The sequence below is a fragment of the Lissotriton helveticus genome, chromosome 3_1 (genome assembly GCF_964261635.1).
Source record: "Lissotriton helveticus chromosome 3_1, aLisHel1.1, whole genome shotgun sequence".
Taxonomy (NCBI): domain Eukaryota; kingdom Metazoa; phylum Chordata; class Amphibia; order Caudata; family Salamandridae; genus Lissotriton; species Lissotriton helveticus.
The window spans coordinates 1,549,144,566-1,550,198,233 of NC_136061.1; the positions used below are offsets into that span (position 1 = coordinate 1,549,144,566).

Sequence of the window (1,053,668 nt, forward strand, 5' to 3'; positions counted from 1 at the left end):
GACCAATTATTATTTACTATTCCTACTCAAGTGAAAGTAATATCTGGAAAGGTGCTGAAGACTGACCATGTATAAATTAGAATAGCTACTTTAGTATAATGTTATAGTGTAAAATTTGTCAAATATTTATATATATTTTATAAATATTATTAACATATATTAGTAGTATATTTTTTGCTGAGTAGTTCAAATAATTATTATTAGCATAAAAATGAGCAACTTTATTTCACAAAATTTTTTCAATTATTTGTAATATTTATAAAAAAAATTCTCACACTTTATATACACAAAACAGACCCTGAACCCTAAAAATACCCCTTTACCCTAAAACTGAAAAGTGTCCATGAACTCAAAAATATACTCCTTTACCCAAGAACTGGAAACTGACACTGAACCCTAAAAATACCCCTTTACCCAAAAACTGAAAACTGACCCTGAACCCAAAAAATTCTCCTTTACCCAAAAACTGAAAACTGACCCTGAACCCTAAAAAATACCCCTTTATCCAAAAACCCAAAACTGACCCTGAACCCTAAAAATTCCCCTTTACCCAAAAACTAAAAACTGACCCTGAACCCAAAAAATACCCCTTTACCCAAGAACTGAAAACTGACCCTAAACCAAAAATATACCCCTTTACCCAAAAACTGAAAACTGACCCTGACCCATTAAATATACCCCTTTACCCAAAAACTTAAAACTGACCTGAACCTAAAAATATACCCCTTTACCCACAAACTTAAAACTGACCCTGAAGCTTAAATAAACCCCTTTACCCAAAAACTGAAAACTGACCCTGAACCTTAAATATACCCCTTTACCCACAAACTGAAAACTGACCCTGAACCCTAAAAATACCCCTTTACCCAAAAACTGAAAACTGACCCTGAACATTAATTATACCCCTTTCCCCAAAAACTGAAAAGTGACCCTGAACCTTAAATATACCCCTTTACCCACAAACTAAAAACTGACCCTGAACCCTAAATATACCCCTTTACCCAAAAACTGAAAACTGACCCTGAACCTTAAATATACCCCTTTACCCACAAACTGAAAACTGACCCTGATTTCTAAAAATACCCCTTTACCCTAAAACAGAAAACTGACCTTGAAACATAAAAATACCCCTTTACCTAAAGAGAGAAAACTGACCCTGAACACTAAAATTCCTCCTGTACCCAAATTTAATTCATATCATTTAATTAACTATTAATGAATAATTAACTATAATTAATAAGTTAATATATTAGCAAAATAGCTGTAATTAATTAAATATAATTATTTATAATATTTATTCCCAAACAAACATTTAATAATAACAAAATATGAAAAAACATATTATTTATTAATAATTAAATCAACTAATTAATATTAATTAATTACTATTTATTTACTAATGATAAATATGTACCAAATTATATGAATTAATTAACAAATTAATATTTATTCTTTACCAATTAATTGATAATTTAAATTTCTCACAAACATATCATAATTAATTGTTTCTTTTTAATTACTCCCCACCCTTATCCCCTATTAACCCAACATCCCGCTCCTAAACATTAACTACAATTTATACCAATAACAAATATGAAATTTTTTATAGCACATTAGCTGTAATTATTTTCATGTAATTATTAATACATTTCCCCCCAATTATTTAATGAACTATAACAAAATATTATATATATAACAATTACTCTAAATAATGTAATTAACTAATTAATATTAATTATGTACCAATTAATTACTAATACAACATTTATACCAAATTATATTAATTAATTAACTAATTTATATTATTTATTTTCCAATTAACTAATTAATAATAATTAATTACCAATTAATTACTACATAAAATTTTATTACCAATTATATTAATTAATTAAATAAATATTATTATTTAATTTCCAATTAACTAATTAATAATAATTAATTACAAATTAATTACTACATAAACTTTTATTACCAATTATATTAATTAATTAACTAATTAATATGATTTATTTTCCAATTAACTAATTAATATTATTTAATTACCAATTAATTACTAATACAAATTTTATAGAAATTTATATATATTAATTAACTAATTAATATTAATTATTTCCCAATTAATTAAATTATAAAAATATTTACAAACATATATTAATTAATTAATTATTTTAAATTACTCCCCACCCTTATCCCCTATTAACCCAACATCCCGCTCCTAAACATTAACTACAATTTATATGACTATTACAATTTATTTATATTTTTTACCTTTTTTCAACATAATATCGATATTTTTTACTTTGACTATTAATCGATATTTTGTCATGTCGATATTTTTGAGTCGATATTTTTGGACTCGATATTTTATTATCATTATTGTAATCGATATTTTTTACAACGATATTTTTGTTCTCGATATTTTATTATATTCGATATTTTTTCCTCGATATTTTGTCCATTCGATATTGTGGAGTCGATATTATGTCTGTGCACCGGTCAGAACCATAGCACCCCAGTTCCAAAAGTATGGTGTAATTCAGGTTTGTAAAGAACCAATGAATGGTGTTTCCAAAAGGGGGAGGTTTGTTTTTTCACTTCTTCTGGCATTCAGCTTCCAACTTGTTGCTCACAAATAAACCCACCAGTTGCCATCCTCCTTGCAGCCTGGCTGTCAGGGCCCAGGGCCTGTCCACCCTCCCCGTCACTGTTCTGTTCTCTGTAGCACATGGAAGAGCCTTGAACATGTGGTGTCAGGGTAGTTTCACTGCTAGCGCCCAGACCTACACACACAAGTCTGGGTGTAGTTGGGGGGGGGGGTGGAGCGATATATGTCTCGCCATGTAGTTCATACTCCTCTGTTGGATATTGCTCTCCACCCACCACCGCTCCCCCCCCCGCCTTAGAGTCTGCATGGTTCTTGCCACAGGCCCTTCCATCTTGTACACACTTCCCCCACCCCGTCCTGCTGTTCGTGGGAAACTCCTGAAGAAGAGGCTGATGTGTAGGGACAAAGCCGGTCGCATCACAACAGTGTTTGCGTGTGTGTGTGGTGGTTGGTATATTCATGGGAATGGGCACGTGAAAAAGAGCTTGTCCGAACCTCACATTGTGCTCGGTGGGCGGTGGTCAAGTAGCCAGGTGAATTCGCCCCACTGCCGTGTTGCACACAGCACACTAATATGGTGATGGTCGGACTGAGCTTCTCCACAGTGGAGGCCGTGACCTCTAGTAGCCTGTCTGTACCTATGACTGTGTGGGCGTTAATGTATGTATACAGTAAAACGTGCGCCTTGAGGATCCCTTGACCTCTGAAGTGCAGGCTGACAGGTACTTCCATGCTTTGAGCAGGGATCACCACAAAGCAGTTTGAATGTGATGGGAAAGTGACGTCACTCACCATCTTCTGACTCTTGAAGAGGGACTGACCGGTACCTCTGTGTCTCAACAACTAGGCCCCAGTGGTCCACACTGCAGTTCCCGGTTTGGTGTTGTTTCGAAATCTAGAATGGCTCTTCGTCTTCTAGAGTTAACTCTACCTCCTACATCACCCCCTCCCCCACAGGGTGGACTGACAGACCCAATAGATCAGCCCTGTATTGTTTTTCTTCACGTTTTTAAGTTTAAGGTTTTAAAGAGTTTGTCTATGATATATTTTTACGTTAGTTCTGTTTCTTCTCTTTCTTAACTTCCCCACCACCACTGAAAAGGGGACTAACCGGCATGGCCCACAGCTCGGCCTTATGTTGTTTGAGTGTTTTTTAAGGAAGCGCCGTATCTCCCCTTCGTTAAATCTCCCTCCATGGCCGCCACCCCTCACCCCCCTCGAGGGGACTGGCAGGTACCCCCCACAGCTCGCCCATGCCCTCCGCAGGGCCGGGATCTGGTTTCTTGCCCGGGTGCCAGCCTGGCCCCGTCCAGTGCCTGCTCCGAGGGGGAGCAGCCAGGGAAGACATCTGAGGAGCAGAGCCACACCCAGGCTACATGCCACATATTTATTTCAAGTTTTGCAGACCGAGGGCCGCATTCAAGTCTGACTGACCACCGACCGCATTTTGTGTGTGGGATTAAACTCGTCGCTTGCCCTGGGAGGGGCTGTGGTGGCCCTCTTGGTGGCATTAGTAGCCCCCGTGGCAGACTACGAAAGAGTCAGTGCTTGGATAACGGGGCAGGGAGGGCTGGAGCATGAGCTTCGGCAGCTGTCCAGAGCTTTGAAGGGTTCGGAACGAACCTGAGCAAATGGAATTTCCTGTTTACTTTCTGTTAATTTCTCCTTTGTGGTCAGTCCTTCACGCCTGGGTCGGGTGTCATGTTCAAATTCCGTAAAAGGCGTCTTCAAAATATGGCTCCCAGCTAAGTAAACAAGAGTGGGTGCCTTGCTCTTAAAGGAGGCGAGGGGAGAAAGGAGGGGGCCTGCGGCTGTTTCCCTTGCGGGAGCCAGCTTTAAAACCATCTGTTAATTGCAAATAGATGGTTTTAAAACTCGCTCCTGTAAGGGAATCGCCAAATGTGCACGAGTTGGCAATGCAACTCGTGCACGTTTTTGGCTGTGAAGCTGAAGCGATGGCTTAAGGTCCTTTCCTATGCAGCGCATGCACGCTGCTAGGCAAGACCTAAAAACAGCAAGGTGGTGAATGGAATGCCTGAATTAATATCATCCACTGGTGATCGCTCAGGGTTCCATTCTGGCCCATTAATCACCTGGGCATGAAGCAGATGACAGCACCACTGAAGCCTGCCATACTCTTCCTGGGCCTATAAGACTGTATATGGCATATGATGGTGGCAGTTCTGCACATGAAAACTGTTAGACCTGTCTGGCTTTTTGCATAGTCCCTCCAATTTATTATTTATTTTGTCCCCTTTTTGCCCTCATACCTTTAATAATTTTTGTCCACTAGCTTTTTCTAGGTGTTGGTCAAGGGGATAGGTGTTCTTTCCCCCCCTCATAGTTTTTCACCTCGGGCCTAGAGGCCTGTTCTGACAGGAATAGTTGGAGTCACAAAATGGTGGCTACCAACTGCCCTAACTGATACACCTGGAACCTGTCCCATAGAGAAGTATAGGGCGTTCCAGACCCTTCTGGTCCCTTCTGGACTCCTGAGGGTCAGCCTATAAAAGGCGGAATGCTGGACAGCCATTTTGTCTGTCAGTGAGGAGCAGCTAGAGTGAAGGCTGAGGTCTGGTAGGGGTAGGATCCTGAAGGGTGGATTGCTCTACAAGGGTAGCCCTCTGTCAAGGCTTTTCCACCTCCCATTTCCTGTTGTCCTAGCCAAGCTAGTTCATCCTGCTGACCCTGGACAGTTAGGTGAAGGGGTTAATTCCGGTAGTCTTTGGAGCTGAGAAGGACCCTGCCCTGGGAGCTGAAGTAAGAGTTCCCCTGTGCCCCTAAGTCTGTCCAGTAAGGAGGGATAGGGGATTAGTGCTGAAGAAGAGCTCTGTGGCTCTACTCTGAAGGAGCCCCTTTTACCCCCCCTCCTCTCTATAGTGTGGAAAGGAAGCCCTTCCTCGGTATAACAACAGGATTTCCTTACTACTGGCTGGTCCTGTGGTGTGTGGCAAGCCTTTCAGCCTGCTAGGTGGAAAGTGAGGGGCTAGGAACTCGTTCCCTTCATTGAATTGGGAGCGGGACCCCTGGGGCACCGATCGCGCTCTGTGGCAGCGCCTCCCCAGGAGTGAGAGGAGTCGGTGTATTGACTGGCTTTCGAGCGCTACCGCGCATGATCCCAGCTGAGCCGTGGCTGGCACAGGAGGGGCCTAGGATCGAGCAGGCCTGGGAGTGAAGCATCCTTCCTGTGAGCGGGCGCAGTGGGAGGCGGCACCAACGCGAGCGCTACCGCGCATGACAGCTAGTGTAGTGGCCCCGCCGATCGACGCTGAGGAGGAGCGCCGGGTGCCACAGCAGCCAGAGCGAGTGTCCCGCCTTTTCCCTCTGCTCGCGCGCCACATGGAGGAGCTGGCCCGAGCAGGGAGGGAGAGCTGAAGGGGCCGGTAGCGGCCTGGGGGCATTGTTTTAACGGCCTTCTCCTTCCGCTCGAGCGCCCCGCAAAGGAGCTGGGCCGAGTGGGGAGGGAGAGCTGAGGAGCCTTCAGAGGCGAGAGAGCCTTTCCCACACTCGGTTTCTTGGCCGTATCGGCTGTGAATTCCCCCTTGCTTCTGGTGCAGGAAGATTTCAGCATCGTTGTAATCACAAGTAAGGAGATAAACACGAGGGGGAAGTGACTCCTACAAGAGTAAAACTGGTGCCAGAGATTGAGACCTAACAAATGAATTAACAGTGAATCTGTCCCCAGGAGTACAGTGTCCTTGAGGAATCCCTGACAGGGCTTCAATGTATGCTGGTTTAATCTGTTATAGCCAGAACTTCTGTGGTCAGTAGTGAATGGGAAAGAAAAGTGTAACCTTCCCTAGAGGAGTATAGGCTTTTCTGCAGGGAAACTCTTGTCCTTTGATGGGGAGGTAACAAGCTAAGCAGGGGCAGTGTAAGGTTAACAATGAAATGGTTATTGCTTGCCTGACTAAATATAAAGTGCTGACACTGCCTCTTCTAAAGTGATGTTGTGATGAAAGTTATAGAAAGTCAAAATAGTAGAGTTTAAATGTAATGTACTGTAAATGCTGGTTGATAATATGTTTTAGCAGCTTAAAAGTATAGTTATTGCTTCCAAGACCAACTGAAATACCTAAGTTGTAAATTTTGAAACAAAAGAGCAGAGATACTATTTTTATAAACCAGCACATATTTTTCTAACAATTTGGTGTGGTGTCCTTTTTAAGTGTTATTGCGTGGAATTACTGTTGGGTGGTTTGCAACCTTCACACTTGTGCCTCTAGAATTGCATGTCTTACCCTAGGCCAGGCTACCCTAGGTGACCTGACATCCCAGGTTCCAACAGATTGGTGTCTAGCGGTGGGATCCTGACTGTGGTTGCAGCTACTCAGTAGTAATTAAACGTAATACACTAGCCTACACCAGGAGTTTTCTCCTAGCGGCCCTCCTAATTTGTCCTTTTGTTTTTCCAAATTTGTTCCTGGTGGTGAGGTGGAGGTGGCTTTAGGTTGCCCTTGCAACTCTAATTTCCTGGTGTGTATAACTTGGTATTTCCTGTTGTAAAATGGAGTTTGCACTAGAAAACTTAGATACCTATTCTGTGGCTCAGCTGAAAGATTTCTGCCAGAAAATGGGGGTATTTTTTAAGCATGGTGCCAAGAAGGGGGAACTCCAGACCAGTCTCAGGGCTTGGGTGGAGGCACACAAAGAAGGGAAGGAGGAGGATGAAGGGGCAGACCGGGACACAGTTGTGGAGATAGAGGGATTATTCCACTCTGAGGGGGAAAACCTACTCCCAGGACCAGTGTCCTACTCCAGCAAGGGCAGTAGCGCCTCTGGGGGAAGCTTAACTGAAGCCGAGCTTACTGACAGGAGGGAAAAAAGGCAATTGAGATGGGAGTTGGCTAAGCTGGAGCAGGAGAAAGAGGAGCGGAGGATGGCTCACGAGTTCAGGTTGAAAGAGTTGGAACTCCAGGCCCTGCAACGGGGGCCCTCTCCTGTAATAAATGGTGGCAGCGAATCCAAAGAGACAGCCAGGGAGTCCAGACCCTATTTGCCAAAAGACCTTATTGCTAGCTTTAGTCAGGGAGATGACATAGCCAAATGGTTGGCTGCCTATGAGGTCTCCTTAAGAGCCCATGGGGTGCAGGAGAAGCACTGGGGGGGTGGTTTGTATAAGTACATGCCTCCTACTGGTCGGGACACCTTGCTGGCCCTGGAACCAGAGGAGCAAACCAACTACCCCATCATGAAACTAGCACTGGTAAAGAAGTTTGGGCTTACCCCAGAAAGGTATCGTCAGAAGTTCAGGGGGAGCCACAAGTTAAGCACTCAGAACTGGGTGGACTTCCTTGATTATGCAAGAAAGGCATTAGAGGGCTGGGTCAAGGGCAGTGAGGTGAAGGACTATGAGGGGTTGTATGATCTATTTTTGAAAGAGCACCTCCTCGAGAAGTGTTTTCCCGAGCTGCGCCAACACCTGGTGGACAGCAAGCTGACCAATCCCCGGAAGCTTGCAGAGGAGGCCGACATCTGGGCAAGTACCCGGGTGTCCTCAAAGGGGACTGGAGGGGATTCCCAAAAGGCCGGACAGGGCGCCCCCCAGAAGAAGGAGGGGGGAGATAAAAAGAGGGAGTTCACTAAAGGTCCCCAAAACAATTTCCAAGGGAAGGGAACAGGTTTCACCCCTAGGGCAAACCCGCCCAGAAACCCTAATCCTGGCCAAAGCCAGCAGCCAAGGGTTCTCCACTGCTTTGAGTGTGGTGGTGTTGGACATTATAAGGGAGATGTCAGATGCCCAAAGAGACCACCCCCTCCCACCGGAGGAAAACCACCGGGAGTAGCTAGTGTAGCGCTCGGGAGGAGTTGCCCTTAGATAAGGGGGGTGAGTGGGCGGGTGTCACCTTAGTGTCCCTGGGAGAGCGGGAGATGGTTCCAAAGATCCAGGTGCCCCCAAATACTACAAAGTATGGGCAATGGGTCACCATCAATGGCCAGAGAGGGGAGGCTCTGAGAGATACAGGAGCCAGTATGACTATGGTGAGAAGTCAACTGGTGTCTCCAGAGCAGGTGGTTCCCAATGTACTCCACCCCGCCGCGATGGCTGACGGCAGAATGGGCCACTATCCAGTGGCTGAGGTTCCCTTTGAGTGGGAAGGGGTTGCAGGTTCACTTCGAGTTGCCGTAAGCCCTGCCGTGCCAGTTGATTGTCTGCTGGGGAATGACATGGAGCACAACACTTGGAGAGAGGTGGAATACCGGACGCACTCTGCGATGCTGGGTACACCTGACTGGGCCTGTGTGAGCACACGGTCTGCGGCTGCCCGGAGAGGGAGTTCGCCTGGGTTGGAGCCTGGAACAATGGCCCAACCCGCTGCCAAAAAGGGACAGATCCGAAGACAGGAAGAACCTGCTTCGGCTTCCGCACCCCATGTGACGGATCGGCCACCTGCAGTGGTGGACCAGGAGTCTGTGGAGGGGGAAGTAGACTCTCTGGAGGATTTACCCATCCCTGCTGAGTGGCATGTGGAGGGAGGACCTACCAGAGAGGAATTCTGTAAGGGGCAGAGGGAGTGCCCTACCCTTGAGGGACTGAGGCGTCAGGCTGAAGCCCAGGCAGCAGGTGATGTTACGGGATACTACCATATTTACTGGGAGGGTGGACTCCTCTACAGTGAACCCAAGGTACCCTTACCTGGCTCATCAAGGGCCTTGGTAGTCCCGCAACAATACCGAGCCTTTCTGCTGGAATTGGCTCATGCTATACCCTTGGCAGGACACTTAGGTCAGGACAAGACCTTTGCTCGGCTTGTCCTCCACTTTTATTGGCCTCAAATGAAAGTGGCGTCCAACACTTACTGTCGGACATGTGTATCCTGCCAGGCCAGTGGGAAAACAGGGGTGAAGCTGAAAGCTCCCCTGGAACCACTTCCAGTCGTTAGCACCCCCTTTGAAAGGGTGGGCATCGACATTGTAGGGCCATTGGATCCACCAACAACAGCTGGTCACAGGTTTATCCTGGTTCTGGTGGATCATGCCACACGGTATCCAGAGGCCATTCCTCTGAGGACTGTCACTGCACCTGTAGTGGCTAGGGCCCTGATGGGGATCTTTACCCGAGTGGGATTCCCCAAGGAAGTTGTGTCCGACAGGGGGACCAACTTTATGTCAGCTTACATGCGGGCGATGTGGAAGGAGTGTGGAGTGACTTACCGGTTCACCACTCCTTATCACCCCCGGTCCAATGGACTGGTAGAGAGGTTCAATAAGACCCTGAAGGGCATGATAAGAAGTCTGCCTGAGAGCCTACGGAGGAAATGGGACGTCCTCCTGCCCTGTTTGCTGTTCTCCTACCGAGAAGTGCCGCAGAAGGGAGTGGGCTTCAGCCCTTTTGAACTGTTGTACGGGCACCCTGTGCATGGACCTCTTAGCCTGGTGAAGGATGGATGGGAAAAGTCTCCCAGAAAGCCTCCTCAGGATGTGGTGAGCTACATGCTGGCCTTCCGGAGCCAAATGGCAAAGTTGTGGAAGCAAGTTTCTGACAACTTGGAGGCCAGCCAGGCAGTAATGAAGGAATGGTACGACCACAATGCTCACCCGGTAGAGTTGGAGCCTGGCCAGAAAGTGTGGGTGATGGAACCTGGAGAGCTAAGTGCCCTTCAAGATCGTTGGACAGGCCCATTTGAGGTGTTGGAAAAGAAGGGTAAGGCCACTTACTTGGTGGATCTTAAGACCCCTCGACAGCCCCTACGGGTGCTGCATGCCAATCGCCTCAAACCCCACCATGAGAGGCCAGAGGTCATCCTGATGATGGTGACTGATGGTGCCGAGGAAGCAGAAAGCGAGCCTCTCCCTGATCTCTTCTCGTGTCAAGAGAAGGATGGGTCGGTGGAGGGAGTGATTCTCTCCCCATCCCTAACTCCTGAGCAGCGAGAGGATTGCCGCCAGGTATTGGAGCAGTACTCTTCGTTGTTCTCCCTTGTCCCGGGAAGAACCCACCTGTGTACCCATGATGTGGACACAGGAGACAGCCCACCAGTGAAGTCAAAGATCTACCGGCTGTCAGACAAGGTGAAGGCTAGCATCCATGGAGAGGTTGCCAAGATGCTAGAGCTAGGAGTGATAGAACCTTCCAACAGCCCTTGGTCCAGTCCGGTGGTGCTAGTGCCAAAAGCCTCTCCACCGGGCACCACGCCAGAACTGAGGTTCTGTGTGGATTACCGGGGACTGAACTCAGTTACAAAGACTGATGCTCATCCGATCCCTAGGGCGGATGAATTAATTGACCGGCTAGGAGCTGCCCAATATCTAAGTACCTTTGACCTCACTTCGGGGTACTGGCAGATCTCCTTGACAGATGGAGCAAAGGAAAGGTCAGCCTTCTCCACGCCTGAGGGACACTTCCAGTTTTGTGTAATGCCCTTTGGGCTCAAGAATGCCCCTGCCACATTTCAGCGGCTGGTGAACCAGGTCCTCTCTGGAATGGAGAGTTTCTCTGCTGCTTACCTGGATGACATTGCTGTCTTCAGTAGCAGTTGGGAGGACCATTTGCAACATTTGCAAGCAGTTCTCCAGGCCCTGAAACAAGCTGGATTGACAATCAAGGCCAGCAAATGCCAGATTGGGCAGGGGTCGGTTGTGTACCTTGGACACTTGGTGGGTAGGGGGACTGTGCAGCCCCTGCAGGCGAAGATTGAGGCAATCATGGCCTGGGAACCCCCCAAGACACAGACTGAGGTCCGAGCTTTCCTGGGCCTCACAGGCTACTACCGTCGCTTTGTGAAGGGATATGGCACTATTGTAGCGCCCCTCACAGAGCTCACCTCAAAGAAACAACCTCGACGGGTAGTTTGGACGAAAGCTTGTCAGCAAGCTTTTGAGAAACTGAAGCAGGCAATGTGTGCAGCACCGGTCCTGAGGGCCCCAGACTTCTCCAAGGAGTTCATTGTCCAGACAGATGCATCAGAACATGGCATTGGGGCAGTGTTATCGCAACTAAATGAAGAGGGCCTGGATCAGCCTGTGGTCTTCTTATCCAGGAGACTGCTTCCCCGGGAACAGAAGTGGAGTGCAATTGAGAGGGAAGCTTTTGCGGTGGTGTGGGCTCTGAAGAAGCTGCGGCCATACCTGTTTGGCTCGCACTTCCTGGTTCAGACTGACCACCGACCCCTTCGTTGGTTGATGCAAATGAAGGGGGAAAATCCCAAGCTGTTGAGGTGGTCCATTTCCCTACAGGGAATGGACTTCCGGGTGGAACATCGGCCTGGAGTGGACCACGCCAATGCAGACGGTCTCTCCAGGTATTTCCGCCTTAGTGATGAGGACTCCCAAGGGGTTGGGTAGTTCTCCCCACTTTCAGCTGGGGGGGACGCGTGTTAGACCTGTCTGGCTTTTTGCGTAGTCCCTCCAATTTATTATTTATTTTGTCCCCTTTTTGCCCTCATACCTTTAATAATTTTTGTCCACTAGCTTTTTCTAGGTGTTGGTCAAGGGGATAGGTGTTCTTTCCCCCCATCATAGTTTTTCACCTCGGGCCTAGAGGCCTGTTCTGACAGGAATAGTTGGAGTCACAAAATGGTGGCTACCAACTGCCCTAACTGATACACCTGGAACCTGTCCCATAGAGAAGTATAGGGTGTTCCAGAACCTTCTGGTCCCTTCTGGACTCCTGAGGGTCAGCCTATAAAAGGCGGAATGCTGGACAGCCATTTTGTCTGTCAGTGAGGAGCAGCTAGAGTGAAGGCTGAGGTCTGGTAGGGGTAGGATCCTGAAGGGTGGATTGCTCTACAAGGGTAGCCCTCTGTCAAGGCTTTTCCACCTCCCATTTCCTGTTGTCCTAGCCAAGGTAGTTCATCCTGCTGACCCTGGACAGTTAGGTGAAGGGGTTAATTCCGGTAGTCTTTGGAGCTGAGAAGGACCCTGCCCTGGGAGCTGAAGTAAGAGTTCCCCTGTGCCCCTAAGTCTGTCCAGTAAGGAGGGATAGGGGATTAGTGCAGAAGAAGAGCTCTGTGGCTTTACTCTGAAGGAGCCCCTTTTACCCCCCCTCCTCTCTATAGTGTGGAAAGGAAGCCCTTCCTCGGTATAACAACAGGATTTCCTTACTACTGGCTGGTCCTGTGGTGTGTGGCAAGCCTTTCAGCCTGCTAGGTGGAAAGTGAGGGGCTAGGAACTCGTTCCCTTCATTGAATTGGGAGCGGGACCCCTGGGGCACCGATCGCGCTCTGTGGCAGCGCCTCCCCAGGAGTGAGAGGAGTCGGTGTATTGACTGGCTTTCGAGCGCTACCGCGCATGATCCCAGCTGAGCCGTGGCTGGCACAGGAGGGGCCTAGGATCGAGCAGGCCTGGGAGTGAAGCATCCTTCCTGTGAGCGGGCGCAGTGGGAGGCGGCACCAACGCGAGCGCTACCGCGCATGACAGCTAGTGTAGTGGCCCCGCCGATCGACGCTGAGGAGGAGCGCCGGGTGCCACAGCAGCCAGAGCGAGTGTCCCGCCTTTTCCCTCTGCTCGCGCGCCACACGGAGGAGCTGGCCCGAGCAGGGAGGGAGAGCTGAAGGGGCCGGTAGCGGCCTGGGGGCATTGTTTTAACGGCCTTCTCCTTCCGCTCGAGCGCCCCGCAAAGGAGCTGGGCCGAGTGGGGAGGGAGAGCTGAGGAGCCTTCAGAGGCGAGAGAGCCTTTCCCACACTCGGTTTCTTGGCCGCATCGGCTGTGAATTCCCCCTTGCTTCTGGTGCAGGAAGATTTCAGCATCGTTGTAATCACAAGTAAGGAGATAAACACGAGGGGGAAGTGACTCCTACAAGAGTAAAACTGGTGCCAGAGATTGAGACCTAACAAATGAATTAACAGTGAATCTGTCCCCAGGAGTACAGTGTCCTTGAGGAATCCCTGACAGGGCTTCAATGTATGCTGGTTTAATCTGTTATAGCCAGAACTTCTGTGGTCAGTAGTGAATGGGAAAGAAAAGTGTAACCTTCCCTAGAGGAGTATAGGCTTTTCTGCAGGGAAACTCTTGTCCTTTGATGGGGAGGTAACAAGCTAAGCAGGGGCAGTGTAAGGTTAACAATGAAATGGTTATTGCTTGCCTGACTAAATATAAAGTGCTGACACTGCCTCTTCTAAAGTGATGTTGTGATGAAAGTTATAGAAAGTCAAAATAGTAGAGTTTAAATGTAATGTACTGTAAATGCTGGTTGATAATATGTTTTAGCAGCTTAAAAGTATAGTTATTGCTTCCAAGACCAACTGAAATACCTAAGTTGTAAATTTTGAAACAAAAGAGCAGAGATACTATTTTTATAAACCAGCACATATTTTTCTAACAATTTGGTGTAGTGTCCTTTTTAAGTGTTATTGCGTGGAATTACTGTTGGGTGGTTTGCAACCTTCACACTTGTGCCTCTAGAATTGCATGTCTTACCCTAGGCCAGGCTACCCTAGGTGACCTGACATCCCAGGTTCCAACAAAAACATATTAGCTTATGCAAATGTATGTTTCCGAAATGGACTCATGTCAATTTACTGCATTCTATCAAAATAATGCAGGCATGATCAATGCACAATTGTCTCCTTCCCCTTTTTAATGTCCTATCCCATCTTTTTTCTACTAACCACTGCTATGCCATATCAAAATTACAAATGATGGGGCACGATGGGGTGAGATGCATCTAAAGGGACATTGTTGTCATTCCACATTTATTGTTTCCTATTTTTGCTGCAGTAAGGCCAACACTTTGTGCTATCATTTCAGTTTTTAAGTACCCCTTTTGCAATGATTTGTATGCTAAACATACACTACATAGATCAATGTAACAAGACCTAACCTGCATTGTCTTTTTTTTCACCTTCCTTCATATCTTTTTAAAATTGCACCTGTAGTTGGAATTATGCCAAAAATCTTCTTTCAAACTAATGGCTTGATGTACAAAGCTATGTAGTGGATGCAAACCTTGCAATTTGCTAAATCTCATGATGGGAAACCACTAAGGGCCCGATTACGAACTGTGACAGTGTGGGAGCAGGACTCCCACGCCGCTGCCCTGCTCCCACACCGCCAACACCACATGAACACCGCCCACCAGATTACAAGTTTTCCTGTGGCTGGCGGGCGTTTCTTTGGTGGTCCCATGGCAGTGCCTTTAAAAATGAGCACTGCACTGGGAGCACCAAAGGCCATTCAAAAGTGCAGAGTCTAAGCTTGCAGGAACTGGTCCGCATGCACATGAGGGGGTACAACCGCTGATGGGGAGGAAAGTCCTAATATGCTTGGTGGTGTAGGACACCAACAAGCTATTGTGGCCCTCAGATGGCACGCCACTACCACGGATCTCTGATCCCTGGCAGTTGCAGCAGTGCCATGGAAGTCCAACCGCTAAGTTGTGAACAGGAAAGGACCCTACATCTGCACTTCACATACCGCACTGCAAAAAAAGATTTCCGACAAAGAGCCCACTTATGGAGGTCCGCATTGCAGCCCCAGCACGATGAGGAGCACAGCCCTGTGATGAGGCATGACACCCATATGAGTGTATGAGGGCTACTTTTCCTAAGGGAGCAGACCCTGCCAACATTTGAAAATACTTTCAAATCATGACATATTGGTTTAAGCTGCAACTTGTTTAACTGCAGCTAATCCTTAAAATGGCAAAAACTATGTCTTGGAGTCACCAAATCCAAATTGATGCATTTGTTCATGCCTGTGTCAGAGAACAGAGACACTCACAATAGAGTTAAACCGGAGATGTAATGTCCTGAACAGCAGGTAGATGAAAATCAGTAGTTTCTTACTATGTTTTATCTCCACACATTTGAGTCCAGTTTGGGTGACAATTCTGCAGTGTGCATCTTGCTGTATAGTGACAATTGGGTAGTATTTTTGTGATTGTGAATCAAATAATTCTTCCATTCTAAACCTTGTATAAGCTGTTAAGCTGTGTACTTTCGTTTTTTAGAATATCTTGGAAGGCAACTGACTTGAGTTTGCAACTGGTGCAACAACTTGTCTCATGATAGTGCTTGGAGAGCATCCTGAGCGGTAAGAAATCTGCCACCCATGTTGCTGCTGGTGAATAAAATGAGGCAGCATGGGGTCCCTTTCACAGGTCAGTTCCTGGTTGGCCACATCAAAGCAGTGACTTGCCTCTGAACACATCTCTGCACCTTCCCCTAACACACATGAATCTCCCACAGCTTAGCTCCTTCAGGCTAGTGGCAAGTTGTTTGGTGGGGTGGAGGAGGGAGTGCTGGTGTGTAGTGGCCAGGGGTGAAAGGTAGATTTATAGGGCTCGGACTCACTTTTAGGAAGGGACGCCCTCGATACGCCATTCCTAAGAGCTAGCCACAAATCCTAATTAGCGAGTTGCAAATAAATTGTGACTCGCTAATTAGTGTTTTTACATGGCCCTTAAGTATTTTTGCATGCACAAACGGATCACAAACCTGTATGCGCATGCAAAAATACTTCGTACATCTGCCCCTAAGGCTCCTAATATGGTGGTTAATAATAAAAAATATTGTCCTAGAATGCCACTGATTCCACAAGTTGAGACAAAATAGATCCAACTATTCGTTGAGCGCTTGCTGTCCTCTGAAATTACATCAAATGGAGGGATGAATCTCCATTTCTTGAAGGAGTACCCAAGAAGTCAGATTCTGTGACCTTAGCCACCTAACCATCTTCTTTAATCTGCCCGTGAATCTTGCAAATTGATTTTACTCTAGGCCCAAGTGAAATTTTTGTTTTACTGGCGTGACATTCCTGAAATGATGCTATAACACAATGTTGTGTACTTACAACACCGTTCACAACACAATCCCATTGCGGGAGCATCAGAACAGCTCAAATAAAACAGCTCAAACTACCTGATCTCATGAAGCTGTTGTTCAAGGCACTTTTATTTATTTGCTCTAATTCTTAGCATAAAATGTGTGCAAAAAGAATGTGAGGAAGCATTTTGCACTCAAATATATAGTGCTAAGTGCTGTATTTGCATTCTGTGTAATTACATATAATTTCTCCTAATTTTTTAGGAACTTTGTATATTTAAACAAAAACAAATTACACAAATGTCACACACACTTGTTTTAATTGGCACATCTATGAGAGCTCAATGGGTTACAAGGAGAAGCTTGCTAGTAGTTACCCCAGGATCTGCAAAACGTATTCAATGAGGATGTATATGCAGACTGATGTAAAGGGAATACCCAAACCACTACTTTTCTTAAAATGTGTTTGTTTAAGAGAAGTACTGGGAAGCCTGAGAGATAGGAATTGAGCAGGTTCAGTAGCACCGGAGCTCAGATATTTGAGGAGATCTCTGCAGCATACACCAGGCACAGAAATTCAGACAGCTAGAATTAGTGCAGCAGGTGTAGTCACACGGATGTATGACGGTACAACACGTGATTTTACAGCGCGTACCGTTACCACGCAGGTTTTACAACGCAAGTCATTACAACGACTTGCGTTGGGGGGCGCTGGATAGTGGAATAGTTTAATTTACTATTCCAACTCCAGTCCCCGTGGATAGTAGGGAAGGTGTTGATAGTAAATTAAACTATTCCCTATCCTACAGCGCCCTCCAGCGCAAGTCGTTGTAACGACTTGCGTTGTAAAACCTGCGTGGTAATGATACCGCGTTGTAAAAGTTTCGTCGTAAAGGATGTTTCCCAGTCACACAGGGGCATTTGGGTGAGTAGATCTTAGAGCAGCCTACTCTTAGGACAGAGCACTGGGATTTATCTATCATTAGTTTCGCAAGTACAGGGGCACCGGAGGTGAAGGAGGTAACAAGTCCAATGTAGTCCACTCAAAGTCGATTTCCAAACATTTTTACCATAGGATGAAAATCACTACAATCTTAATGCCGCTGTTTGGCCAGCAGTGAGTGCCTTTTTTCTTTGTTTACGGGGTGTGCTCCCCCCTGTGCCACTGCTGCTGACCCCACTGTGCCCACAGGCATTTTGCCATCTACAACTGCAGTGCTGGTCAATTAAGCTCCGCCGTGCAGGTAGTGAAATGTCTGTTGGCAAAATTAGCATATGCTAAAATCTACATACCCTCCAAAACCAATCATGGACCCCAAAGGTACAGTTAATATTAGTGCAGTAGGTGCAGTGGTCCTGGGCACAGCAGTCTGTTCCCGGCATTAAGGATTGGGATGCTGCTATCATTGTATCAGTTCTGCATACCTTTATGTGGGGTGCTAAAGCACAATTTTGGAGGATAGCATGCTGCACCATGAAAAAGTGTCTTTGGCAGAACGTTGCATTTATTGTAATCATAGACATGCTCCTACCTTGTCTTGGGGTGCAGTGCCTATGGATGGATAGGAGCTGTTAGAGAAAGGTAAATTATAGTTCTTACAGAAACGTATGCAGCAACAAAGCCTTAGCCTAGTCAGAGGGACAGCAGGCTGCCGAATGCATGTCCCTCAAAAAAGTGCTGTAACCAGAGGTCTAGTAATGCAGTGGGCAACATGCACAAAGCACAGAATCTGTGAAATATGTAAAATCATGCCAAATTAGCAAGAATGGGATTGGTGATATGAGAAATAGCCATGCGCCTTTTTAAATGCCTGGACTCAACCTACTACTGCACAATTATGTAATTTGCTTTGTAGCAGAACACTATGAGAAGTGGAAAGACTAGTCCACTGAAAGATTTTGGACTAAATAAATGCTGCTCATGTGTGTTGTTTCCACAATCCCTGGCTTGTTTATCTTGTTCACGTTAACGGCTTACCTGGGCACTGTGCTTTCAAGAACTTTAACCATTCCTGCAGCAGATTTGGCGAGACCGTACCGCTGGTGGTGACACGTATGGTCGCAAGTACAACTCCCGGCATTCCTGGCGCTCCAGAGGGCCACAGGTGCTCTTATCATCTTTAAGTGGTACAAAAGGGGGTGGTGATGGACGGAGCACCTGAACCAATCAAACACTCACACCCAGTCAACAGATCTGGGTTTAATCCATCACCGTTCATTAGCCCACTCTGCCACCCCAGTTCAGACATGGCCATATGCAAATCAGTCTGACCCTGTGCCTCATGGGAACAGTCCAGCCTGAACTGCCAAGCCATGCCTTCCTTGGACCGGAAACAAGCTTCCGAGGACCGGTTTCTGGCATTTCAGCTGTCTTCTGCCCGGCTTGCTTGAATCCAGTGGCAAAGTGAGCAAGGGACTCACGTCTGAGCATACCCTGCCAACTTATGGCGAACAAAGTGGTACAAAAGGGGGTGGTGATGGACGGATGGACGGAGCATCTGAACCCATCACCACCCCCTTTTGTACCACTTATCATCTTTAAGTGCCAGGAGGTGCTTAAAAGCACGCCGAGCCTCCCGTGGCGTGGGACGCACGCGGGCGTTCCCGGGCGCTGCCCGGGCCAAGGGCGGGCCCATCCGTGCCCGTCATAGCCAGGAGGAGGCAGGGCTGGGCCAACCCCTTTCCATCAAGCTAATTGGAGCTCTTAAAGACTTGGTTAGTGACTGCGATTTTTATTAGAACTCCGCTCATTGTTTTCATTTTTCTTGAAAGTTGTATCTTATGACTTAAGCTAATAATGAGTAAGAATAACCATAAGGGATCAGGGGGTTCCGGGGTTGTTGGAACACTCAACGCCTTTTTCATTAGAGCGGAATCTGTTCTAATACACGCGTTCCAGCTTACCCAAAGGAGATTGTCTCCAGACCCTCGCAGAGCTTCTATTGGAGCTCTTCTAGTATGTCCCCAGTTAAACTTGGATCCATCTGTTGAACTGATGTCTCAATCAGCTTCTGGTCCTTCTGTAATACCAATAGTTGCTCCTTCCACCTCAGTGAGTGATTTAACCGATATTACTCTGTCCCCAGATAAAATACTTACTCGCCATCAGCGACAAACCCAGGCAAAGAAGGGGGAGGGTAAGGCCACTACTCTATCTAAGAAAAGGAAGGCGGGGGGTGTCCCGCTTACTATGCATCAGGCTAGTAAAGTGGAAAAATGGACCAATACGAAAAGGGGCCCCCTGAAAACGATATAGGGCAGACAGCAGGGGAACATTTCACTATAACACTAGAACGAGTCCACCCTATCAATATAGGAAGATGGCCCACAAGGAGTCCACGGATTTAGATACACAACATTAACAAAAATATCTTAAATATAATAAATATAAACACCCCACTACAACCTCTCATCATACAACCTCATATCCTCATCCTATCACACACAGGCATCCACTTCACCATCAAACACTTTATACACAATCCTCAACGTAATCCCCAGAGTGACAAATGAGTAGGATCCTGCGGAGACTTCTCAGCAGAATGCCGGAGTTTTACCCACTCCCTCGGCGTGAGAGCCCTGATGAAGGTGCGGCCGTAGATCGGGCCGAACACCGAAACGCGCGTTGGCGTTATTCCTGGGAGACCTGCCATATCGATCTGGACTCTCCGGCATTCTGCTGAGAAGTCTCCGCAGGATCCTACTTATTTGTCACTCTGGGGATTACGTTGAGGATTGTGTATAAAGTGTTTGATGGTGAAGTGGATGCCTGTGTGTGATAGGATGAGGATATGAGGTTGTATGATGAGAGGTTGTAGTGGGGTGTTTATATTTATTATAATTAAGATATTTTTCGATGTGTGTATTTTTCAAATGAACTGATGTATCTATGGATCACTTTATCAATTACTTTTATCAATGATATGTGTGTGAAGAAACTACAAAAAAGAAAATAAAGATTTTGTACATTTATAATTGGAGTTGTATCTATCCTGTGGCCTGCTCTTCGTTAGTTGGTGAGCTCAATGTTCTGTATCTAAATCCGTGGACTCCTTGTGGGCCATCTTCCTATATTGATAGGGTGGACTCGTTCTAGTGTTATAGTAAAGTGGCAAAAACCAGAGGGGCTGCTTGTGCGAAGAAAGGTTGTGTACAAGAGGCTATTACTCCAAACGTTTCCAACCCAATAGTTAGTAGTTCTCAGGCCAGTTCTAGGGAGATGCCAAGCAATATGGAGGACAGGCTTTTAAACAAATTTGAAGATAAACTATTGGCTATATTGGAACCCCTAGCATTAAAATTCGAAGATATTGCACAAAGATTGAGCAATATTGAGCATCAACTGTCACTGCCAACATGTAATCTATCTGATGGTATACCTAGTAGCTCTATTGCTCCCACTGGAGTGCTAGCTTCTGTACCAAATCCGTCCCCCAGTGATATCTGTGTGGCTGTCAAAACTGTCACACAGGCCCCCCCACAAAGTATGGGTAACACACTTGTTTCTGATGTTTCAGCCCCATGTGGGAGGGAACCAACCAGGAACCCTAGTAGAAGATTGCCAAAGGGTGGCTTGGGTGGTCGCATTTGTAATGACAATCTTAACCTACCCCCCGAGGCTACACCCTATACCATTGTACTCACGAACGTACCGCCCCTGCAACCCGGTTTTGAGGAAAACTGGGTCTCTCTTAGGAATAAGGCCCTTCATTTAGTAAACGCTAAAACAGGACTTGGTGGTCATCTATTTACAGGTTTTAAAATGGTACATAGAGTTGCTTGGATAGGCAAATCAAGGAAATCAAGCAGAGGTGATTGTGTAGTGGTGAATTTTGGGTCTCCCCATATGGTAAAAACAATCTTAGATAGAGCGGGATCAAGGCATTTGAGTGGGGAAGGTATCAACATCCTACCCCTAGGGTTTTTTTTATCAAAACTTTCCACCTTTGATAATGGGCGGGGTTGATTGCAATATACTCACACATGCTCAGGGAATGTACGAGTATTCCGTACCAACCCGCAATAGATTTGAATCTTTCACGAACATGGAGGACATAGACTGACTGGGTCCGGCAACTCGATTTGAAAAGATTACATATGATCAAGGTGGGGGCCATCAAGCATTGTGCTTTTGTAGAAGTAATGAGGTAGTTTCTAATGTATCCCAGAGGTGGTCATCGTCTATCAACCTGGGTCCATCTGTAACAGACAGGGAACGTGATATTGGTATGGCACACTCGTCTAATTCAATTGTTAAAGTTCCAGTATCACACAGGTTAGACCATGGGCAAGGAGCCCTAACAAACAGCGGTGTCTCTACTGAGCCTAGCACCGTTTTAAAAATAGCTTCGTGGAATATTGCGGGCCTTGTAAGCAAAGTAGCTTCCATTGAATGGACCTCATTTATTGAGGACCTAGATATAATATTCTTTCAAGAAACCTGGGCAGTGGACCAGGTTTATTGCCAGGAATATATACATTTTTCAAAACCGGCTGAACAGAGTGAAGGGGGCAGACCGAAGAGGGGTTTGACATTGTGGGTCAGGCAGAACCAGGAATTCAAGTTAGAGGAGATTGCTATTGACACACAGGATATTCTTATTGTCAAGTTATCACAGGGCAACTCCCAGGATGTCTTACTCATTAATGTTTATTCCAGGGGTCTGCAAGGCGGGAAGGCCTCAACTCAAATATTGTAGCCCAACTTGATGTTTTTTTCGCGAATCATAGAGGTCACAGTAACATTTTAATAGCCGGGGACTTTAATTGCACCTACGAACCTCTTGACTGTGAGGATATGAATCTTAGTGTAGAGGAGGATGACCAGTGGTCGATTCCACTTTTGGAACTTCCTCCCATAGAAAAGTGGACCAGTGCAGTACTCCAATTGAAAGTATTTTGTCTGGAGCATGGGTTGAGAGCGGAAAATGGTTGCACGAAATCAGATAAACTAGGGATACCAACATATATTAGTGGCAACGCTCTAGTCGTATTGACTATTTTATTACAAATAAGGAGTTTTGGTCAAAATTGTAAGACATGGTGGTAGTAGCCCGGCTAGTAAGTGATCATAATCCTCTTTTAGTCATTTTGCGGGCTCTGAAATTCAAGCATGCTGATGGGTCGCCCCCTTGTGTAGATTTTGTAGAAGGTCATCTGTCTAATAACACAAGACTAAGAAGTGTGTAGAGGATGCACAGCTGGTAGTTCAATTGAGGATAATTCTAGGAAGGGTGCACTCCTTGGTGGCGTTTCCGTCTCAAAACGCCCAATGAATAATTAAATGAGTCGTGTACGCATGAAACATGCAGGTACATCCCAGGGGGGCACTCCAGGGTGGCTCAAACACAATGATTCCACTTGTTGATGTTCACGTATTTATTTGTACATTTTAGTGATATTCAAATTCATATCATCTTTAGAATGTTGTAATGCATATCATTCCACGCATTTGGCTCCGATGCATTTCGGGCTCAAAAACGCCCTTTCTCAAGGAGCGCTGAAAGAAGAAGAATTAAGGTGTCGGTTAGGGGTGTAAACGCATAGACTAGGAGATAGGATACTTAAAGTGAACTGGACGTGGTGATGTAAATATATGGCCGGTGTGGGTACTGGTGAAATTACCGTGCTTATTGGATAAACTATTTAGATGATGAGGGGGTCATGGTGAGGATAACATGCGGGGTCAAAAATAACTCTATCGTGCGTTTTCCTAAACAGATGCGGTGAGGTTTAGGGGTGTGAGTCTATGTCGGCTGGTAGATGCCGACGGCTTACAGCATATAATAAATTCAAAAACCGGAGCATCGATATGCTTCCGTGTGCCGAAACACAAGCGTCTCGTTATGCATGCTAGCCGATCGGCTGATTTACTCACTGTGATACAGCGGGGAACATGCTTCTCATTCTCCGTGGGCTGGGTGCATTTGGTTAGGCGTGTGAAAGCGGGTTAAGTGAAGCGGGGAGGTGCCGACGACATAAAGGAGGGGTAAAAGCAAACGAGGGTGAAACTCGGGTGGTGGCGGCCATCTTAGAATGGGGTGTGTGAAGTGTAGAAGTGAGATATAAACGCGATGTATGGTAACAATGCTTGAAAGGGCAAATCACAATAAGACAAGAATATATACAATATGACAGGAAGTTATTTACAAGTAACAACTATATTCTACCCGGTCATTGAGACCGTTCGGTTTCAGGCTTTGCAATCGATAAATCCATTCTAATTCTCTCTGTAAGAAATCAACGAGCGCAAAATCAAACGCACCCAGCCCACGGAGAATGAGAAGCATGTTCCCCGCTGTATCACAGTGAGTAAATCAGCCGATCGACTAGCATGCATAACGAGACGCTTGTGTTTCGGCACACGGAAGCATATCGATGCTCCGGTTTTTGAATTTATTATATGCTGTAAGCCGTCGGCATCTACCAGCCGACATAGACTCACACCCCTAAACCTCACCGCATCTGTTTAGGAATACGCACGATAGAGTTATTTTTGACCCCGCATGTTATCCTCACCATGACCCCCTCATCATCTAAATAGTTTATCCAATAAGCACGGTAATTTCACCAGTACCCACACCGGCCATATATTTACATCACCACGTCCAGTTCACTTTAAGTATCCTATCTCCTAGTCTATGCGTTTACACCCCTAACCGACACCTTAATTCTTCTTCTTTCAGCGCTCCTTGAGAAAGGGCGTTTTTGAGCCCGAAATGCATCGGAGCCAAATGCGTGGAATGATATGCATTACAACATTCTAAAGATGATATGAATTTGAATATCACTAAAATGTACAAATAAATACGTGAACATCAACAAGTGGAATCATTGTGTTTGAGCCACCCTGGAGTGCCCCCCTGGGATGTACCTGCATGTTTCATGCGTACACGACTCATTTAATAACACAAGACGCCTTAACTGGGCCAAGGTTGCACTCAACCCTGAGAAAGTGCTAGAAATGAGTAATCTAGTAGTTAACACCATAGTCGTTCTCCAGAAAGATGCTGTACTTGGGTACATTTGGACAGAGTTGGCCAGGTGCATGAGCATCTTTTTAATCAACTTAGAAGTTTTTTTATAATGAAAAATAAAAAAGGCCCCGTATCATCCAACTATAAGGCTGCAGTTTGGTATAATTCTAATTGTCGCATGGCCTATAAAACTTTGGTACTTGCAATCAGGAGTAAAGACCGGGTCGCTATAAAAGAGAAAAGGCAGGCATATAAGACAGCACAATCCCAGGCTAAAAGGGACTGGGATGAAGCTCATTGGGCAGAACTACTTAGTGCTTTTTCCGGAAGGGACATGACGAGATTTTGGCATCTGGTGAAGTGGGGGAGTGGGGAACCTAGAAATGTTCCAACGAATCATGTGGAACCGGCCCAGTGGGTCTGCCACTTCAAAGCCCAGTTCACCAGTGACTTAGGTGTCCAAGTTGCCTTTGTAATGCCGTCTTCTCCTCCTCCTCTTAGCATTACCACAAAGGAGGTAGAAAATGCTCTTCTCCAGGTCCCCAAAGGTAGGGCTCCTGGTCTTGACTGTATTCCTGCAGACCTTTTTCTTCAGGATCTGGACTCCTGGGCAACGTATATTCAATTATTAATGAATGCTATCGACAAGGGAGCGGCGATTCCCAGCTCCTGGGAAGGTGCAGTAATCCTTCCCATTTTTAAAAAGGGGGACCGCTCCCTACCAGGAAACTACAGGCCTATAAGCCTGATCGATTGCATTCAAAAGGTATCGGCCAGGGTGGTTCTAGGCAGAATGCAGGCTTGGCTGGAGGATTGCCACATCCTTTCTGATTTACAAGCAGGGTTTCGACAGGGTATTAGTACAGTGGACCAGGTTTTAAGGTTTGTTCCTTTTTACTGGTGCACTGTTACCCTGGGGAAAGGTTCAATCTATGCCGCCTTTGTGGACCTTAGGTCAGCTTTTGACTTAGTTCCACATACCAAGCTGTGGCATAGTTTCTTAAAGTTGGGTATGCCACTGGATATCTTGGCTTTTGTTATTAAATTGTATACGGATAACTATGCCCAAGACAGATGGGATATGGCAGGTAGCACATCTGAAAACTTCCCGGTAGAGAAGGGTGTGAGGCAGGGGTGCGTATTGGCTCCCACTTTATTTTCAATATATATAAATGGGGTCTTGGAATACTTTCAAAATCGCCCCACGGATGCCCCGAGCCTAGCAGGGACAAAGATCCCACTCCTAATGTACACTGATGACACCCTCATTCTTTCTAAAACAAGACAGGGACTGCAACGTGCCCTCTTAAGATTTGAGGAGTTCTGTGCGGATCACGACCTCGTTGTCAATGTTGACAAAACGAAGTTTATGGTCCTCCAGCATTCTAATAAAGTTATCGGTGAAGTTAGATTGCAGGAGGGTATTCTAGAGCAAGCAGAGACTTTTTCATATCTAGGGGTAAAAATAGACAAAAAACTTAGTTGGAAGCCGCAAATAGACAGCCTAACGGTGAGACATGCTCAACTCTCGGGTGTGTTGCTTAAGGAGCAAAGATGCTCTTATACTAAAACCCTTAGCTTCTGTTCTGCAGATCTATATTTCTAAAATTGGTGTGTCAATCCTTTATGGCATAGAGTTGTGGGGTCATGTAAACCTGGAATCATTAGTGGTGGATCAAAATAAATTTTTAAGATCGTTGATTGGCCTCCCGCAATCGACCCCACTGGTCCCTTTAACCCCTTGCCTGCGCTGAACGTTTCGTGCTGGTACGGAACGTTCTATTGCGCGGGCGGGGCCGTGACGTTCAACGGACGTGCGCGACGTCCGTTGAACGTGGGCAGCACTCAAGGGGTTAAATTTAGATGTGGGATGTCACTCCATCAAAGATGTTGCACATTATAGGTTAGTGGTATATTGGAGGAGACTCTGGGTGACTCCCGAGTTAGCCAATTATGCCTTGGCTTTGTTAGAAGTCAGGGAGTTGGATGCAAATAAGAAAATTGCATGGTTTAGCTGTGTTAGAAATAATCTCTGTGAGCTGGGGTTGAGTAGTTTGTGGACCTCCCCAGCTGGAAGTATATTCCCAAGTAAAGCAGAGTTAAAGGCAGCTTATTGGCACATGATAAATCTTAGACGGTTTACAGTTTCTTCCAGTCTTACCATGTCTAGCACCTTCCTTCAAATCAAACATGAACCAAAATTTGAGCAGTACTGGGATTTAATCACTTCAACTCGTGATAGAAAATTATTTCACCAGTTCAGAGTGGGAACCATACCCACTAAGGCTTTCATTTTGAAGTGGTCCAACTCTGATGTAAGTAATAGTAATTGTCCCTTCTGTCCGAATAGAGTAGAATCATTGTCTCACATCTTTTTTGCTTGTCCGGCTTTCTGTAACCCGAGGTGACGCTGGTTGAAACCTATCTGTTTAGCCCTGGGTACCAGGGCATATAGTGAGGCATTTAGAATATTTAAAACATCAGTAGATGGCCCCACCATGATTGTTACAGCTAAGTTCTTGGGATGGGTGTGGGTGATTCGTTGGACAGAACGGAGGCATTGGTAAACGTCCGTTCTCTGCCTATTTACTGTTATTTTATTATCATTGTAGTATTTATTTTATTGTACAATTTGATGCTCTTTTTAAAGGGAAACTTTTACTACATTATTTACTGGCCGCTAATATGGGACTGTTTTAGAGCTTTTTTATAAACTATTTATTGTATTTATTGTCTTAAAGATGACTACTATACATCTTCGTCACTAAACAAGTGGTTGATATGGTGATATTATCTTATGTGTAACCTGGCTTTTATGTTTGTTTCGTGATAACTTTTGTGATATTTTTTAAACCGAAAAAAAGTTTATAAACTGAAACTGAATATAAAATATTTAAAGAAAGACCATTAGCTCAATTAACCTTAATTAGACTGTAAAGGACATGCGTAAAAAAAAAATCACACAAACGTGCATATTTAACTCAGAGCTATTGGCTTAGCTTCTGTTCTAAAAAGTAATCACGTCAAATAGCAATATCATAAATGCCAATGGACCCGATTCAGGCGGGAGACTACCGATTTTACAAGCCAAAAATGGCTTTATTTCAGCTGTCTCCTGCCTGAAATTGCATTTGTTTTGTAAGGCATTTGCATCTGTGGAGCCCAGCCTTTCAACTTCAGTCAAACACTAAATTGTTGCAGCTTTGAAAGTTTTTCTTTTTCTCTGCTGAGTATACTTAAAGCATGTGTGCTGTTCTGATGTGAGTGACTCTTTTGAGATGTCACTGCAGCTCGTAGAAATCTACAGACCCTGGGCCAGCGGCTGAAAGAGACTCGGCTGCCTCAGTGGGAGCTGGGAGGGTAAACATCACTTACAACGAAACTTTTACAACGCACTACCATTACAACGCGGTCATTACAACGCAAACTATTACAACGCATTGCGCTGGGGGGCGCTCTAGGATAGGGAATAGGTTAATTTACTATCCAATAACCTTCCCTAGTGTCCACAGGGACTGGAGTTGGAATAGTAAATTAAACTATTCACTATCCAACACCCAAAAGCGCTATGCGTTGTAATGGTATGCGATGTAAAAACCGCGTTGTAAAGGCAGGCGTTGTAATAGCCTGTGTTGTAACTTCATACATCCAGCTGGGAGTGTCAAGGTCTAGGCCATTTGTCATTCAGAGGTGCCTAGGACCGCGCACATTCGCACCTCTTCCTCCTCGGCCACAGAATTACAAAGGACGCCTTCACCTTGCACATTAGCAGGAGGGGAAGGGTCTGTCACAGAGGACGAGGTTGGGATCACCTCAGCCCTTTAGGAGTGTATTGGTCTTGGCTTTGCAGGACGTGGAAGGAGAGCGAAAGCGCATTTCAGCATTTCGATAGGTTGACCTGGAAATTGCTTTAAAAACTCGTCTGCATTTTGTAGCAGAATAATTAAGAGTGCATCCCAAGTGAAACAAAAGATGCCTTATTTCAAATATGTAAATATATGTTTTTTTTTTTTAAAGCTCTGCTCCTGCATTATTGTGAGAACTTTTTGCCTGAATACACACACTTTGAACTGCTCTGGATATGGTTGGGCTTTTCCTCTGATCTGAATGTTATCTGTAAAATGTTTGGCCTTGCTTTAAAGATATTTCATTAAGTACTGCATGTAGAATAGGTTGTAGCAAGGGGTGTTCGCAAAAAGAAAAAAAAAATTTTGGGGCCATAATGAAAAATTATAGCAAACTTACATGAAATTAGGTGTGATTGTGCTAAATGCAAATCTGTTACTTTGTGTTCCATTTTAGTGCAAAATGCATCCTCACATCAAATACTTTTGCAATAGGATGCATCTAAACAAAAGCACTGCAAACAGCAGGCACTCACATTCTGCTGTTCCTGTTCATTCACTGAAAAGTTTTACTGCAAACTGCGTGCTTGCAGTAAATATTTACTACAAATAGCATGTAATTACATGAAGAGGCATAATGGCATAATTTTAGGACTTTTGCATACCAAGCATAATACAAACTTACACAAACGAAATGTAAATTTCACCCAGACTGGTTACCCTTCTTTAAAAGATAGTTTAGTGCATAAGTAGTCTATGAAATCCTAGTTTTATTCTTTAAGGAACTAGTAGTTTAGAATTTCTAATTGCAAATGCAAGACTACAAGCCTTAGAAAGCAAAAAAAGGCAGCATGAATGCCTGGAAGTGGATAACTTTGGGCCAGATGTACAACCTCTTTTAGCAGTCACAAGCAAAAATCAGACCGCTCGCAACCACTAAAAAGGGTTGCGGTATGTACAAACCGTATTTTGGAAGTGAGTAACCTACTACTGACTTGCAAAATAGGGGTCGCGAGTCGCCATTAGAAAGCGGCATGTTAAGGCTGTCCCTTCCTAATACCGAGCCTTAGTAGTATGTACTGTTGTTTTGCAAATGGAAATGTAGTTGCAAAACATTTGCTACTTCAAGTAGGTGGTAAGCCGCTCACAAACAGGAAGGGGGTATCAGGGGGCCCCTTCCCCTTTCTGTTGGGAATCAAAAAAAATTTTAAGAGCAAACAGTGGTCCCACAGACACCATCCTACTCATTAAAAATTAAACAGAAAGGTTTCATTTTTTTTATATGCATCCCATTTTCCTTTCAGGAGAATGAGCTGCATTAAAAAAAACTGCTTTAGTTAAAACGCAGTCACAGAAATGGTAGTCTAATGACCCCAGCAGGCCACCCTCCCTGTCAGTGCTAGCAGTCCCAATTTGCATAACGGTTGGGTTCAAACTAGAATGGCATGGGGAGCAAAAACAAAGATAGATTTAGGCCCAGATCTCTGTACTGGCGTGAATGTATGACATTGTTCTGCATTCTGTCCATCAATTGTTCTTTTTGCATTTGCCATTCCCAATGGGTGGGAAATTGCGACCTGCCTCATAAATATTAACGAGGCGGTCATTTGTGACCCATTTGAGAATTGCAAACAGTGTCTCAGACACTCTTGTACACTCCATTTTGCGAGTAGCAAATTGTGAGTCGCAAAACATTGCAGTGGGCGACTCTCAAAATGGAATGGCCATACATCTGGCCATTTATCTTTAGTAATGAACACGTCTCTTGCCTTAGTTTTCCAGTAAGAATAGCACATTTAAGGCTTCATTTGGGTAAGCATGACCATTGTAACTGGGACTGAACCAGGTTTGACCAAACCCAGAATAAAGCTCACAATTAAGGTCTCTGTTTACTATATGCAAATTAGACAGTTCAGTCTTGCTTTCTTTTTCTTTTTTTGCAACCTTTAGGGGTTCTAACTGATCAGGGCACAGACCTACAGTCTGATTTACTCATGGGCCAGCAATTTGATCTGGTCAAGGGCCTGAAGATTTGGCTGGGCACTGGGTACCTGGCTGTGCTTGGGATAGGCCTGCATTCTAGGCTGGCCATAGGGCTCCTATTTAATCTGGGCATAGGTCAACAGTCAGAGTGGCATGGCTCAGAAAAGGCTTAAAATCTGACTTGGGCGTAGGGTGGCAGTCTGAGTTGGGCACAAGCCTGCATTCTCAATTGAGCACAGGGTCTCAGTCAGAGCTGGGCACAGACCTGTACTTGCAGCTGGGCACAGGCTTGTAGTCTGATTTGGGTACAGGTCTGCAGTCTGGGCTGCACACACTACTGCAGTAAGAGGTGGGCACAATAATCCAGTGAGACCTGGGTGCAGGCCTGCAGTCTGAGCTGGGCACAAGGATGCCGGTCTGAATTGGACACAAGTCTGAAGTCTCTTCTGGACACAGACCTATAGGCGTAGCTGAGTGCAAAAATGAAGTCTGATCTGGCTCCTGGGCTACAGTCTGATCTAGTCACAAGACTGCAGTCCGAGCTGGATGTAGGACTGAAATATGATGGGGGTACAGGCCTGCAGCATGAGCTGGGCACAGGCTTACGCCTTGAGCTAGGAACTGGATATAGACTGCAGACTCAGTTAGGCATAGGAATGCAAGCTGAGCTCACCACGGTCCTGCAATATGATGCAAGCACATGCTTGCAGTTTCAGTTTTCAAACAGGTCTGCAGTATGTGATGGACAGAGGTCTGCTGCCTGAAGTATCTACAAGCCTGCAGTCAAAGTTCGTCTTTGGGCCAGAGTCTGGGCTAGACACAGTACTAAAATTTAAGCTGTGCTCAAGGCTGAAATCTGATCTGGGCACAGACCTACACTCTGACCTAGTGAAGGGTCTGAAGTCTGAGCTGGTCAAAAGCCTAAAATGTCAACTCGGCACTGTTTCGTCTAGGCACAAGACTGTAATCATAGCACAGACCTGTAGTCAGAGCTTAACATCGGTTTGAGCTCTGGCCTGGGCACAGGGCTATACTCGGAGATGGGCAGAGGTCGGTAGTTACAGGTGCATATAGGCGTGAAGTCTGAGCTAGGCACATGTTTGCAGGCTTGCAGTATTAGCTGGGGCATACACCTGAAGTTTGAGCTGAGCAGACATCTGCAGTTTCAGTTGGGAATGAGTCTGCAGTTGGGCACAAGGCTGTCAATTTGAGGTGGGCACAAGACTGCAGTCTCAGTTGGGCTCAAACCAGTTATAGCTTGACACAGGCAAGAAGTCTGAGCTGGCTGCAGGCTACAATCTGAACTGAAAACAGGACTGTAGAATCAGTCAGGCACAGGCTTGCAGTCTGATCTGTGCACAGGATTGCACTTTGATCTGTGCAATGGCATCAGTCTCAGTTGAGCAGAGGCCTGCAGTTTCAGTTTGGGAAAAGGTCTGCAGACTGCGATGGGCACAGGTCTGTAGTCTGAAGTAGATAGAAGCCTGCAGTCTCAGATGGTGCACAGGGTAGCAGTCATGGGTGACACAGACCTGAAATCAGAGCTGGGCACAGGTATGAAGTGCCACTGCACTATATGCCACTGCAGGGAACATCACTCAACTTCAGTCTGTGCCATTACACTCTATGGCACTTCACTTTACTCTGAAACAGTCTAGTCTACATCATTTTACTCTATGACACGGCACTCTATGTCACTCTACTCTACTTTGTGCCAGTGCACTCTATGCCCCTCTGCTCAAAAAAACTGCACTCTAAACCACTGCACTCTACTCTGCCCCATTGTACCCTTTGCCACTCTACTCTATGCCACTCTACACCACTACACTCTGACAATCTACCCTGCACTACTCCACTCTACTCAATTTCACTTCACTCTACTCTGAAACAATCTACACTATGCCTCTGCACTCTATGCCACTACACTCTATGCCACTTCACTTTACTCTGAAACAATCTACTCTATGCCACTGCACTGTATGCCATTGCAATCTGTCATTTTATTCCACTCCGCGCCTATCTGCTCTATGCCACTGCACTCTATGCCACTCCAGTCTAAACCACCATTTGAACCTGTGACCATGTGGTCAAAAACAAGCCCCTTCAGTAGACGCATCAGTCCACTAAGTCACCAGACCCGGCCACGCCACTCCATTCTACTCCACTCTATGCCACTGCACTCTGCAGCACTTCACTCTACGCTACTGCACTCTATGCCACTGCATACTATAGCCCTATATTCTATTGTGCGCCACTCTATTCTGCACTACTCTATGCCACTGCACTCTGCAACTCTACTCTAATCTGCACCACTGCATTCTACACCACTGCACTCTACTGTTCAACACTCTAATCTATGCCACTTCACTATACGACACTGCGTTGTATGCTGCTGAATTCCATGCCTCTGTACTGTACACCACAGCACTCAATGACGCTATACTCTGCAACACTCTATGCCAATGCATTCCACACCAGCTCACTCTACGCTGCAACATTCCAGTGAACGCCACTCTGTGTGACTCCATTCCGCAGCTCCAATGCATGACACTATGCCACAACACTCTTCTCCACTCCTCACCATTCCACTCTAGGACACTTCACTCCACTCTCATCTACACCACTAACTTTTAGCCATGCTGAACAGCAGCCACACTGGTGTACAATATGGTTAAACACACTGGCAAAACCAATAACTCTTGCATCGGCGAGACCTATTGGCTCTGCCATGCTTGGTTTATGTTGTCTTTGTTTTCCCACACATGTCTTTTCATTTCAATCTTCCCTCACCTCCTTGTCATGACTCCTCATGTTCGTTTTTCCAGAGTTTGAATGCAACAAATCAGCAAAATGAGTTCTGTTGCCTTTTTTAAATTTGTAATTGCATATTGCACAATCTGTACCCAAAGGTATTTAAGTGCTTTTTTTGAGCATCAATTACATTACACAAGGTCACGTTCACTTTTCAGGCACGGGAAGATTAGCTTATTTGCCCAGACTCAAAAGATGTTGAGCCGATACCGAGCTCTCTAATTTGGTTTCCCAGTTCCAGAGTCGGTAGATTTGGTCGTTATAACTCCACCACCAATCTCCGCATACTTTCCTCTCCCCTTATCCTGTTGCCATGTAATCTTTTGTATTTGCTGAAGCTCGGACATATGATTCCAGGAATAGTGTTAAGGTGTACAAAGAATGATTTTATTGTAATAGTTTATTTTAATACAAGATGCTGTTTGCAGAAATATGTCTGAATTATCAGTAACGTTTTATTATAGAAACCATGATGTAATAGGGACTTGGAGAGTAGCAGAACAGTTAAGAAGCGAGTAAAAGAGACTGTGCAACACTGAAAAATCTTTTTGTCTCGTGCATAATTCACCAATAGAACCCATGTTTCCAGAAGCAACAAAAATAGCAATCGAATCAGGGTGTTTGAAAGTGGAACAGAGCCGGAGGCCGCCAAATCCCTGCCTGGGGCCGCCACACAAATATGTATCCATCCTCAGAGGATTATTATATTAAGGATATATGTTGGCGCGGCGGACCCTGGGGTTTGGCGGCCCTGTGCAGGTGCACAGCTTGCACATGCCTCAGGCCGCCCCTGCTTGCTGCTGTGCACGCCCTGGCTCAGGGTGTGAAATGGCCAGGTCAGAATGAAGCTGAGAGCGTCCAGCTCTCAGCCCTTTGGTATGCTGAACCTGGGAGAGCACCCAGTCACACCTGATCCACGGCCATAGTCATGACAACAGGGACAGACAGAGGAGGCTCTGGCCTCTGCATCAACCTGACTATGGGGGAGGGCTTACTCAAAGGATGGGGCACTTCTAAAGAAGGAAGAGTTTAGTAACAGAGTACATCACATGCACATGCCTCTCGTCCTAAATCATGGCCCATACATTTCTGCGTGTTCTCTTATTAGCAGAAATGGCAGGGAAAGGGGCACAGGAACTTTCGTTCCCAGGTTCTTGAAAAGTGTCATTTGAGCATTGATATTTTGACTTGGCAATCCATTGTGAAAATCCACTAGTAACTCTAAGGTACTTTTCAGAATACTATAAATTCAAATCGCTAAATTATATTCACATTCCTAGTAGATACAATAAGTTTAATTTTGATTCTCATTTAGAATAATACTTTGTCTATCGGTATTAGTGAGATGGAATTTTTGAACGTGAACTAGTGTGTGCTTTTTCCCACCATTATCATTTCTTTAGGTCCAATGTTTGTGAATATTTTATATTATTTGGGGCTGGCATTGTTTCTCAGCACTGATTTAATGGTTTTATAATTTGTGCATCAGATACTTGTAGTTTTATTTTTACCCTGACACATATAGTACTACCAGCACAACAACGAGAAAAGCAGATGAGTTAAGGGCTGAATGTAAAATAACTTGATAACTGTATGTATGCATTTGTTTGTATGTATGTATGTATATATATATATATATATATATATATATATATATATATATAGACGCTCCAAATCTCACCCATAAGCTGCTGAACCTTCATCTCAGAGGTGTGGGTAAGTCACGTTAAAATATTCAGGCTTCAAGAAAGATGCAAAGCACTCACGGGACACGTTAAAGATGGATTTATTCAGCAAATGCATTTCGGCATCAAGCCTTCCTCAGTGCTGATCGACTCGGCGTTTGGCATTACATAGATTTTAAATGCACACTTCAAAGTTCTTATTGGAGGAACACAAAGTCATGGGCAGCGACGAAGGACACATTGGGTTGAGGTCCTAATACCTCTCTCCCTGGCGGCCATGACAGCATGTCTTTTATACTTTATCCCCAGATGGTAGGCATTTCATTCCTTTTGTGTAGAAGTTTTCAGTCTCTCACACACAATTGACAAGTGCGATGTTAAATGTTTCTCACATGCCTCATGACACATCCAGTCCCCCAAGGCTGAATTAGCTCTTGTGCCTCTCAATTGCCAGTGCCACTGTCATTAGTTCCGGTCCCACGCCTGCCTAAATTCAAATGTGGCACACCCCAAAGGCTTCAGTATGTATTACTGGTAACCTCCAATTCAATAATTGGCAGCAATAGCTGACAGAGTAGCTCTTTTTGATCCTCTGCGGTTCATGCAGCATTTAAATAGACGCTCCAAATCTCACCCATAAGCTGCTGAACTCTCGGCCGGTGCCCTTCATCTCAGACGTGTGGGTAAGTCACGTTAAAATATTCAGGCTCCAAGAAAGATGGAAAGCACTCACGGGACACGTTAACGATGGATTTATTCAGCAAATGCATTTCGGCATCAAGCCTTCCCCAGTGCTGATCGACTCGGCGTTTGGCATTAGATAGATTTTAAATGCACACTTCAAAGTTCTTATTGGAGGAACACAAAGTCATGGGCAGCGACGAAGGACACATTGGGTTGAGGTCCTAATACCTCTCTCCCTGGCGGCCATGACAGCATGTCTTTTAAACTTTATCCCCAGATGGTAGGCATTTCATTCCTTTTGTGTAGAAGTTCTCAGTCTCTCACACACAATTGACAAGTGCGATGTTAAATGTTTCTCACATGCCTCATGACACATCCAGTCCCACGAGGCTGAATTAGCTCTTGTGCCTCCCGATCATACATGCCAACATTTCAGAAGAGCAAAGAGGGAGATTTTTTTTAAAAAATCGGGAGAATGGGGCTTCAAATCGGGTTACTGGCGTGTATGGGCTTTGGAAGTGTGCTGCTGCAGGATTGGACATTTGAAACACAAATGTACGTTTTTTTTCTTACCTTTTACAAGCATGGAGCGCAATGGCAGGCTGAGAGGGTGATGCAAGTGTTGTCCCCCCCCCCCCCCCCGCCCCTGTGTGACACCCCAGCCGAAAACAGCTTCCTGTGCACACACACGCCCCCCCCCCCCTACTTCACAGGTCTTCAAAAGACTATTGCCTTGTTAATGACCCTTTGTTGTTTTTTCACCCCATCGAGAGCCCCTGCATGGCCACTTTGACTATTGCTGGAAAAATTAGCACTTCACACAAACGCCCTGTCAACAAACCCCGAGGAATCGGGTTTTTGCTTGCAGGAATCGGGAGGCGGGAGACTAGCCTTCAAATCGGTAGTCTCACGCCTGAATCGGGAGGGTTGGCATGTATGCTCCCGATTGCCAGTGCCACTGTCATTAGTTCCGGTCCCACGCCTGCCTAAATTCAAATGTGGCACACTCCACAGGCTTCAGTATGTATTACTGGTAACCTCCAATTCAATAATTGGCAGCAGTAGCTGACAGAGTAGATCTTTTTGATCCTTGGCGGTTCATGCAGCATTTAAATAGACGCTCCAAATCTTACCTGTAAGCTGCTGAACTCTCGGCGGGTGCCCTTCATCTCAGACGTGTGGGTAAGTCACGTTAAAATATTCAGGCTCCAAGAAAGATGCAAAGCACTCACGGGACACGTTAAAGATGGATTTATTCAGCAAATGCAATTCGGCATCAAGCCTTCCTCAGTGCTGATCGACTCGGCGTTTGGCATTACATAAATTTTAAATGCACATTTCAAAGTTCTTATTGGAGGAACACAAAGTCATTGGCAGCGATGAAGGACACATTGGGTTGAAGTCCTAATACCTCTCTCCCTGGTGGCCATGACAGCATGTCTTTTATACTGTATACCCAGATGGTAGGCATTTCATTCCTTTTGTGTAGAAGTTCTCAGTTTCTCACACACAATTGACAAGTGAGATGTTAAATGTTTCTCACATGCCTCATGACACATCCAGTCCCCCGAGGCTGAATTAGCTCTTGTGCCTCCCGATTGCCAGTGCCACTGTCATTAGTTCCGGTCCCATGCCTGCCTAAATTCAAATGTGGCACACCCCACAGGCTTCAGTATGTATTACTGGTAACCTCCAATTCAATAATTGGCAGCAGTAGCTGACAGAGTAGCTCTTTTTGATCCTCGGCGGTTCATGCAGCATTTAAATAGACGCTCCGAATCTCACCCATAAGCTGCTGAACTCTCGGCGGTTTGAGGTCCTGCATCGTGTGTGTTGGACTGACTTGGGTTGAGCCCCGCTTTGTTATTTGTGGATTGTTGTTTAGGTTTGTTGAGTAGTGGCATGTCAGACAATGAAACCTTTGCGTACAGCGAAGATCACATCAAAAACTATTAGCTGCCCCCCACTTTTTGCCTCCGCTGCTTCGAGTACTTCCGCAATAAATCAAAATGAAACAGATAAATGAATGAGACTAAAGAAAAACAAATACAAACAGACCTTCATGGCCATTTTCTGCTGCAACATCTAAGAGCAGGAACCATACCAGGAGGCCTTCAAATCAAAAACGTGCCTGTAATTTTCACTGAAGATCCTATCTATAAAAAGGGCTATGGCTACATTGAAACGAAATGTAGCCGCGATCTTATGGTAGTGACAGGCGAAACCGCACAAAGATTGTCTAAAGTACAACTCGAAGAAATCGCGAGCTTAGAAACCTCAACCTCTACGAACCAACAAATAACGGATGCTAAGTCATTATTAGAGAAGGTGCAAAAGGAGATTGGTGAATTTAAGGATTATACAATTAATCAGAAAAGCAGCCAATTTGAAAAGGATAAAAGAAATTTCAGCTTGGATAAAGTGTATCCTTATTTACAGGCAGACTTTTACTCAAGACCGGAGTCTCGTAAACATCTGTACTCCTGAGGCTCAGCCGGGAGGTTTTTAGTTTGAAAAAGCTTGTATTTTCTTAAAAATTGTGTGTTATTGTGATTTTAAAACTGCGCACTTCCCCTCACCTGCATATCGGTTGGGGCACTTACTCTTACCTCTTGACTCCCTGGCAGTCAATATCAACACCGCCACGGGATAGAAAAACGCCATTCCCGACAGCAGCGAGCGAGCCTGCAGTCAGGCCACGCCCACTTCTTGAGGCCACGCCCCCTAAGACTACTTAAAGCGCCGCTCTCCCGCCTTCACTCAATCTGTACTCCTGAGGCTCAGCCGGGAGGTTTTTAGTTTGAAAAAGCTTGTATTTTCTTAAAAATTGTGTGTTATTGTGATTTTAAAACTGCGCACTTCCCCTCACCTGCATATCGGTTGGGGCACTTACTCTTACCTCTTGACTCCCTGGCAGTCGATATCAACACCGCCACGGGATAGAAAAACGCCATTCCCGACAGCAGCGAGCGAGCCTGCAGTCAGGCCACGCCCACTTCTAGAGGCCACGCCCCCTAAGACTACTTAAAGCGCCGCTTTCCCGCCTTCACTCAATCTGTACTCCTGAGGCTCAGCCGGGAGGTTTTTAGTTTGAAAAAGCTTGTATTTTCTTAAAAATTGTGTGTTATTGTGATTTTAAAACTGCGCACTTCCCCTCACCTGCATATCGGTTGGGGCACTTACTCTTACCTCTTGACTCCCTGGCAGTCGATATCAACACCGCCACGGGATAGAAAAACGCCATTCCCGACAGCAGCGAGCGAGCCTGCAGTCAGGCCATGCCCACTTCTTGAGGCCACGCCCAATCTCTGCTTTAAATATGTGCAACACTCGTACGCGCAGCGGACGGGCGCAGCGGGCGCGCCGTCAGCGCGCCGATGGCGTGCCAAAGGCAAGCCCGTCTGGGCCTGTCCGGGCACAGCCGGACCCAGGCCCTGGAGCTCTGCCAGATTCACCGCAGGATCGTGTGACTTACACAAGTGACATGCTTCGAGCCCTTTACCAGAAAAGGAATCAGGAATGTCACTACGTTCATGCAATGGGTAAACCCTTTGTCAACTGCGCCCGCTGTAACCCAGCCGAACATTGCTTGGGAAAGCGGGAACTACAGCTGGGCCTCCTTAACTGTCGCTCTCTTCCAAAACACGCGCATGAAATCGCTTTGCTAATACAGGACCATGGCCTGGACGCCCTGCTCCTCACAGAAACCTGGCTTTCTGCTGGCACGGACTCGGATATTGTCAATGCCCTTCCCCCTGGGTATCTTATCCAAACCCTACATAGACCTAAAGGGAGAGGAGGAGGGCTGGCAATTATCCACAGAGAACACCTTACCTGCCGGATTAGCAATGCCAACATTACAGATTGCGAAAGCTGCCACTTCACCCTTCAAATCTCCCCGGCACACTCCATCTCAGGACTGCTGATCTACCGCCCGCCAGGGACACCAGGGAAGTTTCTCAACGCCCTCACGGACTTGGTGTCACAATTAGCCTCCTCTGTTTCTAATTTTCTCCTCGTGGGGGATCTCAACATTCATCTTAATGATCCCACAGATTCCGCAGCATCGGATTTCCTTAAAGACCTTGGGTCATTTAATATTCGACTGGTCAACAACGAACCAACCCATGATAAGGGTCACATCCTGGACCCTGTTCTGACCAACATCGGGGATATTACTTCAGATCCCCCTATTCCTCTCCCGTGGTCAGACCACTTACTTGTTCCCTTCTTCTGGCACCGTGCCATTGCTCTCCCCCTACCCCCCAAAATTCGAGTGACGGGTCGACGTTGGCACAAGCTCGTACCGGTCGAATGGGCCAGCTTGCTCTCGGACACCACACCTGTCCTCTCCGCTGACCCGGCTACGGCCGACGAACAGTTCAACTCCTGGGTCACATCCTCACTGGATAAACTTCTCCCCAATACTACCACTCTCATACATACAAAAAGAGTGGCTCCTGCGCCTTGGTACACCCCGGCGCTCAAATCTTTGCGTCAGGATTGCAAGAGAACTGAACGCTCTTGGAGGAAGGACAAATCTAACGCAAATAAGGAAGTTTATCATATCGCATTACAAAACTATAAAACTGCCCTCCGTAAAACCAAAAGTCTATTCTTTCAAGAAAGAATAGAACATTCCACCAGCTCCAGTAAGGAATCGTTCGCCATTTTAAAAGAACTTCTCAAAATCCCTGACCCGGGACCAAGAGACCCCCCAGACCCCAAAGCCGATGAGGAAAAATGCTACAAGTTAGCCAATTTTTTCAAGGAGAAAATTCGAAAAATCCTTGACTCTATTCCATCTATGAGTTCGAGTGAGGAAGAAGAAGCCAGCAACTCTCTTCCCCTCCCCTGTCTCACTTTCTGGGAACAAGTGACGGCAGAAGAGGTCGAAGCCACACTGCAAGTCATTAAAAGTGGATCTCCTAGGGACCCCGCCCCTTTACGTATTCTCAAAAAGGTAGCACCCACGATCACTCCCCTCCTCACCCAACTTATCAATACCTCTCTTAAACAAGGGGTCGTCCCCCCCAGTTGGAAGGCGGTAGTTGTCAAAGCTCTACTAAAAAAACCTTCCCTTGACACTGCCGACCTTGCGAACTATAGGCCTATTTCCCTCCTCCCGGGAACTAGTAAAATAGCAGAAAAACTTTTGAACAGAAAACTTTCACAATTTCTGGAGAACAACAACCGTCTAAAAAGCTCGCAGACGGGATTCCGCCCCGGGCAAGGCACCGACATCGCCCTCCTCATGGAGGTGGAGGAGGCCAGAGCACTCTTAGACGAAGGAGGATCAGTGGCAGTGATCCTCCTCGACCTCAGTGCGGCCTTCGACACCGTCAACCACCAGCTCCTCATACAACGTCTTAGGAGTGTCGGCCTGGGAGGAACGGCTCTGTCCTGGATATCGTCCTTTCTGAGCCAATGCTCCTTTCAAATCTGGGAGAATAACACCTGCTCCTCTGAAACGCCCCTCCAATGTGGTGTTCCCCAGGGCTCCTCCCTGAGCCCCACATTATTTAACATCTATATGTCCCCATTGGAGGAGGTTGTTATCCCGTTCAGAGTGAGCATTGTCAGCTATGCTGACGATACACAGTTGGTGGTGTCCCTTTCTCATCCTAAACAACAACCTGCGGACCTCTATAACTGTCTGACAGAGATACAAGGGTGGATGAATAGATCATCCCTGAAACTTAATGGGTCAAAGACTGACATTCTCCTCCTTGGGCAGAAAGGGCCCACCTCACTGCTTAACATCTGGCCTCCTTGTTTAGGCTCACTCCCAGATCCAAAACCGGAAGTAAAAAGCTTGGGCGTGTGGATCGATAAGGAATTATCATTCACAACACAGGCAAATAAAGTAGCCGGGTTGTGCTTCGGGCTGCTCAGGTCAATTCGTAAGATCCTGCCCCTACTTCCTCACAACTCCCAAAAACTGCTGATCCAAGGCCTGATCCTATCTAGGCTTGACTTTAGTAATGCCATCTACTTAGGGGCCCCAGAGGCAACCCTGAACAAATTACAAAGGGCCCAAAACTCAGCTGCCCGGATCCTCACTAATACCCCGGCCAGAGCCTCGGCCAAACCAGCTCTGAAGCGTCTCCATTGGCTTCCGGTGAGAGAACGGGTAATGTTCAAGGCTCTCTGTCTGGCACACAGACTGCTGCAAAACAATGGCCCCCCCATGTCTAAAAAAATTTATCAGACCTTTCAAAGCCCCTAGATCCCTCCGGTCCGATCAGGAACATCTCATCGTCACTCCTAGAGTCAAGAAGGCCCGAACAGGAGGGAGGCGCTTCTCGGTCCACACCGCACGCCTTTGGAATGCCCTACCTCACTACCTGAGAACTGAACCCAACTACTTAAGGTTCAGGAGGCAACTGAAAACCCACCTCTTTCCTTAAACTGCCCCTCACTGCCCCTGCTGATCCCCCAGTCGTACAGATCCTAGCGCTGGGATACCTACGGGTGACTACGCGCTTTATAAAATTAAATAATAATAATAATAATAATAATCTACAAGAATACCAAGGAAGGTCATCAAATAATTACATTATATTTTCTGACACCTCCTTTTCTGGAAGTGGCAGTGAAGGGGAGACCTTTGAGCCCCGTAGAAACAATAACAGACGAGGCTCTTACCAACAGCAACAGGTTTCTTTTTTAGGACGAGGCCAACCGAAACCCAGAGGAAGGATACGTTACAACCAACAACCATGGGAAATGTCAACCCGCCGACACAACTACAAGAACTAAAAATCTCGCCAATTTACAATCTCTCTAACAAGGTCTTAACGAAAGATGAACAAAGTATCCTTCAAAAGGGACTTACCTTTGTTCCATCAAAAAATACAGATTTTGTCAAATTAAAAACTGAGGCTATCGAACTTTGCAGAAAAATTAGATTAAAAACCTTTTTTCCACATTTCCTTTTGAGCCAGTCCTTGAACTCACAGGTTTAAGAAATAAATAATCTTTTTGCCCTCCCTCCAATAAAATTCCAAATGAGGTTGCAACTTTTGAAATGACACTACTATGAGCAATAACTGATATGGAAGGAAAGAAAAAATGGATCAAATACAATACGACAAAATCAGAATCAGAGGCATTGTCTAATTTAAAGAAAGACACCACGGTTGTAATTAAGCAAGCCGATAAGGGAGGCGCAATAGTTGTCTGGGACAAAACATTGCTCGAAGGTGTCCACCTTTGAGTAGCACGCGAACAGCAGGATGTGTGGGATATATATATATCCCACACCTAGGCACAGGCAACAGGGCAACATATGAAACGTCGAAAACAGAGTATAGGCCGAGATTATTTTTATGGATTTAGGGTGGGCTGCTGTGCATAGAGAGGGGAAGGGGACTTTCCAAGACATTCATTTGAAGTATAGTGCACGTGCTGGCAAATATTTACACCTTTTTCAGTGAAGAAGAGGATGATAGCATTGCACTTGTCTGTTGAATATGGTATTTATCTGTCTGGTAAGGGTTTGGTGAAATGGTTAATTGTCTTGAAGGGCATTCTACTTTTGTTTGCTGCATCTTTGATGGTATTGATGCGAGTGTGTGGATTTTAGTAGAGTGAGTTAATTGGTAGACAAGCTTTTCTTCCATTTTCTAGTCAATAAATGCTGATTGACGCTGAGTTACGTGGAGTACAAGGGTGCTTATAATTTGGTTATATACTTAAGTGCATTCATGTGTCCATGGAAGTCTGCATAGTTTTCTCGGAATGTAGTGAAGTTTACAAGAAGGATATTAATGTCAGAAGCTGGGGGGTTAGATTTAGATGGCCCAAGAGATATGTTCATACTGTAGATTAACAAGAGGCAGCATTACCCTGCAGGCGCTTGGTACTGTTGAGTGGAAGAAAAGGATTTGGAACTAGGGCCTACCATGATCCCCAGTAGAGGGATACCCATTGAGTGCTTTAAAGCAATGCTTTGCTCTGGCCAATTTACTGGAAGCAGGTCCAGAGATGTTTTTTGCTGGGAAAAGTGGTTCTAAGCCTGATGGAGGGCTGTGGCTTTGTAAGCAGACTTTTGCAGAGTCTGATTGGTGGGAAATAGTTTACATAATGCAGGGTTTCTAGTAGTTGTGGTCTTGAGCCAGGGTTGGACAGGAACGAAAAATTAGTCTGGGCACCAAAATAAAAGTGTCCCCTATAAGCAAAACAGACAGCTGAAAAGTGACCCCCACACTTGCAAATCAGGCCAGTGTTGAACTTGCAAAGAAAAGCTGTATGGATATTTTGCAAGATATGGGAGTCTTCATGCATTTGTTTTTGCTGCAGCCAACGCTTGCAGTAATATCAGGGAAATTAACTGTAAAAACCAGCCCACCTGGCCATAAAACAGGCTCACAGACTGACTTGTCAGGCAGGTTAATTGAGTGGCATTGGCTGATTGCCATGCATGAATGAGATGGCTGTTCCACAGGAGGGGCCTTACAACTGAGAAACATCCGTCTCCTGTGAACTGCAATTGGATTTGGGAGTAAGGAAGAGGTTGAAGTTGATGAAAGGCAAGGGTCTGGCTGGGGCATACTTTTGCATTATGAGCTGGATGTAAGAGGCAGCTGAACCATTTTTGCATTTAAAGGTAAGGAAACTTTCTTAAACATCTTGAAGAAATCTCAGGGACAGTTAAATGCATTTTAAATTTGCCCTGAATAAGTCTTATTTGGTTTGGAAGATGTGATATAAGTGGTTCTGGCAAGTTTGAGAGAAGCTTCTGGGCAATGGGTCGTGCACCGCTCCTTCGGGTTTGTATTCGTTTTAGGCCGTGCTCTGGGGTATCACCTCCCTCCTGAGGTGTATCTGATAACTCCACTGGTAGCGCGCTTGTTACCTCACAAGCGTGTCACCCTAGGCACAAGCATCATATGCTGGATACCAGCTCTGATAAATGATAACGTTCATCCAATGGGTTAAATGATCAAAATTCTTTAATTCTCAAATCCATATGTTGATTCACGTTTTCATTCTTATTTGATCAAATTAGGCATAGATATCAGTCTTTTCAATGCATTTCGGTGCAATCAGCACCTTCATCAGGGAACGCCTGGAAATTAAACAAATAATACACTTTGTAACTCATAAAGTTCATTTTATCTCACTAAGTGACTGCTGTTTGTTTGTCCATGTTGTATATCGAAAGAAGACTCCAAATCCGGTAAGGTTGCAGGTAAGCAGTTTAATACAGCAGACAGAAAAGTAACAGGACCGTAACCTCATCTGGCCAGGTAGTAACTGCCACAGAATGGAATGGCAGACAGTGACACAGAGAGAACTATGCAAGCAGTCTAGAAGGTTGGAGCCAGAGCATGCAGGGAGAGGACAGATAGGGAAAAGCTATGTACAACACATCTCCCTCCTTTGGGAACAAAATGAAAACAAGGGAAAGAAAGAGCAAAATAACAATAACAGCTGTTAATGAACATAGTCACTCAAGTAAGCTGGAGGATGACGGGAACGTGGACACCTTGAGGAGACATTGGAAGAAGAAACACCAGAGGTAGTATCAGAACACTCATGCATATCATCACACGCAGACGAAGGAGCATCGCCACCACCCACCTCCCCCCGTACAGCAGGTGAGTCACGCGACTCGGAGTCTTGTCGAGCAGACAACATATAGCCACTGCAGCCTGTCTCAGAAGGAATAAGATCGGAATCATGGGTATTGGAGACCTCCTTCTGATATAAGGCAACCCTTCTGTAGTTCCACTTAGCACCATTCTCAAGAAGAACAAAATGGGGAAAAGCTTTCTTAACCCGGAAGGGACCAGTGAACTTAGAAAGGCCCTTGGAGCAGCGACCCGGCTTAACCTTGACCAAATCGCCAGTGGAGATGGGAAGAGGGGAAATATTTGAAGGGGAAGAAAGCTTGTTATCATCCCTCAACCAGGAAGGAGTTAGCTTGGACACAGGGGAACGCCCTCGCATCAGTTCAAAAGGGGATTTTCCAGCCTGCCCATGGGGTGTTGAGCGGTAAGCCCAAACCAGCTCTTGTACACGCTCATCAGAAAAACACCCACTAGCAACTGACATCTGTATAACACCCTTGACTAGTCGGTTGACCCTTTCACACAGACCATTGCTTTCGGGATTATAAAGACAGGTGCGGTGATGAGATATACCACATTCACGCAAGAAACAAGCCATTTTGGTAGAGGTGAGCTGGGTGCCGTTATCTGTAATGAGAACTGAAGGATAACCCTCATTCACAAAAACAGACTTGAGGAAAAGAATGGTGGAGTCAGTTGTAATCTCCTTCATGAAACGTACAGTCAACCACTTAGAGAAACAGTCAACAACAACCACCGCAAAACGTTGATTTACGGGCAATTCGCACATAGGGCCAATGAAATCTAAACATATTGTGTGCCAAGGCAAGCTTTTAAAGGAAATGCTGCCAACAGATTGAGAACCAATGACCTTGAGACGCTTCTCTCCTTCCATGCACAAGGAGCATTTGACAACACACTCCACAGCATCACTGTTGATTGAGGGCCACCAGAAATTTTCTTTTACACGCCGCTGAGTAAAAGTTTGACCCAAATGGCCCTCATGAGCTAAACCAAGAATCCTGCCCCTCAAAGAGCTTGGAGGAACATAACGATCGCCCCTCATGAGAACATTTTTCCCACACACAGACAACTCATTGACAACCTTAAGAAAGGGTCTGACAGCTGGTTCCACGGCACTTTCTCTTCTCGCCCCCTTGAGAACAAGATCAACTACAGCTTTCAAAACATGATCATCATCCATGCCTTTGGACCACTCCTCAGCTGAAAAGGAACTCTCACACAAAGACACGACATCATGTAAGGAGGCAACAGCCTTGTCATCGCCCTGTTCACACAAGGAATCCCCGGGGTTGGGAAAAGAAACCGGGAGACGCGATAAACAGTCGGCTTGTACATTCCTCCAGCCGTGAACAAATTCAACTTCAAACTGGTAATCCTGAAGGCGAGAAGCTAACCTGGCCAGCCTAGGGGAGCCCTTGCCTGTACCACCAGGTGCCAAAACATTTACTAGGGGTTTGTGATCCGTGCGAAGAACAAACCGAGAACTCCATAGATATGTTCTAAAGTAGTTAACGCCCCATGCAGCCGCAAGAGCCTCTCGCTCAATAACAGAATAGTTGACCTCAGAGGTCGACAGAGGCCTCGAGGCAAAAGCGACAGTTTTCTCACCACACTTATGTTTCTGGAGGAGAACAGCTCCGAGACCAACACCACTGGCATCAACCATCAAAATAGAAGGACGTCTAATGTCAAAGGGTGTGAGAACACCTGAAGACTTAAGTTCAGTTTTGATACAGTTAAAGCAAAACTCTTGCTCACTCGTCCAAGAGAACTTGACCCCTTTCTTTAGTAAAACTCTTAAGGGAGCAGTCTTTGAGGAAAAATCTTTGATAAACTTAGAATAAAACTCAATTAGCCCCATGAAGGACCTGAGTTGTTCTTTATCTACAGGAGGAGGAGCCAGCTCTATCGCTTCTAAGAGATTTTTCTTAGGCCTTACACCCTCAGCAGAGAGACAGAAACCCAGATATTCAACCTCTTCAACCAAGAACGCACACTTCTCTCGGCGCAACGTGAGACCCGCATCCACAATTCTACCTAAGGCATTGCGTAAAACATCATTGTGCTCCTCCAAGGTATTGCCAAAGATGAGGATGTCATCTTGGAAGTAGATAATTTTATCTAGCCCCTTGAACACTTCAGAAACCATGCGCTGGAAAACACTGGCAGCAGAGATTAGACCAAACGGTAAGCGAGTAAACTGGAAAGTTCCCTCACCCGTGATAAAAGCTGTAAGATGCTTTGAGGCATCATCCAGACGAATCTGGTGATAGGCATGCTTGAGGTCTAGCTTGCTGAAAAACCTAGCTCCCTTAAGGGTGGAAACTAATTCGCCTATATTAGGTAAAGGGAATATATCGGCCACCACACATCTGTTCAAGGAGCGTAGATCCACACAGAAACGAATCTTGTTGTCAGGTTTGAGCGAGATGACAACAGGAGAAACCCATGGGGAGGCTTCAATCGGTTCGATAATACCCCCCTGTAACATCTCATCTAAAACAGCCTTGACCTCAGCCCGCAAGGCAAAAGGAACACGCCGCGCTTTGTGCTGTACGGGAATACTGCCCTCTTTTAACAGTATCCTGTGTGTGTACCCCTGTAGCTCACCCAGTTCCTCACGAAAAACCTGACTGTGACTGGCAAGTATGTCATCCACGTAACAATCATCCACAACAAGAACGGGATCATCAGCTCTGGGATTGACAATAATGTGTAGATCGTACTGGTGAGAACGACCCAGTATTGCGGGACCATCCACAGACACATAAATCTTGCCCTGGGTTGACCTGTTCTTGAAAACAATCATTGCATTGAAGTAACCAAGGAGGTTAATTTTTTCCCCTTGGTAACCGGATGGAAAGATGTCACAGACCTCCAAATGTTTGTTACCCCAAACCTCATACAACATAGACGAGGGAATGATAGTCCACTTGGACCCAGTGTCAACCATCAAGTCAACGTTTTTTCCATCAACTAAGACCTTTGCTTTAATAATACGCTCCCTCTTCTCATCACACGCGCACACTGAATCATACAAAATCAGTATTTTGTTGACATCACGCTTCAGTTCATTGTAATCACACACCACAGTAACCCTCTGATTGGCTCTATTCTTACACACTTTTGCAAAGTGGCCTATTTTACCACATTTTAAACATTCTTTGTTATTAGCGAAACAAAATTTTGCATCAGAAGAATGAGAATAACTCCCACATCTAGAGCACATTTTAGACACAAACTTGTTACTAGGTTGCGACTGTGATCTACTGAATGGCTGTTGAGACATATTTTTCTTTTGTAATACATAACCTTTCTTTCTGACAATCGCAACAGCAGCAGTTTCATCATCACTGATATCGCTATTAGTTAATTTATAAGATACTTCCGCAACCTTGGTATCCGAACTAGATTTTGATAACTCTTTAATACATTTTTCGCTCTCCTCGACCACCTTAGCAAGATCGATTGCTACCTTCAGAGTAGGGTTCTTAGCGGCCCACAAGCGCTCCTGAATTTTTCTATTGTTGACCTGTACCACCAACTGATCCCTAATATGCTCGTCAGCCATTTGACCGAAGTTGCATTTGACTGACAACTCACGAAGGCGAGCAACAAAGTCATCAATACTTTCGCCCTCAAGTTGTTTATTTTTGTAAAACCTATAACGTTGAAGAATTAGGTTTTCTTCCCTTCCAAATCTGTTCTCCAGTCTGGCAATGGCCTCTTCAAATTCATCCAAAGGTTGTGACGTGGCGGAAAGAACTTGAGGTAAATATTTAAAAAGTCTTTGCCCTTCCTTGCCTAATGTGGTCATCAGGATGGCCTTCTTACGTTTGGCAGAGAAGCCCTCACCATCCAAGGCTTCAATGTAGTCATTAAACATAATGACCCAGTCTTCCCAAGGAGTGGAAGGATTGCCAGGTTCAGTTAGAAACTGAGGAGGAAGAGCGATGTTTATAGATTGCGCCATTACAGACCAGCAGCCAAAACAATATGAATACCAAGCACAGGGAGTTCAGTGTCGCAACGAAAGTACAATTCTTTTGGACTTTGACTAGTAAAAAGATTCAGCGCTGCACTTCCTAGCGTTAGGAGTAATCACCAAATGTTAATAAATATCGTATCATTCTTATGAACTTTGACCAGTAAAAATGTTCGGCGCTGCACTTCCTAGCGTTAATGTTAATGAATAACGTGCTTACTTGTGTGGAAACGTTGCGTGCCAACGACTTTAACTTGAAATGAACCACTCGAGCGAACTGCTCGCATCGGACTGATGAACTGCACAGAGCGGACTGAGGAAGTAAACAAAGATGGCCGCCAGCGTATGTTGTCACGAAGGTCACGTTAATGACCTTGCGTAGACACCACGCAACAACCGGAGGTCCGTGCAGTAGTGCGCAGTCAATGCGCGAGACTCAGCTCGAGACTCCGCTCGTGGAAGCAGATCCAGCAAGACCGTTGCTATGGCCACGCGGGACACACACAAGTGACGTTCAACTCCGTTGCTACGCACCTCAGGCTTGTGACGCTGTGGGTAGCAACCACGGAGGCAAAGAACAAAAACGCTGTTTTAGGAAGTTGAATCCATAAAATCTCGACATCAGACGGTTGCAGAAGGAGAAGACATCGAGAACTCAAAGCGCTGACACTCGTGGATTCGTCGAGGAACGGATCGCTGTTGTAGGATAATCTTTTCTTAGGCTGTAGCAAACATTTGGCCAGATGCTCCCATCCTGAAGTCGCCAAAATGTTGTATATCGAAAGGAGACTCCAAATCCGGTAAGGTTGCAGGTAAGCAGTTTAATACAGCAGACAGAAAAGTAACAGGACCGTAACCTCATCTGGCCAGGTAGTAACTGCCACAGAATGGAATGGCAGACAGTGACACAGAGAGAACTATGCAAGCAGTCTAGAAGGTTGGAGCCAGAGCATGCAGGGAGAGGACAGATAGGGAAAAGCTATGTACAACAGTCCACATTAAATACAGTATATTACCATTTCTAAGCATACTGTTTTAGATCATCACGATATGCATTCATTGCTTTGCCCGCTACGTATTGTCCCTACTGGTTTTAACTGCCGGTTAATTTGTGATGTTGCTAACTCATTCTCTGTACATATATCTGTCCATTACGCGCTGACTGCAGCCCATACGGGCGTTCTATCGTTAAAGTATGCTGTCGTTTAACCGTTAGTAAGTAACTATACTCAGTGATCTCCTCTCACCTTTCTTCCCGCTGTTACAGTTTCAGCTACGCGGAGCTCCTCCGCTCCGTTGGACTTCAACGTCGTCAATTTAAACGCGGGTTTCGCGCATGCGCAGATTAACAGTATCCCGCCTTTTTAAAAAAAAAAGGCAGTCAAAGGCTAACTTTATCGATACTAAGAGTTCAGTGTCGGGTAACAAGCTCAGTATGCTCAGTGCTTGTATTCACTATACGTCAATCTCGCGGGTCCTGCACTATGCGAACTCTTACATATGAAAGATGATTACATTCATAACGTCATGATGTGGGCAATACTGATTATAAGAGACTAAACCATAGCTAAGAAATGCGCGATAAACAGTTATTTCTAAACATTATAAATAGCACGTAAATTCCATTCTTTCATTAAGACCGTTCGGTTTGAGGCTACACAGATGGTAAATCCAATGATTTTCCCTTTGTAGTAAAGATTTTTTGTTCAAAGGTCCTTCCTTTTTAGGAACTATTTCCAACACACAGGCCCTCAATTGGCTAATGGTGTGCTTTTTGTCCATAAAATGTACTGCCACTGTGGATTTTGTTAGCCCAGTTCTTATGTTACTTTTATGTTCGTTCAAACGAGTCTTAAGTTTGCGTTCTGTATGGCTCACATAGGCATATCCACATGGGCATTTTAGTAGATTAGTAGATACATGATGTTGGTAGTATCACATGTAGCATTAAGGTGTAAGGGAATTTTGTGACCTTTCATAGGGTGAGTTATGCTGGCACCCTTCATAATGTTATGGCAATTACCACAATTTAAACAAGGTACTGTTCCTTTAAATGTCTGTTTGTTGGTCTTGTGTTTAGGAGTTTTCAATAATTCACCTACGTTTTTCCCTCTGGTGTATGCGAACACTGGTTTCTTTTGGAATATTCCTTTAAAGTCTGGTTCCAACTTCACCATTTGCCAGTTTTTACGAATGATTCTTTTGAAGTTTGCACTTACGTTGGAATATTTACTCACACATGTGATTCTTTGTTCCTTGGTCTTAGGTGTTGTTGTAGCAACTCTGACTTTGTTTTACTTTGGGTTCTTTCTCTTGATTCTTTGATGATCTTTTCTGGGTATCCTCGGGACTCAAACCTTTTGGGCATTATTTCTAGCTGTTGATGGCACATTTCTTCATCAGAAACCAGCCTTTTTACCCTAAGGAATTGAGAGTAGGGTAAGTGTGTTTTCAACAATTGAGGATGGTGACTTGTGAATTGTAGAAGATTATTTCTGTCTGTTGGTTTTCGATGTATGTTAGTGTGAAATTCTTTCCCTGTTTTTGTGATTTCCACATCCAGAAATTGTATGACATTTTTACTAATGTTCCATGTAAACCCAATTCTGTCATTTTTGGTGTCCAAGATCTCCAATTTTTGTTTTAATGACTCTTCTGTACTTTTCCATATGAGAAAAATATCATCAATGAACCTCACGTACATGAGGAGGTTGGTGGCCCATTCATCATCATGGTAAACATGTTGCTCTTCAAACGCTGTCATAAACAAATTAGCATACGCCGGGGCGGCGCAATTTCCCATCGATGTACCATTTAATTGAATAAACCATTTCTCTTTGTAACAGAAGTAGCTGTTAAAAAGTGTAAACTGCATAAGTTCCATTAAAAGGACTTGTAGGTCTTGAGGATATGAACTCTGCAATAAGGCACTCTCTATGGCTTCCAGACCTTCCTTGTGTGGTATCGACGTGTACAACGATTTAACATCAACTGTCGCCATTACACTATTATCCATCGTTGTCACATGTTGCAGTTTTGTCAAAAAGTCTGTAGTGTCTTTTATATATGATAAACTCTTATACACTAGAGGCTGTAGATATTTATCGATAAACTTTCCAACTGGTTTGTGAATGCTCATTTTAGTGGAGACGATCGGACGACAAGGAGGTTTGAGAGAAGTGCAGGAAAACAGACAGATTCCAGTTGATGACACATGAGACATTAGGAATGTATACAGAAATTGGGATTATATGGTCACTGCTAGACACAGGTACCACAACTAGTAAATACGTTGCCAGTTGTTATAGGTCACTACCCCAACAGGAATGCAGACACAGCGCCGGCTACACAAATGGGAACAAGCAGGAGTAACAACAGTGGGGGCACTATTTGGAGATGGGATGCTGCTGAGTCACACAGCCTTTGTAAACATGCAGGGCTGCCTGATTCACTGTTTCTCACACTTGCAAATATCAGTAGATATGTCAAACTGCACTGGGTTCCTGAAGGGACAGAGCCCTCAACACATGAATTTGTACATTCACTTTATCTCATGGGCAATAGTGGACACTTGATATGATGGCTATACCAATACCTACGCACGCACTTAGCAAAATCTCTGTTGCAATTCCAGAACCAGTGTGAACTAGACATGGGCAGGGATTTACGGGACAAAGAATGGAATTCTCTTTTTAAATTCCTCCAGAAAATCTCCAGAAATTCTAGATTCAGATTTATATAATAGTCGTTTTTACATTGAGCTTACCTCACACCACATAACCTACATGCTATATTTCTCAGTGTCTCTGCGGCATGTCCTAGGTGCACAGAACAGGATGCTGACCTATTACATATGCTATGGACTGGTCTAACCCTTTCATCCTATTGTGGACATATCAGCACAACGCTGGAGGAAATAGTAGGAGGTAATAACTGGTGAATAGCTGAAAGCTGTTTTCTGGTTCTATACCCACATCCAAAAGTTTATGAGGTAAAAGCGAGATTTGCAGATCGGAATCCTCTCCGGGCAAACTGTCTAATAACAAAGAGGTAGAAGTCGGCATCCCCCACTTGCTGTCTTGTTATAGAGGGAGGATATGGAGAGATGGGGAATCGTGGAGAGTGGAGTGCTCCACAGGGTAGAGCACCGTGGGTTACTGAAGAGGAAAGCAGCCATGTACTGGGATTCTGTACAGAGTCCTTTAAAGCTCTGGACTTGTCTGTTGTTTGATTGCCACGACTTGTAACTCTCTGCAAGTTTACAACACTGTTACCACATGAGGGGTATGGCCTATTTCTGAAATTGGTAGTGTGTGTGCACTGTTTGCATGGGGACAGAAATAGGACAGCCATAAGAACTCTAATACATGACCCTGTTCCCCAAGATGTGATGGCTTGTATAACTCTGCTAGTTGTATTATAGAAGAATTGTTTCAAAACAACACATGCTCTCTTTTCTGATCTCATTCCTGACTGTAGTCAGTAGGTGAGAAGGGGGTACGTAGTTTAGAAGTTCACCAATTTATGAGGTTTTAAGACAGATAATATTATCAAATGCTACTCGTGAAATTACACATTTCTCAATGATTATGATGCCCTCTGTTAAACTACATATAGATGCAGTATAAGGAACAAGTACTGTACGATTGAACACTGTCTATTGATGAAGTAACTAAATGTACTGTATTGATTTGCCAAAACTAATAAAGTTTGTTTTAAAAAAGGTTGCCAGCTGCTATTGCCCATCTTTACTGTGAAACATCTCACCTAATACAGAGGTAATGCCATGTGTTGATAAAAGCAGCTTTTATCATACTCCCTCTCGCTAATAAACACAGAACTGCAAACCTATGTGGTATTTTGCCTTACCGGTACACTGCATAGAAACCCAACAAGCAATGCTTAACAGGACACCTTACATTAGGTCTAACCCATCGTTTCAGATTTTCAACTACAATTATCCAACACACAGCAATGATCCAACAATTGAATGTTGTATTCATAAATCTCTCAGTTCTGTCCCTGCACCTGTGATAAGTGTCTGTTCAGCAGGGATAAATTATGTGCGACACTTCAGGTGTGAGGCACATTCTATGTAAGACTTTAAACTGTGTCAATTTGAATCTGGCTTTCCATATACAGTATGAACACACTGATACATCCAATGCCACTCTCATTCTGTAAATGGTTCATTAATGCAATCTCCCTCTGTCTCTTATCAGTAATCTGTGTTTAGGCCTGTCTTTTGTAGTGTTTTGTACAACATGGATATTGCATAGCCTCCCTGAATAAAAGGCACCTGTTCTTCAAGAATTCTTGGAGTCAGAAGCTAGCTAGGAACACCGTCCATATGAGCCATGCTGTTGTAATAAGACTGGAAAACATACAAAGTTACCCGTAGGGACTCTGAATCCTTCACACACCTACTCAAATTCAGTAAATGTTCCATTTCAAACACATGGCCCGTTACTTCACATCCAGCCTATATCTTTCTGGTAACAGATGACTACACTCATAAAACATAAAACATATAAAATACAGAAGCTACCATAGTGATGCAATGGACAACCCTAACATTCTAAGTTCATAGTTATTTGGCCCATATTATCCCACCTCATTTGGGACCCAGACATATGCTACTCAGTCTTGACTCTGTTCCAGTGGGAAAAGGGCAGCCCAAACACAAGCAACCCTGAGCCCCCGTGCCAATGCATGCATTCTGGAGGGCATACTCACATCAGGGACCCTTTGTGCCGATGCCAGAGCAATTCCATTTTCCCCACCTTCTCACTTATATGGATTACTACAGTGACTAGATCTGTGTGATCGGCCTCTTTAACCCCTTGCATGCTGATGACGGCCCCCGGCCATCATTCATCACGGTGGGCGTGTGCTGATGACGGCTGGGGGCCGTCATGATCCCGCCCACTCTTCAAAACGGCCGCACAGCGCAAAAATTCGCGCCGCATGCAAGGGATTAACATGAGCCCCTGTTTGAAATGTCGTGTAGCTCCACTCCAGATATCACATCCAAGTTATATCTGGATGCTGGCGTTTCTACTTAATGTGAAGTGCCGTTTTGTAGGGCCTCCATTTCTGTCCGTATCTGTCACTGCTTTTACCTAATGATATAAACATGATTACCTAAAGCAACTCCAAGATTGCAAAGGAAACAATCTTACCTGAGTGAGCTACACTAGAGCGAAACTGGGAACATTTGGAGCTCTGACCTAGGCCCCCAATATAGGTCCAACACGATCAAAAAATCACAGTTGTTGTAGGAGAGTAGGGTCTGCTTTCCTATGGTCACCCCATTTTTTGCATTTTGCTTCACTGGTTTTCGACTTAATGTGGCTGTGGGCCTGCTGATCAGACCCACAGCCTGCTGTTCTCTCTCTAAATTCACATCCATGTACTTTAGGTACATCACCAATTGGGTATTGGGTCACCTTATGAGCCCCTGTACAGTGTACTATAGGTACCGAGGGCATAGGTGCATCCAAGGCCTACCAGGGGCTGCAGCATATCTTTTGTCACCCCTGGCTGGCCATCCAAACTGACACAGCTGGCTGATCACTCAGCTGGGGCAAGGTCGTGTAATCACCCCTTGCTTAGATATAGTATATCTATGTCTAAACCTATATCTCGACACATATACACCTATAAGTCACTCCTATGGCAGGCCTTAACAATCCTGGAGGCAGAGTGCTTGGTTTTATGTGAGCTGGTGCTCTAGCATGAGCTGAGCCTGTCTGCAGCTTTCGGAACCATGTCCTTATAGCTGTTCCAGGGTATTGCCATACCATATACTCTTAAGTGCATTATAATCCTCGCGGTTATTGCTAACTTTGGTTTGGCTTTATCAAAACATGTCGTGTAAGGTGTCATACACTTTGGAATACTACCCCCTCGCCAGTTCTGGCGACGGAGGTAGCATTCATCCCTTCTAGAGGGAGAGGACATGTTACTTTACTTAAACGTGGTTAAAACTAACCAGAGCCTCAGCATCACAAAATGGATGCTGCTGCCACAGACACGAGTCTGGCCTCCTGCTGCTGACCGAAACTCCGACAGGGGAGGCCTGGACAAAAGGTTTCCTGTCACAGGGAGGTGTTACACCACCCCAGACAGGAGATAGTGGATTGAGGCAGGCAGGGCGAGTGAAACTAGACACTGCCTGGGGCGCACAAGGCTCCCCATGCACTCCAGCCCCAGCTCTGGCACGAAACTGGACAAAGGGAAAGGGGTGTAACCACCCCCTTCCTGGGTCCCACCCATAGGAGGGACCTACCAGGTAATCCAGCCCCTTGATTTGGAATAAAGGTAGGAGCTGGGTCCTAAGACTTTAGATAATCCTGACTGAAACTTTGAAATGGAACTCTGGACCCTTTGACATCCCACTCGACGTGGAAGACTGAAGAATCTCCCTTGTGGTCAAGGAGTGACCACCCTGTGCAAGCACGCACCATCAAGCGCCCAACAGTTTGCTTTGTTGCAGCTCCCGCCGGAGCTCGAGCAACAGAGATCAACAAGAACTAGATTCCCAGATATCCAAAAGCCCTATCCACAGCCACAGCAAAGATGAGACCCGTGGAGGTGACATGAGACGTGGAACCGGCCATCTTGAAAAGACTGTGAAGTGCTTCCTGTGCAGCTCCCTAGGCACCCTCGAAGCTGTGCATTGGGGACTGAGAAGCACCAGCCCCGAGGAGCTTTTGCACTGAAGATCACCTCTCCACACTCACCGAGTGCTGCGTAGGGCCCTTTTGCATTTTCCTGCTTGACGCATCTGTCCGGTCACTTGCCCGTTGGCTAGTGGCCACTATGACGACAAACCTTTAAATTTACACCACTGGTCTGGTTGCTCCAGACTGGCCCTCGCTCCCCTGAAAAGGAGCAGCCTCTCTGACCTTGCTGGTCCGAGTAAGAAGCGATCTTCAAATCCTTCATGGGTTGCATTTGCCAAGGCCTGTTGACTCTGATTCGGAAGCCGACACCGCCGACAGCGAGAGGCTTTGTAGGACAGTCCGTGGTCCACTCCTGGTCATCATCAATGCCCCCGAGTCCACGTGGCAGCGGAGACAAGCTTCTCAACAATCACCTGATTGCGCCCGACATCGCCTGGCTCCTTCCTGGTTCCATCCTGGTCACTGGCTAGTGACCCAGACTCTGTCCCCTCTGCTTTCTTTGACACCTATGCACCCGCTTCCTGTGGGTGAGGTAACGAGAGTACTCCGGTGCTCCTGTAGTGGTTTACACCTCTAGTGTCCTAGTTTTAAGTGGCTAAGTTCTAGTCCAGTCGGAAGACTTCTAAATCTGCAACTTTGTAACTTTTACGCACCATTGACTTTACATTGGTGCATGCGTGTGCTTTAGGCATTGCACCCGAATCCCGCGGTCCTCTCCCGTCCTAACTGCTGTTAGTCCAGTGTAGCCCCAGCAATTCACAAGGCCCTATGCCTTACCATTGTTCGAGACGTGGTACTTATACCACTATTTTAGTATATGGTTTAAGTGGCCACCGGCCCTATCCATAATTGTGCAACTTTTGTTTCTTTAACTGTGCTTTTGTTTAAACGCTTGTGCCTCTGTCCTCATAAAGAATAAAGAGGATTATTCTAGTAATAAATACATATATTTTTATAATATATAACTTGTGTGGTGTCCTTTCATTTGGTATTAAAAGGATTGCATATGGTAAAACAGCTGGCTTCACATGCCCTCTTGAGTTAAGCCTAAGACTGCTTAGGTCCATGCTACCCCTAGGATAGCTTGTCTATAAGGTTGACTTTACAACCACCACCATAAGGGTTGTTTGGACTGATACAAGGTGCTCACTAGAATAGTGAACATCATACATCAGTCCAACTTCTCACAGTTGTCTTTGTGCTTTTTGAAGCTATATTGTCATTGAAATCTTTGAACTTGCATATTTACAGTCCTACCCTGGTTCTCCCACCTCCCATCGATATGACTCAGCTGCCCTCCATGCACTAAACCCCGGAAGAAACAACAACTGCCAGCTGTCAATGTTGAACACCACCCATGGCCAGTTCTCCTGATGACACTGCGGCCACACCTTCACCCACCTCCGAGCCAGACAGCTACCACCCTCCCACCCACCGGGAACCATCACACATAAACCCCTGAGCTGCATCCTCCCCAAAGTGTGCTCCCTGCACAGACAAGCAGTAGAAATCGGGGACCTCCTCGACACCCTGTCACCAGACGTCACCTTTCTCACAGAAACCTGGATCAAATGCGCTACTGGCAGAGTGAACACTTTCTGCTATCTGAGACTGATGCTGCAAAGAATGTACTCTGAGTTTATAGGCAAATTCAATGGCCATGACTGCTACAACACAACGCTAAAAAAAATGATGGGGCTGCATTGATCAAGCTACCATTTAGGCAGCCAGGTGGCTCTAGGTATCATTTGCCCCGTCGCAGCCCCATGTCACCACTTTAAAAAAAACAACATCGTATTGGAGTAATTGAGGCGATGGGCAGGAGCTTTGCTTCTCCTTGTTGTCCTGCTCAGTGTCCCTCTGGTCCACGTGGGGTAGTACGAGTCAGTCTCAGTGCTCGTGATGATGTAGTTTAGGAGGTTGGCATGCCTGACTTGCACCAGGCAGGATGTTTTTAAGGAAGTTCTGTCAAGCCTCCAGGAAGACAGCGTGTGACTCCAGACAAGGCTCTGAATCAGATCAACTGGTCACAGTGAGTGCTGTCTTTAAAGGTAAACCTCAGTCCGATAAATCATTCCACGGTCTAGCTCACTCATCATAACGTCTACTTCTGGGAACATCTGCCTGATCTGTTCCCGGTCAAAGCACTGAGATCTCCGGACTGCTCAACTGACTGGAGCACTGTACTGTCTGAGCAGCCCTGAGCAGATCTGCTGTCAGCAGTGTTTATTCCCCAGAGCTTAGTGTACAAACCCCTTTTTCCTCTTTCCTTTTCTGTCAGAGAGCTAGATGGGGGCATTTCCTGCTCAAATGAAAATGCCAATAGAAAGAGTGTGTGCATACGTGCAGAGACTTTTTAAGGCATAGGCAAAGTGGGGCCTGGCCCAGGGCCTCAGCCTTTCAGGGGGCCACTCCTTGATATAGCCACCTTTGTTCTGCAGTGTTACCATGATGATCTTGGTAAATTTTAAACAGATTTGCTTACACAGCGTTTTCCTTTAATTTAATTTTAAAATGGGTGATGTGTGTTATTACAGTCATTTTTCCGGGAAATGTTTGTTTTTTAACAATAGCTACATCCATAAAAAAAATCTTTTAGATGAAAACAGGGCTCACAAAAGAGAAATAGATGGGAGTTACAAAGATTATTTGCAATAATGTTAGTGAGCTGGCGCTGTATATTATTATATTTGTATTTGTATGGGGTATTTCTAAAGCGCTAACTGTCGCTCCGAAAGGAGCATCCTGGCGCTGAACAAGTGTACAATACAGTGGTAATCCTTAAATTGCATCCATTACAAAACCGTCTGACAAACTGTAAATCCAGGTTTTTAAATGTTTCCTGAAGACGTTCTCCTGAACAAGGAGTCTGAGGTCTTTGGGCATGGCATTCCATGCCTTGGAAGCCAGTACGGTGAAGGTCCTACCTCCCTTGGTTTTATACTTGAATCTAGGGATGTTGATTAGATTACCGCCTGACGACCTCAGACATCGCGAAGGATCATGGCGTGCAAAACGTTTCGCAAGATACCTCAGACCTGTCTTATTAAGGGCTCTAAAAGAGGTCAACAAGATCTTAAACAGGATCCTCTTATGTAGAGGTAACCAATGTAAGGTCTGAAGCGCAGCCGAAGCAGTGGATCTTCTTGGTAATTTGAGTACCAATCTGGCTGCCGCATGTTGCACACTCTGAAGTTTTTTCAACGTGGCTTTTTTCACCCCGGCCATCAGGCCGTTGCAATAATCTAAGCGCGATAGTATCAAAGCAACTACTACTGTCTTTCTAGAGTCAGTAGGCAGGAAGTCAAAAAACCTCTTTAATGATTTAATGATACTAAAGCAGCTTCCTGCTGTGTTCCTAACGTGCTGGTCAAAGGAGAGAGCAGAGTCAAATAGGACCCCTAGATTTCTTGAAAACAGGTCACCATCCTTGAGTATTAAATGTAAACACACAGAGAAGATGGACCAGTGTGCTTGTGCACTTTGAGTGACCTGGCCAAAGAGAGCAGGAAAGAGGTGAAATTCGATTATGACCCCAAAGCTGTTCCTAACACGGACCCCCAAATTACATTTTGTCCAGGGCCCCGGAAATCCTTAAGATGTACCTGTGGGCGTGCACTTGGAGTGTGATGGAAAACAGAGGACAGGAAGTAGTGAGTAAGTGCAATCACTCTCTACTCTGGGCTCTTGTTGGGCTTCAGTGTGCAGACTGCTGCCCACTCTCTAGTTCGCTGGATTAATCAATGCTTCTATTCTACTAATGACATTAAAAGGCGGACTTCAAGGCGCTGTGTGGCTTTTTGCATTTATGTTGTGCTCGCACTCTGCAGTCAAGGTAGCATTAAAGTTGGAGTTATTGTCATTGTATATGACAATGTGTTGCATACATTTTTTTTTGCAAAGTCTGTATTGGCGCATGAAGATGATTTGAAAGTTGCTAATTTGTTGTTTGTAAATAAGTATGCAAAGAATGAATATTTTTTTATTAAAGTTTAATGTTTAACATCGCATTTTTCAAAAAATTGCTCTTTTTACTTAATAAGGTGATAGTATTAAGGCATAGTAAACATTTAAGTTGCAAATTGCACATACTGTTAATTGGATCATTCTATATATATTCATATACTAGTAAGTAAAATGAAATAAGTAATATTTAAATTGCACGCAGTTTAAGTAAACTTTTTCATTTAAATTGCACACAGTTATGTTATGCGATGATTTTTAAACCTTAATTATTGTTGTCAAACACTATGTTATTTAGAACAAGAATTTTGAAAGAAAACACTCTTAATAATAATATATTTGCAAAAAATAAAACGTCTTTGTTATAAACACAGCAATAGTTAAGTAGTATTTCGAAGAAGTAGTTATATCCATGTAAACATTTGACTTATTATGATTGTATAACAATATCTTGTAGTTTGTAGAGTTATTATGAATCATACAAATAGTTAGTTTACAATTTGGAACTTCTTTTTATATACATTGACAGTGTTTGGGGCACAGGCAAAAAGATTTTTTATGCACTTGTTTTCAGTAAGTCATATTATATTTTTTGAATTATGTTTGTTATATATCCGTTACAAAATGTTACATTCAGAGGTATAGGTAGGTAATCCATTAAAGCATCAGCAAAGTTGTCGGTGTCAGCACTTATCTCTAAGAAGTCCATTAATGTGCTGTTGTTTATTTCCATTGATTGGAAATGTTCGGTGTATTGAACTTGCACAGTTACAGTGCTTATCTCTTGTTGACATTTTTCCAATCCATATATTGTGATGTTAATATTTTCTTGTGGTGGTCGTTCTACCTGTGAAGATATTGTTTTAGTTTTTTGTACTTCTTTGTTATTATTTACAGTGTCAAGTTCAGACATTAACAGTATTGTTATAACAAAAGTAGACTTACTTGCAGTTTTTATGGCGCGTTGTGTTTAAAATCTTCTCCTCATTAAATTCATGTACAGTCAAGTGTGTTAGCTGCACATATTGTCCAATCGTTATCGGGAAGTCTGCTGCTTCCCTCCATAAAGTAATTTTTACGGAGTCGGTTGTATCTTTTATTGTGATACTTTTCAATTTAGTTTCTTGTCCACCGACCAATATATTTTTTGGTTCTTCATCCTGTAACGTATAATGAAATTGTTAATGTTATATTTATAGGAAGATGTACAAGGTGCATTTAATGTTCTTTTTTAAGAGAAGTTACTTTAAGTATACATGTAAATATGGATAATAATTGTTTAAAGCTTGAAGATTACTTACCTTTTATGAAGTATATCTAGTGCATAAGGTGATGTTTATTGATACTGAGAAATATCTCTGCATTATATTAACTGTACAGCAGTTGCTAAATGTAGTGATAACATATATATATATGTCCACTTTGTCAATGTTATGGAAATATGGTATTATTATAACTTGTAGATTACTTACCTTTTATGAAGTATATTAACTATATAGGTTAATATTTATTGATACAGACAATATTTCTGTATTATATTAGCTGTACAGCAGTTGTTACATTTATTCATTAGATACATATTTATGCACAGTTTGTACATGGTATGCAAATATGTTAATATTATAACTTGTAGATTACTTACCTTTTATGAAGTATATTAACTATATAGGTTAATATTTATTGATACAGACAATAATTGGACAGCTGTGAGCCTGTGCCTGAGGTGCATCATCAGAGCTGTGTGAATAATAACAGCTGTGAGCCTGTGCCTGTGGTGCATCATTAGAGCTGTGTGAATAATAACTGCATCAGCCCCGTGCCTGAGATGCATCATCAGAGCTGAAAGAAAGAACAGATAGCTTTGCGAGGTTTGATGTCTGACCCTCTAATTACCATAAAACCGGCAGACAAGGGTGGTCCCACAGTCCTTTTGGACTCTGATGTTTATAGAGAAGAATGTTGAAGACAATTAGAGATGAGGAATGCCTACCGCCCACTCAAGGAAGATCCAACCGGAAGAATAAAAAATGACATTTCCATCTTGGTTGAAAAAGCTCTTAATGAGGGGTGGATTACTACACATGAGGCGGCCTTTTTACAAACTAAGCATCCCGTAATGCCTTACTTTTATGTCCTCCCCAAAGTCCACAAGCCCACTAGACCACCAGTGGGCCGACCAATCATTTCGGGCATTGGTTCGCTTCTTGAACCTTTATCCACATTTGTGGATTTCTTTCTTAATCCTATGGTGAAAGAAATGCCAACGTTCCTCCAGGACACCAAGGATGTTCTGAGATTGTTACCCGATATTGAGTACAACCATGATACTGATCTTCTTGTCTCATTCGACGTGGAGTCGTTATATACTTTGATCCCTCAAGATGAGACACTAGATACAATCAATGGATTACTAGAACAACGGGATTTGGAATCAATAACGCCCATCATGGCACCTCCTCATCATGGCACTAGCCCAAATTGCGATGAAAAATAATTTTTTCAAATTCGAGGAGACCATATACCTCCAAACATCTGGTACAAGTATGGGAAGTATTTGTGCCCCAACTTTGGCAAACCTCTATGTTCATGGCTTTGAACAGGAGCATTTGCTGAGTGAAAGTAATCCCTATCTAGAGTCGATACGTCTGTGGAAGCGTTACATAGACGATATCTTGGTTATTTGGCGAGGGGATATAGCCAGTGTTAATGTCTTCCTTGTTTGGCTCAACAGTCGCAACAATTTTCTTAAATTCACTATCGAAGTGGACAAACATAGACTATCTTTTTTGGATCTGCTTATTGTTGCATCACCTAGCGGCCTTGAGATAGAGCTATACACCAAACCCATAGCCAGGAACTCACTGTTGAGCTTCAAAAGTCATCATCCGGGAGCCATGAAAGAGAACTTACCGTTCGGTCAATTTCTGCGGTTAAGCAGAAATTGCTCCACAAATGATAGTTTTCATAAACATGCTGAGAAACTAACATCCCATCTATTAGAAAGGGATTATCCGGCTAAATTGATACGGCGCGCAGCTAAACGTGCTATAAACAATAATCGTGACAGCCTTCTAGAACTGAACACCAAAAAAGAGGCAACGTCTATATTGACATTTGTAAATACATTTAGCACAGATTCAAATGAGATAAAGAAAACTATCCGTCGCCACTGGAGGATACTAAATATTGGAGGAGAAACTCTGCCAGAACCTCTTTTTGCTTTTAAACGTAATAGTAACCTGCGTGATAAACTTGTACATACCAGACTTCGCAGTTTAATCTCCCAGACTCAAGATACCATGTGGGGTTTACCACCTGTACAAGGACATTTTCCATGTGGAATGTGCAAAGTTTGCCCACTGACTAAAAAATCTAAAACAGTGGACATTGGGACAGATCGTCCTTGGACACAAAGAAGCTTCACTAATTGTAATAGTGAAAAGGTGGTCTATTTGATTTCATGTCCTTGCAGCTTGAGGTATGTGGGGATGACCTCTCGCAAAGTAAAATTGCGAATTATGGAACATATGAATACCATAAGATGCAAGAAGCAAGGGACACGTTTGACCTCCCACTATTTAGAAAAGAACCATCGTCCAGATGATATGATACGGACCATACTTGAACAACCGTTCATCCCACAACAAATTACTGACGTCTCTAAGTTTCTACTACTAAGGGAGCAGAAGTGGGTTTTTAGGCTTAAGAGTGACACAGAGGGGCTGAATGACTTAATTCCTTGGTCTACTTTATGAAGACATATGTCATTTATTTGAACTTGTTTTTCTAATATGCATACTATGTGCTAATATACTTGTGTTTTTTTCTTAGTGCAAGAAGGCAGAGTTATGCCATAAATGTGTATTAGGAGTTGCAAGACTAAATGTACATCTTAAAATCCGAGCCAGTGTAATCATTTTTTAGCAAGTACCAAAATCACAACGGCTTGAGTTGATGGTCAGGTGCTTTCTGACATGATATGGGAACTGCAAATTTCATTTCCCATGACTCTTGCTTTAACTTGTAGTTCATTAAGTGATTTTGCAAGAGTCTGTTCGAACTCTCATTATATTGTAATCACGCCTCATAACACTATCGATTTGTGTAAAAAGTAATGAGGATTCATATACAGCACCAATGCCCAAAGGAGATATCTCACTGACGGCGGAGAAATGCGTTGTGAAACTACATATCCCATGATTCCTAAGATTATCTGTAGTTCAACGCATGATCTTGTGAGAGGCGGGACGAATTCTCGCCGTATCGAGATCACGCGTGATGACGCCATGGCGGTTTCTGCTGACATTGGGGAGCGTTTAAAACAGACCCGATTCCCGCAGTCAGTACCTCCCCGACGGCTTAAATGACCGCCTGAGGTACCGACGGGAAGGTGAGGGCGCTTGGCGACTTTTGCTTTGGCTTTTGCTGGCACCTGTTGGGTTCAAGTGTCTTTTAGTATGTTTGCTGCCATCACTGGGTGATCCTGATGCCCCGGTTACGCTAAGAGTGTGGGGAAATGTTTTTTCCAAGTTAGGGATCACATTTGCATGAAGTCACGATGTGGCTCTTTACTATGAGTCTGCATAACGCTTTCTTCTTGATTCTATAACATGAACGGATCTGAAAAGATAATAGCTACATGTTTTAGCTAAAGCCCTAAGTACATCTAAATATTGGCCAAAATTCTTATTCATACTTATGATTTAGTAAGAGATTTCTAAGTATGAGTGAAACACCTAAAACATCAGGTGGAGTGAGTAAATGTCTGTTTTTGAGCACAGAAAAGAGATAAGGCAACTAATATCTATAGACCTTATATATAGCATGATATACATATGATGTGCTTATACTACTTAACTACTATCCCTTGCAATATAAATGAGGGGTTTTGAATATGCTATGAGTGAGCTGGTTTGAGCGGTGAGGGCTCGAACTATTTTCGTGGGCAATTAGCTTTGTGTTTTTAATGTGTAGGAGGAATAACCCACCAACTAAATCAAAGTTTGGTGTTATGTGTTTTCTTCCTAGAGCGGTGCCTCCTTTGTCCTGAGCTTGTTGCCAGGTGGGGTGAGGCCTCTCCTCCATACTCTTGAGGTAAGGGTGGATGATTTGTTTTAACCCACTATGAGGGCATACTGGATGGCTATTTTTAGCCACATCGTTTTCTGAAGGCATAAATGCTTTTCTCTTTTTCAAGACTTTATTTGTACATACCTCTTGTTTCCTTTATAGATTTTCCAAGAGGTTTAAGGAATCCTGACTGTGAGAAGCTTGTTTCACAGTGTATCCTTAATATTGTTTAATTTTTCACTGTTTGCATTAGCATCTAACATCTACAAGGTCCTGATGAAAGCACTTGGTATCCTTCTTACCGCTTAGTGCTGAAACATGTTGACCAATATTTACTTATGGATGGCTATTTATTAAAACTGTCCTTTTGCACTGTTTTTAACTATTGTTCGTATGAGACATGAATAAATTAGGAATCTGACTACGCTTCAATTTTAGAATTCACTTTACACCTTTGCACTGCACCATCCTCCCATACACTCAACAAATAACATCTGCTCACATCTGTTTTTACAAACTTTGAAAACATTCTTGGGCTCCTCCATCATTAGGGTGGAGTGGTAGCCCTATTAAAGGAGACCCAGATGATGAAGCATGTCACCTGGAATGGTGAGTGATGGGAATCCATACAAGTCTTGGTTTGTTTTTGGCGTTTCTTTGCTCTTCATAATTAGACTTCGGGATATATATCGTGTATTGGCTAGTGTTTAAAGATAACCATCATGTCCTTACACAGATAGCATGTGAAGGTGCAATTGTTTGCATTCAAACATGCATTATAGGCATGTTCAGCCCTGCACATACAAAGGGCCTCATTACAATGTTGGTTAGAAACTACACAGCCCGACTCCTTGTTTAATTCGGTTTTGATTGACTCGTGATCGGTGTATCCTCCCGACTGATTACGATGCTTCCAAACACCATTCGGAAGGACTTCCATTGACTTCAATGTGAGCCTGTGTTCTGATCGACAACACAGGCTCTTATTGGGAAAATGGGTGTCTGCGGAAAACCTTGCTTCCTGTTGTGGGCACCCCATGGTGCCTGCCACACTGTGCATAGTTTCACAGGGGGGTCTCTTATATATCCCCACAGGCCTTAACCGGAGGACTCAGGATGAAGGGGGCCCACTAGGGGCCCCAAAGTCAGTTTCCAACAGCCTTTTTGTGTCGGACAGACCGAGTCAGAAAGGCTGTTGGAATCCGACATCCAAATCGGTCAGGCAGAAACGCTGGCAGTTGAATTTTAAGAATGAGTTCAGATCAACTCGGATTCTCCAAATGCTGGTCGGAACCAATTCGGAATTCACCTTGCGACAGCGAGCATCATAATCGGTCAGTTGAAATTGTTTCTGACTGAGTCGGGCGGATGGGTTCCAACAAGGTCTAGGGGAATCATAATGGGGATTATAGGAATGTTCAAGTCTTAAAAAGATTGTGTGGGAAGTAAATGATGTTCAGGTACCCACAGAGATAGTGTATGATTATAGGAATGTTTAAGATTTCAAAGAGATTGTGTGTGAAGGTAATCATGTTCCAGTCACCTCAACAATTGTGTGTGCAGATTATGATGTTGAAGTGCCCTCACAAATAGTGTGTGATGATAGACTGTTCAAGAGCTCACATGGACTATGTGAGAAATTAATCTTATTCAAGACCCCACAAAGATAGTTTGTGAATGTAATGTTCAAGTCTCCCCATAAATAATGTGTGGTTACTAACATGTTCAAGTCCCCACGGAGATAGTGTGTAGTTATTGGGTTGTTCAGCCACTCTTAAAGTCTTCCCTAGCTGGCTGCAAATCCACAAACACACCTGATGTGGATGATCACTGTTCAGTGGGCAGTCTAAGACTCTTCTTACTCAAGTTACATGCTAAAAGAGTCCGGGAGGCATATCATTCTGAGGGGAGCAGTGTACCTGTTTTGAATTAACCCAGAATGTCTATGTGGGATTTTAGTAACTTGATAAGTACAAGTTAGTGAATAGGCTGAAGCTAGCACAGCTCAGAAACAGGGGTGTTGCGTTGCTTCAGCGGCTACAGCGGGAACTGTAGTTCTTTGTGCTCTTATTCTGTCTGGAACTGGGCAGACACAATATCAAAATTGATGCAATAAAGGAATACTGCCTCAATAGAAAAACAAACAGGAGAAAGGAAGAACAAAAGATGGGTAAAGAGAAAAAGGAAAGAAATAAGGATTACTTAAAGGAAGGATGGGTGAAAAGAAGGAAGATGGGTGTATGAGTAGGTGGATGAATGGGTGGGTAGATGGATGAGTCGGTGAAAGATTGCATGAAATGAATGGATATTTGGATGGACAGGTGAAAGGATGGCAGAGTAAATGGCTGGATGGATGAGAGAGCATATTAATAGGTGGATCGGCATGTGAAAGGATGGCAGAGGTAAGACCAGGATGGATGGCAACGCGATGGATGGATAGATAAATGGAAGGATAGGTGAAAGAATTGCAGAGTAAAAAGCTGGATGGATGAGAGCGAATGAATAGGTGGATTAACATGTGAAAGGATGGCAGAGGTAAGACATGGATAGATGGCAGAGTAAATATGGATGGATAGGTGAATGGACAGGTGATGTATGGCAGAGTGGATGCATGAATGAATGGATGACAGAGTAGATGCATGGCTGAATGGATGGCAGAGTGGATGGATGGCAGAGTGGATGGATAGATGATGGATGGCTTGATGGATGGCTGAATGGGTAGATGAATGGCACAGTGGAAGGATGGATAGCTAGAGGGATGGATGAGTGAGTAGACAGATGGTAGAGTGGATGGGTGGGTGGCAGAGAGGATGAGTGGAAGAGTGAATGGATGGATGGTTTATTGGATAATGGATAGATGACAGAGTGGATGATGGATGGATGGCAGAATGGAGAGAGGGATGACAGAGTGGGTGGATGGATGGATGGATGAATGACAGAGTGGATGGATGGCAGAGTGGATGGATGGCAAAATGAATGGATGGATGGAAGACTGAATAGATGGATGGCTTGATGGATGTAATGGGGAAGAATGAATGACAGATGAAAGACTGAATGACTGATATCATGTAAAGGTGAAATAGTGGATATCAACAGATAGGTGGAAAGGTAAAAGGATGCTTGGATGGAAGAGACAAGGGAGCTCTTCTAGGGTGGGTTGGGTTCACTTGCTTGGTGCCATCAGAGCTTTTAGTTCAAAATCGGGGAGTATGTTCATTTTCTGGCTACTCTCTTGTTCAGAAACATGGGGCTGTGGTGCCACCCTTTGATCTAGATAAACTAAACATGGGGCAGTGCTATATAAACATTTGAAATATTCCATTGCACTTGTTGGAACTGGCCCTTCTTGCAGGGTCATCCTCAAACTTTTTGCTTCTTCCTCCCTTATTTTTCCTGACCCGTGGCTGTTGGCAATAGGACTCTGCGCACTTTACCACTGCTGATCAGTGCTAAAGTGCATATGCTCTCTGTGTAAATTGTTATTCTGATTGGATAATTATGTTTGGCATATTTGTATCACCATGAAGTCCCTAGTAAAGTGCACTGGGTGTGCCAGGGCTGGTGATGACAAATGCTACTAGTGGGCCTGCAGCACTGATTGTGCCACCCACAGGAGTAGCTCTAAAATGGTGTCTCAGGCCTGCCACTGCAGTGCCTGTGTGCAGTTTAGAAACTGCCATGTCCTCCTGGTCAGTGTCCCCACTGACCAGGCCTAACCCTTCCCTTTTTGAGCACATCAGTCACCCCTATGGAAGGCCCACGGTACCCCCCTGGGCAGGGTGCAGTGTAGGTAAAAGGTAGAGCATGTACTAGTGCAGGTGACATGCCCTGGTAGTGAACGGCAGCCATTTTCGTTTTTCACTATTGTAAGGCTATCTTGCTCCATAGATTAACATGGGGGATGCTGGCTACAGTGGCTTCCAGTATTTCTTCCCATAGGAACAAGATAGGACATAAGTATCTAGTATTACTGAACTCAGAATTTAATAACACATCTTTTAGGAAAGGTTGTTTTTAAATCCTGTGTTTGAGAACAGCACTTTTAGAAAGTTGCTGTTCTCTTGTCTGACCCTTCCGTGTGCCTGGGCCTGTTCGTGTATTGACTGCCTGGTTTGAGAATGACAGGGGCTGGGGATTCCCCAGGAGGCAGGCTGAGTCAGCCCTAGGCTGAATGACTGCATTTGCAACTGGAGTGGTGGGAGGAGTTAGCACCTGGGCCTGAATAGGGCTGTGCCTGCCTTCCTCAATGCTGGCTCCACCTCCTGATGGGCGGCTGATGACCCTGCCCCTCACTCTGAAAGGAAAGAAGAAGCCAGCAAAACAAAGTACTCAGGAAACACCCAGAACTGGTTCAGACCGGTCTCAGGGCCCACATGCACAGAGAGAACAAAGACTTTAGGGGTATAAGTACAGGACCCCTGACAACAGAAAATTAGATCATCCTGGAATCAAGAAGGAACCTCTGCCAAGGAGAAAGCTGACTCTGAAGAAGGAAGACTGTCCTGCTGTTGCTCTGCTGGACTGACCTGCTGTTGCTTTGCTGCCAAGGAGAGGGGAAGGACTTTGCTAGTGTGCTGTGTCCCCTGTCTTGAAGGAATCTCCAAGGGCCTGAGAAGAGCTGGCTCCCTGTTCTGAAGTCCCAAGAACAAAAGGACTTCACCCCAAGCTTCCCTGAACTCTGCTGAGAGAGTTCTGTCCTTCCTAGAGTGCTTGATCCAGTTGTGGGGCCTCTGGAAGTTATACCTGTGCTGGGAAGTTTGAAACTAAGCTTGAATGACTTTTGCAATTGAAAAGTGTTGCATCGCTTGCTTGCGGAGTGCATCCCCGACAGTGCGAGAACTTTCCCGCCGCTACGAAGGTCGAGATCGTCGCAGCGCCTGACGCCGCTGGCAGAGCCGTCGCATCCTTCGTTTGCGGGACGCACCAGACCGGTGCGGGAAAATCGAACATCGCTGCGAGTGTCGTCGCAAGCCTGTCGTCGCTCGGTGAGATCGCCGTACCGCTTGCTTGCGGACCGCATCACGTCGCTGCGAGCATCGTCGCAGAATCATCGCATCGAGGAGCTGCGAGAGAGAGGATCACCGCTGGACCGCACATCGTCGCCCCGGAGATCGTCGCAGCCCCTACGAGATCGTCGCATCGTGCCTTTGCGAGAACAAACCTCCTACGGAACCTACGTACCGGAATCCATTCAAGTGGCCTTCCTCCCCATACAGACCAGATTTGTCGCAACACGCCCGCTGCTGCAGCGGGGCTGTCGCATCGCATCGCTTGTTTTCCACCGCACCAGCGTCTGCTTTTGGAACTTTGTTGCAACTAAAAGGTACTGTGAGTAAACATGACGCAACTGTGAACTTTTCACACATCTGTGGATTATTCTATCGCAACCTAAAGAATTTTACCACAACCTTAAGAACTCTTTTGAAACCATATTCTTGACCTGTGTATGTTGGATTTTTGTCATTTTGGTCTTGTGTAGTTTAGATTAAATACCTTTATTTTTCTAAACTGTTGTGGTGTCAATTTGTGGTGTTTTCACTGTATTGCTGTGAGTGTTGGTACAAATACTTTACGCATTGCCTCTGGTTAGCCTAGACTGCTCGTGCCAAGTTACCTAGAGGGTGAACAGGGGTTATCTCAGAGGGTTATCTCCTTGCCCTGACTAGAAGCAAGGGTCCCTGTTTGGACAGTGGTACCTACCTCTGCCAACTAGAGACCCCCAGTTCTAACAGCACTCCCTTGAACAAATAGTTAAAATAGTACTGCATCATATTTTCAAAGAGTCGCATGCCAATGATGCTTTTTTGTGTGATTCTAAGCATTGCACGACAGTGTTAAACCAAGCTAGTATTGTCTTTTGTGTAATTTATATACGATGAAGCCCTTCAGTACAAACTTCAACACAATGTCAAGAGGCTAAGGGTAAACTGTGTCAAGTGGATATTTTTGCAGAGATTACTTGTATGTCAGCAAATATCCTAGGCTTTTCTGTATACCCATTGTTTGCTCCTGGTTTCATTTGATGGTATAACTTCATACAAAGGCAGGACACATTAGTTAAGTAGACCTGGCTTTGTGTGGATTAAAGTTGTGTTTGAACTGTTCCCACCCTGATAGTGGGTTTGTGCACCACAGAACAGAGAATTTGGTGCTGTACTCTTGTCAAAGTTTGACACAAAAGCATTTTGTGTGGCAAAGTTGATTGAATCCCCCCCAATGCCACATGAGTACACAATCAAAATGTGAGTAAATCATGGCTGTATATATACCATATTGTCTTCAGCTTAGCCACTAACTTAGACTATTTCCATGCTAGGGTATGAGCTGTAGGTAACGTAGTGCAATTACATTCCAAAACAGACACACATCTACTGTTTTCTGCCTGCAACCATATCCATGCTATAGCTGTTTCTTCTTAGATGTATATCAATAATTTTCTAGGTTTACCCAAAATGTTAAGAGTAGGGCCTCATTTTAAAAAGTACTGCCTTACTTAAATTACAGTCTAATTACAGCAACATTCATGCTTCAATTCTAATATTCGTATGGTAAATTCCTTGCTAAAGGTATGTTTCCAAAACTTATAAACACTCTTAATAGTCTGCAGTTAAGCAAATCCCACAATCTCTGCTCCCAACTGCTGGCCAATATGATCATAAACAACATATTATGCCAAAGAAATATTTGACTTCTAAACAAGACATTTTTCACCCCTAAATGTGATGTACTTGTCCATTATTTATGCACTCTATGTCTGCGGTGAAAGCCCTTCTTCTCTTGGTGGAGTATGAGGCTCTCCAGGATTGAGTCGTTTTTATACAGAATAAGTGTATAGCCATAGTAAGGGTTTGGAGTAGCTAAAATAGTTCAGCTGTGTACAGCAATTATGTGTTCCAGACATTTTTATATTGATGTATGTTATGCCGTGAGCAAATATTTTTGATTGGTGAGGCCCTCTGTTTTAGATGCTTCATTCCCTGCCTAGTTGCTTTCAAGGTCTTAGGTCAGGCACAGCCCATACTGCTTCCCTTTCCAAAAGTGTGCTCTCACCAGCAGGGCCACTATGGGAGTGGAATCAACTTGAGGAGGTTCAGGTGCACTAGCCTATTCACTTGTTAATGGGAAATTAGTTATGTGCGAGGGTCATTGCCCTGAAGCCCTGTCTGAGTTTCTTCGCAAGGCAGATGATGGTAACAATCCCAATTGAAGGAAAGAGGAAGGAATATGAACACACAGGCAGTTCATCTTCTCAGTAGGTCTAGTACTGATGTGTCACAGGCTGTGGCTACCTCATGACAGATCTCGAGACCAGAGCAGTAATCTATATCATCCTCCCCCATGGCTGTGGTTGCAATAGTAGACTTGACCCACACAAAACTTCTCAAGGTGAAGCAACAGAAGCCACTTCTCACATGCTTCTGTAAATGCCTCATTCCCACCACTGGTGTGCTTGTCTCACTCCACTTCGAAGCACTTTAAGTGAGCACCAGTTAAGTCATGTACAATTTCTTTAGGCACAGGGAGATTAATTGATTTGACCAGAATCACAGGATGTCTAGGCAACATCAAGAATTGAGTTCCAAGTTTGCAGCTCTAGCACACCGCCACATCCTCTCCACCCTTCCGGCTTGAAGACCTTCTCACTCATAAGGCAGGTGGTTGAGCACAGCCTATGCTACTGCAGTATGTTGTAGTTAAACTAGTATGATCTTGGAAAGCAAACTATATTTAAATACACAAGAAGGGCAAACTGAAGTGGACACCAACACGTGGGTGCCAATTTTACTGCAGAACTTTGCACCTTAGCTGAAGCACTAAGTCCAAACTGTAATAAGTGTGGGTGCCAATCCAGTAGTAAGGGTACTGTGAGCCCTAATGCAAGATTGGGATTTGGTCTCCTATCCACCTCCCATTTTTTGGCTTTTAAAACATACCCACTAATTAGGGTGAACCAGGACTCTGTGCCTCTACACCTACTTCACTACGGTTGATATATATCAGAGTCTGCATTTTATAATTGAATAAGACCAAGGAGGCTCTGACAACTTCTTTATATACCGTGAACAGTAGTGGCAGCGTCAGTGATTTTTCTTTTCCCCACCTCTTCCATTGACAGTGTTGACCCCTCACACGCCCCCACCCTGCTGCCAGCAATAAAAATAAGTGTCATGATATGGTCTGTTTTGGCTGCATCATAGTGCTTTAAAAAAAAGTAATTTCAATTTCATCCATGAGAGAGAGCAGGGACGCTACTGTACAACAGGACAAAAAAACTCTGTCAAAGCGAGTAGCTGTCCCGTAGGTGACACCTGTTGGCTTTGCCAATGCTTGTTATATGACTGATCTTCACCCATCTATGGGAATGAAGCTGATATAATTTGTAAAACATTAGGAACAGTTTGAAATCAAGCAATTGAATTAAATGTTATTTCATCTTATGGCAATATTTGAATATATTTTCTAGGAATATCACTAATGTTCTAAGAACATGCTTTTTCTGTTAAAATTAAACGTCCCATTGCTGTGAGCATAACATTACTGCAGTTTGGCATCTGAGAGTGCATAGCTGTTAGCATAATACAACTCTAGGCACTCACTCATCTAGCCATCATCTTAAGAAGTATTCCAAAGTGCATATTAATATGTAATCAAATTTGTAAAAAACTATCAGATCAGTTTATATTGTATCATGTTTTAATGCACCATCATTCTTTAATTGCAGATAAGGATCAAACCGCAATAGTGATAAATCTGGGTTTCAAATCGTACCCAAATTGCTTGTAGCGATGTTTGTAAAACCACTAACAATTTTCAAACTCAAAGAGTCTGAATTCAAAATTTTCATGTAAATAAAGTTTTACTTTATTAAATGGAGCAAATGTTACTTTGCATGAAAAATATTTTTTAATTCAGGTTTTTGCAGCTTTTCCTTTGAAATATCTGTGCTTTCTGCAGCTAACTTGTGTTTCTGGTGAACAAAGTGTGTTTAAATGTAAAGTGTGTTTAAGACTGCAGTACTGCCTCCTGTCTACGGGGGCAGAGCGAGCAGAAATATAAACACACTTTATGAAACACAGGTCCCGACAAGACAAATTTTTTAAAAGTTGTAAAAATTGACACAGATGTTCCTGAAGCCATTTTTTATCATTTAAAGGACATTGCGTTGTGGGGACCTGGGTTCAGGTCCCCACAGTGCAATCAAGTCCCCACACCAGTGGCGCCTGGTCCACTCAAGAGCAGTTGTTACACATCAACTGCTTAGAGTTGCTGGCAGGCTCCTTCGCGGTTCAGTGCTGGACAAAGGACAGGGTGCAGTTGTGTGTCCTTCTCAGGATGGACAACGATTCAGTGGTTCGTTACATGAATCACCTTGGTGGGACCAGGTCCAGGATGTTGGCAAACCTAGCCAGGGATTTCTGGCATTTTTGCCTCGACAACCAGATTTCGGTTACTGCAGAGTACTTACCAGGTCGGGAGAACGAGGTGGCCGATTGGCACACCCGCCATCTTCTGGATGCCAGCGTGTGGAAGCTGGACCCCCAGGTCTTTGCCCGCCTGTCGGAGTTGTGGGGTACGTTTTCAGTGGATCTGTTTGCCTCAAGGCTAGATCATCAGCTTCCGAGATTTTTCAGTTGGCGGCCAGATCCTCTAGCGGAGGCGACGGATGCGTTCCTCCAGGACTGGCAGGGGGAGCAGGGCTATGCCTTTCCCCCATTCTTGATGATCACGAGGGTGTCGGTGCTCCTGCGTCGCCAGCAAGCGCAGGTGGTGTTGGTCACCCAGCATTGGATGCCTCAAGTGTGGTTTTCGGTTCTACTGGAACTTTCCTGGGATTTTCTAATCTCACTCCCCCACTCTCCTCACATCCTTCTCAGTCCGGATCTCGTTCCTCATCGCCTAGTCCAAGACGGGATGCTGAAGCTAATGGTCTGTAGGATCTCCGGCATCGTTGGACGCTCCCAGGTCTTTTGGGAAAGGCTGAGGACTTGCATGCATATGCCTGGTTGGTTTGAGCGCAGGACACCTGCACATCATTAGGCTGAGAAGGGGCGATGGACCACCTGATGAGGAGTGGCCACAATATTTAAATCTGTGCGTTTGGCCCCCTGGAAGAAGCAGCCATTGAAACCAGCACTGATGAAGCCATTTGAAGGCTGAAACACGTCTGCCTAATCGTTTCATGGACCTCACTTGCTTGTGCAAAACAAGAGCTATTAAAGCCTTTTTAATCCCCGGAGCTGTGTCGTCCCTTTTTCCCTACCTGGGAGAATGTTTTGGTGTCTATGTTTCACCAGCAAGCAGGCGCTGGCTGACGACCGCCCTCTCGGTCTGGAGCAACGCTGAGAGCCTGTGAACTCTGGTAGCTGCATGAAACTGCAACGCGTCGCCCCCCATACTTTGGGAGAGAGGAGGCAACACTGTTTGCCTGGCAAAGGGACATAGAGAGGCAAAATCATTCCAGGTACCTGTGGTGGCCATGGGATCCTTAGCCAACCAGTTGGTACTTTACATGTTGTTAGGAGATGCTCCGTCACTGAATGGGCTTCCTCTGAGAAATCCCAGCCCCAGCATGAAGCTGCCTGGTTGGTTTGAGTGCAGGACACCAGAATATCATTGGGCTGAGGAGGCGCGAGAGACTACCTGATGGGGAGTGGCCACAATATTTAAATCTGTGCGTTTGGCCCCCCTGGAAGAAGAAACCATTGAAACCGGCACTGATGAAGCCATTTCAAAGCTGAAACATGTCTGCCTAAGCGTTTCATGGACCTCACTTGTTTGTGCAAAACAAGAGCTATTAAAGCCTTTTTAATCCCCGGAGCTGTGTTGTCCCTTTTTCCCTACCTGGGAGAAAGTTTTAGTGTCTACGTTTCGCCAGCCAGCAGGCGCTGGCTGATGACCGCCCTCTCGGTCTGGAGCAACGCTGAGAGCCTGTGAACTCTGGTAGCTGCATGAAACTGCAACGCGTCGCCCCCCATACTTTGGGAGAGAGGAGGCAACGCTGTTTGCCTGGGAAAGGGACATAGGAAGGCAAAATCATTCCAGGTACCTCTGACGGCGTTGGGATCCTTAGCCAACCAGTTGTGACTTCATATGTTAGGAGATGCCCCATCACTGAATGAACTTCCTCTGAGGACTCCCAGTCCCGGCACTGTGCAATCACTGCGAACCGCATTTTTTCTATCATACTCCGCCATTAGTGTATCTCTGCGTAGTGCGGCGGAGATTTGTTTACAGTCGCATAGTGCCGTATAGTGCAACTCCGCGAACTCCGCCCAGGGTTAGTGCAGAGGCATTAGGCAGCAAATAAAGCAAAGACATATCAAACAATGTTGGTATCAAAAATACTTCATAATAAAAGGAACATTCCCTGTAAGCACCAGAAAATAGTGGCCAAAAATTATTATATCATGCAAAAAGTGTGCAAATTGATAACTACTGGTTTTCAAATGCTTTAAAACATTGAAAACAAATAGCAATACTCCACAAGAATTGACAACAAAAATAACTGGAAATTAGAAAACCCTTCCTATGGTGTACATGGTAAATAAACAATGTCTGCATTTTCATTAAAGGGGACAGAAAAGTGATGCATGGAAAGTTTGAATTAATCTCATTTGTTGGTAATTACTCTGGCCGCATCCCAATCCATCATTATTTTCCATACCATGCCACTTCAGTTTGGACCCAACCATATGCAAATCATTCTTGACTCTGCTCCAGTGAGAACAGGCTAAGTTCTCCCTGAACCGGAACCAAGCAACCCAGGACTGGTTTTGCCCTGGTTAGGGCTCATCAAATAGGTATAGCTTTGCTCCTAAGACACAGTGTATTTCCAGACGTGGTTTCAGTGACACTGTGCCACTGGAACAGAGCTTTACCTGAATTTGAAAGCTTGTGGGCATTCCCATATTGAGGTACTTTTACCTTTTCTGCATTTTAATTAAGGATAATCCTGCTTTTGTTATTTGTTGGAATTTCCAACACACCAGGATTCTCAACTCATCTTCCACCCTCTCCACATTCTGTGTCTTTGACATTAGCAGACATTGCCAAGGAGCAGAAATAGAAACATAACAAGCTTATGGTTGCTGATAGTGGCATAAGGGCTCCATTAGTGCTGCCTAGGAAACTGAGGCTGAGAGTTCTAGATCTTTGGCTCAGTGGTCACTTTCCTTGGAGACTTGGAAAGAGGAGGTTGGAGCTGTGTTAGCTTGTGAGAACTGCAATTTCTTTAAACACTGACATTAATTAGTGAGCTTGAATACTACTACAACTGGTAAGGTCATTATGTGTTAGAATGCTCGACTGAGGGTCTTATTTAGAGGTTTGTGGGTGGGGTACTCAGTCAAAATGTGACAGATACTTCTTCCCCTATGTTACAGTGCTTTAGAGTATAATACACTTGGAATTTGATGGATGGGATATCTGTCATGTTTTGAATCTAAAACATTATTTTAACCGGTTCGGCGCTGATGACGAGCTCAGCTCGTCATCAGTTGCGCCGCTCGCACGCTGATGACGAGCTGAGCTCGTCATGTAACGCTGCTTTTTTTTAAAAACCGCGCAGCGCGAAAAAAGCCGCTGCACGCTTGCAGTTAATATTAAACTTTTTTTTGATAACCAATTTTGTTGTTTTACAAAAAGGAAAAACATGCACCAGCAATACGACATTAGGTAGTACCAGTAGTGTTGCGAGACACGTAAAGAGCAAATACATCACTTTTAACCTGCCATGCAGCAGTAGATATAAACGTCCTGTATAAAGTTCAGGCTATACCATGGCTCCTTGCCATTTGCCCCAGACCCTCCGGTATTTCTTAGGGCACCCCCGTGCCTTGTATAAGGGTTTCTCCTGCGCCACACACCAATCCACTCCCCTTTGCCTTTTCTCAGACTCTGGTGGTGTGGGAAGCTTCCAGGAGGTGGCTATGTCCTGCTTGGCCACAACCATGGCTGTGTTGTAGAATAATTTCTCATTTCTGGACCCGTCTGTAATCCCGATAAGGGAGTGACGTGGATCATGAGGGACCTCCCACCCCCGGACCTTGGTCAGCTCACCTTCGATCTCTCCCCAGAATTGAGTCAATTGTGAACACGCCCACACCATGTGGAAGAAGTCGGATGGTTCTTGACCACACCTCGCACACGAGGCGGATGGGGAGAGGCCGGCTCGGTTGTAGTCGTTTCGGAGTTAAGTAGGCGGCATGCAAATAGTATAATTGGATCAAGCGGAGTTTAGCAGAAGTGGTGATCAATCTGGGTATCATGAGGGCATCCTGCCAATCCTCCTCGTCCAGAGGACCTTTCCACTCCTCCCATTGGTCCTTGAGGTGGTCCAGTGAGGTCGGGGTGTTGTTGCCCATTGTCCGGTACATGCGGGAAATACCCCCCTTCTGCAAGTAGCCTAGCATTGTCTGTGCTTCAGGGGGACTGTATTCAGGGATCCTGGTATCAGCCAGTATGTGTACGTGGAGGGCGTGTCCGAGTTGTAGATATTTATAGAATTGGGATGGGTGCAGGGAATATCTGGACTGAAGGTCTTTAAAGGAGCGCATGTGGCCGCCTGCCCACACATCACCGAGCTGGGAGATCCCTATTAGATCCCACGCTCAAAACCCCTGTAATCCACTGACCTTCATGAGCCACGTATCATGCCATAGAGGCGTGTGCTGGGTGAGTTTGTGTGTCCACTGGGTGTGTCTTAGAGCCGCCCTCCAGGCTAAGAGCGTGGAGCGCGTGACGTCAGGCAAGGTGGATGGGAAGGGTTTCCCGTATAGTAGGGATTGGATTCTGGGCAGGCCGAGCTCACTTAGTTCAAGCCTATAGGCTGGATCAGACCAACCCCCGTTGAACCAGTCATGTATACTGTTGTATAATCTTTATTCGGTAAGATTCTCACCATAAAAGAATACATTTTACACAGTAAAACATTGGTAAAAACTATCAACGATAAAATTCCCTAATAAAAAGGTTCAAGCCAACACATATATACAGTACAATGGGTGATTATTATGGACCCCAGTCAAACATCCTCATCAATACATTACATAATGGTTAAAATGACATCAAATTCATCCAGTCATCATCATAGCAACCTGCCAATAGGGCCTGATAACAATTTGGTAAGGTGGAATGTAGTTTTATTCTCCTAGTGCGAGTCAGCCATGCACTACTCAGATATTTAGCCACCCCGCATACCATAGCAGAGGATGTTGCGTCGGTAGTGAGTACTCTTAAGGCCATTCTGTTGCACCTCAGACCCAACCCCGTGCATACTGGTTTCAACCAGACCTTCCTGGCAACTTTATAAGCGGGGCAGGCAAAAAGTAGATGCGCCACAGACTCCTTTGGAGCCGCGCACCCGGGGCAGGGGCGCGGAGGACCACCAGCGTTAGACCACCCCGCGGTGAACTCATGCACCGGAAGGGTCCCATACCTGAGTTTTAAATAGAGGGCTCTGTCCAGAGGCTTGGTTATGAGGTCGAGGAAGGGTTCCAACTTTCTAGACCATTTAAACTCTAGAAACCGTTCAGTGAGTAGACCCCCCAACCCCGCTGCGTGTTGCCTCTGCCTGAACCCAGTCCCAGTATACTTTCTTAATCACCGGTTTGGGGGGGGGGCATTTGACTCACCCACACATCTCTCAGGCCCAGTTGCACCACCAACTGCCTCACATTGCTCAACCACCCGATCTTATTACCGATATCTAGCAGTATTAGTTCGTCCAGCCCAGCAGCCCAGTCATGTATACTCAGCAGACGAGTCGCCAGGTAGCATAGGTATAAGTGTCAATGGGAAAAACTTTCCTAGGCAGCACATAGGTATAAGTGTGTCATCCCCATGCCGCCGTCGAATGATTGAATCCGGCAAGTATTTAACTCCAGCCGGGCCCTCCCTCCCCCAGAGCAATTTAGTAGCCATAGTGTCTAGCTCCCGAAACCATGTCCATGGGAAACAGAAGGGGGTGTTTTGGAGGACATAAAGAAACCTGGGAAGGATCATCATTTTAAACAAGGCAACCCTTCCCAGGGGGTTCAGGGGTAGTGTCTGCCATTTATGGAGATCCGCCTTAGCTTTCTTCACGAGCGGGGTGATATTAAGGGACAATACCAGTTCTGGGAGGAGAGCAAACCAGATCCCAAGATATTTAAAAGACTGACGCCGAAGTGGTATCGTGGACTGCCAGTCGTAGCACTCTGGAGAGGTGGAGTGGGACCAGGACCGATTTAGTAGAATTCATTCGGAGGCCGGAGGTTTGCTCGAAAGAACGCAGGATCTGGAGACAACGAGGACCAGATTGGGCGAGGTCGGTTAAAAAGAGCAAGACATCGTCCACGTAAAGAGCGATCTTGTCCACCGCAAAGTTGGGCCATTCCCATCCGCGAACGAGATTCTCAGACCGGATCAAGCTAGAGGCTCCATTGCCAAAGCAAAGAGGAGGAGCGAGAGGGGGCAACCCTGTCTCATCCCTCTCTGAATGGGGATGGCGTCGGAGAGAACCCCATTGACCAAGACGCGGTCCTGGGGCCGGGTGTACAGAATCCCGACTAGCTGACGGAAGCGGGGGCCGCAACCTATTGCAGTAAGCATGTTGTCTAGGTAGGTCCAGTTCACGGAGTCAAACTCCTTCCCAAAATCGATGAGAAGGAGTGCCAGGTAGGGGGAAAGCACCTGGCGGTGAGCCAGGGCCTGGTGCAGCCGCCGGAGGCAGTGTCTAGTGCATCGCTGGGGCATGAATCCGCACTGATCCTGGTGGACTAACATGGTAAGGTAGGGCTTCAACCGTTGGGCAAGGATTGCGGCCTACAATTTAATGTCCGTATTAATGAGGGAGATGGGACGGTAGGCAGCGCAATGGGGGGATGGCGGTGGCGACTTCGGGAGGACCACGATGGTGGCCATATCTGTCTCGGGCAGGAAGGAACCTTTCTCCAATGCCTCGGCATAGAAGTCCGCAAGGCGAGGCACAAGGGTTTCTCGGTACGCTGCATAATATTCATGTGGGAGGCCATCCGGGCTGGGAGTCTTACCCGACGAGGTGGAAGAAATAGCCTCATGAATCTCGCTGTGGGAGATTTGGCAGTCAAGATCAGCTTGGGCAGTAGAGTCCAGCTGAGGGTGGTGGGCACCCCCGGCGTCCAACAATTCGCTGAGTGACCGCACCGGAGTTCGTTTGGCATAAAGGTGATGGTAGAAGGTGGCAAAAGCGCTGGCCATAGCAACTGGGGACCGTTGTGTCAACCCCTCCTGATCCAATATTTTCTGGGATGATGCGGTTTGCTCTGGGGTACGTGATGAGCCTATGAAGGATTGTACTGTTTTTGTCACCCCAGCCATAAACCCTGGCCACGGAAGATCTCCACAGGAGCTTAGCGGCCTCCAACTAGAGTTGCTTGATTTCACCTCAAATGCTTGCGAGGTGCCGCTCCTGAGCGGCGTCGCCCTCAGCAGAGGGAGATTGTTCAAGGCACAGTGCCTGCGCCTCCAGTGAGGTAATTTGCAGCATTCGGCCTGCCACTGACGTTGGACGTGTCTTTGACATTGCCACGAATAGTGGCCTTGCCTGCCTCCCACAGGGTACCCGGGGAAGAAACCGACCCCGCATTGGTGGCGAAGTACTGCTGCAGCTCTGATCCCACCACCTTCTTGAATTCCTTGTCTTTAAGGAACCAAGCGTTGAACCGCCACACTGGGTGCGAGTAAGGGGGAGGAGCACCTGTACTAAGGAGCAGCGGGGAGTGGTCGGAGATACCTCTTGGTAATATTCGGACGTCTTGGATCGTGGTGCAATCCATTAATGGAATGAAAATGGCATCTATGCGCGCTTGCGTGTGGTGTGCGGCGGAGGTGTGCGTGAACTGCTGAACGTGTGGGTGCCAGATTCACCATGCATCACAAAGGCCAAGGGATTCAGCCCAGCTAGTTAATTGCTTAGCTTGCGCCAGTCTGGAAGGAGATGGAGGACCTGTCCTGTCAAGAAGCGGTGCAGAGCCCGTGCTAAATTTGCCCCCAATAACAGTGGGCCCCAGGGGGAGGGTAGACAGCAGAGCGGTTGATTGTTTTAGAGTCATGGTGAGCATCGAGGGGGGAGAGTACAAGGATACAAGTTTAAGAGGCGTGTCCCCTAGTGTGCCGCAGACGATCACAAACTTGCCCTGTGGGTCGTGAATAGCTTGTGTGAGTACAAAGGGTAGGGCGCGTTTCAATATTAGGGTCACACCACGGGCAGTGAGTCCCCATCAAGTGCGTCTCCTGAAGCAGAAGCGCCCCTATATTGAGGTGCTGTGCGTAACGCAGGACAGCCTTTCATTTGTGGTGGTCTAGTAGGCCATTAACATTCCAAGATATGGAGGGCATCCTTCGGAAATGGTGTGTCAGCCATGGGGGTTGAAGATGTCCCATCAGGCCCTTGAGAGCCAAGGGCAAACGCTGGGCCCGGAGCCGGTGCAAAAGCGTGCTGGTGGGAAGGACCATGGATAATGAACCCATGGGTGATGGCACAACATAACAACAATAAACAATAAGAAACCGTGCAAGCAAACATTCCCAACACCCTCCCCACACCCTATACTTTGAGAACAGAAGCATCTGTCGACCCCCCAGAACCAGTAACCAAACTAAAACGCTTGGGTTGAGAAGTGTGGAAGGACCCCTCCATATGAGCGGATATACAATGTCTCGGCAGGAAGCAAAGACTCAGAGCAAACAGTCTGCCAGAACCCCAGAGCATCCCAAAGTGGGGGCACAGTACTTCACAGGTTTGGGCTGCGAGAAAGGTCAGTGTCCGTTCCTGGGAGGCCCCCCCGGCCTGGAGACGGAGGGTCCGCCACCGGGCCATCAGAAGCCTGGAATCTGAGATGCAGAGGGGAGACTTAGGAGCCGGATGAACTCCGAGGAACATGGGCCGTTAGTCTGGAGGATCTGTGGGATGCCACCTGGAATCGGTGTCTCCTGTTGGAGTGTGTGCGCCGCCGACGCTGGCGCTCCGGCGACCGGGGCCATTGCGGGGAAGGAGCACAGCAGACCGTGGGCGGGACTTACCGCTGCCTGAGGCGCCACTCCTCAGTTAACCAAGTCCAGGCCGTCTGAGGAGAGTCGAAGAAGTGGGTGGCGTTTTGGAAGATCACCTGTAGGCGCGCCGGGAATTGCAGTTGGTATTGGAGGCCCAGAGATCTCAGCTTCTTCTTGACCTCGGCGTAGGATCGACGTTGGTCTTGCACTTCCTTGGTGTAGTCTGGGAAGATCATAATGGTGTGGATCTGAAATTTCAACGGGCCCCGGGAACGTGCTTCATGCAGGATTGCATTGCGATCCTTGAGGATGAGGATCTTCAGGATAAAGGGGGGGGGGGGCCCCGGGCGGTGGCCTTGGGGCCAGGCATTGGTGGACGCTCTCTACCACAAACCAAGCAGACAGGGAGTCCTTCAGCATCCAAGAGGTAAACCAAGCCTCCACAAAGGCGACCGCCTGATTCTTCTCAACCCCTTCCGGGAAGCCCACCAGTCGGAGGTTGTTGCGGCATGCATGATTTTCGGCGTCTTCGGCGTGACGGTGAAGTTCACAGGCACGGGAGCTCAGGCCAGCCACTTGGTCTTTAAGGTGGTGAATATCGTCCTCCGTAGTCGAGATTTGGGGCTCCCCTTCGGTGATCCGGGCCGTGGCATTGCAGAGATCTTGCCGGAGAAGAGACACGTCCACCTTGATCTCCTCTATCTTCCCCTCCACCGAGGCCTGCAACAAGCTGATGGCCTGCAGGATAGTCGCATGGTCCGTGCCCGGGGCGGGGAGAGCACCATCTGCCTGTCCAGGCGGGTCGGGCCCTTGGGTGGTGAAGTGGTCAATTTTAGTTTGCGTGGGGGCAGTCGCGGACTTGGAAGCCCTATCTCTCCCCATGTTCCACCTCCGAACAGGATCCGCACGGGCAGGAGTTGGAGGAGTTGCCATTCTGGCCATCTACCAGTCGTGAGGGCGAGAGTCAGGATAGTCGACTCCATGACAGGGTTGTCACATACAAATGTGGGGAAGCCAGTGACGTGCCAAGCTGCCCCACACCGCTGCAACCGTATGGCACTGGCTGGGAGAGGGGGAGGATGGATGCCGAAGGCGCCCCAGTTCGTCATGCTCAGGGATGGGCAAGCCACTTCCCACCACCCGTAATGGCGGCCGACAGGGTTGTATATTGGGAATGGCTGGGTCAGGTCCCGCGGTTCCAAACGGCCAGAGGCGGTCCAAGTCCAGGCACAGCCCCCTGCCCCGCTGATACCCCCCAAGGGGCGGCAAGGGCTGGAGTGGAGTAGGCTTGCTGGGTGTATGGTGCCAACAAAACTCCCCACAGCTCCCCCAGGCAACAACCGGGCATGGTGCCACAGGACGCCCCAGCACCTCGGGCGGGGGGGCACCCACAGGAAGGCCCAACTTCGACCTTCCAGACCACTGCCTGACCAGGCAGCCAGTCCCCGCTCACTCACCGGTGTAGTCTGGTGTGTAAAGGCTGGTCCACCTCCGTCGCGGAAATGGGGCCCAGGAGGAGGCCAGGGGCAGCCCAGTGTTCAGCGTCGGCCCCCAGGTGCAGGGGACGTTGTATAATGGGAATGGCTCGCTCAGGTCTCACATTTCCAACCGGCCAGGGGCATCCCAGGTCCAAGCACCGCACTCCGCCCTGATGATCCCCCCCACCGGACGACAGGGGCTGGAATGGAGCAGGCTTGTTGGATGTATGGCACCAGTAATGCTCCCCAATGCTCCCCCAGGCAACGACCAGGCACGGTGCCACAGGCCACCACAGCGCCTTGGGGGACGGGGGGCACCCATGGGAAGGCCCAAGGTCGACCTCCAAGTCCGCCGCCCGACCAGGCAGCCGGTCCCCCGCTCACTCACCGATGGAGCGCTATGTATGAAAGGCTGGTCTGACCGATGTCTCGGAGATGAGGCCCAGGAGAGGCCAGGGGCAGCCAGGCGCAGGGGACAGGCCGGACCTAGAGCGCTAGTCACCCAGCCAGTACTGCCAGTGGGCCCCTCAGTCACAGCTCCTAGGGCGTAGGCAGCTCTCAGGGCCAGGAAACAGACGGGGTGACCACAGCTCCCGGGGCCAGGATACAGACAGTCCCTAGGGCCAGGACACAGGAGTTGAGGCCTGTTCACTCCCCATACTCCGCCGCCCAACGCGGCGCCGCCACCTCCAGCGCAGCAGGGATGAAAGCGAGAGGCTCCAGGAGGGCTCACATTCACCCCCCCTCCCGCTACCCGGTGCGATGGCCGATAGAGGGAGCGCTGCACCAACGGCCCCACAGGTCTGCAGCCGCTCCCTCGCCTTCGTTCCTGCTCCGCCACCCAGTATGGTGGCCGATGCCCAAGGCTTCAGCCGAGCCGCAGCCCCTCGTCTGCCCGTCCCCATGCGGGCCCCAGAATCGGTGCCAGGCACGGGCACCAGCAGCCACTCCACCCCCAACGGGGAAGTGAGGGATCAGGGGCTCTTCCGCCCACCCAACCCCGCCAGCTCACCGGACGCCACCTCTCTATCCCACGGAGCAGTGCAGGGGGGGTCAGCCAGGCCGGTCTGCCGCAGCAAGTCCGGTGATGAAAGAGACCGTAGCCTGATCACCAGGTCCGCTACGAGAGCGTGATGTGGGCCGCCATTTTGACGCCTAAAGGGGCCCAGGGAGTCCAGGGCCGGCGGGACGCCACAGAAGGCCAACACGGGGAACAGACAGCCTCCGGGGCCGCCCTGTGCTTCAGGACACCAGGCAGGCAAGTAGGGATGGTGGATTACTGCCAGGGAGCACAGAATGCGAGGCGGATGACGGAGGGGTCCAGGAGCACTCTGAGAGTGCGACCGCCATCTTGATGCCTCGGCCACGCCCCATGTTATTATTAAACTTAAATAGAATATAGACATTGTTCTACCTCTAAAGGCCTGTGTATTTTCAGAATCCTTGCGCACTTACATAAACACACACACATCCTGGGGACAAATGATGAAACTTTACTTTTAAGTTCAGGGACTAGTGTTTATGCATTCGGGGAATAGATGTGAGGGTATGGGGGTTAACAAAATGTGGTTTTAGGTTAGAGGTTTAGGGTATAATAGTTAGGATTTTGAGGTACAGATTTAAGTGTTAAGGGTTTTGGGTATAATGTTAAGGAGTGAAAAGGTTTGGAGTTAGGGTTATGACGGTTATAGGTGCTAGGGTTTAATATTGAGGGACATTTACACTTTTGGGTGTAGGGTTAATGGATTAAGGGAATAGAGATTAACACATTGAGTATAAGGTATAGGGCCTAAGGGTATGACTTAAGTATTTCAGGAATCTTTTTCAGGTTATGGTGAAGAGGGTTGAACGTGTGGGTTTAGGATTAAAGAAATCCTGCTATTACATTTCTTTAATAATATAGAGGAACATGTTTTACATATGAGGCATGCTAATGAGTATTTTGAGAAATTATATTAATCTGTATGAAAAATATGCAAGTTTACTTTTCATAGTAACATTGCACTCAATTTATTTTGATGGAACACCCATGATTTTCCAGGCATCTATTTCACAGTAAACAATATGAATTATCTAGGTACACAAACACATACATTCAAACACACACCTCTTGAGTATGTGATTTATTGTTATCTATAATAGTTCCTACGACAGTCATAGATGTCTCTCTGATCCTCTTCTTTCTTAGCTTTAAACTAAGTACCCATAGAATTTTGTTCACTAAGCACCAGTTTAGATGATTTCTCATTTCAAAAAAGGTTATTATTTATGTATGCATGTTTCATTTTTTGTGATTGGTTGTGTTCGCTTGTGTATTTCTCAAAACATCTATAAATGTGGTAATTGAGCGTGAAGTGTTTTAATTGTTAGAGCCTGAAGTCTGTACATATTACAACATACCTAATTTGGAGAATTTTTTCATTGTCAAATATTCCCTTAGTGGTTTAGAGTTGAAGTTCTGAAGTGAAAAATACTTTTGTTGATTTGTTGTCCTCAAAATTTTACAGGCATCTCTAGTTTTTGCTTAGCTATTTCATTTTCTGGTAAGTTGTGTAAGTCTTACAGCTGCAGAAATATTACTATTTAGTGGGCTTGTAATATGAGTTCTAAATGTTGAAAGCAGCAACAGAATGAGTTGGTGTTCCACCTGGCCCTTTATGCAAGGTCACCCCAGATGTTTGCCTTCCTTCGCTGAACCGAGTTATGTTGGCTTTTAGGACTCTTTGCATGTTGCTCCTGGTAATCACTGGTAAAGTGATTGAGCTTTCCCTTTAAAACAGGGTAGAATTGGCCTACACCTGATTGGTACATTTAATTTACTTGTAAAACCCTCGTACATGGTACTAAATGTACCCACTGCTTGTAAATTACACGCTACTAGTGGGCTGTAACACTCATTGTGCCCCCTCTCCCCCACTAAGGTAGCACTGCAAAACATATCTTACATCTGCCACTAAATCTGTAGTACAGTGTGTAAGTAAACTGACATTTCAACCAGGCACAAAAAGCATTTTGCTAGGCCTAAGCATTCCTGTTTAATACTTATAAGTCACCCCTAAGGCAAGCCCTAATGGCTCATAGGGCAGGGTGCAGTGTATTTAAAAAGTAGAAAAGGTTTACTTCAGTATTACATGCCCTGACAATGAGAATATCTTAAAGGCATGATTCACTGCCTCCCCTTTGTAAGCCTAGACAGTTTCGAGCCAAATATAGGAAGGAGTGAAGTTTAGACAAAGGAGACATCCCTCACCTGCAGACTGGAACTGAAAATAAAAGTGGTACCTTCAAAACCTCTCATCAGAACACTCCTTGACCTGCAGATGATTAAGAAGAAGAACTGCCCTGCTATTTTAAGATGGAAGATTGGACCTGCTTGACTTGAGCTCAGGCTCCATGGAAATGACTCCAAGAGTCAGTTGACTGACCTCCTATTTGAGCTACAGGGACAAGGCGACCTTCCAGGGGCCTCCCTGCAACTGCAAAGATGATCAGCACCAACTGGGCCTGCCTGAGCCCTGCTGCCGGCCTCTGCTGGAGTGAACTGTGATCCCCAGTAGGTGCCCATCCAAGTCATGGACCCTTGGCTAGAATCAGAGTGTTCCCTTCTTGTCTGAAACCACAAGTTCTGAGTCCCAGGTGAAGATTCTGAAGTTTTTGGCCACTGTGCGACTGCGAATGGACTCCTCATGTCACCCGACAACATCTGCAATGCCTGCCAACGTAAATCTCCTGCGACTACCTGCTCTTTATGTCCACTCCTAGATCCAGCACCACGCAAACAAATGAAGGATATGCAAAACAGTCTTGACCCTGCTTTTCATGGGAACTGTCCAGTCAAATGGCCAAGCCAGGCCATCCTTGTACCTGAGACAAGCATCCTAGTATTGGCTTAGGGGTATCACACCTCGTCAGCCAGGCTAGCTTTAATCCAGAGGCACAGTGTGCAAGGGACCCATGCCTGGGCTTACCCATCCTACTTATGGAGAAAAGTGCTATGCAAACAAATGATGGCTGGAAGGCTGAATTAATCTAAATCCATTGTTCCTTTGCTCACCATGCCACCCCAGCTTAGACCCAGCTTTATACAAATCCGCCTTGATCCTGCTCCTCATGGAAACAGTCCAGCCCGAACGTGCAAAATTTAGTGCAATTCTGTTCAGGAATTCGGGCTGTAGCCTTGCCTAAAGTTTCCTATGGAAATGAACTTGGAGAAAATGGATTTCGGGAACCTCCTTTTTTCTTGGCACATACTTGACGATTCACCCAAACCTTTCAAGACATGAGCTGAACGGAAAACCACATTCGTTTTGAAAATTTTCGAAGATTCATCAAAGGGCGCCAAAGATATTGGAAAAAAAAAATCAAATGTTTTTCAGCCTCAGCATGCATCTGCCTGGTTAGTTTGAGCGCAGGACACCTGAACATCGTTGGGCTGAGGAGGGGGCGACAGGCCACCTGATGGGGAGTGGCCACGATATTTAAATCTGAGCGTTTGGCCCCCGTGGAGGAAGGAGCCATTGAAACCGGCACTGATGAATCCATTCGAAGGCTGAAATGCGTCTGCCTAGGCGTTTCATGGGCCTCATTTGCTTGCACAAAACAAGAGCTATTAAAGTCTTTTTAATCCCCGAAGCTGTGTTGTCCTTTTCTCCCTACCTGGAAGAAAGCTTTGGTGTCTATGTTTCGCCAGCAAGCAGTCGCTGGATGACGTCCGCCCTCTCGGTCTGGAGCAACGCTGAGAGCCTGCGAACACAGGTAGCTGCATTAAACTGCAACGCATCGCCCCCCATACTTTGGGAGAGAGGAGGCAACACTGTTTGCCTGAGAACGGGACATAGGAAGGCAAAATCATTCCAGGTACCTGTGGCGGCATTGGGATCCTCGGCCAACCAGTTGAGACTTCACAAGTTGTTAGGAGATGCCCCGTCACTGAATGGGCTTCCTCTGAGGACCCACAGCCCCAGCATGCATCTGCCTGGTTGGTTTGACCGCAGGAGACCTGAACATCATTGGGCTGAGGAGGGGCGAGAGACCACCTGATGGGGAGTGGCCACAATATTTAAAATCTGTGCGTTTGGCCCCCTGGAAGAAGGAGCCATTGAAACCGGCACAGATGAAGCCATTTGAAGGCTGAAACGCGTCTGCTTAAGCATTTCATGGACCTCACTTGCTTGTGCAAAACAAGAGCTATTAAAGCCTTTTTAATCCCCAGAGCTGTGTAGTCCCTTTTTCCCTACCTGGGAGAAAGTTTTGATGTCTATGTTTCGCCAGCAAGCAGGCGCTGGCTGACGACCAACCTCTCGGTCGGGAGCAACGCTGAGAGCCTGTGAACTCTGGTAGTTGCATGAAACTGCAACGCATCACCCCCCATACTTTGGGAGAGAGGAGGCAATACTGTTTGCCTGGGAAGGGGACATAGGAAGGCAAAATCATTCCAGGTACCTCTGGCGGCATTGGGATCCTTAGCCAACCAGTTGGGACTTCAAATGTTGTGAGGAGATGCCCCGTCACTGAATGGGCTTCTTCTGAGGACTCCCAGTCCCGGCTCTGTGCAATCACTGCGAACGGAATTTTTCTATCATACTCAGCCACTCGTGTAGCTCTGCGTGGTGCGGCAGAGATTTGTTTACAGTTCGCATAGTGAAACTCCGCGAACTCCACCCAGGGTTAGTGCAAAGGCATTAGCAAGGAAATAAAGCAAAGACATATCAAAGAATGTTGGTATCAAAAATACTTCATAATAAAAGGAACATTCCCTGTAAGCACCAGAAAATAGTGCCCAAAAATTATTACAACATGCAGAAAGTGTGCAAATTGATAGCCACTGGTTTTCAAATGGTTTAAAACATTGAAAAAAATAGCAATACTCCACACAAATTGACAACAAATATAACTGGAAATTAGAAAACCCTTCCCATGATGTTCATGGTAAATAAACAATGTCTGCTTTTTCATTAAAGGTCACAGGAAAGTGATGCATGGAATGTTTGAATTAATCTCATTCATTGGCAATTACTTGGGCCGCTTCCCAATCCATCATTATTTTCCATACCATGCCAATTCAGTTTGGACCCAATCATATGCAAATCATTATTGACTCTGCTCCAATGAGAACAGGCTAAGTTCGCCCTGAACCGGAACCAAGCAACCCAGGACTGGATTTGCCCTGGTTAGGGCTCATCAAATAGGTATAGCTTTGTTCCTGTGACACAGTGTATTTCCAGACGTGGTTTCAGCGACACTGTGCCACTGGAACAAAGCTTTACCAGACTTTGAAAGCTTGTGGGCATTCCATATTGAGGAACTTTGACCTTTTCTGCATTTTAATTAAGGATAATCCTGCTTCAGTTGTTTGTTGGAATTTTCAACACACCAGGATTCTGAACTCATCTTCCACCCTCTCCACATTCTGTGTCTGTGACATCATCAGACATTGCCAAGGAGCAGAAATAGAAACATAACAAGCAGATGGCTGCTGATAGTGTCATAAGGGCTCCATTAGTGCTGCCTAGGAAACTGAGGCTGAGAGTTCTAGATCTCTGGCGCAGTGGTCACTTTCCTTGGAGACTTGGAAGGAGGAGGTTGGAGCTGTGTTAGCATGTGAGAACTACAATTTATTTAAACACTGACATTTATTAGTGAGCCTGAATACTACTACAACTGGTAAGGTCATTTATGTGTTAGAATGCTTGACTGAGGGTCTTATTTAGAGGTTTGCGGATGGGATACTCAGTCAAAATGTGACAGATACCTCTTCCCCTATGTGACAAGTGCTTTAGATTATAATCCACTTGGAATTTGATGGATGGGATATCTCTTGTATTTTGAATCTAAAACATTATGTTAATGTTTAACTTAAATAGAATATAGACATTGTTCTAGGTCTAAAGGGCTGTGTATTTTCAGAATCCATGAGCGCTTACATAAACACACACACGTACTGGGAACATATGATGAAACTTTACAGTTCAGGGACTAGTGTTTATGCATTCGGGGAAAAGATGTGAGGGTATGAGGGTTAAAAAAAATGTAGTTTTAGGTTACAGCAGTGGTTCCCAAACTGGTGTCGGTGGACCCCCAGGGGTCCGTGACACATTCCCATAGGGTCCGCAGGCAGCAGTTTTAAAAGCACTGCAAAGTTCCTTGTATAATCAGCAGTTTTTGGGCAGCAATAAAAGTGGCAAGAAAACTGTTGATTAATGTCCCTGCTGGAGAAAGATGGGGGGTTTGTCCAGTGGAAACTCTGACTTATCTAAGGAAGTGCAGATAGTTAATATGCCTGCTGCGAAGAATGTCAGTATTCTGTATTGTGCATAGCGCAGTGGGTTCCTGCTTTTGCCACAGATTATTTTGTTATAGTGCAGTTCACAAGTTAAATATCGTAATCTAGCACAGTGAGCTATGAACTGCCACCAAAGAGCTGCATGCAAACTGCATGGTGCAAGTTAGTAAGTTATGCTTTTTCCCAGTTTTTCCATTATCCCCATGCTGTTAAATAGGTTTGTTTGGGTAGAAATGAATCCTTATTATTTAAGTCAACGCTAACCCCTATGTTATGTTCTGAATCCTGAGTTTGTGCGTCTCCAGACCAAGTACTCTTAAAAAAAATGCCTACCAGTATGGATGACACGTGAATCATACAACTTGTAGTCCCCTTTGCCTTATGTAACATTTTCTATTCACTGATCTACACATGTATGATTCATTGTCTCTGTATGTTTGTGATGTAAAGTGCTCTGACACCTTACAGTGGTATGAGAGGTGCGATAAAATAAATTAGATACATGTGACAGTGGGGCTACTGAGAGATGAGAGGCAGTGTTGGAGGGTAGTAGTGAGGGAATCATTGAAGAATAACAATCATTGAAGAGTGACAAAAGATTGTTGTATCCTGGTGCACAGTAAGGTCATTATTTACTATGCTTTAAAAGCTAATACAATTCAATAAATAATGTCAATGTGTTGTAAAATGCACCATTTTCCCCCATATTTTCAATGGGGGAGAGTCCCCTAAAGCCCCCTTTGTAGTGGTTAGGTTCACTTGCTACACTTGGTGTGCACTGTACAGGGACTGGTCTGACAACATTTGCCAGAGCAACTTTAGGTTTCCAGTCCAGCCTTGGGCAGAACAGGAGCCGCGGGCAGCAAAATAACACCAAACAATGAAAAGTTAGTCGTGAGATGCAGCACCAACCTTCTCATGAAGATTTTTCAATTTTTGCAAAGATTTTTAATATATAAATACAAAAATCATTAGTAATTCAAGTCTAGTCTTTGTTTGATGTGCACACGTGTGTTTATTTTTTTCGAATTACAGTTTTAATGTTTGACATTTAGATCATACACATTGCTTGTGGGTCCCCCGCTTCCAGTAGTGACTCAATGGGGGTCCTCAGGAGTGAAAAGTTTGGGAACCACTGGGTTAGAGGTTTAGGGTATGATGGTTAGGATTTTGAGGTACAGATTTAAGTCTTAAGGGTTTTGGGTATAATGTTAAGGAGTGAAAAGGTTAGGAGCCAGGGTTATGACGGTTATAGGTGCTAGGGTTTAATATTGTGGGATATAAGGTATTAGGATTGACACTTTTTGGGTGTAGGGTTAATGGATTAAGGGAATAGAGATTAACACATTGAGTATAAGGTATAGGGCCTAAGGGTATGACTTAAGTATTTCAGGAATCTTTTTAAGGTTATGGTGAAGAGGGTTAAAAGTGTGGGTTTAGGATTAAAGAAATCCTGCTATTACATTTCTTTAATAATATAGAGGAAAATGTTTTAGATATGAGGTATGCTAATGAGTATTTCAAGAAACTATATTAATCTGTATGAAAAATATGCAAGTTTACTTGTCATAGTAACACTGCACGCAATTTATTTCAATGGAACACACGTGATTTTCCAGGCATCTATTTCTCAGTAAACAATATGAATTATCTAGGTACACAAACACATACATTCAAATACACACCTCTTGAGTATGTAGTTTTATTGTTACCTATAATAGTTCCTACGACAGTCATATATGTCTCTCTGATCCTCTTCTTTCTTACCTTTAAACTAAGTACCCATAGAATTTTGTTCACTAAGCACCAGTTTAGATTTCTCATTTAAAAAAAAGGTTACTATTTATGTTTGCATGTTTCATTTTTTTGTGATTGGTTGCGTTTGCTTGTGTATTTTCAAAACATGTATAAATGTGGTAATTGAGCGTGAAGTGTTTTAATTGTTAGGGCCTGAAGTCTGTACATATTACGACATACCTAATTTGTATTATTCTTTCATTGTCAAACATTCCCTTAGTCGTTCAGCGTTGATGTTCTGAAGTGAAAAATAATTTTGTTGATTTATTGTCCTCACAATTTTACAGGCATCTCTAGTTTTTGCTTAGCTATTTCATTTTCTGGTAAGTTGTGTTTGTTGCTGCACTTTTGGGCTGCTATTGTTGTTATTAAACTCTGCTCTTCCTTCTGTCTGTTGATGTGAGTCTTGTGTTTGAAGGCTATCAGGCTGTACACCCGTATTATGAACCTGGGTATTGGTACGGTATAGGAGAAAATCGTACAGGCTGTGGGGAAAAGAAGGAGGATTACTTGTGTTCTGTTCAAACACTATTTACCATCTAGAGATATCTAATATATGTTGACATTAGGGCTGGGCTTGTCGACCTATCAAATAGGAAAAGGTGAGATACCTATGAGGTATAATTGCATCTAATCAATGTCAGTCGTGATGGTTTCAATATCTCTTTGTAAGTCTTACAACCTGCAGAAATATTACTATTTAGTGGGCTGGTAATATGAGATCTAAATGTTAAAAGCAGCTACAGAATGAGTTGGTGTTCGACCTGGCCCTCTATTCAAGGTCACACCTGATGTTTGCCTTCCTTCGCTGAACCCAGTTATGTTGGCTTTTTGGACTCTGTGCACGTTGTTCCTGCTAATCACTGGTAAAGTGATTCTGCTTTCCCTTTAAAACAAGGTAGAATTGGCCTACACCTGATTGGTACATTAAATTTACTTGTAAAATCCTAGAACATGGTACTAAATGTACCCACTGCCCGTAAATTACATGCTACTAGTGGGCTGTAACACTCATTGTGCCCCCCTCTCCCCCACTAAGGTAGCACTGCAAAACATATCTTACGTCTGCCACTAAATCTGTAGTACAGTTTTTAACTAAATTGCCCATTTCAACCAGGCACAAAAAGCATTTTGCTAGGCCTAAGCATTCCTGTTTAATACTTATAAGTCACCCCTAAGGCAAGCCCTAATGGTTCATAGGGCAGGGTGCAGTGTATTTAAAAAGTTGCAAAGTTTTACTTCAGTGTTACATGCCCTGACAATGAGAATATCTTAAAGGCATGATTCACTGCCTCCCCTTTCTAACCCAGACAGTTTTGAGTCCAATATAGGAAATAATGAAGTTTAGACAAAGGGGACATCCCTCAACTGCAGCCTGGCACTGAAAATAAAAGTGGTACCTTCACAACCTCTCATCAGAACACTCCTTGACCTGTGGATGATTAAGAAGAACGGCCCTGCTATTTGAAGATGGAAGATTGGACCTGCTTGACTTGAGCTCAGGCTCCATGGAACTGACTCCAAGAGTCAGTTGACTGACCTCCTGTTTGAGATACAGGGACAAGGCATCCTTCCAGGGGCCTCCCTCCAACTGCAAAGCTGACCAGCACCAACTGGGCCTGCCTGAGCCCTGCTGCCGGCCTCTGCTGGAGTGAACTGTGATCCCCAGTAGGTGCCCATCTAAGTCATGGACATTGGATAGAATCAGAGTGTTCCCTTCCTGTATGAAACCACAAGTCCTGAGTCCCAGGTGAAGATTCTGAAGTTTTTGGCCACTGTGCGATTGCGAATGGACTCCTCATAACACCCAACAACCATCTGCAATGCCAGCCAATGTGAATCTCCTGCGATGACCTGCTCTTTATGTCCACTCCTAGATCTAGCACCACGCTAACAAATGATGGATGGAATGGTGAATGAATCAAACATTGACCCCCACTCAAGAGATCTGGGTTAAATTCATAGTTATTTTGCTCCCCATGCCAACCCAGTTTAGACATAGCCATATGCAAAACAGTCTTGACCCTGCTTTTCATGGGAACAGTCCAGTCGAATGGCCAAGCCAGGCCATCCTTGTACCTGAAACAAGCATCCTAGTATTGGCTTAGGGGTATCACACCTCGTCAGCCAGGCTAGCTTTAATCCAGAGGCACAGTGTGCAAGGGACCCATGCCTGGGCATACCCATCCTACTTATGGAGAAAAGTGCTATGCAAACAAATGACGGCTGTAAGGCTGAATTAATCTAAATCCATTGTTCCTTTGCTCACCATGCCACCCCAGCTTAGACCTAGCCTTATACAAATCAGTCTTGATCCTGCTCCTCATGGAAACAGTTGAGCCCGAACTTTCTAAATTTACTGCAATTCCGTTCAGGAGTTCGAGCTGTAGCCTTGTCTAAAGTTTCCTATGGAAATGAACATTAAGAAAATGGATTTCGGGACCCTCCTTTTTTCTCGGCCCGGACTTGACAATACACCCAAACCTTTCAAGACAGGAGCTGAATGGAGAACAACATTCATTTTGAAATTTTTGCGAAGATTCATCAAACGGCGCCAAAGATATTGTAAAAAAACACCACAATTCTTTCAGACTCAGCATGCATCTGCCTGGTTGGTTTGAGCGCAGGACACCTGAACATCGTGGGCTGAGGAGGGGCGAGAGACCACCTGATGGGGAGTGGCCACAATATTTAAAATCTGTGCGTTTGGCCCCTTGGAAGGAGCCATTGAAACCGGCACGGATGAAGCCATTTGAAGGCTGAAACGCGTCTGCCCAAGCATTTCATGGACCTCACTTGCTTGTGCAAAACAAGAGCTAATAAAGCCTTTTTAATCCCCAGAGCTGTGTAGTTCCTTTTTCCCTACCTGGGAGAAAGGTTTGATGTCTATGTTTCGTCAGCAAGCAGGCGCTGGCCGACGACCAACCTCTCGGTCTGGAGCAACGCTGAGACCCTGTGAACTCTTGTAGCTGCATGAAACTGCAACGCATCACCCCCCATACTTTGGGAGAGAGGAGGCAACACTGTTTGCCTGGGAAGGGGACATAGGAAGGCAAAATCATTCCAGGTACCTGTGGCGGCATTGGGATCCTTAGCCAACCAGTTGGGACTTCAAATATTGTGAGGAGGTGCCCCGTCACTGAATGGGCTTCCTCTGAGAACTCCCAGTCCCGGCTCTGTGCAATCACTGCGAACTGAATTTTTCTATCATACTCAGCCACTCATGTAGCTCTGCGTGGTGCGGCAGAGATTTGTTTACAGTTCGCATAGTGTCGCATAGTGAAACTCCGCGAACTCCGCCCAGGGTTAGTGCAGAGGCATTAGCAAGGAAATAAAGCAAAGACATATCAAAGAATGTTGGTATCAAAAATACTTCATAATAAAAGGAACATTCCCTCAAGCAACACACAGCAGCAGAAGCGACACCCTCACTGCCTCTTCTGCAATGTGGGCCTCCATCTTTGGTGTGCTGCTGAGGTCTCCCTGCGACTCCCTGTGCCTGCTGCTAGAGGAACCTTGTGTGTGTGGAGGGGTCTCCTGTGATTCCTGCTGGCTCTCCTGATTTCTGAGGGACGGCTCTGATTTACCTGTGGTGGGTGAGTCACCGTGCTGGTCTGCAACTCTATATTTTCCACTTGCAGCAAGTCTGTTGCGTTTGCCAAGACTTGTTGGTGGTCCTGCTGGCCACTGACCCTCCTGAAATTAGTCGGCCATAATGGGACACCTCATGGATGACTCCTGTGTTCCTACATCATCCTCTGAGCTCCATAGCTGCAACTGCCAGACCTCCACCCTACCGTGAAGTACCCCTGACAAAGGTGTATATTGTGCTCCTGCACCTCCGTGGCGACTCCGGATGGAATGGACTCGGTCTCCTCTCTCCTCAGGTGCTCCTCGTCTGGAATGCACACCTGGGTTCCAATGACCTGGCCCACAGGTCATGGGAGCAGCTGGTTAGCTGAAGATCCCCACTGACTTCAACTGGAGGTTCGGACACCACTTCACACCGATGCACCCAGGCTCCCTGGTGTAGGTACCATGCTTCTCTGGGTATCCACGGGTGGGGATGCTTTTCAACCTCCCTGGTTCCGAAGGTTTTATCTAGGTCCTCTGAGAAGGGTGCTGAATCCTGAAAATCCTAACCGTGACTTCCCCATTTGATCCTCTAGACACTGACCCAGGTTATCACCTCTGCACCTGGACGCCTAGAGACTCAGCGTTACTTACCTTTGGTAGTTACGTGCTTCCCCTGGCCTACAGATCCTTGGGTGGTAGTCTTGGTTAGGTATCCATTTTACATTTCATTTACTTAGTATATGGTTTGCCCCCCCCCCCCCTCCCACCCCTCCAATAGGGGCCTGTGTGATTTTATGTGTTCACTTACCTGTTTTGCTGGTGTATTTCTTGTGTATGCATATCTCCAGGTAGGAGATATTCCAAAGTAGTTTGCGATTGGTGGTGTAATAAATTGTAAAAAAATTAATTCTAAGATTGGTGTGGGTGTTTCCGGTGTGACTCTGACTGACAGACTTGTGCGGTAAATGCACCCAATTTACACCCTCCTGGATGAGCGTTAAGCAGTGAATGGCTGCAAAAGACATTTAAGGAGTCTTCCTAGGTAGCTTCAATTTATGATATGGCAGCGTGTTATTAACAATTTTGCAAACATTTTGTGAAGATTGTAGTTCGCTGAAGCACTTGCACATACCTGCTGTTACTACAGCGCGAGTCCATGACAGTGACTCAGCGCATGAACGTATGTGCACATACTATCTGTAGCTGGAGTCCTGGAACATACCTTCAGCACAAGACGTTGATTGTGCCCCAGCCTGCTGGTGTACAAACGCCTACTAGGTTGTCTGCCGGAGCATGGGAACGTGATTATCGTTGCATCATCAGTGCTATTGAACGAGCCTTGCACGTGCACACGAGTGTAGTTGGTGAACAGTAGAAGCACTCTAGTGTACACGCAAAAGCCTTTAACAAACAGGAAGCCAGTGTGCTGGAGAAAGACGCACCTAGTAATTTTAGTACTTTTGGAAACCACGCTTCTTGCTATTGTGGGAGCATGCCTGTATTGAGGTACTGTGTTGAACCTAATTTTAAACAATATACTTGTGGTACTCTGTGAACCTGCTTCAATCCACATTGTTTGAGGTACTGTTTTGAACATTGTTCAAGCTACACATTAATGCTCACATTTCTGAGATCAGAACTGTGGGGGAAGACACCTTTATATTTTAGCACAGCCGCAGTGCAAACAATACTTGATTGAAGTTTGTTATTTCAGAGTCTTGTGTCATCTTGTTATGTTACTTCATTATTTTAGGTTGATTTATTAGTTAATTGTATTTACAAACCGTGTTTGATATTGTGCGAAGACTGAAGCATGACAGTAGGAAGCATGCTTTCACCTTTGCAATTTCTCTTTGAGGCAGGTGACCCCGTTGTTAAGGAAGAAACTCTGAGTCTTACAGGATTGCAATTGGGGCAGGGGAGGGTTTTGTGGAGGGGTAATTTTCCCCAGTAAGGAAACAGTGTGTTTTGTTGCATTATCTTGGAATTTAAATCTATAACAGTTTGGATGAGTTACCCATAGGGAATGTTGAGCGAGAGTTCAGAGCTATTCTGAGATATCCATGGCTATATTGGAAAAACACTGTGGACCGAGAATCAATGTTGTCCTAGATGGACAAGTTTTTCATGAAAGTTCAGGATAAAACTGAAAAGGAGGAAATTACATTACTAAAGAGTTTGGCATGCACTTGTGAATTCAGGGACTTAACTGACTAGTTAATAAGAAACCAGCAGATGAATTACACAAATAGTCCTAAACTACAAGAAAAATTACTTATAACAACAGGATGGGTCAATGAGATGCAAGAGGAACCTGCCAGCATGAAGGAAAGACTATCTCATATGATGGATGAAGAAACATACTTTTTTTTCACCCCCTACCTCAACAACGGCAGACTAATACGACAGTCCCACAGGATAGGGCCTTGGGTTTAATCTCATGGAATGTAGCAGGTTTGCGTGATAAGCAGGAGACTTCAGATTGGGTAAATCTAGTGAGACAATACTTAATAATTTGCTACCAGGAGACATGGCTCTTGGACCCACCACATACAGACAGATGTGTTACTTATGTTTAGGCTGTGGGGGTTTAGGTTTAAACCTATAATAACTGATAAAACCCCACTGGAAAAAAAATAGCCCTCACCGGTGAAAACACATACACCCTGAAAAAACACCTGGACAACCACAAACTAAATGCCATTCAAAGAAAGGAAAAAGAGAGTGAAAGTCATTTTTTTCTTCCTGAAGGGGTCAATACAATGTAACTTTGTTATACAAGTAGCAGTAAGAAAGACTGGCTAACATTATTCTACTTGAGTTTTGTTCTTTAGGGATGCCACTAAAATATTGTTTCTTCTTCCTTTTACTTTTTCAGTTTTGTGGCCTTTGGTCTAAAGATGCAGGGTTTAGTTTCATGTTTTAGGTCTAGTTTAATTATTTTATAAACTATAGAGAATCAGGAAATATCAAACTCATATTTGATATTTTGGCTGCATTTGATTCTTTCACCGATAGGTAAAATGGCTGGTTTCGTAAAAATCTTTCCTAATATGTGTCATCACATTTACCAACAAAGAATGGGTAAAAACCCTTAAACCATAGTTTCTAGTGGGACAGTATTGATAGTAGGTGAATTGCCAACACCTCAGGCTTCAAACATTTAATGCAAGGTATAGTGACAAGTATATATGTCACCAAGCATCTGGGATAGTGGTGAAAACATGACACCAGACTTTTGGAAAACATGGAACGCAGTGTCACTTGTAATGCTCTGCAAAAAAAGGTTATTTCCAAATTCAACAAAGATTGGAGTGATATTGTTTGTATTTGCAGTGATTCAGCTACGTATAAAAAAAGTTGTGTGATGACCTGTCAAAATTGATACCCGAGTTGAAGGGATTCCCTGTAGTAGATCCTTGCCACTTGTTAGATGGTATGCTGAAAGCATCTTTACAATCTTAAGAGTTAATGAGGGATGCTATTGACTTTTTAGTCCATTCTGGTGCACTGGTTTCTAATGCATTGGAACTAAAACGCAAATATTTATCATTTCGTGCTTACTGTGGGATCAAAGAAAGAGTCATCCCAACTGTGTCCCTTAGCTGATGTTTCTCAGCCCAATGGGCTAAGAATGCTGAGAGGGCCTTTTCACAGAAGTTTACATGGGAAGGAAAGAGCGAGCACACATGACCCAAAGACTCACTGAAGAAGTATTGTATGGTGTACTACAATAAGATTAATTTGCAAAAATCTATTTGGACCTCATATACACTATAAGTACACTGTCTATATACCATGTTCTTTCAGTGCAGAAAGCAAGCAATAATAAAAGCAAAACGTTCCATAAACACAGGAAAAACACTTTTTCTGTTGTTTTCAGTGGCGCGAAAATGTGTAACCACTGATAACAACTGTTTTTTAAGATATTGAAAACACTGAAAAACCCCCACCAGAATTTACCAAAAATAGAAACTGAAAACAGGAAAGCCTACTTATGTTACAGCTATACGAGCTGAGTGAGGCCGGGCAAAAGGGGCGTGGCTACTTTTATATAAGTTACTTTGTGCACATTAAGGTTCTCGAAATTGGTGTTACACCTTATTACCATTTACTCTTTGCCACTTTATAGAAATCCTTTGATATGGTATTGGTCAATTTTTATTAAGATATATCTGATTTCTCAGTAACTAAGATTGTGGACGGATCAGAGGATGCCCTACATAAGATCCAGAATGACCATGGAATGGTACTTTTAATCATGTGGGCGGGAGAATCGAATATTGAAATGTGCGATTGTAGAGTCTCTGCTTCATGTGGCGTCTGATATGAATTTGACCAATCCCCTTTTTAGTTTTAAGCATACCACGTATGGGGATACACTGAATAGAGCGCTTTTTGCCAATAACTTGCTCAAGATTGTTTTATTGTGAGTTGAGCACAAATACCAACATATATGGGGTCAGGCTCAAATTTCATCATTGACCATATATTAATCTGTAAGGAATTGCTACCAGTGTTTATTAGCTGTAAACTTATGACCCCTGCATATGAGATCATAACCCTTTAATATTGGAGCTTAACTTAGATCTAACAGGGAACACACATAACATCCCACAACATAGGATACAATACAGCAAGAACAAAGATAAAAGCATTAAGAAGGAGAAAATTGGTAAGGAAGCCTTCCATAGAGACCTGTTTGTATGTAATCAAACTAACATTGATAATGTTCTGCAAGAGTACTTAGATCCAGTAGATGTTATACAGGCCTATACCTCCTTAAATGATTATAAGGTGGCACAACTAACTAAAAACGCCTCAAAAACCAGTAATAGCCCAAGCTGGTTTGACAGTACCTGCTCCAAGGCCCATAAATTGTTAAAGCTTTCTTTCAGCAAACGCCCACAAGACCAGGTGGCAGTACCCATGGCAAGAAAAATGTATAAAGCCATCAAAAAAAGAAGGTGGAAATAAAGGAAAAGGCTTGGGAAGAATTAGGAACTGCAAGCTAGATGAAAGATTCCCAAGCATTTTTGCAGACCGTAAACTCCCTAAATCTTTTGGGTGAGGATATACCAAGTCAAGTGTTTTGTCCCATGCAAAGGGTGCCGCTCGTGCTGCGTGGAAAAAATTGGATTTTGTTTCTGGCCGTCCTGGGGGCAATAACTACCGCGGAGCCTCTTGACTGACATTTCCAGGGACCTGGGAGCATCTCGGCTCGGTCACCTCGGCTGGGGGAGTGACTACAACGCCATCTGCACAGGGAGCGGGACTGCGAGGTCCAGCAGTGCTTGCGCCGTCAATCGCGCGCACCTGGTTCCTCTTCCCGCCCCCTTCTCCCTCCGACCTCCCTGGCCTTTGCTGGAAGATATAAAACTCCTCGCGGCCCCCGCTGGTGCGGGTGCCGCTCGTGCTGCGTGGAAAAAATTGGATTTTGTTTCTGGCCGTCCTGGGGGCAATAACTACCGCGGAGCCTCTTGACTGACATTTCCAGGGACCTGGGAGCATCTCGGCTCGGTCACCTCGGCTGGGGGAGTGACTACAACGCCATCTGCACAGGGAGCGGGACTGCGAGGTCCAGCAGTGCTTGCGCCGTCAATCGTGCGCACCTGGTTCCTCTTCCCGCCCCCTTCTCCCTCCGACCTCCCTGGCCTTTGCTGGAAGATATAAAACTCCTCGCGGCCCCCGCTGGTGCGGGTGCCGCTCGTGCTGCGTGGAAAAAATTGGATTTTGTTTCTGGCCGTCCTGGGGGCAATAACTACCGCGGAGCCTCTTGACTGACATTTCCAGGGACCTGGGAGCATCTCGGCTCGGTCACCTCGGCTGGGGGAGTGACTACAACGCCATCTGCACAGGGAGCGGGACTGCGAGGTCCAGCAGTGCTTGCGCCGTCAATCGCGCGCACCTGGTTCCTCTTCCCGCCCCCTTCTCTCCTCCTCTATTTTAACCCCGCCTCGAACGCGCATGCGGGACGCGCGCGGACGAGGAAGCGGGCGAAGACCGGGCAAAGAGCGGGCCGTTTTAGGCCGTTAGAGGCCGGTTGAGACCGGACCGGGCCACCCCTCTGACGCTTCCTGCCCTTCAGCCCCTTTCCACCTACTCCATAATGGCGACTAGAACTTTACGGAGTAAGTCTGCCCAACAAGGTTTAAGCACTCTGGAAAAATTCTTCCCAAAGACGAGTATTCAAACTAGCAAATGCAACTCAGTCGCAGAAACGCACCTCGAGATGGGTTCCGAAAATGTGTTTTTGGACCATGGGGATACTTTTTCAACAGATGCTAGCACACCCATTCCCTTGGACGCCACCATATGTCACTACTGGACAGTATTGATCAGACCATTGAGTCGGTCCTTCAGCAGTTAAGAACTCCTTTAACGCAGAGGGATAGGAACTCTTCCCGGCCATCTGGGAACTCTGACCATTCTGCCATTCCGGACAATATGGGATTGGACTCGCATGAAGTGGGACAGGATGCCCTGCTTATAGAGCCTGCAGGCATCGGAGTGGAACAACCTCCAAAAAGGAAAAGGTCCAGGGAATCAAGGAAGGCAAAAAGGGCCAAAGTTGATATAGTTGAATCAAACCAGGATGATAGTACAGACATCTCGGCCTCCCCTGAGCTCATTCTATCAGGGTCTAGGTCGGATCACATGGGCCCTTCAGCTTCTGTGCCCCTATCATTGCCATCGGGCCCATTTATCTTTGGTGGGGCAACTTCTAATAGTACTGATACAATAATCAATTCACTCACAGTTACTATTAAGAATTTGTTAATCCCCATCTCAGCTAAATTGGATGCCATAGAGAGTAGACTCCAGGCCTTGGAAAACAGCCACATAGGGAAAAACCCTGGGTTAGCTACAAATGCTCCTGTAGCTCCCCGGGATCCATCTGGGAATAGACCATTGTCTTCTGCACCGTCCCAGGTCTCTAATAGGGTAGCGCTGAGCACAAACGGTGCGCCTGCTCTCCAGGCGCGCCCTTTGCTACCTTTAGCGTCTAGGCCCCCTGTCCCGGCCCCCAGGAGATCTAAACCTCCTCCTGCGCCACAACCGGGGGGGGGTAGCGAGTTCCACCAATGGCCCCACTGGTGGTATCACTCCCCCCCCCTGATAGGCGCAGGGTGGTCAATTTGCCCCCAGAAGCAGTTCCATACACGGCAATTATGGTGGGAGTACCTGAGTTAACTGGTGATATAAGGGAGCCCCAAGACTCTCTACGCAACAAGGTTATAAGCTGGCTTAGTATTAATAGGCCACTGCCCCCAAACCTGAAAGGCGAGGTTTTGATGGTTAGGAGGATCCCATGGATTGGCCCTACTCTAAAGAATAGGGTAGGGGATTGTATCATTGTAAGTTTTAAAAGCCCACACGTCGCCAACTACATCTGCAATTGGCTTGTAAGGCCTGACAAGTCCAACATTGAACTAGTACCCCTTTCACACTTCTATCCAATTGTCAGCAACACGGGAGTAGGGAGGGAGAAGGGGTGGACCAGAGTAGGCTTTGCTGTAGATGGCTCACGTTATAGATCAAGGCATTACTTACCACCTGACCAGGCCAATTTTATACATCATAATAGATTTTCCTGTTTGGATCAGGTCGACTGACCACAAACCGGGGAGACTTCTCTTGGTCCTGGGAAGTTGGTGGATGAGGTGCAAAGTCGGGTGGGATTGAGTACAGCCCCTGTAACTGAATACGGTCCGCAGGATACCGCTAAAGTTCGAATGGATATTACGGACGATAGTCTGGGTCAACAGGGACCCCCACTTAACACCGGGTCTGACCATATCTTGCAACCTGGGGTGGCGGAGTTGGATGGCCCATCCGCCATCGCGGTTTGCAATATTGTTTCGTCAGACATTAACCCATCCATAGTCATTGCGCAACCTCCTACAGGAGGCCAAGGTATTCTACCACCAGATCCGGGGTTGAGAATTCTCTCCTGGAATGTGGCAGGAATTGCAAATAAGGAAGGCTCACCGGAGTGGGATCACCTAGTAGGTGGCAGTGACATCCTCCTTTTTCAGGAAACATGGGCGAGGGACACCCAAACTAGAAGAGGGTTTGAAATATTTGAAATCCCTGCCAAATGGAGTGGAAGGGGGAGGCCGTCAGGTGGATTGGCAATCTGGATTGCGAGTCACACTGGGTGCCAGGCGGAACAGGTACATACGTACTCGCAGGACATTCAGTGTGTTCAGCTCACATGGCCTGGCAAACCTCCGTGGGCTATTGTTAATGTCTACTCGCGACCAGTTGCCACGCCAAATGAATCACCGACCCTAAACGATCTGTCCTCCTTTTTGGGTCAACTTCCGGGAGATCTCAAGGTGGTGCTTGGAGGAGACTTCAATTGCCACTTTGAACCCCTGGAAGGCCTACTGCATGGTGCCCTTACGGCCGAGGATGACTACTGGGGGGTCCCACCCTCGTCTTCCCCTCACCCCAAAGCCTGGTCCCCCCTAGCAATACAACTCATGTCCCTTACCTTGAACTACGCACTGAGGGCCTGTAATGGTCGTACCCCTTCCGATACCCCCTCAGTGTGTACTTTCAATAGAAGGGGCCATGAGTCGAGGCTAGACTATATCATGTTGGACATTTCACTCTGGCCAAAAGTCCTTGACTTTAGGGTAATAAATAGGTCAGATAGTGACCACAATGCCCTTTGTTTAAACATCCAGTGCCCTCTGCCTTCAGTGGCTACATCCGTAACAAATCGAGGGGAAGACACGGGGGAATTGCTCCTTACAACAAATAGGCGCCGGGTTAAGTGGGGAAAGCTTGTGAGTTCAGAAGAGGCCATCACAAGCTATATGAGTTGGCACTCCCAAGGTTTATGGAGGTGGACGTACTTCTAAATGAACCAAGAATCCCAGAATATAATGAGAAACTGGGTAATATACATCAGGACCTAGTGAGGGATTTGGCTGAGGTATTTCACCCGGTGGTGCCAATCCGAAAGAAAAAGACCCATGTTCCCACCTGGTATACCTCCTCTTGTAGGGCAGCAAAATCTGGGCTCATTGCTGCAATAAAAGAGGGGTCAAATAAGGCCAAGGTACGCGACCTTAGGAAGTATTACAAATCAGTGATGGCGATCGCTAGGACCGAGTGGGACTGGAACCACTGGCAGGACCTTCATGATGCCCTAAAAGTTAGGGACTCCCGGAAATTTTGGGCCCTTGTAAATAATGGGATAGGGGGAACTCGAAAAAGCAATTGAACCCAACATTGCCCCCGTGGTTTGGGAGGCCCACTTTGGGGCACTTTACCAAGACATTAATTCCTGCCCTGATACAGCCCTGCTAGCGCCCCCGGGCTCTCAGGTCGTTGGCATGGAACTATCCCTGGGGGAAGTGGAGGCGGCCCTGGAGCACTTACCGTTGGGGAAGGCGCCAGGTCTGGATAGGTTACCCGGGGATCTTTTCAGGCATCACCCGGACATCTGGGGTCCATACCTTCTCATTCTTTTCAATGCCATTCTAGGAGGTATGGCAATCCCCGGGACCTGGCTGGGGGCAGAGATTGTTCCAATTCATAAGAAGGGATCCACTCTGCTCCCTGCCAACTACAGGCCTATTAGCCTAATAGATGTACCCCAAAAGCTCTTTGCGCGCCTTATCCTTAACCATCTCCTAGACTGGGTGGAGGACAATGACATCATGAGCCCCCTCCAGGCTGGCTTCAGAAAGAACACGTCGACCATGGACCAAATCTTCCGCCTCCTTCTCCTATATTGGAAGACGGTAACGTTAGAGGGAGGAAGACTGTACATGGTCTTCGTGGACCTGAGGTCAGCCTTTGACCTAGTCCCCAGAGGGAAACTATGGGAGGTTTTGCAAAAGCTAGGAGTACCCCCCCACCTCCTTAGTATCATCATCAGGTTGCATGAGAACAACTATGCACAAGTAAGGTGTGGGAGGGATGGTAAGCTCTCGGGCAAATTTCCGGTCCGTCGAGGCGTTAGACAGGGCTGTGTCTTGGCCCCAACCCTGTTCTGTCTCTACATTAACAGCGTCATTCAACATCTTGACGCTGTTAAGGACAATGATGCCCCGCTATTGGCAGGCAGGAGGGTCCCGGCAATAATGTTTGCTGACGATACCCTCCTGCTTTCCAAATCCCCCATGGGGATTCAGAGGATTGTGAATGGTTTTGGCCTTTTCTGTCGCCAACATGGGTTGGAGGTGAACACGGAAAAAACTAAGTTTATGATCTTCAACCCCCCTGCCAAAACTAGACCCAATCCTAAACTGGGGGAAACTAGTCTTGAGAGGGTCTCGACCTTTATATATTTGGGGGTAACACTTCAAGGAAAATTTATCATGGGACTGCCAGGTAGCGAGATCTAGGCTGAAACTTTCCCAGCTATCGGGCGCACTCTTGAAGGTGGCTAACAAGTCCACCTTTAAGCCTGTAAGCCCGGCCCTGGAAACATACAGGTCCCAAGCGAAGGCAGCAGCCATGTATGGTAGTGAGTTGTGGGGACATAAAGCAGGGAAGGTTCTGGCAGGTGTGGAAAATAGTTTTTTGAGACGCCTACTTGCTCTCCCGCAAGGTACGCCACTCCTCCCCCTTAGACTAGACTTGGGCCTTCCCTCTATTGTTGAGGATCTTCTGTCGAAACCCGTGAAGTTTTGGCATCGGATATGGACCACCGAGGAACTGTATCATTATAGACAGGACCTTATTCATGTTATGAGGTTGAATGCCAACTGCAAAATTCCCTGGCTGGCATTTATCAAGTCGGAACTGTTTAGTCTGAACTTGCCAGACTTATGGGATGACCCAGCTCAGGGCTGTCAAAGGATTACGCGTAAAACTCTTGCCCAGCTGTATAAGAACAAAAACCTGGTTGACATGGATAATGCTCATAATAGTGGCACCCTGACGGGACGTTTTATGGAATCCAAAAATTCTTATGTGTTTGAACCTTTTATGGATTTTATTTTTCCTCTCTTGGCGAGGAAACTGTTCTTGCAATGGAGGTTTGGTACACTCCCCACTAAAGTATTCACTTACAAATGGTCCATAGGGGGTGACAAACTCTGTCCATGCTGTAAAGCCCATGATGAAGATGATCTACACATAATGTTTGGTTGCCATGCTTACCAGAGCCCGAGGAGGCGTTGGATAGCACCTTTGTGTCGGAACCTGGGCTTCAGGAAGTACCTACAGGCCTATAGGGTCATGAAAACCAACACTCTGGGCCATATTGTCTTTGCTGTTTCAAAATTTTTAATGGCAGCATGGATAATAAGGAAGAAAATGTCTTCTTGAACTTGTACTACCTTGTATCCCTTACCCCATGCAGGTCCAGTAGAATCTTTTATATGTAAATACTGTGTTTTAACTATATGTACTGTATTTTATTGCATCTTTTATGGCCTATGTGGCCGAAATAAAGAATTTTTGGAATTAGAATTGGAATTGCAAATCACTTTTCTGAAATATTTGGTCCAAAGGCGCAGAATGTAAATGCAACTCCTGACATTGCACCCCCCTGTGACTCGAATGCTGCTTTGGAGCAGAGGTCATTTAAGGTGCCTGCTGTCATCTTAGCCATTGAGAGTAGTCCCTCAGATAATGCCCCTGGACCTGATAGAAGTCCATCAGACCTTTTAAATCCCTCCCACAATTTCGGGTCCCTTTACTAACAAACATTATAAGATGTGCAATTGTAGGCCCTTTAGTTAAGACATGGCAGGAGGCTATCATTGTCCCCATTTTTAAAAAGGGTGACAAGCGTCAGCCCCCTTGTTACCGTCCAATTTCCCTCCTAGATAATACGGTCAAGATTTTAGGTAGGGGACTTTTGGCCAAACTGGATACCTGGGCCGCCAACACCCAAGGGCTCTACGACCTTCAGTTTGCTTTCCGTCCAGGCCTAGGAACGCAGAGCAGTCCCTGAACCTATCTTTAATAGTTTAAAAATATACAAAGCCCAAAAAAAATAGGCTGTGTTCATCTAGCCTCTATGAACTTAACATGAGCCTTTGATACAGTTTACTGCCACAAACTATGGTCAATAAAGTCACAGCTAGGTATTGATAGTGCAATTATTACCCTGCATTGTAAGCTTCATGCACACACTATAGCCGGAGTCTGTTATAGTAGGAGTGGGGACCTCACAGAATAATTTCCCTTGGTAGCAGGGGTTAGACAGGGATGTGTATTGGCACCATTTCTCTTTTTAATTTATATTAATGGCGTTGGAGAGCATCTGACAAGGGCAGGAAAAGATATCCCAAAGGTTAATTCACAACAAGTTCCTGTGTTACTCTATACAGGCGTTGCTGTTCCTGCAAGAACAGCTAATGGACTCCATTTCCTGCTAGATGCTTTTAACAGTTTTATGGATAGCCTAGGAAAAAGACAAATCACACCAAGTCTTTTGTAATGAAACGTGGCCCTAAATTATCTAAGAGTAAGGCATTTTTACTTGGTGGTGAAGAAATTCGGAAAAACCCTCATTGTACATATCTGGGAGTACGATTGATGTAGATTTTAACTATTAGTTTTTTAATGAATGTGAGAGTTCTGCAATTTCAAAGGGCGATTGATGCAGTTTTTAGATTTTCCAAAAGGTTGGGGCAAAAAACAACCAATGAACTGCTTTGTATTTTGAAAAATAAATTTGTGTCAGTTGCTACATTTGGTGCCGGTATCTGGGGGTCATGCCAAGTCTCCCGAATTGTGGAAAATACGTTAATAGGAAGACTGTTTGGCAGTCCCACAATCCACTGTAACGTCCCTCTGTCATGATGAGGTTGGGCTGAACCACCTACAAGATATTAAACTAAAGCCTCTGTTACTTTGGCTCAGAATCTGAACAAATCCAGAACCCAATCGTGCAGAGCAGTCCTGACTGATTGCATGAATTTGGAATACTGCTTTGATATTCCATGGTATAAATATATAAAAATAAGTTTTGCTAGGCTTGGTACCTCTATATATTTTTCTAACTTAGCTAGCTAACTTAACATCTCTCAGAGTAGAATAAAATAGCTCTTTTATCAACACCTTCAATTGGCATGAACGGAGGACAAATGCAATGGGTTGGGAGTTAAGCCATGGCCATTACCTGCACGCCCGCACTCTACTTGCAGACAATTACAAAGGAGAGGCAGACAATTACAAAGGAGAGTTCTTGTTGTCCAGGTTCCGTCTTAAATCTATAGAATTTTTGGTTGATTTCCCAACTAAAGGTATCTGGTTCCCATCTCTTCCCCGTCACTGTGAAGCTCCAGCAGAGCAAAGCACTATGCACTTTATTCTATTTTGCACATTTTATACCCCACAAAGAAGGCTGTTTCTTCGAGCAATATTAGAGTCCAGCTCACACATACCTGCCTTTGCTTATTTACATCACTTGGGAAGTAAAACTGTTATATATGCTGTACTGAATTAGAGTTTAAGAGCAGTAAGGATTCAATCTAAATACTGAATCATGTTTTGTTATTATTGCTGTTCTTACACTCATTTTAAATGATTTTAAAAGGCCTTTTATTTTATTGTGTATTGTAACGTATTTTCTTTCTGGTGGCTCGAAAGAGTTGAATAAAGAATTTTAATTTTAAATTCGCCCCTTTTTATGAGAAAACTATTCATGAAATTGTACCACCACTGGCATGGAAATGATTCATTCAATACTGTTTCAAACCTTTTCCAACTAAAGTATTCTGTAAAAAGTGGTGTAGTAATGCCTCTGCAGACCATGAGTGTCCTGCATGCAATGCTTGCTCTGAATCAATAGTCCACTTGCTGTTCTTCTGCCCTTACTATAAAAATCTGCGGGCTAAGTGGATTGTGCCATTATGACGATTGGTAGGACCGGGCCATTACCTGAAGGCTATGAGAATCCTAGCCACCGACATGCGCAGGGTGGTGGTATTTGGCTTGGCCAGATTCTGGCATGCATTATGGATCAAATGTTCCAAAGGTTTCCTAAATCTTTGTAAGGAGCTACTCTTACCAATTTTTATCTTGGTATTGTTTTCTTCTATTGCTGTATTTTGGATATTGCTTTTCTTGCTTGTACCATTCTTACATTGTATGGCACCTTTCACTTTATAGGATCCTTGTGTTCGAAAATAAAGTATTTTGATGATGATGTTTGATGATGAGGAGTGGCTCACCTCAGTAAAAACAATGAGGAAGACGATGAATCTAACACAGCAATTTATAAAGTGGGTCCTGTCAACTTCAAGGGATATTCAACAAATGCCAAAAGCAAGGGAAATACAAGGATACCAAAGACGGTGTTAAGATAAAACATTATAGATGTGGCAATCCCAACCACCTTTCCAACAGCCCCAATTGTTTGCCAGAAACTTGACTTGCAGGGGTTGTGGTAAGGCGGGACATCTATTATGGGCGAGTATAAATAGTATGGTGCAGTCCATAGATGATCGACCTGATGTGCATCTGCATGTAATTTTATATGTATCCGAAAAGGAGGAATCAGGAGTGATTCTGATGAATGGAGAGGTGGACAGTGATTGGAAGGTGATGTCGGAGTGCCAAATAACTGTGGATTGAAAGGAAGTCACTGTCTTGGCTGATACTGGTTCCCAGTTCACTTTAATTGGTGATAAAAACTGGGAGACCATTTTTGGAAAACACAAGATAAAATTGAGTGCCCCTGACATCTCTCAGCTATCACAGCTATGGTAGTATTAAAATCATCTCGATATAATGAACATCAACATCAAGGGTTGTGAGAAGGTAGGAAAAGTATAAGTAGGTAAGCAAAATAACAACCTGTTAGGCTGGCACCATCAAAGGAATTTAGAAATCACGATCAGTCTCAACGCCACGGATCAGGCTATACTCAGAGAATGTCATTGAGGATGAGGACATAGTAAAAGATTATCCAGAGGTGTTCAGGGAAGGTTTGCGGAGAGGTTTTGAGCATAAAATCATCCCCAAAAGCAATGCCAGACCGGTAGTGCATAGGTTGCGCAAAGTTCCCAATCTTATGATGGGTCCTTTGAAAGATGAACTGGACAAGCTTAAAGCGTTGGATGTTGTGGAGGAGAATGATTTGGAGTGGTTGGCCCCTGTGTTCCTCGCACCAAAGGACAATGGGTCCAAGTTGAGGATGTATGTGGGCCTCAGGAACCTAAACCAGTGTATCTGGGTTGACCGCCAGCCTCTTCCAAACATAACAGATGCTTTCTCTGTTTAATGGGGCCAATGTATTTAGTGTCATGGATATACCGGCAGCTTATCACCAGATGGGGTTGAATAAGGATTCCCTTCACCTCATATCTTTGTGACACCATTAGGCGCTTACAGATTTAAGAGGATGTCTTTTGATTTAGCTTCAGCTGCCACTTGCTTTCAAAGAGTATTGAAAAAGGTTCTTGAGGGTGTCGGCAATGTGTTATTCTCTCAAGATGATATTCTTATGTTTGGTAAGTACAGGACAAGCCATGATGTTACTTTAAATCAAGGTTTGTAGAAACTGAAAGACAACGGACTCGCATTGAAACAAGAGAAAAACACATTTAGGTTGGCCACGGTGTCCTATCTGGGTAATACCATCTCTGACAAAGGCATAAAACTTAAAGTGAGTTTGACGCAGTCTATCATCAAAGTGCCCCCTCCTATTGTCAAAGACGGTGTTCGGTCATTCTTTGGATTGGCCGATTACTATGCCAAATACAAGGATTTGCTAGCACTGTTCAGTCTTTAAGGACACTGTTGAAAAAAGGAGCTACATTTGGATAGTCAGCTGAGTGCGAGGAAGCTTTTTCTAATAAGAATATGATGAATGGTAGTATGCCAAATTTAGGACACTTTGATGTGATGAAAAAGACAAAACTGACTAAAGATGCCAGTCACAAGGTGATGCAGGTAGTTTTGGCCCAGATTGTGGATGGAGAAGAGAAAGTCAAAGCATTTGCTTCACACTCACTCAAAAGGGGCATAGAAGAGATATTCTGTCATCGAGCGGGAGACACTGGAGTGTGTCTGGGCCATAGATCATTTTAAGTTTTTCCTTTGGGGTTTGCCTTTCACGCCAAAGTCTGACCACAAACCTCTGCTCCAGGTGTTTACGTGCAAGGGTTCTGGAAAGGTAACTCCGAGGATTAGGAGATGGGGGAAGAGTGTACTGGAATATAGTTTTCAAGTTGAATATCTTCCAGAAATCGGATATGCTGCAGGAGATTGTCTTTCCAGGATCCCTTTGGAGGAACAGGTATTATCTGAAGCTGAAATTCCGATCATGTGGGTGAAGGAATCAGCTATGAATGAACTGAAGTAGGCTTAAGAATTTGACAAGGATTCGAATTGGGTGGAAGTGAAGAAATATGTAGTAGAAGGATGGCCTGAGCGAAAGCTTATGTTGGAAGAGAAGAGATTTTGGGGAGTGAAGGAGTTGAGTATCATTGATGGCAAGTTGTCCAGGGTACATCAGTTGATTCCACCTAGTGGGTTGACAAATTATGAATTTCGCCCGTAAAGGATACCTTGGCAGAAATCTCACCAACTCACTAAGGCAAGGGTACGGGAGAGCTACTGGTGGCCTGGCCTTGATAGACAAACCGAGGTACTGGTGAGAGACTGTTGGATCTGCACAAGTAGCAATAAATCTAAGGTGGTGAGGATGGCACCGTTGTCTCCAGTGGAGGTGCCAGAGGAGCCTTAGTGCAAACTGGGGTTAGATATTGTTGGATCCTTTAATTTGTTGGCCCTGAATGAAAGATACATATTTGTATTAGTGGACTATAAGTCCAAATGGGAAACTGCTTGCTGCACCAGTTCCATTACCGCTGACAATGTGTTGGAGTTTATGAAAGAAGTGTTTGCGTGCGAGAGTGTCCCAAGGGTAATTATCACTGACAATGGTGTTCAGTTTGTATCAGATGAAATGAAGAGCTTCCTTGAGGAACTGTCCATCGAACATCCCCGTACTGCATTGTATGCACCCTAGGCCAATGGTCTTGTTGAAAAGATGAATGGTCTGGTGAGAGATTGTACTCAGGCAGCTGTGAAATCAAGAGGGTAATTTAGAAAGATTTTAGGAGAGAAGCTGGGTGGCACACGGCACCACCCCCAACGATGTTACAAAATTCTTTCCAATTCATTGTCTGAAGGGACGGGTGGCTGGATCCAAACTCAATCCTTTGCGGTTGGAGTGCAGGGATGACAGGGTCAGTTTTGGTGCGGGAAATTGGGCTGTGTATCAAAAGAAATACAAGAAATACTCATAACAGAAGTCAAAAAGAATGTGGTGGTTCTAGAAAATGGTGCGGTGCAGAGTAGAGTATGTCACGCTTGGCAAGATGTCCCTCACAGGTGGATCAGAAGCTGAATAAACTAGCGGTGAAACATGTGCGCCTTGTGGATGTTAAGCATAGATCTTTAATAAGTTTGTCCCGCATTGGTGCCCACGTCAAGAGGAGCCTAATCTTTCTGAAGGATTATGTTGTGAGTTAGTTACACTCTTATAGGGTAAGAATGCTCTTTGTTGGAGCTTGTGTGAAATGTCATCATGTATTTTAGCAGTTTTCTTTTTACCCTTGTATTTTCTGTTATATAGCATAGTAGGATTAGGTAGAGTATGAAGCCTTCCATTGTCTTTAAGTTGTTACATCATTTCTGTTTACTTTTCCTATTTGTTTTCGAATAAACATTATGTACTGTTCTTGAGTTATTATTGGGGGGGGGGAAGATGTGTTATGGCCTATGCATAGTTGTACATGCTTCTTTAATGATGATGTAACCCTTGGAGTTCTGTGAGCATCATTTGGAGTGTTATGCCCTGACGATAAGGGGACAGTTGGAAAAAAGGTTAGCCAAGCTGTGGCTTTGCTTGTACATGGTGGATGCAATAAAGAGAGTTAAAGGAGCTCTACTGTGTGCTGACACTCTCAACGCATGTCTTGACATGCTTGGCAATTTTTAATACAGTGACTACCATGATCAATCGGCATACGCAAGGCACATGGTTCCTTTGCCGATTTCATTACACCACATAATGGGCAACTACAAATAGGTAAAGTATGCTGTGTGTTGTGGTCACAATGTAGCAGAAACAAAGATTTGGCATAAATAAATCAAAGATCACACCAAAGAATGCGGATTTATGTGGAGAAAGTCTAAATATCAGACTAAGAAGGAGCCAGAGTCGTAGAAACAAGGACAGAAGCCAGGAATCATCATGCATGGACACAAAAATTATCTTCCAGTCAAATACCACAGCAGTGACAGTAGTAAAATGAAGCTCGAACTCCACGATTCCTATTCCAGTACTGACAAATGCTCCCTTTATAAGCAATATTTAATACTCAATAAGCCAGAAATGTAAACACAAAAAAAAATACAATTAGCCATGTTTGGAAAAAAACAATCTTTCTTTCAAGGAGTGGAATGGAAAAGGTGACAAAATTAAAAATAATGCATACAGGGTGAAAGACAAAACATTGGGAACAAGACACTGAGCACAACATCAAGTGAAAGTCATGGTCCCCGGGATCTACTGCAGTCACACAATGCTCTCAAGCAACACTATATACACAAAGCACAACTACCTCAACAGCACACAACAGAAGCAGCATCTACTGGAGGAGCCAGTCAACCATACGAGAAGGCTGGGTCTATTTACTCTGCAAGCTACAAACTACACACTATATACAACTGAGAAGTCTTGCTATGAAGAAGTCCCTTTTTTGAACTGGCCCGTCCTTGGGACTTACAGCACAGCAGACGGAGTGCAAGATTCCAGAGACAAATAGTGTGTCACTGGTGGCATTAGCTGTTAAAGTTCGATGAACAAGGATATACTTTCTTTGATAAGGTCATGGAAGGGGAAAAGTGAGGACAGCTTGCCACGTACGATGCTGATAGCACATCTGCCAACCTATTTCTTTTGAGGACAGAATGTGTGCCAGCTACACTGTTGTCTAGAGTGGGAAACCATGCTGAGGGTTTATAGGGTATCTGCTCTTCCACTTAAAGACTCCCTTTAGAAGAGACAGTGATTAACCCCAGAGAAAGGAGAAGATGGAAAACGATTTAGCAGGGAATTTTGGATGCAACGTTATACTACACCGGAATCAAACATGCTATGAAAATATTGACAGAGGCGGTGAATTTACAAGGTAAATGACTATTTACAGAACCAGCATGGTGCTTAAGCAACGGGAGCTAGACCAGATGCACGACGATGAGAAAGGATATGCACATGAGGAATGAGAATGATTTTAACATCAAGAACTGCCCCACCCCCAGATCTCATGAGGGACGCGAGAAAGGAGCGGACAAACCTAACATTACGATAGCAGTCTCCCAATCAAATGGTTGCGAAGTGAGGTGGGTATGAGGCAGCTGCAGGATGCTGCAGCACTTCAGCTTCACATGACAACTAAAGAAAAAGTCAGTGGGAGCAAGATAGGGAGACAGGAGACATTTAGAACTCATAAGCCAATTTTCAGCACAAAGGCAGACTAGCTAAACACCTGTGCAATTGTACTGATAGTTTAAGAGTAGTGTATGGCCCTTATATCCAATATTTTAACAGCCTCACTACTGGGAGATGCTCAGGCTTCAAAACAGCACATCTTTATGGCACCAAGTTCAGTAGATGTTAAGATGTAATTCTGTCTCCAAGGGAATCAGCAAACAGTCCCTGCTTAACCAATCTGAAGGTTTCCATTACTGCATTTGGTCACCACAGAACAACATGCCTCCTAAATGTAAACCACCAGGAGCAAACAGTGCCGCTCTGTGCCTTTTTCTTTAGAACTCAGCTAAGCATGCTCATGTAATTTCTTAGCCCATCCCTTGCCCTAACGTGACCGCTTTATCCATACAGCCGGCATAAATTTGGGAAAGAAACAGTCCTTGGTAGGGTTTCTGGGAATGAAACTTATCAGTAATGAAATAAAGAATGATTCAATAGGGCCAAACCCCAGAAGAAGCATGTCAAGCCAGAGTGGCCTGTTTTTCTTCTGGTGTTTCCTCCAGCAGCTGCATGATCAGTTCATGGAGAGGTTTACAGACTTTAGTATAGCCCGTGGGCGTCAAGTGCAGGAAGTCGAACAAATCATGGCACGAGATAGTTCCGTCTGAGTGCACAAAGCCTACATCCACATCCAATAGCTGCACCCTGGGGAGTTTAGGAAGAGCCACTCTGAGTTGCTGGTTCACCTTTGCATTCTTTTGCCGCAGTGGGTTAGGCTTCTCACCTCGTGGCTGCAGACCCTAAAAAAGAAAAGAATGACAATCATAACACAATCTGTCACCTTAGATTTTATGCGCTTTTCAGAAATCTCTGGGCCCTTTGGGCTTCCAGGTCACATGTGTAATCACACAAACTGATTTCTCTGAAAACATCCTAATGAACTTTGAACTGCTATGGTCATGAAATATGGCACAATAATGAACAAGTCAAACACCACCACAATGAAGAGTGCAAGATGTGAGCATATCTAGCCAGGGTTACCTACCATTACAATAATCTTAGCTTGCGGCTGTAACCGGTTAATGAGCTTCACAATGGCTTCAATGCCACCAACCACTTCCTCCGCTGTGTTCTCAATATTGTTTGTTCCGATCCAGACAACAATAACCTGCAGGGGAAAATCAGGTGTGTTATGTTTGAGGTTGACTCAAGTCCTGATATTCTTGTGTGCGTGATTCATCAAATGACAGCCATCGATGAATCTGTGGGGTACAGGTTCAAACATTTATGCTCATCTTCATAATTCTTTACCTTGGGTTTTCAGGCTCTGCAGGCACAGTCACTCTTTGGCTTAGCACTGACACCTTTGGGTTTAGGGTGCTTTACAAATATGTTTTCATTACATTTTTTATCATCACTAAATAAATGAAAGGCATGACTTCAACTTAAGCGGTCTAGAGAGACACCCCTATGCAAGGAACCTTGACCAAAAACAATCTCTAAAACCCAGATATTGGTAACTCCTCACATCAAATTTATTTAAACACATACTTCAGGAGATGACAGAACAAAAAGCTATATGCGCTTCCACAATGCTGTTTCTCTGCCTTTCTGGAACTGCAGGACTCTAAAGACCACAGATTTGGGGCAGTGATTAAGTGTCAGGACGGGAAGCAAAATAACTGAAATGTGTACATTAGGCACCTAATTATGACACGACTGAACAGGTCCTGAATGTGTCAGTTCACACCTTCACTAAATAATCTTGGCTCAGACGAAACCTAGCTGTATCATTCCAAATAAATAAATAGCTACGTTTTTATTTAAACCTCCACTGAAGTGCATGGGCTTTTACTTTATGTGGAAGACCATATGGTGCTGATAGCGTACAGCATAGAACTATGGAGCATTCGTTTAGCTCACATGCTGCTCCTTCTGGGTGGCTTCCTTGCCCTTTGAGGGGACCTTTAAGGCCTTCATGAGACTGGGTACAATCTTACACTGACCTATAAATCCTCTCGTTTAGGTCACAAGTGAGGTGCCACGCGTAACTACAAAGACTTTGATAGTGCTGTTCCTGCACCACTGTTGGTATCTTTTAAGGAGCGCCATGCCCTGTGTCTATGACTGCACCCGTTTGTTGTCCCTGGATTCCTTCTTGCCCTTTGTCAATAGTGGACATCTATACCCCGCTGGCTAGTTCGTGCACACTTAACATGTTCCTCCAGGGTATCTTTGTCCCGGTGAATGCAACTGTAATATGGCACAGTCCCATATTACAAGCTCCCATTTTAATGGGCTATGTCTCCAGGCATATGATCAAACATCAACTTTAAATTGGTCAATGCCAACTTGGCATCCCTGCATTGAGTATTAATGGCGTTACCATGAAAAACGGTTTCCAGGCCATTCGCTGATAACAGATTGGCACAGGAGGTAAATTTGTGGCCCGAGTAAGCCTACAGAGTACAAGGATAGCCATTCCACCACCAATGTGCAACGTCTTCTTGAAATGGGACACACTGCACAAGCTTCCTAGAAGTGGCACTCAGTCCATCAATGCCAACTCACTCCCTCTTCCGAAAAACCCAGTACCTTAGGCTTGATGTTCTCAAGTTCCCCGTTTTGCAGCCTCCAAAGCAAGTGCTCTGTCCTATCTCCACCGATGCCGAAGCCCAGGGCATGAAGGGGAGAGAAGAGCTCCCTCCATAGCTGGAAACATAAAAGAGAAACATCAATGAAGCTGTCATTCTGCAAATTCACAAGAAGAAAAACACGATGGATTACAAAATGAAACGGGTTTGTTCAAAGTCGGACAGCTATACTAATGCCATCAGCTGGTGCTTACAGCATGTTTGAACTGAGGAATGAGTGAAAATCATGATTTAGACTTGCAATAGGCATATAGGATAACACATTATCTCTATAGTTTACTTCAGATCTAGATCTAAGAAGATCCCCTAGCTGGACGTGGTCGGGTCTCTCTGCAATAATGAGTAGGTTAGGCAATTAGCAAACATGGATGAGTAGTGTTGCTCGCTGACCTGCTACAGTGCAAGGGGGCCGTTTTAAGTGCTACTTAATTTGTAACTAGATAGCACCAACAGAGACGACACAGACAGAGCCACCTTCAAGTCAGCTCTCATCAAATATCACCAACTAAAAGACGCGAAAAAGGAGTCTCTTGCAAACCGCATGGAGGCTAGTGCGAACCACACCAAGGAACTCTTCAAGACAGTCCAAGAGTTCTCCTGCCCAGCAGCCATGAGAACTTGATCCCTCCCTCACAGGAACTCTGTGACGTGTTAGCAAATCACTTCACCAACAAGATATCTACTATCTCCAGGAACTTTGACCCCCAAACCACTGACCTCCTCAGCCACACCACTTTTACGGAAGCCGTCCTCGACCACCATCTCACTGCATGAGAACAGCTCAGCACATGGGATAACACAACCATAATGAACTCCATCCACTCAGAAGCACCCTCGACCCATGCCTCCACCGCCTCTTAAACCCCAGTGACAAGAACCATCACCAACTCATCACCACCCTCAAAGCATCCATCGCCACAGCCACCTTTCTCGACACATGGAAGCAATCTGAGATTAGACTTTCCCTCAAGACACCCTCCACAGACCCCAGTGATCTCCAGAACTACCACCCCATCTCGCTACTCCCGTTTCCCATCAAAGTCCTGGAGAGGGCCATCAACCGTCAGCTCACCGAACACCTGGAGCTAAACAACCTGCTAGACCCCTCTCAATCTGGTTTCAGAGCCAACCACAGCACCAAGACCGCCCTGATCACTGCCAAGGTCGACATCTGCACCCTCCTCGACAGAGGAGAATCGGCCACCCTTATCCTTTTCGACCCCTCCGCAGTCTTCTGGCTGTTTTACACCCCACACTAATCAAAAGACTGCACCAGATCGGAATCAAAGGAAGCACACACAGATGAACAACATTCCTCACGGAATGCACATAGAGAATTCGCACCACCCTTCACCTTGCAATCCAAGAGCACCATCTGAGGCATCCCCCAAGGTTCATCTCTCAGCTCCACCCTCTTCAACATCTACACGACTCCTCTAGCCAACATCATCAGAACCTACGATATCATCATCATATCTTACGCCGACACCCAGCTCATCCTCTCGCTCTCAGCAGACCCCATTACAACGAAGATCAACTTCCATAACTGCATGTAGAGCGTCACAGCCTGGATGAAGGACAACTGTCTGAAGCCTAACATTGACAAGGCCAAAGTGCAGATCTTTGGCAACCATACCTCCCTCTGGAATGACACCTGGTGACCCGTGGAACTCGGACCCCCCCCCCCCCCCAAAAAAAAGACCACGCCTGCAACCTCTGTATCGTACTGGACAGCAAGCTCACCATGAAACAACCGATCAATACTGTCTCCTCTACCTGCTTCCACACACACTGCATGCTCCGAACAATCTTCAAATGGCTCCCCACAAGCACCAGCAAAAAGTCACAAAGCAATAATCACCAGCCTTCTGGACTGTGGCAACGCACTGTACACAGGCACCACCATCAATCTCATGAGAAGGGTCCAGATGACACCGAGCTCAGCGGCCAGACTGATCCTCAAGCTGCCCAAACGGACACACATCACCATGCACCTGAGAAACCTCCACTAGCTCCCCATCCAGAAAAGATGCCAATTCAAGTTAATGACACACGCCTACAAAGCCCTCCATGACCAAGGACCAGCATACTTGAGTCACCACCGGAAATTCAAACGATCCAGAAAACGTCGCTCCCCCGCCTTGGCAGTCACTGTGCTTCCACCGTAGCCACAGCGAAGGTCGCTCCTTCTCTCACCTTGCCGTCAAATCCTGGAACGCCCCACACCCCTCCACATCTGAACATCACCTTCGCTGGCAGACTTGTACAAGAAACTCAAGACCAGGCTCTTCGACAAAGCACAGCAACGCAGCCCTGGATACCCTCAGGGGTGATACGCCGTGCTATGCAAGGACCGATTGATTAAATGATTGATTGACAGTGCAGATCTAGCCCTAAGGAGCAAAAGATGACTTTACTATACACAAAACCCCCAACATGAGCCAGGCAGAGCAGCTTTAATAGATTATATATGTCTTGATTGCCAATCAAGCAGGGCTTTTCCAACACTTCACTTTATTTAAATACAGTAATGGCCACTGTGGTAACTGCGGTTACCTTTAAATAGTCCTTGGACAGGCATTTTACCAATACCTCTTCATTCAATGCACATCAATGGCCATTTAGGGTTAAGGGATGCCAAACATATTCTGTCTCCAAGCACCAAACCTTACCTCATACTGCTGAAGCACTTGCACCATGGAATCACCCACGAATAAAACTTCAGGCTCTTTATCTTTGCAATCCAGGACAAACCGGAGGTGCTGTAAGTTAAAGAAAAAAATTACCTCGGTTCACTGACACAAACTTGAGTAACTGCCATCTTGCATCCTGGTGCCTTGCACCACAGGAGTTATTTAAATGGTGGTTCCAAAAGCAGGTCACAACCAAGAAAACAAATAATCAGTGCTCTCATTCTTCTAGCCGTTGGTTTCTGCCATCCGTAATGAAAGTCTGGAGTTACAAGATTAAGACAACTGTGGCATAGTTTGGCCCAATCTGTAGCTCTACCCCCACTATACCAAATAGGAAATTGAATACATACTTCTTAGTAGGAGATCACCTTCTTCCAAGTCATTAATGAAACTGTTTCCAGGACTTCCATTTCTGTAATCACAAAATGCATCCTGGGTGGCTTCCTATTCCATTAAATTACTTAGACTAACACTTAAAAATAATTATTTGCAGCGGAAAAGGTCAGGACCAGAGACAGTGTCCGGAATGACCTGGAATGAGGAGGTAATCGTTTGCTTAGAGTACATGACGGAAGTTGCCCCACTAAAAGGGCTCAACTAGCCACTCTCTTTCTACACTATAGCGCACTCTCTCAATTTGCAAGGCCAAACCCTCTTTCACAGACTGCTCTTCTTCCTCACTTATTCCAATCCAAATTCCTCCCTCTTCCTTTTTATCACCTTCCCTATAGTTGTGATGTGTGTATCTGTATAGCATGTAACTCACCTGGGAGAGTATCCTGACACTGAAGCAGGAGCTGTATGGGCCAAGCTAGTGTTGGAGAAGGGTGAAGAGCCAGGTCTACAGTTTCTCGTGGAATTCAAAAACTGCGGAGGAGGCTTTGATATACAGGGGAAAATCATTCCAGGCTTTAGGGTCGAGGTAGGAGAAGTCATGACTGCCAGATCTGGTTCTGCGTATTTGAGTGGGGAGGGGGTGCGAGTACGAGTCCAGATGAGCAGAAGAATCTGGTTGGTTTATAGAAGTGTATGCAGTTGGTGAGGTATGTGGGGCCTATATTGAGCAAGGCTATATATGTGTTCATGAGGACTTTGAAAAGTCATTGTTTGTGGGTTGGGAGCCATTGGAGCTCTTTGAGGTGCGCAGTGCTGTGCGTGAAGGGTGGGAAGTGAAGGGTGAGCCTAGCTCCGAGTTGTGTATGGTCTGGAGCCTTCTGGTTAGTTGAATGTTGATTTCACCACAGAGTGACTTACCATTGTCCAGCTTGCTAGTGATGAGGGCTTGGGTGACGCCTGATTCATGCAATTCATATCTCTATAAATATGTAAATAATATGTACAACCTTATGGGATGTGTAGGAAGCCAACTTTTTATATGATACCTCAAATGAGATATAATTTAAAAAGTCCCTGGGTTCCCTTATGAGCAGACAGGGGGCTTGCTATGGCAATCCCAAGGTGCTCTTTTAGGGAGCAGTGTGGTCGAGCAGCCTTAGGTTTATCAAAGAGAAGTGCAATTCAACTACAAATACACACAATAGTCAATAAACGATCCACACAACTCAATAACGAGATCAACACCAATGTATAACAAGCATTTGCAATGCAATTGCTCTCGCATCACTGAAAGTGTGAGCTATTGGCTGTAGCATAATTAATAAAAGAAAATCCATGAAAAAAAAGCAAGGGTGTAGTACTATGGGCTGTTACTAGGTGTTCCTGTGGAGTTGCAAAAGGACTTCTATTAGCCATATAAGTGACTGCACCCTTAATCTATAGCTATACTAATATAATAAAGAGAGAGCCCAAACCTTTGAGGCGGGTAATCTCAGGAACCACAGCACCAATCACAACACCCAATACAGCATTGGAAAGGGCTGTTTCAGCAGAAGGACATAGGCTCTGCAGACGCCCACCATATACATTTAAAAGGTAAAAGAACAGTGCCAGCAAAGTAGTCCCTTGTGGGCGTGTCTGTGTTGTGGGCGTGTGCTGGGGGGCGTGACAAACGCTGGGGGCGTGTGCTACGTTCCGCCCTTCATGCCATGTCTCATATCGTGTGCTAATCCCACCCTGCTCCCTTTAAATACCCCTGCACCCCATAATCATAACCCACCCTTACTCCTTAAAATACCCCAACACCCTTAAACAGTAACCCATCTTAACCCTATAAATATACCCTGTACCCCAAAACCCAAACCTATCCCTAAACCCTAAAAATACCCCTGTACCCCAAAACCCAAACCTAGCCCTGAACCCTAAAAATACCCCTGTAACCCAAACCTAGCCCTGAACCCTAAAAATACCACTGTACCCCAAAACCACCCCTGTACCCCAAAACCCAAACCTAGCCCTGAACCCTTAAATGCCCATGTACCCCCAAATCTACCACTGAACCCTAAAAATACCCCTGTACCCCGAAACCCAAACCTAGCCCTGAACCCTAAAAATAACCCTGTACCCCAAACCTACCCCTGAACCCTAAATATCCCTGTACCCCAAACCTAGCCCTGAACCCTTAAAATACCCCTGTACCCCAAAACCCAAACCTACCCCTGAACCCTAAAATACCCCTGTACCCCAAAACCCATACCTATCCCTAAAACTACCCCTGTACTTCATAACCCAAAACTATATCTGAACCCTTAAAATACCCAAACACCCCAAAACATATACCTCAGTACCCCAAAACATATACCCCTATACCCATTCTTACCTTATCCAAACATTAGAAAAAAAAATGCTTTTACCATTCATGCATTTACAACGAATTTCGTTGTAAATGTATGCGTGGTAAAAGCATATAAAATGTAATGCCATGCGTTATAATGGCATTGCGGAGTCATGGTACTTTCGTAATGAAAGTATGCGGAGTGATGGTATGCAGAAAGAAAGTTGCGGAATAATGGGTAGCTAATAATGGGTAGACCTAGCTGTTTGGCTGATGTCCGGTGGAGCTACCTGATAGCTACTGAGGAGATGGGCTGTGGTCTTCCCCCCCGGCCGTCTCCTACCCAGCCGGACATTGGACAGTCTTTCCTTCGTCTCTCCACCTTATCTCCCTCCCCGTTACCCTTTTACTTTCCCTTCGACATGGAACAACTGATGTAACTTGTAACTGATGTATTCTCTGTAACTATGTGTAACCTGTAACCTATGTAACTTTCCTAATGTAAAGCGGTCTGATACCTCCGGGTCTAGCCAGCGCTATTTAAAACTCAAGTAAAATAAAAAAATAAAAATATATAAAGATGGGTGTTTACCCTCCCCCGGTAAATACATTGGTGGCACGGCGGCTCACATCTCACATGTCTCTCTCATTGATGGCCAGCACCGACATACACGTTTAGACACACCTCCCGCCACAAGTTCTAGAATCGCGAACTTTAGAGCTGAGGAGCTACGTTCGAATCTCGGCATCAGCTCAACATCCTGTGATTCCAGGCAAATCGCTTTGTCTCTCCGTGCCTACCACAAATGAATGTGTTCTTTTGTAATGTAAATTGTGCTCCTGCCATGTTGTCGAGTTTGCGCTATATAATATTGCAAGGAAAAATAAAGTAGGGAAACTTGAGTTCATACACTACTGAACGCGCACTCTTAAGTGCATCAGCAGTGCACTGTGAATCGGAGCGTTTCACAGGCCTATCACAGATAAGAAATGCTATCAAAACGAAATCCTAAAAAACAATATACTACTGGCCGGCAGCAATTCATACCCGGACAACGTCGGGACGGGCTGCAAGTGCAATAATAAAGAGAAAGATTGCAGGTGAGCATATGTTTCCATTTTTTTTATCAAAGTGAGATTTTGTTACCTTGCGTTTAAAAAAATGCACTATTAATAAACAACAATGGTGCATTTTTTTTTCATGGCCAAGAGAGCCGACATGGCGGCCACAGCCTAAGAGAGCTCCGTCCCGCCGATAATATATCCGCCGATTCATCCTGGTTCCCCTCAGCCCCACTGTGCCCCGGAGGTGTGGAACGAGTACGGAAGCCAGCGACAGGTCCTGTGTGTAGTCCCAGCTGGCAGAGCACAAACAGGGCCGGAGAACGCGATCCGGTGCTGTGGGGCCTACGCCGCGAGGTGCAGCCGGGGACCTCGAGTTTAGTGGACCCCGGCAGCGGACCAGTGCGGGCGGCAAGGGACGAGTGGCGCTGGTCCCTGTTGGGTGCCCTTGCTCTTCGGGCCTATTGGATCGGCCCCGGGCCCCGCTGGCAGACCGGGAGTGGCGGGAACAGAGAGCTGCAGAGTCGGCCTTGGGGGAAGATGCAGTGGTGCGGCCTGGCCAGCACCGTGAAGCCGGGGCCTCAATTTTGGTGTTTCCCCCGGGGAGTGGACCCGGGTGCTGGCGTGTGTGGTGACTTCTGGCAGCAGCGGGCCCCTCAGGGCCACAAGTAAGGAGGCGTGTTTCCCTTCCTCCCCCTCTGGGGTGTATGGCGGGAAACCCGTGGAGAAGCAGAATCTAGGGGGCAGGCTGCAGCTGATCCGGCGGTCGGCTCGGACCGCGCCGGTGCCGAGGAGCGGGCGGGGAGCCCCTCTCACGGTGTGTGGGGGGCCCGGCAACCCACAATTTGGATCCTACTTGGCAGTGGCTGGAGTTGGGATCCGGCAGGCAGCAGGTGTGGAGGAGCGGGTGGCTACTACATCGGCGGTCAGATCGGGCCGCGGCGGTGACGGAGGGCGGGCAATCCAGAACTCACCAACAATCTCCCCCCCCCCCACCCTGGAAGGGTAGTGAGCCCCACGACCTGCGACCAGCTTGGGCTCTCACGGGGGCCCCCCCACCCCGATTCATCGACCCGGAGGGGGCGCTTCACATCAGACTGGGGGCCTCTCCACTGAGACAATACTCCAGGCGGGGGTCCTGTAGACTGATGCAGTCGGGGCCGACTGGTGGCGTTGAGGATGGCCGTGATCCCTGGGGAGCCGGGCACAACGAGGGGTGACCCCCGCTGCAGCGGGGCGATAGTGGGAGCCCCACTGGAGGCCTTGCAGGACTGGAACATATGATACGACGCCTTGGAGGGTGAAGAGGTACGGCCGCCCCGAGAGCTGTGTGCCGGCGAGCTGCTGCGAGGAGGTCTGCTCATACCCGGAATAGAGGCACTGGTGATTGGTGGGGTTGCGCACACAGAGGAGGCCTTGACCCGCTGCCCATGATGACGAGAGGAGGCCGTGGTAGTACCACCTCTAAACATGGGCCCATGGACAAATTCACGGGGCCGGGTGGAGGAGCCGGGGCGGCAGGGGGCCAGCCCAACCCGGGGCCAGATAACGCAGCGCTGATGGCAGCCATAACTCAGTCTAGAGACATGTTGGATGCGAAAATAGGGGCTATGGGAGCAGATGTTACCCTTCTGCGACAAGACTTGCGTAACGCGGTGGCCCGCATCATTGAGGCTGAAACCAGGATTTCAGGGGTGGAGGATGACATGGCGGCCCTGAAACGTAAGGTTGCGAGCATGGAAAGTATCCAGAAAAACCTGGCGCTCCGGGTTGAGGTTGCAGAAGGACGGGCCCGGCGGAACAATTTACGCTTTGTGGGCCTGCCGGAGGGCTGCGAGAAGGGCGGCATGGAAAAATTCTTGGCCCAGTGGTTGGAGAGCTGGCTCCCCCGGACTCCCTATCGAGATGCTTTGTGATAGAGCGGGCGCACCCCACCCCGCTCTGTTGGTCCAGAAGCCGCCAGTGGGGTCCCGTCCTGGGTCTGTGATTGCTAAGCTCCTGAACTATCACGATCCAGATGTTATACTGCAGCAGGCGCGGGCGAAGGAGGCGCTTATGTACGACAATCAACGGATTTTTATATTTCCAGACTATACGAGACTTGTGCAGCAGCAGCGACAATCATTTACAGCAGCAAAGACAAAACTCCGGGATCTCAAGCTCCCTTATGCGCTGCTCTATCCTGCTCGGCTGCGGGTGGTATTTCAGTCTCGCACCCATTTTTTTGACACTCCAGAATAGGTCTTCCAATGGACTGATGAGACGGTAAAAGTAAGAGTTTATACCCTGCCGGGCCTTGACTCAGGCTCCCCGCAGAATGAGGCACGCTCGCGCAGGACTTCGGGGCCGGGAGGGAGTAGCAACTGGCGTTCCAGATTCGGAAGACGGACAGACTCAGCGGAGGCCGCGGAGGCCACTGGAGGCGCTCCTGATCCCCAGATAGTGGATCCTTGAACACTGAGAGCACGGACAGGGGAGTATTAGATGCCACTGTGATCAGTTATGCCTGGTTTGCCTCGGGCACCACTGTGGTGTGCCCTCATTGGGGGGCTGGTGGTATATGTAATGCATGGGACACGCTGCCTCTATTGGATGTGGGGTGGGGGGAGAAGAGCGTGAGGCGGGACCTATTTCCCCATTGCTCAGGGCTAGTTGGGGGTGGGGGGGGTTTGGGTTTATGAGTAGGTTGACCGGATCCATTGGTGTGACCGATCTCCGGGCTCCCGTTTGTGGTCAGGAGCGGTCTATACCGCGACAGGTACTTCAGCGTTTTTGAGGTATGGGTTGGGGGGGGGAAGTTCAGTATGTTACTTCGAAGGTTTGAGGGGATTGCTCGCACGACAGTCAAAGAGTCTCCACGGTCCTATTGTCTTTACCTTCGTGGCCTGTTATTGGACCACTTCCCTCCATGGTTTTGAATGGCGAATGCAGAGTCTAGGGCTTTAGGCCCCAGAGCATCTCTTAGGGTCCTGAGTTGGAATGTGCGGGGCATGCTGGACAAAGTTAAAAAGGGTGCTGTTTTGCGCCAGGCAAAAAGAGAGCGTGCCGATGTCCTCCTGTTGCAGGAAATCCACCTACTAGGTAACAAAACACTATGCTTACAGCGCTTTGGCTATCTACAGGTGTACCATGCCGGTTTTGTCAGAGGGTCTCGGGGGGGGGGTGGCCATCTTAGTTCACCGAAGGCTCTCCTATATGCACTCAGCCCAATGGGTTGATCCACAGGGTAGGTACATATTTATCAGGGGTATGGTAGGAGAAGAGTCCCTAGTGCTGGGTAGTGTGTATGCCCCGCCCCCGTTGCAATGGTCGTTGGTAGAAAAGCTGTTCACAGTTTGGGCTGACATTCCCGAGTCACCAGCAGTAGTTGGGAGGGACGGGAACAATGTCATGGATATGCAGGTAGATAGGTGTCGGCCTTGTGGAGGTCAGATAGCTGGTGGGGCTACAAAACTGGGAGATTTGGTGCAGGGCCTGGACTGGGTGGACACATGGCGTTATTTGCATGCACGTGGGAGTGAGTACACCTACCTGTCAGCGGTCCATAAATCCTTTTGTAGACTGGATTATATCTTTGTACCTCGCTCAGTAATAGGTAGGGTGGAGTCGGCGAATGTGCTATCTAGGGGGCTCTCGGATCACTCCCCAGTCATAGTCGAATTTGTCTTAGACAGGGGGCGGCAGCCGTTTCGCTGGCGTCTCTCCACATGGCACCTACAGAATGAGGAATACCAGAAGCACATACGGGACGCCATAGCACACTATTGGGAGGAAAATGCTGGATCGGTCTCTGAGGCCGGGACACTGTGGGAGGCCATGAAGCCCACGTTGCGGGGGGTAGACATTGCATAGTGGCGCGCCGGAGGCCTTGGTCAGAGCCGCGGCAGAGGTAGAGGCCCTGGAGCACAGGTGTAGTGTAGGTGGGGACAGTCAGGCAGTGGGGCAGCTTCTCCTAGCGCAGCAATCCTATGCGTCGATACTGTTGGACGAGGCGCGGCAAGTGTGGTTGGCGACGCGCAGCAAAATTTATTAATGGGGAGACAAGTCTGGGACAATGCTCCACCGTCCCTGCCAAAACGCTACCCAGGTGCAGACTCTGCCGGGGCTCCTAGATGTGGCAGGGGATCCAATTACAGTTCCTAGAGTATAAGCCGAGAGTTTCGCGGCGTACTACGCGACCCAGTATACCGCGCGTGAGTGCATACCGGCAGATATGGTGGACAAGTTTATTGCGGATTTGCCGCCGCGGGCTGTGACAGATGAAGTGCGAGATCATTTGGAGCTTCCTTTAACTGCAGAGGAGCTGGCACAGGCCCTGGGGTTCCCTCGTGAATTCTATAAGAAGTATCACCTGCAGTTAGGTACACACTATAGAGCTGCACTGGAAGAGGCGAGGGAGAGGGGTAGCCTCCCCGCAGATTGGCGCCATGCTGAGATAGTGGTCTTTCAGAAACCAGGCAGGCCTCCGGAGCAAGATGCTTCATACCGCCCCATATCCCTCCTCAATGTTGAAGCTAAGATTTTGGCTAAAGCATTGGCCAATCGTCTCCTACCCCATATTGCGGGATTAGTGCATCCAGACCAGGCCGGGTTCATGCCTGATAGGGCGACTAGGCACAATATACGCAGGGCTCATGTAGCGGTGGCAGCAATACAGGGCACTGGGGTCCAGGCGGCGCTCCTTTTGGCGGATATAGACAGAGCCTTTGATTCCCTGAGCTGGGTTTATCTATTTGCGCTTTTGCCTCGACTCAACCTAGGGCCCCACTTCCTATCCTATTTGAAACTTTTATATACGGATCTGACGGCATCGTTCAGGGTTGCAGGAGCCATATCTTCCAAATTCTCCATCGGGCGTGGCACACGTCAGGGATGCCCCCTCTCGCCATATCTGTTTGCCCTGGCCATGGGACCTCTGGCGGCATGGGTGCGACTGGACGCGCAGCTTCACGGTTTTGTGTGGGAACGGGCCTGACTGATATACTTTACCAGCTACAAAATCACGCGTACCCGATCTCCACCCAGTGGTTTCGGCACGTGAACTCGGCACTGGGGCAGTTTCTGAGGGCCGGGGGAGCGGTGCGGGTGGCGCTACGCACCTGTTTTCTGTCCACTTACGATGGGGGTTTGGCAACCTCCGATATCCTTTCATACTATCAGGCCTCTCATCTCTTGGTACTGAATGAGTGGTGGTATGGAGATAGGGGAGACCCAGCATATGCCCTGGAGCGACACCTCATGGGCTCCAATACTTTGCATATGGTCCTTTACGCTGCGCAGTTGCGAAAGGGGCTGCCGCCGGCCACTCAGGTAGTTTTTCAAATTTGGAGGCAGGCCTTGCGTCGCATGGGATGGTGGGGCAGGCTGACACAAGAGACCCCGCTGTGGCACAATGGCCGCCTGCCTGCTCTGGTGCCTCTCCAGGGCTTCAGGGGCTGGGACGATATTGGTATATCGTCTTTGGGGATATAATGTCAGGTACAACGCTTAAGTCCTTCCAAGACCTGTGTGAGGAATATGATTTTCACCGGTCCCAGTTCTTTAGGTATTTGCAATTCCGCCATGCCCTCGCACCGAGTCTTGAGGGTCTCGATTCTCTGCCGGAGTTTAGCCCCCTGGAAGCCAAGGTCTTTATGGGGGATTTACAGGACAAAAAGATTTCCCGTATTTATCGCACACTAGTCATACATTGCTCCACTACACTGTCGAAACTCTGGGGATCATGGGAGAGGGATATAGGGGCACTTGAGGAAGAGGACTGGCGTGAGGCGCTGGCGGCTCCCAGGGGTGCTGCCATAGCAATGCAGTTACGACTAATCCAATTTAAATACTTGCATAGAGTCTACTTTACAAGGGAAAGGTTGTGGCGAGCAGGCCTTATCGCTTCCCCAGATTGTCTCCGGTGTGGCAGGGAGGTAGGGACACAGATACATACGGTGTGGAGCTGTGTTTCGTTAGCAAGGTTTTAGAAAGGGGTGTGGGATTGCCTGACGGAGGTCCTGGGGTGGGAGCTACCGCGCACACCACAATTAGGATTGCTACATGTACTGGACGGTCCCTCAGTCCTGGTGTGGAAAAAGGGCCTAGATTTCTGTATGGGGCTGGAACAGCCGATTTTCGTAGCTCGTGGATGCCCACGAAAACACTACAAGATATGGAAAAGATGGGCAGAGTATAGGGGCCTTTGCTGGAACCGCCCGTAGACCGGGAACTGGATCAGGAGGTGGGATAGGAAAGCCATATGGAGGGTATACATGTTATACTGGACGGTAGTTTGCATTGGAGGACCTGCGAGACGATGTCGTGCGATCGGGGTGGGCAGGATCCGGCTGGGGGGGAACCGGGGGGGGGGGGGGGGGAGGGGGGGAAGTTCTTCAGTTTGATGAATCATTTGCATCCAAAATGATGTATAGATTGCCAATGTCTTGATGCTTTATATTCAATGTGCAGTTTACTTCGGAGCGTGGAGTGCTGCAATATATGTGTAATCTGTCAATAAAATTTGTTTAAAAAAAAAAAAAAATGGTGCATTTTTAAAACTCATGCTTACAAAAAATCTCACTTCCAATAAAAACAAATGGAAACATCTGCTCAACTGCAACATGTCTCTTTATAACTGCATTGAGGATGCAGTACCTTATGTGGCTAATAGTGGTCCCTTTACAACTCCGCAGTTAAACCTAGCATAAGCCTGTGGTACTGCAATTTTTTCTTGCTGTGTACGTTTTATTTTATTACTTATGCTACTGCTGGGATATTTCTTGACAAAAAAAAACCTGCAAGAAACATCATCATTTGCAACGCAAATAGCTGACACTTTCAGTAATGTGAGACCTAATGCATTTCAAATGCTTGTTTTGTAGTACTGCAGCTCTGTTGGGTCAAAGCACTGCAAAGCTCGGAATTACTATTGAAATTGTAACTGCATTTATATCGTGCTTACAACTACTGATGAGGCTGTCAGTGCTTTTTAGCAAGTAGGACGCTGTTTTGGGACTTAAAATGGATTAGTGGTGAGTTAGTATAGGGAAATATGAAATGTATTTGAGTGGTGGACATGTGAGTGTTATTTGAGTTGAAAAGGATAGTGCAGGGATAGAAGAGGGATTGGTTTGCATTCATATAGCGCTTGGTACCCCTGATGAAACATTAAAAAAGCATTGAGTAGCAGCACGCTAATCTTGGAACCAAAACAGGATTTCTTTTTTGATAATCGAATTTCTTAGCATTTGAGAAAAACAAAAACATACAGAGACAGCATGGGTGTGCACAATGTTTCTAAGTCCATCACCAGTAGACAACAGGAGACTCGGCATGAATGCAATGCCCTTGAACAAGCCATCTTTTAGAAAAAAAACAATGTAGCAAGACGGGTGAAAGACATGCACAGCATTCAAAACAGCAAATTTAGCCACTTGCCCCAAACCTTTTCAAATTTTTCAGGACATCCCCGGGCCTCAAAGAGGGGTTCCTCTTGGGCCGTGCACAAATCCACCCCTCGTCGCCACTTACGTATGGTAGGGGTTTTGGCCTGTGACCAGGCTGCTGTATTATCGTGCTTGGCCACTGCAACCGCAGTGCCCAAGAAGTGCTTGTCGGCTCTAGAGCCGTCCAGGCCATCAAATACTCCCAGGAGAAGGCGTAATGGATCGTGGGGGACAAGCCATCCCAAAGTCTGCATGAGCTCCGATTCCACCCCCATCCAGAATGAATTTAGAACAGGGCACAGCCAGACCAAGTGATAAAAATCAGCCAGGGCGTGTCCACATAGTGCACAGTCTGGGGAGGAGTGTCCAAACAGGATTAGTGGTGAATTAGTATAGGGAAATATGAAATTAATTGGACAAGTAAGTTTGTTAGTTGGATTGAAAATGATAGTGGAGGGATAGACGAGGGAAGGGTCTAGAAAGTGTTTTTTGGGAGATCATAACAGCAGGAGCAGGTTTAGGAAGAGTAGAGAGGAGGGGGGAGAGTCAGAGGGAAGACATGCTCACGTTGCTGTGTCATAGATGGTCCTGCTAATGGAATTCAGTTTTCGGTTTGCATGACTGCCAGTTTCGCCCAGAGGAACCTGTCCCACCTTCAGATCTCTCTCGTACCACTAACTTCCATGAAAGCGAATCACCTCTTCACAAGCGGACAAGATGGTGACAAGAGCAGGCTGTCTGTTTGACATGGCAGTTCTGGCAGGTTCTTGTAGGCGGCCCAGCTGGCTACTACACCCTTCAAGTCAAAGCTGGATCATACAGCCCTTTCTGTTAAGGTCCTTCCAAGGAATGTGTGGTAATCTACATGAGGCAGCTGGTGTTGCAGTGGAAAAGGAACTGTCTCTCATACCATTTAGGGGGAAACATCTAGTTATGCTGTGCAGCGTACACCTGGTGACAGAAAGCCCCCACCAAGGTAATTTATGATCTTTCTTTCGTTACTATATTTTTTATATGCCATCTGGCGCATAGAAGGCGGACCACCACGAAGAGCAGCAAAGTTTCCCTGAGGCAGGAAGCCTGGTTATGCAATGTGAAAAATTGGCAAATGTTGCTTCTCCAAGAGAAAAGAGTGGCCATCCTGTGCACTTTAGAAGGAAGCCACCACCTTTATGTGCAGTAGCCTCTCCTAGAAAATAGTGCAGCTTGGCATGGGCAGCAGATAAAATTAAAAAGCATTTCCTCCATTGTTTACACAGTGAACCACAAAGTGCTGATGGAAGGGCCCAGATGAAGTGCCAGTCTGTGCTACTGAAAAAGTGGCAGCCAACAGGAAAATGTTAACCAGGAGAAGAGGCAGAGACAACTGCAATGCCCTTCACTTTGCAGCAGCCAGACTTGCAAACCAATGTGCAGTTAGACAGACCGTTGAGCTCGCAGCGGGTCATATTCTGCGGTACAAAAACTATGGGACTTGGTCTTGCTAAAGAGCATCAGTGGTGACTACCAGGCAAAAGGGTGCCAGGACCTTGAAGATGCACGTTTGTCAAGACAAACGGTCAGGACACTAGTATGGAAAGCATCACAGATTTTAACAGTAAAAATGAGTGTTTAAAAATGTACTGTACTCTGCCCTGTTGCATGCAATGCACACCCCCTTCCTTCACTTCACCCACACCCTTATCAAAGCATGGGATCTGTGTCTCATCATTGCTATGTACAGCACTTAGTGACAGAGACTATAAGCAACAGATATTAATTGTCCTACTTTAAGGGTGCATTCCAGTGCTCGCTAGGTCTCCATCATCTCCCAAGAGAAGTCTAAATTAAGCTTTGGAATTAATACAAATTATTTAATATTTTAGGCAAAAGTCATAGGGAATACGGATTAAGAAGGGAGCTGATGTTTAGGAGGACTAAGTGACCATATGTATATGTAAATCGCACCAGGTAACAGTTTAAATAAATAATTTTAAAAAGGCTTTTGTGATATAGGTCAGGACATTTCCCTAGCGAGGCGTGTATCAGGGGATGTCCACACTCACAAACACAGCATATCCATTCATTCCATATTTGTCTGGTTGTCGGGAAAAACATCCTTGCTGTCACTTAAAGAAGAAACTTTACCTGAAGTTTGAGACGTGCAGGAAAATTTGATGGGATTGAATTTATTGGATGCAGAAAACATGGGGGTCAGGTTGTCCTTGCCATGACTCAAATTTAAAACCTGACTGCAGATGTCAGAAACGTGTTTAAGGTGCGCCTGGAAAGGGCGTTTTTCTGGGACAGTTTTTAGGTCTCGCACTGCGAACCGATCGCGAAGCGATCGTCGCTGCAAGACTCTATTGCAATCGTTTCTGCTTTCAAGGAGTCAAGGGAGACAGGAGACAAGTGATGTGAACGTGCAACCTTGCGAACTGGGATCAGGTCGCGCGCGCTTCCTGTCTCCCATTGCTCCTTGTAAGCAGACACACACACACACACACCCCCAACCCTCCCCCCGCCGCCGCACACACTCAAGCGCACCCTTCAGCGCAATGGCATTTTCCTTGCACCACTGAGACCGCCTCCCCGGCCGCTTAGTAGCTGTAGCATGACTTTAATTACCGTGTTTGCATCCTTTCACCTCCTCGTCTGCTGACCCTTGGATCCCAGGGCCAGCCGGGGTGCTCTGAGTGCTGGCCGAGGCACGCAAGTCTCCTCTCCCCAACGTGCGCGGCAGCTGCGGCGCCTCCTCTCCCCAGCGCGCACGTGATCTCCTTAAGTTTCGGTTTCTTAAGTTTCGGTTTTGTTGTAAGCGATGCTCAGGGCCGTCCTCAACGTGGATGTGGTTATCTCTCCCTCCCATCCTCAGGACACCTTCCTTCCACATATGGAGTGCGGCACGGTGACTCTGATCGGGGCGACCACGGAAAACCCTTCCTTCCAGGTCAACACCGCGCTGCTGAGCCGGTGCCGGGTGATCGTGGAGACGATGGGGGCTATTCTGATGAGAGCTGTTCACTCCTTGGGGATCCGAGTTCTAGAACAAGACGGGCCCGGTGACGCGGAGGACGGCGGCAGCGGCAATGAGTAAGTGATACACGCTGAGCAGCAGTGGCAAGTTGACAAAGGGAGGTGAGGGGCGCTGCCTGACAGTTGTCGAAATGGCAAGTACACATACCCGGGGGCTTAGGAAAGTTTTACAGCTATCTCTTTTAGACCTGACACAATGTGACCACACATGGGTCCATCTCGCTCCGCTTCACTGACTGCCAGTACAAGCATTCCTAAGTTGGGAATTCCCTTCCTCGGACTCACCCAGATTTTTATTTTATGTCCAGGTCTGTTCCTTTCTCCAGGCACACACATTTGTGGTCTTTCTTATCCCTTATGCAGAGAATCACTCTTTGGTTACTCTCCTACTTCTAATTATTACACTGCCCTCTTACTGAATCGCCAAATATTAGTCGATGGTTTGGAACACCATGGTCGATGATTTGGAACACCGCCACCTCCATGCAAATGGCATTTAAATTTAAAAAAAAAAAAAATCTTATTTTGTTTCTGCTACTATTCCTCTGGTGTAATGGGTAACTTTTCAGAGTTGCTACTTGTGTCCTTTATAATTTGTGGTCAATATGCACATGGGTGTCCTTCCCACTGGCATGTACTTAATATTGTACTTTTTGCTACAGAAAATGGCAAATTACAGTATACTTTGGTATACATGGGTCAGAACTTACTTTTAAATAGGCAATTCATTATTTATTTAATTTCCCCACCCCAAGCCGGCCCTACGCCTCACTGCTCTTAACTGAAGCGGCCTCAGCTGCTACTTTTTATGTACAGTATGCCTAGTCTTCTCCCGGACAGTATGATGAGGATTTTTGTAATAGCAATAGTCTGAGAAGGACAGTGGCACATTTGTGTATGTTTTACTTCAAGGTGGTCGGTTCAGGAGGCACAGTAGCCTTGTAGCAGCATGACCATGAGGAATTACACTCATTCTTGTCGACATGAAGCAAAATCCATCTTTCAGAATCCTCACAGTGACCCGCTTCTGAAACAGGTCCTAATAGCTAAATAGTTTTTAATGAGAACCTTATTAGGGCTGCCGAGATAGGAATCACGTGTCCATACTTCTCGTGCATGGGAGCCATCATTAATCCAGTCCCGGATGAAACGTCAGGCGGAGCCTTCAATGTTTGTCTTCTGGGTGCCCCTGCTTTCTAGTTAGACTACTTAAGCCGAGATGAGTGAAACGCATTAACCTCATTACTTAGGCAGGTTTTCGCCATTTGTCAGTGTAATAGCAATGTAGAATGTACAATATTTGTCCACTTTTTGGCCCTCTTTTGAGCAGAATTGTGTGTAAGCAGCAATTGCTGATGTGACTGACATTTAATATCATAATAGTCTCTCTGTGGGATTGATCCAACTCTCGGGGTGCATACCTGGTCATTTCATGCCTGACCCGGAGCTGATTATTGTTATTACTACCGAGGTCAAGGGGCAAGATTTAGGCGTGTTTTTTTTTGTTGCTCTGCCTTGTTTTCGTTTGACTCCTTTAATAAACCGCTCACACGGATTCACCCGCCTTTGACTTGGTTAAAACCGAGTTCGAATTGAATCCCAGAGAAACACAATATGCCAATTAGTACATGAGCGTGACACACTTACAATATTTGAAAAATATTATTCGTCTTCAATTAAAACAAGCTATTAAAATGTGTTTAAATACAAAATACTGTAGGAAAAATATTAGTTGTAGACATGCATGCAGACCTATTAACTATTAACGTGAGGTCGCAGAAGTGGAAGACTTTAAGATTAGAGGAGACCCTCGGAAATGGGTCAGGGTGTGGGGCAGGTGGAATTCATTCAGGGGTAATAAATGCAGTCCGCCCAGTGTTGGGGGTGTTAACATTCTTGCAACGAACGGTGGGTGGGTGGGGGAGTCCTGACGAGGTAGACCGCGATACTCCGAATGTGTAAGCGATGAGATATCAGGTGGCTGTAACCCATTGCTTTACATTGAAAGTCATGTCTATGCAATCTTGATGTTGTGTTGTAAAGTTCAATAAACATTAAAAAACTTAACGTGAATGCATTCTATATGATATGCAATCTACATGTACGAGTCATGAAAAATTATAACAAACTCCTTATATGTTTTCTTGAGTTTTTCCCCACTTTTAATCAAACGTAAAGAAAAGAAAATAACCCTCCCCCATTAAAACATATAAGGCACAGCAGTGTCACTAAAGAGCAGATGACAACAGAGCGGTTCAGTGGCACCCATGAATCAGTAAGGTATTGTGTATTGAGATCGCAGTCACTCCCTCTGAATCCCACTGGAAACATTTTGTCCTTCAGAGCAGTACCAACTCCTCTCCATTGCAAGATTTTTCACTATATCTAGTTTGTTATTAGAAGCAAAGGCCAGAGTGAGGGGGGAGAAAGCCTTGGCAAAGCCGATAGGTCAAGCTTAACCTGCTCCTGCATTTAGATATGCCAAATGCCTCTATTTACATGCACATCAAAGCAGAATGATTGGCTTTGCAAATGCTCGTTTAAACACGATCTACGTCCTCTATTACTCTCCTGTGTAATAATGCCCCATACCCAACTTAGCTGTTCACAAGAACTTTCCAACTCTGTGCCATGTTGTCTGCATGCAGTAGGCATACTGGATTGCCGCTGTTAGTGTAAGTGGCATGTCCCCATCATCCAGTCAGCCTGCAATATGCCAAAATCATTAACAGAGAAAAGAAAATGAGTGTGCGGCAAAGCACGCGTGATGTTGCTAGTTTTCTACATACAAGCAGTGAATGATGCCTTGCTCATTTATAATTAATTTATGATGGTTTAAAAAATCAGGCATCTGTCTCTGTTGAGATGCTTCCGACCTTCCCCTCACTGCAGATCCCTGTAAAACACTTTACTGAATAGTGCATATTAAATTTGCATATCGATGCCACCAAACCTGCTTTGAACAGAATAACGTGCTGGTATTTTCTTAAGCTATGATGGTTAAAATAATCTTTACAATGAAAGTTGTGGTGGAACCGTTTGATGTGGCTGCGTTGTATCGACTAACCTATCCTGACGGACCCACATGTATTCACATTATGTTTTATATGTTTAGGAATGTTTTACTGGCAGTGGTTCTTAACCTAGGGTTCGCAGACATATGGCCTCTGCAAAACCCACTCAGAGGAACTGCGTCTGTTTACAGAATTAAATAGCTTTAGTAGATTAAAAAGTATATACACAGCAGAAAAAAGCAAAATTGAACGTTTTAATACGCTTTGTAAATGTGAAGGGATTTAAAAGCGGAAGCTACAAATTAAACTGGAGGAACCCATAACTTGATCCTTCGGAGGAGCAGCGAAAGAATATCAAACAGAAAGAAGAATCCACGATTGGAGTCTTCAAAAAAAAGAACTGCATGCCTTATAAGCAACAAGCATTTGCAATGCAATAGTTCTCGCAGTTACGCAATTTTAGGCTATTGGCATTGTAAATTACAATGCCTTTTATTTATGTTTTTAAAAAAATAAATTAAATAAAAGGCATTGCTCTTTGCAATGCCAATAGCTCAAACTTGGTCAATGCGAGACCTATTGCATTGTAAATGCTTGTTTTATCAGACGGTGCCCATAGAACGTTCTCCCGATGTGATATCGCAGAGAATCAGGTGCTCACCAGTAACAGTTAAAATGTTTCTAGAGTGCAAAATTAATTATTTCTTTTATTACCGTGACTACATTGTACACAAAAAAGCCTAACTTTGGTACCGTATGATAGTAGTTAAACATACATTAATGGATGTTTGATCAAAACAAGTTTTAGGAAAACTTGGGACCATGTGTAGGGTCATTTAACTTCGAGGGATAGGACTTAATTTGTAAGCAAACTTTATATGTACCAGCTTTAACCTTTCAGCACGTATTAGTAGCTGGTGCACTGCAGATTCCTAAGAGTGATTAATACACTGAAATGCAGATTATTTTTCTACATACCAAAGGGCTGCCAGTGCCTTGCAGTGATGGCATGAGGAAGCTTCGTGACCGGTTTCATTCATCCAGGGAACTGTGCAGGCGGAACGTCAGAGCGAGGGGATGGAGCACGATCACATTCACAAACTGAGCGATCATGCTGAAGAGAAGAGGCTGATTTACATTTTACAGTTTGAAATTATTATCTTCTACTCTTTTTTTCTCCTTAGTCAGACTCTTCTTGCGGTTGTCCAACTCTGCGGTTGTGTCTTTCTTGTCTATCTGTGAAGGCTGCAGCGCAGCTTGATGTGAACATGCTTTGACAGCAAATTAACTTGCTAACCGCGGCGGTGCGGCCGTTAAGCGGAGTGGGCGGGGTTGCATCGGCCAACGGAGGTAGTGCTCGCAAGCTGTTGGCCGATGAACACACGCAACGGGTTTAAGCACCACAGAGGTTTTTAGGTAGGCAGGAGCGCACTCCTTGTGACGCGCACAAAATTGTGCTGTTACTGTTCGCAGCTCTTTGCCCTAATCTACGCGCCAGAATGAGGGGCCTCCGGCACCTGTGTTCATGCAGCAATCTATGATATCTCAAGCAGCCAAACGGTTTCCCTAAAACCAAAAAAAACAGGAACACACAAAAGAATCGAAAGAGCTTGCTTTCTGTAAAAAACGTTAACAGACCAGCTCGCCGTATTGTGCTCCATGTCCTGCTTTTACTTTACCGGTGGCCACTTCCTGTTCTTTAGCAGAGCTGCGTGTAAAGAAAGGGGCGTGGAAGCCATTAAAGTGAAAGTGCGGCATGGGGTGCTTTTAAAAAAAGAAAAAAAGGTATTTGTTGGTGAACTTCACAAACAAATGATTTTTTTGTAAAAGCACCCCATAGCGCGTTTTCACATTAATGGCGGCCACGCCCCTTTCATTACATGCAGCTCAACTAAAGAAAGGGGTGCAATCGTCGTTAAAGGAAAAGCAGTACATGGAGCGCAATACAGCGAGCTGGCATATAGATAGAGCACGGCGGCAGGAAGGCGGGCTGTGGGAGCCATTGTTGACTGTTTGCCCATATTAATGTGAAAGCGGGCGCCTCGCTGAAACCTTAAGCGTGGCGACTGGGGGTAGGTAGAAAATGCGAAGAACAATACTCCTCCTAAAACTAGAAATCTGCTATGTAATATCAGATCCCTACCGAAACATTTTATAGAAGTATGGGACCTGATCAATTCGCATCAACCAGAACTATGCTTCCTCACTGAAACATGGCTCAAACCTCACTCCGTCCCTGCCATAACACTGGGAATCCCCATAGGGTACAAAATTGTCAGGATGGACCGTCCTATTAAAGTTGGCGGTGGATTAGCGATTGTCCATAAACAAGAAATCAACATAACGGTGTTGGATGAAATTTGTACCCCCAACCTAGAAGTACTAATTTTTAAAATCCACACTCCGAGTAAAAACAGTAGAAGGGGAGCATTAGTATACCGCCCCCCTGGGCCATGTGCAAATGTTTCTATCACTTTGATGGAAACACTAGCACCCCATATACATGAAAACTCTGATTTCCTTCTCTTAGGCGATTTTAACATCCACAGTGAGTTGGATCTCAACAGTGAAGCTCAGACACTGCTGTCAGACCTCGCCACTCTGGGTTTAAGGCCACTCAACAATGAACCCACCCACCAGGCAGGACATACGTTAGACCTAGTTCTAACTAACTCCCTGCAGGTCGAATGTAGATCCCCTTATCAAGTGGAATGGACTGACCATTTTATAATAGAATTCTACACTCCCACCCTTATCTCATGTGACAGCGGAAACCTCACCCTAGCAAACAAAAGAAGACCTTGGCATAAGCTGACCCAACAAGATTTTAACAAAAAATTTGTGGCACCGATTTTAAATGATAAAGAGAACATTGACAATGCCCTACAAAAATACGAGGAAACTCTCCTCAAAACTATAGACAGCACTGTTCCGCAAAAAACTTTTAAGCCCAGACCTGCACATAAACAGGAAATCTGGTTTTCAGAGAACCTTAGAGTGCTCAAACAAACCACTAGAAAACTGGAGAAGAAATGGAGGGCTTCACGCCAAGATCAAGACAAACAACTATACAAAAGCTCTCTGAAAATATACCACAAAGCTATCCGAGCAGCAAGGAAAAATCACATTGCGTCGCAATTATTAGCAGCTGGTAACAATCCCAAAACTCTTTACCAGATTTTAGAGACTTTTTTTAAACCCACAGCCTGTGAAAGTGCAGAAGTAGCGTCACAAAAACTTTGTGACAATATCTCTCAGTTTTTTAACCAGAAAATAGATGCCATCTATAATAAAATCACACTCTTGAATTATCGTAATACCACTGATAATGATCTCATCGCAAACCTAGAACCAGAAAAGCCGACTAGGCATTCCCTCTCTGCCTTTCCCCCCATATCCATGGAGGAAGTAGTAGGAAACATCTCTTTGATAAAGAGTGGATCCCCTACGGATACCATCCCTGCACGGATCATGCCCATCTTGGCCGCGGCTCTGGGACCTACTATCCAGCAAATAATCAACCTCTCTCTGAGTACGGGACAGGTTCCTAAAGGATGGAAAAAGGCTCTGGTGAAACCGCTGAGGAAAAACACGGCTACTCCTTGGGAAGAATTAGCTAACCTCAGACCCATCTCCCTGCTCCCGTTTTTAGGCAAAATTATCGAAAAACATGTAAACAACAAATTGTCTAAATATATTGAATCCACTGAAGTGCTGGACCAGTCCCAATCCGGGTTCAGACCCAGACATAGTACGGAGACCGCCCTGATGTCAGTCGCAGACGATCTACACATGTACCAGGACAGGGGTTATTCTGTTGTCCTGGTGCTGTTGGATCTGTCTGCGGCATTTGACACCGTATCCCACTCCATCCTGACCACCAGATTGGCAAACATCGGCCTAAAGCAAGAAGCCTTGGCATGGTTAAAGAGTTTCTTGAGGGACCGCACCCAGCAAGTAGCTATGGGTGCATACAGGTCAGAGGAAGTTGAGATCTCCAAGGGGGTGCCACAGGGCTCCTGTCTGAGCCCCACCTTATTCAACATATATGTGGCACCCCTGGCTAACATCATGAGAAGATATGGTTTCATCCCAATATCTTACGCGGATGACACTCAACTCCTCTTTCCTTTTAAGATCTTTACTCCTGAGGTCAGAAACTCTTTCTCCAAGGGCATGAGAGCAGTGGCACGATGGATGTCCTCCAACTATTTGCAGTGTAATGTTGGGAAGACGGAAGTCATGATGTTTGGTGAGGTAAAAATGCTCTGGACCCCAGATTGGTGGCCACAAGATCTTGGCCCAGTGCCCAAGCCTAAACAAATTGTCAAGAATCTGGGGGTCCGTTTAGATTAGGAGCTTACTCTCAAACAACATGGCAACCAGGTGGTGGGAGCATGCTTTCATATAATTGGGATGCTGCGGAAAATCTTCCCATTTCTACCTGATACAACCAGGAAGACGCTGGTCCAGGCGCTCGTCTTGAGTCGCCTGGACTACTGTAACGGCTTGCTCCTGTCTGCCAATGAAGGAGTCATGAACAGACTTCAGGTGGCTCAGAACACGGCTGCTCGCCTGGTTCTGAATGCTCCTTCCCGTACGCCTTCTAAACCTCTGCTGACTAAACTACATTGGCTATCTGTCAGACAGAGGGCCAAATTTAAGGTATGCTGCGTCATACACAAAAGCCTGAACGGTATGGGTCCTGCATACTTGGCCACCAAATTCATACCCTACACTCCTACTCGGACACTTAGATCAAGTGAACAAGGTCTTCTGTGTGTACCCAGAGCTAAGAAGGCCAGACATGGAACCAAAACACTATCAATAGCTGGACCCTCTCTCTGGAATAGCCTCCCTATATCCCTCAGGCTATGTGTAGACCATCTTCCGTTTAGGAAAATGCTGAAGACCTTTCTGTTTGAACAGTAAACCTAGACTAGAACAGCTTTAAAGACTCCTCCTCTTAAATTCATTTGTAGAAGCTAAAGGCGCGGGGATACTCCTCAGGGAGTGAAGCCAGCGCGGTACAAACCTGCAAATAAATAAATAGGGGGAGGCTGTGGGCGCCATTGATGACTGTGCGCCACTACTGTTAATTTAAAAGGGCGAATATGCAGAGGTCTGCATAAATAAATAAGTTATAGTGCGACGCCTATTAAGCGGGCGCCCGCTGAGAAGCTAAAACACGACTAAGCAGCAAAGAGTTTGCAATCTGCGCATACCCGTGTGGCAGCTATTGTTACTTTGTTCAATAAAAGTAAATAAATTGTAAAAAAGAAGAGTCATGCAGTGAGCCACAAAACATGAAATACAAATGCAATGAATGTAAGGAAGCGGCCCCCATTACTGAAGCTGGCGTCCAGTGAGTGCTTTGGAGTGTAATTAAGCAAATAGTTCTCGGAAGGGCTAATGAAACCTCCCGAGTTAGGACACATGTAACAGGGCCAGCGCTAGTGGGAGGTAACAGAAGACAAGGAGGTACTAAGGAGGGATTAAAAAGCCTATTAACAAATCAGAAGCCAACATTTACAAAGTACAATGACACAAGCCAATGAAAAATATGGGCGGAGAGTGGGCGGGGCTTCAATTCCATACCTGAATACAACATGTCTCGAAGAGACAGCGCAAGCGCTGCCTAGGCGAGACCTAATAAATAATCAGTATCTTTATACATGGTTTTGCATCGGAATCAATTAGTTCAGGTAAGTATGTTTTTTAATAGAAATATTTTAGAGTTCAAAAAGTCAACACTTAGTGGAATTTTTCGAAGCTACAATGTCATCCTATGGGAGGAAAAGTCAATGAGGCATTCAAGTACAGTACAGTGACTTACGGTACCAATCTCCAGGAGTTAAGGTGAGTGGTCGGCAAGGTCCAAGGCAGCACCAGCAGTACACAACCAGCGGCACTAGGGCGGCTTGTTGCAGAGGTGCAAAACAGCATTGGGTACAATGTTATTCTATGGAGATTAGTCTTCGTGTAATGAGGCTGCAGGATCAGACTGGGATGCCAGTCGGGCTGAATGACCACGGGGGCTCAGGCCTCATGATGCTCGGGAATGTAGGGACACTTTTGGTCTTCTTCTCCATGGTCCAAGGGCGACAGGTGCAGAGATGTTCTTAGGCATTGGGTTTTTCGCACCAGGAGCAGTCGCTGCAGAGGGGGCCTGCGTATAGACGCTGAAGGCGATGTCAGGAAGTCCATGAGGGTTGACACCACCCTGGACTCGATTTCTGGAGGGCTAGGGACCATGAAGACACTGTTGGCCCACTTCAACTTGGGTTTGGAGTAACAGCTGCAGTGGTTGCTTTAGGCGTCGGATTTCTGCTGTCACAGACTCCTTCCAGGAGACTTTGGGTGCCTGCAGGATGCAGGGAAGCAGGTCTTCTACTTCTCTGGCGGTCTTGGTCCCTGGGTGAAGAGCTGGAAGACCTCCTGGGCTTTGGGGGCTCAGAAGCTGCAGGACTAGTCGACTTTTGGTGCAATTGGCAGGCAGGCCGGCAGGGTTGGTGCCAACTCAATTGCTGGATCTTCAGTTCTCTAACGATGAGACTTCACGTCCTTCTTTGTCTTTCAAGTCATCAGGATCTATTTTTCTGGCACCAGGGACTCCAATAAATACGGAGTTTAGGGTTATTAGGAGAGTGATGGGTAGTAACCAATACCTACCACTGGGGTCCCTATGGCCCCTAAATGACCACTTCCTGTGGGAAGTGAGCATAACCCTGTCCCAAAGTTCCTAAGGGTGCAAACACAAAGATGGCCACTTCTGAAAACTTTTACCCACAATAGGTTAGATAGAGGTGGTACTAGCCTGTCGGGGGGGGGGGCACAACTACCTGACTAGCTTATTTTCCCACCTGTCCAGGTGCCAAAGGGCTTTGGAAAAAGGGGGTCTAACTTCTCTCCTGTGAGGGGAGCCAGATTTCCATTTCAAAGGCGGGAACTTCTTTGAAGTTCGCCGGCCTAGGAGCGTTAATTAGCAGGTCATCCTGTGGGTAGGGGTGTAAACATCATTTCCGGGACAGGCTTATTTATTTATTTGAAAGTTTTATATAGCGCGAACAAGATCTTTGCAGATATCAGAGCGCTTTACAAAGAGAGGGTACATGAGGAAGCATAGTCAAGCAGGTAAATCAGTAGAGCTAACAATACAAATAGATGGGGTCAAAGCTAATCATGTAAGGCAATAATACAAGTAATACAAATAAGCAAAGGGGTCGAACAAGTAGGACCTCCTAAGAGCAAAAGACCTAGTAGGTCAGAAACATGTCTCTGTGGCAGGCTGGCAGAAACTAGTCCGCTAACACACCAGAGGCTGGTACATTTTCAGGGGGCACCTTTAATGTGCACTCTGGGTGCATGTATTAATAAATCCAACACTGGAATCAGTGTGGGCTTATTCATTGGAGTTGTTTGCTATCAAACATCCCTATTTTCACTGAAGCCATCATGTAGCTGGGAAACTCGTTTACACCACTGTCCAGCACATTTTCTAAAATGACTTCCTTGTTCACTTGCACTGGCAATAATGGAACTGACCAGCACATGGGCATATCTGCTCATGCAGGCATGCCCTCAGGTGTAATATCACGCACCTTGACTTAGGTCTCTAAGGTCTGCTGTAGGGGTGACTTACAAATACTATGTGCAGTGTTAGGGGACAGGGCACACAGGGATATTTGTCATGGGTTTTCACAAACAAAACACAGCCTGCAGAGGCAGCCTTGCAGGTGTTTGGTGAGGCGTCCATTAGGGTGGCACAATTCGTGTTTCAGCCCTTAGAGACTCTTCTATAATACCTCATGCCCTAGGTACCAGGGGAACAATTTACTAGGGACTGACAGACGGTGTTAAAAGTACCTGCCAGTTGGGGAAACAACTGTACAGTTTTGGGAAAGAGATCTGGCCCGGGGGACCTAGGCAGCAGGAACCCAGTGCACTTCCAGTCGAAATTACATCCAATACCTGGAAAAAAGTGGGGGTGACCATGTCCACAAGCATTTGCAATGCAATCGGTCTCGCTTTTGGGACCTTATAAGTATTTCATTATGCTGGATATTATTGCATATTACTGCGTATTCTGTTTCATGTGTAGCGAACACTGATAAGAGGTTTTAGCCTTCTAGGGGAGTTTACATTGCAGCATCTCACTGTTGGCTGGTTGTTCCTTTGGGAAACTTCTATATGCTTCTACACTTCTGTTCTTCTGCCACAAGTGATATCTTCCCCTACCACTCCCCATTGCCTCCCTCCACACTCCTGCTCCCCCAGGCTATCTCCTCTCCCCCCTACCAACTTCAAAGCACTTTTGAGCTACTTCTATTCTATTTTTTTAAATCTACTATTCCATTTGAGTTCTGTAAACATAAAACATTTTGTAGGCATGCATGCGCAATGCAGCATACGTGAGCCAACAAAATAGCATGGCTGCATAATAGCACCTTCCATTTTTTAGCTTTCCATTATGCTGCACAGCATATTGATGCTGCTGAATAGCAAAGCTAAAAGGTTTTGGCAAAGAGGCTGTAAAAACAAGACATATTGTCTTTGCAACAAAAGTAGCAAAATAATAAGCATTGACAAAGACATTCCAGGCATTTACTACACATTCTGAGCTACTCCTCAACAAATCCTGATCTATAGAAAGGCTTCCCCTTGTATATGATGGTCTCTTCAACTGTATTTGTACCGTTGGGTATTTCACTGTCTACCTCATCTTACTCCTCTCCTCCACAAAATATGTATCAAATTTATGTCTGAATGGGTCCTCTAAAAATTGAAGAAAACGCGAAAAGTGGTGCAGTGCGTTACATAGTAAAAGGAAAGTGAACCCACTTTTGTTCACGTGGAGACTAGGGAGCAATTCGGAGTGTAAGATGGAAGGAGAGAGTTAAGTGGGACAGAGTTTCTTCATAGCTGGGCTCATAGACAGTGGAGACCGGAGGTCCTTATCGATGCCAGATGAGGTGATCACAGAAGAGAAAAGACTTTAGTTCCTTTCTGACCTTCGAGAGTGATCTGGTGAGCCTGAAATCCAGAAGGGGTTTTCTTGGAGGTCCTGATGCGTACACTGTCTCCAGTTCTCATTCTTGCATTTCTCGATCTGAAGTCTTCCAATGTCATGATATTCAAGCAGGTGAATTAGTGGACCTGTTGTTACTGATTTGTAGGTTAAAGCCTTAAAGTCTATGCAGTCTTTGATGGACAGCATTTGCAGATTCACCACTCTCGCTTTGATGTGATATATATTGAACCGCGTGACGATATGGGCAGTGGCACATTGGATGCAATGCCATGGAGCGAATGCGGAGTGATGGAAGCTGGTGAGTAGGACATTGCCACCAACCAGGTGAGAGAGGATCAGGGCTTGTGCATTGCTTTTTACTCAGAGCTGTGACTGAGTTATTTAATGTCTCTTGGGAATTGAAAAATGTATCCAACCAACCACGGTTCCCTGTAAGGTGATCTTACACTGCCGCACTCAGAGGAAAAAAATTAGAGGGAACATTGGTTGACGCACCCACATGTGCGGTCTGGTTCCTGGAGCACATAACCTTGGCTGCAGCGCACAGAGACCTTACACTGCCGCACACAGAGGAAAGAAATTAGATTTCAACCTTCTTAAAATCCCAAAGCAGCAGGCTGCAACCTTGCCTGCTTGCTCTTTAATATCTAGATTACGGTCCAGCCATACACCCAGACTCTTAATTTGTTCTTTTGGGACAGGTGGTGTCCCCAGACAGCTAGGCCAGAATGAGTCTATGCTCAGCGTAGCCGAGTTACCTAAGAGCATCAGCTCAGTCTTAGCTCCATTAAGTTTTAGGCAAGAGCTGTCCATCCAACTCGACACCTTTTCCAGGCATGAGGCTAGCCCTGAGCATGAATCATTCAGTTGATTAAGCGAAACCACCAACTGGGTACCATCAGCGTAGGTGATGATCTGAATGCTAAAAGGTGTTACTACTTCTCCCAGGGAACTCATATAGACATTAAATAGAGTGGGGTTCAGGGAAGATCCCTGAGGAACCCCACATCTAAGGGGTATCCAAGATCATAGTGTGCCCATTAGGTTCTACCCCCAGGCGACCTGGATAGAGCATAGCATATCAAACGCCCAACTTATGGAGAGTGTTTTAGATATCATTACATTTCCGTCTCACCTCCTGAACGGTCAGGGTGAAGTCTGAGAACAATGACATGTTGGCACTCTGTTGTCGAAGTGGGCCTTTCTCACGTGCCAGGCACATAGCAGTGTCTGTCCTTATAGTTGAGTATGCGAGCTATGCGGTATTGTGGCAGGACGCCCTCCGGATGACATGGGCCCAGGGAGCGATGGACTTGTTCTACAGCAAATGTGGTAGAAAAGCTGGGTCAAAGAGTTATGACAGGAGCTCTTCCACAAACACCTCTGGGCATCCCATGCTGGTGGTCTCCGCTATTGCAGAAAACCGGATATTATTCCTGTGGGACCGGGCTTCAAGGTCCTCATGTTTGATGACCATTTGTTCTTAATGAGTTCTAGCTTGTACAGACATTTATGCACTGTGGAGGTGGTGTCCTCCAAATCAGTGATCCTCTCTTCCACACCCTATATCCTGACCCCTTGTGGGTCCAGTCGCTCCCCCAGCTGGTCCATATGGCCTGGAAGGGTGCATCCATTACGCGGAAGCCCGCTTTACGTTCGGCCATGATAGCTGACATATTAGTAGGGGTGGCTTCCTTCAGACCTTGATCTGTGGGCTCTTCTGTGTCTGAGTGGGAGTTACGGCTCCCAGGAATTTGGGTGCGGTCGAATGTGAGCGGCCATTGTTTGGGGTAAGTGCGGCCCATAGTGCAAGAACAGCGTTCAGTGGCCACTAGCCCTCCACGGTTCCTCCCCACGTCTCCGCCCAACACATTTAATATAAAACTTGAGTTACAACAATTTTTCCGGAAAATCCGCCTTAAGTACTTTATGTGAAGGCAGATGAATACCACAAAAAACCAGCTGCCACAAACTTTCGCCCCACTTCTACTTTCACTCCAGCCACATACCTGATGAGTGAAAAAATTGTGGCCTTTGAAAGAATAGTGATGACAGAAGTTATGCATCTACTTGAAAATAACACTAAGTACATCAAACACAATATCACCAAAGATGAGAGACAGGCATTACACGCTCTGAGAAACAACCGGAATATTGTTATAAAGACAGCCGACAAAGGGGGTGTGGTGCTGGTTCAGAACACGGAAGATTAAAATAAAGAAATCCTCCAACAATTGAGCTGTGAGGCCAGCTACAAGAAAATTAATGGAGACCCTACCAAGGAGATCGCAAGAACAATACATGAACTTACTTCTAATGGGCTTGCAGAAGGTTTTCTCTCAGAACCGGAGTATAAGTTTCTGAACAAGGCAAAAGCCAGGATACCTACAATATACACCATCCCCAAGATACATAAGAATTCCCAAAATCCGCCTGGAAGACCGATCATTTCAGGATGCGGTTCCATCCTAGAGCCTCTGAACCAATTCATAGACCGCTTTTTACAACCCATGGTACTAGAAACACACTCCTACCTTCGCGATACTATGCATACGATCCAACTGATGGAAGACCAGCCATTCGATAAAACCTCACAATACTTAGTGACACTTGACGTGTGTTCACTTTACACAAGCATCTCACAAATTGAGGCCATTGAGGTCATAAGGAGGGTACTAGAAAAACGTCCATCACCGAGCTGGATCCTGACAGGCTTCATACCAAACCTACTCGAAATTGCCATGACAAAAAATTATTTCATCTTCAAAGGAACATTTTTCTACCAATGCAAGGGAGTTGCAATGGAAGCTGGATTCGCTCCAAGCTTGGCTAATCTATACATGGACGATTACGAAGATCGAAACATCTAGAGTGAGTCAAACCCATACTTAAACATCATGATATGGAAGCGCTATATTGAAGACATCATGATGGTCTGGACAGGAACTGAGGAAGCTTTGATTGGATTCAACACCTGGCTCAATGCCGGCTCCCCGGATATCCAGTTCACTATGTCCCATAATAAAGACTCAATACCATTCCTGGACCTAACACTAGAAATTGAAGATGGGAGGATTGTGATGAATCTGTATTAAAAAACCATCAGACCGGAACACTCTTCTACAGTATGACTCGCATCACCCACCGAATCTAAGAGATAACCTGCCTTACGGACAATTCTTAAGACTGCATTGCAACTGCTCAAGACGCCAAGATTACTTTAAGGAATCGGACATCCTGATTTTGAAATTGAAGGACAGAGGGTACCCGAAAGGTCGTTTAAACAGAGCAAGAAAGAAGGCGTGGTACAGACCCCTTGAAACTCACCTTGAGGTACAACTAAACGATGAACAGACAGGGCTCGACAAATACGAAAAATGGTACTAGTCCTGCAGGTCTAGTACCATTGAAAATCCCCTCGACCTGACTGCAACCCACTTGACCTCCGTCTCTGAAAACGGAGCAAAAGTGACAAGATAACAAGATTTAAAGGCATCTTTATTGCTCATTCCCTTTGTGAGCAATAAAAATGCCTTTAAATCGTGTTATCTTGTCACTTTTGCTCTGTTTTCAAAGACAGAGGACAAAAGTTAGTTAGACTTCCTACTCGCCAGAAAGGGCGAGTAGGAACTAAAAATAGCTCGTCCTCATCCATTCTCCCTCGCAAATGCGAGTGGGCGAGTGGATTTGTCGAGCCCTCACAGATGAACAAGCTCATCTGCGTTACGACCTTCAACATCAGGAGCCACGAGATCAAAAAGGTCATCAAAAAACACTGGAACCTTGTGGGGAGTGAGATTAAAATGGCAGCGAAACCCATGTTTTCATTCAAACGGGCCAAAATCATCAAAGACTTTGTGGTATCATCCTACTTAGAAACTCCCAAAGCGCCAGATATCAGGCAACAACTAAGCTTACCCCCAGTGACTGCTCACCAGAAATGCGGACATTGTAAGGGATGTAAACTCACCCTTGTTGGGACCACATTTACACATTTAGGCAAAACATACTGCCTAACACATTTCACCAACTGTAATAGCCAGGCCTTGATCCATGCTACTAGATGCCCCTGACAGAAAATATGCGTAGGCCAGACAACACAGAAAGTGAAGAATAGGATCCTACAACACCAAAGTAGAATCAAATGTAAGGTCCAGGGAGCGCCTTTAGTTGAACACTATCACAGTGCTTGCTGGCCATACCACTGACAACATTGAATGGTGGGTACTGGAAAAGGCTACGCTGCACCCTAGGGGAGGCAGCATGACAAACACTCAATTATAAAGAATGAAGTTGGATCCATATGTTGAACTCTGTAAATAATAATAATAATAATAATAATAATAATAATAATAATAATAACACGCCCTATGAGCATCACTACACAAAGCTTATGTACAGCTATCCACTAGTACATCAGACTTACCATCTGCCATCTAGGTGACCACCAGTGCATCAGTCCGGCCAACTGATATTAGGTACACGATGCTCTACTTAAGTATATTATATGTTATCTCTGAAATGACCATGCCTCTGTTAATTGGCCATCTAGAGTGGATGCATGCTAGAAAGTACATACTGTTAAGCCTACTCTACGTAATTAGATTATGATGACTGGCAAAATGTATGACCTATGACTTGCACAAATGTTTATAAACACATTTTTTGTTATATACTCAACATTACAGAATGCATATAACCTGTGTGTTCCCAATTTTATTATCTTTCTGATACACCATTTGGAAGCAGGATGCACTAATGTTATCTTATTACTGAATGCCCATGTCTCTGTTAATTGGTCATATACAGTAACTTTATGCAATAAAGTCGATATTATCACACTTCATGTTAACAAAGGACCCTATGTGTGATCATCTTTAAAAATTAGCCCGACAGGTAATCATGGAAGGCACGTCAACTATTCCCATCCTCAAACTGATTTCCGGGTTTTAACTCCCTCCGAAAACAAGTGCACACTAGGCAGCTGCCTTTTTCAGGACACTGCGCGTGACACATCTGCCCTAGCGCCCTCGCGCTTACATTAGGCGAGACCCCCGACGGTGGCTCCATTCCCGAAAAGAAAGTGACTGAGTAGGACAGTTCTCGCTTCATTTAAAGTAAGTCATCCGCGGCGCCTGGCCCCTCGTGTAATGGTTAATGATCCCGGGTATTTGTTGCTCCCACCTGCTTGTCGTAATCACGGCTGGGTGCGAGTTGGTATACTCCCTTTGTTCTAACTCGGCCATCTGAGCACTTTCTTATAACAAGCATTTACAATGCAACGGCTTCGCCTTTGGCACACACTAATTAGGACTCGTTCCCTGAAAACTGTGAGCAACCACAAATACATGAGGTAGTCAAGGTAATACTGACGGTAATAGTGAAGGGTGAGGAGAAGATATATATTACAGACATGCCAACCCTCCCGATTCAGGCGTGAGACTACCGATTTGAAGACTAGTCTCCCGCCTCCCGATTCCTACAAGCAAAAACCCGATTCCTCTGGGGTTTTAGCTGACAGGGCTTGGTATAGTGTAAAGTGCTAATTCTTTCAGCAAAGAGTGGCGATGCAGGGGCTCTCGAAGGGGTGAAAAACCAACAAATTGTCATTAACTAGGGAATCGTCTTTTAAAGACCTGCGAAGTACTGTGTGGTGGGGGTGCTGTTTCAGCCCAGGCTGCCGGTGGGGGGTGCACTGCCAACAACCTGCCAGGCCAGTGCCCAAAACTTGCATCACCCTCTCTTTGCCTGCCATTATGCTGCATACTTCTGAAAGGTAAGAAAAAACGTGCATTTACGTTTCAAATGTCCGATCCTACAGCAGCACACTTCCAAAGCCCATACATGCCAGGAACCTGATTCAAAGTCCCATTCTCCCGATTTTTTTTTTAAATCTCCCACTTTGCTCTCTTGAAATGTTGGCATGTATGTATATATATATGCCCTCGCCAAACAAACACGTGGCGCTAGAAGAAAATAGCACTGCATGGCCAGTGTAAGAGCAAAAGGTGAAATTGAACAGTAGTCCCTGTTTCTGAGCACGAAAAACAGCCAGCCCAAAAAAGAGTTAAGGCAAAGGAATGGTATCAAACCGGAGTATGCGGAGTTGAAACAGTGTTACATGCGATCATTTCAACTTTGAGTGTGTAAAACAATAAGGTAACACAGAAACAAACTGACAAACAGGCACGAGCTCAAAGGCACGGGCACACACACCATTACAACCTCACATCCACAAACGCATATATACAGATGCTTAGATAAACACTTCCATCCAATCACACACATACACTTTTACAGAGACATGTAAAGTCAACCACACAAAAATCGCACCCATGCACAGATAGAGTCAATCACATACCGACGTGCAGCCCCTTGGAAACAAACATTCAGGCAAACGCAGACACAGATGCATGCACAAAGATGGAGACACGCGTACAAACAAACACACACCAGATCAACATGCACATAAATGAGTTACGGCACGGCTATCGGCCAAGTTTGTGTTTGTGTGCGCATCTAAACCCTCTCCGGTCTGCGGGGTGAGCCTTTCCGGGGTGCAGGGCAACATTCATAAAGTGGAAGCAGTGCTGCAACCACAGCTAACTAAACACAGAAGCAGTGCTATGTACGGAGTGTACATGCGCGCACTATTTGTCAAGGAAGGCCTCCGTCGTATCTTTTGGGAATCTTTGTCCCGCTCTCATCCTTTGAGTGACCGTATTTGAACTGAGACCAGGGACCTAGGTGAGCATCGCTGCTCCCGCAACCAGCTTAGACTGCTTGTAAACACAGGTAATCCGGCATCTCTAGGAAGCAGCGCTCATTTCACGGCTATAAAAGTTATTCGCACTCGATTTCCCAGAAACCTTTCCATAATCGTACTCTTTTGCAGCTCCCTTTTTTATGGCACACGCCTTGTATCTATTTTCCAAGCAGCCCGTCTTTACTTTGCAAAAATCTTATCCTGTTTTGGAACAGTGCAGGATAGCAGAAATCACCGTGATAGCGCGGGGCTTTAAAATGCATTAAGTGGGAAGATAAAACATATCACCTGTCTGTTTACCCGTGCCTTGGGTTAGTGTGCAAAAATACAGGGAACAAGGCGCTTAAGAGGCAACCCGCCCCCATTTACGAAGGCAGCCTAGTGCTGTTCACAGAGGATCCGGACACGTGCTCAATCAATATTAGTTGAACTCACTCACAAATGCTCTGCCTATGCAAATAGCCTGGGCATGACACATAAATCTTCTGTGCCGAAGGAACGACTGTTGGCCTCACCCTCTCGCCTTCTGGCTAAAAGAAGCGGCCTTTCTGCCCACGCCATATTGTTCGTGTTAATATGTTGGTAACAGTGTGCATGTGGTCACCGATATGAATTAGAAAGTTGATTTAAAAACAGCCTGGATCCGTCTACGATATTTGTGTGTGTCTGTGCACATGAGGCCCAGTGGAGCTTGCGGAATCCTTGGCATCTACCTACTGTGCCAGCCTGGTCCTGTGGTCTCAGGGCTCTCAGATGCAAGCATGCGGCTCTATGGCTGCTCTGAAACAGAATGGCCAGGATGCGCCAATGTCTGGACTGGGACTTTTAGTCATAGTTAGCGAGGAATCAACATGCACAAAGACCGCAGAACACCCCGAATCTGCTTTTTAAGAGTACAGTCGGGGGTGCGAGTGGTGTCCGCGCCGCCGCGTCGCTGCTGACCCCTCTACCGCTTGGGGTTTCTCTTTCTGTGAAATGGATTTTCTGAAGGGCACCTGTGAGTCTTTTATTTGTCTCCGGGTGTAATTAGAGCACATTGATTTTGGTGCCATCGTCACAAAAAAGCACTGCACATCAAGCAGTGCAGAGTGGACACGGGTCTGCTGTACAGGAGCGGGTAGAAAGGGTTGAGGGTTAATATAACTTGTTAGGATGCGCCAAAGAAAGGACGCGGTTTTATTTTGATCGACATTTAGCGCCAACATCTGCGTGGTATTTCGCTCTACAAAGAACAGTTCCCTGTTTGTGTGTTGCGCACATATGACATGTGTCTCAGTGGTTGCTGTTCGCTTCTGCAGCACCATTCCTCTCTCATATTTCATCACCATTAAATCCATAAAAACGAACTTGCCATGTGACCCAAAAGTGCTCAGGGTGTGCCGGGCATTTCACAGAACACGAATAATCGCCTCTTTTAACACTTACCCACCCCCCCCCCCTCTTAAAACACCGTTTAATTCATACAAAACAATTTGTGGCACGGAGACTTTTCTGATGACTTTCTGAGTTGGCTTCAGAGTAAAATTCCCGGCGGGCGGGCGCCGGCCGGCCAGGGCAGTGGTGCCTCCCGGAAACGTGTTTGTGAACACAGCGAGATCTCGAGAGTGACTCAAGTTTAAAGTTCACTCTGGGCGTGCAGGTGCTGCTAACTTTTGAAATCAATAGCAAATTAAATTCAGCTGAAAATCTAGACTAGTTTTCCATGTCCTGCTGAGCAGCCTAGGACCTCGTTTCCTTTCACGCCGTAGTACGGGTTAGAAGATGCCACGGGTTCTCCACCAAATGTAAAGCGCTCCTCCGCATTGTAGTCTTAATAATACTTATTTATGGCAGACAACGGGGAGAAGGGGGCTGGATGTTGTCGCCTGTCCCAAGTCCACACAGGACACTTCAAGTAGTTCATTCAAGGTGGGTTTATTAAATAAATGTTTATATGAATCTTTTTCAAAAATGAAAAAGTCAATATTTGCGGAACACTAAAGTATCTGAATGCTGTATGCTGAATGCTGACACAGGGGGCGGGAGAGGACACGGACGGCGGGAGGGGGCGGGAGAGGGGCGGGAGAGGACACGGACAGCGGGAGGGGGCGGGAGAGGACATGGACGGCGGGAGGGGGCGGGAGGGGGCGGGAGAGGACACGGACGGCGGGAGGGGGCGGGAGAGGACACGGACGGCGGGAGGGGGCGGGAGAGGACACGGACGGCGGGAAACGTGCACAGGACAGCGAGGGGGGGGCGGAAAGGCACACGGAGGGGGCGGGAATGGACAGACTCAGTGAAAGGGGAGGGAACGGGAAAAAACGTAACTCCGCCCTGGGAAAAAATCTCGGGAACGCCCCCGAATCTGGTCCGGCCTTGACGGACAGATCCGGCACTCAATGGCTAGCCTCCATTTATGGAGCTAGCCAATGAGAGCCGGGGGACGTTCCAGAAGTCCTTATTGTCAACAAAGGATTTCACCTGCGCTGAAAAGCTGCGCAGAGCGCAGCCTTCGGCAGGCGAAACCCAAAAAGAGTTAAGTCCTCAGATCGGGATGCTGCCTGACACTGGGAGAGTTTTAAATACTTTGGTTTTGGGTCCTAGGCACAGTCTTGTTAGCTGTCGCCTTTTACTCCGCACGCTGTTCTGTGAATAATATAGAATGCACGCAAGAGCTTTTAGTTTATTGTAACCTCTTGCTCTACACACTTAGATACTGTATTCCGGGCATATTGCATTTTTAATCGTCCTCTGTTCCGCACGCTGTGTAGTGAATAATGTAGGATGCGCACACAAGTGTATCACGCACCCGGTTTCTGTGAGGGCTTTTTAATGTAACCCCTTTTCTCCACACATTTAGTTACTGTAATCCGGGCACAATGTTTTTTGACAAAGTAATCTTCCTCTGTTTCGCAAGCAAGCTGGCCATTGTTTAATCAACTATGCTCACTCAGCACGCACAATATACACTGCCACAGACCTCGGTCTGATATGCCAAGTCGAATGAAGGGTACCCTTCAGCCACCACATAACGATGTCATACCTAGCCCCTAGTGCGCACTCATTTTAGATACCACTGCACTAGGGTTATAATTACCATAATAGCATGACATGCTTGGCGACTGGACACACATTGAGCCTCTTTTTATTTTTAACCCTGAACAGATCCACGATCGCCTTGGCGGCCACCCACAAACTTCAACCAGCTGGGAAAGTTTAGAAGCTTTTAGGTACGTTTCCGCCCATGATGCAATATTTATTTAAGCACATCACTTCTGACCTGTATGTAATTCTAATACCGGTCCAACCTTTGTTGTTCCTAGAAGTCGACCTACCGGTGTGGGTCACAGGTGTCGACTGACACCTCTCCGCATTCTTGCCACAATAGGAGATCAATTCACAAGGATCCTCCTCCCCTGGTAAGCTCACTCATACCAGTAGGCCATTTTTACCAGGCTTAATTTAATTTTTACACACCACTAAGACCAATTTTTGGCTCTCACTCTACAGGCTGTCCCCCCTCCTCCCTGGTTTACCCCTTATCCTGATGAAGACCCGCCCCGGATGCACATAATCATCTGCACCATCCCTCAGGGTCAAAACGTTGACGTTACTTTTTCCACCAGTCCATACAATCCGCTAAATTGAACTGGATATCAAATTGGTTTTGGAGTGATATGCTTGTAAATTAGACCGGACCATCAAAAAAAAAAACCTTCCCATTTGGTTGTATTCACATGTCTACGTTATCACTTTATGTACAGCACTACAGTCACTAATCACTGAAAGTCACTCAAGACTCACTTGAACATTGTACAGTCTTTGTTTTTGTAGCTGGTCACCTGACAGCCATTCTATACATTGTAAAGTAAAGATACCACTCACTGCTGATTAAGAGCCGTGTGTATTATTATCTTTGCAAAAATGTTGATGTGTAGCTTACAAATGTTTGAAGTGTATTCATTACCCTGCTCAAATTAGTTGTTACAACGGACAGAACCATTTTTCCTTGCTGTACTCCATGGGGTTTTTATTAGCCCAGCCTCTGTGTCAGCCCATGAGAAACAGGTGTTGAAGTAGCACAACGGTGTCCAGAGAGTCCCTGCACCTTTGGGGGGAATGAAGAGTCACATGGTCATAATGGGTGCAGGGGTAGCAAGGCATCTCAGCCGGGAGTGGACCAGAGGCATATTTATTTATTTATTTATTTAGAAGTTTTCTATAGCGCTAACAAGACCCGAAGGTATCAGAGCGCTTCACAGTAGAGGGAATGAAAAAGAGAACAACATGAAACAAACCCAATAAAAGCAGTCAGCGAACGACAATTTGGAATGAGGAAAAGTTCGGACAGCAGGGCTTCTTGGTACAGGATTCAACGTTACCGCATGGATTCTGAGACGTTTGCAGCTCCAAGTTATCCACAACCAAGGGAGCGGATAAGGCACAAGGATTTGAGTTGGCTCTTGAATTCTGCATAGGACGGTATAGTTCTGATGTGCGGGGGATGGCGTTCCATATTTTGGGGGCATTTCCTGAGAAAGAGCAGTCCGCAGTTCTCTTCTTTCTGGTTTTTGGTAGGATGAGCAGCAGGGAGTTAGAGCTTCTCAAATTTCTGGCTTGGCCTGCTTTTTTGAGCTTGTTAGCCAGGTATTCCGGTTTGCCGGTGTGGAGGGCCTTGTGGGTTAGGCAGGCCGTTCTGAAGGTACTTCGCATTTCCGCAGGGAGCCATTCGAGTTCTTTAAGTGCTGGGGAGATGTGGTCAGATTTTTTGCAGTCTGTGATCATTCTCGCTGCCGCGTGAAGTGTTGTTATTTAGTGGTGCCAGGTGCGATTTGGGGATGCCTGTTAGGATTGAGTTCCCATAATCCAGTCTTGATAGAACTAGAGATTGTGTGGCTAGTTTGAGGTCCTTGTTAGGAATGTAAGGTTTAATTTTGTTCAAAAGTCTGAGGTTGAAAAATGCGCTTTTCGCCGAATTCTTAATGTGGTTTGTCAGGGTTAGTTTGGGGTCTAGGGTGAAGCCCAGGGATTTTACGGAGTCGGCTAGCGTGAGGTTACATTTGAGAGCATCGATCGACTTTAGCCACTCGGTGATTTGAGGGTTATCTTCTTTGTTTGAGATGAGGAGTGTTTCTGTCTTGTCGGGGTTGAGTTTCAGGTGATTCTTTGTCAGCCAGTCTTGAACTTCATTTAGGACATCGTTGAGTCTGTGGATGTCTTTAAGAGAGGAGGTTTCCAGGTAAATCTGCGTGTCATCCGCGTAGAGGTGGAAGTGGATGTTGGCGTTCCTGAGTAACTTGGCGAGCGGTTCCATGTAGATGTTAAAGAGCTGGGGAGAGAGCACTGATCCTTGAGGGACACCCTTGTTGACTTGCTGGGTATCGGAGGTGAAGTTCTTGATTTTTATTAATTGCGAACGGTTATGTAAAAAGGAGGAAAACCACTTGAGAACTACCTCGCCAAGGCCGGCTCTTTCTTGAAGAGTCATGATGAGGAGCTTGTGGTCCACCGTGTCGAAAGCTGCTGAGAGATCAAGGAGTATGAGGAGGCAGCACTTGTCAGCGTCAAGAGATCCATGGATGTCGTCTATGATGTTCAGCATTGCGGTTTCTGTGCTGCGTCCTGGTCTGATATTGGGCCCCGGAGAGTCATCCAGTGCATCAGCGGCTAGCACACTACCCGCATGGCCGTGGGACTCCCTAGCAATATGACGATGTAACTGGGTGCCCCCATGTACCAACAGGGCGGGCCATCTATCATGTGGCCCTTTAAATAGGGCAGGCTTCCCTGCATGCCGAAGGGGACTGTCCCAGGGCCAAAATCAGGATCACGCACTGGGCCTGCACTCACCGCCTCCTCTTAGGTCCGATGTCAGATCTGCAGAATCAGGCAGTCTGGGGTACGCCACCACCGCAGCCGCGCCAGGGGCCCTCCCCTGGCTGCCACGCACCCCAGCAGCACCAGACGAGACCACAAGACAGCAGAGTTAGGAAGGTAGTGGAGTACGGCCAGAGGGCACGAGGCAAGCTCCGGCCAGGCCCACCCCCAGGCTCAACAAGGAGTCACAGGCCCTGGGTAGTTTGCACCAATTTAGCCTCTGGGTTATTGATTTCTTTAGCCGCCAGGCCCGTCTCCACTTCAGAAGAGCACAACGCGGAGAGGAGAGGGTGGGGATCACTCATGGTGCCAACGGGATAGGTCGATCCCAGCCTCAGCTGCGGCCCCTGTCCCTGCAGGGCCTCCGAAGTGATGTTGGCTGTGCAGGTCTGTCACTGCTGAAACGGTGCAACGTGGCCTTCCATACCCCCAGCAGTGGGGTAGCTCTCCCGGTCCGTTAGGACCCAAGGAACCGCAGTGGGGCACTCATCTTGTTCCCCGAGTTTGATTATCGTCAGATAAGGGCCGCCGGAATCTCACAAGAGTGCTGCCATTTGTGTGGCAGTCGTAGCCACGCCCCCCTTAGAAGTTTTCAATGTGCGGATGGCTGCTACGATTTCTTCTTTAGTGAGGGGCGCATTCAGTGGATACCTGTCCTTTCTTGATTAACAGGTCATCCAAAAGTCTGCCATCACTCCCTCCACAATGGCAAAACATTCACCCCCCAGCCACAGATCTGTGACTGGGGGTGAATGTTTTGCCATTGTGCAACATTCTGTCCATCAATTGTTGATTTTGCATTAGTATCTAGTGCAGCATAGACCTGCTGCAGGTATTTTACAAAGAATCATGTAATATTCTGCTGGAAGTCCATCTTCTGACCCTGTGCATTGCGACCACAAGTGGTCTCTGGTTTTCACAAACAAAAAAAGCATTGCTAACATTCTACTAGCTCTGTTTCCCTCTGCATATATACCTTATCTATAGGTAGTATGAATGAATGTATCCAGCCTATCCAATGTCTCTAGAAATTCTGTTTTGACTCCTTCCATCCCCCAGCCTATGCTGCTCAGCAGCCAGACACGCTCCCAGTGCGTCCAGCCGTTTCTCCTGTACATATGGGTAAGCTGCATCTTAACCCAATACATCGTCTTCATGCACTTCCCTTGTAGGCCCACCTTCATGGCATCCCATTCCATGGACCTAGCATTTCAGCTCTACCAGTTTTCTTCAACGTAATTGTCCAGTACCTCAGATGCCACACGGGCAAAAACTAGGGCTGTCAAGGCCTCCACCTTCAATCGCCAGAGAGGTGCCCCAGGGGCCATCCTACTTGTCTTATAAGAATACAGCAGAGGGTAGTGATTCGGGAGGTAGCAGGCCAGGTAGGTGATATTAACAACATCACGGGCAAAGTTACCAGACATCAAACAGTAGTAAAAGCAACAATACCTTTCAGACGCAGGAGTGAAACACAAGTATACACAGCTCTGAGGGTTGTGCTCCCTCCAAAGATCCTGCAGACCAAGACCCAGCATGACTTCGCTGTGTGCTTCAGTCATTACTGGTTTCGTATCTGCTCTGGGGCGGGTGGGCAATGATCCAGCACACAATCTAAAACACAATTAAGGTCTCCTGCGACTATTACTTGGGGGGCCAACGTAATCCGTCGCAGCCCTCATTAAAGCGCCATAAAATTCAGCATCATCCAATTTAGGAGTATAAACATTTGTCAGGCAGAGCGCCCTGGCATTCACAAAACCAAGATAATAACGTACCTACCCTCTGGATCAATTTCCACCCCTTACATCAATTCTTATGGGTTCAAAGGAGGAGAGGGAGTTTAGTCCAATTTGGCATGGTGGCGAATGAGGCGTAAGAGGACTTTATAGATACTGCGTAGAATGGAGATGGCAGTCGAACTGAGAGCCTTACTCAGTTTCTGAAACAAACCACAAAGTTTGAGGGAGATCGGTCTATGAGGTAAGAGGAAAGTCAGGAAAGGGCAGCTTCAACTAGAAGAGCAGTGACTCATTTTGGGACAAGTGAAATGAAGATTTTTTATATGACAGAGTTTGCGCTTACCTGAGACATCCATCTGTCATCACCAAAAATGTCGGCACCAGGCTGCGGAACTGCTGCGGAGTTTGTGTCCCCCTGGCTCATTTTATCCTCGCTGAAAGGCAGAACAGAGAAGAGTGGTTTGTAAAAATATGCCCACACTTTGAATGTTTGTGAAAAAGGTAGAGTTTACCTTTCTCAACCCAAATCTCACCAGAGTAAAATGACTTGACTGTATTAAGTCTGGTGATCCATTTTTTCCTGGTGGACAATCACAGGTTGTAGGGCTTCAAATAAAACAATTAACGTGGGTCCGAATGGTGTGCCGGGGCCAATATACTGTTGCACACCAGCTGGCGAGGTTGAATAGTCAATTCTTTATCCAGAAGGTGATGCTGGGCTAAACTTAGAAACAGCGTGTACATGAAATAACAGGTAATAATTGTAATATCCACACAATTTGTATGGCTCAATATTCAAGGACTTTAAGTACAAATAATTAAAATATTAAACACTTAAAATCTAATCAGCAGCAATCAGAAGCACCCAAAACCTTCTTGGACATATTTAGGAACTCAAACATGTTCATGGCCCGTAACCACTGGGTTCATTTTAACACTGGGCCTAATGCCACCTCAAATACTGTAAGGACACTGTTAACAGTGAACCACCACTATGCCCTGAGCCAAACCTAAAGTTTGTAAATTCAAGCCTTTACTTGCGTTACTTTTAAGAATAATGGTTCTTGGGGTTTGAGTATGCATCTATTTAGTTTGGTGATATGTAGGAAAGCAGACAGGAGAGCATCATATGCACCTGCTACGAATCCCCAAAAAATGCCAGCTGGGCCCACTACCCAAAGAACTGATGAGCATATCCTTGCTGGTGGCCAGGTGTCAGTACATACAGACACTTAAATCCAAATCCAGTATCCACTGGGCTGCTTGGCATTGACAGACGGTGGAGAGGGTTTTACTTTAGTCTATACCTCCCTTTAGGTGAACGTGGCAGATATCGGACCAGTCTCTTCAACTCCACTGATGGCTGTAGAGTCCTTTTTCGAGGCACTCACAGTGGCATAAGTGTGTCTAGTAGCTACAGGATTACTGTCCAGTATAGGAGACTTCCAAACTAAGGTTTAATACAATATACCAAAAAAATGGTAAGGAACAAGGAGGTTATTCCTATCATTCTGAAATACAGGTTGCGTAAGGTTCCAAAATGATGGCAATTTCAATAGAAACCGTTTTCCTAAGCATGAAAGAGGAGGGACAGGTTTCATTCCGGTAGGGGATCTGTGGCTACATCAATCGAGATATCATGCGCTACCTTTTACAGAAGGACCCCACCTACAGAAGCAACTACTTTTGGTGAATGGGAGCAGAGATAAATACACAGAGGCTCCAATATCTGAGGTGAATATTGCCAGCCCAGTGACCACCATGGAGTGCAACACATGCTCGCTGATTTGAAATTAACTCCTCATTCACCAGTTCATGCACATATGTGAAACCATAAACTGTTACAAATATGGGCAGGAAACCTTCATGCATGTCCCAGGCACCATGGGGTTAAAGAACCACAGTTTTGCAAAACTGACAGACATCATGTAGTAGTAACGAAATATAAATAAGGAATAATCCAAAGGATATTTCCATAAGTAGTTTATTCTCGAGTGGAAAAGAATAGGTGCAGCTGGAGAGAAGGTACATCCAAAGAATCCCTTCCAACTGCAGTAACAGTGTACACATTAGAACAATCATTTGTAAGTAAACATTCCATAATACATAGGAGGAATTCTATTTAAAGAAACATGCAATCACAAAGAAACATGCAATCACTACACATCCCCCTTCTTTAATAAAAATTAAAAGAAATTAAAACAATAAATACAACAATTGTTAAACAATAAATTTAAATAAATTAAGAGCAAACAAAATTATCAAATTTCCTTGGAGCTATAATCTCCCTCCCTATTCTAGTGAATTTAACAGGTAAAGACCTTCCCTTCAAACTGATACCAACTTGTGGATTATATATCTCAACCTGAGGTAAATCGGTAGGTTGATCAGTAGACTGTGGTGACTCGTGTGTCCCTATGGTGTTAGAAAACGAACCCTCAGGTTGATCGGCAGTTTGATCAGTAGATTGTGGTGAATCGTGTGTCCCTATGGTGTTAGAGAACGAACCCTCAGAAAGCACACCACTTAGAGATTCCAAAGAAGAAGGAACCTGTGAACTTTCCTGGGCTTCAGAACCTTCACTCACAGTGCCATTTCCCTTTTCAAACTGAGAAAAAACATCCAACCACCAATAATCCCTTTCCAAGTTCCTACAGAGATTCCCTTTTGAACCAGACTTGCCAGCTAAAGCAATCCGACTCATATGATGAATCGTGCCATCATCTAATTGGACTGTATTTTTCATAACCCTTACAATAGTCTTGGGTTCAGAGAACTTTGAGTGTAACTTTCCAACTTTCCTTGTAGATTTAACACGTACCATTTGTCCTACACTGATATTTACTTCCCTGGTACCATGTTTCTTGTCATAATAGTTTTTATTTCTGTCTTGTGACTTTAAAATAGATTGCTGAACTTTGTCAGTATCCCAATCTACTCTTTTGCTTCTACCAATCCATCCTGGATTGATTTTACAATGAGGAAATCTCCCTCTCATTAAACACAAGCATTTCCAATGCAATAGGTCTCGCATTAGGAAAGTTTGAGCTATTGGTATTGTAAATGACACATTTTTTATTTATGTGTTGGTTTTGAAAATAGCGAAATGAATAGCTTTGTCATTTACAATGCCAATAGTTATAACTTTCGCAAATGTGACACCTATAGCATTTGTAATGCAATATGTGTTGTATTTACATGACTTAGATGTATTGTTAATACACATAACAATGGCTTTTATTTTTTTTATAATTAATACTTAAAAAAAAGTTATTGTATTTTATAATGGCACTAGCGTAAGTTTTTGTAATTAACTTTTGTGAAGATTATGTTCAGTGTATTTTATTGAGACGAAAACCCAAGAACAGAAGTGAAATATTAACATCTTTTTGTGGGCTTGAAAAAAGTACAGACGGACAGGAGGACGGTGTTGCAGCTGCTGAGATGGGGTTCAGGAGCATAGGGTGTAGTGTAACAGGACAGTGGGGGGATGGTGGGGTTTGGGGGGATGTGAGGCTTAGGTTCGGAGCTGCCGTCTTTGGAGGGGGTGGGGTTGGGTTTGGGTCTAGGTGCGGTTTATCGTCCTGGGGCTCATGTGGAAGGGTGCAAGGGGGGACGACACCATGTTTAGGCAGCCTGGGGAGGAGGCAGCGAGGAGTTTTCATTGCTGAGTTAGGGGGAGCGCTGCATTTCTGCTGTTTTGCCACTGGAGGTTCGTGGTTAGGATGGAGGAGACGGATTGGGGGTTGGGACGGAGGCGCACCTGGGTGTGCGGTGGGGGAGGGGCAATAAGTTGGACAGCTGGGGAGGAGATAGCAAGGGGTCTGGCGGCAGGACAGATGGGGAGGCGATGCTGTAGACAGAGGGGACCGTTGCGGCAGGGGGGGGAGGGGGTAGTCATCATGCCAATGCCTTTATCCTTCAGAGGCCAGTTGGGTACAGTGTCTCCGGGCACTCGAGAGACATGCAGGCGCTGTCTGGGAGGGGTGAAGGGGGTATTGCAAGGGAGGATGTGGGGAGGGCTGAGGGTGATGGGTGCAGGTATTGCCGAGCAGATTGTCACCTTCAGAGGTGGCATGGATGGAGTGACCTGGGTTAACCGGGCAGAGGGTGTGCGGTTTCACGGGGCGGAGGGGTGTGGGGCTCCAATTTGGATGAGTGAGGGAGTGTCGCAATGCTCGGGAGCAAGGGGGGGGACCTGTAAGGTGATTGTGTCCCGGACAGCGGGAGGTTGAATGGCGGTATAGGAATGCTGGCTGGGGGGGGGGGGGTTGTCGGGGAGCACGTAGGGGTGGAAGAAGCAGGTAACAGTGGGCAGGGTCTCAGTGGAGGGGACGAGCCTTCTGGGATAGGCTGGTAAATCAAAATAGCAAACACTTACACGCTGACTAGGGTTAGAAGGTGGAAAAAGCGCGCCAGGGGCAGCAATTTACGTAGCTGAGGTAGAGATAGCAAAGGGTCTGATTACAGGGTAAAGGAGGGAGGGGACTGGGTTGGGGGGATGAGGTCGTCCAGGAGAAGGACTGTCTCAGATAAAGATATCTGGGCGTGCGGTAGTTATTAAGGAGCTTTTATCGGGGGTCAATGGGTGGGGCAGAATCAAGACAAGAACCGCATGTGGGGGAAGCAAGGTGGGGTCAGGGAGCCTGAAGCAAGAGGGAGGGTACAGTGGAAGTCATGCGGAGGAGCGGCAGCCTTTGAAGTCTGATGCGAGGCACAGACAAATGGGGCAGTGGGGAAGAGCCTATCGGGGAGAGCACTCCGAAGTGAACTCGAGCGGCCATATGGAGAGGGAGGGGGTGGGATGCCTGGTGAGTTTAATGCCCGTGGCAACAGAGGGAGAGCGCGGCGCGCGCGCACAAAGTCTCTGGGAGCAAATGGAAGCTCTTAAAACAAGCTTGGAGAATATGTAGGAGCGAGAATTGATTAGCATAATATGATTATGTCACAGGGGGCGATGGCACACAAAATTTTACATTAATGGCAAGAGAAGGAGGGGCATCAATGAAATGATTAAATCAAGGCAAGTTTAAAATACCGTCAAAGATGTAATAAAAGTAAACTTACTGCTTACAAAAATAGTGGAGAAACATAACCTGAGTAGATGTTGGCCTGGGCAAGGGTGCTGCTCATCAGGGACGTAACTACCATTGGTACAGCTGGGGCAGTGGCACCAGGGTCCAGAGCCCTGAGGAGCTAACCCAAACCCAGATAATTGCTGTTTTACAACACGAACAGCAGTCAAAGGGGTGTTGTTTGCCTGTCTTGTATCAGGGGGCATGGCATCCTCGCCACACTACTGCCGCCGAGGTGCCGCCTGGACTCTGGTGCATGTCACTGCATATGATTCACTTATGGCAGTTGTTATTGAAGGTCGCCAAAGTTCATGTTTAAAAACATTTTCTCAGATGTCCATGTAGAGGCAAATTGTGTTATCTTAAAGTGAAACAAAGCATTCAGAAGTAACAGATATGATCCAGGGCATTGCTGGAGCCACGTGTTAGGCCGAGTCTCTCTCACCGGGAGCGGACTGGTTGCAGTGTGCAGGGGCCGCGGCAGAGAAGTTATACTGTCCTCCCTTCCCCGCCACCCTCGGTCGAGCTGCATCAGTTCCGACAACTCAAGCCCCTTGTCCTGAGCGACAGCTGCCCATGACGTCGAGCCTGGAAACGTCCCGAAAGAGCACGTTTACCAAAAGTCATAGCCCACTCTGATTGGTTGTAATATTAGCCTTTACACTGAGTAATGAGCCCTTCTGCCTGCCAACATGCTGTATTCAGTTTCATTGCGACTGTATTTCAAGGGTTCTTTGTGTGTTGCAATGACTTTCTCGGCGTGACAGCTGATTCTTAGCCCAGTTTACGTGATTCTCATGCACAATGCGTTAGGCTTGGTCTCTGCAAAATTATTTCTAACTGCTCGTGGTCAGTAAACATATCTACCATGTTTGTGTGTTTCAACGTATTCACGGTATGTGTAACAGAAACAATGACCCTCGAAAAAGGAGAGCGACTCAGTGGGGAGCCTTTTGGTTAGCGGTACTGGTGGGAAACGGGAGCCGAGGGCCAGCCAACCGAGCAAATCGCAAGCTTTAATCTGCGTACTAAACTAGCATACATACCGGGCTTTGAATAGTGGTGACCTATGACCCGGCAGCATTGTAGTGGACTGGCTTGGATCATTTTAAGGAAGGCTGTCTTTGTGGCAATGCTAACTTCGGTTCTCGTCGCTTGAAAGACACTTGCACGTTTTATGTTATTTACAGTACGGGTGGTACTTCAAGCCCCACTGTGTGTTTTGTGGAGTACGAAGATGTTTTCGGAGCATCACTGATGAGAGGCTAAACTGCGGAGCTAAAGGCAACGCCGCTTAATGATCTGCCACAGTCACGTGATCGCTGGGTTTTCTCTGTGATCATTAACAGCTGCTTATCAGACAAAGGCACCGCTGACGAGCTTTTGAAAACACCAACGAGGGAAACATTGAAAGAAACATCGCTGCGATCCCTACCACCGTTCACATGCATTGGAGGGATGAGATTCTTTTTCTTTTTTCATATATTTATATTCGGGAAGACTACAAAGAAATATAGCATTTGTGAAAAGTAGGCATGAAAATCGTTAGGCCGTAGATCAGGTATTTACAAACAAAAAAGGGACACTGCTCGGTGCTGTTGGTTAAAACAAACAAGCTCTCGGCATTGCGTGGCGGGAGGGGGCGGGGGGAACGTCGAGTCGGAACAAAAAACAAGTGAAAGCGGGATGTAAGTAGGGGGGAGGAGAAGTCTGGGCAGGCAGGATGACTCAGGGGAGGGGGCGGAGCGGGGCAGAGCGGCATGTGGGTGTGAAGAAGCCGGGCCTTTGAAGTGAAGCTAAGCTTCACTTCAAAGGTGTCGGAGGAATGCGGGCGGCTGTGCACGCGCTTTTAAGCTCAATGCACATGCGCATTGAGCTTAAAAGTCACGGGCACTGCAAGGAATCGCCACGATTCCTTGCAAGTTAGATAAAGAGTCGATGAGCCCCTATAGTCTCGCTTGCTCGATGCGCATGCGCATCGACAGGCGAGACCTAAAAAAGGACTTTCACCTACAGTGTCATGAATTGTGACCCTATAGGACCAGATCAATCTATACAATTCATCATCCCAATTCTTATTGCTCCTTTTCGCTAATTGTAAAACACCTTTAAGCATCCAGTTCGCTCTTTCGACTACAGAGTTACCCCTAGGATGGTACAGTGCGGTGAACTTTTGCTCAATTCCAGTCCTAGTCATAAAACTTTTCATTAAGTCTGATTTAAATTGAACACCATTGTCCATCAAAATACTTGCTGGAAAACCCTCTCTCAAAAAACACATTTCCAAAAATTTTATAACATTTTGTGTGTCTACCTTAGATACAACTTCCACTTCGAGCCATCTTGAAAATAAATCAACTAACACTAAAATGTACCTGACAGTATTATCTTGCCAAATAATGGGTCCCATGATATCTAAAGCCACGCTCTGCCAGGGTAAAGTAGGACACTCTAAAGACGACAAAAGTGGATTTAAGGTTTTCTGTGCTTTGTCAGAAATTTCACATTGAATGCAATTGCGAACAAATCTTTCTATGCTCACATCAATCCCAGGCCACCAATATAACATTTTAACATTTCTCTTCGTTCTAGTAATTCCTGGATGACCTTCATGCCCCAATTCAAGTATTCTGTCTCTCATACCCACAGGAGGTATGATTTTTTCTGATCTGCACAGAAACTCCCCATCTTGACTTAATTCGTCCCTGACTTCCCAGAAAGGTCTTAGATTTTGATCCTGTTTGTCCAATTTACCCCATCCCTGAATAAGTTTATCAGCAACAGTTTGCAACAAATCATCTTTTTTGTGTTCTTCCTCCAATATGCTCTTCGAGAGAGTAGGAGTGTTGTCAAAAACAGCTGCAACACACCAATCATTCCATGGGTCTGGTGTAATCTCTTTGAGAGGCAAAGAATGCCTACTAAGAAAATCTGCTATGACATTCTTAGCCCCGGGAACATACTGCACCTCATAAACAAAATCTTGGATTCTCATGGACATCCTCGCAATTCTGGCTGAAGCTCTAGACAGACCTTCGGTAGTCAACAACTTTGTCAAAGGTTTGTGATCTGACCTTAAAAGGAACTTCTTTCCCCAAACGAACTTCCTAAAATACTCCATGGCCCACACACAAGCCAGTGTTTCCCTCTCTATGACGGAGTACTTCATTTCTGCAGGGGACAGCGCACAGGATGCAAAAGCAATCCCCACTTCCTTGCTATCCTTATTTACCTGTGATAAAACACCACCTAAACCAGTTCCACTAGCGTCAGTAGTAATGATAGATTCTGCCTTTGGATTAAATCCTTGTAATGCAGGAGCTCGTGCAATCGATTCCTTAATGATGTCAAAAGACCTCCGACAGTCGTCAGTCCAACAAAAAGGAACCTTATTTTTAATCAAAGTACGCATGTTATACGTCTTTTGTGAAAAATTGTTCACGAATTTAGCATAAAACTCGGCTAAGCCCAAAAAAGACCTCAACTCATCTTTTGACTTGGGAGAAGGAGCCTTCAGAATGGCCTCGACTAATGAGCTTTTTGGTTTGATACCTGATCCATCAATTTCATGTCCTAAATAGGTGACATGTTTTTCTGAAAACTTACATTTGTTGCTCTCTGCAATTAAACCATTTGTCCTAAGGATAGATAGAACCTCCCTCAATAATGTGTCATGATGAGTTTTACTTTTCCCCATAAGAATATCATCTTGAAATACAACTACTACTACTTCATGTATGTGATCGAATAGGTTTGACATTAGCCTCTGAAACACGGCAGCGGCTGATGCCAACCCAAACGGCATCCGAATGAATCTGTAACAACCGAAAGGAGTACAGAAAGAAGTCAGCTGTCTGCTTTGCTTATCTAGCACTACCTGGTGGTAAGAGGAAGAGAGATCTAAAGTGGAAAACCACTTCGCATCCCTTGTTAGAGAAAGCATTTCGTCAATTCTAGGGAGGGGAAATTGGTCTACAATAATGTTTTTATTGAGATGTCTTAAGTCCACACACAAACGGGCTTGGCCATTGGATTTGCGGGCTACGACCAAAGGCGAAACCCATTCAGCAGCCTCAATAGGCTCAATGACTTTATTAGCTAACATCTTGTCCAATTCTTGTTTAACCTCCTCCCTGATGACAAATGGGATATTCCTAGCCTTATGAATCTTGGGAATTGCACCTTCTTTCAAATGAATCTTATGGGTGAAACCTTTCAATTTCCCCATGCGACTCTCAAACACCTCAGGAAAGTCTTCTAAGACCCATTTCTTGGTATCAACACTCTCACAGGAGACCAAAACTTGCTCTTTGCTATTCGGGTTGAGAATGATGTCGAATAAATTTTGATCTTTCCACCCCAGAACCGGTGGACCATCACTGGCAACATACAATTTCCCAGTAGCTTGTCTTCCTTTAAATCGGAATATGAGTGTTCTGAACCCCAAAAAAATGATATCATTACCAGTGTAACTTTCTGCAGAAACATCATTCGGTTCTAACCATTCACCTATTTTGTTTACAAAATGGCTTCTCCACATTTTCTGAGGGATGATAGTGAACGGTGAGCAAGAATCAGCAGCTAACTGAACTGTGATGCCACCCAGAGAAATGAGACACAAAGGTTTAGAAGACATATCCCCTTTGATGTTCAGAACAACTTTCTTCTTTTGAACTAAGTTTACTTGCACAACACTATCATCCGATTCAGAATCAGAAGTAACATCCTCACACTGAACATATGTGACTTTCTTTTGCGAAACCTTTTTGTTTCTCCTGTTACATACTCTTGAAAAATGACCTATTAGTCCGCATTCCAAACATTTGGCTTGTTTAGCTGGACATTTTTCAAAAGTAGCAGAATGAGAGTAACTGCCACATCTATAGCAAATTACATTGTTGAATTTCTTTTGTTCACTGCCATCAAATTTTTTCCGATCCCTGTCACGAAAATCATTTTTCCCTTTAACATATTTCTCATTTCTAACATTCTTGAATCCCAATTTTTTTTCAACCACTTTGCCCACAATTTCTTCTGGAACCTTGTTATCTTGAGATAATGTTGCCTTTGCACAACAATCAGACAATTCTGCTTTCTTGACTAGAACGATAATATCTTTAAGACATTTGTCCCCTTCAACCCACAACTTTTCCTGTAAGGTTTTGTTTTTGGTATACATAACAACCTGGTCACGGATTAAATCATCGTGCAATTGGGCAAATTCACATTTCCTAGCTAACTTCTTCAAAGCTGAAACAAATTCTTCTACAGATTCATTTTTGTTTTGTTTCCTATGAAAGAAAGCATGTCTAGTGACAGCAATGCATACTGATGGTAAAAAATGATCATCTAAATCTAATAAAGCAGTTTTAAAAACATCTACATCCCCTTCTGCTCTATGATGATTGTGCATTTCCTCAAAAATACGTAACCCTTCTGGACCCAGAGAATATAAAAGCATTCTTTTCTTCCTTTCAGGAGAAAATGCCCCATTAAGATCCTCTAAATTTGCTATATAATTTAGGAAATATGATTTCCAATCTAACCATGCAACTACAGATTCCCCAGGCACAGATAAAAACTCTTTTGGTGAATTAATTTGTAAGTTCGAAGACAAATGTACAGTGGAAGAAGTATTTACAGCCGTAGCAGTTTGTGATGTACCCAGTTCAGTAGACATATTTAAAAGAAAGAGAAAAATAAAACCTGTAAAAGAAAATGTGTTAGTGAAATATAATGAAATATAAATTCCAATTCGTGAAATAACCACTTCGTGAAAAATGACCTTCAATAATGTTTTAGACTTCCAGCTGCCTTTAAATCCGTGTATTATTAAGAAGCTATAACGCTAAGTTCCTCTTCGTGAGGTAAATTCTTCTTCGAAAACTGTCTTTTCTTTTTTTCTTGCAACGCGAGTGGTTGCCAAGGAAACCCGAAGTAATACTTTTCAAAATGGCCGTCAAACGTAGGTTGCTACGTGATGATGTTATCACGTTGGGTGGCGCAATGCGCGATGATGCTGGCTTGTGTCCTTCCGTTTCGTAATGACGTGGTGAAGTCTTCTAGTTCCGAGAAGAAGTTCGGTGGAGGGTTCCCTCGAGACGAAGTCCGGTACAGAGCTCTCTGGAGACCACGTTCTAATGCAGGACGCTGATGCCAAAGGTCCGTTACATAGAAGTTTTCGAAGGTAAACAGTGCGTAGACATCTCACTGTTTGAAGTTAAAATCCAATCGCCATGTAAACCGGGTAATCACCATTCAGTGCGAATCACGCTTCATAAGGTCAATTAAATTTTCCTTATGCCATTAAGTGTAAAACACGTTTCGTATATTCCAATATTACTGTACGTGTAGAGGATTACAGGATCACACGAAGTAAACGAAACGTAAAATATGGACCCAAAATCCTTTCAAAGTACTCACAGGCATAAAAGAAATTTCCCGTTGTTGAAGCGATGAGTAGTTGATATTTTTCCAAATACACGCCAAAAAGTCACTTTTGTAGTTTTATTTTGGGTTCAACTTCTTTCAAAGACCATCGATGTCGCCATAAAATTGTAGTAGTAACGAAATATAAATAAGGAATAATCCAAAGGATATTTCCATAAGTAGTTTATTCTCGAGTGGAGAAGAATAGGTGCAGCTGGAGAGAAGGTACATCCAAAGAATCCCTTCCAACTGCAGTAACAGTGTACACATTAGAACAATCATTTGTAAGTAAACATTCCATAATACATAGGAGGAATTCTATTTAAAGAAACATGCAATCACAAAGAAACATGCAATCACTACACATCACACAGAGGAAGCATGTAGGCCATCCCTTCACTGGGGTAATGCTTAAAACTAGGGGTGGGCAGAATGTTTCATTCTGCCTACGGAATTGGCAGAATTTGGTGACTCCACATTACTCTTGTAACTCATCGTTCTGGCCAAATTCTGCCAATCGCCACGAGGCAGAATGTTTTTTCTGTAAAATGCAAGCAGGAGCGAGATTTGGCGTCATGTATGGCCATTTTTTAACACAGGCTGTTATGGTGAGAGGGCAGCTTCTCGAGTAGATTGGCTTCCGCTAGAGTAGATTTTCTACTTCAGCAGCAAGAAAATCACCTTGATGGCAGCACCCTTCTGCGCACCGCATGGCGTCACTTGCGTCATTTTTCAGCGCTGTTCGCACTACTACAGCTAAATTGCAGCACGGTATGCATATTTCCATCCATTGGCAGAATCTGCAGAATCTCACAAAGTTTTTATGTAACTCTGCGGAATTCCGCGGAGTGAAACTCTGAAAGTTCCACCCACCCCTACTTAAAACCTGTCCAGCGACTATGGCTTAATCTGTCAACACTGTTATAGGTTGGATGGAGGGAACAGTAGTTACTTGCACAAAAAATCATGCACTATGTGTGGCCGTTTGACATCAGGGCCCAGCTCTGAAGTGTCACACATCTTAAAGGGGAGTACCTTCAGTGGGCTTGCATAAATGTCATGCTTAAGGGGCAAATAAATAAATACATAAAACATCACACATGGCTATCTAGTAAAATATACAAATGCAGGGCTTCCAAAAGGAAGGATGAAAACTTTCGCCTCAACCATTCTCTTCTAACAGTTCGTTGACAAACGTTTGTTTTTAAGCGCCCTTCCTTGTTAAAGAGCAGCAGAAAGAGCCCCCAAAATATGCATGCTTATTTTCCTTCTAAAGAGCTTAATGCAGAGCTCGCCAACAGGGTTCGCCGTAGATCGCTAGCTTTAAAAAGCTGTTTTACATAACTCTCCATTCTAAAGAGCAGCCTGGATGAACCTCTGAAACCCCGTTTACTTCAGAGCCCCCTTCTTAAGTTCTCGTTGCAGAACTTCCTCTTCTAATACACTATGGGCAGAGTTCACTTTTTAATGCATTACTGCAGGATTCACCTTCTAAATATAAACATGCAGCTCGCCCCTTTGTACAGAGACCCATTTCTAAGGAGATTCATGCAGAGGGAGGCACATTTAGAAGAGCTCCCCCGAGACTCTCCTATTGTAAAGAAATTAACAGGGCGCCGATTCTGAAGATGTAGAGGAGCTCCCCGGAAAGCTCAATTCAACATAAATCCTAAAGTGTCCTCACCCCCAAAATAAGGTAAACACCTCTACACTACTTACACGAACAGTCCGTAAATTTCAGCCTAATGTCCGTTGTCGATCTTTTATTTAATAGATGACATTTGTCAGTACTTCCGGGTCGCATGACAGCCTATTCCATGGCTGAACGTATTCTGGAGTTGGGTTGGTTCTGGTGGGGGCTCCTAACATGTAAGGCGACCTAGGATTGGAGCATCGGCAGCACATCAGCCAATCCTAGGCGCCTACGACACTTCAGCAATGCTCATTGGGTGTGTAGTTTACGTAGGCCGCTACGTTGCCTAAAAAGTGTGTTGAAGATCATCCGGAAATACTACTACTAGGGTTGGAATAGTGTGGGTTTGGTGGGTGACCGATGACAACAGTCACAACCCAGTGAACGGACCACGTGGTGACAGTTGATCTGGTCCTGCTGCTCCTTGCCCCCCACGATTCTGTAAGGGAAAGAAGACTGAGGAAGAGGAGCGATAACGTGGCGGTGTTTGGAGGAGGGCTGCCCCCTTGTGGTGTGAGTCGTCGGGCTCCAACGGCGGCCTGTCTGATCAGTGGCGTATGGGTTGACCCACGGCTGACACCAATTGTTCCACGTGTTGGAGTTTAACCCGTGTTTTTATGCTATTGCTTCCCAGAAATGAAGGGAAAGATAAGGATAGGGTCCATATTTGTTTGTGCTAGGCTTACTTTTAAGTTCCCTCTTACTCGCATTATGGTAATCGAGGATAGGGTCGTAATTATTGCTTTCTAGAGCTCAGTAAGCCAACACATGATTAGCCAGAACCGAACCAGGAAGTGTCTGTGTAATAAGAGACTAATGGTAAGGAGCACCACGCCATTTAATCCGCTACGAGTCGCGTCTCCACACAGCATGCCCAAATGGAGAGGATGTGGCGTTAGTGCCAGACCTGTCAACTTTGGCCCTGGGGAATCTGGTTCAAGCTCAACATCCTGTGATTCTTGACAAACCCCTTAATCTCCCTGTGACTAGTAACAACTGACTGCAAGTATACAGAATAGCAAACCTTTAACCAGGAGGAACCTGGGCAGTCAGCATAAACCACGCTTAACCTGTTTTTTTTAAACCAAAAACATTTCTGAATCTGCTAAGTTGTATTTAGAGCACTCATTGAATATACAAATAAGATAATGTAAGTAAACAATCTAAGACGACATCTCGCCCTGAAAATATTAGGAATTTTTAATTTATCAAATGTATGTAAAGCTCTAAAAAGATTATCAAAATGATTTTATATACAAATGACCAGTGTACACCCATTAACATGCATTTGCAATGCAATCGGTCTCACATTTGTGAAAGTTAGAGATATTGGCGTTGTAAATGATATTGGTTTTTTTACTTTTTGTTTTGGTCTGCTATATTAACAATGCTGCAGAGGACATCATGTCTCCCTTGTTCCTAAAAATTACTTTTAAAAAATCCGGTCTATTTTCCTTCGATTAAGCCTGTACCGGAGCATCTTCATGTTTTTTTTTTAGCTCTGCGTAAAAGGAAAAACATGTGTGCTAGCTTGATTGCTGCGTGTTTTCATTCCTGCATACATGGAAAGTTAAGTGCTAAAAACTGCTTTATTGATAAAGTTTTACCACATCAGTGACCTCTAGAAAAATAGTGGTAATTACACTTAGAAAAAAACTGGGGCAATTACACAGGGAAACTAGTGGATGAGAGACCACTGGGCTGCTACCGACCCATATCGTGAACTTTAAGAGTAAAAGTACTGAGAAACGAAATACCGTAAATGGTGAAATCCGGTAAGGCGCACGTCTACTTGTTTTTGAGGAGTTCCCAAATCTGAAAGGGTACAATTAGTAAGTGCTGCGTTCTCAGGCTAGGTCTCAGCTAAAGAGGTGGTAGTGCAGCATTATAATGCTCACATGGAGGATTAGCAAAACGTATTGTCTCTGGTGAAGGAGAGGGGCGAAATTGCTGTCCTGAGCTGTAAGGAGATAAAAACTGGCAAGCATGTAATGCCTGATAGACACCAGACCGGGTGGGAGGAGGTGGGTTAAGAGAGGCACTGGCAAATTTGGAGGGAGCGCATTGTCTAAGTGGCAAGTCGTACCTGAAATGAGAAGAGTATGTCAGCAACGTTAGTTGTTTGAAGGTCTGTGTGGTCCCAGAGGCAGTGGCCAAGAGTGCGGCATTAATGTGGTGTAGAAGTCAAAAATGTCAGTGTCATAAGCCTGGGCAGCAGTAGAGACCTTTCGCCTGTTCCCAGCTGGAGCAATCTTCACTGCAGTCCATTGTTTCCACTTTAGGCATAGACTAGCTAAGGATAAACTTAGCAAGCAGTACCAACATTAACAACCAGGGAAGCAGTTTGGAATAATCAGCTGTTTGAACATCAAAGCTACTCCCAGGGAGATGTGCTAGAAATCAAGTACCTCTCTGACAATAAGGGTTCCCTGAGAGACTTGGTAAACAAAACATGTGCAAGCTCACCCAAAACAACACAGCCCAATTCAATTGGGCTCTCCTTTGGGGCCTTATAAGTATTTAGCCATACATTATGGTGGCAACTTGCCTTTCTTCTATTTATTTGCTTTTGTAGCATTTGTGGCACGCCATGCTTTAACTTCATATGTTTGAAGCTAAAGCACGCCTCCACTAATGCTAGATAAGTAAATAAATAGAAAAGAAAGGCAGGCGCCCACCATGTTTAAAGGTAAAGCCAACATAAAAACTGCAAAGCCAGATGTAAAGGCAGCCGAGTGCCTTTTTTTTCCTAATTATTTACTTTTGTAGCACTCACAGAGCACTTTAAATTTAAACATGTGAAGCGAAAGGGTGGCGAGCCACAAACGCTACAAAAGGGAATAAATAGACAAGAAAGGCGGCGGCAGCCACCATTTTTTACCTATTTACTTTTGTCGCATTTGCGGCACGCGTCCCTTTAGCTTTTAACGCGTGAATCTAAAACGCGGCATTACGCAAATGCTTGAAAAGTAAAGAAAAAAGAAAAGCAGACGGTCGCAGGAAATAAATAATAAGCAGGAGGGAGGAGGAGAAGGCAGCTGCAGCCAGAACAGAGGGCATGTCAGGAAATGCGGACTGGGAAGCCGCCATGTTTAAAGGTAAAAAAGCAAACACAAGGAGATGATGGACGGAGCGCTGAAACTTTTCAGACACTCGCCCCCAGTCACAGATCTGGGTTGAATCCATCATCATTCTTTAGCTCACTTCGCCACCTCAGTTCAGACCCAGCCATATGCAAATCAGTTTTGACCCTGTGCCTCATTGGAACAGTCCAGCCTGAACTGCTAAGCTTGGTCTTCCCTGAACTGGAAACAAGCTTCCTGGGACCGGTTTCGGGGTAACAGCCTTCATCAGCCAGGCTAATTTGAATCCGGTGGCAAAGTGAGCAAAGGACCCACGTCTGGGCAAACCCTGCCAACTTATGGCAAACAAAGCAAACACAAGGAGGTGATGGACGGAGCGCTGAAACTTTTCAGACACTCGCCCCCAGTCACAGATCTGGGTTGAATCCATCATCATTCTTTAGCTCACTTCGCCACCTCAGTTTGCACCCAGCCATATGCAAATCAGTTTTGACCCTGTGCCTCATTGGAACAGTCCAGCCTGAACTGCCAAGCTAGGTCTTCCCTGAACTGGAAACAAGCTTCCTGGGACCGGTTTCGGGGTAACAGCCTTCATCAGCCAGGCTAGCTTGAATCCGGTGGCAAAGTGAGTAAAGGACCCACGTCTGGGCAAACCCTGCCAACTTAGGGCAAACAAAGCAAACACAAGGAGGTGATGGACGGAGTGCTGAAACTTTTCAGACACTCGCCCCCAGTCACAGATCTGGGTTGAATCCATCATCATTCTTTAGCTCACTTCGCCACCTCAGTTCAGACCCAGCCATATGCAAATCAGTTTTGACCCTGTGCCTCATTGGAACAGTCCAGCTTGAACTGCCAAGCTAGGTCTTCCCTGAACTGGAAACAAGCTTCCTGGGACCGGTTTCGGGGTAACAGCCTTCATCAGCGAGGCTAGCTTGAATCCGATGGCAAAGTGAGCAAAGGACCCACGTCTGGGCAAACCCTGCCAACTCAGGGCAAACAAAGCAAACACAAGGAGGTGATGGACGGAGCGCTGAAACTTTTCAGACACTCGCCCCCAGTCACAGATCTGGGTTGAATTCATCATCATTCTTTAGCTCACTTCACCACCTCCGTTCAGACCCATCCTTATGCAAATCAGTTTTTACCCTGTGCCTCATGGGAACAGGGTCAAGACTGATTTGCTTATGGCTGGGTCCAAACTGGGGTGGCGTAGTGGGCAAAAGAACGATGGATTTAACCCAGATCTTTCGACTGGGGGAGAATGTTTGCATTGTCAGCATTCCGTCCATCATTTGTTTGCTGTAACACTTTTCGCCCTAAGTGGGATGGGAATGCCCAGTCGTGGGACCCTTGCTCACTGTGCCACTGGATTCAAGCTAGCCTGGCTGAAGAAGGGTGACATACCCTGAACCCGGTCCCAGGCTGCTTGTTTCCGGTCCAGGGAGGACCTGGACTGTTCCCTAGGGGCACAGGGTTAAGACTGATTTGCATATGACTGGGTCGAAACTGGGGTGGCGTAGTGGGCAAAAGAACAATGGATTTTACCCACATCTTTTGACTGGAGGAGAATGTTTGCATTGTCAGCATTCCGTCCATCATTTGTTTGCTGTAACACATTTCGCCCTAAGTGGGATGGGAATGCCCAGTCGTGGGTCCCTTGCTCACTGTGCCACTGGATTCAAGCTAGCCTGGCTGAAGAAGGGTGACATACCCTGAAACCGGTTCCAGGATGCTTATTTCCGATCCAGGGAGGACCTGGCCTGGCAGTTTGGTCTGGACTGTTCCCATGGGGCTCAGGGTCAAGACTGATTTGCATATGGCTGGGTCCAAACGGGTGGTGTAGTGGCAAAAAGAACAATTAATTTAACCCAGATCTTTTGACTGGAGGAGAATGTTTGCATTGTCAGTATTCCGTCCATCATTTGTTTGCTGTAACATGTTTAAAGGTGAAGCGAAGTAAAAGCTGCAAATCTGGCATTGATGTAAAGGCGGCCATCCGCCTTTTGCATTTACGGTGTGCTTTAGCGCTAAACATGTGAAGCTAAAGCGTGGCATGCCGCGAATGCTACAAAAGTAAATAAATAGAAAAGAAAGGTGGGAGCCACTGGCAATAAATAATAAGCAGCAGGAGGAAGGAGGAGAAGGTAGCTGCAGCCCGGAGAGACGGCGTGCCGGGGAAGTGGGTAGCTGTTGTGCCTGCAACACCAGCTACAACAAAGGAGTCATTAAGAAAAGAGCACTCAGAAACTAAAATTAAAACGTACCGGGGAAAGATATATATAGCAGGGGCAGTGCTCATGGGAGGTTACAACACTAGAAACGAGGGACTACTAAAGACATTAACCTCTTCCATGCTCATGACGGCTCCCGGCCGTCATGAGTCACGGTGGGCGTATGCGCATGACAGCCGGGAGCCGCCATGACAACGCCCGCGATTGGAATCTCTAGCAATGCGGTGGAATTCGCGCCGCAGTGAAGAGGTTAACCAAAGAAACAAAAGCATTTCCATAAGCCATTTAAAGGAGACAAATAAAACAAGCATTGGAAATGCAATAGGTCTCGCATTATAAAAGTTGGAGCTATTTTTTTTGTAGATGTAATTATTTTTATCACTTATGTTGATGTTTTGAAAGTAGTTAATTTTTTTTTGTATTTTATAATCGCAATGGCTTATAAATGTTAAAAGTAAATAATACTTACCTAATAGTTGTTGTAATTTATAATGCGGTGGCGCTGAGTGGTGCTGTGTTGGTACTGAATGATGCTGGGGTGCCGCTAATGGTGCTTTTTGGGTGTTGCTGACTGATGCTGTGTTGTTGCTGATTGATGCTGTTGTTGCGTTGAGTGATGCTGGTGTGTCGCAGAGTGATGCTGGTGTTGCGCAGAGTGATGGCGGGGTGTTGGTGATTGCTTTGGGGCTGTTGCTGAGTGGTGCTTGCAATTAAAAGGGGTGCACTGCACGGTTCCCACAAAAAGGCGATGACGCCAGAGCAATAAAGGTAAAAGCTCGAGAAGTTGTGAAAACAGCACAAGGGCAAGAAATGGATGGCGCTCATAGGCCCTTTACGAGTACAACTACACTATTAAGCAGGCTGCACATTCCTCAAGCCGGAAGAAGTGGCATCGGAGAACCTGTCTAACAAGGTGGGAGAGGGGCCTGAATGGGGGAAGCGCATTTACAAAGCGTACGTGAGCAAGGAAATTGTTACTGGCTCACTGACATTATTGTGAACTTCCTCTTCATGGCAGCTTCAATCCCATCCCATCCTGTTCTCGTGGCCTCAAGGGCGTAGGGGAGGGAGGGGGGGACTGTACAACAGAAAATACAGTCGGAAAAGACTGTCAGCAAAGCAAGGGAGAGCAGGGTGTGGGCGGCTGAGAGCACAGAACCCGGCACTACAAGAGGCTTTAAAGGCCAAGTTAAAAGCACTGTCTCGTCTGCCAAATTAAATAATAGTTTAGCACCAGTGCATTGTTTAAGTGATACGCTTAGAAGTTCGTATGTGCCGCTTGCAATTAAAAGGGGTGCACTGCACGGTTCCCACAAAAAGGTGTTGACGCCAGAGCAACAAAGGTAAAAGCTCGAGAAGTTGTGAAAACATGCTGCACATTCCTCAAGCCGGAAGAAGTAGCATCGGAGAACCTGTCTAACAAGGTGGGAGAGGGGCCTGAATGGGGGAAGCGCATTTACAAAGCGTACATGAACAAGTCGTAAAGGAACACTGTATTTTAGATTTTTTAAATGTAGTGTGCACAATGCAAACACAAGTCCCGAACACACCGACCACAGCGGGGCACCGGGCTGGTGCTACCCTGCAGGGAATGGGGGGTGGGGGGTCAGTGAAAGGCCTGTCATGTTGTACTAAGTGAATCATTGCACAATTACGGTACGATTTAAAATGCCGATGCATCATTTAAAAACAGCTTAAATATAATGGATATAAAGTATCACTCAGTTTTCAGAATATTAATACAAGGAGAAGGAGGCTGGTTTCAAGCACATTGTGTTTGAGGCCATTGGGAAACATCCCTTTCAGAAGAAAAAAAAGCTCTTGGCATTGCTGTGGGGAGGGGGAGGAGAAATGCGACACGGCCTGGTGGCCGTGAAAAGTGGGAAATGAAAGCCTTTGATGCAGCAGGGCGCGGAGCGGATCCCTATCAAGTGAAGCTGCTGGCGGCAGATGGCTGGCTTTCATGTGCACGCGCTTTTTAGGTCATTGAGCTTGCTTTTCACGGGCACTGCATGGAATCGCCCGATCGTTAAGCTCTCGTTAAACCCCTATATTCTCGCAAGCTCAATGCGCAGGTGCATTGACAGGCGAGACCTAAAAATGGGCAGAGCTTAAAACCCATCATCTGAATACAAAATGTCTCGAAGAGACAGCGCAAACGCTGCCTAGGCGAGAACTAATAAAAGAAATGGTGAAAGGTGTTCAGTGTCCTAGTGAGGAGAACATGCATAAAGGTGAGGAAATCACGCAAATAAAATTACCATCTTTAAAATATGTGTCTCAAAAAGCACACATAACACTCCATATAGTAGCAATTCATTGCAACTCCAACTACGACGAAGAAGTCATTAAGAAATTAGCACTCAGAAACTGAAAATAAAACACATTGGGTAAAGACATGTAATGGGCAGTCTTCATGGGAGGTTACAACAGTAGAAAGGAGGGACTACTCAAGACATTAACCAAAGAAACAAAAGCTTTTCCAAAAGACAGTCAAAGGAGACAATTAGAAACATGAGTGGAACTTAAAGCTCATATTCTGAATACAACATGTCTCGAAGAGGCAGCTTAAGCACTACCTAAGGGAGACCTAATAAAAGACATAGAGAAAGGTGCTCAGTGTCTTAGTGAGGAGAAAATACATAAAAGTGAGGATATCACCCAAATAAAATTACCATCTTTCAAATATGTATCTTCAAAAGCACACATAAGAACACTCCATATAGTAGCAATTCATTGCAGCTCTTAACAATTAGTGTGCTATAGTGTCACTGTTTCAAACTCATTTCGAATGTTGAGTTCTCTTTAGAATAGTTAAATGGTTAGGACCTGGATGTCACATGGTCAGGAATAGTCAAAGGTTGCACTAATGCCAGGGTCAAATATATGCCAATTTTCTGAAGAAGAGCTTTAGAAAACCACCACAAAGTGAGGAAAATCAAGATTTACTCACTTGTGTCGCAGGACATCCAGCAGAGTCCAGATTAGTCTAAGAGTAGGCAATTGGCAGGGTGAATATATGAAGTATTTGAAAATGAGCATGTGTATCAGCCTATACAGCAATAAAAAAAGCACCACAAAGTCAGGAAAAGAAGATTTACTTACTCAGTTGGTAGGATAACCATCCAAGCCCTTTAAAGGTGTTTGTAGTGTACTCCAACTTTTCAATAAAGAAGGAAATCAGTAGTTCAGGCGGGTACTAGATAGCAATGTCAGCACCTCTAAGATGGAGCACAGTACTGATACAACTCATGGCTTCAAATTACCATTTTGGACTGGTATGCAGTGACAGGCACAGTTTCCTCTGTGCAGGTGCTGGAGGATTCTTGATAGTGCCGGTACGCCGCATCCATCACTTCGCCTGTGGCATATTCCTCCAACATCCGTTATTGAGTATTGCGGAACCAGAAGTTTGAATTACACTAGTGGGATCCCAGATTTATTGCCACTGAATATATTGTGTAGGCCACTGATCCTGGCAATATCTCCAAAAGATATCTTACTAATAGTTTCTGATTTCCTCTGATCGTAACAACATTTCATTTTGACTTGATTGAATAGCCTATATTGTTATGAGTAAACCAAGACCAAAAGGTCAACAATCCAATAAGTAGAAGTCAAGATATGGATTTCACAGGAATAAGCTGTTTTGTAGCGCTTAGAAACAAATAGAGCCAACGGGGCTATCTGGTTGCGCTTGACTTGGTCAAATTCAAAATTTGAGGCAGACTGCAAAGGAACGCGGGTCACATACAGGGACGAGCCTTTGCCCACTGAATAGTACCTGGGATGCATTGAGGTCGATGCAGGAAGCAAGGGATGCAATGCTTCGCTGTCCATCCTGCAGATGTAGGCGATGCCTCAGTTCCAAGCTATGCACCGTTGAGGATGTATCAAGAGTCAAGATGTGCAGAGCACCGGGGCAATCTGTTGTCGTCAAACCACTGGGTCAAAGGCGATGCAATCAGCATGAAGCGATGTGTTGGCCGAGCCGTGCAAAGTCGGAGATGTGTCACAAACTGGAGACGATGTGTTGCGCAGTCGGCGATGCGTGGTCCGCATTCCATGCAGAAGCGTTGATGCGTCAGCAATGAGGGAAATGCGCCGTTCCGATCGGCACAAAATCGTCAATGCGGCCTTTTTTAAAGATGCTGCACTTTAAACTCACTTCCAAGGGCCCAGGACTGGATTGGCACCACTTGGCAGAGCAGGACTCACAGCATACAGAGTCCAGGTGCTGTCTGGAAGTTGAAGAGCGAAGTCTTTGATATCCCTGAGACTCCAGAAAACAGGAGGCATGCCAACAAGCAATTGGAGATACTTACGTTCTGAGATGGAGAGAGGCAGGTCCTGTCCTTCTCACTCCCAGACAAGAGGGCAGCCGGTCAACACAGCAAAGCAGTTCAGCAACGTGGCAGTCTCTAGCAGCACAGCAGTCCTTCCTGGTAGAATGCCCTCAGTTCCAGAAGTGGTCTGAGTTGGTGTTGTCAGAGGTCCAGTACTTATACCCAGCTGTGACTTTGAAGTGGGGGAGACTTCAAAGAAATGCCTTTAAAGCTCAAAAGTCCCTTCTTTCCTGCCCTGGCTCCAGACACTACAGGGGAGGTATGCAACCCTTTGTGCGGGGACAGGACACAGCCCTTTCAGTTATGTCAGCCCCTCTCTCTAATCCTACCCAGAATAGCCCATCAGGATGTGGATAGCCCATCAGTCACACCTAAGCTCCCGTTGTGTGAAGCTGTCTAGAGGGAATGCACAAAGCCAGCTGTCAACCTCCCAGACGTGTATTTAGAGACAGGCAGAAAGCACAAAATGGTTACAGTAAGAAAATGCAACTTTGCAAAGGTGGCATTTTCCGAATTGCAATTTAAAATCCAACTTCACCATAAGTTGTGTTATTTGAATTGTGATCCCAGAGACATCAAATGTTGGGGTCCCATCTCTTCCCAACTGGAAATTACATTTATAAGCTGTAATAAGATAATTCTAATGTTAACCTATGAGAGATAGACCTTGCAGAAGTTAAAAACTAATGGAAGTGTCTTTCACTACCAGGACATGTAAAACTTAAAAGTAAATTTCCATATTTTAAATACACTGCACCCTGCCATTGGGCTGTCCAGGGCCTACCATAGGGGTGACGTATATGTTATTAAAAAAGAAGGTTTGTGCCTGGCAAGGGGGTTAACTTGCCATGGTGACATGGCAGTTAAACACTGAGCACACAGACTGTGCAGTGGCAGGCCTGTGGCTGGTTTACAAGGCTACTTAAGCGCTTGGCACAATCAGTGCTGCAGGCCCACTGTTGCATTTCATTTACAGGCCCTGGGCACACGTAGGGCTCTTTGCTAGGGAGAGGATGTAGCCTTGCGGCTAGAGCAGTCGACCTCGGACCTGGGGAACCGGGTTCGAGTCTCGGCAACGATGCTCAACATCCTGTGATTCTGGGCAAATCACTTAATCTCCCCGTGCCTAACAAAAGAATGAATGTGTTCATCTGTAACAAAACTGGTACTCATGTAAAGCGCTCTGATAACCGATGTCTCGGGTCTAGTTTGCGCTATATAAAACTAAAAAAATTAAAAAAAACTTCTAAGTAAATTAATTATGCAAATTGTGGAGAAGCCAATTTGACCATGTTTAAAGTAGAGAGCACATGCACTTTAGCACTGGTTGGCAGTGTTAACGTTTCCAGAGTCCTAGAGCCAGCAAAAACAAAGTCAGCAAAATCAATAAAAACAGAAAGTCTGAAGGCAAAAAGTATGGGGAAATCATGGCAAGGATGCAAGGTCTAACATATGTTATTCATCACATAACTTCTAACTTTACCCTGAATTGTCAATTCATCCCTTACTTTCCAGTATGGTCTAAGGTTTATATTCAACACCTTCTTCTTGGGCCAGCCATTCAAAATGAGTGCAGATACCTTTGAATACTTGGAGTCTTCAGCAATTTTAGCCATTTACTCAGTTTTACTCAAAGAATGCTCGCAAAAGGGCTTGTCCAACATGTATACAACAGCCACATCATCTTCACTTTCATGCTTTTCATTGTCAGGAAACCCCAATTCACATGGAAATGGAGATAGTCAGCAGTCACATTGGATTTACCTGGAATAATGTCAATATCCAATACATACTTGTGCAATTTATGTCAGTTTTGTAATGAGAGGGGGATACCTTGTCCTAACCACCCTTACTCAATATATTCACTAATGGTTGGTGATCCGTTCTGATGAGAAATGGTCTATCTAATAAGGAACTTTTAAAACTAGCCACAGCCCAGGTACATGCCGTGCAGCCTGGCTAAGTACAGCTTTCAGTCCCACTCTTTTTTGTTATTTAATTCTTTTATTGAGATTTTGCATGTGATCAAACATAACAGCACTGCGCATTTTCTTGATACGATAATGCAATGACATAAGGTAATAGTACATGTGCATAATCAATAAACTCGATTTATCACTAATTCAAAACAATAACATCTGCCTTTTCCTTCTGACACTTTTTAACCACACATAATCAATAGCGTGACAACACAGCTTATAATGGCAGTAACTTTGCAAAACCTGCACAATTAACATCCTCAATACTAAGGGATGTATGATGGTACAACGCGGTATAAAACACCGCAGACCATCACTACGTAGGTTTTACAATGCAAGTCGTTACAACGACTTGCGTTGGAGGGCGCTGGACTTAGGAGTAGTGTAATTTACTATTCCAACTCCAGTCTACATACAGTAGGGAAGGTGTTGGATAGAAAATTACACTATTCCTTGTCCTAGAACGCCCTCCAGCGCAAGTCGTGGTAACGACTTGCGTTGTGAAACCCGCATTGTAATGGCACTGCGGTGTCATTACTGCGTCGTAAAGGATGTTTCCCATACTAAGCATCACAGCACTATTGTTTGTTGTTCCACCTGCAACCAATGGCTATCACTACACATAGGGTATAGCTGTATCCTCTTTTTCTCTGTGTCCAGTTGTTTACCTGCCCCCACAGGCTTCCAATCCTCCCGCTTTCAACCAGGTCTCAAAGGGCTCCCAGATATCTTTTGGTCGGGACCTGCTAGGCATTAGCTCCCAATAATGTGCCAGTTGGTCTTTGCAATAAGTAGCGTCTTTCACCCATGCTGTAATAGTTGGGGGCGATTGCTTTTTCCAATGTATCACCACCTGTCTTTTTGCCAGGAGCAACAGGATTGCTATGAGTTTTCTCTTTGCCTTGGGCGAATTAAGGACGTAACCCAGAAGGGCCACCAGCGGAGAATAGAGCAAAGGATGGCTCATCATTTGTTCAATGTGGTTAAGTACTGATTGCCAATACTGTGCTATCGGTCGGCACTCCCAGGCCAGATGAACAAAGGTGGCCTGCTGAGAGCGGCATCTCCAACAATGCTTGTCTGGGTGAAGTCCCATGCAATGTAACTGTGTAGGTGCACGGTATAATCTGTACAAATAGTTAAAATGAATCAGCCGAAGTCTGTAGTTCGGCGAAAGGTGTTCCAGTTGGTTACAACAAAATGACCATTGCTTATCAGTTATAGTAATGCCTGCACCTGCCTCCCAGTCAGTTTTGGAGTGAATTATGGTAATTGGTGACTCCCGCTGTGTAATGCTATATAAACGTGTGATCAGTTTACAGAAATAATGTTCTCCAGTGCCTAGTGTGGGAGGTATTTGCAGAACATCGTCATATCTAGCCTTGCATGCCACTCTAATCTGTTAATATAACAGCATATTCATTGCTATATACGGTATCAAAGGGCACATCTGTTGTAATGTTAGAAATGTACCGTCTGGGAATAAATCACTGCCTGTTATTAGCTTGTGTGATGCCGCCCTCAGTTTGGCTGCCCTGTCTAATAAGGGTGAGATGAGTGGGTTTCCCCCTATCGGCATTGATGGCGCAAATAGTATCATTTTGGTGTGCCCTTTAAGCTAGCCCCTACCATGCCCATCTTAGTGCTTCAACCGTGTCTATCTCTTGGTGAGGGCGCTTATACTTTTGATAAATTGCCGTAGTTAACGGTAGGGGAGCTACCTTGCCCTGCTCAATTGCCACATGTGGCTGAAATGCCATGAGATTCTGCGAGTAGTGTAAGAATTGTGCTTGTGCGCAGTATGCGTATAACTTAAAATCGGGTGCACCCAGGCCTCCTTGTGCAAATGGCAGTGTTAGGATATCCCAAGAGATATGGGGTTGCTTGCCAGCTCATATCAATTCCAGGTTATTAGAGCGGAGTCTCTTAAAGAAGTGTGAGTTTAAGGGTATCGGTATGTTTACAAAGAGGTATAACAGTTTTGTGAGGACAACCATCTTCGTTATCGCTATTCGACCTGCCAGGGAAAGCGGCAAGTGTTTCCACCGTTGTATTTTTCCCTCCAGCCAATCTATCACCCTTCCATAATTGGTCCACCATATCTCCTGCATGTCTCTGCTTATCCAAATTCCCAAATACCTGATCGGTCCATTTGCCCATTGTATTGGGAATTCTTTATCAAAGGGAGGCGTGTCATCTGTCAGTGGTAGTTTCGTTGATTTGGCCCAGTTTAGCTGAATCCCCGTCAAACCTCCTTATCTCACCAGTTCTCTCATTACCGGCGTGAAGTTCGTTTCTGAGTTAACTTGATATATCGTCATATCATCAGCATACATTGATATAAGCAACCCCCTGGAGGTGAACCCAATGCAGCGCTGCGTGTGATGTTGTCGGAGTCGGGCTGCTAGGGGCTCTGCGGTGATCGCGAAGAGCAGCAGTGACAGCGGGCAGCCTTGTCTCGAGCCCTGCGTTATAGTTATGGGCTCTGAGATTTGACCATTGACCTTAATTCTCGCTGTGGGTTTGGTATATAATAGTTGAATTTGCTTTATGAAGATGGGACTCAGCCCCAGTCGGGTTAGTGGCATGGATAGAAATTTCCATTTGAGAGAATCAAACGCTTTAGTGGGGTCTAATAGGGCCGCAATGGCTTGGACATGCGGGGCCAGATAGTGCTGGAGAGCAAAGATTGTGCATAGATTGTGTGCCGTCGAACGGCCCGGGATAAAACTCGATTGGTCTGGTCATGCTATAGTGGGAGAAGAGGCTGCAGCCAGTTCGCTAGAAGCTTTGCGTACATCTTGGCATCTAAGTTTATTAAGGAAAGCAGGCGTACAAGTCGGGTTGCGTGGGGTCTTTGTCTGGTTTGAGCAGAGTTATTATTGTAGCTTCACGCACAGATTGTGGCAACAGTCCCACCTCTTGTGCATCCTGGTACACCTGTAAGAGTCGTGGTGCTAGGATATCTGCCTATTCATAGTAGGTCAGTCCGTCGGTGCCAGGGGCCTTGTCCGCTGGCATACTGTTTATTACTTTTCTGCTGTGAATGGTACGTCCACGTATTCGTGGTGCCACCGGCTGAACCACAGCAGTTCTAGTGTGTCTAGGTATGCCATGATGTCAGTCATTGGCGGATCCGTCTAGGATGTGTATAAAGTCTGGTAACAGTGGGTCATGGTTTGTAATATTCCTGGCGGCACGCGTGAAGGTGGAGCATTTTGATTGTGAAGTTCTGTTATATGCGCCGATCCTCTTGGCGGACGTAGGAGGCCAGCTAGCGTCTTCCCTGGTCTGTCCCTATCCCCATATCTGCACGCTTGTATGTATTTGTGCATATATTTAGCTTCCCTTTCAGTCTCTTCCTGAAACACCGTCAGTTTGTTTCTAATGTGTGCCAATGTGGTATGAGAGGGGGTGGTGTAATATTTGCGTTCTAAGTCTTTGATCTCGCCCTCCAATTGTGCAATGGTGTTGCGTATATCCCTAAGCACTCCCGCCTTCAAGGCTATGCATTCTCCTTGGGCTACCACTTTGAAGGCCTCCCAGAGGGCACCCGTGGAGTCCACCGTGCCCTCATTGTTCGTGAAATAGTCTATGATTTTATTGAGTAGTTCCTCCTTAAATACCTGGTCCAGTAGAGCACCTGAAGGAAATCGCCAGCTAAAAGGCTGAATGTACGGTTTGGGTATATGAAGTTTGAGTTGAACAGGTGCGTGATCCAAGAATGTTTGCGGATGATGTGTGGCCTCCGCAACCCAGGCATGCAAGTCTTTAGTGGTGAGCCAGTAGTCCAGCCTAGACCAGGCGTTGTGATGGTGTGTTATGCAGGTCCCTTCCTTGTCATTTGGGTGTAGTGACCTCCAGGAATCCATGAGCTGGCATTCTTCAATTAGATCTTTTAGCAACAACGCTGCCTGTGTGTGGTGTGCCCGAGACACCCCTACTCTATCTGCTACTGTTGACATGACCACATTAAAATCTCCGCCCCAGAGTATTGCTGCATTCCCCAATGTCTGGATTTCATGCTAAATTTGATAACAAAATTCAGGGCTGTCTGTGTTTGGGCCATATGTATTAGTAATTATTATCGGATTGTTATATAGTTCGCCTCTGATCAGTATGTTGCGCCCTTCCTTGTCTATGACTGTTTTGTATGTTTTCCATTTGAGGCCCCTGCGTATTAAGACTGCTACTCCACGGGAGTAGTTTGAGTAGCCTGAGTAAAACACCTCCCCCCATCTTTTGTTTTTCAGTGCGGCTTTTAATGTGTTGGTCAAGTGCGTCTCTTGCAATAGACAGATATCCACGTTATGTCTGGCTAGGTAGGAGTGTATCAATCTGGTTTTCCTATGGTCATTTAACCCCCGTACATTGCAGGTAAGGCATGTAAACGGTAGTCATGGCGTTGCTATAGGGTGTGTGTGAAATTCTGATTGTGTGTCAGCCATAGGTTGGGTCTTTGTAGATTTATGCCAGTGTTTGTACAGCATACCGGGGGTATTTTGTAGGCCATGTCTGCCTTTGTTCGTGTGCGTGCGTGTTTGTACGGTCTCCTCCATTGCTGGTGTAGTTCTTTTACAGGTTTCTTCGGTAACTTACAACAATTATCTTCCTTCCCCCTCCCCCTCCCACACCAACCCCCCAATCAGGTTGTGTTCTTCTTTTAGTCAACCCCCCAGTTAACAACAGAAATCCTGAACCAACGGAGTTATCAGGAATCATCCCTAGGGGATACGTTGGGGCGCTGGCATACACCCCTGCCGATTCCCGCAGGGTGGGCGAGCACTTGTTGTAGGATCTGGGTTACTGAGCCACCCGCGGCCTCCTCTATGGCTCACAAGTGGCTGTACGATGTTTACCTTTCAGTTCCCCTCAATCCAACCCGTAGTTCTCCCAGCATGGAGTCCTTTAACGTCTATGTCTATTTTAAAGTGTCAACCATATAACAGCCCACTTATCTGCATGTTCATGCACCTGTGACGTTGTTCACTCAATTCAGTTGTTATCGCTGAGGTTATTGTCTGTGTGTTCTCCTGTCACTGTTTTTTTGCTGTTTTTGGTCTTTGGCCACCTGCTTAGCATAGTTTAAGGCCACTTTTGCATCTGTGAAAAAGGTTGGTTTACCATGACCGTGGACTTTGAGCTTGGCAGGATAGATCAATACATATTTTGTGCCTGTCTGTTGGAGTATCTTTTTTGCCGGGATGAACGCTCTGTGTGCTGCCTGCACTTTTAATGAAGAGTCTGGATTCAGTGCTATCCCATTGCCTTGGTATTTGAGGGCGCCATGCTCCCTGGCCACCCGTAGTGTCACGATCACGATAATTTAGGACCCGTGCCAAGATAGGTCGTGATGGCTCTCCTGGCGGTGGTTTGGAGCCCAGTGTACGATGTGCGCGTTCTACCAAAAACATTTTAGATAGTTCCATCCCAAATAGCTCCGTTAGCATAGTCTCCACAAACTTTTCCATATTTGGTATATCTGTTGATTCGGGAATTCCTGTGATGCGTATATTGTTTCTGCGCGATCTTGCCTCTAAATCTTCGTTCTTATTTTTTATTATATTTAGAACTGCATCCATTTGTAGCATTTTGTCGCGCGCCTCTCTTTGTACGTCTTCTATCTCAGAAACCCTTGTCTCCAAGGTGTCCAGACGATTTTCATGTTTTTCAACTTTCTGCATTATTCTCTCCATACGCTTGGCCAGAGTGTCCAATTTAGAATCTAACCCTTGTAAGCTAGTTTTAAGGTCTTTAAACATGGCTCGGATGTCTTCGGCCGGTACTGGGCCAGGTGCTGCATCCTCAACACTGTCGGCCGCGGTTTGATCCCCTTTGGTTTGTTTGTTCATTTTTTTGTCACATGTGAGTCTCAGCTGTCTAGTGTCAGGTTTCCCCATTTTTACTCCGGTGGTTGATTGCCCTTCTTGGGGATGGTCTCCCAGTCTCCCTTTGCAGCGCCTGATCTTGTCTCCCGTACCACCGGTTGTTTTCAATGGTTCTTTCTGGTCGTGCCTCGACACGCTGCTGCCTGAGCCTGTGCTTACCGGTTGTGAGGATCGTCTTGTTCTCCCTCCGTCTGTGATGGACTTTGGCAGGCTAATAGTTGATTTCCTTTATTTTCTGGTTTTGCAATTAGGTTCGGTCTCACCTCTTGCGTGAACTCACACATCCTATAACCTTGTGGCCTGTTTGCTACGCAACTGCTCTTCTGGCCTTCACCTATCCACACATTCCCTGCTTATAAGTGGACGCATTCCGATTTGCCTCTCAGTTACTTGCGCCGAGTTTGTAGTCGCCCTGGTTGATAAGTTTTTTTTTAAGGTGCCATTTGTCTTGAGGGCCTCTGTGGGGTACCCGTACGGTTACCATTGTGACCGCTTAAATAATGGTTCTGTTCGTGGGGCAAGGTCTTCGTTTTGCTTGTTGTGCTTCTCTTGCATAGGCCGATCTTCCTCCTGCCTCTGTGGGCCTATCGTTGCTCCTGGCGTCTGTGTGACTGTTTCTAAAATGGCAGGCGCCTGTCCCTGCTGTGCTCTGTGTCAATGACGCTCTGTGGTTTTCATGTGCGACCGATAGTTCGCACTTTCTATATCCAGGTGGTGCCGATCGTCCCTTCAGCTTTTGAGGCTGTCACCGAAGGGTAGGTAGGTATGGCGTCCAGCCTCCCGGCGAGTTCGGCCCCAGCGGCACAGTCCGATCCTGCCTGGTGCAGCTGTTTACGTCGCAGCTATTGGCTTTGATTGTGCTATGTGGCGGTGTGCGTGGTTTTTGCATGAGGCCACTTCCATGCGGAGCAGCCCTCTCGCATTCACTATGCGGCCCCGCCTGGCTGTCCGGTAGTGTCGCCTCAGCCGCTCCCGCGCAGTCGGATCAGTGCACTCACCGTCTACTGCCGCTTACTTATACTATTGCTGCCAGTATGTTGCTGTGGGCCACGGGCGTCTGTACCGCGTCTCCGTTTCCCTATACGGTGACCGCTGGGCACGCCTTCCGCCACCTCCTTTCTTTACTGCGGGTCGGGCAGTCAATTGAGTCCCCGGTTTTTACCTCACAACCACGTGTCTAGGCCGCTGCTGGTCTCGGGACGATCTTCAGTCTGTCCGGCCGCATCGCTCAATTACCTCCGCGTTTCTTCTCCTGCTGGGTTTAGGGCTGGGTTTCAGGTGGTCGCGGCGTCTCCCCATGGCTAATTCTCGGATGACTTACGGATATATGGGCTCGGATGGCGGAGCCGACTTAGAGTGCAGCCGTCTTGCTGCTCAGCATAGCCACGCCCCCAGCTTTCAGTCCCACTTGACTGGTGTTGAAAGTCACCACGGAGAGCAGGCACTAATCAAAATATTTTATGGATGGTGCCCTTTTCAGCTCTTTTTTCAATCGTGCATACTGTTGGTGCATTATTTCTTCTATGTAAAGTAACTGATTTGATCATAAATAGGATAAAAGTTTGCCCTTGTTTGTTGGTTGTCAGATTGAACAATGGAGGAAATTAGTCTTGCCCTTGCTACATCACCGTCTGCACTGATGACATGACTCAAGTACTTCACGTTGTCTTGGAAAAATGTTCACTTCTCCCTCTTCAGAGTCAAGCCACTTGCTTGGACTTGTTTGATAACCTCTTGTAAAATTTCCAGATGGCTTTCCTGGTCATTAGAATATACAAACACATTCTCCTGGAAGGAGTAGACTCCTTTCATTCCACGTAAGAATTTGTTCATTATCTTTTGAAAGACAGCAAAGGGAAAACAGAGGCCAATGGTGATACAGTAGATTCTGAATGCCCCACTGGGTGTGATAAACGAAGTGAGGTATGAAGCAACTCATTGACATCGAAGATGAGAGTAACAGAGACGCCCCACATGTAGATAGTTTGTAAACCCGCATTGGGTGGCTGTGTGGGGTAGGGGAGTAAAAGTTGCGGGGAGCCCATGTGCCGGTATTGCTTTGGGGCTTTCGGATCCTACGGTGACGGAGTAGAAATTGCTAAAGAGCGGTCCTGGGAAGGTTCCTCGAATATAGAACTCCAAGACGCACCTGGGGGAGGGTTGAGTGGATGAAGATGTTAACTGAGTTAGGATGGGGGTAGTTTTTGTTATGTCATTATTTATTTGCGTGTGGTGTGAACTTGATTGCAAATGAATCTCCTGCAGGACTATCGACTAACTATGGCGTCCAATGCAGCAGGGACGAGCTGCATGCTGATTAACAGAGGATCCATGCTAATACATGGGCTCTTTCAAAAGTTTATACTGTATTGCTGCATATCTCGTAAATGCCTAATAAAGTTTGTTTACAAACAAAACCTGGGATCCTTGTGCAGTGCAATCTGATGGTATGTCACAGTGAAATCCAATGTTAAAGCACCTTCAAATTACCTAATGTAGCAACCATTTAATGTATGTGAGACGAGGGATGACTTTCAACCAACACTTGGTCTAAATGTCTAAATACAGTTTGATTTACCATTTCTCTTTCTAGCTACTACAACAGGAGATAGGAAATGCTAAGATTGGTTTAATTACACCTTATTTTAGCCAATTATCTAGTACGTTTTGCAACATCCTTGCGCACAGAAAGTGGAACATTGAGTAACTTCTGCTTAACTGGCACTGCATAGTCCTTTAAGTTGATGGAATGCTGGAATCTTTTAATTTGACCTAAGCGTTCGGTGAAAACATTTCTAAGTTCTTGTACAACATCACTGAGGTCAACATCAGAAAGACTGAAAACAAGATGCTTTGACCAGATTGATCAGCATGCAAACATTCAGTTGCTCGGACCATGACAAAATGTTGACTCCTGGTCCAGCCACATGTATTTTGACAGAAGCAGATACTCCTTCAAATGCTAGATTAGCTTTAAACACACCCTCAAGGTTAATTTTTTGTAAACATGCCCTTCGGGTTAATTTTGTGTACGCCAAAGGCACCCAGTGTGATACAGTCTGGCCCCAGTGTATTCTTAACTGCTAAATCAGTGTATTCTCCCTTGAATATAATGTTAATCCGCAAACCAGTATCAACTAATGTGATGTTGTAGTGATTCACTTGTATAGTGCATTTAGGTTTATCCCTTGCTCCTCATTTATTAAGTATGGCCACAAGCAGAACCACGTCTTTTAAGCATATTTCTCTGCGTCTGTTTCACCGTTGTCATCTTCTTTATTGCACAGACCCTTTTAAGATTGCTATTAGCACGGCAAACCTTAGCAAATGGTCTTTTTCGCCACATTTGTGGCACTCCTTTCCGAGTGCAAGACAATTTTTATAAGATGCCATGTGGCTGCTAGAACCACAACATTATCATTCACCACAATTCTATTCTATGACCGCTGACTTTACTGTTAGGTTTTCCACTTGTACGTTTCGATTGTGCCTTAGCTCTCAAATGATTCACTTGGGTGGTATGGTCTTATTATTCCTTAAGCCCTTTCACACCTTTTGTAGATTGTTCACTGCTTTTGATGACGCCGATAACCTTATTGAGACTTTGGTTTTTGCTGGCTAATCCTTGCCTCCATGTCCTTAATCGAATCTAAAATTCTTATCACAAATGCTAGAAAATTTTCCATTCTATGGCAGGACTGGAGGCTCTGAGTATGCTGGTTCAAAGCTGATTTACCACAACAGAAGTAGCATTTACAATAAGTTTGTAGTAAAATACTTTAAATACAGAATCAGAAGATCAGTGAACTGCATGTAAGACATCTTCTAACCTAGAACTCAGCAAAAAAGCTTTAGAGACCATAGCCCCTGAGTTGAGTGAGCCCCATAAACAGAAACGTCAATGCCGGCTTCAGCCATGACCCAAAGACCCAATGACCCAGGGTCACAGCCGAAACCGGGTAAAAGGCTTTTGAAATGTATGAAGCAGATGGCCAGGTGGATCTGCTCAACAAGACAATGTCTTTCTTTATATATTTTCAAACATTTCACAACACATAGGGCCTGATTATGAGTTCGGGAGCCCATCGGACCGCCAAACCCATAGTGGAGGTGCGGTGGCAGTTGGGGACTGCCGCACCAGTGGTCTAACCACCGTATTACAACTACGGTGGTTGGACTTCAATGGGACCGCCGCAGGTGCCAGGGAACTGCGTTCCCTGGTGGTGCTGTGGTGGTCAGAGGCACACAATATGCTGCAGATGCCGCTGTAGAACCGCCAAGCATATTAAGAGTTTTTCTCACTGCCAGGATTTCATGGCTGTGTTCACGCCATGAAATTCTGGTAGTGAGGAAACAAAGTAGACCCTATAGGGCCCCCTGTTACCTCCGGGCCGTTGGGTGCATGCAGGGTGGCACATGGCCTGCCCCCCTGTGTACATGAACCTTTACAGTCCATGCCATTGAGCAAAGAGCTTTTGCGTTCCCATTGCAGTGCCTTTTTGAAAAGGGACACCAAAGGACCCCCTGCCAGACAATGAGAGAACTCTTAACCTGGTGGGTGTTGAGTTTGGTGGCGCGGTGGCGTGCCGCCCCGCTGCCGCACTGCCAAACTCGTAATCAAGCCCATAGTTTTTTCATCATGCAGAAAAGCCAGGCAATTAACACCTTGACTGCTAAGGGGTTTTCCCGTCCTGCGCTAACATTCTTAGAATACCATTGTTCATGACAAGGCCAGCTCGTCATAAGCACAGCTCAGCCGTGCCTCATGACGAGCTGGCCTTGTCATTAGCATCGAACAGGTTAATAGACCTAAACAGTCTTTTTCTGTCTCGAAATGACAAAAGAAACTCCTTGAGGAGAGAACAATCTACCTGCTAAATCAAGTGTCCTAACATCAGACACCCTTCGACAGGAAACCAAACAAAGAAGCATGGTCAATTTGGCAGAGATTTGTTTCATTGATCAATCTGCATTAGTAGGCCAAGATTCAAAAAGGGATGGAACACAATTCACGTCCCATAACTGAGCATACCTCGGCTTCAGAGAGTTATCAACCCTAATGCACTTAAGCAATTTACTTACAAGAGGGTGCATATCTACTGGTTTACCATCAATATCGTTGTGATCTGCCAACAAAGCTGATCTGAAATTATTTACTAACCTGTAACATAACCCAGACTCAGCACACTCAGAGAGGAAATTGAGGACATCATTCAACTCGGAGCCCAAGGGATCCACCTTCAGTTGAAGGCAACAACCCACCCACTTTTTCCATGCAGAAGAATATTGCTTGTGGGTAGATGAAGCCCAAGCCTGTCATATAAAATCTCCAGCTGCCGTTGAAATGCCCTTGACTTGTCCATGTCTCACAATATTTTCCAGGCCATGAGAACCAACTGGCCATGAAGGATAAGAGGATGCGGCGATCCCACCGGATCCAGATGATTCAGGAAGATAGGAATAAGAAGACAAAGAAATATACAACTCAAGAAGGGCCGGGAACCAAGGCTGAGTCTTCCTAACTCGAGTCACCAGGACCACCATTGCAAGTTGCCGTTGGACGTGTATAGCGACCCTGGGTATCATTGCAAAGTGCGGAAACATGTAGTTCACCTATGTAGCCTGGTTATGAAGAAAGGCATCTACGGTGAGGGCTGCCGGATCCTGACTCCAGCTGTAAAAGACCTTAGCTGACAATTCAGACTGTAGGCAAAAAGATCCACCTGAAAAGGGCTGAATGAACGAAGGATCAATTGGAATACCTGAGGACGGAGCTTCCAGTTGCTGTAATCCACCAGAGACGTGGAGTTTCACTCAACCACTGTGTTTTCTTTGCCTGGAAGATATTGCTCCAGAACCGTGAACCTCTGATGAAGACAGAAGTGCCAAAACTCCTTGGTGATGTTCGCTAGAAGATGGGACCAGGTGCCCCCAGTTTGTTAATTTAACGAACTGTGGACACATTGTCCATCTGGTGGAGGATACAGCAATTGCTTTTCTTGGGAGAAAAGGATTTTATTGCAAAGGATCCCGCTAGCAGTTCCAGGCAGTTTATATGTAATCGGAGCGCTTCTGATGACCAGCGACTTCCGGTAGAAAACTCCCTGTACTTTGCTCCCCAGCCCCAACGGCTGGGGTCGGATTCGATAACATCTGCAAATGCCCCAAAGATGACCCTTCTATTCCCTGGTTCCATGTGCAGAAGCCACTAGTTGAGTTTGTCTTGTGCTTCGGGAGAAAGAGGAACTTGACAATTGTAGGTCAAGCCTTTCTAGAGGTAATACATTTTCAACTTCTGCAGGGCTCTGTAGTGTAATAGACGCAGGAATATCGCTTGAATATAAGAAGCTAACACACCCTCAATCTGAGCTAAGGATCTCAAAGATACCGACTGTGAGCACAGGGCCTTCTTCAGTTCCCATTTGATGGATTTTGCATCTGCGGGCCTCAAAAGATATTGTGCCTTGATCAAATTGATCTGGAATTCTAGTACTTCCATTTGTCGAGTCGGGATTGTCACGGACTTTTTGGAATTGATTACAAACCCCAACTGTTGGAGTAAGGTCATCGTCCAGGACAGATGTCTGAAGTTCGTCCCTTTCCTGCACCAACAGAATCATGTTATCTAAATAGACAATCATCCGGACACCCATCTCCCTCATTTTTTATTTTTTTATTTTATTTATTTGAGTTGGATATAGCGCTGGCTAGACCCGGAGGTATCAGAGCGCTTTACATAAGGTTCCACAAAATTACAAAGTTACATCAGTTGCAAGTTACATCAGTTACTAGGAAAACGTTTCAAGAGCATAGAAGACGAAATAAATGGAGTTTAGAAGGGTAACGGGGTAGGAGGTATATAGGATGGAGAGACGAAGGAGGGTCTGCCCAAAGTCCGGCTTGGTAGGTGACGGCTGAGGGGGAAGTCCACAGCCCATCTCCTCTATAGCTATCGGGTAGCTCCACCGAGCCTCAGCCAAACAGCTAGGTCTCAACGGGAAACCAATTAAAGAGTAAAGAGGAGGGATAAATGGAGCGTAAAGGGGTGGAGTAAAGGGGTAGGAGGGAGAATACAATGGAGAGACGCAGTAATTTCTGCCCAAAGTCCGGCTGGGTAGGTGACGGCCGAGGGGGTAGTCCAGCGCCCCTCTCCTCTTTAGCTATCAAGTAGCTCCACCGGGCATCGGCCAAAAAGCTAGTTCTCCACGGTCAGAGGTAGGTTCACAGATTCCGTATCCTGATGGGTAGGCCGGAAGGGGGATGTGTTTGAGGTCTGGTTGATGTCCACTGACGTGTCCGAGGTAGGGACCATTGTGGCAGCCATCTTGAGGTCAAGCAAGGGATTCTGACCTTGGAGTTAAAATCAGCCAGTTCCCATTTTAGCCTTTTGCTTTAGGGAGAGGGGGCGGGGGGTATTTGTTGTGTAATGTAGATGTGAGGAGCTCTCTGGCCCCACTGCTTGCTGGGGCATCCAGGCCAGGTATCTATGACTAATGATGCTTCCTCGCCGGGTTCTTTGCTGTGCACAATCGGGCTTCTCTTCATCTTATCTTGCACTCCTGTCCTCAAGGCATGTATTGTGACCCTTTGGAGGCCACTTCCGCTCCCCAGTGTTAATCTGTGCCACTCACCAGGGGGAGCCTTTCCGTGACCGTTTAGTTATCACGCTGGTTTTCACGCCTTGCGGTGCTCTGTCATCCTCTCCGTTTGACCACAGTTTTCAAATGTTTTGTGAACGCCATTGGGCAGAAGACGACAGAAGGGGAGGGAAGGATATTCGAACCACTGATTCTGCCAGTGAAATAGCAGAAAATGTCTTGTGAGGAGGGAAGATAGGGAACATTACGTAGGAGCCTTTGAGAGCCAGATGCACCATCCAATCCTTCTCTTGGAGTAAACCCAGTAGGAGGTGAATACCCTCCATTTTGAAATGACAGTAAATGACCAATGTATTGAATTCCCTTAGAGTGAGTACCAACTCTGACGGCCACTCTTCTTCGGCCAAATTGCATTCCTTCAAAAACCTTGGGGGTGGGCTAAAGCCGGGGGACTAGCCTGCTTCGCCAATAGTTGCTGAATTTCTGAGGCTATAAAATTTCTGTCTTGTAGGAAAAAATTGAGGGGGGAAGGGAAAATCGCACCAGCACATGTGAACGCTCTATACGGCAGCCTTGAACAGTGTCTAGAACCCACAAATCTAATGAAATTTTGTCCCAATTGTAACCAAAGAGATAAAGTCTGCCTCCCAGTGGACTGTCTGGCAAGGAAAAAGAAAAAATATTTACCTTTATGGTAGCAGCCTCGGAAACTCCTGGTTCTGGAGGGGAAGAAGACCGCCTTTGAGACGTCTTGTCAGTTTCCTCTGTGGCAAAAGCCAAAACCTTGTTAAGGACCTTGAGGGTTGAAACGGCTGACAACAGCCGGCCCGTTCAAAAAGGGGTTAAACACTTTCTTTAGTGAAGTCTGGACTTTATCCAATGAGACAAGGTATTTACAAACTTTCAAATGTCTTTGACAAACCTGTCACCTAAGAGTTTTCCTTCAGCAAGGGGGTGGGGTTCAGATGTGGCCAATTCCACCAATTGAGGGCCATTTCTCATAAGTACATACTTGTGCCATTCAGAGGCCAGAGCACAATTGTCATTTTCTAGCAAACAAATCGCACGCTGTGTCCACCCACTAAGATTTCAGGATTAATAGGGGTGTCTGTATCCTGAGCATTGAGAGCCAGCTCTAAGGTCTCTGCCAACGTCCAGAAACATTTACCAATTTGTCTTGGCACACCCTGAGGGCCCTATCTATGCCTTTTTGGGGATCTCTGGCGTAACTAAAAAAAAAGTGGCCATATTGTGATATATATTGGGGGTTTGTGTAGTCTTGTGGGGAATGTCTGGCTCGGGGCACTCCGCACTAAGTCTAGAGCACACCTTAAAACCGTTACAGAGGTGTGTCTTCATATACGCTGCCACAGCTGGGGCTGGAACCAAGTCCAAGGATTTGGGATGGATGGTATAATTGGGTTCAAAGGAAAAGGGGGTGTGGAAAAGGGAAGATGGGCAGGAAGAGAAAGAGTGCTTACTTTTTTGGGGGAGGACGGCTGGCATCGGCCAGAGGAGAAGCAGAGGAATCAGTATCGGTACCCAGGGTAGAATCCTGCATTTGGGAACACAGGCATGTCTTTTGCCATCGGAGTGTTCCCCAATAACACCCTGGGACAATTGGGAGATGGTATCAGAATGGGTTGAGAGGAGCCTGAGGCCGGGGAAGGGGTAGGAGAGGGGACAGAAAAATGACCAGCAACCTCTTCAAGGCGCACCAATAGGTAGAAGGGCTTTACCTACTGAGCATTGTACCGAAAGATCAATCCCTTCCACTAGACTATTATCATAGAAGAAGTCTTCATCTTCAGCAGGCCTGTAGTCCTTGTAGCCTTGATCAAGTGGGTCATTGTCGGACATCTTGAGGAAGAGGAGCACAACCTCAACTTCTAGAGTCCCCAGAGGAAAGGAAGATTAAGAAAAGGTGGGGATTGGGAAAAGGTGGGGATTGGGGGGGGGGGGGGTTAAGACCCAACAAACAGAACTATTACAGCCAAGGTGGACTCTGCCAAACAGGGCATCAGTAGGAGCAGAAGGATGGCAACTGGCATAAACAGTGAGAAATGGTATCCAAACATTAGTCAGCGGGCGTGGCCATGAAATATCTGACTGAAGAATCAGTAGTTCATGTAAAAATGCCTGGAATCCAAAGTTATTGCCCCTGTTATTGCAGCCCGGGGAAGGAGCCACCATCCAGCATGTGGAGTCTTAGAGTTGCCAAACATCGGAGAGGCATGTCATCAAACTCCCAAGAAGCTATGCGTGAATAGCCCGATTTGGCTATACGTGCTTCCTCGCTCCCAGTAGGGTTGCACCCAAGCAGTTGAGCTTCTGCACACTCGAGACACCAGACCAAGAGGCCGAGGGAAAAGAACCTTGAAAGGGAGTTACGTAACATGCACCACAAAGTGGGGAAAGTGAGAAGAAACATGCAGACCAAGAGGCAGCCACGGAGAAGCGGGAAGCGCAGAGTGCTAAAGAAATCCAGCAAGAATAAAGGGAGGTAAATACAGCAGTGTTACAGGGCGCATCACACAAAAGCAGAATGAAATACACAAGGCCTCAGTATCAGTACAATCACAGTAAATGTGCTAAAATGTAGAGGCACTTATCTTGACTGTGAAGCAGCAAAGAAAGAGGAAATCCAGATGGTGTCTCTCTGTTTTGTATATAGGGACTGTATACGATTGGTGGTGTGTATGAGGCGTGGTTCAGAGCCACTTGGGAAGTATAGTTTTATTTGAGTTTTTTCCTGTGTTACTATTGGTTGCTGTTTGGGGTATTAAAGATACAAGTTGGTACAGCACATACCTTGAGCTGATGTATTTCAAGGTTCCTTCATGATGACGGAAAAGGAGGCCCTGTAAAAGGAAGCAGTTTCCACGTTCAAGCTGCTTTGTATCACCCACAAAGTGATACATGGAATGGGACTGCTCTTCATCAGGAATAAAATCACCAAACACATTCATCATAGGAACCTCCGCTCTAGAGTGGCACCTCACCTCAAAATCCCATGATACAAGAAAGAAATGATGCGTGGCACATCCTTCTCTGTTCAAGCAGCCAAAATATTGAACTCTTTACCACCCAACATAAGATCCATGGACAACCACCTTATCTTAAGAAAACGGCTCAAGAATTGGCTCTTCCCCATAAGCACCATACGCAAACACAAATATACAGTATATCCCTCTGTTTATAAGCATTTGTTTGTACTATATATATGTACCTGTATGTGTATTGCTTTGTATAATTTTGTTTTTAAACTAAAAATAATTAAATACATTTTTAAGTATAACACTTGAAAACCAGAGTTTATAGAATGCATCATTAATCTACATATACTTACTTCCTTTATGTATTTATATACCTTCCATGTACTTGGATCTCTATATTTATTTATTGCCTCCCCCACAAAAATGCATATTCAATGCACTACCCTATTTCTCACCCTATACTGCTATCAATTCATTTAATCTACATATACTTCCTTTATGCATCTATAAACTTTCCATGTACTTATGGATCTATATATTGATTACTTTCTTCTAATTCAGCATATTCAATGCACTACCCTATTTCTCACCCTATACCTCGCTCAATATATCTTCTACATCAACTCTCTGACTCATCTCAAACCTCTTTCTACTACTCTTTCCAATGCACTACCCTATTTATCACCCTATACCTCTATCAATATATCTTCTAGATCTACTCTCTCATTCATCTCAAACCCCATACTACTACTATGATCCCTAAAATAGCTCTTTCTAGATTCTCCCCTACTCTACCACTCCTTGCACCATCTGACACCTCTTTTACTATACTAATCCCCGCAAAAAAGCTTTTCTAAACTCTTCCCTCTGACTCTTCCACTCCCCATCCCTTTTTACTCATCCCAAGCCTTCCACTACTGCTATGTCCTCCAAAACAAAACATGTCTAAATCTTCCACGCTTCAATCCCTCCACTAACCTTTTCAATCAAAATAACATACTAACATGTCCACTTCTCAAACTTCAAATTTCACTATACTATACTAATTCACCACTAATCCTTTATGGGTTCCAGAGTAGCGTGCTACTCGCCGAAAAAAGCGATTCAAGACCTCAGGGGTAGCAAGCACTATATAAATGCAAACCTTGGGGGGGGCGTGGCCTGAGGCATCAAGATGGTGGTCGCACTCTAAGAGTGCTCTGGACCCCTCCGTCATCTGCCTCGTATCCTCCTGCAGTGGCAGCCATCCTCTCCTCTTACCTGCCTGCAGATGTTCCCCATGCCAGGAGAGCTACTCCGGTCTGCTTGGCCGGCGGTTCTGGGCTCCTGATGCCCTGCTCTGGACTCTGCCTCTCCGATGCAGTGAAGCAGCAAAATGGCGGCCTCTGCCGCGACCCGTCCATGAACGCGGCAACTCCACCCTGTGAGGCCCACTGGTGCTGCTTCTCTTTCCGCCGAGGGGTTGCTGCAGCGACTGGCCTGGCTCCTGTGTGCTGCCCTGCCCGGCTGAGATTGCTCCGGTGCAGCGACTTCACCCTCACGCCCTCGATACACGAAGCATCGATGTCGGGGTCGTGGCTGAGGGGCTACGGATGCTTGATTGACACCCGTGAGAGGCTGACAACCGAGGTGCATCTTCCGGGGCCAAGGTAGCCAATTTGGAAGAAGCCTCTACGATCCTCCAGACGAAGGCTGATCCGGGGCCTACGAGGGTGTGACTGCCCAGTGAATGAAGTCGGCCAGGGGATCTGCTACCTTGTCGGGTAGCGGTGCGGGGGTCCAGCGTCGGTTCTCTCCCCCACCTCCCCTCGCCAACTTGCGCTGCTCTCCTCTGCACTGCCGATCCTGCATGACTCTGGTGGCCCCCTCCTGTGATTGAGGGGGAAGGCTCGAGAGGCCTGCGTCCTCACCTTTGCCCCGGGACGGCCTCTCTGGTGCGCTGAGGCCGCGGAGTGGAGGCCTCCACCGCGGCCTACCGGTGAGCGGGTCACCTCTGTCCGGTGAGGGAGCGGCTGGGCCGTGTGGAGTGGACATCCACAGAGCTTCTTTCGCGGCAAGATCAGGGAGCTCTGGCGCAGACTGCATGAGCCCCCGGTGGAGGCTGGCCCGGGGCCTAGATAAGCACGTTCCCTGGAGAGTGGGGGGTGGACCTAGGGATAGGCTGCAGTGTTGGGTAGCCCCCTGCTCCTCTCCGGCTGGTGCACGGCCCCCCTTTGCCTCTGCCTCTGCCTGGTTCCTCCGTACCTGTACCACCGCTGTGTGGGTGGGTACAGCGCTGCCACACCGGACAGCTGGGAACGCTGTGGATCGGCCGTTGATTCGCAGCAGGGGTAGGAGCCACATTCCTGAGTGCCGTCATCCACCGGGGCCTATGATCTCCAACGGCTTGGGCGCTCGTATGCCCCCCTGGTGAGAGTCGGCTATCTAAGATTCTTTCATCTACCTTTGAAGGGCATCCAAGCCCAGTGTTTGCGGCAAGATGGGCAGGGACCATGCGCCGAAAACACCGGCACCGCAAACTCAAACTAAGATGGACCAATACACTACTGCTGACCGAAGCCCGGTGAGAGGAGCGTCTGGTGTCCCCTCCCTGGCTGGGGAGACCTCTCGACCATCCTGCAGGCGATTGGCACCTCTCAGGCCTCCGTGGAGAGCAAGATCGGCGAGGTGCGTGTCGATGTGGCCCTTATCCGTCAAGACCTCCGTCATGCTACGGCGCGGTTGTCAGAGGCGGAGTCGCGCCTCTCCACTGCCGAAGACAACCTGAGCCAGTTGAAAACACAGGTGGCCTGCCTGCAGACTCAGACCTCGGAGCTACACCGCCGGTCGGAGGATGCAGAGAATCGCTCGAGGCAGAACAACCTGTGCCTCATAGGCTTTCCTGAGAATGTTGAACAGGGGCATGCAGACACCGTCATTGAGACATGGATTAGGTCATGGATATCTACAGAGGCCCTTTCGCCGTGGTTTGCCATCGAGCACGCACACCGTTCTCTGGTGGCCAAGCCTCCCACCGCCCCCCCATCCCCACGTCCTGTTATTATCCGGATCCTCAATTTCAAGACAGGGACGCTATCCTGATAGAAGTTCGAATCCATGGTCCCTTAAAATATCAAAACAGTACCATAATGATTTTCCCAGATTACACGTGAGACGTTCAGGCCCAGCATCGTACGTATGCAGGGGTTAAGCAAAATCTCTGTAATTTGGGCCTGCGTTATGGGCTCCTCTTCCCGGCCCACCTCAGAGATATTTTTCAGGACAAGGCAATCTTCTTCGACACATCACAGGCGGCCTGGACATGGCTCACGGAGGAGCTGCTTCTGAGAGTCCAACCTGCCTCCCCCCCTCCAATATCGGGCCCTTCCCGACCGCCTCCTTCCTCCCAAGCAACAATGAAGGCACAATCGCTCCCGTAGGAGGGGTGCGCGGCGTGGAGACCACTCACGGTCACCTGGGACTGGCTCACAGATGTTGATCTCCTCTGAAGTCCCTTCGAACTTGGGTGACCACAGCCGGGCCAGCTCCCTGCTGAACCCAGCCCATGACCGGGATCCCACTTCGACGCTACGCCCGGCTCTCTCTGACTCAGATCTATCTCGAAGCCCGGCGCACCGGGAGTCCGGAGACAATGCTGGGCTCTCACCGGAAGGTCCCATGGAAATAGTACTGATTTGGAACTCATGGGGCTTGTGGCAGTGATATGTAAATGTTGACAATGTATTAGCTGACTAAATGGAGCGGGTCCACCGCCGTCGCCACGACTTGCCCTGCTAACCGTTTAAGGATAGCTTCTTGTTTTAGTTCTGGGCGACAGATGCTTCGGGTTTGGAAGTATAGGGTGGGGGTTTTGGGTGGGGTTCGGGGGGGGGGCATAGCCCTCCGTTTTTTTCCTAGTTTGACTCCGTTTGAGTCAGTGTATGCAGCTTTACATATGTTGTTGCTTTTTGTTTTTCATGACAGCCCACTACACATACGACCGTCTTCACCAGTAGGAGATACACAGCCAGGCACCAGCCCCATCCTTCTCTTTTGGCCATGTTGCGTCTTCTTGCCTGAGGCCTAGATTTCCCTCGGCCTTTCTCACTTCGCACCAGCCACTCTGAAAACGCACTTACAAGGTAGGTCCCTCCAGATCCAGTCCTTGAATGTCAATGTATTGTTAGACCGCAGTAAACATACTGCCGTCCTTAGGAGCGTCCTCCTCCTCCAAGAGACACACCTCCTGGGAACCCAATGCTCCTTCCTTGTCCGATATGGGTTCGACAGGGTCTGGGACTTGGGTTTCATGCGGGGCTCCTGAGGGGTGGCTATACTAATCCGGCGTGGGCTCCCCTTTGCACCTCTCCATGTCTCGACTGACAGACAGGGGCTTTACATGTCCCTCTAGGGTAGGCTCGAAGGAAAGGTCTTTAACTTCCTCTCAGTATACATTCCCCCTACCACGCTTCCCTCTACCTTCCACTGCCTTACTGAGGTGATCTCGGCTCTGCACTACGGCCACACCATAATTGGCGGGGACTTTAACGCGGTTTTACAATCAAAGCAGGCCACACGCTGGATTTAGTATGCTCCAATCTTCCCGACATTACGGTCCATGCTCCTTTGTCAGTAATTTGGTCAGATCACTTCCTAATTCCCTTTCAATTTCAGTTGACTCACACAGATAAAGCCACCTCTATTCCTAAGGAGTTTAGGAGGAACTGGAGCAACATCACTCCAGAATCACTAGCACATCACATGAAGGATTCTAAGCCGGCCCCAGCACACAATCTTTAGTCTAGTATCTCAAATGACTCCCTGGCACCTCAGAAAACAGTTAAATCCCCCAGATCCTCCCCTACTGCACCTTGGTACTCGGAAGGAGCTTAGACAAAAAAAGTCCACCTGTAAGGTTTTCGAACGCAGCTGGAGACTCACGTATTCTGCAGAAAGCAAGGCTGACTATCGCGCAGCTCTCAAAGAATACCGCAAATTACTCATAAAGAATAAAAGAGCCTTTCTATCTGATAGAATTAATAATGCTAAGAACTCTTCCAGGGAGATTTTTAAGATTGTCAAATCCTTCACTGATCCACAGGCCCTGACTCACACTCATCCTATGTCACAAAAGCTATGTAATAAACTCTCTGAATTCTTTGAAGATAAAATTGCATTGATGTATGCTTCTTTTCCCAAGCTGCATGACGACACCCAGTCCTTTGAGGACTATGTGCTGGTACAGACCCCCATGTAGGTTTTCTCAGAATTTGCTGAAATTTCGGAGGAAATCTCTCTTCTGGAACTACAGAAATGCAAGTCAGGTTCACCTAGCGACCCATGGCCAGCTAAATAATACAAGGCCCTGGCGGGATTTCTCAACCCGCATTTAAATCCTATTTGGAACTTATCGCTGAGATCGGGTATCTACCCTGCTGTGTGGAAACACGCATTTCTGGTGCCCATCCTAAAAAAAGCCAATGCAGACCCAGAGGCCCCTTGTAACTATAGACATATCTCCCTACTACCTGCTTCGGCAATGATATTAGAGAAGCTGGTCCATCAACAATTGGCCAGCTTCATTGAGTCCAGAGGCCTCCTTCATGACTCTCAATCTGGGTTTCGCTCCGGATATAGTATGGAGTCAGCCCTAATTGAAACGGCAGATTCAATACGGTGGGCAATAGATGGAGGCTCCAAAGCGGTGCTAGTGCTGTTAGACTTGTCCTCAGCATTTGACACTGTTTCCCATCCTATCCTCCTGAACCGCCTAAAGTCCATAGGAGTCCAGGGCACAGTATTGACTTGGCTATCTTCCTTCCTCTCGGACCGCAAACAACAGGTTCGGACCCATCCCTATACTTCCACGGTGAGACCCCCTCAAATGGGGTGTCCCGCAGGGCTCAGCATTAAGCCCGCTTCTTTTTAATATATACTTAACCCCGTTGGCCGAAATGATCTCGAAATCGGGGATCAAAATAACATCATACGCCGATGACACTCAGCTTTTATTCACCTTCAATGATGTATCTGTTGCCACCTTTGACCCCCTCAAAAAATGTCTCAGGAATATTGCGGCCTGGATGGACCGCAATTTCTTGAAACTCCATGCGGATAAGACCGAGATCTTATTTTTTAACCAACCATCTCCCCTCGCCTCTAATCTATGGTGGCCGGAGGAACTGGGCGTTGCCCCTCTTCCCAAAGATTCGGTCAAGAACCTGGGCTTCAGATGGGACAATTGCTTGTCCTTTGCCGCTCAGGTTCAGACAGTCTCAGCCGCCTGCTTTGGCAAAATTAAAATGGTAAAGAAATTCTTGACTACTTGCCCAGCGATACTCGCAAAACTGTGGTCTATGCATTGGTTACTTCGCACCTAGACTATGCGAATGGATTATATCTGGGTCTGTCGGTGGGCCTGCTCCACAGACTCCAGATGGTCCAAAATGCCACAGCCTGCCTTGTCTGCGGTGTCTCGCTCAGACAACACATATCCCCCTTTTTGCGGAAACTGCACTGGCTCCCCGTAGCCAAAAGGATCGAGTTTAAAGCATTGACATTGGCCTTTCGGGCAGCCAAATGTCTAGGACCAGCCTAACTTAGGAGGAGACTCCGCCCCTACAGTCATTCTAGTGCCCTACGCTCTAATACTAAACATCTGCTTGTCACCCCCAGATTAAAAAAAACTACATCAGGAGGCAAGTCATTCGAGGTGGGTGCCACTCAATGGTGGAACAAACTCCCCCTTCACCTCTGCCTGATCCAGTCTGAACTTGAATTTCGTAAATCTCTCAAGACCTGGCTATTCAACCACAGGACTAGTCAACGCTCTTGCTCTGCGCCGATTGCTGTCTGTCTATTAGCACCGGGACACCCCGTTGGGGTAGCTGCGCGCTTAATAAATGCCTTAATATTATTATTATTATTATTACAGCAACCCTCGATGAAACGGGGAATCCCTCCTGTTCAGGCCTCACCTGTTCAAAACGACTCTCTGACAGGTCATCTGCACTCGGGCTCTGTGACGCCTGGAGGCTCTGGCACCCCGGGAGAAACAATACACTGATACTTCCGCGGCTCACTACACCCACTCCCGTATTGATCTGCTTCTTCTTCCCGCCATCAACTGGCAACTGGTCTCTGGTATTTCTGTCCTCCCACTGGGAATTTCGGATCACTCTTCTCTGGTTTGCTGGGGGCTGGTCTGATCGGGCTTACCGGGCCGAGCTTGGGTCTATGCACTTCTCTCAGCTTCAGGCCAACCTGTACGGATCCCTTATCCCACAGACTATCCCACCCATCATCAGAGCGGTCCTAACGGCCTGGCGTACGGCCCTGCACTACACACAATGAGACAAGAAACTCACCCAACACACACCTCTGTGGCACGGCACTTGGCTACTTGAGATATCGGCTCTCCGAGGGTTTCAACATTGGGACCGGATTGGGATTAGACTTCTTGGGGATAGCTGGGTTGGTGACCACATCCGGGCCTTCTCAGATCTGCAACAGCGTCACTCCCTTTACCCGACACAGTTTTACAAATATCTGCAACTCCGCCACACCCTCCTAACACATGTCCCACCCGGTCACTCCCAGAATTCAACTAGCTTGAGGCCCAGGTCATGATGGGCGACTTGGGGAAAGGGGGAGTGTCGCGGATCTATCGTTCACTGGTGAACAATGGCCCTGCCACTTTAGATACGCTGCAAGCTCGTTGGGAGGGATGGGTGGGTCCCCTAGAAGAAGCAGATTGGCGAGACACCCTAATGGTTCCCAAAACTCCAACTACCTCCTCTAAATTACGCCTTATTCAACTCTACTACCTTCACACAGCATACCTGACTCCGGTACGCCTACACAGGGCAGGCCTGCGCCTCTTACCTGACTGTACCCGTTGTGGCCATGCCTCGGCCCATTTTTATCACATGGTCTGGCAATGTCCCGGTCTTACCTCCTTCTGGACGGGTGTAGAGTCTGAACTTACACACACTTTGGGTTGGCAGGTCCCCCATGACCCCATGCTCCTCCTCCTTAGAGTATTCGATGGCTTGGACGGCTCTTGGGCTGACAAGCGTTTCTTGGGTCCGGCAGTGGCAGTTGCCAAGCGGGACAGCGCCGCTGCCTTGTCCCAAGCCAAGCCTCCTACTGTTCGTAAGTGGCGCATAGGGGTGGATTGGTGCGCGTCCCAGGAGGAGCTCATTTGTTAGGCCAGAGGGCGCTCTGAAAAATTTGAGAAGATATGGAGCAAATGGTTAAATTTATTATTTTGAATTTTGTGTCTGTTTTTCTTTTCCATGGCTGCTTTTCACCCCTGCAGGACACATAGTGTTTATGGGCGTTCTCCTTGGCTCACGCCTCTTGTTGTCTGATGGTGATGGTCTTTGCTATACTGTACACTCCTTGGCTGTCTTCTTATGTCCTAGGTTTTGAAAATGTTAATAAAATTGGTTATCAAAAAAAATAAATGCACAGCTTTTTCCCCTCTTCTATCCCTCCACTATCCTTCTTAATCCAAATAACTGACTAATATCCACCACTCAAATTACTTTCATATTTCACTATACTAGTTCACCACTTTATGGGTTCAGGAGTAGCATGCTACTCACCAAAAAAGAGCTTCAACACTCCATCAGGGGTAACAAGCGCTATATATATATATATGCAAACCTTTGTCCCTCTTCTATCCCTCTGCTATCATTCTCAATCCAAATAACTGATTAATATCCACCACTCAAATTACTTTCATATTTCACTATACTAATTCACAACTAATCCTTATATTTTCCGGAGTAGCGTGCTACTCACCAAGAAAGTGCTTCAACACCCCATTAGGGGTAGCAAGCGCTATATAAATGCAAACGTTTTTTTCCTCTTCTATTCCTCCGCTATCCTTCTCAATCCAAATAACTGACTAAGATCCATCTCTCAAATTACTTTCCCATTTCACTATACTAATTCACTACTTAGCCTTTATGGGTTCCATAGTAGTGTGCTACTCGCCAAAAAAAGGGCTTCAGCACCCCATCGGGGTAAAAAGCGCTATATAAATGCAAACCTTTTTCCCTATTCTGTCCCTCCGCTATCCTCCTGAATCCAAATAACTGACTAACCTATCCACCACTCAAATTAGTTTCATATTTCACTATACTAATTCAACACTAATCCTCTGTGGGTTCCAGAGTAGCGTGCTAATTGCCGAAAAAGTGCTTCGATGCCTCGTCAGGGGTAGTAAGCGCTATATAAATGCAAATACAATACAATACAACATATAATGCAGTGATGTAGAAACTGGGATTAACACAAGTTTTCTTGGTTTTTCTTAATTGAATTCAGCCATACCATTATCACTTTCCCTCTCTTTTGAAAATGTAAAGCTTTGTTACATTTTTGAGGTTTCATGAAAATTCGACTCATTTTGGGTCTGAGGTTCTATTTAAGGGTGGGCTGATATCGCGGAGTTACACTGCGCGGAATTCTGCTGAAAAACTCAGTGGAATTCAGAGGAGTTCCACTCTGCCCTACACAGTTTATAAAACAGCCTGTTGTTGCTTAAATAGTAAATACTAATAGCCAAAAGAGCATGTAAAATATTCCGGAAAATCCCTCTGAGCATGCACACCAGCTGTCTGTCTCCGACCACAAGTGACGAAAGGCGTTCTTTTTTTGGGTGACATTTGAAAGAGGTGGGGCGCAAAGCACCGTAGCGAGCGAGCGCAGTGAGCGAGCCCGAACCCCAAAAGGGGGTTTGGGGGGGTTACCCCCCTAAGAAATTGTTGCAAAAAAAGAAGAAAAATGGTGCATTTTCAAGCAAATTTGAGAAAGCAGGAAGGTTAATAAAGCAATTGTGAAAGTGCAGTTATTACATTAATAGATGGCCTAACATAGGTAGCTGCTTATTCAGTATAACCACAGAGCTTCATACATTCCGTCCTAATGTTTGTTGGGTGCTAGAAAAAATAACATCCTACACCCTTTAGTCTCATATGGGCACTGTGCAGGTTTGTCACATAAAAACATTTCTATCACTTTGAAGTCAGAGAAAGAAAAGTAAACACCATGCTCCCTTGGAAGACAGAGAGTGACATTTGAGCTCTGTCTTTCAATGCACAGCAAATGTGACAAGATAAGATTTAAAGGCCTGTTTACAGAGAGGCAGGACTCGGAAGGTTCCAGTAAACAAGGAATGCCCACGAGAGAGATGTACTCAAGCTGGACAGCCCAAAGCAACTAAAACCAGATAATAGAAAGCAGGCATCTGTGAGTTACAAACAAAGACAATGGTAAGCAATAGGTGAAATGTATTCCCAGAGAAGCTTTCAGAATTTCCCCACGATGTCGTGAGCAAACCAAATAGCTGCACCGTCTGGTAGGCTTCGACCTAAAAATGAGGCTCTGTGGAATAAAATGTTTGCCTCAGGTCACACAGTTTGGATAAGCAGGGAAGCCGGTATTGCACGTTATCTGATTTTATGTTTTGAGATTTGGCCACCAGATGTGTGTCTCTCTCTCTCTCTCCCTCTATCTCTCTCTATCTCTGTCTCTCTCTCCCTCTCTCGCCCTCTCCCTCACCCTCTCCCTCACCCTCACCCTCACCCTCTCCCTCGCTCTCTTTCTCCAAAAGTCACTGTTTGTCTTTTTTTCTTGGTGCAGGATGATCAAAACCAATACAGACATAGTAGATCCAACTCATGGCTAGCAGACCCAACTAACACGCCCAAAATGCATGTATTTGGAGGGTTCCCCACCCCAAACATCCTCCTGACGCTACGCCCCTGCTTGTATGGGATTATACCCACAATATATAAAATATATGAAAGCTAGACACATGCATTTATAAAATAAAATATGTGATAGATTAACCAGCTTCTTCTTGATGAGTGATATATTTTATGAAAAATGCACTCCAATATATTCTGTCTGGTACACCCAAACTTTGAAGTTCATTGTAGGTGGCATTGTTGCGCGACAGAAATAATATACAAGGAATCAGATGACGGAGGGATTGCGCTACGGTGGAGTTCCACGCCTCCACGTAGCACCTGGGCTTCCTGTTCTTCGCTCCTCCCCCTTGTTCGGCTCCTCGAGGATGATGGCGTCGGAGGTGATACAGCGTTCTCACCGGCGCCTGTGAAATCTGCCCGGACTGAAGCACAGGATTCGCGCTGGGCTTTCTAACGTGCTGGGTCCGCTGTGATTGTGCTGATACACGCTGTTGCTGCTGGAAAAGTGGAGGAAGCGAACTATTATAGAGACCGTTATGTTTCAAAAGGTACATGCTTCTTATGGAGTCGCTTGGGAAGCTTGGGAAGCGCACGCTGCACGCCTAATAGGAGAGACTTTTTTTTTTAAGCCTTTAGACGTTTCAGAAGCGCTCGCACCATATCGTCCAGAAGTAATACAATAAGCGGCGACATCCTTACGAAGAAGCGCAGAGTCTGGTTTTGAACACGCTGAACCCAGTTCCTTTGCTGGTAAAACCTGGAAGAATGCTTTTCAGTGCTGCAGCAAATTTAAGTGTTCCTTAGAGGCAGGGTTCAAAACAAAAAAAAAAAAACTTAAACTTAAAACTTATAAATCCCAGACTGGATTAATAACTATTTAAGAACCGGCTGAAAACTCTGGAATGAGGTTTGATTAAGATGGTGATTAAGATTGTGGTATGCCAGCCATACTATCTATATTAAGGAATATTGATCACTGAACACTGCTGTTGATAATGCGGTAAAAAGTTAAAACTTCAAGTCCCAGCATTCCTAGCGTTCTTAAGAGGTTATTGGACCTTTTGGGATACTTTGCCTGCTATATAGTATTGTGCTGAAATTGCTGTATGGTCATGGCATCAAATAAGCAGGAATCCTGCCAGTAATAAGAGATATCGTGACACACTCACTTACTGATTCACAAGCTTCTGACGCTCTGGTTATCCCTGGTATTTAATACAACGACTTTGTTCGGTTGAAAAGATTGAAGATTATCGACTGTGAGGTGAGAGTACTTCGCCTTGTGATCTGATTATGGGCAAACAATTGACGGCCAGGACCAGGGCGATAAGAAAACGTCAACTGCTGAAATCGGAAAAAGCTAAACTGGCAGGATCGGCTGCAGAGAAGGAGAACTCTTCTGCTGAAAATTCGGAGAGCTCTGGAGAGGGTGAAAACAATCTCCCAAGTGATAATACAATACAGGTTCAGCAACAAGACTCCGGTACCTTTATTACTAGTGAGGGAAAGGTGCCGATGGAGGTATTAGAGCTACCTGGGGCCAGGGTGGATATGCTTCTACCAAGCCTAGTAGTTAAATCACCAGGAACGGTGCAAGAGGCGAATTCTATATTACCATATGATCCACTGGTTTCCGAAGATGCCCTGGTAATTTCTACTCCTAAGGTTGCTAAACAATTCCCGTTATTTGAGCGAAAGGGCTCAGGACATGTCACGATTGCCAATATGAATGTAGTTGGGACCAGGACAATTTCACCAGAGGCCTCAACCCCAACGCTCTTAAATCCAACAGATTCAACAACGTCAGCTAGTAATGTGGTCAATTTAATCGATTCTCCCTCTTCAGATATGAAAACTGCATCTCTGAGTAAGAATAAAGTTTTAACTATGACTGTCCCCTCTGCTGCACTTTCTATCATGCCGCAATCTAAATCAGACTTGAATGATGGTACTACAACCTATGCAATGACACAGAGCCCGATTTTGGAGATGGACACCAAGACTACTGGGGACTCTCAAATTTTAGTAAAAGATATGCTAAATCTGATACTAGGAGAAATAAGAGAAATGAAGCAATTTCAAAAGGTGAAATTAGCAGTAATCAGTAACCGTCTCGACAAAATTGAAGACTCAATGGCTTCTTTTACAAATAGATTTCAAGAATCTGAAACCAGAATTTCAGGGTTGGAGGACAATATGACCACTATGCAAAAGGAGGTGTCTACTATCTCTAAATCTTCAAAAGCTTTTGAAATTAAATTGGATGAGTTAGAAAACTATAATAGAAGGTCGAACCTTCGAGTGATAGGCGTGCCAGAGAATATTGAAGGATCAGACATGATGCAATGGATTACTTCCTTCTTTTCTCGAGAGGTAATCCCTGAATTTAAGGGAGACCTAACAATTACACGCGCGCATCGAGTTCCATCTCGTCCATTTTCTAACTCTCCTTTTCCTCGGGCAATTATTGTTAACTTTGCTGATGTAAGGGTCAAAGAGACAATATTATCACAAGCCTTTAAGCAAAGACAATTTCATGCAAATCCAACTACCAAATGTCGGATTTTCTTCGATATGTCGGCAGCTGCTGCGAGACGGAGAAAAGACTTTGTAAAAATTCTGCAATTATTCAAAGAAAAGGGTGTCCAAGCGTCAATGGCACAGCAGGCAAAGTTAAAAGTATTGATAAAAGGCAAATTCTATTTGTTTACCGATGTTGATGAGGCACGAGAGATGCCTAATCAACTGCAGAGTTAATCTAAATATGAATACGAGGGGGAGGGTAGGGGAGGAACAGGGGGGGTCACAGGGTAAGAGGCGCAACAACAAGGCGTTTCCATGAAAGGGGTGAGTGTCAGGTGGTCAGCGTGGGGGGGAGGTAAAGGTGAAGTGTGGGGCCACAGGACTAGGTGCTGGAGGGGAGCACCTGGGGTGGGGTGTGGGGTGGGGGGTGGGGAGAAAAGGAAAAGATTGAAGTTCTTGTTGGGTTTTGATGGAAAAATAAGTTGGCAAGATGCATGTTTTTTTTAATTATCATTGAGTTATATATATGTTTATTGGGGGGCTTAGAGTGATTTCCTTCAACGTTAATGGGCTGAATAATAAAAAAAAAATGCGAGCAATTGAGCTCTGGGTTAAGTCAGAACGACCAGCTGTTGTAATGCTTCAAGAAACTCATATTTCTACTGCTAAAATCAACTATTTTACTATGCTTAAAACCTGGTCGGTATATAGAGGGTTTTCATGTGCTCAAGAGTCTAAAAGTGGGGTCGCTATTTTTCTAAATCAAAATCTAGACGCAGAAGTTGTGCAGTATGAAGACGGGGGGATAGGACGGTGGTGTTGGGTTACGTGCTTAATAAAAGGTAGGAAAAGACCAATTACATTTGTCAGCTTTTATGCCCCAGTGGAAGATCGTGCCCCAATCTATGACGAGTTATTTCAATCTTTTTTGTTAGTATGGGGGGACATTGTGATAAGTGGTGATTTTAATATCCTTATGGATATAAAATTAGATTCTACTAGTAGGCCAAGGAAACAATCTAAACCAAAATCAAAAAGATCCATTATGCAGAAAAATACCTTTATTTGATCTCTGTGACCCGTGGCGTGTTAAATTTCCACAGAAAAAAGAATTTACGTGTTGGTCTGGGAGACATAGATCATCATCGCGATTAGATTTCTTTTCAGCTTCAAGGCTATTAAAATTTTCCTACCAAAAATTTTTCCATAATGGTTTTTCAGACCAGGCAATGTTGTTAATTGAATTCGAAGTAGGTGAAGAGACTAAGTCATCTAAAAGATGGATATTTAATAAAATGCACTTGCAGGACAATAACTGGGTCTCTTTCTTAAAAATCGAAATCTCTGAGTTTATAGCACGTAATCTACATACAGCCCCACTTCACATTGTGCGGGACTCATTAAAAGCTTTTATTCGTGGGATTATAATCAGTAAAGATGCATAGGAATGGTGTACCATTAAACAAACTAAGACCTCACTTTATCAAAAAATCTACTCACTTACTCTGCGGCGCCAAGTTAATCCTTCGAGTGATGTACAAAAAGAATTAAATGAGGCTAAACCTGAACTTAGTACATTTCTTTTTTCACAGAGTGAACAGCAATTTTCGATAACTTCTCAGAGGGTTTACGAGGAAAGTAATTTCTCCGGGAAACTCCTCGCATGGCAGGCAAAAGAGCAAGTTGCCGCAAAGTTAATCCACTCTTTAAAGTGCCCTGTCACTCAAGTTGAAATATCACAGACGGATGCTATTGGCACTATTATGTTGTCCCACTATAAACAGATTTATAGTCAGCAGCAAATAATAGATCACTCCAAGCTCTCAAATTTTTTATCCAGACATAATATGCCCTCCCTAGCACAGATAGATAGCGATTCAATGCAGCAGTTATTTTCCAAATCAGAACTAGAGTTAGTAGTTAAAAATGTACCTATCGGTAAAGCATGTGGTCCGGATGGCTTTCCGGCTGAATTTTTTAAGAGTTTCTTTACCCCGCTTTCTGATTTATTATTACATTTATTTAATTATATGTTAATGGGTGGTCAAGTTCCGGATTCTTTTGGGGAGGGGACCGTTGTTAGTTTTCCTAAGAAAGATAAAGATTCAAAAGACCCTAACTCGTACAGGCCTATCATATTACTTAATACCGATTATAAGATTCTTACTAAATTACTCGCAATACGTTTTAATTCAATTGCAACAGATCTTATTCACTTGATCAGAATGGTTTTGCGGCAGGCCGGCAGTTAGCAACCAATACCCTTTTTCTTACGGAAGCGTTAGATTATTTTCAAGTTAAAAAAATTCCGGCTTTAATTTTATTATTAGATGCAGAGAAAGCTTTTGATTTAGTGGTTTGGTCAACTTTATTTGTTATTTTAAAACACTTTGGTATCCCATCACAAATTATTAGTTTAATTCAAAATTTATACACGGGTGCCAGAGCAAATATAATTATTAATTCTGTTATGGTAGGTTCTGTTTCTGTCTTAAGGGGCACCAGGCATGGTTGCCCCTTATCCCCTATTCTTTTTGCTTTTTTTATTGAACCGTTAGCTATAGCTATCCGTGAATCTGTAAACATCCATCCACCGATTACATCTATGGCAAAAATTAAACTCTATGCCGAGGATATCATCTTGATAACTAAGACGGATATCCAATCTCAAACTGCTATTTTGCAGCTTTTCGAAGAATTCGAGGCCTTAGGAGGTTACCGAATTAATAAAAAAAAAAATGGAAATCTTAGTGTGTGGTGGGGGGAGGTGGATTTACATGCAGACTTAGCTGGTTGTATTAATTTAAGACCAAAACAGTACTTAGGGGTTATGTTTTCCACCTTGGTATCTGATTTATTTATCTTGAATTTTGACCCACTCGTACGAAAAGTACAATCTTTATTCATTAGATGGGATTCATTACCACTCACTATTATGGGACGGGTTGCACTTATAAAGATGTCTGTACTTCCACTATTTAATTTTTTATTCTCAGCTATTCCATGCCTTTTACCCAGTAGTTTTTTTTTTAAAGTTGAATCCTTATTTTCGAACTTTATATGGGCTAAAAACGTCCTAGGATAGCAATGAAGACACTTTATGTAGACACTGAACTAGGAGGCTTATCTCTTCCCAATCTTAGGGATTATTATAGTGGATATTTTGCTCAATATTTAGAACGAATCAAATTAGGAATGCAAAATCCAAATTTATTTATTAATTTCTTCTTTGACCAAATTAGTCAAGAGGTTCAAACCCCAGTTCCTTTGCACATCCCTAAATCGCCAAAACTCACCCAATATAAAATAATGTACTGGTTCTTTAAACGTCGTGACGTTTTTCTAAAAAAATATTCTCTCCCACAGTTCAATTCTAGAACTCCTTTAATGAATGCTCTCATTTTTATGGGAATCAAAATCGGATCAGATATTGTTTGTCAATGGGAGCAGGCGTGGTTTCGCACTTTATTTAATTTTATAAGAGAAGGGACCTGGCTGTCACCAAGAGAAATGCAACAATTAATCCCAGGAAAGTTTATGTTATTCAATTCATATGTTTCGATTTTTAAAGTATTGGGTCAAGTTGAAATAGGAATGATTGATTTTCCTTGTCAGCTGTGGGATGATCTGTTTTTGATTTCTCAGAATAAGAAGCCAGGAGCCTGGAAACGTTATTTAGCTCAATACACTGATTTAGATCTTAGTACAAGAGCCATTAAAAAATGGCAAGAACAAGAAAATCATGCTCTCACTATGAATACTTGGAAATGTATAAACAAATTGAATTTTAGTGTTCTTCGTGGCTCTAATTGGAGGAGAATGTTCTTTTTTACTAAATGGCTCCTTTATCGAACTCCTGCCGTCATCTCAAAAATGTATACAAATGTTAATGCCATCTGTTTTAGATACAAGCAATACAGTCCCGCTAATTGGTCTCACACTACAGCTTACTGTATTAAAATTTTCCCTTTTTGGAATGAGATATTCGAATATTTACAAAAGTTTTGTGGGATTCAGATTGTTTATAACGTTAAATTAATACTTTACGGATATGATAGTGACCTCGGTTTGCTTGAACAGTTGGTTAAACTATTATTTATTGTGATGGCAGTAGCAAGGTCCTTGGTGCTTCAGAATTGGAAACTAACTCAAGCTCCTTCATTTAATGCCTGGCTTCAGAAAATGAGAAATGTTAGAATAAGTGAATTCCTTTATGCACAGCGAATTGGGGGGATAAGGAAATTTGATAAAATTTGGAAATCATATTTTGAGTAATATTGGAAACTGTACTCTGTAATGTGATTTTGTATTCTTTGGTGTCAACATATGTATTTTCTTTTTACTAGTTGAAACTTGATACAAGAACTTCAATAATAAAAAAAATAAAATAAAAAAAGGAATCAGATGACAATGGAAAAACATCTATAACGTAAAGTTCTACATTTATGTAAATCTCTATGTTCGGAAAAGTCAGCTAAATATACGTTAGCAAAAACTGAGATAAGCTATTTGTGGAAGAACATTCCACAGGCATGACATTTGCAAAGTTTCCTGTGTAACCTCACCAAGCTTGCTGAAGCCATATAATGGAGCTTTAGAGAGTTTTGCTGCTCTGATGCTCTCTTAAAATAATAGGTCGTCAGAATTCTACAAGCACATCGGTTTGTCTGCAGCTGCCTAAATGTCAACGGAATTTAGAACTCAATTCACAGAGAAATATGAAATATAACAGAAATAAGGTTTACACTTAAGTTTGAGCGTAGATTTTCACATATCTGGGGGCATGCGAGAGCTCATGAAAAGTTGAATCAGTCGCAGCTTTCTACTAGCTTTGCATTAGTGAAACTGCACTTTCGTTTTTTTTATGCTTTTCCTCCTTGAGGAAATATTATCCCCGTTGAGAACCCCTTTCATTAAACTTCTACCAGTTATTGGGTTGTTCGCTACCCAACCCATACTTGAAAGGAGTAAATATGCAAAAAGAAATGGGCTTGGAAAACGTGGCTGAGTGAGTGCTCACAAATTCAAAAGTATGTGAGTGCGCACAGACATTCTGATGAAAAAACTCCCGGAATACCAGAATGCCCACACCATAGCCCTAAAAGCTACATTACTCCCAGAGCTGAACTGAATAACAGCCCCGGCACTTTTTTAAACTCTGCTCTATCACGTCAAGGCAGGTCTTTTGCATAGTTACCTCTGCGTACACTGCTGCACAACATTTAGATATTGAGAAGGGCCCTCACCCACCCTTGTACGCGTTACTTAGCCTGTGACTCACTGAAAATGTGCCCCGGCCCCCCCGTATTATTATTAGAGGCTCAGGCTGCAACAGTCACAGGCAATACAAAAATCTGCAGCAGAAATGAATTAAAAACATATGATATGCAGCACGCACCCACCTACTAGCCAAGCACCCCGGTTTGCATGCCTGCACACTGTGCCTCCCCCGGGTCATGCTATATCGCCGGTTAGGCCCCACGACCTCAAATGCATTTGCTAAGGCCATACCCCCTTTTGGAGACCCTGTCCCCCGTCCCCATTAAAGCCCGTGGTTTAGTTCCATGCCGGTAACAAAAAGGCAAAGCACACGCACATTTTTCTGCCTAAACTGGAAATGCTGCGCCTGCTCCACCCTGATGCGTGCTCCATACTGTGCCAGAGCTCCGTCTGCTGCCTCTTCCCCTCCGACGGCGCTTTCAATTCTTTCTACTGTGCTTGCTCCACAGCCTTTTAAAAGTGTTCCTAGACGCGGGCAATCATGTGTCGACGGTCCCGAACTGGGAGCGACTCTATTGGACCTTCGTGAAGTCGCGCTCATGGCTTCCAATGCGCTAGCTTAGCTAGCCTCCTAACACTTACCACATGAAAATAACTGCCAGCCGTGGAACTCAAGCCAAAGCATTTAAAGAGACTGGAACCATAAACCTGTTGCTAAGACCACTAGGCCATGAACTTTTCCTTTGTACCGGCGGGCCATGCTGGGCTGACGCTCCCGGTCTGCTCCCCCTTTAAAATCGCTCCGCGCATGCAATACGTTCGCTCTCCCTTATCGCTCCTCTCAGAATTAAAAACATATGATATGCAGCACGCACCCACCTACTGTGTCTGAGTCTCTGTGGCGTGAGTGTGTGACTTGTGGTGTGGACCGTCGGACGTCTGCTGGGCTGGCTGCTGGCTCTGCACGTGGCGACAACGAAAAAGTTCTGTTAGAAGTAACTCACAGAACGTCACGGCGCGCATGTCCCACTCCCGAATGGCCAATCACTGCTTGGCTTCATGCTGAAGTCACACAGTGATTGGCCATGATATATGCAGCCAATCCTGGCGCTGCATGCAGCACCAGGATTGGCTAGGGGGGGGCACACTAAGTACTCACCCTGGCGCCTTAGTAAAACCCGGGCCCGGCTGAAGCAGCACTCCCGGCCCCTTTGGACCCTTCTCTATGCTGAACTTCACTGGGTGTTTGCAGCGCATGCTCGGGCAAGTCACAGCCCATCATGCGCAGTGTGCACACAGTGTTGCTGGCCTGCTGCAGACTGTCACTCAAGCTGCAGTAGACCAGCAGCCCCGCCCCCACCCCCTGCGCACTCCGGACCGCACCGCCACCGCATAACAATAATAGTACCATGACTCGCTCGCCTGTCCCCGTGTCCCGCGCTGCGGCGCTAATTTTTGTGAATGGTTAATAATACTTAAATAGCTTGCCACAGTGCGTCCAGGCTTAGTGGGGCTATGCCCCTACGCCCCAATGGACACACCGCGGCTGGCCCCACTCCAAGCCTATCTCCATCCGGGCCCTGACCATCGGCATCTTTCACTACTGGCACTCAAGCTGGTCAGCAGGCAAAGGTAGGAAAGGGAGGGGGAGTGAGCCTTCTGATGGCAGCCAGCTTAGAGGGAGAAGCCGCCGCCAGCTCCTTCCCCTAACCTTGGAGAAGCAGCTAGAGAGGCTGACAGGGAGGAGAGGAGAGCAACAGAGTGGTGCCACCGGTAGCACCCCATCCCCTCCAGCCAGGTTAGTGGAGGTCACCTCAGGGGCAGTGTGTCTGTCAGTGCATTAGGAGCTGTTACACCCACAGATGAGGCAGCACCGCAGGTACAGAGACAAGATGCGGTGGAGGGAGGGGCGGGGACTAGGAAGCCAGTGCTTGCTGTGAGAACCCTGCATTATTGCAGGCCATGGTGCAGCCTGCGGAGGTGTTAGATGTTGAAATTATATGGTCTCTGGGCACTGGACCAGGGCAGCTTAATTTGAGGGGGTGCCTCTACATAATATGAGAAAACACATGTGTAAAAAACAGGAATAAGGATTTGGTTCAGTTTATTACAATGAAACCATTTCAACAAGAAATGTAAAGAAACACTTTAACATTTAATAATGAGCCGTGGAATCTTAGCAAAAACCAGATGGCAGAAGACACATGCTAGAAATATGACAAAAGCATATAGGGGAATGCTTTTAGAATAATAAGAATGTAGGAACAAGAGGAACAAGAGGAGAAACATCTGTAAATATATCAAACATATGCAGCAGAGTAAAGATTGTTTTTGAAGAGCAAAGAACATGCATTTGTAATAAGACTGAAAACCATATTAAATGAAAAGAGAAATACATTTAATAATAATTGAAGCATATGCAGAGAGAAATGTAATTCAGAATACACTAGAAAATATCCAACCTTAATTAAAATTCTCTTGGAGAGCAAGAACATATAATTGCAATAATGTTTTAGAATAACTGTAATGCTGAGGAGAAAGAAAGAAACTGTTTTAAAATACAATAAGCATTATAGCCTCAGCCAAGGATCTTAGATAGATGGCTGAGGGGGACCACACATTTCATTTCAGTGAGGTAGTTTGTCAAGTGGACTGAAGAGCAGATCTTTATACTCTTTTAATGAAGAATTAGTGACCACAGAAACATGACATCAACAGGTGCTTTGACCGCAGACCATGATGCACTTTGGCCACTTCTCGGAAATATTAGGAACACAGAAGTGACACCCTACATTACATAAGTTTACCAAAAGGTCACTTGATGTTTGACTATGAATCATAATGACATTGAACATCTATTGAACAGGATTTGCGTCACTTCAGGGAAACTTTTATAAGAAAGCAGAACATTTAGAAAGGTATAGGCCATATTCTCATACCACGTTGCATGCCTTAGTTACATTAAAGCTAGCAAAAGATACAATAATATGAAAGATTGACAGATGGCAAGTGTCCCCCCTCCCCCCCCCCCATCAGGTATCGCAGGATGTTCCTTTTAGCTTGAGGAGTTCCGTTTTGTTGTGGTTAGCTATCTCTCAATAGGTGAGAGAAGTGACGAGCTCATCTTGTGCAAAGAGAGAGTAGGGTCTCAGGGACAGAGCTGAAGCTTTGTGTGTGTCTCAGAAGAAATCATTTGTATTTTAGCAGAGAGGCATTTTGGGCCTACTACATTAAAAGAACAACCAAGACACTATGGTCAACTTAACACCACTCTCTATGCTGGCTGGTGGGCCATATGGGGATCTCATGCTTCAGGTGTGGGCAGGTGTGGGTAGGAATAGGCTATTTATACGGTTAAAACTAGACCCTGCTTCAGAGGGTTACAGTCTACAGAGGCGTTTATCGCCTCCTGGATATTGGAGATGCCTCGGTGTATCCAGGTTAATAAGGAGCTGTGCACATCGGAGGGTTAGACTAATGCATGCAGCTGTTTAATTCCGTCGGTTTCATGAATTGATTTATCAACTCGTGCAGCAGGAAGGGCCGTATTTAGGTACTGGGTGAAGATTGGCGCAAGGCCTCGGTAATACAGTGTTGGGCGAAGAACTGGACAGGGACACTGGGACTGCTCATGCCAGGCCAGAAGCCTGTTACACTACCTGCAGTGAACAGTGAAAGCCCCCACTTGGCCAAGTGCCCCTCACGGGAATTGTCGAGAGTGCCTGGGATTCGCCTGATTTCCCAATAAAACAGCACGTTAAACTAGTGCAGCGTCAGAAGAAAGTGCGTTCTCAATGTGTTGGCCGCACCCTGTGAAGATTGTTTCTTCTCTTTGGTTTGCATTGCAATTTTTAGTAGCACGTAAGGAAGTTCCTCCCTGCCTACCATAGAAACACTGTTATTCTATCTGATTAGCACATTTCCCCCCACATACTCGGCTCATGATTTCTAACTTTTTGGAACAGCCTGGCATGACATCAGTCGCAATACTTCAGCCAATTAAGAGCTGGAATGAAACTTTACAAATATTGAACAATAGACCTTTGGCACATGCAGAGACCCCTGTGATGTGGATGCTAACCCCAGCCTTGCAGATTCAGCCTCATATGGCTACTAATACAATGCTGTACTGGGAGACAGCTCCCGGAGCCTTGGCTCTGTACCGGGCAACACCAGAGGCTGCAGGTCTTAATTTGCATGCTGTGAAACTGTTTAGACTCAAACCAAGATATATAGCACTCATTAAGACAGGAGTAGGAATCCAGATTATACAAGAGTACTTTGGATTGATCGCCCTTCGATCTGGGTTGGCTCTCAAAGGTATTCAAGTGCTGGGAGTTGGAATTGGGGCAGACTATCAATAGTCAAGAAGGGGACTGCTCGAGCCCTTCTAAACGTGCGAGGGGAAGGAGAAGTTGGCTCCACTGGCAAGAATCCTGTAGGCATAGTGTGCCCCTGAACAGGCAGAAGTTATCACAACAAGAAGGGACAGGAAGGGACAATGTCCTGTTAATCATGAAATGAGGGCAAGGGAAGTGGGAACATGTGCCTGCTAATGAATGTTACTTGCGAGAATGAATAATACTTGTTTATTCTCTGTTCTTTAGTTCACAGCATGGCGTGTTTGTGTTCTGCTTATGCTTGCTGGACTGTGTTTGTTCGTGTTCGATTGGGGCCGGGAGGGACCGGGAGCCCCTCACTCTGAAGTGACCAGCTGACAGCACAGACTGACATCATTGCTGAATCGATCTGACAACGTGTGGTCCCATCTTGCACAGACATCCTCAACAAGCCATACTTTTGCATGACGAACTTGAAGAGCACCATGGATATTATTTCCATGTGCCTAGTAGCTATACCTACCACCGTCAATATAATGCTGCAGTCATTGTAAAGTGGCGCTGCAGTCGGTATTTCAAGTAAAAATAGGTTTATTACATAAACCAATAAAGATCCAAGGTGCATAGCAGTAAGACGTCCTGTAACCACCAACTCCAACCGCTTCTGCCTTTCCTTCTAAACCTGACATAACAACATTCTAAAATGACCTAATACATTCTACATATACCATGGTAACAGAACAAGGAAAACTTTATTGGAACATGACTATGATAACATACACATACCACATGTCCCTTTTTTTTTTAAACAAAAAAAAACTATTCCATAAGATAATTATCACATTTCTTAGGAACTTTAACAATTCTTTTTTGTAAAGATAAATCCTTCTCAAGATGATCATTCTCTTCGTCACTTCTGACCAGATGATCTCCCATTTGCTCATCAAACTCACAATTCAAACTCATACCAGCAGAACATTCAGAATCCATACTCCTGGAAGAAGTGGCATCACATTTGCCACCATTCTCGCAAAACAAAGTACCATGACTTTCCAATTCCTCCTTTTTAAAGTAATCTTCCTGTCCATATTTAAGTACAATAATGGCACTCTTATTCCACCCTCCTTTGTTTTTTAACAACACAGCAGAATCAGTAACCCTCTCCACCAAATAAGGTAGAGAGAATTTTGAAGAACCTTTGGTTTGCTGAGAAACAGGTTTGATGACTCGCACCCAACTTCCCACTTCAACAGATTTGCACTTAGCCTTCTCATAAGCATGATAAGTTTTGTGCAACTCACGGGATACACCTAAATTATGTCTGGCCTTAGTGACACAACTCTCAAAAGATTGAATGGTACCACTCTTAATAAAATCAGGTGTGAGAAAAGTTCTGCTCTGTCTACCCCTCATCAACACATAAGGAGATACACCCGTACTCGAATGAGGAGTGTTATGATAACTCCAAATTTTTACCTTTAAAAATTCAAAAACCTTCAAATCATTGTCCAAAGCACACTGAATTCCTTCTTTGAAAACCTGTTAGCACGTTCTACTCGACCATTGGCCTTAGGCCAATACAACGGTGCTCTTTCAGAACAAACTCCAAACTTTTTAAGAAAAGTCTGCATTTTAGCAGAAACAAACTGAACACCATTATCAGACATGATAATTTTAGGTGCCCCCTCTTTTAGAAAAATCTTATCCAAAAAACTTATAACCATATCAGTATTGGGATGTTCAACAAATTTGTAATACAACCACTTGGAGAAGTTGTCAATAACAACAACCAAAAATCTTTTTTCTCTACCCAAACAATCATAAGGACCAGCAAAAGCTATGGAAATTTTCTCCCAAGGTTGTTGAGGAATCTCTTGAAAACCCATAGGCTCTGTAGACACTTTCCAATGTTTATCTGAGCAAATAAACACTTTGCAATTATCCACAAAACGTTCAACAGCAGCATCCATCCCTGGCCATCAAAAGTGCATTTTAAGTAATCTCTTAGTACTGGATACACCAGGATGTCCACTATGAGCCAAAACCACAAGCTTGTTCCTAATACCCATAGGTGGAACAAACAAATCATGTCTCATTAACATATTATTCACAATAGTAAGTTCACTTGCAATTTGAGCAAAACTTTGCACGCTAGAATCCAGACTTTTAGACAATGGCCATCCATTAACCACAAACTCTTTAACCTTAGTCAACACTTGATCTTGTTTAAGAAACTCACACCATACTTTCTCAGAAATATCCATCCCACAATCACCGATGGCATCCACCACAGCAACAACACATTCATGCAAATCAATCATTTTCTCATCAACCACACCCACAGGAGGAAGTCTAGATAAACAATCTGCTGTTACATTTTTTCCCCCTGCAATGTGCCTTATTTCAAAATTAAATTCTTGTAGCCGTGCAATAAGTCTCACTAATCTTGATGATGCATTACCAGATCTCACTCCATCCATCATAAACGCTAACGGTTTATGATCAGTAACAAGGACAAAAGGACGACCCCACAAACAATTCTTACATTTTTCTACAGCCCATACACACGCAAGGGCCTCTTTTTCAATAGTGCTGTAAAAATTTTCTGCTCCTCTTATTCCCCTTGAAATGAAAGAAATAACTCTCTCTTTGCCATTAACCAACTGAGTAAATACTGCACCTAGACCTATGGCGCTAGCATCAATCGTAACAAATGATTTACCATTGGTATCAAAGGTGTTGAGTCCAGGTGCTTGTGCTACTACTAAAGCATACCCTTTAACGAATCTAGCATAGTATTCTCCAAGTCCTAAAAAGGAACGCAGGGAATCTTTATCGTAGGGCTTACTTGCTTTATCTAAAGCATTCACTAAATCATCTTTGGGAAAAATGCCTTGACTTGAAATTTTATGACCTAAATAATCGATTTCTTTAACTAGAAATCTGCATTTGTCCTTGCTAACTTTCATGCCTTTAGTTTCAAGAATGTTTAACACAGACTCTAAAATACTGTCATGTTCTTCACAAGTCTTTGCGAAAATTAAAATATCGTCTTGAAACGATTGTACACCCTTAATACCTTGAAAAAGAGCCTCTACAAGTTTCTGAAAGACACTGGCTGCTGATGCCAGGCCAAATGGAAGTCTTAAAAATCTATAAACCCCAAAAGGTGTAACAAAAGCGGTCAAATCTTTAGAAGAATCATCAAGTAGCACCTGATGATAATAAGCTGACTTTAAGTCAATGACAGAAAAATACTTAGCATCATTGACAGCAGCTAATACTTCTTGAATTCTGGGAAGTGGATAGGTTTCAACAACAATATTTTTGTTTAAAGATCTAAGATCCACACATAATCTTAGCTCATTATTTTTTTTAAGTGCAATCACGATAGCCGAAATCCGTTCTGAGCTATCAGTAGATTCAATTATACCTTCACTCACTAAGTTGTCCAAATGCAACTTCAAATTCTCTCTTACACTCAATGGAACCATTCGTACTTTATGTTGAACCGGAATAGCTCCATCTTTGAGCTTGATTTTGTGAGCAAAACCTTTTACTTGACCCACCTTATTTTGAAAGACAGCACTATGTTTGGCAAGAATACATTCAACATTATAATTTTCTAAATTGACTAAGTTAACAGAAATGGCCCTCAATCTAATCGAAGTGTCTGTACCAGGACATAACATGACTCCCAATCTGCCTAGATCGTACCACCCAACAATATTTTTAGTAAAAATGTTACTTCCCTCAAATTCTAGACTGTCCTCAAAGTACCCCAACATCTTAATATCAAAATTACCAAAAGCTTTGGGATTGATATCAGTATGTTTGAGATCAATATCAGTCCAATTTTCCTCAAAACAAATGTCGGATAAAATAGTGATGGGTGACCCCGAATCTGCCATGACGTCCAAACTTACTTTTCCGATGTGAACTATACCTAGAGGTGCCTTAAAAGGTAAATTAACATTATAGATAGACCATTCTGAACACGGATCATACAATGTTAAAAGTAAGTTATCCAAATCTTCCTCAACATTTGAAACAGCATTTACAGAAACTTTAGTAGTAGGTTTCAAGGTTTTGCACAAACTGTGAAGATGGCCAAACTTATTACATTTTAAACATTTTCTTTTTAAAGCAGGACAAACAGGAAAATTAGCAAGATGTGTTTTCGAACCACATCTAAAACAACTTAGTTTACCACCTTTTGTAACTCCTGGTTTAAACGATCTCTGCTCAGATTGAATGGCACATACATTAGAAGAGGTGTTGAGTTCATCCTTTGAAATTGCTTTTGCTGATTGAATAGATATCTCGATCCCCTTAGCAATATCTAAAACTTCTTCCAACGTAGGATTACGACAAGCTAATATTCTTTCCTGCACTTTCTTGGACTCACAATTAAAAACAAATTGGTCCCTAATACAGTAATTAATATTAGCCCCAAAATCACAGTTTGCTGCTAAGACTGTAAAAGCACCCACATAGTCTTCAATGGACTCATCCAGATGTTGCTTCCTTTTGTTAAATGCATGACGTTCAATCATTACATTAGGTTCATCCATAAACTGTTGCCGTAATCTCGCTGTTGCTTCTTTGTAAACGTCCCATCCTTCACCATGACCAACTATGGGAGTTAAGTTTTTAAAAATATCAATGGCCGCTGTACCTAGAAAACTGAATAAAATTGCTTTTTTATTTTCAGGTGAAAATTTAATACCATCAATACCCAAAAGATAATTTTCAAATGTATCAAACCATTTTTCCCATATCAATTTGGGTTTACCAGGAGTTTGTAAAAAAATTGCAGGTGGATTACACACTTGTGAAGCAGCCATTATAAACTAACTTTGTTGTAAAGAGTGTGCACGTCACTGTAGAGCTCAATACACTTAAATAAGTTTTAAAGCGAAATGTAAAATATCTTCAAATAAAAGCAAGCGTTGAAAACAAGTTCAAAGTGTGCACATCACTGAAATGCACCAAACACCTCTATAAATCTTTAAACAGTGTGCACATCACTAAAGTGCACTCGAATGAATCATGAACTCCATAGCGTGAAGCACAAGGAGAAAATATGCTTTAAAAAGCTCCTGTAAAATTTCCTCGAGAAATCCAAGATGGCCGCCAAGACGAGCTTACGTGCGTAAAGCGTAGCTGGCTAGCTGATGGAAAGACGTGATAGCGTAAAAGCTGTAAACGTCACAGAGAAGCTTCAGCCAGAGAATGCAGCATCGCACGAGAGATCCGCTCGAGCGCAATTCAAACAATGCGCGAGCAACGCCTCTCAGTCACCACCAGTAAGTATTTTAAAGTACAGTACCTTAATTTTAAGAATCCTTTATAAATTAGAATAGAATATTGAGGTGTAGGTACAGCGTAATCTTCAAGTCGAATTCTTTAAAATGAATGAATCCAGAAGCACAGGAACGCCGAACAAAAATTAGTAGAAAAAATGTGCACAGTGGGTCTCTAAATCCAAAAACCACCCATCGCCATTGTAAAGAGGTGCTGGAGTCGGTTTTTCAAGTAAAAATAGGTTTACTACATAAACCAATAAAGACCCACTGGGGCAAAGCAGTAAGATGTCCTGTAACCACCAACTCCAACTGCTTCTGCCTTTCCTTCTAAACCTGACATAACAGCATTCTAAAATGACCTAATACAAGGAAAACTTTATTGGAACATGACTATGATAACATACACATACCACAGTCATTCAATGTCACAAATGCAGACAGAGCAGTGGAGGAAAATTATGTGAGAACTCACATGTCACCTTATGAGTTCTGCCGGTTTTGTCCAGAAACTACTGATAATACTTGTAATAATCTAACACAAGTATAAAAGTACAATTTCACTGAATGTGACATTTGTTATAATCTAACCTGCAACCATTAACATTGGTAAATGTGCTCAAATGAGACTTCAAGAAACTAAGTCAACGATAACGTGGGAACCAAAACCTCTATACAAAAATCGAAATGAGAGTGTATGTAAAAATATGCATAATAATATGTCATGTTAGGATGTAGTATCTGCTGCCAGTCATATCAAACACGTTAAATTGTTTAGGGTGGTTATTTTCTTGTGGTAATGTAACACACACATATATTCCAGCAAATATAACAGGTGGACCATTTGCTTTTACTAGATTAGGGCTCATGCTATTCCCATTAAATTGAGCATCGCATGCCCGGAATACGAGGGAAGCTGTTCAGCTCGGTGAACATTGTGATTATGAGGTTCATTTATTATCTAGGCCCGAATATATCAGCTTAGCTGTTTCAATAGTGGGGATTCCAGGCTTAACCATTTATAATTCTAAGATTGTTAGTGAATTAGCATGTTTGATAGTGAAACATATTACTCATGCATTAGTTGCCTTAGCAGGATTACCATTAGATATGCAGGGGGCAAGAAAAGGTATCTTACAGAACAGAATCGATTACCCACTTTTAAAACATGATCATGGATGCTCAGATTTCGATGGAATGTGTTGCTTCAATCTTTTAGATCACTCTAAATCAATTCAGTCACATTGAAGTTTTAAACAAATTGGCTGAAGATGTCAAGCAGAATGTCGATAAAGGATGGTGGAATTGGTTGCTTAGGTGGTTGCTGGATTTTGGTAAACTTCACTCTGTTTTAGGGGGAATAACATTAGCAATATGTATTTTGATATCCTTATGTTGTAGTATGCAGTGTGTACCTAACATGTTGTCTATGCTTCGACCTAAAGCAGTGGATTTCAGACTGATATGTTATGAGTCCATGGTCAAAGGGTGAAAAGTGATGCTATTAAGAACAATATATTGACCATTGACTCCAACTTGTGTAACTGACTCCATTTTCTATGCTCTCCTGCAGTTGAAGAGTGGGGAGGAAATGTTTTCGCTCCTCACCGTGCAGAGTAAACTGGAACATGTTGTGTGAGATGCATGCTTGGTACCTTTCAGGGCAGAGATTGATGTTGCCAGATAAACGTTTGGAATGTACAGCTCCACCTCAGAGTCAAAATACAGGAGCCTGGCCAGCTTCTGTCTTGACACTGACACAGACCAGTACGGTCAGCTTGGTTTTCGTAACTGAAGAAAGGGGGCGAGGTTTCTAGAAACTTCTCCGCAGGTTGAGTAAAAGGTATCAAAGGCTGGAAATCTTGGCTCTCAGAGAGGAGCTCGCTGTGCAACAAACGTGTTGTTGCAGGGAACTTTGACGGTCGCAATCGAGACTTCTGCCTGGCTGTCAAGGGCTCCTCATCCGGGTTGGCAAGAATGTTGAATACCTGCCAAGCTGATACGCTCAAGGCACATTGCTGCTAGGCTGAAGAAGTTGCTTACTCCCACTCATCAGTTTTCCGCAGGAGCTAATTTGATTCCACGGGACCTCTTAGAAGGTATCCGGCCTCGTGGAGCCCTCTTTGCCAGCAGCCTTGTCCCACTGGAGAATTCTGAGTTCCAAAAAGAGACTAAGTCTGAAGGTAATGATCTTGACCGGTCAAAGGTGCCAAAAGTAGCTTCGCCGCAAGAAGACTTCTCTGAGTGTAAAAGTAAAATTCTTCTACTCTGAGCTTTTCCTGTCAAAACCAATGGTTTCACTGGGACCTCGTCTAATGCCTATCCATCATCGAGGAGCGATATACCCTGCTGCGATTGCTCCGTTGAAGATTTTTCACTTACAGAAAAAAGTTAGGGCCTGAGTTAGAGTTTCATGGACATAGGATACTCCATCACAAATGTGATGGATTTACTGCCCACCATATTACAAGTGCATGGCACTTGTAATACTACAGACAGGGTATCTGTCCCTTTTTTATTGGAGTATCCTATCCACCAAACTCTAAATCAAGCTCTAAGACCTAAAGCAGAACCTCTGACTGGGTCGAACCTGGTAGGTGTATCCGACCTGCGCTCCGTTTCTTTGGTGTGATTTTGTTCATTAAATTATTCTCCATTTTTGGAAATTGAATTGGAGTAGGATTTTTATTGTGTGGTGTTTTGACCTTTTAACTGTTTTGTACTTCTTAAAGGTTTACATATTTTCCTAAGTTAAGCCTTTCGTCTCTGTGCCAAAACTATCCGGGGTTGCGCTCATATTTAAATTACTGTAACCTTTAACTAGACCTAACAATATATTCACATTATTGCTGGTGGTAGACTAACATAGACCCCAAATAATAAACCTCTGTCTCACATTGGTGTTCAGCCATACAATCCAGAACTTATGTTCAGCAGCTTTCACTCAGATATTAAGTTGGAAATTAAAAATCCCTAAATGTAACTAACATAAAAAGTTGATTTTTGATTCTCAAATGGCTTTAGGTTTTTAATTGAGTCATTTCTGATTTTTCTTTTTTTTTTAAAAATTTTTTATTGAAGTTTATGTCAGCAAACAGATACATGATAGCTCATACAGAAAAAAAAGAAACACAATCATCTTTCAACTATAAACATTACAAAACATTTACACAAATTAACACAAATTAAAAATGCCTTACGGACAATCCTCACTAATACATTACAGCATAGTTTTTTGTGACTGTATGTGGAGAGAATCATAATCATAAAATGTCTTCCAAAGTTTCTTAAAATTATGAACCTATCCATATTGCAATGGGGTGCCATAATTTAATCCCATGTTCTTTCCTTCTAATACCCTTAGTTCTATACAATGCCATCTCGAGATGATATGTGGAAAGCAATCTAGTTTGCCAATTAATAAAAGTTGGCGGTAACTCATTCAGCCATTGGGAGGTGATACATAAACGAAAGATGGCCATACAAATAAACACAAATCCCTGCTCAGGGGGAGACCAGTAGTTCACCATATTCTCTTGACAACCCAGTATCACCAATGTTGGTGAGATTTGTATTGGTATACCCAAATTGACCGTGATAAAGACCTCTATGTCTTTAATGTCTTTAATAAAGTTGGAAAGTTTAACACAAGTGAAGAACATGTGAATGGCATCGGCCGCATATAAACCATAACGACTGCAACTGGTCCCCCTTCCTGTATTCCACTTAACCAATTTCCCCGGTGTATAATATAATCCAAAAATGGACATAAAATGCTGTGATTTTAGGGGACCATTATAAAGAACATTCATTGCAAAGTCAATGCTTCTTATAAAATTAACCCCTTCCAACCCTTTAATCGTCCATTTCCCTTGATCTAAGTGCTTCCACAATCTCGATTTTGTTTACTATAATCTCCTTCATTTTTAATTTCTGTTCACAGAAGCTACGGAGCTGAAGGTATTTAAAGAAGTCTCTCTGATCTAGTTTATACATCTATTGCAGGAATTCAAATGAGACAAAATTAATCCCCTGAAATAAATCCCCTAGGTGCTGAATGCCCAAATCTTGCCATCTTGTCATTACATAATCACGAAAAATCCCGGGTAGAAAAAGAGAATTTTGAAGAGGGGTATAGATACTCAGGTCTATACCTATGCCTAATTTTTTTTGTTTTTCTCCATATTATGTATGCTGCAAAAACTGCCTTAAATTTCGTTTTTTTTTAAATAGCTTGGCTCAATTACACTATTCAAACACTGATTTGCTTCTGTCCCTAAAAGCATCTCATATATTGAAGGGGCGGCAAAATCTGGTGTCGGATCTACCGGCAGAAGTAACACCCCCATATGTTGCAATATGCAATCCAATGGTAAAGTTGGAAATCGGGTATCTCCCAACCTCCTCTCTCTCTGGGTAAAAAGCACCATTTCAAAGCTCTTCTAGCTCGATGGTAACCCCAAAGAAACCTTGAACACATTCTCTCGATTCGGGCAAAAAAACCAGCAGGAATTAAAAATGGGATGGATCGGAATACATACAAAAATTTGGGAAAAATCAACATTTTTAAAACGTTGCTATGACCATACAATGAAAGATGTAGATTATTGATCCTTTCTAAGGTTTTGTTAGATGAGCTAATGATAGGATCGAGATTTATAACAATAATATCCTCTACCTTCGGTGTGATCTTAATGCCGAGATAGGTTGCCTCTGTCTCAAAACTCATATTTTCAGGGCAGCCAGTTTGTGAATGAAGCATTTGAGTTTTGGTAACATTCAATTTATAGCCAGAAAGTTTCCCAAAAATTCTCGCCTTCTCAATTATCCGAGGTAAGGCCTCTTCGATGTTTGATGTTATCACAGCAATATCATCTTCAAAGAGTCATTTTTGATTTCTCAATATTTTTTTTTCCCAATCTTTGCACTTTACGGGGCAGATCTACAAGAAAGTGCAGCAGCATGGCACCGCAAGCCCTTTGGCTGCGCCACGCTGCGGCACTTTCAGAGCACAGGAATGCGACATATCTACAATGATATGTCGCATTCCTGTGCTCTCCCCAGCGCTGGTGCAGAAACAGCTGCCTGTGCCATGGGGAGATTGCTTTTGTGCAGGAAGGGGCCCCTTCCTGCACAAAAACAATCACTGCAGGCTTTTTCCTCTTTCAATGCGAACTGTAGAATGCAGCATGCATTGAAAGAGAAAAAAACGAGTAGAAATTAAAACATTTCTCCTCGTTTCACTTGGCTACACCACCCTTAGTGTGGCATAGCAAACTGACGCGTTTCCAGGTTTACGATTTCTCGTAAATCTGGAACTGCATCAGTGGACATGGGTGTTGCGTGGGCACACCCACAGCAACACCCATGTCCCGCCCCTAACACGCAAAGTGTTGCGTGAACAGGGGCGATATTCACAAGCACAGGTTAAGTGACGCAGGGTGACTTTACCTGCGCTTTTAAATATCCCTTAGCAGGCTACGCCACCGGTGTGTCACACAACGTGATGCACCAGTGGCACACAGGGCTTGTAAATCTGCCCCTAAATGTCTAAGGGAACATGAAGTTGGATCTGGCAACCCTCACAGTGGTTAAGATAAGGGCATTAGGTAAGGAATGGAAGCTGAAGATGAGCCTGAATGCCAGGAAGGCAGGCTACAAAATAGCCCGCAGGGCCTGGGAATAGATCTGCCAAGCACAGATCCCTTTATGTGGATAAAAAGATTGAGAAAATCCCATAGGAAGAAGGAGCAGGTGATGACCTGTCACAAAATTGATTTTCTATTGCACTATCCAGGGCTGAGAGCGACGCAGGCTCTGTCAGCAAAAACCCTCCTGAATCGGCAATTCACCAGATGGAGCACAGCGACAAGCAATCAGCAAAGGAACTGCATGCCAAACTGGCAGCCGTAGCACTGGAGGCACTTGTCCAAGGTATTATGCCTACTGTGCAGTGGAGACTGACGTTGACAATGGTTTGTAAATGAACAGTGTAGGCCAACAGAAGCGAGTGGGCCTTACTGTGGGAGTTAGTGCCTTCTTTGGGAAGGGATGTACTCCTGATTCTAGAAAAGGTGGTGGCTGACTCATACACTCACATGAAGAATGCCCTGGTCCAGATGTTTGGAATAATATCTGAGTAGTACCCGAAGAAGTTCCAGGACGCACACAGAGATTGCCAACAATCCTGCGTTGATTTTGTAGATGGCTCATTAAAAGTACTAAAAGGCTGGGTGAAAGGCAAAACAGTCACTGCTTATGATGGGCTATATTATCTGACCATGAAGCAGCACATCTTGAGTAATTTTCATTCACAGTTAAACCAGAATATAGCGAATTCCAACCTAAATGCTCCAGGCTGCTTAGGAAGGAAACTGACATGTGGGTACACATGTCCCAGGTGTGTGATCCTAACATAGGGGGTCCACTCCCTACTCAGGATAAAGAGGGGAGCAATATTACTATTAATGGATTCCACAGGATCTACGGCAAGAGGGTGTCCTGTACAGGAAAGCTATTGTACCAAAACCAGGGGCAACCAGACTGTTCATGGTCTCTGAGCATTGCGAGGCATTCCTCTTAAACGTTTCCCATAACATCTCCACGGCTGGGGATCTGAGGTATACCACAACATGGGACATGTTGGTAAACCACTTTCACTGGCAGCAGATGTCTGAAGAAGTGAAGGAGTTCTTTTGCCCCTGCACCACCTGACAAGCTAGTGGCACCCCTGATCGCCCTACCTGTGGTGGGGATAGCTTTTGGGAGGTTGTGCCTCTAGATCCTAAGGCCAGCTCAGGAAACAGGTTCACTAGGTGACTTGAGGCCATACTGCTGAGGACTGTAACTGCATCTCTGTTGCCCAGGTCCCTGCTTGGTGTCTTTACCAGAGTAGAGTTACCCTAAGAGGTAATCTCAGCTAGGGGGCAAACTTTATGTCTGCATATTGGAAAGCTTCATGGGATCAGTGTTGGGTGACATACAAGTTCGCTGCCCCTCATCAACCCCAAATCAATGGGCTTGTTGAGAGATTTACCATGACCCTAAAACGCATGATTATGGAATTGTCGGAGGAAGTCTGAAGGAAATGAGATATCTTACTTTCATACCTTTTATTTGCCTACAGGGAGGAACCACAAAAGGGTTCCAACTTCAGCCCCTTTAAGCCTTTATATGGGCATCCTGTCAGAGGTCCCTTAAGTCTAGTACGAGAAGGGTGGGAGAAACCTCTCAAGGAATCCTAACTGGACATTATATGCTATGTGCATGGCCTCCGTTCCGGCAGAGCTGAGTATATGAAAACGCCTAATAAAAAATGTGGAGGTCAGTCATGAGATGATCAAGCACTGGTATAACCAAAAGGTAACTTTGTTGGAATATTACCTAGGCTAAAAGGTGTGAATTTTGGATCACCTGGCTCCCAGGGACATCAGGACAAACAGACTGGGCCATGCATGATACTGCAGAAGATGGGTGTGATCACCTAATTGGTGGACCTTGGTACCCCCAGACAAACCTCACAATGTAATCCATGTGAACCACTTGAAACCTCAGTATTACTGGACAGACATGACCATGCTGATAGTCACTGATGAAGGAGAGTAGGAGAAAAGTAAACCTCTCTTATACGTAGGCCACAATGCCAAGGATGGTGCTGTGAGGGAGTAGTACTCTCCCCAACACTGTCAGAGCAGCATCACAGAGACCATCGCCAATTGCTTTTCCAGTTTGCTGGACTGCTCTCACTGTCACCTGGACTGACCTAGGTTGAAGTTTCCAATATGTTGCCCCTGGGGGTGGTTGAGCCATCCCTGTAATCATTGGTCCAGCTCAGTGATCCTGGTACCCAGGGCCAACCCGAAAAGCGGGTCCCCAGAACTCAGGTCCTGTGTAGATTACCAAAAAGTAAGTGGCATCACTAAGACTGGTGCACACTCCATTCCCAAAGCTGATGAGTTAATTAACCAGTGAAAGGCTACCAAGTGTCTTAACATGTTTGATTTGCCTTCTGGGTACTGACATATTACCATATTGGAGGGAGCAAAGGAGAGACCAGCATTCTCAACTCCTGAGGGCCACTGCCAATTTAAGGTAATGCCCTTCTGTTTTATGAATCCCTCTGCTTCATTTCATAGGTTTATCAACTAGTTACTGTCTGGGCTGGAGACCTTTAGTGCAGCATATCTAGATGACATTACTGTCTTTTGCTCCACCTGGCAGGAACATTTAATTCACCTCAGGGAAGAGCTTCAGGCTCTTTACCAGGATTGATTGACTGTCAAGGCCAGTAATTGTCAGATAGGGCAATAAACGTTATACTTGGTCCAATTAGTTGGCAGAGACTTGTGCAGCCTTACCACCCCAGATTCAAACTATTACGACTTGGGAGCCTCCCAAAGTCCAGACTCAGATCAAAGCTTTCCTGGGCCTCACAGGGTATTACAGGAGGTTGGTCAAGAGGTATGGCACCATTGTGACCCCCTGACAGGACTGACAGAAGTTGCTAACAGGGCAGTGTTATCAAAGCTGAACGATGAGGGCAGGAACAACCCATTGCCTTTATCAGCAGGTGACTACTCCCTAGAGATCAGTGTTGGAATGCCATAGAGAGAAAGAGAGATTTGCTGTGGTTTGGTGACTGAAAAAGCTGAGACCTATCTGTTTGGGACTCACTTTCAGGTCCAAACTGACCATATATCTCTTTGATTGCTAATGCAGATGATCGGAAAGACCGGCAAACTGTTAAGATTGTCCATTTCCCTATAGGCTATAGAATTGACAGTGGAGCTCAGACATGGAGCTGACCACTCCAAAGCAGATGACTTTTCCATGTTCTTCCAATTAGATGATGAGAGCTGCCAAGGGAATGTCTGAGTTGCACCTTACCTTTCATCTTGGGGGGGGTAGGGAGAGACATGTGTGAATATGCCTCTTTTTCTCTCATGTTTTTTGTGGCCTGGTGCTGCTTGGTTATATAGGGGCCGATTATGATGGCGGACGGACCTGAGTCTGTCCGCCATAAGGTCCAAGAATGTTTACAAACATCCATTTTCAATAGCGGCTTGTGCTGCGCAGGGCCGGTCCTAGGATTTGCGAGGCCCTGGACTAAAAGGGAACGTGCGAGGCCCCCTCTAATTTAGATAAGTGGCCCCTTGCAAGGAGACCATTCAGAGACACTGTGGGGGGCCCATTGTCCAGCATGTTTGCGCCCCCACAGTTTTAACTTTTACTCCACAAGCATTTCTCACACCTTCAGTCCGATAGGTGTGAGAATTGATTGTGGTCTAAAAGTTAAAACTGTGGGGGCGCCAAAATGCTGGACAAAGGGCCCCCCACAGTGTCTGTGAATGGTCTCCTTGCAATTGAGGGAGGGTCTCCCTCCCCTCTGCCTCCAGACAGACACCATCCATGAGAGGCCCGGGGAGGGGGCCCCCTCCAATGGACCTTAATTGCAGGCGACACCTTTTTTTAAATTGATCGCCAGGGAAACAACAGGACACATCACCAGTGCGTGGCCCCATGCTGGTGGGCTGAGTGCGAGGCCCTGTGCAGCCGCCCACGTTGCCCATGCCTAGCGCCGGGCCCTGGTGCTGCGGGCCTTTTCTGCCCGCCGCACAAGCTGTCATTTACAAATGTATGTTTCTGACAGCCCATATGGCGGTCGCATCCAAATGTTGCAGCCGGAACTGACGACCTATGGTCGGGCAGTTACAGTCCACAATGATGTCAGTCATAATGAGGCCCATAGTATTTAACCAGATCTGAGAGGAGACACATGCCAATTTCATCACCAGGGCTCAAACCGTAACCTTCAAACAGAATTTAAGACCTTGACCATTAGGCCACATGTGACTCTTTCTTTTGTCAGCTCAAAACAAACCTAAGAAGTTCGACCCCAAAAATGGAAGTCTATGTAGTTGAGTGTACACTGACAGCTACATTATTTACAGAATAGGATAGAGGAAAGAGAGAGGAGTTTCTTTTAAGGCTTTGGGGAATTATATACTTTGAGAGAGGCATTTTCAGACAATATGAATCAAAAATATATTAGGCAATAATGAGAAAGAAATCATTGTTCACTAAATTTGTTGAACATTGAATCTTTTCGTATTTTACCAGATCTTGATGGAGATATATGACAATTGAGACACCAGCATATGAACCCTTAAGCATCAGAGTACTAGTCGAAAACCTATTTTTGTTTACATTTCTTTATTAAGGTTTTATCAAATAGAAACAAAAATGCGGGCCATCGCCCGCAAACAAACCATGCATGCTGAGGGCGCATCATAATACTGGCATTAGTTCGGCAAAGTGGTGAAAACGATATTAGATCTAATTTACAAATGCAGAGACAATTTTCGTCCAGTGTACTGCCAGGTGCAACTTACATATAATACGGTGGCACAGTGGAACTCAACACAATTATACCTTATATATCCTATGCAACAAAGACAGGAAAACACAATCAACTCCCCTTTGGGATTCCATATGAGCATAACCCTCCATAAGGATGCCACATGGTTCAGACATTGATACCACATGCATAAGGTCCATGGAATCCCTGGTGTAAGTATGGAATGGTGTGGAGTCTGATTGCGGGGACAAAAGGCAGCAAGGCTACCTGTCTATCTGTGAGGGTGAGGCGTCTGAGATATAATGTATTTGTAGACTCCTTTCCTTTGTGGTAACCAGGGCCGGACTGGCCGTAGCGGGCACCGGGCGTTTCCCCAGTGGGCCAAAGGTTGGGGGCCGGTTTTGTTACTGGGACCGGGTTTGCAGCAGTTCTGCAATATTGCCCTCCTGTAACAAAAGCGGCAGCTGCGCTTCACACTTCTCAGGAGTACACAACCCGGTCGAGCAGAATTGCCAGGGCTGGTTTCTGTTCCCAGTCCAGCCCTGGTGGGAACCCTTACCATCAGTAGGGGTCACGGAGGTCGCACATCATTTTTAGCCTCCAAGCTTCTGATGTACATATCCCATGACATCCCAATTCTGGTCAGTGCCCCTCTGAGCCCTAATCGAGGCAATGACATTATTTTCAACCCTCGCCCTATTCAGAAGGGCTTCTAGCAGCTCCTCATGCCCGGCGGTACACAGGCTTTCCATGCCGTAGATATTTGTCTTTTATATAATACAAAGGCTCAACTAATAAACGTGTGTAGTTATTTGTCTCCCTTAGGTCTTATGCCTAGTAGGCAATACGGTGGTGTAGGTGGGACTATGTGTTCCAGAAGGGCTGAAATAGTCCCTGTTACTTCCTCCCAAGCCCGGCGTATCACCGGACAGTCCCACACCAACTGACGGAATCCTGCATCAGTCACCCTGCCAGTCCAATGAGGCTCCTGGGAACGTGTTTAATTCTCGCAGGTGTGAGGTATGCCTCAGGAAAATAACTGGATGGCGTGTGATAGAGCGCGGGCTCACCTGGGCCCATAAATCAACATACACATTTTGAACAGGTAAACCTACGCTTAATCAATTTTGTTTAACCATTCTGGACCTATACCATTTGACTTACCAATCCAAGTCACCGGTACTTAAAGTCCTAAGGGATCAAGGTTGTTAGCATAGTAGGCAGTAAGTAAACATTTGCACTCATATAATAATCACAAACTCGGGGAAGGTTTAAATTCTTTATCTAATATAAATTATTAAATGTCAGTGTCCATACTACATTAACTGAAACTTGATCAATCAACAAAAATATGATTAAGGTAAGATAGAATGAGAAACTTTCATTAAGCATTGAAACATAGGGAGGGTGGAAAAAGGAAAAACAGTACAATGACGAACCCACATTTACTATAATTACCTAGAATGGTGTGAAGACCAACCATGGCCACGGGCTGGGTCAAAGGACAGAACCACAAAGTGCAGGTGCCAGCAGGAAAGAATAGATGCAAACCAGAATCAGGACAGGTACGGACCAAATTGGATCAGGACAGGACCACTTCAGGCTAAGACCGGCACCCACAGCTAATGTGCTACGCCTGCGTTGCACCTTCTCTGCAGCCAACAGCCAAACCCCGATTGGGTCTTCGAATCTCCCTTCCCAGTAACCCCGATTGCGTTAGCGATTCTTCTGACAGAGTGCCCCGCCAGCACCTCTGCTCTCGATCACCTATTGAGTGCGTTGGGTCAGTGACAGGTCAGGTATTCGGACAAGTCGGACAAACTAACTAACTAAACCTACTCTAGTTATACTATTTTCCAGGGCATTGTACCACCCCCCCAATGTTGCAAGTGTAAGGATCCCCAATTTTGATTGGACAAAAGGATGTGGAGAGGTCATCACACCATACCAATTTGAAACTATTTTTCTGAATATTTAATTTAACGTTCCCGCCCATCAATTTATTTTTCCATACGTTTTTATTCCACCCAACAATTGAATGTTCTTATAGAAATACAATGTTAACAGTTTGTCTTCCGCTTGGGGTCATTAAGTCAGGTTCCCAGGTGCATCTTCTAGTGTGATGATAGCTTGGCATTGATTCAATGTCGAATGACTTAAGCTCCTTCTGGAGTTTTGACATGCGCAGTGTGGGTTTTCAAGATGGAGTAATAGCATCTCCCAGGCCAAAGATTACGATACATGGAAAATAGAAAAGAAACAGTTTTAGAATACAGAATAAATGAATGCACTGTATACCACTTATCTCTCCTCTATTCCCATTGATTTATTTTAACTATTGCATTTAGTGTTTAGGCAAAACAAACAGCGTAGCAAAAGCAGCAGTGCAAGCTTCATGCATGCTGTAACACAAAGCAGCCATCTTTATTCTAGTGCGCAGAAGCGAAAGTTTCCCTCCAAGCAAAGATAGTACGCCATGTCACGACAGTATGACAGACGCATGCGCAGTGAGAAATCGCGCGTAGCAGCAGCCATTTTAATGCAAGCGGATTATAGTTAGTAAAAGCACATTGAAAAGCTTCCCCTAGATGCTAAATATGTTGTGTAATGCAATATTAATTAGACAAAACATGTTAATTAGTACGTTATGAGTTATTTGAGAGGGTTGAGCACAAGCAAGTCGCTTTACGTGCGAATCCTTGCTCCATCAATCCCCTCTTTAATGATATTTTATATCATCACCAAATTAATTAAACAGATGCCAACTTTCACAACTCTCCCAATTCAATCTGTTCAAACTTTCTATTTGGTTTCTTTTCATTGTTTGTGTGAAAGTTTTTCACTTTCTTGTATACATTTCCATTCAACTCTTCCAACTCAAATTCATCAAAATGTCTCTTTTTCCCTTTCTTATTTACAACATATTGTTATCCCTAATATCAGTAGTCCTATTCCGACCATTGGCATCAGTATTCTACCTACAAAGCTCTTTCCTACATTAGAAAACCAACTACCTATAGAGGACAGACCATCTGTAAGTCTCTTCCATGCACTATCAACCTCCAGTGGTTTGAGTTATTTTTCCAAATGTGTAATATTCCTCACATACCCCTTAATTTCAACACTTTTGTCAGGTATGTAGGTGCAACAATGTTGCGCTTTCAACATTCTGCAGACTCCGCCCTCTTTTGCTAATAATGTATCAATAGCAAGTCGATTTTGTAAAACCATTGATCTGATCGCAACCAATTTGGTATTGATCATCAAGAATCCTCCAGCAGTGTCAGACGATAAGTGATCCACCACTGTAGACAGTTTGCAGATTCTCTGCGTATTCAGAACCACTCCCACTGTAGGTATCAATGCACTAAATATGTCACCTACTATTTCCGCAAAACTAGCTCTTTTACTACGTATTAGTCCATTAGTTTCTTCATTGCTTCCAGTGATTTTGTTTACATGGTATATCTTTGGGAATACTATTCCAAAATAACAGCTCCCATTCCAATGATCTGGTAGTTTGTAATATGCTTTGTTTCTGCATATAAAATAAATTCCAGGAAATACTGGTTCTGTTCCATCTTTGAAACCCTAACCCCCAATTACCTTATAATTGTGTTCACACTCACTGGAACCAATGAATATATTGTTATAATAACTAGTTCTTTCTCTATGGAGACAGAGTTTCCCTTTCTTTTCAAAATCCAACAACATAGCAGCATGCGTCTTGCCATTTGAGGTGAACCCTACATTTTCAGCCCATTTAGAGATTGTATGGTTCTTGTCTTTTGCTTTTCTTTGGAAATTCTCTCTCCTTTTCTCGACCATATTTAAAAATATTTTCTCATTTTCATGTAATAAGCATGTTAAATTATTCTTGTGTGCTTCAGCTATATCTACTGTACCAAAGGTTAGAAAATATTCACCCATATAACGTGTTACATCACCCTTAGTATGTACAGGATTCAAGTTACTACGTATAGGAAGTTGAGAAAATATCACGTCTGAGTTAGAATAATAATACTGTAAGGGTCCTTTCTTATAAAATAAACTAGCTAAAATACTACATGAAATGCCATATGTTAGAGGTAAATGGTGGTAAGTCACACCTTCGGCTACCGAAGTAGGTAACTTCATACAGGCATAACAATTTTCTATTTCCATAGCTTCTACATAGTGTACTAATAGGTTTGCAAATACATATAAAGTTCTATTCTTAATTCTAGTATAATGTAATCCTTCCTCATCTGATGCTTCTAAATCTTCCTTCTGTTGTCTAATGCTAAGTGTCTTTTCTTGTGTATCTATTTTTCTAGGTGTATCTATTGTTTCAGGTATGTTAGTGTTATTCTTTATGTCTCTACTCATTATATAAGGAATAGCTACTGTTAGTCCTAACCATACTATGAGTACTATCGCTATACTACATGTGCACATTCTACAGCATGTTTTCAAACAGTTTCTTTTCGGTCTTCCATTAACGGTATGATCAGCCATTGCTGGCTAGGGAGACTTAACCCTTCTTTGTAACTTTTACACAGTCTTTTAACCTATGTACTTTCTTTCAAGTTGGTCTCACTTCTTCGTCAGTCTGATCAGCAATTAATTTGTCACCACTTTCGTCATTTATTTCTAAGTGTTCGAAATCTTCAAGGATGACGTAAGTCCGATCAGGGCCTCTGAATTTATTATTCAGTCTTTTCAATCGTGGACTTCTCCTTCTTGGTTGCTCTGTGGAAGGTCCAGCTTGTCTTGATATTTCATTTACTTGCTCTGGTTCTTCATTTATTGTTTTGAGGCGAAACTTCAATCTTTTGACAAACCCAGGCCATCTATCTCCTTTTCTGAGTCTTTTAGCTGGCACTGTGCTTTGATTTCATTCAATTGTTCTTTTATTCTCATTCAGTTGTGGCACAATTTGTACATCTTCATCTTCTGTATCCCTCTCTATCTGATTTTGTCCAGGACTTTTTTCTGTTTCCTCTGCCTGAACACTAATCTGGCCTTGTTCAGGAGTGTGCCGAATTTGATTTTGACTTTGTTCGCCTTCTTCTTGCTGAACCCCTTTTTCTACACCTATCTGGTCCTGCTCAGGTAACTCGATCTCTTGTCCTTCTTCTTCCTGAGCCTTCGCCCTTGTACCTACCTGTCCCTCCTCAGACTCTGGAGCTGTGAAAGGTATCTGAAATGTCTGAGTATAATGATTTTCCCTTATCTGATCCTCCTCAGGATTACCATTGGCTTGGATTTCTGTAATCTGAGTACGTTCTTCTAAACCTATCTCGTCCTCACTATCACTCTGTCTATCTAAATAGGTTTGACTCCTTGTTCTTATGATCCTGGTAGGTATGTCGACTACTGGAATCCTCTCATCCTGACTGGTGTTTGGTCATAAATCAGCTATTTCAGGATCGATTTCTTGAGACCCTTCAGCTGTACAACCTTCAGCTTCAGTTTCATCAGGTTCAGTCATCCTTTTTGTGTGACTGGCATGGATCCAATTCAAAATTCCCTTGCACTTTACAGCTGTAGTAGTGACCAATATCACTTGTTTTGGCCTTCCCCACCTTGGAGCTAGGTACGATTCTTGTGTATGTTCCTTTATCACAACCCAGTCACCTGGAATCAGAGCATGTGCTGGAGTTGATGGTCTGGCGATAGCGTCTTCCCCAACCTGGTGAGAGATAGAACGCACTTGGTCAGCCAGTTCTTTGCAGTACTCTAGCACTAAGTCATCAGATATATTTATCAACTTATGTCCTGGCACCCATGCCTGCCTCATTGCTCTTCCCATGAGAATTTCATGAGGACTCAAGCCTGTTTTTCTGTCTGGAATACTTCTGAGTCCCATCACAACAAGAGGTAAAGCATCAGGCCATTCTAATTTTGTAGATGCATATACCTTTCCTAGTCTTGATTTTGTTGTGCCATTCAGTTGTTCAACCACTCCAGAAGCCTCTGGACGGTATGCACAGTGCAGCTTCTGCTCAATTTTGAATGCTTCACAGATTAGACTAAATATTTCATTATTAAAGTGAGAGCCTCGGTCTGATTCAATCTTTACTGGAAAACCGAAACGTGGTATCAACTCTCTGAGTAAAAGTCTAGCTACAGTGATGCTATCATTTCTCTTTGTAGGGTATGCTTCTACCCATTTTGAAAATAGGCAGACAATGACAAGAACATATTTCATTCCTCGACAGGGTGCAGGGGTGGGGAATTCCTATCTCCCGACGCCCGAGACATCTAGATTTCTTAGGAGGGCAAGAGGTTTAAATTTGCATTTTGACCAAAGGACAAGTAGACAGTTTAATGGTGCTGGGGCCTGCACTTTAATTTCCCCAGAGCAGAACAACAACAGAGATATAGCAGAGCTCAAAGTTGCAGCCAGCTCCATAAGCTTGTGTGGCGCCCAGGCCCGCCCATGTTCCTTTTATTTTCTTTGAGCATGAGACAAACATCGTGCTTCTGCAGCTCCAGAACACTCACAGCACTGGCATGTAAGAGGCTGCCTTATCTGCCTCTTGGCCCCTTGCTCCGACTTGAACTCTATGACCCCTGCGTTTTAATCTCTGCTCCATTCTTGGGCCTCATACGGCCCCAAGAGCAGTGCTTTCCCTTCTCAAGCACCACGTGCACCCCCTTCTTTGCACTTTGCCTTTCCTGTACACTTTATGTTTCACCCGGTGCCTAAACCTGCTAACACCGCCCTCTCTGACAGCCCGGACCTGCTCCCCTTGGCCTCTCATTTTCTTAGTCATTCAGGGCTTACATTAAAGCTCATAAGTTTCTCCATCAGGCTTTCATGCAGGCCTAAGATCACCCCCATTTCTATCCTTGCACTAGGCCTATCATCTCACTTTGTGCATACACCAGGGGCATTTTGAACACACTGCCATAGCAACTACAGCAGCTGTGGAGTTCTTGATGGGCCTCTTCAGTCTGCAGGTCTGCACACAAAGGCCCATAATGGATTTGAAAGGGGTGGGTGGATGAGTGTAATGGGGTGGATGAATAGATGCATGGATGAATGAGTGAAAGGGTGGATGGATAGATGCATGGAAGAATAAGTGAGAGGGTGGATGTATAGATGCATGGATGAATAAGTGAAAGAGTGGATGATAGATGAATACATTAATGAGTGAAAGTGTGGATGGATAGATGCATGTATGAATGAGTGAAAGGTTGGATGGATAGGTGCATGGATGAATGGGTGGAGTGAAAGGGTGGATGGATAGATGCATGAATGAATGAGTGAAATGATGGATGTAAGGAAGGATGCGTGAAAGAATGGATGGGCAAGGATGGATGGGGTGAAAGTGGATGGATGGGGTGAAAGTGGATGGATGAGTGAAAGGATGGATGGCTGAATGAAAGGGGGATTAATGGGTGAGAGATAGAGTAGATGAATGGATGGATGGCTGAGTAGGTGGGTGGATGAATCAGTGGGTGGGTAGGTGGCTAGCTGGGTGGAAGGGTGGATAGATGGGTGGATAGTTAAGTGTAAAGGTGGATGGAGGGATTAGTGAAAGGGTGGATGGAGGGATTAGTGAAAGGGTGGATGGATATATGAGCGAAATGGAAGATGGATGGGGTAAAAGGGTGGATGGATGAGCTAAAGCATAAATGGAGGAAGTGAAAGGGTGGAAGGATATAGGAGTGAAAAGGAGGATGGATGTATGAGCAAAAGGATGGATGGAGGGATGAGTGAAAGGGTGGATGAATATGAGCGAAAAGGAGGATGTGTGGGGTGAAAGGATGGATGAGTGAAAGGAAGGCGGGATGGATGAGTTTGATAGATAGGTTTGGAGATGGAAGGATAGGTATGAACAGGGGCTTCGTGAACACCCCACTTTAGCAACTACTGTAGAGGTGGAGCTCTTGATGGGCCTCTTCTGTCTGCAGCTCGACAGACAAAAGCTCATAATTAATGTGAAAGGGTGGGTGTGAGTGAAAGGATGGATGAATGTGTGGGTGAAAGGATGAGTGAGTGTAAGTGTTGCTGGCTAAATGCATGGATGAATGAGTGACAGGGATGGTTGAGTGACGGGGATAGTGGAGGGACAAAGGATGTTATAATGAAGGAAAAGGTGAATGGATGGATGGGTTACAGGGTGTATGGATTAGGGAGCGAAAGGATGGATGAGTATAAAGGGTAAATGGATGAGTGGAAGGATGGATTGATGGATTGATGGATTGGTAGATGGGTGGGTGGATGGATGAGTGAAAGGATGGATGGATGAGTGAAAGGATGGATGGATGAGTGAAAGGATGGATGGATGGATGGATAGATGGATGGAGGGAAAGGGTGGCTGTATGGATGAGCGACAGGATGGACAGATGGCTGAAATGGTTAGGTTTGGAGATGGATGGGTAGGTTTGGATATTGATGAGCGGATGGACTGACAAATCAACAGATGGACGAACATATTGGTGAAAGGCTAATGGATGAAAGAATGAATGGATGACCATGTAAAGATGAAATGCTAGATATCAACGGGTGAAAGGCTGAATGGATGGATGCTTAGATGGAAGAGACAGAGCAATTCTGGAGAGGACTCCAGTGACTTTTTTCGCTTGCTTGGTGGCATAAGAGCTTTGGATCAAAGTGGGGGGTATTTCAATTTTCTGGTTACTCACTTGGCCTGCACTATGCTCCTTTCTCTACCTGGGGATTATCAGGTAGGTGTGGTGCTGTTCGCCAGCACGTTCTTACTAGACAGCCAGTATTTGGTCTCATAAAGGCCTCATTGCCATAGAAATTCCTGGTACTGAACAAAACTACTTTGTAAAAGAGCAGAATGTTGTCACACACAATGAAGCCAGCCGATAGATAGGATGAGAAAGCATTTAAATAAAAACAAAAAGTCTTGGTTAACGCAGATTGAATTAGGGGCTCAAAAGTTAAAGAAAGTCACAAAAGTGCACCCAGGATGTATGTCCTTATATTAATGCAGATTTACGTTTTTCATGAAGTCACATGAATTTCCTTAAGTAGGCCAGGAAACCGTAATTCTAGAAAATATTTGTGAATTGCATTTTAGCATGAGCAAAGATGAATGTGCCCCAGTGGAAATCTGAGTGTTTACAAGTTCACTTTTCCTCGAACCACATTTTTCCCAGCCCTGGAAGAAACTTTACTTCTGCCGTTTCAGGGGTAGTAAATTTACAACCTTTCTCAGTATGGGAAAAGATTAGAGAAAAGCTAGTGAAAACCCCCAAAAGTCAAATCCTTTTATAGTATTAGCCTGACATTAACCAGAGAGGCTACTATCAGAGCTCTTCTATATTGAGATGGCTGTGATTATTTTACGGCACACTATGTGGCACCAAAGGGACAAGTGGATTTTGTTACAGGACAAGTAGATTTATGAAGCTACTTGTCCCTTGGACAAGTACATGTTTCATTAAATTCCACACCCCTGGTGTGGTAACTGTATAAAATCAATTTGTAGTCTTATGAATGGGCATTCTGCTTTCCTAATTTTCCCCGGGCAAACTACAGTTCTTATACCAGGATTCATTTGTTGACAAATCAAACATCTTTGGCAAAGAGCTTCTGCTATGTTCCTGAATTTTGCATTAAACCATGATTGTCTGAATAGTCACAACGTAGCATCCCGCCCTAGGTGGGAATCTCCATGATACATCCTAGCCATAGGAGCAAGCATACAGTCTTGTAACACAGGTCTGCCATCAAGGTAAACAAAAACACCATGTTCAGCCCTTTTCTGACAACCTATCTTTCTCCATTATTCCTTTTCTGAAATTTCTGCCTCATTCTGCAAATCTCTCACTTCTTCCCAAGTTTTCACACCTTGTAGCAACATAAGTTGGCAGCTGTTTCCACATGCATCGATTTTCTTATTTATTGCCATGTAATGTTTGGCACAATGTTAGCCTAATTGGTCAGCATATCGGTTACCTGCTGTCACTTTGTCATTTCCAGATTGGTGAGCAGCACACTTGACTACAGACACTGTTTCTGGTAATTGGATTGATTTTAGCAAATCATTCACATAATTTCCATTTTTAATAGGAGTACCTGAAGAAGTCAGAAATTCTCTTTGCATCCAGAGTTGGCCAAAATCATGCACAACCCCGTAGCCGTATTGGCTGTCTGTGTAAATGGTTACTTTAAAATTTTTCCCAATTTTGCAAGCCCTTGCCAATGCAATTAATTCAGGTACTTGTGCAGACTTTACTCCAGGTAAATAGGATGCTTCAACTGGGCCCCATAATGTACAAACGGGATATGCAGTGCTCAAAACTCCGTCCTCATGTCGCATGCATGAGCCGTCTAAAAATAACTCATGTTCTGAATCTATTATTGGTTCTTCTCTTATGTCTGGACGAGGTTTGGCACAGTATTCTGTCAAGTCGATACAATTATGTTCGACTTCCTTTTTTACTTCTGTAAAATGTGATTCAGGCAACAGTGTTGCTGGATTCAAAATGTTACACCTAGCAATAGTCACATTTTCTGCACCGAAAAGAATTAGTTCATATTTAGTCAGCCAACTAGGAGTCAGATATTGGGTTTTGGTCCTTGTCAACAAAATCACTACTGCATTTGGGACGTATACAGCCACTGCATGTCCCATAATAATGGACTCACTTTGCTCAAGACTCATGCATGTTGCAGCTACTGCTTCCAGACATCCTGGCAATGCTGATGCCACTGGATCCAGTGTGGAAGAAAAATATGCCACAGGACGTCTCATCAAACCAGGGGTCTGGGTCAGGACTGAGAGTGCGCAATTGTCTCGTGTATCACAAAACAATGCAAAGTCTTTTGAATAATCAGGCATTCCTAATGCTGGAGCTGTACACAGACAATTGCGTAATTTTAAGAAAGATGACATGCTTTCATCATCCCATTCTACTGGGTCATTTGCTCTTTTCTTTGTCATTCGTATCAATGACTTTTCCAGAACTGCAAATCCCACAATCCACTGCCTGCAGTAACCTACGACTCCAAGAAACATTCTGATTTCTTTCTGAGTTCGAGGTAGATTAATGTTTTTAATTATTTTGATCCTTTCTGTGGTAACTCTTCTGACACCCCTTTCTATCTGGTGTCCCAGATATTTCACTGATGTGGTGCAAAACTGTAATTTTTCAGGTGACTCCTTATGTCCTCCTTCACCCAAATGATTTAACAAGGCTATGGTATCCACTACACAGTTATTTCGGGTTTTAGACACCACCAATAGGTCATCTATGTACTGCACTAGGACAGATTTTCCAGGCAGCACCAAAGATTCAAGGCACTTTTTCAAAATCTGATTAAAGATTGATGGACTTTCTGTGTACCCCTGAGGGACACGGTTCCAGGCGTAGACATGGCTGTCGAATTCAAATGAAAAAAGATACCTGCTATCTGGGTGTGAAGGTATAGAGAAAAATGTGTGGCACAAATCGATTACAGTGAACCGACCTGCTGCCCACGGTATCTGATATAAAATCACAGCACGGTTTGGCACTACAGGACAACATGGGACAACAATTTTATTAATTTTGGAGGTCTTGTATGACCCTATACTTCCCACTCGGTTTCTTTATGTCAATTTTGGGAGAATTACATGGACTGCTCATTATTTCTTGCAAAATGCCTGTTTCAACCAAACATTTTATTTCTGCTGCAACTCCTACTTTTATTTCTGGACTCATTTTATACTGTCGAGTATTTGGGTAAACTACACATTCTTTCACAGTCACTTTTATTGGATCAACATTTGCCATTAATCCTACATCTTTCCCTGTAAAATCCCACACTTCAGGATTCACAGTATCTTGTAATTCTTTCGGTAAGTCTTTTATGGTCAATGTTTTATTTTCAGTTTCCTGTTTTGCCAACATTCATTTATATATTCCGTCTTCGTCTGGGGTTTCAATTTCAACACCACTTGGAGTGCAAAAGATCGTGCAATTCATTTTGCACAACAAGTCTCTGCCTAACAGGTTTACTGGACTGGAATCACACACAATAAATTTGCGTATTTCTTTAAAATTTCCTATTCTAACCTCCATTGGTTCTGTAACTGGGGTACTAATTTGTTTATTAGAAACGCCCACTACTTGGATCGCTTCTCCCAAGTGGGGTAGGTTTGGAACGTCTGCTGGTCTCACAGTAGAACGGGTAGCGCCAGTGTCCAACGAAAAAGTAACATATTTTCCCTCAACTTTCCCCTCAATATATGGACCTGACTGATCTACCAGCAAGGATGCGCCAAGTACGCACTCCTCGTCCTCCCCTCTCAGGCACCATCAGTAGGTGTCCTCTTCAAAAAATGTGTCACTCAAAAGAAATGGTGGAGTCACTGAATCTCTCCTGCCACTTCCCTCCCAATTTGTGGTAGCCACACTATAGCCTGCTTTGCTCCCAGGATCTGGCATAGGTGCAAGGGGTAATTGGTTCTGTATTACCTGCGGTGACTGTTTCTTTGACACTTCATTCTGTGTCTGTGAATTCAAAGAGTTATTTTGCACGTTGTTATTACTCAATATTACTTTACACTCATTTTTCCAATGCCCCAACTTTCCGCACCCGTGACATGGGAATTTCTTTTTAGCCTCATCTCTGTTATAATTTCCCTTTGGCTTTCCTCTATTTCCATCTTCTTGTGCTTGATTATTCTATAACTGATTCAATTGGAGTTCCTGTTGCTCTGCTAGTTTTACTTGGGCCCACATGACTTTTTCTTTCAAATTCTTACGCTTATTATCTAATTCATTTCACAATATTTTGCATATTTGAGTATTTCATCAATAGGTTTGGCCTGCCAACAGATCTTATGATCTTTTATCCATTGTGAAATTTCTGGCCTCAATCCAGACACAAACCGATAGATGAAATGTGTCATATCTTTGGTATCAATATTCTCTAGCCCACTATATTGTTTAAAGACTTTCAAGAGGCGTTCATAATATGCATGTCCAGATTCAGCTTTATTCTGTGTGGTTCTATCTATTCTAGTCCAGTCAGTCTCTTTTGGAGGTACCTTCCCTTTCAAGTACAGCATTACCTGATTGTACTTCTTCATAACCTCATCTGATGAAGCTCCTGTCTTTGGGTCTCTAGGATACTCATCACTTGGCCAATCAACTGCTACTTTGCACTCCATCCATAAATCTACAGGGACAACAATATCAAATAATCCATCTCGATCTTTTAACAGTACCTTGGAAACCTTTACAATCCTTTTGACTTGTCTGTACCATTCTACAGGTTTCTCTCGTAATTTTGGAAACTCATTTGTAAATGACAAAATATCCTGACGGGACCATGGGACATGTACATAACCTCCACCTGACACTTCTCTCATTGGACACAACCTTTCCACTTTTTCTGTTTCTTTCAACATATACTCTGATGCTGTGCTTTTCGCCTGGGCCTCCTCCTTTTTCTTTGCCCATCTGGCTTTCCATCTTTCTAGATCACCCCATTTTTGCAATATTGATAACAACTCTTTAATTTGCACTTTCCTTCCTGACACATTCATATTTTCCAAATCTTTATCAGTGAATTCAGCTCGGTAAGGTTTCTGTAATATGTTTGATTTACCAATATCGATTCCCATTTCAAGTGCCATATTCATTAATTTCTCATGAAATACCCTGGTGTTTCGTGTGATACTTCGACATATAAACAACAATTAATCTTCGATGAATGTGTTCAATCTTTATAAACCCACATTTCCTGCCATAATTTCTTCTAATTCGACCCTCAATGTGAATATATCCAATGCTTTTGGTTGCGATTTTGGCTTATCAATTTCTCAGGACCATTTCTCTAATTTTTCTGGGGCTCCTTTCAGGTTCTCTTAAAGGTAAATCCATAAGGGACATTACCGACTCACATTCACTTGCTTGATCATCCACAATAATGTCTCTTTTCTTGGCTGTACTACAGGTGTAGTTAGAACAGGAGGTTTAGGACTAGACTGCTTATCTCCATACAAAGGAACAATAGGACCAATGGTTCCTGGAATTGTTAGGGCTTCAGGACTCATATTTAATTGGGAAATTTTTTGAATTAATTCACTTCTTTGTTTATTTAATGCTTCTTGTTCCCTGTCCTGTAACACTTTTTCTAATGAAGTCTCATGTACTACTTGAGGAACCAAAGGTGGTTTCAAGAACGGTGCACTAGGAATAACTGTACTTGGCTCCTCATTATAAGGTGGCGGATTTTTCATTAACAAATTCTCCAAATAATCATCTTCTGGATTATCGCTAATCATTAGATTTCTTGTTTTCTCTGTACTTTTACTTCCCATTTGTTCTTCTAAAGTTCGGACAAGATATAATCCTTCCACTAACATTGATTGTCTCCATCATTTCATTTGCTTATCTCTTGTCTCTTTAGGAAATCTAGGATAGAATTTACTCCAATTTCTGTCACTTCTGGGTCTATCTCGTTCAAAAGCCTCAGTTTCCCATTCTTCTAATGCTTCATACTGGGTCAATCTAGGTCTAGGATCTAATTCATTCATGCATGTCCTCAAATTATATAAAACTCTACCATTAAAGGTACCATTTTCTGGAAATGCTAAAACACCATCATCCTTTGTGTATTCCATCCAGTTTTCTAACCACACACAAGTGTGATAGCCCCTTTCAACCATCATGTATGATGCAGGCGTATTTGGTGGCGGAATAATAATCCCTTCTCTAGTTTTCATTGGTTTATCTTTCTTAAAGAAATTTTTAATTTTTTTAATGATCGTCATTTTTCTTTTGTCTCCGTACATGATGTGAGGTCTTCCTCTTATACGTTGTTCTTGTGCAAAACCTAAGTACCTCCTATCGGGTCAATTTCCTATTATTGCTGGGTCTAAATGCCACATTTTATGCTGCTTTTAATTTGCAAAAGACCCTCTATTTGTTTACTAATAGACTTCCAATACTAACACGTTTCTTATTTTTCAATGACCAATTAAAACTTTGAATTCAAATAAATTCAATCAATGGTCGCGCGGGTTTTCTTGTGAGACGAGTTTCTCACGCTCCTGCACTCACCCCTCCTTTACAATATTACCTCAGCTACACACCCGCTGTCTCAACCAATACCAGCGTGGCTCTAAGTGACGTCAGCGCAGTTCCGCAACTGACTCCCTCCTTTGCAAGGTAATACGAAACTTATTTCTTTTCACTTTTCGATGTAGAATTTCATTAATTTACAAACGTAAAAACATTCACCACTGTGTCTGAGTGACTAAATTCAAAGGAAAGATCATTTTCACCCACTGCGAGTAAATCCCTTCCGTTTACTCTTCAAACACTACGAGTAGATCTCTTCCGTCTACCCTTCACACAAGCATTAGAGAACCTGTTACTCCCTCGGGCTTACCCTTTCTAGGTGATATAAGTCCAAGGTTTTACTAGGGAACCCCTTTGCTGTCAATCAAGCTCAGAAGAACCTGCTACTTCTTCAGTGTGACCCTTTCTAGGTAATATCGCACCAAAGTGTTGCCAGCAAACTCTTTACTATCAATTATTCACACATTTGTTCAGAAAATTCCGATACAGTGCTTCCGGTTGTACCTAACCATGCACTTACTTCCTCAAACAAGTGACCTCAACTACAGAGTGGTTTCTATTTACCACCTGTTATTCTGCCCCCGGGATTTCCAGACAAACATAAAACATGTACAAACAGGTTTGGTTAATACATAAAATCAATACAATCAATAATCAATGTGATTTAAAATACGCAAAAATATTTCAATAAACCAACTAACTATAACTAACTACCTATCTTAACTAAACCCGAACCTTATGTCACTTTCCCAGCCAGATAAAGGGGTAGGAATGCGGAATGTGCCCATAGACTACATATCCCAGAATGCCTGGATAGTGGTCTGTCTTCTCTTTCTTCTATCCTCCCTTTACTGCTGCTTCCTATTTATGCTCCTCCCTGTAATGAGACCGGTGCTTGTCACCTGTATCTGAGCATCGGATCGAGTTCTGAGGAGAAGCCGGCAAGCTGATTCACTGTTCCTTTATCAACACTTCCAGAGGTCTTCTGGAATCCCCGTTGGCCTGTCTAAAGAGCCGCTGTCATTTCTCTTGGAGTTTTTGAGTTTTGGAGCGGATCAGTGAACTTTGTCCCTGTATGCAGCGTCTGGAGGCAAGCAGCGCGAGCCGTGCTGATGCGTTCCAACTTCTAGAGGGATCAAGCTTGGAAGCTTTTTGACTTCCCATGCACACCGGGTCTCTGGGATAATTGCTAGTGAGGCAACTAGCAGATTTACAGAGGGTGTAACAATTTTGCGGGGTTTTTATCGCGATTATTACGAAGGAGTTTCTTTATCCTGTTTTCTTCATGGAACAATTAGAAGGCTCTCATTTTCATTTTCTGGCTAATATCATACAGGCATCAGGGTGTGATGGATTAACCCTGCATACAAAGGATTCACAAGAGCCTGGCAGATACGTAGAGGTCTACTTTATCTTACTATGTTTTTTGCATCATTTATTTAGCTGAGATACAAACATTCCTGAACTAATGATTCCAGAGAACATTTTCTTTTCTTGCTTTTTTTTTCCTTTTGTGCCTTTTTACTCTGGATGTTTGTGGCAGTTGTCAAAGTGAGTTATCATCTTAACCATACATATTGTGTTTTGCAGAAAAGGGTAGGGGGGAAAAACTCATGCCTGTTCCTTGTGTCTTTTGTTTAGGGGAACAGATGCAGACATAGGTGTATGATCGATATCCCTATCAACCCATGCTGTAGCTGGTTTCTGGCTGCCACAGTGTTATGTTTTATTTCTCCATTTTTTCCCCTTCCCCTTTTGAGGTCATATCTGTGGAGTGTTATTTTACCACTCGCAGGTAGAGCCGCTAATAGGGAAGGGGTGAACTAGCTACATCATTGCTCCTGCTGTACCCGGCTTTGCAAGGTTAGTCAGCCAGCCTCTGATTGTGACAGAGTGACAAGCCCACGGTTACCTACAGCCCGAGCGATGGATACAAACACCGTCTTAACATCAGTACTAGAAAATCTAACTGCTTTAAGAATGGAAGTAGATGCCTTCCGAGGTGAGAACCAGGAAATGAGAAACGAGAGGGGTACCTTGCGTCGTGAGGTCACAGGATTATCTCGCTCTAGTCCTAATGGTTCTAGAGGGGTTCAGTATATTAGGGACTATACTTTACCTCCACCCACACATACCAGTACCGCTTCACTACAGGGAGGACAGGGCCCTTCCACCATTCAGGTCTTTCAATCTGTACAATTGCCTTAGCTCCTCCCGAGAGATTCTTTGGGGACCCCAAAAAGTTTGGCACGTTCTTAGGGCAGTGTAAACTGCATTACATGTGCAAACCTTCTGTCTTTCCTGACGACCAGGCAAAGACAGCTTTTATGATGTCCTACCTGGGAGAAAATGCGGCGAACTGGTCTTTCCCTTTGATATAGAGAAATTATCCTGTGCTGTCTAATTTTGCTGATTTCTGTGACGAAATGCGCAAATTATTTGATCGCAAGGCACATATGCTCTCTCTAGATAAGGAGCGTATAACGCTCAAACAGGGCTCACAAGATCTTTTGTCTTACATTACAAATTTTAATCGCCTTGTTATCGAAACTGATTGGCCTGCTGAAAAGAGAATCTCCTTGCATTATCAAGGGTTGAGAGGAGAGTTGAAAGACGCCTTGGCCCAGGTTGTGCATATGCCCACCAAATGTGAAGAACTTATCGATCTTACTGTACAGTTAGATCATCGGCTACAGGAAAGGAAAGGAGATAAACAGCGTTTTAATGTTCGGTATCCAACGTCCAGACCCAGAGCTGTCACTGACGGAGCCTCTTCATCGACTGACAGTACAGAACCTATTCAGATAGGGGGTGTGCGGGGTCGCTTGAGCTCTGATGAAAGAAACCGAAGACGCAGCCAGAAACTATGCATGACCTGTGGCAAGGCAGGTCATTTCATCAAGGATTGCAAATCAAAAACCAAGAATACGTTCAAAGACGATAAAGGTGGAAGAACAGTTCCCGTGGTGGAGTACCCTTCTAGTGTGTCGGGAAACGATTATGCTCAGACAAGCTAGAGACCCCTTGTTTGCGTCAGAAAGAAGTGGAAGAGGTCTTACACGCAGTAGCTAATACTATGCAGCCTTCAGTGCCCCATATGAATTTGTGTGTCACCATAACATGGCCAGGAACAACGCCCGTGATGGTGCATGCAATGGTGGATTTAGGAGGTACTGTCAATTTTATAGATGGCAATATGCTCAGAGGCTGGGAGTTCCGTGCATCAGGAAAGAGATTCCCGAACCCGTCAAGGCAGTGGATGGTACTGATTTGACATCTGGTCCTGTGTGCTTTCATACATTTCAACTCATCATGCAAGTTGGACAAAATCATTATGAACAAATACATTTCAACCTCATAGACGCTCCCCAATTTATGCTTATCCTGGGTTTGCCTTGGCTGACACTACCCGATCCAGTAGTCCAGTGGGCGGCTCACACCATTACCCTTAGCTCTGCCTATTGTCTTGACCATTGTACTCAGGACCAAGTACACTGTCAAGTTCTGGAGAATAATCCGGCTGTCATGCTTGCCAGTGGAGGAAGAGAGTTGAGCATTTGCGCTGTCTCCTCGATTCCAGAGGCCTACATACAATATCAAGATGTCTTCAGCGAGCAAGAAGCCAATAAACTTCCCCCGCACAGGGATTATGATTGCGTTATAGAACTGGAGCCTCGTGCAAGCATCCCTTGTTATGTTATGTTATGTTATATTTATTTTTATATAGCGCACGGCTACTCAAAAAGAGTCTCCCGGCGCTTTAAGTAAGGAGAACTACAGCACAATAACATAACACAGTAACAAAAAGGAGAAGAAAAGAACACAGAAAGAGCAAACAACTGGACGGCCTACTGGGTGAACAGCCAGGTCTTGAGGCTTTTCCTAAAAACAAGTAGACTGGTGGCTCCCCGGAGTGTGAGCGGCAATGAGTTCCCCATCTGTGGTGCCAGCAATCCGAAGGAGCGGCCTCCCAGGCGGGCTCTCTTCACTCGCGGGACAGCCGCCAGGAATAGAGATTTTGACCTCAGAGAACGAGCTGGGTGGTAAAAGGCAAGTCTCTTTTGGAGGTACTTCGCTCCCACCGCATGGAGAGCCTTATAGGCCAAAGTCAATGCCTTAAAGGCAATCCGTTTGCGGATGGGAAGCCAGTGCAACGTCTGCAACAAACCCGACGCACTGGCTCGTCTGTTCAGACCAAAAATGGCCCTCGCGGCAGCGTTCTGCACGACTTGGAGCCGCTGTAGCAGATACTCTGGTAGGCCCAGGTAAAGAACGTTCGAATAATCTAGCCTAGAGCCGATCAAAGCCTGCACAGTCAGCTTCCTATGCTCCTCAGACAAAAGGGGCAAAAACCTCCGCAGCATCTTTAGGAGGCCGAAGCACGTACCCGTCACACCAAGTATCTGGGCTTTCAGCGTTAGCCCCTTGTCCATCTTGACCCCCAAGTTCTTAGCAGTTTGGGAAGAACAAGATGGAGGGAACATATTAATGGGCCACCAGGCCTGCCAGTCTGGCTCCGTATCGCACCCAAAGAAGAGTACCTCGGACTTATCGGAATTGCACTTGAGGCTGTTCAGTTGGAACCATTTAAAAACAGCCCCAAGGCAATCCCGGATACTCTCCCCATCAAAGTCCTCTCCTCTCTTACAAGAGAAGAGGAGCTGGGTGTCGTCTGCGTAGGATACGATCTGGGCCCCAAATGACTCCGCCAACGCCGCCAAAGGGGTCATAAAGATGTTGAAAAGGGTCGGGCTCAATATAGAGCCCTTTGGAACCCCGACTCCCAAAGGCGGCATCACGGCGGAATCTGGGGAGGCCCAGACCGTTTGCCGGCGGCCAGCTAGAAAGGAAGAAAACCAGCTGAGCACCGTCCCCCGTAGGCCGATCTCATAGAGTCTTGCGAGAAGGCCATCATGGGGGACGGTGTCAAAAGCCGCCGACAAGTCCAACATCACCAGCGTGGCTTTGCCCCCAGTATCCAGAACCCCTTTAATGGTTTCTGAAACCTCTAGGAGCGCGGTCTCTGTGCTGAGATTTGGACGAAAGCCAGACTGGGTGGCGTGCAGAATCTCGTGTGTCTCTAAAAAATTGGAGAGCACCGTCTGAACGTGCTTCTCCAAAATTTTCGTGAGAGCCGGCAACAGAGAAATAGGCCTATAATTGACTGGGGCCTTCGGATCAAGACCAGGCTTCTTAAGCAGAGGGATGACCATTGCCTGCTTCCAGGCCAGCGGAACCACTCCCTGGCTCAGCGAAAGATTCAGGAGAGGGTTCGCCAGCGGATTAATCACTTCCGCGATTTTTGCCAAAAATTTGGCCGGGCACGGGTCCAAAGGCGACCCAGATTTGAGATTGCCCATAAGCGCTAAGGAAGCAGGGGCTGAAATAGGTGGAAACACAGCCAACGTCGCGCCTAGCGCGGCCAGAGGGAACATATCAGCCTCAGGGTTGATCGGCCCCGCAGGTGCTCTCGGTGGAAAAGAGTCCTGTATAAGTTTGATCTTGCTAGTAAAAAAATTAGCAAGATCCGAAGCCCAGGATTCAGAGGGCGTCTCTTCAGATGTAACGGACCGTGGGGCCATGCATTCTCTCACTATGGTGAAAATCTCCTTACAGGAGTTGGAGGCGGCTTCTATCCTCCCTGCAAGGTAGGCTTTTTTTCCAAGGCGAATGTCCCGGTGATAGGCCTTAACCACCGTCTTATAGGTCAGCCTATCCACAGCATCGTATTGTGCCCGCCATGCTCTTTCGGCTACCTTACACTGCTGCCGCATAGCCGACAGTGCTGCGGTAAACCAGGGAGCCGACACCCGTTTCGATGTCAAGCGGGGGGCCAACACCAGGGCAAGATCGTTTAGCCTATCTAAAAGCCATGCTTGCAAGGACTCCAAGTCCTTCTCCAGGTCGCCTGAGAGGGGGCAGGGGTGATCCAGGGCGGCCTGGGCCAGCATCGCAGGGGTCACTCGATGGTAAGCCCTAGATACTCGGCCCTGCTGCTGTGGCACAGAAATAGACAATTTAGCTGTGCCTCTAATCGAGAATTTAGCAAGCCGATGGTCTGACCATAACACCGGGAGAATCTCTTTCACCTCAAGAGGGGATGTCGAGAAGACCTGGTCAAGAGTATGCCCCTTATCATGCGTGGGCCCCTGAAGGTAAGGGATAAGGCCCAGCGGGGCCATGGCCTCTAATAACTTAGTAGCGGCCGGGTCCGGCGGATCATCCATCCGGAAGTTGAAATCCCCGGCTACTATACAGTGTTCTGCTTTCAGGGCCAGTCCCAGCAAAACCAAATCGAGGTCTTCAAAAAACGTTCCAGATGGGCCAGGTGGTCGGTATACTAATAATCCTTTCACTGATTGGTGAGGAGCCAGAGTGATCGAAAAAGCGAGGGTCTCGGAGCCGCGGATATCATCCACTGGCAGGATAGCACATGCCGTGCCTTTCTTCACCACCAGTGCCACTCCGCCGCCCCTTCCCGTAGCTCTATCCTTCCTGAAGATATTATAATCAGGCGGAATTGCCATAGTGACATCCGGATTAGAAGATTCTCCCCACCACGTCTCAGTGAGCATGAGACAGAGTGGCTTCTCCGTATCGAGAAGCTCAAAAATGTCTTGTGCATGTCTGCACGCAGATCTGGTATTTAACAGCATGCAGGGGTACCCAGCACAAATGATGTTACTGTTGAGAGATGATAATGAAGCGCGGTTGGGGCGCCAACCACAGCAAGGGCAGCATGACTTACCTCTGTGGCGGCCGGGAAAGACAGTGCAGCAGCCTTGTAGTAGGATATATGCCCTCACAGAGGCAGAGACCACTTACTTGCAGCAATATCTAAGGAAACACTTGGAGTCTGGATTCAGGTTGAGGTTTGTAATGGTTCAGAATTAAATGGGAAAACAGAGTCAGTCTTGACAAAGCGGGTCTGATGGTGTCCTGCCGCCTTCCTTTGGTCCTGGTCCTCCGGAGTCTTGGTTCTCGTCACCGTATTCGCCCCGAAGAGAAAACAAAGGAGAGGTAGTATTTAGATGTCTGCTCTGAATACTACAAGTGATATGGGGTAAGGAGTGTGGGTAACGTTTGAGGGAACAACCACCACCAGTGTGAACAAAAAAAACACATTTGTGATAAGCATCTACTTTTCTCACCACAAGGAGTGATGTGACGGTGCTTAGAGAATTGTGGTAGAGTTATCTGCACACGGTATATCGCCCCCCCTCCAGTTACCCGGTCCCACCCTAAAACGACAAGAGAGCCCGGAGCATGCTTCGGACCTGGCTTAGCCACGCGTCTCCCTGAGCGTGGCTGGGTGAAGCATTTTGTCGGTGGCCTCCTGGCTCTCCTTCCGATAGTGGTCTTGGGTCTTCCTCACTGTCAGGGAGTCCCTCCGTGTTGTCGCCGATCCTCCAGTCCGCTTCTGCTCCCAGCAGCTCTCCTTGTTTCTTCCACGTCCGCATTTTTCTCCGATGTCTTCGACAGGGATAGGCCGACGAGCTCTGACGTCAGGGGGGCAGGCGTCAGTTCAGGGAAGTCCACATCCTCCTTAAAGGGCCCGCTCCAGTCCTGCGAAGGAGACTGAAAGTCAGTCACAGGGGATACTACGGGCGATCCCGTGACCCCGTGACAGTGTTGTATATTATAAACTGGCCCACTGGTATCCCATATATATTTCTCAACTCCTAAAAGGAACACAAATTTCCCTCAGCATACAGCCTGCTTCCCACCAAGTCTATTCCTGCTTCCTCCACGGCTTCATATCATGCTGCCGTGTGATCGTGTGGATGAGGATGGTTGGTGAGGTCCATGGGGGGAGCAGTGGGGATTATGGAGCTGGTAGTCCAACTCTATAATTTTTTTAATTGAAGCACTTATTAGTTATGTGCATGTGGTGTGTCTTATTCAACCTCGTGCCTCAGGGTGTCGATAGGTATGTAAGAATATGTTCACCATATGCATGTGTTGGACATCAAGTTTCTCTGTGCCAGATGTAGCGCCCAGCCAACGCAGCAGCAGTTGCAGTTGTGCTGCCGCAAAGTACAAATCACAATTTTCCCATCAGTGGGAATTGTATTTTGTGTAGTGCCACCCATCTTCTGCCCTTCTTCCATATCAAATGCCATAGAGTCCGTGGAGGTCTCTAAAGAGTTGGGCAGGAACTATTGCCAGTAGGGCAGCAAAGAAGTACAGCCGAGGTGGCAAAATCAGCATTTTGGCTCTCACCACCCGGCCATAAAGGATAAAGGCAGAGATGACAAGAAGCCAAGGTATCCACAGATCAAACCAAGTGCCTTATTTAGGTTACTCTCTATCAGTTCCTTCTCAGTATGGGACAGGCGTACTCCCAGATATTTATTCATGTCAAAGTGCCATACCAGTCTAGACTGCAGTGTTCAGGCACTGGTGTTAGAAGGAATATACCGGATTTAGACCTGTTAACTCTGAAGCCCGATATGTCCCCAAATCTGTCCAGAGTCTCTATAAGCTCTGGGAGGGAGTTGGCTGCATTGCATAAATAAATTAGGGTGTCGTAGGCAATGTTCCCTCTAATTTTTTTCCTCTGTGTGCGGCAATGGAGGTTCTCTGTGCGCCAGCAACCATGGCTATGTGCGCCAGGAACCAAACCGCGCGTGTCTGCGGCGCCAAATGGCACTTAAAATGTTTACTTTAAAAAGTGAAAAGATGGTGCATTTTCACACATACAGGTCCACAATAAGGGTCTTAAGGGCAGTTTGCAAATTGGATAAGCACGCCATGACATGAATTGGTTACACTGGCAAGTACACTTCAAGTTTAGAAAAGCACAAGACATAAGCAATCTGAAACCTTGGTCCAGCCTGAGGCGCATGATATTGGCATGTAATTCATGCAACAAACGTCTTGTAAAAAAATGGCAGACTCACATTTCCAAAAATGGATACCCTAGTGATTTGTACATCTTAAATTACTTTTTAAAAACGCCTTTTGAAGCAGAGGCAATTTCAAGAGGGAGACAGCCTGAATTGGGTCTATTGGCATGGACATGTATGAATACAACAGTGTATTAATTAGTGGTACGCAAGGGCTTGTGGAAAGTGAGCAATCAGACAACAGCACGAAAATCTGTGCCCCTTTTTCTTCCCTCTGTTCCCCTCGCTGTCCCCATGCTCTCTCTGCCCGGTCTTTCCTTCTGTACTCCTCGCTGCCTGTGTCTCTGCCCAGTTTTCCCTTCTGTTCCCCTCGCTGCCCCAGTGCCTCTCTGCTCCTTTTGCCTTCTGTTCCACTCGTTTTGTGCCTTTCTGTCCTGTGTTCTACTCGGTTTTCCCTTGTTTTTGGTGCCCTTCTGCCCCACTCGTTTTGTGCCTTTCTGTCCTGTGTTCCACTCATTTTTCCCTTGTTTATGGTGCCCTTCTGCCCTCTGTCCCACTCTTTTTTGGTGCCCTTCTGCCCTCTGCCCCAATCGTTTTGTGACTTTCTGTCCTGTGTTCCACTCATTTTTCCCTTGTTTTTGGTGCCCTTCTGCCCTCTGTCCCACTCGTTTTGGTGCCCTTCTGCCCTCTGTCCCACTCGTTTTGTGCCTTTCTGTCCTGTGTCTACTCGTTTTTCCCTTGTTTTTGGTGCCCTTCTGCCCTCTGTCCCACTCGTTTTGTGCCTTTCTGTCCTGTGTTCCACTAGTTTTTTCCTTGTTTTTGGTGCCCTTCTGCCCTCTGTCCCACTCGTTTTGTGCCTTTCTGTCCTATGTTCCACTCATTTTACCCTTTTTTTGGTGCCCTTCTGCCCTCTGTCCCACTCGTTTTTGGTGCCCTTCTGCCCTCTGTCCCACTCGTTTTGTGCCTTTCTGTCCTGTGTTCTACTCGTTTTTCTCTTGTTTTTGGTGCCCTTCTGCCCTCTGTCCCACTTCGTTTTCCCCGGTTTTTGTGCCCCTTTTGCCTCCTGTTCCGCTCGTTTCCCCAGCTGCTGTGGCTTTTGTTTAAGTATTGCTGTTAATCAGAGCCCCTTCACGGGCTCCGATTAACAGCAATACTTAAACAATAGGCCAGAGTCTGCCCCGCATTTACTAACAAAAGCGTAGACAGTTTCCAAACACAGCGTGTGCTAAATTACACGCAGTGTTTGGAAACTGTCTACGCTTTTGTTAGTAAACGCGGGGCAGACTCTGGCCTTTTGTTTAAGTATTGCTGTTAATCGGAGCCCGTGAAGGGGCTCTGATTAACAGCAATACTTAAACAAAAGCCAACAGTCTGCCCCACGCGCTCCACAGCCCAGCTACCCTCCCGCCTCCTTACCTGCACTCCTTACGCCCGCACCAGATTCAAAAGTGCCTGATGAGTGATTATCGCGCCGATCGCCTCTTTAAAGCGGCCAGCAGCGCGACTCTCTTGCGGGACGTCCTGTGTGCGCGCTCCACGCGGGTCGGTGCGCGGTGACGTCAGGGCAGGTGCGCGTGTGCGTGCGCGCGCGCCCTAGATGGAACGTAGGTCGTAGGTGTAAAGGGGCACTACAAGCCACGTACCAAAAGCTGGTATGTCCCATTGCTGGGCCTTGTGCATATCAGACACACCAGTGGTTCCATTGTGAGGGTCAATAGCAATGGTGCATGTGGTCACCCTTGCCTAGCGCCTTGCCTAGCACCCTTTTGTATTTCAAAGTGATCTGAAATCACGTGGCCAGCTTTAACTCTAGCGGTAGGTTGGCTATATAATGTTCTCATCCAGCCGATGAAGTTCAGAGCCATTCCAATCCCTGTGAATATTGCCAAGAGGAACTCACATTCCAGCATGTCAAATACCTTTTCCATGTCCAGCGATACTGCTATATGTTCTCCACTGTCCCCCAGCTCTCATCAATCCCAACAAGTGAAAGATGTTTAGCAAGGTGTTATGCTCTGTATGAAACCATTTTGGTCCATATGGACCAATGCACCAATGATAGGTATCAATCTGTTGCCCAGCAATTTTCCCAGTATTTTAAAATCCAGATTTGAGAAGCAACAGAGGTCTGAATGAGTTCAAACCTATTAGGTCACGCCCTGATTTGGGGAACACAACAACGAATGCCTCTCTGAGGGATTTTGGAAGCCTTCCCACCTCTTGCGTCTCCTTATAAACTTGCAGTAATTTCAGAACAAGGAGTGTAGAGTAAGCAGCATAAAATTTGATGGGAAGTCATCGGTGTCCGGAGTTTTGTTTCTCGATTTTTGAGTTATCGCCAAACATAGTTCCTCTATCTGAAGAGGCCATCCAGCTCTTGACACTGCAGTGGATCTAATCGAGGAAGGGGGATTGCAGACAGGTAGTCGTGTATTCGGTCACTAGCCGAATGAACATCCACCACATATAACGAATGGCAGTACTGCGCAAAGGCAGTATTAATGTTCGTTTGAGTGTTGTATGTGGTGCCCTCAACAGACTTAACAACTCCTATCAGGGTGTGAGCGGACCCGGCTCTCAGCAGCCACGCCAGCAATTTACCTGCACGCTCGCCCTCGCCATGTTGCTTGTCCATGTATTCTTCGTAGCCTAGTTTTCCTAGGTATGCTTCCAGGTCAGGATGGGTACGGATAATGTCCTGTAGTTGTCTGAGTCAATCAACTGTGTCTGCGACTTGATTGCGAGATAACGCATGTCACGTTCCATTACTAATAGGTCTGTGCACAGGGTCTGTCTAGTGCCCCTTAAGGGCCTCCCATTCCAATGCCCTAGAGGGTGTAGAACCTAAATTAACATCAACGCATTGAGAAATGTATGCCATTATGGCATTGCAGAGGGTGTGTTATGAAGCACAACTGTGCTTGTTATAGAAGCTGTAGCTTTAAACCACCTGAACACCACTTTGAATGGACAATGACCCGACAGAGTACATGCTAGGTACTTTGCGGGACACAGCCATGAACCCAGTGATTCACTCAGTGTGTGTGCTCTGACCCCTAAAAACATGTACAATTGACTAACTGCTGATTGGCATATTCAACTTACCCATATGTCCTTGTATAAGGTACCCTGTGTACTCAGTGCCTGTAAATTAAATGTCAATAGTGGACTGCTGCACCGATTGTGCCACCACTGAAGTGACAACTGGAAAACATGACTCCAGTCTTGCCACAGCAGCCTGATGGAGCAGTTCTAAAACTGCAATTTCTACCTGTAAATATCACCCATTTGGCAGGCCCAAACGTTCCTTTTTTAATGTTTATACATCGCCACTAAGATAGACCTTAAGTGCCCATAGGGCAAAGTGCATGATATAAAAAAACTGGACATGGGTATTTTATATTTTACCTGTCATGGTGTGAAAAATCTCCAAAGTTGTTTTTCATTGCTGAATGGCTTTCTCTCTGATTGACTAACACTGGGTACAGTATAATCCTTATAAGTACTAACTTCAGTTTGGAAGTAGATAAAAAAATACCTCAACCACTTATTTTAGTAGTTAAATCATATCCACATTATGCCAAACTCAATTTTGATATAACTATTAAGGAAAATGTGACCATAGAAAGGTCTTTAGTAGTCTTTTTGAGTTAGTCTGCAGTGGTCACTTGGCAGTCTGAATGCCCCCTGCCAAGAGGTGTAAATGTGACCCAGGAAAGGGAACAAATGGGCCTTGGGGGGGGAGGAGGTGCGACCCCCTCCTGACAAGATGGCCTGGGATATGTGTTCAGCAAAAGCAAAAGCTTTACAGGGCCACCCCTTGTCACAGACAAACGTAATTCACACCTAAGGCCTTCCCTTTCCATTGTCCACATAGCCAGGATGACACCAATCCCAATGGGGTGAAAAACAAACCTCCAGGAAAGGATGCCAAGGTTGGTAGGGTTGCCTCTGGGGTCATTTTCCCTTTTGGCAAGGGTGTCTACCCCACCCACAAGCTAGTACAAGGCATACATTTGTCACCCCTGGATGCATTTTTCCAAACACTTGCTGTTGAACCTATGGAAAGATACCCCAAGGGCTGGACTTGCTTTCACTTGTACCCAGGACAAAGAACAAAGAAGTGGATTGCAAGGGTCAGATGGATACATTTCTGTTACGCTACAATCCCACAAAAGCTGCAAGAAAATTCCTTCTACCAGAGCCAAGCTGAACAGTTCCAACTGGATGTGCCCTGGAACCTACTGATGGTGTCTGGGAGAGTGAGTCCTGACCCCAAGTGGTGGCCACAAGGTCCTGATCCCCAGATTGGTGTTAGAGTGTACTCCACTGACCCTAAAACCTGCAACACTGGACACTTACAAACTACTTCAGAACTTTCACTGCAGAGAAGGAGCGAAGACCAGGGTCGATGGCGATCCCCGCTGCCAATATTGAATTGCCGGTTTGATTCAATATGTCCATTTCCCCCTCTGAAAGAATCTCGACTTCCAGAAAAATTTCTAGGTCAAAATGTAGAGGGATTTCACTGAGGCTAACATCGCACCGCATTCAACCACCGATGAGACCTTCCTGGGAACAGATTTCCGACTTCGTCCACTCTGAGCTTTCTCCCCATCGATGACGACCCTGCCAAGTTTTCCACCGGCGAGGCTTTCATTGAGGACCTGGGCTTTGCCTGACTGCTGTTGTTGAACCTTCCTTTGGACCCAGAGTGCAACCCGACTTGCTGACGGCATATTGACGAGGAAAAACTTATAAGCCAGAAGGAAAATATTCCACCAGAAAGAACCTGGTCCTTGTAACCAACATGTGCACCACTTCGGTTGGCCTTTACTTTTGACTTGGGCCTGGTCCAGCATGACCAGATAATTGTGAGTGGCATTTAGCGCTTCTTGTCACTACTTTTATTTAAAACTTCTAAAAATCATATGTCCCTTTACACAATATTACTCATGTTGATGTCTATTTGTTAATGAAATGTTACTCTATTTGATCATTTGGAGTGGGATTTTTATTGTGCTGGCTTTACAAATTTCTCCTAAGTTAAGCCTGTCTGCTCTATTATACAAATACTGACAGTTGAGTTGAAGTTTAAATTATTGAGGCCTAACTGTGCCTGGTAAAGAATAGCGTCATTCAGTGGTGGAAAGCAGAAACATAAAATGGTAAAACTACCATTTTATGTTCCTGCTTCTCGCACTGGAATGCCTGGTTGGGGCGGGTGGATGGGTGATCCTGCTCGAGGTCGGGGGGGGGGGGGGAGTGGCTTTGCCAACTGTTGTGGGTACTGACTGTTTGGTCGGCCCCAGGGCCAGCCAACCCAGTCATGCGCACTCTCCCTTTTAAGGTCTCGCCTGAACCAGCGCATGCGCTAACCTGGCAAGACATCTAGTGAGTGGGCTGTAGAAATCCAACCACAAGCTTTTGCTTGTGGCCTAAAGCTTGTGGTTACACGTGCGGACACGTGCACAACAGCCATCTGACTTTCCTTGCGGCACCCTTACAGCGTGCGATCAGGTGCCATCTGGCTTTCCTCTCCCAAGCGCCTTGCTCTGCCCCTCCCATACAACAGAGCACGTCTCGCTTCAAAGTTAGCTCCCCACACCTTCGCCCCAATGTTTTCGGTGTGCGTTTTTGGTCCAAAAAAATGTCCTTTCATAATACAACTGTTTTTTTATTATATTAAGCGCTGTGATATCTTTAGGTTAAGTTCACGGTATATAAAATTGATACACCGCAGCGCATATAGAGCTTTAAAGCCAGCTCCAAACATCTTCAAAGTGATGTTATCCACGTGAAAAAAGTATTTTTTTTATAATACATCTGTTTTTCATATGAAGCGCTGAGAAATCTTTAGGTTAAGGTTTTGTTACATAAAATTGACACAAAGCACCGCTTATTTTTAAAATGGTTTTCAATTGAAGTGCTCATGCTATATAAAATTAACATACAGCACCGCAGCGTGTGCAGAACTTTAAAGTTGGCTCCCCACATCTTCAGCACAATGTTTTTAATGTGAAAAGAAAAAAATATGTCCTTCTGTAACACAACTGTTTTTTGTTATATAGAGCACTGTACAATTGATTTTCATATGAAGCGCTGAATTATCTTCAGGTTAAATTCACACTAACATATCCTTTTGTAATACAACTGGTTTTCATATGAATCGCTGAAATATCTTTAGGTTAAGTTCACACTATATAAAATTGACATACGGTAGGTGTAGACCTTTGAAATTAGCTCCCCACTCCTTCGGGGCAATATTTTCCACATGCAAAACAATGTCCTTTTGCAATATAACAGTTTTTTATATAAAGCGCTATACAGCCGATTATGAAGCGCTGTAAATTCTTTAGGTTAAGTTCACACTATACAAAATTGACACGCGGCACCGCGCACAGAGCTTCAAAGCCAGTTCCCTACACACAGGCCCCGCGTATAAACTGTAGCATGCTGTTGCTCCTGCTGGTTGCATTATGTATTTGTGAATTTTTGTGTATGGGGAAAAACCCTGTGTATTATCTGCATACATATGTAATATGTGTGCATTCAGTTAGTCAGTCAGAAGATACTTTATTTCGGCCTTACAAGACCTTAAACGCACATATGAAACAATTACAAATTCATTACAATTTATCAATATAAAATGTTTGTATACTCATGAGAAAATATAAAAACATCTAAAAAGTTAAAAAGATGAAATATTAAATAGCTTGGAAGGCACTAAGTATCTCGATCATAAAATACAAAGTCGAAAAAGATCACACTAATTAAAATGCGGTGTATGGGGTCTTTGGAAAGTGCAGAGGATGGGCAGTTTAAACTTGTACTTTCTTTAGAACTGCACAACGAGCACACCACATTGAGAGCAAGTAACAGAAGACAGAATAAACAATTGGCATGCCAGTGTCATATTTCAGGATTCTATAGGCCTGTAGGCAATGGAAAGTTCCAAGGTTCCGGTACAAAAGGGGGTGGTGATGGACGGAGCATCTGAATCACTCAAACACTCACACCCAGTCAAAAGATCTGGGTTTACTCCATCACCGTTCTTTAGCCCACTCTGCCACCCCAGTTCAGACATGGCTATATGCAAATCAGTCTGACCCTGTGCCTCATGGGAACAGTCCAGCCCGAACTGCCAAGCCATGTCTTCTCTGGACCGGAAACAAGCTTCCGAGGACCGGTTTCTGGCATCCAGCCGTCTTCAGCCCGGCTTGCTTGAATCCAGTGGCAAAGTGAGCAAGGGACTCACGTCTGAGCATACCCTGCCACACTTATGGCGGTCAAAAGCGGTACAAAAGGGGGTGGTGATGGACGGAGCATCTGAATCAATCAAACACTCACACCCAGTCAAAATATCTGGGTTTAATCCATCACCGTTCTTTAGCCCACTCTGCCACCCCAGTTCAGACATGGCTATAAGAAAATCAGTCTGACCCTGTGCCTCATGGGAACAGTCCAGCCCGAACTGCCAAGCCATGTCTTCCCTGGACCGGAAACAAGCTTCCGAGGACCGGTTTCTGGCATTCCAGCCGTCTTTAGCCCGGCTTGCTTGAATCCAGTGGCAAAGTGAGCAAAGGACTCATGTCTGAGCATACCCTGCCACACTTATGGCGGCCAAAAGCGGTACAAAAGGGGGTGGTGATGGACGGAGCATCTGAATCAATCAAACACTCACACCCAGTCAAAAGATCTGGGTTTAATCCATCACCGTTCTTTAGCCCACTCTGCCACCCCAGTTCAGACATGGCTATATGCAAATCAGTCTGACCCTGTGCCTCATGGGAACAGTCCAGCCCGAACTGCCAAGCCATGTCTTCCCTGGACCGGAAACAAGCTTCCGAGGACCGGTTTCTGGCATTCCAGCCGTCTTCAGCCCGGCTTGCTTGAATCCAGTGGCAAAGTGAGCAAGGGACTCACGTCTGAGCATACCCTGCCACACTTATGGCGGCCAAAAGCGGTACAAAAGGGGGTGGTGATGGACGGAGCATCTGAATCAATCAAACACTCACACCCAGTCAAAAGATCTGGGTTTAATCCATCTCATTCCAAGGTTCCTACAAAGCTGTCTTAATCAACGAGCCCTTATAGCCTTGTAGGTAGGGTAGAAAAACAACACATGCAAGTCGGTCTCCATATAGTTTATGCAAGACGGACAATCTTTCGTCTGACTACCCCCCCACTTATAGGTGACAGCAGGTAAGGGGAGTACGCTATGCCTGAACTGCATGTAGAGTTTTTTAGCCTGGGAGGGCTGTATGTCATCAATGCTAGATTCTAGGAGGTATTGAGATTTGACATCTAGAAAGGATGTAGTAAGTGTGCCTATCTTGGGGCCCTTCTGGAGTTAATTGAGATGGTGATCCTTACATTTTTATCAGGATTTTTCTTGGTGTTACCGAAGAGCTTTCTTCCAATGTGTGCATTCAATTGGTGTGTGTTTATGTGCGTGTGTGAGCGTGCGTGTGTGTGTACTCTGTATATGCTTGTATTGCATTTTTCACGCCACACAAATATTTACAAAAAAGAATTGTTACAAAAAGGTGGAGCAGGAGGATTCTGTTTTGCTCTGAGAAAGAAAGCCTTTTGGTATTTGTAAGTAGAGTTTATTGCAAGTGTTCACACTACTGCCAAGGTGTTTTATGGGTGCTGCAGAAAGGAGGTAGCCCTGATAAGATAAGGATCAGGAATCAAAGGCTATGTCTGTCTTTGTGAAACATGCGTGGCTGTATTCCTGGCTAGAACGTGTGCAGCTTTTCTGTTATGACAATATGGTACAGCTTTCCTATGGGTTTTGATCCTTTGAAGGCCTACACTAATATGGGGCTTTAATTCTTGCCCTAAAGCTAAACATTTTGTGGTTCTAACAAACTTACTTTTCTCCACATGCCTACAAAAAATATGTCCTACTGTAAAACAACCGGTTTTCATATGAAGCGCTATAATATCTTTAGGTTAAGTTCACGATATATAAAATTGACAAGTAGCACAGCGGTGTGTGCAGAGCTTCTATGCCAGCTCCTCGCACACAGGTCCTGCTGAAAACTGCAGTGCCCTGGATGCCTAGTGTTTGAGTGTGGGGAAACATTATATGCTCCTTATGTGGGTACATAGGCAATATGTGGCATTCAGGTGGCGTACATTGTGTATATGTATGTTCCTTCTAGACCTGTTCATGCCTGTGTACCTTGTGTGCGTCTACGGCGTTTATGTGCCTACAAAAAAAATATGTTCTTTTATAATGCAACTGCGGCTCACCTGAAGCACTTCGGGTAAAGTTAAAAACCTTCGGCCCAATGTTTTCCATTTGTTTGTTTTCGGCTCACAAGCGGGGGTGTTCACTTTCATCGTGTTTTTTCGCAAGCCCATCACAAGTCAACAGCAATCTAAAACCCACTGAGATCACATGGACAATATAGCCAATTGATGCAAGCTGCTTTCTGCACTTAGCTGGCTTAAGAAGACAAGCAATCAACTATGCACAATTCAAAAACACTGCCACACAATTAACTGCTATGCAATTCCACAACATACAAATGCACACTGCATAATTCCACTACATAACACATTTCAACACCCATAATTCCACGCCACACAAGTGAACGCTACACCATTCCACTACATGCCACATAATTACAATACATCAAATTCAAATTCAACTCTATAAATTTCCACTCCGGTTCTTGACACATAATTCGACTTCTCATAATACAACTGCATGCACCTCACACTCCACGCAACACAATTTAACTCCAGATAAATTTCAACCCTGCGACGTGCAGCATATTTACACTCTACATAATTCCACACCAGGCCACACAATGCCACACTACACAATTCAACGCCACACAATACCATACCACTCAACATAAATAGAATCCACGCCATACCATATAATACCACTACACATACATCTACTCCATCCCACATAGCAACACTCCACTTAAATACAATTTACACCATGCAACATGATTCTGCTCAACATAATTTTACTCAGTGCCATACAATCCCATGCAACACATTTCAACTCCACACAATTCCGTTCCACAGCACAAAATTCCACTTCACAACACATACATCCAATACACCGCACACAATTACACATAATTCAACACCACACCACATTCTTCCACTCAATACATATCACTTCATGATGCACAACAAAAGTCCACTGCACTTAATACCACATAATTACTATTCACAATTCCATTGCACACAAATGCTCTGATCCAGCATTTCTCATATTGATTCAATTCAGGTCTTTCAGCAGTTTCTTTACTATAACTTTTCAAAAAATCCAAACCTCAAAAACACCTCTCCTTCACTTCTTTCGATGTCTTCTGCATAAAAATCTTAGTCTCTTTATGCGTCTATAAACTTCTCTGCTCTTCATTCTCTCTTTCTAACACACTCTTTCTACTACTCTATCTAGATTTCACGGTTGTATGTCAGAATCACGCCTGTCTTAATAACACAGTCCAAACAACGAATGCGTCTTTACAACACATTCCTTTACCACGCAAGTTTTTACCACTATGATGGCACAAATCTCTCCTTTCCCTCCACTGCTGGATTTAGAAAAATGGATCATAAGAAGGAAAACAAGCATTGGCATAGCCAATAGGTCTCGCCTTTGGGACCTTATAAGTGTTAAGCCATGCAAAAGTTGATGTTGTTGCACCAACGGTATTGTGCTGGATAACTAAATACTTAAAAGGTCCCAAAGGCAAGACATATTGGCTATGCCAATGCTTGTTCTCTATGTAGGCTGCTGCATGCAGCCTACATAGAGAAAATGGGCCAGCTGGGACGCTCTCCGCTGTGCCTCACCAATCAAAATGCTGCCATTGCAGCGTTGTGCTTGGCTTAGGGGAGCAGGAAAAGGGAGGCTGCATAAAACGCGCAAGAACTACTGAGCACGCAGGAGCTGAGGCGGCGGCGCGTGATGCGGTCTCGGAGGAAGCAGGTAATGTAAGTTTTTTTTATAGGTAAGTCCCACTTCACCCACTCCCCCTCACCTGCAAACCCACCCGCCAGTTTTGCCGGCCGCGACTATGCAAGAGCCCATGAAACTGTTAAATTAGGCATAGCTTTCCTAGGATTTTACCAGTTTCACATTCGTTAGTCACAGAGGAGAGGAAGAGAACGAGACAGCACGGATGAAAGAGCTATAAAAAAAAGTCCATTAGCATAACAGTTTAGATCACTGTCAGTGCTAACACTGGCATATGTGATTTCTTGGCACGTAAACTTTATGTGACCATTGTGTGAACTGCCTAAAATCCCCCACAGAGACTGGAGTTGAGTTCCCAAGATTACTTGTTATTTGTTTTAGATCTTAAGCAACATTGCAGTTTTAATAATAAAAGTTTATACAGGCCTTATTCCTAATTACTTACTTTGTAGCAGTGTTTTTTCATGTTGCGCGGTTCCGTTCTACAACTGTATTTGGTTTACTTAAAAGTAGGTTATTTGCTAGGTAACACCTAACTCAAATTATTAGAATAGTGGGCGGTAAACAGAAGGGCTTAAGTTCTATATCTAATCTTTCCTTATGATTACTTTATGCTAGTTCCCTTGAGGGCCTAGTCGATTTTGTCTGAAGGTGACTGAGGCTAAACGAGACGGCACACAGAGAAAACAAAGATGGCCCCCGTGCATGGTCAAAAGAGACTCTGCAGTCTCGAGTGCATGGCCTATGTCCAGCGTGTGAGATGACAAGGCCAGCCTGGCCTGTTACCGGAGTTGTGCCAAGAGACTATTCTGAAACCCATGGGAACGGTTGGACAAGGAAACGTGAGAATGGAGAATTATTGCAACTGTTAAACAAAATCCAGCGTGAACATTTTATGAAATCATGTGAACCTCTAGGATAACCAAGGAGTTTTTCGAACTGGTTTGAGCTGGGAGGACAATGAGCTGATCATCACCACCTATCAAATGGACCAATCAGGAGTAAAAGTAGCCCCTAAAATGTTTCGAATGTGGGTGTAAAAAGTTAGTGAAAGGGTATAAGAAGGGTTGTGCTGAGGATGGGGTTGTCGTGCTATTTTCTTTTCATTAGCTTGACATCCTGTCAGAAGAGATGATTTTTTGAAGCAAGAGACTTTGACTTTTTTTTACTTTAAAATTTGGATGGGGGAAAAGAACGAGTATTCAGCGAGAACCCTATCTTGAGAGGGAATTGTCCGAAGAACTTAGAGGGACAGATAGTCAGCTTGGGAATCTATTCTGTGATCTACAGTTCATGCTCTGATGAACTATTCTCTTCATCTCCCTATGGCCGAGGGGTAATGAGTATTTTCCGTTTTCCTCTAAATTTTCTTATGCTTAATTGTATTGAAATAATGCTGAAAATGTATATGACTAATAAAGCTACGCAATATAAATTTTATTTGCAAATGAGTTAAGATAAAACTTGTGAAATTATATACTCAAGTCTGTGGTTATTAGAAGGAAAAGATATGACAGATAAATGTTAAAGGTTTAACCGTGATTGAGCTGGACTTAATCGCCATCAACTGATTACTACTAGTTTGGTCCATCGACCAAGGTAGCGGAGTACCTTGATGATTTTGAACTGATAACTATTGAAACAAATGTATATAATACGTACGTTTGATGTATAGGTTAATTAGGTACCCCGCATGTCTTGTAGCTCGTCTACTTGTCACTGATTCAAGGATTGTGTGAATGTGAAGTTGCGGTGTTATGGGCCCCACCGATGAGTAAATGACAAGACAGTTCTTGGATTGGTGACATATAGCAAGGGTTTTAAGGTAGATCCGCTGCATCAGATTACTTGGTAGCAGAGGATGATTTCTATAGGTCAGTTTGGAGATTATTGATTATTGATGCTTTATGCTGAGCCAATGAGTGTAACAGACAAAGGCTAACAGAGACACTTCTCAAGGACATCGGCAGCTTCATTATTTTTCTCACCTAGGTGCAGCTGTGTAGTGTTGTGACTTTACTAGAGGCAAGATCATTCATTATTCAATTAACGCTACTGCAGTGATTTCTCACATGGGAGGGTTTAACACTTTCGCTGCGGCGCAAATTAGGCCACGGTTTGGCGGGGCTAGGAAGTGGGCTTGGCGCTCCCTTACTCATGACGGCTCCGTGGCATCATGACTCACGGACGGCGTGTGCTCATGACGGCGTGGAGCCGTCATGGCCGCACCCACTCACTAATTCATCCTCACAGGCGGGGAATTAGTGCCACGGAGCGTGGGCGAGTGGCAGTTTGCATGACGACTCCACACCGTCATGAGCACACAGTGCCCGTGGCTCCCGTGGCTCATGACGGCGTGGAGCCGTCATGAGCATGGAAAGGGTTAAACATCACTGTTGAAAGAACCTGACTGTACCAATGATGCATATTCCTAAAACTCTCAGTTTACAAACACTAGGTTAGTGCCCTAAAGCAAGCACAAGATGATGGACAGAGCACTGAAACTTTTCAGACATTCACCCCTAGTCACAGATCTGGGTTGAATCCATCATAATTCTTTAGCTCACTTTGCCACCTCAGTTCAGACCAAGCTATATGCAAATCAGCCTTGACCCTATTCCTCATGGGAATAGTCCAGCCCGAACTGCAAAACCATGTCTTTCCTGGACCGGAAACAAGCATCCTTGGACCGGTTTCGGGGTACTATCCCTTATCTTCCAGGCTAGCTTGAATCCAGTGGCAAAGTGAGCAAGGGACGCACGTCTAGGCATACCCTGCCAACATAGGGCGAACAAAGGAAACACAAGGAGATGATGGACGGAGCACTGAAACTTTTCACTCACCCCCAGTCACAGATCTGGGTTGCATCATCATCGTTATTTAGTTCACTTCGTCACCCCAGTTCAGACCCAGCCATATTGCACTAGGTTAGGGCCCTTCACTTTCTGGTGATTTGCAGCAGTTTCAGGAGTTTCGTGTTGCTCAAATCGGTGTAACTTCTGATATTTATATATTATTCTCTCGTCGTCACTGCTTGATTTTGCTCATGAGTGTCACTCATAGTGGTTGAAGTGTCACTCATAATTACACTGAATTATGAAGATGTCACACATAGCAATCCGAACCCTTGGCAGCTATGCACTTGTTGTTTTGCAACCTTCCGAAGTTGTATAACACCTGCTGTTCCACACCCCCTTCAGTAAGTGGGTCATGGGTGAGACCAGAATTGTTTTTTGTTTTTTTTAAACTTTATTTTGAAGTTTTCATCAAGAACCAACATCAGAGAGTGCAGTAGTGTTACATATTACAGACTCATGCATAGTACATGTGATAAATGGTACATTGGTACATACTTCACAACACGGCAACGTAACATCCACAGCAGACAAGGAGATAATACAATCCTGTGTACTATTTAGCATAGCAAATCCTTATCACATCGAGATGTAGTCCCCAGGAAGTTACACCGTCACAGTAACATACGTCAGAACATAATGTGCTTCCCAAACCCCAAGGGCAAGGTGGTAACCATGATATCTGAGACCATAAGAGGACCCCACACATTGGTATCTAAATCATGGGGTGTGGGGAGGAGATAGGAAGGGGGGGATCTGGGGCCGGCGATCTCTCTCCGGGGGGGGTATCATCTCGGGCAAGGTAACCCCTCAAAGGGGCCCAGATATCACAGGGCCGTGAAGAACTCGGTAATAATTCGGAATATGTGCTTAATTGATCTTGGCAATATGTTAGGTCATGTAGCCAGTCCTTAAATTTGGGGTCCCTGCCTCTGCTCCATCGACACGCCACCCTCCTCGTTGCCACTAGAAGAGCCAGCGCAACAAACTTACGGTATGTCGCCTGTATTGGCTCCACGTATCCCAATAGTGCCAGAATTGGGGAGGGAGTTATTTCAGTGTGAGTCATTTCGGAGAGTGCAGCTATTACCTGAACCCAATAGTGTTGAATTGCGTCACACGACCAGGCAAGGTGTAAGAAGTCAGCCCCTGGAGCATGACATCTATCACAGTTGTCTGTAGTGCGAAGTTGAAGTCTACACTTGCGGGCTGGTGTATAGTATAGTCGATGTATAAACTTATAATGTATGATTCTATGCCTACTACTAGCCGCGATGCATTCCGTCTGCTGAAGACAGAATCCCCATTGTTTGTCTGTGAGGGGTCTATCGAGTTCTAGATCCCATTACAGTTTAGCAGGTAAAGATGGGTAATCTATATTTGCTTGTACTGTCTTATAAATTGTCGACACCAATCTGCTAGGGATGTCAGTTTGGAGTATCATCTGCAAGGGGCTAAGGCCTCAGGTTCATTTGGAAAGTCCGGTGTAAGTGTTTTCACACCTTGACGGAGCCTAATATAGAGGAATACCTCAAGCGGAGTTGGACGTATCCCTTCATACAGGTGCTCCATGGAGCGAAACGTACCGTCGTGGTAGAGATCTCCCCAGGTCATTACATGTATTTTGCCAAGGAGCTTGCGAAATCCTGGTTCCTGCAATAAGGGCATATCAGGATGGTAAACCAGCGGCAATAGCGGGGCATACAGCATTGCCGTTTCGAGCTTCGTCGCCAGTCGGGTCCAGGCGGTGACCGTGCTCAGCACTGTCGTGGGCGTTTTGGGGTGAGACCAGAATTGTGCCTCTCCTCCCGAAATTCTGCTTCCTTCCTCCCCCAGCGGCTCGTGCTCCTCTCACCTGCCTCCGCTCGTGGTGCCGTCAGAGCCCCCATCACAACGTACTTCTACATGCAACCTTGTCTGCTTAGCGTCTCCGGAGCACGCCTCGACTGGCACTCAATGCGCTCAATGTCTACATGAGCCCCCTCGCAAACATCGCACGCCAGCACAACCTCAACATCATCTCCTACGCCGACGACACCCAGCTGATTCTCTTCCTCACCAACGACCCCGCCACCGCCAGAGCCAACCTTCACGAAGGGATGAAAGAGGTATCCGAATGGATGAAGCACAGCTGCCTGAAACTGAACTCGGACAAGACGGAAGTCCTCATCCTGGGATCCTCACCCTCCGCCTGGGACGACTCCTGGTGGCCCCCCACCCTAGGCAGCGCACCCAAACCAACAGACCACGCACGCAACCTGGGCTTCATCCTGGACTCCTCCCTCTCCATGACCAGACAAGTCAACGCCGTCTCCTCGTCGTGCTTCAACATCCTGCGCATGCTACGTAAGATCTTCCGGTGGATCCCCACTGAGACCAGGAAGACGGTCACCCAGGCCCTCGTCACCAGCCGTCTGGACTACGGCAAATCCCTCTACGCCGGAACCACCGCCAAACTACAGAAGAGACTCCAGCGGATCCAGAACGCCTCAGCACGTCTCATCCTGGACATCCCCCGTCGCAGCCACATCTCCGGACACCTGAGAGACCTGCACTGGCTCCCGGTCAACAAGAGAATCACCTTCCGACTCCTCACCCACGCACACAAAGCCCTACACAACCAAGGCCCAGGATACCTCAACAGCCGCCTCAACTTCTACGCTCCCAAACGCCAGCTTCAATCGACCGGCCACGCCCTCGCCGCCGTCCCCCGCATCCGAAGAGCCACCACAGGGGGACGGTCCTTCTCCTACCTCGCCGCCAAGACATGGAACTCCCTCCCGACTCACCTCCACCTGACCCAGGACCACCTCGCCTTCAGGAAGCAACTCAAGACCTGGCTGTTCGAGCAGTAGCGGACCCCCCTCCCCCAGCGCCTTGAGACCCTCTGGGTGAGTAGTGCGCTATATAAATGCTTTGATTGATTGATTGATTGATGGGTTGACTTTCTCAGCATCCGTACCTTGTTATCAGACCTGCCTACTCACACTATGCCACCGGGTGTCACACGTTATGGGTCCGTACTCTGTACAATGCCTAAAGCCTGGCCCATTGACCACTTCTCCTCGGACATACTTTCGAGACCGGAGGGAAAATGGGCTCAAGGCTCCGCCCCCTCCCCAGCCCCTACTCTTTCCTTTTTGTCACATCATGGTGAGTTTTTTGTTGAGTCTTTATCTTGCCAGATAAAGGGGATTCTGCTCGTTCAGAAATAAAAGAGGTTGTTGTTGTGGTGTTGGGCCTCAGGCCCACATGGAGCAATGACGGACACGGACACCAGAGGTTAGGATACTAGATAACTGGCCACGAGCAAATGCACCCGGGCCCTTTTATTGGCGGGGCCACGTCACTTGTGACATCCGTGATGGATGGGTGTGGGGGTGCAGTGTGTCCAGCCCTCAAGGGAGTGGCTGAGGTTACAGATTCCTGCGGAACACAAGAATGTGTCCCGCAGGGCATTACATTCCTCCCCAACTTTATTGAAGAACAAACAAAAGAACAAACAAAACGTTAGTCCAACCTGTGGGGACAAAACAAACAGTTCTCTGAATACCACAGGGTCCATCGTCTTCTGAGTCAGGTGGCAGGACGACGTCAGACAAGAGCAGGTGACCTTCTTGGCAGGCACCCGTAATTTCACCTGAGGGGTTCAGGACACAACCGCTGGCTTGGAGACGTCCGCTGCATACCATCAGCTCACCGATGATGACATGTCATATGGTCTTGCATGGCTCCCACCTTGCTGACATTGGTGATGGTCTGTGGTGAGCTCTAACAGTTCTTTAGAGTGGGTTGCGTCGTGAATATGGGTGGAGTCCACGATGAGGATTCACAGAGGTGTTGCTGTACTGACTGTCCCTGTTGACCTGCTCGGCTGTGATCGGTAACCTGTCGGTGAGGCAACGTCTCTTCTCGCTCTCCCTCCTGGGGAGGTCCATCGTCAGGGTTGCTGCGGGACTGTAGGAGGGCTGCGCTGGGGGCCGCTTGCGTGCCGTCTGGGGGCAGCTGCAGGACCACTGAGGAGCCATTACTTAGTCACACGCACAACCCTCACGGGTGGATGAGTCTTGGCTAAGACTTGCACTCGCTGCTGCGGTACCAGTGTAGGCCAGGTCCACAGGGGGCTTCTGATTTCTTTTAGTTGGCTGGTGTGGCAATGGTGTTGAACTCAGTCCATCGGTACTTGGGGAGTGGTGTTTGACGCATGTGCTGATGGCTGGCGTGATGGCGGTTGCCAGCCATGTGGTGAGTCCGAATTATAGGTGGTGGTGACTTGCTGGGAGAGTTTGGATGTCTGGAGGGACTTAGCAGCCAGGTGTCTCCGCTTTGTTGAGGTTGATTTTTGGTGGCGGCTTGACATGTAGAGTGTATGGATCCTCTCTTGCCTGTTTTGGGGCCACTGCCAACTCCAGGCGGTGTGAGGGTGGGCACTCAGTGCTGATCTTCACCCGTGGCATCTGCGGACAGGAGCATGGACGCCGATTGACTTAGACTGATGACGCTCGGGATGGACAGTCGCCTGGGGAAGCGTTGGGATGAGACGCGGTCTGCGCTTGCTGCGGCTTACGTTCGGTTCATCCGTGAGGCTGTGCCCTGGGACGTTGGTCCGCCTTGGCGGCTGTCTGGTGTGTCAGGGTGTGCTCTTGGCTTGCTGTGAGTCCTCGGTCTTCTCCCTTTATTGGTTTATTCAGCCCACCTGTGTTCCTCCGATTTTCTGGGTGACAGGGCTGTCACTCTCTTCTTCCTTTGAGGGCATTGTGCTTGGACCTAGAGGCGGCGCTGTCATGGTGCTGGCTTCTGCCTTCGCTCTGGCGTGCTCCTTGCTTGCTGGGCGACGTGACGTCCGGACGCGTGTCTTTGGTTGTTGGAGCGCATGTAGCTGTGGCGGCTCGCCACGTGGGTGTGCAAATCCTCTCTTGCCTGTCTTTGGTCGTAGCCGACTCTGTCTTGAGGCAGTGTGAGGGAGGACACTGTGTGTGGTCTTCGGCCCACTGCGGGGCTTTGCCTTTGGTGGTGGAGACGTGGATTCTCTCCTACTTGCATTCAGCAGTGCTTCTTTGTGGAGATGTCTCTGTCTCCTGGTTGCTCGCCCGTTCGTTAGGTTTACTGGGGCTGCTTTCTGCGCGCTTCTAACTGAGCGCTCTCCGCCTTCTCCTTGGGCGATTTCGTAGGGCAAGTGGTATGCCTGCGGTGTTGCTTGTGATTATTCCTGTGTACTAGGAGGAGCGAGTGAGGCGATCTCTCCTCAGGCTGTGGCGTTGGGCAGCCACGTATGGTGTGTGCTCTTGCGCTGTTGCTGGGGGAAGTTCCCTTGAGACGTTGCTGTCTGGCTGGTAGTCCACTCTTGCTGGTGGGGGCTGTCTTTGGTGTTACTGTGTGTGTTTGATCAGTGCTTGCTTGGGCTGGAGAAGCTTTGGGGTTCCTGAGGACCCTTGGTGATGAGCAGCAGACTTTCTCCTTTGAACAGTCTAGGCAGCCCATGGGGGTGGCATGTAAGGCACCTCGCCTTCGTGTGCTTCTCTTGGGGCTTGCCGTCTTGCTGAGTGTTGCTGTCTTTTGCTTCTTGGCACGTTCCTGTGCTGGGTTCGTCCTGGGCCCCTGGTTGCATCTCTGGCACATGCTGGATGCAGGTGCCGGCATATCTCAGCAGACGATCTCAGCAGAGGTCTTGCTACTTCCTCATTGACATGCAGAGAGGGGCTGAGGTGTCTTGAGGCTTGATACTTCTGTGATGGGGCAGCTTTGTTGTGTCCACAGTAGTGCTACTGCTGCAGTGGGTGTCACCCTGGGGTGTCTTGGACCTCTGGTCTCTTTGCTTTGGCATGGAAGCATTCGCGCTGCCGCTGACTACTTCTCCTATGTCGCTGATGCTCAGCTGGCTGTGCAGGGGATTCCGCTGATCCTTGGTGCGTTTCCTCTTGCTGCGAGAGTTGCGCACGCTGTGTTGAGGTGCTGTGTTGCACACCACCAATAGGAACACTGTGGTTACTGTTCAGGCGCTGGGTCGGCTTGCTGCCACTGAGAAGCCATGCTGGGGTGATGATGCAGGTGTGAGGTGGTGCGCAGTGTAGGTGGGCCCCTGTCCTCACAGGATGCTTTCTATTGTCTGGCTCTTCCCTTCAGTAATTGATACTGCCTCTTGGACGCCAGTTTTCCTCTTCGCTGAGGTTGTGTCTATTTTTGTTGGCTGGCAGCCTGCGGAGCGGGGATCTTGCAGGGACCGTCTGTCTTTGGCCACAGTGTGGGAGCTGGGAACACTGCGTGGTTCACTTTGTACTGCGGTGAAGAGGGCTGTACCCTATACTTATGTGGGGGTCTTAGGCATGCCTCACAACTCAGTTTTGTTTCTGGGCCTGGGGTCCACTAGTTTCAGCAGCTCTGTGAATGCATGGGCCTGGACATTCCTGCTGTAGTTTTGCACTGCAGGCTGTTTCTTTCTCGTGTGCTTGCTTTGGGCGGCTGCAGTACCACTTGTGGGCGCTAGGTGTCAGTGCAGCGCTTTAGTGCACAGTGCCCTGCAGTTTTTCTGAAACTTGCAGGCCTCAGTACGGTGCTGTCTTTGCCTGCTAGAGGATGCAGGTGCTCCTCACGCTGCAGCTTTTCACATACAGACGGCTGTGTAGTCACACATGGGCGGGCCGGTTCTATGATTTGCGAGGCCCTGGGTCAAAAATGAATGCGCAAGGCCATTCTAATTTACTTAAGGGAATGTGCGAGGCCCCTCTAATTTACTTAACTGACCCTATTCAGAGACACTGCGGGAGGCCCATTATACAGGATTTTAGCGCCCCCACAGATTTAACTTTCAGCCCACAAGCAATTCTCACACCTCCAGCCTGATAGGTGTAAGAATTGCTTGTGGGCTATGAGTTAACACTGTGGGGGCGCTAAAATTCTGTACAATGGGCCTCCCGCAGTGTCCCTGAATGGTTCTCCTTGCAATTGGGACAAGTGGAAGCGTCTCCCTCCCCTAGACCTCCAGACACAATCCCTGAGAGGCCCAGGGAGGGAACCCCTCCCATAGACCCTAATTGCAAGGAGATAGTGAAACAACAGGGTACACGATCAGTTCAGGCCCCTTGCTGGTGGGCTGACTGCGAGGCCCCTGGCAGCTGCCCACGCTGCCCATGCCTAGCGCCGGCCCAGCCCATGGGCATTGTGGAGACATATGTCACGACATTTCCTGCAGTGTGAGCTACAAGGGGATGCCAGAGGCAGCCGAGACTCCCCTCGGTTTTTGAATGGCTGAGGGGCGGGGGCGGTAAAAGGGTGTCCCTAAGTCGAGGTAATTAGATAGGGTATTATTCATTTTAGCTGATCCTGTGGGCCGATGCAGGTATTGAAGAACTGCAAACCCCAGAGACTCTCCTGGAGCTTACTTAGTGTGGAAGGGGGGGAGACAGCAGGTGCCAGATAATCCCTGGTCGAGTCAGTGGCATTGATCAGCCGAGTCTGAGGAGGAATGGGCAGATGACAGAAGGGTCTGTTTCCCTATGTCGCTAGTTTGATACAAAACAATGAGAGCAGAGAAAAGCCCGCGAGAGTTTTTGAATGACCGAGCCTCCACATCGAAGATAGCACAGGGAATACTTGATTGGTCCAGCTTCGGGCTCTAGTGTTGGCACGTTTAGAGGCACTCATAGCTGAGCCGTGGGACAAGTCAAAGGCAGTCGGAGCTCCCAAATATTTACTCAGTATTCGAAGAGCTACTAAATCTAAATAGTACATTGTTTTTTAGACCGCAGAGCTGCATTTTATAATCCTTGTAATTGCACAATCTAATGATACTTAATTGCAGACCTCAGAAGCATGGAAGGCTAAAATTGGCCCTTGGGATTTTAATCCATGGCCTACAAAACACTGCATTTTACTGCCATACATTCAACTCACTGAGCCATCTGACCAGAAATTAGTTTATATATATATTTTTTTTAAAGAGTCTCTGACAAAGGCAAACCATTTAATTCTGGAACATAGCACATAGGTATTATGGCAGGAACATTCACACCAGCACTCTGTACTGGTGACACTGCAGACTGATCCGTGGCGGGGTACCAGGTGAGGTTTAACCTCCACTGATAGCCACAGACAGTCGGACACTGATTACTCTGGTCTGGGAACTGCCTCAAGCGTATAGCTCTCTCTTGTTTCTACCTTTGGCTGCACAGGCGTAGTGCGCATGCGACACACGTCACTCGTGCAGCAATGCACTGCCGATTCCAGGAAACTAACGATGCCCATTGGTGCTGGAATTATTTCCCAAGTAGGTGTGCTGTCATCGATGTTTCAGTACAAAAGGGGGTGGTGATGGACGGAGCATCCGAACCAATCAAACTCTCACACCCAGTCAAAAGATCTGGGTTTCTTTGATCCATCACCGTTCTTTAGCCCACTCTGCCACCCCAGTTCAGACATGGCTATATGCAAATCAGTCTGACCCTGTGCCTCATGGGAACAGTCCAGCCCGAACTGCCAAGCCATGCCTTCCCTGGACCGGAAACAAGCATCCGAGGACCGGTTTCTGGCATTCCAGCCGTCTTCAGCCCGGCTTGCTTGAATCCAGTGGCAAAGTGAGCAAGGGACTCACGTCTGAGCATACCCTGCCACACTTATGGCGGCCAAGCAGTACAAAAGGGGGTGGTGATGGACGGAGCATCCGAACCAATCAAACACTCACACCTAGTCAAAAGATCTGGGTTGGATCTATCACAGTTCTTTAGCCCGCTCTGCCACCCCAGTTCAGACATGGCTATATGCAAATCAGTCTGACCCTGTGCCTCATGGGAACAGTCCAGCCCGAACTGCCAAGCCATGCCTTCCCTGGACCGGAAACAAGCTTCCGAGGACCGATTTCTGGCATTCCAGCCGTCTTCAGCCCGGCTTGCTTGAATCCAGTGGCAAAGTGAGCAAGGGACTCACGTCTGAGCATACCCTGCCACACTTATGGCGGCCAAAGCAGTACAAAAGGGGGTGGTGATGGCCGGAGCATCCGAACCAATCAAACACTCACACCCAGATAAAAGATCTGGGTTTGATCCATCACCGTTCTTTAGCCCACTCTGCCACCCCAGTTCAGACATAGCTATATGCAAATCAGTCTGACCCTGTGCTTCATGGGAACAGTCCAGCCCGAATTGCCAAGCCATGCCTTCCATGGACCGGAAACAAGCTTACGAGGACCGGTTTCTGGCATTCCAGCCGTCTTCAGCCCGGCTTGCTTGAATCCAGTGGCAAAGTGAGCAAGGGACTCATGTCTGAGCATACCCTGCCACACTTATGGCGGCCAAAGCAGTACAAAAGGGGGTGGTGATGGACGGAGCATCCAAACCAATCAAACACTCAAACCCAGTCAAAAGATCTGGGTTTGATCCATCACTGTTCTTTAGCCCACTCTGCCACCCCAGTTCAGACATGGCTATATGCAAATTAGTCTGACCCTGTGCCTCATGGGAACAGTCCAGCCCGAACTGCCAAGCCATGCCTTCCCTGGACCGGAACAAGCTTCCGAGGACCGGTTTCTGGCATTCCAGCCATCTTCACCCCGGCTTGCTTGAATCCAGTGGCAAAGTGAGCAAGGGACTCACGTCTGAGCATACCCTGCCACACTTATGGCGGCCAAAGCAGTACAAAAGGGGGTGGTGATGGACGGAGCATCCGAACCAATCAAACACTCACACCCAGTCAAAAGATCTGGGTTTGATCCATCACCGTTCTTTAGCCCACTCTGCCACCCCAGTTCAGATATGGCTATATGCAAATCAGTCTGACCCTGTGCCTCATGGGAACAGTCCAGCCCGAACTGCCAAGCCATGCCTTCCCTGGACCGGAAACAAGCTTCCGAGGATCGGTTTCTGGCATTCCAGCCGTCTTCAGCCCGGCTTGCTTGAATCCAGTGGCAAAGTGAGCAAGGGACTCATGTCTGAGCATACCCTGCAACACTTATGGTGGCCAAAGCAGTACAAAAGGGGGTGGTGATGGACGGAGCATCCGAACCAATCAAACACTCACACCCAGTCAAAAGATCTGGGTTGGATCCATCACCGTTCTTTAGCCCACTCTGCTCAAGCGCTCCGTCCATCATCCCCTTTTGTATCGCTTTGTTCGCCCTAAGTTGGCAAGGTATGCTCAGACGTGAGTCCCTTGCTCACTCTGCCACTGGATTCAAGATAGCCTGGCTGATGAGGATTATGAATCCGAAACCGGTCCCAGGATGCTTGTTTCCGGTCCAGGGAAGACATGGCTTGGCAGTTCGGGCTGGACTGTTCCCATGAGGCACAGGGTCAGACTGATTTGCATATGGTCATGTCTGAACTGGGGTGGCGGAGTGAGCTAAAGAATGGTGATGGATTAAACCCAGATCAGTTGACTGGGGGTGAGTGTTTGATTTGCTCAAGCGCTCCGTCCATCATCCTCTTTTGTATCGCTTTGTTCGCCCTAAGTTGGCAGGGTTTGCTCAGACGTGAGTCCCTTGCTCACTCTGCCACTGGATTCAAGATAGTCTGACTGATGAGGATTATGAATCCGAAACCGGTCCCAGAATGCTTGTTTCCGGTCCAGGGAAGACATGGCTTGGCAGTTCGGGCTGGACTGTTCCCATGAGGCACAGGGTCAGACTGATTTGTATATGGCCATGTCTGAACTGGGGTGGCGGAGTGAGCTAAAGAATGGTGATGGATTAAACCCAGATCAGTTGACTGGGGGTGAGTGTTTGATTTGCTCAAGCGCTCCGTCCGTTATCCCCTTTTGTATCGCTTTGTTCGCCCTAAGTTGGCAGGGTATGCTCAGACGTGAGTCCCTTGCTCACTCTGCCACTGGATTCAAGATAGCCTGGCTGATGAGGATTATGAATCCGAAACCGGTCCCAGGATGCTTGTTTCCGGTCCAGGGAAGACATGGCTTGGCAGTTCGGGCTGGACTGTTCCCATGAGGCACAGGGTCAGACTGATTTGCATATGGTCATGTCTGAACTGGGGTGGCGGAGTGAGCTAAAGAATGGTGATGGATTAAACCCAGATCAGTTGACTGGGGGTGAGTGTTTGATTTGCTCAAGCGCTCCGTCCATCATCCTCTTTTGTATCGCTTTGTTCGCCCTAAGTTGGCAGGGTTTGCTCAGACGTGAGTCCCTTGCTCACTCTGCCACTGGATTCAAGATAGTCTGACTGATGAGGATTATGAATCCGAAACCGGTCCCAGAATGCTTGTTTCCGGTCCAGGGAAGACATGGCTTGGCAGTTCGGGCTGGACTGTTCCCATGAGGCACAGGGTCAGACTGATTTGTATATGGCCATGTCTGAACTGGGGTGGCGGAGTGAGCTAAAGAATGGTGATGGATTAAACCCAGATCAGTTGACTGGGGGTGAGTGTTTGATTTGCTCAAGCGCTCCGTCCATCATCCCCTTTTGTATAGCTTTGTTCGCCCTAAGTTGGCAGGGTATGCTCAGACGTGAGTCCCTTGCTCACTCTGCCACTGGATTCAAGATAGCCTGGCTGATGAGGATTATGAATCCGAAACCGGTCTCAGGATGCTTGTTTCCGGTCCAGGGAAGACATGGCTTGGCAGTTCGGGCTGGACTATTCCCATGAGGCACAGGGTCAGACTGATTTGCATATGGCCATGTCTGAACTGGGGTGGCGGAGTGAGATAAAGAATGGTGATGGATTAAACCCAAATCAGTTGACTGGGGGTGAGTGTTTGATTTGCTCAAGCGCTCCGTCCGTTATCCCCTTTTGTATCGCTTTGTTCGCCCTAAGTTGGCAGGGTATGCTCAGACGTGAGTCCCTTGCTCACTCTGCCACTGGATTCAAGATAGCCTGGCTGATGAGGATTATGAATCCGAAACCGGTCCCAGGATGCTTGTTTCCGGTCCAGGGAAGACATGGCTTGGCAGTTCGGGCTGGACTGTTCCCATGAGGCACAGGGTCAGACTGATTTGCATATGGTCATGTCTGAACTGGGGTGGCGGAGTGAGCTAAAGAATGGTGATGGATTAAACCCAGATCAGTTGACTGGGGGTGAGTGTTTGATTTGCTCAAGCGCTCCGTCCATCATCCCCTTTGTATGTCATCGATGTTTCAGCACTGAAGTCGTAGGGATTGTGAAAAATCAGTGTCACACAAAGAACAAGCGGAGCAAAGTTGTTCATCAGGGAGCTGTAAGGGTGTAGTGTAGTTTGTAGCGTAGGGTGACCAGAATTTTAAAGCCAAAAACTGGGACATTTCACAAAAATAGAAGAAGGACTACAACTTTACTTCAAGCGAGCGCACAGAATGACAGTGCTCCTCAACAGAGAATCAAAAATTTGATAGCATTCGCGCCAAAAATTTTCAATTCTATTAAGGACACGGAGGCGAGGATTATGCTATCTCTTTCTTTACTGTAAAACACAGCAGCCAATTAAAACATTCAATTAGTTAATAACAACTACATTGTCCATGATGCTTTGCATCAGTCATACCTTCTTTAGCCCTCCATAAGAGCCATGAGCACAGTCCCATCATCCTCTTTCTTTGCTTGAACTTCAAAAGTCCACTAAGTCAACAAAATAATTCAATAATGTCTTCCAACATGGAAGTTAACACGGAACCAAGATCCATCAAAAGACTTCAACTTGAAGAAACCTCTTATTCAGACTTTTTGTCTGCTCCTAGGAGAAAAAATATGAATAAGCCGTAATTTCTGCTTATTGTGAAAATACCAACATTCCATCATCAACGGGTGGTTAACCCCTTCGGGGCTGATGACGAGCTGGGCTCGTCATGGCGTAGCCTCCTCGCACGCTCATGACGAGCCCAGCTCGTCATGAGCCCCACCCTCGGGGGAAGCGCCAGCGCTCCCCCCGAGTCAGCCCGATTTTTTTAGTTTCTGCGGGGATGGCAGGGGAAGACCTTCCCCTGCCTCCCCCCGCCCTCCCCGCCCGCGTCATCAATGACGTCAGCGCGCGAGGCGCGCTGACGTCACCGGAGGCTCCATTTGTTTACCGACGCGCAGGGAAGCCATTTGCTTCCTGCGCGTCGGATGGTAAACAGGTTAGTTTTGCGGCTGGGGCGGGGGAGATTTCAGTATTGGTTCTAAGGAGGGAAAGGAAAGGCTTTTCCTTTCCCTCGGTGGCATTTAGAGGTTTCCTGCTGCACGATCGTGCGATCGTGCAGCAGGAATGTTAGGGATTTTTTTTTTTTTTTCATGGATGATCAATTTCGTAGTTCGGGGAGCGGCCCCTTGGGGAAGGGTCGCTCCCCTTGTTGGGGGAACATTATCTATGAAGTCTTCTCTTTGCTGCAATGTTGTTGAAAGGCCGTTTTTTCTACAAAAATGCCGATGGGGGTCATTTATAAAGTAAAATAATAGTGCTCATTGTAATGAAGGATGCAAGTGCCTCTGTCCTTCATTACTTATACTGATGTGTGTTTCTGAAGTGGCTAAAAAACACACCTGTGCTGCCTAGGCAAAGCTCACTAGTGTTTTTGGCCTGATGAATGTTTTTTTTTTGTGTGCTGCTTTTCAAACACATGCTTTGTCTCCAGTGACCATGTGTGTGTTACTATGCCATGTGCGAAGGGGTCCCTTGAGTGAGCTGTCCATCATAGTGGGAAGCTCACAAATGTTTTTGGGCTGTTGATTGTTACCTGAATTTGTGCTGCAACTCTAGCGCCATCTTTGTCTCCATTGACCATGGGTGCGTTACTATGCAACTGCACAAATGTGCGCAGGGGTCCCTTGAGTGGGCTGTCCATCATAGTGGGAAGCTCACAAATTTTTTTGTGTTGATGATTGTTTTCCTGAGTTTGTGCCGCAACTCGAGCGCCATCTTTGTCTCCAGTGTCCATGTGTGCGTTACTATGCAATTGCACAGATGTGCGCAGGGGTCCCTTGTGTGAGCTGTCCATCATAGTGTTTGGGGTATGCACGAAACATGTCGACGATAGGAGTTGATAGGTACATCTGGACACATTACGTTTAGGGCAGCCTATCTTTCCACCCCGTTTATTACCACCTAGAGGCAAGAATAAAGTTTATTGTAAACCTACTGGGCAGGTATTTCACACATCACATAGTCCACTCCTCAAATACACATGCACCACACATAGTCTAATAAAGTGCTCCTACGTAACTTTCGCAAGTCGCAGCACGCCCCAGCCCGTAGAGGACTGGGATGGCCCCAATGATGAAGCATGTCACCGTGGGGCAACCCTGGTGAGTGAGGGGACACCTAAAAGAGGAGCATTTCTCCCCTTTTTTGTACACAATACCATATTTTCACAATCGACCCCAGTGTGTGTTGGTTGTTATCTGAATAAACTAGCAACGCTCTTAGGTATCTGGAAGCAGAGACCATTTGTTCATCATAGTGGGAAGTTCACAAATGTTTTTGGGCTGATGATTGCTTTCCTGAGTTTGTGCTGCAACTCGAGCCCCATCTTTGTCTCCAGTGTCCATGTGTGCGTTACTATGCAATTGCACAGATGTGCGCAGGGGTCCCTTGTGTGAGCTGTGAATCATAGTGGGAAGGTCACAAATGTTTTTGGGCTGATGAATGTTTTTCTGAATTTGTGCTGCAACTCGAGCGCTTGCTTTGTCTCCAGTGTCCGTGTGTGTTACTATGCCATCGCACCAATGTGTGCACAGGTCCCTTGAGTGAGCTGTCCATCATAGTGGGTAAATTTAGGAAAGATGGTGCACTCCGCTAGTTGGTGGGCGTCGCCAATAGGGGATCTTCTGTGTGAGTTCACATGCCTCTTATGTGTATAAATGGTCAGAGACTGTTGAGAGCAGCAGATGGGGAGAAAGAAGCTCCTGGTCATAGGAACTGTTTTAGGATTGCGCTTGTGAAAATCAAGGATGCAAGTGCCTCTGTCCAGCATCGCAGTTAACCACAGTAATTCTGTTGTCCCCCTCCCCATGAGAATCCCTGATGATGTCAGCGCGCACAGCACGCGCCAACATCTTCAGGGATTCCCAGGCGGTCGGGAAGCCATTTGCTTCCTGCGCCTGGAGGTGTTAGGTTGGTTTTGAGATATTTGGGGGGGTTTGCAAAGAGGCTTCAGGGGAGAGGTAAGTGATTTTCCTCTCTTCTGATGTCTCTTTGCAGGGCATTTCTGGCTCACGGTCGCGCACAGCATTGCGATTGTGCGGTGGAAATGCCCTCACTAGCACCAGGGATTTTATTTTAGATTGTAGGAAGTGACCCATTGTGCAAGGGTCGCTTTCAGGTGGGTCGGATTTTAAATTTAGATGTTCTGGCCCCCCCCCCCCGGTGGGCAAATCAACCCGTACTTTTGTCCGTTTTGCCCTTTTTGATGGCCCATCTGTGTGGATGTGATTTTGGGGGTACATTTGTGTATTGTTTATTCATTTGTTATGTTGTTTGTGAAATGTAGTATTAAATTATTTTTTTTCTTCTTTGTTTTTGATCCAGGCTTTTGCTGTTTGTATTGGTGTAGGTTGTGGTTCGGTTAATGCTGGTTTTGCAGCTTGTGTAGTTGCATGTGCTTGGTAAGTAAATGTTTTTTGTACTATTTTTCCTAGATAAATGTGTTGTTATGAAAAGTGAAGTTATTGCTGTTTGTGTGGCTTTGTGTTTCTTGATTGTTAACTTTTTTTTTGTATTGCTGCTTGATGTGTACTTTGTCTAATCTATACTTGGTTTTTTTTCTTTCCAGTGGGATTTCCTTTCTTTTTGCTGTGTTTCAGCAGAGTAGGTGCTGGTGAGTCTTCTTATATTTGGTTAGATTTGAATTGTTTTTGAGTGTATTGATTTTTGTGTGAAGACTCTACCTTGTTTACTTCTTCCTTTGCACAGTGTAGGTTGTTGTTCACTTGTGTGTGTAGTCTTCTTGATTTGTAAGGATAATGGCTGCTCGCAGGATTACTGCTAAGCAGGTTGTTAGTTTGCTTTTTGAGTCTTCCTCTGACCATGGTCCAGACACTGACTCCGATTCGGAGCTTGAGTTAGGTGCAGAAGATTCAGGCAGTGAGTTTTCTCTTCGCATGGTATCATCGGATGATGATTCTTCTTCTAGTGCTGATGAAGTGCCTGTGGTAGAGAGGGACATTGATGTGCCGGTAGAGAGGGAAGAGCCATGTGAGCGGCAGCCTAGGTCCTCAAGGTTTCCCTTTTTTTCTCGTCAGGAACAGGCAAGTGTGGTAAAGGCTGCGCCCAAAAGGTTTCACATTGCTGTGGTGCGCCAAAGGTTATCTGGTGCTGCTAGTCTTCCTGTTGTTGAGCAGCATGAGGCATCTGGTGCTGCTAGTCTTTCTGTTGTTGTTGAGCAGCAAGTGGCATCTGGGGATGCGAGTTCTTCTGTTGATGTTGAGATGCAAGAGGCAGCTGGGGATGTGAGTTCGTCTGTTGGTGAAGAGATGCAAAATGTATCTGGGGATGCTAGTATTCCTGTTGGTGTAGTGAGGCAAGAGGCATCTGGGGATGCTAGTGTTCCCGTTGATGTAGTGCAGCAAGAGGCATCTGGCCTGCAGGCTAGGGTGGCTTCTTCTCCTCATGTTAGTGATGACGTCTGGGTTGCCCCTGGCATGGTGCAGCCGGAATTGCCAGACTTCACTGGTGTTCCAGGGTGTAGAGTGGATACTGACAATTTTTTGCCAATTCAATATTTTCAATTGTTTTTTGACGATGAGTTTTTGCAGGAGATTGTGGAGCAAACTAATTTGTATGCAGAGCAGTATTTGAGGGACCACAGTGCCAGCCTTAAGCCCCATTCCAGAGCTACCCATTGGTCTCCCACATATGTTGAAGAGATGAAGAAGTTTTTGGGATTAACTTTTTTGATGGGCTTGCTAAGGAAGCCATCAATGTCTTCTTATTGGTCCACTAGTCCCTTGATGGCAACATCTATATTTCCAGCACTTATGACTCGTGATCGATATATGCTTCTTCTTCGCATGATGCATTTTGTTGATAATGATTTAGCGTTGCCACGCGATCACCCTGATTGTGACCGTCTTTTTAAGATTCGGCCTGTCCTTGATCACTTTGTTGATCGTTTTCCTGAGATGTTTGCACCTGGAAGAGAAATAGCTGTGGACGAGTCTTTGGTGTTGTTCAAGGGCCGCTTGGTTTTTAGGCAATACATTCCTAGTAAGAGGGCACGCTATGGCATCAAACTGTATATGCTGTGTGACAGTGAGACTGGATATGTTTATAATTTCAGGGTGTACACCGGTAAGGATTCCAGCATTAACACTTCTGCTTGTCCGTCCACTTTTGGAGTGACTGAGAAAATTGTGTGGGAACTAGGTAGACGATTATTTAACAAAGGCCACCATTTATATGTAGATAACTTCTACACTAGTGTGCGTTTGTTCAAGGAGTTGGCCAAAGTGGGCACTGTTGCATGTGGCACGATGCGCAGTAACCGGAAAGGTTTTCCAATAGAACTTGTTTGCAAAAGGCTTGTGCGGGGACAGTCTACTGCATTGCGATGTGGGAAGCTTCTAGCTGTGAAGTTTTCAGACAGGAGAGATGTTTACATGCTGACTACTATCCATGACGAAAGCACTGAAGCTCTGCCAGTTCGGGGTGAGACTGCTGAAGTGCGTAAACCTGTGTGCATTTTAGACTATAATAGGCACATGGGTGGTGTTGACAGAGTAGATCAGAGGTTGGAACCTTATGCTGCTCTTCGAAAGGCTTACGTTTGGTACAAGAAGTTGGCTATCCATCTTTTCCACTTGGCATCCTTTAATGCTTTTGTTGTTTTCCAGAAATCTTGTCCTGAGTCAAAGATGCCTTTTGTTAAGTTTCAGGAGACTATAATAGGCAGCCTTGTACTAGTGGAACAGGCAAGTGTGCCAAGATTTGGAGTGGTGGAGGAAGTGGCTAGACTGAAAGATCGCCACTTTCCAGAATACATTCCTCCCACAACTGCAAAAGACAAACCCACTAAAAGATGTAGAGTCTGTTGGCGAAGAGAAGTGCGGAGGGAGTCTCGTATGCACTGTCCTGACTGTCCTTCAAATCCTGGATTGTGTGTGCCAGCTTGTTTTAAATCGTACCACACACAAAAGAAGTTTTGGGAGTTTCATTGAGCTTGTAAGTGTACTGTCTGGTTTGTTTTCTGTAATATTTTTTTGTTTGCTTTTAGGTTTGCATTAGTGCAAAGCATTTAGGTTTTGAATTTGTGTTAGCAGATTTGTAGGTTTCTACATTTGATTTGTGGTATTTCTTTAAAAAATTCTAATTTTGATGGTGGTGTGTGCAGGATTGTGCTTGGATTGTTGGTGTGCGTGGACAGGCGCTTGGCTGGTGGTGTGCGTGGTCTGGTGCTTGGCTGGAATAGTGCATGGATTGGAGTTGTGCTGGGGGGGTTAGTGGATTTTTGCTTGGCTGGCGGAGTGTATGGTTAGGTGCTTGGCTGGCGGTGTGAGTGGAGTGGTGCTTGGCTGGCGGTGTGTGTGGAGTGGTGCTTGGCTGGCGGCGTGTGTGGAGTGGTGCTTGGATGGTGTTGTGTTTGTGGAGTGGCGCTTGGCTGGTGGTGTGCGTGGAGTGATGCTTGGCTGGTGGTGTGTGTGGAGTGGTAGTTGGCTGTCGGTGTGCGCTGAGTGGTGTTTGGCTGGCAGTGTGCATGGTCTGGTGCTTGGATGGTGGTGTGGGTGGACTGGCGCTCGGCAGGCGGTGTGTGAGTAGTTACTTTCTGTTGGTCACTACACACACTGCTAGTTGAGTGACACTCCACACAGTCCATCATTTTGTGTAGTTGCAGTGTCAGAAATGTGGGCGTGTGAAAGTGATGGGCCCTTGAATGGCGCTGTTTGCTGGTGTGAGTGTTGAAATGTGATGGGTCCGCGGCTGGCGGTGTGAATGTTTTGTATGTGTCACGCGTACGAAAGGTGTATGAATGGCCTGTAAAGAGGTTGGTGCCTTGACGTGGCTTTACAGCTCACGAGCTGCGAGTCAGTGGTTCAGTTTATCATACTTTCAATTATACGCAGTGTATTTCATTTTTGATGAAATTACTTGCGTATCCAATTGTATGTACTGAATCATCACTCACCCTCGTGCCAAATCCAACCAGTATGTGTGTGTGCTTGCGGATTAGATGGGTGTGCAGTAATAATTGTTTTTTTTCTAATTTCTGCAGTAGGGTGTACCTTGCCCCTTATTGTGATTGTTGTTATGTGTTGCTTTTCCATTCGGATGGTGTCAATGGTCTGGTTTGTATCAGGTATGAAAGGTGCGTGAATGGCCTGTAAAACGGTTGGTGCCTTGTCGTGGCTTTACAGCTCACGAGTTGCGAGTCACTGGTTCAGTTTTTATGCATTTATTTATTGACAGAGCATTTCATTTTTTTGAAATATCTTGTTAATAAAATTTTATGTACTGAACCATCACTCGCCCTCGTGCCAAATCCAACCTGTATGTGTGTGTCTTTGAGGAATAGATAGCCGTGCTTGAATGTTTGACTTTTGAGTAACTCTGTTAAGGTGTGGTATCCTTTTACTTGGGAGAACAAGGGGAGCGCAGGGTGGTAGGACTTTTTTGCCGGCACGGCGATCCCACGCCAAAATGTTTGGAAAAGTGCTATTTTTACCTATTTTTAAGGTTTGCAAGGAGTTCTGGGTAGGAAAACATTGGTGGACCCACACATGCCATACCTCCCTGGACTCTCCCGGGTGTCTAGTTTTCAGAACTGTTTGGGTTTGCTACTTTCCAAAGAATACCACCCATCCCGGGCCAAAAACTCAGGTGCCTCCCCCCCAAAAAATCAAAGTTATATTGCTTCAGGGTATTTTATATTCACCACTGTTAGATTTGGACCTTTTCCTGTTGCAGCCACTATGGCTACCCACGCAAGTGAGGTACCGTTTTTATCGGGAGACCTGGGGGAATGCTGGGTGGGAGGTAATTTGTGTGAGCCCAGTGATGCCACGCTTTCCCAGACTACAACGTGTGAAAAAATTGATTTTTTTCTGCTAAAATTGAGGTTTGCAAGGGATTCTGGGTAAAGGAACGTTGGCGGATCCACGCAAGCCATACCTCCTTGGAAGCGCCCGGGTGTCTACTTTTCAGAAATGTGTGGGTTTCGTAGGTTTCCATAGATGGCTGTCTCGCACGGGGCCAGAAACCCAGGTAACCCCTAAGTCCACCAGCTTTTGCAAGAGGGGTTACCTGGGTTTTTGGCCCCGTGCGAGACAGCCATCTAGGGAAACCTACCAATCCCACACATTTCTGAAAAGTAGACAACCGGGGGCTTCCAAGGAGGTATGGCTTGCGTGGATCCTCCAACGTTCCTTTACCCAGAATCCCTTGCAAACCTCATTTTTTGCATGGTAAAAAATCAGTTTTTTCACACGTTTTAGTGTGGGAAAGCGTGGCATCACTGGGCACACACAAATTACCTCCCACCCAGCGTTCCCCAAGGTCTCCCGATAAAAATGGTACCTCACTTGCGTGGGTAGGCATAGCGGCTGCTTTAGGAAAAGGCCCAATTCATACTGTGGAGACAAAAACTTTACCTTTAGCCAAATAATCTTATTTTTTGAGGGGGTCACCTGAGCTTTTGGCCCGGGGCTTGGCAGGCATCTTTGGAAACTACCAAACCCAAACAGTTCTGAGAACTAGACACCCAGGGGAGTCCAGGGTGGTATGGCATGCGTGGGTCCCCCAATGTTTTCCTACCCAGAAACCCCTGCAAACCTGAAATTTTGGTCAAAAAACCCACTTTTCCATACTTTTTTGGGTGGGATCTCGCTGCCGGAAAAAATGTCCTACCACCCAGTGTTTCCCTTGTTCTCCCGAGTAAAATGATACCTCACTTGTGTGGGTGGGCCAAAGGCATGTGACTTAGGCTGGGGTGCTTAATTTGTAAAACGTAAATATGAGTAAAAACTACTTTTTTCAAAATTCATTTTTGGCGTATTCTGCTTTGGGGCACCCACACAAGTGAGGTATCCTTTTACTCGGGAGAACAAGGGGAACGCAGGGTGGTATGACTTTTTTGCCGACCCGGCGATCCCACGCCAAAAAGTTTGGAAAAGTGCAATTTTTACCTAATTTTAAGGTTTGCAGAGAGTTCTGGGTAGGAAAACATTGGGGGACCCATGCATGCCATACCTCCCTGGAGTCCCCCGGGTGTCTAGTTTTCAGAACTGTTTGGGTTTGCTACTTTGCAAAGAATACCACCGAGCCCCGGGCCACAAACTCAGATGCCCCCCCCCCAAAATCAAGGTAGTTTTGCAATAAGGTAATGTAAATTCACCACCGTACAATTTGAACCGTTTCCTGTTGCAGCCACTATGTTTACCCACGCAAGTGAGGTACCGTTTTTTTCGGGAGACCTGGGGGCACGCTGGGTGGGTGGAAATTTGTTGATCCACGCAGATTCCAGAACTTTCCACCACAGAAATGTGAGGAAAATGTGTTTTTTTGGTCAAATTTTTATGTTTGCAAGGGATTCTGGGTAACAAAACCTGGGGGTAGGCAGGCGAGTCACCCCATCCTGAATTCCCCTGGGTGTCTAGTTTTCAAAAATGTATAGGTTTGCTAGGTTTCCCTAGGTGCTGGCAGAGCTACGGCGCAAAAACAAAAGGTAGTCTTTTTGTCCGAATCGTGCTAAATTTCACTGGGAAATTGAGGTGCGACCATGCTGCGTTTTGCGCTGTTTCATGTCGCAGCCACTATGCCTACCCACGCAAGTGAGGTACCGTTTTTTTCGGGAGACCTGGGGGCACGCTGGGTGGGTGGAAATTTGTTGATCCACGCAGATTCCAGAACTTTCCACCACAGAAATGTGAGGAAAATGTGTTTTTTTGGTCAAATTTTTATGTTTGCAAGGGATTCTGGGTAACAAAACCTGGGGGTAGGCAGGCGAGTCACCCCATCCTGAATTCCCCTGGGTGTCTAGTTTTCAAAAATGTATAGGTTTGCTAGGTTTCCCTAGGTGCTGGCAGAGCTACGGCGCAAAAACAAAAGGTAGTCTTTTTGTCCGAATCGTGCTAAATTTCACTGGGAAATTGAGGTGCGACCATGCTGCGTTTTGCGCTGTTTCATGTCGCAGCCACTATGCCTACCCACGCAAGTGAGGTACCGTTTTTTTCGGGAGACCTGGGGGCACGCTGGGTGGGTGGAAATTTGTTGATCCACGCAGATTCCAGAACTTTCCACCACAGAAATGTGAGGAAAATGTGTTTTTTTGGTCAAATTTTTATGTTTGCAAGGGATTCTGGGTAACAAAACCTGGGGGTAGGCAGGCGAGTCACCCCATCCTGAATTTCCCTGGGTGTCTAGTTTTCAAAAATGTATAGGTTTGCTAGGTTTCCCTAGGTGCTGGCAGAGCTACGGCGCAAAAACAAAAGGTAGTCTTTTTGTCCGAATCGTGCTAAATTTCACTGGGAAATTGAGGTGCAACCATGCTGCGTTTTGCGCTGTTTCATGTCGCAGCCACTATGCCTACCCACGCAAGTGAGGTACCGTTTTTTTCGGGAGACCTGGGGGCACGCTGGGTGAGTGGAAATTTGTTGATCCACGCAGATTCCAGAACTTTCCACCACAGAAATGTGAGGAAAATGTGTTTTCTTGGTCAAATTTTTATGTTTGCAAGGGATTCTGGGTAACAAAACCTGGGGGTAGGCAGGCGAGTCACCCCATCCTGAATTCCCCTGGGTGTCTAGTTTTCAAAAATGTATAGGTTTGCTAGGTTTCCCTAGATGCTGGCAGAGCTACGGCGCAAAAACAAAAGGTAGTCTTTTTGTCCGAATCGTGCTAAATTTCACTGGGAAATTGAGGTGCGACCATGCTGCGTTTTGCGCTGTTTCATGTCGCAGCCACTATGCCTACCCACGCAAGTGAGGTACCGTTTTTTTCGGGAGACCTGGGGGCACGCTGGGTGGGTGGAAATTTGTTGATCCACGCAGATTCCAGAACTTTCCACCACAGAAATGTGAGGAAAATGTGTTTTTTTGGTCAAATTTTTATGTTTGCAAGGGATTCTGGGTAACAAAACCTGGGGGTAGGCAGGCGAGTCACCCCATCCTGAATTCCCCTGGGTGTCTAGTTTTCAAAAATGTATAGGTTTGCTAGGTTTCCCTAGGTGCTGGCAGAGCTACGGCGCAAAAACAAAAGGTAGTCTTTTTGTCCGAATCGTGCTAAATTTCACTGGGAAATTGAGGTGCGACCATGCTGCGTTTTGCGCTGTTTCATGTCGCAGCCACTATGCCTACCCACGCAAGTGAGGTACCGTTTTTTTCGGGAGACCTGGGGGCACGCTGGGTGGGTGGAAATTTGTTGATCCACGCAGATTCCAGAACTTACCACCACAGAAATGTGAGGAAAATGTGTTTTTTGGGTCAAATTTTTATGTTTGCAAGGGATTCTGGGTAACAAAACCTGGGGATAGGCAGGCGAGTCACCCCATCCTGAATTTCCCTGGGTGTCTAGTTTTCAAAAATGTATAGGTTTGCTAGGTTTCCCTAGGTGCTGGCAGAGCTACGGCGCAAAAACAAAAGGTAGTCTTTTTGTCCGAATCGTGCTAAATTTCACTGGGAAATTGAGGTGCGACCATGCTGCGTTTTGCGCTGTTTCATGTCGCAGCCACTATGCCTACCCACGCAAGTGAGGTACCGTTTTTTTCGGGAGACCTGGGGGCACGCTGGGTGGGTGGAAATTTGTTGATCCACGCAGATTCCAGAACTTTCCACCACAGAAATGTGAGGAAAATGTGTTTATTTTGTGAAAAACTTAGCTTTGCAAGGGATTCTGGGTAACAAAACCTGGTGGTAGGCAGTCGAGTCACCCCATCCTGAATTCCCCTGGGTGTCTACTTTTCAAAAATGTATAGGTTTGCAAGGTTTCCCTAGGTGCCGGCAGAGCTAGGGTGCAAAAACTACAGGTAGGCACTTTGCCAAAAAAGGGTCAATTTGTAACTGCTAAATTTAGGTGTGACCACGTTGCATTTTCCGCCGTTTCCTGTCGCAGGCACAAGGCCGACCCACACAAGTGAGGTACCGTTTTTATCGGGACACTTGGGGTAATTCAGATTTGTAAATCAACTGTTATTACCAATTGAGCTTTCATGCATTTCTCCCTTTGAATGAAAGACATTGAGTAAAAAAAAAATCTTTATGAAAAATGACCAATAATTCTCATGCTAGTATGAGTATTCCCAACTTTGAAAATGTGCAATTATATACTGTTTCTGAAGTCTATAATTTGTACCCAATTCAGAAATACATAGGTGTCTTTCATACAGATTATTCCATGTATACATTTTCCAAGACAAAGTGCACTATACCCAGTAAATGAAAAAATACCATTGCAAGTTGCTGCTCAGTTTTTGGATCTGGGTTCGTCGGGTTCTTGGTGAAACTACAAGTCCTATATATCCCCACAACCAGGAAGGTCTAACGGATGTAACGGTATATTGCTTTCCAAGAGCTGTCAAAATTAGAAAAAGTTATAGGTGAAAACGTTGAGACAAAAGGCTGTTTTTTTCAACAAAATTTCAAATATTCCAATATCTAACTGTTAGTTTCTATAACGAAACCTTCATGGATTTAGACAAATGACCCCTTTCTGAATTCAGAATTTTGTCTACTTTTCGAAAATGTAAAGCTTTCCAGGATCCATTATTGCTTTCAAACTCATTTCTACCATTAACTGGAAGGAGGTGGAAAGCTCTAAAAATAGCAAAAATAGGCTATGTCCCAGAAAAATGCCAAAACTGAGTGAAAAATTTCGGTTCTCTGACAAAAGTCTGTCATTCCCTGAAAGCTGAGAAAATGGAGATTTCAGCCCCACAAACCTTTTTGTGATACCATTTTCAGGGAAACACCCAGAGGCTTTCATTTGCAGCCCGTTTTTCCCATTTTTCTGAAAAAAACAAAAAAATCACTATATTTTGCTAAATTTCTGGGCCCCCTCCAAGGGAATCCACAAACCCAGGGCGCCTTTAGAATCCACATGATGTTGGAAGAAAAGGACGCAAATTTGGCGTGGATACCTTATGTGGTCAAAAAGTTACAAGGGCCTAAGCGCGCACTACTCCAAAACGCCAAAAAAAGCCTCAGCACAGGAGGGGAAAAGGCCTAGCAGCGAAGGGGTTAAGCATGAGCAATGATATTGCAACATAGCCGGGTGGGATAATCCTCGTCTCCGTGTCCTCAATAGAATTGAAAATTCTTGGCGCGAATGCTAGCAAATTTTTGATTCTATTACAGGACCGGAGGCTTTGGATTATGCTAGTTTAACACTTATCAAAAACAACAGATGTTATATCTCCCACTGGCTTATAATAAAATTGTTTGAAAGTTGATTCGGATGACCAATCAGCACAACGTATAATATCCATGGCACCACGCACTGAATGTGCACCAAACATTTGAACGTCAATACCAGCTTCTTTCATAACATAACAAAGCCATCTGGCATTTGTTGCAGCCGACACAGGCTTAAAAGGTTTTTGCAAAGCAATTAGAAGTTAAGTAGAACCCTCAGGTCTCAGAGAACGAGTACATTCCTCATATGTTTTTAAACACTGTAAAACACATAACTTGTCATTGTTAGGAAAAGCATTATACTCAATATGTCTTGAGAGAGTCTTAGTACGACCTGTGATAGTAAACAAAACTCCTTCCGGAGTAAATACTCTACCTGTAATGTCCAAGGCCCGCACGTCCAATGAACACCTACAAGCTGACAGGCATAACAGCATTGCCAATTTGGCAAACAACTGTTTCCTGGATAGAAGATTATTCGCAGGCCATCTATTAAAAAGAGAAATGACTAAGAAGACATCCCATAGGCCTGCATAATTCGGTTTCGGAGGGTTAGCCACCCTTATGGCCTTGAGAAGTTTACATATCATTGGGTGCATACCAAATGTTTTTCTGTCTACTTGGCTATGACCTGCTGAAATGGCCGATCTAAAGTTATTCACTGAACGATAAGCCAAACCTTAGGCTGCCTTATCCGAAAGAACATTTACAATATGGGGTAGGTCTGCCCCCACGGGATCCAGGTGCCGTTCCAGACACCAACCCATCCAGCCTTTCCAGGCTGAAGAATACCGTTTCCTAGTTGAATGAGCCCAAGCTTGTATGATTAAAGCTGGAGCTGTCTCCGAAAATCCCAGCATTTCCGACTGTTGCCGGAAAGCCGCCATGCCATCAGCGACAGTCTCCCCCATAGGATCAGTGGATGCTGTTCCTTGTGAGGTACCAGGAATAGAGACTCCGACCACAGAATCATCCTGGGAAGATTGCAGCTCATCTCCAGCAACACCGGTAACCAGGGCTGCGATCTCCACAGGGGCGTTACTAGAATCACCTCTGCTTATTGTTTGAAAATGTGTGATGTCACTCTGGGAATTAGAAAGAAAGGTGGAAACGCATAGTTCAATGTCCCTGACCAATCTTGAAGGAAGGCACCGGTCGCCTTCGCTGCTGGATCCGGCCTCCAATTGAAGAAGTTGGGAAGCTACTGGTTCAGCCTGATAAGAAACAGGTCCGTCTGACATGGACTCCAAAGGTCGTGCAACCATTGGAAAATGTTCGGAAGTAGTTGCTAATCGCTGTAATCTCGGAGGTGTCTGGAATTCCAGTACGCTATCAGATTGGGCAGGCCCGGGATGTATTCCTCAATTACCGTGATCTGACGGTTCAGGCAATAGTGCCAAAAATCCTAGGCAATCTCTACTAGTAGAGATGATCTCGTTCCTCTTAACTTGTTGATGCACCTCACCGCTGAAGTGTTGTCCATCCATAGAAAGATACATGAGGTCTGCTTGGGAGATAGAGTCCGAATCGCAAAAGAATCCGCTAGGAGTTCCAGACAATTTATGTGTAGTGATAATTCTTGGGGGGAACCACCTTCCGCCTGTGGAGATATCTCCGCAGCGCGCTCCCCAACCCCAACGGCTGGCGTCGGATTCGATGATAACCTCCGGTTGTGAGCCGAAAATCGATCTACCGTTCCACGCTTCCACGTGGCCCAGCCACCACTGAATTTCCTCTCTCACTTCTTGAGACAACGGGACCAGGTCCGTATAAGACAGACCCTTCTGTAAATGCTGGATCTTTAACCCCTGCAGTGCTCTGTAATGCAGCGGTCCCGAGAAAATCACCTGAATGGGTACTGACTCCAATAATCTACCCAGTCCACCCCTCCCTCTGAGCTACCAGTCCCCTCCTGATCCCGTGGAACCAACTAATGTCTTCACCCCTGCACAGATACTACTTTCTCCCCCCCCTCAACCTGCTTCCTGCACAACGATCTTGGAAATCAACCTAACTGCTAACTCCCCTATCTCTCCCCCACCTGCCCCGCCGCCAAGCCTCACCTTCCCTCACTCTACTATCCCAGTTCTCTTGGGAACGAGCAGGTACCCACACCACCCTGCATCACCCAGACCCCCTCCACAATTCACTTACATCCCCCCTTGTCCCTCCACCCAACTCCTTGACTCGTCACCCCTCTGTTGTTTGTTGATTAACTGCCAATCTGCCTCTTGCCACGCAACAGAGATCGCAGAAACAATTCTCAGTGACAACATTGACATTGCTTTCCTCACTGAAACCTGGCTCAACCCCCACTCCACATCTATCCCCGACATGCACATTCCTCCAGGATATTCCATCCTTAAGAAAGACAGAATCGATTAAATAGGTGGAGGCCTTGCCCTAATTTTTAAAGACGAACTCAAAATCACGCTGGTCCATCTCCAGGACCCATCCACCTTTGAATACCTCTGCGCTGATCTGACTGTCCCCGGTTCCCCTACTATCCGTCTGCATACTATCTACCACCCCCGGTGATTCTCTGCCCTTTACTGAGGAGATGTCTGATCTCATTATCCAAGCTTCGCTCTCTAACTCCAGGAATCTCGTCCTTGGCGACTATAACATCCATTGGAATAAAAATGAAGACCCTGCAGTCATCCTCTTTAATGACACTATGGACATTACTGAACTGACCCAACTCTGCCATTCCCCAACCCACTCAAAAGGTGCCACCCTGGACGCTATTATGTCCAGCAAGGATCTGGCCTCCCTCTCCAAGATCATACCCGTTGACTGGTCGGATCACCACCTTATCCTCTTCACCATGAACACTGAGACCATTCGCCCTACCCCTACTGGCAGTCTTCCCATGAAACATACTCGTAATCTTCACCTTATTCCCCCTGGCAATTTGGAATCCTCAATAAAAGCTTGCCTACTCCTCCCCCTCTCTCTCAAAACACCACTGACCTAACTGATCACTATAATAACTCTATCCGTGAAGCCCTTGACCTTATTGCCCCAACCAAACTAAAACTACAAAAAAACATCCCACCCAAAACCTGGTTCAATCCTGACCTTAACAATGAAAGGCGGGCCCTCAGACACTCTGAACGTGCGTGGAGGAGTCATCCCTCCCCGGCTAACTTGGCACTCCTACGAAACGCTAGGGCCAAATACAAGAAGCACATCTTCAACGAAAAAGCCTCTTTCCTCCGCACCCAACTTGACCAAGCCAGAAATCATCCTAAAGAACTATTTAACATTGTCAAAAAACAAACTTCCACTGGCCCTTCTAAAATATTAGCCACTGTCGAACGGTGTGAAGAAATCGCCAGCTTCTTTTCTGCTAAAGTGAACAAGATTGAGCTATCCTTCTCGTCCACCCCTCTCTTACTCCAATCTCCCCTCAGCCAACTCCCCCTCACGAACACTCCTATTGCACTTTTATCTTCCTCGTCACCTTGTCATAACCCATCTCAACCCCTACTTGCTATCCCCCAAGCGATCGCCTCTTTTATTGACCCCCTCCCTAAAAACAATGCCCATTGGAATGAATTCTCTTCAATATCTGAAAGCACTGTCCTTAACATCATCTCTAAACTCAAACCATCATCTCATACCAAAGATCCTTTTCCCGCCCAATTGGTCCAAAAACTCAAACACATCATTGCCCCTCATTGGATTAATATCATCAACTCCTCCTTTGCCACTGGTTGTGTTCCTGCCTCCCTGCAAATGGGTCAAATCTCACCCATCCTCAAAAAAACTTCGGCTGACCCCAATGACCTAAACAATTTATGCCCTATCTCTAACCTTCCTTTCCTCTCCAAAGCCCTTGAAAAATGTGTCCTGGCACAACTAGATAACCACATAGTCTCCTTCAATCTCCTGGACGTTTTCCAATCTGGTTTTAGAAAAGGATGCAGTACCGAAACAGCTATGCTAAATATTATGGATGACATTCATCGATCTCTGGACAAAGGTGAATCCTCCCTCCTAATCCTCCTTGACCTCTCTGCAGCCTTTGATACTGTCCACCATCCCACCGTTCTTACAACTCTCAAAGATCGCTTTGGTCTAAAGGGAAATGTACTCAAATGGTTCACCTCGTGTCTCCAAAATAGAACCCAACACATCAAGTTCAGTGAATGCCTCTCCAAACCTCAACCTGTCTCACTTGGTGTCCCACAAGGTTCAATCCTATCCCCAACCCTTTTCAACCTCTTCATGGAACCCCTCACTTTGATTCTCAAACAAGCTAAAATCAGTTATCACCTCTATGCTGATGACACTCAACTATACTACAAGATCAAATCCCACAATGACTTATTACACCTCAACGATACCCTGAATAAAATCCAAGCCTGGCTCCATCTTAACCACCTCCAACTTAATCCCCAAAAAACTGAAATCATCCTCTTCACTCCCAAAAACAACTCACTGCCTATCCAGAACTGGATCTCAGATATCAAAGCCCTTAACTGCTCGCTCTCCACCACCAACTCTGTCAAATCCCTTGGCATTAGCATTGATCTGAATCTTAATCTCATCCCGCACATTAAAAATGCGGCAAAAGGTGCTTTCTTCACTCTGCACCACCTTAAAAAAATTAAACCCTTCATTCCAGCGGACGACTTCAAAATTGTTGTACAATCTCTTGTCCTTTCAAGAATTGATTACGGCAACGCCACTCTTGCTGGCACTCCCAAAATCCACCTGGCCCCAATTAAATCTGTTCTCAACCTGGCGGCCAGGCTCATCTGGGACTGCAATCGATTTGATCGCATCTCTCCAGTCCTCAAAAACCTCATCTGGCTCCCAATAGAAGGAAGATCCACTTACAAGATTACCTGTATCACTCACAAAGCCCTTCACCAAAACACCCCCTCTTAGCTTTCTGACAAATTACAAAAAGCAGGGTGTTCCAGGACCTTGAGAAGCACTAACGCCCTTGTCCTTATCCCCCCTCGACTCAAAAATAAAAAAACTCAATCTCGGGTATTCTCAGCAAATGCCCCTTCGATTTGGAACTCTCTCCCCAAAGCTCTTCGCTGCAATCCCTCATACCCTCCCTTAAAAAAAAACCTCAAGGTGCTTCTTCTAAACAAATATTGGGGTACCTAATTTTACTGAAATTATTCTGTCCTCTCCTTCTTTGGCCTCTCCCTGACCCACCCCCTCATACTCCCATTTCCAATTTTCACTCTCCCTCTTTACCTCCCTTCTCTATCTAATTTTTTTTCACCTGTCCTCTTCTCCTATACTGACCTCTTAGCTATTTTTATCTCCTTCGTTCGTTTGATTTAATGCATTATCCTATCTGATTAAACTGCACTATTCTAATTTATTTTCTTGATGTGTTAACCTATCTTGTAAAGCGCTCTGATACTCTTGGGTCCAGTAGCGCTATATAAAACCTTTGAAATAAAATAAATAAATAAATAAATACTCTGGCAATGACTCTGAGAGAAACCACTTGTTTGTTGAGGATTGCCATAATCTCCTTCTTGAGATCTTTTAACTTTGTTTTGGGAAGACTCAATTGGGCCGTCTGGGAGTCTATCACAAAACCCAGAAACGTTCTTGTCTGCGCCGGGATTAGCGCAGATTCGGGTGGTTGATTACAAACCCCAGACTCTGCAATAGAGACATCGTCATTTGGAGATGTTGCAACACCAATTCTGGACTCTGCGCCATGTTTAGAATGGCGTCCAGATAAATAATTATGCGCACCCCTATGCTCCCGTAGGTGAGCTACCCTCGGCTTCATCACTTTGGTGAAGCACCAAGGAGCAGAGGAAAGCCCAAAAGAAAGGGCCGAATATTCGAACCACCGACCTTTCCATTAAAAGTGAAGGAAACAGCAGTGTGGAGGAAAAATGGGAATGGACAGGTAGGCATCTTTGAGATCTAGCCTGACTATCCAATCTCCCTGTTTTAGCAGATCCGTCAAAAGATGGATCCCCTCCATCTTGAAATGTTTGTAAATGAGGTACTGATTGAACTCCCTCAAATTTAAAACCAGTCTGTGGCCACCACCCTTCTTCTGGACCAAAAAGACATTGCTGCAAATGCCATGAGGCCTGTTGTTGCATGGTGTTATTGCATGCTTTCGCAGCAATTCGGCTATTTTGTTGTCTATAAAAATGCACTCTTGTCTGGAAAAATGGAGAGGTTTGGGGAACGTGTCCTGACAGGGCGTTTCATAAAATTCCAGATGGAACTCCTGAACAGTTTGAAGTATCCACGCTGTAGGAAGGTGGATATCTGACTATGGTTACCCCCAAACGTTTTGCCTGGTGTTTAGCTGGTTTTTGACTTTAGTTGGCCTGGGATCCTGCTATCCAGGGCCCCAGGCTAATTGCTCTCTCCTTAAAATGGACTCCATGTACCTTAGGTACATACACAATTGGAATTGGCACACCTTATTGGCCCCTGTAACAGTGTACCCAGGTACCCAGGGCATAGGTGCTTCCAAGGCCTACCAGGGGCTGCAGCATGTATTATGCCACCCCTGGCCTGGCCTCCATATTTGACACAACTGGCTGATCACTCAGCTGGGGTAAGTCGGTGTAACCACCCCTTACTTAGGTGTAGTATGCCTATACCTAACCTAAAATGGACACATATGTTCCTATCAGTCACTCCTATGGAAGGCCTCATCAATCCTGGAGGCACAGTGCTTGGAAATATGTGAGATGATGCTCTGGCATGAGCTGAGCCTGTCTGCAGCTTTCGGAACCATGTCCTTTAGCTGTTTCATGATATTGCCATACCATATACTCTTAAGTGCATTATGAACCTCGCGGTTAAATGCTATCTTGGGTTTGGCTTTATCAAAACATGTTGAGTAAGGTGTCATACGAATTGGAATACTACCCCCTCGCCAGTTCTGGCGACGGGGGTAGCATTCCACCCTTCTAGAGGGACACGACATGTACCTAGCCTGAACCCCGGTTAAAGTTAAACAGAGCCTTAGCATCCCAAAATGGATGCTGCCACCACAGACACAAGTCTGACCTCCTGCTGCTGGGAGTCCTTCCAGCGAGGGCAGCTTGGACAAAGGGTTTCCTGCCTGGGGAGGTGCTAGCACCACTCCAGACAGGATTTTGTGTATTGGGTAGGACAGGGCTGAATAGAATCAGACATGCCTGGGGCACACAAGGTGTCCCTGTGCATAGGCCAGTTCAAACCGGTGCTGGGGCTTTCCAGCCCCAGTCCTGGCGCGAAACTGGACAAAGGAAAGGGGGTGTAACCACCCCCCTTCCTGGTTCCACCCAGAGGAGGGACCTAGTAGGTGATCCGGCCCCCCAGATTCGAATAAGAGTGGGAGCTGTGTCCTGAGACTTCAGATCATCCTGAATCAACTTGAAATACAGAAGAAGACTGGACTTCGACATTCTGCTGCACAGAAGACGGAAGAGAATCTCCCTTGTGGCCAAGGAGTGACCACCCTGTGAATACAGGCACCAACCAGCAACTCAACGCCTGCTTTGCCGCCGCCTCCCGCCGGAGCCCGAGCCCAGAGCCTGACAAGACCCAGACTCCCAGACTTCTCACAGCCTGATCCACAGTCCCTGCAAAGAAGGGACCCGTGGAGGCACCGAGAGACGTGGGACTGGACCTCTTGGAAGACCCCCGAAACGCTGACTGCGCAGCATCAGAGGCACCCTCGATGCTGTGCTTTGGGGTTTGAGAAGCCCCAACCTCGAGCAGCCCTTGCACCGAAGATCAGCCCCCCAGCATCTCCACGATCTGCATGGGGCCCTTTTGCACTGTGCCACTTGACGCGCCATCCCGGCCACTTGCCACGTGGCTAGCGGCCATCTTGGCGAAGAAACCTTCAATTTACACTGCAGGTCTGGTTGCTCCAGTCTTGCCCTCACTCCTGTAAAAAGGAGTACCTGCTCTGACCTTGCTGGTCCGAGTAACAAGCCTTTTTCGATTCCTGCGTGGCTTGCATTAGCCAAGGCCTGTTTGCTCCAATCAAGTTGCCGACACCGCCAACAGCGAGAAGCCTGCGTGGGACAGCTCGTGACCGACTCCTGGACGTCTTCGACCCCTCGTGTCCACGTGGCTGCAGAGAGAAGCTACACCTCGACGCCTGTTTGCACCCGACATTGCCTGGTTCCAATCTGGTTCCACGGTGGTCACTGGCTAGTGACTTTGAACATTGTCCCCTCTGCTTTCAGGTCTTCACCTCTTCAGATCCACCCTTGGATCCACCGGAACTCTTCACCTCGAGTCGCCTGCAGCATCTTCAGCTCCAAGCACCATCGACCTGCGTGACGAAACCCGACACTACTTCGACCCTGTGCACCCGCTTCCTGTGGGTGAGGTAACTCAGCTCCGCCGGGGTTCCCACACTGGTACACACCTTTAGGGTCTGTGTCTAAAGTTTCATCCTTCTAGGTCACTCGGAAGGTTCCTTTCTAACTAACTTTGTAACTTTTACGCATCATTGACATTGCATTGGTAAAGCGTGCACTTTCCGCACTGCACCCGAGTCCCGCGGGCCTTTCCCGACTTCTTCACTGCTAGTCCCGAACAGCTCCAGCGATTCCCCAGGCCCTAGGCCTCTTCACTTTCCCCATAGTGGTTCTTATACCACTATTTTAGTATATGGTTTAGGTGGCCCCTAGGGCTCATCCATAATTGTGCAACTTTTGTGTATTTTAACTGTGTTTTGTTTTAACGCATTTGCTTCTGTGCTCATAAAGAGTATCAGGGATATTTGTAGTAATACATCTATATATATTTTCAATATATATCTGTGTGGTGTCCTTTCATTTGGTATTCAAGGGATTGTGTATGGTAAAACAGCTTGCTTCACATGCCTTTACAGAGTTTAGCCTAAGACTGCTTAGTCCATGCTACCCCTAGGATAGCTTGTCTATAAGGTTGACTTTACAACCTGCACCATAAGGGTTGCTTGGCATGGTACAAGGTGATCACTAGAACTAGTGAGCATCATATACCAGGCCAACTTCTCACATTGGTGAGCAGCGGATTGGGATTTGAGCTTGCTGTTGTTTTACCATTACAGTCTTTGAAAATATCATTTGAAAGATCATACAGGTACCTGATAGGTACACTAAAACAAGACTAGATATACTTAAGTTCTACTGAACTTAGTTGTTGTAGAGGATAGGGAGTAGCACACCCTGACTACAACTACTAGATAGGTTTTGTAGGAAAACACAAGTGTAGGTAGATTGCAACACATCCACCACACTAGAGCAATGTCTGGAGCAGAGGGATCCACTGGAACCACCTCTGTTGAGAGTGACCCTCCAAGGGCACCATCCAAATTTGCTATCTTTCCATTTAAGGAACTGAGGCAACTGTGTTCCATGAGAGGAATCAAAACAGGTCCTACTCCTACAGCAGGACACCGCAGAGAGCTGTTAGATCAGTCTGAAGCTCTAAAGAACTCCAAACCAGGCACCTCAGGGACTGGAGATGGAGGCTCTCCCACTGAAGATCATAACCCTGATGCCCCTGCTCCTGTCATCCAGATAGCTGAGGAAGACCAGACCCCTGGGAATTCTCAGCCTGAGGAAGAAGAAGGGGAGGAGGTTGAAGAAAGTGAGTCTGATGATGATAGAGATAGCCAGGTGTTAGTCAGCAGGCTTAACCAGGCTAACCTAAGCTTATTTGGGACTGAAGGTGGGTCCAACCCATTCAGACCCCCAAATGGACTTAACCAGGAGCATAGGAGGAGGAGGAATCACTCAGGTGAGTCCAATACTTCTCATGTTTCTAAAGGTTCTCATGGTAACTCCAGAAGGGAGTTCACTAGCCCTCAGAGGAGGGAACATGAGGCCAAAATGAGAGAGGCTGAACTTAGGATCCAGAGACAAGAATTAGAAGTTGCCCTGGCCAAAGAGAAACTTGCTAGAGCAAGGCAGCCTAGAGAGAGTGGATTAGATTCCACTGGTGGCAGCACTATCCCTAAGGATAAAGACAGGTCCTATGACAATAGAAACCTGAGTAAGATTGTGCCCCCCTACAAAGTTGGGGATGATATCCACAAATGGATGACTGCACTTGAGAGAGCTTGCAAAGTACAGCAGGTCCCTCAGGAGCAGTGGGCAGCAATCTTGTGGCTCTCCTTTGAAGGTAGAGGCAGAGACAGACTCCTCACAGTTAGTGATGGGGATTATAGAAACTACCTGGTCCTGAAGAGTGCTCTGATTGATGGGTTAGGCTTAACCACTGAACAGTACAGGTTAATGTTCAGAGACACCCAGAAGACACAGACTCAGGACTGGTCTGAATTTGTTGAATGTGCCACTAAGGCTCTGGAGGGCTGGTTGCTGGGAAGTAAGGTTACTGACTATACAGGATTGTATAATTTAATTATGAGAGAGCAAATCTTAAGTAATTGTCAAAATCAGCTTCTACATCAGCACCTGGTTGACTCTGATCTGACCTCCCCACAAGAATTGGGTAGGAGGGCAGACAAATGGGTCAGAACCAGGATCAGGCCTAAGAACCAGGGTGGTGACCAAAAGAAAGAGACTACCAAGCCTCAAGAGAAGGGTGGGGATAAAAGTAAGGAAAAGACTTCCCCAGGGCCCCAAAACTCCAAGGATGGGGGTGGGTCCCAAGACACTTCTTCAACCCAGAAAAAGCCTTATTGTCATGTCTGTAAACAGGTTGGGCATTACAAAACAGACAGCTGTTGTCCCAAGAATGGCAATAAAGAAAATATACCTCCAAAGCCAGCTCCAACACCTCCTGTTACTGTCAGCAGTAATCCCCCAGGAAGTGGGAGCACACCCAGGAATCTGGGTGGGTTTACTTTTGGAGGACAGGTGGATTCTGGCCTAACCAGGTCCCCTACCTCAGATACTCCTGTCTATGAGACTGGCATGGGGTTTGCCAATTTCACTGCTTGCCCAAACACTTTGAGCAAGTATAGACAGGAGCCCCTCATCAATGGCTTGAAAGTTGAGGCCTTTAGAGATACAGGGGCTAGCATCACCATGTTGGCTGAATGTCTAGTCCCCTCAAGGCAACTTTTACCTGATGCCACATATCAGGTGACAAACATTGATGGAATAGAAACCAATCACCCCATGGCAGTAGTAAATCTTAGCTGGAGAGGTGTCACTGGCCCAAAGAGAGTGGCAGTGTCATCAAACTTGCCTGTAGATTATCTACTGGGGAATGATTTAGAAACCTCAGCCTTGGCTGAGGTGGAACAAGAAACCCATTCTAGAATGGTAAATCTCCATGGAAAGGTTAGTGGTGCTGTGATGGCTACAGCCCCAATCCAAGATGTCCTTCCTGAAAAGGTTGGTAGGGCTGAGCAAACCTCAGCCCCATCTTTAGCTAACTTCCCTCCTGAAAAGATTAGCAGGGCTGTGATGGTAACAGCCCATACCCAAACTGAGTCTCCTCCTGAAAAGGTTGGTGGGGCTGTGATGGTCACAGCCCAAACTCAAACTGATACATGTGTTGTGAAGCCTGAAAAGATGGATCACTCCACACAAACAGAGAGCATTGAGGAGGAAGAGAAATCTCCCTCCCACCAGACTTTAGGAAAGGATCAGCCTCCTCAGGGAACTGATCTTACCCCTGATGAAGGAACTGTCCCAGAGGTTGTTAGGCCTGGCCTGACAGAGCCTCTGATGACAGTGGACCCTTCTCAGGTGGGACCCAGTCTAGAGCAGGTATCCTGCCCCTCTCTACCTTGCCTTACTCAGCCCAGGGCTGCAGAGGACAAGAAGGACAGTGAGCCCCAAAGGGCCCCCTGTCAAATAAAGCACCCCCCTCAACAGATTAGGGGCACCGAAACTAGTAGCCCTAGTGAGGTGAAAACTTTAAAAACTCCTGAGGGAGCCCCCTTAAAGGTAGATAGGGACCTCCCACAGATGGATTCTGTTGGGCACAGCCAAACCTGGGACCCCAAGGCCCCAAACCTGACCTGTCCCTCCAGTAAGCCAACAAGAGGGACCCAGCCTCCAGCTTTAGGTAGCCAGAGGTTGACCCTGAGAGCACAGTGCAACTCAGTCAAAGAAAGAAAGGCACACATGGTGGAGAGTGATTGGAGGAAGCTGAGTCCTACAGAGGAATCTCACTTCAGTACTCCATCCCAACACCAGCCTTTGACTTTGCAAAGACACACCACAGGTAGAGATTCCCTATGGTGGAGACCCTCAGATACCCTTAGGGTGAGGGATTGCTTAGTGGACCATGAGACAGGGGGTAACCAAGCCAGAGCTGGTACTTCCTTATATGGCCACTTAGGCAATATAGGCTTACCTGGTCAAGGATAGCCTTATCTCCTTTCGTTTGGGGGGGGGGGGGGGGGGGGGGGGTTGTGTAGGAAGGTGGATATCTGACTATGGTTACCCCCAAACTTTTTGCCTGGTGTTTAGCTGGGTTTTGACTTTAGTTGGCCTGGGATCCTGCTATCCAGGGCCCCAGGCTAATTGCTCTCTCCTTAAAATGGACTCCATGTACCTTAGGTACATACACAATTGGAATTGGCACACCTTATTGGCCCCTGTAACAGTGTACCCAGGTACCCAGGGCATAGGTGCTTCCAAGGCCTACCAGGGGCTGCAGCATGTATTATGCCACCCCTGGCCTGGCCTCCATATTTGACACAACTGGCTGATCACTCAGCTGGGGTAAGTCGGTGTAACCACCCCTTACTTAGGTGTAGTATGCCTACACCTAACCTAAAATGGACACATATGTTCCTATCAGTCACTCCTATGGAAGGCCTCATCAATCCTGGAGGCAGAGTGCTTGGAAATATGTGAGATGGTGCTCTGGCATGAGCTGAGCCTGTCTGCAGCTTTCGGAACCATGTCCTTTAGCTGTTTCATGATATTGCCATACCATATACTCTTAAGTGCATTATGAACCTCGCGGTTAAATGCTATCTTGGGTTTGGCTTTATCAAAACATGTCGAGTAAGGTGTCATACGAATTGGAATACTACCCCCTCGCCAGTTCTGGCGACGGGGGTAGCATTCCACCCTTCTAGAGGGACACGACATGTACCTAGCCTGAACCCCGGTTAAAGTTAAACAGAGCCTTAGCATCCCAAAATGGATGCTGCCACCACAGACACAAGTCTGACCTCCTGCTGCTGGGAGTCCTTCCAGCGAGGGCAGCTTGGACAAAGGGTTTCCTGCCTGGGGAGGTGCTAGCACCACTCCAGACAGGATTTTGTGTATTGGGTAGGACAGGGCTGAATAGAATCAGACATGCCTGGGGCACACAAGGTGTCCCTGTGCATAGGCCAGTTCAAACCGGTGCTGGGGCTTTCCAGCCCCAGTCCTGGTGTGAAACTGGACAAAGGAAAGGGGGTGTAACCACCCCCCTTCCTGGTTCCACCCAGAGGAGGGACCTAGTAGGTGATCCGGCCCCCCAGATTCGAATAAGAGTGGGAGCTGTGTCCTGAGACTTCAGATCATCCTGAATCAACTTGAAATACAGAAGAAGACTGGACTTCGACATTCTGCTGCACAGAAGACGGAAGAGAATCTCCCTTGTGGCCAAGGAGTGACCACCCTGTGAATACAGGCACCAACCAGCAACTCGACGTCTGCTTTGCCGCCGCCTCCCGCCGGAGCCCGAGCCCAGAGCCTGACAAGACCCAGACTCCCAGACTTCTCACATCCCGATCCACAGTCCCTGCAAAGAAGGGACCCGTGGAGGCACCGAGAGACGTGGGACCGGACCTCTTGGAAGACCCCCAAAACGCTGACTGCGCAGCATCAAAGGCACCCTCGACGCTGTGCTTTGGGGTTTGAGAAGCCCCAACCTGGAGCAGCCCTTGCACCGAAGATCAGCCCCCCAGCATCTCCACGATCTGCGTGGGGCCCTTTTGCACTGTGCCACTCGACGCGCCATCCCGTCCACTTGCCACGTGGCTAGCGGCCATCTTGGCGACGAAACCTTCAATTTACACTGCGGGTCTGGTTGCTCTAGACTTGCCCTCACTCCTGTAAAAAGGAGTACCTGCTCTGACCTTGCTGGTCCGAGTAACAAGCCTTTTTTGATTCCTGCGTGGCTTGCATTAGCCAAGGCCTGTTTGCTCCAATCAAGTTGCCGACATCGCCAACAGCGAGAAGCCTGCGTGGGACAGCTCGTGACCGACTCCTGGACGTCTTCGACCCCTCGTGTCCACGTGGCTGCAGAGAGAAGCTACACCTTGACGCCTGTTTGCACCCGACATTGCCTGGTTCCAATCTGGTTCCACGGTGGTCACTGGCTAGTGACTTTGAACATTGTCCCCTCTGCTTTCAGGTCTTCACCTCTTCAGATCCACCCTTGGATCCACCGGAACTTTTCACCTCGAGTCGCCTGCAGCATCTTCAGCTCCAAGCACCATCGACCTGCGTGACGAAACCCGACACTACTTCGACCCTGTGCACCCGCTTCCTGTGGGTGAGGTAACTCAGCTCCGCCGGTGTTCCCACACTGGTACACACCTCTAGGGTCTGTGTCTAAAGTTTCATCCTTCTAGGTCACTCGGAAGGTTCCTTTCTAACTAACTTTGTAACTTTTATGCACCATTGACATTGCATTGGTAAAGCGTGCACTTTCCGCACTGCACCCGAGTCCCACGGGCCTTTCCCGACTTCTTCACTGCTAGTCCCGAACAGCTCCAGCGATTCCCCAGGCCCTAGGCCTCTTCACTTTCCCCATAGTGGTTCTTATACCACTATTTTAGTATATGGTTTAGGTGGCCCCTAGGGCTCATCCATAATTGTGCAACTTTTGTGTATTTTAACTGTGTTTTGTTTTAACGCATTTGCTTCTGTGCTCATAAAGAGTATCAGGGATATTTGTAGTAATAAATCTATATATATTTTCAATATATATCTGTGTGGTGTCCTTTCATTTGGTATTCAAGGGATTGTGTATGGTAAAACAGCTTGCTTCACATGCCTTTACAGAGTTTAGCCTAAGACTGCTTAGTCCATGCTACCCCCTAGGATAGCTTGTCTATAAGGTTGACTTTACAACCTGCACCATAAGGGTTGCTTGGCATGGTACAAGGTGATCACTAGAACTAGTGAGCATCATATACCAGGCCAACTTCTCACACACGCATCCTGTGTCAGGATTTGCCAATTGTGAACAAAGAACAAAGAATTGAGTTCAACCCCCCCCAACGGTTGTGGCGATAAGTCTTATACGCTTACCTGAAAAATATTGTGCTTGGAAGCCTGCTCTGTTACCACCTTCATGGAAACGGCGTTTGTTGAAACAACAACGAGTGGAGTAGAAGGTGCCCCCTCTGGTTGAGTCCCACTCTCCTCTGCCGTGACCATAGTCGCCTCTGGGGGGACCTTGATTATGGAAACGGCCTGACGAGCGTCCCCTGCCTCGTCCGGCCCTGTTGAAAAGGCCTTGTTGGAAAACGCGTTTAATGCCTGACTGCGCCTTGTCAAGTGAAGTAAATGTCCCCATATACTTTGATACATCTTTCACAAAACGGTCTCCGAAGAGATTGCCTTCGGCGAGGGGACCTGGCTCAGCGGCCGCAAGATCTGTGAGGTTGGAGTCACTGCGCATGAGCAAGGATTTATGCCGTTCGGTGGAAATGGCGCAATTGGCATTACCCAAAAGGCATATTGCTCTTTTGTATCCATCCTGCCAGGATATCCGGATCCACAAGGATTGCCACCTCTTTGGCCATCAGGGCCATTTCAAGAATCTTTGCTAGAGGTCCCACAACGTCAAGCAGGTTATCATGACACCCGCGCCAGGCGCGGTCGATCCCCTTCTTGGGGTCCTTCACAAACTTTTTTAGAAAGGTGAGGAGACTTACATCTATATCTGGGGTCTCAGCCACCTTGTCTGGTAATTTTGTAAGGAACAATGGTCCTTGGCTTAGAGAATACAAATAGTGGAATTGCAAACATAGACTTAAATAAGTACTATGGCGTCGTTTTCCTATGCCCAGCCGGACAAGGAACTATTTATTTACAAAATTGTTGAAAAATTTCAAAATACGTGAGACAAGAATCAAACGAAACTGGGCACAAGCCTGTACCAAGTTGAAACAGACAAACAATCAAGAGAAAGAATAAGAATAGTTAAAGAACAGGCAAAAGAGTGTTGGAGCAAATGGCGGCTTGCTTTACAATTCAATCTTGTGCGAGCTCAAACCAACAGTAACTGCAATGATTATCTGAAAATGAGGCATGCAGTACTATTAAAACAGTCGACGAACGTTTCGATCCCTAGCTCCTAATTTATACTGGGATCATCCTCAGGACAATTGTAAAGAAACTATTGCCTGAAACATTAGTGGCCTGTGGGAATAAACAGGGGAAAAAAGAAGGAAAAACAATTTACACGATAGTTGTTACATTAAAATAAGCATGTCATCAATTTGTCCGCAATTACAATAACGGTGCACTCGTGGTTCTTTGAGCAATCGTGCAAATTCATGCAGGCGTACCGTCAGTGCCTGGTGCCTGGTGGATAGTCGTTCAAGTGACATTGATAGCGTTGGTGAGGCGTGGGTTGCGAGACTAAGTGAGCACGAAGTGCGTGGGGTGTCCATCTACATGCAGCCTGAGGCGTGTGACTGGTGCTCGAGAGATCACACTTGATGGTCAGGCGGGAATGGCGTCTTGGTGGTGGGGGTGACCTAACGGGTAGGGCTACTGGCCTGTGAGGCATGTCAATAATACACGGAGGGGTGGAGGCGGCGGTCCAGTGGCTGATGCGGTAGTTTACCTTCAATGGTTCGGCGGACCCTTAGGTCGCGGGTTCGTGCAGTAAAGTGTCAGAGCTTCAACCGACCCGAGCCCGAGTCGGCTTCAGAGAGCCGTGGAGCCTGAAAAGGGATCAGACCAAAAGTTAAGAGGAGTGGCCGGGAGGAGGGAGTCGCGATTCTGGGGGCATGCAAGGTGCGGCAAGGTTACCTGTAGAGAGCTAATGCGGGCCAGAAAATCGTAGGAGTTAAGGTTAGAGCGCGGCTGCGTAAATGAAGCAGTCCACGTCAAGTTGATCCTAAAAATAAACAATGGAGGGAATCAGAAGGAGCGCTGCACCGTGGAGGCGCTTAGTGTGGGAGTCGCGATTATGGGGGCATGCAAGATGCGGCAAGGTTACCTGTAGAAAGCTAATGCGGGCCAGAAAATCATAGGAGTTAAAGTTAGAGCGCGGCTGCGTAGATGGAGCAGTCCACGTCAGGTTTATCCTAAAAATAAACAATGGAGAGAATCAGAAGGAGCACTGCACCGTGGAGGCGCTTAGTGTGGGGTTGAGTTGAACCCGCTTACCTTGAATGGAGCGTGTATTGGGCTCAGTCTCGGGTGTCTTGCTCGATGGCAGAGGAATGGCACCGCGACGCTGGCGATCTTATGTGGCATGCAGAGCGCGGAAAATAGAAATAGTGAAGGGACTAGTCTCGGTGGACAGTCTTGTGTTTAGGCGCCATATTGGAGTGGTGAGGGGAGTGAAGGGTGATTGACGTGAGGGCGCGGCGGCCATATCTAAAGGGTGAAGAGGTGAACATGGTGACAGCAAAAACCAGTTGATTATAAAAATTGTCATTCATTAAGAGCAACCACTTATTAGTTATGAGATTTCCTAATAAGACAGTAACTAATATAAAGTGACATGAGCAATTTCAACAAGGAAATGTTGAATTATGTCCTTCGTTCACCAAGTCATTCGGTCAAGAGTGGCAATAAACCCAGGCTGGGTTACATCTCTCATGGTGAGAGGGGGTTAAAGCAGACTCGTCCAGTCTTCTGATCTGTTCAGTCCATCCTGAATGGAGTTGAACTGGATGATAGACTTGAGTTCCTCTTTGTTCAGTAGTGCTTCCATGTTGCCTCCCCTTGGTGGTAATTTGAGTGACTTTAGGACTGTCCATTTGAGGTCATCTTCTGTGTGTCTTGAGGCTGAAAAATGTTCAACAAGAGGGGCATTTTGGGTACCGCATCGAATGCGGCTTCTGTGCTGTCCAATCCTCGTCCGAATCTTTTGGGTGGTCTGACCTATGTATACTTTGAGGCACGGGCACTGAATCAGATATATTACATTTTGTGTGTTACAATTCGAGAACGACTGACTCTTGACAGTAACATTGTTAAAAGTGAAGATTTTACCTTCAATTGTCAAATCACAGTTGTTACAACCACCACATTTCGCGTGACCAACAATGGGGGACAGACCCCATACAACATCAAGAGTAGAGGCTGTAGGTGCACCAGGTAGTGTTGCCCTTACCAAATGGTCTTTTAGGTTCTTGCTTTTTTTGAAAGCAAAGATAGGTTTGTCAATGTTGAGAACGCCTGAATTGATGATTGGCCATTGTTTGAGTATTGCTTTCCTTAGTTTGTGTGAAATGGGCGAAAAAGTGGTAACGCATGCAATGCGTTTCAGCTCTTTTTTAGGTTTAGGGGTGAGCAGAACTTCTCTGGGGCAGTACCATGCTCGTTTTGAGGCATTCTTTACGATTTTACGCGGGTAGCCTCGTTCCTTAAGTTTGGAAGATAGGGTCGCTGCCTCTTGGAAATAGTCGCTTTTGCATGAGCAGTTACGTCTTATTCTCAAGAATTGAGAATAAGGTAAGGAATCGCGTAAGGCCCTAGGGTGATTACTGCTGTAGGCCAAGAGAGTGTTCTTTTCTGTCGGTTTGCGATACAGTTTAGTGAGCAGATGACCCTCGCAATCTTTGCTTTAAAAAAAAGCAAGAACCTAAAAGACCATTTGGTAAGGGCAACACTACCTGGTGCACCTACAGCCTCTACTCTTGATGTTGTATGGGGTCTGTCCCCCATTGTTGGTCACGCGAAATGTGGTGGTTGTAACAACTGTGATTTGACAATTGAAGGTAAAATCTTCACTTTTAACAATGTTACTGTCAAGAGTCAGTCGTTCTCGAATTGTAACACACAAAATGTAATATATCTGATTCAGTGCCCGTGCCTCAAAGTATACATAGGTCAGACCACCCAAAAGATTCGGACGAGGATTGGACAGCACAGAAGCCGCATTCGATGCGGTACCCAAAATGCCCCTCTTGTTGAACATTTTTCAGCCTCAAGACACACAGAAGATGACCTCAAATGGACAGTCCTAAAGTCACTCAAATTACCACCAAGGGGAGGCAACATGGCAGCACTACTGAACAAAGAGGAACTCAAGTCTATCATCCAGTTCAACTCCATTCAGGATGGACTGAACAGATCAGAAGACTGGACGAGTCTGCTTTAACCCCCTCTCACCATGAGAGATGTAACCCAGCCTGGGTTTATTGCCACTCTTGACCGAATGACTTGGTGAACGAAGGGCATAATTCAACATTTCCTTGTTGAAATTGCTCATGTCACTTTATATTAGTTACTGTCTTATTAGGAAATCTCATAACTAATAAGTGGTTGCTCTTAATGAATGACAATTTTTATAATCAACTGGTTTTTGCTGTCACCATGTTCACCTCTTCACCCTTTAGATATGGCCGCCGCGCCCTCACGTCAATCACCCTTCACTCCCCTCACCACTCCAATATGGCGCCTAAACACAAGACTGTCCACCGAGACTAGTCCCTTCACTATTTCTATTTTCCGCGCTCTGCATGCCACATAAGATCGCCAGCGTCGCGGTGCCATTCCTCTGCCATCGAGCAAGACACCCGAGACTGAGCCCAATACACGCTCCATTCAAGGTAAGCGGGTTCAACTCAACCCCACACTAAGCGCCTCCACGGTGCAGTGCTCCTTCTGATTCTCTCCATTGTTTATTTTTAGGATCAACCTGACGTGGACTGCTTCATCTACACAGCCACGCTCTAACTTTAACTCCTATGATTTTCTGGCCCGCATTAGCTTTCTACAGGTAACCTTGCCGCATCTTGCATGCCCCCATAATCGCGACTCCCACACTAAGCGCCTCCACGGTGCAGCGCTCCTTCTGATTCCCTCCATTGTTTATTTTTAGGATCAACTTGACGTGGACTGCTTCATTTACGCAGCCGCGCTCTAACCTTAACTCCTATGATTTTCTGGCCCGCATTAGCTCTCTACAGGTAACCTTGCCGCACCTTGCATGCCCCCAGAATCGCGACTCCCTCCTCCCGGCCACTCCTCTTAACTTTTGGTCTGATCCCTTTTCAGGCTCCACGGCTCTCTGAAGCCGACTCGGGCTCGGGTCGGTTGAAGCTCTGACACTTTACTGCACGAACCCGCGACCTAAGGGTCCGCCGAACCATTGAAGGTAAACTTCCGCATCAGCCACTGGACCGCCGCCTCCACCCCTCCGTGTATTATTGACATGCCTCACAGGCCAGTAGCCCTACCCGTTAGGTCACCCCCACCACCAAGACGCCATTCCCGCCTGACCATCAAGTGTGATCTCTCGAGCACCAGTCACACACCTCAGGCTGCATGTAGATGGACACCCCACGCACTTCGTGCTCACTTAGTCTCGCAACCCACGCCCCACCAACGCTATCAATGTCACTTGAACGACTATCCACCAGGCACCAGGCACTGACGGTACGCCTGCATGAATTTGCACGATTGCTCAAAGAACCACGAGTGCACCGTTATTGTAATTGCGGACAAATTGATGACATGCTTATTTTAATGTAACAACTATCGTGTAAATTGTTTTTCCTTCTTTTTCCCCTGTTTATTCCCACAGGCCACTAATGTTTCAGGCAATAGTTTCTTTACAATTGTCCTGAGGATGATCCCAGTATAAATTAGGAGCTAGGGATCGAACGTTCGTCGACTGTTTTAATAGTACTGCATGCCTCATTTTCAGATAATCATTGCAGTTACTGTTGGTTTGAGCTCGCACAAGATTGAATTGTAAAGCAAGCCGCCATTTGCTCCAACACTCTTTTGCCTGTTCTTTAACTATTCTTATTCTTTCTCTTGATTGTTTGTCTGTTTCAACTTCGTACAGGCTTGTGCCCAGTTTCGTTTGATTCTTGTCTCACGTATTTTGAAATTTTTCAACAATTTTGTAAATAAATAGTTCCTTGTCCGGCTGGGCATAGGAAAACGACGCCATAGTACTTATTTAAGTCTATGTTTGCAATTCCACTATTTGTATTCTCTAAGCCAAGGACCATTGTTCCTTACAAAATGACTAATCACCCGAGGTCCTTCGCTACCTAATACGGGTTCCCTTGTTCAATATACCACCTTGTCTGGTAAATCAGGTCGAGGACACTCAAACCTGAGCCAGTTACAGACCTCCTTGTCGAAACCTTTGCAAAGGTTCTCGTGAAGGTACTTGGCAACCTCTGGTGCCAAAGCCCCATCCGAAGATCTGGAATGCATGTTATCGCTAGGGTTGAAAGTAAATGGAGTATTGGTTGGCACTTCTGGAGTGGAGGAAGCCACATTTTTAGCTTTCTTCTTGGGAGGGGCTTCTTCATCTGTTGTGGTAGTGTCAGTATCGGTGTTGGTGGTATCAGTATCTGGGTATACTTTCTGCTTACTCTTTGCCTTGCCACCTGTGGAATACCCATGATCCCCCATTGGGGCTGGGGGTGATGCGTTTAATGTGCGAGCATGCGGCCATTGACTCTCTGTTGCTGCGCCTGAAGTTGGAGGAGTAAGCTTGGATTCATCTTTAGTAAAACCATGACGTTTTGCAAAGCTTTCAAACTACTTAGTAATTGGTTTAAGTGCAGCAGCCAATGCTTGTTGCACAGTGTTTGGTACTGTGCTGTCAACAGCCTTGTTCACCGAGGATTGGATGGAGGCGTCCAGAGCCTCCACAATATTATCCTCAAGGACAGTCTCCTGCTGTCCCTCATAATAAACATCCTCCTGATCGTCCTCATATCTCACCCAGTCATCCATCTTACTGTTAAGGCTGTGATGAGAGTAGGTAGATGCCAGTCTTTATGTAATCAGTAATGGAGGAGTAATGGGGGGAGGGGTAGCCCACGTTGCACACTCTTACAATTTGCCAAAATGTACCAAGCCCCCTCAGCAAAGCTGTACTCAATTTATTGCAGCCCTAAATAGGCGTAGGAGCCAAAAAACAATATATTGGAGCGTGTGCACACTCCACCAAGGCGATGCTAGTTGCTGCAGATCAGGCGTCACCTCCAAACCAACTTTCAGACAGAAATCACGGAGAAAATGCTGAATGCGGGACGAGCACGATGTGCGCAGCCCAACGCAAGTCCAAAAGCAGCCCAATGGGCTCGCTTGTGCTGCGCACGTCGGCCGTGAACCAAACGGCTCCAACGTTGTGAACGGGCGATGAGGGGAGGCCCAGAACACCAGTGCACCTAGCGCGCGGCCGGCAACCGGCCACAATAACCGCCGAAACGGTCCGGCACACTCGAGCTGATAGCGCGCTTTCCTTACAATAGCAAACAAAACGATCCAGCAGTGCTGGCACTCGGGGCAAAGCCCCGTCTCTGCGCGCGACGAGCGCGTTCCCAATGTAACTACGATAACCAGAAACATAAAAAAACACAAAATACTATCAATCCAAAAGGCTACACAATTATATACATCCAATCATGCAATTTTAGATTAATCATAGCGTAAAGCGTCTGTCAAAATAGAATAATCATGATGCTGTAAGAAGCAACATAGAGGAAGTACTTAGCTCTTGCTGTGAGCAGCAAAGAAAGAGAATGATGGGGCTGTGCTCATGGCTATAATGGAGGGTTAAGAAGGCGTGACTGATGCAAAGCATCATGGACAATGTAGTTTGTATTAACTAATTGAACTAATTGGATGTTTTAATTGGCTGCTGTGTTTTACAGTAAAGAATGAGATAGCATAATCCGAAGCCTCCGGTCCTGTAATAGAATTACAGAACAGGCACTAAGAACATACATAAAATGCAATTTCTAAACCCAGTAGTTTGCTTGCTAATTTCTTGAAACAACTGCTAACTATCTCTGCTTTGTAAAACATAAAAAACACACCCCTCCGTTTTCAGTCGACCCTCTTTAAAAACCGGGACATGAGCTAAATTTCTTGAAGCTGGTGAAAAATAGGGACCGTCCTGGCAAATCTGGGACGCCTGGTCACCCTAATGTAGCGGATAGGACTTTTTGGATTACACAGTCGCAACTATATTTCTAAAGTATCAGGTGGCAGGGCACTCAGATTTATGTACAGTACATTTAAACCGACATGGCGGCTATATTTGCGCAGGCATACAGTTTTATTAATAAAACTATATAGCGCTAACGCATAAGTGATGTGTGAAAATTAGGTGAAAAGTAAAGTGTCTTGGTTGGTTTTAATCCTATCAACATCTTCGTTTCCATTGCACTTAGTTACGCGAAAACATGCATAATTTGTGCTGTTTAACTGCATATATATTCTGAAATATGTGTACAGTTCACCTGCAGGCATTAAAAAATGTCTCGATACAGCTTTTCCTTTACACCCCATGTGCCCTGCAAGATTTTCACATAGTTCACTTTACACAATTCTCTCACTTTGCAGTCAGTGAAAGAAAAGTAAACAAAAATATCCATGCAGATTAAGCAGCAATTTGTCAAAAGACTTACAGCCAGATTCATCAACCCAAATTGCGATCGCAATAGCTGCAAAATAGCTATTGCGATCACAATTCCATTAATCGCAATTCATGAAACAAAACATGACCAAATTGCGAATTCGCAAAACAATAATTTGCGAATTCGCAAAGAAAATCGCAGAGTCAAGGTGGAACCCCCTTAGCGAATCGGAAATAGCGAGTTCCCAACGATTCTGCGATTTTCTTTGCGAATTCGCAAATTATTTGCAAACCCAATGCATGAAAAATTGCAAATTGCGAAAAACCCCAAAATCCCATTTTGCGAAGCGCAAATTAAGGAGACGCCAAACCAGGTGGTAACCATGAAGTTAAACATTTTTTTAAAAAATAAATCCTAATTAGCCACAGGTGCGGGGCTGTTCAAACACACTTAAGGAGACACAGTAGGAGCATGAGGACATTCACAATGCCAGGACTCTACATGGTGGTAAGGCGGCGAAGGCTCCAGGCTGCTGCAAGGAACAGACGCAGGATCCAGGAGCAAATTTCCCGCCATCGGATCACACTTCTGGGCCAAACCGAGGAGCAAATCTACTCAAAGTACCGGCTGAATGGGGCAATGATTACAAAGCTCATCCGGGACCTTGACCCCCTGATGCAGCACTCAACAAGGAGGACCAATGCCGTGCCCACCCATGTCCAGGTCTTGTGCAGCCTGCACCTCCTAGCCACGGGAAGCTTCCAGGGGATAGTTGCCGTTGCAGGGGGGATCTCCCAGAGCACCATGTCACGCTGCCTAAACAGTTTCCTGGAGGCCATGCTGACCCGGCTACACAATTACATCAAATTCCTGTCCACCCAACAGGACTTGAATCAAACCAAGCTTGATTTTTACAACATTGCCCAATTCCCCCATGTCATTGGACGCATTGACTGTACCCACATCCACATATGCCCACCAGCACAAACAGAATACATGTACCGGAACCGCAAGAGCTACCACTCACTGAATATCCAGATGGTCTGCAACGCCAAGACAATCATCACGGACATAGTAGCACAATACCTGGGGAGCACACATGACTCGTTCATATTCCGGCACAGCGGCATGCACACACGACTGGCCAGGGGAGACTTTGACGAAGGACACCTTCTAGGTAAGTACACATGCCAACAAACAGTACATCGCGACCATGTAGCTGCGCTTAACAGGCACTCACCCTCTGCTCCTTTCATTCAGGTGACAGCGCCTACGATCTCCGTGAGTACCTCCTCACCCCATACCTCAACCCTGCCACATCACAGCAACGGCGTTACAATGCTGCACACATCCGCATAAGAAATTGCATTGAGCGGACATTTGGGCTTTTGAAGAGCCGATTCCGCATCTTGCACAAGACTGGTGGGGCCCTCAAATACCAGCCTGAAGTCTGCTGCCGCATCGTGGCCGTGTGTGCAATACTCCACAACATTGCTACCAAGCGGAGGATACCTGTAGAGATCTCTGGCAGTGAGTCGGACGGGGACAACCGCCCACCTGCACATGTGCATCATGCATGGGGGGAGAATCCTGCTGAAGGACACAGGCGCCACAACCAAATCACATTGAACTGTTTCTAGTGCACCCACTCCCCTCACCCAACACTTCACTCATGCATGACAAATGAAATAATGACATGAGTCAGATTAACATGTGCATATTAAACCTTATTGTTTTTTTTCACAATAATGTAGTCATATTATTTTTACATTGCATGAGAGCTGTATTGACTCATACATCCCCATGCTTGTGATGAGGGCATGCTTGTATCATCAGCATGGCCCTGCAGGTACATTAGGAAGAGTCAGTGGTGCCTCCGGACAGTCGCTCCCAGTCGCCTTTCGACTTCCTCCACCTCTGCATTAGCCCGTGAGGCTGCAGTGGGCCTGGTGCTGCGGCGGGATACCATCATCAGCGGCAACAACAGGCTGCTGTGGCTGGAATTGCCCTTGCTGGCATCATCCCCCCCACTAGCTGGTCCATGGCCAGTCGCCTGCAGACCCTGCACTGCTGTGGTGACTTGCTCCAGTGCCCTAGCGACGTCCTGGCAGCACTGCACCATTTGAATTTGCATCGCTAGGGAGCGACGCGAGAGTTGGGAGGTGGCATTCCCGATGATGTGATTAGAGCGTGTGTACGCTGACAGGCGGGTCAGCAGCTGGCGGTGGCGGCGGCGGTTGACATCCTGCTGGGACATCAGGACCTGGGTGTTTTCCTGGACAGCAGCGGTCATGAGTTGCATGCTGTCAGTGAGCTGTCCCACATTACGAGCAGTCTTGTGCAGCTGCAGGTGGATGGCAGCCAAGGGACGTGCCTGCTTCTGATGGACTCGGAGCATGCGACGTTCAATGGACAGGCCAGGATCCCGGATATTTCCTCCCTGCCAGCGCGTGATGTTGTGTTGCGCTGCTCCCTCACCAGTCCACTGGACTGTGATCGCAGTGGCTGTGCGCCTTGTCTGCCTCCGGGCTGCAACTGTTGTGGCCTTTGCCACTGCCATGGGTGTTACACCGGCTGGTTGTGGCGCACATGTGGCTGCAGGGGTGGCACTGACCACAGGGGCAGGTGGTGGTACTACTGCTGCTGGTGCTGCCTGTGATGGTCCTGGTTGGTGTGAAGGACGGCCCTCTCCCTCGGTGTCCTCTGGGTTGTCGTCAATATGTAGGGCCTCACTGTCTGAGCTGGAATGTTCTGTGCCACCTGTGATGTAAATGAGACCATGTTTAATGACATGATTCTTGCACATGGGAGGTTGCTACATGCATGCAGGCTAGCATTCCCTGACTGGCTGAAGGAATGACTCTCACTTGACAGGTCTGGCTGTATGGGGCTATCTGGAAATTGTGGTCACACTACAAGTCCCACAATGCAATTGGGCAGTTCTGGTGTGCATGGCCAGCATGACTGGGGTTTTCTAATGGTTAGCTCTGGAGTGATGGCCATTGTCAGGAGACAGGGTCGCAGTCGCATGGCACTTACCTTGGGATTGTTGGGTGGGTCGGGATGAGTCCAGCCGGGTGACCCCCACGCATGCTTGGGGATTCAGGGTGTCCTCAACAATGTCCTCCAGTGGGGTGTTGGGTGGTACGGTGGGCTCTCCTCCTCCAGTTGTAGTTCGCTCCCCCAGCCTCTCAGCAATTCTTGCTTTTGCACGCCCTCTGAGGTCATACCACCTCTTTTTGAGTTCGTCTATGGAGCGCTGGGTCACTCCCACTGCATTGACCTTAGCGCGGATGCGCAGCCAAATCCGCCGTTTGTCCGCCTCAGGCACCCTCCTTGAATCCTTCCCGAAGAGCCGGTCATGGTCCTTGGTGACTCCCTCTATTAAATATTCAAGTTCCTGCTCGGAAAACTTGATCTTCCTTTTTCTTCTAGGGGCACTGCTCCCTGCTGCTTCCTGGGACATTTTCAGGGGTTGATTCAGTCCTGGTTTGCTGCTGGAGGTGCTCTGTTGTGGAGCTCTGGCAAGTGCTGCTTCCACTTTCAGGCTCAGTGAGCAAAATGAGGCAGGAAACTGCCTACTTCCTGGTTGTGATGTCATCATTGTGCTCGAAATGCGACTTTCCGTTTTTGCGATCTCGCCATTAGCGATTTGGGTAATTGCGAGATCGGAATTTCAACGCGGAAAAAGGGCGATTCTGCGATTTTTTTGCGATTTATGCGAAATCGCAAACGGCAATTGCGGCCGACTGCGATTTGCTTTTTTTAATCGCTTTTCTACATGAATCCCATTCTGCGAATTCTAAATTGCGATTCGGTAATTTTCGCAATTTGGAATTCGCAGAATGTGGCTTTCATGAATCTGAGGGTAAGGGGCATATTAGCAAGAACCTCGTTAAAATTATCGCTGTTTTAGCGGCAGAAAACTGCCGCTAAAACGGCAATAAGGGGCTTGCTAATATGCGTTATAGAATTCCAATATGGACTCTCTAAGGCCCACCCTTACTAACCTGGGCTTCTATTGGAATTCTATTACGCATATTAGCAAGCCCATTATCACCGTTTTAGCTGCAGTTTCCTGCAGCTAAAACGGCGATAATTTTAACGAGGTTCTTGCTAATATACCCCATAGCTTGCCATTTAACCTCTGTCTTTAAGCAAAGTAAATGCGTCAAAGTAAAAAAAAAAATGTACAGGCATCCTTTTTGCTCACCTTATAAAACCCAGCATGGTTATTTTGTGGGTGCAAGTAAACAGAACAAGAGTGTTCCAAGGTAGTAACGAACCACCGGTATGGAGTAAACAAACGACTTCACTTAAGGCATTAAGGAAAGCCCTCACTCACCACCTAGTGATGACATGCTTCATCATCGGGCCCCACAAAAGAGACCTAGCGTCCCTTTCGTGTGCTTCAACGCCAGATCTACTGCGGAGCAGGTTGGTGGGTAAGGACAGTGTTGTGCAAAGAAATTTAAGTGAGTGGTGAGAGGTTAAAAAGAAGTCTGTAGTGTATCAAAATTAACTTTATTAAGATGATCACTAAGGACTTAGAGATAAAATTATGTGTAGGAAATGCGTCCACAAATAATTAAGTGGTAGTTTCCTAAGTCAGTCGACATGTTTCAGCCACAAAACGGTGTAAATTTACCTGGCATTCATCAGGACTCAGTGTGAATAAACCCTGGCGGTATGGACTCTCTAAGGCCCACCCTTACCTAGGGGCGTGAAAGTGAAAATTAAATAGTGAAAAAAGTGCAAAAAATTAGAAAGAGAAATTATCTTTCTAATAACTCCTGGTTTAGGAGGCTTCCGAATTTACGGTTTCGGCACCTGTAGGAAAGAAATATAACACGGACAAACATAAAGGACAAAACATACAATGAGTTGTAATGCTGATCGCTTAATGTCAGTCCATTGTGCTCCAGTTCGTGGTATCAGAGGCATCGTGTGGTAGAGTAACAATATAGTTAACACCACCTTGGTCCCCAAATTTAAAGAGCATTATGGGTAGGTAGTGATGTGTACTATATGTGCTATATACAGGCAATGCTATTTACAAGGGGTTTGTGAGTTAAAACGCTATCAAACTAAAATGTCGGCGCGATCACGATCGTGCTAACGATTTTAAAATAATTTCTCACTTTTAGGGTGTAATGGATTCACACCATGGGTCACAGGAGGGGGGTGGGAGCGTAATTGGCACACCCTGCAATTGTCAGAAACAAAAAGGGAAGTCAGGCTACTCGGATTGGTACTTAGCTTGGTGAAGTTTTGATGGGAGGGTTCTGGCTTTCATACTCACGCCCTCGACGCTCGGCACCCGTTGTATACCTGTAGCGACCCTCCGATGGACCCCGAAGATGTGTGCTCGGGGCAGCGAGGGCGTTAAATAAACGCTTAGCGGTACTTTGCTTCCGGGTGGGCGTGGTCGTGCCACGTCGAGGCCTGAGAGTAGGCCAATCGGTGTATACTAATGAAAATGACGCGTCGTTCACTGAGCCAATGGGAGCTGGTGGTATCGAGGTTGTTGACAACCGATAACACAAGCCGAGTGGTTCTTTCTTTATCGGGTGATTGTAAAGAAAGGAGCGGTTCGAGAGTCAGGTGCCAGTGACTACTCCTGGTTTTTAATCATGATCTCGATATCAGTTCCGCGGTGATCCCACTACAAAAAAGAAGATGCGGAAATATCGCCTGACGAAAAAGCACGTGGTTCCCATGGGCCAATAATGAGTGTCTTAGACGTTGTCAGGGGCAACGCAGTTTGACGCTCGGCAGGACTAAGATGTCGGCCCGGCACTGAAGAGTACAGGAGTTGACAGTTACTGTAAAGCATCAGTTATCAGTGGCAATATTACACTAAGCGGATGACGTGCCTCTTGGGTGTCAGGTATATCCTAAAAAGTGATAGTGAGGTATTGACTGAAATTCGTATTTATTGGGGATCATATGTTTGTCAATTACAACCTAGATGGGTGTAATTCAGTATAGACAGCTACCTTTAAGTTTACTTCAAGACAGAGTTCCAAGGAATATCGTCATTCAGCCCAAGAAGGTGGGTCCCAAGTCTATAGACCCACCTTTGTTCCTTCTCGAACAGGCGGGGATTGATGTTATTACCACTTCCAATGTGTTCAATTATTGTCCAGTGCATGTCATTGTTGGTGTGGTTGAGTTCCAGAAAATGTTTGCTCATTTTGGTCGTCGATTTTTTGCATCTGATGTTGGACCGATGTTCACAGATTCTCTGTTTTACCTTTCTACTGGTCATGCCTACATAACGTAGATCGCAGGGACACGTAATGAGATAAACTACATTGTTTGTATTGCAGTTTGTGTGATCTCGTTGAGTCCATGTCCTGCCTGGTTCTAGTTCTAGCGTTTTTGTGTGTGTGGTTAAGTGGCAGACACTACAATTGGAGCAAGGATAGTGGCCCACCACCTTAGGAAGACCCCAGACGTCGGTTACCGATCTTGGTGCTTATTTTGTGGGTGCTGCAGCCCCTCCCTCTTCCTCGCACCCTTACTTCCAGCACCTATACAAGAGATAGAGGCACCTAGATGGGGACACTGGGACAAGGACTTCAAACCACACACTGGGAGGTGGACTATCAACAATCTACAGGGGCATGAACTGTAGACATGGACATATCGGCATGGAATAGTGCTAGGAAATTATAATAAAAACTGCAGTTTTCTCAGTGCATAACATGTGTTGTGTTTATTTTTAAGAGTTAATAGTTTAGTGTCCACGCATTGTTCTCCTGCTGTGTTCTTTCAAGCACAAAGCTCTAACATATCAGCCTCATTAAGTAATGAAAGGTTAAGTGGTGGGCAAGTGCCTAGCAGCTCTGTATTCCAAAGGTAACTGTGGGGCATATTACCAAGGGCCTTTTTGCCGCTTTAGCGGGACTTTTTCCCGCTAAAGCGGCGAAAATTTCATCGCCCAATTACCAAGCTGTCGCTAACACCAGTTAGCGACAGCTTGTAGGCGATAGCGAGCATTTTGGGGCCCGCTTTGCGTGTCAGCGATAATTATCGCTAATGACATGCACAGTGGGCGTGCCAAAATGTTAGCGACTGAAAACAGTCGCTAACATCGCTATCGCCTATTACCTACAAAGGCGAAGCGATGGAAATATTCGCGCTAAGCGCGAATATCTCCAAAAGCTATTGCCTGCTAATACCAGTTCTTAGCCATGTTATCCAATGGGAGGTGGATAACATGGCTAAGAGCTGTTTCACGCTAATGCGTGAATATCGCTGTATTGTCAGCGATATTCACGCATTTCGTCTGACTTTTATCGCTTTTGAGATAAACCTTGCTAATAGCAAGTCATCTCAGCGATAAAATTCGGTGAAGCGCGGCGATAATAATTTTGCCGCTAACCCTACTTAGCGATAAATATCGCTGTTTGTAGGTAATATGCCCCTATCTCCCTTGTCAGAATCAGGCTTTGAGACACGCAGGTACAGGGGATACCAAGCACCCCAGAACGAGAATGCCAGGCAGCACAGCAGTCCGTGGTGCTCCTGGTAATGGACCGCTGGAGTAAGATTGCCCTCAAGAAGCCTTCCTGTGGATAACTATGGATGTGCTATCAAGGCCTGCCTCAAGGGGGATGCCTCAGTGCCAAACAGCACATTTGTCACAGCGGTGATACATATATGAATGTCCACTCAGAGCTGAGGGTTAGCACAACTTTTTTGTAACATATATTTTTTAAATTATTATTGTTTTTTTTCAAGTTTTCCTGATAAAGACATGTACAGCAATATCATGTCAACAGTATAACATTGAATCATGTCCCCACATATGCAATACACAGTTCCTACTTTAGCAATATCTTATTATTTAAAACATAAAAACACTATAATTAGTACCTCGGAAAACTAGAAACAAAACGCAATACACAGTGAACAATACTCAATTAATAGAGTTATGTAGCGGTATATGTGTAAAAGCAGGGCCCCTGGCTATAAAACTATATATAAAGGCGTAGCTCTAATGTTTGCCAACCTCAGAACACACCCAGAATGGAAATGCCAAAATGCCAATATCAATGAAGATTGACATGGTTAACTGGTGCTCACAAGAGGAAACATTCACATAAATCATGCTCACTGTAACGAAGAGAGCACACCGTATTCCAGTCACGGTGGTTGCCTTGGTGGGAAGTCAGTATTGTTTACCGTTTTTGACCCTAGAGATTTGCAACAGCTACAACAGCACAAAAAGTGAAAGCAATGGCACACAAGTTTCAACGTACATGGGGCGTGCAAAGGAAGAGTACACGCTCTCAGAATTGTATTGGGGCCAGAAAGATAGAACCAACTACTGGTTTAGGGCTAATGGAGTCTTCTCACCTAGAGCATCTGTAACTTGCTACCTGGACATCCCATAGACTTCGGGTCAGGAGCTGCAAACAGCAAAAAGATGAGTGGCATGAGGGGCAGAGGAAGTGTAACCAGTGCTTAATTTGTAAAAAATAAGTGCCAGTGCACAAAGTTTTGCTCAGAAGCCTGTAGTCAATTGAATGTCAGGGCTGCCAAATACCAGGGCTGTGTAGTCTTGATTCCTCCTCATGCTTCTTTCATCCACCTCATGACACACTGCCCATTTATCCTACTCTTAGAGGTTCTTTTTTCTCTGTGCTTTCTTTTTTTGTCATTGTTTTTCAGTCTTTATGTTCTCCTGCTTTCCCGCTTTTGCTTATTTTCTCTCTCTTGCTCAGGATCAAAGCCTGATGATGAAAATGAGAACAGGTCCATAAAAATGAATGCTGATTGCACCATCTGCTGCCACCGGCTCAAATTAAGCTCTGAGTGTAAACCACGACGAGAGAGTACAAGACCCAAAAGTGTGCACTGTTCTAGAATTGCATACTGACATAAGGCCCACGCAGGGGTATTCAGTCAAAATATCGAGTTGGAAATGTCGAGTTACACTAATATCGAGTTTAAAATATCGTGATACAGAAATATCGACAGCAAGAATTACGTGGCGAAGAATATTGACTTTAAGATAAGAAATATCGATTTTAAAAATATAGAAGTTGGTAATATTGTTTGCAAAAATATAGTTGTTTAAAATATCGGTTTTTTAATTAATGTTATGTATTTTAGTATATATTTTAAATGTATGTGATGTATTTTTTTGTATAAGTATTGTTTATGTTTTTTAATATATGTGTTCAATTGTTATTAGTTACTAATTTTCCACACTGCCTCTGAGATAAGCCTGCCTGCTCGTGCCAAACTACCAAGGGGGTGAGCAGTGGTTGTCTAAGGGCCAGGGCCGGACTGGGAACCACAACCGGCCCTGGCAAAGTGCTCCGCCAGCCCCCCTCCCCACTCGGGGGGGGGGGAGGGGTTGGAGGTGCCACCAGGCTCTTTGCCGGGGCGGGTTTTCGGCCGATTTTTTTACAGGGCTGATTTTGCAGCTATGCTGCAAAAACGGCCCTGTAACAAAAACGGCCCCAGGGGCCCAAAACCGGCCTCCAACCATGCGGCACACTGGGGGATTGCCCAGTGCCCGCTATGGCCAGTCCGGCCCTGCTAAGGGCGTAACTCCCTTATCTTGACTAGAAGCAAGGGTCTCTACTTGGACAAGGTGCAAACCATTCCCAACTAAAGACCCCCATTTCTAACAGCAAGCAAAAAAATGCTTTCCATTATCCTTAAATATCCTCCCCCGGGATATTGTATAAGTTACTGTGCTATCTCCATGTCTTTGTCATGCATTCTCCCCTTAGATTTGTTGTCCCCTGCTGCTCAGCCAGAGTGATTATGAGGTAACAGAATGCTGATGTGTGCCAGGTTGAGTGACTGTCTGTTGGAGTGCGTAGGCTGAGCAGCATGGATGTTGCACCCGGTTGGGCTTCCTTACTACCAACTTTACCTGTAAACTGATACTCCTACCTTGAGAATAAACCTTATCCTGTTTCACCTATACTACTGGCTACCTAGCATCTTCATTTAACACAGTTAGCATGTGTGTACAAAGAAATATTGACAGCAAGAATATTGTGGTGAAGAATATTGACTTTAAGATAAGAAATATCGATTTTAAAAATATAGAAGTCGGTAATATAGTTTGCAAACATATAGGGCCACATGCATCATTGTTACATTTTGCGATTTCTTAATTGCGAAAATTAAGGAATCGCAATTAAGACATCGCAAAATGCTATGCAATAAGAAATCGCAATTTTTTTGCGATTTCTTAATTTTCCTTAATTGCGATTCACAATTTGCGAATCGCAATTAAGGAATCCCTTCCCATTGATTCCTATGGGCCTAGAGACCCATAGGAATGAATGGGAAGCCATTCTCATTTTGCGATTCACAATTAAGGAATCGCAAAATGAGAATGCTATTTCATGGGTGCAGGGGGGGATCCAAAGGACCCCCCCCTGCACCCCTGAAATTAAACTTTAAGAACATTTCTCGCACACACATGCCCCAAGGGCATGTGTGTGTGTAAAATGAAACTTTCAAAAATGTACTTTTGTGCATTTTTGAAAGTTTTCACAAATTATCATGAAGTTCAACTTCATGGTAATATACCTCTTCCTATTTGCGAATTCGCAAAAAAAAATGTTAATGCATTGCATTTAAGAAATCACAAATTGCGATTTCTTAAATTGCGAAAAAAATGAAAAAAAATAACGCATCCCAAAAAAGGAAATTGCATTCGCAAACGGCCGAATTTTGCGATTCGCACCGTTTGCGAATGCAATTTACCTTGATGCATGTGTTAATTAGTTGTTTAAAATATCGATTTTTTAATTAATGTCATGTATTTTAGTATCTATTTTAAATGTATGTGATGTATTTTTTTGTATAAGTATTGTTTATGTTTTTTAATATATGTGTTTAATTTTATTAGTTATTAATTTTATTGGAATAAAATGTTGCTTTTTTTAGTTTTGTAGCAAGTTTTGGGTTTATAGAGGAATAGGATTGGAATTAATTTAATTATAATAAATTAAGGAATATTTTTTATTTATTAATATTTATTTAATTTACATTTTATAATTTAATTGTGTTTTAACTTTTTGGGGTGAATTTTTGCTTAGGGTTGTGGAGTTTATAGGGGTTAAGGGTGGGAAGTAATTTATTTTTAATTAATAATTAGTTGTCAATTAATATTACTTAATTGATCATTAATTCTGATCATTGGTAATTAATTATGGGTGTAGGTTGTGGAGTTTATAGGGGTAAAGGTGGGAAGTACTTTATCTTGATTAATTAATTAGTTGTTAATTAATATTAATTAATTAATTGACAAATATGAAAATTGTGTAATTTATTTTAGTTGTGAGTCGTGGGGTTTTCAAGGGCAAAGGGTTGGAAGTAATTTAGTTTTAATTAATAAATAATTGGTTGATCATTAATATTAGTTAAGTGATAATTAGGGTAATTGTTTCATTAGTTTTTGTGTGTAGGTTTGGGTTTATAGGGGTAAGGGGTGAGGAGTAATTCAATTCAATTCAATCAAAAAAAGTCTTTATTTCGATTGTTCATCATAAAAGACAAAATCATCCACATTTTAAAAAGAAGAAATGCATCATCACATAACAATTATCATTAAAAAACATCCTTCGGATGAGAAATGCATCAATCACAATTCATCATAAATTACTAAATAAATATATGTTCATTTTAGAACAGGATATATTAGTATATGGATTCAACATGGCAATCAGCAATTAACATAACAGATATGCTATGAACCATGATATCTTAATTGGCGTAAAAACATTAATTCATTTAAAAATCAATTACATACAAAATAAGGTCCCTCTTTACACTATGAGCTACCCATCCCTCCATTTTTGTTTCGAATGGCCCATGCCCAGCTCAAAAAACTTTGCCAAACCAATCACTGTAAGGGCCGTGGTGTCTGACCTCAAGATCCTCATGGCTTCCTTCGCTGATCTTATATTCATGGCCATACAGACCGATTTAAGCCATTTTGTCCTGGGCAGTTGGTAAGCAGGAGAAACAAATAAAATACGGTCTATGTTCTCACAGTGGACCTGGCAAAAAGTACACTTATCGCACACTGATGAGTTCCATCTACTTGTGAAGGATCTTACTGGCAGGGAGCCTATTCTGAATTGATGATAAAGTTTCCGATCGGTAGGCCTGGAAAGAAGATCTCAATAAGCTTCCAATCTGGCCTCATCCTTTATATCAAGGAATTTCCTGGACAGTGACTGCCATATTTGGGAGGAATATCTCTTGGTTTTGTCCATTTTCCAGGAGGCTGCCCTGTATATCTTCTTAGGGGGAAATTCCTTGGTGTCAGGTTTACCCATAAATTGCTCATCCCCATTTCGGACAACATAGACCTAATGTTATACAACCAAGGGATCGCATGTAGTCGACCTAGACTCCTCACTTCTAGTAAGGCCTTGGCATACAAGGAGAGTTCTGGAGTAATCCAGAGTTGCCTCCAAAATGCCAATGGTCTATATCGCGCTACGCCCTCGATATTTTGACAGCCCAGGTCTAAATAGAGAGGTAGTAGGGGGGAGGATTGTGCGAGGCCAACTATTGATCTCACAAACTTAATTTGTGCTATTGCAAGGGGGGATAGGTTATCAAAGCCCCACAATTCGGCGACATATAATATAGCTGGGCTGATTTTGTTGGTGTATATTTGCAGTACCGGGCAACAGGCTTAGTTTGGGAGAGCCTATGCTCCTTAATCAGGGCGCCTGCTAATTGCGTGTACTTTAGTGCCAACATATCAACTTGGGGCTTCCAGCTTAGCTTTCTACTTAGTGTGATACCCAGATAGGTAAACACATCGGTCTGATCCAGAGGAACATCATTCATGAATACTCTCACTTTGATGGACTTAGATTTGTGGAGCACCATGAACTTTGTTTTCCCCACATTTACCATTAGCTCGTGTTTGCGACAAAACACCTCAAAATGAGACAGGGCAGCCTGCAATCCCTGTCTTATCTTGGATATTATCAGGGTATCGTCCGCGAACATGAGCAAGGGTATTTTCATGCCAGCCAACGTTGGTGCATCGGTGGGGTGGTTTGAAAAGTACTGGACTACTCTATTTATAAATAAAGAAAACAGAGTAGGAGCCAGCACACACCCCTGCCATACCCCTTTAGACACTAAAAACCTCTCTGTAGTCTCTCCTGGTTTACCCCATCGAACCTGCGCATAGGTTGATTCATGTAATTTTACCAAAATAGCCACCAATTCCGGAGGCATCCCCATTTTCAATAACGCATTCCACAATTTCACACGGGGAACAAGTTCAAATGCAGACTTTAGATCCACAAAAGCCACTTAGATTGTGCTCCCGCCTATAGCAACCACCTTCCAATATATTAACACAAACCTGAAGACCTGATCAAGGGTACTTGTATGCGACAGAAACCCTGCTTGTAGTGGAGTTAAAATATCTGTTTCAGTTATCCAGGCCTATATTCTACCAAGCACTAATCTGGCTACAATCTTTTGAACAGAGTCTATCAGACTGATTGGTCTGTAATTCCCCGGTTCAGAACGGTCGCCCTTCTTATAAATTGGCAAAATTTCCGCTCCAGACCAAGGGCCCTATTAGGATGACTTTGTCCGCCCGCCACCCTATCGGTAAACGGGACCGCCCGCCATAAGGGCTGGGGTCCCGTGGGGGCAATTAGGATGCACCTGCCACAGTGGCGGGCGCATCCTGCATTCCTGTCATTGTGGCGGGCGGTGCACTCAGCACCGCCCGCCACAATGCCAGGAAGGCATGTTGTGCACTTCCATGCACAACATGGCAGGCACCACGCGGTGACTGCCATGTTGTGCATGGAACTGCTGGGGGGTATGCACCCCCCAGGGACTGGGGGCCCGCAACGGGTCCCCAATGTCTAACACCGCATGCCTTTCTGTGGCAGCATTGCCACCAGGGAAAGGCATGTCCCCGCCTGCATTATAATATGGATGGCGGTGTCTGACAGACACCGCCACCATATTAAACCCTTTTCCGCCCGGTCAACTCCTGGACCGGGTGGAAAAGCGGCGGGCGGTCTTCCCGTCCGCCCGCGGCAGTAATATGGCGGGGGGAATTGGGTGTCGGGCGGGGTAGGATCACGGGCGGATCGTCACCGCCATACGGGCGGTGGCAATCCGCCCGTGATCCTAATGGGCCCCTTAGTGTCTGGGATTGGGGCACAATTAGCTATTGCATTTGCTAAAAATTTTAAGTAAGGTACCCAAAGCTCCTTATCCTTAATGAATAAGTCAGCAGGTATGCAATCAAGACCCGGGGCCCTGCCTTGCGGAATTAACTTTAACACAGACTCAACCTCAGCACTGGTAAAGCTCAAAGGTTCGTTAGTTATGTGCCACTGGAGGATCTCTTCATTACTATTTGTGGACTTGAACTGTGCCTCAAAATGCGCTACCCACTGTTCTGGGACTACATAGTTGATTGGTGCCTGAATCTGGTTGCCACTACCCCATTTGACTAGGTGCCAAAATTGGGTCATGTTCCTTCCTTTACATGCCAACTAAGTATGAGCGCAAAATCCGCTCGCGAAATTTGCGAATTTCCGGCAATTTCGCGATCCGCGAATCTCGCAAAATTGCCGAAAAATTAGCGAATTCGCGAGCGGGCGGATTTTTTTTTTTTTGGCCCCAGGAAGCACAGTTAAGGCAGATGCTCGAGTTGAAGCTAACTTTGTAACCATTTAAGAATGGCGCAGGCAAGCTGCCAGAGTGCTTGCTGGCACCATTCTGAAATGGTTGAAAAGTTAGCTTCAACTCGGGCACCTGCCTTAACTCTGTAAGTGCTTCCTTTGGGCCAAAAATTAAACCTCAACAGGAAGCACTTACAGATATAAATAAAGCAGCTGCCCGAGTTGAAGCTCAAATTCAGTAACATTTTAATCAGCCCAAAACATTAGTGAGCATGGTCGAGGCTGGGCAAGTGTGCTTTAACCCCATATCTGCAGTCGAAAATTAGCTGTAATACCCGAGGGAGGTTTTTGCATCCCTGAGTTTCTCGAGCGCAATCCCCGTTCCTGTGACCAGGAGGCTGCTTTCTCCTCACCTGCTGCCCTGCTCGCTCTCTGACCCTTTATACACAAGAGGCATGTTGACACGCATAGAAGCCTCGCACCACACACTAGCGGTATCAAACGTCTTCCCGCCCTTTCCCAACTATGATGGACAGCTCACTCAAGGGACCTCGGCGCCTTTTGGCGCTGTGGCAAAGTTACAGACACACATGGTCAGTGGAGACAAATCTTCTGGCCCTACGCAGCTGCAGTGTAGGAAAAGCACTATCATTTACCCAACGAGGTAGCACTTACTGGATTAGCCAGTAGTACTCGAATTGAGTAGAGGTATTGCACAAAACGGTGGCATCTTCGTGGATAACTATGCAGGGCAGGATTCATTCTGGCACGATGCTCCTGTCACAAAAATCAAACCTCAACAGGAAGCACTTACAGATATAAATCAAGCAGGTGCCTGAGTTGAAGCTCAAATTCAGTAACGTTTTAATCAGCCCAAAACATCAGTGAGCACGGTCGAGGCTGGGCAAGTGTGCTTTAACCCCATATCTGTCATCGAAAATTAGCTGTAATACCTGAGGGAGGTCTTTGCATCCCTGAGTTTCTCGAGGCAATCCCCGTTCCTGTGACCAGGAGGCTGCTTTCTCCTCACCTGCTGCCCTGCTCGCTCTCTGACCCTTTATACACAAGAGGCATGTTGACACGCATAGAAGCCCCGCACCACACACTAGCGGTATCAAACGTCTTCCCGCCCTTTCCCAACTATGATGGACAGCTCACTCAAGGGACCTCAGCGCCTTTTGGCGCTGTGGCAAAGTTACAGGCACACATGGTCAGTGGAGACAAATCTTCTGGCCCTACGCAGCTGCAGATTCGCAATTTGCGAGTCGCAATTAAGGAATTTTAAGAAATCACTATTTTTAAAGCGAGTTCTTGATGCATGGCATTTTGCAATTCCTTATTAGCGAATCCTTATTTTTCGCTAATAAGGAATCGCAAAATGGATGCTTGATGCATCTGGGGGAATACCTTTTATTTATGTTTTTAAAACGAAAACAAAAATAAAAGGCATTGTTATTTGCGATGTCAATAGCTCAAACGTGCATAAATGTGAGACTTATTGCATTCCAAAGGCTTGTTTTGTTAAGTGATGTTCCCGGTTTAGTAGCTAGTGCTCTGCTAGTCATTACGGAGGGACAAAATCTTTGATGAATTAAAATAAAAAAGAGACTGTAGTATTAAAACAGTTGATGTATGTAACAAGGTGCTCTCTGTGACACTGGCTTCATATTCATCCCTACATACTTCCTTTGGTTTTCCACGGTGAGGTGTGACAAGCCGTTTGGGTGCGGTAATAAACGGTCTTTGCTGTTCTGTACAAACCCTTTCAAGATATCAGACTTTGTTTCTCACTACCGCCTCTTTTTTTGACTGAGCTGTTATGCTGTCCTTACCAACAGTTTAAGCATATGACACTAATAATTCTCGGTCTGTTTATAATTGAAATAAATACACTATACTGATCTGTGTGTGTGGTTTATGCCCTGCAGTTTTTCATTTGCATGAGTTGTAGGCAAAAGTGCATAACATTGTCCATAGCACAAGGGGATATATATCTGTGCGCTGAAATAGAATTGCAGTACATAAGCTTTGTGCATATGGCACTCAAGCGTCTTGATTTGTTAACTGATTCTATAATGAAGTCTGAGAAAATAAACATTGTTTTCTTAAATCAGTAACGTTGTAATTGGATAACAATGAGGAATTTGACCTTTGCATACATGTAATGAGTCAGTGTGTGTTTACTATAGTGTTTTTTTGCCACATTTAATTACGTTGGTTTGGCGTTTTGTACTCTGCTCATCTGCAAAAATACTATATAACTGTGAATCGGAGCTAATTGGCCTGATTAGCCATTGCAGCTGGTATGATTTAATACTCCTTTTTAGAGATCTACCTGTGTTTTTAGGAGGTGACTTTGGAGGGGAAAGGCTGCACCCACCAGCCTTTCGCACCTGAAGCGGGTTTTCGCCCGGCCCATTCTACCGAGTAAGTCGTCCTGTCCATTCTAGATGAGCTAAAGAGTAAGGCAGACTCCAACTTACCTCAAGCCTTGGTGCTCCTAGATCTGTCCGCCGCGTTTGACACGGTCGACCACTCCATCCTTCTCAGCCGGGTCTGCGCGGCGGGCGTTCGGGGCACCGCCCTCTCTTGGCTCGCCTCTTTTCTCAAAGAACGGACTCAGGCTGTCCATCTCTCTGGCTATACCGCCCGAAACTGCTTGGCTCCTTGCGAGGTCCCCCAAGGTTCCTCCCTGTCCCCTCTTCTTTTCAATCTTTATATCCGTCCCCTTATTCTTTCTCTCCTTGACATGGGGGTCTCCGTATATAACTATGCGGATGACCTCCAGTTAGTTTTTGATCTCTCTTCTCCTCTGCACTCCCTTCCCAAATTCCACTCCACTTTAGTTTTCATTTCGGAGTGGATGAACCGTAACCAACTCAAGCTTAATCTGGACAAGACGGAGTTGGTCCTGACTGGCCCTACCATCTCCCCGTGGTCGGCTGCCTTTTGGCCTTCCATCTTCGCCCCCCCCCCATACCGGCTGCCTCCGCGAAGACCTTGGGTATTAAAGTCAGTCGGGACCTCTCCATGCATGCCCAGATTAGCTCAGTTGTTTCTTCCTGTTTCCTCTCTCTCCGGATTATTTGGAAAGTGTCCCGTTTCTTTTCCTCTGATGCCCTCAAACTTATTATTTTGGCAATGATTCTTTCCCGTCTTGATTACGGGAATAGCCTGTATGTGGGCATCCCGGCCTACGAACTACGTCGACTGCAGGCTATCCAGAATCAGGCCGCCCGTCTCATTTATCACCTTCCCAAGTCCTCCCACATCACTCCTATTTTGAAATCCCTCCACTGGTTTCCCATCTGCCAGAGATCCCTCTTTAAGATGGGCTGCCTGGCCTTCATGGCTCGTACCTGCACTGCCCCGGCCTACATCAACTCTCGTATTATCCCCTACACTCCTAAACGTGCCCTTCGTTCCTCCAATCAATCTCTCCTCACTGTTCCACGGTTCCGTAGATTTAAAACTGGAGGCACTAGATTCTCTGTACTAGCTCCCCGTTTCTGGAACACCCTCCCTCTGTCGATCAGATCTATACCAGTCTACTCCCAATTCCGCAAACTCTCAAGACTCATTTGTTTTCCATAGCGTACTCTAGCTGATCTCCTTTGGCAATACCTACTCTTTAGCTCTTTACCTTTAGCACCAGGAAGCCGCTTGGTCGCAGTGCGCTTTATTAAGAACTTTCTTCATCATTTCATGATGTCTGCTTCATCTGACTCGCTTCACATTGCAAGGCCTTAAAAGGTGCTGCAATTTGTTAGTGCCACTGAAAACCTGCACTAAAATGTGTCATGCTTTAATTTATTGATTAGCACATGTGCACAAAAGTCCTGCGCACTTCAATTAATACAACACACAATGTGTAAGGCAATGTTCTGTAGAAATCATCCAGCGTTGTCGTAAATTCCGGAGTATAAGTTCTCCCTTTTAATTGGTTATCTGATACAGGTTACATACAGCCAGCCAACACGTGTTTCATTGTAGACAAACAGTGTACTACAACTCCTCAGGGCTGGGAAAAGAAAAAAATGACCTAAGACCAGGGCATACAATCCCTGTTTTCAAGAACACGAATAAAACCCCACATTTGGTGGCAAAAAAGAAAGACGTCACCCATCACGTGTGGAGACCAAGAGAGAAAGATTACATCAGCATCGTCAAATTCTTACTTTGCACTCACAAAATCTTTGATGCACCATTCTATTATGCGACATAAGGAGTAGGGCTTAAGTGACAAACATGTGACGAGTTTAAAAACATATAGTGATAAGAAACGATCAGTGATGGAAAAAAGGTCAGGAAGGTTCCCAAGTATGTCCAATCATCTCTCAACACATTATTAGAGGTCTTTCTATTTTCAGTCTTAAAATAGCAAACATGTGTACAAGCCCAAGTGACTAGAGAAACATACAGTGGTTCATATTAAATTGATACCTTAATCGCTGTATCCAAAATTAGCAAGGCTAAAGAAAAAAGAGAAAAGGAGAGAAAAAAGAGAAAGAAGGAAGAAAGGAGGGGGGTTTTAGTCTATGATTCCAAATGGGATAAATCCAAGCGCAAGGTATAATAAATGGAAGGGAAACTGAGTTCTTACCCTAATTCCGGTGATAATTCCAACCCGGAAGGGTAACCGAAATTATGGTGGGCAAAAGTAGATAAAGATCATATGGAGGCTGAAAGGTAAAACGTCAAGTAACTAAAAATGAAGGAGTAAGCCACGAATAAAGCACGTACACAGTATACTAGTATTAACAGAGGAAACTGTACCCACAAGATCAACACGTATGTGCAGAGATGTCACTAATAATGAGTAAAGGGTAGCGAGATTGTATATATAAAATATTAAAAACATATTGTCTCAATAAGGTAACATCATTAAAACCCAGTCATGCAAGTAAGCCCAGGCCCAAGCCCCAAGATAAGTCCGAAAATAACGAGGAGATCTCACCCGGAATGCTTATTCAAATCAAATGGCGGGACGCCAGTAATGCAGCGAGTCCTGCGTTGAGTATTTGCAAGGGACAATGTATACGCCTGAATAAGTACGAGAAAAGTATTGCGGGGAAATGCCATATATTAGTATGGTATTACCCTTTCAACCCATTCGAAAGTCGAACTGGTATTCAGGTTATTGCTCACCTTAAATAAAGTCAAGAGAGGGCGATCATCGTGTTGTGCTGCCTCGTCTCGCAAACAAACACGGATACGTATTAGCAGTGGCTCTGTAGGAAAATATAAGCCGTGAGTATTCTCCGACCAATACACTGAATATGGGTCTTACAGAAAAGTGAGGCATGACCTATCAGGGATGGGGGAAAGAATTAGCGTGACACTCACCAAATTAAAGCCCCACTCTCTCCCTCTGGAGTCTCAAATCAAAAAGCGGAACCAAGAGTAGCGTTCCGGTAGCGTATATATTGCGAGGACGAGCATCGCAACTAGACCGCAATTAAAATTCCCCAGCGATAACGTCACATGATGCCGGAAGTAGCTCGCTGTTGATGTATACAGCGCAACTAGAACGCGAGTTGAAAGTAAGCAGTGTATCCAAAAATATGACTGAAATAAAGGAAGTCGATAGTCTTCCCGTGGGTGAAAAATTGTAAATAACACCATCATTCTCAATTAAAACATAAATGGGTCTAATTAAAGCTAGGGTCATCGAGAGGTGCACATATTAAAGAGTACACACCTGATCTATTGAAAAGGGGCCACACCAGGCCAGGTCAGTATTAGTGCAAAAAGAGTAAAAAAGGAAACATGACCAGCAACGCAGTCATAAGGAAAATTAGTGTATTTCCGAGTGTCCATAGTCAAGAGTACAAGACCGGTCTGTTACCACCGTGTCCAGGAGCCATGACCAGTAACCCAGTGCTAAGAAGATTCCACGTATTAAAGAGTATTAATGGCAAAGAGTATAAAAACAGTCTATTCCCACCGCAACCATGAACCCATGTGAGTGACATAGGCATGTCTAGTCAAAATGTCTAAAAAAACTCAGATTCCCAAAAAACGATTTTAAATATAAGGAAAAAGGGGAAAAGGGGATATCGATGCAAGAAGATTGGGCTCTCTTTTAAGGTAAACAGATCTGGCAGTGACAAAGTATGAAAAGATGACAGAGGGAATGATGAAAGCATCTAGATTACCGATCTAAGTCAGTGCAAGTTAAATTAGTCTTCCTGCCAACGTCAGAGTTTACAACAGATACTCTACGTGGCCATATTCAAGATAATAACAGTATTAAAAAGAGTCAGATGATATGTAAGTTAAACAAACAGTATGATCATAAATTGTAGTTCTATTATTCAGTACCCTGTTCAAATAAGAGGTCATCTAAAGGCCTCCTAAATGCTCATACTGCTAGACGGAAAAGCCCCTGAGTGTAACATCATAATCATTACACACCCAAAAAATATTGCATTTCAGAATCACGGTTGAGCCCCCGCTCAACCGTGTGTAACCTCATAATCCATGTTGCTTCGGTGCGTCTTAGGTGTAATTCCCTATTACCACCCCTCATGTTCATTGGAATATGTTCTATTCCATAGAAAGAAAGTTCCTTTCTTTGGCCCTGTGCAATGCATATAGCCTCATGGGTGGCAACTGGATATGTGGCATCCTGCTGCAAGAGTGCTCTTACGTGCTCACTGATCCTCTCTTTTAGAGTCCTTATGGTGCTCCCAACATATTGTTGACCACATTTGCACTCAATATTATAGATGACACATTTCGTAAGGCAATTGATGTTGGTCTTGATATCATATGTTCTCATGTCACACCCACTGAATTTTTTAGTTCTGTGTTTAGCCCATTTGCACACTCCACAAGACCCACACCTGTAGAAGCCAGTATTGGGAGTGCTGAGCCAAGTATCAGTCGTCAATGTTCTGGGTACCGTAGGGCTAAGCCTATTGCGTAAGGTCCTGCCCCTCCTAAAAGTGATCTGTGGTTGACTGCACCCAGGCACCGCGGTGGCAGGCCTTAGACATAATTTTAGGGCTACTCATGTGGTTGGCACAATCAGTGCTGCAGGCCCACTAGTAGCATTTGAATCACCAGCCTTGGCACACTCAGTGCACGTTAATAGGGACCTCTTGGTAATACAAATATGCCAATCATGATTAACAAATTACAATAACAATTTACTCAGGGAGCACTTGCACTTTGACACTGATCAGCAGTGGCAAAGTGTCCAAAGCATCTAAACCTGCAAAAACGAAATCCAGCACAGCGTCAAAAATACAGGAGGTAGAGGAAAAAAGTCAGGGGAAACCACGCCAAAGATGTCAGGTCTAACAATGTTCATCTGGCACCAAGACTCGAACCACCTACTTCCCCAGCTCCAAAGTTGGCTAGGGGCGGCTCCTTCGCAATGGCGGAGGAGTGCCACCCCAATGGCTCAGAGACACCAGATGAAAAAAACAACAACATTTTATTGTTTTATTTTTTTAGCTGCTGACTGAGCCAGTGTGTGCAGGGAGGGGCTGGGCCGGGCCATGAGAGAGAGGAGGAGGGAAGTGCTATGTGCAGTTCTAAGCTCGCATGTCTGTTTGGCCAGCCAGACATGCGCATTTAGGTTTCTACACCCATCTGTATTCTACAGCCGGGTGGGGAAATTGCACAGACTCCCTGTGCCTGAGGGGAGCATCAAACCAGCCTGCTCAGGCCAATCCTAGCGCTGATCTCATAGCATGAGAGCAGCATCTGGATTAATGGGGAGTCTGTCCCCAGGACTGCCGGGAGAAGCAGAAGAACAGAGGAGCACTGAGTGCGAGGTGGCTGCAGGATCAGGTATGTTTTTAAAATGTTTTATTTATTTAATTCAACTCTCCCCCTTCCGTCGCTGCTGCCCTGTCGCAATGCCATTGTATATTGGTAGGAGCCGCGACTGAAGTCGGCAGTCTGGCTGTTACACCACACCTTCTTCCCTATAAGGGAATTGATATCCCTCGACGGAACAACACGCTGAAAATACCTAACAGTCAAGATGAAGTAAAAGGCAAGAAATATATTCACTAATTCGCTGACTTGGCATGCATTATATTAATGTTGTATTATGATTTAAAAAAAAATGTTTACTTACCTATTAGCTGCAGCATGTCTTCGATGTTCTCAAGCCTATGGCTCTGAGCGAGGTTCAATCCCACAGCCAACTCTCTTCACCAATCCAGACACTGCTCTCATGTTGTTAATAATGTTAAGTGGCATGAGAGGTGTCAGGATGGGTTAGAGCAGGTTGGCTTGATGCTTGCTCGGGCACTGTGAGCCTGTGCCTGTTCTCCACCCAGCTGTCTAAGATAGCTCAGGTTGGAGAGGTTTGTATTGCGAATGTCGGGCTGGCCGTCGCAAGATAGTAAGCCACTCCAACATGCACAATTCAAGCTGAAGTTGCCACCACTCCTCCCTGCCAATCATCAGCAATGGTCCATTGTCCCGCCCCAACCTCACACTCTGCTCGGGTTGCAGAGTAAAAAAATAAAATGGTAATAAAAACATTCTATTACCATTTTATTTTTCACTCTTTTGCAGCAGGGGGGCGACGCTCCTCTAACTTTATGGAGGAACCACCACTGTGAGCAAGCAGGCATGACTTTCCAAATGTAACTTTATTTCCTTTTGAATTATTTACTGAATATGAACAGCTATGCCATTAAGGAATACCCGTAAAAAGTTGAAAGAAAAGTCTAGTTAAAGTATATTTCAAATCATGCTTGACAGCAGGAAACCCTCTGCAATAGTGAGAAATTAAATACATTCTTAGAGTTAAAGGCATACATTTGTAGGATATATTTCTAATTAATAATTGATATTTGTTTAATGTCTTAAATGTTCGCACTATAAATGATTACACTGCACATTATATAATTATGTTTCTTAAAGTTGGCTAGACAAGGCTAAACTAGGCCAGACTCCATTTTGATTTTCCAAAAATAACTGGGCATTCATTTCTCTGCAAGCATGCTGCAAAATGTGCATAAAAGAAATACATTTGAGATGATTTGTTGTTCCTGAAGAACTCATGGGAAGCCTTCCATCAAAATATAACTGCCTGTATTTCAGAGTGCCTATAATTTGCACGAGATTGTTATTGATGTGTGTGTAACTACATTTGTACTGTCACATCCAATGGCATTATACTTAAAAGGGAACTTATTAATATTCACTTAGGGGGCGGTGCTAGGATGGTGTTAGATGATGCTGAATTAAGCTTTGCATTGTGATTTGCTGAACCTATGCAACATTTTACTCTCCTCATGCGCCAGGACACAGCTGTTTGAGGTAGCTGTGCGCTTTATAAATGGCTATTGTATTGTATTGTTGTATTATCATGCTGACTGTAATTTTTTACTATGTATTTTCTTATAAAAAGAGCTTCATTCTATAGATGGTCAAGACTTAGACTTTTTTTGCCCAGACTTAGGGAGCTTGTATTGTGTTTGGCTAGAATTACTTGCCTGATTCTTATAGTGCAGACCTACGTCAGCCTATCTCATGCTTAGGACTTTGTCAGATTTTTAAGCTTCATTTGACTGAGCATCATGCTAATTCTCTATATCGACAAATTAATTATTTATTTGCCTTCTGTAATACTTGTTGAATCTTTTAATAAACATTAATTGTTTCTAACTCATATTATGTGTCAAATCCAAAAATGAAAACCTATCAAGCCTAGATATATATGGTATGGTTGTCTGCCAACCAATGCTGTGACAATGGTGAGCTAAGAGTCTTAGGGCTAGATATAGGTAACTGGGAAATACTGATTCCTAAATACCGAATTTTACAGATTCGGTATTTAGGAATGGGTATTTCAGATGTAGGTAAGAATTCGGTAAAAAAGTACCAAATTCTTAATATTCGTTATTACCGAATCGGTAATTGAGATTCGGTAATAACGAATACCTACCCATTCATTCCTATGGGCTTGGAGGCCCATAGGAATGAATGTGAAGACATTCTGTATTACCGATTTGGTATTACCGAATCAGTAATACCGGGTAGTATTTCAAGGGTGCCATGGTGTCCAAAGGACACCCTGTTGCACCCCTGAAATGTGCATGTGTGCACATGTGGCACACATACATGCACTAAGGGCATGGATGTGTGCCACATGGCACATTTCAAAAAGCAAAAAAAGTGGTTTTTGAAAGGAAATTGCTATTTACCACCAACTTGGAGTTGGTGGTAAATAGCGATTCATTAAGGCTGAGGTGCACTGTTTTAAGTGCTACCTACATTGCATTTAAGGAATCGGTATTACCGATTCCTTAAATGCAAGGCCATAAGGAATCAGTATTAAGGAATCGGTATTTACCGATTCCTTAATACCGAATCCTCCCTACATCTCAAATGCCTAAATACCGGTTGGAAACGGTGAAATTTAACGAATTTCACCGTTACTGACTGGTATTTAGCCACCTACATCTAGCCCTTAGTCCTTATTCTGCTCTTATGCTCAGTCCACCGTTCGGTAAGGCATCAGTATGTCACTAGCACATTACTTCTTTACATGAAGACTCTCGGTTTTATGGGAGTGAGGCACCCATATGCACCTGAAATCCCCCTTGGGATGGTGACGGCATTGCCACATGGCGGTGACTGGTCGCACTTGCAAGGCTGGGAGGAGGCAGGAATTCAAATGCTAGGAGATTTATTTGAGGATGGAACATTACTGCCCTATCAGGTACTCCGAGAAAGATTTGATATACCGAGTGGATATTTCCTGCTGCGCGCAGCAGTGACCAGGGCGATACAAGCACACTGGCAGGAAGGGCTGATGGAGCCTAAGACAACGGGGGCCTGCCAATATGCTATGCTGACAGCAGGGACCTTTAAGGCGGTCACGTGCCTGTACACCAGAATGCTCAATGAAACGTTGTTGCCTTTGGACACCTTGAAAGAGAAATGGGAGGTAGATGCGGAAAAGTCCATTCCTGAAGCGACCTGGGCGCAAATAGTGCGGAGGGCCTGGAAAAGTACGAGAAACGCCAGGCTCCAATTAGTACACTTTTATATTATTCACCGAGCATACTTGACGCCGGGGAAGATTAAGAAATTCTTTAAGGTGGAGGAAGCAGCGTGCCCAAGGTGCAAGGAAGTAGGGGTGGAGCTGCCGCATATGCTATGGTCCTGCCCAGAGGTGGGTCCATATTGGAAGGAGGTAGGGTGCACATTAAATGCGATAACAGAACGGCGGCTAGATTTCAATATGGCCGTCAATGATCTACATTGGTTCCCTCACACGCCCAAGAATAAGATTACGAGTAAGTTTGTGGATATGGGGCTTATACTGGTGAAGCGCGAAATCACGAAACACTGGAAAGCAACTGTAGGCCCCAGCACACACAGATGGAAGAATGAATATCTTAAATGGGCTAGCAGCAAAAGCACATTACGCTATCAGCAAGCGCGTAGATTGAATAATGAGAAAATGCTAGAAGCAGCAACAGCATGGGAAGCACTGCTACAGGCACTACGAGAATATTAGGCATAAGGTAACGATGCGGAATAGTTTCAATGATTGAGATTTGACCTCAAACCAGGACAGGGCATCAGATGGGAAAATACTCATTCAATCCTGCGCGTACTTCTCAAAAACAGACCGAACACCTTTTCTGGCGTTGGTGACGGGGTTCTGGGGAGGAGGGAGGGAGAGAAAGGGGATAGATTTAAGTCTGTTGGGATAAAACATTTTGAAACCTGGTTCAATTGGAGATTTTGATTGTACGAACTGATTTATTTGATAGAATATCACCACAGGGGTTGGGATATTGAGGATTTTGTAATTGTCAATATATGTTTTGTGCAGAAAAACAATAAACTACGTTTTGAAAAAAAAATGAAGACTCGGTTTTCATATGTTGAATACGTCATTTATTTTACAGTTGATAGTCCTTTGAAATGGTGTCGGTCGTTTTGAGGTTTCCGTTAAAGGTATGCTGACTTTTTCTTTTAGTTTACACTTTCGATTGCTTTTGAGTTGGGCATGGTGCAGTTTGGCAGTACTTTTATTGTTAGCATGTCATGGCATGCAGGTTTCTTTTGTTCACAACTTTGTCACAACATCTATGTTAGCCTCTTTCATTGTGCATTCATACTTTCCTGTTCAGCACTTGTGGTCACTTCAGGTCATGTTTTCATGTGCAGAGCTTGTTCATATTCAGTACATTTGGCCTGCGCGACAATGAGTTTTTCTCCTTTACTTAATTTTGAGACTGTATGATTCATTAGTAGTTATTGATTCAGATGTTAATGTTTTTAGATTCCCCTGACAAAGGGCTAGTGAAAAAGTACGAAATGCATTGGGAGAATTAATCTTGTTGATCAATTTTGCTGTTTGTAAAGCAACTTTTGAGTTTCCCCCATGGATTTGATTTAATCTGTGACTCATGGAATAAAATGCAGATTGAACAACCCTTCACGTCTAATCAATTTTTGAAAGTTTGGACATTGTGATACATTTGTGGTTCATATATTTTCAAAGAACTGTTTCACTTGCAAATTTGTTTAAACGGAGTATTAAATTCATGTCAACTTAGGTCAAGTGACGCACATGTAGTGCACGTAGGAGTCTCAGATACATATCTGGGCTTGGTAGGTTTTCAACTTTCTAAAAGTGGCATTTTCAAAATTGTAATTGAAAATCTGACTTTATCATAAGAGAGGGGTTTTCATTACACTTCCAAAGACACCAAGCACAAACTGGTTGCCTGTTCCCATTTGGAAGTTACAGCTTGTTAAATCTAACAAGGCAACTCCAATGTTATCACATAGGAGAGGTAAACCTTGCAGTAATTGAAAACAAATGTATGAGTTTTCACTACCAGAACATGTAAAACTTAAAAGTAGATGTCCAAAGTTTTAAATACACTGCACCCTGTCCTCTGAGCTGTGCAGGGCCTACCACAGGAGTGATTTATATGCATTAAAAAGGAAGGTTTGAGCCTGGCAGAGCTTTATTTTCCAAACATTGAAGAGTAGCAGATGCACACAATGTTCATCAGCTTTTCTCCTTGATTATCGATTTATTCCTGTTTGCATGCAGACTGGAGCCGTGCCAAGCCTCAAGACACGTGTGAAAGTTTCAAGAATCGTGGCAGCACAACTGTACTGCTTTATCCAATCGCATTTAATTTGGTCGGAATAAGTGATGAAGTTTTAAAGGGAAAACAGTTGCAGCCGCTCACATTTCCGTGATTGGAGGAATCACGTTAGAGGCTAAGTTTAAATTGTGGGTTTTGGGGAGGAATAAGTAGTGTTAGCAGTTACCACGAGGAGAGGAGGTTTTGAAGCGGTTGGGAACTTTAGTGGAATAAGAGCAGGTATGTCATGGATAGCGGGATGGGGGGACGCTGCAAAGCATTACAAATGGGTAATATTACTGCACTTTATATTTTGTTTACAGAGGGATGAGATACAGGCACAAGGGATCGAGTTTATGTGGTAACTGGGTAGTTGAGGATTTGTGCAGCAATGCGGCTTAAATGGTAGGCATGAGATCGTGGATTGGCGTGGGGAAGGTTACTGCGTGCTGTAATTTACTTGACTAGGGGGCAGCTCACTGAATGCATTTGTTTATTTAATTTTTATTTAGTTTTTCACCTATTTGTGCAGAGTAGGGTTATTATAGTATGCAAGTTTGACAAAATAGTGAAGTGTTGGGCAATAGAAGACTAATGGTGGTTTTATTTTTATTTAAACAGTTACCCCTGACGAAGGGCCAAGCAAATGGGCCCGAAATGCATTGGGATTCGTTACATCTTGAACTGTTTTGTGAATTGAGTGGCCCACGTGGGGCAGTAAGAGGCTTGGATGGGCACAACTGCTCCATTTGAAAAAATTGGGTTTCTGAACAGCCTTGTTGTGAACAGCAAAACATAAGACAAAGTTACAAAAAAAGTTTGATGAAATTTGAATAACATTCAATAAATATGGTTTTTGGAACACAATAATTGTTTTGAAGCATCTCTTTCAAGCTGTGTGATTAGATAAGGCAGTACAGTTGTGCTGCCATGATTCTAGAAGCTTTATTTTGCCAGGTCAAATTGGCAGTTTAAAACTGCACACACAGGCTGCATTGGAAGGCCTGAGAACATGTTTAAAGGGCTACTTAAGTGAGTGTCACAATAAAGTGCTGCAGGCGCGCTAGTAGCATTTAATTTACAGGCCATGGTTACATGTAGTACTATTATACAAGGGACTTATAAGTAAATTATGTATGCCAAATTTTAGGGCATAAGCACATGCACTTTAGCACTTTTTAGCAGTAGTAAAATTCACAGAGTCCTAAGAGATCATCAAAAATGGAGTAGTAAGGCAAAAAGTTTGGGGAACGTTCACCTTAAGGCTGACAGGTCTAACATGTAGCTTTTGCAAACAATTTTAGCAACACCTGTGCAATGTCATTGCTTCTCAACCAGGATTAGAATCAGTGGATTTATCCTCCCACCAGGTTGCTATGACCCTGTTAGGGTACACTAAAGATGTTTGAAGGGTGTGGCTTCAGTGAGGTGGTGATGGACTGAGGGGCATGCTAACCTTGACTGTGGGGCAGTGGGCACCACGGCCTCTCCTGAAAAACTGCTGGGTTATCTGTTGGGGGGGTGGGGGGATAGGCTGGAGATAGAGAATGCCTCAGCCGCAGCCATGATAGTAACGTTGAAAGTGTTGCTGGAGAAATTGGATGGAAAGGCCCAAAGAGCAATTGGTGGCCTCATCTCTTTAAGACATTAATTGGCAGAATCAGCCTTATCCTCAAACAGTCGAGTTCTATCGACTGGCATGTCCTTCAGGTAGGACTGAACATCGCCCAAGAAAGAAACCAATGGAACAGAGCCACGCATGGCGAAGAAAGGCAACACAGGTGTCTATAGCACGTCCGATGGAGTTGGTGGTGTCCAAGCCACAACAAACTGTGAATTTGGTAGCATCACGACCATCCTGGAACTGGAACTCTCTCCCACCGGCAATACGCAGAATCTCCTCCAAGGTTGCCTTCAAATTGGAAGTAAAAAGATTCCTCATGAACAAGTTCCTACCTTAAAAGGGTCTCGGATCCTCTGCTCTAATGCTTTGGACCTAAACCCTAAGTCCTGCGTTTGTTATTCTGCTTTACTAGTCACCTGCTCCCATCATAGTTCGCTATGTTCCAGTTTTTATCTTACCCTTTATTGTCCCTTTCGTTTGTAACCTTTTGTTTGATATGCATATGTGATTTGTTTAGGTTGGTACCCCTTCTGACCATTGTACTGCTACTATTACCTTCCTTTCCGTCAAATTGTAAAGTGCTCTGATATCCTTCGGGATCATGTTCGCGCTATATAAAACTTTATAAATAAATAAATCAATCCTGAATGGACTGTAACAGAACAGGGCGAAGATCTTCAGGAACACCTGGGAGGACTTGTGCCAAAGAAGCCCTGAGGGACCAGGAAATGATTTTAGTGATTGAAACTGGGAATGAGGCACCACTAGAAGACTCGCTTATCAGAATACAAAGAGACGCAAAGTGGTTCATTTTTTTGTGAACTTTAAAGCAATCTGAGCCACCGTTGACAAAACAAGCTGCGGAACAGCCTCAAACAAAATATCCGACATCATGGCAAAAATCGCCCCGTGAAAGCTCAACTAAGCTTCCATTTACCGCCAACAAGCATAACCATTGCATTGGTAGAAGAATCGCCCGATTGGCGTAAGTGGTGATACTTACATTTTAACTTGCATCTTTTCGCCTGCAACATACAAATTGCTTACTCAAATTGATCAGATACACCAGTCCACGCCCTGAAGAGAATCCCATAAGCCACCTTGGGAATCGAAATGCATCTGCATTACACTACACGGGGACTGTTGTATTTGATTACATTTTTCTGCCCAGTGGAAATGCTTTTTGAATTGTCTTACTACTGGGTTTGATTGTTTTATTCCCCGTGATAGCCACTACTTCACTCGGTTATACAATGTGGATGTTAAAGGATATCCAAGTAGCTGCTTTGTTTGTGAATTTAGACTGGTGACATAATGTTTGTATAATTTGTTGTTTTGTATCACTTGTTCATGTGTTGTTTTTTACATCACACTACTTCACCACAACCTTTGTATTTTTTTTTATATGTGGTATAAATAAGTGTAATTTGTTCTAGCCTGAAACACATATAACTTCTCTGGCCCATGATTCAAATTTGGAGTAAAGTACATAGAAATGAGCAGCAAATCAATGCCTCAAGCCAATATCAATTTAATTGTTAGTTCATAGTCTGTTAAATTAATGTAGCAGCACTTGAAAGGTTACGGCTGGGACACTTCTTGCTCTTAGTTTAATACGGCCCCATCCAGCCGCCTAGGGCCAAACCCCTTGTTGCTAATATGTAAGAAGCCCAGAGGGCATGAGTGTAGCTGCCTAGTAAGCAAGATGGATTAATGGACTGAAGGGTCAAACCGGTGGAGGACATCTCCACATGCATCAACCCTCTGTCAGGGAGAGTGGTAGGAACATTTGTGGGGTTGGTCCAGCTGGTGGAGGCCTGCACCATGAGGCTCTCAGGAAAAGTGTGCTGCAACAAAAAGGCCGGATCGCCATGAGCAGGGCAATTGCATCTCGCAATCTGCTGGTAAACCAAAGGGGCAGTACAAGGCTTAGATTAAGTCTCTATTGGAGTATCTGTCAAGGCCTCATTAAAAGTTATTAGAGTCTCAAAAGCAGCACGGCTAGCGTGCAGACTTAATCAGGATTTTGCTTTTCACCTACATAGTGGGAAGCTGGAAGTCAAGGACCATAACCATGATGTAGGACGGAGATTCTTCCATGGCTGGGCGAGGAGGGGAAAAAAGAGCTAACTTCGGGGAGGTGTCCAGCCCACTGCCATCTTGCAAGTCCTCATACCAATTGCCATCAGTATAGGGTTAATCAAACTCATCACCCTGATCAGGATCGTTGTCGGAGCCTGTACCAAAGAAAGAATGTATAGAGTGATACCTTTCTGGTGGTACAGCAAGAGCAGAAACCTTGTGGGATTAGGTTGGGAAGTCAGCCGAATCCAGAACGGTGTCTAGTCGACATCAGGAAGGACAATGTGGGCCATTCTTCGGTCAGCGAATTCAGCATCGGCGTTAACATATCTGGGCCTGTATTGGATAAGGGCACTGAGGGAGGCATCTGTACTAGAGCCGAGATCAGAAGCAGCACAGAGGGTCCAGCTTGCTCCCTGCTCAAACCTGGATGCAGTAATCCAGGTGGTAGGCCCCTCTGCTCTGTGGGGCCAGAAGGTGCACCAGAGGGTAAACCCTTCGATTTGGCATGGCGTGGCCGATGGCCCCAGGAACTGGAGTTGTGTGAGAACCAGCTAAGGAATAGGCTCTAATATCTTCCAACTTCAAGAATGGGACTGTTGGCACAACACATATGCTTCGGCTGGGGATTTGGAATGGAGAGAAGGAGCATAACTCTGCTTCGACTTCTTATTTTTCTTGTGCTTACCAAAAGATTTGGAGAGTGACAAAGATTGGCCACAAGAGAAACTCTTTTGACTACGGGAAAAAGAGCAAGACCAGGAAAGTATTTTTGACTTGGAGCTGGTCTTGGAGTGGTCCCCTTGTGTCTTCTTTTGCTTGGTGAAGTAAAGTTTTGCCTTGCGCTCTTTGCTGGCCTTTAGGTTGATCGGCATGCAGTCCAAACGTCTTGGAGTTGTGGCCCAAGCACTCCATTACAACATCCAATGAGGTATTTGTTTTATATCTTCACCAGCAGATCGAGTGACGAGCTTGTTTCAGATTAAGGCCTGACCCTAAAAGGGCGGAGTTGTGAATGGGACGAAACTTTTTTCCCGACCCTAACCATGCTCTTTATTGCGTGAGAGAGTGTGTATGCTGGTGGTCACTGCATCCTGAGCAATCTGTGCTGATCTTTTCAAGGTGGGGACGCTCAGACTATCGCACTCATTTTCGCTATTTAGTGCCTGACTTCAAAATGGCGGACACGCAAGGGAAATGTACATCGAGTACCTATACTTGGAGTGCCGTTCATTGCCCGTCAGCTGTGTGATTATTACGTGAGGTACTCTGTGTGCTTCTTAAAGGAAATGTGCCATAGCATAGCATAGTTTACCTCGAGCGAAAAGAGCATCGTCACCACAGAGCGCAAGAAGCAGTGGGGACCTGCCCTGCTGCAGCCCCTCGTGAACCTGCCGGAGCCTGAAGCCATGGAGACAGGCGTGAAGCAGCAGTGGCGGCCGCAGCACCAAAGCAGGCTAACCTCAGTAGCAGAGGCCCAGGATGCACCAGATAAGAGTGAGGTCACAAGCAGGAGACCTCTGGGACCACAGAGGAGCAGTGTGAAGACCAGATGCGAGGGTGTACCGAGCTGTGCCCAATACCTGACCCTAAGATGGCCGACTCTGGGGACATCTGACACACCAATTTTCTAATAATGGCCACCATGAGTGGAGAAGTGTGGCTCACTGGTTAGAGGAGGCAGACCCTGAAGCAGAGGTCAGACCCGGGACCAGGGTTCAATTCCCGACGCGGCAGGGTCTTGAGCCCAAATATCCACGGACTCGATAATTCTCGTTTCGGTGCCTACTCGAATCACGGGTTCACACTCTGCAGCTCTGGGCATCAGCTTGCTTAATCTCCACTACGGCCCCCCCGCGGCCGGATGCCTGGCTTTCACCATGGGGATGCCCAGTACAGGTATCTCACAGGGAAAAAAAAGCCAGGACGGGTTCCTAAGGCAAGCGCCGAGATGCCTACGGGTAATTGAGCGCTATATAAGAATGCATAATAATAATAATAATAATAATGAGTGGACCCCTTTCCACAGCACTCCTTCTCCCCCTGGTTGGGGAGGGATCCAGCATTTATGCCCTGGAATCTCAGAGATCCCTCTGAGAGAGTCGACAACGACAAGGGAGTCTCACACAGTAGAGGCCTGGGTTTTTATCCCATTACCGCTGGCTAGAACAGCACCGTTTACCATGACCGGTGCGCTCAATGGAACTTTTGGACTATGCCCCCCTAGGCGGAAACTATAACCTTTCTGTATGTACTGCGGTGCCCGAGCAACCTTCGGCCGATGACCGCTGGAGCTATCACACGCAGCTATAGAAGAGTTTGGCTCTGGTTCACCACTCGCTGTCACCTACCCAGCCGGACGTCAGACACTGTTTTTCCTCGTTAACCCGTTGTGCCTCCTACACCCTCCCCCTCCTCTTCCCTCCATTATTCTCGGCCTCGATTTCTCAAAAGAGTTGGTGCATATTTCTTGGTGATAGTGGATTGGTGGTGTCTAGTTGCTTTGGACACAAAACTGGTTCAGTACACTTGCCCCAAATCCTAAGTGTTTATCCATTTTTTTCCTGCTTTGTTACAAAATACTGATGATTTGTATAGTGCTTAATGTCACTACAAGCTAAGGAGTGTACCAAACAGATATCTTCTAGCCAGCATTAACGTTTTTAGCAGATAAATAAAACATGATGTTCATAAAGAAAAGGAAAGTAGGCACTTTATTTTTCTTTAAAAAAAAATATTCTCTACATTTAGGTTTCCATATAATAAATATTGCATTGTAACCACTTTTCAAGATATTCTGTCAAATGGCTGCAAAAACTCCATGGAAGCCACAGGGTATCTGCACTGGCACTTCTGCTCGGCCTATTTCAGAGAAGGTCTTGGCATCCAGAAGGAGAAGAAAGGTGCGATTAGTCTGAAATTTAAAAAACAAACAAAAAACCCATAAATATCTGAGTACTTATAAGCTACTTGCTGGTGGAGTTTAAGTTCATCTCTGAAACACCCATATGGAGATTAATCAATGTTAAATTGTGCCTTTGTACAAGGAAGGGCGCTCCAATATTTAAACACCCATAAGAGAAAAGGGCGGCTTGCCCCAACGAGCACTCTGAAAGCAAAGAACTCCAAATAAAGGCAATACTGTAAGTGAAGACAGCACAAAGAAGCATAGAGTTTACGGTGACTGCAAAAAATATGCCAGTGACACAGAAGGCTTTATGGATCAGGCAAATTGTATTTAAGATATCTCTATATCAGGGCCCAATAAATGCCCCTACATCCATCAACGAAGGCATGCATTGTTGGAATGCTCACAAATTATAAAGCCTTAAGAACAAGATACCATTTCCCTGCAGACTGCGAGCCTCATTTACAATGAGACTGCGCCACAGAAGCGTCACTTTGTGCGATACTCTGGTGGCGAAGGGGCCTGCTCCATATTTACCCGGGCAGGACTAAGCCACTTTGCATGGCTTAATGCAGCCTTGTAAATATCATTCCTTTTAACGCAGTTTTCTGTGTTAAAATGGCTTGCAATGGGTGTTGCTGTGGGCGTTCCCAGCAACACCCATGTCTTTTTGACACTCCCCAGATTTACGAGGAAGCGTAACTCCGAGGCAGCGAAATAACTTTATTTCTCCTCTTCTTTCCTTTTTCTATGTGTGCTGCAGAGCACACATAGAAGGAGGAAAAAGCCTCTTTTGATTGTTTTTGTACAAAAACAATCATCCCTGCAACGCAGGCATCCTTGCACCATGGCACAAAGGTGCTTGTGTTGGTGCATGGCAGCCCATTGTGCGCCAGTGCAGGGGAAAAGGACTGAAAGGGAGGAGTACTCTGCACTTATGAGCATATGTGTTTGGCCAGCCGTCTCAGGCTGGCCAAATACATTTGCTTATGTTTCTCCAACCCGGCTGTATTGTACAGCCAAGTTGGAGAAACCCATAGGTTCCCAGGCACCACCTGAGCGGCAAACAAGGCCGCCCTGACCAATCCTGGTGCTGCTCTTGTGCGAGAGAGAAGCGTCTGGATTGGGTGCGGAGCCTGTGCTCTTAGGCCCATCCACTTCCAGCTTCCGGGACATGAGGAGCAGGAGGAACAAGGCGGCCAGCAGCGGGAGCAGAACGGAGTGGCAGGTAAGTGGTTTTTATTCTATTTTTTAAATTATCCTACCTCTCCTTTTCCCCTGCCCCTGCCGCCCTAACGGTTTTAATTGGTGGCAGCCGCCATTGCCTGCCATAAAACCCTATACCTTCTGCTAGCCGGCCAGTCTTCCTTACCACTAAGCTTCACCATCAGCAAGGCTTCAAGACCTCTAAGCTAAACCTATCTTTATTATATCACCACTCTGCCAACAACACGGCAATGGTTTGCATCGTGATTCTTCTGTACACTGGCTGTACTTGCCCGAGTTCTCAGAAATCTTATCAGTTTACCTTTGCACAGACATTATCATAAAGCAATTTTTATGGACAATAGCGCCGCCTAAAGTTAATGAAAGCAGCAACTAGCTAATCCATGAAAAAAAAAGAAAAGACATAGGGCCAGATGTAGGTGGCCAATTACCGGTCGGTAACGGCCGAATTCGGCCGTTACCGACCGGTAATTGGATTTTGAGATGTAGGAGCATGCTTTACAGAATCGGTATTTTACCGATTCTGTATTTACAGATTCGGTAAAATTACCGAATCGGTAAATACAGACTAGGTAAAAATACCGAGTCTGTAAAAGCATATGTAGGTAGCACATCTTTGAGTGCCGCAGGCCTTTCAGATTCGGTATTTTACCACCCAATCCAATTGGGTGGTAAAATACCGAATCCAGGTGTGCATGCACATGTGTGCATGCACACCTGTGCCATGTGACACACAGACATGCCCTTAGGGCATGTCTGTGTGCCACATGGCGCACATGCCTATTTTTGGGGTGCCAGAGGGTGTCAAAGTGACACCCCCTGCACCCTTGCAAAAATCGGTATTTACCGATTCTGTAATTACAGAATCGGTATTGCCCATTGATTCCTATGGGCTGCAAGGCCCATAGGAATCAATGGGCAATACCGATTCGGTATTTACAGAATCGGTAAATACCGAATCTTAACGATTCGGTATTTACCGACCCTGAAATACCTACATCTCCCCCCCTCTATTTTACCACCTCTTAAATATCGATTCGGTATGAATCGGTATTTAAGAGGTGGTACATTAAAATTACCTACATCTGGCCCATAATATCGTAATTTTTGTCGATTATTTCATAGACAAAGAACAAACTCTAATTCTGACAACAACAAAAAATTCAGTCATGAGGTATTAAAACATAATTATATATGCGAAGCATATTTATAATATTTTTTTAATTTAATAAAAAAGGGATTTCCCATTTTATTGTATAATATGCAGTACTAGGTGAATGTGAAAAACATTTGCAATCACCTGGTTCGGTGTAATGATAACAGACAGAATAACTCCTTCATCCTCTTCTGTAGCATCTGGTAGTGGCACGAAAACAGGCTCTGATGGGTAGAATCCAGTCTGTCGCCAGATCTAACAACGAAAAATATTCTTCAAAGCATCACGAAAAGCACAGAAACTCTAATTATAAAGTATTCTGAAGAAGTTATTAAAATATCAAATTATCCAATGCAATGCACAACTTTTTGTGCAACTAAATTCCAATTAGGTGCATTAAAAAGTATCATGTGGAATCAGACAAGGCAGTCCCTGATTCACAAAATGAGGTTATGTGAACATTTAGCATTCCACGTTATCTGACCTGCAGAAAGTTCCGTTTCACATGTGCAATAATTGTTAATAACAACATATGTGTCAGCATACACTGTTGGAATTATGATATATTTATTTGGATAATTGAAACGTTGGAAGAAGGATAAACAACTCTAAAGGTCGTCTCATATGTTATCACGTGCCAATTCAAGGAGAGTGACCTAGAATGCTTTACTGACTAATTCTACAAAGGGACTCTTGCCCCTTAGTAAAGTGCAATACCTAGCCAAGCAGGATGGGCTTTGGACTGTGCACTTCTGCAGCGATGCAGCGAAGGCGAACAGCCATCACATTACGGCTGTTACATCGCATGCCGTTACGTCGCATGCGTTACAACCCATGCGACGTTACCACACGTACACAGTACGACGTGTCCCATTACATCGCATGCGCTTTTAAAATGTGTTTTAGGGTTTAGGGCTTAGGGCAGTGTCAGGGGGTCGTAGTGTAGGGTACTGTAGGGTAGTTTTTAAGAGCAGGCTCTCTTTAAAAATGGAACAGAAACGTTTCATTTTTCTTTTTAAAATACATTCCATTTTCCTTTAAGAAAAAACGGGTGCATAAAAAACTGCTTTATTTACAAAGCAGTCATAGACATGGTGGTCTGCTGACCCCAGCAGGTCCCCATACCTGTGAGTGCTGGCCATTCCCAATAGGGTAGCCCATTGCAACCTGCCTCATGAATATTAATGAGGCAGGTCGTTTGCAACCCCATTGAGAATCGCAAACAGTGTCCGAGACACGGTTGTACATTCCATTTTGTGCGTCGCAACTTGCAAGGCGCGAAATGACGCAAGCTGAGAGTTGCAAAATGGAAGGGCTGTACATCTGACCCTTGGAGTCTTGACACAGAAGTCATGTCCAACCTTAGGACTAAGGGTGTAACAAGGGATATCCTCTTAGCAATACCAAAACTACAGTTGTGAGTACAGATAGAGAGCTTGGGGATAAGGTGTGAATTTAATAAGAGCTAAAGGTACTTAAAAGTCAGAAATTTTGAAGTGAATATGTCATCCTACTTATAGGTGATAAAGAGAACTTCTTTAGGATGGGGCATGGTCTGGTCACCTTGGTCCCGTAATTACTCAAGAGCAGCAATTTAAGCCATCCAAAGTCTTACAAACTATTTGTTTGGTGGTCCGCCATAGAGGCCATTGTAGAAGTCCAAACACTATTAACACTGTGCCTCCAAACAGTGTGCCATGGTCTTTAGATAAGAAAGGCACAATAGGATCTGAGCTTGCGTATCAGGAAAACGCAGGTGACAACTTCTGCCTCGGACTGAAGTGACAACGTTGTCTTGGAGTTAAAATCACTTCTTCATATTTCACTATGGCTGCCTCAGCAGAATAAAGATCAAAAAAGTCCAGTAGGTTTAAAAACTTTTTATTTAGGTCTGCCTTTACTTTATAGGATCCCTAAGATGAAGACATCAGTGTTTGAGCCATGGAGCCTTGGGGAGGTACCAGCCAGCTGTGGCTAAAATTCAGCCAGGGCTGATTCTATATCTTTAAATAAGGATAAGTCCTTAAAGATACACTTGCATGGCATTCACGTAAGATTGTGTAGATATTTAGGTCACTCTTAAACACACTAAAGAGAAGAGCAAGGTAAATATTATATTAAGGTGAGGTGATTGAAACGCCCTAAGGACTCCATAGGAAGAGGCAATTATACCATGAAAAAGAGGCCCATCTCCATATAGGGTCCTTCCCTCCATAAATGAAGCGACTCATGCATTCACAAACCAAGGCCAACTAGATATTATTGTCACTTCTTGTAACAGCACATTTTTAAAGGGAGTCAGTAAGGTGAAATGTACAGATGTTTGAAGCCAGTTTGAGACTTTAATTGGATTCACAAATCTCAATTGTACGTAACAAAAAGTAGAAGAGATATATTAAGGAAAATGTCCTTGAATCCTAAATGTTCTCCTGGTGAAAAATTATGCATAGATAAATCTGAAACAAATAAACAATTGCAGATTCAACTTATTTTAATTCTCCTGGGAGCAAATATGCTTTTCCTTTGCAGAAACCCCCCTACCCTAAATCCCAATTTGTTTTTTTTTTTATTTGTTTTTATTTTGGGTTAAAAACTTTTATTGAGCAATCAGATAAAAAGTACAGAGATGGGCCTACAACCACACGGGCTGGCCGCTAATTCGCAAAGCACGTACCATGCAGTAAACATTAATCTCCGTGGCCAGGCCCAAATCACAGATTAAATATTGCACAAAGCATATGACAGGACACAACAGTTTTTGTCTTAAACATTAAAATAACAAACCAAAACAAGGCGAATGTAGCAATCACGTCAGCCCAGATGACAGAGGGGAAGTACACTAATCAGGAAGATAAAGGTAAATCAATGAGACTCGGCAAGGCCGGGGGGGGGGCAGCAGGGAGGGCAGGAAAATCTTAAAAAGAGAATGAAAGATTTCGGGAACGTCAGCCTAGGGAGACAGGGTAACATCGGATGTGTCAACCAAGGGAGGGGTACAAATGTCTCCACGATATGCATTCCACTGACCCCAAATTTTAGTCCACGCCCTGGGTCTGCCCCTAGCCACATAGACGGTCTTCTCTCGAAACATGGACCAGTCCATGTTATCCTCCCACACCGAAACGTCCGGAGGTCTGGATGCGCCCCAGAGTTGCGCAATGTCCCGCTTCGCGACCATGTACCCCAAGGTTGCCCATCTGGTCTGGGCCACAGAATAATCTGTGGGTTCCCACACGTTCAACAGGCATCGTCGGGCCTCAGGCCGCAGGGCAACACCAGTCACGACAGTCATCACATCAAGCACATCAATCCAGTAGGCCGCTACCAACGGGCATTCCCAAAGTATATGCATAAATGTAGCACTCATCCCACAGCCACGCTTACATAAGCCATCCGGGGAAAAACCCATTACAACCAGGCGCGGGCCAGTTACATACACGCGGTGGAGGATCTTAAGTTGCACCAAACGAAGACGGGCGGGAATGGCTACCTCCTTAGGAGAAGAGAGTGCTGACTGCCAATCCTCGTCATCTAATTCCAATCCGTCACCGACCCACAGCTCCCTAAGGCGGACCAACAGGTCGGCGCGACTATGAATCAACTTTTTATAAATAAGGGAGATAGTACTATCAGGCAGGTGTCCATCTAGTATACGATCTTCAAGGGGGGAAGACTCGGGCAGGGTCACACCAGGAGTTAGAACTGAGGCCAGGGCATGCCGGACCTGCAGATACCGAAAAAACTCTCTATCACTCAAGTCGTATTCTGCCTTAAGGGTCTGGAATGACTTCACGCTACCTTTCGCACAGACATCACCCACCTTACATATCCCAATCATATCCCAGCGGTCGAATCCCTTAGTAGACCAGAGACACCCCAAACGTTCAGAGGCATAAAGCGGCGTCGCCAGTGTCAGTCGATTCTCCCAGCCCAAACTCACATGCGCGGCGCGCCACACAGTGACTGCGATCCTGGACGGGCCCACAAGATGGCGCCCGGCCGATCTAGAATAAAGCACTCTATTAAAGTCCCCTCCCGGCAGCTGGAGTCTATCCATCTCAAAGGCCGGATCCCGACCCGATGAATACATCGCGTGGTTGATGGCAGACAGCTGGGCAGCCCAGTAATATCTCTTGATGTCGGGGAGCGCCATGCCCCCGTCATACCAAGGGATGGTGAGTTTCGCAAGGGCAATACGTGGACGCCCGTCCCAGATCAGTTGTCTTTGAAGACTCTCGATCTCTCGGAAATAGGTAGCGGGAACGTCGTCATAAGAATTCTGAAGTGCGTAGAGGAACCGCGGCAAGGACATCATTTTAAAAAGGGCTGCCCTGCCCAGAGGAGACAGGGGCAGCTTACGCCAACGGGCCACATCTAGTCGCAGTCTAAGAAGCGGGGGGAGGAGATTGCGCTCGAATCGGAGTGAGGAGTCCAGCGTAATAAAGATCCCCAAATACTGGAAGCCAGACTGGACCACCTGGATAGGAAATCTGTCCGGCAATGGGGGCAAAACACCCGAAAGAACATACACGCAGGACTTAGCCCAATTAATAACTAGGCCCGAGTTAGCTCCAAACGAGGTAAGAACATCAAATAAAACATTTAGAGATTTACGCGGGGAAGTAAGATACAAAAGAATGTCATCCGCGTAAAGTGAGACGCGGTCCTCAAAGTCCGGTGACCAACGGATCCCCTTGAGTGAAGGCTCCCATCGAAGCCACGCAGCTAACGGTTCCAGGGCGAGCGCAAAAAGCAACGGAGACAAGGGGCAACCCTGACGGGTCCCCCTACCAAGGCAGAAGGGGACAGAAACTCTACCGTTCACCACTACCTGCGCTAAGGGTTCAGCGTATAACAACTTCACCCAACCGATAAACTCAGGACCAAAACCAAATTTTTCAAGAGCAGCCCAAAGATAGGGCCACTCCACTGTGTCAAAAGCCATCGAGGCATCCAACGAGGCCAAAATGGCCGGTTCCGTCAGAAGCCCCGCCCTCGCAACAGCACCGTGGAGACGACGTAGGTTAAGAGCCGTGTTGCGATGTGGGATAAATCCGGATTGATCCGGATGAACCAAGTCACTAATGACCGTCAAGAGGCGGGTCGCCAGGAGCTTAGCCAGGACCTTGGGCTCAACGTTTAACAAGGAAATGGGCCTATAAGATGAACAAAGGTCCCACGGTTTACCGTCCTTGGGAATTACGACTATCGTAGCCAGACGCTGATCATACGGGAGAACACCCCGTTCCCGGGACTCCAAAAACATGTCGCGAAGATAGGGCGCCACCTTATCAGGACGTAGCTTGTACAGTTCAATTGGCAACCCGTTCGGGCCCAAGGCTTTGCCCGAACGGAGTGAGCGAATGGCAGTAGCTATCTCGTCAGTAGTAAAAGGGGACTCCAACGATTTACAGTCTAAATCGGAGACACTGGGCAAAGCTATATCGCGCAACAGAAGGCGAGAGTCAGCAACATCCCGTCCAGACACAGGGGTATAAACCACACGAAAATACTCAGCAAAACATGCAACAATTCCAATCGGGTCCGTCACTCTCACACCATTCGATGATTGAATCACGGGCACCACACGATTCGCCCTCTCCTTCTTATCCAACCACGCCAATAATTTGCCCGCCTTGTCCCCCACATCATACAGACGGCCCTGTTGCTCCCGGAACATCTGTTTGGCCGCATCCGTGACCAAAGACTTATAAGCAAATTGTTTCAGACCCAGGGCATGGAGTTTATCAGATGTGACTTCCGACTCTAAGGCAGCCTCCCTTTCAGCAATCTCCCTCTCGAGGTCCACCACCTCCCTCACCCTCACCCTCTTGGATTCAACAATAAGGGAAAGGGCCTGTCCACGAATCACTGTCTTAAAGGCCTCCCACAGGGAAATCGCAGAGGAAACGGATCCCTCGTTGTCCGAAAAATAGGCGTCCAAAGACTTAGTCAAAAGGTTGCGGGTCTCGGGGGAGGTAAGGTACCATGGGTTGATAGGAGCAACCCGGCCCGCCGCCTCCACCCCCATCTCAAAACAAAGCCAGAGCGGAGAATGATCGGAAATGCCCCGGGGGAGGTGTCTAATCTCACGCACCGCCGGCGACTGGGCCGCAGGCATCAGGAAATAATCCAGTCTAGACAAACTCCTATGGGCCCCAGAGTGGAAAGTGTATTGAAGCTGAGTAGGATGCATAAGCCTCCAGCAATCCACCAAACCAAACGTGTCCAGAAACCCACCCAGCCACTGTTGGGCCGAAGGAGTGTCCCTAGGGGGGTGGCGATCGTGTAGACCGGAGAACACAGAATTAAAGTCACCTGCAATGAAGAGAGTACTATTAGGGAGGTCCAACAAAACACGGCCCAAATCGGAAAAGGTAGAAGTCTGCAGGCCGGGGGGGACATAAACAGCAAATAAGGAGAGGGTACGACCCTCATAACGACCCACGAGGACAGCATATCGCCCCCGATCATCAAGGATCACATCATCAATAGCTAGGGGGAGGGAAGCCCGAACAAGGATACCCACCCCCCTGGAACCCGTGGTAAACCCCGAATGTGCGGCAAGGCGATAGCCCCACCTATTCATCGCACGACAAGTATTGCCCACCAAATGAGTCTCCTGCAGAAAAACAATATCTGGAGATAAACGTCGTAAACATTTCAACACCACACTCCGCTTAATACGATCCCCCAGACCATTAACATTCCACGAAACAAACCTCAACCCGCTACCCCCCATCCCACACAGCAACGCCGAAACCCCTCCTCCATGAGCATGACATAAAAACCATCAGTAGCAAGATAAAGTCGCCTTGAGAACATAACACACAAACATCGAACTTCCCAACCACCCACCCCCCAACAATCAAGAAAACACCCCCCACCCTGCACCCCTGCAAAATGCTATAAAGCCACCCCAACATGCAGTGTGCCTGTCGCCCAAGAACCCCCATTCTACAAAAAGACCCCGGAGGAGGAAAGGCTCTGGCCTACCCGCCACCCCGATCAAGACAGATGACGAGGAAAACACACAAATAGTAGAGGCACTTAGGCATAGAATCCCGGAAGAGTTTACTCTATACGAGGGCCCAGGCGTAGACGAATTGTTCAGCTCTCCACACCACCCTCAGCACCACCCGGGTGGGCGTCGGACTCAGTCGCAGGAGGTCGGCCAGGCAGAGAGTCCAGCCAGTCGTTCACAGAATCTGGCCGATCAAAGAAAAAGGTTCGGTCATTGTACTCCACTCGCAGCCTGGTCGGAAACAGCATAGCGTAGCGTAACTCCATGTCCCGAAGACGCTTCTTGACACCACGGAAGCCCATACGCTGTTTCTGGACCTGTTGAGAAAAGTCCGGATAAAAGTTCACCGTGGCGTTCTCAAAGGCCACCGGGCCCTTCACACGTGATGCTTGCAGGATAGCGTCCCGATCCCTATAATGGAAGAGTTTCGCAACAATAGGCCTCGGCGGGGCACCTGGCTTACCCTGGCCCCCCGGAACTCGATGGGCACGCTCTACTGCGAAAAATTTACTCAGTCCAGACGGAGAGAGATAGTTTTGGATCAGGTCCTCAACCAGGAGATCAACAGAGTGAGGTTCTGGATTCTCCGGAACGCCAACCACGCGCACATTACAGCGACGTGCCCTGTTCTCAAAGTCCTCCAGGCGCCGGGTCATGAAATCGTTCACCCTACGGAGATTACCAATCTCCGTCTGTATCTCCGAGACGTCCGTCGTGAGGCTGGATGACTTGAGATCCAATGATTTCACCTTCTCATTGGTTTTCGATAGGTCGGCTCGAATCAAGTTCACATCAATGGCCACGATGTCGATTTTGTGGGCCAAGGCCTCGTATTGTTGGCCTATCGTCTCCCTCATGCCAGAAATGGCGCCCATGATGTCCTGCAAGGACGGCTCCGTTGACGCGTCCACGATGTGGTCAGCAGCACTTGGACCGGGCAGGGCGGCTCCGGGGGACCCCTTCGAGTGGGTGTAACGGTCCATAACGTTAGACTGGACCGGGCCCCCGCGCAGGGGTGTCTTGGTCTTCCGTGTCTCTCGGTCCCCTCTGCCCGCCATGTTGGAAACTGCGTCACAAAGAGATTCACCAGGCTCGATGGAATGGCACAGGAAAGGAAGGCCTCGGGATCAAAGAGCCGCCAAAAGGGTACCACCAGGATAGAGCCAATCAGATAGGAGAATAAGCCAGCCAAAGGCCCGACAGCTGTCTCGTGCCCCGGACCCAGCCCAGGCCAGACTCCCCTGCCAGATGTCTCAGTCTGAGGCAGAATCGAAACCGAAACTTAAGAGGGGGACCCACAAGTCCAATCCCCCTGCCGCTGTTGTTCAACTCCAAGACGGCCACAGAGCCTCACCCAGTCCCGGGCGTACCTCAAGGGCGGATCCCAAAAGTTCGAATCACCGTAACTCCGGCACCCCGGGTCAGAATCAAATTCCGAAAGTTCCAGGACGATCAGCCCAGCGTCCTCTACACAAATCCTCGTGAAGAGTCAGGATATGTTCAGGATATCATGCCGGGAGTGGCGGGGGTCCGGAGAGCGCTGTGCTCACGCGGCCATCTCGGATGCCCGCCAAGCTCCTCCTCCCCTAAATCCCAATTTGATATGGGGGCATTCTCTCTCCATTCCCACCTAGTAAAGAAACTTTTCCCACCTTTGAATGGAATACACTTCAGAGTATTTTAGGGTGGGCAGCTACTCACTAGAGGTACACGAATAACCAGAAAGGTACTTGTATGTGGGCCTTCACCTACCTTGGGTGGTGGGCACACCCAGAAAGGCCTACAAAGCCAATCTGCAACCTTGGAAATTTCTCTGCAGTGGTAAAATTGCTGCATTGATAAAGGATTTTGGGCATGTAAGATGCCAAAAATCTTGATTCTGTGACTCAAGATTGGGAATCAAAAAGTGGTCATTATAAATATTTAAGTTCAAGTTTGGGGCACAAAATAATGGCAGGTAGTAGATAAGGCCACTATCTGGGAAATACTTCAAGTGGATGAAAGCAATGAAAGACAACAGAATTTAGACAGAATTCACTAACCAACACCACCAAAGTTATGCGGTCACTTAAGTGGCAGGGTAAAGAAGTCGCATTTGTCACAGATCTGCTACTTTGAAGATGAAAGAGAGCTTTTGTACCTTGGTCACCTTAGTCTCGACGTCCATCTTTATAAGCGAATCGCCAACAAGGTGTCCAAACCCAGAGCCGTAGAAGAAACGGTATTTCTTTGTGTTGTATCTGGCATAGTTAATGCATGGGAAGTCAAAGCCACCCAGTTCTTCGAGCGACTCGTCATGAAGATTTTCATGTGTACACCACACCTAGCAGAATGGTAACAAGTAAGATATTAGAGAACAATGACATAAGTAACTCACTTTTCACTGCAATAGTTTTTTATATTTGTTTTATTGGCGTTTATGAAATTAACTTTGATTTAACCAGTGCAGTTTCGAAACCACACTAGGAATACAATTCTTAAGTCAATGTCACACATCAATCTCAGTCACACATTATATATGTACAAATTAAACAGTAGTTATTTCAATATCATGCTTCCCTGTGATTCTCTCTACTATGGTGTCAGTCATTCTCCAGGTTACAATAATGCTTAATATTATCCTGCTGCAGCTGGGTGCCTTGTATGGAGTAATGGGGTTCGTTGTCAGCCTTGAGTTTCACGTATTTACATGCTCTGAAAAATGCTTATATGTCTGTCTTGCAATAGCTCACATAAGAACCAGAAAGAAAAAAACAACTCAATGTATCCAAAACAAAATGCAGGCACTCAACTAAAACTTATGTAACTCTACCAGGGGTCCTTTGTCAATAGATATTTCTGAAGCAGCTCGACTGGTTCTTCTATCAGGTCGGGGGCCCTAAGGGGGATGAAGTGAAGGGAATGCAATGAGAACCCACGAAATGCGGGGCGATGACCAGTACCACACAAACCAATTAAAATGAAGGGGACAACCAAATGTCATGGTCCATGGAGATTAAGATTACCCTCTTCCCGAGACCCCCGACTTTCATAATCTTTCTGTAATAATCGTCATGTATTTAGTGGGCACGTGCCTCTCCTATTCCCTCAGACTCCGATGAGCTCCTCTGTGAGTCTTGGTCTGGGGTATCCCGTGTTTCCCAAGCCCTCAGTATATCAGCCCATGGTCCTGCCAGGAGTTTGAGCCTTTTCGTGATCTTGTCCTCCCGGATCAGGGCTTTTTCCTATGCCCAGGCCCAACAGGAAACATCATTTTCCCAGTCTACGAATAAAGGGTTAATCTTTGCCTTCCTCCTGAGAGCTATTCTCCATTTAGCCAGGAGGAAAGCCAGGTCTACAAACCTATGACCCATTCTTTTGGATTTGGGTCTCGGTAAAAGGCCCAGAAGACACACCTCCACGGGGCATATCATATTACGAGCCAAAACCCCATTTACGGTATCTTCAATTTTGGTCCAGCAATTTCAGAGCCCAGGACAAGACCATAGCATATGGTCAAAGTCGGCGTGTATTTGCGAGCATCTGGCGCAGGCCTGGTCTTCTCTGCCGTATACTACGTTCAGCCTGTGTGGGGTGAGGTAAATTCTATGGATTATGTTGAATTGTATGAATTTAAAGCCAGCGTTCCTAGACACTTTTTTTGGGCTTCCCAGGACCTTCTTCCACTCCTTCTCAGTCAGCTGTCTAGTCAGTGTGCCCTCCCATCTCTCTTGTAATCGGGGCAAAGGTCAATGGGTCATCTCAGTTATAGCTAGGTATAACCATTTTACCAGGTGTCCCGCCGAGCCCAATGTCACAGCCCGTATGAGTAGGAGGTTCTTTCGTGTCAACTCCCCACAGCGCTGTCAAAGCCCCCCTACCTTACGATAATTAAAGAACTGTCCTGACGGCAAGTCATGGTACTCTAGAATCTCATTAAAAGGGAGCAGTTTGCCATCCCGATAGCAATCCCCGATCAATATGTATGTATGTATGTAGGGATATTTATATAGCGCACTGTCGCTCCAAGGAGCATCCTGGCGCTCCGACTCCATTACTGATGAGATGGTATGCTTTTACTAAATGTCGATGTTTTATACACAGAAAGGTTAGACAAGTGATTTACAAACTGATTCGGCTAGCCCGTAGATCCATGTCTTAAGGGATTTTTTAAATATCTGTTCAGAAGTAATTGTGCGAAGGTGGGAGGGCAGTTTATTCCATGCTTTGGCTCCTATGACTGCCAGAGATTTTCATCCCTTTGTGGCCAGTCTAAACTTGGCGACAGTCATCAAGTTGGCATTAGCTGACCTAAGTTCTCTTGTGGGGTGGTATCTGTTGAACTTGTTATGGAGATATTGTGGGCCACGCTTGTGGAAAGCCCTAAAGGTGATCACAAGGACTTTAAACAGAATGCGCTTCTGAATAGGGAGCCAGTGCAGCATGTCCAAAGCGGCCGATGCTGATGATCTTCTGGGCCCCCTTAGAACCAGCCGCGCCACCGAATTCTGTACCATCTGTAGTTTGTGCAGGGTAGACTTTGCCACCCCTGCATACAGACCGTTACAGTAATCTATCCTTGATGTGATCAGTGCAATTGCTACAGTACGGCGGGCTGATAGGGGCAGAAAGTCAAAAAAAATTCTGAGGCCTTTTATGATATTAAAACATAGGCCGGCAACTTCTCTACTTTGTTGTTTGAAGGAGAGCATCTCATCGAATTTTATTCCCAAGTTTCGTGTTGCACTAATGGTGTTAGGTGGGGCTTCCGCATCAGATGGCCAACAGGTATGCGGGGAGAAGAGATTGTTTTTCCCAAATGGTAAAATCTCTGTTTTAGCAGAGTTGCATTTGAGATGATTGTTATGCATCCATTTGAAAGTCGCAGTCAGACACTCTTTCAGAACCTGTTCGGCTTTTTCTGAGTTTTCATCCAGAACAAGGACTAATTGAGTGTCGTCTGTGTAAGCTATGGTGCTGATGTCATAGGAAGCAATAAGGTTGATCAGGGGAGCCATATATAGATTAAACAAGGTAGGGCTTAAACTTGAGCCCTGAGGCACCCCTGAACCAATCTTCTTCTCTTCCGAGTGGAATTGTCCAAGCGTGGTTATCTGTCTTCTGTGCAACTCCTGGTTCCTCCCAACCCTGCAAATGCTGCTGTGTCAGAACGCGACCCATCCCTGCCTGTGGTAGTTCAGTGAGTGATATATTTGGAGTGTAGAGTGGCACACCTCTAGCCCTTGCCGTAAATCTATCCCAACACTTTACCGCCACTGAAAGTGGTATCCCCATGTGTTTGATCTTTTGGCAAGTGCTGAGCATCCTAGGGTACAAAGCCCCTTGTGCAGTGTTAGTCAGGAGTGATAGAGTCTCAAGCCCCCTTCCATCTAACCATCTGGCCATCCACTGAAGCTGTACCGCCAAATAGTAGGCTTCAAAGTCGGGAGCACCCAGCTCCCCCTCCCCTTAAGTGAGCAGTCGCAGTGTTTGTAGGGATACCTTATTACACCCCCCATCCCACACCAAGTCTCTCAATAATGCATCCAGGGCTTTAACCAGCTTTTCAGGATCACCATTGGCAGGTTAACAAAGAAATACAAGAGTCTAGGTAATATCACCATCTTGGACAATGCCACTCTGGCCATTACCGGTAGCTTGAGCGAAGGCCAAAAGGACACATTTGCTCATAGCGCTCTCAGGGCACCTCCGATATTTCCTTCCATGTCTACCTGATGGTGATAGACCTGTATTCCCAGGTATCTGAAAGAGCTAAGCGTCCATTCCAGATCCAGTGGGAAGTGCAGCGGCCGATCAAGAGCAGGATTTAACAGGAACACACAGGTTTTTCTTTTGTTTACACGCAGTCCCGAGAGCTTAGCAAATTCTTCTAGAACGCGCATCACTGTCGGGATCACACGAGATCCGTTACGGAGATAGATTAGTATGTTGTCCGCATACAGCGAAACTATATGGTCAGACCCGTCGAGCCATTCTGAGGTTCTCACCCTCTTGCCTGAGCCGCTCCGCTAAGGGCTCCATTGCCAGAGCAAAGGGCAACGGTGACAGGGGACATTCATGGCAAATTCCTCTGTAAGTAAAATAAGGGGCAGATACCATGCTACCTGTGCGCACTCTGGCTCTAGGACTCTCATATAAAAGATGAACCCAGTCCGATCAACCGTCGCCCATCCCCATCCTTCCCATTACTGCCAGTAAAAAAATACCATCTCAAGGAATCAAAAGCCTTTTTCAGGTCGACAGCCATTACTACGGTTTCAGGGTACCCTCCCATGTCTCTGTGAAACAAAACATTGTATAATCTAGCAAATTATTAGATGTGGAGCGTGAGGGGATAAATCCACTCTGGTCAGTGTGGACCAATCTCAGCATCTGCATTAATAACCTAGATGCCAGCACTTTGCTCAAAACCTTAAACTCAAGGTTTAACATTCACAATGGTCGGAATTCAGTCACATCTACTACTTCCTTCTTAGTCTTTGGTAAGGGGATCAATAACACCTCTCTGACCTACCGTGGTAGTTGTTTTTCCCCCAAAGCTGCTGCATATACCTGTTCCAGCCTTGGGCCAATAAATCTTCGAAGGAGGAGTAAAATTCGGCCGGGAGGTCATCAGGCCCGGGCGTTTTCCCCCGCCATTTCTTTAATGGCAGCTCTGAGTTCCCCCGCTTTTACAGGCAGCGCCAGAGTATCCTGAGTGTCCTGTTCTAATTCTTGTAACTCAATCCTTCTAGATATTCCGTTAGCCTATCTTCCCGTATGTCTCTCGGTTTCCCATATAGTGTCTCATAATATTCCCGGAACGAGTCGTTAATGCCTCTCAGAGAGCAAAGTACATCCCCCCACAACATGGATGCTTGGAATTAGATCTCCCCTACTTCCCAGTCTGATCAACCAGGCCAATAGCCTCCCTGCTCTACTTCCATCTACATGTTGACATTCTTGGTATACTCGATAATCAAATGTCCTCAGCCTATCCCACGTGGAGTTTTAAATACTCCTCACGTCTGCTAGTCGTCTCTGCGCATCAGCCCCTCCCTCAGTCTCTCTGTCCAGTGCCAGTATCTGGGTCTACAGGGCTTCAAGCTCCCGAACGATCTCCCTTCTGGTGGCTCCCACCGCCTGTCCCAGACATTGTCCTCAGATTACCACTTTAAATGTATTTATTTATTTTTATTTTCAAAGTTTTATATAGCGCGGACAAGATCTTTGCAGATATCAGAGCGCTTTACAGTAAACACGGGGTAAGGGAAACAAGCGGGAGATTAAGCAAACTTGTGGATAACATAGAAATGGGTAGTAGGTGGGTAGCAAACTAGGATGGTAACCTGATAAACAACTTGTGAATGAATAGACAATAAGATAGACCGGCTAGTAAAAATCAGATAAACAACTCAGTACAGTAGACAACAGAATAAGCAACAATACAAAATCAGTGCACAGTCTTCGGAACAACTAAAGAAGGGTTCAAGTGCGACTAGCCATAAGGATGGCTTTTGCTTCTTTCTTAAAGAGTACAGTGGAGGAAATAAGCCTGGTTTCGGAAGGGAGGGCATTCCAAATCCTGGGTGCCATTCCTGAGAAGGAGCGCTTGTAAGTTTTTTTCCTTCCGAAATCTTCGAAGTTTCAGGAGGAGATTCTTTGTGCTTCTGTTGTTTCTCGAGCCTCCTGATATAGTCAGCTTTTGAGTCAGGCTGCTGGGAGACTTGTGTTGTATAGCCATGTGTGTCATACAGGCGATTTTCAGCTGTATGCTGGCTTCAAAAAGGAAGCCAGTTCAGGGATTTTAAGTCAGGGGAAATATGCGAGTGTTTTCTAGAACCAGTGATAAGTCTCGCTGCAGCGTTCAAGGAGGCTCTTAGGGGTGCTGTAGTTGATAGGGGGAGTCCGCTGAGAGCCACGATTCCGTATTCTATGCGTGGAATGACTAGGGCTTGAACTGCAGTTTGGAAGTCCTTAGCTGGGAGGAAGGGTTTAAGTTTCCTCAGAGTGTTGATTTGGAAGTTAGCTCCCCTAGTTGCTTTGTTGATATGTTGCTGCATGTTTAGGTTGGCGTCAAGAGTGATGCCTAATGATTTCACGGAGTCCACGATGGTGGGTTGGACATTGAATGTGCGTCTCATTGTACTAAGGGGGAGCTAGCGATGTCCTGGTTTTTCTCAAAGTAGGCCACAATAGCCTCCGAGAGACAACTTTCATCCTCTAATAAAGTAGGGTCTAGTTGCCAAAACGGGATGGGGTCCTTTCGGGGGTGGGAGCTAATTGCATTAGCAGGGGGCAGTGGTCAGAAATGGATCTCCCCAGGTATTCAGCATTGGATAACATCTGGGCCAATCTACTCGAACAGAGGAACATGTCTAGTCTGGTGTGCAGGTCATATAGGGAGGAGTGGTAGGAATATTCTCTTTTCTGTGTGTTCTGCACTCTCCAAACATCTATCAGTTCCCACCAGCAATCCAGCTCCTTAGTCCATTGGCCACAGTGGCTGCTATTGTACCCCTCAAAGGAGGAGTAGATCTGTCCAATCCTAAATCACATACACAATAAAATAAACCCCCCAAAATCAGATCTTCAGCCACCACACCCGAGAGGTTCCCAGAAAACTGCTCCAAGAAAGAAATCTGGTCACGGTTTGGTGCATAAACATTCCCCAGTGTTATATCCATGCCCTTCAACTTATCCCTAACAACAGCAAATCTCCCCTCTGCATCAATTATTTTCCGGGACACCTGGAAGGGGACCCCAGGTCTGATTCACTCAAGCACCCCCATGCAAAAGCTCAATATGTAGTCACAAATAAATGCCCCCGCCATCTAAGTCGGAGCCTGGCCACTTCCACCTCCGTGAGATGGGTCTCCTGCAGCATCACTATGTGTGCTCCCCTACGCCGTATATAGTTCAGGATACTGTAGCAATTGGAGGGAGAGCCCATTTGCCGAATGTTCCAAGTCAGGAGTTTGAACTCCTCTGCAGGCACAAGCCACCCCTCAGCATAAACACTCCTCCCAAATACTCCTCCTCCAGTGCCCCCACCCTAATGACTATTGTGGACCCCATGGTATAGAACTACAAACCCAACAGCAAAACTCCCCAACCCACAAGCGGACTGACAATGGTCAGCTGACCAAAATGTAAGAGAACTTCATTTTTTACACAAAAAATATCTTTATTGCATTTTATTTTTTCTGGTACAGTAGTTTACAAACATCAATATAGTTTGCCTTGGAGATAGCATCACTTGTTCTATAACACAATGCATGTAAATCAGGGTATTTCCTTCTCACAGTTTCAGTGTTATTCGTGTTTATGGTGTAAGGTTACTCATGCATTTGTAAGTCACCTTGGGCTCCTGCAGCCCGCACCTTCTGTCATCTCCAATTGAGGGTCAGAGTCAAGGTGTTTAGTACGCCTCTTCATAGTTGTGAACAGCAATGCGTGAAAACATCAATGTATACAGGCAAAGGCTATTCATATTTGGACTAAGCTCTTGAATTGCATCAAATAACGCTTCATTAGCAAATAGAGCAATATACATGTAAATGCTGAGTCTGTTCATTAGAAATTATCTTTTATAACAATTCAACCGCATCTAACAACAACAAATAATAAATCAAAACAAAAGAGACATCAAATGACTGAGTGTATATGTATCTAGTGTTTAGTAAGATAAAGAGAACCTCATACAGGGCTCTGTAACAGGTCTCAGAACACTATCTACATTCTATCCCACTAATGGTATGATGCTGCATGAAATGATAACCTTTGAAACATTAATTCTGACAGGTGTGGACAAGCTTAAAAACACCCAAAAATTCATACCATACAACCTCACACTACAGGAAAGATATGCTTTGAACTCACTTAAAAATGACAAAAGCAAAATACTGAAACCCGCAAATAAGGAAGGGGGATTGTCATTCAGGATCGCAAAGACTATGACAATGAGATAAAAAAATAGATCAGTGAGGTAAAACACTATAAGAAACTACAGAGAAATCCTTTACCAGAAATTAATAAAGAGATTCTAGAAACAACCATGGAAGGTTTAAGTGAGGGATACAGTGACAAAAAGGAATTTGACTTTCTTAACACTGACAACCCAAGGGCACCGGTACTATACACATTACCCAAGATCCACAAGGACTCCACCAATCCCTCAGGCAGACCCATTCTATCAGGATGTGGATCTACATTAGAACCTATTGGGCAGTATATTGATTTTTTTATAAAGGACTTTGTGCCCACACAAGAAAGTCATGTAAAGGGTACCATGCACATGATAAAACTGATAGAAGGGAAATACTTTGATAACTCTACTGATTGGTTAGCAACACTTGACATCACAGCACTTTACACGAACATCCCCCAAGAGGACAGTATTATTGCTATAGAGAGACTTCTGAACTCAAGACCCAGACCCCGACAAGTCCTCACTTCCTTTATCATTTCACTGTTAAGCATCGCTTTACAATACAACTATTTTGTATCAGGAGGGGAATATTATCAACATGCTCGGGCATGAGTATGGGAGCAATTTTTGCACCAAATTTGGCAAATATATATATGGACTACATAGAACAGACATTTGCCCTAAACAATAACAACCCCCTACATGGAAATGTTAAATACTGGCACGGGTATTTGGATTACATTTTCCTGATCTGGAGGGGCAGTGAAATTGACTTCCACAACTTTGTATTATACCTAAACACAGTGCAACCACACTTGACTTTTACATCCACTCTACCTAGGTCTAATATAGCCTTCCTGGACTTGAACATTAGACACAGGGATAATCAAATCTATACCACCCTACACAGGAAACCCACAGAGTGCAAGACACTACTATCCTATAGATGTCAACACCTCAGGGAACTCAGAGATGGATTACCCTTCGGGCAATTTCTGCGTATTCGTAGAAATTGCTCACTTAAGGAGGACTACATGCATGAAGCGGAAATTCTGAAAACTAAGCTACTGTCCAGAGGATATCCAAACAGGGTAGTCAAAAAAGCATTGAAACGGGCATTGTATGTGTGACCACTTTTGGTATACACACAAATGAAGTAAGGAAACTAATCACAAAGAATTGGGACATAATTGAGAGCTATGACGCAGAAATGACAAGCCCACTCTTTGCATATAAAAGAGGCAAAAATATAAAAGACCACCTAGTCAGATCCTCCACTGAGATGATCAGACCAAAGGCAAATACATTGGAAACAACATGGGGCCTACCGGAGGTCAAGGGCCATCACAAATGTGGGAACTGTGTCGTATGCCCTTTTACCAACAATACGAAGACTTTCGAGCATGGGTCATGGAAACACACTTTGAATTTCTTTTTAAATTGCAATACACGGAATGTGATTTACTGCATATGGTGTCCGTGTGATTTACCATATATCGGACAAACCCAACAGCCCATTAAATTCCGCATTGGACAACACCGGAGTCGCATACGACGGTCGGTGGAAAATGCCCCTCTAGTGGCCCATTACAAAGACAAAAAACATTCAGCGGAAGACATCAGGTGGCAGGTTATTGACATTGGCTTTGTACCAGAAAGAGGGCGAGATATCGCACAAATCCTGCAGAGACGTGAATGCCATTGGATAGACCAGATTAATTCAATTAATCGAGGCCTGAATACTACTGAGGAATGGCGGGGTTTTGTAACAACGCTAGTCTAATTCATTTGAAATATACCAGCTACCATTTATGTACCGGTCCTTGCTGGGACATATTACTATGTGTAATTTAATCATTCTAAATGTGACATATCTATCTGTATACATGCTCTAATGCCCTCATACTACTATGTAAATTATACAATTTATAACATCATGCGTAACTCAATCAAACCATATGTGACATAAATACCGGTATATATACACAAATGTCTTCATATTACAATGTAAACTATACAGTTTAGACCCGGATTATATAACTCTACACTGCTAACAATTGTGTGACCAGAGGAAATGCATTAGCATATATGTGACAAGTACTATATTCTTTATAACGAAGACAGTGAGAACCTAAAATATGTGGCCTTTAGATGATTTACTCCTCTTTTGTTTCTCCATCTCAGAGATTGTCCAAATAATACACTAACCCTACAAAGTCTATAATGGGGCAGAGCTGAGAACACTACTCTAAAATACCAGCCTTTCAATGAACAGGTCATCACAACAGCCCCACGAGACATACAGGCCCACAGACTTACCGCACCCACATTATGGCTAGAAACCCACAAGTCCCACATGCTCCTTTATCATGTGTAACTATGACCCCCATGCATGCAGCGATAATGAAGGCATGACACATATAGGAACACACATGTGCGCAATTACCTGACACATATACTATCAACATAATGACTACTTGAGTATACTTCTGTTTTTAAATCTTTATTCTTTACTTCCAATTCCAAAACACATTCTCTTCCCTTCATAACTCCCTTTCTACGCGGCTGGCATTCACATTGGCAATTACCAAAAGATAGAGGGTTTGGGTTCCCCCCTATCTCCTGCAACAGACAGACACGTAATACGTCAATACGTGCCACTCGGTGAACGGCGATGCGCGGCGGCCACAGTGCACCGCACGCCGTGACTGAAAGCGGATTTTTCTGGCTTAGAGGCTGAAGCTAAAATAGCTTGTGAGATCATTCTGTTGGCGTTACCAAGACCACAGAAGACGGACACGCGCAGCTCCTCCGAGAAGCCCCTTGATTATCATACCAAGGTACGTACAAACCAGGGCCCCTTAGTAACACCGGCAAAACCGGCAGAGATTAATTAAGGATATCCTACGACCTTTTGTCAAGAATAGATAGACCATTAATGTTATAGCCCTGAGGATTCCAGATAGTGTGGATTCTTGCTTTAAATTAACATGCCACACGTAAGGACGACAGAACTCATGTAATATATCTGCCAACACATGTCCCTTAATTAAGGTGATGTAAGGGACACGACATAGAATATGTTTATGACATTAACTAAGAGAATCGCGCTATACCAGCCCATAATGAAAATTCTTAAATGGGCCACAGTCATGCCTACAAGAATGGTTGAAATGAACTATCAATTCGCAAGGCTCTGAATCTCATTAACTGACAATTTATGGCTAGATACAAAAGCAGCTCCGGCACAACTGACTCTAGATCAATAGACCACTTGGAGCGCCTGCTTTTTCTATACATAGACAGGACTGGTTCTACACTCTAAATGTTACCTCATTCACTCGGGCAACTTACAACTTGACACTGGGAAGCAGAACACAACTTTTGCCTAAACTATTTAATCCTTACACACAGAACTTTACCCAGACTGCGGTGATTGCTACACAGCGCCCGCAGATACAAGGAAACTACTTTAATGGAAGCAACATCTTGAAGCAGAAAGGACAGCCATTGAGCATCACATTGGACTTGCTCAAGCACATATTCACTAGGGGTAAGTTAATGCCAACCACCCACCAACAGGGAATACCAGCCTAGAACTCTCTCTATATCTTTCTCTATGTATCCTCTCCATAACATGGACTATTTAAATGTGCTTTTTTTCCACAGAACGCGGCTGGGTTTCTTTCTTTTTTTTTTTTTTTTTAAACCATTTTTATTGATTGCAAGAGAGAATATTTACAATACTGAAATCGCATTAATTATGCATACATATATGAAAAAAGAAACTGTACATATAGTATTCATTGTATATAAGAGAAAACAGAAAAAGAGAAGAGAAAAAAAAACAAAAAAAAACAAAAAACAACACAAGCGTGCCGGTAACGCAATGCAATCATACATTTAGTTTATAAATGATCCCCATATTTTTTCCCTTCGTTCTAGTGCTTTTGGGCCTCTGAGTTTAGCCAGTGATAGCTCCATTGTATAGATTTCATGAATTAGATACCACCAATTCATAACAGTTGGGGGTTCTTTTGATATCCAGGTTCGCGCGATGGCCAATCTCGCGCAAGAAAAAATAATTGTTATTAAATCCTTGAAATTACTATTATTATCTTGTATATCAAGTAAGATTAAGTGGGCAGATATGGCCGGAAAAGTTATTTGTTTTTTATTAAGAACCTCGGTTATTCCTGCCCAAAAAGTTGAAAGTTTCGGACATTGATAAAGCATATGTTCAATAGCAGCGGCTTCTTTATTACATTTTGGACATTTGGTACGTTCATTAGAAGTATTGCCAAATGTCCAGTTTGAGATTCTCTGTGGTGTATAGTATAATTGGGTGATTGTCCTGTAGAATTGTAGCCTTAAATTTGAAGAGTGAACAACTCGATTAATTTGTTTAAATGAGCTGGTAATCTGGTTGGAATTGATATTAATTCCCAGACTATTAGTCCATTTGTCTGCTATCTTCCCACAATCACCAACATGGCCTTTATTCAACATAGTACAGCTTTTACTAATAAGAGATTTGGTGAGATTCGAATAAATACATTGAAGAATCTCTGATTGTTCGACGCTCACAATTTTGTTTTTGTTAATCAAAAAATCTTGTAGCTGTATGTATTTAAAGTACATGGTATCTTTAATCTTATATAGTATTTTTAATGTATTGAAGCTTAGAAGACCTTCTGAACCATAAAAATCTCCTAAAGATTTAATACCATGATCTAGCCATTGAGCGCTAGCGCCATCAGAGAAGATGTTTGGTAACCCCGGGTTCCCCCATATTGGTAGTTCAGCGTTAAAAAAGGGAATTTTATTTGTGTCTATAATTTGATCCCAGATTCTTTTGATGGCTCTAACAGTCTTGAATTTAACTCTTTTGTAGTAGTTTGGGTCATGGACCCGAAATAAGAATTGGTTGCTTTGTGGCCCTAACACGAATTGGTGATAGAACAGAGGAGTTTCTTTGGACAAGAGGCTGCGTGTACGTGAGATAAAAGTAGCAAAAAAGTAAATTTTTAGTTCTGGGAAGTTTAGTCCTCCTTTTTCAATAGATAGTTTCAGTGCCGTCATTGATCTGCGGGCTTTTTTGTATCCTCATATATAGTTGCTACAGATACTTTCTATCCTCTTAATGTAAGATATATTCAGTTGTAACGGGATAGATCTAAACAGGTAAAGTATTTTTGGTATTATTTTCATTTTAATTGTATTGATGCGTCCGATCAAACTAAGTGGTATTTTATGCCAATTTTTGAGAGTGGATGTAATATCCTTTAGTAGGGGCTCTTAATTTAATGAAATGATTTTATCAATATTCGAAGTAAGTTTGACCTCTAGATATGTAGCGTCAGGGCATAAGCCTATTATCGGTTGAAGTGGTTTGTAATTCGCTATTACTTGGGTTTTATTAACATTTAAGCGATAACCCGATATATCGCCGAAATCACTAGCTTCCTTAATTATATTAGGTATAGCTTGTACCAATTCGGTGGTAAAGATGGCAATGTCATCAGCAAAAGCTGTAATTTTTAAGGTATTGCCTTCATGTTCTATTGGAATAATACGGTCTTGGATCATAAGAGCATTTAGGAATGGTTCTAAGGCTAAAGCAAAGAGCAGGGGTGAAAGAGGGCACCCCTGTCTAGTACCCCTTTTTATCAAGAAACTATCTGAGTTATTACCTAGATAGCTTACTATAGCTGTTGGTGTTTCATATAGGGATTGTATCCATCTCAAGTATTGTCCCTGTATACCAAATGATCTTAATGTTGCCCATAAATACTCCCACCCCACTCGGTCGAATGCTTTCTCAGCATCTAGCATAACCATTCCGAGTGGGGTGTGAGTGACCGCCGCAACATCAAAAGCAGTTATTGCGGTGTTAATATGAGCAGTAGTGTCTCTCCCCACCACGAATCCATGTTGTTGGCAGTTAACCAGATCGGGCATTATAGGGGCTAGACGGATGGAAAGTATTTTGGCGAAAATCTTTGCGTCAGTATTAATTAATGAAATTGGTCGGTATGATCCCTGTTCTTCCGGTGGTTTATTTTTTTTCAAAAAGAAAATAATTTTTGCTATGCGTCAAGAAATGGGGGCACTACCTGTTTCAGCTATAGAATCTATCACCTGATGGAACAGAGGAAGTAATTCTAGTTCGCAGATCTTATAGATCTCCATAGGTAGATTGTCTTCGCCAGCGGCCTTGCCGAAAGGGAGTGAGTATATAGCCTTTTTTATTTCTTCCATTGTGATTTTAGTATCAAGTATTTTGTTTTTTTCCGAATCTATTCTTGCAGGTCTGTGAATTTCTAGATAGGATTCTAGTGTGGGTGTATTCTCTGGAGTATATAGATAGCAGTAGTATTTAGCGAATTGTTCTAAGATCTGTTCTGGTTTTTGATATTTTTTGGAATCCAACCCTTATATTATTTTTATGGTGGTTTTAGCCTTTTTATCGGCTACTTTATAAGCCAAAATTTTTCCAATTCTATCTCCCCCTTCATATTGTGTTAATTTATATTTATGTATTTTGGAACTATATTTTTCTCTAAGAGTTTTCTTTAGGACTGCTCTTAATGAGATTAGTGTTAGTTTTATCTCTTCAATATTAGTGTTACCTTGTGTAATAGCATCTGCAAGTTGTTGTTCGGCTGCTAAAATATTGGAAGTAGCTAATTTTTCAACTCTTCTCTTGTCTGCGTTGTCCCGGAATATATATTGTTGTGTATAGCCTCTGATACTACATTTACAGGAGTCCCATACATAGTTAACAGCAGTGGAATTAATATTTAATTATATATATTCTAGTATGTGGTTCTTCAGACCCAAGATAAATTTAGGATCCGTAAGTAAGTATCTAGGGAATGTGAATTGGCGAATAGTTTGTTTAGTATCCAAAATTTTGAATTCAAACAGTATCGGATTATGATCAGAGGTAACTTTGGGACAAATTTCTATTTCGCAATTAGTTAGAATATTATCAGTTGTCCATACCAGATCAATCCTAGAGAAAGTTTGGTGTGGGGCGGAGAAGTGGGTGAAGCCGGGAATTGTAGGATATTTAGTGCGCCAAACGTCTTTCAAATTATGTATCCTAGCTAGTTCCTCTATGGCATATCTCACTTTCCTCATCCTATTTCTAGTACATTTACTTGTAGAATCTATAGTATAGTTCATAGCGCAATTAAAATCCCCCATTAACACCAGTTCCCCATCCCAGTCAAGTAGTTCAATAGTCAAGTATTCATACAGTTTGGGTATATCAACATTTGGGCCATAGATAATACAAAATACATAGCATTTTTGATTAAATTGCAGTTGAGCTATTGCCCACCTGGGTTTCTTAGTGAGTATTTTATTCTCACCTTCACCTGCACATGGCTCTCACGCACGCCACCTATATTGAGCAACCCTGACAAGAGGTAAATTCCAGCCCACCATTCTCCAAGACCTTTGTCTTAAACTACAGTTTGGTCTTAGATTCCTAAAATCTAAAAATATACAATTCTCTATTTCCCTAGATGTCCCACACATCCTAAGTCCTGAAGAGACCCGATATCCATGTTAGGGTCGAAACGCCTTCAACATTGAGAAAAGCGAACCAATAGAACTGGCATTCTATCATTCTATAGATGTTATGTATTTGTAAAGAGGAATTGGTCGCTTTCTGTATATTACACAATTTATCTGAAACCTTGCACATATTGTTTCACAAATGTTTCCATATGCTTTGGTTCACAATTTCACTTGGGACACAATTCACGACTATAAATAATTACTTTTGAACTTTTTCTGAAATTATTTTCTATTTCTTTTTTTGTTTGATAAAATACAAATCATTGAATAACTCCACCCAGTGTAATTGAGTCTCTTTCTAATTGACATCCCACTCATTCCCTGTGCATATATGCAATTTTTGCTATTTGCACTATTAGTAAATAATAAGTATTGTTACACAGGAACCACTGTTTTTTCTTAAATACTTAAATTACCCTGGTTCCGTTGCGAGTAGGGTCCCCTTGTTCCTTTTTCGGCAAAAATATTGAAGGCCTCATTTATGAGACCCGTTCTTCCACCCGTGCGTCACTTTTTGTGACGTTCAGTTGCGCAGGAGCCTGCTCCATATTTACGAGGTAGCACTAACCCACTTGTTTTGGCTTAATGCTGCCTCATAAATATCGTTCCCTTTTACGCAGTTTTCTGTGTTAAAGGGGCGTGCACTGGGTGTTACTGGGGGCATTCCCAGCAACATCCATGGCTTTTTGACACTTCCCCAGCTTTATGAGAAATTGTAAATCTGAGGCAGAGCCAATTACTAATGCCTCCCCAGGGGAGGTGTTAAAGGCGTAAGGGAGGCACAACGAGGAGAAATATATTAATTTCTCCTCGTTTTCCTTTTTCTATGTGTACTGCATTATGCCACACACATAGAAAGGGGTAAAAGCCTTTTGTGATTGTTTTTTTGCAGGAAGGTTTCCCTTCATGCAAAAAATAACCATCACCGCAACGCAGGCACACTTGCACCATGGTGCAAAGGTGCTAGGCGATGGCGCACGGCAGCCCATTGTGTGCCGGCGCAGGGGGAAAGGAAAGGAATGCGCCGTATCTAATAGATACCGCACATTCGTGCCCTTTTCTTTTGCCGCAACACCCATTAATTTTTGATGCTGTCCCAGATTTACAAGGATCTGTAAATCTGAGGCAGCTACAGAAACTAAAGGCAAGCAAAAACAGGCATTAGATTGGCACAAGGAGGATTTTTTAATTTATTTCTCCACGTTTTTGCTTTTTCTATGTGTGCGCCATTAATGATTGCTTTTGTGCAGGATGGTATCCTTTCCTGCACAAAAAAAAGAATTAGATGATGGTGATTTGCTACTTCTATGTGTGCTGCAGATCACCATTATTTATTGTTTATGTGCAGGAAGGCACACCTTCCTGCACGTAAACAATCATTCCTGCAACGCAGGCACCATTGAACTATGGCGCAAGGGTTTCAGTGTTGGCGTTAGGCACCTATTTTTAGAGTCAGCGCAAGGAAAAACCCAGGGGTGCACCGTATTCTTGTAAATACGGTGCATCCCTGTGTTTTTTAAATGAGGCGATGCTGCAAAATTTGTCAAAGTGTTGCGCCATTTCCCAATAAATATGCCACTTGGTGACAAGCCAGTTGAAAGGGAGTAAATCCTCTTTTTACTTATTTATGGTTTTGGATTTCACACTATTATTTCAATTCACCAGTATTCAGTTCCGCACAGGGGAACCTGTGAGGGTCAGATGAGATGCTGGACCCAGGTTTCTGCACACGTTTTTGTCCCCTCCCCTCTCCCCAGTTTTGGCGACAGTTTTACACAGCACCATATTTTGACACACCCCGCTCACATGGGGGGATATTTAAATCCTGCCCGCAGCTTGTGCGCTGCAGGCGCGCCAAAGGCAAGCCTGTCTGTACCTGTTCGCGGACAGTTCGCACCGAGTGACAGGACCCCTGCACAATATGTCTCCCACCCTGTTGCTAGAATCACCTACACTGGTAAGGAAATTCAAGCACTTTACTCCTCAGTCTCCCCCACTGGCTGTTCAAGCTTCAATTGTGCCTTGCTCTCCCTATGACAAACTTTGACTGCCATAGGTGTGGCTTCCACATAACGGCCCCTGTCTCGCTCACTCCTGCTGTGCCTCTTAGTAATCAGCTACCTCTCCCTTCATCCTGTGTGAATGAGCTGACCTCCAAGCTGCGCTGTGCGCTTACACATGCGAGCACCCTCTCTAAGCATAAATTAGAACTGGCTGACTTTATAGACAGTCAGAAACTTGATTTGTTGTTTCAAACTAAAACATGGGCAGGCGCTGCATCCAGCCCTGACTTCACTGTAGTAGTACCCACAGGATTCTCAATACACAGGCTTGACCGACCTCTTAAAACAGGCCCATCCCCAGACTGCCAAGCCGTCTTCTTTAGCTTAGACCGCAATATTAAGCAATCGTTTAAAGGCATATCATTATACCGCCAACCAGGTTCTAGGAGCGGTTTTGTAAAAAATATTGGCTCACTGTTGGAAGCTGGGACATCACCATCCTAGGCGACTTTAATTTCCATATAGAGGCTTCTTCAGATAGAGACACAAGGGCCCTTCTCCAAACACCGAGCACTCTAGGACTGCCGCAAATAATTAATAAAGTCACATATTTGGCCAGGCATATGCTAGATGGCACCCTTACAAATAATTCCTTTGTTTGTATAGAGGTTGCATTGCCGCTAATCTGGTCGGACCATCACGCAATCATGTTTGGAATTAATAGTCCATAAAATTCTCTCATAAACTTGGGTCCAGGCCGATTCTCCCGCTTTTGGCATGGAACAAAATTGACTCTGACCAACTCACCCAGCAGCTGGCACAGACACAGCCTATCCTTTCACGACACTGAACAAGCGTTGCTAGACTATACTGATTGGCTAAATTCTGCTTTCATTAGACCTATTCTGTTTATAAAATCATCTACCGATAGGAATAAACCCTCTACGCCCAGGTTTACTGAGGTACTCATATTAGAGAAGGGGGCAAGCAAGCCTCCTTGTTTTAACCCATTTGCGGTAGGGATAGCTTGTGATAAACCTCTGTCCTCACTCAATAAAACTCTACACCATGTATCACTATGGAGGGCAGGAACTAGCTCTAAAATGGTACCCGACATACCCAAATTTATAAGCTTACTCCACAGCAAAGGAAGATCTACTTTATTAAATGCTGTGGGGAAGTGAATAAAAGCTGTGCATATCTTTCCTCCTCTAACTTTGACATATTTTTCATTTATTACCTAAAGGGCGGTCATATATCAATCGTTCCATGCTTCGCCCTGAATCCAGTTTGCCCCATAGGTATGATTTATTGAGCTTGCCAATTCACTAATCTGGGTCTGTAAGCATTTAGCAAAGACTTTACCCACCGCGTCAAGAAGTGTGATTTGACTATATACAGTTGTCTGGTAGGTAACGGTCTCCTTTCTTAAAGAGTGGAACTATGATTCTTCCCTTCCAAGCGAGGGGAAGCATTTTTCTTTCATAAGAACATTTAAAAACAAGCATTTACAATGCAATAGGTCTCGCAGTTGTTAGAGTTTGAGCTATTGGCATTGTAAATGTCAATGTCTTTTATTTATGTGTTGGTTTTTAAAACATAAATAAAAGGCATTGTCATTTACAATGCCAATAGGTTAAACTCTCGCAAATGCGAGACCTATTGCATTGCAAATGCTTTTTTTTAATGTAGTTGTGTTGGACAGGCCGCATGGTCGGGCTGCCCCCCCTCCCCGCAATGGGACCTGGACCCTGGCTCCCCCTGCATCCCCAGCCAGGGTCCCCGACGACCACCCGAAGTACACTGCAATTCCTCCACCACAAGACACCAGCTCCGGACCCAGCTGGCCCGGGTCACCATCCACACCACGGCCTCGGCCCAGCCGCCATCTTGGGGCACTGCAGCACGAGGCCGCGTGGCCTCAACTCGACCCTCACCCTGGGCCCGGCCGGCCCCGACATCGAGGCACCAACCTCCCCCCAGGAGGCAGAGTGACCACTTGGCGAGTCAATGGGAGAAGGAATCGTCAACGGCTCTCCTCCGCCAGGTGTCGATCACCCCCGGCCGCCTGGGCGCTGGCTCCACCCCCCTGCTGGGTGTCTGGACTCCCTCATCCCGGACCTCCCGGCCCCCAGGCGCGAGGGTCCGGACATCAAAGGGGACCAGACCTATAACTGGGGCAGGGCCAGACCAGGAAGGGAGTTGTATCCTGGAGTCGAGAGACCCGAGAAGAACTCATCGTCTTGGCCTGCTGGCGCTGCCGCGGCCCTCTGCCTCGTGAACCCATCGTCTTGGCCGACCGGGGTCGAGGGGCTGCTGGGGGGTGACGAGGGGCCGGGGTCTCTCCCCCGACTCTGGCCTCCTCCTCCTCCTCGGGGGCGATGGGGCCCTGGGTACGGTCTGGATGATTCGCTGGGTCCGTTCCGGCCAACTCGGGTGCTTTCCCACCGGTCGGCTTCGGCGGCGAGTTGTCGAGGTTCGGTTAGCTTACTGTCCAAGAGGTGTTGCCGGAGCTCCACGAAGCAGTTGTTCGACCCAAACCGAAGAAGGATCCGACCAGCTTCGGGACGTCCCTGACCTGGCACAATGGCGGCAGGAGGGAGGCCCCACTCAGGAACAATTCCGGGCCGAACAGAAAGCATGTCCCTCTCTCGAAGGACTCCGGCAGCAAGCCCTGGCCCAGAGCACCGGGGATACCTCGGGGGCCCACTGGATCTACTGGGACCAAGACCTGCTCTACAGCGAGCAGAAAATTGCAGAACTAGGAGCCAGTCGGGTGCTGGTGGTGCCCCTTCGCTTCCGAGACTTCCTCCTGAACTTAGCCCACGATGTCCCCCTTGCCGGACACCTGGGACAGGATAAAACCTACGACCGCCTGGTGACCCATTTTTTCTGGCCCCAAATGCGAAAGGATGTCACCAACCACTGCAAGGCCTGCCCCACCTGCCAGGCCAGCGGAAAAAGTGGCCGAAAAATCAAAGCACCTTTACAACCCTTTCCGGTCGTCACCACCCCGTTTGAACGAGTGGGAATAGACATTGTGGGGCCCCTCGACCCTCGAACAGCCCAAGGACACCGGTTCATCCTGGTCCTAGTAGACCACGCCACCCGCTATCCCGAGGCCATCCCTCTTCGGACTGTGACGGCCCCCGTGGTGGGCCGAGCTCTGATGGGGATCTTCTCCCGGGTGGGGTTCCCCCGGGAGGTCGTCAGTGACAGGGGCACGAACTTTATCTCCAAATATATGAAGTCTCTCTGGCAACAATGCGGGGTCACCTACAAATTCACGACCCCCTATCACCCGCAAGGAAACGGACTGGTCGAGAGGTTCAACCGCACCCTCAAAGGAATGATTATGGGCCTAGAAGAACCCCTTCGACGCCAGTGGGACGTGCTACTTCCATGCCTCCTGTTTGCCTATCGGGAGGTCCCGCAGAAATCCCTCGGCTTCAGCCCATTTGAACTCCTGTACGGGCACCCCGTCCGGGGCCCCCTCAGCCTAGTTAAGGAAGGTTGGGAGCAGCCCCCCCAGAAAACTCCCCCGGACATCTACAGGTACCTCCTGGCTCTCCGCAACCAGACCCGGCGGTTCCGAGACACCGCCAAAGCCAATCTCGAGGCCAGTCAGGAGGACATGAAGAGGTGGTACGATCAGCACGCGTCCTCCATTGAGTTCGAACCAGGACAACAGGTCTGGGTGATGTCCCCGGTTGAACCCTGTGCACTCCAAGACAGATGGTCCGGGCCCTTCAAGGTGATCGAACGCAAGGGGCCCGTCACCTATTTAATCGACATGGAGACTGCCCGGAACCCCCTACGAGTCCTCCATGCCAACAGGCTCAAACCCCATTTTGTGCGATCCGAACTCAGCCTCCTGATGGCTACCGATAATGGGACAGAAGAAGACTCCGAACCCCTTCCGGACTTACTGAGGGTCCTCGAACGGGATGGCTCAGTGGAAGGGGTCCAGCTCTCCGAGGCCCTGTCCCCGGAGCAACGCCAAGACTGCCAAACGCTCCTGAGGCGGTTCGCCTCCCTGTTCTCCCTCACCCCCGGAGTCACCCCCTGGTGCCTTCACGATGTGGACACCGGGGACAGCCCTCCTATTCGACACCGGGCGTACCGCGTACCCGACCGGGTGCGCACCTGCATCCAGACCGAGGTGTCCAAAATGCTGACCCTGGGAGTGATCGAACCCTCAGACAGCCCCTGGGCGAGCCCAGTCGTCCTGGTTCCCAAGGCGGCCGCCCCGGGCGTTGCCCCTGAGCTCCGGTTCTGCGTGGACTATCGGGGGCTGAATGCAGTTACCAGGACCGACGCTCATCCCATCCCCCGGGCAGATGAGCTAATTGACCGGATGGGGGCCGCCCGCTACCTGAGCATCTTCGACCTAACAGCGGGCTACTGGCAGATCGCCCTCACCCCTAGGGCCCAAGAACGTTCCGCCTTCTCTACCCCGGACGGGCACTACCACTTTAAAGTAATGCCCTTCGGCATGAAAAACGCCCCGGCAACGTTCCAACGGCTGGTAAACCAGGTACTGGCGGGCCTGGAAGACTTCAGCGCCGCCTACCTGGACGACATTGCTGTGTACAGCCACCAGTGGACCGACCACCTCCGCCACCTGCGGGAGGTTCTACACGCCCTCCAGCAAGCTGGGCTCACCATCAAGGCCAGCAAGTGCCAGGTTGGCCAAGGGTCCGTGACCTACCTGGGACACCAAGTGGGAAGCGGGCTGGTGGCCCCTCTCCAACTCAAGATTGCTGCCATCCAGGCCTGGCAACCCCCTACGACCCAGACGGAGGTCCGGGCCTTCCTGGGGCTCACCGGATACTACCGGCGGTTCGTGAAGGACTATGGCAGCATCATGGGGCCCCTCACAGAGCTCACCTCCAAGAAGGGCCCCAAAACCGTCAACTGGACCCCGGACTGCCAATCGGCCTTCGAGAAACTAAAGGCCGCCATGTGCACGGCCCCCGTGCTCCAGGCTCCCGACTACAGCCGGGAATTCATTGTGCAGACGGACGCCTCCGATCATGGTGTGGGGGCCGTCCTCTCCCAACTCAACGCCGAAGGGGTCGACCAACCAGTGGCCTTCATCAGCAGACGCCTGCTGCCCCGAGAACAGCGCTGGAGCACCATTGAGAGGGAGGCCTTCGCCGTAGTCTGGGCACTCAAGAAGCTCCGGCCCTACCTCTTTGGCACCCACTTCCGGGTGCAAACAGACCACCGACCCCTGCAATGGCTGATGCAAATGCGGGGGGAGAACCCGAAGCTGTTGCGCTGGTCCATCTCCCTGCAGGGGATGGACTTCACGGTAGAACATCGTCCAGGCCAGGACCACGCCAACGCCGACGGCCTGTCCCGCTTTTTCCGCCTCAGCGAGGAGAGTCCCCAGGAAGATGGCTGACTCTCCCCGCCTTCAGCTGGGGGGGACGCATGTTGGACAGGCCGCATGGTCGGGCTGCCCCCCCTCCCCGCAATGGGACCTGGACCCTGGCTCCCCCTGCATCCCCAGCCAGGGTCCCCGACGACCACCCGAAGTACACTGCAATTCCTCCACCACAAGACACCAGCTCCGGACCCAGCTGGCCCGGGTCACCATCCACACCACGGCCTCGGCCCAGCCGCCATCTTGGGGCACTGCAGCACGAGGCCGCATGGCCTCAACTCGACCCTCACCCTGGGCCCGGCCGGCCCCGACATCGAGGCACCAACCTCCCCCCAGGAGGCAGAGTGACCACTTGGCGAGTCAATGGGAGAAGGAATCGTCAACGGCTCTCCTCCGCCAGGTGTCGATCACCCCCGGCCGCCTGGGCGCTGGCTCCACCCCCCTGCTGGGTGTCTGGACTCCCTCATCCCGGACCTCCCGGCCCCCAGGCGCGAGGGTCCGGACATCAAAGGGGACCAGACCTATAACTGGGGCAGGGCCAGACCAGGAAGGGAGTTGTATCCTGGAGTCGAGAGACCCGAGAAGAACTCATCGTCTTGGCCTGCTGGCGCTGCCGCGGCCCTCTGCCTCGTGAACCCATCGTCTTGGCCTGCTGGCGCTGCCGCGGCCCTCTGCCTCGTGAACCCATCGTCTTGGCCTGCTGGCGCTGCCGCGGCCCTCTGCCTCGTGAACCCATCGTCTTGGCCTGCTGGCGCTGCCGCGGCCCTCTGCCTCGTGAACCCATCGTCTTGGCCTGCTGGCGCTGCCGCGGCCCTCTGCCTCGTGAAACCACCATCTTGGCCTGCTGGCGCTGCCGCGGCCCAACTCGTAGACTCTCCAGCTCGAGGATTGTGAGCTCGCCTCTTACCACCACCTGTACCGACCCGGTACCAAGACTGTCCCGCTACCCCCTTTCCCTACAGAGACTAGAAGTGAGAGGATCCCCCGGGTCCGAGATATCCTGTATCGCTGATATCCTTGCCTTACGAACCTTATATAAAGTATTGAACTCGACCTGGTGTGGTGCCTATTTGTGGGGAGGGAGGTAACGGGTCTGTACGATCGCCGGAGACGGTCCCCCTCGGGGATCTCTCCCTCAGTATCCGTCCGACCCTCAGGGTCCCCGTCTAACAAGTTGTCTGTAAAGTTTCACTTGCAAGTCATGGAGCACGCCCAGGTCAAGCAGAATCTGTGGTGTTTCTAGACAACTGAAACAGCCAATTGTTTTATGGCCATTTCTTGCAGGGGCTTCACAAAAACAACCACGAGGACTGACAGGGGAGACCCCTCAGCAATCCTGCATATTAATGTTTTAGGAGAAACGATAGTTGCAAAAAAATACTAGGCGTGACCGTCTGGACAAGATTGGACAAAACCAAAGAAAAACAGCAGTCTTTTCCACGTTTGGGGTGTCTTTAAAGCCCTAGCCTAGCAACATTTTAACTGCACTCTGCATCTGCACTCTAAATCTGCACTCTGCACTCTGAATCTTGAATCTGCACGCTGCACTCACACTCTGCACTCTGAATCTGCACGCTGCACTCACACTCTGCATTCTGAATCTGCACTCTGAATCTGAATCTGCACTCTGAATCTGCACTCTGAATCTGAATCTGCACTCTGAATCTGCACTCTGAATCTGCACTCTGAATCTGCACTCTGAATCTGCAGTCTGAATCTGCACTCTGAATCTGCACTCTGAATCTGCACTCACAATCTGCACTCACAATCTGCACTCACAATCTGCACTCTGAATCTGCACTCTGAATCTGCACTCACAATCTGCACTCACAATCTGCACTCACAATCTGCACTCACAATCTGCACTCACAATCTGCACTCACAATCTGCACTCTGAATCTGCACTCTGAATCTGCACTCTGAATCTGCACTCACAATCTGCACTCACAATCTGCACTCTGAATCTGCACTCTGAATCTGCACTCTGAATCTGCACTCACAATCTGCACTCACAATCTGCACTCACAATCTGCACTCTGAATCTGCACTCACAATCTGCACTCTGAATCTGCACTCTGAATCTGCACTCACAATCTGCACTCACAATCTGCACTCACAATCTGCACTCACAATCTGCACTCTGAATCTGCACTCTGAATCTGCACTCACAATCTGCACTCACAATCTGCACTCACAATCTGCACTCACAATCTGCACTCTGAATCTGCACTCTGAATCTGCACTCTGAATCTGCACTCTGAATCTGCACTCACAATCTGCACTCTGAATCTGCACTCTGAATCTGCACTCTGAATCTGCACTCACACTCTGCACTCACACTCTGCACTCTGCACTCACACTCTGCACTCACACTCTGCACTCACACTCTGCACTCACAATCTGCACTCACAATCTGAACTCTGAATCTGCACTCTGCACTCTGCAATCTGCACTCACAATCTGCACTCTGAATCTGCACTCTGAATCTGCACTCTGAATCTGCACTCTGAATCTGCACTCTGCACTCACAATCTGCACTCACAATCTGCACTCACAATCTGCACTCTGAATCTGCACTCTGAATCTGCACTCACACTCTGCACTCACACTCTGCACTCACACTCACAATCTGCACTCACAATCTGCACTCACAATCTGCACTCACACTCTGCACTCACACTCTGCACTCAAACTCTGCACTCACACTCTGCACTCACAATCTGCACTCACAATCTGCACTCTGCACTCTGCACTCTACAATCTGCACTCACAATCTGCACTCTGAATCTGCACTCTGAATCTGCACTCTGAATCTGCACTCTGCACTCACAATCTGCACTCACAATCTGCACTCACAATCTGCACTCTGAATCTGCACTCACACTCTGCACTCACACTCTGCACTCACAATCTGCACTCACAATCTGCACTCACAATCTGCACTCTGAATCTGCACTCTGCACTCACAATCTGCACTCTGAATCTGCTCTCACAATCTGCACTCTGAATCTGCACTCTGCACTCACAATCTGCACTCACAATCTGCACTCACAATCTGCTCTCTGAATCTGCACTCTGAATCTGCACTCTGAATCTGCACTCACAATCTGCACTCACAATCTGCACTCTGAATCTGCACTCTGAATCTGCACTCTGAATCTGCACTCACAATCTGCACTCTGAATCTGCACTCTGCACTCACAATCTGCACTCACAATCTGCACTCACAATCTGCACTCACAATCTGCACTCTGAATCTGCACTCACAATCTGCACTCACAATCTGCACTCTGAATCTGCACTCTGCACTCACAATCTGCACTCACAATCTGCACTCTGAATCTGCACTCACACTCTGCACTCACACTCTGCACTCACAATCTGCACTCTGAATCTGCACTCTGCACTCACAATCTGCACTCACAATCTGCACTCACAACCTGCACTCACAATCTGCACTCTGAATCTGCACTCACAATCTGCACTCACAATCTGCACTCTGTATCTGCACTCTGCACTCACAATCTGCACTCACAATCTGCACTCTGAATCTGCACTCACACTCTGCACTCACACTCTGCACTCACAATCTGCACTCACAATCTGCACTCTGAATCTGCACTCTGCACTCACAATCTGCACTCACAATCTGCACTCTGAATCTGCACTCTGCACTCACAATCTGCACTCACAATCTGCACTCTCAATCTGCACTCACAATCTGCACTCACAATCTGCACTCACAATCTGCACTCACAATCTGCACTCACAATCTGCACTCTCAATCTGCACTCTGAAACTGCACTCTGAAACTGCACTCTGTAAGTGTGCTTACCCCTCTTCTAGTGCACTTCCTCAGAGGTAAGAAGCACTGAACTTACTGGTGATGCAAGGGAGCCGCAGGTCTCACTACGCAACAAGGTAATTAGTTGGCTTAACACCAACAGGCCCCTCCCCCCGAACCTTAAAGGAGATGTGTTGATGGTCAGAAGGATTCCATGGATTGGATTTACTCCTAAGAATAGGGCGGGGGATTGTATCATTATTAGCTTTAAAAGCCCACAGATTGCCCAATACATCTGTAATTGGCTTGTAAGGCCTGATAAGTCCACCATTGAATTAGTGTCTCTCTCACACTTCTATCCAAATGTTTGTAATTCAGAGGTGGGGAGGGAACTGGGTTGGACTAGAGTGGGCTTTGCAGTGGATGGCTCACGTTACAGGCCCAAGCACAATGTATCTCCTGCTTATGGTAATTTTATCCATCAGAATAGATTTTTCCTGTCTAGACCAGGTGGATTGACCACAAAAGGGTGACATTCTACAGTCTCCTGATAAATCTGTTTATGGGGTCCCAGATAGGGGGGTAGTGAGAGCTGTTCCTGCAATTGATAATAGGGCGCAGGACCATGCTAAAGAGGGAAGGGCTACCCTTGGAAGTGTCTCGGGTCAAGTAGATTTACCACCCAATACCCGGATTGCCCACTATTCGCAACTAGCGGAGGTGGCTGCAACGCCTACTAACCTGGCTATTACAACTGGCCCGCGAGATCTTGACCCCCCCTCTGTTATTGTACCATCTCTCTCTTGTGGGTCAGGTCCACCACTGCAAGGTCCAGGGCTGAGAATTCTCTCCTGGAATGTGGCAGGGATCACAAACAAGGCAGGCACACCAGATTGGGATCTCCTGATAGAAGGTAGCAACATCTTCCTTTTTCAGGAGACATGGGCGAGGGAACCACAGACTAGAAGGGGGTTTGAAATTTTCGAAATCCCAGCAAAGTGGAACGGGAGGGGGAGGCCCTCGGGAGGCCTGGCAATTTGGGTAGCGAGCCACATTGGGTGTCAGGCGGAAAGGTTGGATACCTTTTCGCAGGACATCCAGTGTGTGCTGCTTAGATGGCCTGCCAGAACTTCATGGGCCATTGTTAATGTTTACTCGCGTCCAGTTGCCGCACCCAATGAATCCCCCACCCTAGATGAATTGTCTTCCTTCCTAGGTCAACTGTCAGGTGACCATAAGATAGTGATGGGAGGGGACTTTAACTGCCACTTTGAGCCCCTAGAAGGACTAAAAGAGGGTGCTCTCTCCGCCGAGGACGACCATTGGGGCGTTCCACCTTCGTCCTCACCTCACCCTAAAGCTTGGTCTCCGCTGGCAGTACAACTTACGTCCCTTACCTTGAACATCGCATTGAGGGCATGCAATGGGCGTACCCCTTGTGATACTCCCTCATTGTGTACCTTCAATAGAAGGGACCATGAGTCAAGGCTGGACTACATATTAATAGACATCACTATGTGGCCCAAACCTCACGACTTCAGGGTGATGCCAAGGACAGACAGTGACCATAATGCCCTTCAACTGGAGATCCAGCATCCAGCCCCCCTAGCTGGGCTGCCCCCCACCACCGCTTATGGAGACGACCATGGGGACATGCTTCTCTCCACAAATAGGCGTCGTGTTAAATGGGGAAAGCTGCTTGACACAGAAGACACTATAAATAAGTTATATGGCCTAGCACTCCCCAGGTTCAGGGAAGTGGATGCTCTCATTAACCAACCGAGACCCCTTGATTATAATGAGAGACTAGCTAGTATCCATCAGGAACTAGTGAGGGACCTTGCAGAGGTCTTCCATCCGGTGGTACAATCACGAAGGAAAAAGACTCGTACCCCTACCTGGTACACCACCTCTTGTAGGAAAATTAAGTCCGAACTAATTGCTACCATCAAGGAGGGCACTGATAAGGTTAAGGTTGCAGATCAGATCTCAGGAGGGAGTATAAAGCAGCAATGGCCAATGCTAGGGCAGAGTGGGATTGGAACCACTGGCATGATCTGTCTGAAGCCCTAAAAGCTAAAGACTCTAGGAAATTTTGGGCCCTGGTAAACAACGGGACGGGGGAACTCAAATCCGCAGTAGAACCTAACATCGCCCCCTCTGTCTGGGAGGCCCATTTTGGGGCACTTTACCAAGATACTATTCTATGGCCTGATGGAGTGGCCGCTGAGCCCCCCTGTACCCCGGATATGGCCCTGGAATTTTCCCTAGGTGAGGTGGTGACTGCATTGGAGCGCCTAGCGCTGGGAAAGGCGCCGGGGTTGGATAAGCTACCGGGGGATCTCTTTAGACATCACCCTGACATTTGGGGTCCGTACCTCCTTATTCTTTTTAACGCTATCTTAGGAGGTATGGCGGTCCCCTGTTCTTGGTTGGGGGCAGAGATTGTCCCGATATACAAGAAAGGGTCTCCCCTGCTTCCGGCCAATTACAGGCCGATTAGCCTTATAGATGTTCCCCAAAAGCTTTTTGCGCGCCTTATCCTGAACCATCTGCTTGACTGGGTGGAGGACAATGATATCATGAGCCCCCTGCAGGCTGGCTTTAGAAAAAACACGTCGACCATGGACCAGATTTTCCGCCTCGTCCTCCTTTATTGGAAGACGGTGAGGTTAGAGGGGGGAAGGCTGTACATGGTCTTCGTGGATCTGAGGTCAGCCTTTGACCTAGTTCCGCGTAGGAAACTCTGGGAGGTCATGGAAAAGTTAGGAGTACCCCCCCAGCTACTCAATATTATAACCAGGCTGCACGAGAACAACTATGCGCAGGTCAGGTGCGGGAGGGATGGCAACCTCTCGTCCAGGTTCCCTGTCCGTCGAGGGGTGAGGCAGGGATGTGTCCTGGCACCGACCCTGTTCTGTCTTTTCATTAATAACGTTAAATCACATCTAGAAAACGTTAAGGACAATGACGCCCCACATTTGGCAGGCAGGAGGGTTCCGGCAATCATGTTTGCCGATGATACCCTCCTGCTTTCCAAATCCCCTATGGGGATCCAGAGGATCCTGGATGGATTTGGTCTCTTCTGTCGGCAGCATGGTCTGGAGCTGAACATAGAGAAGTCCAAGTTCATGATCTTCAATCCTCCAAGCAAAGCCAGGCCAAATCCCATGCTGGGTACGGTTAGCCTTGAGAGGGTTTCTACCTTCATATATCTGGGGGTAACATTCCAGGAAAATCTGTCATGGGACCGTCAGATAGCAAGATCAAGGGTTAAATTGTCCCAGCTCTCGGGTGCAATTCTGAAGGTGGCCAACACCTCCACCTTCAAGCCCATAAGTCCGGCTCTTGAAACCTACAGGACGCAAGCCAAGGCAGCGGCCATGTATGGCAGCGAGCTATGGGGGCACAAAGCAGGTAAGGATTTGGCAAGAGTGGAAAACAGCTTCTTAAGGCGCCTACTAGTTCTCCCACGCGGCACGCCACTCTTGCCATTGAGACTAGACATGGGTCTTCCCCCTATTGCGGAGGAGCTCGTGTCAAGGCCAGTGAAGTTCTGGCACAGGCTTTGGTCCACAAACGAACTGCACCATTATAGACAGGACCTTATCAATGTCATGAGCCTGAACCGCAATAGCAAAATCCCCTGGCTTGCTTTTGTAAAAAATGAATTGCTCACTATGAACCTATCGGAGCTATGGGAGGATCCCGTGCGAGGTTGCCAGAGGATCTCACGTAAAGCCTTGACCAAAATCTATAAAGACAGGAGCCTCTCACTTCTGATGAATGCTCAAAATAGCGGCACCCTTACTGCGCGATTCCTGGAATCCAAAAATTCTTATGCATTTGAATCTTATATGGATTTTATTTTCCCTATCCTGGCGAGGAAATTGTTTGTACAATGGAGGCTAGGCACACTCCCCACTAAAACATTTACCCACAAATGGACCAAGGGGGGTGACAAAATGTGTCCATGTTGTAACATCTATGAGGAAGATGACCTCCACATCATGTTTGTATGCCCCGCCTATCAAAGACCTAGAAAATATTGGATAGCGCCGCTCTGTAGAAACCTGGGGTTTAGAAAGTACACTCAGGCATTCAGAGTAATGAAAACCAGCACTTTGGGTTACATTGTGTTCGCTATATCCAAATTTTTAATGGCAGTATGGCTAACCAGAAAGAAAAAAGCCCTTTGAACCGTGGTACTGTTATGACACTCCTTACTCCTCGCTGGATGAGAAGAGAATTTTATATAATGTATTTTCTTAATAATGTATTTTAAATCTGTTTTTGTGTTTTATATTGTATCTTTTATGGTCTATATGGCAGAAATAAAGAATTTTTGGATTGGATTGGATTGGTAAGAAGCACTATATACATTCAGCTACAATACAATACACGCCTTTCGCAAAATTATTTTCTTCCTTTGGTTGTCTGCCCTGGACTATATATATATAGATATATATATATATACTACGTGTAGAAAACAAAAAAAAGCTTAACACAAAAAAGAGACAGGACGCTTTATTACAGTTTTATAAACATCAACTTTATCGACTGTTAACACCTCTCTTGGATCCGAAAAACCCAAACAGGAAATCACGATGATCATCACAAAATATGTAATTGCGCAGACAAAGCTTGAGAATACTTTCATCGTTAATAGCCCATAGCCAACAGCAAGATCTCAAATACTCTGTACCCAACAATACCTAGGGTACACTGCTAGATTGATTTAGTATGGCACTGGAAGGGGAGGTGTGTGTACGAGGCCTATCATACTGTCTTCATACATGTAAAAAGCCTACCTGTTGTGCTGTTCGGTAACTTTGCCCTACGGCTCCGAGAATATTTGCTGAAAGAACAAGCGGGAGGCGGCTCGGGCGCAGCACGTCTTCCGGAGACGTGCGCGTCCACAGAGCTGAGTCGGCTCGTGCACAGGCCAGTAGCGGCTCGTGCACAGCTCTAGACTCCCTTGCCTGTGAACACGGCGACTATAGAACTCGCTGGTGGGAGCGCTTCGCGCTCCAACGCCAGCTCGACCTAAAAAGTGGAGAATTTTATTTGAAAGCGAGCCATATTGTTTTAAACAGTAATTGATATTTCATCGGGGCCCATCGCCGCTGAAGTATGCATTCCCCTAATTATAAGTTATATTTCTTTTTCAGGGGGTGGTCCATACAGAGCAGAATCTTCCTTTATTACAAAATACTTGGTAGCACCCTCATTTACTTCTTAGAAGTCCATTTGAGTTCTTCAATAGTGACAGGGATGGATTTAACTCTAGCTCCAAAATCCTCTGCAACAAGAACCTAACAAAATCATTGTCTGGCCTTTAAGTACTGCTTCCCTAAATTTTATCCAGAATCTATCTGCCTGATCCTTTCTAAACCTGACCTTCAGTCAGGTCCTAATCATTTTTAATAACAACACTCTGGTATATCTTTCAGGGGTCCCCTTCCTGGTGGCCAGGGGAATAAGATCCTCTTTCCGTTCCTGAACCAAGACCAAGAACCTAGTAGTTCAAATCAATAACAAGCTGATCTTTGGAACCCGCATTAATGCTATTGTCTTCTCCTCCTTTTTCACACTTAGCATATTCGAAAAAATTCTCCCTTTTATTCCAGCTAATGCCAAAAAGACAGTCATCAAATGCTTAGTTCTATTAAAAATTGGCTACTGCAATGAACTATATGTTAATATGTAGGAACAACATCTAAATACACAGCATACTATGCTGCTATTAAGGATTCTCAAATTCCAATCTGTCTCTCAAGAAATCTATAAACTACACTGGCTTCCAGTTAAAAGCCATATCAAATTCAAAGGCCCTATGTACCGCCCACAAGGCCTTGCCCAACACTGGGTCAGAGTTTCTCTTGCATGTATTCAATTGGTGCGAACCCAGCAGACTCCTGCGCTCCTTTGGGGCCAGGAAAATGGGGATCCCCAAATTCAGAAAGACAAACTGGGAGAGGTAGTAGTTTCAATACAGGGACTACCAAGCTTTGGAATAGCCTCCCCCCTCATATATGAGCCTTGCTCTCTCTGACTTCCTTTAGGAAGGAGCTCAAAACGTGGCTATTTAATAATTAAGGGTCTCTTTCCAGTTGTGTTCGAGTGAGTTTAATACCAAGACACCTCAGGGTATACGATACCTCTATAAATCTTTTTAAGATAACATATTTTATGGTATAATTAATAGTATGTTAGGCTCTGTATTATATTGTTTACATTTGATCATGTAATGATTTTAAGTAACCGATCATGAATAAAATTTGATTTGATTTGAGCACACAAATTCACCAATGTGTAATCTAATCTCTACATACCACTTTAAGAGAGAACCTGCTGGAGTATGAATGCGATATTATGGATTTCAGGACCTATATATTAAGAAAACATGTTTTCATATCTGTATGTACAAACTGTACGCTGTCCGGTTTATAAAGAGATTTGCAATTTGTGACCCAATTTATGTACTCCCGGTGGATTAATTCAATCTTTCATTCTTCTGAGGTTGATGAGTTGAATATCATCAATTCTGAAAATAGTAATGTCTGTTATGTGCTATGCTACAAAAAAACAGTATGGAAGCAATAAGGCCTACGCAAGTAATTACTTGCGTATTGATTTAATAATTCTGATAAATTGTATGTTTAAAGTATTACAAGATAATCCTAACCATAGAAGTGGAAACTGTAGCTCATTTCACACTGGCTTATAGTTTTTCAGGGCCTTCTCCAAAGCGGTGGAGAATGATTTCACCACAACCAGGTACAAGCTGTATTAAAGTCTTTCTTCAGTACGGTGGGGAATGTAGAACATTGAAGGCAGGTGTTTCTTGAGTAAGAGAAGGACGGCTGAGGGAGTAGGTGGGGATTTAGATCAGGGCGCTTAAGGACTCAAGCAACTAATGTCCATACCTAAATCTATTTATCAACGTATTTAATTATATAGAGGGTCATCGGGGTTCTGGATCTGGGCGCTCTGAGCGGCTCACCCAGTCGACCCCAACCGACGGCTATGGGAGCTCCGGGCGAGCAGTCCAGTCGACCCCAGACAAGCACTGCTGTCTCTGTTCGGGGAGCTCCGGCCAGCTCACCCAGTCGACCCCAACCGACGGATATGGGAGCTCCGGGCGAGCAGCCCAGTCGACCCCTGACAAGCACTGTTGTCTCTGATCTGGGAGCTCCGGGTAACTCACCCAGTCGACCCCAGCCAGTTGGCGTGGAAGCTCCGGTGGAGCAGCCCAGTCGACCCCAGAGAGGCACTAGTGTCTCTGATTTGGGAGCTCCGGCCAGCTCACCCAGTCGACCCCAGCCAGTTGGCGAGGGAGCTCCGGTGGAGCAGCCCAGTCGACCCCAATGGAGCACTAGTGTCGCCGATCTGGGAGCTCCGGGCAGCTCACCCAGTCGACCCCAGCCAGTTGGCGAGGGAGCTCCGGTGGAGCAGCCCAGTCGACCCCATTGGAGCACAAGTGTCGCCGATCTGGGAGCTCCGGGCAGCTTACCCAGTCGACCCCAGCCAGTCGGTGTGGGAGCTCCGGTGGGGCAGCCCAGTCGACCCCAGCCAGCCGGCGTGGGAGCTCCGGGTTGTTCACCCAGTCGACCCCAGCCGGCCGCTGCGGCCTTTGGGGCGGGCGATTTGATCATCTCACCCAAACCACCGCGGTTGGACTCCTTCCCTCTCCCGTCCTTTGAAGAATTTTGTAAAACGGCTTGTTCGGTGTCATCTGGATCTCCGCTCGATCCACTGCCCCCCAAATTTTGGAAAACTTTTCAGGAAGAACTGTTCCCGCCTCTGTTTTCAATCTGTCGCCAATCTCTGGAATCGGCTTCTGTCCCGGGCTGCTGGAAACTAGCAGTGGTGTCGCCTCTGCTAAAAAAGCCAACCCTGGATCCAGCTGTCCTTTCCAACTACAGGCCGATCTCCTTGCTTCCCTTTCCAATCAAGATCTTGGAGAAATGGGTAACTCGCTCTCTCTCCGGCTACCTGGAACATATTGGGTGGTTCGATGAGGCCCAGTTTGGCTTCCGACCTGGTCACGGGACGGAGACCGCACTTGTGACCGTGTTGGATAACCTGCGTTCGCGTGTCGACAGTGGTCGGGCAGCCTTTTTGGTGCTGCTCGACATGTCAGCCGCGTTCGACACGGTCTGCCATCGGACCCTGGTTCAGAGGCTGGAAGAGTGCGGGATTTGCGAGGGGGCCAGAGACTGGCTGATGTCATACCTCGAGGGCAGGCAACAGCTGGTGTCACTTCCGCCTTTTAGCTCGGAGCCAAGGAAAATCGGACAGGGGGTGCCACAGGGCTCGGCCATCAGCCCGCTATTGTTTAACCTGTACCTCCGTCCGCTTGTCCAGCTAATAAAATCTTTTGGGGTCTCGGCATTTAATTATGCCGATGACACTCAGCTGGTGTTTTCCTTGGAAGGAAGCAATGCAATCTCGCTGAACACCTTCCATCGCTGCATGGCAGCTACAGCGGATTGGCTTCAAGCAAATTCTTTGCAATTTAATAGCTCGAAGACGGAGGTGCTCCACTGCTCCACTGACCGGATCCCGCGGGCTTTACCTACCGACTTCTGGCCCAGCACTTTTTCCGAACCGGTGTCGGCATCGGAGTCAGCCCGTAATTTAGGGGTCATGTTCGGCCCTAACTTACAACTTGACCTACATGTTAATAAAACCACGGGAACATGTATGATGCTGCTCCGTATGCTCCGCAGAGTTTTGCCTCTGCTTCCTGCTCGATCCAGGCCGGAGGTAGTCCGTGGGACTATTTTAAGTCGGCTGGATTACTGCAATGGCCTCCTTTTGGGGGCCCCAAAAAATCTGATTGGGAAACTGCAGAGGGTGCAGAATATGGCTGCTAAACTGGCCCTTTCACGACCCAGATCCAGCTCTTCTACTCTTGCGCTTCGTGACCTGCACTGGCTCCCGGTAGAACTACGGGTCCAATTCAAAGCGGCCTGTTTGGTATTTAGAGCGGTTCACCTCTTAGGCCCCATTCCACTACAAAACATGTTTGCATGGTATTCTGCCCCACGGCTTCTGCGGTCGTCATCGGCTCACCTTCTGGTGGTGCCTAGGTTTCAAAGAGCGAGGATGGGCGGCCGCTCATTTAGAGTGGCGGCAGCTAAATTGTGGAATTCTCTCCCACTCACTCTCAGGAGCTGCAAGGACTATCTTCCATTCAGGAAAGCCTTAAAAACTCATCTCTTTCCCAAGTAATGGCTGCGCGTCTGCTCTGGTCTTGTGCGGTGGGCTCTCTGATCAAAGCGCCAGGATGCCCTCTGGGTGACAGGTCTGCGCTCTAAAAGTATGCGAAATAAATAAATAAATAAATATATAAACAGATTATCGCTTCCTTGGGGCTGAAGTGCATCACAAGACCTCACTTTTTTTGGATTGTGTCCATTTACATTGCACATATTGCTGTCTTGCAGGTTGAAATAGCTTATTAATCAAGTCTCTAGTCAAGCCCAAACTATCTCGCCCAACACGCACAATCCCATCTGCCCCTTGGTTCACCCTGGAATTAAGAGACTACAAGGTGTCTTGTAAAAAACTTGAACGCCAATGGCGCACGGAATATTCACAGGCAGATAAACAAAAACTCAAAACAAGCCAAAAGATATATAAAGAAATGATAAAAAAAGCAAAAAGTGTATATTTCTCGGCCAGAATCGAGGGAGCTAAGAACTCCTCCAAAGAACTTTTTCAGACGGTGTCCACTCTGTCCACTCCAAATTCAGTCACTATCCCTCCCAGTCTGGAGCTCTGCGAGACTCTCGCCAAATTCTTCTTAAATAAAGTGGAGCAAATCTTCACAGCCCTTGAACCCCATGTGGGACTCACTCTTACCGAGGGATCACATAAGACCATGCAAATAAAACCACAAAATTTGGAACTTGGGGAGTTTCGGCCAGTAACAGTGGAAGTAGTAAAAAAGTTACTACTGAGAACCAAATCCGGCTCCCCCCGGGATCCCTGCCCAGTCTCAGTAGCTCAATTGGCAGTCGCCCCTATATCCGCCTTGTTAGCAGATTTATTCAATATAATGTTCAAAGAGGGAGTATATCCACTATGCTGGAAACAAGTCTCAATAGCTCCTCTGCTTAAAAAATCTAACTTAGACATCTCTGACCCTAGTAGCTATCAACCTATATCTAGACTTCCACTACCGGCTAAGCTTATTGAAAGGGTCATGAATGCACAGCTTTGTGACTTCCTCCGATCCTCTGGTTGTTTTGACTCTGCTCAACACGGGTTTAGGTAAGGTCATAGTACCGAGACCGCCCTCATTAAGTCCACTGAGGAAATCAGGAAAGCATTGGATGCTGGAGGACGGGCGGTCCTGGTGCTCCTGGACCTGTCCGCGGCCTTCGATACGGTCCACCATAACATTCTGTTGGACCGTCTTGAGGGCTGCGGAATCCGAGGAGTCGCACTGACCATGCTGAAATCCTTTCTATCAGACAGGATCCAGGTGGTGGCCATGGGAGATTTTGAATCTAGCCCTTTTTCCCTCCCAGGAGGGGTTCCTCAGGGCTCCTCCCTGAGTCCTACTCTATTTAATGTTTATGTCACCTCCCTCGCCCCGGTGATTCGTTCTTTTGGCTTCGAATTAACATCTTATGCAGATGATACTCAAATTGTGGTATCTCTGCTCCCGGGGCGAGAGGAAGGAACTGCGGCTAGATTCCAGGACTGCATGACTGCAGTAAGTTCATGGATGGCCAGGAACTGCCTCAAATTGAACTCCTCAAAAACAGAGGTTCTTCTGTTTGGTAATGTGACCAATCTCTGGACCCCTAATTGGTGGCCTCATGAAATGGGAGCTCCACCTATCCCAGCCACTACAGTAAAAAACCTGGGGGTGATTATTGACACCCAACTCTCTTTCAAACCACAAGCTAATGCCTTATCATTTTCCATTCACTGGATAATAAAAACTATTAGGAAAATTCTTCCTTTTCTTTCCAGTGACAGCAGGAAAACGGTGGTGACAGCACTCGTGCTGTCCCGCCTTGACTACTGCAATAGCATGTATTTGAAAGCCCAGCAGGGAGTCTTGAACAAAATGCAAACACTCCAAAACGCTGCTGCCCGACTGATTATGGGTCTACCTAAGTTTGCATCGGTCACTCAGGAACTAAAAAACCTACACTGGCTTCCAATACGGAAACGTATTATGTTTAAAGCTCTCTGTATAGTATTCAAGGCAGTAAATGGAATTGGTCCATCATTCCTTCAAGAACACCTCCAACTGTACAAACCAGGACGACAACTAAGATCTGCTAATAAAAGCCTGGTTATGACTAACCGTATTAGGAAAGCCCGATGGGGAGGACGCAGTTTCTTCCATGGAGCATCCACCATTTGGAATGAAATGCCCCTCTCCCTAAAACAAAGTAATGACCTTATGACCTTCAGGAAAAATATTAAAACATGGCTTTTTAACCTCTAGTGATTCCTTTGCCTCTCGGAGAAAATGTATCGTTTCAGCGCCAGGACACCGCCCGGTAACAGTGCGCTTAACAAATGGTAAAAATAAATAAATAAAAATAAATAAATTAGCGGAGGGCGTGGCCTGACGCGAAGGGAAATGGCCACTTGAGCTAGAGCTCCATCTCGTCGGTACCACAATCTCGGCCCTTCTGTGAGTCTAATGCACTGACACAGCTATGAACACAGAGGAGAGACTCCATAACTACTAGGGAATGGATTGAGAAGCTCCTGGCTGCCCCTTGCCCACAAATCACTGTGGAGAGACCTAGGAGACGTGCCGCCAACAAGGCCTGTTTATGGCCTGCTCCACAACCAGTCCAGGCCCTGTAATGCAGCAAGGCCTTAAGTACCGATCTGGATGGATCATAGCGAACACTTGAACAAATCTATGATGTGGGGCTGAATCTTACACTTCCCCCGCTCCTAAATGGCATGAGTGGCATTTTGTTCTCCGTGTGATGTGATTTTTTTTTATAGCCTTAACCGGCCTATTCAAACAGCGATACTTTCTTCTGGACATTCCTGCATGGCTCCCTGATGCAGGGCTCATATTCATTCTCCTGCCTTCACATACCTGACCTAGCATGCCTTGCCCCGTCTTCTTGGGCGAATCAGTGCTGAATACCTACCCCCGCTTCTAAAAAGAATGAGTGACATTTTCCTTTGTGTGCAGTGTATTTGGCAGCCATAACCAGCCAGATCTTACAACAATACTCTCTCTTAGACACTTCCACATGGACCCCTGACACAGGCCTCCTATTCAATTACCTGCTCTCACATACTCGGCCCAACAGGCCACGCCTCGCTTTTCTGGGCAAAACGATCTTCCCTTCCCAAGTCCATTGCAGGGGAATCTGAACTGAGGGGCCACACTTCCTATTGTGCATGGCTGTTTCAGGGGAGGTGCTTCTCATACCATCTTGGAATAACCCCTCAGCTGTTCCTACTTAACAGTGTTACTGGTTTACCAGTCCCTAAGGTCTGGTAAACCAAAGTCCTGGCCTGTGATATTACATAGTTGTTCGAATGAGTGCCCTTGCTATCTTGGCACTAACTACACTACCTAACATTGGGGTTCCACAACTCCTCGAGTTCCCTCCCTAGCACCACATAGCCACTGAAGGGGATCGCAGAACCTACCTTCCACCCTTTGTCACTGTCGGACAACTTTGTACCAACCAGCTTAACAATCCTGTGTAAACAGACCCTGTTTACAGCTTAAAACCCCAAATTAACGCTGGGCCCTTTTTCTTCAAGGCAGCCTGCTCCCCAGTGTGGTGAATCCTTAGTAACAGAATGGTGGAAAAAGGTTCCAAGTCATCATGAAAGAGACCAAACCAGAACCTCCTGCCTCAGAATCCCCATTAAAGGCAAAACCGAACTGAAAGAAACAATAGATACCATTCTCAAAAAACTGTTGAATGTTCTACAGCTGGCTTAGACAATGAAAATCAACATGGACATTATGCAACAAGATGTGTATGGAATGAGATCTGATATAAAACAAATCACTGACAGACTATCTGTAGCAGACAAGGCATCAGCGACCTTGTAAATAAATCTCTTTCCACATACCTCAGCTCATTGCACAAACTATCTGCCTCCGTCTGAACTGACATTGCTGAACTTGAGGACAGAAAAAGGAGGGTTAACATCAGATTCTTTGGTTTCCTTGAAGGCAGCGAAGAAAAATATGGGTCATGCATCGCCTTCCTGGAAGACTGGCTTCCTCACCACAAAAAAATCTCCTTTGGCAAACATTTCGAACTTGAGAGAGCTCATCGTATCCACACATGCCAAAGTGAACACTCTGCCACCACTGGTCCACCAAGACCGATCACCTGAAAACCCCTGCATTACCAACGTGTTGAATTATTCCGATACTTCATACAAACACCCAAATTCATGACCTGAGAGAGTCACCAGATCACCATCTTGCAGGACTACTATAATTGTTTCTTTACTCCCCCCCCCTTTCTGGTTGCACCCTCTTTTATGTAGAACTTGATTCATGTTTGATAACATTTGTTCACAATGTAAGACTCGATTTGTCTCTACTGCATGACACACATCCAACAGGGAGCTCCTCTATACAATGTAGTGTGATGGGCCTGACTGCTTTTATCCACTCAATAGACCTTATATTCCTAGTGTTGATGACAGACTCAACAGACTCCTTACGATCGGTCTCACGAAACATGAAAGCGATGAATCATCCGTCAAGAGGAGGAAAATTCTTGAATACACATACAAATGTAAATGTGACACACTCTTACTACAAGAATCTAAATTACTCCACAAAATTTGCTCTAAATATTCCCTATCTGACTCCTGGAGTCTTCAACACCCAGGCACCAGGGATTACACTTTTTACTCTTCCCCCCACCAATCATTCTCCAGAATTGACTACATTTTGATTTACAGCAACCTGGCCAGAACAATCTTTGACTCTACCATTGAATCCAGATGGATCTCAGCTCACTCTGCCATGTCGGTATCACTGGACTGGTCTACCTCTACCCCCACTGACAAATCCTGGAGACTCATACCCAACATATTACAAGATCCTACCCATATAGAGACAATCTGTTTAGCCTAAAAAAAATCTTTCAAGACAAATGCCCAGGCGACTATCCCCCAACATTTTAGAATGCCTTTAAAGCCACTATTAGGGGTGTGATAATTAAAATGAACGCCTATATCAACAAATCTTCAAGCATACAGATGAAATACCTCAAAAATGAAATCAAACGATTAGAAATTAGGCATCACGCTGTGCAGGGTACTCTCTTATTGGAGACACTAAATCGAAAAAAGTATGAATATAACAAAATTCTGTGTACCAGGGCTATTCAATTGGTAACTAAATTCAAATGAATAAAATTAAGTGCTGGTATCACAGTCCAGAAAGACTTAGCTCATTACATAAAATACAAACAAAATTGCATCCAAATGACCCGTCAGAGGTAAGGATGAGCAACTCCACCTAGACCCTCACAAAACCTCTTGAGTTTGTTTAGACTTCTATGAAAATCTATGATGAAAGAGTCAATGTTAACTCCACTGATTAGCATATTTAAATAAACTCAACTTGCTTAAACTAGATGCCCAATGCCAACTGCGTCTACACCAGGTTATCACTGAATCAGAACTCCAAACAGCTATCAAATCCCTCAAAGTGTGGAAAGCTCCCGGTCCGGACAGACTCATTGCCCACTTCTACAAACTATTCACAGAGGAATTATGCTTACCCCTTCTTGATCTATTTTACAACAATGCAGAGTCTGGATGTATCCGGGGTACTACAGCTGAAGCAATAATAGCACTCATCCCCAAGGAAACAAAGGACCATACTTACCCTAAAAACTACAGGATGATATTGCTCATCAACTTAAACTGCAAATTATACGACAAAATCCTAGCTAAATGGCCTCTCTGGTCAGCCCTTATCAAGCTGACTTTCTCAAAGCGAGACTTTCCTATGACAATATTATACTACTGGGGCACATCCTTCAATTAACCAAGACCAAAACCTCCCCTGTGGCAGGGATCGACCTCGATGCTGAAATAGCATTTGATAAAGTTGCATGGCCATTCCTGAAAACTGCTATGTCATGCTTCAATCTGGGTGAGCCCTTTATAAAGATGACTATGGCCCTCTATTTAAACCCCTGTGCCAAAATAAGAACCAATGTGGGTCCTATCCGACTAGTTTTCACTTAAACAAGACACCAGACAAGGATGTCCAGTTTCCCCATCCTTATTCCACCTAGCAATAAAACCACTTTTTTTATCCCTCAACAAGAGCAGTAATTTGATCGGTCTAAGCGTAGATAGCTAATATTTCAAAATGGCAGCCTATGCTGACGACATTTTGATAGTGACCAATCACGACGATATAGTCATACCTGAAATTATGACCAAAACTGAAGACTATATATTAATATTGGGTTAACTGGGTTGATTGGGTTATTGGACTCAACAAATTTGTTTGAAACTCTAAAAAACTCCACAACTCCCTGAAAAAAGTCAGTTTGGCTAAAATTCTAGGAGGTGCCAACCTAGCTGACCTGAAGAAATACCAAATTGTCTGCTTGCCAGCCCAGGACGCAACATGATTTGATAATGCTCTAGAATTTATACCCCCATGGCTATCCCTTGAAAAGTCACTCATCTAGCCCTGCCATCTATTTAAACTATATCTAAGGATCACTATATCATTAACAAACCTATTTTGAATCATACTAGGATGTCCTCTTACATCTGGACTCCAGCTTCTCTGAGGTGAAATTTAGGCACTCCCTAGGGGCTTTAATTTGGCATAATAAGAACATTCAAATCAAATCAAACCTTTCCATAGGAGACCATTGGTGAGCAGAGGGCATCTATGCTGTCGGTGACATTGGCTCTAAACAACAATCCCTCTCATTCTCCGACATCAAACAAAAATATGATATCAGCCCCATCGACTTTTATGATTTTCTTAAACAAAAGCAGCCAATGCCAAGCACAAAGCTATCTATCCCATTTAAAGATGCCTCCCTGCCTAAGCTCCTCACAGTGATTAAGAAAGGTGATCATGTTGCTTCCAAAATATATTCTAAACCAAGACCCCTCACCACCGCACTGTGCCACCCTGCCCATCAGAGGTGAAGTTCAGATTGGACTGAAGAAGGACACCGACCCGCCGTCTTCAACTGGGGAAGATTGTAGACAGGCCCATTTCATAAGATGATAACACCCAATCTTGCCCAAACTAAATTGCATATCCTGCACAGAACCTTCTGGAACCCACACCATTTGGCCTCCCTGGGTCTTATGGAAAACAGCAACTGCTCGAGTTGTAACTCTGAAAATGCTGACCTACGCCATATGCTATATGAATGCCCCTCACTTTGTACATTCTGGACTAACATGCATGACGTTATTGACATCTTTCACACTAAACCTGCTAGGAACTTCTAGTTCTCCATTTTTGCCCCTTTAGCCCCCACAAAAGGCATTCAGAGAAGATAAATGTCTGCGCCCGGACCTAATGTTTACTCTGGCCCATAAAACTATCTTATCATCCTGGAAATAACTAGGCAATGGTTCGAGTAATGCCTGGTGGGAAAGGCTGGATATATCAGGGGTGCTCACTCAATTTTGCCTGCCCAATATCCCTGTATCTCGGCCTGTGGTGTCTTCCAATAAAATCCAAGATCATCTGGACTGTGTAGCATCTACCAAGAAAACAACTGATACCCCATCTGTCAATTGATACTTGCCATTCTACTTTGTTTGGCTTACATATGGCTTTATTGTTCACTGCCACAACCCCTCTCTCTCTCACCTATCTCTTTTCTTTTGTTTCCCACCTTAGCGGTTTGGTAAACGCAAGACGTATTTGCCTCATTGGGCACTTTGTTGCTACTTTTACCTTTATAATTGCATTGAAACACTTGTTTAAGAGTTACCATTGATAACTCTCTTACCTCATGTATATTTGCCAACTGCTTGTTTTGCTATTCAAATTACAAACTCCACTCATGTGAATTGCAATTTCTAACATGGAAGGTGGCATTTTTAATTGCCATCACTTCACTCAGACGAGTAAGTGAGTTACAGGCTCTAACAACTCAGGAACCTTTCATGCAAATACATGCTAATAAAGTAATACTACGTACTAACCCCAAGTAGCATGAGTGCACATGTTTTACAGGCTAATTAAAAAATGGAAGAAGTCGACCTAAACAGCAGCCCTGTCATACATTTTTGTCCTAGAGGTCCGTTCACCACTGGACCAGCAGGTGACAGTGGCAGTTGTGCTGCCCTATTGAGGTCAAGGTGACCAGCAGTGATGGATCAGCCATGGGCACAGAAAACAAACTAGCTTCCAAAACCAAGATGAAACCCCCCCCCCCGCATTACAGGGTCGTTTGTTGTACAACAGCGTGGCTGTTGTGTTAGAAGGCTAAAAGCAGGCGCGGCCGGTACAGGTAAGAGCCGTGAGGAGGGATGGGGGCAGGGAGAAAGTTGATATACTACGGGATAGGGAAAATAAAATAAATAAATAAAACCACTTACCTCGCGATTGCTGCATCCCCAGGCGTGCTAAAGGTAAGTGGTACTATTTATTGTATTTTTCCTATCCTGTTGTATGTTGACCCCCACCCCACCACTCTTACCTGTACTGGCCGCGCCTGGCTAAAAGTTAGGGGTGGACAAAGAGTAGAGTGGCATTGAGGAGAGTGGCATAAATGAGAGTGGCATAGAGGAGAGTGGGGTAGACCAGCGTAGACTGGAGTGATGTAGAGAAGCATGGAGTAGAGTAGCGTAGAGTGGAGTGGCATATTGTAGAATGGCGTAGAATAAGTGGAGTGGTGTACAGTAGAGTGCGCAGAGTGGAGTAGAGTACAGTGTCTTAGAGTAGAGTGGCGTAAAGTGGAGCGGCAAAGAGTAGAGTGGTATAAAGTAGAGTGGGGTTGAGTAGAATGGAGTAGAGTGTCGCAGATTAGAGATGTAGAGTAGAGTGGTGTAGACTAGAGTGGAATAGAATAGAGTGGAATAGAGTGGAGTGGCATAGGGTGGAATTATGTGGAGTGGCGTAGAGTTGCGTGGAGTAGATTGGCATAGAGTTTAGTTGTGTGGCACAGAGTTGCATGGCATAGATTGGCATAGAGTTGAGTGGCATGGAGTAGATTGTATAGAGTGGAATGAAAGAGTGGGCTGGCGTAAAGTAGAGTGACATAAAGTGGCGTTGAGTGAAGTAGAATGGCGTGGACTAGAAAGGTGTGCAGTGGTGTAGAGTGGCGTAGAGTGGAGTGGCTTAGAGTAGAGTGACAAATATTAGAGTGCCATAGAGTGGAGTGAAGTGTGGTGGCACAGAGTGGGGTGGTGCAGACTAGAGTGGTGTAGAGTCGGGTGGCATACAGTGGCACAGAATAGGATGGAGTAGAGTGGCGTGCAGTCGAGTGGCATAGAGTAGAGTTGAGTGCAGTGGCATAGTGTTGAGTGGCGTGGAGTAGAGAGGTGTAGAGAGACATTCGGTGGGCAAGATTGGCATAAAGTACAGTGAATTAGAGTAAAGTAGCGTAGAGTGAAGTGGCATTGAGTGGAGTGGAGTGGAAGTGGCATTGAGTGGAGTGGCGTAGAGTAGGGTAGTGTAGAGTGGAGTGATACAGAGTGGCATAGCATGGAGTGTAATAGCATAGAGCGGAGTGGTATAGACTAGAGTGATGTTGAGCAGAGAGGCGTAAAGTAGAGAAGTGTACAGTGGGGTGGTGAAGTGGCATGGAGTGGTGAAGAATAGAGCGACGTGAAGTGGCACAGAGTAGATGTTAGTGTGTTAGAGTAGAGTATAACCGCACAGAGTAGAGTGGTATTGAGTACAGGGAATTGGCGTAGAGTTCTGTAGAGTGTCGTTGCGTTGAGTGGCTTTGAGTTGAGTGGCTTTGTGTTGCGTGACTTAGAGTGGAGAGGCGTAGAGTGAGTGGTGTGGAGTGGAGTGGCGTAGAGTAGAAAGGAGTGAAGTGTCATAGAATATAGTGGAGCAGCTTGGAGTGAAGCAGCAAAGAGTAGTGTGGCCAAGAGTAGTACAGTTTTCGGTGTAAGTTACTAAAGTGTCAATAGAGACAGCAGTTAAGGGGAAAGTGTTGTGTTCTTACACAAGTTGACACAGGTAGCCAGGTAGAATTTTTAAGACTTCTTCATTAGTTCCAAGTTCCAGGTAACATCAAACTTTACTCCAGTTGCCAGCCCTTACTCCAGCCCCACCAGGAGCTGCCTCGCTGCTGCTCAGCCCATCTCCAACTGTCACCACTCATCCACACAGGCACCCAGGCATTCTATTCATCACAACCACACCAACACTCCAATACCATCTCTCACTCTGGCTGAGCAGCTAGGAGAAAGCTAGGCTGGGTAACATACATAAACAATATGAGGATATAAAAGAAAGCAATATAAATAAGAAGTTGTGTGCCTGTATTTAAAGCAGGGAAGCAAACTGCACATCCAGTAATAATACTGACACGCTTATAATATAAAAAACACTTAATTTTAAAAAATAGTGCTTTGCAAAAAGACGAAGAAGAACAAAGATGACATGTATTTGGTCCATGCTACAGGTAGGAACTAACATAAGAAATGACAGGAAGCGCTCTGGAGCTCAGCAATCGAAAGATGTTAAATAAGAATGACAACAAAAACAGCTAATGGTATGCTGTGGGTGGATTGCAAGTCCACTGAATTGTAAACAAAACACCTCGCAGCACAGTGCATGCGCTGTGTAGTCGAGACATAAAAATGAATGCTGTGTGAGCAAAAACAAAAATAAAACCGTCATGTCATTCGGCTCTGGTTTCAGTGCATCTACTGAATCGGGCAGACGGGGATTTCTAAATGTAGCCAGAGGCCCAACTCTTGAAAGAACTGGCAAACCCTTTAGCCACATGTTAAATGTGCTCCTAATTTACTTAGATGTACCTACTGATCTCCAGTAATATATTTCAAATTAAAATAAATTGTTGAATCATATGTAATGCCTACGTTATGTGTACATTAACTCATCTTTTGAGTCACAAAAACGCACATACCACTGCAAATGTATGTGTTTTTTATCCTTCATATGCAAAATATTCTCCAGTTTTAAAAAACAATTACATGAAAACTAGGATTGTTTAGAGCACTTTAGCACACTCCCTCCTCTATAGACTGAAAAGTGCAAAACGTTTAGGTAAAAGCACTGCAAATATTTGTGAATACCCAAAAAGTAATAATTTTGTGGGTGGTCACCACAGTGGAAATCCTACCACCCGTAGGGAACAGCAACTTCTCTCTCCACCCACCTTCGATAATGCTAGCAGAAATCTGGCAGACTTTTTTGTGTGTAAATTGCTATATGTGAACAGAAAGTCTGCAATTACTGGTTATGCAAATCAGGGTCTGCGAGTTATTTAACTTCAGCTTGTCTAATGTAGGCCCTAGCTGGATGGAAAGTTTCACAGCCTCTGTTTTTTTTTTTTAGGTCTCGCATGAGCCAGCGCATGCGCTGCTCTGTGAGACATTTAGTAAGGGGGTTTTCAAAGTGCTCCCAGAGGCTTTTGCTGGCCTCAAGCTTGCGGTCACGCGCGCAGCCGCCATGTGGGTTTTTGTCATGGCTCATTAAGCCTTGCGCCACCTCTCTCCCACCACAGAGAGCGTCCCGCTCCTGCTCATTAATGAGATTACTTTCATTTTTGTGGCCGCGTCACTTTAATGGCCGCGCGGCCAATGCCAAATCCTCTGTTATGATTCAACATACCACAACAGTGAAATTAGATGTCTCAAGTTATTTTTACTCTTGCTCTGAAGATGGCTTCTCCCATACAGTTCAAGGTGCTAGCCCCCACGACCTGGAAAGTTTGAGTCTAGTTGTGCCCCAGACTAACTCTAAGGGTCTCCGCCATTTAATAGTAGACACCGTTTACACTCGAACCAGCAGGAAAGATCATGTGACGTCACTACGCATACTCGTTAAACTCTCCCTCTGTCAGACCGTGAAGCTCCAGTTGAAGCAGTTTCTTCGAGCATGCGCTGATCGTCGCAATCCACGTTTCCTGGACAATGTGCGCATGCGCTGCTGTGCCCAGCCAGCATCTACTGCCTGAGGAAGCACCATGGAGTCTTATGATGTGATCACCAACCAGCCTGTTGTAATTGATAATGTGAGTGCAAGGTGGAGGGTGGGCTGGATAGTTCATACCCTGCGGAGGTCTGCTGTCCAGTGTCATTGGTTTATTCGTTACGCTCATGGCACCGGACCTTCATTTAGCTTAGACCGTACCTAGTACCGTGCTTAACCTCAGCTGCCACTTAACGAACTAGCCCTTAACCGACCTGTCAACCTTTATAAATACCTTGCCTCGACTGTTAGCATCAACTGTAACCTTTAAGGTGTGAAGCGAGGGCGACTTGAGGTTCATCAGGTTTGGCTGGATGACATTTAAGCCGCTCCCGGTCTCCTTGGTTGAGAGCATCATCAGTAGTGGCACCGTGAGCGGGATTTAAACATTGTAGTCATTGTGTTTATTCCTACCACTTTTCCTCGAGCTAAAGCGGTGTTCTGCCCACAAGGCAGACAAAAGTTCTAAGACTCAATGTAGGATCAGCGGTTGGCCACGCCAAAATCGCAGTATTGATTTTATTAGTGACTCTTAAAATCTGTCTTGCAGTTGCCTGGATTTGCCAAACCTCAAGCTAAAACTATGAATTATCGTTGTATGCTATGAGGGAGGTTTCTTTGTCTTGCTATCAGCACAAGGTCATTACTTAATAGTGAACTGCCCAGGCTGGAGACTTGCACAGCATCTCCCACGCTGAGCGGATACACTGATGCTTTAAGTGAAGCAAGTTTCTCAAAGTGCCTATCAGTGAGTCATAAAGTTCTCTCAGTCCGAGAGAACATGCCACAGTTTCATCCGTCATGTCACGAAGCTCTTGTATCTATCTTTTCGATAAGGTGGTGACTTTCCAATTATTTTTTTTAACGATCAACATAATTCAACTGAGGTACTGCTTGCCACCATAGAATCTTCCGACGAGAAACCCAGTCTCTGGCCCTAAGCAGTGCATTCTTGTCCACAGCCTTCTAAGTCAGTGCCAAACCTTGGATTACTTCTAGATTCCAAGACTGCGCTGGGGCTCTCGGATCTCCGCAGTTTAAAGTGGTCACTTGTGCCAGCGGAGGATCCTGCAGCCTATTCTTTTAGTTCATTCTTCTTTGGTCTCGCAAAGTGATTAATTTACTTCTGTCTCCACTGTGGAAATAGTATCATCTGGAAGCGTGATGAGCTTCACTGAGGGAATAGTATGTATTTGGAAGCGTGATGAGCTTCACTGTGGATTTAGTATGTATCCGGAAGCGTGATGAGCTTCACTGTAGAAACAGTATGCACCTGGAAGCGTGATGAGCTTCATCATAGCAATAGTATGTATTTAGAAGCGTGACAAGCTTCATTGTGGAAATAGTACGCATCTGGAAGCATGATGAGCTTCATTATAATAATAGTATGCATCTGGAAGCGTGATGAGCTTTATTACAGCAATAGTATGTTTTTGGAAGCGTGACAAGCTTTACTGTGGCAATAGTATGTATCTGGAAGCGTGTTAAACTTCATTATAGATTAGTATGTATATGGAAGCGTCACAAGCTTCACTGTGGATTTAGTATGTATCTGGTAGCGTATGAGGTTTTTTTCGAAGAATCGCCTCCAGCTATATCAAATCGGCACATTAAGGTTAGTTATGGGGCCCTTTAAATGTAAGGCTATTTGGCTAAAACTCGCCAATCCTCACCGGCTCCCAGCACCCGAGGAAATGAATTCTCCTGCAGTCCATGTCTACCTCTCTCTACCGATCTACCTCTCTCTACTGCTCTCTCTCTACCGCTCTCTCTCTATCGCTCTCTCTCTACCCCCCTCTCCCTACCTCTCTCTCTCTACCCCCCTCTCTCTACCCCTCTCTCTAACCCTCTCTCTGCCCCTCTCTCTGCCCACCTCTCTATACACACCTCTCTCTACACACCTCTCTCTCTGTCTACACACCTCTCTCTCTCTAACTCTAAGTGGCAGCCGGAGCCTGATAGCACTGCTTGTCCTTTAAAAAAAAAAAGCATTGGCATAGCCAATATGTCTCGCCTTTGGGGCCTTATAAGTGTTTAACCATGCAACAGTTAATGTTGTTGCACCAAGGATATTGTGCTGCATAACTAAATACTTATAAGGTCCCAAAAGCAAGACCTATTGGCTATGCCAATGCTTGTTTCATTTATCCCATGAGATGTACTGTGATGGTGACTAGCATTTCTGTCTGTCACATCAATTGCATTCCCGAGGAATCTCCCAACTTAAGTTGCCCGTAGGTAAGTCACGTGTCACTGTTCCGGAAGTGCTGTCAATACAGAATGCATTAGAAATATTTAATTGAACATTTTCAGTGAAATGCATAAGCAGGAAGGTACACTCTTACCGTGCCATCATCTTTCTTCACAGCCTTCGCTGTAGAGTAGGACAAGGGGTTGAGATCGGTTCCTGCTGGAGCAGTCACATCCACGGCCAGGGGCAGGACAAACCTTCGAGGAAAGCTTTTCACCAGCATGTTATAAGTCTGAAAAACACATAAAGATTGAGAGACATGGTGTATCATCCTACTTCATATCCATTCCTAAGTTCTAAATGCCTCAGACAACCTAAACCAAGCATTTTTAATGCAATAGGTCTTGCATTTGGAAGAGTTTAAGCTATTGGCTTTGGAAATGACAATGCCTTTTATTTATGTGTTTTTCAAAGCAGCTCATATGTAAAAGGCATTGTCATTTCTAATGCCAATAGCTCAAACTCTCGCAAAGGCGAGACCACTTTAATGGTGCCTTCCCCCCTTTCTTTAGATTCTGCTCGCCATGTTCAGGTTACAGCGAGCAGCGTCTAAAGAAGATAACGCTTCATGGGGCACTTTCACCCAAAATGAAATAAATTAACAAAGGTTCTGTAGTGCAGCCACTAAAGTGAAAGCGGGCCACGCTGTAAATTAAATAAATAAATAAGTGCGGCCGCTAAAGTGAAGTGAACAGCGCTGTAAATTAAATAAATAAGCGCAGCCACTAAAGTGAAAGCGGACCGCGCCATTAATTAAATAAATAAATATGCGTGGCCGTTATAGTTAAAGTGGAACGCGCTGTAAATTAAATCAATACATTACTAATAACAATATAAAGCGAGCAGGGTGCTGTGACGTCGTGGGTGTAATAGGGGAAGATCATTAAAGAAAATAGTGCTCACGACTACATGAAGCAGAACGTGTACTAACACAGGTAAAAAGTCGAGTCCTTATGGAAGGTTACAAATGAAAACAAGGTGGTTCCAAGTAGGGACTACTAAGCCTATTCACGAATGAAAAGTGACGATTTCGAACAGACAGTAACAGGAGCCAATTGAAAAGATGGGCAGAGCTTCTATTCTACACCTCAAAACAGCATGCCTTGCAGAGCAGTGCAGCGCTGCCCAGGCTCGACCTAAATACACATCTGTGTATTAGAATGTGGCCTGGATAATTACTGGTGGCTGAAATTAATAAAAACCTTCAATACATCACTTTTTTTGCTTGTTGAAGTCACTTTAACTAAGAGAGCTGGCCCGAGGTGTTGGTACTGACCTTGCTGCACCCTTGAAATAAAGGGGCAGGTTTACAAGCCCCTTGCGCCACTTTTGCGTCACTTTTCCCATGTTAGAAATGACGCAAAAGTGGTGCAAGGGGCTTGTAAATCTGCTCCAAAGTAACAGCCAGCGGAAAAGCAGCGGCAGACCCTCTTCCTGAGGATGTATGACGGTACAACGCGTGCTTTTACAACGCGTACCGTTACGACGCAGGTTTTACAACGCAAGTCGTTACAACGACTTGCGTTGGGGGGCGCTGGATAGTGAATAGTTTAATTTACTATTCCAACTCCAGTCCCCGTGGCTAGTAGGGAAGGTGTTGGATAGTAAATTAAACTATTACCTATCCTAAAGCGCCCTCCAGCGAAAGTTGTTATAATGACTTTCGTTGTTAAACCTGCGTCGTAACGGTACTTCGTTGTAAAAGTTCCGTTGTAAAGGACGTTCGCCCTTCCTGAAAGTGGACTCCCCCTCACCGACTACGCATGCATTGTAACAAAGCATGCGATTAAACAACTTGCATACTAAAGGCTACGCATTTTTACATCGCATGCGTTGTAACGCTTGCATAGTAATGGTATGCGAACTAATGTCCGCAAACTAATGGGTGCTAACTGAGTCTGAAACTTTTCAGCATACCTCTGTGTGCCGGTAGTCGGGCCGTGCGACTCCACGCTAACTTTGTTAAAGCCCTTACAAGACATCTGGAGTATATACAGGTGCCTCTCTCGTTTGCTGAGGTCACTTGCTTTCCACAGTGCCCACGGCCCTAGATGCAGAGCCCTACAAGCAAACTAGTGTGACCAATGTGCAGATCTAGAGTGTAGACCTGTGATCTTTTTTTTATTTTTTTTATTTCTTTATTGACCATTTTAACAAACAGTATACATGCTACATCAATTATGCATTGCATCATCACATAAATCCATTGGTTCACGATGAGATAACTACTATGAGCTGTTTGTCAATTTCTGCTTACTATCCTGAGTGGCACCAGTCTTGAATCATATATACCGTCTTTAATGAACTGGAGAACTCTTTAAAAAAAAACTCCCTAACTTAACCGGTATCACCAGGTAATATCCTAACCCCAACTCAGTCATACCTTATTCTGTAATTGTTATTTCAATGTTCTGGTTATGGTCACCCATTTCATTGTGGGTTTCTCCCTCCCCCGTTGTAGTAGGAGCCTGTGACGGTCCCTCTCCTAAGTCTTCTATCTCTTGTATTATTGCCCCCCCACGCCAACAGCACCTCTGGGAACTTATCATCTTAGACCTGGGATCTTATTAATGGATAGAGTCCAACCACAGAACGTGGAGAATCAGTTAGGAATCTGTGGCTAGATAGTTTCTACCAGAAAGAACGTTTCCAAAGGTAAGTAACTTCTTCTTCTAATAGAGACTTCTAGCCACAGATTCCCCACCTTCTAAATAGATACTAAAGCAATACCTATTTGTAGGTGAGTCTGTGGATGAACTCAAACCAGAAAGTCCTACATGACACAGTGGGCAAAATGGCCCTCCTGGCAAACTTGACTGTACAGGCAATATTGGTTTGTGAACTTATGGAGCGACACCCATGTAGCCAGCAGGCGAATGTCCAGGGCAGGGACTAAGTGTGCCAAAGGGGTGGTTGCAGCTTTTGCTCTGGTAGAATCAGCATGCAGTCCTACTGGATTCTGGTTTTTACCCAATGTGTAGCAGATTTTAATTTAGAGCACAATCCAGCTGGAGATGGTTGTCTTCTGCACAACTTTTCCTTTTTTCACTCCACAGAACCTCACAAAGAACTGATCGCCCACCAGGTGTTCTTTGGTTCAATATATGTAAAGGCTCAGCACTCTCTTGGGGTCCAAGTGATGGAGTCTCACCTCCTCCTTAGAAGGGTGAGGCGGAGCACAGAGCGCCAGGAGGGTGATCTTCTGACCAACGTGGGATGGAGTCACAAGTTCAAGCAAGAAGGATGCCTGTGTCTGCAAAACCAACTTGTCAGGGAAGTGAGTAGTATACTGTGGCTTGACATTGAGGGCTGATCGGGCAATCACAAAAAAGCTGAAAGAGCCTTTAACTGTGCACAGAGCTAAGCCTTGCTTGGGAAGGTTCAAAATAAAAAACAAAATGTCAGATAACTTTTCATGACGGAGTCTATCTGCTGTGTACTGCACCAAGCCAAACTCTGTCCCAATGACAGGTATATACAGATTTTGTCGAGGGATGCCTGGTGGCCAAGATGACATCAATATCCTCCGGAGAAAGGTCAAAGGTGTTTAGCTGCTGCTGGTCAATCTCCAAGCATGAAGGCCCAGATGCAGAACGCTGACCCCTTGCTGCAACAGTAGATCATCCTGGATGGACAGCCGGATGGGAGGACAGATGCTCAAGCCCAGGAGTTCTGATACCATACTCTCTCTGCTCAATCCGGAGGCACTAGGATGACTTGGACCCGGTCGGTCTTGATCTTTGTGAAAACTTGGGACAGGAGTGGTATAAACAGAAAGGCATGAGTCCTGAGGTCCTGTTGAGGCAGAAGTCATCTCTAAACGAGAGACACCTTGGAAACTCCAATGTGCAGAAGTGCTCACATTGTGCATTTTCAGCAGTGGCAAACAGATCGAGCCAAGGTTCTCCACAGTCATGGAAGAGAACTTGTGTCATCTTGTGTAACTGACAGCTGATCTTGCCTGCTCTGGCATTCAACTATCCTACCACGGAAAATTACTTGGTAGTTCAGCCATTTCCATAAGCGCATTTCTTCGCACAGGGTATGTGACCCACCCATCCTGTTTGCTGCAGTACCACAAGGCAGTGGTGTTATCCGTGAGCACCTGTGCCAGCCTTCCCTTGATGGATCGATGGAAGGCTTTCAACACCAAGAGGATGGCCCTCAGCTCCAGGAGTTTGATATGGAGCTAGGATTCTGCTGGAGCTCAGAGGCCTCTGATCTCCACCTTCTCAGATGGCTCCCCCAACCCAAAAGTGATGCATCAGTCACCACTGTCAGCTCTCAGCTCTGAATGGGTAAAGGTCCGTTCATGACAGACGGCCACCGGGAACACACGGAGGAGGGATACCGATTAATAGCTCACCACTAACCAGGAAGCACACCCGTCTTCCATGGTTTTCTTCTTTATGGATCCCCTCCCGGTTTTCGTAGTTTACATGACTTAACTCAGAGGCCCTGCACCAGGAAATCTCTGATACCACTAAGAAACAGACGTCACTAGTCGATTAGCACGTGACTTTATTTTCGGAACCACAGGATAATCCATCCGTTTGCAACTAAATTTCTTAAAATTCTACTACTCCTAGTGCCCTGAAGAGTCGTGTTGACTCAACGGCACACGACGAAACACGTGTCGGCTGACTGTTATTTCTCAAGTCTGGACCCATTAAAACCCAATCCTGCTGGGACAGGATTCACACCAAAGGATCTGCTTCTATGTTACTTTTTGTGTTGTATATCATCAATCAATTGAATTGTGAAACTTTATTTGTGGTTGCGAGAGCTTAGCTGTTCATATGGGTAAAGGAGAGGAGTTTGGGCCACTGAGAGTTCAGATCCCATTGCAGGGCCTGCATATGCCACCCTGAGTGCTTGACCAGCAGGAAGCAATCAGTTCCAACACCCTCAGAGTCCACCTCACTGAAATTCAGGACTCAGGCTAAAAGATAATGAACATAGCCAAAATGACCTGGACTATATCTCCAGATGAAAGGCACAAAACTGAATGGCTCCAACTAAAAGGAGCATCTGAGATGGAGTCAGGTGTGACTTTGGCCGCTGATAGTGAACCCCAAAGATGAAAGGAGGTCCTCTGTAGTCTGGCAAAGGTTGACGGCTGCCTGGGGCAAGGCCATTTTCAATAGCCATTAATTGAGATAGGATAGGTTTGGCACCCTGACCTCTGAACGCGTGGTGCCACCACTGCCATCACACCCGAGGGGCACTGGTGAGACCAAAGGGAAGCACAGCAAACTGAAAGTGCTTCTGTCCCACCACGAAGTACAGGTAGTGCCAGGGGCAGGAAAGATATATGGAAATAGACATACTGCAGGTCCAGCACCACAATCCAGTTTCCCGAGTCGAGGGTAGACAAGACCTGGAATTTTTCTATATGGAGGAAGGCGTCGAGAGGGCATAGGTCTAAGATAATATGAAGGCCACTGTCCTTCTTGGGCAAATGAAAGTAGCAGGGATTACAACCATGTCCTACCTTTGGCATGGGCACCCTCACAATAGCTCCTTTGGCCAAAAAGGCTTGTACTTCCTGCCTCAAAATGGAAATAGAGTCCTCCGATAGCCACAGGGTAGACAGTGGAAGGTTTGGCGGTGTTAGAATGAAAGGGAGGGCATACCCTAGCTGAACAATTTGCAGGACTGCCCCGTCTGATGTTATGGCATGCCAACTCAACAGGATTCATTGGATCCTTCCTCCCCCAGGTGGCTGTGCTCCAATTAGGGCATTCTAAAGGAGTTAACAGGTAGGGCTGTAGAGGAGGGTGGTGTCCTGGGTGGTCTGCTGACCTTGACAGTGGGTGTGGTGGGCACCATTGCCTCAACTGTGAAACCGCAGGGTGCCTTGGGGAGGCTATATAGGGTGGTGGCATGGGGTACCTCCGCTGAAGCCACAAAAGTCGGGGAAGACAAGCCCCGGGAGCATGCTGTGGTCCCGGTCTCATTGAACCACTCAAGAGCACAATCTGCCTCGTCCCCAAACAGGTGAGTCTCGCCAAACGGCATGTCTATGAGGGACGACTGAACATCACCCCAAAAAAACGCTGGACTGCAGAAAAACATGCCTCTGGATGGCAACACTGGGGCCAATGGCGCATTCCAAAGGAATCAGTGGTGTCTGAGCCACAACGAATTGTAAATGTTGCCGAGTCATGACCGTCCTGTATGACCTGGGCACAGACAGGCTGGAGATCTTCAGGGGCCCATGCGAGGACTAGAGCCACCAAATCCCAAAGGATGTGGAAATAGCACCCTAGTAGGCAACTGGCATTCACAGATTGAAGTGCCATGCTGGTGGACGAGAAGACTTGTTTCCCAAACATTTCCACCCTTTTTGACTCCCGATCAGAGAGACTAGTCGAAAATGTGTTAGGGTTCGTTCTACTTGCAGATGCCTGCACCACTAAGCGTTCAGGGGAGGGGTGATGAGGAAAAATCGCAGCGTGGGCCGGGCCGGACAGTGGAGTCGTGCAATCTGGTTGTTGACCAGGGATGGACGGGGGCAGAGCAAGGTTTGGCCCATGCCCCCAATAAAGTATCAGCAAGAGCCTCATTAAAAGGCAAAAAAGTACAGAGGATGTTTGCTCCGGCTGAAGGACATCTGTGAGAACAATGGTCTTGACTTCAAGGTGGGGAGCTGGAGGCAGAGTTGAGACTGGAGTCAGAGGCGACCCTGTAGTGGGCTCAGAGGATCCAGCTGGTGCCGAGGGTGAACCCGCCATCAGTAATCCAGGTGGTGAAATACTCAGCTCTGTGTGGCCCACTGGCATGCCAGAAGTAGTAAGCAAATATCGTATGAATCTGAGGTTAGTCTTGCAGAACTCTTTGCTCTGTTTCAGAGTATAGTACAGATCCCGGGGTAGTGGCAGAACAAGTTAGAGGATCAGCTCCAAAGTCGAACAACTTTGAGAGCGAGATGTATGTGCCTTCACAGGGGAGTGTGAGTGGAGTTATGGGCCCAATTGGATTTCTTGTGTTTTTACTTTGACTTATTAGAAGACATAGATTGAGATGAAGACCAACTCCTGGAACGATTCCTGCGACTTCTGGATCTCAAACAGGATTATGACCGTACTTTCGACTCGGACCGGTCTCGCCACAGAGTCTTCCAGTACTTGGCGATATAGGATTTCACATCGAGGTCTCAGACGGCCTTCGACTTTATCAACACAGAGTCTTTGTAGGCCCTAGAGTCATGAATCAACCCAGGCACAACAGGCAAATCCGATGAAGATCTATCACAGACATTTGTTTACAACAGTCCTTATAGGACTTAAAACCTGTTGTTTTGGTAAGTGACTTTACCCTTGCACACTGTAAAACAACTTTTTGATAGATCTAAGGTCTCAAAGATATCAGCGCTGGCTCTGGATCCACATCTGGTGGCACCGAAAGAAAGGAGCTGATGTCAGTGTGCTGGATATGTGCATATATAGGCCCCACACGTCATTTACGAAGCAGAACCGTGTCAGTGTGGAGTCCCACCGGCATGCAGAGGCATTGTTGAAAAGTTTCTGGATCCAGTCTGACATCTGAGAATTTTTAAAAGGTGAGGAATCTGCAAATAAAAATCTCTATCAGAAAAAGGCACCCTTACCATATCAACCACCTTGCCACCTGGTTGCCCCTAATGATCACCGATGAGCCCTTTTTCAGATTCTAGTCAAGGGTTTCTTTTCCTAGAGGGCCTTGTTGCTTTGTAAGCCACCTGCTCTGCCCTGGGATCATTCTTGCCTTCTGGATTGTCCTTCCATCAACTCGCAGGATGACTTTCCCACCCGGGGCTCCAGTGGCCGTAGTGGTAGCCACCATAGTTCCTGAGTGGAGCCTAGGCAGCGCACATGCGCTGTCTTCGAGGCATGCTGTATTCAATCTATAGGCGTATGGGCTTTCAAGATGCCCAGCGCTTTTGGTTGGTTGTTTGCTCTGCCTTTTGAAATTCATTTGCTTTGGTTGGTGAATAGTGTACATTTGTCCTGCCTTTTTGCTGTTTTGTTCCCGCCCTGGAGACTGCCCCTGCTACACGGATCCTTTTACAATCTGCAATATGTTAAGTTTCAGTGCACTACTTTTTCTTACCGCTCTCTCCTCACCACTCGCATAATTCATATTTGCACTTGTAGGTTTACCTTAATTAGCGCACATGGCTCACTTTATCTCTTAATCAGCGTGGCCCAGAGAGTACTGGGAGCGAAAGTCCAGAGTATGAAAAGCTGATTGCTAAGCAATCTAGCCGTGTACGTATCCCAGACATCAAATTCCAGTCTCACTGGACCCCAGTCTCTGTAGTCACAGGTCATTGATGGCCATACTCTAAGGTTCGAAAATACCAAAACAACACTCTCGTATTCTTCAGACATCATTGACTGCCACCGGACCGAGCGCTGTTTACTAAAAACTGTGTCACTCCGCCTTTGAGACACCATGTGATCTTTGTGTGGCAACATTCCTTATATGCTTAACAATGATAAAAGAGACAAGAAGGCTGCCATTAAGCTTCCGCTGTACTCTTGTTTTTGTTTTTTACAGTGAAGGGCAAGGCCCCTTCTCCCAGCTGCCTTCTGATTGCCCAGTCCCACCTGCGACTGGCGTTGTTCTTGATGCCATGTGACTGGTGCCACTGCACAGGATCACATAGGAGGCGACTGGGGCCCAGGAGCAGCACCAGGCGCCTGAGTAACACGGGCTCGGCTGACCTTTGCACCCCACACAGAACAGTACTGAAGCCACATTGAGTTATGCAGGGGGAGAACCTCCCTATCTGCACTCATCCAACCCCGATTTTTTTAGATCGCATCTTTCATGTGAACCAGCAGCACAGGTTAAAAGCATTCCATTTAACTTTCCAAGGGTGTATATTTAACAAGCAGCAAAAACACCAAGGCAATGCTTCCCATCTCCCCCTGCCTGTGGCGGCTCCTCGAGGGAGTGCTGCGGGGCGGGGGTGGGACAGGGTGGGGGGTAGTAAACTCCGGCATACGCCGTACGGAGTTAAGTAAATAATTAAAACAAATTACATTGAGCGCACTGCATCGCAATTTGGCGCTGCAGCTCGAGCAATGTAATTCGTTTTATTTATTTATTTATTTAACTCCATACGGCTGTATGCCAGAGTTTACTACCCCCCAACCTGCCCCTCCCCTGCCCCGCAGCACTCCCTCGAGGGGCCGCCACTGCTCCCCGCTTCACCTCTTTGTCATTGTGTCTCCTTTAAGTACTTCTCTTTGCCCTAAACAATACCAAAGCTTCTCTACACCATCCCCCGTTGTATGAGCTCTTGTCTTCCTCCTTTCAGAGAGCAAACAATCTAGCTCCCACTGCCCTTCACTCTCTCTGATGTACAAAAGGTACATCAGACCAGATAACAGCAGGTAGTGCTCCGCGAGCACTGGATATGTTTTAAGTTTTTATGTGGGACGTGCAGCACAACTGTGAATGTTGGGCCCTCTTGGCCCTGTCCCACGAACAGTGTTTGCAGTGTTTGTTTTGCAGTGTGTTTTTTTCCAGTGTGTTTTATTGCATATTTGAATAAATAAGTTACATACAACACTTCTCTTTATTACCAGGATCAACGGTCTGGGTGCTGGGCCACGAGGGGGTCTCCAAGGTGGCCCTATGGGCAGAAAGCAGGAAGTGGAATCATGGGTTTAGTAAAACTCAGTTTGTATGGCGAGGAGTTGCTGGCTTGCGGTGGAGCGGGGTGCTGGGCTTACTAACTCAAGAATTACAAGGGAACGCCCACCCCCCAGACATGCTTATCTTGCACCTAGGAGGGAATGACTTGCCTATCCTAGGTAAAAGGTTCCTTCTGAGGGACATGAAGGCGAACATTACCAAGATCAGCAATTTGTTAGGACCTTGCGAACTATGGTGGTCTGAGATCACACCACGCCGGTTTTGGCTAGGTGCTCGCTCTGGGCAAGCGATAGAAGTGGCGCGAATGAAGGTTATTTGCGCAATGCGGAAGTTCGCAGAGCTGATGTGTTTTGGCTTCATTTGCCATGGGGAACTGCACGCCAAAGCCACTGGCTGCCTTGACGAAGAAGGAGTCCACCTTTCCAAAGTAGGCATGGATTTATTCCTGTTGGACATTCAGGAAGCTCTTCTCTCAGCAGGCTGTATCTAGGAGGCTAGCTCTGGTGGGGGGCCCTGTCTGTGATGGTCCCCACATCCAGGGCTGTGGAGGAGTTACAGGATGATCCAGAGGCGAAAGGTACTCAGGAGTACCTTATGCAGAAGCACAAAGGGTGCTGAGGCCCAATATCCCTGGGAGATCTGTGCGGTGGACCCTGGGGGTGCGACGGCGCCCCGTTAGCCTACAGGCAGTTGGTTACCTGGACAACCGGGGGTCGCTTGAATGCTCCGCCCCTCGTAGGGGGGGGTGTGAGCTAGAGGGTGGACCAATGGTTTGCCGGACAGGTGAGGGGCTACCCTCTCACCACAACTGCTAAGCACCGTCTGGCCAAGGCCGCGGGCTACTTGGCCTATCAGGTGGCAAGCTGCGAGGGGCGGCTTGCCTTTTGATCATCTGTAAGATAACCCACCATGTGTTGGCATTTTATGCTAATACACCTGCAGCTACCTTTTCCCAACAACAAGTTGTCTTGTCTACTTATTTATGATGTACAAACTGTATTGTTGGTGGGATGGTGTGCGGGCCGATATTGGCACTATGCAGGCCGCCCGACTCGTCGCCGCAGGTGACCCTCATAAGAGGGCGGACACCGTAGTGCCACAAGATGGCAGGCGCACCAGCCTTCTGTTGTCCAGGGGCAGGGGCTGCTGCTGTGATGTCACGACCGCTGGGGGAGGGGGTGCTTGGGGTATTTAGGCTTCCCTCCGAGCGGCCTCTTTGTGCCCTTGCTGCCCTCGATGTTGCCCTCCCTGCCGCTTACCCTACATCTCAGGGGGCAGGGGGGGGGGGGGGGCGTATGCTCATAATACTTGTTATTTGTGTTGCAGGAGGAGTTACAGGATGATCCAGAGGCGAAAGGTACTCAGGAGTACCTTATGCAGAAGCACAAAGGGTGCTGAGGCCCAATATCCCTGGGAGATCTGTGCTGTGGACCCTGGGGGTGCGACGGCGCCCCGTTAGCCTACGGGCGGTTGGTTACCTGGACAACCGGGGGTCGCTTGAACGCTCCGCCCCTCGTAGGGGGGTGGTGTGAGCTACAGGGTGGACCAATGGTTCGCCGGACAGGTGAGGGGCTACCCTCTCACCACAACCGCTAAGCACCGTCTGGCCAAGGCCGCGGGCTACTTGGCCTATCAGGTGGCAAGCTGCGAGTGGCGGCTTGCCTTTGGATCATCTGTAAGATAACCCACCATGTGTTGGCATTTTATGCTAATAAACCTGCAGCTACCTTTTCCCAACAACAAGTTGTCTTGTCTACTTATTTATGATGTACAAACTGTATTGTTGGTGGGATGGTGTGCGGGCCGATATTGGCACTATGTTTCCCTCCTGACCCTGTCTGCCCGCTGCCACCTCTCTTCCTGCTCTGTGTCTGCTCACTACCTGTTCCCATCTTACACTTGTTTAATAGGTATATGCATATAGGCGCACCGGTAATTTCTTCTGTGCTCAATTGCTTCAGGATATTTGAGTCCTTGCTTTGCGTTCATTTGGTGTTTGTGACCACACGTGTAACTTGAGTGTATCTGGGAGAGCTTGTGTTTGTATGTGCATGCATGTGATTTGAAGCTGTATATCTTTGGTGCGTGTGTCTGTAGGTGCACGTGTGATACTGTGTGTATATCTGGGGTGTTTGTATATGCACAAGTATGATTTGTGAGTGTGTATATCTGTGGTACTTGTGTTTGTATGTGCACAAGAGTGATTTGTTAGTGTGTATATCTGTGGTACTTGTGTTTGTATGTGCTCAAGTGTGATTTGTGAGTGTGTATATCTGTGGAGCTTATCTTCTTTCACCCCATGTTTGGTCATCTCGGTCAGAGCCCCTTCTTCATAAACCATCTCTGCCCCCCACATCCTGGCCCCTCCCTTTCTGTGGCTGCTTCAGCTTGAGCACTTCCAAACTCACATCCGCCTCAACTCAAAGACGTACTGAGCATTTGTTGTGCACTCGCAGAAAATATCTTCTGATAGCCCAAACCCCCCTTTGGAAATACCCATCAGCCTTAAGGGGCCAGGCCTGGTGCAAGGAAGGAGGCCCTTTCCTTTGTTCTTCGACTCCAGATGCCTCGACTTCCCCTCCGAGTGAACAAAAGTGGTCCGCAGCACCTAAAGCCAGCTCAGCTCAGGGGGAGCAGAGGCACTTGGTGCTTCCTCGGTAGGAGCAACAGAGTGTTTCACATGAAACACACAGACTTCAGGCATGGAGCAGGAAGCCGGGCTTGTCCTGCTGCTGGCAGGGCTGCTGGACTGGGCTGGTAAGTCCGCCATGCACTGGCCTTCTTGCGTGGTGCTACCTGCTGCCTTTATAACACACGACTGCCATGCGATAGCAGCCTATCATAGTGCTTAAAATGCTCATAGTCCTATTTGAGGTGATAAGGGGTAGAGAAGGGGTGAAACTACACTGCTTGTTATGTTATTTGTTTTTTGCATAACCGACTTCTGCCTCTGGGGTGGCCTCACTTTTTGTCTTGCCTTTATATCATTGTCATGTTGTTTGTGTAGCACTTAGAATGCTAATGGTACTAAGGAAGTAGAGCAGTGGTGAAAGTGCACTTCTTGCTATGTTACTCAGTTTCTGATTAACACACTTCTGTGACCGTTATGGCCTCGTAGCGCTAGTAACGACTGCCTCTTGTTTTATACTGATGTTGTTATCTCATATTGGTACAATAGTGCTTAGATAACTCATGACCCTTATAAAATCACCCGTTCCATACTTCAGCCATTTCAATAGCTCCACAGTACCCTCAAAATCTGGCATTTATTAATTCTCCCCTAATATTCGCCTGCTACTCGTATTAAAAGTCACATACTATTTCCCAACCTCTACCCTCCCATTGATTATATCTACCACCCACCTAGAAAACTGTAAAAATCAAGCAATAGAACAGGAAAAGCCTGCCAACATAACAAAAACATATTTTCTATTTTTCTTACGGTTGTTCAGTTATAGATCATATCACGTTAATTATAGATAAGGTAACAAAAATGTTTATAATACTTTATTATAACTTTGCAACATTCTGCACACAGGCCAAACTACTCTACAACATAGCCTAAATACATTAGTAAAGCCAATAGCTTTTGGCTAAACACTTATATGGTCCCAAAGGCAGGAACTATTAGCTATGCCAATGCTTGTTTATTGGACCCTATGCACTGCCATTCCTATTGTTGGATTCCTTTAGTTAGGAGTAGCCCATGCGAGGAGAACAGGTAAGGGGAGCGCTGTCTGGAGGCGCAGGAGCGTTGCTCATTCCGGTAACAGAACTCTCTGGTTTAGGAGGAGAAGGGTGGCAGCTTCCTCAAGAGGTAGCATGTTAAAGGTGCCGTTCCATTGGTTAGGTCTCGCCTGTCGATGCGCATGCGCATCGAGCAAGCGAGACTATAGGGGCTCATCGACTCTTTATCTAACTTGCAAGGAATCGTGGCGATTCCTTGCAGTGCCCGTGACTTTTAAGCTCAATGCGCATGTGCATTGAGCTTAAAAGCGCGTGCACATGGCCCCAGCCGCCTGCCTTGCCTACTCTCCCGCCCCCTCACTTCTTGATTGCACGGCCGCTAGGCCGTGCCTCCCCTACTCCTCCTCCTACTCTCCTCCCCTCCCGTCTGTTCCTGCAATCCTCCCACACCCCCGCTCCGCCCCCTCACTCTCTCTGCCCGCCCGCTCTCCACTCCATCAGGCAGCCAGCCGCACTTCTCCCACACCCCCGCTCCGCCAATAAAAACATGTTAAAAGACACTTTGAAACCATTTTCCTTGCAACGTTGGAAGTGGGTCGATATTGGTGATCTTTTTCTCAAACCAAAATTCAGAGGGACATGAAATTCCTACTTTTAACGTGAAAGCGCGTAAACTTCAGTTTGCGGGTGCTAACCGCATTAGTTCAAATTACACGAAGGTCGAAAGGGGAAAAGGTTGCACATCCCTACTTGCTGAGCAGTCTTGTGAGCGGTCTTCCTCGCAGTCGAAGTCCTCCGGTAAGTCCAATGCAAAGCCCTCCCCTTCCCGCCGTGTCGCATTTCTCCTCCCCCCTCCCCTCTCCTCCGTCCGTTCACTTCATGAATTAGCATTCAAACACACAAACTTCCAGGAACTTTTTAAATAAGCAACGAGTATATTGTTCCTGACGTTTACATTTCATTATGAATTTAAATCACAGTATCTAGCGGATAGTCCAGGCACTTTTTAAACTGCTCAAACCACCGAATTTCATAAGCATTTCGCCTTGTTGTGGAGATCTGGGCACCCTCTAGCTGGATTCTTTTTACATTCAGACCATTGCATTGAGTTGTTTAATTGTGTCTCGGCTGTATGCAGTTTTCTTATATGGACCGCTTTTTAGCGTAGATTACGGTCTAGTTACCCATTCAATATGGCGCATAAGCTTAGTCCTCTTTTCATGCGCATGCAGGAAGCGCATTCAGGAGGTACAGGCTAATTAAATTCAGTCACCCGCGGATTTTCGTTTCCGTGCTTTTCGCGTTTTTCGTGTTCAGGAGACAACACCACAGGCTGCTTTCGACTGGTGAGTAGAGGATTCTAGAAGTGCTTACTCTTGACTGGGAACTCGGCAGGCATCTCCAAGTTTTAGTGCGGGTAAACTTATCGCATTTACGGTCTTTTTACAGAGCGTGTTACTCAATGAATAAAGATCGTGTTGAAAGGAACCCCACGCTACCTTTCATCTTTGGTGAGTCTGTTTTACGATTTTTGGTAACTCTAATTGAGAAACGCATTCGAGAACAGATGTTGATATCACCAAGTCTTACAGCAGACACACTCACAGTATTACGGTCTTTTTACGGAACTGGTTTAAGAATGAACATACAGCGTTTTTAAAGGGATTCGCCTGTGCCCTACACCTTCGATGAGTTGTGTACTGAAATTTCACGTAGATGCAAGTGAGAAACGCGTTGTGTACAACATGCAACAGCATTTTACATTTAGAGTGCTCTGTTCTATGATTGCAGATTTGAACAAACTTTTCGCCTTCATACTATTTTGAACAGTATCGTGACATCAGAATTTTGAAGTTCCTTCGTTCTTGGTATCATGACTGAGTCGCATGTAGACGCATACATAAAAGATTGACATTGAGCAGTGTGCTGCAAGGCAGCACATGGTTTCATGCTGTTAGTTATGTGGGCTGGAAGTGTTACTGCACGTCTTCTCCCACAATGGGCGTGTTTTGTGTGCTCATGGTCTTATATGTATGTGCGCCTAATACCATAGCAGCCTGTCGTCGTTCTTTTTCTCGTACCTTTTGTGTCACCCTCACTCACCCCCACTCACCCTCAACCCCTCACCCTCAACCCCTCACCCTCCCTCACCCTCATTCACCCTCAACCCCTCACCCTCACTCACCCTCACCCTCACTCACCCTCAACCCCTCACCCTCACTCACCCTCAACCCCTCACCCACCCTCAACCCCTCACCCTCAACCCCTCACCCTCAACCCCTCACCCACCCTCACTCACCCTCACCCTCAGCCTCACCCTCACTCACCCTCAACCCCTCACCCTCACTCACCCTCACTCACCCTCAACCTCATGCTAAAGATTTACAAAAAAACCCATTAACAATTCTAAAAGCACTAACTCTAATGCTGCGAGACCTATTGCATTTCTAATGCTTGTTTTTATCCGGTAGGCGAGGCTGAGTTCAGAATAATCGCCAGGATTACTGTTTTTACTGTGGCTGCAGTTCATGGATTGGACAGCAGGTGGCACCGCACTTCTATCATACTGAGTAAATTGTGTATTTTTTAGGTCTCGCCTACTTAACGCAGATGCGCTGCTAGGAGACCTTTAGCCGTCGTTCTGCTCTTTTTCGAAGCACATACTCTAAGCATTCAGCTTGCAGGGGCGAGCAGGAGCTCGCCACAAGCACAAGTATGTGCTTCGAAAAAGAGCAGAATGCGTGCGCACGCATGCACCACTCCTGGGCTCACCTCCTGCTACCCTCTCTCTCACGCGCATTCCTTGTTTTTTTTAAAACTTTCAGCGCGTTTTCACATGTGCATTCTTTTTAAACGTTTTCAGAATCAGCCAGGTTGGTAAAACGTTTGTGAATCACTGCAACCTTTAAACTAATTGCTATATTGTATACATATACTTACAATATTAACAACTTGAACAGCTTACTTGATTTTGTTCCCAAAAACAAGCAGTTTCAGATTGTGTATGCATGACATGACTCCCACAGATACTATTGGTTTAAAAAAAAAAAAGTCTATCTGCGAAGTTGGACATAAACGACTGTACTAGAGAGGCTAATGTCTTAAAAACTCTCAAGTGGCTGTTCGCTGAGTGAACAGATCTAAATATGTTTGGGACACCATTAAGTGTCACATCATAAGCCCAGGTCTTTGGTGAGCTTTGCAGTGCAAGGGTACATAGAGAAGGGGTCCCAGTACATATTCCTTGAAAAGAACAATACTCAAATAGACATTTCTACACAAACTAAACAAGGGCCAAGTGTGTAGATTCACTGTTATTTAATCACAATGAATCAGAAGGTTAAATCTTAGAAGGTCAAATCTTGCATTACTTACATTATTGTTCAACAGCTACAAAAAAGTGCCCCAAGGTGAGAAAGGGAGGGGGGGGTAACAGGTCAGTGCAAATTACGTGCAGGAATTGAAGGGAATTCGGGAAAAGTGCTGGTCAAGCGACCCTTGTCTATAAACAATTATAAATTCCTGGCTTCCACACGGAGCCACAGCCAAAACATCAAATGTTTAGCAATTTCTAAAGTGCCATGTATTAAAAGCCATCGCGAACAGGTTCAAACTGAGGCGTGTACTGGCAAATTCAAAGTTTGTCGCGTTTCGACCACAATGAAGTTCTAGGTGACGGTGAAACCTTAAAAGGGGGTCTTCCTCAGGACAGGGGGGATGCGGGGGTGATGGCGGCCAAGGACAGTGACAAGGTACTCTCTGTAATACCAAGGACACGGCGCTGGGACCTCATGTACTGAGAGATTCATGACCTCAGATAATGTAACTGTGCTGACTGAACTCGGCGGCTCTATAGCGGATTTTTTTTCCCACGTAGGATTGAAACCTACTACATGACCAGGAATCGTCTTTGCCGTTACTCACCTCTTTAGAGCCCTTGCACCCACACCACCGTGAAACACCTTGGCCCCCATCATTCCCGGGTCCACCCTGTCCTAAGGAAGACCCCCCTTTTAAGGTTTCACCGTCACCTAGAACTTCAGTGGGGTTGAAACATCGACAACCTTTGAACTTGCCAGTACACGCCTCAGTTTGAACCTGTTCGCGATGGCTTTTAATACAGGGCACTTTAGAAATTGTTAAACATTTGATGTTTTGACTGTGGCTCCGTGTGGAAGCCAGGAATTTGTAATTGTTTATAGACAAGGATCGCTTGACCAGCACTTTTCCCGAACTCCCTTCAATTCCTTTCACGTAATTTGCACTGACCTGTTCCCCCCCCCCCCCCTTTCTCACCTTGGGGCACTTTTTTGCGCTGATGAACAATAATGTAATGTAATGCAAGATTTGACCTTCTAAGACTTAACCTTCTTATTCATTGTGACTAAACAACAGTGAATCTACACACTTGGCCCTTGTTTAGTCTGTGTATAAATGTCTATTTGAGTATTGTTCTTTTTAAGGAATATATACTGGGACCCCTTCTCTATGTACTATTATACATCCAGGGACAGTAATTGGGTATACCCTTCTTGGTAACATTGCAGTGCAAGGGGGCACGACCTTTCCAAGTAAAACAATGATTGGCGATAAGACACCTCACTACCGTTCGCCATTCTGTTTTATAATATATGATAATGTAGTATTCTCAGACCATTACGAATAGCCACAAATCGTTACACTCTGCAAACATGTACAGGTTTTATATTCGAACCATTGTCACAATGAAAGTTGAGCTTTAGAGTACTCACCATAACTGCAAATGCCTTGCATTAATGGCTGACTCATTCTCACTGACTATCACACTCTCACTGAAACTGTCACAGGCTCACTCTCTCACACTCTCACAGACTCTCACTCTCTAACACTCACTGACACTCTCACTTACACTCTCACTAACACTGACACTCACTCACACTGACTCTCTCACTCACACAGACTCTCTCACTCACACAGACTCTCACTTACACTGACTCTCTCACTGACACTCTCCCACTCTCACACCGACTGACTCTCCCACTCTCTCACTCACTCACTCACTCTCTCTCACTGACAGACTGACTCACTCACTCTCACCAACAGACTCTCACTGACTGACTCTCCCACTAACAGACTCTCCTACTCTCTCTCACTGTCTGACTGACTCACCCACTCTCACTGACAGACTGACTCACTCATTCACTAACTGACTCTCCCACTCTCTCTCACTGACTGACTCACTCACTCTCACTGATAGACTCTCACTGACAGACTCTCCCACTCTCTCTCACTCACTGACTCTCATGCACTGACTGACCGATTCACTTTCACTCACTGACTGACTCACTCTCACTGACTCACTCTCACTAACTCATTCTCACTGACAGACTCTCTCCCTCTCTCACTGACTGACTCTCCCACTCTCTCTCACTCTCTGACTGACTCACTCAGTCTCACTGACTGACTGACTCACTATCGCTGACTGACTCACTCACTCTCACTGATTCACTCTCGCTGATTCACTCTCACTGATTCACTCTCACTGACTCACTCTCACTTACTCACTCTCACTGACAGACTCTCACTGACAGACACTCTCACTGACTCACTCTCACTGACACTCTCATTCTCTCACTGACTGACTCTCCCACTCTCTCACTGACTGACTGACTCCCTCACTCTTATTGACTGACTAACTCACTCTCACTGACAGACTCTCCCACTCTCTCACTCACTCACTCTTGCTCACTGACAGACTGACTGACTCACTCACTAACTGACTCTCCCACTCTCTCTCACTGACTGACTGGCTGACTCTCACTGACAGACTCTCCCTCTCTCTCACTCACTGACTGACTGACCCTCACTCACTGACTGACTCACTTTCACTGACAGACTGTCACTGCCTCTCCCCCTCTATCACTGACTGACTGATTCTCCCACTCTCTCTCACCGACTGACTGACTCGTTCACTGATTGACTGACTCTCACTGACTCACTGACTGACTCACTCACTCTCATTGACTCACTCTCACTGACTCACTCTCCCATTCTCTCACTGACTGACTGACTCACTCTCACTGGCTGACTGACTCACTCTCGCTGAGAGACTCTCACTGACTGACAGACTCACACTCACTCTCACTGACTGACTCACTGCTACTGACACACTCTCACTGACTCCATCACTCTCTCTCACGGACTGATTGACCCACTCTCTCTCACTGACTGACTCGCTCACTCACTCTCACTGACAGACTCTCACTGACAGACTCTCCCACTCTCTCTCACTCACTGACTGACTCTCCCACTCTCTCTCTCACTGACTCACTGACTGACAGACTCTCGCTCACTGACTGACAGACTCTCTCACTGACTGACTCCCGCTCTCTCACTGACAGACTCTTCCTGACTGACTCTCACTGACAGACTCTCCCACTCTCTCTCACTCACCGACTGACTCACTGACTGACAGGCTCTCTCTCTCTCTCACTGACTGACTCACTCTCTCTCACTCAGTGACGGACTCCCTCTCACTGACAGACTCTCACTGACTCTCCCCCTCTCTCACTGACTCACTCTCCCACTCTCTCTCACTGACTGACTGATTCACTTTCACTGACAGACTCACTTACAGACTCGCCCACTCTCTATCACTCACTGATTCTCTCTCACTGACTGACTGACTCTCACTGACTGACTGACTCTCACTGACTGACTGACTCTCACTGACTGACTGACTCACTCACTGGCTGACTCACTCTCACTGACTCCCTCTCACTGACTCACTCTAACTGACAGACTCTCACTGACTCTCTCCCTCTCTCACTGACTCACTCTCCCACTCTCTCTCACTGACTGACTGACTCACTCTCACTGTTAGACTCTCACTGACAGACTCACTGTCACTGATAGACTCTCACTGACAGACTCGCCCACTCTCTCTCACTCACTGACTCTCCAACTCACTCTCACTCTCTGACTGACTCACTCAATCTCACTGACTGACTGACTCTCACTGACAGACTCTCACTGACACTCTCACTGACAGACTCTCACTGACAGACTCTCACTGACAGACTCTCACTGACAGACTCTCACTGGCTCCCTCTCACTGACTCACTCTCACTGACTCACTCTCACTGGCTAACTCTCCCACTCTCTCACTGACTGACTGATTCACTCACTCTCACTCTCACTCTCACTGACTGACTAACTCACTCTCACTGACAGACTCTCCCACTCTCACTGACTGACTCTCCAACTCTCTCACTCACTCACTCTCTCTCACTGACAGACTCACTCACTCACTCTAACTGACAGACTCTCACTGACTGACTCTCCCACTCTCTCACTAACTGACTCTCCCACTCGCTCTCACTGACTGACTCACTGTCACTGATAGACTCTCACTGACAGACTCGCCCACTCTCTCTCACTCACTGACTCTCCAACTCACTCTCACTCTCTGACTGACTCACTCAATCTCACTGACTGACTGACTCTCACTGACAGACTCTCACTGACTGACTCTCACTGACAGACTCTCACTGACAGACTCTCACTGACAGACTCTCACTGACTCACTCTCACTGACTCACTCTCACTGACTCACTCTCACTGACTCACTCTCACTGGCTGACTCTCCCACTCTCTCACTGACTGACTGATTCACTCACTCTCACTCTCACTGACTGACTAACTCACTCTCACTGACAGACTCTCCCACTCTCACTGACTGACTCTCCAACTCTCTCACTCACTCACTCTCTCTCACTGACAGACTCACTCACTCACTCACTCACTCTAACTGACACTCTCACTGACTGACTCTCCCACTCTCTCACTAACTGACTCTCCCACTCGCTCTCACTGACTGACTCACTGTCACTTATAGACTCTCACTGACTCACTCTCCCACTCTCACTCACTGACTCTCCTCCTCTCTCACTGACTCTCCCCCTCTCTCTCTCTCTCTCACTGACTGACTCTCCCACTCACTGACTGACTCTCCCACTCACTCACTGACTCACTTACTCTCACTGACTGACTCACTAGCTCTCACAGACTCACTCTCACAGACTCACTCTCACAGACTCACTCTCACTGACGTACTCTCACTGACTCACTCTCACTGATAGACTCTCACTGACAGACTCTCCCACTCTCTCTCGCTCACTGACTGACTCTCCCACTCTCACTTACTGACTGACTGACTCACTCTCACTGATAGACTCTCACTGACACTCTCCCACTCTCTCTCACTCACTTACTGACTCTCCCACTCTCACTGATTGACTGACTCTCACGCACTGACTGACTCACTCTCACTGACAGACTCTCACTGACAGACTCTCTCACTGACAGACTGACTCACTCTCACTGACTGACAGACTCTCTCTCACTGACTGACATAATCTCTCTCACTGACTGACTGACTCACTCTCACTGACTCACTCTCACTGACAGACTCTACCATTCTCTCTCACTGACTGACTCCCTCTCTCTCTCTGACTGACAGACTCACACTCACTGACTGACTCACTCTCACTGACAGACTCTCACTGACTCCCCCACTCTCTCTCACAGACTGACTGTCCCACTCTCTCTCACTAACTGACTGACTCACTCCCTCTCACTGAACGACTATCACTGACAGACTCTCTCTCTCTCACTGACTGACTCTCCCTCTCACTCTCACTCACTGACTGACTCTCCCACTCACTGACTGACTGACTCACTCACTCACTCTCACTGACAGACTCTCTCACTCTCTCACTGACTCTCCCACTGACTGACTCACTCTCACTGACAGACTCTCTCACTGACTGACTCTCCCACTCTCTCACTGACTGACTGACAGACTCTCACTGATAGACTCTCCCACTCTCTCTCACTGACTGACTGACTCACTGACTGACAGACTCTCTCTCACTGACTGACAGACTCTCTCACTGACTGACTGACTGACTCACTCTCATTGACTGACTCACTCACTCTCCCTAACTGACAGACTCACTCTCACTGGCATACTCTCAATGGCAGACTCTCCCACTCTCTCACTGTCTGACTCACTCTCTCTCACTGACTGACAGACTCTCTCACAGACTGACAGACTCTCTCACAGACTGACAGACTCTCTCTCACTGACTGACTGACTCACTCTCACTGACTGACAGACTCACTCTCACTGACATACTCTCAATGACAGACTCTCCCACTCTCTCTCACTGACTGACAGGCTCACTCTCACTGACAGACTCTCCCACTCTCTCTCACTGACTGACAGACTCACTCTCACTGACAGACTCTCCCACTCTCCCTCACTGTCTGACTCACTCTCTCTCGCTGACTGGCAGACTCTCTCACAGACTGACAGACTCTCTGACAGACTGACAGACTCTTTCTCACTGTTTGACTCTCACTCTCACTGACTGACTAACTCTCTCACTCCCACTGACTGACTGACTCTCTCGCTTACTGACTGACTCTCTCACTGACTGACTGGCTCTCTCACTCTCACTAACTGACTGACTGACCTTCACCCTCCTGTTATTTATGGCCCCCATAACAAACAAAACACAAAAAGCAACCATTGGGACAGGCAGATACAAGTTGCTAGCATTGAACGGGCAAAAAACCTCAAGACAATATTTTTAATACTTTTTTAATATGGTCGTTCAGTTGTACATAATACTTTTTGGGTCATATCTAAGGTAACAAATATGCTTCTGACACTTCATTATTATAGCTTTTCAGCATGCTGCAGACTTCTGTACAAATGCAAAAACAACAGTTGATGGAAAAAATGTCATACATTCACCCCAGTACAGAGATCTGGGCCTTAATCCATAGTTTTTTTGCTCACCATGCCATTCCAGTTTGTACCCAGCCATATACAAATCAGTCTTGACCCTGTGCCCCATGGGAACAGTCCAGCCTGAACTCCCAAGCCAGGTCCTCCCTGGACTGGAAACAAGCATCCTAGGACCGGTTTCGGGCTATCAGCCCACTTCAGCCAGGATAGCTTGACTCCAACTCCAGTGACATGAAAAGCACCGGACTCACGTCTGAGCATACCCTTCCCACTCGGGGTGACAAATGCAAAACAACCGTTGATGGACAGAATGTAGAACAATGTCATACATTCACCCCAGTACAGAGATCTGGGCCAACATCCATCGTTTTTTAGCTAACCATGCCATTCCAGTTTGAACCCAGCCATATGAAAATCAGTCTTGACCCTGTGCCCCATGGTAACAGTCCAGCACAAACTGCCAAGCCGGGTCCTCCCTGGACTGGAAACAAGCATCCTAGGACCGGTTTCGGGCTTTCAGCCCTCATCAGCCAGGATAGCTTGATTCCAGTGGCATGGAGAGCACGGGACCCATGTCTGGACATACCCGTCCCTGAACGTGTTGAGGTCACAGATGTTAGGGGCTTTCTCAAGGACCTTCTTCCAACACTCATGAGGCTACCCATCTTTCCCCCTGGAGATACAGCAAGCTCACTATGATGGCCCTCCGTCTAGATAAATCGGAAAGGGCGTGTCCCCTCATTGCCTGTTTCCTTCACCATGATCAGGTGTGGCAAATCCTGACCGCTGTCCACTCTCATGGCCCGTATGTCTTTGAAGGGAATGAGATCCACATATCCTCCGACCTCTCCCTGGAGACCAACAAAATACAAAATGCCTTCCTAGCTCTCTGGCCCCGGTTGTGGAAACTGGGCATCAAGTTCGAACTGTTCGAACCTGCCTGCATGTGGACAACAAAGGATAGCCGGTCCAAAGACTTCTTCGACCCGGAGTCCCTACTCTCCTTTCTGGGTGGACTCACCGACTATGAATGAACATTATACCCCCGGACTCACCTGCTGTACCTTGCACTTCAGGCAAATCCTTCCATCTACCACATCTGGTGGCCGCTGGAACTCCGGGGGGGGTTAAAGTCGGGGCAGAGAACTGGACTGACTCAGTCTCGGGATGGCAAGGGCATGTCCCTCAAAGCATTGGCAGCCCTTATTCAGGATCAGGGCCCGACAAATCTTGCTCCCCACTGAAACCTGCCCATTCTGGGAGCTGAGACACACTTCTTCCTGCCATGACTGCTACTCACCTGCCCCAGCAGCAGCACAATGGGACCCATGGCATCCTCCAGGCATATGGATGAGTATAATACTCTTGACACCATGTCTCTCTTCTGCTCCGTTTAATTGCCATGTCAAATGATGATTATTTCTGTCTAGGTGTATATTTTATTTCATTGTGCTCTGTTCTGCATTGTTATGCTCCATGGTGTTATGCAATATTCAGGCTTGACAGACTGTTTGTTGATGTTGAGGTCATCACTGACTTGTTCTTTGCAACTATTATGCCACAGTTATGTCCCTGGGTAGCCCCCGGGTTTATGGTCTATGGTTTAAGGGTCCAGCATTAGAACACCCTCCTCTCTGAACCCTTCTGCTCACTGGAGCCACCACTCTCCCCCACACCTCCCTCTTCCATTTCACAGATATTACTGCTGTTCATGCCCCTTCCGCATCCTCCCCTCGCCCCACCCATGGGGAGAACCTCTGGGTCTGCTGACCCTCGTCGCCCACCCTTCATCTAACCATCCCCATGGCTATATGTTTCCTGCCCCTCCCTGTAGGACCCCCTATGGCTGGACTCACAGGCTTAGTCACCGACTTCCTCTGAGAGTTCCACCCTTGATTCAGCGTCAGATTGTTTTTCCCTTTTTTTTTCTTCCACTCTTCTTTTTCATAGTTCTTGTTTTGGGCTACTTACTGCCGTCCCTTTCTTTTATCATCCCCTCCTTTTCTTTTCCTCTTTTTTTCCCTCTTTCCTCTTATATTTCATTCTGCTCTCTCGCCTTCCCCTTCCCAGTGCACCCACATATCTCTGCCGCCGCCTCTGCCTGCCGTGATGGGCGCTCATGCCTGCCTACTCTCCTCACCTTTGCGAGCAGTCTCCTGGAATGTTGATGGCCTAATACACTCCACAAAATGCAAGAAGGTGCTTTCCTACCTGCAGTCTAAACACATGAATGTGGCCCTACTGCAGGAAACGCACCTCTATCATCCGGAGTCTGAATATTGTAATCGCGACTGGGTTGGGTGGGTGATCTACAGCAGTTGTACGAGGACACCGGCAGCTGGCTTTGGGCCTCCAGGAAGTGCGGTGTTGCAATCATTTTATATAGGTCCCTGCCTTTCACTACCCTTAAGACATGGATGGATCTTGATGTAGTTATGTCTCTGCTTTGAATCGACTTGGTCTATGCACCTACGGGCTGAAAGCGCAGCTTCTTTTTCCAACTCAACCGTCTCCTAGCGGAAATCAGGGCCTCCCAATACCTCATTGGAGGGGACTGGAACCTGGCCATTTGGATGTGGATATTAATACAGACCGGGCCCTTCTAGGGTATGTAATTTCTGACCATGGCTTGTAGATCTTTGGCAGCTTTCACACCCAGAGGACCGGGAACGTACTTTTATCTCGCCGGTACATGGTACCCAATCCAGACTGGCTTTCTTCCTGGTTTCCCACTCAGTAGTCACCCTCTCATTGGAATCCCAGATCCTGGAGAGCAAGCTCTCTGACTGCTCTCCGATCCTACTATCCCTAAACTTAGGTCTTCCTCCCTTGGCCATAAACCGTGGCGTTTGAACATATTGCACTCTGTACCCCCCAGGGAAAATCCCAGCACTGAACCCACATCTCTACTTACTTAGAACATATTAGGGAGTTGTTTCTTACCACCGAGTCTTGTGGGCAGCCACTAAAGCGACTATCACAGCCAGCTCATGCAAGACGCCTCCATTGCCAACGCTTATAAGGCGTCCCAGCAGAGGGTTGTGGAAGACAAGATTGCGCCTCTCACATGCCTCTGCCCTGCAAATTCTTCATCCCCTCTACGCCGTAGCTTGGAGAAGGTCAGCATGGAATTCAACACTCTGTTCACCTCTAAGGCCAAATAAGCACTACAGTGGCTTAAGGCTTGCCACTATGAGCAAGTCGAGAAGGTGGGGAGGCTACTGGCGGCCCAGTTGCACCATCTAGAGGCAGCGCTTGCCATCCCAGCCATTCAATCTGCAGGTGGTACTATTCTCACCCGCTCACAGGACATTGTCAATGAATTCTCAGAATTCCACCGGGATCTTTACACCCCAGAGGTGACGGCGACTCTGCCCACTAAGAGACCTTATATGATAGTGTGCTCTTGCCCAGCCTCAATAAGTCTGGCAGGGACCTGATCGAGGGGGGAGTTAGCAAGGCAAGATAGCGCAGGCCCTCTCCAAGCTTCCCTACCATAAGGACCCCAAGGGAAGACCGTTTCCATGTGAAGTTCTATAAGTGGGTGGGCGAGGACGTGGTGGAATCCGTCTATGAAGCCTTCCGTGAGGCAGATCAATCAGGCTGCCTTGGCTCCATCTCTAATTGGGCTGTAATAGCGGTTCTTCCTAAGCCAGGGAAAGATCCCCTACTCTATGGGAACTATAGGCCCATTTCTCTCCTCAATGAGGACATGTAGATACTTGCTGGTGTCCTTGCAGCTCGTTTCTGAAAGGTGATCCCGTCCTTTATAGACCATAAGCAGGTGGGGTTAATTACTGGCAGTTCCTCCAGGAACAACCTCTGAACTCTTGCCAATGCCTTATGGTCCGCCAAGGACCTACAGAACGAGGCCCTTATACTCAATGCCGAATAACTGTATAACACAATATAGTGGGGGTACCATTCTGGGGCCCTCTGACAGTTTGGCCTGGGGAAGGGATTTATAACCAAAGTCTGCTGGCTTAATGACTCACCTACTGCCCAAGGTAATTGTGAAGGATTTCTCTTGGACGCATTCCAAATCCAGAGGGTAACCTGGCAGGGCTGCCCACTATCGCCCCTGTTGCTCCTTGCATGGAACCCCTTCCGGACTCTTTTAGTCAATACCCGCACCATATTAGCATCCCCATCCCAGGTGGGACAGCCACCATGAATCTTTACGTAGATGATGTATTACTTACCTTCTCAGATCTCCCTCACTCCTTCCCGGCCCTCATGGACATCTTCTCTGGCTTTGCAGCGCTCTTGGGCTACCGGGTCAACTGGGACAAAAGTAAGGCACTGCCCGCGTCAGGGGGACCACCAGTGCGGCGGTGTCCGCCTACCCCTTCCAATGGAAATCCTTGCACCTTAAGTATCTGTGGGTCTGTGTAAACAGAGGCTTGGACTGAATAGTATTAGTAACAAGGAGAGAGATAGGGAGAGTAAGCAGACACTCTTGTTCCCCGGTCAATAGTCAATGATCAAAAGAAGAGTGTCTAAGGAGGTTAAACCATCCTCGGGAGCACAAAAAAACAGCCACACTGGGATGTTGAAGAAGGCCCTCACTCACCACCTAGTGATGACATGCTTCATCATCGGGCCCCACCAAAGAGACCGAGTGTCACTAAGTTTCATTTTGCAATCAACACGCCCTATACTCACCATCCCGCTCCGCAGTAAATCTGGCGTTGCAGCACACCAAAGAGACACTCGGTCTCTTTGGTGGGGCCGATGATGAAGCATGTCATCACTAGGTGGTGAGTGAGGGCCTTCTTCAACATCCCAGTGTGGCTGTTTTTTTGTGCTCCCGAGGATGGTTTAACCTCCTTAGACACTCTTCTTTTGATCATTGACTATTGGACTGAATAGTGGCAGACAACCTCGATCAGTAGTAAACAACAAAAGGAGGGACTAGGAGCTCATAAAGTTCAGCATACACACTCCTGTGACTCCACTAGTACAACAGGTATGCAGTTCCTATCAAGAAAAGAAGAGGAAAGCAAGGAATAAATGGTCGGGGGTATGCTGAGGTACCAGATCGGAGAATTTGATTGCTCAGGGGCAATGGCCCTCACGCACTGGGGTGTCATGCAAGATCCCCTTGTTATGATTTAAAGAAGTGGCTATAAATGGACATATTGATCCTAATCAAGTTCAAATATCAAGTCTGGTCAACATGTTTCTTGCCAATTACTGTAAAAAAAAATCAAAGAAATTTGTCAGGACTGGGACCTAATTTACAGAGCGTCGGGATGCCTTAGATCAATGTGTACATATAAAAAAACATCCAGACGCAATCACAAAGTTGTGTACTGATACTTTATTCAAGGAAGCCTACATGAAATACAAAGAGACATAGACACTTGACTCTAGCATTCAATATCCCCTGCCAAAAGCATCCAGTCACAGAGTATGTGCCCTGCTAGTGCAGCCCATTATGTGTATAGGTTAAGTGCCATCCTAAGAATAGTCGAAACCCAAAACATGCGTGGGGTTCAACTTGGATAGAATAATCCCTGCTGAACTATCACTGCGCATAATAGTTATGCTGGATTAAAATCAAAGCAGAAGACAAGGCACACATAAATATGTAAAACCACTTAGTGCAGTATGCCCACATGGCACAACAACAGCGGACAGAATTATCAAAGACAAGTAACTTACCCTACTTCGGTAAGCTACATATTAGATCAGGTATGGCAGAGACAATGCCTATTAGCACTTTTTGAGCCTGTAGGAAAATATCAAAGTCAATTTTTTGTTACCAAAGGAATCCCAATCAAAAATTAAAGGGAACTCTCTAAACATAGCTGTACTCATGGATATCGAATCGCACTCACTCTCTGCCACCAGGGGAGTCAGTGGCTAGATCAGGGGTGATCTATTTAAGTGGAAAGCGTGGCTTGCAAGTGCCTGTCAGTGTGTGCCGGCAGGAGGGGTAGGGGTTTGGGAGTAAGTTGCACTCGCCCAGCGTCATCGCCATATTGTGGAAAAGAACGTATAAGCGTGCCAGAGTTTGCCAGCATAAAACACTACAATTTTATGGCCTAGCCTATAAATCCTACCGTGGCACCATCTTCAAATACGGCCAGCCTGATCAGAAAGAAGTAAACTGCCTTCTCAGTGGGAAAGTAAAATGAATGCCTCCGTGTCTAAAGAAACGGGGAGGACCGAGGGAGAAACTTCAACCGCCAAATATTAATAACCAGGGGCGGTGGTGAAAAACCGGCACCTATGCCGCAACAGGGTGCTGTACCTCCAACAAAGGTTAGGCCGCCATTTGTAACCGGGTGTTGAGCCAACTTACTCTCCAAACCCTGAAAAACACAATCCCTGAATTTTAATGACCAGGAGTGGCGATGAGCACTGGTTGCACCGTCAGTTCAGCTTTCCTAAAATCTCGTGCATGTGGGGCTCAAACGCCATTGGCCTTTGCGTTGCGACCAGATCGCAGCAAAGTAAAAACACTGGAAAGAGCGAAGCAACCAAATGATGTAGCAGAAGTGAGGTCATTCCTTGGTCTTGCTAGCTACCGTGCAAGATATATTCAAGACTTTGCCACTGTAAGCGCACCCTTAAGAGAATTGACAAAACAAGGCCAAAGTTTCACGTAGACCGACAAATGCAGAAAAGCGTTCGAAGAAATAAGACATGCTGTGACGGCAGTGGATCACCTAGCATATTTTGATCCGAGACTGTGCACTGAACTAACTGTGGATGCGAGTCCAGTGGGACTAGGGGCAATACTGGCGCGACATCATCCAGGAAAAGACTCCCCAAGACACGTAGTAGCATATGGAAGCAAGAGCCTGTCAGATGTGGAAAAAGGATACTCCCAGCCCGAAAAAGAAAGCTTGGCAGTAGTGTGGGCATGTGAACACTCACATGTTCATCTACGGAAAACCATTTACAATCATAACAGATCCCCAAGCACTCATAACAATATACGGCAATCCAAATGCAAAAATACCACCTAGGATAGAGAGGTGGGGGATAAGGCTCATGGATTACAACTTCAAGATAATCCACAAGCCAGGGAAGGAGCACAATCCAGCTGACTACGTATCAAGGCACCCCCTGCCACAAGCATCACAAGCAACATCGATGGCAGAGGAATACTTGAACTTCGCACTGAAACACAGCACACCGGCAACCATAACTATGGAAGAGCTAGAACAAGAAACAAAGCAAGACCCCACCATGCAAGCAACAATGAAAATAACTAAACAGCAAAGGTGGAGACACGTGAACAGCAACAACAGTTGGGAACAAGGGGTAGAAAGAGAAGAATTGCTCCCGTTCAAAAAGATAAATGAAGAGCTCTCCGAAAGTGGAAATGGAATAGTGATGAGAGGCACTCGAATAGTAATACCCCGGACACTGAGAAGAAGGACAGTAGAACTAGCACATGAGTCAAATCGAGGGATTGTAGCAACCAAAAAAATGCTGTGAGAAAAAGTGTGGTTTCCGGGACTATCAATCAATCAATCAATCACATTTATAAAGCGCGCTACTCACCCGCTAGGGTCTCAAGGCGCTGGGAACGGGGGGCGCTACTGCTCAAAAAGCCAGGTCTTGAGGAGCTTCCTGAAGGAGAGATGGTTCTGGGTGAGTCGCAGGTGGGTGGGGAGGGTGTTCCAAGTCTTTGCCGCCAGATAGGAGAAGGATCTTCCCCCGGTGGTGGCTCTGCGGAGCCGTGGGACGGTGGCGAGTGCGAGGCTGGCGGAGCGGAGCTGGTGGGTTGGCTTGTAGAACGTGAGGCGTTTGTTGAGATACTTGGGGCCTAAGTCGTGGAGAGCCTTGTGTGCGTGGGTGAGAAGTCTGAATGTGATCCTCTTGCTGACTGGGAGCCAGTGCAGGTCCTTCAGGTGGGCGGAGATGTGGCTGTGTCGGGGGATGTCCAGGACGAGTCGAGCTGAAGCGTTCTGGATGCGCTGGAGTCTTTTCTGGAGTTTGGCCGTGGTTCCCACGTAGAGAGCGTTCCCGTAGTCCAGACGGCTGGTAACGAGGGCCTGGGTGACCGTTTTCCTGGTTCCAGTGGGGATCCAGCGGAAGATCTTACGGAGCATGCGGAGGGTGTTGAAGCAGGAGGAGGTAACAGCGTTGACTTGTCTGTCCATCGTGAGGGAGGAGTCAAGGATGAAGCCAAGGTTGTGTGTGTGGTCCGTGGGCTTGGGTGGGAAGCCCAGGGCAGGGGGCCACCAGGGGTCGTCCCAGGCGGAGGTGGACGGGCCGAGGATGAGGACTTCCGTCTTGTCTGAGTTCAGTTTCAGACGGTTGAGCTTCATCCAGTCCGCGATGTCTTTCATGCCGTCCTGAAAGCTGGCTTTGGCAGAGGCGGGGTCGTTGGTGAGGGAGAGGATCAGCTGGGTATCATCGGCGTAGGAGATGATGTTGAGGTTATGCTTGCGTGCGATGGCTGCGAGGGGGCTCATGTAGACATTTAAGAGGGTGGGGCTGAGCGAGGAGCCTTGTGGCACACCGCAGATGATCTTGGTGGATTATGCGAGGTAGGGCGGGAGACGGACTCTTTGGGTTCTGTCGGCGAGGAAGGAGATGATCCATACCAGAGCCTTTTCTTGGATCCCGGCGTGGTGGAGGCGGGTTGCTAGGGTGCGGTGGCAGACCATGTCGAAAGCAGCCGAGAGGTCGAGGAGGATGAGGGCGGCAGTCTCTCCGTTGTCAAGCAGAGTCCTGATGCCGTCGGTGGCTGCGATGAGGGCGATCTCGGTGCTGTGGTTTGCTCGGAATCCAGATTGCGATGGGTCGAGGGAGCCGATCGTCTCGAGGAAGGCTGTCAGCTGTGTGTTGACGGTTTTCTCGATGACTTTAGCGTGGAAGGGGAGAAGCGAGATGGGGCGGAAGTTCTTGAGGTCTGTGGGGTCTGCGGTGGGTTTCTTCAGGAGGGCGCTGATCTCTGCATGCTCCCAGCTCTCCGGGAAGGTGACGGATGCGAAGGAGTTGTTGATGATGTCCCGGAGTTTGGGTGCGATTATGGAGTCGGCCTTGTTGAAGATGTGGTGTGGGCAGGGGTCGGTAGGGGAGCCTGAGTGGATGGAGTTCATCGTGTGGGTGGTGTCTTCCGTGCTGACCTGGGTCCAGGAGCAAAGTGTAGAGGTGGGGGGGCGTATGTTCGGTGGCACGGTGAGGGTTCTGGGCGCCAAAGCTGTTGTGTATGTCGATGATCTTACGGGGGAAAAACGTGGTGAGAGAGTTGCAGAGGTCTTGCGATGGCGTGATGTCGTTGTTGCTGGCGTTGGGGTTGGAGAGCTCTTTCATGATGTTGAAGAGTTCCTTGCTGTTGTGGGTGTTGTTGTCCAGTCGTTCTCTGAATGCTGTCCTTTTGGTGGTGCGGATCAGCTGGTGGTGTTTGCGGGTGGCGATCTTGAGGGCTTTCATGTTTTCCGATGAATGGTTGTGGTGCCAGGCTTTCTCGAGGGCACGGCAGGATTTCTTGGAGTCTTTGAGATCGTTGGTGAACCATGCGACTTTCTTGCTGCCGGGATTGCTTGGAGGGTTCTTCAGTGGAGCAAGGGCATCTGCGCAGTCGGTGATCCATTGTGTGAGGTTGCGGGCTGCTTCGTTGGGGTCCGTGGTGTTGGAGGGGGTTTGTTGCGGGCGGTGGTGGGTCATTGTTTTCTGAAGTTGAAATGTACGCAGCTGTGATCGGTCCAGTGGAGCTCGGTGGTGTGGCTGAAGGAGATGTGGTTGCTGGAGGAGAAGACGGGGTCGAGTGTTTGGCCAGCGTAGTGGGTGGGAGTGTTCACCAGTTGCTTGAGTCCGAGGTTGGCGAGGTTGTCTAGTAGGGTGGTGTTGTTGATGTCCTTGTCGTTCACCAGGTGGAAGTTGAGGTCTCCTAGGAGGATGTAGTCGGGGGAGGCGAGGGCGAGCGGGGTGATGAAGTCTGCGATGGCTTCGCTGAAATGTGGGCGTGGTCCCGGGGGTCTGTAGATGAGGGTCCCTCTGAGGGTGGTCTTGGGGTCGGTGTGTATCTGGAAGTGAAGGTGCTCTGCGGCGGTTAGGGTGTCGTTGGTGTTGGTCGTGATGCGGACTAGACAACATGGTCGAAGAAATTGTGATGCACTGCCACATCTGCCAAATAACAGGGCCCTCATCAAAGCCGGAGCCACTGCAAATGTCCCAACTCCCAAAAGCCGTGTGGACAGAGCTGGCGGCCGACTTCTATGGCCCCCTGCAGACAGGAAATTACCTGCTGGTAATAATAGATGAATTCTCCAGGTTCCCAATAGTGAGACAAGTCGCGTCAACCTCGGCAAACGCAACACTGCCGTTCATAGATGACATATTCGCAGCATGGGGCTCGCCACAGACACTGAAGACAGACAATGGTCCGCCATTCTCTGGCGAGGAGTTCAAAAGATTTATGGAATACCTTGGGATTCATCATAGAAGACTAACACCTCTGTGGCCACAAGCAAACGGAATGGCAGAACGATTCATGGGAACCATCAAAAAGGCGATACAGAGAGCGAAACTAACACAGATCTCAATTGGACAAGCACTTTGTCAGGTGATGAGGGATTATCGGAACACCCCTCACAGCTCCACAGGCAGATGCCCTGCTGAACTGGTGTTGGGGCGCTCAAGCAGAACAAGATTGCCACAAATGAATGAGGTGGAAAGAGTGGAGCAAAAGGACATTGCTGCAAGAGACCAAGCACCGAAAGCAAAAATGAAGGCTTTTGCTGACCAGAGAAGACACGCGACAAACACAAAAATAAAAGAAGGAAACACCGTGGTAGTGAAACAAAGACAAGTGAGGAAATCTGACAGTGCGTTCTCAAGAGACCCATTGATGGTCACAGAAGTAAAGGGGCCAATGATAACGGCGTCAGCAGGCCAATATCACATCACTCGAAATAGCTCGCATTTCAGAGAATTGAAAACTAAAGAAGAAGAAGTGCCAAAGCAAGGGCCGAGGGAAGACACAAAAAAGGAAGAAGTACCAGCTGACATCGGAGAACAGCGACCAAGAAGAGAATGCAAGAAGACAAAAAGACTAATTGAGGAGATGTAAAGAGACGGAGGTCTGTGGAAACTTTTCTATCAGCTATCACCCATATCTATCAGCTATCTCTCTCTATCTCTCTCTCTCTCTCTCTCTCTCTCTCTCTCTCTCTCTCTCTCGATATATATATATCTCTTCACGTCTCTCTCTGACCACAGGCAGCAGTCGGCGAAATGTTTGTTTGCAACAAGGGGGGAGATGTCGTGCTCAGGACAAGGGCACTAGGACCCTGGGGCACCGGGCAGAGGCCAGGGGACACCGGACACCATTTCCGGTCAAGGGAGGGGACAGGGGACATTCCTGAGCAGGACCTCGAGGCAAGAGGTTAGAGTATCTGCACGCTGTATATATGATAATAAACGTGTACCTGAAAAGCCCCCATCGTTTCCTGTGTGTTCCTGGGGATGTGGGACACGACAAGGACCCAGTGACACGTACACGGCAAAAGCCACAAAAGATTTTTCTACGTTTTTTTAAGGAAAGTGTCTGCTTTGATAGATAAATGCTTTAACGTATCAATAAAAACAGTTATCGCAGACGGGCAAGCCAAGATCCCACAGGGCCATGTTACCCAAGATTGAAAGACAGATTCAGAAGGTTTCTAGACACATCTGCTGTTTTATTGTGTTTGTCCTGTTTAATGTTATTTATTAGCTTGAATCGTACAAGTGAACAGCCTTTGGACACAATAAATATCATCTAAGTTCTCAATAATTACACAATGGTACTTTAAATGGACACACTGTACATTATCAGTAATAAACCTTTTTTTTGTAAACGCGTTTTGAAGCGTGTGCATGCTTTTCCAAAATAAAATAAAATGTTTGCAACTCAAGCAGACACGTTTTGGAATACAAAATTAAACTGGTTTGTTTTTGATTAATAATAAGTAGTAACGAGCTGTGTGCAGTGAGGAGTCAGCTGCTGGGAAGACAAGAGGGATTCCACAGCAGCGACTTCTCCCAGCACGAGATCATGGCTGGTAACCCCTTGGTCACCATCTAGGGACAGGCAGAGATCGCACATGCTGGGAGGGTGTGGGGCAGGGAATTTATTTTATTTATTTATTTATGTATTTATTTATTTATAAAGTTTTATATAGCGCTGGCTAGACCCGAAGGTATCAGAGCGCTTTACATAATCTCAATATCAACACTTGGTCCTTTCCCCGGGTATCCCTCCTTCTGTATCTGCTGTCATCTACACCCATGTAATGTTATACAGCATAGTTCAGTGGGTTGAGCAGTTGTTGCAGAGATCTAGGAGTGTGCTGGAAACCTGGAAAAAGGTAGGGCTGCCTGAGTCCTTATTCATTATAATGTTGATAAGAGGTTTTTTTGCAATAGTAGTAATCAATGCAAGCAGACAGTTTAGCATCAACTGCTACTCTATTGCTGTGAGACACACACACAGCTCTGGCAGTGGACCTCTTTCGTGTCCCTATTGCGGTTCACAGACTGCTCCCTCAATGCTGTGCTCATTGCTGACCAAAAGCCACCTACTGTGCACCAGTGGGACACTCAGACAGCTCATGGTCTTCAGAGCCCATTCTATTCCCGGCATGGAGATCACGCTGAGCTTTGCCAATGCACCTTCTTCATGTCACTATTGCGGTTTACAGACTGCTCCCTCGATGCACCTCAGTGCTGACCAGAAGCCACCTAGTGTGCATCAGTGGGACCCTCAGACAGCTCCTGGCCTGCAGAAGCTATTCTATTCTAGAACTGGAGATCATGCCAATGTCACTCACCTGTGACCAGAAGCACCCTCTTCTGTTCACCTAGTGTGCATCAGTGGGACCCTCAGGCAGGGGCGCAACTAGACCCAAATTTGGGGGGGGGCTAACACTTCAAATGCTGGAGGCGGAGCCAAATTCAATGCATAGGTTTTTTTTTTCCGATACAGCACAGCTCAATTTAATTCAAAGCACGCTGGGCTCTAACATTAATGTATTCATAATAGTATTTAACAAGTTTTGCTGGAAGTTTAGGACTTTCCTTCAAGGAATTCTAGTAGAATAAATAATACACGTTGTATTTTAGTACACATTTAATGAGTTTACGTACTCTCACATGACATTTATTTTTATAATTACTGTTTTGCAAACAATTAGTGACATATGATGCGCTATAAAACACCTGAGGTCAATTGTATTGGCTTCAACCCATTAGCCTTTCAAAATACTTTTAGAAGATTTTTGGGTTCCTCCATCGTCCCACCTCCCAGAGTGGTTCAAAAATTTGTGGCAAATAGTGCAGTTTAAGCACACTTCTATAGTTATTGTTCTACTGAATGAAATGAATGATTGAAAATAATATGTAAAGTGCACTTTTTCCCTAACCAATCAGACTGGTGCTGAGCAGTAAATGAACGAGAGGTGGAGACTGCACTAATATGGATAAGGCACATTTTATTTTTTATAGAGGACTGGAGTCTCTGGAGCTCGGGAGCCAGAGAGTTCCAATGCGTTGATGCCAGAAAGGAGCAGCATGAGCATCCAATAGGTACTTGTCTAATGTTAGGAATGCAGGCAGTTGTCTACTGCAACTGCAAAGCATAGGATTTTGGAAAGAATATAAAGAGTGATACAATAGTGAAGAAGCGGAGAACCTGTTTTATGGAGAGCGTCAAGATCTAGGAACAACACTGTGAGGTCACATTGTTTCACATTCAAAGGCAATAGACAGTATAACAGTGAGTGAGAAGAGTTTGTGAAGAAATGGGGCAGTCCTCAGATGAGGCATGCAGGAGGGGATTGAATGATTTGAAAGCAGGAAGCCCAAGATAGACTTCCATTATCTTGTTGTGAGAAAAAAGTTGAAGTTATAGCAGCCATATGATTGCGAGAAGAGATGGTTTTGCATAACATGAGGATGCTGTATGGGATTTTTTGCTGAGTCAACCTTGAGTGGACGATGGGTCCAGCTCCCCCACCACCACCACCACCAAAGTGAAGACATATCTATTCAGCGAAGGTTCCCTAAAGATGAAGCCCTCTGTGTTGACACTATTGAGTTTTGATTTGACTTGATCCAGGAGGCAACTGCGAAAAAGGAAGATCATAATTTCTCTTGGGCAGACCCCAGATTATTGCAGAAGAAAATGATCCTATGATATCATCTGTGTAGGACATCACATAGAAACTAAAGGGTTGTATAAATAAAGCGAACTTAATAAGATAAAGAGTAAACAATGTAGGGCTCAGAGAAAAGCCCTGTGAGATTCTGCAAGTGAGAGGTCTCGAACATGTCTAAAATGAGGGGATATGGACTGTTTATACCCTCTCAGATAGAAAAAAGGTAAGACACTCCAGGGAGTGTCTTCAATGCTATATTGCTCCAAATAATTGGTATTTTAATAAACATTTTATGACGTTCAAAACAATCCTGGTGTTACAGTGCATATGAATATCACCTTAAAGCACATACATTGTTATTTTAAAATGTACTCTTTATGTAACATAGCCAATCCTTCCATAAGTGAAGACAATAAGATCTATACCTCAGTAAACAATATAAAAAAAACTGTGTTGGGGGTCAGCTTTAACCTGTTTTAATGGGTGATCAGAACTATGCAATACCGTAGGATACTGATTTGGACCCTAAGTAAACTGGGTCTCTCACTGTTCATAAGTATCAAACTCAACGGTGTATCTGCTCTTCCGGTGAGTAGTGTGTGCCCATCCCTTAATTATCTTCTGTCTCTTATACAGTCTATATTTAATTGTTAACCACACACCGGTATAGTGTTTTATGCAGTTGGGAGTGCTGGTCATTGAGGGTGGCCTATAATCCGAAAACCTTTCAGTTTACATTATTGCTTCCCCCTTTCTGCGCCATGTATGTGTATAACTGAGTTTCTCACTGTTGTACATTCTGCCTCCACCCATTTCTTTGTCTTCCTTTGTTTTTTTGTTAAGTGCTATTGTTGCTCTTCATGACATAGCTACGCTACATGTTGCTGCCACTATGGCCTAATCTGCACACCTGAATAGTCTTCCTTCTTTTGGCTCTAGGCATCAAGACCCTCATGCTCACCCTCCGAGTACAGTCTATTCTTTCACCCACTACTTTTGCTGTTGTTTGAGTCATGTTTCCAGTAGTCTAATAGATTCCAGCACTCCTAAAGACAGATGATCAAATCTCTCTTTAGACCCTCATGTCTGAAAGATTAATATTTAATCTACATATCTTTCTGAGCTTCCTTGGGGTGAGATAGTATTGAAGAAGAAAATGTAATTGTATTAATTTGAAAAGAGCAAGGATGCCACTGCTGGTAAGTGTAAAACATCTAGGAGGGCTGCCTTCTAGTAGGCCACTCTCTTAGAGTTCAAGTTTAACTGTCCAAAATAAAGCCATTTTGATAATGAGACAGAGACACAGGGCAACAATCTATTTGCTCGCACCTTCCCCAGGATTGTATACTGTATATTCATCAAAGAGAGTGGTTGCTTCAAAGTCCTATCAAAACTATCATAGCCAAATTGCGGAATCATGAATAGAATCTCTGTAATTTGCGAAAGCATGAGTAAAGTTTGAGCCTGGTTATAGACATCCAAGAGCTGAGGAGCCATCAGTCTTTTGTATGTTGAGTAAAATTTGTTTGGCAGGCCAACCGACCATGGGTTCTGGCCATTAGTTATCACTTCTATAGCTTGAGTAGTTTCAGCCAGCGGTGCCTCCAGAGCAAGTCTTTGATCTTCTGATGAAATGGGAAGAGCCTGATTTCCTTACATCTTCAGTAAATGTGCCCTATATCTCACAAGGTAACTAACAAAAATGTAATTGAAGTTGGTCTGTGCATAGTACCCACCCCGGGTTATCTCCTCACAGCATCGCCACTGGATTTTGAAGCACCACGGAGGTAAGAAAGCTTGCTAACAACCAGCCTGATCTATTACCCTCTCAGAGTTGCTTGGCTGTGAATTCCTTAAAAGCAAATGGGGTTCAATCTATGTTTGATCATCTTGTACCTTTCCCTACATGCTAGTAATCTATCATTGCTCTTAAAGTCAACCCCAGTATCCCTCAGAGGAGTATGCATGGCAGTCTCTCTCTTGCATACTTACCTCTCTAGCAGCACTCTAGCCCCAATTACTATGCTGATACACACTACCCGAATCATTAGCTTTAACAGTTCTAATTCATCAGCACGCTCCCTAATGTACCTCCACTTTCCCTACAATAGTCCACATTTACATCCCTCACAGCCCCCCAAAAAGTTGCATCTCACAGCGATGCCACCTAAAGTTTCCATGAGTGAATGCTAATAGGCAATATACCCCAGCCCAGGTTAACTAAGAGCAGCCAGTGGGCCTTATTATTGTGCATACGTACTGAGCATCAGTCACGAGTCCCAAATTCAGGAAAGTTTCTGGTTCATCTGTGTTGCCACTAAACACCAATGTGCAGTCTCCTAGGCCCAGGGCTCGAGTTGGAGTACCACGCGGGTGGACGGCGTCTCCCCTGCCAAACAGCTGGACTTCACTTGTTGCCCTTTCTGGGACGAGATCGGAGCTCACAGGACACTGCACTCGCGCTGGCTTCGCAGATGCAATCGCATCTAAGGGGTGAGCGAGGGGAGGCAATAAGCCTGCTGGTGCAAGCCACCTTTCGTGACATCAGCCCGATGGTGCAAGTCACCTTTCATGATGTCACTTCCTGTTGTGACGTCACTTCCGGTGACAGCATCCCCCCACTTCTTTTTTTAGGACTTGTGCCCTGCCTAAGCCACTGGTGATAATCAAGCCCAGCTATTCATGGAGTGCCTCCACTGCTGCAGCACCCCTCTCAGCTTGTGTAGAGTAGCGGATGGTCTGTCAACCTTTTGTGTTTTTCTCCTACGTTGCGGTTGGGATTTCAATCAGTTTTGGGATGACCAATAAATAGGGCTTCCCGAGTTTGTCAGAGCTTCCGCCCATTTCCATACTGCGGATGTATCAGTATAGATGCAAATTTCCCATTGTACAAGACTTTCTGGTCCGCTTCAAATGAAAACATGTATTTGAGTTGTAATTCAGGAAGTTGTTTCTTAACTTCCAGATATGCTCTCCTCTGTTGTTCCACCATTGGAGTGTAATCTGCAAAAATCAGTACTTGTGTATCATCAATTGTGTATGGGCCATCCCGGCCAATCTGGAGCATTTGGGGTGCCCTGACCCAAAGAACCTGGCTATCTATAATGCCTAAACTGTTTGGCCCTGGGCAATTGCTTTCCTTCACTGTGCTCCTGTTTCAAGATCATTGTATTTTAAGGCACCTTGAAATAATTGTTCAGGATGCAAACAGTGCAGAAACCTCTCCTGCATATTGTTTGATGTACCATAATGTTGCTCAATCTATAACAATAAAGGCCTCGTATAGGAGGCTCAATACAAATGCCAAGGCATGCTTGCCTACCACAACCTGTCAACTGGAAGCCAAGTTTTTGTCACATCATGGGCATGGTCTGTTTCATAGCATGACTATGATTACAGTTAACCCTTCACCCTGCGAAAAATGCACCACATCATGCCGACAGTCTCACTTATAGCGCATTGCATGGCCTCTTCAAGGAGCAGAACCTGAAGAAAATTGCCATGCCTGCCCACTTTTGGGCAGTGCTGGGGTCATCTCTCCTTGCACACTGCAAGATTATGCCGCTTTGTCTGTAGTACAACACTTAGCTCTGTTGTGGCAAGTGGAACAAAGTCGAGCAAACTCTGTAGTAGCAGCAGATGACATTATTATAGCCCTGGCTGGCACTTTCGATGGCAGTAGTTAGAATATGGGCCTTTGCCTGCTCAACTGAGAACATTTTTGTCAGGCAATAGGTTGTAAGTGTTGTACTTTGTAACCCTTCCAAAAAACATTCAGTGCTAAAGCTCTTGGTTTGTTCAGTGAGACCCCCTATCTGAATGTTGGTCCTCGTACCTTTTCCTTCTGCATCTTCAGCCCAGTATTCAAGGAATGAGATTCTGTCTTGCACGTTGTCAATGTGCTTCCTGAGCACTCTGATCTCGTGTCAGTTTTGCATTGGCTTCTGATACTAAAACTGCCAGTTCCTTCTGATCAGAGTTAATCCTACATCAAGCACTAGAGTGTCAATCTTTGCTACCAGAGCTGCATGAGTATGCTTTATAGTGAGCACTATAGGTTCAATATGTCAGCAGGGTCCGCAGTTACAGTTCACCCCTCACCTCCATGCCCTAATCTTCAACAGTCAGCTCTCCCCTGTCTCTTACCTTCTTCAATGCATGTCTACTCTTCCTCTTTCTTGCTGAGCGTTACTTTTTCTCACTGATTATTTCCCTCATACACTCACTTTTCCCCCTGCTCCCTCCCTCACTCCTATAGCCTGTTACTTTCGATCATTGGCTCCTCCCCACTTTCATCCATGTTTCCTTCATTGCTGTAACTTCCCTTCGGATTGCCACCTGGCCAGTCTGTTGTCTGTTAACTAAACAGCAGGTATTTTTAAGTGACGGCTGGTAAAAAATAACCTCGGAGCTCAACAAAAGCTTAGAGTTATTCGTGTTTGAAATACGAGGTCCAAGCAGTTAATATAAGTATATATCCTGGGCCACCAGAGGTATGCAACTGTATTGGTGTGGTGTTTTTCGCACAGTTGAAAATGTGCTGCATTTGCCACATAAACTATCATTTGCCTCACAATCTGCAGATGTTAACAGAAAAAAAAATGTTTTTAGCTTGAACGTTCAAAAGTTACTAAAAACGCAGTGGAAGGACCTTTGCAAATGGTGACTGGTCACCTTTATGTTGCTTATTTCTGTATTTCGGATTTAAACTGGTAATTATGAGATCCAACCAATTTTTAGACAGTGTTGAAAGGAGTCAAAATTACAAATTAATATTGTAAGCTATCACAAAATGTGCAGCATTATGCCACATAATTTACTTAACCTTACTGCATAATTTGGCTCTCGCCTGCTGCAGAATTTCAGTTGCCCGCATATATTACATCAAAATTATTACCAAGCAAAATACATAATTCCTAAATTATTATTAACGCTAACAGAGTCTTACTCTTCGCTGTTCAATATTTGTCTCTAAACATTTTTGATGACCTGGACTTTATGACTTCGATACTCAGTTGTTCAATGCAATATTCGCAGCTTCACATTCACTGTGCTCCAGGTGATGTGTTATTTTTGTCTAGAATATCCGAGTGTGCATTGCGAACTCCTCAAGACTACTATACTTTCTATAACACTCACTATACTGTGATCATTTTAAGCCCCACTGTCATTTTAGTTTGGTGACATTATAAAATAAAATGAAATTGCCTGAGCAAAAAAGTTAAGAGCTGAGTGAATTTTTCTTTTTCTAAAAAGACTAACTGTGGATTTGTTCATAAATTGCTATTCACTAAGCAGCCTCGTCCCCATTTGCATCTGAAAATGTGGCAACCCTATGTATATCATATGCCCACTTTAGAATCAGCTCTCCCCTACAATCTTTGCAAAAGTCTGTTGTCATGTGGGTGTATTCCTTTTTGTATGCAGGATACTCTGTTCATTCCAGGACGGGGGTGAGGGAGGGGGCGGGTTGACTTTACTTCACACCTTTAAACCATTTAATTGTGCCAGTCTCCCCGCTGTTATCATGCAGATACAGCCATTAAGGAATGAAAGGGTCATGGAGGGGAGTCTACTAAAATAAAGAAAGATGTAAATAGTATCAACACAGAGGAAAGCTTTACCACCAGGGCTTTAGGTCGGATCGAGTAATACTCTCAATGAACCTTGACTACTGCCTGGCAGCCTCAGCCCAGCCCACGGAACCTGACGGGGGGGGGGGGGGGGGGGCTGAAGCCCTTTCAGCCCAATGGTTGTTGCGCGCCTGCCCTCAGGCCGCTCCTGGGGTACTCGCGCAAAGGTTTTCAAACAAACGCGCTTGTAGGAGTTCCATTGTGCACGTGCATGATGTTAGCAAACGGGGCTTGGGGTCCCCCGCGCAGGGGCGGCCTTAGGGATGTGTAAGCTGTGCACCTGCACAGGGCCACCAAACCCCAGGGGCCACCACGCCGATATATATTCTTATTATAATAATCCCCTGAGGATGGATAGATATTTGTGTGGCGGCCCCTGGCAGGGATTTGGCGGCCTCCGGCTCTGTTCCACTTTCAAACACCCTGACCCCCCCTCTTTACTGGCCTCCACGCTCTGCCCCGCCCGGACCCCCTCTTCTCGGGCCCCCTACCTATGCTCCCTGCCCAGGGCCACCATGAGCCTAGAGCCGCCCCTGCCCCGCATACTGTTCGCCCCGCTGGGGAGGGCGTAGGGTGCGAGGGCTGATTCTGCTGGGGTCTCTTGGAACAAACGCCCCTGTAATGAGCGTCAAGAAATTTTATTCTAATATCACAGCGCCCTAATTGGAAACAGTTAGCTGTTTTACACGCGGTGGGAAAGCGCGAGGGACTTTTATACAGCGAGCATTGGTGCAAGCAGCTAGCTTGCGGCACATTTTGGAAGGAGTCATTTTGATGAACATATATCTGTTGTCACGGGTGGCACTCGGCATGGCTGCGAGTTTATATGTAGGAAGTGTGCTGTACCTGCGTATTTGTCCTCTTGCTGCCGTCACAGCTACGTGACGGGGTGTTGTGGAGCGCTTGGCTGTGCAGTTCACAGGAAGGGTGTTTTGGTGCACCAAGCAACAGCACTGTTTTCTCCTCTCTGTTGGTGTCAGTGATTTAGAACTCATAGGTGATCAACACTTTCTCCGTGTAAGTGTCTGCGGGTTGCGGTTGCATTGAGTTAACACCGGTTGGGGAAAAGATTCCTGCGAGGCGCTATATTGTGGTGAATGTATGTGGCGCATGGTTGGTCCCATTAGCCTCAACATGGCCTAGAATGGTTACCTTGCCTGAATCCCATTTAGCAAGCGGCCAGAAGCTGTGTCCTGTGTTACGAATAGCATGCTCTCCAAAGTACAGAATGATCAGTTTCAGGTATTGCGGCATCCTGCCTTACAAAGTTAGGGCACGGGGTTTTGTGGGCAGGTGTCCGTTGCACACTCGCAGTGGGGGGCACAGGCTCCTTCTCCCATTGTCTTCATAATTGTTTCCCTCCCCCCCGCCTGCCATAACAAAAAGAAAATGCTGGCCTCGGTATAGCACTTTCCTCCTCCATATTCTCTGTCTTCCGTGTTGCCTCCCTTCTCTAAGCCATAAAAAAACAAGCATTGGCATAGCCAATAGGTCTTGCCTTTGGGACCTTGTACGTTTTTAGCCATGCAACAGTTGTTGTTGCACCAAGGGTATTGTGCTGCATAACTAAATACTTATAAGGTGCCAAAAGTGAGACCTATTGGCTATACCATTGCTTGTTTATTCTGTCATAAATAAATGCTGGAAAAACAAGCATTTGCATAAATAATAGGTCTCGCCTTTGGGACCTTATAAGTATTTAATTATGCAGCACAATGTCCTTGGTGCAACATCAACTGTTGCATGGCTAAACACTTATAATGTCCCAAAGGCGAGACCTATTGGCTATGCCAATGCTTGTTAAAGGTGTCACGAGCCAACATACTCTCTGGCCCCTGAAACGCACCATGTGGGCAAGACATAAAACAAATAGTGAAAGGTCAATCCACATACAATATGTGGCCCAAGGTGGGATTTATTTACAGATGACCTTCCTTTCCACAGTGGCTAAGGGGGAAGCGCAAAACTTGGTCTCTTCACATGAGTTCTGTGGTGTGTCAATAGCTCAGCCGCCCAACTGAACTGAACACAGCCCTCTAAGTCAAGTGAAGGTACAGACTGGTTAAGTTATCAACTCACTACACAGGATATCCTCATTAAGACCTATCCTATGTGTTGCCAAACGAAAAATCCAGTACTTTTCCCTTTAAACCGGGCATCCTTGTTAATCTGGGATGTGTCTCTAGGACTGTCCGCTGTATGTCATTGGCAGAGTGGTTCACATTCAGTTAGCGGGTGCTCATTGTTGTTGTCAGTTTTTTACACCGTATGCCACTCTGATGTTCCTTGTTCCTTGTTTTTAGCACCAAAGTGGTCATTCCAATATATCTTTTTTTACGTGGGCTGGTGATCATATATAATTGCAATTTTTGGAGTTGCAATTAGAGTGGGACTTCTGTGTCCAAGTGAATGAAGGATCAAACTCACTTTTTTTTAAAATTACAGTAAATGCACGCACCTCAAATGATTCACACGGAAAATGTCCCCTAAGAGGTGGTAGGCCCCATAGTGAGGGTTGTATCTGGGTGGTTGTCACATGTGGCCTAGTATGCACTATTATGTCTTTTATGTTATTTGTGCGTTTATAGGCAAAACGTGGGGTGGGAAATCTCAAAGAACCTGCCTGTAGCAAAGACCAATGTTTTCTTATGATCTTTTGTATTTGCTGGATTTTGGTGTAAAAGTAGTGGCATGTGTCAGGATGTCTTCCTCTGTGCAGGTATGTGGTTCTAAGAGGGCTGTCCTACTATTGTTTTGTGCCCTTTTACATGCCATTTTGATGCAATGGGAAGAGTAGTGTCGGGCTTCCAGATTGGATGTAAGGTTCTGAGCTTTCAGTTCAGCTGTCCCTCAGGGCCTTCAGATGATGACTAGGAGAAAACGGAATTTCAATCAAATGGTCTGGTGTTAATTCCGTTAATTTTATGGAAAATTTAATTGCAAGAAATAATCAAGATATAGAAATCTGTCTAGACAGATCCTCCAATAATATTGAGGTTGTTACTGCTTTTAATAATATTTCTATAGGCATATATAAGGATTAAAAAATAAGAACCATAAAAATAAAAGGGATTATTTATTGCCCACGATGGTTTAACCAAGAATGCTCGAAACTGAATAGATTTGAGGGAAGCATTGAAAGTTAAACCCAGAAATGGGGAAAAAATTAGAAACCTTAGAAAATGCTATAAACACGCTTTAAACGCAAGGAAAATAGAAATTAGAGAGATCGTGTGGGACAATCTGGTCCAGGCAGCCAAGACTAAGAACTCCACTATTTTCCGGAAAACTATAGACCAGGATGCCGAGGATGCTTCCTCGGCAGGGGCTGACACTGTAGTAACACCAGAAGATTGGTTACTGCATTTTGAGGACATTTTTAATTCCACTAAATGTTGCAATAAAAAGGATAACGATGGCAATGTAATCTTATTAAAAATTAGCAAAATCGATATCATTACTGCAGATGAGATTGGAATTGCCTTACGAGATAGTGCAAGTGGGAAGGCTGTTGGCCTGGACAGGGTCCAGATAGACATTTTTAAAAGTAATACTGATTTTTGGTCCCCCATTTTAGTTAATTTTTTTAATGCTGTTACTGATGGGATGTTGCCCGCAACCTGAGATGAATGTGTGATCATCCCGATTTTTAAAAAACTTAATAGAGCTAGTGCCAAATGTTACCATCTGATTTCCCTCCTTGACTCCACATTTAAACTCATGGGCAGAATTCTGCTAGCCAGATTGGAATGGATGGAAATATTCTAACTGAAGCACAATACGGCTTCAGAAGAAGAATCCGGACGGTTGAACAGTGTATGAACTTAGACTTGCTCATAGGGAAATATACCCATGCTAAGGCGTGAGCACTCCACGTTTGCTTTGTTGACCTCTCCAGCGTGTTTGATTTAGTCAACGATACCATGTTATGGCAAAGGCTGGCAGGGATGGGTGCCCCACATAACATCATTAGTCTCTTGTCACAAATTTATGTCCATTTAACATCAAAGATACGATACGGACAGAACGGGGAATGCACAACGCACTTTAGAGTTACCTGAGGGATAGGACAAGGTTGTTTCCTTGCTCCACTTTTAATTTCATTATACATTAACCCTTTGCGTGCATCACGTCACGGTGGGCGTGTGCGGAGGACGGCTGGGGGCCATCCTGACCACGCCAAGTCATAAATCACCCACACCGCGGCGGAATTTTAGCCGCGGTCAACGGGTTAATGGAGTTGATTTTATACTGCACTGTCTAAATGCTGATGCCCTTATTGTTGGTAAACGTGCAACACCTGTTTTATTATATGCTGACGACGCAGTCCTGATCTCCAGGACTGCTAACGGTCTTCAACTCCTGATCGAAAATTTTACAAAGTTTATGACTGATAAAGACCTAGCAAATAATTTGCCAAGACCCTGGTTATGACATGTGCGAAAAGTAAAACTAAAAACCAGAACCCACTTCATCTATGGTGTACCAATTGAAAGGACTTCAACTTTTTCATATTTAGGATTACTTTTTAACTGTAAAGGTACCTGGAACGAACATATTAACTTAAGTAAATTGAAATTTTTAAGGACAAGTGAGGCTATTTTTAGATTTTCACAACAAATAGGCCACAAGCCAGTGCAAGAGATTTTAAAATTATAACGGAGTAAAAGTATATCAGGGGTATGCTATGGTGGAGCGTTATGGGGGATGGCAGACACCTCCATATTACAAACATTGAAAAATAAATTCTTACGAAGAGTGTTATCAGTCCCTAATTCAACGGCTACCTATATTGTCCATAGAGAAACAGATGTTCCTTTTCTAAGTGACTTGATTAGCATATCTGCCATAAGTTTATGGTATTGAATTTGGACAAAGGAAGAAACCTATTTCACTAAGGAAATAATACACAACTGCTTAACTCTTGATCACTCGAAGAAAACACCATGGTTAAAATATATCCACGATCTCCTTACCGAGTGTGATGTGAAATCTGATTTTAGGGATCCAATGAATATCGAGAATTTTAGTAAGGGGAGCTGAAAAAGAGACTCCTTAGATCTAGGGAAACAATAAGGGAAGTCGTGTTGCAAACTAAATCAAATGTTAGATCATACTGTGAAGGGCCTTTATCACTGGGCCTTATTTTTTATTAGAAATAGGCAATATAGATTTTACTTAACCAAGTTAAGGCTAAGAACGCTGCATTATCAGATTGCATTCCGAAAGATGGGTAAATGGAGCGTAAACCTTCCAATGTACCTATGTGATGGTAAATCTACCCAAAAGCACACTGCACTGTGTATTATTCAGTAATTTTTATAGGGACTTAAGGAAATCAATTTTACGTCCACTCTTCATTTCCAAAAGATTATACTCCTATAAAACCGCTTTTTACTTTATTTGTAACCTAGAACATGTTTCGGTTTGTAATGCGGCAGTTGCTTTTACTCGACTTGTCATCAAGCGAAGGAAGGAGCTCTTATATCTGGAATCACTGGTCTATGTTTATAAAATCTCTAGCTTCTCTAAACATATCATGTATTTTTATGAATTTTGTAGTTTTCATGTGCTCTATGAAAAATGTATTGATTGCTATGGTGCTTATATATTATTGTTGAAATATGTATTTCTTTTAAATAATTTTATTAGCCGGTAATTAGGTCACAGGAGAAAGTATTTCGATGAAATAACTTTGATTGCTATAAAATTCTTGACAATTTGTTTTTATTATGTAGAATGCTTTTATGGATATACTTTTATATACCGAATAAAGCTTGTTTTGACTTTGATTATCATATTGGAGCAGAGTGGTGCAATCTGTTTTTTTTCTAATAGATTGTCGTACGCAGCTGACCTTCTCTAAGGGAAATCAGAAGGTCGAGAAAAGGGAGGGCCTCAGCTGAGACATTCTTGGTAAACTTCAGGAATGGGTTCAAGGTATTAATCCATTCAAAAAAAGTAGTACAGGAGTCCTCATTCCCCAGCCATAAAATCAGTATATCGTCGCTATACCAACGCCACAGTAGGATACGTCTGGAAAATGGGTTATTACTGCAGAGAATGTTCTCTTTTTCAAAATCATTCCAAGAGAAACAAACAGGCCAGACTGAGCGCAAATGTACTGCTCATTGTTGTTCCTTGGGTCTGGTGATACAACTGGTCCTTGTACTTAAAGACATTTTCCTTGAGGGTTACTGTGGCGTAGCCTCGATTCCTTGGTGGCATGTATGTAGCTGGATTTTGAGAAGTGGCCCAACTTCGGACTCATGTTTTGGGGGAGGGTGCAAGCGGTTAGAATGGCGATGCTGCCAAACTATACCTACATCCTCGATATGCTGCCATTATTGGTCCCTATTACTGCACTCTGTAGACCGGAGTATACGGTCTTACGTCTGGGGGGTCTCCTACCCCAGCTCAGCCAGTGCCAAACTCCTGTCCCACCGCTCATGTGGGGGGCTGGCTTTTTCCTCAGTTGAGTACTACTCCTTAGCCCTTCACTTATCAGAGCTTGCTTACATGCTCCCCCGTACTCTGGACCCGCCGCAGTGGGAGTTAGCAGAGCGTGTATTGCTGAATAGTCTGCAGTGATTGCACCCACTCTACAAGAGTGGCTCGCGCGTGTCGGGTTCCGCCAACCGATGTTGCAAGCCACAGTAAAATCATGGTGACGGACCCACCTTCTCTTTGGGGTGGATCCCATTCTTCTGGGTAAGTGACCCCGGGCCCCCCAATCCTCTCATTTGGTCTCCTATCGTAGGACGTGGCTACACTTTCGCATGGGGATGTCCGGCTTCTATAGCCTCTTAAGCCGCCATCTTTTTCCCTGCCCATCCTCAATAGCATCTGCACTACATGGCATACCAGACTACAGATGGAATATGAACAGGAGGATTGGACTGAACTTCCTAAAGGCACTTAATCGCGGGACACGAGAGACACAATGAAAGTCTTGCCATTTTAAATCACTGCATGACAGGCAGTGGACTACCGTAAAGTTACGAGCAGCAGGCCTGTTACCTCACGCAAATTGCTAGTCCTGCCCCCATGACCTCTGTGATCTGCTACACATCCTCTGTGGCTGATGTTAAATACGTTTTTTTGGGGTGTCTTACTTAGTCAAACAAAGGTTGGACTACAAACAAAGGTTGGACTACAACGCCTGCTAAATAGGATCTCTACGGGAAACATCCTTTACAACGCAACTTTTACAACGCAGTGCCTTTACGACGCAACTATTACAACGCATGTCATTACAACGCATTGCGCTGGGGGGCGCTCTAGGATAGGGGATGGATTTAATTTACTATCCAACACCTTCCCTACTATCCACGGGGACTGGAGTTGGAATAGTAAATTAAACTATTCACTATCCAGCACCCCTAAGCGCTATGCGTTGTAACAGCATGCGTTGTAAAAACTGCGATGTAAAGGCATGCATGGTAAAAGCATGCGTTGTAATGTCATACATCCGATATCTACCTACTCTAAAGAAAAGAAAATGGTGATCAACGAAACAATGACAAAAATTATGGAGGTTAACAAATACTCAAGGTCAAACTATAAGTATAAATGGTCTTTGGATAACTCACAACTAGAACAAGTGAGTACATATAGATACTTGGGAGTACTATTTGATGAGTGAGGATCATTTCAACCAGACAAGATTGATATACAATGGAGATCAAAGATATTGCTAGCGGCATTGAGAATTATACAGAAATCCATAGGAGGTCAGAGTCATGGACCGTTGTTAAAAGTAATATCAGCAAAACTCTTGCCAACTCTGACATATGGAAGTGAAGCATTGTGTGGAAAAGATTCAGTCATAATCAACAATGCAGTCACGAAAATGTATAAAGCCCTCATCGTAATTCCACATAATGCATCACCCACGCAGATAAGAATGGAATTTGGAATGACTAATCAGGCACTTGCACGAAAAGGGCAATTTATCAAGGTGTGGAAAAGGATAAAAACGGATACTGTAAATCAATTGTCCAAGTTATTGTGGCAAGAAATAAACTTAAACTGGAAAGCCCAGGCGTGGAAATATCTATTTCCGGGCATATGTCATCTAATGCCATGATTGAGTACAGAGGGACCAACGACTTGTAATTTATGTAAACTTGGTGAAGAGAACATTATGCACCTCCTGTGTGTTTGTCCAGAACTGAAAGTAGAAAGAATATCCCTTCTTGAGAGACATTTTAATGTACGTGGAATAAGGAGTTGCAGACAAGCTCTGATAAGATGCCTCCATACCGACGATATAATTTTAACCTCAGCTTTTGTAACGCTTTTAATACGACGGAGAATTAAGTTAGAACACCAAAAACTAAAAGATTGTAATGTAGGATGTACATAATATGTAAATAGTATAATGAACTTGATGCTCAAATGTTTCTATAACTGATTTTATAACTGGATTTTATAAATAAGAATTACTGCATATATATTGTAAGGCTTTAATTAATCAAACAATAAACTTTTCATTCCACTGACTCCTCTGTCTCGCCCCCTGATCCTTCTACATGACCTCGCAGACTCCCCGGACCTCTCCCATCTACAGGGCTATCTTGCATACGGCACTCACCATGGCTAGGATTTGTATTCACTGTGGCTGGTGTTCCCCCATCCCCCATTCTCCTGATGAATGGCACTCATCAACATACCAGAGGGCCTCCTATGAGTGGGTCATCTACAACCTCCAGGAAAGGACGGTGGCCTTTCTTCACACCTGGGCGCCCTTCCTCCAGGACACTACCCACTAGTACTTAACTGCATGCGGGTGTGGGTGCGAGTATGGACTTCCTGCTTGTTTCTTTTTCCCTTTGTTTCCCTCTGTCATGTTTTCATATTCCTTATGGCCGCCATCCCATTGATTATTTTGTATTCAATTGTAGATCCACGAGCTATCCTTGGTGTTGCCATTCCTTACTCTTCTAGGGTCCTTGTTCCTTGGGAAATCCGCATGACATATGGTCAGTATTTTGTTTCATTTTGTATTATATTCTTTCCTGCTGTATAAATATCTCATAAACCTCTATTGACGGCCTATAAAGCTATGATTCCCCCGCAACTCCAATATGGTTCGGAAATTCTTTGTATTGATGGTAAAAGCTCCTGGGATAAAGATGAGGGGAAATGCTTAAAATCTTTACTGTCTCTCCCCAGCTCGGCAATGATCCAGGCAAAAAGACTGGAATTAGGCCTAACCGCATGGAATGTTGAGGTGCAATTAAGTCTCCTCAGATTCTGAAATCGTTTGGGGCTTGGGGAAGTCACAAAGGTGTCTCAATGGTACATTAAAGACATTCAGGCCAGTGAGTTAATGTGGGCTAAAGCAACAAGAAGTAAACTCCTGGCCATTTGTGACCACCTGAATGGGAAAATAGACCTGAAGACACTACAAATTAATGTAATAAAGAGTGTACTTAAAGTGCAGGGTAAATAAATTTCTAGAGCAATAGACCGAGAGTATTTGAGCAAGAAATTCTCAGTAAAATTTATGAGCACAAGCTGGGAGAAAGACATAAGCTTTCCCTACCTAGACATATTACTGAACCGTTGGTTAAGAATGGAAGTACTTAAGTTAAGAATTGGTATTAACCCGGTTATTATAAATAGTGCAATAAAAGCTGTTTTCATGCAACCAGATGGCAAATGTTTGTGTAAGATAGGGATGAAATGTATATGTTGCACATTTTATTGGACTGTCATATATTTTTAAATTTATGTAAATTGTTCCTTCACCCGATATTTTTAAAATATGATGTAAGGGCGCGTTCACAAGCACGGGAGCTTCTTGTTGATATGGAAAATGTAGATATTGCTATAGCCATTGGGAAATATATGCAGGGCGTATATACGTTCCCTGACTTATTAGAGGTTTAAGACTAGCTAACTGCTTTGTAATTCAAAATGAAATTTCTGTTTTAAATTGTTATAAATTAAGTTTTAAGGATAATATGACTTTTATTGTTTAAGACTATGAATTTGTGATGTGTAGATTTGTAAATGATAATGTATGAGCTGTGGTTTATAGATCAAATGGTCTAAATAAACTTTATTTTTTGATTGTCTCACAATTGGCATTTCATGTTTCCTGTCCCATCCCATTTTTTATATTGTTTGCTCTAATTTCCCAATAAAATATTGTGAACAAAAAGAACTATATCACAATCCCCTCTCATATCTTAGCTGTGTTCCCCCCCTCCTCAATGCCCATTTGGAGTTTGCATTCCGTCTTTATCTTTCTCTTCTCCTCTCCATTCCTTGACATGGAACCACTTATCACTGGACCAAATGAAGCTAACTGTCTACTCAAACCTGCAAATGACCCTTTGAGCCCTCAGCTGTGTGCCACCACCTGGCCCGATAAGGCAGAGTTCTGCTACACCTGGGTATAGATCTGCAAATACCTTAAGAAAATTTCCTTTGCAGTGTGTTCTCTACAAGTTTGATAAAAAAAAGTTTTAAATTTAAAATGATGCAGTAACAGTTAATACTTAGCAAAAAGCTGGACTTCAAATGAGTCCAAAGGTTTCAGTTAAAAAGTAAACCATATAGCATTCAATATTAGGAACAGATGTTCTAAAAGACTTGGTTACATTATGAGAAATAATGTCACATACAAATGTCTTTTTAAAATACTGCTGAGATCCCTCATCAGATCCAAACATCTGAAAATAACAGTCCTTTAAAGGCCACAGGGAGGTTTAAATCAAATCTGTACGTTGCATGAGGCTATCAAATATTCGATTGTGTTGTTTTTAAGCTCTCTGATTGGAGAATCATCTCTTTCCCTTTGAGCCTGTGCTCCATTATGGGCGTCCGCAGGGGAGGGCAAGGGGGGGCACTTGCCCCCCCCTGGAACACCGGTCCGTCACTATTGACAGCCCCCACAGTGGTGTTTGTCTGCAGGGCCGTCACTTTTAAAAGCGTGAGAAAGCGCTTGCAATGACGGTCCTGCTGATGGGCAAGAGGGAAGGTCCAGGCCTGGCTGCTCCCACAGCTTGCAGCAGAGGCGCACCTAGAGTCAAATTTCGGGAGGGGGGCACATTTTTCAAGCTAAGGAAGAGTGGAGCTGCAGCCAGGGGCCCTAGGAAGGGGTGAAAACCATCAAAGCCCCATTAACGCCAGCACCGAATTACACAATTCGCCCAGAGATGCAATGGGTGTGTCTGCCTGTTTTTTGCGAGATCAATTAGGATATTCCTTCTGTGCACTCGTGATTTATTCGTACTCAAGCTATATTCCTTTCTTTTGTTGGTGCTACTGCATCCTGGTACCTACTCTTTAGGTGCCCTTTCGTATACCCTATCGTGTGTGGTGCAGACACTTCTGTTCCGATGGATGTGTGCACTTTTCAGGGAAAATTAAAGTTTCATCAATTTCTTTTCCATGGTAATAATCAGTTTTAATTCATATTTTTGTTTCCATTGTTAACTGTTATACGTTTTTTAATATATCCATTTTTCTAAAATAAAATAAAATAATGGATATATTAAAAAACAGTTAACAATGGAAACCAAAATATGAATTAAAATATTTTGTTGACAACTGAAAAAGAGTTAAAACTGAACAGAAGTGTCTGCACCACACACGATATGCCTGTTTGCACCATAAGCACTAGTATTACAGAAGGGTCTGCATATGAGATGGATTAAAGAGTTTACGCCTTGAGCTCCAAAGGGGCAGTCCCTCATGTTCATTGCAGTATCGAGTGTAGCCCCTGGACCACTGTCTATACTGTCACCTGACATGATTCACGAAGGGAAAGCTGTCCCACTGTCCCAACTTTTCTTTTCTGAATCATGTACCAACTGCAGCTCAGTGTTGGTATCAGATCAACAGTTTGCGTTTGCCATTGCGTTTGAAAACCATTGATATATGTCATTGTAAATTGCAATTTGAAGATAGCACCCTTTCCACTGCCCCTCCAAATTCCAATATGAAGTAAGATGCAGAACCCCTTTTGTCAATCATGAAGGTTATACACAACTCTAAAAAGGGGTTTGCAGTAGCAACCACTGTGATGCTGCAAATTGTAAGCTTTATGACCACAACATCCTTTTGTATTTGAGGGCCCTAGTTATGTGCTGTGAAAGGAATGGCGTTACAAATGAGTAGTGCCTTTAATGCTCTGGATATGCTAGGATCTCCAATCTAACTCTCTACCTCTCTCTCTCTACCTCTCTCTCTACCTCTCTACCTCTCTCTCTCTACCTCTCTCTCTACGTCTCTCTATGTCTCTCTTTACCTCTACCTCTCTCTCTACACCTCTCTACCTCTTGCTATCTCTCTCTCCCTCTCTCTACCTCTCTCTCTCTACCTCTACCTCTCTCTCTACCTCTCTCTCTCTACCTCTCCCTCTCTCTCTCTCTCTCCCTCTCTACCTCTCTCTCTACCTCTCTCTCTACCTCTCTCTCTCTCTACCTCTCTCTCTCCACCTCTCTCTCTCTCTACCTCTCTACCACTACCTCTCTACCTCTACCTCTCTCTCTACCTCTCTCTCTCTACCTCTCTCTCTACCTCTCTATCTCTACCTCTCTCTACCTCTCTCTCTACGTCTCTATCTCTGTCTCTCTTTACCTTTACCTCTACCTACCTCTCTACACCTCTCTACCTCTCGCTATCTCTCTCTCTCTACCTCTGTCTCTCTCTACCTCCCTCTCTCTACCTCTACCTCTCTCTCTACCTCTCACTCTACCTCTCTCTCTCCACCTCTCTCTCTCTCTACCTCTCTACCACTCTACCTCTACCTCTCTCTCTACCTCTCTCTCTCTACCTCTCTCTCTTCCTCTCCCTCTTCCTCTCCCTCTCTACCTCTCTCTCTCTACCTCTCTCTCTCTCCCTCTCTACCTCACCCTCTACCACTCTCTCTCTACCTCTCTACCTCTACCTCTCTCCCTCTTCCCCTCTACCTCTCTCTCTCTCTCCCTACCTCTACCTCTCTACCTCTCTCTCTCTCTACCTCTCTCTACCTCTATTACTCTACCTCTCTCTCTACCTCTCTCTCTCTCTCTACCTCTCTCTCTCTCTCTACCACTCTCCCTCTCTCTCTCGCTCTACCTGTACGTCTCTCTCTACCTCTACCTCTCTACCTCTCTCTCTTCTACCTCTCTCTACCTCTATTACTCTACCTCTCTCTCTCTCTCTACAACTCTCTCTCTCGCTCTACCTGTACGTCTCTCTCTACCTCTCTCTCTCTCTACCCCTCTTTCTCTCTCTACCTCTACCTCTCTCTCTACCTCTCTACCCCTCACTCTCTCCCTACCTCTACCTCTACCTCTCTCTCTCTACCTCTCTCTCTACCTCGCTCTACCTCTCACTCTACCCCTCTCTACCCATCTCTACCTCTCTCTCTACCTCTCTCCCTTCCTTTCTCTCTCTCTATCTCTCTCTCTCTACCTCTCTCTCTACCTCTTTATCTCTTTACCTCTCTCACCCTCTCTACCTCTCCCACTCTCTCTCTACCTCTACCTCTCTACCTCTACCTCTCTCTCTCCCTCTACCCCTCTCTCTCTCTACCTCTCTCTACCTCTCCCTCTCTCCCTACCTCTACCTCTTTCTACCTCTTTCTACCTCTCTCTCGACCTCTCTCTCTCTACCTCTCTCTCTCTCTCTCTCTACCTCTACCTCTCTCCCTCTCCCCCTCTACCTCTCTCTCTCTCTCCCTACCTCTACCTCTCTACCTCTCTCTACCTCTCTCTCTACCTCTATTACTCTACCTCTCTCTCTCTACCTCTCTCTCTCTCTCTCTCTACCACTCTCTCTCTCTCGCTCTACCTGTACGTCTCTCTCTACCTCTCTCTCTCTCTCTCTTTCTCTCTCTACTGCTCTCTCTCTCTCTCTACCTCTCTCTCTCTACCTCTCTCTCTACCTCTCTCTCTCTCTCTACCCCTCTTTCTCTCTCTACCTCTACCTCTCTCTCTACCTCTCTACCTCTCTCTCTCTCTCCCTACCTCTACCTCTACCTCTCTCTCTCTACCTCTCTCTCTACCTCTCTCTACCTCTCACTCTACCCCTCTCTACCCATCTCTACCTCTCTCTCTACCTCTCTCCCTTCCTCTCTCTCTACCTCTCTCTCTCTACCTCTCTCTCTACCTCTCTCTCTACTTCTTTATCTCTTTACCTCTCTCACCCTCTCTACATCTCCCACTCTCTCTCTAGCTCTACCGCTCTACCTCTACCTCTCTCTCCCTCTCTCCCTCTACCTCTCTCTCTCTACCTCTCTCTCTCTCTCTCTCTCTACCTCTCTCTCTCTACCTCTCCCTCTATCTCTATACCTCTCTCTCTACCTTTACACCTCTACCTCTCTCTCTACCTCTCCCTCTCTCCCTACCTCTACCTCTTTCTACCTCTTTCTACCTCTCTACCTCTCTCTCTCTACCTCTCTCTCTACTTCTCTCTACCTCTGTCTCTCTACCTCTCTACACCTCTCTCTATCTACCTCTCTCTACCTCTCTACACCTGTCTACCTCTCAACCAGTTGAATTCCGGGAAGCCCAAACCATCAGTATTTCAAATCTGTGCATGAAACGTGGGTAGGATGAGCCGTGCAGCTCAGAAAGGGATGTTCTTTTTACATAATTTGTATTTAACAGAATTGGGAAGCAGGAGAGCAGTCTCACAGTTGAGATAAGGATTCACATACACTGGTCACAGCTTTTGAATTGGCTTTAAAACCATTCAAAGATGGCTGCAGCATCTACGTGGGATGTGGTGGACTAAGTGGCAGCCGGAGCCATATAGCACTGCTTGTCATTTTGAAAAAAAACAGCATTGACATAGCCAATAGGTCTCCCCTTTGGGACCTTATAAGTGTTTAGTTGTCTAGTACCTTGGTGCAACAACTTCAAATGTTGCATGGCTAAACACTTATAAGGTCCCAAAGGCGAGACCTATTGGCTATGCCAATGCTTGTTTGTTTTTTCCTCTGTTTCATTGAGGTTGCCAGGTAATCTGCTGTGAAGTCTCACATGATTGTTCTCCCACCCCATGGGTTTCTTTGTTTATTTAAGCTCTTTGTCTTATTAGATTTTTTTATTTGTTTATTTAATACTTGTGCTCAATCATGTCGGAGGATGGTGATGAAGTAAAAATGTTGCCCCCCCCCCTGGAAAAATTTCTGCGGACGCCCCCTTAATGTGCCACCACAGCTGACCACAATAGGGTTGGTTTCACACTGCTACAAATGGCTACAAATCGTCTGGTTGAAAGGAAAAAGGAACACTAAACAGCAGCACTATTATGCCTTGTGGTAATAAAATCCTTGCACCAGATATTTACACTTTTAAACAATTTAAGGTGAGAAAGGAGGGCAGCATTGATTTTCAACATAGGAGCCACACACTGGAAGTACTGTTTGAAGATCAGAAAGTGCCTCATTTGGTTATCAAGGGTTTTCAGAGGTTTTTTTTTTAAACTGCGAAAGAACCCGAAAAAGCCAAGTTTCTCTCGGGTATTAACATGAATCCAACTTAAATTAAATTTAGTATGAAGGGTTTGGACATTTCTAAATGGAAGCGCCATGATGCGATTTCAGCAAGGCCCATTATTGCAGAGCAAAATATAAGGTGGAAGAAATGACTTGTGAATTCATTTCTGTTCTACAACTGCTGAGGCACAAAGAAGCCAGACCATGAGTAAAACAGAACACCTGTTTTACAAAGGAGATCAATTCACCCAAAAGTCCATGAACATTTACCCCAATATGATATTTTTCAATTCCACAGAAAATGATTATCATTCCATGCGCGAAATTACTATCAGTCCATTTGGTGGCATGGAGTAATCCATCATTGTTATTTTGCCAAAAGACAACTGTGTTTTTTTGGCATGATATCACTTCCACGCCGAAATATAAACCAATGCCTGAGAGAAGTTTGTCTTTTGCAAACAATGGCTATGCTCCAAATGACTTTATGGTATAAATGAAGACATACAGAACAGCTTACCTCATCTAAACCTTCTCCTTGTTTCCTCAGGTTCTGCAGCGTGTAGATCTTAACATTGTCACCGCCATCTTGGCAGCAGAGGTCGAAAACGATGCAGCCCTGATCCTCGAAGGCATTGATCTGATGAAAGGTTGCAAATGCCTTTGCCAAGTACTTGACAGGAAGAAGCTGAAAAAGCCAGACAAACGCCATGTTGTTTTTCGGATTGTATGATCATGCACGCAGTGGTCAATGAAGAATTTTTGCAGACCTCCCATCTCCATGGAGGAAGAGGTGGTAGGAATGCCAATCTTTAGGGCAAAGGCAGTTAGCTCGGTTTTTGTACTGCTGGCACTGTGGGACATAGTGGTAAAGTGGTGAAGCATGTAGATAAGCCAAGAACACTAACACAATTCTCTGTCACTTTAGAAAAGCAGGGATGCACCATATTTACAAGAATGTGGTGCAGCCCTGTGCTTCCCCCTGCGCAGGCGCTAAATTTAGCTGCCTTGCACCAACGCAGGAACCCTTGCACCATAGTGCCTTCCTTCCTGAACATAAACAATCTTTAAATGGTGTTTTGTAACTTCCATGTGTGATTGTTTATGTGCAGGGACGTACCTTCCTGCACATAAACAATTATTGGCGTTTTTACTGATTCCATTTCTCCTTGTTTCGCCTGTTTAAGAACAGGTTTTTCCTGGTCCTTAATTTTGGCGGTGCCCCATAATTACACCATCTTTGTAAATATGGAGCAGCGTCAAAATCAATGGATATTGCAGTGGAACGCACACAGTAACACCCATTGCCCACCTCTTTCACACTAAGTATAGTGTGAAAGGGTGCCTTATTCACAAGGCAGCATTAAGGCTTAGCGCGACCTTGTAAATAAGCTGAAGCCCCTATCACCACCACAACATCCTGAAAAGTGACCTTGTTGTGGTGATTGGGGCTTGTCAATATGCCCCTTGAGTTAAACTCCTTTTAAATGTGAATTTAGGTTTTTTTTAATGTGTTCATGCTATGCACTATCTTCAGGGTGCTGGAAAGTGTTGCCTTCTCCGGCACTTCTAGTTTCCTTACATTGCTCATGATGCATCAAACCCTCCAGTCAAGATGGGGAAAAGATACCTTGGAACCCATGCTCATTCAATAATTGGCCTCTCTATTGATCATGCAAATAAAAGTCAGTTTTTATTTAATGTAAATGAAGACTCTGTGTTGCAGGAGGCATCTACCAACTGGGATATTGACCCACACCACCAGATGACTTCACATAAGATGCCCTTGACATGCAACACAGTGAAAACCTCAATACTACTGCGCAAAAAGAGATGCAAATGGTACTTCAATGTGAATGTTTCTGTAACAAAGGGCATAGCTAATGAGCCACCCTATCCACTGGAAAGAAATTCCCTAGTTCCTTTGAAATTTACGATTGTGGGAGATGTAAATTATTCTACATTAATTTTACGGCGGAGACAGGCATCCCTGGGTGTTCATTTATAGGGCCTCATTTAAGAGGCCTTGCGTCAGTTTTGCGCTTCCGATACGTCACTTTTTGTGACGCATCGGCGGCGTAAAACATGCCTCCTGTTGCGCACTATTTACAAAGTGACACATCTAAGCAGATGCGTCACTTTGTAAACCCCTGCGCTACATTATACCTGCGTCAGGTATAATGTATGCAGAGGGGGCGTGCCCCCGCAAAAAGCCTCGTAATAGTGACGCAGTGAAATCTATGAGATTTCACTGCGTCACTTTTAGGACACTGTTGCGTCAAAATCTTGCGCCTGCCTCACAGCAGGCGTAAGACTGACGCAAGCCCTTTCACATGGGGCTTTCCCCATGTGAAAGGAGGCATTGCTGGAGTTGCGTCATTTTTGTGACACACCCCAGCAATGTGTGACTTTTACGCTTACAGATACGTCAGAAATACTGACGTATCTGTAACTCCTTGCGACATACTGTAAATATGACGCATCATTGGTGTCGCAAGGAGGACGCAGTGAAAAGTGACGCATCACTGTTTTCACGCAGCGATGCGTCACTTTTCATAAATGAGGCCCATAGTATATTTGCCAGGCCCTCGACTCCGTGTGGTTACCTCCCATGGCTGGCAGCACACGCTGACACCATTAGTAATGTAAGTAAAAGCGATAAATAGTACTATGACTAGTGGCAGTAATAGCAAGAACAAACATTGCTATTACTATAATCAACCATTATTGTTAGTGCTGCTATTGTTATTATTAATATGTTTCTGTATTTTTATAATTTCGCTATTATTACTATTAATAATAATAATTATAATATTGTTATTTGATGTTTTTTGTCAATAATAATAATCACCATCGTATAATTATGTTAATGCACAGTTTTATCATTACTGTATATATTGTGAATAACAATAAATATATTTGATTTTATTTTTATTATAATGGTAATTTTATCGGCATTTGGGACTTGCTTACAAGTTGCACAACTGCAGGGGTGTTGTGTCCGAATGTTCTGTTCTAGTGTGAATTGAAGCCCTGCCCTGTGCATTTATAAGTAGTTCACAGATGAGGGAATAACAACGAGGACCCCAAATTAGGGGGTTCTGGTTTTTGCATCGATCGATATACCCCATTCCAGAGGTAATTCGGCAGAGAAACTATTCAGGCTGTTGGGTAGAGAAGAGGCCAGGGAAGTATGGAGAGCAAGGCTGGACTAGCCAGCCGGGCAAGCGGGCAATTCCCCGGGAGGCTGGAGCCCCAGGAGGCCGGTGCCCCAGGAGGCCGGAGCCCCAGGAGGCCGGCATTGACACTTGGAGGCTGGGTTCAGCCTCTAGGCATGGAGGTGCTCATTACCAATCCCGGCCGCAACTTGAGAGAGTTGCTTTTATTCTAGCGCACATTAGGACGTCTGCCCATGCGGCCTGAATATTACATTTTTGCCAGGGCTGTTTTATGTTTCCAGTCCGGCCCTGGTGGAGAGGCAGGGCAGGCTGTGGGCGGGGAGATGGCCTGCTTCCTCCGGCTATAAGGAGAGGTTGGGAAGGGTCTGTCCGCACTTGTGTCTGCAGCTCCCGGTAGTGGCGTAACGGAGCATGAGGGGGCCTCTCTGCAAAGTACATGGAGGGGCCCCCCTTCGGACTCATTCAGGAGCTCTCAGGCTAGGGTACTGCGCTAAGGTGGCCCCCTGGAGCTAAGCCCCCCCCCGTACTGCGGGGGCATTTGTTAAGCCACTGGCCCCTGGCAAATCCACACTCTATTTTACAGGCTGGCTTTTCCTGCCCGTTCATTTGTGCTTGGTGGTTTTGCACCTGGGTGATCAGGCACCGCAGTATTGCTTTCTGCGCTGCGCAACCTGCAATTGGGCCCTAAGAATTTGTGCCCTTGCACAGGGCGTTAACTTAGAACAACTTTTTCTTCTAAGGACTTTAACGGGTCTGCTTGCACATAACATAATTGTGGACAAAATCAAAGGAAGCGATGCATAATTAGGGGAAAGGGCATTTTATAGCTGTTAACACCCAACCATATGTGGCTACTAATGTTGCTGGCAACCTGCCTCACTTTTCTCACCTAATCCAGGAGGATGCAGGGTCACTATGCACTTGTTCCTATTTAACGCTCTTGTTGATTTTAGTATGATAGCGCACTACACAAATTCAACACACACAGTAGGTGCATTCCAACAAACAATCCTTAACACATTTTTACTCTATTTCTTAGATTTTCAGCATTTTTTGGTAATCCACAGCATTTTAGAGCGAGTAGTTCTAATCTGCCCTTTCACAGTCTTACACAGGGCTTGGTTTAATAGTCTGTTTACTGCAGGCACAATGCATTATCATGAGCGTAATTGTCATATGGTCATACATTTCCTCAAACTTGGCATCACTGAAACATCTTACTGCTAGTGGGATATTTCCTCACATGCTTAAATTCAACACCTGATGTGTGTGTCACTTTTATAAATCTTCAGAAGAGTGTGCAAATTTAAAAGTAGTTTGTTTTCACCACATACTGCCTTGGTAACTGTCCAGTAACCATATTTAAAGCAAGAGAACGTTTCCCCTGGTTAATTGTAAGCAGGATTGTTTTTGTGGAGGACCTTCTTGCACAGAAAACATCCCCCGAGGCATTTTCCTCTTTCTATGGGTGTTGTAGAATGCAGCACACAAAGAAAAAGGAAAAGATGAGGAGAAATAAAGATATTTCTCCTCGTTAGGCCTCACCTGGGGAGGCATAGCATTTTGACTCCAACATCCATGGGTGAATGTGTGGGAACACCCATGCTCCACCCATGGAACGCCTCCCTGGGGCAAAGTAACACAATGCAGAGATTTGCTCTGCGTTACTCTAGATTTATCAAGCCATGCAGGGCCATGCACGGTGGCCTTGCATGGCTCGATAAATCTGACTTAGTTGTTGCATCGCCCTTGTGCCCCCTTGTTTCATTGTTTTTTGTTTTTTTTTTACTTTTTCTCATTTAAGGCCAGCACAAGATGCACTTTTGCACACACTGATTCTATTTCATATTTATTAATATTGCAAATTAAGAAATGTTTTTATACTAATGTGATTGTATGAAATGTCTAATTTTTATATCTAGTTTTTATGTACTTTGAATGGTGTTTATTAAGAATTTTTATGAACAATGGCAAAGATTTTTATTAATCAAGCAATAAAGAATTTACTTACTTGTGCCCCCTTGCATGACGCAAGGGTGAAGCAACTCAATGAGAAGTATGACCCATAGTGAGAAGGGCACTAAATTGCCTCTGCCTGCGTATATTTGTGTGTGTGTTAAAATATAACAGTTATTTAAGGGTGCTTCGGAGGCTGTGTACATTCTGGCTTGGTGCCCTCTCAGTGTCGAATAGTTTCCACTAGTCAATAGGAACTGAACGCTTGCGGACAGCATGAACTTAGGATGGTGCCAGACTGATTCCACACACCTCTGTGGGATATGTTGTCCCTTGGACCAGCTTACTCGCAGTGCCACTGTTAGCCCCCCTAAACCTGAACAGGGAGAGAACAGTTCTGACAACCACTGAACATGACAATTCTGTTCCCTCAGGAACGTGGTGGAAGACTTCAAACTTTAGCTCAGTCACGCGTGCTTTCTGGGCATCAGAGAAAAATACAAAGAATACACGAAGGGGCGTTTTCAATATTTATTGAACTGCAGTGATTCTTCTATAGAAAATATGGTCTGCAATGATTATTAGACAGAAGCAGACAAAAGTTATAAGTGTCAACACAGTGAATAAAGCAAAGAGTTCCACCATCTTGTTGAGACAGGTTATATATAGATACATTAAAATATTTATAACAATCTAGCGTACTCCCACAATGCTAACCCTAACTTATGTGTCTAGTGCGTGAATGTACAATATGCCAAGAAAAGCCCAGTCTGGATGATCTAACCACTTTACCTAGTGGGTAAGAGTGTCTGACCCTGTCTTGGTCATGAACTGGACACCCCTTGCGGAGATGTCAGTCAGCTGCTAGGTGAAAGCTTCACCACGCAGGGACCCTTCAAAGTCAGCAGAAGTGTCTCCTCAGATTAAGTTAGGTAAAGAAAAGGCTATATATAGAAAAAGGCATCCTTGCCTTGGGCCGAGATTGTAATCAGGCAACCACTGCTTATGTTCTACAGTTAGCTGTGTCACCCTATAGATGTTATAATAAAACACATGTGCATAACGCATGTGATAGGCCTTGCACCAGTACCAAGGCAGAATGGGCCCGATTCACAGAACTAACTTAAGACGAAATCTTTAGGACTCCTAAATGCCTTCTGTGAATACCGACAGTCTTAAAATTTGGATTTTTCTCAATTTAGTAGTAGTAAAGTTAGGACTCCTAACTTTAGGACTCTTAAATGCCTTCTGTGAATACCGAAAGTCTTAAAATTAGGATTTTTCTCAGTTTAGGAGTTCTAAAGTTAGGAGTCCTAACTTTACTACTACTAAATTGAGAAAAATCCTAATTTTAAGACTTTCGGTATTCACAGAAGACATTTAGGAGTCCTAAAGTTAGGAGTCCTAACTGTACTACTACTAAATTGAGAAAAATCCTAATTTTAAGACTTACGGTATTCACAGAATGCATTTAGGAGTCCTAAAGTTAGGAGTCCTAACTTCTGTGAATACCGAAATGAGTAAGTGTCTTCTGTGAATACCAAAATGAGTAAGTGCCTTCTGTGAATACCAAAATGGTAGTAAGTTTAGGATTTTGATCGTATTCTCATGAAGTGTTCCATGTCAGTAGGGTCAGTGATTCTGCAAAACCAGTCCAAGTGTCACAAATGCAAAATGTGTGTTAAATGCTAACCGGGATTTATTTTTCAGAAAGAGAGATAGAAAAACATAAAAGAAAGAAAGAAGGAAGGAAGAAGAGAAAGATGGAAAAACAGCAACAAAGGGAGAAAGCACTGAGGAAAAAGAAACTACAAAGAGTGAGTTGAAGAGGCAGGGAGTGTCTGGTGATGGATTAAAGAGGCATGTGGTGGAATGGAAGCTATGTAGCCAAGGTAATCAGCACCCACGTGATTTAGTTATGATTCTGCTATTGTCAAAATATGAATAAATGCATCAACATTAAAGGGTTCAGTGACAATTCTGCAGAAGAATTTGAACACTGAGAAAAATATTCACAAGAAAATGTTGTAGTGAAGGTCTGGGCCAAATTTGGCAGCGCTGCACTCCCACATTTTCAAAACGCAGAGATGCGCAGTATTCACAAACATACAGCGCACCCCTATGTTTTCCCTAGTGGTAAATTTAATTTAGCTGGCCGGAGACAACGTAGGCACCCATGCACCATAGTGCAAGGGAGCCTGTGTTGCAGGGAATGATTGTTTATGTGCAGGAAGGTGTCCCTTCCTGCACATAAGCAATCACTAATGGTGATTTGCTCTTTCTAGGTGTGTGCAGAAAGCAGCACACATAGAAAAGGCAAAAACGAGGAGAAATAAAAGTATTTCTCCTAGTTTCGCCATTCTAACGCCTGCTCTTGCATGGCGTTAGTTTTTGGTGCTGTCTCAGATTTACTAATCCTGGTAAATCTGGGGTAGCTTCAAAAGCAATGGGTGTAGCGGTGGAACGCCAACAGCAACAACCATTGTACGCCCCATTCATGCTAAGTGATGAGTCTAAAGGGGCCATATTTATAAGGTGGGGTTAAGCCACAGAAAATGGCCTAACTCCGCTTTGTAAATATGGAGAAGGGCATATCGCCACCTGAATGTCGCGAAAAGTGATGTTCTGGTGGTGATATCCCCTTGTAAATATGTCCCACAATTGTATGGGTTTACCTTTAATATATGACTACAAATTGGGGCTGTGCTAAGTTTGCCCTGACCTCTTACATTGCCCACATACTAATATACAGTCCTAAAAATATATCAAGCAGCCCGCTCAATACATAAATATTCACTGTCAAAATTACTTGCATATTTGGTGAGCACTGGTCATGCTGTTTCTATTTCTAATATGTTTCGTTATTTACCATTAGACATTTTCAATTGAGAGACTTCATGGCAAATTGTAAAGACCATTGTACAAGTTTAAGTTTTGCAAAATACCTCCCCAGACATTTTATTGGCAATGTGGAAGCGCGTGTGCTCATCCGGTTCCCATTTTATGGCGTCCGCCACAGACTTTCCGGTCATTTTACTGGTGATGATTTTCATTAAATCCATCTTAATCGGCTGTTCAACAAAGATAACATAGTTTTCTGTCATGCCTGAAATTAAAGAAGCAAGTAAATAGAAGCAGGAGTAAACCCGTTATCCCAGCTGAGACAGGGCGAATATAGTAACAATAGAACAATGTCTCAACCAGTATATCATACAAGGGGACACAGAAAGGGTACACGGGAGACCAAGTAAGAGTGGAAGGGTTGTTATTTGCATATAGGAGCACAATGGACAACTAAATTGCAGTAACCATAACAACCACATGCGCACTGGAAGTGTTACAGTGAATAAACGGCGCAGTGACACAAGTGATAAGGAGAACAACGTGAGGAGGCGAGAACAAAATAGTGGATCAAACAAGAGTATTTACAATCTTAAAACATGATTTAATTATTAGCGAAATGACCCATAGAATGCAGTGAATAGCTTTGTCGAGTCAACTGCGTTTCGACCCCTGTTAGCTTGAGGTCATCATCAGGACGATGGTTACACGATTGGAAGTGTGCTCTATAGGATCAAGAGGGAAGGGAAGTATAGTCAGATGGAGTAAAACCCAGACACTCTTACTTGGTCTCCCGTGTACCATTTCTGTGCTTGGTGATTGATACACTTGTTACTCTATCCCCTTGTATGATACACCAGTTGAGACATTGGTCTATCGTTACTTTAATTAAAGAAGAGCAAAAATAACCCAGTCCACAACACTAACCTTGAAGTGGCTTAAGTAGGTCACATATATTGAATTATACATTTAGGAGGAATGTGATTTAAATTACATTTCCAGGGACTCTCAAAACTTGAAACAACAGTTTAATTTGTTTTTTCTAATGCATCCAGTGGCAGCTGGTGAACTTTGAAAGTGCTGGAGCAGAAATACCTGCAGTGAGCTGACCTCCTCCAAAGCAGTTTGGAGGGGGTACACCACAGTGAAAATGCGAAAAATATATAAATCAGGACCAAATGGTGCATTGTACAACACAATTTTGACATACCTCATATAAAATCCAAATGTTCTGAAAGGGCACTATTATAAAATGCCAATGCTTTTTTATTCTTTTTTAAATATTTTTTATTTTTATCAAGTGCAAAAACATTACACATTCACATAACCATAACAACGAATTGCACATAGACCGTACATATTTGCATAGTTTGCTCAAACCCGATAACCAGCTGATCAGAATGGTGTATTGCCATAGCAGGGTCACCTCAAGCACCCCAGTATATCTTAAAAAATAACTGCGATCCCCATCACATTCCCTTCCCAGAGCATCCTGGTTGGAGAGGCACCTTTTATTCAGACATCCCCATTCCAACCTGTTGTGAGTTTTCGGCCTCTTGGGTTAGACCGTAGTGTCTAATCCAGCTGCCCCATATTTTTGTACATTTTCTAGGGCACCCTCTGCTTTTATATGTCACCCTCTCTGCTGCCACGTACAGATCTATACCCCGCTGCCATTCTGATAGTGAGGGGGATTCCTGCGCGCCCCAGTGTCATGCCATGTCCTGCTTGGCCACCACCAAATTAAAAATTGGTTGAGGTCGGAAGATATCAATGTTGCAGTAGATACCCAGAAGGATTCATTTAGGTTCTAGCGGAATAGAGGGGCTCAGGAATACATTTACTTCACCAATTATCTCCTGCCAATATGTCACTATATGTGGACAGGCCCATATCATGTGAAGGAAGTTACCTGGGGCCGCCTGGCAGCGCAAACACAGAGGAGACTCCGCACGTCCCATTTTATGTAAATTTTCTTTGTCATAATAGACCCAATGGATGATTTTGAATTGGATGAGACGGAACCGGGCCCGTATTGCAACCTGTCTAGGGTGCATCAAAGCAGCCTCCCAGTCTACATCTTCCATCACCCCCATGTCCCCTTCCCACATCTCCCTCACCTTATCCAGAGAATCAGGCATATTATTATTTATTGTTTTGAAGGTAACAGAGACCGCCTTGGTGGTTAACTCTTCCTAAAGTATTCTCCCCTCCAGAGGTGCATATTCTGGGAACTCGTTATCTTCCATGCCTTCCGCCCTCCATGCGTGACACAACTGAGCGTATTTAAGGAATTGGGAGGTGTGAAGTTGGAATGCTGTCCGAAGGACTGAAAAGGGTTTGAGTGCGCCCTTGGCTATGATATCTTCCACTGCAGAGATCCCCAATAGTTCCCATGTTTCAAAGCCCCGAAGCTTGTTAAGTTTTTTAAACCAGGTACCTCTCCACAGGGGAGTTGCCTTGGTTATTCTGTGTGTCCAACCCAGAACCCTGGTGGTCCTGTCCCAAACCTCAATGGCGACTCTCGTAGAAGGAAGCAGTCTATGGGCTCCATTACCTCCATATAGATAATGCAGAAATGTTTTTGGTTCTAGTGGCTCCCTTTCCAGTCTATAGGTGGGGTGGTCCGCTGATGCATGCAACCAATCATTTATGGGTGTAAGGTGAGCTGCCCAGTAATATGCCTCAATATCGGGAAGCTTAAGTCCCCCATTATGTGGGTTGCGTTGTATGGTCTTCAAAGCAATTCTAGGGTGTCCTTTCAGCCAAAGGAATGCATGGAGCACAGAGTCAATTTCCCTAATATCGATCTGGGTAAAGGGTGATACGTGTTTTGCAATGCATAAAGAAATTGGGGCAGAGAAATCATCGTAAACAAGGCCGCACGCCCCATTATAGTAAGTGGTAGGCCTCCCCATCTGTCGATGTCCTGTTTAAAATTTGATAGTACCCACTGAATATTGTGCGCACGACAAACTGTGGGGTCAGGGGTGATAAAGATCCCAAGCTATTAGAATCCCTCTGTAGCAATATGCAAGTTTCTGGGTAGCGGTGCCCTGTCCATGTTTTGCGTTGCTCCATACAGAATGAATTTATGGTAGTTAACCTTGTACCCAGAGAACCATCCATATTCCTCTAGAATACGGAAAACCAGGGGAATTGTTGTGGGTATGTTTGTGATAAATAAGAGAATATCATCCGCATAGAGGGAAATCTTTTCCTCCTCTCGGTCATTATCTGTGATCTGAAAGCCCTGTATCCCTGAATACTGTCTAATTATACAAGCTAAGGGTTATATCACTGGAGCAAACAGCAGTGGGGAGAGGGGACACCTCTGCCTGGTCCTGCGAAAGATCAGGAATGTTGGGGAGAGCCCGCCGTTAACTCGCACCTCTACTCTTGGCTCAGTATATAGGAGAACAACCCATTTCGTAAATTATGGAGAAAACCAAATTTCACCACCAGGAAAGGGCCAGTGTACCGCATCAAAAGCATTTTCTGCATCTAATGCCAGAAAGGATTGTGGAGTGGTGCGATTACTGGGGCCATCACCCAGATATGTGCTCTTCGGAGGTTCCATGTAGTCGCCCGGCCTGGCATAAAACCAGATTGATCACAGTGAATGAGCGTCGTGACAACCCTAAGGAGGCGCATGGCCAGGATAGTCGCAAGGATTCTAACTTCTGTGTTTAGTAAGGAAATGGGGCGATATCAGTCGCACTTATCCCTGGGTTTACCTTGCTTGTGGTTGACCACTATTGTGGCGGTGCGAAGGTCAGCTGGGAGAATTCCCTCCTCATAAGCATGTCTGTAGAGACCCAGTAAATGGAGACCAAGGAGATCGTTACCCTTTTTCAAAAATTCAGCTGCGAGACTGTTTGGGCCCGGTGTTCTGCCAGGTCTCAATCTATTCACAGCATTCCAACCTCTTCCAGCGTCAGATCTTCCTCTAGTATCTCCACATCTTCCTCACCTATACTAGGGGTACGGATCTCTGTAAGGTATTTGCTAATATCATCGATGGTGCTAGTCGTCTTCCTATCATAAAAATCAGCATAGTGTTGGGCGAATGCTGATAATATCTGTGCATTTGTGGTGTGAGTCTCCCCCCGCCCTCCCTGATGGAATCAACCCGTCTGGCATCAGATTCCTTTTTACTGAGCTAGGCTAGTAACTTCCCGGACTTGTCCCCCACTTCGTATAGAGGGTGCAGGGTTGCCAGCCTTTGTTTCTTTGCCTCCTCCTGAGCCAGCTTCCGATATTCTATTCTCAGGCCTTTTAGTTGTCGGGATAACAATGGGTCTGGTTTGTTTAGAACATTCCGCTCTAAAATAAGTAGTTGGCGTTCCATCTGCTCTATTCGTTCCCGTTCTTTCCTCTTTTCCCAGGAAAGCCGGTTCTGTGCCCTATCTCGCAGAACAGTTTTGTATGCCTCCCATAGTGTAGTTTCAGAGTCTACGGTGCACAGATTTTCTGGGAGGAAGATCTCATGTTGGTCCGGAGACCTTTAAGAATTACGTCTTTGTGCATATTCCAGGCATTTAATTTCCAGGTAGGACGAGAATCTCGGGACCTAGGCCCAAGTGAAACCAGTAGCGGTGAGTGATCTGACAAACCCCTGGCAAGGTAGTCCGCTCGGTCAACAATCCCTAGTTCGCCCTTGGGGACAAAAATGTAGTCCAGCCTGAAGTATACCCCGCGTGCCCACGAGAAATAGGAGTATTGTTGGGTATTGGGGCCTCCACACATCCGTAAGCCCTAGAGTGTTGGTTAAGCGGGCCAGTGGTGTGATGCCCGTGCCTCTATCTAGCCTCCCTGACCTGTCCATCTCGATGTTAAGGACATCATTGCAGTCTCCCCCTACGATCGGAAAGGACAAGGAGGTCTCCAGAAGAATGTCCGCTACCTTAAGGAGCACCGGGGGCTGCAATCTGGGGATGAGGGGAGAGTATGCACATATAATGGTAATGTTGCGTCTGCCCCATGTTCCCATAACCCCAACAAACCTCCCATACTGGTCTATCCATTTACGGGTTACTGTGAAAGGGGGGATTTCCTAATCAGGATAGCGGCGCCTCTTGAGCCAGAGGTAAAGCAGGCATGTGCCAGAACTGTGTACATTGTCCTCCAAAGGAAGTGACAGTGTGTAGTGTACCCAGTAGATGTGTTTCATGGAGTAAAACTATGTCTGGGCGTAGACGTTTTATACATTGTGCTACTAGCCCCCATTTAAGTTTGTCCCTGAGACCGTTAACGTTCCAGGTGAGCACCAACAGTGTCGGATCCACTATGGGGGGGTGACATGGGTAGTATGATGTGAATTAGGTAGTCCCGGCGAGATTTGCCCCTGGCTGTGGGTAAGTCCACCAGGTTGAGCATGTAATGTGCAGCTTTCCAGTGCATTTAACATAAACTAATGCAAGAACAATCCCTTCTCCCCTCCCAAACCCCCACCCAACCTTGCCCTATCCTCTACCCTCAACCCCATATTGATAAACAACTGTGTGTAGAAAAAGACAGAAGTTTGTCACCCAACCCCCAAGAGTTTAGAACAAAACTACCCTACAATCCCCCACTTTGAATGACTTATGTAGGAGTATTGAAAAGCAAACCTGTGAGAGGTCTCGCTTCAACACTGTTCTTAGTTATGCTACCAGTTGGAGGTAGTAGTACTAGGCGGAGGCCTCGCACTCAGGGCTCTGTGCACCCGCTCAAGCACAAAGCAAATAGAAAAGCGTTCAGGGGAGATAATATTTCTCAACCAAGTGTTCAGGAAGGTAGGCAGGTCCGACCCTTCTACCCCCTCCGGAAATCCCATGAAACAGAGGTTATTCCTTCATGCCCTGTTTTCGGAATCATCAATATGCCATTGCAGATTGCCATTAGAACTACGGAATTCCATCACTTCCTTCAGCAGATCTTTAACAGAATCTTCTACTTCGGGAACTCGGCTTTCCATCTCCATAACTCGTTCTGAGACGTTCTGGAGATCCTGTCTCAGAAGTGAAACCTTGTATCGTACTTTCCCAATCCCATTTTTTAGGGCTTCTCTGGATGATTGCATGGCCTGAGGTATGGTATACGCGTCAGGAAGAGGCCGCACAGTATCTTGTGGAACAACTACTTTAGTATACTTATCCATCTTCCCCTGCCTGGGGTTTTTTGGGTCTTTGTCTTTAGTCATTCCAAGGCAGGGTGCCCCAATGCCAAGCCCCACCACGAACACTCCCTCACAGTCGGCCAAGTCCCAGGATATAGTTCACTTGCAGCACCCGCATTCAAGTGAGGGAGAGGGGAGAGACAGTACCAGGTGGCTCTCACAGACCCGAAGACTCCAGGCACCACGCACTCACCACAAGGACGCACAGCAACCCCCTCAGTCCCGTCCAACCAACCAATCAGGGGGTGGGGGACGAACTCTTATCATCCGGGGCAGCAGCAGGGGTGGGAACTTTAGCCCCAGCCATGCAGGGCCAGTGTCATACTCCACTTCCACTCCAGTCTCCAATGTAAGCAGAGGGGGAGGGGGAGGAGCAAGGACAGTACACAAGTTTATGCCAGCAGGGCGTTCCACAGTAGGCCCGACCCAGAGAGGCAGTAGTGAACGGGATCCACGCACTCACCGTGGCAGTGTATAGCAGCACTCCAGTGGTGATTCAGGACAGCGGTCCGCTCCCTCAGTGCGCCCCTCCCGCAGCCGCCATCCGGGCCCAGCAGGTAGGACACACAGCTCGGGGACGCACTGCGGGTTCTCCACTCAGTTAGGGCCCAGAGCGTGTCCTCCAAGGATCATCCCACACTGGCGAGAGGGCCTCGACCCCAGATGGGCAATGTTGCAGTGCCTCAGCAGGAGACAGCTAGCACCCCCGTCCGAGAAGGGCGGGCGGAGGGAAAGCAGAAGCCACAGGAAGTACCTCAGCCCCTCTCATCTTAGGGATTGCCGGACACTGCCGGCCACCCGGTCCAGACCCCAACAAGTAAGGCAAGCAGAGGCAATAGCCATGGAAAGCGGGCTGGGTTACAGTGCACAAAGTGGCACCCTCACTCACCGAGGCGCTCTGCAGACTCCGCATCCCCGAGCCTCCGGTACTAGAAGCGTGTCTGCCCCCTTGAGTTGCACCGTCGCAAAAGGGTAATGCCGGGATCAAGCCTCAGGGTACTTCAACTGCAGGAACCCCCGTCTGTGGAGAAGAGGATGGGGTGGGGGACCCCGGTGGGCCTCCACTCCAGGAGATCAGGCAGCCCAAACGATCCCTTGACTCTCAGGACTCCACCCGGCACCGTGAGTCACAAGGGCCGCGCGTCTGCCATTTTCTCTGTCTGCGGGTCGCTCAGGCCCAGAGCTTGGATGTCTTATGCACGGCGTCCGCTGAGGAGTCTAGGCAGCTTGCATGTTCTCTAGGCGATTCTTGGCGACATGTGCATCAGACTCGAGTTGCTAATCTGGCAGGATTATAGTAGGATCACAGCTGCAGCCGAGAACTCAAAAGAAGCACGTCTCACTCATCCGTGCTTTAGGCCACGCCCCCCCATTCCAATAGTTTTGAGGTGTGCTAGGCAAACCCTAATCTGGTAGTCTATTCACTGCCAATCAGCGCCTTGACTTTTTAGACGAGTTAAACAGCTTGAGAGAAAAAGTCTCTCTGTGACTCGGTTTGACAATAATAAGGACTCCACGTTTCAGAGCTTCTAATGAGCGGGCATATTGTAATGGCTTTGGGCTGATGCTTCAGTACTTCTGCTCGCATTAATACAGGTAGCTTTCTTCACTGCCCTCAGTCGACACCTGGTCTACAGTGCCACTACACCCTCGCTGAGAGCACTCTCGCATATGCGGCAACTCCTTTTGTATCTGGCACTTGTCTGTAGACTCTTAGTAGGATTATCTATTCATTTAAATTCAGGGTACCTTTGTTATTATGAAGGCAAACAACCTAAGGTCTAGTGATAGTTTGATGGCACTGGTGGGCAGTAATGCATTCAAAGATGAATTACCAACCCAATCTATCTAAGAATGCTGCCAAGTGTTTCAAACAGAACTCTAAAATACTCATATCTGATGCCTACTACTGTGCTAATAAAAGAGTGGTGGTTCCTGATTTAATTTTCTTCACTAACAGTAGAGCACAATGGAGAAAAGCTATAGCTGCAACGCTCCAGATAAGAGCATCCAGGAAAATACCTCATGGACTACGAATCACCATAACGCCCTCTGCGCTTTTTCAAGGCTGAGGCAATCATTTCCCTTTACAACAATGGGAACGTTCTCATACAATCTTCTGTCTGTAATCTAGAGAAAATTGACGAAACTTTCTCGAAGATCAAAAACACAGTGTCAAACAGTGTCCCCATCTCCTCTCAAAGTCAACGTCTCTTCCCTGCTCCACGATCGAAACACAGGCATCACACCAACCCACCTCTATCGTATCGCTTAGGCCTCCTCATTCTCACCCCGGCCACTGCAACACGGGAACTGTCGCTGATGTCCCCAGATCACCATCTCCTGATAATGAGCCCGCTCTTCCCCCATTATCAATTTAACTGATCTGTGCATGCCCTTAGCTCAAATAAGGCGGGAACTGATACCCACTGCAATCCTTCCTCCAGACCCCAGACGGTAACAAAACTCCTATCTGATGCTGACATCCCCTCTCTCTGCTATCATATACCAATACACATAAGGACCCATCACCCTCATCGGTCACTATCCAGACTATTCCCTCCCACCTTCTCAAAAAACTCAGTCTCAACTACAGATCGTTGAACAGTCTTCTTCAAGTCCCCCTTACACGCCATGAAACATTAGGTACCAATTTGAATCTCAGGTCTCTGCTCCTTTGCTGCAGGTTGGTGGTAAGACACGCAGCTGACTTCGCTGATCTAATTCTTTCATAAGATCTTGAGCTCCTTATCTTAAATAAAACATGGCTCAGTGATTCCTCTCCACCCATTCTGGACATTCTAGTACTACCCAACTATGACATCATCAGACTGGATAGATCCGGAAGAGCTGGAGGTGGCATAGCATGCATTTATCTCTCCACACTTACCTTTAAACACTGTTCCAAAGCCCTCTTGCGGGGCGGAGCCACACCTCGGACCAAGATGGCCGTGCGGCTGTGAAGCTCCGATCGGCTACCTAGCGTCGATCTGGCTGTCGAGTGATAATGACACTGTGAAAGACTCGAGAACGTAAAACTGACCATCTCCACTGATAGGAGGGCCAGCGGAGCCGTTCAGGGCCGGTAAAACGCCGGAGGGATGAAGAAATTTGCTCCGGTGCTGCGGGAGGCAGGGCCTATTCCGTCCTGCCCAACAATCTATTAAGGCCTTTGATCGGAGCTCAGCGTGCACCGATGCTGCCGCTGTGACGACCCCGCCGCCATCTGGACCATGTGGTGAGTGGATCACCTGATAAATCCCCCACTCCCTGCCACAGCCCCCTCGACCAACGGCCGTCGCAGCACAACCTCTCTCCCATCCTTTATCAGTGCTTGAGGCCAATAAATTGGGCGGCTGACGCCCCCATATGGCGACTGGGGTGTCAGGGGCCTTGGGTGCACTTGTGAGCTGAAGGTGTGGGAGAACATCGCAGAAGCTGCTGTGTCTGATCCCTACTGTGTAAGGAGGCCGGCGAACATCTCCTGGGGGCACACAAATACATAAATAATTGAGACAGAAGAATCGGGACGTAGACACTATCCCTTGGCATTGATACTGGGAGACGTGATGTGCGTACATCACTGAGCTGCCTACAGGCCCCTAAATCTCACGCGCTGGAGGAAGCAGTGCATGGTCTTGGCTAAATGATAACGCGGGTTGGCGGACCATAGCGTAGACGGGCAGGCCGTTCTTCCCAGCCCTCTTCACTTGGATCACCGCTTGTCTCGCCGTCGGGAGGCACACCACCTTCATCCTGTTCCTGCTATCCCTGCTTCAGTACAGCCAAATACATATTTCTGAAGCCTTTTGGGGCACTCCCATTGTATTGCCACTTTCTGGTACACAAACTTTGCTTGGTTGCTGGAGGTTGAAAGCTACTTGCCACACCTGCCTCACCAACAGACTAACGGACACGGTCACTGCTCTTCCTGCGTTGCGTGTGGTGACAGCCGATTTTATTAGCTGTGAGCTCACAGGACTGGGCAAAAAAGACCCCAAGCAGCGAGTGCTATCCTTACCAGCAGCTGTAGACAAACTGCAGAAACCCAGCGTTGCAATGGCGGACAGTGCACAAGGATCATCTGCAGCTCTTGGCACGAGTGCGTCTCACTCCGATTTGCTTGCTTGCTAGTTACAAGTCAATCGACCCCAGATTTGACACGCTTGATAAGCGCTTGGATACTTTGGGTGCCAAATTGGACATTCATGAAAGGCGACTTGACCCGGCTGAAGGTCGTATATCAGACCTTGAAGATAGCGCAGCTCAATCAACGAAGCGGTTGGACCGTATGGAGAAAATTCTAAAGGACATCGCCATCACAAACGAAGATTTGGAGGCTCGTAGTTGTCGCAACAACCTCTGTATTACGGGGATTCTGGAATCAACTAACATAGGCAGAGTGGACACCTTTGGTGACTCGCTACTAGTCGATATCTTTGGCAAGGAGGCCTTGACACCTGGGTTTGTGGTTAAATGGGTGCACCGCACATTGGGCCCTTGCCCCAATCCTGGATGCCCGCCTCGCTCCATCTTTGCCTGTATAATGCACTTCTGTGACAGGGACACCGCTTTGAGACTGGCTAGGGAGCGGGGAGCAGTCAGCTGGCAGGGCTCCACTGGGCCCTTCTTCCCAAACTTTACCGTCATGGTTCAAGACGCACGCCGCAAATTCGCTGAAGTTAAGGCCATATTGTGTAATTTGGGTCTTAGGTATGGCATGCTGTATTCGGCAAGGTTGCGAGTTGACCTGAATGGATGATCTCGAATTTTTGACAACCCTGCGGACGTTCAGGCCTTCTGTAAATCATATAAAGGAACTGATAACCAACAGAGAGATGGTGGTCCAGATTCATCCCCTCCTCACAGCGGCTCGGTGGCCAGCGTAGAACTCTTTTCCCGTGAATGAAGCGTGCTATAGTATTGCTATAATCTAAATACATGCCATATAGTTAGGCATGTAGCAGAATTTGTCAGCTTGATGATATTTTTATATGACTGTTTATGTACTGCTTGACCCACTCAGATTGTTGCTTCCCCCTAGGTGCGTAGCACTATGTTATGTTCTCAGATTCAAATGAATTGATTGCTGACACTGTTGTTTTGGAATAGGGACTGTCTAGGATGCATTAGGTTATTCTTTATTGGGGTATTGCCTTACGTGCTGGGATGTGAGACTGGGAGGGGGATGGGAGGGGGGTGAAATTTCCGATTTGTCAGATGTCATTTCTTTACCAGCTCCAACCACAGTGGCGTAACTGCTTTGCATCACACAGATCACGTTCATGTTATTGGTGCAGGTCACACATGACGTCTGCCCCTGATTTAGCGACCCACTCCTATCTGTCCTTCATCACCTGGAATGTCAAGGGACTCAATAATCCCAAGAAATGCAGAGCCGTTGTCCATTATCTGCAGAGGCACAAAGTCGGCATCGCTTTCATACAAGAGACACACTTACCGAGGACTGATAGCACTTGCTTTGCAGCAGGCTGGGGGGCACACCGTTAATTCTCCAATTACAGCACATATGCGCGAGGAACGGCTATACCTATTCATAAGAGTCTTCCTTTCTCACTGACTTGCTGCCATACAGATCAGGAGGGGCGTTATGTAATAGTTTCAGGGAAACTGATGGGATACATTGTAACTCTAGTATGTGTATATGCCCCAAATGTCGACAGCCCATAATTCTTCCAGAAACTCAACTTTCACGTTTTACGAATGAATACTGGCAATGTGATAATGGGGGGGGGGGGATTTCAACTTGCTTTTAGATAGGACCAATGATTGTTCCTCCAGGACGGCAGATACTAAACCCCGGGTCAGCAGGGCGCTGATGGATATATGTGAGACATTCCAACTTGCCGATACCTGGAGAGTCCACAATTCAGCAACCCCGGGCTACACCCACTACTCCTCCCAACACGATACCTGGACCAGACTGGACATCTGGTTGCTTGCCTAAATCCCCCACATATGCCACAACAAATTGAACATCCTTCCTCGTACATATTCTGACCACTCTCCCGTGCTGTATACATAGACAGATACATGCAAGATTTCCTTGCTGAACCTTTTTCACAGGACAAGATATTCGATGCGATAGAAGCATTGAATGGCTCCTCTGCGCCGGGCCTAGATGGCTTCACGGGTGATTTTTACAAACGTTACAAAGATATACTGGTCCCTAAACTGTTGGAGGTCTATCATGAATCCCAGGAACGTAATATGCTTCCGCCGACTCGACGTGAAGCGGTCATTGTGCTGTTGCCTAAGCCCGGCAAAGACCCCTTACAATGCGGATCATATCAACAGCTTTCACTGTTAAACTTTGATCATAAAATTCTGGCAAAAACAATTTCAACGCGCCTAGCCCTACTGTTAGATAAAATAATATCCCCAGTCCAGTCGGGATTTGTCCCCCACTGATCTACCTCTCTGAATCTTCGCACTCTCTTCGCAGTCCTTCACTGCATCGACTCAGCGGTTCCCGCAGCGGTTGTGCTATTGGACGCTAAGAAAGCTTTTGATTCTCTAGAATGGCCCTTCATATGGACTGTTATGCGCCGACTGGGCATGCCCTTCAGTTTCATCAACTTAACTGCGTTGCTATATTTGGCCCCCTCGGCTAGACTGCGTCTTAATGGAACGCTTTCCTGCTCTTTTACACTATCTCGAGGCACCTGACAGGGCTGTCCTCTGTCACCACTACTTTTTATATTGGCAATAGACCTGCTCGTTAGACATTTCCAGGAACGCCATCTAGAAAGAGGGCTCCAGTTCTCTACGGGCCCTTTATTAGTGTCACTATATGCAGATGATGTAATCTTATATGTTAGGAACCCCCAACTTAATCTGGCCACATTAGTTGGGGCAATCCGCTGGTTTGGCAAGTTATTGGGTCTCTATATAAATTGACACAATTCTGTGATATTACCCCTTACCGCAGCTACCATCCAATGGGAGTGTGATTATTCTCTTACTTAGTGCTCTGATTCTGTTAAATATTTTGGGATAAACATACATCTAAACACAAACAAGATAATGTTATTGAACTTCGGTATGGCTCTTCACGCTTTGGAACAACAGGTGGAGAGGTGGATTAGGCTCCCACTGTCACTAGCTGGGCGAGTAGCTCTAATTAAAATGATTGTCCTGCCGAATTTCCTGTATTTATTTAATAACATGCCCCTTCCCCGCGAACCGATTTTTTCATACCATCAACACCCACCTTATTCGGCTGACTTGGGGGGGGGGGGGACGCCCCATGGTCAGATGGGATATCATAATTCTCCTATATCACAGGGGAGGACTGGTAGTCCCTAACTTTCAGTTATATTATTTGATTGCGCAGTGTAAATATGCATATTCCTGGTTCTATCCGGATGATAGAATCTCCGACCTGCAGTCTGAAGGAGATCTCGTTCTCCCAGATTCCTTGAGCACAATACTACCACAAGGGTTCACGCGGGATCCCCTAGACATCCAAACGGTATCCACTACTAGCTGGGCCTGGAGCAAACTGCTCAGAGTGCTGGGGTCTCCCGCTATGTACTCCCCAAGCCTGCTGCTCCCTAATCCGCGATGGATTCCAATTACGGGGGAAAAGACAGTGCACACTGGATAGGTTTGCGTAAAGACAATAAGCGACCTCTATATAGATGGCCAAATATTCTCGATCTCTGACAGGAACAAATTTCCAGAGGCCTCTTTTATGGACAGGTTTATTCTTACTCGCATACGGGCAGCTTTAAAAGCCAAGATCCCCGGCTTTACAATAAAACACAATTCTCTAACTCTCCTGTCCATAATAATAGACAGTAGTACGGGAGATCGTCTGGTTTCTAAATTGTACAAGGCCTTCATAGAGATGGTTTCAGTCCACGACAACAAGATACGGGCCACTTGGGAAGCAGACTTAGGCCACCCCATAACAGATGACCAATGGGCCGCATGCTGTGCACAAACCAAGGAGGTGTCCATGAATAGCAGACATAAGCTTCTCCACTTTAAGTTTCTACGGAGAATTTACATAACGCCCGAGCTATCTCACAAAATAGATCCGGACAGACCCCACTGCTGCGTTAAATGTAGAACTCCGCACGCGGACTTTGTGAATCTGGCATGGACTTGTCCTAACATAAGTAAATTCTGGACTGACATATTCCACACGTTGGGGGACATAATTGGTTTTGACAAAGACCCTACCCCAGCTATAGACTTATTGGGATATGTTATTAATATCCCCAACCCGGTCTGAAAGTTCACAGTGTTGGAGCTTCTATTGGCTAAAATGGAGATTGCACTCAAATGGGGGCGTAGGGCGGTCCCGCAGTGCAAGGACTGGCTGCGCAGTCTTGCGTATTGCCAATACAATTATGATCTCTATGCGTTCCTGTTGCCCAGTAAATCCCGTCCTCTGGATATCTGGGGCCCTTTCAAGTAGTACACAGACACAACACAATCACAGTCTAATATGCAACCTAATAGTGGCATAGTACCGGAGGGTATTGGCTAAATGCACAAGTTACTACCTGTGTAACGATATATCTGTAAGAGACATTAGTTAGTGATAGATTCCTTACCTTAGAATATCCCCAGGCGTCAGACTGGATCCGGAAAGTTTCTCGTCAGTAGTACCCCTACGCGTCAGAAGGTGGCATTGTGCGGCTCTGCATCCGTCGCTGGTGTGGTAAGCGCCAAGATGACCTCACGGAGACTACTTAGGCGCCACCCATGGGCGCTGACACATTAGTGATAGATTCCTTACCTTAGAATAGATACCCAGCAATACCAACCCAGGAGATGGGTCTGCGAACAAGATTACACCAGAAAGTCACAGAGAGCAGAATGGCCAAAGAAGCCGTCTCTCCGGACCTGACAGTGAAGGCAATAATATTTGGTAGACGTGTGCAGCGAGGCCTGCGTAGCTGCCTGACAAATGTCCTGCAAGGGAACGCCGCATCCCAAGGCAGTAGTGGCTGCCGTTGCCCTGGTCCAATGGGCACACAGCCCCACAGGAGGCTCCTTCGTAGCCAACGAGTAACATGCTTTGATGCATAGAATGACCCACAGAGAGATGATCCGTTTGTGAATGGCCCGACCTTTTTTGGCGCCCACATAGCCAACAAAGAGCTGGTCATCCACCCGAAACTGTTGTGTGCGCTTCAGTTAGAACGAGAGTGCATGTTTTGGATCCAGATGGTGGAGCCTCTCTTCCTCTTTTAAAGGATGCGGAGGCGGAAAGAAGGTGGGCAAAGTGATGGTCTGCTCCATGTGGAAGGGCGTAACAACCTTTGGCAAGAAAGAAGGACAGGTACTTAAAACCACCTTGTCCGGATGAACAGAAAGGAAAGGAGGTTTAAAAGAAAGAGCCTGGAGCTCACTCACTCTTCTGGCAGAGGTGATAGCTACCAGAAAAGCCGTCTTTAGAGTGAGAAGATGTAAAGGACAGTTATGAAGGGGCTCAAAGGGAGCGCACATCAGATATGTCAAGACAAGCTTTAAGTCCCATTGAGGCATTATGAACGGTACGGGCAGAAACGTGTGCGTAATACCTTTCAGGGAATGGTTAACAACCGGGGACTTAAAAAGAGAAGGCTGACCTGGAAGCCATAGAAAAGCGGAGATGGCCGAAAGATAACCTTTATTAGTGCCCAGAGCAGAGCCCTGCCGGGCCAAAGAAAGAAGGAACAGAAGAACCTCTGAAAGAGGGGCAGAAAGGGGATCCACAGCTTTTGGTGTGCACCAAACCACAAATTTGTTCCACCTACAGGCGTATACCGTTTTAGTGGAGGGACCCCTGGCTGCCAGAATGACATCTCAGACTTCGGGAGGAAGATCAAAAGCTGTCAACTGTCGCCGCTCAGTCTCCACGCATGGAGGTGGAGGATGGATAGGTTCGCGTGGAGGACCGTACCCTGCTGCTGAGACAGAAGATCCTCCCGAAGAGGCAGTCGGATCGGGGGATCGATACCAGTATCTTTGTGCCCAATCCGGAGCCACAAGGATGACTTGGCCCGGTCTCGCCGAATCTTCTTCAGCACTCTGGGCAGAAGTGGTATAGGCCGAAAGGCGTACAACAGACCACAGCTCCACTCGTAACGAAAAGCGTTGCAGAGCGAGTGCCGCCTTGGAAATTCCAACGCGCAGAATTGATGACATTGCGCGTTCTCTTTGGTGGCGAATAGATCTAACCAAGGCTCTCCCCACTGCAGAAAGTGGTCTTGCGCCACATCCGAGCTCTGACACCATTCGTGATCCATAAAGCACCAGTGGCTGAGTTCGTCGTCCTGTCGTTCAGAGAACCTGCCAGGTGTTGAACCACCAAGGTAATGCCTTGTTGTTCCAGCCATGTCCAGAGGCGCAGAGCCTCCTGACATAGGGTCCACAACCCCACCCAGCCCTGTTTGTTGCAATACTACATGGTGGTGGTGTTGTCCGTGAACACATGCACTAAACTTCCCCGGACAGAGGAAAGGAATGCCTTCAGTGCAAGTCGGATCGCCCGAAGCTCCAAAAGATTGATAAGGAGATGGGATTCTGCCAGAGACCAAAGGCCTCTGATCTCTGCCTCTCCCAACTGGCCTCCCCATCCCAGGAGGGACGCATCCGTCACCACTGTGTGCTCCGGTTGGGGAAGGGAGAGGGATATGCCATTGACCCAATCGCAATTTGTGAGCCACCACTGCCATTGACCTGCAGTGCCCTCCGAGTTCTGGACGTGATCGGACAGGTTGTCCTGATTCTGTCCCCACTGAAACTTCAGGTCCCACTGCAGAGCCTGCATATGCCATCTGGAATGTTGCACTAGCAGGATGCAGGAGGCCATCAGGCCCAGGAGCCGGAGGGTCATCCTGACTGAAACCCGGGATAGAGGCTGAAAGATTGAAATAATAATAATAAAGAAATGTATAAAGTGCATGGTTACGCCATCTCAGCGTGTCCCCGCGCTAAGGTGAGGGAAAGTGGCAACGGCTCCGCTCCAAGGCGCTCAACCAACTTAGTCAGAAAACAAGTGGGCTTTAAGCGCCTTCCTAAACCTAACTTCAGAGGTCTTCATCCGGAGATTTATAGGGACTTTGTTCCAGTTCAGAGCTGCCAAAACCCGGAAGGATCTACCTCCCATTCTGGCCTTCTTCACTTTAGGTACCATCAACAGGCCAGTCCCACTAGATCTCAGGGACCTTCCAGGCACATAGCTGGTGACAAGGTCCTTCAGGGGCCTGTGTCCTGGGTGATGCGATGGCATGTACATAATGCTTTAAACATCACTCGTTTCCTAACTGGAAGCCAATGCAAAGTACCCAGGGCTCTTTTAGAGGCTGCCCTTCTAGGCTGCGCCAGTACCAGTCGCACAGGGGCATTCTGCACAACCTGCAGTCTCCCAAGGCATTTAGCAGTAGCGCCCAGATAAAGGATATTGCCATAGTCTAGGCGAGATGTAATGAGGGCGTGCACCAACGTCTTCCTAGCCTCTATAGGAAGGAGATCCATTGTTTTCCATACATTTTTGAGGACTCCGAAACATTTCCCCACTACATGTCTAGTGTGTGTTTCATAGGAGAGAGTGGGGTCCAGCCAGACTCCAAGATTTTTAGCCAGGGTACATGGTACCGGAGTGGGTCCCAAACTTGGAGGCCACCATGCCGACGTCCAACCTGATGCATTTCCCCCCACCACAAGCACCTCATCTTGCTGCCATTTTACTTCAGGCAATTATTATCCATCCAGGAGGCAAGCTCCTGCATACATGCCCTGAAATGTAGAGGCAGCAACATCTGGCGCCCGAGATAGGGAGATCACCAGCTGGGTGTCATCGGCATATGAGACAACCCCTACTCCATAACCCTGTGCTATCTCCGCCAAAGGAGTAACATATATGTTAAACAGGGTAAGGCTTAGGGCAGAGCCCTGAGGCACACCCTGTTCCAGCTTGATCTCCTTGGAATAGTGCCCCCCCTGTCTGACCTGACCAGGAATGATTTCAGCCATTTCAAAGCCGGGCCAGAGACACCGCCTTTATTCAGACACTGCAGCAACGTGTAATGTGCCACAGTGTCAAAGGCAGCACTTAGGTCCAGCATAACCAGGGCCATAGTGTGCCCAGCATCTGCCCCCTGTCTAATGGATTCCGTAGCCAGGAATAATGCGGATTCCGTAGAGTGAAAAGCCCGGAAGCCCGATAGGGATGGGTGCAGAAGGCTAGATTCCTCTGCATATGTCATCAGCTGTTGATTGACCATCTTCTCTGCTATTTTGGCCATCTATGGCAGAAGCGAGATAGGTTGCAGATTTTCCAATATGTCTGGACTGATGTTCGGCTTCTTCTGGAGTGGGAGAACAATGGCTCTTATCCACCTACATGGCACTGTATGGAAACTAAATTAGACCTCCAAAACATGCCTGATAGAGGGCTCAAGAATATCCATACTTCTGCCCAACAGCTTGGGTGAGGCGGGGTCTCTGGGTGAACCAGACTTAGGGGCCCATTAGGATGTCGGGCGGATTGCCCCCGCCAGGCTGGCGGTGGCTACCACCAGCCTGGTGGGGGCAATCCGCCCAACATCCCCATTCGAATTCCCCCCCGCCATATTAGTATGGCGGGGGGACCTCGGCGGATGGAAAGACCGTCCGCCGCTTTTCCGCCCCGGTCGCCTTGCGGCCGGGGCAGAAAAGGATTAATATGGTGGCGGTGTCTATTAGACACCGCCAGCCATATTACAATGGGCTTAGGGAGATGACCGAAAGGCATGTGGTCTTCACTCTGGAGGCCCCCTGCGCACCCCCGGAGTGAAGGAGAGGTGGGGGGTACATACGGGGGGTACCTTTGGTACCCCCCTGCATTTGCATAAACAAAGCGGCTGGCACGCCATTCCCTGCGTGGGTGATTGCATGACACTTTTTCCAAACCTCCGGTCTCTGGCACCCTCACCTCAAAGGGGATCAAACAATGATCCGACCACTGAGCCGGGAGGGGGGAGTAACTCCTACACCCTCCCAGCTAGCAAACATGACCTGAATAGCCCGGACTTGCTGCTCGGTAGGATTAACCTGTAACCGCGTCGATTCCAGAACCGCTCCAATGAAGGGGAGCTTCTGAGAGGGACTCAGGTGCGCCTTCGGCACATTGATGGAGAACCCCAGCAAATACAAGAGGTCGGCCGTAGTCTGAAGGTGGGTGACGACTGTCTGGGGCGAGCCCACCTTCAACAACCAGTTGTCGAGGTAGGGGAAGACTGACACCCCTGACCTACGCAGAGGAGCTGCGACCACCACCATCACTTTCGTGAACACTGGAGGTGCGCTGGTAAGGTCAAAGGGGAGCACGACAAACTGAAAATGCTCCTGGCCTACCGTGAACCGCAGGTAGCGCCGGTGGGCCGGCAGGACGGGGATGTGTAAATATGCATCCTGCAAGTCCAACGCTTCCATCCAGTCTCCAGGGTCGAGGGCAGCCAAGACCTGAGCCAAAGTCAACATCATGAACTTCTCCTTCCGGAGGAAGTGATTGAGGTTCCTGAGGTCTAGGATGGGGCGCAGGCCCCCTTTGTCCTTCTTTGGGACCAGAAAGTAGTGGGAATAACAACCACACCCTACTTCTGGCCCAGGAACGCACGCGATGGCCCCCTTGGCCAGGAGGGTCACAACTTCCTGTTGGAGAAGCGCAAAGAGATCCCCGACATGCGGGGGAAATGAGGTGGGGTGGCTGGGGGGGCAGACTCGAAGGGGAGGGAGTAACCCCTCCGGACAATTTGCAGCACCCACCTTTCCGAAGTGACAGAGTGCCAGTGGGGGGGCGTGACGTTGAATCCTGCCACCCACTGGCGTGGGGTGCACCCCAAAGCTCGGATTAGGAAGGCTTCGAGGCAGATGCTGAGGGAGCAGAGGTGGACTGACCAGCCCGTTGGTCCCCTGTGCCGCCACGACAGCCTCCACGCCCGCGCTGATTTTGGTTATGCGCCGGCTTCTGGCTGAACAAACGTGCAGGGGCACCCCTTCCTTGGCCACGAAAGGAACGAAAGGTAGACGTGGTCTGGTGTGTGGTGGAGAGACCCAAGGACTTGGCCGTAGCCTGAGAGTCTTTGAAATGCTCCAGCGCACTGTCTGTCTTATCGCCGAACAGGCGAGTACCATCAAAAGGCATGTCCATGAGGGATCTCTGGACATCCCCCGAAAAGCCAGTGGAGTCCGCGGTGTCCATCCCACACCAAATGGCGAACTTAGCGGCATCCTTCCCTTCGGCAACAGCTTGGAAAGGACAGCCCAAACCTTTTCTAGGCACTGGGGCAGTGTCTGAGCCACTGTGTCCCACACCGCATGAGAGTAGCAGCCCAAAAGGCATGCAGTGTTGACTGACCGTAGCCCCAGACTGGCAGAGGAAAATAACCTTTTGCCAAATTGCTCCAGCTTTTTCGAATCCTTATCTGGCGGGGCGGTAGGGAACGCACTTTGGAAAGTGGAGGCCTGATTGACCAGGCTCTCCGGAGTCAGGTGATTAGTTAAGAAGGCAGGATCACCCGGTGCTGGGCGATGACGCCGGGCCACGTTCTTATCCACAGGAAGCCCTGTGGCTGGTCTAGACCAGGTGCCCATCAAAACATCCGTCAAGGCCTCATTGAGCGGAACCAGAGGTTCCATAGAACTTGCCGCCTGCTGAAGGACTTCAGTAAGGAGGTTCGCCTTATGAGTGACAGTAGGCAGATCGAGGTCAAGGGCCTCAGCTGCTCTACGGAGCACCACAGAATAAGTGGTGCCCTCCTCCATGACAGCAGGAGGAGACATAAAACCCGGCACAGAGGAGAGGTCAAGGTCATCTGCATTCTCTGATTCCTCTGCCCACTCATGTACGGACTCACACTGCCGTGCAAGAGGTTCCTCCGACCCCTCCCGGTCATCCCCCTCCGCCAAGGCCCGAGGCACAGGCCGCAGCAGCGGGGGAGGCACAAGGGTAAACCAATGCTCCAATGTCCCAATTCGGGTCCCAAGCCGGGGCAAAATTGCCTGGAAACACGGGAAAGGGTGGAGGTGGAACGAACGGAGCTCATGCCGGTGCCGGGAATGGAGCCGCAGGGGGTGCCGGGGACCGAGCCACCGGCAGAGGACCATGTGGTGCCGGGGCCGGAGCCACCGGCGAAGGACCTTGCAGCGTCAGGACCGGAGCTGGTGGCGAGCAAGGACCCTCCATAGGGACCGCGGGGTCCGAAGGCGCACCGGCGAGATCCGAAGGCCTGAAAGGCAGTCCATGGCAACAAGAAACTCTTGCACCTGGGCCGGAGTCGCCGACGGACCTGTATAAGGTGAGTAGGCCGCATGACTCCCAGACTCCAATGGAGACGCAGGATAAAGACTCCTGGCCCCCTCGTCCACATCCGAAGACCGACGGGGGGATGTCGGTGTAGTGTAGCTCCTATCATCCCAATAGGCTCTGCGCATTGGAATAATACCTACAATAGTAAAGGCCTAGACCAGACGTTAACTAGGTCTACTACTGTCGATATTAGACTTAAAGTTTTGGGTTTGCCAGCTTAGCTCAGAGTTCACTAGAAACTTTCTCGAATGTTCAGGAAAGAATAAACTTCCCTGATTAGACAAGAAGGAATTTAGTTTCTGACAACCATAGAACATGACAACTTTGCTCTCCCCTAATCAAGAGTAAATCTCGAGAGTCGTGTGAACAAAAGGCAATTTATTTTACTCAGTCAGTACGTGCATTCTTAGTCTCATCAGATTGTAGAGAAAAGGAAGAGACGGGCGTGTTCAATAAAAAGGTGTTATTTATTGATCAGTCTCTTTTCTCATACAAGAGAAATGGATCGATATTATTGCAATACTTATAGTTAAGTAAAGTGCATACATTAAAAGCAGCAGTATAAAATAATACTGTAAAAACATTGATATGGTTTCTAAGCCATAAGATGTTTAAAATGAATAAAATATATTACATACACATATACATTTGACTAAACGTACTCAACTGGTGTTTCTAGATACGCCTACCCCGTGTACCTGACCTAAGTCTAATACGAGGGCGGGAATAGAAAGTTACAGTTTAAGTTAAGTTTGTTTTTGCCAAGTGAAATAACTTAAGAATTCTCTGTGAGGGGTTATTCAGTTCTGTACCTGGAAGTTAGGATGAATGAGGAATGGTATCTCTTTCTCTGGTCTCGATATTCCAGGCTGCCTGCGAGGGCTACCCGGAAGCGCCGGTGCTTGGTTTCTCGGCAGGAGAAAGCAGCTTCTCGTTCTCAGCGCGTCAGAAAGGCGGGGCTGCTGCCAGCGGGGTCTGCTCTGCTTTTGGGCTTCGGCAAGTATGGCTGCTCCGTCTCGTCACCACGCGCGTGTTTGCATAGGGCAATATCGGTAATATTTATACCTTTATGGTGCCGAGATTGACGTAAGGATGGACATAGATACGTCAATAAGGATGTCATACGACTTGCTCGTTAGCACATTCTTTTGCTGAAGTTCTCGGTGAAATCAAAACAATGGCCGCAGGGTTTTGCCCAGGTTGTCATAGGTTTTATTTGTTATGAGAACTCCGTATGCCTTATCAGGGGCTGGAGGAATATCGCTTGTCTAATTAGATCGCAAGCGTTATGACCTAATCAGATAACACGTTCCTGTGCCGTAGTGTGACTGCGTCAGATAACGGTATCTGCATCATGGGGTTTTTCTGCCTCATGGGCTGATTACTTAGTTAACTTGTTAGTTTGCTAACCAGAATAGGGTCAGGAATAGGGGGATCGATTCAGGACCTATAGGAATACATCACACCCACTCCACGCTAACTATGGTCATATTTACTAATCTATGCATAGTAAAACATAGTACAACATACTATAGAGTATTGTGTATACCTTACCACCCCAAAATACATAAATGCATTTTGAAATTTTCAAATATACGGAAAAGTTGCAATCATATGTATTGTATGCACTCAAGCGGTATAATAATGCTAAGGTAATCACGCATTTGTATACATTATTGCTATTTGGTATATGAGAATTTACACATGAAATGGCTCTTAATACAGAAAAAAGTTCGAGACCATTCCATCACAGAATAAAATATTTATGAACATACCAGCGGGCAGCTAATGTCTATAAGCTATCTAAAATTCAGAAACCTTAGTTCTTTAAGAATAGTTCTTACTTTAAGCAGAAGATAGTGTCCCGAAAATTATGAAAAAATATTTTGGGGCTGCTGAAAAATTGCTGTCCGTGAACTGGAGGAAAAATTGTTCATGTGACTTTATTTTTAAAGTTGAAGGCCGAATTCAGGGAACGCCGTGTGCGAGCTTGCTCAAAAGTCTCTATTTCTGCTCTGGAGAGAACATCATATCATTCAGGCTTTCGAAAAAGCTGTCAACAGCTTCCTGGGAAAGTTCCACTAACTCGGAAATAGGTGTAATCATGCATTCGTGCGCATGATTGTCTCCATTGACATTCTGATTCGCATTGCTGACAGAAGGTCGTACCTGATCGATGCTGCTTTCATCTTGAACTTCACTACCCATCAATCGTAGTGGTGAAGCTTCCACGAATGCCGTCATCAGGATTGGTAGCCTTTGAGGGCAGCACAAAGCATGAACCTTGATCGGGCTCAACAATGTTTCTGCATCCATTGGCGCATCCGATTGTAGCGTCAGACAGGTGTCTAACACGCATTCTTCTCCGCATAGCAGACACCTTAATACAGGTAAAACACATCTTTGCCACATTGGTCGAAATGATAGAAACCAAGTCATGTTCAGGTCTCTAAGCCGGGAGAGTCCCAGGATTTTTGATATCCGGTCCCGGTATCCAATGGCTAGGATTGTTTCTTCCCTTGTCGCAAGAGTTTTGTCTGTGACATGGGTTGCCATACCGAAAAATAAGGACCAAGAATAGGATTCCTGCAATTAGTCCCAAGATCAGGGGAAGTCCGCCAAAAATCGAATGGACGAAATCTGGAAAAATACCCAGTATGGCTTTGAATGGTGTTAATGCCATCGAAAATACTGTCTTAAATACCTTTGAGACCCCATTGGTATCAGAAATATTTAAGAACTCGTTTAGTATTTCTGCGAAATGTATGGGGGAATTAGTTGATAACAATGAATGTATCTCTGCAGTCGTCCTTGCGACTTGTAGATCATACGTTTCTTTTGATGACGTGAGCCTTGTAGGCGTCTGAAGAAGCACTGTTTTCATTCTGCTTAAAGTATCTATTCGAATAGAAGTAATTTTCAAATTGGGCCATGCCCTTGCCTCCCTGTCTGGAAAGGAGCTGGGGAACAATGAGCGTCCACAGCACTTGACCTTCGCAGTCGTAGTTACGAGATAAGGAGTCCCGGGCATAAGACTACAACATCTGCGATCTACAATTAGAATGTAACTCCCATTATAGAGTCTTTGAAAGAATGGTTCTATTTCTGTTGCAGGTGCGCCTTGCTGGTGACATGAAAGGTTGTATGAATTCCCTTCACAGGCTCCATGCAAACTAATTCCGTTACACAGAAGTGTGCCACTTAGTGACATCGCACAATTGTTGCCACTAAGAAACACTTTCTGTCCTTTATTACTGACACATGCATGTGAATAGGGCAGGTTCCATGTTGTTTTAATGTACCCCTTTCCCAATTTCTCGTACATGCCAGCCTGTATATATTTTTGGCAGTATTGAAACCTGAAGGTTGAGATTGGAATATTAATTATCCCATGTATTATCCATTCACTGACAGGTCGTTCTGACATTGTCACTGGTAATCTTTCTAGTTTTTCAATGCTCAAGATTGTATAATCAGCACCCCTTTGCGCCATACTGATTTGTCTATCAGTAAGGTTAAAGATTTGGAATAGTGACGTTGTGTTGATTAAACGCCAAGGCACATAGCCTGAACGCAGGTTTTGTAACGTCCAGCCAAGCTGTACAATAGAACGCAATTGGGACTGACCGTGTTGTAGCAACAGTAAGTCCTGCGATAATATGTCGATTGCTGAAGACACAATGCTGTCCAAAGAAAAAATTCTGGAGGACAGAGTCATTAACCCATTGTCCACTACAGAAAGTGATTTTTCCAAATTAATACGGTCAATTTCCCGTATTCTCTCTGCTGTCTCAATTTGAGTAACCTTCCAGGCCTCATTGTATGCTGCATATACAGAGGCTGCTATGAAACGTTTTTGACGCTGTTTGCGTGGTCCCATTATGAAATCACGCAAGTCAGCACCATCAGTAAGTAAAGTTAGGTGTTGCTTAATTTCTGCCAGTGTGGAAGTTTGTAGCCATTGAAGGCATAATTTGCCCACACTGTAGGTTGTTATTATCCCTGGGTGATGTCTTTGGGGATATCTAGGGTCTGGCCTGGTCATTTTGAACCCCTGTGTTTTGTTCAGGAATCTGTCTTGACAGTTATTAGTATCTGTGGGCCAGATCAACCATTGTTTCCAATCAGGATGTGTTCTGTTTTGGTTTAATATATTGTTTACGTCTATCTCTTCATCTGTAGAAGTGTTGCTAAACATTGTTGGCTTTGGAATAGACGGTTTATTTAAATCTTTGATTTTGGCTAGGCCAAGACAGGTGGTTTGTTGAACAGTGTCATTTAAAAATATCATTTGTTCTGGGATCATGCAGGCTCTAAACAAAGCTTCTATACCCTGTACTTGCCAATCTTTTGTACCCCAAACACTTTTCAATTCAACATTTTTGTCCCAATAATCAAAACCAAAAGTATTCATTTTTTCAAAAAATGAGTCCGAATATCAATTTTGTGTTGGTTATCATGGTTTTTGTCCCTGTCTTGTTTGATAATTTAAAATAAAATGTTTCAGCATTACTTGTGTTAAACCCTGAAAAATATGAGTATTTGTCGTAAACGGTTCTTGAGCTTCCTTTTGGAGGTGTTGCACAATGTTCCCATTGATTATAATTTAAAACATTTCTAGGTTGTGCAGATTTATGTAGAAAATGGTTACCATAGTGGTTATAACAGTACATACTATCATAATTGGTAGAACCCTGCAAATAATCATGTTTGGTAAATTTAGCTGACATTACTAAGTCAGACATCATGTTATTAATGCTTTCAAAGTCCCAATCATCGGCAAATGAGTTTGGTTTTACAAAGTCACTCAAGGAGATCTTAATTTGGTGTGGATATTTCGGGATTTCGACCGGACCATAAATTTCATAGTCAGTGTTGTCCCATGCTACCCCACCCGGTATAGGATTGGCTGTGAAGTTGGCTGAAGAAAGTTCTCTTTTCTCGACGTGTGAAGATGTGTGTGGTTTGAGGATCAAGTTGATTTTCTGACTTGCTGTGTCCATTTTAGCATATTTTCCCTCAATGAAGCGTCCCAAAGTTAGTACCATGATGAGCCAAAGTATGAGGATAAATGCACCAAAACCCACCCAAAATTCAATCCATGGGGAAATCAGATTTGTTTCTTTCAGTTGTTTCAAAAGTTCTTTAGCTTTATCTTTAAAGGTTTTTGATGATGGCTGTGTCTTTGATTCACTGAAGCCTTCAGAGGAATCATCGAAGTTTATGAAGTAGCCGGATGCAGTTCTGTCAATTGTTCCAATTGCTTCAGGATTTCTGTTTCTTGCATGTTCACTTGGTACTTCACTATAAATTGGTGTGTCTCTGCTAAATGTTTTTATTTGGGTTTTCAGAGGTCTGAGTTCTATTGCATTGTTGCATAGTCCCTGTTGTTCTTCTGTAGGCGTTTCAAATGTGATGAGCCTCTTCGTTAGGACCTCTGTACTGGTAGCAAACCTTGGTGTTCTGCTACTTATTGGGAGTCCACTTGGCCCACTGTTTGTTATTGGCCACATGATTGTGGTTTTACCAGGTCGATGGATACAACTCGGTTCTCCTTTTTTCCAGCAAGTGGCGGTAGTACAACTGATCTTGTCCCGTTGACAGACAAGACAGGAACTGCTTTTCTGTAAGAAGGCCCAAATTCCTTCTTTACCGCGATCTTCTCCCTGACTAGATCCCCGACTTTTGGAATCCAGACAGGTCTTGCTAGGACAGGTGGTGGTTCTTCAGTGGTTGTTGGCTGTTGTTTCAACTTTATGTTGCTCAGGTCTTTTCTTGTTTTGTTTAAGTCCTGCAAAATAGCCAAACGGTCTTTGATATCAAAGCTTTTTTCTTTCACCACTGAAGTCTGACTGTCAAGGTCAGAGATCAACATCCTAGTTCCGAATAATAATTCGTACGGACTGAATCCCTTCAGAGAATTTCTTGGCAAGTTATTTAGACTACGTTGGACACTTATTAGATGTTTGACCCACCCAGCTCCCGAACCTAATATCCTTTCTGTTATAGATTGCTTTATGCCTTGGTTTTTTCTTTACACCATCCCGTACCCTCAGGAAGGAAGTGAGAAGATTCCCGCTGGGCTATGCTCATTTGGTCATGTTTCCCCTCAGGCTGGAGGGCTAGAGTGAAAACAATGGTCAAACGTAGCATGCTCTTAGCGTATATGCCATTTAGACTTGCAAATCTTTGTATAACAGTCCAGACGTCAGCCGAGTGCTGAGGATCTACATTATAAGTGGAAACTAGCCTGTATATGTTAATTGCAACCCTTCCTTTTTACTCTTGATTTTTTCTGGAGCAAAACGGCGAGGTATTAAACTGTTTCTCTCCCCACTGCGATCTCTGTTGCAGTTTGGGCAGTTTTTTACAAACATGGTGTGACGCAGGCTCATGCCTGGCCACCAGTACCGTGATTGTAATTCTTCCAGAGAATCTTTTAGTTTGAGGTGTCTGAGACCCTCGCCCATATGTGCGTCTGCGATTAACAAGTTTCTCCTGTCCATGTTTGGAATCACTCTATCCCCCACTCCAGGGATTCGAGCAAAAGGGACGGAGTTTGCATCGATTATGTATGTATAATTGAGTGGATAGTTGATCGGTAACGCTGAGCAGTCGCCTTTTGATGACGTTTTCACCGCCAGCACTGTTTCACCGTCAATGTATTTTAATGTACGCTTTTTTCGAACTACGGGAGCCGTTTTAGTTGCTGCCGCTGTGGCTGTTTCAGCCAATGAATTCCCTGCAACGTGAACGCCATCACGCTGATGACTCAGTGAGTGTGTCACGTGAGTCTTTGGTAGTTCTTTTTGTAAATGAGCTATTTGTTCCCAGAGCAGTTTCTGCTTTATTGGTGCATCTGTGTCATCTTTGTAACCATTTTGAATCCATGTCTGCAAATCCTTGTTATATGATTTGACGCAGTAATATGAATCTGACACTATAAGTGTCGGGAATTCGCGATCCGCATTATCTAGCGCCATTTTTAATGCTAATATTTCAGTCTCTTGTTCTGAATTAGTTTCTACTGAGTGTGTTTTTGTTAATAGAGGTTTTAGTTTACCTCCGCGCCACACTTCTTTTGTAATCCCACATGTTGGGTTGTATGCCTGTTCTCCCCAAACGGGGGGTTGAGCATGTCCGTCTGTATAAATTACACAGGCGTAATGTCGTAAAGGCAGAATGTCGATAGGCAGAGGGAATGTTTTTTCATATTCTAGATTTTTCAATTCCTTTAGTTCTGGATCAAAGTAGTAGTATACTTTGTCCGTTGTAATTGAATTCACCCATTGTATCCATTCCGGATTCAATGTTGTTGTTGGTAAATTACACGGTGTTGTTAGTGCCTCAAAGGCTGATTCTGCTGTTCTGACTGTGATATGTCTACCGTCAGCTTGATCTTTTTCTCTAGCTATTGCGGTTTGAACTACATGAACAATTCTTTCTTTAATGCTGAATTTCTGTTCAGCTTCTGTGTACAAGTGTGATTTGAATGCAATTGGTACCTTTTCTCCCTCATTAGAGGTCAGGTATGTGAATCCGCATCTTCCTGGGATGACTCGAATCACAAGATTGCGTGTGTTATCACGTGTTTCTAATTTTGTTTTAATTAGCATGTCTGTTTGTAGGGATCTCAAAATTTCTGTGTGTATTTGAGTCCAATTGGATCTTTTAAAATCTGGTTTTATCAGATCATAAAGGGGTTTGACCCTTTCTGCGTAATTTGCAATGTATGTTCTTCCGAAATTTAGGAAGCCTAGAATCGACTGTAGGTTTTTTAGTGTTCTAGGTGCTTGGATTACGGCGCATTTCTCTAGGAAATTGTCAGCCAGGCTTTTGCCTTCACTTGATAACTCATATCCTAAGAATAGGACTGTCAGATGGGCAATTCTGGATTTTTTAAAGTTGAATTTGTAACCCTCTGCTGCGAACCCAAGTATTATGGTGTTCACTCTCTTCAAGTGAGTCTCCAAGTCATCATCTGTTAAGTAAATGTCATCGACATAAGATAATGCTTCATCATCATATAGTTGTAGTAATTCTGTTACTCTCGCTGAGAATACCCCCGGGCTGTTCTTGTACCCCTGGGCTAACCGACAGAATTGTTTTTGAGTGCCATTTATTGAGAACGCAGTTAAATATCTGCTCTCTGGTGCTATGTTTTGACAAAAGAATCCATTGGAGATGTCTAAGGTTGTTTTGTATTTTTTGCGCACTATGTTATTCATTAGTGCAGTACTGTGTGAATTTTGCACTGCAAAAGTTTTGCAACATGTGTTAAGGTGTCGGTAATCCAAAACTAGACGATATGAATTGTCTGGTTTGGAGACCGGAAACAAAGGGTTGTTCATTTGTGAGGTGCAAGTTTCAATCACCCCCTGGTATTCTAGCTGATCTAGTATTTTATTTACCTGTTTTTTAGCTTCTTGCTTAATTGGGTACTGCCTTTGTGCAGTTGGTTGTGATTTTAACTGGATTTTGTGAGGAGGAGAGTCCTCATCCCATCCCACGTGATTTTTATATAAAGCAGGAGCTAGAGCTACTGCCCACTTTCTGGCAAGTGTGTATTTTTTATGAATAGGAATTTGATTTGAGAAGGCAGGCATAATTATTTCTTCGCCATGAGGGCACTCCCTGACAAACTCTGGTGGCCAGTCTTTTTCAGCTAGAAGGATATCATAGCCCTTGGAGAGATTATCCCAAAATAGTCCCCTTATTTTTCTAGTCTTATTCCCCTCTATACGCAATGTTATTTCGTATATTTTGTGAGGTTTGCTAACTCTGGTGTCCGCAGTTTCCACTTGAAGATATTCATTCGTGTCCACTGTCTCCAGATGATTCATAAGGACTTTGCGAGCTATGCTCACTTCTGCTGCGCTGTCTAGCATTGTCTGAGCCCATTCCCCGTTCTTCAGTTGTGTCCTCAGTATTCTCGGCATTGTTAACTACCTTGATACTGGCTACCTTCTTTTTTGGAAATTGTAATTTCTTTTTTAGCTGAGCAGGTTCCTTGTCTTTGGACTTGGCGTGCTCTTCTCTTTGTTCTGATCGTCCTCTTCTTTCCGATTTCTGCGAGGAAGTCTGAAAAGATTGAGAGGGACGTGTATCAATGTCTTGATATCTATCAGGCTTTTTTATATTATCCCTATTTCTAAGGTTATATCTTTTCCCAGAGGTGTCACTCTGGGGTGACCTGTGTCTTTGGTTCGGAGATTTTTCTCTTCGCCTAGGAGACCTTCCTCTGGACTGGAATTTCTCTTCTTTAGGATTGGATTTTTTGTTTCCATCCCAGTTCTTTTTTGGTAATGTTGAATTATTAGTAAAAAATATTTTTTCAGGACTTTCAATCAGTTGTGGTTTTACTGGTATTCCACCTAAACTATCTCTACCTAGTTCCTCATAGGATTTTTCTATGATTCTGGCAATTTCAGCTGGTTGGTCTGCTATATCTGTCTCTTTTAACCTCTGGCGGATCGGCACGTTTGCTGCTTCTCCCTTTATGTTGGCTAATAATATAGCCGAGACCTGCTTGAAGTCTTTTAGTAATTTCATACCAAGAGTTAAAGCGGGTTCTGGACCGTATTCGTCTTGAATTTGTTTTAGCACATCTGGTATTACCGAAATGGATGGAACACCGTGCGTTTTTGTGTAGATGGAAGCAAAGACTGTACCCCAAGTGTCACAGTCCTCTATGTGTGGTGCGATTCCCATTGGGAGACAGATAGTCAGAATCCTGTGCTTTTCTAGCGGGGTGGTGTCTGGAAACACCGCCTCTATTTGGGTGATTTTCTGCGCCAACCAGAATGGTATTTGTTCCCGTTTAGTCGGTACTTTACCTAGGCAGGATTGGATGTTCTGTGGTGTAATTTTATTTGTGTTCCCCTGGTGAGGGGTCAGCTGTGGAAGTTTAATCGCTGGCTGAATTGTTGAAGTCCGCATCACATACTGGACTAATTGTCTATGTATTTTTATTAATTGTTTTAGCTGTGTTAACAGCTCTGCTGCAGGCATCCCATTGATGTCTGGATGTGGTGTGTATCCGGCTAGGACCGGCCACGTTGCTCCTGGTCTTCCTAAAGGACCGAGCCTGGTGATGTGATTGTTATGTTTTAGGGCGCCATCAAATAAGAGCAAATGCTCTTGAAATTTGAGTGGTACTTCCACCTCCTCGAAAGGAGTGTACTCATTAGGAGGTTCCTCTATTTTGTAATAGTGGAAGTACTTTGTTACAGCATTTGCTGCTGGAAAATGTATCCATGAATAGTATACCTCTGTCTGCCGATATTCGTGTGCCTCAATTACGAATATGACTGTGCCACCTCTAGGTGTCAGTCCATTTTCTATAAGTTTTAGAGTTATAGATCTCCTTTTGATGACCGGGATGAGTATTATATCCTCGTCTGCTGCCTGCATGGTAGCATCAGCTGCTGCGAGTTCAGTTGCTAATCTAACTGCCTCTCTTTCATCCTCATTGTCTGACATTTTACTGTCCAAAAGGTTATTTTGTTTGTTTGCAGATCAGGTTTCTTATGGAAACAAAGATTAGATGCACAATATTTTGGAACTGTTTTTATCCTTCAACGTTGACTAAACCAAGTACCATACATAGGAGTTTCCTCCTGCGAGGTTTGGCGGATATTACCTTTCACCCACTCCAGACGTCTTTGGAGTATTGTGGGAAAAGGGGTCTGAGTGAGAAAGCACGACTGAGTTACTCTAAATGTCTTACGTTAGTTTTATCGCCCTTTCCAAACGCGTTGGGCGCCATGTAGTGTAGCTCCTATCATCCCAATAGGCTCTGCGCATTGGAATAATACCTACAATAGTAAAGGCCTAGACCAGACGTTAACTAGGTCTACTACTGTCGATATTAGACTTAAAGTTTTGGGTTTGCCAGCTTAGCTCAGAGTTCACTAGAAACTTTCTCGAATGTTCAGGAAAGAATAAACTTCCCTGATTAGACAAGAAGGGATTTAGTTTCTGACAACCATAGAACATGACAACTTTGCTCTCCCCTAATCAAGAGTAAATCTCGAGAGTCGTGTGAACAAAAGGCAATTTATTTTACTCAGTCAGTACGTGCATTCTTAGTCTCATCAGATTGTAGAGAAAAGGAAGAGACGGGCGTGTTCAATAAAAAGGTGTTATTTATTGATCAGTCTCTTTTCTCATACAAGAGAAATGGATCGATATTATTGCAATACTTATAGTTAAGTAAAGTGCATACATTAAAAGCAGCAGTATAAAATAATACTGTAAAAACATTGATATGGTTTCTAAGCCATAAGATGTTTAAAATGAATAAAATATATTACATACACATATACATTTGACTAAACGTACTCAACTGGTGTTTCTAGATACGCCTACCCCGTGTACCTGACCTAAGTCTAATACGAGGGCGGGAATAGAAAGTTACAGTTTAAGTTAAGTTTGTTTTTGCCAAGTGAAATAACTTAAGAATTCTCTGTGAGGGGTTATTCAGTTCTGTACCTGGAAGTTAGGATGAATGAGGAATGGTATCTCTTTCTCTGGTCTCGATATTCCAGGCTGCCTGCGAGGGCTACCCGGAAGCGCCGGTGCTTGGTTTCTCGGCAGGAGAAAGCAGCTTCTCGTTCTCAGCGCGTCAGAAAGGCGGGGCTGCTGCCAGCGGGGTCTGCTCTGCTTTTGGGCTTCGGCAAGTATGGCTGCTCCGTCTCGTCACCACGCGCGTATTTGCATAGGGCAATATCGGTAATATTTATACCTTTAAGGTGCCGAGATTGACGTAAGGATGGACATAGATACGTCAATAAGGATGTCATACGACTTGCTCGTTAGCACATTCTTTTGCTGAAGTTCTCGGTGAAATCAAAACAATGGCCGCAGGGTTTTGCCCAGGTTGTCATAGGTTTGATTTGTTATGAGAACTCCGTATGCCTTATCAGGGGCTGGAGGAATATCGCTTGTCTAATTAGATCGCAAGCGTTATGACCTAATCAGATAACACGTTCCTGTGCCGTAGTGTGACTGCGTCAGATAACGGTATCTGCATCATGGGGTTTTTCTGCCTCATGGGCTGATTACTTAGTTAACTTGTTAGTTTGCTAACCAGAATAGGGTCAGGAATAGGGGGATCGATTCAGGACCTATAGGAATACATCACATCGGAGAGCGAAAAAGCTTCTTCGACTTTTTCTTGTGACGTCTCTGACCCGATTCCGAGGGCGAAGACTTCAACCCCGAGGAGCGATGATGATGGCTCCATGGACGGTCCCTTAAGCGACCCCTGGACTTCGAACGACGTGGAGACGACTGAATGGGCTCCAGCAGCTTTCGGGACGGCTCCCACAAAGCCTTCGGAGCCATGGCCAGACAGTCGGGACATGACCAAGAGTCATGGTCACGCTCCAGACAGTAGAGACAAATACCATGGGGGTCGGCCACCGACATTGTACGGCAACAGGCCCTACAGGATTTAAATCCAGGCATCCTTACTTGGCACCAGGAGTCAAAGACTCAAAAAAAGGAAAGACAAACGTCTCAAAAAGTTAGTCAAAAGGTGACTAAGGTACATGCTATAACCGGATCTGTGCTTGCTGGCGTGGAAAAAGACGTCAGCGCGCATGTGTGGCGCCTAAGTAGTCTCCGTTATGTCATCTCGGCACTTACGACGCCAGCGACTGACGTGGAGCCTCACAACGCCACCTACCGACGCGCAGGGGTACTGCTGACGAAAAACTTTCTGGATCCAGTCTGACGCCTGGGGATATTCTAAGGTAAGGAATCTATCATTAACGTGTCTCTTTCCGATATTGATTTATTAATTATCCACTTATACGACAGTGATATGCCAGTTTAAGCAGGTATGCTACTCTTTGACAGTGAGTCAACTGCAACTCCAGTATGTGACAACATGATTATATTTAACTAAGAGTGATTTACTGTGTAGCAAATGTATTGTTGGGCAGAGATAAAAGAAGTCATTTGGAGCTATGTCTCATATGTGACGGAAATACCTTTCAAAGTCTGTGTAATGATGCTTCTTTATTTTATTGTATTTTGAGCTGGTAATCATATTGTGTTTAGTATGGAAACTGGTAAATAAAGTTTTTTTTTTAAAAAGCCCTCTTGCGAATATCCAGGTATTGAAATATGGAGCAAATACAAGCTTGTGGGTAAACTACACACAATTTATCAGCCCCGGGTAATAATCTAACTTTCATCGAACCAATAATGGGGACCATTTCTTCTAACTCAGACCAATACACCAACCAAATCTTCCTTGGCGTTTTCCAAAACCATCAAAATAACTTAAATTACCCCATTCTGAATACCTTCAAGGTTTTTCTTATGGACTTCAGCCTCACCCAACGGCTGGTCAAACCACTACCTAATCTCCTTCCTTATCCTGGAAAAGGTGCTATCCAGAAGAGGCCAATTTCTTAAACCCTGTCAATGGTCTAGAGACCTAAGTAATATTAATCCCACCGATCTAACTTCTATCAGTGACAACATCCTACCTCCGCCTACAAACACGACAAATGTGAAAGATCTTACTGATCATTACATGCAATCCATGTCAGACATACTTACTGGACATGATTGCTCCAAAGCAGCTTATGAGAATAACCAGTAGACAGTCCAAACCCTGGGTCAAGGCCAACCTAAATGAGGGAAGGCGCAATTTAAGGCTTGTTGAGAGATCATAGAGAATCTCTCCATCGAGTTCCCACCTCAAGCGACTGAGGTCGCTAAGAAGTGACTACAGCAAACATATCCATAGATCAAAAGCAGAATACTTTAGGGCACAACTAGACAATGCCAAAAACAGACCCAAAAAACTATTCAAATTCATCAAGCAACAAGCAACTTGCCATTCTAACCACCACTTGGTAGACACCGTGATTTTACCAAACGGCAATGAGTTCTCCACCGATATTATAGATAAGACAAAGAGGATCGAATCGGATCTGCAACTCTCCTCTCAGCTTCTGCTCAATCGGGACCAGCGCAGTCTCCTCCCACTGCAGCTCCTGGATAGTTCCAATCGTACTGGATATTCTACAAAAAATAAGGCTACCCAGGCTTCCTTCAAAATCCCTGACAAAATTAAGATTCTCATAATAATGACATCAATAAAACCGTATAATCACTTTAATGATCCTCTGCCCACTAAGACCGTAAAACAGCTTAGGTCTTCCTTACTCCCACTATAGACAAAGATTGTTAATGCATCTCTGTCTCCGGCCATGGTTCCCGATTGTCTAAAGACAGAACAGGTCACCCACGTAAAAAATAAAAAGTAAAAATGCAGGCCAGTCAGACCTCAACATTTTCAGTCCAATTTCTAACATCCTGACTCTAGCAAAGTTACTTGCGAATGTGCACACATGCAACCACATTGAACAATTCCAACTCCTAGACCACTGCCAATCTGGATTCAAAAATTGACATAGCACTAAAATGGCTCTGACACACATTACTGACAATACCCTGACATTGCTTGATCAGAATGAACCCTGTCTACTTATACTTCTTGATCTCTCTTCTGTGTTTGAGATGGTCAAACATGAGAGCTTGATTGACCGCCTCGAAAATAGGATAGGGCTATCTGGTCCCATTTTAAACTGATCTACTTTGTTTCTTCATAACATAACTCAGAGAATCAAAGTCAATCTAGCCATATCTGATATTACAATGGTCACAACTGGAGTACCTCAAGGCTCCACGCTCTCACCCATGCTCTTCAAGTTGTTCATGAAACCCCGTACCGAAATTCTAAAGCTCTCAAACATTCATTACCACATGTATACTGATGACACACAATTGTATTTGACAATCTCCTCACCTGAAGATATCTAATCGCTCAACTGCAACCTACTGAAAACCTCACGCTTAACACCCTCAAAACACAGCTGCGGCCGCTGCAGGTAAGAGTGGTGGGGCCAGTTGGGGGGGGGGAGGATTTCAAGAAATGAACACGAGGGAATGTTATTTTTATTATTTTATTTTCTCTTGTGGTCGTTTCTCGAAATTAACCCAGCCGCCCCTACGGCCCCACCGCTCTTAACTGCAGCGGCTGCGGCTGTCAAAACAGAATTCCTTTTGATCGCCACTCACAATCACTCTGTCTCTGTAGACCACTGGCTCAAACAACTCACAGCTCTCAACTGCTCCCCCAACATCATTGACTCTATTTGATTGTTAGGTATATTATTGGACAAACGCCGGATTATGCACGATCATACCAGTGCAACCATCAAGGGAGCCGCCTACCAAATGAACATGCTGAGGAAAATCCGACTCTTCCTGCCCCGTGAGGATTTACAGTGAGCAGTACAATCCCCGGTAATCTCCCAATTAGATTCCAGGAGTGCTACTCTTGCTGGCCTACTCACAGTAAAGCTCGCTCCGTTAAAGGCCACACCAAACTCAGCGGTTAGGCTCATAACTGGATCCAGAAGAAGTAACCACATTACTCCAGACCTAAAACATCTAAAATGGCTCCCGTTTGAAGCACAAACCCAATTGAAGATGGCCTGCATGACGCACAAGGCCCTTCACCATAACACTCCTGTCTACCTGGCCAAAAAACTCAAACTATCCGGGGTTCGTCGTTCCTTAAGAAGCGCTAACTCCCTATTGTTGAATCCAGATAAGTTCAACAAAAAAAAAACCTTCTAACCGCTGGAACGCATTTGGAACGCATTACCTCCTGCAACCAGGACAAACCTCTCATCTACCACCTTCAAAAAAGAAGAAAAACAGCTTCTGATGCACAAATCCCTTCACTAGGAGTCCTGAACCTTCTCAGCTGTCTATTTTATGGCAGATCTGGGATCTGCGATGCTGAATGATATACTGTATTTACTTTTCTTCCTGCTTATACCTTCTTTGATTGTTATTTGCTTTTTTCTTCATCCAGAATGTATGTATTGATTTCTATGTGTACAGCGCTCTCATACCCATGCCAGATAAATCAATACTGGACGGAGAAGTTCTGCTACTCAATGGGTCGACATCAAAGGTTCATACAAAAGACTGTCGTATGAACCTTCGATGTCGACCTACTGGCATGTTTTGAAATATTGTGATATACGCAACTCTGTATTGCGGACACTTACAGCCATCTCTTAACTGGAAATATAGTTTCAAGCCTTATCTCAACATGCAGACTGAATATCACTAAAGTTGCTGTTTTTATCCTCCTTTACATATCTCACCTTGGACTCCAACCTGGATTATATCCTGAGCGGTTCTAGAGCCTCCCCACTAAAACAACAAGCTAATTGACAGCATTCCATTTGTCCAGTACATGTATGATATACATTTCTTGACCACCATCTTTGTGGTCCTGGCATATGATTTATTGTGGCTTTCCTGATGAAGACCCATTATTCAATCAAAAAGCCACTCAATTACACCTTTACATTTATAGTATCTTTGAATTTTTCATTTGTCTATTATTATCTTTACAACATTGTATATAGTTCACTTTATGATTGATTGTATCATTTTCCTTATATGAACCATATGTATAGGATATACAGCTTTGTATGCGGTATATGGAAAAAAGTGTATCATTGTCACTATTGTTGTATATGCTGTGATGTTATTGTCCCATATATGTTTTCCCAAGGAGTAATACAGATTTTACAATGGTCTTTTTAAAACATTTTGTATGAATAAAAATATTTTTTACTGATAATTGTTGTACACTGAGTCTTTATTCATTGTGTGGTAATTATGGTCTTGTATACTTAGTAGACCAATAGTTTTTTTTTAAGTTCTGTTTATTGTTTTCATGTTACTTAACAACAGTACAATCTACATCATAATACACTATCACATGGTTCCGTTGGTACAGTGCGGCCACCACGTTCATTAGTCCGTATAAGTGCAGTCCGGGCCAGCATCAGGAGGACAACAACCTAATTACACAAATGAGAGGCTATCAGCACACACTAGCCACCTTTCATTCTACAGCATGTTTTGGTCCCATTGAGGCAGCATATCATCTTTACATTTACATTGTCACTTGAACATAACATATCTTATCCATAAACAGTGTCCCCTGTCCTTTTATTTGTTGTCTCTCTTATAAATATCTGGTCTACCATCCGCTTCAGTTTTCTCAAGTTCACCCCCCGTACTATGCTTCTGCAATTTCTATTATGTCTTAATCAACCTGGTCCTCCTGGTGAGAGAACAAGTAACATTTCAATGGCGCCCATATATCATTGGGCCTGGATGACACTGGTAACAGTTCCGCATAAGTAGCAAGCTGTTCTTGGCACTTAATTAAGTCCTCCAGCCACACCTTGAACTTAGGCGCCCGCCCCCTGCCCCATCTGCAGGCCACCCGTCGATTAGCCATCAGCAGCGCTATAGCCATACATTTCCGATGTTCCGCCCTAAGGGGTTTAACATACCCAAGTATAGCCATCAAGGGATCCAGCCTCACTGGGGTATCAATCATTATCTGTAGTGCACCAACCACTTGTGTCCAGTAGTCCTTGACCGTCGGACAGTCCCAGGCCAAATGTAGAAAATCAGCCCCCTCAGCACCGCATCTATCGCATCTATCACTTGTTCTAAGCTTATATCTATACATCTTAGCTGGTGTATAATATAGTCTGTGCAGGAACTTGTAATGAATAATCCGGAGTCTGCTACTCGCCGAAACTCGTTCCGTCTGCGAGCAGCAGAACTCCCATTGGTCATCCGTCAGGGTCATCCCCAACTCCTCCCCCATCGTCTACGTGACTGTGTATCAATGAACTCCTTCTGAGAGTGGACTGACGAGTAAATCTGTGACACTAGTTTCTTAGGTGTAGTCTTGCTCAGCATAAGCTGAAAAGGGGCGAATACCTACGGCTACTCTGGGAATTCCTGTGTTAATGAACGTACACCTTGCCTTAGCCTGATGTAAAAAGAGGTCTAATGGCGTCGTCGGGGTTTCTGGGAACATATGTTTGATAGAGCGAAATTTCTGTTTGTGGTACATGTCCCCCCATGTATTGATATTCGTCTTGCGTTTAAAGGCTTGAAATATTTCTTCGTGCAGTAGAGGCATACTAGGGTGATAGGACAGAGGAAGTAACGGCGCATACAACATGGGTACCCCCAGCGTACGGCTCAAGCGCTGCCATGATGTGATCGTGCACATAAGCGAGTTAGGCTGTCTCTCACCAGGTCCCACTTTAAGGTACAATGCTCCATCCAGAGGAACAGGGTGTGCCAGCCAATGTTCTGCTGCCACTTGTGGCATATATGTTGGTTGTTTGACCCAGTGCCACGCAAAGTGGGCCTGTGCTGCAGCGAAATAGAGCTCAAAGTCCGGTATTCCGAATCCCCCCTTTGAGTAAGGCCTCGTCATCAGTTCCCATTGCAGTCTCGGCTGTTTACCTCCCCAGACTAGCCGTAGTAAATCTGTCCTGAGTGTTTTAAAAAAAAATTGTTCCCGGGTAGTAGGGTATATTCAAAAATAAATACAAAAATTGTGGAAGTATCACCATTTTTATTAAAGACGCACGCCCAACCATGGGCAGTGGCAGTGCTACCCATCTCGAGATAATCTCCACTACCCGCGTCATAGTTGTCCCATAGTTCAGCCTCAACAGTTCTCCCCTGTCTCTAGTAACTACAATACCTAGGTATTTTAGGTAATCCGTGCACCACTCTAGGGGATAATCCAGAGAAAATTTCTCTGTCACCTCTGTGAGCGGAAAAATACTAGATTTCGCCCAGTTAATCTGGACCCCAGAAACTCTTCCAAAGACTATGAATTCCCGCAGTATCGGGTTCAGGTTATTTCGTGGATCAGTGACATATAGTGTGATGTCGTCAGCATAGAGGGACACAAGTACTTGGCATTGATAGCATTGTAGGGCCCTTTCACGATGACATTGGCGTAGCTTCGCCGCCAGGGGTCCCACAGCTATAGCGAAGAGCAGAGGGGACAGTGGACAACCCCTGCCTATTCTCTCTCGTTATATCAAATGGTTGGGACACTTGACCATTAACAAGCACTCTTGCCACCGGCATGGTATAGAGTAGTTTAATCCAGGATAAAAACAGGGGGGGAAACCCCATCCATCTCATAACCGCGAAAATATAGCCCCACTCTACAGAGTCGAATGCCTTAGTGGCATCTAGAAAAATCGCTGCTATAGGAAACTCCGGGGAAATAGTATTTATAATGGCAAATAATGTTCTTAAATTGTGGGATGTCGATCTTCCCGCCATAAAACCCGACTGGTCCGGCAGTATCAGGTTTTCCATCAGTAAACTCAGTCTTGTTGCAATGAGTTTCTCCAGGATTTTCGCATCACAGTTAAGGAGCGATAACAGCCTGTATGAGTGACAGAGCTCCGGGGCTTTATTTGGTTTCAGCAGAGACAGTATGAGGGCTTCTCGCAGAGTAGAAGGAAGATGGGCCATAATATCAATGTATGTTTTATAAAATTCAATCGGGATCCCATCCGTATCTGTGGCTTTGCCAGATTGAATACTCATTATGGCTTCCCGTACCTCGTCTAGTTCAAATGGTGCACATGATAATGCTCTCTGTCCATCACTTAGCCATCCTAGCTCAACGTTCCTCAGAAAACCATCTAACTCAATATCCCAGCCCTGTAGTGGTATATAGTGTGCTGTAATGCTCTAGAAATGTGTTCAGGATGGCGGTTGTATCTCGACATGGCACTCCAGTCGAGTCCTCTGCCTCTGTGATGTATAGTGAGCAGTGTGGGCACTTCACTTTCTGCGGTGAGGGCCTATCTCCCTCACCGTAGCTTCTGGCTACCCAGTATTTGCCTCTAAATCTCACTTCCCTTTGCGCCTCTTCCATGTATAGAGTGAGTTTGTCTCGAAAGACAGCTTGCACGGTTCCCTCAGGGTGCACAGCGATCGCTGTCTCCAGTTTTATAAGGTCCCCTTCCAAAGTTCTCAGTGTAGCTTGTATATCCTTAAGTACTCCGGATGCCTTCGCTATACAAAACCCTCGCATTGTTACTTTAAACGCTTCCCAAACTATTTCTACACTCTGGACCAAGTCTTTGTTCCTCCGGAAGAAGTCAACAATCTCCTCTCTCAATTCCTCCTGGAAGACCATGTCAAGCAATGTCGAGGCCTGAAGTGTCCATGATCTACGCGGTACATTGAAGTCAGTAGGTGTAAGTGCCAATAGCACTGGTGCATGATCAGAATATGTCAGCGCAAGTTGTTTGGTATAAGCTATCGCCGGGGCCAATCCCCTAGTCACAAAGAAATAGTCCAGCCTAGCCCAAGATCGTGCCTGTGCCGTAAAATGAGTGCCCTCTCGTGTATGTGGGTGTGTATGTCTCCAAACATCAATTAGCTGATAGGTCGTTATAATCTCTTTTAGTACAGTCTGTGCTTTTGTATAATGATGAGGAGCAGGGTGGGACCTAGCCATATTGGGACAGTATGTGACATTAAAATCCCCTCCCCATATTCCATATGTAGAATTTAATTAGAATACCCTTGCCCAAAGTGTATCGAAGAACCCAGGCGTATCTATATTTGGCCCGTAGCAGCAGGCTAGAGTAACAGACTGAGACCCCATCCTCCCCCAAGCTATGCAGTATCTGCCGTCCGTGTCCCACGATGCTCCCGCCAACTGAAATGGCGCATTTTTTAAAAACAATATCGCAGTACCCCTGGCGTAAGTGGAATACGACGAAAATATTCTATCCCCAGCCCATCTACTGGCGAACAAGTTGGGAGTGTTCCGCGGACAGTGCGTCTCCTGTAACATTGCAATATGTACATTGTACCTGTCTAGATACAATATAATCTGCCTCTTCTTTCTGGGATCCCCTAGGCCTCGGACATTCCATTAAATGATATTCAAAGAGCCCATCACTGCCTCAGCCATAACCTCCCTCTATGTGCTCCCCTTGTAGTAGCAATCCAATGGCACAGTTCTGTAACACTGCCCCACACTGCCTTTCACTTTCCTTGTTATACCTGTGCCATTTACCGCACTGCAACAGAACCCAAGCGTGTACTTTGAAATACAACATTCTAACCTCCCAAATCAGCCAACTACCCGCCCAACCTACTACCTCCCTCCCCACCACCCACTGAAGCAACCCAATCTTGCCAGTATCCAACTCCCTTCCCCTATCCCACCCCAACAAACCCACACAATTCGTAAGGTCTCCAGCATCTTGCATGCCGTGTACTGTCATGGGGGTACTCCCACTGGGGGACATCTCCAGAGGGCAACACTGTGACTTCTCCCCTTTTCGTCCCTCCCCTGTTCTAACCTCAGGGACCTTACACAGGGGGAGAAGAGCCTGAATCTCAGCTTTATTAAACAACTGCTACAACCCGCTGCGTTCTTCACGTGATTCTATATAATTCGGACTCGCACTCCGTTCTCTTATCATATCCATCGCCGCTGGACTCCGCTGTCGCTTCACAGATCTAAGGAACTCTTCCGCCAGATGAGGATTAGTAAAGAATCGCTGTCTCCCCTGGTGTGTTATCCTTCATTTGGCTGGGTAGAGCAGCGCATAGTCAATCTGTGCTTCCCGTAGTTTTTTCTTCACATCTAGGAATTAACGTCTTTCCTCTTGCACCATTGGTGTAAAGTCTGGATAGATTGAAAACGCATTGCCATCATAATTCAAGGTCTGTTTTTGCCGAGCCGCTCGGAGGGCCACCTCCCGTTCTTGATAATTTAGTAGATGTGCTATTATGGGACAAGGGGGGGTGCCCGGCGCCGGTCTCGGTCCAAGAGATCTGTGGGCACGTTCGTCTATAAATTGCGACGAGAATGCCTCTGCTCCGATTCTCGCCTTCAGTAGCTTCTCCACATACTCCCCTATTTTACCAGTGTTGGTGGATTCCGGAATACCTATTACCCGTATGTTGTTCCGGCGGCTACGGGCTCCCAAATCCTCATTTTTCGCTGCTATTGTTCTAAGGATTTTGTCCATACGCGCAAGTTGTGCGGTGTGCCCGGCTGTGGTGTCGTCATTATCAGAGATCCTCCTCTTCGTTTCCTTAATGCGCTCCTCGTGGGCATCTAGCTTGTGCGCTATGGCATCCATTCTAGAGGACATATGATCCACCTTATCAACCACTGTTGCGAATCCTTGTTGCATTTCTAGCAGAATATTATGCATATCTAAATTCTGTGGCGCTGTACTCCCATCTCTTCTGCTCTCCCCTTCCGCCTCTTGGTCACTGTTGGACTTGGCCCTTCTGGCAGGTTCACCCCTAACCTTTTTGCTTTTAGTTGTGACCTGGTGTTAGTGATTTTTGGCTTCTGCGCACTTTAACACTGTGTCCCAGTGTAAAGTGCGTGCGCACTCTGAGTGCATGTTGTGAGATAGGCCTGCCCTCCCATAGGAATGCATGGGGAATGTATGTGTCCATGGTAGTTCCTGATGCGTGGGGAGTGCAGGGTCGAGTTTGGTATGTGCAAACTCGTGAGATTGAATGCTGCGCGATGATGCGTGCGGCGTTAATGTGTCTAGTGTGGAAGTGACACTTCTAGAAGCTGGCATGTCTATGTAATAAAGGTGAATTGACTGTCTGGCTTGTGATTGGCTGGAGCTGGCTGGTGTGCCTGGCTCCAGGAGCCAGGATGGGTCTGCCCCGGTGGTGAGTGGAGAGATCTGCATATTGATGGCAGGGAAGAGTGCACCTGGGACCTGAATAGGGCTGGGCTTTCCCTACACAATGCTGGCTCCGCCCCCTGTGGTGCGACTGATGTCCCTAGCCTGGCTAGTGAATGGGGAGAGGGGCTGAGCACAACAGAGTGCTCCAAACCCAGCTGCGGCTGGTTTTCCCTTAACCCTGCAGCCCGAGACAAAGGATTTATGTGTATAAGAAGGGGCTGTGACCCCATGAAATTGTTCTCTGCTGATCTTAACTGGAAGGGGGCCTGCTGCTAGTGCTGGGCGCCAGGAGGACCGCCACTGGGGACTGCCTCCCTGCCTGGAGGGCCCTGTGAGCTGGCCCGTGGGCCCAGCCCTTGCCCCCCCCCCCCCCCCATCTCCGACAAGAACTTGTCCTGGACTTGAAACTCTGGGCTTTTTGTAGCGCCTGGAAGCGCTTTATTTGGCATCCTGAGAGAAGCAGCGCTGCTGTTTTCCCCTGCCGCACGGAGCGGTGAGCGCATTCCCGAGGGATTCTCCGGCGTGGGAATCCCCCCTTTTTCTCATTCTTGGCGCGGGTGCCGCCCTGTTCATTTGCCGTACCTTATAATTATCCCTAGCGGGTGCCCACCCCGCCAGGGACCTTGCTGAGTTTTTGTACGCCTAGCGGGAGCCTACCCCGCGTACTTATACTCTCTTTAACCCCCAACGGGTACCCACCCTGCCAGGGACTTGTGCCTTTAAACGGGTGCCTACCCCGTATTTCGCCAGAGAAATTCACCGCCATCGGCCCGGGCCGCTTCTGTCATTGGACTAAGCTACTGGAGGCTTGTCCCACAGGCCGCGCTGGGATTGGCCCAAGCGCCCCTAAGCCGGGAGGCTTGTCCCGAGGGCCACGCTGGGATTGGCCCAAGCGCCCCTGAGCAGCCGGGCTCCCGGGCAGTTGGAGGAGCCAGGCCGGGCGGAGCCTGGAGAAAGGGAGAATAAGGCCGCAGCTCCTGAGCAGGGCTCCTGTGTGTGGTGGGAGCCCTGCAGGTTCCCAAAAACCAAAGAGGACCCATCCGAGGAACGAGGAGGAGTCCCAAGAAACCGGTGAGTGGAGAAGGGTGCCGCTATTGTGCCTAGAGCCTACGTGGCTCCCACAACGTGTATGGCGCATTTTTCATGACCTAGAGCCTGAGAGGCTCCACTAGCTTTTCTTTATTTCAGAGCGGGCCCGGTTGGCAGCGGGCCGCTCCCAACGTGTTGGCAGCATTTGTTTCGAGCCCATGAGGCTCCTACACCCATGGGGGCATTTCGGAGTCAGAGCCCAGGAGGCTCCAACAATCCCTTGGGCATTTCTGGTGGTAGAGCGGCCCCAGCTGGCAGCAGGCTGCTCCCCCAGTGGTGGCAGCGTTGTTCTTTTGAGCCCACGAGGCTCCAAGGGCCCATCTTTGTTCAGAGCCCACGTGGCTCCCACGTTGTTTTGGGCACTATTGGGATTTGAGAGCCCCGGAAGAGAGACAGGATGCACGCTGGTGCCAGGCTCAGTTCCCCAGCTGCCCAGCACTTAGTAGGCAGCTGCATCGTTTAGGCCCTTGCGCATTCTTCTTTGGCTGCCTGCGCAACCAGCCCAGACATTCTGGACATTGGGCCTGTGGGCCCCTGAGAGGCCAAGTTGGCCTGGGGTCAGTTCTGTGATCTTTTGGCGCAAATGTGATTACTTGCCTAACGTGATTTCATGCATAATATGCAATGCCTGTTTGCCTATACCTCTAAATGTGTTTTTATGCTTAGGAGGTTGTTTTTCCTAGTATAGGGTATGCTAGTGAGTTTCTGGTTCCCTGCGTAATATATGCCTAAGGTGGTTAGGATTGCGTAGGGTGTACTTACCTTCTCCCAGTGGTTACTGGTTGTGTGCTAATGCTTTTTTGCCTATACCTCTAAATGTATGTTTATGCTCAGGAGGTTGTTTTACCTAGTATAGTTATGCTAGTGAGTTCATGGTTCCCTGCGTGATAAATGCCTAAGGTGGTTAGGATTGCATAGGGTGTACTTGCCTTCTACCAGTGGTTACTGGTTGTGTGCTACGTTTGCTATTTGGTGCTACAATTATTCTATGTTCAAAGTGCTATTTCTACAAAGTGCTATTTCTACAAAGTGCTAGTTCTACCAAGTGCTTATTCCTGACAGTGGTCCTTGTGGCCCTGTCCTGTGTATATAATCCCTTGTAAATTCTGCCCGTGCCGGTGGCACAGTGTAAATTGTGTGTTTATTATCTAATGTGTTTGGTATAATACAAAGGCTATTTTTATATATAACCTTGTGTGGCGTTTCCTTTGTGGTGGACCTTGGGTGTTGTTGCTGGGTGTGCGCGCAAATGCTTTACACATTGCCTCCGGGATAAGCCTGACTGCTCGTGCCAAGCTACCAACGGGGTGAGCAGGGGTTATCTTTGGCAGGTGACTTCCTTGCCCTGACTAGAGTGGTGGTTTCCGCCTGGCTTTGGCGCAAGCCTTAGCCAACCAGAAATCCCATTTCTAACATTGGTGATCAGCGGTGGGAAAAGGACTTGCGTTTGCGCTGTACCACAGCAGCAACTGGCTGCACCACAAAACTCCGACCATTAGATAATCACATTTTGGGGACTATTGTTTTTTGAAGTTCCATTATTTCTTCTCCTAAAGGTGTCCTTTGTGAATTGTGTACCTGTTTTAGCTCAAACACCTTAGGTTCCTTGTGTTAAACTTTTCTCGAGAACGTCTGCCAAAATGGAGCCTGCTTTTGATTTCTGTGGTCTGTTTAGATACAGTATGTTAGAGTTGGGAAGGTTCTGTGAAGAGAGATACATAGAGGTGGGTGAGTCAGACACCCAGTCCAAACTGAGGGACGGCCTAATCCTATGGCAAAAGGGTCAATGGGATCTTGAGCGCAGTGAGGAGGAAAGGGCCCGGGCCTCACGCCATGAGGGTGGTGGGTCTCTGGGGAGCCCTGAAGAGTCTGAAGAGGAGGAAGAAGATGACACTGCATGGACGCCAGTAGATAGTGAATACCCCATAGATAGGGAGTCCCTTGCTGGGTCCAGTGTAGGGGGCAGTGCCCCCATCCCTTTGCCTGTCGCTGTCCCTGTCCCCAGAGGAGTGGGTAGATAGGAGGGAAGAAAGGGAGCATCAGCTGGCTTTAGAAAAACTCCAGACGGAGGGTTATGAGTATATGGAAGCCCAGAAATTGGAGTTGGAGAATAGGAAGTTAGCCTTAGAGGAGAAAAAGGAATTATGGGCTCAGGAGTTGAGTCTTAAGGCATTGGGCCTGGAACAACAGAAGCTAGAGACTGAGAGGGTCTTAGCGCAGGAGAGGATGGAGGAGGCTGAGAGGGCCTTCACCAAAGAAAAATTAGCTCTGGAGGGTAGATTATCTCCTGCAGTTGTAGTTTTCTGGATTCCCCAGGGAGGGTTGAGTCCAGTGGAGGCAGCGATATAGACTTCAGTGCAGAAGTCCCATTCCCAGTTCCCAGAGTATAGTACCTGTTTCCCAAGAAGAGGAGTATAGGTTGAAATTCAGAGGCAGTAGAAAACTGTCTCACCAGGATTGGGGGGATTTTGTGGATGACTGTTCAGATGCAGTGGAGGTTTGGCTGGCGACTAACCCAGACCAGAAGAGGTATGGAGTAGTGAATATGTTTCTCAAAGAGCAGTTGCTCAGTATTTGTTGTCCAGGGTTGCGCCAGCACCTGTTGAGATTTGAATACTTTTGTCCTTGGAAGATTGCAGAGGAAGCAGAGCGCTGGGAAAGTACCAGAGGTTCTGCAGAGTCATTGGTGAGTGATTCCAAAAGTAGTGGTTCAGGTATCTTCCAGCCCAGCTAGGTCCCAGATTAGTGAAGGGGGTGTAGGGGCTTATGACCTGTCTCAGTGGAGCAGGAGTGAGTGTGTGACTGAGAGTCCCCAGACGCCCGAAGCCCTGTCTCAGAGCCTGGATGGTTTCTTCAGGGAACACCAGGTTGGGGACCTAGGATGTCCTGTTAGTTCATTTGAGGAGGATCACCTAGTGTATAGAGGACCTGAAGCGTCTGTATCTAGAGCTCCAGTGGTTCTAGTGTCTGGCAGTGTCACTCCAGTTGGGAGGGCACAGAAGTCCGAAGTGAGGAGTGAATGGGTAGTGGCAGCAAAAGAGAGATACCCAAACAGTCCACTTGCCTCTCACCACCAGTACCAGTACTCAATGAGCCACCTCAGTTCTGCAGTGTTCTCGAGTCCAGGGAAAGCCAGCATACAGTACACGAGGCAAGGAAGCAGAAGGCCCAAACACATACCAGAGGTTGCACATCTATTCAGATCAGCCACCCCTTCTTATCACAGGTCTCAATCCGGGGACCGGCACTCCACGGTAGACAGTAACAGAGGAACGCGCAGTCCATAGCACTCAGTTAGTAAGTATCTCGGTGCATTTAATGGCCGCCACTGCACCAGGCAGACCTCAACTTATCTCGGGCCTCCCGACAGTCCCTCCGCGGCGGGTAGCGTCGCAGATACCTCCAGGGGGTCCTTGCATGTAGAGCGGGCAGCTACTGACAAAGTTCGTAAAGGCCGCCGGGCCCGAGGGATGCAGTCCGCGGCCCGGCCTGGATCAGCCCTCACACAGTCGCCCGCGACCCACAGCACCTAGCAGCAGAGCACGGGGTGCAGCACGAAACAGGACCACCCCCCCCCTCCATGGACACAGGCCCCTCGCGCACCGCGTCCCCACTAACCACCCCCGGCGCTGGAGCTCCAGGTACCGCCGTCCACCAGGGCTCCCCGCACAGCCCTTCACTTCCGCTCGGGGGCTACACACAATGATCGTTGGTTCCAGGTAGCCTCCTCTTTGGACGTGTCTTCGCTCCCTGGTATGCTCTCAACCACTGCCGCGTCAAGACGGTGCACTCCGGCTCTCACGCCCTCCGCCGCCGGCAACAGGCACCTCCTTCTGGGCGACCTTTCTGAGGGCGACACCCCGTCCTCGCTTCCCAGCACTGTCCGCTTTTTCTCCACCGCCTATATGTCAGCACTAGCGGCCCCCTTCCGATTCTGCAGTTTCTTGGCACCTCCGCCGTTCGCGCCTCCACCGATTCCTACAGTGCGTACTACGGCTGTTAATTCAGCCCCGGCCTCGCGTAATTGTACACTTCGCTCCTGGCGCCTTCAGGTCTGCAAGGTTCGAACCGGTCAAAACTTCAGGTGCGTGGCATATCTCGGGGCAGCAACCGATAGGGCTTCAACTTTCACCAAGTGTGCCTCATGACATGCACTGTTAGCAGCAGTAGTCACTGTCCGGATAAATGTTAGATTAGAGGTTCAGGCAGCAGTAGCCCCACATGTGTACGGCCATACTGCTCGTGCGCCCTCTAGCGCCCCTAGTAGACCAATAGTTGCCTAGGGAATTTTTCTTCAATAATCTTTAACCCACCTCACCCACACTTCGCATTTTCTTCACCTCTCTCTCTCTCCCTCTCCTTGTTCTTCTGTCAGTTGCACTCTTGTACTCTCTCTGCAGTTAATTCAATTTTCCAGTTTTTTTTCTTTCCTGTTTACTTTTTCTTTCCTAACCTTCTTTGCATTTTATGGTCTTGTCCTTTCCCTCCCTTCTTTCCCCTGGCAATGTTCTGCGTTATACATTAGGCAGCGTCCATTTTAAAAGCATAGTGTTGCTTCTGAGTTTTTTGTTTTAGAGTCACAGTGGGCTAATTAATGAGGGGCAAAGGAACTTGCTATTATTTAATTCTCTGACAGAAAAGATGAGTGAAAAACAGCGAGTGAGACGATTTCAACCTTCTACCTACGGCATGTACCAGCAGAAAATGTGACCCATTTAGTTAAGTTATACCAAACCCCAAGTCTTCCAAAGGGGTTACCCACTTTGCGAGGAGAGGCGATTTGCGGCTCTGCAGGGGCTTCATGCTACCCATGTCCTGACCTTCAGCGAAGCAGCCACAGGCATGGAGCGAGATGAAGGCCTCAGCCATAGCCATAGCCATAGCCATAGCTGCCACATTTTCAGATTGCTTATGTGTGACACTTCTATTGTTTCAATGTACTTATGAGTTACATTCAATGACCAAATGTGTGACACGTAGAGTGACATTTTCTAGCGAGTACAACCAAGAAATGAAGTATATGGAAAGAGATAAATACCAGAACTTATATCCCTTTATGCAAGGAGAAACTAGTCTAAAACAATCTTAAAACTTTTGCAAAGTACCTGACATTGTAAGTCCCTAATGTACTGCCCCTAAACGAGGACTGACACAGGCTATGCTATCTTCCTTCTTCCCAGGGCAGCCTAAAATGCAGTGACGTGTGATATATTACAAGGACAACCCTCTACGCTAGGCCAGTGCAGTGAACTCAGCTCAGTTTGTGGAGTTTTCAGCACTCCGCGCTGAGCAGAGCGTGTGGAGTTTCGAAAAACTAGATGCTGGACCACCTCCAGTGAGCTTTTTCAATGTGGGCGGATGCAGATGGTCGTTACCGCTTGCATTGAGGAACCATCTGTTTGAGTTGAGGAAGCTGCAGCTCAAGTAGAAAAGCTACTTAAGCGACGGAAAGAAACAGTGCCTTCTTGTGCTGCACATGGTGCCATTCGCGCTGATTTTCCAGTGTGGGACTAACACCCCAATAATACACCTAAAAGCTTCACCAGACTCAGCTTTCTACACTTACCAATGGTAATTCTATATGACCTCCAGTATTTCCCCAAACTAGCATTGAGAAAATTAAATCCAATGTGCAAAAGTCCCTTTTTTATTCTATTTTTTACCCCTACTTGAAAAACACTCTGTGGAGAAACCTCTTCACCTACAATACAAGAAAATATGGGGGTGTTCTATTCTCCTTACAAGCCTGGAAGCTAGTTGCTCCAGTCATTTTGATGAAGTAAACCTAAACCATGTACAAGGTGGGAAGGGTGAGCAAGTTTGTGGACATTCACAAACTGCCGCCCACTCCTTGTGTGGGGTTGAGTGGAGTGCAGTACACATTTTGTTGATTCCAGACGAGCATAAATTGAGCCATTTTTAGCATTGAACAAAAAAATTGGACACGTAAATGGCATTGTGAGTTAGGCTCTGAATGTCTAAACGTAAGCAAATTGACGGAGAGGGGAGGGGTTTGAAAGTTGCTCAAAATGGCTTCATCTCTAGGGAGCTCTTGAAATCCTCTTCCTACTCCTGCCCACTAGGCTGATCCAGGACTACAAGAAACCAGTTGGAGCATGGCAAAAGGCAGCCGTTATGTGGTGTCCACGCAGGGTCAAATTTAGGGGGCAGCCGACCCAGAATACAGTCAGTTACCTCTTCACTTTACCCAGTACCCGACGCAAGTGTGACCATTGCCACTGACAAGTGCAAGTCAGAAAGGCTGTGCGCAATCTGGCGCCCAACGAGAGGCTGCAACGGTTGTCAGCTCAGCTGTATGAACAACAAGCCTGTATATTGGGTAACCTAATGACCTTCAGACCTTGCTTTATGTCTTTCTCCATGAACCTTGACCCATTGAGCAGCCATGCAGAAGTGCAGGAAATGTAAAGAGATTTTTTTTTAGCAAAGTAGGAGCACCACGACGAAAGACCACTGTAATCATTTCATGGATGGATCAGATTTAACAGAAGTGTTAAAGGCATTCCTCCATTTACTTTCCCCTTTGCTCTCAAACCTGCTGAAATAGCAAACTCTTTAAGTTTCACTGAGTTAGAGTTTGTGTGTTTGTCCTCTTTTATACTAGCATTTGAAAATCCAAGTTTTAGTGGTGCAATATTGCATTTATTTTGATTAAAACAAAAGATAGTGGTTCCAAACATTGAACCAAGTGGTGTAGTGAGGTAACAGCCAACACATGTTTCGCCCCTTCTCGGGACACAGGCCTGGGGCTTTCTCAAAGTGGCGAGTATGTCTGTCTTAGTCAAATCATAGTCAAATCTGTATTTATGTCGTAAGAAAGTCTATGTGGTCTCAAATTTATACACACCTATTGTGGACCTGATCAGCGAAATCCATTATAAGGAGGAGATAAAGGCCTCACTCTCTTTTAAGGGAGGCAAGTAGAGAAGGAACAGGGCCAATTGGAGAAGAACTGCAGGGGCAGAAATCTTATTTGAGAATGACCAACTTCACAAAGAACTGGTGTACTTTAAGAATATGGCAATAGAGAAGTGTTAAGGTGTGCCTTCACAGGGCCTAAAGACTTTAGAGATGCTTTCTTATTGAGGTTTGGCAAGCTGGTTTATCTTGTGACAACCCAGCCACAGCCAGTGCTCGAACAGGCAAACAGACTCCCCACAGTTTAAGCCCTCACTGAAATATCTAAAAGAGAATCATCATACAGCAACACTCTTACATAGCCAATGATCATTCCAATAAACCACACACCTTCCTCCTCAACAAACGGTAAACATCAACACACAAAACAATGACAAAAGTTGAACCACTATGTACCCAAACTAAAATCGCTTAAAAATGAAAGGAACAATGAGGGAAAATCCCTTGAAAATGCTTGTCTTCTAAGCAACCCATTAAAAAGTATAGTGGATTAAAGAGAAGCAACAAATAATCTGGATTTTTCCTGAGCACTCATTTCACAGTTACTCTGGAGGGAGCACCGAAGTTTAATGTCCTATAACCTACACTGACAATCTTTTTTGACGAGGATACTTCGCCACAGTTTTTCTCGACATCTGTGTCTTTCTCACCAATATTCCTCCTCCAGACCACTAATCAATCAAGATTGCAGATGTTTCCATTGCAAATCTTAACTGCATTGTAAAAAGAGGAAAAAACCAAATGTATTTCATATATTTTGTGTATGTAGACCCTGCTGCAGTTTCAGTGGCCATCCTTATCTTCAGTGGATCTCCCACCTTCACCTTTACATCTCCCACACACCTCCTTTTATCATACTCACGGTTGGACATTTTTTTCTTTAACATCCCAAAAACAATGGTTAGAAGATATGTACAAAACTGCAGGCTTTGAAAGAGTAATCTATCGACTTAATGATAATTTACAAAACTTTGAAGAGATTATGGGGTACCTTTTTATCTTGCTGATCTGTTCGGGAGGGGGAGGGCATGTGGACTGGGGTGAGGAACACATGAGGGACAATACATTCAGATCCAACTGGGTGGGAAGGGAGCAGGAGGTGTGATGGACACCTGCAATTTGTGGGATGGGCGATTCCTAGGTTATGAAACGAGACAGGACTAATGTGTAAGCTCTATATGTTACGTACATCATCTTAAGATGTACTGTAATGACACTGTTTTTGAAACTCAATAAACAAGTGTTATAAAAAAAGAACTTTCCAGTAATCAGCACACCATCTTTTGCATCTCATCTACCCAGGTACCAATTTGCTATCAGGCTTTTTCATCCCCTAAATAGTTCAAAAAGGATTTTACCCGTGGTCTGATGAGGAGAGAAGCAATGTGCTCCAATTCCATTCCTCAAATCTTCCTTCCAGTCACAACTGGAAACATTGGTTAGTTGAATACCATTCTTAATGATTCTATTGAACTTCTCTACTACACCATTCGTTTACAGATGGTTTAAGCATGGACGCCCTTTGGGAGTGGTAGCAGCTGTGACGTCTAGGTTGCTCCCTGCTTCTCCACGCACTTCCTTTGCAACCCCTAGCCTCAGACGAGGCAATTGTTTTGCCCCCTCTGAGGCAAGGGGTCGCAATGGAAGTGACAGGAGTAGCATGTAGCAAGCTAGAGGTCACAGCTGCGACCCCAGACTACCCCCAAATTATGTCCAAGGATTTAAGTCCTATTTCTTATGTTTCCTTTTGTAAACACATGGGAGGCACTCTTCTCCGAAGCACCTTACCACTAGTACAACACTTAAAACACTCTCTGACATATTTTTATAACCTCCTCCATTTCTGGAGAACACAGCTATGTACCATTGTCGGTCAGCAATTTTCACAGAAAACCTTAACTATTAAAAGTGACCATCAAAACCTTCATGATGCTACTAGAGGTAATGTCACTCACCCTTTGACATATAAGCCACTGTGAATACAAATCAACCATAACCAGCAAATATGGAGTGAGCTGTTCACGTTTTAAAGGATCTACTATGTTTAAAGCCACTTCTTGCTACGGTTGCTCCACTGCCTTTTGTAAACACATGGGAGGCACTCTTCCCTGAAGCACCTTACCACTAGCACAACACTTAAAACACTCTCTGACAGATCTTCCCACTGCCAAATCACGAGTAGGTCTCAAAATATCTGTACTGATTCTTTCCTTTATCTTGAAAGCAAGATAGGCAGAGTGAGCAGATGCGTCTCCAGAGCTCTCGAGAGTGCTCCGCCACGACCGCCAAATATCCGGCATCTGGCTGTGAAAAAACTGCCAGCGGTTCACAAAATCATGCTGGAAGCCCCCACGGGTGTACTGCAAACTGTCAGAGCCTGACGGTGAAAACCTCAACTACGGGGTAGGAAGCGAGTCTGAACAGCGAAGATTCAGGCATCGGACCCTCCCCCACCAGACCTCTGCTATAGGTGTACCCGGCCTTGAGCTTGTGCACGCATCTTACAACCTACCGTTCACCTTTGGTTTTGTGGCTGCATCCCCCCTCTGACTCTACTCAACGGAATCCTGCTCTCTGGGTTCCTCTTCTGGATTCTTGACTTTGGTGACTTTTGTGCATCCCGCCATTTTTGGAGATGGTCTCCATCTATACACACGACCCAGACCCGCCATTTTGTTTGACCTTTGTTTCCTTCTTTATTCCCTCCCCACTCCTCCTGATGACCCTCCATCGTTTTTCTCTTTTTGCTGGACTGCCTTAAATATATATATTATATATTTGTGCAAGCTTAATCGCTGTTAAAATGTAATCCTGTGTGAATTTAGTATTTGTATATATAGAACTCTAACCACTAGTATATGTTGTAAACCTTTGTACTTACTACCATTCCTATGTGATTTTAAAGTGTGTATCTGTTTGTATCTCTCCTTGAGTGACTTTACAACTTGTACATGTGAAATTCTTTCTTATTTATATCTCTCTTTTGAGTGATTTTACACCTTGTACATTTGCAATTTTTTCTCTGTTTGTATCTCTTATGTAACTCATGTAATCCAAAGTCCTTATGTATCGCAACTGGTTCTTTTGTAAAGTGCTCTGACACCTTTGGGTAATGTTCGCGCTATATAAAGTCGCATTAAATAAAATAAAGAAATAAATAATAAGATCACCTTCATGTGTCAACTCAAAAACACTCCTGAATAAATGACAACTAATCTGTTGCTCTGAACAACAAATACTCTTGCAACGAAAGATCATCTAATAACAAACCATGTAGTCTTAAATCACCTTTCAAAGCCTCTTCTGTTCTTGACCCAGGTTAAATTTCTGTTAAATTCAGAGAGTACTGGATCATCAAGCTTCATCAGCTCGCACTCCCTTTCCAAAATGGTGTCATAGGTAACTGCACAGACACATATCCAGATGTCATCTTCCACCTCCTCTGACTAGGTTAAAACAGTTCCTCCAGGCACCAATCTGGATAAACAATAGCCACAGAGTTGGACACATCCAGCAAATATTCAATATCAAAAGTGAATTCCTATAAACGTATCACCCATTGTTTTGAAAATTCCACTCAGAGGGTTGTGATCTGTTAAAACTTTAAAAGGTTCACACCACATGAACAGCTTAAATCTTTTATGTGCCTCCTTGTCAATAACTGACTAATTTATTTCTGCCCCTATTAAGCTAAGCAAGGCAAAAGCAATGGCTCTTTCCTCTCCATCCACAATTTGTAACATAATGTCCCATGCAGCTATCAAAAATGACCAATACACATTCTCCTTCTAGGGTGAAAGCTTTCACCCTAGCCCTAAGTGGCCAAAGATTTTGATAAAACATCTTTACGAAATGTAAATCTGCTTAGTAATCCACCATTCCTTGGAAGGGGAGAAGTGTCTCTTTATTCAGTGGTTGCTCAAGACACTTAATCATATCCACCAATTGCTTCTTAGGATGCATCCTTTCACTGTTGGTTTCATGCCTCAAATAAGACAACTCTTCAAGGCCACAATAACATTTACTTGCACTTAACATGAGACCATGTTCTTCAAAAAACATTAACATCGCTTCTACTCATAAATTGTGATCTTCCCAAAATGCGCCAAACACAAAAACATTATATTGATTAAATAACACCCCTTGGAGTTTACCTAAGGGAGAAGACATCACCCTTTGAAATACTACGACTACAGTGACCAATCCAAAAGGCATGTGTCTGAACTTGCATGCCCCCACAGGAAGGCACAGAGCCCTTGTGAATGTTCATGCAACTTTATCTGGTGCTAGGCTGAGGCCAAGTCAAGTGCGGTAAAATGCTTCTCTCCACCCGACATCATGAACCTCTCAGTGATGGTTAGTAAAGGAAATTGATCAAAAACAGTGAAACATAATTTACCACACTGTCGGAACCACACAGTGCCTTTACAACGCGGGCATGACAAGGACTGCGACGGTACCACGCGTACCTTTAGCACGCTAGTCGTTACAATGACTTGCTTTAGGGAAACAGTGTTGGACTGGTGTTGTATTTTAAGTCCAGCACCTTCCCTACTGACACACAAATTGTAGTTGGAACAGTTAATTATAATATAACACTTCCCTAAGGCAAGTCGTTGTAATGACTTGCGTGCTAACGGAACGCGTGGCAACGACGTTAAGGCACGTGTAGTTATGGCATGCAGGGTTCTGTCATACAACCTCAAATATCACCTCCTAAAGGTATGTCTCCATTGGCATTTTTGCCACAACAGCAGCCACCAACCACTCAGTCGCTTCTACCGGCTCATTCACCTCAGATTTACAACATTCTTCAAATTTCATCTGAACCCCATCATGTACCGAGCTAGGTAATCTTCTGACTTTAGGCAAAATGTATGTGGTACCTTGATGTAAGCATATGTGATGTGCATAACCTTATAGAAACTCAATCAGTCACTGAAGACATTAGAAAGCCGAGACTGAAATTCATCCCAACACCTATCCATTATTTTTATTTGATCCTGTAGACTACTGTTTGAAAACAAACACCTACATCATTTAGTTTATAGGCTGTCCTCTTCAATCCTCAGGTGTCACATCCACGGGCTGAAAAGTCACAGACTTTTAAATATATTCTCCAAAATAATCAATAACGTAGAGCAATGATTTGAGTTTAACATCATAGACACCTTCTTGTCATTAAAGATGAGTCAATCCTCATGATATCACATGCTTTTCTTGTACTCTCCATCTGTAGTAAGCCCTCCTCACACACGTCTTTGACCTCATGAGGTTTTTACCTTGGAGTCCACCCCCCTTTGCAACATCTTGCACAATGCCCCTATTTTTGAACATTTATTACATATGACTGCAGGACAGACTTTGCTACTGAACATGTGACCTGTCATGCCACACCCCGAAACATGACCTTTGAACTTACTCTAATGTCCCTTCTTTCTTTACTCTTTCACAACCGTGACTCCTCAAGCGTGTTCTCTTTCTTCTTGAACTCACTCATTTACTTCACCATATGCTCAACCTTCATGGCAAACACTGAGTGGAAGTTCATCCTTGACGTGACATGCTCCTCTGCCGTTTCATGGTCTGCTTACTTGTGCCTCCCAAAATTGTATCTTTCCACTATGGCCCGCAGAGTAGCTGTGTGGCTGGGAAGAACTGGAACATCAATGGTGGTGAAGAGAGGGAGCACAACGGGAGGTGCCATGAGCGGTAGAGGAAAAGCGCTGGAATATGGCGAACAAGGAAGTGAAGAAGGCTTATAGGCTCACTTCCAGGGTTGTGCTGAGAGCACGAGGAAGGCAGTTTTTCCAGTGACAAAGGTGGAGGAAGAAGGGGGAATCCAAGTCTGCATAGTTCAAGGTAGGAAGGTGGCTAGTGGGTGGCAGACGAAGGGGCAACCCCAGAAGCTAAACAGATAGCCGCTGAGTTGTATAGTAGGTGTAGGTGGGGAGCTTGACAAACTCTGGGATCAAGCCTCCTCGGGCAATTTGTTGGAGGAGCTTTTAATTAGCAGGCCCCATCGGAAGAAGGAGGCGGCGGCTTTGCATGTGCTCATTTTGAACATCTAAGATGGAGACTTGGGTTTGGCCACTTCCTTGTGGAGATAATTTCTGCGTAATACAAGGATTAACCAGCTATGGCAAGTATATTTTCGTATTCGAGGTTAAGCCTGCATATCTTAGAAGAAATCATCTATTTTTCCTCCACAGAGCTTTCTGGTCACCAAAAACTGAGGGGTCAGTAGAGGCATGCTGCAAGAATTGCGATCTACGGAACGCTGATGACTTTCATATGTTCATACTCTGCCCTAGTATTTAGGAGTTTTGAGGAGAGGGCAGTAAGGTTCTGAATGCCATATTTCATACCCACCTGGAGGTAAGCCCGGAACTAATTATTTTTGGGCAGTCGCCGGAAGTGGGAGACAAAGCCTAACCCCAAGGGCACAGAGGAGGCACCCCGAATGTATTGGGCACTTGAGTTGGTCCAATGATTACAACTGTTTAGGGTCATGACATGATGGCGGATACTTTTAACCCTTAAAAGTGGGAACCCTCTTCCCTAGCTGAGAATCCTAGTATTCCTCAAGGGCAGATCACTTTGGTAGAGGAAGGGCTTGGAGGTCAGATCGGAGCAAATAAGTCAAATGAGGAAAAAAATAAAATAAAGGCACAACTCCTACTGAGAGGTTGAAGCTGTATGACAGTAACTAAATGAAAATCCTCCATTTGATTTCCTGGTAAACAGAATGAGTACAAGATAATTACTTCAAATCAAAACGTGTCCTAATGACTACACATGTAAATGTGTCTAATACCTCTAGCAAAAGTTCTGCAGAGTTCACAATTCTGATCAACTGTAAAATTGACTGCTTCAAATTAACTATTGACAGACAAAAAATCAAAAGTTTTCCTCTTTTTACAAATCTGTTCCACCACGCCCACATCGCTAAATATCCTCTGTCAAGCGTGCTCATCTCTAACAGGCTAGTTAAGCTGACTTTAGTAGCCCGTTTAAAGATTAAAAGCTTACTGCTTCAACACCGATGACCCTCAGACAGCTTCTACCCAAACTCAGCAGTAATTAAAAATCTCCCAAAAGGAGGAAAGACAAGTCCTATTTTTTCATAGTGTTACTTAATAGCTTAGCATGAGGCAGGCTTCCGAAAACGGAGAAAACAGAGCCCAATGTCGGTTTCTAAAAGGGTCTCGGACATTCTGAAAAACTAGTTACTGAACATCGAGGGGCATATTATCAAGCAGGGCGATAGGCAATTATCGCTGCTTTAGTGGCCGTTTTCAGCCGCTAAGCGGCGATAATTCTATCGCCCTATTAGCAAGCTGTCGCTAACTGATGTTAGCGACAGTTTTTAGGCGATAGCGAGCGGTTTGGGGTTTATCGCTAATGACATGCAAAGTGGGCGTACCCAACCAGTTAGCGACTGAAAGCAGTCGCTAACGTCGCTATCGCCTATTAGTAAGGCAGGCGTAGCGATGTAAATATTCGCGCTAAGCGCGAATATCTCCAAATACTAACACCTGCCCAGACCAGTTCTTAGCCATGTTATCCAATGGGAGGTGGATAACATGGCTAAGAGCACTTCGTCGCTAATGCGTGAATATCGCTGTATTCCCAGCGATATTCACGCATTTCGCCGCTATTGCTGGATATTTTATCACAATGGAGAAAAACGTTGCTAATAGCATGTTTTCTCCGCTAACATATCCAGCGATAGGCAGTGGTAAAAAAAAATCGTCGCCAAGCCTATTTAGCGATAATTATCGCTACTTGTTGGTAATATGCCCCCTTATCCCTTTTTCATTGCCTGGGATTGCCTGGGCTAAACACCTTCCTCGTTTTCTGTTGTAATATAAACCTTACTCCATGCATTCCTCCTTCTTAAACATGCTATAGAATCTAGGACCACAACGTTAGAGGTGTCTGCCTCATTAGAAATCTTATTGTTCGAATGCAAATTGCATAACCTGCGTTTCATTCATGAAATTTTGGGTAACAATATAACCTTCACAAAATTGATAAAAAGTCTTTAAAATGCCGCATCTTTGACATGATTGCCAATGCTGACCTTGTGCACAAAACATCATCTTGTTCTACAGCCCAGCGACATTACAGTCTCTTGATTACTTATTTGCTTACTCTAATGACTTCAAACACCAAATCCTTACATTGAGTGTCCTCAAAGCCAGAGGGCACAATCGCCATCAGTGTGAAGGCGTTCCCCTCGGAGTACCTAAAGACATCTTGACGAGGCTTGGCATCTAGTTTATTCTGAGACACCCATCCACAGCCAGTGCTCGAACTGGCAAGCAGAATCCTCCAGTCAAACACCTAACTCAACGATCTATAAGAGAATCCTCACACAGCGATATTCCTTTATAGCTAAGTGTCATTCCATTACACCACATACCTTCATCTTCAGCAAATACCAAACATCAACTTGCAAACAAATGACAATATTGGAACCTTTAAACAAACTCACTAAATTAACTTAACAGTGAAGGGACCAGTGAAGGTAAATCGTTTAAACCTTATAGACTTCAAAGCAACCTAATACAAAGTACTGCCACAAGGGGATCTCTAAACTTGCAGTTGATATCATACAGTAGCGATTCGTTCTCAGAGTTCAGTGGGTTCCTGCAAGCATTCCAGCTGCAGCGTTGTCAGAGGAAATGTGTGAAGTGCAGAGGGAGCTATTACACGCTGTGAAATATATTGGTCACTTTTGACAGTGAAGGATTTAAAGGATAATTGCTGACTGACCATGGTACATAGCTTTGTTCTCCAAGAAAGGGAGAGGTTTTAATATCAGCAGGGCAGTGCTTCTTCAGTCTTCTCTTCAACAGAGACGTGATCTGAGGTCTGGGTGCCGAGGGGATCACGTTTATGTCCAGTTGTGCCCTCGGAGCATGCAGTGACTACTAGCCAAAGGGATACCAGGTCCCCTCCTGCCTAGTGATGGTTTCCTGTAAAGTGTGAAATTCAACTAGCCCAGAATGCATTATTCTGCCCGCTCAAAACATGGCTGAACGCTTCTATTTGTGTGTGGAGCTCTCTAGTCCATCTGAGATGTGTGGCTACCCAGTGACTAAACACAGAAAAACAGTTTGGTCACGGCTTCCCCCTCTCCGTCCCCGATGCCAGCAAGAATGTATTTATTTATTTATTTATGCGTTTTTATATAGCGCGGACTTTACCCGAAGGTGTCAGAGCGCTTCACAATAGGAACAGAACTAAAAAATGAGAACATTACAAGTGAACAAATTACAAAAGCAAAAGTTACATTACATGAGGCAAAAGTGACAATCGTGAGCAAACAAAATACAAGAGGTAGCAAACTGTGCATTACAGGAGGAAAAAGTGACGTGTGCAGGTTACAAAAAAGAGCAGCTCCTCTAATGAGTATTCGCCGTTTACGCTTCAAAGGCTGCTTCCCCATTGAAGCTTACCTTTTTGACTCTCACCCTGTTTAGTCTTCCTGCCAAGCAGACATCACACCTCTTCCAACAACAGACCCTTTTGTCTTCCTTTCTGCGAGTCATTCACACCGTTCCCCAGGAGGGTAGAAGGCTGTCCCGTGGCCAGTAATCGTAAAAGGTCACTGGAAGATGTTGGGTAACAAAGCTGCTACTTACTAAAGTTGTTTTGGTGCAAAATTTACATGAATTCGATTTGAGCATTAAGTCGAGATTATGCAACAATTCTTTTGGAACCATGAAATATCGTATTTAGTGGTCCCATCATAAGTTAGACCTGCTGAGTTGTCAGCATGTACCCCTGTACACGCCAATAGGGTTTCTGGCCTTTCCACAGTAAAAATGACAATAAAGGGTTTTACTGTTCGGACATGTAAAGTTAAGAACCACATGTTCAACTTTTTAAATATAGTCAAACCTGCCTTTTGGGCTTAATAGGCCTTACCACTACTTTAAATAGCAAAGTCAAGTTAGCAGTCAAAAAGTGCTCAACGAGCAAGCAATGGCGGGCTGGGAGTCGCACGTTGCTTTGGCACACTTGGGACAAATAAGTGCTGCAATCCAAGAGGGACACTTTAACTTACAGGCCCATGGGTACCCCTGGTACCATATACTTGAGACTAGTTAACTTATGCCAATTGTGTATGAACCATCCAGACATATATTTATTAAGGGTCAGACCAATGGCACTGAGGTCTGTTTAGCAGGTCTCAGTTCACCTTCGCGTTCGAAAAACTAGCAGCATCAGTCCAAAATATGGGTTGATACTGCAAAAAGAGAGGCCTTTCTTTACAGAGTTACTTTATCTGATACTTTTCGCTTAGTTTCCTTCCCCCTTCACAGGTAAGTTAGCATCTACGGGGGGCACTTAGAGAATGTTTAATGTTTTTTCTAACGCTTATGTGCTTATGTACAGTGGCGTAGCAAGGGGGTGGGTGGTCCTCTCCGGGCACCACGAGTTTTGGGGGCATTGATATCCCGTCCACCCCCCAACCACCTTTTACCTGCGGCCGCCGTGGGTGGAAAATGAAGGGGCCGCCACAGGCGGCATAATGCCTAGCTACCCCACTGCTTATGTAAAATAGTGTGATTTATTATATGTTTCATTCTCCTTTGTTGGTATCTTCCCCTCTGAATTCCATACAATTCGTAAAGAGACCTTAACACATTTAGGGCCAGATGTATGAAGCTCAAATGGGTTAGCAAACGCCGAAATTCGTATGTATGTATGTACCAAGTTTGAGTGCAAAATAAGGGATCGCAAATTTGCGATTTCCTATTTTGCGATTGCATTTAAGGAATCACAAATTTTGCGATTCCTTAAATGCAATGTATGAAGCACCCAAGTCGTGCGATTTCTCATTAAGAAATCGCAAATTACCATCAAATTTGCAATTTCTTTCACAAAAGCACGTTTTTGCATTTGTGAAGGTGCCATGCCAACACGTGAATTTTAGGGGTGCATCAGGGTGTCTTTATGACACCCTTGCACCCTTGAAATTATTCTCGAATCGCAAATTGAGAATAACTTCACATTCATTACGATGGGCCTCCTGGCCCATAGAAATGAATGGGAAATTATTCCTTAATTGCGATTCGCAATTTGCAAATCGCAATTAAGGAATTTTAAGAAATCGCAAAAAAATGCGATTTTCTACGTACATACCAATTTGCAAATCTCAAATAGTGATTTCTAAAAAATCGCTATTTGAGACTCGCAAATCTCGATGTTGATACATCTGCCCCTTAGTTATGTAACACCCAGCATAATGTACACACATCTTGCACAGTGGTTAATGCATTCAATGTCTTAGTCTGCGATTAACAAGTCTGTGATTAACAGGTCTGTAAACAAATCCAACTAGCAGGAGAACGTGGCCATAAATTCTTGACCTCTGTCAACGAAGAGCATTCGAACAAGATGTTAAGTTGTTTGCAATATGTGTTTTATCTCAATGTCATTTGAATTAGAAACTGATATTGTTTTATAAGTAAATGGTCTATAAAATGGGGCACATCATGGAGACCCACAGGAATGATATTCGCCACAGACTTGTTAATCCAAATCCTTTAGCTGCCTACTACTACTAATTGACATAAACGTATTATCTGAATATTCCAATTTCTGTAACACCCCCAAACTGCGTTTGGTTTAAATATTCCCCATGCCTTTCAGTTGACCACTATGGTTTCTAATTAACCCCTATCACTTTTATGTATGGATCCTTCATATCCTATACAGTTTTATGATAAAGAGATGAGCCTTATTTTTCATCTCTTTGTCAAAAATTTATCAAAATGGTTTCAAGTGGAGAAATCTTTACCCCCTCAAAATATGTGAGGGTGTTTATGTTTTTTGCACCTATAGGTCATTCTTGCTACATCTTTATTTGGCACTGAAAATTGGGTGTGAAAATCCATTTCAAAGGTTTGCTACTAGTCATAAAGCTATACATTTGTGGATGTGTACCAACCTCCCGAATGCCAACCCGTCCTTCTCCCACAAACACGAATCTTGGGAAGCATAACTCTAAAGGCATAACCTCAGAACCTGCATACTGTCCACATCTGTAATCTCTAGAGTTCTGCAGATTATGGATCAGAATCTGTAATTCATGTTCACTTACAACATTATCTGCACACACTTTAAACATAGCTTCACCAAAGGTTTTGCACCAGCCTCTAAAACGTTAAACTTTGTCTATGCAGTAAACAACAAGTGAACACCGCATAAGGGTGTGATTCACAAAGTGAACGGAGGAAAAGCTGGCAACCCACCGCACCACCCATGAAAAACCTCTCGCGCGCAGAGTAAGGCGATGCAGCGATATGCGCAGCACCGCCTTACTCATGGTTGATGAGGCTACTCAAAGCCACGCAGGGTGGCTTTGCGTGGCTTCACCAATGTTTATGAGAGCACTGCATCACGCATGTGCCACTTTATGTGGTGCAAAAGTGACACAGGGCTCTCATAAATAAACCCCTAAGAGTTCAATCTATTATTTTTCTGCTTAAACACTGTGTTATTAATGATACATGGCAACTGAGTTCAAGATCATATTAAATATTTTGGGTTCAAAATGACAATAAAGTAAAAAAACAAAATAAAGCACATTATGTTATTTAAGAGTTATCAATATTTCTGCAAAACAACCTTGCTGCTTAACCCCCAGATGCATCAAGCATCCATTTTGCGATTCCTTATTAGCGAAAAATAAGGAATCGCTAATAAGGAATAACAAAATGGTGTGCAAGAAGAAATCACTTTAAAAATAGCGATTTCTTAAAAATCCTTAATTGCGATTCGCAAATTGCGAGTCGCAATTAAGGAATACCTCCCCATTCATTCCTATGGGCCTAGAGGCCCATAGGAATGAATGGGAAGAATTTTCAATATGCGAATCGCAATTAGCAACTCGCAAAATGAGAATGCGATTTTAAGGGTGCAGGGGTGTCCAAAGGACACCCTGTTGCACCCCTGAAATTGATCTGTGCACATATGTTGCACACACACATGCCCTTAGGGCATGTGTGTGCGCAATATGAAACTTTGAAAAATGCACTTTATGCATTTTTCAAAGTTTTTGCAAATTACCATGAAGTTGTACTTCATGGTAATTTCCGAGCCCTATTAGCGATATCGCTATTTTTTAAAACTTTAATGCATTGCATTTAAGGAATCTCAATTTGAGATTCCTTAAATGCAAGTAATCGCAATTTAGCGAATTTTCAATTTGCGATTTTTGCATTTGGGATGATGCACCCCAAATGCAAAAATACCGGTCGCAAAGGGGCAGATTCTGAGAATCTGCCCCTTTGCGAGCGGTTTTTAGCTTCATGCATCTGGGCCTATGTCCAGTAAGAGAGCATACACTATAGCAAAAATCATGTGGGAATAGATTTTTTATTTACCAAAGCTGTGATAGTAGGAAGGTCTCATCTTTTCTTTTGGTGCAATGGAGCAAACTATTTGTGCCCCGTCAAGGGTATCGCTGGGGTCCAACTTCCGTGGGGGAACTCGGATAATGTTGTAACTTGAGCCTAAGGAAAGAAATTGTTTTAGTTTAGCACAAAGAGCACAGACAGGTTGCAGGATGGCATAGCAAGTATGATATCTACAATCACATAAAAATCTGCAAGTACTCATCTCCGATGCAAGGCTGGTCAGAGCTCCAGACAAAATGGCTGTCAGGCGTGGTTCACTGGGTTAGTAATTAGACAGACTACTGGGCTGTTTTAAATAGGACCTCTAACAAACAAGTCACTCCCTCCACAAAAGTCCTTGACTCTCTGGTAGAAGTGAGTGAGCAGTCCAAGACAGAGGTTTGGCAGGTCTAGGTGGTGCACCACTATTACTGCATTGTCAAGAAAGTGTAAGTACTTGTGTACATGGTTGTGTGTTGTGTCGATCACATAGGAGATCCATAGTTTAAAAAAAACCACAATGAGCTAAAAAAATCGATTAACTTATTGTTTTATTTACCTACACGTTCTGTTAAGCCTCCTTGTTCGTGACACTCTTTTAGTGTAAGGGATAAGTAGGCAGGGCGTCATTAGTCCCTGAAGAAAGCCAAGCTACCCGTATGGGCAGTCAGTCTTTGGCTGAAACATGTAGGCGATAGAACGTTTTGGATGCAGAAACCATTATTATTTCTTTTAATTATGAAATATGCACTAGTTGAATAGAGAGATATCTGGGGGTTACCCGTAGTCATTTTTAACTGGAACCCGGCACCTGTCCAGAGAAATATTTGATCTCAAGCTCCCAGAATCTCCAGTTTGGTTGAGCCCACTCGGGTGGTATTCACCTACCGGAGTGAGAGGAGGCACCTAAGATGCAGGATTCTGGCAGGTGAGGTGTCTCCTCTAATATTGAACAGATATTGCTGTAGGATGTTGTGTTAGGTCCTAAATAGAGGACCCACCAATTTTCAGGCCTTCAAACGTTTTGGGGTGTGCGTTTGATTTTGTCCAGAGAGCGTGTGAAGGTCAATAGGTTTCTCTCATTCTTTCCTTGTGTGAAAGTGTGTGTTGCACAACACCTTTAATGATATATCATATATACATCAAATCCATGGAAAGCAGAATATAAAACATAATACATCATTTTAACACAAAATCAGTATAATGATTTGTTAATCTCACAATAAGAATGATAATCCTGACACCAAAGCACAAAATGTGCAGCGCCCAGGAATGTATCTGGAACAATTAGTAAATTGTGGCCATAGAGTTTGCGAAACTCGGAAGCCATGCAGAATGTAACCAACTCAATGCCGTATGGCGCAAGTAATAACATCACGTAATATTCTCAAATGGCCTATCAATAAAGGAGGATCATAAGTCAAAGGAAGGAGAACTCCTTAGTAATATTTAATTGTTGAGGTTCTCGATCCTAGAGGTTTACAAATATCTGTATAACTCAAAAGAAGGAAACCACATAGGCTGTGCATAATGCAGTGCCTGAGGTATCTTAGTAAAGAAAGGGGCATTGTCTCAAAGCTTGTGTGTTCGTACAACGGCACCAAGAAGATACACAAATTCCAGGGTGTCAATAAACCAAGTGCCTTACAAGCTCTAAAGCACACAGGATTCACAATTGAGGACGAAAGGTCAATTGATAAAGATGATGGCTAGCCTACTTGGTGCTGACCCACTGCACATAACAGGGAAAAAAGCATTTGCAATGCAATCGGTCTCGCATTTGCAAGTTAGAGCTATTGTATTTGTAAATGACAATGTCTTTTACCCAAGTCTCTTGGTTTGGATGTATGTTGTTTGGAGTGGAATTATGTGGGTTGAATTGGAATTTTTAGTTGTGGAATTGGGTGGTGTGTAGTGTATTTGTATAGTGGAATTGTGTGGCATTGTGAATAGATAGGGGTGAGAGCTGCACAGAATAGATAGGAAGATAGAGAGGGATAGGTAGTTTGTGCACAAAGTGGTGAATGAACTCCAGACAGAGGAATAGAAAGATTGTGTGAGAAAGAGAGAAAGAAGGGTAGGACAGGCCATAGAGACATAAACACTTAAGTTCAGGGACAATTGTCGGCGACAATCGATATCCTGCACATTGTGTGCTAAAGGTTTCCAGAGTCAGGCTTTGTCGTTGTGTAGTTAAATGGAAAATGATGCAATAGTATTTTTAAAGCGCGGCAGATGCTCAGAAGAGTGTCCCAGCACTGAGATCAACAACTTAGAGCTTGATAAAAGAAAAAGGAAAAAACATTCATGTGAACAGAATAACTGTTGTAAATTCATTCACAAGTATTTGTACACTGACTTTTCTGTGCAGAATCAATCTATTAAACAGCTTTTTGAAATTACATCGATACTACTCTTGAATAGAGTAGACAGGAAAAAGAAGATCCCAGAGCAGCCAATATATTTTAACACATGTGGTTCAGCCGAAACGAGTTTATTTGAACAAGGAATAATAGTTAAGACATACAGATGTGAGTGGTTTTTAAAGGATAATAGGGAGAGTAAGTATACCCCAGGTGAACAGACAAACCAAAACCGAATTTGAATACGAGTAGATAAGGTGCAAATGGGAACATACACAGTATATTGATTGATTTACTCCAAAAGACAGCTGTTCTTTTCATTCAATAAAATTAGAGACACATGGGTACCTGCATCAACGTTTCCGTTTGCGATTCCTAAATTGCGAAAATTAAGGAATCACAATTTAGAAATCGCAAACGGCAATGCATGAAAAAATTTCAACTTTTTTTGCGATTCCTTATTTTTCTTTAATTGCGATTCACAATTTGCGAATCGCAATTAAGGAGAAGCTTTCCATTGATTCCTATGGGCCAAAAGGCCCATAGGAATGAATGGGAAGGCATTCACATTTTGCGATTTTCAATTTGCGAATTCGCAAAATGTGAATGCAATTTTAAGGGTGCGGGGGGGTCCACAGAACCCCTCCCTGCACCCCTGAAATTTAACTTTAAATGCAATTTACACACACACATGCCCCAAGGACATGTGTGTGTGTAAACTAAAACTTTCAAATGTGTAACTTGTGCATGTTTGAAAGTTTTCGGTAAATTAGCATGAAGTTCAACTTCATGCTAATTTACCCCTTCCAATTTGCGAATTCGCAATTTAAAAAATTATCATGCATTGCATTTAAGAAATCTCAAATTGCGATTTCTTAAATGCAAATGCAATTTTAGAAATCACAACATGGTTGCGATTCCTAAAATTGCGAAAACCATGATGCATCTAAAATTTGAGAATTGCATTCGCAAACGGCAGAAAATTGCGATTCGCACCGTTTGCAAATGCAATTCTCAATGATGCATGTGGGCAACAGTAAATTAATCATTGTATCACAGTTCAAGGAAACAATCTGTCTTTGTACATTTGTGGATGGCGTTTCGACCCTTTGAATAATAATTAGCGTCTCATCAGGACTGAGATGCCTGGGGTCTGGGGAAGAAGGTGAAAAAGGGGTGTTTAATTTGAGGAATGTAGGCCCAGTCTGTGATGGAAGGGCCACTCAAGGTAGAAAAGGTGATGGATCACAGTGGAGCAATATCCTGTTTATGATTGGTTGGGGCAGCAATCCCCTAGGAAAGTGAAATAAATTAAATAGAGTCATGGCTACAATCTTAGTGAGAAATTAGCTTTTGTGTGGCCCAAGCTAGTATGAGGGCCAAGCATGGCTCACCTTAATTGGGGAGGACCATCTGTAATGGGGTCTCTTCCAAGGTGAAGGGATCTTGTATGCCAGAAGATAGCACAACAATTAGTTATCTGCAAAAATAAACCTAAAAAATAAACAAGGCAAATTGTAAGGGAAGTGGTTGAAAGGGAGATTTTCCTTTTGTTAATAGCACTTCCAATTTAGCAATTCTTACTGATTGTGCATTGAATACTGCCACGCAGACCGTCATGCGATTCTGTGTTATATCGGCTGAAAAGTCAGGAAGCTGGATCTTCATTGTCAAGAAGATAAGGACGAGGATGCCCCTCGTGTGGCGTCCTCGTTGTGGTGGGCATGGAAAGGGGCGGCGGGGCGTGTCGGTGGGCATGGCCCGCTACAGGAAGAATCCCTGCATTGTTTGTGAGGGAAAGGATTAATATACAGCGCGGTACGGGACGAGTACCTGACTGCTCGTAAAAAAACGAATCGTTTATCAAATATAGGCCAATGTAAAATTAGGAGGATAAGGATTCCCTACACAAATAGGAATGTAAATGAAGAATAAGGAAAAAATTAATAAAAAAGTCATCAAGTGATAATAGCCGAATCGCACCTCGGTTATTGCTACACTCGTCGGTGTACAAACCTCTCGGCTACCTGAGGGCTGCTAGATGAATGGCTGAAGAGGGAGTAGTCCTCTGTGTGGATACCATCGGGTGACAGGAGGGGGACCGTACTGTGATGGAGGCGTGATGCGGATTGCATCGAACTCAAAAGGAAGGGGAAATGATTCGAGTGGAGTGTGCAATATAATTTATACATATCTCTAAGAGAGCAATCTGTGGGTAAGGAATGACCCAAATGAACTGCATAGCCTACCGCAATATTTGGCGTATTTGAAAATAGAAAACATACAGGGCTAATAAATGATAGTGAGGAAAATGAAATTTTGCCTGACCAAGATGCCCCCTACGTATACCCTATGTTACATGTGTGTGCATGTCATCCATGCATATTTCCTTGTAGTGGCCTGAATCACTAGGCCTCTGCATTCATGTCCTGCATTAGAAATGCCAGTCATCAAAGTCTCCCAAACGTTAAGGTAGCATAAGGCCCATGTATTTGCATTTCATGACTCCTGACACACTGAAAGCCGCAAGAAGCCCAGCAAGAGGCCTGCCAAGACAGTATTATGAATAACAGTTATCTGTTGCTTTACAGAATCACATTACAGTCTGGTGAAGTAGGTACACAGAACCCATCTGCATAGATAGGGCCCAGCCATTCTGTCTCTATTTAAGTGAATCACAGTGCATGCATCCATAGAAGAGCTCACAGCCCTCATGCAATGAACGAATAATCAGATAATACATCCCCTGACTCTAGATATCAGTTGTACTAGATGTGCTGGTCGCCTTGACACAAGAGATCTCTCTACTAGGTTGAAAGTCAGCTTCCTCCCAGTTACACGTCAATTGCACGTCATGCTCAAAGTTGCACAATTAGGGCATAGTTCCAGCTAGCTATCCAAACTCCTCCTCTAAGTACCCACCCACCTATGACACCTACCTATCACCTACCTATGACTCATCAAAGTGTACACCCACATGTTCTTATCTCTTTCTTTCTCTGCTCTGCCTCGAGCGTTCCTTCCTACGTCCTATGTACAAGATAAAATGTATATAACCCATGTTCAGAAAATAATTGTTAGATGACCCTTCCTGAACCTCTGTGGTGATGGAATTGATTCTCCCTTTGACTCGAGTTATTGGAATAAAGCCCATTTAACTTGGACACCACGGATCCTGTCTCTCATTTGATGCATGATACTTTGTTAATGCCTAGAAATTCTGCCAGGGTAATACTTTATTTACCACATAATTTGGCGCCCGAATAGGCACATATCCCTTTCCTCACTCGCCGGAGTTGTGGGTCTAGTCTTTGCCCCCTTCTACAGCCGTGACGGACTTCAAAGTGCGCACGCCATCGGGATTTCCCGCTACTCCCTCAGGCCCAGGAGGAGGACGGACTGCGACCAGGCATCCATGCGAGGCGGTGAGGAACGCGGATCGTCTCAACCAGAGCCCAGCCCGTGAGAGAGCAAGGTCCGAGGTCTCCAGAGGTCCACCTGTTCCAAGGCGCAAGCGTAGTCAAGTCAAGTTTCCGAGGCCTTCAAGTTTCAAGTTCTGCTTTCCCGGTGAGTACCACTATGGGGAATGCATCAAGTTTCAAGACGGGCTCATTTTAAATGAGAACGGTCAAGACGGGTCCACGGTTAAACGTGGGCCCGGTAAAGACGTGTCTCATTTTTTGGGACCGGTATGGTTGTACTGTATTCCAGTGCACAAAGTTTATTGTTTTCAAGTACATGTTTTATTCCATGTATCAGGTTAGACTGTGTCTGTTTTAGTGTTATAATGTTTCTTGTATGAATGATTGTTGATTGTTTCAGTCTATTCTTGTGTATTTTGTTTTCATTGTATTGATTTCAAACATGCCACTGTTTTTAAAATTACGTCAGATAGGGATCAGGAAAGGTATACTAGAAGAGTCAGTTAACATCCCGCCAAGAGATACACCTGATCATGATATGTATAAAAGAAGTCAAGACCCTCTCAGAAAGACGCTATTGAGTTATGGCGCAAAGAGTCACATAGGAGAACAGAGAAAGAATTCAACAAAGTAGAGAGAAATAAACTAGCAGAGGAAAAAGCCAAAGAAAAAGAATCACGTCCTCTCAGAAGAGCTAGCTAGAGTTAGAGTTGGAGCTATAAGTTTACTGTGGAGTTCCTTGTAAATAGCGCCTTGTACATATGCCTTGTGAATAGCGTGTCATTTTTGTGACATGTTGAGTTTCTTGTAAATATGGCTTGTGAATAGCGCCATGTGGTTATGTTTTGTGCAGAGCTTGTTATCATTACGTTAGTCAGGAGAGAGCTGGATCTCTTTCAAGTGCTTAGAGAAAACGTTTTGAAGATGTGCGTACGTGTTATGTGATAACGTGGAGAGATGAGTTCATGACTTTCCCATGTACTGCAGTCATTGGGGAATGATTGTGCTTCAGCTGCCAAAGAGTTAATATCTTGTATTGAGAAGGCAGAATTTGTTTTAACATGCTGTTTAACAAAGTGTTGAGGGATTTTGGCGTTTTTGTGGTGTTTGTGGGGGCGTGTTTTTGAGCGGAAATTCGTACCCGTTCCAGTAGAGGGATTTGGTTGCTTTTTGGTGAGGATTTAGGGAATAGCTTGGACTACTGTGATTCCAAATTTGAAAAGGATCCGAGCTGTGGAAGTGGTGGAAAAGGCATGTTTTGTGTGGAGGTGCGATTTGCCATGTTATCCAATGGGCGTATTTCTGAAAATTGAGATAAAGGTTTCTTTGACTTTTCATTCTGGGTCTGCCTATGTGCTTTGTCAGCTTGCAGATTGAATGGTAAAAACTTGCATGGAGAGTAAAGAAGTGTATTTGTAAAGGGTTTGCCTTGGAACACTCGATTTTATTGTGTTTAACTCAGAGGTCGGTAGTTGTAAATAAACCAGTCTTATTGAGATAAGGGTTTTTACACGGAGAGTGCTTTAATGTTTTTCACGGTTGAGAAGAAAATATAGAATAGACCCATTAGAGAATGTGCTTTTAATTAGTGTACTGCAACCGTGTGTTTTTTTTTAAATAGGAATGTTTCTACAGAATATTTTTCCCAATGCAAGCTGCCCTTTAGAATAGCGTGTGACAGTTATCCCACTCACTCAGGAAAGTGGCTATTTGTAAATTAATGAACGTGGCCCTTTTTGATAGCTATAATACACTACCATCTTAATGCATTGCTATGTGTCCCCTACATTAGTTTAATTTGCATTTAGTTTCAAGGCTCACCTATGTACTTTGACAGGCTGCTGACAGAAAGGTATAATCTTGCACGGTAAAAGCAGTGTTCATTAAACAAGACTTGGAAAATAGGATTTATTATGACTGATTCAGAGGTCAGTTAGGCTGCAATGCTTACACAGATGGTTACAGATAAACATTTAGTGGAGACACTTCAATTGATGTATGCAGAGAACAGTCCCAACCCAACAGTCCATGATAATTCGTTTCTTTTTCTCAAATGCAAAATGCATAGCCTTGTGTGCAGAAGCACATTGTCCCATATTTGTGTGTTAATTTGCCTGCTTAACAAATGCCCATGTTTCAAATGTCTTGCCTTCTAGCTGAATTAGTTAGACAAAAGTGTTTATTAGAAAGTGGAGCTTTTAAGTAGCAGTACAGAATTATTTTAAAGTGCTAGCATGTCACTTAGTTACAGAAAATATGTCCTTATTAATTACTGATTTTAGAATGCTTTTTACCACGTTTTAAATTGGCTTCAGTGAAATTAGAGAATAATGGTTCTGGCCTGGGTACAGATATGTTTTGAATTACAGAGAATGTGTTTTTTGACCTTGAACACTGGCTTCCAGTATATGTTTATGTAAAGGGAGGGTTTTTCCCTCTTGCCGTGCCTGTCTTGTTATTATTGGCCATACTCCAATTCTTTTCCGCGGACGAGACCGAGCTCTGTCTTCAGTAACTTGGCAGCTGTTCTCAGCTCTCAGAGCCTCCGTGATGAGCCGCAGAGAAATGTTTATGTAAAGGGAGGGCTACTGCTCCGACTTACACTAGCTTCCTTCGAATGTGGAGGGAGGAGGCTTGCAGCTCACTCCTTACGAAACTTGGCAGACGCTTGGCTCTTTCAATGAGCTCAGCGTTGGCAGCGACCCAATTTTAGAGAAGCAGAGACGAGTGAGAGGCTTGTCTCCTATTTGTTATGCTTGACACTGAGCCAGTTCCTGGCTCTGAGGGGAGGGGTAGGTGAGCAAGGAGTGAGTTCGTAGCGAAGTTACCTCACTCGGCCCCTCTGACTTGTGTACAAAAAATTGTTCTTTCTTACAGTCAACACTAAAAGCTTCATTGACTTCAGATAAATGAATAGTTTTTCCCTCAGTAGTGTAAACAGAATAATTGGAAGGAGTTTCGCTCTTGCAATGAGTTCAGCATTTGGCAGTCATTCAATTTTAGATCACAGTGAAGCCGGCTTGGAGTTGATTCAAAACTCCGAGCGCGGACATCTTTCTAGAGGGAGGGGCTGCTTCTAATAGGAGTGAGGAGTAGCGAGGCTCCAAGTTTTCTGTCTATGCTAGAATAATTTGGATTTTATTCAAATACATTTAGAGAACATATTGTAGGTAGTATGGACATACTGTTCCCAAGATTTAGAGTAGGATTTTTTTGTAAACTATAGAGCTTTTTGGAAAGAGGTTTCCCCAAAATAGAAATTGTGCTTTTGAATTGAAAATTCATTTTTATTTATTTATTTATTTTTCTAGAAATTTATTTTTGCTAGATTGTTGACAGTGAGCCCTAGCATCTACAGTCAGACACTAAAGGAAAGGCTAGACAGTATTCACATGCCTGCCAACACAGGACTGATACAGTACGTAGACGACATCCTGGTTACAGCACGATCAGACAAAGAGTGCGAAACTGCATCACTGACGGTTCTACATTTTCTGACTGACAAGGGGCACAAGGCCCCAATGCAATTCTGTGAAAAGCAAGTGGTGTGCAAGGACACTTGCTTTCCAAGGAGGGTGGACAGCTAACACAAGAACCATACAGGTCATTACTAACCTTTCACAGCCCAAGACACAAAAGGAAGTACGTGCCTTTATTGGCCTCACTTCTTACTGAAGGCAATGGATTCCCCAGTATGCATATCTAGCCAACCACTCATACAGTTAACTACACAGGAGGCAGCCACTCTGACTGTACTCCCTAGGACACAAGAACACACCTTGGCATTTGAGGAATTAATAAGAGCATTATATCAAGCGCCATATTTTTTTTTATTTTTACATTTGACTGTAGCGAGACTGACAGGATATGAACTGACATTATTTCAGCCACACATAGAGATCAGACGTTGTAACATTCTGAATCCTGCAACACTTTTTTGCCCTCAAGTACAGTAAATGCACCACCACATGACTGTGTGGAAGTAATGAATATAGTGACAAGACCAAAACAAGACCTGATAGATATTGTACGCTCTATGTAGATGGATCATGCATGAGAACGAGTGCAGGAGAGTTAGTAGCAGCGTATGCCGTGACCACAGAAGTCATAGAGACACAGAAAATAGACACACTGTCTGCTCAAGCAGCAGAGCTCATTGCTCTGACACAAGCCTGCATAAGAGCTAAGCACTTGAAAGTGAACATTTATACAGACTCACAATATGCCTATGGCGTAGTTCATGATTTTGGGGTCCTGTGGCAAGAGAGAGGTTTTTTGACCTCCCATTGGACCATGATTCAGCACGGCCAACTTATTCAAGCCCTGTTGGAAGCCATACATTTATCTACAGCCATTTCTATCCTGAAGTGCAAAGCTCACACCAAAGTTACAGACACCATTTCCCAGAGTAATGACCTGGCAGACCGAACAGCTAAACTTACAGCCCAGACACCAACAGACACGACAAGGACAGAGGTACCGTTACTGACAAAAAAAAAGTATGACAGTCAGGGATCCCACTCAAGATGTACTCGACATACAGACACATGCCACTGCAGATGAGATAAAGAAATGGACTGAACAAGGAGGGGTCCACACTGACCAAGGTTGGATGACTAAGGGAAAAAGTACATGGTTTCTCCCAGATTCTATGGTACAAGTAATCATAAACACAGCTCATAGTCCAGCACACTTAGGAGAAGAAGGCAATGCTAGACAGTTTACAGAACATTTGGTTTAACAAGCACATGCGTGCAGCAGCGAAACAGAAAGTGCGAACATGTATGATCTGTGAACATGTATGATCTGTTGCCAGTTCAATCCAGGTAAAGGCATTCCGGTGGATCAAGGCGGATTTCATCCTCCTGACCACCCTTTTGAGGTTCTCCAGGCGGATTATATCCAAATGGACAGATGTAGAGGTTACAAATATGTCTTAGTAGTTGTGTGTGCACTATCTAGATGGACAGAAGCTTATCCAGTTCCAGATTATACTGCTGTGACAACAGCCAGGCAATTGGTGCGCGAGTTCTTCCCCAGATATTGCCCCATGTCATCTATTCAGATAACGGGCAGCCATTTTCTTCTGAATTAATGAAACAAGTGTCTCTTCTGTTAGGATATACTTGGAAATTCCATTGTGTAAGACACCCAGAAGCAGCAGGCCTTGATGAAAGACATAATCAGACAATTAAGACAAAAGTTGCTGAGATCTGTACAGAAAAAGGCGTGGATTGGATGGTGGCCTTGCCGGTTGCCCTCTTTTACATGCGTATGGTAGCTCATTCCAGAACAGGCCTATCTCCTTATGAAGTAGTTTTCGGTAGACCGTCAAATATGTGGGGTACGCCTATACCAAAAAAGATAACTGATGTTGACAGTAACATGCTGACAGATTACCTGGCTTCCTTGATGTCTGCACTACTCTCTTGTTGTTCACAGGTTGCTGCCGCCTTCCCTGACAACACCCAGGTCAAGGAACACGCCATTGTCCCCGAGAATTTTGTATGCATCCGGAATTTTGATCGTTCAAGTCCCCTTGAGCCACGTTGGAAGACGCCGAAGTTGGTGGAAGGACGTAAAGGCCGAACTCACCTTCATCACTACAAAAGATACTTTGGACTATTTGGAACTTTGGAACTTTTATAAAGAACACTGACCTTTGCTAGAAAAGACTCCACAGCAGGAGTACAGGTTTAAGTTGCGATCTAGTAAGTCAGACGTAGTTTAATTGTTTAAGCCCACCCGGTGGTGAATCGGTTAGACTTGATTTCTGACATGTATAAGATCACATATGAGAATAGCAAGAAGAGAGATAAGAAGGAAAAATACTGCAAGATATTACGCAGTAGATGTATAGTTACCTTGATCATTTTTTTTATTCTGTGCATTGTTATAATTGGTATCAGTTTATTGCTACATGTTTTCTTTCCCGTTTCCTCACATATACATTCTTCCAGTAACAGCACTGTAGAGCATACATTCAGTGACCTGCCACCTCATGAATTGTCATATCGACTAGCACTACATAACAATACTTTCATTCGAATGTTACATCGTTCTCACCAGACCAGCAATGCGACTGATTGCTGGGTATGTGGCCAACTGCCTCCTTATCAAGAAACGAAGGGAGTTCTGCCCTTCTACCCTTTACCGTTCTCACACAATGGTTCATGTGGAGCATGGTTTGCTCTAATGACCTCAATAGATAGAAGGTACATAGCTTATCCAGGTGGCTGGATATATGGAAACCTGAATAAAGTAATGAATGAAGCATGCTTTCCAGACAAAGACGGATTCTCCCAAAGGAAGGGAACCGATTTAGAGAATGAAGAGTACGAACAGGGAAATGCATCCGTTAATTTTATAATGTTAAATGTTCAGCCCAAGCAAAACACAGGTCCACCGTTTATATCAGTCCTGCCAGCTAAAGGTGATTTATGTATTAGTAAGAAAGGCTCAGTACTTATGGGACAGAGCGAGTGTAACACTGTAGTGGAGTTTAATGATAAAGGACTTTCTTCTTTCAAAACATCACGCCATACCTATTTCATTTGTGGTCAGACAGCCTATGTACATCTGCCCTTAGACTTGGGTGGGACTTGTTATATAGCATTCTTATTGCCACCCGTTTTTCTAGCCCCATCCAATTATCATAGAGATTCACGACTAGAACATGTTAGACAAAAGAGAGGGACAGATTCCGCAGGGATCGATCAGACTGAAACAACTTGGGAGCAATATACAGATTTCAACAAAGGATTCTTTTTCTTCATAGGTCCCGTCCAAAACAGTAAACTGATACGCAGGTTAACAAGGACTCTTGAAACAGTTGTAAATATAACTGCATCTGCCCTGGCGAACTTGACCCAGGAACAGTCTGCTATTAGACTTGTCGTTCTTCAAAACCGCCTCGTTCTAGACGTCATCTTGGCGGATAGGGGCGGAGCTTGTAGAGTCATCCGATCTAGTTGTTGCATTTTCATCCCAGATAATGCACCATCTGTGTACGAAGCAATAACAAGGCTCCACAAAATTGCTCATGCCATACATCAAGACCCAGGCACATGGACTTGGTCCAGTTGGTTCTGGGGTATAATATCAGCTTGGGGATGGAAGGTCATGTCCTTCCTAGGAATGGCCCTACTTATGGTATTTGATTGCTGTCTCTGTCTGCAGTGTGGCCCGTCGATTTGCGGCCTGTGTGCCACTGCCTGTGTTCCCCATCCACGTAAACAAAGAGTTAATGATGAACAAATGATTCTGTATGATGAACTATACGGTCTCATGAATATAGATGTATCCTGAAGGGTTACGTAGGGGACAAGGAGGGAATGAGGAAAATGAAATTTTGCCTGACCAAGATGCCCCCTACGTATACCCTATGTTACATTTGTGTGCATGTCATCCATGCATATTTCCTTGTAGTGGCCTGAATCACTAGGCCTCTGCATTCATGTCCTGCATTAGAAATGCCAGTCATCAAAGTCTCCCAAACGTTAAGGTAGCATAAGGCCCATGTATTTGCATTTCATGACTCCTGACACACTGAAAGCCGCAAGAAGCCCAGCAAGAGGCCTGCCAAGACAGTATTATGAATAACAGTTATCTGTTGCTTTACAGAATCACATTACAGTCTGGTGAAGTAGGTACACAGAACCCATCTGCATAGATAGGGCCCAGCCATTCTGTCTCTATTTAAGTGAATCACAGTGCATGCATCCATAGAAGAGCTCACAGCCCTCATGCAATGAACGAATAATCAGATAATACATCCCCTGACTCTAGATATCAGTTGTACTAGATGTGCTGGTCGCCTTGACACAAGAGATCTCTCTACTAGGTTGAAAGTCAGCTTCCTCCCAGTTACACGTCAATTGCACGTCATGCTCAAAGTTGCACAATTAGGGCATAGTTCCAGCTAGCTATCCAAACTCCTCCTCTAAGTACCCACCCACCTATGACACCTACCTATCACCTACCTATGACTCATCAAAGTGTACACCCACATGTTCTTATCTCTTTCTTTCTCTGCTCTGCCTCGAGCGTTCCTTCCTACGTCCTATGTACAAGATAAAATGTATATAACCCATGTTCAGAAAATAATTGTTAGATGACCCTTCCTGAACCTCTGTGGTGATGGAACTGATTCTCCCTTTGACTCGAGTTATTGGAATAAAGCCCATTTAACTTGGACACCACGGATCCTGTCTCTCATTTGATGCATGATACTTTGTTAATGCCTAGAAATTCTGCCAGGGTAATACTTTATTTACCACAATAGGCAAAAGCAATGCCACTAAGTAGATCTTACCATTATTATGCTAGTAAATGATAGCCCAAAGCATTGCTAGTAAGTAGATCTTACCAATATTATGCTACTGCCATACTACTGGCTGGATGTACATATTGCCATCTTGCATCAGTGGAAACATGGAGGAAACATAAAAAAGGGACAATGTCCACATTTACATCAAGTTTTAAGTTTTTAACAGAAAGAGCGAAGGGGGGCAGCACTTGAAATGGCAACACATTATTTCATTAATGTCACAAAATTATTCCATTCTTCAATTGAGTTCAAGCCTTTTCTGATTGCATCACAGGAGTCTATCCATTTACATCCAAGTCTTTCTAGTAGGTATTTCATATCTCCTCCTCTTGGTGGAAGAGTTGCTTGTTCCAGAACTTGCCATTTGATGTTGTCTGCCGTGTGATTCTTATCCAGTAAATGAGTCCCCATAGGTGCAGTGACTGCAGCGCATCAAATTCTGCTTCTATGTTGGAAATCCTTGCCCTGATTTGTTGAGTGGTCTGCCCAATATAAATTAACTCACAAGGACACCAAATACAATAAACAACATTAGTTAATGCACAACGGCGGGGGACTTCAAGGATCAGGCGTGCAGAGGCGTTCTGAATTCTTTGAAGTCTGCTGATGAGCTTGGACGGGGCTCCATCATAGAGGGCGTTGCCGTAGTCGAGTCTGCAGCTGATGAGGGCGTGGGTGATGGTTTTTCGCGTGTCTGTAGGGATCCATCTGTAGATTTTGCGGAGCATGCGGAGGGTGTAGAAGCAGGTTGAGGCGATTGCGTTGATTTGGTTGGCCATGGTGAGTTTCGAGTCGAGGATGACTCCCAGGTTGCGTACGTAGTTGGTTGGTGTAGGAGCGGCGCCCAGTGACGTGGGCCACCAGGAGTTGTCCCAGGCTGAGGGCTTGGGTCCAAGGATGAGAATCCCCGTCGTGTCCGTGTTCAGTTTGAGACAGCTTTCTTCCATCCAGTCGGCGACAGCCTGCATACCACTGTGGAGGTCGGCTTTGGCGGTGAGGGGGTCCTTGGTGAGGGAGAGGATCAGCTGGGTGTCGTCGGCGTAGGAGATAATGTTGAGGTCGTGATGTCTGGTGATGCGTGCGAGTGGTGCCATGTAGATGTTGAAGAGTGTCGGGCTGAGGAATGATCCTTGTGGGACGCCGCAGTTGGTCTTGGTGACTCCTGAGTGGAACAGTGGGAGGCGGACTCTTTGGGTTCTGTCGGAGAGGAAGGAGGTGAACCAGTCCAGGGCCTTGTCGCAGATCCCTGCGTCGTGGAGGCGTGTGCGTAGTGTGTGGTGGCATACTGTGTCGAAGGCGGCAGATAGGTCCAGGAGGATGAGGGCTGCTGTCTCGCCGTTGTCGAGTAGGACTCTGATGTCGTCTGTGGCGGCCATGAGGGCGGTCTCTGTGCTGTGGATCTTGCTCAAGCCTGACTGGGAGGGGTCGAGGATGTTGTTGTCTTCCAGGTAGCGGGTGAACTGGGTGTTGGTGATCTTCTCGATGACCTTGGCCGGGAACGGAAGCAGGGAGATGGGCCGGAAGTTCTTGAGGGTCGCTCGGGTCTGCCTTGGCTTTCTTCAGTTGGGCGTTGATCTCGGCGTGTTTCCAGCTCTCAGGGAAAGTCGCGGTCTCGAAGGAGAGGTTGATGATGTTACACAGGTGGAGTGCGATGGAGCTGTCGGCCTTTTTGACGATGTGGTGGGGGAGAGGGTCGGATGGGGCGCCTGAGTGGATGGTGTTCATGGTTTTGATGGTGTACTCGGTGGTCACGCTGGACTATGCGGTGAGGTGGTCGTGGTCGGTGGGGATCGGTGGTTGAGGCATGGTGGGGTTAGCGGGGTTCATCCGAGTATTGAAGCTGTCGTGGATGTCGGTGATCTTGCGGTGGAAGAAGGCGGCGAGGGCGTCGCAAAGGCCCTGTGATGGCGGGATGTCGTTGGTACAGGAACTGGGGTTTGAGAGTTCCTTCATGACGTTGAAGAGCTCCATGCTGTTGTGTGCGTTGTTGTCGAGTCGGTCCTTGAAGGAGGCCTTCTTGGTGGCCCTAATGAGGTGGTGGTGGCGTCTTTGAGGGCTGCGCAACTGTCGGGTGTTTTCTCATTGTGCCAGGTGTTTTCCAGTCTCCGACAGGTGCGCTTGGAGGCTAGGAGCTCTGGGGTGAACCAGCTGGCTCTCTGGCTGGCGTCGCTGTGGGTGTGTTGTCTCCTTGGGACTAGGGTGTTGGCGCACTCTTCCATCCAGAGTCTGAGGGTGCGGGCCCCTTCCTCGGGGTCGGTGGGGTTGGTCGGTGGGTTGAGTGCGAGGTGTGTTTGTAGTAGTTCCTTGGTGACTTAGCCCCAGCGATGTCGGGGGATCTGTAGGGTGCGGTGATGTGAGACGGGTTTCTGGAAGGTGAAGTGGACGCAGCGGTAGTCGGTCCAGGTGAGATCGGAAGTGTGGCTGAAGACAACATGGGGGCTGGAGGAGAAGAAGGCATCGAGTGTCAGTGGTCCCAGAAGTCTTCCCTGTGACTTGTAAGGTAATCCTGCAGAGACGACAGGAGCCACCACCACGGTACCCACCTGACCACCCAAACTGGCTAACACAGGTTAGGGACGTTGATGGGCACGGGGAAGGCAGCCAAATATATACACTGGGATGAGCTGGGCGGCTTGAGACTGAGGCGTCCTCTGTTTGAGTACCACCATGCACACGACCACTGTATAGGGAAACAAGAGCCTCCTATTACTACAGAACACTAGCATTCAGTCAAAGTCTCTTGTTAGTTTACATATACCTCCTTGCCCAGTACCTGTAGTGGAAGTCCAGGAGACCATCAGCATAACGTTCCCCGCGTGGTGAAAGAAAAATCAGCAAAGCGCCAATGGCGCGGAAAGGTAAGAAAAAGCTGCGCTCCGGCGCGTTCGCGGTGTGCCCATAAACCAAAATCAGCAAGGAGGTATAAAGTAAAACCAGAGCTCCAGCGTGTTAGCTCTGTCCCCCCTAAACAAAATCAGCAAAGCGCCAATGGTGCGGAAAGGTAAGAAAAGCTGCGCTCCTGCGCGTGCGCGGTGTGCCCATAAACCAAAATCAGCAAAGAGGTATAAAGTAAAACCAGCGCTCCAGCGCGTTAGCTCTGACCCCCCTAAACAAAATCAGCAAGGTAAATAACGGAATGCAAGCGCTCCTGCGCGTTGGCAATGTTCCCCAAACAAAATCATCAAGGTAAATAACGGAATGCAAGCGCTCCTGCGCGTTGGCAATGTCCCCCAACCAAAATCATCAAAGCACATACAGCGCGGGTAAACAAATCAAAGTGGCCCCTGAGAAGAGCATGGGGCGAAGTGCATTGCTGCAGGACGAAACTATACTAAGCTTACCCGACAGCGTGGGTAAAAGCAGGCAGGTCCAGGACAGGCACAAAGGCTCCGGAGCTCCAACGCCGAGGGATCAGAATCCAAAGCGCCGAGCGGGCGGAAACCACGGGTCTTAAGTGGTTTCCCCCGGAAGCGCTTCTTTGATGCCGGCCGCCGCGAAGAACAGCTAGACCGCTGACATCGTGACCCGGAAGTGCTGGGAGCGTGTATCGCCCAACGATGGTGTAGTGTCTACTCTGCATGGACGCCCGACCGCTGCCTGCAGGTAGGATTCCCCAGAACATGACATCGAGCGTGTGGCCGGCGATGTGAGTGGGTGTCGTGACGATCTGCGTCAGTCCGAGGGTGGTGAGGTTGTCGATCAGGGAGGAGGAGTTGCTGTCGTTGTTGTTATCCAGGTGGTAGTTCAGGTCCCCAAGGAAGATGTAGTCGGTGGAGGTCAGTGCGTGCGTGCTGATGAAGTCGGCGATGGAGTTGCAGAATTGAGGGCGGGGTCCTGGTGGTCTGTAGACGAGGGTGCCTCTTAGGGTGGTCTTGGGGTCCGTGTGGATCTGAAAGTGCATGTGTTCGGCAGTGTTGAGGGGGTCGGAGGTGTTCGTAGAGACCCTGATGGTGTTCTTGTGGATGATGGCGATTCCTCCGCCGACTCCGTTGGTGCGGTCCCTGCGGGTGATCTTGTATCCGTTGGGGATGTCCGGGGCGGAGGCTCCGTTCATTCAGGTCTCGGTCAGGAAGGCGATGTCTGGTGATGTAGAGTCGAGCAGGTCCCAGAGCTCGACGTCGTGTTTGCATGCGGAGCGGGTGTTGAGCAGGATGCATCGGATCTGGTTGGATTCATCGTGGCGGGCGTCTCGTCGTTTATGATGCAGGAGAAGCTGCAGTTCCGGCAGGTGAAGGGGCCGTGGGTGCGCTTGGGGGCGGCCTTGTGGCAGCTGAGTGGTCGTCCATGGTTGAGTGCGGTGAGGGTGTTGGCGTCGTACCGGATGTGGGCTTTGTGGATGGTGCGTGGTCCAGGGGTCGTGGCGCTGGGCGCGGTAGAGGCGCGGACGGGCGGAGGCGGGCTTGCCTTAGGCGGCTGCGCGGCCTCGCAGCGGCCGGCATTAAAGGGAAGGAGGGGAGGGAGGCTCAGCTGGGAGGCAGGGGAAGCAGGGAGGGCGACTAATGAGGAGCGGGGGGCGGGCCGAAGGGGAGGCAGCGGCGAGAGATCTAGGAGGAGCGCGGGGTCAAGGGGGAGGGGGACTGGGGCCACGGGCAAGCAGGCAAACGGGCAGGCAGGTAGACGGGCAAGCAGGAGAACGGGCGGCAAAACAGGACCGGATCACAGGAGCCGCAGGCAGGCAGCAGGCAGGTCAGGAGATACCAGGTAGTGGCATACAGCGGCGCAGCTGTAGCGGGGAGGGGAGGGACCTACCGGAGGGTCAAGGGTCGCTTTCCTCACCTTGCAGCAGCCGCCTTAAATGAGGAATGGGGAAGGGGGCTCAGCTGGGAGGCGGGGAAGCAGGGAGGGTGACGAATGAGGAGCGTGGGGCGGGGCCGCAGGGGAGGCAGCGGCGGGAGATCTAGGAGGAGCGCAGGGTCAAGGGGCAGGGGGGCTGGGGCCACGGGCAAGCAGGGAAACGGGCAGGCAGGTAGACAGGCAAGCAGGAGAACGGGCGGCGAAACAGGACCGGATCACAGGAGCCGCAGGCAGGCAGCAGGCAGGTCAGGAGACATTAGGTAGTGGCACACAGCGGCGGAGCTGCAGCTGGGAGGGGAGCGACCTACCGGAGGTTTGTGGATTTATGGGAGAATAGGGTGGGAAGTGATTTAATTATAGTGAATTAAATATTAAGTTTCAGGAATTATTAATTAATTTTGATTTAATTTTGCCTTTTAGTTTGGTAGCGGGTTGTGGATTTATAGGGGAATAGAGTGAGAAGTAATTTAATTGTAATTAAGTAAATATTTATTTGTATTTATTGGTATTGATAATGAATTTATTGTTAATTATTAATTGGTAATACATTTTTATTAGTTGGTAATTAATTTTTATTAATTGATTAATTGATAATTATGTTAATTGTATTAATTTAACATTAGGCACGGGTTGTGGGTTTACAGGGGAATAGAATGGGAAGTAATTTAATTGTAATTAAGTAATTATTGAAATTATTTTTGTGTATTGATTATTAATCTATTGTTAATTATAATTGGAAATTTTTGGTATTGAAAATTATTTTGTTGTTAATTAATTAATAATAGGTAATTAATTTTCTTTAAATAATATGTATTGGTATTTATAGTTAATTAATTATTAAATATTTTGTAATTGGTAATTATTTTAATTAATTTTTTATTGGTATTGATAATTAATTTATTCTTATTTAAATATTAAATCATTACTTTCCCTACTGTTGCACTCACTGGAGTGAGAATAGTAATTTGTACGCCTATGCTATCCAACACTTTCCCTACTGTTGCACTCACTGGAGTGGGAATAGTAATTTTTACCCTCCCGCTATCCAACGCTTTCCCTACTGTTGCACTCACTGGAGTGGGAATAGTAAGTTTTACCCTCCCCCTATCCAACGCTTTCCCTACTGTTGCACTCTCTGGAGTGGGAATAGTAATTTTTACCTCTACGCTATCCAACGCTTTCCCTACTGTTGTACTCACTGGAGTGGGAATAGTAATTCTACATTTCCGCTATCCAATGCTTTCCTTACTGTTGCACTCACTGGAGTGGGAATAGTAATTTTTACCCTCCCGCTTTCCAATGCATTCTCTACTGTTGCACTCTCTGGAGTGGGAATAGTAATTTTTACCCCTACGCGATCCAACGCTTTCCCTACTGTTGCACTTTCTGTTGTGGGAATAGTCATTTTTACCCTCCTGCTATCCAATGCTTTCCCTACTGTTGCACTCTCTGGAGTGGGAATAGTAATTTTTATCCCTACGCTATCCAACGCTTTCCCTATTGTTGCACTCTCTGGAGGTGGAATAATAATTTTTACCCCTTCCGCTATCCAATGCTTCCCCTTCTGTTGCACTCTCTGGAGTGGGAATAGTAATTTTTACCCCTAGGCTATTTAACACTTTCCCTATTGTTGCACTCTCTGGAGTGGGAGTAGTCATTTTTACCCCTTCCGCTATCCAACGCTTTCCCTACTGTTGCACTCTCTGGAGTGGGAATAGTAATTTTTCCCCCTACGCTATTCAACGCTTTCCCTACTGTTGCAGTCTCTGTAGTGGGAATAGTAATTTTTACCCTCCCGCTATCCAACGCTTTCCCTACTGTTGCACTCTCTGAAGTGGGAATAGTCATTTTACCCCTCCCGCTATCCAACGCTTTCCCTACTGTTTCACTTACTGGATTGGGAATACTAATTTTACCCTTCCGCTATCCAACGCTTTCCCTACTGTTGCACTCACTGGAGTGGGAATAGTAATTTTTACCCTCCCGCTATCCAACCCTTCCCCTACTGTTGCACTCTCAGAAGTCGGAATAGTAATTTTTACCCCTACGCTATCCAACGCTTTCCCTACTGTTGCACTCACTGGAGTGGGAATAGTAGTATTTACCCCTATGGTATCCAACGCTTTCCCTACTGTTGCACTCTCAGGAGTCGGAATAGTAATTTTTACCCCTACGGTATCCAACGCTTTCCCTACTGTTGCACTCTCTGAAGTGGGAATAGTCATTTTACCCCTCCCGCTATCCAACGCTTTCCCTACTGTTTCACTTACTGGATTGGGAATAGTAATTTTACCCTTCCGCTATCCAACGCTTTCCCTACTGTTGCACTCACTGGAGTGGGAATAGTAATTTTTACCCTCCCGCTATCCAACCCTTCCCCTACTGTTGCACTCTCAGAAGTCGGAATAGTAATTTTTACCCCTACGCTATCCAACGCTTTCCCTACTGTTGCACTCACTGGAGTGGGAATAGTAGTATTTACCCCTATGGTATCCAACGCTTTCCCTACTGTTGCACTCTCAGGAGTCGGAATAGTAATTTTTACCCCTACGGTATCCAACGCTTTCCCTACTGTTGCACTCACTGGAGTGGGAATAGTAATTTTTACCCTCGCGCTATCCAACGCATTCTTTACTATTACACTCACTGGAGTGGGAATAGTAAATTTTACCCTCCCGCTATCCTACGCTAAAAATATTGAATTTTTTTAAATTAATATTAAGTTAATATATATATGTATTAAAAAAAAAATGCATGTTTCTTTTTTTTTAAACTTACGTTATTAATTTATTAATTGTAAGGTCATTAAAGTATTTTTAAGTATGTTTTAGGTACTTATATTTATTATTTCATTAATTTTACATTTCTTTGAAGACATTTAAGAAATTTGATATTTTTACAAACTATTGGCCCGATGTATGTGGCAAATACCGGTCGGTAACGGCCGAATTCGGCCGTTTCCGACCGGTATTTGGCATCTTGAGATGTAGGGGGCCAGATTTTACAGATTCTGTAAATTTACCGAATCGGTAAATTTACAGAATCTGTAAAATACCGAATCGGTATTTTTACCGATTTGGTACCTTCCAGATGTAGGTGGGACTCTTCAGAGTCCCTAAGGCCTTACAGAATCTGTATTTTACCACCCAATCCAATTGGGTGGTAAAATACCGATTCCAGGTGTGCATGCACATGTGTGCATGCACACCTAGCCATGTGACAGACAGACATGCCCTTAGGGCATGTCTGTGTGCCACATGGCAAACATGCCCGTCTTTGGGGTGCTAGAGGGTGTCAAAGTGACACCCCCTGCACCCTTGCTAAAATCGGTATTTACCGATTCTGTAATTACAGAATCGGTATTGGCCATTGATTCCTATGGGCTTCAAGGCCCATAGGAATCAATGGGCAATACCGATTCGGTATTTACAGATTCGGTAAATACCGAATCTTAAAGATTCGGTATTTACAGATTCTGTAATACCTACATCTCCCCCCTTAATATTTACCGACTCTTAAACACCAAATCGGTAAAATTCGGTATTTAAGAGTCGGTAAATATGAATTACCTACATCTGGCCCTATATTATTTACAAAGATATTTTGGATTCAATATTTTTCTACTTACCTGTTTGTAGGTAGGAATTTGATATTCTGGCATTCTATATTTTGTCCACGATATTTTGGCAGGTCGATATTTTGCTCCTCGATATTCTGTCAGTGATTCACCCTCGAGCCCTTAAGGACGGCCTTCCTATTGTACAGTTCCTGAGGTTGCACAGAAACTGCACTCTCAAGGAAGATTTTTTTAGAGAAGGCACTATCCTTAGTCGCAAACTGAGTGAGAGAGGTTACCACAAACGTCTTGTGAGAAACTCTATGAAAAGAGCTTGGTATAGCCCGAGGGAAGATATTCTGCAAACCAAACAGAAACCTGAAATGGGTAAAATCATTGAGAAACATTGGTCAATACTTTCGACCGTGGACACTTTTAAGGAACTTCTGCTTTTCTCTTACAGAAAGCGAAGGAACATCAAACAAACCCTGGTGCATGCCAACACACATAAGATCAAACAGAACAACACCATAGTCTTGGCATGGGGCCTTGAGCCTATTAGAGGCCACTACAAATGTGGTGGGTGCACTTCATATAAATTCACCACAAACACAAAACATTCACACATGATGTCCATATTATGTTGCGACAAAATACGAATTGTGCATCAACTAATGTTATTTATTGTATTTGGTGTCCTTGTAGGTTAATTTATATTGGGCCGACCACTCAACAAATCAGGGCAAGGATTTTCCAGCATAGAAGCAGAATTCGATGCGCTGTGGGCACTGCACCTAGAAGGACTCAATTCCTGGATCAGCATCAGAAGGCAGACAACATCAAATGGGAAGTTCTGGACTAAGCGACTCTTCCACCAAGAGGAGGAGATATGAAATACCTACTACAAAGACTTATATGTAAATGGATAGACTCCTGTGATGCAATTGGAAAAGCCTTGAACTCAATAGAAGAATGGCATAATTTTGGGACACTAATGAAATAATGTGTTGCCATTTCAAGTGCTGCCCCCCTTCGCTCTTTCAATCAAAAACGTAAAACTTGACATAAATGTGACATTGTCCCTTGTTGTATGCTTTCTCCTTGTTTCCACTCATGGAAGATGACAACATGTACATATGGCCACTAGTTTGTTAGTGGCCCAATAATGGTAAGATCTACCTACTGGCATTGCTTTTGGCTATCATTAATAGCCCTGAATGTTTTCCATTCTTCAAATACGCCAAATATTACAGTGGGCTATGCAGTGCGTTTTGGCCATTCCTTATCCATAGATTGCCCTCTTAGAGATATGTATAAACTATATTGGATATTCTACTCAAATAATTTCCCCTTCCATTTGATCTAGAGGCAATCGACATCACTCCCCCGTCACAGTAGAGTCCGCCACCTGGCTCCATATGATATCCACACAGAGGACTACTCCTTCTTCAGCCATTCATCTAGCTGCTCTCAGATAACTGAGAGGTTTGTACACCAACAAGTGCAGCAATAACCGAGGTTCAATTCCACTATCCTCACTTGATGACTTTTCTATTTATTATTATCTTCCTTATAGTTTATTTACCTTCCTATCTGTGGATCAAGACCTTATTTTCCTAATTTCACATTAGACTGTATTTGATATGCAAATAGTTTTTTACGAGCAGTCGGGTACCGGTCCCGTACCACACTGTATACTAATCCTTTCCCTCAGGAGCAATGCTCAGATTCTTCAAGTAGCAGGCCGCCTCCCCTTTCTGCACCCATGACCACGAGGACACTACGCGAGCGGCATCCTCACCTTTATCTTCTTGAGAATGAAGCTCTGGTTTCACGACTTTTCAGGCGACTTCACACACAACCGCGCGACGGTCTGAATGGAAGCATTCACTGAACAATCAGTTAGAATTGCTGAAATGGAAGTGCTATTAACAAAAGGAAAATATCCCTTTCAATCACTTCCCTTACAATTCACCTTTTCTTTTATTTCTAAGGTTTATTTTTGCCGATAGCTAATTGATGCGCTATCTTCAGGCAGGCATAAAAGATCCCTTCACCTTGGAATAGAGCCCATTACAGATGGTCCTCCCAATTGAGGTGAGCCATGCTTGGCACTCATAATAGTTTGGGTCACACACAACCTATTTTCTCACCAAGTTTGTAGCCATGCCTCTATTTAATGTATTTCACTTTCCTAGGGGACTGCTGCCCAAACCAATCATAAGCAGGCTATTCCTCTAATGAGATCCATCACTGTTATTACTTTGAGTGGCCCTTCCTTCCCAGACTGAGCCTCCACTTCCTCAGCCAGTATGTAATCCTAACTCCAATCGTCATACATTCCTCAAATTAACCACCCCTTTTTCACCTTCTTCCCCAGACCCCAGGCATCTCAGTCCTGATGAGACCCTAATTATTATTCAAAGTGTCGAAACATTGTCAACACATGTACAAAGACAGATTGTTTCTTTAAACATTGATACAATGATTCATTTTCTGTGTCTCAAATTTTAAAGAATGAAATGAATTGCTGTCTTTTGTTGTAAAGCAACCAATATACTGTGTATGTTCATATTGCACCTTACCTTCTCGTCTTCAAATTCGGTTTTGGTTTGTCTTTTCACTTGGGGTTTACTCACTCTCCCTATTTTGCTCAAGAAACACTCACATCTGTATGTCTAAACTGTTATTCATTATTCAAATAAACTCAGTTCGGCTGAACCGCAGTTGTTTAAAAATACTGGCTGCTCTGAAATCTTCTTTTTTCTGTTTTCTCTATTTAAGAGTATTATTGATGTAATTTCAAAAAGCTGTTTAATAGATTGATTTCCCACAGAAAAAGTCTGTGAACAAATACTTGTTTCGAAAAGTGAGTTCCATGTGAACACTTGGTAATGTTGCCTTGATTCCCCTGTTTGCATGGACATACAGGGTGCTCTTGTTCTTAAGTAAATGTAAATACATTAACGCAGGTCACACAGGGAATTACTTTGAGGTCTAACTACAGGTATCAACGAATGCCTGTGTTGGTGGATATAAACTGTAACATTTCACATATTAGACATTTGCATTCACATAACGCGTCACCTTAAGCACTAATTAACAATCGTAGGGACCTTATCAGAAGGTGTAAAAGAAGAAAAAGCACTGGCAAAACTAATAGGTCTCAATGGGTGTTGTCACAATGTCTTTTAGCCATGTTGTTTAGTAGCATGGATGCTGTTCAGCATGGCTGAAAGTCCTTGAAAAACCGCGATGACGTGGCCAGCATAATATGATTTAAAAAGTACTGTGTGAGAAGTTCTAGAAACGCTATGTAAACAGGAGCAAACCGAACCGAATTGGTTGTACATGGTGTGTCCGCTTAAATAAGTGTGAAACATATTAATATTCATTGGCTGTAAGCTAGTGTACACCAAACAATGGTCGAGTGACTGATGAGATAGGCAGCAAGGACAGTCACCTAATAGATTGTGAAGATGGTATTTATTGCTGAGCAGGGATCGGAGCAAAACAGCAGACTATAATTATCTAAAAAAGCCAACCTGTTTAATGTGGCGATTAGACCATATGCATGCGGGAAAAAAAAAAGGAAAAGTTCTGTCATGCAGTGGATTCAGAGCGGTACTCACTAGGAGCTGCAAGCAGACGCTATAAGCAAAGGCTGTAAGATAAGACTGTTTGATGATGCCCGTGCGAGCCCTCTAAAACCAGACTTGCTACTCGGTGTGTGCAGGCTGTTGTAGTAGCAGAGCTTACGCAGGTGTGTGTTTAGCAGCTAACAATAAACTTACTGAGCCCTCATGCAGGTATAAACAAGCCAATTAATTGAACGCAGTTGTTTTGGTGGGAAGGGGGAGATCTAGGGCCCCATCCGTCCGCCATCCCGAAGTAAAACGGGACCGTCGCAATGCTAAAAATGCACATTGAGCACTTCAATGCACAACGTGACAGGCACCGTGCGGTGCTTGCCACATTGTACAATGAAGTGCAGGGGGGTACCATAGGTACCCCCCATGTGCACCCCAACCCACCCGGAGTTCCTGGGGCGCGCAACGGGCCCCCACAAGACATTCCCGCATGCCTTATTGCCGCCACAGAAAAGCATGTTCCCGCCCACATCCTAATATGGATGACAGTGTCTAACAGACACCGCCACCATATGAAACCCTTTTCTGCCCGGTCAACTCGTTGACTGGGCAGAAAAGTGGCGGATGGTCTTTCCGTCCGCCGCGGTCCCCCCGCCATAGTAATATGGCGGGGTGAAATGGGTGGCAGGCGGGCAAGGATGTTGGGCGTATTGCCACCGCCCGCATGACGGTGGCGATCCGCCCGACATCCTAATGGGGCCCCTAGTGTTTATCACACAAAGAAATGAAAAATACAACTGGAAAAATGCAATGAAGTCAGTATTTTCTTTCATAAGGTGCACATGTGTTGAAGGACCTGAAGTTTGACAATAAGGTGGTAACCTAGGCACTACAGTTTTAATTTTGGCTTCCCAACTGGGCTAAAATGTGTGATACTAAGAAAATCAACCTGAGCGTCAATTCCATGTTGTGTAAGTGATGAGAATGCTAAGGCAACACGAGGAACAGAGTAATGTTCTATATTTTCAAATCAAATTACTTTATTCTGTAACTGATAAAGTTGACCACAAAGGTTCATGTACATGAATCCATACAAATTTAAAATTCCAGTTCCTTATATCATAAAGATATTATAAAATTCATTAGAAGATAGATTTATGATATTTAAAAACTTGTTTTAAAAAAACAATTACAGAAGCAATGATAAATTTGTTATCCAGCGATAGCAGAAAACTAAATGCTAATTGGCATTGTCTCAAACCTGATCTTTTTAAAACTGGAATAATCCATGTTCTTCTTGGGTTTGAAAAAAATTTGCAGAAAAACATTATATGTATTATCGGTTGGGTCAAGACATCATCGCATGGACATTTGCTTAAGACTCTTGACCAATCATTTGGTATAGGAAAACCTAAAGTTCTGTGTAAAATGTTCAATCTGAATGGGGTTAACAGAAACCTATTATAATCATTAGTTGTCAAGGCAATATATGGTTGTATAGCAGTAGCTGTTTGGGTCATATGATATGTTTGAACCGTAGGCTTCTTTAGTTCTAGAATGTTTCTAATTTCGCTCAGATGTTGTATACAGCTCGCTTTTAGATCTTTCCTGGACACAGTACTCAGTGCTTGTGAATCTTTGTAATATTCAGGACATCCTAATTTATTCAGGAATATTCTTATGTATTCTAGCCATCTTATCCGACTTACTCCATCCAACGCCAAGGCATCTATTAGTATGTGGCGGTTAAAAGCTGTCCCCTCCGAGGTCCAGACTTTGTGCCACAGAAGGATTGGTTGGATCTTAATTAAGTCCTCCAGGTAGGGCATGCCCAGTTCTTGGTGGCATATATAGTTTGATGTACTGTCTGGGACAACCAGGAGCGATCTGAGAAACTTGTTTTCAGTAGATTGTAATGTGTTTACCCCTGCGTAGCCACATATTCCTGCTCCGTAAGTGGCAATAGCCACACTTTTAGCTCTGTAAATCTGTAGCATTTCTGAAGAGGAGCGTCTACCGAATTTTCTGCTAAAATTTTGCAGAGCCATCAGTGATTTAATATATAAAAGTCTTCTGGCATTAATGGCCTGGGACCAGGAACCTGAATGGTCAAATAAAATTCCTAGATAGGAAAAGGTTATTGCACTATCTATTGGCTTGAATTGTATAAAAAGGGGTTTAGTCTTCTTTTTTAGTCCAGCCCCACCGTTCATTGTAAACGTTTTCGAACAGTTAGCGGTAAGCCCCAATCCTGACATAAAATTGACAACCGCATTGACAACATTCTGCAGTGCAATTGGAGGGCGGGCCATGAGGACCGCATTGTCCGCATACATAAATACTGAGATAGGTTGTGTCGATGCAACTGGTAGATCCTTGCACTTCTTGACCAGAATGATTTCTGAGTTGGTTATATATAATGAGAAAAGAAACGGGGCTTAAAATGCACCCTTTTCTTACACCCCTCATCACTTTGAAGTGCTTAGAGCACTCGCCCCCCCTTCCGTACCGAACCCTGGCCCTCGCCCCGAGGTATAGATGCCTTAAAAAAGTGACTATGAGCGCATCTGCTCCCATTTCCTCTAAAACTGACCAAAGCTTCTTGTGGTTGACACAATCAAATGCCGCTTTTAAGTCGACAAATGTTAAGTATACATTTTGTCTTTTGGCCTTTGTGTGCTTGACTATAAAAATGTGTAAGTTTAGGCCCTGTTCTATTGTGCCCAAGCCTTTTCGGAAGCCATATTGAAGATCGCTTAGTATTGACTTCTCTTCCGCCCATAGCTGTAACCTGTCAGGCAGGACTTGCCCCACAATCTTATCTGTAGAGTCTAGCAAAGAAATCGGATGGTAACAGGCTGGGTTTGCCCTGTCGCCGTTTTTAAAGATAGGCACTATTATGGAGTCATACCAGGTCGGTAGGAAGCCTTGTGAGCAGCATGCATTGAAAACCTGTGTTAATAGTGGGCCCCAGAACTCTACATTAAATTTAAAAAGATCTACTGGGATCCTATCAGGCCCCACAGCCCCCCCCCCCCCCGACTTGAATTAGTGGCAGAATTTACCTCACTGAGGTTAAGATGTAAAGGTAAGTATCTAGAAATTAAAGGGTGGTCAATTTCTACCTCAGTTGCCAAATTATCCTGTTCTACTTGGATCGAATTTCCATATAGGCTTAAGTAGTGTAAAATCCATTCAGACTCGGTTATTGTTATCTCTATTGTGGCGTTATCGATTTCAGCCAGGAAAGGGGCATTAACAGCCATCCAAAAGGCTGATGAGGCGCGGTTAACTGATGCATTATGTAAGGCCTGCCAAGCATCCTCTTTTAAAGCAGACTTTCTTGCCTTTTAATGCCCTCTTGTATTCATATCTTGCCTTTCTAACAGTTTCTTGATCGTTCACATTGGCATGGAGTGCATTTTTAAGATTGGTATGTGCCTTTGTGCACTTATTGTCGAACCACCCTTGTTTAGCATTTCTGTTCTTTCTTCCTTTTACGTGTAGGGTATCTCTGACAAAGTTGGAAATGTCTAAGAAAAAAATATGATTTCTTGATGTGATTGATTTTCATTTAAGCAGATTGAAAACTCTTTAGTGCATCCTTTCGCAACTTTCCCCATAAAAGACCCTGGATCCACTTCTGCCCATTTAAGGGCGTAACCATTTTGTCTAGTCAGGGTAATGTTTTCCGCAGCATATATAGAGTTACCAGTGGTCTTTTTAAAATTATTATGCACCTTAATTTCTATACTAATGGGAAAATGATCGCTTAATGCAATCTCATGTGTCCTATATTCCTTAATGTGGGTGGAATATTTACATGAAATTAGAATGAAATCTATTATTGTGAAAGTACCTCGCCCATTAAAAGTCGGACGAAAGGGGACCATAGGGCAACATAAGTTATTAGCAAAGCCCATATCAAGTTCAAACATGGTGTCATTAGATCTCTTTGCCTTGTGTGGGAGAAATGGGGGATGCTTGGGCCCTTTTCGTAACCTATGCCACAGATCCCTTTGTCAGCATGTTGGCATATATGAGAGTTAAAATCCCCTCCCGAGATAACACAAACTTCTTTGGATGAACAAGTTTGTAAATTGTGCAATTCCCCACTCAAGAGTTGCATGGTTCCCTCAAACAGTTCAGGTGCTGCATTATTATAAAAATTAATTAACACAATACAAAATTCTTTATCAATGCGCATACTGATAATCTGGTAGTACTGATCTGACACATTTAAAACTATCTTTCCTATGTTCAGAAGGTTCGAGACAAAAGTACATAATCCGCCTTTAGCTCTGCCAGATAGTGTACGGACTGCTGGGGTGTGGAACGTTTTGTAGCCAGTGAAATGAATTGGCTTCACCGCCCAGGTCTCCTGCAGGCTAAAAATTTCGGACTTTCTAATAAAATCAAACCACAAGGTATTCGTAGCTTTAGAGTTTAATCCTGCCCCATTCCAAAATAGGAACTGCCTGGCTGGTCTGGTGGTGCAGTGGACTAATGCATCCACTGTGGGGGTCTGTGTTTGACCACATGGTGACAGGTTCTAATCCCGGCAGGTCCACTCAGCCTTTCAGCCATCTAAGGTCGAAAAAATTTGTACCATTGAGTTGGGTAACAATATACATCTGTTAGTCAGCACCTTGAGACCCTTGGGTGATACGTGCGCTTTACAAATACCCATGTTATGTTGTAATCCCTACCAAGGCATTGATTTTCCCCCGTTCCTTCAGCCCAGGTCGATGATATTTGGCCAGATTGTATAGTGGGGGTGAGGGAGACAAGGCCGTCGTATTCGAGGCTATGTCAATAGCAGCCTCCACGTCCGTTATCCCATGCTCATGATAATGATAAATGTTGTCATTAGTGGACAAAGGCAACCTATGTCCCATACTAAGAGTAGACTCCTCTATACCTAACGAGTCGCTCTGCCTTAAGGCTATCGTTTGCTGTCAATCCACTGCCTCAAGATTAGCTAATGCATCAAAACGATTGTGTGTAGGAACATTGTACCAATGCCTGCGACGCATAACTACTGGTGCTCCATTAATGGGCCTAATATCGAATGTTGGCTTGTAAAAGTAACCTAAAGGAAATATATTAGTACCATGCCCTAAATTAGGTTGGCTTCCCATTCTGCTCAAGATCAGTTCCACCAAAGAGGGGGTTTTAAAAGTCAACACCACACAGTCACCCGGCAAGCTTTTCCATCGCCTGCCCACCCAGCTTACTCTCCTAGCCATCTTAAATTCGGCGAATAACCTCTCGGTAAGGCCAGTCCTTCCCCCAAGCCAGTGCAACAACTTGTTCCTAAGCATCTCCCATGATTCGTCTACCTCTTGTTGTAAAGTAGGGACATTAGTTAGAACCCCCACATATGGGGTCACCGCTGGTGGTAGATACAAGCTTGTTAAGTTACTCTCCACCCTGTTTTCTTTCCCATGCCTTAAAACATTAGAGGTCTTAGTGACAGCTGGGACTGTGGGGATATTGGATGAGGGTGGCATACGTTTTACGTTAGAGGTAGGCAGGACAGGGTTATCAGATACAGTTTGTAATTGATCGAGGCTGCCAATGACAGGCTGGGAATTTACTTTAGATGCCATTGGTTGTTTAAAAGATCATCCTGGTTGCCAGCTTGAACTATGATTATCCCGTTGACGGGTAACTGTATGTTGGCTAAGCACTTTGTTGAATCCTGCTTATTGCAAATTTCTATGTATGCCTTTATTAAGCCACTTGCCTTTCTAGTAGAATGCCTAAGTACTGTGATGCACTACGGAATGTTGGGTGCTGGTTGAGAAAAGCCACAGTTATCATGGGGCTGAGCAGCATGCTGGCTGCTCCTGGTGGGGCTCACCTATTGGACATATGGCTATATTAATAAATACCTCTTAAAATATATCTACCAGCTTTGAGGTCATTACTACATTTTTATGGCGACGAGGATGGGATGGGTTTTGCTGCTATGCATTCAACCACCATCAGATGGATGAACTCCCTTTGGTGCCTCATTAATGTATCAGCTCTTCAGATATTGAAAAATAAAGAGGAGTAGTAGATTCTTGAGGCACTGTAAAAGTTACTGGGAGGAAGGTACAATGGATGTGTACAGGAGCACTTCGAGACAGGCTTGCCCTCATCAAAGGCACAGCACAGGTTGAATTGATACGCTTGACAGGTGAAATAGAGATCGAATTTCCAGAGTAGCAGGGACAAGGAAGTGACAGCAGCTCCTCCATCAAACCAATTCTGTGTGTCAGGTTATTTCAACTTTCCCTAAGGAAGATATCTAGGGCTTCTACTTTGGTTTTTAGCTTTATCACTTCGTTCTACGTGCGTGCATTAGCACTCTCTGTCATTTTTCCCTCTTTCATTAAGTGCTGCTTTGATGGTATTTTATCCTTTTTGTTTGTCTTTTTATGGATTTTAAGCGGTGACTCCCTATCCGTTAAGTCCAATTCCCCTATGACATGTGTTGTGAAATCTAAGTTTCTAGCCCGCTTGGTAGGCGGTTGTGTATCAATCTCAAGGTCACTACCTGATATAATATCAGATGTATTTATAATACAACCGTTTTCAACTTGAGTACGCCTTGGAGCAGCGATGGGTGGAACGGCTCCCTCGCTTAATGTTTGTGCTATAGCTGTTTCTCCCCCGAGCCTATATGTCCTGGTTTTATTGCCTCTTCTACAGTAGTTATCTGGCGCTCTATAGCCTCCACTGCTCCTGTTAAATAACTAAGCAGGGTCTGACATGGCTGGATCCCTAGTTGGGGCTGCTTCTTGTTCGATGCACTCAACGTTTTTCTCTTCCCCATGGTTGTAGTTACCCGGGTAACTAGCGGTGTCAGCCTTCGGTGGAATTTCCTTTCAATTGTCAGATATGTTTAGAAGCTATATGTGACAACTTATATGTGTAGTAGTGTACAATGGGCTTAATAAATTGTAACGTCACATAGAATAGCAAAACTCCCTGCTAGTTCTGGTGATATACGCTGAGGTCAAAGACACAGTACCTTTTGCTGGGCAAATGTTAGGGCCGAGGCCCAGACCAGTCTCTTCCGGTCTGTGTCGGGCAAGGACGGGCCAGCTCTTGGCCCAGGCTTCACCCTGCGCGTCCTGCGCAGGGGGGTGCGAGGCAGCGCTTTGTAGCATGATGGAAACACCTCCGGCCCCAGCAGCTGCGGGTGATTGTCGGCATTTCACTCTGGGACACCGAGTCCCACCAGAGTGTACCTGTCCCGACACCAGCACCAACAGCATCTGCAGGAGGCCCAGTGAGGCTCCTCAGGTGGAAATGGAGAGTTCCAAATCTCCCCGGTGGTCCTACAAACAGCAGGCCAACAAACAAGCACGGTCAGACGAATACCGCAATGCGGGGCGCGAGGCAGCGCTTTGTAGCGTGATGGAAACGGCTCTGCCCTCAGCAGCTGCGGTTGATTGCCGGCGTTACACTCTGGGACACCAAGTCCCACCAGAGTGTAGCTGTCACGACACCGGCACCCACAGCAGCTATATTTAAACAAGCATTTGCAATGCAATAGGTCTCGCATTAGGAAAGTTTGAGGTATTGGTATTGCAAATGACAAATATTTTATTTATGTGTTGGTATTGAAAGTAGGGAAATTACTAGCTTTGTCATTTACAATGCCAATATTTTTAACTTTTGCAAACGTGACACCTATAGCATTCTAATGCAATATGTGTTGTTTTTACATGACTTTGAAGTATTAATATTACAAATAACAATGGCTTTTATTTGTTTTAATAATTAATACTTAAATAAACGTTATTGTAATGTATAATGGCAATAGCTTAAACTTTTGTAAATAACTTATGGGAAGATTATGTTCAGTGTATTTTACTGTGATGAAAATCCAAGAACAGAAGTGAAATATTAACATTATTTTGTGACATTTCTAATAAAGCTTAAAACATTGAGAGAACATATTAGAACCAGTTGTTGTTGATTGGTTGCAAAGAGTGATGCTGTGGCGTTCAGTGATGCTGTGGCCTTCAGTGGTGCAGAGTGATGCTGTGGCCTTCAGTGGTGCAGAGTGATGGGAACAGCAATAAAACGAGTATCAGAACGCAACGAAAATGCTTGGGTGGATAAATTACCTGAGAAGGATAGGCTAATGGAAGGAAAAGCACTACCAGTAAGCAGGCCTTGGGAGAAGAGAGGAAGTCTGCCAGGGAGACTGAAAGATTACAGCATGGAGACGGAAAAGTGAGACAGTGCGAGGCTAACTGCAGGGAGCATGCTGCTGTTGACCCTTGAGCAGTTAAGGGGGTTGCATATGTTACTGCAGGGGAAACAAGCAAAAGCTTTAACGAAACATGCTACAAGTAAACACCAAGCTCTTTATAAAACTAATTAAATAAAATAACCCAGTGCAACTATATACTGCTTTGGGCAAAACGCATTTCCAAATATAATTAGAAGTAGAAATAATTCTGTCTGTGTGGGAGGTGGAACGATTCTAGAACAATGGCAGCACTGAAAATAACAAGCAGAGATGGACCGGAGGGGGTCGGGGGGGGGATGACCGCACGGGGAGATTAAGTGCAATGCAGAACCAGCCCATAAGTTAAACAAGTGGGAGGGATTTGGTGCATGGAATTGGTTACCTCGGAACACGTCTGACATCTAATCTCAGTCTTTAACTGCTCCAAAATTGTTTTGAGCTAAGAGCCCAAGACCATCAGCAAACTAAGAAATGCTGGGTGTGTTTTTACACTTAAGCCATCAGCTGTGCGCGAGCTGATGCAAACGAAAAAAAAAATAGTGCCAGAAGAGTAATATGACATGTAATAGGCCCAGTGTCCATGGAAGGGGGGCAGAACAACAAACGCCAGGACAAATCACCACTTATAAGCAAGGATTTCAGAACTGCACAGGGTCTTTACCTGCCTATTTAAAGCTGTGACTGTCATAGTTCACGCAAAGCATTTTCTGCTCGAACCAGTCTTCTGCAGCATAAGCTTGTGTAAAAAATGGGTGCGTATGAAATGGCCGGGGTGGGGCACTCAAACTATTTCATATCAGTCGTTTATTTCAAATATTCTCCAGAAATTGTAACACACTCCTGAACTTAATTGAAAGAGAAACTCGCACAACTAATCTCTGTGGAGGGCGGCTGAAAAATAATAACACTTTTCTTAGGAACAAAGTTATTAGCTGGTTATCTACATATAGACCGCTCCCGAGAGGAATAACCAGCGATATCTCTATGGTTAGGCGGGTTACATGGGTGGGATATTCCAGAAAATCAGTAAGGGGAGACTGTGTTTTGGTCACTTTCAGAGAACCGGGCACTGCTGCTTATATCTGTGCCTGGGCCTCTGATGACCAAGTCAGTAACATCCAACCCCTTCCTCTCTCATTCTTTTACCCACCAAGTCCATATAACTTGGAGGATCAAAGATGGGGGCATCACCAAGACTCACTGGATGAATGGGGAAGTGGTCGAAGGGAGAGAACCGGTCCTCTCAATTACAGGGGAAGACCCACTGATCATTTCTCACCGTTTGAGGAGGATGCAGGCTGGGAAACTATTACAAGGAGGAGGGGCCGCGGGGGAGGATTCATAAGAGGTATTCCAGGACCCCACAGAATGCATTATCCAGCCCATTTCCCAGTCTATAACAGATATAGCAGTTTGGAAATGGTGGATTGACGCATGGATGATGGGGGTGCAAACTGTCAGCATTAGAAAGGTTGGAGAATAGCCCACTCTTAGCATCCACTCTGCTTGCAGGGGCACAAAACCCATTGGAATTAAATCTAGCAGTGGAGTCCACCACAGAGACTCCAAGTGTGACCCGCACTAATCTAAGACCTGCCCCGGCTCACCCACTCTCAACTCAGATGGTCACTCCGGAGATCAGGGAAGCTAACAACAACACCACCAAGGGACCATCCTCCACTAATCTACGCCCCTTAACCCTGGTTTCGTGGAACGTCGCAGGACTAGCCAGTAAAATTCATTTTACAGACTGGGCCTCCTTTATTGTCTCAAAAAACATTTTACTTTTTCAGGAGACCTGGGCGCGCGAGGAAATCTTATTTCAGGGGTTTGCAGTCTTTTTCAAACCTGCTAAGTGGGGGGGAAGGGGAAGGCCATCGGGAGGACTCGCGACATGGATATCAACAGATTTAGGTTGCCAGGCTATTTCCCTGGAAACAGATTCAGATGATATCTTGGCCGTTCTACTAGTGTGGCCAAACTCCTCGAAATTGGTGGTCGTAAACACATACTCCAGGCCAGTACCAATGTCAAAGGAATCCAGCACCATAGAGCAACTCTCTGTGTTCCTTGACGGAATTCCCTGGGATCTCGCATGCCTGGTGGGTGGTGATCTAAATTCACAGTATGAACCATTATCAGGTCTACGTGATGGCCCCTCTCTTGAGGAAGACTCACGTTGGCTTGTCCCGGTGACGGTGGCACCTTCTCCCAGGGCTTGGACCCCCCTGGCCCTGCAGATCACTGCCCTCACCCTGAACCAAGGATTAAGGGCCTGCAATGGGCGTTGTAAATCAGACATTCCTAGTAGCTGTACCTACAATAAAACTGGCAGAGAATCGAGAATAGACTATATTCTCGTTAAACTATCCATGTGGCCACAAGTAGTTGATTTCAAAATTATTGAGAGATGGGACAGTGACCATAATGCCCTGGAACTTTCTTACATCTCACCAGGGAATGAAGCCATTATGCTTGCCATGGACAAGGACAAGTCAGGGCTCCTACTAGAAAACAATCGGAGGAAAGTCAGGTGGGAGAAATTGGTCACAAGGGGAGACAGATTACCGAAATTATATGCAAGGATCATTCCGCACTTGGAGAAGGCTTTCCAGATAGGGAAAGAGGTGGAAGGGCCAGCTAATAGAGAAAAGCTCGCTCATACATATGCTGAGCTAACTAGTACCCTAGACCTGGACCTGTTCTCAAAGCCGGGAAAAAGATCAGGACCCCCACCCAAGACGACCTGGTACAATGCTACTTGCAGGGAATCCAAGGCCAAACTCCTATTTGCCATCAAGAGTGGCAATAGCAGGGAGGAAATCCAAGTCAGGAGAAGATCTTACAGAAAGCTCTTGGTGGATGCGAGGGCCGAATGGGACCAAGAATATTGGGAAAATCTCTCGAGGTCACTAACCATTCAAGACTCGCGCAAATTTTGGCGTCTAGTCTCAAATGGTACAGAGGACTTATCCTCTGCAATCGAGCCTAATATAGCCCCCAGCCTATGGCAGAGCCATTTCCAGGCATTGTACTCAGCAGAAGAAGAGTCTCCCAACATCTCAAACAGTACGCCAGGTCTAGATACAATTGGCGACCGTTTCACAGAAAAAGAGGTGAGGGCGGCTATAGCTGGGCTCTCCGCAGGAAAAGCCCCCGGTCTTGATGGGGTACCCGGGGACCTATTCAAGCAAGAACCAGGGATATGGGCCCCATACCTCACCTTGATATTCAACGCCATCCTGGGGGGTATGGAGATCCCAGATACTTGGCTGGGCGCAGAGGTGGTCCCAATTTATAAAAAGGGGTCCCCTCTGCTCCCAGCCAACTACTGCCCGATCAGTCTCATCGACATATCCCAGAAGCTCTTTGGGAGACTGGTTTTGAATCGACTACAGGAATGGGTAAATGAGATGGGCATTTTGACACCCTATCAGGCGGGATTCAGACAGGGGGTGTCCACAATAGACCAAATTTTTAGGCTGAACCTCCTATGCTGGAGGACAGCTATAATCGAGGGCGGCACCTTGTATACAGTTTTTGTAGACTTGCGTGCCGCCTTTGATTTAGTACCAAGAGCGAAATTATGGAAAGTCCTGGAGGAGTTGAATGTTCCTGGAGATATTTTGGTGAGATTGCATCATAACAACTATGCCCGCGTTAGGTGTGGCAGAGATGGTAACTTAACCGAAAGGTTCCCCGTTCGCAGGGGGGTAAGACAGGGTTGCGTGCTCGCACCGACCCTGTTCTGCCTCTTTGTGAACGGGGTAGTTGCCCACCTAACCAGAATTCCCAATATCGACGCCCCAAAACTGACTGGCAGCAGGGTGCCTGCAATCATGTTTGCAGACGACACCCTGCTGCTGTCCAAATCCCCTATGGGCATTCAACGTATCTTGGATGGGTTCCTACAGTTCTGTTTAGACCGGGGACTTGAAATCAACCCACAAAAGACCAAATATATGATCCTCAACCCGAAGCCGCAAAATCGAGCCCCACCAAGGTTGGGAGCAGTCCAATTGGAACGGGTGTATACAATTGAATATTTGGGGATCACTCTTAATGAAAACCTAACGTGGTCACCCCACCAGTCGAAAGCGAACATCAAACTGGCACAGTTAGCGGGTGGCACTATGAGATTGGTGAATAGATCTCCCTTTCGCCCACTTAGCCCCATTATTCATATTTATAAAGCCCAAGCTCGGGTGGTGTCACGTATGGGTTGAACTATGGGGGCATATTCCATCGTCCAAACTATTAATAACTGAAAATAAATTCCTGAGACAGATCGTTGCCCTTCCACAGAGTACTCCATTACTCCCGCTCAGACTGGATTTGGATATTCGACCAATAACTGAGGAGCTGGGCCTAAAGCCCTTGACATTCTGGCGGCGTCTATGGAGTAGCCCAGACCTTTCAAACTACAGAGCTGAGTTGCAGGAATTCCTAGAGATACCAAATGCCAAAACAATTCCATGGCTGATCTACATCAGGAGAACGCTGGAGGCAATTGGACTCTCTGAACTATGGATAGACCCAATAAACATCTGCCCAAAGACCCCAAAAAAGGCACGGCAAGAGCTTATTACGATCACATGCTCCTTAGAGCCATGGACGGTGCACGGGATGGGTCATTGTCCAACAAGTTCACACAAATAAAAGACTCCTACCAACTCGAAAGTGTCCTAGATGCCATTTCTCCACAATTAACCAGGAAACTATTTCTCCAATGGAGATATGGAACTCTTCCCCTAGCATCGTTCACAGCATCCTGGTCTTCTCGCTCCTCTTCAGGAATTTGCCTGGCATGTGGACATCAAAAGGAGAATGACGTTCATGTTGTCTTCTTTTGCAGGGGCTATGAGAGGAGCAGGAAATATTGGCTAGTCCCTTTGTTAAGGAATCTGGGATTTAGAACCTTTCTACCTGCTTACAGAGTCCTAAAGACAGATTTATCCCCCACCGTAGTTTTTGCTCTATCCAAATTTTTAACCTCCATGTGGTACGCTCGAAGTCGTTGTGTAAAAATGACCGTGTAAGAAACTTGAAGTCCTGAGATAGCTACAAAACTGTGGCACATTTTTTTACTCTAGTTTTTATGCTGATCACCATTGTTGTTTAATACGCTTTTTAAATTTTGTATAGAATGGAATGTATATCTTTTATGATCTTGTGATCGAAATAAAGATTATTAAAGTAAGTAAATAACACATTTCTCACTAAGCTCGATGAAACTGTATTAGGTGCCATCCAGGGTCATGGAGGAGGGAGGGAGGGAACAGAACTGACAGCACGAGGGAGCAACAACAGACAAAGGGGCGTATGAGGGTGCACCAACAAGTGGGAGGGGGATGGGGTGGATAAACCAGCACGTGGGCACCGGGCAGAGTGCAATGAAAACAAGCTACGTTTTGATGAGCATCACTGGTAGCCTGGAATGCCGATGTGTTCCAGCTGCTGCTTTAACAGCAACTCACCTTTCCAGCCCGGGCCTGTTTGATATGTCCAGGTCGGGGACCTTACTTTTCTATTCTTCATGGTGACACAGTCCCCCTGCCTACAAAAGCAAGCACACAGGCCCTCTAAAAGTATTCGTAATAAAGAAGCTGCAGGAGGTACGCAACAGAAACGATCTGCATAGCAGAATGATAGTGGGGAGGGGGGGGAGGAGAAATGTGAAACATGGCCTGGCGGCCGTGAGAAGTGTGAAGTAGGGGGCGGGAGGAGTGGATGCCTGAAGTGAAGCTGCTGGCGGCACCACGCTGGGGAAGCAACAGATGGCTTTTTATGGTATATTACATCAGTTGTGTGCACATTTTCAAATGTCCAGCATGAACGTTTTGTGCCTAGAAAGAACCGCTGCTGCATTTGCTTGCCAGTCAGCTCTCTTTGTAACTTTTCCCTGCCAGTCAGAAGCTTTAAGATCCGGCTCCCCTCTTTTTTGGGTTAATTAGGGTGAGAAAAACGATCCTTGACACTTATCGAGCATGGAGAGAATGGAGAGAAGCCCCCGTCGACAATATTGTTATATTTATAGCCACATCATCCGGCATTGTAGTGTTGGGGAGGGCCCTAGGCCCGCATGGTAGATGGCAGCAATGACAGGCACACAGACACCAGTTAGGGGTAGTGGGAATGGCCACGAGCACGTGCGCTCGGCCCCTTTTATTGCCAGCGTCATGTGACACCATGACGTCTGTGGTGGGTGGGTGTAAAGTGTAATACAAACACTCTTGAACACTAGACCGTGTTCATGCTAGGCCTCTACATCCCTCCCATTTTTTAATCGCAAAAACCCACACACAAAAATCAACCTGTGGGAAAAACAAACTGTATCAGGGTGCAGTAAAGTGTTCAACTTCCACTGAGTCCTTTTATCCGCCGCTGCTTGGAATCACAGACGATGTACAATCTGCTGCGGGGAGGGTCAGTTCACAGTGGCACCGGTTTGGGGGTGCTCGATGGAACCAGTCTATTGACGACTCTGCGACCAGATTGTCCTCACAGTCCTTCCTTTGCTCACTTCCATGGCGACGGGTGCAGTTAGAGTTCTTGTCGTTCGCCGGGGAATAATGCACGATTTACGGTCTCGGCCTTAGCTTCACTTGTAGTCTGTGTCCTACTTGGCAAAAGGCAGATCCGTTGCAAGGTATCCCTCTCACTAGGATGACCCCTCTCGTCGGTGTTCCCCTGCCACGGGATATCCTTGAGGTCCTCTTTCTCGGATTTGCGCTGGGCTGGATGTGCCACATCAGTTGTTCCTGCGCCGCCGTCAGTGGGGGTATGGAAAAGACGATGTGTCTCACCTCAGATTCCGCAGCCTCGTCCCAAGGTAGCTGTTGGTTTCTGTCTTTGCTTGCGATGTCTTCGCCCTCCCCGGACCTTTCGGATGGGCGTCGGAGGACCGTCTCTCATCGCGGGGACTGCGTCCCGGAGGCCTCTGCCCCTGAGTCACCACGGCTGGCATGTGTCCAGTGTCCGTGTGACCCCAAAGGTGGATGTCACAAACGGTCTCGCTTGCTCCTCTCCGCAGATCCTGGGTGTGCGGAAACATCATCTGTCAGCTGGTCTTCTTTGCCACTGGTGTTCTTCCGGCATCGTGTTCCTCGCACCGTTGTCCTGGCACTTGTCGCCTTCCTTCTCTTCGGGAGTGTGAGAGGTCTTCCTGCACTCCTCTCTCTTTCCTTAGTTGGTTCACCGTGGGGACGTTGCTTCACACTGACTTCTCCTTCTACTCTTAACTGTGGCAACAGGCCACATGGATATGCTTCCTTCCTTTTCACGGTGGCAGACGTGCCACTCAGATCTCTCCTTTTCTTCCTTCCTTTTCACAGTGGCAGACGTGCCACTCAGATCTCTTCTTTTCTTCCTTCCTTTTCACGGTGGCAGATGTGCCACTCGGATCTCTCCTCTTCTTCCTTTTCGCGGTGGCAGACGTGCCACTCACATCTCTTCTTTTCTTCCTTCCTTTTCACGGTGGCAGATGTGCCACTCGGATCTCTCCTTTTCTTCCTCCTGCTTCGCGACATCACTTGGACCGATCTTGTGTCTTCACTCCTGACCTGGGTCCTCCATGCAGTGCGCGCACTCTGCATGTGTACCCCTGGTCTTGTCCCCGTCGGGGACACTTTCTCCTTCTTCCTCAGCAGCCAGAGTTGGTGTCGCGAACCTTCTTTTCTTGATGTTGTCTTTTCTTAATGCTTGTTGGTGACGTTCGGGGGTCCATGTTTGTAGACCTTTTCATGGTTGAACGTCCTGGACCGGTTGGTGGTCCACTTCTGCCGATGCCTGGCAGGTTGCTTTCGGTCGTCCTGTCGGACTTTGCGCTACAACAGTTCCTGGGGACCCGTTGTGGGTCAGCACTTGATGGGCGATCATTCTGCGGATCGGCTCTTGGGAGGCGCCACGTCGTGTGGTCGTGCGTGATAATTGTTCTGCGCGATGGCGCGGCCTGCGCTCTTATTTCGCTTGCGGTGGCTGTGCGTCGCCACGTGGCGCGTTGTTTGCACACTTACTGTTCAGGGTTCTGGGACGCCTGTTGCATGACGTTGGGTACTTGCTGCTTTGGCTGCCTTCCGGTACTTGATGCTTTGGACCGTTGGCGGGAGTAGTTGATGCTGCGGTGAGCGCCTGTGGCCACAAGGCGTCGCTGGTCTCTCCGTCCTTTGATCGCGGCAGTCTCTTCCCTGGACGTTCTTCTAGTGCTTGGCAGTCGTTTCCTCCAGACGTCAGTGCTTGGATGCTTTGTGAGGCATTGGTGCCTCTTCCCACGTCGCGTTGGAAATGGCAGCCGCCGACTCCTCGCTGGAGTGTGTGGGTGTCTTCTGCGCTGTTGCGCACTTACTTGCTGCGGGAGTTTAGACGCTTTCCCTGGGGGCGCTACTCAATCTGTTGCCCCTTGCTGCTGCTGAGTTCTCTTGCGTTGTGCAATGCTTGTTTTAGTTCTTGTGAATGTAGGTGCACTTTTGCATTTGGCCACTGGGTGGCAGTGATTGCTGGATTTGGTAGCAGCCTGTCTTGTGGGTCTTGTCTTCCCTGATGTGCACTCTACTGTTTCACTCAGTGCACAGGGGGCTGGGGCTGCTGCTGGGAACTTGTTTCAAACTGTCCTCCCGGTGAGTCTCTTTCCTTTTCCCTTGTGGGGGCAGAAATGCACAGGCGCCTCACAGTTGGTTGATTGCTGCAGAGGGGCACATGTTCAGGTTCTTGCCGGGTGCACCGGCACTTTGCTTTCAGCGGTGGGAGTGAGCAGGCATGATAGCTAGGCAGTTCTGTGAGTAGGTGTGTCTAGGGTTCTTGCCTGGTTCCCCGGCACTTTATTTACTGTCTCAGCGGGAGGGGCACGGTTATTTTCACTTTTATCGGCGCTGGCAGCTTATGGACGCTTCATTCCTCCACCAGGGAGCCGAGGAGGTGGGGCACACTTGTACTCGGCGGCGCCGGCCGCATGCAGGCTTTGCAACCCTCTCCACCCTCCTCGCTCGCGGCAGCCTCCGGCAGTCCTCGCGCGGGCGGGGGGGGGGGGTGTATTGATGCTTCTCTGCTCTGGTGGGGGAGCGCGTTGCTCCGGTCACTCTTCCCTGAGCGGGGGCGCCTGAGGCAGACCGCGGGTAGGCTTCGTCGGCTCTGCCTTTGTTTAATGCTGATGAGGCTCCACTCTCCGGTCTCCCGCCGCAGCAGCTTCACTTTGCACACGCTGCGCGGCGGAGACCTGCCTTGCTTGTCGCAGGCCGCGGGTGGGCTCCGCTGGCTCTGCAGTGACTTTCCTTGCGGGGGTGCCGTCGGCAGGCCGCGGGTGGGCTCCGCTGGCGCTGCAGAGTCTTTCTTCGCTGGGGGCTGCCACCGGCAGGCCGCGGGTGGGCTCCGCTTGGTCTTGATCACGTTGCGAGGGGGGTCGGGAGGCGGTTAGCTACTCCGCTCCCTCCCCCTCGTTGTTGACGGTTGTTGCGGGTCCGGCCGCACTTCCTCACGCCGCCATTAGTCTCTGTGCCCCGCCGCTTCTAAGCACACACGCGGCGGGGGCGGGGGACGACTCGGGCAGGCCGCGGGTGGGCTCCGCTGGCGCTGCTTATTTATTGTCACAGTTCATGGCAGGCACTTCGCCCCTGGGGCTCACCTTCGGCCGGTGGGCCAGATGCTCCGTCGCGGTCGCGGCGGGTGGGCTCCGCCCGGCCCGTGCACCTCGCGGCCGTCGCAGGTGGGCACTGGGCGGTCCGCTGTTGCTTGGTGGCACTCGTTGGTGGCGGTCGACGCGGGTGGGCTCCGGTCGGCTTGCTGTGGGGCTCCCGGTCACTGCGGGGCTCCGACGTGCCCACCGTCTTCTCGGCGCGTTGCGCCTCGCTGCAGGGGATGCCCTCTAGGCGGGCAGCTCTCTTCCCCTTTTTCTCCTTGTTCCGCCGAGGGTAGTGGCACGCATGGGCTGCACTACCGGCCTCGTCGCCATTGTAGTGTTGGGGAGGGCCCTAGGCCCGCATGGTAGATGGCAGCAATGACAGGCACACAGACACCAGTTAGGGGTAGTGGGAATGGCCACGAGCACGTGCGCTCGGCCCCTTTTATTGCCAGCGTCATGTGACACCATGACGTCTGTGGTGGGTGGGTGTAAAGTGTAATACAAACACTCTTGAACACTAGACCGTGTTCATGCTAGGCCTCTACAGGCATGACAACAATTAAAGTGTTTGGATTCGCGACCACCCCATGTCATTTTAACATTACCTTCCTCGTCCTCTTTGTGGAAGCTGACCTGTGTTTGAAAGTGAATACGGGGAAGCTGTAGTGCGCTCTGCACTAATGAGACAGCACACCAGTGGAATGAGATGTTATGAAACAAAAGCAGGTACATTAAAATATACTAAAGGGATTTTGTTTTTACTGTAAACGATGACCTAATCGGCTTTCATATTAAATAATCGGTGTAAGGAATAGGTGATGCTGACACATTTTCACCAGAATGCATCCTAAAATCTCCGTGTCGAACGGTAAGGCTGAGTTTTAACTTCAAATGAAAAGTACACCTCTGGACTGGATGGGGTTATTGGGCGAAGGAAGATAATACCAGTGCCTAGAAAATGTCCGATTTCGGAGACCATGCTGGAACTAGTAACCAGATTTTCCACAATGTTTCTCAGAATATTTGCATGGCATACGTTTCTGTTACAGAATTACAAAATCCCCAGTGAACATGCTCGGTTTATCCTCCTTACAGCGGGTAGTTAATGCCTAGACTTCAACACAAAACAAGTATGGATAGCAGCTATGTAGATGACGGTCTCATTGAGGAGGTGGGGCTTTATGTCTGGCTGGTGGGGGGTAGGAGACCAGACACGTGGGCGACAGAGCGAGTTTAAATAGCATCAGGGTGGGTAGGGACTGGGAGACAGAAGGAGGTGGGTGCAGGGTGAAGGGTTAAGGGGTAGGGAGAGACGGCACAGGCTGGGCAGGCTTAAAAAGTGAAGTGAACGAGCGCACACTGGGGAAGCTTGGAACTCGAGCGACCATATGGAGAGGGAGGGGGGTGGGCTGCCTGCTGGGAGAAGCTGGGCTGGGCTGCCTTGAAGGGACAGGGGCACGAAGTGTGAAGTCACTGAAAGTCAAGAGAGGGAGGGGGTGCCTTGAAGGGACAGGGGCACGAAGGGTGAAGTCACTGAAAGTCAAGAGAGGGAGGGGGTGGGCTGCCTGCTAGGAGAAGCTGGGCTGGGCTGCCTTTGATGCGAGTCACGGCCTGCAGCGCTGGTTGGGAAGCAAATGGCTGAGGCTTTGAAGGCTCGTGCATGAGAGCAGGTCACATGATTGGGATTCACATGAACTGTTCGAAATCCTCCTTGAGAGCCAATCAGCTGCCTGAAGAGAGCCTTTGGGGAAAGAACTTGATCAGCGACATAAGGACTCGCCCCTGTTTTCTATTTCTGCGAAATAGAAAAGGGGCGAGCCCTAAAAAGGCAAATTATTATGTTATAGATGTTCAGCCTATATCAGGTGGGACGACGCATCCAAGAAAGACTGACTACTTTTAAATGTGCAAAAAGTTTCTTTAATGAAACAGGTGCACAAAGGATCACAAACCTTGGCTCTAAAAGCCTTTAAATTCTAAACAATATGTCCATTCTCACCTTTCCCCTAAACAACCCTTCACAACCCTAACCAAGCACATCCAATCATAACTATAGTCATTCAACTCTCCGCATCCCAACCTCATGCATACCCCACTGTTGTAGTCTTGTTCCAATTCTGCAACTCCCTCCCTTAAATTTGAACTGGGTCTGAAACTGATTAACGTTTTGTTGTAATAACTTAATAATATATCTAAATCCAACAATACAATACACCTGCTCATAAACAGGGTCAGCAAACAAACAGCAAACATTACTCCTTGTGCACTTGCCTCACTAAATGAAAAGCAGGGTGGGTTGGTGGGAGACAACCTCCTGAACTCTCCCTATCAGCCAAGGTATCCATAAATAAAAAATGGCACCAGGCAATCGGTATGGCAATCCCTAACTACCTAACTAAACCCAGCCCATGTGCCCCCAAACCAATCAGGGCTGCCCCTCACCCCTGGACCCTACCACCAGCCTGAAGATCCAGGGACAGGGAGGAGTGGGGGGTGGTTGAGGTAGGACCTTCTGCCCATCCCCCCCAAAACCTCCATCAGGCGGGACGGCACATCCAAGAATGACTATCTTCTTTTAAAGTGTGTAAAAGGCAGCTTTAATGAAACAGGTGCACAAAGACTCACAGATCTTGGCTCTAAAGCCTTAAATACTAAACAATCTTTCAGGACTATACATTTTGTAACTATCCTTAAACCCTACCTCCGCCCTCCCTAAGCAACCCTTTACAAACCAAAGCAACCAAATCCAATCACAACTTTTGTCATTAAACTCTCCGCATCCCAACCTCATGCCTACCCCCCTGTTGTCGTCTTGTCCCATTCCTGCAACTTCCCACCCACCGCTCCCTTCCCGAAATCTGAACTGGGTCCGAACCTGACCAACGTTTTGTTGCAATAAATTATAAACGTATCTAAACCTGCCACCAGAAAAACCACTGAGCTCTTTTGTCCCCCCAAGTAGGGCTTACCTTCCTGTGGGTAAGTGTAGCAGCCCTGCCAACATTCTCCACAACTGCATACGGTATAGTTTCACACCATAAATGGGCAGATGGACCCCATCCTCCCGAAAGAATTCCACTGCTTTGTGTCGTATGTCAGAGCGTCCAATGAAAAAGAAACCCTCTGTCTTGCAAAATTTAGGCAACTCCCTATTACCCTTCCGGTGAGCTCTGTCAATAGCCCCTGGTTTATAGCCCCCTGCCAAGATCTCCTGGACATGATTTTGTTGAGAATCACAGTGGTACCTGCCCAATACGCTTTGATCTCTAACAAATCATCTCTTAAGCTTTTTATCAAAGCCAAACCTTTCAATTGGACCAAGTCATCTTCTCCCAGGTGCAGAATCAATTTGTCCGGGCAAGGGAGACCACACACCAGAAAATTTAATTTGGGCAGCAGTTCGTGCACCCTCATGCTGCTTATGCCAAACCATTTTAATTGAGCAACAGTGTCAGGCATTCCCAGTTGCTGTCCTACTTTCCTGTTGTCTGCATGCTTCACTGCCCACTTCACAAACGAGTGCCCACAGATCCAAACCTCAATATGACCCCTTGCTAGACCCGTAACACAACCTAGGAGAAAAGATTTGTGTTAATGGACATCATTGAAAACCCAACCCAAACACAGATAGCGCTGATAGCAGTCGGATAACCAACACCCCACTCTCCGAATCGCAACCACCGTCCAACCCCTAGATTCATCCTCTTTTGCCATCCCAATTCTGAACGAATGTGTTCCAAAATCCAGCACCTCATAAACAAAAACGTAGAGGGCCTTCCTCAAAACCCCCAAGACCTGCGAGACCACAAAACACGTCCTGTCTGCTTGTTAAAAAATCTCTCCAAACCTCTACCTTGCTGACCCAGTTATTGCCACCATTCCCAAGGACACATCTATGTGTCTGGGAAGGCCTCATTGTCAAATATGTACCCCAACCGTACTGGTTTATTTTGGACCTACGAAACCAGACTTGAATCGTCTCTGGAATCATGCAAACACCCTACCACCGAATGTCTGCCTGCAACTTGGAACCAACCACCTCCGCCACCCGAAAAGTCTTGAAAAACAACCACACCATGATCACAACAAACTGTGACACCCCCTCTCCAATCACGCACACCTGAGGCAGCCTGGCGATGATCTTGCCCCAGCACCCCTCTCCCGGGACCACCCCTCCAGTATCCTCCTCCCCATTTCCCCCTCTGACGGCTCATAACCCCACAACATATTCCCAAAAAATGCCACACCTATCAACATACCTGCTATGGTAACGGCTGACAAACCCTTATAAATCAAGGACATAATACAATGTACCACATCATTTCTCCTCTCCTGACTGCTGTTAACGCCAGCACGCCGCACCACCCCAGACTTGACAAACTCTTCCCAATAAAGCCTGTTCGCCTTTTGAGTGGACTTCGACAGCAAGCCCAGTATAAACTGCTTCACACGTTCCCACAGACAGACCACAAATGTGCAGGCATCACAGTCTTGGGCATTGCAAGTTCTTCTCCTCTGGTAACCTGATTTCCATTCAGAGGGAGTCAAGCTCCACCCGCCAACAAAATAATCACCTGCTATTCGGGGGCCAGGCGGCCGCCCACATCCTCCATCAACTCCTGGAACCGTGAGAAACTCCCCTGACAATCCGGTCTGCCCACCGCAAAAAAATCTTCAAAGTATTGTGTCCTGGCATCCGGCCCTGTTACATGAGTAAACAATTTTTGCAAGAAAGAACTGAACGTTTCAAACTGGGAACAAGAAACTGAATAACACATAGGTAATGACTTGTCAACAAAAATTGGCCTCCAAGTTGGACACCCAACAATTAGCATTCAGCAGGGTGTACTGGCAGGAGCAGAAAAGCTGATTTTACATCACACTTTGCCATCACAGAGCCTCGACCAACAGCATTTATCAGCTGAACAGCTTTGTCAACCAACGCATAATTCACCCTGCTGCACGCCTCGGGAATGAAGTTGTTCACCGACAAGCCCTCTGGCCAGGAAAGGCGATGAATCAACCGAAACTCACATTGCTCCTTTTCTGGGACCACCCAATCAGTGAGATACTCAAATTCTCCAGTGGCCAATCATCAAATGGCCCTTCCATCCTCCCTTCCCTTACTTCTTTCATCAGTTTTCTTCATATTTATTCCTCCTCAACCCTTACCGACTTTAAATTGTCTGCCCACTGGTGCACCATGGGACCCTTATAACACAAACAAAAAACAAACTGAAATCAGGGCAATAACAATTCCTAATTGCCCTGTGACCCCAGCAACTCGAGCCAATGTCTCAACCTAGCCACATTAACTTGAGTAAGCAACTTTGCCCATGGGATTCTACCCCCTTTGCCTATGTCCCGCTCACTGGGACCTGACCCTGCTGGCTAAAACCCCAACTGTGGGGACCACACTGTGTGAGCAAGTGCTTACTTCTGCACTTCGAACACTTGTGCCTGTATTAACAGAACTCCAGTGAACATAGCCTTCTGTTGTAGGACCATTAAGCATCTCCGGTCCCCACCTGTCCTCCGCCAACCGCACCCACCCCAGCTGGGGTGTGACACCCCAGAAGGGGCTTATATATTGCCAGCAAGCCATTTGCTGTATATGTCGATGGAGATGGCCATTCAGGTGTCATAGTTTGAAACTCATCATAACAAACCAAAGCCCACCCTCCAAAACTAATAAGTAAACATAAAAAAGAGCATGTTTTTTCAATATATATTATTCTATTGTAAGTATAATAAGATGCATCAATAAAATATATTTAGTTCCATTCATCAAGGAGTCTTGTTCATCTGTATTCAAATCCACTTTATTGAAGTCATTTTTCTAATGGTACAGTAGCCCAGCCAATGCGTTTTGTCCAACAGGACTTCATCAGGGCTGTAAAATCCAAGGAATATACCAATTAGCCTATGTACGTGAACAAAGTTGTTTACAAGATACATAGTCACCATTAAATCACAAGGTTAAATAACCCATGTCTCACGACTCCCTACCTATATACATTCTAAAAAGAGCAAAAAACCCACAAGTTAATTTCCTTATTGACAATAATTAATGATGCTTGGGCCGGGCCTCCATTGACAAACCCTCCAAGGCCCGACTGACAATAGGTATGACCTGCTAGCATCCTGTAGTATCAGCAGCGCCTGGCGGACCTCTTCTTTTATGACTTACACTGCTTGATCAGATTAACAAAATATATAAAAACCTCCTGAACTGTCCCTATCAGCCGAGGTGCCTGTAAATCTAAAAATTGTCAAAAAAGGAGGGGTTTGGCCCAAAGGATTAGAGGGTAGGTAGGGCCAGTTATACTACATAAGAAAAAAATTACCTATGCCTCTAGTGACTTCACAACACTTATTCATATGAAGTAAGATGAACGCAAACTAATACGTTTACCTTAGCAGTAATTTCTGCCTTTTATTTCATTATTTTTTTGAATTAATATCTTTGATCACAAAAAGAACACATAGTCAACTAAACGAAATACCACATTAGTACTTACACAGAGAAAATGAACAACGTGAAAATGTGTTTTGACATACAATTACAAATAAACTCATAATAATCAAACATCAATACAAACAAATGAAATGTCACAAAAACAATCAATATATACAAAATACAAAATACAAAGTTGTCATACAAAATGATAAATTAGACAACTAGCACCCTTATATTTAGGATAAATCAATTCCTCTGAGATATCAGGGACATAAGGGGATGTATTTGCAATATTTAACCAAGGAGTTGAGTTCCTTTGTCTGCCGACGCGTTTCGAGTGCCGGTTAAATCAATTGCCGCACTCTCATCAGGGCTGGGTTAGTCTTTCTCACGAACAGACTGTTTGTGACAAAAAGGGGGGAGAAGGGTTTGAGTTTTTATTAAAAAGGCGCTTCCCAAAACCCTAATTCTTTCTCTATCTGAACAAGTTAGTGGTCACATACCTGCATTATGCCAGTTTGATGTGACCATCAGCAATATGTAACAAGCAGTGGTTGCCAATCTGCAATAAAGTGCATTATAAATGATTTAGCTCATGGGGCGTAATTCTTTTGTCTGATAGCTATGTATAGGGGGAAGGAGGGAAAAGGGTTACCTGGTTTTCTTTTTTTTTTTTTTTTGGTTAAAAACTTTTATTGAGCAATCAGATAAAAAGTACAAAGATGGGCCTACAACCACACGGGCTGGCCGCTAAGTCGCAAAGCACGACACATGAGGTAAACAATCATTTCCGTGGCCAGAACGAATCGTAAAATAAATATTGCTCCAGACATAGGACAGGACATAACAATTTTCTATATTGAACATTAAAATAACGAACACCAAACAAGGCGAATGCAGCAATCAAGTCAGCCCAGACGTCAGAGGGGAAGGCCACTAGTCAGGAAAACAAAGGTAAACCAATGAGACTCGGCAAGGCCAGGGGGAGGGGTGAGCAGGGAGGACAGGAAAATCCTAAAACAGAATGAAAAATTTCGGGAACGTGAGCCTAGGGAGACAGGGTAATATCGGAGGTGTCAACCAAGGGAGGGGTACAAATTTCTCCACGGTATGCATTCCATTGACCCCAAATTTTCATCCACGCCCTGGGCCTGCCCCTAGCCACATAGACGGTCTTCTCTCGGAACATGGACCAGTCCATGTTATCCTCCCACACCGAAACGTCTGGAGGGCGGGATGCGCCCCAAAGTTGCGCAATGTCACGCTTCGCGACCATGTAACCCAAGGTCGCCCATCTAGTCTGGGCCACAGAGTAATCGTAGGGTTCCCACACATTCAACAGGCATCGTCGGGCCTCAGGCCGCAGGTCAACACCAGTCACAACAGTCATTATCGCAAGTACATCCACCCAATAGGCTGCCACCACAGGGCACTCCCAAAGTATATGCATAAAGGTAGCGCTCATCCCACAACCACGCTTACATAAGCCATCCGGGGAAAAACCCATTACAACCAGACGCGGACCAGTCACATACACCCGGTGGAGGATCTTAAGTTGCACCAAACGAAGACGGGCGGGAATAGCTACTTCCTTCGGAGAAGAGAGTGCTGACTGCCAATCCTCGTCATCTAATTCCAATCCGTCCCCGACCCACATTTCTCTGAGTCGGACCAACAAATCAGCGCGAGTATGAATCAATTTTTTGTAAATAAGGGAGATAGTGCTGTCGGGCAGGTGTCCATCTAGTATACGACCTTCCAGGGGGGAGGACTTGGGCAGGGCCACATCAGGAGTCAGGACCGAGGACAGGGCATGCCGGACCTGCAGATACCGGAAAAACTCTCTATCACTCAAGTCGTATTCTGCCTTAAGGGCCTGGAACGACTTCACGCTACCATTCACACAAACATCACCCACCTTACAAATCCCAATCATATCCCAGCGATCAAAGCCCTTAGTAGACCAGAGACACCCCAAACGTTCAGAAGCATAAAGCGGAGTCGCCAGCGTCAGTCGATTCTCCCATCCCAGACTCACACTCGCGGCACGCCACACGTTGACTGCGGTCCTGGACGGGCCCACAAGATGGCGCCCGGCCGATCTAGAATAAAGCGCTCTATTAAAGTCCCCTCCCGGCAGCTGGAACCTATCCATCTCAAAGGCCGGATCGCGACCCGGCGAATACATCGCGTGGTTAATGGCAGATAGCTGGGCAGCCCAGTAATATCTCTTGATGTCGGGGAGCGCCATGCCCCCGTCGTACCAAGGGATAGTAAGTTTCGCAAGGGCTATACGTGGACGCCCGTCCCAAATCAGTTGTCTTTGCAGACTCTCGATCTCTCGGAAATAGGTAGCGGGAATGTCGTCATAAGAATTTTGAAGTGCGTAGAGGAACCGCTGCAAGGACATCATTTTAAAAAGAGCTGCCCTACCCAGAGGAGATAGGGGCAGCTTACGCCAACGGGCCACATCCAGTCGCAGTCTAAGAAGTGGAGGGAGGAGATTACGCTCAAACCGGAGTGAGGGGTCCAGGGTAATAAAAATCCCCAAATACTTGAAGCCAGACTGGACTACCTGGATAGGAAATCTGTCCGGTAAAGGGGGCAAAATACCCGAAAGAACATACACACAGGACTTAGCCCAATTAATAACAAGGCCCGAGTTAGCACCGAACGAAGTAAGCACATCAAATAAGACGTTTAAAGATTTACGCGGGGAGGTAAGATATAGAAGAATGTCGTCCGCGTAAAGAGAGACACGGTCCTCAAAGTCCGGTGACCAACGGATCCCTTTGAGTGAAGGCTCCCATCGAAGCCACGCAGCTAACGGTTCCAAGGCAAGCGCGAACAGCAACGGAGACAAGGGGCAACCCTGACGGGTCCCCCTACCAAGGCAGAAGGGGGCAGAAACTCTACCGTTCACCACTACTTGCGCTAAGGGTTCAACGTACAACAACTTCACCCAACCAATAAACTCAGGTCCAAAACCAAATTTTTCGAGAGCTGCCCAAAGATAGGGCCACTCTACAGTGTCAAAGGCCATCGAGGCGTCTAACGAGGCCAAAATGGCCGGTTCCGTCAGAAGCCCCGCCCTCGCAACAGCACCGTGGAGAAGACGTAAGTTAAGAGCCGTGTTACGATGTGGGATAAATCCGGATTGATCCGGATGAACCAAGTCACTAATGACCGTCAGTAAGCGGGTCGCCAGGAGCTTTGCCAGGACCTTAGGCTCAACATTTAACAGGGAAATGGGCCTATAAGATGAACAAAGGTCCCGCGGTTTCCCGTCTTTGGGAATTACGACTATCGTAGCCAGACGCTGGTCATACGGGAGAATACCCCGTTCCCGGGACTCCAAAAACATAGCACGAAGATAGGGCGCTACCCTGTCAGGGCGTAGCTTGTACAGCTCAATCGGTAACCCATTCGGGCCTAAGGCCTTGCCCGAACGGAGCGAGCGAATGGCAGTCGCTATCTCATCCATAGTAAAAGGGGACTCCAACGAGACACGGTCCAAATCGGAAACACTGGGCAAAGCTATATCGCGCAACAAAAGGCGAGAGTCAGCCACATCCCGTCCAGACACAGGGGTATAAACCACACGAAAATACTCCGCAAAACATTCAACGATTCCAACCGGGTCCGTAACTGCAACACCATTCGACGACTGAATCACAGGCACCACACGATTCGCCCTCTCTTTCTTATCCAACCACGCCAACAATTTACCCGCTTTATCCCCCACATCATACAGACGACCCTGCTGTTCCCGGAACATCAGTTTAGCCGCATCCGTGACCAAGGACTTATATGCAAATTGTTTCAGACCCAGGGCGTGGAGTTTATCCGAGGTGACATCCAACTCTAAGTCGGCCTCCCTCTCCGCAATCTCTCTCTCAAGGTCCACCACCTCCCGATTCCTAGCCTTCTTGGATTCAGCAATAAGGGAAAGGGCCTGCCCACGAATCACTGTCTTAAAGGCCTCCCACAGGGAAACCGCAGAGGAAACGGACCCCTCGTTGTCTAAAAAATAGGCATCTAAAGACTTAGTCAAAAGGTTGCGGGTCTCAGGGGAGGTAAGGTACCAGGGGTTAATAGGAGCCACTCGGCCCACCGCTTCCACCCCAATCTCAAAACAAAGCCAGAGCGGAGAATGATCGGAGATGCCCCGGGTGAGGTGTCTGATTTCACGCACCGCTGGCGTTTGCGCCGCGGGTATCAGGAAATAATCCAGTCTAGACAGACTCCCATGGGCCCCCGAATGGAAAGTGTATTGAAGCTGGGTAGGATGCAGTAGCCTCCAGCAATCCACCAAGCCAAACGTGTCTAAAAACCCACCCAGCCACTGATGAGCCGAAGGGGTATCCCTAGGGGGGTAACGATCGTGTAGACCGGAGATCACAGAATTAAAGTCACCTGCAATAAAGAGAGTACTATCAGGGAGGTCCAACAACACACGGCCCAAATCGGAAAAGGTAGAAGTCTGTAGGCCGGGGGGCACATAAACAGTAAACAAGGAGAGGGTACGACCCTCATAACGACCCACAAGGACGGCATAGCGCCCCCGATCATCAAGGATCACATCATCAATAGCCAGGGGGAGGGAGGCCCGAACAAGGATACCCACCCCCCTGGAACCCGTGGTAAACCCCGAATGTGCGGCTAGGCGATATCCCCACCTATTCATCGCACGGCAAGTATTGCCCACCAAATGAGTCTCCTGTAGAAAAACAATATCTGGAGATAGACGGCTTAGGCATTTTAACACCACACTCCGCTTAATGCGATCTCCCAGACCATTAACATTCCACGAAACAAACCTCAACCCGCTACCCCCCATCCCACACAGCAACGCCGAAACCCCTCTGCAATGAGCATGACATAAAAAACATCAGAAGCAAGATAGAATCGCCTTGAGAACAGAACACACAAACATCGAACATCCCAACCACTCACCCCCCAACAATCAAGAAAACACCCCCCACCCTGCACCCCTGCAAAATGCTAAAAAGCCACCCCAACATGCAGTGTGCCTGTCGCCCAAGAACCCCCATTCTACAAAAAGACCCCGGAGGAGGAAAGGCTCCGGCCCACCCGCCACCCCGAGCAAGACAGATAATAAGGAAAACACATAAACCGTAGAGGTACTGAGGCATAGAATCCCTGAACAGTTACTCTATACGAGGGCCCAGGCATAGACAAATTGTTCAGCTCTCCACACCACCCTCAGCGCCACCCGGGTGGGCGTCGGACTCAGTCGCAGGAGGTCGGTCAGGCAGAGAGTCCAGCCAGTCATTCACAGAATCAGGCCGATCAAAGAAGAAGGTTCGGTCATTGTACTCGACGCGCAGCCTGGTCGGAAAAAGCATAGCGTAGCGTAACCCCATGTCTCGGAGACGTTTCTTGACACCACGGAAGCCCATACGCTGTTTCTGGACCTGTTGAGAAAAGTCCGGATAAAAGTTCACCGTGGCGTTCTCAAAGGCCACCGGGCCCTTCACACGTGATGCTTGCAGGATAGCGTCCCGATCCCTATAATGGAAGAGTTTCGCAACAATAGGCCTCGGCGGGGCACCTGGCTTACCCTGGCCCCCCGGAACACGATGGGCACGCTCCACCGCAAAGAATTTACTCAGACCAGACGGTGAGAGGTAGTTCTGGATCAAGTCCTCAACAAGGAGATCAACAGAGTGAGGTTCTGGATTCTCCGGAACTCCGACCACACGCACATTACAGCGACGTGCCCTGTTCTCAAAGTCCTCCAAACGCCGGGTCATGACATAGTTCACCCTACGGAGGTTGCCAATCTCCGTCTGTATCTCCGAGACGTCTGCCGTGAGGCTGGATGACTTGAGATCCAATGACTTCACCTTCTCATTGGTTTTCGACAAGTCGGCTCGAATCAAATTCACATCAATGGCCACGGTGTCGATTTTGTGGGCCAAAGTCTCATATTGTTGGCCTATCGTCTCCTTCATGGCAGAAATGGCGCCCATGATGTCCTGCAAGGACGGCTCGGTTGACGCGTCCACAACGTGGTCAGCAGTACTTGATCCGGGCAGGGCGGCTCCGGGGGACCCCTTCGAATGGGTGTAGCGGTCCATAACGTTAGACTGGACCGGGCCCCCACGTAAGGGCGTCTTGGTCTTCCGAGTCTCTCGGTCCCCTCTGCCCGCCATGTTAGAACTGCGTCACCAGGAGAGTTACAAGGCTCGATGGAATGGCCACAGGAAAGTAGGACTTCGGGATCAAAGAGCCGCCACTAGGGTACCACTAGTATAGGGCCAGCAGATAGGAGAATATACCCGCCAAAGGCCCGACCACCGTCTCGTGCCCCGGATCCAGCCCAGGCCAGGCTCCCCTGCCAGATGTCTCAGTCTGAGGCAGAAACGAAACCGAAACTTAAGAGGGGGACCCACAAGTCAAATCCCCCTGCCGCTGTTGTTCAACTTCAAGACGGCCACAGAGCCTCACCCAGTCCCGGGCACACCTCGAGGGCGGAGCCCGAATGTTCAAATCACCGTAACTCCGGCACCCCGGGTCCAAATCGAATTCCAAAAGGTTCAGGGCAATCAGCTCAGCGTCCTCTACACAGATCCTTGTAAAAAGTCAGGATATGTTCAGGATATCATGCCGGGAGCGGCGGGGGTCCAGGGAGCGCTGTGCTCACGCGGCCATCTCGGATGCCCGCCAAGTTCCTCCTCGGTTACCTGGTTTTCAATATTGTGTGGCCAAGACGATTTGTAAGCAATAGACAGCAATTGCAGGTCTTTACTTCTGCAAGAGAAATAATACATGCGATTTCGCGGTGTCTGTTTATATAGATTTGAAACGTGACAACTGAGCTCAAGTTATTTACTTACTCGGGGAGGGGGGCCCAAAGGCGTGGCCACGCAGAGGAAGTGTTGTGACAGTTGACAGTCCTTCACTCTCTTTAAATATAGTTCGTGACTGCAGGGGCAAAAATGTAAGTATTTGTAAAAATCGTTTTTGGCTGGAAGCACTTAGATGCAAGTGCACAATGTGTGTTGCTCACCTAATAAAGCTTCAGGCTCAAGGTTTCAAGTGTGGATCTGCCTCCATTGTTGCAAGCATCTCGCCGAGCAGATTCACACTTCATGTGATGGTGCATCAGTGTCACGTGATGCGTTTCTGACCAATCACGGGAGGGGATGATTAAATTGCATTCACAATGACTTCTGGGAGATGTAGTTCATTGAACTCATGTATTTCAATTCGTTTGTCCAAAGTAACCATTTCAATTTCCCAAGTCGGTTTGTTTTTTTCCAACATATCGATATTGATCCCATTTATACTTTATTAGAGAGACACAAGCCCTGAAGCTGACAGCCGCGCCATATATTTGATTACAGCTCATGAGACTTCTAAGCTCTATTTAGCTCGCTCATGCAGTTGAGGCCCTGGTTGATGCTATTGAATTTCATAATTAAATATGCCTCTTTCCGCAGTAGAGCGGTCTCAATACATGTAGATTTTGGGCCAATCCATGTAAGAACTGTCCAACGCAGTTCATTTTCGCTGTGCTCAACAGCTAAACAGTGTTCTACCATAGGCGCTGTCAGGACTTTTCTCCTAATTCAAGATTTATGCTGTGTGATTCTCACATTAATCTGTTGGCTTGTCTTTCCGATATATATTTTATTGCAAGGGCATACCACTGCATAAATGACGTTCTTAGTCTTACAATTTGTGAAACTTTCATGTCTCCATTTAACTCCATTATGTTCAAATGAACTTCCTTCTATAGTAGCGGGACAGGCCACGCAGTTCCCACATTTGTGGTGTCCACAAATGGGTTTTAAATTCCACTTGGTGATCAAGTCGCTCTTTGGTTTAGGGATGTAGCTTTCTGCTCTTATTATCTGCTGGCCAATGCTGGGATTCTTGCGCATGGTGAAAATGGGTTTAGCTAAGGGATGTTCCAAATTTTCAAGCAAATTCCAATTCCTTAAGATAATTTGTCTAAATTTGTTGGTATGGGCCCCATATGTTGTGACACATACGAGTTTATCCATTTCTGTCTTTTCCTTTTTCTGTAACAAATTTTCCCTAGGGGTAAACCTTGCTCTTTTTTTGGAATGTTTAAGGAGTTTCTTGGGGTAACCTCTCTTTTCCATTTCCTTACAGAATGACATTGCGTGGTCCTCAAACTCTGCCAGATCTGTACAATTTCTCCTATTCCGCAACAGCTGCCCATAAGGGAGGTTCTCCTTTAGACACTGTGGATGTGAACTTTTGTAGTGAAGTGTAGTGTTCCTGTCTGTCTCTTTTTTATAAAGACTAGTTGTCAATTTTTGGTTATAGGGACATACTGCAACATCAAGGAAAGTCATCCTTGTTTTGCTAGACTCGATGGAAAATTTGATATCGTTGTGCCTTGTCTATTGCTTACAAATCGTCTTGGCCACACAATATTGAAAACCAGGTAACCCTTTTCCCTCCTTCCCCCTATACATAGCTATCAGACAAAAGAATTATGCCCCATGAGCTAAATCATTTATAATGTACTTTATTGCAGATTGGCAACCACTGCTTGTTACATATTGCTGATGGTCACATCAAACCGGCATAATGCAGGTATGTGACCACTAACTTGTTCAGATAGAGAAAGAATTAGGGTTTTGGGAAGCGCCTTTTTAATAAAAACTCAAACCCTTCTCCCCCCTTTTTGTCACAAACAGTCTGTTCGTGAGAAAGACTAACCCAGCCCTGATGAGAGTGCGGCAATTGATTTAACCGGCACTTGAAACGTGTCGGCAGACAAAGGAACTCAACTCCTTGGTTAAATATTGCAAATACATCCCCTTATGTGCCTGATATCTCAGAGGAATTGATTTATCCTAAATATAAGGGTGCTAGTTGTTTAATTTATCATTTTGTATGACAACTTTGTATTTCGTATTGTGTATATATTGATTGTTTATTGTGACATTTCATTTGTTTGTATTGATGTTTGATTATTATGAGTTTATTTGTAATTGTATGTCAAAACACATTTTCACGTTGTTAATTTTCACTGTGTAAGTACTAATGTGGTATTTCGTTTAGTTGACTATGTGTTCTTTTTGTTATCAAAGATATTAATTCAAAAAAATAATGAAATAAAAGGCAGAAATTACTGCTAAGGTAAACGTATTAGTTTGCGTTCATCTTACTACATATGAATAAGTGTTGTGAAGTCACTAGAGGCATAGGTAATTTTTTTCTTATGTTGTAAATCTAAAAAAGCACCTGGTAACCGTTATGTCAATCCCAAACCAAATCCTGCCCACACGCCCCCAACCAATCAGGGCTGCCCCTCATCCTTGAACTCTACCGCCCAACTGAAGGTCACTGGAGATAGGGCCTTCTGCTTACACCCTCAAAACCCCCACTGCCACCTATAACCTTATTTCGATCTTAGTCACTTTTCAGAGAATTATTTCATCAGATTTGTTTGTTCTTTTACAGTGGATTGCTATCAGTGTTTACTAAGTTAGAGCCCAAGAGCAGCTCTTCTAGAGTCCCTCTGTTCTTACGCCCTGAGCGGGGTTATGTGCGAGCGGACATGTCCAATCATGGGTCAGTGAGTGATGCTAAACTCACCCGAAAAGCATCAAGGCAGGCATTCCATCGTGTGACGCAACACCCATGTAACAACCCTGCGACGTAATAACAGAAGCAGCCAATGCCGACAGTGAATTTAAGTAATGATGCTTGTGTGGGCTAGGAATTATTTACTATGGCGGTTTAAAAAGTTGATTTCTGGATAAAACAATAAATCAACAACCTTTGCACTTCCAAATGACAGAGAACTGTTAATAAGATGCACAACACACTAAATGGAATGACGCCGGATTTGAAAAGCATTGTTGCAGTGTCTAAAATGTATTTGAATGCACAGCAAATGTGAGGAGCACCCTGAGCGTCAATTCCATTTTTTGTAAACAATGTGAAATTTAGGGCAACACGAGGAACAGAGTAATGCTCTACATATAAAACAAGCTCGGAGCGAATAAAAACAGTCGTGCTTCTAAGGAGGGCTCGTAAATTAATAAAATAAGGGGGATATTGTATTTTTTTGTAATTGCATTTATATAGCGCTTACTACCCCTGACGAGGCGTCAAAGCACTTTTTCCGCGAGTAGCACGCTACTCCGAAACCAATAAAGGAGTAGTGTTGAATTAATATAGTGAAATATGAAAGTAATTTGAGTGGTGGTTAGGTTAGTCACTTATTTGGATTCAGAAGGATAGCGGAGGGATAGAAGAGGGGAAAAGGTTTGCATTGATATTGTGCTTGTTACTCCTGATGGGGGGGTTGAAGCGTTTTTTTGGCGAATAGCACGCTACTCCGGATCTTATAAAGGGTTAGTGGTGAATTAGTATAGTGAAATATGAAAGTAATTTGAGTGGCGGATATTAGTAAATTTTTTTGATTGAGAAGGATACTGAAGGGATAGGAAGAGGGAAAAAGGTTTGCATTTATATAGCGCTTGTTACCCCTGATGGGGTATTAAGCGCTTTTTTGGCGAGTAGCACGCTACTCCGGTACCCATAAAGGATTAGTGTTGAATTAGTGTAGTGAAATATGAAAGTAATTTGAGTGGTGGATATGTTATTCAGTTATTTGGATTGAGAAGGGTAGCGGAAAGATAGAAGAGGGAAAAAAGGTTTGCATTTATATAGTGCTTTCTCCCCTTGATGAGGTGTTGAATGCCGAAACCCATAAAGGATTAGTGATGTAGCGCTCAGAGAGAAAAAAATGTGGGAAGAGATAAGATATACAAAAACTGCTTAAAAAATGGTGCCTTGTCAAGGGTAGTTAAGAACTATTTCCAATGTGAGTTAATGAAGTATTATAAATTGGGTAAAAGCGACATCGGTTATGTACTGTGCGTGTGTTTGAGTTTAAAATATTTCTTAAGCGTGCGTACACCGAGCGGTTTCATGGCGCTGTAAAGTACTATAAGCCTGAGGGGGAGAAAGACAGGAACACAGAAAGAGGCTTTATGGTGAGAAGGCTTGTGTAAAAAGAAAGGTTTTGAGTGCCTTGCGGAAGAGTGTGTACTGGGGGCAGGATCTCGGGTGCGCCGGGAGGGAGTTCCAAAAAGCAGGAGCGAGTGTGGAGAATTTGGAGCCTCCCCATTTTTTGCGTTTAAAACGGGGAACTACGAGCAGTTGTTGGGTAGATGAGCGTAGCTCCCTGGGAGGAACATAGGAGTGAATTTCGGAAGTGATAAAAGCAGGGGCTGAGCCGGACCGGGCATTGAAAATGATGCAGCCCAGCTTGAACTGGGCTCGTTCCTGTATGGGGAGCCAGTGTAGGGACTTAAGAAGGGGCGTGACGTGGTGTGATTTGGACAAATTGAATACCAGGCGGGCCGCCTGGTTCTGGACCAGCTGGAGACGTCGCACGTTGTACGCAGGCATGCCACAGTAAAGGGCATTGCCGTAATCCAGGCGGGAAGTAACCATCGCCAGGACTATGAGTTTGAGTGCGGAGGGAGAAAAAAAACGAGAGACTTTGCGGATAGTGCGGAGGGAGAGAAAGGATGAGGATACAACAGAGCTGACTTGGGAATGAAGGGAGAGTTGGTCATTCAGTTTGAATCCAAGAGTTTTTACAGAGGAAGATGGAAGCGGGGGGGGCCTAAGGAGGGGGGCCAGAAGAGAGAAGACCAGGGACTGGAACAACCACCTGTCAGCACCAACTCCGTTTTGTCGGGGTTTAACTTCAGGTGGTTGTGATTCATCCAGTCCTGGATGAAGATCATGACAGACTGGAAATTGGATATTGACTCGGGGGAAGAAGATAGGGAAAATATAAGCTGGAGGTCATCCGCATAGTTGTAGACGGAGACCTCCAGCTGTTGGAGGGCGAAGATGAGTGGGGCGATATACAAATTAAATAGCAGGGGGGAAAGGGAGGAGCCCTGGGGAACCCCGCATTGAACCGCACGGAAGTCCGCCGAAAAGTCACCCAATCGCACTGCTTGGGTGCGGTCGCGCAGGAAGGAGGACAGCCAGACCAAGGTCGAATCTTCGATTCCCGCCGCTCTGACACGGGAAAGTAAGGTGGCATGATCAACCGTGTCAAAAGCGGCGGAGAGATCGAGGAGGACCAGGGCCTGAGGATGGTTGGTGTCCATACCCTCTCTGAGGTTGTCAAGTACCGATAATACCACGGACTCCGTGGAGTGTGCGGGACGGAAACCCGCCTGCCTGGGGGCCAAAACCCTGTTCTCCTCCACGAAGGTACTCAGTGTTCTGGTTACATGGCGTTCCAGTACCTTCGCCAAAAAGGGTAAGAGTGAGATGGGGCGATAGTTAATAGGAACCGAGGGGTCGGCGCCAGGTTTTTTGAGGATGGGTAGGATAACGGCCGATTTAAGGGGTGAAATGACAATGCCCTGTGGTAGTGAGCTATTAAGAGGGGTGAGGGGTGGCAAAACACAGGCAGAGTAGATCTGTTTCAGGATGTGTGCTGGGCAAGGGTCTAGAGGGGAGCCGGACTTAACCAAAGGCAGAAGAGAGAGGAAAGAATCTTCTGTAAGGAGAGGGATGGAGTCGAGGCGTGCTGCCCCTGGGGGACACTGGGGGCTAACGAAGGAGGGGGAGGGGGGGGATGTTAGCTTTGATAGTGGCGATTTTGTCAAGAAAGAAAGAATTGAGGGAGTCACAGAGGTGCTGGGAGGGGGAGGGTTTGAGGGTGGCCCTGTCGGAGTATGCGAGGTCGTGCACAATAGCAAAGATTTCTCTGGGCCGATTTTCGGCGGTTAGGATTTTGGAGGAGAAGTAGGCGTTCTTGGTTGCCAAAATAGATTTTTTGTACAAGGCCGAGAGGGTGATGTACTGGTTTCTAAGGATCGGGCAGTAGTCTCACCGCCAGGAGCGTTCCGCCCGGCGGACGTTAAGTTTTTGAACCTTCAGTTCCTCGTTGAACCAGCGATTAGCGTCGTTGGAGCGTCTAGATGATATCCGCCTTAAGGGGGCGACTAAGTCGCAGCCAGCTCGCAGCCATGCGTTTATGGAGTCTGCTTGTCCGAGAGATGGCAACCCGTGAAGATCCGGGCTGGATGCGGAGAGTGTGGCGGACAGGGAAGCCACATCCACACGGTTCCATGAGCACGCCCAGATGTTTTTGGGGAGGGAGGGCTTTAGGGCTGGGCTGAGGGATAGGGAAAAAGAGATGAGGAAGTGATCGGACCAAGTGCAGTGGGAGATAGACAGCGAAGTTACCGGGCAATTGAGGGACCAGATCTGATCAAGGATGTGGCCCTGGCTATGGGTTGGGGCGTGAACAGCGGGGACAAAGTTGAGGGAGCGGAGAGACTCCGAGAACTCTTTTTATGTTGAACATTCGGTCGGGTCAGAGGGCCAAAAGTTGAAGTCCCCTAGTACCACGATGGAAGAGTTGTTTGCTACTAGGGTGGCCGCCAAGTCTTGGAAGCTCGGAAGAAAGAGTTGAGAAGAAGGGGGAGGGCGGTACATAAGGACACAAGTGAGCGGGGTGCTGAAAGAAAGTGAACGGGCCACTAAAAAGTCTGATGATCCAATGGAGGAGAAAGCTAGAGGTTGGAAAACGATATCTCTGCGGGCAATCAGGGCGACGCCACCACCCGGTTTACCGGGGGGACGGTCGGCTCGGAGAGCATAGTAAGAAGCAGGAAGCATGGCTAATAAGGAGGGAAGGGAGCTGTCACAAAACCAGGTCTCTGTGAGAAATAAGAGGTCGGGTTTGTGGAGGTCCAGTAGAGTAAAGAGTTCATGGTGATGCTTGACTGCTGACCTGGTGTTAAGGTAAAAGGCAGATAACGCGGTGGGGGGGACGAGCTGCTGGAGCAGAGCCGGGACAGATGGCGGGTGACGAGGTTGAGGGATGGGAGTGGGGGGAGGCGTGTGGGGGGGACAGACCCAGCTTGTTGATTCGTGCTATCGCGACAATATCCAGAGGCCACGGGCCTTGGAGACTGGCCAGCTGGGCGGAAGAGTATTGTATGGAGTGGGCAGAGTGGCCGGCCCGTAGCCCCGTTCGGACGCGGACGGGCGCAGACGGGCTTACCTTTGGCGCGCCTTCGGCGCGCAAACGTCACGCCCACTGCGCTCGTCCACTGCGCGTCCGAAAGAGGCACATAATTTATGGGTGGGTGTGGAGAGGGCGTGGCCTCCGAAAAGGGGGCGTGGCCTGCGACCTCGGCGGGATGGTGGCGAGGAGTGTCGGTCTCTGGTGTCTAGCAGCGCTCAATCTGCTGCAGAAACCAGAGTAGTGGCAGAGGGTGAGTAATTTAAAATCAAATAATAAACAGTAACATATAAGTTTTTTAAAAAAAGCAAAGAGACTCCCGGCTTCCGCCTCAGGAGTTAGTACATTCACAAATGGTGGCGCTTGCAATCAGCGAGCCTATGTAGTCTCGGCGGGGGGTGTGGCCTCCGAAAAGGGGGCGTGGCCTGCGACCTCGGCGGGATGGTGGCGAGGAGTGTCTGTCTCTGGTGTCAAGCAGTGCTCAATCTGCTGCAGAAACCAGAGTAGTGGCAGAGGGTGAGTGATTTAAAATCAAATAATAAACAGTAACATACAAGTTTTTAAAAAAAAGCAAAGAGACTCCCAGCTTCCGCCTCAGGAGTTAGTACATTCGCAAATGGCGGCGCTTGCAATCAGCGAGCCTATGTAGTCTCGGCGGGGGCGTGGCCTCTGAAAAGGGGGCGTGGCCTGCGACCTCGGCGGGATGGTGGCGAGGAGTGTCTGTCTCTGGTGTCAAGCAGCGCTCAATCTGCTGCAGAAACCAGAGTAGTGGCAGAGGGTGAGTGATTTAAAATCAAATAATAAACAGTAACATACAAGTTTTTTTAAAAAAAGCAAAGAGACTCCCGGCTTCCGCCTCAGGAGTTAGTACATTCACAAATGGCGGCGCTTGCAATCAGCGAGCCTATGTAGTCTCGGCGGGGGGCGTGACCTCCGAAAAGGGGGCATGGTCTGCGACCTCGGCGGGATGGTGGCGAGGAGTGTCTGTCTCTGGTGTCAAGCAGCGCTCAATCTGCTGCAGAAACCAGAGTAGTGGCAGAGGGTGAGTAATTTAAAATCAAATAGTAAACAGTAACATACAAGTTTTTAAAAAAATGCAAAGAGACTCCCGGCTTCCGCCTCAGGAGTTAGTACATTCGCAAATGGCGGCGCTTGCAATCAGCGAGCCTATGTAGTCTCGGCGGGGGGCGTGGCCTCCGAAAAGGGGGCGTGGCCTGCGACCTCGGCGGGATGGTGGCGAGGAGTGTCTGTCTCTGGTGTCAAGCAGCGCTCAATCTGCTGCAGAAACCAGAGTAGTGGCAGAGGGTGAGTGATTTTAAATCAAATAATAAACAGTAACATACAAGTTTTTTTTAAAAAGCAAAGAGACTCCCGGCTTCCGCCTCAGGAGTTAGTACATTCACAAATGGCGGCGCTTGCAATCAGCGAGCCTATGTAGTCTCGGCGGGGGGCGTGGCCTCCGAAAAGGGGGCGTGGCCTGCGACCTCGGCGGGATGGTGGCGAGGAGTGTCTGTCTCTGGTGTCAAGCAGCGCTCAATCTGCTGCAGAAACCAGAGTAGTGGCAGAGGGTGAGTGATTTTCAATCAAATAATAAACAGTAACATACAAGTTTTTTAAAAAAAGCAAAGAGACTCCCGGCTTCCGCCTCAGGAGTTAGTACATTCACAAATGGTGGCGCTTGCAATCAGCGAGCCTATGTAGTCTCGGCGGGGGGGCGTGGCCTCCGAAAAGGGGGCGTGGCCTGCGACCTCGGCGGGATGGTGGCGAGGAGTGTCTGTCTCTGGTGTCAAGCAGTGCTCAATCTGCTGCAGAAACCAGAGTAGTGGCAGAGGGTGAGTGATTTAAAATCAAATAATAAACAGTAACATACAAGTTTTTTAAAAAAAGCAAAGAGACTCCCGGCTTCCGCCTCAGGAGTTAGTACATTCGCAAATGGCGGCGCTTGCAATCAGCGAGCCTATGTAGTCTCGGCGGGGGCGTGGCCTCTGAAAAGGGGGCGTGGCCTGCGACCTCGGCGGGATGGTGGCGAGGAGTGTCTGTCTCTGGTGTCAAGCAGCGCTCAATCTGCTGCAGAAACCAGAGTAGTGGCAGAGGGTGAGTGATTTAAAATCAAATAATAAACAGTAACATACAAGTTTTTTTTTAAAAAGCAAAGAGACTCCCGGCTTCCGCCTCAGGAGTTAGTACATTCACAAAGTGCCTAGTGCAGCCTATATAAAGCACTATCTAAAAAGATCAGTATTAATATTACATGCATGCCACGTCTTGCTCACTCCAGGCTCTTTCTTACACATGAAAGTCAGAACGCTGCAGATGACTTCAACTGTCATTTAAAGCACATACTGTTGGGTGGGTGGTGCAAAGGTAAACTCTATAATAGCATTTGCCGATCAGCAGCGACAAACAGTGGAGCATATCTGGAGCTCAGAAATGCGAGCGGAAAGAATACATGCCTCAGCAGCACATGCAACCGACAATAAATGGAGACACGTTGAAGGATTCAAACAATTATATGTACATGCACATACACTGCACAGACATACATTAATGCAAACACATGTCAGTGGAGCTGGCTGTAGAACCAGGAACACCCTTTGGGAAACAATTGTGGAGAAGCACAGGGCAAGCAGCCTTGGGCGCGAGATGCACATACTGTTGGTGGGGGGTGGTGGTGCAAAAGTTAACTCTTAAACAGCATTTGCCGATCAGCAGAGACAAGCAGAGAGCGCAGAAGCAGCTTAGAAATGCGAGTGGAAAAACTACAAGCTTCAGCAGCACATGCAACTGAAAATAAATGCAGGCACGTTGAAGAGTTCAAACATGAATACGCACATGCATACATACATTTATTCAAACATATTTCAGTGGAGCTAATTGTAGAAACAAAGAATTATTTGGGACGTGATCATGGATAAGAAAACAAAAACCGGCACTCGTTACGAATGGAAACACCCCCGCAGCTGAGCAAGGTTCGTAAACCAAGAAAAAAGAAGTCCCTAAAATGGTTATAAAATAAGAGCAGTGGAGGGATAGTGTACTTGATCCCTGGTTTCAATGAGGAGTAAGCACAGGAAGAGGCATGACAAATGCATGCCATGAACAAATGGGGAGAAAGAATAGTAAAGTGGAAAGCAAATGGAAAGCCTATGGGCGGCTGAAGCCCACAAAGTACATACAGCAAGTCTCTTTGAGGCAGCACATGGGCTGTCTACAGCCGAGATATAACAAGTGAAGAGCATAGAGGTGCAGGCGAAGGGAGAACGTCTTGATATTTGCGTACGTCACTCCTGCGGGATGGCTTGCTCACTATGGGGTAGGATGCAACGGGGCAGTGGAAGTGTGTCCTCTTCGCCACTAGGTGCAACATGTGGAATAGTGATACTGAAAGTTGGGGCCAGTTGTCAGAAGGGTCCACCAGCACTGGTGGTGGTGTAGGCCACTGAGGGAAGGAGAGAGATATGCCTGTGAGCTGCTGGAAACGGAGGCAATAGCACATCCTTTTGCATAGATATAAGGTGCTTCCGAAGAACTCTACCATCCACAACTTACAGGTACGTACCCTCCACTGTTGCCTATGCAATTAGTGACTACTGCCATGCTTCTTTTGCTGGAGGGAGGGGAGCCCTGCAACAGCGGGTTACTATGGGGCATATGTAGGTAGGCGTTTGCGAATCACAAACTGCCTTTTGGTATGTAGGTGCCACTTAGCACAATAAGGAATCGCAAAAATTGCGATTCCTTATTTTGCTCAAGCTTTTAAGGAATCGCAATTTTGCGATTCCTTAAATGCTATGTAGGGGTGCCTTTAAAATTGCGATTTTGGCTTATGGAATCGCAAAATACCACCTACTTCAATTAGATGGTATTTTGCGATTTCCTGTCAAAATGCATTTTTAAAAAAAATTCAAAGTGCCATGTGGCGCACAGACATGCCCTTAGGGCATGTATGTGCGCCACATGTACTTACAGGCACATCCCAGGAAAGCAACAGGTGTCCTTTGGACACCCTGGCACCCTTGGAATTGCGATTCTCAAAATGCGATTTTCCATAGAAAATCGCAATTTGAGAATGAATCCCCATTCATTCCTTAATTGCGATTCGCTATTTGCTATTCGCAATTAAGGAATTTTAGAGATTCGCAAAAATATTGCGATTTTTTTACCTACATTCCATTTTGCAATTCTCAAATAGCGATTCCATAAAAATCGCTATTTGAGAATCGCAAAATGTGAATTACCTACATATGCCCCCATATGTTTAGTCAAGAGTAGCATCATGTTGAGGAACCAAGCTGTGGTCTTGTTTTGCGTAGTGCACAGGGACATTCCTAGAGTGCAGACCTCCCAGCTTGGTGCAACAGTCATTTCCACAGTGTGCACTAGTAGGGCAATGATCCCGACCAATAATGGGACAACAAAGGACATGACCATATCATGGCGTGCATATCAGTACTAACGAGGGAGAAGCGTGGGAAGGCAGCGTGTGCCTAGTGGAAAACTCATTAACATTAGCCAGGGACATGTAAGCCCTGTGGAGCACGAAATATTGTTTGGATTTGAACCTCGCATTTCGAGAGACCATACTGGATATTCTTTACCATTTTTTGTCAGAGAGGACCAGGCAAGCACTGTCTCTCATTTATCGCTGAGGAGTGAAATACTGTCTGTGTATGTTCTCCAATTGCCTTCGCACGCCATGGTATTAAGTGCCAACACATGCCTATCACACGTAGGTACTGCATCACAGAGTGTGTTGGCAGCTCAGTTACTGCAACGTGCCAGAGGGTATTCAAGGCATGAGTCAGCATGAAGTATGTCAAAAACTTTCCTCTGTCTATGTTATGTTTGTCTACTAATATGTCAAAGGGTATTAATACACCATCTTGGTAAAAGTCGCCCAGGTAATTGAATCCTGCCTCATGCCAGTGTTGCAATGTGTGCCAGGTTAGATGTCCTCTATAGTTGGTGAACCTAGGAGAGGGCTTGCAGGGGCATATCGGGTGGTTGAGTCCGTAATACACAGACTGCTTCTAAAGCAGTAATGGGCCGTTTGAAGTAGGTGTAGTTGTGGTAGGGTCATGACACGCATGGGAGAAAAAGTAGAAGGAGGTGCTCCAAGTTCCAGCAAAGTTGCAGAGAGGCTGTATCATTAAGGTGGCACACAGTGAGCCAGTGGCTGACCCACAAATAGTAGTGCTCAAATTTAGGAATGCCCAGGCCGCCCCTGTCTGAGGCAAACACAACTTAGACAGTGCCACATTACGGCGCCCATTCCGCCAGATTAAACGTCCAAACAGTGAACGCAATTTGTGGAAGAAAGAGAAAACATGAACCTATGTAGAGACAAACACCTCAATCAAACCCCTTAGCTTATCTAAGTGTTTCACTAAATCACCAATACCATGCCCTAAATTGAACACACCAATCACAAACAAAACTGCTCAAAAAGTTAAAAAAACAAACACCACATACCATGCCACATTCTGATATATCAGGCATATTCACACACTGGAACAGATCACACAACTCAGCCCCCTCACTTATGCTGTAATGCTCACAAACCATACACACTCAAGTTACCTGAGCCTCAATATATACAGTAACTCCAAGTACAACACACCGATGAATAACGCACTCAGTAGAATGCAATCCTCACAAATACTTCAAAAGTCACTAGAACACAAAACCACAAAAGAACACATATCACAAAATACTCTAGCTATACAGCAACACCCTCTAGAAACATGAACACCTAGCACACCACAAAGTCATTTAGACACACAAACACCACTTTACATAACACCTTTATATAGAGCTTTCACAAGGCACTCAGACAAACATTTAACCTGTTTCCGCCCTCCCACCCTACCCCACATCACTCCCCTGAAAAGAATGCCAAAAAAACATGTTGTAATCTAGCATAAAATGAACATTTTGAACATGGTTAAAATGTCATCTAAAAGCCTAATACCCTAAAACCGACTCTATAAGGTACCCTAGGAAAGCATATAGTAGAGTAACTTACAGTCTGGAGTTTCTTGGGGAGAAGTGGCGCACGGTATACCTTGTTGACAGCTCACATTGTTTTTTATCAGAAGAGATGTGGAGAAAGCGTTCCCTGCGAGAGGCAAACAAGTGCTGCGGTAGCAGCTTCTCTCGGGAACTCGGCTCTTATCAGTGTAGGCAAGCTGTATCATCATCTCTGAGTACCGGCAATAACCAAGATCGTCTTCAGATGGTATTTTGCAGGACAATCTGGGGTGCAGGATCCTCTACCTAAGGAGTCGAGTGGTGGTCTTTAAATACTAAACTTTATCAGGGATGAAAAACCTCTGACATAATTTCAGTAAAGTGGTATATAGATTTATGGGTCCTAGATATATCTTTAAGGAGATGGGAGATGAGGGGACATCAATTTGAACTACACCACTTTGATGAATTATCTAGGGATGTTTCTTGATGGCCCTGACATACTGATAAGGGAACATTTGTTCCAGACTGGGTGTCACATCAGGTGTTATATCTGAGTCATTATCGGAATGACCTGACACTCTCTCAGTTCTCCGAAAGATAAGGGCAGATAACATTTATGCTATTATTGTTTAGAACAGATAACAGAATTTGAGAGCATTATTTGTTGTTGAAGATGAAGTTTGGGTCCTGACCACAATGGAGGCGAACCTTAGGGACTTTACATCAGTGGATCACGGCAGATGACTGCATTTGCACAGACCTTCATCTACAGTTTTTAAAAATTCATTTTCTTTCCCTGTGTGGGGATGACTCACCGTAGCAAGGGTGCCAAGGGCTAATGCCATAGTCCAAGTAAGGAAAATACCCACCCCCTGTTTGCTGCTCCAGGAATGAAATACAGCACTAGTCAAGGGCGAGTGGGACCATCTGGCTTCTGGGCCCCGTTGCAGCTGTACCAGTGAGAGCCTACCTACGCCTCTGCTCCCCGCCTCCCTATTACTATTTCACACTCCTATCAAAATATTACCGCCTTTGACATTCAAAGTCTTAGAGGAAAGTAGAAGAAAGGTGCACCCTGCACTACTACAAAGAAGGGAGAAATACCCTGTAGGAAATAGTTTATTAACTGCCTGGATGTTCCTTACTTGTCTCACGTATCCACCATGTAAGCACTGCCAGCTCCCTCTGACTCTCCCACCCCTGGCTGCTGTAGCCCGATTCGCATACATGCCAACATTTAGAAGCAAGAAAGAGAGAGTTAAGGACAGGAAATCTGGGAATTTATTTTTCCCATTGATTAACATTGGAACAGGGGCAATTTTAAGTGGGAGAAAGCGAAAATAAATCCATTTTCTGCTTTAAAAATCTTGAGTCTCCCATCTGAGCCTGAATCAGGACGGTTAACATATATGCATCTGGTACACTTGTGACCCTTTGTTGCTTCTTATGACTATTCAGTACGCACCAAAATCTGCTAGCAGTTGCTACGGCACACTGCATGCCTGGCTCTGCAGACTCGCAAGCCGCATGTTCCCATAGCCCCCATCCCTCTGACTCCTGTACATAAGCTCGATTTGTTTCCACCCAAGTGCAGACCCATTACTTACTACCCTCTTAGGTCACATGTTGACCCACGCTTCTGCCCTGTGCATCCACTGGTCATTCACCTCAGGTTGTTGCTGCTCCAGTACACTAAGGACCTGTCTTGGAACCCAAAGCAGCCCCGGCAAATTTTGTGAGTAGCACCCCATATGTTGCGCAGCCTGCATGGATGCGCATGACTGGTTTGGGCAGCCCGAGAGGGCCAACCAAACAGTCATTGCGCATTTACCAGTGGGCAAACCGCTCCTCCCCTGCCCCGCCCACCCGCAAAGTAGCACAAACATAAAATGATAATAACTAAAAGTTATTATCATTTTATGTTTTTGCTTCTCGCATTGCTTGAAAACAGTGGGGCGATGCTCCTCCGCCATAGTAGAGGAGCTGCCACTGGTTATCATGCCACTCAAGTATGCCAGCCCTGGTGGCTAACCCTTTTACAAGACTCCATTCTTGAATCAAGTCAAGAGATTTGTGATGAACAGACAATGTTGTGCACATGAACATTGAAGTGAGTAGATTTTTAGCATTTATTCTTCGAGTCATTGCACTCTGCTAACAGTGAATCCCATTTGTTTGAGGCTGTAGTAATATTCATGAGTTTATGCTGTACAACCAGTGCTGGAACTGGAAAAATATACTCTGGGAACCCATTCATTGGGGTCAAGATGTGTCAAAGGAAAGGGAAAGGAGGAATGGGCAATAAGGACATATGCAACAGTAATTTTGTTCTAGATTACTTAATTGGTACAAACTGGCTGCATGTAAAACTATTTTACAAGGTTAAACCATCTGCTGCAGGGATTATTGTGCGCCCAGTCAATCTGAAGGGATTATATTAGTGGCACACTAGCTCTAGTGGTTAATACAGTTTTCACAGAGTTCTGTGTTTTGTCCAGGCACAGTTTTGACTCATAAAGTAACAAATAAGGTTAATGTGCCTGCACATCGTGTAACATGCAGATTTGCAAATTAGTATTTTACTTAAATAGGCAAGTGGGCAACTGCTTTTGATGCTGAGATAATTTTGTCACTTTCAGTTCATAACAGCAAACCTTCTAATATAGCAAAGTGATCTATTTACCAGCATCAAGGACCTGCATGCAAACTGTAAGTCATGGGGCTAGATCCTTACTGTGTTTTTCTCAATCTGTTGTTATTGTAAAAATTGAAAAGAAGGGTTCCTTTGGGAAGTATAAATTCTAGTTCGTAGAGGCAATACAATCGCTGACTTATTGTTCCTCCCACGATTCACTTTTAACACATAATATCTACAAGTATGAATGATATGAGAATACTACACTTTATAACTCTCATTCTCTTATGTAACATTTCCTGTACATTGATTAATGTATGATGTATTGTGCCTCTGTGTATGATGTAAAGCATCGTGACACCCTACACTGGGATGAGTAGTGCTATAAAAGAAGTGAATAAAAAAATGTGTAGGTGCCATTTAGATCAATATTTGTGTACCTTGCTCATACAGACAGATACATTTTGCATACTTACAGTGCAAGCAGATCTCTTACACAGGCAGATGAACAAAGTTAAAAGCCTGCCTCCAATAGTTTCTCTCAAGTACTTGTGACATGGTAACACGCTGTTTGTTTCTGTTTCCTTCCTTTGCATTGGCATCTAGGTGTTAGGCTCCAGATGGCTCCAAGTCAGAATGATACGAGCGAAGGATGGCTCATGGCTCTTTTGCCCATCTGGGTCCTAAATTTTGGAATACTCTCCCTGTGACCCTAAAGACAGAAACCAATCTTTTTCGTTTCCGCAAGGAACTTAAAACTTTGCTCTTTCAGCAGTAATCGGAAGCTTCCTTTCAGCAAAATCAGCATGCAAGTTCTTCTTCTTTAGTCTGTCCCTGAGCGCCGGGAAACCCACTGCGGGTAGCTGTGCGCTTTATAAGTTTAAATAAATAAATAAAAGGCCTTTAAAATCAGGCCTTTGTTTTGGGCCCAGGTGAAATCTAAATTCAGAAAGCCCCCTTGACGCCTACACATTGCTCCTCAGAGCGGAATGCAGACAGCGTGCAGGCGCTGTTGATTGTGTCAAGGTGTTGCATAAATGATACCTGAAAAAACTCAATATGTTTCCCTTTGTTGGACAGATCCCAGATCCGAACCAGAAATAGCTGACGGAACCAGGATCTGGTGCGATCCTTCTACTTTCCAGCACTGTGTACAACACAAAGGCCTACCGTGCTTGCCATACGAGTTGCCCATGTTGAACACAGTCCCATCTGGATCATAATGTGGATGTGCTGTAGCCCCGTTCACAGCGATAAATTTGCTCCAGTCCACCTGCAAGTAAATACATTTTTGTAAAGTGTTTATTTAACCCGATATGACAATGGGGTGAATTAAATTAAAGAAAATGATGACTTATTTGAAGCATTTCCTACACATGCCAGAGCTTCAATTTATCTATTTCCAGAGATAGTGATGAAATTCAATGCATATCATTTTGAATATTATTTCTTATTTCTGGAAGTTGAGATGCATTCATATGGAGGAGTCACAATCTGGACACAGCAAGTTGGACGAGGGACTCAAGGGAGAGATTGAAAGGAAAATAATTGGACACAAGCCTCTAAATAAGTACACTATAATTTAGGTACATTGTAGTCTATGATGGTTATTAACGTTCTCGCTCGTATCATTCTTGTTTGGGGACTTTTATGGGTGTAAAAATGACCAAAAGGGCTTATTGAATTATTAAGGTTCAAATTAAGAATTATCAGAGTTTTCCATTTATAGGTGTAACTATAGCTAAATAAAATTACCTATTACTGCCATTGATACTGGAAGCAAATTATTTCCAATGTGTGGGGATTTCTTAATACCTCTCTTTTTAGCACTGTCAGCAGAGATAAAATAGAAATTCTATTTTGAGGCAACAGTATAACCAAATTAACATCACAGTAATTGTTTAATTTAGTAATTACAAGCAGTAAATGTTTAATACCTTATCCTTGGTTTCCAGTGTCTTAGGATCCACTCTACACATAAAGTTGGACTCAGTGCTAACATAATAGTCGCCTTGGTAAGAGGTGTAATTTACATTGGCATTGTCTGTGGATCCTGAAATAAATGAAAATCTAGTTACAGTTCAGCCTTCAGGAGGAAAGAGACTAGTCAACGAATACCAAAAGACTGGAATTGCTAAAAGCCTAGATAATCAAAAACTATCTAAATCTACTGGATAAATCAATTTCAGTTTTCTAACCTTTCAATGTTAGAACATTTTTATCAAATAACAAGTTCTATGTTTTGTGAAGTAGGCATTTGTAGTATAATGTTCCCAAGGAATCACTGTTTTGGAATGCGTTAAATTCAATGATAGACCAAAGCACCATATTGATGTTTTCATTAAAAGTTAATAAAAGTAACTTTTATTTGCACTTGAAAAAAACACAGTCCCCAAGGAAATGAACAGACTTCAAGAATGTTCAAGAAACCTGTGTTCATTTCAGCATGTAAGATGGTAGGGATTGGCAGAGTATATATTTGGCAATGCAGAGGAGCAAAATTCAAATTAGAGAGATTAGATTTATTGCACAAATAATTCAAAGCATTATACAAATTTAAAAAATGTAACAGTTGGTTTACCAAATTTAGCCGTTGTACAAAATTTAAAGGGCATAGTAAATCAGGTAAGCCGATTTAGTGTAAAACTCATTTGCAGTCAAGCTTTTGATAAACAAATTGATCACAGAGCAACATCATTAATAAGAAGTCATAGCTGAAAAAGAAATTATCTCTAAACAAAAACATATAAATAGTCACTTATCTATAGCTGTATCTTAATATACATTAGGGCCTTCTACTGACTGTTAAAAGGTAGTTAACACTCTGGGAAAACATTTGGGATATCAAAGTTTAAACAGTGCCCAATTTCTTCTTGGCAGTTTTGAATACAAGATTTAAAAACAAGGGCCCAAGCCAAAACTGACATTCACTTTCAATTTCTTTACAAAGAAGGGGCAGTTTCAGTGGTGGGTAATCTGCATTTATATTGTTCTATTTTATAAATAAAGTTAATTCTCTTACGTACTAGGATTGTAAACTGAAGAAATCTTAGGCATGTTATTTTATGACTCATGGCGTTTGCTTCTCCATATAACCTTGCAGCAGTATAATGTAAAGAGAGGAAATAATATAAAGAGACAATTTCTTTTTTGCGAAGTCATCATAATCTAAGATTCCTGACTTTATTATTAGTTGATAAGAAATAAATGTTCCAAATTGTATCAGAGCTTATTGTTTAGGCAAAGATTTAAAAGTTCCAGCTAACAAGCAAGAGATATAGATGTTATGCCCCGGAATTGAGATCTACAGTTCTGGATATAATTCCACACTATGCTCTTTAGGGAACTTTGGTCAGCTGACCAGAGACAGATGCACAGCCAAATATATGAAGCCATACTAGCTAAATCATGTCTCTGTAGAACAAACTCCAATCTGAGGAGGCATGATAGGTGAAATATAGAAGGTTAAAATCTTTCTATAAAGGTTGCACGAAGCAAAGGAAGACCTTTTATCTTAACTTCTGTCAATTTAGTTTGAGTGGAAGCACTTTCCAGTCTACCATATATTTTATAGAGAGCACAAGTAAGGGATGAACACCTCAAATTAAGTTTTGCTGGATAATATCTTAAGTCCTCAGATATGTTAGCGATATGCCCAATTAATTACAAGTAAAGGTGGAATTTTGTGTTTTACTACTGATCGTCCAGGTACTACAAATTCACATTTCTAGAAAATATTAAAATCTTAGATGTACTTGTGATCAATTCCAACTTATTAGCATTATTCTATCGAGCAAAATTTAGGTCCTATGTAAACAAATTCACATGCAGTCAAGTGCTGCAGTATCATCGGCATATTGTATTTGCCAGCAATTTTGGGGGGAAAGATTTAGATTTTGAGCCAAGGGCCCAGGTCTGGTGTGTTGAGGCTAAAATGAGGGTGCTTAAAGATGCCTATTACAATCCCATATTTGTACAAATGTGATCAAAGAGGAAAGAGCTAATACAACATTTTATTTTTACCTATGATTTGCTGTAAAGAATCTGTATAGCTTTCTGCAAGTTCTGGTTAATGACCCCTGCCAGCAGCTTGCTGCATAACAATCTGCTGTGTATAGGGACATGGCTTGGAAAGCCGTGATGGCGGACGCGTGAGCAGAGAGCTCCGCATCAGCCTCGCTATTATCCTGACTCCACGCACGGCCAGGGCGGAATTTTGCTTCATCGAGACCTCTGAAGGGGCTGAACACCAGCGGCGAGGCTCGGAAGGAGCAAGAGAAGCTGCCCGGCCGAGATCCAGTGAGGGCTGAGAGGTGGCTCTGTGATGCCGAGATTCCACAAAATGGCCGTGGGGACAACGATGCACAGTGATGAGGGGGCTGAGAGGCTTTGAGCGCTGGATTGTGAGCGCGGAGAGCCCTGCGGGTGCTATCGTACCAGCGCGGCAGAGCACGGGTGGCGGCTGTCAGCCTGACAGGGAAAGGAGACACAGAAGTGCAGAGAGCGATGCATGCGGGTGGCTGATGGCAGCGAAACGGATGCTAACTGCACGACGGCCGGAGGCCCAAACGAGTGCGGGAGCTTCCTGGGTCCCTGATAGAGAAGCCGGGGCTATTGATTGGTCTCGGTGCATACACGGGCGGCCCGGTGGCGGAGAGCAAGTGGATGGGTCGCTGAAGGTACACAGGGCACTCTGAGGAACTGTGCTGGGGACCCCGTGCCCCCTGCCACCTGCCGTGGACAGCAGTCGTGACTTGTGGACTGGATTCCCTGGGGAGCCCTCCTCCATTGAGCCAAATCCCTACTGGGAGCCCGAGCTGGGGCAGAGACTGAATATTGGTGGGCCTCCTGAGAGGGAGGGACCGCGTTGAGAACTGGAAGAGGCCTTGGAGTGGGCGCTTGACCAGCGGTTACTGAAGGGCCTGAGAATCGGCTGTTGCGCTGCACCACAATCTGGCGTGGACCCCTGTTGCGCCTGCATACATTGGACTGCGAGAACGCCGACTAGCTGTTTGGGAGTAAGATTGAGCGCCCGGGAGGCGCAGGGCCCTCTACTGGATGGTTCGATTAGGGTCCTGCTGGTGCCCCAGAGCCGGTGGCAGTGCAGAAGTGATCGAGTCCTCTGGCTAGCAGACTGTGATTGTGGAGAGTACGTAGAGGGGTACAACCTGCGCCCTGCTCTATAGCCCCTATCGCAGTGCTGTGTGGACCGCGCCCAAGTCCCTGCTGCACGAGACAGAACGACGGCCCTTACTGCGCGAGGGGGTGAATTAGGTCTGACCCTGCAGGGCCCTCAGCAGAGCGCGAGGAGTGTAGCGGCGGGAACGAGAGGAATCCATGCAGTCATGGGCAAGCCTAGAGGCCGTCTAATGGGGGTTCCCCAGGAATAAAGAACGCAGGAACCGGCGAGAAGTACCTCGGATGACCCAGTGCAGCGGCAACTCCAACAGATCCTGGCCGCCATAGCCGACACGAAGGCGCATCAGGACATTAGCACGGTTGCAGTGGGACTTGGCCTATTGCGGGACGAGCACAAAGAAACTTTCTGAGAAGGTCAAGAAAGCAGAACTCGACATCACGGAAATAGCACCAGTGCATAAGGATGTGGCGCAGCAAGTGCAGGCCTTAACGGATAGGGTGTAGACACTGGAACATAGGGCCAAAGATGCAGAGGGCCGCAACCAAAGGAATAACTTAAGGGTCATGGGTCTGTCGGAAGGAACAGAAAGGGGAGACATGGTGTCTTTCCTGGAATCATGGTTCTGGAACTGGACCGTATTGGCTCCGGAAGGACTTACAGCCTTTTATACGCTTGAGAGGGCCCATAGAGTGCTGGCCCATCCACTGGCCCCAGGGAGGCCCCCGAGTCCGGTGGTGATCCGCCTGCTCCATTTTCGAGATAGGGACTTGTTGCTACGAAAGGCAAGAGCAGATGTCCCCTTTACAGTGGACAATGCCAAGGTCACGCTATTCCCGGACTATACGATGGAGGTGCAAAGGAGGCGCCCCCTCTTACATAGAGGTCAAGAAGGCTCTGGGGGAAGAGGGACTCCAATACTCCCTGATATTCCCAACCCGATTGCGCATTATCCTGGATGGAAATATGCACTATGTTGATTCTCCTCAAGAAGCCTGGGACTGGCTGGAGAACTACAAGAAGGAAACCCAGAGAGATGGGGCGCTGAATGAGGTGCGGGACTGAATGCCCAATAGAACTGTGAAACCGAGACGGCGTAACCCCAATATAACTCAGAAGAAGCCCACACTTACTCAGACGGCTTGCGAGTGAACAGTGGCACTGCAGGCGGTGGTGGAGCTGACGTAAGAGAAGGGCACTACCACTGATGGCTCGGCTGGGCAGGACTCGGACTCATCTTTAACTGGCGAGGAGCATATGCCTGTGGTGACACCGCAGACAGCGGACAACATAGCTTGAAGTAGATGGATGCATGATGGGGCGAGCTTGAAAATCACGAACTATTGCTGCAGGCGAGGGACTGGCTGAAAAACCTGGACTGGTTTAGAAGTTTGGAGCTGATGAGTATATTTAGTATATTTAGGAGTTTTTTTGAGCCAGCTGCAGTCCCCAGTGCCTCTGAATTCGTCAGAGGCTTTCTGAGTGTGTTGATTTCATGGTTTGGATGCGTACTAGTTCTATAGTAGCTGTCCTAGGGTGGGGGAGTAGGGATTGTTTATTAGTCTTAGGGGTTAATGGGGCCAGGCATGTCACTATCTTAGATAGCAGGTATGCTTTCCAGATCCAGCCAGGATGGGTTCGTCCAATGATTTGAAATGTTTATCCTGGAATGTTCGGGGCATGCACTCTATGTGGCGTAGGCAAAAGCTTCATGCCTATTTAGTGCATAGGGAAGTTCACATTGCGTTGCTACAGGAAACACACTTGCAGGCGCAGGAGGGGGCAGCGTTAAAGTAGCGCTGGTGTGGTCAATTGTATTGTACAACTTATTCTGCCTTTGCCCGAGGAGTTTTGGTCTGGGTGCGAGCGGGGGTGCATTTCCAGTGCACAGAAAAGTTTATTGATCCAGAGGGCAGGTTTGTAGTGGTCATTGGGAAGCTGGATAAGCGGGACATTACCATGGGCAGTATCTATGCACCCAACATGGAGCAGCCAGTTTTTTTCACGCAGCTGTCCGCGAAGTTAGCACCTTATCTTACCGGGTCGGTGTTGATGGGAGGGAATTTTAATTGCATAACTGATGTGACTTTGGACCAATCCCACCCCTGCTCCCTAATGCTCCCACTCATAAGATTGCGGAAGCCAGGCGAAATTGGCAAGCCCAATGGGGCCTGGTGGATACCTGGAGGGCCCAACATCCAGCTGACCGGATTATTCCTATTTCTCGGCATTGCACAATCTTCATGTGCGCCTAGACGCGTTACTATGTACTCTGGACGTACATGCTAGAGTGCACTGTAGTGACTATCTTGCTAGAACGATCTCGGATCATAATCCGGGTATTGCTTCAGATGCGCTGGTCGCGGTCCCAGATACCTACCTGGCGGCTCTGCCCAGGAGCTTTGGAGGACCAAGTGTTTAGAGAAGCAGTGGGCACGGCCATCACCCAATATTTCGGGGATAACGAGGGGACTGCCTCCACGCCGGTTGTGGAATGGGACGCCTTTAAGATGGTCACTGCATAGCGGAGATGGTGGGAGTGCGCAAAGTACTATTGGAGGAGGTAGACCAGGCTGAGCAGCGCTTACGTGCTGATGAGAAGGCTCGCCCTGGCAGGCCGGATAAACAGCGGGACCCGGAAGAGACAAAAGAGGCAGTGGCAGGAAGAGACAAAAGAGGAAGTGGCAGGACTGGTGCAGCGCCCGCGATGCTTTGATCACAAGGCATATCACGTCAAAGGGGATAAGTCGGGGGACTTGCTAGCATGCCTGGCTAATCCGTCGCATAGGGGCTTGCCGATATTGGAGATTCGTGACACCCGGGGAGACGCTTGCACGCCTGGTCCCATGATTATTGCCTTTCAGGACCAGAAGAGAGAGGAACCATGGAAATGTGCCAATGATCCTTTAAGTAATTGATTTGGAATTATATTGGAGGGAGGGGGCTATGACTTTGTGTACAATATAAATGACTGGATTTATAAACCTAATAAAGTTTGTTTAAACTGTGTACAGCATCCAAAACCTTGCTATAGTCTATAAAAATAGAGCTTGGTCCCAAAGATCTGGGTGCAAGGAAAGGCTAGTGCAGACAGAGTAAATACATTATCTATGGTGCTGCATTCTGAACGATAGGCAGTTTTATAAAATGGGAGTTGTCCCTTTAATTATTCACCCATTCTTCAAGATTAACCAAAAGGACTTTGGCATAAGACTTTGAGTCAACATTAAATCTGTTATTACTTGGTCCTTCACTTTGCCTGTCTTGAATATGGAACAATATTGAAATTACGCTAATATGTTGTGTTTACACTCCATTCGTGTTAAAAAAGGTATCGAGAGGGCATGGAACAATGCATCCAAATGGGTTCAAAATTGAAACAAGGTTGCATTCCATGCTAAAACATTTTGCCAAATCGCTGTTTTCCATTTCACATGATTTTCCCAAACTTGTACATAATAATGGAAATGAAAATTACTTAAATTTCATATTCAGCTAGAGGAGAGGTATGCAGCAGCCCCTCCTCTGATTTATCCAACTGCAACTCTTTCTACAGCTTTCTTATTGGATGTTGCAATATTTTTATATATATATATATATATATCTTACTTCATGGTGAATCTATTATTTGAGGTATACTGTGCCAATAAATGCTCTCTACGCCAAAAACAAAAGAGAATTTAGGTGTTGCTGTGAAATAATCAAGCATGGAATTGTAAGCACGCTACTCACCCGGGAGGGTCTCAAGGCGCTGGGGAGGGGGGGGAAGGAGGTGGCTGGGATAAACAGCTCCGTTCAGTCGAAGAGCCAGGTCTTGAGTGTCTTCCTGAAGATGTTGGGGTGCGGTGTTGTGGAGGCATTTGTAGGCGTGGGTACGTATCTTGAAGGTTATTCTCTTCTCGACGGGGAACCAGTGGAGGTCTTGCAGGTGTTGGGTGATGTGCTCCTACCGAGGAATGCTGAGGACGAGTCTGGCTACGGTGTTCTGTATGGTCTGCAGTTTGCGGTGTAAAGACTTGTTGATTCTGGCGTAGAGGGCCTTTCCGTAGTCTAGTCTGCTGGTTGTGAGTGCGCGGGTGACGCTTTTTCTTGATGGGGGGTCCATTTGAAGGTCTTGCGATGGATACGGAGGGTGTTGAAGCAGGTGGAGGCGACAGCATTGATCTGGCGGGTCATGGAAAGGGAGGAGTCGAGTGCGATGCAGAGGTTCCGGGCGTGGTCGGTGAGGGTAGGCGGGCTACCGAGGGCGGTGGGCTACCAGGTGCTGTCCCAGGCAGTGGGGGAGGGTCCGAGGACGAGGACCTCTGTCTTCTCTGAGTTGAGCTTCAGGCAGCTGCTGCGCATCCAGGATGTTGCGTCCTTCATACATTCCTGAAAGCGGAGTCTGGTGGTGACGGGTTCTTTGGTGAGGGCGAGGATGAGCCGGGTGTTGTCGGAATAGAAGACTATGTTGAGTCCGTGCTGTCTGACGATGGTGGCGAGGGGGGGCATGTAGAATTTGACGAGCGTTGGGCCGAGTGATGATCCTTGTGGCACTCCGCAGTTGATCTCTGTGGGTCCTGAGTAGAAGGGTGGCAGTCTAATTCTTTGGGTCTTGCTGGTGAGGAAGGAGCGGAGCCATTCGTGGGCGGTTCTTCGTATGCCTGCGTCATGGAGTCTGGCGGCGTGTGTGCGGTGGGAGACGGTGTCGAAGGCTGTGGAGAGGTCGAGTAGGATCATGGCCGCGGTTGAGGAGAGTGTGCATGTCATCTGTGGCAGAGAGTAGGGCAGTCTCTGTGCTATGGTTGCTGCAGAATCCGGATTGGGAGGGGTTGATGATGGAGTTCTCTTTAATGAATTTCATGAGTTGGGCGTTGACGGTCTTCTCTGTGACTTTGGCTGTGAAGGGAAGGACTGAGATGGGTCAGTAGTTCTTGAGGTCCGAAGGGTCTGCCGTGGGCTTCTTGAGCAGGGACTTGACTTCTGCGCATTTCCAGTCATCGGGGAAGGTGCCGGTTTCAAAGGTGGTGTTGATGGTGCAGCGGCTCTGTGGAAGATGTGTGGAGGGCAGGGGTCCGTGGGTGCTCCTGAGTGGATGCCTTTCATGGGTGTTTCAGTGTCTTCTGTGGTGGTTTAGGTCCAGGCAGAGATGGTGGGTTGGTTGGCGTAGTTTGAGGGGGGGTGGTTTCAGAGTCCGTGGTTCATTCGTTGAAATTGTCATAGAGGGACTTGATTTTCAGATGGAAGAAGGAGCTAAGCTTGTTGCAGAGGTTCTGGGAAGGGGTGCTATCTGTGGCCTCTCTTGGGTGTTTGGTGAACTCTTGGATGATGCTGAAGAGTTATTTTGAGTTGCAGGTGTTGGTGGTGAACTTTTTCTGGATGAAGGTTCGTCTGATGGATCTGATGCGGTGGTGGTATTCTGTCATGACGTTCTTGTAATTGGTGTGGTCTTCCGGTGTTCTGCTGTTGCGCCAAATCTTCTCTAGATGTCTGCAGGTGCACCTGGATTCCTGGAGATCGGCGGTGAACCAGGTGGTCTTCCTAGGGCGTAGAATGTTGGGGTTGCGGAGGGTGCGAGTTTGTCTGTGCAGTTGGAGATCCATCTGTGTAGTTCTTTGGCAGCGAGCTTGGCTTCAGTCGAGGTGGGGGGCATTGCGGGTGAGGGTGGAGTTGAGATGCTCCTCGGTGACTTTGCTCCAGTTCCCTCGCAGTGGTCTGGGTACAGGTTTGGGGGTGGTGGGTTTGTTGGCTTGGAAGTGTATGCAGTGGTGGTCAGTCCAGAGGGATTGCGTGGTGTGGCTGAAGTGAATGTTGCTACCTCCTGCGAAGATAGGGTTGAGGGTGTGTCCTGCCTTGTGGGTGGGGGTGGTGATGAGCCATTACAGTCCAGGAGGGTTGAGGAGTTGGGTTCTTTGGGGTTATCGAGGTGGAAGTTGAGGTCTCCGATGAGTATGTAGTCGGTGGCGGCGACGGCGTGTGGTGCAACGAGGTCGGCGATGGTAGTGGCGAACGGAGAGTGTGCAGCGTAGTGTGGATCTCGGGCTGGTCAGTCTCTGGAAGTGGAGGTGCTCGGTGGAGGACAGGGAGTTGCTCGTGGTGGAGGTGGTGAGTCGGAGGGAGCTCTTGTGTGTGGTGGCGAGTCCTCTTCCTGGCCGGTTGGGGAGGTCCTTCCTCTGACTCTAGTATCCTCTAGGGATGGCGGTGGCAATGTCGGGGGTAGAGGCGGCATTGTTCCAGGTTTCTGTGAAGAAGCGACATCTGGCAAGAGGGTGTAGAGGAGGTTCCAGATCTCTACGGCATGTTTGTGCAGGGAGAGCATGCTGAGGAGGATGCATTTGGGGGCTTTGGTGGTGTTGGCTTCCGGCGCGGGAGTGGTGACTGTGGGAGTGCGGAGGGTGGTGAAGGTCTGATGGCAGTGCCGGCAGGAGAACTAGCTGTGTGTGGTGTTAGGCGTGAACAGCTCGCAGTTGTAGTTTTTTCTGGGGTTGAGTGCGAGAAGGGCTGCTGAGTCGTAGCAGTGGATGATCGGAGATCCAGGGTCCCTGGTGCTGGTCGCGCGCAGATGGGCTTGCATTTGGCGTGCCTTCAACGCTGGGAGGCGGGGGCGGGAAACGGCAGGGGGGAGGAGCCACGGGGGCAGCGGCGAGGAAAACGGGTAGCGAAATGGGCACAGTACAAAGGCACAAAAAGGCACAATAAAGAGAAAAAAGTCACAAAACAGGCAGGCACAGTACAAAAGGCACAAAACAATACCAGGAGCAGGCTGACAGAGAGCAGCCTTGAACCCTGCCTACACAGGGCAGCGGCATAACAACAGGGACGGTATCACAGCGGAGCTCCAGGGGGAGAGAGCAGGTCTTTGACCCAGGAGGTCAGGGTTCTTGCTAGCACGGCTGCACAGCAGCCACCATTAAATAGGGGAGGAAGGAGGGAAGCGCAGCTTGGAGGCGAAAGCGGGAAACGGCAGGGGGGATGGGCTAGGGGGGCAGCAGCAGCAGCAGGGAAAATGGGTGGCGAAGTGGGCACAGTACAAAGGCACAAAAAAGGCGCAATACAAGCAGGCACAGTAAAAAAAAGGCACAATAAAGAGAAAAAAGTAACAAAAGTACGAGTTACTTACCTTCGGTAACAATGTATCTGGTAGAGAGGATTCTAGCCGCAGATTCCTTTACGTAGAATTATCCCCAGGCGTGAGACTGGATCCGGAAAACTCTTCGCCACAGCATCTCTGCGCACCGGGGGGATGGCACCACGTGACCCCGCCCATACATCCTCCGCGTCCGTGACGTCAGCAAGGATACACAAGTCCCACCCTGGTGCACCTACATCAGTTTTCTTCAGAGAAACTTTCCGCGCCCCACAACGAGGAGCCATCACTAACAAAAACTGTGAAAATACTGGAACAGTGTGCGTAAAAGTCCCGCTAAACAGAGGGCAAGAAACAATGATGTGGAACAGAACCATAGAGAATAGAGCCAGGTACTGAGGAACAAAGATCTGGAATGAAAAAACAGGACACCGCTACTGGAAAGCAATCCTGCAAATAAATACAACAGCCTCCCTGGGGCAAAAGCATGTGAAAATACACAGCAGACCAAGAAGTCCGCAGCCACTGCCCAGGACATGAAGGGACATCAAGGTCAGAACTTAGAGCAATGACCATTCAACCTCAGACAACACAAGCAGGGAGAAAGTCCCCCGAACACCTAAGTCGAGACCAGCCAAGGCACCTTGACCCCATGGACTGCCAAAGGCAGAAGTGCAAGCAACAAAGGAAGGAAGAAGAAGCACGAGTGAACACCACACTGGAGACCAGAGTGCAGGGGCACAGAAGTGCCTATAAAGTCCAGAATGGAACAACAACAAGGCGAGCACCCCCGAAGGAGGGTGTAAGAAAGACACTCGCAAAAGGCAACCACCGGGAGGCAGGCGAGTGCAGAAGACCCAGAGGGCCCACGCAGAATGGGGAGGAAGGGCGGGTCATGAAGGAATCTGTGGCTAGAATCGTCTCTACCAGATACATCGTTACCGAAGGTAAGTAACTCGTACATCTGATAGAGACTGCTAGCCGCAGATTCCTTAACGTAGAATAGATAGCCATACCCAAGGGGAAGGAGGGTCTGCGAGAGGACCTCCCCAGCCCAGACAAACCCAACAGGGCGTGAGCCACAGGGACAGGAGAAAGAGCCCAGTTCCACCCCAAGCAGACTAGAACAGCAGCGTCGTGGAGAACACTGCTCCACAGGGAATGCGTCACCACGACAAGCGGCAGCCTCGCTCTCACCAAGCAGGAGAAGGAAGGGCAATACGAAAAGGAGACATCAGCCAATGTACCAGGGACCTCCACCAGAAGCCCCAGGTACAGGCAAAATGAAAGGAGACTAGTAGCCAATGTACCAGGGACCTCCAGCGGAAGCCCCAGGTACAGGCAAAATGAAGGGAAAGGAGGTCAGCAGCCAATTTACCAGGGACCCCCATCGGAAGCCCCCAGGTACAGGCAATGCGAAAGAAGGCCAGCAGCTAAAGGACCAGGGATCTCTCCCAAAAAACCCTGTTACAGGCAACACAGAGGGGTACCAAGGAAGAATAGCAACCCAGAGGCTCCAAGGAGATGAGCAAAATTGAAGGCAAGAGCCCTCCACCAGGAACACACCCAGTGAAGAGGGCAGCCAAACTCATCACAGCTGGATGACAACAGGCCAGACCAAACAGCGCCTCAGTAATAAGGCGGGTGGAAAAAAAAAAGATAGTCCCACAAAGCTCCCGAAAAACCAGAAGCAGGGGTGCCAGGCCTCACTCCAAGGCTCTTGGCTGTGGACCAAAAGACCTGGCAGGCGCCGCTGGGTGCCAACCAGCAACCAACCGGAAAACAAGAGGAGAAACAAGTAGGATAAACCAAGTCGTTAACACAGGAAAGCAACCCTTCTGGACACCAGACAGAGGACCAGGCCAACAGCAAACCTGAGGCAGAACAACGACTAAAGCCGCAGCTGCTCAAGAAAACGCATCAGCGGCATTTAGCAACACCAGGAAGGGAAAGGAACCCGCAAGGGAAAGTCCACCCCTTCCCAGTATAAGACAGGGTATCCAATAGCTCGAATACCCCACGTAGGGTATTACACAGCCCAAGAAGTATGGGAACCACTCTTAGGGAAGAAATCCCGCATCAGAGAAAAAATTAGAAACCCTGTGGCAAAATCCACAGAAGGCTTAGTAAGCAGCCAAAAAGAACACTCTTGCCAATGGGGGCTGAACCAGCAGCCAACTAAAAGGGTAGGCCAACTCAGGGTCAGGAGTGTACGGTATCTAGCACAGAAAGTGTAACGTTCACCTCACACCAGATTCCAGGAGCAGTGGGATAACACCTCCCACTAAACCCGGAGGAGCAACAAACCACCTACTGAGGAGGAGGAGGAGGAGGAGGGGGAGGAGGAGGATGAAGCCCCACAAGAAGACGCTGGATGGCTGAGTCTGCATGTGTATTAAACAGCAGGACCCCATCAAAAGGAAGGTCGACCAGACGCTCCCTAATATTGTCAGGAAAAACAGCATCGCAAGCATGGTGACGGAGAGCCACAGAAGTGGCCATAGCCCGGCCAATAGCATCAGCAACATCCAAAGCCGCATGAAGAATAAACGCGGCCAACTCCCTACCATCCAACACATGGGCCCACAGATCAGCACGAGAACCTTCTTGAGAGACATGAGAAAGAAGGGACTCCACAGAATCCCACAGGCTAGAAGTAGCCCTGGTCAACACACACAAAGTGTTAAGCGTTCTCAAGGCAGCACTGGAAGAAGCCAAGACATTACGTCCCCATGAATCTAACCACCTGGCCTCCCGAGACGGAGGGAAGAATACCACAGGCAAACACGGAAAGGCATTACGCAGTAGAGTGCCTTGAGTAGAAGGGTGGAAAGAAAGACAGACCGGGTCATGCGGAGCAGGACGATGGCAGTGCAGTAGTGCCAGAGGCACCGGATCGCCCATGGCAGGGTGCCTCCAAGCCCCCATAAGAGAATTATGGAGTGACGCTTCAAAAAGAAGGAACAACTCCCATCCACCAGAGCCCTGGTGGAGAATCTCCAAGAGGTTGTTCGTAGGAAATGGAGTGACAGGTTCACCCGTCTTCAGAATACCATCAGCTGTGGAAATAGCCAGAACAAAGGCAACACTGGCCTCAGTATGGCTCCGCAGAGGTGAAAGCAATTCCTCTGTGGGTGACGGCTGCAGACCGCCCATCCCCAAGTCCAGGGGGAAGCAGCCAGCCCCGGCATTGAGGAGGGTCCACAGAGGAAAGAGGAACCTGAGGGGCCTCAGGGGAAATTAGAGAGGCCGGTGGAGAAGCCAGCCACAAGCCAGGGAAAGAAGGGTTTGAGGATTTTGGCCGTAAGGACGGCAAAGAGCCTGCCCTAGAAGATGCCGGCGAAAAGGCAACTACATGGCACCCTGTCTCCGGGGAGGAACACATCAACAAATGACAGACCTCTGGAGATGAAGGGACTTCAGGAGACAAATCCGTGGAGTCTGCCATCGGCACCTGATCGTACTGAAGGTAGTGGCCCATACTAATCGTTTAGAGGGCTAATGGCACCCCTCTAATCTCTATCACCTTTGTGCACAACATTACTTCCACCTTTGTTTCTGGTCCTGATTAAACGCCAGGGATCTTTTGGACCAAAATAGGCGTGAAACATGTCGACCTAATAAGTTACCTAGGCACATTACGCTTCTGTTGGTAACTCTTAAACCTACGGGTGTTTTACTCTGCCAAGGGTACCTCTCCATTAAAATTCCCTTTGGTAACCCTTTTAAAACACACTGCACGCACAATACCACTCTTTACCCAGGACTCTATCCACACACCCACATGCACCCATCTGCGGTTCTCTAAAGGATCTCCGCTAAAGAGACTCTTTGGGGGACTGTAAGGCATTGCACCGCCGGCCCGACAAGGAGCAACTGCCCAATGATGAAGCATGACATCATTCGGGGTGTGTGAGGACCTGGATCTGTCTGAAGTCAGGTGGTGCTGTTGATAAAGGTTAGGACCCTGCCCATGGGCAAAGTTAGTTACTATCACAATAGTGGTGTCAGTGTTGATCCTGTTGGCTAAGGTATAAGTTTCAACACGACTGGAGGCGAGGTAGAGAACCCTTCTCTTGCTGGATCCTGGGCTATAATTCCATATTGGTCGCAAACCTGTCTGCACTACCAGGCCAGCATCTGTTTGCAGCCCTGTCTGGCCAGGTGTGATGCTGCTGATCCAAGGCAGCCAAGCTCCTGTCACCAGTCTGATCCTAGCTGAGGTGTGCAGTGGCCGGTGTTCACCACAAGGGGGTGCGTGGACTACACTGCAGCCCTTGCTATAAATAACAAGCATTTGCAATGAAATAGGTCTCGCATTTACGCCAGTTTGAGCTATTGGCATTGCAAATAACAATGCCTTTTATATTTGTTTTCGTTTTAAAAACATAAATAAAAGGCATTGTCATTTAAAATGGCATTAGCTTTAACTCGTGTAACTGTGAGACCTATTGCATTGCAAATGCTTGTTTAAAATATGTTCTCTGCCTGCACTAGTACATATGTATACATACATAGAGTCAGAAAGCAAATTGTGGTTTACATTAGAGAGAATGGTTTCAGCTGTAAGATAGCAAAAATGTATGGTAATCAAGGCTTTCTCCCCAAAGACGACGGAGGTCAACTGCTTAAACAAAATTTGTCGAGGTGGTGCATATGTCCAGCACATTTTACCTAAAAGCCGGAAAAAAATTAACAGCAGATAGAAGCAAATCACAATACAGCATGTTCACTTTACCTACAATTTCCCATAGTCTCTTTTATTGCTTACACAATTTTCTTAATTTCATTTTTTCCATCCTGCCCAATCAAGTAGTATTATGAACAATATCCTAGAAAGAGGCAGTTGGGAAAAGTATGTGCATGTTCACCCTAACAAGCTTCTGAAGCTTAAAAGAGGCATGATTTAATTACAATAAGCATGTACAGTAAGCATCCACACGTACCCTTGTATTCTGCTGAAATCCACTCTCGCAGCACAGAGGCTCCAGCAGGGGGTCTCTACTGTGTTCTCTAACCAGGACATCCCCTTGACACCATCGCTCTCAACTTCTGGTAACTCGCACAGTCCCGTCAGCTGCTGACCTGTTTCTCGTGTTTACAACGTGGAGATGCCAACTCGATCACAGTGACCCACTGAATCACATTACAGTGCTGTGCTGTTCTAGTCTTTCTCCAACAGGCGGCGCACCTTCTTAAACTGTCAGAATTTCTACGGTCACAGTCCCGTACACACACACCTCCTCTTTAGCGGCTGTGCAGACCGGCTCAGGTACAGCTGGACCATGTCTTCCAGGGCAGCGAGCAGTGTTTCCGGGGCAGCAGCGGCTCCTGTTTCCTTATGATAGGTAGATTGGTATTTTCGGGGCAGGCCACTTTTTCTAACCAATTGCAGGATGTGCAAAACACAGGTTTTCTTAGTAACTCACTTTTTGGTTAGTTTTACTAGAATGTAGTTTACTTAAGTTGATTAAAAGGGGAGACAAGGTTTATATACTGTAAAGATGATCGCTTAGAGTATGGGCAAGAACATGTATCTAAATCCTGTTATAACCTCATCGATTTCAGTGTTCACTAGAAAAAATAAACCTGAGATAAAATTAACCGGAAAGCTGATCTCGTCGACAGAATGTGTGTGTGCCAGGTGCTTTTGAGTCCTTTACCTTTGTAGGCGGCACGGTTCATGGGTAATAAATGAAAGTGCCCTGTACATTCTTGGATCAGTTGTACAAGTGGCGATAAATAAGTTTGCCTCGTGTGTATGTTTATGCATGCTCAGTTACCAGTAACTTTCATTATCCTTGGTACAGAGAGCCCTCGTAACATCCGTTAATTGGCATTGGCTGTTTACGGCCTCCAAACAAGCATCGATCTCTTGTCTTTATGGGGCCATGTGTGCGCTCCTCCACGCTAATTAGAAACACATGGCCCCATAAAGATAAGAAAGTGCTTTGCGACAGCTGCAAAGCAGGCGACCCAGTCCGGAACGAAGGCGAAAGGGCGTCAACAAAAAAAACCTCATTTCCAATGGCAGGCCACCGTTTAGCGTAAACGGTGACGCTAGCCAATGGAAATGAGGGGCGGGCTTCGAGTCCCTTTCTGAAAACCCCTCATCCACAAAATCTCTCGCTGAGCGAGCAGCGCTTTGCGCTGCAACGCTAGGCGAGACCTAAAAAGGACGGCACAATGGCAAGCCGCCTTCTCACTAGGGGATGCACAAGTGGATTTCTCACTCTATGACTTGCACAGAGCCTGAACGCTGAGGTTGCAGTCTTGCTGTAGCACCCCCACAACTGAGACGCTGTTTCCCATTGCTTGGGGTTTTTTCTTCTTCTTTTGTCTGGAGGAAACAGAAGACCATCAACAAACAGAAAATAAATTAAAGGACACCTTGTAAGTGCTCAGCCCTTGCACTTACAAGGGGGAGCCTGTAGTGTGAATTATTATCTTTAAACACTAGAATGCGCATAGAGGGTCCCAGGAACAACAGATCATAACAGTATTGTGCTGAGGTCAGTGCGCACCTAAGGAAGGACTGTGGTCACGAGACTGACTAGTAGGATGGCTACCATTTCTGAGAATAAAACATTTGTACTCTCAGGATCATTCTCGGCACAAGCTCCCATGTGGAAACTATAGACAGAGAGGTTGGAGATATATCTGCTATAGTGGTGAAAGATAATAGGAAGTGCCCTCGGGTACTGCATTTGACAAGTTGGGAGGTACATAAGTTGTCATGTACATTGCCAGAATCAGGTCCCCCGTTCACATTTGCCACCATCCCTACACCCATGTGAACCTCTTTGAACTAATGGCTAACCTAGACTACGAATCATTCGTCTTTCTAGTAGGCATGGCAAGAACTAGAAGACTCTGTAGATGCTTTCTACACCTGGCTTACAGAAATAGTGAGCACCTGCTTTTTCAGGACAAAATAGAGGAAATCAGAGGCCAGATCCCTCCTGGTCCATTGGTCGACAAATACTTTAAAAGTGAGGAAAACCATTACAGATCATACTGATGTTGGTGTGATCAAAAGAACTGTCGAAGACTCATGCCTCCCATAGGAAGGGCATGCTGCACAAGGCTGTGAAAATTGAGCTGGTCAACCAAATCTCAAAATCTAAGCCCACTAAGAGAAAAAGAACCATCGGCCAGCCGGACTTCCTATGGGTATTGTGGGTGTCCATCTAACAATCAAAGTGACTGCCTAGCTAGTGGGTAAATGTGAGCGGAAACATGAACCAATTTTTAAGAGTCTGCCAATCCACCCTCAATACAATGACAATGAAGAAGGTAAATCTGGTTGCCAGATCCCTGAGCATGGCTGAGCAGGTGCACATGGATGATAATGAAGAAGATGGTAGTTTCTTACAATGTTTACAAACAACAACGTCTGATCAAACCAAAGACCACCCTCAAAAGGGTGCTTTGGTGACAAGCCGGTTACAGCTATCATCGATAACAGGAGAGTCCACTAATGCGATGGCCTGGAAAACCTCCTATACACTCCGCACCCAACCAACCCTAAAAGTTAGGGTATACACCTGTGGCCGAACTGAACCCATGCCACTGGTTGGCAGCAAACATCACTCACCACAAAATCACAGCTCTAGAGTAAATGTATGTCACTCAGGGCTGGGTGGGAATGCTTCTGTGCTGCTAGAGAGGGGAGAATCTCCAGTTGGTGTAGTTCACCTTCCATGTCTAAGAGAGTGTCTAATAGCAAAACTGTAAGTTGCATATTGACCACTCCATGCAATCTGTTGCCCTGCGACACCCAGTTGTGACATTTTACCTTCGCCCGAAAGTTGAGGCTGAACTAGCGAAGGTATACATCATTGGTAAGGGGGATAGGCCCACCTCATGAGTGTCTCCAATTGTGATCACTCAAAAACCCAAACTGCCAGGGCAGGTGAGCCTGTGCGTTGACTTGCGCCTCCCTGATCTTGAGATCAAGGAAGTAAGACACCTCACCCCCACTATGAACAACACTGTGAGTGAGTTACGTGGGGCTAACTGGTTCTCAGAAATGGATCTCTGGTTGGGGTATCACCAGCCCATGTGAGACCCAAATGCCTGATTTTCTTAATGCATCTGTACCTCCAACACTATAAGCGTCTGAACCTTGGGCTATCTACTGCATCAGAGGTGTTCCAAAATGCAGTACAAGAGGTACTTGCTGGCTTGAGAGGAGTCATCAGTGTCATTGATGACATCCTGGTATATATGTCATATCTGGAGGAAGATAAAGACAGGCTTCAGAAAGTTCTACAGGTTGAGAGACTGTGACCTCGCGCTACACACTGATAACTGTGAATTCCTACAGCTACAGGTCCGTGCCTTTGGATACTGTTTTTCAGCAAAAGGGGGGACTGTGGACCCTGCTGAAGATAGTGAGATCAAGTCAGCTCCATCTCCAACATTTATTATAGAAGTGGGCAGCTTCTTGGGGATGGTTATCTATTGCAGACTTTTCATTAAAGACTTGACATTCCCAACCACTCTACTACAATGCCTTTAGGCAAAACACTGGTTGCTACCACAGCCATTCAAATGGCGATAGCGGCTGTTAAGAGAGACAATTGGTCCATGCCAAAGTCCTATTTTTTGCATAGGAGAAGAGTAGCCCAGCAAGTATTAGACTCCCTATTCAATCTTCAACATGACCTGGACATAGGACCGGATGGATGTCATTTGAGGGACGATTTTTTAGTGATATCAAGGAGTCTCGCTATGCATTTGATTCATCTTGCTCAAGGGGAACTTCGAGAGGTGGTGAGAACCGAGTCAAATACAAAGGGCCTGATTATGATGTCAGTGGGACCGACACCAACGGGCCATTGCTGGCGGTCCCACTGAAATCCAGCATAGCGGTCCGACCGCCGCATTACAATGCTGTTGGTCTGACGGCAGTGAGCAAAGGAACCGACCAATGGCTCTGACAGGCTCAAGGAGTCTGTTGGAGCATCGGTCCAATCATAATCCCGACAATGGGGGGGTGCCTGCGGGGGCACCGCTGTAGGGATTAGGATGACCCTTTCCGCCTGACTTCTCATGGCAGTCTGATCACCATGAACAGGCAGCCGGAAAGGGACTTTGGGGGCACCTAGCTGGGGCCGATCCCATATTGGCCTCTACTATGGGCCTTTTACCATTGCAGCTTCCGCTGCCACCCTTTTCTAAGATTGCAGCACATGCCGAAATGGTAAAAGGCATTTTTATCACCACCTATACGGCATTGGCATTGTAATAGGGCAGGTGGAACCACCAACATATAGTCGGTCGGACAACTGCCCGAAATGATGGCGGCCGAACGCTCGTCCCACCGCCATTGTAATCAGGCCCAAAGTCGGGTTCCCTCAGATGGAACAACTAGTGAAAACAGTAGTGAGTACTTGTAAGATGTCTCAGACGGCTGGAAATCCTGATCCTCCAGCTCCCATCATCTCAGAGGAAAATCTCAGTGGCTCCTGGATATGTGTCAGCACAGACTTTGGCAGCCTTCTGGATGCAAAATCATGCTGGTAGTAATAGATCATTACTCTAAATATCCGGAGTTACAAATAAGACAACTATGTCAGCTAAAAAAGTTGAATCAAACTTGAAAAGATGATAGCGATTAATGGGCTGCAGCAAGAACTCCAGACGGATAACAGTCCCCTATTCCACAGCCAAGAGATATCCGACTATCTTAAATCATTGGAATTTCCCCACTGGAAAATAATTCCTTTATGGCCGCAAGACAATGGGGAGGTGGAAACTCTTATGTGCATCATCGCCAAAGTTATCCGCATCGCTCATGCTAACCATCAGCTGCTTGAGTTGCAATATATTATTTTGTTAGAAATTACAGACAGACTCCTCGTGTGATTATCAGACCGTCCCACAACCAAGCGTGTTTGCGTTGAGTGATCATGGACAGTATTCTTCAACACCTGAACTGGGAACTGCTCCTTTAGACATTGAACAAGTGTTAAGGAATCATCACAGAAGCAACAATGCAGCCAGTCTGTGTAGGAGAACTAAGGTATCAGACTATCTAGTTCTCTTTAAACCATCTCAATGGTGAATGGTACACTCACTGGTGACTGATAATTGTGAGGGTGAAGTGATCACAAGGTATGTGTAATATCTTGAGAAGGGGCACACAGATGGGGAAGAGATGGGTCGAATATAGTTGAGGCAGTATTTCCATGCCAAACCAATCCAGTTAATGGTAAGGAGAACAGCTTGATCCCAGAGAGTCAATGACTGAACAGGATTTCAATAGGAATGGGTCCCGATCTGATATACCAAGGACTGCTATGACTCCTGAGGTTAATGCAAAGGTTTCTGTGTGGGGTTCCCAAGGAGATCACCCTTGGTCATTCACCTTCTACTTCTTACTGGTACCTTAAACTAGATATGTGTGTGCATGAGTAAAGAAATGTTTCTTTACTTAGGTCAATTTGTTGGTTTTGAACATTTTATATTATGGGAGGAATGCAATCTTGTGATGTGAAACATTTGATAGGGTATACAGGGTCAGAGCTATGGCCAATTCACACCCACAGACATATTGCTATGCGGACCTGTCCTAGGTTACTGGTTTAACTTGGTCGATTTCTAGTGGTAGCTTGAAATGTCAGTATCAGATGTTGTAGGTGAGGAAAGTGCATCTTTCTGATAAAGTAAATCCAAAAAGGCAATAGCAAAATTAATGTTATATTTTCCTTACAAGCACCAGGCAACATTTCTCCTCTGAGAAAATTATTTTGGGATGTTTAGCCATTAGCGTAAGACAGTGGCGTAACGCACCTTGAGGGGGCCCCCCTGCAGGGTACGTGAAGGGGCCCCCTCCGGACTCAATCTAGAGCTCCCCAGCAGAAGTGCGGTGTTGACGGGGCCCCCTGGAGGGTGAGGGCCCCCCTGCACCACGGGGGCTGCAGGGGCCTGTGTTATGCCCCTGGCCTAAGAAGTGAAAACACAGGGGCATATTACCAACAACTAGCGATAATTTTTGTCTCTAACTTTTTTAGAGACAAAAATTATCGCCGCAAATCGGCGATTTTTATCGCAGATAAACCTTGCTATTAGCAAGGTTTATCGCAAATGCGATAAAAAACGGCCGCAATGCATGAATATCGCTGAAAAGTCAGCGATATTCATGCATTATCGAGCAAATGCTCTTAGCCATGTTATCCACCTCCCATTGGATAACATGGCTAAGAACTGCTCAGGGCAGGTGTTAGCTTTTGGAGATATTCGCGCTTAGCGCGAATATCTCCAAAAGTTGGTAATAGAAGATAGAGATGTTAGCGACTGTTTCCAGTCGCTAACATCTTGGCACGCCCACTTTGCATGTCATTAGTGATAAATATCACTGACATGCAAAGTGGGGCCCATGATGGTCGCTATCTCCTATTAGCTGTCGCTAACTGGTGTTAGCGACAGCTTGGTAATAGGGAGATAATTTTATCTCCGCTTTCTTGGCTTTTAAAGCCAAAAAAGCGGAGATAAAACCCCTTGATAATATGCCCCACAGTTTTATTTATTTTACTTTAAAAAATGACACCATGGCAATTTGAAGTTTGAAAGGTTCTCACAAAACTCCGTGTAGTAGAGTTCCACATCTCTGTGCACTTCTACTAGGAGGCCAGAGAGTGGATCTACATATTACACATACTTTGAGAGAAACAATCATAAGGCTGATTATGTTCAATGATATGATTAAAGAATAAAAGGTTTCAAAGAATAAAAAAACAGCAGGTAGCATGCCAATCAAAAGGAAATATAAAACCAACAATCCACCCCTAGTGTCCAGGAAACTGAAGCAGGTAATAGTGCAGCATGACCAGACTGACTGGGTATATGTGATCTGAAGTCAGTCCTTCGTGTGAGATTTAAATTAATGTTACTAAGTCTATGCATCACTTAGGTAAACTGATGGGTTTGCTTCAGCTACATACAGCGTCCAACATAGCATTTTGAGCAGCAAAATATCTATCAAACATCGAGTCAGCTACCGAATTTCATTGGCCTTGTACCATATGCAAAGATTTTCAAATGGCAACAAATGAAAAAGGAAAATTTTCACTTGCTCAGCACTGATAACTAACTCTAACAGCCATGCACATTCTGTGATCCCTCCAAGTGTGTTTGCACTGCATAGATGAACGCACGTCAAAATTCACTAAATAATTTCCAGATGCTATATACATACTATACTGAAATATAGACATGAAACGCTCAAACATGCTCTTGCATGGGTCCGGCAAGGCTATGGTTCCAAATTCTGACAACACGATGCGGTTACAGGCTTGGTTTGTCGTATAAGAATAACTCTGCAGAAACTTGCTCATGTAAGTGACAGCGCCATCTTCAATTCGAAACTGATGCATCAGAGCCATGCCGTCGAACCAGTGGTTGTACCTAAACAAAAGAAAGAAGAAACAATTATTTAAACGTTTATACTTAGAGGCTGCCTTCCAGGCAATAAGACAAACTATGTCATGCTTTTTTGACAAAACACTATTATTTATTGGTGCAACCACTGTAAAGATATCTTCTGAGACTCATGCTACAGAGTAAAAAAACTAAGGGGCATATTTACAATATGCTGCAGCCTGCGTTTCCTTCTGTGCTGGTGCTAACTTTTGCTGCCTAGTGACAATGCAGTACAAAAAGGGGTGGTGATGGACGGAGCATCTGAACCAATCAAACACTCACACCCAGTCAAAAGATCTGGGTTTAATCCATCACCGTTCTTTAGCCCACTCTGCCACCCCAGTTCAGACATGGCAATATGCAAATCAGTCTGACCCTGTGCCTCATGGGAACAGTCCAGCCCGAACTGCCATGCCATGCCTTCCCTGGACCGGAAACAAGCTTCCGAGGACCGGTTTCTGGCATTCCACCCATCTTCAGCCCGGCTTGCTTGAATCCAGTGGCAAAGTGAGCAAGGGACTCACGTCTGAGCATACCCTGCCACACTTATGGCGGCCAAAGAGGTACAAAAGGGGGTGGTGATGGACGGAGCATCTGAACCAATCAAACACTCACACCCAGTCAAAAGATCTGGGTTTAATCCATCACCGTTCTTTAGCCCACTCTGCCACCCCAGTTCAGACATGGCAATATGCAAATCAGTCTGACCCTGTGCTTCATGGGAACAGTCCAGCCCAAACTGCCAAGCCATGCCTTCCCTGGACCGTAGACAAGCTTCCGAGGACCAGTTTCTGGCAATCTAGCCGTCTTCAGCCCGGCTTGCTTGAATCCAGGGGCAAAGTGAGCACGGGACTCACGTCTGAGCATACCCTGCCACACTTATGGCGGCCAAAGCGGTACAAAAGGGGGTGGTGATGCACCATAGTGCAAGGGTGCCTGTGTTGAGGGGACGATTGATTATGTGCAGGAAGGACCCCTTGCTTGATTCCGGTCTGGGAAAGACATGGCTTGGTAGTTTGGACTGGACTGTTCCCATGAGGCACAGGGTCAGAGCTGATTTGCATATAGCCAGTGTCCAACCCAGGGTGGTGTGGAGTGCAAAAAACGATGGATTTAGGCCCAGATCTCTGTACTGAGGTGAATGTATGACATTGTTCTACATTCTGTCCATCAACTGTGTTTTTTGCAATTTTCACCCCGAGTGGGCTGGGTATGCTCAGACGTGAGTCCCAGGCTCTCCACACCACTGGAGTCAAGCTATCCAGGCTGATGAAGGCTGATAGCCAGAAACCGGTCCTTGGATGCTTGATTCCGGTCTGGGAAAGACATGGCTTGGTAGTTCGGACTGGACTGTTCCCATGAGGCACAGGGTCAGAGCTGATTTGCATATAGCCAGTGTCCAACCCAGGGTGGTGTGGAGTGCAAAAAAACGATGGATTTAGGCCCAGATCTCTGTACTGGGGTGAATGTATGACATTGTTCTACATTCTGTCCATCAACTGTGTTTTTTGCAACTTTTAGAAAGTGGGCATTTTCTTGCTTTACCATTCTGTGCCTCTACCTTGTCTGTAGAATTCACGTCTGAGGGAGTATGGCAGTTGGGATGTTTTTGTGCATTCACTCTAGACAGCCACCCAAAGGGAGCTGATGTGTGCCTTGCATATCCTGATGCCCCATCACCAGACTGATGGACCTTCCTGAGCTACAGTGGTGGGAGGAGTTATCACTGACACCTGAATATATGTCCTCACATAAAGCTGTCTCCACTCCCCTGGAGTTTGTCTGGAGCCAGGTCAGGGAAGGCCAGGGTATTGTGCACTACAAAGACTTTCATTTTAAGTTTGCCTACTTCAAAGGCAGATAAAGGGGTATAAGTATTGGACCTCTGAAACCCCAAAATCAGAACACTTCTGTCGTAAGGACTTTCTGCTAAGTATCTGGATGCTGTAGGAGGGACTGCCACTCTCCCTGTTGCTTTGTTGGGCTGGCCTGCTGCTTCTGTCCTGAGAGACAAAGGACTGGACTTTGCTTTCTGAATCCTGTTTCCAAGGCTCTCCAAGGCTTGTGCATGCCTGTTTTTTGTCAAGAAGTCTCAGGGCCATCAAAGATTTCACTGGCATCTTGCTCACAGCAACTGGTCTTCTCGGCTGAGAGTCCTGATTGTCAAGAAGTGCCAATTCCTGGGCCCTTGGAATCATGTGGGTGGTGGTGCAACCCGAGAACAGCAACATCGATTCCATCAGTGATGTTTTGCCATTGTGCAACATTCCGTCCATCATCTTGTGTGTTTTGCTGTTCACCCTATGTGGGAAGGGTATGCCCAGACGTGGGTCCCATGCTCACTACGCCACTATCCTGGCTGAAGACGGCTGATAGCCAGAAACCGGTCCTAGGAAGCTTGATTCCGGTCCGGGGAAGACATGGCTTGGCAGTTCGGGCTGGACTGTTCCCATGAGGCACAGGGCCAAGACTGATTTGCATATGGCCATGTCTGAACTGGGGTGGCTTGGTGAGCAAAATAACGATGGATTAAACCCAGATCTGTGACTGGGGGTAAATGTTTAGCCATTGTGCAACATTCCGTCCATCATCTTGTGTGTTTTGCAGCATCGGAGGTGAGGGCACTGCTTGTGAAGAGCACAACACACCACCCTGACTTACACCACAGCCCTGGTGTCGCCGCCGACAGCAACTTAGTGACGCTGACTTAGGCATTGAAGCTGCTGCCTGCATTGGAGCTGAGGGCACCGCTTGTGGAGTGCACCACGCACCACCCCGACTTGCACCGCAGCCCTGACCTCTCCGACAGTGCTGCACACCGCTGCTGCCTGCACTGGAGCCAAGCGTGTTGCTCGTGAAGAGCATGACGCACCACTCTGATTTGCCACACAGCCCCTTACGCCTACCAACACCAGCACCTCAACTGCATCATCGTGGAGTCAATAACAAACGTGGGTGACCCCCCAAACTCATCGACACCACACTGTCATATGGAACAGTCTGACGTACTGCTGCCTCACATTCCGTGCACCGTAAGGAACCAACACCTCACTGCTCCTGCATAGTAGTAAGGAACCGGCGCCTCACCTCTCCTGTGGCAGTAAGGAACCAACGCGGTATCACCACTACATCACCTCCTTGATGCTGAGCATCACTTTTGTTTTAATTACTTTAAAGGTATTGTTACTTTGGGGTCTGGGTGACTCCGTGACCAGCCTGCGCTCCTTGCAGTCTGTACTGAACTGTTGAATTAGTGCCTGTCACAACGTCGCGATAGCCCTGTTTAGAGCTATTGTTTTCTAAGAGCTACTTTTTAACAGTAATCTTTTTAAAAGTGAAATCTTGATTTGTATCTGTTGGATGTTTGTCACTTTGGTCTTGTTTTATTCAGATAAATATTTGCTATTTATCTAAACTGGTGTGGTGTCCTTTTGTATGTTTTCACTGTGTTACTGTGTGTGTGCATGCAAATTCTTTACACATTGCCTCTGAGATAAGCCCGACTGCTCGTGCCAAGGGGGCGAGCAGGGTTTATCTTAATCCCCTTACCCTCACTAGAGAGAGGATCCCTACTTAGACAGGGTGCAAACCACTACCAACTAGAGATCCCATTTCTAACATGAGGATAGGTCTTGTGTTTGTACTTTGCATACAGTGATTTGTGTACACTACTGCCATATTGGAGACTGTTACTCAACCACATACTTTTGATTCTTCTCTTCTTGGCAACTCCAGAGTTTTTGTAATCCACAATCATGTCTCAGTCTGGGGAGCCATCACTTTTATCTGCAGATTTTGCGTTAGAGGAGGAAAAGTTGGAAACCTAAATGGTGCTTTAACTTAAAAATATCTGCAGGGATTCCGAGTGTTCTTTTAAAGACCTCACTAAAAAGGGGGAGCTGCAAAAGGCGCTGAGGGTCCGGTTGGCAAAAAGAAAGGTTGGTAGGCCCACTGAGGATAAGAATGGTGATGTGGAGGAACTGCATAAAGGATTTTGTGAATCAGGATCTGCCTGGGTGGAAAACACCTTCTAGGGCAAGCAGCAGTATGTCTTACAGAGGTCTGCCACCAGAGGAGCTGGAATACAGGCGAGAGGCCAGGAGGCATCAGTTGGAGCTGGAAAGGCTCAAGACGAAGCATGAACGAGAGCTCCAAAAGGATAAGTTGGGAGTAGAGGATAGAAAGGATAGAAAAATTATGCTAGCTCAGGAGATGAGCTTAAATGAGTTGGACTTAAAGGCCAAGTCAAGCACATATGGTGGCAGCATTTTATCAGTGCAGTCAGAGAACATAGTGCACATTCCAAATAGTGCACATTCCCAAAAAAATAGGGAAAGAGTATACTAAGGAGGATGTTATCCAGAGATGGTTTCAGGGCTACGAGGCAGCTCTTCACATGCATGAGGTCTGTGAGAAGAATTGGGGGGCAGAATTGTGGAATCACTTCACAGTGGAAGGGAGAGACGGACATATTGCTGGCCTTAGGGGATGCCCCTGTCCTCACTTACCATACCATGAAGGATGCCCTCCTTATCCAGTAAGGTCTTACCCCAGATAAGTACAGGGATCAATTTAGGCAGAGTGAGAACCTGAATTCCCAGATATGGCTTGAGTGTGTGGATACTTTTTGCAGAGCACTGGATGGTTGGGGAAGGGCTGTCGGGTCACAGAATAAATGGGGCTGTAGAATTTGATTCTGTGGGACTACTTGTCTGGTCAGTGTTTTCCAGAGCTGCGCCAGCACTTGATGCTCACTACTCCATCAGGATTCAAGCAAGCCGGGCCGACGACGCCTGAAATGGCAGAAACCGGTCCCCGGAAGCTTGTCTCCTTTCTGGTGAAGAATTGGCTTGGTAGTTTGGTCTGCCCTGTTCCCATGATGCACTGGGCCAGGGACAGACTAATTTGCATATAGCCAGGTTCTGAGCTGGGATGGGGCAGTGAGCTAAATAACGGTGATGGATCAAGCCCTGATCTTTGGACTGGGTAAGAGTGGTCTGCTTAATTCAGACACTCTGTTCATCACCACCCCCTTTTCTGAATCATTTTGTCCACCATAAGCGTGGAAGGGTATACTCAGACATGAGTCCCTTGCTCACTACTCCATCAGGATTCAAGCAAGCCGGGCCGACGACGCCTAAAATGGCAGAAACCGGTCCCCGGAAGCTTGTCTCCTTTCTGGTGAAGAATTGGCTTGGTAGTTTGGTCTGCCTTGTTCCCATGATGCACTGGGCCAGGGACAGACTAATATGCATATAGCCAGGTTCTGAGCTGGGATGGGGCAGTGAGCTAAATAACGGTGATGGATCAAGCCCTGATCTTTGGACTGGGTAAGAGTGGTCTGCTTAATTCAGACACTCTGTTCATCACCACCCCCTTTTCTGAATCAGCACTTGATGGACAGCATGCTTACTGTCTCCAGGAGTCTTGCTCAGGAGGAGCACTGCTGGGTGAATAACAGGGTCCACAAGCGGTTGTAACTGGTGAGCAGGCTCCCGAGCAGCAGAAGGGGGGGCAAGGGTAAAAATGGTGAGATCTCTAAAGGGCGCCAAATCAATTCCCAGGGTAAAGATCCCCAGCTCCCGACTGAGAAGGTTTATTTCCTGCCAGGGAGGCATGACCCCCTGATGTGCCATGACTGTAGCTAGGCAGGGCACTTCAGAGGGAGTCAAAAGTGCCCCAAGCGGGCACAGGCCCCCACCAGTGGGAAGACATTGGGGATGGCCAGTGTAGCGCTTGGGGAGGAGTTGGTTCGAGGTAGGTGTGGGTAATCAGCTGAGATGACCCTTGCCTCACCAGGGGACAGTGAGATGTCCAGAGAAACTTAACGCCAGATAAAACTAAGAAATACAGGCAGTAGGTGACCATCAAAGGACAACGAGTAGAGGAAACACAGGAGCAATGTGACTCCTGTCAGGTGTCACTTGGTTTCCCTGGAGGCTTCACCAAGTAGTTGCAGGAGAACAACAGCGAGCGCTTTTGTAAAATAGCTCTGGTTCCCATTGAGTGGGGGAGGGGTCTGAAGTCCTATGGATAGCCGTGAGTCCATCTATGCCTGTGGACCGTCTGCTGGTAAACGATCTGGAACAGACCACCTGGAGGGAGGTGGATCACAGGTCACACTTGCATATGTTGGGATTGCCTGAGTGGGTGTGCCTGACCACACAGTCCATGGCAGCTCATGGTAATCAAAAGGGCCTGGAGCCAGAAACAGTGGCCCAGGTGCCATCCAACAAGAGGAGGGGCAAGGGGTGTGGTAAACCCGCTCCTGAGATTTCCACAGTCCAGGAGGAGGCTGAACTTGAGGGGGAGGGGGGTGCCCAGGAACCTATAGGGGAAGAAGTGGCTGAACTGGGAAACCTGCCTGAGCTGACCCATTATTAAGGATAATGGGGCGACCCGGTGTCCCTCAGAACCTGGGTATTGGTAATATAGAAAACAATTGGTTCTGTCGGGCGATACAATTGCTGTGATAGCTTTATTCAATACAAGAGAAAAGGTGTTTCACACTTCCTTTTACACAGTAAATGAAAAAACAATTACAGTTTAAGAACACATCAAGAAAACAGGTAGAGTTGATTTACTCTGATATTTTTAAAGAAGTATATAATACTAAACGGCTGTCGCAAATACAAGTAAATTGCAAAAATACAAAGGTGACTATTGTGAGAAGGTGACATGTGGTGACTGGTGAAGTGAACAGTACAGTTATCACAGCAATTGTACCGCCCAACAGAACCAATTGTTTTCTATATTACTGAGCTGACCCGTTGGCAGCAGAAAGGGAGTCCCACCAGGGAGGAGTTCTGCACTGAGCAGAAATAGTGCCCTACTCTTGTGGGTCTTCGGGAGTAGGCCGAGCACCAGGTAGCTGGCAAAGAGTCTGGGTTTCACCTGATCTATTTGGAGAATGATCTCCTTTATAGGGAGCCTAAGGTTGCTGAGCCTGGGGTAGCCTGTGTACTGGTGGTACCAAAGCGCTTTGGGGCCTTCCTACTGGGTTTGGCTCATGATGTGCATATTGCAGGTCTTTCTGCCAGACTTTCCAAGCAAGTAGCAAAAGTGGAGGGAAATGTAAGGCTTCCTGCAACCATTCCCTGTCATGAACACACCTTTCGAGCAGGTGGGCTTTGACATTGTAGGGCCTCTGGATCCCGAGACAGCCATGGGCAACATGCTCATCCTGGTCTTGGTGGACTATGTTACCCGGAACCCGGTAGCTATCCCTCTGAGGACAGTGACATCACCTGTTGTGGCCCGGGCACTAATGGGGATCTTTACCCCAATGGGTTTCTCCAAGAAGGTGGTATCTGACTTGGGTACCACGCTCATGTCGCTGTACATGAAGGCCATGTGGAAGGAATGTGGAGTGAACTACATATTCACCACCCCTTACCACCCCAAGAGTAATGAGTTGGTTGAAAGGTTCAACCGAACCATGAAAGGCATGATTGTGCGCCAGTTGGAAGCCATGAGGCTTAAATGGTACGTCTTTTTACCATGCCTGCTTTTTGCCTACAGGGAGTTACCACAGTAGGGAGTGTCTTCGGCCCTTTTGAACTGCTGTATGGGCACCCTGTGAGAAACCTCTCAGTTTGAGGAAGGATGGCTGGGAGCAAGTGTTATGTGCCCGAGTTAGGCCCTATAGGAGTTAGTGCCATTCTCGCATGAGCGTGATCCTTTTTCCTAAAGTTGCCTTCTCTTACCCACATTAATGTTGGGCAACCATTTTGTATTTCTGACGCTTGGAATGGTTTTGCAGAAACTTTATGAGAATGCGATCACACTGCCTTGGCATTTGTGCATGGCCTCTCATATTTAATGGAAATGTGTTTTATTATTTCATCCATATAGCGGCACAGCTATCTGAAGAACAAAAACATTGGTTGCCCAATTACAATTTCGGCTGAAGAAAGGATGCCATTTTCTATATGTAGCCTTGTGCTTCCTAACATAATCAGAGGAGACACTTCTGCTGGCTTTGAGTGGTCCCTGCATGATTAAATTTCTCCCTAGCAGCTGACTGACATCTCCGCGAGTGGTGTCCAGTTCGTGGCCAGGACGAGGTCATACACTCATACCCACCAGGTAAAGGGGTTAGATCATCCAGACTGGGGTTTTCTTGGCAGATCGTACATTCACATCCTAGATATGTAGGTTAGGGTTAGCATTGTAGGAATGTGCTAGATTGTTATCATCTTTTATATGTATGCATATCTAAACTGTCTCAACAAAATGGTGGTACTTGTTGTTTTATTAACTGCGTTGACACGTTATAACCTTTGTCTGCTTCTGTCTATTAATCATTGCAGTCCATATTTTCTATACAAGAATAAGAAAGGTTCAATAATTATTGAAAACGTCCCTTCATGTATTCTTTGTATATTTCTCTGAGCATAAGAAAACACAAGTGACTGAGCGAAAGTTTAAAATCCGTCACCATGGTTCCCGAGGGAACAGTTGTCATGTTCAGTGGTTGCTAGAACTATTTGCTCCCTGTTCAGGTTTAGGGGGACTAACTGTGGCACTGCAAGCTAGCTGGTGTGAGGGACAACACATCCTATGGAGGTTCATGGAATCAGTCTGGCACCATCCTAAGTTTATGTTGCCTGCAAACCTGCAGTACCTACTGATTTGTGAAAACTACAAGACACAAGCTCCTAGGAAGCCACACCAGGATGTATTCAATTGGATGCTGGCCTTCCGGAACCAGCCAGCACAGTTCAGGAAAGTCGCTCAGGAGAACCTAGAAGCTAGCCAGGAGTACATGAAACCGTACAATCAGAATACCACTCTGGTTGAGTTTCAACATGGTCAAAAGGTGTGGGTGATGGAGCCATTAGAGCCCTGTGCTCTACTAGACAAGTGGTCTTGCCCATTGTAGGTGAAGGAGCGCAAGAGGGATATCACCTACCTGGTGGACTTGCATACTCCCAGGAACTCTTTCAGGGTCCTGCACTTGAACCGCCTCAAACCCCTCTTCAAAAGGTCTGAGTTGACCATGCTTTTGACTATGTGATGGAAGAGGTGCGTTTACGTCTCCCCGAACTCCTGTTTGCCCAAGAGCAGAAAGGATCAGTGGAAGGTGTGATCCTCAGCCCTACACTGACCCTGGAGCAGTAGAGTGACTGTTGCCAGTAGCTGAGACAGTTTGCCACTCTGTTTTCACTCACCCCAGAAGTCACCCATTGGTGCACTCATGACATCGATATTGGGGATAGTCATCTTATGAAACACAAGACTTACAGGCTGACTGACTGAAGGCTAGCATCAAAGAAGATGTTTTCAAGGTGCTGACCCTAGGAGTGGTTTAGCCCTCCAGCAGTCCTTGGTCCAGCTCCTTGGTCTTGTTTCTAAAAGCTGCCCCAGCCTGTGCCACTCCTGAGCTTAGATTCTGAGTGGACTACTGTGGGCTCAATACTATCACCAAGACTGACGCACATCCCATCCCCCGAGCTAATAAGCTCATTGATCGGTTTGGAACTGCCAAGTTCCTCAGCACGTTTGATTCGAAGCCTGGCTACTGGCAGATTACCTTGACCAAGGGTGCCAAAGAGAGGTCTGTGTTCTCAACGCCAGTTCCGTGTGATACACTTTGGGTTGAAGCACACCCCTGCTACATTCCAGAAGCTGATGAACCAGGTACTGGCTGGATTGGAGAACTTGTCTGCTGCCAACCATTTTGGTCTTCTGTCCTAGCTGGAGGACCACTTGTATCACATCCAGAAGGTTTTGAGGCCTCTGCAGAGTGCAGACCTCTACCAAGGCCAGTAAGTGCCAGATAGGGCAGGGATCTGTGGTGTACTTGGGAGACCAGGTAGGAAGCGGTTAGGTGGCGCCCCATTAACCCAAGAATGACACCATTCTGGCTTGGGAACCCCAAAAGACGCAGACAGAAGTGAGAGCCTTCTTAGGCTTAACCTAGTACTATTGCAGATTCGTCAAGGGGTATGTTGTTGCCCCCATGACATAGCTGGCTTCAAGGAAGCAGCCGCATGAGGTGATCTGGACTGAGGCATGCCAGGCCACTTTAGATGCCCTGAGGGAGGTCATGTGCATGATGCCCATGCTCAAGGAGTTTGTGGTGCAGACTGATGCCACAGAGCATGGTGTGGGAGCTCTGCCTTCACAGCTGAATGAAGAGTACCTGGATTAACCAGTAGCTTTTATAGTAGGAGGCTACTTCCACAGGAACAGAGATGGTGTGCATTTGAAAGGGAAGTTTTTGCTGTGGTCTGGGCACTGAAAAAGCTAAGACCCTGCTTGTTTGGGACTAACTTACGGGTTCAGACAGACCACAGGCCCCTCAGATGGTTAATGCAAGTGAGGGTTACAGTTTTTTCTCACTGATCCAACAAGTCTCTTAGGTGATCTTATTCTATTCAGTTCTTTTTCTATCGCCATTGTGCAACAATATTTATTTCACACACTCAGAAAAGTTGAATGTTTTTCTGCTATATTGTTGATGACTGCTAGAATACAAGGTGGTGTGATCTCAACCTCTTCTGTATTATATTGAGAGTGCATCTTATTTTCCAAGCCTGTTTCCCATCATGTAGATAAGCCTTTAAAAAAACTAGAGCATGTTTGGTATTGGCACACTTCCTGGGTGTGAGAAACAAATAATTGTTTGGTCTGCCCATACATCTATACTGTAATTTAATGAGAGGCTCCATCCAAATATTGTCTCCAATGTGGAAGGCTCCCTTTATTCCTAGGAGTTCTCAATCGAAGATTGTAACATTTCTTTATGCTTCAGTGAAAGTACATGAAAATATGCTATTGGATGCTACAGGATGCCCAGCTTGGGTTTTAGGTCCCCTTGAGACTGTATGGCTCCAATCACAGACAAGGATGTGTCGCATTAGACCACAAAGAGCAGATGCACATCAGGGTGTATGAAGATGGATGCTGAAATGAAGGCTGACTTTAGTTTCTGAATCTCCTGATCTTGCTCCTCTTTCCAGCAAAAAGATATGACTTCTTGGTTAGTAGTATGACTGGTTGAATGATGAAGTAGAAGTACTGCATGATTTTCTGGTAGAAAATGACGGATATGATGATACACACATTTTACTGTTCCGGGAGAAGGCCTTTCCAAAACTGCTTTGACTTTGGGGGTTTCCACACTAATGCCTTAACTGGAAATGTCATATTCCAAAAAATCTATTTTGGCTACCTTGAACAAACATTTCTCAATCTTGGTATGTAAGGAATGTTTCTTCAGTCTGGAAACAAATTCTTGAATGTAGGTACAATTTTGTTCCAAAGTATTTCAAGATGCCAACCAAGTAAACCACCATTAACACTTTTAGAAGACCATGGGAAATATTTTAGACAAAATGTTGTAATGACCAGGCATTATAAACACAAAACAGCATTACTAAATATTCAAAGTGGCCATGTCTAATGTCAAAACCATTTTCCATTGCTTCTCACAGGTATTTACAGAACATTTTAGAAGTCTTGCCCTGATCCAGCAATACTGAAATGAGAGGAAGTGCATATTGATTCCTGATTGCAATTGCATTTAGTCCTCTGTAATTGGTACATGGCCTATACACCCCATTTACTAGGATACAATATAGTTGGGGAAGCATTGGGTTACACAGAGGGTTTAATAATGCTTTTCTCCATGTTTTCATTTCGATCTTGCAGTAGTATGACATCTTCCTTCACTGTTAAAGGATATAACCTTTTGTGAGGGATGGCTTCCTCTGGCATTAGCTCAATGATCAACCTTTGCTCCAAAATTAGAGGATGGCTGGCTGCTACTTTGTTTTACTGAAGACGCTTTTAAATTCTCTGTAAGGCTTCTAAATCAAACTGTCTTCTTTTTTTATTTCCTTTGGTTTTGGATTAGGGAATGGCCAAAGTTCTCTAGTCAGGGAGGGCTTGAAATAAATGTTCCAAACAGTATGCAGGGGAAAATGTAATGTAAGGACTTTCTGGGGATTATAATGTCAGAGGCAATTGACTACACAGATGTTTAGCAAACTACGAATCATTAATGATATCAAAATGGATCTGTTCCACAAGGCTATTTTGAGTGGACCTTAACAGTGCTTATGTTTCAGTGAAGACAGCTTCTGAGGACAGTGGTGTTCTATCAATGCCTTGAATCTCCTCTAAGATTTCCTTCTTGTTAACCAAAATCTCCATTTCTACATGAAACTTGTGCTCCATGAAGTATCCTGAAGCTCCAGAAGTCACTAATGCCATGACAGTAATAGAGCATTCAGGGAAAGTCAACAGGATGAAAATCATAAGCCTTATTAGTAAGGCACACTTCAGTAATAACTCTGCTTGCCCTCGGTTCATTAGGGACAAGCCAGAACATTTCTTAATAACTGCAAGCAAGACCAAAGAAAATGGCCAATCTTCACACAATAAAGGCAGAGCCCTGCCTTTTTTCCCTTTCTCTTTCCCCTGCTGTTAAGGATGTCCTTGACCTTGTGACCTGCATTGGCTTTTCTTGATTCACCTGTACTTTCACAGCTTTAGATAAACTAGAAACCTATGGCAAGAATAACTCTCTGATTTTGTGAGTCTTTAGATGGGCTTTGCACTGTAAAGCTAAATCTATCAGTTCTGAGGACGTACAAGTCCTATTCACCATCAATGCCAAGATCTCATTTAATTTGTCCTTAAGCCCATGATAAAAAGTCATTGTGGCCTCCTCATCGGATGACAAAGCTTCTGAAACCTATTTCTGGAAGTGAATAATGTAGCTGATCAGGTCCTGAATGACCATGTTGGAGGTTTGATAAACCAGCGAGCACATGCAAATATTCTCATGGTGTAAATCTACACTTTTTTCTGTTCACCATTTCTGAAAGTAAATTTATACCTACATTTACACTTGCATGACTCTTCTACCTTGTGGAGCCTTCTACAGCATGAGTTATGTGTGCAAAGTTACTTCAATTAGAGAAATTTACCACATTGTAATTCTGTTCTCATGATGCTCATCATACGTTCAATGCAACATTCATACTTCTGTTGTGTCATCCTGTTGGTCTAATGTTCTTTTATATGGAATGTGAAAAACTGAGTAAAGTTTCTATAATGAGCCTGAACAACAAGTATACCAGTTGTCAATACCATGGTATCTAATTCCCTTTGGTGCAGTAGCGCTTTATAAGACTGCTAAACTCACATGTACCAATTACTTTATTGACAACCATTGCCACTTTGAAAAACTCTTGCTTGTCTGAATTAAATATTCTCCTTTTTTAAGGAAAGCTCTTATTTCTACAGTGAAAGCTATGAAGCCAGCTGGGCCCTGTACTCAGGTACTAGGGCTTCTTGAGCATCAGAATCTCTCTGTGTCTTATTAAACATGGCAATACTAATGCAATAAACAAATAATCAAGCAAGGGCACAATTATTTACCCATAATCTTGATCTCCACCATATGTATTCTCTCTGAATTTATACACAGTGAAATGTGTCTGCACATTTGTGGAATTCCGTTCACAAGTTTTAAATACTTACAAGTTCTAATTTGATTTTTTTTAGATAAGGAATCCGCATATACGAGGGTGATCATTTTCAGTCTGTCTTTTCTAAGCACACTTAACTCAAAAACAATCCTTGTTTGACTGAAAAAAAATCCTAATAGTTTGATGTAGCTGAAAAATAGGGAAGGTGATGGCACTTATACGATACGATAACGGTATAACTAGTCAGAAAATTGACACTCCGACTAAAGGATTCTAAGCATGAGCACTTTTTGATCATTTTGTACATAGCCAGCCACTCCATTTGTTTTTCCATACTCACAGACATTGGTTCCCTCAAACTTCCAGCCTTCTCAGAAGCTACCTTTGAATGGAAACTTAGGGTCTGATTATGACTTAGGTGGTGTGGCAGCGGACAGTCACGCCAGCGCCCTGCTGCCATACCACCAAAGCCAACTGCCATAGAGATTAGGAGTTTTCTCCTGGTCTGGTGGTTGGTACCAAAACATGTTCCTGCACTGACTAAAATGTACAATGTTGTGCATTTCATTCTGTACAGGAAAATGGGGTTGCAGACAGAACGGGGGGCACATCATGTGTCCCCCTGCATGAACCCCCGTGCACAGAGGCACCAGTTGCCTCACTACCACCCTTTCCATGGTGGGCTGCCATGAAAAAGAGGGCAGTGAGGAAATTCATATGATTTGCGGTGCAACAGCTGCACGGGCAGCATTTTATGGCCTCTAACTGCTGAGCCACCGCCACAGGATCAAGTATCTCAGCAGTAGCAGCAGGACGTCGCAATCCCACTGCTGTAATTGTAATATGGCGAATGGACCGCCAGTCAGCCTTAGTACCTCATATACAATATTTTGATGCACTGGAGCAGAGCAAGCTTTCCTGCTGCGCTGCTGTGCATAAAAAAAGGGAAGGAATGCGCTGTATCCAGAAGATGCGGCGCATTCCTGTCTTTCTCCTCTGCGCTGGCGCACAAGCAGCAGCCATGTGCCAGTGTCCTTTCACAAGCATGCCTGCGCTGATGGGATGATTGTATTTGCGCAGAAAGGGACACCTTCCTGCATAAAACAATAATTAAAGGCATTTTCCTCTTTCTTTGAGTGCTGGAGAGTGCAGCACGCATAGAAAGAGAAAAAAACAAAGAGTACTACAAGTATTTCTCGTCAATGTGCCTCCTTACGCGTCCCCTGGGGAGGCGTAGGATTCTGACACAATCCGAGGATTACAAAATGTTGTAATTCTGGGAATGTCTCAAGTTCCATGGATGTTGCGTGGCAACACCCACAGTAACACCCATGTAACGCCCCTTTCACACAGAGTTATGAATGAAAGGGAAACATATTTACAAGGCCATGAGAAATCATGTAGGGTGACTTTACATGGCCTTGTGAATATGGGGAAGGAAAATGCGCTGCCTGTTCGTCAATAAAAGTGACACACTGGCGGTGCAAAGGGCTTGTAAATAAGCCCCTTTGTTTTTCAATGTATTGGGGCACATTGTTTTAACTGCCCTTCCTGTGAGGAAAGCATTAATGAAGGATTAGCACGACTTTGGTATTGCTGTCTTCTTGGCCTTCATTCAATGAGGAAGTGTAATATGTATAAAGAAATATAAAGTAGGAGCCTAAAGTGTAGGAAAGCATTAGACATAGTGGAAAGCTGGCAGACTGCCTTCTAAGTCTGCTTCTTACTTCATGGGGAGAGACTATGAATCCTTCTCTTCTGCCAATGGCGTGCCTTTGTTAGACTCATCATAAGGGCGTGCAAACCACTCGTAAGTGGCCACCATTGTTCTTCTACCTCACTGACATCAAGCAACTTCAGATCAAAGATAGCGGTTTGCAGCATTGTTTTTTAACTGAAGGAAATCTTGTGCAGTTTCTTATTGCTGATCTGTACAAACTATGTGTAGATCAGCAATAGGAAACTACACGAGATTTCCAGTATTGCTTTTTCTATCTCTATAGCCTGGCACATCTTGTTTCTCTGCAAACTTGCATTATTTCCCCATGAGTGTAAGCTGAAGTGCAAATAATTTTCACTCACAAATTTGAAAATAGATGGATGATGGAATTCATTTTTTTCACTGTAACAACATGAAGCAGGAATTAAAGTTGCAAATTTGAATATGAAAAAGAACATGCAGAAAAAATCCAGAGCTATAGGTAGCGATCATAGTAATCTGGCAGTAATGAGGAGGCGCAGCTTAAAAAAATATTCAAGATGCACCCTGTCCTCTTGGAATGTTAACACGAGGAATGTTGTTGTAGCCACAACATGAGACGGAGAGTGGTGTGTTGATAACAAGCTTTATTAAATATAAGCAACAGGACATCAGCGCGCCCGCCGCCTGCAGTCAGCCTGTGAGAACTGACAGCTGGCATCCGGCGCTCAGCATAGAACCTTCGGCATTCCAGCATTCCACGGCAGTGCGTGGAGCGGAATGACGTCACAACATACCCCCCTTTCCTCTACACGCAGGTTTAGAATAAAAAGGAAAACACTAGGAAGGAAAGGCATGTAAATGTCAGAAGCATAGAACATAACAATAAATCATCCGACAATGAAGTCATGCAAATGCTGAGGGGTTCTCCTGGCCCGTAAGGGTCTATGATAGGATTGAGCTCTATGGAGATCAGGTGAGTCATCATCTGTGTTAAGTGGCCTTTGACTATTGCTCAGGTTATCCCCACCAGGGCCTGGTGCCCTCACTCCTACACCTGTGCGAGCACTGTTGAGCAATTGACTGTCATGAGCCAACATGTACCCAGAACATGAATTCTTGGTAACCACTTTACTAACCACGCTTTTGGGAACATGATCTCGTGAGCAGTACTTTGCTACCCTACGTAGGTTCCACTTTTCACCATTCTCTAACACAACATAGAATGGGTGTGCTTCCTTTACCTGGAAGGGTCCTCGAAATTTGCATAAGCCTCTTACCCAGCGTCCGGAACGGACCTTGACCTAGTCACCAGCAATTATGCTGGACACATTCTTTTCCTTGTCGTGCACTCTACAGGAAGCATGATCAGGAATGCTCACATCACATCCATTATCTTTCTTTCCTTCAACCAATTCTCTGATCCACGGAGGCACCAGTTTGGAAGCTGGTTTCCTACCTCGCATGGCGACAAAGGGAATAGCTCCTGTTTTTGCATTTTCTGTCGTGCGATAGGCCCATACCAACTCGCTCAGAGTCTCCTCAATGTCAAGATTATTGGTTATTGCCAAACTTATCGCGCCCTTGATCATGCGATTGGCTCTCTCAACAATCCCATTGGATTGTGGGTTGTACAAAGTTGTGAACGTGTGTTTAATGCCACACTCACTCAGAAATTCTCTCATCTCACCAGAAGTTAGCTGAGTCCCGTTGTCCGTGATAAGAACAGCGGGATGACTCTCCTCCTTGAAAATCATACGCAGAACCTTAATGGTAGTTCGAGTGGTTATTTCAGGGAGTAGGTAGACACTGAGCCACCGTGTATGAACATCCATTACTACTAACCCAAATCTTTTGCTGGGGTGAACACCCGGCATAGGCCCAATGAAATCGAGGCATATGCTGTGCCACACTACACCTGGGTCGTGGATGGAATTTGGGACAGATTGGGGTCCCACCTTGAGTCGCTTCTCACTTTCGCAGCACTCACTGCACCTCTCTACCCAATCGACCACCTCACCATCCATACCAGGCCACCAAAATTCATTCCTCAACCGTTTCCTCGTAATGGTTTGGCCCAGATGCCCTTCATGCGCCAAGTCAAAGAGTCTTTTCCGAATTTCATATGGGGGAATTATTTTGTCTCCACGCACGATGACCTGACCAGCAACGATTGACAATTCGTCAATGACTGCATTAAAAGGTCTAATGCTGATGGGCAAAGTGCGCTCCCTATGTCTACCTTTGGAAATGAGATTCATAACATTCTTTAGTACTTCATCCTTAGACATAGCTTCCACCCACTCTTTCTTACTGACTGCGCCGCTACTCCACTGAACTACATCTTCGACACTGGAGATGGCCCCTTCACTTTCTTTTTTAGATACACCTGTCCTGTCTACATCCTCCCAATTCAAGGACAGTCGTGACATGCAGTCGGCCTGTACATTGCGCCAACCTGAAATAAACTCGACATCAAAATTGTATTCCTGTAGTCTAGAGGCTAACCTTGCTAGTCTGGCTGACCCCTTTCCTGTTCCGCCTGGTGAGAGTATCTTCAACAATGGTTTATGGTCAGTGCGGAGTTTGAATCTACGCCCCCACACATACATCCTGAAATACTCCACACCCCAAGTGGCTGCCAGGGTCTCCTTTTCTATCACAGAGTAACAGCGCTCAGTGGTAGTCAGAGTACGAGAAGCGAACGCCACTGTTTTCCCATTGGTGCCGTCACACTGCGACAACACAGCTCCTACACCAGTATCACTTGCATCCACAGTAATGATGGTTTTCCCATCTACATTAAATGGAACCAAAATGCCTGCATTGCATATTTCTTCCTTAATGTCAACAAAACACTTCTTCTGATCATCCCCCCAACAAAACTTGATCCCTTTTCTCATGAGCACTTTTAGGGGTTCAGTCTTACTTGCAAAGTTCTTCACGAACTTGGAATAGTACTCGATTAGCCCAATAAATGAGCGTAGCTGGTCTCTGTTGTTGGGGACTGGAGCCAATTTTATAGAAGCTAGTAAGTCTCTCTTTGGTTTTACACCGTCTGACGAGATGGAATGCCCCAGATATTCCACCTCGGTTGCCAAAAATGTACATTTTTCCCTGCGTAATGTCAGACCAGATTCTAGGATCCGTGCTAGGGCATCTTTCAATGCAGAGTTATGGTCACTCACACTCTCACCAAATACCAAAATGTCATCCTGGAAGTAAATTACATTTTTCACACCTTTGAAAATCTCCGTGACCATTCTCTGGAACACGCTCGCAGCCGAACATAACCCAAAGGGCATCCTCGTGAATTGAAATATCCCCTCATTGGTGATGAAGGCTGTGAGGTGTTTTGATGACTCATGCAAGCGTATCTGATGGTAAGCATGACGAAGGTCAAGTTTAGAAAAGTATTTTGCCCCTTTTAGCATCACCATCAGTTCATTTATGTTGGGCAAGGGAAAGGTGTCAGGGATTACATTCTGGTTTAAACTTCTGAGGTCAACACAAAAACGTAATTTACCATCGGCTCGTTGTGAAATAACAACTGGGGAAATCCATGATGAGCACTCAATAGGTTCTATGACCCCATTGGCTAGCATCTCATCCAACATTTTCTTCACTTCCCCCCTTACCATGATGGGAACCTTTCTCAGTTTGTGTTGCACTGGGACCGCATTACTCTTCATCCTAATCTTATGTACGTATCCCTCCAGATTGCCCAGCTGATCTCTAAAAGCACCCTTACCCCCTTCCAGGATGTCTACCACAGAGAGATCATCTACCACCATGACCTGTTCTACTGCATGTGGGTCAATTTTGATATGGAGGTCAAACTGGTGATACCACCCTAAGATTGGAGGTCCTGATTCTGCTACATAAACCTTACCCCTCACGGATCTTCCTTTAAAAACAATCACTGTTGCTATGTAACCAAGTATGTCTATCTTTTCACCCTGATAAACCCCCTGGATTTATATCTTTTGGCAACAGCTTCTTATTTGGCCACTCCTGTTTGACCATCTCTTACTGTTTCTTCTTCTGCGCTCGTCTTCTCTCTCCGCGTGAAGGCACCCTTTGAAGGTTCACTTGCTTCACCTTTCACACCTCAATATTCGCTGTATGCCCTGCTGCTCGCTGACTGTAGACTGACCCTCGTCGCCAAGAACATGTTGTAGCCACAACATGAGACGGAGAGTGGTGTGTTGATAACAAGCTTTATTAAATATAAGCAACAGGACATCAGCGCGCCCGCCGCCTGCAGTCAGCCTGTGAGAACTGACAGCTGGCATCCGGCGCTCAGCATAGAACCTTCGGCATTCCAGCATTCCACGGCAGTGCGTGGAGCGGAATGACGTCACAACAAATGTGCAGGAAACTGGATAGTCATTAGAATCTAGACTTTTCTAGAAGTATGGAATGTTCATTAGAGAAAACATTCACAACTTTACATACCATGAACGGAGTGACTTATAGCCAATCACGATGTCTCTCAAAATCGAGGTCCTCAAAGTAATTCAAAGTACTGACATGTCAAGGGCAAAAATCCCAATGAGAGTGAGGTACAAATAACAGAGTAGGACTGAGGGTGTGCAAAATCGCAGTTTACTATATTGAACAATCCCCAGCTAATACAAAGTTTTTAGTGACACAATGGGCCTTCCGCTGGCAAACATATCTAACGGTATCCCTACCAAATTTTACCCTACATGCATGTGGAGCACCATAAAATTAGATCTACCCTCATTATCATTGATGTTTTTCTCTTTTTTTGCAGAGTTTTATATAGCGCGAACTTGACCCGAATCGGGTATCAGAGCGCGCTTTACATAGCACCAGTTACGTTACATGAAGACACACACTAGATTATATTAAGGCCTTATGTAATCATGAGATATAATGTAATCCAGCAGAGAAAATCGCACTAGAAGCTATATGCGAAGTGCACAGGCTATGTAATCACAACACTTGTATATGTGTGTTCATTAATGCTTTACTTTTACTAACAACGACTTGCAGTTACATGCATTTATACGATGAAATTCTGCTTTTGTTATATTTATGAGATATGCATTTACTTTTTTAACTGTTCATGAATTAGCATTTACTCAGTTAAAATGAGTATTGTAGTCTTGATCTTACTAACCTGACCAAATGATTTAAGCATTGGGTTTTGCAATATTTAACCTTCAATGTGAATGCTTTTCACGGATGGAGTGTTTTTCTTTCCTCTCCACTCCATGAGCCTGGTACGATGACCTAATGAATGAGGAAGGCTCTTTGGGTGAAGCAGATAAGTAAGCGTGATGGGAGTCAAGGGCACTGAAATTAACAGCCGTAAGGGAGGCCTACTCTCAATGTGGAATGAAGGGACACATTGAGGGCCATCTCCAAATATGCGGATTAAAGCTAAAGAGATACAAACGTACGTTTCGAAATATACATCAAAAGAAAGAAGTCTTATGAGAGTGTTTACCAAAGAGAGTATTGTTGAAGGTGGTCACTAATTGGATCTTTGACATTAATTTGGGAGTGTATCCTGGGTATAACTAGGCAATGTTCTGTGGCTTTGAGAGAGAAGGCAGACTCGTGCTGAGATTTCTTTGGGCTAGGAGAGGTTTAGACCTGTGCTCTGTGCACTGCATGCTATGCTTCCCGTTGTGTGGATTCAAGCTATGCAATACTTTACTTTGGAACACTTTTACTGAAGTTCTCTACACTGACACCCTTCTTTGTTTTATGGATCTACTTGGGATTTAGTTTAGCATACTTAAGTGTAGCTTAGATAGGAAATTAGAAGTCTTCATGCATCATAAACAGGAAGATTGGAATTTTCAATCTCTTCTTCGTGCTGCATTTCCTTTACTCGGTATCATTGCTACTAAGTTTCTCTTTGGTTATTTGTTATTGAGAATTAACTTTGTCTACAGAGTCGGAAGGCCTTTGATAATTTGGTATTGTTACGCAATGTTTCTGAGACTGATTTATATTAAACTGGCTTTCAAATTGTAGTAAATATATACTTAACCTGACTTTTCGACTCTCAGCTTTATTGTGTGACTTAATGGGTTGCACTGTAATATTGAGCCTGAACTGTAACCTAACTCTTTTATTCCTTAAGCTCCCTAAAAAGATCAGTTGGAGGGGTAAGAAGAAGGGCCCATTACCATCCGCTCAAGCACCTGCGATCTTTGAAACTGCACAGTTATTGAAAATGGAATGTCTGCAATCCTGTGAGTTGGTGGTTGAATCCACTTGAAGCTACATATCTGGTTAGACAACCCGTGTCTAGATGAAAGACCTGTTAACCTTCAAACGACCGACATTCTATGTCTCCCTCTTCTAAGTATTTGAAATTGTTGATTGGGGGAGTTGGGGATGAAATATGGAAATGTGGATTAAAGTACGTGGAGAAAAATTCACTGTGAAGGTGATGTGCTTTGATGGGTGTTCAACCACTCTGGAGTGTTATTGGCAACTCAGAGCATGAAAAACAGGAGTAAAAAGCAGAAAATATTTGAATTATCCACATTAATGTCTTGATTTTTTTGTGATCAGGCAGCCATTTTGGAATTCAAAAACAGGCACTATTTTGCCACAAGTACATTTGTGAATTCTGAAAATCATGATTTTCAAAAAAAGGCAATAAAAAAGTAAACAAACGATAGCTAAAGTTGGGTGAAGGTAACGGCTAGATGTACGCGTGAGTGTCTGCAGGGGCTGGCCTTCTGCTAAGCCAGTCGACTTGACCCTGTAGTGTACAGCCAAAGGCCATGTGCAGTGCAATGAGAACATATATAATATGAGTGCAGTATATTGTTAAAACTCTAGAAATTCAATAAAAAAACACAGCTAAAGGCTAGTTAAAGTTCAGCCAAAACACAAATCCGCAAAAATCCTGAAATTCACTAGTTATGATATGCAAAGCGCAATGCACAACAAAGCTCTCGCCCCCTGCCATCCTGAGTACCCCCTTTTGCCATTGGCACATATAAATTAGGATGTCTACCTAGAGCAGAGGTCATGAGCTATGGTGTGTGTTGCACATTACATAAGATTACTATCATTTCAGAGCAGTTTTCAGGTTTGTGTTAGTTGAACTATTAATTACTTTTTAAGTATGTTTTTATCATTGAAAATGCACATTTTATATGTATAGCTGTGTGTGTGCGTAACTATATTTGCAAAAATATATATATACACACACAGAGATATACATGCATGCATGCACGCACATAAATATAAGTATGCATATACACAGAAGAAGAAACTACTTAAAAAATATAGAGAACCTTATAAACAATTTTAAACAGTTTTTGTTTTTAATTAGCAAATGGAGGCAGTTATCTGACGCAAAAACAATACAGGAGTTTGCATGTATTTCTAATAATTACGTACCACTCCAGAATCTTACACATGATAAAATGAATAGTAGTTTGAAAAAGAGGCACTACACACCACTAAGTATATATCATAATGTTCAAAATCCTGGGTACCTTCATAGAGGTGGGCAAGCCAAGCAAGGCTCAATATGAACGTAAACTAGTTTCTTGCCTTCCCTTATGCATTAAGAAACATTTTATACTTCTGTTAGTTCAGAATATATGACATGAAATACTTGTATTTATTGAGAATAGTCTACTAATCGAAACAAATAAATACTTAAATATATAACATTGTCCTTTGGTGGTAATGGATGGAGAAAAAGATGGTCATCCAGTGTATGTACTGCAAAATGAGCAACTTCGGAAACTTGGATCAGATCCAAGCCTCCTCACTTGACCAAACTGAGTGATCCTATGCAAAACACTTTTCCCTCATTTTAAGTAAGAGTCAAATCTTAGACCACCTGAAGAATTTGTGTCCATGGTGTGTGCTCTATTACAACTACACTTATGTATGGTCTAATAAATAATTTTGTTTCACCAACAACAATATTGGCCATTTATACAGTGCACATAACAAACTGTTTCACTCATGTCATATTTTCAGGATATGGGTCAAGTCTAAGTTTAAAAACGAAGGTCCATATGTCTCAATGTTAGGTTTTGCGATTCCCAAATAGCGAATTTTTGAGAATCGCTATTTGAGAATCGCAAAACGCTATGTATGTAGGATTTGCAATAAATTTTGCGAATCTCACATATTCCTTAATTGCGAATCGCAAATTGCAATTCGCAATTAAGGAATACCTCCCCATTCATTCCTATGGGCCTAAAGGCCCATTGGAATAAATGGGAAGACATTCTCAATTTGAGATTCTCAATTAGAGAGTTGCAAATTGAGAATGAAATTTCAAGTGTGCCAGGTGTCTAAAGGATACCCTGTTGCACCCCAGAAATAAGCATGGGTGCATATGTGGTGCACATACATGCCCTAAGGGCATGTGTGTGCGCCACATGCCACTTTGAAAAATGCAAAAATTTGTCTTTTTGAAAGAAATTACAAATCACCACCAACCTGTAGTTGGTGGTAATTCGTGATTCCTTATGCAATATTCGCACAACTTGGGTGCCTCATATATTCCATTTAAAGAATAGCAAAATGCGATTCCTTAAATGCATTTGCAAAATAAGGAATCGCAAATTTTGCGATTCCTTATTTTGAGAGGCAGTTTTTCTTTTATACATACCATTAAGCCTAATTGCGATCGCAAACACTGAAATTCTGCGAATTTCGGCAATTGCGATCGCAATTTTGAATGATCCATATGGCCCTGTGACTTATTTAAATTTCAAAATCGGTTTTATTGAAAGTTTCATAAGACAAGAATTATAGACGTAGTACAGACAGAAAGAAACATTTGCTTGGTGGGGCATGAGAAATGAAGTAGAATACTTCAGGGTTTACTTTGACCTAGAAGCATCATGGGAGGAAAGTGCCATTATATAGCAAATAATACAATAGTATTAATAAAAAGCACCTTAGGCGACATGCACGACTGTCAGGTTTTGTGACTCGTAAATTGAGATTTTTAGCAACACGCAGTTTGTGAGTGGGAAAACCTGATGTACAACGGCGTCTCAGTCACTGTTTGTGATTCCCAAATGAGTCGCAAGGGACCTGCCTCATTAATATTCATGATGCAGGTCACAACTTGCGACCCATTGTGAATGGCCGTACACAAAGGAAGTGGTCCCAGTCTTATAATTAAAAAACAACAACAACAAAAAACACGTAATTAAATGCAAGCCGGCATTAATCCAAATTACACAACACAATAAAGTAAAGCGTTCAATATTATTTCATCATATTGAGCATCAGAATAAATCTGTGCAGTCAGCCATCTACAAGTGAGGGGCAGATCTCCCTGGCTAGCAAGATTAGCGACACATCCGCTATTAAAAACGCCTCCACAATAGTGACAGTGGCGTAACTCCATCAACCGGTTACCCATGGCTTAGCCATTCAGATAGAGGAGATCATCGCACTTTCACAAGAGAGAACAGACCCAAAGTCCACGAGGCCATGATCCTACTCAGCAACCCTGGGCCTAACGCCGCCCCTCGCGGGGTAGCTCACAGCCTCGTTACTTTATAATTTAGGCCAAAAGATCAAAAGAACCCTCGAACTAACACCGAACCCCCTGTGGACTCCAACCCTGGTGTCAGTAGCCCCATGGGCCTCTAATTTAAAAGTAGATCATTACGACATTGATATCAGCGACAACGTCGATCCAGAGACAAACTCTCCAATTGAGGCAAACAGCGACACCAATAAAGCCCAATTATGGCAGTCAACAAAGATGGAAGTACAAACGGATCTTCTACAGGCCATTGCGGGCCGCCTGGCCAACCTAGGATCCAGGGTAGAGGTCCTAGACACCAGGCTCTCCCAGTATCAGGCCTCCAACCTAGGGGGCTGCTTGTGCTGCTTTTCTACCATAATGGAGAAATGGGCCTCCCTACCTGAGGTGCAAGTAGAAATAATGGAGATCGCCGAAAGCTGCAGGGAGGTATCAACTTCAAGCAACACAGCTGTCAGGGCGGTGCTCAACAGCCATCTTTCGGATACAAGACAGATGGCAGGAGCCCCATCAGGGCAGTTGGAAAAAATTGAACTAATGGAAAAAATTGAACATGGCGACGACGCGGCACACACGACTAAGAATCCTGCCAGCACCTCCAATTCAGCCAAAGACAAACAAAGTTCCAACAAAGGGGGTAGAGTCGACACCAACACCCACACAATAAAATTGCAGGAACACTCCCTAAGCAGAGCAGACACAGCCGGAGCTATCTTATCAGGGAGAGCAAAAAAGAAGCTAAAAAAGAAATTGAAGAAAACAAAGGCAAAAGGGAAACATCTACAGCTATTGAACACCAACCATCGACTCCAACAAGGTGTCTCCAAAGCTATTCCACCATACCCAATTTTTTTATCTAAAAACTGGGGGACGAAAGAAACCCAGCGGCTTTAGTTTCAGGAAACCAGTCAACACATACATTACTAGCAACCAGCCTCAATGCGTCGGCCCAAAAGCCACCTGCAAGGCCAAATTCTCCCACAAACAACCATTCCATAGCAGGAACAAGCTCGGCATTGCCTGACACATCCCTTTAAATTAAGCCCGTAATAGCTACATTATGGCCTGATGCTACAATTACTCAACAACAAGAACTTAGGCATCACTCTGGCTCCAGGGACAAGCAAGGACATAGCAATCGGCCCCAAGCAGGACCAGTCATAATCCCCCAAACAAACACAAGCACAGGGACAACTGTGGCTGAGTCTGCCACGGGACAGAGAAAAGCGACCCATTTATCGGGTGCAATAACATTGGCCTACGAGGTCGTTCACACTCCGAGATTTCTCAGTATGGGCCAGCACGACATCCTAAATAGGAATAACATCTTACGCCTCTTCAAACATTTGGCCAACTGCTCATGTTTGTTTTCTTTAATAATGTATGCCTTTTTATGTCTTCAGGAAAGATTTCTTTGGTTAATGAGTTATTGATGAATACTAGTGTGGCAGCAAATCTTCAAGAACATTCTTCTAGAATGTTCTTGAAGATTTTAGGTGTACAAGGATCAGAAGGGCAGCGGGATGGCCTGCTTGCTTTGACCAGATCCATACATTTCACATTGCGATAGTTGTTTGAAGGAAAGCAGAGGCTCAGATAGCCTACTCTTGGCAGGCATGGTTGGAAATGGGTTGGTGCTTGTGGTTTTTCTGAATTTTACACATGAGTGAAAGCGTCACCACTGAGTGATGCAGGCACAATTTCGCATTTTTGTATTTACCATGCCAAATGAAGGAGGTTAATTGAAGTGGTAAACGAAACAATGAATTTTCACATGCACAAAAGCACATTTGTGATAACAAAGCAGTTTGTCAACAAATGGGAACTGTGTGGCTCTCAGATTTCATTTTATAAATACGTATTTTAAGGATCACATGAGGTCAGGGATAAACAAAGGAGCAGGTGGAGCAATGAACCTGGAGGCGATTAAATAAAAAAAAAAATGAGGGGGAAGGAAAAGGGGTCTAAAAATAGCATGAGAATCCCAAAGGAAAAATAACATGCAAGGGAGAGAGCAAGTGGAGGGAGAAGGAGCAACACAGAGTACTGCGGTAAGCAGCACACAATTGAGGGAACAGGCAAACACATGCACTTTCATGGAGTGTGCCAGATACTATTCGGGGGGGGCACAGTACAAGCAGGGGATACTGGGACACAGCTGTGAGGGCTGGAGTTATTTGTCCGGGGGTCCACCCCACTATGGCTCTAAAAAATTGGGCAAAGTACAACCCCATCAGCATGCAAAAGTTCAGCGAACACGCAGAATTGCTTGTTCCGCCCGTTCGCAATGCTTTTTTCATGTTCGCGAACGCTGTTTGCGTGCTCGGAGCAAATATCTTGCGAACACGCATTTTGAAAGCTCGAACAAGCCAAAAATTCTGTGAAGCTGTGGAATTTTCGGTAATTCTGCGTTCTCCGCGGAACGCGAAATTACCCAAATTTCGCAAATTCCAAGAGCAGAACGGAATTTACTGCCCAGGTCTCGCTTTTTGCCCAACCAGGGTTGGCTCAATTCTTCCCTCTTGATCTCAGGCAGGTCAACTTTCAGGTGCTTTAGAACAAATTGATGGCTCTTCCTTCCAGGTGATGTCCCCTTCCCGTCTGGGAAGTGAGGCTAACACCAGCTCTGGTTGCACAACAGTCCTCTTGGTACTCTGCAGGTGTGGTGGGAGCATTTGAGGTACTGGTGCCCCTCGCTTTGCCCTCTAAGCTGGGTCTAATTGTTGTCCAGAGTCCGGTAACTTGTGGTGGCCTCACGCGGCTGTGCTGGAGATGTTGCCCCCTCCCCCTTCTGTGGTTTGATTAAGAGTGCCTTAAGGTCGCTGGACCTGGACCCTTGGAGGCGGTGAAGAGTCCTTAAATTCAAGCATTAGCATCAAGTGGGGAAGCTGACATCTTGGTTTGCCCGGAGAGGCCCGACCAACTGGTCTTGGGGGCCCAAATTGATGCTAAGAGCAGTGGGCTGCGTCTTGGGCCTCGCAGTGTACACAGATATCCCGGCTTTGCACTCTGCGGCCTTCCCTCCCCTAGAGTGTTCCTGTAAGTGCTTGCCTTAGCCCATAAGTATTGTCCTCAGCTGTAGGTCCTTGACCCTGCAACCCCACAGATCTCACCATGTCTAATACGAAGGGCACCAACATGGTCCAACAAAGTATACTGGACTGCTGCACCTGCCCAAAAGCGGACCTACCAGACCAGAGGCAGATTAAAGACAAGCAGCAGGGGGGAGCAGAAAGTGATACTCTAATCTAACATTGAAAGACGTCATGGAAGCCATTAATGGGGTGCGCACCTCCATGGAACAACAGATGGACACTCTTTCCTCTGAGATGATGCTTATTAGAGCTGACCTCACCAAGAATAGAGAAAAGGTCAAACAACTGGAACTTACCACAAAGAGCCTGGTGGAAGACACTTGGCAACGGCAAACCGAAATCCAAGAATAAAGGCATTTTGGAAATTCATGGACAAACAAGCTTGACAACGCAATAATGTGCGCATCCTAGGGTGCTAGAAAAATCGGAGGGGCCAGCTACAGATATCTTTGTAGAAAACTTAATCACAGCGCATCTGCAACCAAAGGGCCTATCCAATCTATCGGGGGCCACCCGAAGCCTGGGCCCCCCCCTCGCCCGATATTGGCCCGACTACTGAATTACAGAGATAGAGACACTATCCTGCAAGCCGCCAGGGTTGCTCCACCGATCAAGTATGATAACTCGGAAATCACCTTTTATTGAGACTTTACGCAAACTGTACAGATGCAGCGGCGTTCATTTCTGGAAGTCAAAAAGAGACTTCGAAACAAGGGCCTGAAGTATGCAATGCTGTTCCCGACCCGTCTCCGAGTGGAGGCCGAGGGGAAAACGAGATTCTTTGATTTCCCAGACGCTGCTGCTGACTGCCTCGACGGATGGCGGGAGTCAGCGGAAAAGAACTCTAGCAGCCGCTGAATTTGACCGCCCGAACTTTGTAGCTGCAGTCCAAACGGGCTCCAGATAGATCGCCCAATCCGGATTGATTGCCGCCTGCCAGGAGCAGGGATAGGTACAACGATAGCGAGACGAGTGTACATTTGAAGGTCCCGGACTGCCACTAGTATTGTAACTTTGGCCTGCCTGGGCCCAGGGAGCTCAATACCTTACGTAGCGGGTGGGGGAGGGATGCGGGATACCTTACTCTCCCTCAGTTTGTTCTTTTAGTGAATTGTTGGGTGACAGGCACTCTGCATTAAGTAAAATATGGGCAGTTTGGAGCCCAGAGTGCAGGGAAGCAGGGAGGGGGGTTGTTGGGTGGGGTTGCTTTTGTTTGATTATTGTTATTGGTTTTGCATTGACAATACAGTTCGGTTTCACCATAGAGGAAATTACAATCTATCTTGGTATCAAAGTGTGCGCAGTGGGACAAAAATGTTAGATAACCCTAGTAATCAGTTCGCAGAACGGGGAGGATGGGTGGGGCGGTAAGGAATCTATCACTAAATAATGTTTCTTACAGATATATCGTTACACAAGTAGTAACTTGTGCATCTGAAAGAGACACGTTTGTGATAGATTCCTTACCTTAGAATAGATACCCCAGCAATACCAACCTCGGTGGTGGGTCTGCAAACGAGATTACACCAAAAAGTCCCGGAGCACAGAGCGACCAAAGAAGCTGCCTCTCCAGGCCTGACTGTCAAGGCAGTAGTGCTTTGTAAACGTGTGCAGCGAGGCCCACGAGGCTGCCTGACAAATGTCCTGCAAGGGAACGCTGCGTCCCAAGGCAGTAGTGGCTGCAGTCGCCCTGGTCGAATGGGCACGCAGCCCCACAGGAGGCTCCTTCTTGGCCAAGGAGTAACATGCTGTGATGCACAAAACAACCCACCCTGAAATGGTCCGTTTGTGCACAGCCCAACCTTTTTTGGCACCCACGTAGCTAACAAAGAGTTGATCATCCACCCGGAACTGTTGTGTACGCTGCAGATAAAAAGCGAGCGCACGTATTGGGACCAGACGGTGGAGCCTCTCCTCTTCTCTTGAAGGATGCAGAACCCAAAGGGCTGACGGTCTAACAAGCCCGAACTGCTGAACGGAATTACACCAAATTTGGCAAAAAGGTGACTCTTGGTTCAGAAAGATCCCTTTTTGTTAAATGATGTAAATCCGTTCAGTAGTTGCAGAAAAAATCAAAAGTAAAAAACTTTATATATCTATGGGTGCGCAGGATCTGCACACCCTCCCGCTCACGAGCTGTATGCTAATTGGCTGTCAACACTCCGAACCAGGAAGTGTTGGCAGCCATCTTGTGCCTCGGTAGAACCGAGGCACAAGAAATGAGTAAAAGAAATGCACAAAACGCTAAAAGGGGGCAGGGTAGAAGCACCCTGGCCCACCTAGGCCTGCTTAGGGGGTCCCACAAGGACCCCCAGGGCCCCCCAATTTTTTTTCTCCAAAAAACAAGAAAAACCACGGGGGATCCGTGGATTCGGACGCATTAAAAAATAATGAAGCGCTTTGTTACCATTTAGCCCCCAGGGGTGCTAAGTCCCGGGGGCAATATGTTTAATGCAATGGGTGGCCCAGAGGGGCCTCCCAGATCCATTGACCGCCATCCCCCGGGGCTTTTATGTAATATGTGCGGGGGGCTCCCAGCCCCCCAGCCCTGGGGACCGCCACCCCCCCTGGGGCTTCAAAAATCAATGGGAAGGGAGCTCAAAGGCCCCCCCAAGCCCCGAGAACCGCCACCCTGGGGCTTTAAGAATATATGTGTGTGGGGCTCACGGCCCCCCACAGCCCCGGGGACCACCACCCCCCAGGGCTTGTGTTGCATTTACCCTGTCATGGTGCTGGTGACCACCACCCCCAAGGGCCGGCACCTGCAGTGTCCCGGGGTGCCCACCCCCAGGACACTGCTGTTTGCTATGGCATGGTGGGAGCCTCGCGGCTCCCGTCCTGCCATAGCAAACTGCTTTGGTTTTTGAAAGAGAGAGCAGGAAATCTCCTCTCTCTTCCAAAAACCAAAGACGATTGCTTTTCCACACGGGAAGCTGCATCTTAGCTGCTTCTTAGCAGCTCCCCATGTGGAAAAGCAATGCCGGCGGGACCGTGTGGGGATTGGAACCTCCCACGGTCCCCAACAAAGAGGATGAGCCCCGGGGGATGGGGTCCCCGGGGCTAGAAAATGCCCGGGAGGGGGGCCACGCGCCTCCTTCTCTAAATTTTTTTACAAAAAGGCCGGCCCCGGGGCCATAAGTGGCCTGAGGAGGAGGGCAATGCAGCCCTCCTCCGACACAATAAAAAAAAGGCCTTGCCCCGGGGAATGGGGTCGATTAAGGGCTTAGGAGGGGGGCCACGCGGCCTCTTTCCAGTTTTTTAAAAAAAAATAGGGACAGGCCCTGGAGGATGGGGTCCCCAGGGCCTAAAAATTAGGAAAAGTAGGGGGCCACACAGCCCCCCTTCTTGAGTTTTTTTTTTAAAAAGACCAGCATCGCGCCGCAGGCCCCGCCCCCTCCTTGCAGCACTCTGCAAACGCACCCCCTGGTGCTTTTGCAGATGGGGAAGTAATTCCCCTTGAATACTGGAGGTCCCTGGGGGCCAACTAGCCCACCAGTAACCTCCAGTATGCGCCAGGGAGCTGCGTTGCAGAGAGGTGTTCTGAGGCCACGCCCCTTTTTACACCTCTCTGCAACACAGCTCTGTGGCACTTAATGGAGGTACCTGGTGGGCTAGTTGCACCCCAGGATACAAGGGGAGTTAATCCCCCAACTTAAAATGCGCCACGGGGCGCGTTTGCACAGTGGTGCAGGGAGGGGGCGGGGCCTGAGTTGACATGTGTGCAAACACACCCAGTGGCGCGGTTTAAGTTGGGGAATTAATTCCTCTTAATTTCTGAGAGTCCCTGGGGGCCAACTAGCCTACCAGGTACCTCTAGTAAGCGCCACAGAGCTGCGTTGCATGGCCTCTGAAAACCTCTCTGCAACGCAGCTCTCTGGCACATAATGGAGGTACCTGGTGGGCTAGTTGCCCCCAGGGACCCTCAGGATTGAAGAGGAATTAATTCCCCAACTTAAAACGCGCCACAGGGCGTGTTTGCAGACATGTCACCTCAGGCCCCACCCTCTTCCTTCACCATTCTGCAAGCGCGCCCCTTGGCGAGTTGTAAGTTGGGGCGCGTTTACACAGTGGTGAAGGGAGGGGACGGGGCCTGAGGTGACATGTGCAAACATGCCCTGTGGCGCGTTTTAAGTTGGGGAAATAATTCCACTTCAATCCTGAGGGCCCATGGGGGCCAACTAGCACACCAGGTGCTTCCAGTAAGCACCACTGCGCTGCTTTACAGAGAGGTGGTCCAGGCCGTGCCTCTTTTTACACCTTTCTGCAACGCAGCTCTGTGGCGCTACCTGGAGATACCTGGTGGGCTAGTTGGACCCAAGGACATTCAGGATTCAAGGGGACTTTATCACCCAAATTAACATTGCTACAGGGTTTGTTTGCACACATGTCACCTCAGGCCCCTCCATCCCTTCCCCAGTGTGCAAACGCACCCTGTAGCACATTTTAAAAGGTAGTTTTTATCCCCCTGCCATAATATGTACTAGGGGCTTACAGAGGAGGCCATGGTAATCACAGGGGTACCCCAACGCATAGTGTTCCCTAGTGTATGTAGGTGTTTTAACTGTATTGTAAGTGTCTTTTAGCATAGCACTGGCTCTAGTACTGGTTAGTCAGAGTCAGTTACCACCAGTACCCATCTGGAAAAGTTGAGGGTACAGGATGATTTTGCAACAAGGCCTCTTTCTGCTTCTCTGTTTGTTCTTTCAGCACGCCTTCCTTCTTCCTGCACTTTTCTTCATCTTTGAGGATTTCTGTTGCTTCTTTCGGCATTTCTTTTGCTTCTTTCTGTGTGTTTTTTCTTCTTTCTTCACATGTCGTACCTCCGTAAGCATTGGTAGAAACTAGCATTTAAAAAACCTTAGAAATTCACTGAAAAAAACATAGGTTTCAGGCACGTTATAGTTACAAATTAGCATTTAAAAAACCTTTGAAATTCACTGAAAAAACCATAGGTTTCAGGCACGTCATAGTTAGGAATTAGCATTTAAAAAACCTTTGAAATTCACTGAAAAAACCATAGGTTTCAGGGGCGTTATAGCTAGTTGGACATTTCACTCGTACAAAACCATTGAAATTCCCAGGTTATAGTTAATTCAGCTAACTATAACTCGCGCGCCCGCAATGCACTGCTGATGACGTCACGTATTACATCACTCATGACATGGTCAATGACATCACTCATGACATCACTCATGGCATCACTAATGACGTCTCAAATGACATCACTCATGACATCACTGATGAGCTTTTTAATTATCTTTTTTTTTATTTGCTCTTTGGTTTCGGTTATGTAGTATTTGAAAGAAATGTGGAAAACATAAATTAAAATTATATTTTTTTCCTTTTTCATTTGTTTAACCACATTTTTACAACTTGATTTTTTGTTGGATTGTAGAGGTGGAGCTGTTAGGTGTCATAGGCAAAATAAAGTAAGTTCAGAATCGTCGAAAGAAGCCAGGAGTCCAGGAAGTGGAATATGAGAAAGTGCAGAGGGCGTGGAAAGATACTCACCAGGCAGAGATCATCTCAGAAGAAAATTTGTATGAAGTTGATGAGGCACTAGTATAAGAGGAGGATTGTCTGTGGAGAGCAACTATGTTGTCCACAGTTGGTAGCAGAGTTCTCCCTCACATTGCCCTCATAAGAGTTGGAGGCTCATCAAGCTGAACTGGAGGACAGAAAGGATGAGAGGTACTCTGAGAATTTACTACTACTAAACTGAAAATGGCCATCCTTGTCATGGAGGTATAAAAGGCTGACTTAGCTGCTGATGAGAAATGGCAGACTGATAGCTGGGGTGAGAGGTGTTGCCACGCCTACTGCTGATTTGGCTCCTTAACAGAAAAAAACAGACCGTGTTCTGAAAGAAATTAGGCAGCTAAGAAGGCATTTGTGCCCTTGACTGAAGATGATAAACAGACAGCAGAGACACCTGTACTTGAGGGGTATATTACCATTGGAGAAGCAGAAAGTTAAGCTGCCTCATGAACAGGGCCAGTACAGCATGGACTTGCGGGCCAGGAGGGCATACAAGTCTAGTGAGAATGGTGACACCAACTCTAAAGTACCCAGAAGGGGTCATTAAAGTTTTCTACTAATAAAGATCTTGTTGTTAGATATGAGGCTGTAGATGACATAGATTAGTTGTCAATAATGTGACTACCATGCAAATGCCTATAATATAAAAGGAAGTTGGAGGGGTGGATGGTGTAGGCACATGCCAATCCAAGAGAGGAACACCCTACTCAACATGAAAGAAGCAGAGCTGGTTCTTTGGGATCCCTTGAAAGGCGCCCTCATTCTGAAAGTTAGACAAGCCCCCTGAAAACCACAACCAGAAGTTTAGGGACATCACAAATCATTCACAGCAGTCTTGTGGAGATTTTGTGGATGTATTGTTAATGTCAGTGGGCAATTAGGAGAAGGGCAGCAAACTACATGACTATGATGGGCTGTGTAATTTGTGTGGGCCAGAGTACAGGTTGAGTCACCACAAGATTAATTTAAAGCTCACTAATCCCAAGAAGCTTGGAAAAGAAGCTGACCTGTGGCACAGCAGTCAACTAAGGCACCTGTTAGTCAGAAAAGGCAAGGGTCAACGTTAAGGGAGAAGCCCCTAAAATGCTGGAACTTGGGGTAACTGAACCCTCCAGCAGGCCTTGGTCAATTTCAGTGATTTTGGTACCACAGATCACTCCGCAGTTAGACACTCTAGAGCAAAGGTTATGTGAGGAGGACTAAAGTGGTCTCAATGCAGTTATCAAGATTGATGCTCACTCAGTCCAGGGAGCAGATGAGCTAAATTGATAGAGGAGCAGCTAGGGAGTTTTTGAGTACTTTTGACATGACTTCATGGAACTTGGCTTATTGCCTGAATAAGATTACAAAGGAGAGTTCAGCATTCTTAAACACAGAGATCCACACACACATTTAAAGTAACGCATTTTGGGCTGTAAAATTGCCCTGCAACCTTTCAAAGGTTAGTCAATGAAGTCCTATCTGGCTAGAAGTCTTCAGTACCACCTACCAAGATGAAACTGCAGGCATCAGCTCAAGTTGGAAAGGACACCCAAAGAAGGTGCTTGATGCTCTACAACAGGCAAGCCTGACTATCAAGGCCAATAAGTGCCAGATAGGGAAGGTGCTGTGTTTTATTTTGGCCACGAAGTTGGCGGAGGAGACACATACATCCGCTCCAGCCCAAGATTCTGCCCACTATGGTCTGTGAATCTCCCAAGACCTAGACTCATGTGAGAGCCTTTTTGGGCCTCAACAAACATACCCACAGATTTCTTAAGAGGTGTGCGCACATTGTTGAACCCCTCACAGAGTTCAAATTCAAAATGCAACTAAAAAGGCATCCTGGAGAGAAAGCTTTTCACAACCTGAAAGAGATACTATGCTCTGCACAAGTGTCCAAGGCACATGGCGTAAACAGGTAATTTGTGATGCTGTCATCTGCTTCAGAGCATGTCATGGGGAGTGATAAAAAACATGAACAACTGATAGCATTCATTAACAGACAGCTACTACTCAAAAAACAAAGCTGAAGTGCCATGGACAGTTATTAGTATGGACCCTGAAGAAACTGGCATCATACCTGTTTGGAACTCATTTTTTAGTTCAGACAGACCCAGACCACAGACTGCTCCAAGGGCTAATGTAGGAGCAGGGGAGAGAACCTAACTATTGAGGCAGATCAACTCTTACAGGGAATAGACTTTACCGAGGAACACTGACTTGAAGTCCAACCCCACCAGTGCTGATGGTCTTTTTATGTTGTTCCGCCTTGAGAACTTTCAAGGGTATGGTTAGGTTCGCCCTGATTTCAAAGAGAGGGAGCCTGTGTAAGAAAGTGCATCATGTTTGTCTTGGTCCTCCCATGTCTTTTGCCTGAGTTTGCTGACTATAGGAGTCTGTGCACCATACTACAGTTAAACAATGGTATTGCACCTGTGTTTTTCCCTTAAACATGTATTGTACAATTGGTTACCCTGTTTGGCGGGCCTAACTTTCCTGTAAAGCCAGAGCAAATGGCACAGTAAATACATAAATTGCATGGGAGCTAAATGCAGTATGTGGGCTGCAGTGTGTATTTATTCCATCTACATATAGGAAAAAAAACAAAGATACCAAGAAAACTACTGTACTATGGGTGAGCTATTTTAAAATAGAGGTGGGTGGAATTGGTGGAGTTTAATTCTGCGGAATGCCGAGGAATTACGTAAAACTTTTGCAGAATTCCATCAAGGGACAGAGTGGGCACGGCAATGTGTAGTGTATAACCCTTGTTGCATTTAAATTAGTATGTAAGGGCATTGAGGGGTATGCAGTGTATTCCAGTGCAGTGGATACCCCTCAGTGTCCTTACATAGGTATGTAAGGGCACCACTATATATGAACTGGAATGGATACCGCTCAATGCTATTATATATTTATGTAAGGGCACCCAGGGGTATGCGATGCACTACAATGGAGTGCATACTCCTCTGTGCCCTTACAAACATATGTAAGGGCACAGCGGGTTATTCATTCCAGTGCAAACCCTTTGGTGCCCTTACATACTTAAGTAAGGGCACCGAGGGGTATGTTGTGCACTCCAGTGCAGTGCATACGTCTTGGTGCCCGTGCATAAGTATGTAAGGGCGCAGGGGGTATCCATTCCAGTGCATACCCCTCGGTGCCCTTGCATACTGTAAGGGTGCAGAGGCATATTTGCCTTGCAGTCGTACTTAACAGGGCTGGAAGAGAGAGCAGTACCTCTGTGTTTAAAAATCACTGCAGATTAAAGTTTCATCTGCAGTGGTTTTTAAAAAGAGAGGGAATGTTCCCTCTCAGCCCTGTGTAAGTACCATTACAGTACTGATTTATTCTGCCCAACTCTGGTTTAAAGGTACTGCAGTAATACATGGCAAAGAAAACTGACTATGACACATGAGAACATTTGTTTTTCTATTTAAGAAATGCTGCTTTCTCTGTGTAAGTTAGGTTAGATTTTCAGTGTGATTAAAATATTTATTTCACATCTTCGCTTGGAATAATGCTAGTAAAACTATTCAAAATTATCCTCCAGTTCATTTTCTAAATCAGATTTTGGATAACTTTAGTGGAAAGATAATGTTATCAAAATGTACTTTAGCCGCCTGAGCCAGAACTGGCTTAAAACAAGTTCTTCCTTGCTTCCCACCTCAACAAGCCAATACACATTCTAGAGTGGAGTTAATGACTTTGCCTGCCTGAGGACAATGTCATGTAGATCTAGGAAGGTGGGGGCATATTATCAAGCAGGGCGATAGGCAATTATCGCCGCATTAGCGGCCGTTTTCGGCCGCTAAGCGGCGATAATTCTATCGCCCTATTAGCAAGCTGTCGCTAACTGATGTTAGCGACAGCTTTTAGGCGATAGCGAGCGGTTTGGGACCCGCTTTGCATGTCAGCGATGTTTATCGCTAATGACAGGCAAAGTGGGGGTACTCAACCAGTTAGCGACTGAAAAGCAGTCGCTAACGTCGCTATTGACTGTTAGCAAGACAGGCGTAGCGATGGAAATCCCAAATACTAACACCTGCCCAGACCAGTTCTTAGCCATGTTATCCAATGGGAGGTGGATAAAATGGCTAAGAGCATTTCGTTGCTAATGCATGAATATCGCTGTATTCTCAGCGATATTCACGCATTTCGCCACTATCGCTGGATATTTTAGCACAATGGAGAAAAACGTTGCTAATAGCATGTTTTCTCCGCTAACATATCCAGCGATAGGCAGCGATAAAAAAAATGCACTAAGCGCATTTAGCGATAAATATCGCTATTCCTTGGTAATATGCCCCTTGGTGTTTCTGTCAACAGCTGACCACTTTGAAAGGATTTTGCCATCTGGATAACCAACAAGACTGCTTGAATTACAATGGACTTGACACTCCTTCTTTTGCCATGCTGTTCTCAGATAGGACTGACAGGATCTGCTCTCATTCCTTCCCCGAGCCCTCTTAGACCCTTTGGTCCTAACCCCAGAAGGAAGAAGAACCAGTTTGGTCCCTGATATCAGGGAGTTAATATAATCTAAACAGGTGATTGTTTGCGGTCCTGCCTAGATCTCTTCTGGAGGGAAGAAACATTTTACTATCATGATTTTAGGGTTTCTGAGAATTTTTGGAGTAGAAACAAGAGAAAGTGATTCAGGAGGATGTGGACATAGGGTGAGAAAGGATTGTACTGGTGTAAGTACCCTATCACTAATTAGTGCACTAGATAAGATTGGACTCACCACCACTCCTCAGATAATTTTCGGACCTGGGAGGAACACTCCTGAAAAAGAAGGCCCTGCTGGAAGAAAGAAGACTTCTGACTGAGGACATCTGCCTGGCACCCAGGGTACTTACTCTCCATGGGTGAGGTGACTGACCTCTTGTTTACCTGCTACAGGCCCCAAATCAGGACTTGTGACTCCGAAAGTACTCAGCTGACCACAGAGAACATCATGGTTGGAGACAGACTTGATGCCTAAGGTTGACCGGAAGGACCTTTCCCAACAATTGGAGAAAATCGGGACTGAAACATTTTTCAACCTCAAAGAGACTGAGGCAATCTGCACAGTCTTGCCCAGTGAGGTAGTAAACAAAGCAGGTAAGAAAACAGGTTTAACCACTTCAGAGCTTCGTGCCACACAGAAATCAAGATTAAAGGTACCTCAAATTAACATATCCAGCCTCATGGCGCTCTTTCCAGCTACAGCTTCCAGCCTTGCCATACTGAAGGATATTTAGAATCGAAAAAGTGGTGAAGCCAAAAAGTACACCTGCAACGCAGGGTGAAGCAGCAAATCAAACAGCAACAAAGCATTCATGGTGACTACAAAATCTAGCTTTATCTTGCTTGGATATTTTGGCACCAAAACAAATAGCTTCGGCAAGAGCCCGACGATGATGATGTATGCAACTTCATGGGACCTCTACTGGCTTCAGCTTTTGACCTTGCCTTGGTCAGGGAGTTTGACTTCCACTTCAGACATTATGCCCTAAGTTAAAACATTTGACAGAGACAACCTGCTTGGTCTATCCAACCTCAACTCTTTTGCAGTCAGCCTGAAATCATGCCTAGGTTCTGTTCAGTCGTGAACTGTTGTTTTTCAATAGCACTTTAATTTTTCTGGACACTTTTTGCTTTAAAACTTTAAAAGTTCAAATCTCTGGTTCCCATGATCGAATTTCTTGGATTTTGTGTTGTTTTGCTCTTAAAAATGTACTCTATTTTACTAAATTGATTTGTATTCTGTTCTTTGAAATTGTTAGTACTACTTGAACTTCAGATGCATTTCTTTGGGGAATGTCCTTCTGCATGTGTCACAAGCTCACAGCCAACAGCGGTTGAGTAGATTTTCTCTGAAACTTGTGTTGAGACCGAACAAGCGTGTGTTTCTTCAGTTTGTAAGGGCTCACTCTTTTCACATTATTTAACCCACTTTCGGACACCTCCCTTTTCTCCCTTTTTTATTTTTAAAACTTCTCTCGCCAGTTCTCATCTTTCTCAAGTCTTTCGCCTACTTCAAAAATTCCAAACTCCACCCCTTTCACTCACAGGCTACCTCTGTAACTCGAGGTCCCACCTGTTTAAATGGGACAAACTCCTAGCATTGCCTGTCCAGAACTGCCAGGGACTGTCTGGAAACAAAAATCAGCACCGACAAAAATGTTCAAACCAGTCTCCAACTACAGGAGGGTTCCAAGTGGAATCCGGCCTGAGGCTGTTGTAAGGACGAGACAGCACATCCTTCTCTGAGAGCAGCACTAAAGTTGTCACCGACCGGGAAAATGCGAGCCTGGCAGATGGGCCAGTTCTCCTTGAGAACACTGAACACATATGTAACTATACTGACACCTGACACAACAGCAACTGACAAAACCATGGAACGGCAAAGCATTAAAACCTTTGCTCTTTCCTTCTGTGAAATGACGGTCAATGTACTATCATACTTGTTGAATGCTGTATTGTAACTAAATGAATGTATGTGATCCTTGTGTACACAACAACAAATCTTTCATTGTTTTTCCTGTATGCTTTTCAACTACTGCTACTCATCAGCAGAACATTCAACAGAACATGCTGGACTGAGCACACATATGCCTTACAATCAGCTTCAATCATGATCCCAACAACTTACTAATTAAACCACCACACCATCTGCAGAAAGAGCACTTCGTATACATCCAAAACAATTCTTCTTGTGTCATGTAATCGCATATCACCAAACTCCCAAAAGCACTGACTAGACTGCAATGTCTCTCATTCAGCCCCCTCTAGACACAGACTACACCCTACAATAAAAGAATATATCAAACACACTCTATGCAGTCTTATGTTCACATTATTGCAACAGAGCCATATAGATTTCAAAAGGTCCCATCTCAACAGTACATTATTGATGTTATACCAACCTGCATATCAGAGGGATTCAGAATTCGTTTAACCATACCACACCCAGGCACACGTAACATAACCTTTAAACTACGTGATTTACCAAAAAATTACTAGCACCAGAGTAGTGTCCTCAGGTTAGGAAATGGACAACCATTCACTCTGGTTGAATAAAATAGATGGCAATGTTGTTAAGTAGCCACATCCACACAAATAGTATACTTGCAATCTCTGACAGGATCAGATACATCTTATTCACTTGAATAATAAATGCACACAATTATTACACAACATATTGAGCAGGCAGAGTTTCAGTCAGAAGCTACAATGACTCCATTCCAGTATCACAGAATGGTGAGAGACACCCACAATATGAAAAGTTCTATACATATGTGTCCTACAGTTCATGCTTTTTCAGTAAAACTGTCTGTTTGTTGGACAACATAAAAGTCAACCCTGTGCAAGACTGATTCTAAGCACACCATCAGGATATGCTGGCCTGCGTCCTAGATAGTTCACAGTGCTCCATCTGTAAACTTAACCTAGCAAGGTAACAGGTGGTATGTGCAACCTCAAAACATAACAACCCTCACTCCCAAAGGAAATTGAGGAAACAGATCTGAACCCTTTAGTTTGATAACTCATGCATGCCCAAAGATAGATAAAGGAAGTACCTGAATTGGTATTTCAAATGTATGGAAGCAATTATATTCTTGTGTAAAATATGTGTGCTGCAATAATTAATAGAAGGGAACAAAACAGAGTACTTAGCATCAAGAGAGTGGTAAAGAAGAAGAAGTATTAAACCATTGTGCCTTTACATATAATACATGCTTGCATATAAGTACAGTGATAGTTATGCTCCTACATAGAGCTCCCTATCCTAGTGCCTAGGGTGGGTGAATCTGCCAGAATCCATGTAAGGATACCTAACTCTCCAGTCACCTGTGGATATGTTTAATCTGGGAGCACATATTGGTGTAGAACTGGGCACCATTCTTCTCAGGAGGTAAATAGGTTTCAGCTGGGCTGGAAATTCAGCATCGGACAACCTCGACAGTGTTAGCGAAATACTCCTCTTACTAAACAATGGAGTGATTTCATTTTCATAATAAACTTCAGCCATGTTGCAATGCCGAAGTCTGAGTCAGGCTGTCAATATTGAATCTATCCTGACAAAGCTGTAGCTGAGCGAACAATAAGAAACATTTTGCACAGTGAACTTTAGCTGTCATACAGAATATTCATGGCTCTGATGATATGCTTAGGAAGATATGCAAATGTAAGCAAAGTTATTTCATGAAACATTATCTGTACAAGCATGCAAGCAAATATGTGTCAAATATTAACTTTCAAGAAAAGATGTCAACTTTAACATATGGTTGAAAACAAAATGGTTCTGTCGGGTAACAAGAAATTGCTTTAAAGAATGGTTAACTCAGTTCAATCTATGTATGAAGTAAACGCTCTCAAGACAATCCAATCAAAAGATAAAGTCTTTATATTAACAAATATTCATGGTCCACAAGAATTGCTTCATTCTGTGATAACACACATTTCAATGAATGGTAAAATCATTACAAAAGACACATATAGTGCGCGTGACTGTCAGTGAACAAGGTGATCAGTGCATTCAATTCAGTGACACATATACACAATATATACAGTGAAAACAAGGGGAAAAAAGGAGGGGGCCAGTATGTTAAATTAGTCCTCCAAGGAGACAGGGGGCGATTTGTACACGCTCCTGGAGTTATCTTGGCCGGTGGTGAGCGTCTGACTTTAACATATGAACGCGTAAAATCGTGTTGTTTCTGCCTTAGTCTAATGGGACCACATGACAAATGCTGGGTGCATAATGTAAGAGACTGTGAAGTGTGGGGCTAATAGAAAGACTTTGGTTGGCATATAGGCAGGTAGTTGAAGTTTTAAGCAGAATATTGGACAGTGGACAAGTCGTATCATCATATCTGACAGTTAGCCGGTGGACCCCAACGTCGCCTACATTTCAAGAAAGACACAAAAACTTGATTCTGGTGGAAAATGAGACACAAAGACAAAGTGCAATGTACTCTTGGACCTGAGGCAGGCTCTCCAGTAATACAGCAATGGTAACAGACATGACATTCACAAATTAAGGAAAGATAATAGAAATACTTGAACAATCAGAATATTGAGGCACATGGATAACATGTTTGTCAGGAGCTCCTTGCCGATGAGCGGTATGTCATGAGGTTGTACGAGGATAATTGTAGTTACTTATTTCAATGTATAATCATTTAGAGGTTATAGAAGCAACTCACTCTGGCCCTCATTAAGAGTGGCCCATTAAATCTGATGTGGCCAGTGACAACAGATACCAGTCTCATCGCCATTATACGTGTTTAACGTCGAGATTATCGCTACTGAAAACAACCAAAATACACATTTGAAAGTCTGAGGAAAAACAAAGGATTACTGGTGGAGACACATTCAGGATTACTGATTCCCCCAGTAATTCATTATTTCTCTGCGGACTTTCACCTCATAAAAGGAAAGATTTTCACCACCACCAAGGTTACCACTACCTCTGGAACCAGTAACACCAGTAATGGGAAATGTACAGGCCATTTTCCAAATCCCTCATAAAGATGGCCCCAAATGTGATTCAGCTGACAGTATGTTTTAGTCTGAACCTTTCCATAAAAATGTGTACCCTTTTGTACAACTTGGCAAACGTAGGTCTGAATAAATAAATCATTAGGCACAATAACTTCGATCATGAGTGGAAACATTCCATTGTTTCCTTTAACGTATGTGATACAGCACTTCACCAAAAATAACTATTTTTCCTTCATTTTCTCCTCAAATTAACAGCTAAAACATTTGCGGTGGTTTGGAAACAAAATGCCTACTTGTCATTTCCGAACTCAAACTTTCCCGGCCCATTTCGGAGCAGACTTCCATTGATCCACTTTGGGACGTCCCCCGTAATCTTTGTAGGGATGGGCTCTGGGGTCTCCTCCACACTCTGAAAGAGGGGTGAGATGCACTCCAATCCTTTCTTTTCCGTGAAAAACAACTTCTTCTGGTCTCTGGTTATAAAGTTCTTCAAAACTGGACAAAAAACAGAGATAGATGATTAGCACATGCACAGTCAGTGTTCAGCATGCAGGAGATAAATCAACCCATTGTGCACTGAACTACATAATGGAACTTATTTATGCAGGCAGGAAAACAGACTCTGAAACCCATACAGAAGATGCCCTCTACTCCCACCATTATGATTATTAATAATACCAATAATAATAATACTTATAAAGTACATAGCTACTTTTTGCGAAATGTCCCAGCCCTAGGATTCTATCTCCCAAAAAAGAGACTGCCCACCATGCTGAATTTGTTTCAACCAGACCCAAAAAGCCAGGTCTTCATTTTTTTCCTGAAAAGGGTCTAAGTTGAAGCCTGCCAGATTGCAAAAGGAAGAGAGTTCCCGATTTTTGGCTTGAGGTAACTAAACGTGCTACCTCCAATTCTGACTCTTAAATTTTGGAATAACAGCCTGTTTCATTTTGGCTGATCTCAGGTTTCTGGATGGAATGTAAGGTTTGGCCATGGCGTGAAGATAACATGGACCTTGAAAGGAAAGAGCCTGTAGGAAAGTAGGATCTGCTTTCATGGTCACCCCACTTTTTAGGTCTCGGCTAGCGTAGACTGCGCACATGCGCAGTCTCGCTGGCGAGATTTAATGGTTTAGAGTACTTTCACTAGCGAGGGTTAAGCCCCGCCCCTCTTTTCCATTGGCTGTCGTCACCGTTCATGTTAAACGGTGGCCAGCCATTGGAAAAGAGGTTACAGTGACGTACTCTTTTCTCTTTTAGGGCCGTCCCATTTGGACGGACTTCCCTGACTTCCTGCTGGCGTAAAAGGTTTCTTATCTTCTTTATGGGGAAAAACAGATGGCCCCGTAATGAAAATAAGAAACCTTTTACGCCAGCAGGAAGTCCGGCGGAGCCCGTCCAAGTGGGACGGCTCTAAAAGAGAAAACTCGGCGGGTAACAATTACAACTCCAATTTGCTAAAATTGCAATTCTTTCAAGGCAGATGTATGTTTACGAGACTTTCGTGTACATGACGTGCAAGAAATGACAAATAGGGGCGTGGTTGAACCATCCTAACGTGTGCGTGGCGCTTGCCACAACATAGACTTGCCATCTGTCTGCGTCGTGCGGTCCTAGGCAGGTAAGCGGCCTGCAGGAGCTGCTGCCTATCCTACCACGCAGTGTTGTGCCCGAGCTTGTGAATTCACTGTACAGTATGTCTCTGTCATCCGCGCATTGCCTTGGGGGTGGGAACCTGGTCACGACAAATTAACATTCAGTTTAAACCCCGCCCCTCCCCGCAGGCCAGGGGGAGGAGGCAGTGTGTGTACAGTAGGTGTTGCGTTGAGATACCGGCGCCCCTTGGCTCAAGGAGAGCAGGGGGGAGGAATCTACAGCAGCCGCCGGGGAGGGCAAAGCACGAGACCAGGCGCGGGTGGATGTGGTGCTGCCCTGCAGTAAGGCTGCGTCTCTCCCAGCAGTAGGGCTCCAGACCGTCCCGGAAAGGACAGGAAGGAAACATCCCCGGTGGACAGGTAATATCCAAGTTAGCTCTGCTGACCTGCTGCGGCGACACTCGCTGTGGTTCGAGATCACCGATTCAGCACTCAGCAATCCCAGCCCAAAATATGCTCTGTGGTCTGATGTTGCACTGCAAGGTCATATGGTCCTTGGTGCAGGTGGCGAGAGATACCACGGAGCTTTGGGCGCTGACACCACTGGCCATCACCCACTGCATTAGGTGCTGCCAGCGCTGTTTGCAGCCCCATCCTCCATGCAAGAGGGGGCGCTGCCACCACAACTGTCCATATGTCACCTCTACACTGAGTGGCTCTGCCACCTACAGCCGACAACCTAGTGCACTGCTCAGCTACTAATCCCCTTCCCTCGCCCTGGGTGATACAATGGTCATTATGCCAAACATGTTCCATGTGTGCAGACACTACTGTCCATATTCTACTCCCTGCACAGAATGCCTTCACTGGTGTAAACCTACTATGACTGCAGCGATCTGTACTTATCTTCTACCCCTCACCTGTATACTGTCACCACTGCCCAGCTCCTGTCCAACAACCCACTGTGCATCCCCTGCACCTTGCCTCGGGAGCTGCCATCCCTCCCCAACTCCTGCCCAGGCCCCAGTCCTCACCGAGTACACAGCCTCCACTGTCGACCTCTTGACCCTACGTTTCCACTGATACCTTGACTGCTGACTTCTGTACTTGCCCCTGCTGGCCAGTCCTTACCCCCGCCGTGGGGGCTGCCCCCAGTGCCCGTCAACTACACCGACCCTGGGCAGTCACATCAGCCCCTTTTTCTTATCCCTACACCCCCGGGTCCAGCCGCCACCCTTGCTCACCCCCTCCTCTCACCTCCCTGCCCTGAGTGTTTTACTCAATGCTGTGGGTGGACTCTGAGGGTTCCCTTGAGGTATTGGCCATCATAGCTGTGTTTGAACTCAATGTAGGATATGTTACCATTACTCTCTGCATCTACTAAAAGGCACTGGAACAGTCAGTAGGTCTCGTCTTTTGGGATTTATTGGCTTTGGCAATGGTTTTTAGTGATGATAGGCAGCTTGGCTAAAGGGGAAACAAAAATAGGTGCTAAGACACTGCCACGGTACCTATCACATTTTGTGTGCACCACGCAGGCACGCGCCTACAAAAGGCACATAGCTTTTTTATTATTTTTATCTACTTATCCAAGTTGGATTGGTAAATTAAAACAAAGGTGGTGCCAAAGATTTTCTTGTTTCTTTTTAAGTGTGTGGGGAAGCAACAAGGAGTGTGGACAGCGTGGTCCTTGCAGGTAACAGCGCTGGAGTGCTGGCGCCAGGGGGAGATTTCGAGGGACGATGCTGAGTGAAAATTAAATAAATAATTATTTTACCCTCTGCATCGTCCGCCGGAATCCCCCCCAACCTGCCCCACCACCCCACTGCTGTTACCTGCACGGACCACGGCTGAGAGTGGAGTGGAGGCAAAAAGGAGGGCATGGGTAGGGGGAAGAATCATGCACGGTGGGGTTGGAAGCAACATGGAGGGCAGCAGAAGACAAACACAACACAGCAAGAGAGGAATGTGTGACATCAGGAGCACAAGCACATGGATGAGAGACCACGCAGCATGAAACGGGGAGAAGAACACAGACAAGAAAGCAATGTGGGTGAGAAGCACATAAGGGCAGGTTCAACACGGAGGTACGTGGCTGAGAAGCACTTGAGTGAGTGCAACAGTGGAAGGATAAAGAGAAGTTCACAAGGGAGACAGCTGGAAAACACATACACTCTCATTGATTACTTAACTAAAAAGAACAAGCATTAAAATGCAATAGGTCTCGCCTTTAAATAAGTTAAAGCCATTTGCTTTGCTATACAATACCATTAGCAAAGCAAATGGCTTTAACTTAATTAAAGGCGAGACCTTTTGCATTTTCAATGCTTGTTTGCTGGTGTCATTACGTTTTACTGACTAGTCTGACTGGGATACTGCTAATCAGGATCCCATTCTCTGTGCTTCTTGCCTAAATTTAACATGGTGAGTACTTAGGTACACTCCAAATTGGCTACTGAGGTACCCTTGTAAGTCCCTAGTATATGGTACTAAGGTACCCAGGGCCTAGGTACACCAGGAATCTCCCATGGGCTGAAGTATGTAGTATGCCACTCATGAGTGACCACTCAAATGATGTCTACAGGCATGTCATTGCAGCCTGTGTAAGCTGGTGCTAGCACCACTTACGACAGATATATATATTTTCTTATATCTGATGTCACTGCACTTAAAACCTATAAGTCAACCCTATGGCAGGCCTTTCAATTCCTGAAGGCAGGGTGTGAGGTTATAAGTGTGAGGGTGCCCCTGCATGAGCTGGACACTCCTGCAATCATCTGAGTCTATTCTCCCAGGTTGTAAGTGCTTCAGCCATTATGGTATATAGAGTGGCCATGCGTCATTATGCGATGGCTATCTCTAAACTGGCTGTGATTAACCCTGTCGCGTTTGGTATCAAACATATTGGAATCATACCCCCAGAAAACGGTGTGAAAGGTATGATTACATGCACTGTAAAGCTCCTCCGGGAGGCCCTCAGTGCTCCCGGTACCAGCGTTCTAGACCCGGACAGCAAACTATGGCTGCTGCCAACCAGAGACACGATTCTGCCCTCCTGCTGCTGAACCAAGCTCGAGCAGGGGAAGGCAGGTGTTGTAAAGAGTGCCAGGAGACAGATGTCGCTTGTTGAACACAGGTTTATTCTTTCACAAGCAGGCAGGGAAAAATCCGACCAACAGCGCCGGGATTCAAATCAATACTCCCAACTGCCCAGTGTTAGAATGCCCAGCTCGCACCCAGCTCCTGACACATAACAAGTGACCACGAGACCAGCACGAGCAAATAAGATAAACATAACACATCTCCTTTCCTTTGACAATTAAACAACAAAACTAAACATGAGAAAACAAGAATAAAACAAAAAGAGAAAAGCATGTTAATATAATATATATATTCCATAACACAATATAGAAATAAACATTGTCATTAAAGTCATTCCACTCCTTTCCTGACAAATCAAACTAAATCTTTTAAATATGCAGGTAAATTTCTTTTCTGAACAGGTCTACTCTCCTTATTGTCAACAACCCTCTTAACATATGGCTCTCTTTTCTCCAAATCCTTTCTTTTGTCATTTTTCTGATACAATGCAACCCTGCAGAGATTCCAAGTTTGGCCATTCCTTAACCTGACATAATTATCACTGACAGATTCAACCCAAAAAGGCCCCCTGAATTTGTTAAACATCCCATGGTTACCAAATCCCCCTCTGATATGCACGTCCTGGTAGATTTACCTACAATGTGATCATTTCCGAGTGTTGTACCTTGCAACCATGTAGGGACTAACTTGGTCCCTGCCGGTCTCCCTCTCATAAGCTCAAAAGGTGTCTTGTTCATGTTTTGGTGTATCGTGGTTCTATAAGCCCAAAGCATTTCTTTTATCTCCTTCTGCACATACCTATTCGATGCCAAAGCAAGTTGCATAGTTCCCTTAACTAATCTGTTGACCCTCTCGCAAAGTCCATTACTTTGTGGGTTGTACAGCGAAGTGCGTACATGTTTCAACCCCACATGTGTAAAATACTCCTCCATCTCCCTAGATGTAAACTGCGTGCCATTATCTGTTAAAACCATAGAGGGAATCCCTTCACGTCTAAAAATTTCTGTAAGAAGTTTGATAGTAGACTGTGCAGTGATGCTCCTCATAAAGGCAACCTCTACCCACCTGGACGCCGAATCCACTAAAACCATAGCAAACTTCTCATTATCTTGCAACTCATAAAATGGACCTATGAAATCAATGCAAACCTTTTTCCAGATACCCTCCTCAGATACTATCCGTCCAAGCGAATGGCTACCACCCACTTGTAATCTTTTTTCTGACTCTCTGCAAGGTTGACATTGCTCTATCCAATTTTTCACCTGTGAATCTATCCCCGGCCACCAAAAATTCTCTTTCAGACGTTTGGCCGTGAGAGTTTGGCCCAAATGACCTTTGTGAGCCAAAGCAATTATACGTTCCCTAATTGATTCGGGTGGTATATACTTCTCACCTCTGACCATGATGAAATCCCCCAACATCGAAATTTCATCTTGCAATTGGACAAAAGATCTAAGACTAGGTGGTACCGTGCTTTGTCTAGAGACACCCTCCTTCCACATTTTCACCAAACAGCCCATAATCCGGTCCTTCTTCATAGCCTCCACCCACTCCTCCTTGGATATAGAGCTAGGAAGATCTTCTGTCAGATCATCTAAGTATGCAACCACATTTTCTGTTACCAACTCTTTTGTTTCTGCCTTAGTGTCTGGCAGCCTTGATAGACAATCTGAAACTCTGTTGCACCATCCTGGCACGTACTCAATATTGCACATGAACTCTTGTACACTGACCGCCAACCTTGCTAGCCTCCCCGAACAATTCCTAAAACCTCCCGGAGCTAGCACTTTCAACAAGGGTTTGTGGTCCGTCCTAAGTGTAAATGAGATCCCCCACAAATAAACTCTGAAATATCTGGTGACCCTTGCAGCTGCCATTGCTTCTCGCTCGATGACTGAGTAATTCCTTTCACTCTCAGTCAAAGAACGAGAGGCAAAGGCAATAGTGTTCTGTTGTCCTGCATTTTTCTGTGTCAATACTGCCCCAATCCCTACTGAACTTGCATCCACAGTGAGAAAAGTGGGCAAGGACTGTTCAAAGCTGGAAAGAATATTTGCACTCAAAATATTCTCTTTGATCAAATTGAAAGCATTCCTTTGTTCTGTCCCCCAAACAAATCCTCTCCCCTTCCTTAATATATTCCTCAGCGGCTCAACCTTTCCTGCGAAATTCCTCACAAATTTCACATAGTATTCCACCATGCCCATAAAAGATCGCAAGTTGTCCTTGTCATCAGGTTCTGATACATTGCATATTGCACTAACTAAATCTTTCTTGGGTTGGATTCCACTCCCACACACATGGTAACCCAAATAATCCACTTCTTTTGCTGCAAATACACATTTGTCTTTGCGCAAGGTTAACCCAGCATTTGAGAGACACGTCAATACTTTATCAAGTAAACATAACAGCAGGACAAGAGGTTTCCGGTGAAAGGGAGGTTGGACCACTTCCCAGACAGAACTTAGTGTATTGGGACAGGCTGAGGGTTCTTGCCAGCACCACTAGGCTCATTTGAAGGGCACATTGGTATGCTCCTTGCATACTGTAGTTGAAACCAGTTCAGGGAGCCGTTGGATCCCGCTCTGACGCGAAACTGGACAATGGACATGGGAATATCCTCCCCACTGTCCATCCCCTCCTCTGGGAGGGACCCCCGAATCGTCCCCATCGTTTCCTTAGGGTAATTAATGGCTTACCTGTGGGTGGGTCCCTGGATTCATTGTGGCACAAGATTCAGATCCGAAACCACTTCAACTTCAACCATCCGGGCACTTTGGACTTCGCTGGACTTCACGCTGAGAACAGAGACTGCAATTGGGAAGACTCCTGCTGCACCTGGTCTCGTCGTCCTGCCAGTCTTCTGCAACGTCTGTGCCTGTGTTCCATACAGGTTCTTCACAGGGCCTGTGGACATCCAAGACACCCAAAGGAATCTGCCTTGGAGTGAAGGAGTACCTCGCTTGCATCTGCGGTCACAGCAACAAAGGTGACCGCAGGTGGTGGTTCTGCAACTCCCTTAAGGCCTGCCCTGTCTTCACAGCAAGTTTGAAGTCAGTATCCCTCGCTTGAACCGCTGGAGCAGTACCCCCTTGCACCGCGTTGACTTGCCGTTGCGAAGGCTTGTTGACTCTCTCATCCTGTGATCTTCAGGCTCCATGAATCTCCTGTAACCAAGATCTTTGCCTGTATCGCATCCTTTGCATCTTGGCCTTTACCCTTTGGCGAGCTGCTCGAGGTCCTCTTGCGACTCCTTTGCCTCCAGCCTGTGGGTCCAAGGGCATTGTCAAGTTCCCTGCGCCTCTGACATTGGTGGGCATTTGTCTTCCGTACCTTCTGGTCACTCCTGAGTGGCAAAGACTCTGACCCTTCTGCTCGCAGGTACCTCTCATCTTGTATCCACCTTTGGGTTCCACCGGACCCTTTCACCTGCTTCACCAGCTGCATCTTTTCTGAAATCCTTCATTGTGGTCTACGGCGGTTTCCAAAGTCACTTTGCACCAATGCACCTGGCTTCCCTGGTGTAGGTATCCTGTTTCCTGGGGTATCCCCAGGTGGGGTGACTCTCCAAATTTCCATCTTCCACAGGGTTTCTTTACGGTCCGCTGTGAAGTGTCCTTCTTCTTTAAAACTGCAACCGCGACTTACACATTGACTTGCATTGAGTACACAGTGTGTACTCAATGCAAGTCGTGTAAAGCACACGACCTCCATGTGGTTCCTTGGGTCCCGACGCTTCTACGCCTTCTGAGTCCATTCACAACTTAGGTCGCGGTTCGTATTCCACTATTTTAGTATATGGTTTGGTCTTCCCCTGGAGACAACAGTGTATTTGTGCTACTTACTTGTTTTATTTCCAAAGTATTTGTGTGTATTGGGTTTATATCTCCGAGTAGAAGATATTGCAATGTGTTAGTGAGTTTTTATAATAAATACATATTTTTATAACTACACTGTGTGTTTCTTTTTTACTTAACCTAAACCATAAGATTAAGTACTGGTAAAACAAGTTGCTTTACACTCATTCTGGACTAAGCCTGAAGGTTGCTCTCCACAGCTATCACTTAGAGAGCTTTCCAAGGTTGTTGTCTGGATTAGTGCAGGGTGCTACAATTACATAAGTGAGCACCATATACTAAGCCAGCCTTCTACAGAGCATTATAACAGTAGCATAGAGCTTTGAAGATGGTTCTCTGCCTAACATTTTGGCTTTATTGCTTCCTTTTCATGCCAACTGTAAGCAGAAAGACAAACTGTGAAATCCTCCTTTTCTGGAATTGTACCAGTATTTAAAATTTCCCAAACTATTACTTTAATTTAACAAACTGAGAGCACCTGAGTATTCCAATAGTCCATAAACTGCTTAGATGCCCCAACTAATGAAAAATGAAACTTTCTAAGAGAACATTAAAAAAGGCATTAGCATCCATTTTCTCAAATAGCCTAGACTTAAGTGCGATGGGGTAACATGTTCACCAAAAGGAGTTAATCTGTGGCCACCTTTTTAAAATTTGAAAAGCTGCATGTATTAACAAAAATCTCCAGTGGTACATTACTGCTTAACAATCTGAACAACAAATGTAATTGTAAGATCTATCTGTAACCTAAGTAGTTTTATTTCTAACATGTCATGTTTAGTAGTTTAACCCCTTCCACGCTCATGACGAGCTGGGCTCGTCATGAGGTAGCCTCCTCGCACGCTCATGACGAGCCCAGCTCGTCACGTAAAGTGCGATTTAAAAAAACTCAGCGTACGGGCGGAATTCCGCCCGCATGCATGCGGTTAAGGAAGAAATTTGTAAGACCTGCATTGTACATAACTGGTGTGTCATTTCAACTCATCAAGTGTATGCTTATGATAAAAAAATGAATTCTTAATGATGGAAGTTCGGTATACTTCAAAAAACAATATGGAAATTTAGAAAATGAAGTGTGTGAACAATCAGAATGGAAATGCCAACTGGAGATTCAAGGAAAGCACTGGGCCAAGAAATGCGGGAGATGTAAAGTACTTTACGGATAAGAGGGGGTCATCTCCATAACTCTACCAATTTGCTTGAGAAAATGCATCTTAGCTGCCTCAGATCAAGTAAAATTGGTCAAGTGCATTCACTTTATGTGGATTGAAGGCTGCCAATATTGGCTATCCTGTGTTCAGCTGAGCCTGAATAAAAAAAGGGTATAATGTCTTTTGCTAGGCAGAGACAGAATAACATAGGGTACAATGTATTTTCCTATGCTACCTACTCATTGAATGCCACATTCATCAACTGGTCTGCCATAAGTAATTACATTTATTGACTTCAACATAACAGATTTTGTTTTTAAACTAGTTATTACCACATTAGAGTAAGATAATGATAAAAAATAATACCACAAATACATCTATTCTTTTGAACAACCAATACAATATATACTTTACAAATAATTAAGTATTGAAAAACATTTTTAAAAACAATAATATTTATTGAATTTGAAATAAAAATAATTATGTTTGGAGGAAGTGGATAGGTATTTCACTATAAGGGTGGTGGTAAGAGAGTAGATGGAGGGGTGGCCTCTCCTGCTGCAATCTTCATTAGTACATTTACATTGTATCCATGTTTGGTTAAAACATGTTTTAGTGAGAAGAACATTTGAATTGGCATTATATTTTACTGAAACTCTGGCACTAGTTTTGAATGCAATTTTATTTAAAAAACGAAAATCATTAAGTAACACTGATAACTCAATATAGGTAGGCTTGCTGTTATTCCTGCTTTATATATGACATGTGAAAAAAAGTTCATGTATTTATTTCTTGAGTTTGCATATGAAGACAAACCTAGACTTGCCATCGTTTTGCTAGCTTTTAGTATTAATAATAAACTTGGGAATACATGCTAGTCATTCTAAGATGGCCACTGTGTTTCAGTAGGCAGGAAGAGGATGGCAAGAGAGTAGAACTCAGGGAAATAAAAACAAAGAAACATCAAAAGCTGCAAAATACAGCAAAGATCACAGAGGCTTCTCAACCCATATGGGCATTGGACCTACACCCACTGTGTTTTCTGCCCATTTTTACATTTTACTAATAGTACATAATAACATTTTATTCACTATTAGCTTAATACAAAGTGAAACACAAGGAGTTGGAATGGGACCTTCGCTAGGAGCTAAGGTAAGAAAAATAAAATCCTTTTAAAGGTAATGTTAGACCTGGCATCCTTGGCATGGTTTCCCCTGACTTTTTGCCTTCTGACCTCCAGTTTTGCAGAATTCATTTTTGCTGGCTGTAGGATTCTGGGCACTTTACCACTGCTAACCAGCTACAAAGTGTGTATGCTCTGTACTATAAACATGTTAACATTGGCTTATCCACAAATAGCATATTTGATGTACTTATACGTCCCTAGTAAAGTGCACTACATGTGTCCAGGGCCTGTAATTTAAATGCTACTAGTGAGCCTGCAGCACTGAGTGATCCTCCTACTCAGTAGCCCTTTAAACATGGCTAAGGCCTGCCACTGAAGAGCCTGTGTCAAGTTGTAGAACGGCCATTTCAACCTGGCAAGGTAACCTACTTGTCAGGCATAAACCTTCCTTTTTAGTACATGTAAATCACCCCTAAAGTAGTCTCTAGGTAGCCTATGGGCAGGATGCAGTGTATTTAAAAAGTAGGACAAATATTTTTAAGTTGTACATGTCCTGGTAGTGAAATACTTCTACATTTGTTTTTTCTCTACTCCAAGGCCTATGTCTCCTATAGGTTAATATTAGGATTGCCTTAAACACCTTTTAAGTGTAATTGCCGATTGGGAGCAGATAGAAATTTTGAGTTTGGTGTCGCTGGACTCACAAGTTAAAATCACAACTTATGGTGAAGCCGTTTTTTAAATTATAAGTCTGAAAATGCCACTTTTAGAAAGTTGGCATTTTCTTACTGTAACTATTCTGCACCTCTGCCTGCTTCTGAATATATGTCTGGGTTGGATGACAACTGGGCTTTGTGCATTCACTCTAGACAATCACACAAAGGGAGAAGGGGTGGACAATTGCTTCCTGATGGCCCCTCACCAGGCTGATGGGCCTTCCTGAGGTACATTGGGAGGGAGGAGCTGACACTTGCACCTGATAAGGCTGGCTGTATCCCCACACAAACAGCTGCATACCCCACTGTAATGTGTCTGGAGCCAGGGCAAGAAAGTCAGGGACCCTGAAATCTTCAAAGGCCTCTTTGATGTCTCCCCCACTTCCAAGGCACATTAGCATTATACATACTGGACCCCTGACACCACCAAATCAGAACTCTACTGGAACCAAGGACATTCTGCTTGGAAGAAGAGCTGCCATGCTTTTGGAGGGACTGCCACATTACTACCTGTATTGCTGTGTTGGCCTGCTTGCTGATTACTAGGCTGTAGGATGGACTGCCACTATGCAACCTGCTCTGCTGTGTTGGCCTGCTGCTTCTTGCCTGGGAGTGAGAGGGACTGGGCCTGCTCTCTACATACTTACACCCAAGATTATCCAAGGGCTTGCTGGCTTGCCTCCTATTTTATGAAGTATCAGGGACACAAAAAACTTCTTGCAATTCTACTGGTGCTACTGGACTCTGCAATCTGTGACACCTACACTTGCCTGAGACCCCCTCCAGTCCTGTGCCTTAGAAGTAGGTTCTGCAGCTGCTTGCTGTAAATATCAATGCAGTGATGCCTTTGCACTGATCGGAACCGACACAGTGCCCTCCAACGCAGTGCCAACTCGATGACAACGTGGGTCCCGTCTGTGAGGTTCAACAATGATGCAGCGCTGATCCTTTGACCATGACTGCGAGGCTCAACTCCGACACATCGACCCGACTGTGTGTATTGGAACCGATGCACTGAAGCCTTCGACGCCCACTCTTGTTCCGCACAAGATACTTTTTCAGCAGACCCTGCGTGGGATCTGTAGCCGACCTGCCCTTTATCATGGTCAGCCTGTACTTTGGATTTGTACAGGTAGTCCCTCGCGACCCCAATTAACATTTTGACTGCTAGTGACTTCAAAGAACTGTTTTTTTGCATTTAAAATGTTTAAATTCCTATCTCGTCTTCTATTAATTGAATTTTTGTTGTTTTGGTCGTTTTACTCAGACAAAAATTCTCTTTTGTTGTAAAATGAGGTGGAGTCTTTTGAAGTGTTTTCACTTTGTTACTGTAATTAAAGGGTGCTCAAATACTTTGCAAATTGCCTCTTAAGTTAAGTCTGACTGCTCTGTGCCAACCTCCTAAAGGGTGAGCACAGGTTAATTTAGATTGTGTATCTGAATTACCATGACATGATCGTGGCTCCTGCTTGGAGAGGGTATATACTCTGCCAAACTCTGCCAACCAGAAACCTCAATTTCTAGCATGTATGTTTTGTGAATTCATGCACTTAGAGTGTGTTGTGTGAGAGGAGAGTGTGTCCGTGTTTGGGTCTGTTTACATGTGTCAGCATGTGTATGTGACTGGGAATGAGTGTGATTGTGTCTCAGTGCATAAGACTGAGTCAGAGTGAGTAAGATTGAGTGAGTGAGTGAGTGAATGATTTACAGCAAGTGAGTGAGAGTAGTGAGAAACTATAGTAAGAACAAGTATAAGAAGGTGTTAGAGAACATGAAAGAATGCCAGGAGGAATAATGAGAAAACATGATTAAGTGTATCTGGAGTGAGAATGAGTGAGTCAGAGTGGGTAAAAATAAATGAGAATGAGTGAGAAGAGCGCTTGCTAGTGAATTTAGGTGAGTGGATAGGATGAGTGACTGAGTGTAAGTCAAAATGTGAGTGAGAGTGAGTATGAATTAAGGAGTAAAAATGAGTGAATCAGAGTGAGTGAGAATAAGTGAGAATCAATGAGTGAGAGTTAGAGTGAGTGCGATCGAATGTGACTGAGCGAGAATGTATGAGTGAGTCACAGTAAGAGTTAGTGAGAATAATTAGAACAGAGAGAGTAATAGTGAGTGCAAGAGAGGGAAAACAAATCAGGGAGGGTAAGTGTTTGAAAATGAGTGTGAGTGAAAGTAAGTGAGCATGAATGATAATGTAAAGTTATTCTTGTAAATCTGACGTTGGTCCTGACATATTGGAGGCAATTCTTAGAATGAAAGTCATCTGTGATCAAATACTGCACTGGCATGCCAGAGATAATATTTAGAATATGGAACACCCATGGTAAAATGCTGCCACTAACATAGTGAAGGCAATTCTTGGCATAGTGTTCAGGTCTAGATGCTTACCTTTAATCTAGGCCCAGGTTTTCTGCTGCCCGATGTACGGTCAACTGTTTTAGGAAGAAACAGTGTCACCACACACAGTAATATGTGGCAAGCAAGTGCCCTCAAGAAGCTGCCATCTACTCAGAAGGAAAGGCCAATGCTTAAAAATCCTCTTTGCAAGAGGAAGGGACATTTTTACTAAAAACTGGCGGAACGCGGTGTTACGCCAAAATTTGTAACGCTGCACTCCATCAGTTTCAAAACGCAGGGATGCGCCATATTTACAAGAATGCAGCGCACCCCTGCATTTCCCCTAGCGCTGGTGCTATAGAAGCTGCTTAGTGCCAGCACAGACACCCTTGCGTAATGTTGCAAGGGTGCCTCTGCTCCACCTTCCTGCTCATAAACAATCTTCACAGGTGATTTGCTGTTTCTATGTGTGCTGCAAAATGCAGCACACATGGAAAGAGCAAAATACGAGAAGAAAAGAAAATGTTCCCCTTCTATCGCTTGCTTAAGACCAGGTATTCACTGGCGATATTTTTGGTACTATCCCATACCTAGTAAATATGAAGCAGTGTCAAAAACCAATGGGTTTTGCGGTGGAACACCCACTGAAACACCCATTGCTCGCCCTTTCTCGCTAAATGTTGTGTGAATAGGGGCATTATTTACAAGACGGCATTAAGCCACGTTAAGTGTAAATAAGGCGAAGGACTTAACGGCACCAGAATATCGAAGAAAGTGACATTCTGGAGGCATTAACTCTTTGTAAATATGTTCCGAAGTCTTCAAAGGATTAATGAAAACTAAGAATCAGGTACTGAATAGTGAAATTCTTCTCGAGCAAAGATTCAGGATCAGCAAGTGGAGGGAGAGAGGAAGCAAAGGAGCACAGTTTTGTTGCGATGCTCCTTCCAACCCAGACTGAAGCCTTTATTTGGCAAAGGAACAGGAAAAGGAAATGCAATCAAAACATCACATTACAGAAAACACAAAGGATTAGAAAGAATTTGAAAGGAACAAAGGAAGAAGCAACCGCGCTGAAAAAGGAAAAGCAAAGGAAAACCCTAAGTTTATTAGCAGCAGAGCAGCTTTAACAGGCAGCTACAAACCCTCAGACAGGTGTTTGCTATTTTGGGCCTAGAGGAGCAAACAGCTGCACCTAGGCGCTCAGGAGCACAAGGCAAGGAAGTCCCAGGTGAGTGAAAGTCACAGCATGCAGCTGCTAGCTTCATGTTGGGTCTTCTGAGCCCCGGGGACCCTGAGACCATGCAATATACTGAAGTTCTGGTGTGTGCAGAAGGCGTAGATGGTGTGACTGCAACATAGTGACTCCTGTGGCAAAATACTGCATAATGGTGGTTATTCTAGGCACGATGCACCAGTGGCAAAATGCTGGTGGCGCTACTCTAGAAGTAAGCTTTGGCATATGGGTGGACCAACATGACATAATACAAAATGCTGACGAGAGTATACTAGAGGAAATTATTCACATACGGGTCACCCAATATCTGGCACTGACATACTAACATCTTGTATGCATTGTTTAGTCTAAATAAGCACCCTGGACATATGTAAGGCACCCATGACAAAATGCTGCCCCTGACATGGTGGAGGCAATTTGTGACATACGGAAGCACCCACAGCACGTTTTGAAAAAATGGGGTCAACTAATGGGGAAGGCCAGGTTTTATTGGATTGGCACACAATGAGAGGATCTGAATTTTTAATGACTGCTTTTTCGGAGGCTATAACGGTTTAGCAAATGAATGTGATAATTGTGCTTTAAATTGCACTATCTGATTCTTATCTTTCAAAATGTTTTCAGAGGGAAGAACACCCCTTAACCTTAACTGGAAGAAACCAGGGTCACTTGCTTCCTTCACTTGCTACAACTCAGGGCAAGAAATATGCACCGCAATTTTTAAAAATCACTAGTTGCCGCTGTAAACAGTGTATTAATGAGCACTGTTTACTTTCTGCATCAGCCTCTGAAACCAGTGCACTACAGGTTATGTGTTGCAAGATAAATTCAGCAGACTACTAAAAAACTAGCTGGTAAAGTGGCAGAAACGGAATGTGCAATACAGAATTTATAACCACAGAGAAGCAAAACCAAACTCAACTATTGAATATCTGGGACCGGATGCACAACCTAGAGGACAGGGCTGAGGACCAAGAGGGTTGAGCCCATTGTAATGATATCCAAGTAGTGGGCCTCCCGGAGGGCAGGGCAGGATCAGATATGGTGGAATTCTTAGGGACTTTGTTAAAAACCTTTAAGCCTGAGCAAACACTATCCCTGTTTTTCTCTCTGGAACAGGTGCATCAAGTTCCTTGCTGCCGTCTCCATCGGGATAATTGCCGCAAGGGGTAGTGGCTAAGCTGCTCCATTATAAAGACAGAGATTCAGTCTTTCAAGCGGCTACATAAGCACCCCCCATAAAATTGGCCAATCCGAAACTACTGGTGTTCCCAGACTATACCCATAAAATTCAGAGACAGCGCTCCTATTTTCTGGGGGTCAAGCGTCGCATTCTCAAACTGTACTTCCAATGCTCACTGATTTTTCCAGAAAAACTCAAAGTCACGAGCGACCAAAGAACCCATTTTTTATGGAACAGTCGTTTGATTTCGATTGGATCGAACATCACAATGGGCATGACAGCATCAACCACCACAAGCCATTACCGCAGAGATTTGGGAGAGGAGCTGGCCTAACAGCTTTGGCAGTCGACCCCGAACTAGGGAACCGGGTTCGAGTCTCGGCAATGACGCTGAACATCCTGCGATTCTGGGCAAATCACTTAGGGCCATATGTAGGTGGCCAAATACCAGTCGGTAACGGCCGATTTCAGACGTTACCGACCGGTATTTTGAGTTTCAGTTTCAGTAGGTAGCCAAAATATTACCGATTCTGTATATTTACCGAATCTGTAAATTACCGAATCGGTAAATTTACAGAATCGGTAATATGGGATGTAGGTGGCACTGGAAACAGTGCCACAGGCCCTTAGGAATTCGTTATTTACCATGAAATATTATTGCATGGTAAATAACGAATTCCTGTGTACATGCACATCTGTGCATGTACACCTGTGCCATGTGACACACAGACATGCCCTAAGGGCATGTATGTATGTCACATGGAACACAAGCCAAAAACAGGGGTGCAACAGGGTGTCAAAGTGACACCCATGTCCCCTTTGTAAAATCGGTAATTTTACCGATTCGGTAATTACCGAACCGGTATTTGCTATTGAATCCTATGGGCTTCAAGGCCCATAGGAATCAATGGAAAATACCGATTCGGTAATTACCGAATCGGTAATTACCGATTCTTACCGATTCGGTAATTGTTACAGAATAATTACCTACATGGCATTTACCGATTTGTAAATACCGAATCGGTAAAATTCGGTATTTACGATTCGGTAAATGCCATTTACCTACATATGGCCCCAAATCTCCACGCCCCTCACTAAAATGAATGTGTCCTCATGTAATGCAACTGGTGCTTTGTAAAGTGCTTTGATACCCGATAACGTGTCAAGTTTGTACTATATTAAACTCAGTGGAAAAGGAAAGAAAGGATCTATCCAGAGTCGACAGCGCCAAGTGGGGCGGCAGAACAACCCAATACTCAACCTGGATATCATGCCTTCAAACAGCCAGGCACACTCGGAGCTTGTGCTGCACTGACAGCTGCTGCTTCTTTTCATGGTGCCACCCCTCCCATGGACTCAGGTCTACACACTGGCTCCAGTGAAGATAATGCGACCTCTCTGCAGTCATCACCATCCCACTTCGAGACAGGCCCGCAAGTGACACCGCAGACTGCTGATAAAGTTGTTTAGAGCACTGTTTCGATGTGCACCTTTTGCTGCAGGCCCTTTGTCTTTATCACCGTCAGCATACCCCTACATGCATATTAGTTTACCCATTACTCCGAAACAGCTCCATGATGACAAGCATAGGGGTTGGTTCCTTGCTGGAAGGTCCAATTACTATCGAAGGGCCTACACTATACTTCATCTGCACACCCAGCAATAAATGGCTACTGCACAGGAGATGCACTTCATGTTCTGGAATATTAGAGGACAAAACATACGGCACTGAAGCACCCTCTATCTTCTTCTACATATAACGTTAGAAGGCGCAGATCATTTTCATTGAGGAAACAAATGATAGCCCCAGAAACTGTAAAGCACAAAAGTGCTGTTGCAGTTCCTTCTATTCCAATGACCAGTCTGCATTCACCAGGGATGCACTGGCCTGGATGAAGACAGGCATCCTTTACAAGCATTTTACACAGCTACTGACAAAAATGGCAGATACGCTTTTGTAGAAGGGTGCATAGCCAGCACTTCGGTACTCCTGGCTAGCACCTATGCCCCCAACTCAGACCAGCCTGTCTTTTTCATGTGCCTTACCAACATATTAGCTCACTGGGCGAATATACCATGGGTTATTAGAGGTGATTATAACTGTGTCCTTGATGCAAATCTGGACAAGTCACATCCTGTGCTGCCACAAGCCCTAAATATATCAACGACAGCTCATTCTACCTGCTGGTTATCACAATGGTCATTCACTGACATCTGGTGATGACTGCACCCAAATACACAGGTGTACTCTCGCCACTCCATCCCACATGACCTATACGTCCGGTTGGACAGCATACTATGCTACCAGCCTCCCTCATTGCCCACACAACTGATCTGGCAGAGTGATTACGGATCATAATACTCAAGTCCCTGATCTTGGATGGGGCACACCACACCCACCAATCCCAAAATGTTATCTCCACTGCAAATCCCTTTAAGACCCAAAGCCCCATTCACAAAGGTAAAGTTAGACCAAAAGTTTAACTTAGACCAAAAGTCTAGCTTTACTAGTTTTCGTTATTGACCATCGCACTTGCAAACACTACCTTTACACCTTAGGAGTGTCCACACTCGAAGCAGAGATTGCACACTTGGGGTGGAATCACCACAATCCAGCCGGAAGCTCTGAAATCAGGACAGGGAAAGTGAAATTTCATACAACTGCAGCCAATTTGTGCCATCTGCAACCCTTGCACTGCAAACCACATAAAAGCAGCACACATCCAATGCTCTGTTTTTTCCACACACATACTTCACCTGGCTGCTCTGCACCTTGCCATGACATCTGCCAAGCGTCAGAATGTTAAATATTAGGAGGAAGAAAACCTTCACAGAGGAGGAGACCCAGATAATAGTCTCATTTATAGTGGAGAACTACAAAAAACTACATTGCCTTCCTCCATACATCAGCATTGCAACACAGAAGACAGCCCTAAGGCAGCAATTGGCTAATGCAGTCAGTGCATTGGGGGAGAATGTCCGGACCATCACCGACATCAAAAAGAAGCCGCAGGATGAGAGCGGACAGGTGAAGGAGAAGTTCACCGGGATAGAGGTGCCCAGAGTACTCCTTGGTGGATACACTGGAACACAATCTCCGTATCACTTCTCTTCACAGTGCACAAAGTATAGACATACCTGAAAGATCCTAGAGCCAAGAGAACTTTGTGCACTGTGATATCGGTGGTTTCTGATCGCAGTGATTTTGATCATTGCAAGAGTTTGTTGTAAATATTGGTAACCGAATTAAGGTTAAAACAACGATTATTGTAATTACTTACAGCCCTGAAGAAGTCTATTTGTCAAAGACTGACTAAGACGAAACACGTGTTGGCTGTTTTGAAAGTGGTATTCTGGAAGAAGGAGGACAAAGAATAAAGAAAAGAAAATTGAAGAAAAACAGAAAATACAATTTGTGGACTGTGTTTAATAAATGGAGTGCTTGGTGGAACATTTGCAATTGATTTAGAAGCAGGACAGGGGAATACGAGTCTGGCCTAAACAGCTAGGCTTTTAATGCCTTCCTGAACCTAATGATGGAGGTTGCTGTTTTTAGTTCACAGGGCAAGTGCTTCCAGTTTTGAGCCGCACAAAGAATTATACTCCTAACCCCCCCCCCATAAAACGCCCCCCCCCAACGCCCCACCAGGAAAGTGGTCAGTCTGTGCTTCGATATTACCAGGTCTTTTGCTGAACTTGATCTTAAAGACCTGCCCAGGAGATACCCTCTGCACTTGTGTTTCAGGTACACCAGGCCAATGCCATGCAGTACTTTAAAGGCTGTGCAGAGACCCTTGAAAAATATCTATTTTCTAACCAGCAGTCAATGTAAACTGTAAATGGCAGGGGAGGCTGAAGCAAATCTGTACACCTTCATCAACAGTCTTGCCATTGAGTTTTGCAAATTTTGCAATTTATTCTGTGATTTTTTAGGGCAGATTGTGATAGAGCCCATTGCAGTAGTCTACACTTGGTAGCACTAGTGCAATTACAACAGTTTTAAGCATGGCGATGGGTAGAAATTGAGCAATTTTCTTTGCCATCGTAGCATACAAAAGGCAATGGACATAACTTTGTTCAACTGTTCTTTATTTGTCAGATGGTCATCAATCATGACTCCTGGCTTTCCTGCCTTCTGAACCGGTTTTGGAAGGGGACCTAATTCCTCTGAACACTATTTTGGAAAACATAAAGTAGGATTTATTCCACACAATATAACTTCAGTTTTTGAGGAATTGAGTTTAAGAACTTTTTTGTCCATCTAAGGCCCAACTGCACTCATGCAGCTGCTGAAGGTCTTACTCAGATTGGGGCCCTAGTTTGATAAAGAAACCACAATCTAGGTGTCATTGGCGTAGGTAACCAGTGACAACGCAAATGATTTAATGAGTGCCGCTAAGGGGGGTAACATATGGTTGAATAAAGTGGGGCTTAAAAGATAAGCCCAGGGGTGACTCCACATGGCAACGTAAAGGGTTCAGATGTGAAATCTTTAAAAGAGACCATATGAATGTGTTGTGTCAAAAATGATCTCAAAAGGTTAAGGGCTACATCCTAACTTCCCAGTTTCTGCAAACAGTCAATTAAAAGAGCATGAATGACTGAATCGAATGCAGCAGACAGGTCTAATAGGATATGGGCAGTGTTGCCCTCCTTATCCATTCCGGCTCAGTTCTCTTCTGTGGCCACCATCAAGATTGACTCCGTACTGAGACCCTTACTGAAGCCGCACTGCGTGTCATCCAAAAGAACGTTGTCTTTCAGGAAGTCTGTCGATTTCTAAAGGGGCAACTTAGTATACGCCCAAACAACATTATACACCCATATTACATTTTGGAAGACGCTTCCACTTGCAACCATGAGAAAGACAGCCTTATCCAAGATGGTAATGCTTCCCTGATTGCTCTACTACTTTGATAATGTGCCAATAGTTCTCCCAGATAGGTTCTTCCATAATGTAGACTGTATATTTGAGACCTGATATTGGGAACGGGTAGGCGGCGAATTGTAATATACAAACTCTAACTACCGGTTGGGTGAGGTGTTCTGGGAGCCCAATCTTTTCAAAATTACTACCTGTAGCCTCAACTCCAAGTGCTTGCCTGTTGGCTCACAGGCCTTTTCATGAATGACAGTGGTTCACCCCAAGGCATACTGACTCCTAGAAAGAGCTTGCAACTCCTCCTGCCCCAAATCTCCTAGAATGGTTAAGTTAGATAAGTAATGTGTCACCTGAGTCTTTCATCTCATGCACACTATATGCCCTTATGCCTCAGAGGTACCTGTTTGTGGCCTACACTCTGGCAATGTGATCTTAACATGTGTGGCACTACAGCATTGGCATAATCACAATGTGTCCACTGTATGGGACCTATTAACAGAAGGACCATTTCTCACATCTGAGTAACATCTTACAGAACACTGTGTACCACCTGGTCAATACTTATTATACGCGCAGCTCGACCAAACATGATCACTTGGTTTTACAAAGCCTTGCAAGAGAAGACGCTCTTCCCCCTCACGCAATTACAAGACACCTGGGAGGAAGATATAGGAGGAGGATTGGATGACACCGAATGGTGCTTAGCTCTGGTATAGCCCCAATTGGTGTCTAGGAATGTGAGCTTAAAAAATATCCAATTCTCTATCCTCCGCGGGTCTTACCTTACCCCATCCAATCTGAATCGAATATATCCGACAGCACACCACTCCTGCCCTCATTGCCAATTTGAAGATGTCGACTTACCTCATGTTCTTTGAGATTGTCCCTAAGTGACTCACTATTGGTAATAACACATCTTGAGGATTAGGACACTTGGGAAGTTGTAGCTTTACGAGTTTCAAAGCGCTCTAAACAAAACAGTGCATCTACCTGATTTGCAGACTTAGCACTCCTTTTTGCAAAAAGGGCAATTACCTTACAATAGTGGGCAAAATGAAATCCCTGCATCGAGTAATAGCTCGGTGGGCAGAGGCCAAAGTGTGGCACTTCACAAAGAAAAATCAAAAGGCCTCCACAAACATCTCATTTCCCTAGAATGATATGGAATGCTGGTTCAACTCCAACCGCTCATACATGACTACAATTTGCCGTCCTAGACCTTTGTATATAACCTCCACCTCGCCCACCACCCACCCCTGGGGTTGCTCTACAAATACAACCTAATGAAGCCTTCACCCTGGCTCTAGAGGCTCTGACCACATGTCCAGAGCTGTGCCCATCTCCCCTCCCCAGACTAGACCCAACCTAGTGAGTGCCCCATTACTAAATATGGCAATCAACCAAGATGCTACCTCCCTTCGTAGACCCGTTTTTAAGCCACCCTCAACCTGATTGCCTCCTACGAGAATGTTGTCTATATACCGACTGCTTATTTGTGTTAATGTTTAAGATTATATTCCTTAAAGTTTGAAGATATGATAAGATGGTGGTGTAGCAAGATGGCTCTCTATTTAGTGCACTAAAATGAAGTACACTGTGTACAGAGTTCAGTGGTTCCCAAATCGGTTTACAGAGGCAAAGGTAGATAATACCAACAATCTATTTGTGGTAGCGTGCATGAGCAGTTAGGCTTATCAGAGTGTATTGCTAAGCATTTGTTTTAATTGAAGAGGCATTAAATGAGACACACACAAAAATAAATCTGAGACCAATTTGCAAAAAAAATATTGATTTTTATGTAATTTTTCAGACCAAAAGCTTTGTTCTACAGTAAGTACTTTTAAAGTTATTATTTTTGAGAGTTCACTAAATAAATCACTTTTGTGCGGGATTAGGCATCATTGAAGACAATGGGGGAATAGACATAAATGCATATAAAATCATACAGTCGACATTCAAGGTTCACCTCTTGGATCTCGGTAGGTAGCAAGGCCAGGTCCAATGTTCCACCAGCGTATTCTCGGAGTCCCAGATTCGTCCAGGATCAGGGTTCCAAGGTCGATAGTAGCTGGTGCTCTGTGGAGAAAGGGGCCCTTGGAAAACACTTTGCACAGGAGAACTCAAAGATAGGTCTGGGGGTCCCAATGGAGGGAGTGGGTCGCAAGGGCCTCAGGACCAATGGAGCACAGTTGGTCTGTCGTTACCCACGCCGGGAGGGCTGGGTGCAATGCAGATAATTAAGCCGGTCATCGTGCATCTAGATGTCTTCATGGTGTGAAGCAGGCAAGTGGTAGAGGTGATTATGGGACAGCTGGGCCACTCATGAAGAGGGTCACAGGGGTCTTGATATCACTCGATGGGTGCTTGCTTCCTAGGCAGTTGGAGTCCGGAGTGGACTTTTCATCTTGGTGTATGCTGCAGAGAATCCGGTATCCCAGGTATTGATGTGGCAAGACTCTGGTAGGCCCTGGGGTCCTCAACTTAATTGGGGGCCAGATCTGACCCTTTGGAGCCGCTGCTCCACTTTTGGGAGAGGTGCTGCATCAGAATTGCTGGGGAGCAGCAAGTCGGTAAATCAGAGTCTGCCGTTTTGTGCCTGCTGGTGCAGGGGAGTAGAGCCTCTACTCCTAGGGAGGTTCTTGGGGAATTTGGCAAATGCTGGAGGGTCTCTGGGGTTCTTGGAGGCCTCAGAGTTGCAGGACGAGACAGAACAACCACGACTGTCAAGTCCTTGAGGCAGCAAGCATGGTTTGGCACCAATTTCTCTGTAGCAGGACTTCAGTTCTCAAGTAAGCAACTTTTCTGTGTCCATATCTTCTTTGTGTTTGTCAAATCTAAGGTTCAAGGTCCAGGGATGCCACCTAAATACTAATTTAGGGGTGTTAGAGGAAGTGACCGGTAGTAGCCATTAGGATACCTACCTTTTGGGTGCCTACACCCTCTAAGTGACCATTTCCTGTGGGAAGTGGCACTACCCTAGCCCTCATATGTTATTTTTCTACCCTCTCAAGTAGGAGACTAGTGAAAAGTTGTCTCTGCTTTGCCTGCTCCACCTTAGGGGTGGTGCTGGCTGAATGTTGGCACACCTCTTCATCTAGCTAATTTTCCTGCCTTTTCTCTTGCCAAAAGTGAAGCAGAAAAGGAGGGTTGGCATCGTCTTTTTTTTAGAACTGCCTGGGCTGCATTTCACAGGTGGCACCGCCTTTGAAATTTCCCGCTCCTGACGCACATTCAAGCCTGGAGGTGTGAAGCACGTCCACCCAGATCATGGTGTGCTCCTGGCCTCTGAGAGCACAGGCTCTCACCCCATGAGGTCAGAAACATGTTAGGAGGTGGCAGGCCTCTAAGACTAATCAAGAACACACCAATGCTTGGTAGGGGTTCGGGGGACCCTCTAAAGCTGCAGAATTCAAAGTACGTGTGGCCCGCCAGGCCTTTCATTGAGGCACCTGTGGAAAACAACAGCAGGCATGGAATCTGCACCCTTTTTGCCTTTTGTGATTCCTCAGGGGCCACATTCTCCAAGAAAAACACGAAAGGGGCATGCCCAGACAATCACTGTCTCACATGCTCACCTGCACCCCACACCATCATCTGCCTCTCTGACATCACTTGCTTGCGGCGAGGCAGAGGCTTTTAAAAGGGAACACAAAGGTTCTCACCTCACTCGCGCCATGCCCAGCTGTGCCTCACATCACCCGTCAACTGTGTTACCTTACTGAGTCTCCACTGCGCCACGCCCTGTACGCCATGCTCATTATTCTTCCCACAACTTCCTGAAACAGAGTCCTCGTTCCGATCCTGTTGGCTATTTCTGGTATTCCTGGGGCATCGTTGCTGGCTCCTGCCGCATCCCATCTGCTTCTCTGAGAAGGTCGCTGCCGGCTCCAGCTGCATACCAGCTGGCGGCGCATCGAAGTGCCTGTACAAAGCAGGCCATGCTCTGAGCAGTAAAAAGGGACATCAGTGTTTCCCAAGTGTACTTGGTGCATACGGCTGTATGCAAGAGGTGCACATTTTTGCGCTACATAGGGAAAGAGAGACCCTTCTGTTCTTTTAAGTATTGCTGTCTTTAGATGTCTTCTGTGACAGAATGTGAGTCTCGGGCTCAGGTCTTCTTTGATATTAGAGATCAATCCAGAACATAGAGAACTCATAAGTAACAGAAGTTCACCTAATTGAGTTTGCAGTGCAAAGTCCTCGTTTGCATGCATATAACTACCAAGAGTTGAATTTGCAGTACAAAGAATTCATTTGCATACATAGAAATACTAAGAGAAGCTCTCCGGACATTTAGTGCAACCCAGTACTAGCCTGAGTTTAGTCGTGTGTGAAACTAACAAACCACAGATTATGAGAGTGTTGTTTTCTTTGAGTTTAAACCTTTTGTTTTTTAGACCTTCCCCTTTGTTTCCTTCCCACACCCATTCAGATTTAGAGGTGCCTGGAGGTGGGCCTTGTAACGTCTTGTGCAGATCTTGCAGAAGGAACAGTCTCCATACCAGCTTAGCCTAGGTCTAGATGTGTCTGGTTTGCTACGGTGATCTCGGTTTTAGCCTGGCTAAGTTGTTTACAATTATGTTGTTACAATTCAGTAACATACAACAGCCTCTGGGCCCAGGTCAGTCCTAGTCTCCTCACATGGTTACTCGGGAAATGTTCCTAGCATCCTCAGTCCTCTTGCAAATATCCCCTGTGCTGATTGCATCGCAAGAATAGACCAGGTCTACTAAGATATGGTGCAGTTCTGCTCTCTTGTAGCGCTGGCACACTTCTAGCTACCTAGTGCCAACACAGACGCCCTTGCGCCCTGACGCAATGGTGTCTGCATTGTGCCCAGGATAGTTTTTGTTCAGGAAGGCATTCTTTCCTGCACAAAAACTATTCTTCGAGGCTTATTCCCCACTATGTGTGTGTTGCAAAATGAAGCACACTTGCAATGATGAAGTAACAAGGTGAAATAAAAAGGAGTGTACTTTATGCTCTTGTGTGCATTTGTGGCTTGCTCATAGGAAAAGGACTGGTGAGTCAGTCATGAGCCAGCGCAAGTTGTCTATTGCAGCCTACCTAAAATGTCTAGTAATGTTTGACAAGGTGGAGGTTAGCTATTTTGCTGAGCCACTAATTCACCTTTCTGAGGGGTAGGAAAAGGGATTTGAGGGATTGGATGCATTATACAAATGTGAACTTATATTATTAAGGAGCGGTTTCATGTTCTTTCTTCCTTCATATCACCAATTCTCTCAAGTAGGGATGGCTATACATGAGAAATGTGATACCAAGATGTTTAATTTGTGAAGCACAAATATCTAGTTATAAGCTTTAATGCATGAATACATCTATATGCAAATAGGGCACTGTCATAACATGCAGCGAGAATTGAACACTCAAAGTTGGCATTCCACTTTTTTTAAACCAAATTTACTTTCAAACATGTTTCCCCCAAATAGCAGCCCTCAAGTGTCACCTCATTGGTTATTTGCAGAGATCTGTAACTAAGACAGGGTTGTGCTGTCGATCGTGAGACGGGCTTGTGCCATCGGTTGTGAGATGGGGTTGTGCCACTGATCTTGAACACAAATCAAATTTTCCTACAGTGTTCATAAGGAACCCAAAAGAAATGGCATACAACCCAGTAACAAAGTCTTGCAAAAGACCCAGATCCATACAGAGTGAGCACATGGTGATCCAGGCTTTGTGGGAAGAAGAATATATTTTTGTGGAATGTCCAAAAGAGAAAGCTACTTGTCTCCTTTGAAAAGAAATGCTTAATGTTCTCAAAAGATGTAACCTGTAGGGGCATTAAAAAACAAGCACTCTGACTTCGCAGAAAACTTCTCAATGTCCTCAAAACCGCTATCTGCAAAGGTGGTATCACTGAAACAAGCCCTTCAATCTTAACGAAAGCTCTTTCGTTGTCAGATGAAACAATCTGTGGCTGTAACTGAGGCATCCTTCCAAATATACTACTCGCTTGCAAAACATAAAAAACATCTATAGTAGCCGAACTGGCTCAGAAATGTGTTCTTTCCACAGCAGACATTTTATTTTCCAGCTATTCTAATAGATCAAACATTATGAAGGAAATAGGGACATTGCAACTGTCAGATTCTACATGCACACATAGAATTGAGTCAATGGGCGACAATGTTCTAGCACATATCATCAATACTCTCACACTGTCCCATTCTCTTTGGCATTGCTATTGATGAGTCAACAGATGTAGGTGTTGTGGCTGAGGTGTTTGGAACAAGAAATCATCCCAAAGGAAGAGCTCTTTTGCCTTCTGCCATTGCATGGTGACACAGGAGAGGAGGATGTATTAACCAGCATATGTAATTTCTTTGTATCTAACCACTTGACTTTTAACAATCTTGTAAGTATCACTACAGATGGGGCAGCCTCCATGATTGGACATGAGAGGGGCTTTGTATCTCTGTTAAGAAAAATAGTCCATCTTCCACTTTCATTGATTATCATTGAATAATCCATCAGGAAGCATTGTGCATTAAAATAAAACAAGGACAACTAAATGATGTTCTGAAGCAAGTTGTACGAATTGTTAATTTTATTCGAGCAAAGAGCACTCAACCACAGACTTTTTATGGTATTACTAAAGGATGCCGAAACTGAATATGCAGAACTTTTGTTGCATACTGAAATAAGGTGGATGAGCAAAGGTCGAGTTGTAGAAAGGTTTACCACATTTTAACCCCTTGGGCGCGGACGGAATTTTGCGCAGTGCAGCGAAATTCCACGTGTACGCAGGTCGACCGGCTCCCGGCCGTCCGATGCACACGCCCACCGTGGCGTCAGACGGCCGGGGGCCATCCGACGCATGCAAGGGGTTAATCAGTGTATGACAGTCCTTCCCAGAATTGTATCACTAGCAGTGACTCACCATGCTCAATTTTGTGCGTGACAATTCAACACTCTTAATCTGACACTTCAAGGTAGACAGAAACTTGTGACCTCGATGATGAGTGCCATATATTTCTACGAAAGTAAACTTGACCTGTTCCAAGACCAGCTGATTTCACACACTTCTCCAGGTTGGCTTTAACCCAGAGGGTTGAAAAAGCTCAGGAAATGTTGTTGAGTCTCAATCTGTGTACTTATCTGGAGGAAATTGTTGGAGAAATTAAGAGGCGATTTTCTCAATTTAAAGTTCTCACCCCACTTTTTAGGCTTGTAGAAAATCCATGGATGGTTAGCGCTGGGAATCTTGAAGCTGTTGAACATCTTGGTTTGAAAAGGGCACAAGCTGAGAGGTAACTAATTGATATATAATACAGCTCTGTGCTTGAGTCCTCTCCCTTGGAGAAGGAACCAGAAGATTTCTGGCAAAGTGTGCCTTCTGAAAAATTCCCTCTTCTTTTTTACCTTGGCACAGAAAATACTCTGCATGTTTGGCTCCACATATGTGTGCGAGTGTTCCTGTTTCACAATGGGTGTTCTTTCACTTTCTAAAAAGGTTACAGAGTACAAGAAATTGACTGTGGGCATGAAGTGTAAAATCAGTGCTTAAAATCTGTGCCTTGGAAAACACTTTTCCCACATTCTGTGTGTCTTTGTACTTACTGTTTTACATTCACTAAAAGGCCTTTGGATCAGAGTAACACTCCTAATGCAGCATCAAGATTGGGAGAGTTGCACTGCAACTCTTGAACACTTGAGAACACTTTGCGGGGCATATTAGCAAGAACCTCATTAAAATTATCGCCGTTTTAGTGGCAGGAAACTGCCGCTAAAACTGCGATAATGGGCTTGCTAATATGTGTTATAGAACTCCAATAGAAGCCCAGGTAAGATATGCAGGACATCTAACCTGGGCCTCTATTAGAATTCTATAACGCATATTAGCAAGCCCATTATCGCCGTTCCTGCCGCTAAAACAGCGATAATTTTAACGAGGTTCTTGCTAATATGCCCCTGCATGTCTTCGTCACTGAATCTATTCATGTGTGATATGAAGGAACTACTTATACCGCAGCTACTTTCTGTTTTTGAATATTCATTTGATTGGTGTTTCTCCAACATTGCCAGTGATACCTAATAATCAGAATGCATTAAGTACATATTCGGAATACTCCTTTTTTTCAGAATAAAAAGACATTTTAAAAAGTGGTGGGTTGAATGTACTTTCAATTGACAGAGTTTATCATTCTTACATCAATGTGTGTGATTTATACCACAAGAGGAACATTTTCTATGAATTACTTGAACACCTATTGGAATTGTTACATGTCAAACCTATCCACATGTTTTTCACAATGCAGCATTCAATCAATCTTTGTAACAGTTTATTTAAAGAAGTACCTTTGTGAATTCTATGCGTGGTTTCTCTCCACATGGTACAATGTGTCTACTCCTCCAGTCCTTTCAACAGAAGTGTGTGGAGCAGGGTATTACGTGAAAAGATTAACGCTCCCCCCCTTCCCTTCTCCTCCATGCAGTGGACATCATGAGGTACACCCACACCCACTAGAGCCCCCTACACATACGATCTTCCCTCTTCCCCCTTCCCCAACATCTACCATGATTGAGTCTCCACATACACTACATTACTCGCTCCCTACATGACCCCTATGCTTCGATCACCACATGCTACGAATCTGACTGTCCCGCATTGACGTGTGCGTCGCCCCTCCCGCGCCCACATCCCCACACACCCAACTATCTCGGGGGGTTGTGCCGCCGATTGACCCACACATGATGCCGCGTTACCATACCTAGCACGCCCCTATAACGATGATCCCACCCTGAATACTTGACATGCAGGAGAAACGCCCACCATATTCTCTCGCCTACCCACCCACTGAACCACTATCGATACATTGGCACCGCACCTCCCTCCTTCAATCCATGTCAATCACTACCTCCATATCCCTTCTTTTTTTTTCTTTTTCTTTTTTTTTTTTAGCATATCTCTTCCATGTTATTGTTCTAAAGTTTACTGAACTACTGGTCCCCTTCCCATCTAGACCAGGCATTTCCAAGTTAGATAAAACACACGCTATACCTTGGGACCTCTGAGAGTGACGGTCATGGTCGGAGTGATCCTTTCTGACCACCAGTACAAACACCAGACACTCTCGTCAGAGCGGATGAGCTGTATAAGCATTTGCTCGCCGACACACTTGGGATGCTGAATAGCCTCATCTCTCACTATCAATACCATACGTCCTCTTGGTAGGGGAGCTCTGATGCCACCCTTCCTCACGCCCCATATGTAACCCAACGGACCACAATTTAGTTGAGAGTATCGATGAGTGCTACAATGGCCCAATACCCGCGAGTTCACACATATTACCAAAAAAAGAAAACTCTACAGACCTACATCTCCATGTCACCAAATATTTGTATGATTGTCAACTGTTACAATTAAACCGTTCACGCCGCCGAACCCCAGGGTTGTCGGCCTTGAGGCTGTGTTCATCACATATCTGTGTAATAATGCAAAATACATGCGGCTGGCCCGGATGGGTTGTAAGCGGAGCGCTGTGTACCACCTATGTTGCCTGATACAGGTCTTAAATTTTTTTTTTTTAAATAAAAAAAATGGTACAATGTGTCTACCAAACAACCAACCATGCCATGTCAAGCCCAACTTAGCCCCACGTCTGGTCCCGAATCACTCTACCCTGAACCCAAATAAACCCGCCCACACTCCCCTTCCTCCCCAGTCATCTGTACGGCCCCTGGGGATAAGCCAGGCAGTGCATTTCGGCCCATGTTGACATTTTTGTGAGTACGCCTGTTCTAAAGTCTCCACTGTATGTATTTATTAATAAATCCATTACTGGCATCAGTGAGGATTTATTAAAACAAGATGTCTGGTACCAAATATCTGAGAGTACATGGAAGCCATCGGTATTCAGACCGAATATCGAGTCGGAAATATTAACTTACACAAATATCGAGTCGGAAATATTGTAACACAGAAATATCGACAGCAAGAATATTGTCTTAAAGAACATCGGATTTAAGATAAGAAATATCGTTCAAAAAAATATAGAAGTCATTAATATCGTTTGCAAAAATATAGTTGTATACAATATCGATTTTTTATTAGTGTTATGTATTTTAGTTTATATTTTAAATGTATGTGATGTATTTATTTTGTATAAGTATTGTTTATGTTTTTTAATATGTGTTTTAAATTTTTTGTACTTAACAATTTTATGTTAAGTAAAGTTTGTTTTTTTTAGTTCCATAGCGGGTTGTGGGTTTATAGGGGAATTCTGTGGGTAGTAATTTAATTATAATAAATTAATGATTATTTTGGATTTATAAATATTTATTTATTTCAGATTTTATAGTGTTAATTGTGGGAAGTAATTTATTTATAATGATGGTAATTATGTAATTTGTTTTAGGTGCGGGTTGTGGGGTTTATAGGGGTAAAGGGTGGGAAGTAATTTATTTGTAATTCATTATTAATTAGTTGTTAATTATTTTAATTAATTTAATGTAAATGAATTAGGGAAATTGTGTAATTAATTTTAGGTGTGGGTTATGGGGTCTAAAGGAGTAAAGGGTGGGAAGTAATTTATGTTTAATTAGTTAATAATTAGTTGTTATTTAATATTAATTATTTAATTGAATATTAAATATGGAAATTCTGTAATTAATTTTAGGTGTGAGTTGTGGGGTTTTTAGGGGTAAAGGGTGGGAAGTATTTTATGTTTAATTAATTGATAATTAGTTGATCATTAGTATTAATTAATTGATATTTAATTAGGGTATTTGTTTATTTTTGGGAATGTGGGTTTTACTTTTATAGGGGTACAGTGTGGGGAGTAAATTAATTTCACTTAATTTATAATTAGTTGTTAAATACTATTAGTTTTTTAATTGAAAATAAGTTTTAATTGTGTAATCAATTTTTTTACAGTTTCATTTTAGCTGTGGGTTGCATGGAATATATGGGTAAAGAGTGGGAAGTCAACTTGTATGAGATTTAATTTGTTTTTTAACTAATAATATTTCTTTAATTGGTAATTAATTATGTTAAATAAGGAAGTACATTTCTTTTTCAATTTAGATATGTGTTGTGAATTGTGTGGTGTTATAGGGTAGGAAATAAAAAAAGTACATTTATGTAATACTTAACGTTTTTGTTTCTAAATAATTTCCAATTTAAAATATTTATTTGTTGGGGAAATTATTTTTTATTTTATTTAATATAATATTTTTAGGTATTTGTCATATGTATTTAACATTATAATATGGTTTGTCAAAATAAATATTAAATATAGTTGTATTTCAATTTTTAACATATTAATATATTTTGTAATTTATTTAAAAAAAATTGTTAATATTTGGTTTGTTTTTAATTTTGAACTGACTGGAGTGAGAATATTAATTGGTACCCCTCCGCAATCCAACACTTTCCCTCCTGTTACACTCACTAGAATGGGAATAGTAATTTTTTACCTCTTCGCTATCCAACACTTCCCCTACTGGTGCACTCACTGGAGAGGGAATAGTAATTTTCACCCCTCTGCTATTCCACCCTTTCCCTACTGTTGCACTGACTGGTGTGGGAATAGTAATTTTACCCCTTCGCTATCTGACACTTTCCTTACTGTTGCACTCACTGGAGTGGGAATATTAATTTTTACCCCTCCGCTATTCAACACTTTCCCTACTGTTGCACTCAATGGAGAGGGAATAGTAATTTTTACCCCTCTGCTATCCAACACTTTCCCAACTCTTACACTCACTGGAGTGGGAATAGTAGTTTTTACCCCTCTGCAATCCAACACTTTCCCTACTGTTGCACTCACAGGAGTGGGAATAGCAATTTTTACCTCTCCGCTATCTAACACTTTCCCTACTGTTACAATTCCTGGAGTGGGAATAGTAATTGTTACCTCTCCACAATCCAACACTTTTCCTACTGATTGGAGTGGGGATAGTAAATCCCGCCACTATCCAACACTTTCCCTACTGTTGCCCTCACTGGAGTGGGAATAGTAATTTTTACTGCTCCGCTATCAAATAATTTCCCAACTGTTGCACTCACTGGAGTGGGAATAGTAATGTTTACCCCTCCGCTATTGAACACTTTCCCTTCTGTTGCACTGACTGGAGTGAGAATAGTAATTTTTACCCCTCCGCTATCCAACACTTTTGTGGCAGCCAGTTCAGAACGGTGTGTTAGATATTCAAGGCCAATGCATTAGTGGTACAAAAAGATATGATACAGATGCACAGTTATGCAATCATGGATGTTTGTAAGTGGAATGTACCACGGTCAATACACTACATTTGGATAATCATTATGAATGCATGGGTAGGACAAGGAGATTAAGTTCAGCTGGAATGTGATCTTAGACATTAGAATGTGGAAAACCCATAAGTGCTGTACATTTGGACACTCATAACGAATGCATATGTAAACCAGAAGGACAGGTAAACTGCCTTTTTTTCCGGCTGGATCTAAGGCTCAAATGTAGTACCGATTGGGGCTATATTTGTTTGATGTCTAACCATTGTTCTTATCAGGGACCACTGTCCCTTGAAATATATTCATTGGTGTTACAGCCGCACTGTCACTCAGTAGGTGCTTAAAGCTTGCACTGTAGTGCTTCAGTATGGCGGGGGACCAAGGTACCAAGGCAGAGCTGCTACAACACATATGTCAACAGGTGGACGAATGTGACACCCACTTAACAGGGAAGAGCATTGGCACCCCCACACAATGATCCATACAGCCACTCGCACATTCACTGGCTCTCATGTATAGTCATTTATATATGCCAACTCTCACATGCACTGTGTTTTACATATGTACTTACTTGGACATGTAGCACTGAGATATCCATTCACTCACCAACACACCCATGCACAGTCAACCGCCCATATAGCTGTTTCTACATGCACTCTTGAACTCATACACCTAGTGAATCAACTGCTCACACATCTATGCACAGAGTCACACACCTCCCAGCCACCCACACACACACTCAGTCTCCCATTCAAATACTTGGGCAACCAATCCATAACCCATATAGCCACTCATATAGCTACTGAACAACACATGCAGCAGCTTACACAACAACAGACATACTGACGCACACATTCAGACAGTTTAGTCACTAACCCATGCATTTAGTAAGACACATTTAATCACTCACTCATACAGTCAGTCACGCACCTACTAAATCCTTCATCCAGACACTTATACATCCACTCATTCTTCAATATGTAAAACATATTTAAACTTTACAGAAACACACAGTCACTGGATGATGTCATCAGTGATGTCAAATGAGATGTCATCAGTGATGTCATTTGAGATGTCATCAGTGATGTCATCAGTGATGTCACTGACCATGTCATGAATGATGTAATATGTGACATCATCAGCAGTGGATTGTGGGTGCGCGAAATATAGTTAGTACATCTAACTATATAGGAGCAATTTCAATGGTTTTTTAAATGCTAATTCCTAACTATATAAGGCCTGAAACCTATGTTTTTTAAGTGAATATATATATATCTATATCTATATCTATATCTATATCTATATCTATATATATATATATATATATTTATATATATATATATATATATATATATATTTATTTATATATATATATATATATTTATATATATAAAATCAATATTATTTACAACAATAGTTTTTCCAGCGATATTTTTGGCCCCGAAATTTTTGTACATACCTGTTTAAGTATAGGGAATCTATATGTTTGCATTCTATATTTTTTCATTGATATTTTTTACTTCTATATTTTTTACATCGATATTCTGTCAGTGAACCGAAGCCATCATGGAAGTAATAAACTCTTAATGACAAGTATACAGCCCATGCACTGTCTATGGCTTCACTGTGCACTTACAATATCCAAGAATGCACTGGATATTCCAGGGTCCTATTGGCTCATGCAGATATGTACTCACATGGGATATAGCCCACCCTGCCATGGGGCTATAAGGCCTGCGGTACCATATAGGGACTTACCTATATCTCATGGAGTGTCTGTGGCCATGGCACACAAGCCTGTGTGCCATGTCGACTCTTCAGTTTTCTCTGCACCAAGCCATGCAGCCTGCAATGGCAGAGTGCATGGTTTTGGTGAGGGGTCCTTAGGGTGGCACAATTCATGCTGCAGCCCTAAAGGACCCTCTTCAGTACCCATGCCCTAGATACCAGGGGTACCATTTACTAGGCACTTAAAGAGGTGACTGATGCGGTTCCAATCGTGGTACAATTATGGAAAAAAAGATGTGGCACAAGAAGACTAATTAGCTTAAAGTTCAAAATCACATCAGCCAAAAAGTGGGGGCTATCCATGTCCAAAAGAGGCACTTTCCTACAGGTTGTAAATACTGTGCAAGACAAAGTTTCATTCCGCCCAATTAAGCTTCTCTTTTATGGTGCAATTAATGTTATCATACATATATATCATATAAGCAGTCATCCATTTCTCCTGATGGACTTCCTTCATTGTTGTACAAATGCACAATAAGCAGATTTTAAATAAAGATAAATACTGCAGTGCAATGTAAACTTTTCTGATTAAATATAAAATGAATTAAAAACAAACCACTTTTTAGTTCGAAGCCTACCAGACAGCTTGCTAAAGAAATGTTGGGGACATTCAGAAAGCTGACCTAGGGATGCATTCTGCATACTGTTTACTATTGGCTTTGTGGTTTGTAGCTTAGTTTCTGCTTTCTATTTGCTGGCTTTATTAACTTTAAGTTGTCCAGCTTAAGTTTGCCTCTCCCGTCACCCAAACCTTGTTTACTGTATTCTTCTACAAACTCGCTTTCCGTAAACAGGCCTTTTGATCTTGTTCTTATTTTGTGACATTTGCTGTGTATTCAAAGACTGAGCTCAAATTTCTAGCTTACTCTTCCAAGGTAGCTTGATGTTTCTTTTCTTTCTTTTAACTTCAAAATGAAAGAATGTATGTGCAATTCATGCTAAATACCCAAGTGATAGGAGAGGGTGTAGGATTTTTTTTCTAGCACACAAAAAAAAAGAACTGTGCTGATGTTTCAGAATATATCAGATTTAGTAAAAAATTAAGCACTTTTTTGTATTTCTGAATTGTGGTGGAAACAAAAATTTGAATACTATCAAAGTACATTAATACACCAGGTGATAACATTTGCACACATTATCATCTGTGTACACTAAAACCATAACTCCGTGCAAATGTAATGGTCATTTCAATTGAAAATGTGTTGTCTGTAATGGCAGTGCGCTACTACAACATGCATACTCGACACTATGCCACTCCACTTGATGCCCACCCGCTCTATGCCTCGCCACTCCATTCTAATCCACTGCACTATGCTCTATGACATGCCACTCAACTGTACGCCCCTACACTCTAAGACACTCTATGAGACACCACGCCACTCAACTCAATGCCACTCCAATATACATCACTCACTCCACGGCCAAACACACCCATTACTCCACTCTATGCCCCTTCACTCCAGTCCTTACCACTTACCCCACTCCACTTGATGTACTCCAATCTACCCCACTCTACTTCAATTTATCCCACTCCACACCAATGTACCCCAATCTACCCCACCCCACTCTACTTTACTCCACTCGAATCTACCACACTTCACTACACCCAATCTATCCCACTCCACTCCAATTTACCCCACTACAATCTTCTCCACTTCAATCTACCCCACTCCATTTCAATCTACCCCAATCCACTCCACTACAATCCAATCTACCCCACTCCACTACAATCTACTCTGCTTCCTTCCACTCTAGCCTAATCTACCACACTCCATTCAACCTAACCCAATCAACCCTACCCTACTCCATTACACCCAACCCCACCCTAATCTAGTACACCCCACTCAAATCAACTCCACTCTGCTCCAATCTATACCAGTCTACCCCACTCCACTCTAATTCACTCCATTCTACACCAATCCAACCCGCTCCACTCCAATCTACCCTACTCCACTCTACTCTACTCCAATATAATCAAATTTTATTTACCCTACTGCATTCCAATTTACCCCACCCCACTCAAACTCCACTGCAATCTATCCAACTCCTCTACATTCAAATCAACCTCATTCAACCACAATCTATCCCACTCCAATCTATCCCAATATACCCCACTTCAGTCTACCACAATCTACCTCACTCCAATCTACCATAATCTACCCCACTGTGTTCCACTCTTCCTCACGCCAATCCTCATAATCTATCCCACTCCACTGAAATCTACCACACTCCACTCTAACCAAATCAACCCCACTACACTTGAATCTACCACAATCTACCCCACTCTGCTCCAATATATCCCACTCCAATCCACCTAATCTACCCCATTCCACTCCACTCAAATCTACCCCACTCCACTCCAATCTAAACCACTTTATCCCAATCCACCAAACACCATTCTACCCCACCCCAATGTAGCCCTATCTAATCCACTCCAATCTACTCCATTCTACTTGTCTACCATTCTCTACCCCACTCTAATCTACTCCACCCTACTCCACTTCAATCTACCCCAGTCCACACCAATATACCCCACTCTAAACTATCCTACTCCAATAATCCCTCTTCAATCTACTCCACTCCAATTTTCTCACTCAATTCCAATCTACCCTACTCTAATCCACTGAATCTATCCCACTTCACTCCACCCTAATCTGCCCCGCTATATTCCACTCCAATCTACCGCACTCCCTTCCACTCTTCCCCAATCTATCTTACTCCTCTCCGATCTATCTAACTCCACTCTACCCCACTCCACTCTACCCCAACCTACCCCATTCCAATCTACCCCACTCTAATCCACCCTATCTACCTCACTTAACTCTACCCCAATCTACCACACTCCATTCCACTCTACCCAATCTACCACACTCCACCTCTCTCCAATCTACCACATGCCACCCAAATCTACCCCATTACAGCCCAATCTAACCCACCCCACACGATCTCACTCCAATCTACCCTACTCCAACCTACCCCATCCAATTCGACACATTCCAATCTACCGTAATGTATTCCACTTGAATCTACCCCACTCCACCCTAATCTACCTCAATTCAATCTACCCCACTCTAGTCTACAATGCTGATCTACCCAACTCCCCCACTCCAATGTACCCCAATCCACCCCACTCTATACTACCCCACTCTAGCTCCAGTGCACGCCAACCCACCCCAATTCACTCTACCCAATATACCCCACTCCAATCCACCCCACCCCACTCCACTAATGTGTAGCCATGCTGATCAACAGCTACACTGGTATACATAATGGCTTAAACACAATGCCAAAGCCAATAGCTCTCGCATAGGCGAGACGAGACCTATTGGCTTTGCCAATGCTTTTAAAAAAAGCTAGTGCCATGTTTCATTTTTGTTAGCACAAGCAAAATATGCATGAATAAAATCTTCACCTCTGTGTTTCGCTTGAGTGATAGGGCTTGCAAATGAGCATGAATCAAAACATATTGAAAATTGGGAATAATTAAAACTAATAACATAGTTCATGTTATATACATATGGCCTATATCCATTATTATATTAGGACACACCTACTATTGTTTTTGTTGTCTTTTTTCCCTTCCCCTAAGATTTATCTATACACTTCTCTTTGTGGTATACACTAGAGGAACTATGAAGTTATGACAGTTTGTGGTATACATAATTTAGGTTCCCAGTGCTGTTCTCTGTGTTGTTGTCACTATACTATCTCAAAACAAACACACACTTTCCCAGCATATCGTGCCAGGGCCCTACTGCAGATGGTATCTAAAATAGACATTTTTCGATGTTGTGTTGTTACATGAATCATCCAGTTACTATGGAATTTTTGCGATGTCAATCACTGTAATGTCATCAGTGTTATGGTCTTGTGCCACACTTCCTGGGACAATCCAGGGTAAAAGGCCATAAGATACCACTTCCAGTTATGGCAAAAATGTCAAAGAGTGTGTTATATCACATCCACTACCCTGGAATTTTGATCAATCTGCATCAATGTATGCCCCGCAGGGAAAGAAGCAACCATAAAAGCAAGGACAAGTGAGTGTAGACACAAGTGAGAGGAGGAGTCGGAAGCATGGAGAGCAGGAGAGCAGCAGATCTAGGAAAGGACACGAGTGAAAGGACAGCCATTTATGGGTGCAGGAGATATGCCAGTGAATGGAAAAGATTTCAAATATAAAATACACTAACTTATTTGTGGCTTTATTATTACATTTGTTTTTATTTTACAGAGATGATTAAGGCAATCATGACTTTCTATTTCAACATTATAACTCTGCATTTCCCCCCCAACTTAAATATATTGGACAATTTTGTGATAGTGTCCGTCGGTATACCGTTCGCTATTCATTTTCAAACATCTTATTTTGTTTTGTAAAATAGCTGTATTTGTTTTGCGCAATGTAACATTCTAAATTGAAGAATGTAAAATATTTTTGGTGCTTCTTTAGTTTTTCGTGATATTGTGCTCATCACTTCATATCCCAAAATATGCCACTCCTTAGCACTTTGTCACACACGACCCACCTAAATAGTACTGTGACATTGAACACACATTTTGATATAACTTTATGTACATTTAGATGAAACAATGTGCAGTGATTGCTGGGGTCAAATTACATTCTGTGATTTCAAAAGTATTCTTTATTCAGGAATGTCTATGTGCAGGACGTGATGTACCTAACATAATCTTCTGCTCGCTTACAGATGTAGACATGAAAAGGTGCACTTCACAACTGTCAATCAAATGGGGCCTGGAAGATCTCAACCAGTACTGGAATTTGCCCGGTAGGCACATCTGAACATTGATCCTCGTGGGAGCCTTACAAACAAAAACTGCATCCAAAAGTTCAAGACGTTCAATGTATCCGTAAGTGTTCCAAGAAATTTGTTGCAGTCTAGTTTTGAAACAATCCTCTAAAACCCATCCCAAACTTAGGTAATTGTGTTTCGTTCAATCAATCAATCAAGAATTTGTAGAGCGCACTACTTACACGTGAGGGTCTCAAGACGCTGGGGGAAAAAGGGGGGGGCACTACTGGTCGAACAGCCAGATCTTGAGTAGCCTCCTGAAGGTCAGCAGGTCTTGGGTCTGTCGTAGGTTTAGTGGGAGGGTGTTCCAGGTCTTGGAGGTGAGGTGGGAGAAGGATCTGGCGCCGGTGGTTGATCTTCGGATGAGAGGGACTGTGGGGAGGGCAAGGTCGGCGGAACGAAGCTGGCAGTTGGGGATGTAGAAGAAGAGTTGTCTGTTGAGGTAGGCTGGCCCGGTCTTGTGGAGTGCCTTGTGTGCGTGGATGAGGAGCTTGAAGGAAGAAATCCTCTTGTTGACAGGGAGCCATTTCAGGTTTTTCAGGTGGGGGGTGATGTTGCTGTGGTGTGGTACGTCGAGGATCAGGCGTGCAGAGGCGTTTTTAATGTGTCGCAGTTGTTTGCGGAGCTTGGCCGGGGCTCCCGCGTAGAAGGCGTTTGCATAGTCGAGTCATTAAGTTTCTTACATTTTACTCTTCAATAAGACTTACACCAGCCTTGGTTAAATGGTATAACCTTTCTTTTTTGAAACTTTCCTTCTGAGACTGAAGCAGTCCACGCAAGCTTTTGAGTCTTAGTACAGAGTAATCTACTTTGTGTTTTTTACTGGCCTGAGCTTTACGTTTAACTTCACTTATTTTTTATAGTTAATGGCTGGATACCAAATGCCAGGCATCCCAATTAATATCCTAGTCGCTCCTCCAACAGCACCTAGGAATTATAGTGGACGAAGCCCCAGATTAGCTCTGCTTCCGCCTGTCTTTAGCCTCTCCTCAGCGAAGTTCTGGGAAGATTCACCAAACCGCCTTTACTTCTTCAGCAGGGCGTAACTTTTCTCTTTCTATGCTTAGAATCGAAATGTAAACTCTCTTAAAGTGGCTCTTATTAACATTTTATATTTTATTAACAGTGCTAATTTGTGTTGAAATTCGATGTACCTTTTTCTTGTCTCCCAGTTCGGAAACTGGATGAATGATGTAATCACTTGATACACTCCAGCCCGGCGAGGCCCGCGAGGTCCCGCTCTCCTTGGAATGATGTTTCTCACACCATCTTTTAAGGGATGCAAAAGTCCTGATTTTAAGTTGAAAACTAGAATATAAGAAATAATGCAACTGTATCTGTATTAATTATAGTACCTGCAAGAATTAAGGGAACCTCTCAATAGAAAATCTATGCTACTTTGCGTACACCTTAAATTAAACAAGCATTGGCAAAGCAATAAGTCTCACCTTTGGGCAAGCTATTGGCTTTGTCAGTTGGGCATGTGGTGAACGGGATGGCGGGTGGAGAGCAGGTTGGTAAAGCTAATGTGAAGCTATCATAGGTACCAAGAATAGGTTTTTAACTATTCAAAGAAAGTAAACTACACAGTATGTAGAAAATGGCCTGATAAGTGTTACTATTGTAGGCAGCCCATGATTATTAGTAAAGGTAAACTTAGAATAATTACTTTCTTTAGAATAGCAATGAGTTCTGAAAAATAAGCCAATGTATGTACATTTTCCAAGAAATAGTCTCAAAAGCTGCACTCAGTTAACAAAATAAATATTTGTTTATGTATAGCAAGTACTGCAGGGGGCAAGCGTCATTCCTTTTAAAAAAGATACTAGAGCAAAGTTAAGTATTTACTTCGGAAATGCTGGCACGCCTTCCCTTGGACTATTTCCTATTGTCCAGTGCACTCATACTTTTTTTTATTCTTTCCATGAAGAATCCAATTCTATGACCCCATTGTGTGTTCACAGGAAAGCTCTAGCAAGAGTGCAAAAGAAAAACAAATGCGCGGCCTGGTGAGTCATGTCCATCAAAAAGGGTTACTACAGTGTACTTTCGTAGTTTAAAGCCACATGGTCATTTGTTTTGCGTGCAGTATGTTGCCAGCAGAATTTTCTGAGCACCTCTCATGCCTTTGTTCGGATGTTTGTGCTTTTGCCTGGAGAAGATTTAAAGAAGGAACGTGCTTGTGGAGTGCTGTATCATAGTACTCTGTAAATGGCTGCAATGGCTCATGCGCTTGTTTCACTGAAACCTGGCAGAACAGTACTCCCCAAAAAACCACAAAAAAACTGAGATGCAGGGGGAGGTGGCGGTGGGCATGCAGCAACACGGGAGGAGGTGGAAGGAACGGGCAAGTACCGACAGGGGAGCAAAAAGCAACAATGATTTTAAAAAAAAAGTTATTTTGATGCACAGTGAATCAAAACTAGGTTTCAATGATTTCTAAAATACCTTCTTTGTGTCGACTGGCAGTACGAGCAGTAGGAAACTGAATTAATCAGTCTTGGTCCATGCTCCAGCCAAGAGACAAACACACAAACAGGAAGATAAGCGCACACAAAGTAACCAATGTGAAGCAAGGAAATATAAGGGACAATGATGCACACAAATGGTAAGCAACGGCTGGCTGCAAGCCCGTTACTGTATACAATATCTCTTGCAAACACGAGTGCATGCCCTAGCAGCGCAACTGCTGTCGCAGGCGAGATCTAAAAACAAGCATTGGCATAGCCAATAGGTCTCATCTTTGGGACCTTATAAGTGTTTAGCCATGCAACACTTGATGTTGTTGCACCAAGGATATTGTGCTGGATAACTAAACACTTATAAGGTCCCAAAGGCAAGACCTATTGGCTATGCCAATGCTTGTTTAATGTGACACCCTAAGTGGGAGAGAAGTGCCTAAACAGTATCTCGTGCTCTCTGTACCTCACTGATCAGGCCAAAATAGGTTAAAACCAATCTGGTGTTGCTTGTGATGCAGTCTGTTCCTACTGAAACAACACCAAGTCTGATTTGCATATGGCTAATCTAATTTCTAGAGTGGAACAGTGGGCAAAAGCATGATGTCCTGGAATGTGTTCCCACGTTATTATCAGTGGCTGACATTTATTTCAGCATTCCACTCGTCACCTTTTTAGGTTTCGACTGCAAAAAGCTGCGCAAGCAGCTTTTGCGCAGGAGAAATCTTATGAGAACTGTAGTGTGGCTTTGGGTCGGCCCTCGTCATTCATTGGCTGGCTCCATAAATGGAGCATAGCCATTGGACGAGGGGCCTGTCCGTCAATGCCGGACCAGATTCGGGGGCGTTCCCGAGATTCTTTGGCTTTTGCCGACGTCACGCGACGTCAGCCGAAAGCCGGGAACGCCCCTGAATCTGGTCCGGCCGGGCCGTGCTTGCTGCTGTCCTGCCTTCCTCCCGCCGTCCCCCCTCCCCTCGCTGTCCTGTGCACGTTTCCCGCCCCCCTCGTCTTCTCCCGCCCCCTTCCCGCCGTTCGTGTACTCTCCCGCCTCCCTCGTCCTCTCCCGCCCCCCTCCCGCCGTTCGTGTACTCTCTCGCCTCCCTCGTCCTCTCCCGCCCCCCTCCCGCCGTTCGTGTACTCTCCCGCCCCCCTCGTTCTCTCCCGCCCCCCTCCCGCCGTTCGTGTACTCTCCCGCCCCTCTCCCACACCCTCCCGGGTTCAACCACGGCATTAGGAACATCTCCGCCCCCTCCCGTGTTGCTGAGTATCTTTTTCTTCCGTATACGTCACTGTGCACTCTTAAATACTAACTACGTCACTCATTCCTCCTCCTCTACGCAACGTCAGTGGCTGGTTCCAAGATGTCGGCTTGTGGACGTGGGATGGAGCTGTGGGCGATGCTGCTGTTATGCGGGATGTGGGCTTTGGCGGTACGTGGGGATGGCATAGCTGTAGACGCCCCGAAGGCAGGGGGCGCGGCTGCCCCACAGCCACAGCAGCCGCAAGTCGTCGTGTCCCCCGTGAGGCGTGGGCCCGGCGGATGGAAGCTGTCTGATGATGAGGCCTGCCGGGAGGACGTGAGCCGTGTCTGTCCAATGAAGACGTGGAACAACAACCTTGCCGCAGGGGCGTAACACAAGCCCCCGCAACCCCCGCGTTGCGGGGGGGCCTCGCGCTCCAGGGGGCCCCGCCGGGGCCCCTCACTGTACATTGATGACGAGTCTGATGACGTAATGTATCAAGAATTATTTTAAAATTATGAACGGACCCGGCCGGTGCCCCGTGAGCCTGGCAGCAGCAGGAATGGTGCGCCCCCCACCCCCCCTGCCGGGGCCCATGTGAGCCTGATGCAGTTCGGGCAGCAGAATGGTGCGGGGCCCCAGCCGGGACCCGCGTGGCTGGCAGCAGGAATGGTGCGGGCCCCGGCCGGGGCCCGTGTGGCTGAGGCTGAGCGGCTCTGACACTAACTGCTGCTCTCTGCCTCTTGATCCTGCCTGCAGCCTGACTGGAATGGTGGGGGGGGGGGGGGGGGCAGACTCAGTCCTGGGTGGGCTGGCACTGGCAGCACTACTGCAGCAGGCAGTGGCACTCCAGGCAGGAATGGTGCGGTGCGGGCAGCGGGGCCCCCGTGAGCGGCTGAGACTGAGTCTGTTGAGCTAGTGGCTGCTAGTGGCTACTGGTGCCGGTGCACACTGAGAATGGGTGTGGGGGCCCCGGCCGGGGCCGGTGAGTGAGGCTGGCAGCGGCTGAGGGTGAGCGGTGGGCTCTGCTCTCTGCTTCAGTGCCTGGACTGACTGGTGCGGGGCCCCGGCCGGGGCCGGTGAGTGAGGCAGCAGCACAGCACTGCACTCACTGCAGGAAGGCTGGCTCAGCTGCTGGCACTGCCCCTCACTGACTGGCAGCACTGCAGTTGCTGCTGCAGGAATGGTGCGGGGCCCCTGCCGTGGCCCGTGAGTGAGCCGAGGCTGGCACACTGCCACTGACTGGCAGCCGCAGCACTGCAGGAATGGGGTGCGGGGCCCGGGCCGAGGCTGGCAGCAGCAGCACTCACTGCACTGCACTGGGCTGGGCTGGTAGCTGCAGCCTGCAGGAAATGAATGGTGCGGGCCGGGGCCCCGGCCGGGGACCGTGACGTGAGGCTGGCAGCGGCTGAGGCTGAGCGGTGGGCTCTGCTCTCTGCTTCAGTGCCTGGACTGACTGGTGCGGGGCCCCGGCCGGGCCCAGAGTGTGTATGACAATTATTTGCAGGAATCAGTGGATGGTGCGGGGCCCCGGCCGGCACTTTTTACTAATGAAGCACTGGTGGCTGGCCCGGTACCACCTGCAGGGGCAACTCTAGGGGAAGCCTTGGGGCAAATGTACTGAAAAGTCCTGCACAGCAGTCACCAGAGCCGCCGTGCTGCAGGGAGAGCGCAGGACAGCGCCTCAGCCTCGAAGACACGGGGCTCTGTCCACCCCCCTGACCTGGCACACTTAGGTCGCCTTGCACTAGTGCAACGCATTGCACCTGACATCCAGGCAGTTGCCTTCACCCCGGACAGCGCTGCTGACACCATGCCCATGCCCCAAGGGTGCTGGGGGTGAGTCACCAGGACATCCCAGGACTTGTCTGGAGTGGGAGCCGCGTGCCGTGGGGGGCCTCCCCTTTCTTAGAAGTCATAGCGAGGGTGTCCGTCCGCCTCCTCTTCCTCACACCCCTGCCTCACACATGAAGCCTTCAGGGCGCTTCTCTCAGGAGGCTTGTGTTTGCACGTCATGTCCAACCCCTCACAATCTCATCATTTGCTCGGATCTGCGCCTTTACTCCTGTATCTACAATATTCACAGTTTTCTCGTGTTGGTCCCATTTCAGGCCTGCTCGCACCTGGTCATCTTCGGATGTCACCCACCTCCCTCCTAAAGCGTGGGGTCTGTGCCGCCTGGACGCAGTGACGTGTGCACGAGGGTCCTGGGGAGACCCCAGACTCGGTACGAAGGACTCTGGGGCTGGGGAGAAGCCTGCTCAACCTACACCCCGGCCACCAGGACTCACTGACAGCTTGTCACTCTCTCCACAATCTCTGCCTCTTAAAGTTCATTCAACAGACCTCACTCTGGACCTGAAAGTGCAAGGTGGCACTCTGCCTCTTTAAGTGTTGTTGAGCGAGCCATGACACTGCAGCCTGAGGATGAATGGTTATGGTGCGAGGTGCGTGTGGGGTCCGTCCCTGCCGGGGCCCCTGGAAATTGATACAAATGGGTAGGCGGGCCCCGGCCGGGTGACACGGTGTGTGACTACTACTACTACTAGTAGTAGTCTGGTCTCTGTCTTAATGGTGGTGGGTGAATCAATGGCGGCGGGACAGCAGCAGGGTTACAGAGTGCAACGTCACATTGCAGGAATGTGGCAAAGGCAGTACAAGTGTACAGTATAGTCATCCTGTACGTGCTGCGTCATGTTGTCAGAAGAGTCAGCACAAGTTAAAAAACATTATCGGACGGTTCCCTGAGTGTTTATTATCGCATTGGGAAACAAAGCAAGGTGCCATGGAAATGGTCTAAGTGGCAGAAAATGCCTTATGAACCATTCTTGGATGTGTCTCACCTAAGGAGGATCCTACTAGGGAGTGTGATTAACAGTCGGGTTGTGTCATACACACGGTATTTTCACGCTTATTTTCACCTCTTTCATTAGTAGCATACACACGGTTTGAATACTCACCCTCACTCACGATTTTATTGCTCATAGGTGCTCCCATTGCCCTGATGAATACCCCAGTCCTTATGTAACGCAACTGGTTCTTTTGTAAAGCGCTCTGACGCCTTCAGGTAATGTTTGCTCTATATAATATCGCAATAAATAAAATAAAAAAAAGCACGAGCCTTCAATGCATTTCCGGTATAGTGGACAAACCTTATTAATCAATGTCACCGCATTGCTGATCGCATGAAAGACATCTCTGTTGCCTCGTTCGGGGAGGTAAACCTGGGTAGAGAGTTCTGGTGCCTTTAAAGGCATGGGTCGCAGCTCAACAAAACACTGCATTTTAGAAATATGGGGGTGTGATCCCTTCATGCCTGGTCTTCAAGAGAGGGGAGAGAATAGCAGAGAATGGAGCATGAACTGCAGGTTACACGTTCCAGTGCTGGCGGGGCTGATTATGCTTTCATCCTTCTGAAGTCGCTGCAGTGAGCTCCAGTGTGTGGATAATATCGACACCCTTTATTTCAGATGCAGTCATTTATTTTGAGCTGTGTGCCACATTAATAACCAGTATATCAATGTATTAATTAATATACAGGCAATAACATTTGCCCTTCTATGATATTATTCAAAATTCGAACTATAAAATACTGAAAAAAGTGAGCAGATGTTCAGACCGCAGAAGGATGTTGGGGGCGCCTTTAATCAAGCAGCCGTTCGAACAAGCAGAGAAGATCCTATGACCGCGCTCAACCCAGACGGGATTCGTCGCTTTCAGTATCCGGGTGGGAAAGGCTCAGAAATAGTCGAAGCTAGAAGAAAGGACATGGGTAAATCAAGTTTGCCCGCTCATGTCCTTGATATTATTTGCACAGTTAAGCTCATGATTTATAATTCAATTAGTTCACGCTGTACTTTAAAATGCATTTTAATCTAAATGAACGAGAATTTATAATGCATTTGATTTTAGTAACTCAGTATATTTGTATATTTATCACTGTACTTCCACAATGTTATTATTGTCCCGATGTATTGATGGTGCTGTGTAACTTTTTTTAATTAACTTTGCACATTAGAAATAGAGTTGACCTTGAGGATATGAGCACGCGCTGTGCTGCCCGAGTAGCACGGACTGGAGCACAGGGCTGGAACCGTCACAGCCTCACATCAGAGCAGTGATTGGCGCACTAAGAAGGAAAGGGTGGGCATTTCCTGTTAGTCAAAGCCCTGCCAAAGAAGTGCAGGCTGCCTCGAGCCTTACCCATAGGTGCTTCAAAAGAATAGGAAGTGTCAGAGATCGAGCTCCACCCCTTTTATAATGAACTGTAAAAATGTACATAAACTTCAAAACAGCACGGTACAGCCCCATACTGTCTGCAAACCACTGTTACCCAAGTAACCGATGACCCCCTGGCCTCTGAACTTCAATTACGAAGTGTGTGTGTGGCTCTGGGTGTGTGTGGCTCTGGGTGGGTGGGTGTGTGTGTGTGTGTGTGTGTGGCTCTGGGTGTGTGTGTTGCTCTGAGTGTGTGGGTGGGTGTGTGGCTCTGAATGTGTGGGTGTGTGTGTGGCTCTGGGTGGTTGCGTGTGTTTGGCTCTGGGTGTGTGGCTCTAAATGTGTGTGTGGCTCTGGGTGTGTGGGTGTGTGTATGACTCTGGGTGTGTGGGTGTGCGTGTAGCTCTGGGTGTGTGTATAGCTCTGGGTGTGTGGCTCTGGGTGTGTGTGTGGCTCTGGATGTGTGTGTTAGTGTGGCTCTGGGTGTGTGTGTGTGGCTATGGGTGTGTGTGTGTGTGTGTGTGGCTCTGGGTGTGTGTGTGTGGTAGTAATTGCTGTCTGCTGAGCTCGTCCGTAGGGTACAATAGGTCTCACATTTGCAAGAGATTAAGCTAATGGCAATGTAAATGACAATGCCATTTATTTATCTGTTTTCAAAACCAACACATAAATACAACATTTGTCATTTACAATGCCAATAGCTCTAACTTTTTCCAAAGGCGAAACCATTGCATTGTAAATGCTTGTTTGATTTTCACGTTAAATACACCGACTCAACACAAGGGGTAGGAAAATCACTACCCAATGAGGCCTCTCTGTATCTTCCAAAGTAAACAGCTAAATGTGACTTCAGTTTGCCGAAGCTGCATACGTGGAAATTAAACAACTTCCGTAAATTATAGCCCCGGATACTGCGGACCTGGAACAATCCACACAAAAAACAGGTAAAGAAAGAGCAGTGTAGAAAATATAACCAACCTAAATAAAAGTTGTTTGTTAAAGATAAGTTTACGTCAGCTGACCTAACAGGGAAATTAGGTACATGCAAAATATTTAGGCCAGCATTCTTAAACTATTACCCATTACCACAGATATGAACGCTGTTGGTCCAGGGCCGCGTGGGAACCAAGGGAAAGTGAGGAGTGCCGGGGGAAGTGAGGGAGAGAGGAGTGACAGCTGACAACGACAGAGCGAGAAAATGAGAAAGGAGCGATGCTGAACTTCCAGGAGAGAGTGAGCGATTGAAAAATGTCGCCGGGTGAGTGAGAACCAGATGGGAGTAAGTGAGAGTGAAATGGAAAGCAGTCACTGACAGACAGGTGGAAGAGAGGGAGAGCCAGGTAAACCGGAAAAGGTGACAGAAGGCAGAGGAAGAGAGAAAATGCCGGGAGAGTGAGGGTCATGCGGCAGGAGTATGGAGAGGCGGGCGGGGAGTGGAAGGGACTAAGGTGTGCGACTGAAATTTATGAGAGGGACGTAAGGGGTTTGGGCGGGCAAAAATGAGGGAGAAGGAAGCACGGAGGAGCTGGGGTATAAGTGAATCAAAGCTAGCCGGGAGGAGGGAGTGTCAAATAGAGAGTGGATGGAGTGCTGGGGGAAGTGAAAGAAAGAGTAAAAACTGGCAGTGCGGCCGTGAAAGTGACGCAGCAGTGTAGAAAATATAACCAACCTAAATAAAAGATGTTTGTTAAAGATAAGTTTGCGTCAGCTAACCTTACACGGAAATTAGGTACACACAAAGTATTTAGGTCAGCATTCTTAAACTATTACTCATAACCACAGATGTGAAGGCTGTTGGTTCAGGGCCGAGTGGGAACCGAGGGAAAACGAGGAGTGCCGGGGGAAGTGAGGGAGAGAGGAGCGACAGCTGACAATGACAGAGCGAGATAACAAGAAAGAAGTGATGCTGAAATTACAGGAGAGAGTGAGCGATTGACAAATGTCGCCGGGTGAGTGAGAACCAGATGGGAGTAAGTGAGAGCGAAATGAAAAGCAGTCAGTGACAGACAGGTGGAAGAGAGGGAGAGCTAGGTAAACCGGAAAAGGTGACAGAAGGCAGAGGAAGAGAGAAAATGCTGGGGGAGTGAGGGTCATGCGGTGGGAGTATGGGGAGGCAGGCGGGGAGTGGAAGGGACTAAGGTGTGCGACGGAAACTTAGGAGAGGGATGTAAGGGGTATGGGGCGGGCAGAAATGAGGGAGAAGGAAGAACAGAGGACCTGGGGTATAAGTGAATCAAAGCCAGTTGGGGGGAGGGAGTGTCAAATAGAGAGTGGATGGAGTGCTGGGGAAAGTGAAAGAAAGAGTAAAAACTGGCCGTGCGGCCGTGAAAGTGAAAGTGATCACGATCTGTAAGGGTGCCTGCGAACGATGCGCTTAATGAGCTATGACGAGACAGGAAAGCCAGATGGCGCCTGTGCTCATAACTGTGCGCGTAACCGCACGCTCTAGGCAACACAAAAAGCTGTGGTCGGCTTTTTGAAGCCCACTTCGTAAAAGTCTCGCCAGACAGCGCATGCACTGGCTCAGGCGAGACCTAACAACACTTGTTTGACTCAAGCAGGCATGTGAAGTGGGCTAAACAATGCGGTTAGTATTATATGTCTGTGAACGCCAACAAACTACGTTTGTGGGCATTCACAAAGATGAAGGTGACCCCAGAAATGGTTAGATATTTAAACCAGTAAAGTGCTAGAATTACTCCCTTCTCAGGATATGAAGGAGAACGGACAGCTCCCTTATTTGGTTGAAGTAAATTGGAGGGCTTTTTCTACAAGGAAAAAGAAGAGAAAATATTCTGCTTTTGCACATTTAGCTCCCTTTTCCACTATGCAGAATTTATAATTCTCAACAGGGGAAATAGGCAGCCTTGAAACAGTTACATAACAGGCGCAATATTGTGCCTCATACTTTGTTTGGGTTTCCAGGTGTAATATTACACCTCACTTGTGAATCGGGAAAAAGTATCAAATTAATTCCACCAGAACATTTACACTTGCCTTTGTGAATCGAGCACAATAACATTCATGAGGTAGAATACTGGAAAGTGATGATTTAGTAATCCAAAATATTCCCCCTTTGCCTTTCAATTACCCATTACACTGAATTACCTTTAGTATTTTTCATCACAAGTTGAATCAACATCTGGACATTCTGGGCATGATTTGCAGCTAAATGACCACATCTGTGTATCCCATAATTATCTGTGTGCCTTGCATAGATGTTGTGTTTTTTTGGGGATGCAGTAAATTCCAAGGAGAAGATCGCACAATCAACATTTCCTCTAGTCAGGACTTTAAGTGGGATGAATAACATGCGGGCCCATAAGGGGCAGGGCCTATATTTATAATTCAGGGCATGCCATGAACATATACACTAAAATTCATATAGTGCCACCCTACCCACACATTTGCATTGAATCGCAACTGAAACTGTCATATGGGACCATTGCTCTGTGCACTTTGTACAGATGGCAAGGATTGAATGATTACTATTTTAAACACCTTTTTGCCCGACTGACAAGCACTGACAGAAACTTGCTCTGCCTTCAGCTCAACTATGTTGTGCCCGTTATTAGGACCAGAATGCAGGGGGTGGCTTCCGTGGCGTGCAAGATGGCGGTGGTCCACTGAGCTACGTCGTGTCACAGAGACAAATATTCTTTTATTGCTGCTTCCACCAGCGCCCGCTGCGTCTCGACCTATTTTCCAGCTCCCGGATGTATTTGCCACAACTTTTGTTGGTATAGTACCGATAACCAGCATTTAACTGTCCGGGAGCTATGGCGGTGAGTTCCTGTCAAACGTGAGCGGCAGCCATTTCGTGACTGCGCCGCTCGCGTTCTAAACCTCCATACACATTTTAGTCTGCCACACTCCCCTTCTATTATTATATATACCTATGTCCATGTTTTAATACATTTTTTGTAATGCCTGGCACTGCTTCTTCATCTTTTTTTTGCCATGTCAGCTGCAATAATTTGCATGTTGCTTCAATAGTCAATATTTACCTAATTTGCTGCTTGTGCCTCTGCTTTTAAGCCTACTGCTGACACTATTCATTGGATAATTATATATATAAATATATATATATATACACATACATACATACATACATACACATATATATATATATATATATATATATATATATATATATATATATATATATATATATATATATATATATACTTGGACTTCTGCTTGTTTCTTTCTCCTTTGTTGTTATACTGCTGTGAGCCTGCACAAATATTCCTCACTGAACTCTTTTCTCTCAGGACTTTATTTTGCCTGTGCCTTCATTTTATTGACGGCCTAAGAGGTATCACTTCCCCCTGGGACTGTGTGCATCCATTATTTTGGCCATATCATTTTATTTTTAAATCTTTTTTGAATGTCCACAATGTTTGACAAACAAGTTCGACTTACGCCTCTTATTCGCTGTATGGGCATAACTAGGCTTTACCAGAAATCTCCTTGTTATTATATGCACTACATCAAAATGACCAGTGGCCATTTTACTATACCAAAAGCTTCTACTTCTGGTACTAAACCTAAAAGGGCAAAAATGACCCCTCCTTGCCTGTCATGTCCTCTCATAATCCAGTTTTGGATACTATTATTGACGAGATAGGAGATCTAAAGCTTTTTAAGTGTGCCATAAATGAAAAACTCCAACAAATAGAAGAACAGTGGATTGCAATGGAAAGTAAATTGTTTTATTTGGAGCAGCTTGTTAATACTTTCCAAGAGGTAGCAGCTAAGATTCTTTTTCTTGCACAAGAGGTTCTTAAACTTTATACTGAAGACCTTGAGACAGGAATAGACGTAATAATCTTCACCTATATGGTCTGCCGGAAAACCTTGAGGGTCATGAAAAAGTTTCAACCTGATCTTCTTGGTCTTTCCAATACTCCACCTCTCGATATCCAGCAAGCTCATCGTCTTGGTCGACCTCAACCTCATTCTTCTTGACCTAGAGGTATTATTGTGCTATTTCTGGAATTTACAGATCTTCTACGGGGTCTCAAAGCTGACAAGTAGAAGCGTTGCCTTACTTGGTCTTGTCACAACATTTACATTTCACAGGATCTTTCCACCTCTACCAATGCCAGAAAGAAATAATTCCTTGCTGTGTGTTCTCAACTAAGACAACTGATTATTTGTTATGGTATCTTGCATTCTTGTATCTGTCAAATCACCTACGATTGCACTTCAAGAACTTTTGATGACCCTGCTAAACTAAAAACGTTTCTTCAGAATGTGCCATCTACCAACATGGAGACTAATGTTCAACATTCGTGAGTATTTGGTTTTTGCCCATGACTGATGTTTCTTCTACATCTCTTACTTGTATGGCTTCTTTTTAATATCTTATTTCTCTCTCAATGTCTCTGTTGCTCTTGCTTCAGTGCTGACTCGTTTCATGCTGATTTTCGAATACTCTTTTTCTCAGATCTGGATTCTTATCCTTGATCTGTCTCTTTACTCTTCTATCCATTCTCTATTCTTTCTTCTATCTTTCTTCTTCTTTTCTCTATGATCATGTGAGTGTTTATGTCTTTTCTTTTTATTCTGTTCACCTTATTGCTATGTTTCATTATCGTTAACATATGGTGTCTTTTTCTTTTTGCAGCTTGTCATCCATGTTCCTGTATCCCTATTGTCACCCCCCAACATGTTTAATGTTGTCTCGCGAAACGTTTGTGGTCTGGGGTATCCTGTCAAGCATAAAAAGGTACTTTCTCATTTATCAAAATTTAACTCACATATTGCTTTTTTTACAGGAAACTCATTGTAATGATGTTGAATCACTTAAGTTGAAGCGTCAGTGGGTGGTCAAGTTGGTTTTTCTCCTGCTATTGATCGCAAAGGGGATGTTGCCATTTTGTGTCATACGTCGTCAAATGTACAAATTCTATCTACTGAATACGACACAAATGGACAATGGGTATTACTTAATGCCATTATATACAACAACCAAATTGAGTTTTTTAATATCTACAGCTCTGTAAAATATGACAATAAATTCTGGCAAGCATTAAATTAAAACTGGCTTCCATTGACAATCCTAATATTATTGTTGCTGGTGATTTTAATGAGTAATTAGATCCCTTTACAAATAGGAAATCCAAGTGTAAATTTGAACCTGATAAATCCCACAAAGCATTCCAACCTGCTATCACTAGTCATCCATTTTTCGATGCATAGAAAACATGTAACGCTCATATATAAAAGAGTTTATGTTTTTTTCCAATATTCACCATACTATGTCCAGAATTGATTATATTTTAGTTTTTAAATCCTTACTCAATTCCATTCAAGAATCAGAAAATAATTTGGTTCTATTTTATTTCTGACCATGCCCCTGTTTTATCTTCTTTTGATTTATCTTTCAATAACTCTAAACATAGGTGTTAGAGATTTAATAACTCCCTATTGTTGAATCATTTATTAAGGAATTTGTTTCATTTTAACTATCCCAATGACACTTCCATTCCTAACAACTGGGATTCTTTTAAAGCTCCCTTTAGGGTCTTTACTATTGCTTACTAAGCCACATAAAAAGAAGTTAAATTCCCAATACCTTTCAACTCTTCAAAATATTAAAACTCTAGAGCATACTTACTTCACTTCCATTTTGCATGAATTGATGAAAGCCAAGTCTACCCTCAATAAACTTGCTACCAATGATACATGTAATATCCTTCTCAAAGTTAAATCAAAATTTCCTGGAGGTCAAAATAAAAGTTGTTAAAATGCTGGCCAATTATTTGAAAATTAAATCGGAACGGAAAAATATTGGACCTATTCGTAATGAACTTACAAATAATATTGTAGACTACGACCTAGATATTACCAATGCCTTTCATATTTACTATGAATCACTATATACAGATGGACCACTTCTTCAGAACATGCCATTTAATCTTTATTTTGGTAGGCTTCCCACCTCCCCCTCTTTTTCTGATACTTTTAATGCTCTTGGAAGTGATATAACTCTCCAAAGAGGTTATTGATGCTATCAAATCTTTAAAGAAAGCCAACGCCACCGGTCTAGATGGCTTCTCTGTTGAATTACTATCTTCCTTTTATTCTTTTTTTGCCCCTAAATTACTTGAGCTTTTTAACCCTTTTTTAATTATATTCAAAGGTCAATGGTTCCTTTTTAGAAGCCATAATTATCCTGATCCCCACACCTGAAAAGGACCATACCCTCTATAAACATATAGTCCAATTTTGTTATTTAATTATGATTGTAAAATATTTGTGAACGTTTTAGCATCTTGATCGGAAGATGATATTCCTCTTCTTGTTAAAACTTACCAATCTGGTTTTATTAAGGGCAATGACAGAATATTCTCAAACATTATCGCATTTGGAAAGAAATTCCACTCTCCTCTTGTAGCCTTATGCGTTGATGCAGAAAAGGCATTTAACCGTATTAATTGGCAATTTATGTTCACTACCCTTCACTGGTTTGCTTTTGGCCCTAAATGTATTAATTCATAAAGCTGTAATACTCTGAACCTCGTGCTAGAGTTTTCGTTAATGGATGTTTTTCCCCTTATTTTAATTTGCATAGAGGCCCTAGACAAGGTTGTCCTCTCTCTCCCTTGCTCTACATTCTCTGTTTAGAACCCTTCCTTGAACGTATTCGTTGTAACCCCCTCATATCTGGATTTAAACAAAACCCCCTTGAAATTAAGCTTTCGGCTTATGCTGACGATATTTTGATTTATAAGTCTAATCCTCTCACCTCTCTAGATCCCCTTTAGCAAGAGATCAATTTATACTCTCAGGTTATAAAATACATTTCTCCAGAACAGAGATTTTACCATTACATTTTCTATGCTATTGCAACATGTTTGCTAACACAAATATTGCATGGTGCTCTTCCAAAATTAAATACCTGGGTGTTTGGTTTTCTACCACTATTTCTAACGTGCTTATCCATAATATCTTAAATCTTAAAATTCAGAATTTACTTTCTTCTTGGTCTCCTCTTCACTTATCTTTGTGAGGCAGGTTGGATGAAATGTTAAAAAACACAAAGGGGTGCTATCGGTCTTAAGTGGCTAGAAAATGTCTGTTTTCTATAAGATGAGTGTATGTATAAACTAAAAGATGTGAGAGAGGAAGAGGAACACAAAAAATAGGAAAAGTAAACCCATCAGCCCACCCATTGGCGGAACATCATCATCTGGGATTTTAGAATACAGACTGGTATCCACTAAGTACCTCACCATGAGAGAGTGTGAGGAAACTTTAGTATTGGATCCTCCAGTGATGGAAAGCCAGACAGCAGTGTATCATGAGCTGTGGGAAGTGAAAAAGTTGCAGTGCTCAAAGAAAATGTGGTGATTTAAAATTGACTAGCATGGTGCCTAGTGACTAATTTTATTCTGGCGGTCACCATGTTGACAACGTTAAAAGCAGAGTGTGGATGGATGCAACCAAATATTACCATCCAATGATGAATTAGTTGGTCGACATGTTTCAGCCTAAATAGGCTTTCTTCAGGACCTATTGTAACACTACTGCAACTGTGAGGAAAAGAGAAATTCAGAATACACACCATGCAAAAACAATAAACCTACCATACGTGTGCATACTTAATGGTTAGGAAATGAAGTCATGGTGTGAAAATATTTATCCGCTCCTAAAACACAAAATAGTAAAGACAGACACATATATCAATTATGTAAATATGAAAACAGCATATGTGTAATGAGACATATAGCAGCCACAGAGTCATTGCTCAATTAGTATCCATTATGTGATCACTCACCCAAAATTTACTTGGGGGGTGGCCTCACCTCGCCTGGCGCTTGCTCAGGTAATGAGGCCCCGCTCTAGAGAAATTGGAAAAAAGAGAGAAGAGTATCATAATATCAATTAATGTATGATATGGATCCATTTCATAGATCCCCTGGTGTTCCAAAGGCAGAAATGCAGAACAGCAGTCCTCGCTAGCCCAGCCAGCCGATGGTCAAAAAGGTGTTAAGACATTCATCAATTCAAATTGTGAAAAGAGAGCGGCAGATTATGTCTATAGTTGTTGAACAAATATGACAGGCAATTGGCTCAATAGTCTTAATGGCACCTATTAGGTTAAACAAAATGGAAGATCTGCAAATAAAAAATAACAGATCTGTGAAAAGAGAACTGCAGGTCAAGATAACTAATTTTCAGTCACTAAGCCTGTAAAAACGAGATTCTCAAGGCAAAATTGTGTCCATCAAGAATTAGATTGTAAACCACCTAGCTATTACGATCTGAGGTTAAAAGTAAAGAAGTAATGCCTGCTTAGTTTGTAGCCTCTAGTACACTCACCTGTCCATCGGTACCTCAAGCCCCTACTGAGTCGAGGGGAAGGTAACTCGACGGACAGGGAGATCAGTGTAAATACCGGTACGTCAGGCCTGAGAGAAGGCGCTTCAATTAAGCACACAACACAAGGTAGAGGACTCTCATAAACCAATCCTAGCCGACCAAAAACAAGTGTTGTATATGAGAAGTCCGTCAATAAGTGAGTGACCTCATGGTTGGTTAACATCGTGTGTCAGCGCTCGCTATTGGCTATAGCGCTGGCCAATGGGGAAAGAGTATTAGCCCCGTCAACCTATGAGAGCCAAGGTAGGCGCCCAAGGTATTATGTTGTCATGATCTTCGTGTTTGTAAGCTTACGGTTGAACAAAGTTTGAAGATTTAAAGTGGGCACAGAGCATTTATGGTGTATGGGACACTCCTCATCAAATCTCTGCGAACCGGAAAACATGCCGTTGCTCGCAAGGAGTCCCTCGATAAAAAATCAACCTCTGATAGGTTAACAGGGTGTGTAAACACTCGCTGTTGGCTGTAGCTCTGGCCAATGGGGATAGAGTATAAGCCCCGTCATCCTATGAGAGCCAAGGAGGGCACCCAAGATTGTGTGTTATCATGATGTTTTGGTTTTCATGTTTTGTAAGCTTGCAATAGAACAAAAATATAAAATGATAAATTATTAAATGGGTGCAGACGTATGAGACTCTCAACATCGAGTCTCTGCGGACCGCAAACAAGCCGTCATTTGCGAGAAATCTCTCAATAGAAAAGCAACCTCTGATAGGTTTATAGTGTGTGTAACCACTCGCTAGCGGTTATAGCACTGGCCAATGCGGATAAAACGGGGGCCAATACTTTATCCGCATTGGCCAGTGCTATAACCGCTAGTGAGTGGTTACACACCCTATAAACCTATCAGAGGTTGCTTTTCTATTGAGAGATTTCTCGCAAATGACGGCTTGTTTGCGGTCCGCAGAGACTCGATGTTGAAAGTCCCATACGTCTGCACCCATTTAATAATTTATAATTTTTATAATTTTATATTTTTGTTCTATTGCAAGCTTACAAAACATGAAAACCAAAACATCATGATAACACACAATCTTGGGTGCCCGCCTTGGCTCTCATAGGATGACGGGGCTTATACTCTATCCCCATTGGCCAGCGCTACAGCCAACAGCGAGTGTTTACACACGCTGTTAACCTATCAGAGGTTGCTTTTTTTATCAGCGCTATAGCCAATAGCGAGCGCTGACACACGATGTTAACCAACCATGAGGTCACTCACTTATTGACGGACTTCTCGTATACAACGCTTGTTTTTGGTCGGCTAGGATTGGTTTATGAGAGTCCTCTACCTTGTGTTGTGTGCTTAATTGAAGCGCCTTCTCTCAGGTCCGACGTACCGGTATTTACACGGATCTCCCTGTCCGTCGAGTTACCTTCCCCTCGACTCAGTAGGGGCTTGAGGTACCGACAGACAGGTGAGTGTACTAGAGGCTACAAACTAAGCAGGTATTACTTCTTTACTTTTAACCTCATATCGTAATAGCTAGGTGGTTTACAATCTAATTCTTGATGGCCACAATTTTGCCTTGAGAATCTCGTTTTTACAGGCTTAGTGACTGAAAATTAGTTATCTTGACCTGCAGTTCTCTTTTCATAGATCAGTTATTTTTTATTGTATTGGCAGATCTTCCATTTTGTTTAACCTAATAGGTGCCATTAAGACTATTGAGCCAATTGCCTGTCATATTTGTTCAACAACTATAGACATAATCTGCTGCTCTCTTTTCACAATTTGAATTGATGAATGTCTTAACACCTTTTTGATCATCGGCTGGCTGGGCTAGCGAGGACTGCTGTTCTGCATTTCTGCCTTTGGAACACCAGGGGATCTATGAAATGGATCCATATCATACATTAATTGATATTATGATACTCTTCTCTCTTTTTTCCAATTTCTCTAGAGCGAGGCCTCATTACCTGAGCGAGCACCAGGCGAGGTGAGGCCATCCCCGAATAAATTTTGGGTGAGTGATCACATAATGGATACTAATTGAGCAATGACTCTGTGGCTGCTATATGTCTCATTACACATATGCTGTTTTCATATTTACATAATTGATATATGTGTCTGTCTTTACTATTTTGTGTTTTAGTAGCTGATAAATATTTTCACACCATGACTTCATTTCCTAACCATTAAGTATACACACGTATGGTAGGTTTATTGTTTTTGCATGGTATGTATTCTGAATTTCTCTTTTCCTCACAGTTGCAGTAGTGTTACAATAGGTCCTGAAGAAAGCATATTTAGGCTGAAACATGTCGACCAACTAATTCATCATTGGATAGTAATATTTGGTTGCATCCATCCACACTCTGCTTTTAACCTTGTCAACATGGTGACCGCCAGAATAAAATTAGTCACTAGGCACCATGCTAGTCAATTTTAAATCACCACATTTTCTTTGAGCACTGCAACTTTTTCACTTCCCACAGCTCATGATACACTGCTGTCTGGCTTTCCATCACTGGAGGATCCAATACTAAAGTTTCCTCACACTCTCTCATGGTGAGGTACTTAGTGGATACCAGTCTGTATTCCAAAATCCCAGATGATGATGTTCCACCAATGGGTGGGCTGATGGGTTTACTTTTCCTATTTTTTGTGTTCCTCTTCCTCTCTCACATCTTTTAGTTTATACATACACTCATCTTATAGAAAACAGACATTTTCTAGCCACTTAAGACCGATAGCACCCCTTTGTGTTTTTTCACTACTTAGATTGGGGTTAGGGTGCATTCAGGTCTTTAATCTTTTTTCCCCTCAGACCCTTTATTCACTGTTGTTTTTGGGAGGCAGGTTGGATAACATCAAAATAATTATCGTACCATATGTCATTTACATACTTTTTTGTTACCTTTCAAAATTCCCAATTATTATTTTTCACAGATTATCTCCATTTGTACCAAATATCTTTGGAATAATAAATGTGCCTGTATTGCTTTATCGAAACTGATTCGCCCTAAGAATGAAGGTGGTGTACGGGTCCCTGATTTTAAACTATATCATACTGCTTTTTAAATATGACGATTTTATGCATTGACTAAAGACTATCAAAAATCTCCCATAACACAATGGATTATTTTTTAATGTTCTCTATTACATGATTTTTGGTTTAATTATGTATTTTTTATGTTTAACTGTACTTTTATTTAAACAAACCAGATTTTAAAATATTCTCAACATTTGATGCACACAATATTTACCCATGGTTCTGATTTTTATCAGTCTTTTCTAGCATCATCCATTTGGTATAATAAATTTGTTAAATGTCATCATAATTCATTTTACGTCAAGCACTGGACATAAAAGGGTATTTTATATGTTTATCATATAGTTTACATAAATCTATCATACCTTTTTCTAACTACAAGTGCAATATTATTTACCCAACTCTAGCTTGAAATAATATACTCATTTATCATTAGCTCTTCAATCCTTTTTAATGAATAATACTTTTCCTCCCAATTCTATACTGTTCATTCCCTTGACACCATTATACAACATGGATCATCATTCCACTCCCAAAGCCCCATTCATATATAGGATTTTATTAACAGTTTTTTCTGTCAGACTTTAAACCTCTATTTAACTATTATGGGAAAATACCTTTCTGTATAGTTTTCTGTACATCAGTGGGCTGAAATAAGGCTTAACATTTTCAACAACTCCAAAGCTGCTAATATCACTCAATCTTTATTTTTTGTTTATAACAGAGCTATTATCACTCCCACCTGTATCCATAACATTGATCCCACTACTTCCTCATTATGCTGGTCCTGTTCTTCTTCAAATGGTACTTTAAGTTATCTACTATATGATTGTCCTCATGTGTTTACTTTTTGGAAATCTATTTGGTCTAAATGTTTGCAGATTTTTAAATGTAATATTCCACTATCAACTCAGAATGTTTTCTTCCAACTATTAATTTATTTATTTAAAGGTTTTATATAGCTCTTTCTGGAGCCAGGGGTATCAGTGTGCTTTACATGAGTGAAGATAATACAGGCATATTCCAATTGTTCAAATCATGGAGCTCACATAGGTTTGATTGATGAGAACAAGTAGCAGAATACAAATAAACAAATGACGCCGCGAGAGGGATGAGAAACAAAAATAAATGGGTACAAGTGGTCGAGAAGCATATAGCATCCTGAGATGGAGGAAGGCTAGGAGGTAGTAGGGTGGAAGGATTGGGGGCGTGAATGGGGGTAGAGAAGAGTAAACAGGAGGGAGTAGTAATTAAGGAAAGGAAGGGGTAAGGCAGGTAGGAAAAAGGAGAGGAAAAGGAGAAGGGGGGAAAGTAGGGGAGGGAAAGGATTATGGACCCCAATATTTCTTGAGCAAGTGCAGTTTGAGGTCTTTTTTCAAGCTGATGTAGGAGGGGTTGCAGTGCAGGTCTTTGGGGAGGACATCCCATATGCTGGGGCATTTCCAGAGAAAGAGCGAGACTGAGTGGTTTTCTTTTTTGTCAGAGGTGGGATGAGGAGGAGGGCGTTGGTGCTTCTCAACGGTCGAGTTTATCAGTAACATAAAGTTGGGCTTTTTGGCAAATGGCTTTGTGCGTAATGAATGCCATCTTGTAGGTGTATCTGTCTTCAATGGGCAGCCATTTAAGGGCCTTAAGGGTTGGGGAGATGTGGTCGAAGCGTTTGAAGTCAGTGATCAGCCTGGCCACTAGGTTAAGCACAGATTTGAATGGGGCTAGGTGAATTTTTGGGGTTCCGGAGAGGAGGGTTACCATAATCAATTTTTGAGAGAAACTGATTGGACGGCCGATTTAAAGTCGTCAGCTGGGATGAAGGGTTTGATTTTCTTGAGATGGCGTAGGGTGAAGGGCGCTCCTTTGGTCGAATTGTTTATGTGGGCCTGGAGGGTTAGGCTGTTGTCAATGGAGATGCCAAGTGATTTTACTGAGCTTGATAAGGTGAGTTGACAGTTAAGGGCATTAAGGTCAGAGATCCATGATTGGATAGGAAGAGGGTTGTTTTTTGGAGAGAAGAGAATGAGTTCCGTTTTTTTAGGGTTCAGTTTGAGATGGTTAGAGTGGAACCAGGATTGGATTTTAGACAGGGTGTTATTAAGGTGTAGAACGTCGGAGTGGGATTTGATCTTATAGTAAAGTTGGGTGTCATCGGCATAGAGGGGGTAGTTGATACTGGCTTGTTTTATAATGAGGGTAAGGGGCTCCATAAAAGAGGTTGAAGGGCGAGGGGGAGATAATTGAACCATGAAGGACACCTAGGGAGACAGGTGTGGGGTTAGAGAGGCAATTGTAGATTTTGATTTGTTGAATTCTGTGGTGTAGGAAGGAGGAGACCATTTAAGTACCAGGCCATTAAAGCCAAATCTCACTTTGAGTTCATTAAGTAAGGCAGGGTGGTTAACCATATCAAATGCTGCAGAGAGGTCAAGGAGAATGAGTAGACAGGTCTCGCCATTGTCAAGAGAGTGATGGATGTCGTCAACAATACTTAGTAAGGCAGTTTCTGTACTGCTGCCTTTTCAGAATCCGGATTGTAAGGAGTCAAGTAGATTAAAGGAGACGTTGTGTTTGTCCAGTTGATGAAAGGCACATTTTTCAAGAGCTTTAGAAAGGAGGGGGAGGTTGGAGATGGGGCGGAGATTGTTTAGGTCATTAGGGCCCATATTGGGATTTTTAAGAATGGGAGTGATTTGTCCGAGTTGGAGGGAGGGAGGGACACATCCCGTAGCAAAGGAGGAGTTGATGATAGAGGTCCAGTAAGGAGCAATGATGTGCTTGAGCTCCTGAACGAAGTTAGCGGGAAGAGGGTCTTTGGTGTGTGAGGAAGGTTTAAGTTTGAAGATGATGTTAGAGACTTCGAGTTCCGTAACGGGGTGGAAATTGAGCCAGGAGGCGTTGTTTTTAGGCTGAGGGTTAGAAAGGCTGGAGTCCGGAGGGGTAGCAGCAGGAGGGAGGAAGGAGGGGGGAGTTGATAGGGAGGGAGGTTGAGAAGTAAAGACATCGATAGATAGGGGATGAGACGGAGATGCTAGGAAGGATTGTTCTATAATGGCTATTTTTTCAGAGAAGAAGGTATCAATTTCTTCACATTTGTCAATTGTGTCAGCTGATTTTGACAATCTTTCACCCAAGTCTGTATTATTTGATCTCTTTATTTCATTTGGTTTAAGGTATACTTTCTTGTTGGAAAGATACTTCTAAACTATGTAGGTTAACATGGTGGAATCTTCTTTGTGATGAGCACAGAATATCTAGTGTTTCTTTATCCTCTTTAATTCAAAAAATTAAATCTGATTTATAGTGGCTACCTTTCACTACTTTTCTGTCTTCACGCACACCTATGTCCTAATTCTCATATTTCCTGTCTTACTTTTGTTTCATTCTCCTTTCCTCCCTACTTAACATTCCTATTTCTTGCCCTTTCCCTCCTCTTATGCTTCTTTTTCTTAATAAAAGAAAAACGTAAGTTAATTCATTATATTTTAATATTAGATTGCGTTTAATCATTTTTATTTTTGCTATAGCTTGACTAACAGTTCTACTGCTCTGTGATATATACCATTGTCTTATCCTTTTTTGTTACTGCATTCTCGATTTTATAAATATTTAAAAAAAGACGACCTGGATGCGACTCAATCCCAATCGTGCTCTAGACAAGAATAATATGATGCCTGAAGAAAAACGTAACTCAACATCCTGGAAAAAGCAAATGCTTATGGACAGTGCAAGATAAATGAAAGCATGTGAAAATAAGTAGAAATGACACGGATTACCTTAACGGTTTTCAACACTCATTTGTTCAGAAATCAATGAGCGTTTTTGCATGAAAAGATAAAGACATGAATATAGGGCCTGAAAGGGACCCATTTCAATGTACGTTTTAAATTACTACTCGGTCTGAGACCTAAAGGGACCCGGCCCACTTAAAGCCCTGCCTCTAGTAGTACTTCTGCAGATTGCCCATCAGTAAACACAATTTCTTTCCACAACTTTTCTCTACATGGAAAAACATGTTATCTGTGGAGGAATATCTCTGTGTGTGTGTGTGTGTGATCTACCATTTTCACAACTAATCATTCAGCACACAATTGAGATAGCAAAATCTATTGGAAAGGTTTGTGAATACTGTCAACCAGCAGGCATTGTGTGGATTATCCTCAGTAAAAGGTTCCACCAAGACATACACTTACCTACCAATCCTTATTCACAGAATCGTAGTCTGCAGTGGGAAAGCAGAAGTGACACATTTCGACTTAAATTTTTTCCTTTGGTGCACAGAAAGTTCTATGAATGGGGCCCACAAACTAAATGTGTACAGAGTTTAAAAGCAAGAGTAAACATCCTGGTCTCTTGTGAAGATTAAAGTAACTAAGCACATGCCTCAACTCATTTCAAACGATATGCAAGCACCTGGAAGAGGTTTAGTAAATTTAAAGGCGTTGGCTAAACCCCATTTTGAAAGAACAGCCCTTTCACTAAAGGCGTGCATGTTGTTCCTGCAACACAAAGCAGCTTAATCCTACAAAGTCTCATAAACTTCAGCTTTCATCAACCTGGAGTACGAATCCCACATTAGACGCCACTTACTCACCACTGCACCATAGCACGAAACTGGTTGTAACACAAATCAGGCTATTTTTCCTTGTATGCTGCCGATGAGTTCATGGATGCGAGCCCCTTTGAAGATCTTGTGCTGTGAACATTTTAAACCCTGCTGCAAAATAATTTAGCAACTTTTCATGCTGCGGTGCATAAAGGATAGTATGTCATGTATAAAATGATTCAATCAGGCAAACATGTGCCCAGATTGTACGTGTGCTCATGTTTTCTTTGTGGTACATTGGATTAAAGGGGGATTATCCTGTGGCATAGACTAGAGCCAGGAATAATTTCTATTACCTCGGCATTATCATAAATAATTTCAGTAATTTCACGCTACTTCTTTTATATGAAATTTCCGAAATTACGCTATTACACCCATCAGCAGTTTCTGCAGTAGGGTGCTGGGGCGTTGCCATTAATATTCTGGGATTAAAGAACACAAAAAAGCATACAGCAGCAGACCAAGGTCAAGCACATTAAATCCCACCAGTTTCTTGTATTTATGTATGAGTGCAACTACTTCCGGCATCCGCTACTGAGGGATGTCAATTACTGAGAAAGTCCACAAGAAAGGAAGGTGCACTCGAAGGGGCCGATTCTGATCCTGGATTTTTATTTTCCATACAAATAGGACTTGTATTTTTTTCCATACAAATTGTAAAAGTCCCTTCCAACCCGTGTAGTACGATTCGTATGGGAAAAATACATACAGATTGGCCCGATCCTTACAAATCGGATTGGGAAAAGCTGTACGACACGGACTTGTAAAAAAGACCATACAATTTGTAAAAAGGCTGTCCACCCCGTCAAGTACGATTCGTACCAGGTTGTCAGCATACGATTTGTATGGAAAATGGCCTGTATATGGGGAATGACTTGTACCGGGCAACGAAGCGAACCCCTATACGCCTCGTACCCTGGTATGACTCGTTCTGGGGGTATGACTCATACCGGGGTACGGGTCGTATAGGGGTATGAGGCGTACAGGGGTCCCCCCACATGCGAGGTGTGTGTATGGTGCGTACCCCAACATCGCGCATGTACGCACCATACGTACGCGATTTTGGGGTATGATGCGTACGTATGCTATTTTGGGGTACATACGTGATTTTGGGGTACGGTGTGCACATACGCGATTTTGGGGTACGGTGCTTGTACGGTGCGTACACGACCAGTACCCCTTAATCGCGTATGTATGCACCGTACCCCACTTTCCGTGTCATCCGTACGCACCGTACATACACACCGTACCCCTGTATTCATGGGGTGTACGATGCGTACATGAGGGGGTCTGTCTCGTACTGTTTTCGGGGCGTACAAGGTTTTTCTGGCACTTTTTGGCTCTTGTAAAAAAAGAGCCGTACTGGGTGCCATTTGTACGAATCGTACTTGCCGGGTTGTAAACTGCTCCCGGGAATACATGGGAACGTCGCTTACAGAGCAATCCAAATCAGAATCGCTTGAATATACGAGTTGTATGGTCTTTTTTACAATTTGTATGGAGTACGTCTCTTTGTACGGATCGTACTTCCTAGGTTGTAGGGGCCTCCTTACAAGTACGAGTTGTATGGGGAAAACGCTCCATACCATGATTTGTACAGCGTTTTTCCAGGATCGGAATCGGCCCCTAAGTGTAGTCAGTAAGGAGAAATGCGTTATCCAAAAATCTTCTCTTTATTTATGTAGTTTGGTTAAAACCAGCACACAACCAACGCGTTTCATTCCCTTCCCTAGTGCCATGGGAACTTCGTTAGGGCTGTAATAATCACAACATATATAACATAAATATACATATAAAACATACAAATACACAATACAATACAATAAGTGATAAATCCGAAAAAAAAGGGACACTACATATGCGCTGACCCTAAAGACACAAAACAAGATGTGTATAAAGTACACACTATTCCTTATACTAACTGTAACATAAAGCACATTGGAATTAGCACCCTTCAAGATTATAATATTTGATAATTATCACGGCAGCAAGTGTCCAAAAGGAAAAGATTTAAGAGAGCAGGTCCCAAGTTGACCACCACCACCATCTCTGCGGCTGATGGTTCTGCCGGCCCCACCCTGAAGAAGTCTCGACAGAGACGAAACGCGTTGGCTAAAAAATTCTGATGATTTGGACTTTAAAAGACGCTGTGAAAGTTTATCAATAAAGAACATTTTTTCTATCAAAAGTCGACTTGGGACCTGCTCTCTTAAATCTTGGACACTTTGCTGCCGTGATAATTATCAAATGTTTTAATCTTGATGGGTGCTAATTCCAATGTGCTTTATGTTTTGATTTGGTTTTTTCCAAATAGGAGGTAAATAGGAGTGTACTTCCTGGTTTTGAGCACCATCATCATACTAAAGTGGTCAATTGTAATAGTTAGGTGCATTTCTTGTTTGCCTCAACCCCTGTTCTGTTTTGTCCTTTTAACTGTAACATAGTTTATACAGTGCCACGTGGAATGTTAAGAAAGATAAAGTACATAAACCATATAAATCAAGATTATACATAAACTTTTAAGATTTAACAGACATAGTCATACATATATCAATACATGGGGTGGAAAAGACAAAAAAGAGAGAAAAAAGAAAAAAAGAAAAAAGCGAAAGGAAGGGAAATGAGAGTAAGAAAGTGATAAGAAAATAGTAAAGAAAATGGTAGACAAAAGTAATAGAACATTAAGGCAGGGAGGGGACAAAATCTAAGAGAAAAGGAAAACGTAAGAGCCACTAAGTTTGAAAAGTTCTACAAAGCATGATGACATATTCTTTGGGCAGAAATGACTAAAAGAATTACCATAATGTGGATGAGACCCATGCTCATACTTGACCAAACACGATTGAGATAAACAAAAATGAAAGCAGAATAGCAAGAACAAAAATAAACAAAATAAAATATGTCTGTACACCAAAAGAGCAAAGATTATTATAATTATGAATATAAATAGTGTTATAAAAAACACCAAATTTCACAAATACCAGCAAACCCATTGACGTGAGAAAAATATCTCACCTGTTCGCAGTTTATCAGGACATATCAGGATTTCAGTGTTTGCCGTGTTTTATTTACAGCCCAGCCTAAGGAGTACATGGCTGCCGTGTAGAGAAGGAAGTGTGAGAATTAGCCTGGCATATGATGTCCACTATTCTAGTGGGTACCTTGCACCAACCTAATCGACCCTTATTGATGGTGGTTGTAAAGTCAACCTTATAGACAAGCTATCCTAGTGGTAGCATGGACCAGCAGTCTTAGGCTAAGACTTCAGAGAGCATGTGAAGCAAGCTGTTTTACCAATTATAATCCCTTGAATACCAAATGAAAGGACACCACACAAGGTATATATCAAATATATATGTATTTATTTCTAACACAACCCCTCTGCACTCTTTATGAGGTCAGAGGTCAAAGTACATCACAAGTTACTCAATTAGCATATGATAAGTTGCACAAATACAGTTATGCCCTAGGGGCCTCACAAACCATATACTAAGGAAGTGGTATAAGAACCAGGTGAGAGTTAGACAGCAGGCCTAGGGCCTGTAGAATCGCTGGGGCTACACTAAACCACCAAAGGTTATAAAGTAGGAGGCCCACGGGAGACATGTGCAGTGTCTAAACACAGTCGCGAGTCACCATTGACTTATAATGGGAAACAAAGAAGTTACAAAGTTACTGTTTAAGGACACTTCCGGATGAACTAGGATGAAACCCTTTTAAACTAGGACACTTTGAGAGTCAAGACTTTGTGGGATGCAAAATGAAGACATCATACACATCATATGCCTATGCCCTCTACTATTGACAGAGAGACGGGCCCTACTCAAGCATCACTGGAATAGAAACATGATTAGAAGCTGTAGAGCAGCAGTTTTGGCCTGTTTCGACCCTAGGAACACTAAATTAAATTGTGCCCTAGTAAGATTCATGGAGCGCGCTGCAAAAAAACTTACTGAGCTGCCCAGAGTTTGCGACACCTCATTGGAATAATGCTGCCAAATTTTACTTGCTGTTGCTGGCTTTTAAGAATATGACTTTTTAAATGGAAGTTTCACTTGTTATCATCTATACATACTACTGACTTTTAATGAACTCAACATTCTAAATTCAATCTTGAACCTCTTAAATGTTTTGTACTTGCAATGGTTTATTTTTAAATCACGCAATAAAGTTTATTATTATGAGTCAAGACCCACAGGAGCACCAGAGTACTCGTGTTACCTAACCCTTGGGACGCCGGGTGCATAGGTGCCTTTTGGTGTCGGGTTTCGTCGTCGTTTTCTATGGAGATCTGCAAAGAAGTGCTGCAGGCGACCAGAGGAAAAGTGTCCGGGTGGATCCAAGGGTGGATCGGTGATGTGAAGAACCTGAAAGCAGAGGGGACAGAGTCTGGGTCACTAGCCAGTGACCAGGAAGGAACCAGGAAGGAACCAGGCGATGTTGCGTGCTTGAAGGTGAAGAAGGTGAGTTTGTCTCCTCAGACACGAGGTCCAGGAGGCATCGACGATGACCAGGAGCTGGATATGAGCTGTCCCACAGTGGATCTAGTTGACTACGGAGTTGGTATCCGGATTGGATCCAACAAGCCTTGGCAACCGCAACCCTGGCAGGATGACAAATTTGGCTCTGTTGCAGACCAGCAAAGTCTGTGGAGCTTTTCTTTTGAAGGGAAGCTGGAGCAAGCCTGGAGCAACCAGGAAAGCAGTTTAGTTTAAAAGAAAAGTCTTCAGGGGGCTCACTAGCCAACGGGCAAGGAACCGGGAAGACGCATCAAGCTGAAATGCAAGAGCAGGCCCCACATGGCACTCGTGGAGTGTGGAGGGCTGAGCTTCAGTGCAAATGGCGCTCTGGTCTGGAGCTTCTCGTACCCCAATGTACAACTGCGAGGGTACCTCAGTAGTTGAGCAGTTAACAAAATGCAGGATGTCCAGGGTGTCCGGTCCCACATCTCTCGTGGCCGCCACGGGTCTCAGCTTTGCTGTGGATGTGGGTCGGAGTTGGAGAAGTCTGAGAGTCCAGTTCCTGTGTCGCTGAGTCTTCGGGTTCCGGCGGGAGCTTCGACAAAGCAGACCGGCAAGTTACTGATGGTGCCTGTTTTCACAAGGTGGTCACTCCTTGACCACAAGGGAGTTGTCTTCCATCTTCTAGTCAGAATAGAATTTCGAAGGTCCACGAGTTCTGTGTCAAAGTTTCTTTCCAGGATAATCTAAAGTCCTGGGGAAAAACTCCTATACTTATACTAAGCTAAGGGGCTTGATTACCTGCCTAGGTCCTTCCTATGGGTGGACCTGAGAAGGGGGTGGTTACACCCCTTTCCCTTTGTCCGGTTTCGTGCCAGAGCTGGGGCTGGAGTGCCCCAGCAACTGGTTTGAACCGGACTATGCATGGACCACCTTGTGTGCCCCAGGCAATGTCTAGATGCATTCACTGAATGCAGCCCTCCCTGCCCCAATACACATAACCTCTCTCTGGGGATGTGCTGGCACCTCCCTGGACAGGAAACCTATTGTCCAGCCTGCCCTTGCTGGAGTTTCCCCCAGTAACAGGAGGTCAGACTCGTGTCTGTGGCAGCAGCATCCATTTTGTGATGCTGAGGCTCTGTTTAACTTTAACCGGGTAAAGCAGTAACATACATGTCTTTTCCCTCTAGAAGGGTGGAATGCTACCCCCGCCCCCAGAATTGGAGGGGGTAGTATTCCAAAGTGTTTGACACCTAACCGCGAGGATTATAATGCACTTAAGAGTATATGGTATGGCTATATCATAGAACAGCTATAAGGAGATGGTTCCGAAGGCTGCAGAGTGGCTCAGCTCATGCTAGGACACCCTCTCACATAAAACCAAGCACTCTGCCTCCAGGATTGTTGAGGTCTACCATAGGAGTGACTTATAGTTGTATATGTGTCTATATATAAGGTAGATATAGGTATACTATATCTAAGTAAGGGGTGATTACACCACCTTACCCAAGCAGAGTGATCAGCCTGTGGTGTCAGTTTGGAGGGCCAGCCAGGGGTGGCATAATACATGCTGCAGCGCCTGGTAGGCCTTGGATGCACCTATGCCCCGGGTGCCTATAGTACACTATACAGGGGCTCACAGAGGTGACCCAATACCCAATCTGGTATGTACCTAAAGTACATGGCATCAATTTAGAGAGAGAACAGCTGGGCTGTGGGTCTGATTAGCAGGCCCACAGCCACATTAAAGTCGAAAAACCAGAGAATCACAGCAAAAAGTGGGGGTGACCATAGGAAGCAGACCCCACTCTCCTACAGGAAGTGCCAAGGTAAAATATGGTTTTGGCTTGTCCGGTGTTGGGCCACTTGACTGTAGCTTTCATACCTTTAGAGCACCAAGATGGTTGCCGGGACGGAGCCCTGAACGGGAGCTCATGGTCCTCAGGAACAACTTTGTTGAATATCCCTTCCTGGGCCGACCCCACCGATACCAACAACACCGACCTGAATCCTGAGTCCCTACTCACCTCTGTGTTCCCGTCGACTGCTCCCTCAAGCAACGGCTGACCCCTCCACAGTCGAGTGAGCTCTGGACCCATGTCAGAGCTTCCTCCGGCTGCTCTGGGGCATGCGGCACACCTGAAAAAGCAAAAGCGAAGAGTGAGGATCCTCACCTCTCTCCCCCGGTAGAGTGGAGTGGCCCCCACCGGCGTCTAGCAGCAGGAGAAGGGGGCTGGTGGTCTGCCTGACCTAATCATGCGGGTGCCTGACTCAAATATGGCGCCGACCGGGTACTGAGGTCCGGAAGTGAAAGAGGCTGATGTGGCACCACAAGGACACTGTGCAGCAGTAGATGTGCCTCCCCCTCCCCCCCCCCGGGGAGAACGCAATCCTGTCACCCTGGCAGCTTTGAACGCCCGCCACTGCATCACCTAACAGGAGCAGAGGTACCAAGCTGCGATCCTGAGCTGATAGACAGTCTGGCACACAATAAGGTCGATGCTGGGAGGCGCAAAATGAAGTGGCGTGAGGTGAGGCGTGTCGGCCCCGCCCTGTAATGGGGAGTTGCCCCACGTGTTCTTGGCAGCTACAGGAGGAGTCTGGTGGGCTGCCTGGTCTTATACACCTGGCGTCTGACCCTAAGATGGCGCCAGTCAAGGCCTAATTGCCTAAATTTCTCAGCTGAAGGGAGTGCTGTGGAGAGTGACCCGCCCCCATCCACAGTGTGCAGTAGTGGCAAGAGGCAGGTTTGCACACACCGCCAGCACATCGCTGGAACTGAGACCGGCCCAGTCCCCAGAGGAGCCTACAAGTGCAGCCTGATGACAAGTGACATCCCCAGTGATCCCTCCCTACGTCCTCCGACCTGGGGGTCTAGCTGAAGGATGAGGCAGACGACGCCCACCAATAACACCAGGAATTATACCTTCTTTGGAACTATGACGATGCCCCCACGGGCTGTAACTAAAACTGTTTACACACTTTATTCTAAGCCGAAATATTTCCTACAGAGCCCTCTCAGGATAGTGCCTGACCTCAAGATGGCGTCTGGGTTTTGTTCGGACTGCAGTTTCTCATCTCTCCATCTCCCCCGCTTTACTATGACATTCTCTGATTGCACCTGATCATTATCCTGACAGCGGAGTCCGAGCACTATGTCCGATGCTCGGTGGAGCTGCTCGGTTCAGCTATAGAGGAGATCGGCCCTGGTTCATCCCCTCTGCCGTCACCTACCCAGCCGGACATTGGGCACAGTTTCTCCCGGTATCCCTGTTTTTCTCCCATCACTCCCCCTCCCCTGACAAATTTCCGTAACTTTGCTTTCTTTTTTCCTATGTTTGACTTTGCTCTTGGAACAAATGTAACTTGTAACCTGTAACTCTGATCCTCATGTAAAGCGCTCTGATACCTCCATGAATGTGCCCCTTGCCAAAGCACTTCTCCCATTGTTGGGGAGGGATCCTACATTTATACCCTGGAGTCTCAGAGACCCCTATGAGAGAGTCCACAGCGATAAGGGAGTCATACATAGCGGAGGACTGGGAATGGCTCCTGTAACTCATGTATCTCATGTAACTACGCTCCAGTAACTGATGTAACTTTGCAACTTTGCTTTGAAACAATTGTCCTTCCTCATGTAAAGCACACTGATACCTCTGGGTCTAGCCAGCGCTATATAAACCGTTTCAAATAAATAAATACCTGGTGTATTAGGAATAGGCCACACATGCCTATCTAACACTCATTCATCTTTCTTAAAGGAATGTGTGAAAAGGTTTAGCTGCAGAAATATGCAAAGAATACATATAAAGAGACAGAACCCTTATACATTTTAAAGGTGGACTTGGATAAACTAAGAGAACAACCTATTTTAAGTATATTTTTGCCAAACACAGTGAGCTCATCAAAGTCTTTTACATAATTACAGTAAAGAGTGCAGTAGTTCTCGCGATAAAAGAGCTTATGCTCCACATCGTTAGGCGGAGCCTACCAGACAGCACAAGCTGTCTGGCTGCAAAAGAACTATTGTAGGCTTAGAACTCCTGGGGCTTACAGCACACTAAGTGCAAACCAGTGGTGGGCTTTATAGTCACTCACACATACTTGCTTTTATTCAATGTCTTTCCATTTTGCTTAAGGACTGTGCATGTATTTTACAGCTCCCTCCCTTGTGTGCTTCTCCCCAGACAAATACCTGCCTTCGTGTTCCAAGTCGCTGTATCTCTCATACTGCAAGATGTCTGGTGTGAGCTTCTTTTCCCATCAAACTCCCACCTTCACTTGTGCTCAAATAGGAACATCCTCTCATTTTTTTAAATCTTAGTAACCAGCACTTGACAATGCCTAACATTGAATTGCCGATATCAGCACTGAGAACTAGGGGTCCAAAGGAACCCCTTATCACCTAAAATGATTTTCTCAGCCATCGCTTGACTTTGGCATATTATTTTTCTATTTGGCTGACTAAATTGTTCTGTAAAGCCTGACAAACCTTACCTATTTTATGAGCAAAGAACAAGAGGCCCTAACCTCCTTTGCTGCTCTTTGACCTCTACAACACAACAACCCCAGCGTTTAAGGTAAGAAAACTGTTGCTATAATTTTTTACATTGCAACTAAGGGCTATGTTTGTGGTCTACATGGGGGTGTGTTGGGTGCAAATCAGTAGCAATTTGAGGCATGGAACTGTGTAATAAACATTAAAAGATAGGTTTGAATGTTGAGAGCTCCACTGAAGGCAAAGAATCGGCTCAGGGATAATGACAGCTGATGTAAGCCTTCTGTTTCAACATAATTCCAAAATATGTCTTCCTGTTTCTCCCTTTTTAATTTCAAACATTCTACCTTCAGTGGATGGAATGTAACAGCCTTATAGCCCAGCTGCCTGGGGCTATAATGGTTGTTAAAGGCACTATCCCTTGCCTTGGTATAGGCCCTCATCTGTGGCTCGAGATATGTCTGTTCCAGTGCCTTCAGCAATCAGCAACCAGTATGGCATACCGAAGCAGCAGGCTATAAGGCTATATTTTTAGCAGTCATATTGAGCAAAGGGGAGTTGTTGGAGAAATATTGTGATAATGCACAAGACATGTATTTATTCAGAAATTTGATGTTTTAGCACCAAACCTTATAATCTGTACTTTGATTATTGACAGGTAACTTTAATATAGGTAAGACACCATGAATACAGTAGAGCAGCTACTTGTAAGGCCATTCATTGGACTGAGACTTGAAGACTAAGTAATTGTAAAACAATTAGGACCTGAACAGCCAGACCTAAACTACAACAAAGGGCCCAAGACAGAAGGACGTTTTACAGAAATATATTCTCAAACATCTGGTAAACAAAAGTTGATTGGCTTACAGGGCGTATGTACTTTAACAAATTTTCTGTTCTGCTCCCCCTGCTTGCTGTTTTGTGGTGACATTCCTTGGTCAGAAAAAGGAGTACAGACTTAAAGCATTTCTCGGAAAAAGTAAAGAAGCATGCACATACGAGAATCCATATGGAAAATCTGACGATCCTGGGAATGCTGGAAGACACACCGATTGAAGCCCACCTAAGCGACGCGTACCGCAATCAATAAAGAAACACAATGAAGCAGTTGACACAAATGGACACATACTGTCCTAAATAATTGATTGCATTTTTTCTGTGTTGCTTTTGAACTGGCATTATGAGGGCATTATGAATCTGAAAGTCCCTCAAATCCTGATATATTCAGAGGCTTTGTGGATTTAATAGCAAGCATAGACAGTGAAATGGAAGCACATTTAGCAAGTGCTAGAGTCGTTAAGAGCACCTCTAAAATGATACAAAATGAACTCCTTGACTGCATGCTAGAGATTATAAGAAGCTATATTGTCCAAAAGTTGAAAAACACAGACTTTGTGGCTATTCTAGCTGATCTAATCTTTTGGTACCTTGACAATGACAGTAAAGTTGTGGAGATGGTATATGGCTTCTTGCATTTAGGAGACTCTAGTGTAGAAACAATTACTTCGCTATACTATGTGAACTGAGCTTGATTTTTCAGAACAGCCTCAAAACTAAAGAACTTTTCCCACAAAGCTATGATGGTGCTTCAGTAATGAGTGGAATGTTTGGTGAAGTACAAAAAAGAATCTGAGATGTGAACCCTAATGCCCATTATGAGCACTGTTATGCCCACCAACTTAGTCTTATTATCCAACAAGAACTAGCAAAGATCTCTGAGGCACAAATTTTCTTTTTGGATACAGGAGGCATGGCAGCATTCTTCTCACGGTCCAACAAACCAACGGAAGTACTTCAGGAGGAAATTGTGGTCAAAGGGCTTCCACGGGGACCCCCAACTTGCTAGAACTTCCATATACTTACAATAAAACTAATATTCCAATAAAGGGTTGATCTTGAGAAATGTTACAACACCATAGAAACCAATGCTGACTTTGAATCCAAAAGTCAGATTGAAGCCCGTGGCTTTGCTAGAACACTACAATACATAGAGTTTCAGTTCTTTCTGGTTTTTTCATGAAGTAATGCCTCATGTCGACCTATTATACAACCAGTTACAAAAACGAGAACTAAATACTGTCTTTGTGTAAAGAGCTACCAGTCTGTCACCAGCGTGAACAAAGTCAGAGACGGGATTGACCATTTAGACAGCAGACTGCCAAACGATTCTAGTTTCTCAAACCGCAGGAAAAACATCAGCAGTCTGGTCTGAATTGCATAGTGGATATGTGACACTATAATAGTGCATGCACAGGAACGTTTTTCTTTTACAAAGTATTTGGTGAGTGCCACATTACTGTAAAGTGATCAGTTTGCAAAATATGATACTTCCTTCCCTGAGCAAGCACTGAATGTGGCTGTGGAAGCTTATCCTATGCTCAACAAAAAGGATCTGAGAACTGAGTTGACTGTAATGTACTCAATGCATGTGTATTGGGAGGCCACTGCTACCATTTCTTTGCTCGGTTTAATTTAGACACTTAATATGGAAAGATCACTTACAGAGACAGTGGCTTTACTAAAAATAGTAATTGCCACTCCTATAACAACAGCAGAGTCGGAACGATATTTTTCCACTTTAAACAGAATCAAGACATTACTTTTTTTTAAAAAAAATCTTTTTATTAGCAAAAGCTCAAGAGACCACATCTTTCAGAGACAATAGCATGAGGACAGTAGTTGCCATATACAGGAAATCATAGTTAACACATTCTTGGGTTGAGTAGGCCACTTCATTATTATGCGTCTTACTAAAATTCTGGCCCCCACAGCCCTCTGTACCTCCTGATCAAGACATTCCTGAGGCACGCCATGATTGAGGAAAGACTGAATGCTTTAGCAATGTTCTCTATAGAGAGAGACCTTGTCAAAAGAACCACAGACTTTAAAGTTTAAGTCATTGAGACATTTGCAACTATTAAAGACATGCTTATTTGGTCGACAAAAAGTGAACAATATGTCAAGTCTAACATTTCATGAATGCTGCTAGTTTGTGACCTGCTCGATTGTTCCTCATCTGCTATACAGAAGTTGGAGAAACTAAAATAACACTGCTTGTGATTTTTTTGTGTCATTTATTTAGGGTGAAATATGTCCTCATGGCCAAATTGAATCTCGCAATATTTGTGAATTACACCATACCCTCGGGTGAAGAGCGCTTCAACTGCGTTTAGGCCAGTTTACATGAGTACCAAGGGTTCTGCAGGTCTATATTGTGATAACTATTAATACACCAGGAAAGCTCCAGAAGAATAATCACATTATTACAGTTGTCTTCCATATATTACTAAACGAAAGTGTTATTACAGCTACTTTTCTGGCGTGCTAGTGTTAAGACTATTCATTTTTCAATAAAAATCTTAATCCTCATGGATACGCTGATTGTGGCATTGGCTACAAGTTTGTTTTTAAAACGAGTTTAACTTCAAAGTGTATAAAGTATTTTGAGTTCATAACCATTTGTACTAAAGTGATTTAAAGTTTTTAGTGGCCAGTAGATATCCAATAAAATGTATTAATAAATCGAAAGGTAGACACTTTTTGTAGCACAATATGAACCACCACTTAGGGGCGTGAAGCATAACAGGAAAATAAAGATATGGCCGGTAGGACCTTTGATTCCACTAAGAGCCCTTGGAGGTGTTTTGAAAGCCCAGGGCCGCTTCCGGTGCCTCTGTCATTTCCCCGGCCCCCCATTGTTAATTGAAGCCAGCCTGGGGAGGTTTTAGGAGAAAGAAGAAAATAACAGGAGGGTGGAGGAAAGTAGAGAGAAAGCGATCAGAAAGTGAGAATAGAGAAATGGGAAAAGGAGAAAGAGAATGGATGGATGTAAAGAGACAGCACAATGAGACAAAAGTGCATTTTTGCCATGGTTGCTTTTGGTTCTCCAGTCAAGCCCTCAAGAAAGAGCATGTAAGAAAGCTATGTATGTGTTTGGAAGTCTTTCGTGGCCACTGTAATTCACACCACTGATGCTGTCTTCACACCGAGTCAAACTCTAAGTGTATCAAACAATTTCAATACTGTAAAGGCCACAACGATTTAATTGCTCTTTGGGTGTGTATAAAACAGTTGCACGGCAATTCTATGTCAGGACCGGAGGCTCAAATTAGGCTTACATTTTCTTTAACTGACATAAACACCAGCCAATAGAGAGAAATAATGCAAAACTACATATCCCATGAACATCTTTGACACATCACCTCTCTCCCACTAATCACAATAGTCCTTAAAACTGAGACACCATCTTGCTGCCTCGTTCTTTGCTGCTCAACAGTCAAGATAAGAGTCTCTCAGTTTTTCCTCTCAGTACTCTTATTGTGATTATATGACAATGCTTATATTGTATTGTTCAAAATATACTTTTTATTGTACATCAAGTTCAAGTTAGCTTCAAATTTCATTGTTTTTATACTTACAAGTTCCATGTTAGCTTGTGTAACGTTAAACTACTCTCACACATGAATGTTTGAGCCAGAAGAGCAGTGGTAATTATCAGCTTGTGCAAGTCTAAGGGCCCCATTAGGATGTCGGGCGGATTGCCTCCGCCAGGGTGGCGGTGGCCACCGCCACCCTGGAGGAGGCAATCCGCCCGACAAGCACTCTCGTTTCCCCTCCGCCAGATTAGGATGGCTGAGGGGACAGAGGTGGACGGAAAGACCGTCCGCCACTTTACCGCCGCGGTCACCTTGTGACCGCGGCTGTAATAGATTAATATGGTGGCGGTGTCCAATGGACACCGCCAGCCATATTACAATGGCAAAAAGTAGAGGCCTTTCCGCGGCGGCAATGCCGCCATGGAAAGGCAGGCGGAGATTGCTGCGGGGGGGCCCTGCAGGGCCCCCAGGTTGCCACCACTGTCGGGGGGCACATGGGGTGTACCTATGGTACCCCCCCCCACATTTGCATATGCAAAGCGGCAGGCACCGCGCGGTGCCTGCCGCTTTGCATATGCAAATGTAAAAAAGCATTTTTAACATTGTGGCGGGCGGTGCAGAGTGCACCGCCTGCCACAATGCTAAAACTACAGGATGTGCCCGCCACTGTGGCGGGCACATCCTAATTCCCCCCACGGTACCCCCGCCCTTATGGCAGGCGGTCCCGTTCTATGATAGGGTGGCGGGCGGACAATGTCCGCCCGTCATCCTAATGGAGCCCTAAGTCTCTTACTCAACAGTTGAAAAAACCATTGCAGCCATGTTGTTTTTTTCCATGTTTAGAAGTGTCAGCAGGACAACATGAGGGAAGTTAGGCATGACTGGCCTGTAAGGCTGAAGGGAGTGAGAATGGTCCGCACGCATTGGGGCACTGAGCTTGTAGTACTCTTTCTGTTTCCATGCAACAGGTGCATTAGTGAAAGCACTTGACCGCTCATGAAATTATAAACAATGGAGGAAATGCCTCCCGTGGCTTCAAAAACAGGAGCGTGCGACATAGCGATTTACAGCTGGCATTACTCTGCAATATAGAGTTTACATACCAGAGTCTGAAGTGACAGCCCCGACTGATGCCCTCACTTGCAGTCGTTTGGGGGCTGCAACAATCTGAGTACATAGAGGATGCACCTAAGGAGCATCTGTTCTTTCACAGAGGCACTTGGTAAATACAAAGATATTTCTCCAATATCAGAGTATAAGCCCTTTGTGGCTGATCAGTATGGTCCCTGTAATCGGGAGGTATCAGAATAATATGTAAAGCATAGCTTGGTGGAAGCCCCTGAACACTCTGTGCAGATGTCAGTTAACAAGATGTTGGTTAACAAGGCATTGGTGGTTGTCTTGAATCTCTAACAAAACAACTTCAACAATATGTAGAAATCCAGGAAAGTGGCCAACCTCTGAGCTCAAGGGCTGATATCAGTAGATTAAGCGCATCAGAAGGCTAAAGCCAAGTCTAACCATTGACCTCACACAGAGGTAATGGGAAAGATTATCAGAAGTTATTTGAATCATCATGGTTTTAATGCGCCCACTGGCAAAGGCAACCAACAAGCTAAAGGCACCAATTTAGACACCAACTCAGATCAATAGGACCATTCAGGTCTCTCTAGACTGAAAAGCCATAAAGAGCATTTAGCAACTAAACCAGGTCCTGTCCCTGGATCAGTCCAGACCATACCTAACGGCTATCTTTTTAACCAGAAGAGAAAATCAATCCAAAGTCTCCAGACTACGTTCCCACCCTTGTGGTTGCAGACTCCCTTCAATCCTGCCTTTGACAAGGAGGTGAGAAATCACTTGGGAGCGGAATGCCCGAGACCTGCCAAGCTGGAAAAGTCACAGAGACCTCATATATCGATCTAAGCATGCAAACTCTTCTTCAAAAGTGCACTAAATGCCCAGAAAAATGAATAGATGGGGCATGGCAAGCATATCAGAATACATTGCTGAACCTTTCAGGTATTCTAACCAAAATCTAGGAAATGGTGCCAGATGCAGTGATTTCTCCATCAGTGGACAATGGTCTCAAGGCAAATTAGATCTCCACATAAATTGCTTGGAATTTCTATCTGGTTCTATTGCCATCAAGACTCATTCGCCCAAGAAGAACAACTGTTGCATATTATTGAAGATGGACAATATCTCTGCAGTAACGTATAAACAAAGTTGGCAGGACCAAGATGTTGGCAGATACAGCCAAAGATTCTTGGCATTTTTGCTTGAAACACAATATATCCGTGGTGGCAGTATATATACCCGGCCAGAGAAACGTTATAGCAGATTGGTATTTCAGATTCCTGACAGATGTGAGTGGCTGGCAACTAAGTCTAAAGGTTTTTTATCAATACAACACAAGGTATGACCATGCAAAACAGAACTTTCTGCATCCAGACTGAACAGATAATTGGAGGAATTTTACAGTTGGAGGCCAGACCCAATGGCAAAGACAACCCATGCATTCCTCCAAGATGTGTGAAGGGACTGAACTCTGCATTTCCCCTGTTAGTCATGATTCTACAAGTGGCAGTAAAAGCGAGGAGGCAGACGGCAGATCTGTTAGGTAGTGACTCAGATTTGGAAAATGCAGCCATGGTTCCCATTACTTCAAGAGATGGTTTGGGATTATCCACTGGATTAACTGATTTTCTCCAAAATACTGAGGGATCCGTTGGGGGCGTGTCACTCTCTCGTGATGGAGAATAAAATGCCAATGATGGCATGGAAAATTTCAGGAGACAATGGAAAATGTCAAGATTTTCAAAACAAACAACCTTCTAAATCAAATAAACTTGGACAGCTTCCACCCATTAGCGGTATTACTCAAAATGGAGAAGATGTATGGGTGGTGTGCTCAACGGGATGTGGATCCTGCTCAGGCGAATTAGACGGTGACCCTTACATTTTTAACCCAGTAGGAAGCAAACAGACTAGCTTACATGTCGGTAAATCATTTTCAATCAATCATTTCTGCTGGCATGTACTGATAGATGGTAACCTAGTGGATAGCCACCACCTGATATGCAAGTTGATTAAAGGTATTAGAGTATATAATATCTTGCCTATCCCAATAATGATAAGTTATGTGTGGTTAAAGGTTTGAAGGCTTATGAGAATTGTTTTACAGAGTTTTCAACCGACCACAAAGGGCAATTACGGATTGCTCTACAGAAACCATTCAAGCCTGTGTCGTCTGCAACACTGGCTAGATAGGTTAGATGGATAATGGCTGAAGCAGACATTAATGTTCAAAACACTCTGTCAAAGGGAGAAATGCTTTCCAAATAATACACACTGGGTACCGGTTTGGGGGATATCAGGAGGACGATGGATTGGTCTTCTGAGTTTGTGTTTAAACATGTCTATTATAAACCAATTGTAAATGTGGCTTCATTGGTAGTAGATAAGCTTTGAACAACCATAATCTAAGCCTCCATTTCTGATATAGATTAAAATATGTTCTAGCTGTTTCAACAAGAATTTTCAATTGAATTAAGGACACGGAGGCAAGGATTATCCCACCCTAGTTTACATTTGGATAGTTGTACAGGATTGATTAAGACTTGTAATTGGAAGCGTGATCTTTGTTCGAGCGTTCATTGAGATAACTGAAATGTTCTTTCTGATAGAGATTTTGAACTGTTAATTGACAAGTTTGATCAGATCTTGTTTTTCTTCTCTTTTTGTATAATTTAGATTGCGAAGTCTCAATATTACCATTTTAGAGGGGTGTGGCTAGCCGTTCGTAATGGAGGTCGCAAATTAACCTCCCTCCCCTGAAGAGAGCTGATCCGCAGCTGTACGGCCAACACAGCCAAGGCCATCCAACCTGAGGGGGCGACACCTAGCCTAGCTGCATCCCCGAGACCCACTGAGAGCTGTTTGGCATCCGGCATCCGGCGGAAGGCGAACAAACACAGCCTGGGCGCGAGGCATTGAGAGGCCTACAGACATGTCGAGATGGAGCAACAACACGCGTCAGGGCTGCCCGGAGCTGTGGTGCCAGCTGGCGGGCCCTCCCGCTTCCCCATTGCCAAGCGGAACATAGACAGAAAGTTTGCCCAGGACCCAGAAGCCCTAACCAAGGCTGAAGAGCGGGAGCAGAGACCCGAAGAAGTGTCCTGCAACCATGGGGCCTACCAGCATCCTGCAGACTAAAGGCAACTTGAAGACCCATGAGGGAGGAGAGCGTCCACACCCCAAGGACCGACGAGCAGAGCAGAGCTACCTTACAAGTCCAGCACCCCCAGTGAGAGTGGCGGTTGCAGGCAGAGGGTCCGATCAGAACCCGGGGAGCCCTTTGAACCCTCAATACAAGTGGGCAGAGAAGGTGGCATACCCCCACCTTTTCTCATGCTGTCACCCACGACACCCACTCGGTCCCCAGAGAATGCCACACCGGTGACTGCGAGGAGGGGGCATCAAAAAGCAAGAATCAAGTTGAGGAAAGAACAGAGCAGGGCACTGCAGCACAACTGCAGCACAGTCTAACCCTATTGGCTACACCTTCCCTGCAGCAGACAGCAAACCGCTGACCCAGCAGCGGACAGGCAATCCCCACAGCACACTACACAGGGCTGGTGACAACCCAACGAAATGAAGGTGAGCTGCAGGGAGTGAAGGAGCCGAAAGCCACAATACAACATGCTAAACAACAGCCCCACTGCACCCCCTCACATCCACTGGGGTGTGATGTTTCCCACTACACAGACAGAGGGGTTAAACCCTCATCTTGCCAGGGGAAACCGCCCGGACAGAAGGAGCATTGTGACATCCCCATCCCACCAAGGATAACATAGCACAATCATAAGCAGAGACCCCAATGGACACAGAGTCTCCAAGGGCAGACATACATCAACCGAGTACTGCACGGGGTCCCCCTCGCTAGTCACACGATGGGGAAACCGGGAGACAACCAGCACCCAACAAACCATGATAGATAAATATACCACCTCAGCACCAGGGGAAGTGGACCCGCCGACAGATGCTGCCCCATCGCAGGTCATCCCCTGTGAAAATCTTACAAGCTATCTGTGAGATGAGCTCAACCATGAAAGCATAAATTGGGGGTGCTGGACTAGAAATGGCACTGTTTTGTCAGGACTTGTGTAAAGTCACAGACAGGGTCACAGTGCAGAACAGTGAATATCCATGGCAGACGACATGGGCCACATGATTTCCACAGATTACACCCTCCTGAAAGAAAAAGTGAGCTATCTCGAATGCAGAGTCGAAGATGTGGAGTGGTGCTCGAGATGAACAACCTCTGTACAGTTGGTATACCAGAAGGCAAACACCCTGACGTATTCCCTGAAGCATGGCTCAAGACATGGAGGCCCACAGTTGCTCTTTCAGCATGTTTCGTCATCGAGTGGGCACCAGCAGCACGGCTGCCACCGGGTGTCTCTCCCCAACACCCCACTGCCGATGCTCACCACATTTCGGAACTATGCTGACCTGGACTCTATCATAAAATAAGGCAGACTCCAGACCCCTCTAGTCAGTGACAGTTTGCATATACTCAGACTATACACTGCAGGTTCAGAACCAATGCAAATCCTTTTCTGAAGTTAAGCGAAAACACAGAGACATGCAGCTGACATACATGCTACTGTTCCCTGCCAAGCTAAAAATCATACACAGTGTCAATGACTCACTTCTTTTCTTCACTGCAAGCGATATAGGACTTGCTCAATATCTAGGCACCGAGACACAGGACCCCCAAGAAGCTCTATGAGAATGGACAAAGCTGTCAATCGCATCCGACCAGATGAAAGCAACAGGACACAAGAGACTACCAGCCACCTTTTGAGGACCCTGATTTCAATTGCTTGAACTCTCCATATCCTTTTTTGTCTTAGATGATTCTGCTGCATAAAAGGGCTGGGGTTGGTCAGGCAGGAGTACGGACCGGTCTCACAGGACCACCACGAGACAAATCGGACACTTGGCTGGGTCAGCCACACAACCACTCATCATAATCCAATGCAAGAATCAAGCCACGCACCTCGAGTTACATGTTCCTAAAGTTAAGGGTGACGGATACTTCATGTTGAGAAGTGTAGGGTGGGAGGGAGTTGGAATGTTTAGCAGTTCTTTTAGTTTAGCTCATTATGTTTAAATTCACAACAACCACAATGCCAAGCGAACACTCTCCCATTGGTAACACGCGCTACAAACACAATATGACCACAACGATCAATACTGATCAAATTCTTTCATAGAATGTAAACAAACGTAATAATATCAAAAGAGGCATGGTATTTCAATACCTCAAAAGGTATCTCCCAAAAGTGGTACTATTTCACTAAACCAGTTTACTAGGCAATTACTCCCCCTTCCTGTCCCAAGGTGGTTATACCAGAATATACCACAGTGGCTACACCACAAAGTCTAGAGGGACTGCCATACTACTGCATAAACAAATCCCTATGCAGGTCACTAATACAACAGACAACACTCTCTGCAGATTTACCACCATAGATGGTCACATAGGAGACACACACTGGACTGTCACCTCTGTTTACGCCCCTCTAGTGCTCGTAGACAATACCCTACATACTCTAGCAAATATCCAGTTAAAATCTGTCTCTGGCCACACAATTAGAGGGGAGACTTTAACATGGTGATGATCCCAGGTATTGACACCGACTCAGCCCTCACCCATAGATCCACCTTATTTAATACATGGGCCAACTCACTGGACCTCACTGAAACCTGGTGCCTGCTACACCCCCAAATCGCTGAATGGACATTCTACTCTCATTACATCTCACGGAGAGATTACCCTGGCTAAACTACACAAACATACTACCGAGCTGTAACCAACCACGCACTTATAACAACTACACTCAGGCGACGCAGTAGAGGACAGTTCGGCCAATGGAGCTAAATGCCTAATGGTTGTGGGCGTTCCCTTTTAAGACTTCGTCCAGCAACAAATATTAAGGACTACCTAGACATTAATAAAGACTCAGTCATCCTCTGAGACGCACTTTAAGCAAAACTGAGAGGACAGGCAATAAATATCCTACCAGACGGCAACTAAGCATAAATGACACAGCAAGATACTAAAGTTAGAAAATGACATAACAGAGGCTGAGAGGAAGCTAGGGGACAGACCAGGTGAGCAAGATAGCCATGCAGTAGAAAAGATGCGAATGATACTATGCCACATGATACAAATGCGAATGATACTATGCCACAAGCAAGCAGAGGGCCCAGGCAGCAATACAATATAAAATATATGAAGTCAGATAGAAGGAATGGAAATTGCTACACTGACTGTCCAACAAGAAACAGACCCTCCATGTAATACCCAGCATCACGCTACTCATGCACTGCAATACTACCAATGCCAAATTAAAGAGTACAGGAATTTGCAAACTTTTACAAACAACTATATGCAGAGCAACCTACACACACCCAAGAATGTATACACCCGAATGCAGAGGACTTGTTCCTTCTGCGTCTTACGTGCATGATAGACAAAGCCTTGAGGAACCGCTCACGGGGGTCGAGATAGTGGAAGCTATCCAAAGACTCGCTGTGGGGAAAACACCTGGCACTAGTGGTTACCCTCTGGAATTCTTCAAATGGTATACTTGGCATATAACCACACTGTTACTGGACACTTACGCGGAGACTCTAGTACATGGAGAGCTATCGCAGGACCTAAGAGCAGTCACAATCTCAGTTATTCTTAAGCCCCACAAACCTCCAGACCAGTGCGGTTCATAACCGCCCATTTCCCTGCTCAACGTCAGAACCAAAATCCTAGCAAAGGTGGTGGTGATGTGATTGGCAGGAGTAATCACGACTCTGGTCCATCCGGACCAGAACATATTTATGCCAGGGCATAGCACACAACACTGTCCGAGACAGCTAAACACGGCACTTTCATTAACTGAACAAGCCCCAGACCATAGAGTGTTGATAGCAATAGATTTTGAGAAGGCATTCAATTTAGTCAGATGGAAGTTCTTGTTCCAATTAAGGGAGCGCCTGAACTTCGGGCCGCACTTCTCAAAAGTAAGTCTTGGTTCTTTATTCTAGAGCATGGACGAGAGTCCAAATTAATGGAGTACTCGCCCCAAGCTTTCCGATTACCCAAGGGAACAGTCAAGGTTGCCCTTAGTGACCTCTCCTTTTCATACTAACAATTGATCCCCTGGCAATGGATTAGACGTGATGCAGAACTTGGCAGTTTAAGCTGGCCAAATGGTCCTGAAGACAAGCTATCATTATACGCGGACGACATACTAGTGTACATTAGCAAGCCCAAGACCTCGCTTCCCAGAGGAAGCATATGCTTCAAGTGTACTCAGATGCCTCTGGGCTCACAGTGAATTGGATTAAATCCACCTATGGTCACTGACAGGGAATCAGGACGATAGGCGGGCTACCACCCAAATGAGATGGGCGAACAGACAGTTCAAATACCTCAGAATGCACATTACCCAGGAGAAGAAACGGGCATGGGACCTAAATATGCCCCACTCCTAGCAGGGGTCAGGTGAGACATGGACGCGTGTGAAAGTCTTCTTTTAAAAGCGGCCAGCATGGGAGCTCTATTCAAAATGATCTCCCTACCACTGCTGGCTTATACGATACAGAACTAGCCTCATGCTATTTCACCCCAATTTCTTTGAGGCCTACAAACGGCACTGGTGATCACAACCACACATCTCATTTTGCAATGTGCCCTTAACCCCAGCAGACGTATGCTGTATTACTGGGTCAGCCAGACAGTCTCAATAAATGACTGGCATCATATGGATCAAAATGACACGGCAAAAGCCATGGAGATGCGCACGCTGGAGCAGCATGATATTCTAAGCTTATTATATGGCCAGAGGCAGATTTAATCGTCCCCCCAGTCACACATGCGACCCTGAACTGCTGGCATCAGGCATTGCAATGGATTAAATGGGACAGGGTGAACACTGCAGAAAACACATTATGGAAAGGGGCGTGGCTGCCCCACATGAACAAAGTGGGAAGATTCAGAACATGGGATGCTATTGCAGTTTCTAAGCTAGGACATATGGGAAGGGAAGTCAATATGCACATTCCAACATTTCGTCAACACTTACGAAATGCACCACAGACAATTCTATTGCTACTTACAACTACGACATGCTCTAGAGACATCAATGTACCCAACAGTCCTTCATATTGCACAATCTGCTAGCGGCACAAGTTACCCATTCTAAGATTACAAGGAAGGGGATCTGTTAGACTTGGCATCTTTGGCGTGGTTTCCCCTGACTTTTTGCCTTTACCTCCTGGATTTTTGATGCTGTATTGGATTTCGATGTTACTGGCTTAGATGCTTTGGGCACTTTGCCACTGCTGATCAGAGTCAAAGTGCAAGTGCTTCCTGTGTACATTGTTATTACAATTGGTTGTTATAAACAACAACTGGCCTCCCCTACACTACACCCAGTCCTTGAAATTACAATTGGTTGTCCCTGATTAGCATATTTGATTTACTGGTAAGTCCCCAGAAAAGTGCACTGAGTAGGCCAGGGCCTGTAAATCAAATGCTACTAGTGGAACATGGTTGAGCCACCCTTGACCTTTAGGAGTTAGGGGAACCCAATAGTGAAGCTTGCCACTACTAGAGTGGGTGGGGGTTATATATAAAAATAGGTTTTTTCCTCTTCCCACCTGTAAGTGCGATGGAGTATAGGTTTTCTTTTTTCACTCACCTTAATCATTGCTACTTGGAAGGAAAGATACTTTTTTGGTTTAAGATTGTTCCAGTGGGAGTATGTATCCCCTTTCCTTTCAGTTTTAAAAGATTCTCGTTTTTTGGTCTCTGCAGTATCCCTCTGCACCCTATTTGTTACAAGAGAGCTCTTACCTGCCAGGAGGTGCCTATTCCAGTTTTGGGCCTCAGGAGGTTGTTCTTGCTGTTGGGAGCTGGAAGCAACTTGAAAGAAGCAAGAAAAGCAATCTCCGATGCCGTCAGCGATACCGACGTGACGCTGCGACCTGCTTTGAGGCCAGGGCCACCACTTGTGAAGTGCATGAGGCATCACCTGGCCTGCACTGCAGCTCCAATACCTGCAGTTATTGGCATTTCCGATGCCAGCGCTCACACCGACTCCGTCACCGCCAGCATCCTGATATCGCAGCGCCGATAACCGCCGAAGGTGACTCCACAAACTCGCCGACTTCGCATCACCTCACTGGAACCGACGCCTCACCGCCGATGCAACCGACCCCCCATGTGCTGGACCCGACATGTGGCCTTCTCGCAGACATGATGCCTTACCTCCTCTGTGGCAGCCAGGGAGCCAGCACTGACCTAGGCACCGATGGCTCGCATAGACTTCGTTATCCAAAGGTACTGTTTCTTTGGGGGTCAGCGTGTCACCGTGTCCAATGCTGCACCCATCGCAGTCGGCGCCATACTTTGGATTTATTGCTGTCCTGACGTCGCGATAGCCCGAGGTAGGGCTATTTGTTTTCTGCAAGCTTTATTTGGAAAATAACTGTGTTGAAGTGCTATTTTACTACATGCATGTTGGATTTTTGCCAATTTGGTCTTGTTGAGTTTAGATAAAGCATCTTTATTTTTCTAAACTGTGCCAAGACGCCGCGGCATTTGAGCGCTTTATAAACATAATTTTTATTTCATTTCATAAACTGGTGTGGTGTACATCTGTGGTGTTATCACTGTATTACTGTGTGTTTTGAGTACAAATACTTTACACATTGACTTTGGGATAAGCCTGTCTGCTCGTGGCAAGCTACCAAGAGGGTGAGCAGGGGTTATCTAAAGTGTGTATCCCCTTACCCTGACTAGAAGCATGGATTCCTATTTGGACAAAGGTACCTCCCTCTGCCAACAAAGGATACCCAGTTCTAACATGATCACATATATCTATTGTACATTGGTAAATAACACACTCGACCCTATGAAGGCATTGAGGGAACGATGAGAATAAGACATGGGTGAGCTAGAAGACGAGGACTGGGTAGAGGCAAAAATATCACCAAGAATGCTTGTTATCTCCATGCGAATGTAGCTCATTTGACTAAACTATCTACACAGAGTGTACTATAGCCTCACACAACTGCAGAAGATGGATCAGGGTCTTGATCTCCACTGCTCACGATTCAAAATAGGGACAGGACATTCTTTCACACGTTCTGGGAATGCCCTGTAATCCAACATTACTGGCAAGGCATTTGCACTATATATTAACACAAGTGACCAGAAGAGTTATCACCCCAGAACCCAAAATGATATTACTAGGTCTAATAGACGAAGTGGGGTGGAGGGGGTGGCAAGAGAAGCACTAGACTCCTTGTGGCCATGGGTTTTCTGGTGGCCAAGAGGGACTTTTCACGCCACTGGAGATTCGAGAAGGCTCCCTCCCAGCAGAAGAATGGGGCAGTGGCATGGACTATTGCTACATTGCTGAACAATACATATATAAATCGAGGGGAAGCCCCAGAGAAACACAAGAAAACATGGGGCCCAAGGTTGGAGTACTCAAGGAAATAGATGATAGACTGCGCTGTTTTAGGATGGTAAACAACATTTTTCATACGGTTAATTGGGAAAGCCCAATACGTTACATGCACAAATGGACAAATAGTTGTGAATTGTGTATATATATCCTAAAACCAATAAATACAGTTTAAAAAAGTATAAATCTATGCCCATTTAATTTTCCATTGCAGCACCGGATCAGAAACAGGAGTAAACACCTGGACAAAAATATAATGGTCGCAGAAGTTGCCTGATCTCATGGAGTGCACATGAGGAGTGGAAACAACGTTTTCCTAAAATGTCCAACATGTATTACTTTGGACTAAAATAAACGATGTGCTTTCATTATGAGGCAAAGACTGAGGCCGCAAGATTGTGTCTCTAATGCTTTGTAAGGATCTAGCTCTATTGTGATAGGTGAGGGAGAGATGATGTGTCATAGATGCTCATAGGAGTTGTAGTTTAAGTGTTATTTCTCTTTTTGGTTGCTGTTAATGTCAGTACAGAAAGAAAAGCATAATCCTCGCTTTTACGTCAAGACAGTAAAAAACATTGTTGCTCACTCACGTTTAAAAAAAAAAGACTAATAATTAATACTTGGGAACATTTTGTTTCAATATTTTTAGAATGAGGTGTAAGCTAGTGAGTGCTTGTCTCCTCCTCCAACGTACACTTCAACCCCTCACTAAAAGACCTGACAAATCTAACAAAAATAAAAAGAGTAAGAAAATCTGAATATTTCCTATATGAGGTTTGAACTGAAATATTTTGACAGAAGTGTAAACCATGAACAAGGCAACCCAGTAACTCAGCAACAAGAAATAGATTCACGAACGTTTTTTGTCAAAGCGTGGGTTAGCCACAAAAATTCCAGAGGAATCCAAACCTAAGTCCGGAGCAGAGATGTTTTAAAGCATAGGCAAATTGGTCTCTGGCCCAGAGCCCCAGACTTGTAAGGTGGTCCCATATAAAGCCACCTCTGTTCTGCCAAGTCATGCCCTGATCACCTTGAATAATTCAAAAACAGATTCTTTAAACACAGTTTCCTTTCATTTATTTTTAAAGTGGGTGATGTGTTAATCTGTTACAGACGTTTTCCTGAGAAATGTGTTTATATTTAATGCGACAACCATAAAAAAGTATCTTTTAGATCAAAACAGTAGCTCACATATGAGAATTGTAAGGCTGTCACAGAAATTATTTGCAGTAATATTAGTGAACTACTGGTGTGGTACAATAGTGAAAACACACATCACTATCCCTGAATATGAAATGTAAACACATTTAGAATTTGGACGAGTGCGCCTGTGCACTGTCAGCGATCTGGCCAAAGAGGCAGTGGGGGCCAGCACGGATCGGTGGTGGCGGGGTGGACGAGGGGTGAATAAAAAATAAAATCAACTTACCTCCTCGCCGTGTTCTCTGTCACCACGTCATCCTCGTCCCGTCTCTCCTCTGGCCGGAACAAGACACAGGAAGCACCCAGGCTGAGGATCTCCTGGGCCAATCACAACACTGTTTTGCAGTGTTGTGATACGTCTGAGCGCCTAACCATGGCGCTCAGACCGTTTCAGGGAGCCTGGGCATGTTCTACACCCAGGCTGTAATGGGGCCTGGGTGGAGAACATGCTAAGTGCACATGAACATTCATGCCTACTTTAGGGAGTGCAAACCACTCCTCCCCTGCTTTGTTCGCATAGCAACCTCTGCCTGCCCCGCCTGGCAAAGCTGCAGCGCCTGCATACGAAAAAATTAAATAATAATAATTTTCAGTTATTATCTTTTTATTTTTCCTTCCCCTGCTGAAAATTAGTGCGGCGACACTCCTCCGCCATAGTGGAGGAGCTACCACTGCAAAGAGGGCATGAAAAAGCTGAAATTGGATCACAAATTCTAAGCTGTTCAGAATAGGGGTCCCCAGAATACGTCTGGCCCAGGGCCCCAAAATCCATAAGATGTCCCCTGTCCAGTGTAACACCTACTAACAGAAAACTATGTGAATTTGGACCTTAGTTACCGGTGCCAGTCAGGGAAAATCAGTCTGAATGATGGCTGTACCAGAGACATGTAAACAACCTGATTCAGCCTTTAAAAGATCCTCCTATAATGATGTGCTCCAATGGCACCTGCAGGATAGGTCAAAGGATTTTGGTGAGTTCAGTCAAAAAGGAATTTTAATATCACCTCCTTCCCCTCAGACTTAGGGACCTAGTAACTTCTTAGACATCTGCAATATCCTTGCCAATGAATTCACCCTCAGTATTGCAGTCTGCCTCCCTTTTCTGGAGAAATGCCCTATTCCTGGCATACTAGCTAGCACCTGGTTCCTGAGTTGCTCTCACTCAAAAACCTGATCAGGGCTGGATTGGGATCAGAAGGAGACCTGGCTAATTTTTTCAGGCCAGCCCTCATACTGCAGGTAGGGAGAGAGTGCAGCGGGCGAGTAAGGGGGGAGGAGGTTCCACCAGAGAATTTATAAAGAAAATTGCAAATATGGTGTGTTTTACACCACATTTCTCATTATAGAACCTTTTATAATCCTTGAAAGGATTGAGATCAGGGATATGGCTGCATAGCTAAAGAATAAAATGATAGTTGGATGGATGAGGAGTGGATGGGTGAATTAATTCAAGTATGGCTAAACATTAAATAAAGACTTTTACTGAGTTGGAGTAAACTATTGCAATGCACTGACGTGGTATTGGTGTGCTGGTTTTAATTTTAGCTTCTGCATTAAAACATCATTCTACCCAAATATTACCACTGCCAACACTTGTGAAACATGCATATCCTAAATGTATTCAACACACCACTAATTTAGGGTCTCAAAGAATTACACACAAAGCATTACGATTCATCTAAAACAGGACAGAGCTAGAAATAACCCACTCCATTCTACCCCACTTAATTCCAATCTAATCCACTTCCCCCATCCACCCCACCCCAATCTACCACCACCACCCTACTACAATCTACCCCACCCCAAACTACCCCACTCCAATCTACCTCTATCTAATCCACTCCAATCTACTTCAGTCTACCCCTCTCCATCCCACTCCTCCCCACCCCCTTGCAATCTACCCCACCACTCTACCTCACCCCACTCCACTTCAATCAGGCCCACTCCAAACAGCCCCACTCCAATCATCACTCTTCAATCTACCCCACTCCAACTTCCTCCACTCCATTCTTCCCAACTCCATTCCAATCTACCAAACTCCAATTGACTGAATCTACCCCCTCCACCCTAATCTACCCCACTACACTACATCCCAATCAACCCCACCAAGCACGTCCCCAATCTATCTCACTCCACTCCAATCCCGGCTCCACTTCAATCTAGCCAACTTCACTCCACCCCACTCCATTCCAACCTACCCCAACCTACCCTGTTCCAATCTACCCTACTCCAATCCACCCCACTCCACTGTACCCCAATCTGCCACACTCCATTCCACTCTACCCTATCTAACCCACTTCAGTCCAATCTAACCCACTCCACCCAATCCACTCCACACTACCCTACCACCCTACCACATTCCTCCCCAAATTACCCTATTACAACCTACCCCATCCAATTCACCCTACTCCAATCTACCCCACTCTAATCTAGCCCAATCCACTTCACTTCAATCTATCCCACTCCAAACCAATCCACCCCATTCATCCCCAAACTCGGGGTAAAAGGTCGTATGATACCACTCCCAGTGATGTTATTAATGTCAAAGAGTGTGTTATATCACATCCACTAACTGCCCTGGAATTTTGATCAATCTGCATCAATGTAAGCCCCGCAGGGAAAGAAGCAACCATAAATGCAAGGACAAGTGAGTGTAGGTGTCAGAAGTTTGGAGAGCAGATGAGCAGCATACCTAGGAGAGGACACGAGTGAAAGGACAACCATTTAGGGGTGCAGGAGATATGCCAGTGAAATGGAAAAGATTTCAAATATAAAATACACTACCTTATTTGTGCCTTTATTATTACATGTTTTTTTTCTTTTTTACATAGATGATTAAGGCTATCATGACTTTCTATTTCAACATTATAACCTCTGCGTTTTTTTTCCTAACTTAAATATATTGGACTCTTTTGTGATAGTGTCCGTCGGTATACCGTTCGCTATTCATTTTCAAACAGCTTATTTTTTGTGGAATAGCTGTATTTTTTTGTGCAATATAAAATTCTATACTTTAGTTATTTCGTGATATTGCACTCATCACTACATAACCCAAAATGTGCCACTCCTTAACACTTTGTCACGCAGCGCAAAGGATGACCCACCTAAATAGTACCGAGGCATTGAAAAGACATTCTGACATCATTTTATGTACATTTAGATGATATAATGTACAGTTAAGCAGCAGAATTCGCCTTGCGGGGGCCAAATTATATTCTCTGATTTCGAAATGATTCTTTCTTCAGGAATGTCGGTGTGCAGGACATGATGTACTTAACATAATCTTCTGCTCGCTCACAGATGTAGACATGAAAAGGTGCACTTCACAACTGTCAATTAAATTGGGCCTGGAAAATCTCAACCAGAGCTGGAATTTGCCCGGTGGCCGCATCTGAACATTGGCACAAAACAGAAACTGCACACAAAAGTTCAAGAAGTTCAACGTATCCGCAAGTGTTCCAAGCAATGTGTTACAGTCTAGTATTGAGACAGTCCTCTGAAACCTATCCCATACTTGGGTTTCGTTCAATTTCTTACATTTTATTCTTCAATCAGACCTGCGCCAGCCTTGGTTAAATGGTATAGCCTTTCTTTTTCAAAATGTTTCTTCCGAGACTGAAGTAGTGAACACAAGCGTTTGAGTGTTTATCTGCGTTATGTTTCTTAGCGGCCTGAGCTTTACGTTCAACTTTGCTTTTTTAGGTCGAGCCTGGGCAGCGCATGCGCTGGAAGCCATGCTGTATTGGAGATGTACTTGAAGCCCCGCCCACTCTCCGCCCATATTTGTCATTGTGTTTTGTAAATGCTGTCTTCTGATTCCTTATTCGGCTTGTTAGTCCCTCCTTACTACTGCCTTGTCTTGATTGGTAACCTATCAAAAACAAGAAGATGGAGTGTCCCAGGACACAGCGTCCTAGTGGTTTAGAGAATGGAGAGTAATAAAAAAGAAAAAAATCTTTCTTTATTTAAGAAACAATTCTTTATTTAAGAAACCCCTCACTCACCAACCTAGTTGGTGACATGCTTCATCATCGGAGCCCACCCAAGTAACCGTATGCCACTTGGGTGTGCTTCGATGCCTGAACTACAGCGGAGCTGGTTTTTTGACACAGTGAAAAAATGGTGTAGGGGAGGGGATTAAAAATGCCTTTGTTGTACTCCTTTAAAAATTGTATTTGGAGCAACAAGACAAAGTTAAAAACCAAGTGAGATACTTAAAATGGCTTTGATGACCAAAAAGTATCAGTGATTAAGTGAAAGAGTTGTCGACACTTCGACATCTCATCCCTCGGCATAAATGACTGGGAGGTGGTTGACGATACTGACAAACTTTGAACAGTAGGATGTGTTTTTTAGGTATTTCCCGAGACAGTGCATGCGCTTTCGTTTGCAGGGTCTCTGGTAAACTAAACAAGCATCTACAATGCAATACCTCTCGCATTTACGCGAGTTTGAGCTATTGGCATTGTAAAGGACAATGCCTTTTATTTATGTTTTGGTTTTTAAAACATAAATAAAAGGCATTGTCATTTACAATGCTAATAGCTTCAACTCTAGCAAAAGCGAGACTTATTGCATTACTAATGTTTTTTTTTCAGTTAATGGCTGGTGGCTAGATTCCACGCATCCTTAATATATATCCTTGTCGTTCCTCCAACTGTACCTAGGAATTATAGAGGAGGAAGGCCCAGATTAGCTCTGCTTCTACCTGTCTTTACCTTCTCCTCAGTGGAGTTCTAGGAAGGTTCACCAAACCGCCATTACTTTTTTTTTTTTGTAGATTTTTATAGCGCAAACTCGACACGAAGGTATCAGAGCGCTTTACATGAGCACAAGTTGCATTACAGACAGACACCTTCATTTCTAGCCATGGGGAGATTAAGTGGCCAGAATCACAGGAGGTTTGAGCCTCCCCCAGCCTCGTTCCTGGTTTCCCAGCTTCAAAGTCGGTTGCTATAGCCGTTAAGCCACATCCTCTTCAGCAACCAGTAACTTTTATCTTTCAATGCTTACAATCGTAATTTAAACTCTCTTTAGGGAGCAGTATAAACATTTTATATTTCATCAAGATTGTTAGCTTGTGTTGAAATTCGATATACCTTTTCCTTGTCTCACAGTTCTGAAACTGGATGAATAATGCCAATTAATTTCTTATAAGGGATGTAAGGATCTGGTTTTCTGGTTCCGCAGGAGTGCCAGGAGCCGATGAACACCCCAACCCTTCCTACCTACACCCCCTGTGCCTATCAAACTCTAGGACACAGTGGTGATATGGAAGGAAAGGAGGGAACAAAACAAGGAAAGTAGGGGAAGACAAAACACTGGACTCTTCGGACCCTGCTCTCTTCTGCTTCTGTTTGATGATGAAGCTGTAGGGAATAAAAGGGTTAAGACAACTACCAATCAACCACTCCACCCCTTCAATCACTTTCCAAGACCAATAATCACCTGAGAGTCACAGGAGTGATCATATAAACATCTACTGTCTAGACAGGAACTGCATAGGAGAATCAAAACCTTATGGTGTTCGAATATAGCCTAAACAAAGGAATAGGTATTATAGTGCCAGTTAGACCTATATGTGGGCACATTTACAGGAATGAGGCTCTTTCCTACCTCATCTAATTCCCCCCAAGCTATGGAAAGATAAGGGGCTGGTCTTGAGTCACAACAGGTATGAACTGTAGGGTAAGGTTAACATACATAAATACCTTAAGTAGTATGCATCAAATGTACATAGTAAAATAGTGCGCTACAAGCGCTTTACCGGGTCTTCTGGTCCTTATACTGTGATAAATGCCAGCATCCGGGAAGTCCAGAGAATGCAAAGAAGTAAAAATAAAACAAAGGGGAATAAAGAATACTCTCGCCAGGCGGACCACAAATCCCACAATGCCCCGTAACCCCACACTCCTCTGCTCCGCAAATACCGGCCGTTCGACGGGACCGTAATCCGGTCCAACGACGGGTCTGCAAGATGCAGAGTGTATAGAATCACGAACACACCAGGGTAGGATAGCCGGCTCTGGTCGAGGGAAAATAATAACCACCAGGACCCACGTTAAACAGCTCACGTGGGTCTACCAGGTAGCGTAGGTAGGAACTCTTCGTACAGCCTGTACGACGTAATGGACAAGAGACACTCGACAGGATTAGAGTGGAGCTGTCGAGGAAACTCAAAGCGGAGCTCTGAAGAACAGAGAACAGGAAATCCTCATCTCCGTGAAAGCGGACGTTAATTAGAACGGACGTCCGCGAATAAGTGACTCACAGCCGGGAATCACAGTGCAAAAGGATAAACGTGCACGAGAAAACAGGAACAGGCTTGCACACCAAAGGTGCGCATAGGAGGCTAGGCGGAAGTGTCGTCAACTACCAAGGTAGAAACTAGAGCGCAAAGCGTTAGTCTCCGGGAGGAACGACCTTTTGTTCCGGCCCGGGTGTCTCGCGCATGCGCAGTTCCTGGAAACCATCTTGAATTGGTTTCGTTATTACATCTGTGTTCTCCGCGGATGCTCGGCAGGCATGACAAGGGATACAAAAGTCCTGATTATAAAGTGAAAACTGAAATGTACAAAATAATGCAACTGTATCGGTACTATAGTATTTGCAAGAATTAAGAACTAAGAAATACATGCAACTTTGCATCCCCCCAAATTGAACAAGCATTTGCAAAGCCAATCGGTCTCACCTTTGAGCTGGCTATTGGCTTTGTCAGTCAGGTGGGGTGCTGAACGCGATGGCGGTTGGAGAGCAGGATGGTACAGCTAATGTGTAGCTATCATGGTTACTAAGAATAGTTAGTTAACTATTCAAAGAAAGTAAACTACGCAGTATGTAGAAAATGGCCTGATAAGTGTTACTTTTGTAGACAATATATCCAAAGGGAGGGGAGATATCGGATCAAAATCTGATCCAAGGGCTCAGATTACCATTCACGGAAAAGTGAGAATGGAAGGTCCAGCCGCAGTCAAAGCCCCAAGGCAAGTAACTAACAAAAGCGACTAGGCTGTTCCTCAAGAAACAAGAAAAAGGGGGTAGAGGGAGAAGACGGTCACGGGGGGGGGGGTTGGGATAGTGCTCAGTGGAGGACTAACCTGGGTATCCAAGTTGTTGGATTTAAAGGCCTCACACACCCTTGCGAGTGTCATGCTTCATCATCGGCAGTGCTCCTCGTTGGACAGACGGTGCAATGTCCAACGGGCTCACCTCAAAGAGGGGCTCTTTGGCGGAGATCTTTTATCCAACTGTCTATGGGTGAAGTGTGGGTGAGGGGCCAGGAGAAGGAGGATAGTGTGAGTGAGGTTAAAATGTATGGTACTCCTCTTGCCTAAGGGTCAAGGTGCGTAGGTGACAACAGTACCCGGTAGATGTGACATCAGGGGGGAACCATAGGGGTTTAAGGTTCACACTGCCTAAGTCAGCGCCCGTTCTGCCTACCCATGTCCACCGGGTCCGGACCCTACGCACCTTGACCCTTAGGCAAGAGGAGTACCATACAGGTAGTACAACTGCTGATATAATAAACAGATACTTTATTAGGTCATGTTTGTGTGATAGTAGTTTATAATAGGTCCTGAAGAATCGCAGCCACTGTGCCTAGGCGAGAAACATGTTGACCACACGTAATTCACTATAGCCCTGTATCGCTACGTGGAATCCTAAATTTCCTGCGATTACAGCAGCTTTCTCTTGTTTTTACTTGTGACAAGGGACCACCAGAATAAATTGATCTCCGGTACCTTTTGCCACATTTTAACCTCACTCACACTATCCTCCTTCTCCTGGCCCCTCACCCAAACTTCACCCATAGGCAGTTGGATAAAAGATCTCCGCCAAAGAGCCCCTCTTTGAGGTGAGCCCGTTGGACATTGCACCGCCTGTCCAACGAGGAGCACTGCCGATGATGAAGCATGACACTCGCAAGGGTGTGTGAGGCCTTTAAATCCAACAACTTGGATACCCAGGTTAGTCCTCCACCTAGCACTATCCCAACCCCCCCCCCGTGACCGTCTTCTCTCTCTCCCCCCCTTTTCTTGTTTCTTGAGGAACAGCCTAGTCGCTTTTGTTAGTTACTTTTGTAGACAACCCATGATTATTAGTAAAAAGTAAGCTTAGAATAATCACTTTCTTAGGAATCACAATGAGTTCTCGTAATAAAACGCAAATGTGTGTTCATTTTCTAAGAAACAGGATGTGGCATAACTGCCAGAGCTATCGACTTTGGAGCTGGTTCGAGTCTTGGTGTTGGCTCAATATCCTGTGAATCGGGGCAAATTACTTAATCTCCCTATGCCACCAAAAATGAATGGGTCATTTGACCGAATAAAGAACAAAGTAAAGTAAAGAATGTGTCCTTCTCTAACATAACGTGCTCCAATACCTTCGGGTCGAGTTTGTGCTATATAAAACTGCAACAACAAAAAAGTGTCACAGTTAACCAAATGAATATTTGTTTATGTACAGCGACTACTGCATCATTTCTTTGAAAAACGATACTAGAGCAAATTTAAGTATTTATTTTGGATTTGTTCTAAAGTGGTTCTTCTCCTTTTTGGAGGATAGATCCCAAGAGGTCTGGTCTCCACCTTTTTCCGCGCCCATTCCTTGTATGAAGGTGGGTGTCCCTCAGGGCTCACTTTTGAGCCCAACACTTTTCAACCTTTATATGTCTCCCGTTGCTTCCATGGCAGAAGCTTGCAGTGCAACAATATTTTCCTATGCTGACGCAGCTTCTGTTCACCTTTGACAAGGATGAGGGCTTTGCAGAGGAGAAGATCAATCAATGTCTGACTGGATTTTTCGCATGGCTCAGAGAGAACCAGCTCAAATGCAACCCAGAGAAATCAGAAGTCATTTTTTTCAGCTCTCCACCTTTGGACGAGTAGAAACAATGGTGACCATAAGACATGTCGCATCCTCTCGCCTCAGTTAGTACGTTTAAGAATCTGGGTATCAAGCTGGATGATACTCTGTCCATGAAAGCCCAAATCCAGTCAGTCGCAGGATCTTGTTTCGGCCTCCTGCGGATGCTCAAGAAGTTCCTTCCCCTCCTACCTCTTGCCCACAGGAAGACCGTTTTTCAAGCTCGTATTGTCTCAAGGCTGGACCATGTCAATGTTCTATATCTAGGCCTCCCTGAGTACCTATTGAATAGATTACAGGTGGTCCAGAATGCGGCTGCTAGGGTGGTCCTTCTGCTTAAACCCAGGACTCAGATGTCTCCTCACCTGAAAACTTTACACTGGCTCCTCATGAGGAAAAGAATTTGCCTTGAAGTCTTGGTTTGGGGGGGGCGTGGCTTGACACCGATGGAGTGAGCAGCAAGCTCAAGAGCTCCAGTCTGCAAGCCACATTTTATTGACATCCTGACGCCATGGGCAAGCTTGAACCCCCCTGCGGTGCACCCCCGCAGCTGGCCAGGGAGAGTGGCGTGTATCAGGTACTGAAACTCCATTGAAAGCGACCAAAACCAGTGGCTTTCACCGCACTGACTGAACCAGCACGGAGAGGCAGGATGGCGACGTCCGCAGAGAGGGGCCGACGAGAGGAGAAGTAACAGGCCGGCAGCATCACTCGAGCTGCGGCGCCCATATCTGCAGGGACCAACCGGGCCAGTCAACTAGTGAGGGGTGGCCTGAATAACTGATGATCAAACCCCGCCCCGGCAGAAAGGAAGGAGCCGAGCGCGGCCGCGAGGTACACCAAGATGGAGGCGTCAGTGGGAGAGGGGCTGAAGTGGTAAAGAGTTACGGGCTAGCAGCGTCATGGGAGCTGTGGTTACGGGCTAGCAGTGTCATGGGAGCTGTGGTGTCCGTGCCTGTGGGGGCCCCCTCTCCTGCCCGCTAGTGCGACCCGGCCTGCACAGAGAAGATAAGAGCCCCCCAATGACTGCACTGGTGAGGAGGACGCAGTGCGAGTCACGACTGCGGCACAGTGAGTGTTGGCCCGAATAACTGAGGATCTCCCCCTGCAACGGAGCCGGCAGAAAGGAAGGAGCCAAGTGCGGCCGCAAGGTACACCAAGGTGGCGGCACCGGAGGAAGAGAGGCTGAAGTCGGGAGGAGTTACGGGATAGCAGTGTCAAAAGAGCTGCGTTGCCCGTGCCTGCAGGGGCCCCCTCTGCTGCCAAAGAGAGGAAAATAGCCCTCCACGACAGCGCCGGCGAGGAGGTTGAAACTGGGCGAGGCCCCGGGGCGAGTCACAACTGCGGCGCTTGACGGAGAGGAGCGGACGCGGAGGTAGCAGGAGACTGACTGCCCTGCCTAGGTGCCAGAAGACGGCAAATGTGGGTGTATGCCTTCCCCTGCTCCAACTTGGGACTTGGCCTGTGCAGGAGGATCCCAGAGGAGGCTATCCTGAGAGGGGGTGAGAGGAGTATTGGAGACTACAGGGAGGTTGTGGACAGAGCCGCCCACTGTAGACCTTGCAGCAGAAACTAGTGTTGGGCTGTTGAGACTGATTGGGCCCGAACTAGAATGCCTGTAGGCACCTACCCTGAGAGACATGGCTAAGTGAACCCTGAGGACTGAAAGTTGATCACTGAGCAGGTGGCAGAGTCTGAGCTGCGACCGACAGTGCTGACGAGTCTCCCCCCACCCCTCTGATCAGCCTAGGGCGACGACAGTGCCCTCCTGCTTGTCCAGACAGAGGCATCACAAAAATGCATCATACATATGGAACATTCCTAACGGGGAGAGTGAGCGACGGGGGACGTCCAGACCACAGTAGAAGTAATGAGCCTGGGAGTGGGGGAGAGGGCGCACAAGCTCACGGAGCGCTTGCCTGGAGTCCGGAACCTGCGGGCGGTGGAGAGCACCAGAGGTGGCCTGGGAACCAATGTAGTCCCAAAGACGCTGTGACTGGAGAGACATCATGGGGAAGGTCCCCAAGAAGAAGGATAGGAAGGAGGCCATAGCAGACAAATCGATGGAGGTGGGGCAGAGGGCCCACTCGCAAACGGACAGCCCCAGAGACCCCACGTTACAGGACATTCTGCAGGCCATCACCTCATTCAGTGAGCGCTTGGAAATTAAAATTGATTCGCTCTGCCTAGACCTGGGCCTACTCAGAGAAGACCATGAAAAGCTGGCGGACCGTGTTAGGACCACAGAGGGATAATCTCAGAGGAGCTACCAGTACATGGTAAACATGAAACAGCGCATAGCAGCGCTAGAGTCGAAAGTACACACATTTGAGTTCCGAGCGTAGGGTGCGGCAAACAGTTCGCGCAGGACCAACATTAGAATCATAGTACTACCGGAAAAAATAGAAGGCTGCAGCATGCTAACCTACCTGAAAAACTGGATAAGAGAGGAAGTAGCTCCACAGGGTCTGTCAAATTAATTTTCTCTAGAGAGAGCTCATGAGTCCCGGTGAAGCCACCTGTGCCTGGAGCGCCGCCGCGGGTGGTGATAGGAAAACTTTTCCATTTTAAAGACAGGGACCACATACTTACCCAGGAGCGCCGCAGAGGAGACATAGAGGTGAGAACTCCGTGGTGCGAATCTTCCCAGACTTCTCTAGAGAGGTTCAACGGCAAAGAGGGTCCTACAGAGAAGTGAAGCAAAGACTACAGCAGCTTAACTACAAGTATGCAACGCATTACCCTGCCACGCTGCAAGTTACTAGAGAGACGGGCACGGAATTCTTCAGGACCTCACAGGAGGCGGCCGACTGGCTGGAGAAGCACGAGGGATGGGTGCAGCCAAAAGAGCCGGAGAAGAGAAGACAGAGAGAGAACCGATCCAGAGGTCGTCGAACCATAAGGGAAAACCTGGCCCGACACAAGCAGAGGCACAGAGTGAGTGCCAGAACGCAGTGTAGGTGGTGACGCTGATCAACGGCAAAGACAGGAACCTTGTATCCCCTTAAAATAGCGAGGCGACAGCGGACACTGGCTCAGAATATGGATCTAGCGTATCTGAAACTTTGAGTGTGGTGCTTCCAGATGTAACTCCACAGACGGCAGACAATATCATCTAGACGAAGAGAGCAAGAACTTCCCAAGAACAGGTTGGAGCTGAACTGGACGTGTATGACCCAGCAATGAGGTACAGGGACTGCGGGGGGGCCTGTGAGGGAGTCCTGATGGGACAATGGACCTGAGAGGCAGCCGAAGAGACTGACAGACTGGCAGATGAACAGCCTTCTCCCTCGCAATTTACTGATCGACCTTCAAGTAGTCACTTGCGGACTTTTGACCTTACTTTGGATATGGGGTTTTAACCTGCTTATCCTGGGGATTGGGAGTTGGGGGCAATGTTTGATGTTTATGGGACAGGGATACCAGCATATCAGGAAACATGAGGGATTGAGTGGGAAAAACTGCCAGGGGATGGCATACAAGGAGGGAGATAGGTCGGGATCAATGTTACCTCCTAATGGCTGATAAACAAAAATATAAATGTATAATATGGAATATCCGAGGTATGCACACCATAACTAAATGCCATAAAGTTCTCTCGCACATACGAAGGAGGAGAGCCCAAATAACCTTACTACAGGAGACGCACCTCACTCAGGAAGAGGGACAAGCTTTACACGGACGATGGAGAGGCTACCTTTTCTATACTACCTATCATGGGGGCCCTAATATGGATTCAAGCGGGTGCCCATTTCAGCTGACAGATTCCCTGGTACACCCGGCGAGGCGATACGTGGCTATAAAGGGGGGTCTAGAAGGACAGGACATTAGTATAATTAGTGTCTATGCCCATAATATATAGCAGCCAGCCTTTTTTTGCGAAATTGAGCCACTGCCTGACACAGTACCTGATGGTCACTACCCTAGTGGGGGACGACTTTAACAGCATAGATGACACGATCCTAGATAGATCGCACCCACCAATGCGGAATTCGCACGTGCTTCGCAGGCATTTACGGCCTGGAGACAGGGATGGGGATGGCGGAATCCTAACAAAACCTGCATCCCCAAGATAGAGACTACTCCTACTTTTTGGTGGTCCATGAGGTGCACACACGCCTAGATGCCTTCCTGTGCTCTGCAGACATGCAGTGCCATGTCACTGCAGCGGAATACTTAGCACGCACAATATTGGATCATAATCCTTTGGTCCTCTCCCTGAGATGGAAGCATCCCATATCAGCGATACCTACGTGGAGGCTCTGCCCGGATATACTTGAAGACCAGGTCTTTCGAGAGGAGATAAGGGGGGAAAAAGAGTAATTTTCGAGGCCACCGCAGGGACAGCCTCCTCCCCAAATGCTGAATGGGATGCCTTTAAGTTGGTCTTGCGAGGCCAATGCATAACGCGCGCTACAGGGGTTCGGCGAGTCATACTCAGAGAAGTGGAAGGGGCAGAGATGACCCTCCAAGAGCTGGAACGTCGGAGGCCAGGACTCCCAGAGCCCCAGCAGACACTGGTAGAGGCTAAGGAGGAAGTGGCGAGACAGATAGAGAGGCTTCAATGCTTCGACTACAAGAAATATTTAGACCGAGACAAGTCAGGGACACTTCTAGCATGGCAAACAAACCCAGTGAGTAGGAGTCACCCGCTGGTAGAAATAGAGGATGAGACTGGGAGTCGGCACTTCACACACGCGAAGATCAACAAAGTCTTTGCCAACTATTATGCACAGTTGCAGAGAAGGTTGAGGGAGGGCATCCATGAAGATGTGGGGGAATTCCTTGCGGTTCTGCAGATAACGCGATTGGCTCCTGAGGAGGCGGAAGAGCTCGGAGCATATATAATGCAGCGGGAGGTTCAACTTGCCATTAAGGGCATTCCAAGGAACAAAACCCCGGGCACGGATGGCCTGCCGGCTAAGTTCTACGCAACGTACACGGCAGAGCTGGCCCCCAGATTAACTACCATGTATTAGGAGGCCCTGGTAGCCGGAATACTGCTGGTAAGTAATAGAGAGGCCCTTATAGTGCCGGTGTCTAAGCCTGGGAAGAAATCGCACGATTACACAGGCTATTGGCCCTTGCCCATGTTAAATATGGATTACAAAATCCTGAGCAAAATTCTAGCGACGCGCCTCCTCCCACATATGCCTGACCTAGTCCACGCAGACCAAGCGGGGTTTATCTCTGGGCGGAACACAGCCATAAATATTAGGCGACTTTTAGCTGTTATGGCCTCCACTGGGTATAAGCACGACGCAGCGGTGCTTGCGGTGGATATTGAAACAGCCTTTGATAGCCTGGAGTAGCCTTACATTTATGAGGTCTTGTCCAAGATGGGACTGGAAGAATGATTCATAGCATGGGTGCGATTGCTGTATATGTCGCCCATGGCCCGGGTGCGCACAGAATAAACCATTCCTCCCAGGCAGATTTTGGAGAGAAGTACAAGGCAGGGGTGCACCCTCTCCCTGCTCCTGTTTGCACTGGCCATGGAGCCGTTGGCGTGCAGGGCGTGAAGCAGACAAGATTATGATGGTTTAAGAGTCGGGGAGATACAGCACTCTATTGCACTATACGCAGATGACCTCCTACTGTTCCTCGGTGATAGGGAGGGTGAGTTGAGAGGGGTGCAGAGAATTCCGGCCCAGTTTGGTGCCATCTCTGGCTTTAAGGTTAGCTGGAGGGAGTCTAGCCTGTACCCCTTGATACCAAATGCGCTCCCACCGCCTGATCTTGGTTTCCTGAAATGGGAGCCCAGCTGCCTGCAATACTTGGGAGTTAAAATATATCATGAGCAGCCGGAGCTATTAGAGGGAAATGTGGGTAGAGCAATCAGATCACTGAAGTTGGCAATGGAATTCTGGAGCACACTGCCGCTCTCAGTGGCAAGGTGGGTGGCAGTCCTGAAGATGGTGGCGCTCCTGCGTCTTCTGTATTACTTCGGAACCCTACCGGTGTGGATCCCGAGAGCAATGTTCAAAGTTCTTGACTCACTAGTCACGTCATTTATCTGGGGATCAGGGCGCAGAAGAGTTGTGCTGACTTCATTGTAGCGCCCAACAGCAGACGGGGGACTGGCGGTCCCAGATTTTGAGGGGTATCACATTGCCGCCCAGTTGTACTGGATGATCCAATGGTTGGCAACGAGTCGCGACCAAGAACGGGAACAATACCCTGCTGCACCGGACACTACAGCCCTAGCTGAGATCTTCCTAAGAGCCAGACGGAACATGTCTGGCGATACCATGGAGACCAGAGTGGTGGTGCGTTGTTGGGCTTGATACCTAAGACGGGTGGGGGTTATGATTCCCTACTCTCCAGACATACCGATCACAGTGCTGCAATGGTCACCGCAGGGAGCTCTCTGGGGGGCGTTGGAAGATTGAGAAGACGCAGGGTTGACAAAGATGGGGGATTTATATCAGGACTCTGAGATACTCCCATTTGAAGAGCTTCAGGCTGCATATGATCTGCCGGGTGGCCACTTCCTTAGGTATGGGGCCCTCACCAGAAGGATTAGGCAACACTGGGGTGAAGGAGGTACGGAACCGCAAGCGCTGGTGAGATGTAGGTATGTAGCACTCTCAGCAGGAAGAATCAGGACAGTCTCCTGCCTGTATAAGGCGATGAGGCAGGATATGCAGAAGCCCCTAGGGCGCTTGCGATTACAATGGGAGGAGGATCTGGTAAAGCAGATCCCAGAGTTAGAAAGGGATAAGATACTAGAGCGGACCCCGAAAGTGTCTAGGAACGCGCGATTCAAATTGATTAATTTCTACACACTGCACAGGGCATATCTGACACCGTCCCGCATTAGACGCTACTTTGGCACAGACACTGCAGCATGTCTGAGCTGTGGTGAGAGAGAGGCACATATCACCCACATGTTCTGGAGCTGCCCCACATTACAAACCTTCTGGGAGGAGATTAGACAGGTGATAGGGGATCTCGTAGATAAGGAACTCCTGCACACCCCACAACATTTCCTTTTAGGGTGGTTCCCACACAAGGACAAAAACAAAACCACTGGGAGATTTCAGGACCTGGCCTATGTTTTGGCCAAAAGAGAGAGAGCCAGGAACTGGAAGACACCGGGGGGCCTAGAATACTTTCCTGGAAAAGGGAGCTGGAGAAATGGGCGGGCGGAAGGTAGACTGCTACTTAGCGAGGCTAACCGAGGGATAGGACAGATAGACAGCGCCAGAGCTTGGGAGAATCTAGTCAGTGAACTAGCAGTGGATAGGCAAGATAATGACGAGGTGGGCACCCCACCACCGGGAAACCCAAAGGAGGAACAGGATAGACGAGACCACCAAGAATAAGGCTGACAAGTGCAGTAGGAGGCTAACAGAACTATCGATAAATTGGAACCCACGAATACTCAGGGGTCAGACTGGGCACATGTAGGCGCAACTCAAGGAGGGAGAGGGGGAAGTTTGGTTGGGGTTCATGTTAAATAAATGTACCGAGCTTGTTGATGACATGCCCTGTATACTAGATTGAGAATGCAAAAAATGTGTGAATGTGGCTAATCTCTTTGAAAATCAAGAAAATTTGCTTGTAAATAAGAAAAGCCTTGGTTTTGGCCTTTAAGGCACTACAGGGCACATGTGCACACTATCTCAGAAGGAGAGTCACACACTATGCCCCAGCAGAACCTTGCGGTCATCCTCACTGTATATGGTGGCTGTCCCTAAGTTTTTCCGCACGTATAGGAGGTCGCTCTTTCTAAGTGCAGGTCGCCCGAGTCTGCAACCTCCTGCCGGCGACTCTCAGACAGGTGACTGACCTACTTACCTTTAGGAAGTTGCTTAAAACCTGGCTCTTCGGACATCTACCTTAAGTTTTCCTACCCTCCATGGACAGCAGCAGTCAATTCAATTCAATTCAAGAATCTTTATTCGGTGAATAAAAAACACCATAAAAGCACATTTATATACACAGATAAGAATAAAACATTATTAAATACTAATTGAGATCCTTGTACATAATTGATACAGTAAAAAGATTTGCCAACAAAGGGCCAAATAAAAACAAATTCACAATTTTTCATTCATCTCCGCCTGTCTGTCTTAAACGAATAGCGACTTTAATAAAATTCAGAATGCTACATAGCGTTAATGGGTCAGAGGCTTTTAACAGAAATACTAGGGCATCCCTGGCGTGTTCCAGTCGCGCTTTTTTAAAAATATTTACAAGGAATCTACGCCTGGGCATGGAAAAATAGGGACAAAGCAAGACAAAGTGAAGGGTATCCTGCGGAGACCGATTGTCGCAGCCGCAGGGACCCTTCTGCTCAATAGATGAGGTAAACCCTGCAGGTATAGCCAACATGAAGGGGAGCAGATTCAGTCTGAGACGGCACATTAAAAATCTGTCCTGTGCATTATGCAGAAGAAATAAGTAAGGCTCCATACCCTCCACACTTTTTACCAATCCATGGGCCCTTACAGTCTTTTTCACTCCTTCAGCATCCGCTCGACGTTGGGTTTCTTGCCCCAAAAATAATTCCCCTACTAGTTTCTTGTGCTGTGCTGAAATAATGGCAGGGTTCGTGAAAAGATTCCCCAGCCCTATCTCCTCCAGGGTATTTTTCACGTATTTGAGCCAGGGGATGCGCATTGAATGGGTCCTACCTAAGCAGTCCAATAGTATTTCTCTACTTAAATGCGCATCCGGGTTTATCCATATTTTTAACCACGCCACTATAGGTCTAAGTTTTACTAAATCTTCCAAATATGGTCTCCCTAACTCCCTGTGGGCTATGAAACCAGCCGTGCTGGGTGGCACCCTCAGGATTGCTTTCAAATACCTATTTTCTTCCTGTTGGATACTAATTGTATTCACAAACCCCCAGACTTCTGCCCCATAAATTACTTTGGAGCATGTTATGGAGCCGTACAGATTCATCACCTGTTCCGGACTCCATCTGCCCACCCTCCTACCATATCCAGCTATTGCCCCATTAGAAGCGATCATTTTTGTGCAACGTTCCGTCACCAGAGGGGTAAATTGCAGGGCACCGTCAAAAGTTACCCCAAGGTAGGAGAACGTCTTGACCTGCTCCAAGCAATGTGAGCCAATTGTGTAAACAAATTTGGTGAAAGGTTTTTTGCCGGCCAGAAGCACATATGATTTCCCTAGGTTAACAAATAAGTCTAGGTTACTCATGAACTCCACAAACCCCTCTATCAGGGTTTGTAGGCTGCGTGGTGTTCTTGCTAATAAAACCGCATCATCTGCATAAAGCAGGACGGGGATATGCCGCAGCCCAACCCTCGGGCAGTCTGTTTTTAAACCCAGAAGGAACTGCTCCAGGTTGTTGATATAAAGAGAGAACAGAAAAGGGGCAAGTATGCAACCTTGTCTGACTCCACTCCTACATGGAAAGGAGTCAGACAGGCCTCCCTCCCTGTTGAATCTAACCTTGGCCGTGGTGTCACTATGCAGTTCCCTCAGTATGGTGATTAGGCCACTTTCTATCCCCATACCTGACATCATATCCCACAGCTTTCCTCTGTTGACGTGATCGAATGCTGCTGCCAGGTCCATGAATCCCATATACATGGGTTCGTCGCTGGCCAGGGTATACTTGGCAGTCAGCATATATAGGTTTAGGCACTGGTCACTGGTGGACCTCCCTATCCTGAACCCATACTGGGTATCCGAGAAGATGTTGTTCTCTTCTGTCCATTCGGTCAGTCTATTCAGGATTGCCCTTCCCAAAAGTTTGGCCGATACGTCAATCAGGGAAATGGGCCGATAGCACTTCGGGTCATCCCTATTACCCTTCTTAAAAATTGGTACAATGATCGCCTTGGACCATGAAGGGGGGAGACCACAGGTAATAGCGGTATTTAAGACCCTAGTCATCAAGGGAGCCCATAGATCTATATTACTGAGGAACAGGTCTGGCGGGATTCCGTCCGGGCCCGGGGCTTTATTTTTTGTTAGACCCTCCATCCCTGTCGTAATCTCCTTAAGAGTGAATGTAACTGGTGGGGCCTGACTTAAAAATTCCGGTGGTTCCACATGGGTACCCGGCTCGTAGTTATATAAACCCCTAAAATGGGTTACCCATTGCTCCGGAAGAATATTAGCCCCTATCTCCGGAGAATCCTTTTCTAAAAAGGTCGGTTTATTGATGATTCTCCAGAACCCCGCTAAATCTTTTCTTTCCCCAGCTTCTCTTAGATCTGCCCATGCTTCTGCCTGTAAGGCAAGTTTCCTCCTTTTAATCTCTTTTTTATACCTTTCTCTACTGAGCCTAATAATCTGTGAATCCCAGCAGCAGTCTAGTTCTGAGGTTCTCTTGCACCGGGACACTCTGCCTGAGTAGCTGTGTGCTTTATAAATACCCCTCATATCATATCATATATCAATATTGTCACACCTTCCTTTGGACAGTTTCCTAATGCCCATAGCACTTATACTTATTTTTTAATCTGTTCCATGAAGAATCCGATTCTTGGACCCGCATTGTGTGTGTTCACATCAAAGCTCTGGCATGAGTGGAAAAGAAAAACAAATGTGCTTCCTTGAGAGTCCTGTCCAACAGAAAGGTGGGTTACTACACTGTACTTAAAGGAACATAGTGCCAGATGTAGGAGCCTAAATATCGGTTGGTAACGGCCGATTTCGGCCGTTACCGACCGGCATGTAGGGGCATTTATTTTACAGATTCTGTAAATTTACCGAATCGGTAAATTTACCGATTCTGTAAAATACCGAATCGGTAATTTTACCGATTCGGTAAATCTAAATGTAGGTGGGACTCTTCTGAGTCCCAAAGGCCATACAGATTCGGTATTTTACCACCCAATTCAATTGGGTGGTAAAATACCGAATCCAGGTGTGCATGCACATGTGTGCATGCACACCTATGCCATGTGACAGACAGACATGCCCTTAGGGCATGTCTGTGTGTCACATGGCACACATGCCTGTTCGCTGGGTGCCAGAGGGTGTCAAAGTGACACCCCCTGCACCCTTGCAAAAATCTGTATTTACCGAATCGGTAAATACCGATTCGGTATTGCCCATTGATTCCTATGGGCTTCAAGGCCCATAGGAATTAATGGGCAATACCGAATCGGTATGTACCGATTCGGTAAATACCGATTTTTACAGATTCGGTAATTCAATTACCGAATCTTCCTACATCTCATACCTTTATATTTACCGATTCATAAATACCGAATCGGTAAAATTCGGTATTTATGAATCGGTAAATAGGCTTTTCCTACATCTGGCCCTTAGTCATTTGTTTTCCGTGCAGCACGTTGCCAGCAGAACTTTCTGCCTTTGTCCAGCTGTTCATGCTTATTACCTGGAGAAGATTTCAAGAAGGGAAGTGCATGTGGAGCGCCATATCATAGTGCTCTGTGAATTGCTGCAATGTCTCATGCGCTTGTTCCACAAAAACCTGGCTGAACCAAAAAAACAAAAAAAACAGCAACGCCAAGCGAAGTGTGGCATGCATGCACAGCAGAGGCTCAGGCAGGTAAGAGCTGTGGGGCCGGAAGGGGGGGATTTCGATAGACGAGGACGAGGGAAAATTAACTAATTATTTAATTATTCCTCATGGTTGTCTGTCGAAAATCCCCCACCCAGCCCCACCGTTCTTACTTGCACAGGTCGCTGCTCGGCATGTAGGGACATCGGAGGAGGTGAGACGGTAGGGCAAGTACTAACAGGGGGGACAAAAGCAACAATTAATTAAAAAAGAGTTCTTCTATGCACAGTGAATCGAAACTACGTTTCAACGCTTCCTAAATTACCTGTTTCTTGATTACAAGAAACGAACATATTAAAAACAAGCATTTGCAGTGCAATAGGTCTCGCATTACTGGAAGTTTGAGTTATTGGCGTTGCATTATTACTAGCAATGCCAATAGCTTAAGCGTTCAAACTTTTTGAGTTTTATGCAGTTCCGTTAAGGGTATGCACTCTAGAACGGTGGTCAATAATGGATTAAATTGCTAAGCACTTTGGTGTGATTTAATGAATCCCGATGAAAGGTCACAGGCTCCTATCAAGTTCATCCCAGCGCTGGGATCTCAGATTCGAAAGAGGTCTGATATGGTGGGGCCATAGTTAAAGAAAAGCCTGAAAATCTTTGATTTGCTAACAGTTTTGGACTTAATCACAGGTCTTCACATCTGGCCGACTCACAGCATGACATGATAAGCTGCAGGCAAAAACAACAAGGAGGTGGGAGAAAAAAACGAATGGAAGCAAATCAAAAATAATCTGTTAATAATGTTACTTCCTCTGCGAAAGAATTGCAGTGATGTACCACATTAATTGCACAACTCTGTGAGAAGCATTTATTGGAAGGATATTCTCTTTAAAATAAGCTAAATAGCTGGTGGCATGGTTTCATACGAGCCCCAGGTGTGTCTATTAGATCCATTATCTCAAATATGTACAGGTTTATACGATGACCTCAAGACTGATTATTTCATCTTAGAAATGCCCCACCAATACAGCAATAGAACAAGGATGAAATAACATGAGTACTATTAAAAATTATCAATGATCAAGGATGATCAGTCCCAGTATGACGCCATTAGAACCCCTCTACTGGCGCAGGTTGACTGAAATGATACTCGGAGCAAACCACTCAAAATTCTCTTTATGTACTGCATAATGAAATAGATAGGTTTTTAATTTTCTTTAAAAACATATGTTCGTTTTAAACATATGAAAAACACTTATTCAACAAGAGTGCACCCCACTATGTACGCATACAAATAACATTATGTTCCTATTTCCTCATTTCTCGTAATTGATATTTCATGACATATTTTAGAAAGCTTCCATACTAAACCTAAATGTCCCATCGTACCAAAAAAACATACAGATTCCAAAAAGGGGGAAAGTATAGCAAGTCGGCCAGTGTTTTGTTGAGGATTTATGATGCATAATTAGGGTGGTGCTACCTCTAGCATCAAAATAACTAGCGCTCTGCAGCACAGAGTCCCATCTAATCAACTTACTCGCTTATTTTTGTCAAAGCTTGCAAATACACTAGACTTATATAAACCATGGCTTAGAACTGAAAAGGAAGCGTCCCCTATCATTGGAAAAAATATCAGCTTAATATTTCCTCGTTCTAGGCCTTACTTCAATGCAGTCCTGCCAAGCGTCACGCAACAGGTGTGACGCTCACGCATTTCAGTGCGGTGATCCGCATCACCGCACTGAAATGATTTGTCACGCATCTTGCCACCTATGCCAGGTGCGCCAGCGGCGCCTGTGCCCAGCCTCTCTTTGCCGTTTCGAGAGAGGTGCTGCTCAGCAGAGTTCCTAAACAGTTAACAAGACTGCAGCTCTCAGCTCTCTGTAGAGGCTGAGAGCGCTACAATGTATCTTTCTGCCGGCAAATGGAGCGGCGCCGGTGCGGCGGCGGCTATTGTCAGAACTCATCATCACACACTCCTTTGGGGGCCGGGCTGCCCTCTCAGTCATACTGCAGCTATCAATCACCAACCGTGACACCAGGGGGCCGGGCCCGGGATTAAATCCGGATGTGCCGGTGGTACAGTGCCCTCACGTGACGTCCAGAGGAACTAGGAAGTTCAGAAGCGGGGAATCTGAGAGAGTGCAGGCTGCGCACGAGAGTCGGCCTCTCTCATGCCATAGCCGCCCGCCGCCGCCGCAGGGGGCCACATGAATTGATTGCAGCGGGCGGCCGCCTGCACCCCGTTGTAGGAGGCTGAAGTAGTGTAGTGGCAATGGCAGCCAGCATTGCTGGCACCAGTCCGTTTTTCAGAAAAAATAAAATAATGATCAGACCGATCCAACCCCCACGGACAGCGAGGGCCGCTGGTGGCCTAGGGCACCTGCTGTGTGAGTCTCTGAATCATGCCTCTATCTGCAGTGCAAGTGGGCGAAATATGTTTCGGCTGCGCTTTAAATTTCTGCCCATGAAATCACTGAGTGCGGTACCCATACAGCTTCTCCGAATTCGTAAGAAGCAGCGCAGTCTAGTGCAGGTGACACGCAGTGCTGGCCGCCAGGACAAGGCACAGCCTGCCAGCAGCTGCGCACCGCCGGCTCCGGTAATATAAATCAACTATCAATTGTAATGCGGAATTATGAGATCCCGCCCGCACTCGATCCCAGGCTCACCAGCGCCGGTTGAGTGACTCGGTATGGGGGCAGGCCATTGGTATACAGTCAGTAAGAAGTTAGTGCAGCAAATCAAGGTCGCATCAGTGTAGATGCACATTAAAGCGGGAGGAAGCTTGAATGTAACCTGACCCTGGGCCACAGCCCCGCCTCAGCAGCTGTTGTGAGAAGGAGGCCGCAGTCTGCATGACAAGTGCCAGAGAGAGTGAGCGCAGGTAGTGTATTTATCCCAATTTAACTAAGTAAACATTAATGTGTGCCACAAATAATATGTTCATTGCCTGAAAGACTAGTAGACTGTGCAACTTTCTATTTTATTTTACAAATCAGTTACTCAGTGTGTGTCTTTTTTAAAATAACTTACACCTTGCTGCGGCTGGGCAGTGACCCCTAGGCTTTGTATGAGCCTCTCCTGCCCTTCTATTTCTGGTGCTTTACTGAAGCTCTAAGATCTTATTAGTGTTTCTTGTTGCTCACATGGGTGTAATGTTCAATATTTATTTGTTTCCCTGGTCTTCATTGCTTAATTTTGCTTGTGATAAAGTGTCACTCATATTCGTTGAAATGTCACTCATAATGACACTGAAATTATGAAAATGTCACACATAGCGATTTGAAACCTTGGCAGCTATGTCAATGAGGTCCGACTCCACCCCAGGACACCATCTGGCATACCCAAAATCAAAAACACTCTTCCTGCTTTTCCTGACCCTACCCTTGGGACCTTTTCCAGATGGAGTAGTTAACACCCACACCCTAGCCGGTTATCTCCCGACTTTACAGATAGCGGTTGAGAACCCTAGGGACTGAGGTGGGCCTGTAGCCACTGGGAAGAGGAAGGGTAGCTGGAGTAGTGATGACTACCCAGCAGTAAGTAGTTGGTGCGTTATAAAAGACTGCCTCGCCGCCTCCATGCCACGCTGAAAGGAGAGCGAAAAACGGAGATAAGGAGGAATACAACACGTGGCAGAGCATTTAAAAATGATATAGACGGTTGCTGCATTAAAAAATACAAACGTGCCCTTGCATTGGGTTTCAAACATATGACCCCGCGGCCCGCAGGATTGCTCTTCTCTGAGCAACATTCCATAGAGATGCCACGCCGCTTTCAAACTCCAGTTAGTCGGAGGCTCATTTTTCACAGATTGCTGTCTCAATCTTTTACCCAGGCTATTCCTGTCTGAACATTCAGCACCACTTGAGGCTCAAGACCTTCTTGGAATGCGGAAAAGTTCCTTCTTGAACCCCCCTCCTTCAAAAGAGAAAAATTGTTGGCACAATCATTCTCAGGTAATGCGGTGAGAATCTGGAACACTCTTCCTCCTTCGCTCCGTGCCATCACCTCCATCCAGATCTTCAAAGTGGACCTCAAATCTCTTTTATTCCAAAGACACCTTCAGAACTAATTCCCTCCTTCTCAGACCCCGCCAGGAAGTTCTTTAGTCATTGTAAATTTGTCACAAATATTTTTATTTTTGTTTTTACAACCTGTGCTTGCTGCGTTTGAAATTGTGTTCCTTTTGCCTGCGTTGTTTTGATTCTATGGCCTGCTATTGGTCGCCAGGAAGTTATTTAGGCATTGTAAAATTTGTCATATTTATTCTTACTTTTGCTTGTATAGTCTGTTCATACTGTGCTTGAGATTGTGTGCCTTTTGCCTGCGGTACTTCGACTCGATGGCATGCTATTTTTGTTTGTTCTATTCCTGCAACAGTTCTCTCATGTAACGTAACTGGTTCTATTGTACAGTGCTCTGACACCTTCGGGTAAAGTCCGTGCTTTATAAAAATGCATTAAATAAATAAAATTTAAAAAAATTAAAATAAGGATGGAGGCATGGCACAAGCCACCTCACCTAATCAAACTCTTTAGTACAAGAGCCAATAACAACCGCAGCACTAGAAGTAATCGGCATGAGCATATTGTAATAATTATCTTATTCCACCAACATCTGCTCTTTCTGCAACTGATTTTCTGAGCTGACGCACGCGTAGAAGGGAGCGCGCCCCCGTCAGCCGTGCGTTCACGTTCAGAAAGAGTAGGAAGTACTTGAGAAAAGGAGCGCGCTCTGCGTGTCCCGGGAGTTTGATGGGGGAGTGCCGTTGTGCCACTTCGCTATGCTTTTACTGGCCACAGCAGTTAGGGACAGGCAGAGTTTGAATACAACGAGTTTTGAGATATTTCACTTGCCTTAAATTGAGGCCGAGATAAATGTTGAACTCTGTCCAGAGCAGCTGTGGACACTTAAGATACGGTTTGACTATTACAATTCTAAAAGTGCCATGCCTTTTCAATGTATTCAAGGGCTGTAACTGAGATACTACGACACAATTATCCTCTAAAGCATGTGTCAATGTCCTAGACAAACCCAACAAGCAGTGTAGCGTACATTTAAAAACGAGTGTTGCGAGGCAGACATGTGGTTTCAATTATCGCGCCTGTGTCTGGGCACGATAATTGAAACCACATGACGGCCGGTGCGCGTAATAGACACCAATAGGCCATGGGCGGAGCAATGCGCCCGCCTTTGGCCTATTGCGTGCTCTCTTAGTAAAAAATCACACACTCAATGCCCAATAGCATAGTGGGACACAATGCCGAATTAGGTTGGCCTGTGGTGTCACAAGTTTAGTGAAGAGATAAAAAATGGTCTACATGTTTCAACCTTTTCAGTGCTTATAAGGATTTTGTCAGGACCAATGGTGGTAGCCCGGGTGGTATACACTTGCTAAGGTGTACCCTACCCTTGGCTACGTGAAAACCCCACTTGGTACTTACAGTGGTGGTTAGTGTTTCTTTCCTTTGTTTCTAGAAAAGAAATCTTGAAGTGCTAGAATAGCATGCCTCATGGGCGCCGGGGTCTGAATCTGTGATCCTACCACGATTTGGTGGTGAATCAGTTGTGACTGTTACGCCTATCATGCAAACCTCCTCGGCGCCCCGTGTCATGACATGATGGTTTTCTATGAACAAAGGAAAGAAACACTAACCACAGGCCAACCTAATTCAGCATGGTGTCCCACTATTATTTTTAATGTTGCTCAGTTACTCCGGAATAAAGAGATTTTTGTAGTGAGTATTAAACTGGACAACTTTTAATCACCTTTTTCACCTACCCCAAAAAGAAATCCAAAACTAACCCGCTCCACTGTAGTCAGGTGTCCCAGCACACCTGGATGGCATTTGGCTATCTGGGTGGGACCCCGATGATGAAGCATGTCACCGACTAGGTTGGTGAGTGAGGGGTCTTCTAACAAAGGCTGAACCTGTCCTTGTCTTTCTTTCTTCTGTGCACCTCTATCTCCCTGGTGGCGGCACTGAGGTGCCTCCAGGGTGTACTCCTCCAATTGTTTACTGGAATTGACATGCTTGATCAGATTTTGTTTTTCTTCCCTTTTTGTATAATTTAGATTGTGAACTCTCGATATTAGCATTTTTGCGGGGGTGGCAGTCGCAACTTAACCTCGCTCCACTGGTGAGACCTGATCCGCAGCTGTACATCCAACCCAGCCGAAGCCACCCAATCTGAGGGGGCCAGCCAGTCTAGCAGCACCACTGAGATCCTCCAGGAGCTGTTTGAGGAGCACTGCTTCTAGCAGAATGAAAACAAGCACACCCTGGACGGGAGGCAGGGAAAGGCCTACAGGCACGTCGGGATGAAGCCACAACACGTGCCGGGGCTGCCCGGAGCTGCAGTGCCAGCCAGAGGGCCCTCCCCCTTCCCCTTTGCTGAGCAGAACATGGATGGAAAGTATGCCCAGGACCCAGATGCCCTAATCATGGCTGAAGAGCGGAGGTCAGAGACCTGAAGAAATCTCCTGCAACCGTGGGGCCTAACAGCATCTGACAGCCTACAGGTGACTTTAAGACCAGTGAGGGAGGAGAGCACCCACACTCCAAGGACCGACGAGCAGAGCGTAGCCACGTTAAAAACCCGACAACCCCTGTGGGAGTGTTGGTTACTGGCAGAGGGTCTGCCCAGAATTTGGGATCCCCCTGGAACCCTCAATATAAGTGGGAAGAAAAGGCGGTGTCCCCCCACCTTCTCGCCTGCTGTCACTCATGACACCCACTGTGATCCTAGATAACGCTATACCTTTGACCGTGGTGGGAGGAGAGTCTAAGGGGATCAACAACCAAGTGGAGGGAAGAACAGATCGGGGCACTTCAGCACAGCATAATTCTATTGGCTACACCTTCCCCGCCCAGGCAGCAAATCATCGCTCTAGCAGCACACAATCCACCCCCAGCACACTACACAGCGCCGGACCCATCCCGGGAACAGCCGTCTTTTGAAGACCTGATGACAACTGCTTGTACTCTCTATATCCTTTTTTCTCCTAGATGATTCTGCTGCATATAAAGGCTGGGGTGGTCAGGCGGGTGTATGGACTGGTCTCAGGGGACCACCACAAGACAAATCGGACACTTGGGGGTCTATTAGCCAGTTCCCACCGCCTGCCTACTGTTAGACCTGTCTGGATTTTTTGCGCAGTCCCTCCTCATTATTCTTTATTTTGTCCCCCTTTTGCTCCTCATTCCCTTAGTATTTTTGTGTCTGCTACTTTTTATAGGTGTTGGCCATGGGGATAGGTGTTCTTTTTCCCCTCATGGTTTTTTCCCTCAGGCCCAGAGGCCTGTTCTGTCAGGTTATGGCAGTAATTCACAAAATGGAGGGCTCTAACTGTTTTCAACTGCCACATTCTAGACTGCCCCATAGGATAACAATAGGCTTTCCAGAACGTTCTGGACCCTACTAGACCCTGGGTGGATTGTCTATAAAAGGGCAGGGGTCAGGAGGCCATTTTGTGTTGACCAGAGAGTGGAGGAGTGAGGCAGTGGTGAAAGGAGGAGGACGCACTGGGAGCAGTTAGTTTGTCCCTGTGACAGACAGCCACTACAGGGAGACGTTCCCCCTTCTACCCCTGACCAATCCCTCCCAACCACCTTCTTCTGCTGAAGGGATCGAGCTACATGAGGTGAAAGCCCCCCTCTACACCTGAGCCCCATTGATCACTGTCGGGACGCTTTTGCTGAAAGACTGCTTTAATTTCCCACTGGCAGTGCTTCACTTACCAGCGTTGTAGAGAAGACAGCTTTAGCCCAGTGTTGAGCCCGGTGTTTTCCCCGAGGCTTTGAGGGAAAGGCGAGTGGCTGCTGAGCCTTTGTGGCCCTGACGAGTGAGTGTTCCGCTCTATTCAGCGTTTTCCCTGGAGCCAGGTGAGGGGAAAGACTGTGGGCAAGGAAGCGAAAACAGCGCGGCGCCAAGCGGGAATACTAGTCCCTCGCGCCCGCGCTGTCTGATTCTGCATCAAGTGAGGCGAAGTGTGAAGCGAGCAGGCCCCGGCAGGAGACGCTTCCGGCGTCCGGTCCGCGCATGCCCCAACTTGTGAGGGAAATCAAAAAGTGAGCAGGCCCCGGCGGAAGACGCTTCCTGCGTCAGGCGCACAGACCCGCCTCCCCAGCCGGCAACACTACTCCCCTGCATCTGCGCGGAGGAAGCGGAGGGTGTGTGACGCCCAGACCGCCTGAAAGACGATCGGCGTGGGAGTAGGCTTTGGCGCTTCCCCGCGTCAGTAACCCCCCTCCTCTTCCCTTTCCCTGCTGAAGCGCAACACGGAGGAGCCGCGCTGAGCAGTAGGGAAGGGGAGAAGTCAAGGCAGACTCCCGCGCTCGTGGCATAAACTTCCCCTGCGCCAGCCCAGGCTGAGAAGCTGGGCAGGGAAGCTGGGCAGAATCCTGGGAGGCCGGCTGTCGATCAAAAGACGGAGGACTGTGGTGGAACTGCCACTGAGACAGTAAGGAGAGTGGGAAGGTGGCGCTAGAGCCGGTACACAAATCCCTTAGACTTGGATTATTGTTGTTTTCTCCTCACATGAGATGCCTGAAGTGGGGAGGAGCTGAATGAACCACTCTGAAAAGGGAATGCTGAAGGTACCTGCCGCTTAGGGAAGCACATAAGACCCTCATAAGAGTTGTTGGGGTTGATATAGAGCTTAAATATTTCTCTCACCTCTCATTGGGTATGCACTCACTTAGTGAATAGGGTGCAGATAAGGGGAGTATAGGTTTAAGCACTGAAGAAAAGTCAAAGTCAGTAAAATTGAGTCTGATGTAATGAAATGTACTATTGATATTGATTATTGATTCCACTTACCAAATCTGAGAGTGTTATTACTGAATTAATAACAGATGTACTGCTAATACTGTTTAGTGTGGTAATTTGATACTTGAAAGTGCCTTTATTTATTTCCTGACAAATGTGATGAAACTTGTAATTTAAATAACAATTTGCTTAGCAGTTCAAAAAGTATTATTGCTGATTCTAAAGTCATCTGATATGCCTTAAGCTGTATAACTTGAAAACAAAGAGAATATTATTTTTATAAAGCAGTACTTATTTTCCTATACTTTGGTGTAGTGTTGTTTTTGTGTGCTATTGCGTGAATTTACTTTTGGGTGGTCTGCAACCTTAACACTGTGCCTCTGAAATGTATGTCTTGCCCTAGGCCAGGCTACCCCAGGTTCTAACATTTGGTGCCTAGCGGTGGGATTCTGACTTGGTTGCAGCTACTCACTAGTAATTTAACGCAATACATTAACCTACACCAGGAGTTTTCTCCTTGCGGCCCTCCCAATTTGAATTTTGTTTTTTCTAAATTTATTTCTGGTGGTGGGTGGAGGTTAACCCCAGGTCACTTCTTGGTTTTCTCCTGTGAGTGATTTTATTCCATGGCAAAGATGGAGTTGAATTTTAAAGAGCTGGAAGCCAATACTGTGGCCCAACTCAGAGATTGGTGTCAGCATCAAGGGGTATTTTTTAATAAAGGTGCCAAGAAAGGAGAGTTGCTGACAAGCATAAGGGCATGGGTGGAAGCTCATTTAAGGGAGGAACCAGAAACTGAAGAGGGTGACGGGGACACTGTCACTGAGGCTGCATTGTTAAACCAAGTGGGAGGTGGGAATCTGCTGACAGGTCCCAGGATACCTTCAAGGGCAAGCAGCAGCGTCTCAGACAGGGGTTTAACTGAAGCCGAGCTAGAAGATAGGAGGGAGGAGAGGAGAATGAAGTTGGAATTAGCTAGGATGGATATGGAAAGGGAGGAAAGGAGATTAGCTCATGAGCGAACCATCAAGGAGATGGACATACAAGCCATACTAAGAAGATCTCCCAATCCTGATAATGGTGGCAGCGAAAATAAAGTGAACACCAGGGAATCTAGACCCTATTTACCCAAAGATGTCATCGCTAGCTACACCCCAGGTGATGACATTGCCAAATGGTTGGCCGCCTACGAAGTTTCTTTAAGGGCTCATGGGATCTTAGAAACTCACTGGGGAGGTGGGCTGTATAAATACATGCCACCTGCTGGCAGAGACACCTTGTTGGCTCTGGAGCAGGATGAGCAAACCCACTACCCTGCAATGAAGGTGGCACTGGTGAAAAAGTTTGGACTTACCCCTGAAAGGTACAGACAGAAATTCAGGGGAAGTCACAAAATGAGTACCCAGAATTGGGTAGACTTTTTAGACTACGCCAAGAAAGCTTTGGAGGGTTGGGTCAAGGGCAGCGAGGTAAAAGACTATGAGGGGCTGTACAATCTATTTTTGAAAGAACACCTCCTCGAGAAATGTTTTCCCGAGTTGCGCCAACACCTGGTGGACAGCAAGCTGACCGATCCCCGGAAGCTTGCAGAGGAGGCGGACACTTGGGCAAGTACCCGGGTGTCCTCAAAGGGGACTGGAGGGGATTCTCAAAAAGCCGGACAGGGCGCCCCCCAGAAGAAGGAGGGAGGAGATAAAAAGAAGGAGTTCTCCAAAGGTCCCCAAAATAATTTCCAAGGTAAGGGAGCAGGTTTCACCCCTAGGGCAACCCCGCCCAGAAACCCTAATCCTGGCCAAAGCCAGCAGCCAAGGGTTCTCCACTGTTTTGAATGCGGTGGTGTTGGACATTATAAGGGAGATGTCAGATGCCCAAAGAGACCACCCCCTCCCACCGGAGGAAAGTCACCGGGAGTAGCTAGTGTAGCGCTCGGGGAGGAGTTGCCCTTAGATAAGGGGGGTGAGTGGGCGGGTGTCACCTTAGTGTCCCTGGGAGAGCGGGAGATGGTACCAAAGATCCAGGTGCCCCCAAATACTACAAAGTATGGGCAATGGGTTACCATCAATGGCCAAAGAGGGGAGGCTCTGAGAGATACAGGAGCCAGTATGACTATGGTGAGAAGTCAACTGGTGTCTCCAGAGCAGGTTGTTCCTAATGTACTCCACCCCGCCGCGATGGCTGACGGCAGAATGGGCCACTATCCAGTGGCTGAGGTTCCCTTTGAGTGGGAAGGGGTTGCAGGTTCACTTCGAGTTGCCGTAAGCCCTGCCGTGCCAGTTGATTGTCTGTTGGGGAATGACATGGAGCACAACACTTGGAGAGAGGTGGAATACCGGACGCATTCTGCGATGCTGGGTACACCTGACTGGGCCTGTGTAAGCACACGGTCTGCGACTGCCCGAAGAGGGAGTTCGCCTGGGTTGGAGCCTGGAACAATGGCCCAACCCGCTGCCAAAAAGGGACAGAAACGGAGACAGGGACAGCCTGCTTCGGCTTCCACGCCCCATGGGACGGATCGGCCGCCTGCGGTGGTAGGCCAGGAGTCCATGGAGGGGGGAGTAGACTCTCTGGAGGATTTACCCATCCCTGCTAAATGGCATGTGGAGGGAGGTCCTACCAGGGAGGAATTCTGTAGGGGGCAGAGGGAGTGCCCTACCCTTGAGGGACTGAGGCGTCAGGCTGAAGCCCAGGCAGCAGGTGATGTTACGGGACACTACCATCTTTACTGGGAGGATGGACTCCTCTACAGTGAACCCAAGGTACCCTTACCTGGCTCATCAAGGGCCTTGGTGGTCCCGCAGCAATATCGAGCCTTTCTGCTGGAATTGGCTCATGCGATACCACTGGCAGGACACTTAGGCCAGGACAAGACCTTTGCACGGCTTGTTCTCCACTTTTACTGGCCTCAGATGAAAGCGGCGTCCAACACATACTGTAGGACATGTGTATCCTGCCAGGCCAGTGGGAAGACAGGGGTGAAGCTAAAGGCTCCCCTGGAACCACTACCTGTCGTTAGCACCCCCTTTGAAAGGGTGGGCATCGACATTGTAGGGCCATTGGATCCACCAACAACAGCTGGTCACAGGTTCATCCTGGTTCTGGTGGATCATGCCACACGGTACCCAGAGGCCATCCCTCTGAGGACTGTTACTGCACCTGTGGTAGCTAGGGCCCTGATGGGAATCTTTACTAGGGTAGGATTTCCGAAGGAGGTTGTGTCTGACAGGGGGACCAACTTCCTGTCAGCTTACATGCGGACCATGTGGAAGGAGTGTGGGGTGACCTACCGGTTCACCACTCCTTATCACCCCCAGTCCAATGGACTGGTTGAGAGGTTTAATAAGACCCTGAAGGGCATGATAAGAAGTCTGCCAGAGAGCCTACGGAGGAAGTGGGACGTCCTCCTACCTTGCTTGCTGTTCTCCTACAGAGAGGTGCCGCAGAAAGGAGTGGGCTTCAGCCCTTTCGAATTGTTGTATGGGCACCCGGTACGTGGGCCTCTCAGCCTGGTGAAGGAAGGATGGGAGAAGTCTCCCAGAAAACCTCCCCAGGATGTGGTGAGCTACATGTTGGCCTTCAGAAGCCAGATGGCCAAGTTGTGGAAGCAGGCTGCTGACAACTTGGAGGCCAGTCAGGCAGTCATGAAGGAATGGTACGACCAAAATGCTCACCCGGTGGAGTTGGAGCCTGGCCAGAAAGTTTGGGTGATGGAACCTGGAGAGCTAAGTGCCCTTCAGGATCGTTGGACAGGCCCATTTGAGGTGTTGGAGAAGAAGGGTAAGGCCACTTACTTAGTGGATCTTAAGACCCCGCGGCAGCCCCTACGGGTGCTGCATGCCAATCGCCTCAAACCCCACCATGAGAGGCCAGAGGTCATCCTGATGTTGGTGACTGATGGTGCTGAGGAAGCAGAAAGCGAGCCTCTCCCAGACCTCTTTTCATGTCAAGAGAAGGATGGGTCGGTGGAGGGAGTGATTCTCTCCCCGTCTCTCACTCCTGAGCAACGAGAGGATTGCCGCCAGGTATTGGGGCAGTACTCTTCGCTGTTCTCCCTTGTCCCGGGAAGAACCCACCTGTGTACCCATGATGTGGACACAGGAGACAGCCCCCCAGTGAAGTCCAAGACCTATAGGCTGTCGGACAAGGTGAAGGCTAGCATCCATGGCGAAGTTGCCAAGATGTTGGAGCTAGGAGTGATAGAACCGTCCAGCAGCCCTTGGTCCAGTCCGGTGGTGCTAGTCCCAAAAGCCGCCCCACCGGGCACCACACCAGAACTGAGGTTCTGTGTGGATTACCGAGGACTGAACTCAGTTACCAAAACTGATGCTCATCCCATCCCCAGGGCGGATGAGTTAATTGACCGGCTAGGAGCTGCCCAATACCTAAGTACCTTTGACCTCACTTCAGGGTACTGGCAGATCTCCTTGACAGATGGAGCAAGGGAAAGGTCAGCCTTCTCCACGCCTGAGGGACACTTCCAGTTCTGTGTGATGCCCTTTGGGCTTAAGAACGCCCCTGCCACATTTCAGCGACTGGTGAACCAGGTCCTCTCTGGAATGGAGGGTTTCTCGGCTGCTTACCTGGATGACATTGCTGTCTTCAGTAGCAGTTGGGAGGACCACTTGCAACATTTGCAAGCAGTTCTCCAGGCGCTGAAACAAGCTGGATTGACCATCAAAGCCAGCAAATGCCAGATTGGGCAGGGGTCGGTTGTGTACCTTGGACACTTGGTGGGTAGGGGGTCAGTGCAGCCCCTACAGGCGAAGATTGAGGCAATCATGGCCTGGGAACCCCCCAAGACACAGACTGAGGTCCGAGCTTTCCTGGGCCTCACAGGTTACTACCGTCGCTTTGTGAAGGGGTATGGCACTATTGTAGCGCCCCTCACAGAGCTCACCTCTAGGAAACAACCTCGACGGGTAGTTTGGACAAAGGCTTGTCAGCAAGCCTTTGAAAAATTGAAGCAGGCAATGTGTGAAGCACCGGTCCTGAAGGCTCCCGATTTCTCCAAGGAGTTCATTGTTCAAACAGATGCATCCGAACATGGCATTGGGGCAGTGTTATCGCAACTAAATGAAGAGGGCCTGGATCAGCCTGTAGTCTTCTTATCCAGGAGACTGCTTCCCCGGGAACAGAAGTGGAGTGCAATTGAGAGGGAAGCTTTTGCGGTGGTGTGGGCTCTGAAGAAGCTGCGGCCATACCTCTTTGGCTCGCACTTCCTGGTTCAGACTGACCACCGCCCCCTTCGTTGGCTGATGCAAATGAAGGGGGAAAATCCCAAGCTGTTGAGGTGGTCCATCTCCCTACAGGGAATGGACTTCCGGGTGGAACATCGGCCTGGAGTGGACCACGCCAATGCAGACGGTCTCTCCAGGTATTTCTGCCTTAGTGAAGAGGACTCCCAAGGGGTTGGGTAGTTCTCCCCACTTTCAGCTGGGGGGGACGCGTGTTAGACCTGTCTGGATTTTTTGCGCAGTCCCTCCTCATTATTCTTTATTTTGTCCCCCTTTTGCTCCTCATTCCCTTAGTATTTTTGTGTCTGCTACTTTTTATAGGTGTTGGCCATGGGGATAGGTGTTCTTTTTCCCCTCATGGTTTTTTCCCTCAGGCCCAGAGGCCTGTTCTGTCAGGTTATGGCAGTAATTCACAAAATGGAGGGCTCTAACTGTTTTCAACTGCCACATTCTAGACTGCCCCATAGGATAACAATAGGCTTTCCAGAACGTTCTGGACCCTACTAGACCCTGGGTGGATTGTCTATAAAAGGGCAGGGGTCAGGAGGCCATTTTGTGTTGACCAGAGAGTGGAGGAGTGAGGCAGTGGTGAAAGGAGGAGGACGCACTGGGAGCAGTTAGTTTGTCCCTGTGACAGACAGCCACTACAGGGAGACGTTCCCCCTTCTACCCCTGACCAATCCCTCCCAACCACCTTCTTCTGCTGAAGGGATCGAGCTACATGAGGTGAAAGCCCCCCTCTACACCTGAGCCCCATTGATCACTGTCGGGACGCTTTTGCTGAAAGACTGCTTTAATTTCCCACTGGCAGTGCTTCACTTACCAGCGTTGTAGAGAAGACAGCTTTAGCCCAGTGTTGAGCCCGGTGTTTTCCCCGAGGCTTTGAGGGAAAGGCGAGTGGCTGCTGAGCCTTTGTGGCCCTGACGAGTGAGTGTTCCGCTCTATTCAGCGTTTTCCCTGGAGCCAGGTGAGGGGAAAGACTGTGGGCAAGGAAGCGAAAACAGCGCGGCGCCAAGCGGGAATACTAGTCCCTCGCGCCCGCGCTGTCTGATTCTGCATCAAGTGAGGCGAAGTGTGAAGCGAGCAGGCCCCGGCAGGAGACGCTTCCGGCGTCCGGTCCGCGCATGCCCCAACTTGTGAGGGAAATCAAGAAGTGAGCAGGCCCCGGCGGAAGACGCTTCCTGCGTCAGGCGCACAGACCCGCCTCCCCAGCCGGCAACACTACTCCCCTGCATCTGCGCGGAGGAAGCGGAGGGTGTGTGACGCCCAGACCGCCTGAAAGACGATCGGCGTGGGAGTAGGCTTTGGCGCTTCCCCGCGTCAGTAACCCCCCTCCTCTTCCCTTTCCCTGCTGAAGCGCAACACGGAGGAGCCGCGCTGAGCAGTAGGGAAGGGGAGAAGTCAAGGCAGACTCCCGCGCTCGTGGCATAAACTTCCCCTGCGCCAGCCCAGGCTGAGAAGCTGGTCAGGGAAGCTGGGCAGAATCCTGGGAGGCCGGCTGTCGATCAAAAGACGGAGGACTGTGGTGGAACTGCCACTGAGACAGTAAGGAGAGTGGGAAGGTGGCGCTAGAGCCGGTACACAAATCCCTTAGACTTGGATTATTGTTGTTTTCTCCTCACATGAGATGCCTGAAGTGGGGAGGAGCTGAATGAACCACTCTGAAAAGGGAATGCTGAAGGTACCTGCCGCTTAGGGAAGCATATAAGACCCTCATAAGAGTTGTTGGGGTTGATATAGAGCTTAAATATTTCTCTCACCTCTCATTGGGTATGCACTCACTTAGTGAATAGGGTGCAGATAAGGGGAGTATAGGTTTAAGCACTGAAGAAAAGTCAAAGTCAGTAAAATTGAGTCTGATGTAATGAAATGTACTATTGATATTGATTATTGATTCCACTTACCAAATCTGAGAGTGTTATTACTGAATTAATAACAGATGTACTGCTAATACTGTTTAGTGTGGTAATTTGATACTTGAAAGTGCCTTTATTTATTTCCTGACAAATGTGATGAAACTTGTAATTTAAATAACAATTTGCTTAGCAGTTCAAAAAGTATTATTGCTGATTCTAAAGTCATCTGATATGCCTTAAGCTGTATAACTTGAAAACAAAGAGAATATTATTTTTATAAAGCAGTACTTATTTTCCTATACTTTGGTGTAGTGTTTTTGTGTGCTATTGCGTGAATTTACTTTTGGGTGGTCTGCAACCTTAACACTGTGCCTCTGAAATGTATGTCTTGCCCTAGGCCAGGCTACCCCAGGTTCTAACACCTACCATTTCACCCCCACCACCATATTAGGATGACTGGGGGGTCTGCGGCGGACGGGAAGACCGTCCGCCGCTTTTCTGTCCGTCGAGGAGTCGACCGGGCGGAAAATGGGCTTAATATAGTGGCAGTGTCTGCAAAACACCGCCATCCATATTAACATGCGGGCGTAGAGCTGCCTTTCCATGGCGTCGTTGCCGCAATAGAGAGGCATGCGGTGTTCGCTGTTGGGGGCCTCTAGCGGGCCCTCAGGATGTTGGGGGGTGCACCTGCATTGGCATGGACAAGGTGGCAGGCACTGCCACAATGTGCATTTTCAGCATTGTGGCGGGCTGTGCTGTGAGCACCGCCTGCCACAATGCTGGGAATGGGAGATGCCACAGTCACAGTGGGATCCTGATTGCAGGTGCGGGACCGCTGCACCCCTGGTGGACAGTCACGCATACCGTTACAAAGTCCGCCCACCATTGTAATAGACCCCTTTGTTGGGTCAGCAGCACAATCACTTATTATAATCCACATGGTGGACCGTCCAATGCAAGAATCAAGCCATATACCTCGAGATGCACATTCCTAAATTTAGGAAGGGCCGATGGATACTTCATGTTGAGAAGTGTAGGGTGGGAGGATTTGGAATGTTTAGCAGTTCTATTAGTTTAGCTTTGTTATGTTTGAATTCACAACAATCAAACTGCCAAGCGAACACCCTCCCATTGGCAACAAGAGCTACAAACACAATATGGCCACAATGCTCGATACTTATCAAATTCTTTCATGGAACGTGAACAAACTTAATAATATCAAAAGAGGTGCGGAATTCCAATACCTCAAATGGTATCGCCCACAAGCAGTACTTTTTCACTAAAACTATTTATGAGGCAATTACTGCCCCTTACTGTCCTGAGGTGGTTATACCAGAACATACCAAAATATACCACACCAGCTACACCACATCTTCAAGAGGGACTGCAATACTGCATAAGGCAGAGTCTGGTGGCTTAGTGGACTAATGCATCCACTGCAGGGGCCTGTGTTCGACCTCATGGTGACAGATTCAAATCTTGGTGGGTCCACTCTGCCTTTTATCCATCTGAGGTCGATAAAATGAGTACCATGGAGTTGAGTAACAATAAACATCTGTTATTCAGCGCCTTGAGACCCATGGGTGATAAGTGCGCTTTATAAATACACTTGCTATGTGTTAAAAAAAATACACGTGTTATGTTATAATCACATCCCTATGCAAGTCACAATTACAACACATGACACCCTCTGCAGATTTACCGTAATGGATAAGAGACACTCTGGAGTATTGCCTCTGTTTATGCCCCTCCGGTTCCAGTAGACAATACCCTACATACACTAGCACATATCCAGTTAAAATCCAGCTCTCGTTGCACAATCAGAGTAGGGACTTTAACGCAGTGATGATCCCAGAGATCGACACTGACTCCGCCCACACCCATAGATCCACCCAATTAAATACATGGGCCAACTCACTGGGCCTGCTACACCCCCAAATGGCTGAATACACATTCTACTCTCATTCACATTGATCCTCCTCATTGATAGATTACCTTGGTCGACACACTTATGCTAGGCGATAAAAACATACTACCCAGAGCTTTAACCAACCACACACCAATAAAAACTACACTCAAGCGACCCAACAGAGGACAGTTCAGCCAATGGAGACTGAAGGTCTAGTGGATACAGGGCATTCCCTCTGCAGACTTTCTTCAGCAACACATGAAGGACTGCCTAGACATTATTAAAGACTCAGTTAAGCGCTCAGTCATCCTATGGGAGGCACTTAAAGCAACAATACACAGGCAATGTCCTAACAGATGGCAGCTAAACATAAACTTGAAATACAACAAGAGATGTCTGGTCAAAAGAACTGATGTGTTCCGTATTGAAACTAAAGACATAGAGGGCCCATATAGCCACAACAAGAAATAACACTGGGCTGAAAAATTCCCATCAGCCCACCCTTATGGCGGAATATCATCACGTGGGATACGAATGGTGGATCCAAGTCTCGCCCAAAGCATCTAATATGATGCAGAGATGGATTACCGAGATACATTTCTAGCCACAGTGTATTTCAAATGGTGCTGATGGTGTGCAGTGCTGGTGAAAATTAAGTGAAAAAAGGTAATGGATAAAATTGGCTACTAGGGCAAAAAAATGTGTTTAATAAGTATTGTCCTAGGGGCCAGATGTAGGTAGCCAAATACCGGTCGGTAACGGCCGAATTCGGCCGTTACCGACCGGTATTTGGCTACCGAGATGTAGGGGGACTGAAACGGGGCAAATCGGTAATTTTACCGATTCGGTAAATATACCGGTCGGTAAATTTACCGACCGGTATATTTACCGAATCGGTAAAATTGATATGTAGGTGGGACTCTTCTGAGTCCCACAAGGCCTACAAAATCGGTATTTTACCATCAAATTGTATTTGATGTTAAAATACCGATTCAGGTGTGCATGCACATGTGTGCATGCACACCTGTGCCATATGACAGGCAGACCTGCCCTTAGGGCAGGTATGCCTGCCATATGGCCCCCAAACCTTTTTTGGGGGTGCTAGAGGGTGTCAAAGTGACACCCCCTGCACCCTTGTCAAAATCGGTATTTACCGAATCGGTAAATACCGACCGGTAATACCCCATTCATTCCTATGGGCTTCAAAGCCCATAGGAATGAATGGAGCATTACCGGTCGGTATTTACCGATTCGGTAAATACAGATATTTACCGAATCGGTAAAATGCACATCTGGATGGACCTACATGTCCACCCTTCATATTTACCGATTCTTAATTACCGAATCGGTAAAATTCGGTAATTAAGAATCGGTAAATATTTTTTACCTACATCTGGGCCCTAGTGTCAAAATTAAAATAAACGCCTGATAGTTTGAAAATATAACTATACAATGGCGCAGTGCAGTGGGGTCAACATGTTTCAGCTATATGGAACAAACTGTCCAGCTTTCTTCAGGACCAGATAGTAATAGCGACTGCAGAATTTGTTTTTGAGAAAAATGTGAATAATTATGCTCATACTGTGCAAAGACACATTAAATTACTCCTACCAGGAAATTGGATCCCCAATGTATACGGGTGGATATTAAATTATTTGTCCTTTCCCAGCATTATGTGGGAAGTAACCTCACCTCGCCCGGCACCCGCTCGGGAAAAATGAGGCCCCGCTCTATCTGTCGGTGCCTCACACCAGCATCCGAGTGGGAGTGAAGCTAAACATAAACGACACAGCAAGATACTAAAGTTACAAATGACATAGCCTAGGCTGAGAGGAAACTAGGGGACACACCAGATGAGACAAGATAGCCAAGTAGTAGAAAAGATGAGAGTGATGCTATGCCACTAGCTACTAGGGCTCGAGGGCCCAGGCAGCAACACATTATATATTATATAAAGTCGAAGAGAAGGCAGGGAAATTGCTACACTGGCTGGCCAACAAGGAACAGGCCTGTGTGTGGGAAACATCCTTTACAACGCTACTTTTACCACGCAGTGCCTTTACGACGCAACTTTTACAATGCAAACCATTACAACGCATTGCGCTGGGGGCGCTCTAGGATAGGGAATAGGTTTAATTTACTACCCAACACCTTCCCTACTATCCACGGGGACTGGAGTTGGAATAGTAAATTAAACTATTCACTATCCAGCGCCCCAAAGCACTATGCGTTGTAAAGGCATGCGTTGTAAAAACAGTGTTGTAAAGGCATGCGTGGTAAAAGCATGCGTTGTAATGTCATACATCCCTGTGTGTAATAACCAGCTTTGCGCTACACATGCACTGCATTAGTACCGATCACAAATGAATAGCACAGGAATTTGTAAACTTTTACAAACAGCTATATACAGCGCAACCTACACACACCCAAGAATGTATACACCTGATTCCGGAGAGCTTGATCATTCCGCCTCTTACGGACACAGATAGACAAAGCCTTGAGGAACCAATCACAAGAGCGACAGCTGTCCAAACACTCCCTGCGGGGAGAACACCTGGCCCTAATGGCTACCCACTGGAATTCTTCAAACTGTATGCTTTGCATATAACCACACCGTTACTGGACATTTGTGTGGCGGCTCTAGAACATGAAGAGCTACCGCAGGACCTAAGAGTAGCCACAATGTGAGTTATTCTTAAACCCCACAAACCTCCAGACCAGTGCGGTTCTTACCCGCCCATTTCCCAGCTCAACGTCAAAACCAAAATCCTAGCAAAGGTGCCGGTGATGTGACTGGCAGGAGAGATTACGACTCTGGTCCGTCCGGACCAGAACAGATTATTGCCAGGGCATAGCACACGACACTGTCTGAGACAGCTAAACACGGCACTGGCATTAACTGGACAAGCCACAGACTGGGATATCAATAGATTTTGAGAAGGCATTCAAGTTGGTCAAATGGAAGTTCATGTTATTGCATGCGTGCAGGCAGGCCATTATGCTACATTTTACACTGAAACGAATCAGGTTCAACATAGGTTGACTATCCAATGCTTGAGTATCTTCCCGCTAGGCAGCTAACTAGTCCACCTTCAATCAGACTGGGGGCTTTGCTGTTGTGTGGCAGAGACAGAACCAGTCACTTTAGCCCTCAGCAGAGACATCCTCTGGTGGATCAGAGAGTAACTTGTAGCTATTGGTATTTCAAGTCACAGTTACCCATATCTGTGGGTGTCTCAGCTCACATTTACTCAGAGCTGAAGCTACTTCCGCTAGCAGTCACTCATAGCGCAGCACAGTTGGGCGTATCATCATTTGTACCAGTCCGCATTATGCAGGATAATTGGGTGACATGAGGTTAGCTCAGCGAGCTGGGAGGCACACTCCAAGCTTGGTTCAGCACCAGTTACACACTCCCATGCAGTCTACGATTTTTTAGGCTGCCACAGCGCTCCTGAACACAGTAGCTGGGCTTCACTCATTAGCAGTTTTCCCCTGCAGCTGTCAGGTGCTCCTTCCCCTCACTGACCAAGCTAGCAGCTCTGGGGTCACAAGCAGATCCACAACTCCTCTCAGCAATCTTGCAAGCTCTATGTTTTCTTACATCCCCTCACCACTGAGAGTTGACTGTACTCTGTACAAGGTGTTCACTGTTTCTGCGATTACCATTGCGCTATAGGTAGCAGTCCCCTTAGTATGTTTACGTACTTTTGTGCAAGTGCATCAAAAACCTTAAAGCTCAGTTATATTTGCGTTGGTCTGCTGTACAACCTACACCAGTATTAAAGCGTGTGGAGTTGGAATAGCAAATACACTTTCCATTACGGTCAATGGCCTATCATTGTACATATAGACACAGCATGAATGTGTTTTTTTCTGTGTGTGTATGTGTGTGCGAGAGAGTCAAAAATAGAGAGAGAGGAAGAGAGTGCGAGAGGCCAGATTCTGACAACTTTGATAGAAATCCAAGGATCCCATGTGTACTTCAACTCACTGACCTAGGACTCTACAAACCTCTCATACATACAGAGGGCTAACAGTATTCCAAGAGAAAGTGGAACTAGAAGACTAGCTGGTGTGAGTGGGTCTTCCGAGATAGTTCAGACAATCACTTCTTCCAAAGTGAAAGCAATATGAGTAGTCACTCACGTCACAGAGTGGGCTGCTAACCTTTCCTATGTACATAAAGTAAATGATCAGGTCATTAGCATACTGACAACTATGTGATAATCTCCCTGTCTGTTAGCACATGTGAAGGTGAATACATGATAAGATCGTCCCTCCTTACAGCTACTTGGTCTGTTCAACTTATGTATTAGAATGAAGTTTCTCCTACTCAGCCAGCCACACAGGATTACGTTTATTGATTGACTCCATATATGAGCAGTAATTGTATTCAGGGTCAGACAGATGTATAGGATAATATGGCTGTGCGAGAAGGGCTGGCCTGACAATTCAGAGTGTGGGCCACTTTTGTTTGGTTTGTGGGTCTGTTTTATGCTCTGATGGGTTGGTTTTTAGTGTTGATTTTCATGATGTTAGCACAAGCATTGCCTGCTGCAAGCACACTTGGATGTAATCTTTCATACCTTGCAAAAACATCCACATGGTGTGTCTTTTCAAGTTCAACCCTGTCCCCAGTTGAAGAATGTGGTTCACTTTTGTAGCGATCTGATTTGATAAAAAGGGGCATGTTGGACTTGGCCCTTGCTGCAGGGCCACCCCCAAACGTTTTGCCTTTACCTCTCCTGTGTTCGGAACCCATTTGTGTTAGCTTTTAGGTCTGTGCACTTTACCACTACTTACTAGTGCTAAAGTATTTGTGCTCTCCCCCTAAATCATGGTACAATTGACTTACACCTGATTGGTACATTACATTTACTTGTAAGGCACTCGTTTATGGTACCCTGGGTAAAAAGGGGCTGTAATTAAATGCTTCTAGTTTGCAGCATTCATTGTGCCATGCACTAAAAGTAGCCTTTCAAAACTTGCCTCAAGACTGCCACTGCAGCCTGTAATGTAGTTTTAAACACGCAATTTGAACTGGGAAAATACAATTTTGAGAGGCCTAAACCTTCCTTTTTTTACTACATACATCCTACCACTGAAGAAAGCCCGATAAAGCCCTTAGGATAGGGTGCATTGTACTTAAAAAGGAGGACATGTCCTGGCACAGAAAACCCCTACAGTTGTTTTTCATTACTGCAAATCCTACAGCTCCCTTAGGTTACCTTATTATAGTCAATAGGTGCTAATGTTTGATTGGAAACAGGTAGAAATGTCATGTTTGGAATCAAATGAATTATATTGTAAAATCCTCTTTAGTGGTAAAGTCGGGTTTAGATTACAATTTTGAAAAATTCACTTTTAAAAAGGTGGCAATTTCCTGCCCTAAACTTTCTGAGGCCTTCTAGAAGTCTCCAACTGCCAGGGCCTGTTAATTGCCTCCCCATCAGAAATGCAGATTGGGCCCAGATAGTGAACAATAGGACTTCAGTGTAGCGGAACGAGGGCCATCCTGGCAGGCTGGAAGGGGTGGAGTTGTTCCCTGCTCTATTTACATTTCTAGGTTGCCTCCAGCGTACTTACAAAGAACTTGACGCTAGTCTATTGAAACCCAGACCCCTTGGAGCCTGGGCAGGGGAACGAAGGAAATAGTGAACCATCCAAAATAGCGATCACTTGTCAAACTCTCACTGGAACATGAAGTAACACTTCCTACAAGAGTTCTAGTGTCTCTAAGTACGATAATGGGATACCTTCTATCAAACTAACTAAAAAGTAACAGTTATCCCACCCCAGAAGTGAAGTTACTTCCGTGGCCAGGACTTCTGGACTCCTGGGGGTCCACCACAGATCTGACATCATATCCCGGTCAAATAAGCGTCTGGGTCATGTGACCGGTGGGCTGGTCATATAGGATGTGACATCACTTTAGTCAGGTGACCGGTGGGGTGGTCAAATGGGGTGTGAATTCAACTTGGCCATGTGACTAGTCACGTGACTACTGGAGTGTAACATCCCTTTAGACTGGCGACCAATTACATGATGGTGGTAAAGTCACTAGTGAACCCTGACCCGGGGTGCATGTGACCCTGGTTGTGAAGTCAGCTTAGTCATCTGACCAGTCACGTGGCCCCAGGGGTGTAGCAACCACCAGCTGTAAAGCAACCTATGCAATGTACAGCCCCATAAGGGTTATTCTTATGTGGCTTTAGAGGAGCCTAACATGGCCAGGTGTGGCATAATGTTGTTGTAGGCACCTGTATGTTATGTTATTTGCACTTGTATCGCGCACAGATACTCCGAGGAATGTCCCGGACTGAGCCTGGAGAGAGTGAAAGTGAGCACGGAAAGCATGAAGCTACGTTTAAGTAAAGAGAAAAGTCTTACTTTTTTTTTTTTAAATAGACAGAAGTTTTGAATACTGCGGAGAGCCAGAGGGATTGCGTTCCAGGCTGTAGTAGTTCTAACAGCAAGTGAGCTACCCCCCACTCTAGTGACCTTGAAACGGGGAGTATGGGCCAGGAACTGTGAAGATGAACGAAGATATCTGGCAGGGGCAAGGAACTGGAACCTCTTCCGTAAATAGTAGGGGCCCCAGTCATGAAAAGCACAATGGACCGGGGCCAGGGCTTTAAACTTGACTCAATTTGCCACAGGCAGCCAATGAAGTGATCGCAAATGCTATCTGACACTGCTTCTCATTGAGATGTTAAAAACAAGTCTTGCAGCAGCATTTTGGACAACCTGTAATTTATTAAGAAGGTAGCCCAGCAAGCCGGCATACAGAGTATAGGCGTAGTCGAGCCGCGAAAGTATCAGGGCCCTGGTCACTGTTTATAGCTGCTCTGGGGAGAAGCGGGAGAAATTTCCTAAGGGTTTTAAGTATCCCAAAGGAGTTCTCCACAAGCTTCTTAATCCTGGTGGAGAAAGAAAGATTCTCCTCGAACCAGACTCCCAGATTTTTCACGGGTTGCCCCGTTGCAACTGGCAGGAGAGAATCCGCTGGCCATAGAGTTTCTCTGAACTGGGGAGGGAAGGACCGATAGAGAAGAATTTCAGGCTTGTCCTCATTGCATTTAAGCTGGGCTGAGGTAAGCCATTGAAAGACTGCTGCCAGGCAATTTTTGGCTAGTAACAGGGAGCAGTGTGATCTTCCCAAGGTAAACAGCAGCGGAGTATCGTAAGAGCACGCTATAATTTTGGCTCCCAGCTCTTCAGCCAAATAAATCAGAGGGGTGACGTATAGATTAAAGAGAAGGGGGCTCAAGGAGGACCTCTGCGAGAACGGAGGGAGCCAGACTTGTTGGGTGCACCCTTCCAGGAAGGATTTTAGCCAACTCAAGGCTGCACCCGAGATCCCCATATCCGCAAGGCGGGTAAGCAACAGAGAGTGGGGGACCGTGTCGAATGCTGCCAAGAGATACAACAAAATAAGAGCTGCCCTCCCTCCCGCATCCAAACATTCCCGAATAGCCTCTGAGACTTCCACCAAAGCCGACTCAGTGCTATAGGAGGCTCTGAATCTGTGTTGAGCTGGATTGACCTGTAGGCAGAAAATCTGCCTTGAGGCCTAGAGCAACACACAATGCTGGAACACTGTCAGTGTCAAGCCCGGGCATGTTCAGACACAAACCTGCGAAACACTGCACATTGCAGGTTTGGATCTGAACATGCCAGGGCTTGTGCTGCTCATGGGACACCCTTTTATTATGCAGAGTCTTGGTAGCTGAGGTTTTTTTAGGCAGAAACAAACTGATGCCTGATACTTGTGTAAATATTTGCACACCTGGATGCCTCAGCTGGTTTAGGATGAGCTACAGAGAGAGAGGTAGAGAGAGAAAGAGAGAGAGACAGAGAGATAAGAAAATCTTATTGTTGAAAATAATACACATAAATCGCTTTTTATTGAAAAAAATAAGCTTAAATTAAAGCATTGCGGTTCAAAGAAATCCCTCCATTATTGAAAAAATAAGCATAAATTAGCAGTTTGGGTCCCACGGTTCCTGGCGAAGGGACCCCCATTATTTTGACGAAGCAGTACACATATTTAAGACCTTATAGTATAAATCACCACCACGGACGACCCCACTCCATCTTGCCTGCAGCTCCAAGACACATATGTTTTTTAAGACAATTGACATGTGGACCCAAGTGAGTAGCCAGAAAATTAAAATACTCCCCACTTTAAACAAAAGCTCTTATGGCACCAAGCAAGTCAAACAAGTCATTTTGACCCTCTCCAGAAGACCTTGCTTGTCTCTTCCATCCAAGCATCTACCAGTCATCTATTCATCCTTCCATCCACCCGCTGATATCCACCATTTAATCTTTATGTCGTTAATTCAGTTTTTCATTCAACATTCAGTTTGTCACCATTCCGTCCATGCGTCTGCCTTTCATATCCAAATCTCTCCATTTATCTTTAAAGCTATCCATCAAACATATCCATTCTTACATGCAGTAATCCATCCTTACACTTATCCATCCCCCTTTCTTCCATTCATTCATCCATTCATCATTCCTTTCAGTCATCCATCAATATGTTCGCTCATTCATCCACCCTTTCACTCATCCACCCATTCACTTCATTCATCCATCCTTCCTTTCACTCATCCATCCATCCTTTCACTCAACCACCCATCCTTTTATTCATCCATCCACCCTTTAACGCATCCATCCACTCATCCATCCATTCACCCTTTCACTCATCCATCCATCAACCCTTTCATCCAGCCATCCATCTACCCTCCCTTTTACTCATCAATCCATCCTTTCACTCATCCATCCATCTGTCCATCCACCTATCCATCCATCCATTCATCTGTTCACTCATCCATCCACCCTATTACTCAGTTCATCTACCCATCCACCTATCCATTTCCCCTTTTACTCATCCATCCATCCTTCACTCACTCACTCATCCATACATCCTTTCTCTCATCATCCATCCATCCAACCGCATACCCATCTATCCATCTTTTCACTCATCCATTCACACTTTTACTCGTCCATACATAAATCCTTCTTCCCTTTTCTTCATCTATCCTTACATCCACCTGCGAATCACCATTTCACTCACACATCTATCCATTCATCCATTTACTCTTTCACACTTCCATCAATACTTTCACACACTCATCCTTTCATCTATTCACCCTTTCACTCATTCATCTGCCCACCCTTTCACCCAATGATTCAGAAAAGGGGGTGGTGATGAACAGAGTGCCTGAATTAAGCAGTCCACTCTTACCCAGTCCAAAGATCAGGGCTTGATCCATCACCGTTTTTTAGCTCACTGCACCATCCCAGCTCAGAACTTGGCTATATGCAAATTAGTCTGTTCCTGTCCCAGTGCATGATGGGAACAGGGCAAACCAAACTACCAAGCCAATTCTTATACTGGGAAGGAAACAAGCTTCCGGGGACCGGTTTCTGCCATTTCAGGCGTCGTCGGTCCGGCTTGCTTGAATCCTGATGGTGCAATGTTCACCCCCTTTTCTGAATCACCCTTTCACCCAGCCATCTGTCATACTCCCTTTCACTCATTCATCCATTCTTTCACTACTCCTTCTATCCATCCATCCATTCATCCACCCTTTCAACCCATCCATCCAGCCTTTCACTCCATCCATCCATCCACCTCCCATTTACTTTCACCCATAAACAATATGGCAGAGTCTAGACACGACGGGCTAGAGAAGCAGACACTCAATCACGTTTTCTATATGGATTTTTTTTATATATTAGAACTTTATAGCAAAGTGCTTGAAAAGCTACTAGACCCCTAAAAGAAATTGCTAAGTTGATCATGTGTGTGTTATAGTCACGATTTGATGTAAAAAATGTGCACTTGTTTTATGTTTGTTTTATGTTTGTATGCGGCTGAATCTAAAAGCAAAAAGTTGCTATTGGGATCTCATGACAAACTGTAGAATAAACAAATTTGTTAATAGGAGTTTATTGCAATTATTACAATGAATATCGCGGAGTAGTAGTAAATGTATTCTAAGTGTGGGGTGCTGTTTGTTTGAAGTGATTCGAGGATCTTTGGCTATGATGGCTCTGAAAGACTAGCTTCTATTATTGTCTGATTATTTAGATGTTAAAAGGCCTTCTGTTTAAACATTAGTTTGTTGCTACAAGTTTCGGTGTGTTTTAAATATGGTTTAGAGGACAGTGATTCTGTGCAGCATACACTGCGCAAAATGTGAGGAATAAAATGACCCCGGAGTACAGTTTTTCCATACTGTAAATTGCACATATAAGCTGTGTTGACAAAAGCAGAGGTAATAGGATTAGCGCACTCAGGGCCTCATTTATGAGGCCTTGCGTCAGTTTTGCGCCTCCGATGCGTCACTTTTTGTGACGCATCGGTGGCGTAAAACAGGCCTCCTGTTGCGCACTATTTACAAAGTGACGCATCTAAGCAGATGCGTCACTTTGCAAACCCATGCGCTACATTATACCTGCGTCAGTATAATGTATGCAGAGGGGGCGTTCCTCTGCAAAAAGCCTCGTAATAGTAACGCAGTGAAATCTATGAGATTTCACTGCATCACTTTTAGGACGCTGTTGCGTCAAATTCTTGCGCCTGCCTCACAGCAGGCGTAAGACTGACGCAAGCCCTTTCACATGGGGCTTTCCCCATGTGAAAGGACGCATTGCTGGATTTGCGTCACTTTTGTGATACACTCCAGCAATGCGTCACTTTTGCGCTTACAGATACGTCAGAAATACTGACGTATCTGTAACTCCTTGTGACATGATGCGTCATACATTAAATATGACGCATCAGGTATGTCGCAAGGAGTGCGCACTGAGAAGTGACGCATCGCTGCTTTCACGCAGCAATGCGTCATTTCTCATAAATGAGGCCCTCATTGAGGTGTAAGGATGCTTCTTAATGAGAGGAGAAAGAAGTCTGGAGGGAGCTGAGGTCCATTATGTCAGGGGCTGCCAGGGCCTTTCATCTATTGTATGAAATGTATACTGAATAACGTAAAACCAATACGTTTTGGAATCCTGATTTATCTATTTTTGTTTCAGTCCAGTAGGGTCATAAGCCATCAGCATTCGGGGTCTGAGTTGAAAGTCATTGGTTTAAATCCCAAGGGGGGGCAAACGACCATCAGCCTTCCTAGCGCTATAACATTAAGTTTCTAGTGTGTCACTTTTTATAAAGGTGTTTAAGAAAAAATGTGGTGCTGTACGAGTATTATTAAGTATATATGCATTATGAGTAAAGATTGAAGAGGAGTGATTATTTTCTCTTGAGTTTTAAATTTTAAATTCACGTGTGATAAAACGCTTTGTTCATACGATAATCCCAAATAAATAAATTAATCTATTTGTGTTTAGGAGAGTTGATGTTTAAATACAGATGGGTATTATTCTTGTATAGACTAACTCATATTTTTGTCCGACTATTTAGGTGTGACAAGGCCTTCTGGGGCATATTATCAAGGGATTTATCTCCGCTTTTTTGGCTTTAAAAGCCAAGAAAGCGGTGATAAAATTATCTCCCTATTACCTAGCTGTCGCTAACACCAGTTAGCCACAGCTAGTAGGAGATAGCGACCATCTTGGGCCCCGCTTTGCATGTCAGAGATATTTATCACTAATGACATGCAAAGTGGGCGTGCCAAGATGTTAGCGACTGGAAACATGCTCAGACGTGAGTCCCTTGCTCACTTTGCCACTGGATTCAAGCAAGCCGGGCTGAAGACGGATGGAATGCCAGAAACCGGTCCTCGGAAGCTTGTTTCCGGTCCAGGAAAGGCATGGCTTGGCAGTTCGGGCTGGACTGTTCCCATGAGGCACAGGGTCAGACTGATTTGCATATAGCCATGTCTGAACTGGGGTGGCAGAGTGGGCTAAAGAATGGTGATGGATCAAACCCAGATCTTTTGACTGGGTGTGAGTGTTTGATTGGTTCAGATGCTCCGTCCATCACCACCCCTTTTTGTACCGCTTTGGCCGCCATAAGTGTGGCAGGGTATGCTCAGACGTGAGTCCCTTTCTCACTTTGCCACTGGATTCAAGCAAGCCGGGCTGAAGACGGCTGGAATGCCAGAAACCGGTCCTCGGAAGCTTGTTTCCGGTCCAGGGAAGGCATGGCTTGGCAGTTTGGGCTGGACAGTTCCCATGAGGCACAGGGTCAGACTGATTTGCATATAGCCATGTCTGAACTGGGGTGGCAGAGTGGGCTAAAGAACGGTGATGGATCAAACTCAGATCTTTTGACTGAGTGTGAGTGTTTGATTGGTTCAGATGCTCCGTCCATCACCACCCCCTTTTGTACCGCTTTGTCCGCCATAAGTGTGGCAAGTTATGCTCAGACGTGAGTCCCTGATCACTTTGCCACTGGATTCAAGCAAGCCGGGCTGAAGACGGCTGGAATGCCAGAAACCGGTCCTCGGAAGCTTGTTTCCGGTACAGGGAAGGCATGGCTTGGCAGTTCGGGCTGGACAGTTCCCATGAGGCACAGGGTCAGACTGATTTGCATATAGCCATGTCTGAACTGGGGTGGCAGAGTGGGCTAAAGAACGGTGATGGATCAAACTCAGATCTTTTGACTGGGTGTGAGTGTTTGATTGGTTCAGATGCTCCATCCATCACCACCCCCTTTTGTACCGCTTTGTCCGCCATAAGTGTGGCAAGTTATGCTCAGACGTGAGTCCCTGCTCACTTTGCCACTGGATTCAAGCAAGCCGGGCTGAAGACGGCTGGAATGCCAGAAACCGGTCCTCGGAAGCTTGTTTCCGGTCCAGGGAAGGCATGGCTTGGCAGTTCGGGCTGGAATGTTCCCATGAGGCACAGGGTCAGACTGATTTGCATATAGCCATGTCTGAACTGGGGTGGCAGAGTGGGCTAAAGAACGGTGATGGATCAAACCCAGATCTTTTTACTGAGTGTGAGTGTTTGATTGGTTCAGATGCTCCGTCCATCACCACCCCCTTTTGTACCGATTTGGCCGCCATAAGTGTGGTAGGGTATGCTCAGACGTGAGTCCCTTGCTCACCTTGCCACTGGATTCAAGCAAGCCCGGCTGAAGACGGCTGGAATGCCAGAAACCGGTCCTCGGAAGCTTGTTTCCGGTCCAGGGAAGGCATGGCTTGGCAGTTCGGGCTGGACTGTTCCCATGAAGCACAGGGTCAGACTGATTTGCATATAGCCATGTCTGAACTGGGATGGCAGAGTGGGCTAAAGAACGGTGATGGATCAAACCCAGATCTTTTGACTGGGTGTGAGTGTTTGATTGGTTCAGATGCTCCGTCCATCACCACCCCCTTTTGTACCATGACAAGTATGGGGGCATTGGTTTGAAATAGTATGATAAAGATTTTACGAAGCCAAGGCATCTGACCCATCCCTCTCCTGGGACTGCGTTGACACAATCGCGGGGTCAGATCATTTTGGGGTGGGGTTACAGTCCAATAACAGGGGCAGTCATTCCAATCCTTTCAGTCCTTTAGGCCACCTACAACCACAGGCCCTGCCACTAGTTCAGGTAGTGGGGGAGGGCTGAAAGGGACACGTTGGGACTTTAATAGGCGGACATGTACTAGGCCTCTAGGCACGTGCAAGTTCAAACACGCCTGCTTTATCTGTGCCAACCCATCACACCCAGAGTCCAAATGTCTCAAAAAGTCAAAAGATAAGGGAAGGAGGAACATGAGTGATGGGAGGGCACAACACAGGGCACACTCACCCATTAATGTAATGGCTATGACTCATTGGCTGAACAAATACCCTTATCATTCCACTGCTAGGACATTGCTAGAAGGTTTAATGTATGGGTTTAGGATTCCTGCACCTGACTACGTTGGGGCACCTGAATGCAAGAATCAGCTTTCTGTTAGAACCAATCCAGGCGTGGCGGCAGCAAAGATTGAAAAAGAACTGCGCTTGGGCAGAATAGTTGGGCCATTTGATTGCATCCCGGTAAACAGTCTTGTCTGCTCCCCTTTGGGGGTAGTCCCCAAAAAAGAGGAGGGAGAGTTCAGGTTGATACATAATCTATCAGCACCTAAGGGCAACTTGAATGACGGTATCAGTGATGAGATTTGCAGTGTAAAATATGCTTCCTTTGACCAGGCGGTGGAGATGCTCAGGGGCCTGGGCCCTAGTGCATTGATGGCAAAATCTGATATTGGGTCTGCCTTTCGCTTGTTGCCAGTTCACCCATAGGATTTTCACCTGTTGGGTTTTAAGTTTGAGGATGATTTGTACATGGATATGTGTATGCCCATGGGTTTTTCGGTCTCTTGCGCTTACCTTGAGAAATTCAGTTCATTTTTAGAATGGGTTTTTAGACAGGCGACAAGGCATCAGTTTGTCATGCACTACCTGGATGACTTTCTTATCTTGGGGTTGGTGGGCTCCCGGGAGTGTGCGTGGGCACTGAAAGAATTTTGCATGCTCATGCAGGCTTTTGGGGTTCCGCAGGTGCCGGGAAAGACAGTAGGACCAACGACAACAATAGAATTCTTAGGCATTGCGTTAGATTCAGTCCAAGGGTGTTTTCAGTTACCAGCAGACAAGATTATCAAATTCAGGACAGCATTACAGCAATGCCTGACAAAAGAAAAGGTCACCTTGCATCAGTTACAGCAGACGGTAGGGCAGTTGAACTTTGCTCCAAGAGTCATACCGATGGCACAACCATTTTCCCGCTCCATCTACCAGGCCATGACCGGTCTCAAAGAAAGACACCACCACACCAGGCTGTCTGCTGAGGTTAGGCAGGACATGCGGATTTGGATGGCATTCCTGCAGGACTTCAACGGCAGGGTAGTTTGGCCCGTCCACCCACTACTTCTGCAGAGTTAGGTTTATTGAGTGTGGGATTTGGTGCCATACTCGGTAATGAGTGGGTGGCTCAGCGTGGCCGGCATGGTGGGTGAAGAACGGGGTGACGGGTAACATTGGTTTCTTGGAACTGTTTCCCATTTGGGTGGCATTAACAGTTTGGCCTGAAAGATTGCGTAATCAATCAGTGGTGTTCTGGTCAGATAACATGACTGTAGTCGAATGCATCAACCAACAAGCAGCACAGTGTAAAATGATTCTCCGCCTTTTGAAAGAGATAGTGTTGGTATGTATGAGATTGAACATGCAGTTTAAAGCTAAACATGTGCCAGGGGTGTTGAATTATGCTGCTACTGCACTCCCTCGCTTCAAGATGCAGGTTTTCAGGGCACACCTCCCCTCTGCAGAGGCAACTCTCACATCCTTTCCAAGAGTACTTTGGCAGATTGGTGCCCCCAATTACCGAGCCTCGTGGCAGCTAGCCCAGCTCCCAGGACCAGGAAAGCGTATGAAGGGGCGTTTTGGGCATATTGTACATTCTTGGGAAGGGATTGGGCAGAGAAGTGGCATGACACGGGGGACTCCTGCTTTACTTGGGCGCTTTAAATTAAGAGGGGCACTCAGCGGCAGCAGCCAGGCGGTATGTAGCAGCGATCTCTTTCTTTGCGCAAACTAGAGACAGGGGAGACCTCACTAACAGTTTCACAGTTAGGAAAGCTTTAAAAGAATGGCAGCGCCTTAAGGGGTCAGCACCGGACACGAGGCATCCGATAAGGGTGGAGTTGCTAACATGTTTGCTGGGAGCTCTTGACCTTATTTGCAGCACCACAAAGGAAGCTCTGCTGTTCAGAGCTGCCTTTTCATTAGCTTTTTATGGTGCTTTTAGGATAGGAGAATTGGTGGCCCAGAATAAACAGCATGTGCAAGGGGGTCTGCTGTTAGAACATGCAAAGGTACAAGGCAACGCCTTATTGATATCCATTAGGAAATCCAAAACTGACCAAGAGGCCCGTGGGGAGGGGGTAGTACTCCATCGGTCATATGGTAACCCTTGCTGCCCCGTAACACAATTAGAGGCATTCCTACAGCATAGGCCTAATACAAGGGGGGGGGACATTGTTAATCCATGCTGATGGTATATCACTCACAAGGTGTCAGTTTAAGAGAGTTATGGATATGGCAGTACAGAAGGCGGGTTTGGATCCAAGTTGCTTTGGAACTCATTCTTTCAGAATAGGGGCTGCCACTGAGGCAACAGCAAGGGGTTTTCACAGCAGCAATGTTAAAAGGATTGGGAGGTGGTCCTCCAATTGTTATAAGCGCTATGTGTGGCTATACATGTTGTGAGTAGGACATTTGCCTGGTGCTGATGCATGTTCCTACTCTGCTTACATTTACAGTTTCTTGAACCTGTCACGCAAGGGGGAAACTGGCGGCGGCAAATCAACAGCTACAGCCAACGCAAGGACGTGCTTATCCACAAAAACCAGGACCACATGTCGTTTGGATTATTGGTCATTCATATGAGGGACATTTGAATACAATTTATTTTTCAAGAAATTACAAGTCCAGAGCTGAGCAGGCTGGTTTTAGGGTGTCATTTCATGGAAAAGGGGGTCTCCGCTTTAGTCAGTTCAAGTGTTTTGTAGTGGACCTGTTGAGCAGGGGTGGGGCTCTCCCCAGTATTATTATCTTGCACCTGGGAGGGAATGATCTGGTAAATCTGGGTAGAAGAGGGCAAGTGGAAGCCATTATCACGGAGCTAGGTTGGTTAGCTAAGGCATACCAAGGGTGCACCATAGTGTGGTCACAGATGGTACCCAGATTTCAATGGGGGGCGGTGTCTGTGAGGGCACTGAATCACTCAGTAAGGAGGATCAACAACAAGATAGAGAGGTTTAGGTCTCCTCATTTATAGACGATCGCCCACGGGTGTATCAGGTGGGAGCCATGCTTCTTAAAATACACTGTCCACTTGTCCAAAGTGGAGGAGTGTCGCTGACTGATTAGAGCGGCAGACCCTGATGCAGAGGTCTGGCCCGGGACCAGGGTTCAATTCCCGACGTGGCAGGGTCCTGAGCCCAAAATGTCCATGGACTCGATAATTCTCGCCTCGGTGCCTATTCTAATCATGGGGTCCCACGCTGCAACTCTGGGCAATAGTTGCTTAATCTCCACTACGGCGGCCCACCCACTGCGGGATGCCTGGCTTTCACCCTGGGGATACCCAGTAGGGGTTATCTCACAGGGGAAAAGCCAGGACGGGTTCCCAAGGCAAGCGCCTTGATGCCTTCGGGTGATACGTGCGCTATATAAGTCGCAATACATTTACATTTACATACACATTTACAAGTAGGTAATGAAATCCTTTTAGAGAATCTGCTAGTATGGTTGGGAGGCTTCAGAATCAAGATATGACCCTCTAGTTAGCAATTTGGGGGGGGGGCTAGATAGTCGGTCAACTATGCTGGCCTTTGGCGGTAAGGTCATGATTGGTGAGCAGTAAATTTAAGGTCCTTAGAGGGTGGTGCCATTCTTGAATGGGTCGCCCAAGGGGGAGGGACAAGTGGTCTCTCCTTGAACTCCAAGGGCAGTTATAGCCGGTTGGCTGGATGGGTGCGGGGGAGTGGGGTGTTACGCTTTACCTAGGCTGGTTGGCCACTCAGCACGTGCAAAATGGCGCCAGTAAAGGGCGCAGAACTGCAAGGGCCCCTTATGGAGATAACATACAGAGTGTACAGGGGTAACCGTGGGGAGGAAGTACCCTCATGGTGAACGGGCCCTCTGCACATGCGCACTCCGATGGGAGGGCGGACATCATTTGATAAGGATCTGACACCAGTTATTGACCTTGCCATAGGCTCAAATAGGGATATGCAGAAAAATAACTGCTATTATGATTATTGATGATGATATGTTTGGATTCAGATAGGAATAACTTGTATTGGAGTTATGTTAAGGTTAGCCATCTGACATCTGTACTTATCACTGTAATCAATGTCATTCTATGTTTTCTGCGTATTATGTAAATATTGTAAATATAAATTTTGTTTGAATTTTTTATGTTAATAAATAAGGCCCGGCTTATTTACGACCCAATCATCCACAAACTCTTGTTATGATATTACCTGGGTCTTGACAAGGGAGGAGGGGGTATAGGTTGTACCAGGCCGTAGAGAAAGGCGGGGCTGGCATCGGACACGCCGAAAGTATGGCGGTCGTGCCGACCCCTGACGACCACAGATGCGGGCCTGTCGCGCAGAGTAGTGACGCAACAGGCACGCCTCGATTGCGACTGGTCGATGGTCCTGAACGTGACCCGGAAGTGATTATGATCACTTCCGGGTCACGCGTTGGGACAACGCCAGGCCGGTTAGAACCGGCCTGGCTGGAAAAGAGGCATAAAAAGCTGGGTAGCATAGGAGTCGTCCTTTACGCTCCTCGCTCCTCCAGCCTGCCACATCAGCCTCGCTAGGAGGCTGTAATTTTATGTCCCCACCCACCATCCCATAAAGCAAATGTTTTATTGGTGTATGCTTTGTTTTTGTTCACTGTGAACATGGATAGTTGTGAAGTGCTATCAAATTTTTTGTCTATGTTTAGGAGAGGTGTCTTCCTTTTACAGGTCATCTATCGTCGTATTTAGTGCAAATCCTTGGTCAGGCGGTAAGGTCATGATTGGTGAGCAGTAAATTTAAGGTCCTTACAAGGGCGGCGCCATTCTTGAATGGGGTCGCCAAAGGAGGAGGGACAAGTGGTCTCTCCTAGAACGCATGGGGCAGTTACAGCCGGTTGGCTGGATGGGTGCGGGGGAGTGGGGAGTTACGCTTTACCTTGGCTGGTTGGCCACCCTGCACATGCACAACAGCACCAGTAAAGGGTGCAGAACTGCAAGGGCCCCTTATGGAGATAAGATACCGAGCGTACGGGGTAACCGGGGGGTGTACCCTCACGGTGAACAGGCCCTCTGCGCAAGCGCACTCCGGTGGGGGGAGGGCGGGCAGAATTTGATAAGGATCTGACACCAGTTATTGACCATGCCGTAGACTCAAATAGGGATACGCCGAAAAATAACTGCTATTAGGATTATTGATGATGATATGTTTAGATTCTGATATGAATAACTTGTATTAGTTATCTTAAGGTTAGCCATCTGACATCTGTACTTATCAATGTAATCAATGTCATTCTATGTTTTCTGCGTATTTTGTAAATATTGTAAATATTAATTTTATTTTAATTTTTTACGTTAATAAATAAGGCTGGGGGTTATTTACGACCCCCTCATCCAAAAACTCTTGTTATGATATTATCTGGGTCTTGACAAGGGAGGAGGGGGTATAGGTAGTACCAGGCCATATTAAATATGCTGTGAAATCGTGATTCTGTTTTGTATGCTGTGAAGGGGGCTGAGATTTATAGGGGTCTAAGCTGGCATGGGACTGAGAGCTTGAGCCAGAAGATCCAGGTTCAAATTCCCAAGGGGCCTATCAAAGCGTCATCCTTTCCAGGATGATAACATGCTTCTGGTGTATCACCTTTTGAAAAGGGGGGCTTAAGAAAAGGAAAAAACTGCATTGTAAGTGTAGTTGATTGCTGTAGCATCTTTTAATCAAACCTGTTTGTTGTTTTGGGTGCAGCCTGTACAGCTGTCAGAGTGGGACATTGAGGAATTGTTTGCCTACACAAAAGGTACACATGTATGTTTAGTTTTGCATTGCTCTGATTCCATTAGAAGCCTTGTTCTTGCACCATCATGGATGCCTCACTAATGAATACTACCTTTCAAGCCTTATTCTTGTGCCATCTACCTTTCAACCAATCTGCGCCAAACATCACAGTAACATTGTTTCCTCCTCCTACGGTGCCACTTGTTTAATAGAGTATATGCTTGCAGCATATTCTAAAGTAAAATGAACAATTAGATCTAGAAAAATGAAAGTGTATCACAGATTTTAAACAGCGCTCTTTTGTGTCCACGTGTTTTTACAGGGAACGATCCTCACTTTGCACAAGTTGAGGCCCTATTCGAAGTCTAGAGTCAGAGTAGGAGGGACATACATTTCACGGTTTAAATGGTGTTCTATGTAACCCGCTGCATACAGGTAAATAACATAGGTCTTGTTACCTAAAGCTGTGTAAAGACACTCTTGTGTCTCTGCCTATCTACACCCGGTATGAGGATTGAGACTGTTCAAAAAAGGGAAACCTCAGGATCCTGTACCTGGTCCATCTGCACAGAAAGATGCTCCTCAAAAGGATAAATCAGGTGTGCATTATGAACTACAGCACAAAAAACATCGTAACATTTGCATTATTTTTGTTCTTAAGCAGCGCATTTCTTCATCAGCTGAAAGGGTTTTGTTAAAATGTAGAGTTCTTTAGTCGGCTTGTTATAATCGCACGGCTTCAAAGGCATAAAATAAAAACGCATCTTTTCTAGGCTTATAGGGGCATATGGAGGTAATTTTCATTTTGCGATTCTCAAATTGCGATTTTTAGGGAATCGCAATTAGAGAATCGCAAAACGAAATGTAGGTAGGATTAGCAAATTTTATTGCGAATCCCACTTATTCCTTATTTGCGAATCGCAAATTGCGATTCGCAAATAAGGAATACCTTCTCATTCATTCCTATGGGCCAGAAGGCCCATAGGAATGAGTGGGAAGACATTCTCAATTTGCGATTCTCAATTAGAGAATCGCAAATTGAGAATGCAATTTCAGGGTTGTAAGGGTGTCAATAGGACACCCTTTTGCACCCCTGAAATTGACATGTGTGCACATGCAGCCCACATACATGATGTTATGTTATAGTATATTTATATAGGGCCCGTACACTAACAAGGGTTTCATGGTGCTGAAAGCACTGTGACAAAAGGGACTCTGGTCTAAACCATACGCCTGTCTGAAAAGCCAGGTTTTTAATCGAGACCTACAACTCATATAGGAGGTTGTGGCTCTGATGTTAGGGGGCAAGGAATTCCAAAAGCCGAGGGCAAGTACGGAAAACCTAGATACACCCAGTCTTTTCCAGCTGAATTTAGGGACCTCTTATAGATATTGGAGCACAGCCCTCAGATTGAATTTGAGGGTATAATTCCGGATTCTGGAGGTCACGAATGATCATTTTGAGATTTTGAAATAATACACCCGGTTTTAAAGAGGGTTCTCTAGGCGACTGGAAGCCAGTGTAAATTTACCAGCAGAGACAAGGTGTGACAAAATCTAGGGTGACGCCTGACCAATCTAGCCATTTGGTTTTGAACCAGCTGCAGCTTCTGCCTCAAGCCCTTGGGAAGGCCGAGGTAGAGAGGATTTGCATTATCAATTAATGATGTGACAAGGGCAATTAGTTTCTGCATGATGGCCTCCAAGGTAAAGAATTTCCAATTTTTTTTTCACTTTTCAAAGCAGAAAAATACCGGACGAGGTCACTGCGCCTATCTGGGGCTTCAGTGAAAGGTCTTCATCGACTAAGATCCAAAGGCTCTTGAATGCAGTTTTTTGGGGTAGAAGGAGCACCTTTCTCCAATGGCCAGATGGAGGGAATCATACTATGCAATTTATTTTTGGTCATCACAATCTCAGATTTTTCTGAGTTCAGCTTCAGTTGATGACAGTTCATCCAGCCACAGATGTAGAACATTGTGCTCTAAAAAAGTCTGTAGATCACAGTGGGTCGTCAACATTGAAGAGTAGCTGCATGTTATAAGTGTTGTTTTATATTTTCACTGTTTGCTTCTGTAGAATGTGAACCAATGGACGGATGTAGAGATTAAATAGCAAGAGAGACAAAAAAGAGTCCTGCAGTACTCTACATTCGAGGGGAAAAAGGTGTACCAACTGGTGCCGATCTGAGAGAAAGGATGGCAGCCCATCTAATGCTAATCCGTGCAAAACAGCAGCATTGACACAGTCAATTAAAATGTCATGATCCACTGTGTGAAAGGCCACCGATAAGTCCAAAAGGACTAAGCCCATCCTTTGTCTGCTTCCTTTCTCATGTCATCAACAGATAGCATAACAGCTTCCTTAGAACGGGCAGGTCGAAATCCCGCCTGATTGGAGTCCAGGAAGGACCAGTTTTCTCGGAAAGAGCAGAAATGATGGGCAATGTGAGCCTTCAATATCTTGATGGATCTTCCCTAGCTTTTTTTTAGTAATGGAAAAGCCACTGCTTCCTTAAAAGTATGGGGTACCATGCCCTGACTTAAGGACAGACTGAGCAGAGAGATCGCTGGGTCAGGAAGCTCAGAAAAGATACTTTTATGGATGCAGGAGGGACAAATATCACAGATTTGACATTTGTCATCAGTTCAAGAGATCATCTTTGGTGATTGCTGGAAATGCTGTAAGTTTTATTGGGTTTATATCTTCTGAGGGGACAGCACTGGTGAGAGGGCTGAGGGGGATCCTATCTTTTATAATCTGAATTTTTTCAGTGAAAAGTAGGTTCAAGTCATCACACAATTTTTGAGTTGGGACCACCAGAGCATTTAAATGGTCCAGGTTGGAGAGTTCAGTAACCGTGTTGAATATTGCTTTGGTTTTGTTTTCAGACATTAACATTTTATTAGAGAAGCAGGTAAGTTTAGACTCCCATATCAGTTTCTCATAGGTTTTAATTTGCAAAGCTATCCTTTTATCTTGCGAGTATGCTATCCGCCATTTACGCTGTGACTGTCGTAACTCAAGTTTTGCTTTCTTTAAGTCGGCAGTAGACAAACTAGATGCTTCATGACAGCGGATTGATTTTATTTTACGAGTTGGGGCAAGCATATCGCAGGCTTCTCTGAGCCAGTTGGAAATTGCCCCATCGAGATTGTTCCAGCTCTTGCTGTCAGAAGTTTGAGACTGAGCCAGAATAAGAATCTAGGCCACATAGAGTACACATGATCCCTGACTTGCTGATAGCACTGCCATCAGGGCAGGGACATGTGTGTTTCTCAGTTCATGTTTAAAAACTAATTTTTAATAAATATATTTCTAAAGCATGACATGGGAGCACACTGTCATTTACAGATCGTACATTTCCCACTGAAATGCCATTAAACTTTACCACTAACATGCAGTTTTACTGATAAAACTATCCAGTGTATAAACAATAATCTGTTAAAATTGGGTGAACATATTTATCATTTGCACATCACCAAGTAAAGTGATCTGATTTGGGTTCACAATATTAAAATATTTTTTCATCACACAGAATTACAAAAATGAGCTTTTATAACTACTGAAATATATTTTGAAATGTATGTACAGTTCACTTTTTAGCTATTTGAATGTTGTGTGTTAGAAAAAAAAACGGACACCCTACAGCCTTTCATTTCACACTCTTTGTACAGCACCTTAGACAGTTCACTTTACAAAACCCTGGAACTCTGCATTAACAGAAAGAAAGGTAATTGTAAGAAGATGTAAACTGACTTCTGACCTCCATATCCGAACACGGAGAAAATGTGACAAGATAAACAAGCATTGGCATTGCCAATAGGTCTCGCTTTTGGGCCCTTATAAGTAGTTATGCAGCATAATTTCCTTGTTGCAACAACATAAAATGTCGCATGCATAAACACTTAGATGGTCCCAAAAGCGAGCCCTATTGGCTATTTGCAATGCAATAAGTCTTGCATTTAGGCAACTTTAAGCTGTTGGCATAGTAAATGACAATGCCTTTTCAATTTATTTTTAAAGTTATTGTCATTTACAATGCCATTATGTTCAATTTAAGTAAATGGGAGACCTATAGCATTGCAAATGATTGTTATTTATGATGTGTAGCCTGGCGTTGCGTGTGTGAGTGGCGTTGCGTGTGTGAGTGGCGTTGCGTGTGTGAGTGGCGTTGCGTGTGTGAGTGGCGTTGCGTGGGTGAGTTGTGTTGCGTGTGTGAGTGGCGTTGCGTGTGTGAGTGGCGTTGCGTGGATGAGTGGGGTTGCGTGGATGAGTGGGGTTGCGTGGATGAGTGGGGTTGCGTGGATGAGTTGCGTTGCATGTGTGAGTGGTGTTGCTTGGGTGAGTGGCGTTGCGTGGGTGAGTGTGGTGTTGCGTGGATGATAGTGGGCTTGAGTGGGTGTGAGTGGCGTTGCGTGTCTGTAAGTGTTGCTGTGTGGGTGAAAGTGGCACAGAGCCTTTGATGTGGCCTGGCGCAGGAGAAATGCTGCTGCTGCTAATTAAATACAAGAGCGGCCGGGAAGCGGCCGGGAAACACAAGTACGGCCGGCCACATAATTAGGGGAGGAGAAGCCGCACAGCACACGCTGGGAGAAGCCCTTTGATGTGCTGTGCCGCCGCGATGCGCGCTCTGTGCTGGGGGAGGGCCATTAGCCTGAACTCGCGGCAAGATCAAACGAAGGGTGGGAGGGACATTGAGGAACAGATGGCCATGAAAGTGTATGGGCCAAAAGCGCGTGCCTGTGGCCACGTGCACTCGAAGAAAACGCCACGAAAAAATGCGGTGGTTTGACAATCAGTTCGAGCACTTGAATTCTCGCCATTTCCCATTCCTTCGGAATGGTAAAGGACGAGACCTAAAAGCAAGACTTAAAGGCATATTTATTGCTCCTTCACTTTGAGTGAACAGAACACATGTTATTTGTCAATTCCACAGAGGGGATAACCAGGCCGTAAATCTAGCTTGCCCTGATGAAATCTGGATCGCTATAGAAGTGAGCTGCTAGATTTCTCGAGGACTGTGTACATAAACAGGGTCAATGGTCGCCGGTTCTGCTAAAGGACAGAACGAGCGCGTTTGGCCTCCCCAGAATCAACACCTACAACTGTTGTAACTAGACATTAACATGATCAAAGGACTCTGATGCCACAAAAGGCCAGAACGACAGCACACCCCCAGGAGTAATCAACACCTACAACCGGTGTGAGACGCCTCCAGTCATCAAAACAGTTCAAGTACTAACTTTTTAATAGAATTCGTTAGAGACACTAATAAAATCAACTCCCTGCAGTGCCTCCCCTGGTACAGCCAATGAAACTGCGCTTCTGACTAGGGATGAAGCCCGCCTATATAGCCCATACCCGCGCATGCTCCCCAACTAGTCCAGCATCAGTTGTAAACCCCGCCACTCCCACCTCTTCTAGCCAGGACACTAGTACAGATTGGCCCTGAGGCCTTAAGTGCATCTTTGAACCAGAGGATTTACCGGAGTAATCCCTAGGAACAGGGGACAATTATCACTTGTTGTATTCGGAGGGGGGGGTTTGATTATTTTTGAGCAGGTGTTGGAAGGACAACAGGACGGTGCTAGGGGTGGTGAGAAGAGAGCAGTATTCAGGGAGATTCAGGGCAATATACACCCGACCCTGCTCACGACAGTAACACACACAATAAGGGGTTTTGAACCAAAACAATTAGTTGGAGGCCTGTATTAAAGAGATGCATACCAGCCTCAGAAAACTAAAATAAAACTGTAACGCTAAAGCTGTTAAACTGTGAAAGAAGAAGGCCAACAGGGGTAATGAAAACTACACAGGTAGTGACAGACTTTGTGAGATGATCCGTATATTACAATACAAGGATCTCATTTCCAGTGAAACAGCCTTGTCAGCCTTGAACAATATTTCATACTGATGCCAAAGAAGCAGAACCCTAGTGCTCCAGCATACTTCTTTGTTTTACAGGCCCAGACAAACAGCACAATATAAAAAAGAAGATGCAGGAGATTGTTTCTAAAGCTCAGAGGTTCCTAGGTGCAGTCTTGTCCAATAAGACAGTACCCCGGCGCTAGAGCTGGTCTAAAATGCACAAACACCATGCCCGCACACCCTAGAATGCTGCAGCTGAGAACCTGAAATACTAGTTTAGGAGGCATCTACAGATGCTCCAAACGTTTCAAGAGCTCATTGTGCAAAGCAAAGAGAGAGAGAAATGCCCATAAAACTGTGGGCTTCAAGGTAAAGGATTGTGACACAGCAATAGCGGGGATTTCAAGGAATACTCCTGAGACGATACACATCGGTACAGGGTTAAAGTCTTAAAAGGGTGGGCTAGCAAAAAAAAAAAAACTACTAGCGCCAAACAGCATAGGCTTTTAATCAATACATTAAAGAAAGTCAGAATTCTTGTCACTAGGCATATTAAGAAGGCTGCTCATCAGAACCAGATTGAGCCTTCCCAAAATGATTCAGTAGAGATTGTGATCTCCCATTCAGAGCCCCAATATCAGGATTCAGAGACAGTGCTTTAGAGAGCGTAAGAAGATACCAGATAAATGTAGAGAGAGTTCAAGCAACGGAGTATTATGAAGAGGTCCTGCTTTGTTAATTTAGAACACATAGGATCCGCGGATCGCGGTTTTTTAACTATTTACCAAGCCGTGCAAACTCTTATTTAGCGTTTGCTGCAAGGCCTATAGCAAAATAATTTTTTCCAGCTCAGTTTCCACAGTCAGGGTCTTGAAAGTCCTTTGTTCACAAGATGTTCCTGAGTAACATATTTGACGCTGTGGAATTTTTAGAAAACCTTGCTAAACTTCTGCAGAGTAAAGCAGAAATCACAGCTGTCGACACCTTCAAAATAGTTCCCCTTGTTGTCTGGAGAGGAAAGGGGTGTGTGTACAGAACCAAGTACCTTTTTAGGTTTCGCCTGGCGTTCGCTGCGCAGCAGCGTTCGCGCAGGCGAAATCTTTTGAGAAGCAGTATGGGGCTTTGTCCCGCCTCTCTGTTCCATTGGCTAGCTCCATAAATGGAGGCTAGCCATTGGAAGAGAGATCTGTCCGTCATTGCCGGAGCAGATTCGTGGGCGTTCCGGCGATTTTTTTGCTCTCCGCCCCTTTGTGACGTCATTCTGGCAGTGGGCGGATGGTTTTTTTTTTTCCTCCGGCATGTTTTGGTCATTTCCACCGTGTCTCCAAGGAGTGCTGCTCGCTGTCCGGCAAGCAGAGCTCGGCCGAGAGCGACGCCTGGTTTTATAATGCTTCCAGAGGAAACATATTTTAATTATACCATGTGGAAGAGTGCTTAAACTGTGTAGAATCGGTACCAAACAGGAGGCGCGGGGACATTTTATAGTTCAGGTTTATACAGACCGACCCTTCTGAAATTAATGGATTCGTTTCGTTATCGATGTATCCCTTTTATGTGTTTACATTTATATAATTTTAAACAATCACCAAAAGGGGAAGTTATGTGTATTAATTGTTATATATGCATACATATACTGATAGGAAAAATCGACTGCAGACAGATCCGCCATGTTCTTTTTTTGTGAATCGTTGCAATTTGCCCAGGCCTTCGGAGGCGAAAAGACAATTGTGTTTTTATCGGGCTGTGGAAGCTGAACCTTTCTGCCTTCTCAGGCCTGGGAAAGGCAGAAGAAGTGCATCAGATATCGGCCAGCGCCGTAGCTCTGAAAGCACTCAAGGGGTGAGTCATGCTCGGGAGGAGGGGAGAGGAGCGCGGGGGAGCTGCACAAACAGGCCACCCCCGTCTGTCTGTATCTGGCACTGGGTTTGTAAAAGCCCTCATGTGAGCCAGCAGGTTGGTTTTATCTGGTTACAGAAAAGGGGGAACCAAAGGCAAAATTGAAAACATGATTTTAGAACAGCATTTCTATTACAGTGCCTTCACCAGGCAGTTGCACCTACAGCCCACGTCCATTCAGGAAAAGACTACTTTTGAAAGGCAGAAACTATGGTTTTTCTGAGGTGGGAAAAAATAAAATGTTGCAGTATAAAATTCACGATGACCTCGTTCATTAGCGTCTGTAGGGCGTCTGAAATGGGCATCCCTTTAAAAAAATTGCGAATGATTATTTTTGCCGCATCCGTAACAGGGATAGCCATACTGGCTGACTGCGTGTTTCTCCAAGTAATTCATAAAATGGCTGACAGTATTGTAGACTTATGCACACATATCTTGTGCCTCTCTCTCAGCCGCACACAGGCTGCTGAGACTGATCACCACTAGTCCACTTTCTGTGATTGATAAGGTTTTGAGACGCATCATGTTTGGAATATATTTTTACATTTCTAAACAATAAAGAATACACACTGTGAGTAAATTATGTATATAGGAAGCACTCGTGTATTTTTAAGCAGTTGTAAATAGTGCCACAGGCTGCTCGGATGCCTCAGAGCTTTGTGTATTTACGCGCCTTGGGAAGGATAACTTTGAACCCTTTCCCTGAGGTAGTCAGCTGTCACTGGGTGCAGTCCCTGGAAGGCAAGAGTGCTCTTGTTTATTACCATTGGTGTCCCAGAGCCCTAGGCACTTTTACCCTCCAGTTGCCTAACCAGGTTTCTCCATATATACAATATGTCAACCAGTCAAGGCTTGGTGCAGAATGTGGAAGAGGGTGATCCTTAGAAACAGTTTGGCACAGTGATCACACTCAATAATTCCTACAGTCAGACTATACCCTTTTCAAACAAACATTGGCAAAGCAAAAAGGTCTAACCTATAGACCCCCCCCCAGGGCTCCCAAGAGCGTGGGAGAGCCCCGGGGAGTGAGAGGAGAGATAGAAGTCCAGCCGCGAGAGCCGTAAGGCTCCCAGAGTAAAGGGAGAGCCCCGCAGCCAGTGAAGGGAGCCGCCGCCTCGAGGAGCAGCGCGGGAACGACGAGGAGCCCCCGCCAAAGCAGCCCAGTGAGTGTGGGCGTCTGGGGGGGCTCAGCAGTGGTTCTATAGCGGCCCCGGAGGGCAGAGGGCCGCTCCATTGTTCCGCCACAGCATCCTGTGGCATTATTTTTTTAGAGCCCGTGAGAGGCTCTTGGGCAGTTTCTGATTGAGAGTCCCCCGAGCGGGACTCCAACGTTCCAGGCATTCCTTAAAGTTGCGAGCATAGGTTAAGGGATAGGGTCAGACTGATTTGCATATAGCCATGTCTGAACTGGGGTGGCAGAGTGGGCTAAAGAACGGTGATGGGTCAAACCCAGATCTTTTGACTAGGTGTGAGTGTTTGATTGGTTCAGATGCTCCGTCCATCACCACCCCCTTTTGTACCGGTTTTAGGACAGTGTGTACTTTACCACTGCTAACCAGCGCTGAGGTGTATGCGTCTTCTCTCATGTTATGATTGACTTACACCTGTCTGTTATATTTCATTTACCTTTAAGTCCCTTATCAAGTGGTATACCATATACCCAGGGCAGGTACATTAAATGCTACTAGTAGGCCTACAGCACTGATTGTGCCACTCCCACAAGTAGCCTTTCACACCTATCTGAGGCCTGCCAAATGCAGGGCCTGTTTGTGCTGTTTACTGCCACTTCGACTTGGCATGTAAAACTATTTGCCAAATCCTTAAACTCCCTTTTCTTATACATAAGGCCTTTGGTAACTAAAAGTCAACGGTGCTATGTAAATAGAAGGTAAGACATGTACTTCTATGGGTTACATGTCCTGGTAGTGACAAACAGGCGTATTTTGTTTTACAAAACTCTGCTCATAGGCTAGCATTAAGAATTCCTTAATACACCTTTAATCTGCAATTCTAGATCAGAGAGGAATAGCATTTTCATATTTCATATGTTTGGAATGGTCTTGATAAATCCTCTTTAGTGTTGAATTTGGATTTAACATTACTGTTTTAAAAAAGCCACTTAGCTGTTCTGTGCCCTAAAGGAATTGTGCGTACTTCAAAGACCAGCCTTTGATGTCACCTCCACTTCAAAGGCACTTTTGGGTATAAGTACTGGGTCCCTGACCCACACAAATCAGACACTTCAGGATCTTGAACTGAACCTCTGTCAGAAGGCCTGCTGTGCTGCTCAAATGACTCAACTGGACTAAGTCTGGAAAGATTGTTTTCCTACTTGTTGCCCTGCTTCACCCTGTTTCTGCTGAAGGAGAGCTGGACTCTGCCTTCCCTCCAAGTGATCTCCAAGGGATCTCCAGGGGCTTTCTGGCTTGCCTCCTGTTTTTTAAGTCTCAGGAACACAAAAGACTTCCTACAATCCTGCTCGTGCTGCTGGGCTCTGCCTTTTGTGTGTCCTACCCTTGCCTGAGGTGTCCCCTCCTAGTTTTGGGCCTCAGAAGTGGGTACTGCAGCTGCTTTGCTACAAAACTGGTGCAACGTCACCACTGCACTAATTGGAACCAACGTAGTTCCCTTCAAAGTCGAAGCAGTGCCGATCACTGTCAGCCCTGCGCGGTTCGACGGCGTGATATCTGACTGCGAGGCTCGACTTCGGTGCATCTGCATGAGTCAGAACCGATACATAGTCTTGACTGTGTGAAGATCAACGCATTTCGTTGTTAGCAACCAGGAAAGGCACTTCGTTCACTGGGGCCTGTGTGGGCCTGTGTAGCTGGCCTGCGCTTCCACAAGGTTGCCCTGAGCTTTGACTTTACCCTCATACAGCACGACCTAAAGTAACCTACTGTAACCTTTGTAGAAATACTTGCTTCTAAGCACTTTACTCCATTTATTCCTTTAAAAGTCAATATCTTTCCTCCCACTGACTAGAGTTTTGTCATTTTGGTCTTATTTTACTCGGATAAATATTCTGTATGTTTCTAAACTGGTGTGGAGTCTATTTGTGGTGCCCTTACTGTGTTGTTGTATGAGTCATTGCACAAATACTTTACACATTGTCTTCTAAGTTAGGCCTGCCTGCTATGTGCCAAGCAACCAGGTGGTGAGGATAGGATAATTGAGGATTGTATTGTGACTTACCCTGAGTAGAATTGTGGTCCCTTCTTGGACTGGGCACATACCTCTGCCAACTAGAGAGCCAATTTCTAACATTGGTGATCAGCGGTGAGGGTAGGACTTGTGTATGTGCAGTGCCATATAATAGCTACATGTACACTACCCATCCACATCTAAGACCACTTCAAACTTTTCTTAATTTTTCCCTACTTTACATCTTTACCTCATGTCTCTGGCTGATTCTACAAGTGGAGCCATGGAGTTTGAACTGGCCAAGCTGGAGAATTATATAGTAAACTAACTGGAAAGCTTCTGCAAGGAGATGGGGGTACCTGACCAGGGAGACACCAAAAAGGTGAAGGCTCGAATGGGGCTGAGGGCCAAGGTAGAAGCCATCTCTAAGGAGAATGATGGATTAGAGGAGCCTGAGATTGTCTCTTCTGAGGAGCTAACTGTAGCATTTGCAGGGGAAATCCCTGAAAGCAGTGTCTCTTCCCATGGCCTATATCCAGAGAAGCTGGCTGGGAGGAAGGAGGAGACAGAATTCAAGCTGCAGCTCACAAAATTAAAGATGGAAGCTCCGGGGAGGAAAGCTTAGGCTGCTTGAGCCTTAACAGAGAAGAAACTTTTGTTGGCTCATAAACTGGATCTGAAAAAGCTGGAGATCAAGGTCAGGCAGTCTGATTCCAGCAGTGATGGTGGCAGCATATATGCAGTACCTGATGGAGATAAAAGGTTCCGTATACCCAGGGATCTGGTGCCCAATTATGTGCTTTGGGTTGACATTGATAAATACTTTTCTGCTTATTAGGTTGTACTCAAGGTACACATGGTTTCTGAGGGACACAGGGGGCGGGGGTCTGTGGAAACACATACCTATACTTGGGAGGGACACACTTCTGCTGACATTAGAGGTTGGGGACCACGTGCACTCCTATGAAAACTAATTTCATTGCCAAATTTGGACAGACTCTTGAAACTTTATCGTCAAAGATTCAGGGACAGCCAGAAGCTCCCCTACCAGTCTTGGGTAGTTTGTATTATTATTCCATAAAGCACTGAATTGCTTGGCGAGGGGCAGCAAAGTTAGTGATTATAATGGGTAGAATCGATTAATCATGGGAGAGCACATGCTTAGTATCAGAATTGCTCCAGTAACTAGTTGACAGTAAGCTGACTGAGGAGGTAGATTTCTTCTATAGCACCAGAGTTTCCAAAAAGATATCTGGGGGATACCCACAAAGGTGGTCCAGGTTCCCAACAGAAGGAAGAGGTGGAGAAAATCTTAAAAATAAGGAATTCCCAAAAGGCCCCCACAATAATTCCCAAACGAAGAGTGCTAATCAGTCCCAGTCTGATTCTAAAAATAATAGTTTCTTTGACTATACGACAGGGAGGTTTGTACGCCAATGTACAGAGTGCTACAAGCATGGGCACATAAAGGGCAACTCCAACTGTCCCAAAAGGACACAGCCCTCCAGTGGCAGGCAGACACCAGCGTTGATGAGTGTAGCGCTAGGGGAGGAGATAGGCCCAGTTGACTTTGGGGACAGACAGAGATTACACTAGTTTCCCTAGGGGATGGAGAAATGGAGCTAAAAGCCCTGAAGAACCGGATTAACCCACTTACTGGGTCTCGGCGGCGGGGGAACTGCCCAAGCCTTCCATACGTATGTATGTATGTATGTATGTTTGGATTTATATAGCGCTTATAACCCAGGGGTCTCTAAGCGCTTTGCTTTGGGAACCCGTCCTGGCTTTTCCCTGTGAGATAGCCCCTACAGGGCATCCCCAAGGTTAAAGCCAGGCATCCCGCCGCAGGGGGCCGTTGTGGAGATTAAGCAAGCTTAATGCCCAGAGTTGCAGAGTGTGAACCCATGATTAGGTCAGGCACCGAAGCGAGAATTATCGGGTCCGTGGACATTTGAGCTCGAGACCCTGCCGCGTCGGGAATTGAACCCTGGTCCCGGGTCTGACCTCTGCTTCAGGGTCTGCCTGCTCTAACCAGTGAGCCACACTTCTCCATACCCTTCATACGTAGTAAAAGGAGACACAGGAGCATTCATCTGCAGGAGGAACCCAGATTTATTCAAATAGCCCGGGCTATGGAACAGAGTCCTAAGCTCGTCAGAAAAAAGAAAGAGGAGGCTGCTGCTTTACTCCGCAGCTTACAAGCCTTTTATACTTTTTCATCTCAGTCTATTAGCTGTTAGTTCATTGTTCAATCATGGCAGTGTTTGCAGTTGATAACCAGATCCAGACGACGTTTGTAGATGGTGACCTGGTCAAGGCTTGGTACACAAATCATTGTTCACTCGGCTTGATCAAGTCTCAGTCCTTCAGGTCATTGTTTAATCACCTTGATCAAAGCCCCGTCTTTCAGGTCATTGTTTAATCACCCTGATCAAGGCCCAGCAGTCAGACCATTGTCCAGATAACCTGATCACGGTGTCAAAGATGTTTACCAGGCTGGGAGCAGGAGATGGAAAACAAATCACTTACACAGGGTGTGAGTGTCTCATGGCTTTCTGTTGAACTGCAAGAATAGGGGGTTTTAGTGTGCAACAGTTCCTGGGCAGATATGCAGGCTAGATGGCTGTTGTCGTGTTAGTTAGATTTTCCTCAGGCATCAGCAGAAACGACCAGGTGGGTCGTGTGGAAGTGTTTGACACGAGATGGCAATGAAAAAGCAATGGAGTCTCGGTACAAATGATGGCCATCAGAAGAATACTTTTCCTCAGCCCACATGCTTTCCAATACTTCCAAGTATAGGCAGTGGGTCACCATTAATGGGCAATAGGTGGAGGCTCTGCATGACACAGGAGCCAGCATGACAGTGTCAGCTGGTGACAGGAGAGTATGTCCTAGCAAACACATTCCACCAAGTAGTAGTCACCGACAATCGTGAGAGCCATCTACCAATTGTTCTGGTTCCCTTTGAGTGGGGATGCGGGGGGTTCTCAGGTTCTCTGAAAGCCACTGTGTGCCCGTCCATGCCTTTAGAGTGTCTAATAGGCAATGACCTGGAGCATACTGCCTAGAGGGAAGGTGAGCTCAGGTCTCGCTTGGAGATGATGGGATCACCTGAGAGTGTCTGTGCGACCATACCTACCAAGGCTACCCGGAAAGGGAGTCAAGGGAGTCCGGGCCTGGAACCATGGCCCACACAGCTGTCAAGGAGAGTGGCATGGAGGGCAGGAAACCAATCCCTGAAGTTCCTGCTCTGGAGGTTGACGGGGTTCCTGAGGAGGAGGCTCCGAATCAATTGGGAAAGACATTGCCACCCAAGGTGAACTACTTGAGCTTGCCATCAGGCAAGTTGAGTTTGGACCCACCAGGGAGGAATTCTGCCAAGCACAGACAGACTGTCCTACTCTTGAGGGTCTGAGATGCCAACCCTCATCCCATGCAGCAGGTGACGCCTCTGGAGATCACCTGTCCTACTGGGAGAACAATCTCCTTTATAGTGAGCCTAAGGTTCCTGGTGCTGGGACAGCCTGTGTGCTGGTGGTCACCCAGTGTTACCGGTCCTTACTACTGGGTTTGGCTCATGGCCTTCCCCCTGGCATAAGATTTGGGGCAAGACAAGACCTTTAGCAGGCGTGTATCCCACTTTTATTGTCCCTGAATGAAGACAGCCTCAGATACATTCTGCTAGGCCTGTCCCATCTCCCAGGCCAGTGGGAAATCAGGTAAAAAGCACAAAGCTCCCCTGATTCCACTTTCTGTCAGTGGCACACACTTTTAAATGGTGGATATCAAGGCCATTGGACCTTTGGACCCCCAAGACAGCCCTAGGAAACATGTTTGTCCTGGTCTTGGTGGACCATGCTATCCACTACCCAGAGGCTATCCCTCTGAGGACAGTGTCAACACCGTGGTGGCAAGAGCTCTAATGGGGATCTTTACCTGAGTTGGGATTCCCAAGAAGGTTGTTTCAGACAGAGGCACTAACTTTATGTCAGCAGACATGAAGTCCATGTGGGATGAGTATGGTGAAAACTTACAAGTTCACCACACCCTACCACCTCCAAACCAATGGTCAGGTTGAAAGATTCAACAAGATCTTGAAGTGCATGAGTATGGTCCTGCCTAATCACATAAGTGGGGGATCCTCTCGCCATGCCTTCTCTTTGCCTACAGTGATGTGCCACGGAAAGGAGTAGAGTTCAGTCCCTTTAAACTCCTCTATGGACACCCTGTTAGGGGACTTCTAAGACTTGTCAAGGAGGGGTGGCAGCAATCTCCCAGGAATTCCCTAAGGATATGGTCAGTTACATGCTGGCCCTCCGGCAGACGATGCACCGCTCCTGGAAGAAGGTAAAAAGTAACCCAGAGGCCAGCCAAGAGGTGATGAAACTCTTGTACGAAAAGATGGCACATTGGTAGAGTTTCAGTCTGGCCAAAAGGTATAGGTCATGGAACCAGTAGAGCCCAGAGCTCTCCAGGCTCACGGGGATGGCCCATATGAGATCACGTAGCAGGCCTTGGGGCCATCCAGACCCCTAGGAAACCTTCTAGGGTACTCCATGTGAACAGGATGAGGCCTCACTTAGAGAGGTCCAAGTGAGCATGTTTCTAGTGACAAATGAGGGAGTGGAAGAGGAAAGTTAACCTTTCCCTGACCTCCCTGTACATAAACATGATGAGTCTGCCACCCTGACCCCAGAGCAGCGAGGAGACTGTTACCAGTAGCTGGGTCAGTTTGTCCCACTGTAATCATTCACTCCTGGACTCACACACCTGTGCGTCCACGATGTTGACACAGGAGACACTCTCCCTGTAATGAACAAGATATACAGATTTTCAGACAGGTTGAGAGCCAGCATTAAGGAGGAAGTCTCCAAGATGTTAGCTTTGGGGGTGACTGAGCCCTCGAATAGGCCCTGGTCTCACCCATGGTACTGATACCGAAGGCAACCCTGCTGGGTGCAAAACCAGAACGCAGGTTCTGCATGGACATCAGGGGACTCAAATCAGTAACCAGGACTGATTCTCACCCCATCCCCGAGCTGAGGAGCTCATTGATCAGTTGGGCACTGCCAAATTCCTTAGCACCTTTGGTTTGACATCAGCTACTAGCAGATCGCCTTAACTGGGGGGGGGCAAAAGAGACGTCAGCTTTCTCAAAACCAGAGGGACATTACCAATTTATATACTACCAACCGCCGCACCAACAATGAAGCATTTTGAATTAAAGGAGATATTACACTTCACGCAGTGCAACGTTTTCCTCAGCAAATGAAATATATACGTTTAACTCTGTGGTTTACACTAATAAACTACACTGCTTTCTCCACAAGACCTCGTTGTCTAAAGTCTTCTTGCGAGTTTGACTGAGGTCCGTGCCTGGTGGTTCTGCCAAGGATCGGCAGACAGGAAGTTTGAACGCGAATATATATATATATGTGATCAAGGCTGCGGTGACGTGGCCGAAACGCGTCATGCTGGTGGTAATGGGGGAATAAAATCACGTATAACCTAATTGTTTGGCGTTCGAAGTGATCTGTACCTGTTGGCAAGATTGGCGATTGAGGCTGATTCACAGGACCTTGGAGTTTATATATATATATATATATATATATATATATATATATATATATATATATATATATATATATATATATATATATATATATATTAACTACTGGCGATAGCCAGTAGGTATATATAGTTAGGATTGTTTTCCATAGGGAAATCGCAACATTCTATTGGGAATAACTTTGGCGCCGGTTGAGGAATCTTCCTGAAATTTTCATTAACTTTGCCTCGCGGCGCTCCGCCCTTCCCTGAAAGTTTGGGGGGGATTCGTCAAGCAGGGGCCGAGATAAAAGGGGGGTCCCAAAACATGTTTTCCCCATGTTAATTTCCATAGGGCGGTTGGACTCACTTTTAGCCCGAACGGCTGAATGGTTTTCCACCAAACTTGTCAAAATTGTAGGGACTGGTAGCCCGATGTGCCTTTGCTATGTCTCAAGATATGTGCTCCAGTGGCTTTTACGAAAATTAACTTTGAAAAAATATATATTGGGCTACATTGGGCTATAAATATGATAGAGCCCAAATGTAGCCCAATGTAGCCCAATGTAGCCCAAAGATGGCCACCAGAGACAAAAAAAAACAAACGTAGCCCAAATATCAGCCAGATGTAGCCCAACTATAGCCCAATGACAGAATGTCCCAGAGTGTTCTAAAGAACAACTAGAGCGCTAACAGTCTTACTTATGACAAAAGTATGGCACACCTGAAGTCATCTTGATTGGAATAAAGTGTTAACACTTAAAACATTTAATTTGCAAAGGAACAAAATGAGGGGGTTCATTTTGCCATAGAAATTATGATTAGTGCTGAAGAAAGAAAAATTAGGGCACATTTTGAGTGACTTCTCAAATCCTCTTATATTTCATTAAAAAAATTCTGATATGCAGTCTCCCAAGATGGCCACCAGAGACAAAAGAGCCCAAATGTAGCCCAAATATCAGCCAGATGTAGCCCAACTATAGCCCAATGACAGAATGTCCCAGAGTGTTCTAAAGAACAACTAGAACGCTAACAGTCTTACTTATGACAAAAGTATGGCACACCTGAAGTCATCTTGATTGGAATAAAGTGGTAACACTTAATACATTTAATTTGAAAAGGAACAAAATGAGGGGTTTCATTTTGCCATAGAAATTTTATATATATATATATTCACTGAAAAAACCATAGGTTACACACCAGTTATAGTTAGGAATTAGCATTTAAAAAACCTTTGAAATTCACTGAAAAAACCATAGGTTTCACACCAGTTATAGTTAGCTGGAAATTTTACTCGCATAAAACCATTGAAATTCCCACGTCATAGTTAGTTGGACTCACTATAACTTGCACGTCTGCAATGCACTGCTGCTGACGTCACATATTACATCACTCATGCATATATTTAAATATTTAAACATTACTCGCTAATATATGTATTCACTAAGATACACTTAATAGGCCAGTTAACCAATCAATTTTTTTTTTAAAAACACTGAAAAAACCATAGGTTTCATGCCTTATATAGTTAGGAATTAGCATTTAAAAAACCTTTGAAATTCACTGAAAAAACCATAGGTTTCAGGCCTTATATAGTTAGGAATTAGCATTTAAAAAACTTTTGAAATTCACTGAAAAAACCATAGGTTTCAGGCCTTATATAGTTAGGAAACAGCATTTAAAAAACCTTTTAAATTCACTGAAAAAACCATAGGTTTCAGGCCTTATATAGTTAGGAATTAGCATTTAAAAAAACCTTTGAAATTCACTGAAAAAACCATAGGTTTCAGGAGTTATATAGTTAGGAATTCGTTTTTAAAAAAACCTTTGAAATTCACTCAAAAAACTATACGTTTTAGTGGTGTTATAGTTAGCTGGACATTTTACTCATACAAAACCAATGAAATTGCTCCTATATAGTTAGTTGTACTAACTATATTTCACGCACCCGCAATCCACTGCTGATGATGTCACATATTAGATCATTCATGACATGTTCAGTGACATCACTGATGACATCTCGAATGTGGGAAATCAGCAAGATGCTATTCATTCGTTTCCATCCTCTCGCTGGATACTCCAAAAACGGAAACGGACCACAAAGTAAATGCTTATTTTCATTTATTTCGTGTAGATCGGCATGACGCGTTTCCGCTCCTACGGGAGCCTTGATCACATGACATAGTTCTATGTTACATTTGATCTTTTAAAGTGCCATGGGCCAATGTAATTGGAATCACATGTGCAAATCACACCATAGACATAAACAAGTTACATTTGTAGTTTTCCTTTTTGCAATTGTAGTTTAAAAAAAAAAAATTGTCATAGTTTTTTTTGCACCATTTCACGGATACACAATTGAAGTTACATTTCAATGTCTTGTTGTTAAAAAATCCTGCTAAAATATTAACAATTTCTTAAAATCATCAATCTAATAAAGCTTATAACAACGTACCCTATGTGTGTATCCTATCCTTAGTTGTGATCTGTAATGTCTGGCCTGAAAAGAGTTCTTGTTCTAAAGTGCAAAAAGTGCTGATCACCCTACGTGTTGTATGTGCCACAAATATTGGTAAAAGTCACATTAGTCCATGTTAGTATTATTTCATTATTTGTTTGTTTTTGGTTTTCTTGGCGCGCTGGAGTATTGGAGCCCCAATACCCGGTGGTGGGGTTCAAATCTCTTTTGCCTAGGTGCTGTGCAGTTCTTAGATGGTATTTTGGCATATGACTATAATCTGTTTGTTTAGTTAAATTTTTGTATGGACCTGCTTTATTGTTTAATGCCAATGAATATATGCATATATATATATATATCACCCACTGGCAGTCTCCAGTAGGTAGTTGTAGGTAGGGCCTATTTTCCAAAGGAAAAGCGTTTTTTGACTTTAGTATCGTTTGATGAAATTTTCCCCAAAAAGTGTGCAGGTGGAAATTTTCGGGTTGATCCGTCAAGCAGAGGCTGTAAAAAAATGGTGTCTCTCATGTTCATTCCAGTGGGGATTTTGAACACAACTACAACCTGAACCACTAGACGGAATTACACCAACATTTGCAGAAAATAGCTCTGGGTCCAGAAAGCATGCTTTGTGTTACTTGCTGTAAATCCATTCAGTAGTTTTCCAGCTATTAACACCTTAACCGCGGCCGTTATTTCGCGGCAGTGCGGCGGTTTTAATAAGTGGCCGGGATGCGTCGGCCGTTCGCAACACCAGCGAGGTAGTGCTCGCGACGGCCAACGGCCGACGGCAGCAGGGAAGGGGTTAAAGGAAATTCAAATTTGTACTAGGGTCACGACTAATTCAGGAATTGCCAATCTCTTGCAGAGATCTGATTAGCCTCCAACACTTCAACCAGGAAGTGCTGGCAGCCATCTTGTGACTCAACTTCAGCCAACTCCTTAAAAAAACATAAAAAGAAAGAAAAAGGAGCAGGGTAGGAATATCCTGACCCCCTAGCTCTGGTGCTAGGGTCCCCCAGGGGCCCTAACATGTTAAAAAGAATTTTATTAAAAATACATTTTGCAGCGAAATCGCAAATATTCTCGAATCTGCATCAAAAATGTTTAAAAAACAAGTGTGTTGTCCTGAGCTTGTTGATTTTTCAGCCCCAGGTCAGCCATGTCGTGGGGGCATTCCTTTTGTTAACAAATGGGGAGGTGGCGCATGTCCAGTTTGAACCCCGGGGACAGCTACCTCCCTGGGCTTTATTTATTAATTAGTAGGTGTGCCACGCTGCCCCCCTCTGCAGGCCTTCAAAGGCCTCGGGGGCTACCACCTCCCTGGAGCTTATAAATTATAAAAGAGGTGGGCTGCGCAAACTCCCCTCCTCCTTCACAATTGCCCCAGGGACCACCACATCCTGAGGGCACGTAAGTAGAGCAGAAAGGGGAGGAGCCTTGCGGCCTCCTTCCCGGGCCATATTTGGACCCGGGAACCATTACCTTCCTGGAGCATGAGAACATGCAAAGGAGTGGGTGGGGTCCAACACTCCTCCTGGAGACATTAATGGCCCTGAGGACCGCCACCCCCTAGGGCCGGCTTCTGCTATCTCTCAAGGTGTCCACTCTTGGGAGTTAGCAGCTTGCTCTCACTTGGTGGGAGCTTTGACAGCTCCCTCCCAGTGAGAACAAGCAGTAACTCTGCTCCTATCGGTCGGGACCAGGAAAACTGCTCCCGCTAGCCCACTGTCAATCGGGCAGGAAAATAGATGACAGAATTTATCCCACATGCAGTGTGGGAGCAATACTGGCTGCCGCTGGAGGCAGAGAGCCAGCAGGGATGCCGGGGGCATTCAGACTCCCAGCGGTCCCCAAAGTATTACACTGGGTACCCTAGTTGTGCTCAAAGGGACCAAGGAGCCAGAGGCCGGACCACGGATGCTGAGGTCCCCATAGCCGAAATTGCACAACTGAGTTTCTTGTCCCGCTTCACCCACATTGAGTAGTGCACCAGGAGGCACATTTGCAGAGTGGTTGAGAAAGTGTGTGGGCCTCCGAAGAGCTGTCAGCAATCCCACTTGGAGGGACTGACTGGTGGTAACAATATGGGTTTTTGGCCCCCAACAACTCTCAGCAGCCAAGGGGACTTCATCTCCCAAACATTAGTGTGCCTGGAGGGGCGTTTGCAAAGGGGGTGAGAAAGGGGGTGGACCTCCGGCAAGCTGTCAGTAAACTTGCTGTGAGGGACTTACTGGTGATAACAGGAGGGGTTCTTGGCCCTCATGACCCTTAGCATCCAAAGGGACTTAATCCCCCACCAATAGTGCGCCAGGGTTTGCACCGTGGTGGAGAAAGGGTTCAGGCCTCCAACGCGCTCTAAGCAATCCCACTGGATGGGACTTACTGGTAGTAAGAGGAGGGGTTCTAGGGTCCCAATGAAATTCATCCTCCATGAGTAGTGCACCCGGAGGCCATTTGCAGAGTGGTTGAAAGAAGGGGCGGTGTCTCTGATGAGCTCTCATTAATCCCGCTGAGCGGGACTTACTAGTGGTACCAAAGGGGTTCTTGGCTCCCCAATTACCCTTAGCCGTCAATGGGACCTCATCCCCCAACCAGTAGTGCGCCAGGAGGCCTATTTGCAGAGTGGTTGAGATAGGGGTTGGGGCCTCTGACAAGCTCTTAGTAATCACTCTGTGTGGGACTTACTGGTGGTAACAATAGTGGGTCTTGTCCCCCAACGACCCGCCACAGCCAAGGGGACATCATTGTTTAACCGGTAGTGCACCAAAAGGAAGATTGGCAGAGAGATTGAGAAAAGGGGCGGCCCTTCCACGAGCTCTCAGCAATACCACTGTGTGGGAGCTTACTGGTGGTAACAGGAGGGGTTCTTGGCCCCCAAGACCCTCCACATCCAAGGGGTCTTCATTCCCTGAGTAGTGTACCAGTTGGCACGTTTGCAGAGTGGTTAAGAAAGCTGACAGGACCTCCGATGATTTCTCAGCAATCCCGCTGTGCAGGACATACTGGTGGTAACAGGAGAGGCTCTTTTCCCCCAACCACCCACAGCAGCCAAGGAGACTTCCTCCCCCAACCAGTACTGTGCCAAGAGGCCTGTTTGCAGAATGGCTAAGAAAGGAGGTGGGCCTCACACACCCACTAAGACACTCACAGACCCACTCACAGACCCATTCAGCCACTCACACACCCAGTCACCGTCCCATACAGCCACTCACATACCCATACAGCTAGCCACACATCCACTCACAGACTCATACAACCACTCACACACCCACAATACCACTTACACACCCACTCACAGATTCATACAGCCACTCACACACCCACTCACAAAGGTTACTGGTTACAGTTTAGAAATAAAATTAAAAACTCCTTTGAAATTTACACAAAAAAAGTTTACAGGCACTCTATAGTTAGGATTAGGAAATAACATTCTAATGTTTTTTAGAAATTCACTGAAAAAACCCAAAGGTTACAGCGATGTTATAGGTAGGCTCAGATACTCGTACATAACCAGTGGATTTCTGCAATTATAGTAACCTGAGCTAACTATATAAGTTTAGTAGTTCATTAAAACCATACAAGTATATACAGTCCCAAACATATTCACCAATACAGTTCATATAAAATCAATAAAAAGGGTTATTTAGGGTTTAAGGCTGGGTAAGGGTATTGAATGATAAGAGCGTTTTTAGGGTTTATGGGTGGGTAAAGGTATTAGGTGGTAAGGGTATTTTTAGGCCTTAGGGGTGGCTAAGGGTATTGGGAGGTGAGAGTGTTTTTAGGATTTAGTGGTGGTTAAGGATATTGGGTGGTAAGGGTGTTTTTATGGTTTAGGAGTGGGTAAGCGTATAGGTATTTGGTGCTAATGGTATTTTTAGGTTTTAGGGGTGGGTGAGTTTAGGGCTCAGGGGTCGATAAGAGAATATGTATATTTATATATATGTGTAGATATATTTTCACTGAAAAAACAAAGGTCACAGGGACGTTATAGTTAGGAAATAGAATTAAAAAGCATGGAAATTATCTGAAAAAAACAAAGATTACCATTGAAATTCAGTGGTTATAGTTAGCTGAGCTAACTATAACTTATGCTCCCACACTACTTATGACCTCACATATTACATCACTCATGACATGGTCAGTGACATCACTGATGACATCTCAAATGACATCACTTATGACATCATCAACAGAACCACTCACAACTCCACTCACGCCCCCATGCAACCTCTCATACACCCACACAACCACTCACATACCCATCTATAGACCCATGCACCTACTGTCACACATATTGAATGCATGAATGATTGAAAAACGTATAAAGCACTGGAATCACCCAATTAGGGGTATCTCCGTGCTGACATATTTACTCACTCATAGAGCCACACACAACCACTCACTCATACAGCCACTCACATACCCATGCAGCCACTCACCCACTCACAGACCCATACAGCCACTCAGACAACCACTCACTCACCCATTCAACCACTAACTCACTCATACAGCACTAACAGAGCTACTCACTCATGCACACATCCATTCACTCAACCACAAAATCACTTACATACCCATTCACACATCAATACAAGCACTCACATGCCCAGTCACTTGCCTATACAGCCACTCACACAGATATTTACAGTGCAAAACAGCCACTCACACACTCACTAACTTAACCACCCACTCAAACAGCCACTCACTTACTCATACATCCACTTACACACCCAGTCTCTCACCCATAGAGCCAATCATACAGCCACTCAGTGATCAATACAGCAACTTACATACATACTTACCCACCCACAAAGCCACTCACACACACCCTCACCTATCTAAACAGACACTCACATAGCCACTCACACACCCATACAACCACTCACACACCCACTCGCTCACCAATGCAGCCACTACCACAGTCACCCACTCAACCATATAGCTACTCACACAACCACCTATTCACCCATACAGCCACTCACACACTGGTACAGACAATCACAGTGCCACTCTGATGACATATATTAGAAACAGTATCACTCATTAATATAGTAGTAGAGAATAGTAATTTAACTTATGCAATAGCTTAGTATATATCATTAAGTTTTAGAAATGTTTACGAAACACACTCACTGGATGATGTCATCAGTGATGTCATTTGAGATGTCATCATTGATGCCACTGACCATGTCATTAGTGATGTAATGTGTGAGGTCATAAGAAATCAATTGTGGGGGTGTAATTTATAGTTAGCTCAGGTAATTAAAACTGCTGAATTTCAATGGTTTTGTACAAGTGAAATCTGAGACAACCTAAAACGTCCCTGTAACCTTTGGTTTTTCAGTGAATTTGTAAGTTTTTTTAAATTCTATTTCCAAAATATAACTTTCCTGTAACCTTTGGTTTTCCAGTGAATATACATATACATTGATAAATATACATATTGACCCCTAAACGCACCTAACTCTAAAACCTAAAAATACCATTACCACCAAATACCTTTACCCACCTTTAAACCCTAAAAATACCCTTACAACGCCAGCTTGCAGTGCCTATTGCTGCTGTGAGGGGAACAGCCACTTTGCCCATCACTCCTGTCTTGAGGGGAACGGGTTTTCATCGCCACAACCCAGCGCCGTGAGGGGAACGGCTTTTCATCGCTTTCCATCGCCGCAATCCAGCGCCGAGAGGGGAACGGGCAATCGGAGGACTACATCCCCCAGAATCCCCAGAGCCCACGCTCCCCGTGACGGCGCAGCTGCACCAGGAGGCGCGACAAAAGCACAGCTACACTCCCGCGGCGAGGGACGCGCTTGGGCGTGCCCCTTCTGCGTCTGTCCGAGACCGATCGAGGCAGGGCAGGGCCACCCCCTTGGCTGTGTGGAAAACGACATATCTGGTAAGAGTAAAGAACATTACAGTAAACTGTGATATAGTCAAAACTATGGGCAAAAGCAAATTATCGTTGCAAGAGGGGAAATTGCTTACAAAGAATAGAGGGGAATGCAATCTTGAGATCCTATTTAAGAAGTTGCATGGTAAACTGGACAATATTGAAAGACACTTTATGTCCAAAATTAAGCTGTTGCAGAAAGACATGGCTTTCTTAACAGACTTGGTTATTAACACATCACCCTGTAACTCTACAAGCAAGACACCATGCCCCATAACATCAACCCATACCCAAAAGGAGAATATAAAAGGAAAAACAGCTCCCGTCACCACTGTTGAGGCCGCCATACAGAGAGAGCCAGTATGTATTGGAGTACTAACAAAGGACGCACCATCTTCACGATAACCCGCGCCAAGGCTAGACAAAGATGATACTCCCCACCCTATGAGAGTTTCTACAACCCTACAAAACCTCAAAAAGAACAGACCAGCTGAAGAAAAAAATAACAAAGGGACATTAATATTTCCGCCCCAGGCAACCCCATATGTTATTATTTTAAAAAAAAATCCGAAATGAACTGTAAATCAGAGGGAAACATATGAGTCACTGAAAAATCAGGTGGTCCAGTGGCTTTCTGTTATTTCTAATTTTGGGGCACATATTTTACAACAGAACATTATTATGCTGCGGAGAGCTAATTGGGTGGGTCACTCTAGAAAGTCATGCCCTGGAGACTGCATAGTGGTACATTTTCGAAATTGTAAACTGGTGGGCGAACTGTTGAATATTCTTGCTGACGATGATTAAAGACACCTTTTTGATAATTTTGATAACATAACAGTTGTCCCATTGGGTTTTTTCTATAGGCCAAACTATAGTAACAACAATACACCTATGTTGTATAACCCACCTTCAAAGTTGCCCTTGTATAACAGGTATTTGCCACTGAGGAGATTTAGCGAAATAGATTGACATTTGGGAAATAGGGTGGCTAACGAGTCCTCTGACTTGGGTCATATTGTAAATAGTGGGCATTCAGATGCTCATCTATTAACACAGGTTGAGGATGGTGTCACGCAGGAGCACTTGTATAGCGCTAGGGACACTACCCCCGAGATTAGGTTGACAGTGGACTAGATTGCTCCACCGGGGTTACAGACCTTGAATGAGAATTGTGCCCGGGAAAGTGAACACCCACCCACTAGTAGCATGATGATAGTTGATCCTACCATAAATACAAGTGAGTTCTTTAACATTATGACGTGGAATGTGGCTGGGATTAAAAATAAGATCAAGGACGAAGAATGGCTGAAAACATTAGAGGGGTGTGTGGTTGTATTAATTCAAGAAATCTGGTGTTTAGAGCCTTTTTTTGTTAATGGTTACCAAACCATATGCACAAATGCTAGCCCTTCTAGGATGGGCAGAGCAAAGGGTAGTTTAGCCACACTAATCACAGTCACCTCGCCCTTGATCCTAAAGGATACACATACCTCATCACATCATTACCTGTTCTTGTATTTGTATTTAAAAGGCAAACAGGCCATAATTATAATTATTTTCTTATAATAATATTTTTGATAAAACAAGGAGAACGGGTATTAAAGCACTCAAAAATGATTTGGATAAATTCCTGAAGGGAGTCGATGGGGACTTTATTCTAGTTTGGGCAGTCGATTCTAATTGTGTTAAGTGCATCTATGAAGTTTGAGAACCCTGTGGTTACTGTGATGATTTTGGAGAAAGGATCCCGCATTTCTCACACGACACGTAAGGGGAGGCAATTAATAACGCTGTAAATAAATATGACCTAGCTGTTTTAGAAACCACCAGAGTAGCTGGCAAGACATTAGCCCAAACTTTTGATGGGAGAAGGTCATCTTCAAACATAGACCATTTCATCGTCTCATCCAATTGTTGTGATCTGGTAGAAGAAAAACACAAATCAATACAAGTCTTTTTAGTGATCACAACCTCATAATCTTGTCATTGGGACTAAATTTAACTCCAAAAGCACAGGGGAACACTATGTATGCAGAAATAAATATACAAGGTAATAAGGGTACCTCAATAAAGTGGACGGGATTGAATCCAACTACTTTTATGGAAAATGTTATAGGGAAAACTGAAAATGATATAGATATCTGTCTGAACAATGCGTGCCTTTTGTAACATTACTACTCCCATTGCTGGCGAACTAACAACTAAAAGGAGAAAGAAACATTGTGACTTAAACCCTAGTTGGTTTAACCACGAATGCTCTAGTTTAAACGGAGAACTTAAACCGCACTGAAACAAAAACCCAGGGATCGTGACAGGATTAGCTTTGTGAGGAAAGACTATAAAAACGCTGTGAAAGATAGGAAAAGGGAGATATGTGAAGGGGCATGGGAGAAATTAATTCAAGCAGCAGAGTTAAATGATCAGGCCCTCTTCTGGAAAACAATCAATCATCCTTACTTTAGCGAGGAAAACGCAGATAAAATTGAAACAGTGGTAACCCCGGAAGACTGGGTATCCCATTATGAGAGTATCTTTAACCCAGATGCCCTGAAAATAGCTGATTGCAATAAGGGCAATTTCTTAATAGTAGAATCAGTCGGAACCCCATTAATAACGCCAGAAGAAGTTCGATCGGCACTACAAAAAAGTGCCAGTGGTAAAGCCGCGGGCGCGGATGGGCTCCAATTGATGTTTTTAAACATAACATGGATTTTTGGGTACCTATTTTATCGAATGTTTTTAATGCTATTCTCAATGGTGTCTTACAGGCCACTTGGGTCGAAAGCATCATTGTCCCTATTTTTTAAAAAGGAGATAGAGGGAAAGCTAATTGTTACCGCCCAATATCACTTCTTGATACCTCCTCTAAAGTGATGGGTCGTATAATGTTAGAAAGACTCAAAAGCTGTGCCACTGAGCAAAATATTTTAACAGAGACACAGTATGGCTTCAGAACAGGTATTGGGACGGTCGAACAATGCTTAAACCTAAAATGATTAACAGGGAAGTATACTTTAGCAAAGGACGAGGCACTCCAATTGTTTTGTCGATTTAACAAGTGCCTTTGACCTAGTTAATCACCAAAAATTATGGCAAACACTAAAAGGATAAGTGGCACCCATTGTTATAATTGAATACTTGTCCCAGATTTATAATCTTTTAACTTCTAGGGTACGGTTCGGTAAAATGGGGGAATGCACCCCGGATTTTAGAGTCACACGTGGTATTAGACAAGGGTGCGTGTTAGCACCCCTTTTATTTTCTCTTTACATCAATAATATAGACCTTTTCTTACAAAATCTAGTTGCAGATGCACCGAAAGTAGGAAAACGCCCAATGCCAGTATTACTATATGCAGACGATGTTGTCCTAATTTCTAGGATGGCAAATGGGCTGCAACTCCTAATAGATAACTTCGCATAGAAAAAGACCTACAGTTAAACTTAAAGAAAACATTTGTCATGACATGTGTGAGTAACAAAATCAAAACTAGGCAACATCATGTGGGTGGGACTATTTATAACAGAGTTTTATCTTTTTCATATTTGGGGAGACTTTTTGATAGGAATGGTTCATGGAACACACACATTGAAATGTCCAACATGAAATTCTTGAGAATCACGGAGTCCATTTTTAGCTTTTCTGTGAATTTAGGTAATAAACCCATCCGTGAAATCCTAACCTTGTACCAGGGCAAATGCGTGCCAGGGGTCTGCTATGGGGCGGATATCTGCGGGAGAGCTAATACGGCCTCCCTACAAACCCAAGAAAGCAATTTCTTTAAAAGATTGTTGGCAGTCCCTAAGGCTACAGCCAATTATATAGTCCACAAAGAATTGTCGGTTCCTTATCTTAGCGACACGATAAATATGGCTGGCCTGACATTCTGGAGAGGGATATGGGCAAAGGAGGAAACAAAATTTACCCAAGAAATAATAATGGATTGCCTAACTCTAGACTGCAGCAGGAAAATACCATGACTAGAGCATATTTTTAATCTGCTAACGATGCAAAATAGAATTTGATAAAAGGACACCTTCATCAATTCTAGAGCTCAGTAAAAGCAACCTGAAGCTCAAATATCTAAATGTTATGGAAAATGAAAGGAAAAGGGTTGGCATAAATAAAATCTAGTGTTGCCTCCTATTGCGAAGGATCATTTACGATGACATTACAGCCCTATTTAATGCTGGTTAGAAATACACAACACAGATTTTACTTAACCAGATTAAGGCTGGAGACATTACACTATCTGTTCGCATTCCCAAAAATGGAAAAGTGGGGCCTTAAACTACCAAATTGCCTGTGTGACGGAAAAACAACGCAATCCACGCTGCATTTCATTCTGTTCTGTAGTTTTTATAGAGATATCCGAAAAGCAAATTGAAAGCCCCTTTTTTATCGAATAGACTTTTTAATTATAATCAAGCTTTTCATTTTATTTGTAGTCTGGGAAACCTGAAAATGATAAACTCTTTGATTAGATACTTGCAACTCGCTGTTAGGAAAAGAAAGGACTATACACATTTAAATGCATTATCATATAAAACAATGGATGAAAATGATTAGACCCTCCTATCTTAACATTTATATAGAAACGAAAACGCATTTGTATTTTATGTAACCCTGTGTCTGTATTTTCCCCTATACTGTCTAGCTGCTGTTTTACGACAAGATGAGACACCATGCACTTTATATATGTATATGCACAAATATGCATTAACATTACAAATTATTAAGAACCTCTTGTTCAAATTGTTTTGTGTAATAATATGAGTTGATTATAACTTTTAAAGGCTGCTTCACAATAGCTCGATGCCCTCTTTTGCATGAATATAAGCATTACATTTTATTAAACTTTGTCTTTTTTAATCTGCACAAATATAATCTGCTATTTTAATGATTTAACTGTGATGTAATATGCTTTTATGGTGATTTTATTTGCACCGAATAACGTTTACTTTGACTATCCTTACCACCTAATACACTTACTCACCCCTAAACACTAAACACACCCTTATCAACCAATATCCTTATCCACCCCTAAACCCTAAAAATCCTTACCATCCAATATCTTTATCCACCCCTAAATGCTAAAATATCCATACACCCCAATACCCTTAACCACCGCAAAACCATTGCAATACCCTTTGCAAACCCACACCCCTACCCACCCCAAATCCCTAAAAACACCTTTATCACCTAATAGCCTCAAGCACACCTAAACCATAAAAACACTCTTACAACACTACCCGTACCCACCCATAAAGTCCCTTACCACCCTATACCCGACCCACTTCCAAACCCTAAAAACACCCTTACCATCCAATAGCCTTACCCTCCCCATATCGCTAAAAATGCCCTTACAACCTATATCCCCTACCCACCCCTAAACCATAAAAACACCCTTACTTTCCAATATCCTTACGCACTCCTAAACCCTAAAAATCCCCTTACAATGCAATACCCTTACCCACCCCTGATCTCTAAAATCACCTTTACCACCCTATAGCCTTGCCCACCTCTAATACCTCTAAACCCTAAAAACACCATTGCCACCCTTATATACATATCTAAATATATATATATGTGTTGTGTGTGTGTGTGTGTACATACATACTGAAAAAAACAAAGGTTACAGGGACGTTATAGTTAAGTATGACAAAAAAGGGGGAACAGAGAAAGGACAATGTTTACCGGGGTCCAATGTACGTGTCCTACAACTGGAAGTCAAAAGCGTGTACAGAGTTCCCCACACAAGGTAAAGTAAAATGAGGGAATGACTCTCTCTCTAGGGAGCGTAGGTAGTGTAACAGGGAGTAAGGTAATCCCTTAACGGAATTGAGGATGCCTCACACAATTCAAAGGTTGGACGACTGTTGCCATCCCACCCGATGATTGTATCGTGTCATCATTGGCTTCCTGCTCCAACGGCAGGCTGGCGGTGCAATGCCTGTCGGGTAGCACTGAGTGCTACACTTTAGCGGAGTTCTTTTATTCCTTAGCCAATGGATGCATGTGTGTGAGGGGCCAAAAACGAAGTGCAGTAGTGAGCGTGAGTGATAATTAAAAAAGGTCAGTAAAGTCCATCGAGACAACTTTAATGATATGGCTCACTGCCTTATTAAAATTGGTGAAAGGAGGGGTACTGAGGCACAACGGGTAAGGTAGTTTGGCCTCATTCAACCCTCATTAATGGTGCGGTCAACATGTTTCATGCCTCTCGGGCAATTCATCAGGACCTAAATGCTCATCAAATTGCAGGGAGTTTCCATCGTTAGAAAGAATTGAGTATACGACCTGCAGGGTGTCGCAGGATCGAACCCTGCGTGATTTCCCGCCCTAAGAGTGGGGAAAGAGGGAGAGAGGGGCACAATCAGTGTTGGGCCTATCAATTGAAAAAGTTTTACATGTAGAAACATCATGCAGGATGAGGTATGGTTCAATGACCTCAGCCAAACAAAGTGATAATGTAAGAGAGAGAGAGGAGTATTTACAAAGTTAAATACGTGGGGAAAAAATTGAGTTACATTGTAAGTGCCATATGCGATCAATAATAAGAATGCATTAATTTGCTACATATACGGATATACACTCCATGCTTGGTCACTCGTGTGTGTTTTACAGTCAAAGGGTAGTGTATTCATTAGACCAAAAATAGAAACTTAAAAACCAGAACCATATGCACTGCGCTGGGTGCAGGAAAGTGGGAGAAGGGACACCAGGGTAAACACTCTCAAGAAGTTCTTACCCGTAGTCCCTGGTCGGCGGATCTCACAGACTGTCCTCGTGGGGCCAGAGCTATCAGGTAATTACCTAAATGGAATCAATATATGTTCCGGTCATGGTCGTGGTTGACGGAGCAGGGCAGATTCAAGTGGGTCCCGAGGCGGTAAAGCCATGGGGATCGCCAATTAATGACACATAGAATCATCGTGTCCGTAAACCACACCTTACCTTGTTCGCTCGAGGCACTAGGCTTGTAGGCACCTACCCCTCCCACAGCGGCGAGATCGCAGGACAGCCGGTAATCCGGTGTGTGGCTGAGCCGCTTAAGAAACAGAATGCCGCGGGCGCCGCGATGGGCGTGTGTGGAAAGCGTTGCTAGGTAACGCGGACAAGCGTGGTGTGGAAAGAGAGGACAGCCACACGCCGATAGGCGTTCACAGGCAAGCGCCATCTTGGAACGGGGTAGCCCCAATGGTGGGTGGATGTAAAATATGACTTAATGGATAAAAAAGGGTAGAACTTGGACTCAAGTCAGGACAATCCAAGTATGGGTTATCTGGCTAGCATATTCCAAGGCACAGAATCATTAAGACCATGTTCATCTGCACGGAGACGATGCACCCAGCGCTGTTCCATTCTGAATAGGGCCTGTTGATTAACGGAAGGGTGGCATTCGAGGATAGTCCATTGTATATTCTCCGCCAGGTGGTTATGTTGTCTACAGTGTTCATACAGCCTGGTGTGGCTCTTTTTACAGCGGATGTTGCTGTTATGTTCCATGATGCGTAGTTTCACAATGCGCATCGTCATGCCGATGTAGATCATCTTGCATGGGCATATTAGCATGTAAATGCATCTTGCGCTGTTGCAGTTTGTGTGTTTGCTGAGGTACCAGGTAAAATTCCTCGGGAGTTCTATGGTTTTTCCCTGGATAGTTTGGGGGCAAACCACACAGGATCCACAACGGTAATGTCCCGTGACCGGTGGTAGATCCCAGAGTGTATTGACTGGGCGGGTGCTCGATTTCTTGGGGCGAGTATGGATCAGGGTATCCTTGAGGTTGGGTGTCCTCTTAAATGCAAAACGGGGCCGGGGTAAATCCAGGCCCGCCGTATTGAGGATTCCCCAATGCAAGTTCACAGTCTTCTTTATGAACGTGGAATTCCTTGTGTAGGACGTCACGCACGTGATCGTGTCATCTTTTTCTTTGGTATGGACTTCCAGCAGTGAGTCTCTGTTGTTATTAAGAGCTCTTTTTGATGATGTCTTAAGAAGCCGAGTAGGGTACCCCCTATCCTGAAGCTTATGTTGGAGGGTACTGGCTTCTTGTTTGTAGTCTGTTACTGATGTACAGTTTCTGCGGAGCCGTAGAAATTGCCCAAATGGCAAATTGTCCCTTAGGGATCTGGTGTGATGACTGTTATACAAGAGTAGACTGTTCCTGTCGGTCTCTTTCTTGAAAAGGGTTGTCGTAATTGCTGTAGGATCCAACCGAATTGTCAGATTCAGAAAGGGTACAGATGTTTCAGAGATCGTGCCTGTGAATTTCAAAAAGGGGTCTTGCAGGTTAATCCACGTGCAGAAGGCTTCACAGCTAGTCCGATCACCTTTCCAGAAGACTAAAATATCGCCAGAGTGTGAGATTTTGTCGGAATGGGTTCTGTTCAGGTGGGTAGATGTGGTTTTTTTCAAAGGTAGCCATATAGATACAGGCCAAGCTTGGTGCGAATGCCGAACCCATCGAGGTCCCGCGGATCTGGTGGTAGAGTTGTGACTCATACCTAAAAAAGTTTTCGGTGAGGGCTATATGAGCTAGCTCCATGATGAAGGCTATCGGGGTGGGGGAGGACCATTCCTCCTGTCGCAGAACAGAGTCCACAGCCTCCAAGGTGGCTTGTTGAGGAATATTGGTATACAACGCCTCTACGTCTAAGGTTAAAAGGAGATCAACATCTTCTCTACCATCCACTTCATTGATCAGACGGAGGACGTCTCTGGTGTCCTGTAGGTATGAAGGAATCTGCTTTACCAAAGGCTGAAGAAAGGCGTCGCAGAACTGGGATAATGGCTCGAGGAGTGACCCAATTCCGGAGACAATGGGTCTCCCTGGGACTGGGGTAGTCCCTTAATGAATCTTTGGGAGGGTATAGAAGTAAGGCGTGACGGGTTCCGTTGTGGTAAGGAACTCAGCCTCTTTCTTGCTAATCCATTCGTTGGTCTCAGCTTCAATTATGAGGCTCATGATGGTCGTCGTCAGCCGTTTAGTGGGGTCCTCAGTTAGAGGTCTGTAGTGTGTAGTCTTGGACAGTTGTCGTCTGCATTCACGGTCGTAGTCCTCATAATCCTGTATGACTGTGGCTCCCCCCTTGTCTGCCTGTTTGATGACAACAGATTCATCCCTGCCCAGATTGATGGACGCTTGTCTTTCTGCAGCCGTCAGGTTGTGAAAAGGTTTGACGTATGGTTTGTTCTGCAGGCTCATCAGGACTGCTCGTTCAAAAGTCAGGACTTCCGGGGGAACCATCCCATCAGTAGGAGTAAAGGTGGACGGTTTCCTCAATCCAGTGTCTTGACTGGTAGACTCAGGTTTATTGTCAAAGAAAGCACGAAGGCGTACTTTCCTGAATAGTTGTTTTATCTCAATCATTTCTTGGAAGCTGTTTGGGATCGGTGTTGGAACAAACCCAAGACCTTTTTCTAAAACGTTCTTCTCCGTCGATGAGAGGACTTTTTTTGAGAGATTGACAATCAGACTCGTCTCCCCCTGGATGTTATGCTCCTGGTTTCCATTGTTGTTGATGATGTCGGCTGGTCTTGCCACTGCACTCTTTTCTGCCCGCCTCGCTTTCGCCCTCTTCCTCTGCCCCAACCTCTGCCTTGAAAAGGTGGCGGATTCAGAGGGTAAAACTGGGGGGGCCTTGTGGGAAGAATGGGTACTGCCAAGGTGGTGTCATATGGGGCGGGCCATGGAATATTGGACCTTGTTGGTAACCTTGTTGCCAATTGTTAAGTGGTGGGGCCCGTGGGTTTCTTGCAGGATAGCCGCCACTAGAATCACTGCCGGTTGAGCCACGTCTGTTGTCGTTGTCTGAATTTTCATCATAGGAATAATTGGTCCTTTTCCCTTTAAAACCATCCTTAAGGTAGGGATAGATTTTCTCTTTCTAAAATTTGTTGATGTCTTTTTGAAGTTTGCTTGTTTTCTGTTTTAATAGAAAATCGTGGTGGTCAGCCATTTCTTGGTTAATCTCGGCTAGCTTAGTGGTGAAGGCTGCTTTGTTATTTTTGTTAATGGCGCTCTTCATTGTAGCTTCTAGGGCTGAGATTTTTTCTAATAAGACATCAGAGAGGCGTTTCGCTGTTTGCGAAATCAGAAATAACAGGTCTTTAGTACATTTCCAGGATACCTGGCACCAATCGACTTTAAATCGCTTGTCCTCCAGGAATAGTCTTGGGATTATGTTGACGATAAGTACCTGTGGGGCTATGTTACTCCTCAGGTATTCCGTCATCATAGTCCCGTGGATCGTGATTCTTATAAGTTCTTTTTTCATCTCCGTTAGGGTTGTCCATTCGTCAGAAGACGTGCCCGATGTGGAGGCGGGAGGGTTGGTCAGTATTGGTGGCGCTGCTCTTAATGCCTCGGCTATGGTGTCCTCGTCGAAGCTCAGGCCCGGAACATCCTCCATATTGACGGGGGATGATCAGGGTGCGAAAGAATATGCCAGCCAGAGGAGTGCGGGTTCTGGTTCTAGAGTAATCAGTGGTTACTGATTAAGGATGGACCAAACTGGTGGGAATTTCTTCACCGTTAGTAACCCAAACAGTCCCGTGGGGGAACCCCACGCCAGGAATTATGACAAAAAAGGGGGAACAGAGAAAGGACAATGTTTACCGGGGTCCAATGTACGTGTCCTACAACTGGAAGTCAAAAGCGTGTACAGAGTTCCCCACACAAGGTAAAGTAAAATGAGGGAATGACTCTCTCTCTAGGGAGCGTAGGTAGTGTAACAGGGAGTAAGGTAATCCCTTAACGGAATTGAGGATGCCTCACACAATTCAAAGGTTGGACGACTGTTGCCATCCCACCCGATGATTGTATCGTGTCATCATTGGCTTCCTGCTCTAACGGCAGGCTGGCTTTCATCAGTGTTTCTGGGGAGTGGTTGGAGGGCAAAATTTACTCAATTTCCATTGATTCATACATGCTGTGTCTGCGCTGCCAGCGCCCTGATTCATTACCTGCAGGTGGTGCTCATAGACACTTCGTGTGTTGAGTGCGACCCATAATGGCACCCAGAAAGAGCAAGGGCTCTCAAGGAACACCAGATGCAGAGCCACAGGAGAGGCCACCATCTCTGTCAATGGCACAATGGGCAATAAGGGTTCCTGAAGGGAGCACAAGAGGCCCCAGATCAGGTGGAGAACGGGCCAGAAACAAGGAAGTGAGAGGGGATGGGCAAGTCCCCACAAAAATCTCTGCAGCCAACCACTTCCCCACCTCAAAATAGTGGCGTAGGGCTTCTACGTCTTTAAACGCAGCTAGCCTTTATTTGGCTGTGAGGCTCGCCCCCTTATCCAGTGAAAAGGGGGCAAGCAACCAAATGTAGGAGTTCAAGCTCTTGAAGTGGTGGAGTGGGGGCCAACCAACTCACGGGCCCACCACAGCAACAGCAATGCCAGAAAGGGGGCACTTCTGAAAAACCCAACGCAGGCATATGGGAAAGTGTCCTCAAGGAAACAGGGAGGGGGCAGCAGTAGAACGTATGAGCACTTGAGCTCTGAGGGCGGTATTGGAGAAGACCAACCAGATCACAGGGCCCCCTCATCAAAAAAGGCATGGGGCACTAGGACCGCAACACACACCGCTGCGGTCACTAGGAAGCTGGAAGGTAGCCTGAAGAAGAGGATGGGGCTGCAGAGCTGATTAAGTCCTGTGCTCTAATACTACTGAATATCCATATGACCGCCGAGGGAAGGACCCACCTTGGAAGGATCCACTGACAACAGGATCCTTTCCAAGTGACTCAAAGTATTGGATATCGGATCTTGGCAGTTTTCACCAGGAGTTTAGAGAGAACTCTAGGTTTGGAGAGGCACAGCTTTCCAAGTCCCTGGATTACTTCTGACTAGGTGTCCTACTAAAAAGCTACTGCATGGAGTTTGAGTTCTACACACAAGTTGCAAGAATTATGGTAGTGTGAGAAGTTGGCCTGATGTATGATGTCTACAATTCTAGGGGCACCTTGTATCAGTCCAAACAATCCCTTATGGTAGTGGTTGTAAGTCAACTTTAAAAAACAAGCTATCCTAATGGTAGCATGGACTAAGCAGCCTTCAGGCTTAACTCAAGAGGGCATGTGAAGCCAGCTGTTTTATATGCAATCCTGTAATATCAAATGAAAGGACACCACACAAGTAATATATTATAAAAATATATGTATTTATTACTAGAATAATCCCCTGTACTCTTTATGAGTATAGAAGCACAAGCGTTTAAACAAAAGCACAGTATAAAATATGAAAGTTGCACAATTATGGATGAGGCCGGTGGCCACTCAAGCCATATATCAAAAAAGTGGTATAAGTATCACCTTTCGAACTGTGGTAAGGCCTGGGGCCTTGGGAATCGCTGGGACTACACTGGACTAACAGCAGTTAGGACGGGAGTAGCCCGCGGGAATCGGGTGCAGCGCTAAAAGCACACGCAAGCACCAATGCAAAGTCAATGGTGCGTAAAAGTTATCGAGTTACAGTTTTAAGAGTCTTCTGACTGGAATAGAATTACCACACTTAGACACTAGAGGTGTAAACCAGGAGCACCGGTGTTAGATCGTTACCTCACCCACAAGAAGCGGGTGCATAGGTGCCAAAGTGTGTCGGGTTTCGTCGTGTAGATCTATGGAGCCTGGAGATGAAGTTGCTGCAGGCGGCCAGGAGAGAAGAGTCCGGTTGGATCCAAGAGTGGATCGAAGATGTAAAGTACCTGAAAGCAGAGGGGACAGAGTCTGGGTCACTAGCCAGTGACCAGGAAAGAACCAGGCAATGTCGGGCGCAATCAGGTGCTTGTTGCGAAGCTTGTCTCTGCTGCCACGTGGACTCTGGGGCATCGAGGGTGTCCAGGAGTGGGTCACCAGCTGTCCCGCAAAGGCTCTCGCTGTCGGGGTGTCGGCTTCCGGATCAGAGTTAACAAGCCTTGGCAAGTGCAACCCATGCAGGATTGGAAGATCGCTTCTTGTTCGGACCAGCAAGGTCAGATAGGATGCTCCTTTTCAGGGGAGTGAGGGCCAGTCTGGAGTAACCAGACCAGCAGTGTAAATTCAAAGAATCGTCCGTATTGGGGCCACTAGCCAACGGGCAGGTGACCGGACCAACGCGTCAAGCAGAAAAATGCAAAAGGGCCCCACGCAGCACTCGGTGAGTTTGGAGGGGAGATCTTCGGTGCAAAAGCTGCTCGGAGCTGGGGCTTCTCAAACCCCAATGCACAGCTTCGAGGGAGCCTTGGGAGCTGCACGGTCAGCACTTCGTAGTTTTTCCAAGATGTCCGGCTCCACGCTTCACGTCGCCTCCACGGGTCTCAGATTCACTGGAACTGAGGATCGGGCTGTTAGAAGTCAAGGGGAGCTGGTCTTGTTGATCTCTGTTGCTCGAGTTCCAGTCGGGAACTGCAACAAAGCAAGATGTTGGGCACTGGATGGTGCCTGTTTTTTTCACAGGGTGGTCACTCCTTGACCACAAGGGATATTCTTCAGTCTTCCACGTCGAGTGGGATGTCGAAGGGTCCAGAGTTTTGTTTCATAAGTTTCAGTCAGGATAATCTGAGGTGCACTAGCACAGCTCCTACCTTTATCCAAATCAAGGGGCTGGATTACCTGCTAGGTACCTCCTATGGGTGGGATCCAGGAAGGGGGTGGTTACACCCCTTTTCCCTTTGTCGAGTTTCGCGCCAGAGGTGGGGCTGGAGTGCCCCAGAACCGGTTCGACTGGATTTTGCATGGGACACCTTGTGTGCCCCAGGCAGTGTCTAGTTTCTTTCAACCCTCCCTGCTCCAATCCACTATCTCCTGTTTGGGGTGGTGTAGCACCTCCCTGTGACAGGAAACTCTTTGTCCAAGCCTCCCCTGCCAGGTTTCCGTCAGCAGCAGGAGGTCAGACTTGTGTCGGGACAGCAGCATCCATTTTGTGATGCTGAGGCTCTGGTTAGATTTAACCGCGTTTAAGTAAAGTAACATGTCTTCTCCCTCTAGAAGGGTGGAATGCTACCCCCGTTGCCAGAACTGGCAAGGGGGTAGTATTCCAAAGTGTATGACACCTCACACGACATGTTTTGATAAAGCCAAACCAAAGTTAGCAATAACTGCGAGGATTATAATGCACTTAAGAGTATATGGTATGGCAATACCCTGGAACAGCAGTAAGGAAATGGTTCCGAACTCTGCAGACAGGCTCAGCTCATGCTAGAGCACCATCTCACATGAAACCAAGCACTCTGCCTCCAGGATTGTTAAGGCCTGCCACAGGAGTGACTTATAGGTATATATGTGTCCAGATATAGGTTTAGACATAGTTATACTACATCTAAGCAAGGGGTGATTACACAACCTTGCCCCAGCTGAGTGATCAGACAGTTGTGTCATTTTGGATGGCCAGCCAGGGGTGCCAAAAGACATGCTGCAGCCCCTGGTAGGCCTTGGATGCACCTATGCCCTGGGTACCTATAGTACACTGTACAGGAGCTGATAAGGCGACCCAATCCAATTTAGTTATGCACCTAGGGTACATGGAGTCCATTTTAAAGAGCGAGCAGATAGCCCGGGGCCCTGAATAGCAGGGTCCCAGGCCACTAAGTCAAAAACTAGCTAAACACAACGCAAAAAATCTGGGGTAACCATAGTCAGGTATCCACCTTCCCACATAACCCCCCCCCCAAATGAAAGGAGATAAGGCTATCCTTGACCAGGTAAGCCTATATTGCCTAAGTGGCCATATAAGGAAGTACCTGCACTAGCATGGTTACACCCTGTCTTATGGTCCACTAAGCAATCCCTCACCCTTGGGGTATCAGAGGGTCTCCACCATAGGGAATCACTACCTGTGGTGTGTTTTGGCAAAGTAAAAGGCTGGTGCTGAGATGGAGTACTGAAGTGAGGCTCCACTAAAATAGGGCTCAGCTTCCTCCAATCATCTTCCACCATGTGTGCCTTTCTTTCCTTGACTGAGTTGCACTGTGCTCTCAGGGTCAACCTCTGGCTGCCTACAGCTGGAGGCTGGGTCCCTTTGTTTTGGCTTACTGGAGGGACAGGTCAGGTTTGGGGCCTTGGGGTCTCAGGTTTGGCTGTGCCCAACAGTGTCCATTTGGGGGAGGTCCCTAACTAGTTGTAAGGGGGATCCCTCAGGATTTTTTAAAGTTTTCACCTGGCTTGGGCTGCTAGCTTTGGTGCCCCTAATCTGCTGATGGGGGTGTTTTATTTGACAGGGGGCCCTTCGGGGCTCACTGACCTCCTTGACCTCTGTAGCCCTGGGCTGACTGAGGCTGGGTAGAAAGGGGCAGGTTACCTGCTCCAGACTGGGTCCCACCTTGGAAGGATCCACTGACATCAGGGGCTCTACCAGGCTAGGCCTGACTACCTCTGGGGCAGTTTCTTCACAAGGGGTAAGATCAGTTCCCTGAGGAGGCTGATCCTTTCCTAATGTCTGGTGGGAGGGAGATTTTTCTTCCTCCTTAATGCTCTCTGTTTGTGTGGAGTGATCCATAGTTTCAGTCTTCACAACACATGAATCAGTTTGAGTTTGGGCTGTGGCCATCACAGCCCCACCAACCTTTTCAGGAAGGGACTCAGTTTGGGTATGGGCTGTTACCATAACAGCTCTGCTAACTTGTTCAGGAAGGGATTCTGATGAAGATGGGGCTGAGTCTTGCACAGCCCTACCAACCTTTTCAGGAAGGACATATTGGATTGGGGCTGTGGCCATCACAGCCCCACTAACCTTTCCATGGACATTTACCATTTTAGAATGGGTTTCTTGTTACACCTCAGCCCAGGCTGAGATTTCTAAATCATTCCCAAGTAGAAAATCTACAGGCAAGCTTGTTGACACTGCCACTCTCTTTGGGCCAGTGACCCCTCCCCAGCTGAGACTTACTACTGCCATGGGATGATTTTTCTGCGTTACGATAAATATCAACATTCAGCCCGTATTTTTATCAGGTATATATCTAGTTCTTTTGTAGTTTCTTCTCCCAGGTTGTCTATCTATGTGTTACTATCTACAGTGACAGCCTTGGTATTGATAATGTCTCATTTACGTCCATGTAGGAAATATTTTTCGTTTAAATTTAAACCCTACGGACAAGAGCACATTCTGAATATCGCAGTCTTCTACAAAATTGAAGTGGAATGTTTTAACGCTGGAGCGATAAATATCGGTATACTACTCTCTATACAATTAATAGTGGTAATTCATAACACATATAATGGAAATAGTTAGTAATTAGACTTTAATTTATTTTTCAGATATAAAGTAGAAGTGAAAAAATCTGTTCTAGAAGTAGAAGCCCATTACATCAAAATCGAAAATTGGGCATGTACTTTATACCACTGTGATTGACATGATAGTAAGTGTAATTCACAATTCCCATATTCCATCGAACGTAAACGTGACTGGAGCAAATTAACAAGTATAAAATAGGGTTATAGCAATTTTTATATACTTTTCTATTCACTTGTCTTTATCTTCATTCTTATTCTTTCTATTTCTCCTTGCTGAGTTCACATGTTGGTTCTGAGGTTGAGATGATATACTGATATGGTTAAGTCTAAAGGAGTATGGACATAGAAGATAACTGTGATGTATGTCTCAATAATTGAGCTATTGTTTGCAATGTCCTTGAAAATGAATTCACGAATTAATTGCAGGTCGGATTGAAAACAATATAATTATCCAACAAAAATCCGTGTATTCAAAAATCCTCAAAATGATTATCATGTCTACTATTTACTTTATAATGTCTAGCAGCTGCTCCAGTCGATAAATGTATAATTGTTGCACTGTTGATGTAAAAACAATGACCATGTTAAAGGTGTGTTTTTTTCTGTAGCGATATACTCTATATACAAAGATTTACACAACTGTAATTTTGACATATGTTTTTATATATTTTTTTTAGTGATTCGTCCTCCTTTTTCTGTTCTGATGCAAATGACGGTCTCCTGATGAAGGCAGTGGCCGAAACGCGCGTAGTTTACAACCCACCGCATTGCCATCTTCAATAGCCCTTTTAAACCAACTAGTCATTTGAAGCTTTTTGTTTGTGATTCTTTTTTCTTGTTTGTATATTTATTTCATGTATTTCTTTGATAACAATGATCTAAAAATGACATTAAATATATCCAAAATGATAAAAATAAATAAACAAAATATATTTTTATAATAATCAGTTAGTAACTAGATTCCTTTGATGTTGTTGCGTGCTTGAAACTGTTACAGATGCTCACCTTTTTGGCGTTTATGATATAAATTGTTTTGCTACTGGTCCCTTTTTCATAAATGATTATTTTTCCCTACGAGTAGCGAACGTATTCTATAGTAGGGGTCCCCTATTTTCCAAGTATTGTTACTCATGGCCTGACCATGAGGGGAGCTAGATATAGATTTTTTGGTTTAAATGGATGTAGCTAGTTATAGTGATCTAAAAACAATTTTCGTTATATATATGTTGACCTGTTAATCATTTCCTCTTGTGAACTCGCTCTCTTTGTCCTTTTTTATATTTTCACATGCTGTCTTTCTTTATATTTCTTCTTTTCAATATCATAGTATAAATTTATCTTTATACTTTTCTAATCTTATGAATATATATTATTTCAAGACAAAATACACAATTGTTCAATAACTTCCTCTAACAAAATAAATAATTTTCTAGTTTCGCATATGTAAAAAACTATTTAAATAAATAAAGATTACAGTATTCAATATGTCGAATCTGAAATCTTTCGGTTTTTCAGATGAAGACTTTGAATCCATGGTGGGAGCAGCTATCAATTTTGATAATGCAAGCTCCACTAATCTTGATCATAATGAAGACCTTAAAAAACTTCTTGATTTAAAGAAAAAATCTAGAAGAATTGAATTACATGGAAAATATATCCTTGATTACCTTAAGGCAGGAGTGATCCCCCAAGGGTTACAAATAAAAAATATTCCGGGCTTATTTGTACATATAAGAGAATTCCTAGAAAAATGGTCGCTCATTGCAAATAGGTGTTCGAGAGATATAATGATGTTGATTGTGGAGACAGCTAAAACGGTATTACTAGATCTAATGCAAGAGATTCTAGACCTAGAAAATATAATCAAATCATCCGATGTCATACTTGATGCCAAGAAAAAACTAGAAGAGTTGGAAACTGAATTAGGTTCTTATAATGACTACCTCCTTAAACGTAAATTGGATAAGTTCCAAAAAGATCTTAGGTATTATAGGAAAGAAAATGTCTATCCATATCTGGCTGATGGTTACTACTCCCAAGCAGACGGTAACATCCAAGATCCATCTATAGATAATAGACAAAGAAAGACAACTACCTTTTCCAATACGTCTGATTCTGATAGCACTGGTAGTTCCTCTCCATATCAGAATCAAGGAGATAGGTTTAATTCAAGACCTAGGTCTTTTTTAGGGAGACGCCCCCAAGGTCGGGGGAACTGGCAACCACGATATCGGCCACAATACAGACCCCAACCACAGTATCAACCTCGTCAGACATATCAACCGCGAGGCCAATACTTCGAACAATATCAACCTCAGTACCAACCTCAGTTCCAGGAACATCAACCCTCCAACTCGAACAGGTATCTAGAAACGTGGAATGCCGGTTACTGGAGGGAATGAAGAGAATCCCAATATTCAATTTGAGCAAACAAAAAATTGATAGTGCGCTAATTTCAGCATTATCAAAAGGCTTGACTTTCGTACCACACTCAGGACTTAACAAGTTCGAACTCTTCAATGATTTAATGACCTTCTTCAGAAAAATACGTTTAAAAGATTTTTTCTCAGATACCGATAACATCAACGTGTCTGAAATAAATAAATCGGGGCTTGCACCTAAATCGGTCTTCACGCCTACACTAGACCAGGTAACCCCTGAAATTCGTATCTTTGAGCAAGTTGTGTTTAAGAAGTTAGAACTAGCTACTAGATACATACCAAATACCCCTTTCAATATCACTATTCAAGAACATCATTCTATAAAAGAATTAAAAGAGTCTTCAGCAATTACAGTTAAAGGATGTGATAAAGGAGGGGGCATAGCGATTCTGGACACCTCCGTGTATGTACAAAAAATTGAAGATATGCTAAGCGACACCACTTTTTACACAAACATTACAAAAGATCCAACTGCAAAGATCAAACAAAAGATATATAAACTGATCTCCAAAGCGTTAAATGATGGAGATATTTGTAACAAAGAATTTGACTACATGAATATCGAAAAACCTAGGATGGCAAGCCTATACGGTCTGCCGAAGGTCCACAAAAATGAGATAGACCCTCCTTTTCGCCCTATTGTGACCACCATAGGTAGCGTAACAGAACCTATATCTAAATACCTAGATGCAATCTTAAGACCATACATATCTGCAATACCAGGGTATGTAAAAGATACTGGCCATATCATTAACCAACTTGAGGGCACGCCTTTCCAACAAAGTAGACAATGGCTGGTGACGCTAGACGTCGAAAGCCTTTATACTAACATTCCAATTAATGGTGCCATCATGGCAACCCAATGGTTTATAGACACCTTTGAGATTGACTGTAATGCCAACTTCATTCTGGACTGTCTTAGGATAGTTCTAGAGGACAATATTTTTGAATTTAAAGGGACACTCTACAGGCAAATCAAAGGAGTAAGCATGGGCGCTTCCTGTGCGCCCACCATTGCTAACATCTATGTTGCACACTTTGAAAATAGGCATATCTTTAATGAATTGGCTCCCTTTTTTGAATCCATTTTTTATTGGTCACGTTATATCGATGATGTGATTTTTATTTGGGATGACAATGAAGACATGCTAAACAAATTTATATCTTGGTTGAATGCATGCGACCATAATCTCAAATTCACTTCCCATATTAGCAATAGAGAAATGGATTTTCTTGACATCAAAATAAAACACGATCAAGGCCATCTTTTTACTGACTTATATGTAAAACCAACTGCCCGCAATACATTGCTTCACTATCAAAGCTTTCATCCGTCAAATCAAAAAAATAGTATACCGTTTAGTCAATTTTTGAGACTACGACTTAATTGTACAAAGCTGAAAGATTTTGACAAGCAAGCAATTTCCATGAAAGAGAAGCTTGAGGAACGTGGCTATCCTCACAGACTTGTCCGTGAATCATTCAAACGAGCAAGATTCTATGATCGTCAACATCTGCTTCAAGATAATCAATCAGAAAAAGACGATCATCTAGTCTTTGTGACTAGACATTCACTATTGAACAATAAAGTACGCCAGATTATATATTCTAACTGGCACCTACTTAACATCAATAAATCTGAACAAGAAAAACTGCCCAGACCACTCTTCGCTTACAGAAGAAACAAAAATATCAAAGATATGGTAGTTAGATCTAGAATGCCAGCTCCTAAAAAATCTGTACAAAAAAGCATTACAGGAAACAATCCTGTAATTGGGAACTTTAAATGTGGTAACTGTAGAACATGCCCACAAGCGATAGAAGGCAGCGAAGTAACTTTCAATAATGTAAAAATCAAGTCTTCAACCATGACGAACTGTAAAACACAAAACGTGGTATACTTACTTACCTGTCCTTGTCTCAAGGGATATGTAGGTGAAACATCACGTGCGATCAGTAAACGAATTACAGAACATAAATCAGCAGTACGGACAAAGAAAATGAATGCCCCTATAGTCTCCCATTTTGTTGAAAATAACCATTTACCTGAAGATCTACAGTGGTTTATTTAAGAAAACAATTGATATGTAACAATCTAGGCAACCATGAAGAAGCAAATCAATATAGAAATTAATAATTGGAAGGGAACTAAGCTACAACAATACTCTATATTGATTTGCTTCTTCATGGTTGCCTAGATTGTTACATATCAATTGTTTATTCTTTCCCTGGTCTAGGAACCTTATTTTTATGAACCCAGGGGGTCCTTGTTAAATATACGCCTTATTTTAGAAAACATACAAACTAGAGAGGGACTCCTCTGCCCAGACACAATCCGAAAGAAAAGAGAAGTCTATTGGATTTTTGTCTTAGGTACAGCAAAAAATGGGTTAAATCTTGACATCCCATGGGAGTAGGCACTCATTTAACATCTCACCTAGTATACTTGCTTGTATACAATATGTATCTTTGCAATTTCGTTGTCAAAACCAGTAATTGACAATTGTACTGTTTTGAGATGATCCTATTTGAATGACATTTGGATCACTATGAACTGTGCCCCACTATTGAAATCTATTCCACTCATATTCAATGTGACAATCTGAAATTGCGCCGTCGGAATAATATCTGAACTGCCCCCCTTCTTCATAGTGATATATAAATTTTATATTGTGTTTTGGAACAATAGTTACGACTAAGCAACCTATTGTCACAATATGATTTATATTGGCTTTGCAATATATCATAGTGAACTCTGACGTTTTAACTAGATTTAATCCCGATTGTAACCTTGGAATTCAGTATTCACATTATTGTATAAATGTTTTTCTAAATTTTGTAATATATTTCCTTCCCATGTAACATATTGTTACTCTGTTGCCCCTTTGTTATATTTAAGAAAACTCTTCTAACTATCACGTCGTTCGAGTTGGCTATTTGCGTGTGGCACAAATATGGTAATTTTCTTTTTGCTTCCCTTGATAATCTTGAGGGACGCACGCTTACACATGTATTGTCATGAGCAAATAACTCCTCTAAACAGAATAATGGATGTTTAGAATATCCATAAGTAGGAACCGATATCTTCCGCGAACAGTCCTTTTTTTATGTTAACGTTTTTTTCGGGATTACAACACCAGGTCTTAATACGTCATTTTCTCTTCTGGTTTTTCACACCGGGTTTCAATTACCGTGTGAAACTACATATATATAGAGCCGGCCGCTCGAGCATTACCCTTCACTTCCTTGAAAACGGATGGCGGCACACCGATAATAGAATCCCGGCTGTACTATACTGCGAGTATCTTTCCTCAGTAAATTAAATGAGAACATACCCGCGACTTATCCTCTTTTAATTTTATTTCAAATTCTAAATCCATTTTTTACCATCTATTTATCAAATATAGATCCGAGTAGCCTACATGATGGCGATTGTTCACTACGGTGTCTTCTAGAAATCCCTACCTTTAACGGAACCTTCTTAGAGTCGGGAATTTTTATAACACAAGGTAATCACGTTTCTTTACAGAATAGGGATCTTTTGGATACACATAGAAACTATACCTCTAATATTCGATTTTCTGTTTATATATCACCCAGCCTTTTTCGTGCAAACTTGAAGAAATTCACAGCCAGACAGACCCTGCCGTTTAATACGTCTTAACTATTCGAAGAACGTTACGATAAATATCAACATTCAGCCCGTATTTTTATCAGGTATATATCTAGTTCTTTTGTAGTTTCTTCTCCCAGGTTGTCTATCTATGCGTTAATATCTACAGTGACAGCCTTGGTATTGATAAAGTCTCATTTACGTCCATGTAGGAAATATTTTTCATTTAAATTTAAACCCTACGGACAAGAGCACATTCTGAATATCGCAGTCTTCTACAAAATTGAAGTGGAATGTTTTAACGCTGGAGCGATAAATATCGGTATACTACTCTCTATACAATTAATAGTGGTAATTCATAACACATATAATGGAAATAGTTAGTAATTAGACTTTAATTTATTTTTCAGATATAAAGTAGAAGTGAAAAAATATGTTCTAGAAGTAGAAGCCCATTACATCAAAATCGAAAATTGGGCATGTACCTTATACCACTGTGACTGATATGATAGTAAGTGTAATTCACAATTCCCATATTCCATTGAGCGTAAACGTGACTGGAGCAAATTAACAACTATAAAATAGGGTTATAGCAATTTTGATATACTCTTCTATTCACTTGTCTTTATCTTCATTCTTATTCTTTCTATTTCTCCTTGCTGAGTTCACATGTTGGTTCTGAGGTTGAGATGATATACTGATATGGTTAAGTCTAAATGAGTATGGACATAGAAGATAACTGCGATGTATGTCTCAATAATTGAACTATTGTTTGCAATGTCCTTGAAAATGAATTCACGAATTAATTGCAGGTCGGATTGAAAACAATATAATTATCCAACAAAAATCCGTGTATTCAAAAATCCTCAAAATGATTATCATGTCTACTATTTACTTTATAATGTCTAGCAGCTGCTCCAGTCGATAAATGTATAATTGTTGCACTGTTGATGTAAAAACAATGACCATGTTAAAGGTGTGTTTTTTTCTGTAGCGATATATTCTATATACAAAGATTGTACACAACTGTAATTTCGACATATGTTTTTATATATATTTTTTTAGTGATTCTTCCTCCTTTTTCTGTTCTGATGCAAATGACGGTCTCCTGATGAAGGCAGTGGCCGAAACACGCGTAGTTTACAACCCACCGCATTGCCATCTTCAATAGCCCTTTTAAACCAACTAGTCATTTGAAGCTTTTTGTTTCTGATTCTTTTTTCTTGTTTGTATATTTATTTCATGTATTTCTTTGATAATAATGATCTAAAAATGACAATAAATATATCCAAAATGATAAAAATAAATAAACAAAATATATTTTTATAATAATCAGTTAGTAACTAGATTCCTTTCATGTTGTTGTGTGCTTGAAACTGTTACAGATGCTCACCTTTTTGGCGTTTATGATATAAATTGTTTTGCTACTGGTCCATTTTTCATAAATGATGATTTTTCTGCACTCCATCAATATTAGCCATCCGGTATGTGGCACCAGGTAAAAGTAGCCTTGAGGGGACTAGATTCTCAGTCACCATAGTGATACTAGCCCCTGTGTCTCTGTAGGCCTCATCTTTTTGACCATTGATGAGGGGCTGCTGTCTGTATTTGCTCAAAGTGTTTGGGCAATCAGTGAAGTTGGCAAACCCCATGCCATTCTCGCAGACAAGAGTAGCTATTGTAGGGGACCTGGTTAGGCCAGAATCCACCTGTGTTCCAAAAGTAAACCCAGCAAAATTCTTGGGGGTGCTCCCACCACCTGGGGGATTACTACTGATAGTAAGAGGGGGTGTTGGAGCTTTACTTGGAGGTATATTTTCTTTATTGCTATTCTTTGGACAACTGCTATCTGTTTTCCAGTGGTCAGTCTGTTTACAGACATGGCAGTAAGGTTTCTTCTGGATAGAGGAAGTGTTTTGGGACCCACCCCCATCCTTGGAGTTTTAGGGCCCTTGCGGAGACTTTTCTTTTGGTTTATCCCAACCTTTCTCTTGAACCTTGGAAGTATCCTTCTTTTGGTCATTACCCTGACTCTTAGGCCCAATCCTGGTTCTGACCCATTTGTCTGCCCTCTTACCCAATTCTTGTGGAGAGGCCAGATCTGAGTCCACCAAGCGCTGGTGCAAAAGCTGTTTTTGACAATTACTAAGGATCTGCTCCCTCATAATCAAATTATACAATACTGTATAGTCATGTACTTTGCTGCCAAGTAGCCAACCTTCCAGAGCCTTAGTAGCACAATCTACAAAATCAGTCCAGTCCTGAGTCTGAGCTTTTTGGGTCTCTCTGAACAACAACCTGTATTGCTCAGCGGTTAAGCCAAACCCATCAGGACTGTGTAGTTTTTACCATCCTCAGGTCTAACTGTGAGAAGCTTATCTCTCCCTTTCTCAGAAAAGGAGTACCATAAAATTGCTGCCCACTGATCTTGGGGAACCTGCTGTACCATGCAGGCCCTCTCTAGAGCAGTCATCCATTCGTGGATGTCATCCCCTTCCCTATAGGGGGGCACAATCTTTGTCAGGTTTCTAGCATCATAGGACCTGTCTTTCTCTTTGGGAATAATGCTGCCACCAGTGGGTATCTCCCCACAAATACTTTGTTCCCTTGCTAAAGCAAGTTTAGCTTGGGCCAGGGCTATCTCCTCCCTCTCTATCTGGAGTTTGACAGCTCTCATCCTGGCCTTATGCTCTTTTCTCTGGGGGGAAGTCATTCCCCTTTGAGATTCCCTTGAGGCACTAGAAAGGTGAGAGTCCCTGGAAGTAGATCTCTCCCTTCTATTGCCTGGAAGTATTCTGGTATGGAATCTGGGGAGATGCTGGCTCTTTCCATTTCCATGTAGGTCCAAGTTAGTCTGACTAAGCCTTCCAATTGGTACCTGGTTATCCCCTTGCTCATGATCTGAATCTTCACCTTCTGATTCTGGGTTCACCTCCTCATTTTCTACCTCTGGGATGGTGTTCTCATTATCTGGGGGGATCACTCCTTCTCCTGAACTACCTGAGGGAACTGCACTAGCTTTCTCAAGATCATCCTTCTCTAGGATGGCTATCAGGACAGGAATGGTAGGGTTGTGACCCTTTTTCAGCCTCCTTGCAGTGCACAAGGCACTCAAGTCCCTATGGCTGAGTTTGTCATAGCTGGGGGTGCCTTGGTAAGGTCACCTTCCACAGGCAGAGCAATGGGTTGCTCACCTGTGCCAGACATGACTCTAGTGAGGTGTAAGTGATGCACTTACCTACACTAAGTGTTTTCCTACTGTACCTTGCTAGTGAGTTGTAGGCAGGGTGTGCTAAGCCCTTTGATCTACAACTACTAAGTTCAGTAGAACTTAAATATGTAAGCTTTGTTTATATGTACCTATGGTACTTAATGTGATCTTTCAATTTGATAAAAAGATTGCAATGGTAAAACAACAGCAAGCTCAAATCCCAACCGCTGCACACCAATGTGAGAAGTTGGCCTGATGTATGATGTCTCCAATTCTGGGGGCACCTTGTATCAGTCCAAACAATCCCTTATGGTGGTGGTTGTAAGTCAACCTTAAAAGACAAGCTATCCTAATGGTAGCATGGACTAAGCAGCCTTCAGGCTTAACTCAAGAGGGCATGTGAAGCCAGCTGTTTTACCATATGCAATCCTGTAATATCAAATGAAAGGACAAAACACAAGTTATATATTATAAAAATATATGTATTTATTACTAGAATAATCCCCTGTACTCTTTATGAGTATAGAAGTACAAGCGTTTAAACAAAAGCACAGTATAACATATGAAAGTTGCACAATTATGGATGAGGCCGGTGGCCACTCAAACCATATATCAAAAAAGTGGTATAAGTATCACCTTTTGAACTGTGGTAAGGCCTGGGGCCCTGGGAATCGCTGGGACTACACTGGACTAACAGCAGTTAGGACAGGACTAGCCCGCGGGAATCGGGTGCAGAGCTAAAAGCACACGCATGCACCAATGCAAAGTCAATGGTGCGTAAAAGTTATCGAGTTACAGTTTTAAGAGTCTTCCGACTGGAATAGAATTACCACACTTTAAACTTAGACACTAGAGGTGTAAACCGCTACAGGAACACCGGTGTTAGATCGTTACCTCACCCACAGGAAGCGGGTGCATAGGTGCCAAAGTGTGTCGGGTTTCGTCGTGTAGATCTATGGAGCCTGGAGATGAAGATGCTGCAGGCGGCCAGGAGAGAAGAGTCCGGTGGGATCCAAGAGTGGATTGAAGATGTAGAGTACCTGAAAGCAGAGAGGACAGAGTCTGGGTCACTAGCCAGTGACCAGGAAGGAACCAGGAAGGAACCAGGCAATGTCAGGCGCAATCAGGCGCTTGTCGCGAAGCTTGTCTCCGCTACCACGTGGACTCTGGGGCATCAAAGGCATCCAGGAGTAGATCACGAGCTGTCCCACAAAGGCTCTCGCTGTCGGCGGTGTCGGCTTCTGGATCGGAGTTAACAAGCCTTGGCAAGTGCAACCCATGCAGGATTGGAAGATTGCTTCTTGTTCGGACCAGCAAGGTCAGATAGATTGCTCCTTTTCAGGGGAGCGAGGGCCAGTCTGGAGCAACCAGACCAACAGTGTAAATTCAAAAGATCGTCAGTATTGGGGCCACCAGCCAATGGCCAAGTGACCGGACCAAAGCGTCAAGCAGGAAAATGCAAAAGGGCCCCACGCAGCACTCGGTGAGTGTGGAGGGGAGATCTTCAGTGCAAAAGCTGCTCGGTGCTGGGGCTTCTCAAACCCCAATGCACAGCTTTGAGGGAGCCTCAGGAGCTGCACGGTCAGCACTTTGTAGTTTTTCCAAGATGGCCGGCTCTACATTTCACGTCGCATCCAAGGGTCTCAGATTCGCTGGGACTGAGGATCGAGCTGTTAGAAGTCAAGGGTAGCTGGTCTTGTTGATCTCTGTCACTCGAGTTTTGGCAGGAACTGCAACAAAGCAAACTGTTGGGCGCTGGATGGTGCCTGTTTGCACAGGGTGGTCACTCCTTGACCACAAGGGATATTCTTCAGTCTTCCACGTCGAGTGGGATGTCGAAGGGTCCAGAGTTTCATTTCATAAGTTTCAGTCAGGATAATCTGAGGTGCACTAGCACAGCTCCTACCTTTATTCCAAATCAAGGGGCTGGAATACCTGCTAGGTCCCTCCTATGAGTGGGACCCAGGAAGGGGGTGGTTACACCCCTTTCCCTTTGTCCAGTTTCGCGCCAGAGCTGGGGCTGGAGTGCCCCAGAACCGGTTTGAATGGATTTTGCATGGGACACCTTGTGTGCCCCAGGCAGTGTCTAGTTTCTTTCAACCCTCCCTGCTCCAATCCACTATCTCCTGTCTGGGGTGGTGTAGCACCTCCCTGTGACAGGAAACTCTTTGTCCAAGCCTCCCCTGCCAGGTTTCGGTCAGCAGCAGGAGGCCAGACTTGTGTCGGGGCAGCAGCATCCATTTTGTGATGCTGAGGCTCTGATTAGATTTAACCGCGTTTAAGTAAAGTAACATGTCTTCTCCCTCTAGAAGGGTGGAATGCTACCCCTGTCGCCAGAACTGGGGAGGGGGTAGTATTCCAAAGTGTATGACACCATACACATGTTTTGATAAAGCCAAACCAAAGTTAGCAATAACTGCAAGGATTATAATGCACTTAAGAGTATATAGTATGGCAATACCCTGGAACAGCAGTAAGGAAATGGTTCCGAACTCTGCAGACAGGCTCAGCTCATGCTAGAGCACCATCTCACATAAAACCAAGCACTCTGCCTCCAGGATTGTTAAGGCCTGCCATAGGAGTGACTTATAGGTATAAATGTGTCCAGATATAGGTTTAGACATAGTTATACCCCCATGCAGATATTTGTTAAACTGCAGTAGTAATGTTTTGCGCTGTTCTTGGTTTTAATTAGGAAGAGGTCTTGGCTGAATAAAAATTATAATGAGATTCTCTATCCTATTTTATATTTTATATTTCACGCACTTTTTCTTTTGCACTGCACTTACCCGTCAGATCAGATTCCTATGGTTGTCCAAATGTTGGCACATGTGAACTATGAGTCCGTGGAGGGTACTATAGCTGTCTCGGTGATCTAGAGACACAAGACCCAGGACGGAGGACCATATGATAATATTGATCACACATGATGTTGATGGGAATCCAAACATAGTTATTCACTCTGCTAACACAGGGTTAACCATCTTCTGTATGACGCCTTGAGTCAGAATCCTTGTCTCTGTTTTTCTTTCAGCATACCAATGTGTTGCTGAGGTATAATATGTATTCCTGATTAGATTTTCAGATGATAGACCCATAGGTTTGTTAGGTTGTTCGTAACATTATGGAAAGCCAAAGTGACTTGCAATATTCTAACCAGCGGCAGAGTGTATTTTTTCCTTATAATGCATGGCCATACACAAGGGCATAGTAAACCACCCACTATACCAGCTTTAGCGGGGAATGTTACTGAGGAAGCTTAAATTGCTTTATGGCCCTTCTTAACATTTGACTTGAAATGGAAATAACGTGGGAAGGAAAAAGGAGGCCTGAAGGATTAAGGGTACATATGAACCCAGGAAATAAGGAACAAATGTGTAAGAAAAGAAAAGGAATGAAGAAAATAAAGAATTAAGACATGAAAAGAAGAAAAGGAAAAATCTAATACAAAAAAGAAAATATGAATGGAGAGCTATGGGGCCGAACTTTGGGGGCATAAGCAGATCACGAGTCTCAAAAGGGTGGAGCACTCTTTTGTCAGAAACTTAGTTGAGTTACCACCTAGCACGCCTTTGATCCCTCTCAGATTTGACCTTGGCATGTCGCCAATAGAGGAGGTCACTACTGCTAGACCTATAATGTACTGGAAGAGGTTATGGTCAGCTCCGGATTTGAATGCATATAGAATGGAACTTTCAGAGATTTTGCCTCTCCTAAAGAACAAAAAGATCCCCTGGCTCCAGCATATTCGTGCTGTTAGTGCCCGTTTAGGTTTTCCTGAACTGTGGGAAACTCCTGAGATCTTTAGCTTGGGGATATCCAAGAAAGAACTTCTCTCTGAGATACATACGTTAAATTATTAATCATTGATGAGCTCTGCATCACTGGGTAAGCTGACATCTGAATTCCTCTTAGTCAAACTAGAATCCAAATTCGAGGAATTTATGGACTTAATTGAACCCCCAGCTGCCCGAAAGCTTTATATACAGTTAAGACATGGCACCCTTCCAGCTAGGTCCTTTACATCTAAATGGTCAAACCCTAACAGTGAAGCTTGCCCAGCTTGCAGCCACAAAACCGAGAACGTAACCCACGTATTGTTTTTCTGCCCTGCTTATTCTGCAATCAGAAAACGTTGGCTAATACCCATCTGTAAGAACTTGGGACTTTTGCACTCTATACAGGCATGCAGGATAATGATGTATGATACCCATCCACCCATTGTGTTCGCAGTCTCCCGTTATTTATTTTATATGTGGCGTAGGAGATTTACCTTTTTAACCTGATTGTTGTACATACAATTCTGCCCAAATGTTTTGCTTTATGATAACTCTTAGTTTAATTCTTCTTTTTAAGATTTTATGAATATTTATTGTTTTATTATCTGTACTGATGTATTATCATGTGCACTTTTAATGGTCTTTTGATCGAAATAAAAGTTATCAAGCTAGAATGGAGAGAAGGAAGGAAAGCAGAAAAATATAATGAAATAAAGAAGAAATGTGGGATGAAAGAATGAATGATTGATGGAAAAAAGAGATAGAACTAATTAATGAATGTAATGAATACAAAGAGGAAAGAAACAAAGTAGGTGTGAAAGAATGCCAGGATCAACATAAGGATAAACTGATATAAAGATGAATAGAAAGCTAGAAAGAAAGATTGCGGGAATCAGGGAAGAATATAAGGAAAGAAAGAATGAAATACACAAAAACAAAAAAAAGAATATGGAAAGAACGAAAAGGAGAAGAATGAAAATAAAGAACGAAGATGGAAAGGAATAATGAGAGAAATAGGTCCATACTGGTAAATGTGTAGTTTTTGGCAACATCTCTGTAAAAACATGCTATAATAGTCATCATTTTACATAATTTCCTGCAAATTGTGTTCCATGGGTACAATTTGCATGACATTTCATAGGGAGGATTGGGATCACACACTTTACTCGCACATTTATTGCCATGTATGGGTCAAAGTGGAGGGTATTTTATTTGTCTGGCTACTCCCTTGGTCATACAATAAATCTTCCCACAAACTGCTTATGTCCTTGGTGTTTTGTTCTATCACATGAAAGAGAAATTATGGTTGCAGGCATGACGAAAAAAGATAGAATCTGTAGTAGGCTTTATGATGTCATAGCTCAAGTTATTACGGGTAAGGAGTCGTATAGTTTTCTTCTTTCAGGTGTCTAAAGATGCCAAACTTGGACTTTAGTAAGGAAATTAGAGACATACTTTTACACAGGGATTTAAGGATCGCAAGTAATATATCATTTATTACATTGACCCAGTGGAGAAGTCAACCTACTGGCAATAATGCTACTCCTGACTGATTCCCAAGACTTTTTTATCTGATCTTTGCAGTACTGTATCCTGATAGTTGACTATTGTATTTTTATAAGGCAATTATTTTCCTGTTAGGAATTCTCCTAACCTACGATCACAGTGGCGGCTGCTCAAGGGAGTGCTGTGCAGTGGTTGGGAGGGGGGGAGGGCAGGATGGGGGGTAGTAACCCCGGCATACAGCCGAAGGAAGTTAAGAAAATAAATAAAAAATAAAACGAATTACATTGCGCACGCTGCAACGCCAAATGGCGATGCAGCACGCGCAATGAAATTCGTTTTATTTATTTATTTATTTACTTAACTCCCTTCGGCCGCATACCGGAGTTTACTACCCCCCGCCCTGCCTCACCACCCCGCAGCACTCCCTCGAGGAGCCGCCACTGTGCTCCTCACTACAACTATCCACTAACATTTTAATATTAACGTATATAGGGCATTTTATTCAGTGTAATGATCCCAGTTTCAGAACTTGTTCATGGTATATAAAAACCCCGAAACTAAGAAATTAGTATGAAGCTCCTCTTTTTATCATTAGTAAAAAGATAAAACTCTGATCTTTGAATGTTTTAACTCACAAGTGCATCCAGTAATTCAATAACTCTAAATGTTGTGCTAGGAATTTGACTCTGGCAATGTTAGATGCCTTACCCAATCCATAAACACCTACAAAGTTACGTCTCTATATTGTGAAGAAATCTAATTACATATACAAATAAATAAAATATTTATCAATGCTGCTTTAAATTAAAACTTTAGAAAACAGAGTTTGACATATAAATTATGTGAACTTTAAACTTAAATTGTGTGTCACGTGAATTGCTCTACAAATCATATTCCATTTGTGTTGCATTATGTTGCATTTATGTTTACATACCTTTACGACCATCCACTATTCACATTACAGAGCTCAAATATTTATACATATTTCAACTTATGGTGACTGTGGAGAAGGAAACATCAATTAAAGGGCATAGAATTAGCTAGGGGTCTTATGTGGCGTGGTTTTATCCAACACAATTTATCAAAATACATTTAGATAATAACCGCACACAATCAATATTGCTAAGGTCACAGTAATTATATTGTCACGTTGTTGGAAAAAAATTAAACTCAAAGCTCAGAGGGGCATATTAGCAAGAACCTCGTTAAAATTATTGCAGTTTTAGCGGCAGGAAACTGCTGCTAAAATGGCGATAATGGGCTTGCTAATATGCGTTATAGAATTCTAATAGAAGCCCAGGGTTAGGACATCTACCCTGGGCTTCTATTGAAATTCTATAATGCATATTAGGTGGGAATTTCCTCGAGGACTACCATTTCATCGTAGACCAACTCATCAATTGTCATTTTCTTGTAAGTAATATAATAAGAATACAAAAGTAATCATTTCTGGCTAATAATTTCAGGATGGTGTTGGGTTAAGGGTAGGCCTGGGCGGTAAATTCCGTTCCGTTCGCGGAATTTGGGTAATTTCGCGTTCCACAGAGAACGCATAATTGCCAAAAATTCTGCAGCTTCGTGGAATTTTTTGCTTGTTCGCGCTTTCAAAATGCGTGTTTGTGAGATATTTCCCCCCGAGCACGCAAACAGCAATTGCGAACAGGAAAAAAGTATTGCGAGCGGGCGAAACAAGCAATTCCGCATGTTTGTGGAACTTTTGCATGCTCGCAGAGATTTTTTACCGTTTCACGGAGCTTTGCGCAGCGCGACTATGCAATTCCGCCCACCCCTACTTAAAGGTTAGGGGTAAAAGATTAAATGCAAGGTGTTATGGATAAGGGGCTACATTGAAAAGTAAAGGGCAGGAGTAGGGGGTTAAGGGAGTGGGGCAAGGAGATGCTAGGAGTTACTCATGTAAAGTTAAGAAGATAAGGAGAAGGGTAAAACTGCTAAGAAAGGGGATTAGGATATCCAGTTTAAGGTAAGGTGCTTAAGGAGCTGTTATGTTATTTGAATTTGTAGAGCATGACTAATCACCCGTGAGGGTATTGAGGGCGGCGAGTAGGACAGACCTGCGGGAGGAGGAGTAGATCATGCCTGTTTCAATAGGAAGAGCTATGTCTTGAGGTTTCTTAAGAAGGATACGCGAAAGGGGGCCGGGGGTTCTGAGGTGTTTTTGGAGGGTGTTCCAGATCTTGGCTGCGAGGTCTGAAAAGGTGCATCCCTACTTTCTGGTCTTCTTGATGCGGGGGAAGTGTGCTCTTGCCTGGGACGCAAATCAAAGGCGTGTGGTGGGTTGGTAGAAGTTGAGGTGGTGGTTTAGGTGAGCTGGACCGGTGTTGCAGAGAGATTTGTAGGCGTGGACTTACATGTATGCTTGAACGTCCATCTTTCCTCGACTGGGAGCCAGTGGAGATTGTTGAGGTGTGGAGAGATGTGGTTATTTCACAGGATGTTTAGGATGAGTCTGGTGGCGGTGTTCTTGGTGGTTTGGAGTCGGCACAGAACATGGGATGGGATTCTGACGGAGAGTGCATTTTGGTAATCAAGCCAATATGTGATTAGAGCCTGGGTGACAGTTTGTCTGTTTTTCAGTGGGATCCACTTGAAAATCTTGCGCAGCATTTGCAGGATGTGGACGCATGATAAAAAAAAATTTGGTGTTCATCTGTCTGCTCATGGAGAGGTTGGTGCCCAGAATGATCCCGAGTTCTCTGCATGGTCAGCTGGAGTGGGTGAGGGACCAAGTTCGGAGGGTCACCAAGAGGCGTCCCAGGGGGAGGGGAAGAGATAAACAGATTTGTGGGAAGGGTAGGATGGTAAGGGTTGGGGTAAGGAAGTAAGAGTAAGGAGTTTAGGATATACACATATGGGTACAATAAGATATCATGTTTTAAAGGGAATATGGTAAGGGTTTTAGTGTAAGGGTCAAACGTAAGGGGTAAGAGTGTAAAGGTAAGGAGTAAGGGTAAAGGGTAAGAGTAGGATTAGGGGTTAAGGGTCGGGTTAAACATAAGGGTAAGAGGTCAGGGATTGAGAGTGGCGAAGGTAAGGGATGAAGGGTTTAAAGGTAAAGGGTTTGGGTAAACTACAAGATATTAAAGGTAAGTAAATTGAAGGAAAATGGAATAGGGTTAAGGATAAGGGGTTAAGCATGTAAAGGTGTTGAATTAAGGATAAAGGGGTAAGGTTAAGACTTAGGCAGTAAGGTTAAGGGTAAGAGGCAACGGATAAGAAGTTAAAGGTATGGGGTGATGAATAAGGGGTTATGGCTAAGAAATTATGTGTAAGGGTTCAGGTTCAAGGGTAAAGTGGAAAGTGGAAAGGGTAAGAGGTTAAGGGTGTAAATGTAAAGGGTTAGTGAATGGGTTATGAGTAAAGGGTAATGGGTAACGGGTTGAGATGTTATGTGTGCAAAGGTAAGGAGTAATGGCCTAAGGGTTCTACAGGATAATTATTTATTAAAGTTGGGTAAAATAAACATCACCATGTACATAAGCAAACAATGAGATGCTGTGGATGAAAATGTTAAAACGGACTTACCTACAGAATGAGAAGGAAAAGTTAAACAATGAAAAACGATAATAAAAGCATGTACCACATTTTGCACTAAAATGGATTGCTGTACAAACCACTACAATGACTGTAATACACTGGCTCCTGAACCAAGGACTAGCCATTAAGAGATGTGAAAAGTGAGCTGTGTTATAAATAACTATGAAGTCCACAACGGAAAGCAAGACTAGTGAGAAATTGCACGTGCAATTGATTACTCTGGGTTTGATGCTGTGCTACTATATAATGTGTTGTCTTCTGTTAAACATTACTAAGGACTATCGTATGTTATAATTCCTTCTTGCACGATTTGAGAATAACTTCCCCAATCATCTTAAGTTTCTTATTACTTTTATTATTATTTGTCTCATTTTCTGGGATTACACAAAGTAATCATATATTTACATAAAGTTCAATCGTTTTACATTCAAATGTGAGCAAATCTGATTGTTTACATATTCTATGTAAATCAAACATTATGAACCTGAGCAGCAAATCTGGACTTTCATTTCCAGATGTAATAACCCTGACAATACACTAACGTGAGTAGACACATTACTGCTTAATAAGTAAAACGTTCAATATTAGACCAAACATCTCACCAGTGAATCATTGGCAAGCGGTGCCAAGCAGATTCCAATGAAAAGTTACTGTGACAGCAAATAAAATTAGGTAATGTCTTAGGTCTTAGTTGTTAGCTACCAACGGGCGCCTCTGTTGAGTGACAATCTTCCTGACAGCAGAGTAGTAGATACAGGCTGATACAGTAAGGGTCGGATGCACTCACACACAAAATATTACCAAACGTCTCACACTGATAAGAAAAACTGACAGCCATGAACATGCCTCTTTTGCCATAAACAGAACTGCCCTTTGCCCAGGCTTCATCTTCCACTGCGCAGGAATGTACATGACAAACATCACATACAGGCGTGTTAAGCAGGTGTTATTAACTAGAGGGTGTAGCTTGTGGGGGGTGTGTTTGACATTTTGTATGTACCCTCAAAAGTTCTAGATAATATTGACATTTGTCATTGGAGAAACAAACACAGTGAGTTTTGTCCTCTATAGGGCACAAACCTTGCTCACTGCCTTCACGAAGAACCTCAAAGCATATCCTTTTGACAATTTCAAAACTAGCCCAAAGCAGGGAGTTCTTGCCTACATTGTTTGTGACATATTACAATCTAACCCTCTCATAATGTATTCTATTGTTCCTTGTTTTCATGGTACAGGTGTGCTATATCAAAATATATCAGATTGCCACATAAATACAAAAATATGGAGCTTGGTGACAAAAATCATAAAGACGCACGCACAGCAGGATCAATCTGCATGAGAAAGAATACAGGTGGAAAACATGTAATAGACAAGGCAGAAAACATATGAGACTTACGCCACTGTTACAAGTGCCCTGTCAAATTCCAAAGGGGAAACAGGCGGAACACCGTGGTCCTAACCACGCGTGTTCCGAAAACGCAAGCTAAACCACGCTTGCCTTAACCACGCATACACCTTAACCACACATATGCGTGGTTAAGGCAATAAGCCGTCTAGCTGCGGGCTGCTGGGTACGGAAGCAGGAAGACCTCGCCAGGAAGAGATCCACATTGCGGTAAGTAGGGCTGGGCTGGTATTTTCTGGGCTGGGGGTAGTTTTCTGGGGTCAGGTGTCGGGGTAGTTTTCTGAGTTGGTAGAGTGGGTCGGGAGTAGTTTTCTGGGCCGGGGGGTCGGGAGACGTTTTCTGGGCTGGGTAGGGGGTAGTTTTCTGGGATGGGTAGTGGGGTCGGGTAGTTTTCTGGGCTGGAGGGATCAGGTAGTTTTCTGGGCTGGTGGGTCAGGATAGCTTTCTGGGCTGTGGGGTCTGGGTGAGTTTTCTGGGCTGGGTGGGGTGGGGGTAGTTTTCAGGGCGCCGGGGGTCAGGGTAGTGTTCTGGGCTGGTGTGGTTCGGGCTAGTTTTCAGGGCTGGGGGCTCGGAGGTAGTTTTTATGGCTGGGGGTTCAGGGCAAATTTTTAGGGCTGGTGGGGTCGGAGGTATCTGGACCTCAGGGCGGGGAGGGGGGACGTGGGGGAATTTGTAGCTTAGAGCAGGGGCAGGGAAGGTTGCGACCTTAGCCACGAATACCCCTTTACCAGTCATGGCTTTACCACGAAATGATGTGGTAAAGCAACATGTGGTAAAAGATAGGAATTTAAGACGCATATGTGGTTTAGGCTGCGTGGTAGAGGCACACATGGTTTATCCAGTTGTGCCTCTATCATACAACCAATTCCAAGACCTGTGAAAACTACAGTTTGCAAAGTTGTTACTAATATAAGTAACTTGGAATTTTCCCAGGCGAACTTTGACAGGTCAATCCAGCTGCAAATTACCAGATGAAAACGGTCCAGTCGATGCAGCGCCAAGATGAATTTGGTTTATTAAGCACCAAAATCAACATTTTATTTCCCATTTTTAAGGTAAAACTCATAATTGTCACTATTTATTGCATGAGGTATATAACAAAAACCTTGGTATTGTTATTTATGAGGTGAGATAAATAATGATGGATTCACGCCAACCTCCTAATTGAGGCTTCATGTGAGATTTTATATAGTCTTAAAGTCCGTTGCCGAGGGCTATACTGGTTGTTAAAGGCCCTGAACCCAACTTATAGGCTTGAGCTGCAGGCAAGGGTCTATAACACGGGTGGGGACCTTTAACAGCCGGTATAGCCTGAGGCACAAGGGTTATAAGGCAATTAGAACATTCCACCCACTAAGCGTAAAATGTTCTAAATTAAAAAGGGAGACACATGAGGACAAACATTGGAATGTTGGCGCGCCGGGCTTATACCAGCCATGATAAGCCCGCAGCCACTTCATCGTCTTCAATGGAGCTCTCACCATTCCAATTTTCTAATGTCATTTAAATTCTGGATTTAATTCACAGGCATATATCATGGATCACTGCACCGATTTTTTTTTAACAGATTTTTATAGATTTTTCAATGTGACATCATAAGAAAAACAACCCAGAGGACACAATAAGTGATTAAGCAATTCAATTAACATCCAGTACAGGTGTCCCCCAACACTCATTTGGTAAGGTCCTTCTTCCCTTCTCAGCATCGAACCTCCCATCGCCTAGGCAACAGGTATGTCTGCTCGCTGGACTGCCTCCCCTCCCCGTATCTGGTTGCGTATGATTGTCCCAGAAAGCCTCCCATAGTGAACATCCCAATGACATTCCCCATGCGAATGCCATCTGTAAAGAGGAGTCAGTACAAATGGAATTGAATTCTAAAAACACATCATTACATCACCCACCACCCTGCCTCCCCCCCACCTCTTCCCAAACTCCCAGAAAACACCCTTCATCCCCCACTCCCTCAGGCATGCCGCTCCCTCAAGAAAATATCTGTTTGTGGCCACCTAGTGCCTCCATCATGTTCCATGTCCCTCACATCTCGGACCTCAGGGGTCAATATCATGGAGAGAGTGAAAGTGAGCCAGCAGCTGTACCCTTCCGGGTCCCATATTATGTCCAGGTATACGTGAAATCGCTGGACTTAGTCACCCAGTGCTACGCCACTATCCCCCACCGCGTCTTCTGCATCCTCAGGCGGATGCTTCACCAAGTCCACCAGTGCCATCCAGGCCCGCGCCATTTCCATCGACCTTTCATCCCCTGTGTGCGTAGCCATTCCTAGTCTTCAGGTCCCCTCACTCTCCGCCCATTTCACTAATTCCCTATTCCATCTCAGAAGGTTGGGGGTATTCTTTGACTTTCAGTGAGTAGTAAGCTCCCTCTTTGCCAATACTAACCCCAAGTCTATAAATTTACTAGTAACTTTTGTCTTAGCAGTATGTGGGAACCAATGCAACAGACAACAACCAGATGCAATGCTACTTCTCTCGCCGTCACTGTGGCCGGTCCAGTTGTCACCCCTCTCCAACATTCTCCCAGGCATGGGCACTCCCAAAACATATGTAAGAACCCAGCCCCTTCCAGGTTACATCTTGGACAGGTGGACGATACCCCAAAGTACTTGCTCATTTTCCCAGAAGTAAGGTAGGCCCTGTGCAGTACATAGAAGTGAATTAACTGAAACCGCGCGTTCCTGGTGCCCTTCCAGGCCCGTTCTAGTATCTCTCCCCACTACTTCTCCTCAATGGCCGCCCCCAAGTCTGTTTCCCATTTACGGTATAAGTCTACCAATGGCTGTCGCAAGTCATGTGTGATCTGCCTATAGAGACATGTAAACGCCTTGCTAGTCCCCGCTGCCATCACCACGTTCTGACAGGCCAGAAATGTCTTAGGCTCTAGCAATTTCTCTCTCCAGTGCTTTCTAAAGGCTGTCGTCAGTGCCGCATGGAAGAGAAAGTCCCCTCATGGAAGATCGTGGCGCTCCGACAGGTCATCCATGGGGAGGAGGTTACCCACTTCAAACAAATCTCCTATAGAGATGACCCCTGCATCTTGCCATTGGCGCAGTTTGCTCCAGTCACCTCCATGAGGTAGTTCCTCACATATCCACAGCCGAATCTCTGGCATGTACGGGATCTGCACCCGAGCCCTCCAAGCCAGGCGATTCCAACATTGTCTCACCGTTAGTAAGTCAGGGGGAATCGTTCTATCACTTAAGTGCAACCACAATAGCACCAGTGAGAGCTGGGCCAAACTGGGGCCTTGTCCACCCAAATCCTCCATATCCCAGATTCGTCACGACGGCCATTTCATGAACCACTGGATCTGCGCTGCGTGATAGTAGGCCTCAAGGTCAGGCAGAGCAAAACCCCCTTCCGCCCTGGGTCGCTGCATAGTGACAAGTGCTACTCTGCGCCTCCCGCTGCCCAACAGAAACCCTGTGAGCAAGGAGGTGAGCTGGGCAAAGATCTTAATCGGGATCCAGATGGGGAGCGTCCCAAAGAGATAAAGAAGCCTGGGTAAAGTGACCATCTTCACAAGTGTGACCCTACCCGCCTCAGACAACGGGATTGTCCCCTAGAATTCAAAGCAGCTCTTAACGCTGCTCACCGCGTGCCCTATATTACCCTCCAGGAGATCCAAGGGGTCGTGGTAGGTCCGAGTTCCCAATACAGCAAACAATTGGACTTCCATGAAACCTCATCCGCACTCTGCATTTCAGCTCTTCCAGGTCAGGCAGGGAACAGACACAACTTGGACCAATTGACACAAAGCCCCGCAATCCTCTCCAGCATGCTTAAAGAATCTTTAGCGCCCCAAAGCGCTTTACCCGAGTTGGCTAGGAACAAAAGCAGATCATCTGCATAAAGCGCTATGTGTTGCACCAGGCCGTCTACTAGCAGCCCCTGATAATGTCTACCCATCCTGGCACGAACAGCCATGGGTTCCATTGCCAAGGCATATAACAAGGGGGACAGTGGACTCTCCTGTCTCGTGCCCCTTCCCACTGAGTAGGTAGCAGAGATCAGACCCCCCGTCTGGGCCCTAGCTGTGGAATTATTGTACAAAATCGCCGTCCACTCCACAAATCCGTCCCCCAAACCGAACGCACTTAGGACATTAAAAAGATACGGCCATTCCAGACTGTCAAAAGCCTTTGCAATGTCGACAGTGAAAATACAGGCCTCTTCCTTGCAATAAGTTTTGGCCCCTAACATGTGTAGGAGTTTCCGAACATTCATCCCTGTGTTCCGAGATGGGATAAACCCGGCCTGGTCTGCTTGTATTAAGGTCAGCATATAGGCCAGCAATCTACTAGCCAACACTAGCCTCAGTATCTTGTAATCCAAGTTGAGCATGGCCAGTGGCCTGTAAGAAGTCTGATCCCATGCCGGTTTACCCGGCTTCAGAAGGGGGACAATTATTGCTTCTCGTGTAGAGGCCGGGAGGACGCCTTCCCGCCTTGCTCTATTGTACAGGGCTACCAAGCACGGGCCAGTGCATCAAAGCATTCTATGTGTACCGGTAAAGCCTCGCGAGCTTCAATGAGATCTTCCTGTTTGTCAGGTCTGTCCGGTCTCCCTTTCTCTACATCCCTAAGGTTATGCTCTGCACTTTGGACCTCTCGTAACAGCACCCTCTGCACTCCCACCATTTCCCCTATGCAACGTCCCCTGATCACCGCCGTAAAGGCGTCCTATCCTGTTAGCAGGCTTGTCCCTGACCCATCGTTTGCCCCAAAATCGTCCTCTATCACTGCACAGCCGTGGCCCTTGGATGGAGTTACGGTGGGGCAGGGAGGTGGGGAGGGGGAGGGGCATGGTGGAGGGTGCTAAAAACCGGCATATGGATAATTGCAGGTAAGTACACAATTTATTTAATAAAACGAAATTCGTAGCTCGCACTGCATGGCAAAATGCGATGCTGTGCGCGCTACGAATTTCGTTTTATTAATTACATTGTGTACTCACCTGCAATTATCCATATGCCGGTTTTTAGCACCCTCCACCCTGCCCCTCCCCCTCCCCGCCTCCCTGCCCCACCCCTGCCCCACCGTAACTCCCTCCACGGGCCGCGGCTGTCACTGCACCTATTGTGCTCTGGAACACTGGATCCTCCAATGCTTCCGGCCGCAGCCACCAAGTTGGAATAGCGGAGCGACCTCTCAGCCACTCCAGCAATATCAAAAACGGGTTGTGGTCTGAGATTTTTCTAGCTAAGTATTCGCTGTGGGCGATCCCTCGTGGACGTCCGGTAAACAAAGTATGGAATCAAGGCGAACATGTAAGCCATGCAAGGAAGAGAAATAGGAGTAGTCTCGATCCCCTGGGTGTGATGCCCTCCAAGTGTCCATCAGTCCCCACTGGTGCTGCCATGCTCGTCTCACCACTGCTAGCCTGGTCGCTGGGGCATCTGCTAGAGGAGGGTGCGAGTGGTCCAGGTCAACATCCACAGTGCAATTGAAATCCCCCCCCCCAAGTAATTCGGACCCAGTTAGCATGGTCACCTGTTGCTCCGAGAGAAGCGCAAAGAATGCAGCCTGATCTGTGTTGGGGGCATATTGGCTGCCCAACACAATGTCCCTGCTCTCGAGGTGCCCCGCAACCACCACATACCTCCCGTCTGGGTCAATCAACTGTCTAGTACTCTGGAAGGGTACCCCTGCACAAATCCAAATTAAAATGCCCTTGGCAAAGGCCAAAAAGGCTGTGCAGAACACCTGCCCCCACCACTTGCGCTGTAGGGCCTTCCCCTCTTGTTTTGTGAGGTGCGTCTCCTACAATAGTGCAATCTCCACCCCTCTCCACACAAGGTAAGCATGTATCTTATGGCGTCGGGACATAGTATGCATTTCCCTATACGTTCCAGGTCATACATTTAATACCTATGGTGGATCCCATGGCCCTTTCTTCAGCGTCTTCCCATTCTGAACCCCCCCCAGCGGCATGCCTGACCCCGATAAGAACCCCATCAACCCCTTGAACTCCCCAACTCCCACTCCCCAGGACAGGTACATTCGAACTAGCTCCCATTCAAACTAGTGCAACAATCAACTGTTCGCTAAACGTGGTGAGGTGTGTGCTGACCCAGTAGGACCCAAAGCTCCCCCCGGCCATCTCACCCGCCCATACTAGACAGGGGAGCCCCAGTTACTGTTCATGTCTGGTACCATCTTCCCTACCCTCCTGGAGGATTGCATAATCAATAGCCAGTCCCTGGCGCCAACTGAGCCCTCTCTCACCCAACTTCATGCTCCCATCTTACATGAGTAGGTCCACCTTCTGGGGTGTAATCTCAGGAAGATCAGCTCAATGTCCCCAATCGTGCTGCTGGTAGAAGTCTCGAGGCTGCCCAGGCCAGGGCTAGCAGCAGCAGAGATTGGGCTAGCTCCACCACGGCTAACCTCTGCAACCACCCGCACAGCCCTGCTCCTCTCAAGTTGAAGGTCCGGTGGCATTATGGGCTTCTTTGTCCCCGAGCGTGCAGGTGATCCGCGATCCACAGTGCTTGATGGAGAAACAAGCCGTGTTCTTGGTTTGCGCGCCTCTAGGCATTGCCATGCGTCCTGCGGGGTGGTGAAGAAGTGTGTGATAGATCCGTCCACCACCCTGAGGTGTGCTGGAAACAACATGGCATATGGTAGCTGCAGCTGCCGGAGCTTCCGCTTCAGCACGAGGATGGAAGCTCATTGTTTCTGTACTTCCCCGGTGAAGTCTGGGAAGAACAGCACCCTGGCATTCGCGATGTGGAGATTATGCTTCCCCCGTGCTTGCTGTAGGATGTGGTCCCTGTCGCGATAACGGAGCAAGCGCTCAACCATCGGTCGTGGGGGTGCACCCGGTTTAGGAGGTCTGCCCAGGAATCTGTGTGCACACTCAAGGGCGAATAAGGAAGGGAGACCCTCTGGTGCCACCGCAGTCCGGATCCAGCTCTCCATGTACTGAACGGCATCTTCTCCCTCCTCCCGTTCCGGAATCCCCACTATGCACAGGTTATTCCTGTGAGAGCACCCTTCACTGTCCTCCGCTCTCACCTCTAAGATCCTGACCTTGTCCACCACCAGTTTTAGGGAGCCCTGCAAGGTAGGGAGCCCATCCGGTACCTCCTCTAAGGTCTTCTCAGTGGCTTTCACTCGCTCCTTGAACTTGCAGTGATCGTCCTTCAGCAGGTTGAGATTTGCCCCTATGGCATCCATTTTGGTCTCCAAGGCTTCCCTCGAGGAGGTGATTGCTTGCATTATGTCCACCAGCGTAGGGCCCTCTGCTGCCTCGTTTCTCCGAGTCCCTGCCCCTTCCTCCTCATCATCAGTTAAGTGCTCCGTTGGCTCCACATGCAAGGCCGCGAAGTCCTTCCAGCGAGATACTCGGCCCATTTTGATCAATTGTGCTGGGTTGCGCCAGTCCTCTAGTTAGCGAGCACAGGGAAGTTCAGTGCGGGCAGTGAACTCTGAGAGCGTCAGGGGATGGACCCCTGCGCAGTAATCTGTAGGCAGCGTGTCATTTTCAGGCCTCCAGCGCATCTCAGCCACACTAACAGTGGCCTTATGTCTTCCAGATGGTTCTGTAGTGGCTAGCAAAGGACCGGCCTCACGTGTCCAGGAACTCGAAATCACCAGCGTGGAAGGGTAACAGGGCAGCCTCCCCCTCTTCAGAGAGGTCAGTGCCCACTCCCGCTTCCGCACCTCTCACTCAGCGCAGCAGGAATTTTGTAGTTCTGGGCTCCCTCGTTCAGGTCTGGGCTCCGCCTGCCATGCCTCCTGATCCAGCCCTCGGGGGCTATCAGAAGGGTCCCCTCCGCACCTGCATCTCCCAGTCACTCACAGCCAGGAAGGACACGTCAAGATTCCCACATGCGCAGTATGGGCACTAGCATGCAACTGGAGGCAGTCTCTGCAAGCCGCTAGCCCAGCACAACATTGAGCTTCGTGGGGCAAGACCTCACCCGGATTCAGAAAGTCCCACCACCGCGCCTGCTGCCACTCTCTCGCCGCAGAAAACTTCCAGTCAGCACTCATAGTGCCCCAAGTCCAGCCCACTATCGATGCTCGTTGTGGCCCTGGATAATAGACTACCACTGTGGCTGCAAGCAGGGGGTTCCGCTGCGCTCTGAGGTTCCGTGAATTCTGAACCCGTTTCATAAAGGTCATGGTTTCGTTACGAATTTGATATTAGCGAACCGTAACTAGTTAGTGCGGCAAGTATGAGTGTTTTCGTCATGTTAGACCGATGGATTCACTACGTATTTAGGGATTTCGTTCTGAACCCTTGGGTTCCATTTTGTGTATGGCAGCCATTTTGTGGTTGCCCTCACATAGGCTGATGACTGTGGCTGAACTAGTCTTTTAAGGACATGTACACCTTAGCTCGAGTTCGTGCTGACTCCTGTTTGACCTGAGTGAACTGACCCTGTTGCCTGAAGCTGACCTTGTTAAACCAGTTCCTGCCCTTTACCTGATCAAGATTAAGGATCAGAGCACAGGACATCATAAAGTTTTACTGCACACAAATATGCCTTATCCTACTCTCACCTGTTTCTGCTCCTTTCTTTATGGTCTATTTATGATTGGGTTGTGGCCTTTTTTATTATGGGTTCGTTCGACCTGTCTAAAGAAGAATGTTGGGTTTGACCGATGATTGATCATGGGCTGGGCAACTGAAAAGTGGGTTTTACCGTCATGCGATACCGCTGGTGTGGATACATGTGATTGGACAGTTTGTAAATGTTAGGTATTTGTCTGGAATGTAATTTTTTGCATAAAAAAGGATGACTTGCTTTGTAAAATTGAGCAGTCTCCTGAGAACTCATACCGTGATGATTTCTAGGACTTCTGTTACTGGCTGCAGCCAATAAATTTGATCTTTGACGCCACTCAGAAGTATCCCGTGTCTCTGTATTCTAAGACAGGTGAATCCGAAGACTTTGGGCGTGCCCCTGGCGCCGCTGGGTTCTAAAACCCGGTTCTTCAGTTGGCGCTTCCAACGTGGGGCGACTTCAGCGGTACCGGTCCAAGCCTGAAGATCGTGAGGAGCTTCGTGAGGAAATTCTGGAGGACGGCCACCACTTCATCGACCCCGGCATGTTGAACGTGGTCTGAAGGTCTTTTGTGCGAGGCTTCCCGCTTTCCTGACGGCTACTAAGGACTGCTGCCCTGACTGTCGCCCTGTCTTGGACCCATTTGTGATGCTTTGTACGGCGAGACGATAGACGGGTCTTCTGGTGGCGTGACTGATACCTCAGTTAAGTATAAGTGGGTCGCTCCCAGTCCTTAGTTTTTGGTTCTTTGGTTCTTAGTTTGTTTGGTCCTTAGTTTTGATTTGAAAATTGCAATTTCCAAAGCCGAGGGACTCGTATATTTGCGAGACTATCGTTGTAGATAATCCCTTTTAGTTTGAAGCTAGATTAGTGAGCGAAGATGCCTAGTCTTTGCAAAATTAGGAGGATATTCTGTTGTGGTTGTAACAGGGATTCCAGATTGGAAGATTCATGTCCGATACCTCCAGTTGGAACTTTGACTTATGAGCACTATTCTAAACACGGTGCGGGCCCCATTACGTTTAATGAAGTATGGGTCCACTATACTAGGAAAGATGGGGTTTTACAATGGCCCCAATATGGTAGTTTTGATACCGAGATTTTAGATAATTTAGAAACGAAATTATTTAGGAAGAAAGCCCGGCCGGCAATGTTTGACTCCTTTCGCCTTTGGCGTAAAGAAGCCAAACAGAGAGAAATTAAACAAGCTAAACGAGATAGGAAAGATAAGAATATGTCAGTACTACAAGCTGCTAGGCAGTACAGGGATGATGGAGAGGAGTGAGCGAGTGAAGTTTCAGATAGGCAGCGTTGTATGGCCATAGATAAATGTTATCCGGCCTTGCCGTCTTCTCCTCCGAAAGCGATTGAAGATCTTGAAAAAGATCCTTTGATGTCTCATTTACTAAGATTACCACCTCCTTATGTGCAGGGTGCTACTGCACCTCTATTACCTCCGGTTGTTCCACCCTTTGTGGTTCAACCTCCTGCTGTTGCTCAGCCACCCGGTACTCCACAGATGGCTTTACCTCCTCCTGCGCAACCCGCTCTAGGGTCGCAAGCTTCGCTACCAGCTTTGCCTCAAACTCCTTTGCCTTCCGCTTCTGCATCTGAGACTCCTACTGTTCTTATTCCTACACCTTCTTTGCCTCAAAATACTTATTCTCCTGTTCTTATGTCTGCTTCTTCTCCTTCTGTTCGAAAACGAATGACAGAGACTGTTACTAGTTTATTGTCTCCATTATTTGGGTCATTGAATATGACCCCTGTTTCGGAACGTAAGCAGAGTAGTAGCCAGCTTCCTGGTTCCGAGGGGCTGGATTTGTTGGCTCGTAAATGGATTATAAATGCCTCAAGGTATAGTTTGCCAGCGGTTATGGATGTTTTCTTTCAGTGGGAACCGCCCAAGCAAAGGTATGTTTTTAATGTAATGTGTATGTTTCTGCGTCAGGAATGGGAAGATAATGATTTGGGTTTGATCCCGCAGGAACTACTTGATGTTCAGTCGGATTTTGCTAAAGGGATGATAGTGGAATCTGATATTACAGATGCCGTAGAGACGATACTGGCTTTTAGATCTAGCCTTCCGCCTCAGACATTGTACGAACCTGATTCCTCTGTTAGAAGAGAAGCGAGACAGTATCCCATGAGAGAAGTTCCTCCTGTATGGAAGGAAGCAGTTCAGGCTAATGTAAATCAGGGTATTGTTGCCGCACCGGCTCATTTTCAGCGAGTATGGGTACATGTCCCTTGGAAGAGAGCAGAGGTCTTGGCTCTTAAGCAGACCTTACCTGATCCTCGTAAGAATCCTGCTGGTTATTACAAAGAATTGTCTCAGACAGTAGATGCGTGTATTATGAATTTAGCCGACATCGACATGTTGATAGGTAATGTAGTTCCGCAAGCTTTGTGGGCGAAGATTCGTCATGAGAATCATGCGGCAGAATTAGGAGATACTTGGGCGAATATTATTGCTGCAGATGGTAGACAACAGGGTGATGCTAAACCTGAACCTTTGGTTACGGAATTGCCAGGTAGAATTATTAATTTAATGAAGACGATGATGCCTGCTTTACGAGTGAATTGGGATAAGTTAGCAGCATGTAAGCAGAAGAAAGATCAAAGTGTATCTGATTTCTTCACTAGGTTTGAAGAAACATTTATAGATCATAGTGGTCAGGACATGAGTACGGAAGGTGGGCAAAGATTATTTGTGGACAAATTTGTCTTTAATTTGCTCCCTGAACTTTCTAATAAGTTGAAAGATTCTGAAAGTTCTTGGGCTGTTTCATCGTCGGCCCAGATATTGGCGACTGCACAGTGCTATGAGAATAGGGATAAGGACGAGAAAGAAAAAGCAGAGAAAAAGACAAAAGACTTAAAGACAAAGGTTCTTTTGCAGCAGGCGTATCCGCCTCACTCGAATCAGCAAGAGTCACATCAACGCCCACAGTTTCAGCAACCTCCACAGTTTCAGAGACCGCAACAGAACGCTGGGTATTTTCCTCCAAGACCCCCCTTGGGTTTGAATCAGTGTGCGTACTGTAGGGCGGAAGGTCATTATAAAAATGAGTGCCCATGTTTTACGACAACGCGCGAGTGGTATGCCGGCCCCCAGAGGCCGTGGTGGTTTTCAGCAAGTGTCTAGGGGTAGAGGACGTGGTGCGTTTCCTCAGAACGAACATTCCTTTCCCCCGCAGAATTCTATGAATTGCTTTGATCAACAGAAAATTGCATCTGGTCAGTCGACTCAGTACTATGCTGATGACTATTATGTTGAGAGTGAGAATGCTGATTATAATGATTGCTAGGACAGCCATGGACAAAGAGAGAGAGTAGTGTCGGTTCCAGTAGATCAGAGTGGGCCTTATGTTGCAGTAGCCACATCGGGTGTGGTAGAGCCTTTTCTTTTGGATACTGGTGCAGCGAAGAGTTCTATCATGCACTCTAAACTCCCTGGTGCACCTTTGTCTGGCTTAACTTATCTTTCAGTAGGATTCTCTGGCGCCCCAGTTCGTAGCCCAGTTTCTAGTCCCATGTCTCTTTCTATAGGGCCTTGTGAGTTGGAAGCACCTCTCATTTTAACGGCAGGTTGTGGCGAGAATTTGTTGGGTTTGGATTTGTTGAAAAGGTTGCATGCAACATTATGTTGTTCTCCTTCGGGAGTACAGCTTACATTGGGTAAGAAAGTGATCTCTCCGATGTATTTGTCTAAAGATCGGCTTCCACCGGAATTGCGTTCTCTCCCTGATACTCTTTGGGCTACTGGTCCTAATGATGTGGGTCTCTTGGAGATTCCACCTTACGTTGTAATGCTTAAAGCGAATGTTAAATTGCCGCGCATCCCCCAATATAGGATTTCTAGCGATGGTGAAAGAGCGCTTTTAGCGATCATCTATGATTTGATTGAGAAAGATGTGATTGAAGAAACGAGAGGTAATGTGTGTAACAGTCCCGTTTTGCCTGTCCTGAAGCGCACTGACTCTACTCAGCCACCTGTTTATAGATTTGTGATCGATCTTAGAGAGGTTAACAAGATTGTCGTGCCACAGTTTCCAGTTGTTCCGGATATTACTGCTTTGTTGACTTTGATTCCTGCTTCAGCTGCCTGGTTTTCGGATATAGATCTGAAGAATGCTTTTTTCAGCATTCCAATTGCCGAGGAAAGTAGAGATATTTTTGGCTTCTCTTTAGGAGGCCGAAGCTTCCGGTTTATGAGAGCTCCCCAAGGCTATTGCGAAAGTCCTTCTATTTATAGCCAGGCTTTGAAGACTCAGCTTGATACTCTTGCGTTGCCTGCTGGGACTGCTCTTATTCAGTATGTTGACGATTTATTAGTGGCTGATGATGATGAGGAAACTTGTACAGAAGCTACTATTTCTTTGTTGCGACATTTGTCGGACTGGCATCATAAAGTGTCACCTTCTAAGTTGCAGTATTGTCGCCAAGAAGTGACCTACTTAGGTCATCTCTTGCCGAAGGAGGGAAGAAGGTTGACCCCAGAAGGAATTCAAGCGATTGCTCGAATGACTGTGCCAAGTACACAGAGAGAAGTGCGTGCTTTCTTGGGTATCACGTCGTATTGTAGACAGTGGATTCCGAACTTTTCTTTATTGGCAAAACCTCTATTGGCATTGACTTGTAAGGATATACCGAACCCTCTTCCTTGGTCCGACGATTGTCAGAAAAGTTCTTCTGAATTGCGTGATGCGTTGTGTTCTGCTCCAGTGTTGGGTACACCTGACTACAGTAAGCCTTTTACACTCTATGTCCACGAGAGAGAGGGTTGTGCATTGTCAGTTTTGACTCAACAATTTGGTGATAAGCAACGTCCATGTGCGTATTTCTCGTCGACTTTAGATCCGGTAGCTAGAGCGTTGCCAAGTTGCTTAAGAGCTACAGCGGCAGCGGCTGTTTCCATCTGACAGTCTGCTGGATTGGTGATGGATAATACATTGGCCGTGATGGTTCCACATGCAGTGGATACTCTGTTAAATAGAACAAAGACTCATCACCTTACTAGTGCGAGGTTGTCGGGTTATGAGTTGACGCTTTTGGCTAGTCATGTGCGCATCAAGCGGTGTAATGTATTGAATCCAGCAACACTGTTGCCGATTTCTGTGGATACAGATGGTCAGGAACAGCATGATTGTTGTTTGAGGACGGAAGAGGAGACGAAGGGTAGAGTCGACCTGAAAGACACTCCTCTTTCGGATCCTGATGGTACGCTATGGGTTGATGGGTCATGCTACAAGCTCCCGAATGGTGATACGACTGCAGCATATGCTGTGACGACATTGTGTATGATCGTTGAAGCTGCACGTATCCCACAAAATTCAGCCCAAGCAGCAGAGTTGATTGCACTGACGAGAGCGTGTGTGTTGTCGAAAGGAAAGAGAGTGACTGTGTATACCGATAGCCAGTATGCGTTTGGTGTTGCTGTTAGTTTTGGGCGTTTGTGGAAAGAACGTGGATTTCTTACTTCGCATGGTATGAAGATTCAGCATGGTCAGTTGGTGAATGAGCTTCTCGAGTCACTTACGTTGCCGATGCAAGTTGCGATTGTGAAATGCAGTGCACATAAGAAGGTTACCGATGATGTTTCTCGTGGTAATGCGTTTGCGGATGAAGTTGCGAAAGATGTGACGAGTTGAATGTATGTTGCGGGCCCAGCAAGATGGGTTCTGGATAGAGGAATGTGTAAAGATACGATAGAGAGTGTGAAGTCAATTCAGGCTGAAGCTACGGAGAAAGAATTGAGTGTGTGGAGGGAGAGTAAGGGAAAATTGGATTCGACTGGTTGTTGGACTGAGTTGTCAGAACATGAGCGATGGTTGTTACCTGATGAGTATGTGCTTGCAGTGGTTACGATGGCGCATGGAATGGCTCACATTAGTAAGTTGTTGGCTTCAGTATGGCAGAATGCTGGAATTTCTAAGTGTGCGGAGAATCTGGTCAAGAACTGCATGGTTTGTCAGATGTATAATCCTGGCAAGGGAACTCCAACTCCAGCTGGTCACTTTGCGCCTCCGACGTATCCGTTCGAGGTGCTACAATTGGATTTCATACACATGGAAAGGTGTAATAATCTAAAATACGTCCTTGTAGTTGTTTGTGCCTTTTCGAGATGGGTAGAGGCATACCCCCGGGAAAGATAATACTGCCTTGCCCACAGCTAAAGCCCTACTCAAGGAATTTTCCCCCAGATTCGGATTGCCAAGGATGGTATGGAGTGATAATGGAAGTGAATTTCTGGGTCAAGTCATGAAGAGAGTGTGTGAAGGTTTGGGCATTAGGCAAAAATGTCATGCTGCAAATCACCCCCAATCAGCTGGCCTAGTCGAGTGCTATAATGGCACTCTGAAGCTGAAACTAGCCAAGATTCAGGCGAGCTCTGGTCTTCAATAGCCCGATGCTTTGCCGTTGGCACTTTTGTCAACAAGGACTACAGTGCATTACCGAATTGGTCTTAGTCCCTATGAGATCGTGTTTGGCCGCCCGGCAAATGTATGGGGAGTGCCGAGGCCAACAAAGTTTAGCGAGATTGAACATCCCGTGCTGGTTGACTACTTGTATGATTTGATGGCTAAATTGCGTGTCTTACACCAACAGGTTTACGATACACTTCCTCAAGCATCTGAAGATTCAGGACACGCCATTGACCCTGGTTCCTGGGTGTTGGTGCGCAACTTTCAGCGGACAAAGAATGATCAGCCCCGCTGGATTGGACCATTTCAAGTCCTTTTATTGACGCGTACCGCAGTGAGAGTTCAGGGCAAGAAGAACTGGATCCACGGCGTACATTGTAAGAGGGTATCATTGCCTTTGCCGTACCAGTAGGTCCAGGAGGGTGTTGGTGATTCAGAGACTGATACAGTGCCACGTTACTTTCCCTTCAGTGACGCACGTTTGGTTGGGACAAGTTCTGAGCGCGAGGATAACGATATTTTGCAAGAAGCTGTGTCTCCACCTGCACGATTGGACACTACTGAGCCTGAGTTGTTGTTCCGAGATCAGACAGTGCCTGGTAAAGGCCGCTATAATCTACGACTGAGAGCCGATGGACTAATAAACAATTAATTCCTTTTTGCTTTTGAAAAAAAAAACCACTCTCTCAGCCGAAAAGCTGTTTTGATCTATTTTTCTTTTTTCGAATCGCCATCCGGGTTCAGCTGTAGGGTCGCGGTATGAAGCCTTGGAGTGTACAGCTGATGGAGCAAGGATTTGCATATTATGCGACTTGCTTGGATTCTTGAACCTCGAATAATTTATAACAATATAATTCAACCTGTTTGTCTTACTAATTTCCCTTTATTCAGACATTTGGGGTGTCCTAGAGACGCTTGCATATGTGTTTACTAACTCAATAACGTTTGTATCTAAAATGGCCGCTGCTTGGCGGGGTTTTCTTTCTGCGCATGTGTTAGTCACACTCATGTGACGTGACGTACTTGCAGTTCTGGTGGGAAACTTTGCGCTTGCGCACTTGCTTTTAAGATGGCTGTCTGTGTTCTCACATGGTGAAGCTTGTGCTAATGTTTTATGTTATTGTCTGTTTGCATTAATCTCTAACGCAATAGTATATTATTAAGTAAAGGGGTATAGAATAGCTATTCATGGTATACAGTGTATTCATTTGTTTTCTGTGTTTAATTTGTTTTCGCTTACTTTTCATGTACCGCAATATCGAGGGTCTGATGGGATGCTCGAGACTCCATATTAAGATGCTTTACTGCGCATGACAGACTTTGGCCGGTGACATTGAACGACTGCCAACCAGAGGTGGCGGCCAAGATGTGCCTGGGAAGATGCACCTTCACCCAGCCGAGAAAGTCGAAATGTTCTACATTTGAAACATTTGTATATCTTTCTTTGTATTCTGTAGAATAGATCATGGGAACCCTAAAATCAATAGGCGGTCCCAGAATATGTAAAATCCGGCTAGTAGAAGTCAAATGTGATTGGTGTGTTGACCTATCCTACTTGGGGACCAATCGAAATTGGGGATTCTGACACTTGCAACATTTGGGGGGTGGTACACTGACCCGAAAACAGTATAACTAGCCTAGGTTTAGCTAGAGAAATTGTCCGACTTGTCCGAATAGCTGACCTGTCACTGACCCAACGCACTCTCAATAGGTGACTTTATACAGAGGGCTGCGGAGCACTCTGTCCGAAATATCCATAGACTCAGAGGTTTTACTAAACCTTAAGTGCTGGCGGAGCGCTTTGCTGGTGAATTCGCTAACCCAATCGGGGTTCTGGCCGATAGCTGCAGAGAGGGTGGAGCGCAGGCCTTGCTTCCAATCTGTGGGTGCTGGTCGTTCCTTGGTGGTCCTGTCCTGATCCTAATCTGGGTCTCCTGTCCTGTCCTGGGGTGTCCATACTGCACCTGCTGTCCCATTGATGACTGTCCTTCCATGGTTTTTTTTTCTGTCCTTGACTGATCCGTGGCCAGGATTGGTCTTCACACCATTCTAGGTAAATATATAGTGCTGAAACTCTATACTGCACCTTCTATTTTCTGTCTTTTGCTTTAATAAAGACATACCTTTGCATATGTTGATTTTCCATGCTTTTGCAAAACTACTGAATAAAAGCTCATACGTTATTGCTGTTTCCTAGCATGTTCCTATGTTACCCTTCCTTTATGTATAACTCTTCATACCGTTTATGAAATAATAGATGTGGTTTATAAATTCCTTTTTCAAGTTGATTGAAGTAAGATTATTAGAACTATAGCATGTACCCTGTTTCCCCTTTCCTATAGATGTATAGGATTTCCCAAACTCGTATCCAAACTTTGGAGTATTTCCCAGTAGTGAAATTCTAGTTAGTGTCTAGGATTGCCCATCTATAGTTAGTCAATCTCACATTTTCATCCCTGAAAGTTTGATTAGCATGTTTCTTGTTCTTATCTTTCATTAGACTCATAAATGGTTGCCCTGATATATTTTCTATATGGATATGTGCTCTTTGTTATCTTGATTATTAATTGCTTATTAGTTATAAACTGTATGCTTTCGGAATCTGAATTCTAGATAAAACCTTTAAAACTTCCTGAGTTTGTGGTCATTTATAAAGACAAAGAAATATAAATGTTGGTATTTGGTTGTCTGCCTTTCTTTCACAGCTAGCTCCCTGATCCATTTTGGGCATAGGTACCCGTAACGGTGGATTGGTAAGTCGGGTACACGAGAAATAAATATGAAAGGAACCAGGGTTACTGGTAGTAGAGTGTAAGGTCACCTGATTAACGTATATAATAAAATTTGGTTATGGGCCCGATACGTATATGGTGAAATTGTTGGCCGGGTGACCTGCGCGCTCTATCAGTAATTTTCTGGTAGCAGAACTATGGTTAGGGACTAGTTAAAGTTAGGTAGGACTAGTTAAGGTAGCTAGGTAGGTCGGATGCTGCTATAAAAAATGTTGCTGCTAAAATTGTGAACATATTGTTGATAACAATTTGATCGATCACGTGAAATGTTTTTGCTTTGAACATTATGAAATGTTTTAAATTGTTTTTCTTATTGTTATATTGATAAATGTATTAACTCACTCGTTAGTAATTGTTTGATGTTTGTCTGGAATCCCCGGGGAATTGAATAGCGGGTGGTAAGAAGAATCCACGCCGTAGTGAGGTCACTTACTCTAGGAAAATTGGTGCAGGTTAGGAGAACTGGAAGCACTAATTAGGGGTTTTTTTCTGAATAGATACTTGTATAAATGATAGCAAAGAGTTCGCTGGCAAAACTTCCACTGTGGCATAACCTAGTGAGGGTCACACGGAAGGAGTAGCAGGTTCATCTGAGCTTGGGTGACAGCAAAGGGGTTCGCTAGTGAAACTTTAGACTTAGTATATATCCCGAAAAGAAGTGGATGAGTCAAAGAAGTAGCAGGTTCCCTAATGCTTGAGTGAAGGGTAGGCAGAAGAGATCTATCCGTAGTGAATGAAAAGTAGACAGAGGAGGTTTACTTGCAGTGAAACATAATCTTTTCTTTCTAGACACTCGAGTACAGTGGCGAATGTGTTTTCGTTGTTAAATAACTAAAGCACTTGCACTTTAAGAGAGAAATTAAGTTTCCGTTACCTTGTGAGGGAGGGAGTCAGTCGCGGAGCTGCTCTGACGTCACTCTGTGCCGCGCTGGTATTGGTCGAAACAGCGGGTGGGTAGCGGAGCTAGAATTGTAAAGGAGGGGTGAGTGCCGAAGCGTGAGAACCTGTCTCGCGAAAGGCCGCGCACCCATTGGTCGAAATTTTTTGAGCTCGTGCATTCTATTGGTTGCACGAAAATAAAAAGCGGTTTTGGATTGGGAGTGATTTGTAAACAAAGTCGCTCGCAAAAATCGTATGTGGCACACGTATAGACCGAATACTAGACCTGATCCACGACACTTAGGGTTTGAAAACGATCAGTGGAAAGGCATAACACCAGCATTATGTACGGGAACAAGAGAAAATTGTCCCTTGTAAATAAGGTGGAAAATTATTTCAAAAAGGACAAACCTATCAAAACTAGAGAAGGTGTTGTCATACCGCACCTAATACCCCTGCATCGTTCATGATGTTTGATAAAGGGTACCACTCATGTGTATGGTTGGAAAATTGGGCGGAATACACAAAAGATGACGGAATTTGGCTTTCCCGTTAGAAGGAACATTTAATGGCAGGTTTCTATTTAATTTGAGAACCCGAATGAATGATTTACATCCCAGACCTAGATTAACCCAGTACGAAGCATTAGAGGAATGGGAGATCGAGGCTTTTGAGAGAGACAAACCCCGCTTGGATAAAGGATTAACAACATTTTATCCGAAATTAAAGCAAGAAACCTGAGATAAAAAAATTAAACAGTGGAGACAGAATATGATTGTAGAAGGACTGTTTCCAATGATGCCAATGGGTGGTCCTACGGGAGAGAAAAAGACAGAAAAGTGCAAACATTGGGTGCCCCCTGGGGATTCGGATGATGATTTATTAGATGACATGTTTATGAAAAGTCCGCCTCCTTATAATGAAGGTCCCAGATCATCCAGTGTAGAGGATGCTTCCCAACGACCTCCGTGTCCGGAAGGGAATAGATCTGTAAACCCAAGAGATAGCTGTCAAATACCTTCCTATAGTGAGGGCCTAGGACTCATAGGTGCCGGAGACACCTGTCTAAGACCACCATTTAGTGGAGAATCAAGATATTCAGGTGACAGAGATTTCGGTTCAAGACCTCCTTATGAGGGAGGACCGAGAGCCTTAAATACAGGAAGCTGTTTCCCAAAACCTAATTATGGTGAAGGACCAAGTATAGCGCATCCAACTGCCCCAATTTTAAGTCCGCAAATAGTACCTGAAATAAGCCTGGAAAGAATGCTGCAGGAAAACGAGCGAGAGGCTCTAGCCAAACAGAGAACTGAAATAATTCAGAAACTCTCCCAGTTAAATACAAGCCCCGAAGCCTTGACAATCCCAGTAACTATTGGACCCGTTGTTCCTTTGTATGGGGATAGACAAGTGAGTCCACAAGCCCCAATTATTACCCCGACTGTAGTACAGCCCCGAAGAGAGCCCTTAATTGTAGATGATCAGACGAGTGAATGTGAATCTGAAGCTTCTTTAATGGATTTACCAATTAGGAACTCAGGAAGGAGTCTGCAGAAGAGACATAATCCTTTCAATACGAGAGAGATTCAAATGGAATCAACTTCAGGTACCAAAAGTGTCACATTGGTAACTCCTGAAGAAATTGAGAGATGGAGTCGAGAATTAGAGAAACAAACTCCTCAGACCAAACCATTAGATATTTATAAACTAAGAATTGAAATGGAAGAACTGACAGCTGGAAATGTGGGGTTAGACAGATTAAATACCTTTTCCGAGGAAGAGCTGCTGTTTATCTGCAAGAGTCTTACCCGTAATACCAAAGTGCTTCATGAGAAACTAACAGACACTGCAGCCAGTATGGGAATATATATTTCAAAATCAAAGCCATTACAAAAACCCTACAGAGCAGATTTCTCAGACAAAGATCTAGAGAATATGAATGTGTCAGGAAAGAAGGTTCAGATCAAAGAATTGTTGACCGTGTTGCAGAAATGGGGAGATGTAGACAAGTGGAAAGCCAGGTGGGCAAAGAAAAAGGAAGAGGTTAGGTTCAGACAGACGACTTCAGAGTTTGCTTTAAGGGAAGCAGACAAGCCCTAACAGTTATACCCCATGCGAGAGGTGCCAGGTGGGAAGTACGTGCACGTTCCATGGTCCAGACAGGATATTGTGTCCTTTACCAATGACTTTCCAAAGTTGCGAGAAAAGCCCGTGGAGTGGTACAGGCAGGTAGAAAGGTTTGTAAAAGTGCAAAAGTGCCTATGGAAAGACCTGGATGGGTTTTTTGACATAGTGGTGCCTGTGGATTTATGGACCGAATGTAAAATCGCCGTTGATTGGCCTAATAAGGAATATACAAGGGACCCTGCTACAGGAGCTCCCTCTGATGAGGTGATGAGAAAATACGACCAGGTTATGTTACACCTAAAGAAAAAGGTGCCTGCAAAGGAAACTGATTGGACCAAGATAGATAGAACCACGCAGGAAAGGGATGAGACTGTGCACTCTTTTTACGAAAGACTGTTACAGGTGTTTAAAACGTACAGTGGAATAGATAATATCGAGATGAAGGATATGACCCACTTCATTTACAGGTTTGTAAACGGTTTAAGACCTGAAATTTGTCAGTGGATCAAAGACAATAAAATCTGTTGGCAGTCTAAGAAAATAGACGAAGTCTTGCGATACGCAAAGTATTGCGAAGACGAGATGGCAGACAAGCGAAAGGCTCTGAAGGAAAAGGTTATGTGGGCACAAGTAAAACTAGCGGAACAGCAGGAAAAACTATTAGGTAAAATGAATAAAATTTCCCAAAATCAAGGTTCTGGGGGAGGAGGGAAGCCCAGAGTGAAAATGAGTTGAGAGGAAGCCAAAAAGAAATTTCCCTGTCACCAGTGCGGAGAGGTAGGGCACTGGAGAGACGAGTGTCCATATGCACAGCATAATAACCCTCAAACCCCTGATTTAAATCCACAGACGCAGAATGAAAGGCCAAGAAAGACCCAACAACAGGTAAAGGCAAGTCAGTTGCCCCGTGCACCTAAACCGAATTATAAGGGAAAAACACCGCAGGGTGATGACATAGAGATCTGGGGAGGAAGCGAGGACAGAAATGCAGCAACTTCGCAATTTCTATTGAATGATACTTTTCTTTGTGACGATCAATACTGACGGGGCCTGAGAGGGGAGGACGAGGAGTGCGTACTTGGCGCCTCCTTGCCGGTAGACCAGTCAGGTCCATACATCGAAGGAAAGGTTGAAGGCAATGATGTCACCTTTCTGTTGGACACTGGTGCTACCCGTTCTACTGTGAGAACAGCAGACGTTCCAAACCTATCCCTCTCGGGAGAAACAATCCAAGTAGTGGGTGTATCTAATGATTAGTACCCCAGTTACTGAGCCCATGGAGATTACAATAGGGAACTTCAAAGAAATGCATAGACTTGTAGTTTGTGACACCAGTCCTGTAAACTTATTAGGACGTGATTTGTTGTGTAAAATGAACTGCACCATCTTTTGCACACCAAAAGGCGTCGAAATTCAGACCCCAGACGAAGATGGAATATACAAATTAATGTTAATCAAACCTGACTCAGAAATTAAACAATTGACTATACAAGACTTACCCGAAGAACTCCAAAAGACAGTGAAACCAGAAGTATGGGACTTTACTGGAAAGGATGTAGGCCTAATGGCAAATGTAGACCCAATCAAAGTAGCCATGAAGGAAAATGCAGTTTACCCCAACACCAAGCCATACAAAATGAGTGCAGAAGTTAGAGCAGGAGTTGCCATTGAAATAAAAAGATTATTAGAAGCAAACATCATACAAGAAGTGATGAGTAGCCCATGTAACTCACCCATAATTGGAATCAAGAAACCTAGTGGCAAGTACAGAGTAGTACAGGACCTGAGAAAGGTGAACAAAATCGTTGTTCCTTGCTGTCCTATTGTTCCGAACCCAGCAGTGATCCTGTATCAGATCCCCTGGGATGCTGAGTGGTTCACTGTGATTGACCTATGTTACGCATTCTTTTCGATCCCTTTGCATCCAGATAGCAAATTTCTTTTCTCATTTGCTTTCGACAGCCACGTGTTCGTTTGGAATCGCGTCCCCCAGGGGTACACAGAAAGCCCCTCAATATTTAATCAGATTCTGAAAAAGTGCCTTGAATCTTTAGTCTTACCTGGAAGCTCAGTTTTGGTGCAATATATAGACGACCTCTTGGTGGCATCTAAGAGTCAGAAAGACTGTGTTGTTGACACCATTGCCCTACTGAACCATCTAGGTGAAGGAGGACATAAAGTATCACCTGACAAATTGCAGTTCTGTACAAAGTCAGTAAAATATCTGGGGCACCAGATAGAGAAAGGTATCAGAAAAGTTACTTCAGAGAGAATCAGAATAATTCGAAACATGGACTTACCCAATACTCAGAAAGAAGTCAGAATATTCCTTGGAGTTGTAGGTTACTGCAGGCAATGGATTGTGGGATTTGCAGTCCTAGCCAAACCTCTGATCAAAATGACAAAGAAAGGAGCAAAGGACCCAGTGGAATGGGATGAGGAAAGCCTGACAGCATTTACTAAATTACGAGAATGTCTGTGTACAGCCCCTGCATTGGGATGCCGGATTATTCAAAGGAGTTTGCACTGTTTTGTGATACACGAGACAATTGTGCACTGTCAGTCTTAACCTAAGCCCATGGGTTGACTAGACGTCCAGTGGCATATTTTTCTGCCACTTTGGATCCAGTGGCTGCTGGATTACCCGGATGTCTGAAAGCTGTAGCTGCAACCTGCACGAGTCTTGAACAAAGCGAGTCCATTATTATGGGACATCCTGTAACTGTGTATGTTCCACATGCAGTTGTAATCCTACTGACCAGAACAAAGACCCAGTATCTCACACCCAGTAGGCTGACTAAGTACAAGAGGATTCTTGTAGGTGCTGCAAATGTGGTCATTGCTCGGTGTAACATACTGAACCCAGCTACCCTATTGCCAGACTCAATAATTGCAGAAGCAAAGGGAGAGGTCGAACGCGATTGCATTGACCTGACAGAATTCAGTACTAAACCACGCCCAGACATCAAGGAAGTACCCCTGCCTGTAGAAGATAGTGAGCTGTTTGTAGATGGCTCATGTATGAGACACGAACTTGTAGGCCTAAGTGCTGCTTATGCTGTAGTCACGGTAAAACGCACTATAGAAGCATCCTGTTTATTTGGAGTGAAGTCTGCACAAGTAGCCGAATTGATTGCATTGACAAGAGCCTGTAAAATTGGGAAAAAATAAAAGAATAACAGTATATACTGACAGTCAATACTGTTATGGGGTTGTGCATGACTTCCGGCAATTGTGGCTACAAAGGGAGTTCCTGACTTCTTCAGGTACTCCTATCAGAAATGGAAAGGTTGTACAAGAATTACTGGATGCAATCCAGTTACCAAAAGAATTGGCAGTGGTCAAATGTGCTGCTCACAAATCTGGCACCGATCATGTGACAGTAGGAAATCGATATGCTGACGAAGTGGCCCAACATTGTGCCAGACATCGAATGTCTGTTAATATTAAATTAGGGGGATATGGAAACAGCTGCCAACTTATGGTGTTTGAGGAGGTGCCTACATGGGAGGAATTGAGAGATTGGCAGTATGCTGCACCAACAAAGGAAAAGGAAAAATGGAGAAAGCTTGGTTGTCGACAGAGAAGTGAGGATGGTATAATTGTGGCCCCTGACAGTATGCCTGTGTTGCCTAGACGCTTGCTTGCTTCTATGGCCAGATTGATGCATGGAGATGCACACGTTGGCAGGGATGCCATGGTTCGGGTTTTCCAACAAACATGGTACAACCCGAAGTTCAGGAAGGTAGCAGAGTCACTCTGCCAGAGGTGCTTAACATGTCAGCAGTTCAATGCTGGGAAAGGAACTGTAGTCGAATTGGGAAAAATTGGGAAGTCAGGAGGTCCCTTTGTAAGATTGCAGGTAGACTTCATTCAATTGCCCCTTTGTAAAGGAATGAGATACGTCCTTGTCATTGTCTGCCTGTTTTCAAAATGGGTGGAAGCTTACCCAGCCAAAAAGAATGACGCCATGACTGTAGCCAAATTGTTACTATGAGAGCTAATACCTAGGTACCGGGTTCCAGTCACAATTGAATCAGATAGAGGTGGGCATTTCCAGAATGAGGTAATCGATCAGCTCTGTAAAGCATTCAAGATTACACAAAAGCTGCACTGTGCATATCGTCCAGAGGCTTCTGGAGTAGTGGAACAAATAAATGGCACTATCAAGTCAAGATTAGGGAAGATGTGTGAATCTACGGGCATGAACTGGATAGAGGCTTTACCTCTTGTTCTGATGGGAATCCGAAGTATTCCAGACCGAAAAACAGGCCTGAGTCCCCATGAAATCCTGATGGGAAGAGTGATGAGACAAGCATGGGTACCAGGATACAAACTGATAAGCATTTCTGATGATTTGGTACTTGAGTACTGCAAGCAACTGGGTGACCAAGTGCGTTCTATCTCTCGCCAGATTGGGGAAGACGCCGTCGCCAGTCCTACAACTCCAGTCCATAAATTGGTTCCAGGCGATTGGGTTGTACTCAAGAAGCATACTCGTTCAAATTGCCTTGCACCGAAGTGGGGAAAACAACGCCAAGTGATACTGGTAACCACGACAGCGGTGAAGTGTGCCGGCGTTCCAAAGTGGATCCATGCCAGCCATACCAAGAAGGTTATCAGAGACGAGAAAACTGACGCTTAAGGTTGTCCAGCTGAGGGGTCTCCAGACGTTGGTCCTGAAGTAGCTGATGACGAACAACCGAGCACCAGTCAAGATGAGTGGATACCCATAATCGACCTGACTGATGATCCAATCAGAACAAGAAGCCAAACCTACGCAGACAGAGAGTGGAATAGTGAGGACGAGACAGGAATAGGAGAAGAAAGTCAGATTATTGAAATCCATGTAAAATCTGAAGAAGACGAAGATCAGATAGGGACAGAACAGGTGAGCGACACACCTCCAAGAACTCCTGAAATTGAAAAGGGACAGACAGGAATTAGGGCGAAAATTCAAGCGGAAGAAAATCAAAGGTTCGAAGTGCTTGAACAAGAACAGATAGAAATAGACGAACGTGTTCAGGACACAGAAATTGAAACGCCCAAAAGTCAAATCCAGTATGCACCTGAACAAGGCCAGCTTAGTAACCAGGCAGAAGAAACAGATATAAGACCTGGGACTAGTCAGACAGGAAGAGAAGAAGAAGAAGCAGAAGTGCCACAATCCAGTGAGAATAAAAGAGCATTAGAAGAAAGCCAAACAACAGTGCCAGCTAAAAGACTAAAGAAAAAGAAAAATACTGAACGAAGGTTTATTAAAAGACTGAGACTGAGACTAAAAACAGTAGAATAAAAACTTGAGCAAAGAAGACAAAGTTCCCGTAGAGCAGAGCAAGTTGGAGAAAGCTCCAAAAGAAGAAGTGATCGAATAAAAAGACTGAACGAAAAATACCAAGATCCTGAATGGACTTATTTGATATTGGAGGAATTTGAGGATCTTGATATAACTGACGAAAGTGACGAAGAACAGACAGCTGATCAGTCTGCCGAAGAAGACGAACCAACCTGAAGTTGCACAGTGTAAGCTACATTTGCAAAGTTACAAAGAGGGGTTGAGAACTTCTTCTAAGCAAAAAAAAAAAAAAAATGTCTGATTCAAATGTGAATGGAAGGCCTAGACGTAATTGTGGTAAAACATGCTGCAAAGTATGTATATGTAGTATAGCTATAGTATTAATATTATGGATAGGACTAACAGTTTTTATTCCTTATATGGTGAGCAAAAATACTAAAATTGACCCTACACAGACTGTGACAAAAGACACTGAAGAACTGACTACACGAAGTGTAGAAAGACGTGAGAAAACACTTAGCCTCAGACAAACAAGACCAGACTTAGAAGCACCAGATGAGGAAGGACTACATTATCACGGAGTTAAAAACCAGAGTCATTTAAATGTATTCGCAAACTTGTTAGTGCATTACGTAGAAACAATGGAAATAGAAGATTGCTATGTCTGCATGAAGCTACCTACTTCTGTGGCTGAAGGCGTGACTTATCATCACCTGCCCTTGACGTATGGAATTTCCTGTAGTATTTTAGCTAGTTTATTTTACAAAAGATGACCATTACAGTACTATTACTCAAACTCAGACGTGATATTTTCTGAACTTCCTATACGTGAAAATCTGAACCCTGTACATACTAAAAGTGACGTTACACGTTATATGGGGGAATACTTTCTGACTATAGGTACCATAGACTTAGGTGAAGCACACAGAGATAACTTGACCTGTTCATTACATGAACAGGAGAAAATGTTTTTAAACATGGCAGAGAAGAGAAGGAAAAGTTTCCAAAGGAAGGCAAATGATAAAAGACAGAAAACTCCTAAATGGGCTGAAAACATGGAAAGCACCTCAAATGGTGGGAGTGGTCCTGCTTTGTTGCTGGATTTCGAGAGGAAGGGAAAACTTTGTCTTCACCGCGAAAAGACTAGTTATTATAATGACATTTTCATTGGTTCCAGTCAATGTGAACACAATTACAAAGTAATTGGAGGTTGGGGTTTCAAAAATGGGTCAGAACCTGTGTTTCCCGGAATTTATTATATATGTGGGAACAAGGCTTATTTCAAATTGCCGGATCACTGGTATGGAAGCTGCTACTTTGGCATTGTCTTCCCGAAAATATACCATGTGAATGAAATTGCTTGAAGCAATGAAAACACTAATGGCTTAATGCGTAGTAAAAGAGAAAGCGTAGGTGAAATAATGGGTAGTATTTTTTGTGCACTGATACCTGGAGTGGGAGTGGTTCTGAACACACACAGAATTTGCAAATTGTCAACAATAGTGGATCTGTTGTCTACTGACACAGCTCATGGATTTCTGTTGGTCAATACCGAAATGGTTGCGATCAGATCTATGGTTTTGCAGAACAGACTTGCTCTTGACACCTTATTAGCAAAAGAGGGCGGAGTCTGCCGGATGTTGAAAGCGCAACATTGTTGCACTTACATACCGGACAAAAGTGTACAAATTAAAAAGTATGTAAGGAACATTACAAATTTGGAAAAGGAACTCAAACCACTGGAGGTTGACAGTGCCTGGAAGAGACTTACTGATGGTCTCTCCGCTGTAGGTCAATGGTTTTCTAATTTAGGTAAAAGTTTCTTGTTTAAGCTTCTGATGCCAATTGGAGTAATAGGCTTCATCATATTCCTCATATTTGTCTGTTGCAAATGTCGCAAACACCAAAAGAAGTACACTGTGAATAAAAGAGGTGTGAAAAGGAGTGTGGATGAACTTGAATTAGAGGAACTAAATAATCAGATTTACAAAAGGGTGAAAAATTCTCACCCTAACAAAGAAGTTAAGGAAAAACTGAATCGGATGTTGGAAGAGATTGAAATGAACAAAGTGTGAAAAAAGTTGGCATCTGATTTCATTAGTTATGATGATAGTAAATATCATCAAAGAGGGGATTGATGGAGCAAGGATTCGCATATTACGCGACTTGCTTGGATTCATGAACCTCGAATAATTTATAACAATATAATTCAACCTGTTTGTCTTACTAATTTCCCTTTATTCAGACATTTGGGGTGTCCTAGAGACGCTTGCATATGTGTTACTAACTCATAACGTTTGTATCTAAAATGGCCGCTGCATGGCTGGGTTTTCTTTCTGCGCATGCGTTAGTCACACTCACGTGACGTGACGTACTTGCAGTTCTGGTGGGAAACTTTGCGCTTGCGCACTTGCTTTTAAGATGGCTGTCTGTGTTCTCACATGGTGAAGCTTGCGCTACTGTTTTATGTTATTGTCTGTTTGCATTAATCTCTAACGCAATAGTATATTATTAAGTAAAGGGGTATAGAATAGCTATTCATGGTATACAGTGTATTCATTAGTTTTCTGTGTTTAATTTGTTTTCGCTTACTTTTCATGTACCGCAATATCGAGGGTCTGATGGGATGCTCGAGACTCCATATTAAGATGCTTTACTGCGCATGACAGACTTTGGCTGGTGACATTGAACGACAGCCAACCAGAATTGGCGGCCAAGATGTGCCTGGGAAGATGCACCTTCACCCAGCCGAGAAAGTCGAAATGTTCTACATTTGAAACATTTGTATATCTTTCTTTGTATTCTGTAGAATCGATCATGGGAACCCTAAAATCAATAGGCGGTCCCAGAATATGTAAAATCCGGCTAGTAGAAGTCAAATGTGATTGGTGTGTTGACCTATCCTACTTGGGGACCAATCGAAATTGGGGATTCTGACACTTGCAACATTTGGGGGGTGGTACACTGACCCGAAAACAGTATAACTAGCCTAGGTTTAGCTAGAGAAATTGTCCGACTTGTCCGAATAGCTGACCTGTCACTGACCCAACGCACTCAATAGGTGACTTTATACAGAGGGCTGCGGAGCACTCTGTCCGAAATATCCATAGACTCAGAGGTTTTACTAAACCTTAAGTGCTGGCGGAGCGCTTTGCTGGTGAATTCGCTAACCCAATCGGGGTTCTGGCCGATAGCTGCAGAGAGGGTGGAGCGCAGGCGTTGCTTCCAATCTGTGGGTGCTGGTCGTTCCTTGGTGGTCCTGTCCTGATCCTAATCTGGGTTTCCTGTCCTGTCCTGGGGTGTCCATTCTGCACCTGCTGTCCCATTGATGACTGTCCTTCCATGGTTTTTTTTTCTGTCCTTGACTGATCCGTGGCCAGGATTGGTCTTCACACCATTCTAGGTAAATATATAGTGCTGAAACTCTATACTGCACCTTCTATTTTCTGTCTTTTGCTTTAATAAAGACATACCTTTGCATATGTTGATTTTCCATGCTTTTGCAAAACTACTGAATAAAAGCTCATACGTTATTGCTGTTTCCTAGCATGTTCCTATGTTACCCTTCCTTTAAGTATAACTCTTCATACCGTTTATGAAATAATAGATGTGGTTTATAAATTCCTTTTTCAAGTTGATTGAAGTAAGATTATTAGAACTATAGCATGTACCCTGTTTCCCCTTTCCTATAGATGTATAGGATTTCCCAAACTCGTATCCAAACTTTGGAGTATTTCCCAGTAGTGAAATTCTAGTTAGTGTCTAAGATTGCCCATCTATAGTTAGTCAATCTCACATTTTCATCCCTGAAAGTTTGATTAGCATGTTTCTTGTTCTTATCTTTCATTAGACTCATAAATGGTTGCCCTGATATATTTTCTATATGGATATGTGCTCTTTGTTATCTTGATTATTGATTGCTTATTAGTTATAAACTGTATGCTTTCGGAATCTGAATTCTAGATAAAACCTTTAAAACTTCCTGAGTTTGTGGTCATTTATAAAGACAAAGAAATATAAATGTTGGTATTTGGTTGTCTGCCTTTCTTTCACAGCTAGCTCCCTGATCCATTGTGGTCATAGGTACCCGTAACGGTGGATTGGTAAGTCGGGTACACGAGAAATAAATAGGAAAGGAACCAGGGTTACTGGTAGTAGAGTGTAAGGTCACCTGATTAACGTATATAATAAAATTTGGTTATGGGCCCGATACGTATATGGTGAAATTGTTGGCCGGGTGACCTGCGCGCTCTATCACAGCCATGTAGACATAAGGTCGACGGTTCTGGTTTGTTCTAGGGCGGTCCCTGGACTTACAGACATACCTCTGAGCCGAAGAGAACCACCTGCCGCGAACAGCACGGTTAGAGGATGGAGTTTTTTGAGATCGAGAGAGCTGTTGTAGAAATGAACTTTAAGACGAGACTGTGTAGACTAATGAGTAGCAAATGTTTTTTGATAACATGTCTTTTAATGTTACTTAGCATAACGATGTTCTTAGTGGGATATCTTGTTTTTTCTTTCCAAGTGACTTTTGCACCCACCATACAACCTATGCCTTTTCCTACTACTACTTCTTGGCATTCTTTTCATCCTTTGCCTCAACATGAATCTATCAGAAGATTGGAATTCGTTAATAATTCCTTAGTGCAGCTTCTGCATCAGCATCAGTTAGTAGTGAACACCACTAATTGCTGGGTGTGTGGTCTTATGCCTCATACCACGGATAAGGGTATTCCTTACCTGGTTCTGCCATTCAGCTATAATGGATCTATATGGGCATATAGGACGATGTTTATTTATGCCCATGAAGTTTACCCCCTGCGTTCTATGAAAGATAATCCAAGTAATAGTGCTCTAGTGAAAGGAATAGTAGATATGATTAGAGGAATCGATTCCTATGAGACTATCCCTAAAGATGAGACACTATGTTTTATATTGGTTGGAACGTGACTGGATATGGTGTTAGTCTGAGTGAAAAACAGCGAAGGGAAAAATCATCCCCGATTTGAATCGTGCCCCATCGTGGTCATTTTTGTCTGCAAGGTAATGGCAAGAATCCGAGAGCTCAGTTAGGGAAGAGTGTTTGTACTGAGACGTATGTTTTTGCGTCCCAGACTTCCCCACCGTTTTTAGCAGCTAAGGGTACGTATTTTGTGTGCTATGATAGAGCATATACATGGTTGCCCCCTGATTTTTCGGGAACATGTTATGTTTCGTATCTGTTGCCCCCTACATATACTGCAGCGGCAGATTACCACAGAACTAAAGTAGTTAGAGGTGTCTTCAGTAAGGAAGATACTTCAGGACAAGAATTGGGAGATTTTCTTAAGGGTTTCCTGCCGTTTTGGGGACCTATGGTTAATAGTGGGAACATACGGCAATTGACGAGAGTGGTTGAGTCCACCATAGTTGAGAATGCTGGTGCCCTTAGTAATTTGACTGCTGAGCTCCAATCGGATCGTCTTATGACGTTGCAGAATCGAGTTGCATTAGACGTCATACTTGCAGACAGAGGAGGGGTATGTAAATTGATTCAATCGAGCTGCTGCATTTTTATTCCAGACAATGCTCCTACAGTGTACCAGGCCATTTCCAAGCTACATAAGATCTCCGAGTCTGTACACATGGACGAAGGAGATTGGTCGTTGATGGGATGGTTTTGGGGATTGTTATCCACTTGGGGATGAAAGATTCTGATGATCATTGGGATGGCTTTAGCGATTCTTTTCCTGTTCTGTCTTTGTGTGCAGTGCGCTCCTGCTATATGTGGCCTCTGTGCTACTACGTGTGCAAGGAGACCTGTCCCAAGAGAGGTACTAAGTAATAGGATTATGCTCCAGCAACATCTTGATGATCTGATGAATATAGACCTGGACTCAGATTGACGTGAGTTAAGGTTATTGCCTATGTAAGGGCAAAAGGAGGGTCTGAGGTTCCGTGAATTCTGAACCCGTTTCATAAAGGTCATGGTTTCGTTACGAATTTGATATTAGCGATCCGTAACTAGTTAGTGCTGAAAGTATGAGTGTTTTCGTCATGTTAGACCGATGGATTCACTACGTATTTAGGGAGTTCGTTCTGAACCCTTGGGTTCCATTTTGTGTATGGCAGCCATTTTGTGGTTGCCCTCACATAGGCCGATGACTGTGGCTGAACTAGTCTTTTAAGGACATGTACACCTTAGCTAGAGTTCGTGCTGACTCCTGTTTGACCTGAGTGAACTGACCCTGTTGCCTGAAGCTGACCTTGTTGAATCAGTTCCTGCCCTTTAGCTTATCAAGATTAAGGATCAGAGCACAGGACATCATAAAGTTTTACTGCACACAAATATGCCTTATCCTACTCTCACCTGTTTCTGCTCCTTTCTTTATGGTCTATTTATGATTGGGTTGTGGCCTTTTTAGGTCTCGCCTGTCGATGCGCATGCGCATCGAGCAAGGCGAGAGTATTGGGACTTATCCGCTCTTTATCCACACTGCAAGGAATCGTGGCGATTCCTTGCAGTGCCCGTGACTTTTAAGCTCAATGCGCATGCGCATTGAGCTTAAAAGCGCGTGCACGTCCGTCTTTGTTTACCCGCTCCGCCCCCTCCCCTTCCCGCCGTCTCGCATTTCCCCTGTCGCACTTCTCCTCCCCCCTCCCCTCTCTTCCCTCCGTCTTGTTTATTGTACCCGCTCCGCCCCCTCCCCTTCCCGCCGTCTCGCATTTCCCCTGTCGCACTTCTCCTCCCCCCTCCCCTCTCTTCCCTCCGTCTTGTTTATTGTACCCGCTCCGCCCCCTCCCCTTCCCGCCGTGTCGCATTTCTCCTCCCCCCTCCCCTCTCTTCCCTCCGTCTTGTATTTTAGAGCTGCTGCTTGCACTTTTAAGACCTTTAAAATGCTTCCAGGTCACAGCTAAATTGCATCATGCCTCAGCTTGCATTGTAACTTTCCAGTTGCGCTATCTGTCCCCGTTTTCTTTGCTCCTTCCCGTTATCCGTGTTCACTTTGCTACGGCCCTCTCCCCTTGGTAGTTTGTGTTGCCTTTCCAGACCCCCACCGCCCGTTGTCCCCGTTCAATTTCTTCCCGCACCCTCCTGTTTGTGTTTTTACCCCAGTACCCCTCTACCCCTCGCATTTTCCATGTTGTCTTTACTCCCGCCCATCTGGTTACCTCACAGCGCTCGAAGTTACCTCGTAGCGCGATTTTTGTGTAATACGAGTGCGTCTGATAAAAGTAGCCCCTCTGCAATATCACGTTTATGTTGTTTTTTGGACGGAACAAAATATTGTGTAGGTATGCGTGTGTATTTGAAGATACGTATATGACCATTTGTAACTGCGCTTTTATCTTTCTGCTTTTGAACGCACTGATGCTTACAGTTACATCGCTGTTTTTCCGTCTGTTACTGGCATTTCTTGTTGTTTATTTTACCTGCCGTGTCTCCGATCCTTTCGCTTGAGGAGAAAATAACGCTAATATACAATTGCGGCACAGTACACGTGAGCCTCGCCGAGCTCAAGCGCCCCAATGCTGACAATCAATGCATCACTTCACTCGAAATGGCAGAGCAAACACCCGCCCCCCAGCACGCACCACCAAAAGGAATGCTGTGACCCCCAACGGAGCACCACAATGGCAATTACCTCGTACAAACAGCAGCCGCCAACACACAACTCTGAACGTAAACCCGAACAACACGCATGTGCCATCACCAGGCTATCAAATCCACCCGTCATAAGTCAACCAGCAAAGGCCAGAGCACACTGACAAAAGAGAAGGCGGCTGCTCCAGACTGGGACGAGTCTGCACAAAATGCTCCAATGTCCGACATCCCATACAGAACCGCACCACCGTCAGCTCAGCCGAGCTGGTCGAAAAGGGCGAGCTGGTCCACAGAGCCCCACGACAGCGATGCAGCCGCCTGGCTCCATGGAATTAAATGGCCAGCAGGACTGCAGTGCACTAGCACACGACAAATGCTCTTAGACTGTCGTGTCTCCGATCCTTTCGCTTGAGGAGAAAATAACGCTAATATACAATTGCGTAGAATGGTTTGGTTTTTCATTTTTACTCACAGGTTTACTTTACTGGTGGCACTGCCTTTATAAGAGGCCTGCTAAATACTGCTGCTGCTCCAAGAACAGTGCCCGCCTCCACGTCGTGCTGAACTCTGGCGGAAATGACTCTTGCGGTGCGTGTGCCGGGGCGTGGTCACGTGGAATTTAATTTGGAAAAAAAAGGTTACGCAGGCTGTTGTAGACTGCCCCTACCCCCCACAGGACCAAATGCAGTTATTTACTTTGTATGACGCCACATGTAGTGAGTTTGGAAGCGTCCTGCTTAATGTGAGTTCAAGTTGGCAGACTAGTATAGTGTAGACCCGGCCCAAACTGAGTTTTAAAATGACGTTCGGAAGCCCCCCCACCTTTCACTTCTGAAAGATATTGAGTCATTTGACACACAAAAATACTGACTGGAGCACAGAAGTGTGTTTTCACAACAAAGAACAGACGTTAATTGTTACAGCACTGTAGTTTTGCAGCAAAATTGAGTTTGCGATGCACTCGCTATTTTGGAGAGTTGCACTACAAAAGCAGAAAAGCTATGTTAGTGCAGAAACTGTAGCTGTAAAATTAGCTTGTTGTTCACCCCACTCACCCACACTGTACTAGAAACAATTCCTCATTAAAACATGAACTCCAACAAGCAATGTGGCGGCAGAAGGCAAGGCAAGGTGTGGACTACAAGATTACTGGCATGGCAGGCACAAATGATGCGTAGGTCTTTGAGTCTTTGCACATACATACCTAGAAGATCACCTCACACTCACTCACCCTCACCCTCTCTCACCCTCTACCCTCACTCACCCTCAATAGCTCACTCACCCTCACCCTCTCTCACCCTCTACCCTCACTCACCCTCAATCCCTCACTCACCCTCACCCACCCTCACCCTCACCCTCACTCACCCTCACCCTCACTCACCCTCACTCTCACCCTCACTCACCCTCTACCCTCACTCACCCTCACCCACCCTCACTCACCCTCACCCTCACTCACCCTCACCCTCACTCACCCTCACCCTCACTCACCCTCTACCCCCACTCACCCTCAATACCTCACCCTCACTCACCCTCACCCACCCTCACCCTCACTCACCCTCACCCTCACTCTCCCTCACTCACCCTCAATCCCTCACTCACCCTCACCCACCCTCACCCTCACTCACCCTCACCCTCACTCACCCTCACCCTCACTCACCCTCACTCACCCTCTACCCTCACTCACCCTCAATACCTCACCCTCACTCACCCTCACCCACCCTCACCCTCACTCACCCTCACCCTCACTCACCCTCACTCACCCTCACCCTCACTCACCCTCACTCACCCTCACCCTCAACCCCTCACCCTCACACAGTGCAATAGGTCTCGGAGCATTTGAGTTAGAGCTTTTAGAAATGTTTATGGCTTTTTTTTTTTAATTCTTTAGCATTGGCTACAGGAAACAAAAATGCTAAAGATTTACAAAAAAACCCATAAACAATTCTAAAAGCACTAACTCTAATGCTGCGAGACCTATTGCATTTCCAATGCTTGTTTATTATGGGTTCGTTCGAACTGTCTAAAGAAGAATGTTGGGTTTGACCGATGATTGATCATGGGCTGGGCAACCGTCATGCGATACCTCTGGTGTGGATACATGTGATTGGACAGTTTGTAAATGTTAGGTATTTGTCTGGAATGTGATTTTTTGCATAAAAAGGGATGAGCAGTCTCCTGAGAACTCATACCGTGATGATTTCTAGGACTTCTGTTACTGGCTGCAGCCAATAAATTTGATCTTTGACGCCACTCAGAAGTATCCCGTGTCTCTGTATTCTAAGACAGGTGAACCCGAAGACTTTGGGCGTGCCCCTGGCGCCGCTGGGTTCTAAAACCCGGTTCTTCAGCTCGCTCCTCAGCTCCACTTAATAAGATTCTGTACCCTGGACATCAGGCCTCAGCTCCGTCAGTGGGCCCCACCATTTTGCATGCGGAGCGCTCCGTCCTGCCCAGCAGGGTGCTCCTGGTTTCAGGCAGCCCTGGTGCCCCACACTCACCAGCCGTACTCACAGCTGCCGCTCCTCTCAGCCACTGGAGGGATGAGATCTCTCAGAGAGTGCTGGGTCCCTACGCGGGCGCCCAGCAAGTTCCGCTTCCACAGCTCCTAGCTGCCATCTTAGGGTTGCGGCACTTGGAGTTGCCCAGCAACAAAAAAGGCTCTTTGATCGCCGTCCGGTAGCGCCGAGCCTCCACCGCAGCACACGCAGCAGGGTCTCCGCCACCAGGATTTCAGTAAGGGGCCCCTTCAGGTTGTCAGGATCAATGCAGGCAGGGGAGCGGCACTGACGGAGCTCCGGAGTGCGCTTCCCCTCACATCGGCGCCAAGCCACGCCACCCCATGGACCACAGCACCGATACTGTGAATGAGGATTGCCCATTTTGGTGCAGGTGCCGGCCAATGGGCGACATCCGCCGTACCTCCCCAGTGCATCTGTCGGCCATTGGCCGAGACCGGGGAGTCACATGAAGGCCTCTCTGGTGCAGAGTACCAAAGGGATTCCTGTATTATTTTTTAACCTTGGGCTGCTCGGGAGGAGCTTCCCAAGCAGCCCAGGTGTTTTTTTTTTTTACTTTAGTGTAAAGACGATCAGCATGCACGGCACGGTGACATCATTAGACTTAAATGTAAGTAAAACAAGCTGAAGGGCTTGTTTTACTTTCACTGGGTCAGTGCTCAGGGGCATATCTCAGCCCGTCGAGAACTGATTGGGGTGGGAGAGGTACCGTTGGAAAGGGGATAATCTTCACTTTCCAATGCTATCCCTGCTCAGTGGATCCCTGCTTGGGGGTCGATATATGAGAGCAACCACCAAGCTGGGTTTTTGGGGGAGTGGTCCCCTGGGCAAGGGCTTGTCCACTAGACATCAGAATTTCTTTTAAAGAGAAATATAGGGGTGCGGGCTGCCCACCAATGGCATGACCATGCTGACCCCAAGAAGAAAGACATTCTTTCTACCACCCTTCCTTGGGGGGCAGATGGGGGTTAATTATCCCTGATATGCCCCTTGCTGACAGAAGCCCACTAGACACTAGGGCTAAACTTTAAAATAACTAAAGGTGAGGGGCCTCCCATGCCACCAGCCCCAAAGAACTATGGTTACAGTTTTTCTGCCACCCTTAAGTGTCTATGGGGGTGATTAACCCAATCTGTCCCCCGGAAGTGGGGGTGGGGGGGTTCAAAGCCTACTACACACAAGGTAATTGAAATCAAATATAAGGCTGGGGCTCCCCATAATGAAAATGGCCATGCACCTCCCCTAATAAGAAAAGAGACAGTCTTTCTGCCCCCCTGGGAGGCGGATGGAGATAATTACCCTTGTTCTGCCACTCTAGGTGTTAGAAAGCCCACTAAACAGCAGAATGTATTTATAGAAAAATATAGGGGTGTGGGCTACCTACCATGGCAGCTTCAAAAAAGAAGCTAAATCTTTTCTGCTAACTATGTTTTTACCCTAAGACAATATATCGTTGACAATGAAAATGTATACTAATCAACCTCTTTTGATGATCGACCGCTCTATTGCTGACCTTAACTAGACCAAGCCTTTTTTATCATATTTACTTATATGTTTGGCTCTTGTACTTGTTTTTGCTCTGATACCTACTAGAGTCATGTTGGCGCTATACAAAACTTTATAAATCAATAAATAAAATGGCCATGCCCGACCCCAAGAAGAAATACAGTCTTTCTGCCCCCCCCTTGGGGACCGATGGGGTAATTACCCCTGATTAAAGGGGGGGTAGAAAGTACACCAGCGTTGATCTTTAACATAACTATAGGGGATGGGATATCATGCCCCCACCCCCAAAAAACGATAGTGGCATTTTTTTTGCCACTCTTGAGGACAGATGGGGGTGACGACCCCAATCAGCCCCCACCTGGGGGGGGAGTGAAAAAAACTTCAGAAACGTACAAATATCCACTGCTGCTAAACGCCGTGTCTTCTGCCCATTGCAGAAATAGATAGGTTTCCTCGACACCCATTTTTCACTCTACATATTTGCTGTATGAATTGGTCTATACTCAGTACACAATGAAGAAACATTATACGGTGCAGCTAAGTTGTTGGCTCTGGGTATCCTGTGTTCTAAGAGACCCTGTATATCCTCGCAACCAGAAGGGTCTAGCAGACGTAATGGTATATTGCTTTTATAAATCGCCATTGTAAACAATTTACAGATGAAAATGTTTTCACAAATGGACGTTTTTTCCTACTCATTTTCTAAATTTCTTTATTTCAACATGGGAAAACCATGAGGGATCTACACATGAATCCTTGCTGAATTTGGAATATTGTCTACTTTTCAGAAATCTTTGGTTTTTTTGGATCACCCATGGGTTTTGCATTGGTTTCCACCACAAACTGGAAGTAGGTTGAGAGCATAAAAAATAGGAAAAATGGACTACCTCCAAACCGTGGTAAAAAAAAAATATATATATTCTGCTCTTCATGGTCCTAAAATCCGGGAAGATGGTGACTTTAGTACAGTAAACCGTTCGTTGATGCACCGTTTAGGAGAACAAAACAGTCACTTTTATCCAAAGCACTTTTAACCTAATTTTCCTATAAAACACAAAATGTAGCTATATTTTGCCAATTTTCTTGATCTCCTCCAGGGGAATCCACAACCCCACTTTCACAATTCCCCGTATGTTTGAAAAAAGGTCAAAAATTTGACATGGATACCTTATGTGGTAAAAAAGTTATGGAGCTCTAAGCGCGAACTACTCCAAACGCCAAAAAAGTGTGAAGCACTGGAAGGAGTAGGGGAGCACAACAGTTAAGGGGTTAATATAGACATGAATCAATTCATATACAGTAATGAGCGGCTGTGTGCAGCTGTTTCCAAAGCACACACTCCACAGTATATAGCCTGCCAATCCAGCATGGTGAAAGACCATGGCAACCCAAACTGAATCTAGAGGGGGGCTTTTTCATTTATATATGTCGATTTGTAAAATGTAATTTTCTTTAGGAAATATTTATGTATATACGACATTAAATGAATGTAGAAGAAGTTTAAATTAAGGCTTAACTTGCATTGTTGAAATAACCTTACTGAAATGCACTTCAACAGTATACACAATTTTTTTGTTTGAAATAAAATATCCAGAAGAACGTTAAAATGACATTTCTAGCTACATTCAGTAATATAAGTAAGCCTGCTATGCTGGGCCACACCACATGCTATACACTGAGCACAAGTAAAGTGAAAAAATAATTCAGGAGACCATGTGATGACATCGAATGTATTCACTCAGCACAGACCCATTGGGCGTCCGCAGGGGAGGGTAAGGGGGGTGCTTCCCCCCGCCCCCCAGATCGCAGGTACAGGTCCAGTCAGTGACAATGTGGTATTATCACTCAGGCAGCGCACTTTGCTATAGCGAACGCCCATGTGTTCTGAGCAGGGAGGCAACCACCCACCGCCCTCCTCCTTGGATGAACACCACCCCGAGCTTTATCACCCTCGTCTCCCAAGGGTCATCGTCCTCTGAGTTGTGGAAAAGTAAATTTTGCCATGTTCTGTGTCCCTACGCGTCCTCCATCATATGTTATGTGTGCATGATTAAATATGCATATGCATTCCCTATGTTCGATTAATGACGCAATTACAGTTGTGTCCATCTCTAGTATGTCAGTTTCCAGTTCTCGTGAATACTACGAATATCAGGCCTATGTAAAGTTACGTTGCCACGTCTCTCAGTGTGCACGTTATTCCATTGTAAAGTCCCCGTTTCTAGGCCTCAGAAGGGCCTGGACACCAGATTCAGCTCCTGTCTCCTGTCTCCTGAAGCCTCGCTGAGGAGCGATACAGCCCCCACCTGTATCCTCGACCCTTCACTTACTTCCTGCCTCGCAGTGCCCGGCTCAGCCTGGCTCTGCCTCTGAGTCTGCCAAGAGTATGTTATGATTCCAGTTATCAGTTCAGTCCTCCTTCTCTGCATTCCTAAAGCTACTGAATCGCATCAATAGTTTCCGTCATTGTCTAGCCTTTACGTCTCCATGTAAGAGAAATACTGCATTTAATGGTCATTTAATATTCTTCATCACGCACTACATATAGAATAATGCATGCTCCAGTCTTAGAGTCCGTTAGCCTCTCCCCTCCTGACTCTTAGTTCATATCAACATGTTCCCTAAACATCAGATACTAGATACTGCTTAGGTACATGTCGCCCTGACTCTCCAGACTTCAGTCTCTGCTCCTAGCACAGAGTTCGAAGCCCCCAGCTTCTCCTAGTAATACGTCATTGCCAGTTTGCGCGCACCATCAGGTTAGAGGTCCCGGCTCCTCAGGTAGCCCCCTCCATGGTTTCCACCCCATTCATGACATATTCTGTTACGTTTGCATCACATGTCTATGTATACGCCTCTGTTACACCCACTTTCACCCTTATCTTTCGCGACCGCTACTGACCACACCCACTGCTCCGCCTATCGTATGTATTGTAATGCAACTGTTTTAGTATATATGATCGTGTATTGTTATTAAATGTTGGCGCGCTCATCCCAGATCCAGCCCCAGCAGCTGCTGGGCCCTGCCATCCTATTCCTTTGCAGGTTGTCCTGTTCCTGTCCTTATGCTGTATTAAACCTGCAAAACTCCTACTACCTCGAATCTTGACTCTTATTTATTTGAGCTATCTGTTATTCATTTATTCATCCAAAAATAGAGGTATTATTTATTTATTTACCACATAATGGCGCCCGAATAGGGACTTGCCCTTTCCCCACGCGCCGGTGAAGCCACGCCGGCCCCCTGACCCTCTGCAGCCGTGACGGAACCATACCGTGCACGTGCAGATATTTCTGCTTCAAGTATCCCTCAGGCCCACGGAGGAGACGGAGGAGGCGGTCCAGCATCCAGACGAGGCGGTGGAGGAACGCGGCGAGTCCCGACCAGAGCCCAAGCCGAGAGTCCAAGGTCCGAGGTATCCGGAGGCCCACCCGTAACAGAAGTCCGAAGTTTGCCCGTCCGACGTCGAAGCAGTCCAGTCCAGTCCGAGGCCTTCCGTTCTTGCTGCCCGGTGAGTACCGTTACTGGGGTAGTATCTAGACAGGGTCAATCTGATTGACTCTGGTCCGTGGGTTGGTGGTACACAGACCCACAAACGAAGTGTCCACTTCGGTGGATGCGGGTCCTGACGTGTCTCTGTATGAGACCGGTAAGTTTCGTACTGTTTCAGCAGTGCATCTAGTTTCTGTTCCAGTCAGTTCTGTTCCCGAGAAAATTCATGTATTCTGTGTTCCGTATTCCAGGTAGTATTCTGTCCGAACTGTTATTTTAAATGTTCTTCATATATTTTAATGTCGTGGTATGAATGGGGAATAAGTATTGTGTTCATTGTGTATTGTATTGTGTCTAGATTACAGTCCAGTCATGCCCTTGTTTTCTAAGTTACGTCAGTTAAGAACTAGAAAGGGTCTGCTGGAAGCAGCAGTTCCAGTTCCGCCTAGGGACAGTCCAGGTCATTTTATGTATCAGAAGCATGGCATAAGTGCCATATTATATCTAGATTTATGGGTAGAGTATACCAAACAGTTAGAAGAAAAGTATAGATGGCCCGTATCGGGTACATGGGATGCCGAGTGCATCATGCGAGTAGAAGAAGCATTATGGAAAAAGAAAGCCAGACAGTCACAGAAAGATGCCATCGAGCTATGGCGCAAAGAAGCTCATAAAAGAACCGAAAAAGAAATCAGAAAGTCAGAATTAAGTAGAGAATCCTTGGAACGAGCCCAAGAAAGGGAATTAATCGAGATTGGTGAACGAGTTAAAACCGAACAGTCAGACAGACAGAGGCATGCTCTTATTAAGGGTATGTATCCTCTTCTTGCCGAGGGCCTGCCAAAAGCGACCCCAGAGGCATCCAGTAATTTCCCGCCACCATTAGTTCCGACCAAGCTACGTCACAAACCGACCGCAGCTGATATTTTTATTTCGTCCTATTTGGACGACACAGTCCCAGAATATGCAAATCCTGTTCGCGCTCCGCCAGTCCCTGTAAATCAGGCACTTCCCGTTCCTCCAGACACCGGGGTACCCCTTGCAGTACCTGTTACGGTCCCCCCGGTCCAGCCCGCCATACCAGTTCAGCCCGCATTTCAATTTCCTGCCACACTAGTACGAAGAGGATCAGTCGACGATTCTAGTATAGGGGCCGCAGGAGGAGGTCCTCCTCAAACCCCGCCGCCACACAAGCGTTTAACGTCAGCCGAATTACATGCACAAGCGTCACAGCGTACGCCCCGACATCAGTCTGTAGCAGAAATAAGAAAAGCCCTTAACGAATGTGGCTATGATCCAGTCCCAGGCGAGGATAGTATGGTTTTATATTCATTACGCGTAAGAAAGGTGACCGAGTATCTAGTCACCCTACCAGATATGAAAGAAGATCTAGACAGAATATATCGTTTCATCCGTACAGGGAATGATCCAGAAAGTATTAGTGATGTCATGTGCCAAAGAAAAGCTGAAGTCCAGCTCATGCTATTAAAGTTTTTGATTAATTGTCTAATACGAGAACAAGATTATCCGACCAAAGATCAAGCCGAAATGAGAACCCTGACAAAGTGGAGTGATAATATAGCCGAGGGTAAGCACAAGACTATCGGTGCTATAGAGAGTATGTATAAGAAGATTCGTAAAGAAATAATAAGGATACACGAACAACGTAAAGCAGCACAAGTAAGCGAGAAAGAAAGTAACTCTGATACTGAAGAGGTAGAGGACGAGAATCCCGACAGAACACAAGTCAACTTTCCATCATCCAGCACCAGAACAAGGTTCTCTAGAACAAGTATTTCAAGCTACCGATCACATTCTGAAATCACGAATCGGTTATAGTGAGTTAAGTACCATGCATGAACAAGAACTGGTCCGATCAGCAGTCCGATGGATTACTGATTCTACCACTTTTCCAGACGAAATAGTGGCACAAATGTTTCTGAAAATGCCCCCAGCCGAGCAACGACTGGCGGGTATGTATATGATCCAGCACCTCATTACATTGTATGAGGGTCAACATTCTGATCCAGGTCCGTTACACGATGTCCTGAATGAGTTACTCCAGTATAAATGGAAAGGTTTAGGTACCGATTTAATTAGTGTCATTCTAGAACAGCGTCACAAATATAGAACGTTTTTGAACCCGTATTTTGTTCATGTATCACCCCCAGAAAGTAAACCATTTTACATGGACAGACAGAATCCGTTACGAGAAGTCCACCCAGTTAGAGGAACGGGTGGCGAACTAGAACGAGTGTTTGTTTACACTCCGATTACAAAGATGGAACTCCTAGAGATGAAAAAATTAATCCCCTGTCATGATAAAGATCCAGCAGGGTTCCATCGAGAATTAAAAGACATGCTCCGTATGGGAGAATACACGTATCCAGATATAATTAAAATGTTAAAGGTTCTGTTGCCCGCAGGGGTGTATGAAAAGCTCAAGGAAAAAGAATGGGAGGTGGGGGAGAAAAAGATCGATTGGGCAGTTCTAGAAGCTGAAGATAAGGCACGAGTACCAGGTACCGGTCTTGGAGCAAAATGTAAAGAATTACCTGAATTATTGATTCAAGTTCTACCCAGATTGTTAACAACGAGAAAGGAAGACTGGGATGCAATCTCAGCCTGTAAACAGAAACAAGACGAAGATATTAGTGATTATTATTCCAGATTTGAGAAATGTTTTACCATAAACAGTGGCCTCAAGACAAGTAGTGAGTCATACCCTCATCTTTTTGTTACTAAATTAGTCGAGAATTCAAGCCCACAAATTAAAAATCGAGTTTTGAAAGTCGAAAGTACCTGGCAAGCTAACACCCCGTCCCAGATGTTACAGATGCTCCAATACCACCAGAATAGAATCAGGGAAGAACAAGAACACGAGAGAAAACGTATGAAAGACACGAAAATGAAAGTACTAGTTGCACAATCCGTTCCTCAAGACAGTCAGAAGAGGGGTCCGAATCAAGCCAGTCATCCTGCAGCTCCCGTTAAAGGGAACTGCAATTATTGTAAACAGCCAGGTCATTTTATAAACGAGTGTGCAGTTCTGAAACACAACATAGCTACTGGTAAGACTAAAGAAAGACCACGTCCGCCTAGACAAGAACAAGTTTCACAGATTCCTCAGCCACAGAATGCACCACAGACAGTTACAGCTCCGCAGCCTATCGCTGCAACACAGCATGTTACACAGCAGATGTACCAGTATGCACAGTCCGAGTATCCAGAGTATCAGCCATATTCATGAAACAGCCTAGAGAGGGAGGTAGGCTTGCCTCTCATCGAGATACCTGTAGATCAAGAAGGTCCCTATGTTCACAGTCAAATATTAGGGAAAGACAGAAAGTTTTTGATTGATACAGGGGCAAGTAGGACCACAATTAGCCACGCCGAAGTTCCAGGGGCTCCGCTCTCAGGCTCAAGAAATGTTTCCCTTGGATTTTCAGGAAAACCCATCGTAAATGAGATATCAAAGCCAGTTACTCTAGAAGTAGGTCCATTGTCCCGCACTACTGATCTGTTACTTACTAAGTCATGTCCAGAAAATCTATTAGGCATTAAAACACTGAAAGAATTAGGTGCAGTTATATGCTGTTCCCCAGAGGGAATACGATTGTTCCTGCGTGACTTTAAGGGTCACTATGTATTACGAGATTTTGATCCCAGATTGTCCAATGTTCCGCAGCATCTATGGGCGCAAGGTCCAACTGATGTTGGTTATATGCAAATCACACCCCATCGTGTGACTCTCAAGCCAGGTGTAGTGTTACCACGAATCAGACAGTATAGATTGCCACCGGAGGCTGTAGCAGCCTTATCCAAAATTATTGACGAGCTCATGGCTCAAGGAGTGGTTGTAGAAACTGACTCCAATGTATGCAATTCTCCGATCATTCCAGTCATGAAACGTACTGATCCAAATGCACCCCCAGTATATCGATTAGTGATTGACTTACGAGAGCTTAATAAATGTATTATTCCTCAGTACCCAGTTGTCCCAGACATCTCTTCCCTATTGACAGCCATCGATTCTGAAGCCACGTTCTTTACTGTAATTGACCTCAAGAACGCGTTTTTCAGTGTTCCCATTCATCCAGACAGCCAGTTTCTTTTCGGATTTTGTTTAAATGGAAGGAGCTATATGTTCACACGAGCTCCTCAAGGTTTCACAGAAAGTCCTAGTATTTACAGTCAAGCACTTAAGAGACAACTAGACAACATTCACATGCCAACTGACACTGCCCTGCTCCAGTATGTCGATGATCTACTGATCACAGCCCGTTCTGAACGTGACTGCGAGCGAGCGTCACTGACGGTTCTGTATTTCCTAGCCGAGATGGGGCACAAGGTGTCCCCTTCGAAGCTTCAATTCTGTGTCCAGCAAGTGGTCTACTTAGGACACTTACTGTCCAAGAGGGGTAGGCAGTTGACACCTGACCGTATTCAATTAATAGCGAGTCTTCCTCAGCCCAAGACCCAGAAGGAGGTACGTGCTTTTATTGGCCTTACTTCTTATTGCAGACAATGGATTCCTCAGTATGCATTTCTAGCCAAGCCACTGATACAGTTAACGACACAGGAGGCAGCCGTATCGACTGTCCTCCCTTGGACATCTGAACATACACTCAGTTTCAATGAGTTAAAGAAAGCCCTATGTCAAGCTCCAGTTCTAGCTACACCAAACTACAGTAAGCCTTTTACACTTTTCGTCACAGAACGCGAAGGTACAGCATTATCTGTTCTCACACAAGATCAAGCAGGACAATACAAGCCCTGTGCTTATTTTTCGAGCACATTAGATCCTGTAGCCCAGGCTCTGCCTGCGTGCCTCAAGTCAGTTGCAGCCACAGCACTAGCTATCAGACAAAGTGATTCCATAGTATTAGGACACTCCCTGACAGTACAGGTTCCACACTCCGTGGAAGTTCTTTTAAACCGAACACAAACTCAGCACTTGACAATTGCACGTTTAACAGGTTATGAATTGACACTGTTCCAGCCACACATAGAAATCAGACGCTGCAATATTTTAAATCCTGCTACACTGTTACCATCAGTTACTTCGAATTCTGCCACACACGACTGTGTGGAAATAGTTAACATCATGACAAAGCCAAGACAAGATTTGACAGATATTCCATTTCCAGATCCAGACCTGACACTTTATGTGGATGGTTCATGTATGAGAACAAGTACAGGAGAACTAGTAGCCGCGTATGCAGTGACTACTGACACTGAAGTTATTGAGACACACCGTATTGACACCCTGTCCGCTCAAGCAGCAGAGCTAGTTGCTCTGACTCAAGCCTGCATACACGCCAAGAACTTGAAAGTTAATATTTACACCGATTCACGTTACGCATTTGGAGTTGTACACGACTTTGGAGTGCTCTGGCAGGAGAGAGGTTTCATGACTTCTCATGGAACCAAGATTCGGCATGGTCTCCTTATTCAAGCTCTGTTAGATGCAATACATTTACCGACATCCATTGCTATCATGAAATGCAAAGCACATACGAAGGTTACTGACACCATTTCCCAAGGTAATGATCTAGCAGATCGCACAGCCAAGCTTACAGCTCAGACACCAGACATTCCAGTAAATAAGACACCGACTCACACACCAGATCCGACTACATGTATGACAGTTAAAGACCCTACTCAAGATGTCATAGATATCCAGTTACATGCTACTCCCGATGAAATCAAGAAATGGTCTGAACAAGGAGGGGTACAGACAGATCAGGGATGGGTGACGAAGGGAAAAGCCACATGGTTTCTCCCCGACTCTATGGTTCAAGTCATTATCAATACCGCACATAGTCCAGCACATTTAGGAGAAAAAGCTATGTTAGACAGTATCCAGAACATTTGGTTCAACAAGCATTTACGAGCTGCAGCCAAACAGAAAGTCCGTACCTGTATGATATGTTGCCAGTTTAATCCAGGTAAAAGTGTCCCGGTGGAACAAGGGGGATTCCAACCTCTTGACCACCCTTTTGAAGTCCTCCAGATGGATTATATTCAGATGGAGCGATGTCGAGGTTTCAAGTATGTCCTTGTAGTCGTATGCGCTTTGTCCAGGTGGACAGAAGCATATCCAGTTCCAGATTACACAGCCGCGACCACTGCCAAGCAGTTGGTTCGTGAGTTCTTCCCCCGTTATGGACTCCCTAGGGTCGTATATTCTGATAACGGCCAGCCATTCTCCTCAGAGTTAATGAAACATGTTTCCCTTTTGTTAGGGTACCAGTGGAAGTTCCATTGTGTACGCCATCCTGAAGCAGCCGGTCTCGTAGAGAGACATAACCAGACCCTGAAAATTCGCATCGCCAAAGTATGTAAAGAGAAAGGTGTGGACTGGCTAGTAGCTCTGCCAGTCGCTTTGTTCTATATGCGCATGGTCGCACATTCCAGATCAGGCCTGTCCCCGTATGAGGTCGTATTCGGCCGCCCCCCTAACATGTGGGGTACACCCAGACCCCGAAGTATTACCGATGTTTCAAGTAATATGCTGACAGATTACCTAGCTTCCTTGATGTCTGCCCTCAACTCTTGTCGTTCACAGGTTGCCGCCGCATTTCCAGACAATACCGAGGTGGCACCGCATGAAATCGTTCCAGGATCCATGGTCCTGGTTCGCAATTTTGACCGCTCAAGTCCGCTAGAGCCTCGCTGGAAGGAGCCCCGACAGGTCCTCCTCGCCACCCGTACAGCCGTGAAGTTGGAGGGACGCAAAGGCTGGGTGCACCTTTCGCACGTAAAGAAATTTTATGGATTGAAACCCGTCTCAAAGAACATTTCCCAGGATTCAAAGGACTGCCAAAGTACTATTCTCAAGGACTGTCCCGCAAAGAACAATGATACTGCACCCTCCCCGTTAGAGAAAACACCGCAACAGGAGTATAAGTTGAAACTCCGGTCTAGTAAAATAAGTCAGCCAGTTTGATTGTCTAAGTCCTCCCCTAGGTGAAACGGTTAGACTGTTTCTGACATGTATAAAATAGACCCCCATAGTGAGAGAGTTAGTCAAAACTCAATCCGATGTATCGTTTTTCTATGTTTCATATTATTTCTCAGCATTATGATTTCCTGCACCAGTTATGCATTTTATCTGTATTTTTCAGTTTCTCATGTAAATAAGTCTGCTAATGCTACAGTAGAACACACGTTTAGTGATCTGCCTCCTCATGAACTCTCTTACCGCCTCGCTATGCGAAATAATTCTTTCATCCGCATGTTACATTATTCACACCAGACCAGCAATGCCACAAATTGTTGGGTGTGTGGTCGACTCCCCCCTTTCCAGACACCGAAGGGAGTTCTGTCACTCTTTCCTTATCCATTTTCACATAATGGTTCGTGTGGAGCATGGTCCACGTTAACGTCATCCTCAACAGATATGTCTTTTCTTAACAGTACATGTTTTCCAGACAAGCAAGGTCTTCCCCACAGAACAGGGTTAGATCTAGAAAATGAAGTGTATAATTTAGGTAATTATTCTTCGAATTTCATGGTCCTGAATGTTCAGTCTGAGACTACTCCAGACTTACCTGCTATTTCAGTACTACCAGTCAAAGGCGAATTATGTGTTAGAAATAATGGTTCCGTACATGTAGGACATAGCGATTGTACTACTATTGTCAAGTATAGTGACAGTGGGAAATCTATTTTCAAAGCTTCACGCCATTCTTATTTTATTTGTGGTCAAACTGCATATATTCGTCTGCCCCTCGATTGGGAGGGAACCTGTTACATTGCCTTCCTACTGCCACCAGTTTTCCTAGCCCCATCTGATTATCATAGAAATACACATCTAGTACACATTAGACATAGAAGGGAGTCCCCCATTGTCGATTATACTGAAACTGCCCTAGAACAGTATACAGATTTCAACAGAGGTTTCTTTTTCTTTATAGGACCTATCCAGAATAGTAAGCTAATCCGTAGGTTAACCAGAACCCTTGAAGCTGTAGTCAATGAGACTGCCTCTGCTCTAGGTAACTTAACCGAAGAGCAATCTGCTATGAGATTTGTCGTTTTACAGAATCGTCTCGTCCTTGACGTCATACTGGCCGATAGGGGCGGGGCCTGTAGAGTCATCGGATCTAGTTGCTGCATTTTCATTCCAAATAACGCGCCGTCTGTTTATTCAGCTATAACCAGACTCCATAAAATTGCCCATCTGTTACACCAAGATCCAGGCACCTGGACATGGTCCGGTTGGTTCTGGAATATAATTTCCGCCTGGGGATGGAAAGTCTTGTCCTTTCTAGGTATTGCAGTAGCGATCATATTCAGCTGCTGCCTCTGTATACAATGTGGCCCTGCGATTTGCGGCATTTGTGCTACATCATGTATTCCTAGTCCCAAGCCTCGTTCTAGATCCCGTTCCAGGATAATTCGAGACGAGCAAATGATACTGTATGAAATGATAGATGGTATCATGAATATTGATGTTTCCTGATGGAAAACGTAGTGACAAGGAGGGAATGTGGAAAAGTAAATTTTGCCATGTTCTGTGTCCCTACGCGTCCTCCATCATATGTTATGTGTGCATGATTAAATATGCATATGCATTCCCTATGTTCGATTAATGACGCAATTACAGTTGTGTCCATCTCTAGTATGTCAGTTTCCAGTTCTCGTGAATACTACGAATATCAGGCCTATGTAAAGTTACGTTGCCACGTCTCTCAGTGTGCACGTTATTCCATTGTAAAGTCCCCGTTTCTAGGCCTCAGAAGGGCCTGGACACCAGATTCAGCTCCTGTCTCCTGTCTCCTGAAGCCTCGCTGAGGAGCGATACAGCCCCCACCTGTATCCTCGACCCTTCACTTACTTCCTGCCTCGCAGTGCCCGGCTCAGCCTGGCTCTGCCTCTGAGTCTGCCAAGAGTATGTTATGATTCCAGTTATCAGTTCAGTCCTCCTTCTCTGCATTCCTAAAGCTACTGAATCGCATCAATAGTTTCCGTCATTGTCTAGCCTTTACGTCTCCATGTAAGAGAAATACTGCATTTAATGGTCATTTAATATTCTTCATCACGCACTACATATAGAATAATGCATGCTCCAGTCTTAGAGTCCGTTAGCCTCTCCCCTCCTGACTCTTAGTTCATATCAACATGTTCCCTAAACATCAGATACTAGATACTGCTTAGGTACATGTCGCCCTGACTCTCCAGACTTCAGTCTCTGCTCCTAGCACAGAGTTCGAAGCCCCCAGCTTCTCCTAGTAATACGTCATTGCCAGTTTGCGCGCACCATCAGGTTAGAGGTCCCGGCTCCTCAGGTAGCCCCCTCCATGGTTTCCACCCCATTCATGACATATTCTGTTACGTTTGCATCACATGTCTATGTATACGCCTCTGTTACACCCACTTTCACCCTTATCTTTCGCGACCGCTACTGACCACACCCACTGCTCCGCCTATCGTATGTATTGTAATGCAACTGTTTTAGTATATATGATCGTGTATTGTTATTAAATGTTGGCGCGCTCATCCCAGATCCAGCCCCAGCAGCTGCTGGGCCCTGCCATCCTATTCCTTTGCAGGTTGTCCTGTTCCTGTCCTTATGCTGTATTAAACCTGCAAAACTCCTACTACCTCGAATCTTGACTCTTATTTATTTGAGCTATCTGTTATTCATTTATTCATCCAAAAATAGAGGTATTATTTATTTATTTACCACAGAGTCACCAGCGCTCCACCTCACTTTCAATTCAACTTTATCTTAATTTTAAATCCAAGACTTATTTTAGCCTACATAAAAACACTACTAAACATAACGTTAGTGAGACATTTATAATACACACACATAAAACATTCAACATACAGAGTACTTACTATCAACGTCGAAAGCTCCCTGCTGCTAGAATACCAATATGCATTTAATTTATCCTTTAGCAGCATTGATCCGTGTACGGGTCACAACTTTATAGTAAGTAGGCCGGGCTGCCAGTTTCTCGGCTTTTCCCTGCTTAGATTGTTAAAGGTGTGGTGCGAGTGCAAAGATTTGAAGGCAGGGTGTTAAGCTGTTTCCACAGCGCCTGAAAAACACGGATCATGCTTGCATGGTCCGTAAATGGAAACTTCCAGAATCAATTAGCAACGAGTGGCTTCATTAACCCTTGGATGAGTGTGAGGCTGTGTGCTGAGCTTTGGAATTTAATTTAATTTTGATATTTGAATGGAGCTGGATAAGACCAGTAAGGGCTGAGATATGGTGGTCAAACTTTCAGCTGCCTGTCAGAAGTTATAAGTGCTTGAGCAGTACCGCTCTTTTTTAACTAGTGTTTATTTTTATCAAACACCATACCTCACATGCAGACAAATATAAACGTTATTTTTAAAAAATCCCGTTCATTCAAGTGGGGCCTGCTTCAGCTATCATACTCTCCGTCTGATAGTTTCTGAACGGGCCCCATCGTTAGGTCCGGCTATAATCTCTTGCAATATTGTGTGTTTTGCTGCCATTTCACTGCAAGTTGTTGCATGTCTCAGCCATTCTTGAACTTTTGGGGCAGAACCCTACATCTATATTTTACCTAGCCTACACTTTACTCATAATATTAGCTGCACAGCACATCCACCACATACCCTAATGTTTTGCTCCTTCCTGTGTGTGTTTTGGGGGTTATTTCTGAGGAGTGCCTCTTCGGGGAGTTGCAGCTAAGGCCACTTGTGTTTGCTACGTCTCTGGGAGTACTATGCTGGTATTAAGTACTCCATTGTTATTTTACCTTTTTGGCGGGGGTCGATATTAATGTTGTTTGGAAGAAATAAGTATTGGTGTGAGGCTCACCCTTTATGTGAGTCTTTGTTTGCTTGAACTGCAGAGCTTTGGTGACTTTGTGGTGGTTGGGCACTGTCTGCAAATATACATTTTTTGGGGCAGTGTCAGTCATATGTATAGGGTGACCAGATGACTCTCACCAGGGCACAACTTTTCCAGTTTTGATTTGCCATACCAGTGCATTCTGGGAGCTGCAGTATAGGTTAATTTTAGTTCAACCAATTGGTCGAACACAGTAGCTAATAATGTAAAAGCAAAGCCTAGGTCTGGTAAAGTCATTCTCTCTGTAACTTGCAGGCATCTTTCTCCTTACATATATAGCACCAACGGGCAGTGTCTCAGAATGGAAGAACTCTTCCTTGGTGTATTTGAGAGATGAAGTTCTTTTGAAGAAGTGTCTGCAAAGCGCTATGCTTCTGTTGGGATCTGTGTGAGGTGTCACTATTTTGAACAAAATGTAATCTGGAGCTCTATAGGGGCATTGTCAGTGTGAAGTGCAGCTCTTTAGGTAGGAATGGGTGTGGAGACTACGTATGTGTGTGTATGCAATGGTGTCAACATGGGGTGTGCATATTTGAAGCCACTTCTCTTGCGCTAGCACCTGGAGAAGTATCTCTTTGGGATCAAAGTAATTGGCTTGTCATTGAAGGACGAAAAGGAGCAATGAAATCAGCACAGACAAACTTTAAAGTTGAATAAAGTTTGTGTTATTATTGAGACAAGAAATAACTAAAAATAATTCCCCACCCCTTTAGTTTTTAAATTAATAGAACGGTCAATGAAAAACTAATACATCATACCATTACCATCCACTATGCAATAACCTAGCCTGTATGTGACTCTCAGCTATCTCTCTCACCACACCACTTTACTTAATTCTTTGGGTTCTAGACCCTGTCCACTTTGCATTGGCATATTGGTCTCCTCTTAGGCCTACCAGACACCTTCTTCACACTGATCTTTTAGTCCTTCCTCAAACTTACCGGTATCAGGCCAGCACTGCCATATCTCAGTGATTACACGTATTATGTCTGACCCGGACCCACTAGACAAATTAAGAGGTGGAATGTTCACTTGACTGGCTACCCCACCCCCATTTTGTTAAAACTAGAAGCAACTGTATTCATCCATCTCCACCTTTTGGTCATCCCTCATCAATCCCCAGCCAGTCTTACTTGATATGATTTATTGCTCTCTTTAGCAGATTACTTTTCTCCTAAATGTTTCTGTTAGCCCTGGGCATTTGTGTCCTAGCTTTAGCAACACCAGAAAGAGCTAGGGCTACCTCATAACCACCCCCCCCGCGCTCCATCGACAGTACTTTTTTACTATCACCACATCACCTTTTTATTAAGTGACCTCAAAACACGGTTTCCTCCCTAGAATGGGCAAGGCCCCTGAATAATGTAAAACACAGCCTCAAGCTCGTCCTCCATTTTCTTGCCCCCTACTCTTAGCTGAATGTAACTCTCAAGTCTCTCAGAACTCCATCTCACCAAACCCATGAAGTCCATTCTGTCCATCCTTATTGTTTGCCTTTTGGCCTCTGCCTCTGTTCTAAAGAGGTGTGCATTGGAGGAAATTTCGGGGCACATGGATCATTGAAAATTGCATTTGCAAATGGTGCGAATTGCAAAAATCGTCTGTTGGCGAATGCAATTTCATCATTTGGGATGCATCATAATATTTTTACTTTTCTCAATTTAAGAATTCGGAAAATTACGATTTCTTAAATTGCGATTGCATTTAAGGAATCTCAAATTGAGATTCCTTAAATGCAATGCATCAAATTAAAAAAAATAGCGATTTCGCTAATAAGGGGAGCAAATTACCATGAAGTTGACCTTCATGGTAATTTGCGAAAACTTTGAAAAATGCACTAAAGTGCATTTTTCAAAGTTCCATTTTACACACACACATGCCCTTGGGGCATGTGTGTGTGCAAGACTGCAAGTGTGTGAATGTTCACTTGACTGGCTACCCCACCCCCATTTTGTTAAAACTAGAAGCAACTGTATTCGTCCATCTCCACCTTTTGGTCATCCCTCATCAATCCCCAGCCAGTCTTACTTGATATAAAAGTAAAGTAAAGTCCACACTTGTAAAGCGCACAATCACCCGTAAGGGTCTCTAGGCGCTGGGGGGCCGTCGGGAAGATTAAGCAAGCTATTGCCCAGAGTCACATGGTGCTGGGCTGACCTGCCGCCGGAGCCGGGGATCGAACCGTGGTCCCCAGATTCCAGCGTCAGTCACCCTGGCCGCGGCGCCACACCTCTTCCATGATTTATTGCTCCCGGCCCTGCCTCTTTAGCAGATTACTTTTCTCCTAAATGTATCTGTTAGCCCTGGGCATTTGTGTCCTAGCTTTAGCAACACCAGAAAGAGCTAGGGCTACCTCATAACCGCCCCCCCGCGCTCCATCGACAGTACTTTTTTACTATCACCACATCACCTTTTTATTAAGTGACCTCAAAACACGGTTTCCTCCCTAGAATGGGCAAGGCCCCTGAATAACGTAAAACACAGCCTCAAGCTCGTCCTCCATTTTCTTGCCCCCTACTCTTAGCTGAATGTAACTCTCAAGTCTCTCAGAACTCCATCTCACCAAACCCATGAAGTCCATTCTGTCCATCCTTATAGTTTGCCTTTTGGCCTCTGCCTCTGTTCTAAAGAGGTGTGCATTGGAGGAAATTTCGGGGCACATGGATCATTGAAAATTGCATTCGCAAATGGTGCGAATTGCAAAAATCGTCTGTTTGCGAATGCAATTTCATCATTTGGGATACATCATAATTTTTTTACTTTTCTCAATTTAAGAATTCGGAAAATTGCGATTTCTTAAATTGCGATTGCATTTAAGGAATCTCAAATTGAGATTCCTTGAATGCAATGCATCAAATTAAAAAAATTAGCAATTTCGCTAATAAGGGGATCAAATTACCATGAAGTTGACCTTCATGGTAATTTGCGAAAACTTTGAAAAATGCACTAAAGTGCATTTTTCAAAGTTCCATTTTACACACACACATGCCCTTGGGGCATGTGTGTGTGCAAGACTGCAAGTGTGTGAATGTTCACTTGACTGGCTACCCCACCCCCATTTTGTTAAAACTAGAAGCAACTGTATTCGTCCATCTCCACCTTTTGGTCATTCCTCATCAATCCCCAGCCAGTCTTACTTGATATGATTTATTGCTCCCGGCCCTGCCTCTTTAGCAGATTACTTTTCTCCTAAATGTATCTGTTAGCCCTGGGCATTTGTGTCCTAGCTTTAGCAACACCAGAAAGAGCTAGGGCTACCTCATAATCGCCCCCCCGCGCTCCATCGACAGTACTTTTTTACTATCACCACATCACCTTTTTATTAAGTGACCTCAAAACACGGTTTCCTCCCTAGAACGGGCAAGGCCCCTGAATAACGTAAAACACAGCCTCAAGCTCGTCCTCCATTTTCTTGCCCCCTACTCTTAGCTGAATGTAACTCTCAAGTCTCTCAGAACTCCATCTCACCAAACCCATGAAGTCCATTCTGTCCATCCTTATTGTTTGCCTTTTGGCCTCTGCCTCTGTTCTAAAGAGGTGTGCATTGGAGGAAATTTCGGGGCACATGGATCATTGAAAATTGCATTCGCAAATGGTGCGAATTGCAAAAATCGTCTGTTTGCGAATGCAATTTTATCATTTGGGATGCATCATAATTTTTTTACTTTTCTCAATTTAAGAATTCGGAAAATTGCGATTTCTTAAATTGCGATTGCATTTAAGGAATCTCAAATTGAGATTCCTTAAATGCAATGCATCAAATTAAAAAAATTAGCGATTTCGCTAATAAGGGGATCAAATTACCATGAAGTTGACCTTCATGGTAATTTGCGAAAACTTTGAAACACATGCCCTTGAGGCATGTGTGTGTGCAAGATGTACTTATAGGCAGATTTCGGGGGTGCAACAGGGTGTCCTTTTGACACCCTGGCACCTTTGAAATTGCATTCTCAATTTGCGATTCTCTAATTGAGAATCGCAAATTGAGAATGTCTTCCCATTCATTCCTATGGGCCCATAGGAATGAATAGGGAGGTATTCCTTAATTGCGATTCGCAATTTGCGAGTTGCAATTAAGGAATTTTAAGAAATCGCAATTTTTTCAGCGATTTCTTTATGCATAGCCTTTTGCTATTCCTTATTAGCGAATCCTTATTTTTTGCTAATAAGGAATAGCAAATGGCATTGTTGATGCATGTGGGCCGTAGCCCTGCCACTTCCATGTTCAATGACTTGCAGAGTACACCTAAAACCTACCCATTTATCAGTCCCCTGCTTTCCATGTTTCAGTTTTCCTGCACCTGGCCTTTACTTCTGCACTGAGATTTCCCTCTCTTGCTTTTCCACTGACTCTAAAGAGGAGGTAGGCATTCTTCTGTCCATGTTGAAACCTGGCTTTCCCAATGACTTGTGCTGTGTGAGAATATTACAGGGAACATCTACTGCCAGTGTCTAGGAAATTGCCAATATCATCAATGCATTGTTCACAGCTGGACTTGTCCCCAAATTTTGGAAATCCAGTGTTGTTAGCCCTCTGCCTTCAAAAGATTGTTTGGATGTTCCAAATGTTTATAACTCTGATATCATGGTGCTGTTACCCACTTTGGAAAAAAGTACAAAGCAAATAATGTCTGAACAACTTACCGACCATCTTGAAGAATTCAATGCTCTGTATACTTCTCTGTGAGTTTCTGACCAAGTCGATAGATGGAATCAGTCATGGCTTTGGTACTTAATGAGGTGCTTTATTGATATTGCTTGATACAATGTGGCTCAGCGAGGCTGATCCTACTAGCTCTTGAATTTGACACAATCGTCCACTGTACCATCATTGAAAGGTTTGCTGATTTTGAATCTCCCTAGAACCACATTAACCTGATTTAGAATTTTTGGTTTTTTCTGGCCATTTTTAGGGCGAGCCTAGACAGCGCATGAGCTGTCACAAGACCAAAAGTAAACAGCATTTGGAGTGTAATCCCGCCTTCCGCTTGGCATTGGCTCACTCCTTCGTGGCAAAGCTTTCCTGTGTTGTCATTGGCTCGTGCTCCCCAGACGTCACTTCTGTTTATTGCAGGCAGTTTCGTTTCGCTGCAGAGCCATATGTTTCCATTTAGGGACTACTTCAATCGGTTTTTTTTAAGCACCATGGCGGCTGGTTCACCCATAGCAGCCAGCGCCTTTGTTCTGTTTTGTCTTATTTATATATATATATATATATATATATATATATATATATATATATTTCTTTTTGCAGCGCGGGACGCTTACGCTTTAAGAATAGCGTCTGCACGCCCTGATTTTGTTCGGCTTTTAAAGCACTTAGGATCCCCGCTCGCCGCGGCGGGGGAAAAAAGCATCCACAAGCTAGCTGTTTTTTTGTGGGGGCGATGTGCTTGGAAGGCACAATGCGGCGCCCCCCCAACCCGGAGTGTCTCTAAGGTATTGGGGAGAGGGAGCAGACATTTTGTCGGTTTAATGGACTTTCCAGCAATGATGGAAACCGCCAGCGTTTTCCCGCAATGCCAAAAGGAGCCGACACCGCAAGCACTATTATGTGCGAAGTTAGGTCACTGTACCTCACTATTTTTGCCTGTTGGTTCCATATTGCGGGACTCGATGCACTTCACCCGAGGTCTCTTGGTGGGAATAGCGGCAACAACGATCTGAGGAACATTCCCTGTCCGCTTTCAGTGAGAGTGATTGCCCGCCAATGAGAAGACTCGGTTAGCAGCTCAAAACAGCAGCTTCGGAGCATTTCCATCTTGGCAAAACTCAGCGAGTACCCGGCACTGATGAGGCACACGCCGAAACGCGTCTGCCGGAGGCTGACTCTTGTGGACACACGAAGTGTGAATTATGTGTGCAATGGCGGAATAAAGAAATTTGCTGGTATCCAGAGCATGTGTCAGACCTGTTTTTACTGAAAGCAGGATTGGAGGAGGATAGTAAAGCGGAGGTCGGCTCCGCTTTCTGACACGCCCCTCGGTCTGGAGCTCCGCATCAACCGACAAACTGTGGCAATGGACGATGTGCTTGGAAGGCACAATGCGGCGCCCCCCCAACCCGGAGTGTCTCTAAGGTATTGGGGAGAGGGAGCAGACATTTTGTCTGTTTAATGGACTTTCCAGCAATGATGGAAACCGCCAGCGTTTTCCCGCAATGCCAAAAGGAGCCGACACCGCAAGCACTATAATGTGCGAAGTTAGGTCACTGTACCTCACTATTTTTGCCTGTTGGTTCCATATTGCGGGACTCGATGCACTTCACCCGAGGTCTCTTGGTGGGAATAGCGGCAACAACGATCTGAGGAACATTCCCTGTCCGCTTTCAGTGAGAGTGATTGCCCGCCAATGAGAAGACTCGGTTAGCAGCTCAAAACAGCAGCTTCGGAGCATTTCCATCTTGGCAAAATTCAGCGAGTACCCGGCACTGATGAGGCACACGCCGAAACGCGTCTGCCGGAGGCTGACTCTTGTGGACACACGAAGTGTGAATTATGTGTGCAATGGCGGAATAAAGAAATTTGCTGGTATCCAGAGCATGTGTCAGACCTGTTTTTACTGAAAGCAGGATTGGAGGAGGATAGTAAAGCGGAGGTCGGCTCCGCTTTCTGACACGCCCCTCGGTCTGGAGCTCCGCATCAACCGACAAACTGTGGCAATGGACGATGTGCTTGGAAGGCACAATGCGGCGCCCCCCCAACCCGGAGTGTCTCTAAGGTATTGGGGAGAGGGAGCAGACATTTTGTCTGTTTAATGGACTTTCCAGCAATGATGGAAACCGCCAGCGTTTTCCCGCAATGCCAAAAGGAGCCGACACCGCAAGCACTATTATGTGCGAAGTTAGGTCACTGTACCTCACTATTTTTGCCTGTTGGTTCCATATTGCGGGACTCGACGCACTTCACCCGAGGTCTCTTGGTGGGAATAGCGGCAACAACGATCTGAGGAACATTCCCTGTCCGCTTTCAGTGAGAGTGATTGCCCGCCAATGAGAAGACTCGGTTAGCAGCTCAAAACAGCAGCTTCGGAGCATTTCCATCTTGGCAAAATTCAGCGAGTACCCGGCACTGATGAGGCACACGCCGAAACGCGTCTGCCGGAGGCTGACTCTTGTGGACACATGAAGTGTGAATTATGTGTGCAATGGCGGAATAAAGAAATTTGCTGGTATCCAGAGCATGTGTCAGACCTGTTTTTACTGAAAGCAGGATTGGAGGAGGATAGTAAAGCGGAGGTCGGCTCCGCTTTCTGACACGCCCCTCGGTCTGGAGCTCCGCATCAACCGACAAACCGTGGCAATGGACGATGTGCTTGGAAGGCACAATGCGGCGCCCCCCCAACCCGGAGTGTCTCTAAGGTATTGGGGAGAGGGAGCAGACATTTTGTCTGTTTAATGGACTTTCCAGCAATGATGAAAACCGCCAGCGTTTTCCCGCAATGCCAAAAGGAGCCGACACCGCAAGCACTATTATGTGCGAAGTTAGGTCACTGTACCTCACTATTTTTGCCTGTTGGTTCCATATTGCGGGACTCGATGCACTTCACCCGAGGTGTCTTGGTGGGAATAGCGGCAACAACGATCTGAGGAACATTCCCTGTCCGCTTTCAGTGAGAGTGATTGCCCGCCAATGAGAAGACTCGGTTAGCAGCTCAAAACAGCAGCTTCGGAGCATTTCCATCTTGGCAAAATTCAGCGAGTACCCGGCACTGATGAGGCACACGCCGAAACGCGTCTGCCGGAGGCTGACTCTTGTGGACACACGAAGTGTGAATTATGTGTGCAATGGCGGAATAAAGAAATTTGCTGGTATCCAGAGCATGTGTCAGACCTGTTTTTACTGAAAGCAGGATTGGAGGAGGATATATATATATATATATATTTCTTTTTGCAGCGCGGAACGCTTACGCTTTAAGAATAGCGTCTGCACGCCCTGATTTTGTTCGGCTTTTAAAGCACTTATGATCCCCGCTCGCCGCGGCGGGGGAAAAAAGCATCCACAAGCTAGCTGTTTTTTTGTGGGGGCTACAGCTGAAGGGATAGGCACGAAAGACGAACGCGGTTAATGTATTAGTTTCGGGGCTTTATCGAGCACTTAAGTGCCTGCTTTGTATCACTTTGAGGCTCTGTAAGCATACAGACACGAATACGTTACGCCACACTCGGACCGTAGGTGTGAATAGAGTGAATGAACATTGTGCATCAAATGGTAGTGCCCTGGCGGGATGCTCTGTGCCTTAAAGCCCTCATGGAGATTTCGGAAACTCCCGGAGAGTTCCATATTTACTGCAGAGGTGGAAGTCGGACAAGGCAGAAGTTTGGAGTAAAGCAGCGATGTAATCGCAGAGCTGCCTCAGTGTCACGTGATTACTACTTTCAATATTACACAAAGCTGTTAGTAGAGGCAGTTTAATGTCTCGGGACGCTGAAATTAGACTGGTCTTCTAATGTACTTCATCAGCGTGTTACAAATAAACAAGGACCAAAAAAATGTGTCGATACTTGCGATACTTGGCCATAATCACAGTAAAGTGAAAATCTGTGTGTGGCAGCATTTTACAGCCAATTCACAGCACTCGTTCCCAGCTTTTATTGGCTGATCGATTTGACGATTGCAGTTCGGTTATTATCAAGATCTATAACCGTGCTGCTGCAAGTGATGTGCAAAACCGGCAGTTTAGAGAAAGCTCTTCTCGGGCCTCTTAAAAATATTTTACAAGACTCTTTGTGGTTACCACAGGGCTGTTCACTTGAAGTCTGAACACAGGAAAATAAAGATCCGGCGAGGGCAGCCGGCCCCGTTTTTTGAGGAAGAGCGTATGTTTAATGGAACTCGATTGCTCATTTACAAGTAGTGCTGGAAACCTTTCGAAACTTAAGTATTTCATAGGTAATAGTTATTGGAAACAGGGCAAGATTTCATTTTGGATATGAGTGAGAATATATTTTAATTGTTATGGTTTTTCAACCTCGGAAGGTATATTGATAAAACAGTGTATGTTTTGTTTCAGGGCATAGCTTTTTTTTGGTCTCGCCTACAAGCATGAGTTCAGAAGACACCACAAATCCATGGTAGGACAAGTTTAGGTTTGAGTTATTAGTACTGAGGCAACCCAAATTGCTGGTAGCCTTTTTGCTACAAAACTCTTTAAACATGAAACATCGCGGTCATTGAATTAAAGAGGAAGGGTGAAATAGGCTGTGTAAAATAGTGCTAGCTTATAATTTTGCCTTTTGAAGATAGTGCTGGGAAAAGATTATACTATCTGAGATTTGACACTGAGAAAGATTCAGCAGAGGAAGATCTCACCGAAGAACCTAGGAGCAGCAATAAGATGCTTCTGGCTGAAGTTCTACCCCGGAAGTCCTAGAACGCCAAGAATCTACCAGGATAAGATTACAGTACATGATATCTTAATATGCTAAAACAAATCATGTACTGCTGAAGTCCTCTATCGCTAGGAAGTCCTTCATAGTCCGGGCAACTGAAATTATTTATTTTATTTATTTATTTATTTTTATTTGCAAATTTTTATATAGTGCTGGCTAGACCCGGAGGTATCAGAGCGCTTTACATGAAGATCAGCGAGTTACAGGTTACATAGTTATTTCAGTTTTATCAGCGAGTTACCGGTTAAAAAGTTATAACAGTTTGAATTAAAGAAACATAGGGAGGAGGTGGGGGAGGGAGGGAGACACAAACTGGGAGAAGAGGAAGACAATGCCAAATGACCGGCTCGGTAGGTGATGGCCAAGGGGCCAGGCTCCTCTTTAGCTGCATAGGACAGCTCCACCGGGCAATGGCCAGGGTTGCTCAGGCTCCGCAGTAGGTGTCTATATCAGTTGAATCGGTGAGTTACAGGCTATATAGATACATCAGTTTGAATCCAAACAATCGCATAGGAGGGAGGAGGGGGAGGGAGGGGGACCGAACAGGGAGACGAGTAAAACAATGTCAGATGTCAGGTGTGTCCGCCGCGTTTTTCACATATTTATAGATTTGCCGCCTTTGCCACATAATGCATCCTCTGCTGCGTAATCTGAGCTAGAAACTATTTTTTTGTTAAAATCTGCAAGCAGTTGAAAAGTTACTAGAAATGCAGTGACACATGTTGCCACGCAGTGGAAGACCCTTTGCAAAGATTGTCTGGCCACCGTTGTGTTGCTTGTTACTATATTTGGGTGTTAAACTGACACTAATGTGGTGCATCCAACGCCCAAACAGAGAGAACAAGCATAAAAATGACAAAATAATGAAGCATTAGGATCACAAAATGTACCACATAACGCTGAATCATTTCCTTTACCTTGCCGCCTACTTTACTCAACCCTACTGCATAATTGGTCTTACCCTTGCCGCATAATTCCAGTGGCCATGCTCATAGTACTCTCTATCTATCAGAAGACACTGACTGAGGAAGCTGATGTATGGCATCGTAAAGAACTGAAAAGGTATTTGATTAAAGTTGCACAACTAATAAACATTGACAATGTTAATCAGTCGCACTATCTTTTCATATAAAAAGACCTAATGATATTGCCAATGTTTGTTTGTAGTATTATTCAATTTCTGTGAAGATTGATGATGTATCTTCCACATCGATTGCAGTTTTTAGGTCTCGCTGAAAGCATTGCTTTAGCAATGCTTGTTTGGCAAGATTATAGTAAGGCTTTCAAAAGTCTATCCAAACTGCGGATTAGGTACAGTTCATGTGAGCCAGGCGCGTACACATCACATCACACACCATTTGTTATCAGCTTGTGATCCTCGGTATCAGACTTCAAAGGAATCTGCTCGCCCGCCCCCCCCATCAGACTTCAAAGGAATCCGCTCTGCTCCCCCGCCCCTCCCACCCGCCAGAGAGCTTGTATTTCACTGCTCCGAGAGGCTTCTTTGTATCAGCCTGACTGTGGTGGATACTCACTGCCATCTAGTGGCCATTTTTTATTGTGAAAAGCTTCAGTTTTTCCAGTAGGTTCATATAGGATCACTGGCGGTCTCTTGTTTACTTAAGGTGCTTTGTTATTATTTTGTTTCACTCTTTCCCCACTTGTTTAAGTGCTAATGAAAAAGCTTTGTAAAAATGCATTCCATGTACCGACTTGAAATACATTTTTACAAAGCATTTTCATTTGTACTTAAAAAGCAAAACAGCAGAATGTAAACCGCCATTTGTCAGATCTCCTCCTTGCCACCAATGCTCCTACCTTCCACCCCACACCCTCCTTCCTACCCTCCTACATGTCTCTGCCAGTCCTATCCTCAACAGCCCTGTGGCCGATCACCCCCCGTTTTGGTCTCTGCCCCTGGGTCTTCCACACTGACCTGCGCTCCTACTCCTTGTCCCTACGGCCTGTCCTCTCCCTGCCCCTTGTCCTTCGCCCCCCTCCTCCGCTGCATGTCCCTACCTCCTTCTCACTCTTTCTCTCCAGCCTCCTCACTCTCTCCCTCCTCTCTCCCTCAGTATTTACATTACAAGGGTGCCCCCCGGAGTGTGTGTCCTTCTCCGTGACTCCTTGGTTGAGCCCTCATCCTCAGACCCTCTTGGCCCACCCCCCCCCCTTATCGGCGATAGCCTCACATACATGCAAATAGGCCTTGTGCCCCCAACCGTCTTTTCGGCCTCTTTTACCTCCCCCCTCCACCCTACAGTCCCGTGCCCTCTTCACCCACCCCCTCCCTCCCTCCCAAATCACCACAACACCTCAGCTTTCTCCTCCCCCTCCGTCTCTCCTGCCCTCCTTTCCCACCCGTTATCCCCTCTCCGCTGTGCCATCTCGCAGGGCCTCCTGCCCGTCCCCGAGCCTCGTCCTCCCCGTGCAGCCTCAAGCGCCATCGCTCCACATGCACACACAACCCCACATGCACACAACCCCCCACACACACACCCACACACCCCACACACACAACCCCCACGCACACAAGCCCCCACACACAACTCCCCACACACATCCCCCCACACACAACCCCCCACATACCCAACCCCCCACACATAACCCCCCACACACACCCACCTCCCCACACACACACAACCCCACACACATACAATCCCACACACACAACCCCACACTCACACAACCACCCCCACACACACACAACCCCCCCACACACACAACCCCCCCCCCCACACACACACACACACAAACCCACACACACAACCCCACACACACACACAACCCCACACACAGCCCCCCACACACAACCCCCCCACACACAACCCCACACACACAACCCCACATGCACACAACCCCACATGCACACAACCACACACACAACTCCTCACACACACCTCACACACAACCCCACACACACACAACCCCCCACACACAACCCCACACACACAGCCCCACATGCACACAACCCCACACATACCCCACACACACACCCCACACACAACTCCTCACACACACCTCACACACAACCCCACACACACACAACCCCCCACACACAACCCCACACACAACCCCCCACACACAACCCCACACACACAACCCCACACATACCCCACACACACCCCACACACAACTTCTCACACACACCTCACACACAACCCCACACACACACAACCCCCCACACACAACCCCCCACACACACAACCCCCCACACACAACCCCACACACACAACCCCTATACACACAACCCCACACACACAACCCCACACACAACCCCACACACACACAACCCCACACACACAACCACACAGACAACCACAAACACACAGCCACAAGCACAAACACAAGCACACACACAACCACAAGCACACACACACAACCACAAGCACACACAAAAGCACACTCAACCACCAAACCACACACACACCACCCCACACACCCCACACACACAACCCCCACGCACACAAGCCCCCACACACAACTCCCCACACACACATCCCCCCACACACAACCCCCCACACATAACCCCCCACACACACCCACCTCCCCACACACACACAACCCCACACACACAACCCCACACTCACACAACCACCCCCACACACACACAACCCCCCCACACACACAACCCCCCCCCACACACACACAAACCCACACACACAACCCCACACACACACACAACCCCACACACAACCCCCCACACACAACCCCCCCACACACAACCCCACACACAACCCCACATGCACACAACCCCACATGCACACAACCCCACACATACCCCACACACACACCCCACACACAACTCCTCACACACACCTCACACACAACCCCACACACACACAACCCCCCACACACAACCCCACACACACAACCCCACATGCACACAACCCCACACATACCCCACACACACACCCCACACACAACTCCTCACACACACCTCACACACAACCCCACACACACACAACCCCACACACACACAACCCCCCACACAACCCCCCACACACAACCCCACACACACAACCCCACACATACCCCACACACACCCCACACACAACTCCTCACACACACCTCACACACAACCCCACACACACACAACCCCCCACACACAACCCCCCACACACACAACCCCCCACACACAACCCCACACACACAACCCCTATACACACAACCCCACATACACAACCCCACACACAACCCCACACACACAACCACACACACAACCACACAGACAACCACAAACACACAGCCACAAGCACAAACACAAGCACACACACAACCACAAGCACACACACACAAGCACACACAAAAGCACACTCAACCACCAAACCACACACACACCACCCCACACGCCCACCCAAACCCCCCACACACCCAAACCCCCCACACACCCAAACTCCCCCACAACCCCCCCACACACCCCCCCCACACACACCCCACACACAAAACCCCCACACACACAACCCCCCACACACAACCCCCCACACACAACCCCCACACACAACCCCCCCACACACACACCCCACACACACAACCCCTCCACACACACAACCCCCCCACACACAACCCCCCACACACACAACCCCTCACACACACAACCCCCCCACACACACAACTCCCCCCCCACACACAACCCCCCCACACACAACCACACACACAACCACACAGACAACCACAAACACACAGCCACAAGCACAAACACAAGCACACACACAACCACAAGCACACACACACAACCACAAGCACACACAAAAGCACACTCAACCACCAAACCATACACACCACCCCACACGCCCACCCAAACCCCCCACACACCCAAACCCCCCACACACCCAAACTCCCCCACAACCCCCCACACACACACCCCACACACACCACCCCACACACAAAACCCCCACACACATAACCCCCCACACACAACCCCCCACACACAACCCCCCCCCACACACCCCACACACACAACCCCTCCACACACACAACCCCCCCACACACAACCCCCCCCACACACAACCCCTCACACACACAACCCCCCCACACATACAACTCCCCCCACACACACAACAATCTATCTATGGCCCTCGCTCTATGTCCCTCACTCTATCTATCTGTCTATCTTATCTATATTGTCTGTCTGGCTATCTATCTATCTATTGCGCTCACTCTATCTATCACTCTCACTCTATCTATCTATCGCCCTCACTCTATCGCCCTCACTCTATCGCCCTCACTCTATCTATCGCCCTCACTCTATCTATCGCCCTCACTCTATCTATCTATCTATCTATCTATCTATCTATCTATCTATCTATCTATCTATCTATCTATCGCACTCACTCTATCTATCGCATCACCACAGCATCACTCAGCACCACCACAGCTTCACTCAGGGGCAGCACAACATCACTATGCACTACCACAGCATCACTCAGCGCCACCACAGCATCAATCTGTGCAACCATTCAACAACAATTAGTTCAAATATGTTCTCTCAATGTTTCAAGCTTAATTACAAATGTCACAAAAAGATGTTAATATTTCACTTCTGTTCATGAATTTTCGTCACAATTAAATGCACTGAACATAATCTTCACAAGTCATTTACAAAAGTTTAAGCTATTGCCATTATAAATTACAATAACTTTTATTTAAGTATTAATTATTTAAAAAAATTAAAAGCCATTGTGATTTGTAATATCAATACATCTAAGTCACGTAAATACAACACATATTGCAGTACAAATGCAGTAGGTATCCCATTTGCGAAAGTTAAAACTATTGGCAATGTAAATGACGAAGCTATTAATTTCCCTATTTTCAAAACAAACACATAAATAGAAAAATTGTCATTTACAATACCAATAGCTCAAACTTTCTTAATGCGAGACCTTTTGCATTGCAAATGCTTGTTAGTTTTTCCCTCTGTTTCATTGTAGTTGCCCGGGCGTCTGCTGCTGCTCACAAAATTGTTATTTTCCTCCTACGGGTTTATTTAAGCTCTTTGTCTTATTAGATTTTTTAAAAATGTATTTAATACATGTGCTCAATCAAGGCAGAGGATGGTGATAAAGTTAAAAATGTGCTCCCCGCCACCCCCCTAGCCCCCCCCCCCACCCCGAAACATTTCTGCAGACGCCCATGCACAGACCTCCTCTAATTTATTTCATTCCTTCTAGTACCAAAACTTTACATTGAGGTGCCGTCTGCGTATATTTGTGACATTAAGTAATGCAAAACTATCCGTTTATAAACCGGGACAACACACGCCACCCCGTCCAGATTAACCAAATACAATATTTCCGTATATGTAAACGGATTTTTTATACGAACAAACGTAATTTAATAACAGTCTGAGTGCTCGGTGTGCCGTAAATAATGCAAAAGGAAGGTAATTTTTCCTTACCTGGTGTATTCTGCATTAAGGACGATATAAAATCCATCGTTATGCATGCAAAGATATCGAGGGTAGCCTGGAAGATTCGTAAAAAAACATATACCGCGGTGCACGACAAACTGGCATGCGTGCGGTACGTTATGAAACTCAGAGCAGGCTGTTAATTCTAAGGATGGTGCACTTAGGCTGACGGGAGCCGGGTTTCCAGTATAGCTGGCTCAGTCAGTGCCCTTTCAGTGCCTGAGAATGAAAGCTGCTGCACAACGCCAGGACGGCGAGGGATGAGCAAAGGGGCGTGGTTAGTGTTTATTCATGCAAGTGCAAACATATCCATGGCTCGAAAACGGTTATTTGTGTGTCCTCTCACACATTGCACGAACTCGACAATCTTCTTCAGTAATTAGACCAGGTGAACACAGCAACTATCACAAAACCACCGTCGGTTGGCATAACATATTATTAAAGCTGCCGAGGTGTCAGTTTGCTTATGTGTGACATTTTCCTCATTTCGGGTGCTTAGGAGTGACATTCAACGACGACTGTGAGTGACACTTTCTCGCAAGCAAAATCCAGCTATGAAGATGAGGGAAACCTATAAATATCAGAACTAACACCCATTTGAGCAACGAGAAAGAATATGAAGATCCTAAAACTAATGCAAGAACCAGAAATGGAATGGCACTAATTCCATAGGAGGGCCTCGAAATGAATTATCAATGCCAATTGCCGGTAAGATTTAACCGGTTTATTGAAATAAAAGTGCTTGTGAAGAAGTGCACCTCAGCTACAGACCCCGGAACCCAACAAACCAACAGAGGAAGTTCTAGACTGCTGAGCACTGTCCGTACGTATAGTGTGAGCAGAGCTGTATGTAACTTGACTAAATAAAATACAATTTGGATATAAGTATTTTGGCACTAGTGTGTACAGAGCGAGCATCACCACGGTACAGGACAGCCCAGTCAGGAGGACTCCAGTCATACTCTGCACTTTACATGCAGCTGAAGTCTTTGTTAACAGTTTTAGGGTCACTGTGTAGAATAGGATTTACATTTAAGAATTGCAAGTTACAAAACAGTATCTGTGACAAAAGCAGTAACCCCCTGAGCTACCCACATAAAATACTATTCTGTGGATATGCATAATACACGTTCTTTGCAGCAGTCATGTAAACCATCTCTCTGTGCTACTACTGGTGAATCAAAAGCTGCACGAGACAGCTCTGATCTCTCTGCAGCAGGGACATGATTAATCACACGTTATCTTTCACTTACCTACAGAGTCAGTGAGCGTTGGGTACATAATTAATGCTGCCCTGGCTGGTCCCTGTAGCTGGAGTCAGTGGGGGTCACTCACGGCAGACCACTGATCTGCCTGATAGTGTTGTGGTTGATGTGCTGGAGACAAGAGAAGAATGGCCCGTCTGCAGCTGTCGATTGTAGTGAGGGTTAAAGGTCATGGCGCGGCGCGCTTTCAGAGCTGTGCCCTGTGTTTAGACACACAGCGCCTGCTCTCAGTCTCACAATGACTGGCAAAGCCATCAAGGAATCCCCACGACCAAGGGAGAGGAGCACTATTGAGAAGGTCATGGAGGTTGTTGAATTACTAATTAGGCAGCGGCCCATAGGGGTCAAAGGGTTTCAGCCCCCCACCCGCGGTGTGTCAGCCCTGGCTGAGACAGCTTCCGAGCACACACAGGCGGTTCTTGAGCTGCTGTGTGCCGGCCGGTCTGGGGTCTTATCACAGCTGCACCCAGTATTTCACAGGTCTTTAGAAGATCATTTCCATCATAACGAGGCTTTGCTGTTTTTTCACCCCTTCCTAGAGCCCCTGCATCTCCACTCTGCCTATTCCTTAAAGTTGCAAATTACTTTTGCTGCCACAATGTGAGAATGCATTTCTTGAACAGTAACCTTAGGCTTTGTTTTTTTTTTGCAGTTTTATACAGCTTGAACTCCACCCCAAGGTACTGAGGCACTTTGCATGAGCACCAGTTACATTATAGAAGGACACATTGCTGGAAGTATTAGCAAATCGCCCCCCCCCCCTCCCCGTAATCTGGCTCTACATTGCATGAAGTATTAGCAGCCCCACCCCTGAAATGTATTTGCCTCTTGTTACGCCCTTGGGCAGAGGCTGCCAAAGTTCAAGCAGGGGCAGATTGGTAAGGCGGACACTCGGCTGAGGGGCCGGTATCCGAGGTCCAACTGTGGGCTGCTTTTTTGCGCAGCTTGGGGGCCGATTCGGGCGGCGTCTGTTTATTTTGGATGTAGCCAGTGGCCCAGTGGGTGCCTGAGTGGCCTTGCTGGAGGCAGATGTACGTCTATTACCTCCAGCTTCGGATTGGTGCCGTGGGCGCTCTGGCAATGGCCGTGGGGCCGGTTTCCTAGCATGGTCTTGGACTGCCGGCCACCTCCCCCCTTGAACACCGACTGAATTACCCAATTCAACCAGTCAACACATGGGGGTCTTTGGAAGTCAAGGGGGGGTACGGGGCCCCCCCCCTGGCCGTATTTATTAAAATATAAAAACAAATCAAAAATTTTTATTAAATAAACATTTCTGACAATTATTAAAATGCACACTTTTCAGACGATTAGATTGACATCCGTTCCGACATGGTATGATGGGCTAACCTTAACAAATAGCTAGTACAGCGTGTTTCCTAACGTAATCTAATCATCCTGAAAATTAAACTGCATTCTAATATTTTTAATAAAGTCCTACGGCAAGGTCGCCAACCGGTGTCAGATCCTTTTACAGCTGCGCTCCCACGTTGGAGATGCGCATGCGCAACCCAAGGCACGTTACACCCACGTGCGCTCCCTGAACTCCATTTAACCATAACAGGAGGGCCCAGACACTCGCGCACCTTAGTGACGTTATAGTGTTGTGAGGGGTGGCTACCAGCCTGAGGAAAGCGTAGACTCCCTCCCCCGCACCCTTTAAAACGGGATATCATATCCTGCCCCTGAAGTTCTGAGAGAGACCAATGGCCCCTCCCGCGGGCGGCCCCTTTCGTGAATGGGTCCGCCCCCCCGTAAGGACCTTAAAATGCTGCTCACCGATTAATGACCTTACCGCCAGACACACATAATAAATACGACATTGCTATTCTAAAAGGAAAAAGGGCCTAAGGATAAAATTTGTTATTACACAGCAAAAGCACAAAACATCTACATATACAGATACTCCTGTAAGCGGGAAAAAAGGGCCTAAGGAAAGAATTGGTTAAATATCACGGCACTGCACAAAATGTTTAAATCTGTTCTACCTTCCAGTAAACGGGAAATTCAAGGCCTACTGGATCAAGCCCCCCTACACCTATATTCCGGCACCATGACAAACCTGATACTTACCATTTGCCAAGCCCCAAGGTCTGCTAATAAGGGATGGAGGGTGGGGAAAATTACACGGCCCCACGGTGGGGCGAGGAGCGAGCCTGGGAGCGCGGGCACAAAGAGGCCGCTTCCCGCGCTCCCCAGGCTTTTAACCCTTTCGCCGCCGCGACCCCGCCCCCTCGCCCCGGAAGCACACCAGTACTTCCGGGGCGAGGGCGCGGGGCAAGCGGCCCCGAAAGGGACGGGGTGTGTGAGGGGCCGGGCCCCGCCATGCTTGCGTGGGGGCCTATTGGCCCCCCCTTGTATCATGGTCTTGGACTGCCGGCCACCTCCCCCCTTGAACACCGACTGAATTACCCAATTCAACCAGTCAACACATGGGGGTCTTTGGAAGTCAAGGGGGGGTACGGGGCCCCCCCCCTGGCCGTATTTATTAAAATATAAAAACAAATCAAAAATTTTTATTAAATAAACATTTCTGACAATTATTAAAATGCACACTTTTCAGACGATTAGATTGACATCCGTTCCGACATGGTATGATGGGCTAACCTTAACAAATAGCTAGTACAGCGTGTTTCCTAACGTAATCTAATCATCCTGAAAATTAAACTGCATTCTAATATTTTTAATAAAGTCCTACGGCAAGGTCGCCAACCGGTGTCAGATCCTTTTACAGCTGCGCTCCCACGTTGGAGATGCGCATGCGCAACCCAGGGCACGTTACACCCACGTGCGCTCCCTGAACTCCATTTAACCATAACAGGAGGGCCCAGACACTCGCGCACCTTAGTGACGTCATAGTGTTGTGAGGGGTGGCTACCAGCCTGAGGAAAGCGTAGACTCCCTCCCCCGCACCCTTTAAAACGGGATATCATATCCTGCCCCTGAAGTTCTGAGAGAGACCAATGGCCCCTCCCGCGGGCGGCCCCTTTCGTGAATGGGTCCGCCCCCCCGTAAGGACCTTAAAATGCTGCTCACCGATTAATGACCTTACCGCCACAGGCCAGGTAGTTAACCGACTATCTGGCCCCCCCCCAACCGCCTACACTGAAAGGTCATAACTTCCTAATCCAAAACCCTCTACCCCTGCTATTTTGTTCCCTACCCCTATGGCATCCCTGACTCTGTCCACTGGACCCCCCACCCTGTGAGTAGAGCCTCTAATAAACGTCAACTCCTCATTATCAGCCGACTGTTAGTCTACTGGGTCCTGAGATGACCCCTTGTGGGATATTCTGTCATTAAAGTGTAGGAAATAGTTTCTCCAACCAAATGTAGATCCTCTTTATCGAGTGATTCTTCACCGAGTGACTCTGTACACTCGCCTAATTCCCCCCCCCCTTTACGTGCAGCCGGGGGAAAACGCAGCCCCCCCATGGTGCAATCTGGGTCCTATCATCGTTACCCCATGTCCTAAAATGAACGAGGGTGTGGGGGCACGCCTCTCGAGGGTCCCTGCAGATGCTGTGACCGGGGGTATCCTGGTACTCCCATTCTACTCTTCCCACTGGCCTACTGTACAGTCTGCTAACCATCCACACCCAGCCACTACGCTCTGGAAGTGTTTAAGTGTATGGTACTACTTTTACCCCACTTCCTGAACCGGGGAAATGAGGCGTTGAATAGGCCTAACATTCCTGGGGTTGCCGAAGCTAGGAATGTACACCCTTGTGTACTGTCCCATCTCTACCGTTGTCACTTACCATTTGGTGATCTATGCATATCATGCTGACACTGGTGGCCCAGCGTGCACAGGCGCCGTTACTGTAGGTATACATTTTCCTGTTACGGCAAATACTGCCATTTTTTGTGAAACCACATCCTGCTACATTACTGCCGCCAGCCCAATATACGGGCTTACACACCGAAACAATCAACTCTGTGTTGGCACCTCTTGCGTCTTTTGATCGCTCGCCCATCACACTTGCGTTGTTGTTTGCCATCCTGTACCTGACGTCAGCATCCCTTGGGCTGTCCACCTGTAGCAGCTGTTGTGATGCGGAGCACTCCAGATATCCACCATGGACCCGGCCATACATAAATGGAAAAGATAAACACAAACCATTAGTGTTTCTGGCGATAACTGCTGTATACGTGCTAGTCTTACATTGCCATCCCTTGCTACGTTTGAGATACAATTGGCGACAGATGCATACTCCTAAACACTTCCGACTAAGTGTTGCGCATCGCCTCAGTTTGTGTCCCCTGTAGCCTGACTGTACTAGTGTTACGAAGAGTGCCCTGTAAAATGGCCTTCAATGACGAATACTACCCAGTGTGTAGTGCAGTGACACAAAGGATGGAGTCCCCAGTGCACCCCATAACGCCCTCATGACTCCTTAAGGATGATTAGGATACCAGTTTAAAAAGGAACAGTCAGTTTGTATTAACACCCACCCAATCACAACTTGATGAAATATACGTAATCTAAGTATCGAACCCCTCGCGCCTGACTGTTGGCTTCGACCGTGGCTGACAGTGGTAACGCGTAATATAACTAAGGGGCAACCATAACCTATATATATTATTCTCATGATCCCAGACTGAGCATCATTTCCTTAACAAGTTGCCAGTAACAGGTGGCCCTCCCGCTGCCACACTTGATTGTCCAATCAGTTCATATTATACCGCCACCTATTGTAAATTCATGATGCAACATTAGTTTCAACAGATCAGGGTTTTATGTGTTACCGTTCATCAACCCATTCAGCCTCCCCCAGTTCAGCCCTGTTCATCTGCAAATCTGTCTGACCCTCCTGCCCATATAAGAGCACCAGCAGTATCAGAGATGGGATTTCGGCATGATCACGACCTTCCTCTTTAGATCCACACTACCATCGTGAGTTTTTGCGTGCTCTATGTCCTCTGGGGAAAGTACCTGAAACTAACAGGCCTACTATGGAATGGCAATTTCCTGGCTGACCTTTGGTATGGCTGACTTACTTAGGCAAAAAACAGGAGGGGAAGAATTAAGTGCCAAATGCTGTTAAGTTGACATGCAAGTGCATATAGGCCTAGGCAAGCACGTACGCCAGTGTAACTTGAATCAGCAAGCCCCCCGGTCACCCCGAACTAGTATTGTCGATTACGTAGACCACTCTGCCATGTTACCGTTGTAAGTAGCGGGCAGATACCCAGGTGAAGTGGAAACACCCAAAAATTCCCGCACCCAGAAAAATTATTATGGGGTTGCGGGGTCAGTGCAAGGACGGTGTCAAGCAGGGATCAGATTGCAGTGCCCGCCCAGCCATCATGGTCACATTGTCTAACTACCACATAAGTAGCTACCACGACCGTCTTGTCGCTGAGTCATAAAGGAACAGCGAGGGCACAACAACTGTTATCCTAATGTCACAGTATTTAAACCCATGTGGGCAGCTTTTCATGCTCCTTGCACTCAACCATTCTGACAAATGATCGTTTGACGTGTTCTTGCCCCACTGTAGGTGTACAATGGGCGGCATCCCTGAGATTCGAATTAACATATTAAATGCATTTAGATACAGTGCCTCTAAATATAACAATTTTTATAGCGTGTTGGTTTTCCTGCAAATCTGTCATGGGTGCAGCCCTCCTGTGCCTACATTGGACATTACTGATTTAACGAAAAAAGATAAAATTCTTCCCATTTCAGCCGGCAATTTATTATGGCCCTGACCCATCCTTTTGAATAACTTGTGAGCTAACATGGCCCATTGCCATATTGCTATCACCAGTAGCCGGTGGTCACCCTGGCCAACTATGTCCTGAACCCCCTCGTTTGTAAACCGGTGTGATAGGATGTGGGATAGTACTCAACCTACCCACACAATTCTACTTAAAATTCCCACTGCCTTATTGCAATCCCCAGTAGCAGGTGGTCCCCCGGTCAACAATTCCCTGGACCAACTTGCTTGTAAACAGGTGTGATAGGATCTGGGATAGTACCTATCCTACCCCACTATTGTACTTAAATGAAAATTCGTGAACATCAGAGGCTGGCGATTACTGGTAACTTGAGCCCAAAACCCCCAAGACGGGGGATTGACCCCTGGTCCCGGGCTAGACCTCTGCATCAGGGTCTGCCACTCTAACCATCGCGCAACCCTTCACCACCAAACTGGAGCAAAACAGTACTACGCCTCAAGCAGTACCATGCCTGGTAAACCATGCATTGTAGGAGGCCCGTTACATTTCTACTCCCACCTTACACTCTAAGGAGTATTCACCTAATAGGAATCATGCCCTGTAGGGACTAAGCATTCATCCCGCCCTCATACTAGGGATGCAAGGGCGTGAGTGTTAAACAGCACTTGCGCCAAGCACACTGTGGGATGTACCGTAAACTAGTCCTCCCTTAATGTGTTATACGGAATTTATATTCATTACGACGGATACTCCGCACTATAATTCAGTATTTAAACCAGGTATTGACACCACGCTCCCTTAACTTGGTCCTTGATGCTAGATGCCGGAGGTTACGAGTGAGCTCCATTTAGTCAACATATTGCCGTTTGGCACCAGACCACGGAGCAGCCAACTGTTTTACCGAGTGCAATGAAATCGCAACAGCGAGAAATTCCCCTGCCATAATAATTTTACAAATGCATACCTACATATGCATAAACATATACATACACACAGATGAATGCAAAGAAGATCTAAATAGTCTCAGCCCTGGGCCCATGGTCTGTCTCCTGCACTACCACGCTTTTAATGGGTCAGCACTGGTTTAATGTTCGTGCTACACAAGCCCCTTCTGCCAATCTTCTTTAATGGTCGATACCTGACACTCGGTGCGACTATTCGAGCAGGGCCTACAACATGGCTATTCTATTTGGGAACTTACATTGAGCGTGGCAACAGATGACGTTGTGTGGCAGACCCCATAGGCTGGCCAATTGTGCTTGATTATTACCCCAAGGCCCCCCCTCCATTGGTTTAGCTAGTTGTCACCCTAAGCATCTTGACACAAGCAGTGCTGCCTCCATTAATATTTCCGACTCCCTGAACGAGGATCTGGGCTAAAGAGCACCAAGGAAAGTCAAAAGCTGGTGAGGTTTGTCTGGAGAGACCAATTGCCGGTTGTGCTTTTAACCAGCACTGGCTGTGGCCGGTAATCTCGTAAATTGTTTTGGAGGCATGTGAAAGAAAGGAATCACTCCCGTAAGCCAGCTTGTATTAAAAGAAGGTTAAGTGAATGTAGCGCCGCCTCAGAAAAACATAAGGTGTGAGCGCCAATGCAAGCGGGGTGCCCAGGGTCGCAGCGAGTCATTGGGTGAAAGACAGGCACAGTACACGAGTACGGACTGCCTTCAATCCCGTTGTGAAAACGGCTAAAAGTGCTCTGTAGAGCTGGTCCACCGAGTTAGTGAAAGTCTTTGTCGATATCTCAAAATGCTGGGCAGTTTAAAAGGCAAAAGAAAAGTTAGGGAGCAGAGGCCATGGCCTCTAGCGGCGTGTCCGACAGGCTGGCTGTGCGCCCGGGTCTAAATAACTCATGTTTTTTCCATTCCCCTGGAATTCTAGGTAATACCTCTCATGTTTTTTGCCATGAGCATCACTGTACAACAACGGAAATGCAAATAATGCTCATCCTTCTATACGCGCTGCAAAATATCGAGAATCACAAATACGGAAGACCAATGGGCTCCTGCAGCTCATCTCGAAATACCTCACTTGATATTGCAAATGTTACGTATTGAGCAAACAAAGACATGTTTCGCTCTTCTACCTTGGAAAGTGTCATGTTTGTGTAAATTAAAAGTATTTCCCTTTCATCTCTCCATAGAAATGCTTCACCAAAAAAAAAAAAAAAAAAAACACAATTTAGCAGATTTATAGTGCCTGTATATTTAAATAGCGTGCGCACTATGATGTCAATCCATACCCCCCAAATCGCTTGCTTTTATTTCTATTTACAGAAAAATAGCTCATTTCACTTTGCAATGCTTTCGACCAAAACACACAACACACGCTGCTCCTGCACTGAATCTTTGCTTTAAAAGTGTTTCCGCCCGGTCTCGAACCGGGGACTTTTCGCGTGTTAGGCAAACGTGATAACCACTACACTAAGAGAGCCCTGGAAAGTAATCCACAGCCGCGTCTAAAGTTGAACCTGCAAGTTCAGATTACGCGTCTTTGCAATTCCATATTTATAATGGACCGGTTAACATAACTTACAATTCATCAACTACCAATAAAGCTTTTCGGACAATGCTCTCAAATAGGCGCTTATTTTCATCACTGTAACGTTCATTGCCTTTTGTAACCTTTTATCATACAAGAACAGGCCCAGCAAGATAATTGCGCAACACACGGCCGGGGAACTTACGTAGTCGCTCTTGCCATCTGCAACCGGAAGTCCGCCTCCAGCAAACAACGGTGTGCCACCGGGAACTGCCCCAACGAAAATTGGCCCCACGTTGTCCCTCTATGTCGTTGGGCTTCAAGCTGTGCTCCCCCTCCGTTTTCGGATCACGCTCCAGACCGCCGATTTCCCGTAGGTGAGAGCGCCAACCTGCAGAAAGACAAAGAGGGAAAGCAAATTACGGGCCATTATTGGCCCACGGTCCTCTCTGCATCTCTTCATTTCGCCGAGATGCTCGTCCCCGCCCGGCTCACTCTGCGCCTCCTCATTTCGCCGAGATGCTTGCTCGCGCCGGCTTCTTTGCTTATAGCACCGCCGTGACTCGCGACACCTGCAGAGGAAAAAGAAAATAGAGAAAATTACACGGCCCCACGGTGGGGCGAGGAGCGAGCCTGGGAGCGCGGGCACAAAGAGGCCGCTTCCCGCGCTCCCCAGGCTTTTAACCCTTTCGCCGCCGCGACCCCGCCCCCTCGCCCCGGAAGCACACCAGTACTTCCGGGGCGAGGGCGCGGGGCAAGCGGCCCCGAAAGGGACGGGGTGTGTGAGGGGCCGGGCCCCGCCATGCTTGCGTGGGGGCCTATTGGCCCCCCCTTGTATTTCTAATTGTGGGCTGCTTTTTCTTAGCAGCCTGGGGGCAGATTTGGGTGGTTTCGGCATTGTTCGATGCCGCCAGTGGCCCAGTGGGTGCCTGAGTGGCCTTCCTGGAGGTAGATGCGCATCCATTCACCCCATTTATCAACGGTAGAGGTGTCACTCCCTTTCTCTCGCTGGGTTGTCCCATTAATTTATGCATATTGAGCAGGGGCAGGGGGCCAGAGCAAAAGTGGCCTCACTTATTTTCAGGTGTGTTTCACCTGTGTAAACTAATCTGTGCATTTTTTTACACCCCTCTCCCCCAACCCCCTTTTCTATAAAGTTTCGCCAAAGCAATGTTTTGAGGAAAGGCAATATGCAAATTGTCGTCGCCTTTCTTTTGGAAGTGGGGGCTTGGGAGATCTATTGTCGTTGCTTTTCTTTTGGAAGTGGGGTTGGTGACCGCCCTGTCTCCCTTAGGCCCCATCCACCTGGACTGGATATTTTACTTGCGCACAGCACCAGTCAGTGCAGGCACGAGCAACAGCAACAGCTTGTTAAATTATCTGTGCTTGTAGATTTTTAAAGACAGCAAAAGGCCATAAGAGCCTCATCCAGCAGCTGTCGCTTTTAAACCTTAGCCTTTCGCACCCCTACTGCCAGATAACACACAGACACAAGCGTGCCATTTGTATTTTAACCCAAGGTAAGAAGACTCGGTATGCAGGAAGAGTGGGAGACAGTGGTCCGCATACGCATACTTTTTAATATTAGGAAATCTTATCAATTAAATGACTTTGTCCCCCATTTAGAAGAGCGATGCTGTGCTTATTTAAATGTTTATTCTTTGTTTCTGATGGGCTTAGTCATACCACAATACTGAAGACTTCAATCTCTTTACATTGAACGTTGTCGATTCAGCTTCTGATAAAAAATAGCAGCTGAAGTTCTCCCAGATCGTAAACTTGAAAGGTAAAAATGTGGACCTTTTTTTCCCCCTAGGATTTCCCTGTTTTTAGAGGCCATAGGCCTAACCGGTATCCAGAGGTTGTATGTTATGCAGCCTGACTGCTGTGTCTATATTCAGTATGTTAGCTTAGAAAGGCATTTAATGGGATGCAATGTTATATGATTTACATTAAAAAAAATCACGGACAAAGCATCACTAACACCAAGACTGGAAACACATCTCCTCATAACTTGCAGAAGAGTGAATCATGATGCCCTTTTTCTCCTTCGGCATCCAGCCCATATTTATATCTTGTGCACTAGTGACCTAATTATGATAATCTTACAAGGCAGTACGAATTAATATAGCGCTCCCTGGGCTGAACAAACCCTGTTTCCCCAAGAAGCATTTACTTAGCTAAGAACCTCATCCCTTTTTAGGTGGGCTCTTCTAAACAAGCGATATACCACTGCTCATTGTTACTATATTCCAGGATCCTGACTGTCTTTCTAGAGTTTCTTAAGCAGTTTACATTCCAAGTTGTAAACATGGAAGCATAATTTAACAGAGGAAGGGAAAGCATTTGCCCTCACCGACCAGATCTTTTGGCACCCATGAACTCATAATCTTTATTATATATTTCCAAAAGATCATGTTACTCTTATAAATTATCAATATGAATACCACTACCTTATCCTTCTTTCATTCCTTCCTTCCTACCGATGCGGAACCACTAGACATGTTCGGGCTCCTTCTTCCCTATTGTTACTCTTGTCTTCCTATCACTCTAGTTTAACTCTTCCAGTTCAGATAGAAATGGCAAGCTTTTTTATTGGAGGCTTTTGGTGGAATTCATAAATCTGCATAAACTTGAGAAATCTGAATGGTACACAGAATGCATAGTATGGGGCTTTGGTCTCCAACCACCAACAGGTAGCTCGTGAGCTACTGTAGCTCTCCAGTTACCTCCTGAGTAGCTCACCTGTCTGCAGCCCAGTTTATTCAATTAGAAAGCTTTTGCTTGGTTGAATTAATATACATATAACAAAATTGAGATTATACAACACTAATACTGTTAGTAGCTCTCAATGCATTTCATTGAACATAAGTAACTGTCAATATCGAGAAGGTGGAGACCCCTGGTATGGGGAAAAAGAGACACACCGAGAAATGCACTGAAGTCTAATACATGTTAAGTGCAGAAACACTGCACACTGCAAACATATTTGAAGTGTGAATTCTTAATTTAAATAGGCCAGCACTTCTCTGTATGAGCATACAGTGCTAAATCCACTAACTTTCAAACTTTCTTTTATACATTTTCTATAATGCAAAAAACAAACTCTAGAATATGTGTTGCAGTGTGAATCTCAAGAGAGCTGCTAATTAGACGGCACCTAGCTCATCTTGTGGGAAGAATGCAAGGGTCCTGGAAAGCTAGATACAAAGGGGTGCAGTAGAAAGCTGATTCGGCTATCTGTAGTTTATCCCTTGTCTATGCCAACTTCAGAATAAGGCAACACTTACTTGAACAGTCAATCTTTAAAGTGAAATTTAGAGCACTGAAATACAGATGCCAGTACAATGAGAATGTGTGTCAATGTGCAATAATGCAAAGACTATGACAGTTCTTCAAGTAGGTATAAAAACAATTTCACATTAGTTAGTGTCTACGTTTACCACTCAGCTGTAGCTCATGTCTATAAGACACGATTTGGCTGGAAATTATTAAGCAACATGATGTGGTTGCGTTACAAGAAACTTGGGACACTGAATGCAATTTCTGGGTTGAAGGTTATACATCTTTTTTTGTAGCTGCACAAAAGTCGTCTAGGGGTAGGAGCAAGGGAGGCCTCGCGCTCTTAATCTCAGTTAAACATATGGGGGTGATGAAAATGCTAAATGTTAACTCTCCCAACTGTTTAATATTGGAGGTTCAAAATAACTCGGGGGAGAAAATCCTTTACGTAAATTTTTATAATTCCATAGAGGGTACACAAGGCAGTGAAAATATCCTCATGTTGACAGATTTTTTAAATGATTACAAAAGGAGTCAAACTATATTTGTTCATTATATCCTTCTTGGTGATTTTAATACACACATATGTCATCTTAATTGTTATCATGATGTTTGTTTGGAAGATGATTATTTGACCCACCCGCATTTTGAACACTCTGTTAAGGGGGGAGCTTTAGAAGAACTGCTGATAAATTTAGACATATCAGAACCCGTCTTTGTGAATAATAAAGACAGAGTACCAACATATAGTGCTAGGGGGAGCAATACTATCATTGATTTTATTTTTGGGTCACCCAGTATACTTAAAAATGTTATCTCTTATAATGCAATACAGACGGCATTTAGTGACCACAATCCGGTTATTATGGAATTAATTAACACAAATCCTACCATAATAACTACCGGACCACATTTAATTTATCCTACCGTAATCCGGGCTCATGATCAAGGTAGACGAGTTAAATGGTCTAGAGTTATTCCCAATGATTTTTTTAATGATTTGTGTGACAAAGTTAGTCTAGAATTAAACATCTGCAGAGACCCATTGACATCAGGAGGGAATGTTATTAAAGCCTTTGAAGTTATCTGCAAAAATGTTGCCATGGCACTTACGTGCAAACCTAATAACAAGACACGTAAAGCGCAAGGGTGGTTTAACACTGATTGTTCCAAGGCACATAAAAACTTATTAGAAGCCTTGAAATGTACACCGCGTAACAGAGCAGAAGTGTCAAAATGCAGGAAGGAATATAAAATCACGACTGAGGCACGTAAAAGAGAAATTAAAGACAAGGCCTGGGAATCACTATATGATAAACTTACACTGAGGGACAGTGCTAAGTTTTGGGCTGTAGTGAATTCTCCATTGTTTAATGGCAGAGATAATGAAATACTGGAGGCTAACATCACCGAGAAACAATGGCTGGACCATTTTGAAACTATCTATGGCAGTAAGATCCTTATAACTCCTTTCACCCCTATTGATTTTATAAATCCAGACACCCCACTAAGAATCACGGTGAAAGAAGTACAAAATGCCATAGAAAACACGGCTGGTGGTAAGGCCCCCGGCCCGGACGGGGTTCCCGCCGATATGTTCAAGACACACTCTCATGTGTGGTCCGTAGTTCTCGCAAATGTTTTTAATTTAGTCTGTATGGATAACTCTAACATTCCTACTTCTTGGTCACACTCGATTATTATACCAGTTTTTAAGAAGGGTCAAAGGGGTGACCCAAGGTGTTATAGACCGATATCGTTGCTCGACTCGTCATTCAAGATTTTAGGCAAAGTCATCTTAAACAAAATTAATAAATGGGAAAAGGAAAATGAAATTTTATGTAATACCCAATATGGGTTCAGGGTGGGGAGGGGTACTGAGGAACAGTGTCTTAACCTGTATATGACCATTTGTAAATATACTGTTGCTGCTAGGGGGGCAATCCATCTGGCATTTATGGACTTGTCCACAGCGTTCGACCTAGTCAATAGGTCGAAACTGTGGACAATACTTTTGGAGATGGGTTTGGACCCTGCTTTGGTTAACTTCCTGGCCTATTTGCACAGTGATCTGACCGCCTCAGTGCGTATGTCATCCGATGGTAAATGCACTGCTGGGTTTAGATCAGCCAGAGGGGTAAGACAAGGGTGCATTTTAGCACCCATGTTATTTTCACTGTATATAAATTCACTGTATTCAGCTCTATCAACAGTCACACCGGATATACCTAGTATGGGTGGGTCCCCTCTGCCCCTACTGATGTATGCCGATGATACGGTCCTCATTGCCAGAACCCCCAATGGACTACAGTTACTCCTTGACACTTTTGGGGCTTTTATGCAGAAATTGGATCTGGTTGTTAACATGGAAAAGTCCCACGTTATGTCAATTGGGAAAGGCAAGGATAATACAAAAATCTTGAGATGTAACGGTGTGACATTGTCTAAAGTAAAGACATTTACTTACCTTGGTGTAATTTTTGATAATTTAGTCACCTGGACCCCCCAGATCGCTAACAAAGCGATAGCTGTACGAAGATCTTTTGCAGCCATACTAAGTTTCGCCAAGAGGTTGGGAGGGAAACCTATTGAAGCCATTCTTTCCCTATATAGAGCAAAAACTCTGGCTCTGGCCAGATATGGGGCCGGGATTTGGGGTTATAAGAACTTAGCCCCAATTCAAAAAGAGGAGAACAGATCTATGCGTTCTCTATTGGGTTTACCACAGTCCACTCCTTCGTTCTCTGCCCACTTGGAATTGGGGCAAGGCCATATTGAGGATCTCCTTAACTTGGCTCCACTATTGCTATGGGTGAAAGTATGGCTGAACCCTACTCTGTCATTGAATCGAAAAATTATCACCGACTGCATGGGGAGAGATAGAGCAATGGACATTAAATGGCTGAAACATATTAAATTCATAGCTACACAATTAGGTCGTCCAGAATTGTACTGTAACCCTGAAAGACTCAGTAAAGATGATGTTAAATGGATGAAAGCCCAATTTTTAAACCATAGAAATACTAACCGGGAAGCTATGGAAATTGAAAAAATTACAGTAAGGGCTCACTATATGGTAATTTCTATCTTGACCATCCAGCCATACTTAACTGTAGTCAATAGACCATATCATCGTTGGCTATTGACGAAATTCCGGTTTAATCAGATGCATCTTCTTTTGGGTGAATACCTGAAATGGAATAAGCCAAGGGACAATGCCCCGTGTAAATGTGATGCCTTTAATGACCAAGACTTGACGCACTTTGTATTTTTCTGTCCCTTTTTTGTCGAAGGGAGGAAAAAATATATTTTACCACTACTGAGGGACAAGGGATTTATGCAAGTGAAACCCGCGTTGTTGTTTTTACAGCTTATGGAGACCCCCATTGTAATGTTTGGGGTTGCCAACTTTCTAGTAGCGGCGTTGCGTGCCAAACGTAAAAGATTGTTGAACACCACAATGATGGAATGTGTTTTGGAGTAGCTAAAGTTTGGTCTGATTAATTTTTACCATCATGAGCGGTTCATTTTCATTTTTTCCCTGCTTGTTCACAACGTCAACAAGAAGTAACAAGACAATGAAATTAGTTATATAATCAATCTGATGGTTTACAGGGTATTATAAATTTTAAACTGTGCCTGATTACCTCCCACACAACTGTTTCAACTGTTTTTAACTGCTTTTTAACAATTGTTTGTGAATTTTAAAGTTTTATCTGTGAATTTATGTTGATTATTTATAAATATGTGTGTAGCATACTTTTATGATTTTAACTAATCGAATAAAGTATTTTTGACTCTGACTCTGACTCTACAAAGGGGTGCAGTAGAAAGCTGATTCGGCTATCTGTAGTTTATCCCATGTCTATGCCAACTTCAGAATAAGGCAACACTTACTTGAACAGTCAATCTTTAAAGTGAAATTTAGAGCACTGAAATACAGATGCCAGTACAATGAGAATGTGTGTCAATGTGCAATAATGCAAAGACTATGACAGTTCTTCAAGTAGGTATAAAAACAATTTCACATTAGTTAGTGTCTACGTTTACCACTCAGCTGTAGCTCATGTCTATTGTATGTGTACATTTCTCACATGAGAACATCTGTCTGCATCATTCCCATGGCACAAGAATATAAGGGACGTAAGCCAAGAGTTTTTAAAGCTTTATATAATTTCATGAATGATCATGGACTGGTTGGTACATGGGATAATCTTCACCCAGCGAATCTGGGGTATACGTTCTGTTCGTTTCCTCATACAAAATTGGTACGGCTTGAATATTTTTTTTCATCTTCAGCATATTTAACAGGTGCATTGGCTTATATATTTCCCAGGATCACATCAGACCATGCTCCAATAGTCTTAGAAATATTGTCAATTGGTCTTAAGTCCATAACAAAAGCTTTTTCTTTTGATCGGAAGCTGTGTTTAGATGATAGCTTTAAAGAACATATGTCTAGATGGATTACGGAGTTTTTCTAATGTAATAGTCAGTCAGCTCATGTTGCAATCATATGGGACACTTTTAAGGCTTGTTTTAGGGGCGAAGTATTGAGTTTTGGTTTATATCATTTGAAGAAAGCTAAATTAGAGATACAATAATTGTATTCTAAGCTGAGAATAGTTAAGGAAAAACTGACTCAGGGGATAACACAACACAAAAATATAGTGGACTTTGAGACCGATGTTGCTAGATGTCAGGCAAATATTAATGTTTTGTGGAATAGGGAAAACGCTAGGAAATATCTGATTTATAAAAAACAATGCAATGAGTATGGGGAAGCGGTTTGTCGGTGCTTAGCATTACGGCTGCGGGTGAAGGAAGCCTCCCACCGAATTTAGGGTCTCAGAGACTGCGTAGGTGTATTTTGTCAAGATCCTCAAGGGATATTGGCAATTTTTCATTAGTTTTACACGGAATCATATACACAACAGGAAACGTTGGATGAGGTTGATAATATATTTATGGTGGGGGATATACCACAGTTAGATCCAGATGAGGTAGAGTTGTTAGATAGTTCAATTACGATGGAGGAACTAGAGGCTGCGGTTAATAGTCTGGCAATGGGAAAAGCTGCAGGACCCAATAAGCTTCCGGGGGAGATCTATAAGGTATTTTTTTCACCAGATTAAGAATGAAATGCTGGCCACTATTAGGGCTGCATAGAATGGGCGAGCTCCCAAATCGTGGGATGAGGCCACAATTGTGGTCTTTAAGAAGAAGGGGAAAGCACATGAGTTGCCTGGATCGTATCGTCCGATATCTGTGGTTAATTGTGATGGCAAAATGTATTTGAAAATTCTGGTAAATCGTCTGGCAAAGATTATTTATCCATTAGTTTAATTAAATCAGCATGGGTTTATACCGGGTCGGGGGACAGCTACTCATGTTAATAAGGTGGTGACGCTCTTTGATATAGCTCAGGCTGAAAGGCAGGAAGTGGGGTTAATTTTGTTAGATGCTGAAAAAGCATTCGATCGCGTGGAGGGAGATTATTTGTGGAAACTGATGTATCGGACAGGGTTTGGGAAGGGGTTTATGACGGCTTTGCAGGTGTTGTACACTGCACCGGTTGCTAAAATTACTGCAATGGGTATGGTTTCAGAGCCAGTGAAAATCACTAGAGGAACTCGGCAAGGTTGTCCTTGCTCCCCGTTGCTGTTTGCGTTATATATTAATCCTTTTGTAGACATGCTGGGAAAAACTCCTTTAGTTAAACCCTTTATAGTTCGGGGGATCCCATATTCTGTTTTCGCTGATGCGGATGATATAGTTATCACTACAGAAGACCCAATTACTGCTCTTAAAGAGGTGGAGCATCTAGCAAAAGAATTTGGTCTGGTATCAGGTTATAAGCTCAACGTAGCTAAAACGCAAATACTATGTACGGATAATATTGTGTTAAACAATGTGAGATCGGTGAAAGAAGTTACATATTTGGGCATTAAAATTCGAACATCGATGAAAGATCTGGTTGAAGCTAACTGGCTGGATATAATAGGCAGCATTAAAGAATTGCTAGAAAGATGTGGCGATTACACTTTACATTGGTCGGAAGAGGCAACATTATAAAAATGAATATTTTGCTAAGGGTACTATATTTATTTAGATCTATCCCTCTTGAAGTGACGCGTGACCAACTTCAACAATTGAAATCTCTGTGTATTAAATTCCTCTGGGCTCCTAGTAAACCGAGACGCGGTACAAGGTTTATGACTTTGCCAAAAGAGAGGGGGGCTGGTCAATACCCGATTTTACATTTTATTATTATGTTTGTTTTTTGTTAAAGATGCAAGTATTATTGACTGGGGAGGAGGTTAGGAATGTAGCGGAGGCTCCCTCCTTTTTCCAGTTGATGCTTGGTTCTGAGGCAAAGAAATGTCTGTTGAAGGAAATTGATGGCAGTTACTTTAAAAGGACACAGTTTAAAGTAATGGAAGCCACTTTCAAGGTGTGGAAAACTGTACGGAAATTACTTTTGTTGGAAGGGCTAACATATTATATGCCCACGAATGCCCTTAAGATTCTCCCTCCCATTTTTTGGGACATGGTGGCACTAAGCTGGAGAAATAAAGGTATTCTACAGGTTGGAGATTTTTATGAGGCTGGTGGGCTCTTTCCTATCTATGTACATCTGGGTAGGCAATATAACCTGTCCAAGACGCATTTTTTAAAATTTTTACAAATTCGGTACTTTCTTGGTTGGAAAAAGTTGGTATTAGCACAAATCAATTTATTGAAAGTATAAGGCGTCAGGAGAAAATCAGGGTGCTATATAAGTTTCTTCTATCCTCTAGAGCAGACGATCTGGAGAAACACAATGGTCAATGGTCTAATGTGTTGGGTGAACATGATATATCTATAGAGAAAGTAATTATAATGTCTAGGGAAACTCTTTTATCTGCTAATTTGAAAGCTCAATTCTTTAAAACTGTTTTTAATTTATATTATACTCCAGCACGTATGTCAAAATGGGGGTTGAGGTATGATGGCAAATGTTTTCGTTGTGGGGGGATAGAGTGGATATCCTATATGTTTTTTATAGTTGTTGTAAATTGTCTAGGTATGTGATGGACATTGAGAAATTTTTGTCAGAGATTACTGGGATACCTATTAAAATTATCCCAGCTATTATGCTATTAGGTATTGGACAGGATTTAGTAAAGGGGACCCCTATGTTTAACGGTAAACATCCTTTTCCACGAAACTTTTACAACGTGGTACCATTACCACGCGGGTTTTACAACGAAAGTCGTTACAAAGACTTTCGCTGGAGGGCGCTCTAGGATAGGGAATAGTTTAATTCACTATCCAACACCTTCTCTACTATCCATGATGACTGGAGTTGGAATAGTAAATTAAACTATTCACTATCCAGCGACCCCCAACGCAAGTCGTTGTAACGACTTGCGTTGTAAAGCCTGCGTTGTAACGGTACGCGTGGTAATACCACGCATTGTACCGTCATACATCCATGTTTAACCATCGTTATTTAATTTTTATTGCAATGGTTATAGCTCGAATGTGCATTGCTGCTGACTGCCTTCAGCCTGAGCCCCCCCTTTGAACGATGGCATGCCAAAATGTATAATTTATTTAATTTAGAATTGAGCTTGTATTCGGGAAAAGGTGCAAGGAAACGTAAGATTGGAATGTGTATTTGGGGGGCATTTTGTGATCATATGAATGTATGAAATTATTGATGCATTATTTTGTTTTGATACTGTGGAGGAATAAAATAAAAATTAAAAAAAGAAGTGTACAATGTGTTTACAATCGGGGAGAGGATGTGGTCTTACGGCTAGAGCGGTGGACCTCGAAGTGGGGGAACTGGGTTCCAGTCCCGGCAACCACGCTAAAACATCCTGTGAATCACTTAACCTCCCCGTGCCTAACAAAAATGAATGTGTCCTTCTGTAACGAACTGATGCTCATGTAAAGCGTTCTGATACCCGATTTCTCGGGTCTAGTTCGCGCTATATAAAACTCAAAAATCTTCATTCCACAAACCTCTAACGATGAGTAAACTTGAAATGAAAGCGATGGAATAGGGGCCTAGTCCTAAGGTTCAAAACCCTCCCCCATGTCATCCGTGCCAGAAGGCTCCTGCTTATCAACGTCATCCTGGTTATGACTCCAATGCCAACTGGAGGGGTTTGCACTGCTCAGGGATACCGGATGACACATTCAAGTCACCGAGTGAGTTTCATGCGGTTGCATCGCCACTCCCTGTGCTGTGGAGCAGTGAGTAGAGCTCTATCCATGCACGGGTTCTGCGGTTTCACACTGCAGGGAGAAATACCAGTCTGTGTTTATCTTGATGCACTTGGAGTTTATTTGTAATTTGCATCTGTGAGAAATTTGGTGGCTGTCTTATGCAATTACAGGTAAATATTGTCAGCGCTTCTCTCTATGTCTCGCAGGAACAACGTAACCTCAATGGCCCCCACAGCCTCGTTAAAATCGCCTTTAAATTAGACTTCTGTACCTAGGTGTTGGGCAGGGGAGTTTTTCTGATGTAGTAACTGGTGGGCGTGAAGTCTGCAGCACCTCTCTTTACTCTTGTCACCTCCTTAGCTCTGTACCCAAACAAGCATTTGCAATGCAATAGGTCTTGCATTTACTCGAGTTTGAGCTATTCGAATTGTAAATTACAATGTCTTTTATTTATGTTTTGGTTTTTAAAACTGATACAAGGCATTGTCATTTGCAATGCTAGTAGCTTAAACTCTCGCAAATGCTAGACCTATTGCATTGCAAATGCCTGTTTTGGGAGTGCCCGGGCCAAATTGTGATCCCAATCCGACCCTGGTGGTGCTATGATTAATGTGGCAGAGTTGAAATCTGCTCAGCACGCGCAGGGCCCAGGCTGCAACCGGCAAACTTAAAGCACTTGAAAACGTGCGTGCACGTACCGGAGCAAAGCGGTCTGATGCCTTCACCAGCTGAAAGCAAGCCTCAAGTCAAGCATGTTAGCATGTGTCTCTCACAGAGGGATGGTTATCGTTTGAAAAGTAGAGGAGTTTTCTGGCTTGGAGTACTAGACAGTTTGTTTAATATGCTTTTCAGTCACAGCACACTGTGTGTAGTTTCACATCGGAAATGTTGGCGCCACAGTGACGTCAGTGGCAGAAGACAGAACGTATCCCTCAGTGAGGAATCCTCACAGTATTTTGATGCATCACTTTGCACTAATCACACTACGCTAAGATGCCGTTTAATGTAACACTATGTGGCACAACAAAATTATTTGTGGGGCCCGGATCTGTGGGAAGCCGTTCATGTCAAAATTACAGATCCCCATATAAGACACCTTCTGAAATCCATAGCCTGCTGCAAAATGAAAATGACACACACCTGAATAAATGTATTATGTGTCAAAATTAATATGATACCTGGCAGAGGGAATCTGACTTGAACTGAAAATAAATATGAAACTTGGCAAATTGAATATGCTACTTAGTGATTAATATGAATAAAACACACTCCAAACTGAATAAGGACAGTACTGAAATATATATCAATCATGCTGAAGTAAATATGGCCCTCACTGTAAATAATATAGCTATCACTGAAACGAATACAATATGCATCAGACAGAATGGGATGGCAGAGTGGGCTAAAGAACAGTGATGGATTAAACCCAGATCTGTTGACTGGGTGTGAGTGTTTGATTGGTTCAGATGCTCCGTCCATCACCACCCCCTTTTGTACCACTTTGTTCGCCATAAGTTGGCAGGGTATGCTCAGACTTGAGTCCCTTGCTCACTTTGCCACTGGATTCAAGCAAGCCAGGCTGAAGACGGCTGAAATGCCAGAAACCGGTCCTCGGAAGCTTGTTTCCGGTCCAGGGAAGGCATGGCTTGGCAGTTCGGGCTGGACTGTTCCTATGAGGCACAGGGTCAGACTGATTTACATATGGTCATGTCTGAACTGGGGTGGCAGAGTGGGCTAAAGAACAGTGATGGATTAAACCCAGATCTGTTGACTGGGTGTGAGTGTTTGATTGGTTCAGATGCTCCGTCCATCACCACCCCCTTTTGTATTATATACGGAAAAGAATATAATGCACATTGAAAATAATATAACATAAACTGAAATAAGCATTACATATGTTGCAATGAATATGAATTGTGGTAAAATGAATGTTACCCAGATTGCATTGAATATGAGATATATAGAAATAAATAGAAGATGATTTAAAATGAATATGGCTTGTGCTGAAATGATTAAAAACCCCATTGAATTGAAGTTGACATGTCTTAAAATGAGAATGACCAACGCTGAAATTCTCATTGCATTTGTCACAATGAATATGGCATGCATAGAAATGAATATGACACATTTTCAATAAGATATGTGCTAAAATGGAAATGTTGCAGCTTAAAATTAATATGACAAGCATTAATATGAATATGGCATCCATTGAAAAAATATACCATTAATTGAAAGGAATATACCACATGTTAAAATGAATACGAAATGTGTTGAAATGAATATGGTGGTAAAAAGCTTTTATTCGACACTTGGTCATAAAGCCAACACACGCATATAATACATGCAAACAACATGTTCATAATTAAAAATTTGATTGCAATTGACAAAACATTCATATATACAAAAGTGCAATAAGTGCAAACCCCGATCCATAGTTACAATTTACTTATAATTTTAAGGAGATTCTTTAGTCATATATTGATATAGAACCTACAATCAGCTATATTACATGACCAAATATTAAAAACAATTTTTATACAATTATAAATAATTAAAAAGCCAGCAATAAAAACACTTTTATTCCTACAATGTCATTCCGAGTTTCTTCCTAGTTAAACAAACACCATGAAGATACCTGCTCACACCAAATGTTATCAACCTGGCGGTTGAGGATCTAAGTAACCGCTCTGCCTCTTTATATGAACGTGTGCCCAGGTTTTTACAAAGTGGTATGATCCATTTCTTACGTTGTAAGCTGTATGACGGGCAGAAAAAGAGGATATGAGCCTCATCTTCTCTTTGTTTTAAATCACATAGTTTACAAATTGGGTCGTTTTTAGCTCCTCCCCACCGACAAGTATTCGCATTAATCTGTAAAACCCCATATCTATAGAGGAGGTAAACAGTTTTAGCCAAGGGTGGCTCAATTTCATCCAAGAAGTATTCAAATGTGGGGTGGTCCTTAAATTGTAAAAACGTTTGCGTTAGTGAGCCAGTAGCACGTTCATATACATTAATATTCACATAGTTCCAATAGGCAGATTTTACTTGTTCTTTACAAATGGTTAACGAGATAATTGATGACGCTGGTGTTTCCCAGAAGTGTGAAAGGCCTATTTTTGTAAGCCAATGGGATACATGTCTCAGCCACTTGATTGAGTTGAAAGAGTCTAGCTCCCTAACTTCCAGTAATCCTGCTCTATAATCAACGAGTTCCGGGGGGGACCATAATCTTACCCAATAGAGCAATGGCCTCAACCAACACAGATGGTCTGTACGTTTTAGGCTAATGTCTAGATAGACTGGCACTAGGGGCGTTCTTCCTGGTAGTCTTAATAGACGTCTAAAAAAACATTTTCATCAATGTCAAATGTTTTTTTTGTATAAGGCCCCCAAATCTCGGCCCCATAAAGGGCGGCAGATTGTGCTTTGGCTTTAAACACTTCAATCGCAGGGGTTATAGCTTTTGAACTACTCCCACCATGAATTTTTAAAATTGGGAGGGAGTTTTGCTTGAGTGTTAGCCTACTTTTTTCTAGGTGGTTTATCCAAGACATTCTACTATCCAGCCTAATACCTAGATAATCAAAAAAGTCCACGTAGTCAAGTTTAGTATTGTTTAAGGCCAAGTTCTTCTTAAAAGTTTTAGGGGGATTGATGGCCATATACTTAGTTTTAGATGAGTTGATTTCTAACCCCTTTAGCTCGCAATAACTATTAAATTTGTTTATTAAGTTTTGCAGGCCTTTTGGTGTTTGGGATATTAAAATGGTGTCATCAGCAAATAGCAGTGCTGTGACTGCCTCATTACACAACTTGGGGGAATCATGATTACATTGTGCCAGGTAGAGGGGAATATCATTTACAAATAAAGAAAAAAGGGTTGGGGCCAGCACACACCCTTGTCTGACCCCCCTTTTTACCGGTATGGCTTGGGTAAGTTCGCCATTTCTTCCCCATCTTACTTTGGCAAAATTATCAGTGTGGAGCTTTATAAGATTGGCCAACAGATCGTCTGGAACCCCCATCTTCCTTAATGTTTCCCATAATAGGTGACGAGGGACAAGATCGAACGCTGAGCGTAAATCCACAAATGCCACGTATATACTGCACTTCTTTATCTGGATGTATTTCCAGCAAATACACATGAACCTATACACTTGATCCACAGTGCTTGTCTTAATTCTGAATCCTGCTTGATATTTTGAAAGGATTTCAGATTCCTCTATCCAATTTAAAAGTCTATTTAAAATGTGTCTGGCAAAAATTTTCTGTAAAATATCAATTAAACTTATTGGTCTGTAATTACCCGAAATGAATATGAGCTTCATTGAAATTAATTTGACATGTTTTAAAATTACTACAAGTAACGTTAAAATGAACATCATCTGTATTAAAATGAACACAGGTTACATTGAAAGTAATATGATACAGATTAACATGATTATGACACGTGTTGAAATGAATATGTTTCATGTTAGAATTAGTATAAGATGTGTTAATATGAATGAGACATCCATTGAAAGAAGTATGACACATGCTAAGATGACTATGACATGCACTGAAATTATTATGAGCCCCATTGAAATATATTCAACATGTCTTAAAATGAGTATGAACAATCCTGAAATTTAATTGAAACTTGTCAAAATGAATATATTATGCTTTGAAATTAATCTGATACACATCAAAATATATATTGCATGTGCTAAAATGAATATGACCTATGTTGAAATGGATATGACCCATGTTAAAATTATTATGTAGATTTGTTAAGGTGAATATGACATCCATTGAATTAAATATGACATTCATTAAAAGGAATAGGACACATGTTAAGATGAATATGAACCACTTTGAAATGAATATGACACCTGGTGAAATTAATATGGCCCACATCAAAATTAGCATGACATTTCTTAAAATTAATATGACACGTTTTGAAATAAATATGAAACTATGTGAGATAAATGTAGCATGCTTTGAAATGAATAAACCACATATCAAAATGAACACAGGCCATGTTCAAATAAATATGATTCCTGTTTAAATGAATATGGCTTGCATTGAACTTATGTTGATCAGCTTTAAAATTATTATTACATGTTGAAATTAATATACATATTCTTAAAGGATATGATAAGGACTAAAACCAAGTAACAAAAATTAACATAACACACAGGAACCAGCCTCTACCATACATCCATTACATGCATCCATTTGCCACACAGTTAAGTATTTCTACATTTGTCACACAGTACATTATCAGGCAGTTAAGTATTTTTGTAAATAAGATAATTTTTTTTGTGTGCATAGAGATAAAGGGAGGTAAGGATGAATTTAGGTCTTAAAGGTGGTTAGAGGTAAAGGGAGGTGAGGATAATTTTTGGTTGTAGGAAGTGGGTAGAGGTAAAGGGAGGTAAGGAATGAAAAAATAGGGTTCTCCATTAAAAAATAAACACACACACATATCTATGTGTTTATATATAGAGAGATATATAGATATATGTCCCGCACGCCTAGGTGCAGACAAAAAGGATATCCCAGTTTTTGTTGCACGGCAGTGCAAAAGGGAGTACAAGAGGTGTTACGTCTCCTCTTGCCAACTTGGACTCTCTGGCATTGTGTTCAAAGATATGGTGATACCATCGGCAGCACACCATGAGGACTTTCAAAATGGAAGGTACGTGCTGCACAATTTATATGTGGCATTTCATTTTTTGAACATCACAGTGCACTCAGACTTTTAAACTGTGATTTGGGATGCTATCGAGCAAGAGCTACATCACGTCTAAGCACTGGGCAATGATTTTAATCAGACTTTGGCATCAAGACGCTATACAGCATTACGGTACATTTAACACAGTTTGCAACAACACCCATGTTGCATTTTGGAAATTGTAGGATTGCACCGGGTCACGTGATCATTGTGGTTTAAATAGTGCAAGTTTAATCAATGAGACTTTCCTTACCTGTGAGCTAGGCCATGACCAATGGCCGAAACGCGTAAGGATTGATGCTCTGCCACCCTTGAGACACAATAAAGCCAGTGATTTATCAAGTTGGGCTTCACTTCTCTTTTTCTTTGATGCGCCACATAACGGGATGCTCCATGCCCATTTCTGTGAAGCCGCCCTGCAGGGATTGGGGCTCCTTTGTGTGTGTGTGTGTATATATATATATATATATATTTGCAGCAAACGTCCCAATGTGAGAGGAGCGACCAAAAGCTGGTGCAGGCGGCGAGGTTCGGGACACCCTCGCAAAACACCGTGATCAAGGACAGTTTACCTGTCTGAAACGCGTAGGTGGGGAACCTACAAGGAATAAACCAATAAGTCATACATTTGAGGTGGTGTGCGGCGTCTTCATTTGAAGAAAATTTTGCTGAAACCATATATATATAGATATATATATATATATATTTTACAATTGAACTGAAATATATATATATATATAGCACATGGTGTACTTAAAATAAACAAAATTTAAATTACTTTACTGTTGTGGTGCTGTGACTTCCGTCGACAAACACGAGGACGTGAAGATTCGAAGAGATAGATATATATATATATATATATATATATATATATATATATATATATATATATATATTCACTGAAAAAAACATAGGTTTCAGGCACGTTATAGTTAGGATTTAGCATTTAAAAAACCTTAGAAATTCACTAAAAAAACATAGGTTATAGTTATAGTTAGTTGAGCTAACTATAACTTGCGCGCCCACATTGCACTGCTGATGACGTCACATATTACATCACTCGTGACATCACTGAAGACATCTCAAATGACATCACTGACGACATCATCCAGTGAATGTGTGTTTCTGTAAAGTTTAGATATTTTGCATATATATCTATGCCAAGATGTATTGAAGAATGAGTGGATTTACAAGTGTGTGAAGGGATTATTTAGTAGGTGCGTGACTGACTGTATAAGTGAGTGATTGAACTTGTCTTACTGAATGCATGGGTTAGTGACTAAACTGTGAAAGTCTGTATTAGTCTCTCAGTTGGTGTGTAAGCGGCTGCATGGGTTGGCGATTAGCTGCATGACTGTCTATATGGGTTATTGATTTGTTGTCTGAGTATCTGTATGGGTGCCTTAGTGTCTTCGTGGGTGGGTCGGGGTGTGACTTTGAACATAGATGTGTGAGTGATAAACTGGGTGTATGGGTTCAAGAGTGCATCTGTGAAGGGCTGTATGGGTGTGTGAGTGTGTATGGGTGTGTTGGTGAGTGAATGAATGTCTCAGTGGTATATGTGTGAGTAACTACATATGTTTTAAGGCAGTATATGTGAGTGTTGGAGTATATAAATGACTATACGTGAGAGTACGTTTTTTGAAGTGTGGGTGTATAAATGAGTGTCTGCTTGTGTCAGTGATTGTATAAGACAGTAAGTATGTGTTAGTATCTACATAAATAAGTGATGTGGTGTGTGTATAAATGAGTATATAATTAATTCTTTGCATGACTGACTAGGTGTGTGAGTAACTCTATGGAGGAGTGGTAGGGTGTGGCTGTATGTATAGGTGTATGCGTACATATTATAGTACTGTATTGATGAGTAACTGTATGTATAACTTACTGGATGTGTGTATAGACCTAGGAAATAGTTGGTGGTATGTAGTATTTGGCATTGTTGGGTGTATGGTTTCAAAAATAGTAGTCTGCATTTTAGAGTGAGTGTATCAAAGTTTATATTAGAGCATCAGTATGTGCATCAGATTATCACGTGGATGATGTCATCAGTGATGTCATTTGAGATGTCATCAGTGATTTCATCAGTGATGTCACTGACAATGTCATGAGTGATGTAATATGTGACGTCATCAGCAGTGCATTGCGGGCGGGCGCGCAAGGTATAGTTAGCTCAACTAACTATAACTGGCAAATGTTTGGTTTTATATGAGTCAAATGTACAACTAACTATAACGCCCCTGAAACCTATGTTTTTTTGTGAATTTCTAAGTTTTTTTAATGCCAATTCCTAACTATAACGTGCTGGAAAGCTATAGTTTTTCCAGTGAATTTCTAACGTTTTTTAAATGTTAATTTCATATTTTAATGTTTCTAAAACGTATATATTTCAAATATTTTTTTTCTCTATTTTGGAACTCTATTATACTTCTTCTTTTTGTGTTACTGTAAAAATTATGTAATGTTTTATATCTTCCCCAAAAATATATATTTTTTTTTTTGGGGGGGGAGAAAACTGCACTCCAGTAGTGTACCAAGCTCCATCACCACACAAATCCTATCCGCCATATTACTCAACTCGTAAATGATGCACACTTCGTATCCAATGACTTCGTGTCACCGCGTCCCGTGTAACATCATATACGCATGAAGTCACCCCAGGTGCTACTTTGGTATCCGACGGTTACACTGTACCAAGCCACGCATTACGTCATGTATGTATGGGGTTGCGACAGCTGCGCTTTGCGTATGCGACGAGTACACGCTGCCAGGCCCTGTGTTACATCACAGACATATAGTATTGCGCCGGGTACTCCATTCCCTTTCTTTTTGTCTCAAAAGTATATCTAAATAACTTTAAACAGTATATGAGAGCAAGCGATAATCTAAAATATTTTAAACAGTTAGACATTTCTAACTGTAATGAACTTCTATTATGATAAATATATTTTGTCAAAATCGCGTCGGGTGCGGCCTCCTTGCGCGCACAGTGCACGATTGCCATGTGACCTTAAAAAAAAGCATTTGATTGGTTCATAACATTTCCCATTGTAACAGTTGACGACTCCACCTATTTTTATCATTCTCTCTACAGCGTTTGATGAGAGACACCTCTTCTGCTTAGAAAGCTTTTTTCAAAAGTGTTTTCTTGTATACACATATCTTATACTACACACAACATGCAACAATCATCTTGATCAATATTCATGCTCTGTACATTAGCCTTCCATGTGTGATTGCCATGCATCTCAAACGTTCCATCAAAAAACAAATATGTGTTACATGATGCCCCTGATGTGTGTGGTATTGTGCTCCCTTTCGGCCTAAGTATTCGTGGCTCTAAGAGGTATCAGGAGCCACAGGCAGAGTGCAGATCCTAGATCACATGTGACAAACAGTAAACAGCAACATGTAGATTTCTTTTGCTGTACGCTCTGTTGTCAGCCTTTACCAATATAGTAGTCTGTTATATGTGAGACTTTCAGATTCACATTTGACATGCATTGCTTGACTGTAATGAGTGTTATCACTGTGTTATCACTGTGTATGACGTAGCCTCACTGCTGATCCTCCCTCCTTCCGAGCACATTCACATGTGTACGCTTCGTGATAGCAACACTTGACATGCGTGTCTGCGCATATCCACAACCTTGACAACGACATGTAATGTTCACCATTCAATCTTTTCAAACACCATCTCATTAACAATAGTTTCCGCCCTCCCGGCTCATGCTACACTAATCTAAATTGGACACTCTGCGAGGTCAAAACTACAAAAAAACACACATAAGTAAACTTCCTGGCCAAACAGGAACTGAACAACGCCCAGGTCCCTGGAATAATAATTCACAACCCTACGCTGGCCTGGCGTACGCAAGCCCATCCCACTTTGCGTACGTATAAATAGGATAACGGCGACGCCACGTTTCCCAGTTCTTCCACACTGCCCCAGGTGATATGGCCGCATATCACAATGCACAATAAAAAAATGGATCCATGAGGTTTACTCCATCCTGGCAATCAACATGGGCTCTAAATTGTGAGCCCTACTGCCCGTCGTCTATGCAAAGGATCAATGAGCTGTACACTATCCTGCAAAAAACACTCCATCTAAATTGTGAGCACTGCTGCCCGTAGTGTTTGCTCACACACAATTATTTTAAAGAACTGTGGTCCTTAGGTAGGTATTACAAAGAAGTGAATAACATATAGTCCGTAATGGGTACTATAGAATTTCAATGTCCAGCCGGACAGAGATGTTTAATGAGCAATCAAAACATAATGATACTTTACATAGGAAGCGACAAAAATTATTCGGGACACAATCCTGCACCCGACGTGGGAAGGAATACATAAAACAACATAAGGTCATACATACATGGTATTTCCAGGCGAAAATGAGCTTTGGATGCTTGGCGTAATCATGAAGTCAAGCAAACTAACCAATACCAGTAACCACATTTATCCATGCTAATCAAGCACTAGTGGTACTGGTACATTTGTCGACGACGTTATGATCCCAAGCTCTTAAAATAAAGGGATCATCATCAGGACTAGGTAAATGAATTGCCTGGTATTTAGCACAATGCCTCGTAGTACTCAGATTAGGCAACGAGGCGGTGAGTCGTTCAGGTTAGGGTGTGAACTGGTAATAACGGGAGGATCAGGACCCGTGTTTGCGAGGCCGAGCTGGGAGGCAGGGCATCGGTATTCCTGAAGATTACAGGTGATGTAAGGGCGTTCGCGGGGATCTGTGATATGCTCAAGGAATCTGAATTGGTCTATGCGACAACGCGCATTTGGTTCACTCACAATAATGACAGCAGGTAAGCAGAGCGGCCTGGGTACACAGGGCCTCCGATTGAGTGTGGTGCGGCGGAACGGGTGGGGTGCATCACCCTGGCTGCGCAGGTGCTAACAAACGATGTTGCCGTGCGTAATGATGTGATCTCTGACCTCATACAATCTCATCTCTGTCTCATTTTAAAGACCTGCTGGACCGTACTGTAGGCCTGAGCCAGCGGGCAGCCCTGCACTACAGACACCTGTTGAGTGCGGTGCTGCGGGAGGGGTGGGATGCATCAGCCAGAGTGCGCACGTGCGAATAAGTGATGTTGCCGTGTGTAATGATGTGAGCTCTGACCTCATTCAGTCATATCTCTGTCTCATTTTAAGGACCTACTGGACCATACTGTAGGCCTGAGCCAGGAGGCAGCGCTGCCTACAGACACGTGTTGTTGGCTTTTAGGACACTGTAGTGAGCTTGTTACTAAGTGTACATGCACACAGGCTTCCACCACTGCATTACACGCGCACATTATGCTTCTAGCATGCGCTCTGTTACTTTCCATATAAACATTCACATAACGCATAATTATTTAACCATGTGAATTCTCGAGTACTCCATCTCCTCTTTGAACCGCGATTACCACTAACAGTTGGTAGATCGTACTTCAAAAACGAAGGATGCACTCAACTCCTATTTTCTATCTAGCTTGAAATAAACCTTCATTTACCTCCAGACGTTTCCACCATTAAATTATTTCTCCCTTTTCAGACATTCCATTGATTGCCTCAAGAAAGGTGGAGCGGGAGGTGACCCTGCAATGATGCCCTGGGCATTCTGACACCTTCCATTGTGGTATCAAGACACCGTCCCTGACCGGAGACCTGGTCTACAGTACAAACATACCCCAGACTCAGAGCTTGCACCAACACGTAAAGGGAACACCGGTGGTGGCAGATGAGCAGCGATGCCTCGGTGTGCAAGACCTACAATTGAGCACAGTGCGGGGGAAGGGGATGGGTTGCAGCACCCTGGGTGCACAGGTGCATGCAAGCGATTTTCCCGAAGCAAATAATGTAGGACTATATTGTCAAAGAACGGCGATAACATTATCACCACTTTAGCAGCAGGAAACTGCCTCCAAAGCTGCTATAATGAGCTTGATAATATGCCCTTGTGAATTCCCATAGATGCCCAGGTTCACACCAGCACCTGGGCTTCTATGGGAATTCACAAGGGCATATTATCAACCCCTTATTGCCGCTTTATCTGCAGTTTCCTGCCGCTAAAGCGGCAGGCGGCGATAATGTTATTGCCGTTCCTTGATAATATGGCCCATAATCTCTGGCCTCAGGTGTTTCATTTTAAGGACTTGCTGAACCACACTCTTTCTCGCGATTCCAGCATCCTAGACAAACAGGTGACGGGAGTGTAAACACAAAGGGCTGGATGCAGTAGGCGGATGCTCTGTCTCCTCCTCCCTCTCTTCTTTTCTACTCTCCCTCCCCTTCTCCCTTCCACCCACTCCCCCTCCCTTCCATTCTCACTATTGTCCTTTCATTCGGACTTCCTTTCTTTACCTCTTCCACATAACACCCATACTTAAGTTTCTATGAGTGTATCACTTTATAACACCATAAGTACTTCCCGTGTGATTACCGAACAAATAAGTCACTGCCTAGGACCACCGAGGCTTCAGGGACTGCCGAGGCCCACCCTGCATATTTAAATAAAGCCCCGGAGTATGGCATTCCCCGGACTTCAGTTGGCCTCGAACCCCCCGAACAATTAGTAAACAATATCCGGGAAGGTGGTGGTCCCCTAGGCTGCAAAACCTCTCTGTGCCCTTCCACGCCTAATTTACATGTGACATTAAGATCCCCAGTCCTACAGAGACCTCGCAATATAATAATTGGATCGGCCACGGAACATTACCCACCAGGGGCCTCATTTAAAAGAACGGGGGAGACCCTGCTTTTTTTTGTTTCTTTTTTCTCTCTCCGTTTTTACCATCCGCATCCCTCTATTAAAGCGATACAAGGTTTTCCGCCTCTCGCTTCAAGTAGTCAAACAAGTATTTGCTATCACAGGGTGGAAGCCATGCACAAGCCCTCTAATAGCAAACATAAATGTCCCGCGAAGGCACACCCCGGGACAATGTATGACCTGCTCCTGACATGTCGCCCTCCCTAGGACTATGATCCATTTGTTAGTATAAACTCGTACTAACACTACTTACATGCGTGTAGTACAGCAACCAGAATGTACTGAAGAAGCAGAGGAAGCACAAAATATAAATCCTACCAGAAGTAGGATGACAATTCAATGAGCCGACGACCCTGGCATGAGTAGAAACAGCTACACGAAGAAAACGGGTCTTCAGCACAACGCAACTAATTTTGAAATATTGGTGAAAGGTGCTTTCTTTTTCCCTTCTGCCGCTCATCGCAAAATTTATGTAGTGAAGAGGCAGACAGCAGTTGATCCAATAAGTAGATTTATTACAAGAAAACATGACACCTGAAACAACCACCAACAGGAGCAGACAGCAAGGCAACCGTCTTCTCCAGCACCGTGTACAAACTCCGCAAGGTTCCCCTCATGACAGTCCTACATACTAACATTCTACTATGACTTACATTGGAATACTACAGAGAGCACAGGACTTTACAGCAATGAGCTAATGGTTTTATCCATGAGTCTTGAGACCGGTAGGGGTAAGTATTTCGCTTCCCACTCCCTATATTGTATAGACGTAAACTAACACTTCTTCCACAGGTATGCTACAGCGCCCAGAGCACATTTACAGCAATGAGCTCACAATTTAGGCTCACTGTTTAATCCCCGAGTCTTCACACCAGTAGGGGTGAGCAGTTCGGTTCAAACTCCCCATATATTATAAACGCATACTAACACTACTTACACACTTATACTACAGCGGCTAGTATCCTACAGCTCCCAGAGACCATCCCTTTACAGCAATCAGCTTGGTTTGATCCTCGAGTTTTCACACTGGTAGGCGTGAGTACTTCGCTTCCCACTTCCAGTATAGTATAAACGCACGGTACCGGTCAGTAGTTTGCTTCCCACTCCCTGTATGGTATAAACGCCTACTAACACTACTTGCACACGTATACTACAGCGCCCAGAGCCCATCCTTTTGCAGCAATCACCTCGATTTCATCCCCAAGTCTCCACACCAGTAGAAGTAACTACGTCGCTTCCCGCTTCCGGCATACTATCAACACACAGTAGCAGTCAGTAGTTTGCTTCCCACTCCCTATATGGTATAAACGCCTACTAACACTACTTGCACACGTATGCTACAAACACCAGACCACATCACTTTACAGCAATGACCTCACGGTTTTGACTCTCGGTTTCATACCCGAGTGTAGCACCATATCATATCAGCACCATGTCACTCTGAGCAACACCGCACTCTCGGACCGGCAACAGTGACTACTTCGCTTCGCACTCCCCCACAAAGCTTACAGTGCTCCTACCCACCTTTCCTACATTTTCCGCCCTTTTTTCCCTATTCTCGCTTCAACAGAATCACAAAATTGCGGCCAACACTTCCTAGTTGCAACACCATCATCGCCAATAAGCAGCAAGCTCCTGCTCATAATGCCTCAGCCAATCAGATGGCAGAATTCTCAAATATCGATATCTATAAATTTTGATATTTCTCAAAAACTACTTAACGCATTTACACCAAATAAACAAAAGTGTGCTTTCTACACCAAGACCCTTATGCCTGCAAATTTGGGGTAATTCCGTTCACCCGTTTGACCTGCAGCTGAATCACCCCCAAACTTTCAGCATAGGAGCTGATATGAAGAAAGAATTTGTTTTCATAATTTTATGAAGATTCATCAAATGAGGCCAAAGTTATAAGCAAAACAAAAAATGCTCTTCCGATGGAAACTTGGACCCAACTCTATAACTACTTACTGGCGACCGCCAGTAGGTAATAAAGAACAAATTAGAATAGTTCCTTGATTCTTTTAGCTTTCAAAACTTCTCACTATTACTGTCTTTCTAATTTTCGATATAAACAATTTTATTAATATTCAAGTACACATAGAAGTCAGAAATGCAACGTATTCTATCAACACACTTTCTAAAACATTCTACAACACGTGGAGGTTAAAAGTTCATCAATTGTTTTTGAATCTAACAATATTTTTTGCAACATGTCCTCGAACATGTAACGGCACGTGCAGGTTAAAAGTTCACAATTGTTTTAAGTTCAAACAGTGCCTTCCAAATGCAAGTAGCAGGTGTGGTTGAGTTGAGCAAATTTGATCCTATAATATGTACTCCACGTTCAAACTTCTTTTTCTTAACCAATCACAAAGATGCTTTTCCACAAAACAAATGTGCACCCTACTTTTTAAAAACAATGCTTTTCATCTCCCAATCAGGTACCGTTTTGCATGCGAAAAGAAACTAGTTCCCCATCTTTAAACATATCTCTTATTTTACGAAGGAACTGCATGAGCTACAGACATCTTTCCATACCTTCCTGCTATACCTTCAAAATGCCAGTGTGGATAGTAGGACATAGCTATGTTTTCTGGTGCAAGAGGTATGCAGAACAGAGACATATTGACTTAGACCTAGGTTTACAAAATGTAGACATTAAATGGTTTGATCACAGTTTGATATCTCAGTGCACTCCAATATCAGTTTATATTAAACGTGAGTTTACAACAGTTTGATATGTTCAGTTCAGAGTGTGCTACACCATCCGTTGCACTGTGTCTAGCAGCGCCCTACTTAAACTCAAACAATGTGGGACTGATGCATCCAATCCCTAAGATGTGTGCACCTCAACTTGAAACTAAGCGTTTCTTCACAACATACTTCTTAAGTCTAATAAAATGGTTCAAAACATTTTTCTCCCAATAGTCAGTCTTTTATTTCATTCTTAGTTCATCTATTACTTCATGGTGAAATTCATTCAAATTTTCATAGTTATCTTTTACAGTGAAGCGATATTTTATAGTACCCAATGCATTCGGGTCATACAGAGACCCTTCTTCAGGGGTCTAGGAAAGAGATACAAAAAACCAGATCAGTCTTCAATGATAAACTTAAAAATAATGCGTGCAGTTACTACTGGTGAGTCAAAAAGGTAGGTAAGGTTTCCCCAATTGACATTATTACACTGTATACCATTGCTACTGATCAATCGTAATTGCGACAGTTCAGTGAAAAATGTACATGAAGCCTATTCTTATTGTGTCCATTATACTAGCTAAAAACTTATTTGGGCTGTTCACTTTTTAAAGCTCACTGGGTATGTACCTCAAGCCTATTTTAATTTTGTAATGATTAAACACATCTATGCTGATGGTAGTGCTCTCGAGCAGGATAAAAACCATGGACTCAATATTAATGAAATTATGAGGCACTGGACATTTCTGCCTCTCATGTATAAGTTTCTAAATGCCGAGAGCTGCGTGTATGTATTCGTGACATATTCCTCAATGTTGACATCGCCAATAGTGCGGGATTGCGTTACCCCGTATGTTGCCTCTACTTGCATAATGTAAAAAGCACTAGTTACTGTTTTAAAGGTACCACATGTCTAAAGCGCTTACTTGCGTACTAATGAATATTAACTATGCCAGGGGCGCGGCATCAAATCAATGCAAAACGAACTTACGCATAGCTAGTATTGAACAGGTGCTATGTGCTGTGGTCTTGCAAATAGCGATATAAAACAGCAAGGGTTACGGGTATTTATTCCTGTTTACGTACATTTTTAGCGATAAAGGCAACGCCGAAAGCGCGAGGTTGTCTGCCTGGCACTTCCTGCTTCTGGCTTATGGGAAATGCGAAATGTCATCCAATGGCAGTATTGATTTTTTTTTTAACTCTTTGTATTGAAGAACGAAAAACAAAAGACATTGCAAAAGGAACTTGACTCTCAGGTGAGTGCATTCAATTGCAAAGCATGGATTCAAATCAACACAATACAGGATCAAATAGCAACGATGGATAATAGGGTCAAGGGGATTCCAGTGCTTCAAGGCCTAATCTCGTCGCGGGTGGCTCACAGATGTCTCCTCGGTGGCTATTCCACGCTCCCCAAACCTTCGCCTACTTCTGCGGGCAGCCCCTGGCCACATACACCGATCTCTCCTGAAACATACACCAATCAAGATCTTCCGCCCATTTATTAATACGGGCGGCTGACTGGCCCCGCAGAGTTGTGCAATATTATGTTTGGCCACCATATAGGCCAGGGTCACCCATTGCTTCTGGTACACACTTAAATCAGTCGGCTCCCACACATTCAGAAGGCACCTCCGGGCCTCCGGTCGCATCCCCTCACCCAGAACGTCCTTCAGTTCCTTATGGACTTTCGTCCAATATCTCTGAACCGCATCACAATGCCAAAGGATATGCATCAAGGTGCCAACTTCACCACAACCCCTTCTACAGACACCACTTTCAGCTCTCCCCATTCGCACCATACAAGGCCCCGTTATGTAGGATCTATGCAGTATCTTTAATTGTACCAACCGGAGCCGCATCTGGATAGCAACTACCTTAGGGGACGATAGCACCTCCGTCCAGTCCTCATCATCAAGTTCTAACCCATCTGCATTCCACTGAGCCCTAAGCAGCATCAACTAGTCCCCGGAGCTGTTAATTAATTTCCTATAGATCAAAGAGATGGTCTTCTCGGGAATATGGCCATCCAACACTCGGTCCTCAAGAGGAGACGCCTCAGGGAGCCCGGCGTCCCTGGGAACATGTGTAGCAAGGGCATGTCTATCCTGCAAATAATGAAAATACTCGTCTTGATGTAAGCTATACTGCTTCACAAGGGAATCAAACGTGCGTACCAAGTCTTCCCCCCACACATCTTTAATCTGGGTGATCCCAATGAGATCCCATCTATCGAATCCCTTGGTCCTCCACAAGCTGCCCAACCCTTTGGAGTTTAAGAGGGGGGTGGCAAGTGTCAATCTGCCCTCCCACCCCAAACACCGGTTGGCCGGGTGCCACACCTGCACCGCGTGCGCGGTCTGGCCTGTCAAGGGAAATTTCCCGGGTCTAGCGTACAATGCTTGATCAAACATCCCGCCCGGGCCTGACCTCGGTCCATAGCATAACCCGGATCTCCGGGCAGTCCGTAGACAATATGGTTCACCGCGGCCAACTGTGAGGCCCAATAGTACCTCCGCAAATCCGGAAGTCTGATCCCACCGTCATACCATGGAAGGGTCAGTTTAGTGAAGGCAATTCGGGCCCCACCATCCCAGAGGAGCTGTCTCTGAAGAGCCTCTATCTCTCTGAAATATGTGGCCGGCACCGGGTCCATCGAATTTTGGAAAGCATACAAGAACCGGGGCAAAGCCATCATCTTAAAGAGGACGGCCCTCCCGAGCAGGGAGAGCGGAAAAGCCTTCCAGCACTCCACATCCTTCCTGAATCTACTCAGTGGGGAAGCCAGATTATTATCATATCGCAATTTCGGATCCAGTGTGATAAATATACCAAGATATTTGAACCCTGTCGTCTCGATACTGATAGGGCACGTCGCGGGGATAACCGGCGGGTCTCCCACCAGCACAAAGAGTACCGACTTTGCCCAATTAATGGCTAATCCAGAATACCTGCCAAAAAAAACCCAGTACATCCAGGAAGTTGCGGAAGGAATCCCCGGGGTTAGTAAGATAAAGCAGAACATCATCCGCATACAGGGAGATCTTGTCCTCCGATTTTGGCATCCACCGCAGACCCCGTATCGATCTATCCAACCTAACCCTGGCCGCCAATGGCTCCATAGCGAGGGTGAACAGCAGCGGAGACAGTGGGCACCCTTGTCTGGTGTCCCTCCCCAACGGAAAGTCACTGGACCTACAGGCAGTATTGATTTTTAAAGTTCTAAATGGTTTGGACAGAGAGGATTGAAGTGGCACCAATTGTTGCCTTTGGTTAAAACCTGTTTGCATCTCCAACACCCTAACCTCATGATTGTGCACGGTGGTGGAAACTACCCAGACACATTGACTGGGGTAGGTTTGGAAATGCTTATGAATGACACCTTTGGACAACTGATGGTATTTTTGCCTCAAACTGTCTTTGTATATTGCAATATATGCCAAAGTCAGAAGTGGAAATGGTCCAAACAATTTTGTCCTCAGATTGAAAAATCTCGGAAGAAAGTCAACAAAGTTGTCTCTGCATACCTCAGAGACCAAATAATGGGCTCCATATACAACAACAACATATGTTTTGATATGACAGATATATACAGAAGTGATGGAGAACACTTCACAGAACAGGTAAACCGAGTTTTCCTGAATAACTTGAAGCTGTGCCTCCGCACTTATATGTAGCTCCAACTAATGAACACAAGGGCTCTTTTTAGAGCCACCCTATAACTTACAACTTAAGCCTGCTATTTTAGGGCCAGATAACGGCAACTCCAGGACCCTCACCAAAATGTATTCTCCACACAGCTGTGGCGCAGCGGCCAGACAATCTCACTTTGCAGCACAGACCTCTCACTTTGATCCCTGGCTCTACTTACCTATAAGGGTGAGTAGTTGGCACTTTACAAATACCGTATTGATTTACCTTCGCACTCCCTATACAACACCACCTAAGCACCATATACAAGTTGAACATGTGTGGCACAGCACCCAGAGCACATGATTTCACTGCATATAACACATTTTAGGCTCACGGTTTCATCCCCGAGTCCAGCAGCAGCTCAATTAAACAGCATGACACTCTAGGCAATACCTCACTTAATTTCCGTACCCAGCACTTTCAGACCGGTGGGGGTCAGTAGTTCAACAGCTTTACCCCAAGCCCGTCAGCATCTCAGCTTATGCCCCCAGCGCCATCGGACCCATAGGAGTGAGTAGTTAGCACTTCACAAATACCGAATTGATTTGATAGGCGCAAATTAACCTTCACACTCCCTCTATAACGCCCCTAAGCACCATACACAAGTTACAATGTTCAAAACAAAAGTTAATCCAAGTAGCTATAACTACATGCTGACACTACTTGGACAGATGTGACACATCGGCCAGAGCACATGACTTCACAGCATATGACACACAGTTTGGACTCACGCTTTCATCCCCAAGTCCGGCAGCAGCTCAGCTTAGCAGCATGAGACTCTAGACAGTACCTCACATATTTTCCATACCCCAGGACTTTCAGACCAGTACGGGTCAGTAGTTCGTCCTAGTAATTATAAACACATGCTGACACTACTTCCATAAGTGTAGTGCAGCGGCCACGGCACATGACGTTACAGAGACACACAATTTGGGCTCACGCTTTAATCCCCGAGTCCCACACAAGCTCATCTTAGCAGCATCAGACTCTAGGCAATACCTCACTTAGTTTCCGTAGCCCACCACTTTCACACCGGTAGGGGTGAATACTTCACTTTGCACCCCCTCTATAGCACACCCTAAACACCCCACAGAGGTTACAGTGCTCCTACCCTTTTCTCTCCCTCTTTTTTCCCCTTTTTTCCCCTTACTCGCTTCAATGGAATCACAAAACTGCGACCAACACTTACTAATTGCAACCGCTTGCACCGCTCGCAGCCAATCAGCAACAAGCTCGTGCTCGTAATGCCACAGCCAATCAGATGGCAGAATTCCCAAATATCGATATCTATAAATTTTAATATTTCTCAAAAACTACGGAACAAATTTACACCAAATAAACAAAAGCGTGCTTTCCAGACCAAGACCATTCTCCCTGCCAAATTTGGGGTAATTCTGTTCACCCGTTCAACCTGTAGCCTTGTCTAAAATTTCCTATGGAAATTAACATGGAGAAAACACGTTTTGGGACCCCCTTTTTTCTCAGCCCCCTTGCCGAATCACCCCCAAACTTTCAACATAGGAGCTGATATCAACAAAGAATTTGTTTTGAAAATTTCGTGAAGATTTGTCAACCGGCGCTAGAGTTATTGGGAATAGAATGTTGCCATTTTCCTATGGTAACTAGGTCATAACTATAACTACCTACTGGCGACCGCCAGTAGGTAATATATATTCATATACATCTGTGTGTGCACACAAATATGTATATATCTTTATTGTTTCAGGATTAGAGTGCTGCATACATTATGCATGAAAGGAAGCAGGGAACTCTGGGTAGTTCCCAAGTTTACGTGGAGAGCAGCTCCTTTCTATGGAGCACACGACCACCGAATCTGCTCGCCTCAAAACTACATTTTTCTTGGAAAGTTTTTAAGCATAGGATTTGTAGAGTTCCATCCACACCAAGCTAGGAAGTTACTAAGGGCCTCATTACAATGCCAGTTGGACGAGTGTCCGACCGGCATCATGTCAGAAACGGGACCGCCCGAGAAGGAGTCGGTAGTCCTGCTTCCCTAATTAGGATGCGACCACCTTCACGGCAGTCATAAAGTGCATATTTCCTATTGTGGCTTGTCTTGCGGGTTGCAGCACAAGCCACAATAAGAGAATTACACTTTTCAAACACCCATACACTATGTGGCAGGCACCATGCGGTGCCTGCCACATGATGCATTTATGTTTGAGTGGGCTCCGGGTCTCATTGCGAAGGGTGCGGAGGGACAGGATCCCTGACAGGGGCCCCCAAAGTCCATTTCCAACATCCTTTCTATGGCAGTCGGACCACCATAAGAAGACTGCCGAAAATGTGCATCGTAATCCCCACGGTGGTGCCTGAGACGGCGCCTCCTCCATTTTGGAGATTACGATCCGCCTTCAGTCCCTATGGGCTCCTTAACCCTGTTGGAGGCAGATAGGATTCCCGCCGTAGGCATCAGTCGGACTGCCTGTATCCTAATACGGCGGTCGGACTGTTGCCCCAGATGTCGAGCAGAATGCTACCGACAAGCTGCCAGATGGCCTTCCGCCTGACATCGTAATGGGGCACTAAGTGTTTTCCCATTTTTAAAGTAAAGTCTTTAAACATAGGATTAGCTACTGCCATCCTTGCTGAGCTAAATCAATATCAGAAATGGGACCCGTTTGAGCAACGAGAAACTCTAAGATCTTAAAAGTTCTGCAAAGCACCAGAAATGGAAGGGCACTGAGGTAGTAAAGAGGTGCCAAGGGACATGCTGAGTGGCAAAGAAACATTCGACCTCCCTAGTGGGAAGATGAGCAGCATGGGCAATGCACATGACCTAGGGTGCTTGCTTGTAAGCACTACCATAAGACAGAAAAGAAACACCAGAGTGTGGAAGGGGGACAGCAGAGTTATATAAATGATGACAGCGCCGTGATCAGTTGAGCCAGCAGAAACTTGAGCTTTCTGCAACCCATCCATGGCATAGGGAGGGAAATAGAGAGTGTGGCTGTGGTGGGCAAGCTTGGCTTCTGGAATTGTGAAGCAACCCCAGGCTGTTTGCAGAGTTGAACAGTGATTTCTGCTGACCACCTGCCATTCAAGTGCCGCGAGCATTAAATAAAATGGGGCCGTGAATGCATTTAACCGTTTGCAAACGAAGAACCTTCAGAACTCAATATTTAGCACTTTAATATGGAAACATTTTTGGTTGTAAAATACCAATAGTTAAAATTTTAAACCGTACATTCCTGTAGAACAGATATAAAAGCATAACATTATATGTGGCCATGTGCGGGAGCAAGTTTACCTTGTGGCTAAGGGGCACTCACACTTTCAGCGTGAACTCCCAATCGTCCATAATGCAAGTTAGAGGTGCCCGGGCTGAGTCGACCACTTGCAACTGGATAATTCAACCGCCAGGACTGACACGTCCCATGCAGACTCATCGAAAATGTATTCGCTATTTGGTGACCAGTCCTGTATCACAGTCACTCTCACAATGAGGGCATGAACCGGTCTCTCAGAATGTTTGTGCTAGAACTGGAGAGAAATGCACGTGACTGGCTGAGTGCTAGAATGTTAAATCCCGTCGTTACAAGGAGGGCGAGGGACCAGTCGCTCCAGTGAAACATAAAATAATGGCCGCCCATTAACTCAAACTGGCTGTACAGATTGTCATGTCCTTGACTCAATAACGACAGACTATATGTATGGTTATTACACAGAGCTTTATTGTCTGCCTCTTAGTCGGTCCCTGTCCCTACTCTAACTAACCCCATCCTGTCTACACTCCTCCTCTTCCCTTCACCCCAGCTAGCTCCGCCCACCCCAGCTACTAGACTGCTGACTACATAACATCTCCCCCCTTCTTAACAAACAACAGAACAGTGTGTTAACTCATTTCTTCAATGAGTCTCTTTGGTCGCTGGATATCTCGGCGGGGTCGCATAGACATGGCTCCAGTAATATCACCACTCAAGGGTTCACTTGGCTGACCTCTGCTCTCTTGGTGAACTTGGTCAGACTCCGCAGGGGTGAGCATGTCAGTCATGGTTATCAAAGGTCCTTTCATGTCTCGAGGACATTTCTTAAAATGTGATATGTTCCTAGTAACTCGTCGTTGATCAGATTCCGCAGTTAGCATGGTGCCCTTCTGTTGGGTAACCAGCAAAGGTTCATTTTGGAATCGACAGTCAGTCTTTCTTTGTTGATCTTGTTTGACAAAAACATAATCTCCTTCGTGCAAGGATGGTGATCTCGCTCTCCTTTTGGCATCGGCATATGACTTCATTTTGTCTTTATTGCATTCATCAGTTGTCATCATCTCTTGATGGCTGCGGGTTGGTGACACTGCTCGCAGGGCCCCTTCCCAGGTTGGGATGCGATTTCTCATAGGGCGCCCTAGCATGAGTGTTGCAGGGCACTTTCCGGTGGTCGAGTGAGGGGTTGTCCTATAAGCTATGAGGACCTCATTGAGGGCCACTATCAGGTCCTTCTTTTCAGCCGTGGCTTGCTGAAATGTCTTTTTGATCGTGGCCATAAACCTTTCAATGGTGCCATTCGCTTGTGGCCAGAGAGGTGTAATTTTCCTGTGATTGAAATCCAGGTGCTTTGCAAACGCACTGAACTCGTGCCCATTGAACGGAGGTCCATTGTCTGTTTTCACCTCTTTGGGAACACCCCACGTTGCGAACACTTCATCTAGCACTTTGAGAGTGCTAGAGGCACTTGTGGATGACACGAATTGTGCGATGGGAAATCGTGAGTATTCATCAATTATGGCTACCACGTATTTTCCGGATTGTAGTGGTCCGTAGAAATCCATGGCGAGTTCTTGCCATACTCCACTGGGTAGGGTGGTCATTTGTAATGGGGCCGGTAGATCACCTTTGTTGGTCAGCTGGCACAGATGGCAATCCTTCAGAGTAGACCCTACCATCTGGTCGAGGAGGGGAAACCACACGCGTTCCCGGAGAGCTCGCTTTGTTGATACTACTCCTCTGTGGCCTTCATCGGCAAGGTTGATGATGCCTTGCCGTAGTTGACTAGGAACCACGATCCGTTGACCTCGTAGTACTACTCCATCTGTGGTGACAGACAGTTCGTCACAGACGTGTCGGAATGCTTGCATCTCTTGCTTGACAGCCGGGTCATTATCTTCTTCTTGAGAATCATGTCTCCACCGGTTGGTCTGAATCCGACGAAGTACTTTCTGCAAGATGACGTCTTGCGCAGTGACCTCTCGGATGACTTCCATGGGAATGGCAGGTGGTAATACCTGGTGGGCCACGAAGTGGATGTACTCCTCGGCAATGGATGATTTGGAGTCCGACGATGCATGAGGGTGTCGGGACATGTAGTCGGCCGGGTTCTCCGCCTTCCCGGGTTTGTGGACAATGGTAAAAGTATATTCCTGAAGTCTGAGGCCCCATCTCTCAATCCTCGGAGGCATTTTGGATCTAGGGTTGCCGTAGATGGTGACCAGCGCCTGATGATCGGTGATCAGGGTAAAGTGTTTGCCGTAAATAAAGACATGAAAATGTTCACATGCCCAAACCACCGCAAGACTCTCCTTTTCAGGTTGCGAATATGCCTTCTGAGGATCAGACAGACTGCGACTGGCATATGCAACGATGCGTCTTTGGTCAGAGTCAGTATCATACTGCGCCAAGATCGCCCCTAACCCCACAGGGCTTTCGGTTTTCCGTCGAGGATTGAAATACGAGAGGTTGTCCGCAGATTGCACCGCATGCTTGATCTCTCTGAACGCTTGTTCACACTGGGGCGTCCAGTCAAACGGGTGGCCTTGTTTGGTGAGGTTGCGAAGGGGATGGCTGATGGTCGCATAGTCCCTGATGTAGCGAGCACAGTAGCTGGCCATCCCTAGGAACGATCGCAGTTCACTGACATCTTGGGGGCTCTTGGTGTTGTTCAGAGCCGCGATCTTATCCAGATCAGGCTTCATCCCTGCACCCGAGAAAATGTGGCCAAAGAATTTTAAAGTGGACTGGTGGAACTCGCACTTATCTTTGTTTAATGTCAGGTTCGCATCCAGCAGGGCGTGACAGACGCGATCAAGTGCTATGTCGTGCTCACGGACATCGGAGCCATACACAAGAATGTCGTCGCTATAGTTCAGAGTGTTAGGGATGTGTTGAATGATCTGCCGGATTGCCTCTTGAAAGATTTCAGCAGCTGATGAAACACCAAAACTCAGTCTCTTGTATCTGAAGAGTCCTAAGTGAGTTGCAAATGTCGTAATGTAACGGGACTTGACGTCCAGTTCCAGCTGGTGATAGCCTTTGTTTAAATCCAGCTTCGAGAACACCTTCTCCCCGTTCAAAGCAGAAATCATGTCACTGAGATGTGGCCCAGGGTGGCGCTCCCTTTCAATCGCCGTGTTGGGTAGTCGCATGTCAACACACAGTCTCACCTTGCTAGGGGTCCCTTTCTTTGGTACGATGACCACTGGCGATACCCATGGTGTCGGACCTTCCGTCCGTTCGATGATGTCCGCTGACAGGAGGTCATGAAGTTCATCCTCAACAGCCTTTTGGAGATGGAATGGAACCCGTCGAGGGTGCTGTGCTACAGGCCTGATTTGTTCATTGATGTGTAGATGTATTTGGCATCCCTTCAATTTCCCTAGTCCTTGAAACAGCCTGGGAAACTTGCTGACACTGTCCTGGTTATCATTGACCTTAAATAGGATTTCAAAAAGGCGGAGACGCTCTGCAGTTGGTAGGCTAAGTAAGCAGTCTGCCTCCGGGCCTTTGATGACATGTATGACTGCTGGTATGGTGATGGCGTCGTGTTTGAGGGTTGTTGGGAATTTGCCCAAACAAGGGAGTGGCTTCTTGGCCATCCAAGTGAAGACTCGGACCGGTGCATAAGTCAGTGGGGGCTTAGGATTCATTCTCTCATATTCTGTGACCGGGATATAGTTCAACGAAGCCCCGCTGTCCAGCACAAATTTAGTGTCATGGTTCCCTACTTTTATGTCCAAACATGGATATTTTTTGAGTTGGTCGGGATCTGCGATCATATTCATGTATTCTACTGTGTATTCTGAATCTCTGGACGATGATCTGGAGTCCCGGGATGGTGATCTACGCTCCCATCGAGATCTGCGCGACTCTCGGCTGGAGTGTGACGAGCCTGAGGACAATGTGGACTTTCCTTGGACAGCTCTTATGTGATGTTTTCTGGTGTCGGAACGAGATGACCTCGCCGTTTCGCTTCGCCTCTCCTTGTGATAGTCCTCACACATTGCTTCGAAGTGGTTCGTCCGCCCACATTTCCTACATCGCTGACCCATGGCAGGGCAGGTATCTACATGAGGATAGTCATATCCACACCTGTAACATCTTTTTGTCCTTTCAGGTCTCCGGTCTCTTCGCCCAGGTTCTCACCTCCTGTGATCCGGACGTCGTTGGCGAGATGACGGTCTCGGCCTCCATTGCTTTTCCTTCGAGTTCCTTCGGCTGCTGCCTTTAGCCTGGACACGAAGCGCTTGTTCATGACTCACATTGCGCCCCGTTTCAATGGTGGTGGCATGTTCCTCGGCCTGATCATAGACACGAGTCATTTCTTCGATGTCGTCTAGTTCATGGGGTTTTCTCAGCAGCCGCCTCCTGAGGGTTTCCGAGTGGCATCCATCTATAATTTGTGACTTGATGGCGGCATCTGTTGAGAAGGTGTCGAACTCACAGTGTCTCGACAGTCGCCGCAGTCGGGTGATGAACGCGCTCATCGCTTCATCCTTTCCTTGGCGTGCTTGATGAAATGCATGACGTTCGTAGTCTACATTTCTCTTATGGAGGAATTTTTTTTTCAATGCCTCACGCACCTTGTCATAGGTTCCAGCATCTGCAGGGGGAAGATCCTTGATTATCTTGCTTATTTCTCGACCTGCTAGGTTGCGGAGGGCAATCAATTTTTCTTTATCTACTGTTACTTTGGATCCCTCGATGTAATCTTCGAAATCTTCTAGCCACTCTTGCCACTTGGGGCCCATGCTCCCTCCGGTGGTCAGGGTTAAAGGTTCCGGGGCCCGCAGATGCGACCCCCCTGCAATGATGGGCTTGACTTCATTTCGCTGCGGGATGTATCGGGGGTCACCATCGTGGTAGCACGTGCCTCTCACCCCTGTCTTTGACTCTGATTGACCTGGTGCTTTAATTGGTTAATCACAGTCGACTTCAGTCAATGCTGTTTGACTTTGCTTGTGTTTGTTTATTCCTTCACTCTTTCAGTGGCTAGTGCTTGTTTGTTGCTTTCCTCTTGTATCGACAAATGCTTGTTTGTTCATTCTTATTCGTCTTGACTCGTGCTTGTTTAGTCTCGTCATGCTTTTACATTAGCTAGTGCTTGATGCTTGCTGACGCCTGACTCCAACATGGCCGCTCATTGATTTCACAGGGGTGACTCTTTAGGCTGCCTGACTCAAAGATTGCCGCCCACTTGCAACTCTCATTCCCCACGAGGTTCGACTGTGCTCACTCGGCAGGCTCACAGGGCTTCAGTTGACACTCACCAGCAGTCAGTTGCTTGCAGGCAGCAATGTTTCTTCGCTTCTCCCTGCTTTCTGGTGCATCAGAACGATCAGGCAGGATCGAGGCATGCTCTCGATTACGCTCCGTCACATGCGTGCCAGTCCTCACGCATCGGGGGTGAGCTTTTCAGTCTTCCGTTTTCTTTCTTGGTGCACAACAGCGCTCCTTCTTCGGACCGCTTCCTCGAGTCCCGTGCAGCACCGCAGACGCTCCCTGGTCACCAGAGCAGCCGACGGAGTCGGGGTGGGCACCCGACTTCTATTCATACACCACGTGCTGATTTGCACGCCTCGGGGTGAGTCGCGGTTTTGGCGCGAATCAGCGCACCGCTTTGAAACACCCGGCGCTCGATAGCGCGTTCTCCCTCGGGGCTCTACGCGACTGAGAGATCGCGGAGCAGGGGCAGTAGCTGCTGGCCTCGTTCTGGGCGGCGAATTGACTTCAGCCACACGTGGCTCGACAGCGTTTTATCTTCTTTCTTTCTTTACGCTGCTGGGTCCTGTGGGTGGCTGACTGCACCATCCCACCCTCGTCGCCAGTTGTCATGTCCTTGACTCAATAACGACAGGCTATATGTATGGTTATTACACAGCTTTATAGTCTGCCTCTTAGTCGGTCCCTGTCCCTACTCTAACTAACCCCATCCTTTCTACACTCCTCCTCTTACCTTCACCCCAGCTAGCTCCGCCCACCCCAGCTACTAGACTGCTGACTACATAACACAGATAAACCTTAAGCTCTTTCTATACAGAGGAAGAGAGAGGACTGTGTACTGCGGTAAAGCACTTCTGAACATGGTTCCAAGCAAACCTTAATCTGAACAGCTGTGCAAGCTCTGTGAGGAGTAACACTTTTGGGTGACAAACTCAGACATTGCAATAATATGGGGACATAACTGAAAATGCGTTATTCTAATGCAAGATGTGTGGCACATGGCAGGGCTCATCAATAGCAACGAAACCGATTAAACATTTGGCCAAACTTGAAAAATGGAAGAGGAATGGAGGCTTGATGGGAATGTCCATACATGCTTATTGCTGGACAAAAGCGCTAAATGTAATAGTACCCAAAGTGCCACCTCAGCCCCATTTCATCTTTGATTAATCCCACTGTGCTTTGGAGGTGCCATCCTGGGGTGTGAAAAAGATGTTGTGGGAAAAAAAGGTTACTGCTGGACTGGTAATCTATTAAATCATATACAGCTTCATGTGTTAAAGTGCTGTAATTTACTGCAGGTAAGTGTACTGTTTTGCAAACAAATAAAAAAAATTACCATTACAGATTGGTTGAAATATGACAAATTTTGAAATTGATATGAATAATAGTGACACAAATAATTCTGCTCTCAAAATGATTAAGGGCATCACTGAAATTGGAAACAAATTACATTGGGTTGCATAGCATACTTCATGAACTGTATAAGTGTGAGTGAACTGGATATGGTGAATTGTGTGTATAACATGCACTGAAAAGCACATGACACTAACAGCCAATTACAGAGGAGTTCAAGGCAAGTTCCACAAGAGTGTTTGTGGACAGGAACACATTGAAAAACACGTGCAGAAACAAGGAGAGCACAGTCTAGTCACGCCCTTTTCTGCTGTGCTATTGGTATCACAGGGCTGTCAATCTCCTAGAAACAAAGCTCTACCAATGAGGTCCCTGCATGTGGTCCTGCCCCCACGCTCCAAGCCATAATCCTATTCAGGCCTTCTTTGTTCCTTGGCAGAACGCACAAGCTCCCTTGCTGAAGCTTCCAGCCTTAGGCCTCAGCTAAGAGGAGCAGAAGCCTTTGGTGGCAGTAGCACTGGCATTGATCAACTGCCTGCCAGTGCCTAACAGCCATACCCAGCCCCAGCCTAGCTAAGCCCCGCAGCCCCGGTGTTGTGTTGCAGCAGCAAGGACAGAATTTAGGACTGGCAGCCACGGTACGTAGACAGGATACAGCCCTTTCCCAGAGGCCGCAGTGTTAAGTGTGTGAGGGAGGAGGAGTTACATGTCAGGGTGGTTTGGGCTCCGACAATCGTATCTCATGGGAGAACCCAGAGGCTTCTCCCGGTCACAGGCAGTGCCGTTGTACCATTCTGGGGGCAACAGCTCAAGGGCCGGACTGGAAACCAAAACTGGCCCTGGCAAAGAGCTCGGCCGGCCCCCCTGGGAGCGGCCGAGCTGTTTTCCAGGGCTGGTTTTGCCCGCTTTTGTTACAGGGCCAATTTTGCAGCTTTGCTGCAAAAACAGCCCTGTAACAAAACTGCCCCAGGGGGCCAAAATCGGCCCCCACCCTAGCGGCCCATGGGGGAAACGCCCGGTGCCCGCTATGGCCAGTCCAGCCCTGAACAGCTCAGTGGGCAGGCCTGTGGACGGAAAGGATGGACTAGCCATTTCGATGAAACAGTGCTGAGGACAGGTGTAAATGCACCCAAGCCTTGCCCAGGGCGGAGCGAGGGTGAGCGGAGAGTGTGTAATTAGATGCATGAAACATAATGTGCCCATAGGAGACGCCAGACTAGGCAGCGGTGTGTGTGGCTGTTACACTTGACTCTAACACATTTTAGAATGATGAGCTAACAGAGACTTTCGCTTTCAAGTTCTCACACTGAGTTGCCACTACGCTCGAATCTCCATTCCCGAATGCACACTGAGCGTGGATATGCATCGGCATTCTTCAATCAACTGATTAGTTGCAGGCAGGACAATACCGTGATCTATTAGTCTGACTCTGTACAGGTGATGATTCGACGGAAACAGAACCAACCAGCACCCCGACTGAAGCACAGGAGAGGCAAATTCTGTGAAGTGCAACCATGGAGCATGTCATTACAGCATATGAAGCTTACTGTAAATCGAGACGACGTACTCCGCCTGTATTAAAAACTTGCACGATCTCTGTGTGCACTGAAAAACAGCTTGGTGAGTCTCTTGACGAGGCTTGCATTGTACCTCCCACAAGGCAGCTAATCGCCTCAAAATTTCAAAGTGTGGGCTTCAAAAGCTTTACTTTGCCAGGCTGCCCCGGGCCACCGAAGGGGGCCACCTAAGAGGGCGGCCACCCTTAGTGCCACATGATGGAACAGACCCCAGGAGCGGTCTAGTGTCGGGGACCTGGCTGGTCCCCTAGTGACATCATTTCCGGCGGGGGGAGGAGGGGAGAGGGGGTTTAGGTATTTTAACAGTCGTCTCCTACCTGGTGCCCTCTTTTGGTCCTGGTCGCGACGTGGACGGTCCCCCTCCTCATCCCGCCGTGCAGAGCTGCCCAAACTATGTTTTTGCTCCCTACCGCGAACCCGGCGCTAGGGCAGCGCGGGGGGGGGGGTGCTTCATCTAATACTATTTGCTTTGTGTTGTAGGCGGAGTTACAGGGCGGTCCAAATGCCGGAAGGTACAAAAAGGTACCCTCTACAGGAGCACAGTAAGAGTGCAAAAGCCAATTATCCCCCAGGGGGGTGCTCACGTGGGATCATGGAGGAGCGACGGCGCCCCGTTAGTCCTACGGGCAGTTGTGGACCTGAGCAACCGGGGGTTGCCTGCAACTCTCCGCCCCCCATAGGGAGGAGGGGCATGAGTAAGGGGTGGACTGGAGGTCTGCCGGTGGGAGGGGCTATCCCTTCCCCCAAATTGACAAACCGCAGTGGTTAACACCACTGGGGTTTATGGCTCATTAGGTGGGCAGGTGGCAAGGGGCAGCCTCACCCTGGATCGCCCGTAAGATAACCCAACATGTTGGCATAATATTATGCAAATAAAATCTGCAACAACTTTCTCCATTAACGGGCAACGATAATCCACTAACAAGCTTGAAAATGGCACAACACTTCGAAATACACGGACTCTCAGTCACTGATCAGCATTTTTTTTACAAAGTAGTTCCGAAACCATGATATGAATGGCTCCGGCGCATGTTGAAAAGTAGTTGGGCAGTGCACTGTAGGTGGGTCAAACACCGGAAAAGGCAGGTTGTATGCATGCCCTTCACAAATGTGGAGAAGGAAATTCGGAGCGACAATGCTGCCAGAAAATGGGAAGCCTGTGGGATGGCTTAAGCTCACAACAGCAGAAACATGTCTTGGTTCGAGACAGCACATGCGCACCATCTAGAGCCAAGACCCAACACGCATTGGCATAGCCAATAGGTCTCACCTTTGAGACCTTATAAGTGCTTAGCCATGCAACAGTTGATGTTGTTGCACCAAGGATATTGTGCTACATAACTAAACTCTTATTAGTTCCCAAAGGCGAGACCTATTGGCTATGCCAATGCTTGTTTCATTTTCAAAATGTGTCCTAGGACGGCAGAATTAGCGAAGGCCTTTAGATAAGGATCGGCCTTTCGGGGATTGGAGTGTGCGCAGAGAATAAAAACAACTCTCTTTCCCTTCTTGCCCAGAGAAGAAAAGGACAGTGTCCACTTCTGGCAGCTGCCACCAGTGTTTCTCTCTTTCGTTCTCTTATTCTCTCCTTGTCTCGCTCCTCCTCATTTGCTGAAGACCGTGACCACAAGAAACGGTTATCGCCCTTTCTTTTCTCTCCTGTATTTGTTCGCTTGAGAAAAGAATCTGAAATGAAGAAACGCTTTTGCCGCAAATATTTTTACAACGTTTTTCTGTACCAAATGGCAGCCTTGGGACGGATAGAAGATAAAAGTTTAACCTACGGAAAAAAATGAAAAGCAAGATAGAGTGGTTTCAAAGTCGACAGCTTCATTTTAAACACACCCAAACACCTTAGCGCCACTTGACAGAGTTTGCCAGTGAAGCTCTACTTTAATTTTCTCCTCTTTCTTTGAACAGCATTGTTATCCATGGATGTGGAAGTGCACTGGTACCGGAGGGATTGCAATATCTGGTTGATGCATGGAGTGGAAAGCTAAATGTTTAATGTGATCCTTATCAGCTGTTTTTAGGGCTCGGGCCAACGTCACACTGCGTAGCAGTGTGGGCAGAGCCCAAGAGTCCTTTTCTGAGGGGTTCGGAAATCGTACCTACCGAATTCCAGAATGCTCGTGCATTTTGCTATTTTTTTTTTGCCAGCTGCATGGCAATTGGCCCTCGCATGCGTGTGTTTTTAGAAGAGAGCACGCAATAGGCCATAGGCGGTAGAGTAGCTCTGCCTAAGGCATATTGCGTGCGGTCACGCGCACCAGAAGGCCATATTTCTGCAATTATCGTGGCTGTAAGGCCCGCGGTAATTGAAGACAGATGCTGGGCGCGCGTGCACCACTCTCGAGTTTCTTTTTTCTCAGCTGTGTGTGTGCTCATGCCGCCTCCCGGCCAAACCTTGACTTCAGTCTGACATTAAGTGTTTTTATTTTCTTGTAATCCCTGTTGTTGGGAACATTTCCTTGAATGTGCATTTTAACGTTTCAAGGAACAGTGTTTGTTTGCGGCTGGGCTGCGGGGAAACAATCTTTCTTTCCGTCCTGCCACCCGAACTGCAGATTGCATAACACTGTGAGTGTTTCTTCTAAGAAGTGTCACGACACCTTCTGAAACCGAGCACTTCACCCGGAGCAGCGCCCGGCTCTCTGCTCCCCGGCCGTGCCACCGTGCCAGACTAAACACCCACCGCAGCAACAGACGGGGCCCTGAAACTAGATGGCAGGCATCGGAGGACCGGCTGCATCTGCACACTTCTGCGGCAATTTGTAAAGTATTTAGCACTTAGACATCAAAGAAACCTCCAGCCACACAACAGCCAGGCTCGGCGGTGTAATAGACAGCTTGGGCATCAGAGGCAGGCGCCAAGGTGCGACACTGTGCCAGCCACCTGCACCTAGCACCCAAGATCTGCAATGCCACGTCCTGGCATCAAGTAGCCAGGTCACCTGATTTTGTTTATTTTTTAAAACACAACTTGTTCTTATTTTGGTTTATGAAATGTGTAAGACAGCTCTGTATTCAGGGATGTGGGGGCATACTATCAAGAACAGCGTTAAAATTATTGCTGCTTTAGCCGCGGGAAACTGTCGCTAAAGTGGCGATAATGGGCTTGATAATATGCCCTTGTGAATGCCCATAGAAGCCCAGGTTCTGGTGTGAACCTGGGCTTCTATGGGAATTCACAAGGGTATATTATCAAGCCCATTATCGCCGCTTTAGCGGCAATTTCCTGCCGCTAAAGTGGCGATAATGTTATCGCCGTTCTTGATAATATGGCCTGTGGTCTTTATAACTATACTGCTTCCATTTTGTAAGTATATAAGCAATGAACATTGAAACTTGTCCCTTCCAGGCCCTGTAGTCATGTCCTCGACTTTTCAGGCAAAAACACTAATTGATTTCTGGATGAGTTTAAAAGTGTTGTACCTGCTTACGTTTCACATGCTTTACTTAATCTTGCATTCCCTATAAGTTTTTGCTTTTTCCACAATGTTATTACTTCTTTGTTTCAGGCAGCATAATACTCATGTCTAGTGCATAATTTGAATTGAGTCACATCCGGGTATTTGTAGTGGGTCACAATTGGGTTGTTTGCTGAAGGCAGTGCGAGTTTCTCTCAGGGGAGCAGTATGGTGTTCAGTGGGGAAGAGATGTGGCACTATGGCCAGAGCTGCAACATTTGGAACTGGGGAACAGGTTCGGCCTTTATGAGGACTCCACCAAACCACTCTCATGAGGGAGCACATTCCAATGCAAGACCTCAAAAACCTGTTTTCTTGGCCCTAGTAGTGGCAAGTTTGAGTTAACCTTGAAGGCCTGTCCACCATAATCCATACTTTAGTTCATCTCCAGTCTTGCGGGCAGGCCTATTAAGCAACACACCCTAGAGCAACAGCGACTCATGTCAATGAGGTCTCAGGACCTTTTAGACCAGTATGCCTCACTCATTGGTACCTCTCTTGGCCTTGTTCCATTGTTCCAGCAGTAGAACACCAAACTAAGGGGCATATTTACAAGCCCCTATTGCCACCAGAAGTCCTTTTTTGTTTACATTGTGGTGGCGATACAGGCTTTGCCATCTTTGCAAGGCAGTGTTCGTGACTTAACGCTGCCTTGTTAATAAGGCACCCATTCACACTATACTTAGTGTGCAAGGGGTGGGCAATGGGTGTTGCGGTAGGCATTCTGCCGCAGCACCATTAATTTGGACGCTGCTCCATATTTACAAGAGTGATGTAAATATGGGGCAGTGCCAAAATTAAGACTAGGGAATCCTGGTCTTAACAGGGCACAATGAGGAGAAATATTTCACTTCTCGTATTTTCTGTTTTTATGTGTACTGCATTGTGCAGCACACATAAAAACAGCAAACCACCAATGTGTATGTGCAGGAATGCATCCCTTCCTGCACATAAATTTATAATTTTTATAATGATGAGTTTCAACTTCTATGTGTACTGTACAAAGCAGCACACATGGAAGTTACATATCGCCATTTAAGATTGTTTATGTGCAGGAAGACACACCTTTACTGCACATAAACAATCATTCACCACAACGCAGGCACCCTTGCACTATATGGTGCAAGGGAGCCTGCATTAGCACTAGGCAGCTAAATTTAGCACCACCACAGGGGAAACGCAGGGCTGCACCTTATTGTTGTAAATACGGTGCAGCCCTGCGTTTCAGAAGTGGCGGAGTGCGGTGTTAAGCCAAGAAGGCTAACACCACGCTCCGTTACTCCTTTGTAAATATGCCTCTAAGTTTGCAAACTTTGCAGTCTCTCTGCTTCATGCAGAAGCACTTTTAACATGTGCTGCATGTTTTGGGGACACTGGAATTATGCAGCAATAGAGGACAAAACTATGTTGCAGTATTGACTAAATTATACACCAAAAAAAGGCAGCAGCGTAATGCAGATCATTTTCTGATACTTTATTATTTTGAACTTTTTACACATACTAACAGTCGCTGCAAAGGCTTTGCCTCATTAGAACCAGTGTAACGTACAAATGCAGCAGTGAGAAAGGTGACCAGTCAACCTTTGCAAAGGGCCTTCCACTTTGCAGCAACATAAATCACATGTTTTGTATCTTTTGATCTGTTCGAACTACAAAAAGCTTTAGTTAAAATCGTCTGATTATGCAGCAGATGATGTATTATGTGGCAGGTATAGCAGAGCCATAATTATGTGGAAAACATTTGCCAACTGGGATATTTTGCCAGTCATGTTTAAACTGCTCTTGTTGAAAAAGGGAGGGGAAGTGCTGATGACAGAAACTGCATGGATCGGAGACAAATGGCCTGTGATTCCACTTTTAAGCATATTTGGGACATTCTGTGATTGGGAAAGTATCCCACTTTGTGAATGTATTCTAATGTCATTAACTCATATTACACCTTAAACATGTGTGTCCATTGGTTGAATTAAATAACCTAATAAGCTGTAACTGGTCAGTGAAATGCCAAACAAATATTAAAACTTGGGGAGTCGCGCGAGCGCGTCGTCCAAGATGGCCGCCGCCACCGGAGCTCGGTAATGTAATCGGCCCAATTTGCCGAAATACGACGAATTTCTGTCAGGAACCTCATTTACAGCGCAGCGCTCGCAAGATAAGCGTATTGCCTACCTTCTGCTCGTTTTTCTGGGCGATTTCTTCGTGGGAAGTGTTCCTGCTGGCCCTCTGGTTCCTCTCCCTGCCTTGGTCCCAGTCTCTGCCGGCTTCCTCCTCACAGGGGGCGGGGTGCTCAGAAAGAGAAGGCCTGGCTTGGGCCTAACCACGCCCACGACCCTATTAACTACTGCACTGCTGTTTCTGGACAGCTTTTGGGAATTTTACACCTTTTTCCCTAATATTTATTAAAATTTTGAGGTGCTTTTCTTTTTTCTGCATTTCTTTGACGCTTTTGGTTATTTACTCACCTCAAGATGGATAATAAGAATTCTGCCACTAATAAGAGGAAACAGCAAGTATCGCCTCCCCCAAATAAATCTAAGGTTGTTGAATCTTCTGAACCTTCCCTCACATTAATTTTAGAAGAAATTAAAGCGCTGCGACTGAACACTGACACTATTGCAATTGAAATGAAAAATATTCGCAAAGATATGGCGTCCATGTCCATGAAAGTGTCTGATAATGCTATCAAAATTCAGGATAACAAAAATAAATTGGACTCTTTTACACCTTTGGTGCAGCAAATAGTACCAATGCATACCCAGCTGCTGGAATTGGAAAACCGTAATCGGCAATACAACCTCCGTATTTTCAATCTTCCTGAAGAGGTTGAAGGATCTGACTGTCGCTGCTACCTAGAATCCTTGCTTCCTGGTCTTCTAAATATTAAATTTCCCGAAAAGTTTGAAGTGGACAAGGCACATAGAATTCCTTCACATAGAAATCCTCGCCACACCAAACCTAGGCAAATGATTTTTAAGGTTTTGCGACACCATCATCTGGTTCTTATCAGGAAAGCTGCTAGAGATATTCCTTCTCTCTTGGTAAATGGCTCCAAAATCTTCATTCATCAAGACTTTGCAAAGGAAACGGTTGCTATCCGCAAAGAATTTTCTTCTTTTCGTCCACAACTGAGAAGCCTTGGTTTCAAATATGGTCTGTTTGATCCTTCTACGATGAGAGTCTGGAAAGACACTTTCTCTAAATCTTTTCATCGTCCTGAAGATTTAAGACTATTCCTGGAACAACAAGCTTCACCATCGATGGAAACTCAGGATGCCGTCACTTGAATATTGTAGTTTGACATTCCCTGGCATTTAATGACTATCCATTTATGGGCTCCAACGGTTCTTGGCCATGCTTGAGGAACGGGTGTGCGTCTCTATGTTCTTATTTCTGTATCTTGTTTGTTCTTTTTCTTTCCTTTCCTGTATCTTCCTTTTGTGTCCCTCCTTTTCTTGCTACCTACATAGAGTTACTCTTTATCCATGGCTGTTTCTCCCATTCGCTTTCTTGCAGTCTTTCTTTCTGTGTCTCCTTCTAATTCATGATGGCTAGTTCTCATAATATTAAAATTGTCTCCCTTAATGTTAAGGGTCTTAGACATCCAGTTAAACGCACTAAAATTTTAGATTACCTGGGTGCATGTAGAGCGGACATTTGCTTTCTCCAAGAAACGCATATTGACGACAACATTTTACATTATATGAAAAAAAAGTGGGTAGATGATATTGTGTCCTCTCCTGCACAAGGAAAGAAAAATGGTGTTGCAATTTTCTTTGCTAAACGGTTGAATTGCCAGATTCTTAGTAAGTTTACCGATACAGAAGGTAGATATGTTATAGTTAAGGTTAAACTTCATGATTCAATATTCTATCTGCTTAATATTTATGGCCCTACAGCTGACGACCCTTTGTTTTGGTCTACTATAACTACAGAAGTTTTGCAGTTGGGGCAGGCTCCTTTGATTGTTGGGGGGGATTTTAATGTATTTATTGATCCATTGTTAGATAGACTCTCTTCTGCAAAATTCCGTCCTCCTAAAGTATTCCATGCCTTTAAATCTTTTCTTCACACAACCAAATTGGCTGATATTTGGAGATTGCATTTTCCCACTGATAAATGTTTTTCTTTTTTTTCTAATCCCCATAACTCCCATTCGAGGATTGATTACTTTCTGATTTCTCCCTCTTTACTTCCATCAGCCACCAATCCTGTGATAGGTAATATTGATATTTCCGACCATGCTCTAATTTCCTTTGTTTTAAATATCTCCTCTCCTTTTACCAAACAAAATAGGTGGCGTATGAACACGAGCATTGTACTTAATGAAACACATAAACCCAAATTATTGCAGGCTATTCAAGACTATTTTTTGTTCAACCCTGAAGACTCATCGTCAATTATCAATAGATGGGATGCATTCAAGGCCTACATTAGAGGTGCCACTATTTCTATTATGGCTTACGAGAACAAAAAATTTAACTCTAATGTTAAACGTTTAGAAAAACAAATTGCTAAATTCGAACGTTTATTTATTTCCTCTAATGACCCTCAATATAAACTTAAATTACAAAACCTTCGTTATGAATTTAATACTATACTTAGTACTAGAGCAGGGATCCAACTCGCCAATTCCAATGCTAAATTTCGTTTCAACACTAATAGGTCAGGGAAACTCCTTGCAAACTATTTGCGGATCAAGAGGAATAAGACTCAAATAACCTCGATACGTGGTTCTCAGGGAAAGGTGGCTATCTCCCATAATGATATTGTTCAAGAATTTTTGCATTTTTACTCTTCCCTATATAGTAAACCTGATCCCTGTGATGAATCTTTAATTGATTCATTTTTGAATAAGTGTACTCTACCTCAAATTTCTCCATCAGATAGACTTAGTTTAGATTCCCCTATTACTTGTGATGAAATTTTGCTTGCCATCAAATCACTTCCTAAGAATAAATCTCCAGGTCCGGATGGTATCCCAGCTGAATTTTATAAAGAATTTCAGTCTTTCCTTTTGCCCTATTTGAGTGAGATATTTTCCCATTTTAGTTCCTCTGGTACCATTTCAGGCTCCTTTGCGGACGCTCTAATCATTGTACTGCCCAAACCCGATAAAGACCCTACCCTAGTCTCTAATTATCGCCCCATCTCCCTAATAAATCAAGATTGTAAGTTGTATGCTAAAATCCTTGCCTCTAGATTAGCTCCTGTCCTTCACTCCATTATTCACCCAGATCAATCTGGTTTTATGAAAAATAGGTTCTCTGCTAACAACACCAGAACATTGTTACACATTATTGAGCAAAGCCCATCTCTTTCTTCTCCTGCAGGAGTTATGGCTCTTGATGCTGAAAAAGCATTTGACAAAATTCATTGGCAGTTTTTATTTAAAACTTTATTGTCCTTTAACTTTGGTGCCTCTTTTATTCGTATGATTTCTGCCTTGTATTTTGCTCCTACTGCTCGTTTGTTTATTAATGGTCAAATTTCTACTCAGTTTTCCCTTTTTAGAGGTACTAGGCAGGGGTGTCCCCTTTCCCCACTATTATTTTTGTTAGGCATTGAACCTTTTCTTAATTATATCCGTTACTGTGATAATATTCAGGGTATTGTGATCAATGATGTTATGGTTAAAACTTTAGCATATGCTGATGATGTTTTATTGTTTATTAGTAATCCTATTTCTTCTGTTCCTTCCCTATTAGACATTATTACTAAATACTCTATGGTTTCTGGTTACAAATTGAATGTTAGTAAGACTGAATTTTTTCCTTTAAATGCTTTTTGTACTCCAGATATGTTACCAACCCCAGACATTATTTGGCAAAAAAAGAAGCTTAAATACTTAGGAATTTTATTTGCCTCATCGTTACCTGCTACTTTGACATTAAATAGCGAATTCATAGTTGAGTATATTAAAAATAAAACATCCACGTGGTCTTCCCTTTATCTCTCCTGGTGGGGAAGAATGGAATCTATAAAAATGAACATTGCTCCTAAAATTTTTTACTCCTTGACTATGATTCCCACTCAATTTCCCCTCAAATTTTATAAGGATGTAGACAAATTGCTATCTAAATTCCTTTGGTCAAACAAAGTTCCTCGTATTGCTTACAGAAAATTAAAACTCCCTAAGTTTCAGGCTGGTTTTGCACTCCCAGACTTTCACCTGTATCATAAAGCTTTTATTTTAAAACAAAGTTCCTTATGGTTTACTAATTCTCCGGTTGTCCGACCTCCAACTTGGTTTGAATTAGAATCCTCAATTGTTCGACCCTTTTCTCTGCCTTCTCTGATATCGATGTCTTCTGGTTCCAAGGTTGTTCATCGATCATCTATAATTAAATCCTCGAGATTAATCATTAATGATCTGGATTCTAATTTTGACTTACCCTTACTTTCTACAGTCCACCTTTCTTTATGGCACAGTGCTTTACTTAAACTGAACCGAAACATTAACTTCTGGTCTTCATGGATTTCAAAAGGTGTTTTATATCTCAAAGATGTGTTTGATGGAACTGCCTTTATTCCCTTTGAGCAACTCCAATTAAAATTTAAAATCCCGGATTCAGATTTCCCTAAATATCAATCCTTATGCAATTCAATTCTAGACTCCTTTCCAAATGGTATCCCCTCATCTACCACCAATGATTTATTTATTTACCTTACAGCTGTTACATCAGCCTCCAAAGCTGTCTCTATCTTTTATAAAAAATTTGCCATCTCTCAGGGCTCCAATGTTGGTTTTATTGCATCTTTTTGGAATAATGAACTTTCCATATCATTATCAGATGACTCCTGGTCTTCTATATGGCTTAACAGCATATCTGGATGGCTCCCAGTGTCTCTATATCAAACTAATGCGTATATTTTGTTCAACACTCTATGGACGCCATTGCGATTATATAATGCTAAACTGTTACAGTCTGATCTATGTTGGCATTGCAAGTCTTGTTCTGGTTCACTTCGTCATATGTTATTTGATTGTCCAATTATTAAGAAATTCTGGTTGGAAGTCTGGCCTATCATTCTGAATATTTTATCTTTGCAAGATGATATCACATATATACTGTTAATATGCAAATCGGTTGCCCTTTCTCCTCCTCTTTGTGAGTCAAGGGCTAAGTTATTTAATTTTTTGGTTACAGCTGCGTTAAAATCTATTACTTTTTGTTGGAAAGATGCTTCTTCTCTTTCGGTTCACGCTTGGTGGTCGTGGATTACCTTTACAAGGAAAGGTGCTCAGCTATCACTTAAAGGTGTTAATCACAATTCACAATCATTTCAATCGTTTTGGTCACCTATTGATTCATATGTTATGAAATGATATTGTTAATTAGTTTTCTTTGTATATTGAGAACTTTTTTGACTTTCATTATCACCTTATTTGTATTTCTGTATTTTATGTATTCAATTGCTTTGTAACTCTGTATGGTATGATTTTAGGATGCAATGATATGTTTTCTTCCCTCCCTCTCCTCCTCCCCCTTTTCCCTTCCTCTTCTTATACGATTATTTATTAATGATTCTCTTTACTGCAAATTTTTTTTTGTTATGTACTGTTCTTATTTATTTCTTTTGTCTCTAAAATTTCAATAAAATCATTTTGAACTTAAAAAAAAAAAAAAAAACTTGGGATGTGCGTTCTGGACAGACCTCTGACTCCACCCACTGACCTAATCCTCATGTTATTCCCACTATCTGATTCTCCTCCCACAGTTCCCCTACTTTTTTCCCCCACTTCGACAACTGCTTATTGATCTCAGAATGCTGGCAAGAGTGAGCGTGGATGCACGAGAAGCCTGTGTCTAGGTTGCATTGTGTATGAATGAGAGGCTGTGGTCTATGTATCAGCGTGTGTTAAACAGAGTGTGCCGTCTAGGCATCAGTGTGTGAATCTGAGGCTGTGGACTGGGCATCAGTGCTCACCTTTGGACAGCGGCCAGACAGCGTATAATAATGAGAACCTATTGAGTGGACATCAGTATGTATGAATGAGTCGGTGTGACAGGGCTGCAGTGTGCATGAATGAGAAACTGTGGGCTCGGCAGCATTGTGCATGAATGCACATTGCAGCTCACCTTCACTGACGGGTTCCACCCCTTTTTGACTCGTATTCAGCCTACTCATGTTCATCGACTAAGGGGGGAGGACATTGTCCTTTCAAACATATTTCTTCCTCCCAGTACTGTATTTTTTCCATTCACTGTAATGGGTTCAAGCTGTATCGGACTTCACTCTCATTTATAATATTGTCAGGTCGAGCCTAGTACACAGCACATGCACTGTCTGTTGCAAGGCATGTTGTGACTTAACAAGTACATAAAGGGCTTGGAGCCTCACTTGATGATCATCAGGTTGGCTGGTATGTGAATGAGAAGCTGTGCACTCAGCGGTAGGGTACATCAATGAGAAGCGGTAGAATGTGCAGCTGTGTACATGACTGAGAAACTATGGGCTTGGAGACAGTGTTTTAATGATAAGGTGTGACTGGGCTGCAGTGTGCATGAATGAGAGGCTACTGAGCGGGTAACAGCACAGCGTGCATGAATGAGAGGCTATAGTCTGAGTAGCATGTGCATGCTGGGCTGCAGAGTGCATCACTGACAAGGAGTGCATTAAGGGGCAGTGTGCGTAAAAGAGAAGCTGTGGTCTAGGTGTCAGTGTGTGGGAAAGAGAAGCTGTGATCGGGGCACCAGTGGCCAGTGTGCGTGAAAGAGAGGCTGCAGTCTTAGTGCCAGTGTGCATGAGAGAGAGGCTATGTATTGAAAGGGAAATACTGCATTTGTTGCTAGGGAGATCATTTTACTGTCCAGCAATATTTACCTTGTGCCTGATTTGTTTATGTTTTCCTTCCTCAGTTGTCTCCTTCTTCCTGTTGGTGGTGCCTATACATCTAACCGTCTCCTGATCACACACTTAACACCTCTTCCAACAGTGACGGGCTAGGGTGTCCAGGTTAGGGGTAAATGTTTTAAGGTGCCTTCTTGTGGCATCTATCCGGTTAAGGCTTGGAAAGGCCAGTTATGGTCTAGGGCCAGAATTTCGGTCCTTAACTGCCTGACGACCCGACCACAGTCCTTTTGCCATTTTACCCCGTCCTCTCACCTTCCGTCCATTTTTACTTAACCTAACACCTTTTCCTACAGGTGCCCTTGACCCAGCCACTGTTGTGGTATGCTTGCTGTTAAGGAAGTCATTAGTCGGTTATAAGCAAAGGATTACTCAGTGGTTTGTACTTAAAGCCCTTTGGAGGCTTATAGAGGGGGGGCGTATTCCACACAAGGGTGGATTCTGTACAATACTTACATTGCTTTAGATTGCCTCCATAGTTTGGACACCTGTCACTCCTGGGTGGACTCTGTGAAGTACTTACTGGTGGCTTGATAGTGCTTCAAGATGCTGGGCTTATATCTGACATGGGTGCATTCCATATAGTATGTAGTGGTGACCACTTTAACATTGACATCAGTGGTTGGGGTTATGTCACTTCCAGATGCCTCCACACCATAATCTCCTCTGGTGAAGCTCTTCCTCTTTCATGACATGCAAGGCCTGCAGCACACTTCCAAAGAGATTAAGGATCAGTAAGATCCATTTAAAAATCATAAAAAACACTTATGTGCCACTGCACCAAGTCTAAAGCACATATACTCACAGCTGACACCGCAACCAACATCCTTCTCTGACCATGTGAATCAAATAGAGTTGCCACATACTGGACCATTCTGAAAGTGCTTTGGCACTTCGTCAAGGTTTAAAAAAACGCTATAGAAATACTACGCTACAATAAGATACTTGGCAGCAGTGTGCATGAATGTGAGGCTATGAGCTCACAGCGTTGTGCATAAACGCGGGCAAATGGACTAACTATTTATTGAAAGTCTGTGGATTGGATTGCAGTGTCTACGTGTATGAATGACAGGCTGTAGATTGGTATCTTGTGCATAAAGGAGAGCATGTGGACTGGGGTCAGTGTGTATAAATGAAAGGCTGTGTAGATTGTAGATTGCAGATTGCAGCTCATTCATAAGTGAGAGAATGGACTGGGCTTCCCCTGCAAAATGTAATGAGGGGGTCTCAGCAATGGCAATTAAAAAGGTAATCGTGCAGATATAGAAAAAGTTGTGCTGAGCATGGGTCCCTTGTGTGATGGGATTCCCAGCACTGCTAGGGTTGTAGGTGCCACTGATATGGTCCCTGATTTACCTCCAGGAAGACACTCCCTTACCCGGATCTGGGGAGAGGCTGATCCACAGAGGCAGACGGCTTGTCTACCTCCATGGTCCTGAGTTCTGGAACAAACAATATCTTTTGTAAATTGAAGGTACCCAGAGGACACCCAATAAAAGCTAGAAAAGCCACGAGCATTCCTGCTTCCTTCTTGCCAGTGGGAACATTCAGCTTATATGCCACACAGTATGGTAGGCTTGGTGCAAATACTGAAAGTGTACAAACTTAAGCCTGGGATTCTGCAATACTCTTTCACATATTGCATACCTCATACCGTGCAAGTAAGTACTGGCAAAGGAGCTGAGTACAGCGTTACCGCGTTTTGCAGGTAAGGGGATTCTACTAGTCGGCTATGCTATGCTTTGTCAGGTTAAGCAGTGATTTGTTATGCTACAGTAAGAGAGGCTCTGCAGTGAACAATATGTTCTTAATGTAACTAATTTTTTGTAGTGTTTTATATCACATGTTTCCATTTGTAAGCAGTGAAATGTTGTGGTACCGTAGAGGTCTGGACCCTTCTTTATAAAATGGAGCCATCTAGTGAATGATCTTGATCATCGCGGTACGATAATAGAAGGCCAGATTGGACTATATGAATGTTCTTTTATGCTGACTGCCTACATTAAACAATTACATTGTGCTCAGGTTCTAAATACCTGAGAAGGCCAGCAAGTGGAAGTGGCCTTTCCAGGTTTTAAACATGTGGCTCACAGTATTCATAAAGATGCCAGCAATGAGCATGTTACTTACTATTTTCCCTACATATATCAGGCAGATGCATTTCTTCAAAGTGGTTACACTGTAGATTTTAATTTATCTTGTTAGTGACCTGTGACGGTGAAACAACAATTGCCCACAGTGAAGCTACATTAGCACAAGTCAGTAACTTACAGATGCCATCGCAGCTAGACCTGAACACTAACTGGACACTGATGCAAAATGATGATGAAGAACAAACAGGTGGTATAAGGGGACATGGTGTTAATGGTATGTGACCCGCACGGATGACCAGATAGTTATGCATAGATTTCCATGCTAGATGCTCAAGGCACTAGGCTATTGAGTCAGCCTATTTTGTACAGCTACGTAGAAAGGTTTGAAGCAAGGTCACAGCATGCCTAGCTCACTGCACCCTGGTTTTAGAGCAGGAGTTTCAAATTCTGGTCTTGGCGCTCCAGCTCTTGTCTTGGTCAGCGCTCTCTCACCACCTCAGCTCTCTCGCCACCTAAATTCAAGCCTGTGACGCACCACTCCCCCTCTAAGACATCTATATAGCTCTGAGAGTTCACCTCTATCCTGGCATGGCATGCACTGCTTTGGAAATGTTGATATCCATACTGTCCTGCACTCCGAATCAGAGTCATATCACTAAGTCATTCACACAGTTCTCATGATGATTCTCTGTCAAAGAACTCTGACAATGCCATCTGTCCTCGCTTGTACTGTACTCTGGTTTCACAGTAATTAAATGTTTACAGCATTATCAATAATGAGATTTTGTCAATGCCTTACAATGGAAATATGAAGCACAGCTCACTTTAAATAGCTCAGAGGTCAATGTACCTGCTGCTGCCATCTAGTCCAAACCCTGAACGGGCTGATGCATACTTTCCTTCTTCTACGCGAGTAATATGAGCACCCATGAGTTAGAAAACAACATCACCACTTTTTACCACCTCAACATAAATTAGTAAAAAATAGTGAGGTTGGAACATGGAGTGAATCTGGAGGGTTTGACCCGGTGGTGGGAAGGGGTGAGTGTGGGGTGGAAGTGAGTACTTTCATTCAAAGGTTGTGTCTCAGCTGATTAGGGAGTCATGCAGTGGCGACGTACAGATTTTAGGTTTCTCACAGCTAAAATGCACCTGGTGCAAAAACAAGTGCATGGTATTTAAATCGCATATCGCTTCGGTTTTCGGCAGTCAGTGCCAGCTCAGTGTCGACACTAGACAGTTCACGAAGTCCGAAGACCAGTTACTGAAGAGAAAAGATCTCTAAACAACAGGAGCTGTAGCTACCATGGTTAATGATGGGCAAGCCAACAGCTCACGGGCGAGCAAGATCTGTTCATGTTTTCAATGTAAATCATGCAACACACATCACATATTCTTTTAACGTGTGAAAAATTTGATATTAATACGTCACATGATAACACAGCACGGAAAAGTACTTATTAAAAGTGATAGTTTCAAACATGAACCATTAGTGAACTAAGAGGCAAAACAGTTGTCTTATAGACCTTTACTGGCTGGGATTAATATAGCCTTTACAGACTAATGGGGTAACCCAATCAAGGTCCAAGAACCTGGGTAAAGTATATTAAGAATAACAACTGGATCCTGACAGCCGTCGACAGGATAGGAGCTTTTTTCCCCATGACTCAACTGCAGTTTAAAGATCTACAAGAGTGATTGCTTTCCCTTTTGAAGGATGTTAGAATCGATCCTTTTTCCTTTTTAACTGATACATTCACGTTGGATGGTATTTGGTTTTTAGATTACCAAACTGGCATCCTGCTTGATTTGGATTGCTCATTTGCTGCTACACTCTGCATTTCTATGTGGACTACCCAGCGTCAGGAGCTGAGACCTGGTCCACTGTAATGTAGTTAGCAGTCTAGTAGTCGGGGTGGGCGGAGCTAGCTGGGTGAAGGGAAGAGGAGGAGTGTAGACAGGATGGGGTTAGATAGAGTAGGGACAGGGACCAGACAAGACATAAGTATTAAAGCTCCTAAATAATGATACACGTGTCTGTCGTTATTACGTGGCAGACACGACAACTGGCGACGTGGGTGGGATGTGCATGACCACAGCACACAGAACCCCACGAAAGTGCCCTGTCCCATGCAGCGTCGAAAAAAAGAGAACGCTGTGTGGAGCTGCCGCCTGAAGAGAAGAGGCCAGCAGCAGGTGACCCCGTCCCTCCAGCGACTGCAAGGGAGCCAAGAGGGAGCCGCAGCAACGAGCGCTGAAAAAGAAGCTCGAGAAAGAAGAAGCTGTTCTCGCCAAAACGCGATGCCCGCCGGATGCGTGCAACCTGGTGCATGCTGAAAGAACAGAAGTCGGGAGCCCACTCCGAGACTGCCCAGCACCCCAAAGTGGAAGAAAAGTGCCCGGAGCGGGGGACGTTGCCCCGAGGAGGTCCGGAGGTAAGTGCTGTCGAGTGCGCTGGAATCGGAGCTCGAGTAGCCCCGTCATCGGAAATCTCACGCCCGATGCGTGAGCTTTAGCACGCTACCGCCGAGTGAATGCGTGGACCCGAAGAGGCGAAGTGGGAGCCCAGCCCAACCTCACCTGACTGTGGCAGATGGTGAGAAATCCGGTGTTTGTAAATAAATTGATACTTGTATAGCGCACTACTCACCCGCAAGGGTCTCAAGGCGCTTGTACGAATACCGCTGTGGAACCCATCCTGGCTTTCCCTGTGAGGTGTCCACTCCTGGGCACCCCCAAGGTGGAGGCCAGGCATCCTTAGCGTTGTGGGGGCCGTTGTGGAGATTAAGCAAGCTATTGCCCAGAGTTGCAGAGTGGGACTCCATGATTGGAATAGGCACCGAGGCGAGAATTATCAGGTCCGTGGAATTTTGAGCCCAAGACCCGCCGAGGCGGGGAATTGAACCCTGGTCCCGGGCTAGACCTCTGCATCAGGTTCTGCCGCTCTAACCATTAAGCCACACTTCTCCACTTCTGGAGTGTGCTGTCTCGAGATCAGCTGCCGGTGAGTCCTGAGGAAAGAATGAATGGGAGTGAAGCCTCGTGAGAAGTGCAAGTTCAGTGACGGCGGCCATCTTGAAGTCAGGCAGCTTTTGGGACCCCTTCCATGTGCAGACTGCCGGCGGCCATTTTAAGGTCAGGCGTGGCAAATAGTCAGTGAGAAACGGCGCGCTCAAGTTACGAAGAGAAAAAAGAGCATAGCAAGTCTAAACCAGTAAAGCCAAACAAGCACGAGCAAAACCAAATGAACATTGACTGAAGACGACCGCAATTACTCATTCAAAGCTTTAGTGAACAAGCAGCGACAGGTCAGTCGGAGTCAAGGAAAGGGGTGAGAAGCACGTGACGCCACGATGGTAACTCCAGACAATTCCCCACAGCGAAATGAAGTCAAGCCCATCATTGCGGGAGGGTCGCATCTGCGGGCCCCGGAGCCTTTAACCCTGACCACCGGTGGGACCATGGGCCCCAAGTGGCAAGAGTGGTTAGAAGACTTCGAAGATTACATTGAGGGATCTAAAGTCACAGTAGACAAGGAAAAATTGATTGCCCTCCGCAACCTCGCAGGTCGAGAAATAAGTAAGATAATCAAGGACCTTCCCCCTGCAGATGCTGGAACCTATGACAAGGTGCGTGAGGCATTGAACAAAAAGATCCTTCACAAGAGAAATGTAGACTACGAACGTCACGCATTCCATCAAGAACGTCAAGGAAAAGATGAAGCAATGAGTGCGTTCATCACCCGACTGCGGAGACTGTCGAGACACTGTGAATTTGACACCTTCTCAACAGATGCCGCTATTAAGTCACAAATTATAGATGGATGCCACTCCGAAACCCTCAGGAGGCGGCTGCTGAGAAAACCCCATGAACTAGACGAGATCGAAGAGATGAATCGTGTCTATGACCAGGCCGAAGAGCACGCCACCACCATAGAAACGGGGCGCAACGTAAGCCATGAACAAGCACACCGTGTCCAGGCCAAAGGCAGCAGCCGGAGATATTCGCAGGAGAAGCAATGGAGACCGAGACCGTCATCTCGCCAACGGCGCCCGGACCACAGGAAGCGAGAACCTGGGCGAAGAGACCGGAGACCGGAAAATACAAGAAGATGTTACAGGTGTGGATACGACTATCCTCATGTAGACATCTGTCCTGCCATGGGTCAGCGGTGCAGAAAATGTGGGCGGTCAAACCACTTTGAAGCGATGTGTGGAGACTACTACAAGGAGAGGCGAAGCGAAACCGTGAGGTCATCTCGTTCTGACACCAGAAAACACCACGTGAGAGCTGTCCAAGAAAAGTCCACGTTGTCCTCAGGCTCGTCCCACTCCAGCCGAGAATCGCACAGATCGCGATGGGAGCGTAGATCACCCTCCCGGGACTCCAGATCATCATCCAGAGACTCGGAATACACCGTAGAATATTTGAACATGATTGCGGAACCTGATCAACTCAAAAAATATCCACGCTTGGACATTAGAGTAGGAAACCATGACACTAAATTTGTGATGGACAGCGGGGCTTCGCTGAACTACATCCCAGTCACAGAATATGAGAAAGTGACTCCTAAGCCCCCACTGACTTTTGCCCCAGTCCGTGTTTTTACGTGGATGTCCAAAAAGCCACTCCCCTGTTTGGGGAAATTCTCAACAACGCTCAAGCACGACAACATCACGATACCAGCGATCATACATGTTATCAAAGGCCCCGAGGCCGACTGCTTACTTAGCCTCCCCACTGCGGAGCGTCTCCGTCTTGTTGAAATCCTGTTCAAAGTTAGTGACAATCAGGACTGTGTCAGCAAGTTTCCAAAGCTGTTTCAAGGCCTGTGGAAATTGAAAGGATGCCAAATACATCTGCATATCAACAAACTAATCCAACCCGTGGCACAGCACCCTCGACGTGTTCCATTCCATCTTCAAAACGCCGTCGAGGACGAACTTCAAGAACTCCTATCTGCAGACATCATAGAACGCACGGATGGCCCAACCCCATGGGTTTCGCCGGTGGCCATCGTGCCTAAGAAAGGGACTCCCAACAAGGTGAGACTGTGTGTTGATATGCGCCTACCCAACACTGCGATCGAAAGGGAGCGCCACCCTGGGCCCCATCTGAGCGACAAGATCGCTGCATTGAACGGCGCAAAGGTGTTTTCAAAGCTGGATTTAAACAAGGGCTATCACCAGCTAGAATTGGACGTCAAATCCTGCTACATCACGACATTTGCAACCCACTTAGATATAAGAGACTGAGTTTTGGCGTCTCATCGGCAGCGGAAATTTTTCAGGAGGCGATCCGGCAAATCATTCAACACATCCCCAACACTCTCAACTATAGCGGTGACATCCTTGTGTATGGTTCCGATGTTCGTGAGCACGACATCGTGCTTGATCGCGTTTGTCATGCCCTGCTGGATGCAAACCTGACATTGAAGAAAGACAAGTGCGAGTTCCACCAGGCCACCTTGAAATTCTTTGGCCATATTTTCTCAGACGCGGGTATGAAGCCTGATCCAGATAAGATTGCAGCCCTGAACAACACCAAGAGCCCACAAGATGTCGGTGAATTAAGATCCTTCCTGGGGATGGCCAGCTACTGTGCCCACTACATTAGAGACTATGCGACTGTCAGTCATCCTCTTCGCATCCTTACCAAACTTGGACAACCGTTCGACTGGACCCCTCAGTGTGAACAGGCGTTCAGGGACATCAAGCGGGCGGTGGAGTCGGCTGACAGCCTTTCGTACTTCAATCCTCGGCGGAAGACTGAGATCACTGTGGACGCCAGCCCCGTTGGGTTGGGGGCCATTTTGGCACAATATGACAATGACTCTGACCAGAGACGCATCGTTGCCTATGCCAGTCACAGCCTGTCTGATCCTGAAAAGAAGTACTCGCAACCTGAGAAGGAAAGTCTTGCGGTGGTGTGGGCATGTGAACATTTTCATGTCTTTGTCTACGGCAAGCATTTTACTTTGATCACTGACCACCAGGTGCTAGTCACCATCTATGGCAACCCTAGATCCAAAATGCCTCCAAGGATTGAGAGGTGGGGCCTCAGACTTCAAGAATACACATTCACCATTATTCACAAACCCGGGAAGGCGGAGAACCCGGCTGATTATATGTCCCGCCATCCTCATGCATCGTCAGACTCCAAACCATCGATTGCTGAGGAGTACATTCATTTCGTGGCTGACCAGGCGCTGCCACCTGCTATTCCCATGAAAGTCATTTGTGAAGCCACCGCACAAGACGCTGTCTTACAGAGAGTACTCCGTCGGATTCAGACCAATCGGTGGAGACATGACCCTCAAGAAGACGACATGGACCCAGCTGTCAAGCAAGAAATGCAAGCATTCCGGCACGTCTTTGATGAATTGTCAGTCACCACAGACGGAGTCATACTGCGAGGTCAACGAGTCGTGATTCCTAGTCAACTGCGGCAGGGAGTTATCAATCTGGCCCACGAAGGTCACAGGGGAGTATTATCAACGAAGCGAGCTCTCCGGGAATGCGTGTGGTTTCCCTTCCTCGACCAGATGGTAGAGTCTACTCTGAAGGAGTGTTATTTGTGCCAGTTGACCAATAAAGGTGATCCACCAGCCCCACTACAAATGACCACCCTGCCCGATGGAGTGTGGCAAGAAGTTGCCATGGACTTCTACGGACCGCTACAATCCGGAAAATATGTAGTGGCCATAATTGACGAATATTCACGATTTCCCATCGCACAATTCGTGCCATCCACCAGTGCCTCTAGCACTCTCAAAGTGTTAGATGAAGTATTTGCAACATGGGGTGTCCCTAAAGAAGTAAAAACGGACAATGGACCCCCATTTAACGGACACGAGTTGAGTGCATTTGCAAAGCATTTGGACTTCAAACACAGGAAAACCACACCCCTTTGGCCGCAAGCGAATGGCACCATTGAAAGATTTATGGCTACAATCAAAAAGACATTTCAACAAGCCACGGCTGAGAAAAAAGACCTGCAAGTAGCCCTCAATGAGGTCCTCAGAGCATATAGGACAACTCCTCATTCAACCACTGGAAAATGCCCAGCAACCCTCATGCTGGGGCGTCAGATGAGAAATCGCATCCCAACCTGGGAAGGGGCCTTGCGAGCCGTGTCACCGATCCGCAGCCATTAAGAGATGACAGTGACTGACAAACACAATAAAGACAAAATGAAATCATATGCTGATGTCAAGAGGAGAGCAAGATCTCCTTCCCTGCAGGAAGGAGATTACGTCTTTGTCAAACAGGATCAACAAAGAAAGACTGACTGTCGATTTAGAGATGACCCTTTGCTGGTTACCCATCAGAAGGGCACCATGCTGACTGCGGAATCTGATCAACGACGAGTCACCAGGAACATCTCACACTTTAAGAAGTGTCCCCGAAGCATGAAAGGGCCTCTGGTGAACATGACTGACATACTCACACCTGAAGAGTTTGACCATGGCGACCAAGAGAGCAGAGGTCAGCCAAGTGAACCCTTGTCTGACGATATCACTAGAGCCATGTCTTTGCGGCCCCGTCGTGAGATCCAGCCGCCAAAGAGACTCATTGAAGAGATGGATTAAAACACTGTTTTCTATTGTTTGTTAAGAAGGGGGGGGAGATGTAATGTAGTTAGCAGTCTAGTAGTCGGGGTGGGCGGAGCTAGCTGGGTGAAGGGAAGAGGAGGAGTGTAGACAGGATGGGGTTAGATAGAGTAGGGACAGGGACCAGACAAGACATAAGTAATAAAGCTCCTAAATAATGATACACGTGTCTGTCGTTATTACGTGGCAGACACGACAGTCCACCACTACCAGGCGCCAGATATTGGTTGCCTTTTACACAGCCCCCTGTCCTGAAGAAAACCCGCAAGCGGAGGTTGTAAGTTACCCTCTACGCCTCAAGCCATGTCGAAAAGCTGACATATACCACCAATCCTGGGCCTGTACTACATTATATCTCCCCGTCCCATCAACAGTTGATGCATTTCAGTGCTCAATAAAAAATAGAGAAAAAAGGATGACCAAAGAATTGCTTTCTAGACAGGCAACACCACACTGGTGTACTTTCCTTTAACAGCCAGTGTTGGTTATAATTTGTTGAAACTACCTTCTTTAAATTGCCCTTACTTTGATGCCTGTTTTCCTCATTTACTCCACACACGAGCACCTATTCTTTGCACCCTTCCTCTTGAGAAACCTCCTATTCTGATGTATTGCTATATATGATAGTGTCTTTACCGGTTTGTTAACAAGAGAGTATGTAAAATGTACTTCTTTACCGAAAACAATGTGGTTGTTTCTTCTGTATCCCTGGTGCGTACCTAAGAGTATTTATTTATCTCATGTATTTACCCTGTACTGAGTATTTAAGCTAACAAGCATATTTAATTAGAGAAGTTTAAAAAAATCGCCTTGGCATGTTCGGGGAAAACATTTAGGACCACTTGTTATTCTTATTGAGATTATTATAGATCAATATTATAGTCTATTAAATCAGATCAAACAAAAATAGGTTATTTACTACTAGTGTTATCAACTCACATATTTGAAAGTGCTCTCAAACGCAATTATGAAGAAAAAAAGAGTTTTATTGAAATAAAATATTTGCCTAAGATCTCACAGTTTAAGAGGGGAAGCCGCGATGTGTCCAGGTTTTCTGGATTGACTGTGTGCAAATCGGCCAGGAAATGGATATCTATTTGTCTTTCGGTATTTTAAAGCTTTGTGTTTACTGCAGTCAGTGCATTTTCATCATTTTTTATTTAGCGCAAAGTTAGAGCTCTATTCATTAGCACAAGTAACAGTGCATACTTTTTTATAGGAAAAGGGATGACTAAGTGATATACCCATTATCATAGCATTTGGCAAAGAAACAGAGAGTTGACCATTGCTAACCAGTTTCAAACCCAGGATCACTTTTAACTCCGAGCAGGGTCCCTGTGTGACCCCTCACTATATCTGAGAGCTCAGGGTATTCCTACCATGCCCCTTTTTCATTATTTTTTACTTTTTTGTGGGACCCAGCTTCAAGCCAGTCCTAGGATGCCTGCAAACACTTCATGGTGGAAGTGTTGGCAGGCAATTACATTTTAGTAGCCTCCGTGAGTCCAATGCAAGGACTTGTGTCCCTGATATCTATATTTTTTAAACTTAAATATCTCTGAAACTACTGAACATATTTACACCAAATCAGAAAAAGCATGCTTTCTGGACCAACATCTAGCTTTCTGCTAAATTTGTTTTAATTCCGTTCAGTGGTTTGGGCTGTAGTCGTGTTTAAAAAATGAAAAATCTCTATAGATAGAACATGGGGAAAATGCATTTTGAGACCCCACCTTTTTTATCGTCCCCCGCTTGACGGATCACCCCTAAACATTCAACACGCCAGCTGAACCAACAAGCATTTGCAATGCAATAGGTCTCGCATTAGGAAAGTTTGAGCTATTGGTCTTGTAAATGACACATTTTTTATTTATGTGTTGGTTTTGAAAATAGCTAAATTAATAGCTTTGTCATTTACAATGCCAATACTTTTAACTTTTGCAAATGTGACACCTATACCATTTGTAATGCAACATGTTTTCTATTTACGTGACTTAGATGTATTGATATTACAAATAACAATGGCTTTTAATTTTTTTAATAATTAATACTTAAATAAAAGTTATTGCAATTTATGATGGCAATAGCTTAAACTTTTGTAAATAACTTTTGTGAAGATTATGTTCAATGCATTTTATTGTGACGAAAATTCAAGAACAGAAGTGAAATGTTACCATCTTTTTATGACATTTGTAATAAAGCTTGAAACATTGAGAGAACATATTTGAACCAGTTGTTGTTGAATGGTTGCACAGATTGATGTTGTGGTGGCGCGGAGTGATGTTGTGGTGGCGATGAGTGATGCTGTGCGTTCAGTGATGCAGTGGTAGCACATAGTGATGTTGTGGTGCCCCTGAGTGATGCTTTGGTGCCCCTGAGTGATGCTGTGGTGGTGCGATAGATAGATAGATAGAGTGAGGGCGATAGATAGCTAGAGGGAGGGCGAAAGATAGATAGAGTGAGGGCGATAGATAGACAGACAGAGGGAGGGCGATAGATAGAGTGAGGGCGATAGATAGATAGATAAATAGAGTGAGGGTGATAGATAGATAGATAAATAGAGTGAGAGTGATAGATAGATAGAGAGAGTGAGGGCGATCGATAGATAGAATGATGGCGATACATAGAGTGAGTGCGATAGACAGATAGAGTGAGGAGCGATAGATAGACAGATAGAGTGAGGGCGATAGAGTGAGGGAGATAGATAGACAGATAGATAGAGTGAGGGCAATAGATAGATAGAGTGAGGGAGATAGATAGATAGATAGAGTGAAGGAGATAGACAGATAGAGTGAGGAGCGATAGATAGACAGATAGAGTGGGGGCGATAGATAGAGTGAGGGCGATAGATAGACAGCTATATAGAGTTAGGGCAATAGATAGAGTGAGGGAGATAGATAGATAGATAGATAGATAGATAGATAGATAGATAGATAGATAGATAGATAGATAGATAGATAGATAGATAGATAGATAGATAGATAGATAGATAGATAGATAGATAGATAGATAGATAGATAGATAGATAGATAGATAGATAGATAGATAGATAGATAGATGGCGATAGCTAGATAGAGTGAGGGCGATAGAGTGAGGGCGATAGATAGAGTGAGGGCGATAGATAGAGTGAGGGCAATAGATAGAGTGAGGGCGATAGATAGAGTGAGGGCGATAGATAGATAGAGTGAGGGCGATAGATAGATAGAGTGAGGACGATAGATAGATAGCTAGAGGGCGATAGATAGATAGAGGGCAATAGATAGATAGAGTGAGGGCGATAGATAGATACAGAGAGGGCAATAGATAGAGTGAGGGAGATAGATAGATAGATAGATAGATAGATAGATAGATAGACAGACAGACAGACAGACAGATAGATAGATAGATAGATAGATAGATAGATAGATAGATAGATAGATAGATAGATAGATAGATAGATAGATAGATAGATAGATAGATAGATAGATAGATAGATAGATAGACCGATAGATAGATAGATAGATAGATAGATAGATAGATAGATAGATAGATAGATAGATAGATAGATAGATAGATAGATAGATAGATAGATAGATAGATAGATAGATAGATAGATAGATAGATAGATAGATAGATAGATAGATAGATAGATAGATAGATAGATAGAGTGAGGGCGATAGATAGAGGTCGATAGATAGATAGAGTGAGGGCGATAGATAGATACATAGATAGAGTGAGGGCGATAGATAGATAGATAGATAGAGTAAGGGTGATAGCTAGATAGAGTGAGGGCGATAGATAGATAGATAGATAGATAGATAGATAGATAGAAAGATAGATAGATAGATAGATAGATAGATAGATAGATAGATAGATAGATAGATAGATAGATAGATAGATAGATAGATAGATAGATAGATAGATAGATAGATAGATAGATAGATAGATAGATAGAGTGAGGGCGATAGATAGATAGAGGAGGGCGATAGATAGAGTGAGGGCGATAGATAGAGTGAGGGCGATAGAGTGAGGGCGATAGATAGAGTAAGGGCGATAGATAGAGTGAGGGTGATAGATAGAGTGAGGGCGATAGATAGATAGAGTGAGGGCGATAGATAGATAGAGTGAGGAAGACAGACAGATAGAGTGACGGCAATAAATAGATGGCGATAGATAGAGTGAGGGCGATAGATAGATAGATAGAGTGAGGGCGATAGATAGATAGATAGAGTGAGGGCGATAGATAGATAGAGTGAGGGCGATAGATCGAGTGAGGCCGATAGATAGAGTGAGGGGGATAGACAGATAGAGTGAGGGCAATAGATAGGGTGAGGGCTATGGATTGATAGAAGGAGGGCGATAGATAGATAGATAGATAGATAGATAGATAGATAGATAGATAGATAGATAGATAGTGAAGATGGATAAGATGGTGAAGTAGTGTGGCTCACTGGTTAGAGGCGGCAGACCCGAGAGCAGAGGACGGCCCGGGACCAGGGTTCGATTCCCGGCGCGGCAGGTTTCTGGACCAGGGTCAGCGGACTCGATAATTCTCTCGCCTCGGTGCCCACTCTGATCAGCGTTCACACTCGGCAACTCTGGGCATTAGCTTGCCTCATCTTCACTAACGGCCCCACCAGACCGCCGGGGATGCCTGGTCTCACCCTGGAGATACCCATTAAGGGACCATCTCTCAGGGAAGCCAGGAAGGGTTTCGCAGCGGTCGAAGCGCCTTGGGACCCTACGGGTAAGTAGTGCGCTATATAAATGCCTATACATTTACATACATTTACATAGATAGATAGATAGATAGATAGATAGATCAATAGAGTGAGTGCAATAGATAGATAGAGTGAGGGCGATCGATAGAGTGAGGGCGATAGATAGAGTGAGGGCGATAGATAGAGTGAGGGCGATAGATAGATAGATAGATAGATAGATAGATAGATAGATAGATAGATAGATAGATAGATAGATAGAGTAAGGGCGATAGATAGATAGAGTGAGGGCGATAGATAGATAGATAGATAGATAGATAGATAGATAGATAGATAGATAGATAGATAGATAGATAGATAGATAGATAGATAGATAGATAGATAGATAGATAGAGTAAGGGCGATAGATAGATAGAGTGAGGGCGATAGATAGATAGATAGATAGATAGATAGATAGATAGATAGATAGATAGATAGATAGATAGATAAATAGATAGATAGATAGATAGATAGATAGATAGATAGATAGATAGATAGATAGATAGATAGATAGATAGAAAGATAGATAGATAGATAGATAGATAGATAGATAGATAGATAGATAGATAGATAGATAGATAGATAGATAGATAGATAGATAGATAGATAGATAGATAGATAGATAGATAGATAGATAGATAGATAGATAGATAGATAGATAGATAGATAGATAGATAGATAGAGTGAGGGCGATAGATAGAGTGAGGGCGATAGATAGAGTGAGGGCGATAGATAGAGTGAGGGCGATAGATAGATAGAGTGAGGGCGATGGGTAGATAGATAGAGTGAGGGCGATAGATAGATAGAGGAGGGCGATAGATAGAGTGAGGGCAATAGATAGAGTGAGGGCGATGGATAGATAGAGTGAGGGCGATGGGTAGATAGATAGAGTGAGGGCGATAGATAGATAGAGTGAGGGCCATAGATAGATAGATAGAGTGAGGGCAATAGATAGATAGAGTGAGGGCGATAGATAGATAGAGTGAGGGCCATAGATAGATAGATAGAGTGATGGCAATAGATAGATGGCGATACATAGAGTGAGGGCTATAGATAGATAGATAGATAGAGTGAGGGCGATAGATAGATAGATAGAGTGAGGGCGATAGGTAGAGTGAGGGCGATAGGTAGAGTGAGGGCGATAGATAGAGTAAGGGCGATAGATACAAAGAGTGAGGGCGATAGATAGAGTGAGGGCGATAGATAGATAGATAGATAGATAGATAGATAGATAGATAGATAGATAGATAGATAGATAGGTAGATAGATAGATAGATAGATAGATAGATAGATAGATAGATAGATAGATAGATAGA

At 45.4% G+C, this 1,053,668-nt stretch overlaps 2 protein-coding genes across 2 annotated transcripts; both read right to left on the minus strand.

Annotated features, from left to right (window-relative positions):
- Positions 1-116,107: 116,107 nt before the first annotated feature.
- PAFAH1B2 (platelet activating factor acetylhydrolase 1b catalytic subunit 2) lies at positions 116,108-176,459 on the minus strand. Its single transcript, XM_078682298.1, has 6 exons — positions 176,330-176,459; positions 163,450-163,540; positions 122,502-122,591; positions 119,771-119,887; positions 118,221-118,343; positions 116,108-117,975 (listed from the first exon to the last, which is right to left on the minus strand). Exons 2-6 carry the CDS (start codon positions 163,528-163,530, stop codon positions 117,697-117,699), a joined length of 690 nt encoding a protein of 229 aa, XP_078538424.1. The 5' UTR covers positions 163,531-163,540; positions 176,330-176,459; the 3' UTR covers positions 116,108-117,696.
- A 186,993-nt stretch (positions 176,460-363,452) lies between these two features.
- Positions 363,453-974,585, minus strand: BCO2 (beta-carotene oxygenase 2). The gene is made up of 12 exons (XM_078683947.1): positions 974,371-974,585; positions 697,718-697,919; positions 654,418-654,626; positions 631,947-632,062; positions 631,180-631,282; positions 556,980-557,108; positions 491,537-491,697; positions 483,977-484,144; positions 425,231-425,368; positions 375,184-375,366; positions 366,164-366,274; positions 363,453-363,642 (listed from the first exon to the last, which is right to left on the minus strand). The coding sequence occupies exons 1-12, from the start codon at positions 974,405-974,407 to the stop codon at positions 363,529-363,531; spliced, it is 1,671 nt and encodes a 556-aa protein (XP_078540073.1). The 5' UTR covers positions 974,408-974,585; the 3' UTR covers positions 363,453-363,528.
- Positions 974,586-1,053,668: the final 79,083 nt, after the last annotated feature.

Bases quoted from the DNA above. Each gene is read 5' to 3' on its own strand.
- PAFAH1B2 (XM_078682298.1), bottom strand. From the start codon at position 163,530: ATGAGCCAGGGGGACACAAACTCCGCAGCAGTTCCGCAGCCTGGTGCC. The intron at 122,592-163,449 runs GTAAGCGCAAAC...TTTAACTTACAG, and splicing joins ATGACAGATGGATGTCTCAG to CACCTCCGGTTTGTCCTGGA. The intron at 119,888-122,501 runs GTAAGGTTTGGT...TTATGTTTCCAG, and splicing joins AAGTGCTTCAGCAGTATGAG to CTATGGAGGGAGCTCTTCTC.
- BCO2 (XM_078683947.1), bottom strand. From the start codon at position 974,407: ATGGATTTTATATCGTCCTTAATGCAGAATACACCAG. The intron at 654,627-697,717 runs GTAGGCATTTTG...TCTTTTGTTTAG, and splicing joins TTTGAGTTCGGAAATGACAA to GTACAACCACTGGTTCGACG. The intron at 484,145-491,536 runs GTATTTTGCAAA...TGGCTTTTTCAG, and splicing joins CCAATAAAATGTCTGGGGAG to CTTCTTCCTGTCAAGTACTT.